At 34.4% G+C, this 1,050,404-nt stretch overlaps 10 protein-coding genes and 2 non-coding genes across 16 annotated transcripts; 4 read left to right on the top strand and 8 right to left on the bottom strand.

Annotated features, from left to right (window-relative positions):
• The first annotated feature begins 120,298 nt into the window (after window positions 1-120,298).
• Window positions 120,299-663,156, top strand: LOC149416797 (uncharacterized). 2 transcript variants are annotated; one of them, XM_089640969.1, is made up of 28 exons: window positions 120,299-120,759; window positions 216,113-216,166; window positions 298,495-298,530; window positions 434,388-434,599; window positions 437,303-437,973; window positions 499,722-499,829; window positions 532,808-532,890; window positions 536,491-536,592; window positions 580,888-580,964; window positions 585,416-585,474; window positions 586,570-586,723; window positions 615,780-615,916; window positions 639,213-639,420; window positions 641,424-641,591; window positions 643,071-643,327; window positions 644,966-645,062; window positions 646,657-646,905; window positions 648,124-648,272; window positions 648,983-649,132; window positions 649,432-649,580; window positions 651,024-651,172; window positions 652,092-652,292; window positions 653,057-653,210; window positions 655,496-655,700; window positions 657,493-657,622; window positions 659,440-659,563; window positions 660,165-660,306; window positions 660,461-663,156. In XM_089640969.1, the coding sequence occupies exons 5-28, from the start codon at window positions 437,420-437,422 to the stop codon at window positions 661,167-661,169; spliced, it is 4,515 nt and encodes a 1,504-aa protein (XP_089497095.1). In that variant the 5' UTR covers window positions 120,299-120,759; window positions 216,113-216,166; window positions 298,495-298,530; window positions 434,388-434,599; window positions 437,303-437,419; the 3' UTR covers window positions 661,170-663,156. The 2 variants fall into 2 exon arrangements, with proteins under 2 accessions (XP_089497095.1, XP_089497093.1); XM_089640967.1 differs by lacking the exons at window positions 120,299-120,759; window positions 216,113-216,166; window positions 298,495-298,530 and adding an exon at window positions 420,716-421,028.
• Window positions 205,128-207,039, bottom strand: LOC149416800 (uncharacterized). Its single transcript, XM_089640645.1, has 2 exons — window positions 206,974-207,039; window positions 205,128-205,697 (listed from the first exon to the last, which is right to left on the bottom strand). The coding sequence occupies exon 2, from the start codon at window positions 205,695-205,697 to the stop codon at window positions 205,353-205,355; it is 345 nt and encodes a 114-aa protein (XP_089496771.1). The 5' UTR covers window positions 206,974-207,039; the 3' UTR covers window positions 205,128-205,352.
• LOC149416799 (uncharacterized) lies at window positions 209,310-213,917 on the bottom strand. Its single transcript, XM_089640644.1, has 3 exons — window positions 213,825-213,917; window positions 210,537-210,901; window positions 209,310-209,658 (listed from the first exon to the last, which is right to left on the bottom strand). The coding sequence occupies exons 2-3, from the start codon at window positions 210,899-210,901 to the stop codon at window positions 209,589-209,591; spliced, it is 435 nt and encodes a 144-aa protein (XP_089496770.1). The 5' UTR covers window positions 213,825-213,917; the 3' UTR covers window positions 209,310-209,588.
• Window positions 548,195-548,267, bottom strand: TRNAS-GGA (transfer RNA serine (anticodon GGA)). Its single transcript has one exon. It is a non-coding gene; the product is annotated as a tRNA-Ser (tRNA).
• Window positions 663,157-679,151: 15,995 nt separating the features above from the next.
• Window positions 679,152-701,059, bottom strand: LOC149416796 (lysM and putative peptidoglycan-binding domain-containing protein 1-like). Its single transcript, XM_089640643.1, has 3 exons — window positions 700,887-701,059; window positions 700,453-700,742; window positions 679,152-685,109 (listed from the first exon to the last, which is right to left on the bottom strand). Exons 1-3 carry the CDS (start codon window positions 701,055-701,057, stop codon window positions 684,809-684,811), a joined length of 762 nt encoding a protein of 253 aa, XP_089496769.1. The 5' UTR covers window positions 701,058-701,059; the 3' UTR covers window positions 679,152-684,808.
• Window positions 701,060-708,131: 7,072 nt separating this feature from the next.
• Window positions 708,132-942,636, top strand: Myo81F (unconventional myosin 81F). The gene is made up of 36 exons (XM_089640966.1): window positions 708,132-708,327; window positions 784,722-784,843; window positions 828,473-828,535; window positions 892,124-892,213; window positions 894,964-895,165; window positions 895,373-895,563; window positions 896,020-896,244; window positions 896,858-897,025; window positions 898,441-898,692; window positions 899,116-899,241; window positions 900,093-900,332; window positions 900,926-901,155; window positions 903,043-903,270; window positions 904,443-904,584; window positions 909,537-909,775; window positions 910,645-910,885; window positions 913,724-913,838; window positions 913,957-914,773; window positions 914,877-914,943; window positions 915,032-915,209; window positions 919,489-919,649; window positions 919,996-920,124; window positions 920,414-920,683; window positions 921,175-921,404; window positions 922,454-922,634; window positions 923,179-923,352; window positions 923,782-923,929; window positions 924,840-925,011; window positions 926,818-927,066; window positions 927,944-928,313; window positions 929,001-929,183; window positions 930,013-930,220; window positions 931,060-931,307; window positions 932,965-933,249; window positions 934,217-934,420; window positions 935,603-942,636. The coding sequence occupies exons 1-36, from the start codon at window positions 708,300-708,302 to the stop codon at window positions 935,747-935,749; spliced, it is 7,323 nt and encodes a 2,440-aa protein (XP_089497092.1). The 5' UTR covers window positions 708,132-708,299; the 3' UTR covers window positions 935,750-942,636.
• Window positions 745,480-745,552, bottom strand: TRNAS-GGA (transfer RNA serine (anticodon GGA)). The gene has a single exon. It is a non-coding gene; the product is annotated as a tRNA-Ser (tRNA).
• Window positions 942,637-950,955: 8,319 nt separating the features above from the next.
• On the bottom strand, window positions 950,956-967,476 carry prel (preli-like). 2 transcript variants are annotated; one of them, XM_089640965.1, is made up of 6 exons: window positions 967,347-967,476; window positions 966,862-967,053; window positions 964,258-964,365; window positions 963,733-963,838; window positions 960,619-960,768; window positions 950,956-956,574 (listed from the first exon to the last, which is right to left on the bottom strand). In XM_089640965.1, the coding sequence occupies exons 2-6, from the start codon at window positions 966,951-966,953 to the stop codon at window positions 956,404-956,406; spliced, it is 627 nt and encodes a 208-aa protein (XP_089497091.1). In that variant the 5' UTR covers window positions 966,954-967,053; window positions 967,347-967,476; the 3' UTR covers window positions 950,956-956,403. The 2 variants fall into 2 exon arrangements, with proteins under 2 accessions (XP_089497091.1, XP_089497090.1); XM_089640964.1 differs by having other exon boundaries at window positions 967,215-967,353.
• A 972-nt stretch (window positions 967,477-968,448) lies between these two features.
• Rab8 (RAS oncogene family member Rab8) lies at window positions 968,449-978,353 on the top strand. Its single transcript, XM_089640962.1, has 5 exons — window positions 968,449-968,666; window positions 969,086-969,146; window positions 970,180-970,384; window positions 971,620-971,760; window positions 975,130-978,353. Exons 1-5 carry the CDS (start codon window positions 968,543-968,545, stop codon window positions 975,238-975,240), a joined length of 642 nt encoding a protein of 213 aa, XP_089497088.1. The 5' UTR covers window positions 968,449-968,542; the 3' UTR covers window positions 975,241-978,353.
• A 1,336-nt stretch (window positions 978,354-979,689) lies between these two features.
• LOC149416791 (N-acetylneuraminate lyase-like) lies at window positions 979,690-994,147 on the bottom strand. Its single transcript, XM_089640642.1, has 7 exons — window positions 992,261-994,147; window positions 991,885-992,017; window positions 989,956-990,101; window positions 988,443-988,611; window positions 986,913-987,058; window positions 982,978-983,152; window positions 979,690-980,215 (listed from the first exon to the last, which is right to left on the bottom strand). Exons 1-7 carry the CDS (start codon window positions 992,261-992,263, stop codon window positions 980,070-980,072), a joined length of 918 nt encoding a protein of 305 aa, XP_089496768.1. The 5' UTR covers window positions 992,264-994,147; the 3' UTR covers window positions 979,690-980,069.
• Window positions 994,148-998,231: 4,084 nt separating this feature from the next.
• On the bottom strand, window positions 998,232-1,008,739 carry LOC149416790 (mitochondrial inner membrane subdomain organizer). Of its 3 annotated transcripts, none has more exons than XR_016303409.1 (6): window positions 1,008,478-1,008,737; window positions 1,008,155-1,008,214; window positions 1,006,644-1,006,823; window positions 1,002,479-1,002,628; window positions 999,183-1,001,731; window positions 998,232-999,100 (listed from the first exon to the last, which is right to left on the bottom strand). XR_016303409.1 is itself a non-coding variant. In XM_089640961.1 (6 exons), exons 1-5 carry the CDS (start codon window positions 1,008,544-1,008,546, stop codon window positions 1,001,408-1,001,410), a joined length of 783 nt encoding a protein of 260 aa, XP_089497087.1. In that variant the 5' UTR covers window positions 1,008,547-1,008,739; the 3' UTR covers window positions 998,232-1,000,076; window positions 1,001,392-1,001,407. The 3 variants fall into 3 exon arrangements, 2 of the variants coding, with proteins under 2 accessions (XP_089497087.1, XP_089497086.1); XM_089640961.1 differs by having other exon boundaries at window positions 998,232-1,000,076; window positions 1,001,392-1,001,731; window positions 1,008,478-1,008,739; XM_089640960.1 differs by having other exon boundaries at window positions 998,232-1,001,731.
• Window positions 1,008,740-1,011,084: 2,345 nt separating this feature from the next.
• Window positions 1,011,085-1,042,205, top strand: LOC149416789 (nose resistant to fluoxetine protein 6-like). Its single transcript, XM_089641324.1, has 8 exons — window positions 1,011,085-1,011,271; window positions 1,026,664-1,026,881; window positions 1,028,276-1,028,553; window positions 1,031,163-1,031,245; window positions 1,035,210-1,035,407; window positions 1,037,131-1,037,288; window positions 1,037,958-1,038,164; window positions 1,041,993-1,042,205. Exons 1-8 carry the CDS (start codon window positions 1,011,085-1,011,087, stop codon window positions 1,042,203-1,042,205), a joined length of 1,542 nt encoding a protein of 513 aa, XP_089497450.1.
• The last annotated feature ends 8,199 nt before the right edge of the window (window positions 1,042,206-1,050,404 follow it).

Below are 1,050,404 nucleotides of genomic sequence, written 5' to 3'. Positions count from 1 at the left end.
TTTTTTTTTTTTTTTATTTATTTATTGTTTGTTTGTAAATATTACATAATACAATTAATGAACTTAAAATGTCCAACTAGGCGATTGCCCGTTTTAGGACATTCCAATATGATAAGTTTTTACATGTAATATATGGTACATTATAGTGTTGACTATTCTGTTGTTAAAAAAAAAAATACATATGTATATTCGTATTCTAGAATGCTTCCAGTTATATCACGACATATTTTACTATTATTTAGCTGACATAATAACTGAATTAACATAACATAAGCTGAATTAATAGATAAAAACAAGAAAATGAATTTGAAAATGAAACTGAATTGAAAAAATTCTGTTGGTAAGGTAATACAAATGTATATTCATTTTTTTTTTTTTTTTTTACTATTGTTTAGCTGATATATTAAACTAAAGAAATATTAATATATAAAACAAGGAAATGAAAAATAACAAAAAATAAAAAATGAAAGTAAAGAAGGAACTTTTCCTTTAAGGAAAAATATCACGAAGAATTGAACAATTTTCGAACTTTCTTTATGTAAAAATACAGTTCCTGTAATGCTAATATAATACCAATATAAGTTAAAATGTAAAGAAGAATGTAAAGAAAACAAAATTTACAATTTAATTACTGTTTTTTAGCATATTCTCGCATTCAACTCTCCCCAAGTCCAGAAGCCAATTGTTTACCTGCATACGCAGAATATTAGTACTCTTTGCCTTCCATGCATCAGGTATGAGATTGAGCAGTTTAGGGCCTAAGTAAGAGAATTGTCTCTGTGCTAAAGATGAGGAAGTGGTGGGCGGAACTGTTGGGTTTTTTTTTGCATGTCTTGTATTATGACAGTGGTTTACGGAAGCTAAGTAGTGCCTCTGTTTTTGAGTATGTAAAATGATTTTCCTTATGTATAATTGTCTTACATCAAGAACACGAAACTCTGCGAATAATGAATCGCTGGGGTACCTGAAAGGTTTTTTCAGTATGACTCTTATAAGCGATTTCTGGGATTTAGCTAAGGGATCGAGTATGGTTTTGGCACAACCTCCCCAACCTAATGAAGCATAGTCTAGTATGGAATTGCACATTGCAAAGTAAATTCGTTTCAAATCATTTAGACATAGAATATTTCTTATTGCTATAAACAGATGTGTAAGTTTCCTGACCTTTGTGGAAGTAAAGGCTATGTGTTTGTCCCATCTCAGAAATTTATCAATGATAATTCCTAGGTATCTTATATTGTCCACACATTCTAAGGTATTGCATTTACATGTAATAGTGTCGTAACAATGGTGTATTCTAATGTTAATAATTTCTTGTGGTTGACCCGCTTGAGTTGAACTGAAGCAGATGAATTTCGTTTTATCCGAGTTTAGAGTGAGGAGATTACTATCTAGCCACTGTTTAACTTTGTTTATGCCAAATTCAGCTTTAATGCAAGACTCATTCCAGGTTTTGCCTTCGAATAAAAGTACTGTATCGTCAGCAAATGTAATAATGTGGTCTGCAAATGAAGTATTACATAAGTCATTTATATAAACATTAAACAATAAGGGACCTAGTGTACTTCCTTGCGGTACGCCATAATTAATATTGGCTGGATCACTTAGAGTACCGTTAATATCCACTCTTTGGCTCCTGTTTTCTAGGTAACTAACAAACCACTTGAAAATTTGACCCTGTATCCCAATTCGCTGTAGTTTATTCAGCAGAATTTTGTGCGAGATAGTGTCGAACGCTTTAGCTAGATCTAAAAAAAGTGCAATGCATTTACTACCTTTATCTAGATTATTAGAGATGATTTTTGTCAAATTAGCGATGGCGTTTTCAGTGCTTAAACCTTTGCGAAAGCCGAATTGTCTACTAGAAAGGATGTTGTTATTTTCGAGATAAAGGATGAGACGGTTCTTTACAATTTTCTCCATAATTTTAGAGACAGAGTTGAGCAAGGAAACAGGCCGGTAATTATGTATCAGTGATTTGTCCCCACTTTTATGCAGTAAAATGACGATTGACTGTTTTAAATGGTTAGGGAATTTCCCTGAATTAAAGCTTAGATTCGCAATGAACGCAATCGGTATGGCTATGTATACTTTAATGATTTTTAGAAGATTTGATGAAATCTTATCGGGACCACATGCTTTTGATGATTTAAGGTCGTCAATTATCTTCATGACTTCGTTAGTTGAAGTTGTGATTGAGTCTATTTTGTGACCGATCCTAGGGATAGTTAAATTGGCGAGAGCGGTTTCTGATTTCTTACACTTATCGAGAATTTTTTTCGCAAGTGTGTCACCCACAGATGAAAAGTAACTGTTTGCAAAGTTTGCCATATCTTTGGGGACTTCAGAGTTTGATGTGTTAATGTATAGCGATTTTATTTCCGAAGATTTATTGATTTTGGATTTGGTTATGTTGCGAAAGGTATCCCAAAAACGTTTTGGATTGCAGTTGTTTTCGTAAATGAGTTTTTTATAATAATTTTCTTTCGCCGATGTAATTAATTTCTTACACAAATTCCTATATTTTTTATAATAACATTGTAAAACCAAATTCTCAGGATATATTTTTGCCTTTTCATGAAGATGATTTCTTCTGTGAATCGATTTAACTAGCCCCAGGGTGATCCATGGTGTGAATTTAATTTGTTTATTAGAAACGGTTATATTACTTGTGTGTTTTGATATATACTCGTGTAGTTTGATAATAAATTCTTTCATTGCTAAGTCAGTATCTGATTTATCTAGAACATTTAGCCAGTTTTCTGCGCTCAAGTCCTCAATTAACTTGTTGAAATTAGTTTTAGCAACGTATTTAATTTTCGAAGAAGTGGGAGGCTTGTTTTTAAGACAAAGAGATGTTGTATAGTGGTCTGAAATAGTTGAGTGTATAACAAAAGTGTCAATAAAGTTAATATTTTTTACATTGATGTGATCAAGACAGGATTTACTCGAGCCCTGTTCACGAGTAAAGCTGTTAATAGTCTGTGTGAAACCATTTTCCGCGAGTAGACATAGATAATCGATTGATTGACGGTGGTAGTCAGGGATAGTGTTAATGTTTAAATCTCCCATTATAATTTGCTGTTCAAATTTTTTCGCATTGTTTAAAATTTCTTGCAATGAAGAAAGGAAGGGGTCAATATTGATGAAGGAAGGAGATCTGTAAATGGCAAATATGCATATGTTATTATTCAATACTATTTTCATACAGTTTGATTGTGCTAAAGTAATTTCCTCTACATGAGCTTTAATTCCGTCCTTGATGTAGATAACAATTCCACTGGATTTGTTGAGGTTGTTTGTGGTGTGATATTCAGAGTAATTGTGGATTGATTTTACGGTGTAGTATTTATTTAACCAGCATTCGGTTAATATTATAACATCGAAAGATGAATTAAATTGATCAAGAAAAATTGTAAAGTCATCTATATTTGATATGCTTCTAATATTCTGGTGTATGATTTTTAGACTATATGAGTCCCAGTTATAGTTGTTTAAATTCTCCAGATCTCGAATTATATTCATATTAATGCTAATTACAGAATCATTGTAATTATCCGAAGGTAACTGAAACATAATTATGATTAAATTTACTATGATGTGTGGTGGTGACCCCGTAGTTCTTTTGCGAAAAGTCTGCAAACAAAAAGTTAAAAACGAAAGTGTAAATGACTGTGTTGTTAATCGGTGTTTTATTAATATATTGTATAGTAGAATGTGAGTTCTGATTATTCGAGTATGATGCGTATTTTACTTCGAGCTGAAAGTTGAATCCACTAATTATATTAGATGTAAAAGATGTTATAAAAGATGCTGGTGTTGGTATGTTTCGTATAGAGCAATCTAAGCAGTTGATGATTATGTAGATATCTGTCATGAAGGCTGCAAATACAAAAAATATGAAAACAATAAAATCAATAAAATGGCCAAATGCAAAGTATGTGCTGATTCTGTAGAGGAGTTGATGCGAAAAAAAATGCCAAAAAACAATAATTAAATACCATAACATGCGAAAAATGCAAAGAAGAACCAATACTAGGACATATTTATGCAAATTAAGATTTTTTCCAGATTTACACAGATTTGTTGGGAACATAATCTTACAAAGACTCTCGCTGCTTGTGATACGTACATATGGGTTTGCTTGAAGAACAGAGAGAGGGAATAGAGAAAGTGCATTATTATGAGATAATGAGATAATTTCTATAAAATATCTTTTTGTCAATCAGTTTAATCTTTATTTTTATTTCTAATATTGTTTCTATAATAATGTGTATTTTTTAAATTTTTGTTTTACCATAAAATGTCATTTTCCCTTATGTTGTATTATTTGTGCTACAATATATATTTTTTTGTATTTATTTATTAATTTTCGGGGAAATCGACAGTTTACATTTAATCAGTTTGTACATAAGTATTATATAGCTAAAATAAAACCAATTTTGATTTATTCATCATGTACGACTATGGGCGTGAGCCTAGTATGGCAGTTGAGAAAATCAACAAAAGTGTTATCTTTTAAATTTTATAAAATAAAAATAAAAAATCTATCACGCAATTCCAACAACCACCATTTCATTTCATTCATTCAGTCCATTTTCGTGTGCATCTGAAGCTGTAATTCGTAAGCAGTTTCGGATTCAACAAGGCGTAACAATCGTGAAATAGAGTACCTAATACATAATAATAATAGTAAATAATCTAATAATATACTTGTAATGTTCACCATCAAAATTCACAACGTATGTAAGTATCCAAATGAGCTCCAGAATCAACAAAAATTTCACAAAACAAGTTGTGTTAGTGGCTACAAATGAGCTCCAGAAAAATAAACAAGAATGTCATACACTATCTACTCAAGTATAGTTCAACATCAACATTGGCAAAACATGCAAAGTATTTCATGTTTGTGGCTCTAAATAAGATTTCATCATAGGTTTCATCACTGATTTCATCTCTGGTTTTATCAATGTTTTCATCACTGATTTTATCGCTGTTTAATCAATGTTTTCATCATTGAATTCATCACTGATTTCACCACTGTTTCATCAATGTTTTCATAACTGGATTCATCACTGATTTCATCACTGTTTCATCAATGTTTTCATCACTGGATTCATCACTGATTTCATCACTGTTTCATAAATTTTTTCATCACTGGATTTATCACTGATTTCACCACTGTTTCATCAATGTTTTAATAACTGGATTCATCACTTATTTCATCACTGTTTCATCAATGTTTTCATCACTGGATTCATCACTGTTTCACAAATGTTTTCATCGCTGGATTTATCACTGATTTCATCTCTGTTTCATCAATGTTTTCATCACTGGATTCATCAATGATTTCATCACGGTTTCATCAATGTTTTCATCACTGGATCACTGATTTCATTACTGGTTTCATTTCATCGGCGATTTCATCGTTACTTTCATAATATTCAGTATTAAGTTTCGTGAATGATTTGTTCATTCATTTCATCACAGATTACGTTGCTCATTTTATCACTAGTTCCATCATTGAATTTAACCCTAGTTTTTTCCCCTGGTATATCACTAATTTTATCGCTTCATCACTGATTTGATCGCTAGTTACAAAACTTGTTTCATCGCATGTTGCATCACGCGTTTCGTCACTATTTTGACTGATAAAATTGCGACAAATCCGTTCCATTTTCGAGAATTACAAAAATAATTCTCTGTTAAAAATGATTTTTTATACGATATTTTATTTTAACGGTTCCAATTTAAAAAAGGACACTTAAATTCAAAGCAAATTTGAGTTAACTGAACCAGAGTAATGCAAGATGCACAGTCAACCGAAATTATAATTTTTGATTATTTATTGCTTACTGAAACCCTTAAATATTCGGAGACAGCCATGTAAGTTAAATACATACATTTTTAATTTTAACGCATGAATTTTCTTTGGCCGTGAGTAGGCAACAAATTATTCACGTGCCAAACATAATAAGTACCTTCTCCTACCTTCCTAACTACCTTTCCTACAGCCTTTAAAATAATAAAAATCAAAAATAATTAATGGAGTTGCCATGATGTGTGAGAAAAAAAGTTCAATTTGCCTTCCACCCCGACTGAAAGTTCAAAATTGAAAAGTGCACTGTCAACATTTTCTTTTATCGAGTTTTGCTACCCGATAATTTATTTTACAAGGGGCGCCTATTATTTTTCAAGTATTAATAATTTTGCTGTTATATTTCTCGGATTACTCACTCTCCGTTGAATCTTTGATTTATGAAGATTTTCCCTGTTTTGTTCGGCGTTTCACAAACGAATCTTTACAAATTAATTGCATCCAAAGAGAGTGAAATAATGTATATCGGTATTAATCGGTATCTTCTTGCATTTTGACAGAGCCGGAAGAAAGAAAATGGCGGTAAAATATTGAAATTGTTTAAATTTTTTCTTACAATTTGACATAGTTGGGGTGTTTCCAATTCCATCACATTTGATTACCTACAATCAGATGGACGATCAGGTGTAATTTTTAAAATGGGAAGAATTTTTGGTCGAAAACATTTCAAAAAGATTGAAAAAATTGCCTTATATTATGGTGTATCTCTATAATTTTGCGAAAATTATCAGCTATGTACATGTTTTTTAAAAATTGATAATATTATGAAGTAATATTGTCAAGTTGACTGTCCTTAAACGGGAATTTCCTAGTTGGACAGTCGAAGAATATATATTCTGTAAATTTTCGTACTTAAAATGAATAAAATTCTGATTTAGCCCAGACAGAGAGATGGTACGCACGTCATCGACGAAAAATCGTCCTCAGATTTTGTATGAAAACGAAAAAGACAGAAGATACTAGAACGATGAAGTCACATACGACCTCTCTTTGGGACTATTATACGATGAACACTTAATGGACAGTAGCTCAGTGTGGCCAGAATTAAAAACAACAACATATCATCCAAAAAATTTACATGCGCTGTCAGATGAAATTGTTAAAATTAATTTTAAATTTGGGAGGTGGGTTTGGTTACCATCAACCCAAGTGGTTCTCTACGTTTGGTGACTTAGCAGGGGTGCCTGGGTTCATTGGGTGAGGTTTGTCTAATAGGTCTGAGCGGCTGATGTGTTCGCCCACCTACTGCGTGGCGGGCCTAATCTGGATAGGCTGGTTGAGGGAGACCCTTTGACCTCTCCATCCGGGCTCTCTCGACCTATCGCCTTTGGGAGGGATGGATTCATACGTCCGTCACTTCTGGAAACATTGACCCCAGATTTCTACTCGACCCTCATACCTTTTTCCTTCCCAGAACTTAATCTCCTTATTTTCCATAAAAATACTCCCCACACAGCATCCCCAAAGATGACATAGGCCCTAGGGATTGTTTTTCCTCCTGTGTGGAGCTGATTTTAAAAATGATTCATAAAATTATTTTATTATAAAATTATTTGTGCTACCTATTTAGAATAAATACGATATTTAACAAGTAGGTATAATACATTACTAATGATTGGTTAAACTCATTAGTAGTTCAACTAATGGACAATCGGAGCAATCGTTATCCTCCCATTAGGGAAAATCGGCGTCAACGCGATGACAGTTGGAGAAATGTCACTGATATTATTATTCTGATTCCGAGAACTTTGAACTAAATTAATATGGACAAGCATAATTGAAATTTGATACAATTTATGTTTAAGTGGAATAGCCAAAATACTGAGAAATCGGGCTTAAATAATTTATGGAGAGCTTTTGGATTACTTGATTTTGCACGCGTTAGCTTAAAATCAAGTAACTTTATATTTCTTCTTCAATAGTTGCAAAATCACAATGTGGCGTTATTTATATATAACTAGCTGAACTGTACTTATTGGACTTATCTCTACTTTCTATAAATATAATATGCACGTAAAATAAATAAATTAAAAATAAATTCAGTCCCAAAATTACAAAATGGATTAAAGTACAAAAAATTCAATATTACCAAAATTTCATAACATAAAATAATAAAACCTACACGTTACACGCAAAACCAATATAAAACACACATCACTCACAAACACACAAGATTATACATATATATTCTCTTATAGGTATTATTTTTTTATATTATAAAATGAAGGCCTCAGCACGGGTAAATCACCCAGTGAGGCCAACATTACTGAATGTTGTATATAATAACTATGAAATGTAAAAACTATTGTACCAAAATAAAATAAAAAATAAAATAAACCTTCCGGCGGAAGAACTTCTCTAAATGATAGTAAAAAATTCTATCAAAATCATTTGCGTAGTTCAGAACAACTAAGCGCACAAACCGAGAGACGCGGATAGCTAGTTTGTTTTACATATACTATTTAAAAAAATTATATTTGGAATAATTCAACCGGTTAAGCCAAGTTCCCCATCATTGCGCAAGCTACTTTTTCGTCTTTAATGACGGAATTTAAATATTTTCAGAATATTAGTAACTTGGGAATGTGTTTAAACCCACGTTAATTCTTTAAGTTTAGTTTCTTTAGTTTCTCGTTAATTCTTTATGTTTTTAAGTTTAAAAAAAATAAGTTATTTTTGTAGACAAATATATACGTTTGTTATGCCGAATCGTTAATTATATGAAATTACCTCGATAGAAAAAAATCGCAAAATAAGCTCCGAAAATTATTAAAAATGCGTTTTGTTTTGTTATTTAATATGCTACATGCATGAAAACATTCACAGTGTATCTTTTAATGCAACTAAAACATTTGTTGAGGGATTTTTGCTCTATTTAAAACGAGTCGTGTTTTATTAAATATTTTCACCGTTTTCTCTTAATTATTGTTTTCTTTAAATATTAGCGCGCTCCCTCTAGCATTCGTATGTACATATCTCCCTTTCAAACCACTTTTGGACGCTTACTACGGGGCCTTAAAAGAAATAGAAAAAATAGATTTTTTAAAGAAATTTAGTTCTGTACTGGAATCAGATTTATTAATTATCACTACAGAAGCATGACTTGCAGCGAGTTCCCCTGTTATTTTGGAATGATTTTCCCCCGACGCTCTTTGATAAATCTTAGACCTAACATTAATTCCTAACAGCTGAAGAAGCGATCATCTCTTGTGCGAGAAATTACGCTATTATCTCCAAGTGACAATCGGGAACTTTTAGAATTCACTTGATTTATTGGAATAACGATCAGATTTATTAACACTTTCACGCTCAACTAATTTAAGCAACATTTTTGAACGAAAAGTGAAAATTTAAGTAATTCTATAGCCTAAAAGATACAACAATGCACAGAAGAAAACGAATTGCTGATTTATTAAAAATCTCTTTTAATTATTGGTAATCCGGTTAAAAACGGTACTGCAGGTCGCTTCCTGATATTTTTTAAGTAAATTCGTAATAATATCGGAGCACGTGTTCCTTCACCTGCGTTTATCTTAGTAATATATAACTAGCAGTTAAAAACCCGCTCCGCGGGTTTTTGATGCTAGGCCCTGCGGGCGGCACTTAGTTGGGCTTCGCCCAGTTTAAGTGATACTAACAACAGTTACATTCAATAGATAGATATTAGGTCATTCACAGAGAGAGGGTGAGTATATATTGTTAAAACACGGAACAGGAAAGAGTTGATGAATAATAACATGCTCAATTTAGGCATAATAAGAATGAAAGTTGTTTGAATAAATTAAATTTTACGTCTTTGTGATGAATAATTTCAAATGAAACACTATTATTGACTACATGTCTACAACTGATATTAACTGTTATCGTACCTAATATAATTTGCTCATAGGAGACTTGCAATGCTTAAATATGTATTCCAACCGTCAATGTCTATAAGTTGAATCAATATCGTATAGTTTGTCACAACAATTAAAGATAGTTATAACAAAGTTGACTGAAATAATAGATTATTACGTATTGATTAATTGTACCCGTGTTTATGAATAAAAGGAGGGTAATTGTGCGATGAGATTAGCAGTCGGTTTAATTAAAAGGTGTTAATTTTACTTCAACTGGTGGTAATTTTTTACCTACAACTTTTACTGTATCTTATAAAGTTTAAAGTTAGATTATATATACACGTTCATCAGGAGAGTAAAAATCTATATATACATGTAGATTATTACAATATAGCGCCCCTGAGGTGATATATCACAAAAGCGGTGCTATGCAAATTGTCCAATTAATAAATAAATATAATTTTTACATTTTATTGTGTACGTATGCATTGATATACAACGGAAATAGATAAAATAATGTTATCCGATTAAACTTTATTTTATTAAAAAACAAATAACTTTGTTAACATCACTTTATTATATCCAACCAATACATGTTTCATGAACGAAGTATACACCGAAGTCAAAAATTAAATATAGATTACAATTGGAAAGAAGAAGAGAAAGGAGGGGGAGGGGTAAGAGTAGGTTGGGTTTATAAGAATTAAGAATTACAATATGAAAGACCAGTTAAGTGGGAAAATATTTAAAAGAGAGTTAATAAAAAAAAATCTTGTTTATTATATCTGCTTTTATATTAACATGTTTTCTAATTTCTAAAATTTATAAATTATTTATTTGCAATGCTTTATATCATGTGTGAAGTATTTTAAGAACTGAAAAAAAACAAATAGCTTATAACCATAAAACAATATATTCATAAGACAAATAGCATTTAATAACGGTTATTCAAATAAATTGATAGTTGAAAGACTAAATAAAAAAATTAAACATATTCTCTTCAAACGGTATTTTTACCCTATTTCTAAAGATAGAAATAAACAATGGCGTAGAATTCTGTTGTACTATTCAACCGGCGTTTTACACTAATAACAAAATGAAGAAATATATTCTTAATAATAAAGATAGCGAAAATCAAACAAAAAAATCAGGAGTTTATAAACTCAATTGGGATGATTGTAATTTCTTTTACAAAGGTAGAACCAATAGAAACTTTGAAGTCAGAACTAAAAAAACATCTCAGGGATCTAAATGGAAATAGTGAATCTGAGTTTGCGAATCATCTTTTGAATAATGATCACACTTTCGTTAAAAATTCAGGTCTTAAAATACTTCACTCAGGATTAAAGTATCGCAAATAAATAGAAATTTTAGAAATTAGAAAACATTTCAATATAAAATCAGATATAATTAAAAAGCAAAAAAAAAATTACAAATAATAATGAAAAAATTATTTTTATATAGATATTATACAGATTATAATACGAGTTACTTCCAATTTTCGTAATAAGGGGTTCCGACAGAAAGTTGTGCAAGCATTTAGGTAAAAAAAACAGGTTTCAGTAAATTTTTAATACCTACTGAACAATGATTTTCCGGAAATTCTTGGAGAACGTTGAATTACAGCCGTGGCAGCATACAGGGTTGACAAGTAAAACACACGAAGAAAAATGAATATTGCTAATTTATAAAGAATCTCTTCAAATTATTGGTAATGTTCTAATAAGTTTCCTGATAAACTTTTAGTAAAATACGAATATGTTATGACGATGTTCATAAACTTCCTAATATTTTGCATTGCGTTATTATATATTTATCAAGGCAAATGCATGAACACGTGTTGCGGTATATTAGGAATTTACTAAAAGTTTATCAGGAAATGGCCTGCATCCCCTTTTTAACCGGATTAATAATAACTTGAAGAGATTCGTAATAAATTAGCAATATCTATTTGTGTGAAGAAATCATACATACTGTATTGAAGAACTCAAGCAGCGGCAAGAACTCGCATTTCCTTTCTACGGAAATTAGATTTTGTCGGATTATAAACTGTCTCAACCAACAATTATTAATTTGATTCCGGTCGGTGGCAGAGTAATAGAATTTTTTTAATAACATTTAGTACCACCAATAATTTGATTAACGGTTTATTCACACCGGTTAAAAATGAGGACAGTAAATATTATTATTGAGTTTATATTATTTTATTTATACACGTTTCAAGTTAGCAGTTCTATTTATGTGACTGGATCTAAAAATAAAAGATTTTTAAGTACCTACCAATAATAACTAAAGTTTTTTTTTATTTGACTGAGGATTGAACCTTCCTCCCCAGGAACTGGAGTCGACAACCACAAAATGCCGATCAGGTAGGACCGACATTTATTTCGTATATTAACTGCGGTAATGTCATCCGATTTCAGATAAATGAGTATATATGTCCGCGTGTATGAGAGTGATCGCCACCAAAAGTAAATAGAGTGCATTGTCATCGAAAAAGTGTCTATCTCCCGATTTTCAGCTCGATTGGGTGTCGGGAAGTGGGTTAATTTACGTTTCCAAGATTTCATTACTGAAAGCAAAGTTAAATTCAAGTATTTAAAAAGGACCCCACACTATATTTCAATATTTTTGAATAGGGAATTCTCTTCACACCAAAAAATCACTTATTATTAATTATTCACATGTAGAAACACTTCAGACACAAGAATACATAGTTTTTATAATTTTCAAAAATCATTTATTAAAGTTATAATGACTTTAAAAACAGGCGCGAACGAAATATTTCAATGCAGCTAAAAACGACCGGTGATTGATCAAGCGTTCAAGGGCGAACGATGACGTCACTGTTGACCGGCCCGAGTAGATCCTGTAAACCGATGGCGGCGGCAGCGGCAAAGGTGTGACGTAGCACTTGTGACGTAGCGATCAAAATGGCGCATGACCGTTTTCAGAGCCGAAATGGCACGCAATTTTTAAAACAACTACAAAAAATTGAATGTGCATTTAAAAAAAAAAGAAAAAAAAGAGGCACAAAAATAAAATAATTATCTTTATTGAAATAAATTATTTAAAAAATGCACGAGAATTCCCTATTGTGTACATCGGCGGAACCGGCTAATAAAACTAGCCTATGAAAAATGTTTAAAAGGTTTAATATTTAATCACTTTATAACTAATCATTAGTAAATATTAATTATGTTTGTTTCAAATTGAAAAAATAAATGCATCTCTCAGACAGTAGACTCCGAAACAAAACCCCACCGGATGGCAGAGTAAGAAGGCGGCCGGTGCATTTCTTTGAGACTCTGAAAAATGCATCGTCATTAATTCCAGATGAAAAATCTTTAGAAATATTCCTCAATAGATGGTCTATTGTTGGTCGCTGCAATGTTCTCGAGAGGTTACCCCCTTTATCTATGCTACCCCCTCCTTTATGTAGCTACTATTTATGGCGGTGGTGTCCAACCCACTCTAGAAATTATTTTATTGCGGCCACCGAAGAGATAAACCTATAGAAATATGTTGTTGTTGCCCAAAGTAAGCTCATTTTTTCTTAAAATTCTGCAAAAAGAGGCATTGGCCACGAGGGTGTACAAATATACAATCTCCTTCCAGATAACCTTAAAACGGAGAGTATAAATATATTTTAAAAAAAACTTTTTAATCTTAAGTTATTAGAACAATATTAGAAAACTACTTATTTAATGATGTATGTACTGATTTAAGTTAAGAAAGTGAAATGTAAAATTTCTTTTAAATTAATAAAAAAAATAAAATTGATCTATATTGACATTTTTTTTCTGTTGTTACCATTTTAATTTACCTGTTTGGGGCCTAGGAGTCTAAAGAGATAAGGACATCAATACACCAATCTATATAGATCACTCTTCTTGGGATATTTGTTAGATATATTATCTGTTCACTGCGTACAACCTATTTTAAAAACTAATTTATCGCGACTCAATCATCTAAATAAAACATCAGAAAATTTGCAGAAGCTCTTAAAAATGGTTAAAAATTTCAAGAAAGATAAATATTCAGGGCTGAAAATTATTTAGTATAAGGAAAATATTTGCTACTGACGTTGTTTAGTACTTTTGGCAGTGCAGAAACCTCATCATTAGTACGAATTATCAACAATGGCACCATAAAAGTTTTTTTAATCAACAATAGTAACAAAGTTGTGATACTAGCTAGCACCACCGTAAATTCCCTTTGCAATTTGACAGTTGGCATCCACTAAAAAATGATTATTTTATCGAGCCCTTTTGCTCTCTAAAAATTATTGTCAGTTTTTGTACCAGTCAAGCAATGTTGATATTTAAAAAAATAGTGAGTACTTACGGTCACCAAATAATTGATATGTAGATAATATATATATCTACATCAATTAATATATCTATAGGGTTTTAAGGGGCGTATTTGACATATTTTGACTAGAGGTGGGTCCTATGAGTACTTTACAATGAGTTTAGGTACAAAGAAATACCCGGTAAAAATACCGGTGACAAAATACTCAAAAGCATTTAATACCGACCTGAGGATTGATTCAGAATAAGTCCTGAATTCTGCCCACATATTCCCCACAATTTTTTCTACGTAAGCTTGATTCCCCCATTAATTATTCTGTGTACTTCCCCACAAAATATTTCAAATCCATGGGGGGGAGGGTGGCTACGGAAATCCCTGTCGAAAAATTCCCCATATTTTTCCGATCATTATAATAATAAGTACCAGTCAAAAAATACTTATTAGGAATACCCATCAAAAATACCCGTCAAAAATACCCACTAAAAATACCCATCAAAATACCAATCAAAAATACCTTCCAAAAATACCTGGTAAAAATACCTATTAAAAATATTTAGTTCCGGTATAAAATTCTATTTTTTGAGTATTTTGGAGATTTGTCACAAGTACAAAGTATCGCATGAAAATACCCGGTACTTTTACTGGGTACGATAAATACTCCTCACCTCTAACTTTGACCAGTTATTCCTGACATTATTTGGAGTAAAACATGTAAGTGCAACATGTTGGTCTCCGATGACATTTCTTATGTTTTTTTTTTGTTTTCAACAGGCAGACAATAGGCTGAAATTGAACATCTAGGGTCATGGAAGAATTGAAATAAAAAGGTTTTTGAAAAAATAAATAATAAAAAATTATAAGTGTAAATTATAGTGCTATAATATTGCGAGTGGTACGAGACCATCTCCCGTTCCCATCTTACATATTCCATTTCTACTAATTATTGATTTATGTGCATATTTTCCTAAACTATTTCCTAACTCTTGTATTATGTGCAGCCGATTAAAAGTTGTTGTTCCTAAAAAAATAATGAATAACATTTAAACTACACACATTGTGGGCTGTGAACATTTGGAAAATTGATATATTGGCCACACTTCTAAAAAGGTTCTGCATCACTGATCTGGAGAATCGTTTGTTTTCAAAGTGATGTGCATTTTTCCTAATGGTTGCGAAAAATGCAGCGATGACTGCGTTAGAAATTTTCATAAATCAGCGAGAGACTTGAGAAAAACAACACTATTACTTATTGAGTAATCACTTATGTTCGAAATGTAGACAATATTTTAGCGGATCACTCAATACATTAAGCAAATTGCTGTGATGTAAAAAAGTGTTTTTTAAAAATCGTGTTTTGTAGGTATACTCTTTCTCTTTTGCCATATAGAGGGTGTCTGGTACTTGATGTAAAATATGTAAGGTTTTAGACAGCAAAAAAGCTCATGTGAACATAGTACCTACCAATTTAAATGCTTACAAAGGCGGTGAAAAGTTAAAATTTGTGAATTGAATTGCAATGATGTGCGCAAGTAAGTTTTCTATCATTGTTTTGTTTCATTTCACTATATATTCATTTAAAAAAAATTATAGTATTTATTTATGCGGACAGTTGCAGAGTGGAAGATATTCTCAGTATCGCCCTGTTGTAAGACCACCATTCAGAATTGAAACGTTGCTTGAAATGGCTTTGGCCTTGTATGGTGACTAGATTTAAATAGCCAGGTACTTCCCATCATCCTCTTCCCCATCTTCTTCCCTTCCCCACTACCTTCAGCCTCACGACATACCCCAATTGGGGATGCCATAGTCTCACTGGCTCCAGACGGTTGGGAGTAGTTGGGACTCTTGTGCGGTTTCACATAGAAAAGTATTTTATATTAATTAAAATAAAAAATGTAAAAAATAGCTACCGTAAAAGCATGCAAGGTACAGAGTTTTTAATATAGTGTCTTCTGCGTTCAAAATCAAATCTTTGCCAAGCACTATCTAATAAAACTACGATTATCTGAATTGACCTGCCAGGTAATAATGTTTTTTTTATTTGTTTGTACATATTTAGATAGTTCAATTTGCTCTGGACACATAACCTCACTCTTGTGAGACATATCATACGTGAGGGGTGATATACCAACCTTTCTTTGTGCCCCTTTTCCTGTGCTCTGATTATCCAATTACAATAAGTTATTTAGATATAAACCCCATGACCAACTAGACTACCAGAGCAATCGCCAAAATACGCGGATTCTACGTGTTACGTTTGCCTTTTGAGAATTTCATCACATCTCTGAAGACCGTAATTGATTATTTAAACTGGCCTATACCCTGATGGGATCATAAATATAACTTACCATAACGACTACTTAAACCCAACGTTGTCAACTCACCTGCTTATCTCTTGAAGCAATGGCTCTCTTTTCGTTGATGTGATGGAAATTTCTATCTTCCATTTTAAGGTGACACATTTACAAAATGATATAAAGTCATCAATAGTAACAAACCAAAAACTTGATTAAATAGGTTAGATGACTATGTTTTTTTTTCCTATTTTACTGACTTTATTCCACTTTTTAAAGGTGTGTTGAATTGTCTTTTTTAACCCATTTAAACCTATTTTTGGAACCCATTTAAAATTAATTACACGTTTTTTTCACAATGAAACCAATGCGATTTGAAATGCGCTGTTTTCTGAATAATTTGTATTCCTTCACAAACACTTTTATATTTTATTTTATTTTACATATTACAATATTTATCAGGAAGTCTTTAGGAAAATAATTTGCCTCTGGGCCTTAATCAACTTTGGGGATACTGTGTAAAGGGGAGGAGATGAAGGAATTAATATGATACTGAAGAGACCCGTGTTGTAGGATGCAAGAAACACAGATGCCGGCAAAACGTTCTCAAAAATCAGTCATGGGAACGACCTATTCATCTATTGTCGATTTAAATATTTCTCCAAAAGTCTTTTTATTATTCAACGATTTAATGTTCCACCTCAATTACATCATCGGAGTGGAAGATATTGTCGGTATAACTCTGGTGAGAAACCACCGTTCAGAATAAATGGTTGCTTCGTTGCTTGAAATTGATACCTGTCGTTTCGCGGAAATTGACGTGCGACGAAGTCATCAAATGCCCATTCTGTGCCATTTTATTGTTGAAACATGTGAAAGGTTAATGTGTCCAGAACTGACGGTCGTATGAATACATCTCTCCCACTGCGGTGCAAGGCGGGGGGTGAGAGAGTCCGGCTGGAGAAGTCTAAAGGTCTCCCTCAACCAGTGTCTCCCGATCCGGCCCGCCACGCAGTTGGGGGTAAACGCATCTACTGCCAAGATAAATCTCACCCCATAAACTCGGGTCTCCGTTAAACACCGATTCAACTTTCCATAAAATCGTAATAAGCTGTCAAGCTTAACAACATGACTCTCTTTTGCTGATCACAATTTGTTCATAAGCTGACACGAAATTAGAATCGATATTTAACAGAGTGCTTTCAACTGTCAAGAAAACAAAACGGCGCTGAATGGAAATTTGATGACAACATTCAAAGCTGGTATTTAAGAAGACACGGTATTGCAACGTTACATTTGGATTTCTGTGAAACAAGAACCAACCCGTCCATGTTTAGTGAATAGACTAGAATATCCCAGTTTTCTTCTTTCCAATTTCGTTCCTCTTGTAACTCCCTTCAGTTTCCCAACATTCCCCGAATTGGGGATGTAATAGTGCAACACATTGGAACACATTCAAATTTTTAAAATTCTGTCGCCCACCTTTCCTAACACAATTTCTTACACATAAACACATAAACATCATTTGCATCATGTAAAAACAAATACAACATTATCTAAAATATATATCTAACTTAAATAATGTCCGAATCTTTTAAAATCGATAAAAGCCGTAGGCTGTGTTATTTTTAGATATTAGATATCCAGACGTATTGAAAATTGTAAATCTTTTTGACATAGACACGGGTAAGAGGACGAAATCTTTCAACGTTTCTATTTTCTGATACGTAATCGAAATGTTAATATTATCTTTGAGTGAAATATTGTCTGTTTCCCCCTGTCATATATCACTCCAGATTTCAGGGTGGAACAGTCTTATCGCGATTAGGACATAAATAAATCTTGCAAATCCCAGGGCTTGTCGCTAACAGATACCAAATTTGAGAGTTGTTTATGTAGAAAGAAAAAAAAACGCCATGGACAAATATGATAAGCCATACGATTTAAAAAAATGTACGTACTTATTAACAAACATGTATGAATTGGTTGCACAATAATTAGAGTTGTCAGAAAACTGCAACAAACTTAGGATTGTGTGTATTGGTTAATATGGCAGTTCAGATAGTGATGAACTTGCGAAACATAACCGAGAAACAGTTTTGTTTACGCCTGCTTTTGTTTTTTTGCGAAAATACGACAACAATAATAATTATTGTAGATACTTGTGCGATCATCCAATTTGAATACATTAGAAAAGTTTTGTTTTCCGAAAATGTTATTTTAATAAAAATAATAAATGATATTTTTTTCATTAAAATAGAAATTTTATTTTCTGATGTCGAATAACATGTTTGGAACTTGCTGTATGCAAGCAATCCATCTGTGTGAGTACTGTGTTCGCATTAAAATTCGCTGCTATACCTATATCATACTAATTAGGTGCTTATTGTGGTTAATATTCTATGTAACCAAATTTTCAAAAATTCCGCTTGCGCATTAAGTTACCGTACACCGTATAATTATAATAATACCTGAACGTCGTCAACAATCATAAAAAAATAAATCAAACCCTTTTACGTCACACCAAACGTAATAAATTTCGTCATCATTCACTCACATCAAATAATGAGAACAAAAATAACCTCTCCAAGTACCTAACTTTACTCTGCAAGATAAATGGAGCAAGTCCTCGGTAGGTACCCCTTAATTAATCACCGTAGCTGAGTAATAATGTTCTGACATGGGTGGCAACACTGAATACTGCCAACCTTGCAACAGTGTTGCTAGCTCTGATTTCAAAAACACACTTTTCATTCGTTTTCTTTTAGGTAGGAACCGACCCGACGAAAAATAATAAAAATGAGTTTCGCTTTTTAGCACGTGAATTCTTCTTCTTCTTGCTTGATTTATTGGCTTACAAATTGCCAGACGAGAGTAATTTCTTAGTCCTTCGTAAACTGTTCTTCTTTACGAAATAATGTCTAAAAGATTTTGAATGTAGAGAGGCACGCCGGTCATGTATGGTATTTTATGTAATTTAATTTTTAACCTTTTACAATTTGTAACTCCATGTGAGCTTTTCACGGTGGGCTAAAAACTAGGTGTACCTTAAAATACAACGAAACGAAAAAAAATCGTTTCATGACGCCCTGTAAATACGAAATTTAACGTTGAAAGTATTTATTTTTAGTAGTAACACTTTAAATCCATGTATTTCAGTAAATATTGAAACTAATAATAACGCATTGTAATAAAAATGTCACGGTACATAAGTACGTATCTATAATTTAACAACAACAGGGGAATATTTTAACTGTGTTTTGTGTGTTTTATATCCCTACAATATTTGGCTTCGTAATTATGGAGGATTAAGCTAGGTAAAGGGTTGAACCCTCGACGCTTTTTTGTGAGGTTTTGATTCGTTTTTTATAATTTTTTAATTCGGAATATTAGAGTTTTAAGACGTGAGCTGCCTCCATTAACATTTTTCAGGCTTTTTTCAGAATTTTCAAAGTCAAGACAATTTTCGTGGATGAGAGGTAAGCCTCTCGATTAGCAAGCCGAAGGTCGCGGGTTCAAATGTCGGCGTGCGCAAGAAAATTTTATTTGATTGATTTGTGTTATTTCAAAATTGAAATGATTTGCTAAACTAAATAAGAAAGTTACAAAATGACTAGAGGAAACATTATGGAGTTAAGAAACTAGACAAAACAAGATAAATAATTCGTTTTAATTATCGGAGGTAACAATCAAAGCATCGATTGTGATGGATTATAACTAGGAACTTTAATCAGATAGATAGTTTCTTCATGTTTAAGAAATTTTGATGAATTTTGGAATCCTAAAATCCTGAATTCATCTTTTCATATGTCGAATAACATCGTAAGCATAAATTTGAAATTTTTCAACAAAAGTTTTAAAACATTTCGAATGAATTATTTTGTTCAACTCCCGAAAAGTAGTTTTGAGACTTGCAAACAGTTTGATGATGAATCGAATATTTTCCTCGAATTTGTAATAAAATCAATTTGAAAACTTCGAACATCTCTAAGGAACAGTACAGAAAATATCGAGGATTTTTTTTTCTGGAATGTTCAGCTTTCGTTTACTTACCACGTTAAAGGTCAAAATTTGGAGTCACATCTAAATCCAACTCAAGTCTAGAAAGGGATGTTAAATGAATGATAAAATAAATAATAATAATAAATAAATACACCATAAAATACTAAGCAAGTTCAATTATTACGGAACAATCAAAGAAGTGTAGGAAGGAAGAAAATTTATTTAAAATGATTATGACTTAACCCTTTCAGTCCCAGTGTTAATTAAAATTAACACGAACTTTGTGAATTTTTTGAAGGTAAATGTAGCGATTTAGAAAAGCCTCGTTTTCGTTTTCTTATAGTTTGTAGTCTTTTCTGTGGGGTCTATTTTTTCAGGTGGGTTAAAATCCTTATTCCCGCCACAACAACGATAAATATTTTGACATCTGCTGATTGTGAGTTTCATCGAATTTCTGCCGTCATTGATTACTTAATTTAAGGTGAGATATCAATATTTTATACTCGAATTACAAATATTTTAACGCATTAAAATGTGTTATATAATAATAATATCAGTTTAATTCACTGATCACAGTCATTTGCCAGAATATTGTAAATGAATTTCAATGTTCGTTCAAATTAACACTGGTAGTGACGGACATGTTTTCGACTAGTATGGTGAATTCTTAAATATTTACTATCTTAGATTATTTCTTTATTTATGAATGAATTTTAGTCAAAATGTTATTTGTTTGTACCATAGAGATTATCACTACATTGTCAATATGCGTTTTTGACATGAAACAGTTATTTGTATTACTTTTGTATTATGTTTATTTTACGTTACTATTTAAAAAATACCCTCTGACGCCCAATGTTAATCCAAATTAACATAGAAAAATTTCAAAAAAAAAAAAAAAAATTAAATGCCAAATTTTTTTAAATAATCTTCTGAGGTATTATCAAGCATTACATATTTTACATGTGTGGAAACAATAATGCGGGTGTGAAAGGGTTAAAGCGTAATTACAGTAAGTTATATATTGTATAAAACATATTATTAAATAATAATAACAATTATTATAACTTCGCTATTGCTAATGTCTTTCTCGGTATATATATATATTTTTTATTTATTAAAGGAAAAAGTACATGTAAGTAATAAGGTTTACAATTTACAATGAAAATATTTAATACTTCTCTTCCAGAGAAGCATTTGCTTGTGGTTGGAAGAGGAGTGTACATTATGTTATTGTAGATATACATATAGAATCAAGAGAAGTAGGAAAAAAAATATTGTAAGTAAAATGTACTACTAGTAGCTATAATACGAGTACATAAATAAAAATATGATGTTATTAGTTTCTGGGATAAAAACAATTATTATTATTATTTTTTTATTAATATTTATACTATATTTGGAGAAGAAGTTGCTTCTTAAGTAGAATATTTACTTTTCATTTTTTTGATAATTTATCTTTAAAATATTTTTTCAAAATACTCAAAGTTTGGCTTTTGTCGTTTATGATTCTGATTTCCTCAGGGAGTTGGTTAAAAAAGGTTCTTCCTTGGTATGTATAGTAATTTTGTGCAAAGAAAGTGTGAAAATTTGGACATGGAAAAATGTATTTAAGTCGAGTAGTAGTAGTAGTTAAAAATTGGTACTTTTCTTTTATGCTTTGAATTAATGAAATTCTTCGAATAAACGGTCTGTTGGGTAGTCCGAAGGTTTTTTAATATGATTTAATTAATTATTCTCTGCACGACTTCTATTGTTACTATTAAAAAAACTACATTACGTCGACTTTAATTCTACTCCATATCTAATTTCGGTGCAGAGATATCGTGTTAAGTAATCCTCGGACATCCTCGACTTCTCCTACCATTCAAACCACCCTCTTAACACTCCTGGCACTAATAAGAACAAACTTTGAAATTTTCATCGAAATTAGTCGACAACTTTTCGAGTGTTGCGAGCATAAACAAACGCAGGATGAATACGTATATATACAGGGTGGGAAAAATTAATCACCCAATGTTCTTTTGTGTAATTTTTTTTTAGTGATAAACTTTAGTACTGCTTGTGAAATTTGTTTTTTTTCCGGTAAACCAATTCATGTCTTGTCGATTTGTATTTTGCGTTTGTTTACTTCACAAATGTCAAAACCGAATTATCATTTGGCGCCATTTGCAAAAGTTATAGCGTTTTCCAATAGGGTGATTACTTTTGCTCCACTATCTAAGGAAGATAGTACATATAAGAATAATTTCACAGCTTTCACAGTCCTTCTCACTAAGGCGCCTTGGTTTGAAGCGGCCTGTACTAGTTATTTAGGCGTGTACCCGGCGTTGCCCCCGATTTTTCTCTACTTTCTATAAATATAATATGCATGTATTATTATTATTATTATGTAGTAGGAGATTTTAAAATATTGTCAGGTTATTCGTAACCCGGGAATGTTTGTCTTTCTTTAAAAAAAAAAAATTACAAATATAAAAAATCTCTAAATAATAGTGTAAGCCCTATCAAAATCCGTTAGCCTTGAAGAACTAAGCCCACCGACAGATATAAATATAATGAATAGCTACTATTATTTTAGTACTATGGAGAAGATATGCTAGTTTATATAATTTTTTTGTTTGATTTTGTAGGGCACATTATAGTTTCGCATCATGAAATTAATTATTTCTCCATCCAAAAGAAGTATTAAAATTATGAATAGCCAGTATATTTTGGCTTATTGCTCTGGTTGAGTGTTTACGTTGTACTGTAGAGTTTTCAGAATTGTTTTTTAAGTTTCAATAAAAAGTTTTTTGGATAAGGTTTTTGTACATTGAAAACTTGAAAGTTTTAAATATTTAATCTGTGGGATTTCTAACTGTTCAAATTGCTTTTATTGTATTCAAAATAAGCGCAGATTTTCATGAAACATTAATAATTTGTTTTTGTATTAGGCAATTCACCGTAAAAAGAGTGATTCGTGTTCATAATATTTATTACTGCCATTTGTAACAAAAAGCATAAAGTTCAGATGTTATTTTTAAGATATATTTTTTTTAATTTCTCCACACAGGAGGCCATAAGGAAAAAAACATCCTTTGTGGCCTATTATCTTTGGGAATGCTGTGTGGAGGGTAATTATCTCAATCGATGAATAGTGTGCATCTGTAATCCCAAAATTTATCGCATGCAATTTCACTATACATGTTTGTAAGGTCTTTATTGGAAAATCACAGGTTTAACTTATCAAAATGTGAAGCAGTTGGCCACTTTTTTAAGTTGAAATAAACTAAATACAAGATTCTTCTTCTTCTTTCGTATGGTGGGGGGGTCAGAGGGGAACATCTAGGTCTGCGAGCCATTCTAGGGCCTCAGGCGTCGCCATGGGAACCTCATCAATCCCGCCGGGGAATGAAAAAAGCGGGCATTCGTTGACCACATGTTCGGTGGTCTGTACCGCACCACATTCACACATCACCGACTCTTTAAGGCCCCATCTGTGCATCATGTGGGCACAGCCATATGTTAATATATATATATATATATATATACAAGGAAAGCAGCCCCAATATATATATATATATGTTATGGTTAAGGTTTTCACGGGTGTAAGATGTAGAATAATGTTCTCGGTTTACCCGCGTAAAGTAGTCCTTAAAAGGACTTTTTAATTTCTGACGTTTCGGACAGATCTCACTGTCCATCTTCAGAGGCCTTATGTCCTGAATTTCGTCTCAAACTGAACGCTTTCGCGTGTCTGTTCGGTCCGGAAGTCAAGATACAAGTGGGTGCTTATCAATTCTTATGTCTAGGACGAAGTATGCGTGTTGATAGTGATTTGACGGTAGAGGGGGTGGGGGCGGGGTTGGCAATATCAAGCAGTATGTGTGTAGCGACCTGATTGGGTTGTTTTGAACTTGTTGGAAGTGTTTCTGAGAATTTTGGAAATGTCGGTTTTGGGTTATTTTGGTCAATTATAACTTTCCAGGTGTTGGGAATTCTAATTGAGTCATTTCTGGTATTCACATTATTTTTATGTTTATGAATTTCAATTGCTTCGCGGTAAATTCTTTTTGGCTCATTGTATATGCTAGCTATTGTTGTGGTATTATTAAAGTCCATTTTATGACCTTCATTAAGGACATGTTGTACTATGGATGAAGTTAAGCGTTTATTAGTGACATCTACCTTGTGTTCTGCAATTCTACATGATATTTTTCTGTTACACCGTCCAATATACACCTTTTCACATGCCCCACAAGGTATTTTATAAATACCATGAGACTCAAGTGGAATGTGGTCTTTCGGACTTCTTAATAGAGATGAGATTTTATTTTCCGATTTATAAATTGTTTTGATTTTATTGCTTTTGAGGATACGACTAATTTTATCTGTTGAGCCTTTGATGTATGGGAGAATCGCTATAGAAAGGGGGGGTTCTTCTTCCGTTTCAGGATCAGTTTTTTTGCGTCTATTTATGGATTTGTCTATTAAATATTTGGAGAAGCCATTTGCTTGAAGAGCGCTGCTAAGAAGATCTAGTTCTTCGTGAATATGATCTTTGTCCGCTAGTCGTTGTGATCGGGTAACTAAGGTATTTATAACTGATGATAATTGAGATGGATTGTGATTTGAGTAAGCGTTTAAGTATCTATTTGTATGTGTCGGTTTACGATATACGGTATGGCCAAGGCTGCCGTTATTTTTCTTTTTAACTAAAATATCGAGAAATGGGAGACAACCGTTTTCTTCGATTTCCATGGTAAATTTAATATCTTCGTGGATACTGTTCAAATGAATAAGAAAGTTATTTAATTTTTTAATTCCGTGTTGCCAAATAATGAAGGTATCATCTACGTACCGGCGCGCGCCATAGTGAAGGTTTCAGAGGAGCGCTCTCTAGTGCCTTTACTTCAAAGTACATCATATAAATATTAGCGATTACTGGGCTAAGGGGGGAACCCATGGGAGCCCCAAGGATTTGTTTATGTATTTGTCCCTCAAACTGAAAGTAGGTATTTTTAAGGCAATGTTCCGTCAAAGTGATAAAATCAGCAGGAACGTCTAGTTTTGTTTTAATTAACTCTAATGCTTCAACGATTGGTATTTTTGTAAACAAAGAGACTACATCGAAGCTAACTAAAATGTCCCCTTTTTTTAGAGTTATATTAGAAATTATTGAAGTAAAGTGCTCAGCATTACGCACGTAAGAATCAGCTTTTTCAACAAAAGGCTGAAAGCGTTGGGCTAGAAATTTTGCTAATTTCTGGGTGGGTGAACCACACGAGCTAACAATAGGCCTGAGGGGTGCGTTAGGTTTATGAATCTTTGGAAGACCATACATTTTTGGACAGCGTGATGACTTTTCTCTAGGGATAAGTATATTCTTGATTTCATCATCGAGTTTGGAGGCCATGATTTTACTTTTTGTTGTTTTCTCAAGATATGTAGTGGGGTCATTTTTATTTACTTTGTAAACAGGATCAAGTAAAATTTCGCGCATTTTTGAGCTATAATCGCTTGTATTCATTATTACTGTCGCGTTGCCTTTATCTGCCGGTAAGACTATAATTTCTTTATTCAAACGAAGTGCCTTAAGGGCTTTAGATTCTTCTAGTGTAATATTTTTCTTAGGTTGAACGGCTTTTCTAAGAATATGACAAGTTTCTTGTCGGATAATTTCGGCTTTGTTTAGGGAAAGTTTTGAGATGGATGATTCTACTGCGGTGATAATATCTTCTTTTGGAATTTTTGAAGGTGTTACACTAAAATTGAAACCTTTTGCAAGTACTGATTTAGTGGCGTTATCAAGGGGAAAGTTTGACAAATTGTGAACGACTTTATCTATGTCTAAAGCGTGTGTTTTAGAGGATGGAGGTGCGCGGTAGAGAGAGTTGAATTTCTTTATTAGGCGTGCTGTCGTTAGTTCAGTATTGGTATCTACGCGTTTTTGAATCAACATATCTAATTGGTCCCACAAAATGTGATGTATTAAAGAAGATAATTTAAAAAAGGACTCACTGATTTGCTTGCTGACAACGTCAAGTTGGTATCGAATGGTACGGATCTCCTCTCGGACGAGGGCTAGACCGGCTTTATCCAAGATGTTGAGAGTAGCACGGCGTTGGTTGGAGCGTGGTTTAAGTTTAAAAGCACATGGAACGATATTTTTATCACGGCACCGGCGCAGAAAGGTTAAATCACAAATTAGTTTCGCACGCTTTGATCTTAACTTTTCGAATGATTTGCACGAACGTAAAGTTTCCTCCCCGTAGAGGTTTAATATGTTATGGTTAAGGTTTTCGGTATGGTTAAGCGTTCAGTTTGAGACGAAATTCAGGACATAAGGCCTCTGAAGATGGACAGTGAGATCTGTCCGAAACGTCAGAAATTAAAAAGTCCTTTTAAGGACTACTTTACGCGGGTAAACCGAGAACATTATTCTACATATATATATATATATATATATATATATATATATATATATATATATATATATATATATATATATATATATATATATATATATATATATATATATTAACATATGGCTGTGCCCACATGATGCACAGATGGGGCCTTAAAGAGTCGGTGATGTGTGAATGTGGTGCGGTACAGACCACCGAACATGTGGTCAACGAATATATATTTTTATATGTTCTTTATTCAGTAAGGTTTATACATTACAGTAAACGGGTAAATTTTTGGCCACCACACTAGGCACATGCCCGTGTTGTAGTGGTCAATTTTATGTTAAGTATAATAATACAAATTAAAAATAAGTTGAATGAAAACAAAATAATATAAAAATAAAATAAAATAATTTATACATCTAAAACAAGTATGAAGTATAAAGGAATTAAAAATAATGCAAAATATCTACATAAGTTTAAGATATATGAATATAAAAAATAGGTGTGGAAAACAGAAAAATTTAAAATAATATAAAAAGTATATCAAAGAAAATACGTATTATTGAATTAAAAATATATTTATATATTGTGGCTGCTTTCCTTCAACCGTTCACTTATTCTACTAGTTAGTGTATTTTAGTTAGGTATTGTAGTTCTGTAGGCAATTTCTTATTAATGGAGGCATTAAAAATGTGCACACTCTACTAGACAATCAGCATAGTTCCAAACAAAATCTGTTCGCACGCCGCCCTCTCTAAATCTGTGTACAAATCTAAACAATGCTCCCCATCAGCGGCAGTTTCCACTGATGAAAACATGATTGAAATCTGCGCCTATGCAATGGAAAATGGAAAAATAATGGATACATTTACATTTAGCTTTTTTTCTGGTTCCAATTTATTTGAATGTACACTACAGCGCCACATGTGGGATTTGAGCACTTTTGGTACTTCACAGGACCTGGTCCTTTGCCACTTGTTTCCACTCTTCATCACCAACTGCCGAGTACTTGAATTAATTGAAAACGTAATTGAAACCAATATTTTTTCTTTCTTTCTTTAGTGCATTGTTTATTACAGTCATTAAGAATGTTTAGACCACCAAGCTTGGCACATGCATTGTGCACGTATTGTGGTGGTTGGTTACATTACTTTGGATTTGTGGTTAAAGTTCTGGGAAGGCCCCCAAAGACATTGAGCGCGCCGGAAAAAAAAGGCAATCAAAAACCACAAAAAACCATGAATATTAATAATGACGACGACAGGACTATGCTTAATAGTGCTTGGTATACGATATTAGACGGTTACACCAAAACTAAACGCAGAAAACCACATTCTTCTACATACATGAACACACACATCTGCCCGGATCATCGACACTCCGTCCGAAGCTTTGGCTAAAGAAGGAGGAAGCACTACACGGCGTAATAACACAAAAATAAATCACAATACCTAATTCTGTTAAAGTGATAACTTCGGGAGTTGATTCTACATGACGCTAGAAGTTAAAAAGATAAATAAATTTTTCGAAATTCCAGTGAAATTTTCCATTTTCCCATTCAAAAATATTTTTCCATAGAAGAATATTATTTTTCTTTTACAAAAATTATTTTTTTTTTACCTAAAAACATTGCAAAATCAGAGTAAAATATTGTTACCGTGGCGGCTGTCGATGTCGTCCGAATCATTCCGACCGCGAACGAACTCAACGAACGGAGAAGTGCATTTGGGTTACCGGGGACTTCAAGTGCTCCTTGAGTTTTTTTTTCTTTAAAAAGCCAATTCACACGAGTACTGATTATCGTGAAATCTTAATTACCGACGAAAGTGTATACCGTTGCTCTCCCTATCCTTTCTAGTATGACTTATTCATTCCCTCTTTGGCGAGGGTCGGCCACTTTGCTCGTTATTTGTTGCGTCCTACCGGCTGCGCCAGTTTGTTGTAACTCCGGGGTTATCTCAAACTCTCAATAAAAACTCCGGGGTCAAGAAAACATTTTGGATTTTATTATGATAGATTGACAATGGGCTCTGACATCTTATTTAGCAGGCTGTTAGCAAAATGCCGATCCCGACTTTGAGGTTCCCTCCTTATTTATTATACACACTTGGTCTCTACAATTCTTGGCAGCTAAAGGCCTTCTATGGGTAACCTATAGACTAATCTAGTGCCAATTATACGTGAGCTCTTACACTAATAATATGGATATTTCACCCATGAATTTCCATATGTCAATAAAAATTTGCAGATATTATTGATTGTACCACAAAAAAACTACCAGTACTCGAAATAATATTTAAGTCTACCTGATATTAACAGCACAGTACATAAAAGTTGATTTGAATAGGTACCTTTACGATATGAAATAGAGATGTCACTTTGGAGATAATATTATATTTCACCTCCCCTGATGTGACATGATAAATTATAGTATTTGGTGGTTTTCATCTCATTCTGAACTCTGTGGGATTAACAGCTTTCAGCAGTGTACAAAATGTACGCGCTTTGCGTAATAATAATAGTGCTGCCATTTGTAAATAGCGTGCGGTTTATGCGACCGCCGAGTGGGTAGAAGTGGTAGGCCCAGTCATTACTTGGATTAAACAACCGTAGAGGATGAGGCTAAACAGTTTATAGAAGCGTAAAGTCAAATTTACAGTTTATTTTTTTATATTCCGTCTTTCTTTCCACCCCCGTTTTACCCCCCTTTGCATTCACTTGTTTTTCTCTCTCTTTCTGTGTCCATTCCTCCGCCCTTAACATTCTTCCTCTTTCTTCACCTTCCTCCATCTCTACCACCATCCCTTTCTATTTCCCTTCCTTCCTCCTTTATTTTCTTCCTCCTTTCCCTTACCTCCCTACCTCCTCCTGCTTGTTCCGCCACTCCTTTCTTTCATACCTGATCCTTTCCTCTTTATTTTCTTCTTCATTTCATCCCTACTTCCGACCATTCCTTTCCTTCACCTCTTCTTCCTTTAATCTTATATTCCTTCCTTCTCTCATTTCTTCTAAAATTTCTTCCTCCTCCCACAATCTTCCTTCACTTCACCTCTCCTTGCTTTTATCTTATCCCTTCCTCCTCCCCTTTTTAACCATCTTCCTTTGTTTCATCCTTTATTCCTCCCTCCTCCACTTTCTTCTTCCTTCCCACCTCCTTCCGACCATACTCCTTCTCTTTATCTCTCGTTTATTTCATCCTATATTCTTTCCTCCACTCATGTCTTCTTTATTTCCGATCACCATCCTTCTCTTTACCTTTCCTTCCTTTCATCTCTTATTACTTTTCCCATCCTTTCTTCTTTATTCCCCCCCTTCCGACCATCTTCCCTCCCCTCATCTCGTCTTTCCCACTTCTATTCTTCCCTCTAACTCTATTTTTGTGTCCACTTTCTTTCTTCTATTTTTTATCTATTCTATTTTTTATTCCTCTCTTTCTTTTTCCGTCCTTTGTCCTTCTCAGTGTTGTCTTAACCCTATCACATATCCGAATACTGCGCTCTATTAACTGGCCTCTCATCCAAACACAAAGTAATATACTAGATCGTTTCGTCCTCTGTATTACCCTTAACATTATCAATAGTGTTCTAATTCTCCGAAGGTAAATTTTCATTATAAATACCAACATAATGCCCTTTGAAATGGTAAGACAACCCTTGAAATCTTAACACATCTTATGAATGAGCTCTCCAATATACAGGTGACTTTACAAACACCAACTTCACACCTAAATTAAAGAAGCACTTTCAAATTCCAACATCATAATTCTTCGTTTATAATAATTATTTTAACAATAACCTAATATTTATGTAGCTTCCTACCCATCTCACATAAAATAACTCTCACTTATGTTTAAATAAATCAATCCAACTTATAGCAATGTTACTCGTAATCATAAATCAAACAATGCAAACATTTATTATATTGACTCATTATTTACTAACACACATGTAAATATTGTAGATTTAAAACTCCTCCAGATTTAAAATTAATTTGAAAATAATAAACACATCGATCTTACTAAAAAAGTAGTGAAAATTTTATTCAATTGATAAACGACCGTGTATGTGAAAACCTTACTAATTGAAAAGTAAAATAGAAACTGACATAAAACACTTCATGGAAATAATAATAATAATGATTGGATTATTTATATAGCGCCGTTTTCGTGAGAAAATCACCTCAAGGGCGCTTAACAACTTAATTTATGCATTGATCACTTAGACTTAATTACTTTTGGTTTATAACTAAGTTTCATAGATAGAGAGAGACTTATAACTAAGACTAATGTCGAGTGATTTACAACTAAGACTTTTAACTAATGACTTAAGCTATACATATTTTTATGACCAAGTGGGCATTTTTACACAATACCGCTACAAAACGACTTACAACTACGGCTTAAACTAGAGATTTACGACTAACATACATATTTAATTTATATTTACAAATACCGATTGTTATGATTTCTGCGCGTGGTGTCAGTTATAAAGTATTTAAAAAAAATTGTTTACGCGTAATAAACGGTTAATAACGGTGAAAAAAAAAGTCAAATAGAAAATCCCCTGGACTGAGCAATGAAATACTACTGATGAATAAAACAATAAAAAAGGTCATCATTCTGGATACGACAAGTTGAAAAGGTGAGTCTTTAGTTTTGCTCTGAACTCAGATGAGCTGTCGATCTTTCGCAAATATGAAGGGAGTTTGTTCCAAGCTCTTGGGCCTGCTACTGCAAAAGCTCGGTCTCCAAAATTGGTATTGTGATTGCGCATAGGTACTGAAAGTCTACCTATGGCTGTTGAAGATGCTGATCGAAGCGTTGCTTGCCTAACATTAACATCATTTGGAATGCAGAGTTCCGACAAGTATGGTGGCGCCATATCATGTACGGCTTTAAAAACCATCCAGCATGGAAAGATATATGAGATACATTGCTTTTCCAGTCACGGGGGTTGTTTATCCGTTGTATAAACTTAAAACATAACAATTTCTTATGGAATTTTTCCAAGATATTAACTATTAATTTTCCAAGAAATATACTTGAATACTTAAAAAGTGCAATATTAAAAGCTTTTCTCAAACATTTTAGGTGCAAAACGTCACAAAACTTCAGAGAAATTAAATTTCAAAAAACACCGTCGTTTTATTTAGCACATTTTATTACGTTTATTTCTTCGATAAATTGCTACCAACACGTGATTAGGCATTTATGTTAAAAAACATCAGTTTTAGACCATAAAAATCAATTTGAAAACTGGCATAAGCGTTTTAACCTAACTCTACGACATTACATGAAAGTAGGTTTTACAAATGCTACAATTAATTAATTGTCTAAAACTCACGAAAAATAACAGAAATAAGTTGTAAAAATGTTGAAAAAAAGGACGATCTGTGAAGATATTTCAAGTGGACATAAAACAACATCTGTCAAACGCCGCTCCCGCGCTTTAATATTATAATGCGCATGCGTCGCAAACACATTATTTCCAAATTTAAACAATAGAGTTAAAGATATATTTTATTGGTACCAAGTCGAATCTTAACTTTCACATTCTGTATTTCAAATGTGTAACAAACGTTAAACGAATGTGAAGTGGTTATTCTTTTGTAATGCTGTTAAAAATATTTGTTGCAAAATAAAGTCAAATTAACGTTCCTAAAAAAAGAGTTATTGTTCTTTAATCGTAATGGCAACCAGCCGGAAACAGGCGTCGGTAGTCATTGTTGTGATATAATATTATTATGATATATTCATTATTTATTAGCCTTTGTTGGTGATACCTACAAAGTACAGAGGATGGGGTGCCACAGCTTTCCGTGATGCGCCATTGTTAATGTTAAACCTGACTAGTGATTGGCATGATCGAATTATCCAAAACATTCTAATAATCGAATGGTTTATTTATTGTTATCAAGTTTAATTTGTAGAGCTTCATTTTAATTTTTTTTTCTTTTACATATTCAATATTACTATTATTAAATTTACAAAAAAAAACATTTCATTTATTAACAAGTTTTGCTCTGTATGGAATATATAAAATAAAAGGCAAAAAAATAATTTTGTTTCGAATTGATGCTCGGATACGGACGACATTGCATTTCAATAATTTTAAATTATCTATTTTATCTAATAAAACAACCAAGACAATTTATGATTTTTGAAATGATATTAATTAATTAATTCATTAATTAAAGCAACACTAGAAAATCTTTGTGTTAAAAACTTGATTAAAACATGTTGGTAAAACATTGACGGCATTTCTTGATGCTATTATTCTTGTTCTCTGAAAAGGGACGATGAAAATTATTATTTATGCCATTTAAAAACGGCAACCCCAGTTCTTGGCGTTTAAAACACAATGATGCCAAATCTTGATGTAACAACGATGACTTCGGTAATTCTCGCTTTTTAAAAACGTCGAACTCAGTTCTTGCTGTTTAAAAACACAATTAAAGCAATGTTTGCACCATGACAAAATTATTGTTGTCTAAAACAACGACAACCCCAGCTCTTGCTGTTTAAAAACATAATGATGGCAATTGACGGAAAGCATAAAATACGACAAAACTCTTGCTATCTAAAAACGTCAACCCCATCCCTTGTTGTTTAAAAACACAATTATGGCAATTCTTCGTATATAAAAAAACGACCTTGGTAATTATTGCTGTTTAAAACACAATTTTGGCAAGTTTTGTAGTTTAAAAACCGACAAAACTCTTGCTGTCTAAAAATGCTATTTAAAAACACGACGATGGCAATCTTGATATATAAAAAACGACGACGGTAATTCTTGCAACCCCAGTTCTTGCTGTTTAAAAACACAATGTAGGCAATTTTTACAGCATAAAAACGACAAAACTCGTACAGTCTAAAAACGGGCACCCCAGTTCTAGCTGTTTAATACCTTAATAAAGGCAATTCTGGCTGTAAAAAACAACAGAAATGTTTAGATAGGTTTTTCGTAAACGTCTTTTGGTTGCTTGTTATTTCTAGAATATTTGAAATATCGTTTACTAAATAATTCCCATGTAGATAATACATAATGTTTTCATTATTAAAATAATCCTAGGATTATTTCAACACGTTGTATTAATCACTAATCCAGAATGATAATTGGGATAAAGCGGGGTAATTACCATTACACTTGGTACAATGACAATGTGTCGGGGTTACTCATGTTGCGTAATCTAATAAACCACACCGTTATGTTACGTATGGAAGTTAATAATGAAACCTTATTTTTAATTTATAATGAAAGCTTTTGAGGCTTTGCCGGAATGCTTATAAAATGCGCGACAGTTATTATTGTCTAAATGTCGACATAATGCTAAATCTGAAATCATTCTATATTCATATATTGACTAGTAGTTCTGTAAACAATAGACTTATAGTGATTTATTTTTGGACAGCGTCCATCATTAGGGCAGATGTGTGATGATATGATATGTGATGATAGACACTGCAATGCTGTACGAAACGTTGGCTAAAGAACGAGGTAGCGCAACACGGCATAATACCCCAAAAATAAATCACTATAATACATTTGTACAGTAGATGAAAATATCAATTTATATCAGTAGACCTTGTGTCCAAAAAAATAATGTTTCTAATTTATTCTTATTTAATAAATCTAACCGAAATTTGATCTGAAAGTGAGATTTGTAAGTACTTAATTATAAATTGTGATAAATGGTAATAAGGTTGAGTACTTAAGCGATAGATGGCGCTAATCATAAAGCTTACTCCAGAGTCCGTCAGATGTCGCTAGAGTGTAACAATTACTTGTGAAATGAGATTGACAGGGAACAAGCTTCTCGAACCAGAGAATTACCAACCCTCGGGTAATGAACAGTTAAATTAAGACCTTTTTATTGTAACTTAAATAAATACAATTATGGGAAAAACGTTAAATTTGTTATAAAGAGTTCCCAACACCGAAATCTGCATAGTAACGCAGATATAACAATAAATCAAATGTTTTAAGCAACATATTTTAAAAATTTCAAATAAGGAATTATAAAATTTGTCCAAAGAAAAGTCACAATCTCGATGACAAATCCTTTTTCAAATCTTCTTCAGGCAGGTAGGTAGTGCCTAGCATAATATTGAAAAACTGAGAAATTAGTGTTCAAATAAATACGAATATATAATCTGACTAAAATAATCTTTACTAAGCCATTAAAACGGTCCTACCAACAAACAAATTTATAGTCATTCAATAAACATTAAGCTTTATTTCAAGCAATGCTTTAATTCTGAATGGTGGTCTCTTCTATAACAATGGTGACGCACAGTGGGCTGAAAATCGCCTTTCATAGACATAGAGACTTGAATTTTCAAGGGTATTTTTTTGGCTAGAAATGGATTCTGCTGATCATTACTATGCTATAAAATGTCGTACGAAGCAATTGCGTGTACAAATGAAGGAGTTATAATTTTTTAAAGAAAAATTTGTATGGCGCTGACATTAAATATGAGGCTATCTCTGGAATCATAAGGTTGGCCGTTTTATCTTTACACACAGATAATACTACTATTTATTTGTATTTTTTTGACATACTTCATATTGTGGCGCAAGGTGCGATTTTTTTTTTTTAAATCCTAAAGTTGAAAAAAAAACTTTTTTATGTTGAAGATTCATTTTAATGCTTAAATGCTTTACATATGAGTATGCTTTGTCTAGTTGACAATATTTTATTTACACTGCAAGCCTAAAAGCATTTAAGCATTAAAATGAATCATCAACATTAAAAAAGGTTTTTTTCAACTTTGAGGATTTAAAAAAAAAATAATCGCACCTTGCGCCACAATATGAAGTATGTCAAAAAAACACAAATAAATAGTAGTATTATCTGTGTGTAAAGATAGAACGGCCAACCTTATGATTCCAGAGATAGCCTCATTTTTAATGTCAGCGCCATACAAATTTTTCTTAAAAAAATTATAACTCCTTCATTTGCACACGCAATTACTTCGTACGACATTTTATAGCATAGTAATGATCAGCAGAATCCATTTCTAGCAAAAAAAAAATACCCTTGAAAATTCAAGTCTCTATGTCTATGAAAGGCGATTTTCAGCCCACTGTGTGACGTTGAGGTCATCGTCCACTCTGGAACTAGTGCAAAAACGCAAATTATTTCTTATTTGCCTTCGCCGCGTTTTAAGCCCCCGAGCGCTGGGGTGACGATAAAGAAATCTTCTGAACTTGTAAAGTAATACATAATGTATAACCTAATAACAGAACTGATTCGCCATAAAACCCATTTCGACAAATGAAACAACACACGTCAAATCTAAGTACCTACTCATTTTGCTATATAAAACAAATGTAAAACTGGAAAATACGAAAAAAGTATAATAAGAAACACATGGCGTGGTTGATTGGATGGTTTTTAGGCAATTGCCCCCCGCCACCCTTTTCCCGCCACGTTTTCCCCGCCATTAAAACAAAGCTCCCGCATAAAACAAACAATTTCACACTCCTCCTTTATCATAGTAGTTGATAGTATCCAATTTTTCAGCAAAAAATATGCCGTCGTAAAATTTACAAATGGGCGCGATGAATTTTGATGTTTTCCTCATGGCGAAATGAATATATTGGGGATTTATCATTTGATTCCTCTCCCGGAGGCTTTGTTTTGAAGACAAGGAGATATCTCTCCCGTCACCAGACAACAGTGTCCATAAAGTCCGCAATAAAAAACAATGATCATAAATTTTTTACACCCGAATGTTGACAAAAAATTTGGTCGTATTCGAACAGGAAATCTTTCACGTTTTTCTCATTTTTTTATTATCACTTTAAAAATAAACAATTAATTTCAAACACAACTCAAGAGAAACGAAATCATTATTTAATAAAATCACTCCATCCACGAGTGTTAGGTCGATCACACTTTAATATTTAGTACTTCAGTGATAACAAAGAGGTAAAATATATAATACCTAATTGTAAAGTTGAGCCCTTTTTGCCTTAAGCCATATTATATGTTTTTAAAAATCCTTTTTATGAAACTATTTAACAGGGTAATCCCAAAAAAAACACAGGTTTCTAACCACATCACCCCGAATTACGGTATATCCACTCCATATAATTCCAAAGTCTTATATATTTCGTGTCAACCATCGTCAGATATTGTTGGTCGATGGTGTAAATGCTTGGTTTAGTGTCTAAGTTTACACGTCATATATAAGAATAGAGATAATACAACAACAAACAACAATTCTCTTCCTTACATCTGGTTCATAGGTCAAAGTTACAGAAGAGTGTTCGTCTTAAATATCTAAGGTGCTCTTAGCCATCTCAATGCGAACTCTTACTTCCTGCCTGGGATCCTTTACACAGAGAAAAAATTATTAAAGTCCCGTTAAAACAAGATAGCAGGACGTACCTAATAAACTTTTGGTACATTAATGATATATCGGAACAAGTGTTTATACAGCTGTGTTTATCCTATGTTTGTATTTTTTACGTGTTCCGACCTCACCATGGCACATTTTTGTTTTACTGATAGTTTATTAGAAAATCCGTCAATTCATTCATTAAAGGCCTGCAGTCCCATTTTTAACAGGAAAACGAATAATTTGAAGTTTTTTTTTATAAGCTAGCAATATTTCATATCAGTAAGTTTTCTAAGTGGGTCCTTTAGGTTGAAAGTCATTCAACAAATGACACAATAAATATTATGACCAGTAAATCTCAACTAAAGCAATTGGACATGCTTATTCACGATTAACACCATTATGCTCTTTGTTAGAAGTTCTTGCCACCAGAATAAACAGTTACATTACGGAGTAAACATAATGACAGTTTTCCGTAATCCGAACCCCATTCGCAGGCATAACTGGACAATGGCTGACCATTATCGGCACGGAACATCATTTGTCGCCATTATTTGTCTACGTTATTTGTCCCCGCTATTGCCTGTCGCCGTTTTGTTTGTCGTTGTTTGTTGCCCCATCATTGCCGAACAATTTCCCGCCTTAATAACCAGCTTTCGAGTTGAAATGGCGCGAAAGAAAATTGTTGACAGGAAGCTTCGGTACTTATTCACCTGGAGGGTGGAATGTTGCGACTAATGGCAGTATTACTTATAAATACTTCAAACCACTTAATAACCAAGGGACTCAGATGGTCTATTTTCTCACTATGCACGTCTGTATATCCGTTCCTTATTAATTTGATTATTTCTTTTCCATTTCTTTTAAACTCCCAATAGCTATCAACCGTCTGGAGCGTTGTACTAAAAGAAAAGAGATATTGTGTGTTAGAGAAATTCGCTATTCTTAAAAGGTTTGTCAGGTAAAATCTGAAAATAATATAGGTAGGTAATACAAAATTATTTCTTGTATGGCCTCCATAGTCGAGGGGTAAGATTCGGTGAGCTAATAAATTTTATTAAATTAAATTGTCATTTTTCACAGTTAATTAAATAAATATAACATTAGTTTATTATAGCCATGTTTCAGAGTGTAAGAGACTCTCAGTATCTCCTTGCCAAAGACCATCCATTCAAAATTGAAACGATGCTTGAAATGGGTTTAGCCATGTTTGGTGACCAGATTTGAATAGCTGGGTAATCCCTTATGCATCCTCTTTCCCATCTAATTCCTCTCCTTACTTCACAATAAACCCCAATCGGGTATAAAATAGTCTCACTGGCTCCGGACGGATTTGAGCAGTTTGGATTCTTGTGTGATATTCAGATTAAAAAAGTAAAGAAAAGGTACTTTACAAGGTGGGGCTGAAATTCTTAAAACCTAACCCTTTTTGAACCCCTTCGCCCACATTTATTTGTAGCCCGGGGTACAAAGACCTCTCCCCTTTTAACATAAATTATTGAACCTAATTCAACCTTTCGGTACCTACCCGATGATATCTTTCTCACTTCCAAACCCGAGGAGGTGCGAATAAAAATGTATTATTAATTTTATATGGATTTTTCCAAGAACAGAATTAGAGTAAATTGAAAATAATATTGGTAGATACAACCGAGTTTTAGTTACAACCCGGTATCGGTCTACTATCAACGATATTTAAATAGTATATTACAAACAGTAAAATGGATTTTAGACGCGGATAGCGACTTTATTTTAGTATAATAAGAGAAGAGATAATACTAAAGCACAAATATAACGAGAAACTATAATACGGAAAATGGAGAGAAGAACATTACAAATTGAGTACAATACGAAGACATGTTGGACAATATTGGACATAGACAGATAGATATATCAAGGGCAACATACTCATAGGCTCACACACTCAAAGGCACAAAACACACTCATAAACATATTTAGGGATTTTAGAGCAAAATATGCCAAAATAGGTTTTGGAGGAAATAAAGTTTGAAATAGAAATGGTGCCACAAACCACTTCGAAAATTAATGAAGATGTAAAGCTTCAGTCGTGTTTTGTGCATTCAAATATTTATATAAAAAGTTTCAATCCATCTTAATGTTCGTTGTGAATATACCACTGCTTACGTCATCCTGAAATATTATTCGACAGGGACACTTTTGTGATACTTTTGACTGTCTTTTTCTTTTCAAATTGTGGGAATGGTTCTAAAAAAAATAACAGTGACACTACAAATAAGCTGCAGCAGTTCTTCCCAATTTGGTAAATTGGTGTTTGACCCCTTAAAGTTATAGAACAACAATAATAATAAATTATGTGCATCAAAACAACTGGACTTATTGATAATTTACTTGAAATGTACCGCGAAATAGCAGGGCTGCGAGCAGCTGCGGCGAGTGACGAGCAGTGAGATCTATTGTGTCTATTAGAAGCTTTCATTCACAAGTCCACGCGATTCGCTGGGTCAATTTAAAGAATGTCCCCGACTTTGGCATATTCTGTCCCTATGTGCGCCATAGAATAACCGAGATGGCACAATGTCTTTCGTCTAAGTAAAAATTAGGTCCCGAAGAAAGCTTAAGGACGCTTAAATCATAGCCGTGAAGGAGACAGCACGATGATTATTATATGTTTTAAAGAAATGGTGACATAGGCATATGTTTTTCATTTTAAACGCTTGTCGTGTGTGTAACAATGGTTGTTTTTCAATTGGACAATTCGCGAGGGGTTTGGAATAATTCTTTATGTTGTTATCGTCGTAGAATGAAGCTGAAGAATGATACAAAACAAAAACTTAAAACATCATTGTCAAATAGAATCGCAAGTCTAAATTTAAATTGAATTGATAAACGTCGCGTCGCTTTCATTACGGAACCACCTGGAACCACCATACTCTTAGCTTCGTACCCAGTATCGTTGGATAATGCGGACGGGCGCTTCAAACTCTTATTTTATATACTATTTTAATTACTCTAATATGCACTACTACATTAAAATGTCATCTCTTAAAAATAATTTGCCGTAAGTACATGAATTGTGAAGTTATTTCCAATTTACTATATTAAGATAATATGTATTTTGAGTCGCGGACTTGACGTACCTACCTACCTACAAATTGATATAGATAATAATATATGGGCATTTATCACAATATTAAATAAAATATACTTACACATTTTTTTCAAATGACCTACCACGCCTGGATCCCTAGAGCCGCCTCTGAAAATAAAGTATTCCACTCTTTTTAAAAATTCTAATATATCTTTATTCTACGAAAAGGAATGAATTTTTATCCTGACGAATGGATTTGCCATTTTCGATTGCCGCCAAAACGACATGTTCGTTTTTATTCGTGAATTCGGCGGTGTTAACGTCACACCGGAGAAAATTGGCGATAGCCATCTTACCATCCGTTTTATATGTTATAATGACGTTGTAGTCAGTAAGAACCGTTTCAGAATGCGCGGTTTTTTAAATCAATAATTATTTATGAAAATAACACATTTGAGTAAAATGATCAGAGTCAGAAATAATAATCTTTAAATCGTCGGCACATTTTGAACGGTAATAATCGATTGGTCCGTTTAATGACAGACGGTAACGTCGATTTTTCGATACAAAATAAGCTTCAATCGTTTTATTTACTTGTCGAAAAGTTAAAATGACTTTTTATCTAAATTTTCGTGAAGAATTTTTGTCAATTTTTTTTAATAATTATTATTGAAATGTCCAAAATAATTTTTGCTGTCTTTATCTTTAGAATTTAAATGTGTCCATTCAATTTGACTCAGTTATTTAAAGAATTGCTCATTTAACTCGGTTATTTATAGAATTGATCATTTGACTCGATTATTTATAAAATTGTTCATTTGACTCGGTTACTTATAGAATTGATAATTTGACTCGGTTATTTATAAAATTGATCATTTGACTCGGCTACTTATAGAATTGATCATTTGACTCGATTATTTATAAAATTGTTCATTTGACTCGGTTACTTATAGAATTGATAATTTGACTCGGTTATTTATAAAATTGATCATTTGACTCGGCTACTTATAGAATTGATCATTTGACTCGATTATTTAGAAAATTGATCATTTGACTCGGTTATTTATAGAATTGATCATTTGACTCGGTTGCTTAAAAAAATTATCATTTGGTAATGAATAGTGAAAATAATAGAAGAGTTAAGAGTTAAGAATACGCGTTATATTATAATACACTTTATTATCATGTTATTTAAGTTTTTAATTTGTAATTTAAAATAGCAATTTCTTTACCTGCCTAATTCATTGTAAGCAAGTTCAATTTAAAGAACTCCTATATATTGTCCTTTTGATGAAACAACTTAACTTAATAACGCTGTCAGATAGGCGGATCATCTCTGACCTTGTACTATTTAATAAAATTATTAATAATTGCATTGACAACCCTGAAATACTCGACAAAATAAAATTTTACGTACCGACCAGAAATACGAGGCAAAGTGCAACATTTATCTGTGACAATTTTAAAACTAACTATGAAGTTCATACACCTATAAATAGCTACATCATTTTGGCAATAAATTTGGCAATATTGTAGACATGTTTAAAGATTCCGTATTAGTTATAAAACGAAATCTTTTTAATCACTTTACTGAGATGTATGAATTCATGATTCCGTAGTGAATACACTTTTATTTTTATATTTCTATGTTTCTTAATACCTATTTTGCTTTCCGTAATCCACACTATTAATTTTAATTTACCTTAATATAATCATAAATCATTATTTATTGTAAACTATGTACCTAACACAACTGTATTACTTGTTACCTATTTTTGTAAAAGCACATTAGTGCGGTAATATATAAATAAATAAATAAATTAAGGAAAAAGAAGAAAAAAATGAACTCTGTGATAGTCGTGTTTTCAGGTTTTACTGAAATTAAAATTTAAAAAAAAAATCACTGTCCATACTGCGGTCATTAGCACAAAAGTGGTCTAACTATCGAGTTTTAATGGTATTTTGTTGCATTTATCTATGTGAATAATGAGGTCATTAGAACAAGAGTGGTCTAACTGTCGAGTTTTCATGTATTTTGCGGCATTTAACTGCGTTTAAAATGAGGTCATTAGCGCAAGAGTGGTCTAACCCTCCAAAAATACAAAACGAAAATCTGAGATTTTACTTATTTTTTTGAGGTATCGAAATTCAAGATTTCATATTTCTATGATCTTTTAAAGCTTCCAAGGTGCCACCTGCAAATGAAGAACTTGGTAGGAAAACTATTAATAGGAACAACTCACACTATATGGGTAGGTAGTATGTATGGAATAACAAACAAAAAAATCACAACCAAGGTTTTCAAATGAGAATTAGAAAACTATCTTTCGCGAACATTTTTTTTTTTAATTTAGCCAATGGGATCGCTCGCATTGGGCTCGCGAAACTACCCTTACCTACTGAAATGTATATGCTTTTTATGTAAATTATCACAGCTGAAAAAAAAAAATCTAATTTTCCATCGAATTAACCATTAACCAATCAAATCATTCTGCAAATTTGTAAGATAATTATTGCGCTAGTGCCAGAGTTATCAGTTTTTCAAGGCTTTTTTTAAGCTTATCTGAAACAGAGGAAACCTGACTTACGCACGTGAAGATTGATCGACTTTATGTAGGTCAAATAAATCTATCCAATAATTAAAATGCTCCGGCGTTGTACTGGATTAGTTAGGTGCCGTCGTAATCCATAAGATTCGGGTGAATCTAGTGTGACATTGCATGTGACCATTGGCACAGAATTTCTTGAGACCCTTGTTAGCAATAGATTAGAAAAACAACAAATTTTCCTTACATTTAAAAAAATGCAATATCATAACTCAGATTAAAAGCGAGATACGAGAAATAAGAAGATCTGAAATAGTGAATATGCTAGCACCAAATTAAATATTTCAAATTCAACAATAAAATACACAATTGCACTACAAACACTATTTATTATTAATGATATAACAACAGATACAATATTATTTTAATAAAAAAATTAGATGCAAATGAAATTTCAAAACAAAATAATAGTTTTATAACAAAGTAATACTCCCAGGATGGATTTCATTAAGTGGAAAAAGTTGTAACAATGTTTTTTAAATATTGATCTTATTTACTCTTTAATGTGATTCGATTGGTTATGTACAAATAAATATTATAAATGCTTTAATTACATATTGCGAATAGAACACATCTTGGCCTTTGATATATCCATAATGGAGCATTTTTTTGATAAACCTAGAAAAAATAATTATCCGGCATATAAAAAATGTCTTCATGTGCAAAATCTCGTACTTTAGAGCCTATTTTTGGATATTGTTTTATCGAACAATGTGGCAATTACATAGATTTTGATCCGAAAACTATTTAATATAGCCTGAAGATGACATTTTTTTTTTATAAATCAAAGCAGTCAGATGGCCAGTGTTAAGTGGGAATTTCAATCTTATCGCTCCCTACGTAAGGAGTGCGTGATTTCGCCAGATTTCGATTCATTATGTTTCATTAAAATAGCCTTACACAAAAATACGAATATTATTGATTACAGTGATCACCTATCCAGGTATATTGGTTTTTACTAGGGGCGCCAAAAAATTTTACGCGCCAAGCGCCGTTTGGCTCAGGGCTAGCTCTGGATCTCGTGTGTTTGCATTGACATATTTAGGATTAACTATTATTTTGAAAAGGAATTTTGGAAAGTTTGAATGTAGCTTAGATTAGTATAATAATATAATAAATTGAATATTTGGAGAAAGAGTAGCAATTCTAATGATGAAAATTAATGTTGAAGTTTGATGAATCGTTCAAATTCTTTGAAACAATCCGTTCCAAGTGCTAGGTACTACTTCTGAGGTGTGATGGAATCGCGCCTCAAGCTAAACAACGCGCGCCCATGTAAGCTCTCATTCATTCCCAATTCCCTAAGGCTGCGTTCTAGTAAAATACGAACATATAATTAACTAATATTTAAATTGAAGGAATTTTAAGGTTTATATAATTTATAATTTGGTAATATTTAAATTGAAGTAACTTTAAGGCCTAAATAAAATTTTTAAATAAAGTTTTTTATTTCATATTAAAAATTTCTAGGAAGGGGTGGAGATCACAGGAGATCTAGTAATTTCTTGAACAAAGAACATGATAAACGTCCCGAATTCCCATCATCACATCAGTTCAGAGACGGTTAGGTCACCACCGGATTCTATTCGGTCGTAGTGTCCTGTTCTGAGCCACAACCTATTCTATGGTAATAATTTACTGCCTATTATTATGCAATAAGTAGTTAAAACAATTCATCACTGTGTTAATATGAGGCCACTCATACCGAAGATTTATAATAATAATAATAATAAGTGTTTTATTATCTTTTTTTTGTGTAACAAATAGATATAATGATATCCTCACTGGGATCTCCCGTGCTGAGGATTTCATTTACATATTATGTATAATTTAATTATAAGAAAATTAATATTACATCAAAGTGACAAATAAATTTAATTATGAATCATGCAATATAATTTTTTTAATAATTTTAAAATAAGTAAGATGTTTTTTGATATATATTTTTGGTATAGTTATGTATATGAAATGTTTTTGGTATAGTTCAGTTGATTCTGTTTTAGTCTGTGTTTGATTTCAGTAAATTTTCTATTTCAGATCTCCCTATGTTAAGTATCCAGCTTTTTATTTCAGATTTAAATGTTAAAGTGTTGAGGTTTTGGAGTGTGAGTGGTATTTTGTTGTAGAGTTTAATACTATGATATAAGAAGCTTTTTTGCCCAAAAGTTGTATTAGTAATTATTTGTTGGATAAGTTTTTGACCATGAGATCTAGTGTTTCTATTGAACGTGTTTGTTGTTATTTCTTGTGTTTTGTACTTATGAATGTAAATGAGTATAGTTTTAGAATATAGTTGTTTAATTGACATGATGTTAAGATTGGTGAAGATTTCGTTAGTGGTAGTTCTTACAGGAACTTTCAGTATAATTTTCATTATGGCTTTTTGAGATTTAATTAATGGATTTAGTATGTTTTTATTTGCACTGTATTTATTGATTTATTTATTTAATATCAACGGTATAAATATACCATAAACAATGATAACATGTCACAGTTAAAATCGTAGAAATATTTAAAAAAAAGAATAACAAATATATGTGGCATTTGATTGTAAAATGACATTAGAGTGTAAGTAAGTAAGTAAGTAAGTAAGTAAGTAAACTAAGTAAGTAAGTAAAGATCTACCTATACTAACACTAAATTTAAGGTATATCTCTTCAGCCTCAGCCATATTTTGAAGAACATAAAATATTTCCGCTTTGCAATAATATCCAAATAAGTGGAATATTTCTGAACGTTTCTGTAAAATTAATAACTGCTTTTGAAAGATGATAAAATACGCTTTCGAATTATATCATTATAAATAAGAATATAATTTTTTGTATATTAAAATATTGAATGCGAAAAAAAAATTTAAATGGTTAATCTTACGTTTTTCGTAACTGTAATTACAGATAACGAAAAAATATATAAAAACACACGCATTTTGTTAGAAAAATGTTTAACAAACCTTATTGTATCCTTACTTATTAATCGTTTGGTACGAAAATAATTAATAAAAAATTCACCAAGTTTCTTAATTTTTTTTTCAAATTGCGTTTGGAACCATCGGTTTCATCAAAACTGTAAATTTAAATTCTTCTGTAGTTAACTTGAGTTGAAAATAAAGCGTGGTGCTTTTTCTTTCTAACGCCGATTAGATCATATTTCTCACCGTGAGAGTAAGGGAGACACAACTGTTTCTATGAGACCATGCGAGTTGTTCCCAAAAGCGAGCAAACTAACCTGAAGGGTTAAGTATCAAATAAAGTGAAATATTCTGTAGGTAATTTATATATTTATTTACTAACGGACCATATCCAATTACAACACATTTCATATCACACGAAGTGCAAGGAGAAATGTTACAATATAGGATAATTAAAAGATACAGCTATGATAAAAATAGGGCCCAAAAACAAAATATTATTATGTTTTTGAAACTTATAGTATTAAAGTATGTAGTTACTTTGCATTTTCGCCCGAGTTCAAATAATCTGTTTTCTTATTAAAAGATAATTGAAAAATATCATGCAACAACTTCTGTTTTGGCGTCTTGTCTCATTTTTGTTCAATAAAATGCATATTAATTTATAATGTATCTTAATGTGTTTGCGCGATATCTGAACCAGAAAAAAAACTTCGAAGAGCTCTTGCTTCGTGAAATGTGCACAACTTTTTCTAAACTTCTAAATTAACGCATTTTTTTGGAAAAGTGATTTCCATCGTGAAAGGTTCCATGGTTGACTGGTTACGATTCTTGGCTACGAATCCGGAAATCGTGGGTTCAAATCCCGGCGTGCGCAAGTAAATTTAATTTGAAAACTTTATATTTTCACAATATCATTAAAATAATTTTTTGACCAAAAAAACAAACTCCAACATACACAAAATATCACTAATAGACCAGTTAGACAAGCGTACAAAGTAAACATAAAAAATTCCGACAGTAAATACAAGCTTTGGACAAAGACACTATCGATACCATGCTATAAAAGCATTCAACAGTCTAATACTTGAAAATAAAATTGAGGAAAACAAAAATAAAGAGGACACAAAATTTCAAAATGGATAGAACAAAAAATTATAAAACAAAATAAAATAATAAAACCCACACTTAACACAGAAAGCCAACATAAAACACACATCACTCACAAACACACAAGATTATATACATTTCTCTTTAAATGTACAATGTATATTATTTTTTTATATTATAAAATGAAGGCCTTAGCACGGGTAAGCCACCCAGTGAGGCCAACATTACTGGATAACTATGAAATGTAAAAAAAATTACATTTCATAGTTACAAATTATTTTTCCAAAAAAAAAAAAAAATATATATATATATATACAATATATTAATTATATATATATATATATGGTACATTTGCAGCAGGTACCAGTGTGGTAGATACTTTCAATATCACACTGGCGAAAGACCACCATTCAGAATCGAATCGTTGCTTGAAATGGTTTTAGACGTGTTTGGTGACCAGATCTGAATAGCCAGGTACTCTTCCCATAACAGTCCATACTATCCATAAGTTTCACAACAAATCCCAATTATTGGGAATGCCATGGACTTGCTGCAGATGATTGGGAGCAGTTGGTACTCTTATGTGGTACTCACATTAAAAAGAGCTATGGAGCATTGAAATATATTCATAACAAGTTTTGCGGGTTGTTTCACAGAATTTGAACAATGCACAATTTTAAAATTTAATATTCAAGTTCTGTGAAAATCTTATTCGAATTAATGAATTCGTCAGACAAAATACGCTCTTAACACTTATTATATAAAATGTTCATAAATCAAACTGAATTATATAACAATAAATATTATGTATTATCAATCATATTATGATTAAATTCAATATATTCTATCTGTTTATATCATTATCACCATGAACAACAACAAGCCATAACACAATTCGATGAATTGTTAAAATTCTGTTTAACAACCTGTCCTTAGTAATTATATTCAAATGAAACATGTCGCAGGGGAGATAACGGCAAAAATATATAGTTTATTGCGTAATTTTTTAGATCTTTCTTATTCAAGTAGTGAAGTTTTTTTTTTCTATTCTGCCTATTAGCGCCATCGCGCCTGTTAGAAGTTCGCTTACGAAGTGAATAGTTGCAAAAGTTTAAGAATTTTTAATGGCTAAGTTAAGCGGGCTTATAGTACCGGACTCTTTCGGAAGATAAAGCTGCTTCCGATTTATGTTATTTTATTATTTAAACTCATTACAACACAACGGGTTTTTTTAGTCACAGTAAAGAGGCAGATAGTAACTTCGACTGATGTGTGCATTAATAATTTTTATTAACAAATTGAAAGAACAGTGAGTGTATTAGTTAGTTAGATTATTATTGAGCGATTTTGTGATCTAGGTACCTACTTATCTCGTTTCAGGGTGATGGATTCCCTCAATATCACCCTGGAGAATGACTATCATTCAGAATCAAAACGTTAGTTGAGATGGTTTAAGGCGTGTTCAGCGACCAGATATAATAAAAATAATGTTTGTTTATTTCGGCTCAACAGAGCGGCTACTGAAATATTCTGTCTGCCATATAGAAGAATACATCTAAATAAATTCCATGATATTAAGTTGGAAATAGAATACAACATATATGGCATTTGTATCTCGCTGGCTTGGGGGCAATTCTCTATCTATGATGTAGGGGTGCGCCCTGCCACTGGGCGACGGCCTGGACAAGAGTGTTTTCCGATATCCGGTCCCGGCTACTCTGTGGCGTATAAGGGAGCAAACCCATGAGACAGAACAGCGCCCTGTATGCGTGGGTATACTTTACTCGGAATGTGTTCATGACGCCATATGTGAACCTTGTCCATAGGTCGCTAGTGTATAGTTTCTCTCGTGCAGTATGTATGGAATAGTTGCTTCTTTACCGATATGAATAGTCAATGTCTTTCCACTTCTTTCTCCCTATTTTCATTTCACTCTCCTTCCTCTCTATTAAACCTAACGCTCTAGCAGCATGCTGAAATCGGGTTGCCATAGGCCCACTGATTCCAGACTGTTGGAACTCTTGTGCGGTATTCATGAGCCTATGTAATTGAGAAAAAATGTAGCAAAGTTTATGAAAATGAAAATGTGGGTAGCTAAAGTATGTCCACTGAACCTAGTTCAGTGAAACCAAGCGCGTTGTCTTAGTAACGTATCTTCACTGATTAATTCGTTTAATCATCATCTGTGAAGCATTTGAGCAAAAAAAATGCGCATTTCGAATAAAGAATTATTAATTTTTTAAATTAAAAGTTCAGTAGGAATATTTCAAAGTACTTACTTAACAATGCATTTTTTTTTTCATTTTCTAGATTCTTATTTTCCACAAAGTGGTGAATCATTTAAATTTACTGAATTTAAAGTTAACAATAATTTTATAATTAATAATTATTAGCCTGAAACACTCATCCAAATTGAAAATCTCCTGATAAAAGATACATGACGCCAAAGTCCCGTTGGCGTCATGTATCTTTTATCGGGTGATTTTTCAATGTGGATGAGTGTTTCAGGCTAATAATTATTGCTTATAAAATAACTGTTACCCTTTGTGCTATGCATAAAAAATCTTTTCTTAAAAACATTAGTTTATCAAAAAATAAGAATTTAAAGTTAATGTTTTCTTTACAAATAGAACGGCGTCATATGCGCCTCTCAATTTTAACCTCATATGGGTGTTTAAAATGTTACCCGGCCATTATAGACTTAGAGGCCTTGTTTTTTGTTGGTCGGGAAAACATTATTTCCTAAAAAACCTTACTCAAATTGCATGTTTTTGCATCATCATCAGCCCAAACATCAGCAACAGTAGCCACCCGCGGCCATCTTGTATTACATACATGTCTGTTTGTGTTGTATTGTGAGTAGGAAGGAGTCCGCTATGGCCTATTCTTAGGAATTCCTCCGCATTCGCCTGTTGTATTAAGAGAACCAAAGAAAACCTCAATCAGGAGGAAGCATCCGTTTGTCAACATGAAGCAGAGACGGCCTTCAGTAACATCAGTATAGGATGTCCTGCATTAACCATGCACCAACAACCGAAAATAATATGTTTCATTATTATTATTGGCATCCCTGTGATTCATAGGCCAGCCTACTTCGACCCATATCAATGTATCTAATATAATTGAATTGAAAGGATAAAGTAGAGTATAAGGAAGATGGCTAATTCGGTTGAGTGGTTTGTTAACAGGCCGAGGAGGTGTTATCCGCTACCCACATTGGCTGCCCGCTATCGGCCACTGCTATCAGCGACCGCTATTGGCCACCACTATCGACCAGATATAAATACGTGTACAACAGGTGGCGCCTGATCCCTCATACCCGGAAACACTAACCCAACGCAAATTGATTAGAATTTCCTGAAATTTATCTTTTATTATGTTATGTTAGAGGTTACTACCTGGCGTAGCCTGAGTTTCACCACTGATTTTAGATTTTTTGATTGAGCGTAGCGAAATCCTTCTTTAATTCCGTTTCCAGTTTAAGTTAATTGGTAAGAAATGTGAAATATTCGTATTTATATGTTGTTTTTATTCGCATTTTTAATTTTTTTTTGGGACCTACCTGAAAGTTTAAAAAAAGAATAAATGTCTTCTTTTTAATTTTTTTATTATTCTTAAATATATTTGTACTACAAAGGTATAGTATATTGTCCTCCACGCTAGGAGTTCACCTGTGTTGTGGAGGACTTTTTCAATTGGAATGTTATATAATACTAAAACAATACAGTGGAGATTAGTTACAGAGAGAAACTATAAAAATTAAAATATAAAATCGATTTTTTACATAGTTTTAACAAAAACAAATGTGAAATATAACAAAATTAAACATTAAAAGGATTGTAGCCAGTTCCATGTGTGTTTTTTGTATTCTGTAAGATTAGATGTTTTATTTTGTGTTGGAAGTGAATTGTATAGTTTTATAGTCTGGAATCTGTAGTGTTTTTGTCCAAAGGATGTGTTGGTTTTTGGTAATAGTAGTTGGTGTGCATGTCTTGCTCTATTGCGAGAAATTTGTGAAGTTTTAAATGTGTTTAGGTTCTTGTAAATTAATAGTTATGATTCTCTGGAAAACTTGATTCCTTATTGAAATAAAAAATTACTAGAATTATATGGTTTATAATTAAGAGGGTAGATATTTAAATACTTACTTATAAATCGGGTAAATTTTGGCTTTAATTTATAAAAAAAGAGAAAATTAGAAACATTCTTTTGTGGACGCGTGTCTTTACTTTTTTCAGAACTACTAGTTCATATTTTGGATCGCGCAGTCGAGCGAATTCGTTGACTAAGATATTCCTAAGAGAAAAAGGTGTGTAATTTTCATGACGCCAGTGCTCAATTTTCCAGAGTTTTTTTCGTCAATTTAAATTAGGGTAAATTATATTATGGAATCTTCACAGTAGGTATATACGAATAAAATGTGTCAGTTAAAATAACTTCAATCATTTAGGTTTTCACTTTATTTTATAAGAGTTGAAGGAAAATGTATTTTATTGCAAATGTAACCATTAGCAACACGTGTCACATAATATATTAAGTCCAGGCAAGGCGGAGTAACCCGGGAATAGCCCCAGGGGTGATATTCGAGGAGCGAAATAGGAGACAAAGGAGAAATTGGCAGGTAAAAGGGACAACGTTAAACCTTTACCGTGAAATCTATTAAAGCAATTCTGAAAATATTTCGCTCTTGTTTAAACGTTATATTGACAATTCATTTATGTTTGTAATTGATTGATGCTTTATTTTTTTAAAAGGAACTGGTGCGCGGTTTTTTTCATATAATATTTAATATGGATCTGAGTCGAAAATACCCAACCAAACTGATAATTTATTCATTTTTTATTCAAAAATCTAGTAAGGATAGGCACTATTTTATTTATTTATGTTTAAATTATGATATGTAAGCCATGAAAGAATTAAATTTTTCCAGAGCTTAGAGGCAGCTTTGACAATTTTTTTGTATTTCTTTGGCATTCACTATGGAACATAACGATAATAACAATTTAATTTTTTTAGACTTAAACATCAGCTTAGATAATAATAAGTGTGTTTTTAACATCTATAGAAAACCTACACACACTGACTGTGTTATACCTTCTACTTCAATTCATCCTTTGTCCCATAAACTCGCCTCCTTCAACTCAATGATATTTCGAGCCATTAATGTCCCTTTAAATATGGAGAATTTCAATAATGAAATTAACATTATAAAACAAATAGCTCTAAACAACGGATATAAACCTGACATAATTAATCGTTTAGTTAACAAGAAACAAAAAAAATATTTTCTAAAAAGTACATTTATAGTGGAGATCATAACACTCAATCTAGTAAAAATCTAATATATAAAAAACTTCTTTATACAGGCGACTTATCCTTAAAAATATCCCGCATGTTACCAGTTAATATTTCGACAGCTTTTTACACTAATTCTAAAATAAAAAACTTAATTAATAACAAGGATGTTTCAAATAAATTAGATAAAAATGGAATATACACTTAAGAGTGTAATGATTGTAACTCGCAGTATGTAGGTATGACTACAAGAAATTTCAAAACCAGAATTAGGGAACACGAACTATGTTTAAAAAATAATAATTTCTCCGAGTTCGCTAATCATTTGATAAAGACAGGCCATAGCTTCAACCGGGATAAAACTAAGTTTAAACATTCTAACATTAATAAATATTTTAATTTGTGCGCATTAGAAACATTAGAAATCAACAAAAAAATTAATTCAAGCATTAATATAGTAAATAAAATAATAGCACCTTGCAAATCACCTCTATTGACAATGTTCCCCGTTATGTTGACTCCTCCCTCCGTTTCCCTCTCAACCCCCTCCCCCTCCCTCAAATCCCTCCCACCAAAGAACCAAACTAAATAAAACCCCATATTTCTGCACCTAAAAATTTAGTTTTAAAATAGCTAGTTAATGACACTGACGTGTCGAAACCGGTCGCTAATTTTATTAAAAAATTTATACGTAACAAATGTACATTGTGAGTAATAAAAACTCATTAAAAAAAAATTAAATAAAAAAACATCCTACCCTACCAATTTCTATTATAAAATAAAATATTTAATAAAAGATATATTAGCCAAACATTTTTTTTATTTTATTTTTTTATTGAATATATAAACACATTACAATAATTTACAAATGTAGATATTTCGAGGCTGATTGCGAAAAAATTAGAAATTTTTAACAAAAAATTGCCCAACTCAATTGAGAAATTATTTCTCGTGTTTGAGTTGGGGAGTGTTGTGAGTCATTATGGTTTATAGGTTGTAAAATTTCACTAGTTGATGTAGCTAAAAATTAACAAATAGCTATAAAACTAGATGATAAATTTGATAACACTATATAATTAAGAAAATAAGAAATTTAATTACAAACTAAAAAATAAAAAAATAACTTAAATAATATAATAGTTATTAAACTTAGAAAAAATAAGATATAAAAATAAAAATGTACTTATTAGGTACGAAATAATAGTAGGTAGGTACAGTACTGGTAGTAAATTGTTCAAAGACCGAGCTGGCAATCTTGTATGAAATGGGTACTTAATAAAATGCAACAAAAATAAACGCATATTAGCACATATTAGGAAGCGGATAATATAACTTTAGAGGATATGTATTTTTTTTTAAAAAATTAAAATTTTGTTTATATATATTTTTTTTTATTAATCATTAATCAATTTTCCTAAATTCATAACGTGAATTTAGGAAAATTTAATTCATAAAAATTACAAATGAGTTCATATAAACAATTATTTGAAAAATGTATCCAATGAAATTAAAACTTGTGATTACCGTTGGGTTTATCTAAAAGTTGTTTGATTTGTGATTTGAAAGTTTTGTAATTTTTTTCAGTTTTAATTTTATCCGGAAGGGCATCAAACAATTTTATACCTTGATAAGTATAATGGTGTTGACCAGCACTAGTATTACATTTAGGAATTTCTAAGTTACCACGTGATCTAGATCGGTTACTTATTTTTGTAGAAATTGTTGAATTGAAATGGTCTTTATGAATTTGTAACAGTGCATTCTTTTTAAAATTTTTGTTTAAGCTAATAACCCTAAACGAGTCAAACAGCTCCGTGGTTGGAAATATCGATGGTTTTCTTAGGATGACTTTCAAAATGAACCTCTGAACCTTTTCTACAGGTGAAAGGTTAGTTTTGAAAGTCCCTCCCCAACCGATTATACCATATTGTAATATGGATTGGGCAAGAGAAAAATATATAATTTTAATCATATTTTATGAAAGGATGTTTCTCAATCTAATGAATAAGTAAATAAGTTTTCTTACTCTGGTTGCCGTATTTTGGACTTGTTCGTTCCATTTTAACTGTCTATCTACTATGATACCCAGATACTTTATACTATTTTTGCATATTATTGGTAAACAATTTACATTACCGCATTCTTTTTTATTTTCACATTGTGATGAATGGATTTTAATGGTAATATTGTTTTCAAAATTTTTTTCCTGCAAAGAGAATGGGATGAAATATGTTTTCTCGGTATTTAGTGAGAGACAATTTAGGTCGAACCATGTTTTGAGTATGTTTATATTGATATTGGCTCTCCTCATTGTTTCCTCCCATGATTTTCCTTTTGTGATAACTACAGTGTCGTCTGCGTAAGATATGATATCTCCAACAATGGGAATAGTGAACATTTGATTTACATATATAATAAAAAACATTAAATAACATTTTTATTTAATTTTTTTTCAGTTCGGCTGGGTGTTTTTGTTTCAAATAAAAGTTTAAGTTTTATATGAAAAACAATTATATAACGATCTAGACCCTAATCTGTACTGTAATAAAAAATTATACAAATTGAAGATCTCTTTCAGCCAGATTTTTATTATTGATTTGTAATCATTAAAATTTTCTTTTCGCTTTATATCTGGGGGAAAGATGTTCTGAAGTTTTATCGCAAAATAAATGCAGGTCCTTTGTCCGAATGTAGTTTTCATATAACTCAGTCATAGTTGGAATATTATTATTATTACATATATGTAGGGAAAAAATACTTCAACAGCCAACCCGAAAATATTAGAACAATCGAAAACGATAAACACCTACAAAAACCAATTAAAGAGAAGTTCAGTGTAAAAATACAAAAATGATGAAACTATCTTCTTAATTAATTATAAATTTTAATTAGTTAATTTAAATTTATTTTAAAATCATAACTACAAACACTAAATATTCTTCATCTTGATACTCACCACTCCTTTAAACAAAGCGCCAGTTCTATAGAAGAGAAACATTAAAAAATCAAAAGCAGTGAAAACTAATTTTATTAATTATTTCAGTTAACCTAAATGATTATACTTGATATCATTGCGATTTGACCTAGTGACGAATACGCGGTATTGTAGAAGATTCGGTATTTTTGAATAGTTTTAATGGTAATTTTTTGAGAATATATTTGTTGTACATTTGGTACATCAAAACTATTTAAATTTTCAATCGAAGGCGTTCTTATGGGTACTTTCAGTATGGTATTTATGATTCCTTTTTGAATTGTGTTAAGCTTATGTATATATTTAGATACAGCAGATCCCCATCCTATAATTCCATATTCAATACGAGAATGACATAACGCGTAATAGATTTTTTTCAGGTTCTTTTAATTTACCAAATTTCTTAGATTTTTAAAGAAATATAGAAGTTTTGTTTTACTAATGTTCTTCTTTTGAAAGGCAAAGATCCTGAGATAAATATTTGTTTTAAAATTACTTTCAGCTTCACAAATCCTACAACTATTCTATCTTTTAATTTTTCACGCGTCTACCCTAGTTAATAATGAAAGCGTACAAGATCCCTTCAACTATCAATAATCTGCCCTGGAAAATTGTAGTTTTATTGCTACTTGAACCCATATTCTCCATTATAAAACAGTCACCGTGACCAGCCATATTTCTCTGTCAGTAAATCTGTTGAACATATTGACATTCCTAGTCCATCAATCAAATAACATTTCCCCGGCGTTCTGCGGACCTGTCTAGACAGGCCATTCATAAAGCAACGTCGGAAAAATTTATCCTTGAAAGCGCTTTTCGCGAGAAAGCACAATTCTGAGCGCCGTGACTCGAAGGTACAAGACTTCGATTTGGCTTTCACGTGAGTGACGGATAGGGCTTCTAAACCGGGTCAATCCACAAAATGTTAACCCTTTAATTGAAAGACATTTTTCAAAACCGTAAACTGGTTATTTTCTTGGATAAATTGGTTTAGATTTTTTGTTTTCCGTAATGTATTTTTGTAATCAATAAACAACTTGCAAATTCGAGATGATTTGAGATTTTCACGGCCAAAAGTATTATGAGGGATTCATTTTTGGGGTATTTTGCCATGTTTCTGGCTACCTTTTTCTTTAATCAACGTTTCGGACAGCATTAGAGTGTTCATCACCAGGACAAATGTGTAAGATGGACATGCTGTCCGAAAAGCTTGCTAAAGGCATAATACCCCAAACATAAATCACTATAACTTTCAAATTGACATTGACACAATGAATTTATTCAGTATACGGTGTCCGGAAACCCGAAGTGCAAGCATTAAACTGATGAATCACATTTGCAGTCAATTTTATATTTTAACTTTTTGCGATTTGAGCATTCGTTTTCGAGTAAATCGAGTCCGAAATTGGAAGTTTTCTGGTAAAAATTTGAAAAAAAAAAAATCGGTGGTTAAGGGGTTAACATCAGCAGATTAATAAATTTTAAAATATTATGTCGAAGCGTAGACCTGGCTCCAATTTTTCTTTAACCTTTGGTTCCGAAAAAATGGTAAAAATGTAAAAATAAAATAAATCCATTTCTCATATGGAGATAGTATAATTTTTTTGGGTTCTCTATATGATGTAGATTCACAGTTTCCCGCTTGTACTACTTGTTTCCGAACACTATGCACAGTAATGGCAGATGAAGCCTAGTGTCAACGTAGGTATATTTTTTGTGTCCTGGTTCAATCTAAATACTGTAAAAATTATTTTCTCATTTTCCACAATTCTTGATTTAAAAATACCTACAATTCCTAAAGAAAAATAATACGCTATGATAAAATACATTGTGGCATCACCGAGAAAATGGCTTGGGTGGAATCAAGAAGCACAGTTTTAACGTTGATTTTAACATTTTTATTATAAAAAAAGTAAGGTTCTTTGATTCACAACGAGCGACTTCTCAACTACTGGAGTAAATTAACAAAGTGAAACCAAATAGGATTAGAGTTTTTAAATTTGAGTAAAATCGTGATTTATTTTTGGGATACTATGCCATGTTACGCTTCCTCCTTCTTGCCAACTTATCGGACAGCGTTACAGTGAATAGGGCAGATGTTGATGGATTCTATAATGATTCTGTAAGCTAAATAAGGATGAAGACAAAATGCATAATACACGGCATAATACCTCAAAAATGAACATGGGTACCCCTGATAAGTCACAAATCGTAGCAAACCACTTGGGGTGACTATGGAAGAGGTTTTGTCGTCGGTACCCGCCTCTCAAATTGATAAAAATATATTTTTAACCCGGGAATATTTATAATATGTTGTGTTCCTACAAACAGTTTTCCAACTCGTCGTGGAAGGAGATTTTATATAATAGGTTCTTGTGTTTAAATCAGGGATTTATTAATACTTCGCTTATTACAATGGTGACTCGATAGTCGACCTAACTAGAAGCTAGCTAAATGGGATCTGAGAACAGTAAGTTAGTCTGGGAGCATTCTCACTGGCCCTGGCGACTACTGGCCACTAGCTGCCATCTTACGGAGTTCCAAGCAAGCTCTTTGCACTGCCCTCTATGAGTGCATCTGTGAAGCTTTTAAATAACTAACTTCTCAACATAATATATAGAAGTTCTGTCAGGAAGATTATTTATGAGTTTTTTGTGTTTTAATGGAAATTCGTCTAAGCTTGAGCGTAATTGTAGGAATAAATTCTTCTCCAGAACTGATTTCCTAAAAAAACAATCTCGCCAACATATTATTAAATTTCTTCTTCACAGGAATAAGACTTTCTAATCCTATTTAGAGGTAGCCACCACTAATTGCCAGCAATCCGCATGTTATTACAATTTTTTTTTTTTTTAAACTTCCGATTTAGTTGTCCGGGTTAAATCTTCCCCAAAGGAAAAACTTAACCCTTCCACTCACTTTTCCACAAATGATCATCTAGTCAATCAACATTATGTAAGTGCATTATATAAGCAAAATAAATACAAGAACAACACGTCAACTCACCAGAGATCAAATGGGAAAATAATTCACCGACTCCAGATATTTTCATATCAGAGGGTTCGGCTCGGTAGAACTTCTAACGGGGCCTATAAATCCTACTGATCCCTCAACATAAATATTTAAAAAATCTTTTGTTATCCTACATGTATTCAAAATGACCGACTTTTGCATCTTTATATATAATTTTTTTGATAGATCTAATACGCCTAAATTTTTAATTAGAGAGCTAGGTATAATGCCAGTAGCCGAAATAACGAATGGTAATATTTTTATAGTCTGAGAATGCCAAATTCTTTTTATTTAATTTCCTACTGTTAGCATTTTTATTACTGGTAGATTTAATTAACTTGCATAGTCATCACAATGTTCATGTAATGCCATTACCAAGAAGGTTAAATCCACGTCCATTCCATATCACCGTAGCATAATAAAATATCTGAGAATTAACCTAGTTTACCTGGTAAAGCTAAAAAAAGATTTTTCCAAAAGCAATGCTTTCTGCATCCATATAGTAATAAGTGGTGGCCTCAGGATAAAAGCCAAGATAACTCCTGCCGTAGGTAATGTTCCATTAGGAGCTTTTTACGTTCATTAGGAAGTGGAACTAAAAGGCTGGAAGATTTAAGGGCGGAGGGACTTTGTTTAGGGTATATCCGGTGGTTAACTTTAATGAAAATCCCCCTTCTATTTTTAAAGATATCAGAGGCGTTCCGTGATTTAAAAAATCTCAATTACATAATTAAGTCTGGTGAGAATGATACTTGTTTATGTAGGTTTGGGTAGGGTTTTGTCGACATAATTGTGGCCCGTTGAAGAGATTAGAAAATGTAATTATCGGGGACTTCTGTGGGATCTTTTCATTTCAGGACAGCAGAATACTAATATAATTTTTTTCCCGAAATAAAAGAAAAAATAAATATTAATTTATTTGATACATTTGTAGCGTGTATTCTGGAACGTATGAATTATATAAATAAAAATAAAATAATTTCATTGGTAAGACTACATTTTATTTAGTGAGTATTTTTCTGACCGATTTCGTAGCCATCGTTACTTCATTAGGGTTAAATTCATAACATATTTTACAATACATAATCATGGTAAATAATTGGATTTTGAAGTTGTGGTGGAGGTGTGACTTGGGGAGGGGGGTAAGTAAAGAGTGGGGGTGGAAGAGAGAGAGACAGACAGGAAAGGAAAATATTCAAAATAGATCCGATTGAAAATTAAACTGACCAACTAACCCCGTTTCCCCGAAGGGATAGGAAGAGAGAACGGATTGCCAAACAACTTGGTTTTGGCACAAACTCCCCTTGCCTCATTCACATTCATACCTCGTCTCATACATATTTTTCTATTATTCTGACTGTTGACATGGCCTGGCACAAGTATCTGATTCACGTAATCGTCCCATGTCTTACTCGGGCGTCCCTGACTTTTTCTCATTCACATTTGCGTCATGAATTATCCTTACTCTCCTTTCTTCGCTCATTCGCTCTACATGCCCAAACCATCTAAGCGTCCCTTTCTTAATCTTACTCATTACGCTTACATCAACCTTGCACTCTTTGCGGATGTCCACACTTTTCACATTATCATACATGGTTTTACACACATACGCCTCAGGGATCTCATTAAGGGAATGGCCGATGCAGGTGTCGATGAGGTTTGCTATCGATCACATCGACCACCCTTCGGTGGCGCAAAGAGGAGGACGGAAGGTGAACAATATCGGATTGAATTTTTTTTTGGATAATTAATTATATTTTTATTGAAATTTACGAATTTCTTAATTACTAATAAGATCTCTATGGAATGGTTGTTTCAAAGAATTTGAACAATTCCTAAAATTTCAAAGTTAATTTTCAAGTTCTGTAAAAGTTCTGTTATTATTTCAGTTCTTTCAAGTAACTGGCCTATAGTGATATAATAACAGAACTTGAATAGGACATTCACAGAACTCGTAAATGAACGTTGAAATTTTATGATTTCTTCAAATTCTATGAAACAGCCCTTCCACTCTGTCTTAACACTGCCGTTTTATGGAAATTACGGATTAGCGAATTTAGAAAAGTTGTCACCGTTTAGCCATTGATTAATCTGCATGAATATATTACCACACCTCTCCTACATATATTCAATCAAAGTTTCAGACAAGGGATTGTTCAGGACAAACTAAAAATTACCACTTTAACGCCAATCCACAAATTTGGGGACAAAACTCTAATTGCTAACTACAGACCTATCTCACTTTTAAATTCACTATCGAAAGTTCTGGAAAAAGCAATGAAAAAAAGACTATTAATCTACCTTGATAAACATAACTTACTCTCAGATTGTCGATTCGGTTTTCGAGCTAAAATGAGTACGGAACAGGCTATCTCTAAATTAACTAATTACATTGTTAAAAACACAGATGAAGGATCCAAGGTGATCGGAGTCTTTCTAGATCTTGCTAAGGCTTTTGATACTATTTCTCATGACATTCTGTACGAGAAACTAAAAAAAATGGTATCAACGGACCGCCCCTCGACTGGTTCATTAGCTATACTAAAAACAGAAAACAAATAGTAGAACTGAATAAATGCAACAGTGATCCGGAAGAAATCAAGTACGGTGTCACTCAAGGTAGCGTCCTTGGTCCCCTTCTATTTCTCATTTACATAAACGAACTTACTGAGATTAAAATGGCATCTATCGACTATAAGATAATCAGTTATGCAGATGATACGGTAATTTTAGTCAAAGGTCCTAGTTGGGAAAAGGCCTTCAAAAATGCGGAAACCGGTATATCAGAAATAAAAAATTGGCTCGACAAAAACTTACTTACCTTAAACATCTCCAAAACAAAATACCTCACTTTTCGCAAAACCATCAGTGGGCAACCAAAAACCCTTCCGCCTTTATACCTACACCCATATTAGGGTGTCCCAAAAAAATTAAAGTTGTTATTTTTGAACGCATACCCTCTAATTTTTTTTAATAATGACAAAACACTTATAAAAATAAATTCGTTTTCTTTGGACAATGGCAACCCGTGCCGACTTGCATCGAAAGATGTCAGTACTTGTAAAATTAAGACACCAGCGAGCAAACGTGTTGATGAGCTTGTAGTAACTTGCTATTTTGTTAGTAAACGAAAATCACTGGTTCAGGCAAGATTTTGTTAGATTTACGCACTTCTAAAAATAGTATATTTTTAATAGGAGTCGTAAAACACCAAATATCGGGTTCTAAACTGCCATCTAATGAACAAGTTCTTGAAGTTTTGTTCTAAAATATCCGGAAAGTGAATTTAACTGTCAATATATACCAAATATAGCCATAGTTGGTATTAAAAGCTGTGTTTGAAGTAAAAATCAGTCAAGTGACTACAAGCCCTGACATACCACTCTTCAAAAAGTTTCGAGATAACTGTAAAAATGTTGATCCCGATAAAATTCAGTGCTACAGAGAAAATCTCACCTTGCACCTAACCGCTTCCGAAATCGATGATTTGCTTGACTTTTACCGTACTGCACTGACAACAAAAATACTTGGAGATGACTATTGAGGGTTTTTAGAGCTCTGTGTGATAGTTTTAGGAGGAGATACAGCGAAAAAATATAAGATTCGGCCTCCAGGTGCTCGATGGATGACAAAGGCGCTTTATTCTTTGAAAATATCATTAATTTGTGCGCAATTTAAAATTAACGGTAAGGATAAGGCGGCACTTTTAGACGTTTGCCTGTTCATAGTAACATCCTATGTCAAGCCATGGTTACAATGTATTATAGCAGTTAAAGCACCTTACCAGGACTTGTGCTTTTTGAAATCGATGAAGGCTTAAGAAAAAATTGATGAAAACATCTCAATGGCAGCTTTATTTCTGTTCAGTAAGCAGTTATGGCATTTGACCGATGAAGAATCTATTTGATCGCTGTTTGACGACGCTGTGGATCAAACAACTAAAATAAAAATGCTCGAAATATCAAAAAAAAATAATTTATCAACCCATGACAAACGTTACATCCCATCGAAGGACGATCTTGATGGTAAATTGTATGGTAAGTTTATGAAATAGTTTAAATTATGTTTTGTATTGAGGTTTTTGTTCATATCATAATTTAGTGACTTTTGTTTCAGAGAAAAATATTTACGACTTCATTTCAGTCAAGAGCAAGTATTTGTTTGATCGTCTGAAAACAGATGCCAGTTTTCTTAACGAATTCCTTACGATGTGGTCAAATAATGCTTCGTATCAAGAAGTCAGAAAGAAAGTGTCGCCGCTGAGAGTAGTGAATGATACAACTGAAATAACTGTTAAGTTAATGCAAGATTTTCATGGCTTAGGCTGGCCGCATACATACGTTTTCCGTATTCGATTTCCGAATTCGTTTTCCGTATTCGGAATTCCGTGAGACTAGCGCAAACGTTCGTTTTTCTTCATTCGGAATGTATAAACATCAGTACCAGTGTTGCCAACAAGGGCGATATATCGCCATTTAGGCTACTCAGAGCGAGAATCGGCGCCGAAAAAATCTAAAAGGCGACTGGTCGCCAATTAAGCTACTTCAAAAACATCAAATTTAAACATGTCCCGAAATTCTCTAGCCACCCCCCCCCCCCCATGAAATTTTTTTATTTTCTGGGGACAAATTTTATTTTTTTGAAATTCTCTAGCCACCCCCCCCACGAAATTTTTATTTTCACGTAAAAACATAAATTTTAAACATTTATTTATTTATTTGCAAAAACAGTACAAAAACCAATACATTGCAAAAGCGGTAAACAAATTATTGAAGAAAATTTTATACATAAGTATACAGTTAAAACATATGCAAAAGCGGTAAACAAAATATGGAAAAAAATTTATACATAAGTATACAGTTAAAAAAAATACAATATTTCGCGCTTAAAGTCGTTGTAGGACATATGGAAAATATCCAAGTTAGCTGGAAGGGAGTTAATTAACCTAGTGAGTCTTCCCAGGGGCATCACCATTGGTAAGTTAGTTCTGGACCTGGGAAGAATTAAAAGCCTGTGTTGGCGGCCTCTCGTGAAATTATCCGGGACATAAAGTCCTATTTTTGACAGAATGTCTGGAATTGATACTAAACCATTCAGAAGCTTGTAAGCCATCAACAATAATGCGACGTCCCGTCTGGAACTAAGGCTGCAGATATTCAGCATTCCCGAGATAAATGCTGTTGGAAACAGCCATGGGTAAAAACCAAACTCTCTCATATAGAGGTATCGTAAAAATTTCTTTTGTATTTTCCCGACCATTAGTACATAGACAGTGTCCTCTTGCCCCCATACCTGAGATCGACTCTCGAGAATGCTACGCACTAAGCTAAAGTAAAGCAGCCTAATGACTGCAAGATTTGTCAGTTCCTTTGAATTGTGTATGACAAAATCTAACATTCTTGTAGCTGATTTACAGATCTTTTCAATGTGAGCGTGAAATGTTAAGCGAGCGTCATACACAATTCCTAAGTCCTTATAAGTCACCGTATGCTTCAGTGATGTATCTTTCATTTTGTAATTGAAATATACGATCTTTTGTGACCTCGTAAAACACATAACTGAGCATTTTTGGAAGTTGAAACCGAGTTTGCTGTCAATACTCCAGTCAATAATTGCATTTATATCTTCCTTGAGCTTTTTACAGTCTTCTAATGATCTTATTCTTAAGAACAGTTTAATATCATCTGCAAAAAGTAAAAAACGTACGAATTTGATTTTTCCCCGAATATTATTTATAAAAATTAGAAACAATAAGGGTCCTAAATTGGAACCCTGCGGCACACCAGAGTTTGTAGGATACGCGTTAGAGTTAAAACCACCATAGGAAACGAATTGTTCCCTTTCTTTTAAATAGTTAGCAAAGAGTTTTATTAAGTTTTCGGAAAAACCAATTTCTTCAAGCCTACTTAAGAGCACTAAGTGATCAACCTTATCGAAAGCTTTCGCAAAGTCATGGTATGACGTGTCAACTTGCTCATTATTATCGAGCGCTCTCGCCACGTAATCAGTATATGCCATCAAGTTTGTAGTGGTTGATCGGCCACGTCGAAATCCGTGTTGTTGTTCGATCAAGAATGGTTCAACCTTGGCATATACATATTTGTGGATAATTATTTCGAATAACTTGGCAGGTGCGGAAAGAATTGCTATAGGACGGTAATTGGTTGCCTGACACCTGTCACCATCTTTATGTAGAGGGGTAACTTTTGACAGCTTCCACAGTTTAGGAAAAAATCCGTTTTTAATCGTAAGATTAAATATATGTAGAAGTGGATTAGACAGTGGTTCAGAACAACCCTTAATGACGAAGGGTGGAATGAAATCAGGGCCAAATGAATGTCCCACTTAACAGCAAATTCGGCTACTTTACGCTACCTTATGTATGAGAAACGGCGATATTAGGTCAAGATCCGTTGGCAACACTGAATTACGAACGGAAATTTCCGTACGTTTGCGTCGGCACAAACAAACTGTATGCAATAGCTGCGTTCCACATGACGTCATTAAGTTTTTTCCATTCGGTTTCTCCGAACGCGCCGGCTCGCATTCGGAACGTGCGTAAGGAATTTGTTCCGTTCGGAACTAAAACGAACGTGTGCGGCAGTTAATGTATTTTCTACTGATTCCGTGCATTCGGATGTCCGAATACGGAAAACGAATTCGGAAATCGAATACGAAAAACGTATGTATGCGGCCAGCCTTAATCTCACGGTCGAAGAGGAAACAAAAATAATTTTTGTTTCCTCGTTTTCAGGACCACTGGAAGATTTATCATGACTCTCATCATGAAAATTTAATCAATAAACCATTTTTAAATATAAAACACTACATAATTGAACATTTGTGCATTTTTTAATTTTATTTATCCGACAAAAATGAAAGTTGAAAATACTTCCATATTTACTCTGTACCATATGTTTGGCATCAAGTTGGCACGGGTTGCCGGTGTTTAATCAAAATAATATTTATTATATGAGTTATTGGGATCAAATGGAATAAAATAAGAGGGTATGCATATTTAAATTCATGAAAAAAAAATTCTTCCTTATGTTCTGGGACACCCTAACCCTAACCCATATACTCCCTCAAAATCCTCATACCACCTCTGCGAAAAAATAGAACATACTGACAACATCAAGTATCTAGGCTTAACAGTTGAACTGGGAACTTCACATTAACTCCCTCATAAAGAAAATCCGTAAACTATCATTTATTTTTAAAACTATAAGAAACATCATGTCACAAAAACAATTAAAAAATGTTTACTTCGCGCTATGTCAAAGCCTTTTAACGTACGGTTTATCAGCCTGGGGGGAGCCGCTGACAAGTTTTTTAAGCCCCTCAACACAACGCATAAAACATTAATTAGGATTATGTTCAAAAAACCATACATGCATCCAACGGAAAATCTCCTAATTACAAATAATATACTAGATATTAGGAAACTATTCATTAAAAAGATCATTCAAATAAACTGCATAAAATCCTCACCATGCCACGTAACTCACCCACATAACACAAGGGCAAAATCACAGAATCAACTTCAAGTGCCAAAAATTAATTCAACCTTTGCCAAAAAGCACGAATCCTTCCTAGCACCTTATATCTTCAACACCTTCCTAAAAGAAACCACTTACTGCAACACTCATAAACACCCAAACAGTTTACTTAAACATTTCAACACATGGTTACTACATAAAAAAGGGCATGCATCAGCAAATTTCTAGCAATCCTTTCTTAGTCTAATTCTCATTCCTTATTTAAAAACATCTGTTATTTACATTTATAGTGATTTACTCTTTCTTATTAAAACTGCTTATGTTTTACGCATGCCTAATTTATCAATACCTGATTTATCTTTTTGTTTAAACTATTTTTTGATATGTTATTATTATGAAATGTAGACGCTACCATTTTGTTAATTTAAAGTTCCCACGAAATTCCTGTTTTTATGTAACTATACATGTAAGTAACTATATATGGAATGCTCCATGAATATATTTATATATATATTTGTATAAATGTATGCGTATGTGTAAGCAAATATATGTACCCGCCTCAGAACATAAATCTTCTAGTGAGGCGGGTTACTTTCACATTTGTAATTTTTATTTATTTTATTTATTTAAGGAGAAAACACAGATACAGACAGTAATTAAAAGATAATTTTGTAAAACAATAACTTGAGAATTCGCCTGCATCCTAACTATTTCTCACTGATTGACTGGTAGATAGCAATTTTAAATATTTTTTTACATGAAAATAAGGTAAAAATTTTGTATATAGATAATGCTCAGTATCAAATAAAAGTGTACACATATTTTGTAAACAAGTTTAGAGATAGATCATAAAAAGTACTTAAAGAGTATAGTGAATGAAGTAAGTACACATTTTCTTTTTTTTATAGTAAAACAGACTTCAATTTCCTGCCAAAAGTACTATATGTATCAAAAAATATGTCGGAATCCTTCAGGTTTTGGTTTTTATTATACAATTCGCACATTCTTCTCATTGGATCTCTGACACCAGCATTTGTGCGCGTCCGGCTAATATGGAATAAGTCGTTAAGCCTCGTCGTTCTGAGTGGTATTTTAAAGTTTATTAGATTGAGTAAGCCAGGACAGTCGATAAAGTTGTTACAGATTTTGAACAAGGTCATTAGGTCAAGGTAAGTTCGCCGGTTAGTAAGAGTGGAGACGTTATATTTCGAGAGCATATTTGTGTATCCCCGTTTAGGTGCGCTCATTCTGTGGTTGAGGTAACGCAGAAATTTCTTCTGGATACTTTCAATATTTTCTTTATAGATATCGTAAAGTGGAGTCCATATGGAGGTGCAGTATTCAAGTTGAGAACGGACCAGCGTATAGTAAAGCAGAAGGTAGGTTTCAGGCTTTCGAAATACGCGGCTGTTTCTGATAACAAAGCCTAGCATGCTGTAAGCTTTATTCACAATGTTTTTAATGTGCGCATCGAAATGAAGTTTTGAATCAAAAAGTACGCCAAGATCCCTTATACAGTATACACGATCTAGTGAATAGTTGCCTATATAATAATTGTGTATAATAGCGTTATGATTTTTAGTGAAGCTTATTTGTTTACATTTATTGTAACTTAGGTAAATTTTGTTTTCATTGCAAAACGCTTCGAACCTTACTAAGTCTCGTTGGATGAGCAGACAATCATTTAAATTTTTAACAATAGCAAATATTTTTATTAAAATAAAATAAAATACTTTTTTGTTTTAAAACCACGATATTTATTAATTTAAGAACCGACCGGTTTCGCTTTACTTAAGCATCATCAGGGTACAAATTAATACTAAACAAGAAGTACATAATGTGTGTATATATATATAACAAAATATAGAGAGAGACAACATGATACAAATATAAGCAACACAAAGACGGTCATAAAATACATTAACATAAGTGCACAAGTAATGGAAAAACCGCTAGATAATTATGTAGACTAATGGGTTATATCAATAAATCGGGAGAAACAAAGCATCAACTGGCATGGTGGTAAGGAGGTAAGGAGAACTGGGATTTTTTTATGGGTTTATTGGAAACAGACCTAATATTGGACTACTTGATATATAGCGGTTTTTCCATTACTTGTGCACTTATGTTAATGTATTTTATGACCGTCTTTGTGTTGCTTATATTTGTATCATGTTGTCTCTCTCTATATTTTGTTATATATATATTAGGGTGTCCCAGGACATAAGGAAGAATTTTTTTTTCATGAATTTAAATATGCATACCCTCTTATTTTATTCCATTTGATCCCAATAACTCATATAATAAATATTATTTTGATTAAACACCGACAACCCGTGCCGACTTGATGCCAAACATATGGTTCAAAGTTAATATGGAAGGATTTTCAACTTTCATTTTTGTCGGATTAATAAAATTTAAAAATGCACAAATGTTCAATTATGTAATATTTTATATTAAAAAATGGTTTATTGATTAAATTTTTTATTCATAGTTTGTTTTTTACAGTCAGGATAAATCTTCCGGTGTTCCTGAACGCATCGTAACGAAAATTATTTGTGTTCCTCTTCGACCGTGAGATTAGGCCATGAAAATCTTGCATTAACTTAACAGTTCTTTCAGCTGTATCATTCACTACCCTCAGCGGCGACACCTTCTTTCTGACTTCTTGATACGAAGCATTATTTGACCACATCGTAGGGAATTCGTTAAGAAAACTGGCATCTGTTTTCAGACGATCAAACAAATACTTGCTCTTGACTGAAATGAAGTCGTAAATATTTTTCTCTGAAACAAAAGTCATTAAATTATAATATGAACAAAAACCTCAATACAAAACATAATTTAAACTACTTAATAAACTTACCATACAATTTACCATCAAAATCTTCCTTCGATGGGATGTAACGTTTGTCATGGGTAAATAATTTATTTTTTTTTGATATTTCGAGCATTTTTTATTTTAGTTGTTTGATCCACAGCGTCGACAAACAGCGATAAAATAGATTCTTCATCGGTCAAATACCATAACTGCTTACTGAACAGAAATAAAGCTGCCATTGAGATGTTTTCATCAATTTTTTCTTAAGCCTTCATCGATGTCGAAAAGCACAAGTCCTGGTAAGGTGCTATAATACATTGTAACCATGGCTTGACATAGGATGTTACTATGAACAGGCAAACGTCTAAAAGTGCCGCCTTATCCTTACCGGTAATTTTAAATTGCGCACAAATTAATGATATTTTCAAGGAATAAAGCGCCTTTGCCATCTATCGAGCACCTGGAGCCCGAATCTTAAATTTTCTCGCTGTATCTCCTCCTAAAACTATCACACAGAGCTCTAAAAACTCTCAATAGTAATCTCCAAGTATTTTTGTTGTCAGTGCAGTACGGTAAAAGTCAAGCAAATCATAGATTTCAGAAGCGGTTAGGTGCAATATGAGATTTTCTCTGTAGCACTGAATTTTATCGGGATCAACATTTTTACAGTTATCTCTAAACTTTTTGAAGAGTGGTATGTCAGGGCTTGTAGTCACTTGACTGATTTTTACTTCAAAAACAGCTTTAAATACCAACTATGGCTATATTTGGTATATATTGACAGTTAAATTCACTTTCCGGATATTGTAGAACAAAACTTTAAGAACTTGTCCATTAGATGGCAGTTTAGAACCCGATATTTGGTGTTTTACGACTCCTATTAAAAATATATTATTTTTAGAAGTGCGTAAATCTAACAACATCTTGCATGAACGAGTGATTTTCGTTTACTAACAAAATAGCAAGTTACTACAAGCTCATCAACACGTTTGCTCGCTGGCGTCTTAATGTACAAGTACTGACATCTTTCGATGCAAGTCGGCACGGGTTGCAGTTGTCCAAAGTAAACGAAATTTTTTTTATAAATGTTTTGTCATTATTAAAATAAAATTAGAGGGTATGCGTTCAAAAATAACAACTTTAATGTTTTTGGGACACCCTAATATATATACACACATTATGTACTTCTTGTTTAGTATTAATTTGTACGCTGATGATGCTTAAGTAAAGCGAAACCGGTCGGTTCTTAAATTAATAAATATCGTGGTTTTAAAACAAAAAAGTATTTTATTTTATTAAATATGTCAAACCACAAAGTGATTGCTTTCTACAATAATATAAATATTTTTATGTCATCGGCGTACAAGAGAAATAAACAATAAATATTGATCATGTAATTGCAATAAATGTCCGGGTTTCCGGCAATTAATAATTAAAATCTCACATGTTTTCTAATCTTCGCATTGAACAACTACAAAGTATTAAGAGTAAATAATATATTATTTTTTTACAGTTTTAAAATTGGTTATAAAACTTTTCATTCTTTACTTTAAAAAAAAACTAAACAATGATAAAAATATTCTCTCACAATTTCTGAATGTGATGCTTATCGGGAGCCCCAATATTAGCGCGGGTGTAAAGTATAAGTTAATACTTCAACACTTTGTTTGTATGAAAGCACTACGAAACAATACATTATTATTATTACATTGTTGAAAACTTTCCTATGGATATGCGTGGGCATCGTATCATAATTTCTTCAAATAATTGCTAATAACAAAGTGCACGCCCCTGAATCAGGGAGGAATTTTAATTATCTCTGACGTCACAACACGCCGTAAAAGGAAGAACTTTATTAAATTAATCATAATTGTTGTTCTGTTAAATTTTACGCTGAAAAAGCAATTTACGACAAAGGTCAGCTTTTGAACTCGAAGCCGTGGTTTTAAACATTTTTCTGCAATATGCCTTATTTTTGCATTTTCACAATCTCACTTTTCGTTTCCCTGTAAGATAATAAGGACGGGTTGTTTCGGAGAATTTAAACAATTCATCAAATTTCAACGTTTATTTTCAAGTTCTGTGAAAGATTTTTTCAAGTTCTGTTTTTATTTCAGTTTTGCCAAGCAACTAGCCTACAATGATATAATAACAGAACTTGAATAAGTCTTTCACAGAACCCGAAAATGAACGTTGAAATTTGATGAATTGTTCAAATTCTCCAAAACAACCCGTCCTAAGTGATGTTCGTTGACTTAACGTAGTGAAGTCCCGTTTTAACTCGACCGTTTTGCATTTCGTCTGTGTGTAAATTTGTTTCTGCGCTTTCGTTTCTGGTTCAAGATTGTGATGAAAGGCTTAAATCACAGTGAAAAAACAGATAAACCATAGCTGCAAAAAAACATGCAAATTATTTATGAAAACCGTCATTCTAGCGACATCTGTTGATTTAAAAAGTGATTCAGTTTGCTTGCAGTAGGCACCTGTAATAGTTGGAATTAAATCGAGGTTCTGGGACGAAAGCAGAGAGGTCGTAAAATCGTCTAGCACGAGAAAGGGTTCCCTTGTCTGGACCTGAAAATAAACATTGAATTTTGTCAACCAATAGATCTGAACAAAAAGCTATAAAATTTTGAGTAACCAATCAGTGAACGGAAAGGCGTGTGTCTACGAAAGACAAAGGAATGAACTTTGGACCCGACATTAAAATAGATAATTGATTACATTTCCATTTCCACAGAAATTAGAGGCGAACGCACTATAGAGTAAAAAATCGACGTTCAAGGGAACGGATACTGGGAATGTTTACAATAACTGAGACATTTATGAGGTATCGAACCATTGAAATCGAGGGCTTTGGGACCTTTACATGTTGTAAAGCACACACACGAAAATGCGATGGAAAAAATTATAAACGTGATAGTATAAGAGAGGGCGGAAAAACGAAAGAAGGTTGCTGGCAGAATTTTCAACTGTAGTGCAATTATTTATGATAGAGATAGGGTGTCAAGTTCGATAAAAAAATCGTACTAAAGAGAGGTGAGAGTGTTGGAAACAATGAAAACTAATCGTTATCAATTTAAGATGAAGCGGACATATTGGTAAATCAATTTTGAATGGAAATCTCGCAGAAAAAATAGACATTTTAGAAACAGTGCAGCAACTGGACGAAATGAAAATACAGAGACTTTGAACTGCTACAAAGGTCCTAGGGACATGAAAATTGAGTATCAGAAGAAGACAGTAAAACTAAACATATAGCGATATATTAAATTCAGGAAACGTAGGCATTTTACATGATTATCAGGGTAGATAGATATTAGAGTTACACAAGACTGCAGGAGAAGTGACATGAGATAAAAGGTTGACGGTCTCATGTGTATTTTAAAGGATAAACAATCGAAATTCGAACATGATTCTTATTTACGTTAAGGTAATAAACGATTAGAAAACCAATAAAATTTAACGTGGGGCTTATGAGATATTTAGCTAAGGCAAAAGAGATTAAAACTAATGGCTCTAAAATTAAATAAAATTTACGATCGAAATACAAAACTTTGAGACGTAAACAGTGTCCAGACGTATGACTTATGTGATATTTTGTATGACAAAGATAGAAAATTGGGCGGAAATTGAATAAAACAATAAAAATGACAGATATCCCAGAGTCTTATTAGGTATATCTCCCATAGAAGTGTGGAAAATTATATATTAATTAATAATAGATGAAGTATGAAATTTTCCTGGAGATCACACACATCGGGAAAAGTGGAGAAAAGATAAAAGAAAGGGTAAAGAACGGTGATAAGGAATGATCCAAGTGGAGAAAAGCGATACAATTCAAATTTATCCGTGAAATAAATAAATACGACTTGGAAAATAATTAGTTAAAGAGTTATGAGAAATAACATAAGAATAAAGAAGAAATTTGTGGAGGAAAACGTCGCGAATAATATAAAATTCAAAGTAAAAGGGGAAACTCAAATCTGCGACATAAAGAGAGAAAGTACGGGTGGAAATGGAAAAGTTAATATAAGTGACAATAAAATTAAGTAGAATTTAGACAAATCGAAATTCAAAAATGCGTAGTAAAGATTTCGACATGGATTTAATCAATTTTCGCACGAGATGCAGAAAATTGAGATCTATATATATGTTATTGAGGACGGACCTATCGCGAATTGAGAAAAAAAAGGAACGCAAAATCATGAGATTATAACTACATTTTGTATGAACGGAGGACAAAGGAAGCTTGGGCGATTAACGCAGACTTACCCAATTCGGACCCTATCGATTTAGAGTCGTGAGATAAAAACTGACCACCGCCCAGAGCCGGAAAACAGAAGATCGTATGTAGGGACAATTGAAATTAGGGGAAGGTGTGTTCGGATTTGCGAGTTGTTAAAAGATAGAATTGATTATCAAAGGAAATTCAGATACGTCTTTTGGAACCTGAGAGGGGTATAAAATAAAGGTACACACCAGTTTTGGGACAGTCAGTCGAGGTTTTGAAGAGGTGAATACGTCGCAGTACTACGTTTTTTGGTAAAAATTGACAGTGAAATATCTCTAAATGTTAAATTTTGAAAAAGTCTAAGTTTAAATTTTGAACAAGTCCCTGGACTTAGAAAGTTTTGTAAAAAGTCTTAAATTCAGTTTCTAAATTCCTTTGAAAACCCCATCAGTGAAGTTTTGTTAAGTCAGTTTAATTTAATTAAACCCTGAAAATAAATATGGTTGAACTCAGTGCTAAAAAGTGTTAAGTGAAAAGTGAAAAAAAAGCCATTAGTGAATATGAAAATTATTTAAATTCTAAAATAATTATTTCATTCAAAGTGAAAACATTCAAATTAAATTTAAGAGTTTGTTATCGTTAAACTAAAGTGAACGTGATCGCGGATTGATATTTAAAAATATATTATAATTTAGCATCAGTTTGGTTAAAAAAAAAAAAAAAAAAAGTAATTAATACTTACATCTTAGTTTAAAATAAACACAATTTAGACAGTTCGTGAAGAAATAACAACAAATGTTCAAACCTTTGTTCTAAAAGTAACAGTTAGAAAAAATCTAATTTATTGAGAATCGAGTTAATTAAAAGTTTGCGCAATTCGGAATAAATTTTCTTATAAATTTATATAAAAAAGAAATTTAGAATCAATAAATTGATCAATTAAAATCCATCGTGCGTATAGCGACAGTGTTAAAAGTGTTTGTCGTTTTAACCGGAATTTTAACATCAACCTACCATTTCGAAAAAGAGAATTTGAAACAGCTATCATTCAAAAGCCTAAACTAGAAAGGTGTTATTAAATCAACGGGTTTTCTGGATTAGGATTTCGTTCGGAAGAAAAATTAAATATCAGCTAATTTATATGGATCAAGCAATAATAAAATATTAAATAGGAATAAATAGTCGAAAAGATTTATTTTGAAATTAGTTGGAAAATACAGTTAATTAGGTAGGATTTTCTTCGGCAAGATTTGTTGTGTGGAACCCAACCGGAAAAATCTTGAAGGGGGTGAGTTTTCCTTTTATAAATAATTTTCAGGTCCCCGGAGGCACAGAAGGACTGTGAGGTGGAGGTATATCAATTGAATATTAAAATAAAACAACAAAAAAAGGACTTACACATTAATATATGTTTATTATGAATTTATCTATATAAAAATAAAGTAGTATATTGTATATAAAGAATATATATATATATGAGTAATGTATGTACCTACATGTATATGTATATATATATTTATCATTTAATCGAAACATTGGAATGGTAGCGATCTTAAATACCTGCCTATGGACATATCTATTTTATTGAAAAAGAAAATATGTATTTATTAATATTCAAGACTATGTAGAATCATATATTTTATATTTATTTATTAATATATGTACTCTTATTTAACATATTTTGACAATCGAGATATGTGTACTTAAATATATATTTATATTTATTCTTCATTTAACTTCTAGTAAATTTACTAAATTCGGAAAATGAAATAAATAGTTTAACTTCAAAAAAGGAATTAAAAATATTTTAATTAACTATGCACAGTAAAAGGTGACATAACTGGATTACAAGGAGAAGTAGAAATATTCCTTAAATAAACAATCTCGCATCTGGGTTAGTGTGTCAAAGAAGGTGTTTATATTATTCGATATGTTTATAAATAAAGTCATTGAAGGACTGTGTCAACCACATGGTTTGAAATCGACCTTGGCCGCCACTAGATAATTACCAGGATGTCATTGTACAATGTGCAGCGATCTTTTGCGTATTCACAAATACCTATCATTCACAAACGACAATTGGAAACCACGGGTTAGCAAATTTATATCGCATAATAACATGAAACATTTAAATACCATTGGTTAGATAGTCGCATAGATTTTTATTAGTTACCTGAAATAGCTGGAAGCTGCGTGCTTACAAATACCTATCATTCACAATCGACAATTGAAAAATCGCGGGTTAGAAAGATTTATATCGGATAATTATACGAAACATTTGAATATTATTGATTGGGTGCTCATACAGACCCCCATCAGTTGCCTGAGACAGTTGAGAGTCGTGTACCCTCTTATGTGGCAATCAATCACATGAAACAGTTGAAAAATCACGGGATAGGATGAACTAAATCTAAAGTTGAATCCTGGGGAAAGAAAAATACAGTTCATCAAATAGGAGGCAGTGGTCACTCCTATAACAAAACCATTAACCAAACAAAATAGAGATGACGATTCTCTTAAATAAAAACGTCAAAACCAAACAAAAAGCCCGGAGTTCGATAGCTCTCCAAAACAAACTATCAATAAGATCTTATTTTACTATTATTTATTAGTATCACCTTATTATTACGTATTTATTCGGTTACCAAACCTAGAGCTTCGCAGAGTTCTTGGCACGAGATCCGAGCTTGGGATGCGAGACAAATAGTCTTGTATTGCAAGTTATAAACCTTTCCCAAAACGTATGTATACATATATTTATTCGTATGTACTGTTTACTGGAGAATGCGGACCTGCATACAGCTTGCATTTTAGGTCTTCTGGACTATTCTCGCATTTTCTCTTAAACGTGGAATGAGGATTCATGACCCGTAAGTCCACACCAACCGTGAGTATATGATTGTATATAGGACGAAACCGGTTCGCCCTAAGTAAATTGTAGTCCAAGGAGGGGTCGGAATTTGGGGGTTTCGGGACTCGAGGGAAGACTTGAAGGCAGTGCATGATGACGATGGAAGGTTCATTGGGACGCGGTGACTTAGGCACCAATCAATGAACCTTGTCAAAAGATTGTGCGAATTTCTCGTTGACTCACGATCATCTCGTTTACTTGCAGGAGGTTAGGAGTCAAATTATGCCAGCAAATGGGCTATTCCGAGTTCGTCAAATATGCAATTAACAAATTACATTAACCTACTAAATCAATCTTTACATGTACCTTATAGCAGCAGAATCATAAAGGAGTGGCGCCAAACAGACACAAGAGTTTACCAAAACCAAATTTACTAACAATTAACCATTTGAGTTATATTTAATCACCTGTTCAAATAAACATGTATAATATCTTTTACCTGCGATTAACTACGACTTTGTTAGGGTGCAGGGAATCAGAATAGTTACAATAGGGAAGTTAGCTCATTCAGAGAAATCATTTAAGTCTAGGTTTGCAATGGAAAGACCAATACAATTTTGAAACGCAACGCCTTGATCAGAACCAAGAGGGTTACCACAAAATGAAAGTAATTAAAATCCTATATCATAAATCAAAAAAATTACACAACGTTTGATGGAATTTAATTACAATATAAATACGAAAATATTTGCGTTCAAGTTCGTAAATAACGTATTAATTAGTTAAGTACATATGTCTATAAAGATATATAGTACAAGAGAGCTTTAACCGCCCTATGCATACGAACGTACGTAATACGTCCGTCAAAGTATCACCCAAACGCAACAAGCCGTATCACGTACGCTCAGGTACAAAACATACTTTACCGAAACCCACAAAACGTTTGTGACACGTTCGTGCGCGTCAAGTTTGTTCCTGCGTCATCCCGTTTAGTATTTCGAAGTCAGCCGAAGCAAACGGGTGTATTTTCGTCACTCCCATACAAGTCAAGTCGCTAGTCAGTGGTTCTCCATGCAAGTGGCGCAGTTTTTATGACAATATTATTACGTTACATGTTTTTTAGTGAACTTTGTGTGAATGCATGTCTTTTTTATACCGTTTATTTACTTTGTGTTATATAAAAAACTGATTTTTTGTGTTCAATATGTCAAGTGAGAGTGAATATGAAAATATTAGCTCCTCCGGAAGTGAGACCACTATAAGTGAGGATTTTTCAACATCACAAGATGAACATGAAAGCGAAGTAGAAGACGTTCCAACAAGTGCTCAGGAGTGGGTGGATATAGATTCTGAAGGAGATGTTTTACAACCACCATTTGAATTTACATCGACATCTGGCTTTCCTGAAGCAGTCAATAATTGTAAAGATGAGTATGAATTCTTCAACTACTTTTTTGATGATGAACTGATGCAACTGATAGTGGATCAAACCAATATATTTGCTGAGCAATTTATTAATTCTACTCCACATTCTTCGACAAGCCTTGTAAGTTCGTGGCATCCAACAACAATCAACGAAATGAGAATATTTATTGCAATCATTTTAGTACAAAGTTTGGTAAAGAAACCAGAAGAAAAGATGTACTGGTCTAAAAGTCCGATATTTGAGACTCCATTTTTTGCACGCACCCTTTCATACAGGCGGTTTTTATTGCTAAAGAAATTTTTGCATTTTAGCAATAATGCTGAATACAACGAATCGACCCACCCCAATCCCAAACTGAACAAAATATGGCCTGTGTATCAATATTTGCAAAAAAAATTTCAACAAGGATATATTCCCGAGAAAAATGTGACCATAGACGAAAGTTTGATGTTATACAAAGGACGTCTAGGATGGATACAGTACATGCCACTCAAAAGATCGAGATTTGGCGTCAAGACATATATGTTGTGTGAGTCCACCTCAGGATATATATGGTCCACAATTATTTATACAGGAAAAAATACCCTTTTTGATCAGAGCTACAAACATCTTCCAGTCTCCTCCCAAGTGGTTATGTCACTAATGAGACCATTGCTCAATAAGGGGTACTGCCTGACAACAGACAATTTTTACTCGTCACCAGAATTAGCGGAGTTATTAGTTACAAAAAAACGGACACATATGGAACACTAAGATTCAGACGAAAAGGGGTACCCAAAAATATTGTTTTTCCTAAGAAAGTTGCTCGTGGATACACCAAAGCCTACAGAAAGGGGAAAATCATGGTGATGAGGTGGAGAGATAAAAAAGATGTGTTTTTTCTCTCCACTGTCCATAGCTGCACGATGGTGCAAACTGAATCGGGCAAACAACGCCCAACTGTAGCAAACGAATATAATTTTACGATGGGTGGAGTAGATCGGGTTGACCAGCATTTGGCGATTCGCCCTGTCACCAGAAAACAGGGGAGAAAATATTACAAAAAAATATTTTTCCATTTTCTGGAGCAAGCACTCTGGAATGCATATGTGTTGTACAAAAAAAAGGGTGGTGTTTCAAATAACTCTACATTTCGAGAAAAGGTAATTTTTCAATATTTGGAAAACTACCATACAGCAGATTTTTCATCCAAAGGGGGAAGACCATCAAGCAACCCAAACCCCTTACGTCTCACTGAAAGACATTTTATTGATGTAATTCCTCCTACCGCGGGCAAACTGAATGCTGCAAGACGTTGCGCTGTTTGCTGCTCAAAAGTAAATGAAAGTGGGAAAAAAGTGAGGAAGGAAACAAGGTACTACTGTCCTGACTGTGATGTGGGGCTTTGCATCCCCTGTTTCAAAATTTATCACACAAAAAAATTCTTTTAGTGTAATAAAATAAATAAAGAGTACTAAAATGTATGGTTTTATTATGAATAAATATCCTTGTAACAGTGAGGTCCATGGCTATCAGTAAACTTTCACTCTTTTTGTGATTGGCTCGTATGAAGAAGGAATTGGTAAAACGTCATAAATCATAAAACTCTCCATAATCAGCAGTTCACTTTGAAAATGTAGTGAAAAAATGGCCTAAGAAAAGGTGTTATTTTCATTTTGAACACCATCAATCGCTGGCCGCCTCATTTGCAGAATGTATCGAGATTATTTTGATTGATATATTACATTCAATACAAAATATATTTGATAAAATATTCAATAGAATATTATTACAAAAAATATTCGGTGACATCTTATGTTGAGAACCTCTGACTTACAAAATGATGTAAAAAGGGTCAAAAATGAGTCTGTTGTGTGAAAATATTGTGTGGTATATTGAAAACAAGTATTGTTATTGCGAAATCTAATGAAAAAAAACCCGATGTTTTTTTACCTACATTTTGAAAAATAACCCAAAGGTAGGGCGGTTAAGTAGCTTTCTGTAGATATCAAAGAAATCAAGGGTCCAATCTTCATGGAGGCTTATGTGTTGTAGGGAGGAATTTTCCATCCCTGCGAACACATATGCAAAGCCTTAGAGAAAAAAAATTAAATATCGGTCATAGCCAAGAGAGAAGAAAATTTTATATTGTTTTAAACAAATAAAAGGATGGCGAAAAGATAGAGAATATTACACTGCATAGCCGTGACAAGGAGGTCAGAGGTCATATAAGTTTGTGGAAAAAAAAACAAAGTTTTTTGGTCAATCTATTGCAAAAATGGAGAAAATAATAATAATAAATAGGACGTAATTAATTAAAGAGTTAACAAGAAAAAAATATCAGAAAAGTGCGACATTACATTAATATACAGTGAAATTTAAAAATAAATAGATTAACGTAAATAAACAATAAATCCAAAAAGAAAGTGTTAACGAATAAACCTTATAATACAAAAAGTGTCCTTATAAATAAAAATGTGTTAAATCAAACGACCATTAACTTCAGAGCTATTAAAAAATTCCTTTCATACGATAATGTAAACAAAAACAAAGGATATGTAGGTTAATGATGTCATTTAGTCAAAAGGAATGCGTTCTGTAAACAAAAACATTGTTTATGTTTTGGGTTCATCGAACAAATCGGAATGTTGATATGAAGCAAGTTTAATAAACAGTCAAACCCGAAAAACATCGAACTTATTGGGACAACAAAGAACATCTAAAAATTGATAAGATAAACATCGGGCGTAAAAACATCGAGATTTTAAAAGTCGGAAACATCGTTGAATAAAACGTATCACTCTGAGGAACGCAACTAAATAAACAAACGTCGAGATTAAATAAATAATGACACAAAAACGAGATAGCTGGAACAAATATAAGATAAACATTGCATTCGGATATCGTGAAGTATAGGGTATATCTTACACCGTTGATATTAGAATTAACGTAAACAATTATTGTTTATTTCCTTATCCGAAAGCAACAGGCCAGCGGCGGTCTGTGGTAATTTAACAAATTATTCAGAAAGTCAGGAAAAGATATTATTATTTCATCGCTAGACATTCGACAGATTTATTAGAAGAATAGAAAGGTTTAGAGAAATTAAATTGATTAATGTTTTACAACACCCAATGTACCTTACTAAATATCATTGGTTTTGCAAAAATAATAATTACGAAAAATATAAAATTGATTAATATCAATTGATTAACAAAAAAAATATTTTTTTTTTTGATTAACATTAATATCATTATAAAACAAAAGAAAAAACAATTATTTTGAGATGTTGGGGTGTTATCTATTATGATCATTTTGTAACATAATAAATAGCGGAAATATTACACCCACATCATGTGATAGATAGATCTATAATAACAATAATATCAAAATAGAAAAGTGTAATTGTATTACATCATAGTTAATCATTAGGACCACGTGTTAGATTCAAATGGTCGCGCTACGTGCCGCCAATGTAGATAGTTGTTGTCAGGATCACAAACTCAATAATTGACAGAGACATTAATGATGTTAAGACATTTGATGTTTTGTTTTGTGAGGTAAGGTTAATCTTACATAATATAATTTACCATATAAACGGGTAAGTTGAAATAACGTAAGATTTACTTATGATAAGTTTGTTGACATTCAGGTTAGGTTGTTGACTATTAAGTCATATTGTAAGGCACAGGGAACCCAGTCGATGGATTCGATAAGGAATTCAAGTATGGGCCAAACAAATAAACGTTGTTTTGAAAAGACAAAGTGTTAGTTGAGAATTCGACTTTCAATCTCAAAGAAAAAAATACAATTCAGAGTTGGCTCGAGACTTTTAATGTCGTCGACGAATGTTTATGATGGGATTGTTTATGTATATATATGTGTATATACACCTATTTAGAGGAAACATCATGATAGGTATTGGAAAAAAATCTGAAATAGGTATTATAAACATCGTGATAGGTATTGAAAAGAATCTGAAATAGGTATTATAAAAATCATGTTAGGTATTGCAAAAATCATAATAGAATTTGCTAATTTTGCAAATTGAATATAGATTTGAACACAACAATAAATCAATATGGCGGAGAAAAGAAAAATCGATGACACTAAGGTAAACATCGAAACAGTTCCTTCGGTTGATGAACTAAGAGAAATATTCAAACGATCGCGAATTCATTTTAGATATTGTGAAAATCATAATAGATTTTACAAATTTTGCAAATTGAATATGAATTTTTGCAAATTGGAAATAGATTTTGACGAATCAGGTGATGAAATACAAGAAAAAATCTAGAAAAACAAAAAAAAATAGAAAAACGAGAAGGGAAATATTGTTACCAGAGAACTGCGAAATAGTGTAGTGATATTAAAAATAAAATAGATCAATAAATAAAATATAAATAAAAGTGAAAACGTGCCCGCATGCAACAGACTGCGTTACGTAAACAAACGGAAGCGCGTAGAATTGGAATTTGCAGCAACTGATAACACGGAGCAGGGGTACTCAACAGTTTGGAATTTGAAAAAAAAAAAATTTTTATGAAAAAAAAAAGATAGAAGAATAAAACGTCAAGAAACGCTTACTGTGAAAAGGGAGGTCTTAGTCCAACCAGGTTGAGGACCACCTAAACACGAGAGTCGAGGGGCATGTTTTTCCAGAAAAAAAAAAAGAGATTAATTTTGAGTTTATCAAAATTAGAGAAAATTCCATAAAATAAAATCTACGCGAAAAGGAAATAGAAAATACAATGTGATTCAAAGTCAAGGTTGTTAACAATCCAAACAGAATGAGGGGAGGGGGAGAAAGGAAATAACAGAATGGAGAGAGAGATAGGGAATGATAAAGTGAGGTAGAGAAAGGGAATAACAGATTGAAGAAAGAAATAGGGAATAACAGAATGAGGGGGGGGAGAAAGGAAATAACAGGAAGTGATGTAGGAAAAGGAATAACAGAACGAGGGGGGAGAATAGCGAGACTACATTTGAACACAATTTCGATGTCTAAAGTAGTATACAACGTTAGCCACAGCAAATTGAGTTCAGAGGGGGGAACTGTGATGAAAGGCTTAAATCACAGTGAAAAAACACATAAACCATAGCTGAAAAAAAATATGCAAATTATTTATGAAAACCGTCATTCTAGCGACATCTGTTGATTTAAAAAGTGATTCAGTTTGCTTGCAGTAGGCACCTGTAATAGTTGGAATTAAATCGAGGTTCTGGGACGAAAGCAGAGAGGTCGTAAAATCGTCTAGCACGAGAAAGGGTTCCCTTGTCTGGACCTGAAAATAAACATTGAATTTTGTCAACCAATAGATCTGAACAAAAAGCTATAAAATTTTGAGTAACCAATCAGTGAACGGAAAGGCGTGTGTCTACGAAAGACAAAGGAATGAACTTTGGACCCGACATTAAAATAGATAATTGATTACATTTCCATTTCCACAGAAATTAGAGGCGAACGCACTATAGAGTAAAAAATCGACGTTCAAGGGAACGGATACTGGGAATGTTTACAATAACTGAGACATTTATGAGGTATCAAACCATTGAAATCGAGGGCTTTGGGACCTTTACATGTTGTAAAGCACACACACGAAAATGCGATGGAAAAAATTATAAACGTGATAGTATAAGAGAGGGCGGAAAAACGAAAGAAAGTTGCTGGCAGAATTTTCAACTGTAGTGCAATTATTTATGATAGAGATAGGGTGTCAAGTTCGATAAAAAAATCGTACTAAAGAGAGGTGAGAGTGTTGGAAACAATGGAAACTAATCGTTATCAATTTAAGATGAAGCGGACATATTGGTAAATCAATTTTGAATGGAAATCTCGCAGAAAAAATAGACATTTTAGAAACAGTGCAGCAACTGGACGAAATGAAAATACAGAGACTTTGAACTGCTACAAAGGTCCTAGGGACATGAAAATTGAGTATCAGAAGAAGACAGTAAAACTAAACATATAGCGATATATTAAATTCAGGAAACGTAGTCATTTTACATGATTATCAGGGTAGATAGATATTAGAGTTACACAAGACTGCAGGAGAAGTGACATGAGATAAAAGGTTGACGGTCTCATGTGTATTTTAAAGGATAAACAATCGAAATTCGAACATGATTCTTATTTACGTTAAGGTAATAAACGATTAGAAAACCAATAAAATTTAACGTGGGGCTTATGAGATATTTAGATAAGGCAAAAGAGATTAAAACTAATGGCTCTAAAATTAAATGAAATTTACGATCGAAGTACAAAACTTTGAGACGTAAACAGTGTCCAGACGTATGACTTATGTGATATTTTGTATGACAAAGATAGAAAATTGGGCGGACATTGAATAAAACAATAAAAATGACAGATATCCCAGAGTCTTATTAGGTATATCTCCCATAGAAGTGTGGAAAATTATATATTAATTAATAATAGATGAAGTATGAAATTTTCCTGGAGATCACACACATCGGGAAAAGTGGAGAAAAGATAAAAGAAAGGGTAAAGAACGGTGATAAGGAATGATCCAAGTGGAGAAAAGCGATACAATTCAAATTTATCCGTGAAATAAATAAATACGACTTGGAAAATAATTAGTTAAAGAGTTATGAGAAATAACATAAGAATAAAGAAGAAATTTGTGGAGGAAAACGTCGTGAATAATATAAAATTCAAAGTAAAAGGGGAAACTCAAATCTGCGACATAAAGAGAGAAAGTACGGGTGGAAATGGAAAAGTTCATATAAGTGACAATAAAATTAAGTAGAATTTAGACAAATCGAAATTCAAAAATGCGTAGTAAAGATTTCGACATGGATTTAATCAATTTTCGCACGAGATGCAGAAAATTGAGATCTATATATATGTTATTGAGGACGGACCTATCGCGAATTGAGAAAAAAAAGGAACGCAAAATCATGAGATTATAACTACATTTTGTATGAACGGAGGACAAAGGAAGCTTGGGCGATTAACGCAGACTTACCCGATTCGGACCCTATCGATTTAGAGTCGTGAGATAAAAACTGACCACCGCCCAGAGCCGGAAAACAGAAGATCGTATGTAGGGACAATTGAAATTAGGGGAAGGTGTGTTCGGATTTGCGAGTTGTTAAAAGATAGAATTGATTATCAAAGGAAATTCAAATACGTCTTTTGGAACCTGAGAGGGGTATAAAATAAAGGTACACACCAGTTTTGGGACAGTCAGTCGAGGTTTTGAAGAGGTGAATACGTCGCAGTACTACGTTTTTTGGTAAAAATTGACAGTGAAATATCTCTAAGTGTTAAATTTTGAAAAAGTCTAAGTTTAAATTTTGAACATAAAGACTTATAAAGTTTTGTAAAAAGTCTTAAATTCAGTTTCTAAATTCCTTTGAAAACCCCATCAGTGAAGTTTTGTTAAGTCAGTTTAATTTAATTAAACCGTGAAAATAAATATGGTTGAACTCAGTGCTAAAAAGTGTTAAGTGAAAAGTGAAAAAAAAGCCATTAGTGAATATGAAAATTATTTAAATTCTAAAATAATTATTTCATTCAAAGTGAAAACATTCAAATTAAATTTAAGAGTTTGTTATCGTTAAACTAAAGTGAACGTGATCGCGGATTGATATTTAAAAATATATTATAATTTAGCATCAGTTTGGTTAAAAAAAAAAAAAAATATGTAATTAATACTTACATCTTAGTTTAAAATAAACACAATTTAGACAGTTCGAGAAGAAATAACAACAAATTTTCAAACCTTTGTTCTAAAAGTAACAGTTAGAAAAAATCTAATTTATTGAGAATCGAGTTAATTAAAATTTTGCGCAATTCGGAATAAATTTTCTTATAAATTTATATAAAAAAGAAATTTAGAATCAATAAATTGATCAATTAAAATCCATCGTGCGTATAGCGACAGTGTTAAAAGTGTTTGTCGTTTTAACCGGAATTTTAACATCAACCTACCATTTCGAAAAAGAGAATTTGAAACAGCTATCATTCAAAAGCCTAAACTAGAAAGGTGTTATTAAATCAACGGGTTTTCTGGATTAGGATTTCGTTCGGAAGAAAAATTAAATATCAGCTAATTTATATGGATCAAGCAATAATAAAATATTAAATAGGAATAAATAGTCGAAAAGATTTATTTTGAAATTAGTTGGAAAATACAGTTAATTAGGTAGGATTTTCTTCGGCAAGATTTGTTGTGTGGCACCCAACCGGAAAAATCTTGAAGGGGGTGAGTTTTCCTTTTATAAATAATTTTCAGGTCCCCGGAGGCACAGAAGGACTGTGAGGTGGAGGTATATCAATTGAATATTAAAATAAAACAACAAAAAAAGGACTTACACATTAATATATGTTTATTATGAATTTATCTATATAAAAATAAAGTAGTATATTGTATATAAAGAATATATATATATATGAGTAATGTATGTACCTACATGTATATGTATATATATATTTATCATTTAATCGAAACATTGGAATGGTAGCGATCTTAAATACCTGCCTATGAACATATCTATTTTATTGAAAAAGAAAATATGTATTTGTTAATATTCAAGACTATGTAGAATCATATATTTTATATTTATTTATTAATATATGTACTCTTATTTAACATATTTTGACAATCGAGATATGTGTACTTAAATATATATTTATATTTATTCTTCATTTAACTTCTAGTAAATTTACTAAATTCGGAAAATGAAATAAATAGTTTAACTTCAAAAAAGGAATTAAAAATATTTTAATTAACTATGCACAATAAAAGGTGACATAACTGGATTACAAGGAGAAGTAGAAATATTCCTTAAATAAACAATCTCGCATCTGGGTTAGTGTGTCAAAGAAGGTGTTTGTATTATTCGATATGTTTATAAATAAAGTCATTGAAGGACTGTGTCAACCACATGGTTTGAAATCGACCTTGGCCGCCACTAGATAATTACCAGGATGTCATTGTACAATGTGCAGCGATCTTTTGCGTATTCACAAATACCTATCATTCACAAACGACAATTGGAAACCACGGGTTAGCAAATTTATATCGCATAATAACATGAAACATTTAAATACCATTGGTTAGATAGTCGCATAGATTTTTATTAGTTACCTGAAACAGCTGGAAGCTGCGTGCTTACAAATACCTATCATTCACAATCGACAATTGAAAAATCACGGGTTAGAAAGATTTATATCGGATAATTATACGAAACATTTGAATATTATTGATTGGGTGCTCATACAGACCCCCATCAGTTGCCTGAGACAGTTGAGAGTCGTGTACCCTCTTATGTGGCAATCAATCACATGAAACAGTTGAAAAATCACGGGATAGGATGAACTAAATCTAAAGTTGAATCCTGGGGAAAGAAAAATACAGTTCATCAAATAGGAGGCAGTGGTCACTCCTATAACAAGACCATTAACCAAACAAAATAGAGATGACGATTCTCTTAAATAAAAACGTCAAAACCAAACAAAAAGCCTGGAGTTCGATAGCTCTCCAAAACAAACTATCAATAAGATCTTATTTTACTATTATTTATTAGTATCACCTTATTATTACGTATTTATTCGGTTACCAAACCTAGAGCTTCGCAGAGTTCTTGGCACGAGATCCGAGCTTGGGATGCGAGACAAATAGTCTTGTATTGCAAGTTATAAACCTTTCCCAAAACGTATGTATACATATATTTATTCGTATGTACTGTTTACTGGAGAATGCGGACCTGCATACAGCTTGCATTTTAGGTCTTCTGGACTATTCTCGCATTTTCTCTTAAACGTGGAATGAGGATTCACGGCCCGTAAGTCCACACCGACCGTGAGTATATGTTTGTATATAGGACGAAACCGGTTCGCCCTAAGTAAATTGTAGTCCAAGGAGGGGTCGGAATTTGGGGGTTTCGGGACTCGAGGGAAGACTTGAAGGCAGTGCATGATGACGATGGAAGGTTCATTGGGACGCGGTGACTTAGGCACCAATCAATGAACCTTGTCAAAAGATTGTGCGAATTTCTCGTTGACTCACGATCATCTCGTTTACTTGCAGGAGGTTAGGAGCCAAATTATGCCAGCAAATGGGCTATTCCGAGTTCGTCAAATATGCAATTAACAAATTACATTAACCTACTAAATCAATCTTTACATGTACCCTATAGCAGCAGAATCATAAAGGAGTGGCGCCAAACAGACACAAAAGTTTACCAAAACCAAATTTACTAATAATTAACCATTTGAGTTATATTTAATCACCTGTTCAAATAAACATGTATAATATCTTTTACCTGCGATTAACTACGACTTTGTTAGGGTGCAGGGAATCAGAATAGTTACAATAGGGAAGTTAGCTCATTCAGAGAAATCATTTAAGTCTAGGTTTGCAATGGAAAGACCAATACAATTTTGAAACGCAACGCCTTGATCAGAACCAAGAGGGTTACCACAAAATGAAAGTAATTAAAATCCTATATCATAAATCAAAAAAATTACACAACGTTTGATGGAATTTAATTACAATATAAATACGAAAATATTTGCGTTCAAGTTCGTAAATAACGTATTAATTAGTTAAGTACATATGTCTATAAAGATATATAGTACAAGAGAGCTTTAAGTAGCTTTCTGTAGATATCAAAGAAATTAAGGGTCCAATCTTCATGGAGGCTTATGTGTTGTAGGGAGGAATTTTCCATCCCTGCGAACACATATGCAAAGCCTTAGAGAAAAAAAATTAAATATCGGTCATAGCCAAGAGAGAAGAAAATTTTATATTGTTTTAAACAAATAAAAGGATGGCGAAAAGATAGAGAATATTACAAGATGGTGGCCGTTTTAATGATTCAGTAAAGATTATTTTTACAAATGCGAAATACTCGTTTTTATTTATAATTATGGTACCTATCTGCACGAAGAAGTTTGAAAAACATTGGGTCACCATTGGGATAGTGACATTTCTTTGGGACAAATTGTATAATTCCTTAAATGTTAGATTTTAAAGTAGATATTTAAGTACCTACTTGCAAATCTTATGATTTCTGAGGAAATTTTGGTTTTGATTTATTAAATAAGAAAACATTAGAAACATCCCCTTTAGAAGAGAGGTCTATTTTTCACGTAACTACACAATACGTATTTATATTGTTTGTGCGTGTTTTTTTTAATTTTCAAAAGACCTAAATAACCTAAATAAAATCTATTCTGAATGCAATTACTAATGTTATCCAAATTGACCCTGGTAATAAATTACATCTTTGCGATTCTTTCAAGGATAAAGAAACCATCCTGTTACTTCGAATGCAATCAACAATGTTCTCAAAATTTGTTTTGACAGCATCGCCATTCCATTGTAAGAATATTATGCACTAAATACACAATTTGGCTGTCCTGAAACGGGAATCCTTCCCAGTTGGACAGACAAAGGTTCATTTTTTTTGTATTGTTTTAATTTATAACGTTTATTTATATATAAAATAAATAAATAAACGTTAAACCGTTTTTATAAAAAGCATTACTTTTATGAATTCTACGTTACGATTGTTTGAAACTGATTTTCAAAAGACCTAAATAACGTTAAACCGATTTTCTAAAAAGCGTGGCTTTTATGAATTCTACGTTGCGATTGTTTGAAACTGATAATTTCCCCTACACCAATTTATTTCCTGATTTATATGATTTTCTATAGAAAAAGGGGAAAAAGATTTATGTGAACGCGGGACGTGCATTTAAGGGTTTTTCAAACGAAACAATTTCAGGAAACGTTATCTTTAACTCCACCTTCCTTTGTGTCCCATGAAATCTTGCAGCGGATTCCATTTCAGATTGCACCTTTGACGTTGATTATTGAAATATGCACAGAATAATAGGTAGAATTAATTGGGTAATCGGTCTGCCTTAATAGGGATGTTTAATGTGCATAGTTTGGTTGCAGTATGAAATTGAGTCTGAGTCAAAATGGCGTCTGTACAAGCAGTATTTCAGACACCTTTTGAAATCTGATTTTGATTAGGTAATTCTACTTTCATAATAGGGAGCCTACATGGAGAAAAATAACTGATATGAAATATTGTTAATTCATTAAAAATCTGGTAAAATTATTCGTTTTCCTCGTTAAAGTGGGACTGGAGAGTGGAGGCCTATAACGAATGAATTGACAAATTTCATAATAAGCTATCAGTAAAGAACGAATATGTTATGTTTTCTTCCCGAACTAAATGCAATCTAGTTAATGTCTTGGATCAATTTTTACTTTAATGTGCGACATCTATTGACTTTCCTACAAGTCTGGGAAGAATTTTATTTTGTTTTATTTTTGGAATAACTTAATGAGTAAAACCCCAAATTATAATATTTAATCTACAATTTAAGATTTTACTAATTAAGTTATTCAGAAAAAAAAATCGAGTAGGCACCGAGACAAAATCTTTTTATTAGTGGCATCATTTCAGACTCTTGGATAAACACCTTAAGGCCCCGTAGTAAGCGTTCAAAGATCGTTTGAAAGGGAGATATAATAAGATTAAAAAAACGATAATAATTAAGCGAAAATTGTGAAATTATTTAATTAAACACGACTCCTTTGAAATAGAGCAAAAAAATCTATACAAATGTTTTAGTTGCATTTAAAGATACACTGTTATGATATTTTCATGCCATATTAAATAGCAGATCGAAACGTGTTTTTAATAATTTTCTCCATCGAGTGTTAATTTAAATTCTAAACGTTAATTTAATATAATTAACGTTACGGCTTAAGAAATGTATAGATATTATCTTCAATAATAATAATTTTCTTTTTAGAATTTTAAAACTTAAAGAGTTCAAGAGAAACTTGTTATAAATCGGTAGAAATTGGGTATGCGGGGGTTTATTTTACATCATAGAACAGTGGAATATCGGTCAAAAACCAAAATAAATAAATGTATATATATATATATGGTACACACATAATATGGTAGTGTCCAAAACTATATAGTTTTGTGTTTATATACAAATATATATTTTTTTAAAAGACAAACATTCTTAGGTTACGAATTACCTGACAATATTTGAAAATCTCCTACTACCATTTCAACGCGTTCTTTTTTTAAATTTCGCTAAACGAAAGAACGATTTAGTTTTGACAGGTGGATTATTGGCGGGAAAACAGAGCTTATAGGGAAAACGTGTAGAGTTACCTCTTTTCTCCCCTGGGTTAGAAAGTGGTTAAATATTGGTTTGTGACTAGAATATTATGCTGTGAAAATTATTTATTTAGTTTAATTTGGAATTTGCAAAACAAATAGGTCGTCTTTATTTTAATCGTTAGAGGGAGCGTGCTAATATTAAACAAACTATATGTTTGACTCGTTTGAAATAGAGCTAAAATCTCTCGACAATTGCTTTAGTTGCATTTAAAGATACATTGTGGCTAAAACACATTTAAATATCAGAACAAAACGAGTTTTTAATAATTGTCGGTGCTTACTTTGCGATATTCCTCTACCGAGGGAATTAAACATAATAAACGTTTCCGCATAACAAATGTATAGATATTATCTTCAATAATAACATTTATTTTTTTTTGAATTTTAGAACTTAAAGAGTTAAGGCGATGCACTACATCGTGTAACATTTTAAATTGAGCCGCTATCAATAACAACGCTTACGTAGATGGCGATAAGGTTTAAATTCCCGCTTAACACCATCCGTCTGTTTTGATTTATGCAAGAAAAAACATGGCCAAAAAGTGCCTTTTATTTTATTTTGTGGATGTTCAGGCATAAATATTTAATTTTTTTTTTCGATCATTTTATAAATAACTTAATTTGCTAAAATAAAATCATAACCGAACTTTTGAACTTCAAAGCAGTTTTCATAGTCTTTTACATTATTTTTTTCTGGGCTTATAAAAAGACTTATCTAAAAAATACTCGATTATTTCAAAGGCCTACTCGCAGTATTTAATTAAAGTATCTGAAACATTTCTAGGCGACCAAATTTTCAAACCAAAAAAAACACATGATTTTGAATTACTACGTATGGCATCGCCTTAAAGAGAAAGTTGTTATAAATCGGTAGGAATTGGGAATGCGGGTGCTTAGCCCCACATAGGAGGCCCAAGGAAAATAATTTCCCTAAGGGCTTTTGTGATGTTTTGGGATGCTGTGTGGAGCGTCTTTTTCCATGAAATGACCGAGAGGAAGTGCTGGGAAGGAAATAGGTATGAAGGTTGGGTTCCTAGATTCCTATCTAGGAATCAGTGTTCCCAGGAGTGACAGATATATAATACCAGTTGAAGAGATCAAAGGGTCTCCCCTAAGCAGACTTCGCCGATCTGGTACGCCACGCATCTAGTGGGTAGGCGCTTCCTGAACACGCCTCATCCGATGAACCCGGGCACTCCTGCTAAATCACCAAACGTTGCGAAACACTTGGTGTGACCTACATACAAAGTTATTTATTTTTTATTTTAAAATGATGCCACAAAGTGAATTTTGATTATTGGATAAGAAATGAAATCCAAGATTGCCAGTTAAATTTGTCTTCACTCATTTTCTATGTAAAAAAAATCTGAAAAAGGAGGGAAATGGCTAGAAATGATCCACGTGAAATAGTTTATGTTTAAATAGGTTATTGACGAAAAATATAATTACACGAAAGCGTCTCAACTCCCCATAAAATATATATATTTTTTGTTGTTTACAAAGTTTCCGAGTGTCATCGTTTCTCATTTATTCACACTCAACGTTGTTACTTACTTCACCATGCAGATGGTGAAGAGCTTTAACTTCCTCTATGGCGCCATTACACTGAGACAAAGCCATCTACGGTACAGAGAGTGCGACGGAATTTAAAATGGCACGTGATCAAGTCAGTGCCACCAAGCAACAACAGTAGGCAAATGGTGGTGATTGATATTTATATTCGTTGTCACTGCTGATTTGAGTGTTGTTTTACCGCAAGCATATTAAATAAACAGATTGATTAGACTATTTAAACTGTGAAGTTTTCTTAGCAACAGCACCGACTTTGTAATAAACTCTAGTCGACTTTGACTTTGAGATGGTTCCTGGCGATCGTCCTCCATTTTCACATTTTTAACGCGTAGAAATCACAAACTTTATTTGAATTATGAATTATGCATGTTTTATAATATGCTTGGAATGGCAACTGTGTTTTGAACACTTTAAAATATGCGAAATGTGAAAATATTATTCAAATACGATTTAGTCCATTTCCCGCGCAAAAGCTAAAATACTGGCAAACACAGCAATGCCGCTTGCCGCCAAATCCGAGAGCATAGAGAAGGAGGTTATTAGAGTACATCGGGGTGCATTACCCGACGAGTGTATTCATGAATTATTTACGGTGAACTCGCCACATGCGGATGATTGCCCCCATCTGCCCATCTCTCTTCCAGGGCCGTCGCATTCTTATATCTCACGCAATTTGTGCGAGGCACCCGGGCGGCCTAACAATGGGCGGTCTCCTCGATTACAAGATCTCCTCTGCAACGATGGACACTTCAATCGGCGAACTTTTATCAGATACTTAATTAAAGTTTTCAGATAGATTTATTTTATTTCGGATTCCGGATTTGTAGACAACCATTGAGGCGGTCAAAAAAGTATTTTTTACCACTGTATATAATATACACGGTGTCCGTAAACTCGTAGTATAGGCGGGAAACTGGTGAATCTACATTACTCTCTTATGAATCTACATTAAACTCTTTTCATAGCTTTCTGCAATTAAATGGTTTAAGGCGATGCACTACGTTGTGTAATATTTTAAATTGAGCCGCTATCAATAACAAACCTTACGTAGATGGCGATAAGGTTTAAATTCCCGCTTAACACCATCCGCCTGTTTTGATTTATGCAAGAAAAAAACTTGGCCAAAAAGTGCCTTTTAATTTATTTTGTGGATGTTCAGGCTTAAATATTTTTTTTTCGATCATTTTATAAATGAATTAATTTGCCACATTATACAATAAAATTATAACCGAAAATTGGTTCGTAAGTAGGAGATTTTGAACTTTAAAGCAGTTTTCATAGGCCTTATAAATTATTTTTTTCTGGGCTTATAAAAAGACTTATGTAAAAAGCACTCGATTATTTCAAAGGCCAAGATGTATTCTACTCGCAGTATTTAATTAAAGCATCTGAAACATTTCTAGGCAACCAAATTTTCAAACCAAAAATACATGATTTTGCATTACTACGTATGGCATCGCCTTAATCACAATTATGCTGAAGTCTAGAAAAAAACACTAAATATATATACTTACTTCATCTCACGGCATCAAATCCACAGCACGGGAGATCTCAGTGAGGATATCATTATATCTATTTGTTACAAAAAGGAAGATTTAAAAACGTTTATTATTATTATTATATTAACTGAAACTCCCCAAGGGATAATACTGTTAATAGTGCCCCTGATCTATGTTTAATTAATTTCTTTCTTACTTACGACGGCCCTGTAACCCCACCTCCCTGGAGTATTGCCGCAGTGAAACAGCCATTCTGGATACTGGTTCTGATAGATGCTACAGAGAATTTGTACTTAACGATTATGAATATTTCATCCATCCGTATTTTAGGTTAGAATGTGGTATTTTCACAAAACTATGGATTTCATTATAAAAGATTTCATTTTTTTTAAATCCGATCATTGTTCTAAAAATGTGTAATGTTATTATTTTCGTTAGCATGATAAAAATATTTCATTTGTAAATAAATTTATTGATTTTAAAAACTATCCCAACCATAGACATATGAATATTAGTAGACCTGCCCTAAGTGATTAAAAGCGTATTATCCCCACTCCCCATACCGGTTCCATTGGAGCCGGCTGGGCTCGCGTATGGCCTCAAGTGAAATTTGAAAACGTGACGTCATCATTCTTGTGCGAACTATGGTCGAGGCATCATCGGTTCATTTTTACGAAATAACACTGCAAAATGTTGACTTGTGATATGAAAACTTGTAAAAATAGATGTGAAAAAGAGAATAAACCCAATTGTCGTATTACATTCCATAAGTAAGCATTATTTTACTTTATTTTAAGCATATTCACACCGTATTATATGGATCAGTTTTAGAAACATATACTATCACATCACAATGTAGCGATTCTCAAGTGTGCTCATCGTTGTTTACTGGGGTAAGTAAATTATGAAACATTTGTAAAAGTGTCTTAACTAAATACTCTGAAACTAACTACGACTCTGAAAATAGAAGCTGCCTTACTTTGCCGAATTTGGACTTCGCAAATTAGTTCATAACGTGGCGAGTAATTTGCGCTCCCATGTAAAAATGTCTATTCATTCAAAAGCAGATTTTACTTTTAAGAAGTAAATGGTGATATTATAATGCGAGATGCCTATTTACTGTCAGATTGATTTATTGACGAATCACAGTCAGCTTCACCCCCTTCGTTCTTCAACAGTTGATTTTACCCCTCGCCATTATCTTCTCGTCTATTAATTCCTATGTCTGTGATCCCAACTGTTTAAGCCCCCGCATACCCAATTTCTACCGATTTACAAGTATAACAAGTTTCTCGTTAACTCTTTAAGTTACAAAAAAAATCATTTGTGAAGATAATATCTTTACATTTGTTAAGCCGAAACGTTAATTATATGAAATTCCCCCGATAGAAAACATCGCTAAGTAAGCTCCGAAAATTAATTAAAAGCGTTTTGTTCTGTTATTTAATGTGTTATAGGCATGAAAAAATTCACAGTGTATCTTTAAATGCAAACAAAGCATTTGTCGAGATATTTTAGCTCTATTTCAAACGATTCTGGCTTTATTAAATAATTTCACCATTTTTGCTCCCTCTAACATTTGTTTTTAAATATCTCCTTTTCAAACCACCTTTAGCTTTAAAACACTAGAAAGACCGTATGCCCGATGTAATGTGACGATATTTTGCTTAAAGTTTATTGGACTCATTTGATTTTATTTTACTTTACATGATTCTTGATTTAACGAAATAGAGTAAAGTACGTATATTATTTTTTTTGAATTCTATTTTAAACTTCGAATTTTTCATGTTAAAAATGTTAACATCATTTGTAAATTCGTTTGCTAAACTACGTAGGTGAGGAATTGATAAGTTTGCTTAATAATTTGTTTGTTTTTTATTTGTATTATTTAATATAGATACAAGTGGGTAAGTGGTGTTATATAAATTACATATAGATACAAAATATATTTACAATCGCAATCTCATCATAGAAGAAATTGGTTCTTGTGCTTGGTGAGCGAGTTACACTAATTGTAAGGGAAATATAATAACATTATGCAGTAGGTATGTATGATAGGTGCAATTGAAACTTCTGGATCATCAATATGTGTAGGTGTACATATATAGGATTCTGTTACATACTTATTATTGAGCAATTAAGAGAGTAATTAGAAACATCTAAATACGGTAGAAATGAATATAGACTAATAATAAATATAAAGAAAGTTTTAATTTCAGTTTGTTGATATCTTTTAATTTCTTTTTTTTTTCAATCGGAAGGTTGTTGAAATACTTTGTTCCTAAATAAATATAGCTGTTTTGCATTAGGTTGGTATTAAATTTTGGTATTTTGGTGTTATATTGATGTTTTGATAAGTGGGTTTCAAAGTTTATGATGTTATTATCTTTGTAAATTTGGATAATTTCATTTTTCTTGAAGAAATCCTCTACTCGAGTGAAAGATAACATTGAAAAAAGGTCCTTATGCTAATTTTGTCCAATTGGTACTATCGAAATTTCAATGTTTTATCAAATTCGGTAGTCTTAAGACTATTTAAATACTGATGTAAAATTGGTACTCTTATGTTGACTCGACTATAAGGCTAGCTTTAGACTTGTAAGTTTTTTCGTAAATTTACGACTTCTAGCCAATGGGCATATTGGATTTTCAAAATGCAATATGCCCATTGGCTAGAAGTCGTAAATTTACGAAAAAACTTACAAGTCTAAAGCTAGCCTAATAATACATAATTTAGATTAACGAATGTGTAAGTTTCCGCCGTAAGTACACTGTTTCTGTCACTTTATGTTGTACGTATTTTGTTTATCTGTAGTTTGAATTCGACATGTTGCACGGAAAAACAGGCCGAAACTATTGAAGTATCAATGTTTTATCAAATTCGGTAGACTTAAATACTGATGTATTAAATGCTTCCATAAACCAAATATATTATGTAAAAGCTATTCTCGTGATAAGTCGATACAGAGTTCTGCGAATGTTTGCCAAAATGGCCCCCTGAAGGACAGACAAACAAACAAACAAACTTTGGTGCGGAAATGCAAAATTATGCAGAAATTCTCGCTTGTCGATTGATGTTGAAAATTAGACAAATTTGGTAAGAAATATTTCCTGGGCCTTAATATTCCCTACCCAACCTTGTCCGGTAATTGGATTAAATATATTACGTTTTCTTTTTTGTTGTATTTATAAACATTTTAAGGCTAAGGTAAATATAAAAAAAAATAAGTTTATCGCCATATTAAAGAATTTTCTGGTAAAATAATGTGCACATTTCAGGACGTCCGATTAAAAAAAAATACAGTGTGTGGCAAGCCTACGCACGACGGAAGTGAAACTTTTAGTATTCTTCTCTCTCTCTTTTCATCTCATATTATTATTATTATTCAAAATGCTGTACATTATAGTTTTAAAAAGCATGAATTTATTTATAGGCGTGTTGTTAACAAATGAACGTTTAACTAGATTCATAATATTGACATATTTATGAGTAGCATGTGATAAAAAAAATTAAAAGTTATAAAAATATGCGATTCGAACCCGGGTCCTGCATAACGAGTGTCGAACGCTCTGCCTCTAGACCGCGATGAGAGGTATCTCGCGCGACGAGAACCGCGTATACAACGTGTACTCCTCAATTGACTTGTCCCGCGTGAATTTTTGTTTTCAAACACGGCAAATGAATAATATCACATAACGTCTCGTTAACGCTTTATATACGAATCGAAGGTATATCGGCAGTGTGAAGTCATAACTGTCGTTTTTCAAAATATTTCCGTATATTTGTCCGTTTTGGAAAAGATCTATCGTGTTTTAACAGTCTCATACCCGTATGGAGTCTGAATTTGAAAAACATTTCTAAATTTTGAAAATCTCACTTACGGCTGTGTTTTTTACTAAAAAAACTTGTCACGCACGTCTGCGAGGGTAATTAGTCGCGTTATCGGCCTTGATTAGTAATTTTAATGATTCAAAATAAAAATAATTAATCAAAATACCGAGTGACTCTACCGGCTCGATTTGTAAGCTATATTTCGACCAAAATATCATAATATAGGTACCGACCGTTACTTCTAGCCAATTACTCGAGTGAACACCTGCCGGTCTAGAGTCTCACTAATTTAGACATTTCGGGAGACTCTCGGATAAAATTAACAAATTTATGTAATTTTTTACTACATTATTACAAATCATGTAGATATCTTCTTATATGTATTCTTGATAAAGTCGCAGCACGAGAGCATTTTATCACTTTTCCTCGTATTAAAAAAATCACAAAAAGAAAAAAAAAATTAGCTAAAGCGGGGATCGAACCTCAGTTCTTCACGACGACACTCGGGCGCTCTGCCTCTAGACCGCGAAGCTGAGTTTGGAGAATGACCTAAACTAGGCATATAATATTAGCTAGTCGCCTATAGCGAAATGATCATGGTTTTTCGTGACGGTCATGAGTCGGTTTTACTCCGGTCCTCGAAAATGCATGACGCGCGTAAAGAAGTTTCACTTCAAAAATAATAACAAGAGTTTTATTATCTTTTTTGTTGTTGTTACAAAGGGCTATAATGATATCCTCACTGGGATCTCCTATGCTGAAAATTTCATTTACATATGATTAAAATTTAGCAGTATGGATAATATACATCAATTATGAATATATTTAATAGTGTTTTTTCTTAAATAATTATAAATATATTACAAGGCGTTGTGTTGTTCAGTTAAGTGGTTTAGGTTTCAGTCTGTATTTGGTGTCAGTATATTATCTATTTCTGATCTCCCGATGTTTGTGACTAGCTTTTTATTTGAGATTTAAATGTTCAACTATTGTTGTGAGTGGTATTTAGTACCATAGTATAGGAACAGTTTAGTATCATAACATAAGAAGCTTTTTTGCCCAAATTTTGTGTTTGTAGTTTATAGTTGCTTGTTGGATATGTTTTTCAAACTGAGATCTAGAATATGTAATATATGTGTTAGTTGTTATTTCTTGTGTTTTGTATATGTATATGAATGTAAAGGAGTATTGTTTTAGTGTTATTTAAGTGACATGATGTTAAGATTTCGTCCGTGCTAGTTCTTACAGGGACTTTCAGAATAATTTTCATTATGGCTTTTTGGGTGTTAATGAGTGATTTTAGGACATTGTCATTTGCACTGCCCCATTAGATAATACCGTATTTTAAGAGCGATTGGCAAAAAGCAAACGATTTTTATAAGCATTTTTCACTTAGGACATTCCTGATGGTTTTGAAGAAATAAATTAGTTTTTTGAATTTTATTATTTAAATGGTCCATTTTAAATTTTGACTATGGCATCCCCAATTGGCGTATGTTTTAGGGATGAAGGTTGTGGGGAGGGGAACGAGTTGGGGAAGACTAAGATGGGAGGAGTACCTGGCTATATGGATCTGGTCACCGAACACGCCTACAGCCATTAGTGCCGCAATTATACTTTATATTATTAGTAAATAATAAATTGTGGAATAACACAAATTAATCAAATAAAATTTACTAGCGCACACCGGGATTTGAACCCGCGACCTTCGGCTTGCTAGTCGAGAGCCTTACCCTTCGAACACGGATTATGTATCTGACTGAAATTTAGGTTCAATATCATCAGCCATCTTGTGCTTTTAAACACTATTAACCATAAAATTATCTTGCCTAAAATTTATTATATTAATATTTTGAATTTCGTATGTATTTTTGAGGATTTGTTGACGTTAACGGCTAGAGCAAGTGACAAATACAGAAGGTGTTCCCATGTTTGACGATTCAGTACCGTTTCCAAATATTATTTCTTCTCTAATGGAATTTTCTGTATGAAATCTTAAGTTGTTTGATTTTGTAAATGATAAGTTCTTAATAATTCTGGATACAGTCGCCATCTATGGATTGTTTGAATAATTGATTATTAGAAATGGTGTGAATCTGCACTAACATTCTAGAGCTCTAACCATGTCGATAAACAGTTGCTTCTTTTTCATTGTGTATGTACGAATCTGTCAATAAGTGTCAATGGATTAGTATTTTTAACCTATAAAGGGACTGTTCCCAGTGAAAAGGTGTTCTTTCCTTCAGAAAATTATTACAGTAAACAGTGTTTATCTGTACAAGGGTCGGGCCCGTTATCAATAAATTGTTATTGTCAACGTTGATATTATAAAAAGCATGTTTTGTAATTCAAAATAAAAAACTAAAAATACGCTCCAAGTGTTTCCAGTAAAGTCCATAAACCAGAAAAATATACAAAGTATTAAAATAAATTCTTTACATACTGTACCTAAGTAACAATCTTCGGACGCCACAATATGGGAAGTGCCTAATTTGGTGACCAATAAAACATTAAATTATTTTAAAGGTTAAATTATCGAAAGATTGTTCTTTTGGGTCACGATGGCATATTTTATTTTCCTTATTCAATATGAGGGGATATACCAGAGTTTAGAAAGAGAATTAGCGTAACAAACCCGTGCGTGTTTCAAGGCAGTACTGCCGTATTGCCGCCTATTGAACACGGACAAGGAAATACGCGTCCCGATATAGTTTCCATATGGGAATCGGTGTGAAAAAAAACATCGTGTAAAACATCCATTAGAGTATTCGTCGCTCTTATCAGATCTTTCCTTTCTTTCTAAGATTTAAAAAAAAATGCATAAAATTCTTATTTCAAACCTTTTCGATTCTGTATTTTTTGCATATGTGCTCATATCTAATAATTATTGATGTATCAAAATTTCCCAAAGGACAGTATCAGCAGCCATCGCAAGTCTCAGGTTTCATTTCTGATTTAATAATATCGTCGAGAGCACGATATTGACAACTGATTTTCTCCCCACTCCTTTTAGCAGGGGTGCGCAAACTTTTATTTATTTATTTATTAATTTTCGGGAATTCGACAGTTTACATACATTTAATCAGTTTGAACATACGTATTATGTGGCTAAAATAAAACCAATTATGGATTTCCTCCTTGTGACTTTACCTCTACTGAGACAGCATAATATGGAATAAGTAAATTAAATTTGTGAGAAAGGAATATGAATTAAAACTTTTATACAAAACAAAAGATTATATAAAAAAGAAAAATTTACAAAACAATACATTTATAGCCATGGAGAGAGGTCGTAGATATAAATCAAAACATAATAGAAAAATAAACAATAGAGACATATCTAAACATTATTCACAAACCATCAGAGAAATGTTCTTTTATGGACCTCTTTTATTTGGTAAGTTTGCAACTGAATATATCAACCTTGGATAATACGCTATTGTAATTATTATCTGTTTATGCTTTTGTCAGCTTTATCAAGACACTCCATAAAGGCCTCCGTGGTCGAAAATATACTTGATCAGAGTGAATGATTGAGAGTGGAAAATACTCTCAGTATCGTACTTGCGTAAAACCACCATTCGGAATCGAAACTTTGCTTGAAATGGCTTCAGCCGTGTTTGATGACCAGATCTGAATAGTTAGGTACTCTTCCATCTTCCTCTACCCCATCTCCAACCCATCCCCACAAACTAAAGCCTCACATCATACCCCTGTCTCACTGGCTCCAGCCGGTTTGGGGCAGTTGGGACTCTTGTGTGGCGTAATACTAAAAAAAACTAACTCACACATCGCTCAATAATCAATAATTGGAACTATCATAATATTTTCAAGCCTTTACATCAATGTTCAAGTATTTATTACCTCACTTGCTTACTGTTAACATTTTTCATCATTTGTCCCTCAATTAGCATGGAGTAAAATTGCTGTCACCAAAGAAATAATTATTAATCTCATTAGTCAACTTTTTATAGCGCAGTTTAATTATGAAATCTCATTTTTTTCATGAAAAAAAATTGAATACTAAAAATACGCTTATTTATTTATTTTACCCGCTATTTATTTATTTATTTATTGGTAAAGGTAAAAGACAAACAGCTTATACATAAAATTAAATATAAATATAAACATGTTAAATACAGTCAAGCCGTCTCCTATATTAAAATTGATTGGAGATGGAGTTTTATTGCATAAAAAAAAAAATATATATATATATATATATATCCTATCTTAAATATATATAGGGGAAGGGGGGGCAAAGTGGAAAACTTAACTTTAGCTTACAGATTAATTAAGAAAATGTAAGTTTTTTAAAGTTTTTAAAATTTTATTAAAATAAGGAACTTACATATTTTTGGTAATTGAAACAAAATAATAATAAAAACGAACAGTTTTAGTAATGGAGACCCAGTTTTGAAAACCTCACTTTTTTCCACTTTGCCCGCATAGCAGGGCAAAGTGGAAACGTGGAAAGGGCAAAGTGGAAACTTATAATATAGAACAATAAAATGTAGAATGCGATAGAATGATTCCTCTAATGGGATTGGCAATTAAAGCAGGTAAATTTTCCATCATGTCAATATCGACACACAGTTCATGTGCCCATTCTTGACAGACATTACATTGAATCCATTCTTCAGTTGGAGGATCAATGTAAATTTCTTGGCAAAACATGCAAAGTGTCAAATTTTGTTGTTTCGATGTGCCGGGCTGAGGTTGAAAATTAATTTTCACTTTGACTGGTTCTCTTTGAGAAATTTTTTCTTCGTCTTTCTTGTTAATTTTTTTGTTTTTAAAAATTTTCTTTTTCTTTTCCATTTTCTCAATTTTTATTTTCTTTGATATTTCTAATTTTTGCTCTCTTTCCTTGATAATTTTCGTCCTGTTGGCTATTTTTTCTTCCAATTGATTTTTGTAGGGCGAACTGGTTAGAATTTCTGACTTTTGACATGGCCGTTTGACACGTTTTTCATTAACTGGTCTAGAAAATTTTGGTATTGGAATTAAGTCTCTCGGAGAAACAGCAATTATTTCATCTGGGGGTATATCGCACGTTTTTCTGCTTGGACTCGTAGGGCTAGTGATGTTTAAGTCCAAAGATAAATTTTGAAAACTTATTCCATCGTTGGTTTCTAAATTCAGCAAAGTTGTTTCGGTGGGCTGTTGATTTTCCAGTTCTACAGACGTTGGAACTGTAGATGTTGTCACGGTTTCAACCAATGTGGCATTGTTCGTGGTCAGCTCAGTGTTTTCCGCTATGTAGTGAACCGTAGAAGGAGCGAAATCTAAATCAGTGAAAAGATTCCTGTCATATGGGAAAATGCCACACTTTTTAAAACCAGCTGCTGCATTTTCTATTGTTGCACTTTTTTCGAAGGCAAATCGAACAAGTTTTGCGACGTCGAATTGGTTTATACGTCTTCCAGGGTGGTTTTTTTGGAAAGTGTCCACAGCTCTTTCAAAGGCAACTTTGAATGGTTTGTAGACTGAAACATCTAGAGGTTGGAGTTTATGGCTAGTGTGTGGAGGGATGGTTACAATTATAACGCCCTTTTCGCGAGCCATATTTAATCCTTCCAGATTTTGGTGGGTGGAATGATTATCCATGATAAGTAAAACGGGTTTTTCTTTTGAAGGTTTTGACTTTTCAATAAAAACTTGCAGCCACTTATTGAATATATCATTGACGATCCAGCCGGAATCCGAACACCATGCCTGTGCACCATTAGGAGCATTATCCAATAACCGCTCGTTCATCCTTTTTCTTTTTCCAAAAATAAAACATGGTGGGATGAATCTTCCTGTAGCACTGCAACAACACACAAGTGTAGTCAACTGGCCTTTTTCAGCGGAAGATATGACTCCTACCTGTTTTTTACCCTTTATTGATATTATTCGAGGAGGTCTTTCAGAAGTTGTCTTGACGCCAGTTTCGTCCATATTGTAAATATCGTCAGGGCGGTTGATGAAATCATATTGTGCCAACATTGTCCACAGATTATCGTAAAAATGATTCACTTGGAACTGGTTAAAAGCTGCACAACGTGCAATAGATGTTGGTTCCGGGGTTCTGTATGCTAGTTCAGGATGCCTCTTCATGAACCCTGTAACCCATGCTCGACCAGCTTTCTCATTTTGAAATGGATGTTCCACGTCATTTTTAACAGCTAGTTGGTAGGCTAAAGTTTGCAAGGATTCCTTTGTTAGCCCATAGAAACAACTATCCAGTTCTTTGGCATGTTCACAAATTAGCTTTTCTAGAGCTTCGGAAAATACAGTACGAAATCTTCCTAATTTTTTAGTACATATTCCACTTTTCAAATGCCGATGCAGCGTCCCAAGAGGTATGCCATATTTTTTAGATGCAGCAGATAGGGAAGTAGTCTTCGATTCTTCCATGGCTCTTCTCATGTTTTCTTCGCTCCATGAACCCCGATTGCTTCGCTTGATATATTTATTAACCATCTGAAAATAAAAAAAATAAAATTGAATGGTTACGTTAGAGTAAAACTGGATGTCTCTAAGAAATCACGAGCGCGGGCAAAGTGGAAAGGTTTCCATTATTGTTTAATTCAATTAACGAAATAGGAATAATGAATGTGTTTACTTTTTGGCTTTAAAAATGAAGTTAATTAGTTGATGATGTCCTTTATTCACAACTGAGTTAATTGAGATATTTAGCCATAATACGAGATATACGAAACAAGTGTCTGAATTTTGTCTCGAACAAATTAAATGACGTCATTCAATCCTAGGAGCTTCGTTAATCTGCCTTCTTCATTAATAAACAAGTAATCTTGAATAAAAGAACGATTTTTTTAAAAATTAATTAAAATTAATTTAATAATATAATTATTAAGTTCTGAAAGTATTTTTTGGTTTTTGTTATTGTTACAGCTGTTTCGGCTTTCAAGGCCATTTTCAAACTGACAGTTTTACATAGCGTGGACAGCTATAAATATATTCTCTAGTGCAATGAAAAAAAAAACTGAAATGTAAAAAAATTATTTATTTAAATATTAAAGCATTGTAAAATTATATTTATTTCTTAATATGTATATTAACGGCACGCATGTCACTCTTTGCGTACCCCTGCTCCGAGGATAATATACCTGGCAGGGGTCGGCAGCAGGGGCGAGGGAAGGAAGTGATAAGGGTGCTCCCTGCTTAAATTGAACGAATATCGAATATTCCAGCGAAGGTTTGACAGGCCGTTATGGGCTATACTAACTAACTGCCTGATTATACTAATATTGATGCGGCTGATTGATGTTCTTTATGCGAAGATCAAACAATAGTCCCGACTGCCCTGAGCCAGTGGAACTACGACACCCCTAGGTTAATAATTGGGTGTGGTTATTTAATTGGATTTTGAAGGGAAGGACAATGAATAGATATTTCATGTTTTTATTTTTTTATTTTCCATCGAAAAATTTAAGAGAATACATTTTTTTTTAGACAATGTATAGAGTCCCACGAAGCTACCATATGGCTGCTTGTCTGCAGATTCTATCTCAATATACAATTATAATACAATATAAGTCTCCAGTTATATAAAATAAATAACAGACTCTTACATACAATCATAGAACTCACTAAAGCGTCCCAAGTACACTAACACTTTGAATGACAATACGATAATGTACATTCAAAAGTACAAGACAATATAACACACATTCAAAAGTAAGACAATACGATAACACACATTGAAAGTGAATAACATCGTACCGTAGCACAATGCAATAGAATTAAAATTCTAGTTAACTAAGTGAAAAATGTTATTTTTTTTTCTGGAATAAAAAGCTTGTAAGTGAAAAAATAAATACATTCATTTATATTAGAAATAAAACTTTCAAATGATGTCTTTCCTTTTCTTCTTTGTTTACTCTATTTTTTAAAGATATACAGATTTTGCATTTATAAGCCCCATCTTTACAATAATTTATAATGTATTTTATTGTTATTGTGTTAAACCTTGACATATATTTCTTATATAAACGGTGTCAGGAGCGTGAAACTGGTGAATCTACGTCACACTAGCGACGGGCATAATCGATGAATCATCGATGATTTACATATCGATTCTGTCAAAAATCACTCGACATCGCAGAACGAGACAATCGTTTTGGAACGTCATCGAATAAGGAATCGATTCTGTCAGAACTAATCGATTTCAAAGCCGTCACGTCATTGGTCAGAATTCCAAATCCGAGAAACATCAAAAACGTAGGGTTAGAATTCTTCACCGTAATAATAAAAGCAAAAAATTAGATAACTTAGAAGCACTTGAAATCAAAATAATCCCTAAATAATAACGCTAGTATATTGAATAACCAAATTAATTTATCGTTTAGTCCCATCCTAGATATATTTTCAGTAAACCGCTCTGTTATTGCCGGAATTCCAGCAATTACCCCTCCTCCTTTATTAACCTCCAACTCAAACACCTAAATTATATTTTTTGCTTAAATCGGTCAATATTTTGTATCATAGGTTTGTTTTAATATTCTCCTGACGAAGGAAGGGTGCTTTCGAAACTGCTTGGGTAGAGTGTAATTAAAATTAAAGTGGTCAAAAAAAATCTATATATTTTTATTGTAAAAATATCTCCTCGGTTTGCTTGACAAACGAGATATTATGCTCATGGGTAAATTGTGTTATGTAATAATAATAACATTTTTGAAAGATTTGTGTAAGGCCGTTTTTGTGCAAAATCACGCCAAGGTGACTTAAATGGCAAAAAGATTAATTTTTAAAGAAGAATATGGAATAAATTAGTTTATAATAGTATGGTAGCATCTCATTTAAATTACTGCTATAGTGTCTTTTTCTTGTGCATTCAAACACAGACACAATAAATTGCAAATAATTTAGACTGTTCTCAGACATTTCGCGTGATACAGCACAACAGTGCCAATTGCCAGGAGCCTGTGAAACTAACGCATCCCCGTTTAAGGAATGTTGTTGTATTGGACTGGCACAGACTTGATCACTAAACACTAACTGTTTGACATCTTATTTCAAGCCCTAACTTTACATTTGGTTCAAAATATTCTGAATACATTCATAGCGTAATCTTATTCAACGATGAAAAAATAAATGACTTAATAATATCTACACCGCAAACTTGCAGACGAATCTGTCGAAAGTTTGTGGTTTGTGATCACTCCAATTAGTTTAAGTGGATTTTTTTGCTGTAATCTGTTGTCTTCTAAATTCATATTTTGTTTATGTTAGTACGTTAAGCTATGGCATCCATAAAATAAACATATTTCGATTGTGGTATGTTTATTTTATTTTTGTGTGAGTACGTCACAAGAGTCCTAACTGTTTTCAACCGTCTGGACACAGTGGGACTATGCCATGCCCAATTGGGTTAAGTTTACTATCACAAAGTTGTTCCCAACCGTCAGCAAGTGAGACTATGGCATCTCCAGTTGGGGTATTTTATGGAGAGATTGAAAGTTCCATGTTAAATATGATTTTGTTATTGTTGTTTTCAGCTATGAAGTCGGCCAAGGCAGTTTGCTCCTGATAATGTAGCACTAATCAAGGAATAAAATATAGTCCCATTCTGAAATTTTTATTTTATTTATAACACTTAAAATAGATCACGTGGTGTAATATAGACCATATGTACACGATTAAATTTTAATTTACAATTATTTTTACTTATTTTATTACGTACATAATTTTTACATTTCTCTTTGAATTCTCTTACTCTAGGTACATATTAATTTCACTTGTACAAAGTAATACGTCTGGATTGCTTTATACAGTAAATAATTCATTGTTTTTGTTTTATAATTTTTTTAGTCTGTTATTTGTCTTGTGCCTAAATTTATTAAACTTCAAAATTTGTCTCAATGCTCTATTCTGGATTATTTGGAGTGTTATTAAGCTACTTACATATAGAGAATACTAGAACAATGTGCTTTATGTGGTGCAATAATTGTTTTATAAACTAGTAAACTTGTCTTTTTTTCGTTATTCTTCCAAAGAAACACACCTTTTAAGGCATTGTTTTGGAAATAAAATCGTCATTTTCTTCGAAAGAATTACATATATATTAGAAGAAATACTATGCTAGCTACAAATTAGGTTTATTTAAAAAAATATATTAAGTGATAAATACATATATATACCGCATAAACGTCTCAACTGCTCTTCCGCCTGGAGCTAGTGAGACTTTTACTGGGGAGGGGGAGAGATGGGGAAGATGAAGATGAAGATGGGAAAGTACCTGGCTATTCAGATCTGATCACCAAACACGGACAAATCAATTTCAAGTAACATTTCACTTCTGAATGGTGGTCTTACATCAGAGTAATACATTATTTTAAATAGTCAATTTGTGTAACACATATTAATCAAATAAAATTTTCTTGCTAAAGCTTTGTTTGAAGCCCGCGACCTCCAGATTCGTAGACCAGAATCGTAACCAATCGGCCGTAAATACGTATATAGGTATTTTCAAATGGTTAAAGCACAGTTCTAAAAGAAAGGAAATAAAAGTTTCCAATAAAAAATAATCATATTTAATGGGATCATTTTTATGAGTTACATATTTTATCTATGTAAATGTGAATATTAATTATTTTTAAACAAAATATATTAATACGTAGGTACATAAAAACATATATTTATTAACACTGTATTTTACTGCGAAATCGCACTCGAGTTGTTAATTATTAATTTTTATTTTCCTGCTTAAATCTTCCCCACAGGAAAAACTACACCCTTCCACACACTTTTCCACAAATGATCATTTGGTCAATCCACATTATGCAAGTCCATTAATATAAGCACAATAAATACAAAAACAACACGTCAAATCACCAAAGATCAAATGGGAAGATAATTCACCGACTCCAGATATTTTCATATATTAAATTATTATTAAAATTAAAATTATTATTTAATTATTATTACCAAATTAAATTACTATTAGTAGCAAAGTTAATTAATTAATCTTTACATTTTTTTATGTGTACAGTGAAAGTAACGGTGTCATAAATATAAACTTTCGTAATAGAAAAAAACCCTTTTATATATACACTTCTTACACGCAGAATCAATTTCACAGCCCGATATGACTCTAAGCGTCAACCCTCCCATACGCCGTTTATCGCCAAAAACTACCACCGAAAGACCAAGAACTTTAAATGGCAGATAAGCAAGACCTTTTGACAGTTAAAGTTAAGCAAACGAGTGACTTTGCAGCTAAAATTATGTCCGTTTGCCAAACATTTGGCTATAAAAGCCCTTTTTTCGGAAACCATTATCGAAAAAGCACATTCCTGAGGCCTCTTTGAAAAGAAGAAGATATCGGAAAGATCAATTACGATTAAAAAGATCGGTTTCAATATTACTTTTGAATACATAGAGTAAACTTGCTAATTTATTAAAAAGCCTTTAACGAATGTGTTGACAGATTTTCTAACATACTAACAGTAAAACACGAATGTGGATGTTGTTCATTCATCAAAATTCTAATATTATCTCATTTCTTCATTACATTTATCAGGAAAAGAATTTATCAGCTGCATGAAAACGTGTTCTGATATATTCTGAATTGATTAATATTTTATTAGGAAATGGCTTGCCATCACGTTTTTAACAGGATTTTAATAAATCAGCTATACTCATTTTTCTCCGTGTTTATATGAACGATTGTGAATATTGGGTACAGTTTTAAATGACTGGAACCAGTGGATACCTAGGTGGCATCCCCATAGAATAAAGTAGAACGCAAGAATAGAAATTATTGTGTGCATGTTATAAATATTTTTGTCCATTCGTACAATGTTGTATCCATTCGAGCAATGATTTGTTCAATCGTAAAATGATTTGTCCATTTTTAATTTTTTTTTTGTATATAGTCCTGGAAATTTTGTGAATATTTATCGATATTATTTATCTGGTTTTAAAATTTTACAAAATGGTTGGTTTATTTATGTTAAATTACTTAAGTGAGAAACCAAGTAAATTAACTAACAACCATCACACCGTTTCCCCGCAGAGGCAGGCAGAGAGGACGGACCGCCAAACAACTCAGTCTTGGCACACACTCATTGCCTCATTCACATTCATACATCATCTCATATATATATACTCTTCTATTATTCTTACCCTTGACATGGCCGACTTAAGTTTCTGATCCACTTGATCGTGCAATGACTTCTGCTAACATTCACATTTGCTTAATATATTCTCCTTACACTCCTTTCTTCGCCCATTCGCTCTACATGCCCATTTAGAATAACTAATAAGTTATGGATTTAAAAATGGAACATGATAAATATTATAAATAGGCAAAAAAGCATAATAATAATAAATTTAATTGAGATTTTTTATTATTATGATTTTTCGCCTATTTATAATATTTATCATAAATTTAATTGAGATTTTTTTTTGATTTTTGTGAATATTTTATAATATTGTGGATTTATAAGGATAAATTGTGGATATTTTATAATATTAAAACATTTATTTCAACAATACTCCTAAACACATCATGTAAACCTACAAATAGCTGTAATTTTCTGTTTTTGTTTCTTGTGTTTGTATGACTTGTTGCATAGCTTTTATCAAATGTAATTTTATTCTTATTTTTAATGTTTCAAAGTATCTTTCAAATTAAAATTATACTATCAACCATGTAAAAGCCCTCTGGGTGTTAAATAAATAAATAGAATAAAAAAAATAAAAAATATTGTGGATTTTGAAGGATAATTTGTGGATATTTTATAATATTGTGGATTTATAAGGATAAATTGTGGATATTTTATAATATTGTGGATTTTTAAGGATAATTTGTGGATATTTTTGGAAAGTGGTGAATATTTTTGGATATTATGTATTGTAGATTTTTTAGTTTGTTGATGTTTTTGGATATTTGTGAATATATTTGTGGATATTTATGGATATTTGTAACATTTGAGGGTATTTATGAATTTCTTTCTTTTGTAAATTTGAATAATATTATTATCCACGTGTCAAAAATCAATGGCCGGAGCGGGTTGCGGAAAATAATTGTTCTGATGCCTTCGGTTATTTTTATGCCTGTTTGCTTAAGCGGGTCGGACTAAATGTTCTCGCGGGCCGAAGGTTCCCCACCCCGGATTTAATACAAGAAGCGAATTACTTTAGAATTTATTACATATGCTAAAAATGTTGAAAGCCCCCATACGTAAAATAATTTAGGTACATGCGAGCTTTCAAGTAGGTTTTAAATAAATTTATTAAAATATATTCAAGTAGAACTTGTGTACCTTGTGTATACATGCGAACAAGGGCTAAAATACACAAACCTAAATATATTCATGAAGAAGTATCTCAGATACATACATACATGCAAAGCATGTAACAATACTTTGTATACACTTCAACCTTTATACAGGCTGTATCAAAACCAAACATAATGGAATAAAGGGAGAAATGGCATGGTAAGTGTTCCAACTGTCTCTGAACTACGATCAAACTGCACGGACTATCAAACCGGAGAAGCCAATGAAAAACGAAAGTCATGTTAGCCTCTCAGAAGCTGGGCCTGCTGTTTGTACAAGGTGCGTAGATACTACAATAGTACACAACAGCTGGTGGTAGGTGCGCCCAACTCTAAATACTTTACTTTACTCTGTCTCCGTTAGATTCCGTCTTAACGAACGGATTGTAATCTTTAGAGCACAGGCGTCTGGTGGGAATGCTGTCCTTGTTCTACTGGTATTTCAATGGAAGATGCTCCTATCGTCCCTGGTCCCTTCGGCACCGGCACATAGTCGGAAAATACTCCAAGCGCGCGCCCATCATTTGAACACGGTTGGGATTTGTCATAAGAGAACGGGGTGTTGCCACTTCTCGCTCTAGAACTCAACAGCTCAGCTGTTGAAAGATTTGGCGGCTTGTGTGGTTCAACCGTCCTACAACATGGGTCAATTCAAAACCCATGTTCACTCCTTCCTCTCCCCAAAAAGACCCTCCACATAGCATTCTCAAAGATGACATAGACCCTGAGGGATATTATTTTCTCAGGACCTGTATTGTGGAGGTAATGTAAAAAAGGCGGAGCGCCACGCCGCGCTACTGTGCGTAGATGGACGAACGTTGTTGGCGACACTAGTGCGCGTGGCTTCATACTTATAATGACCCATCTTCATTGTATCCATTATCTCATTTAGTTGTATCAGTCGTACACACTGCTTTCAAAATTAACTTTTGGGGCGTGGTGTTGGCGATTACTAGCGGCCACAGGTGAGAAAATTCCATACAAACGCATGGAATGAATTATTTTTTACTCAAAATAAGCTTATGAATCGCTGGTTAAGTTTGTCGGGTATGTCCTGATATACCCTGTATATATAGAACACGTTAAATGTACATGTACAAAGTACAACCCTAGATATATAAATCAAATTACTTACATTTTGTTTTAGCTTCGCGTTTCAGTTAATTTGCGCACACGCTCGCTGAAAGTTATTCGTTGCCAGACTTTTGTTCGCTTCAAATGGTATTGTATGTTCACAGTATAATGATAGCCGCGGGTCTGAATTTAAAAAATTAAAATTTCAAATATCCGCACACAAAAAAATCTTTCCATAACAGAAGAGTTTCAAGTTCGGGATAAAAAAAACCTTCCCGTGAGATATATAACCTGTGTATTGCTCAAAACCTGTGGGACGACAGTACTACGAATTGGGCCATTTGAAATGGAAAACGTTCGAAATAATATGATATAAAATAAAAACTAACAATAAGAAGTCACACCAGAAAGGATCTCCCGAGGGGCGGTTAAGGATAGGGATTGTCCTGAACTTTAAAATTAACGACTTTTTCGCTGTCATCTTAGAGAATCGCAGTTAACGAAAAAGTAGTTAATTTTAAGGTGGAGGAAACTTCCTAATCCTTAAGTGAAATCGGAATCGTCCCTAGTTAACGAAAAAGTCGTTAATTTTAAGGTTAAGGAAAATATCGTATCCTTAAGTAGAACCGGAATTGTCCTTAGTTAACGAAAAGTCGTTAATTTTAAGGTTAAGTAAAATTCCTTATCCTTAAGTGCAATCGGAATCACCCGTCTGATTTCGATGAGCAATACGGCAAAGTATCATCAAAAGAGATAATATACCTTCATATCTGGGTCACAAAATATAAAACCCTCCCCTGAAAAAAGCTTTAAAACATGCAAACATTAATCGGTCCAATAATAAACAAAGTTTTATTGGGTTGGCTACAGGTAAATCTGAAAATTGTTAAATAATATATCTTAAAATTATTCCATGTCTATTATTAGGAACGATTTTAAGGCTTTACTAATAAACCATTAATGTAGGGTAAATGGTTGTTCATCATGGTTTATAAGAAAGTGGGTGTTAGTTGATAGATTAAAGAAAAGCAATAATTTATAGAATACACCAGGTACAACTGTATTTGGTTCCTTAGAATTGGCAATCTGCCTTGCTAGAAATTAATATCGATCTGAGACGCCATGATTGTACTTTAAATATGTTTTTTTAAATATTCTCAATTGCTGTTACATAGTTGTTAAACGATATTTTGTACTTCCCAATACGTTATTTTCTTTATAAAAGTATTTACGTAATGCAATAATAATAAAACCTCCGATGCTTGATAAATTCTGATATAAAATTGATTTGGAACAGCCTACATTTTCATACCATAAATATTAACTAACGACGCGATGACGAGATTAGTTCTCTCATATTATATTCTTTTGCTTTTCTATAGAACTTGTCTTATCGATCAGGTGTCTACCATCTTCTAAATGGGTATGAACAAAGACTTACATATTTCAAATTAGAGAGTTTAGTTAAAAGACGAAATATAAATGACCTCTTAATGCTTTACAAAATTGTGAATAATCGTGTAAATAGTAACTTAGTCAATCAATTCAATTTTTACGCCAGGCTCAAATATACTAGAAATATGAACATATTTTGGACCGAAATTTTTGCCAATAACACTGGATATTTTAATCCTATGTCTAGAATGTCTCGATCATACAATGATCTTGCTAAAACACACACTGTCATAGATATTTTTGCAAATAATATAACTTGTTTCAAGAAATATCTCCACGATTTCTGTACTTAGATAAAAAAAAAGAAAGAAAAATAAATAAATAAAAAAATCGTTTAGTGGTTTAGAATTTTTTTAATGTTTACTTTTTAAATGTTTCTACTTATTATGTGCTTCAATCTTTGTAATTAAGTTTTAAGTTTTATATAAATATTGTCATTGTTTTACATGTTTGCTTATGTGAATGTGCAAATGTGATTGCTGCAGACACATTAGTCTAGGGATATTTACAATTGTATTTTTTTTATTTTGTAATCCATAATTAATGTTTTTATAAATATCCTGTTTGTGTCTCGAATAAATAAAATAAATAAAATAAAACTCCACAAATTTAGTTTTTATCCATGTATGTACATATGCTTTTTTTTCAATGTGATACCGTGGGAGACCCAATGGGTCCCAATCTGCTCTGGAGCCAGTGAGACTATTGCATCCACACTTGGGGGAATGTTGCGAGGCTGAATGTAGCGGGGAGGGAAAGAAGAAAGGTGGGAAATTCAGATCTGTTCACACATGGCCAAAGCCGGTGAATGGTGGACTTACACCAAGCCGATACTGGGAGTATCTTCCACTATATATTATTTTACTTACTTACTATATATTATTTTTAATCAGTAATTTGTGAAATAACACAAATATATTAAATAAAATTTAAAAGGGAAAGGTCTGTAATTCAAATCGCATTGAGATAAATTGAAACTCGCCTCTCATCGTCTGTTCATTATTTGTTCTGGTGTAATTATTGCTTACTTTATGTCTCAGGTCTCGTCGATCCAATCACTGAAGTTGAAGTCGAGGAACTCTGTAACTGTAAATGGACGGGATGAAATTTGCCAACCCCAAACTTTTAATCTTAAGATATCAGCTTCCACAGAAGTTTCCAGTTTCAAGGATTCTGAGATAAAATTGAAATGTATGAAAAGTACTCCCAACCGTATCTGACCACTGTAAAAATACTTATTTATAATTATTCCTACATTTTCTTCTGTGGTAAGTATGGTGAATATATATCTTATTCTCTATTTTGTCGTTTTCATTTTTTTGCAATCTTAGCGTGGAGTGAAAATGAGAACACATTTGGTGAAATATCAGTTTTTTTAATATTTTAGTTGTGTGCTAAATTTCATCAACCTCGTAATAAAACTGTAATTTGTATAAAAATCAAACAAACGTCGCCCGCCGCTACAAATTATCCCCTTTTTATAAATAAATATATAATATATCAAAAGAAGAACATCTCTAGCGTTACTATACATATGGTAACCGTGCAACTCAGGACAGTGGCAATTTAACATAAACATTCAAAGTCATAAAAAAACTAAATTAAATATATTTGTTAGTTTAAATTTATGGGGCTTTTTTCCATTCCTTTTAATGACTTTATAACACTTTTCAAGAGTTGCCATGGAACCATACAGGTTATTATTTTTTTTACATTAAATATTTAAAGTGTTCATCAATCATTCATCAAAAATAGTGATTTCTGTCTGTCTGTGATGATGTGCGTGACGTGAAATTCGATGTAATGTAATGCGTAAAAATAGAACTTTAATTTTCAAAATGGGAACAGATTGTGAGAACCAAGCGATAAAGTAGGTACCAAAAATATTTACTCAAATAATAATTTTGCGTTACTATTATAAATTAATTGAATATTTGAACTCGTTTATTATTGCTAGCGATTATTGTTCCTTGAACCCTGTTATTTGAGACTCCTTCCTGTCCATTAGAGTTCAGTAATCTTATCTCCTGACCCATTCTTAAAGCTGTGATCTTGATCAATGAGTTTGTTTTCAATGTTCATGTCTAGGATGCATACGGGGAAATTAGCACTTATTCACCCGTAAAATCTAAGATATCTTCTACTACTTAACTAGTATCCACAACTATCAATCTACAACAATACCTACGATCGAGTTACAGCTGTGCTTTGTACTTTTACACTGCTCATGAAATTGTTTGTGAATATTGTGTAAAATGAACAAATAACCAGTGGATATGTCAAAACTTACAACAATAATTATTTATAATAATACAATGTTTGTTTCCCACTAGTGAATGGACAGTTTTATAGACGTAAACAATTAGCAGAATATCAAAAGTGAACCAAGCGTCAAAAAAAAGGGTAAAAGAGTCAGTATTCGACCCTACAAGGAAAACAACAATTGGCAAGCTTCAGAAATCTGAGAAGCAAAGAGCAAACGACGGTATCTAGTGTTGTATCTGAGCCCCACGCTATAAATATCGATAGCTTGATGGAGAAAATGGAAAAAAAATCGAAGTGTTTAAGCCCCCCCATACCCAATTCCTACCGATTTATAAGAAAATTCTCGTTAACTCTTTATGTTTTTAGGTTACAAAAAATTAAATGTTATTTTAAAGATAATATCTCTACATTTGTTATGCCAAAACGTTAATTATATGAAATTACCTCGATAGAAAAAAATCACAAAGTAAGCTACGAAAATTATTTGAAAGACGTTTTGTTCTGTTATTTAATATGTTATAAGCATGAAAAATTCAGTCTATCTTTAAATGCAACTAAAGCATTTGTCTTGAGGTTTTTGCTCTATTTCAAACGAATCGTGTTTTATTAAATATTTTCGTTTTTTAATACTAGAGCCCTCCCTCTAACACTCTTATTTAAATGTCTCCCTTTCAAACCATCTTTGAACGTTAACTACATATCGGGATTATCATATATTTTTTTTACAAAAGTTGCATTGTTTTTGGATTTACTTTGTGTAATTTTCAGCACCGGTAAACGTCAAAGAGACGCCAACATTACTAAATGATGTTAATGAAAAAATTATAAATCATCATGTATCACATTATTTTTTTTATTATAAAATAAAAAGCTTTTAGGATTTTGAGCATTGGTATTTTATATGGCTTCAACACTATTTTTTATGAAGGCTAAATAACTGTCACGCGTAAAATAAATATACACTATCCGATATGTGATTTTTAAAGTAGATTTTTAGTTAGTTTTAATATTCGGAAGGGTTAGTTTTAATATTCTCCTGACGAAGGAAGGGTGCTTCCGAAACCGGTAGAGTACAATTAAAATTAGAGTGGTCTAAAACAAATTTATATCTTTTATTGTAAATTATGACGAGCCACAAACTAAATGCTTATTACCAATATGTAGTAGTTATTTTATTTATACTGTATTTAGAAAAAGTCTACGATTTTTTTCGTGCTTATGCTTTAAATCGATAATTTTATCTAAATTAAGTCAAACCCGGCTTCGTCCGTTTAAAAGTGTTGTCATCGTTTTTTTCTTAGTGTACTCTTGAATTTTTAAAACTCCCGAGCTAACGATAGAAATGACAGGAAATTTGTATGTACAATGATCTCACCGTTGCGTTCGGGAAGTTGCTTTATTTATCATGCAAACAAATTATATATTAATAAAGTTTATCGATTTATCAAGAAATATATTCAATGTTCTAATTGGAGCTTTCTCAAAACCTAGTTATCTATAAACTACAACTACAGAAAGATTTTTAGTAGTAAAAACCAACGAAAAATCTTCCAAACGCCAAATATTTTCACACAAATAAAGTGAATACTGTTGGTTTGTAGCTATTCGTAGCATCTTGACTGTACGCTGTACAATTTGTTCCCGTGTCACATGGCATATGTTATCTTCGCAGGTTGATATGCATAAAATTATAGGATTAGTTCTTAAATCCGTAGTTCAAATTTCTCGTTTCCACACAATAGATCTTCGTCCTATGTAACTATTTTCATGTACTGTATGTGTGTCAAGGGTTTTAACTCTATCTGCATTAAAATTTGTTGGTAAAGTTGAAACAATCCATAACCATGAACTTTAGTTAAATGAAAATCGCTCAGCTTTTCTTCTGGAATATCTACATGTATATAATACAATCTGTTTTATGAAGCAGCGAAGTGGTATACACTCTCAGTACCATCCCTGTGAAAAACTGCCACTCAAAATCTAAACGTTAGCGTTGTTTAAAATGGTTACGTCTTCACGACGCCGCGCCGTGCCTCTCCCAACATCCAAATATATAATTAAATAAAACAGTCGAAAGGGGAAAATTAAATGGATGAAATAAATTGTGACTACAGTAGTGTTTTCAAGCTGTTTATTATTGTAACAGTTTTATGATATATTCCAAATACCGATTCCTACTCAAATTGCCCTTTTCCTCGTTTTTTGTTTAGTTCCTAAAACCCTTACCCTGGAAGAAAGAAGATTTAAAATAATAAGACCAACGCAAAGGGTAATTTGTTTTAATGTTAGAATTTTCGTCATAGTTGAAATAGGTACTTATTATTTTCTGGTAATACCGTGAGTTAGTCTGTAAACTAGTGCAAATTTTCACGTCTAAGTTAAATACATTCAACAGTGTCGTGTGGTGATTATAAAAGACATAGTATTGTGGAAATTTCTAACATTAATGGTGCTTATAAGATGTACGTATATAACTACAAAAGAAACAAACATCAATCTCAAGGTAAAAGCTTCCTTTCCTCCCTCCTAGTATTCCTTGGATTGCTTGAACTTTCTCCTCATTAAAATGTAGCCGATTTCAAGTACCCATCGTCGGTACTATACACGAGCATTTCCAACAAAAGAAGCCATTTTATACGGCACCACCCGGCATTACGCGTTTCTTAGTATATTATTATTATTATATGCTTTTAGTTACTCGTGCTGCGTTAAACAAATATTCTCCGTCTCTGGCGCAATTGCGCATTTATAAAAAGCAACACGAATATACTAACGGCCACGAATCACCCCATTCATAGAAATTGACCCTTTGCCGCAAACGTATGCAGCTACTTTAAATAAATAAAATACTTCGTCCGTTCTCGACGATTGCTGCGTGCCACTCGAAATTAAAAAGAATGTATGAAGTTAATTATAGGAGAAATAATATACTCAACATATCCTCGATATAAGAAGACTTAATATAAATAAATATTTATACAAAGGTCAAGCGCGGTTGAATTTTTTTTTATACAAGAAATTTTATATGATAATCGTTGAGACAGAAAACTTATATATTTATATCTTAGGATTAAATGTTTGGGGTTGGCAATGTTTTGTGACCAGAACTGAACAGCCAGGAACTTTACATCATACCCCGATTTGAAATGCATCAGTCCCACCGGCTCCGGATAGTAGGGGACTTTTAAATAATAATAATGATTTTTTGATTATTTGTATACCGCCGTTTTTGTGCAAAATCACCTCAAGGGCGCTGTAAAAATATATAATACATTTCTACAATGATCTATCTGTGCAGAGTCCACCGTAAAAAATAGGAGTAGGTATTTATAAAAATTTGCGAAAAATGTCAAAAGTGTTTTTTGGCAAAATGGTGTAGTTCATTATAATATTATTATCCGTGGCAGTTGATCCCCCAACAGTTGGCCCGCCGACAGTTGACCCCCCGGACAGTTGATCCCCTAAAGGATTATTTCTTCTGTAGGTACGTCCTCATCGGTTAAGTAAGTATGCAGAAAGGATATACGGCTGTGTAACAAAAATAGATAAACTTACATCTGCAGGAATTTAGAGTGGAAATGCACTACACAAATATTTTAATGATAATAATGCCGTGTCGCCGAAGGACCATGCAGTGAAAATAACAAAATACGACAAAAATTTTTTTCACTTAAGACACCTTCAGATATAAGTATATGAATTTGTTAAACCTACGGCAGTATATCAGCAGTGGTATATATTACTCTGCGTACCCCTTCGGGGACACACCTACATATTATACACAACTGGACAAAAAATTACATACATATTGCTTAGTTTTTATAACTGCCTTAATTATTTTATTTTATTTTAGAACTTTATATTTCATTAAAATCCATTTTATTTTATTTGCATACATAATTTGTCACATAATTGTAAATTAAAGCACAGGTAAGGCATACAGTGAGGCCCACATTACTTTATAAAAAAATAGTTCTAATTTTTGAAAATAATCATTTTTAAAGTGTGATAGCTGCAAAAGACTCTCACATCTCACATCAGTGACTCCCAGAGTCTCAAACGATGTTTTGTTGTCATGCGAACATAGCCCGTAGAACATAGAACATGCCCGGAGCTAGTGAGACTACACGGAGAAAATTTCCTGACAAAAAATATAGCTAATTTATTAAGAAATTTATTAAGTAAAAGCCTTTTTAGGCGTATATAAAAATAAAAAATATTTATATTTTCAAATAATTCGTATTCCCGATAAAAACAGGATTGTAGGCCATTAACGAATGAATTGATAAGTATCCTGATAAACTTTAAGTAAAATACCTATGTTTTGTCGCGGTGAAAATCGTATTCGTCAAAATTTTGCAAAAAATTTGCATTTGCATTGCATTTCATCCTGATAGAATATTAACACAAACGCAGATGCGTGAACACGTGTTCCGATATTTTTATAAATTTACCAACACTTAATAAGTCCCATTTTTAACAGGGTTACCAGTAATTTGAAGAGATACTTAATACATCAGCATTACTCATTTTTCTCCGTCTGTGGTGTCATTAATTTAGTATGGGGATTAGTAATTTAGGGGAGAGGGAGGTACCCACTTACCAAGTTAGTTGGTTTCTTCCACATGACTTCCACTAGAACTGTGAAGAAATATGCTCTGTTTTACAATATTTTTATTTTTGTGAAAACCTCTCTCTCTCTCCTTCTCCGTGAAAACCGAAATAATTTGTAGTATTTGCTCTCGCCGCTTGTTGGAGTGTGTAACCCTTGGGTACGGAGCGATGAAATTTATTGCTCAGCCGTGGAGGTTGTCATTTGACTACGCTTTAAGGTGGCTAATTATGTTTGGACACGTCTAAATTTATCAAACACGCATAGTAAAGGATGTTTTTCTTCGAAAAAAAACCAAAAGTTTCATTTTATTTTTTAAACTGAAATCGAGAAAGACGTTTATTTTCATCCTACTAATGAAGCAATGAGATTCGTTTTTATCAAAACCTGGCTGCCAATATGGTGATTGTGAAAATATAAAGTTTTTCTTGCAAACCTTCATTAACGCTTCTAAGTTTGAAAATCGCCAAATTTTCACGAATTTTCCTCGGAAAAGCGGAAGTTGTATAAAAATTTCCATCTTTCAGATTTAAATTTTCAAATTAGGAATTCAGAGCACCCTGTGTTTCGGATATCCCCCGCCAATGGTACATCCTATGTATTTATATGCGGCATTCTGCCAGCTTCCCAGCCAGTCTCTGTCGGGCCGGGTTCCAGACAGGTCCCGGAGCGAGTTCACGCTAATTTTCCCTACGACAGCCGAGACGCAATCCCGATTTTCAGCGTTGCGAGACAAAGCAATCCCTTTCATGAAAAACGCTGAATTCATGTATGAAAATTAATAAAACTGTGGAGATCTAAAATAAAATTATTGAAATAACATTTATCAAATCTGTGTTATGCTTTCAAATGCTTGTTTGAAAACATTAAATCGTATTTAAAAAATATTTTTATGACTATTTTCTTGTGCGTATTTCTATATAGAAACGTCAGTTATTCACTAGAGTCAGTGCGAAAATCTTAGGTTATTTTTTAAGTTAGATTTTTTGAAACATTAGTTAGTATGGTAGTTTTCAGTTGTATTTTCAGGACGTCATGAAATTTAATGTGCCATGAAAATGTTAATGTGAGGTGCAAGTGGTAGTTACGTGGTTTTCATCGCTGCGGTAGTAAACACATAAAGTGAGTACCAGTTAAATCATTATGTGTGTTTAGATTTTGCAATCAAAAACCTATTAGCTTACTTTTGTAAACGTTAAATACTGTTTCCATATGCGCCTGTAATTGTATTTATATATGCCTCACTTTTAAACGACCCAAATAACACTGCACGATTATTTTGATGTTTAATAATTGTTTTATCTTATTTTTATTTTAAATAATTTATTTATTATTTATATACTAGGACTTATCCTTAGACATATACCATCGCAGAATTTTTTGTGGGCCTTTTTAAGATGTACAATTCCGTAGTACATTATTTTGATGCATCTCATAAGGTTTAGCCAGAGTTAACAATGTAGTGCCCGAAAATATATTTTTACGTCTTGATTACTTGAATTTTCTCCACTTTCTAAAAATATAATATGCATGTATTATATATGTAAAACTTCGGAAAGAAATTATTTAAATTATAGTGAAAACCTTGAATCAGTTCGTAATTTACAAGAACTAAGCACACAAACAGACAGACGCGGATAACGACTTCATTTTATACTATTTAGAGATTACTTTATTAACGCCCTTTTTAGAGGCTTTTAAATGAATAGTAAATTTTTTATATTAGTACAGAAAATATTTAAAATGTCCCAGTAACAATCTTTTGAATTTGTTAAGTGAAAAATTAAAGATTTCCGCTGTCTCATATGTATAATTATTTCCCTCCATAAGTGTTTTGGGTAATGAGGAATACGTGTGGTAGTTAGTACCAGAATTCCTGCACTGAAATAAATCCCGACTTCTCGTATTACGTTGTGGAATACGAAAGCTTATCAATGCAAGCAATTATGGACTATCGAATGCATCATTTAGAACTTTATACAGAAATACCATGTCAGTGAAAATGATTCCGTCAGATAATTTAAGAATTTTCATTTTATTTAAAAGAGTGTTGTAGTTCTACAAAATTGCTGGAATACCCATTAAAAACTTAGAAAACGTAAGAATTTACTTTAAATTCGTTTAATAGCTTATACATTAATATGTCGTATTATGTGACACGCAAAAGACTTCCAATTTCGCGAAGCCAGCAGAGCTATTGCAACTCTATTTGGAGAATATTATGAGACTGAAAGAAGTGAGAAAGAGCAACAGAAAATAAAAATGAAGGATGGGTACTATCACTAATTTCCATTTTGAGATTTAATTTTTTCTTCCTTGATAAGGGAAACTGAAAAAATTAACAGGTAAGATCGAAAATTTAATAGAAATGTTATTTAAAACGCTTTAAAAATGTCTTTTAAGGGTGTAACATGGTTACACGACTACGCAAAATATAATAAAATTATAAAATAATAATCATAAAGTATGAATACATTTTGGAACAGAGTAGGTACTAAGTTAATTGAGAGATATACGTTTGGCTTCAATGTCCTTCTGCCTTACATTCGTTTTTTTGAACTTGAAGTAACTACGGCTTTAATTCTCTCTGGTCTACTCAGCAACTTGCTACGGCTACTATGAAGTGAGATTTCGTAGACTCCAAGACTTCTAGATCATTGACCCTGTTTGAGATGATACGATTTTGTTTCACACCTTTTTAAAGCGCTCTCAATTGTTTTTATAATATAACTAGCTGACGAGTACACGGCGTTGCTCTCCTTTTCTCTACTTTATATATATATAGGGTTTTCCAATAAGAGGTGTAATTTTGATATTCAAAGAGCTATCGAGAGATGATCAATGATTTTTTATAGCCGGAATCGGATGGTATTGATCTGGACAACGTTTACTTTCAACAAGACGGCGATACGTGCCACACAAGCAACGAAACCATTGATCTTTTACGATTGAATATCAAAATAACACCTCTTATTTGAAAACCCCACAATATATATATTTTTTAGAACTTAAACCCTTAAAAAGAAACTTGTTATAAATAGTTGGAAGACCAATTTCCTATTTCCTAAATACTCGTGGGAAAATTTCACTTAATTTGGGTGATGGGTATGGGTACCGCCACACCGGACACCATTTATTGGATAGCCAAAACGTCTGCCCTAGGCCACCCCAAGCGGTTCGCTACATTTGATGACTTAGCAGGGGTGCCCGGGTTCGTGAGGCGAGGTTTATCCAAGACGGTACGTCTGTCCATTAACAGACTGGACACTGACACTGACCCTCAGATTCCTACCCACCATTTGTACCTTTTCCTTCCCAGAACTTGCCATCCTTCCTTCCCTAAAAAAGACCCTCCACACAGCATCCCCAAATATGACATAGACCTCGAGGGTAATAATTTTCCTCATGCTTCCTGTGTGGATATGTAGACCTATTGTAAAAAAAAATAACCAGGTGTAGTGAGTTCAATTCCTCGGCTGGCTATGTCCTCCATCACAACACAAGCAAAATTTTATGCTTACTGTGGTGGTAGTAGGAGATTTTAAATATTGTCAGGTTATTTGGAACAAATGACGGAAAAAAATATTCACTGAGTTTTGAATACGAACTCTGGGCCCAGAATCAAGGATCTCACCATTTTTCACAGATATCATACTTTTTTTTTCAAAAACAGCCTACAAATGGATAATCGTCAACAGATTGCAAGTTTTTAGAACTTTGTTATTTTTTCTTTCTGGCGCCATGTTACTACATCATAAATTATCTATCAACAGAACATGATGATTAATATTCTCTAAGAACACAATGTACAGACTTATGACGTTTTTGTAAAAACATTTTTCTCTCCATCATTCAGCTCTTAAGACTCTTGGATTTGTTTTGAGAGTTTCAAAACACTTCAATAATTTAGGCACATTTATCATGTTGTACAAAACCCTTGTTAGATGCCAACTAGAGTATAACTCTACGTTATGGTCTCCCTTTTACAATATTCCTTCCGATAACATTGGGAAGATTCAACATAAGTTCCTGAAGTATATAAACTATAAATTGCATATTCCTGTAGAAAACATTGATTATAACTACTTACTAGATAAATTGTCCCTATTAAAACTTTCAGAAAGAAGAACAAACACAGATTTAATAGTACCACATAAAATACTTCATTACAAAATTGACTGTCCTGAGTTACTCCAATTAATCAGCATCCACATACCCAAAAGATCTTGCCGAAATTTACTACCCTTTTAATTTTACAACACCAGGACACTGTCTTATCAAAATTCCCCGATTCCAAGACTTCACAGTCTCGGAAATAAATACTCTGATCTGGGAGATATATTTCATCTTAAAAATAATCAATATAAATATTGTTTATTTCAATTCTTTTATAGATCGAGACACAAATAGACATCTATAATTTCCGCAATATATATATATTTATTTTTTATTTTGAATATCTATTTATGTGAGACTTCTTATCATTTTTACTAATGTATCTTATTTTATTATATGCTTTTGTTGTAACATTTAATATTTTTTTCTTATTTCGTTGTATTATGTTTCCTTTATTGTTTTAATTTTGTAGAATTTATAATAACTGTGATACTCTACTATTAAACTTTGTAGTGTGTAAAAGCCCATTGGGGCGTGAAATAATAAATAAATAAATAAATTTACCAAACAAAACAGAAAGGGCATTGAACTTTTAATGACTTCATTTTCAAATCATAGAACATGAAAATGTGTCTTACAATAATTCAAAATTGACATTTAAGTCTTCTTAGAACCAAAACGTCTTTCTAATTCAGAAAAACATCAAAATATTCCGATAAATTCCATTACTTGCTGCCATAGCGTATCGTAATCCACTACTTGTATCATTTACTCCAATATTTTTGATCGATTACCAACTGGTAAATAAAGTTATTTGTCCTTATGAATTCTATACACAAAAACACATGTGCGACCCAGATATCAATCTTAAAAAATATATAAAACTAGTGCGTAATTTTAATAATGATTTTTTTATGTATCTATATACAGGGTTTTCCAATAAGAAGTGTTATTTTGAATATCCCACTATTTCGGTAGATATTACTTTTGATGCTGTCATTTTTTAACATTTGACAAGTAGAAACTACGCCATTAATAAAAATGGAACGATAAACGCTTCAACAACGCATTGAAATTATTAAAATTCACTCGAGTGAATCAAATGCAAAATCATCTTGAGTGATGAGGCCCATTTCCACCTCGGTGGCTTCGTCAACAAGCAAAATTGTCGCATCTGGGGCTCGGAAAACCCAAGAGTCGTTGTTGAAAAGCCTCTTTATTCTCAACGTGTGACTGTTTGGTGCGGTTTATGGTCCGGAAGAGTCATTGGACCTTACTTTTTCGAAAATGAGGCTGGAGCAACAGTTACGGTGAATGGATTGCGCTATCGAGAGATAATTAATAATTTTTCATGGCCGGAATTGAATGGTATTGATCTGGGCAACGTTTACTTTCAAAAAGACGGCGCTACGTGCCACACAAGCAACGAAACCATTGATCTTTTACGATTGAATATCAAAATAACACCTCTTATTGGAAAACTCTGTATTTTATGCGTTAAGGCTATGCACTACGTCGTTTAATATTTTAAATTGAGCCGCTATCAATATCAACCCTTACGTAGATGGCGATAAGGTTTAAATTCCCGCTTAACACCATCCGCCTGTTTTGATTTATGCAAGAAAAAATAATGGCCAAAAAGTGCCTTTTATTTTATTTTGTGGATGTTCAGGCATAAATATTTAATTTTTTTTTCGATCATTTTTTAAATAACTTAATTTGCCACATTAAACAATAAAATCATAACCGAAAATGGGTTCGTAAGTAGGCAATTTTGAACTTTAAAGCAGTTTTCATAGCCCTTTACATTATTTTTTTCTGGGCTTATAAAAAAATTATCTAAAAAATATTCGATAATTTCAAAGGCCATGATGTATTCTACTCGCAGTATTTAATTAAAACATCTGAAAAATTTCTAGGCGACCAAATTTTCAAACCCAAAACAAATGATTTTGCATTACTACGTATGGAATCGCCTTAAGAGGAAACCGGGTGGTGTTTTTTCCATACAAACGTATTCCTCATTTCCCTCTCTGGATTTTGACACTAGAGAAAATATTTTTTTTACATAATATGAATATTGACCGCAAGCGTGTCGGTACGTTTTGATTTTTTTGATAAGTTACTTTTTATAGGAGTTATAACCCTTCAAAAATTGTTAAAATTGCCTTTTTTTAACGCCATCAACAAACGTTCAGTATACAAATAAGACGATGTATTTAAAAAAAAAAAAACAAAACGTACAGACATAGAATGTTTTCTTCCAATACATTTGGTAAAAAAAATCTTGGAAATCGGTTCAGTTTTGGAGTAGAAAAATGAGGACTACAAAACCTCGATTTTGACAATTTTATTTAGGTATTATCAGGCTGAGGTGCATGTGTCCCTTTCTCTCAGTATTCGGTGGTGAGGGGGGGGCGGAGAGGGTTTTGTTGAATACGTATACAGTCAACGAAGTGATGTGACATTCTCAATAATTATATCGATACACTAGTCCACTAGTGTTGTCATGTCCCGAGTTATCGATGTTTTTTTAAAATTATTTTTCTGTTTGGTGACTTACCTTGAGTGTGCCAATACTTACCGAGCTTATTTACTAAAGTTATTGTGACAAATTTAATTTGTTTACGTCAAATAAATTAATGGAAAAAAATTGAAAAAAAAAACACCTGTTACAGAGAGACCCCGAGATGATTCCGTTCCGTATTGCCGAGTTGGATATGGAACACAAAAATTAATTAAAATATTTTTTGATAACTTTTGAAGGTTGTACTCAACATAATATTATCCCTTTATAGGACACTTTTTTTAAGATACAACCACCGAACCAAAAAAAAACTTTTATATTTGACTAAATATTTTGTTCTAGATTTTTTTTTTTTAAATTATATTTTACAAGAAAATGTGTGATGGTAAGTACATACACCACTGATCGTTTGATGGAATGCTGGTACAGCGTATGTTCAGTGGTACATGCATCTACCACATGTTGTTGAATCGATTATGTTTCATATTATACAAATGAATATTGAAATCTATGTATAAGAGGCACCATATTGTTTATTGTGCTACATATTCGGTACATACACATAACTAGTTTAGTTTTTATTTAACTTTTTTAATACGTTATATTATTACAGAAAAATGCACTTTTGGGAATACCTCCTACATCACTTGACATTTTCAATATTCTTCAATGATCTAATATTTGTTGTTTTTAAACGCTTTATTGTAAAAAAAATTACTGTTTAACATCTACACAATGAAATTAAAACAATTTATGGTCCAGACCTTTCCCTCGCCGGTAAATTTCTTGGTATGCGACCGTCAATTATTTCTGGTAAAAGGCATTGGTGGTAGAAATTTTCTAACAGTGGAACGATTTTTTGCCAGATTTCATCGTCCCTCTCAATTTTTTCATACAGCAAACCTTTTGGACTCCACACAACAAAATAACAATAATTACGACGAGTAATATGTAACTGGCCTTGTACTTGGTAGAAGTAATTATGATTCCGTTTTAATGTTAAAGAATGGTCTTCCAATTTACAGTAATCAATTACCTTTTGTGCAATTCCCTCTTCTGGTGACATATTTGCTATACTATAAGGGCATTTAATTTCAATTATAGAATCCTCACCGATAAGGCCATCCGGACTTGCCGCTAAAAAGTTTTTGGTTTTATCGATAAATAGCCCACAAGCGGATACCTGCAAACTTGTTTTTTTGAAAATTGCTCTATTGCTAGGCTTTCATTTTCTTTTCCATAATTTGTGGCCATAGTTCCTTTGAATTGTGAGTACAGTAAAGAGTTTAATACTCCCGTAACTGAAGTTTTTTGCCGAAGCTTATATATTTTTCCAAAGTTAGACGCCGTTATCCGCTTACGTTTTTCAATTGCCCACAGATTGTTATTGCTTTGGCCTACCGTATTCCGTTCGAGCTCTTCCTTATTCGTTGAAGATAATTCTTTGAGAAATTCCTCTTTTTTCGTTTCAAATATTTCAGGTGGCATATCTGGTTCTAATTCCAATTGACCATAATTTTCATCGGGCCCTGTAACTTTTTTTCTTTTTTCTGTCGTATTTTCATTATACTTTAGTTTTTTTTTCGACACATTTGTGTATTCTCCTTCGAACGTCGTTTTCTCTCTATAAAGTGCTTCGTGTATTTGCCGGGACTGTGGCCTTGAATTTTATTTTGTATTCTTGAATGTGTTGCCAATTCACTATTCCACGAAGCTACTGCTCCAAAACATCTTGCTTGGTAAGATCCCTTTGTAGTAAAATTTACCCCTTTTCCACCTATAAATTTGGCGATAACGTTGTTGAATTGCTCCACAGTGTTATTTGTCATGTCAATAATAAGACTTTCTGCATTTGCTATTAGAGACAATAAGAATTGTTGGATATCAGTCCATATTCCACAATCTCGAAGATCGCTTACTAAATTTGGATCATCAGTATACTTCTCCGGCTTGCAATAGTACGATGCACAATTTTTATGATCACCAAACACATGATTTGCGGTATTTTTTATGTCCATTTTCAATTTTTTTATTTTATCACTTTGTACTGTGTTTTCTTGCTCTTTCCTGTAATTTACTGCTCCAACTACAGCTCTTCTCATGCGTAAAACGTTTGCTTCAACCTTTTTCCTTATATGAACTGGTACAAAGCCTTTAGCGTTGTTGGTTTTTTTTCCAAGTGCTTTCATTTTGTTGCAAAAATTGCAGAGTAAGTGATTTTTGCACTCTATTTTTTGTACTATAAGGTTAGGACCATATGGCATTTGTTGCATTATTTTTTTCATGATGCTGGAGTCGCCATCACCAACTAGTTTGTTAAATTTCAATCCATGCATTTCCATGCTTCTCGAGAACCCTTCTGCTATAATGTGGGCTTCCATGGCATTAGCACTGTCACGCCAGTTTATGAAGCACCTGTGCTCAGAAGCAACTATGTGTAGTTTAGTAGCTCTAGCACATATGCAGCAGTATGAGTTTCGCACTCCCAGAAATAAAACCTTTTTAGTTCGTAGTCCAACTATGCACCCTGCGCCAGATGAGGAGCTAAATCCACTTTTGTACGACCTCTTTGCCCAGGAGCCATCTGCAACCACCGTTACCAAAGGATAGCCACCCTCGTCTTCGTCACCATTTAAAATGGCTAGCCTTTTTTCTTCTTCACCAGCTGCGATCATTTCTTCTAAGGCACATTCTTCAATTGTTGGCGCTAAACATTGTTCTATGTTCGTGTAAGTCTTACAATCCATATTTGGCATATTTAAAACCCCACAAATTTCATTCCATTGTGAATACCCATTTCCTGTACACATCACTCCTTCGACGACAGCAGTATTTATAGACATTTTCCGTTTCGGTTCTTCGGAGTGTACGTATTCTATTTTCTTGCACATTTTTCACTCGAAAACATACTGGCTTAGAAGACTATTTCGTCGTTCCTTCACAAATTTTAAATCGGAAAATGTGCAGTTGGTGTGTTCGTGCTTTATATTTGATATCTACTTTTTTATGTGTGCAGCAACCTGTATACACGCACCCATAAGTCTCATTTACTTGTGCGTGTGCAGAAGATGAGCTCAGACCAGGCAGTCACATGTATATAACTACGCACAAGTCGCGATGTGACTGAGGTGATGAGCGAACAGCAGGCGATCTAGTTGCGAGTTGCGACGTGACTTTTTATGTGAATACCGCACAAGAGTCCGAACTGCTCCCGTCTGGAGCCAGTGAGACTGTGGATTCCCCAATTGGCGACTTAATTGGACTAGTATTACAAAACCCTGTAAGCTGATAGCTGATTTGGCCGTAACTAAGTCGCCGCGTGTATCATTATTTCTCCAGACAATTATTTTATATTATATTTAATTAATATTCTTTTTAATGAATATTATTTTTAATATTGTGAAACAACATAAATTAATTAAAATCAATTTACTTGCGCACGCCGTGATTTGAATCCGAGACCTCCGGACTCGAAGTCGAGAGCCTTACCCCTCAACCACGGAGGCAAAATCAATGTATCTACGTACATATTTGTAGTAAGTAATAATAATAATAAAGTTAAGTACAATACAATATTAAATAATGTAGACCTCGCTATTTTATTACGAATATGTACCTAGGCACCTACTTAATTTTTGGAATAAATGAATAACAGTAAATGAAATAATAAGAACTGATCGCGATAATATGACGCGAAGTCGCTATCGGGCGCGGCGCGACGATTCGTGCTTCCAACACCTGCAGCCACGCACACACACGCATTGGGGTTCACCAATACACCGGTAGCGCTTTTGCTGTCCCCGCTGAGATGAACGAAATAGAAATAATTTTTACAAATACCTATCGTTAAAATTTCTCGGTGCTCCTGCGCGCCCTTAAGTATTGGATTAAGTATCTTTAAGAATATTGTTTTATGAAACCTGTTAAAAAATTGGAATTGGGACATAGGGCAGGGAGTCTAAAATAAAATTGAAATTATTTTTTTATTTTTTATAGTTTTTACTAATTGTAATATTTAATCATGGAATGTAATATTAACAACTCTCAAAAGAAAAATGTGAAACCCAAAGAAAATCAGATAAAGATTGAAATTGAAACTAGGAGCTCAGTTTTGCATCTTTGTCAGTCATCTGCTACTGAGCTGAAAGTTGGGAAGTACCTCGATAATCAGATCTTGTCACCAAATACGGCCAATTCAAACAAAGTTTCAATTCAGAATGGTTGTCTTACTGGGCGATACTGACAGTATCTTCCGCTCTGGAACGTGCCGCAAGTATACTATATATTATTTATAAATTATGAAATAACACAAATTGATCAACAAATTTTACTTGCTTGCTAGTCGAGAGCGTTAATAATAATAATAATAATAATAATAACATAGCATTTATATAGCGCAGTTTTGTATTGTTTCACTTCAAGTGCGCTTAGCTATAATAAACTTAAAAATAAAATTTCCTATTGTGTTTCTTAAAAAAAAAAAATAATAACATAATATGAAATAAAGAATAAACGGTTTACACAAAAGCAGAGAATAAAATTTAACAATAACAGTGCTATTTTAGTAGAGGACAACAATAAAAGACAATAACAGTGCACGAAAAATAAGAACTTTAAAATTAAAATATTATATAAAATAGGAAAACATTAAAATATTTTATAAAAGGTGGACATTAAACATAAAAGTACAATAAGGAGGAAACCGAAACCAAACAATTACCGGAAACTTCAAAACCTGGCTTATGACGGCGGCCCCCCCCGTTACCCCCCGACCACGGAGAGCGTCGAAATAAAAAAGTTGTAATTATCGAAGACAATATTAGCAATTTCTAAACGAAAATCTGAAACAGAAAAATCAGAAAAGGATACGGTCACATCTAGGACACGAACCCAGGACCCTTGTCTTTCCGGGACACCGCTCTACATCTGAGCTAAATGGGACCCTATCCCCCTCGGTCACTTTTAACTGTATCCTAACTGTGTCCTAGATGTGACCGTATCCTTTTCTGATTTTTCTGTTTTAGATTTTCGTTTAGAAATCGCTAATATTGTCTTCAATAATTAAATATTACAATTTGAGGTTATACTCAATAAAGTTATTGAGTAAATAAATAAAAATAAGTAAAAAAGTTGTTATAAAAAGATTGAGAACATTAAGAACATAGTGGTTTTCAAAAGTGCTCGAGTGTAAGATACTTACAGTATCGCCCTGGTGTAAGACCACCATTCAGTATTGAAAAATTGCTTGAAATGGCTTTGTTTGGTGACCAGATCTGAATAGCCAGGCATTTCCCAACCATCCTCTTTCCAATCTCCTTTCTCTCCCCACTAACTTTAGCCTCACGACTTAACCCGATTGGGGACGCCATGTTCTGACTGGCTACAGACGGTTGGGAACAGTTGGGACTCTTGTGCAGTGTTCACATAAAAAAGGGGTAGAAATTATGTCAAATGGTTAAAAACGTAATCATGTCCAATCATTTTTAAATAAAAGCGAAAAAAGTTTAATACCAACATATTTTATGGGTAGCGAATCACAGTTAACATATGTTTTGTGTTAGGCTTAAGAAGTTGGGGTAGAGGAAGGTCGGGAAGTACCTGGCTAGCCAGATCTGGTCATCAAACACGGCTAAAGCAATTTTCGATTTTGAGTGGTGGTCTTTTACTAGGACGAAACTGATAATACCCGTCTAACGCATTGGCTTGATCGCGTGTTATGTAAGGAACAATGGAAATATATGTTATTTTGGAAGATTATAACTGTTAAAAAATTTATTTGTTCGTAAATAGATTTATATCAGAAAGTAGAGACTTCTAGAATAGTCCCGAACCATCGAATCTAGCGAACGATTGTGCGAAATTTCGAAATTAAGGCATCATGTTAGGTTAGGTTATACTCGAATTAAGTAAGTAAGTAAGGTTGTAAAATTTAAAAAAAGCAAAGAAACGCTTCCATTTCATACAATCATTCAATATACGCTTGGGTTTACCGGCAAAACATAAAATTTGCAAATTTTCATGTTTACACAGTGTGAATAAATTCATATTTTAAAATGGCTGTCAACAATCGTTAACTTTTCGCATTAGATAAGAATGTCGTAAATAGGTACGACAACAAAAGCATGAGTTTTCACGGTTTTAGTGCGAATGTGACATAGTAGTATAATAACTTAAACCAGTAGCTGATATAATGGAAATACTGCCAAGGTAACGAATTTTATTTGCTTCTCAAAGAGGACAAGGTGAAAAGTAAAAACAATCAAATAAGTATTGTTATCTGTTGTTTATATTGTGTTGTTTTTTTTAAATTTGATGACAGTATTGTAAGGGTTATGGTGACCAAAATGACGGTTGTAATACAGGGTTTTCTAATAAGAGGTGTTATTTTGAATAGCCCACTATTACGGTAGATGTTACTTTTGAAGCTGTCATTTTTTAACATTTGACAAGTAGAAACTACGTTATTATTAAAATTCACTTGAGTGAATCAAATGCAAATCATCTTGAGTGATGAGGCCCATTTCCACCTCAATGTCGCATCTGGGGCTCGGAAAACCCAAGAGTTATTGTTGAAAAGCCTCTTTATCCTCAACGTGTGACGGTATGGTGCGGTTTATGGTCCGGCGGACACATTGGATCTTACTTTTTCGAAAATGAGGCTGGAGTAACAGTTACGGTGAATGGATTGCGCTATCGAGAGGTGATTAATGATTTTTTATGGCCGGAATTGAATAGTATTGATCTGGACAACGTTTACTTTCAACGAGACGGCACTACGTGCCACACAAGCAACAGAACCATTGATCTTTTACGATTGAATTTCAAAATAACACCTCTTATTGGAAAACCCTGTATATGATAAGTTTTAGTCTGTATATGTCGCGTCGTAAGGAAGAATTTGCCTGTCTAACCTAAACTTACGAAACCCACCACATCGTCAATGAATGCGTCAATCCTCTTTCCTCTCCACTTCCATCAGCCACACAATTCACCTCAATTTAGGATCCTATAGTTCAACTAGCTTTGTGTGTAGCTATGATTACCAACTTGGGCATTAGTGCAGCTAATTATGCAACATGAATAACAACCCTATGGAGAGTATCGAGATTATGGAAGACAGATTTATTATTATTAAATGAGAAGCTAACAGTTCAAAACCTAGTTTGCTCTAAAATAACAACAGTCTTCCTGGTCGATGGGTAAGACTCTCGACTAGCAAGTTGGAGGTAGCAGGTTTAAATCCCAGCTGGCGAACAAAATTTTATTTGATTAATTTAAATATAATTGCTTCACGTTCCAGAGTGGAAGATACTCTCAGTATCGCCCTGATGTTAGATCACCATTCAGAATTGAAACGTCTCTTAAAAAGGCTTTGGCCGTGTTTGGTGACCAGATCTGAACAGCCAGGTTTCTTCCACACTACATCTTCCACATCTCCTTTCCTTCCTCATCAACTTCAGCCTTGCAACATACCCATATTGGGATAGCGTAGTCTCACTAGCTTCAGACTGTTGAGAGCAGTTATGCGGTTTCATGTAGGATTGAAATTTTAGACATTTAATTGTTTATTCTTATCACTAGGGTTTGGAGAAAACTCGAAGAGATTTTGGTCAGTAATTTAATCTACGTAAATGATATTATTGTGCGTCATATCATTTTAACGTAATGATTAGGCAGATATTCAATTAAATTATAATGGTAAAACCAAGTTTGAAACTATTACTAATTACAAATATTCTCGTTACCTGTTCCATTGACGACCCCGTGTTGGTTTGTTTCCCGACGTTTCAACCTCTCCGTGGCTTTGCCTGCCGTGAACTGAAAACAGACATCTTGTTCAGCTGTCAGCCTATTGGCATCTTTTAGATCGCTACGTTTATGTTTATTAACGCCTTACTTACATAAAGCTTTTACTAAAAAAAATCACAAACATATTAAAAAAAACAGTTCAACAAAAATAAATGAAAAACTATAATAATAAGTTATTATCACACTTACCTTACAAAACAACGCGTTATAAAAAAAAGAAATTGTGAATAGCCTATTATTATGCATAAATTATGATTACCTACAATTTATTTAAATGAAAAAATGTGCTCAACTAATTTGAAGTTGAATATGTCTAGATTTAGAAGGAAACTATCTGCGACATCCATAAACTCATTGCCCAGCCTTTGTACCCTCTCCATAACAGAATCGAATACGAAGTTATCTTTGTCAAATAATATATTCCATCTAGTATGTTTGGGAGGCACATGTAGTGATAGCAAACTTATAGCGTCAAGGCAGTCGAACCTTGAATTAATTATTGATCGATATTCAGTTTGTAACGTTCCGATTCATTACATGGGTATTCGGGACTCATAAAAACATGCATGTTATATTGGGGATAAGAATTTAAGCAGCACAGTAAGAAAAAAATGCCTTATCTAACCAAACATAATCTTCAGTTGACACGAATGAGTCGCTTATATAAATATTTCTTTTGTGATATATGTAGAACGAGTAGCAGGCATTCTTATTTCATCCACAATTTATATACGCCAATTCAAGGCCCGAATTTAACAACTTAATCCCGTTTACAGCTCCTTACTTTACCTGCCTCACAACGTCGCCTAACCGGGTGACAATATAGTTCCACTTTAAATTGAGTATTGTTTTTATTTGAATCTGTCAATCACATTATTAAAAAAAATTAACATACTGACAATTTTTAAAAAGCTGATAAATTACAGCGGCTTATTAAAAAAAAATAAATTGATAAGTATATTCATTGTTCTTCAATTGGACGGCCATACATATCAAAAATTGTATTTATGAGCAAACCATATGGTTTTGAAATCAACTATTCACATTTATTTTTCAGTTCCTTTGAGGTTGATTATAAATAATTTATTGGTTAGAATTTAATACCTACTCTATCAGAAACTTTCCTAGTGACCTCTAAGTAAGTACTCAAGGTAATTGGTTGTACTTTAATCGAGGAAGAATAATCGGTTATAGGGAAAATGATCGTCATCAAGTGATCGTAATCAAATGATCGTCATCAAATGATCGTAACCAAATGATCGTCATCAAATGATCGTCATCAAATGATCGAAATCAAACGATCGTAAATAAAATGATCGTAAGCAAAATGATCATAAACAAAATGATCGTAGGCAAATAATATGCAAATGATTGTAAGCAAATAATACTTTCTGTGTGGCATGTTAAAGTAAAAAACTCGATATAATCATTTGTTTTGTGAGATAATGTACAGTGCACTGCATAGTAAACAATACATTTAACTGCTTGTCGTTATCATATTAAATGCTGGTTTTACAGTGAATAATACGCAAATCTAAAAACCAGATAACAATAAATATGTGTAAAAAAATAATGCCCATACAGTATATAGACATCCTTTTGATTTTTTCAAAAAATAAAGATTAGAGTTGTTCTCTTCAGTAAACAATGCGATAAAATTTAAATTTACGATTAAATGGTAATTTACGAACGTTTACGTTTAAATGCGCCTAGGATCAAATGATAATTAAGATATTTTGCAAAAGATCTTTTTGCTTACGATCTTTTTGCTTACGATCTCTTTGCTAAAGATCTTTTTGCTTACGATCACTCGTAATCTTAATACGTCTTTGATTAATGATTCTTTAATAGTGACCAGCTGTTAACCCTGTTCCAATCTCAAGTACGCCCAACAATTGAATTTGTGAGTCACTTCTCCAAAATTACTTGAGTGTGTGCGAAGGAAGACGGTCCAACTGATTGACAATCCATTGTTAACAAACCGTTTGCAATCTCTAATGCACAGACCCAATGTAGGCATGCTGCGTCTGCTTTAAAGGTATTTAAATGGAGCCTGCTCTAGGGAGCTAGCAGCATTGCGTCCCTCGCATGCCCAATTTCTACCGATTTATAACAAGTTTCTCGTTAACTCTTTATGTGTTCATTTGTTATGCAGAAACGTTAGTTATATGAAATTCTCTCAATTTAAAACACGTTTTGTTATGTTATAGGCGTGTAAAAAATCACAGTTTATCTTGAAATGCAACTAAAGCATTTTTCGAACGATGTAAGCCAAATATTTTAACCATTTTCACTTAATTATTATCGTTTTTTTTTAATATTAGCGGGCCCTCTCTAACATTCGTATTTACATATTTCCCTTTCAAACCATCTTTGAACGCTTACTACGTGGCCTTAAACTCGACGGACACGAGCAGAATACCTTTCCCTGTTGATGTTGGTTTTAGTAGAATGGGTCGTTTCTTTGACTCGTTTTTGTGTGCTCGTATGTGGAAAAGAGATACATGCATCTGTTTTTCCTCCTTCAAACAATCCGAGCCTCTTCAAGATCCACATTTATAAATTCCTACAGCCACGATCATAACCCGCCTCACAATGCCGCTCAACCGGGTTGCGACACAGATCTCCTATCTCCCTGTACAGACAGGAACGCTCTCGCGAGGTGTGACATAAAAAACTGAAACTAAAGAATATTCTCAATTTTTGAGAAAAGGTAAACGAATTTCGTTTTCCAACATTAATTTGTTGACAACTTTAATTATGTTAGTTTTCAACAAAAACCTCCCAGGGGAGGAAGATAATATTTCCTCTGAATATTTTTAGACTGAATTTCTGTCGCAAGACTTCATTATTATAACTTCTTTAAATATTAACCTCCTTTTAAACACTTTTGAAGCAGATTCTTACACTATAAACTGCTATTAAAATATTTAAAAGGAATTGTCTAGTGAATTCTAATTAAATTCTATTTATTTTATCGTGACGAAGAAAACATCCCTTTGATTGAATAGTGGTGTTAACAAAGTTATTTTTAAATTTTAATTCTAATAACTCTTCCTTATACATTTATTTTTATGTTCTTATCAGTTATTCAGTTTACTTTCTCATTTGATTGTGAATACCGCACAAGAGTCCCAACTAATCCAATCTATCCGCAGCCAGTGGAACTACGGCATCCCCAATCAGTGTACGCTGTTAGGCTGAATGGAACTGGCTATTCAAATATGGTCATCAAATACGGCTAAAGCAAGATTTAAAAAATTCTTATCAATTAATTGAATTTATTTTATTGTTTTTTTTTTTAAATATAATAACATAATACATTTTTTAAAAGTATAAATCAATCACATACTTTCTTAATTTAAGTTTGAATTTCTCTATATTTTATTTCCTTGGGTAATTCGCCAAATTCACTGCTCCGCACATCGTTGACTTTTGGCTCTGGGTTCTTTTCTGAAGGGGAGTCTTATTTCATTTATTTTACTTGTCTCATGTGTATTTGTGCTGTAGATTTTCAATTATTCTTAGAAATTCAATCGATGTTTTAATTATTAATAAATTATTTTGTAGATTAAAAATTTTAAGTAAATAATTTTTTAAAATGATAAGATATTTAACTCCTTCAATTTTTCTTTTATTTTCGTATATCTACTTTTCTTCAGTATCAATTCACATAGCTCTATTTTGTAGTATTATCACTTGTTTTATTAATCCATCGTTAGCTAAGAATAGAATGCTGCTACAGTAATTAACGTGTGGAACAATGATTGCGTTGCATACATTATTGTGGACAGGATAATTTTAAACAGATCAAAACATCTTCATTATTGTTATCTTCATAACATAAATATGTATTTAGATGTAATACATATTATGTTTATAATTATGAGAAAGGATATTACATGAACACAAACCTGTGGTTGATTTAACAAAGGTTTACGTAATGAGATGTTGTGTTGGGCATAGGGGTGCAGAAGTTTTAGCCGAGATCAAACAGAATCTTGGAACTACTGTTAAGATATTGAAACTAATTAATGTTATGGCATGGCCAGTGGTGTGAGGAAGGAGTGTGCTAACATAAGACATAACCTAACTTATTTAATAATCTAACGTTTTAAGGTAGTTTTCACTGTTTCGTATGGAAAAAAATTGTCGGGGAAAACAATTCTAATAATTAAAAACATAATAAAAGGATCGGTTCTATCTATCAAAAGATTATAAGAAAAATATAAATGAAACATGAAAACAACATGAATTATTATGTAAATGAAAATCAAGTTCTGTTAAAGAAATATATTTTTATTATTTAAAGTTTGAATTTATAAAAAGAACAATTATTTAATTTAAAACTCGAAGATAATTTCTGAGAGTTAAGTTACAAAACGTCACCACATTATTATATTTAAGTTAGTCGAATAATTAATGAATTTATAATGTGCCAGTTTGTTTAAACATAACAAACAAGTAGTTATTTAAATAAGCTACACTTTAAACCAAAAATCTTAAAGAGAAAACAACATAATACGATTTTATTTATTTACGAGTCGAAAAACGTTTTGTCGTCAAGAATCGCCCCGGTTTCCTCGTAACCGTAACGTGTTCCCTTTTGGACTCCTGGATCTGAACCATAGATAATCCAATCACTAGATTGATAACTCTAGGCTTTTTGTATGAAGCAAGTTGGTCCACTATTTAACCATAGATATGCCAACATTTAGTATGCGTCTGAAACGTCTACGTTACACACCATCGACGAGGATAGAGGAAACTCAAAAAGGCGAGACCATAGACAATATAATTCTATTGATAGTTTTTTTTTAGATGAAAAAAAATCAAAAAGCAATAATTTGCGAATGAAATAATAGTATTAATTGAATTATTTGACAGTTAAAAATAAGCCGACGTAGCACAGTGGTTCCATGTATCTGACCGGCAATCAGAAGTTGCGCGTTCAATTCCCGCATCACTTCAAATTTGAAAGATTTTAAATATGACTTTCCCACGACAGAATCGAATTTTGACATTTCTCCGTTTACAATAGAAAAATGAAAAACTTAGTTACATAATAGTTATATCTTTATTTCAGCAAGACGAATAATTATAATTGGTTAAATCAGTAATAACTAAGGTATAACTGATATAATCAAGATTCAATACGCAAAATCCAATACTGGCGGAAACACGCGAATACGGCGTGAAAAAGAAAATAGATTCGATTCTGCAGTCAAGTTAATGCTATTACAAATTAGAAACAAACACAAAATTCGAACCTGTTTTTGGTTACAATATCGAGTCCTATTTTGGGTAAAGGTAACGAATTCCGCTTCACGGTAAATATGGAATGTTTACTTTGAATTATTACTTAATAATTTAGTTATATTATTACTAAAAGTTACTATAAATGTTGGGGAACCTTTAATAACGCCTGCTCGCGTCCCCTTTAGAGTTATATCCCAGTTTTCAAATAGTTTGTGGGCTACGCTTGGTTTGTATAGACTGGTTTATGATTTAATTCTAATACGATATTATGAATATAATCCAACTCTTGATATGAACATAGTCGACGTTGGCTGCGATTATAACGGCGCCGCATACTAATTGACATATCGCGTAAGTGACTTAATAAACGAAATTAAAATTAAAAGTGCGTATTTTTCCGTCTCCCCCGACATAATAAATCATGTTTTGAATTAATAAAGCTAAATCCATTTATTTGAAAGTGAAATATTGCGTATTAAGAGTGAAGTGGAATAAGAGAAAAATAATCTATTTTGTGTCGAGATGTCAAGATTATGCGTTGGCAACGCACAATTGACGGACATCTCGCTAATATCGGATTAACAAAATATTCAAATACGTCAAATCTTTACAACACAACGATGTGCTTCAAGATGTCAAACAAAACCACCACAGATATCCACTCAGCCAGTACTCAGCTGTCAAAATTCAGGGACTTTCATTAGATAGCTGACTTGGTGACGTTTCAGATTATACTTACCGTGTCTTTTTTTCGGTTCCAATTTTCAATCGTAGTTATACCCCCCTCATCTGAACTGATCAGCGAGCCAAAGGCAGGTGTAATCGTAGTTGTGTAGGTATTCTTCGATATGCCTTGCTCTTCGAATCGATATTAGTAGCGAAAGTTGGGCATTGTTGTTTTAAACCGTTACACAATGGAATTGAGATCAAAGTTATTTATATATTTTTTTTATTTATTTTAGATATCAATTAGAATCACTTCCCGAAGTTTAATTAGAAAAAAATAGTCGTATGAAGAAAATGAAGAGTTATACAAAATATATTAGCTATTCCTGCGCGAAACTTTTCACTTTCAATGAATTCAAATTTCCTTTGAATTTTAAAAATTGGAACTGATTGTTCGGACAGACGATAAAATAGGTAGTCAGATATATGTAATCAGAAAGATATTTAATTTAATTAATTAATATTATTAATTAATGAAAACATTCTGTTTTTGCAGTGTGTATTTCTTGCATTTTCATTTTAGACAGATTTCATGATTTTCAAGATTAATAACGGTGTTCAATCGAAAGGTGAATTTGTGATGGTTTCCCGAGATTTTTCACGGGTCTGTTCTAGTACCTAATAAGAAATAATTTATTATACTAGTGGGTACCCAAAAGAAACCGAAATAATGTTGTAGGGCGCTCAGTTTTTATACTACCGGTTTCTGCCGGTAGGACCGTGTACAACTACCTATCACCTATATAGTATGCCAAACACTGAGCTGGAGAAATCGTTCTTTCGGCTTGTATGAATTTTTTGGTGACAGTTGTTTCGTGTGCTCCTCGTTTTTTTTTACTATGTCTGATTGTCGTGAACAGAGTTCCGAAATGATCTTTATTTTTTATCCAAGATCACAGGTGACAAATCATGGTACTATGGATAAGATTCAGAAACATAAATCCAATGGAAGACTTCAAATGTCATCAAAAAATTCATCACAGCCGAAAGGACGACTTCTCCAGCACAGTGCTTTGTATACTGACTGGGTAAAGGTAGCTGTTTACGGTCCTACCGGCAGAAAACGGTACTACTAAAAATAAGCCTCCCACAACATAAGTTCGGTTTCTTTTGGGTTCCCTTTACGTATACTTTAACACCTAAAAAACAACGATATGAATACGGTTTTTGTACTATTCATATTATCAAATAATTGCAAGCGCTCCAATGTAATAAAAAAACATTTTATTTTTGACCATATATTAAATTAAAATATAAATAATATTAGCAGAGTAAAACAAACTTAAGATGGTTATGACCATGGCTCATAACAATGTAGTGCTTTCTTTGTACGGATACATAGAAGTAACGTTTGCCTTTTCGTTTAACCTCACTCAAAGAAACAAAGTCTAGACCCTTGTCTCCATTTCATCTTGAATGTTATTCTGGCTAAAATATATTGTGTTTTATTTATTACGCGTAGGTTAATGTTATTGTTGATTCAAACTATTAGAGTTATTGGCGTAGTTTCTAAACTATTACGAACTACTGGGCGCCATTGTTCAGCCACAATTTCTTGAATTTGTGAGCATGTGTCCGTACATTAAATCAGTTATTTAGAATTGAGGTACGGACACATGATCATAAATAAGCACCCCTAAAAGTAGCATGCTCTTCAACTGTACAAATTTGCTTGTGTTAGGCATTCTTGTAAGTATACTCATGAATAAACGTGCTTAAAGCCAACAATTACACACACGTGCTATTTAAAAGCACTCTCAATAGAGTCTCAGCCAAAATGGAAGCTTTGCAAGACGTTATATATATATAGAGAACAGTGTCAGTTCCATTGAACACAGAGTATTTTATTTGCTAATTGGTTAGTTCCCTACAATAATCGATATTAGCATGCTCATAAGACAATCTATTCAGACATTCTAAAAGCACACCCTCTTCCACTCTATAGCATAATACTAGCTAATTAATACTAGCGATGTAATGGACACATATACCCCTAAGTAGCATTTGCTCAATAAAAGCATTCTTTCATGCTACTAATGAGCACGTCTGTCCATAGCTTAACCCAATTTAAATTAATAGGTACTTATAATCGCGTGGAAAAGCGACTCCGCCGATAGATCCGTTGTAACCTCCTCAGCTTTTTCATAAATACATTCGTAAATGATGGTGCAGAGTCCCCATACATAGAGTTCAACTCATCTTTAATTTGCGTAGACGTATTGCCTTTCAAAAACAAAAATTTTATAACAGCTCGATACTCAATTTTTTCCATTTTCACAAAAACACAATCTACTCACTCAAACGACTGTCAACTAAAAACTTTGGTGAGTAACTCTCAAAAGATGCAAAACTATATTCACTAGCTTTTATTGACGAGTACCGCCATCTTTGCGTTGAGGTCGGAAACTTTCAGACCATCTCGTAAGAATGCGGTTCTCAGCGGTAAGACCGTGTGAAGCGATTTCCAATATCACAAAATATAAATTTCCACCGATTATTGAATGGCCACACGTAGATATACTGAAGAGTTTTTCACCTCACTAAATATCTAGATTTGTAGGACTCCTCCACGCTGGTGGCAAAGGTGGTAACCAGGCCCAACAGCTTGGAACAAACTACCTTCACATTTACGAAAAATCGAAAGCTCATCTGAATTCAGAGCAAAACTAAAGACTTACCTTTTCAAATTGTCGTATCCAGAATAACGATCGAATTTGTCATTTTGAGTAGTATTTCATTACTCAGTCCAAGGGATTTATCTTTCTCCTTGACTACTATTTAGACACCAATAAATACTTCGCCAGTCAAATAACACAAACATCAATGCCATGGTTGCCTGGATGGAGTCCCCCCTGATGGCTCTCTGGAGATGGAAGATGTGAAAATATCCTCCATAAACGGCTGCTTACAATATATTTTTGTGCTTAATTTTTTCACTTAAATTCCGCTTTTTTGTGCCTTTGTATGTATTATTATTTTACTTATTATAATTATATATACCTATTATTTCAAAATATGGAATGTATTGCATTGCACCACCCCTGCGTACATTCTGGAATCAATTCTTTTTTTTCTCTAACTTTTCCGACTTTATGTCTGGGTTAAATCTTCTCCACAGGAAAAAATAAAACCTTCCACACACTTTTCCACAAATGATCATCTAGTCAAGCCACATTATGCAAGTGCATTATGTAAGCATAATAAATTCAAAAACAACACGTCAAATCACAAGAGATCAAATGGGAAAATAATTCACCGATTCCAGATATTTTCATATCTGAGGTTCGGCTCGGTAGAACTTATAATTGGACCTATAAATCCTACTGATCCCTCAATATAAATATTTAAAAAATCTTTCGTAATCCTACATGTATTTAAAATGACTGAATGAATGAAGTAATTAGAGCTTTTTTAATTTTACAGGGATTTGGAATAGCGACATCAATGATATTAGTTATTTTTTTAAAAATTGTGTCATGTAAAACTTATTATTATTATTAAAACTTATTGAAATTTATTATTATTATGTGTATACACTTTTTTATCTGATTCGTGGTGTCCCTTCTCTCTACCAATCACTCATTTGTGTGTCGGTATGTCGGGGTAACACATCGTATCGCGATATTCATATTTTGGGACGGTAGTAAGAGACGAATGAAAGATGTGTAGGGTATCACAGTGTTTATCACAGAGTAGTCGGTGATAATGTGAGTGCGGTTAGCTTGCAGCGTGGCGTGGGCATAATCCGGTTAAAACTGGATTGCCGTTGGTTTAAAAATATCTAATTTTAGGAAATTCCTAAAAAAAAGGAACACGTGTTCATGAATCTGCATAATGTATAGTGACGAAATTCAACGAATCTCTATAATTAACATGTGCTCCGACATCGTGTTAATACATTCGTATTTTATCAAAAGTTAAACAGGACACCCTTCAATTCATTCGTTAAGGGCTTGCAATCCCATTTTTAACCGGATTTACATATAATTTAGGTTCTTAATAAATTAGCAAAACATATTTTTCTTTGTGTGGAAGACAATTAATGAAAAAAACATCGTTTTAGAAATACAAATGGGTTGGCGAAACCACCAGGTGTCGCCCTGCAACCCACAAACAAATTGAAAATGAATAGAATGTCTCTCCGGCTTAATAGGTTGGTGCAATATAGTTGTAGCGATCGAAGCTCCTAGAATATGTACCAGCTACCTACTGTCTACGAGCACCTACTTTCCGCTGAACGAACTACCTACGTCATAACAATTACGAGTTTGAATAGGTACATTACGCGCATCCACCAGAAGGTTCTAGGAAACTGCTTAGGCATAATTAAAGCATTATCGAAACGTCGAGATTCAACGAGTAACCAGCAGTTTACCAGCGGTCTCGCAAAGCTACTGCCGCCGTCGCGCGTCGGCTTGGTAATATAAACCGACCAGACACGTCAAGTCAGCACGCAGCAAGTTAGCCAGTCGTTAATCAGTCAACAGCTTGAATACTCGCGAGTGGCCCCCCTGCGCGTCCCTCGCCGCACGTCGGACTTAGGTACATAGACCCGGCTCGACCCCGATGCACTGTTCAACCATTGACATCTATGGGATCATCACAGCGTCCTGGCTTCAGTATACCTGGCCAGCGCTACATCCACGCGTCTAGGCCCCGCGGCATCCTCGCCGGTTTGCGCCTCGGCCCGCGACTTCCTCGCCGGTCTGCATATCCCGCTCAACCGCCGACTAGATCCTTCGTATCTTCGGCTACCTTGTTCAGCACTGGAGCACCCGGACGACGGTGGTCTTCACCAGTTCCTGACACATTGAGGAGTCCAGTCTCAACGTGCCGTCGCCAACTACCGCCTAGACCATTTCACTAACTGCATCCGGTATCATCGCCATCGGTCCCGAAGTTATCTCCCATGCTGGATCCTGACTCAATAAAAACACTGTGACCTTCCACAACGTTTCTTTCATTGTGTCTTTGCTACCTGATCCCCAAATAGTTATGAATGATGAATACATGGAACAGTGTGCATTTTAGTTGTGAATAATGAAAACTTGGAACAATGTGCAGTATAGATATGAATGATGAATACTTGGAGCAGGTGGATGAGTTTGTGTATAAAGGAAGTATGTTTACGAGAAATGGGAAGGCTAATATAGATATTGAAAGAAGGGTAAATGCAGGAAACTCCATTAATGGAGGACTAAACGCGATTAGCGCTAGCAAAAAAAATATCCAAAGAAGCGAAGCTAGCAGTCCACAATAGAGTGCTGATACCTACCTTAATATATGGTAGTGATGCATAGAACAGGCAGAGGAAATATGAATGTAGACTGCATGCTGTGAAAATGATCCTTGAGGCACATGGGTGGTAAAACCATGTATGACCGTGTGAAAACAAAAAGGTAACTAGTAAGATTAAGAAAGGACGCTAAGAGGGTTTGGGGATGTTGAGCAAACACGAGAAAAAAAGACCTGACAAAAAAGTGATAGCATGCCAGTTTCCTGATAAAATATAAGTCATTCAGAAAAAAGCCAGAACATCTATTCTTCTCCTAATAAATTCATGATAGACGTAAAAAATATCAGTATTTGTATGAACAAGTGTTCCGCCGTCCTCATAAAACAAGTCACGTAAAAAAACAGTAAAACGAATAGTTTGACCATATTTTCAATGAATGAACAGTATTTTTATCAGCAAGTTTTTTCCGTGAGTAAACAAAGTAATGTAAGAAGAATATATGACGCAAATGTTGAAGGAAAAAAGATGTTGGGGACGCACGAGGAAGAAATTCCATGATAAAGTGAATGTACTTGGGTCAATCGAATGGCGTGATGTTTGGTTAGTTAGTTAGAAATCTAAATTTTTGACTAATTATGTAAAAATTCTCTCAAACCCACGTAAATTTGGCATAAAGTTGATTAATTTTGCAAAGTTTAAAACGACAGCGATGTGGCAAAATTCTCAGTAAAAAGAGAACCATTTTTGGTTTTAAGAATGAAATATTAAACCTAATTCTCAATTACTACTCAGATAATTCAGCCGTATGGCGCAATAGAGACTGAATAAATGGTTTTTAAAGTTCGAACCCAATTTTTGCAATAGTGCCCATAAGAATGAAGATTTTTTCAAAAATTAAACTTTTTGCTGATTTTGGTTAGGACCATGATGCTTATAATGAATTCAAAATTTCAGACCGTTTGGTACCACTGAGCCAGAAATATAGACTTTTAAAGTTTGAAACCAAGTTTTGCAAAAGTGCCCATAGGAATGACTATTTTTTCAGAAATGAAACTTTTTGATGATTTTAATTTTTTTGAAGAATTCAAAATTTCAGCCGAATTGGCATAGTAGGGAATCAATAAGTCGCATTTAAAATCCGAACCCAAGTTTAGAAATAGTGCCCATAAATTAATATAATAATTTAATTTTTCCATAAATGCAAAATTTTGCAGATTTTGGGAGTGATTTCGCTTAAGACCATGATTCTTATAACGAATCTGAAATTTCAGCCCGTTTAACGCCATAGAGCCTGAAAAAATGCTTTTTTTATGTCCGAACCCAAGTCTTGCAATAGTGCCCACAAGAATGATAATTTTTCCAGAAATGCAACTTTTTGCAGATTTTGTGAGTGATTTCTCTTAAGTCCATGATTCTAATAACGAATCCAAAATTTCAGCCCATTCGGTGCCATAGAGCCTTAAATAATTCGGTTTTACAATCCGAACCCAAGTTTTGAAACAGTGCCAATAAGAATGATAATTTTTCCAGAAATGCAACTTTTTGCAATTTTTTTAATGATTTCGCTTCAGACCATACGTTACCAATTCGTTAAGAATACACGAATTTAATATTTCAGACCGTTGATCGCCATAGTGCCTCAAACAATATCTTTTTATGTCCGAACCTAAGTCTAACAATAGTGCCCATAAGAATGATGATTTTTTCAGAAACAAAACTTTTTGCTGTTTTTGTGACTGATTTCGTTCAAGACCATCATTTTTATCAAGAATCCAAAATTTCAGCCCATATAACACCATGGAGCCTGAAAAAATGTCTTTTTACGTCCGAACCCAGGTTTTGCAAAAGTGCCCATAATGATAATTTTTCCAGAAATTAAAAAATTAAGATTTTGTGAGTGATTTCGCTTAAGACCATGATTCTCATAACGAATCCAAAATTTCAGCACATTCGGTGTAAAAGAGCCTTAAAAAATTCGGTTTTACAATCCGAAACCAAGTTTTGAAATAGTGCCAATAAGAATGATAATTTTTTCAGAAACACAATTTTTTGCTGTTTTTATGACTGATTTCGTTCAATACCATCATTTTTACCAAGAATCCAAAATTTCAGCCCATATAACACGATGGAGCCTGAAAAAATGCCTTTTTAGAGTTTCGTAAAATAGTGCCCATAAGAATGAAAATTTTTCCAGAAATGCAACTTTTTGCAGATTTTGTGATTGATTTCACTAAAAAACCATGATTCTTATCACGAATTCAAAATTTCAGCCCGTTTTTTGCCATAGAGCCTGAAACAATGCCTTTTTATGTCCGAACCCAAACTTACAATAGTCCCCCAAAGTGTGATGATTTTTTTAGAAACGCAACCACTTGCTGTTTTTGTGAATGATTTCGTTTTGTTCGGTGATTCTTAAAACGATTCCAAAAATTTTGACCGTTTGGCACTATGTTAGCCTGAAAAAATTGCTTTATATGTCCGAACCCAAGTCTTACAATAGCGCCCATTAGAATGATGATTTATTCAGAAACGCAACTTTTTGCTGTTTTTGTGACTAATTTCGTTTTATTCGATGATTCTTATAACGATTCTAGAAATTTCTACCGTTTGGCACCATAAAACCTGAAAATATGGCTATTAATGTCCGAACCCAGGTCTTGCAATAGTGCCCATAAGAATGATAATTTTTCCAGAAATGCAACTTTTTGCAGATTTTGTGAGTGATTTCGCTTAAGACCATGATTCTTATCATGAATCCAAACTTTCAGCCCATTTGGCGCAATGGAGTCTGGAAAAACGGCTTTTTATCTCCGAACCCAAGTATTGCGATTGTGCCCATAAGAATTAAATTTTTACCGAAATGCAACAATTGAAGTTTTTGAGAGTGATTCATGAAGACCATGATTCTTATAATGAATCCAAAATTTCAGCCCGTTTAAAGCCAAAGAGCCTGAAAAATGCATTTTTATGTCCGAACCCAAGTCTTGCAAAAATGATAATTTTTCCAGAAATGCGATTTTTTTCATTTTTTCAGAGTTTGAGAGTGATTTCGCTTTAGACCATGATTCTTATAACGAATGAAAAATTTCAGCCCGTTTAACGCCATAGAACCAGAAAAAATTCCTTGCAATAGTGAACATAAGAATTATAATTTTTTCAGAAATGCAACTTTTTGGATATTTTTTAATGATTTCGCTTACGACCATGATTTTGATAACGAATTCAAAATTTCAGACCGTTGAACGCCATAGAGCCTGAAACAATGCCTTTTTATGTCCGAACCCAAGTCTTACAATAGCGCCCATAAGAATGATGATTTATTCAGAAACGAAACTTCTTGCCGTTTTTGTGACTGATTTCGTTATGTTCGATGATTCTCATAACGATTCCAGAAATTTCTACCGTTTGGCACCATAAAACCTGAAAATATGGCTATTAATGTCCGAACCCAAGTCTTGCAATACTGCCCATAATAATGGTAATTTTTCCAAAAATGCAACTTTTTACAGATTTTGTGAGTGATTTCGCTTAAGACCGTGATCTTCAATAACGAAGCCGAAATTTCAATACATTTGGCGCAATTGAGCCTGAAAAAGTTCCTTTTTATGTCCGAACCTAAGTCTTGCAATAGTGCCCATAAGAATTATATACTTTTTTAAGAAATGCAACTTTTTGCATATTTTTAAATGATTTCGCTTAAGACCATGATTCTTATCACGAATCCAAAATTGCAGCCCGTTTAACTTCATAGAGCCTGAAAAAATGCCTTTTGATGTCTGAACCCAAGTCTTGCAATAGTGCCCATAAGAATGATAATTTTTTCAGAAATGCAACTTTTTGCAGATTTTGTGAGTGATTTCGCTTAAAACCATGATTCTTATCACGAATTCAAAATTTCTGTCCATTTGGCGCAATGGACCCTGAAAAAATTCCTTTTTATGTCCGAACCCAAGTCTTGCAATAGTGCCCATAAGAATTATATACTTTTTTCAGAAATGCAACTTTTTGCATATTTTTTAATGATTTCGCTTAAGACCATGATTCTTATCACGAATCCAAAATTGCAGCCCGTTTAACGCCATAGAGCCTGAAAAATGGATTTTTATGTCCGAACCCAAGTCTTACAATAGTGCCCATAAGAATGATATTTTTTCCAGAAATACAACTTTTTGCAGATTTTGTGAGTGATTTCGCTTAAGACCATGATTCTCATAACGAATCTAAAATTTCAGCCAATTTGGCGCCATAGAGTCTGGAAAAATGGCTTTTTATGTCCGAACCCAAGGTTTGCGATTGTGCCCATAAGAATGATAATTTTTACGGATATGCAACTTTTTGCATTTTTTTTTGTTTTCGCTTCAATCCATGATTCTAATCACGAATTCAAATTTTCACACCGTTGATCACCATAGTGCCTGAAACAATGCCTTTATATTTCCGAACCCAAGTCTTAACAATAGTCCCCAAAACAGTGATGATTTTTTTAGAAACCCAACTTCTTGCTGTTTTTGTGACTGATTTTGTTTTGTTCGATTATTCTCATAACGATTCCAAATATTTTTACGGTTTGGCACTATGTTAGCCTGAAAAAATAGCTTTTTATGTCCTAACCCAAGTCTTACAATAGCGCCTATTAGAATGATGATTTATTCAGAAACGCAACTTTTTGCTGTTTTTCTGACTGATTTCGTTTTGTTCGATGATTCTTATAACGATTCCAGTAATTTCTAATGTTTGGCAACATAAAACCTGAATATATGGCTATTAATGTCCGAACCCAAGTCTTGCAATAGTGCCCATAAGAATGATAATTTTTCCAGAAATTCAACTTTTAGCAGATTTCGCTTAAGACCGTGATCTTCATAACGAAGCCAAAATTTCAGTCCATTTGGCGCAATGGCCCCTGAAATAATTCCTTTTTATGTCCGAACCTAAGTCTTGCAATAGTGCCCATAAGAATTATATGCTTTTTTCAGAAATGCAACTTTTTGCATATTTTTTAATGATTTCGCTTAAGACCATGATTCTTATCACGAATCCAAAATTTCAGCCCTTTTAACGCCATAGAGCCTGAAAAATGGATTTTTATGTCCGAACCCAAGTCTTACAATAGTGCCCATAAGAATAATATTTTTTCCAGAAATACAACTTATTGCAGTTTTTAAGAGTGATTTCGCTCAAGACCATGATTCTCATAACGAATCCAAAATTTCAGCCAATTTGGCGCCATAGAGTCTGGAAAAATGGCTTTTTATGTCCGAACCCAAGGTTTGCGATTGTGCCCATAAGAATGATAATTTTTACGAATATGCAACTTTTTGCAATTTTTTTTTTGTTTTCGCTTCAATCCATGATTTTCATCACGAATTCAAAATTTCACACCGTTGATCGCCATAGTGCCTGAAACAATGCCTTTATATTTCCGAACCCAAGTCTTACAATAGTCCCCAAAAGAGTGATGATTATTTTAGAAACGCAACTTCTTGCTGTTTTTGTTACTGATTTTGTTTTATTTGATGATTTATATAATGATTCCAGAAATTTTGACTGTTTGGCACTATGTTAGCCTGAAAAAATGTCTGTCCGAACCCAAGTCTTGCAATAGTGCCCATAACAATGATAATTTTTCCAGAAAATAAACTTTTTGCAGATTTTGTGAGTGATTTCGCTTAAGACCATGATTTTCATAACGAATCCGAAATTTCAGCCCATTTAACGCCATAGGGCACGAAAAAATGCCTTTTTATGTCCGAACCCAAGTCTTGCAATAGTGCCCATAATAATTAAATACTTTTTTCAGAAATGCAACTTTTTGCATATTTTTTAATGATTTCGCTTAAGACCATGATTCTTATCACGAATCCAAAATTTCAGCCCGTTTAACGTCATAGAGCCTGAAAAAATGCCTTTTTATGTCCGAACCCAAGTCTTGCAATAGTCCCCATAAGAATGATAATTTTTCCAGAAATGCAACTTTTTGCAGATTTTGTCAGTGATTTCGCAAAACCATGATTCTTATCACGAATTCAAAATTTCAGTCCATTTGGCGCAATGGAGTCTGGAAAAATGGTTTTTTATCTCCGAACCCAAGTCTTGCAATAGTGCCCATAAGAATTATAATTTTTTCAGAAATGCAACTTTTTGCATATTTTTTAATGATTTCGTTTACGACCATGATTTTGATAACGAATTCAAAATTTCAGACTGTTGAACGCCATAGAGCCTGAAACAATGCCTTTTTATGTTCGAACCCAAGTCTTACAATACCGCCCATAAGAATGATGATTTATTCAGAAACGCAACTTCTTGCTGTTTTTGTGACTGATTTCGTTTTGTTCGATGATTCTTATAACGATTCCAGAAATTTCTACCGTTTGGCACCATAAAACCTGAAAATATGGCTATTAATGTCCGAACCCAAGTCTTGCAATAGTGCCCATAAGAATGATAATTTTTCCAGAAATGCAACTTTTTTCCGATTTTGAGTGTGATTTCGCTTTAGACCATGATTCTTATCACGAATTCAAAATTTAGGCTCATTTGTCGCAATGGAGTATGGAAAAAAGGCGTTTTATCTCCGAACCCAAGTCTTGTGATTGTGCCCATAAGAATAATAATTTTTACAGAAATGTTACTTTTTTCAGATTTTTAGAGTGATTTCGCTTTAGACCACGATTCTTATAACGAATCAAAAAAATTTTTTGTTTTCGCTTCAGACCATGATTCTTATCACGAATTCAAAATTTCAGACCGTTGATCGCCATAGTGCCTGAAACAATGCCTTTTTATGTCCGAACCCAAGTCTTACAATAGCGCCCATAAGAATGATGATTTATTCAGAAACGCAACTTCTTGCTGTTTTTGTGACTGATTTCGTTTTGTTCGATGATTCTTATAACGATTCCAGAAATTTCTACCGTTTGGCACCATAAAACCTGAAAATATGGCTATTAATGTCCGCACCCAAGTCTTGCAATACTGCCCATAATAATTGTAATTTTTCCAAAAATGCAACTTTTTACAGATTTTGTGAGTGATTTCGCTTAAGACCGTGATCTTCAATAACGAAGCCGAAATTTCAATACATTTGGTGCAATTGAGCCTGAAAAAGTTCCTTTTTTTGTCCGAACCTAAGTCTTGCAATAGTGCCCATAAGAATTATATACTTTTTTAAGAAATGCAACTTTTTGCATATTTTTAAATGATTTCGCTTAAGACCATGATTCTTATCACGAATCCAAAATTGCAGCCCGTTTAACGTCATAGAGCCTGAAAAAATGCCTTTTGATGTCTGAACCCAAGTCTTGCAATAGTGCCCATAAGAATGATAATTTTTCCAGAAATGCAACTTTTTGCAGATTTTGTCAGTGATTTCGCAAAACCAAGATTCTTATCACGAATTCAAAATTTCAGTCCATTTGGCGCAATGGAGTCTGGAAAAATGGTTTTTTATCTCCGAACCCAAGTCTTGCGATTGTGCCCATAAGAATGATAATTTTTACAGAAATGCATCTTTTTTCAGATTTTGAGAGTTATTTTGCTTAAGACCATGATTCTTATAACGAATCCAAAATTTCAGCCCTTTTAACCTGAAAAATGGATTTTTATGTCCGAACCCAAGTCTTACAATAGTGCCCATAAGAATGATATTTTTTCCAGAAATACAACTTTTTGCAGATTTTGTGAGTGATTTCGCTTAAAACCATGATTCTTATCACGAATTCAAAATTTCAGTCCATTTGGCGCAATGGAGTCTAAAAAAATGGTTTTTCTATCTCCGAACACAATCATCTATGGACAAGTAAAAACAACAGCTGATTCTGACAGATCCATATTTAATGACAAAAGTAGTGAAATTTAAGCAAATTTAGCAAATAATCAAAGTTGAAACATATAAACTAGTGAAAAATTTATCAAAATAATAGTGTATTTCGTGGTGACAGTGCGAAACAACTGTACATATTGCCCTGAAAAATTACGCATAACGAATTCACTGTCATTGTAAACCACAACCACAGACAATTTATGTTTTTGAATTTTTGAATTTGTGAAGAGGTTTTTTTTTTGTCATAGACAAATAAGTTAAATTATTTTTAACTCAATAAGGGGTATTTCTGAACAACTGTAAGAAACCTACCTACAAACTAAGAAATAAATCAACCAAAATGTCTAAAACTCGCAAGGTTTGCAGTGCAAAGAAAGATACATCTTCACCTTTAGCAACCACGTCTGGCCCTATTGATTCACCGTCGGCGCATCAGTCAATGATTAACATTGACACTGACTCATTAATCAATTTTTTTGAGTCGAAACTTGAAATCATGCGCAATGAAAACAAGAAAGCAATTGACGCTGTTCAGTTAAAATTAGATGCGCTGTCTAACGAGTGGAAGGATCAATATACAAAAATTCTGGGATGTGTGAGCGTTCTCCAAGAAGAAAACTCAAACCTCCGGCAAGAAGTCCAGTCACTCCGAGATGCACAAGATGAGATGGAGCAGCGCAGCAGAATATGCAATGTAGACATCCATGGGATTCCCGAAGCAAAGGGCGAAAATTTGATGACATTAATAGAAAAAATAGGATCCAACATTAACGTCCCGCTTGCAAGTAGCTGTGTGGTTTCTGCGCATCGCGTCGCTCGCGGCCCCTCCTCGCCCTCCAACAGTCCACGCAATATAGTCGTCCAGCTCTCCACAAAGCGACTTCGTGATGATGTCATCGCTGCAGCAAGGACTCGCCGCGGCCTTACCACGGAACAATTAGGATTTGGTGCTCCCACCACCAATTTTTATATAAATGAGCACCTTACATTGAAAAATAAAATCCTATTTGCCAAAACACGAGCCGCCGGAAAAGCTAACGGCTTTAAATACATATGGGTGCGGAACGGCAGTATTCTGGCGAAGAGGAACGATCTCTCTCGGGTTTTCACCATTCGCCGTGAAGGAGACCTTCAAAAGATAATCACACATGAAAACATGTGACTACAAACATGTTACTGCTGTCTTCGGTATCCGCTTTCTCACAGTATTCTGTATCCTGTAATTTGTTTCTTTCAAAGCTACTTTATATTTTTGTTTACCGCGCAATATCCCTATAACTTTAAACCAATACCATGTTTCTCACATATTCATTCACATTCTAAAATGTCAACATATTTCACATTCCTTGATCTAATAAGTAGTCTATGTTTTTTATGTAATTTCGAAGCCTCATATGCCCTGCATAATGTATCACTCGTGCGATTGTGGAATATGTCAAACGGCACTCCTACTCTGGTAAAATGATCTCATCATCATCTATATCCGTTTATTACCAGAACTGTGGTGGTATTAGGACCAAAACCCAGGAGCTACTAATTAATGTATTATCGAATAACTACGACGTTATAGTTCTAGTTGAAACATGGCTTGTAGCAAGTATAAATACGGCTGAATTCATAGATTCGCGTTACACGGTGTTCCGACGTGATAGGGACCGTACACTCACTGGTAAAATGGACGGAGGCGGTGTGTTGGTAGCAGTGCGCAAGGAGCTTGCATCTTCCCGGCTCGATGACTGGGAAAATGGTCAAATCGAACAAATCTTCATTTCTATTCCGGTAAGGTCTTTCAATCTCATCATATGTGCAGTATACATACCTCCTGCCTCACAACCTACGGTCTATGATACGTTCTCCGAAAACCTGGAATCTGTATATTCATCACAACCAAATAATACTTTTTGTGTACTAGGAGATATGAATCTACCAACTCTGACTTGGTCATTTTCCGAAGACAGCAGTCAAGGTCTCGCCTTCTCAAATACGGCTGCATCGAAAACTTTGCTTCAAGCAATGTCATTGATGGACTTACTCCAATATAACTGTATACCAAACCATAATGAAAAATACTTAGACCTCGTATTCTACAGTCGCGAAACAAATGTTAAACGTAGCAACAACCCTCTCCTCTCAGAGGATAGACACCACCCAGCCCTTGAATTTGATATATCTTTCGTAATTCAACTAAAAATCAAAAACAAAATACAGCGTAGGCGCAATTTCAGGAAAGCTAATTATGCTCAGATTAATGAGGACATTAATTGTATTGATTGGTTATCTGAAATCGCAAATTTACCAGCCGAAAAAGCAGTAGATCGATTCTATTTAAAAATAAACAGTGTAATTGATAAGCTTATTCCAGTATTGGCACGACGAAATGACAAATTCCCCATATGGTTTACTCCAGAACTTATTAGGTTATCAAGGAAAAAAGATAAAGTCTGGCTCAAATGGAAGACATATAAAGGTCTTTCTGACTATCGTGAATTTTCCTTCTTACGTGCTACATACAAATAATTGACTTATGAAACCCGAAGGTTATTTTTTGACAACATCGAAAGTTCATTGCAAAATAATATCAAAAGCTTTTGGTCATACATATCCTCATTAAAATCGTCTGATGGATACCCTGCTGCAATGTCCTTCGAAGGGCGCAAATCTAACGATGCCCAGGAAATTTGTGATATGTTCTCTGAATTCTTTAAGTCAACATTTGAACCTTCTTCTATCAATGACCCAATTATTAACATTGACCAACTCGAGGAAGTTCAGGACTCTGGACTTGCGCACATTCACACAATTAAACTAACGGAAAAAGAAGTGCAATCGAGTTTAAAATCGATAGACGTAAACAAGGGTGCGGGTCACGATGGAATACCGGCGTTTTTCCTTAGATCTGCTGCGTCGTCACTGTGTGTGCCGCTTACCATAATATTTAATAAATGCCTGAGTGATGGGGTTTTCCCTGATAGGTGGAAGTTGGCCTATATTATACCGGTCCACAAGGGTGACTCGCGTCAAAGAGTGGAAAACTATAGGCCAATATCCATTCTCTCGGCGATCCCTAAACTATTGGAAAGACTTGTCCATGACAATATATATCCCCAGCTTGCTGCCAAAATTACTGAACAACAACACGGGTTTGTAAAAGGCAAATCTACCACGAGTAATTTACTTATTTACTCAAATTTCTTATTTACTAGCATGGATCGAGGCCACCAGGTAGATGCAATATATTGCGATTTCAAAAAAGCTTTCGACAAGGTTGACCACCTTATTCTTATTAAAAAAATTATGTACAACGGAATTAGAGGAAATTTATTACGTTGGTTTATCTCATATTTAACAAAAAGACAACAAGCCGTATCATTACGAGGACAGACTTCTACATGGGAACCAGTTACTTCTGGCGTGCCACAGGGGTCAATCCTGGGTCCGCTGTTGTTTATTCTATTTATTAACACTGTTACTAAATGTTTCATGCATTGTTTATATCTTTTGTACGCTGACGACATAAAAATATTTGCCATTGTTCGAAATTTAAACGATTGTCTTCTCATACAAAGCGACTTAGTAAGGTTCGAAACGTTTTGCAATGAAAACAAAATTTACCTAAGTTACAATAAATGTAAACAAATAAGTTTTACTAAAAATCACAACGCTATCAAACACAATTATTGTATTGGTAATTATTTACTCGAGCGCGTTTACTGTATAAGAGATCTAGGCGAACTTTTTGATTCCAAACTCCACTTCGATGCGCACATAGATAATATTGTGAATAAAGCTTACAGCATGCTAGGATTTGTCATCAGAAACAGCCGTGAATTTCGAAAACCTGAAACATATCTTCTTCTTTACCACACTCTGGTCCGTTCTCAACTTGAATACTGCACCTCCATATGGAATCCACTTTACGATATCTATAAAGAAAATATTGAAAATATTCAAAAGAAATTTCTGCGATGCCTCAATTACAGAATGAGCGCACCCAAACGTGGGTACATAAATATGCTCTCGAGTTATAACGTCTCCACTATATCTAACCGGCGAACATACCTTGATCTCATGACTCTGTATAAAATCTGTAACAACGTTATTGACTGTCCCGACTTACTGAAATTGATAAACTTCAAAGTACCACCCAGAGTAACAAGGCTTAACGACTTATTCCACATTAGCAGGACGCGTACAAATGCTGGTGTCAGGGATCCAATCAGAAGAATGTGCGAATCACTTAATCAGAATCAAAACCTCAAGGACTCTGACTTATTTTTTGATACACGCACTACGTTTAGTAGAAAAATGAAGACTGTTTTCCTACAAAGTTCAAAGTAAACAACTTAGACATACTTCGTTTAAATATATTTATATATTTTTTACTTTCTGTTTAACATTGTTTATCTATTTAAATATATATATTTTTTTGTTTTACCATCTAAATTTTTTCAAAAATAATTTGTAATTTCTTAAAAGGATATTGCGCATTTCTTTCATATCTCTATTTCTAAAATAATATTCTTATGTATATATTTTTCCCCTATTTATAAGTGAAAATATTTGTAAATGTTTTCTGCTGTTTAAGTTAATTCGTGAGAAATAGTTTGGATGCAGGTGAATTCTCTAGTTGATGTTTCGTATATATTTTTGTCAATTGATATCTGTATCTGTTTTTTCTCCTTAATAAAAAAAAAAAAAAAAAAAAAAAGAACCCAAGTCTTGCGATTGTGCCCATAAGAATGATAATTTTTACAGAATTGCAACTTTTTTCAGATTTTGAGTGTGATTTCGCTTTAGACCATGATTCTTATCACGAATTCAAAATTTCAGCCCATTTGGCGCAATGGAGTCTGGAAAAATGGCTTTTTTTCTCCGAACCCAACTCTTGCGATTGTGCCCATGAGAATGATAATTTTTACAGAAATGCAACTTTTTTCAGATTTTGAGAGTGATTTCGCTTTAGACCATGACTTTCATAACGAATCCAAATTTTCAGCCCGTTTAATGCCATAGAGCATGAAAAAATTCCTTTTTATGTCCGAATCCAAGCCTTGCAATAGTGCCCATAAGAATTATAATTTTTTCAGAAATGCAACTTTTTGCATATTTTTTAATGATTTCGTTTACGACCATGATTTTGATAACGAATTCAAAATTTCAGACTGTTGAACGACAAAGAGCCTGAAACAATGCCTTTTTATGTCCGAACCCAAGTCTTACAATAGCGCCCATAAGAATGATGATTTATTCAGAAACGCAACTTCTTGCTGTTTTTGTGACTGATTTCGTTTTGTTCGAAGATTCTTATAACGATTCCAGAAATTTCTACCGTTTGGCACCATAAAACCTGAAAATATGGCTATAAATGTCCGAACCCAAGTCTTGCAATACTGCCCATAAGAATGATAATTTTTCCAGAAATGCAACTTTTTGTAGATTTTGTGAGTGATTTCGCTTTAGACCGTGATCTTCATAACGAAGGCAAAAGTTAATTCCATTTGGCGCAATGGACCCTGAAAAAATTCCTTTTTATGTCCGAACCCAAGTCTTGCAATAGTACCCATAAGAATTTTATACTTTTTTAAGAAATGCAACTTTTTGCATATTTTTTAATGATTTCGCTTAAGACCATGATTCTTATCACGAATCCAAAATTGCAGCCCGTTTAACGTCATAGAGCCTGAAAAAATGCCTTTTGATGTCTGAACCCAAGTCTTGCAATAGTGCCCATAAAAATGATAATTTTTCCAGAAATGCAACTTTTTGCAGATTTTGGGAGTGATTTCGCTTAAAACCATGATTCTTATCACGAAATCAAAATTTCAGCCCATTTGGCGCAATGGAGTCTGGAAAAATGGTTTTTTACCTCCGAACCCAAGTCTTGCGATTGTGCCCATAAGAATGATAATTTTTACAGAAATGCATCTTTTTTCAGATTTTGAGAGTTATTTTGCTTAAGACCATGATTCTTATAACGAATCCAAAATTTCAGCCCTTTTAACGCCATAGAGCCTGAAAATGGATTTTTATGTCCGAACCCAAGTCTTACAATAGTCCCGAAAACAGTGATGATTTTTTTAGAAACGCAACTTCTTGCTGTTTTTTGACTGATTTTGTTTTGTTCGATTATTCTTGTATCGATTCCAGAACTTTTTACCGTTTGGCACTATGTTAGCCTGAAAAAATAGCTTTTAATGTCCGAACCCAAGTCTTGCAATAGTGCCCATAAGAATTATAAACTTTTTTCAGAAATGCAAAATTTTGCATATTTTTTAATGATTTCGCTTAAGACCATGATTCTTATCACGAATCCAAAATTTCAGCCCGTTTAACTTCATAGAGCCTGAAAAAATGTCTTTTTATGTCTGAACCCTGAAGTCTTGTGATTGTGCCCATAAGAATGATAATTTTTACCGAAATGAAACTTTTTTCAGATTTTGAGAGTGATTTCGCTTAAGACCATGATTCTTTTAACGAATCCAAAATTTCAGCCCGTTAAACGCCATAGAGCCTGAAAAATGCATTTTTATGTCTTGCAATAGTGCCAATAAGAATTATAATTTTTCCAGAAATGCAACTTTTTGCAGATTTTGTGAGTGATTTCGTATAAGACCATGATTCTTATCACGAATACAAAATTTCAGCCCGTTTAACGCCATAGAGCCTGAAATATGCATTTTTATGTCCGAACCCAAGTCTTGCAATAGTGCCCATAAGAATGATAATTATTCCAGAAATGCAACTTTTTGAAGATTTTAAGAGTGATTTCGCTTAGGACCGTGATTCTCAAAACAAATCCGAAATTTCAGCCCGTTTAACGCCATAGGGCACGAAAAATAACTTTTTATGTCCTAACCCAAGTCGTACACTTGTCCCCAAAAAAGTGATGATTTTTTTAGAAACGCATTTTCTTGCTGTTTTTAGGACTGATTTTGTTTTGTTCGATTATTCTTATAACGATTCCAGAAATTTCTACCGTTTGGCACCATAAAACCTGAAAATATGGCTATTAATGTCCGAACCCAAGTCTTGCAATAGTGCCCATAAGAATGATAATTTTTCCAGAAATGCAACTATTTGCAGATTTTGTGAGTGATTTCGCTTAAGACCATGATTCTTATCACGAATTAAAAATTTCAACCCATTTGGCGCAATGGAGTCTGGAAAAATGGCTTTTTATCTCCGAATCCAAGTCTTGCGATTGTGCCCATAAGAATGATAATTTTTCCAGAAATGCGATTTTTTTCATTTTTTCAGAGTTTGAGAGTGATTTCGCTTTAGACCATGATTCTTATAACGAATGAAAAATTTCAGCCCGTTTAACGCCATAGAACCAGAAAAAATTCCTTGCAATAGTGAACATAAGAATTATAATTTTTTCAGAAATGCAACTTTTTGGATATTTTTTAATGATTTCGCTTACGACCATGATTTTGATAACGAATTCAAAATTTCAGACCGTTGAACGCCATAGAGCCTGAAACAATGCCTTTTTATGTCCGAACCCAAGTCTTACAATAGCGCCCATAAGAATGATGATTTATTCAGAAACGAAACTTCTTGCCGTTTTTGTGACTGATTTCGTTATGTTCGATGATTCTCATAACGATTCCAGAAATTTCTACCGTTTGGCACCATAAAACCTGAAAATATGGCTATTAATGTCCGAACCCAAGTCTTGCAATACTGCCCATAATAATGGTAATTTTTCCAAAAATGCAACTTTTTACAGATTTTGTGAGTGATTTCGCTTAAGACCGTGATCTTCAATAACGAAGCCGAAATTTCAATACATTTGGCGCAATTGAGCCTGAAAAAGTTCCTTTTTATGTCCGAACCTAAGTCTTGCAATAGTGCCCATAAGAATTATATACTTTTTTAAGAAATGCAACTTTTTGCATATTTTTAAGTGATTTCGCTTAAGACCATGATTCTTATCACGAATCCAAAATTGCAGCCCGTTTAACGTCATAGAGCCTGAAAAAATGCCTTTTGATGTCTGAACCCAAGTCTTGCAATAGTGCCCATAAGAATGATAATTTTTCCAGAAATGCAACTTTTTGCAGATTTTTTAATGATTTCGTTTACGACCATGATTTTGATAATGAATTCAAAATTTCAGACTGTTGAACGCCATAGAGCCTGAAACAATGCCTTTTTATGTCCGAACCCAAGTCTTACAATAGCGCCCATAAGAATGATGATTTATTCAGAAACGCAACTTCTTGCTGTTTTTGTGACTGATTTCGTTTTGTTCGATGATTTTTATAACGATTCTAGAAATTTCTACCGTTTGGCACCATAAAACCTGAAAATATGGCTATAAATGTCCGAACCCAAGTCTTGCAATACTGCCCATAAGAATGATAATTTTTCCAGAAATGCAACTTTTTGTAGATTTTGTGAGTGATTTCGCTTTAGACCGTGATCTTCATAACGAAGGCAAAAGTTTATTCCATTTGGCGCAATGGACCCTGAAAAAATTCCTTTTTATGTCTGAACGTCTTGCAATAGTGCCCATAAGAATTTTATACTTTTTTAAGAAATGCAACTTTTTGCATATTTTTTAATGATTTCGCTTAAGACCATGATTCTTATCACGAATCCAAAATTGCAGTCCGTTTAACGTCATAGAGCCTGAAAAAATGCCTTTTGATGTCTGAACCCAAGTCTTGCAATAGTGCCCATAAAAATGATAATTTTTCCAGAAATGCAACTTTTTGCAGATTTTGTGAGTGATTTCGCTTAAAACCATGATTCTTATCACGAAATCAAAATTTCAGTCCATTTGGCGCAATGGAGTCTGGAAAAATGGTTTTTTATCTCCGAACCCAAGTCTTGCGATTGTGCCCATAAGAATGATAATTTTTCCAGAAATGACACTTTTAGCAGATTTCGCTTAAGACCGTGATCTTCATAACGAAGCCAAAATTTCAGTACATTTGGCGCAATGGACCCTGAAATAATTCCTTTTTATGTCCGAACCTAAGTCTTGCAATAGTGCCCATAAGAATTATATAATTTTTTCAGAAATGCAACTTTTTGCATATTTTTTAATGATTTCGCTTAAGACCATGATTCTTATCACGAATCCAAAATTTCAGCCCGTTTAACGTCATAGAGCCTGAAAAAATGCCTTTTTATGTCTGAACCCAAGTCTTGCAATAGTGCCCATAAGAATGATAATTTTTCCAGAAATGCAATTTCTTGCAGATTTTGTGAGTGATTTCGCTTAAAACCATGATTCTTATCACGAATCCAAAATTTCAGCCCTTTTAACGCCATAGAGCCTGAAAAATGGATTTTTATGTCCGAACCCAAGTCTTACAATAGTTCCCATAAGAATGATACTTTTTCCAGAAATACAACTTTTTGCAGATTTTGTGAGTGATTTCGCTTAAGACCATGATTCTCATAACGAATCCAAAATTTCAGCAAATTTGGCGCCATAGAGTCTGGAAAAATGGCTTTTTATGTCCGAACCCAAAGTTTGCGATTGTGCTCATAAGAATGATAATTTTTACGGATATGCAAATTTTTGCAATTTTTTTTTTGTTTTCGCTTCAATCCATGATTCTCATCACGAATTCGAAATTTCACACCGTTGATCGCCATAGTGCCTGAAACAATGCCTTTATATTTCCGAACCCAAGTCTTACAATAGTCCTCAAAAGAGTGATGATTTTTTTAGAAACGCAACTTCTTGCCGTTTTTGTTACTGATTTTGTTTTATTTGATGATTTTTATAATGATTCCAGAAATTTTGACTGTTTTGCACTATGTTAGCCTGAAAAAATGTCTGTCCGAACCCAAGTCTTTCAATAGTGCCCATAACAATGATAATTTTTCCAGAAATGCAACTTTTTGCAGATTTTTTGAGTGATTTCGCTTAAGTTCGTGATCTGCATAAAGAAGCCTAAATTTCAGTCCATTTGGCGCAATGGATCCTGAAAAAATTCCTTTTTATGTCCGAACCCAAGTCTTGCAATAGTGCCCATAAGAATTATATTTTTTTCAGAAATGCAACTTTTTGGATATTTTTTAATGATTTCGCTTAAGACCATGATTCTCATACCGAATCTAAAATTTCAGCCCATTTGGCGCAATGGAGTCTGGAAAAATGGCTTTTTATCTCCGAATCCAAGTCTTGCGATTGTGCCCATAAGAATGATAATTTTTACAGAATTGCAACTTTTTTCCGATTTTGAGTGTGATTTCGCTTTAGACCATGATTCTTATCACGAATTCAGAATTTCAGCTCATTTGTCGCAATGAAGTATGGAAAAATGGTGTTTTATCTCCGAACCCAAGTCTTGCGATTGTGCCCATAAGAATAATAATTTTTACAGAATTGTTACTTTTTCAGATTTTTAGAGTGATTTCGCTTTAGACCACGATTCTTATAACGATTCAAATTTTTTTTTTGTTTTCGCTTCAGACCATGATTCTTATCACGAATTCAAAATTTCAGACCGTTGATCGCCATAGTGCCTGAAACAATGCCTTTTTATGTCCGAACCCAAGTCTTACAAAAGCGCCCATAAGAATGATGATTTATTCAGAAACGCAACTTCTTGCTGTTTTTGTGACTGATTTCGTTTTGTTCGATGATTCTTATAACAATTCCAGAAATTTCTACCGTTTGGCACCATAAAACCTGAAAATATGGCTATTAATGTCCGAACCCAAGTCTTGCAATACTGCCCATAATAACGGTAATTTTTCCAAAAATGCAACTTTTTACAGATTTTGTTAGTGATTTCGCTTAAGACCGTGATCTTCAATAACGAAGCCGAAATTTCAATACATTTGGCGCAATTGAGCCTGAAAAAATGCCTTTTTATGTCCGAACCTAAGTCTTGCAATAGTGCCCATAAGAATTATATACTTTTTTAAGAAATGCAACTTTTTGCATATTTTTAAGTGATTTCGCTTAAGACCATGATTTTTATCACGAATCCAAAATTGCAGCCCGTTTAACGTCATAGAGCCTGAAAAAATGCCTTTTGATGTCTGAACCCAAGTCTTGCAATAGTGCCCATAAGAATGATAATTTTTCCAGAAATGCAACTTTTTGCAGATTTTGTCAGTGATTTCGCAAAACCAAGATTCTTATCACGAATTCAAAATTACAGTCCATTTGGCGCAATGGAGTCTGGAAAAATGGTTTTTTATCTCCGAACCCAAGTCTTGCGATTGTGCCCATAAGAATGATAATTTTTACAGAATTGCAACTTTTTTCAGATTTTGAGTGTGATTTCGCTTTAGACCATGATTCTTATCACGAATTCAAAATTTCAGCCCATTTGGCGCAATGGAGTCTGGAAAAATGGCTTTTTTTCTCCGAACCCAACTCTTGCGATTGTGCCCATAAGAATGATAATTTTTCCAGAAATGCAACTTTTAGCAGATTTCGCTTAAGACCGTGATCTTCATAACGAAGCCAAAATTTCAGTACATTTGGCGCAATGGACCCTGAAATAATTCCTTTTTATGTCCGAACCTAAGTCTTGCAATAGTGCCCATAAGAATTATATACTTTTTTCAGAAATGCAACTTTTTGCATATTTTTTAATGATTTCGCTTAAGACCATGATTCTTATCACGAATCCAAAATTTCAGCCCGTTTAACGTCATAGAGCCTGAAAAAATGCCTTTTTATGTCTGAACCCAAGTCTTGCAATAGTGCCCATAAGAATGATAATTTTTCCAGAAATGCAATTTCTTGCAGATTTTGTGAGTGATTTCGCTTAAAACCATGATTCTTATCACGAATCCAAAATTTCAGCCCTTTTAACGCCATAGAGCCTGAAAAATGGATTTTTATGTCCGAACCCAAGTCTTACAATAGTTCCCATAAGAATGATACTTTTTCCAGAAATACAACTTTTTGCAGATTTTGTGAGTGATTTCGCTTAAGACCATGATTCTCATAACGAATCCAAAATTTCAGCAAATTTGGCGCCATAGAGTCTGGAAAAATGGCTTTTTATGTCCGAACCCAAGGTTTGCGATTGTGCTCATAAGAATGATAATTTTTACGGATATGCAACTTTTTGCATTTTTTTTTTTGTTTTCGCTTCAATCCATGATTCTCATCACGAATTCAAAATTTCACACCGTTGATCGCCATAGTGCCTGAAACAATGCCTTTATATTTCCGAACCCAAGTCTTACAATAGTCCTCAAAAGAGTGATGATTTTTTTAGAAACGCAACTTCTTGCTGTTTTTGTTACTGATTTTGTTTTATTTGATGATTTTTATAATGATTCCAGAAATTTTGACTGTTTTGCACTATGTTAGCCTGAAAAAATGTCTGTCCGAACCCAAGTCTTTCAATAGTGCCCATAACAATGATAATTTTTCCAGAACTGCAACTTTTTGCAGATTTTTTGAGTGATTTCGCTTAAGTTCGTGATCTGCATAAGGAAGCCTAAATTTCAGTCCATTTGGCGCAATGGATCCTGAAAAAATTCCTTTTTATGTCCGAACCCAAGTCTTGCAATAGTGCCCATAAGAATTATATTTTTTTCAGAAATGCAACTTTTTGGATATTTTTTAATGATTTCGCTTAAGACCATGATTCTTATCACGAATCCAAAATTTCAGCCCGTTTAACGTCATAGAGCCTGAAACAATGCCTTTTTATGTCCGAACCCAAGCCTTACAATAGCGCCCATAAGAATGATGATTTATTCAGAAACGCAACTTCTTGCTGTTTTTGTGACTGATTTCGTTTTGTTCGATGATTCTTATAACGATTTCAGAAATTTCTACCGTTTGGCACCATAAAACCTGAAAATTTGGCTATTTATGTCCGAACCCAAGTCTTGCAATACTGCCCATAAGAATGATATTTTTTCCAGAAATACAACTTTTTGCAGATTTTGTGAATGATTTCGCTTAAGACCATGATTCTCATAACGAATCCATAATTTCAGCCAATTTGGCGCCATAGAGTCTGGAAAAATGGCTTTTTATGTCCGAACCCAAGGTTTGCGATTGTGCCCATAAGAATGATAATTTTTACGGATATGCAACTTTTTGCAATTTTTTTTTTGTTTTCGCTTCAATCCATGATTCTCATCACGAATTCAAAATTTCACACCGTTGATCGCCATAGTGCCTGAAACAATGCCTTTATATTTCCGAACCCAAGTCTTACAATAGTCCTCAAAAGAGTGATAATTTTTTTAGAAACGCAACTTCTTGCGGTTTTTGTTACTGATTTTGTTTTATTTGATGATTTTTATAATGATTCCAGAAATTTTGACTGTTTTGCACTATGTTAGCCTGAAAAAATGTCTGTCCGAACCCAAGTCTTGCAATAGTGCCCATAACAATGATAATTTTTCCAGAAATGCAACTTTTTGCAGATTTTGTGAGTGATTTCGCTTAAGACCATGATTTTCATAACGAATCCGAAATTTCAGCCCATTTAACGCCATAGGGCACGAAAAAATGCCTTTTTATGTCCGAACCTAAGTCTTGCAATAGTGCCCATAAGAATTATATACTTTTTTCAGAAATGCAACTTTTTGCATATTTTTTAATGATTTCGCTTAAGACCATGATTCTTATCACGAATCCAAAATTTCAGCCCGTTTAACGTCATAGAGCCTGAAAAAATGCCTTTTTATGTCTGAACCCAAGTCTTGCAATAGTGCCCATAAGAATGATAATTTTTCCAGAAATGCAACATCTTGCAGATTTTGTGAGTGATTTCGCTTAAAACCATGATTCTTATCACGAATCCAAAATTTCAGCCCTTTTAACGCCATAGAGCCTGAAAAATGGATTTTTATGTCCGAACCCAAGTCTTACAATAGTTCCCATAAGAATGATATTTTTTCCAGAAATACAACTTTTTGCAGATTTTGTGAGTGATTTCGCTTAAGACCATGATTCTCATAACGAATCCAAAATTTCAGCAAATTTGGCGCCATAGAGTCTGGAAAAATGGCTTTTTATGTCCGAACCCAAGGTTTGCGATTGTGCTCATAAGAATGATAATTTTTACGGATATGCAACTTTTTGCAATTTTTTTTGTTGTTTTCACTTCAATCCATGATTCTCATCACGAATTCAAAATTTCACACCGTTGATCGCCATAGTGCCTGAAACAATGCCTTTATATTTCCGAACCCAAGTCTTACAATAGTCCTCAAAAGAGTGATGATTTTTTTAGAAACGCAACTTCTTGCTGTTTTTGTTACTGATTTTGTTTTATTTGATGATTTTTATAATGATTCCAGAAATTTTGACTGTTTTGCACTATGTTAGCCTGAAAAAATGTCTGTCCGAACCCAAGTCTTTCAATAGTGCCCATAACAATGATAATTTTTCCAGAAATGCAACTTTTTGCAGATTTTTTGAGTGATTTCGCTTAAGACCGTGATCTGCATAAGGAAGCCAAAATTTCAGTCCATTTGGCGCAATGGATCCTGAAAAAATTCCTTTTTATGTCCGAACCCAAGTCTTGCAATAGTGCCCATAAGAATTATATTTTTTTCAGAAATGCAACTTTTTGCATATTTTTTAATGATTTCGCTTAAGACCATGATTCTTATCACGAATCCAAAATTTCAGCCCGTTTAACGTCATAGAGCCTGAAACAATGCCTTTTTATGTCCGAACCCAAGTCTTACAATAGCGCCCATAAGAATGATGATTTAATCAGAAACGCAACTTCTTGCTGTTTTTGTGACTGATTTCGTTTTGTTCGATGATTCTTATAACGATTTCAGAAATTTCTACCGTTTGGCACCATAAAACCTGAAAATTTGGCTATTAATGTCCGAACCCAAGTCTTGCAATACTGCCCATAAGAATGATATTTTTTCCAGAAATACAACTTTTTGCAGATTTTGTGAATGATTTCGCTTAAGACCATGATTCTCATAACGAATCCATAATTTCAGCCAATTTGGCGCCATAGAGTCTGGAAAAATGGCTTTTTATGTCCGAACCCAAGGTTTGCGATTGTGCCCATAAGAATGATAATTTTTACGGATATGCAACTTTTTGCAATTTTTTTTTTGTTTTCGCTTCAATCCATGATTCTCATCACGAATTCAAAATTTCACACCGTTGATCGCCATAGTGCCTGAAACAATGCCTTTATATTTCCGAACCCAAGTCTTACAATAGTCCTCAAAAGAGTGATGATTTTTTTAGAAACGCAACTTCTTGCTGTTTTTGTTACTGATTTTGTTTTATTTGATGATTTTTATAATGATTCCAGAAATTTTGACTGTTTTGCACTATGTTAGCCCGAAAAAATGTCTGTCCGAACCCAAGTCTTTCAATAGTGCCCATAACAATGATAATTTTTCCAGAAATGCAACTTTTTGCAGATTTTTTGAGTGATTTCGCTTAAGTTCGTGATCTGCATAAGGAAGCCTAAATTTCAGTCCATTTGGCGCAATGGATCCTGAAAAAATTCCTTTTTATGTCCGAACCCAAGTCTTGCAATAGTGCCCATAAGAATTATATTTTTTTCAGAAATGCAACTTTTTGGATATTTTTTAATGATTTCGCTTAAGACCATGATTCTTATCACGAATCCAAAATTTCAGCCCATTTAACGCCATAGGGCACGAAAAAATGCCTTTTTATGTCCGAACCCAAGTCTTACAATAATCCCCAAAACGGTGATGATTTTTTTAGAAACGCATCCTTTTGCTGTTTTTTTGACTGATTTTGTTTTGTTCGATTATTCTTATATCGATTCCAGAAATTTTTACCGTTTGGCACTATATTAGCCTGAAAAAAAGTGGGTGTGTCAAGCCTACGCAAGACAGAAGTGAAACTTCTAGTATTCCTCTCTCTCTATTTTCAAATTTAATTTATTCCTCTCTCTCTATTTTCAAATTAACCGTATGAACCACAATCAATTACGTATTTCACTCGTATTACACTCACGACGCAGTATACTAACCAAGCAGCTGATGCTTGGCGTGGCGCAGTTCGCTGGTGTCTGAGAGAGAGGAAAGAAGAGAAGAGAGAGAACGTTCGTGAGCGGCTCCCCCACCTCAACAAGCGCATATGGTGAGAGAGGGACAGTGAACGGTGAGCGGTGGTGGGGGTACCCGCATTTTCGTGTCGATCCTGACTCGGTTTTACTCCGTCCCCGAAAATTCATTACGCGCCTAAAGAAGTTTCACTTCAAAAATAGCTTTTTATGTCTTAATGTCTTGCAATAGTGCCCATAAGAATGATAATTTTTCCAGAAATGCAACTTTTTGCAGATTTTGTGAGTGATTTCGCTTAAGACCGTGATCTTCATAAGGAAGCCAAAATTTCAGCCCATTTGGCTCAATGGAGCCTGAAAAAATTCCTTTTTATGTCCGAACCCATAAGAATTATATTTTTTTCAGAAATGCAACTTTTTGCATATTTTTTAATGATTTCGCTTAAGACCCTTATTCTTATCAACATTATTGGTAATTATGGTATTCATTATAAATAAATAATAAATAAAATTATGTTCCTTAATACATATTTAACTTTCCGTAATCCACACTATTAATTTGAATTTTCCTTAATTTAATCAAAAATCATAATTTATTGTTAACTATGTAACACAACTGTATTACTTGTTAACTACTTTTGTTAAAGCCCATTAGGGCGTAAATAAATAAATAAATCTTAAAATTATCAATACAATATCAAAATTTCAAAATGTAATACCAAACAAATGCAAAATAACTATACCTACTTAGGAATAAAGTATTTCAACAATCTTCCGATTGAAATAAAGAAATTAAAGGATATTAACATACTTAAACTAAAACTGATGTTACACTTTCAGAAATAATTAACTAAATAATTGCCTGTTTTTCCATTTATTGATATTAATTATCAGTCTATACTCATCTCCATTGTATTAAGATGTTACTTTATATATTGTTCCTATTATATATATACTTTCTTATAGCATAATGATATTCTTTTTTTCTTATAACTAGTGTATCTTTCTCACCAAGCACAAGAACCAGATTCTTCATTGGTGAGATTGCGAATATAAATATGTTTTGTAATGTAAATATATTTTTTATGTACTCATATAACATCCTGTACCCTTTAATATATAGTAAATAAAAAAAATTAAAAATAAAATTTTGTCCGTATAAAAACACAATTCTTTCAAGAAAGGCATAAAAATATAATATTGCATTCGTGATTCAATAAACAAAAAATCATAATCACAATGTATATCCGCAAACAAACATTTTAAATCACAACTTGCAAAAAGTTTTTTTTTCCAAAACTATTTAAATCAAAACCATCAATGAACAAAGAAGAAATAATCTTCGCATAATGGTTGATCATTTTCATCACCTTTTTTCAGTCAGAGGAGTTAAATCTAATTTAATATACCGGGCGGTTGAACACACTTAGGAAATAAGCCGTTGAACGTCTACTTATAATGCAAATTTTTCTTTCGAAATTAATCGACCGTACCTTGGTGAGCGCAAGTTACTTCGCTGCAAAACTTCGGTTACCAAATTAACTATTTGCTTCCAGATTTAATATTGCAAAACCTTGTAAAAAAGGGTCAAGCCGGTGACATTCTTTCGAAACATCCTGCAAAAAAAACCGAAGCAATCTTCAGTAATATAAAGAAAAGGTATTGTCAAGGAAAAAGTTTTTATTAATATAAATATTGTATTTTTCAGCCAGATGAGAAAATGTGCCTTTGTTTTTTTTTTTGAATAATTTTTTTTGAGCACAATACTCCTGAGCCAGTTTTTGTTGTGTTGGGGTGGGGAGAGAAAAGAGGCGGGTGATTGTGAGGTACCTGTCTATTTGGATCTGGTCATCAAACACGAGTTATGCCATCTCAAGAAACTTTTCAATTCTGAATGGTGGTCGTTCACCAGGGCGATACTGAGAGTATCTTCTACCCTGGAACGTGCCTTAATTAATCTGTGTTATTTCACAAATTACTCATTTAAAATATTGTATAATATTTACTCTCAGAGTATCGCCCTTGTGTAAAACCACCATTCAGAATTAAAACGTTGCTTGAAATGGCTTTGGACGTGTTTGGTGATTAGATATGAATAGCCAGGTACTTCCCCACCTTTCTCTTCCCCATCTTCTCTCCCTCCCCACTACCTTCAGCCTTACAACAGCCCCAATTGGGGATGCCATAGTCGCACTGGCTCTAGATGGTTGGGAGAAAATTCAACTCTTGTGCGGTTTCACATTAAAACAAATGGCGTCTCAGTGAGTTTTAAATATATATGTAAATATTCGAGTACCTTTCCTACCTTAGTTATGCTTTTACTGTAGCATAAATAATGGCTTTGCAAATTCCTAAATGGCCTAAAGCTCGTTTACTTTGACTGCTTTAATTAATTATAAATAATAACTCATAAAATAGCAATAGTCAGTCTGAAAGTTTAACAATAATAAGGGACGAATCTGAATTGGTATTTAGTCAGCATATTACGTCAGGTCATTGTTTCTTTTTTCAAAGATCTTTTCTCGATTTTCACAAAATAATACAGATGCTTTTATAGATAACTCCTCATTGTTGAATTTCTGAATAAAACGTCTATAAAGTTAGAGATAAATTGCTCGTCTACCTGAAAATATGATCGTTAGTACGTCTTTATGTTATTTTAAAATTACGCTTATCAGAAAATCAGGCGAGGAAAAAAAGAAAAACTTTTCTCGGGAGACCCGTCGCACCGAGAAAATATATTTTTTCTATTTAATTCTATGCCCGTTTATGTCTATTTATTTCATTGTATACGTAATATTTATGAAGGAATAGTAAAATTGATCAATATGTTTCGTCTATTATCAGCGGACACTTTTCACAATTGACGCCGGCTTCATGAAAACGGGTCGTTTTTTAAACTTGTTTTTGTATAAATCGGCACGTACGTGGAACGAGCTACATGAATCGGATTTGTCCCCTTGAAGACCCGCATTTATTAACGCCGTCCTACAGCCTCTACCCTAACCCGCCTCACAACGCTGCCCAAGTGGGCGGTGATATTGTTTCCCTGACTTTACACCGTACAGACAGGAGCGTTCTTGTGAAGCAGTATTCTTCTTCTTTTCGTATAGTGGGGGGTCAGAGGGGGACATCTAGGTCTGCGAGCCAGTCTAGGGCCGCAGGCGTCGCCATGTGGACCTGTGGGAATGAATGGAGCGGGCATTCGTTGATCACATGTTCGGTGGTCTGCACCGCACCACATTCACACATCGCTGACTCTTTAAAGCCCCATCTGTACATCAAGTGGGCACAGCGGCTATGGGAGCACCTCATCCTATTGATGTTGGACCAGGTTTTGCTGGGCAATGAGAACCCAGGCTGTCTCTCTGTATGGTCTGGGCCTCCAACCACAAACTTTGCCAATATTTAAGGGGCCAAAGATCGATAGGTCTCCCGGCCAAGGGGAATCAATAAATATCGGGGAACAATTAAAAATATTATCCCTAAATATTGAGGGAACTTCTCAATCAAAGGTGGATTTCCTATTCAAAATACTCACTGTGAAGCAGTCAATACTGTGACAATTTTTATTGATATCTTTTCATTTAGAACATCTGAAAAACATGGAACAAACAGAATGGCATCTTGTCTTAAAAATGTACACATTAACGGATAACTAACACACCTGACAGGCCACCCAAGCATTTAGCTTAGAAAGCTGACTATGTTAGTCGTAAATCTCTAGTTTAAACCGTATTTGTAAGTCATATTATAGCAGTATTGTGTAGGTACCCACTCGATCATAAAAAATATGTATAGTTTTTAGGCAGTAGTTAAAAGTATTAGTTATAAATCACTAGACATTAATCTGAGTTATAAGTCACTTAGCTCACTTAGCAGGGCTGTCCGAATTCATGGGGTGAGGTTTATACAGGTTTTGGCGGCAAGTGCAGTTTCAGGCCGGATTGCTAGAGGCCCGTTGAAGGAAACCTTCTGACTTCTCCAGCCGGACTCTTTCAACCAATCGCCTAGCACAAATCAACTCAGCGGGAGGGATGGATTCATACGGACGTTACTCCCCATACTCCTAAATACCCCTATTATATTTATCCTTCCCAGAACTACGTCTCCTTCATTTCCTCAGAAAGACCATCCACACAGCATCCCCAAATATGACATTAGCTATGATGGAAATATTTTTGTCGCGACCTCCTGTGTGAATTAAACGTAAAAAATATCTACAATACAAAACATTTCTTCTAAAATATTTATTGGCTTAATTTATAAATCTTTGTAGGGACTTACAAGCGGATAATATTTCGACTTATACAGCCAGAGATTTCTAAAGGAAAATCAATTCATCTAACAGCAGTACGGTAATTAAATTTAACCGGTAAATACGCCTCGTCTATCACAAAGAGTGAAACCCGGTAGTAGGATTTTCTGAGGTTAATTTACCGGTAAAGGACGTCGTTAGTTTACGAACACTAATTTGTACATTTATAGATATTATTATATCATAAAATTCCTAGATTTTATTCTACATCTTGGTTCTAAAAGCTGATTGAACAAATTTAATAACTATAAATAATTAAATTATTCAAGTAATTTATTTTTGAGGTACTATGCCATGTTGCGCTACTACCTTCTTTATGTGTAAAGATTGTTTTTTTTTATTTTAATTCGCCTGACAATTTTTACCTCAAATGGGTGTAATGTAATTTGGCCTTAGACTTAGAAGCCTTGCATTGTCGGTAGGGAAAAAAAATAATACCTAAAAACCCTACTAAAATTGCATGTTTTGGAGCATCATATTCTTCAGCTTCAGCATCGCTGTGTAAAGATTATGGTGAACTGTGTACTTGTGCATGTAGATGTGGTACCGTGTTGCCAACTCCAATCCTCTAAGAGCTGGAATTAGAGCATAATTTAAAATGCTTTTCTGCATTTAGTTTTGGTGTAGCCATCAATTACCGGATACCAAGAACTATTGAGCTTTGCCCTGTCGTATTTATTAATATTAATAAGTGATTTTTATGAATTTTCAACGCCTCTGTAATAATGCGTGCTCTACGTATTTTGGGTCTTCCCAGGACTTCAGGAAAAATCCAAAGTAATGGGCGGCTTAAATTAAATGCTTGGCAATTGCCGATTTGTCCAGGTGGCTGAGTTTACCTACTCAAAAGTGTCTTGATATCCTTTTGGAGAACGTCCGTTCTGTCTGGCCTAAATAAACATGACCACATTCGGAACAGCAACTTTTGTAAACCTCATCCGTCTCAAAAGGAAACTTGGTTTTTTCAGGTAAGGATGAAATTATTACTAGTATTATAATAAAGATTACCCTTTTTTATCCAGATAAAATCACTGACTAAAAGCATTAATATTTAAGTTTTAAAAATCATGCTTAAGTGGAAGCTACGGTAGTACAAACTCGTTACTGTTAAAACATTAATAGAAAGATAAAGAGGGTTTAAAATAACTTCAGGTCCATATTGTAGGTACCTATTCATTTTAAAGGGTTTTTTGGCCAGTTAATCCTTTGGTCTCGAAAATGGGATGAATGCTTAAAAACATTTGATTAGAAAACTTAGTTTGGAAAAAAATTTAACTTTTGTTTATAGCAATTTGTTTAAAAAATAATTTCAAGATATTTGCAACAAAGCTATACAACGCACTTCCCCTGACCATTAGACAGTACACACATTATTTGAAATGTAAATCAGACACGGATCATCAGCCAAGACAGATCAAACATCAATTAATAAAACTTTCGAAATTAATTTGTTTTCTATGGTAAGATACTGATTGTCTTTTATTTTAAATTTAATATTGTGTTGGTATTTTTATTTTTGTTGTAAACTGCTAATATTTTAAACTGCTACTGCTCCCAACACAGGATATTTGTAATAAATAAAGACGACCAAAAAAACATTATCAAAAGAAAGAAAATCTGTGTTTTTCTTAGTTTATAATAATATAACTGTGATAATTGGTTTCAAATAAAGTGATTTTGTGGAGGAATAATTGGGCCTCGAAATGTCTTTTGCAAATAGAAATCGGTTGTATTTCAAATCTTTATTTTTACTTTCTTGCTGTTCGAGAAGGAACGAAAAGTGAATAAGTGAAGTGAAAGTGAATACTAGAAAAAGTCGTGGGCGCCCGGGGAAGTCATGACCTGAACCAGTGAACACTTGGCTAGGGTCAAAATAACAATAGATTACGAATGAGAAGATGTATGAAAAGAAGTGAAAGAAGTGAGGAGTGGGTTCTAAGAAAGATTTGTTCCCACATCTGCTTCGGCGACATGGTCTAATGGTTTCGATAGTTAGTTTATCACATAATTAAAATTTTATTCTGGAACGCATATCACGAACGATATCGTCAATATAAAGAACAGGCTGCCAGATACAATGCTGTCATATTCTGTGAAAGAGTTTAATCTCATGGTCTCAAAAAGCGATCGAAGAAATTCTCCCTTTGACCAGGATTATGTGCACAGTGCCTTGTGCAGTTCAAATATCCTGTAGGGATTTACTGGCTCTAGGTACACTTACATCCGTACATGCATATACAGAAGGTTGCGGAAGGTATCTCATGATACGAATCGGCAACCATCCAACACGATGTATGTAACAGAAAAACCTGTGATCTAAGCTTAGCGAAAAGTGGCGAAAATAATTCAATTAATTTTTTTATCAGTTTTATAGAGATGTTTTTATAATGTACATCAATTAATTCCTATGATCAATAAGCCAAGCTATTCGTAAGCGATTGACATATACCACATAACGATATTTAATGTCAATGATGTAAACCATTTCACTTCTAAATGCCGCTACTTTTTACACCTACAAACACACCCTTACTCTCTCTCTCTCTCTCACACACACCCACACATTTTACAATAGATATTTAATGCAGGAATTATTCAATATACCTAACATAAATAAGAACTTGCAAGTAAAGATATAATTGGTATCCTTTACAAAATATTTAAAAGCGTATCACTTCTATTGTTACCTGTTTGTTTCTATAATATTGTAGAAGGAGCGTTTTAATTTGACAGTATTTTATACCACTGGTATCACTGTAAACCAGTAACGGATAACCGTGACTAGCATAATTCATTCTGTATCTAGCTTCCTAACCCCACGATTGACTACTCCTCACCGTCGTTACACCGCGAGTTCCTTATGAATTCTCTGTAATAATTACTCTCGCAATAAATTCATCATCAGCAAATTCGAGAGTTTTAATCAACATCTCCACAGTAACAACTGAACACCGATTTACGGATTAGAAGGTTCTGTAAATTTCTAGGACATATAACAACCTCTCTGACGACAATAAACCTTTCTACAATACAAATAATGATATAAAAATGAGAAAATGTCATTTTGGCACTAAACAGCTTGGCTTTGGAATGATTTTCAGTGTGTTTTCTTTCTGCCCCCGAAATATATATCTTCTATACCCTGGATCGTTATTTTTTCAACTTTAGACGAGAAAATAACCTGATGTATTGGACAGACCTGCGGATGAATTTGCCCTATAAAAAAAGTAGGAATCATAACGACGTAAGTGATGAAGTCGAATAAACACAATATTCCGCGCGCGGCCCGGCGTCGACTTTGCCTTAGCAGGCCTAGAAAGTCAATCTTTCCGTAGGGTTTATTTTAATTATTTCTGATGAACGTATTACTAGTAATACGTTCGTTTATTAATATATAGTATTCCTCGAGAATTTACTAATTCATGGTCCAAAAAAATAAAATCTGGTGCTTACCGCTAGTTTTATAGATGAAAATGGTTGTGAAATTTCCAAACCGTTTTACTAAAGGTTTGAAAATTAAGGTTTACTTACTTTAAGATCCTATTTTTATTAATCTTAAATATAAATACTTACATCTGTAGTGATTCCTCTAGAAACATTTGCGATTTTAGTAATACGTTCACTATAAATTATCAGAATGTGAGCATCGAGCAAACCCCCGTTATTGTCGCCTTAAAATCTTTTATTTATAAAAACCCAAAACATTCAACAGCAGGCTTTGCGCAGAAAGGAAAACTTGTCGTCCCGTACTACCATTCTGATAAATAAACACAACCATGAAACATAGCCCACAGTTGGCCATCACTTAACAAAGGCTTAGCTGCCCGCAAAGCTGCAGTGGGAATTCCATTAAAGCAAAAAGCTTAGAACGCTGCACTCTGCATTTTTCCTCTTATACCGACAAATATTATGCTTTCTAGTAAAAAATCCATGCTATTTTATGCTGCGGTAATTTCACCGCCTCCCACTTTTCTGCAGGAAATGGTTTTTAAAATATAAACTTAATTTGAGAAAGGGAAAGTAAACGAGATTGTATTTCGTTTCAATATTATTATTTTTTCTTACATAACATTACAATTGTTATTCTTATATCTAATCCGTTACAAAAGAACCATTGACAGCCTCCTTGGTTGAGTGGTAAAGTTTTAGACTAGCAATACGAAGATCACGGATTCTAATCTCGGTGTGCGCTTGTAAATTTTATTAGATGAATTTGTGTCATTTCATAATTCATTCATATAAAATATTATGTAGTCCGGCACGTTCCAGAGTGGAAGATACTATCAGTATCGCTCTGGTGTAAGACTATCATTCAGAATTGAAACGTTGGTCGAAATGGATTTATTCGTGTTTGGTGACCAGATCTAAATAGCCAGGTACTCGACCAACTTCCTCTTTTTCATCTCATTCCTTTCCCTACCATCTTCGGCCTCACAATATACTCCAATTGGGGATGTCTTAGTATCGCTCGCTTCAGACAGCTGGGAACAGTTGGAAATCACATAACAAAAGAAAATATGCTTGTATAGTGCTAAAAACCCTGGTAACTTTTACTTTAGGTTTAGGGTATGTAAGGAGGTAACTGAACTCGAATATAAAGTCAAATTGAAAATTTTCGGTAAAGAGTAAAATTAAAGTAAAGAGTTCTTTACCGATTCGTTTCAAAATCGGTATGGGGAGAGATAGAATGGAGACGATCTCGATTCACAATTCCAAAATAAATGTTTTGAATTATTTAAAAATTAATAAAAATACAAATATGAAAAAGACTGGAAAAAATAAGGTTCAGTCCAAAATTGGACTTACGTTCAAACGTTCAAATGGACAAAGTACATTTGTATAAATTTCAAAATGGATGTACCGACAATTGTAATTTTTTTTCCAAAAAAAGGATATAATGTGCATAATAATAAATGATCAATTAACATAATAATTCTATGTTATAGAATTATTGATTTGAACATCGTCCATTTTTTACAATAAAAAAACATTGAACAAAATTTTGCTAATTTTTAAAAATGTTGATATTTTTATAAAACATATTCCTAACGTATTAAACACATTTTCATCTTATTAAACATATTGATATTTTTGTCTTATTGACCACGTTCTTATCTTATTAAAAATATTTTTATCTTACTAAACATATTTTTATCTTTTTTTATTTTTTGGAATAACTTAGTGAGTAAAACCTCAAATTGTAATATTTAATTATTTTAGACAATATTACCGTATCTTTTTCTAATTTTTTTGTTTCTTTTTTCTGATTTTCGTTTAGGTATCGCTAAAATTGTCTTCAATAATTAAATATTTTTATATCCTATTTTTATCTTACTAAAAACATTTTTATTTAATTAATCCTATTTTTATCTTACTAAAAACATTTTTATCTTATTAAAAATATTCGTTAATAAACACATTTTTATTTTACAAAACATTTTTTTTCTTACTAAGCATATTTTTATCTTATTAAAAATATTTTTTATCTTATTACATACGTTGATATTTTTAAAGTCTTATTAAACAAATGGTTATCATATTGAAAGCTTATATCGTCAACACGTTGAACAAACTCGTAATTTATGAAACCGTTTTTCACCCTATAAAATATTACATTACAATAGGTTTTGTGAATAATAAATATGTGGAACATAATTGACTTCAAAATTCACAATAAATTGATATTGAAATAAATACAGAACTTTTCCGGACCACGGTATGAAAATACAAAACACGAAATGGTTTTAAACGAACACCATAAATTATTATAGTCTATGTTGGCATCTTTTCGAACATTAATTTATGAGATAACTACATAAAATTTTAAATACATTTTTTATTAGCGAGACATGAACCTAAATAAGTAATTTATCAAACAATTATGAAAACGGTTCGCTTGATTCGGCTCGTATTAAAATAAAATAAAATATGCATAATTTTGATAAATCTCTTTGCGGAAACCTAATGAACTCTTGGATATAAATCACAAAGAGATCCCAAAAATGTCTTTCAGCCTTTATTAAAAAAATCGCGCTTTTTAAATAACCTCCGGCAATCAGGGAGGGTTGGTTTTAATAGAATATTTTTAATTCCGTTAGACCGGGTAGAATTAGTGGTTTATGAAATGGCGCTACTAGATTTATACTATTTTACAGATTTATACAAAACACTTCAGAAGAGATAATTAAATAAAGGAAATATTTAATTCCATTTAACCGGGTAGAATCAGTGGTTTATGAAATGGCGCTACTAGATGTTACTATTTACAGATTTATTCAAAGCACTATAGAAGAGATAATAAAATAAAGAAATATATTTAATTCCATTTGACCGGATAGAATCAGTGGTTTATGAAATGGCGCTACTAGATGTATACTATTTACAGTTTATTCAAAGCACTATAGAAGAGATAATAAAATAAAGAAATATATTTAATTCCATTTGACCGGGTAGAATTAGTGGTTAATGAAATGGCGCTACTAGATTTATACTATTTTACAGATTTATTCAAAGCACTATAGAAGAGATAATAAAATAAATAAATATATTTAATTCCATTTGACCGGGTAGAATTAGTGGTTTATGAAATGGCGCTACTAGATTTATACTATTTTACAAATTTATACAAAGCACTTCAGAAGAGATAATAAAATAAAGGAAATATTTAATTCCATTTGACCGGGTAGAATTAGTGGTTTATGAAATGGCGCTACTAGATTTATACTATTTTACAGATTTATTCATAGCACTATAGAAGAGATAATAAAATAAAGGAAATATTTAATTCCATTTGACCGGGTAGAATTAGTGGTTTATGAAATGGCGCTACTAGATTTATACTATTTTACAGATTTATACAAAGCACTGCAGAGGAGATAATAAAATAAAGGAAATATTTAATTCCATTTGACCGGGTAGAATTAGTGGTTTATGAAATGGCGCTACTAGATTTATACTATTTTACAGATTTATACAAAGCACTGCAGAGGAGATAATAAAATAAAGGAAATATTTAATTCCATTTGACCGGGTAGAATTAGTGGTTTATGAAATGGCGCTACTAGATTTATACTATTTTACAGATTTATACAAAGCACTGCAGAAGAGATAATAAAATAAAGGATATATTTGGTTTATTATTTGAAACAAATTTCCCATTGAAACTGAAACATGCCCTTTATTTGTTGATATACTAAAGTGATTTATTCTTAAGCATACCTAATAATAAATCATAATTTCAGATTTTCAATGCCAAAAGTATTATAGTGATTTGTTTTCGGGGTATTTTGCCGTGGTGCTATATCTCCTTCTTTAAAAATTCTCATCTGCCCTGATGATGAACACAGCAATGCTGTCAGAAACGTTGGCTAAAGAAGGAAGTAGCTCAACACGGCATAATACCCTAAAAACAAATCACTTTAATGATTTATTCTTATGTTAGTTCTGCCCAACTGCTCCAGAAGGTCTGGAGCTAGGAGGTCTACGCCCTACGGCATCCTCAATCGGGGATGTTATGAGGCTGAAAATAAAATAGAAGGGAGAGTAAAAAGTTGAGGTAGAGGAAGGTTTGGAAGTTCTTGACCAATTCTAATTTCTAATCTAATTGCTAAAGCCATTTCAAAGAACGATTTTTACAGGGGCGATGATCAAAGTACCTATCTAACCACTCTGGAATGTGTCTCAAATATAGTTTGTGAAATACCTGAAATTAATAAAATAAAATTTACTTGCGCAAGCCGGGTCTTGAACCCGTGACTTCCGGATTCGTAGTAACAAGTATTGTAACAATTCTATCACGGAATAATAAATTTTTAATTTATTTATTTTTTAGAATAACTTAGTGAGTAAAACCTCAAATTGTGATATTTAATTATTGAAGACAATATTAGCGATTTCTCAAATTGTAATATTTAGTTATTGATTTTAATGTTAAAATACATTAATATAAAAAAATAAGATAAGTTTATCTAAAAGACGCAGTCTATGTTGCATTTAGTTCGGGTTGAATCTTGCGATCACACATAAAGATAGTTGCCAATACAAATATGCGGTGAGAAAAATGAAGACAATGTTGGTAGTTCTTATTCCAAGTATGGTACAGTTAAATATGACCGAATGGGATAGGGTCCTATTAGCTCAATGGTAGAGCGGTGCCCCGGCGAGGCAAGGGTCCAGGGTTCGATTCCTAGATGTAACCGTATCCTTTTCTGATTTGTCTGTTTCAGATTTTCGTTTAGAAATCGCTAATATTGTCTTCAATAATTAGATTTTTATTTTATTTGGTTTTACGCTAAGCCGGACTTTTACATGGATTTTAAGAACAGAATATTAGCTATCGAATAGTATACACAAAATTTTTAAATCATGAAATAACAGAATTTAACGTGCCTGTAAATTTAAGGTGGTTCTATCATGACATTTCTATATCATGTGTGAACTTGGAGGTACTAACCGGCTTTCTATAAACAAACCCCCTTCATATTTGCGAAAAATCGACAGCTCATCTGAGTTCAGAGCAAAACTAAAGACTCACCTTTTCAACTTGTCGTATCCAGAATAAACCCGCATTTTTTTCAGTAGTATATATTTCGCTCAGTCCATCTCAGGGCATTTTTCTACTTAACTCTCCACTTTAATGTAATAACAATAGTATGCGTAAACTATTTTTGTAATATTTTTTTACCTTACCACTGACACCACGGGCAGAAATCATAACAATATGTTTTTGTAAACGTAAATACGTATGTTAGTCGTAAATCTATAGTTTAAGCCGTGGTTATATTATAGCTGTATTGTGTAATTATCTACTTGGTCATTAAAATATGTGTAGCGAGAGATTTATCTAGATTGTCTCGCTAGTTGTAAGCAACACGACCTATCTATCTACTTGCGAATGAACTACCTACTCGCGACGTCTAGAGCTACCTACGACAATGCGTTGCGAGTTGGTCTGGCACATTACGCCAACTCAGTAAATGGTTCTAGCCTGTTGCCTAGGAATAATAGCAGCGCCAACGAAAGTTCCCGTAGGACCCAGACTGAGCGAGTTGTCTCCGTTTTACCTGTGATCTCGCTTACCTACTGATGCCATCGGCCGGTCTGTATAAGTATAAGCGAGCAGTCAGTCAGCTATCAATCAACCGTCAATTAACAAGGCTAAATGAGTGATAGGACAACATTCCCGGCTCCGCACGGATTCAACCATGGATTCCATCAGGATATCATCATAGCGTCTTGGCCCCGGCCACCGTCCCTGGCCAGCGCTACACCGGATCACAGCGCCCTGGTTCCAGTGCACATCCGCGCACCTAGACCACGCAGCATCCTCCCTGTTCTATGCAGCTCCCGTACAACCGCCTACAAGGTCCACCGCACCTTCGGCTGTCCTGTCAGCACTGGAGTACCTGAAGACCCACGTTCTTCGCCAGTTCCTGACCGTCAACGAGTCTGGTTACCAGCAGCGGCGTCGACTCACTGACCCGCGCTTGACCAGCACATCACCGCCTGCATCCGGAGTATACAACATCGGTCCTAAGTCATTCTCTCATCACGGCAACCTGACTCAATAAAACACTGTGACCTTCCCGCCGTCTTTCACTTCGTGCTTCCTCACAAGATCCCCAAATATGTATAGTTTTGAGTCACTAGGACGAGTTTTCACAGAATTTGAACTATTCATGAAATTTCGAAGTTAATTTTCAAGTTCTTTGAAGGTTCTATTCAAGCTCAGTTATTATTTTCGTTTTGTAAAACAACAGGCTAATAATGATAAAGTGACAGAACTTTAGTAGAACCATATCAGAACGTAAAGATCAATTTTAACATTTGATGAATTATCCAAATTCTCTGAAACAACCCGTCCTTAGTTGTAAATCACTAGACATTAATCTTACTTATAAGCCACTAATTATAAGTCACTAGCTATTAAACTTAGTTATAAGCCATAAGTATTAAGTTATTAGTCTTTTCTTTAAACACGGGTGTTGGACTCTTGTAAATTATAATTTGAAATATGTACTTATTATGTTAATTTGAATAATTATCTTGTATGTTGAAATAAATAAATATATTTTTAAAAAAGTAATGGAAATAGATTAAATGCATAAATTAAGTTGTTAAGAACACTTGAGATTATTATTATTATTTTTCCAGAGTTCTACCACATTTTTTTTATGAAATGTAATTGTAAATGAAAAATTGTAATTGTAATTGTAATGTCTATCAAATTTAACAATTAACACTGCAACATCCAGACCAGACAGATCCATTCATTACGCGCCATCTCCCGACTAAAGCTCGAAGCGTAAACCACTACTCCACCGAGATAACCTTGTGTTCTCAATCGTGTTTCTCTAAAAAAATAATCTTTGAAACGCGTTTTCATACAATATGATGTATGTATTTTTAAGTAACCCCCCACATGCTATAAAGGTTGTTCCCACATCAAAAGCTTGCTCTAGAAAATTCTGAAAATTGGCTTCAGCCTTCGTTAATACAATTTTTATATTCTTGCGATTATTTACGTTTCATGTACTTTATCTAAGCTCAATCATAAGCCGCACATTTTTCAACAAATACATTATCAAAAAATACAGTTAGTATCATCCCCCGCTACCATGATAATAATATTAAAAAATAAACTGCTTTTCTATGTCGAGTCACTGAATTTTATATGCCTGTCAAATTTATATGCCAGTCTTTGGATATTATACAAATATTACTCATAGTCAAAAACGTGTTTTAAAAAAATATGATTTTTTCATCGAATGGGGTAATGTGTTCGGTTTTAAAAAATATTCTCTTTGAGGGGAATGTTTTTTATTAATTCAGTTTTTTTATATTCTCAATGAGCACAAACGTGTTCATTTTTAATAATCTGAATAGGTAATACCGGCTCTTAGAGGATTGGAGCTGGTAATACGTTATCGCATCTACATACATAAGCACACAATATTGTAGTACCCCAAAATAATTCACTATTTGAATTAGTGAGGTAGTTATATTTGGTATCGGATTTCATTTGTTTCATTTATAGTATTGCTGGGATCGACGCTTACCTTATCTATCCAGCATACTATTGGTGTGTCATGTTGAAAAAAATAAAGATGGTTATATTTCACTCAATTTATGTTTATTGAATTAACGTAAATATATTCGCACGACACTAAATCAGAAGATACATAGGCGAATTACACACGCGAACAGCTAGCCCGAACCAGTACCCAACAGAGAACGGCGGTCATAGGAACCTCCACTCAGTAGGTAAGTAGCGCGCTGTTATTTCTTCGCTGGTATACCATAGGAGAAAATATATTATGTGGCTACTGAATGCGCGCGTGGTGATTGCCTATACATTGTTTTACCCATTTTTTAAAATTAAACATCAATGAATCCACATGAAGAGAGGTCATACGTGATTTCATTGTTCTGGTATCCTCTGTCTTTCCGTTTATGGAATCGCCAATTGGGGTATTTTGTAAAGCTTAGTGGGGAAAAGAAGGAGATGTGAAAGACGAAGGTTGGGTAATTACATATCAATACAGATCTATTTATCAAAGACGTTTCTATTCTGAATGATGATCTTTCAACAGGGCGATACTGAGAGTGGCTTCCACATTGGAACATATACTAAGCATAACTACTCTTACATAAGAAAAAAGCTACTTATTTAATTTTTAATGATTTAACTGTAAAAATAAATTTATTCCTTTAAGGCGATGCCATACGTAGTAATTCAAAATCATTTGTTTTTGGTTTGAAAATTTGGTCGCCTAGAAATGTTTCAGATGTTGTAATTAAAAACTGCGAGTAGAATACATCTTGGCCTTTGAAATAATCGAGTATTTACTAGATAAGTATTTTTGTAAGCCCAGAAAAAATAATGTAAAAGCCTATGAAAACTGCTTTAAAGTTCAAAATCTCCTACTTACGAACCCATTTTCGGTTGTGATTTTATTGTTTAATGTGGAAAATTAAGTTATTTATAAAATGATAGAAAAAAAAAAATTTATTGCCTGAACATCCACAAAATAAAATAAAAGGCACTTTTTGGCCATATTTTTTTCATGCATAAATCAAAACAGGCGGATGGTGTTAAGCGGGAATTTAAACCTTATCGCCATCTAAATAAGGGTTGTTATTGATAGTGCCTCAATTTAAAATATTACACGACTTAGTACATCACCTTAAATCATTAAATTATTATCCATAAGAAAACAATACAAAAACCGTACACATTTTTTAATATCATTTCACGTGTTAAAACCTGGTTGTTTTAAAAAGCAATTTATTCGGTTGAAATCATTTTTTAGTACATATTTTTCACATTAAAACGAATCGTTCCCTCAGCAGAGAAAAAAATCTTCCCCCGCATGGTCTTTATTATCCATTCCATATTTAAAACTCAATAGCACACAAAGCAAATTTTCATAATTCATATAACCCTAAATTATGAAAACTAAACAGGGGAAGTGGCGGAGTATCGTGAGTTATTTATAATTATCGTTATCTCTGGAGATTTAATCCTGTATCTAGGTTAAAGGTCAGTGCCCACTTTTTACGAAAGTAAGTTAGTTGACAAAATATAGTTGTACCCTTATTAAAGTTCAGCTGTCTTTAAAGGTCAGGGTTCTCACTGTGTTCAGAAGTCAAATTAATATTTTCGTAATTACGACAACGTAGATAAAGGAATTTTACAATTTCCACGAAAATGATGAATTACAATAATGTGACATTTAACCTTTGACTTGCGATGTACAGAATTGTTATGTTAATTATTTATTGTGTATTTTATTATGAGCAATATCTGTAACTTTATCAAAAATACTAATTTCGGTTGGGTGCATAGAATAAAAAAGTAAACTATAAGTAGCTTCCACATAAATTTGAATGGAAACTTAGGGCGGGTTGTTTCAGAGAATATGAACAATTTTTCAAATCTCAAAGTTAATTTTCAAGTTCTGTGAACGTTCTTTTCCAGATCCTGTTATTATTTAAGTTCTGTCAAGAAACTAGCGGATAGTGATATAATAACAGAACTTGAACAGGACTTTCACGGAACCCGAAAATGAACGTTGAAATTTGTTGAAAATTAATTGTTCAAATTCTATGAAACATCCCATCCTTATTTTGGTTTTAGAGAGTTCAAATTCTATGAAACATACACTTATTTTGGTTTTAGAGAATTTAGCACGCTGTCTGTCTCTCTTACACTTTTTTTTAATTTGAATTTTGCAATCATGGTGAAACACAGTTTTGTATGGAAATACAGGCCCAAATTGGGCTTATATTTGAATCACGAAACACGCCCACAAGGCATATTTTGTGTTATTCTTTATTCTATGTATGGATGTCCGTCTGTACCTCTGGTTCAATGAACTCCGGAATTCGGATTTGCTTTGAATTTGAGCAATAAATCGATAAAGTACCTACATTTGTATAAAATTATTTTACTCATCTTTTTAAAAAAATGTTTTTAATCATACGACGATGTTACTGCTCTACAATATCTGACTCCTAAACAGACGCAACGAGCATTCCGTGAGTCGATATTGCTCCTTCGTGCGCCTTGGTTCCCACAGCGTACCGAGCAACAGAGCAACAGAGCAACGTGGAATATCTCGTTTACTCTCCGAAAATCTACGACCTACAAGTCCAGAATTTAATCAACAAGATTCTCAAGTCTCATCTCTTACTAGTGAAACAGATAAAAAATGATCACGAACACCTCAATATCGTTGTCAAATATACAAATGCTCGCTAAACTATCAAGAGAGTAGTACCTACACTCAAAAAAGTTTCATTCCACGTACGAGTTTTCCAAGAGAAGTGCTTATCAAATGTGGTCAACTACAGTGGTAAACAACAGAATCACAAGGTACTTTTAAACAATCTACCAAGTTTAATTGAAAACTATGTGAAAAAAAGAATCATTAACAAGTCTAAAAAGGATAAAGCAACCTTACATGAATTTATGCAATTTTATTCCAAGTGTGTAAAGCATTCTTCAAGATCCAGTTAATTATCTTAAAATCTTTCCGTGGGGTTGACTACACCACATCAAACATCAAAAACCTTCATTCAGGCGTAAGTTTGTAAAAAGCAATATGTTTAATGTTGTATGGAAAAATTTTGTCACCTTATCAACAGAAAGTCATACAAGTCAACATTGATGGCCTCTTCACCTTCCAATCACACAATAACTTGACTTCTCTTTAATATTTCTTTTCATTAGTTTTTTTTTGCAACAGTTTTCGTTGATAAAAAATTAAAAATACGTGCTTTAAACATTTTTACCACCTTAATAACAACGCTGATATATTATGATAAAAGGATGTATTTACTAAGAAGGCGACTGAAAATAAAAGCAACCTATTCGCCCCCACATTAATAGCTTTGCGAAATTACTTGAAAATTACCGGTGAAAGCACAGTAATAATGGCTTGGCTTATTTGCTAAGCCAAATTAATCTAATTATTTAACTGTAATAATTTTACCAAAAGAGAAAATTTTTTGAGTCAGTATTATTAAAAAATGTTAATTGAATATTCATACTTTTGATTTATAATATACATAACTTAGACTAAATAAACATGTTTTTATTATATTCAATAACTTATTTTTGAACTATTGTTCATTTACAAAAAAAACTCCAATTTAGTCAGGTTCCAAATTGGTTGTGAAAACTTTAAGAGAAATTTGAAAACAAAATAGTAATTAATTTCAATTCACTTAAGCTACAAAGTACCTACTTATATAAAAAATAAATAAACCTGCCGATTATTTTTATTCTATTTTTAAATTGTGCGTTCCTATTGCTTGCCAGAATTACAGAACTGTAAATTTGAACTTTGCATGAAGTCAAATTAGGATTAAAGCAACGCAACAAAACCTCCGTGGTTATCATCCTTGGCCACGAATACAGAAGTCGCGGGTTTAAATCTCGGCGCGCGCAAGTAAATTTCATTTAAGTAATTTGTGTTATTTCACAATTTATTCATTCAAAATAAAATATAGTATATTTGTAATTCGTTCCCAATTGGTATACAGAAATGTTGCTTGATGTGGCTTTATCGTCGTTGGTGACCAGGTCTGAATAACCAGTTGCTTCTCGCTTTCCTGTTCCTCATCTCTTTCGACACCAAACTCTTTTCAGCCTCACAGTATACCCCGATAGGGGATGCTACATTATCACTGGTTCCAGAAGATTGGAGGCAGTTGGGACTCTTATGCGATACTCGCATAAAAAACTAGGATTTTCGATTCTGTAGGAACAAAAAAATCTCAAATTTCAACAGGCAAGTCAACTTCCATCTCATTATTTTTGACGGGTAACAACTTGTTATTTAATAATTTTTTGATTAAAATATGGCAGAAAACGACTATTGCAAAATTGTATGATTATTATTATATATGACATAATTACAGGTCATTAGGTGTGCACACACATTTATTTATTAAATCGCATCTTGCGGTGGAGTCACTAATGTCTCCCATTTAATTTTTCTTCAAATTTTATTCAAGCCATTACATTTTTTCAGCAGATGGTGTGCTACAACAATTTAGCATAATATGATTACAAAAACGTAAAAAATTCCACTGCGAGTTTAAACAGTATAATCTTTTTACCAAGTTATTGTAATTAAATTTTAAAGCGAATTACTGGAGTAAGAAACAACCTCAGATTGAAATGATATCACTGTTTTGTAGACTCTCTTCTTGCACTCTCTCTTATTGGGGGTTGGCTATTATAAGGGTAATTTCCACCCCACGGACTGTTGCCTGGAACATATTTGGAATTGTTTAGATTGACGGCTTCCGTGGTCGAGGGGTAAAGCTTTTGACTAGCAAGACGCAGGTCTCGGGTTCAAATCCCGGTAAGCGCAACAAAATTTTATTTGATCATCCATAATTTTTTTATGATCATTTTTTTTGTTATTTCGCAATTTATTAATTAAAAATAATAAATAGTATTTTAGCGGCACCTTCCAGAGTGGAGGATACTCTCAGTGGAGGTGCAAGAGCACCATTCAGAATTGAAACGTTGCTTCATTGGTTTTGGCCGTGTTTGGTGTTTCCCCAACTTCCTCTTCCCCATCTCCTTCCTCTCCCCACTACGTTCAGCCTCAAAACATAACCCGATTAGGGATGCCATAGTCTCACTAAGTTTTCTCCTTGTATATCATGACAAGTTTTTCATGAAGAAATGTTCCGACGTCGTGATAATATATTCGTAATCTACTAAAAGTTTAACAGGAAACCTGTTAATTCATGCAATCCCTCTCTATTAATCAATCATTTTAAGAGATTCTGAATAAATTAGCAATGCCCATTTTTCTCCGTGCACTTTTGGGAAAATTTATGTTTTTCTAGTACACATAAAGCAGGTAAAATATTGTTTTTTTTTTAAATTCTGTATTAGCCGTTTTGTAGACCTAAATATATATAAAATAAGAATAATAAAAAAGACCGTTTGGGATGGAAATTTTTCTTTGTGAAATCGATCCTCAATTCATGTCCTTTTGTGAGGAACATTACAGCCTAGTTGACATCGCCCTCTCTGACTAGTGTAGATTTTTAAAGAAATTGTATTTTCTTGAATTGAAAGGAGACTTGGAAGTTTCCTGTCTTTAGAAATTAAACAGGTTTTCCACAAGACTATAGGACGTCGTTAAAATGTCGGATACGTCTTCGTAATTAGTGAGAAACCACCTTATTTAGGGCAGCTTTCACGAGATACAATTCAAAGTAGAATTTAACATAGATTTTAAAAAGAACATTTCTATTATATCTTACTGAGAATACTTCAAGGCGTACTGAATATTTGTATATTTATTGTTTTTTTATTTATTGTTTTGGTGTTTAATTCGTAGAACTCCATTTAATTTTTTTTAATAAATTTAAAATAAATCAAATTTAATAATGTTATAATAATTATTAATGCCTTATTAAATTTGATTTATTTTGAATATTTGTACGTATTTATTACTTTAACAAAGATAAAAATATTAAAAATAATAAGATGGATTATTAGTTTTTTTTAAATAAAAAATAGTTTTCCTGTAATCTCAAGCAAAAACTCTATTCTATACGTTGATTGTTGTAATTTCTAACAACTGGTTTCGCCGGAGTTTTACTCGTAAACGATCAAACTAGTTGACTACTTGGTGTTTGTTTTTATTATTTGACAATGAACTTTACTAAAAATCACTTACAACTCTGTAAGCGATTTTTCATTTTTTTTCCTAGTTCCAACTTCTCCCAACCGTCTGAAGCAAGTGAGACTATGGCATCCCCAATTGGGATATGTTGTGAGGCTGAAGGTGGCAGGGGGAGAGGAGATCGGAAAGAGGAAGGTTGGGAAGTACCTGGTTATTCAAATCTGGTTACCAAACACAGCCAAAGCCATTTCATGGAGCGTTTCAATTCTGAATGCTGGTTTTTACACCACGGCGATACTGAGAGTATTTTCCACTTTGGAACGTGCCACAATTATGCTATATATTATTTAAAATATATAAAGCATAATTCTAGTAATTTATGAAATAACACAAATTAATCAAATATAATTGACTGACGCACGCCGGGATATAAACCCGCGACCTATATATTTATTTCTATATATTTTTCCCATATTTATAAGTGAAAATATTTGTAAATGTTTTTAACTGCTGTTTAAGTTAATTCGTGAAAAATAGTTTGGATGCAGGTGAATTCTCTAGTTGATGTTTCGTATATATTTTTGTCAATTGATATCTGTATCTGTTTTTTCTCCATAATAAAAAAAAAAAAAAAAAAAAAAAGACCTCCAGCTTGGTAGTCGAGGGTTTTGCCTCTCAACCACGAAGGACATAAAAAATATTGATGGAATTGTCAATGTCAGCTGAAAGATAATGCGTCCATCTGGAAATTCCAGGCAAAAAACGGAACTGTCAACTGTAAGTGTACGAATACACAGGACGCGTGTTTCGGCTTTCAGATTATCGATGCTCAGTGCCTAAGGTCGTCGGCGGCAGTTGGCGCCGACTTGTAGACACGTACAAAGCGGGTAAAATCTGCGCCATCTGTGCGGTAGCCTGACAGCAGTTGTCAGTTTTCACAAAATGTCGAGCTCGTCAGACGAAGATTTATTTACTTTTGGAGAATACTTTATTGAAATTAAGAAACAAAACTTTGGCACAGTGTGAAGAGTGTTTCTTTTATCCCAGACTAGCGATTTGTTGAAAACATCGGCAATTAACAGGTCGTTTATGTTGACACTATCATCCTGCTCAGTAAAATAAGCACCACTAACCGGCGTCACCGGCGAGTAGGAATTAAGAATTCATTGTACGAACACAAAGGACGCGGGTTTCTGCTTTCGGATTGGTCGGCGCGTAGGCGGCCAACTAGCGCAGAAGCTCCAACGAGAATGTTTGTATGTAAACGTATGAGACCGCACATAGTGAAGGCAGGTTCAGATTTGTGTACGCGCGTGGCGGCGCCGACTATCTTCCTGCTCAATAAAATAAGCGCCACTAACCGGCGTCATCGGCGAGTAGGAATTAAGAATTCATTCCGGTAAAGCTTATCGGCTCCGCTACGTGTAATTTAACCTAACCTAACCTAACCTAACCTAACTGTGATTTTCTATAACAAAAAAATGACCCTTTAATAACGCCCACTCGCGTCCCCTTTAGAGTTTTATCCCAGTTTTCAAGTAGTTTGTGGGCTACGCTAGGTTTGTATGGACTGGTTTGTGATTTAATTCTAGTACCTTTTTTCCATGTTATTTCCTGTAAAAAAAATTGCCCCTTTAATAACGCCTGCTTGCGTCCCCTTTAGAGTTATATCCCAGTTTTCAAGTAGTTTGTGGGCTACGCTAGGTTTGTATAGACTGGTTTGTGATTTAATTATAATACCTTTTTCCATGTTCATCTGCCTACTCTAACCCAAACTAAAAACCTTACCTATTTTGTAAAAAAATATTATTAGTATATGGCAACACTTTTCTTTTTTTAGTTGGCACTACTGAAATTTCAAAAGTAATTAAATAGTCATTAATTTGATTTTCTTAAGTCATAGTTGATAAATAAAACATGGTTTCTATGTATCGCGTACGAAATTTCAAAACTCTATAACTCAGTTAATAGTGCCGACCCCCACCTAATTCTTACAGATTCGGATTCCCCAGCCCTAAATTAGTCTAAATCAAGTTCAATTTCGGTTATTCGAGTGACTCCCATAAACCGAATTTTACCCGCCGAATTTTATCACAAAGAAAGTTCAGACGTTCCCTTGTTTTATATTTAGATGTTCATTGATTATATTTAGATGAGGCACGAAGCAAATTGGTTCCCCTTTTTACTCCAATTAGTCAAATTTGACCTCCAACGCTCCCGATACTCTGCCGAACGACAGAAAACTACCGAATCCGGTCCCAGAGCACTTCTACTATCGTAATAATAGCGGAACACGTTTCAAAGAGATATGTAAATATGCAATGGCCCCTCTACGAGTAACCTGTGATTTTTCACGTGTCTGAAAATATGAGTTCTTATAATATATATAATATTATGTGGGCACTTTATCTTGCGTGAATTAAAAAGATTTTTTATGAAATTTGTATCCTTTTTTTAATCAGTTCCAATTTTAAAAATGTCAAAAATTAAAATTAAAAAATATATACATACTCGAATATGTGATTCACTTGGCTGACTGATTATGCAATTTTTCTTGTGAATGATAATTTTAACACATTTATTCTTTTTTTACAATAAATATGTACCTACTCACCACACAACATAACCGACCAATGTAAAATTAAAAAATAATAATTGCTTCAAACTCCACTTAGCTCAAAGCTGAGATTGAAGCCATGCATAATAGCTATAGGTATTTCTTCTACAAAGAAACGCACAAAGGGAGAGATTTTCTTTATTTGGGACGACGATAAAAGTATTACGAGGAAAATAGTTTGTGTTATTTTGTTAAGCAAGTCATTTGTAATTTCTTAATTACATCTGCAATATTTCGCGACCTTTTTCCTAAGAGGCAAAATGAGCAAACCCGAAAGCCATCACGTCTGAATTTAAGGATTTAATTAGTTCCTTAGCGGCTGTAAACACAATTCTTAGCCCCGTTAATAAAACATTTCTGACTTCTTACGTTTACAAAGGAGCCCCCCATTACGGAATATTAGATGGCTTCTTTTCCTAATGAAATAACAGGTAAGTACAAAAGTTACAAAGATACAAGAGTAGAATGAATACACTGTAAGAGTAATAATAATTAATGAATTATTTGACTCGGGGTGTTTTGTTTTTGTACGTAATAAGATTAGTAAAGATATTTAAATAATTGGAGAAGTTAAATGTTCAAAAAAGTATTTCTGTTTAGTCTTTATTCGAAACTTTTTATCCGAACTAATAGAAAATAGAAATCCACACTGGCGCGGACCCGAAAACATCAAAGGATATTATTACACAGAGAAAAATGAGTATTGCGCGAGCCTTGATAATATACATATCATGACGAAATGCAAACATATATTGTGATAATATATTCGCAATTTTATTTTATATATATTTTATTCGCAAAAAGTTTATCAAGACACTATCTTCATTTTTTCACCGTACATTTTTATTTTCTGCCAACTTGATGAAAATAAAAATACTAAAAGTACCTACTATAGAGTCAACTTTTACTAAACGCAATCTAGACAGTGTCTAGATAATATAATAAGATAATTGTGGATAAATATATTCTATTTTAATTTTAATGTGCGACATCCATTGACTTTTCGCGCAAGTTTAGGATGAATATATTTTTTTTACCGTATTCGCTAAAAAAAATTGTTAATAAATCGCTAATATTGTCATCAATAATTAAATTTTATATAAATTCGTCAAAGCGTGCAATCCCATTTTTAACCGGATTTCCAATAATTTGAACATATTATCCTAAACATTTGTTTTAGGAGCAATGTCTTTCTTTAAAAAATAATGACTTGTGTTAAACATTCAAACAACCGATACAGACATTTCAAATAAAGATTAATTAAATCATAACATAATTTTGATGCACACTTAAACTCTTGTCTTATATGATTTATACTAATCGGTTCAAATTTTACAAATTAAAAGTTGATTGAACTTAAGTAATTTTACGCATTATACAGAAATACTGGAATCCACGCATGCACCTATGCACCGACAACCGAAATTAGGATGTTTGATTAAAGTTTTACATCCGTGGAAATGGATTTTAAATATTATAATGTCTAGACTTATTTACAAAACTCACTTGTAAAGATAATAAGTAGCTCGGTGAACAAACGAAGTTAAATGTGATGTAGCTTTTTAAAACAAATGCAACTTTTATCATAATATTACAAAAATACTATCAATTAGTAGGAGGCAGTTATTCTATTTTCAAAAGCACGAAAATTGCCTAATATTTGGCAATATTAAATTTGCACTGCTTTTCTTTGAATTATTTCTAGATTGGTACATTTTTCATCTAGTAAGGTCATTGTCATTTAACTTTCAAAATATCTGGTGCAGTGATGATCAACTCTTTTAACCGGATGGCCAATTTATCCATTTTCAATTTGTTCGCGTACCGCAGGGGTTGGGTATATACTTAAATTTGACGTGGTTAACTTTGCAGTCGGTGGTGTCGCAAACCTATTTTTTTTGTAAAACGATAATTTATTATTAAAATAATAAAAAAACCCAAAAACAAAGCCCCGCAGGAAAAATTTTGCTAGGTTCAAGGTCAAACCAATAAATGCTGGATTTTAGACAAAACTTTGACATGAAATTTTTAAATAGATCTCGACAAAGCCGCTCTGCGAAGGTAAATTATTTTGTACAATGAAGTTCAAACCACGAAATTTTAATTTTTAATTGTATTTCTGTAAAAAAAGCTCATTATTTTGAGAGGCTGATTCAAAACTTTGAATAAAAAAGCATTCCGATAAACCCTTTTACAAAAGAGAAAAAAAAACGATGAAAATTTTTCTAACCGAAATTTTTTAATGTTTTTTTTTTAGCTAATAGGCCGTATGAAATAGGCCCGCGGGCCGCGGGTTGCTCATCTCTGCCTCAGGCTTGCTCCATATTTTTCAAATAAAAAGAAAAAATCTGGTGAAAGAGGCTCGATTTTTTATGTCTTTTATCTGAGCGTTTTCCAGTGAAATACAAGGTTGAACGAAACATATCAGAAACCAAATACAAACTTGTAATTTTCAACGATTTTAAAAAAAATCTACAGAATTTCTACAATTTTTTAAGTAACGTTACTGATGAGATTTAAACGATTATTAATTTATAAAATCATCACGTTTCAAATGCAATAAAATGGCTTAACTATTAGATTAAGATTTTTTACGGGCACTAATCTGGAGTCAGTTTAGCCGGCAGTACAAAAAGTGACTTATTTAATATGGAGCCCTTAACGATTTAGAAACGTGTTATTTTAATTAACATTTTGATGAGATTTTTCCAGTCTGATTAATTCCAGAAGAGGTAACATGGGTGAACGATTGACTGCCTAGATTTTCAGATTTAACCGCTCTTGACATTTTTTTTTGTTTCCAGGAATTATCTTAACGAACTTGTCTCTACTAAACAGATAAAAATCGGAAAACAATGTGAATGTTAAATGAAAATAATTATTGCTCTTTGTAGATCACACATGGGTACGTTTTTTGTTTATGCCAATGGAACAACGGCTCACTTTTTTGGGGAATATTGTGAAGCTGAAAGAAGTATGGAAAGTAGGAAGAAATAGATAGATACTTTCAGTATCATCCTGGTGAAAGAACGCCATTACGAATAGAAACCTTGTTTTAGAGATCTGAATTGGCAGGTACTTCTCCACCTTCCTCTTCCTCATTTTCTTCCCCTCTCCAATATCTTCAGCCTCATAATATACCCCGATCGGGTATGCAATACTCTGACTAGCTCCAGGCGATTGGGAGCAGTTAGGACTATTCTGGGTTACTCACAATGGATAGTGAAAAGTGGATATGTCCAGAATGCATGGCAAAAGTCATTTAGACTTCAATTCTGAATAGTTGCTTTTAACCAAGGTGACACTGAAAGTATCTATCGCTTTGGAACAATCAAATACTCCATCCCTTCAAACCATGGTGGTTTTGTCTGCGTTTATGCATTAAAAAAGATAAGAATGTAAGAAAAATCTGTGTTATAATTTTACGGCGCATTAAACAGCTCGTAATTCAAATTCAGTGCTTAAAAATCCACACGTCCGTATTAGCGAGTATTTAAATGATACCAATGCGTGCGTTTATACCTAGTTCATACAAAATATACGCGTGGCGTTTCAACGGCAAACCGTGGGAGTGTATAAACTTCAACATGTGCGCAGCGACTATGAGATTTTTTAACACGAAATTTGTGGGTAATAGTTTTTTTTCGTGATAATCGTGTTTTAAGTTGATCATATTGAGTTACAAGTTAATAACTGAAGATGTTACTTTTTATATTTTAAAAAATCTAACAGTTTCCTGCCAAAATTGATATTTAAAATAAACTTTTATAATCTGCATCCCCAAATTTTATATTTATTTTTTATACTAACCCCACACAGAAAGCCATGAGGAAAATATTTTCACTCAGGGTCTGTGTAATCTTATGGGATACTGTGTGGAGGCCCTTTTTAAGTAAACGATGTTTTGGGAAGGTAAAAGGTTAGGTAGAAATTTGGGCAGTTACGGACATGTGAATAGTAATAATAATATTGATTTATTGTCTTCTTTCTTAGTAATATATAGATATAATGATATCCTCACTGGGATCTCTCGTGCTGGGGATGTCATATACATATTATAATTTAATTATAAGAAATTAATATTACAACAAAGTAACTTATGAATTTAATTATAAACATATATCATGTAGTATATATATATATATTTTTTAAGTAATTTTGAAATAAGTAAGATAGTGTTTTTTGTATGGTTCAGTTTAGTAGATTCGGTTATAGTCTGTGTTTGATATCAGTATATTTTCTATTTCAGATCTCCCTATATTAAGTATCCAGCTTTTTATTTGAGATTTAAATGTTAAAATGTTGAGGTTTTTGAGTGAGAGTGGTATTTTACTGCAGAGTTTAATACTATGATATAAGAAGCTTTTTTGCCCAAAGGTTGTATTAGTAGTTATTTGTTGGATAAGCTTTTGACCATAAGATCTAGTGTTTCTATTGTACGTGTTTGACGTTATTTCTTGGGTTTTGTACTTATGAATGTAATTGAGTATAGTTGTTTAATTGACAGAATATAGTTGTTTAATATATCCTTTCCACTGCGACTCAAGGCAACTGGTCGAGAGTCCAGTTGGAGAGGTCAAAGGGTCTTCCCAAATCAGCCTGTCCCGATCTGGCGCGCCGCGCAGCTCGTCCTGCATCCTGAACACACCTCATCCGATAAACCCGGGCACCCCTGCTTAATCAACAAACGTTGCGAGCCTCTTGGAGTGACCTATGGCAGAGGTGTTGGTTATCCAATAAATGATTCCCAGGACGACAGTACCCTAACCCGCCTCCCAAATTCTATCTAACTGCTAGATGGCTAATCACTGGAACAGTGATATGGTGAAAATATTTTAGATTTAAGAAAAAATATATAATTATGGAAAATACGAACATAGGATTCGTAGATTTTTTTCTTCCTTTTCAAACTCCGATTGAATTCCCAATCAATGTTCCCACGTTTGTTGCAAGTTGTCATTCAAACACAATTAAAAAAATTAGAAAGAACGTTGCTCCACTGAGATACGAATGGCCACTGCCTCCAAGCAAAGGCAATCTAGTCTGGTGTCACGTTAAACAGCTAATGTACAATAGATGAACTATTTATTCAAATTAAATTTTCATTTGAAATGTTAGTTGCTTATTTTAGGTTACCCTATTCATTGTACGTGGCCATGACCCGCCTGTAAAACTTGTACAGCATCATTTAAATTTAGTTTGGTCGTGAATAATTTCATAAATTCAAATAACCCTTTAAATCATCCTATATTGAGTTGGCCTTATACAACCCTGTAAGCACAGGGGCGGTGGCGACCACCGTTTAAGGCTGCCGAGTTTATCAACGTTTAGGGGTATTTGCTTAGGGGCGGTCCAAGGGCTGGCCGGACCATCCCTGGCCTCGGCTCGCCTTTACCGCCCGCAGGCATTAGATAGTGACCGACGTCTTAGTTGTTTGACTTGGAAACTATTGTACTAAATTAATAGTGTATAATGCCTTACGTCGAAACGTTGGAGTTGAATTATTTTTATTTCTGAAGTTTTCTTTTTGAAGGGGATTTTTAGGATGGGTTGTTTCACGGAATTTGAAAATTTCATCAAATTTCAAGTATTGTGAAAGGTCTATTCAAGTTCTGTTATTATTTAGCTATAAAATATGTAAAACCCAACTAAAAGGGTACTGAAAACTTATAACAAAAAAAATACAGATAAAAAAACTTAAAACACAAATTGATTCAAACATTTAATAAAAAATAAATCTACAAATACAGCAACAGAAATAAATTTATAACACCCCTCTCGTAGACACCAGCATTGCTTTTTTAGGATAAAAATATAGATATTAAATTTTGTTACATGAATTATTACTTATGTTTATGGTTTTTCTAAAGAAATGCATATAAAAAATTATATACGTAGTTATTTTAAATTAAATAGTTATCGAAAAATCAAGCCTTTACGTCGATCAATAAGGGCGATGTCACGCCTATTTAAATATATAAATTTAGTTGGTTCTTATTTATGAAAACGACATTTCAAACTGGAAATAATTGCATTGTCCATAGAATAGCCAGCGACATCTGTTACCGAATATACAGAAATGTTCCCAAATATATAGAGTCCATGAAATAGCCAGCGACATCTGTTAACAAGTACACAGAAATGCTCCAAAATATATAGAGTCCATGGAACAACGAGCGACATCTGTTAACAAGTTCACAAATATATAGAGTCAGTGGAACAGATAACGACATCAACAGGTACACAAAATTAATTTTCCGTTGAATTCATTACACTGGGTTTGATAATATAAAATATCTCTTACATAAACTAGTATTATTGTAGGTCCTTGAGGTAAAATTTCGCAAACAATTCTGTACAAAATGCCATATAATATTTATAATTAATTATTACCCACTAACAATTCCAAGATGTCTAAAGGGTATCTATCATTCTAAGACAATTCTAAAAAAATATTTTATTTTAGATCACCAGATTACTAGAAATATCCAGCTCTATATTTTGTTTGTATTGACACTTGGATTATTGGTATTTTTTATTAAATCTGAAAAATGTAGGTTTTAATCACTATTGTTAATGAAGTGAATCTCTTCAAGAACAATTACTTTCTCTGCTATTTGACAGCCGGATTTCCCATTTTTCTTCGTATTCGTCATAAAAAACCCTTTTTTTTGCATTCCATGTACTACGACCTATATTCAAACCACTACGTTTTCGAGGGTGACCGGATAAATCATCACAATGATAATTCATCACACCTTTAAAAAATATAGTCATGGAAAGTGATGAAACAAAAATTTATTAACTGGGTTAAGTAGGTTAGGTTAGGTTCGGTTAAAAAAAAAATTCATCGTTTCTCTTGACGTTATATCACTTTTTAAAAGTGTGTTAAATTGTCACTGTGTTGAGTTATCATGGAACCGTTTTCGAGACATAATTTAAATACAGAACTGTGATCAGGAAAATCAACGACAAGTAACAAAATAACTAATATTCGCAATATTCACAACATAACAGCACTAAAATAAGAATAACTTGTGTTCCATATTTAAAAACCAAATAATATTCTCAGTAAACAACCCAACATGGAGAGGTCCGATATATTTGTTATCGCGATAAAGACTCGCAGCGGCGGCTTTTGTGCTTGCGGCAAATATTTTGTTGCAACTGATTTTTTAAATTGTAAAATTTTATAAGATATTGATTTAAGTTATATGTCGTACAGGGCAATTTCAATATAAATTAAATGCTCAACATAATTACCATGTTTAATTGGATAAGAATTGATATTTTATTGGTCAAAATGGCGTCGCAAATAACACATAATATACGTAAAAGATAAAAATGATTACTGTGGGTTATCCTTAGGTGATAGACATATATCACTGTGAACTTTTCTGTAGGCTTTTTCAAAATATACAATTATGTACTGCATTATTTTGTTACATCTTCTAAGGTTTAGCCAGCGTTAACAATGTAAGCGCGAGAAATTTTTTTTTTGCTTCATTACAAATCGTCGACTTTTCTATGCTTTCTTTAAATATAATATGCATGTATTATATACATAAACCTTTCGCAATAAATTCTCTAAACGATAGTAAAAACCGTATTAAAATCTTTTGCGTAGTTTAGGAGAACTAAGCGCACAAACAGACAGACGAAAAGCGACTTTATTTTAAACAATTTATAGATGGATGCATATTTACATTGTAATTGAACATGTTCATCTTAAGGCGAAGCTTAATGCTAAATTACTATTTTGATTAATCTTTATAACTTATCGGTGTACATTATGAATACCAAAAAATATGCTTTAGATAAATTCAAGGTTTTCCTATCGTTTCGCTAGAGTAGAATACAAATAAAAAAATAAATTACTCAATAAAAAACATAAATGTAAGCTACAAATTTTTTTTTTCAATAGAAATGTATGAACGCATCTTTATGTACAACTTTAAAAAAAATGCAGTTTCTTAGGTGAGATTATCTGTGACAGTTTCATTTGATTCACTTTTTTGATTTCTTATAAAATTATTTACAAAATAAATAAAAACCAGTTTTGTGCTTGAAATCGAACGTTTCTGGACTCCGTTTGTCAAGCGATTTTGATGCCTACTACCTACAATATAAGGTTTACCAAGAATATAAACATTTCTGAACATTAAAAAACAATAAATAAAAGACGATAAAAAGATAACGGTCTCAACTGGATATCGAACCCAGAAGCTTTGTCTTACCGGGACAACGTAAAGTTTGAGTGGAAAAGGATGTTTTCCCGGTAATACAGATGATGGGTTCGATTTACATTGACACCTTTATCTTTTTTTTTGTTTTCTGTGCTTTTTTCTGTATCTTGTTCTGTTTCTTGTTTCGTTATGTTTGTTAGTATTATCTTTTCCTTCAATGATATATTACAATGATGGGTATGACCTAAAAAAATTAAAGAAAAGTTGTTCCAATAAAACTTTGACATAATAATAATTTTGACGCAAAGCTTTTAGTTCCTACAAAAAATAGATCATTTAAAGTTATCAAGGCCATAAAGATGTTTTTGGCAATCGCTACCAATGTACTCCTCATAAAAGCTCTCATACGAAAAAATCCCCCATTGCAGAGGTTCTCTATTTGGGAGGCGGGTATGAGAATAACCAACACCTCTGCCATAGGTAACCCCAAGTAGTTCGCTTTCATTGGTGAACTAACAGGAGTACCCAGGTTCATGAGGTAGAGTTTGTCCAGGTCTTGACAACTGATGCGTTTGCCCACCAACCGCGTGACGGTCGGATCTTGAGATACCGATACTTTCTTCAGAGCCTGTGTGGAATGAATATATAAAAAAATCTTAATTGAATACATAAAACACTGTTGACGTATAAAACGTCTGTCAGCAAAAAACACTTGTCAATTTGAGTCCCAACACGCGTTAGTAGATCTCACCCCTTTCCGTATATCCGTGTTTGTGGCGGGCTATTTGACCTTCCCCCGAAGACCCCTAACCCCGAGAGGTCATCAGACCCGCATGGGTTGATACCATGCCTCCTTTTCTACTTGTCTCACCGCGTGTAAAGGGATGATTGATCTGGGATAAGGGATGTCTTTTATTTTATAATTGCTTGTTTATATAAATTTTCTGTAATTCTTTGATTTCATTTTTTTTATTTTTTTTATTAGGTACAATATTTTTTACAATTCAAGTTTTCAAGTAATGTAGGCCTCACTGGGTGGCTTGCCCGTGCTGAGACCTTCATTTTATAATATGAAAATATAAACTACATAATACATTTAAAGAGAAAAATTATACATTTAAAATTAAAAATACATAATAATATATTTAAAATTAAAAAATAATACATTGAAAATGATCTTGTGTGTTTGTGAGTGATGTGTGTTTATATTGGTTTTGTGTGTTACGTGTAGGTTTTATTTTTATTTTATGCTTTGAAATTTTGGTAATATTGTCTTTTTTGTTCTTTAATCCATTTTGTAATTTTGTGTGTGAATTTATTTTTATTTTCCTCAATTTTAATTTAAAGTTTTACACTGTTGAAAGCTTTTATTGCATGATATTGGTAGTGTCTTTGTCCAAAGCTTGAATTTACTGTCGGAGTTTTTATGTTTTCTTTGTACGCTTGTCTAACTGGTCTGTTAGTGTTATTTTGTGTATGTTGAATTTTTTTTTTGTCAAAAATGTAGTTGAGTAGTGTTTTAACGTATAATTGGCGTATATCTAGTACGTCATAGTTTTAAATCTGCAGTGAAAACTTTTTTATGAATTTTTCGACATTGGCAACCTTTAAAAAAAATGTACACCTCCCAAGAGCGCCCACGTCTGCACAGAGATAGGGAAACTATATCGACAAGCGGCTGGGCGGCGTAGTGAGGCAAGTTATGGTAAGGTCTGTAGGAAGGACTTTACTAATGTTGTTCTTAATGAATCCCGGATTATATGAAGTAATAATTAAAAGTGATGTTTAATTATTACGTAGTACAAACTTAGCACGGAGTATATATGGCATCAGTTTTTGTTCGACCAATCATGGAGCATACAGTAAAGCTTTTAAATCATTTTTCAAGAATGGTTTTTTTAATTCTTATAGTAAAAATATAGAAATAAATAAGTATATTCAGAATCGGTACTTTTTGATCTACCTGAATATATTTTTAAAAGCCTAAATATTTTTTACTTAAATTCCTTAATAGGGGGATGTAATAGTCTCACTACAAGGGGAAAAATGATCTTTTTAAAAAAAGTGAAAGCATGCAAACTTCCGATAAAATATTAGTCATTCAGAATATAGGGTTTCCAATAAGAGGTGTTATTTTATTATTTATATAAATTAAATTTTTATTTATTTTATATACATAAACACACACTTGCCACAAACTACATATCATTTCTTATCACTTATCACTTTTTTATCACTTCTTTAATTTTATTATGTATATAAATTAAAAATGACAGCTTCAAAAGTAACATCTACCGAAATAGCGGGCTATTCAAAATAACAACTCTTATTGGAAAACCCTATATATCGAGAACACGTGTTCTTTTCTTAGATATCATGACGGAATACTGCCATATAAGTATGTCAGTAACAATATCAGTATTTGTATGAACACGTGTTCCGCCGTCCTCATAAAACATTCGCTTTTGACTGATACTTCGTTACGAACTCTTTCAATTAATTCGTTATAGGCGGCCAACAGTCCAATTTTTAACGGGAAAATTAGTAATATCATATCAGTAAGTTTTCTCCGTGTGTCTCCAAGAGGTTGGGAGCAGTTGAAATGTTTGAGTGGCACTAAAAAATAATTCTCTAAGTTTCTTGTTTACGTATATCTACCTCATTTGGTAAATATGCTTAAATGGTAATAAAAGTCTTTTCATTTGATAATTAACATTTTCGCCTAATTAGCAGTCTGAGATCAATTTAAATACATATGGTTAAACACGCGGATAGAATGCACGGAATATTACATTATTCACGTTCCAAAGTCCATGCCTCGTCATCTGTTTTATTTTAGCCTGCAGATGTTGATTACTGAGAAATGATTGTTTCATTTCTAAAGCACGCATAAATAAAACAATGCATCATTTTATGCAAGCATTGAGTTTCAATTATCAGTAATGTTTTCAATGCAGTCAGCATGTCATCATTAATATTTCTTCTAAATTAGTGAGCAAAGTGATATTTATATAAATTAACTTGCTAACCATCTCACTGTTTCCCAGGAGGGGTAAGCAGAGAGGATTGATTGCTTAATTCAAACTCATGTATCATCTCATACTCCTCTGATATTCTGATCCGACTCAAGTATTTGATTTACTTGGTCTTACCATATCTATCTATGGCGTCACGCACTCCAGCCATGCGCATTGTGTGTTCTCCTTACTCCACGTGTATAAAAATCATATAACCATATACCTTTCTTCATATGAATTTATGAGGAATTCTATTGTGATAATTTGGTGGTTTAAAAACTTAGTAACCTTGTATCCATTATTTATTTGTTACCGAATATCTTTTAACATACATCTGTCTAAAGGTATAAATAGTTGAGTGTAATAAAGCAACTATTTATACCTTTAGACAGATGTATGTTAAATGACATGGTATAACATAAATCGGTCTAAATAGTTGGGTGTAATCGGATCTACCGCAATGAAGTTGCGTAAAAAAAAATTAAAAGATTTTTAACCACGACTTCAATGGTTCTGTACATCCGAAGCCCACGAAACGTGCTGAGCCGCTCCAAACTAACAAAATGGCAAATACAAATGTAAGGCCGTTCCCACAAATGTAGTATTTATTAATTTATTTGCTAGCTTTCACTGTTCAGCGCGTTGCGCGGGGATCGTGTGGACGAAACCAATCAAATATCATAATAAAAAAATATGTTTTATTTTATTGTAATAAGCGTTTTATTGACAGTGAGTTGCTAAAAAAAACAAATATATTTTATGTACTTTAAAATATTCATTCAAAATACGAATCTATATAACAAAATGCATTATATATTCAATCTCAAATTCTACCTTTAACAAATTTGGAATATAAAAATTTTAATAGAAAATTTCAGATTGGTTACAATCACCGTGTTTTACGCTTACTCGGTTACTGTTTTAGTAACGTAAATAAATTCATTTTTTATGCAATATGGATAATGACGATTGCCCAGATGATCCAGAGAATCAAGGTGTGCACGGCAACCAGCACGGCGAACATGTCTTTGTTTAGGGGCGGATAGTTCAATGGAGTAGTACGAAGGCCCCTGACGAAGACATTCACCCTAGGACGTACAGCTCCTCGATGTTCCACAGCATCTGGTGCCATCTTGGATCCTGTAACTGCCTTGACCACGTGGATCTTGTGGGTCCTCTCCGCGGAAGCTTTGACGGCCTGTTTTAGACCCTCCCTTAATTTATCCATCTGATCGGGAGCCAAAACACCCTTTGGATCTTCTTCGATCTGGATCTTGATGAATTCAGGCATCTGAAAACAAATTTAAAAAAAAATAGTCCAAGAGAATGTATAATGCAATCGACGCAACATAGAATCACAAAATAAGTAGGGGACGTTCGAGGAAGATAGAAGACTGAGGACGGGTTGTTTCAGAGAATTTGAAAAATTCATCAAATTTGAAAGTTTATTTTCAAGTTCAATGAAGGTTCTAATTAAGTTAGGTTATTCATTTATTTAACGCCCAGAGGGCTTTTACATATAGGTGGTACAATTTTAATGACAGTTTTGAAACATAAGAAAGAAATAATAAAAATAAAATTACATTAAAAAATAATATATGAAAGAAACAAAATTAAAAATAACAAGAACATAAATTAAGAAATACAGCGATTAGACTGGTTTACATAAATATATCTTACATTTAGGAATAGTGTTGAAATAAATCTTACGTAATCCACAAAATTCTCAAAGTTAATATTAAATATATCGACATCACCTAAGTATTCGTTTCCCATAGTGTGAAACCGTTGTATTGGGGAGTTCGGAATGTAATTGCGCTTATGTGTGTTGCAGTGGAATAGTGTATTTTGTCGTGTTTTTATTGTAGGTATTCGTAAGTTTATGAGTTGCAGAAGTTCGCAACAGTCGAATTTAGAGTTTAGAATCTTGAATAAAAAGGTTTATTTTACGCCTGTCTTCCAATGTGGATATTTTTAGAGTGTTTAATAAGAAATGATATTGTAAGTCTCACTATTGGCAAGTTATTACACAAAACTGAAATGATTAAAGAACTTGAATAGAACTTTCACAGAATTTGAGAATCAACTTAGAAATTTGATGAATTGTTAAAATTCTGTGAAACAACCTGTCCTAAGTGAATTAAATGCGGTCATGACAGGAGTTAGAAGAGTAAGAACGTTAAAAAAATCACACATAAATAAATACATTAAATTAATATCACTTCCGTTGGTAGCGGTTTTAAAAAATAACTACAAGCATTGGTAGTCATTTTGAAAACGTGAAATAATTTTAGAAATGATTTAATTAAGGCACATTTCATGTATTTATGATTTTTAAGAAATAACTTGTAAACAGTTCTAATTTTTTAATAAAAATCATAATAAAAGATATAGAAGTTTCTAGATTATGATTCCATTGTTCAGTGAATTCAAAATGGCGTTTCGTGAAAATCCATATTTTAAAATATTGTAATATTAAAATTTTAGAGCACTAATCAATAAATATATAAGTTTTTGCGCAACGCTAGGATTGCATGTGAATAAAATAGATATTTTAAAGTTCTTACCTTGAATCGTTCAGTTTTCCAAGTTCTGGCAGAGGATAGAACGCGAGACTGCACTCAAGCCGGGGCGCTGCTTGGGAATGGGGTAACGTGGCGTTCTATTAAACATCAACCTACGCAGCGAGATACGGCAGCAAAAACATTGTTACTTTATTATACAACACAGTAGAAAGGCATTTTAATTTGACCGGTGTATCTATATTCTTGCTAGAGTTTTACTAACCCTTTTTGTTAAATTTCCACTTTTCATTGCCTTTAAGTAATCAGTGAAGTGGTAGGTATCTTCTGGTGACACGGCGTAAGTAGAAACCTTAATTGCCATCTTAAAAAAATCAATCCTTTGTAATGTGTCGTCATAACTTTAATGTGAATGTTGACGCTACATAGTTATTAGCAGTATGTAATTGCTTTAAAAAATAATTTATGCATATTTAAATCATTTACTTTAAATCCACAAAATAATTCAGAAAAATTGTACATTGCAGCACAAACACATACATGAGACGAGAAAAAGAAATTAAATTAGACAAAAGTGAAAATATGTGAATAATTCTTAAAAACTTTTTTTAAAATTGTATTAGGACATAGATATCTATGTACCCATTAAAAATACCAAAATAATATGGGAAAAAAATATTTCACATATTTATTTTAGGCGGAAAACGACTTAGCTGTTTAAAGACCTAGCTATAATTAGATTGAACTCGTGACTCCTAGGTGGGAATCCGACGCATTTATCAACTTAGCTACTAGCCGGTTAAGCTGATACGTTTTATATGGATCCCTTTTAAACAATGCTAAAAGATTTTAAATTCAGAAAATATTGAAAGTTTTCCGTATAAATATTGTCTATACTTTCCGAAAAACAAAAATCGAAAGAACATATTGGATTGCTCTTCGACCTGGAAAAAAAATTGCTCTCCGGCTTTTTCTGAATTTTTGTCAATGTAATAATTAATTTTCCACTTCCTTCTCCTGGGGACACAATGTAACAAAAAAATCTGCGGTTTTCCGCGTCTTTGTAAAAGTTATAACAAATTTTCCAATCTATTTGCTTCCTTCACTTACCTACTCCAGTTGGGTATAGTAAGCTATAGTTCCACATAATCCAAGATCATTAAGGAACTGTGACTAAAATGCAGTATTAGCAATTAAGTAAGTCTTTTTTTAAATATATCTGTATGTAATTAGCTATTATAATTCTTTTTGACCTTTACAAATGCAAAATATATTTTCATACCACAATTCGTAATAATAATTTTAACTTTTAAGGGCTCATACATCTTTGGAAAAATAAGGTGCATAAACCACATCAATAGAATTAAATAAACATTTTATGAGGTTTATGGTTTTCTCGTAGGTTTTTAAAATGTGCCCCCAAACTCAGTGTGAGTATGGGTATTTCTGTCTCAAATCTAAAATTAAATTTAGTATGAAATTTTGATGATTTTTTTTGCAAATAAATCTCATTAAAAGTAGGCACCCTCACCTTCCCTTCCTCCGCAGGGGCAACTTGGTTATTTTTTTCTGACTGCCATTTGAGTCTTAGATCCGCCCCTGATTCGAGAAACCGATCTTGGGCACACCTTCTTATAAGTTTGAAATTATTGGAAGGTGTGTCCATGGAATGCCCTGGAAGATTACAAACGCGCTTCAATAACGACTACAAGGTGTTCAAAATTGTCACAGCGCTTGCAAAAATGCATCGACTGAAATGGCGATTATGTAGGAAAATAGATACATTTTCATGCTCAAAAAGATTATAAAAATATATTAAAGATGTCAAAATATATAATATAAATAAAAAAATTAAAAATAATTTTGCGGTTATACTTCCATTATATTAATAAGTCTATTTTTATTCTGGTTCAAAGAGTTGAATCCACTTTAAATATGGCCATGGTAAGAGGAAAAACTCTCAGATTGATTGCGATGGCTTTGGAATTGCAATCAATCTGAGTGTTACTACATTACTAATAATAAGTTACTACATTATTACCTCACAACCTTCTTCTTCTGTTTTATCCTTACCCTCTCATTTTTTCCTCCTCGCAAAGTTCCCAAAGTCCTGTAGTAGCACTAACTCCAAGAAAAAACTCTTGCATGCTATTTATAAGAAAAAAAAATTATGATAATTTTATTTATCAATTTTTCTTCCATTGCCAGTAGTTTATAAAAAAATGTTCATTTTCTATTTTTCGAAAAGGGCACAATATTGATAATGTACGCTTATTATATTGGAAGGGTGTCGAAATAAAAAGATTTTTTTAAAAACTTTTTTTTGGTAAAAATATTTTATTGTGTATTTGTAATGTAGTTTAAAAGCAATATTACCTAAAATAAAACTTGCGTGAAATAAGCATTTTAATATTAAAAACATCGTTTCTGAAACAAACACATTTGAATTAATCACTTTGACTACTATTCGGAACGTTGTAAAAATAGTACAATAATAATATTAACTAATTTAAAAGTGTAATGCATTGTAGTTTTGTTCAATTACTGTGCGTTTTCTTTTTTCTGTTGGTATCAACTGGGTGAAAGTTGTCTTGTTTCGGAAAAACCTGAGAAATATATGTCCTTCTAATGGGGAGTCATAATATACTCGTATGTACATTTTACATGTACACCCCTGAATTTTCTCCTCCTGGTCCTGCGTTGCATGAAAAGCTGTGATCTGCGACGTTCCTATAACAGATAAGCGGCTTTTTTCATACAAAACTTAAATTTGTTTAATATTTATTTTCCCATGCAAACAATTACTTGTTAATGACTAATTATACCTAAAACTTAAATGTTGGAATTTCGAAAAAAGTTATATGTATTTTTTATTTGTACTATCATGTAGAAATACCACCGAGCGCACCTTACCCACGAACATCCCGTATAATGAAATAAAACTGACTTTTGATGGGTTTTAATGTTCTATAATAAATAAATAAAATTGAAAATGTTCGTCTTTTTTTTTCTTCAATGATATATTACATTGATGAATATAACCTTCAAAAGTAATTCCAATAAAATTTTTATTTTTTGAAAATTAATTTTGGTTGGTTATTTTGACCTCAAATCCATATTAAAGTTTTGTATGAAAAAGACCGCGCAGTCTTCCTCCTAATCAGTCCAACCCATTGGTGATCTTCTTCTGCTTATCCTGACTTCCACTTTGCCAGCTTCTTTCTCCAGTCAGTTTCTCCGGGCTTGAGTTTTCAGTTAGGCAAACTACCTTCGGACGCGTTGTAGACAGATAGCAGTTGATGGCATATCTTGGATGCCCAGTCCATAGTGAGCATATCCTGAGCATTCCTTCACTATCTTTAAGTGTCCATGTTTCTGTATCATTTAGGTATATACTTCAGTGGCTGGACGAAGAGCTGGACCTACTATGGACAGATTTCTGGTATGGACAGATAAGCCTGGTGGTACGTTGTTGAGGCGACGCTGGGTCCCGACCAGAATTGTTCAATGGGAATGAGAATCGATCTCTCTGCATCGTGAAACAAACGTAATCCGAGAAGAATTAAAAAAATATATATATTTACTTGTTTTGAAAGAAATTAACATACGCGTATATCACGAGTAGAACAATGATGATGCCGTGGAAACTGTACAGTACGACCATCGAGGGAGATTTCCAAGATATTGATATCTTCGGTTCGTCCGGAAGTTGGTTCAACACTGCGAACTCCTCAACTTTGGTAGCTGGCGGAGGATTTGTAGAAGCCTTGTGGACCTCAACTTTGGAAGCTGGCGGGAAATTTGCAGAAGCCTTATGGACCTCCACTCCGGATAGCTTTTCTATCAAATTTCTGGATTCTGAGATGGCTGATCCCAATGGAAAATGGTTTTCACACAGTTCAACCTTTGGTGTTGAAATTACGATATCATCCATTAGTATGTCTTCGGCGTGGATCGGCTTATACGCAGGCATCTGAAAATCAATAAAAGCTTTCTTACATTCCTATTTTTGTAACAATTGAATTGTAATTGTATTCAACTAATTTACTTTAGGATCGGTTTCATCCTCCTATAGACATCTTTTGATGTTATTATAACAAAGTCAGGGGTGAAAAACCAATGTGGATCCAAAGATATTATTATATTACTCTATTCAAGTTAATTATTTTTATTTCGTCATTAAATTTATTTTCATAAAGGGGTCATAACATATATTTATTTATTAATTAATTTAAACGCCTTGATGATTACATGATTTACTGCATAATACAGTGCCAACAGAAGGTTTTTATTTTTAAAACAACAACAAAAACAAAATAATTAACCAAAGACAAATGAACATAATACATGGGACATATAATTTTCCATTTAAATGTACATAATATAAGAAAACAGAAAAAATAAATAAACCCCTTTTTACAAAAATAAGTGAGCTAAAAAAAAGTTATCGCTACTCCGCGATTCTCCTAAATAATAATATAATGCTACATAAAAACACCTTTTAGGTATTTCTTGTATTGTGATTAACTTATATTAAATATAAATATTTGAAGTGTATGAAGGCGAGATATAGGTGCGTGTGTGTGGTAGTTAGGCCCGGAATTATTATCGCAGAATAATATATTTTGCCTGGATGTTAGTTTTGGTAATTGATGAGATTTTTAGAAAGAGTTTAGTTATTTATTTTTCTTCTATTTTTTAGGGTATGTATTTTAAGCATATTTAGTAAGAATTTATAGTTTATCTTTTGAATAATTCAAATAAAATAAAAATAGGGGAGGGGTAAATAAAATCATGTTAATAAGTCGTCTCAAAGTGGCATAACCACGGTTTGATAGTGGTGATGAACCCCGAAATAGCTGTTACGATAATTAAAAACTAAATTGCTTGCATAAATTTGTACAATCATTTTTAAATTTCTTTTAAAAACCTTTTTTTTACAAAATGTCAATTTTAAGGCGTTTCGTAATAATATAATATAACGAAAATGAGAATTATATAAATTAAATTTATTATTGTATTAGATAAAATAATACTTTTATACGTACACGTTAAAAAAAAAACAATTACAATAAAGTTTTTCCTAAAACGGGAAACTTCCTAGTTGGACAGTCAAAGCTTCCTTTTATATTTGTATATCTTGTATGTAATAAATGTAATAATAATAAATAAATAAATAAATAAATAAAGTTTGATGTTTTATTTCATTGTAAATATTATAATGAAATGTGTAACCATAATAAATTTGAATGTTTTATTTTACTATAAATATCATAATGAAATGTGATGTTTTATTTTATTATAAATATCATAATGAAATGTGATGTTTTATTTTATTATAAATATCATAATGAAATGTGATGTTTTATTTTATTATAAATATTAGAATGAAAAGTATTGTTTTATTTTATTATAAATATGTATTAGAATGAAATGTATTGTTTTATTTTATTTCAAATATTAGAATGAAATGCTTTTTTTATTTTATTATAAATATTAGAATGAAATGTATTGTTTTATTTTATTACAAATATTAGAATGAAATATATTGTTTTATTTTATTATAAATATCAGAATGAAATGTATTGTTTTATTTTATTATACATTTGTTAATAAAATGTGATTTTTTATAAATATTAAAATTAAATCGGATGTTTTATTTTATTATAAATATTAGAATGAAATGTCATGTTTTATTTAATTATAAATATTGGAATGAAATGTTATGTTTTATTTTATTATAAAAATTAATTAATGATGTGATGTTGTATTTATTTTTAATGTGACACCTCAAAAGAGCGCCCCTGTCTGTACAAAATAAACGTGAGGGAACTATGTCACTTCCCGGTTGGGCAGCGTTGTGACGCGGGTAAAGGTGGTAACTGTAGGAAGGGATTCATTAATGCAGGTCGGTAGAGGCCCGAAAAATTACACGAAATTATATAAAAAAAGTATAATTAAAATGGCACTTTAAAATTGGAGACACAATGATTGATTAAAACACATACGAGCCACACCCAAAGTGATTATCATTTAAAAAAGTGTATTTTTATAGGTATCTTTAAAACATTATTTATGATAAAAATTTCATAAAATTTATAAAATAGTTACAAAGAAGCTTTTATTTTCAATTTGGGAGGCAAGTGTGGGTACGGCCGCCCCGGCAACCATTTATTGGATAACTAACACCTCTGCCATAAGTCATCCAATCTGATTCGTTACGTTTGGTGATTTAGCAGGAGTGCCCGGGTTTATTGGGAGAGGTGCGTTCAGAATGCGCCTGCCCATCAACTGCGTGGTGTGACAGATCGGGAGATGCTTAGAGGGGAGACCCTTTGACCTCTCCGACTGGTCTCTCGACCCGTCGACAGACTAATCCTTAAATTCCTACCCAACCGTCATACCTTATACCTTCCCAGAACTTCCTCCTTCCTTTCCTTAAAAAAGGCCCAGAGGGAAATTACTTTTGACAGAGCCTCCGGTGTGGGGTTAATTTAAAAAAATGCAATATATTTTTTAAATTGAGATTTTTCCGTGATACTAAAAATATCAACTTACAAATAATGAATCAAATATACAACTAACTAATCAAAACGTTTTATTATTGCCATCTTTAATTAAATTAGACAGATTATTTCAAAAGTTTAAGTAAATAATTCTTTCAATAAAAATATCGCATTGTTACGCAAAAAGAAATTCAGGTGGCAATCAATAATCTGTGTTATTATTAACATCCTTTGTTCACTGATTACAAAATGGCGTCACTTGAAAACACAGCAGAACCTAAAGAACGCGCATTGATATTTAGATTACAATATCAGCTCTAAATAAAAACAAATAATTAAGAGATGTTCGATCAAATAATATTAATTATTTATGTATTTTAAAGATCTCACCTTGAAGATAAGTAAAACTTCACAGGTATTGACAGAGTACAGAAAGAACCACACCCAATGTGAAACGCAGCTTGTAAATGATAAGTTGGTAAAGTGGCGTTCTATTATGAACTGATCTCAATTTACACAGTGCGTTGAGTCGCCCTCCGCTGTAAAATTAGCAAACAATTTTATGCAACCTAGTAGAAATGCGATATCATTTTACTATAACATCTTCATTAATATGCGAGCTTTTATAAACCTTTTTGTAAATGCTTCACATCTCATCTGCACTTACATTAAGCAACCTAGTAAAAATGTAATTTTTGTTTTGTTGTGGCGTGTATATTTTGTTAAAGGCTTCTTTAACCCTTCTTGTTTTTGTTACACTTTTGCTTGGCTTTTGATAATTTGTGTAATAGTGGGAATGCTTCTTGGTGACAAGGCGATATGTTAGGTGACTGCCACCTTGTCGCATAACTGGTATGGGTCAAAATAGACCTGGACAATGTATGATGGACTGAAATCAGCAGTCTTTCAATGTTCTCACTTCCCGTGTCCAGTGTTTCTCAATCTTACTACAGAACACTCTAATTAATGTAAGTGCACGCGCGTCCAGTTAAGTGCTAGTTTCGGAGTGACGCCTCTCTTGGGTCAGATTTGACCCATATATTGAGTGTAATTTTTTCCCTCAATAAAGGACAATAAAACAAACATTATCATTAAGTAACGTTCACTGTAGTATTCTTGCAACATGCAAAAATTGTTTGTAAATTCCAATTTTTTAATACACGGGTTCTCATTAAAAAAAAAATTCTTTAAAATATTTATTTACATCTTTAACGCAGCTTTACGTAGGATAACTTATAATATAAGACAAAAACTACAACATGACATTAGAATTGCATAAGTAATAAGCAAATAATAGAATATAGAAGTTATGAACATATATAAATAACAAATCAAATAGTGAATGTAATTAATGCAATATTGCAATGATTTAATATATTTATATTATATAATATGTAACCTTACTTAACATAGAGATGAGGTACATAGTAAATGATTCATGTAAAATATATTTCAATTTGAGAAGATAAAAAATCTACATACCTTCATCAAGTATAAAAAAGTAAATACCAAGTTATACATACCTTACATCAAGTATAAAAATGTAAAATACCAAGTTATACATACCTTATATCAAGTATAAAAATGTAAGATACCATGTTATACATTCCTTATATCATGTATAAAAATTTAAAATACCAAGTTATACATACCTTATATCAAGTATAAAAAAGTAAAATACCAAGTTATACATACCTTATATCAAGTATAAAAATGTAAAATACCAAGTTATACATACCTTATATCAAGTATAAAAATGTAAAATACCAAGTTATACATACCTTATATCAAGTATACAAATGTAAAATACCAAGTTATACATACCTTCATCAAGTATAAAAATTTAAAATACCAAGTTATACATAGCTTATGTCAAATATTAAAATGTAAAATACCAAGTTAAACATACCTTATATCAAGTATAAAAATGTAAAATACCAAGTTATACATACCTTATATCAAGTATTTGGTGTTATGTATTATGTTATTAGTATGGTATTATGCTTTAAAATATTAAGACGAATTATTTGTACGCACCCGTGTACGTAAGCAATAGGATTATGGATAAATAGTTTTTTCAAGAAAAGCATACAAATACAATATTGGATTGAATCGTCGGTATAATATTGTATTTGCATGCCCCTCTTGAAAGAATTGAGTTTTCAAACGAACAAAACAATTTATTCATATTCATATTGCTTATGTACGGGCGCAAACAAATTATTTGTCTTAATATTGTAAAGCAATACCTCACAAAAGCGTATTAAAAAAAATTAACCCCACCATTACACGTAGATTAGAACGAGCGTCGGGTTTAACCTTAAAACTACATTATATCGAGTTTCTCAGCAAATTTTCAGCGAATTCGGTTCAGTTGTTTTTAAGTCTATAGGGCCCACACATAGGGAGATTGACATTTGTTTGTGTAGATAATCTTCCAGAAATGTAGGTACTCCAAAAAGTGGGTCGTGCGCATTTTCGTACAAACAAAAAACATAAAATTTATAATGCTGTCTTTGACTTGTCACGTTGCCGAGCAGACGTGCCCCGATTCCCTTTTTTTATTTTGTTTTTTACTACCAGAAGTAAACGCTTTAAATTTTAAACATTATGAACCAGGAGGTGCAGGAAAAACCAAAAAAAAATTATGTTTAATTTTTTTATTATATTTGTTTCAGATGTTCATAAATAAGAAAATCGGAGGAAGGTGACAATGAGTTATTATTAATAAGGTAGGATATTTATATTTATTTTACACTCACACTGGTGGTAGGTGACTTTTGTAGAAGGGATGCTGGACAATAAGTAAGTAAATATCTACTATCAAATATACAGACTAGCCTATGAGTAAGATGCAATTACTGGCGAATATCATATTTTACATTAGCTCTATAAATCCTTTACGCGACATCAATTACAGATCATAAATTATGTAAATAACTAATCGAATGGTATTCAATATTCACCTACTCGATTCGTAATAAAGTATGCTATTCTGTGCATTATACGAATGAAGCATAAACTCGTATTTTCCTTGTAGGATGCTCTAGCAAAATAAGAATTTGGCCTCGAAAGACCTAGGCAGGCGGGAGTGAATACGCATGGGCGAAAATTGAATTCTTTGAACCTTTTTGGATACTGAGCACTGATATCCCGGTATGTGTGTACGCGGCTCATAGAAATTCGAGCATTCATTGTGTATGTATGTTAAGGTTAAACGCGATTTTCGTTATATTCTACGTGTTCATAAATGGGGTTTATTAATTACTTTTATTAAAATACGTTTTTTGCAAGGTATCGCTTTACAATATTAAGACATTGCATTTTTTGCGCATGTACATCCGCAATATGAATATGAATAAATATTTTTTTTCGTTTAAAAACTCGATTCTGTCAAGTACAATATTGGATTGAATCATCGGTACAATATTGTATTTTTATGCATTTCTCATGCATTAAAAAATGCATATTTTTACCTGTCGTCATAGGTGACATTTATATAAAACAGACACATATTATAATGCAATTTTGTATCAAAATTTCAAAGCAATTGGTGAAGAACTTTCAGAGATTTAAGATTTTGATTATATTTTAATAGATATTGAGAGGATGGTGAAATATCGCATTATTTTTGTAGGATAGAATGAATAGATTCATTCAAATGAATTTTACAAAAAACGATTGAATAATGTTTTCGTTGATTATTAGTGTAGACAGCAGGGTTTGAAAATGTCTTCAAGAATGTTAAAAATTTTGAAGACACATATTTTCCTTCTTTAATAATACGCCTCTGTATTATGGTGAGTTATATCACATGTTGCCCTCAGTTAGACTACAATACTCATCTTTTCGTTTCATATTATGTTTTTTCAATGATATTTCCATATGTATGACCTCCTGTATAACGTCAATGTCCAGCATTTTTCTATACCGTCAAAAGCCTTTTTTTAATCATTAAGAGGAAGCTACAAGCCAAAAATGTGTATATTCTTGGTATACCTTATAGTGTAATGCTTATACCTTGTAATAAGCATTAAAATCGCTTGACAAACGGAGTCTAGAAACGTTCGATTTCAAGCACGAAACTGGTTTTTATTTATTTTGTAAATAATTTTATAAGAAAGCAAAAAAGTTAATCAAGTGAAACTGTCACAGATAATTTTAGCTACAATAATGTATTTTTTAAAAGATATTTCCTTTAAACGTTCATACATTTCTATCGAAAAAATATTTTTTTTAGTAGTTTACATTTGTATTTTTTATTGAGTAATTTATTATTTTATTTGTATTCTACTCAAGCGAAACGATAGAAAAACCTTCAATTTATCTAAAGCATATTTTTTGGTATTGATAATGTACAGCAATTCGTTATAAAGATCAACCAAAATAGTGATTTAGCATTAAGCTTCGCCTTAAAGGCCACCCAGTGGGAGTAAATAGTGTATTGCTTTCACCAACATTCGCACGATGGTCTATGTCTACGTCTGCGGTAGCCACTGAAATCCTTTATTTTCACCCTGAAATTATCCGAGTTACCTTGTTCAATAGGCTGAAAGTAATTGAACTCTTTCTCAGTCGATTTCACTGGTCAACACATTTTTTGTCCCTTTAACGAAAGTAGTCAAATCTGACAGGAAATTTCACGCTGATTTCAGATATGTGATCAGTTTTTTTCTATCACGTCAGGTTTTTACGGGTTTTAAGTTTTACTAAAATGTATATTAACTCATATTTATTCGTGAGTTGTAATTGATTTTTTGATTTTTTGACCATACATTCCACTTGGTCATGCTGCAAACATGAAAGAGAACTATGACAACATGAAGCTGCTGTTAACAAAAATAAATTTGTAAAATACGAATGGAAAAAAAGTGGTGATCTCAAAATAATAGGGCTCCTACTAGGACTGCAAGCGGGATTTACAAAGTATTGTGGTTTTCTGTGCGAGTGGGACAGCAGAGACAGGAAAAACCATTATGCCAAGAAGGACTGGCCTACTAGAAAACACCTTAAACCTGGCACGAAGAATGTTCAACATGCTCCCTTAGTAAAATCTAAAGAAATCTTACTTACACCCTTACACGTTAAATTGGGTTTGATGAAAAATTTTGTAAAAGGATGCAAATGGCATGATTTACTTAAAGCAAAACGTTCCTAAGATCAGCGACGGAAAAATTAAAGAAGAAATATTCGTGGGACCACAAATAAGGGAGGTCTTGACTGAACCAAATTTTATAACAGTGTTGAGACCAGTCGAGCTAGCCGCTTCGTCAGCCTTCAATCTTCAGCCTTCGAAAGTTGTCGAGAAATTTCTTGGAAGTCATTAAAGTGAAGACTATATCAGCATTGTGTTTGAAATGCTCATGGCCTATAAAAATATGGGATGTAACGTCACTAAAAATACACTTCCTTCACTCTCATTTGAATTTTTTCCCAGAAAATATGGAAGATGTCAGTGACGAGCACGGCGAACGATTTCACAAGGACATTGCGGCTGTGGAAAAGCGATACCAAGGATAGTGGAGTCCATCTATGCTAGCAGACTATTGCTGGACCCTGCAGAGAGACTCTCAAGATACTCACAGGCGCAAATCAGGAGCAAAAAAATTAAATTGAATTAGTTTTGAAATTTTGTTAAGTAAGTATCCGTCATACTATGGAAGAATTATGTGAAAAAACTTTGTCAAATAATAAAAAAACCTGACCTATTAAATTTTTTTTTTGTTTCATTTCATGTTTATGGATACTAAATACATATAAAAAAATTAGCTATGCTTAAGGGACTGCACTTAAAAAAAAAAATGTCGACCAGTGTTTTTAATCATTTTTTAAATTGCTTTCGAAGGCGGTATCTCCTCGTGTTTTTATAGTTTTATCGTATTTGCTTTGATGGAAAGTAATTCTTTTTATTTTTTAATCATTTATAATTTTTTTAGGGAAGATTAGATAAGTGAAACAATATATATATTACACCCTACTTCATTTATTTACTTATATATAATTAACGCCTTTCGGCTTTTACGTATGATACTTATAGTATAATAAACATTAGTAAATAACAAATCTAATTGGTATCCTGTTTGAGCTTATCTGTGAGTTTATGTATAATATTATCTCTCTTAAGTAGCACACTTAAGATAGATGAGGTACACAGTATAAGTATTTGTATGATAAGCATAGAATATATGAAGTTGAAAACTTCTAAATGAGAATTGTATTCATTGTTAATTTTGTCCAGGATTGAGCTTGAGCTGAGGATTGTCTTCGGGGTCAGCAACTTTTTGTATTTGGAAATAGGGGACCGTGTCTCCTTGAGGGGGTGGAGAAAGGATTAACGGTTGGTTGGACCCCGATGGGTATTTGTTTACGTAGTCATATATCTTCTTCAGGACCTCCATAGGAATTCTGATTTGCTCGAATGGCTCAAACGCTGGACATTGATCGTCTTCAGTTGGTTTTGCCGAAGACTGGAAAGAAAAAATAAACAAAGATTTTGAATATATATATATATATGGTAGTTTAATAGTGTAATTAATGTTTTTCAAAAAACCAAACTGTGGTTCCTCATTACGGGTAGATTATCTAGAAATTATGGCGTACCCATCGGGGAATGTTGTGAAGCTGAAGAAAGATCAGAAAGAGTGAAGGGAAAAAAGATAGATTTGATCTATTCACAGCTATAGCAAATTGAGCGGCCTCCATAGTCGGGGGGTAATGCTCTCGACTAGCAAGCTGGATATCGCGATGAGCGCGAGTAAATTTTATTTGGGAATTTATGTTATTTCACAAATTACTCTATAAAAAAAATTACAGTAATTTTGCGCCAGTGGAATATTCTATTTCTAATTCTAATTCTCTTAGTATCGCCCTGGTATAAAAACACCATTCAGAATTGAAACGTTGCTTGAAATGGCTTTGGCCGTATTTGGTGACTAGCTCTGAATAGCCAGGTACTTCCCCACCTTCACCCTAATTGGAGTCCATAGTCTCACTGGCTCCAGACGGTTCGGAGCACTTGGTACTCTTATGCGGTTTCAAATAATTTTACTTTTTAAAAATTTCCTACTTAGAATTGTGGTCTTTAAAAAACATGGCTCTTTACATTATGATAAAACCAACAGGATTTTTTTTTGTTTTCTTTTTAAAACTCCATTTATAAATTACCAAAAAAATGAAAAAAAGTACGCAATACCCACATAGTCCCCAGTTTAAATAGAACGACTTTCTTCATGGGGTAGAAAATAGGGAACTTCCCTGTTGAAGCTTACTTAAAAATACATGCCACTGTGTGAAACAAACTTATGGGTTTGATCCTCCATGTTTGTACAAAGTTAACATCCTTGATACAAAGCCAGTTGAAAAAAATCTCAAGTGCAGTTGTGGGCTTGTACCTCAGGCATTTTGTCCTTTTCACAATTCTCACGAGGGTCAGAATTTAAACTTTGCCACTGAATGAACCTAGCACGCCTTAAGGCGGGACAAAGTTTCTAAAAGGCAATTCATCCACTAAATCCACAATCTGTGGTACACTCAACCAAAGAAGCTGCATAATATTGTAAGGTACGTGGCAGAACAGAATAGTTCGAAATATCAAAAAGATTCCATTGATTATTATGCCATATTGCGATTTTTCCTTCTTTAGCCAACAGCTAAAACTTTTTGTTGGTAACAGCGTTACAGTGTCGATACGGAGAAACATGATCCTGTTAAACAAGTGATGCCAAATTCCGGATAAAATATTTATCATTCAGAATATATGAGAACACGTGTTATTTTCTGATAAATATTATGATGGATTACGAAAATATCAGTATCAATATTTGTATGAACACGTGTTCTGCCATCCTCATAAAACATTCGCTTTTAACTGATACTTTGTTAGGAACTCTGTCAATTCATTCTATAAAGGTCTGCAGTCTCGAACGAGATGCGAAAATATTATTATTTGTAAGAACACGTGTTCTGACTTCCTCATAACATATTCATTACATAACATATTGGAACCTCTAGCACGGTATCTCTCAAAAATTTACAATTAAGAGATAAACAAAATACTAATTTTAACTGTGTATGTATCCTGCGAAACTCCGGTTCAATTGAATTAAATTTTGATTTGAATACAAGCATTATTTTCAAAATTTGGGAAACGGATTGTGTAAAGAATTCAGACAAGCCATAAAGTACCTACCTATAGTATAATATTTTAACTGTCATTTTAAAAATTGGAACTGATTTGTCAAGAATTCAGACTGTGCGCTAGTTATTGTTATTTTTAGGGCCCAGAAAAAGGTTAACACACTGAAAGAACAAGTAACAAACTTACTAGGATTAAAACTACTGTCAAAAACACAACACAAAACAAAACTTTATTAAACATGTTTAAATTTGTTTGAACTGGTTAGATCTGACATACAGTTAAGATCAAATGACTTTAAATTCATAAAGCATTTCTTTATAAGGAGTTTTGCGTTATATCTTTCCTTGATTCCGGGTAAGTAGGTAACTGCCGTCCTTGACTATGCGAAGTTTACATTTTTACCAAAATGTCACGTTACCTATTACATTTAGCTTATGGTATCTTTTTAAAATGTGTCATTTTATTATTCAAGTACTCTCAAAGTCATCATAATTTAAGCTAAGTAAGTAATTAAACAAAAATAAATCAAAATTCTCTGACAAGTCAGAAATTATTTTGTGATTGTAAGCAAAGTTGTTGATGTTCAAAGCGTTGATGTTCTGACATTAATACGCACTTTTTAGTTCTGTTTTTTTCGACATTAATAGGCGTTTTCCACGTTCAATACAGGTAGCATTTTCAAATGATTTCGGGATGAAAAAGAGACACGTTTTTGGTACTGATTATCGTACATTTTATGATGGTTGACATCTATCACCTGTCATCTGTAATCTGTCATCTGTCATCTGTCATCTGTCATCTGTCATCTGTCATCTGTCATCTGTCATCTGTCACCTGTCACCTGTCACCTGTCACCTGTCACCTGTCATCTGTCATCTGTCATTTTTCATCTGTCAGCTGTCACCTGTCATCTGTCATCTGTCACCTGTCATATTATATCTGTCATCTGTAATTGTTTTATTTAACTCTATTACTGGAAAATTATGCATTTCATTAAAAAAGTGCATAATTTGACGTTTTTTCTGTGTCTTTTTTTTCTTTACGCCATATTTTGACATAATAATATAAAAATAGTTTTTTTTAAAAATATTTATTTTAGAATAACCAAAATACTTACCTATTTTAGGACGCAGGTGCATATTTTGGGTTAAATACGAAAGGAAAAAAACGAAGCTTAAAACTTTCACATCCGCAGTAATGACCATCAATAGATGTTATTTTTTTTAAATGCGCTATTTTCCATTTCCGGAAATTGAAAAACCTACTGTTGTTGTCATTTAAGTACTACAGTGTTTTTAAAATAAAAAAGCACGTACTCAGCGTGTCCCCATTTTCTACATATTTACCATAAATACTATAATTTTTATTTACTTACAATTAAAGGCACAAGTGCTATTTACATACATGTGAGTCATTAACAGTCAGAGTACAATATACGAGTAGAAAGAAAAGAAAAATTATAAGATAAAAATTAAAAGATTTCATTACTACAAAATTATTGAAAGAAATGAGTAAACAAACCTCTAATGCAGGGACCTCGTTAAAATAAGCACTGCTAAAACTGCTATTTAATACAGCTTTATACATCACTAGAAGCATATTAAAACATCAGTTAACATAGTGTAAGAGTTGAAAATGTTGCGTAATCTATTTATAATAGAATTGTATCCTGAAATGTGTTTATTATTTAATATGAAAGTGTACTACTGGTCGCCATTATGACTTTCGAATGTATTATATATTTATGACTTTATTTATTATACTGTTATACTTGGTGGAATTATATATTATTAAAATAGAAAATAAAACATTTTTTAACTTATTTCCACTTTTTTATTTTACCACTACCGGTTTCATCCTATTATGGACATCTTCAGGCTGGCAATTGAAATTCTTTTGTTACAGAATTTATACAAAATTAGGTACACAATGTCAAGGTAGGTACATATTATTGGGTTATTAAATTACAATGGTTCTTTAAGGTTAATATGTCATAAATAAGAAATAATAATATAACAATGGTCACTATAGCAGAATAATCGATAATTTAGTAAATAAAATAATGAATTTTCCTGCATACCACGCAGGACAATCCGGAAGAGAAGAATCAAACCGTACAAAAGAACACCTCCTTAGTTTAGCAAATCATAAAGTTGGGGGGGGATTATGATCTATTGAACATAATTTTGCATCTACCAGAAAACGAAAATTATTTCTATCAAGATAGAGATGTCAAAACTCTTAACGTTCGTAACAAAGGATCAGAAGATTACATAATTAAATTACATAACTGTTATTTAAGGTAAATAAGTCATGAATAACAAAATGTTCAATAATCATCAATACATACATCGCAAATTACTTAGAATAAAATTTTACCTCAGAGTCTAAGGTAACATTATTAAAATTAATTACAATGGATATATTAATGGTGACTGAGCACCATGTTCTAACTGTTTATTCATGACATATTTACGATCAATTTTCTTCGTTAGGCGATTAATTTCTAGTAATTCTAATTTGTCTAATTTCTGTCCCTTTTCACAAACGTGAAGAACCTTGACATGAAAAAAAAATAATAACCTTGAAGAAAATTGATCGTAAATATGTCATGAATAAACAGTTAGAACATGGTGCTCAGTCACCATTAATATATCCATTGTAATTAATTTTAATAATGTTACCTTAGACTCTGAGGTAAAATTTTATTCTAAGTAATTTGCGATGTATGTATTGATGATTATTGAACATTTTGTTATTCATGACTTATTTACCTTAAATAACAGTTATGTAATTTAATTATGTAATCTTCTGATCCTTTGTTACGAACGTTAAGAGTTTTGACATCTCTATCTTGATAGAAATAATTTTCGTTTTCTGGTAGATGCAAAATTATGTTCAATAGATCATAATCCCCCCCCAACTTTATGATTTGCTAAACTAAGGAGGTGTTCTTTTGTACGGTTTGATTCTTCTCTTCCGGATTGTCCTGCGTGGTATGCAGGAAAATTCATTATTTTATTTACTAAATTATCGATTATTCTGCTATAGTGACCATTGTTATATTATTATTTCTTATTTATGACATATTAACCTTAAAGAACCATTGTAATTTAATAACCCAATAATATGTACCTACCTTGACATTGTGTACCTAATTTTGTATAAATTCTGTAACAAAAGAATTTCAATTGCCAGCCTGAAGATGTCCATAATAGGATGAAACCGGTAGTGGTAAAATAAAAAAGTGGAAATAAGTAAAAAAATGTTTTATTTTCTATTTTAATATTATATATTTGATGATTTGTTGACGGTAACGGCAAATTTATTTTATTTATTTTTGTTTATTGCAGAAACAAACAGTACATAATTACATAGATGACAATAGTTACAAAGTTATAAAAGTTAGTATAATAATTGGTACCAATGAAATGTCGCTGACATATATACATAGGAGGTATATTATACATTTACGGTATAATTACAATGACAGATGTTTCCGTGTTTTACCATAATTTATTATTTAGTACCGTCCAAAATTTTATTTTTTCTCTAATGGCAACTATCTGTATGAAAATCTTTGTGTAATTTTTATTATTTTGTAAAATTATTAACCACAAGTTATCAACACAGGCTTGTTCTAGTGGGGTTAAAAATTTTAAGGTAAAAAAAGATACAATGTGAAGAAACAATAAATAAATAAATAAATAAAATAATTTTTAAATTTCCTTTATTGTCTCCGTATTGAGATCGGTGTCAAAAAACATTGCTGTACACAGCCATTAGTATGTAAAAAATAATAATGATTTCTATTTCTGAAAGTTATTATTTTGTTTGTAAGTCAAACAGTTATTTATTTATCACAAACCCAGCTGCAATATCATGAACATAAACACATTCCATTAAAACTTAGCATCACATTCATACGTGACGAGACCTTATAATAAAAAGTATGAGTTGACCATTTATTGCACGTTTATGAATAAGATTATTTTTTATGAAGGTCAATTTGAAAAAAAATATGCCAAACGTTATTTTTAATATTGACAACAAACTTTTTAATTTTTTTAAATGTGAAACCGCGCTAGAGTCGCAACTGCTCCCAACCATCTGGAGCCAGTGAGACTATGGCATTTCCAATTGACTTATGATGTGAGAGTGAAGGTAGGGGGGAGGGGAAGGAGATGTGGAAGAGAAAGGTGGGTAAGTACCTGGTTATTCAGATCTGCTCACCAAACACAGCCCAAGGAATTCTATCAACTTTTTAATACTTAATGGTTGTCTTATAGCAGGGCAATACTGAGAGTATCTTCCACTCTGGAACGTGCTGCAAATAGGCAGAGAGGACGGACCACCAAAAAACTCGGTCTTGGCACACACTCTTTGCCTCATTCCCATTCATACATCGTCTCATAGATACTCTTATTACTTTATTTATTTATTAATATTCTGACTCTTGACATGGCCCGACTCGAGTATCTGATTCACTTGATCGTGCCATGTCTTTCTCGGGCGTCCCCGACTTCTGCTACCATTCGCATTTGCATCATATATCCTCCTTACACTCCTTTCTTCGCTCATTTGCTCTACATTCCCAAACCATCTAAGCGTCCATTTCTTAATCTTACTCATTACGCTTACATCAGCCATGCACTCTTTGCGGATATCCACATTCCTCACACGATCATACATGGTTTTACCACACATACGCCTCAGGGATCTCATTTCAACAGCATTCAATCTACTTTCATCCTTTCTTTACCAGTTCCATGCCTCACTTCCATACATCAGGGTAGGCACCAGCACTCCATTGTGGACTGCTAACTTCGCTTCTTTGGACAATTTTTTGTTAGCGCCAACTGCGTTCAGTCCTCCATTAATGGAGTTACCTGCATTTACCCTTCTTTCAATATCTCTGTCAGCCTTCCCATCTCTCGTAAACATAATTCCTAAATACACTATGAATAGTAATTTATATAGTATATTTGCTAAATATATTAATAATTTGTGAAATAAGACAAATTTATGAAATAAATTTGATAAATTTGAATTTGAACCCTCGGACCTGCGTCTAGCAAGTCGAGACCCTTACTCGATCACGGAGGCCGTCATTCGATTAATTTGTGTTATTTTACAATTTATTAATTCAAAATGATATAATACATTATATTTGGGGCACATTCCAGAGCGGTAGATATTTTCAGCTCTGGTGAAAGACCACCGTTAAAATGAATTGAAATGGCTTTAGCCGTGTTTGGTGACCAGATCTGAATATTCAGAAACTTTCCCACATTCCTCTCCTCCATCTCCTTCCCATCCACACTATCGTCAGCTTCACGACATACCTCAATTGAGGATGCCGTGGTTTCACTGACTCCGGACTGTTAGGAGCAGTTGGGACTCCTGTGCATAGTGCGATACTCTTTTAAAAAGAACACATTTTACCCGACATTTTGTGGAAGCAGTATTTCTAAAATATCTTTACCTACGTCATTTCATAAGCCTACGATAACTTATGATTTGAGATTTCTACGGTCAAATCTATTATAGTGGTTTATTTTTGGGGTATTATGCCGTGTTGCATTACCTACTTCTTAAGCCAACGTTTCCATTACAATCAGGGCAGATGTGTAATGGAAATATTGATTACACATCTGCCCTGATAAAAACCAAGACACACTGAGAAAAACGAGTACGGCTTTTTTAATCAAGATACTATTAAAAATGAGACTGCATGACCATTTCCCAATAAAATATTGATCCGTCCGACTATTTCTGACCACGTGTTCATAAATGTGGCCTTTTCCAAATATAGTAATTAAAATATTATTGTTTGTAAGAACAAGTGTTCCGACTTCCTCATTACATATTCGTGCGTTATTGATAGGTTGTTATGAAATTTTTCATATCATTCATTATAGGCCTCCAGAAGCGTTTTTAACAGGAAAGTAATTTGACCAGATTTTTAATGAATTAACAATATTTCATATTAGCATGTTTTCTCAGTGCACTGTAATGATGTCCGAAACGTTGGCTAAAGAAGGAGGTAGCGCAACAAGGCATAGTACCCCAAAAATAAATCACTATTATACAATACCTTTCTTCATTTATGAAATGTTAGTTACATAACTTGAGCTTTTTTTGTAATTTATCTTAATTTAGCTGTAATACGGTTGATTTTGGTTTTCAAATTCTGTCAGCATAATGAATTAATTTTTCAAGCCAGTACACGATTTCTGCATAATTTCAAGTTAGTTTCAGCCAGTACATCGCCTTCAATAAATAAAAAATCGTATTTCACAATGAAATTTTTTTTATTTACAGTTTTGGTAATGATAACCGTTTCAGATTCAAATATTCACTCATGACACAAACTTCTTCTGACCTGCTTGTGTTCTACCAACCTTTCTTTAGAAAGGTAACATTTTTTATAGCTTCAGTTGCCATTGGTTACATTTATACTAAAAATCTATCGGTACACAATAAAACCAAATAAACTAGATGTTGTTTTAGCCGTTTCGTAAATCACGAACAACGATAAATATTTTTACCCTAGGTCCGCCGTAGGTCACCCCAAGTGTATCGGTCCGTTGCTGACTGAGCACAGGTGCTCGGCCATGGGGGTGAGGTTTTGACGGAGGATGCAACTACTCGCCTAGTTGCTTTAAGACTTGGGTTCGAACATTAAAAGCCACTTTTTCTATCTATGGTACCAAACCGGCTGAAACTTTGTAATCCTGAAAAGAATCATGGTCCAAAACCAAATCAGTCAATAAATCTCCGTAAAGTTGCATATCTGTAATAATCATCATTCCTGCGGTCACTGATTTCAGACTTGGGTTCGAATTTTAAAAGCCATTTTTTCAGGCTCTATGGTATCAATGGGGCTAAAATTTTGAAATTTTGATAAGAATCTTGGTCCAAAACCAGTCACAAATCTGCATAAAGTTGCATTTCTGGAAAAATCATCCTTCCTGTGGGCACTGATTTCAGACTTGGGTTCGAATTTTAAAAGCCATTTTTTCATGCTCTATGGTAGATATCAAACGGGCTAAAATTTTGGAATCCTGAAAAGAATCATGGCCCAAAACCAAATCAGTCAATAAATATCTGGAAAAATCATTATTCTCATGGGCACTAATTTCAGACTTGGGTTCGAACTTTAAAAGCCATTTTTTCATTCTCTATGGTATCAAACGAACTGAAATTATGGAATCCTGAAAAGAATCATGGTCTAAAACCAAATCAGTCAATAAATCTCCGTAAAGTTGCATATTTTTAATAATCATTATTCCTGTGGGCACTGATTTCAGACTTGGCAGGCTGGATGTGGAAATCCTAGACACACTGCCCCTAGATTCCTACCCACCCTTCACACCCCTTTCCAACCCCAAATACCCTCCACACAGCATCGATAATTATGCCGTAGGCCTGAGGGACAGTGTTTGTTCTCAGAGCCTCCTGTAACATAAAATAAAAAAGTTTTTGAATTATTTTATTAAACGTAATAAATAGATTTGTGGAAGGGTCAAAGAATTAAATACGGTATTAAGAATCTAGAGTTCCTATTTAAGTATATAGCACAAAATCTGTTTGTGTGCTATCTAAAACAACAAAACTTTCGAATATTGAACTTTAGGAAGTGAAATACGTATCAAAAATTGTTAGCTGAATGCAAATATTTTATGCTCGCAAAAACGTTTCTATCGTGAGCTAAAAAGAAAATATCGATATGGGATGCTTAGAATCTCAATCAAAGCCAGCTCTAAATTAATACAACCTCATTTTACGTTCTGTAAACACACAGAGAAGCCACAGTTAAAACACCACCACAGATCAAAATAGATCACAATCATGTGGATAATACTCATACGTAGGTAAGTTTCAATTGTTAGAATGTCACGTAATACTTACTCATGGGCTACGTCGCGATGTACTGATGACGCCAGCGCAACCCACCTAGCCACTCCCAATTTGCAAATAACAGTAAAAAAGGTGAAAATAGAGTGTTAAAGTAGGCTTTAACCAATATCTATAATGATAATATATTATTATTATTTTCGCAACTTAAGTGAGAATGGAAGCAATATACCGCACAGAGTTTTGGCGGACAGTTTGACAGCGGAAAGAGCCGACGAGTCGAGAGTCTGTTTCCTGCAAGAGCGTCTTCTCCTCTTGCCACGCTGACTAATCAAGAGTCGGTTTTACCCCCTAGGCGCGCCAAAAGATATTTCACATCAAACACGATGTAAACTCAACACAATGACAATTCGACACATTTTTAAAAATGATAAAAAAAGTCTTGAAAAGTGATGAAACAACTGCTATGTTAAATACATTAGGTTTAAAGGTTAGTGTTTTCATCACCCTATGACACTTTTTAAAGGTGTGTTGAATTGTCACTGTGTTGAGTTGAGTGAAACATATTTTGGCGCGCCTAGTGGGGGGAAAAATTGACTTGCGAAGCAAGGGTGGCAACGTGGGACGACGTCCTTGCAGGAATAGACGCTTCGAACTTAGAAGTTATCATGGAACCATCAAAACAAACCATGTCCTTCTACTCATTGAGCTGTGGGGTTCTCAGATCTCCACTTAAGCGATTTTTGACATATTATGCCAATAAATGATAAAAAAATACTTGGTTTTAGGTCACTTTATTGATATATTTTATTGTCAACCGGTTTCGATACCTCCGTACCATCATCAGGATTATTTCAAAAATTATGGTATTAAATACAGAAGTACACATATATGTCAAATATATACATATATTATCAAAAAAGAGACAGTTTACTAAAGTGGGACAGTGCGTCAGTTGTGGAGAGAGATGGGGAAGGGGAACATAGGATAAGTGAAGTAATGGGGAACATACTTAACTGTTAGCTCAATTCTAAGTATGTTTCTCATTACTTCACTAATCCCACGTTCCCCTCTCCCACCTCTCTGCCACAACGGACGCACTGCCCCACTCTAGTATACCGTATCTATCTTTGTTGATAATATGTGTATATATATATATATGTGTACTTCTGTATTTAATACCATAATTTTAATAATAGCCCTGATGATGGTACGCAGGTACCGAAACCGGTTGACTTAAAAATATATCAAATAAAGTGACTTAAAACCAAGTATTTTCGTTTCATTTATTTCAAATGTCAAGTCACAATGTGTTTGCTTCTTTTGAAAAATTCATATCAGTGAAATATTATGCCAAGTTTGCAAAAACGTTTTGTACAATTTCTTCTAATAATATACCAAATTTATACAAGCTAATAATATGGGATAAACGGTGAAATCTAGGTGGATTCAATGGCTTTAAACCGCAGTAAAAAAATTGGTATACATACTTGCATATTAATATTTTGAGGAATGGTATTAATTAAATAATATGGTAAATGTGAATATGAATGACACCAATCGCACGAGTTGCTCTTCGTAACAATATAATAATATCCAGTTACAACTTCGTGAGAAATACTCGAAAGTTTCCACTAAGATTGATTCTCCTAATTGTTATCATAAACTTGGTGAAATATTCGCAGAAATCTGTTATCGGATTTATTTCACCGCTGTATTAATATTACAATGTTTTGTATTGACCATTGATATTGCATTAAGCAGGTAAATCTTTAGTCAGAAATAAACCTGATTAGAATTGTATCTAAACCGATAGACGTGTGGTTGTGGTCATATTCGTGTGCCGTAATATATATATTTTTAAATTATTTATTTATGTGAATACTGTACAAGAGTCCCAACAGCTCCCGACTGCAAATACAAACAATACAGAAACCGAAATGTGAAGGGCTCTTCGAGATATACGTAAAATGATCTGAAAAAGGACTCGAATTCAAATAGTGCTTTTTGAGTGAGGATTGTAGCTTTATCACCAAACGCCTATCGGGTAGGACCGACATTTATTTTGTACATTAGTTTTTGTACCGCCATCAATTTCAGAGAAATGCATATACGTCCGCATGTGTGTGCGTGATTGCCACCAACAGTTATTAGAATGCATTGTCATTGACCACGTGTCGTGTCTACTATCTGCAGAGCAGAGTTTCAGCTCAATCGGATGTCACAAAGTGGGTGAATTTCCGCTTCTAAGATTTCCATTAATTCATCAGTGAAAACAAAAGGAATATTCAAATAGATTTATTATACGTAATTGTAAAAAGCATTCACTTTGTGGCACATCATAATTTATAATAAAAACACATAAATTTGTTTTTGACCACTATTGTTTTAATTTCACTCTACCAGTTTCGGAAGAACCCTTCTTTCGTCAGGAGAATATTAAAAACTGATCTACTAACAAAATATTGACATATATATACAAAAATGTTAAGTGTTTGAGGGAGGGGTGGACAAAGTGTAAGGGGTAATTACAGGAATTCCAGGAAGAACAGAGCGGTTAACTGGAAATATGTCTAGAATAGGACTATAAGACAGATTAATTTGGTTATTTATTATACTAGAGTTATTATTGAGGGATTTTCTGATTTCAAGTGCTTCTAAATTATCAAATTTTTTGCCTTTATTACTACGGTGAAGAATTTTAACCCCTGTATCTTTACTAAAAGTATGATCGGTGGAAATGAGATGATTGGCGAACTCTGAAAAATTATTGTTATTTAAACATCTTAAATGTTCCGTGATTCTAATATTTATATTTCTAGTTGTCTTACCCATGTAGAACGATCGACAATCATTGCAACATAGTTGGTAAATGCCTGAGTGGCTAAATTTGTGATCTTTATCTTTAGTATTTTTAAGTAATTTTCCCAAGTTGTTATCAGTATAGAACGCGGGTTTAATGTGGGTAGGCAAATTTTTTGTACTAAGTGAAGAAAAATTGGATGTGTATAAGATTTTACGCCATTGAAAGGGATTTATGATTTTATTATTAGTTTCAGGTGTACCAAATAAAAATGTATTCGTCGAAATGAGTTTAAGTTTCTTATTCAGGATTTTATAAATTAAGTGTGTCGAGTAACCATTATTTAGAGCAATTTGTTTTATTTTTGACAGTTCAATTTCGAAATTAACAGCTGATTTTGGGCTGAGCAGTGGGATTTTTACTAAGCGGTAGACCATTGAATGATAGGCAGAATGTTTGTGTGATATCGGGTGGTTTGACGTGTTATGTATAGTTATATCCGTGAATGTCGGTTTGCGATAGATGTTAAATTCAATTCTATTATTTATTGAAGTTAGTGTTAAATCCAGAAAATTAATCGATGCATTACTGCCTACCTCTACAGTGAATTGAATGTTTTTATGAAATGAATTTATAAGAAGAAGGAATTTAGTTGTCGCTCTGTTCCCGTCCAGATACAAAAAATATCGTCTACATATCGTTTCCAAGTAAGAACATTATTTAAAAGTGATGACTTACAATTAAAAATCTTATTTTCTAAGTTATTCATAAAAATATCTGCCAACAGTGGGCTAGTAGGAGCTCCCATGGGTAGCCCTTGGCTCTGTTGGAAGACGCAGTTGTTATACTGGAAATAACAGTCATTTTTGTAATATTTATATAGTTTGTAATACTTGCATCAACTGCAAAGCGCCCCTGAGGTGATATCTCACAAAAACGGCGCTATACAAATTGTCCAATTAATAAATAAATAATAAATAGGCCCTTAAGGAACGAATTGATAGGTTTCCAAATGCGATTATATTATCAAGAAGTCAGAACACGTCTTGTAAAAATATAAAAATCCTAATATGTTCGCATTTCGTCTTTATATTTCACTAAGGCCAATGCAGGTTTGTGAACACGTGTTACGATATATTAGGCTATCATCGCAATTTAACGAAATCATGTTTTACTGTAAAATCAGCTGTAGAGTCCTTACTTATCTTAGGATCACTGAAGACATAGACGGAAATAAGTGTTTTGTGGGTGCGTGCGTGTTCACCGGAAGCTCTCTTTTTGATATTTTTCTTATAGTGAAAATGATCTAGCATTATTACATAATACACATACAATTTATAATAACGCACATTTTTTGAAGTAATAAGCAATTGTTTCATTTACCTATCTACATACATTACGTCTCCTAGATATGTATGTAAATTGGCATCATCGATAATCTGAAGAATCGTACATGAGGCGGCAAGCGATATCGTTCTCCGATCATGGTCACTTTTTGCAGTGGGAAGGCTCACCTAATCCATTTTATTGTTGTTGTGATAAAATGGATAGGTTCTGTAGATATTATATCATTATTCTGGAAAGTCAAAAGTTACTTCCGATTTGTTTATTTAATATTTGACCCACAACTGGCAAAGCTGATGCTTTTCAATTTAGTAAGGTCATTAATTATAATCTGAGTTAGCGGCGTAATAGTTCTAAGAAGAGGAAATGGAAACACTGAATATCTTCTCAAATAACAATATTGCGTTACTAATGTGCCATTCTGCGTAATATTTTGATAGTTTTAATATTCTAAAATATGTAAGAAGGAAAAGTAAGTATAAAATTTAAGTATAGTTTTATAATTCAGCGCACTTGCTCGGAACATCATAATATGCATCGTTAGTAGTGTTGTTTTTAAATAACGATCAATTAATTTATTTTTTTTAAATTCCGATTTTCTGGCTCAATATTTAAAAATTTATAATATATTTCGAAATAATTTTATAAATTACGAAAATACGTCTTCAAAATTGCAAAATAACTTTGTTGTGTCTTTTTAAATCAAATTAATATAACCCAGTTCGTGTTTTTTTCGTGTGAATACCGCACCAAGCGGTATGGCATTATCAATTGGGATATGTTATGAGGCTAAAAGTGGTGGGGATAGGAAGTAGATGGGGAGGAGGAAAGTGGATATACTAGGCTATTCAGATCTGATCTCGAAATAGGCTTTTCTATCAATGTTTCAATTCTGAATTAAAGCCACTCAGAAACCTGCCTCAAGTATACTTTTATTATTTTTAACTATTTAACTATTAAATTTGCTCACATGGGAATTTTAAATCGCAACTTCCACCGGCGCTTACCACTCGACCAAGGAGTCCGCCGTTTACACCACTATTTTTAGTAACAATTATCGATAAGTACAAATATTGGTAAAAACTTTGGTATAGACAAATATTTGTATTTATTTGTCCATTCTAAAGAGGAACACAAACCTTAAATTTTTGATTTGAGGCCAAAATACGCGACAAAACTAAATGATATTTTTAAATCAAAGGGTATAGCAAATATCTAGTACGAATATGTTCTGTTTTATTAATTTGTATATTTAATTAAAAACTATAGGCCATTAAAGAATTCAGGATTTTAAAGGCAATTTTGACAATTTTTTTGTGAGTTAATGGTAATTATTAACTACATAATGTTTCCCATCCTATTGTGTAAATACAATGAAATCGTAAAAAATCTTTTTTTGTTGAAAATTAAAATTAATTTACGACAAATTTGTATTCTAATGGTCGTTTGAAAATCAAATTTAAACCCATCAAAAGGTTTTTATTTTTATTAATTCATATTTTTTAAATTATCGATGAAAGCAAACACTTTGTGGCTTGACATTATTCAAAATGAAACAAACACTTTAGTTTTAAACCACTTTATTTCGAGTTATATTCGTCGACCGGTTTCGATTGGACTCAATCTTCTTCAGGACAATAAAATATAATACGGTATATATAATATAATATCATATTTTTTATTTCATTAAATTTTCAAAGAGATTATTTTTTTAATAATAACCATTAAATCACAAATAATTACCATTAAGTCACAAATGATTACCATGGAGTCACAAATAAACCATTAAGAAACAAATAATTACCATTAAGTCACACATAATTTCCAATCTTGCCTCTAACATCATGAAAAATCAATTTCTTTAAATGAAAATATTTTATAATGTTAAACAAAAATAAATAAAGAAGCATATATCCGTACTAGATATTTGCTACACCTTTGATTAAACAGTTTGGTTAGGTATTATCTTATTATAAGCAATAATTAGACGCCTGCAATATCAATACAAATTGAAAATATCTTCCGAGTAAAAATAAATGCCGCCGACGGGAATTGAACCCGCGCCTTCTGATGTCCGGTCAGACGCTTTGGATCACTGAGCCACGTCGGCTTATTTCCAACTTGCCAAATAATTCATTATGTACCAGTACTTCATTCAACTAGTACTTCAATTGTGCTATACATAAAATTTATTTTATTTATTTTTATTTATTTATTATTATTACATTTATTACATACAAGATATACAAATATAAAAGGAAGCTTTGACTGTCCAACTAGGAAGTTTCCCGTTTTAGGACAGTCAAATTGGCAGGTTGCGTGTACATAATTCCAGGTAGGTACATGTAAAATATAAAATAAAATTAAAATATAACATATAAATGTAAGAAAGAAAAATAGAAAGAAAATATTTTTTTAGGAAAATACAATTTAGCAGTAATGAACAATAAAATCCAGATAGGTACATGTAAAATATAAAATAAAAATATAATATATCAATGTAAGAAAGAAAAATAAAAAAAATATTTTTTAGGTAAATACAAAATACAAAATCGAGGAAATCAACTCAGACTACGTTTTTTAATAATTTTTCGGAATCTGTCCTACCTAAGTCTAATAACCATTTAGTAATTTTAGTACCGAATTGTGCTATGCATAAAAACCTACTCTTATAAACATTATTTTATCAATAAAAAAATAGGTTATTATCTTACAATCATACGCAAGCACAATTTTGTTAATTTACCTTTACTTTCAATTTTCCAGGAAGTAAAAACTACTTTTTTGTTTTTCTGGTTTACAGTTAAAAAAACAACTTATCAAACAAAAATTTGTCCGTTATTCAAGGTGTTTTGGAATTATGAGCTATTCTCGTAAATTTGAAGAACGGTAAAAGTTTGGCAGGACGGACTCCAAAATTCTTTGAAAAATAAGCACCTGAAAAAATTATTAGATAAATATCTTGAAAACTTTTGATAAGCCACTAAACTTTTGACGGATCCGTGAGTAAAATGGGGGAGTTATAAATTATGCAGTGGAGATATTAGACCCAGTGGAGTTGTCAATTTTATTTTGAGGTGTTTTAAGAACTTTTGAAATGGAAGTAGAATTATTTCTAGACAATTTTTACAAACTTTTTAAATAAGTTGGTTTTGTTAAAATTATACACTTTATATGTTTAGAGTGAGATAAAAATAATGGGATCATTAAGTCATTTTGAAAGCTTATAAATCACTCAAGTATATGCTTGGTTTAATCCCAGAATTCACACAAGGATACCCATACTAAAACATACATCAGACAAAAATTCTACAAATGAACTGCCTAAAAATTATACCACGTGAAACGTTTTCATATCTGTCATAGTTTGGCAATTAATAGTGCGATTGTCGTAAAGAAAATACAGGGTTTTCCAATAAGAGGTTTTATTTTGAATAGCCCGCTATTTCGGTAGATGTTACTTTTGTAACTGTCATTTTTTGACATTTTACAAATAAAAACTACGCCATTAATAAAAATGGAACAATACACGCTTCAACAACGCATTGAAATTATTAAAATTCACTTGAGTGAATCAAATGCAAATCATCTTGAGTGATGAGCTGGAGCTCGGAAAACCCGGAGAGTTATTGTTGAAAAGCCTTTCTATCTTCAACGTGTGACTGTTTGGTGCAGTTTATGGTCCGGCGGAGTCATTGGACCTTACTTTTTCGAAAATGAGGCTGGAGCAACAGTTACGGTGAATGGATTGCGCTATCGAGAGATGATTAATGATTTTTTATGACCGGAATTCGATGGTATTGATCTGGACAACGTTTACTTCCAACAAGACGGTGCTACGTGAAACACAAGCAACGAAACTAATGATCTTTTACGGTTGAATATCAAAATAACATCTCTTATTGGAAAACCCAGTATTTTCAAAATTTATTATGATTTAAAAAATGCGTAACATTACTTACCTAAACTAAACCTAAGGGGACGAGGCGCAGGGGCTTTCCGGTTGCATTTTTGCGGTTTGCAATTTCTATTGGAACCTGGTTAAGTTGCAGTTGTTGGAATAGTAGATTCATCTATAGCCCTTGTAGTCTGAAGTCGCCAAGTTGAAAGTGGCCTATAGCTTTTTGGGTGAAAGGTGACAAGTAAAAGGGCGTTACTGGGGTCATCCAGGATCTATTTTGGCATGATTCAGTTTTATAAGAAAATTCTCAGCAAATCTATTGGTGTGTCAATGCACTCTGATTTTGGCACTTTAGGCTATTGAATTGATTAAGCATCCTGCAAATAAACTGACGCTTTTTAAAGAATTTGTGGGAAAAAAATGAGAAATGAAAAACACGATGTCTAATATTAAGGACAAAAAAAGAAAGGTCTGCGCATACAGCTGAAAAACGTTTTATAACGCCTGTCTCTCTAATAAATAACGGAAAGTAAGGTTACAATAGAGATTTCAATGACAGAACCATAACTTGACGAAGAGAATGCAAGTTGCTAGAAAGTCGCGGAAGTGAGAATTGTATTTTTACAATGAATTCAATGGCTCCCGCCAATCGGTATTGTTATCACATTAAAAATATCAATTATAGCAATAATGTTAAAAGGTTAAACGACCCAAATCAAATACTAATAGTACTTTAAATGTACATTGCACTCTAAAAGTTTGCATAAATTGAAAACAATTGTATCAAATGCAGTATGCAGTATGTATTCCAGTACCAATTTTAAAATTCTTGCTAACCTAACTGAACCGAATGTAATATGTTATTTTTTTCATATAATAATTTCCATTGTATTTTTGTTTGTAGGTAATCTCGTACACGGCATTCAATCTGTAAATCCAATTTGTACGTTTGCTTTTACTACTCTAATCCAATTATTTTATCAATCAAATTAGTCTGGAATTTTTACCAGCGACGGATGCTGGTAATTACCAGAAACCAACACAATAGAAATTTTCTTTTATTTTCAATCCGACAAAACAACTCCAGTGATTTGCATGATTATAAGCAAGGACGTACTGCACATTCAAACCTTATGCTAACTAATAACTCTCCCCGAAAACAATTTCACGAATGATAACGATCAATTTGTACTACAAGGATTCCATGATTTTTATACACAATTGGGTTCTAATTATGTGTAAAAAAGTTGATTGTACACTTGTGGAGTAAAAAAGAATAGTGTTTTAAAAAAGGTTCAAATTCCAATGAATCATTGATTGTGTTCTTTCTCAACCAGCGTTACATTTACTAGGTCGTGTCTCGCCTTTCTGGCGCGTCTCTGACGTCTTTTTTCAATCACTAGTTTACATACTTTAAGATTATTCGTTCCTGCCGACATATTTTATTTTTCGCATCCAGTTTTTCATCCACTCGACTGTGCTGTCGTATTCCTGGGGCGCCCCCAACTACATCTCTCACACACTTCTTTAACATATATATGTACATTCAGATTATTAATTCCCGCGCCTAGGCGTACACCATTCAAATTTTGCATACATTTATTTTCGTACTGATTGATTAATCACGCTAACTTTTCACAGTTTAGTGATATCATTAACAATTTACTTATAACAAAACTCTTCGTAAAATCACCGTACACTTTAACATGTGCAACAATTCTTTTGTACAGATATGCGATTGCTTGATAAGATTCAGCATCACGTTCATTGGTCAAATGCATTGTACATTCAGTTTTAGATTAGTGATAGACGAACCGGTGGATGCAATCTGTATACATTTTTAAGATTCGAGCTCACTCCATATTTCTTGAAGTGAGCATGAAATCAATACTTTATTTGTGTGCATTAATAAATTAAAATTTTGTACCTGTTTTGTTTTGTTTTAAATAAAAATATAAAACATATTTACATAAACGTGCTTTCACTTAGAATAAATAAATACTTGTAGCATTACGAAATGGCGTTCTAAACGAGCATTTCAGCACGCATTGTCAGCATAACTTGAATAAATAGTGTCTTAAAAGGCACGGTTCATTTTGAACACGTATTTTTTGGGGAACCGCTGTAACGTTCGATGTAAGAATACTTAAACATATTGGGACAAGGAATTCATTTAATAGATAAAATTCCACGCTTTTGGAGAATATTTGAAAATTGTTGAACGAGAGATAAGTTAAGATTTGGTTAGGTTAGTTTGTCAGATAAGTGATATTTCTGACTGAGGTTAGTTGGGTTTAGTTAGTTGGGTATTTGGCTAAAATAACATTGATGTTTGCATTTTTTAAGGAGGTGGTAGATGGAATGCATTTATTTATTTGCTTTCAACCATATAAATATACCCAATACGATCATTGCTAGCCACAGTTAAATACAAGCATAAGAAAATAATAAAAAAATACAATTTTCTGTGGCATCAGGTCGTATAATTTTTTTTAAATATTAATATATGATGTAAAAAAGATTAATATATGATGTAAAAAAAGATTGATATATGATGTAAAAAAGATTAATATATGATGTAAAAAAGATAGTAGATCCATAGCGTAAATAATATTTACCTTTTGGAATAACTTTGTGAGTAAAACCTCAAATTGTAATATTTAATTATTAAAGACCATATTAGCGATTCCTAAACAAAAATCTGAAACAGAAAAATCAGAATAGGATACGGTCACATCTAGGACTCGAACCAGGACCCTTGCCTTTACCCTTAACCCTAACCCTTACCCTTGCCCCGGCCTTGCCCTAGATGTGACCATATCCTTTTCTAATTTTTCTGTTTCAGATTTTTGTTTAGGAATCGCTTATATGGTCTTCAATAATTGAGTAAATAATAACCATTAAAATTAATATTGAAATATGCTTACTCTCTATGACGTGTAATGTTAGTGGATTGCTAATTTGCTTTTTAAAATATGCCAGAGTATTTGTTTAGATGTCTACAAAAAAAAATAATTTGAACAAAACTCATGACTTGGGTGAATCATTTTCATAAATAAACCCAAAGCTTCAAATTAAATCTCTGATTTTGGAGAAAGCCTTATATTGTGTAAAATGCTAGTATTCTATTTAAATTTTGTGGAAATTTACCTTTTTTTTCTTGATGGTCCTTTTATCCCACAAATCTGAATACTTGCAAAGCCCACGACATTCGTTAATACATAAATTCCAGTGAAATTTTTATGATGTTGGAAGTAAACGTTGTCCAGATCAATACCATCCAATTCCGGCCATAAAAAATCATGAATCATCTCTCGATAGCGCAATCCATTCACCGTAACTGTTGCTCCAGCCTCATTTTCATGTGAAAAGCGATTTTTTTTAGGTAGGTAATTTATCTAAAGTGTTCACGATATATATATATATGATTGGTAGGTATGCATTCGTAAAGACTCGATGGATAGGAAATCTCAAATCCTGCAACCTCCTACCTGCCAGATGTACCCATCCCAATTGTCACCATGACCGGTATAGTTGATGCAAGATGTCAATAAAGATGATAGTGTGCTCAGTGTTGCTCAGTGTTCGGCATCCTCGGATGGATGTTTGAATTACTAGAGACCGCGGATTATTAAATATGGTGTAAATTGACAACTCGAACGGAAAGGACGGATGTTTGAATTACTGGAGACCCTCGGATTATTAAATATGGTATAAAATCATTCAGTAAGTTTTTTGAGCATTTTGTTGGTTTAAGCTCAGCAGACAAAAACAGGAATGTTCCATCCGACGTTGATATTTTACTGGGTAATAGGGTTTTGTCTAGAAGTAATACGAATGCACCACCTGCTATAGAGACGGTATTCGGATATATTGTAATGGGTGAAATACCTACGTGTACGCCGGAGATTTCATGGACGTTCGGCCCAAGTTTCCAATATTTTATCCATGTTTTGAATAGTGGAAGATATGCCTACTAAGTCGTTTATGCGTGCTGAAGACGAATTAAAAAGAAGAATTATCGATGATTTCTAATTGAAATTTTCCTCGATATTTGAGGGTAAAAGATTACTGCACGATAAATATTATCGCCTTTGCAGACGCTAGCAAGAAAGCCTACTGGTTTTCATGTCACAGATTAGAGTGGCAACGCTACGATAAATTCGATGTGTTCTAAGTCCAATCTAGCCCCTCTCATAATAGTGTAAACAAAAATACATCATTGTCGGACATCTACCATTTACCTTTGTTCCAAGTTACGTCGTATCTTTTTGCTGACCTTACACAAAGTTTTAAGTAGGCAGTGGAATTATTCAGTAGCTTCGTCAGACGGGCCGCACAACGCACGTGAACGGTTCTCAACTAGCACATAAATAATTATGCAGTGAATATTTTAAAATAAAATTTACAAAATCAATACATTCATGCCTGTAGAATAGAGAATACAACACTAGAATTAGAAATGTCTACCACAAAAATTTGAATGGAAACAAATGTTCAATTTAGCCCAACCGCCCGTGGATGATAGGTATGACCATACAATAAAGAATGAAACTAGAAGTGAAGAAGGAATCAATTATGACACTGACTTGGTACCTTTTAGTTCTAGACTACAAGCGAATGTCTCTATATTAGAGTCGTCACCGTGACTGAAATGGTATAGGCTTTGTAAATGATTTTGCGTAAACTAACGCCACTCTATTAGAGTCGTCACCGTGACTTAAATGGTATGGGCTTTGCCAATGATTTTGCACGAACAAAACCTAATATATTATGCTGCTTATAGACATGAGAAAAAACGTGCCCTGCCATGAATTACGGGAAGGAAACGAAGCGACGGCAAGTGGCGTATAGCGCCATTTTCGGTATTCTTTCCTTTCCCATAAACCGTGGTTCAGCTCGGCAGCTCGGCTCACGTGTCTATACGCACCCTTACAGTTGTGCCCGTGACTGAATTGTGATAGGCTTTGTAAAACGCGGACCGGAAGCAGGTGGCGCGCCGTGCACCGGAAGTAGGAAAATGAAATAATGTGAACAATCTCTCAATTCGACAGCAGCCGCTGTAGTGTTGAAGAAATGGTGGCAGCTCGAGGATTTCAAATAAGAGGATGCAGTAATGCCATCCATAATCATAACAATAAAAGATAAATTTAAGCGAAACAGGAAAGTAAAACTAATTAAATTTTCATAGAAACAATTTTTAAGAAAATCCAACGTGAGTAAATGTAAAAACAACTGAATAAATAAATAATTAAAAAATGAATACATTGTCATGCAAGCCAAAACTTAAGTATAAATATAAATTTTGAGATAAAAATTCTGTTTGTAGAGTTTCGTGCGCCAATATTTCAGTTATTAGTTAATTTTTACATTAGTAATGTGAAACTTTGATACATGTTAATATATGTAATTATGGGGTCGCGGTTGTGAGGTTTTATTAATTCCTTTTTTATTTTAAGGGGGTCGCGACAGTAATTAGTAGGTAAGTAACCGGCGCCATAAAATATCCAAGTTAATTTATGTAACGTTTAAATGATTATATCTACCATGTACTCGTATTTACAAAGCCGTGTTGGAACTTAAAAAATCCTGAATTTCAGCATCACACCCTCTAATATTATGAAATCGGTATCCGAGGTGTTGAGGGCTGTATACGAGTTAGGGTTGTCATTATAATAAAGAGAAGGGTTGGCTGAAGAAATGAAGGGGTATTTTTTTATCTCACAATCTCTAATGGGATGTCTTCACAATGAGGAAGTAAGACAATTAGGGGAACAAAGAAAATATCATTCTAAAGAGAAGACGTACAAAAATGTATTTTTCAACTGTATTTTAAGTAGATTTTTTGTATAAGCTTTGATTAAGGATCCTTAGGGTACGTATAAATTTGCGAATCGAAACGCGAGCCGTACCACGAATTACGGGAAAGGAACGAAGCGGCGTTTCGCGCCATTTGCGGTTGCTTCGTTTCTTTCCCATAAATTGAGGTTCAGTTCGGCTCGCGGATGTATACGTAAGGTACGCGGTTCTATCACAGAGTTAGTAACATCTCTTTTTTTTAATTTTGGTTCTATTAATAACGTTTATACAATAACTCCTAGGACGGATTGTTTCATAGTATTTGAACAATTCATCAAATTTCAAATTTGATTTTCTGTTCTTTCAAGGTTCTATTCAAGTTTTTTCATCATTTCAGTTTTGTGAAAAAACTGGCCAATAATGATATAATAAAAGAACTTGAATAGAACCTTCACAGAACTTGAAAATCAACTATGAAATTTGATGAATTAGTGACCAGAAATCTGTTTATACAAAAACAATCAAACTTTCTTTTGTATGTTAAGGCAGTGCATTGCGAAGCTTTGCAAAATAATTTATTTTTGATCTAAAAATTTATGAAAGAAGTATATTGGAAATATTATGAACGATACTGCAAGTAGAACATATATTGACCTTTTTCCATAGTCGAGCATTTCTTATAAGCCCAGAAAAAGTATCAGGCATATAAAAGTAAAAAATCTTCTACTTAGGAACCTCTTTTCGGATAATGTTTTATTGAATAGTGTTGAAAATTTAATTCTTCGGATTGTGATTGAAAAAATGAAAAAATTTGATATTTCCAAATAGAATAATGGTGACGTTTTTTTTGGATAGGAGAGGATTTGAATTTGAATAGGCGGCCGGTGCTAAGGGGAAATTTAAACGTATGACCATTTGCGGGAGTACATGATTCCGAATTTAACACCTTGATGTTGATCGCCTCAAGCTACAAAAAACACAACAAATCAACAAACCTTTAAGAGCTCGCAACGTATTTATCATCATGGGCCATGGAGTTATGAAATATTCCTTCAACTGTCAAAACTGGGTAAAGCCGAGTAGTAAAACTAATAGACACTGGCATGTAGTTACTAATTACTGAAAGTTATATTTATTTTTATTTGATGTTGTTGATTATACCACTGTAATATGAATGAAAATGTTTTTGAATAAGAAAGAATTTTGATTTTAAATTTTTTTTAACTAATTTTAAAAGATATTTAATATTATATTATCTTTGCCAATTTTACACGAAGATATACATTCCCGTCCGTGTTCACAAAGAGAAGTAAAAATTTACTAAAGCTTTTCAAAGCTCGTCAGGGGATCCGAATCTTTAATTTATCTCTCTTTCCCTCTGTTTCTCTCTCTCTCTCCTGTCAAAGGTCGACTAATTTATCGACATTGTTATCTGTTCCGCTGATATCGAAAAAATGCGTAGGCTAATTCACCAATTATTAGTCCATATTTAGACCCAAAAAGACTGAAGTTATCTAAAAATTATTCAATTTAATTCAGTAAACATGGGTCGTTATTTTAATTTTATTTAATTCCTGTTATTATGATTAAAAAACACCGCTGAATGGGGCCGTGGGATTTTATATTTATTTTAAAAATACTTATTTCACGTTTGTAGCTGATAGAACGATTTTCTTAGATATATAATCTGTACCGAAATAACAGAAAACTGATGTCGCCAAATTAGATTAGACTTATTGACTCCCAGGCTTCAATGAAATCATTTTTATGTTCGAGAGAGAATTTCGATCATTGAAAAATATTTGATCAGTTTCGCAAAAGTATGCAAGGAAACTTTTAATCTTCTTCGAGAACAAACACGCCCACAAAAATCTTAGGTAGATTGTGCCATTCAATTTGCCATGGATTCAAAATATTATTATTTTAGCCCCAAATATTTTTGCTTTCTTTCACTTCTGTTTCCTTCAACTTTCTCCCCTCGGTAGGTGATCGTCTTTTCACTTGCTTTTCCAGCTACCTGCACAGCGCAGCTTATACAACCTTCCACTTCTCCTTCTTCCTGTTTCCTCCAGATATGGCTGGCTCCATCAGACAACTTGTCACTGTATAATGCGCTAAGTAATTCCGTGATACATTGCCTCCCCACCCCTCCGGGTAAAGTAAATGGGGAAGCCACGCGGATACAGAGTGGCGCAAAAATTTTACACTGGTAAGAAATCGACTTCAAGAAGAATTTGAAATTGTAGCATATTTTTCTGCACTTTTTACAGCAGATGGTACTCTCAGTATCACGCCACTAAACCACTGGCCGGAATTGAAACGTTTTTTGCAACGGCCTTAGTCGTATTTAATGTCCAGAACAGAATACCGCACAATTGTGTAGAATACCGCACAACTGTACTGTGTACGTGTGTAGAATACCGCACAAGTATATTGTGTACGTGTGTAGAATACCGCACAAGTGTACTATGTACGTGTGTAGAATACCGCACAAGTGTCCTGCTGTGTGTAGGAAGGTACCCTCCTACATAATATGAGATCTTTTAACCTGATGAATTTTACTATCTCACAGTGCGGCGGTTCCATAAAAGACTAGTAAACTATTGTAGATATCGATAGTACCCTATATCAATACGATATTGACTAAATCCGTCATCTGATGATCCGATTCCGACAGTCGGTAGACAAAGCCGCTGTTAGTGCGTCCTCAGTCGTCAGGTAAGCTGACAATGTACGTACATATTCGTTATACCTACAATTACTCGAACTAACGTAGCTCTTAGAATTGAAAAAAGTCATATACGCGGATAATTGAATCTTTTCGAGATTGGAGTAAAGAAAGTTCATCAAAAACACAAGTTATCACTGTGCTAGAACCCCAAGAGTACAGTTGTTTAATTTAATGGTTCATATTTGACCAATTTGTTGAGTTGACATCGCATTCGGGTCCCACCTAGGCGTTGTGTGTTCGATTCCTCGGCTGGTTAAGTCCTCCATCACAACACAAGTAACATTTTTCGCTAACTACGGTAGTATGAATTTTTCAAAAATTGTTAGGTTATTCGTAACACAGGAAAATTTGTCTTTCTTTTTAAAATTAATTAAATATCCCGAAAGCGCTTACCTCGGAAATAGAAAATAATGATTTAGTACTTTCATGAATGAAATAAATTTATTTTCCTTGCCGCAAATTAAATAACCTCAACCAAACACCCAATCTTTTAACCCTTTTAGCATTACTAGCCACAAACAACATATTCCATTAGAAGCCATGAAGGACATATCTGACCAGGGCGTCCATTCATTATAAAAGTATGTTTTATCTTTTTTTATAATGCGTAGATATGTGATTTGTTCGTCGCTGAAAAGATGAGTAATTATTCTTCTTATTTTGTCTTAAATATTTATAAAAAAATGTCAATGGTTAAAAATTGGCAAAAATTTTTCACTGTCAGTTGAAAATTAAAAAAAAATATATAAATTGTTTTTAAGGCATAAAGAATGAAGTAACAGTTTTCTTACTAATTCCCTTCACAAAAGGAATGTGCTTTCTAAATATCGAGTTACTTATGGACGTTTCGAGTCAAAGTGCTCAAATAAGTTTTTTTGTTGCCTTTTATCATGTTCGATAAATTTAAAGTTTTTAGAAATACGAGTATCTAACTTATTTCAAATACAAACATTTCAAAGATAATTTAATCTTGTTTCTAAAATGTTATTTCTTATTATTACGACAACATAAAAAATAAGTAAATAGCACTTTTTAGATACTTTGGGAGCTTTCCAAAATTCCATTAAATTCCACCATGTCGTTGGGGTTAAATAAAACCTCTTGAATTATCAGTAATTAAAGTACAACCATAGAATATAATGGAAAAATAAATCACCTTTTTATGAAGGAGTCCCGTAAAATTAATATTTTATGATTGTAAATGAGAAGAGATACACTGATTTTAAAAGCAGGGGATCTATGTAAGTAGGTGCAAAAGGAGAGGAAAACTGTTGAAAACTTCTCCTGAAGTCTGATCCTCATTGTTGAGGATCATGACCACCACTCCAATTTCCGTGTAAGATGAGGCTCTTCTACTCCTCGCGGTCATTCGTTGCAGTGAGCAGTGGAAACTGACTGAAAAGTTATTTTTTTTAATGTGTTTATTCAGTTTTTTTTTTATTTGTACATTATTTTCTCTTACTTAGATCCTACAAAACTGATCAATCAGTTTAATTGTAAGATAATAATTTTTTTTTTTTTTTGCGAATTTGAATTTGCGACTTCCGGCTTGCTAGTCGAGGGCCTTACGCCTCGACCACGAAGGCCGTCAAAACAAATGGATGAATGTACTTCCCAAGTCCTGTAGGACGTCGAATATAGGTATCTCTGCAGGAATAGAATTGCCGTTAAGCTATTCCCAGCGAGAGATCATATGGACGTCATCGAATCTCGTCCTCTTCCTTTGGAAGAACGAGTTGTAGAAGCGACCCGTTCTCCTGTGACAAATTTCAACCGTGTACATATTTTTGGAGCGCGTTTGGCGTGTTTCCCGACTATGCACCTGTGCCGACTAAAGGATCAATTACGCTAGTTCCTCGGAGCATATTTTACTGTGATACCGGTAGAACAGAGACAGCCTACCTACTTGTGCTTTCAAGATTGCAATCCGTCTGTTAAGAGAGGGGAATCAATTAAACGGACCGCCCGTTTCTGCACATTATCAAGCGTCATTTTTTTAGGTATTTTGGGGTTCCAGACCAGAGGTGGCTGCCATTTTCTACAGTAGGGCGCACTTGTGATTTGTACAGGATCAGCAATTGTGTACTATTAAAGTATCAGCGGGCTATGTACAGTACGCCCAGCTTCTGAGAGACTAACTTGACTCTGGCTTCAATTGATATATATCTAAAATTTATAAAAAAAAGCTTTGATACCATAGACATATGGGTCCTTACTTCTATGTTTGATGCACTATTTCATCCTTATTTAAAGACGTATGGACATCCTTATTTTGTACGGAAGAAATTAAAATCATTATGAAAACCTTGCAGTATCTTATTTCTGGCAAATACTTAGATATTTCAAAATTATAGTTAGTTGACTAGTATTTACTAGCCGCCTTAACAATAGATTCAAAACAGATTATTATTTTAAAAAAAAGAATAAATATGGAGTCTTATGTAAGAGGTTACACCTGGAAATTTTTCGCTTCTCCAAACAGATTTATTATTAAGATATAAACTGAAAATCATTTTTTTTACTTATTCTTTGATGACAATGCATATTTTAAAATTTATATTTTGTCAGTCCATCCTGTACGACATGACAAATGATTAGACGGTTGTGAAAACAGGGCCAACTTTGTGTAAATGCGTATATGCCAACACACCGAAATATAAGCGTCTAACGAAAGAGTGCCTCCCCCCTCGCTCACTCCTGTATACTTTGTTTTAAGAAATATTATGTTGGTTCGAGTGTATCTCTTGACGTCGGCGTCGCGTCAGATTTAGGGCATGCATAACTCGGTTTAAATTGCTTTACCGTAATTCCGGTCAATATTTTTATTAAAATTATTTGTATTTCGGTCCTATGACCAAATCAGAGCTGCTTGGCTTCGGACCTAGAGGTCGCAATTTCGACAAATTTATTTCTTCAAAATCAAAGAATAATAAAGAAAATTAGAAGTGTCTTCAATAAAAATTTGAATGAAAACTGATGTTTCATTTAGCCCGACAGCTCAGCGCTCTGTCTCACTTACTCTCGCCTGACATTACGTAAACACAGTTTTGTTTTGGGAATTTAAACCTCGGATAAGCAAATATTTGGATCAATAACCGCCCCCACAAGGCATTTCTTGTGTTCTTGTATATTCTATTCAAAATCCTTTAATTTTCTACTAACTGTACAGTAAAATTATTCAGAACACTTGACCCCCTTAAGAGGAACGGCTTCGCGGCCCTTTTCGTACAAAACTTAAAATTGGATTTTTAAATTCATTTTCTTAATCGAAAGCTATAGCCAATTTCTAGTACGGATGCTGTTTTATTTATTTTTGATTTAAATTATAAAACATATAATTCAATATTTAATGATTTTAGAGGTGACATAGATATTTTTTGAGTTAATGGAACGTGACGCAAATAATAAATAAAATTTATTATTTTGTTGGGTATTTTGGCTTCAAATCAAAATTTTATCTTTCCATGAAAAAGGCAGCAGTCTTCCTCTTAACGCATATAAATTCTTCGCATTTAATTACCTTATTTAAATTACCGGTATAACCATAACATCTTCTTATAGGTAATGCCGTTTCTCAGTGATTTTGCATGCCCTAGTCTTCATAATACGATAGTTACATAAACCGTCTTAGACAACTTACGTGGTATTTAAGGTGACAGCTTTTTAAGAGTACGACGGAAGCTTCGTGGAATAATTTAAATTCAGAATGTAAATTAGGTGGAAACAAAGCATACATCGGAGGAATAAGGTGTTTGAGTTTTTTGATAAACTGGGAGACGAAAATTTATGGAAATAGATGAAAATTTAGATGAGATGAAAACGTATTAATTTCAACGGGCCAAGGTCGTGCATAATGATTTTCATTAAAAGACATTTAAATTTTATAAATTGTTTTTTATGTATTTAAGTTTGAGTATATAAAATACCTACAAAAATATGTTTATAAATTAATAAAATATTTTGTCATTTATGTTATTCTATTTAATAATATAATTAACTGAACTTTAATTGTCTGGGATGTACGAATTCGTATTGTTTATACTTTAATGTAATGCAATGTGATATATGTTTCTCTTATGCTGCAAAAATAAAATATTCTCTGTTATTATAACATTCTAGGCCTTAATAGAATTTACTTTAAATTAATTACTATTCGTTATCATAAACACCTCATAGCTCGATTTATATCAGGTCTTATACAAACCTAGTACTCATTCAACTATTACTTCATTAGTAGATATTAATTATGTATTGTTTAACTGCACTTCTATTAACAACTCTATTACTTGCAATAATATTTTTGTGTACACATTACTTGTTCTGTAATCACTCTTTTGTAAAAGCCATTTTATGGTGTTTAAATAAATAAATAAAAAAACTCGCATTAAGCTATTCCTATTTACGAACTCGTCAAATTTTCCACGGCTTTTTCTGTCGGTAAATTATAGGCTGACGAATTTGTTTTCAGGTCGCTATGTCATTTTAACGTGAAATATATATCTCTAAAATATATACATAATTACTAAAAAACTGAAAAACACGCCACTTTCTTGTTTCGTATTTTTCATTAATTCTGTGAAAAATAGATTACTGAAAATGTCAGATGATAAAAAAATGTTATTTCTAAAACATGCCTACGCTTACAATAAACCTATCTTCTTAATGTCATTCAAAAGGTCACATATATTAAATGTATCTTATCTTTACATCGTACATGCCACTTAATGAGAATTACCTTTGAACCCGCTATATACTTGTAGGCGTTTCGGAAAAAACAAATACCCTGTTATTTGTGTTGCCTTCCCGCAAAGCCTTATTGGAAAATACATTACACCCGTCACTGGGGCGGAGGGTTAAAAAATAGCTTCAGACACATTCATCTACCTTCTCCTGAGCCGTGGAATGTGCTGATAAAGATACTAGGAGTACAGAAGGGTGCAAGGGTACCAGGGACCAGGAAAACATAAGGGTGAAAGGGGTGGTTGATGTCGCGGAGGACAGGTGATAGGCTACTTGTCACTGGGAAAGATTGGTTGGTTAGAATGTCGGGAAAAAGTAATAGCCTCGAGAAAAAAATAATTTTGGTTATATTTAGAAGATTTTACGTTAATTTGAATCGGTGATTGGTAACACGCGGCTCCATTAATCCTCAGTGTTCCAAAACATCCAACGTAGATTTACTATTAACTTACCGCATTTTCATCAATTTTATGGTATTTTAAACCTTTAAAATTTCCCTAAGCACAGATTTTTTTTTTATATTCTCTTGGTAAGGAATGTATCTTATTATTATTATAGCTTGTCTTTTCGTGATTTGCAAATATGTTTATTTTACCTGTGAAACAGTGCGTCGCAAAATCCTATATCAAACATCATAATTTACTTACAGGAAAGCTTTATATGACTTCTTATTTTTTTTTGAAGGACGCTTATTTAGCTGAAAAATATGATAAATCTTAACAATATTTTAACTATATGAAATTTTCTTGAGGAGACAACTTCATTGTTAGGTAGGTACTTCTTGCAGTGCAGGAGTGCTTTATTTCCTCGAGAAGACAACCTAATTGTTTGGTACTTCTTACAGTGCAGGGGTGCTCTATTTCATCGAGAAGACAACCTAATTGTTTGATACTTCTTGCAGTGCAGGGGTGCTTTATTTCTTCGAGAAGACAACCTAATTGTTTGGTACTTCTTGCAGTGCAGAGGTGCTCTATTTCCTCGAGAAGACAATCTCATTGTTTGGTAATTCTTGCGGTGCAGAGGTGCTCTATTTCCTCGAGAAGACCATCTCATTGTTTGGTAATTCTTGCGGTGCAGGGGTGCTCTATTTTCTTGAGGAGATAACCTCATTGTTTGGTACGAGTACTTCTTGTAGTGCAGGGGTGCTCTATTTTCTTGAGGAGATAACCTCATTGTTTGGTACGAGTACTTCTTGTAGTGCAGGGGTGCTCTATTTTCTTGAGGAGATAACCTCATTGTTTGGTACGAGTACTTCTTGCAGTGCAGGTGTGCTCTATTTTCTTGAGGAGATAACCTCATTGTTTGGTACGAGTACTTCTTGCAGTGCAGGTGTGCTATATTTTTAAGTAACTGTTTTGAAGACACGAGTGTTAGTTTTAGAGGTGTAGCACAATATCCTTAGTAAAATTAGATTACTTGTACCTTCCGTGGTCCACTGCTAAAAATGTTGCTTATCACTGATTTTAAGGGATGACCTCAGAGAAAAAAAATTTTTTAGAGCTTCACATTATCCAGAAACATCATAAATTCGTTTGTGTTTTGGTTTGGCTCCTTACGAAAATAGAATCCGACCTGTCACAAAAACTTTTCTACGGTTTTTATATTCAATACTAAGTTTTTGTTAGAGGATTGTTTTCCGCACGTTTCAGTGAAAGGTTTTCATTTCCTATTGTGCATGCTAAATAGGTCGTTTTAGGTAAAACAAACCAACCCTTATTTTATTAATTAACTCAACTCGTGGCATAATCATAAGTCAGTATTAACTTAGAAAGATAATATGAAAAAGATTTATAAATATAAAAATCATAAAATTCGCCATTTTTCACGAAATCTGTCAAAAATAACTGAAAATACGAGTATAACATAGTGTCATAAAATTCTATGCAATAAACGATTGAATTTTCACATATAAATACAAAAAAATCACACAGGTTTGCTCTCGGTTAAAGTTTAGCACTATTTTTAGTGATGGAAAAGCAATCGCACGTAGTTACAGTTTGCCTCCCCTGTGCTCAGAAATTCTCGCTTAATCCAATATCATATATCATCCAAAAATATCTTAAAAAAAGATTTTCATAAAACGTACAAATGTTCAATTAAGGTTCTGAAATTTTAATAACATAATATTTTCAGTCATTTTTGACACTTTTTCACAGATTTCATGAAAAAGGAGCGACAGGTTTCCGTGTAAAGACATATTTTTTAATATTAAATATTTTTACAAGAAAATGGATAATATAAGGCGTCTTTTTTCTGTTATTACAATACTGACATTTGAGTTTTGCAATGTAGCTCCATACTAATATACAGTGTTTAACCTTGGAACGTCCGTTTTTTTAGTGTTTCCAGGTTCGCGTTGAGCAATTTGCCCAGTGAAGGGTCAGCTTTTCAACGACATTTTTTGTCAGTGTTGTTTGTTGGTGGATCCATTTGTTTGTTTTGTGGTCCCAGGCGATAAATTCAGTATCCTTCTGTCATCCTTTGAGGGTACACCTAAATTTATTTATTTATTATTAAAAACAAAAAATTCAGCACAAACAAAACATAGTCGTGAAAAATGTTGCTGTACATTCGATGATCCATAAAAAAGAACCCAGTTTTTTTAATCTCGCCCAAACAACCCTTATAATTTCCTTCGCTCAAGCTGTGCCTCAGCACTTTTCTTTCTCAATTTAAGCGTGTGGCTAAGATTAACATACTTTTAAACTATTTCAATTAATTCTCCGTCGATCAGCATCGAACGGAGCTAGTTTTTATGACTAATTTTTGCACACAAATACATATTGAAATTTAAACACTGATAGAATTAATTGATTTGCACAAATATGGCTCAAGAAAACATGGACATTACGTAGATACTTCAATCTTCTTTGAATAAAACTTATGGATTTATAGCCATATTTTATAACATGTTACAAACATATTGAGGTTTATTTAGGATCACAATTTGATGACAAGAAAAAGACAATAGTAATAAATCTTTTTTTACTTTAACTCCACACAGGAGGCCCTGAAGAAGATAATTTCCTTCGAGGACTGTGTCATCTTTGGGGATACTGTGTGGAGGGAATTTTTAGCGAAATGAAAGAGAGGAAGTTTTGAGAAGAAAAAAAGTATGAAGGATGGGTAGGAATCTAGGGATCAGTGTGTCCAGGGGTGACGGACGAAAGATCTATCCCTCCAGATATCTAGACCAGCTTGAGAGATCAAAGGGTCTCCCCAAACCAACCTCTCCCGATCCTGAACACACCTCACCCGATGAACCCGGGCAATCCTGCTAAGTCACCAAATGTAGCCAACCACTCGGCGTGACCTATGGCAGAGGTGTCGGTTATCCAATAAATGGTTCCCGGGCGGCGGTACCCAAACCCGCCTAACAAATTGTAATCTGAACGAAACGTGATACAGAACAAGACACATACAAATAAAAATGTAACGGTTTATCCGAGACACTATCTAAGTTACAAAGAAATTCTTTGAAACTTTAATCATTCAAAAAAAACGTCGCCAAAATTACGAAAAAAAAATAGTTGCGGATAATTCTGTTAATTCTGAAATATGAGAGTAAGAAAAATTAAATAAAATAATTAGGTCCCAATAGCTGAGTGGTTAGATGTGTTGTTCCGGTAAAACGGAGATTCTGGGTTCGATTTCCAATTGATACTATTACCTTTTTTTATTTTTTTGTGTCTTATTCTGTTTCATGTTTCCTTTCACTTCTCCATCGTTTAAAATTTGTTTTTACTGTAAGAATCGAGCCTTTAAGAAATGTTTCTTTAAGGAAGAAGATTCCACACTTCTTTTTTATTTTAGTTTATTTAGGAAACAGACAGTTGTAAATGTTAATAAATTTTACATTTTAGTTGAATATAAGATAAACCAGTTATGTTCCATTTACAATCTTTTTTATCGTTACAGGTTAGAAAGAAAATAAATATTTAAAGAAATTGGTAAAAAAAAATAATTAAAAAAAAAATAGGCGAACAATAAAAAATAATCGTTGTGATTAAGGTACATTGTAAGGTTAATTTGTTTTTTTTAAGTGTTTGGGGTACAGTGGAAAATATTTTAAAAGAAGCCATATTGTAAAACGTAAAAAGATATCACCAAAATTTCATTTTAATAATAATAAAAATAAAGGTATTGTAAAAAAGTAATGCGATTTCGATTAACGTAGGCAAAAAGTGTGCGATGTAAATTTAACCTCTTACGAGACGTATGATATGCCATAACTTGATTAAAAATAATTTGTTTACTAGAAGTTATAATATTAAAAAATTGTTTTAAATTATTTATTCATTAAATGAGTTGCAGTAAAAATGATTAGGTACAAGAAATAACAAAATACTTCCCTTGACAACTCTCCCGGGGTTAGTTATTTTGAAACAAGGGAGTAAAAGTTTAATTTACGTCTCATTTTAATTTGAACGTCAGAATAAAGAATTCCCCTACAAATAAATAATGTAGCACACAGCCCAAGTTCAGTCATTAAATTCAGTGGGCTGTGTAAAACTTGTTAAATTTAAGGGAATTTAATGGTTTAACCTGTGCGGGCCTTAAACAGGAAAGGGGTAGTTTGTTTAATATTGTTATTTCAAGATATTTAGTATGTAACTAAATATAATAGGCATATTTCCCAAGTACGTCGGTAAGACTACTGTACTAAAATCTTTTGAGGCATGTACTTCCAGTTAACGTTATTTTGAATTACACTGCTTGGAGTAATGAAAATTCGTAGAAAACTTTTATTATCTTTTAAGTAGTTAGTTAAACTAGGACAGTGGAAATTAAACAAAATTTTAAAGTGATGAAGTGTTGAGAAAAACTAGATTAAATAGGTTCCTTAAGGTTAGGTTTATAGGCCAGTTTTTTCATCACTTTTAATGACTTTATATTACTTTTCAAAATTGTGTTGAACTGTCCTGAGTTATCACGTAACCGCGGTCATGTAGCACTCTCTTGGTATGCCCAAAGGCCTGCTAATTGTACCAATATTATTTATGCATATCCATCCACTCGAGCGATTTTTGGTATATTATGCCAAGTTTGCAAAAACATTTTTGGCGATGCTTGCCATAATGTGTCAAATTTATAAACCTAAAAATGTGGGAAATTTAGATGAATTCATTGGCGTTAAGCCGTAGTAAGGAGTTTCATATATTTCCATATTAATATTTTGAGGAATGGTATTAATAAAAATAATATGTGACACCAATCGCCAAAGTGGATGTAATTTTGATGATGTTTCTTTTCAAGACAATTGTAATCGAATCTTTTATTTGTTATTCAAACGCCTCAATTTTGAGTTCCTTTTACAAACCAGTGTTGAATACTCGGATAGCGTGATAGCATTGATACAAATTCTTTTGATATGCTCTCAGGCTACTGACAGTGAACCAATTGAACACAGAGAACATTAGTGTCCTGCAGGGGATAAAACAACGGTTTGTGCAAACTTCACATTACAAAAAAAATATATGGAAAAAAATAATAGCCCAGACCACCAGGCTTTTAGCAACTCGTGTCCCCACAAAAATATAATGCTCAAAGTAGCAAGAAACGGGATCGACTACGAATAAAAATGACAGACTTCTTATACAATGCACTAGAAAAAAAATATAATATAACAGTTTTGAAGAATAATGTCTCCACCAGAGCGACCTCAACTACAGCTCACTACTTCTACACGTGAACATTAGAAGCATACATCGAAACATGGATGAATTTATAGCAACAATTAATAATGATCTCAAAAAGCCGGCATACATTGTGTTAACAGAAACTCATTCATGTAGTGGAGTGATGTACTATAAACATAGATATAAATATGTGTCAACGACAAAGAGAATAGAATAAACAAGAACAGTGGCATCGCTATGTTCGTACAAAATAATTGTAACATTTTGTGCACGGAAGAAATGAAAATAAATGGAACAAACTATCAACATGTTCAAATTAAATATTACAAAACTTTGCTGTATTTTCAACCAATCAGAACAAATAAATTAAATAAAAAAATTCAATATTCTACACGAAAATATTACTATAACATAAACCTTATGTGAGAATCGTGGCTCCCCTATCAGACACAAGAACTCCTCTTTTCTGATAAGGTATGCATGACCAATGATGATCTAAAATGTAATATTGTTAAATTTTATGTATCTATATTCCTTATATTACAATAAAAAAAATGTTAAAAAAATACGATGTCTCATGGACATAATCGAATCCTCAACTAGAAGAAATTTCAATTAAATTCAACGAATAATCTAATAAATTTTGAAGTCCTTCCACCACCACAAATATACGCTGAAAATGTTGCCATTGCATTGAACCAGCGACACCCCAGTGAGAACCCGCCGCTCAGTTTATTATTTTATTTGATATACGTTTTAACAAAAATACGTAGTCTAGTTTTCCAACAAACCAGACCAATGGAAATAGGTTCATTTTTGCTACCTCAAATGGAAAACTTGCCCTCTCTTTACAAAGCCCGAACGTAATTGAATTCCTCCCCTAATTTATTATCACGTTTTTTAATAGAATTTCGCAATCATTCCGAACGGCGGTTTTCACTCGGATTCGTACAAAACGCGAAACACAACTCATACGAGCACAATTCAGTACGTTCCTCACTGAGAATCTGATTAAATCTTAATGTATGTTCTGCTACAGTTCATGAAGGTTAATAATATATTAATATATTTGCACGTAAGTGCGTATAAAATAATATTATTTTGAATCATATTCACCCTCACGTGAAATGTGAATTTAATATAGATCATGCCATCAGGGGTGTAGTAGGTAAACGTAAATATGGGAGACAAAAGGATAGAGAAGATCGACAGAAACTTATTGAATTCCTATATGAATATGCAAGAAAATATATTTTTGTCTTTTAAGATATAAAATTATACTACCTACTTCTGCTTGCGTCAATGTAGTAAAAGTTTTATATACTTTCAGAAACGCCCTGGTGAATATTCACAATGGAAATGTTGCTTTTTTATTTGATTACTTCACAAGAATCCCAACTACCCCAGCCAGTGATACTATGGCATCTCCAATTGGGGGATGTTGTGCGGCTGAAGATAGTCGGGAAGGGAAAGAGATTTTATTTTATTTGTTTATTTGGGAAAACCAACAGATTTTTTACATTCTTAAATAATAAACTTATAAAAAATACAAATAATATCTAATGATAGGTTTTCACTTAAATATTAAACTATAATAACAAACTAAGGGTCCAGTACCTGTGGGCAAAAAATATTTACAAAAAATAAAAAATTTTAACTAAAGTAAAAAATAACATCGGATATAAGAACACAAGTAAATTACAATATATCAATTTTATCCTCACACAACACCAATTATCACAAATATATGTAAATACCTACAACTAAACTGAACAAATGTTTATAAAATGAATCACATGCAACTGGACAGGGTTCATATCAACAACATGATAACTTGCAGTATGTTATTAATTATTATTTAACGGCACAAAGCACTCTATTTAGGGTGAATTGCCTAATACAAAAAAAAAATATATATATACATATATATATATTTAATATATATATATTATTATTTAATGATAGCTAAGGTATATTTTTTAAATGTTCCTAACCTACACGAAAATATGTCAATATAATCAAAATTATTATTGTGTAGGGTACACGCTCTGAATATAAAAGCGTTTTGTCTGAGATTAGTAAAACATTTTTGAAGATGAAAAAGTGAGGTGGGAAAGATGAAGGTGGCGAAGTACCTGGCTATTCAGATCTGGTCATCAAACATGGTAAAGCCATTAAAGCAATGTTTTAAGACTGAATTGTGGTCTTACGCCAGGGCGATACTGAGAATATCTTCCACTCTGCAATGTGCCACAAATAACTACATATATTTTTTAATGAATAAATTGTGAAGTAACACAAAGATAATATTTACATACGTACGCCGGGATTTGAACCCGCAACTTTCGGATTGCTAGTGGGAATTCTTACCCTCAACCACGGAGACTTGAAATAGCTTTAGCCATGTTTGCTTATCAAAGCTCAATAGTCAGGTCTACCAATACAACTACTCACGGATCCCTCAGCCACAGTACATACCCCAATGAGGAACAGGAGTCAATTTAAAAAAAAAAATAATTATAGTTAGTTTTAACAGCTAAAATAATTTTCAAAGTTGGAATTTTCGGAGTCCAAAGACACATCGAATCTATAATTTTGACCCGTGACGTCATCAATTACTAGTTTCGAAAAGCTTTTTTTTTACCAGCGCTATATTTTGTATGGGTGTCAAGACGTTTTATATTCTTAAGATTACCGGCTTTTAACATCGAAGAACACTTGGTAAAATTACTCATTAAAAACGATTTTGAAATTCCATAATAAAACTTTTATATTCAAAATCATCGTCTGTTGATCTATATGAATATATATTTTATGAGCCATAGTATTTTTCACTGGAGTTCCTTATTGGGGATGCCATAATCCCACTGGTTCCAGACGGTTGGGAGCATTTGGGACTTGTGTGCGGTATTCACACACACACACACACACCCTCACACACACACACACACACACACACACACAATTAAAATGAGTTATTTATACGGTTTTAGTAAATCAAAGGAGAAAAAAATGCTAGCGCAGAATCCTCAGATGTTTGGATCACGGCATTTGTTGTGTTCTTCTTAGTTCTATGCATACATATAATTGAATTATATACACAACAATCCAGAAAATTAATAATAACTTATTTGAAAAGCTGGGCTCAGGTAGGAATTATAAAGTTCCTGGTTAATCCGTACCTGCATACAAGAGGGAGTAATCCGCTACGTCTAAAAAGGCTCTGTACTAAATCTACCTTACGTAATATTCCTTATTAAGTGGGGGTGTACTTTATCCAGGATGGTATATCTAAGCCTACTGCATAGCCCGGCTACGTTTAATAAGCGACAACTTCAAGTAAGTATATGAAAATCTAATCTTAAAGCTATAAGTATAATATGAAGAGATCGTGAGTGTGAAAGGTAGGTAAGCAATCGCTATTCTGAGAAGACAGCCTCGAAAATAAAGCCTATCTCTGTTAAACTTTAGAAGATGACAGTAATTTGAAAACCTCTTATTAACTGATGTTTTTTACGAACCGACACTATGGTGTTAGAGTAAATAACAACAAAATGATATCGTTAAAATCTAAATAACTGACTGATTAAGTTAATATTCTTTTATCGAAAGAGGATTTGGAGTCGCAAATGTTGTGTGCAAATCAGTTAGTGTTTTTATTGTGGACTCTAATCAATATTTGGAACAGCAATTGAGGAGCTCTGGTTAACAGTTGAAATTGGAAAGGGATTCTGACTTACCCCTGGTCACTTCTGGTTATCAATGAACAAGCCTCCGTAATAGACTCGAATTAAAAGCGCAAAAGGGAATACTCAACGTGTACGCTGCACAGATTTTCTTAACAGGCTGGTCATGTGTAGTAAATTGATGGAATGTCGGTGATGTAGGTTCTCCATACTATCGTACAGGGACAGGTAATTGAGTAACAGGTAATTGGGTGGAGGAATATAGGAACATATGCTAAAGGGAGATGCATATAGTTGCGTCAAAAATGTTAAAGTTTGAAAGAAGGAAATAAAGTTTATTGGAACCTTATAAAGAAGTGCGAAAATACTTTCAAGGAAAGAAGAAGCAATGCTATTAGTGTACAGGTATCAATATTTTTTGTTCAATGTCATCGGAATCTTTTACGATGTATTTACGGTGCTTATGTGTGTAATTTGGCGGATTGTTTTCAAAATATCTTCTTGTTTCCCCCACCACTTTCTTAAATATTATCTGAAACAAAATCCCAAGGTCAGAAGTGATCAATAAACGTTTTAACGAATGAATAACATACTGGCATTCTCAACATATATTTTTCACCGGCTTTGGTCCCAAGCATACAATAAAGAAGTTCCTAGCCATTTGTATCAAGTCCTCATGCCTTTCCATCCTGTTCTATACTTCTTCCACAGTCTATCGACTCTGGTCTGCCTTTCAATCGCTTCCTTTAATATACCCTTATCGGCGTGTGGAGGCGATGTGTATAGCTTCATTGCCAAAACACTTTTCAAACAATCATGATTGTTAGGCACAATTCTCATAAGCAAACCTTTGGTTAGGTGGAATCCTCAGCCTTTCGGAATCAATTACTTAGACTACTATTTGTTTACACTGCGGAAATCATCCTTGATTGTCTCTCCTACATTTTCTTCTGTCTCTCAGATAGTCTCGGTTTTTTTGAAACGTAACCCCCTAGTTTAAGAAAAGTCTTCATACGCCATGACGCGCCACTGTTCTCTCAAACATTTGTCAGTTGGAACTCCGGTGAAATTTTCACCAGAAAAAGCTGTCAAAACAATTTAAATTATAATTCAGGTAACTTTTGGTCATTCCAGGAAAACAATGAAAAAGTCAAAGAAAATAAACAAAAATTACAAACTCAAGAAACTTGTTTTCTGAATTCTCTACGCTCGTGTAGCCACTGAGAATATTATGTTTCCAGATGAGAAAATAAGAAAAAAAATAGTTTCATTAACTTACAAAACTTAATACTTTGATAGTCTTATTTAGTTTCCACGGTTGGAGAAAAACAGTTGTCATTTGGAATTATTTTGGAACTATGAATGTCGAAATGATGGCACTCAAATTTTGAATACTACCCGGTAACTTCTTGATGGACACTAACGCTATGCGAAACGTTGGCTAAAGAAAGAAGCGCTACAGGGCAAGATAATTAATTTATTTATACGCCTAAAAAGGCATTTACATAAAGTGATACCTGATGCAGCGTATATAGGAGAATATGTGTATTATATAGAAAATAACAATAGAATGTAGATGGAATCCATTATAAAGTACGTACAAAATAGATCTATGTATAAACAAAAAAAACTATATACGAATCAATATTAATAAAACGTAACAGTAACATAAAATAAGATAGAAACTAGAACAATCTAATATATTATAAAAATAATCCCTTGTTTACCTACCTGACTAATGTTTTTCACAACCAGCCACTGCCACCCACCGGTGGTTATGGTGGCCCTTGGTGTCACATCGAAAGTAAGAGAGTTTGGTGGGGGTGGTTGAGCATGGGTGGGAGCGATTGACGAAAATGTGCTTTTTATTTATTTTAAGGAACATAAATAGACTTAATATTAATTCAATATGCAAAGGAGGATGGAAAAGAAACAGACCAATTATAAATGTTCACAGATGATTGAATTGGTAATATACAAATAAGTAATTTGCTATGGAAGTGCTGCAAATGCTTCTGATTATTTCAGAATGGGGCTGGGAATGAGTCTGGAAGGTTTCAGAAAGTTCATGAAGGTTCTCGAATGCTCTGGAAGGTTCTGGAAGGAGGACGTTCAAGAAGGTTCTATAAGGTTCCTAACTGAGTGGCAGAGTGTGTCGGTGAGTCTAGAAGGTATACTACCAACGCTACTACATTTGTAGGATTAGTGCTGGTGTTGATTAAGCTTAATTCTATAAATAGTCTCATTAATTATATCAATAGTACCCCCAAACTTGTTTCCTAGATCATGCATCCTATTGGCGAATGAGTATGTCTGATAGTTGGTTGTGTATGTATTACAGAAGAATGTTACATTTAGTCTTAATTCAAATAAAAATCACGATAATAAGGTAATTGTGAAAAAACTGACGGACATAGATGACATTATTTAAATTTATTATTTTCTCTATAATATAATATTTTTCTTCAGAAAATGTTAACTTTTGCATCTTTAGCATACAGTTTAACCTTTAATTATATTCTCTTTCACATCCCACCAGGTTGAAAACACTAGTTTTGCTTTGTTCAATATATGTGCTCATAGATGATTTCAGAAAAAATGCCCTTTAAAAACCTGCAAACCTGCAAACCTGTAAACATGGATACCTGGCAAGTATAATAACTCAATACGTAGGGTACATGTGCGGGATTCTATTAACGTTCCCTACGTATGTTGCTACTGTTATTGACCTGAATATCATAATTACTTATAATAATGGAAAAATTCCGAGAGTCGATTAATACTCTGAACATTACTATTAGCCGACGAGAAGAAGTATGAGTCGAGGAATTCGCCATCAGTTCTCTGGACTATGGCTATATACTCTTACTTCGGACCCACTAGCTATTATTATATTCTTATACACCCTGTACATCCCTTACTAAGCAAGGGAGTATTTGATACGTATTTTATCCCGGGCGGTACATCTAAATTCGTACAAAAGCTTGGAGCAAAATGTTCGCTCGTAAAAGATGAGGAGGTTTTTTTATTATTTTCATTCAGCGAACTTCTCGGTTATGTATTTAACTGGGAATTGGTTCACTGTGAAAATTCTCAAGGATAATGTATATAGCTGCGTTTGCCTTTTTACGGGGTAGAATTTTTTTCAGCTTTAATAAGGACCAGTAGGTTTTGTGGAAACATAATGCTAGATCTTTGATCCCATGGAGTGTAGAAATTAAGACATTTCGAATTCACAAGCCAAGCTGAATTTCTTTTATTCAAATTACATGGGAGTTACTTGCATGATGTTACATCATTGATTTTTGCATTGATACTCATTTGGGCTTAAGAATTTCCACTTTGAAACGCCGGAAGGAATCCCGAAGAGCAGAGAACGTAGTTAAATAAATAATAAAAATTACACGAGATGAATAAAAAAAAGAAAATTTCTTCGAAGGAAGCAAATACTGAAAAAAACACACTTTTTTTTACATCACTTTTACTTTTTACTGTTCATATAATTGCGCTGATGAAGCTTGAGATAAGCGAAACCTGGTTGGCTGTAATTTAGTAATTACATCAAAAAAGTTATGCATTACAAGGTGTGTTTTTTCATTTAATAAAAACCATTTCATTTTCGGTTTTATCGTTTTAATTTTTTTATGTGATAACATGGAAGAGTTCTGTCTGCTCGAAGCCATTGGAATTTTGCAATGCTACATCTTTGAATAAGTGTGAAACTATCTGGCTGTTTAAGCCTACTCAGTAAACACTGTCAAAACCATATGAAGTAAAACAATATTTTAATTGAACTGGATAGTAATCTTCAAAAGGAACAATCTTCCAACTTCTGCTCTGGTATGAATTTGATATATAGTTTAGCAGAAATTGTTTGTGAACAAAACCGATACACGTTAAATAATGCATAATTTGCTCACGCCGGGGTTTGAACCCGCAACCCGTGAGTCAAAGACCCGACCCATAATATTAGCGTATTTAACCATTAACGTATCGTAGATAGTTGTTTATAAGTTGTGTAAAATTTAAAGCACGTTTATTAGTAAGCGGGTAAGTGTGTTATCTGTTTTAAAAATGTGTGTTATTTTTTTAATAATATATATAAAAAATCGCAAGATATGTTCCGAAAATAACAAAAAAAACACATTTGATTCTGTTATTTAATACGTTATATGGATGAAAAAAAATTAAAGTGTTGCTTTAAATGCTAAACGGAGAAAAATGAGCATTGCTAATTTATTAAGAATCTTTTCAAATTATTGGTAATCCGGTTAAAACGGAACTATAGGAATTACGAAAGAATAAACAGGTTTCCTGATAATTTTTTAGTAAATTACGATATTATCACGATGTGAAAATATTTGCTGAGGAATTTTGCCCCATTTTATATAAATCATGCTTTATAAAACATTTTCGCTTCCGCGTATTAAATATTATTTTTTAGTATCAGCGGACTCTATCTAACATTCGTATTTACGTATCTTCCTTTCAAACCATCTTCTTTTTTTAACGCTTACTAAAAGGAAGACGACACGTGTTTGACAGCCAAAAACCACAGGATAAGCAAGGCTGATTGAAAACGGCTTTTAACCGCTTAGTTCTTCTGCCTGCCACGATTTTTGATTTCAGGCGTTAAACATTAACATAAAATATTTGTTCGTAATAATAATATCGACATTTGAGGCTTATTTTCTTTACAATATATAATGCTTTGCAAAAATCCTTCAAACTGATCCAGGCATTGTAACAAAAAATAATAATAAATGGCCTGTATAGCACCATTTTTGGGAAGTATAATCTAAATGCTCTGTAATTTATAAATTATTTGGAAGAGTGAAAAAAGGAAGTAACGTACAGAAGACTATTAGGTAAACCTCGCTATGCTGATCTGATCAGCGTCGAATCTGACTTCAACGTTAAAATGACTAATCCATTTCGATTAGATATGAATTCCAATTTGTTTTTTATAATCGATGCGTTCCTATGAGTAACTTCTGATTCGGAAAAAGTGATTCAAATATTATGCTTTATTTTTTATTCGAAATTAATTCCATGTTTAAAAAAACGTCAAAATTAAATAAAAGTTCCTTTGTACTGGTAGTGTTTGAACAAGTAACCACAGAAGTCAGAGCCAGGTAGTCATTATAGAATGTTCAGTACAGCTGTTTTTTTAAAGAATCTTCATACTATGACATTTGCAGTACGTTCTTAGATATATTTTTCTAACCATAACTCGAATTGGAAACGGACTAAGGGAGTAGGTAAATTGGTACCGGTTGTGTAAATTAATCTTCAATGAAACACCTCTTTTGTATTTAGTATACAACTTTTGAAGGTCGCGTTGAGGTTTGAATAAGTGATGAGCGACACGACTGATTATTATTATTGACACGTATGATTGTGTTACATTAACAAAGGTAAAAATACTTATCTGCAATAACACCACTTGTCGTATTAATAAAAGGAAAACTGAAAAAATGTGTATGTAGTAAAAACGATAAGACTGTCTTGGGGTTCATATGACCCTCGAACGACCCCAACCGTTAAAATACAGATCTAACTTTTAAAAACTTTATTTTATCTATATATTTACTGGCAATCCGGAGAACACGGACTCAATGCGTTTGCAAGTAAATTTGATTTGATTAATGCGTGTTATTTCACGTTTAAATCATTAAAAATAATGCAAGGTACAATTGCGCCACGTTCTAGAGTGGAAGCTTATCTCAGTATCGCCCTGGTGTAAGACCACCCACCATTCATTATTGAAATGGCTTTAGTCGTGTTCACCCGCTTTTCTTCCACAATCCACCCTCATTGGGGATACTGATGTTTTGGAGCATTTGCGATTCATGTGCGGTATTCACATTAAAAAAGGATTACTCCACAGTGACAATGATTGAATTATTTAAATAGTTGGCTTCAAGAAGTAGTGATTTCCTATTGTGTATATTTTTGAAGAACTTATCCATGAAAGTAATAACTTTTCAAGGCCGCGCTGGGGTTAGAATACTTTAGAATGACCCACGAGCGACATTAGTTCGCGTGGCAGCCCTCAACCGTTAAACTACAGATAAACAAAGTCTGCCTTGTCTGTGCTAATATTTCCTTGGAGCCGAGTGCGCGGTTAGAATTAATTATTTGGTCCGCGGCACAGAATGGAAGATACTCCTATCTGTGGGATGTTTGCCCAGCGGACTCTACACATCGTTATTTTGTTTACTGAGTCCATCGCGGGAAAAGAGTTGTAAGTTAAGTATTCTAGTTTTACAAGTGTATTGTAAACGTTAACAACTCGGTGTCGCTGGTATTAGGGCATTTTTGCCATAATATTGCGTTTTATGTCTTGTTCCACGATTCTGATCGATTTGAATATTGGAAGCTTACATATTTTAACACGCATTTTTTTTAATTTACTTTATTTAGCCCGTTAAATACACCTGTAGCACCTGCATATATTTTAATTTAATTATTTAGATCAAACGGAAATGTGTGTACAACATGTCCCATTTCTACTTTATTTTAATCTTAATTTTAAATTTTTTTTTATATATTCAATAATATTCTTTTTAAATAAAAGAAAAACAGTTTATTTATAAACTTTAATGATTTTATTTTATAACTTTAATAATAATATTACAGAATAAAAAAAAATAATTAAAAAACGCATAAAAATTAAAATCCTATTTCCAGATTCAATTTAACATAGTCTGATTATTTATTTAATTTTTGTTGTCTTAAATACTTTGCATTGTATATTTTTGGAAAATATTAATAATTCGTCAGTTCCGTTCCGTGGCCATTTTAATTATTGCTTATTGTAGAAAACAACAGTTTTACAATTTTATATAAATAATTACATTTTACATTTTTGCATTAACCAGTGAAGTTTCCACATAAAATTCAGGTTACATACAGAAAAAAAACGTAAGTAAAAAGAATAATATAAAACCACGTTACTGAAAATAACTGTGATATATAAGATATTTTAGACACAGCAGGGGGAGAGGGTGGGTAATTAACAATTTAATTTAATATTTATTTAATTTTTTACGGCGTCTCTAGGTGCTTTTAAGTAGAAATAGTTGATAAAATTACGTACGATTATACTACTTCTAAACTGTTTTTTTACAAACTGAACTTCATTTAGTGATAAATTGAAGTTGTTTACTGAAGAATTCATATTATTAGTAAGTTAGTTTATTTAGCTATTCTGTATTTGATCTGATCACACTGCATTGTTTCTGAAAAAAAAATCAACATAGCGATAATCAGAGTAATGATTTTGTTAAAAAAGGAACAATTAATTTCAATTCATATTTTCCTTTTCCTCTCCAGATTTACTCCCCTCACCCCGTAAAGGGTCAAACGAACCGAATTTTTCAAATAAAAAATGATACACAGAAAAAGTTGACTTACGTCCGTATTCCCTCGACCGCGCATTATATCCATAACACAAAACACATCAAGCCTTAACATTTACACTGGTTTATCTGGCTAAAACATGATCGTCCTAACTCAACACTTGTGACACAACCAACCCCAGTACACAAAGCCGCCCCAGGATACCCCTGCACCAAATGACCCCGTCCCCCATTGAAATTCTGCCACACTTCGTTTAGCCTTGCTGACATTCTGCAGTACTTCGTTTTAACCCGCTAAAATTCTGCTATACCTTGTTTTACCCTGCCAAAAACAAAATGTACCTTGTTTTGCCCAACTGGAATCCTGCTTTGCCATGTTTTGGGGGTTTTATTTGCCCCCGTTCACGGCTGTCATGAGCACATGCATATTTTATTAAATTTTAAATACACGCCTGTCACGTGAGGCTTTTTTTGATATACGAATCACAAGTCAGTGACTTAATTTGTTTTCCATTATATTTTTAAAAAATCACCCCATTTGTTGTGAAAAACTACGGTTTTGTATTATACAGCAAAAATTGGTATTAAAAAATGGTAATGGACGCGTGAGCTTTATACTAATTATTATAATTAGAAATCTATTTTCTTATGCAGCAAAAGCTCTCTAAGCTCTGGTGTGACGAAATTTTTACTGCTCTGTCTATTACGTCTTGTAGTTTGCATTATAATATCTCTGAAATGAAGTAAAACATCTCGGTTTGTGAGTTCTAGCGTTGTAGAATATACACAGACCTGTATCTTGTTGACATTTGTCACATTGGAACGGGTCGCTTCTTCGACTCGTTTTTGAGTTCAACAGCTCAGCTGTGGAACGATTTGCCAGCCTCTGTATTTCCTCCCCTCTACAACATGTTCACTCCTTTTTCTCCTCAAAAAGACCCTCAACACAGCATTCCCAGAGATGACACAGGCGCAGAGGGAAATTAAATTTTAATGTAAACAAAGGAGTAGAGGGCGTCACTATTATCTATATAAATAAAAATGTTAATAAAATAAAATACTTTTTGTTTTAAAACCACGAGTTTTAAATAATTTTTGAACCGACCGGTTTCGCTTTACTCAAGAATCTTTAGGGTACAAATTATTAATAGTTAGTTATTTTATTTTATTAAATATGTCAAATCACAAAGTGACTGCTTTCTACAATAATAAAAATGTTAATGTTCGTTTGTTTAAAATTTTATAACTCCGAAATTTCTCCACCGATTGCTTTAATATTTTGACACAATGTTGCATTCGAATACGCGTCTGTTATGTTTATACCTTTATTATATAGATGTCACCTGTGACGGCTTTAAACATGCTTTTTTAAACAACGCCATCTGTTAGACGTAAAAGCAACACGCGCTTTCGTTTCTCTATCTGAACAGACAGACTGAGCAACAGCAACGCATGGCAGGGTACAGCTAGTAGATAATATGGTTGTTTTTTTTTTTTTTTTTTTTTTCTTTATTCATAAAAATATATTTGGATACAGGTTTTTTACATGCTTTTCGACTACCACACTAGACACAAGTCCGTATTATGGTAGTCGATTATGGAAGTGTTTACAAGTCCATGTGATATAAATGACTTATTCTTTGGCTGATTCGTTTTTATAAGATTTTCTGCCGAGATAAATACGTCATTTGCAAATAAAAAATGTTAATGAGTCGGAATGCTATGTAGTAGCGTATAAAAGTACGAACGTAGATTTTATTGTTCTGGAAAATCGTAAAATATGTCCCGGCGCATCCCCAGTACGGTGATATGTTCCCACTTCAGCGCTGTGAAAGGATGCGTGTTTGACGAATGTTTATTCTGACCGGGTTATTTGAGAAAAGGGGTAGGAATTTACTTTATATTATGTAAATCCTATGAAATATATATTTGCTGTATGCTGATAGAATTCCCTAGATAAGCCCTTACTTGTGGTAAATTTTTTGATATTTTATATTTTGGATTTTCTTGGATACCGAACATAATATTCAACGATCTAATTTTATTTATTTTTTCTTATAAACAATGGAACTATAATATTAAATAAAAAAATATTTGGAGTGTTTTTTTCATGTTGAGACCTGTTTGAGATTGGTACCCACATACTTTTGTAGCGCTAAGCTTCCAGAACGTTCGAGACTATCAGCTTGGGCAGCGCGTATTACACCTGGAACCTTCTAGACTAGCACCAAAAGCGCACGGGTGTAATGCTATCTATTTATCTAATTAATACGCACGTGATTTCTGGAACAGTTGTAAAAAATCCTCATTGTGATCAATCTTTATCCATTTAACTGCCAGCCGGGTTATCCACCCTTTTTGTGAATAACCTTTAAAGGTGCCATAAATGTTAAGCTTTTGAAAAAATATTTTTCCAATGTATTATTTTTAAGCAATAATTCGTATAACCGGCTGCGGGTTCAATTCCCGTCTGTGGCATGTATTTTTTCAATTTATATAGGGGTTTCAGGCTAATAATTATTGCTTAAAAATAATATGTTATCCTTTGTGCTTTGCATTAAGAACCTTGTCTCGTAAACATTGGTTTATTACTAAAAATAATTTAAAAAATAACATAACATCGTCCAGTTAAAAATTCAAAGCTTGTTTTTGGAAAGACGTGAAAATCAGAAGGAAAGGTATGATACGACATTGAATCCTAAAAATACTACAGTAGAATTCTTAACTTTATTTTATTTTAACTAAATGTTCAGGAGGTTTTTACATAATACGATGTAATACTTTTTATCGAAGGTAGCAAACACTTTGTGATGTGACATTAAATATTAAATGAAAAAAATACACTTTTAAAAACACCACTTTTATTATGAATTAATATTAACAGCTAACCAGGTTTCGCTTAGCTCAAGCTTCGTCAGGGCTTATTATATCAACTAAAGTTATTTTCATACAGACACATATATATAGAAGAAAATAAAACAATGAGTGAAGGAAATAGAAATAAAAGAGCAGACACCTTATTGATGGTAGAACGAGAAAGGATGTAGACTGATTACAGGATGGGTAGGTAGGGAGGGGGAATGGAGGAAACAGTTTTATCAGAGGTTAACAGAATAAATTAAATATTGGACTATCAGTTAAATTGATTTGATTGTTGATTATATGTAATAAATCAAATATAATCAACAATCAATGGAAATGAAATGATTACGGTTTTTAGTTTTGAGAGTAGGGACATATCTTAATATTTCACTCTAGGAAATATTACATTTTATTTAACCAAATTGTTCCAATAATTCGTCTCAGTGATATAGTTGGACTTTTTCTAGAAAGGATGGATAAGGAATCTTCGTGAATCCAATGTCAAACTAAAGGGTTCTTTGTTGTAAATAGTTGTAATATAAACGCATTAGCAAATAAGTTAGAAACTTCAAAATATATGTGTGTTTATTCTCGTCATGTTGCCCGGGGCTTGTCCTGTCCTTTCAAACCTTTGTTCGCAGGAAACGGAAGGAAGGAATCCACATGACGCGCGGTGACAAAGGAAAGGGTTTTTCTGGAATCGGGCTGACGGGAAGATCCTTTGGCCGCACCGGAAGCTGACAGGAAGTCAAACCTAACAAGCTAAATACTGAACGTGAGGTATCGAATCACAAACAAACAATCCGTATACTGAGTTAAATGTATGACGGTATCCGAAAACGTCAATTGGGCGAATAATAAACATCCATGTACAAAAATAAATGTATTGAAAGAAAACGAAATTTAAATAATGTTTTCAAAATAAAAGAGTAAGAAAATTTTAACTTTGAGCTTCCCTCTTAAAACGTGATTTAATTATTACGACATCTTTGGTAGAGCGGCAGGTTCCTTAACTAAGACCTGTCATTAAATTAAGTACAATTGTAAATGAAATGTGTGTGTTAATCATATGTTCTGACATTGTTTAATTGGGTTATCTTAGCGTTTGAATTTAGACCTGTCATTAAATTACGGACAATTGTGTATGAAATGTGTGCGTTAGTCGTATGTTCTCACACTATTTAATTGGGTTATCTTAAAATTTGAATTTGGACCTGTCATTAAATTAAGCACAATTGTATATGAAATGTGTGTGTTAGTCGTATATCTAACATGATTTATTTTTTTTATCTTAGCGTTGGAATTTGGACCGATTTGAAAGAAAGTTTGAATTTAGACATTTTCTCTGGACTGTGATTCATTAACTGTATCATACGTAATAAACTAAAAATTGTTAATCACTAGACCAATGTAGCCATTGATATTTTTTAGTAAGACATCGGACATCAGACCGTGAAGGATAAGTTATTAGTTTAAAATACGTTTGAAAGCTGTGCTTTCGATATTTGTACGCTGTTGTTTTTTGATGGTAAATTGCAAAGTCAGGAAAGGTCAAACGGGTGATTAAAAAACGGTTTTGCATAAAGGGTTTTTAATGCAAATTCTAATGGTAAAATAATACATTTGGGGCAACCAACAGCGTGTTGAGCTCTTTTAATGACCGTACACAAACGCTGGTTGATTCGAAAAATAAAATATTATGTATTTTATTTTAATATCTATTAACCCTAAAATGATTTTTTAAAACATGCTGCAGGTGTAAAATGATATGATTTGTAATTTCACGGCCAAAATCATACTCGTGATTAATTTTTGGGTTATTATGGCTTGTTGCGCTTCCTTCGTCTTTAATCAATGTTTCTGACAGCGTTACAGTGTCCTTAATTGGGGCAGATGTGTAGATTGTGGTGGGTTTTGTGTTTATGTTTGTAGAAGTGAAACTGAAGTTGTCTCTTAAGGGGTAGGCAGACTTAATTATTTGTAGCGGTCGGAAAATGGAACGCATTGTCATTCATACATTAGGTGACCGGTTTATTTTTTGGCCTTAAAACGGGACATTGGCAGAGATGCGGGGAGATGAGGGTGCACTCTCTGAATTTGTTTTCGATCCCTCCATCAGGACCATTTCTAGATACTGTATCATTGGACCCATGATACCCACTGAAGAGATGAAATGGTGAAAGTGTAGTGTGTACCCAAAGAAAGGTTAATATTTTTAAATATTTTTTTATATTATCTCCAGGAGGTTCTGAGGAAAAAAATATCTTCAGGGCCTGTCATCTTTGGGGATGCTGTGTGGAGAGTCTTTTTAGGGAAAGGAAGGAGAGAATGTTATGGGAAGGAAAAAGGCATGAGGGGTGGGTAGGTGGGTGGTAGTAGTTGGGCAAACGCATTCGCCGCCAAGACCTAGACAAACCCCAATTAACTCGGGCACCCCTGCTATGTCACCAGACGTAGCGAACCACTTGGGTTGACTTGCGGCAGTGGAAATGGTTCCCGGGGCGGCGGTACTTGCCTCCCAAATTAAAACTCCGATTGAAAGATTCAAAATTTACAAATACAAGGTTTTCCAATAAGAGGTGTTATTTTGATATTCAATCGTAAAAGATCAATGGTTTCGTTGCTTGTGTGGCACGTAGCGCCATCTTGTTGAAAGTAAACGTTGTCCAGATCAATACCAAAATACTTTTTTGAACAAATTTTAAATTCAATTGTCTGCGTGGCAGTCGAACGGTCTTATGTATGATCTAATTACAGGACAAATTATGTGTCTGCTCCCGTACATATGCAATGTGAATAAAAAGTTTTGTCCGTGAAAAACTCAATTATTTCAAGAAAGGCTTACGAAAGGCTGTTCCTAACCCAACCTAAAACTTACGTCTTACCAAATAATTTGAATTGGGTATTCAAAAGATTTGTAAACTGGTTGATGGTAAAAGAAAGAACAGATATTAGAAATATTCTAAACATCTAATGCATTTTACAAACCATACTGCACACAAATTCTAACAAAATTACAAAATTTTATAATTAAGTATAATACGAAATACTCATTTTATATTTTTATACATAATTTTTCAACACATATAGTACAACACTTAGGACGGGTTGTTTCGGAGAATCTGAACAATTCATCAAATTTCAACGTTCATTTTCAAGTTCTGTAAAAGATTTTTTCAAGTTATTTTTTATTTCAGTTTTGTCAAGCAACTAGCCTACAATTATATAAAAACAGAACTTGAATAAGTCTTTCACAGAACCCGAAAATGATCGTTGAAATTTGATGAATTGTTCAAATTCTCCGAAACAACTGGTCCTTATTTTTCTATTTTTATATTACTCATTTTTTTACTACTATTTTTTCTTATTATTTTTATTTTACTATTTTTTACTAAACATTTGGTTTATATATAATATTTATTTTTTATATTTAATTTTTATTCCAGATCTCGGGGAGGGTGGTGCAACCCCACGAGCTCCATATTATACATAGAATATATATAAAATAAATATAAAAAAAATATTGTAAGATAATACATACACAATAAACGAAAACAAAAGATCATGATAATAATACAAAAAAACATAATGAGATTAAAGTTTTTTTTTTAAAAAAGGAAAAAAATATTTAAAAAAAAAATATATATATATATTTATCTATGACATCAGGATTTGGCTCCATCGCTTGTAAATAGGTCCCTGCCAGAAGTGCAGTGCTGCCATCACAAGACCGTTTTCGTTCGCAGCTAGTCGTGTTCGAAAGCTGGTGATCCGTTTTTTCATTAGTGCTCGGAATCGCACGCCCTTTTACAAACATCTCAGTGGCACTGCAGTACCAGGACAGCCCAAAAAGTATTCGGTAGGAATTGTTGTACTGTACTTCCATTCTTTTTAGAGATGCTTTGTTGAAGTTGGTCCACAGCTCCGAGGTATATATGCTCGTGCAGTATGTGTTAAAAAGTTGCCTTTTTGCTTTTGGGCCACACTTGTGAAATCGTCGAGAAATCATATTTGCTCTGATGCACAGTGATCTTCTCTGTCGCTCAATATCCATATCATCATTGAGCTCCGCTGTTACGATGTGTCCTAAGTATTTGACCTCCGGTTTTTCAGTTATTTTTGTGCCGTTTAGGCTGACGGGTAGTACTTTTGTAGGGCCTGCGCCTGTTTTAAATACTAGTAACACAGATTTAGTTGGGTTGTAGACCATGTTATGTTCAGCGGCATATTCTTCGCATATCTTTAATAGCTTTCTCAATGCTTTAATGCTTGAAGACAAAATAACCATGTCATCTGCGTACGCAATGTTATTTACGCAAATGTTTCCCAGGTAACAACCTACATTCGCCGAGGTGAGTTTATTGCTTAAATCATTCATATAGACGTTAAATAGAATTGGTGATAAGCTTCCCCCTTGTCTGATGCCGCATTTCGTATTCACTGGTATTGACATTTTATTTTTCCAGATAACTTAGTTCTCTTGTTGATGATGCCAGATTGCCAGAATGTTAATTATTGAACTGGGTACATTCCTTTCTTTTAGTTTTTTCCAAAGCAGTGCATGAGATACTCGGTCGAAAGCTTTACTTAGGTCTAGAAAGCAAGCATACACTGTTGTTTTTCTTGCCTTATAATATTCGATACTTTGTTTCAAACTGAATATTGCCATATCTGTTGACAATTTAGGTTTAAAACCAAATTGGTTGTCGGACGTAAATAGTTTGGCTTCTATGTAAGTTTGTAAAACCCTTTCAAATATTCTGGATATTATTGTGGCTAGAGATATCGGCCTATAGTTGGAAGCACTGGATATGTCTTCTTGTCTGGATTTAACTAACGGTACTATAATTGTACGTGAGAAGTTTCTTGGCATATGCATATGTTGAAGTATCTGTGTGAATAGCGTTGCTAGAAGCGTGTATATTTTTTCACCTGCATTTCTAACATTTTCAATGCTCAGGCTATCATAACCGGGCGATTTTCCAGCTTTCATTCGTTTTACAGATGTTTTGACCATATCTTTCGTAACGATTATGTTTTCGTCCTCATCTCCGCATGGTTTTTCTAAGATGGTGGATTCGTTTCTTTCCGATATTTTTGAAAAGATGGTTATGAAAATATTAGCAATCTTTTCTGCGTCCGATTCTCCTTCAATATGAGTGGATATCTGTGCTTTAGCTTTTAAAACGTTGCCTATGTAAATTATATTGCCTATATAAATTGTTAATTACCAGCCTCAGAACAGACTCTGTCTAGTGAGGAGGGTAATGAAAAAAAAAAAACTGTACAGAACAAACCTTAAATAAACGCCCGGGTTGCTGGCACTGAAACTGAATATTGGATTGAATCATCTGTATGACTTTCTCGAAAAAATTGAGTTTAAACGAACAACAGTATTTATTCATATTAATATTGAGTGTGTACGGGTACAAACAAACAATTTGTTTTAAAATTGTAAAGCAATACCTTGCAAAATGCGTGTTTTAATAAAATAAATTAATTAACGCCATCTACGAACTCGTTAACAACGTTATAACAAGCGTTGCGTTTAACCTTAATAAAATATTTGGGTCGGATCATATCAATGGCTTGTACTACAGACTAGTATTTACGAGACAATGTCATTATAATCTGGCATTATGTTTATTCAACAATATTATTTATAAAAATTCAATTAAAAATTCTTTAAATAGTGCTCAGGCACTTTAAATCTATTGGTCTTTAAAGTCTGCACTTACCGCTCTACCATGGGAAGGCGGTTAAACCCTCAGATCAATTCTAAAAGTTAACTACAAATTGTTTTTACATGAAACGAAAAAAATGATGCAACAGTAAATGTTTGTAACACATTTTCAAAAAAAATAAAAAAATTTCATTATCAGTAATTTTAGTGAATTATTTTTTAAAACTTTTTGATTTAAATATATATATATTTCAAAAAATATTTGTTCATTTCTAACAATAAAAAATTGAAAAATTACTTTATCACGTTTCAAAAACAGTTTTTACTTTTCGGATAAAGTCAGAAATATTTCATATTTTTGGATTTTATTGCAAAGAAGAAATTCTGCACATAAATTCTGCGACCTTCTGACAGCGTTCTTGAAATATAACAGTAAATATGCTAGAGGCTTGAGTCAAAGTCAAATAATTGGTTTGTGAAGATAAAACACGTCAAGAAAAAGAGATCTACTCGCAAGCGACAAAAGTTTGAAAATTAAATGTTCTCAGTAAGTGGCAATAAAATTTTAATATGAAGGATGATAGTTTTCCAAAACAAAAAAGTTATAATTTTGTATGAAAACACAGATTAACTCAGAAAATTTCTGATGAACTACGAGGCAGAAGATTTTGATAAAATAAGTAAGTTTTGCTAACAGCACTCTTTAAAATAAATATGTCGAGATAAGAAAGGAATGGATGACATAAACATATGAAGGGTTCTTCGAGAAATACACAAAATGATCTGAAAAAAACATTCGAATTCAGAATAACATTTTCTTATAAACTGAAAATTTCATTATAAAAATGGTTAATTTTTTTAAATTTTAACATAAACATGCTTTTAACCTTAATTTCTGTTAAGTTCCAACTGCCTCTATTTGGGTATATTGTGAGGTTGAAGGTAGCGGGAATGAGATGGAAAAGGTGAAGGTAAGAAAGAATCTCTCCATTCAGATTTGGTCAAAAAGCCATTTCAAGCATTATCGTTTCGATTCTGAATAGTGGTCTTACGCAAGGGTGATGTTGCAAATATTGATGAAAGTATGCATGTTTTTGCATAAAATAACTTTTTTTATTATTTACAATGTGCTTCGTGTGCGTCAACAGTTCGTTTTCTTTTTTGTCTGGTATTCACAAAAACATGAAATTCTGATCTGATCAAGTTCTGAATGAATAATACAAAAACATTACGTCCTAGGAAGACCCAATACGCATAAAACACGCCTAATTACGGGTACAATTGAAATTCACCAAAAATGCCACTAATATTATAGTTCTTGGTATCCGGTAATTGACGGCTACACCAAAACCAAACGCAGAAAACCATTTTAAATCATACTGAAATACCCGCCCTTAAAAGATTTGGACACGGTATCGCATCTATATACAAAAGCCCCACAATTCCCCACACACTTCACCACAATCTTTTACACCTCTGCACTGTTGTGCTGTCCGAAACGTTGGTTAAAGAAGGAGGTAGCGCAAAACGGCATAATACCCCAAAATAAATCACTGTAATCCTTTTGGCCGTGAAAATTGTTTAGCAACAAGTATTATCTAACAATGTCGAATCACAACAAAAAAATATTTATGACCAAAATCTCATTATTATCAGTGGTAATATTTCAAAACCAAAGTACGTTTTTGTATGGTCCCAATATATTTTTTAAATCTCTTGATGTGAAAACTTCCATTATGATATTATTTATGTACAGCTATAAAATATAAAGAGCCTCAACAAGTCTTCGGTCTTTATCGGAAATCGAATCTCGAAACTTATAGGGTAACTTGATCAACTTACCTTAGTTTTGAACTGGGGTCCCGGGCGCCACGAAATAGGTCAGAAAATTTCCACAACTGGGAAAGTTTTCATGAAAGCTTTTGCATAAAACCACCCACCTGCCTTTATTTTCGATCAATCAAATTTATTTTTTTAAATAATGAATAATAAATAGAATTATTCAAAATGATGATCTGAATTTCGTTGCTCTATGTTTCAAACGACGAACTAGTGACAAATAAGCAGTAAATTACATTTGATAATACAAACGGTAATGTTAACAAATAGAATTTATTCATGTTCAATATTACCCCCGTTGGCTACACGGCTACCATCTGATTTCATAGCAGAACTCATTCCACACATGAAGGTGTTACTGATGCTGATACCGCAGCTGTTAATTATACGGTTCCACTAGTCACTTGGCTAGAGTTGTTGTTAGAGGTGGTACTGCTTATTTACAAACCCCCACGAGAAAAGGTCGTATTGCGTGGGAACAGAAAATATCAAGGGCCAGAATTGAAGAAACTCGTCTTCATTCCCTGTCCACCTATTTATCATTGGGGTAGAGTTTCATACAGAAAACCTTTAAGATTCCGGTGCCAATAAGGTGGAATTCCATCCTGTTGAAGGGACTGAGCTGAACTCTCTCTGAACTGAGTCAAAACCCGATTGGGTAGCACCGACATTTATTTCGTATGTTAACTGCTGTAATGTCATACAACTTAAGAGAAATTCGTTTGTCCGCGTGTGTGTACATGATTGCCACCAAAATATATTATGCATTGTCATAGACAACGAGTCTATCTTCTGAGTTTCAGCTCTATCAGATGTCGGGAAGTGCGTTTATTTCCACATCCAAGATTTGCATTCAATCATAGCCGAAAACAAAAGTGAAATAAAAATATATTAATGTAAAATTCAGAGCTTCTTTGTTCAAGTAGAGTATTGTATTACACTAATATTATCCGTGAGGCCGTGTATTTAAAGTTATTATACATAATAACTGACTGGGTTCCACTCAGGCGAAGTATGTTCAATTCCATCACAATCACAACACAAGCAACATTTTCCGCTTACTGTGATGGTAGTAGGAGATTTTAAAATATTTTCAGGTTATTCATAACACTGGAATGTTGGTCATTCTTTTAAATAAAAAAAATAACACAGTTCATTAAAAAAAAATTATTTTTGATAAATGTACTTTGTAAATATTATACGAGAGATGTATAATATTTATACACTGTTAAATGTTATTGAAAGTTTAACCTATTGAGATTCATTATGTTTGTCTTGAGACTGTATTCAATCACTCTGAAACAAAATTATCAGTAACATTTCGCCGTGAAATCACAAAATGGATTGTGTTTACATTTGGGGGCTAAGGGTTTTTATTGGTTTTGTCAAATTAGTCTAATGACGCTCGTAATAATGGAAAGGTTTATTTTTTACAGAATACGCTCAAATAATATATTTCGGCATTCTGCTAGACATCAATTACGGCAATTTGTACCATAACGTTTTAGACGATGCTTTTTCATACCAATCGCCATGTGGAAACTATATCTAGGGTTCTAGAACAGCGAAACTTGATAACTTTACAATATTTTTATTTATTTTACGAGTATTACAAGATAATACATTACAAAATAATAACAAATTTATAATGCATTATTCCCAGTGAGTTTACAAAACTCATTTCGGGAAAGACAACATTAGATTAAAGACAAGACAACATAAATACACTAAAATAAATAAACGCAGAAGTTATTTTAGTTAGAGTTACAAATAAAGAATGTTTCAGTCATTAATAAAACTGCTGAGGAAATAGCTTTTAAGAGCTTTTGATAGTGTTTTTTTGTTGGTTGCCGGGAGTTTTAGATTACTAGGTAATGCGTTATATTGCTTATGTGCAATGTATTGTAAGGAGTTAATTCCAAATTTAGTCGTGTAAGTAGATGAGGATCAATTATTATCAGGCACAAGAACTCCTCTTTTCTGATAAGGTATACCATAACCAATGATGATCTTAATTGTAATATTGTTAAATATTTATATATATTTATGTATCCTTATTTAAAAAACATTTAAATGATTTCTTTCATTTCTCGGAGCTTAGTTAGTTAACCTCCATTCATTAAGAAAGCAGTTAATTTGTGTAACAAAACAGATTATTCAAAAATTTGTGCATATTGACAGCTTATCCGACACTTTGGAGGCCCCGCTAAAAGCAGCGGCTTTTGTCTACCAACTGTCGGAATCTTTTTCTGACCGTGCTCGCAAATATCGCTAACTAACCATTGATGACGGATTTCGTCGATATCTTTGTGACATACGGCTTTATCGATCGTCACTGCCAGAAGCGGCCAGTTAATACATGCTCACAAACCCCGAACAACCGACAATACTTCCGACGGCTAATCATAATACGAAAGTCGTTTCGGTTATAACATCTCACAAAGATTTCACACATTGTCTCGCAGTGATACTATATCTGGAGAGAAGACCCAAAATCTAGAATTTTGAATTTTAAAATGAGGATTTTGGAAAAGGTACGAAATCTAGCAAAATTTTGAGCAATGTCATAATAAGGTATTTTCTTCAGTGGACAGATTTCAACAAGAGGGTTATAGAGGGTTTCGCTAAACCAAAGGAGCGGAGAACTGAGCTTCTAAATTTGTACCTAATATGACTTAATGTTGAGCTCTAGTGAATACCCATATATTTTTACCACCCATATGAAAAAAATGTAGTACAATAGTACTTGCAAAATACAGGCGAAATTGAATACCAAATCAGGAATAAACAAATGATATAGACTTTTTTATCATTATTTTAAATTTAATATAAAATGAAAAAAGCCTGCGACATTTCCACATAATATAAAAGTTACATAAAGCAATCACTGACGACAGATGTCAACTAATGTCTGCCATGTTAAACTGTACGAAAGTCAGTACCAATATAGAATACGTCATTTTTTCATCCCGAAACCATAATATATGAAAAGAAGACTCAAATATTATTAATATTATCTTTAGTTCGAATATAATTTTCTAAAGCTTTTAACACAATAGACGATAAAATATTACTGTCTAAGCTAAAAAAAAATGGCCGAAATGACAATAAACCTATTGACGACTTATATAATATATAGATATAACAGAGCGAGAACAACAAGTACCGATTGACAAACAAAAGAGTAAACTATTGCCATTAAACTATGGCGTCCCCCAAGGAAGCGCACTGGGACTGATTCTATTTATTATCTATATACATGATATCACCAACCTTAACATCAAAGGAAACATAATCAGTTTTGCTGATGATACCGTCATGTTATTTCAAGAAGAAAACTGGACGGAAACATTTTATGTGGCTGAACAGGGGTTTGTACACTTCAAAATTAGCTGACGGACTGAGAATCAATTCACTTACCATTAATATGTATAAGCAAAACTAAATATATAAAATTTTAAATGAATTCAAGGGGCCAACCTGTAAAATTACTTGAGCTAAAATTACACGAATGCCATACAAATAATGTTCAATGTCAATGCTCAATTATAAAAAATCACAAAGCATAAAATATCTAGGGGATATTATTATTTTATATTATTATATATATTGATGAAAATTTTAGATGGGACCTACATATCATAGGTATCGAGGAAAAAACATACAAAACTTTTATATTTCTTTAAAAATCTAAGAAATGTGGTAAATAAAAAGAACATGAAAAAATCTGTTACGCTTTATGTCACTCTCGTATTGAATATGGAATTATAGGATGGGGATCTGCTGTATCTAAGTATATACATAACCTGAACACAATTCAAAAAGGAATCATAAAGACCACAATGAAAGTACCCATAAAAACGCCTTGGATTGAAATTTTCAATAGTTTTGATTTTTTTTTATTTTTATAGTTAATACCTCACAAGAGTCCCAACTGCTCCCGTCTGGAGCCAGTGAGACTATGGCATCCCCAATTGGGGGATGCTGTGAGGCTGAAGGTAAGTGGGGAAGGGAAAGAGGAAGGTGGGGAAGTACCTGGCTATTCTATGTACCAAATGTACAACAAATATATTTTATAATTAAAACACATAAATTTGTTTTTACAATTTTACAATTACGCAACAAATATATGCTTAAAAAGTGCTATTGAGCCTATTCAAAAATACTGAATCTTCTAAAATACGGCGTATTCATCAAACAAGGTCAAATCACAATGGCATAAAAAATATTCTAGGTCATAAAACCACATTCGGACAGAGAAAATATATTTATTTTGCTACGAAACTCCACAACATCCTTCCCCCTGATATAAAGCGGGTAGAAAATTTGAATGATTTCAAATGAAGAATAAAAATCTGGCTGATATGGAAAACCTGATAAAAACTTTAAAAACGACAGAAAACTTAATAAAGCAAAAATGAATAAGTTTAGTTCGTCACAGGTCACCCTAGTGAGTAGGACTAAGAAATACAATTTTCTTTACATATATTTAATAAAAAATCGATTGATTAAATCAAATTTACGACAAACTTGGTCTAACTTCAGAAACTATAAATTACAACCACTTAATGAACAAAATTAAAATTATTAAATGTCTCAGACAGAAGACTAATTTTTGACTTGACTCTTATATTTAAAATGTTAATGGAAATATAGACAGCCTTGATTTACTGAGCTTAATCACCTTCAACATACCAACTAGAAGTACTCGATCGAAAATTAGATTAATCATTTAGGTACTCGCTTGTATCTACAAATTACATGTGGTTGGCAATACTTTTGCGGAAATAGTAGCTGTGTTCAACTGAATGGAATATAATTACAAGAAGACTATAATAACATAACTCAAAAATAATAAAAATTGAGATAATAATAATAATATTCTGAAATGGTTGTATATAATTTTAATGGCAAATTTTACTTCATGATTACTAAATTATTATGTAAATCACAGGTTTGTAAATGCCCGTATGGGGGCACATTATAAATAAATACATTTGCCGGCCAGTAAAATTGATTATGTTTAAAAAAAATAATATCTTTTTTTAAACGATTGATCAACAATTTCACGTGAAGTAAGGAAATTTTGAGTTTGCCTTTAGCAAAATGAAACGCCCACTAAACACATCTATCGTTTTTTATCTTCAGTGATTTCTACCTACTTTGAACCGAAGGTTGAAAGGGTAAAATTCAAAAAGAATATTTAAAAAAAAAACATGTTGACCCTGTTACATAAACACGAAAATTACCTTTACTGTAAAGAAAAGAAAATTTAAATAAAGGTTAGAGAAGGGAAAGAAAATTGTCTTTTTTGTATCTTTCGAAATACATTAAAATCTTTTGGGGGTTTGACGTTTTTAGCAAGTCCCTTTTTAGACACGGGCCGCTAAGCCACTGTTCTATGCGCGAAGATAGAAAGCAAGAATCCCTTTTTTTAACTGATGTACCTATTTTAGTCGAAACGTTGCATGAAATGACTTTAGCCGTCTTTAGTGACCATATCTGAATAGCCCCGTACTTTACAACCTTCTCTTTCCCATCTCATACCGTTTTTATCAGACTCAAAACACACCCCATTTGGGGTTTCCATAGTTCAGAGCAGTTGGGACTCTTGTGCGGTATTTACATAAAAAAGGTTCAATCGTTTCGATAAGGCAATTGATTTTTTAGCGAGCACAAATGTTCAAATTAATACTATATTATATAGTGTTAAACCACTTAGTCTGGGATACGTTGTCAAGTGGAAAGAAAAAAATAAAATTGTTGAAATAAATCTAAATTATTTTATGACTTTATAAAAGAAATTTGTTTTTATGATACTGAAAAAGAGGAGCTCCGGCGTAATGAAATATGATTTTCTCGCTGGAATTTCCATGTTGACACAACTTAACTGGAAATTCTTTTTTCCACGATCTGTAAAACTTCGAATAATGTTCGTAAAAACATTGAAAAACTCTGCTGTTGACGCCGTATTTTCAAAGTTAAAATACGATTAAAAAAGTAGTTTTATTTTAGTTTCACACAGGAAGACCCGAGTAAAATAATTTCCAACATGACCTACGTCATCTTAGGGCATGCTGTGTGTAGGGTATATTTTAAGAAAAGAAGAGGAGAAAATTCTACGAAGGAAATGGGTATGAGGAGTCGGTAGGAATCTGGTGGTCAATTGGTCCAGGAATGACGGAAGTATAAATCCATCCCTCCAACTGCGTTGCAAGGCGGTGGGTTAAGAGAGTCCTGCGGGAGAGGTCGAAAGGCCTCCCTCAACCAGTCTTTCTCCATCTATACAAACCTCATCCCATGAACCCGGGAATTCCTGCAAAGCACCAAACTCAGCGAACCACTTGGAGTGATCTATAGCAGAGGTGTTGGTTATCTAATAAATGATTCCTGGACGACGGTACCCACACCCGCTTCCCAAATCGAGTGGAGTATCGGGCAAAGCCAGGTGTTATAGTAACCACTTTATTGGCACAAGTTCACACCTTCTTTTTTATAAGTTATTAAAACTGTAACCTTGTATTATTTTTCGGTTAAATTTTCGTTTGCAAAATCTGCCTTCCCTAACTTAGACCGCTAATTTTGTTCAAATGTGTGTCAAGTTCGAATATCTAAAGAATCGCTCTCTGAATATTAACTTATCATTAACTACATCGGTTGTAGAAATTAAGATTTATTATTTAAATACGTAAGAATCATTCTTCATTAAAAATAATCAAAGAAATCGTTTTAAATTCGGACAAAAAGCAGTTTAAAATTCGCACAAAGCGAACATTCTGAAGAACCGCAAGAAATAATGGAAAATGGATGCGCGCGCATCGAGTACCAATCGATAAAGTCCTGATGGTATATCTATCCCCCTCGCACCTACATTTTCCCCCGTTAAACGGAATCCTGGATATACATCGGTCCTTGTCTAATGTGAGAATTTCAACGTAGTGGTAAGTCACATAAGTGTGTTGTCTTTCTCCTTCTATTTTGCATTGTTTTGTTGAGACGGGTGGAGTTAAGTTTGTCGTCTTCGATCACGTTTGGTAGGGATGGAAAAACATTCAGCCCGATTTACATGGGTAGGGCTGGTATTTTGGTAAGAATCTTGTACATTGTTCAAACTAACAATATAAGACGGAAAGTAAGCGAATAGATAGAGGAAGGTAACCTGTACAATATATTTATTAAAATATAATTATTAAATAATAATAATATCTTTATTTGAGAAAATTAATTAGAATACATGTTAACAAATAGATAAAAGGTTTCTCATAACTTGCCTCACTAGGCTAGCCTTTGTTGAGGCAGTCATTTTAAAATTTAATTTAAATACATATAGGCATACCTACATTTATATTAAAATATAATCGAGCAAAATATTTTTGTTTCATCAATAATTTTGAATTTGGGTGAGGGCACCGGTAAAGGGCCTATTATTACTTTTTATCCAAATTAAAATGTTATTTTTGAAATTTGTTTGAGTATCACATTTTTTTTATGTTCTCTAGAAGAGTATCATACATCATTGTTGCAATGTACCTACAATTTCTTTGACCGAAAGAAATTTGCATTAAATGAATTTGAAGTAAATCTTTGTTATTTTTTCCAGTACAGCGAGTAATAAAACTTTTTGTGTGGTATTTGTGTATGTTTGAATAAAGGTGCGTGAGGATTGTTTTTTGCGTATATCTGCCGTGGTGACCGGATAAATCATCAAAATTATAATTCATCACATCTTTAAAAAGTTATATAAAGTCATAGAAAGTGATGAAATAATTTTTTTATTGACTTGGTTAAGTAGGTTAGGTTAGGTTAGGTTACGTTTAAATTTTAGTTTTCATCGTTTCAATGACTTTATATCACTTTTTAAAGGTGTGTTGAATTGTCGATGTGTTGATTTATTTATTTTTCATGTTCTCCGTAAAACGGTTATTCACCAATACATTATGGAGAAGATTACAAATTAGACAAAAAGTATAGCAAAACACATAAAAAGGTCAGTTTCACTACTTTGTGACATACGTCAAAAGATAATTGTTAAACTGCCTGTAGGTTACATTAAAAATGTCGATGGTCAATGCAGACTCGTTGAGCAGTTCAGTCGCTCTGTTGACTGGGGCGTTCTGATAGGCAGAAGTCCTCGCTTTTGGAGCATAAAAAAGGGTATGGGACCTTCCACGAGTATACTTGTCTGGGAAATATAAGTTAATCTCTTTCAAAATAGGTGGATTATGTATAGTTCCAAAGATTATCTTAAAAAAATGTTTTCCTAAAAATATTTTTCGGCGGGCTTCTAATGTATTAAGATCGAACATTCCTGCTAAGAATAAGGATGGATACAGGAAAGGGTAGTACATATATTTCCTCATATATAGGTAACGCATGAATCTCTTTTGTACTTTTTCTATTTCGAGAATATGGTTTTGCTCAGAAGGGGCCCAAATAATGGAGCTATATTCCAAGATACTGCGAACAAGTGCTTCATGGAACAAGTGCTTCATGGAACAAGTGCTTCATGGCTTTTATCATGGAACCATCAGCCGTACGTCAAAAACATAAATAATATTAAAGATTAAGGACGGGTTGTTTCAGAAAACTTGAACAATTCTTCAAATTTCAAAGTTAATTTTCAAGTTCTGAGTAAGTTCTTTTCAAGTTCTGTTATTATTTCAGTTCTGACAAGTAACTGGCCTGTAATAATATCCCAACAACACATCCTTAGTTTGAGTCTGTAATTAGACGTGGCCTAAGGATTATTTTGATTTGGTCTAATAGTATTTGAGAATACTCAATACATTATGGAATGTACTTAATATCATAGAATTGTCAAATAGTTGAAGTAAAACTGCATATACCAAAAATAACCAATAATTATAGTTCTTATACAATTTCTGTGATGAAATATGTTTAAAAAAATTATTTTGAAATATAATTTTCATGGGCAGTGGCAAAAGCTCTCTAAAAATGAGTTCTGGCGTTTTTTTTAAGTTTTTATGTCTGGAATTTTGGGCTAGACCCAAATAATCAGGTCAAAAGGTAATTTGAATAATTAGCTAAAGAACTTTTTTTTATTAATTTTTAGCCTGCATTTCCATTTCTAACTGGATTAAAATTAATTTTATAGGATTGTCAGTAAGTTTTCTACGTGTATTAGCGTAGTAGCCATTAGAGAATAAATAAAATCATTGACAGTACTTAATCGTCAAAAATTGTCAACATCTTAAACATAACTAAAGATCACATTAAAGCATCTGTTATTTAGCTTTGCTGTTGCCATCTACAAATCACCAAAATTACAGACGAAATTCACAATACCGATCAGTATCCGTAATAAACACATGCTACAGATTTTTATAATAATGTAAATTAAATATAAAATGTAATAATGATTACTGTATTTAACCCTTTCTTCCTGATTTTTTTTTACTCCCTATCTTTAATGAAAAATTTGTCATTTTCGTTTTTTAATTGCTAGGAATTCTGGCGTTGAGGGCATTTTTAAGTTGAATTTTATCTAGTCGTTTAGGCGGCAGTTAAGTTTATATTTTCAAACGTTAATTTTGTCTTTTCTCGGTTGTTGGTTTTATCTTATTATTTCCTTTTTTACGCATTTTTTTACAATTGATTTATTTCGGTATACAGTGTATCAATTGTCATTTTTTTATGTGAAACACGCCATTTGAAACCAAATGTAATTTAATACAGCAATAACATCGTAAATATTGAGAAAAGCTGCTCCCGAAATATTCAAATAATTCTACTGGCTATCAAATAAAATTATTTGTTCGCATTCCCAGTTTTAGCTCAGGTCGAACAGGGTTACGACTTCCCAGCTCATTTAAATTGGTCTTTAGATATTTACCTACACATTTTAAGTATATTTGCTCAGTGATTTCAATAATCGCCACTCACGTTCATTAATTCCCGTTTCCGTGCTTTTCGTAATGACGTTACGGTGACGTCACGGGGGTTGCGTTCATTCCGAGGGATCAACGGCTAAATTCTGAAAACACAGTAAGAAGTAAGCTTTTCAAAATGAATGACTAATCCCAATGATCTCTTCTTTTCGTCGCCAAGAATGAAAAAAAATTACAATGAATATATTTTAAAAATTATTGATTTTTGCCAATATTTATTTTGCGTGCATCCGCAATAATGAAGAGATACAAGGATGTGTGTTCATGTCCTGTCCTTATTTTACACAACTTTATAAGAGAACAAACATTAAGTCATCCAATTCCAGACACATATTAGTTGTTAAAATCATAATTTTCTAAAAAAAAAACTCAAATACTAGAAAAAGAGTAACACTATAGTCATATCACTTTAAACACCAAGAGATTTACCTAGAATATACAAATAAAACAGTCATTTACATTTTACAGATGTGGTAAGTATTAAAAGGTTTCAGATATATTTTTTAAAATTTTTCCGATTTTATGTGCGGGTTAAATCTTCCCCATAGGAAAACCTTAACCCTTCCACACACTTTTCCACAAATGATCATCTAGTCAATCAAAATTATGCAAGTGCATTATATAAGCAAAATAAATACAAAACAATACAAGAACAACACGCCAACTCACCAGAGATGAAATGGGAAAATAATAACAGATATTTTAATATCAGAGGGTTCGGCCCGGTAGAACTCCTAACAGGGCCTATAAATCCTACTGATCCCTCAACATAAATATTTTTAAAAATCTTTCGTTATCCTACATGTACTTAAAATGACTGATTTTTGCATTTTTACATATAAATTTTTTGATAGATCTAATACGCCTAAATTTTTAATGAGAGAGCTAGGTATAATGCCAGTAGCCGAAATAACGAATGGTAATATTTTTATAGTCTCAGAATGCCAAATTCTTAAAATTAAAATTAAATTATCATTATACTATTATTATGATTATTAATAATACTATTACATTCAGATAATAGTATTGATAAAAGATTAAATTACAGATTATCAAAATTTGTGTAGTAATGCAACATTAAATACATTGGAAAATAGAATTATAGATAGACCTGATTTACTTAGCCTAATCACCTTAAACATCCCAACTAGAACTACTTTATACAAAAAATTAGTTTTGATTGCAACAAAAATATCAATAACCGACTCATTTAGATACTTTCGCAGAAATAGTAGATGTTTTCAACAAGCAAGTAAATTAAGGTTAGCATAAATTTATTCTTGCATCGGTTCTATATAATTTTAAAAGCATATTTTACGTCATAATTACCGTTTCACAAAATTATTTAGTATTTCATATGTTTGTAAAAGCCCCAAAATTTAATTATCCATTTTCTTTTATTTTATTATTATTTTCAAAACGCAAGATCTTAATCAATAAATAGCTAATGAAAAAAAAGCATTACGTTTCAGGCTATTTAATTTGGGTTCAAACGGAGCGTTCGTTCGCGGCGGGAACGAGTGTGGCGAACACTAAAAATGAATTGTTTTTGCCTGTATTTTCGGCCTTTTATGAAATAAGTTCGGTTTATTTTTACGAGTGAGCACTCTGGCGTGGTTTGATATCGGGAATTGATTTTGGAAATATTGTGGAGCGCAAATGTCAAAAGGGACCTACAAAGATAAGCCCCTTTCGATATATCTATAGGAACATGTACATTCACAACGTATGTTACGCAATACAAAGGCAATATAGGCATATCAGATAGTCTGGTTATAACACGGGAGCAGAGGCGGCCCGTGACTGAAATTGACAGCGGGGCATTTCACTTTAAAATCTACTTGGTGTGTAATTTAGGTGGAGCAAATTAATTAATGGGGGTACCTACTGCAATTCATTCTATCTACTAAGTTATATTTGTAAAATAACTGATTAAATATTACTGCTACGTCAGCGTTCCCATAATCATCTCGAGAGTAAAGGACACGCAATTCATCGTTGAAAATATAGCGAAACCGTTTGAATTCACCGCGCATCAGTTCCAGTGGGTGAATGTTGTAGCGCTAACATTGAACATTAGTATTTCTAAGCAAATACATTCCAAACGCATTGGATTATGCATGATCAAAGTGATGCAAAATTCACTCGCTGTCAAAGCGCTTCGATAATGCACGGAATGAGTTATATATCTGCACTGCTCTAACACGTGATTTGGCGTATAGTGTGTAATCTTTCTCGCACACGTCACCATTTCGGCTAGATCGTTTGTTTCTACTTAAAAAATTAAAAAAATCTGTAGATTTTTGACAGTTAGGATCGGGGTGAGTGGTTGGTCGGTTACTAGGCTGAGTTACCAGTGACGACATGTGGAAGAATTTTGTTTTTGCTTGATTTGTTATAAAAAAAACATGAAATAAGTAATCGGATTCCAAAATATCAATCACATCTTTTACTCCAAATAATGTCAGAAATCACTGGCTGAATTAAGTCGTGTACGTCCCTTAACGCCCTGTATAACGATAAGTCACAATATAGAAAATAGATACAGAAGAATAACATTTCAAGTGACTACATACAATACACAGAGAGATTGATATAACAGTCAACATACTCAAAGTCACACAACATACGTTAACACTCATTTAATTTAATTTATTGATTATTAATTAAGTATCTTTAAATAGTATAAAATAACGACTGTCTATTTGTGCGCTTATTTCTTCTAAATTGATAGGGTTTTCACTATCATTTAGAAAATTTCTTCCGGAAGGTTTAGATATATGAGACATGCATATTATATTTATAGAAAGTAGACAAAAGTGGATGTTTTATGATCATATCGTAAAAATATATTTTCTGGCAATACATTGCTAAATCTGGCTAAACCTCGAGAGATTCATCAAAATAATATATTACGGAATTGTATATCTTAAAAAGGCCTACATGTTTGTTCGCCGTATTTATTATTCACTTTTGGAATGGAAATTCCTTCATTTTAACTAAATCTTGTGTTGTGTGTGTGATCTACTTTTTATTTTTAAATGGAATCCAATTGGCATACAATTTTAAACCATAATATCTATCGAACAGGTAATATATAAACTGACTCGTATAATAATTTCATGTCTCTTTGTGCATTTATGGAGAATTTGCGAAATTTTATTAAATTTTCATTCTTTTAAACAAAGAAGACTAAAGCTAATAACAAAATAAGCATATAAAGGAGAATCATATTGTGACATTTTCAAAATGCAATAACTTTCTTGTTACCACTGAAAACAGGAAGAATAAAATGGAACATTTTCATCTCGTTCATATGAATTCATTTTTAGAGTCACGATTTTAGTCATGTTTTTAGAAACACCTTTTTAGAGTCACCTTTTTATAGTCAGTTTTTTTTTCCAAAGACACAATATTTATATTTTTTTATACGTATTCATGATACCTTTAGGATTTACGTATGTCATTTTTTTATGTGACTACCGCACAAGTGTATCTTATGTGACTACTCTCAACCTTCTGGAACCAGTGAGATTATGGCATCCCCAATTGGGGTGTGTCGGGAGGCTTCTGTCTCTTCAATAGAAGAGAGGGAAAGGAGATGGGCAAGAGGAATATATAGAGGATAAAACATGGCTATTGGCATTTCAAGCAACGTTCCGATTCAGAATGGTGGTCTGTCACCAAGGTGATTCTCAGAGTATCTGGTGGTACTTACCTACTATACGAATTCATCCAAGTAAGTACTTTCCATCGAAATACCCAGAGACTTTAATGTAAGTTGAAAAAGTACCTCTGAAAACACGGTTTCAGCTAAGATTTTTAATACTTTTATATTGCAGTGCAAAGATTTCATGAAATTCGGAATGCAGCCAAGAAGAATTTATTGGATTTTTACGTTCCGTTCCGTTCCGTGTTCCAGTGAGCTTTGGGGGACGTGTGAATCGACGTACTTCACATTTAATATTCATAGAGCAAAGTTATGGGTATTTTATAATGTGGAAAACTATGCACGCCCTCGTAAGTCTGTGAGTTATTTACCGTTTTAAAAAATAATATTTTGAAGATTTTGTTTGTTAAAATTCGTGTAGATATTGCGCTAAGCATTCCTCGGGAGTTCCCGACTTTATTTACCATTAAAACCTCTCTCTAAATATTGCTGGCACTAATAAGAACCAACTTTGAAATTTTCAGCGATATCGGTCGACTACTTTCCGAGTTTTGTGAGCACAAAAGCAGGCAAAATTTTGATATGTAGAAACGATGTAACCAAGTAAATTTATCTTAAAACCCTATTCTAAACACATTTTCAGTACCCTCTCTGTTCCTCCTGTAAACCCCTTAATAACTGCTTCCCCTTTGTTGACCTCCCACATATTTATGTATATCTCTCAGAATTTTGTAACTTATATTAGTTTTCATATCATCTTGATGAAGGAAGCGCACTTCAAAAACCGGTAGAGAAGTTTTAAAGAACTGTTGACAGTAAAATAAATTTCGGAAAATCAGTTTCTAGAAAGGTGGACAAACCAACATGCGTGGAGTGCGGGAGTTGCTGTGACCGTCTCACTTTCGGTGATTTATCAATAAACGAATCTGACAGTATACAGGCAACTCGCCATGTACTTACCAATTACTAGTTCTTTTTACGACGGCGCGCAAATTGCCGGCTGTGTTAAAACTTAACTACATTTCCCAAATCGGATAAACAAAAGTTCTGGCTTGTTACCAAAATGTTATATTGTGTTATAATTTACCCACCTCACTCAATTTTTGCGTCACTACGCCAAGCGATTCGTTTAAGAACGAACATTCATATCCTGTGCAGAAAAGTCTCACAATGGACAGCTTTGCAAACCTTTGCCTTACTTTAGCTAACTTTACTTTTCTGCGCCTGGTTTGGTTATTTGAATGTGTGCTCTTCGGTGGTCAATGTACGACTGATGTAATAGTTTATGCAACACATTCTCGAACCCAACAATATACATAACACGTGGTTTGCCTCCAGCTCATCGAAATAATACCCAGATTTTATGATAGGGCAAGTCTATTAATTTGAATGTTATGGTTTTTACTTTTTTGCTACCAATGCTTCTACCGTTCAAATACAGAAAGTACCAAGACTTCAACGGTTATAAAAGTACCCACTCAAGCGGCGTGAAGCACTTGATTATTATCACACAGTTAAGCCCGACTTTGACGTCAAAGGGAGATGAGGTGACATTCCGTCAAGTGCGTGAAACGTGGACAGGACTCTTTAGCGGTGACTCATTTAAAATAGGAACGGTGACTGACTGATGAATGCATGAAAAGTTCTGAATTTAAAAATATACGGTTCTTTTTTAAGCCCATCTAAAGGCACTGTTTATTCATAGGTAGGCCTTTTAGTGAAATATAAACCAACATGAATATAATACATATTACATTACGTTGGAACAAGGAATACAACAGTACATAATACTTAGACAACAGTATTATTTTTTTTAGAAATGTCCTTTTGGTAGTTAAAATAATTTTCAAGTTTCATTTTTCATAGCCCGAAAAAAACGACCGAAATCTGGCGGGGTACGTGTGACGTCACACGTACCTCAGTTTTGTCGGGTTAACAGTAAGGTCAATCACTCCGGTCGGTATGAATTTAACAAATCCCAGTTTGCATATTTAGCAAGATTTTCAAAAAACATGAATTATTTTGAAATAATTTGTTAACCGCATTGGTAAACCGCGTGCGAGTCTGCACAGCGAAATTGGCTTCAGAATTGTCCGAATTCAAAGTCGGCCGACTGACCCGTGAGTAAAACTCGGGAGTTCAAGTTTCTTTTGTCGATTTATTAATTGTATTTTATGAAACCTATATATTCACAATTAGAGTCATTTTTATCTACATGAATATGGCTGAAATATAATTAGTTCCCTATTAGCTGGGAGATGCATACAAAACGAATCTTGCAAATGAATTTGTGCAATCTAATTTAAAAATTATTTTTTTTTAAATTTAATAATTTAGTCCGACAAACACAATAATCCCATCACATAGGGAAATGTGGTGAGGCTGAAGGTAGCGGGGAGGGGAAGGAGGTGAGAAACAGGGAGATGGGGAAGAACCTGGCTATTCAGATCTGGTCACCAAACACGGCTAAAGCCATTTCAAGCAACTTTAGATTCACTTAAAATTTTTCACCATGGCGATACTGAAAGTATTCTACCACTGTGGAACGTGCCTCAAATATACTGCCTAAAAGTATATTATTTTTGATGAACAAATTAATCAAATAAAATTTACTTGCGCGCACAGGGGTTTGAACCCACGACCTCCAGATTTGTAGGCAAGATCTGAAACCAACCAACAGCGGAGGTTATCATATGAATGAACTCACTATTATGTATGTAGGTGTATTAGCATGGAGCATATCTCCACGAATTGGCAGTTGCTGCTTCTGAAATATAAATCTGTTTCTTCTATTTTCTCAAACGGAAATATTGATATTCGATATCTGAAAAACAACATCAGTTACTAAAAATATATCCCCACGTTTTACGGAAAATATAAAAAAGGCACCTTTAAAATTGAGACAAAGTAAAACGTTCAGCTCTAAAAAAGTGAAGCGTATTGGTTTCGCCTTTTAATATTTTCTGAAAAAAAATCCAAAATCTAAAAGACTAACCAAAACGTTCAGCTTTAAAAAGCTAAGTAAATTGGTTTTTCCTTTTGGGACTGTTATTTCGGAAAAATTCCGAAAATATGAAAGTAGGTTTAGGGAAACTTACACCGATTAAGCTCCGGAGGTTGTGTTTACCCTCTTATTATCCTGTGGGAATATAACAGGAGGAGAGCCTACCTACGCGTAGTGCTTAACTCCTTCCGTAAAGCGCTTAGCTTCTTCCGCCGAGCGCTTTCCTACTTCCCTAAGCAGCCGCTGCCAGCAGGAAGTAAACGGATTACAATACTATCCTAAATTCTTAAGACAACGAGCGCTGAACGAATGCAAAACCCGATAAGGTACATTGTTCGTTAAATCTTGGCAGTTAACTCGATTGGCTTTTCTCTTGCGAGAAAAGAAAAAAAAAATCAAACGACGTGCTAACAAACGAAAAAAGGTAATAACCAACATAAATAACGTTTATATATCAACTGTTTAGAAGTGTAACCGCGTTGTTTATTGTTAATAGTTAGTAGGTTAGGTTGGGGTAACACTTCCACTTCTGGTAGTCTCACCCTGATTCCGTGTGCATCTGCATTAACATGCCGCCATTTTTTTGTGTCACTCCAGGGGCGCTAAATACATATCATTTACCGCCAAATAAGGGACTAAAAACTGAAAGATCTCTCGGCTGTGGAAAGTTTGTGCGCTGTAGATAAGTTTTATGTTTTCTCCACTCGCAGCACCTAAGAAAAGAGAGGAAAACCAAGATACATTTCATAACAAAACTATTCCATAAGAATTTTCAAATGTGCTATTTACATTGTGAACTATTTAAATCATCCCATTGTTGCTGGAACTGGGCAAAGAATTTATTGTGCAAAACTTACACTGCGCTAGACGAATTTGTTGAAACAAGGGGACCGTAATAAATGGTTAGTTTGTGGTTGGGCGGCGGGCGACTTGTCCCAAGTACAAAGGTCAGGAGTTCGGGCCCCGAGACGGCAAATGATGGCCCCGGTCTCCTTTCCAGAAGGTTCGACTTAATTTGAAAATAGGATCCATTTACATCTTCCACTCGCCTGTGGCCTAAAATGTGAAATATTACAAAGTAAGTATTACAAAGTGAGGAAAAGTAAATATACCACTGTCGGCTGATAATTATGTTGTGCTGAAACATTTAACCACTTTAGTTAGGAATTGAAATTAATTTGAAATGTCTTGAAACTCTATTATTATACTAACTTCGGTTGTTTTATCATGGGTAAATAATGTGAACTATTCTTGCGTAATGTGTACGATGAATTTTTAATTCAAACATGGATCTACTTTTCACATTGTACAACCGGTGAAGTAGATATCTACCAAAACCCACTAAGCGATTTTTGGCATATTATGACAAGTTTGTAAGAACGGTTTGAGGGATCGCTTGCCATAACGTGCCAAAATAAAATTATGGGATAAACGGTGAAATCTGGGTGGATTCATTGGCTTTACACCGCAGTAAGCTGTTTTCATATTAATATTTTGAGGGATGGTATTAATTAAATAATACGCTATATGTACATATATGACACCAATCGTTCGAGTAGTTGAATGATCTTTATTCGAAATGTGTATTTGTAGCAGTTTTTGCACTGTATATGAATTTATACAGTGCAGAAACGTTACAGAGACAAAGCGAGTGGTTTCACTGAACTAGGTCCAGTGGACATACGTTAGCGGCTCGTTCGTATACATATTCTTTGAACGGTTAGTTTGTTCGATTGGTATGAACATAACGTGTCTTGTATTTTTATAATGTCATTGGATATATATCGTTATTTTTCAAGTTAACTAACATTCTTACTTAATTTGAGATGTGATCTTCGCTGTGTAAACGTAAAATCGAAAATATTCTAGAATGAACTACGAATTATTCCAGTAGAACGCCGCTACACATTAATGTGAATTGATCTCAACAGATCATATTCTTCTAATATTATCTCATTCCCATCACTAGACGCAAACTCGTTAAGACATGTCCTCGCTTGGTACAGCCAGTTGAAACACTTGTGCGGTATCACATTTAAAAAAAGTGATTCTGAATAAAATAACAAATTTTGTTCTTCCGATGCAAACCTATCTTTGTCCAAAGCAAATATTTCAAATTTTGAAAATCTCCCATTCCTGAGAGGCTCTACCGGTTCTACTTAAGGATATGGAATTGTTCTTAAACTTTAAATAAACGACCTTTTCGTTAACTATGTGCGATTCCGGTTCTGCTTAAGGATGATAATTTTTCCATAGCCATAATGAAAGACTTTTTCATTAACTGCGATTCCAGTTTTCTCTGCAGACAGCGAAAGGGTGGTTAATTTTTAAGGTTGAATAAGGAATTGTTCTTAACCTCAAAATTACTGAAGACTTTTACGTTAACTGCTATTCCAGTTCCCTCGGATGACATCAGAATTGTCATTAACCTTTAAATTTCAACGGTTTTTCATTAACTGTGATTTCGAATTTCCTCGAATAAGAGCGAAAAATCTTTAATTTTAAGGTTAAGGATAGTTATTTATCTTTTATGAAAAAACGATATGGCCTCTCTGGTCAGGGTAGTGACTCGCAGTTTCGACAAGACATCTCTAGGCGCTCCTGTCTTTTGTTACTTCGGTGTCTTTGGTTCATTGCAGGCCCCATAGCTCCAAGCACAGCACATGTACTTGTTTTCCCAGTTTTGTCTGCGGTAACCGACTTGTATTATCTTTAAAGGTGTCTACAGCATTCTGTTGGGTTGCTACTAAATTCTCTTTTCGCTCATTATTCTACCTTTTACTTATTTATTTTTTCTTATAGGTAGAGATACCGACACAAATTACTATTCTGATACAACAACTTCTTGCAAACCCACGTTCTCTACGACTCTGAGATTACTCACTAATTTCATTGCTTTGTCTTGCTGCCTTTCAAAAGTTATACTACATCATATCTTCGAGCCAATTTGAACAAATCCTTCTCCCGTGTTTATTTGTTCTGTCATGTTTCCTCTGAGCATCCGTTCACCGCAACACTTAGCCAGTCTAACAATGGATTTTGTGAAATGAGTATTTATTTGTTTTACTATAAAATTTGACCTTCCCTCAGAGAACGTTGTAACAATATGCCCACGAGGTCAAAGTGAATCTCTTCACGTACAAACTAAGTATTATATAATCCTGTGCATTGATATAGAAGTATCGAGATTGGCCCTACACTCGTGCGTACTTTCATGCCTAATTGGGCCTACTAGTATTTCACTTGAAAATTACGAGTGATTTTCACCAATCAATTGTATTACTAATTAGTCACTTGTATTACCATCGTATTACCATAGTATTTTCGTTCTATTACCATTGTATTAACATTATATTATCATTGTATTACTGTTGTATAATGGTAATACAATTACCATTAATGCTATTGTATTACCAATAATGCCATTGTATTACTATTTTTTTACCTTAAAGAATACAATGGTAAAACCATAGTAGGTAATACAATAGTAATACAACGTCATTAATGGTAATTGTATTACCATTGTATTACTATTGTATTACCCTTAATGCCATTGTATTACTAATGTTTTACCATTGTATACTATAAAACAATAGTAATACAATGGCATTAAGGGTAATACAATAATGTAATATTACCCTTAATGCCTTTGTATTACTATTGTTTTACCATTGTATACTATAATATTCTTATTGTATTCATATTTTATTACTATTGTACTAATGTTGTATTACTATTGCATTAATGTTGAATGACTATTGTGTTACTATTGTATTACTGTTATATTTCTAACGCATTGCTATTGTGTTACTATTGTATTAATATTGTGTTACTTTTATATTACTGGTGTAATAGTATTGTATTACTAATAATTCCCCAAATTTCTGTTAAAATTTAAGGCGCAGGTATACTAATAATTATTTCGCGGACATCCCAAGGAAATGATTCGGGAATGTGAGCGAAATAAAGGGATTATTCCAACACAGTATTGTGTGAAGTTTCATCCTATCTGCCTACCCATCCTGCAAGGACGTCTAATTTTTATTTACTTTTTACTAATTAAATTAATATGTTTTTATCTTTGTTACAGAAACCTACATCGGCCGCAGTAGTCCCATTTTATGAGGTAAGTAATACCTACAACATTAAACAATTTGGTTGTGTGTCAAAGTTTCTACAATAAGTGTAGTAAATGGGTCAGAAACAAAATTCTAACCCCAAACATAACTGTATGAGTAGCTTGATTTCAAACTTGAACTGTTGGGGTTCAAATATATGTTTTTCATCTCCGTTTTCGTTGGTATAAACACCTACTAAAGTTGAACTGTTTATGTGGTTATAAAAACCTACTCATGTATCAATGATAAAAAGTTATTTTTATATCATGAAAATAAAACACTGTAAATCTTTTCGAATCCATAATATTAAAATTCCAGAACGCTGTTTCTCAGTGACGTTTCGCAGGGATATCACTATCGGGAGTGTGGACATGTATACCAATACTTACAATCCTGTATTGTGTTATAATGTTAAACTATAATTGCGTGCTCCAAAATCCAGCCTAGCATCGTCTGTCCATCTGGTCCACAGTCACGTGTAGCTTTCCAGGTAGACTGTCCGAGGTATGGACCCAAATTATTTCTCCGAGTTGCTTTCTAAATTCCCCACTTCTCGGGAAAGAGTAGTAAAAGCGAGGAAAATAGAGGGAAATGAACATAACGCCCCCTGCCCCCATTCCTGTGGAGAATTTCCACAAATAATTATTTCACCTTCCCTCTGGGAGCTTTCAGGGCATCAGCGGGGAATTCGGCAACAAAGGAAATTGCTGGGATTTCAGGGTAAGGTTCGATTAGAAATTAAGAGATGTTGTATTGTTGGTTTTTAGGTTTAAGTGATTAATGAAAACTGAATAAATATACATTGTTTGGCATTTGTATTTGTCAGTTATAAACGTACCAACGAAAACGACTTTTGTTTAATACATGGCTTTTTTATTATTATCAAGCTAAACTCCCCATATTTTCATTTTTTTTTCTTATTATTGAACGATTGAATAAAATTGTATTCTCAATACGATTCACAACGAACAAACGCTAGTATATAACACATTTGTCTTAAGTGTATTGGAGTCAAATTCAATTACCTGGGCCCCACACGACTAACATAATATATATTTTTCTTAATATTTTTATTCTTCCATCTTTATGGATATTATCCCTGGCTATACCCATCTATTTATATATTGGGCATGACCAATCACTATTCCTTAGAGACACATAGAGGTATTGCTGTGATTAAATATATGTTTTATTATTTTACTAAACGGTGAGATTCTGGCTTAAATGAATTTCTTTCTATCAGAGAGTCTCACACTCGAGGATGTCGCAATAATCTCCTTTACTGTAGAACATGCCGCACCAATTTGTTCATCACCTGTGGGGAGAGCCATGCAGTTGTTCAAAAGATCTATATGTTTTTCATGTCCTGTAAAACGCACTTACAAGGTTTTTGGTACTGCAAATACACTGTTTAAAATGTACAATGATTAAGTCTTAGACCTTTAATCTGTAATGTTATTAAGGGGGGGGCTAGGGTTAATTCGTACGAAAAAAGGCATTTTTTTGTGAATTTTTTGTGACAACACAGTTAAAATCTCTTTATTAAATCTAATAGTACAGTAAAGTATGACATTTTAAGAATGTTGTATAAAACTTTCACGGAGAAATATTAAAAAATACGGCAATGGCAGGAATTATTCGGACGTGTCTCAAAAAAAAAGGAGAATGACGGTGCCCCTCATAACTCGGTGCTGGATCATCTGAAATCAAAAAATTAAAGTTCATTCGTTAGATAATAGTTTTTCCCAGGTAACGCTGGGAGGGTTTTTCGAAATTTTAATTTTTCACTTTTTTGGAACACTTTGAAGGGAAAAACGCTATTTTTAGTGAAAAAAATCGGCTAATTTGTTATTGTAAAATAATAATTATTAACAAATTTGAAGAAAACTCTCCAGCGTTACCTCGTAAATTATGTACATAAATAGTTTTCAAAATTTCAAAAGGATCGGTGCAGTAGTTTTGAAGTTATGACGGGCACCGACTTTGAAAACGTGAGTTGTGGGAAAAACGCTTTAAAGTTTTGAACACTAAAAAATCTGGTATTAAACGTTAATAAGCAAATTTTATCGGCTTACCTCACACTTCACACTGAATCATCAATGCCAGGTCCATAAAGGATGTTGCTATCATCCATGATGTCTAAAGTACCTTTTTGCTCCTGTCTACGACGAATCCTGCCTTCTTTAGTTTGTCTCTCAGCTTCCTGCTCTGCTCGGCTTATACGTATGGTCGGGTAGGGGTTAAAATCCGACAGGTATAAAAATACTCGTAACTTCGTCAATTTTGCTCCAATCAACTTGAAATTTGAACACAATATTCTTAACATATTAAACATTTATTTTAAAAAATAAAAAATAAATACAAAAAAAATAATTTTAAAACCCTAGCCCCCCCTTAAAAAATTGTACAAATAGAATTGAATAAACAAATATTACAATATTTTTTTGTACACATCTTAACTTTTTTACAAATGAGCTCTCTTATAATACTTACTCTTCAGACATGAACTTCAATTTCACCTATGTTCGAATAGGCTTTACAAGATTCGAACGGTATCAGTGTTGCCAGTCTACTCAATCTAGACAATGGCGATTAGTATTCATAATTAGTTGAGAGTGATCGAAGAAGAGTTTTTCCTTATTTTAGAGTCCTACGGGAGGGGATTTTGAAAGGGATGGAAATTTAAGAGTTATTTATCTTTGTTACAATATATCCATGTTGAAATCTTTGTTTGTATCATGCCACCCCTCACCACCACAATTCTCACTTGAAAGTCTGGCGACCCATGCACTAGGCTGAACCTATTCCGAGGTGGTAGAAATTAAATTGAATTTGAGTATCATAAAACATAAGAAAAAATAATGAGACAAAAGTTAAAAATATGGCCGTGAAGTGTTGTTCTATTTTAGAAGTTCTGAGTGTCTGTCCCCAGTAGATAATGCCCTCGTTGGTTGTGTTTGAGAATAAAATTATTTATCAGGTTTAATGTCTTTAATAACTGATATTATAAATCACATTACCAACAGATGTTTTTGTTTTGTTAATCTGTAAATTGTATACTGAAAAATCTATGCTACTTTTGGTACCTCGTTGAAACATATACTATGTTATTTAGGCCCGGTATATCAGTCAGTACATATTCTCGCTATGTACGATATTCCTCGGTAAAATTTAGGCGGGATAAATCGGCCGCTCAAACCTTGATAAGCCGTAGAATAGTCGTCTTTTTTAGACACCGAGGCGTAAGCAATAACACTTGTCAAATATTAAATTTACGTAAATAATTGCATGCTTCCTATCTCACCGCAATTAAAGTAAAATGCATAATTTTATCATTATTATATTCATCGAGGGATAATGAATGTTGATCAGTCTTGTAAGGTATTGTAAAAGGGATTTTTAAAGTTTAAGCCTGAGAATATGTTTATGTATGTTTTAGTTTGTCATAATTTAGTGAATAGTTTTCTGACTCCTGCAAAATTAGCATCCTCGCATATAGCACAAAAATTTGAAAAAACAAAACAATGAATGTAGATTGGTTCTTGCAAAGAAATAAAAACACGTCCCTCTGTTGAAATCATAGACAATACGTGTAATATTGGTGATGACTGATAAATACGAATTATGTGATTAGCCGTGCTAAGCTCAACATTCTAACGGAGCCAAACTTAAAAGCAACTGATATACCGAGCCACACGATGGAAAGAGAACGGCTCCTCCGATTACCTATCACTCCAGAAAATATGTGGAAACTTGAATGGAATTCGGCCGACGCGAGAAATTCCCATCTCGTGCACCACATCTCTTAAACTATGGTCCGCCATCAATATGATAAGGTCCTCCAGAGCCACTGTGCCCACATGATACACAGATGGAGGTTTAAAGAGTCCGCGATGTGTGAATGCGGTGCAAACCAGCTCAAAGAACGCAGGTCAAAGAACGCAGGTCAAAGAACGCAGGTCAAAGAACGCCCGGTGCATTCATTCCACGGCGGGATTGATGAGTTCCACAGGGCGACCACCCTCCATACCAAAGAATTAGAAACCGAGCCAGAGAGAAGATATTTAAAAAAGTCTTGTGAAAAAGATCTACTATTAAGACATTACTTTTATTGCGTTGGTATTTCTTTCCAATAGCGAAACCGCTACATCGCATTAAAATGACATAACTGACACGACGTAATACTCTTATACCGAATGATAAAAATGATTATTAACTTTAAAACATAAAGTATAATAACATATTTAATGGCTATATCAACTTAAAAAGTATCCAAATAAAATATAGTTGGAATACATAAACTACGAAAATGTAGCTATTTATGCAAAACTGCGAACATATTTAAATTGGAAAGAGTTTATTTTAGTTTTTAGTCTCCAAGGTAATAAACAACTTTTGTTTAACAAAAAGTGTAGTTACCAAGGTGTTTAGATGCCTGCCTACCCAAGAATATGAATTTTTCTAAGAACATGGCATATTTTTATATGCGTAAGTTTTCTATAACTTTTAACATGGATTTTTTTTCTGATTCACTGCCCATATTTAAGGTCAATAATATAAAATGATAAATGCGCATACATACACACACACTCTTGCATAAACGCACACATCTATTCATTACACACGTCATCCGGTAATTACTAAATATACATACAACATTATACAAGAAACCTATTATAGGTACGAACTATGAAATATTTAATATCTTTAAATTGTTCCACCACTGTAACCAACTTACTGTTTTGTTTCTTATAAAACAAAAGTTTAATAATGGTTCACATCAGCGAGTTCAAATTATGACAATTGCAAGGGAAATATATAGGTACATACATCTTATTTTATGAACCTAACCTCGATAGCGTGTGTTCTGGAGTGATGAAATTTGCATAGCTTTGTCTAACTGAAATTGTTAAGAATTCATACAAAAAATTAAGTAGTCGTTAAACAGTTAAAAAATAAATAAATCTTATGCAATAGAGTTTTAAATATCGTTATAACTATTGACAGTTGAATATAATTAATTATTATTTTATGTTTATAGAATGACAAAAATTTAACGGTAAGGAATAACATGAAAATATTACAATTCCTAACAATCATCACTATAAGCGGAATGTGTAGCTTGTGCATTGATGGAGGACTTAAGACTTGTAACCTTTTGAACGCGTTAATTTGCTCCGTTTTCTCTATACCCGTACGCGGTACATATTTTCAAATACCTATGCATGCAATTAAATGTCAAATTATAGCATTCTGGCATGATTTATTGGACTATATAGACAGAACAGATTATTCTCCACAATATGAAAACAAATCCTCGTGTGTCAACACTCTTAGATGTTTATAAAAACAAAAACATAAAATTTCATACAAAGACGTACCGTATCTTTTGAATGCGGTCCCGCCATTCACTCGGCGTCATAAATAAACCACTCTCGGTGTGTGTGTACTTAGGCCACTGTGTTTATAGACACAAGTGGGACACCATGATCACTTATCATTCTTAGTTATGAAAAGTTGTGAATGACAAACTAGTACTAACGCCATCCGTCGACAAAAATGTAAACTAAAGGACTAAATGGCGCGAAGAGGCGCACTTGGTTATCGATCTTTTTTTATGAAATACAATTTTATTTTTGAGAAATTCTTGTAGATGTCAGCATCGTGATAGTTCTACAAATGTCCAAGTGAGCAAGAAATACATTTATGACGAAAGAGAGCGGGAATATCGGCCGTCAAAGTTGCCGTATCAACTGTTGATACAGCCGCGTGTGAGTATAGACTTTTTGCCGTAACAGCAGTTGATACGGCCGCGTGCAAAGAGTCGATTTGATTTGAGTTTAAAGAATCACACAAAGACTACGTTATAATAGTTATATTATTGTGTGTTATTTATTTATTTATTCATTTTCGGGAAATCGACAGTTTACTTTTAATCAGTTTGTACATAAGTATTATATAGTAAAATAAAACCAATTATGGATTTCCTCCTTGTGACTTTAACTGAGACAGCATAATATGGAATAAGTTATTTAAATTTGTGAGAAAGAAATATTAATTAAAAAAATTATGCAAAACAAAAGATTATATAAAACAAAATAATACATTTATAGCCATAGAGAGAGGTTGTAGATATAAATCAAATCATAATAGAGATGTAAACAACAGAGACATAAACATTATTCACAAACCATCAGAGAAATATTATTTTATGGACCTCTTGTATTTGGTAAGTTCACAACTAAAAATATCAACCATGGATAATAAGCTATTGTAACTATTGCATAGTCTGTTCAGGCGAAAATTGCCCTGTTGTTGTGGCAATCGCAGTGACCCAAACATATCCTGTGTTAACAATGGTAAATGCTTCAATGATGGAAGTGAACACATACCGAAACCATACCTGAAAGGATCCACACACCTTGATACAAATTCAATTACATTTGGGGACGAGCCTTCTTGAAGGAATGCATGAGTTCCTAACACTATTTGAAAAAAAAAGTTTTAACTCTATCATTTATTCAGTTTTATATTTATTTCTATTTCTAATATAGTTTCTATAGTGATATGCATTTTTTTATTTTACGTTTTACCATACAAATTTCCTTTTCCGTTATGTTTTATTATTGTTATTCTTATATAAATCATGTGCGACTGCCATAATACGGGTATGAACCTAGTATGGTAGTTGATAAAGTCACAAAAATTGTAATTTTTTAATATTTATAAAATAAAAATTTTAAAAAATGTACGTAAAATGCTTTTCAAACTATTTCTCTTTTAGAAATTGAAAACACTGTTTTAACTGCTGGTCGATCACGATGTAATAAATAATTATATAATACATATTCTAGAAAGTATTCGAATTTCAAAATTAGAGAATGCAAAATCATAAATTCATTTTTTCTATGGCGAGTGATTTTTTTTTCATCGTGAAGTAATTTATTCTTCTTGATAATATTTCAACGTCAGAGTTGTATAAATTCTTCTCGTTTGCAATAAAAGTTTCCAAGGCTCGACGCTTAACCAAATTAGGCAAATTATTACCTCGAATTTGACACTCCGTTTGATAATGGTTTATTTTTTGACAAAAAAATATTCGTTTAAAGCCTTTGCGAAATTTATCGTCACATTTAAAGTTTCGAAACGCTGTAGTTGATTGGTAGTTAAAAATGAAGCCCCTTCACTGTATTTAAAAAAAATTATTTGATATCACAAATAGTTTTTCTGTTTTTGATAAATACTTCTTCAATTGAAAAAATGTATACGGTTTACGTGGATAGGGTAAAAAAACAATGACCTAAAGCGCCCCGGAGACGGTCAATATCAATTGTCACTTACGTGAATTTACGTCGGTGATAGTTTACAGAGCGATCGAAGCGATTGATAATTACGACCTACCATTGACGGGGAATGATGGCTATTTGGCGGGTAAATCGTTTCGATGTGCGATTAAAAAAATCGTTCGAGCCCTTCGGACCTTCGAAACTCAGTTTCATCGCGGATGCACATTCTCTGTACGTTACAGCTTTTGATCAAATTGTGATCAGCTTCCAAGTATAGATTGTGCTGTTGTCTGTAATGTTTCACCTTTTTGGGTGTGAGAGTAATTTTATATAATTCCTTTTTGTTTGTTTAAAACAATATAGAATTTTCTTCTCTCTGGGCTATGACCGATGTTTAATTTTTTTTTCTAAGGCTTTGCATATGTGTTCGCAGGGATGGAAAATTCCTCCCCTACAACACATAAGCCTCCATGAAAATTGGACCCTCTTCTTTGATATCTACAGAAAGCTACTTAAAGCTCTCTTGTACTATATATCTTTATAGACATATGTACTTAACTAATTAATACGTTATTTACGATCTTGAACGCAAATATACCCGTATTTATATTGTAATTAAATTCCATCAAACGTTGTGTAATTTTTTTGATTTATGATATAGGATTTTAATTACTTTCATTTTTGTGGTAACCCTCTTGGTTCTGATCGAGGTGTTGAGTTCAAAGTTGAATTAGTCTTTCTATTGCAAACCTAGACTTAAATGAATTTTCTGAATGAGCTAACTTTCCTATTGTAATTATTCTGATTCCCTGCACCCTAACAAAATCGTAGTTAAACGCTGATAAAAGATATTATACATGTTTATTTGGACAGGTAATTTAATATAACTCAAATGGTTAATTGTTAGTAAATTTGATTTTGGTGAACTTTTGTGTCCGTGTGGCACCACTCCTTTATGATTCTGCTGCTATAAGGTACATGTAAAGATTGATTTAGTAGGTTAATGTAATTAGTTAATTGCATATTTGACGAACTCGGAATAGCCCATTTGCTGGCATAATTTGGCTCCAATCCTCCATCAAGTAAACGAGATGATCGGGAGTGGACTAGAAATTTGCACAATCCTTTGACACGGCTCCTTGATTGATACCTAAGTTATCGTGTCCCAAAAAGCCTTCCACGTCATCATGTACTGCATTCAAGTTTCCCCCCGGGTCCCGATACCCCCAAATTCCGACCCCTCCTTGGACTACAATTTACTTAGGGCGAACCGGTTTCGTCCTATATACAATCATATACTCACGGTTGGTGTGGACTTACGGGTCGTGAATCCTCATTCCACGTTTAAGAGAAAATGCGAGGGTGGTCTATAAGACCTAAAATGCAAGCTGTATGCAGGTCCGCATTCTCCAGTAAACAGTACATACGAATAAATATATGTATACATACAGTTTGGGAAAGGTTTATAACTCGCAATACGAGGCTATCTACCTCGCATCCCGAGCTCGGATCTCGCGCCAAGAACTCTGCGAAGCTCTAGGTCTGGTAACCGAATATATACGTACTAATAAGGTGATACTAATAAATACTAGTAGAATAAGGTCATATTTGATAGTTTGTTTTGGAGAGCTATCGAACTCCAAGCTTTTGTTTGTTTGGTTTTGACGTTTTTATTTAAGAGAATCGTCATCTCTATTTGGTTTGGTTAATGGTCTTGTTGTAGGAGCGACCACTGCCTCCTATTGATGAACTGTATTTGTTTTAAATTTTACCTCCAGGGTTCAACATTAATTTTTGTTCATCCTATCCCGTGATTTTCCAATTGTTTCAAGTGGTTGATTGCCACATTAGAGAGTACTCGACCCTCAAATATCTCAGGCAACTGATGGGGTTTTGTATGAGCACCCAATCAATAAAATTCAAATGTTTCGTATAATTATTCGATATAAATCTGGCTAACCCGTGATTTTTCAATTGTCGATTGTGAATGATAAGTATTTGTAAGCACGCAGCTTCCAGCTGTTTCAGGTAACCAATAAAACTGTGCGATTATCTAATCAATGGTATTCAAATGTTTCATGTAATTTTTTGATATAAATCTGGCTAATCCGTGATTTTTCAATTGTCGTTTGTGATTGATAAGTATTTGAGAACACGCATCTTCCAGCTGTTTCGGGTAATTAATAAAATCCTTTGTGACTAACTAATTATGGCCAAGGTCGTTTTCAAACTATGCGGTTGACCCAATTCTCCAGTGATCCTTTGTTTTGTAAACAAATAATATAAACATCTCCTGACACACTAACCTAAATGTGAGATTTGTTTATTTTAAAATTCCTTAGAAGTCATTTGTGCCTCTTTACTTTTATTGCGCACTATTTATTAAAATATTTTTAAATCTTTTATTGAAGTTAAACTATTTATTTCATTTTCCGAATTTAGTAAACTTACTAGGTTTAATTGAAGAATAAATATACATATATAAGTACACATATCTCGATTATCAAAATATGTTAACTAAGAGTACATATATTAATAAATAAATATAAAATATATGATTCTACATGGTCTTGAATATTAATAAATACATATTTTCTTTTTCAATAATATAGATATGTCCTCGGGTAGGTATTAAAAATCGCTACCATTTCGATGTTTCGATTAATAAATAAAATACATATATATAATTACATTACTCACATATATATACTTTATATACAATATTTTACTTTACTTCTATATAGATAAATATATATACAAATATACAATATACATATATTAATGTGTAATTCTTTGTTTTGTTGTTTTAATTTAATATTCAATTGATATACTTCCACTTCACAGCCCTTCTGTGTCTCCTGGGACCTGAAAATTATTTATAAAAGGAAAACTCACCCACGTCAAGGTATTTCCGGTCGGGTAGTACACAACAACCTTGATGAAGAAATCCTACCTAATTAATTGTATTTTTTAACTAATTTCAAAATAAATCTTTTCGACTATTTATTCCTATTTAATATTTTATTCTCGCTTGAATCGTATAAATTAGCTGATATTTAATTTTTCTTCCGAACGAAATCCTAATTCAGAAAACCCGTTGATTTAATAACACCTTTCTAGTTTAGGCTTTTGAATGATAGCTGTTTCAAATTCTTTTTCGAAATGATAGACTGATGATTAAAATTCCGGTTAAAACGACAAACACTTTTAACACTGTCGCTATACGCACGATGGATTTTAATTGAACAATTTATTAATTCTAAATTTCTTTTTATATATTTTTATAAGAAAATTTATTCCGAATTGTGCAAACTTTTAATTAACTTCTTAATAAATTAAAATTTTTTCCTCTTACTATTAATTTTAGAACAAAGGTTTAAACGTTTATTATTATCGAATCCTTTTTTTTGTTTTTGTGTTTCTTTTAACCTAAGATGAAGTATTTATTACTATTATTATTATTTTTTAACCAAATTGACGTTAAATTATAATCTATTTTTTTAAATATCAATACGCGATCACGTTCACTTTAGATTAACGATAACAAACTCTTAAATTTAATTTGAATGTTTTCACTTTGAATGAAATAATTATTTTTAAATTTTTAATTAATTCACAATTCACTTTTTAGCACTTCTCACTTTACTTTTAAAGCACTGAGTTTAAACTGTATTTATTTTCACTGTTTGATTTAATTTAACTGACTTATTAAATTTCACTGACTCTAGCACTTGTATTTTTCACAAAATTTTCCTAAGTCCAGGGGCTTATTTAAAATTTAACACTTAAAGATTTTTCACTGTTAATCCTACCAAAGACGTAGTACTGCGACGTAAACTCCGTTTTCAAAATCTCGACTGACTGTCCTCCTGACTGATGAGTTCCATCTTTTATACCCCTCTCAGGTTCCAAAAGACGTATCTGAATTTCTCTTGATGCTTAATTCTATCTCCTATCAACTCGTAAATCCAAACACCCCTTCCATCAATATCGATCGTTCCTACATAAGATGTTCTGCTTTCCGGCTCAAGGCGGTGTTCAGTTTCCATCTCACAATTCTAAATCGATAGGGTCCGAATCAGGTAAGTCTGCGTTAATCGCCCAAGCTCCCTTTGTCCTCTTTTCATACAAAAATGTAGTTAAAATCTCATGATTTTGCGTTCCTTTTTTTCTCAATCCGCGATAGGTCCGTCCTCAATAACATATATATAGATCTCAATTTTATGCATCTCGTGCGAAATTGTTTAAATCCATGCTGAAATCTTTACTACGCATTTTTGAATTTCGATTCGTATAAATTCTACTCAATTTTATTGTCCCTTATATGGGCTTTTCCATTTTCACCAGTACTTTCTCTCTTAATGCCGCAGATTTGAATTTTTCCTTATCTTTTGGATTTTCTTTTATCCGCGACGTTTTCTTGCACAATTTTCTTCTTTATTTTTTTTGTTATTTCTCATAACTCTATAACTAATTATTTTCCAAGTCGTATTTATTAATTTCACGGATAAATTCGAATTGTATCGCTTTTCTCCACTTGGATTATTCTTTATCTCCGTTCTTTACCCTTCCTTTTATCTTTTCTCCACTTTTCCCGATGTGTGTGGTCTCCAGGAAAATTTCATACTTCATCTATTATTAATTAATATATAGTTTTCCACACTTCTATGGGAGATATATCTAATTAGACTCTGGGATATCTGTCATTTTTATTGCCTGATCCAATCTCCGCCCCATCCTCCATCCCTCACTTACAAGATTTCACATAAATTATATGTCTGGACACCTGTTTACGTTTAAAATTTTGGTACTAGACTCGTAAATTTAGTTTAATTTCAAACCTATTAATTTTAATCTCTTTTGACTAATCTAAATACTTCATAAGACCAACGTTAAAGTTAATCGCTTTTCCAATCGTTTATTACCTTAACGTAAATAAAAATCATGTTCGGATTTCGATTGTTTACCCTTCAAAATATACATGAGACCGCCAACCTTTTATCTTGGTTCGATCCCTCCGTAATATTGGGTAACTCTAATATATATCTAACCTAATAATTATGTATAATGTCTACTTTTCCTGAATCTAATCTATCGCTATATGTTTAGTGTTACTGTCTTCTTCTGATACTCGATTTTCACGTCCCTAGAACCTTCGTAGCAGTCCAAAATCCCTGTACTATCCTTCCATTCGATCGCCGCACTTTTCTAAAAGTGTATTTTTTTTGCGAGATTTTTCATTCAAAATTGATTTACCAATATGTCCGTTTCATCTTAAATTGATAACGATTAATTTCCATTGTTTCCAACACTCACTCCTCTCTTTAGTACGAATTTTATCGAACATGACACCCTCCTTCTATCATAAATAATTGCACTACAGTTGAAATTCCGCCAGTAACTTTCCTTCGCTTTTCCCGTCCCTTTTTTATACTATCACGTTTATAAATTTTCCATTGCATTTTCGTGCGTGTGTTTTTCAATTTGTAAAATCTTCAAAGCACTCGATTTCAACGGTTCGCCATCACCTAAATGTCTCGGTTATTGTAAACATTTCCTAGAGTTTGTCGCCTTGAACGTCAGTGTTTATGCCATAGTGCGTTCACCTCTAATTTTTGTGGGAACGGAAATGCAATTAATTATCTTTTTTAATGTCGGGCCCAAGGTTCAATCCTTTGTCTTTCGTAGACACACCCCCCTTCGTTCACTGATTGGTTACTCAAAATTTTTATAGCTCTTTGTTTAGATCTATTGGTTGACAACCTTCATTGTTTATTTTTAGGCCTAGAAAAGGGGAAGCCCTGTCTAGTCCTAGACGATTTTACGACCTCTCTGCTTTCGTCTTAGAACCTCGATATAATTTCAACTATTACAGGAGTCTACTGCAAGCAAGCTGGATCAATTCTTTCTCCGCCAGATGTCGTTAGTATGTCCGTTTTTCATAAATAATTTGCATATTTTCTTGCAGCTATGGTTTATCTGTTTTTTCTTTCACTGTGATTTAAAGCCTTTCATCACATGTCTTTGTCATGTAATCATAATTATTTTTTTAAAAGCTGAAAAGCACCGAGAATCGGCGTTTAACAGAAAAGTTTATAGTTAAAAAATATATAAATTGACCGACGATTCGACGAACAACAAGTATGACAAAATTTGAAACAATCCAAACTAAGACAAATGCGCACTACACGGAAGCATCTGAAGGCGTCCATATTTTGAGCTATTTCAGTATAAAACATTAGACCCAAGAAAACGGGTCGTTTTAATACATTTATACATTATTATAATTCTTTAACAGCTTGTACGTGGAATGATTTTCCGGCTCCGTGTTTCCTCCGTTCAATGACATCTTCAAGGCCCAAGTTCACTCCTTTACTTCACCAAAAAGATCGTCAGCACAGTATCCCTTCAGATGACATAGACCTTTAAGGACATCTCAAGGGATTGAGGTGGCGAATTTCCCACGACAATATTAAGTTTTAATTGTACACAAATTTACAAAAATAACCTAATTTCCAATGAGAAAATTAAGTTTTAACTGTATACATATTTATCAAAATAACACAAGTTCAAATGAGAATGTTATGTTTTATCTGCACATAAATTTACGAAAATAACTTTTTTTTTTTAAAGAAAGACAAACATTCCCGGGTTACGAATAACCTGACAATATTTGAAAATCTCCTACTACCACCACAGTAAGCTGAAAAATGTTGCTGGTGTTGTGATGTAGGACTTAGCCAGCCGAGGAATTGAACACACTACGCCTGGGTGGGAACCGAACGCGATGTCAACTCGGCCACTGACCGGTCCCTTGAGAATATTGAGTTTTAATTGTACACAAATTTATCAAAATAACTTAAATTCCCATGAGAGTGTTATGTTTTGTCTGTTCACAAATTTATCAAAATTACCACATTTTCCCTTGAAAATATTGATTTTTAACAATAGGTACACAAATTTGCAAAAATTACCTGTATTTACTAAAATACTATTTATGGTGGTAGATAGGTTCCTACACATATATTTTTTTTTAAATGAAATTCCCGTTCTGGCGAAATATTATATTCCGTAGAAAATATGGGATAAAATATTCGTTGGATTAACATAATATTTATGCGAGGGGCTTTCTTCGCGCAGACAATAGTTTTGAAAATCTTTTTTTGTTTATAGAGGTCCTACTTCTCGCTACGCACAAACAAGATGGAAAAACGCAACTTTAAATATGAATGAACACAAATGTAAAGCCTTTTCTATGCCTAACCTTCAAAAAAAACTTTATGTTTTAAGCAAAATCCTATAAAATCCGATTTTTATTGCGAAAACAGGCGGAAAATTATCATATTTGTTTCTGGGTCAATTCTGAATAAAAACCGTAAAAGCGGTATTAATTTTGTTTTGTCTGGAATTATCTCTTCTGGGAAATGAACTAAATGTTCAAATTTTACCATTTAAAACACGTGCGTCGCATTGTATTTGTAAAGTATTTTTAAATGAATAAATTAATTCAACTATGTAAGTTTTTATTTTGAAATAAGTGTCGATGGGACCATGGCATCCTCAATTGGGGTATATTGTGAGGCTCTTGGGAGTGAGCAGGAGAAGAATATGGATAAGAGGAAGGTTGAGAAGTGCCTGACTATTCAGATCTGGTCGCGAAGGTCAGGTTGTAGCAGTTCACTTTTGCCCCGCTACGGTTCAAGAATACTTCACGAAACTCTATCCAAAGACCGCCTTCATCTATGGCACTCTTGTTCTATAGTTGGTCTAGAAGGAACCCAGTTGACGATTTCCAGAGCGCAAGTACCAATCGGACAGCCTTGGAGCGAGGTCACGCCAGTAGGAAGGACTCGGGCAACTGTTCCAGACGACAAAATTCACGGGAGATGCTGATGGCTGATTTAGCTAGTTTGAAGTAATCGCTGGTCATCACGTCAATTTTAATTTTTTTTACAGTTCTTTCCTAAGAGCTGTATGGCGCCCATCTTTGTGAATCAGGTCAGATATTTATCTTTGCACACAATGTCACATTTTTAACTGTTTATTGCTACCATTTAAATTCCTTCCGTGCGTGGAATCTTCGACTGCCGCTCACCCCTTGAGAATATGTTTATCATGTCAATTGGACAGTCTCTTGTTCTATTTTATTTGAATAAATGTAAATTAATCATCGTCTATCTTTTGAAGTGAAACTTCTTTACGCGCGTCATGCAATTTCGAGGACCGGAGTAAAACCGACTCATGACCGAAACGAAAATGCGGGTACCCCCACCACCGATTAAAGTTCATTTGATCTAGTCAAAGTTTTGAAGTAACATATAAATGCTTCTTAGCTCATCCCGACAACTGGCGTTGGTGGTGTAATGGTCAGCATAGTTGCCTTCCAAGCAGTTGATCCGAGTTCGATTCTCGGCCATCGCACATTATTTTTTTGTTTTTAACGCCTTTTTCATTCAATATCTTATTTTTTAGTAGGTCAGAACATTTTTTAAAAGAAAATAATATTGCAAAATAATAAAAACACTTATCTCACTGTGATAAAACATTACTCCGCTAGAGCGCGCTTTGCGTTATTGTGTTGGATTAAAATTATTATCTAATCCGTATATTATGATAATTGTATTACATTTATTTAATTAATTTATTTATTTTGATAATATGTAATAATTTACAGAAAAAAAAATTAAAACTATCTCCCTCTGATAAAATATCCGTTCGCTAGAGCGCACTACGCGATCTTGTGTGGGATTCTATTTCTGTACATTGTACATTATTTTTAAAAATATATTATATTTTGGGTGTGATGTAGGTAACATTATAAAACATAACAAGCTCTCATATTTTCAGAACCTACATAATATAATCAATTTATGCGGCTTTGCTTACAGTTGGTGCTCAGCGTGGTTGGCTTTCAATCAGTTAAGCGAGGTTCGATTCTCGGCTGTGGCATTTTTGAAGTGAAACCTTGTTGAGGTGGGGGAGCCGCTCACGAACGTTCTCTCTCTTCTCTTCTTTCCTCTCTCTCAGACACCAGCGAACTGCGCCACGCCAAGCATCAGCTGAAACTAGAAGTTTCACTTCTGTCTTGCGTAGGCTTGACACACCCACTTTTTTTATTCAAGATCAAAGCAATCATTTCTGTCACAAAACAATCATGTTACAAGGCCAACAAGGTACCTATTTTATTTAAGCAAATAAAAAAATACCTTGGCTAAAATACACCTAACTAATACATTTTTTTATTAATCAATAGTCATTAATATTTATTAGAGATGTGCCGATTATGACTTTAGCCGACTAGCCGACTAGCCGATTAGTCGGTTGTAATAAGACCGACTAGTCGGCCGACTAGTCGGCTAAGCCGATTACGGTTTGAAGCAGAAGCTTTAGTATTCTTACATCATAATTTACCCTTAATTAAAAAAATACATATAAGTAAGTTATAAAAAAAAATATAAGGAGATTATGATATTTTTGGTTGTCACAATTGTGACTTTGATTTGATTAGATTATGTAGGTATGGTTATAAGAAATATGTTTTTTTTCATTTTTTTGTATTTATCAAACAGTTCATGTTTAGAATTTTTTGATATATATAATATATACATATATTACTGTGCATCTTGTACATACAATCTTGCTTTAATACATATAACTGAGTTTGTTAATTTAAAAAATCTACTTTTTATTTTAATAATAAGAAATACTTATAAATGTTCATTGAAGATAAGAAGATATTATGTTGTTTTTTATGTTAATTAGGATAGGTACTAATTTTGTTCAATAAATGTCATAATTATGTTTTCTTTACAAGCAAGTAATTTTAAAAACTGATTACCAAAAGAAAGATTGCTTTACATTTTTTTAATGTATAAGACTGATTATAAAATAAAAAATAATATATAATCAAGGTTTTTATTTCATGTAGTTCCCCGAATTCATATTATTGAGAAATACATACAACGTAAGAAGCCGGATAGTCGGCGCTCTTTGCCGATTAGTCGCCGACTAATCGACGACTACAATAGTGGCCGAATAGTCGGCTTTACCGACTAGTCGGAACATCTCTAATATTTATGCTTGCATCGGTTGTGCAATGCCATACATTCATGCCCTTGTTTATTTTTTTATTGCAAAATATTTTTTTTTTTAGTTTTTGATATTACCATTTTTATATACTTTTATAAAACATCTTCTTTTTAAAGCATTAGTAGTTATTATCAGTTTTATGACTAGTTTAAAACTTCACTGAAAATATCACATTTTATGTTTACATGTCAAATATCATTTATTTTTGATAACTTCATTTTATATATTGTATCTTCAAAGAAAGTATACTGCATAATATAATGCTTTATAATTAAACAACATAAATGTTATAATGTATTAAAATAACCACATTCAGGTTTTGGCTTTGTGGGATTTTTTTCTACGTACTACAATGTATTTTTTAGTTATTTGACTATTTCAATGCTGTATAAAAACATTCAAGTATTTTTCACCCGCCATATTAGGAATATTCATGTGTTATTGCGGAGTTATGGTCTTGCACCGAGGTGATACTGAGAGTACCTACAGACAATAAATCACAATGTATTAATTGCGACATCATATCAAACATTCCCAGGTTATGAATAAACTTACAAAATTTCAAAAACTCCAACTACCATCTTTATAGTGGGAAAATGTTACTCAGCTAGCAGATGTATTGAACCTACGACGTACGTCTGGGTGGGAACCAGCCGCATTTGCCAACTCAGCTACTAGCCGCAACTCTATTACTACTGATACAGTATCTAAAAAAAATAGGAATTCATCACAGTAATAATAATTAGTTCCTCGTGCCTTTTCGATATAAACACTCACGATGTTGTCCAACATTCGTAAATAAAACAAATAACATAATAAGAAAAATTATTAAATTTGTCAAGGACACCAAATTGTTCAAGCGGATAGGTATTCAAAATATTTTTTTAAATCCAAGAAATACTCTTCATTTCATAAAAGAAGATTTAATTTGAAAGACGGGGATGTTAAATATCAAATTACTGATAAACTGGATGAATTTTCCGAAGAATTTTTATCTTAATAATCGTTCATTTTCCTTCCCCCACTCAGAATTCCTACCTTCGGGCGGCAAAGCTTTATAAAGGCCGCCAGGGAAGTGATTGAAGGCTCATTAAGGGTTCGTTAGAGATACTGAGGCGTTTATGGGGATGTCTTTGTCGCACCGCTTGATAAAACATTATGAATATAGTGATTTAAAATGATCTAATTATACCCAATATAAGACAAATTATCATATTATTCAACCTTCGAGGGGTTGTGGTCATTTATAAAGAAAAATATTTTTTTCCTGCAAAAAATAAATTTCGATGACATCGTCGATGTATTTTTATAATTGGTAGACAATTATTTTTACAATAACTCTATTCTTGATAAAATAATTTAAAAACCCTTATTCCTCTATCCAACCAAAGACATTGAAATCTTTATAGTACAAGCGTTAGGAAGGTATACTGTCCTTGTTCTACCGGTATTACAATAGAAGATGCTCCGAGAAACTGGCGTGATTAAACCCTTCGATACGTACCCAACATATGTACATGGTACAAATACTCGTACATATGTACAAATGCGTGCCCAACATATGTACATGGTTGACATACACTTAACCACGTCGTCGGTTATTTGATCTTTAAAATTTGCAAAATATGTTAAAAATAATAATAATCTTTAAAATAAAAATTTCTTTTGAAAGTTGATTCACTACAAAATATTGAATATTCATCCTAGACTTGTAACAAATTCAATATAGATATCGCTCATTAAAAATAAAATTGGATGTATTTAACCAAGACATTATCTATATTGCAATAGAAATTCGTGTAGAATCGTGAAAATACGTATAAAGATAGCAGCCAAAAAACATGCGTCACGGTTAAACGCGATGCATTTTATATTCTTCGTGTTCATAGATGGCGTTAATTGATTAATTTTATTATGATACGCTTTTTGCAAGGTATTGCTTTGCAATATTAATACGAATTATTTATTATTTATTACGCAATATGAATATGAATAAACAGTTTTGTTCGTTCAAAAACTCAATTCTTTCGAGAAAGGCATACAAATATTATAGGCCTCAGCACGGGTAAGCCATCCAGTGAGGCCAACATTACTAAATTGTACAAAGAAATGTAAAATATTGTACCAAAAAAAAAAAACTTTCTATCGATTATTCAATCCAAATTTGTAAAGAAATAAATAGTTGATAGTTCTTCGTTCAAGTATGATACTGTTAAATCTGGCCGAAAGGAAGAAGGACTTATTAGCTTAGTGGTAGAGCAAGTCTCCACCAAGGCTAAAGTCATGGGTTTGATTCGATCGCATCTGCGAATTAAATAGAAAAATCATTTTCTATTGCAAATGTTTCGAATCTTCAATGATTAAAAATTACAATTTGAGATTTTATTCAATTCCACAAAATTAACCCCACTGTATTATTTATGTTCCAATACTACATATACTACACGATATTACTTATTACACTATGTTACTATACTACAATACATAACATACATATTACACTATTTTCCTACACTATAATATATATATATATATTTTTTTTTATTATTTGTTTCTAGAGCAATCCCGAGTTATAAAACTAATTTTAGGACGGAAGGAATTTACAATACAATATTGATAGTTAATAGGTATAATTCAACATTGGTATTTTATATATTTCATATCAGTTTCACATACGAAACAGTATAAAAGTATATAACTTATTACACTATATTCCTATACTAAATATTACTTATTACACTGTATTCCTGTACTACACTATATTACTTATAACACTATATTCCTATATTATACTATATTACTTATTAAACTATATTGATACACTACACTATATTCCTATACTACACTATATCAATTATTACGCTATATTCCTTTACTACACTATATTACTTATTCTTTTTTTATTTTTTTATTATTTATTTCATATTTGTATGTTTTTTACAATAAATATACAATTTATACATATTATACAGTGTTATAAAGGTAAATAATAATAGCTTTTCCTCACCATAAAGAGACGAGGCTCTTGTGTTTGGTGAGTGAATCCTAGCTCAATTATATGGAATCATGTAAGTAAGTAAATAATATATTTGAAAAAACCAAAGGGATAAGTAAGAAATAGGCAAGATTTATCAATAATACAGTTTCAAGATTTGAAGGAAATAATAATAAGAGTAAGATATGGACTTTTATAGTAGTTTTAGGTAATTATTTAATTTTATTTTAAATTCCTGAATATCTTCAATATTTTTTAGATATAATGGAAGGATGTTAAAATATGTTATACCTAGATAGAGATAGGTATTTTGTGTGTGCTTTGTATTGAGTTTTGGGATTTTGATAGTTTTTTGATATCTTGCTGATGAATTGAATTGTAAGTTATTTAACTGTATTTCTTTATAAATTTGTAGAATTGAATATATTTTATAAATATTGTCTATTGTGGGTACATTGAATATTGAAAAGAGAATCTCAGTAGAAAATTTGGATGGTTTTTTCAATATTACTTTAATTATCAATCTTTGAACTATTTTAAGTGGATTTAATATATTGTTATAAGTTCCACCCCAGCCAATAATACCATATTGTAATATAGATTGTACAATTGCATAATACACTCTTTTTAGGTTTTCTAGTCTAAGAATATTTCTAAGTCTTATAAATATATAAATACATTTTCTAATTCTTTTGACAAGTTCGCAAATTTGTTTTTTCCATTTAAAATGTTGATCTATATATATACCAAGATATTTAATTTCAGAAGTTAGACTAAGTATAGAACATTCTTGATTGCAATTAGTTCTGTTACATTTAAGTTGATGTAAAAATTGTACTGTAAAACTATTTAAAATAAGTATTGAAATGCATTGATGATGTACCGGACAATAGAGGCTTATTGACTAAGGAAATGATTGTTTATTTGTGTTGATTGTGTATCATATTTATGCAATGACTCAACTTTGATAAGGTCCATATCGCCGTAGACGTGTCATGTTGCTTTTACAAGGTTGAATTAATCGCATGACAAGACCATAGGACTTCATAAATGAATTTTTTTTAAATGTCTCCTTCCCTCCTGGCTTTGTCCAACCCACGCATTTTTTACGAATAGATAGAATACTTATAAACCGTATTAATAGTATTTCTCAATTATTTAACTTTGTACCATAATATAATATTTCTCAATAATAATATTAGATTTCCCATTTTTTTCTTTTCCATTTCATTTCCATTATTATTTTTTTATGTTTTTGCTCTCTTGCTGTCTGAAAAATGTCTGATAAATTTATGTTAAAACGTTATTTACCTACGTTTCTCCGCCTTTTTACACGAGTGTTAAACGGTTTAACACGATTATTCTTATTTGAAAAAAAAACCTTATACAAATGTATATTGTAAAGGTTATTGGTATCATTAAGATTAAAAAATATTCTTGACAGTGAATTTTTTATTCTAGATTCTTATTTGCTATGAAGGTGGAAATATTTATATTTAATCAATTTATCTTCACTTGTTCTTTATATAAATTGAACGGAGTTCTTTGCGCTTCATAATTTTTTATTATATTACTAGCTGTACCCCGTCACGCGTTGCTGTAGCTCAGTATGTATGTGCAGATAGAGAAATAATAGCGCGTATAGATGGCGCTGTTGAAAAAACATGTTTTTACCTCTCACAGGTGACATCTATATAATACAGGTATATAAAAATACACGCGAATTCGAATGTAAAGTTGTATAAAAATTTCAAAGCAATCGGTCTTCACCGAAAGTTCTTCAACTTTCGGAGATTTAAGATTTTGAACAAACTAACATTTTTATTTATATATATAGATGTAGATAAAAAGATTGCAGGATTTTTGAAGTTGAAAGTATTTATTAAAAAAAACATTTGCCTTGGGGTTAATGAAATTCAAATGAAGAGATACATTTACCCTTCGAAACATGAAAAATTACGATATCTGTCAAGCTTTTCAACAAAAGTAATAAACATTTTAAAATAAAAAATTATTAAATAATTAAATGATTTTGGTATCTAATTTATAGCTTGTTTGATTTGATTTATAATTACTCTTTATATCTACTCCTCATTGCACACAATACTAATAAAGGAAATAATAATACTGTGCCAATTGAGTGGACATCTTCAATTTATATCTACTTTTTGATATATTTTTAATACAGGTGGCGTTGATTTAATTATCTTATTAAAATACACTTGTTGCAAGTTATTCATTAAAATTTTTAGACGAATTATTTAGTAGTACTTTTAAAATGATTATTTAAACTGTGTAACAGAATTTTCTTTAAATCATGTATAAACGAAAATAAGTGGGAAATTCAAGGTCAGAAACCATCTTGTTTAGATCATTTTTGGACAAATATTAACATAAAATATCTACATAAAATAAAAACCGTTGTCTGGAAAAATAACATTACCAATCATCACACGTGTATATTATTGTATGAGAATGAAAAAAATACAAACAAAAAACTTGTTAGTGAACAAATCGTACACCAAATTAATTCTGCAGAAATTAATTGATAACTTGAAAACTGAAAATTGGCAACCTGTAATCAATTGTGAAGAGGTTGAAATATGTTCAAAGAATTTTGAAAAAATTTTATCCACGCATATAGAAACATCTAAAACTGAAATTTCAAATCGTAATCTGGAGAAAAATAAACTCTATAAACCGTGGATCACTCGGGGTCTTTTAAATTTAATATGAAACAAAATAAGCTTTACAAACTAACAATTAAATTCCCAAACGACATATAATTAGATTGTCATTACTAAAAATATAAAAATAAATTAACGCAACCAATCAAAATCAGTAAAGATGACTACTACAGACATAAAATAATAAGTTCTGAAAACAATCCTAAAATAATCTGGCAAACAATCAACTGTGCAATAGAAAACAACAAACAAAAACATTCAATCAATGAAATTATAGACGAAAATAACGTAATAATAAATGCCAAAGAAAAACCAACAAAATTGTGCTACTGTTTTCAACTCCTTTTTCGCAAAAGTGGGACAAAACCTAGCCAAAAATAATAATGTTTCAAAACGATCGAATACACAACCAATTATTGAAAATATGCAAAATCTAAACTCACTATTCAGTTTTAAAATGAACAGTGAAGTAAATATTTTATAAATATATTTGAAAATATGAAAAGAGGGTCGTCTCCTGGTTATGAAAATATAACAGTACAAATTAAAAAATCTATTGAAAGCCGTTTGACAAAACCATTAACTCACTTAATAGAAGTCTCAAAAATGGAATATTTCCGTCTAATTGTAAGAAAACAATTATTTCACCTACTTTTAAAAGTGGTAATACCCAAAATATAACAAATTGTCGACCTATTTCCCTCATTTCAAATATAGGCAAAATATTTGAAAAATTTGGAAAATCTCAACTAATGAAATTTGTTGAAAACAACAAAATACTTCTCAACAATCAATACTGATTCCGAAAACCGCCAAGGACACAAGATGCAATTGCTAATCTCACATCGAGCATATACGAAAGCCTAGACATGAGCAAAAAATGTGTTAGTATTTTTATAGATCTGAGAAAAGCTTTCGACAGTATATCCCACACAAAACTTATGGAAATATAAGATAATCTGAACATTAAAAAGATTGTAGCAAATTGGATGAAAAGCTACCTAAAAAATCGCCCTTAATTTGTCAAAATAAACAATGAAGGTACGTCTAATTATGGAATCCCACAAGATACGGTACTGGGTCCAATATTATTCATCTTATATGAAAACGAGATATTTTCTCAATCACTTCATGCTAGTAAAACTCTTATGCTAACTCTTATACGATACAGTAATCATTGAAAGTGACAATACGTGAGAATTAGTAAAACTAAAAGCAAAAAAAATAATAAATACTCTTAAATACTGGTTTGACATAAACTTTTTAAACTTACTCTCTAAATAGCGAAAAAAAATCATGTTATACCATTTGCAATAAAATCAAATGACGTTACACAAAAATTTTACATAATTATACAATTGATTAATTATTTAATAAAGAAAGAAAAAAATGATTGCGCCCGTACACACTCAATTTGAATATGAATAAGTAGTATTGTCCGTATAAAAACTCTTATCATTCAAATAAGGCATGAAAATAAAATGTTGGATTGAATCACCGATACAATAATTTATTTGTACGCCTTTCTTGAAAAAACGAAAGTTTTTATACGTACATAACTATTTATTCATATTCATATGGTTACAACTTGCAAAACGTATAATAAATAGAAATTATTAAATTAGCGCCAACTATGACATATCAGATTATGAATTATTTTAAGTTTACTATTAACACCTTCCTAACGTGAGTTAATTTTATGCTTAAAATTATTTAGTATATCAACTGATCTGTCCTTAGTATTGCTAAATTTATGCTGTAATTTGTATAATTTTTTTATGAATTATTTCGGATTTCACTTATTTTTCTGTATTCCATTGTTGGTATATTTATCTTTTCTTTGGTTTCAGATAGCAGTATGGATAAATGTCCCTTCCAATTAAGTAAAGTATTTGTTCAAAAACTAAATAAGTGATTTTTTCTATGTTTATTGGCTTTATCGTGGAAACAATTGATCAATACAGCCCGTTTGGCAGAATGCATGTTTTCATGGCGGTTTATTTATTGCGGCCCTACATGAATTATTAAATCAACAACTTTTTCAGACTTCTATGTTTCAATATCCCAACTTTTTTAAATTTATTATTTTTTTGGTAAACTTATGTTTTAAGACAAGATTATTTTATGCATAGCACAAAGGGTAACAATTATTTTTATAAGCAATAATTATTAGCCTGAAACACTCATCCAAATTGAAAAATCTCCTGATAAAAGATACATGACGCCAACGGGACTCACGGGTTCAAGTCCCGTTGGCGTCATGTATCTTTTATCAGGAGATTTTGCAATGTGGATGAGTGTTTCAGGCTGATAAAAATAATTGTTTTTTAAATTTTGTAGAATTATCGCTATTGAGCATATTTGATTGCCCTCTTTGATTGAGACGTCCAATTAGCCGTGCTGAGCACAATTGCGAATTCAATTTTCAACTACTTTAAGGTTATAGCCTTTCGAGATGTCAAAGAGAGTATGTTAAACGTTTACCTTCATCGTTCAGGAATAGGTAAAAAAGCACGAATGATGAAGATTAGCTGCCAGACTGATAGAGTAGACGCCGCAAAGTTTCAGGATCCCTTAAAAATGGCAACTACCAAACACACCCCTTTGCTAGTGTCTCCGCGGGGGTCGCCTGGCCGCCCTGGGGGTGGGTTTTCACGATTCATCGCTGAAATGGAGCCCATTCAGCCCTTCCACGGGTCTTAAAGGGCTTTATTTGCCATGAGAACGAGTCTCAAGATTCCCAGGGCCGCGTACACATGTAGATTTAACCCTGCTGCAAAAGCCGTCGAATGGGGATCTGTTTGTCGACACTCTGCGGGGACGCCTTGAGATTTCTTTGGCTTATTCAGAAAGATGATGATTCGTTGAGATATTCAGAGGTTTTGATTAAAACTCTGATATCTTGATAATGTTTATAAAGCGATGGGGACTAGGAGGTGTGGGGGCGATCACATATTGAAGCGGAAGTAAAAAAGGCGATTTAGGCATGGGAAGTATCTAATGAAATACACTACTTTGAACACTTTTAACGTGCTTTGAATATTATATTGAATATTCGTCGCCTGATAGTTTCGTAACATTTTTTAAATTTTAAATTTTTGACAGAGCGTTGGGAAACCTGTTTTAACTCAATAGTTTTGTATTTCGTCACTCTGTAAATTTTTTTTACGTTCAAAATGGTGGCCATTTTAATGGTTCACCAATGTGTAATCGTTAGAAAAAATATCTTAGAGTTAGTGACGTTTCTTTGAACAAATTGTATGATTCGTTATTTGAAATTAAATAGAAAAAATTGTGTTATAATATTTGATTTACAATTACCTAAGTAGGTACTAACAAATTTCCTCAATAACGCAAAATTATTTTGTTATTTTATTTAATTTAATTTTTTCCAAATACAGGTCATGCTGTGGGTGCTTGGGCGATGTTATAGGCATAAAACATATAATTAACGTCATTACGGCTATCACAAAGAAAATTAATACTTAAGCAAGTTAACATCTAGACACATCAATCTTAGAAAACCATCAACAGGCCTGTAAAAATGTTTGCATTTGTCACATTTCTACTACTAACGAACAATTTGTTTTATTTTATACATAATGTTTGACAAATTTAACTAACTAAACATCACGCCGTTTCCCGGCACGGGTAGGAAAAGAAGAAAAAAACACAATAAAATTTGGTTTTGGCACCCACCTCTTGCCTCATCCACATTCATACGTCGTCTCCTATTCTGCTATTCTGACGCTTGACATAGTACGACTCAAGTATTTGGTTCACTCGATCGTGACATGTCTTCCTCGGACGTCCCCGACTACAATTCAAATTTTCGTCATATATTGTTCTTACAATATTTTTTTTTTTCATATCTGACGAATTTACTTCTCCAAATTCGAAAAGCAATGCGTTTTCTTAATTATACTAGATAAGCGGTCTCAATATTTAAGGCGCCATAATATTTTTCACCTGAATACATTTATAAATAATATCGCCTACTTTAGCCCTCTGACCCAGATGTGTCGACTATATAACAAGATAGAGTGTGCTGAAATAGATATTTTCGTCGATAATTTGTACGGATTCAGAAAAAAAGTTCTGGCGCTATTAAAAAATATTAGCTAATTCATTGTGTCAATTTTCCCTCTATGCATACCTCTCGTATTTCTTATGCCTCTTACCACTTGTAATAATGTATAATGTAATGTGTTACTTGAGCGAGCTTGTATATGATTGTGTATTTTATTTTTATTTTTTGATGTTTTTGTTTTCTAATTGCATGTATCTGTATTTAATTGTATGTATCTGTATTTAATTTATTGTATCTTTATTTAATTGTAGATTTTTGTAATTGTACAATAACTGAGTTTTTATAAGTGGATTGTTTTCACGTAAGTTTGATCATCTGTAAAACCCAGTATAAATAAATAAATAAATAAAAGACAAAGCACTTTCAACAATGTGATGATGCTCTATAGGTAGTGCCAAGTATATGGGCACATCCATAAGTCAAGGTAATTTAAGAATATGGATCCCTTTAATCTGATTATGCAAACCTATTCTGAAACGTTCGCAAACTTTACGACCACTTCAAGCACACGAGTAGTTTATTTTGATTTATGGTTAGTGTGAGCTTTAAGCTTTGTGTGTTTTACTGAATTTATCTCCAAAGGCCAAGCGTGTAACTATAATCTTCGCATTCGAGCGCATACTGCTTAAGACGAGACAATACCCTAAAATAAAGTCAGAATCTTAACGACGTAAGTGAAACAGCCGTGCACAAAATATTAGACGCGCGGCCCTGGTGTATTAGACAGACCTGCGGTTGAATTTTCCCTATCAAATCTCTAAAAAAAAATGGGAATCATAACGACATAAGTGATGAAGTCGTGTGAAAACAATATTCGGCACGCGCCTCGACATAACGGACGGACATACGGTCGACTTTGCCGAAACCGATAGAAAAGATTAGAAAACCGATATTTTATTTTTTATTATTTCGATGAACGCATTACTAAAATCTCAAATGCTTCTAGAAAGATCCCTCGGGAAGTTACTAATTCAATGGTTCCGCTAACTTTATGGTTGAAAAACGTTTTATTAAATTTTCAAACCGTGTTACATAAAATATTTTGATTGTAAGGTTACTTTTTTATTATTCTTAAATATAAATAACTTACATCCGTAGAGATCCCTCTAGAAACATTTAAATTTTTTAGAAATACGTTCATAAGAAATAATTAAAATGTGAGCGTCGAGAAAAACCCCGTTATTAGAGCCTTATGTCGACTTAATATTACTCAAATCTGTCAAAATATCGGGTTTATTGTTCAAAGTTTAATACGAAAAAAACTTTCACAAACATTTCTGCAGAATTATGAATTCAATGGATAGCCATGAACTGTCACAAAAGTTATTTATTTCCCAGTTTAGCGACAACAAATGAAATTCCTCTTTAAGAACAGAACTACCCGACAATAAAATAAACTTTGCGCGCTCTGACTTCAAAAGAAACCTTTCTTATTCTTGTTTCCAAGAGTTGGGCTTTAAAGATGTGTCCACTTGGATCAACCCACGCCCAACTTTTCCAGAACTTAACCCTGGAAGCGATTAGTGAAGAAAAAAGTAAAAATAGTGAACATAAACTCCAATACACGCTGGTCTGAGGTTCACTGCAAGTTCACATAACACATGGTGGCGGTAAATATTGATAGAGCTGTTGTTTTAGAAATTATGAATACCAAGAAGTAAATAAGAAAGCATATCTTATTTACAAATCAATAATAAAATAGCACTTGAAAAAACAGACCATTAATAAAAAGACCAGTGATAAAACAGACCAGTGACAAAACAAACCAGTGACAAAACAGACCAGTGAGAAAACAAACCTATGATAAAAGAGACCAGTGATATAACATACCAGTGATAATACAGACAATAATAATAATAATAATAATAATTGGATAATTTGTAGAGCGCCGTTTTTGTGAAAAATCACCTCAAGGGCGCCTGTGATAAAACACACCAATAACAAAACAAACCAGTGATGAAACAAACCAATGACAGAACAGACCAGTGATAAAACACAACAGTGGTAAAACAGACCCGTGACAAAACAAACCAGTGACAAAACAGACCAGTGATGAAACAAACCAATGACAGAACACATCAGTGATAAAACACAACAGTGGTAAAATAGACCAGTGATAAAACAGACCAGTGACAAAACAAACCAGTGGTAAAATAGACCAGTGATAAAAAGGACCAATGATAAAACCGACCAGTGACAAAACAAACCAGTGACAAAACAGAGCGGTGAGAAAACAAACCAGTGATAAAACAGACCAGTGATATAATAGCCCAGTGATAAAAGAGACCTTCAGAAAAATCAAATTAAGTTAGTTTATTTCATTACCCCTCAAACGCCTATCTTCAGAATCGCATTTTCGTCTTGCAAAGCATTTGGCGTCGATAACTACAAATATCGGTGGCGTTATAATATCACAATTTCACCGGAGTTTTGCTAGATCATCAAAAGTTTAACTTATACGGATCCGTCGGGACGAAACGGTTACGGAATTTTAATGGGGGGAAGCCCTACAAAGTTATTGTAACTTCATCTCCAGCGAGGCAAGTTTGGAGCTTTCAGGGTATGGGAAGTGTGATTGATATGCTGGTATTGCCGAAAGGGAAGACAGTATAAAGATTTTTTATTAGTCTATAATTTCTTCTTCATAGAATCATAAGCCTTCTGGTGTCAAATTTTGATAAGGACAGCTCCATAAATTAGCATACGAACGGGTATGCCATAGAAGAGATTCTACAGATTCACCTGCTGGACTGCTAGCTATCACTGGACAAGCGGGGAGGTAATGTAGTACTGCCATTTGACTACACGGGACATTATTGCATAAATTTTACCAATGTGTACTTGAAAGCTCACAACTTCGTTATTTTTGGAGATACGGAAAAAACTAATTTTAATGTCGTTAATAACTCTTTAAATACACTGTCATCAAAATAAAACCATTAAGAGATGACACATATTCCAAAGATAATACATAGTGTCTCTCTTTCCGGATGAAGATGATGATAAAAATGCAGAAGTTGTGCGATGAGATACTGGATTGGCATAGAAAATAGGCAAGATATTTTATTGTTCTGTGATAACAATTGACTGGACAATCTGTGACCATAAACGTTGTACCTTTTATATATATTTTTTATTAAATTTTAAATCAAGTGTTTTGTCGCCAATATTAGCAAAACAAATTTCTTTATCTTCGTAAGACATTTAATATTTGCCATTCCATAAAGAAGACCACATTTTTTAACACATAAACTCACAATATAATACTTGCCTAAACCGTGTCTCATGCACTCACTTCTTTTGGTTGCAAAATGCTCAAATGCAAACCTGTAATAATAATAATTATAAACATCTTAAATGCAATAAGGAGGCGTCTGAAAATGCTTTTATTAAATTGAACAAAAGTATTTGGTGCTTGCCGGTCCTTCTCTGTTCCAGTTCCAGATTCATTTCCCTGACTGACCTAAATTTCGTCGGTGGTTTTTGCCCATTTAAACCAGGGCGCACCTGCTCAGAAAACTACAGCCCAAAACGAAATTCGATAACAACGACACGCCACTGAACAGCTTCTGTTGCCGATATTTTATTACGAACTGGAGTGATAACGCTTTCGATTTTATTGTTTTTGCAAATATTGCAAAAGGAGTCAATTTGGCACTATATTATCAATGTTATGTATTTTTATTTTTATAAGATACCCAAATAAAACGTGTTGTATTTTGTAGAGAGTACAAATAATAGCAGATCATATATTTTAATTTCCGATATTCACAGGAGGTTTGTCTAAAGTTGAAAACGAATTGTATATGTTTTGGAATGTATTGTCCTTTTTGAAGATTGCTTGTTCTGGTTTTTTGATATAAGTTACATATTATTATATTCCACTGCTCTGCGCAAGTTTAACAATTTTTAAAAAATGATTTTATATAAAACAAAGTGACTTCGTGTCTTCCATATTCTGACAGTTATATTTATCTCGGTAGCATATCGATCAACCATGACATTGAGACAAACCTGTTATACAAGGACTGGATTTGAGAACTGGACTTGACAAGACTGAACATGAGGACTGGAAAAGCAGATTTCTTACAGTCTGCTATTATCCCTCATGATGTCTCCGTTTTTGCCTACCAAATGCCTCAGCTACCAATAAATGGACAGCTGCCCAAATAATGGAACAGAGATATCGAATAATAGCTATTTTAGTTAATATTATTTTTACTACATATGTTATACGTATCATCGTATTATTGTTATTATATCATTTTTATTATTTTACCACCATAATACGTGCATTTTCCTAGCTTAGGGTGTTAATAAATAAATGAATTTATAACGATTTTATTTAATGTTTAATTAGAGATAAAAAAGAGACATTACAATAAACGTTGGCTGTTCATTGGTTTTGAGCAGTCGAACGGTTAAGTCCTATATTTTAGATACCAATACATACGTTTTTTTGTAATAAAATGTTAAAAATAGTTTTCATTTTTTAATATAATGCGCATAGCAAAATAACCGTAGAAATTGTTTCACTTTTCCATCTTAATTGAGTGCTCTAATATATAGGTAAAAAAATATACATAAGTAAAAAAAATAATTGTAACCAGAACTGTGTGTGGTATATATTTTCCCGTTAAATTCGTGCTTTTGTATTTTATGACAAAAGAATTTTAAGCATTAATTATAAAAATCATTAAAAAATATTCCCAGGTATCAAGTGTTCATTTCAGTGTAAACGTCAAAACGTCTCTTTGTCGATAAAAACATGTCAATTACACAAAAATTCCTGGAAGAAAATCGAAAGCAAAAACCAATCTACGCTGTCAATTGACAGAAAAAGAACAAGAAAAATGTGTCAATTGCAAAGGCGAAGGTAAGAAACAAGGAAATGAAAAAGAAAAAAGGAAAATGAAAACAATATTTGTTCCGATATCGCTAGATTGATACTTGGAAAATATTTAGAATTCTACTTGTAATCGACAAATGCCTGCAATCAAATTCTCGGAATCTATCGCCATTAGCTAGGAATCTGGGTCCGCATTCTAGTTCGTAGATATTTCTGCGCCCCCAACAACGCGGCCGATTCCCTGAAACTTAATCAACCCCATTATTTGTCGACTGGTAGAAATCTCGACTACGGTTCTGACACAGATATTTCCAATCAAGGAATGCTCAGCGCTACTGGAGTCTTCGGGGAAAACAACTACCCTGTTACCTGTTGCCGGAAAACGGGGTCAGATGGGATTCTTAGATATTTCAAATATTCAATCGAATTTGAATCGAGGAATTGAAAAATTCAGATATTTGTCAAAAATTTGAAGACGTAGGGATTAAAGGCTTAAGATTCAAAGTCTTTAATAACATCCTTTGATTTATCCCATTTTTTAGATTTCGTTATTTTATAAACTTGCGTTATAAACTTCTACTCTATCTATCTATTTATACAAACAAGCCTGTGGAGAGCAGGCGGCCAGAGGGCCATTCCGAGTATATTCTGAGATTGATAAAAAAATTTGATTTTGAAAAACTGCGTGAAGCGTAAAGCCCGAGCAACTCCGGGGAGTTTAGCTAGTATTCAATGAATGAAAACCAAAATTTCCTCTGTTATAATTAATAAGTAGGTACTTACATCTACCTATTACTCCAATTTTGGAGGTAGATAGGGTCGGTAAAAAGACATAAACGTTGTTTTTATCTACATTAAGAATCATTTAATCCAACCATTAATCCAGTAATCCAACCATTAATCCAGTAATCCAACCATTAATCCAGTAATCCAACCATTAATCCAGTAATCCAACCATTAATCCATTAATCAAGTAATCCAACCATTAATCCAGTAATCCAACCATTAATCCAGTAATCCAACCATTAATCCAGTAATCCAACCATTAATCCAGTAATCCAACCATTAATCCAGTAATCCAACCATTAATCCAGTAATCCAACCATTAATCCAGTAATCCAACCATTAATCCAGTAATCCAACCATTAATCCAGTAATCCAACCATTAATCCATTAATCAAGTAATCCAACCATTAATCCAGTAATCCAAACATTAATCCAGTAATCCAACCATTAATCCAGTAATCCAACCATTAATCCAGTAATCCAACCATTAATCCATTAATCAAGTAATCCAACCATTAATCCAGTAATCCAACCATTAATCAAGTAATCCAATCATTAATCCAGTAATCCAACCATTTCTTCAAAGTGTTAATATCATCATTCGCAGATACTGTTCATGTTATTCCTTTGACGATGATAACGATAATGAGAGGGAGACAGTTCCAATAAGAGGGAGACTGAACCTATCATTAACGTATATAATGAAAAGTATGAGCTATTAAAAGGATGTTTTTGTAAATTGTACCGTTTTAATAACGTGGGCCACCATCTATAACTTGGACTGGAACTCAACAAACACTTTTACAGAAAGTAGAAATAAATGTGAAACGCAAGTAAACCGAGTTAAAACAGGACTTTGGTACGCCCTATTACTTTGTCATGTTGTGCATTTAGCGTGAAAACACGGATCTTTTGATTGAAAAATTCAGTTTATTTGAGAAATATGATTTTCAGAACAGTTTAAAAAGGTAAGTTTTTAGTTTAGACCTGAATTCTGTTGGACTTGTTATGCATCGTAGTTCCGGATATTCTAAGATGAAATATCATAACTTTACTTTTCTAAGAATTTAGAGGCAAAATACGTTCTCTTACTTCTGAAATTAATGGCAGTTATGTTGGATATTTTAGATTCCTTGAATTCCTCTTGATAAAAATTTTGTGTTGGAATTTGAGTGACATTTTTTAATATTGGATTGCGATACATTTCTGACAGCGCATAAAAATGGAGAATTGAAACCTCTAACTGAGAGTTTATGTTTTAAGATGTTTTTTTTAAATTATGGCATTCGTGTTGTGTATTTTATATTCTTTGAATTTAGTTTTTCTGCTTTATAAAAATAACCTTTTTTATAATATATTTTCTCACAAGAGTCCCAACTGCTCCGACAGCCTGGAGTCCAATTGGGGTATGTGGTGAGACTAAAGATAGTGGGGAGGGGAAGGAGTTGGGGAAGTAAAAGAGATTCAAGTCTGGTCACCAAACATAGCTAAAGCCATTTCAAGCAACGTTTCAATTCTGAATGGTGGTCTTACACCAGGACGATACTGAAAGTATCTACTACTCTGGAACCTACTTCGAATCAACCTATAAACATTTGACAAAGCTTAATTCATGCCAAGGAATTAAAATAAAATAAATAATCTTTCTAATGAACTTAACTATCAATTTTTATTTGTATTTACTTATTATTTGAAATTAACTGAATAGATTATTTGTCTTAAGCAGCAAATATTCTCGAATGGTGATCTATTTTGTAATAACGTTTCTGTCTGAAATCAACTGTTTTCAGCGCGCAACGCCATTTCCGCCATATAATAAGAAATATCTGTATAGCCTTCCAGAAATAAGTGAAATTATCATGTTGTTTGGTCCAACACGTTTATTGTTATGCTACGTATAAATACGCGAGCCGAACTGCCGAACTGAACCTCAACTTATAGGAAAGGAACTTAGCAACCGCTTGCAGTTGTATCGTTCCTTTCCCGTAATTCGTAAGTTCGCAAATGTATACGTACCATTATACAGGGTGTATCGGCACGTACCCAACAAACTTTAACCAGCTTTTCCTTAGCACATTTGGAGTAAAAAATGTTATGGGCACTTTGCTGTCCGGTAACTTTTTTTTTCAATTAAAAACAAAAAATGATAAAAAAATCCACGCTCCGTCACTGTCATTGGCATTGTTTCTCGTGTTCAACAGCTGTTATTAGCAAGTGTGTCAAAAAGCGTGTTCGCTCTTTCATACACACTAAATAATAATAGCTAAAAATCAGACGAATGGTGCCATGCCATTTCGTTGTGATCGTAAAAGCACGCTAATGTAGGTAAGTATGTATATTATTCAACGAAACACGAATAAAATATTGCCAGGTGGGTTTTCAAACTTTGAAAAAGGATAAAACAGTGGTGACATGTGGTGAAAATATGAATGGTATTTTTTTATTAAAAAAAAATGTTACCGGACAGCAAAGTGCCCATAACATTTTTTACTCCAAATGTGGTAAGGAATAGCTGGTTAAAGTTTGTCGGGTACGTGCCGATACACCCTGTATACACGTTTCAAGTTATCCGGAAAATTATTACTATGCATATTCTCAGCAACAGATTTGCTGATTGTGAATTTCACATAAAACGTGTCGAAATGATAATTAAAGCAATAAATGTTATGAGCGTTTTTCATTACACTATCCCAAAGCCAATGAACACATCAAGAACACATGAAAACTTTACCTCCTTATCGCCTCTTTCTAACTGAATAACACCAGTTCCAAGTTGTCGGTTACTAGTTCCAGTTACCAGTGCTAGTTCCTGGGGCGGTTCCAACTAGCCAGTCGTTTAAGCTTCATGGATTTTAAATTAATCTACACCGATAAGAAACTTAGCTGCTACTCTGTTACTGCGGGATATTCACTGAATAGAGTACTCCTAGAAGTTTTATCTATTCCGAATTATTTGGCCAATTAAAATAAGACATTTTGACCCCCAGACCTGTAAATGGAAGAGACGTTCTGTTCAAGAAAGAATAAGATAACATAATGTAAAAAAAATGGTTAAAAAGGGACACTTAGACAGTTTGGAAATTTCGAGCGGATCAACGGGGAAATGAAAAAATTAGATTAAATAATGTAAAAAAAACGGTTAAGAAAAGTACGCTGAGATAGTTTGGAAATTTCGAGCGAATCAACGGGGAAATTAAAGAATTAGATTACACAATATAAAAATATGTTGAAAAGGGGACGCATAGATAGTTTGGAAATTTCGAGCGGATCAACTGGGAAATGAATGAATTAGATTACACAATGTAACAAAACGGTTAAGAAAGATACGCTTAGACAGTTTGGAAATTTCGAGCGAATCAACGGGGAAATTAAAGAATTAGATTACACAATATAAAAATAGGTTGCGAAAGGGACGCATAGATAGTTTGAAAATTTCGAGCGGATCAACTGGGAAATGAAAAAATTAGATTACATAATGTAAAAAAAACGGTTAAGAAAAGTACGCTTAGATAGTTTGGAAATTTCGAGCGAATCAACGGGGAAATGAAAAAAATAGATTACATCATGTAAACAAATGGTTAAGAAAGGGACGCTTAGATATTTTGGACATTTCGAGCGGATCAACGGGTAAATGACGCTAAAGTGAATGGTAGAGTAAGTCAGGGACACCATAAAAAGACATGGAACGACCAAATGATAAAAATATCTTGAGTCGGGTCATGTCGTGTCAGAATAATGAAAGTTTGTATATGACACGATACATGAATGCAAATAAAGAAAGGCGTGTGCGGTCTATTCTCTCTGCCCACCCCTCCAAAGCAACGGGTTGATGGTTAGACAGTTAGTTATTAGGAACAACTTTTATAAACTTATTTTGAATGTCATACCCTCAATGTAATACGAGTATACCATTGAAGACAAAGATAATACTGATAAATCTAAACGAAACATGAAACAGAACAAGACACAGAAAAATATAAAAGATAAGGGTCACAACTAGGAATCAAACATTATAAAAAAGAGAAGAGCATTATAAAAACCATTCTAAAATTACCCATCAGAAGGGGGTTCTGATGGGTAATTTTAGTATTGTGTATTGATTTGAGGGGGTCAAACGATATTTTTAAGTGTTTTGACATTCTAAACTTAAAACAAATATATGCCAAGAATATTTTAATACATCATTTTAAAAACAGAAAATCTCCTAATGAAACTCGGATACGTGATACAAGAGCATCAAAAAGGGATATACAAGATGTCCCAAAATTCAATCAAGTTTTGGCCAAAGAAACCACATATATCTGGCAACCAAACTTTACAACATCCTTCCTCCAAGTTTGAAAAAGATAAATAAGCTTAAGGAAAAAATCAAAACATGGGGGAAAGAAATTAATGCAGACATACTAAATGTATTACAAACATCTTAGAAACTAAATAACAGAAAATCAAAGAAATCTACCAGTCCGCCTCAGCACAGGACTACCTAGTGAGGAGGACTAAGAACAAACAGATGAAATATTATAGATTATCATATATTGTAACTCTCATCAAACCTGTAATTAAATAGACACTAATAAAAAAATAAATAAAAAAAAACAGTACTGGGGATCTTACCGGGATAGGCGTCTTAAACCACTCAACCATTGGGACCAATTTATTAAGCGTAAGATAAAATTTCGCTTACTTCGGGCAGACATACATTTCAACCACAAATTCTTTCAGTTTATATCTTGAGTGCATAATATCTTTTGACCTTATTAGGACCTGCTGTTAAGTGAAATTTTGTTTCTGTAAGTACAAGAAAGAAAATTGAAATCTATCACAGTGTATGATTAATTTCACCTTAAGCAATGTATGGTTTATTTGGGCACATATACACGCCAACATTACACTTCTGTCTGTCTCCTCAGTGGGGCCACTAGTGATGTGGAAACTTTGTTGGCACGGTTCCTCCCACGTTCCGACAACGCTTAACGGTCTCACCGTGCCAATTTTAAATCACCTAATCAGAAATTACCGCCTTCAGTCTGGCCGTTTGATTAAGCGACCGGAATGAGGTATTTTCATTTACCTAAAACACGAAGTTTCGTTTCTGTTAAATTTATCGAGGGTATTTTTTTAAAGACAAAAATTCAATTTCCAATGTGCGATTCATTGAATTTTGAATTGTGGCTAGTATTAACGAACTTTACGATTCATTAAGTAACATTTTCTACTCTGTAACATGAGTAGATCTACTAATGGTCGCTTTTTTATATGAATACCACACGAGAGTCTAAACTGTTCATAGCCAGTGAGACTATGGCTTCCCCGATTGGGTTATGTTGGAGGCTGAAGACAGAGGGGAGGGGATAGATATAATAGATATGTTGGAAAGTACCTTACTAGTTTGTGAGTAAGGGTTACTTTTTGAGTCCAAACTATTCAAAACCAGTGGGACTAAGGCTTCCCCAATTTGGGTATGTTGGAGGCTGAAGGAAGAGGGGAGGGGATAGATATAATTGATGTGTTGGAAAGTACCTTGCTAGTTTTTGAGTAAGGGTTGCTTTTTGAGTCCAAACTGTTCATAGCCAGTGAGACTAAGGCTTCCCCAATTGGGGTATGTTGAAGACTGGAGGAAGTGGGAAGGGGATAGATATGATAGATTTGATATATATTTTGGAAAGTACATTGCTATTTAGATCAAGTCACCAACACGGCTAAAGCCATTTCAAACAACTTTTCGATTCTGAACGTAGATATTTTATCAGGGTGGTATTGAGAGCACCTACAATTTTGTATAATGTACATAATATATTTTCTAGGGCTGCTGTTATGTTTGTTATACTGTAAATTGAATAATTTGGTATATTTAAAAAACGACATCTCTCGTAATGACGAAGAGATTCTGTTACTATTCCTCATTTGTCTTCTTTATAGAAGATTAGATTTAAATCAGTTGCCTATATATATATTAAGAAAATATTCTTTTAAAAAGCACTAAACGGTAAGCTCTGGCCAGTTCTTTTTGCTTGGAATTCAACATACCTTTAAAAGGTGATATAAATCATATTTCTAATAAGCATTTACTTTGTGACTCGTCATAATTTACAATAAAAATATATAAATTTGTTTTAGACCACTTTAATTTTAATTACACTCTACCGGTTTCGGAAGCACCCTTCCTTCGTCAGGAGAATATTAAAACTAACCTAACTCAGGTTAATTAAAATTAAAGTGGTCTAAAACAAATTTTTATATTTTTTTGTGATATAAATCATTGAAAAAAACCAAGCTAACCTACGTAACCTTTTTAACCTAGTTTTAGTTTCATCACTTTTCGTGTTTATAAAAATAAAAATAAATCACCAAAAACAAAATAAATCAATTAAAATAAAATGAATCGCTTTTTATACGTGTGTTGAATTGTCATTTTGATGCATTATCCGATTATCTATTTTCGAATTGAATCATGTGGCTTTGATATATTCAATATACTGTAAAAATAACAAGATGACTTCGCAGTCGGTAGGGTCGCTGATTTTTTCATGAGAAAAAATTGATAATTTTTTACCAAAGGTAAAACAACAACATCATTGAAACATCACTAAGAAATGATCCAATCATATGATTGTATTTTGACGTTAGCGTCTGGATGATATAGGCCCTCTGATTGGTCGAATTCAAATCGTGTGTTTTTGGTAAATCCCGAATAGGGGGTCTGCAGGCAAAATTCGACCACTCTGCCCCTCTGGTGGTATAAGAACGAACCAAATGACTGGCACGAATATTTAAATATGCAGCTAACAATACACAAAATTACTTGACCATTAAAAAGCGTTTAATAATAAGATTTCTTCTGGGAGCTTATCACTTTGTGATGGCATTATTCATTTTATTAAAACATAAATAACTTTGTTTTCATCACTTAATTACATACATCCTCTACATGTTACATGAACGAAGTTCACCTCATCAGGAGTAAGTATACATTGAAGTAAAAAATTAAATATATATTACAATTAGAAAGAAGTAGGGGGGAGGGGTAAGAGTGGGCGGAGTTTATCAGAATTAGGAATTACAATATCGTTGGACGGGAAAGACAAGTTGAGTAGGAAAATATTTAAAAGAGGGTTTATAATTTTTTTTGTTTATTAATTATATCTGATTTTATGTTGACATGTTTTCTTATTTCTAAAATTTCTAAATTATTTTTTTGCGATGCTTTATATCCTGTGTGAAGTATTTTAAGACCTGATTTTTTATTAAGTGTGATCATTATTCAAAAGATGATCAAACTCAGATTCACTATTTCCATTTAGAGCTCCGAGATGTTCTTTAGTTCTGACTTCAAAGTTTCTATTGGTTCTACCTTTGTAAAAGAAATTACAATCATCCCAATTGCGTTTATAAACTCCAGATTTTTTTGTTTGATTATCGCTCTCTTTATTATTACAAATATATTTCTTTTAACTTCTAGTTATTATTATCCTTCAAGCAAGTATAATACCGTACTAAAATCTATAATGCCCGGAAGAAGCAAGGGGGTGTAGCGAACCTAGTCGGCAATAGGCATAAAAAATCGACCCGTTAAAATCAAAGTTTTTTAAATCATTTTTACTATAATAGATCCATTTTAAAATGTCTTTAAAAATGGTTTTAATGGCGATTGAAGCTTCATACCCAGGAACATGAGTCTACAACTTTACCAACCTCGCCAATAGCCGATTAGGTAGAACCGACATTTATTTCGTATAACTGCTGTGATGTCATCAATGTGTGTGAGCTGAAAAACGCCTTTTCATTGACATCGAGTCTATCTGCCGAATTTCAGATCGATAGGATGTCAAAAGAATATTAATTTACGCTTTCAAGATTTACGTTCATTCAATCATTAATTACCGAAAACAATTCAAGATGTATTAAAAAAGTTTAAAATTATCTTAAGACAGACATTGTTTTATTTTAAATTATAATTTAAATTATGTCATATCACAAAGCATCGTTCAATGCTTCATATGAAAATAAATTTTAAATCAGTGTGTGGATTTTGGATCGTCTCTTTAACCACCTGTAAAAAAAATGTCAAACTTTGATGTATTGTTTGTTCAATAAACTGTTTAATAAGAAAATTATATTTCTAAAAATTAGTTGAAATCTCGATAAAAACCTGAGAGTAACTAATTTGGTACAATATTATTGTAAGTACTTAAGATATCTACTAATTATTCGTTGTGATTATTCCCATCAACAGTAATCTTGGCAAGGCTGAAAACATATTATACTTGATGGGATTTTCTCCAACGATGAAGGGAATCATAGAATCCATATGATAGGGGTTATAAGAGAAGCTTTATGTTCTCATTTAGTTGAGTTCGTTGAGCTTCTAATCAAGACTTCCATTACGTTATTATAAGATCCGAATTTTATTTATTAACCTAAAAATGATTTTCTTAGGTTAACATATTATTTTAATGGAACTCTAAGGCCCTTCTTCCACGGGAATACGCAAGTATCCGATACTGATGTTGTGTATTCATATCGCAAACAACATGTCGCAACTGATATCACGAGACCCGCGTCGCAACTACCTCTTGTAACGTCTAAACTAATAATCTCACGCACAACTTTTTTTTCCTATGTGAAACCGTATAAGAGTCCCAACTGCTCTCAACCGTCTGAAGCCAGTGAGACTATGGCATCCCCAATTGGGGTATGTTATGAGGCTGAAGGTAGTGCGGAGTGGAAAGAGATGGGGAAGAGTAAGGTGGAGAATTACTTATTCAACTCTAGTTTTAATTCTGAAAGGTGGTCTTACACCAGGGCGATACTGATAGTATCCTCCACTATGGAACGTGCCGCAAATTGTGAAATAACACAAATTAATCAAAAATGCTTGGGCACGCAGGGATTTGAGCTCAAGCCCTACGACTTGCTAGTAGAGAGTCTTACCCCTCGACAACGGAGGCCGTCGGTATAACTGCTATATTTGTCATTTTTTTTGACAGTTTTGTTTGTACCATCCTAGCATTATGTTAATTCTTAGAATCTAAAGCACACGCATTGTTACAAAATGTCTGACACCAGTGATGATGAGACCATCATTTTTGTTATAATATTTTTATACATTGCTCCGTCATGTTTAAAGTCTCGACGTCGGCGTCGTGAGTGATAATGACTTCTACCGGCTGGTCGCGAGACACGCCAGTCACCGACGAGTTTACTCGATACGAGTTTACGAGTCATGTGTGCCGGTGTACGAACCTCGCGGTACCATGACGGTAATTGCCACGATGCGATGCTTGAATCGTCGAGTACTGATCGGATATTTGCGTATCCCATATTTGTTGGACAATTTCTTACCGAGTACAATTAATGTTATTTAAACTTATAATGTTTATTAATATCTATTGTATAATGTTGTATTTTGTCCACGTGCATCCAGAGTATTGTTTTGCTTCTCTTGCTTAGAAGAGTGCAAACCCATTTCCGTTATCATCGTCCTTATCCAACTTCTCAATCCAATACTACGTTTGATTTCTAACACATCTTTCCTTGCGTATTGTTAGATTAATTTTTGTCCGGTGGAAATTGTATATTCATAAGATATGGTTAAAGCAACGCATTCATTGAATGTGATCTTAAATTAAGTTAAGTCGTAAGAATTTTTCCTAGGAAAAGAAACCATATTTCCCACCTGTTAATCCGGCGTTAATAATTTCAACACCAATTTGTAGTACGCGTTTTCTACCAACCACAACAAGCAGTGATGGGTAAATTCTCGGAAATTTATTTTTGGAAAATATTCCCGACACAGGGAATTTACATCTAAGTGGTGAAACACCCACGAGGCTGTCTCCTACAGTAAAATTTCATGTTTTTAACAAATGTATCATATAAAGCTTTAAACAGTGTAACACTTGAAAATAAAATTGAGGAAAGTAAAAATAAATTCAGACACAAAATTAAAAAATGAGTTAAAGAACAACAAATACAATATTCCCAAAATTTCATAACATAAAATAATAAAACCTACACTTAACACATAAAACCAATATAAAACACACAACATATAATATAAATATAACGATTTTTTACTTTAATTAATTTTATTTCTTTTTATTTAAATTTCATTTTATTTAAAATTTATTTTACTTTAATTTAAAATTTAAACTTTTAGTTAAAATTTATTTTTCTTTAATTTTAAATCTAAGCTTTTAGTTAAAATTTATCTTAATTTTTATTTTTCTTCATTAACATTATATATATGTTATATAAATTGGTTGTGCGCAACTCTTTCGTACGCAATTGTACGGGGGGTTGCGGTATTGCGGATGCGATATAAAACAAAAACGAATTGAATTGCCTTAGTGTTTGCAAGAGGAAAATGAGTAGGAAAGGCCAAAGACTTACCCTGGTCTCGTTCTCCTTAAGCCGCTGGTTCTGTTCTCTTATCAGTTTGCATACAATTAACATTCGCTCACTTAACACAAACAAAAACACAGTGAAATTCACTGCGGCGGGTAAAAACGTTTCACTGGACGATTGTGCTCCAAAATAATCACAGCCGAGTTCAACATATGCGGGTTTCAATATGACACGAATGTTTGCGGGGAAAGCAACGATAACACTGATAACATTACTCCTTGTCTTTGGCCCGGATCACGGAAAGGGGGACAAGGGGCAAAGGGGGGTGAAGGGTACACATTTAAGGCTATTCAATTTTAAACCTCACGCGCAACTATAAATGTATTATGAATATTTTTTGTGCTATAAAATACAGGCCTCAGCCGAGTAAGCCACTTAGTAAGGCCAACATTACTAAATTGTAATCAGAAATTTAAAAAAATTGTACCAAAATAAATAAATAAAATTATAGCATACCGATAAAGTACTTTTAGAATTTTTGGAAAATATCGAATAGTACTTACCGAAGATATAAGACGTCAAACCATCCAACAACCCTGTTCGATTTACTAATTGTACTGAATTGTGTCTCGTGTGACTAACTTCTTAGTTAAAAAGTAAAAATTCCGCATTTGGGGAATTTATATGAGGTCGAGGAATATTCCCGGTTGCACATCACTAACCACAAGTTCAAGTTCTTACAACTTCGCTTCATGGTAAGGAGATACATTTACCTAATAGGGGCAACAAATTTCATTCTAAAATTTTCTCACTTTGTACAACTTTATTAATTATTCCGAGTGGGTTTGCTAGTATTGCTGGGTTAAGGACATTGCCAGTATATCGACTTCTGATATAGCCGCCAAGTTTGAGGATCGGTTCACCGCACAGTGCTTCGGACGATCTAAACACGATGGTTTATTCAAACAACAGCGATGAACTTATACTAACCAAATACTAATGCCGTCCCTTGGATAGGACTTCGCAAAACTTCATACAAAGGCCTGTTTTTCTTGAGTTTTTATTCTGACAGATCGTATGTAAAATGTAAACAGATTTTCTGTGTATTGTCATATTCCAGATAATTTGGAGAAATTTGTTATTCGATTTGAAAATTTTCTGTTAGTTTTTGATGAAATATTTGCTTCTTTCAAAAAAAGTGTAATGTTCATTTAATTAGATATAATTGATTTATTAATTGGCCTTTCTTTTCTTAAAAAAGCGAATCAAGTTATTCAAATCATTTCAAAATGTTCGTATTAATGTTAAAAACGGGACTGCAGGCCTTTACCGAAAGAATTGATCGGTTTCATGTTAAACTTTTTATAAAAACGGAATGTATTAACGCAACGTCTGAACATATGCTCATAAAAATCATTATGTTTTAGCATATCGTTATAATAGTCTTCGACAACGATCGCTACAATTTGAAAATCACGTGACTCTTCGAAATCCCGCGTTAAGGTCTGGACCGTAGTCTGCATAGGATTTCCGTATTCTTAGTAGTACAATCTATTCAGTTATATGTTTAAAGCCAATTGAAAATATGTATCTAGAAGTGGTTTTTAACAGTTTATTTATTTTATCACTAGCAGAAGATTTGTCCGTCTTATTCTATATCAGTGCTTTCATTATTATTGTTTGCTTAGGCAAGCCTAAGGCTTTCATTAGTGAAATGCGTGAAGACTATCAACATGGCCTCTACGTTACCACTACCCCCTGTAATAACAATTAATTTCCACAAGGGTAGCTGGTGGCTATAAGGTTGAAGAAGGAATGTCTGAATTCAGAGATTCGTAAGGGGGTACCGCTGAAAACTCCATTATACCCTCTCCCTCTTTCTCACAATCCACACACTTAACAGAAAGAGATCTAGAACGGACAATATTAGAATATCCGAGGAGGTTTTTGGACACAGGGTTTGAAACTATTCAAATATTCAAACTCCATACAATCATCTCTTAAGGCTTGGTCGTGGTTTTAATATGAACACAAAGTATACTAATAATAAATTATGCCCGCAGAAAATAAATACCAATGCGAAAAGCTAGGAAACTTGTTGATTATATTCATTACTGTCCATTCCTTTTCAAATTCCATGCTAATATTCTGATAAAATATGTCTAAAACTCTATTCTACTTGTTTATTTTGCTGAATGCTGTAGAAATGAGATCCATTAGGGGCATGTGTGGTCAAACCATGTAAGATCATGTGAGAAATGGGGAGATCCGCAAAAAATTCAAGGCTGATGTAGTTGTAATGAAACTAATAAGGATTAAGAATGAAATATGTTTTGGGCATGTAGAGCAAATGAACGAAGAAAGGAGTGTAAGAATAATTTATTACGCAAATGTGAATGGTAGAAGTCGGAGACGCCCGAGGAAGACATGGCCCGATCAAGTGAAACAAATATTTGAGTTGAGAATCAAGAAATCAATAGATGAGTATGGTTAAGATTACGTATGGACGTGAATGAGGTAAGGAGTGTGTGTCAAGACCGTGTAGTTTGGCGGTCCGTCCTCTCTGCCTACCCTGTAGTTAGTTATTTATGTCTTTATTTACTAAAAGACCATGTCAAATTACAACACATTACATATTAGACTAAATTAATTCATGGAGAAATGTCACAATACAGTATAATTTTAAAAAAATACAGCTATGACAAAAAAGGGCACAAAAACAATAAAGATAGTGTCAAGTCAAGACAGATTGAAGGTTCCCATACAAGTTAGGAGGCTGATTTGATTCAGTGTCCCGGCCTTGTCATCTAGGAGGTTTTGGTATTACACGATGATTTTTTTCGTCCGGTTTCTACATTGGTCTTCTTTTTATAAGAATTCGGGATGAAAAAAGGACGTGTTCTATTTTGGTACCTTTGGTACCGACTTTCGCACAGTTTAAGATGGCGGACATAATTTGACATCTGTCGTCTGTCATTTTTTTACGTATATTATATTATGTGTAAATATTGCATGTTTACTTCGTTTTATATTTAAAATATTGATAAAAAGAGTATTATTACACGTGTTTATTACTGATACTGTTTGGTATTGTGAAATTCACGTGAATTTTTGATCTGTTGACGCCAACGGCAAAGGCAAATCACAGATACTTTCATGTTATCTGTGGATGTGTTCAAGGTGTTGCAGATTTTTTCAATATTAGCCAGATGCTAACCCTATACAAATCTTAAGTACTTGATAAAACAACTTGATTCTGTCCAAACCGGGCGGTCCGATTGATTGACAATCCATTGTTACCAGACTGATTGCCATCTCTAATGCACAGACTCAATGTGGGCATGCAGAGTCTGTTCTGCATGTATTGTAAAGAAGTCTGCTCTAAGAAGCTAACACCATGTGCGTGACAAATGTTAGCTTCATGAGAACGGACCGCTTCTTCGACTCGAAGACGGCTTGTATGTGGAACGAGTTACCGGCATCTATTTCTCCTCATTCATATAATCCACTTCAAGATCTGCATTAATAAATTCCTTCCTACAGCCTCTACCTTAACCAGCCTCACAACGCTGCTCCCAACCATCTGGAGCCAGTGAGACTATGGCATCCCCAAATGGGCTATATTGTGTGGAGAGGGGGGAGGAATGTGGGAAAGTACATGGCTGTTCAGATCTGATCATTATATACGGCTTTAATACCAAAAAATATGCTTTAGATAAATTGAAGGTTTTCCTATCAAGTAGAATACAAATAAAAAAATAAATTACTCAATAAAAAATATAACTGTAAACAATTTTTTTTTTTTTTTCAATAGAAATAGTATGAACGCGAAAGGGAAAGAACTTTAAAAAAATACAGTATTATAGCTAAGATTATCTGTGACAGTTTCACTTGATTAACTTTTTTGTTTTCTTATAAAATTATTTACAAAATAAATTAGAACCAGTTTTGTGCTTGAAATCGAACGTTTCTAGACTCAGTGTGTCGATTTTAATGCCTATTACCTACAATACAAGGTATGCCAAGAATATACTCATTTTTGGCTTGTAGCTTCCTCTTAATCCATTTCAAGCAACGTTTCTATTATGAAAGGTGGTCTCACACCAGGGAGATACTGAAAGTATCTACCTCTCTAAATACATTTGTCACTTTTATTTAAACGATATTTGATTCGTGCAATTTCATTATTTCGTTTTACGTTTAAAAAGCCTATACCTAAATAATGTTTCCTTGCCGTAATATCTAGGTTGATTAAATTTCCCCAAAAAACAATGAAAGTAATTCGGATAAAACGTAGGGTCTTACGGAGGGTGTTTTAGGGCAACTGTAGGTCACGGGAGCTTTCATCCCTTCTCAAGGAGGCTTGAAGGGTCGCAGCTTCCAGGGGTAGCGGGTAGCGACCCCGAGGGTTTCCAGTTTCCTGCCTTATGCCAACTATCGATTACTCATTCTTGCGGGAGGTCATTTAATAGGGGCTGCCTCTGTAGACTTTTCTTGTGCTGATTATGGGGGCTTATACTATTGCAAATGCTGACAAGTATTGTTATAGAGATATTATACAGGCCGGATCAGGACGTACTCGACAAACTTTTGACATCGTTGCATGAATTTATTTGGAGTGAAAAGGTATATTTGGGAAACCCTTCATTGGATAAGCAACGCCCCTGCCATATATCACCTCAAGTTTTTCTCGACGTTTAGTGACTTAGCAGGGTTTCCCAGGTTCGTTGACCGGTTTTTTGACCCGTCGCCTTGTATCGCGGTGGGAGAAATGAATTCATACATCTGTCACTCCTGGACACACTTAGCCCCAGATTCCTACCCACCCCTATCCTTAAAATGGCCCTCCTCACAGTATCTCCAAACATGACAAGCCCTGGTTTTTCCACAAGGAAAAGTGATAAAGGCGTAAGGCGTTCTATACTTGCAGTTAGGTATGTACTTCAAACATCAAATAATAACATTACAAATTTACTAATAATTATTATTTGATTAACCATATTAACCTAACCCAATGATCTGGCAACCCCAATGGCTATATTGTGAGGTTTAATGTAACGTGGAGTAGAAGGAAATTGGGAAGAGGAAGGTAAGGAATTACCTGGATATTCAGATAAGGCCATAAAACATGGCTAAAGCCATTTCAAGCAAAGGTTCCGATCCTGAATGTCGGTTTTTACCAGGGCGATACTGGAAGTATCTACCCTTCTAGAACACGCCATTATATATTACATATTATTTTTAATTAATAAATTGTGATAAAACACAAATTAATCAAATAAAATTTACTTGAGCACGCCGGGGTTCAAACCAGCGACTTCAGGATTCGTATCCAATGATCGCAACCACCCAACCACGGAATGATACCGACTGAATTAATTTATATACCTGCGTAAATAAAGTTATTTATATGACTACCATGTTTAAGGATGATCTCATCAGCTTGTAACACAAACGAGTGCTGTCGATTTTGATCCATATTTATTTATTTTACGCATTTACATAGATATATAACAATATTTTAAGAAATTACACTCGTAAATAGTGTAGGAAATGACTGTTTAAAACACATTTATAAAAAAAAATATTGTTGAATTTGATCCACACAGGTATGTAGGTACAAAATATAAATATAAAAAATCAAAAATATTTTTTTTTCTTTCAGCCGACAAAATGCTGTTAACGTGCAAAATACTGTAATACTGTCAATTTAAATAGCTTTATCACAATATTGCCCTTCTTGATGAAAAAAACTTCAATAATTAAATTGATGTTCTAAATAAGAATAAGAAAAATGTCGCATCTTCTCTCAAAGCAAAAGTAAATAAGCTAATACCATTACGCGATATCTAAGATGTGACTTTGACGAACAATGGTGGTCGTAACATTACGATACAATGTTCATAAAAAAACCTCATTGCGCAGAGACTTTTCCCGCAAGGAATAATGTAGATCGTATACGGGGCGGAGAAAAGAGAAGGGAAAGTGTAGAACGTCCTTTATACCTTTATAGCTCACCTGGCGTACCTAGGCGGACTCGTAAAGCTTTACTTTACTTTTCCTTAACGTGAGATACGCCCGTGTCTTACATTTTACGCAGGGCCGCCGCAGGTTTGTGTGCAATGTGTGTGACGCACACGGGCGGCCGAAACAAGAAAAGGCATCTCAAATTTGGCTCTCTGCGGTATCCGGCCATTGCGTTGACCTATCTTAAATAAATCTTCTCTAGGGATACCTTAGAATGTACATGCTTGAGAATACTTGGAGTATTTATGTATTGATAAAACTATTGAGCATGTACGTGGTTGTGTTGATAAATTCCTAAATATGACATTAAAAACCCATCAATAGTAGGTACAAAATACCGTTGACATTGTCTTATTTCGAATAGTAGTTCCTTCCTACATCTTCGAGACCCATGTACACTCCTTACTCTGCACAAAAAGATACTACAAACAGCATCTCCAACATAGATGACATAGTCCCCAAGGGAAATTATTTTCTTCAGGGCCTTCAATGTGGAATTAATGTAAGAAAAATAAAGAAAGATAAAACGTATTTGAACCAAGAATTTTTTTTATTTTTAATTGGATTATTTGACCAGCCTTAACAAACGGTGGTCATCAACATTTGACCAAACATTTGCATGGGTTCGCTGCTTTGATGCGCCACAGAATAGCCGGAACGAGTCAGCGCTACCAGAGATCGGACAACACTCTTGTCCAGGCCGTTGCCCAGTGGCAGGGAACGCCTCTACACCAAAGATGTAGAATTTTACTCAAGCCACCATAAAGTCCTAATGTGTTCATCAATTTATTCATTTTTTATTTATTTATTTCTAGTATATGTATTAACTTAAATGTAAACTTTTATGGCAGGCAGAACATTGCACACACCGCTCTGTCCAGCTGAAACAAACATTATAAATTATTATATTATTATTATTGGCGGGCTAAAATAGGCAATTAATGAAGGCCGTTTTTGGAGATTATCGATTTGATGACGATATGAAATGTGGCGAGGAGCAACCAAATAATTCTATGATATTATCTAACTTGAGTTTATTTTTATTTTTATGCGGCCGCAAAAAGCTCTTCTAAACAATTTACAAAAATGTTATTTATTTATCGGTTTATTTATATATTAACTTCACACAGGAGGCCTACGTTCCACATACATATGTCATTTTCAAGAATGTAGTTTGGATGGTATGTTTGTTTATGGAAAGCAAGGAGTGAAATGGATCTTGTAAAAACACTCATGTTATATGAAAAAGAAATCAAAATATCTTTAAAACTACTTACATAATTTAACGGCATGACCTGAATAACTATTTTATTCAGATTTCGTCGATTTTTTTTTCCAATTCCGTCAATCCATTCATTACCTATTGCAATATTAACCAATATTAGGAATCCTAAAATTCCATCGAGTCATTTTTGTTTAAATTTTACAAACAGTTATATATGTTATTGAAATAAATATATGTTAAGAGGTTGCATGAACCAGTGAAGTATCCGTATATAATTCATATTATGTAATATGTTAACGGAAATGTATGTAATCCGTCATTGTATTCAATTCCTAGGAAATTTAAGTAGTTCCTAAAATCACCCGAAAATGTGTGAAATAAATTATATTAGACACATTTCCTAATAAATCTATACATTTCCTAAATAGCAATCGGAAATGCAAAACATTTAACCTAACCTACCCTAACCTAACCTAACCTGACCTAACCTAACCTAACCTAACATAAGTTTAACTTTATAAGAATATAACAAATAAAACAACGTATTTTATTACAGAAAGCATTATTTTTATGCATTTCCTAATACGATATTGGAATTATATACAATTCCTAGGAAATGTATACATTTCCTAAATAGCTTCGGAATTGAATACATTTCCTAGGAGTTGTATACAATTCTTAGATATCATAAATATCCGGTAACATATACATAATTTTTTAAATTTAATTAAAATCAAATTTAATTATATAATTATTAAATTCTGCAAGTATTAACTTAATAATTATATTATTAAATTTGATTTTAACTAAATTAAAAAAAAAATTAAATGGAGTTCTACGAATTAAACACATAAACAATATATTATACATTAATAATTAAAGAAAAGCATAAAGTGGAGTTGATGGAAAGAGAAAATCTTTAAAAGAAACATGGATTGAAAATATAAAAACACATCATGTAAAATTAGACTAAGTACATGTATAAAATAAAACATTATACTTACACAATAAAATAATGTGAAAAGACGAAGAAAGAAAAACAAAATAATGAAAATGAGAAAATAACACAAAGAGCGCAAACACAGCGGTGGTAGAGGGTTCGTAATTAACAAAATTCATTTAGTGAATTAACAAGACGAAAAATGGAAAACATCAGCGTTTGAAAAGATATTATTGTATTTTTTGCACGTCCTTCTGAAAACTGAATGTTGTGTGTAGTTAGTTTTTGAGTGTGGGATGGTTGTTGATCATGTGTTCTGTACTGTACAGTAGAAACGAATGCTTTCCAAAAGGCCGTACACAGCGTTGTAGAAAGATGTTTTGGTCTGATATATCTCCTCTATACTCTAGTTTATGGAACGCTAATGAGTCTTTTAAATTAGCTATTCCATTGATGTTACTTAGTCTATGAGCTATTCAGATGTTGTCCTTGGTCCCCACAAAAACAACAATCGTCCAATGTAAGCGTTATCGTATAACACAATGTTTGCTTTAAAACAAGGGTGGATTAGTGTTAACTCTGTTAAAAAACAATAATAATTATTAGTTATGAGCTTGGCTTGCGGAGCGAAACGTCAAGGTTTCGTGTTATTTTGGTAACGCCCGGTATTGTTATCCGAAATTGCTAAAGCGGTGTTTTCAAATAAAATTAACAACACGAGATGTTCGATCGAGAGAGTAGGTACCGTTTGCACGTAATGTTTTAAACAAGAGTCATAATTTTAAAACAACAACAAAAACCTAATTGTTAAAGTTAAAACAGGAGTTTTAAAGAGGAAGAATTTGGAGGCCGAATTTCTGACAGCTGTCGTAAAATCGTAATTGTATAGCTCCATAACTTGTTAGTAAATAATATAAAAACCCATAACAAATAATTATAAGCAATAATTAGTCGCCTGAAATATCAAATTGAAAATATCTCCCGAGTAAAAATAAATGCCGTCAACGGGAATTGAACCCGTGCCTTCTGATGTCCGGTCAGGTGCTCTGATACCACTGAGTTATGTCGGCTTATTTCCAACCCGCCAAATGATTCAATATGTACTACTACCTCAATCAACAATTACTGCTTATTATATTAACACCTGTAAACAACCAACTTTATTTTTGTATGAAAGGCTTTGTTAGTGCTAAATTTCTCACTAGATGGCGTCCAGACATATAATATCTTCATTTATTGGTGAAATATTTTTGACTTGAAAACCTTGTCTTATAAACATAAGTTTATCATTAAAAAATAAAAATAAAACCCATATTTTGCTAGAGCTTTTTGGCGAACTTTTCTAGAATTTTCTAATCTTTTCATTGCCGTATGTTTGGAACCTAAGAGTATTCAAATCAGTATCCTGTAAGGAGTTGAGACTAAATCGGAAATATATTTATTACATAGGTATATTATAATGGTCTTCCATAAATAATATTGGTAAATTTGTCGGATTCCAATTCACGCAAAGGATCTTTAAGAAAACAACACTTGATTTCAACTTAAATATTGAATGAAGAATATATGGTCGGGGAGTATAAGTAAACATGCACAAAATAGGTTTTTGGGGTATATTTTGGGTTATTTTAATAATCAATGCATATTTCCTACTCTTTAAACATAACTTTGATTGAGAAAAAAGCATCTTTTACCATCTCCCACCACATAAATAGTTATTTCTTGTGGTAATTACGTTGAAACCAAGTGCTGTTTATATTTTTTTTCGCGTGTAAAGCGTGCAGCGGAATTCGACAAGATTAATATAATATTAGTCATACGTAGTTTAGTATCATTCTAAAATCTTTTTGAAAGCAAGATAACGGGTAGGTACAATTTTTTTGATTATTGAAGACAATATTAGCGATATCTAAACGAAAATCTGAAACAGAAAAATCAGTAAAGGATACGGTCACATCTAGGACTCGAACCCAGGACCCTTGTCTTGCCGGGACACAGCTCTACCACCGAGCTAATGGGACCCTATCCCCCTCGGTCACTTTTAACTGTATCATACTTCGAATAAGAACTACCAACATTGTCTTAATTTTTCCACCGCACATTTTTATTGGCAACTATCTTTATGTATGATCGCAAGATTCAACCCGAACTAAATGCAATCTAAACAGCGTCTTTTTAGATAAACCTATCTTATTTTTAAATTTTTTTGTTAAAGTTGTCATCATTAATTATGTATGTCCATCTTGGCCGGCCTCCGGGGTCACGTGTTCAAATAATGTTGCAAGTTATTTTTTTATTGATACATTAGAACAATTTTTTTATAAAATGTTATTTGGTAATGTGAACCTCACAGGGTGCTTACCCGTGCTAAGGCCCCTATTTTACAATTATATGTGACAAATTATGGATGTAAAAAATGGACTGCATTGAAATTATGTTAAATTAAACGAATTTAAATAAAATATTAAGAAATAAAATAAAATAATTTACATTAATTAAGTGAAAGAAATTAAAATAATTTTGGTAGCTATAAAAACAAAGCTGATGCATGTAATTATTAGATCGATTGTGTACGATATGTGTACCATGTGGGTATTTTTTGTACAGTCTTTTTTGTTCTTTAATCCATATCTGAAATGTTTATTTTTTTCTGTTTTCTTCATTTTTTGTGTCGAGTGTAAGATCAATTTTTGTTATTTAACAATCTATTCATTTAAAATAATATATAGAATATTTGCGGCACGTTTCAGAGTGGAAGATACTCCTCACATTTCTCTTCTCCGTATCCAACTCCTTCCCTTCTCCACTACTTTCAGCTTCACAACATACCACATGCCATAGTCTCACTGGCTCCAGATGGTTGGGAGCGGTTGAGACTTTTAAAATATGCTAAGACATAACCTAAAACCGATTTCGACGAACGTCCCCTAACCTCTGTGACGGCTGCACATATTTCATTTTACAGTAATATCGCCTAACAGGTATTTAGCTGTTAGTATCTCTAACAACACGTGTCAATATAATATCAACGGAGCAAAAAATTTCCACATTATAATCGCTCCATTGTTTGGCCGATAATAATCTTAATTCAAAAAGGACACCCTTTAAAAGAGCGCCCGAAAACTGACAAAAAACTAATCTCCATTCACCTGTCGTTACTTCGGTAAAAAACCGTCATCATCCGCCCAATAAAACTACCTTATCTGCCCGCAGTGAAAGTTGGGCGCACGCCAATGGACAAAGTTTCCGAATGAATTTAGCGACTGTCAGCGGTGTGCCGGCGATAATGTATGGCGGTCACACTCCCGAGGCAGTGGCGTGTTGGCGCAGGGACGGGGCAGCTATTTTTCGGCCATTTATCTCGAGTTTGACACTTTGTGTCAAAGCTTTGACGTTTGGTTTTAGGAGGTATGAATGAGTTCTACTTTACCGTGAAAAATAGAAATATATCAATTTTATTAGCACGAGTACACCATGCATTTCAATGTTATGTATATATTAGACTTTTTTTATTTGAGACACTAACAGGACATTTAAAGTACATTCTTGTATAGTATAAAATAAATTAACATACTAATATAAATGTCCCTAGACGAATGTGTCTGCAGCAATCACATTTGCACATTCAGTATCAAAACAATATCATTATATTTTTATACATAGCTTAAAATTACAGAAATTACAAGAAATAATAATTTTTAATATGTTTAAATTAGGTATATAATAGAAAATATCAAACCATTTTACGAAAATATCTATGCAATCATGTGTTTTAGCAATATCGTTGTATGATCGAGACATTCTAGAAAAGAATTAAAATAACCAGTGTTTCGGTCCAAAATATGTTAAGGTTTATAGTGAATTTGGGCCTGGCGTTTAACTTGATTATATGGACTATGTTACTATCTACTTGATTATATAGTAGACTTTTCCATAGCAAGCGTGGAAAGACGGAACGACGCTCTCGCACGGAAACATGACAACGCTCTAGCACGGAACGACGCTAGACGCTAATTAAGTCTTCCTCCTGACTCTTTCCGCCTGGCCACCAAAACTCTGTGCAATATATTTGCTTCTATTCTCACTAAAATTGGCGATGGATCTATTCTAAATGATGATAAATTTTCAATTTGTAATATATTTTTTGTGTATATTTTAATAATAATTAAAGAATTGTTACACTATCAAAAGTATAAGGACTTGTTTACTTTAATTTTCAATACATCCCAGTTTCACTGTCTCCAGACGATTGGGAGCAGTTGGGACTTTTGTGCGGTATTCACATAAAAAAAAGTGTGTCGGATTTGAGTAGTGAGCCTATTTTATTTTACGTTAACTACACACAGGAGGCATTGAGGAAAATAATTTCCGTCAGGACCTATGTCGTCTTTGAGGAAAGAAAGGAGTAAACATAGATCTTGTGAATTAAGCTACTTCTCCGTCCCTCATATACGAACTTCACCATTTAGAATACATATTGATAAGGACAATTAATACGAATTAGAATTTCTGATTCTACATATGTACATTATATTCCTTTTCAAGGTCTACTTTATGATCTTAATTTTTTTATCATTTTTGAAACAAAGTTACCACAAATTTGAAGTCATTTTCCCCTCGCGTGCTCCTTTATAAAAAATAAAAACGGTGATGAAAAAAAATATTTTCCGCCCGCGCTTATTCGTCCGGAACTAAGGGATAAAAGAATCGACAGAGTGTTTGCTGTTATTACTGGCAAAACTTTTACCCTGCAGAGTAGAGGTAAGAAGATTATATATTTATTTTATGATTTCAATACTTTTCTACTTGTTAGGAAATTACCACTGCGAAGTTTAGGGAAGTTCCAAGAACGGAATTAATAAAGCGGGCGTGGTTTTTTTTTTCTTTTACAATTATTATTTTTAGTATGGAAAACTTAAGGAGATTGTTTTGTGAGGATAAATTCCTAAACTTTCGACGGAGTCTGTTCGCTTTCGTAATCGGAGAGCTTTGAAAAGAAAATGGTTCATTGTTGGTACCAAATTCATGCAAACTTGTAAATTATCAATATACTTTGGAGAGGGTTCTGATATTTTAATAAAGATGTTTTTTTTTAAATTAGCACCGGACACACCGGAGGCCCTGGGGAAAATAATTTCCCTCTGGGCTTATGTCATATTTGGGGATGATGTGAGGGGGTCTTTTTAATGAAAAGAAGGAAAGGAAGTTCTGGGAAGGAAAGGGGTGTGAGGGGTGGGTAGGAATCTAGGGATTAGTGTGTCCAGGAGTGACGGACATATGGGTATATCCTTCCCTAAGGATTTAACATTATGAAACCTTAATGCCACATGTGCAAGCATTTGTATACTTATGTTATTTGTATTTGTATGTTCCCGTTTTTATTGTATACACTGATAAAAATGAGTTTTTTTTTTTTTTTATATTTACTCCACACAGGAGGCCCTGAAGAAAATAATTTCTCTCAGGGCCTATGTCATCTTTGGGGATGCTGTGTGGAGGGTCTTTTTGTGGAGAGGAAGGAGTGAACATGGGTCTTGAAGAGTCCCATGTTGTAGGAGGGAGGAAACACAGAGGCCGGCAGTTCGTTCCACAGCCGAGCTGTTGAACTTAAGAACGAATCATAGAAGCGACCCGTTCTCATGTGACAAGTGTCAACTGTGTACAAATGTTGGGCGCGCGTTTGGCGTGTATCCCGACTACGCACCGGTGCCGAAGGGATCAATGACGCTAGTTCCTCAGAGCATCTTCCATTGTAATACCGATAGAACAAGGACAGCATACCTACCTGACGCCTGTGCTCTAAAGATTGCAGTCCGTTTGTTAAGATTGGGGAATCTATCAAACGGACCGCCCGTTTCTGCACAGAGTCAAGGGTTTTTTTCAGGTATTTTGGGGCTCCAGACCAGAGATGGCTGCCAAATTCGACAGTAGGGCGCACTTGCGATTTGTACAGGGTGAGCAGTTGTGTACTATTAAAGTATCTGCGGGCCCTGTACAGTACGCCCAGCTTCTGAGAGGCCAACTTTACTCTAGCTTCGATGGAGCCCCCGTACCTGAGCTGGTCACTTATAGTTACACCAAGCATATCAATGGAAGGCCTGTTCGGAAGATTGCTTCCGTTGAAGGAGACTAGATTATCATTTGGATTGCTATTGTATTAATAATCTCTTCGAATCATTGGTAATCCGGTTAATAAAGGGATTGCAGGCCTTAACGAATTAATTAACAGGTTTCCTGATAAACTTTTAGTAAATAATGAATATATTATCATGACGTCGGAACACATGTTCATTTCATGTAAATCCTCATATTTTCGTATTTTCTCACTGTGTATTAGTAAGGAAAATGCACGTGCATTAATACGTGTTCCGATATATTAGAAATTTACAGAAAGTTTATCAGGAAATGGCCTTAAATCCCGTTTTTAACCGGATAACCAATTATTTAAAAATTCTTGTTATATTTGTCTTACTTAGCAGAGTTAAGGGTTGGGAAATCTTTGTTAAAAAGTAAAAGGTTCTACTTATAATTGTGTTTATTTACGTTACAAATAATTGGTCTGCATTTAGCTACAATGTTCATTACTCGCGAGTTGGTAATTCTCTGATTCGAGAAGCTTGTTCCCTGTCACTATAAAGGTGGAAACACATTATTAAAACCCGACGCGACGCCATGTCGGATGTTCATAGTGTGATTCTGGTCATAAGAAAACAATACATTTGATTCGACTCAACACGCATCGCGTTTCATCGGGTCGCGTCGGGTTTTAATAATGTGTTTCCACCTTAACCCGTGCTGAGGCCTTCATTTTATAATATGAAAATATAAACTACTTAATACATTTAAAGAGAAAAATTATACATTTAAAATTAAAAATACGTAAAACATAATAATATATTTAAAATTAAAAAAATAGTACATTGAAAATAATCTTGTGTGTTTGTGAGTGATGTGTGTTTATATTGGTTTTGTGTGTTACGTGTAGGTTTTATTTTTATTTTATGCTTTGAAATTTTGGTAATATTGTCTTTTTTGTTCTTTAATCCATTTTGTAATTTTGTGTGTGAATTTATTTTTATTTTTCTCATTTTTTCTATACATTTTAGAAAGTATGTATATTTATATATACTATTGGGCCCGTGCAGACGTTGTCTTACCACAGACGGCCTTCTATGTAGGGAAGTTAAAATTAGTCGCTGTATGTATTTTTGAATAAGAAATCAGAAAAAACAAAATTGAAAAAAAAAAAAATTTTTTAGATTTCAACGATATCGCGTCCAAAAACTATCCTTTATTTCAAGCTCGAACCAACCATATACGTTCACAAAATTTCATTGATATCGATTGGGTGGTTTTGGAGATTAGCGTGTACGAATACAGTGACACATGATTTTTATACACGTGATAATTCGATTACATTAATATCACATTTCATCCACAACCACATATGCCCATTCTCGCCTGATTTTAAGGCATTTAGTACCTTATTTGTAACCAAATTCAACAACGGATATACAATGTAATTTCTGTACAGATAAGAGCAATCTTTCTTTTATTTGCAACATTTTGTACCGTTATTTTAGAAGTCAGTATATAGAGTTCGATTTGGTCCATAAATCCATCTGCTGTAGATGTGTAGATACCCGCACAATATACAGTCGCAAGCTTTCTATTTGTATTATTTATTTTAAAGTTCCGAGAGCCTTTCTTTGAATGCTGCTCTTTCGCATAAAGCGATTGAGCCGTAAACAAAGGCCACGATCTCAAAGCAAAAACAACACATGGAAATCTATTCCTACCTTACAAAGAACCTGGGCCTCGAGTCAAACACCTTCAGCTCGTCTCAAGAGGCGAGGGAGTAGATTGTAGATGTACACTAACATATGTGCTGTTTTGTATATTGTAATATAATGTTTGTCATATTGATCAAACGCAAGTTTTGTATCGACAGCCATTAAATTTGCTTTATTATTTTTTGCTGATAAACTAATAAGCAGTCATTTTTGATTGAAGTACTAGTACATATTTGGAAATAAGCCAACGTAGCTCAGTAGTCCAGAGCGTCTGACCGGACATCAGAAGGCACGGGTTCAATTTCCGTCGGCGGCATTTATTTTTACTCGGGAGATATTTTAACTATATTTAAACACACACATTTGTTTTAAACCGCTTTTTATTATTATATCGCTCTACCAATTTCAGAAATTTTGACTACAAAATATTGACAAATATTCAGGGTTTCCGGGGGTAAAGTGCACAAGCATTGGGAGGTGATTCCACACGATAGTGCCAGTAAAAAAGACAAATAACCATTTTAGAAATTTAATCGTTCTAATGCAGTTTTCAGGTACAAAAGTAGTATTGTATTATTGTCATTCTTCTATGCAAAAATATTCTTTCGAATTTAGAATTTCGAATAAAAATCATTATCATTTTTTCCTTTACCATCATGCACCTCCTGAAATTTTTTCACTTTACCCTCGGACACCCTGTATTTAAATATTAAGGTGTTGTTAAAAAAGGAATGGTGTAAATAGCGGTTTATTGGAAATATATGTCTAGAATTAATTTACTGGAAAATTGTCTAGAACAGAATTTTTTGCTTAATTTACTGTAAATATGTCAAGAATAGGAAATATAGTATTTTCAGTAAACCGCTCTGCTCTTTCTGTAATTCCCCTAATTACCCAATCTCCTTGCTGTCCGTCCACTCAAATACCTAAATATTTATGTGTTTTGTATCGTTAGTTGACTGAGAGTAGCACATTAATGAACATGTTTGTAACGTTCCGGTTCCAGTTTTAAGATGGTGGCCGTTGTAAAGGTTCAGTAAAGATACTCTTTTCAGATGTGACATCTACGTGTTTATTAATTAAGTAGGTATTTGAACCTACTTAGAAATCTAATTATTTCTGAGGAAATTTTTGTTTTTATTTAAAAGGAGAGAAAAATTACAATCTTACGTTTTTGGACGAGACACAGAAATACTAGTTTTAATATTCTGGTGAAGGAAGGGCACTATTGAAACCGGTAAAGCAATGTAAAAATAAACTGGTTTAAATCAAATGTATGTGTTTATAAAGTAATTATGGCAAGCCACAAAGTGAATACTTTTTTTTGAATACATTGACAATTTCTGTCCGAAGCTAGGCTACACAAGTACTTATCATGTTAAAAACATCCCTCACCGGGTAAAAACCAAACCAGTTTCAGATATAATGATAATAAATTAGAATCACTGCATTCTTATTTCTGTATCACTAGTTAAGACGTTTTTCTTGTTGAACGTTTGACCGAAAAGTAATAAACTATAGATGTATTTTTCAGTGAGTAATTTCTATGTCAAAATAATAACCCGATTTTCATCTGAAGTTAACATCAATTATGACGGAAAGGACGATAATGTTATGGTAGATAATTTAAAAAAATGATCCAAAAGAAAGAAAAAAAGTGTTAAAATTCGGGTAAAACTGATCTAAAATAACTGGTCCCAGAGTAGTATTATATTATGAAACGTTCCCCTATTCTTCACATTTTTACTGTAGATTCCAAAACATGTACTACGTTTCTACGATAACGTAATATTCCAATACGATAATATAGTATTACAAAATATGGACTCCATATATTATATTCCGTTTGTACTGCATTCGTATTCTCTTTGTATGAATATTTTATCGTGTTTGCCGGAATATGTACATAATGTGTACTTGGGTATGCTCAGATTTTTCTTATGTGCTCCAAAATGCTTCAAAATACTTCCTAAATTTACTGATTCAACGGAAATTATTACATACCTTAATAAAACGTTATCCATTATTCATAAATATGTATTCAGAATGTTCTTCTTTACACTCCTTGCAACGTTTTATTGTACCCGCTCTATCTCTACAGTCGAAAGCAAGAACAATAGATCAAAGATGCAAATAAAATAACAACTTGAAGTACCTACTACTTGGTTACAGCAGGGGTCTCTTCGAAACCCTGGTCCACTCCTTCAACATCGAAGATCCTCTGTGAAGTAATTAGCATTTTCGTAGCAGAACATAATAAATAATCAAATCTTTATATTACTGGATGTTGCACCCGACACTGCAAACGAATTACTTCTTCGGACGGACTTGAAAATGGACTGTAAATACTTTGGACGGAATGAAATGGCGTTTGGTGGAATTAGGTGAATTTATATGTAGGATGACAAGGTATGGGAAGAGCACATAACACAATCACTTTAGTATTACATAGTTGACTCGAGGTAATCCAAACGAACGATAACGAGAATACTATTTTATAAACACACTCAACACCAACAACTTTCTTCCAAGATAGCCCGAATCCTTCTTCGTATTTAAAAAAAAAACGCACAACACACCAACTAACAACTAACAACAACAACTGCTTGCTTCCAAAATAGCCCGAATCCTTTTTCCATTTTTAAAACAACAACCTTCGAATTTCTACCATTCTTGCAATGGTCCCAAATTTCAAATAGTTTTCTAGGAAGGAGATGATTACGAAGAGGTAGGAACTGGATAACTGACATTCCTGTTGGAACCAACCAAATTCTAATTTCCAAATACCGGGGGTTAATGCCATAATGCTAGAAGTACCCATTTATTAAGTTGAGACAATACCCTATAATAAAGCCAGAATCTTAACGACGTAAGTGAAGCAGCCGTGCACAAAAATATGCTACCCGCAGCCCTGGGACATTGGTCAGACCCAAGGTTGAATTTGCTTTATCAAATTTCAAAAATAAGGTGGGAATCTTAACGACATAAGTAATGAAGTCGTGTAAAAACAATTTTCGGCGCGCGGCCCGGCGTAATGGACGGATCTACGGTCTACTTTGCCCTTGCAGACCCTTGAAATTAATCTTTCCGTGGGGTTTATTTTAGTTATTTCTGATGGACATATTGCTAAAATATCAAATGTTTTAGAGGGATTCCCCGGGAAGTTACTAATTCATCGTCTAGAAAAATAAAATCTGTTGCTTACCGCTAATTTTAATTTAATTTTATATTTAACCGTTCAAACCGTTTTATATAGATTACTTTAATGGTAAGGTCCTGTTTTTATTAATCTTATATATATATAAATATTTTACATCCGTAGAGATCCCTCTAGAAGCATTTGAGATTTTAGTAATACGTTCATCAGAAATAATTTAAATGTGAGCGTCGAGCAAACCTCCGCTATTAGAGTCTTATGTTGCCTAATGTTTTAAGTAATTTGATTTAGGTACCAGAAAGTACATTGCGATTTACGTCCCTTTTTTGATTGTCGTGAATACCTGTGAAATTGTGTCCTAAATGTAGAAGTCGAAAAATTGTCAAAAATCGATACACATTCCACGCATCTTTATTCCTGAGCAATTCAACATTGACACTTCTAGCATTAAGCCCCAGTATCGGTTCGTTCATGTCATAAATGCGATACCAAGACATTTACTAATATCAAACCAACTTATGTAATTTTTTTTTTTTTTTTTTTTAAATTTTTTTATTTCAAAATATATTTCTTTTTTATGAACACACTTTTTTTTTTTTTTAAAGAAAGACAAACATTCCCGGGTTACGAATAACGTGACAATATTTAAAAATCTCCTACTACCACCACAGTAAGCGGAAAATGTTTCTTGTGTTGTGATGGAGGACTTAGCCAGCCGAGGAATTGAACACACTACGCCTGGGTGGGACCCAAATGCGATGTCAACTCGGCCACCGACCGGTCGATAAATATGTTATACTAAAAAAACTAATTACGATAAAAATGTTTTCTTTTTAACGTAACTACCCAATTCAATAGAGAAAAACGTTTCTAGTGTTTGAGTTGGGGAGTAGTGCCATTACAATATATATTGAGTAAAGACAAAAAAGAAAGTTTTTATTTATAAAGTAAGAATTAAACAAAATGTATATAGCATGATAACAAAAGTATAGATAATGAAAATAGACTAAAATACCAGTTACTAAATTAGACACACAGTAAATATAAATAAATTTATGAATATATTTATTTACATTTGACATTATTTAAGAATAGTAGTAAAATAAAAATAATTACTAAACTACTAATTAATAAACTACTTAAAATAACAAAATAACCGCGCTAATCTACTTCGGACCGTCCCCGTGACGTGTACAAGTATTCGCAAGGTGAGATTCCTCCTTTTTACTGAGAAAAGACTCATTTTAGTTTTTAAGTTCATTCCAAACCAACATTTACGGAAAGTGAAATTTTCATATTTTACGTGCTTTCAATTAGTGAAATAACACTCATAGGGGTGGTTTTTATCCCCCTTTTTTAATGCCTTACCATTGTTTAATCTCTTGTGTACTTAATAACGTTAAAAAACTCATAAAAATTGCTACCTGTCAAAATTCAGTGACCATAGACAACTTGGAGCTTTGCGCAGAAATTGTGCAAAATTGTGCAGACTGATCTTGTCTTTAATATATCTCCATAGATATTCATAATAGACGGGTAATTCTTTCACAAATTGCAAGAATTCATAGATGCCCATCATTTAAGACCAAAATCATCCATTGGCTAGTGTTATTTCAGTTAACCAATCACAAGACATTTATATCACAACAGAAGCGAATACGGATTATTGTAGCATTTGTTTCCCCAAAATAAATTTATAATTTCTATAATGTCCTCTGATGCGACAAAACCTTCTCGCGATGAATACGGTCATCGTAAGAAAAAAAGAGTACTGGACATTACGCTTTCCCCTAATGCCAAAAAAACAGATCCAGAGATCATCACAGTTGACCCTCATTATGAAGATTCTGACTCGGATGATGAGGGATCCCGATGCTCAGATGAGCCTGACGTGTCTCCCAGTGCCTCTGGAGTAGAAGTCCTAAATGACGCCCAATCTCATCTGATGGCACTACAAGACGTCCTGGCAGAAAAAAGCTCAAAGGTATCAAAGGACCAGCAACTTCGAGTTTCAAGAAGCGTATCCGAAGTTCTCCGAGCCGTATCCCAATTGCTTCTGGAGCGCGAGGCTATGCGCGCTGATATGGCAACAGTTACTGCACAGCTTCACATCGCGAGAGAAGAAACAAGGAGCCAACGAGTAGAAAATAAGCACCTACAAGAAAAAATCCTTCAGCTGGAGTCTGATCTTGGTCCTGTCATGCATAGAGTCGCTATGGCAACGGAAGCCAGCCTTTCATTTGCAGACATTGCCCGAAATAGTTTTGCGGACGCTGTTCGGAATCGTCCTGAAAAAGCATCCAATCCCCCAATCACACGCACGAGGATTCAAGTGGGAAGCCCAAAGCCTTCGGTGTGCATTTTTCCCAAATTAAAGGCCAAAGATAGTGAACAAACAAAGCAGCTTATGAAGGACACTTTCCGACCATCAGATTTAGGTGTACGCGTGACGGGGATCCGGAAAATAAAAAATAATGGTGTGTTACTCCAGACGGCGACAAAAGAAGACTGTAAAAAAATTTTAAATGCCCCAGCTCTTGTCAATTCTTCAACCCTGAGTGCCCGACTGCCGACCAAAAGACTACCGAGAGTCATATTTTTTAATGTTCCCCGTGAGCTGACTGATGATGATTTCCTGCAGAGCGCTCTTACCGGCATCTCTGGGATAACTGACGTTGGGAGCACCATAGCGAGCTGCAGGCTCAGTCACCTAGCTGGTGCTCGCACAGGATCAACTTGCCACCGGGTCTACGAGGTGCCTGCTAACCTGCGACACATCCTAGTGGAACAGGGAAAGGTCTTTGTGGACTGGACAGTGTGCCGCGTACGTGATTTTATTGGCCTCACAGTATGTTCCAAGTGCCAAATGATCGGTCACTCTTTCAAGTTCTGTAAAGATCAAAAAAGATGTGGTCACTGTGGCCAGGATGGTCACTCCCGCGAAAGTTGCCCAAATACTGCTGCGAAGGCAGTTTGCGCCACCTGCATCAGATTTGGAAAGCCCGCCACTCATCCTACCGGAGACAGGGAGAACTGCCCAGCATACCTAGCAGCGCTTTCGAGGGATTTCTCCACGATCAGCTATGGCGTCTAACTACATAGATGAAGACTATGATGTTGACTTTAAGAGAACTAATAGGTTAGACCAATGGACGGAAGAAATGGTAGAAAAAAACAGTGAAGTGGGAAGTTTTATATGTGTGCAAGTTAATATACGATCAATCTCTAAATATTGGGATGTTTTACATGCTAACCTCCAAAATTGTTGGAAAAATATAGATTTATTAATGTTATGTGAAACATCTATAAAAAGTGAACAAACTTGTCTTTTCGAAATTCCAGGTTATAATAGCATCAGTTACTGTCGCACATCCAAATCGGGAGGGGGTATAAGCTTATATATCCGGGATACTTTAATTTTTACACAAAATACATATGAAACAATGTTTTTCGAAAATATCTCATGCCTAATAACATTACCTAATAATACAACACTTAATGTTCTTGCTATTTATAGACCACCAAATCTTAGTAAACAATCTTTTATAAATGAGCTTTCTTCATTACTAACCAAACATTCGAACCGTAATGAAAATATGTTAATATTTGGTGATATAAATATTGATTTGCTAAATTATATTGACGCTATAACGATCAACTATGAAAACACTCTTTCAAATAATTATTTTACTAAATGTATCAGTGACGTTACGAGGGAAGCCATAGCTAAAGGTAAAGTGACACGTACGTGCCTGGATCATATATTTGTTAGGTATATTAATAAGCACAAAGACACGGACATGCTACGTGCTTGTGCATGTGACTTCATTATTGCTGATCACTTTACAACAGGTGTGAGCATTCCATATTATAAAATGAATAAACGTATTGTAAATGAAGTACGGCAGGTCTCAATTTTATCCCAAAAACGTATAGATTGCTCTATTAGAAATTATAACTGGAGTGCTTTACTACAGACAAACGATTGCACTAATTTATATAATCAAATAAAATCCAATTTTAACGAATTGTATGAAAATAGTAGATTAATTATAGATGTCAAACCTAAAGCTCGACCTTGGATAATAAAAGAATGGATGACCGAAGATATTTTATCACATATTAAAAAAAAAGATTTTTTATTTAAACGATGGAAAAATTCACCAACAAATACAATTTATGAAAAACAATATAAATCATTTCGTAATTATGTCACCAAATTAATAATCAAAAATAAAACGGCATTTTATAATGATAGATTTAAGCATCATTTTACAGACAGCAAAAAAACCTGGGATGAAATAAATAAAATTCTAGGACGTAACACAAAGAGTAACTGTGATGATGTTATATCTAGATATATGCTAAAAGATCAATCCGTGGAAATTGTGACAAACCAATTTGTAAACTATTTTTCAGACAGCATTTCTTCAATGGTACACAAATGTGATTTTAGGGCATCAAATATCGTCCCGCCAGAATTGCAATATATAGCCCAGTCAATGAAGGTTTTGTGTCGGAACTAATTCCCCGGAAGCTGAATTTTTCACAAATGTTAGAAGACCTTTAGACATGTATTTTTACAAAAGTCCCCGACTTTCCCCCTTGTGCTTCCTTCCCCACCCCCTCCTGAATATATTTTTCAAAGCCTTTCGGAATACGCTAATATCTCCTTTATGGTTTTATTAAATCAAATTATTTATTTTTTGTTTAGTTTATAATTAGTTATACTAAAAAATTGTATTCTTTCATTTTTGCGAGAAAAGCTTTAACATCTCTACAATTTATTAGTAAAGGAAAAATATCAGTTTTTAAAATAGTATTTCAGAATATATTTGCACATAACTTTTTTCTGAGCCTGTTAACGAAAAAAAATAAATCAACAAAACTTGTAGACAATATTTTAAACTATAAAATAATGTATATAATGATGGGTTTTAGTTTATAATAAGGCACGTAGGCTGTTAATAAGGAGCACAACGCGCGGCGTCTTGAACGCGCAGCGGTTCGCGGGGCAGCGAGAAATTACAAAAACCTAAGGAAAGTAATGATTAATTCATGTTTTTTTTTAATATAACAAATTTGTCTAACGTTGAAGAGTTTTATTGTTATTTACCAGTTTTAGTTCGGAGGGGAGGGGGGTAATATCAATATTTTCCCCTGCCCAATGAAGCGCTTTCATTATCCACCAACCGCCGTGCCTCGGTCTGGATAAACAGTCATATTATGTTGTATGATTGTTTGTTACTTATTATTTAAATAAAAGTATGTGGGAAATTTATGAGAATCAGTTTACGCGTCCTCAACAGTAACCCACATGCTCCATGGACATGAATATTCTCGGGCAAACAGAGCCTACACTTTAACAGCAGCGTCTCTTGTCCGCGTAATGAGAGAAGAATATCCGAGATATTGATGGGAAATTAAGACGAATAGAAAATATGTATCAAGATTTAGTTACGTGGAAAAAAGATATGGGGGAGGTTAATAATGATGACAATCTAAAATAGACGATTCCATATACTGAAGCAAGTGAAGACAGGATTAATGAATCATCGAGTAGGACTGCCAAGTTGTGGCTTTACCTTCTACATTGCATCGACCTCATTACTTAGATTTATATTTGCAGAGAAGTCAGTTCAAAGTATGCTGCAACTCGAATCAAGAATAACTAAAGAAGAATATAAACTATTCACTGAAAATGGGTACTTTACAATAAGAAGAAGCGACAGATATTGATCCGGTACGTGGACGGACATGATCATCGAGCAGTGTCTCATGCGACCAATGAAGTCAGTAGCAGGTTTGACACTTGGGCGCGGAATCACTGACAGCGCTTTGTCAAAGTGGAAACTTGGAACCATTTACTACGTGAAAGTGCAAGAGAGCATTGAAAAATTCATCGGTATAGAATTTAGTTTTACTGAACAGCATGTTGAGCTGCGCAAATCACGGAAGAAAAGGGATGAGCTAGATATGGGAAAATATACATCATGGCTAAGACAGCACAGCCCGTTCACCAAGCTCTCGGGGAGCTGGTGTCTTTACCTTCAGGGTTTATTTCAGATAATAGTGTCAATTGTAATAACGCTTATGACGTGGGCCTGGCAGCTATGCAAAAATGAAAGGATTTAATTTTGGAGATATACGACTAAAAAGGAAAGACATGGTGACTACCCAGCAAGATTCAAATCCGCAACTGTTAGGACGAGACAAGTTGCAGTAAACCCCCAGCAGCTATTTAACAGAATACTGTGCATTAGTGATAGTCCTAGCAAGCTTTAGACCTACTTAGGATATGAATTGGCTTCAAGACCCCTTCTATTTTTGATGAAGTCTCCCTTCGTAAAGGAACAAAATCATGTATGGCGAAAGTATTTAGCGAAAGTATTCATGACGAAGTTGATTTGGAAAATGCTGCAATAGTCATCGATGGGGGATACCTCCTACACTCTGTTGTTTGGCAAACTTAAACTACTTACGGAGACATCATTAAATCATACTCGTGTTTAGTCCGTACTAAATTTGGCAAACATTCTCTTGTCGTTTTTGATGGATACCCTGTAGAACCAACTGTAAAATATGAAGAGCAAAGACGAAGGTCGGCTAACAACTCATCGTGCGATATTGAAAGTTTACTACACGTTGTTTGACTAAGAAGTAAGCTTTCTTATCTAATAAGAAAAACAACAAAAATAATGATTGAAGCACTGTGTCATGAATTTAGTGAATCTGGTTTGAAAACAGTCACGGCCGCAAGTGATGCCGATATTGACATTGTACTAACCGGCATCGAACAACTCAACATCTTCTCAAAAGTGATTGTTGTTGGCACGGATAGTGATCTGTTGGTATTACTTGTAAGTCTTGCTCCTGAAGGAAAATATATTTTTTTCTGTAAAGATGTTGGTGGAAAGGCCCCTTCAAGAACTTTCTACATCATAGAGAAACCTATAATGTTACATAAAGATATTCTAAAACACATGCCATTTACCCATGCCATTACAGGCTGTGATACGACCCCATCTTTATATGGGTTAGGAAAGATAAATGCTGTTGACATGATGAAAAACAAACCCGAAGCAAAACGCGCAGCTGAGGCATTTCTGGAAAAAGATGCAACTGAAGATAACTTGTTGCAAAATGGAGAAAAATTAGCTCTCGCCATGTATGGTCTTAGTATCTACTTTAATTGAAATGAAACTCGATACTATAAGTTTACCAGAATAACGACAAAATCAGCTTTTAAATCTAAATTTGACTTGGCAAAACTACCACCGACTTCAGAATCGTGTCATCAACATTTTTTGAGAGTTTATTTACAAGTACAGTTTTGGTTAGGAAACAAACTAAACCCTATAAACTGGGGATGGAGGTATGAAAATGTAAATGAAAATGGTGGAAAGAAGAAATTTTTGAAACCATTTGCTCCTGATGACCTTCTTTCTCTGGTGTCCTGTTCCTGCAAGTCTGGATGTGAAAATTACTGTGGCTGCAGAAAATCTGGATTTACCTGCTCTGCCATGTTCTACAACCGTAACGGATTATCATGTCTGAACACACCCCAGTATAACGAAGAAATGGAAGACTCTCTTTACTAGAAAATTATTTGAATATTTGCCTAATTTTGTCATAGATAATATTGATAAGTATATAATATAATTTACAAACCGTTTTGTCATTATAATATTTTTGAGGTATATTTTAAGAAACTTGTTTGAAAGTAAACCATTTTAGATATATGCACTATTTTAAGTGATTTGTTGTTTCGGTATTTTATTGTTGATAGGTGCACATAATAAAACAAGTGAGAATTTCCACAAAACAATTTTTAGAACTTCGCCATAACATAGGCCTGCAATATTTTAATGTGGTGAAAGGGTAGTCCCACGCTGTCGCAGGTATTTTTTGCTTATTTCACATAACTTTATTTAAATAATAAGTTACAAACAATCATACAACATATGTTTAGCCAGACCGGGACACGGCGGTTGGTGGATAATGAAAGCGCTTCATTGGGCAGGGGAAAATATTTATACTACCCCCCTCCTCTTCGAACTAAAACTGGTAAATGACAATAAAACTCTTCAACGTTAGACGAAGTTGTTATAAAAAAAACAAATGAATTAATCATTACTTTCCTTAGGTTTTTATAATTTCTCGCTGCGCCGCGAACCGCTGCGCGTTCGAGCCGCCCGCGCCGTGCTCCTTATTAACAGCCTACGTGCCTTATTATAAACTGAAACCCATCATTATATACATTATTTTATAGTTTAAAATATTGTCTACAAGTTTTGTTGATTTATTTTTTTTCGTTAACAGGCTCAGAAAAAAGTTATGTGCAAATATATTCTGAAATACTATTTTAAAAACTGATATTTTTCCTTTACTAATAAATTGTAGAGATGTTAAAGCTTTTCTCGCAAAAATGAAAGAATACAATTTTTTAGTATAACTAATTATAAACTAAACAAAAAATAAATAATTTGATTTAATAAAACCATAAAGGAGATATTAGCGTATTCCGAAAGGCTTTGAAAAATATATTCAGGAGGGGGTGGGGAAGGAAGCACAAGGGGGAAAGTCGGGGACTTTTGTAAAAATACATGTCTAAAGGTCTTCTAACATCTGTGAAAAATTCAGCTTCCGGGGAATTAGTTCCGACATTGGGTCTTTTTTTCCCTTCATTGACTGGGCTAATAGCTTATATATACCACGAGCGTCACTCGCAGACATAGTGAGCATAGTGAAGCTCCTCAAAAATTCAAAGTCTCCTGGCATAGACAACATACGAATGTTTGACATAAAAAGACACATAGATATCCTAGGCCCTATATTAACACATCTAATTAACATAATTTTAACTCAGGCTGTAATACCGGATGAGCTGAAGTGTAGTATTGTCAGACCTATTTACAAAAGTGGAAAACATACCGATATAGGAAACTATAGACCGATTAGTATACTACCAGCTATAGAAAAGATTCTCGAAAAATACTTATCTTTAAAACTAACTAAATACTTGGACTTCTTTTCTATAATAGATCCCAATCAATATGGTTTCCAAAAAAAAAAAAGTACCGAAATGTTACTACAGGATTTTTCTAATTTTATAAATAATGAATTGAATAACAAAAGACATGTTTTGGTACTGTTCATAGACAATTCTAAGGCATTTGATACTATAGATACGACGAAATTGTTAAATATTTTGGAGGCAATAGGGGTAAGAGGAAATACACTCAAACTATTCAAAAACTTTTTAACCAACCGCCAAATCAAGGTAAAAATATCAGATAAATTTAGTGAAATAAAAAATGTCAAAACTGGAGTTCCACAGGGGTCAATTTTGGGACCAACATTTTATATTATCTTTGTATCTCTTATGACAAAAATTTTTTCGTTTGTTAAATATTATGTATACGCTGATGATACTGCACTTGTCATATCCCATGAAAATTTATCTATTGCAATGAAATTGTTGCAGCAAGACTTTATTTCTTTATTAAGGTGGTCACATGATTATGGTTTACTAATTAATTCTAAAAAAACAAAACTGATGCATATAAGATCACCACATGCCAAGTATAGCGAGGCACCTCTAATCATATCTCACTCTTTTGACTGCATTCACAACAATATCACACAGCCCTGTGCGTGTACAAATATCGAACTGGTTAACCAATATGTCTATCTAGGAGTTACAGTAGATTGTAACATGAAGTGGGATGTACACATTTCAAAACTGTGTAAGCGCCTTCGGTCTATTGTAGGAAGACTGTATAAAATAAAATATTTTGTGCCTTTAAAAACTATGAAATTGATTTATCTGTCTCTTGCAGAATCTACCGTAAGATATGGGATAACTTCATGGGGTCAATCGTGCAAAACCAACATAAAACATGTACAAATGATTCAAAATGCCATTGTAAAGTTGTTAGTAAGCAAAACCGTTTATAACCAGAGGAGAGACATTAGTATTATGTATAAATCAATAAATGTATTACCGATTCGTGCCCTTATGTGGCAAAAAATTGTATTACAGCATATATCTGACAGTCCGTATAAAACAATGGTGGATCATGTACACAATACACGTTTCATACAAAATAAAGGAATGAAAGTACCTATGTTTCAAAACAAATATGGTCAAAGAACTCTTGAATACACAATACCTTTAATTTTTAACAAATTGCCATATGAATTAAAAGAAAATTGCTCCATTAATAAATTCTCTTTAATATTAAAATCATGGCTACTAAGGAGTAACCTCATGTATTAAGACTGTTTTTTTTCCCCACAACACTGTTTCTGTATTTTCAAATTTAAGGTATAACACAATTTTTTATTTATATTTTTTTTGGTTTTTTTGTAGAAATGTATGTATTACTACGCTAAAGCGTTGATGATTATTTTAATTTTATGTACTATACTATTATTATAGGTGCAACTAATCTCCTGCTGACAAGCTACTTGCAGTAGCTTAGCGGGTATAAATAATATTGTATGTAATCTTTATACAAATAAAAAAAAAAAAAATAAAAAAAAATAAAAAAAATATTGTTACATTTCGATTAATAAGTAGGTATAGGTGGTATAAGTACATGGAGTTATTTTATTCATTTGGAGTAAACGGAGCTGATAATATTGCAAGCGAAGGTACATAATAAATCTTTGAAAATTGGTATAGTTTTAAATTTCTTGATGGATAAAAGTTTTCAAAAATATAAATACATATTAAATGTAGAGTCATTTTGATTATGGGATTAAAGAATAACACATGTTTGATACCGACGATTGGTACTTGAAATAAACTTAGTTTAACTAGAAGCAACTCCAAGTGATCGTGTTTGTTTATCATTGAATATTAGGAGTGAGGAAAGGAATCCTTTACCTTGTGAATGGTGTTTGTTTCTTTTGGAGTTCTGTGGGTTTCTGGAAGCTTCCGTGGTTCAGTAATAGTTCATAGGTGTACAGCGCATTCGCACGATTAATGTTAGAGATTTCAACAATAAGAACTCATTTACAATCACTACACGACACTATTTCATATATTTAACTTGGGGATGTTAATTTGCACCATTTTACAGACTTTTCACGGTATTATCGATATAACAAGCACTTTCAACAATGGCGAAAATTCGAACATAAAACAAATGATACTCGCGTCGGTCTTCGTTTTTCAAATCTTTTTTCTTGCTTTGTTCCAAGGTAAAACTTTTAGGAACGGTACAAAAACAAGGAAAATATTCAATTTGAGTAGGAACTGCCATTTGGAATAATCGTAAAACAATTATAAATAGTAAACAACACATTTTCAATATTTTTGTAGTGGAATAACTTATTGAGTATAAACTCAAATTTTAATATTTAATCATTGAAGATTAACATCTCTCAAACGAAAATTTTTAAACAAAAAAATCAGAAAAAGATTCGGACGCATCTAGGAATAGAAGCTAGGACCTCAGCCTTGCCATGGCTTTGCTCGGTAAAGGCAACACAAAGCAAGCAAAGCAATTTTATGCTCATATTGAGGCGACATGTAGCACTTCACTTAGAATTCTGGGCTTTGTTCTACGCACTGCAAAGAATTTTAGATATAACCGGGTGCTTATAGTTTTATTTAATTCCTTAGTAAGGAGTAGACTTGAAAGTGGGTCGGTGATTTGGAGTCCACACCAGGTAAAGTATTTTCTCATGTTGGAGAGAGTTCAGACGAAATTCTTGAGATTTCTCTACATGAGGGAGTATGACTACTACCCGTGGCTCTATCCCACTGACTTTCTTTTGGGTATGCTCGGAATGAACTATCTACGGTTCAGGAGAGATGTGCGCATTGCTACACATTTCTTTAGACTGATTCGTAGATGGTTTGAAAACTCGGTCATCTTGGAGAGCATTCATTTCTATGTTCCCGATGGTTATCTACGTCACCGACAACATAGACTATTTTATCTCCTGGCCTGCAGAACTAACTTGCCAATGGTCATGCCTGTGGGGAGAACAATCTTGCTGTTGAACAGAATCAATTTGGATATCGACATTTTTTGCATCAATGAAGCTTCCTTTAAAAGGCACGCTCTATTATCACGTGTATAGTTGATATACACACTTTTAATATTAATCTAAGAATTCTTATTATAAAAATATTTGAAAAACGCATTGAAATTAACAATTTTGTAATTTTTTTGAAATGAATAAACAAATTGAATTGAATTGAAGACTTGCGGACTGCAACCTTGGTTGGATGGTGGGATTGCACAAGTACCAGTTACATACGTAAATATCAAAGCCATGAGGAGAGGCATTTCATATTTGTAATGCTAAAGGAATATTTTATTTATTTATTTATTATTTTATTTACGCCCTAATGGGCTTTTACATGAAAATATACATTTACATTGATTACAATAATTGAACATAAGAAGATAAATGGAGTTAATTGTAAGAAAGCAACACATATAATAAAATTTTGTGCAAATTAGCAAAACACTAATAAGATGGATTCAATATAAAATATACCCAAGCATGAAATAGTAAGTAAAAGAAAGTTCAACATAAAAAGTAAGTAAGTGGGTGTGTTTAAACCCAGTATTAATTGTGAGTTTAACAAATCGATAAACCAATATAAATTAGAGTGTAACTTACTCGTGAGGTAAAGAACATTATAACAGAGATTTAAAAAAAAAAAAAAAAAATAACAAAATAAGAGTTGCACCTGTAAAAAGCAAAAACTAATAGAATTTAGCAATATCGACATGAATAAGAAATAATAAGATCTGAGATGGAACATAGTGTTATGTATAAAAAGTAGTTAGTAGGTATATGCATACAATTATAAGTGTATAGTAGAGCAAATAAAAAACAAACAAATATGGATATAATTTACTTGAAAGGTTTCGAATGGGAGAAGATGTAATAAAATATGTACGCTGAATGCGAATGATTTTACCTTTTACCGAGTATTATTTTTTTATAATGATAATCTAATGTTTAAAACACAAGGTTTTTTATGCGTAGCACAAAGGATATCAAATTATTATAAGCAATAATTAGTCGCCTGAAATATCAATACAAATTGAAAATATCTCCCGAGTAAAAACAAAATTAAAATTAAAATATTTTCAATTTGTATGGATATTTCAGACGACTCATTATTGCTTATAATAATTTGTTTTAAGTTGAGTAATTTTGTACTATTCTATGTGAAGATCAAAATATTGAATATTTATTATTTTTTTCTAACACAATTATATACGGTGTCCGGAAACCCGTATTACCAGCTGGAAACTGGTGAATCTACATCACACAAAGAACCCAAAAATATATAATTATTTTCGATAAGATTTTCGTTATATGTATAAAATATGGGGTTAAAAATAACTTTTCGAGCAAGGTCTATGCTTCAACGCATTTTAAAATATATTAAACAGATGATTTCAACTTCTTAGCGACGAAAAAAAAAGAATAAAAATTCAAATCTAAAAATTTATACCACAAAATCGATTTCAAATGTGATGTGTATTCACCAGATTCCCATTTGTACTTCGAGCTTCCGGACACCGTGTATATTTAAAATATGCAGATATCAGTATACATAATTGTGATATACCTTCAAAGAAATGCATGGATGTAGGTTATTCAATAAAAATTGTCATTTTTTCAACTGAATCCAAAATTCGCATCGAGCTTATAACCTTTGGCTCGAGCTCAAGCACCTTCATCACTACACCACAAAGGATTTCAAATCCCTTTTACAATGAATTCAACTTGAATTTGATTATAATAACTATGTAATTTCCATCAAATTACCAAAACAAACTATAAGTAACCGAAGTTTAATTCGACCTCGTTTAAAATAGCTCAAACGTACGAGAATTATAAGTTTAATGACCAAACGTTGTTACCAGTTTTGACTTAAAACCTTAACAATGTTAATGACATAACTGCCTGAGGTTAGAACTTGCCCAACTGGAAACAAGGCTTTAAATAATACCCCCAGGGCGGCTTATTGCCAAATCTTTTTGGATGTTTAAGTGGATATTTATCGTAGAACATAAATACTTGTTTATTTTTTGGAATAACTTTATTGAGTAAACCTTCAAATTGTAATATTTAATTGTGCCCCGGCAAGGCAAGGGTAATGGGTTTGAGTCCTAGATGTGACCGTATCCTTTTCTGATTTTCGTTTAGAAATCGCTAATATTGTCTTCAATTATTAAATAAATACTTGTTTTACATTTTTCACCTAATGCCTAATTAAAATTCTGTTGATGAGTCCCAACTGTATTTTTTATATTATCCACACAGGACGAACTGAGGAAAAAAAATCTCTTAGGATCTATGTCATCTTTGGAAATGCTGTGTATAGGGTCTTTTAATAGAAGGGTTAAAAGGGAGAAGGGAGAGAAAGTTCTGGGAAGGAATACGTTTGAGGGGTGGGTAGGAATCTAGGGCTCAATGTATCCAGGATTGACGGACGTATGCATCCATCCCCCCCACTGCGGTGAAATTCGATGAGTCGAGAGATTCCGGCTGGACAGGTCAAAAGGTCTTCGTCAAACATCCTCTCCCGATCCGATCCGCCACGCAGTAGGTGGGTAAACGCATCAGTCGCCAAGACCTAGACAAACCTCACCCCATGAAGCCGGGCATTGCTGCTAAGTCACCAAACGTAGGAAACCACTTGGGGTGGCAGGGGTTTTGGTTATTCAATAAATGGTTCCCGAGGCGGCGGTACCAATACCTGTCTCCCAAATTTATAAATCCAATTTTACAACTGTCTAATTTATCATATGTAACTTAGGTACATGCACACATTATTATATTTTTAGTATTCATTCAATTAACTTTTGAATAATATTGAACCTACAAATCAGCTTGAATCTATCAATCGGTACAACCTTGAGATGGGACGGCGCCATGGCTTTGTTTCCTATACAAAGCAGCTTGATTCAGCCGAGATTGATGAATTTTGCACCTTCAAAACAAGACGAAAATGACTATCAATAAGATATTTCGAAAAACGGTTCCATGATAACTCAACACAGTGAGTATTCAACACACTTTTAAAAAGTGATATAAAGTCATTAAAAACGAAAAAAAAATTAACCTAACCTACTTAACCCAAATAATAAAGTTTTTGTATCAGCACTTTATATAACTTTTTAAAGATGTGATGAATTATCCGGTCACCAAACTCAAAATGAGTCGTAGAAATATCAAACAACCCATTCTCACGTGACAAACTTCATCTGTGTACAAATGTTGAGCGCGCGTTTGTCGTGTTTCCCTATTGTGCACCGATGCCGAAGGGATTAATGGCGCTTGTTAAATTAAAATACCGGCAGAACAGACTTGTAGAGACCTTGATGTTATTCTCACTCGCGCCGTGATGGGGCTTGGTCATTGCACGTTGTCCTGTGACGTCTCAAACTTCTCCTATATATACGCAAAGTAGGGGCTTTTTTACACTGTTTTATGTATTGAAGTTTGAAAAGCGCCGATCTAAGCGTTTGTGGCCTTAACTTCATATGGTTTGCGACTTTGCTAAATTATTGATACAGAATTCAAATTTAATCTTTAAACTTTTCATAGGGGTTGTTTAACATTCAATTAAATTGATTTGGCACGAAGCAAGTGAGTACATAATCCGCCTAGTTACAATCAGAATACTGATTGGTGTGTGTTTTGTATTTGTTATATTGACGTTAACAAATTGTTGTTTCAGAGCAAAACCACATGTAAAGTTTTCATACGATCTAGATATAAGTTTACGCTCCGTGATTTGTTGATGGATGATAATAATATTTTATAATTTTTCTTCCTTTTTTGCTATCACAGCTATCAGTCATCGAATATTACAAACATGATGCTTTGAACTAACAAAAAAATTATAATTTAATATAATTAAAGTAACGCGTTCAATCACGGTTCACTGAAATAAACAGGAAGAATATTGCGATGAAAAAATCTTCAGAAGTCTGAGAATCTGTTTTCCCTTAAGCGTTTACACATATAAATAAATCAAAATAAACACCTATAAATAAATCAAAATTAGTAAAAAAAAATAATAAATATAAATCATTACAGAAGAAAACTTTGACAGTGTTGGGACATATTCTTCACAGACAACAACTAGCAAATAAAAAACGGATCACCAGCTTTCGAACACGACTAGCCGCGAGCGAAAACGGTCTTGTGATGGCAGCACTGCACTTCTGGCAGGGACCTATTTACAAGCGATGGAGCCAAATCCTGATGTCATAGATAAAAAAAAAATATATATATATATATATTAGGGTGTCCCAAAAAAATTAAAGTTGTTATTTTTGAACGCATACCCTCTAATTTTATTTTAATAATGACAAAACATTTATAAAAAAAATTTCGTTTACTTTGGACAACTGCAACCCGTGCCGACTTACATCGAAAGATGTCAGTACTTGTACATTAAGACGCCAGCGAGCAAACGTGTTGATGAGCTTGTAGTAACTTGCTATTTTGTTAGTAAACGAAAATCACTCGTTCATGCAAGATGTTGTTAGATTTACGCACTTCTAAAAATAATATATTTTTAATAGGAGTCGTAAAACACCAAATATCGGGTTCTAAACTGCCATCTAATGGACAAGTTCTTGAAGTTTTGTTCTACAATATCCGGAAAGGGAATTTCACTGTCAATATATACCAAATATAGCCATAGTTGGTATTAAAAGCTGTTTTTGAAGTAAAAATCAGTCAAGTGACTACAAGCCCTGACATACCACTCTTCAAAAAGTTTCGAGATAACTGTAAAAATGTTGATCCCGATAAAATTCAGTGCTACAGAGAAAATCTCATATTGCACCTAACCGCTTCTGAAATCGATGATTTGCTTGACTTTTACCGTACTGCACTGACAACAAAAATACTTGGAGATTACTATTGAGAGTTTTTAGAGCTCTGTGTGATAGTTTTAGGAGGAGATACAGCGAGAAAATTTAAGATTCGGCCTCCAGGTGCTCGATAGATGGCAAAGGCGCTTTATTCCTTGAAAATATCATTAATTTACGCGCAATTTAAAATTACCGGTAAGGATAAGGCGGCACTTTTAGACGTTTGCCTGTTCATAGTAACATCCTATGTCAAGCCATGGTTACAATGTATTATAGCACCTTACCAGGACTTGTGCTTTTCGACATCGATGAAGGCTTAAGAAAAAATTGATGAAAACATCTCAATGGCAGCTTTATTTCTGTTCAGTAAGCAGTTATGGTATTTGACCGATGAAGGATCTATTTTATCGCTGTTTGACGACGCTGTGGATCGAACAACTAAAATAAAAATGCTCGAAATATCAAAAAAAAAAAAAATTATCAACCCATGACAAACGTTACATCCCATCGAAGGAAGATATTGATGGTAAATTGTATGGTAAGTTTATTAAGTAGTTTAAATTATGTTTTGTATTGAGGTTTTTGTTCATATCATAATTTAATGACTTTTGTTTCAGAGAAAAATATTTACGACTTCATTTCAGTCAAGAGCAAGTATTTGTTTGATCGTCTGAAAACAGATGCCAGTTTTCTTAACGAATTCCCTACGATGTGGTCAAATAATGCTTCGTATCAAGAAATCAGAAAGAAGGTGTCGCCGCTGAGGGTAGTGAATGATACAGCTGAAAGAACTGTTAAGTTAATGCAAGATTTTCATGGCCTAATCTCACGGTCGAAGAGGAACACAAATAATTTTCGTTACGATGCGTTCAGGAACACCGGAAGATTTATTCTGACTGTAAAAAACAAACTATGAAGAAAAAATTTAATCAATAAACCATTTTTTAATATAAAATACTACATAATTGAACATTTGTGCATTTTTAAATTTTATTAATCCGACAAAAATGAAAGTTGAAAATCCTTCCATATTAACTCTGAACCATATGTTTGGCATCAAGTCGGCACGGGTTGTCGGTGTTTAATCAAAATAATATTTATTATATGAGTTATTGGGATCAAATGGAATAAAATAAGAGGGTATGCATATTTAAATTCATGAAAAAAAAATTCTTCCTTATGTCCTGGGACACCCTAATATATATATATATATTTTTAAAAGATTTTTTCTTAAAAAAAAAAAAAAAAACTTTAATCTCATTATTTTTTTTTTTGCATTATTATTATGGTCTTTTGTTTTCGTTTATTGTGTATGTATTATCTTACAATATTTCTTTATATTTACTTTATATATATTCTATGTATAATATGGAGCTCGTGGGATTGCACCACCCTCCCCGAGATCTGGAATAAAAATTAAAAAAAAAAAATTAAAAAAAAAAATAGGGAGATACACATCCCAGCCTGACACGGTATCATAAAAGTTATTCTATCTCATTTTGTAATACGGTAGTAAATGTGATTTGAACAGTGTTAGAAAGAGAAAACACGGCAAAATCAGTAATAGACACAGTCTACCTTTAATTTTTTCAATAAATACACAACATTTCCACATAACGCGTTTAATAAAAGTAACGTAAAAGAATAGCAGCTTACAAATAATGCGCGCCAAACTAGACGAAAATAGTCATAGTTTTCATACAGAAACCATATGGAAGTACGACCTGTCATCTGTACGAAAAAAGTTGTCGTGTACAGCGTTAATTTCTGACCAAATCTTAGATTATGTTTCCAGGGGAGTGATACGATAACAATGTTTTTTTTTTTTTAAATTTAAATTATATTATTTCGGTGGACAAGCCAGATTTTAATAGCCGCGTACTTCTCAACCTTCATCTTACCCATCTCCTTCCCATTCCCACTTCCAACAGCCTCCCAATATACCCAAATTGAGTTACAATGGTGCCACTGGCTCCGGACAGTTAGTAGCAGTTGGGACTGTTGTACAGCATTTACACTGTTAAAACGTCAGAAACCCAAGAACAGTCAAAATAATATTAATTCTTTATATACAATTTGATCTCATGTTTCAGCATTTGTGGACTGGTCGTTTATAATTCATAAGGTATAGCTAACACAGCGCTCAAATAAAGTTTACTCGAGCAACACTTGTTTATTGTTTAATGGTTTAAGATTTCGAAAAACTTGATTATATTTCTTATGGCAATTTAATGCTGCTATTATTTATTCTTTAGAGAAGAACCATTCATATAAATCGCTAAAGACGACCCACCGAAATTTAAATTGCAAATTTTATGTTGCGAATTCAAAATAGAGCAATTCTTCCTCTTGTAGGGGGTCAGAGGGGAACATCTAGGTCAGTGAGCCAGTCTAGGGCCTCAGGCACCGCCTTGTGGACCTCCGGGGGAATGAATAGAGCGGGGAAAATTGATCATATGTTCAGTGGTCCGTACCACACCGCATTCACACATAGAATAAATAATACTTAGGCGAAATAGATTTTTTAAAGTTACTAATAAGGAGTTAATTGGCCAACAGTGAGATCTTGAATGCAATGATATTTATACATAAAATAGTAAACAACCTGTAGTAATAAATACTTGTCAAATACAATAATATACAACAAAGACATTCGCAGATATAATAAAATGACGTGCAGATTACAAAAAAGCACAAAGCCAACACAGTTTATTCCACAAAAGGATAAAATATCATACAACGCTGCCGGAAGCCACAAAATCTAAACCAGTTAACAAATTCAAAATGGATTGTAAAAACTTTCAGCAAGATACAATGTAAAAGTATGTAAGTTACAATTTATAAACTTTAATATATTTACTTAAATAAAATAAATAGCCATCGAATTGTAAAAGGGTTGGTAACCCCATAACTCTGCCGTAGCACACTCTCTCTGTTTCGCTCACAGTCATACATCATCTAATGGTACGAATACATTTGCGAACCAAGTCACGAATTACTGGAATGGAACAAAGCAACTGCAAGCGGCGTTTCGCGCCATTTGCGGTTACTTCGTTCCTTTCCCGTAAATTGAAGTTCAGCTCGGTAGTTCGGCTCGCGTATGTATACGTAGCATAACACATACTCTTCTGTAATTCTGAACTTATGAATAGTGTAAATATAACAATTAAGAAGGAAACAATAAGTATTAGCATGTATTTAGGTACAAACCCTTTTATCAATTGCATTGGAGGTCATAGATCTAAAACAACTATCCTTTACTATCAGAAGAAGAATAATATTAAATACGTACATTAAAAAAATACAGAAAGTTCCTTTTTTCATCACAAATATTCTTCACAATGTTCGAAGTTGTACCTTTCAGGACATGCGTACAGTCAATTAAACTTATAACCTTCAGTCGATACCGATGTAATAACGTAATTCTACCCAGGAGTCTCAACAATTTAAGTCATTTCAGTGTCTCGTAGGCACGTCCTAATCTTTGTAAATCAATGGGTACTTCTAATCTCAGCTTTATGGAATTTATTGGAGCAGAGTATAATCGAGAAATAAAGGCTTCGCAGTATGTGACCGAAATAAGGAATACTTCACCCCACACGAACAGGCGATGGAGGTTGAAATGACCCCCATTCGCAGTAAATATTTTACTACCCCGGTTTATATTCGGTAGATGTTTCGTAACAGATGAACCTTTAATGTGTTTCATCGAAGGTTTGATTATTTCTGGAGATGCCTACGTGCATGATCTTCTGTTTTATAGCTTGGATTGCGTGAAATACGAAATCAAAATCGAAAATTTTGTCCTTCTGACAAAAAAAGTGATGGAAAATCCATGTACACATCAAAATTCTACTTTACCTACATAAAATAATCTGTCACATTCATACTACGATTATTAAGGCGCAGTTGTTTCGCAACAATTCAAATGTAACATTGTCATCAAATAGCCATTCAGCCCAATTTTTTTTGTTGTTACATTTGAAATGTCCACGTTAAATGCCGATTCTAGATGCAGTTCAGCTTTCTTTCAAATTGTTATAATCTGACAAGCTTAACATTATGATAGCTGTCCTTGGTTACAATTTTTTCAAATGCTGAAAAGGACTTAGTATCGACAGTTAAGCATAACCTGTTAACATGAACTGTTAACAAGGCCATTTGAATTTGACGTGAATTTCTGCCACACAACTGGGTTTAAGAATCACATAAATTGAATTTTTACATATTATATGTGTTTTGCTTCTAAAGGGACCGATGTAAGTTTTCCAATTTTTTTTCAAGAAAGAAATTTTACACTAGAAAATCGCTTTACTCAAAATTCTAATTAGGTAAAAAGATCAAATCCTACATAGGCTTCGTGAAATTTGAAAAACTAACGTTAACTCTTTTAGAAGCTAGCCACAAAAATTTGCAAATATATTCTAGAGTTAGAGAAACCAGAGGTAAAAGAGACCCACTGATGGGCGAGTATGTGCGCGGCAAGCAGTCTGTGTATGACGTCAATATAAAAATGCTCGTCGCTAGCCTGTGACGTCCTGCTTGCCGCGGACATGCTCGCTCGTCAGCGGGCCGCTTTAAGCTCTACTGGTTTCGCGAGGAATCAAGAGAAACGAGGGGCGTTCATAATAATATAGCCGTTTCACCCGTACAAATATTCTCTGAATAGCTCTCTTTCTAATGCGATCCGTTCATTTGGTTACGTGTGATGTTATTGGCATTTTGAAGTTATCGCCGGAGAACTGCGCCCGGCAAGAGCATGCCAATGTTAGCTATCTAATATACCACAATGGATAAAAGTGAGTAACTTCAGATTTCAATCCTTCCTTGTCTTACTGTTAATTCAGATTCTCGAAATACAAATCGAGCCAAAGTTCGCTACGGCAAATAAAACTTTCTATTCAAAGAACCTCGTTGTATCGCGATTGGATTCTAATTGCTTTTCTTGCCTGTAGAATGATTACACAAAATAAATATCTACTAAATTTAATATAATTATTCGCTTTCAACTTTTGCGTATTGCTTCCATGTATAAGAAGACCCTTGAAGGGTGAAAACCAAACAAGATATTTTTTACGTGCAAAGGTATTTCACGTTAGCAGCTTAAAACTTTGATAAAGAGATAAGGTATTGAATGTCAATGTGAGTTAATTTATTTATTGCTTCTCACAGAATACAAAATATAATTTTTCCTGTGAGGAGATTAACAATTTACACATTTGATAAAAGCACAATAAAGGTAATCACTACATGCATAAACACAAAATATTACAACGATAAAGATGTTACATGAGTGGCCAGTTGGGTACTTTTAAAATACGTCGCAACCATAAATAAATAATTATTCTGAAGAAGAAACAAACTAAGCATAAAAACAACTAGGTGAATCTGTTAACAAATGGAACTTAATCATAATTTTATTATTTACCCCCTCAAACTAATTTGTTAATTAAATACCTCAGATAGTTCTGTAACTCAGAAGTCAAAGGTCGGCTGTCCAGTTTTTTGTGAAAACGAGTTATGAGACCTTTTTAGTTTTTTCACTATCTACATAGAGGTATAAAGACGGTTGTCCTACGACAATGTGAAACTAAGTTAAGTCAACATAAAAGGTCTGGTATTCCCACAATGTTCAAAGGAAATTTTTTATTATTTCCTCTCTCCTGAACAATTTCAAAAATGTGACGACCGACCTTTGACTTTTGTGGTACAGAGTTGTTATTTCGTTAAAATTAAAAACGATTGTTCACTTGGCAGGTATTGTTATTGATTTCAAAGTTTTAATGTTAGTTTTTTCTCTTCTCTCATTTAACCTTTCATCCTAAAATAGGTTATTTGTTTATTAATTTGGTTCAATTAAAAATTAAAACATTATTCACAGTGTTTATTAAGTGAAATTTTATATTCAGGAACAACTTCTTCTTTAACTTGTTGAAGGTTATACTCATCAATATAATGTATCACTGAAGAAGATGAAAACAATAATAAATCTACACGGAACATGAAACAGAAAAAGAGACAGAAATTATAAATATAACGGTCACAACAAAGAATCGAATACAGGATATCTTGTCTTACTGGGACAGCGTGACCTCTCGTCTATTGGGGTCTATCTTTTTTTATTTTCTGTATCTTATCCTGTTTTATGTTTTCTTTAGATTTATTAGTATTATCTTCTTCAACGACATTTTTTACTTTCAAGGGAATGTTTATTCAACAGCTCTGTGAAAGAAAAACGAGTGTTTATAGATATTTTCATCGCCTGTCACATAAATCCAAATATCCGCTTATGGTGCCATCTGGCAATAGAATTATAGACACAAATGTCAAAAATCCTACCGCCATCTTTTAAACTTATTTTCTAACTTTTGTTCATTTAACTCTAGCAGTTTTGACGTTTCGAATTTTTGTGACAGGAGTTGGACATCATCGATCAAGCTGCTCGTTTCGGCAAGTTTGTTTTGTTTCAAACTTTCTTTACATTTGACATCGAAACAACTCATCGATCAGAGTCATTTTATATTTTTGCAACTTGAATGGTCTCTCGTTTCGGTTTTGATCAATTTTTGATTATCCGTCAAGTCAACCGATCACAATTTGTTAAAAATTGTGTAAATATGAATTGTAACGATGTCAAATATAACGAAAGTCTTTACTGTATTTTTGCCGATTTTTAAACGTTTGGTTTGAAAATGTTTAAATACCAAATAAGCTATAAAACTGGTCATGGTCAGGTGAAGTATTTTTTTTTTGGAATTACTTAATGAGTAAAACCTCAAATTGTAATATTTTATCATTGAAGACAATATTAGCTTATTATACTATCAAACGAAAATTTGAAACAGAAAAATCAGAAAAAGTTTCGGTAGCATCTAGTAATTCGATGTGTACCTTGGAAAGTGCTGCCATCCAGTGAACTTTTTCACAAATATAAAGAAAATTATTGTTATATCTGCCTTAATTTGCAGATTTAAATGTTGGGAACTCTTTTTTAAAAAGTAAAAGGTGCTAATTATAATTGTGTTTATTTACGTTACAAATAATAGGTCTGAATTTAGCTACACTGTTCCATTACCCGCGGGTTGGTAATTCTCTGGTTCGAGAAGCTTGTTCCCTGTCAATCTCATCTCACAAGTAATTGTTACGCTCTAGCGACATCTGTCGGACTCTATAGTAAGCTTTATGACTAAGGCCATCTATCGCTTAAATACTCAACATACATCAAAACTATTTCCTCGACTACGAATCTCCCGTTCAAATCCTGACGTGCGCAAATAAATTGTATTCACAATTTATTAATTACAAATTATATATAGTGTATTAGCAGCACGTTTCAGAGTAGTAGATACTTTCAGTATCGCCCAGGTGAAAAACCACCATTCAGAATCTAAATGTTGATTGAAATGGATTTAGCTGCGTTTGGTGACCAGATCTAAATAGCCGGGTACTTCTCACATTACAATTAACCTCACAATTTACCCAGTTGTGGAAGCCATGGTCTCACTGGCTCCAGTTCGATCAACTGGGTACAATGTATATAATTCTAACTCATCTCTTAATTATGTCAATCCTCTATGGGCCACACAAGAACAAACATAAGTTACAAAGTTACCCGGCACGAGTCATCAACCCTCAAGTCATCGATGACGTCACACACATTCTATCGCCCCCTTCAGCATCCGGAGATTAATCTAATTAATCCCTACCCGGTGTTGAACCCCGGCTATATGTCTTCAAACTTGGCAGACACGGCTGAGACTAGGAAATACTGCTGCTTGTGTAGGATAGGAATTAAGCAGGGCCGGATCTATCGTGGGTGAAGATAAAGCGTGTAACTAAGGCGGATAATCTTGAGGGGCGCCAATGCAAAAAATCACGGTCTCTCACAAACAAAACAACCAACAAAATATATTTTTTTAACTTTGACAAAAGCGTCTTTCAATGTGGATTCGTAATAAAACGCACCCAAACATTGTTTTTATGCAGATCTTGATTGGGCCCGGGTCAAATACGGAAGGAAAGACGGAAAGATAGACCGTTCCAAGTGTATATCGTTTTACATAAGAATGCAACGGAGAAACAATCGGTTATTTTCGCTACTGCCGCCCGAGTTTCTCACAAATGCAAATGCATAGCGGGGGATCATTGCTACTAGTTCCTCCGAACAGGATCTATTAAACTACCCGTAAAAGAGGCTCATCATACCTTCATCTCGTGCGCATTAGAGTTAGAAATCCAGTCGTTGAACAACAACAAATTTTTAAACAGTTGAACCTCCATTCTTCCCGAAGGGCCAAGTAGGTTAATTAAGCCTGTTGGGACTCCAGCGGACTCTGCTTCAATTCTGACTCTTCCAAAATTCAATAATTTGTTCAATGAACATAAAATATGTAGATAAGAATCAATAGCATAAACGATTATACTAGATGTCTGGGAGTAAAGTGCGCTAACTTAGGGAGATGATTCTATATGATGGTAGAAGTAAAAAAGGTAAATATGATTTTTCCGTACATAAATATTTTCATTGTTATTTTTTTGGTAAACTAATGTTTTTAAGACAAGATTTTTTATGCATAGCACAAAGGGTAACAATTATTTTACAAGCAATAATTATTCGCCTGAAACACTCATCCACATTGAAAAATCTCCTGATAAAAGATACATGACGCCAACGGGACACGAACCCGTGTCTCTTCGATTTCCAGTCGACAGCTCTGACCACTGAGCTATGGCGGCTTATCTCTTACCCGCGAAATTTTCAATTTCAATGTGGATGAGTGTTTCAGGCGAATAATTATTGCTTGTAAAATAATTGTTATAAATATTTTCAAATACAGTCAACTTTTTTGCCTAAAAACTACCATAAAACATTGGAATTTCGAAAAAAGTTATCAATTTTTATTTTATTTCTAAAATCCTGTACAATCACCTCCCGAATTTAGCGCACTTTACCCCCCGAACACTCTGTATGAGAAATTAAATGTCTACAAGTCTATAGTGACCCCCATTAGCTTTCATCATTTTTAGGTTCGTTTTTAAATAGACAAACAAACTTTTTCAGGTGATGAATAACCCGAAAATATTTGAACTCCTACTGCTTCCATTCTAATCTCACTAAACTCTACAATAAAATCCCATTCTAATTTTTTTTTTAATGTTACAAAACCGTTTAACCGTTATCAAACATAAATCTCAAATTATTTTTAGCTGGTTACAAAATATAAGGAGATCAGATATAGAAAATGTACGCATACCAAATACAGAATAAAATCGAAAAACCTCTCAACTGCACTAAAAAACTCCACTTAATATTTACAATTATTTAAAAAAAAACACTACATAATCGTCAGCACGGGAGATTGATTATCTCTATTTGTTACAAAAAAGGGAAGATAATAAAACATTTACTATTTTTATTATTGTTACCAACACCAATGCCTGATTTAACTATGTCAAATATATTTACATTCAACTTATCTGAAGAATTAGAACTTAAAATGTATCTACCCATTAAATAAACTAGCGTGATTCTATTTTAGCGCTTTTTGTCTTGATTTGATACAGGATATGCCTAGTGAGACGGGCACATTAAAAACATGTGCAAACCTTACTTATGCAGATGTAACCAATAAAAGATTATATGCAGAAAATGTTGTTTGTGCAATGAATAGGACTGCGTTTCAATTTGAGCTTAAAAATTTATATTAATGGGGTGAGGACCACTTATATTTATTTTTATTTATTTATTATTACACGCCCTTATGGGCTTTTACACATTACAAGGTTTAATAGTTGAGTATCACAGTTATTATAAATTCTACAAAATTAAAACAATAAAGGAAACATAATACAACGAAAAAAGAAAAAAATATTAAATGTTACAACAAAAGCATATAATAAAATAAGATACATTAGTAAAAATGATAAGAAGTTTCACATAAATAGATATTCAAAATAAATATAAAAATATATATATTGCGGAAATTATAGATGTCTATTTGTGTCTCGATATATAAAAGAATTGAAATAAACAATATTTATATTGTTTATTTTTAAGATGAAATATATCTCCCAGATCAGAATATTTATTTCCGAGACTGTGAAGTCTTGGAATCGGGGAATTTTGATAAGACAGTGTCCTGGTGTTGTAAAATTAAAAGGGTAGTAAATTTCGGCAAGATCTCTTGGGTATGTGGATGCTGATTAATTGGAGTAACTCAGGACAGTCAATTTTGTAATGAAGTATTTTATGTAATACTATTAAATCTGTGTTTATTCTTCTTTCAGAAAGTTTTAATAGGGACAATTTATCTAGTAAGTAGTTATAATCAATGTTTTCTACAGGAATATGCAATTTATAGTTTATGTACTTCAGGAACTTATGTTGAATCTTTTCAATGTTATCGGAATAAATATTGTAAAAGGGGGACCATAACGTAGAGTTATACTCTAGTTGGCATCTAACAAGGGTTTTGTACAACATGATAAATGTGCCTAAATTATTGAAGTCTTTTGAAACAATCAAAACAAATCCAAGAGTCTTAAGAGCCTTATTGATAATGTTATTAATATGATACACAAAATTTGAAATGGCATCATTAAGAATGGAATAAAATGTATTGACATTATTGTTAATATCTGTGTTTTCCAGAAAAGACCAGTCTGTTGAATTTAAGAAATCAGAAATTTTAGGAAAATTTACTTTATAAAAATTATAAGGCGACTTGACATTTTTAAGATAAGTGTTGTTAATAAATGGAATAGTTATATCAAGAGGAGGATGGTAGAGGTCTACAGGCAATAGTTCATAAAGGATTTACATACGGTAGCAGTGGGCTCACTGCAAAACACAAGATCAAGAAGACGACTATTTAAATTCATATTATTTCATTAGGACGAGATGTCGTAGGTCCGGCCCTGCTATTAGATTCTTGCTACTTTGTAGATACTTGTCTACTTGTAGATATTAGAGGGCAGACTTGTAGGGAATAGATTGAGATAATGGGCGTTTTCTGCGTATTGGAGTGCCTGAGAAAACCCGGCTAACTTGAGGCATTATTATATATTTCCTGCACATACCTCAAGAAGAGTAAGCGCTTAACGCGCTAGCGAACTCATTCACAGCGTTGTTCACGAGCTTTTTAACTTAAGCGTTCACTTTTTTAAGCGGGATTTTCTAGATTGGTGATTTCGGAACTGAAAATGTTTGGTGTCAAATTGCCGAGAACGCCTTACTCATTTTTAATAAAGGGAAGAAAATAAAAAAAAGGAATTCAATGAGACATTTTTAAATGGGGTAGAAAGCAATATCAAATCGAGTTAAAAATTTTGAGAGTCGTTTATAGGATAACCAACACCTCTGGCATAGGTCTTGGTTTAGCAGGGATGCCTGGGTTTATCGGGTGAGGTGTGTTCAGGGTGCGCCTGCCCTCCTGCTGCGTGGTAGGCCAGATCGAAGGAGACCGGTTTGGGGAGACCCTTTGACCTCTCCTTCCGGTCTCTCGGTCCATTGCCTTGCGGCGCAGTGGAACGGTTATATTCATTCAAGGTTAGACTGCCCTGACACTATAAAGTTGCTATCTTTACATATACCTCCAAAATATACTAGACGGAATATTTTATTCTACAACAATAACTTCGCTACGAATTCTGTGTTAGAAAGAATACATAGGTTGGGCAATAAACTAAGTGATGTCGCTGACATATTTAATTTAAACTTTAATACATTTAAAGCAAAATTAGTCCACCATTGTTTAAATGCAAATAATGTTTGAGAAATCATTATATTTTATTTCGATTTTCTATTGTTTGTTTTATATTGTTGTTCAAAATGAAATTTGTAATTGTTATGTACTTAAAAGCCCAATAGGGCGTCAATAAATAAATAAATAAATATATCCATCACTCCTGGACATACTGATCCCTAGATTCCTTTCACCTTCATACCTTTTACCTTACCAGAACTTTCTCTCCTTCTTTTTCTTTAAAAAGATCCTCCACATAGCATCCCAAAGGATGACGTTGGCCCCGAGGGATATTATTTTCCTCAGTGCCTCCTGTGTGGGGTTAATGTAAAAAAACATTTGGTTAGTAGTATTGATTTTAACAATTATAATAAATTTTAACGTGTCTTTTTTCCGTTGGGGAAATTGAATAATCGAGCCATTTTTGTGCATAAAATTTGTGCGTTGAGAGGGTTTGTTAATTGTTCGCATAAATTGGGCTGTCGCATAGTTTGTGCGACAATAATGTTGTCAGTTGGAAATCGCCGATAACACGTGTATAGCAAATACATTCAATCCCTTTCTTAGTATTTTAAATGACTTATTTCCACGCATATGATAAGACATTTTATGAGATATAAATTAAGGTTCTGTGTCACTCGTTTAAAATGCGTTTAGAAGAAGCCATTTCAAGCGAGCTTCGCTTGGAGCCGTCACAATAATTGATATCTATAAACATTAGCCTGCGGTGCATGGTGCATGATGCAAGTTCTAGAAGTGGAATGGTTTTATAGCGAGTTTAAATTAGCATTAAAACTTGGGGTTGTTGGAGCTAGGTTTCTCAAATTACAGTAATCTATAGTTGAATCGCGTTGGCTAGTAAAAGCTTACAGTTGGATTTATATCTCTTTGTCCTTCTGCAACAGGGTGTTGTTTATCGGGCCGGTGGTCCTGATCATCTATTTTGTGCATAGAATATTTGAAATTTAATTCTTCTTCTCGTACGTAACATCGGTGGCTTCAGAACTATACAGTTTTAAAAAATAATCCAATGTAGAGCGCGTTTCTGTGTTGTATCAGAAAAAATATATAGTTCTGATTTCATCACCCTTATATGGTGGTCGCGGTAAATTAAGATGAAAAATGTGAATAAAGGAACCATAAAACTATTACTTTGTTCTTGTGGAAACAGGAATAACTTTTTTGAATTATATATGCACAATCCAAAAATCCGTAAAAACAACATTTTTCGTTCAATATTTCGTTTCATCTTTTACACTGTTAATGAAATGTATTAGTTAAAGAATTAGACCCCAGAGTCCTAGACGAACCAAGCTCAATATGGACAGAAACTCACTGTGGGAACTGGTAGTACTACTAACGGGACACTGCCATCTCGGGAGATATATGTAGTTGTTGGTAGTGGAAAACACAAATAAATGCAGGAAATATGAAAAGGATGAAGAGACTCCAATCAGGATGAATCGGGGCCGGCCATATTCGGGCGCAATTGGAGCAGTCTGCTCCGGGCGTCGAAATGCCAAGGCGCTGCTAGTACCTAACACTCAACAGTCGAACACATCGCCCTTTGAATTATTGTTCATAAAAACTGCGTTGCACAAAAATACGAATCATCCGAATGTTATTGATTACAATTATCACCTACCTAAGTATCTACTGGCTTTGTCAAGGGGCGCTAAAATTTTATCGCGCCAAGCGCCGTCTGGCTCAGGGCTGCCCCTGACTCCAATTCATATATAATGCAAATATCTCGCCCCATCGGGAACAAAGCTGAGCTACTTGAGAAGAAACATTGTGGAACTAGGAGACATAGCCAAATATATAAATGACAACCCTTGTGAACTCATCAAAGGGACCGGATCACTGTTAATGGAATGAGATAAATTTGTACAGTTTGGACGGACAGAGTGAAACAGTTAAAATATATATTAGGTAATTAATGTAGGTACGTGGTTATATATGGCTTAGGAAAATCTTACTATTTGGACGGTCAAAACAAACTTACTTGAAATTGTAAAGACGTAGGCAGATACATCTGCACTAAATGTTTCACTAGTATTTTGAAATCCATCGGAAAATATTTACTTTAAGAAAATGCCACGTAATAAAATCCGATGATTTTATCATTGATAAATTGTCGACAGACACTTTCTCGCTATCAATAAAGCTGTTTGTTCAATAAAAAATCTGTCATATTATTATTTCCCAACAAGTTGGGATAACGACCCAATATTTACATTATCCTTTAGCCTATCCCTGATTCAGCGTATCTGTAAAACATGATGGGCACAGTAATATGGAGGTGCCTATTTCGAAAAATTCGTAAAACGTCAAAAATATCCATACTGTGTGAAAGGCCAGTATGCACAAACAAAGTTCTCCGAAACTGGGATCGAGAACTTGAGAGCCCTTCCGTTGATGGGAGATATAGTCGCCAGTTAAGATACGGTTTTCTTAATTAGAGTCTCAAAAGATTGTCACAGAAATTTGCCATAACCACTCCATATCAAAACTTTGCAACACGCGAGTGCAATTATGGGCCCTATGGACGACTCAATTTGGTTGAGCAAACTGGTTGAGGTGAACGTAAAGTTGAATCAAGTTAAAGGTTGTACCGCCAGAGCATCCAACCACCGACCGTTTAACCAAGTTGAAACGTTTGTAGCGTGTTTGTGTGGTTGACTCAACTTTACTCGTGCGCAATTGTTTGTGATGGTACATTTAACTAATAAAAATTAATAAAATGACAGGCGTTACTAATGATCGTGTAGTTTTGACGGTTTTTTTAAATTATATTAGGTTTTAACTTGCTAACTACAATGCAATACCCTGATAGATATACCATTAAGTAAGCTATTGTGATATTTTTGCAGCAGTTCAAATGTATTTAAAAGGGTGACCGGATAAATCATCACATCTTTAAAAAGTTATATAAAGTCATGGAAAGTGATGAAACAAAAACTTTTTAACTGGGTTAAGTAGTTTAAGTTAGGTTAGGTTAGGTTAATTTTTTTTTTCATCGTTTCTAATGACTTTATATCACTTTTTAACACATTCTTTGCGGGAAACGAGAAAACTCGTCATACGCCTTTTTACAGTAAGACGCGGGAGACGAGTTTACTCGTTTTGTTCCGCAAAGCGGTAAGGAGCGGGAAACTTGTAAACAAGGGGTTCTAAATGGGTGCGGGGTCATGTGTTTTCTATTGTCGCCGGACCCAATCTATCCACCTGTCAATACAATGAAACACAAAAAAATAAAAATAATAAAATCGTTGTCGCGTATGTTCCGCTCACAAACTACGCAGTAAAACGCTGTACATGTGCAAGTTTTGCAATGTGCCCCTGCATAAAGAAAAGTGTTTCGAACGCTATCACACATTGAAGCACTATTAGGTTATAGTTTTTTTTAATATGTATTGAAAATTTCTAAGTAATCTTGTAATTTTGTATGAATGAATTTCGATTTGTTATTTCGATTGTGAAATACTGTTTTTTCTATGATTCCCAAGAAAGTAGAAAGTTTTTGTTAAAAAAAAAAGGAATAACACATACATTGCTAGGTTAATAAATAGAGAAGTCTTTTTAAAGTAAAACACTGAAAGTTTCATAGAAAAATATCAAATAGATCATAAGATATGAATATTTTGCGGAAAGTCTAATTTTGGCGCTAAAATTTAAAAAAACACCCGCGCTTCGCCCCCAATTTGGCGGTAAAATGCCCGACCATATAGTGTTAAAGTGTGTTGAATTGTCACTGTGTTGAGTTATCATGGAACCATTTAAAAGTATGCAACGATTGAAATCGTATAAAGCTACATTTTTATCCTCACATGCATCAGACGACTAAATTTGTTTGGTTCCATTAGCTATTTTTATGCCCACGTTTATTATTTTCTTTTCATGTTAATAAGTTAACGATGCTAGTAGAGCGATTGAGAATTTACTTTTTTTAAAATAGAAAACATTCCCAGAGAATCAACTGACGAAATCGTATGTACCCAACACTCAAAGGTTGACGCACAATGGTTGAATCAAAACACCGAAAATAACATTTAATTTCAATGTCTTTTCACATGAAATTTAACATAATATTCTGTGTTCTTTTTATAGCTGTAACGTATTTTTGGAAAATTCAATAAAGTAAATAAATTAAGTGTTAAATGTTTCCAACGTAGTAGGTCATTTTTTTAATGTACATAACATGCCAATATTATAAGTGTCCGACATTAAATATATGTTTTTGTGAAAAAATATTGTCTGAAAGTATATTTTACCTCTCTGCTTAAAGCAACATCTAGTCTATCTACAATATAATATTGTATATTATAAGACTTTCGCTTACCTACTTTCGTCCGGAACATTTCATTCGTACGAGAAACCAAATCGCCGCGGCCGACCCCCGCGCGCGCGGTCTGTAAGAATTACGATTTAAAGCGTCCATTATTTATCCTTGGTCCGTGCGGTTTAGTCGGGCCGTAATGGCAGATTTGTTGGGGCATAAAACCCAATAGAGGCAACATTAAGGACATTTTTATTTCCTGGAATTATCTTGACTTTGATTCGGAAATTGTCCAGAGGACATTGGCTGGATTGTGGCAGTGTTTTCCTTAGTCAATCCAATAAATATATTAACCCACTGCTTGGTAGTTTATTTTACTAATTCACTTCATCCGTTTCTATTTTTTTCTTTTCGGAGTTTTTTTACTTTCAACATTATTTAAAAATTCGAGATGTTTATGTTTGGTCTTGTTTCTTCTTTCTCTCCTTTTTTTATCCTCTAGTTAGTAATCAAGTATAAACTATTTTTAAAAGTGTATTCGTGGATAAGTTAACCTTCTTGTAAATTCCTACGTTGGCTTTAGGTTTTTGTGTATATCCCTGTTTGTTTCTTTTTTCTTGTTTGTTCTATTTAACCTACCTTTTTCTATTTTTCTACGGTTTTGTTTGTGAAACATATAATTAGAAATCAAAATACTAATGTTAAATGTTAACTATTAACTCCCATCTATGTTTTTTAAGTTCCTCCCGTACGGAAATGGGATTGCTCTAGCAAGAAATAAAAATAATAAATTAAATAAAATTAATTTAATATTTCCTTCAAAAAACACTTTTTAACGATTTTTCATTTTATATATCATAATGTTTACATATTAGGTTGGGCAAATACGTATACAAACATGCTGACAATGCCAAAAGTATAGGTACTTTAAAAACGGTCAAAAATTTGCTATTTAAATTAATACACATGTTGGCATTTTTGCTTTCCACAGGACTGCCTCAGGTATCAGAAATGTCTAGAGCAAGGCTGCCCAACCCCAGGCCCGCGTGCCACATTGTGGCCCGTGAACGAATTATAAGCGGCCCGCGTGAACCATTTTCAAAATACCCGCCAATTTGAAAATTATTTGGATCGAAAAATATTTTCGAATCATTCCATCATCCACCAGGAGGCATTGTGTGCAAAGGACATAAAGTTGAATGATATAATGGAGCCGGTAGTACGCTGCATAAATTACATACGTTCAAAAGCTCTTCATTCAGAGTTTTATTTGAAGAAGAAATCAGCGAATTTGGAGAGTAAGAATTGTATTGCGCTGTGCGATGGCTTTCGAGGGGCAACATGTTAAAACATTTCTTCATCTTGAGAGAGCAGGTGTTGAAATTTTTAGAATAAAAAGGGGCGTTACCTTTGGAAAGCAATTTACTCAAGAATAAGTACTGGTTGAGTGATCTTGCATTTCTTGTTGACATCACCAATTATCTCAATATTTTAAATCTCAAATAACAAGGCAAAGATTGTTCACTTCCGACTATGTTTACCCAACGAAAATATTGACCTTTTTCCCATTCTAAAAGATTTGAAAAAAAAGCTCAATATTGCCACTTAAAACTGTACTAAGTACGAAGCTAAAATTAGATGCTTATTACAGTCGTTTGAAAGCAGATTCCAGAAAGTACAAAACAAAATTTACAATTTTTTCTAATCCTTTCACAATCAGTTTGACTGAAATAATTAGTTATCCTGCCAATATCCAGTTGGAACTCACTGAACTGCAAAATCATTCTGCACTGAAAAACCTTTTTGCAGGAAAAATATTTTCAAAGTTACAAACTTCTTCAGAAGAATTTGGAAATTTCTGGTAATTGGTGCCAAAGGAAGTTTTGGATCAACGTATGTTTGTGAAAAGTTTTTTTCTAATCTTAATTTTGTAAAAAATAAATACCGCACATCTCTAACTGAGCAACAAATGTCTGATTTGTTGCTACTGTCAACATTTTAACTGACTCCTAACATAGGAGAATTATTAAAACCAAAACTATGTCAAAAATCATATTGATTGTACAAATTACTTGGATTTAGATTTTTGTTACATAAAATGTTGTTTCGGTATGTGGCAGTCGATGCTATTTATTTTATTATTTCAATAAAAGACAATAAAATTTCAATATGTTTATTTATTTGTTGCATAAAACAAGACATTATAAAGCTTAGGTAACAAAAATAGGAACCGTCAGTAGTCGCAGTGGCCCGCCAGTGACTTTTAAATCTTCAATTTTGCCTTACTGAAAAAGGTTGGGCAGCCTTGGTCTAGAGCAATGATACTCAACCTTTTTCTTCTGCGGGCCACATTCATATGTTTGTAAAGCTACGCGGGCCGCAACACTATACTGGTATGACAAAAAATATCATGAAACCCAACACCCCCGTTTTTTTGGAAAACCATTTGAGATTTATAAAAATATAACCAAAACAGAATAATAATAGTACATATCACTTATCAGCATACCCATCGTTAAAAATTACAATAGTGAAAAAAATAAAACTCAAAAATAACATGTATCCAAGCGTTTAATTCGAAATTAGTGTGATTTTTGACATTGGGATAAATTTTCAACAATTTTAGACAAATCGGGTTTACTTGAAATAAAGGCTCAACACTGTGACTGTGACACATTTAACTTTGGAGCTGTCAAAAATTTATGTGTTACGAGTAAAATTATTTGCGCGTATATTTGTCTGTCAAATCTTTGTTTTTTGGAGATAGATCTAGCGTGTGCAGTAGCAAGTAGCAACACTCTTATGCCAGATCTGATGTTGACACGACAACGACTATCCTCTTCGGGTTTCAATGTCTGTACGTCAAAGTGGCAATTAATCTCAAATTAACGTGATATAGAATGCCAAATTTTGTAAATCATGTTCCTGATATTTAATGTATTGAGGGCCGCACAAAATAGCTTAGCACGCCGCATGCGGCCCGCGGGCCGCATGTTGAGTATGACTGGTCTAGAGCATTCAGTTGATTGGTTTCAGTACCCCATTGCTTTCTTCAAGATGTACTTTTTTTAAATATGTAATACACACATAGGTATAATATATCTTACATTTTCTCGTGTTTTATCAATATGGCAATGTGCAGATTTAATAAATATATGAAAGTATTATCATATAATTAGATAAGAGCGAAAATCGCACACACAACGTATTCACAGAATCCTCGAGATGAATCAATCCATTCTCCGAGTCAGTTTGGGCATGCTCCGGAAATTGTTCCTGGAGATAAAAGTAAATCTCTTGAAGAATAATTATGCAGCGGCACGAATAAAGATAAAAAGAACCTTCCCTACCCTTCTCTTCCGTCTCTGAATGTTATTATCATTCGCAAATTGGGGTGGAATCCACTAATGCCGTATTCCAAGAAAAATTGTCCAATAGGATGACCGTCAAAGTTCTTCTCAAAAATTGCGCATTAGAATATTGCTAAGGAAAAATCGGAGTAATGAGTAATCTTGCAAGATTACTAAGATGTATAACAAGCCAAACAGACTTTCGGTTCAAACGAAAAATTTATTAAAATTGAATATACCTACCTTAAATTACCATTCTTATATTGCCTTTAAAAAATAATAACAGTTTTTGGATCATTTTTATATCGCCTTTTTCGTGAGAAAATCACCTCAAGGACGCTTTACAGTTTAATTTTTACATTTAACCTTTACCCTGCTACTTTGATTTGTTACTAGTGTCTTATAACTTAGATTAATAGCTGGCGACTTACAACTAAGACGAATATAACTATTGAATTTCTAAAAAATTTTATGACTGATTGGGTATTTACACAATATTGCTATAGTATAACTCACAACTATGGCTTAAAACTAGAGATTTGCGACAAACACGCTTATTTGCATTTATAAATACGTATTTTAAATGTCAAAAATTTAAAAAAAACTTATCTAATTACATTGAGTTATGTATAAATATATTATTCCCGAGCAGGAAGAAGAAACAGGGGGTGTGGCGGCTGTCGATGTCGTCTGAATCCTTCCGATCGCGATCGAACTGAACGAACGGAATCACCGGAGACCGCCCGCCGCGCCACAGCCCGGAGTATTTGGGTTACCGGCGCGCCAACTTCAAGTACTCTTTGATTTTTTTATATATGTATTATTTAGAGAGAATAATATGTTTTTTTTTGGTTTTACTCCCAGCTAGGCCTTTAAATGCATTGTAGACAAAGTTATCGCCATATTTGCTAGACCCCGTTCCATAAGTTAGGTTTGCGGTGACCATCATTTTACTGGTTTTTCTAAAATCAATCAAACAAAAAAAATCATTAGCTTAATAGTTAATCTAGTGCTTGATCAAAGCTTTTTTAAATACACAAAATGGTGGCCCCTGATAATTTACTCGTGGATCTTCATAAATCATTATTGTTAAATAAAAAAATAAGAGTTTCAATAAATTTAAGAAACTTCTTCGATCAGGTATAAAACACTAGTGTTTTATGCTTTCAATGAACTGTATAAATTCCATTCAAATCCGTCGAATGTTTTTGAATTACAATGTTCAACGACTTTTAAAACATTTTTGTTGATCAAGTTGGTCAACAATATTTATATTTTTATAAAGTTAAAATGTATTATATTAATTATTTGTTTATAAAATAAATTACAATTTAAAATACTCATATTTTTCACACCGCTGATTACCCCTAACCTCTTAAATATATATTATTTCTGTGCTCTGAAGAAATAAACCAACGGAAATATGTTTTGAGGGTTGAGAGTTTACTGGAATCAAGTTCAATATCTCCATGAACAAACATTTTAAATTTAATATCGAACTTATTAGTAATCAATTGGTCTTGTGGAAACTTAACTTAACTTAATAAAACAAAACTTCCTATCCTTCCTTTCCGTAAAAATGACCCTCCACATTGCATCCCAAAAGAAAACATATGCCCCAAGGGAAAAACGAAAACAAGAAAACGGCCCACCCTAATCCTCAAACCACCTTCTACTTGGCAAAGGCGATTCTAATCGTAAAATTAAGCATTTTCCAGTCTCTCAATTTAGTAACATGCTTTTTTTTAAATATTTTTTATCCACAATAATCAGCGAAAGATGATAATAAAATGGCCATTTTCACATACTCAATGCTTAACAGGTTGCAGCAAATAGACATTGTAGTGGGGTTACGAACCTAGGAGGGGTCTCATTTTGTCGGGAGGGTCGTTCCGTTTTTAGTCGTTACCACGGTTTGATCCGGACAACACCAGGGCTTCTCCGTGGGCACGTTTCTTGAAATGGTCGTTCTTTTGTCGCCACCCAGCGGGCCTTCCGGCTGCACTTCAATCTAGCGCGTGTTGTGGTGATACCGTCCCTCACTGTAATTTAATCGCGATTTGGGTTCGTACATTCCAATAAACTGGTTCCACACCAAGTCCAAAGAGTGCCATTATTTGAGTATTTGAGACTTCTTCCCGTGGTGCTACCTGAAGCAAATGTTCATAAACGCCAGCCTCAAACCTTGGAAGAACTCAAGGATCGAATTCGGCAGGAAAATCGCCGTCGAGATGTGCCAAAATGTGGCGGAAAACTGAAATCGCTATCACCAATGTATCACTGCTGGGGACTTTAAACTTGCTGATGTCATCTTCATGACATGATGCTTAAAACGGCATAATGTACCGAATAAAATAAAATAAATCCTATATCTGTAAGTTGCGCCGTTTTTTTAATAGTCCTTTTACAACGTCTGTTTTGCTGCACACTGTATTTCATACTCAAATCTAAAAAAACCACACACAGCCTCTAGCTTTGGTCATAGAATACATAATGCACACCACTGGATGTTGACCTAGTAATTCTGTGAACTTAGCGTCTTAGCGACTTAGCGTCCAAAATTGGATTTTTAATTTTCTCTTATTTAATAAATTCAAACCAAAATTTCCTCCGTAATCACAATATTTTTAAGAAGGTACTTAAATTTATACCTCCTTAATTATAAACCATAAATATTTTACTTAACGTTTATTTTAATTCAAATAAGGAATTACACATTTTGTCCAAAGTAATGTCACCAATCTCAAGGACAATTATTATTGAAACATTCTTATTGAAATTCAAATAAGGAATTATACATTTTGTCTAAAGTAATGTCTCCAATCTAAAGGACAATTATATTTTCAAACATTCTTATTTAAATTCAAATTAGGAATTACACATTTTTTCTAAAGTAATGACTCCAATCTAAAGGACAATTATTTTTTCAAACATTCTTCAGGCCGGTAGGAACCATACCATTGATTATTCCGATTTAACAGCTCGAACCACGATCATGCTCTGGCTGGATAGAAATATAGTATTCAACAAGATTTTTTTTAATGATAAACTTATGTTTATAAGACTAGGTTTTTTTGTGAATAGCACAGAGGTTAACAAATTATTATAAGCAATATAATAATTTGTTACCTAGAACCGTAACAGGAATCTAACAAACACATTTTGCAGACAGATGAAATGCCAAATGATCGATTTGAAACAATGTTTTCAATGTATAAATATTAAATAAACATTTCCTAATAAAATTCACTCCCAAGGAATATAAAAAAGATCGAAGGATAGCCATAATATTATTAAAAAAAATTATCCAAATGTAAATAACCCTGAATGTTTACCTCAAATATTTATTTTAACATTTTATCCGAGAAAACCGCGTGTTTTGCAGCTTGAAAACCACGAGGAATTAATAAAGATAAATCTCTAATTAAAAATTTCAGTTCTTTTGAATCGTTTCATGTATTAGATAAATGCAAACAAAATTTTCCAGCGCCGTGCTAATAGTACTTTAACTTATGATAATTACCACGCTTATGAATTTCATTCCTCTTTCCGCAATCTTTAAATTTATCATAATCGTTCGTTTGAATTAATTATGTTTCAGTTTTACTGCAATTTAATTACAGCCTTTACTACTTGGCAGAGGTAAACACATAGAATAATAATAATAGATCCGGATAACTCATCAAAATGACAATTCAACACACTTTTAAAAAGTGATAAAAGTCATGACAATGATGAAACAAAAGCTAGGTTAAACAAGGTACGTCGGTAATGTTTATATTTTAGTTTATTCATCGCTTTTTTTGACTTTATATCACTTTTGAATGTGTGTTAAATTATCATTAAAATAGCTAGACCCTTATCGGAGGGTCGAGTTTTTTTTTTATTTACCCGCCAAACAATTCTTTACTACTACAAACTCCTGGCTTCAGTCAAACGATTTCTTTGTTTCAAACAACTCTTTATTACCACAAACTCGTCGCTTCAGTCATACGATTTCTTTGTTCTATAGGCTACTCCTCGACTTGACTGTGGACAGGTATTTGATTTCATTAATTGTTCCTGAAACACCCCCAGCTTCTTATTTTATGCTTATCAAAAATACATTCTCCTGGGACTTATTTCTTCGTCCTGATGCTCTACAACAGATTAAGTATTATTTAAGTCTTGCTAATTTAAAATTTGGTTTTAACCACTTTTTTGGGGTTAGGCCGTTAATAAAAAGTTCGCGTACCACTAATAATATTTTGCAGAGATGAGTAATAAATTAATTATGTACTATAAATTAATTATGACTTCAAACTATAAAATAACTAAAATAATTGGACATTCTCTTAATGTGCTGTGTGGAATCAATATATGGCCATAGAAACTCAATTTGAGCATAAAATTTTAAGCTTCCTTATTGCAATAATACTTTAGATACTTTGAGTATTGATTGGATGAGAGTTCATTATTGGCATTCTGACTTCTGACCCCTCCAATCTTTATGACTATGTAATATATTTAATCCATTAATTGAATGTTATTTATACATGCTGGGTTTTTACAGATGTTTTTACAAAAATTCTGTACATAATAACTGATTTATTGTTTTTGTGTCTAATTCGTAGAACTCCATTTATTTATTTTTTAAATTCCATTAAAATCAAATTTAATAATATAATTATTAAGTTCTAAAAGTATTTTAGGTTTTTGTTATTTTAACTGTTTCAGCTTTCAAGGCCATTTTCAAACTGTCAGAAACTATTTTCAAACTGGCAGTTTGAAAATGGCCTTGAAAGCCGAAACAGCTGTAACAATAATGTAATATTTACAAACAAACAATAAATAAATAAATAAATAACAAAAACCAAAAAATACTTGCAGAACTTAATAATTATATTATTTAATTTGATTTTAATTAAATTAAAAATAAAATAAAAACTCAGTTATACAGAAGTTACAAAGACCCACTCACTCAAAGGGTGTATAAAAATCATATAAAATTATATAAAAACTCAGTCAAATGACAAATAAGATACTTTGGAAGGTTGTTGTACTATTAATCTCCGACAAGTGAAATACGATTTCAAATACTTAACATCAAAAGCTTAACAGCATGTTACTTAAACAGTTTTTTTTCAAAAACAGTACTCCTTAACATTCATAAATACAAAACACAAGAAATAACAACGATATTAGAAACTCTAGATCTCAGGGTCAAAAATATCCAACAAACAACTAAAAATACAACATTTGGGCAAAAAAGCTTCCTATACTGTTGTACTAAACTCTATAAAAAATCCTACTCTCATTCAAAACTCACAACAATATTTTAACATTTAAATCTCAAATAAAAAGCTGGATAAAAAACATAGGGAGATCAGAAATTGATAATATACTGACACCAAATACAGACTGAAACTGAAACCACTCAACTGAACAAAAAAAACCACGTAATATATTTATAATTGTTTTAGAAAAGACACTATTCAAAATATTTATGATTACTTCATATTATCCATTCTACTAAATTTTAATCATATGGAAGATCAGCACGGGAGATCCCAGAGAGGATAGCAATTCGGAAAAATCCCCAGTTTTATTTTTTTTATTTTTTTATATTTACTCCACACAGGAGGCCCTGAAGAAAATAAGTTTTGAGCCAATAGAACTGTGGACTTTTCCTTCTTAGAACTACCTCTCCTTCCTTTCAATAAAAATACCCTTCACACAGCATCACTAAAGATGACGTAGGCTTTGAGGGAAATTATGAGGTAAATTTAAAAAATGTTATAAATTTAATTTAAAATTGATTTAAATTTGTCGGTGGCTGAGTTGACAACCCGTTTGGGTCCCACCCAGACGTAGTGTGTTCAATCCTCGGCTGGCTAAGTCCTTCATCACAACACAAGCAACATTTTCCGCTTAGTGTGGTGGGTAGTAGGAGATTTTCAAATATTGCCAGGTTATCCGTAACCCGGGAATTTTGTATTTATTTTTTTTTAAATATGAAAAAATACCAGTTTTAATTTAAACATTTGAGATCGAAAGAGAACCTCGATATTCCAAGATGTGTTCAGTGCATTGAACCCCTGGAAAGGTCGAAGATGAGGTGACTTGGACTACTCATTAAATTGATAGATCGATTTCAGCATAGAATTCTGGCAAAAATTGCAGAGGGAAGACATCTATTTGTCCGCCCCGGGCAATGTTGGAGAGAGCAGGCTTCAAAGGCTGTGCGAGGAGAGGTTAGGTTCGCAGTGGATAATAGACTTCGCTGAAGTAGCTCAAGACAACCTAACCTAACCTAACCCCAATAAGACAAAGAAAAGAAGATAAGATACTTGGAACATATTAAGGTGTCAAAAAACCCAGGTGCCTATCAATTTGACTTTAATTCATCGCATTGGCAACATTATTATGTACGTTCAAAATTCAAATTGCGTTTAACAATCAAATTCAGCCTTTCAGGGGAGAACTTCCGGGCATTCTTGTGTTGAAAGAGCTCTTGAGATATTGATGAAAGCCGGGATTATAAAAGTATTACCGAGACGAAAATAAAAGAATTTAGTCGACTTGTTCTCACAGTAGAAAATTCGAATACTTCGAATAATTAAAAATTTTAATGAACTGCGATTTAAGGTTTGAACTACTTCGAATGCAACAATATGTAAAACAGAATTTTAGATAAATATGTATATAGTATACATTAATACATCTTTAAAAGATATGCATTTAAGCTAATATCAAGGAGCGTGTGACCGAAAATGCTAACTTTTGCGTTTATTTTTTTACTGTACAATTTTGACATTTGTAGAAGATAATAAGATAAATATAGAAGTAGAAGAGGAATGTTTTTTTCGTCTTCTTTTACAAGGCGGCGATGTTCCGAGACTCCCGAGGACTAGGTTTTGGATAGAGGGTTTTCAGCAAATTCATATTACGGTTCATTTTCAATGTTTGGCTAGGGTATTTTCAATAACGCGTACGACGATGTTTGTTTAAATCAGTTAGTTTTCTGACAATTACTTAAGCTAAGATTTGCTGGACTTAACGTTTTTATTAATAATTAATTCTGTATGTTTGATACTAGTCATGTACTAAGTGAGGGTTTTTTTGTAACATGACAGCAAAAATTGAGAGGTTCTTTATCCAAAGGTAGAGTGTCTATTTGTTTTGCTTCGTGATTATGTGAGACGATGAACCAACCTTTTGGCATATTTTCTTTTGTATATGTACAAAGAATGTCGAATCGTAAAGATATCTGTTGTTTACGTCCTTATGGGTACTTTTAAAATGGTCTTTATGATGCATTTTTGAGTTATATTTGGTCGTTTTATGTAATTTGATGCTGCTTAGTCCCATATTACTATTCCATATTCCAAATGGGAGTGGCATAAATCGAATATTACTATGTAGCAGAGGATGAATTTTGAGACAGATACCAGTGCAATTTCCGGCTGCAGTCTGAACTGTGTAGATTGTCGTGATGTAAGCCAACCTCAGATGGCTTCAGAGAAGAAGATATTTGTTTTAGTATTATACGGGGGGTTTGGTGTTTTTTTTTAAATCAAATGGAAACAACATTTTTTTATGCATTACTTTTACTGTCGAATTAATCTCCTTTAGTTTCTAATGTTGTTAAGTTTGTCAACTTGTAACAATTTGATGGGAAACTTTTCAAATTTAAAAAAATAACACGATGGCGCTGACTGATCATTTGATAACAATGTTAAAATTGAATTTCTGCGAAACAACTGTGTCTAAATGTGACGTAAATTTACCAGTTTCCCGCTTGTACCTTACGCCACTAGTTTCCGGACACCATCTATAATATAAAGTAGATTGTAACAGATTTTGACTACCCTCTTTGACATCACAATCAAATAATTCTTAATTATTGAAGATAATATTAGCAATTCCCAAACGAATATTTGAACAGAAGAATCAGAAAAAATACGGTCACGTCTAGGACTCGAACCCAGGACCCTTGCGTTCGGGACCTTCAGGACCTTTGCGACCCGGGGCACCGCTCTACCAACTGAGCTAATGGGACCCTATCTCCTTCGGTCATATTTAACTGTATAATAACTTCGAATAAGAACTACCGACATTGTCTTAATTTTTCTCACCACAGATTTTTATGTTTTCTGTTTCAAATATTCGTTTAGGAATTGCTAATATTGTCTTTAATAATTAAATATTACAATTTGAGGTTCTAATCACTAAGCTATTCAAAAAAAATAAAATATTCATTGTAAACTTGCAGATATAGTCAACAGATGTCGCACATTAAAATAAAATTAGGATACATTTATCTAAGACACTGTTTAGATTGCCTTTAGTTCGAGAATCATAAAGATACTGGCCAATAAAATGATCCAAGTCCTAGATGTGACCGTATCTTTTTCTGTTTCAAATATTCGTTTAGGAATCGCTAATTTTATCTTCAATAATTAAATATTACAATTTGAGGTTTTACTCATAAGTTATAACAAAAAAAAAACTAATAATTAATCTTATTGAACACGACTATTGGGCGAACAAACCCTCCCATTCTAAAAATGTATTTTTCTTTCTGATACACGCATCATTTATGAGAAAGAGTGAGAGATGACAACGGAGCTATCAGCGGCGCCCTTTTACACGTGAAACAGTGTTTTTTTTGCGTATTTACACGCGGCGCTCGGCGTTAGTACGAGCATTTTGACGACGGCAATTTGCCAGCGCCGATGGACTCGTAAAAAAATGGAAATTTGCTAATAAAATTGCAAAAAGATGTAAGTAAATAATGAATCCTGTCAAAGCGTGTCGTATAAAAGATATAAAAACAAAGATAAAAATAATGATTTTAACTCTCAGCTAGCGGTACCGACCTGCGCTGTGCGGGGAACAGGCTTTGGAAACAGGCGTTGTCTAATATATAAAGAAGAGTGTATGTTTGTGGCGGACGTGTGGCTTGGATTTAGTTTGAATACAAATCTTAAGTTTTATTCCGATATTATAATAATAATAATATTGGACAATTTGTATAGCGCCGCTTTTGTGGGATATCACCTCAGATGCGCTTTACAGTTGATGCAGGTATTACAAAAAATATTAATATTACAAAAATACAGTGAAGTTAAGTTAAGTAAAATGAACAGGAACAGGTGACATGAAGATAGAAGATGGAGACTCTGCAGCAAGAATCTTAGGTTGTGAAGAAACTGGACCGGCTGCTGCAGCGAGAGAGTCCACCGCGTCCACCAACAATGCCAGCACGAGGTTCTTCATCCATCCAGGTATGTGTCTGCTGCTAATAAAGCGCTGATACCGTATCCTCACATAGATACCAGACCTTTGCAGCACCGCTGTGACGTTCAACAAATATAGAAGATGGAGACTCTGCAGCCAGAATCCTAGTAGCCCAGTCAATGAAGGTTTTGTGTCGTAACTAATTCCCCGGAAGCTGAATTTTTGATGAAATTTTGACACTTTTCACACACTTGACTTTCAAAACAAGAGGAAGATTACAGTGGAGGTCCGTGGCTTTTCAATGAGCTAGAGTGGTAATATTGAAAAATTCTTCATTATTTATATGGTTGTAGCTGAATATATTTGTTTTTCAAGGTTTCAATTTTTAGTGAATATTTTCAGGATTAAAGGAAGAATAATCTTAATCCTCCGCAAAAAATTAAAACAATTGAAAAAAAATCTGCTACAGCAACATAATTAATGTCGAATTTTTAAATCGTAAAAATTAATATCGTAAAAAGGGGCGGTTTTTATGTGGAAATATTAACTTACGTAGCTACAGCAAATTTGTGTTGCGTAACGGAAATCTGTCAATGGTAATTTAAAATTCAATTAAATACAATCAAAATGCTTTTCCAGTCATTACATTTTACATTGAGATTACTTATATATGTGATTTTATTATTGAAACTGCTGTTTTGGTATTCAAGGCCATCTCAAAGTCATGCGCCTCAGGGATTTGTCGATAAATAACTCGATTTCTCAAATGCCTCATTTAGGAAATATGTGAAATCAGCTATGTAAGTATCCATGTTCCATCCATCCTTTCAATTTGGGAGGCGGGTATGGGTACTGCCACCCCGGGAATCATTTATTGGTTAACCAACACCCCTGCTGTAGATCACCCCAAGTGGTTCGCTGCGTTTGGTGACTTGGCAGAGGTGCCTGGATTCATCGGGTGAAGTTTGTTTAGGATTTGGCAGCGGATGTATTTGCCCACCTAGTGCGGAGCGTGCCAGATCGGGAGAGACTGGTTGAGGGGAGGACTTTTTACCTCTCCATATGGACTTTGTCGACCTATCATTTTACACCGCAGTGGAAGGGATGGATGCATACGTTCATCGCTCCTGGACAAATTGACCTCCCAGATTCCTACTCACCCCACATACCTTTTTCTTTCCCAAATCTTCCTCTGCTTACTTTCCCTTAAAACACCCCCCCCCATACAGCAACCTCAAAGATGACATACGCCCTGGTGGAAGTTATTTTCTTCTGGGCCTCCTATGTGGAGCTAATAAAAAAAATTGGTCTTTTAAACATTCTAGAGATCGGTTTCTTTAAGAGGATTTGTACTAAGCAGCCCATCCAAATCTTGATTAAAGGCCATCAAAATATGGATTATTTATTGTTGTGTCGGTAAAGTTAGTTTTAGCAATTTTCTCCAGATGGTACTAGTGTTCGGCAAGCGATACGCGCTCACGGTAGGTTCCAAATGATTCCGAAAAGATTTCCGAACCTAGCCAATTGTAGGTAGACAAGCGCAGTATTCGAAGCGTTCTCCTCACAATAACTTAGATCCTAGACAATAAGGGACGTCAGTCCAGTAAGACTACTATGTAATTCTTATCGTAAATAAACAACCTTGTAATCTAAACAAACCACTTACAAATCATTGAAGTGGTGACTACAATGATTTGTAGACTTCGTGAAACAATCCCAATACTGCGCTTGTCTACCGACAATCGGCTAAGTTCGGGAATCTTCTCGGAACCGTTCGGCATCTAGCGTACGCCCGCATGTCTTCGCAAATAAAATATAATTTTATACTTTTCCGGATGATTTTAAGCATTCTAAAAATATCCTGGAGATTCCACAGAAAAATATGACATATGAAATAAATCTCACTACACCCCTGACATACCATGTCTAATTCTCAGTTGGTCTATAACATATCACTATTATATAGGTACTCGTATTCGTATCTCCCCTTTCTCTTTGAAGTGTTTTACGGTTTGAAGTGTGTATTTTTTTCAACTTTTCATCGAGTATTAACAGGAAGGGGTCCTTTTAAGGGCCAGAAATAAATCAATTGTCCAACACTTCAAACAGAAAAGGGGTTTTGCGGAGAGCCACGTGCTTGGGATTTTTAAGGCTGCAGCTACTATTTACACTGTGCACTAAGGCATAATGATAATATTACTCCTTTTTTCGTGGTTTTGTTTTATTCCACTTAAAGTGTGCGTTGAAATACTATTATATCATAGGATTATAAAAAAGAAAAATTTAAACAATTTACCTTTATGGGGAAGATAAATTGGGTCTTGAAGAGGCATGCTGTATTAAGATAAAACATGGTATATTACGATCATGATACTGGTTATGATTTTCGGCTACGAATCCGACGGTAGCGGGCTAATTTTAGCAGCCCGGCGCACAGTGGGCTGAAAATCGCCTTTCATAGACATAGAGACTTGAATTTTTAAGGGTATTTTTTTGGCTAGAAATGGATTCTGCTGATCATTACTATGATATAAAATTTCGTATGAAGCAATTGCGTGTACAAATGAAGCAGTCATCATTTTTTAAAGAAAAATTTGTATGGCACTGACATTAAAAATGAGGTTATCTCTGGAATCATAAGGTTGGCCACTATATCCTTACACACAGAAATACAACTATTTATTTGCATTTTTTTGACATACTTCATATTGTGGCGCAACTTGCGATTTTTTTTTTAAATCCTCAAAGTTGAAAAAAACACTTTTTAATGTTGATGATTCATTTTAATGCTTAAATGCTTTACATATGAAAAAAAATCGCAAGTTGCGCCACATATGTCAAAATCTATAATAAAAGAAAAGAAAAAAAATACTTTAACGGTATTTGGGGACTAGATCTCTACAACCAGTCGAGGGCACCCATCACTTTCCCTAACCGTTTTAAGGACCGGATATGTCCCTCTATCGGTTCTCACGTTAAGACTTATTTTGTTTAAATGAAACTACTATTAAATGATTCTAAGAGCCCCCAACTGTCAGATCTCTAAGGTCAATAATATAAAATCAAACGAAAAAAGCCCTTAAAAATAAAAGGCTGATAATAGCTATTTGTGCTCCAGCGTTATTGCAGCGCTTCGACGAATTTGCAGTTTCTCCTCCCTCTTAAGACTACGATTCGAGAGTTCTTAAAGCCTGGAGCCAGTGGAACTATGGGCATGGAAATTACCTGTCTAATCCGATCTGGTTACATACCAAACGCAGCTAAAACCATAAAGAAACGTGTCGATTCCGAAAGGTAGTCGAAAATATCACCCACTCAATAAACAGTTCTAATAAATTTAAAGCTACATATTTAGGTTTCCAATTTATTGCAGCGTTTCGACAATGTTTGCGGAAAGTTCTACCTTCCCCCTGGGCCGGTGGTCCCAGGAGAAGACTAAAAATGTTTAAATTGAGCATAATTTCAACGCTGAATGTCGGTTTTGTAACGGATTTTCAAAAATATCGTCACTTGGCTGAAATTAATTGTATTTAGAAAGGGCTTAAACGGTTTAAATACCACGTTAATTTACCATGGCAATGACAAATAGACTCAGTGGCGCAGCGAAATAACCCGCCCCCGGGGCGACCTAGTTAACAAGAGAGACGCCTGTTCACAACGAATGAGAATACAAGTAGATACCCAATGGTTAATGGACAATTTATATGCTAATGTGTATTTAATCTTCAAATGAGATTTTATTTTCCAATTCCCTGATGTGCATTTTCGCACAATTAAAAAGTCAAAAGCAGCCATTTTTCATTTACAGGTTACTTTTTTGGTGCTAGCTTTGGTATAGTCGTTTTGGTGTTGAAGAGGATTTTTTTTTAAATTCGAGTGACTAATAAATTGTTGTGCTTCATTCCTTATCAAGTTTTGGGTACAAGAACATAAATTTGTCCAATTACTTCATGATGAAACTGGTCACTGTACGTCCCTGCTCATTCATAAGCTTCGTTATTCGGGATAGAACTGTACTCTCTGTACCGAATAATTATCTAAATCTGAAGGATAAATAATAATATCTAATTATAATGTATATTTATTCATGTAGGTATACTATTGTTTGCAATTATTTGAAAGATTTTCGACCCCAATTTGCTGGGTTGTGGATGTTTATACTTTATTAGCCCAAACCAGTGAAAAATCATTTCAGGGATTTTACAATTGTGAGATTTGCAAAGCTGAAAGTATTTATAAAATACTAGCTGTACCTTTCCACTCGTCACTGCGACTCCTTCCAGAACTTTCAAGAGCATTCTCAAGCTTTCTAAAACCTTCTAGTCTCACCGACACACTCCGCCACTCAGTTTGAAACCTTATAGAACCTTCTTGATCTTTCTCTTTCCAGCACCTTTTAGAGCATTCGAGAACCTTCATGAGCTTTCTAGAACCTTCCAGACTCACCGACACAGTCGGCGGACCCATTCTGAAATAATGGGAACAAAGCACTTTTTTGTCACCCACCTACACTCAGCCACCCTTACCAAACTCTCTTATTTTCGATGTGACACCAAGGGCTATCTACCACAATAACCACCGGTGGGTGGCAGTGGATGGTTGTGACGAAAATTAGGTGGGTAAGAAAACACGGGTTTCTTTTTATAATATATATTATATTAGAATTGCCTCAGGATCACCTTTCAAAATAGATAATTCTTTAAATTGACATAAAATGTGAGGTCAGAAATTTACTTCTAATTTCTTATTTAAATAATTAATATTATTCAAATTATCTTCTATTAGATAAAGTTGATTGTCTATGACTATACAAATATACAGTTTTATTCCGAGGTTGATGAAAATTTGTATACTTGACCTTCAAAACAAGAGGAAGGCCATGATCTAAGTCTTCTTATGAAAAACTCTCTTGTGAATCCCGATCAACGCTGGGAACTTCAGCTAGTTATAACTAAAGAAATTTGCGAGACAATCCCCGTTTTGTCCACACGAAGTTCGCACAACGCCCTACATAAATACTTCAACATTGATGGGAAGGTCCGAACACTATTATAGTCACAATAATTGATACACTTTATTTTATCATTTTGACTGCTTAATTATTTATTTGCAAGTTTATGACTGGCTCAATAAATTGTACAGGTGACCTGTGTACAGAACTAATGATTATTCAAGTTTTTCAAAAAACCGTTAATTCCAAATTCTTTCATAAGTTAAAGACTATACAAAAATTGCAACGTACACGTATTTTAAAATAAGGAACTTGAGTGGAAAATATTATGGCTAAAAAAACATACTATAGTCATATAGATCAACAAACGCTGATTCTGAATATATTAGTTTTATTCCATATAATTATAAGTAGAATTGATAAATCTTGATTTAAAAACGATTAAAGCCGTAAAACACTCAAACGCCCTGTGATTGGTACACTTAAACCGCCACTTAACGGGTTGACCGGCCGCGTTTATTAAGAATGCGGACAATTTTGTGCTAAATTATGCTTCGTATACTCGCACACGGGTCACTACTGCGGTTTGCAAATTATTCTAAAAGAATCCACGTTTTTTGGAAATCTTGCAAAATATTTAGGTTGGGTTTTTTGTTTTCATGCCGACCCGAGTGGGATTGACCGACAAAAACGAGGTATGTATGACGTCACGCGTACCACGAAAGATTTCGATCGTTTTGGTGGGGTTTGAAACATGCAAACTTTGAAAATTATTTAACTATAAAATTGACATTTTTTGTAAAAACGATAAAAAAATCTGATCTTTATGTTAGTGAAGATTCATTAATATTTTATTAAATGATTTCAATCCTCATTTAAAACGTTGGTTATTTACAAAATACTAATTGATGACCTCCGTGGTCGAGGGGTAAGGCACTCATTATCGCCCTGGTAGACCACCATTTGGAATTGAAACGTTGCTTGAAGTGGCTTTAGCTGTGTTTGGTGACCAGATCTGAATAGCCTGCACTCACCCACCTTCCTTTGCCCCATCACTTTCCCCTCCCCACTACCTCCAGCCTCACAACATACCCCTGAAAAAAATTTCAGTTTGCCATACAACCTTTTCTTTGCATAAATATTTCGATTCGTCAATCCATCGAGTCGAAATAATGTCCTTTTACACATTTCGGAACCTACTTGACACTAATTAAATATCTTGGTATTTGACCTTGTTAAAGAATTTGCCATATTCAAGTTTTTTTATTAGTATATAAAACATGTGAACGTACAAAATATTATGGTGTAGATGAGTATAACAATGTTTTTTTCTTACTTGTCCTTACAAGGAAGTTTTGTGTTAAGGCGGACTAAAGTTATTTAATTAGGTGCGACTTCTCTGTAGTTTTCATTGCTCATTTTAAAGTTTTTTCATTGACTTCTTTCTGCTTGACTTTAATTCTTGCCATGTATGTAGTCTTCCGTTCGTTTTATATCTAGGGAAAGGATGTTTTGGAGTTTTGTTGCAAAATATATGTAGTCTCTTTGTCCGAATGTAGTTTTATAACTTGGAATTACTTTTATGTCGTTTTGATTACTCTTTGAAATTAATTATTTCATTGCTCTGTGCTGGCGCCAAGAGCAACTTACATAATTGAAGGTTTGAAGGTAAACGACCTGTAGCTAATCCATATTATTACATTTTAATTGTTTCTTTTGATACTGATGGTGATTTCTTTTTTATCTCCACTACAACGCAAAATAATATTTCAGAAGACAATTGCGCCAACTTTTTGCAGTTCATATTCGACCTCTGTGTCCAAAATTACACCTCATTAATCAAGTTTTTTGCTGATACATTGTGGCCAATAGTGAATCTGGCAAAATTTCTACGCGTAACATATTTTATTACAGTGGCTGGAATTGTATCTCGCAAGTGCCAAATCTATCCATATGAAATTCACAATGTCTGTCTGTTTATAAAATTCTCTGTAGAATTAAATATTACCTGATTCTGATCGATCATGAAGTTTGAGACGATGTTTTTTTTCATAGAGATCCCCTCATATTCATAGAGATATGTCATTTTTATTTTTATTTATTAATCATATTTTAGTAATTTGTACATTAAAGTTTACAAAATAACTTATTTACATATAATACCTTTTGTAAATAAGTTATTTTGTAAGCTTTAATGGATTCGTAAGTAATTTATTCTTGTTTTATGTAACAGCGTATTTGAATTAATTAATTAATTTTCTCATGCTTAAGAGGAAGCTACAAGCTTAAAATGTATTTATTCTTGTTATACCTTATACTATAGGTAATAGGCATTAAAATCGCTTGACAAACGGAGTCTAGAAACGTTACATTTCCAGCACAAAACTGGTTTTTATTTATTTTGTAAATAATTTTAAAAGAAAGCCAAAAAGTTAATCAAGTGAAACTGTCACAGATAATCTTAGCTATAATACTGTACTTTTTTTAGTTGTTTCCTTTACTCGTTCATACATAATAAAAAATATATTTTTAGTAGTTTACATTTATATTTTTTATTGAGTTTGTTTTGAATTTTTGAATGTTTGAATGTTTTGAATGTTTGAATGTTTTGAATGTTTGAATTTGTTTTTTTATTTGTATTCTCCTCAAGCGAAACGGAAGGAAAACCTTAAATTTATCTAAAGCATATTTTTGGTATTCACAAATTGGTGTACCAATTCATTATAAAGATTGATCAAAATAATGATTTAGCATTAATCTTCGCCTTAATGTAGCTCCTACAATACATCTACCAATTGGTTCAGAAATATGAATCTGGCAGAGCGTTATAATACAATATCCCTTTTTATAGTTAACTATTTTGCGTATTCGCTTTTTTTCGATAGCTTGATTTAATTGCACGTCATTGTGTTATGTCTGTGATTGTTCCGTTGTATATAATTTTGTTAGAAAAGTATGTTTGTAACAAGTTTTATATTATTTTATGTATAAATATCATCGCGTTCAAGGTCAGCATCTATTTCACGGAAAATATATCGCTACCCAAATGAAAAAAATTGCTTTATTTGATCATTATTTTCATACATAAAGATTTCATGCAGATAGTTGCCATTAGAGAAGAAATAATTTTTGGGAACGGTACTAATTCGCACAAAAATGGTAAGACCTTGAATCTAAGATCACATGAAAGCATCTGTCCATCTTTGCCGTTTCCGTCAACAAATCAACAAAAATACCCGTAAAATTTCCAATACCGATCGGTAATAAACAATTAGGTATTATAGTATTTTTATCAATCTTTGAATATGAAACAAAAAGTTGTGTTTAAAAGAATTACTTTCACAGACTTAATTAATTAATTATTTTATTATGCTTTAAAATATTAAGGCGAAGCTTAAAGCTAAATCACTATTTTGATTAATCTTTATAACGAATCGGTGTACATTATGAATACCAAAAAATATGTTTTAGATAAATTGAAGGTTAAACTATTGCTTCGCTTCAGTAGAATACAAATAATAAAATAAATTACTAAAAAAAAAAAAAAAATGTAAACTACTAAAAATAATATTTTCAATAGAAATGTATGAACGCGTAAAGGAAACAATTTTAAAAAAATACGGTATTATAACTAAGTTTTTTTGTTACAGTTTAACTTGATTAACTTTTTCGCTTTCTTATAAAATTAGTTACAAAATAAATAAAAACCATTTATTGGCTTGAAATCGAACGTTTCTAGACTCAGTTTTTCAAGCGATTTTAATTCCTATTACCTACAATAAGTAACTTCCTCTTAAGATGAATTATTTGTTACACACGACTCATCCTATGATATTTATCAGCAATATGCATAGTGTACGCGTCCGGGCCTGGTACCAATTTCATTCTGAATCCCGAGCAGTGTTGGGTACGAACCGCTGTTGTACTTGATAATATTGAATCTCGTTCCCTTTGTTATTCTTCTTCCTCTTGTGCACTCTCTTGTGGAGGTTAGCTTTAACTGCCTTACAATATCACGATCTTTGCCAGCACGAGTTCCCCACCTCTTTAAGGCAGTGACGGCTCGTGATATTGGGAGTTCAATTGGAGATAAGACGGAGAAAAAAAATCCCTCGTACGTGAAATTTTTTTGTTTTTTTCGATGTTATTTATTTTTCCCTGATTTAAAGGAGTCTAAGCAAATCAATGTACCAGAGTTTAGCAATCTAGCTTTAAGAATATGAGAATCACAATTTACACAAAACTTGTCATTTTTTAACTATTGAAGATAATATTAGCGATTCTTAAACGAATATTTGAAACAGAAAACGATAGGTCACATATGATTTTTTATGAATTTTTCATATCTTTTTCTGATTTTTCTGTTTTAAAAATATTCGTTTAAGAATCGCTTATATTGTCTTGAATAATAAGGTATTACAATTTAGGATTTTACTCATTGTTTACGCCAATAATGGATAATTGTTGATTCATAGAGAATTATTTTACTGGCAATAAATTTTGTTCCAGAACCCCGTTTTCCTCTCCTTCATATTTCTCCCCTGTGTCCGGGGTTCAGTCTAAATCCAACAGCCGTGACGCGAAGTGAACATTATTACCTATAACGCATCGCATAGCAATCCGAAAATGATCACAAACGCATCGCAATAAATAAAATTAGCTAAACGAAAACTATTGTGAAATTAGCATCCCAACAAGTGAATGTTCCTCCACCTCTGTAAGTACCTTCTACATTTATAAAACTCATTGCCAAAGTAATATATCAACATAGAATATTTGATTTGTTTATTAAAAGGTCTACAGCTTGAACACACATTAAATTATGCCAAAAATAAATGTTATTTTTTAATGTAAAAGTAACTTCTTAAATAATTAACTAATTTTAAAAACAATAACAGTACTACAAATTCGTTGTTAAAAATCTCAATTGCTGCGCACACGGTCACCCAGTAAAAACCCAAGGTTTGCTCGTCAACCGCTTTAGCACCAGTAGTATTTCGTTTGAACTATTTCTTGGAACAAAAAGTCCCATAGTCGCTGATATTCGTATCGCTCAAAATGCACTAATTTCGCCTTGCTCTTAGGCAGTTGGAATTTGAATGGCGTGGTAAACGTGGTAATGGTTTAAAAGCACCTGCTTGTATGTACCGTGTATTCCGGTTGAGTCATACTTTAATATATGGATGAACCCAGTACGTAAAATTCGTCCGTACTGAAAAGTATTGTATTCTTTCGATTACGCGTTTTACATTAATCCTTCTTATGAGATATGGTATTTTTAATTCCTGGGGACTTTATAAATATTTTTGATATTTTGTCAGTCTTCGCTGAGCTATCGACTATCAATTTCAAATTTTCATGTTTTTTTTTCTTGCTAGAGCAATCCCGATGAATTACAAAACTCACTGTAGGACGAGAAGAACTTACGTATATGGGAGTAAATATGTGCAACTTTACTTTCTTATTTCACATACAAAACAGTACACAAATAGAAAAAGGTAGATTAAGGAGAACAAACAAGAAAAATCATAAAAAGAAACAGACATGGATATACACATAAACAAGATAGGAATTTAGAAAAAGGTACTCACTAAAACATTGGTAAAAATAGATTATGGTCAATTACAAAAACAGGAGAGAGAAAGAAACAAAACAATTTACAACACGTCTAGAATTACGTATTTTCGTTTTTATATGTTTAAAAAATATATTATTTAAGGCGTTACTTTGAATTTTTGGATTATGCTGGCTGTTTTTATACATACTCGTATATGAAGAGAGTTATAGAGTGTGTAGGCAATATAGTTAAGACATTTTATTCCATATTTCGTAGTGTATGTTAGAGGAATGCGGATTTTATTGTTATTCCGATTACTGTGATTGTAGATGTCTTGATTGTAAAGTAGCTTGATGTTGGTTTTCGGGATACGATTGCTGTAATTATTTTTTTTTAAAGTCTTTCGATCTTATCACAAAGCAGTTACTGGAAGCGCTACCTTATGTTAACGAAATTTATTATTTTATTATTATTTATGTGCGGTCATGGGAATTAATTTCGTAGTTTCTCAACTCATGGTCAAATGCGTAGTCATTATGTTACCAAGGCTATCGTATAAAATAATTTAATATGTATGTGCTTCTCTTTTCTGAGAAGATAATCTCAGAATTGCTTTGGTGAAATACCACCATTCTGTATTCAGAAACGAAAAGTTGCTTTAAATGGCTTTGAAAAACAGGTTACTTGCCTTCCAATATTTCTCTACCACATTTTCTGCTCTCACCTTTCAATGAAAAATAATGCCTTTGGCGAGTAGCTGGCATGCTAACTGCTCGCGTACTTGCAGGTCAACAACCCACTAGATACAGGCATGCTAGCTAGTTATGTACATCTCTAGTTTCATGCGCGTAGCTGGCTGAGATGATCATTTGGATCGCGAAAATAACAAAACAGAGCACACACTTGTTAACTCTAGCAATGATGGCAACGCGTTCAGACATGATGCGCGTCCCCCACCACTCCCTCAACTTATCGCATGCCACTAGCATACGACAAATCCAACTCGACACATAAGGACGGTCAAAGGAAATTACGGCTCCAAAAAAGATAAAAGCATTGTCTTCAAACCAATCATGAATACCTTTAAAACCTATGTTATAAACCGGTTCAAAATAAGCCGCAAGAATTTAATTTGTGAACGCATCCCAATAGTCTGCACAAGCGCTCAAAGTTTGTTTTTCGCGCTGCCAACATTGCTAAAATTGCACCTGATTTATTGCCGGGGTGGCTACGCATGTTCGATTTTTCCCATTTTAAAATCAGAAAGTTTTCAACATGCTTATTAAAGCATCAGAAATTTATTTAAATCTGCAATTATTTTCAACGTAACATGCATAAAATATGTTTTTTAAAAAGTTCCACCGAGTTCCACTACATTTTCTCACTAAAATAAAATATCTTGTTGGTAATATAAAACCCGCTTTTCCTCCTTTTTTAATTCGAGTGCATTCTTTGCAGGTAGTCTTAGCGACCCGGCTCTAATGCAAATGAATATTAAGAGAAAATAATAACATACTAAAAAATATTATAATTATTTGATATACTTTCCTATCTCACTAAAACATAATAGAGAAATAATTTTATATTAATTATATGTTTCTATATTTTTATAAATATTAGAATATTATCCGCACCCGACCCCAACTAACCTCAATTATGTATTTAACTAAAAGATTTTCTCTGGTATTCGCCTCATAAGCATTTCTGATCACAATATCATATAAAAATATTTTTGGCGTCTTGAATTGATCATACGGCCTAGTGTGCGCCTACTAGCATGAGAGTGACTAGCAGCGACATGTATCACTGGCACGCTGTAGACCGCTACTGGCATGCTTTTGATCTAGTTACAAGCATGTGTATCTACTGCTTACCATAAATAGATAGATCCACTGGCTCCAGGCAACTAGTGGGCGGTGGTATTACATTAAAAGATGACTATATATTGGGCTTAAATCTCCGTCTTTGTTTTTTTTTTTTTTTTTATATTTACTCCACACAGGAGGCCCTGAAGAAAATAATTTCCCTCAGGGCCTATGTCATCTTTGGGGATGCTGTGTGGAGGGTCTTTTTGTGGAGAGGAAGGAGTGAACATGGGTCTTGAAGAGTCCCATGTTGTAGGAGGGAGGAAACACAGAGGCCGGCAGTTCGTTCCACAGCCGAGCTGTTGAACTTAAGAACGAATCGTAGAAGCGACCCGTTCTCATGTGACAAGTGTCAACTGTGTACAAATGTTGGGCGCGCGTTTGGCGTGTATCCCGACTACGCACCGGTGCCGAAGGGATCAATGACGCTAGTTCTTCAGAGCATCTTCCATTGTAATACCGATAGAACAAGGACAGCATACCTACCTGACGCCTGTGCTCTAAAGATTGCAGTCCGTTTGTTAAGATTGGGGAATCTATCAAACGGACCGCCCGTTTCTGCACAGAGTCAAGGGTTTTTTTCAGGTATTTTGGGGTTCCAGACCAGAGATGGCTGCCAAATTCGACAGTAGGGCGCACTTGCGATTTGTACAGGGTGAGCAGTTGTGTACTATTAAAGTATCTGCGGGCCCTGTACAGTACGCCCAGCTTCTGAGAGGCCAACTTTACTCTAGCTTCGATGGAGCCCCCGTACCTGAGCTGGTCAGAGAGAATCAAATAGAAAAACGTCTCTTGTCAGACACCCGTCTGATGTTTGTGGGTGTCTTCGAAGTCATTTGGCATTTTTGTGGTGTTTACGATTAAAAAAACAACAGAAAAAAACGCTACGTTTATCATTCTCTAGTAATAACACTTACAAGATAAAAAAAAACTGTGTTTATTTCGCTGCGTGTTGCGTTATATAGAGCAAAGAAAACAAATATACTTGGAAATTGTCCAAATAACACTGACTATGAGAGCATCAGACTACCCATTATGAAGACTAGGCTACGCAATCATTAAACACTCCCAACTGATCCCAACCGTCTGGAGTCGGTAAGACTATGACATCCCCGTTTTAGGGGCAAGCTGCGAGGCTTTAGTTAGTTTGGAAGGGAAGGAGATAGGGAAGAAAGATAAATAAGAGGAAAAGGAAAAAGAGATATAACGGAGAAAAATTAACAGGATGAAGAAAATAAATGGAATATGAGTAGGGAAAAAAAGGGGTAGAGATTTTCCGACTTTGATTTTTGTCTCACAGGCTCTAGGCATTTAACATTTACATCAAAATTGAAATCCAACCTGCATCCCATCCATCCTCAGAGCAGGTGCGGAATCAAAAAACTGTGCCCTATGGTGTTTCTATCGCCCCGGGACAGGAGTTCTCGTAGCTAGGCTGATAAAATCGTATCAGAAATATTTAATTTCTGTGGACATTCGATACGGAAAACAAAAATTTATAAATTATTATTCTTTCATTTTTCGAATGCAGATAATCAACAACCAATCTAAATCCTACACAAAACTTTTAATTAATTCTACACTCTACACTCTCTCTTTTAATTTATTCTACACTGATGAATTTTTGGTAATATATGTAGGTATAATAATGATTATCGGACACGTGTTCATGAAAATCTGAATATTTTTTAACTAAACCGAAAATTCTTTATATCGTCATGATATAGTATCAAGACAAAAACATTCTTAAATTGACGTTTTATTAATAAATTGATATTTTGTTAATTGGCCTGTTCATTTATGGCGAGGTCAAAATATGATTTCTCTGCATGCACGCTCAAAAAACGCTTTGAAGCGTATAGCGTAATGTGTCAGCACCATTAAGGTTTTAAAAAAATTGGTCACCCTACGCTGCAATTTTTTTTCCACCAATCCTCGGTGCATTCAAACTTCGAACTGCACTCGAATAACAGCCCGCGAAGGCGTCCCAAGTACCTACTCGCCCGAGTAGAATAAAATTCACTTGCCTTTATTCTGCGAATAGTAAATTTCGATTCAGTTTATCGGCGACCGCGTCGCGTAGCGGACGTCAATTTCAACTTAATTTTTCGCGAGTCTATTATTATTTGGGATTGTGTTATTTTGAACTTCTCGAGTGTAAACATTTAAGTTTCGATACGAACTGAAGCGAAGTGTATTGAGAGCTTTCTGAAAAACACTCGGAAAAGTATTTTTTTGTAGAATTACAAAAAAAACATTTATTTGTTTATTGTTTACGCTTTTGAGAGTGTATTACAATAATATTTTGGTAATAAAAACAAGTTTGATAGATTGTATCGTGTTGTTATAATAATTCGCAGTGATTTAGTTTGCTTGGGTTAAAATACTAAGTAAGTTTTCAGGACGATTTCTTGACTTTTATTAATTACTAGCTGTACCCTTACAACGCGTTGCTGTGGCACAGTCTGTCTGTGCAGATAGAGAAACAAACCCAACGTGTTGCTTTTACGTCCAACAAATAGCGCTATTTTCCAATAAAGCACATTTTTACCTGTCACAGGTGACATCTATATAATATAGGTAAAAAACGTACAGGCATATTCGAGTGTAACGTTGTGATTATTCGGATATTTAAGATTTGCATTTTTATTTTTATAAATCGATTTTGTGCATTAGTTAGAAATCAGTCTGTTAACAATGAATTGTCAGGTAACCGGATAAATCATCACAATGATAATTCATCACATCTTTAAAAAGTTATATAAAGTCATGGAAAGTGATGAAACAATTTTTTTTAACTGGGTTATGTAGGTTAGGTTAGGTTAGGTTAAAAAAAATCGTTTCTAACGACTTTATATCACTTTTTAAAAGTGTGTTGAATTATCACTGTGTTGAGTTATCATGGAACCGAATTGTCGATCAGACGGACTGCCCTCCTTCGCACAAAATCAAGTAGGTTTATCAAGTATTGTGGGGCTTCCAGCTCAGAGGTGGCCTCCAAATTCAATTTATTTATTTATTACTCTATTCAAGTATTCCATTCACTTGGTCATACCACGTCTTACTCGGGCGTACCTGACTTCCTCTACCATTTTATTTCGACTTTTTTTTTTTAAACTTCCGATTTAGTTGTCCGGGTTAAATCTTCCCCAAAGGAAAAACTTAACCCTTCCACTCACTTTTCCACAAATGATCATCTAGTCAATCAACATTATGTAAGTGCATTATATAAGCAAAATAAATACAAAACAATACAAGAACAACATGTCAAATCACCAGAGATCAAATGGGAAAATAATTCACCGACTCCAGATATTTTCATATCAGAGGGTTCGGCTCGGTAGAACTTCTAACAGGGCCTATAAATCCTACTGATCCCTCAACATAAATATTTAAAAAATCTTTTGTTATCCTACATGTATTCAAAATGACCGACTTTTGCATCTTTATATATAATTTTTTTGATAGATCTAATACGCCTAAATTTTTAATTAGAGAGCTAGGTATAATGCCAGTAGCCGAAATAATAAGCATTTTGATTTATAAGCATTAGCATTTATTAGCATTTTTTTATTTATTTTTTTTTTTATTTATTTTTTTTTATTTTTTTTAATTAGCATTTTAATTTTATAATATTCGTAGAAAAATGTAGTTGTATAATATGCCTAATATATAGTTTTATATGACGGTTTCCGTAGTTGAGTGGCAAGATTCGTTGAGTTCGCTGGCTTAAAAGGAAGCTACAATATTGCTTATATCGTAGGTAATAGGCGTTAAAATCGCTTGACAAACGGAGTCTAAAAACGTTCGACTTCAAGCAAAAAACTGTTTTTTATTTATTTTGTAAATAATTTTATAAGAAAGCAAAAAATGTAATCAAATGAAACTGTCACAGATAATCTTACCTATAAAACTGTATTTTTTAAAGTTGTTTTCTTTATGCGTTCATACATTTATTTTGAAAAAATAGTTTTTTTAGCAGTTTGCATTTATATTTTTTATTGAGTAATTTATATTTTTATTTGTATTTTTTGGTATTCATAATGTACACCAATTCGTTATAAAGATTTATCAAAATATTGATTTGGCATCAAGCTTCGCCTTAAATACCGGCGTGCGCAAGTAAATTTTATCGAATTAATTTGTGTTACCTATTTGTGGTACCATAGTACCTACCTATATTTGCGGCACATTTCAGAGTGGAAGATACTCTCAGTATCGCCCTTTGACCACACACAAGAATTAAAACTTTGCTTGAAATGGCTTTAGCCGTGTTTGGTGACCAGATCTGAATTGCCATGTACTTACCTTTCTGTTTCTCATTTCCTTTCCCTCCCCACTGCGTTCAGCCTCTCAACAATTGAGGATTCCATGATCTCACTGGCTCCAAACGGTTGGAAGCAGTTGGGACTCTTGTGCGATATTCACATTAAAAAAATATATATAAAACTTGTTAGAAAAAAATTATTTTAACATTTTCGTGAGTTTCATCCTCATTTTCTTGAAAATATATGTTTTTACCTACATTAAAAACTTTTCGAATTATTTTATAATATACCTACATATAGTGTAGTGCTAAATATACTATAAATTATAAAACATCTATAAAAATATTTACTTTTCATCAAAATCCTTTATTCCTGCTCATTCTAAACTCCAATATTTTCCTATTAGGTTGCCTGTATACCGGTCGATTCAACTCCAACCTCCTTCCCATTCTCCAAGCACGTGTTCCAAGTCCTAACAAAATAATGCTCCTGGTGTACAGGTCTCACCAGGATAGGAGTGCTCCTGGCTGGGGTGGTACAATCGTACCGTATAGTATCGTATAGTGTTTTAGATTGCATGAAATACTATACGAAGTGAGTTGTAAACAGGTTTTTTTAGCGGTGTTAATTTTAGCACCTGTTAAATATTCAATTTGATTTGAATCTATTTGCATAATTAATATGAAGCCATGATATGCAAACCTCTTTAAACATTATTTAAAATAGTTCAAGAACGTGGATATCATAAACCAAGGTTTTTGACAAATTTACTAGATTGTTACAACCCGGCTTTGCCCGAAATTTAAATTTACGATGGGAATAAAATAAACATAATAAAACGAAACCGCACAAGCGTCCCACTGCTCCCAACCGTCTGGATCCAGTGAGATACAAATAGGACATTTCTTATGTCGAATCGTACATTTCCTATGTAAATTATGTTATCAAGAAGGTGAATAATCTAATAATCTAAAGCAATGTCTTTTTTTTTATTGGCAATTTTTTTGATACATACAGGTACATATATAATTATACAAAATATAAGGCAGTAACAAAAAAAAACCACAAATGCGAAGCCTGTGCGTGTGCATTATAAGCTATGTATTCAAAACAGTGGTGGTTACATTATCTATGGTTTAAATTAAAAAAGAAATATGAATAAAGAAAAAAAATATATATAGTACATATAGTTAGTTTAATATCATTTTACTGGAGTTTTTGCGTATTTAATAAAAAAACAGTTTAAAAGAAGTTAAACTTTTTTTTTAAATTTTGATGGTAACATATAATCATATATAGGTATCATATTCGTAGTATAATTTATAGAAAAAATTCTCTCACTTCCAGATATTTTTTTACCCAGCTTTTGACAATCATTTTATACGAGTTTATGTTTTGGCACATCTTGATGGAACTCGGCAAGGAATTAAACAATTTTGGGCCTATATAGTTAATGTGTCTTTGGGCTAGCCTATTTTTGCAGTGAGGCACTGTATACACGCATATGTTGTGTCTCTGGCTAGAACGATTTGGATTATTACAGAAATTATAACGACGAGTGTATATAAATTTAAGACATTGGACACAGTAGATCCGCCTTAGTTCCATAATGTCAGTTTCCTTAAACAATTGATCGGTGGGATATGTCTTGGTCTTCTGGTGCATTATCTTAATGATAGACTTCTGAATAATTTCTAGAGGTTTCACATGGTTATTGTATGTTCCTCCCAAGGCGATTATTCCGTAGCAAATGGATGAAAGTACCTGATCGTACATTTTCTATCTAAAATGTAATATCATGAAGGTGAATAATCTAAAGCAATGTTCGATCGTACATTTCCCATGTAAAATATAATATCAAGAAGGTGAATAACCTAAAGCAATGTCCGATTTTATATTTCCTATGTAAAATATGTTATCAAGAAAGTGAATAATCTAAAGCAATGTCCAATCGAACATTTCATTGTTTTTTAACTATTTAACAACTTTTTGCCCTATCGTTTATATATATGAGACTATGACCTCAATTGTGGTCTGTTGGTAGGCTGACGGCAGGAAAGAAATGGTAAACAGGAAGGTTGGGAAGTACCTGGTTATTCAGATCTGGTTACCAAACATGGCTCATGATGGATATGACGTTGCGGGCAGATAATGGATGCGTTGTCTTATATAATGCAAATTAAAATTCGCACAAATTTCATGATGCAAGAACTCAACGTTCATTCTGCTTCAGAAAAGAGATTTCTATTTTATATCTATTTTATATCTATTTTATACTAGTATTTGCCACCCAGTTTCGCCCAAGTGTTACTCAATATATTCCATAAAGCTAGCTATACAATTAGAGGCGTAATAATATCTAGTCGAAACTTTTTCCATTATTAGAACCGGATAATTTTAGTTGGAGCGTTGGAGTACAATTATAGGTAAAAAATGAAACCTATCTTTTCGCTTCATGTCTCGTCTAAGTATAATACATCCATGGTGTTCTCATTTTTTATTGACTGTTAACAACAGGTTGTTGATAACAAAAATATTTCTAGAAGTAATCCATAATGTGCAAATAATATTTTTGTTATTGTCTCAATTGCCAATTGAGTCATTTTAGGTAAAGCTTTGGACCGCTTTATTATTATGTAAATAAAACCGGTCTGTTGACTGTTATCGTAGGTGAATTGTTATTTTGTATATATTATTTTGATTGTAGAGTATAAAGTCTATAGTAGGTATGCAAATCTGATGAATGTGTAATGAAATAGATTGAATAAGATGACTCTTTGTTGATTTGGACTATTGAACACGTAGTACAGTATCTAGAAGCCACCTGGAAATCGCAAACAAACAATTCAAAAGGTTCTCAACGCGTCAGCAAATATAAGGAAATCGGGAAACATATAAGAAAGTCAACGTCTGTGTATATACGCCGATTGCTGCGGCGAAACACATTCATTTGCTCGTGTTCCGATCAGAGAATCTAGCACAGTAGAACGAAAAAATCCTATGTCAATACGATATTGTCAAAACATGTCGTCTATGGTCAATTAGCGATATTTGCAAGCACGGTCATAATATGATTCTGTCAACATACACAACTTTTTGAAGAATTTCGTTCGATATGCAAAATAACTGACTTATTAATAAATGGAGGTGAATTAACGAAGCTCTTAGAATTGAAAAAATTCATATAAACGATTCATAGATTCGATCAATTCATCTAAGACGCGATCAATTGATTCATTTCATCATGTCGTCTATGGTCAATTAGCGATATTTGCAAGCACGGTCATAATATGATTCTGTCAACATACACAACTTTTTGAAGAATTTCGTTCGATATGCAAAATAACTGACTTATTAATAAATGGAGGTGAATTAACGAAGCTCTTAGAATTGAAAAAATTCATATAAACGATTCATAGATTCGATCAATTCATCTAAGACGCGATCAATTGATTCATTTCATCATGTCGTCTATGGTCAATTAGCGATATTTGCAAGCACGGTCATAATATGATTCTGTCAATATATACAACTTTTTGAAGAATTTCGTTCGATATGCAAAATAACTGACTTATTAATGAATGGAGGTGAATTAACGAAGCTCTTAGAATTGAAAGAATTCATATACACGATTCATAGATTCAATCAATTCATCTAAGACGCGATCATTTCATGATTCATTTCCAGCTTGAAGAAACAAAAGTTGTTAGTTATGACTAAAGACCTCATTCACTCATTAACTCGCTTTTGCATGCGGACTGTCAATGTGCATTAAATTTAATTTCAAAAATTTTACGTAACAGATGCGCCAATGTTGCCAGCTTATATTGATATCTTATTTATTGCATTATCAATATCGGTACGGCAATCAACCGTGCTCGGTAAATCAGTATAAAATCATCGGTAGTTACGCCTGTCGAACCGATATTGTAATGTTATCATATTATATTTAATTAATCTTTATCATAAATAACTTACATCCATGGATATCGGTAAAAAAGATTTTTTTTTATTTTTTTTTATTGAATAAATAGTTAATACATATCAACAAACAAGTCCTGCTAAGCCAATTGAATTGGCCTGTCAACAGGTGCTTAAAGTTTAGTTACATATACATTTTTATAAGTTATAATTTACATCTTATATCTTCAAAATCAACAATTTTTTCATACAATTTTTCATACATATTAAAATAAATATTTTTTTCCGATAGCCAATTTTTCACCGTATATTTTACCCTATTCATAGACTTACATTGCTTTATAGTGTCAGGTAATAAATTAAATATCTTCGGTATGTTGTATTTAAACGTTCTCTGTCCGTATTTATTATTAAATTTCAGAACTATTAACCCGTCATTGCGCGTGAATCTAGTACTGTATTTATGTTCTAACAATAGTAGTTACGAATTCGTTGGAATTAATTTAAATGTTTTCCTCTATTAATCCCCCATCATTAGTCACATTTAATGCATAAATTAATGCGATGATCAGTAAATCTGGTATTAAAAACACAGTTTCATTTATTATTTTATTTTCAATTACTCATTAAATATTACATTGTCTACCATATTATAATTTTCAAAATACTGAGTTTTACAACTAATTAATTATTATCCATGTAAATCTCTCACGGTACTTATTTAAGCGTAGAATTATTCATAGATTTGTATTATAGCACGACAGGAATATTGGACTTGTATTTGTTCGTTTGAGTTCTGCGTTTTGTTAATAACCATCATTTAACAATATTGTCAAACTCACTGAAGCAATAGACCGATACAGAAAATTACCCTAATTTTTTTGTCATAAAATAAGGCAGTATTTGGTACATTTGGAATTCAACAGGTTTAAATTTTATTAAATAAACAAAAATCAAGGGAGTTTTCAGGATTAATGTCTCTTTTTCTCGAATTAAAAAAATAAGTATTTCTAAGTATGCATGTTTATTACTAGCTGTACCCCGCCAAGCGTTGCTTTGGCCCAGTCTGTCTGTGCAGATAGATAAACAACAGCTCGTGTTGCTTTTACGTACAAAAGATGGCTGGCTGTTTTTCCTGTCACAGGTGACATCTTTATAATAAAAAACACACGCGTATTCGCATGTAACGTTGTGTTAAAATTTGAAAGCAATCGATGAAGAACTTTCTGATATTTAAGATTTTGAACAAATTTACATTTTTTATTTATATAAATAGATACTAATAAAATAAATTTAAAACAACTTATATACGTTTAATATACATATATAGATATTTTAAAGATATTATGAATTATTAAGCATATTACGACTAAATTATGATTACCTACTTTTTATTTACATGAACTAAAAAGTGCTGAACTAATTTGGTTTTGAAAATATCAGCGACATCTATAAACTCATTGCCCAGCCTATGTACTCTCTCCATAATAGAATTGAATGCGAACTTACTGTTGAGAAATAATAAGTTTCAACTGGTTTGTTTCAGAGGCACATGTAGTGACTACAAACTTAAAGCGTCAGGGCAGTCAATCCTTGAATTCACAATTTTATACAATAAAAAGTAGATAGTAAACTATAAATAAGTTATTGGATAAATATTTATAAACGCTCACGTTATCAAAAAATCGGATTCAAAATACAAACACAAACAGAATATTTATTTATGTTCACATCAACATTGTCCCAAAACAATTATTTATTTTTAATTAGTTATTTATGGATAGTCTAGATATGAATGCATTATTTATGCAGGTTTTACACACAAAATCATCGTGTGAGATGCGTTTAATTGCATGTTTAAAAAGTATTAATGGTCAGAGAGACAAGATGTTAAAATCCATGTATAGGTTACAGTCGCATTCCATACATTTAAACGCAGGCTGAAGGTTAAATAACCATACAAATATCAGGTAAAGAAAGGTCTTACAAAATAACTCGGAGATAACGCCAACAAGTAAATATTATTGTTACTGCCTATTCGTAAAGGAATGAAAATACTCCCCTTTTAGAAATAAAAAGTTAAAAATGTCATTTAAGATAACAAATATAATTTATAAATTCAATGTCATATTTTTTTATAATCTCTACGTTGACCAAGTCCGTGTCTTTAAATAATCTAGCTGTATATGCGTTTGATATCCGTATTAAATACACAAACAACATCTTTGCAAATATTTCCTAAATTCTTCATGCGACAAAAGGAGAGACGAATTGCCAAATTATACTTCTGTATTGGCTCATACTCGAGAGTTGATATACGTATTTTTTAAATAACAAAACAAAGAATACGTTAGACTACTCCACAGTATTTACGCATTTAATGTTGCAAAATAAAATGTCGTTTCGTAACAAATAATACTAGTACTATGACTCTTTTATGACCTTCCTTTTTAAAATGGCCTCTGTAAAACGTTATTGTGAATAAATTTAAAAAAAAACTTTTGACCGCATTAAAAGTAGTGATCCACTCCAATCTTAAATATGAAGTAGGTAAGTTAGGCTGTAAATAGTGCCCCGCGTACCGTCGGTCGACCGACGACATGGCGCTGACGAGCTGGACCGATGGTCCGATCATAGCGACTCGGGTGGCACTAGAGTTCTTCATTCATTCGCCTACATTATTACCGAAAGCAACCGACGCATGCGAACAACGTACTCGTGGCACTATTTCTAGCATAAGAGTAAGCAATAAGACTGACAATAGCCCAATTGGTAAAGACGCCAGTCCCGGTAAGATTAGAGGATCGGGGTTCGATTCTCAGTTGCGACCGTTAAGTTTTCAGTATCATTAGTCTCTTTCAAATTTTCATTGTGAATTGTTGTTATTACTACCTTGTTGCATTTGACATACATAGAATATATGCCCAAGTCACATTCATCGTAGATATTATTTTGACGTTTCATTTGATATCGATCATTTCAGCAGATTGAGATTATTTTTATAAAATAAGTAAAAATGCGACGGAGAGAAGTTGAAATGTGTAGGTGTATTTTTAGATGAGAAATCAGAAAAAAAATACTTTGAAAATATGTTTTTTAACAATTTAGATCTCGACAATAACGCCACTTATCGGGTTCAAAACTATCCTTTATTTCAAGCTGGAACCAACCATACGCATTCACAAAATTTAATTGAAATCGGTTGGGCGGTTTCGGAGATTAGCGTGTACGAACACGGTGACCCGTGATTTTTATATTTTAAGATTTCTACCATCATACTTATATATATATGTTAAATGTATGTAATCCGTCACTGTATTCAATTCCTAGGAAATGTATGTTGTTCCTAAAATCGCCCGGAAAATTGTGAAATAAATTATTTTTTACACATTTCCTAGGAAATCTATACATTTCCTAAAAAGCAATCGGATAAGTAAAACATTTAAGAAAACAATGGGTACGCGGGGATAGCGGGGCAAGGGGAGGGTATTGCATCGTCTGATCAGGCGATCACGCTAGTGCCGCGTAAACAGTCAGTGCGTACGCACGTCCAACCTAACCTAACCTAACCTAACCTAACCTAACCTTACCTAACCTAACCCAACCCAAAAGACTTTTATTTTAATATTGTGTCATTTATAATTACTTAAATAACAGACTGATTACTTACCAAATGAAAGTTAAACTTTATAAGAATATAACAAATAAAATAACGTGTTTTATTACAGAAGGCATTCTTTTTATACATTTCCTAATACGATATTGGAATTATATACAATTCCTAGGAAATGTATACATTTCCCAGGATATGTATATATTAAATATTTTTTTAAACAATATTTTGTATTTTCCTAAATAGCTTCGGAATTGAATACATTTCCTATACAATTCCTAGATATCATACATTTCCGGTAACATTTATAACAAAGTGATTATTATATATATATATACAACACAATAGTTTTACTTTTTTAAATGTTTCCACAAAGATAAAAATAGGGAGTTATAAAACCCATTGCGGTAATGGCAATAATGGTAATATTTGTAAGTAAAAAATGCAAAAATTGTCATTTTAAATACATGTAGGATAACGAAAGATGTTTTAAATATTTATGTGGAGGGATCAGTAGGATTTATAGGCCCTGTTAGGAGTTCTACCGAGCCGAACCCTCTGATATGAAAATATCGACGTGATGTTCTTGTATTGTTGTGTATTTATTTTGCTTATATAATGCACTTGCATAATGTTGATTGACTAGATGATTATTTGTGAAAAATTGTGTGGAAGGGTTTAGTTTTTTCTATTATTCCCTTCTAAAGAAATTTAAAAGAATCTAGAAATGACTTTTTTTTCTTGAACGAAACATTTCAAACCGGCTTCAAGATTGCTCTGATATCTTGTACAGTTGGTTTATAATAGCATTTTCAAATATTGATATTATTTTTACCATAGTTAATTCTTACTGTCCGGTACTAGGCAGCTAAACCAAAGCTAAACGCCGAAAACCACATCAATATAACTGTTTATTATACTGAAATTCCTGCTTTAAAAATGTAAACATGCGTCCCGCAACACGGCATCACTTCTACATACATTAGCACACAATTACTAACCACAATCTACACATCTGCCGTAATTATGACAGTGTAAAGTTGTCCAAATGTTGACTAAAGAAGGAGGAAGCGCATCACGGCATAGTAACCCAAAATTCATCACGATAAATAGAATTCTTCTTGTGGAAAGCAAGCACTTCGTGATTTGAAAAAGAAAATTTTTTTGTGTTATAAGGCAATTTTTTTTGCGGAGAAACATGTATATTGCTAATTTATTAAGAATCAATTTGAATCATTCATAATCCGGTTAAAAACGGGATTGCAGGCCCTTAACGAATGAATTTATAGGTTATCTGATAAACTTTTCGTCTTTTTTATGTCGTCATATATTTTCAAAACAAATGCAGGTGCTTGAACACGTGTTCCGAAATATTATAAATTTACTAAAAGTTTATCAGAAAACGGCCTGCAATCCCGTTTTTAACCCGATTTTCAATAGTTTTAAAAGTTTTTCATAAATTTTCTATAATCATTTCCTTCGTGCAAGTTTCGATTAATTCCAACTTAGTCAGTGTTTATTTTTGACTGATAACAACATGACTTTTAAAAATTGTCTTATTACGTATCAAATTAAAAAAGCAACTTATTTTATGTGAGATCAAAAAATAAGACAGAATACAATAATTAATCTCAATACCCGCATATTTATCTCTTCTACTATTAACTAATTAAGATAACAAGGCAAATTGAGATAGGGCAAAGATTAAATAAATTCAGGTATGAAATTTTTTATTATTTTTATTTTTCAGGTGTTGCCAGCACATTCCAAATTTTCCTCAACACAGTTCTTAAGTTCCTAAAATAATATATGTTATTTTATAAGATGATATCTATACATTTGTACAGCCGAAATGATAATTATATGAAATTCCCTCGGTAGAAAAAAATCGCAGTTAGCTCCGAAAATTATTATTATTTTTTTTTAATTATTCACTTGTTTTAGATGTAAAAAAATCACAGTGCATCTTTAAATGCAACAGCATTTGTCGATAGATTTTTACTCTATTTTAAACGCGACGTGTTTTATTAAATATTTTCACAGTTTTCGCTTAATTATTTTCGGTTTTTTAATATTAGCGCACTGAGAAAAAGAGTACCGATTTATTGACATCCTATTAAAAAACGTGATTGCTATCCATTTTCTAATAAAATATGAATCTATTCAGAATATATCGGAACACGTGTTCATGCAGGTATCCTTTTCCTAATAAATATAATGTAGAAATATTTTAATATAAATTTTTATATGAACACGTATTCCGATATCCTCATAATATATTCTTCTTTTACTGTCAGTTTATTAGGAAACCTGTCAATTTATTAGTTAAAGGCATGCAATCCCGTTTTAACAGGAAAACGTATAATTTGACTAGATTTTTAATCAATTAGCAAATCAATAATTTTTCTCTGTCCGCGCTCTCTTTAACATTCGTAATTACATACTTCCCGTTCAAAGCGTCTTCTTATTTTTGAACTCTTACTTCACAGCTTTGTTAGAGTTTGTTAGAATTGGATTGTAATTTATTTTCAACAGGCAAGCACAAAAAGAAATGTTTAATTAAAAACTCAAACCAAATCTAGTTCAGAAAAACTAATTAATTCAGTAGTGATTGCGAAAATTAGTTTAATTCAGCGAATCTGTAAATTTTCTATAAATTCGTTATTGAATCACATTTATTTAATAATTAGAACCGTGAAATTTCTCAGAAAAGCTTTAAATAACAAGTTTGGGAAGTAATTAAATGTTCTGCAGGTAGCTTAATTTATTATTATTCATAACAGTTTTTTAAACTACCCATTATGGATGTTATTAGAACGAAAAATAGCATTGAATTTATATTTCAAAAACAATAACAAATACAAAATTACTACTGCTTCGTTTACACGAAGCGAAAACATTTAAAAGTTTTTTTCACCTTTTCTCAGTCAAACAGTAATTTATTTCATTCATGTTGGAATTCGTTTAAATTTTTATGTTTTCATTTTTTCAATTGAAACTACAGAGAAAACACCAGTAACAAAGCTAGACTATTGGTTTTTAAATGAATACTTCAAACCTTGTTTTATCGTGTGGTAGAAAAAAATTATTGCAAATAAATATAAGAAAATGTACTATTAATCATACTAAAGTGGTATTTCAACATCCTCTTGATAGCTTATCCATAAGATTTATACGATTTATTTAAAAAGGGACTATATACTAAAGGGGTATTTCACCATCCTCTTGATAGCTTATCAATAAAATTTATTTAAAAAGGGACTATATACTAAAGGGGTATTTCACCATCCTCTGGATAGCTTATCCATAAGATTTATACGTTTTATTTTAAAAAGGACTATATACTTAAGGGGTATTACACCATCCTCTTGATAGCGTATCCATAAGATTTATACGTTATATTTATTTATAAAGTCCGAGTTTACCATTCGGTACCTATAAATAGTGGCTATATATTGGATAAATTAGCCGAGTTCTCTACCTCGATAAGCTATCGAGGCGGTGAAATACCCCGTAAGTCTGTTTCATCATTGCGTAGAAACAGTTCTACCATTTGTTTCAACAATTTACTGATGTCCCCAATTTACACAAAACCTTCAGACTACTGGGCCCAAGATACGCCAGTGAAATTGCTTACCTGTTGCTGAAATTTAATGTTTAATGTTTGTTTTAACATTGTTTGTTAAAACATTTGTTAATGTTTGATCAATGTTAAAGAAATAAGGAAAAAAGTTAATTTCACAACACACTATATCGATTGATCATTTCGGTGTGTCATTTCAGCGTAGTTCTTAATGTTTGATTCTTCGAAATCAAAACGAACAGACGCCATAAAATTTTATATGAAAATTTTTAAAAACCTGTCACAAAATCAATAGTGCCTTCCTTCTTGATTGAAATGTTATAATTTAATAAAAAATACTAATTATATTTTTCTTTGTTTTCAGGTGGATAATTTGTACAGTGATTGTGACAGTGAAAAGTTGCTACACGTAGCTATCTCGCAGTGCCGTGAATAGTTTATCTTCCTCCCCTAACTCCGGGAAACCACCCTGGAGGTTGCAAGACGGATGAAGGCTTCGCAAGCAATCTTCTTTCGCGTTGTGCCACCGAGCTAATTATAACAAAGTGGAAACCTGATGCAATCTCCTATTACATCGTAAAGTGTATTTTTTTAAATATATTTTATAGAAACAATGCGCTTATATTATGTATCGGTGAGAATATCATGAAATTTTCCTTTGAGACCAAACGCAAGCAAATGGGCAGTGACAACTGTTTTTTTGTTAGAGGGCTAAGATTTGAAGAAAAATCATTTATTTTTAATTTATTGGTGCTGCTGAAATCTGTTCCGTGGCTCAAAATACTTTAAAATCTTCACATCCCCACATAATGGCTAAAACTATAAAGTTTATTTAAATGTGTGCCCACCTGGCCCCGAGCACTAATACGTAGGTAATATTTGTTTATTCGTTAGCGATCTGCAGTCGTGCTCAAAAACTATAACAAAATTACCGGCATTGTCGATAAAACCTTTATAGGTGTTTTGCGCTGAGGCCGCTGGGGCCCTGGCGGCCATTTGCCGATCGATAGGTTTGACCATTAATTTATTTGTACTGTTTGTTTGGTAGTTTTATGATGTGAGACGGAACCTACTTTTAAATGACCTCGCAAATGTAGCAGTAAAAACAAACATTTATAACCCACACGAGCACCAGTTTTTATTTTATTTTGAGGATAAGATTAATTTATAGGCACGTCTGTGACATAGTTATTAAAATAGAATCGCTTTTTACTGTCAATATCTACCAGAAGATTTTTAAAATGCACTTAGGAATTACACAAACAGTAATGTCGATTTGATAAGATAATAAAAAATAAATAGATTTATCGCAATTTCGCACAACGAGTTTTATTGATAAAATATGAAATTTTTCTTCACACAAAATTTAATAATGTTTTATTACGAGAAAATACGAGGTGATATATTTGCTTACCTTACTCTCCTTACACGTGTTTTTTTAGTATCAGGCTTATGAGCAAAAATTAAAAAAAATTGTATAGCGCAGTTTCGTGCTACTTAAAGTGATAACTTAATGCAATTCACTTTACTGCAATAACATTGCCACGTTCCCAAATAAAAACAAATCGAAATGGTAATAAGTATTCATTTGAATAATTGTCTTTCGTTTTTTAAATTTAAAAAAAGTGAATACCTAATTTTCAAAACTAATGGATATTATATTAGGAGTAAAACAGGTTCATACTCTATATTAATGACATGATAAAAATATTTTCAAAATTGTCGAAAGATCAGTTATATAGAAAATTGGAGAGGACTTTGAAGAATGAATAAATATTTAAATAATGCACCAAGATGGCTAAAAATAAATACAATCAAATCAAATAGAAAAAACAAAATCTGTGTTTATTGGACAAAAGAAGACATGTAGTGAAACTAAATTAAAATTGATGGTGAAATTATTGATTTTTTTCTGATATTAAATACTTGGAGTTATATTGATTCCAAACTAAATTTTAACAAGCATGCTTAGTACACAAAAGAAGGGAAGAAGATCACTTTTTTGGGTAAAATTCGTCAAAAAAATTCCAGAAATACTCCATTATTGCTCCACGTTTTTAACAAAGCTCAACCTTTATTTTATACGGCCGGCATATTCCAGTGGTAACGCATTGGACTGCCATTCCGAAGGTCGCGGGTTCGAACCCGGCGTGCGCAAATAAATTTTATTTGATTAATTTGTGTTATTTCACAATTAATTAATTAAAATAATATATAGTATATTTGCGGCACGTTCCAGAGTGGAAGATACTACCAGTATCGCCCTGGTGTAAGACCACCATTCAGAATTGAAACGTTGCTCCAAATGGCTTTAGCCGTGTTTAGTGACTAGATCTGAATAGCCAGGTACTTCCCCACCTTCCTCTTTCCCTTCCCCACTTACCTTCAGCCTCACAACATCCCCCAATTGGGGTTGCCATAGTCTCACTGGCTCCAGACGGGAGCAGTTGGGACTCTTGTGAGGTATTCACTATAAAAAATAACAAAATAAGTTGCAAATTCTCCAAATAGGGCAATGAAAATAAAACTTAGGCGAAATGCTAAACTAGCTAACAGTGAAACAGATGCTGACCTGGAACACGATAATATTTATACATCAAATAATAAACAACCTGATAGCTGTTTAGCCTTCGTAAGGCATTGGAAGCATTACGCCTTCTGAAAGCACTTCAGACCTTGTTTAAAAATAAGCTTTTTTGTTTTATAAGTTGAATAATAATATTGTCGAATATATAAAATAAAAACGTATAATAGTAGGTTATCTTAGGATCGTTAAGCCATTTTATTATTATTTCGGTTTTTGAAGCCAACATTTCGGGAATCCTACAGAGTACATTTGTCTGGAATAATAATCTGAATCGAGGAAAAAAATGCGACATCAAAATGAATGAAGAGCGATTAAAAAATGAACTATATTATTGGGTATATAAGTAATCTGCCATACACATATCCTTATAGGTTTGCGTTGTGCGCTACTATTTTGTAACATTATTATGTTACAGAAATGTGAGAAATGTATTTACAATGATTAGTTAAGAAAGAGGTTCACATTGAGGGGACCGAAGTATGTCAGTGGGGTCATTAAAACAGCTGCAGTGAATATTACAAGGACAAAGTATTCTGGTTTATTTACAACAACTGTCGGTATCAAAATTTCGCACAAGACGTTAAAACACTACGCTTGCGAAAATATTTTAGCTCTGTCTTCGAACTTCAATTTTTATTAGTCACAATCCTATAAATACAATAATTTATAGGATTATTATTTTGTTTACCTAGACTCCGAGTGAAAAACATCCAGTATTTGAAAATTCAAGGAATATAAAATGTAATCATCACGTTGTAACCATTAACGAAAACAATAACATGAATTATTATTTATACAAATAAGTGGATATGAAAAAAACTATCGAGATGTGGTTTTTGTGCTTAGTGGTTTTGGTGTTCCTTCCCGCATCATTGACGGCAAATTCTCCAGAATGTGGTGGTGTATTGACTGATAGAACTGGAAGTATAAGCACTCCTGATTTTCCAGCTGCTTTTCAGACACCTATCCACTGTCAGTGGTTGATTTCAAAAGGTGATTCTGATGCTAAAGGGTCTATAGTGGTTTATTTGACCCAAGTGTTTGTGACGACCGGCTTAAAGTTTACAGAGTACCTGTATTATGACTCTGCGTATAAGGCCGGTGCAAGGGTTGTGCATACAGTGAGTGAGTCCAGTGCTACTCATGTGAAGTGGTTACAGGTAGCAGGGCCTTACCTGCTGGTGGAGTTGAGTCTAAGTAGACTAGAGGGGCACCACTTGAGGGCCCTGCCTGCCTTGCTTGATGTGTTCGGGTTCAACATCACCTACGAGATCAGCTCCGAGGAGCAGCCCGTGAAGGATTATCAGTGCAACACCATCGAGTGCAGGTTCCTGGGACATTGCTACGCCAATCACGACTATTCGTAAGTGCTTTTTAACTACTAAATGTACTAGTTGGTGCCAAATTGCTTATTTACAGATGAAAAGGTGTAAAAGGTAAAAATGTAAGTGTTAGAAGATTCGCATTTTTTCATAGAAACACTTTGTGGAGGAAATTGATAAAAATGTTGTTATCCTATAGGAAAATGGGTCCTTAGACGGAATTAAAAATATTATTAAAAATATGACGGAAAAATTCGCCCAAAATGTTACCATAAATGAAAAATTAGTTTGTGATCCGACAAAACATCGCCATTTGGAAAAGCTAATTTTACAGTTTTAGAAGATTTCCCGAAAATGTGATTTTTTAGAATTCGAATGATTAAATATTTGATGATGGTTGATTTATAGGTAGGTACCCCATCGTTTGTCTTAAATTTATAATTAAAAAAAAATTCTTTGAAATATTAAATATAAAATAAAATATTACGGGTAGGTACTTTATCGCTTGCCTGAATTCTTGACAAATCAGTTCTAATTTTGAAAATGACACTTAAATTCGAAGCAAATCCAAATTTATTGTACCAGAGTTACACAGACAGACACATAACCGAAATTAGTATTTTTTACGATGATGACATTAAAATTCGAATAAAACAATTATTCTTTGTTTTTGTTTTTGTATAAAAAATACAAGTTTTTGATCATATTATTTATTGTTACTCGTTGATATTTTTCGAGTAGGTATTTGTTTACTTTGTTCACCGGATCAATACCATTATATATGAAATTATTATCTTTCCTCAAAAGCCACAAAAACAGACAGCTGTGAATTCAAGTTGATAAGATACAAACTTTAGACTTAAGTGTCTGTGCGAGTAACGTATTGTACTGACTGAACTACAGAAGGCATAAAATAATATCCCAGTTTCAATGGTATATTATAAGTCTTTGCAAGTCAAGTGTTAGAGTGGGAAGATGACATTCTTGATCGTATGGTGTTGTGATGAGTCAAATTTTCGTCAAGTGCGAAGGTAAATAACCATAATGTTCGTAACTGGGGATAAGAACATTCTCATGAACTTGTAGAACGCCAAAAAGATTTCCCAAAATTAAACGCTTTCTACGCTTTGTCTCCGTGTCAAGTGGACAGACATTTTTTTTCGCTGAAGCTACCGTTACAAGGGTGGTTTATCTGGATATGTTTAAAGAGTGGCTCTTTCTCCAATTAGTAGAGGAGAACCTGTAAACCTTATTTGGCAACAAGATGAAGCCCCTCCCAATTTGAATCTCTCTGCACGAGATTGGTTGAACGTCGAAGTCGCTGACCGTTTGATTGGTCGTAATGGTTAAGACTACAGATCTCTTTTTCGTTGGTCCACTTGACATGATGTTCACCTGACATAACGCCACCCATTTTTTTTTTCTTTGGGGCTTTATAAAAGATCGTGCCTACTTTCCGCCGCTTTCTAATGTTTTCCCAGAGTTGAGATACAGAATAGAAGGAATAATAGGCATCACTTTCATTACTCCAGACTTGTTAACCAAAGAATGGGAGGAATTGGATTTTAGGTTGGATGTGTGCCGTATAACTAAAGGTGCACAAATTTAATATTTGTAAGAAAAGCTAGGTTAGTTTACCTTCAATTTATGTATGATTTGTTATAAATTGTCCATATTAAACTGTTAAAGTCTTACTTATAAAGATTCTCTAATACGCCGCTGCAGCGCTATACGGTGAGGAGGGCCATATACTGCTTGGGTAAAATATTTACTCATAATAAAATTCATGCAAGATTTTCTTATACTGGTGCCAATTTGTTCCTATTCTCAAAAACACGGTCATTTTAACGTTTAGTTGCAAACTTCACTTTCTTCAGATGACATTAACCCGGTCTGCTTTGAATTGCTTCGAAATTTGTCCAATTTATGTATTTGCTTTGGTAAATCGATATTTCGATTTAAAATATTCCTCTGAGAGTGCTCCCAATGTGTATTACTGCTTTTTTTTTACATTTTCATTGCGCGACCGATATTGATCGGTGAAATCAGATTTTTAACAAAATCCGCGATCTCCGTCTTAATACCATAGTAATACTCCCTAATCCTGGGGGTCGGGCGGTTTAAAAATCTGTCAGCCATTAATACTGCGGTATTACGGCTGGTATACGCAGTACGCAGGCGCATGATTATGTATAACCTATCTACTAACCTGTTCTTATCCCTCCGTATTATCTATCATGCCCAAGACGGTTATAATATACCATTGAAACTGGTACATTATTTTATGGGCACCCTGTATTATAATGAATGAATTAATGAATGCCTTATCTCTATACTCAGTGGATGGTATTTGATATTGAAATATGTTCATACAAATTAAAAGCGAGGAGAACAAATAAATTTTCGCAGAGCGCGGGAGGCGGCATAACAGTATACCTACTTCGGTCCTCGAAAATCTGCTTAAGGCGATGCCATACGTAGTAATGCAAAATCATGTGTTTTTGGTTTGAAAATTTGGTCGCCTAGAAATGTTTCAGATGCTTTGATTAAATACTGCGAGTAGAATATTTCTTGGCCTTTCAAAAAACAATCGAATATTTTTTATATGAGTCTTTTTATAAGCCCAGAAAAATAATGTATAGGCCTATGAAAACTGCTTTAAAGTTTAAAATCTCCTACTTACAAACCCATTTTCGGTTATGATTTTATTGTATAATGTGGAAAATTAAGTTATTTATAAAATGATCGGAAAAAATTAAATATTTATGCCTGAACATCCACAAAATAAAATAAAAGGCACTTTTTGGCCATGTTTTTTTCTTGCATAAATCAAAACAGGCGGATGGCGTTAAGCGGGAATTTAAACCTTATCGCCATCTACGTAAGGTTTGTTATTGATAGCGGCTTAGTTTAAAATATTACATCGCCTTAAGAAGTACTAGTCCATTTTAAATTGGCGCGCAAATTGCTGGCTAAGTAAAAATCTAACTAATCCTAATCGGATAACTAAAGTTCGAGCTTGTTTCCAAAATTTAATATTTTGTTACACTATTTGGTTAAATACTTACAAATTTGTTTACTTAATTGACCCACCTCACTCACTTTAAGCGTTGCTACTCTAGGCGATTCGTTTAAAAATGAACTTTCAGATCCTAAGTCCCACAATGGACGACGCTGAAAATCTTCTTTAGCGAATTTTTTTCTGCTTATTTCAATGTGCGATATTCGGTGGTCAATGTACCGACTGATCACAGAATTTATTCAAAGCATTCTTGAACCTTTCGGGTGCTAAAAATATGGAAACGTGATTTGCCTCCAGTTCGTCGAAATGACACCCAGATTTCATGCTAGGGCAAGTCCATTAATTTAAATGTCTATGCATGAATCCCATTTATTTCTCAACAATCTGTTTTTGGTTCTTTTATCATTGAACAATTAAAAACAGTATTATCTTGTTATATTTTTAGATTAAAACGCATTTTTCTAAACTTCGATGTTGAAAATACGTCGCGAGTTGAGAATTGTTACTTACATTAGGTATTTTTGATTTTACACAACTGATAAATAATCATTAATATGGGGTAAATGTTTGGTTATTAGTTGTGTCAAATTTATTACAATTTTTATTAAATAAGGGGGAAAGTGTTTCAAATTTCATGGAGCCAGAATTGATGTTTTTAGTTAAACAAACGTAAAATGGAAAATTTATTTTATTTCTGGTAAGTCACACACTCCTTGCTTCATTTGCATGCATACATAATGACTTTCTTATATATTAGAACTCCACTGATGATTTACTTGGAACATGTGATAATATTTAGTAGGTATGCCTTGAGAAGTGTTAAATAAACACGTTTCAACAGCAAAGCTTATTTTTTAGAGAAATCTTGCAAAATGACTACTTTGGGGAAAAAAATACAACTTTTTGTACGTCTATATGCAAATAAGAAGAGTTCGTTAAAGTCACCTTCCTTCGTTCAATACGTGGGGTCAAGTTTGAATGGCTTTGTGGACACAGTAAGTAATAAGGACGGGTTGTTTCAGAGAATTTGAACAATTCATCAAATTACAAAATTAATTTTTAAGTTTTGTGAAAGATTTTTTTCAAGTTCTGTTATTATTTCTGGTCTGTCGAGCAACTAGCCTGTAATGATATAATAACAGAACTTGAATAGGACTTTCACAGAATCCAAAAATTAAAATTGAAATTTGATGAATTGTTCAAATTCTCTGAAACAACCCATCCTAAGGACGGGTTGTTTCGGAGAATTTGAACAATTCATCAAATTTCAACGTTCATTTTCGGGTTCTGTGAAAGTCCTATTCAAGTTCTGTTATTATATCATTGTAGGCTTGTTGCTTGACAAAACTGAAATAAAAACAGAACTTGAAAAAATCTTTCACAGAACTTGAAAATGAACGTTGAAATTTGATGAATTGTTCAAATTCTCCGAAAAAACGCGTCTTTAGTGTCAAAATTTTGAAAAAAGTTTTTAGAACTGGTTAGTAGAACTAGTTTGTAGTTAACGTCCGCAGTCGCTATACTTATACTAGGTACGTGGCGACATTTATCCCAATTAATGATTTATCAAAAATACAATAGTTTTATAATTATTTTACTCAATTACAGGGAAATCATTTAAAAGGGGATTTATTTTATACTTATATAAGTAAACTAAATTAATTTAGATCCTCGGTTTAGGTAAATTAAAGTATATTATTGTAGAAAGCAATCACTTTGTGGTTTGACATATTTAATAAAATAAAATACTTTTTGTTTTAAAACCACGAGTTTTTAATATTTTTTAGAACCGACTGGTTTCGATTTACTCAAGCATCTTAATTATTACTAGTAATAATTTGTACCCTGAAGATGCTGAGATATGGATAGACCGGTTGGTTCTAAAAATTATTTAAAACTCGTGGTTTTAAAACAAAAAGTATTTTATTTTATTTTATTAAATTAAAGTATATTTACTTATTTTTTATTGGGTATAGTAGGTTTACCAAATGTCAAGCATAAAAAAGGTAAATAATCATTTTTTAACCACCTAGTACACTAATGCATACATAAGCAAGGATCTTTATAAAATTTTATAAAACATTTATTCATATGTCAACGTCTTTATCACCCTTCTTTTTTCTCAGGCTAACTAATGTACATATTTGCTTAAATATTCATTAATGAATGGGAAATGTTTTGGCGTTGTGTGTAATTATGGGTGATATTTAAGGACTCGATGACTTGGTGCGGCAAAAAACGAGTTTCAAAATATAAAAGTATTTTTAACTGTAGTATTAAATGTTAAAGGTCTCTTCATCCAAATCTTTTTGAAAACAAAAGTAACAAAAGTGAGTTTTGCTATATCTTATAGCAATCGTCTGTAGTATCAAAATATTTAACTACATCTGTTCTGTTTTACAAGATCTTTAACTTTATCTGTTCTGTTTTACAAAATATTTAACTACATCTGTTCTGTTTTACAAAATATTTAACTATATCTGTTCTGTTTTACAAAACATTTAGCTACATAGGTTCTGTTTTACACAATATTTAACTAAATCTGTTCTGTTTTACAAAATATAAATGGGTATTGCGACAAACACGTCTTCGGTGTGTTGAATCATTTTTATAAATTCAGTATGATTCGACAGTTTTCGTTGATAATCGAGAACATTTGTTGATTTATAATTATATATTTTTTTAATACGATTTCATGTGGAATCTAAAGATTAAGCATGAAATTATTTTTAATTGCTATATTTTGAGTAAGTGAGTACTAGGTAACTTGTACATTTTTTTGTTTATAGTAGGTATATTATATCTACTAGATCCTGACACTTGGGACCTTTGGTACGGTATTCACATTAAAAAAAATCTACAACTGGCAATGTTATCGACTGCGAAGTAAACCATGTCAAGCTATAAGAAATCTACCCACTGCGGCTCGCAAACATTCTGAACATTTATAAAGTGGCCCTCTGGCTAAAAAGGTTGTGCATCACTGAACTAAAGGGTTAACATAAAGCCTTCATGGGTCAAAGACCCTTACAAGTGGCGTAGCAGCCAACTGGGCAGATGCCCTGAGTCTCGGACTTTAAAGGGGCCACATCAAGACAGTATTTTCACATCATATAAAAGGTAAGGAAAATGTTACTTTATGGTGCAAAAAAATATTTGTTTTTTGGTTAAGGCAATGCACTACGTCGTGTAATATTTTAAATTGAGCCGCTATCAATAACAACCCTTACGTAGATGGCGATAAGGTTTAAATTCCCGCTTAACAAAATCCGACTGTTTTGATTTATGCAAGAAAAAAACATGGCCAAAAAGTGCCTTTTATTTTATTTTGTGGATGTTCAGGCATAAATATTTAAATTTTTTTCGATCATTTTATAAATAACTTAATTTGCCACATTATACAGTAAAATCATAACCGAAAATGGTTTCGTAAGTAGGAGATTTTGAACTTTAAAGCAGTTTTCATAGGCCTTTACATTATTTTTTTCTGGGCTTATAAAAAGACTTATCTAAAAAATACTCGATTATTTCAAAGGCCAAGATGTATTCTACTCGCAGTATTTAATTAAAGCATCTGAAACATTTCTAGGCGACCAAATTTCCAAACCAAAAGCACATGATTTTGCATTACTACGTAGTGCATTGCCTTAATTATATAAAAGCGAGCAAAGCTTAAAAAGGGTACTAGTATTTCATCGAAACTTATTCCTCTATCAGAACGCGATAAGTTAGATAGAGCGTTGGGAGAGTTGGAGGTAAAAAAGATGAACCTATTAAAATTAAATCATTTTCGTGTTCCCACTCTGAAATTTGAACCAACAGCGAGCTCTGGATGTACAGTGTACTCGTACGACCAGTAATTAACCTTTTCTCTGCCACGGAGGTCAAAATGATTTAAATCGGAAACACTGCAGATGCAATTTAAAAACAATGTTTATGTTCAAGAGGCGAAAGATTCTCCAAAATGGGTTATGATTATTTGAATTTTCATGAAATGGGCACTGTTTCAGGATCGCCCTGGGGCCCATGAGTATGTTGCTACGCCCCTGATGTATGTGCATCGCATTAATCGTGGTGTCCGCTGCACTCTTGTATTTTTCTTTTATTTTGCCAAAAGACATTCCACACGTTTTTGCCTTGCAACTTCCAATTACTACGCAGAAATAACAAGTTATATCTCTTACCGTATCTACCTACATACTCGTTCCTATAACATTTTACGAGATTGAAAACGAGCTACAATTTTGTACAATTTGTGTATTCAATTCCTCGGCTGGCTAAGTCCTCATGCATTTGCATGCGTATTGCTTGAAGTGCAAAAAAAAACAACAAAAATAAAATGCATTTTAAAATGCCTTATCGCAACTAGCAAACATTATAATGCAAAGTAATAAGGAAAATATCCTTTATCATTCCTATCACGTTAAAAACCTATCATAAATTATGAAAACGAATTAAAATAATTAAATTTTATTGATATGTAATGAAAAATGAAAAATGATTGAAAACGTATAAAAAAAACTATTTTAAACACGTGTTTGCTCAGTGCAATGGGCATATATGATGTAATAATGTTTTATGTTGAGATCATTTTTTTTTGTATTGCGGAACTCTGTTTTAAATGTGAAATTTATATCACGCGAAATCTCCGCGTTTCTTTTTCACGTTATATTTCACCGATTGTTCATTTTTGTTTCAGAAATGGGTTCCAGTTAAACTGGTTTCAGTTCTTCTTATCTTCTTAGCGTGGGTATAATGTAGCAACTAATACTGTAACCTATAGAGTTTCAATCACAACACTGTGGGATCTAACATGGAGTATCTTTCTCTCCGATTTTCGTGATTTTGCATAAAAAAGAAAGTTTTGAGTTGGCATTTACATACTGATTATTTAAAGCCATCCTTCACTTGTCTTTATTTTCACTTTAAGCCAAAATTGGTTATTAATTTGAATCCAATAAAAGCACCAACATTTCCAAGGGTAAAAATATGACATCTGAAACTCGCACCATTCCAGAGATATTATTATTTTTCAATGTGTTTTGATCAAATTTTTTAAATACAGGGTTTTCCAATAAGAGGTGTTATTTTGATATTCAATCGTAAAAGACCAATGGTTTCGTTGCTTGTGTGGCACGTAGCGCCGTCTTGTTGGAAGTAAACGTTGTCTAAATTAATACCATCTAATTCCGGCCATAAAAAAATCATTAATCATCTCTCGATAGCGCAATGCATTCACCGTAACTGTTGCTCCAGCCTCATTTTCGAAAAAAGTAAGGTTCAATAACTCCGCCGGACCATAAACCGCACCAAACAGTCACACGTTGAGGATAGAGAGGCTTTTTAACAATAATTCTTGGGTTTTCCGAGCCCCAGATGCGACAATTTTGCTTGTTGACGAAGCCACCGAGGTGGAAATGGGCCTCATCACTCAAGATGATTTGCAATTAATTCACTCAAGTGAATTTTAATAATTTCAAGGGGGAGAGGTTGCATGAAGAGGCCGCTTTTTATCTATAATCTCTATCTTCTCCCATCAAGACAGAGTTGGCATCTAATCTTTTCGAAATGATATATTTTTTTTTTTAAAGTTGAAACTGGGTTCTTTCATAGCGATTTTTAATTAAAGTCCACATTTGAAGATCCGATTGGATAATAAATATAAATAATGCTCCCCAAACTCATTGATTCCATGAATTATAGGTATTTATACAAGTTTATTTTATTTTTACGTAAACGACAATAAGCATAATCTTTTTGTTGGTTATTGCATAGGTATAGTAAAAAAATGGAGAGTAACAAAAATAAAGTATTAAAAATCTTTTTTTTTTAGTGGAAAAAGTTGTTAAAACCCATAACTACACAGAAGTCATGGGTACATATTTCGTACATATTTTAAGTTTACATTTTAACCAGTCCAGTGAATATTGTTGATAGTTTTCTTTGCAAAGAGCCAACTTCTTTAATGCCGAGTCAATTGGCTCTTTCATTGCATTCGTTAAAAATATTAAACTACCCACCATACACACCTCAAATTCTGTTATTTTAATTTATACGAACAACAGTATACTAATTGGATGAAGTAATACAGCAATAGATTCAACTCACCACAGATTACGTCATAGTTCAACAAAGTTATAGTAAAACAATATCTTGTTTAGCGGCAAAACTTACGCACAATTTTATGTTTTATTTGTAGACTGTCAAACGACCGCGGATGATCTGTGGACAGTATTGCTATTAAAGAATATAAATCCGTCGTCGATACTACCCAATGCGATTAGGAGCTACCGGCCCTTTCTAAACATGGCTCCTTCATGCCACTTCTCCCCTACCTATGTGAAATAATTACTTTGCAAATATGTGTGTATCTTATCCTCTGCGTTCTGTAAACAAACAATTGTGTTAATATCCAAACCACGATTACTCTCACAATTAGATATGGGTAAATAGAAAGACGGGAAGGAAGAACGATAAGGTGCTAAGATAATTATTAAACATAATATATTTTGTTACTGCATTATAAAACCACACAGTATCACTGATATCTGTTAACTGTTAATACTATGTCGTCTTATAGGTTTCATAAAAAAAACATAGTATTCAAATTTGGAAGGATAAATTATACGCAAACAATGAACAGGGTCAAAATCATAGAGTTAAAAAAATTATAGCAGTTTTTTTCTAGCATGCTGAAATCCAAGGCGTTATATATAGTACAGACAGTAACTTTCTACTTGTTTTGAAGGTCGAGTGTGCAAAATTTCATCATCAGAATAAAACTGTAGATTTGGATAAAAATCAAATCTACGCCGCCCGCCCGCCAGCCCGCTACAAACACACACACTTATTTATATATTAGACTGGCTGATGTCCCCGGTGTTGCCCGGGCTTTGTGGTAATAACTGTCTATCTATTTATGATGTAAAGAAGAATGTCTGTGGCGGACGGGAGGACACTGGGCCGCGTGGATTTGAATTTTATACAATATGTGTATAAATAAAATATTGTAAACTAGACAAAGCCTACTCATATGTAAAGCATTTAAGCATTAAAATGAATCATCAACATTAAAAAGTGTTTTTTTCAACTTTGAGGATTTAAAAAAAAAATCACAAGTTGCGCCACAATACGAAGTATGTCAAAAAAATACAAATAAATATTAGTATATCTGTGTGTAATGATAGAATGGCCAACCTTATGATTCCAGAGATAGCCTCATTTTTAATGTCAGTGCCATACAATTTTTTCTTTAAAAAATGATAACTCCTTCATTTGTACACGCAATTGCTTCGTACGAAATTTTATAGCATAGTAATGATCAGCAGAATCCATTTCTAGCCGAAAAAATACCCTTGAAAATTCAAGTCTCTATGTCTATGAATGGCAATTTTCAGCCCACTGCGCGCCGGGGACTTCAGCTAGTTCTTTATTCAAATAGATATCGAATATTTTTTCCAATATTGTCGAAAATTGAGATAGCATATTTGGAAACAACTAACTGGAGAAATATTGATTTACAAAAAATAGAACAAAACACCTTATTTTTCCACAATCTAAAAAAATCTTTCAATAACTGACCATTGAAACACGGGTGTAGCCGGGTAGTAGTTAGGAGTAAATAAATAAATACGCGTTTTCCTATCTTTCGTTACTCCATTAGTACGATCCTAAATTCTTAGACGTCGTTTTCATAAGAAGACATATGTATGTAAATTCTTGACTGAGTAAATATTGAGACAGTTTGTAGCGAGAACTCCTATTTACATAAATTAAGGTAAATGACACCTAGATGATATTCAAACTTAATTTATTTACTTCAATTGTATGCACCAGTACACAACGTTTGTGGTTCATTATATACAGATGAGGGGGTCAAATAATCACCTTCATTTAATATTTTGTATATTCTGTGAAATTTATTTACACCTTAAACCAGGCGTGGGCAACCTTTCCTAGGTCTGGGGCCAAATTAACATTCCAAATTAACATTCTGTCTGAGTCAAGGGTCAAACTAAATTATTAAACATAATATTAAGTTAAATTAAATACGTTGGTACTTCTCATTTTTTTTAAATTTATATAATGAACGACATAATATTACTATTATATATATTGATTACAAAAATTAGTGTGAAGTTTGGCCTTGTACTTGAATTACGAGACTATCAGTATTGGCGTTGGTATTGCCTAAGGATAATCGCATAGAATTTTCTAGATTTTCATATGTTATCCTCGTTCGAATTTTTGATTTATGAGTTTCTTCCTCGAAAAAAACTGTTCACACCTAGATATATGTGCTGCCAAAAATAAAAATGATGTTTCTTGCGAATGCGCTTAAGTTTGTATATTTTTCTTCCACCAAATATAATTTTTTTTAATCTGTCAAAGCAATGTTGTTAAATAGTGATTTTTGTACTAAATCCCCCTCCAGCTTAATAAATTACTTCTATAAATTTTCTGGCACATTATTTACATTAGCATCCATCGCACGAGCAATTTACTCTATATTTTATAGAATGTGGAGTCTTTTTTTGGAAATCGGCAAACATCGTATAAAATTTTGGTTGTTTATTTATTATTCATTAACGCTCTATCGGGCTTTTACAGAGGAAATTGACAATTTATGTATGTAAGTATCACATAATAAATGGATAATAGCATATAAAATATACTAACATTTATAGCAGCAAATAATAATTAAATGCTAATACTAAGATTAACATCAAATCCAAATAAAAACACCTAATATTGTAAATAAAGCAAAATATAAAATAAGTATGTACATTATACATTCGTATATGCATATAATTATTCATGTTTGTTGCAAACCATTAAAACTAAAAACAGGAACATAATTTACTCGTAAGGTAAATAAAAAATAAATATATACAATATACATTCCATTAAATTTAAAAAAATATCGAAAACATTCAGGAATTTCACCTTAAATTAAAAAATTACCTTACTATTGTATGTCCAAAATACGTTCACTACTTACATCTAGAAGTAATATTGTTCAAATCTTGTGTTGTTTATTTACCTTAATATTAACATGTACCTACATAATTTGAACTAGAATTCCCTCACCAAACACAAGAGCATTGTCTCTTTATGGTGAGGAAAGGCTACTTTAATTTCTATTGTTTTATATCTTGTAAATATCCTGTATTTATCTATGTAAAAAAAATATTTTTTTCAAATATTAAATAAAAAAAAATAATAAAAAAATACTGATATGTATTATAAAACAAATGTTTTAAAAAAGAAGAAACATAATGTCTATTGTATCTATGGAAAAAACTAACAAGTAATGGCAAAATAAAATTGCTTTATTACTTCCTTCAGTTCATCTCTATAACAATTATATGTGATGTTTGTATGAGTTGATGGACTAGGAAAATGGTAACAATTTTTACCTTTTATCTGATTTTCCAAAAATCTAAGTTTATTACAAAAAACTTTGATGCAGTTCATGAACCAATTGTCCCTGTTTTTGTAATTTAAGATCATTTAGGTATCCGGTGACATCTACAAGGAATGCTTAATCACACACCAATTGATTATCTTTTTTTTGGTTAAGTCACTTCACAGTAATAAGACACATCTTCATAATCTGAAAATAGGTCTTCCAAAAACACCTTAAACTGGCGGTGATTAATTGCACGTGACTTAATGAAGTGAAGCTGGCAATTACTACTTCCATGAATTTCTTGAATTTCATAGATTTTGTACAATTTTTTTGCTGGTGGACCACTGCAAGCGCACGTGTCATTTCCATTATTCAATCTCTCCCTGGAACTATTAATTTCTTTCTCTATTGCTTCGCCGAGATGAATCAGGGCCGGACAAAATAGCTCAGTGCCGGATCCGGCCCGCGAGCCGGCTGTTGCCCATATATGCCTTAAATATAAACACTCTAAGGCCTGGTTCCCACTATGCCGGACCGGCAGATCTGCCAGGCCGGTAAAACTGCCGGAAGGGCTAGTGGCTGTACAATTTATATGTAGCTGTTCACATTATCCCGGGTCCGGCATTTTTGCCGAGCCCGGCATTTTTACCGAGTGTTTTGTCAATGCGAAAGTGCCGGTAGAACCACCGGACCGGAGTAATGTGAACGAGTTTGTGCCGGTATCCGGCTGTCCCCGCTCGCCGCGCCCGTGCTCCGGGCTCCCCTCTCGTCATCGGCTTGCATTTTTTGAAGAAAGTAGACGTGTTCGCCCTGCTCGTTTAAATCTTTTTATCAGTATTCAAATGTGTACCTACATACGGACGTAGGAGATTAGGTGTTAAAGCAAAGCCTTCATCGCCAACTAGTATAAACGGTAATTCCTCGTGCAAGTTTTCATGAAGCGGTCTAGGCTTTGGTACATTTAAAGTACCATCATTGATCTTTTGCCAAAATTTACTATCCTTTAATATAGTAGAATCGCATTCCTTGCCATATGAGCTCACACTAATAAAAATAAATCGGTACTCTGAATCAACAACTTCCATTAATACAAAAGAATAATATTCCTTGTAATTAAAGAACATAGAACCATTCTCGGCTGGTTTAAAAATTCTAATATTTTTGCCATCTACTGCTCCAACACAGTGAGGAAAGTTAGCTTTTCTTTCGAATCCCGAAGCGATGTCCTCCCATTATCTCTCCGGCTCCGGTGTAATGTGAACACTCTTGTCCGGTGTCCGGTTTCCGGCAGATCTGCCGGTCCGGCATAGTGGGAACCCGGCCTAATCATTGAAGAAAATATTAACCCTCAAACTAAAAATGTGAAACGCAAAATTCCAAAAGGATTCGGTGGCATATATGTGGTGGTTGATCCCAGGACCTCAACCATACCTGGCCTTGCTTTAACCACTGAGATGAACTTATTGTATTTTGGAGGATTGTGATTATCGCCAATTTATGGGTTGCTGGCTGAATGATTTTGTGGTTCTCCTATCCGCAGAATCCAAGGTTGCATGATTACTCTTGGTGTGTAATAGTGAGAATTCGGATATTTCCAATTTAGTTTTTATTTTAAAAAAACTCACGTTTCAATAATTTTATGAACAAAAACAGATCGCGTACGCTAGAGGAGATTTAGGGCTAAACCGACGGCTAGACTGCTGGAGACAATAAATTATTTTAAGGCTTACATTTATTAATTTTATTAATTTTAATTTTAGGCTTACAGTTACAGTGATACCAGTCAAACATGAATTTAGGTAAAAGTAATGTTGTCATTATTTTCGGGAGATGTAAACTCCCTATAATTTACCCTACAATATCATACTTTCGATTAAGTACTACCAACATTATCTTAATTTTCTTAACCTATATTTTTGGGCTGCTTTCTTTATACGTGATTTCAAGATTCTACTCGATTTCAAATACAATCTAAATTGTTTATTTGATAAACTATTATTATTATAGACAGATAGAGAACTAGTTGACAGCAAGCAATGGAGCGATACACACCCGAAGAATGGGGAATTATTGTTACTGCTTATTTCGCTAATTTCCAGTCTTTTGTTTTAACGTAAGTGGGGCAAATGTGGGGTAAATGTCATAATGTGAATTTGCCATAATTTTTGCTTAATTTTATAATAATTTAATTATTAATGTGAATGTGCCATAATTTTTGCAAATGGCGTCAAATGTCACTGTGCTTTGACATTTATGTTGTCAATTTATAGTTAGTGAAATATAACGCATTGAAATTTAAGTTGGCAAGATGAAAATTGAGTACTATTATTACTATTTCAACAAACGTGTAAATTATTTCGTTAATTTGCAACCGGAATTTTAATTTAATACAGTGTAGTGGTATGAGAAGTAGGACATTTATGGCTTTTAAATTATTTTAATGTCTTTTGCAAATGTCAAATATATTCAAGTGTTGGTTTCCCGCGTTTTTTTTTGTCTAAAAATATTTTTTTTAGTTCAAGTTCAAAGAATTTCTGAAAGCATGCACATGGTTTTGGGTTCGGACCTAGCGTTTTTGGAGTAATTCTCTTTGAAATTTTGTTTTCTACGCTTTCGTCCCATTTTTGTAATTCTGTAAACCGAGACTAAGATGGCGATACTATGTGTATTTTTAGCCGACTCATTGAAGTTTGAAACTACCCTAACAGAAACGATCGCTCATTTGAGCGTGATTGCCTCCCCGCACCCAGCAATGACTTTAAAGATGTTTTCAAGTCAAAAAATTGTAGTCGAAACATCTGCCTACCTCCATGGTTGAGCGGTAAGCTTATTGAGTGTGGAACCAAAGGTCGCGAGTTAAAACCAGGTTCCACTGGCTCTGAGAAGTTGGTTCTTTTGTGCGTCTTCTTCTTCCTCTGGTGCCATTTCCTTTTGAAGGTTATCATAACACAGCGGGCTGCAGCCCTAAACAGCTCTGTGGAACTGCACCGGTCTTCCTCTACGTCTTAATTATCATTATTAATATTTCCCTGGAAGAAAAAAAGCTCTGTCACAGCGGTATCACACAACAAAGAGCAGGCAGAGGCACCGCTTCTCAAGGACGCACTGGGCCCATTTACGCAACGTTCACAACGCATTAAGATATCTGAACAACTTACAATTCGCGCCTTTTCTTTGAAAACAGATGTTTCAGAAACACACGCAATCCTACGCTTTTCACATCGGTGTGGGATGTGTGAAAGAAATATAGCGTTGTTGGAAGGCTTTCCAAAGAGTTGATTTGACCTTTAAGGTAAGGCTTGTTTTGACGTTTTGCGTTTACTGACAATTGGTGCTCGTTTTGTTGTTAAAATAAAGATAAACATATGATAGATTTATTAAGATGCTACGAAGGGATTTTTAAGCTTAAATCTATTGCATATCGCGATACTACGATTAAATTAGGGTTGCGTGCGTAGGATAATTGTACACGTTAGCCTTGTAGTAATAAATACTTTGCATTCGTAGGTCCAGTGTGTTATTGCCTTTACTCTTCCTCTTACGATATTCATTCATTCATATTCATATTATGTTATTCTGGCTCCTGACATGACTAACTTAATGTCCATTGGTCTCGTGTAGAAGTAACATTAAGGGGGCAGAAAGTATCATAACCAGCTGCTTGTGGCACGGAGTTCAGAATATTTTGGTGGTTTGTTGGTTTATGTTCTTATTTATTTATATGCATAAGCTTGTTTTTTACATATTTACGAAAGAAAAATGCAACACCCTCTTTTCTTCATATTTTTCACTTTGTTCTTCTAGTTCACCTTCTTTCTCGTGTTTGTCTTCTTTCTATTCTTCTTGTTTTTCTTATTCTTCTTGTTTTTCTAGTCCTTCAATTCAATTCAATTTATTCATTTTAAAAACATTACAAAATTGTTAATTTTAATGCGTTTTTAAAATACATTTGGTAATAAAATTTATTACATTAATATAAACAGTGGGGTATATCAAATATACCAGTAATAATAGAGCTTGCCTTTTAAAGGCAGCTTCATTGATGCTAAAAATTTCGATATCTGAATTGATTCTGTTCAACAGCAAGATTGCTCTCCCCACAGGCATGACCACTGGCAAGTTAGTCCTGCAGGCCGGGAGATAGAATAGTGTATGTTGTCGGTGACGGAGATATCTATCGGGAACATATAAATAAATGCTCTCCATGATGACCGAGTTTTTAAACCATCCACGAATCAGTCTGAAGAAATGTGTAGCAATGCGCACATCCCTCCTGGCCCGTAGATAAGTCAGTAGGATAGAGCATCGGGTAGTAGCCATACTCCCTCATGTAGAGAAATATCTAGAATTTCTTCTGAACTCTCTCCAACATGAGAGAATACTTTACCTGGTGTGGACTCCAAATTAATGACCCACTTTCAAGTCTACTCCATTCTAAGGAATTAAATTAAACTATAAACACCCGGATATCTCTAAAATTCCTTGCAGTACGAAGAACAAAGCCCAGAATTCTCAGTGAAGTATTACATGCCATCTCAATATGAGCATGAAATTTCAGCCTACTATCAAACATGATTCCAAGATCCTTCATTGTCGAGATACGTTTCCTTCTTTTTGTTCATCTGGTTATTCTCGTTCTTTTTGCTTTTTGGACATGATAAATCTCTTTTCAACTTTCAATTTCATCTCTCCTAGAAGTCCATTAATTACATTTTTATTAATTTATGCATCTTGTTTTTGCCACCTTTTTATACGTGCGTTCAGACAGGAGTAAAAGCAGCAAGACCTCTATTTCTAGTAAAAAGGTCTTCGTTGTGAGTCGTGACCAATCATCAATCTCTTCAAAGTGGTTCATTAATAATTACTGGTCCATCCCTTATAAAATTAAAACTGATTTATTCACTGAAAAAATCTAAAAAAATAGATTAATGTAGGTATTTATGCAGATTTAAACACAGGGTGCGGCGCGGGAACGTCTTTATAAAAAGAATCATAAAACCAAAAGTATAAAAGGAACCATTTTTATTATTTTTTCTTTACATAGAGGTACATTTAAAGTTTTTTATTACTTCTTGGGTGCGGCGCGGGAATATCCTTATTTGAAACGCGTGCCACACAGCGGCCATTATCGAGATAGTGGTGTTGTGCGCATTCGAAAGGGCGCAGCCTAACGTTTTTTGTACGGTTAGTTTAGTAGTTTTTATTAATACTAACGACCATGCAGTGGACGAGAGAGGAGTGCGCTGACGTTCAATGAAGCTTGAAGAAATGGATGTGATGTTCCAACAAGATGGCGCACAGTGGGCTGAAAATCGCCTTTCATAGATATAGAGACTTGAATTTTCAAGGGTCTTTTTTTGGCTAGAAATGGATTCTGCTGATAATTACTATGCTATAAAATTTCGTATGAAGCAATTGCGTATACAAATTAAGGAGTTTATAGCATATATTTTATAGCATAGTAATGATCAGCAGAATCCATTTCTAGCTAAAAAAAATACCCTTGAAAGTTTAAGTCTCGATTTCTATGAAATGCGATTTTCAGCCCACTGTGTGGCGCCACGTCTCACACGGCAAGAACGTCAATGACTCTCTTGCGCGAACACTTCCCCGAACGTCTCATCTCTTTGAGGGGCGATCTTCAGTGGCCAGCACGCTCGCCGGATTTAGCACCCTGCGATCATTTTTTATGAGGATATCTTAAATCCTCGGTGTATAACAATCGGCCAAAGAATCTATTGCCAATATAGACATAGACATGCTGGACAAAGAGTACTGAAACTCATTTCACTTCCCATTTCGACTCTCCAAATGTATTGACCAGAATGGAGGCCGCCTTCTATTATTATATTATTTTCAAGAAATAATTTTAAATGTATTTCATGTAAAGGAAATGATTCGATGATTTTGTTTTATAATTTTTTTAAATAAAGGGTTTCCGTGCCGCACCCTGTACTTGATTTATTCTCGATTCAAATTAATTTGAGACGCTAATTGAACTGTGTTTTTTTCGTAAACCGCTTAACAATAATAATTGGCAGCTTTACGATGGCGATAGGCTGTGTGCCAAAATCCTTCTGGGATATACGCATAAACGTATACCTGTAATAAATATAACATATATGGTATATAAAATGTTGTCGGAAATAATTAATTTAATATTAAAAATATCCGGGTGACAGGACAACAAAAAACCAAGTGATTCTCCATAGATCATGATAGAAACATCATTATAAACTGAAAATTAGTTCTTTTACAAAAAATTTCCGACTTTAAAATGAAGTGAAAATATCATGACGCCAGAGTTCACCATTGGATCTTTGTTATGTTTAATCCGTTCTACAAATAGGTTTCCGGTGGAAATAACTTTAAATGGAAAATGTCCGAATCTAAATTTTTACACGATTTGTTAAAACCCTGTCTCATGCCAAAAAGACGCGTGCCGTGACATTTTCATAACTTGAACAAGGTCGGGTTGGTACGAATATTCTTATGTTATATTTATTCAACTGTAAACATATTCTTTGTCAAAGTCACTGCTGCCAAGTTTAATCCATCTTATTTCCTCTTGTATCCAGCAGCGTGAGTTAGTCACGAACATAAAACTCATTCAGACATTTAAGAGGCACGTCTTCAACCAATGCATATTTTCTGTGTATACATACGGAACGCCAACATTGATATTCAGCGTTCACAACGAGTAGAATGAATAGTGTAAGTTACCAAGAGAGCCAAAGCAAACTAAATTGTTGTTAGAAGCGTAATAAAGACCAACACATTTGTGAAAGATACATTGATAGCCAATCAAAGTATACTGCTTAAACCCCCAAACATCTTCAAATAGATACGTAATAAAAATGGAAAGATGGATGACGTTTTGGTAACTTTTTTGTTTGATATTCACGAACGATTTCGACCCAGCCAGGGCAGACTAACACTTAAAGCTTAATACTTAGCATAAAAAATCTTACCATAGATAGGTCAGTTTCCACGATACAGCTGTAAAGAAAACTCGTGGTTTACAAATTTTCAAAAATATCTTTAGATTAATTGGTTTGGTTCCCAAGATTCCCGGATGCCATGAACATATTTTGTTTAAATAATATTAGGCTGGTCATGTCGCGAGAACATTCGATGACAACAAATATTGTGGCTAGTGACATACAAGATAGTCTGTCATACAAGATAGTCTGTCATACAAGATAGTCTGTCATACAAGATAGATTGACAACATTCATTGATTTACGTCAATTTACTTAGTTAAATATATTAAAACATTCCTGATCATAAATGCACGCAAATACGGGAGTGTTGAAAATACATAAATTAAATAGTACGGATGAACTTTAATCACAACTGAAAATCCGCTTTGATCTACTGAACACCAAACCAGCCATGCAAAGCTTTACTCGTACAAAAACGTGATTGCCTGTATAAGATTCGTCCTTTAGCTACGCACGGATAACACCTTCCTTAGCTTTATTCTGCACCCTTTTATTCGCTCCATCGTATACCTTTTGTAAATCGACCTAAATCGCAGTGGGTAAATCTGTTTCAGAGATGCCTTTCTCATGAATGCAAATTCAGTCCTTTTATAATAAACACTTTTTTCAGCAGTTTTCAGAAAACGATTTATCTGACATTTATTTACATTAATATACGACCTGTTTAACTTGCATTAATAATTTGTATACTTTTTCATGTCTGTCTTTAATGATAATGTGGCAGTCTCTAATAGTGCTAACACGTTGTGACCATCTGCATAATACTAATAAATTATCACCCCAACCGGCACCATATACTATATGGCAGACCGAAGTGAGAGATACAGATCAATATGTTTTTGGCACGTGGGTTTCTAATTCACGCCCAATATAACTTGGTATCTTCGGACTGCATGAGAGTAAATCTACGACACATTAATGAAGCTTTAAGTACATTTGAATCTCTACATTGTTTGACTTTTGCAGCTTCGGAACGTGTTACTCTTTGACCTCCTTCATCAGCCAACTTTTCGGAGAGTCTTGATGAGTGGTAATCATCAGGACGCCTTTGGCTTACTTAACATTACATTATATTAATAGTGATATTAAGAGTTGGACAGAGAAATATTAAATTCTATGCTACAAAATTATACAATGCTCTACCAAATCAAACAAAAAAATAACGAAAATGAATATATTTAAAACAGAAGTAAAAACATGGCTGAGAAAACAAAGTGATATTCAACTTACAAACATTATGAAGCCGATGTAAAGACAACTTGACTCTAATACAAAAGTTTTAAAACTACAGGCCTCCTCAGTTCAGGAAACCCTAGAGAAGAGGACTGTGCTAAAATTTTAATTTATACTTTATACCTATATCATTTACAATTTAATTTAAAAAAAATTAAATTAAAAAATAAGGAGATTAAAATGGCAAATATAAAATCAATGTCCAGTGTTTTTATTACAGTGTCCTTAGTGCAAAGTAGTAAACTTTTAATAAAAGTGTGTTTATCAGAAGTGACTTACCAGGTAAGTGTTTTTCTGTTTGTAAATAATACAAACAGATACTGAATATTATAATAAATTGTACAGGGCCTTGACGGTGGTTTATCACAAAAACTGCGCTGTGCAAATACTCCAATTATTATAATAATAATTACAAAAAATGATTCAAGATTCTTATGGACATAAAACGATATAAATTGTTTGTTGATTGACTTTTGTATTATAGAGTCTTCTTTTCCTTTAACCAACGCTTTAGATAGTCTTGCAGTGTCCATCATCAGGGCGGATGACGCACACTGCAAGATTGCCAGAAACGTTGGTTTGAAAAGGACGAGGAAGCGCAAAGCGACTATATATCACCGTATGAGAATTTTTAATTGTCCGGAGCCAACGGTTCTAAGAAGTCCCTATTTCGAGGTGTGATGTGATGGTTAAAGAGAATGTTTAGGAAAAGCCTAGCTATTCATATCTGGTCACTAAACTTGCTGAGCATGCTGGCTGACTCGACAAGTGCGTCGGGTGGGCACAGTAACGAAATTATGAAATATTGATAAATATATGTTTTTTTAATAATTCAGGGATGTTACTATATTATTCATGTTCAATAACCTTGCAGTTGGAAGGACTTTCAAACTGTGTTCATTTTCTGGATGATCTACTTTTATTCTGATACTTCTGAGCGACGTAAAACATAAAACATAAGACCCGGCAGAAAATGTTGTAATCAGCGATCACATTTCACTCCACTTTGCGAGGGTTCGGTCAAAGGCCTATAAAAGAGACGCTGATTGGACCCATGAAAATCCAAATACAGTTGTTTTGAAAATGCTAATATATAAATCGCAAGAAACGACATCATTAACATTGACATAAATACAAAGACGCGTTATGTTCATGCTAGTCAGTGGTGAAAGGAGTGTAAGGAGAATATATGTTGTAAATGTGAATGGTAGCAGAAGTCGGGGACGCCCGAAGAAGACATGGGCTGCCCATTGGGCACAATCAAGTGAATCAGATACTTGAGTCGGCCCATGTCAAGAGTCAGAATAATAGAATAGTATGTATGAGGCAAGGAGTGTGTGCTACGACCGAGTTATTTGGCGGTCCGTCCTCTCGTAACCTAACCTAATCTAACCCTGCGGGAAACGGCGTGATGGTTAGGTAGTTAATTAGTCAGTGGGCCGCTTTTACTCTAATTTTTGACGAACAAACGATCGAGCAGAGTTGCAGTAGAATACGACGTACTGTCACTAGGTTGTCCTTCATACTATGTGTTTTTGCGCTCGCTGTCTCACTTTATTTTATTCGAAAAGCATTGTGAATAATTAGATTTATTTAAATAATAAATGATTTTTGAGTACATTTGAATGGAAAGAAACTCGATCAGATTTGATTTTTGCTCGAGAATTATTTGTGCACATCTCAAAAGCACAGGAAGGTTTTTTTTCACAAAAAAGAGGCTAGAGCGACGTGTTCGTCGCAGTCGGTGACAGCTTGTCTGACCGACGGACTTACCCAATTACATAAGTGAAACCACGCACGTTGTCTCAGTAACCTACTTCCTTTTTAATTCATCTAAGATCATTTGCGTGTTTTGCTAATGAACACAAATACTTTTTTTAAATATGAAAGCCGGGATCACGTGCGATCAAAGATTTTCATGAGTGACAGAACTTAGCAGGCGTGGTGATTGTTTATCTTAGGATAATGGCTATCAACACCAAGTAAAATAGTGTTGACAGGTAGAGAATAATAATTATTTTTGGTAGAGTCTCGTATAATCAGTAATTTTAAGAGAAGTTACATGTTCGGATAGTGGGTTAATAAAGGTCTATGGAATACAATAGGCATACTCTTACATACCATTATCCTGTCTCATTCCTTCCCGGTTGTCTCTTCCACACATTTAGACAGACGTTATCTTTTATAAAGCTAGTTAATAATTCGTATCGCCTCGTGAAAATCCACCATGCAGAATAGAAACGTTTCTTGAAATAGCCGTGTTTGGTGATCTTCTGAATAGCCAGGTACTTTCCCTTCCCCCTTCAACTTCTCATTTTACTCCCCGCTTCCTTAAAGCTCACAACATTCTGGGGAATTAAATCTCTGGAGAATGAATCTGACGAGTTATTAAATGATTCTTGAGAATATATCTTGGAAAGATTGCGGGAAAAGCTTTTTTCACCCGCATTCCGAATTTCTACCGATTTAAGTAATTACCATATTTTTCTTTAATACTTTAAAGTTTTTAAATTCCTAAAAAATGTATATTTATATATTTGTAAAGCCGAATTACATGGAATTCCCTGGATAGAAAAAAATCGCAAGGTGAGAAAATTATTCGAAAGCCCTTGTAGCGGTAGCTACTAGAATGATTCATGGTAAATAGAACGCTCGAGATATTTCAGAGCCACGCTCAGTAAATATGGTACCTTCTCGCGACTGCTTGAAAAATCTCGAACGCATGTTCTCTATATAAAGTCAGCCTTACAAGTCGTCCCCGCGCTGCGTCCTGCTTCTACCTTACCGCGTCGCCCCCGCGCTGCATCCTGCTTCTACCTTACCGCGTCGCCCCCGCGCTGCATCCTGCTTCTACCTTACCGCGTCGCCCCCGCGCTGCATCCTGCTTCTACCTTACCGCGTCGCCCCCGCGCCGCGTTCCGCTCCTACTTACCTTACCGCGTCGCTATGGGTCACGGACCTACTACGCCCGGCGTTGCACGACCTTAAAGGAGAGGTAAAAATAATCATCGACTCCACGGGATTACAACACCGCCTCGGTCCTGCGACATCTTCGCTGGTCTGCGCCTTAACCATGCGATATCTTCTCCAGCGCATCTATGAAGTATCTATAAAGTATAATGATCAAATATTTTAAGAATAGGGCCTTTACCGATGCATTCACCCAAATTCGCAGTTATTGAAATAACCACATTATTGAGCGAATACATCTTAATACAAGTATAGGTATGTTTAAAGGTATTAGGAAGTAACTTAAAAATTCTACTTCAACACAGACTAGTCTAGTGAGGCGGTATTTGAGAAACCTCAAATAGGCCCACATCTACCAACTGCGTGATCATCCGTCCGGAGTAACAATCTCTTTCATCGACTCCTTACCACATCCGCAAACACGTTTTATTCTGTTATTCAATATGTTAGGTGTGAAAAAATCACATTGTATCTTTAATGCAACTTAAGCATTTGTAAAAAAAATTTTGCTCTATTTGAAACGAGTCGTGTTTTATTAAATATTTTCGCTTAGTTATTTTCTTTTTTTTTAACATTCGTATTTCCATATCTCCCTTTCAAACCATCTGGAATGATTCTGAAGAACTATAGGTAATGATACAAAGGAAATATTTTGAGGAATGGTACTCTATCAGGTAAGATGTTGATACAACAGTTCAAATTTTTTTTACAAATCTTCATGTAACCTTTTTTTTATTTCTTTCAACCGATTAACATTTTTTCTTCTTACCACTATACGACAATATAAAAAGAACACTTAGTAGCGTTGGAAGAAAGGTATGATTTAATGGTTGATAAAAATAAGGACCCATCCAACCACCCATTTCGCAATCCGCTTAAATCCAAAGGATCGTTGAACTGTGGTTTTTACGGCTATGTTTTTCATATTTAACAAACAACATGACTAAGGTCCTCTGGGCTTGTACTGTGTGGTTGAAAAGTATGAAATCTTTTATTTCATGATTTGCTAGACTCAATGGTTGGCAAAAAATAGTTTAATAGAAATTATAAAAAAACAACCCGTAAAAAAACAATGTTTTTTTATACATCTCTTTTTTTAAAGGGTGTATTTAAAAATAATCAAAAAGTTTGACTGAGGATTAAACCTTCCTCCCAGGAACTGGCTCTTAGCTGCTGTGAACTTTGAGAACTTTTTTTTTTACTGATTTCATATTAACTGATGTAATTTCATCCAATGTCAGAAAAAATGCGTGTTTGTCGTGATTGCCACCATTTGATAGAATGCATTGTAATCGACAACGAGCTCATCTGTTGAGTTTCAGCTCGATCGGAAGTCGAGAAGTGGACTAATTTCCACTTTCAAGATTTGTATTCATTCATTCATAAAAGCAAAATCGAAATTAACATTAATGCATTTAAAAATATAAATATTATTAAAACCAAATAAACAATATGGTGCTTTGAAAGAAACATTAGAATAACTTTGTTTTATATCCATAAAAATACATAACCAAAATAAAGACAAAAGTCACATCAGTATTTAAAATTATTATCTTTTATGAATAAGCTATAAAATATAGTATCAATTAAATATTTATTAAATATCTTGTCTATTAAGCAGAAAATTTCATTGTGTAAAACTCCCAAATCATGAGCACTGGCTTTCTTAAAATTATGTCTTAATTTTCATCATAAGCATTAAAATCTCCACTTAACCCTTGGAATCCCAGAGGTAAAATACCAATCCCGCTCCGTACACCAACTGACACTCTTTTCATAAAAAGTTTTTTTTTTTCAAACTGATGTTTTTGTCAATCTTACCAGATAATTGGTTTATATATTCACAAAAAAAATTTATACATTTCATATGTAGTTTACCAGTATATCTACTACGACTTATATTCAGATTGAATATTTATTTATTTTAATATAATTAACGCCTTTAGGATTTTACCTACGATACTTATAGTATACGTTTAAAATTTTTCAGTTGTTTAACTAAACTAGGTAGTAGATGTACTCTTCACATAAATTGTCAAATTGATCCGATAATATATTTTTTAAAACCTTATTATTTTTAAATAACTTGCTGACATGTACCCGAAATTGCTGGGGGTTATCTTAATGAGATAGATACAAAGCATTGAAAACTTTTTCGTAGTCCTTTTTAAGATATACAATTCCGTAGTGCATTATTTTGAAATATCTCATAAGATTTAGCCAGCGTTATAACTAATGAAATATATTTCAAAAATATTTTTTTACGACTTGAATACAAAACATTGATTTATCTCTACTGCCTATAATTATTATATGCATGTATTATATATATAAACCCTCCGGAAGAAATTCTCTAAATGATGGTAAAAACTCTATCAAAAATTGTTGCGCAGTTTATAAGATCTAAGCGCACAAACAGACAAACGCGGATAGCTACTTTATTATTTACTTTTTTAATTAAATAATACCACTCGCTATTGCACCACACTGTATTTAGTTAAAATGTTGTTGCCCTTTTAGGCCGGTCCATTGAATGCACCGAATCAGCTATAAGCCAGCGACATGATGCGGCGGCCGACAAACCCGAAACGTTTTGTTTTATTTTCGTACTGCAATTCTGTAATGTTTCGTGCCTGCTATGAAAAGGGCTCAATCAACTTCATTGACGCCCGAACACGAAGCACTCGGACTAAATTGAAAATATCAAAATAATTTCATCACCAACACCTCTTATGACCTTCTCAAAAATACAATACCTACATTTAAGTTTTTGCTTTTTTTTTGTTAGTTCCTCCTTTGGCGATCTACATAGTTAACCATGTCAAGCTCTTCAGTTTTCTCCGTGCGCCACCAAGACATGGACAAACCTCACCCCATAAACAGAATCACCCCTCCTAATTCACCAAACGTATCGAATCAGTTGGATGACCGATGGTGGAGGTGTTATCTAATGAATGGTCAACAAGACTCTGCGGTCGGAACCAATAAAATTGAAAATCGCGGTAAATTATGAAAACTGTGGCTTTTGGCAAAATTCCAAAAATAAGTTGTATTATTATTATGTGGTGTATTATTTTTGGGTAAACTGATTTCTGACACTCGCCTTGTTTATTCTTACTTCACTTTTGAACATGAATACAAGACAAGTTGTGTGCGTAATATCGCTTTCATTGAAAGTTTATTCAAAAAATGAGTTACGCTTTCAAGTGATAATACGTTTGTCGATTTTCTGAGAAATTTGAGCAAAATTGAACAAGTGAATATGATACATTTTTTTAAACATGAACTTATTAACTAACCATCACGCCGTTCGTCGCAGGGGTAGGCAGAGAAGATAGACCGCCAAACAACTCGGTCCAGCAACACACTCTTGCTTATTCACATTCATATATCATTTCATGCATACTTTTCTGTTATTCTGACTCGTGACATAGCTCGACTGTTGTATTTGGTTAACTTGATCATGCAATATCTTCCTCGGGCGTCCCCGACTTCTATTATCATTTAAAATCACGTCATATGTTATATTTATACCCCATTCCTCGTTCATTTGTTCTACATGCCCAAACCATCTTAATCTTACTCACTTAAATCAGCCTTGCATTCTGCATAAAATTTACTACAATATGATTGGATGAGATCCTTGGTTGATAAAGAGAAGCAGAGGTTGCCCTCATTTAAAATGGGTTGACGATCTAAAAAGAAGTGTCGGCTTCGTCAATAATAAATCGGCAAAAACAGAAGACATTGTTATCGAAGTCGAAAGCTTGTTTGAAGAAGATGAATAATTATCTGTTATCACCACAGACATAGGAATTAATAGACGAGAAGATAATGGCGAGGGGTAAAATCAACTGTTGAAGAACGAAGGGAGTGAAGCTGACTGTGATTCGTCAATAAATCAATCTGACAGTAAATAGGCATCTCGCATTATAATATCACCATTTACTTCTTAAAAGTAAAATCTGCTTTTGAATGAATAGACATTTTTACATGGGAGCGCAAATTACTCGCCACGTTATGAACAAATTTGCGAAGTCCAAATTCGGCAAAAAAAATAGGTTCCATTTTCAGAGTCGAATATTTCGTTTAAGTATTTAGTTAAGACACTTTTATAAATGTTCATAATTTACTTCCCAGCAACCAACCAGCTTTGTGTTTCGCGTCCAGACGTTTCTCGATGTGATAGTAACAACTGATTCATATTATACGATGTGAATATGCTTAAAATAAAGTAAAATAATGCTTATATACCAGCCTCCCAAATTAAAACAAAAAATTCGCTGTAAAATTTTCATGGCGCCAGAGCTTATTTTTCGATAGCCTTAACTGCCTCAGCACACAGATTATCTGCGTTAAAGTCAAGCTTAGATTTAGCCGAATTAAGTGTTATTTCACCCCAAACGGGCTTTACTTTGCCAGTTTAACCTGTGAATAATTAAATACATTTACCTTGATAATGTATTCATGACTGTTCTTCTTGTATAAAATTACTCCCACAGTGGTATTTATATTAAATTATATAACCGAAAATAAAGCTCGGTTGTTATAATTTATATTAATCAAACTACGCAACTCTTAAAAACGATTTAAAATAGATATTCTGAACTCTAACTATAACTCGAGCGATGGAGATTTCCAAGTGTTCGGTTTTAGATTCAGCCATTCGTTTTAATTAAAATCATACCTACATCCAAATTTTAAAACGGAGACATTTGAACTGCTTACTGTGGCTTAAAGCCACTGAATCCACCTAGATTTCACTGTTTAGATGTATAGATTTATTGTTTGTGTACTTTTTATATCGTTAAATTAATAATTAATTTTTATATACAAAAATTTCCTTCTTAAATTTGATTAGCCATCATTGAAATGGTTTTAACAGGCCGGATAAAATATGGGATGGATCAATAATTGCTTTCCACTTTGAGAAATATATATTCTTTTTCTCATTATCGTGTTGCTTTTTGCATTAAAAATTGTGCATTAGAGTATAAACTTATTTTCTTAAAAAAAATGTTAATACATATATCCCTTTCATTTTAAAGATAAAATATATTCAATGTATTTTTTTAATTCATTTCTTTGAACTTCACTTTTATTTTCTTGATTGTATGTATGAATGAATTTGAAATTAACTCTTTTTTCGACATTCGAACGAGCTAAAACTCAGCAGATAGACTCGTTGTCGATGACGATTCATTCTCTGAACTTTTAGTGCCAATCACACGTACATACTATGTACTTATACTCTCTATGGAATGTGTGGGATTGCACTTATCTCCCCACATTCTGGAATAATAAGGAAAGAATATGACAACGCAACAGTTACTGTACGAAATAAATGTGGGTTTTACCCAATTAGGATTTGGCTCAGTTGTTGGCGCGGATTACTCAAGTCCCTGAGGAGTAAGGTTCAATCGTCAGTAAAACTAAAATATATTTTTAAACAAATCTATTGATAAAATACGTGTAGGTATTATAATAACAAAAAACTTTGTTTTTTACGAGTTGACATTTTTTAGGTCTAAAAAGAGGCACATATCTGATTTGCATTCGTTGAACGCTTAACTTTAAAATTCTATATAATATGTGTCGTTAAAAGTTGAATATTTATCGTTTGAGGAGTTTTGTGTATTTGTATACATGAGTATGTTCGTAAGGGTGACCGAATGCGTATTTCCTTTTCCGTGTTCAATAGGAGGCAGCACCAGAGTTTAGAAAGAGAATTAGCGTAACAAACCCGTGCGTGTTTCAAAGCAATACTGCCTCCTATTTCCTATTTCCTACAAGGAAAAGGGAAATACGCTGACCGGATAACTCATGAAAATGACAATTCAACACACCTTTAAAAAGATACAAAAACTAGATTAAATAGGTAACATGGGTTAGGTTAATTTGTTAGTTTTTTGTGGGTTTTAATGATATTTTATCCATTTTTAAAGGTGTGTTAAATTTTCATTGTGTTGAGTTATCATGGAACCGTTCGCAAGCAACGGGAAGAATGATAATAAGGATATTGACACATTGACAGTAAGGATGAAATCCATTAGTTAATTAAAGGCAATCAAAGAAGCGGTTAGCATTCCACAATGTTGTTCTAATGTAAACACCTAATGTAAGGCAAAGAGGCATGAAACTATTATAGAAAAAGTGGTAGACTATGTAATGAATGAGGTGGAAAGTATGCACATACGATGTTACGGATAGGATTTAAGGACAGATAAAGGGCAACAAAAAAAAATTGACGCACTGGTCGATGAAAAAGTTGGAACGTCCTGAAAAAAATTGGACTTTTATCAATTGATTCAAATCAAATTAAACACCTATGTCATAGGGCACTTTAAGTGTTTCGCTACGTTTGCTGATTTAGCAGGGGTGCCCGGGTTCGTTGGGTGAGGTGTATTCAGGATGCGCCTGCCCACCAGCTGCGTGGCGGGCCAGATCGGTAGTGGTTAGTTTAAGGAAGACCCTTTGACCTTCAACTAGTCTCTCTCTCTACCCATTACCTTGTACTGCAACCGGAGGTATAGATTCATACGTCCTTCACTCCTAGACATACTGATACCCTATATTCCAACCCACCCCTCATACATTTATCCTTACCAGAACTCTCCTTTAAAAGACCCTCCATACAGCATTCGCAAAGATAACATAACCCCATTTTTTTTCCTTGGAGCCAAGAAAATAAGTTATATCAAGAGGCATGCATTAGAATTAGATTATTATATGTGAAATGTACGATGATTAGTTTAAGTTATGTAAGGTTTGGTTGGGTTAGGTTAGGTTGTTAACAGACCGATTGCCATCTCTAATGCACAGACTCAATGTAGGCATGCTGAGTCTGTTCTACAGGTATTTTAATGGAGCCTCCTCTAAGTAGCTACCAGCATTGATCCCCTGGTGCACGTTTGTGAAACTAGACGGACACTAGTGGAACACCCTTATACAGTTGATGTTGGCGTCATTAGAATAATTCATGTGTAGAACGAGCTATCTGCATCTTTTTTTTATCTTTCATAATCTGAGTCTCTTCAAGATACGCATTCATACAGCCCCAATCTTAACCCACCTCACAACGCTACCCAACCGGTAGAGACATAGTTCCCATACCTTTACACTGTACAAACAGGTGCGCTCTTGGGAGGTGTTTTAAAATAATGAAAGTTAGGTTAGGATATGATGGGTTATGACAGGTTAGGTTGAGTTGGGTTGTGTTAGGTTAGGTTAGGTAAGGTTGGGCTGGGTTGTGTTGTCTAGATGATAGCAGCATTAATTACTGAAAATCATAAAATTCTCATCTAAATGTGAGATCTGTTTTTTTTCCATCGATTAACTAAAGATAGAAGATACGCAAAAATTTTATTTTACTTTAGTCTAGTCTACCCAATAAACACTGACTGATTGATGCGGTCATACCAGTGTGACTTGGACAGTTTCCAAGTAGCTTTATGTTATTTGTACCAAGTAACTTCTATAGGTACCGCTGCGTACAGAGAAATAAATGCTGGAGAATGATTTATTACATTGCAACTATTAACTGTAGATGTTACGAAAATCAATAAAATTTTCAGAGAAGACATTAAGAAAATCAGACTTGCCTGAAGAGAAATATTTTTAAGCTATAAATTTTTTACTATTTATTTTTTAATATGTTTTGTAACATTTATTTATGGAATACAAAAATAATAAAACAAGCCTTCTCGTAGGTTCAAAAACAATAGAATAATAATTTTACGATTCGCTTGCCAAGAGACATGCTTTCTTCACTGCACCAAAAATGTATAATTCACCACACAAGTCCAAAGAAATTAGTTGTAAAAACATGTCGATATATGTCACATATAAAATGTTATAAAAACGTGGATTACAACCAACGATACTTATATTTATTTCTGTACGTACAAATTCTTAATCTTCGATTTCACTTGCTTTTTGTATTGTAATATATTAATGTTCATTTAAAAAATCAAACAATATTCATATGTGTTCAACACCCTTAAATATTTTTAAAGTTAAATTCCGTCCTGTTCAAGGTTGATCAAAGCAAAACGAACTCTTAGCAGAATTCTTGCCTGAACAGACTTTCCAATAATTACAATAGCTTATTATCCAAGGTTGATATTTTCAGTTGCGAACTTATCAAATACAAGAGGCCAGTAAAATAATATTTCTCTGATGGTTTGTGAATAATGTTTATGTCTCTATTTTTATATCTCTATTATGATTTGATTTATATCTACAACCTCTCTCTATGGCTATAAATGTATTTTTTTGTAAATTTTTCGTTTTATATAATCTTTCGTTTGGTATAATTTTTTTCATTCATATTCCTTTCTCACAAATTTAAATGACATATTCCATTTTATGCTGTCTCAGTTAAAGTCACAAGGAGGAAATCCATAATTGGTTTTATTTTACTATAAAATACTTATGTACAAACTGATTAAATGTGAACTGTCGATTTCCCGAAAATAAATAAATACGAAAAAGTTTCCTGGAACTTTTTAACTATTGCACATGAATCATCTCCATACAATTTTCGGAGTAAGTCTTTTACAAAGCTTAAGTTTTCCTTGGAATAATACACTGCATAACACTTTTAATGCCTTCAGGGTAGTAATTTTAATTATTTTGTCAGGTTGAATTATTGTTACAGGCATTTGTATGTTAAACAGAGGTGAATGTTCAATTTGCTTAAAATCATGGTTTTATTTTCCGGATTGAAGACGGAACAACTTATCGTAATTCCACTACTATACCAAAATACCATAATTCTAACAGCTGGGTTTTAACGTGAATTTTAAAAAGTTATATAAAGTTATAAAAAGTTATAAAAATATTTTTGAATCGACCCATAATACAAGATATTCCAACAAATCCAATTATACTATTCCCCCAATAAAAACCTCAATGGCACAAAGACAATTTAACTTTCTTGCTCCAAAAATATTCAATAATTTAACGTTAGAAATAAAATCAATAGCCAAATACGACAGTTTCAGGAAAGCGCTCGGGGATTTTTGATGTGTGATTGTTATAGTGTTAGTAGCCTATTCCAAGTACTCAGATAGAGGTGTATATATTGTTTATATGCGTGAGGATGCGTCATATTGGTGTATGTATACATGTGTTGTTATATATATAGGTATGTTTGCTGCTATATACACATGTGTGCTTGCATGCACACATATTAAAAATTATATATATAATTATGTACATTTTTACAATCTAATGCTAATTTACTTCTTTCTCCTTTCTAATTTCTATCTTCTACTTTTTGTTACAATTTTTCCAAAATTTTAGCTTCATCTATAGTTACTAATTTCATATGTTTACACTAGATTTCATATTTCATACAAAGTAATTACACTCAATTGGTCACCATGAAACAGGCAGCTGCCTAGTATGGTGATTCATTATATCTACTTTATGTAAATTTCAAAACAATGTAACATGTATTAAATAATAATAATTTATTGTTGTTAGTTTCAACACTAGTTTATGAAAAAAAAATCTATTGTATGATAAAAAAAATATCGCTTTTATTTTTATTATTAAGGTAAAGGGTATGAGGGTTGGGTAGAAATCTAGGGATCAGGGTATGTAGTTGTGACGAACATGTGAATATATCCCTCTCACTGTGGCGGAAGGCGATGGGTCGAGAGACCAGTTGGAGCTACCAAACCAGCCTCTCCCGATCTGGCACGTCACGCAGCTGGGGGGCAGGCGCATCCTGAACACACCTCACCCGATGAATCCGGGCACCCCTGCTAAATCGCCAAACGTAGCGAAATTGTTCCCGGGGAGGCGGTACCAAAACCCGCCTACCAAATTGTTGTAAATAATAAGTCGCGATGAGTAAAGCTTTCAAAAAACTCTCTAAATGCGTGATTAATATTCGGATCATTTGTATAGCGCCATTATCATGCTCTGTTGACATATCACTTCAAGGGTGCTTATAAATATTTTCCCCCTTTAGTCTTAGGCCAAACAAGCGTAATTTGGTGAGTTATGACTCGCGTAATTTACGTTACACCACGCTTGTAATTACGCGACTCAAAAAACGAAAATCATAAAATTACGCTCGTTTGGCCTTAGCCTTGCAGTTATCGTGTTTTAAATTTTACACCACTGATAAACAATCATTTACTTTTCAATAATGCTTGTTTTAATTGTGTAACACGCGTATTAGTAACACCCGTTCTATCTAGTCACACCCTTAAATACGCATAATTACCAAAAATAAAACCCCATTTCAAATTAATTACCATCAGAAAAAATATTAATGTTACAGGAAATTAGAAGAATACATTTAAAAAGCAAAAAAATCCATTACTATAAATTATTTGAGAGTTTTGTTCCAATTCCGTTACATTTGGCAGTATCTATCATCAAATATTACTGATAATAGATAATATTTCAATCATCATTAGGATAGCGGCAAACTATCCATAAAATTATCCGTACAAATTTGAATAAAATTACTATTTTAATGCATTTTTCACGTCCAGTAATTTATATTTTTTTCTTACAGTATTTAGTGTGGTTTTTGGTAATTAGAGAGATTATTACTAAGCCGGTCCAGTCTGATAAATAAACAAGCGGAATAAAGATTTAAATTGGTTCCATTATAATCATTACAATAGAATTCCACCAAGAACGAGCAATTTCAAAAATTGATTTGATATAAACCTCAGTATGAAACGTGTACTGATACTGGTGAAGATGAACGCAGTTGCTTGAAACCGGTCCGGTCTGATAAATAAAAAAGTGGGATAAAGATTTAAATTAGTTTCATTATAATAATGATATTTCATTATTATGATGGAATCCCACCAAGTACAAGCAGTTTCAAAGATGAATGTAATATTCACCTCAGATTGAAACTGGTACGATGAACGTGATTGATTGAAACCGGTCCGGTCTGAAAAATAAAAAGCGGAATAAAGATTTAAATTAGCTTCAGTATAATCCTTACGATGGAATCCCACCAAGTACAAGCAGTTTCAAAGATGAATGTAATATTCACCTCAGATTGAAACTGGTACGATGAACGTAATTGATTGAAACCGGTCCGGTCTGATAAATAAGAAGCGGAATAAAGATTTAAATTAGTTTCATTATAATAATGATATTTCATTATTATGATGGAATCCCACCAAGTACAAGCAGTTTCAAAGATGAATGTAATATTCACCTCAGATTGAAACTGGTACGATGAACGTGATTGATTGAAACCGGTCCGGTCTGAAAAATAAAAAGCGGAATAAAGATTTAAATTAGCTTCAGTATAATCCTTACGATGGAATCCCACCAAGTACAAGCAGTTTCAAAGATGAATGTAATATTCACCTCAGATTGAAACTGGTACGATGAACGTAATTGATTGAAACCGGTCCGGTCTGATAAATAAGAAGCGGAATAAAGATTTAAATTAGTTTCATTATAATCATTACGATGGAATCCCACCAAGTACAAGCAGTTTCAAAGATGAATGTAATATTCACCTCAGATTGAAACTGGTACGATGAACGTAATTGATTAATAAAAATAGCGGAACATAACTTTTAAATGGTTTCATTATAGTCATCAATATAATATGATTCTCTCTTACATTTGTTTTCTATAAAAGCCATAAGTATTTTTGTTATGATATTGACGAAGAATAAATTATTGTAAAAAATTTGCGTGTTTTTAAGACAAAAAAAAACAAAGTACTCTGAAACAATTTAAACCTTATCTAGATAAATATATATTTCTTGATCAACTTGATCATCACTTTTATTGTAATGATTATTATTATAAGGCATCTTCAAAAGCTTCAGGGAATTTTACCTCTTATATTGAATTGTACATTATCGTGGGCGTTATAAAGAAGAAATTCGTAGTATTTACTGACTCAAAAAATCAAAAGGTTTGTTAGATATTATTGGGTATTGAGTACATTTTTTTTATAAAATTTCTCTGAAATCGTCTCGCTGACACGTGTCAATAATATAACAAATAAAATTTAAAGTAGTTAAAGTCCCCGGCGTAGCTCGAGTTTTTAGAAATCTAATGTAGACCGTGACCTTCCTCTTGTTTTGGAGGTCAAGTTTGCAAAATTTCATCAGTCTCATAATAAAACTGTGGATCATTTTAAGCCAAATTCATGCCGCCCACTATAGATTAGTAAAATTATCAAAGGAGTGTCTTCAATGAATTTGACTTTGAATTATGGTTAGTTATTTAACCGACGACATTTACTTCGTCACAAATCGACGATCAGCTCCGTGTTTTGATATTTGTAGGGTTTTTCGCCGATTTTCTCTTGTCAGCGTTTGGTTAATGTTTTTATGACCGCTATGCTTGGTGTCTTAATCAACAACTGACCAAACAGCCTAACCTAAAATAAGCAACAAGCCGCTTTCGTGCCGAGAATCAACAGTTAATGGGGAACGTTCAAATATCAAACATTTCAAATGACCCTGATCGTCGATATGTGGCAATGTTAAATTTGACGGTAGGTCAAACAGCTGACTCGTCTGGAAATAGTGAGACGCTTACGTCGCGTCGGCCGCGTACATCGGCGACTGGCATTTACGGTAATATGTTGTAATAATAATGACGAGCTGGATCAATGATCCTCCCACGCAGCGCGTAGCAAACAGCTCTTCATCAATTCGCCTGCACATTTTTTTAAAAGTATATATTATTTAGTTATAAAATTTAACATTTTATATTTACTAATATTTGGACATCACAACATTGAGACATAACCCACGAAAATCTTCTTGGATTTTGGCTTCCTTAACAATTAAAGATAGTTTATTGAACATTTTGAAATCTGTAAATTAAATATTGTTTTGTGTTGCCAATAAATTTGTCTTGGGAGGCCTAAAATCGTTGAAGCTTCTCGTAGGATAGCCATGGACTGTACTATTAATATTAAAAAAAAATTAACATATAATCTGATAACATTTTGTTTTTTAACTTGTATATAAATACTAGGGTATTATAGTCCAAACGTTGCCACACACTTAGAATATTGCGTTGGCGTTGCATTGTTTGTATGCTAGTATATCTGCTACAGCCCAATATAAACCTCGTACCTCTGTTTTGAATTATTTCCATTCATTTAACTTGCGTTTTATGCTGAAAAAAGTTACGCTTGTGCAGTAGTTCAGGTGGAATGCTACAGTGGTGTTGTAGACCAATATCCTTATTTTATGTTCTAACTTTCCCCTTATCCTACTTTATGTGATTGACGTACGCGTGGCTCTATTACCATCTAATTGAAGTTCAATAATATTTAAAAAAAAAAAACGATATTTTCACTATCATTGTTTTAATATTATTGATTTTGAAAAGTCATTTTTATACGCTTATTCTTTATATTATGTTTTTTTGGTTATTTGAGACCAACGCACGTACTATTAGTAGGTATTTGATTATTTATAGTAAAGATAAAGTTACCAGTACGTTCTTCAGTGATTTCGACATTGAAATTTTTTTAACAATCTCTAGTTCTTTGGATGAGAGTCTAAACTAAATTGTCCAACAATGTGATGCGAATAAATCAATTTATTTTATGCGTCCGTCCGCATCTCACGAAAAAAATCCAAGGTCCTGAAATAAATGAAAATCCGGTAATATCCAGATATACGCGGTTACGGAGAGTCTTTTCGCGAGTGACCCAAATAGCTATGAGTCTTTGCATTCTTCAGACAATTGCTTCAAACAAATACAGTTTCATTTGTGTAATATTTATTGGAATAAAGTGAAATAAAAATAAATAGGCCAATAAAACTTATTTCCGAGAAATTCGCAGAAGAAAGAATTTCATGTACATATTTAGTTCACATGACTGCCAAAGAATGTGCACGACCGAGATATCTATCTTAATAAACATCTAAACATTTGAATTCTTTGAATAATATGACGTAAAGTTAGATATTGAAATAATGTTCGGAAACGTGAAGCAAAGCGTTGTAAATACTCTCAATATAGCCCTTGTGAAAGACCACCTTGCAGAATCGAAACGTTGCTTTTCATGACTTTAGCTGTGTTTAGTATCCAAATCTGAATATCCGTGTACTTCCAAACCTTCATCTCCAGATCTTATTACATTCCCACGTTTTACTTTTACCTGTACTTTTCTCTTTTTCTTTTTGCTTTTACTTTTTCCTTTTACTTTATACTTTTTAGTTTTTAGTTTTACTTTTTACTTTTTACTTTTTACTTTTTACTTTATACTTTTTACTTTTTACTTTTTACTTTTTACTTTTTACTTTTTACTTTTTACTTTTTACTTTTTACTTTTTACTTTTTACTTTTTACTTTTTACTTTTTACTTTTTACTTTTTACTTTTTACTTTTTACTTTTTACTTTTTACTTTTTACTTTTTACTTTTTACTTTTTACTTTTTACTTTTTACTTTTTACTTTTTACTTTTTACTTTTTACTTTTTACTTTTTACTTTTTACTTTTTACTTTTTACTTTTTACTTTTTACTTTTTACTTTTTACTTTTTACTTTTTCTTTATACTTTTTACTTTTTAGTTTTCCTTTTTACTTTTTACCTCAATCTTCCATCATACCCAAATTTGGAATGCTATAGATCCACTGGCTTCCAGACCGTTGAAAGCATTTGGAACTCCTGTGCGGTATTTACGCATAACAAAAAAATTAATCAAATTACACTTGAACACGACGTACTGACGGTTTCATGTCCGTGCCGGCCTCCGTGACGGCCTCCGTGGTCAAGTGGTAAGGCTCTCGGCTTGCAATCCGAAGGTCACGGGTTTAAATCCTGGCGTTTGCATGTAAATTATATTTGATGAATTTATGTTATTTCACAATTTATTCGTTTAAAATAAAATATCGTGTACTTGCAGCACGTTCCAGAGTGGAAGAAACTTTCAGTACCGCCCTGGTGGTAGACCACCATACAGAATCGAAAAGTTGCTTGAAATGGCTTTAGCCGTGTTTGATGACCAGATCTGAATAGACAGGTACTTCCCCACCTTTCTCCTCCCCATCTCCTTACCATCCCACAACCCTTAGCCTCACAACATACTCCAATCGGGGATGACATAGTCTCATTGGCTCCAGACCGTTGAAAACAATTGGGACTCTTGTGCGGTAATCACATTAAAACATCAGCAATTAGGTTCGTAGATTGTGATTATTTTATTTAAAATAATCGATTTTTTCTTTAGTTCGGACACAAACAAAATCAACACCGTCGTATTTTTAGACATCCAATCCGTTTTTCTTAAACTTCTATATCGTTGTTTTTTTATAGATATCAGAAAACATCAACAATCAACAGCATCGCCATTGTTTTCGAAGGATATTTAATACAAGTTGCATTGTTTCTTCGGACTATCAAAAATGTCGTTTCCTGTTTATGGACTTTTATTCGAAATCTAAAACCTTAGCTTGAATTAATAATTTTCTCTTCACTCCCTACTTTCCTGCATAGTCCCAATGGCTTCGGGAAAATAATTGTTATATCCTTGGTTTATCAGGGTGAATTAATAATAAGTCCAGCTCTCACTTAAGATTATATTAATCAGATCACGAGTCGTAGTGTAGGGCTTCTTATTAGACACATAACCGACCTTCCATATATTACCCCAAATTCGCAATGCCCGTATATTAAAAGTGGTCCTCTAATTCATGCATCTCTGTCATACTTAACCAAACTCACATATACTACAATAATAAACATGCAGCTTTAAAAAAAGCGTTATTGTGAGTCCCGCTTTCGTGGTAATTTCACATATTTTGATACGTATATACATAAATAAAGTATAACATATCAATCATGCTTTTTTAGTTCGATGGGCACTGAACCCAAATACCTAGAATGGTAGAATGGTACACGTCAAGCACACCAAAATGGGGTCGGTAATGTATCACAACTTGAAAGGGTTTTTTGCAGATTTATTCAATCCACAAGCTGAGGGTCGGGAATCGATAGTCTGATTGAGTGATTTTCTTTCACCGAGATTATAAAAATCAAATATCGTCGATCAAAAACATTATCTTTGATCTTTGAATACATTTTCAGGTAGACGTGAACTCATGCAAAATACGTCCAGGGATTTCGGTAAGTATTGTGATGCTACTCAAAAAAAACTTTACGTGTAGACAGAATGGTTTCCGTCCAAATAATCATTGACTAGGTAAGACTTGTATTATTTGGGATGGTCCGACGCTCTTGCACCCGCTTGAAACCGCTTGCACAGCGCTGGTGTAAAGTTAATTTTCAGATTACGGATTCGATAGTTTGTTTGTGTTAAATCAAAATGAAACAAAACATGATCTTTCGTACCGATGATTGGTACTTGGAATGGGCTGTAACGAAAAGAAGAAAAGGGGACCTTTTCATGTTAATGACGCTTGTTTCTTTTGAAGTTCTGGTTTTTTCTGGAAGGTTCCGTGGGAATTATTAACACAGGGTTTTCCAATAAGAGGTGTTATTTTGAATAGCCCGCTATTTCGGTAGATGTTACTTTTGAAGCTGTAATTTTTGACATTTGACAAGTAGAAACTACGCCATTAATAAAAATGGAACGACACACGCTTCAACAACGCATTGAAATTATTAAAATTCACTTGAGTGAATCAAATGCAAATCATCTTGAGTGATGAGGCCCATTTCCACCTCGGTGGCTTCGTCAACAGCAAAATTGTCGCATCTGGGGATCGGAAAACCCAAGAGTTATTGTTGAAAAGCCTCTCTATCCTCAACGTGTGACTGTTTGGTGCGGTTTATGGTCCGGCGGAGTCATTGGACCTTACTTTTTCGAAAATGAGGCTGGAGCAACAGTTACGGTGAATGTATTGCGCTATCGAGAGATGATCAATGTTGATGAGATGATGTATGGCCGGAATTAGATGGTATTAATCTGGACAACGTTTACTTTCAACAAGACGGCGCTACGTACCACAAAAGCAACGAAACCATTGATCTTTTACGATTGAATATCAAAATAACACCTTTATCGATGTTCATCTAATAAACACTGTTGTTTTCACAACACGAACTGTTTTGTAATAATCACACGACACTATTTGCATTATAGTTGTTCGTCAATATTATGTCGGTAGGTACCTACCTACCGACGTAAAGCGGTTTCAAAAAGAATTGTTATTGAGACATTTGTTATTGACATTTTATGTACAGATTATATAAATCTTCATTTGAATTTGTTTTTAAATGTTACGTAAAATATTTAGGGTATAAAATAAGGTTTTGGACGTAAGGTCTACTGTTCGCAAAACTACTAGTTTAAGGTGTGATTAAAAAAAAATCATGTGGTAATAAATATTTGAAGATCTCACTGCAACGGGTCAACTTTATGCAATTTCAGGTATTTAGGTATATACTTATATTATGAACAGCTTATTTGCATTCTCAGGTAAAAAATATCAAAATACAATGAACAAGACAGGTATCTGAACAGGTTCATGTTTCCAATTATTGATATATGTGATATATTCAACAATTATTATTATTAGAGACGATGCGATAGTTGGTTTGTTTACTCTGAACCTGAGAAGTATAAATAATGGTCATACATAAAAATACATTTTCCTTAATAAGTGGATCCTATGCGCAATGGAGGTACATTTTCACCGGTTCGATAAGCAGACTGGTCATGTATAATAAATTAATGCTATGCTACTGATGTAGGCACTCCATACTGTCAAAAACGGACGGTAAATTGGGTAGAAGAATGTAGGAACACAATATGTACGCAACTATATGCATCTTTCTTTATAATATTATGTAAACTATATAATCTTCCTTTAACATATCATGTTAACTATATGCATCTTCCTTTATAATTTTATGTTAACTATTTGCATCTTCATTTAACATATCATGTTACGTATATGCATCTTCCTTTAACATAGTATGTTAACTATATGCATCTTCCTTTATAATATTATATTAACTATATGCATCTTCCTTTATAATATTATGTTAACTATATTCATCTTCCTTTATAATATTATGTAAACTATATACATCTTCCTTTAACAAATCATGTTAACTATATGCATCTTCCTTTAAAATTTATGTAAACTATTTGCATCTTCATTTAACAAATCATGTTACGTATATGCATCTTCCTTTATAGTATTATGTTAACTATATGCATCTTCCTTTATAATATTATGTAAACTATATACATCTTCCTTTAACATATCATGTTAACTATATGCATCTTCCTTTATAATTTTATGTAAACTATTTGCATCTTCATTTAACATATCATGTTACGTATATGCATCTTTCTTTAACATATTATGTTAACTATATGCAACTTCCTTTATAATATTATATTAACTATATGCATCTTCCTTTATAATATTATGTTATCTATATGCATCTTCCTTTAACATATCATGTTATAGTTTTGTCAAAATGGTTGTATAAGTAATTTCCAAGAAAACCACAGTAAATTATGTGATTTATAAAAAAACCTCAAAGTGTTTGTAATTCAAATCGACTGTGTTTGAAAAGGGGTTAGAAGTGTCCCATCTCTCCACAGCTCGCATTCATTACTCTTCCACACTCCTGACCTCCCGATCCTAATCAAGCTCTAACAAAGCAACTCTTTTATTACAAAAGGGAGAAAACTTCAATGGGTGCCTACTCAACTACTCAATTACGCATTTGGAGGACATTTCGCCCAACGGGTCATCAATCCTAATCCCTCCTCTTCTCTTCGTCCATATTTTATACCAGAAAACACGAGGAAGAAGAACAAAGGAATAAAACAGAGAAATACTTAATGACCTCAGGGTCATACTTTCACTTAATAGTTCACAGTGATATTTTTTATCGCGCATTCCAAAATGGAAAAGGTCTGAAAAAATCTTCAGTTATGAAAATTTATGGAAATGATATGTTTTTACAATCATGATTTATTTTTGGGTATTAAACTTCTTTCTTTCTTAGACAAAGTTTCGGACAACGTCACAGAGTCCATCGTCAAACAAAACACAAAACCAATTTCATTTCCTAAAACCTCAATTATATGGAATGATTTGTAAAGAAAAAATCAGTGTTTGTAATTTATATCGACTGTGTTTGATCGACGCTGTCCGTGACGTTGGCTAAAGAAGGAGGAAGTACAACATGGCATAACATCCCACAAATAAATTACGATAGAAATTTCGCCATATAAAAAGCACAATTGTGTACCTATATATGTTTTTTTTTTTAATTATACTAACAAATAAAAACGATAATCTGTTTTGCTGCCTATAAACACGGGAAAATTTCCGCGAATTATGTGAAATGAATGAAGCAACCGTTTATATGCAACGTTTGAAAGGACATTGTGTAGTACTATTCATACAATCGTAGCCAACCGGTTTCGCTTACATCTAAGCTTCATCGGGTCGCTATATTAATAACTAAATATATTTATTTTTTAAATATATATTATAGCGATTATTTAAACATTGTGCATACAAAATTTGATATTAAATATATGTATTGTAAATTTTATTTCTTAATCCTCCTTACTAGGGTGATCTGTGCTGAGAGGAACTGAAGTTATTCATTTATATTTTGTTAGTTTTCTATGTCGTTTTAATGTTTTTTCAGTTTTTTCATTAATATCTTTGAGCCAGATTTTTATCTTTATTTTAAATCATTCAAATTTTCTATTCGCTTAATATCAGGGAAAAGGATGTTGTGGAGTTTCGTCGCAAAATTAATATAATTTCTTTGTCTGAATGTGGTTTTATGACCTGGAATATATTTTTATTTCATTGTTATTTGACCATTTTTGATGAATACGTGGTATTGTAGAGGATTCAGTATTTTTGAATAGTTTCGATAGTGTATTTTTTGCATATATTTGTTGTACATTTGCGTTAAATAAATAAATAAATTTGGTACATAAATTTTGTACATTTGCGTTAAATAAATAAATAAATTTGGTACATAAAAACTTTTGAAAATAAATAGAAAGAGCGTATATTATGTACATCATCCGTAAAGAAGGAGATAACAAATTATGTGACTGAACGATGAAATTAAGACAGATAACATATAATATTGTAGATTCTTACTTGTACATATATGAAAGACATATACAAAGAAGAAGACAAACGCCAAATCGTCGTTGCACATCAAATATGAACTATGTGACTATTTTGACGAAAGTCAGTTTAATATACAGTTTTTTTTTTCTGCTTCTTCTACAATTTGAGCCATTTCATAATAAAACAATATTTATGAAGATAGAAAAGAGCCATTTTTCAACAATCTAAATTATGCATTTTAATAAGAGCCGTGTGATCTAAACTATCTTGAATTCACTAGTGGAGAGTGGATCCCACAAACTGATATGGATGTTTATTTTTAAAAAACCTCAAATTGTAATATTTAATTTTTGAAAACAATATTAGCAATTATTAAACGAAAATCTGAAACAGAAAAATCAGAAAAAGATACGGGTACATCTAGGACTCGAACCCAGATTTTCCTGTTTCAGATTTTCGTTTAAAAATCGCTAATATTGTCTTCGATGATATGGATGTTTTTTACCATTGAATTCTGATATTGCAGTTGGTCAAGAGATTTTTTTTAAAATGCGGAAAGGGTACGTCGGTTATAAAAAGCCTTGCGGAAAATATGAACAAAGCAAATGGCTAGAAAAGTCTGTAGTGAGAGTAAGTGTAAAAAGTGAGATTAAGATTGATATTTACACCAATTACCCAAGGTGGCACAGAAACATTTTTTGGCAGAAAATAACGGAAGAGCATCAACTGCACATATTTAATAGTTTTTGAAAATTGAAAACTTTGTCGGAGAAAAACGCATATTTTTCTCGCTTTATGAGATATCCCTCATATGTTGAATAATTCTCTTTATTTTCTTTTTCACGCGCTTCTATATACGACGCTCGTACCGCGAAACTTTGGGGGTGGATTATTCATTAAAAAATTCTTGCAAAAATTACTTTCATTTTTTTCACTGGTGCCAAAATAAAAAATAAATTTGATAATTTTTTTTTTTTCACAAAGCGTTTGTATAAACACACCTTTACAATTGTTATTTCTTTGCACTCGGTCAGGCTGTTCTATTTAAGATTTGAATGTGAGGGTGACCATTGATTGAACATGATTCTGTGCATCACTTTTTTTGTTATATTTGGAATTGCTTAGTTAAAAACTTAATAGTTTCTGAGATTATTATGAACATATAATAAAAAAATGACCCAATAAGTACCTTTTGGGCGTGTTTCGTGATCCAAATATTTGCCTATTGGAGGCATAAATTTAAAAAAAAAACATTGTTTATGAAATTCAAATGGGATGGAAATCTACGACTTTAGACAAATATGAGTGCTGGGCTATTTGGCTATTCCATTCAAATTCGTATGGAAGGCGCTTCTAATGTTATTCTTTATTCTGTCATCACGAGTAACCATAACCACCACCCAAAGTTTCCTGGTATGAGCGTGTAACACAGTGTACAATAAAACAATCAATATTACACGGTTGACACTTGTCACATGAGAACGGGTCGCTTCTACGATTCGTTCTTAAGTTCAACAGCTCGGCTGTGGAACGAACTGCCGGCCTCTGTGTTTCCTCCCTCCTACAACATGGGACTCTTCAAGACCCATGTTCACTCCTTCCTCTCCACAAAAAGACCCTCCACACAGCATCCCCAAAGATGACATAGGCCCTGAGGGAAATTATTTTCTTCAGGGCCTCCTGTGTGGAGTTAATATAAAAAAAAAAAAAAAAAATACTATCTCTCATTTACGAAAATTAAAAGTTTATTTGCCTTTTAAATAAGTAAATAATATAAATTTATATCTTTATTCTCTTCTCGTCAATTAGAAGTAGACCTAGTCTATATTCAACTTGCTTCTCTGAATTCGATGATTTATTCATACGTTATTAAACAACTTGTATTAGGTTCCCAGTAAAGCTATGACGTCAAAGAAGCCGTATATCAAATCCAGACATCCAAATATCTAATGTACAATTAAAACTTGTCACAAACTCTCAAATTAATATTATGTTTCTTATGAAGCAATATTCCTACTGAATATAATACATAATTAAACATTCAAACTGTTTTAAAGGTAAATTTAATAGGTTTTAATATAACAAAATTAAGTTTTTTTTACTAGATTGATAGATTTATATGTAAAAAAAAAAAAATTGTTTTCATTGAAGATTGAACCTTCCTTCTTAAGGACTGGAGTAAAATCCCAATCGGGAGGACAGATATTTATTTTGTATATTTCAATTTCAGAGAAATGCGTATATGTCCCCGTGTGTACGAGTGATTGCCACCAATTCATGTTGCTAGAATGCACTGTCGATTATAACAGATAACGAATCTATCTAACGAGTTTCAGCTCGATCGGAATTCGGGAACTGGGTTAATTTCCACTTCCAAGACTTGCATTAATTCATTCACTTAAACAAAAGTAGAATTCAAATTGATATACATAAAAACGAGGCTTTCATTGTACAAAGTCAATAGGAATTAGAGAAGGGATAGATGATGGTTGAGAAGTAACTGTGTATTGAAAATTCTTTCTGGCGGCAACCGTGGTTGAGTATTTACGATTCTTGGTCATGAAACCGGAAGACGCAGGTTCAAATTCCAGCGTGCGAAAATAAATTTTATTTATTGTTTCTTTACATTGTATCTTTGTTTACGTTAGAATTTTAAACCTCACTAAGACAAGTGTGTTTTGAGGTACAAATAAATAAATAATAAATTGTAAAATAATACAAATTCATCAAATAAAATTTACTTGCGCACGCCAGGATTTGAACCCGCGACCTTCGTATGGCTAGTTGAGAACCTTAACTCTGGACCACGGAGGCCGTCATTTAATTTCGTGAACACAGTTTTGTATGGCCAAATATTTGGATCACGAAAACTCCATAAGGCATTTCTTGTGCTCTTCTTTATTCTATATTTGTAGATACAGAGTGCGGCAAAACAGACAGTGCAAAAATAGACAGTGCAATTTTGAAGGGTTATTTAAAAAAACTGAGAAATTTACAGAAACGGAGCTTACTTTATTATATTTGGTACATCATGCCGTTTTATGCATCAAGTCCTGAAGATGACATTAGGTGACATCATAATATTGCTTGGGGAGGAGCAACAAACTCGGCTATCAAGTACATAGAAACCGCACAGAAAACGATCTTAAAGGTAATACTAAAAAAACATAAACTGACTGATACATACCAAATATTCAAGAGCTGTGACGTACTAGATATACGCCAATTATACGTTAAAACACTACTAAACTACATTTTTGACAAAAAAAAATAAATTTCAACATACACAAAATAACACTAACAGACCAGTTAGACAAGCGTACAAAGAAAACATAAAAATTCTGATAGTAAATTCAAGCTTTGGACAAAGACACTACCAATACCATGCAATAAAAGCTTTCAACAGTTTAAAACTTGACATTAAAATTGAGGAAAATAAAAATAAATTCACACACAAAATTACAAAATGGATTAAAGAACAAAAAAGACAATATTACCAAAATTTCATAGCATAAAATAAAAATAAAACCCACACGTAACACACAAAACCAATATAAACACACATCACTCACAAACACACAAGATTATTTTCAATGTACTATTTTTTTTTAATTTTAAATATATTATTATGTATTTTTAATTTTAAATGCATAATTTTTCTCATTAAATGTATTATGTAGTTTTTTTTATATTATAAAATGAAGGCCTCAGCACGGGCAAGCCACCCAGTGAGGCCTACATTACTGAAAAACTTGAATTGTAAAAAATATTGTACCTAATAAAAAAAAATTTAAAAAAAGATAATGGCTCCCAGCAGTGATACACTGATGAAGGCGATTTCTGAATTTTTCGGTCGCATTTTTGCACATTTTGACGGGTGTAGCGGTGTTTTCCTTCTGAATTCGATTCCTGAGTTCTTCCAATGTGTTAGATGTTCGAAAACATTTTCATTCAGGTAGCTCCACAGGAAGAAGCAGCAAGTTGCAGCCGGAACGCCCGCTGGATGACGACAAAAGAACGGCCATTTTCAAGAAACGTGCGGATGGCGAAACCCAGATTTCGTTAGGAACAAACCATGGTAACGACTGAAAACGGCACGACCCAATACAATGAGACCCTTCCCAGGTTCCTACCCTCACCACACGGGATGTACCGGCCCTGCACTGCCTGTTTTGGTTCACCTTGTACTACCGTCATTTATATGGAAGATACTCCGAGAAAATAGCGTAGATAAAACAGCCGGCATTTTTACATGGAAAATAGTGGTTATACAACTCGAACAACAGCTCGGCAGTGGAGTGAATTTGAAGAAATGTGTTAATTATTATTCCAAATAAATTAATAGACATAGCTTGGCGACGTTAATCGGTGGCTTCAGATCTCGTCCTGTTTAGCTGGGCTATTACAAAGTACACCTCCATTCCGCTTCGAATGCGAATTGAGATTTTGGAAAACAATTTGCCTTTCGTTAATTCGAATTACCTGAGCCTGCGAGTTACGCGTAATGCGGTCTCGGGGAGCTGAAATACTTGGGAGGTTTCCACTTTCACTGAAGAACACCGCATAGAATTGTTTAGCATAATTACGAAATAAGATTAATCTGTTTTCGACTTTGGGAGCTGGCTTAAACGTGTGAACATTAACTTGCTAACTGTCTTTTGTACCTATGTACATAATATTATGATGTTGTATGCGGTCATATTGTTGCTTTACGCTTTTATATTGGGATGTGAAGGATCGTAAAAAGATAAATAAGGTCAAAAACAATATGGTTATCATACAGTAAATTTATCACTTAAGCTTTACGTCAAATCAAAACCTCCTAAACCACAAGGCCGGTACACCCATTTAAAGCAGCATCTTAACTAGTAGGGGATTTAAAAAAAAATTCAATTTATTGCTATTTATTGAAACCTCTTTTTTTTGGAGGTTCCCATACAAGTTAGGAGGCTGATTTGATTCAGTGTCCTGACCTTGTGATTTAGGAGGTTTTGGTCAAATGCTGTCCCAATTTAAAAAAAAAATGGGATGTTTTTCACATTTTGTCAGTTTTTGTCAATTTGGACCCCGAAAGTCTAATTTTTCAGGAATATAATTTAAAATCCAAAAAATATCTATAATCTTAATGGTGTTAGGTAGATATCAATTTTAGCGACATTAACTTGAAAAGCTGTGAAATAATATAAACCCGAAAATGCACGCATAAAATTTCTAATACCTATTGGATATTTGCTATTTTTTTAAAGAATCTCTTCAAATCATTTGTAATCCGGTTAAAAACGGAATATTTCCTTTTAATACTTAACTAACAATTACATAAAATTATTTCAGTTAAAAAAATACACTTCTAAATAATGGCAAATAATTTTCACTGCGGTGAACGTTCCGCGGTGAAACGTGGAAGGTGAATTAACGGGATCCTATTTTACAGCCTCTATGGATTGAACGCCCCTGAATGACACTACTTAAATATATTTAATGGAGGCATTTAAATGACCTTAAAAAATGTTATTTTTTTCTTATCCTTGGGAACTTATGCATTAGATAATAAAGAAATTAAAACGATTGGATGCAATATAACAGATGCACCCAGCATAAATAATGTGGTGAACAAGCACTCAGTAAAACACATCACAAACAGTAATAATAATGAAACACAAGAGAAGAGAGTGTTCAAACATCTGCTATTCATCTGTGCCGCGAAAACAGTTCTGAAGTCCGTCCTTGGTCGAAACTTAATAATTGATGTAATTTCCTCCAGAATAATTCAAGAAAACCTCATTGGCATCGGGCAGAAATACACAACCATTTCAAGGGAAACTCTATAATTCCTGTATATTCTACAAAAATCCTGCTATAAAATCGCAAAGGTTAAGATGCCGGATCATCGAGTTCAGGGTCTTGGGTGATTTCGTTAATACCTACCCACCCTTTTTCTACCCAAGCCCTTCAAAGGACCTAAATTGCTATAAATATATTTCTGTTTTTATGTGGGTTTTTCGTTTTTCCTATTTCTTGTCCTTTCTCAATATCAATATTGATTTTCAGGATATATAATTCTCCGATACTTGCTCGGGAAATTCACCCTTTTACTAGAATATCCTCAAATACGGACACGGAATGTAAACTCCTTGAGAATACTTTTTTCAAATTAAGCTTGATGTTAAATAATAAAATTTCAAACACATTTTATTCCGTTCTTTTTTTTGCTTACATTAAGGATGGGTTGTTTCGGAGAATTTGAACAATTCATCAAATTTCAACGTTCATTTTCAAGTTCTGTGAAAGATTTTTTCAAGTTCTGTTTTTATTTCAGTTTTGTCAAGCAACTAGCCTACAATGATATAATAACAGAACTTGAATAGGACTTTCACAGAACCCAAAAATGAACGCTGAAATTTGATGAATTGTTCAAACTCTCCGAAACAACCCGTCCTAAGACTTTTACAAATGAATTGTTGGAAATAACTTGCTTTCAAAAAAAATCAGAACTAAACTTAGTTTCGTAGAACTATAACACCTAGACAGACAACGTTGTCAAATTATATAACTCCAGAACTTACCTAAGTTTATTGCTGATTATTAACGGTATTCTTATTTTCCAACAGTTTTTGCCATTAAAATAATTTCAAAAGTGAAGGGCGCTGTAAACACTTATATTCCAAATTTCTTTTCTGACGGGGAAGTAGTTGTGATTGGATATGTTTTAAAAAGCTTTTAATAATTAATCCGCTTCATTTAACTAATTAATTCATTTCAAAACATAATTAGTACATTAAACTCTATAATTTATTTTTCTTCGGTAAAAAAAAAATCATTTCCCCACTCAACCTGTTCAATTGTCTGACCCTGTCTGAAAATATGGAGTACCTTCATCAGTGACATTTGTAACGATTTATTAAACATGATCAGTCTGTTCACTTAAGTGTTCCCTCAGTGCATTTAATTCTAGTCCATAACAGAGCTTATGCAGCGGTTATCACGCAGGGTCACTCAAATACATTATATCGATCGATAAGACCAGGGGTAAATCAGAATCCTTTCCAATTCTAATTGTTAACTACAGGTAACCCAATAGTTGTGTTTAACACTGATTACAGTCCACCATAGAACCATAAACTGATTCGCATACAATATTGCGAAAACACGAAACATTTTTCCGCCAAGAGAAAGCAAATAATTCAATTTACAAAATGTTTAGAAAAACCTTTTCATAACGATATTTTTATTTCAAAAGCTTTGACTTAGCTTTTGGGTAGTTTGATCTTTAATGAGCTCTCGTTTCGGTCCTTGTATTTTAAGGGCAGATTTTCACAGGGGTGAAAAGTGGAATAAATTCATATGAGAAAAGGACGAAGGGATGAAGGAAATTGAGGTTTAACTAGGAAGGCTGTGCTGGTTTAGTAGAAGGTTACCAAACACAGGGCAAGACAGGGAAATTAATAATTTAGCGAGGCGCTTGCTAGCTTTTTATTCTTGTTAGCACGTTCACCACTGCAGGTTCAAGTAATCTTGTTTATTTAGCTTTTAGGCATCAAATTTGAGTTTTTAAACAAAATGTGTGCAGTAGATCTAGAAAATTGCTGAACTATTAATTTAAATTAATTAACTATGAATTTTTGAACTATTAGATTTTTTTATTGTGCGTTGAATAATGAACGTTCATGGAAACTGTTGTGATTTAAACCATTTGGGCCCGATCTTGTTCCTTGTTTTTATAAATTACTTTTGCGATGTTATTTTGGATTCTGAAATTTTATTGTTTATTGTAAGATATTTTAAATTATCTACGCATTACTCGATTCAATACTTCTTCAAAATGATATCAACAGTGAGTTTCTAACGACCGTTGCTCCCAACTTTTCGTACAATCAATCTCAGGCTCCGATCAGCCAAGTGATTTATTCAGTTACGTTATATTCGCTTGTTCCCAAACATCTTTAGTGTTTATTAATTTAAGTGGTCCGTCCCACTTTTATAGACAGTAAAATGACATCAAAGTAAAAACTTTCAATGTAAAATTAATATTGGCGAATCAATTATTGTTTTTATTATTGTTATTAAATATATACAAACCGATATTTTTTTATGCCGACTTATGTAATATGTTAAAAATAAAGTGTTTGCTTGACTTTAATGCGACCGTGTCTTGGCGTCGCGAATATTTTTCACTCTATCGACACTTTTTATAATTAATCATTTACTGAGGCAGGCTTAATCCAGTAGTTTAGTTTCCTTAAATTGGTTTATCGCTCAGTCATCATCTTTCCGTTGTAAATAGCATATTTGTGCTTTTGAGCAGCGGTGAGATGAAATTTCGGCTCAACTGTTGATCAATAGGATTGGGAACAACGGCCATTAGTGGTGCATCGACAACACAATGTTTCTGAATTCTTTAAAATGTGTCCACATAAACGCAACTCTATCTCAACTCAATATTTCATCGACGGTATTAAACTCCAGGAAGTGGCAACCATTCGGAACCTAGGCGTAATATTTGATAGAAAACTAACTTTCACACCTCATTTTGACAACATTATTTCTAGATCTCTGAAAATGATACGATTTATCAAATGAAATAGTAAACATCTTCAAAATCCCAAATCAAAAATAACGCTGTACAATTCCTTCACCCGCATATATATGGAGTACGCAAGTTCTATATGGAGTCCAACCTACAAAGTTCATATTCAACGAATAGAGTGGGTTCAAAAACATTTTATATACCACCTAGCGTATTTTGATAAGCAAACTCGATCACTTCCTCACTACACCGATAGACTAAATTTCTACAATGTACGCACCCTTGAACAGAGAAGACTAAATATTGATCTAAATTTTCTTTTCCAAATTGTTAATGCTTTTAATAAACTGCCCTTTTCTACTCCATCAAATCAGGTTCAACGTTCTTACAATTGGTTCAGAATTATATTCCGTTAAATATTTTAAAAAATATATCAAACTAAGCTGGGGAATGACTCAGCTTTACCGAGAATGTGCCGTAATTTTAACGAGACGTATAAAAGTCATTCCATTGATTTGACAATGTCATCCATCATTGGCCACCTTCAAATCATCTGTTAAGAAGACTTAAAGCTCACTATCGTGTTGTTCTAAGAACTTATTACTGTTTTGTAATGAATGTAATGATATGTAAGTGTATGTATGTATAAGTGTGTATGTATGTATGTGTGCATGTATATGAGTAGGTATACATGTATGTATGTAGTGTAGGTGCATACATGTACTTTATTCTATACTTACGGTGTTATTGTTGGATGTAATATACTATGAAGCATATTATCCATTATGTTATCATTATATTATCCATTATGTCATCAATGTTGTGTTTGTCTGTAATTATTGATAGTATCAACCATATTAAATGTAATTGTATGTGCGAGAGCTTTTGTTTGAATCATTGTCGACAAACCTTATATAAAATATAAAGAAAAGTATAATTAAAATTAATTATTTTGATTATAGAAATTAAAAATTGTTTAGCGGTTGGATATTATGAAATAAAAAGAACAAAAAGGTTTTTTTTAAAGAAAGACAAACATTCCCGGCTTACGAATAACCTAGCAATATTTGAAAATCTCCTATTACCACGGAGTAAGCGAAAAATGTTGCTTGTGTTGCGATGGAGGAGCCAGCCGAGAAATTGAACACCGACCGGTGGGTATTTATTTATACATATTATGTGTAGTCTAGAGATTTTCATACATATACACGGCGTCCGGAAACTAGTGGTATAAGAGGGAAACGGGTGAATCAAATAAAAAAAAATCGGAAGTAAGCATTTAATTTTTTTTTCCAACTAAAAGGGTTCAAATAAATTTGTGGCGGTTCTACGCTAAAACGTATTTTAAAATTCAATATGCTGATGGTGCCTAATACCGGAGTGACTGATTTTTTTCAAACAAAAAAATGAAGGATTAATAATTAATAAAATAATTTTGGTACATACGCTTGTCTGATATGATAAGTAGTTCCAAGTTTGAAAATTAAGGATGGGTTGTTTCATAGAATTTGAACTTTACATAAAATTCAAGTTCTGTTAATTTATCATTATAGGCCAGTTACTTGACAGAACTGAAATAATAACAGAACTTGAAAAGAACTTTCACATAACCTGAAAATTAACTTTGAAATAATGAAGAATAGTTCAAATTCTCTGAAACAACCCGTCCTAGGAGTTAATAATAATAATAATAAATGGCTAATAACAAGGGCGCTGTACCATTTATTACGAGTTCTAGGGTTCTATATATTTTTATTATTTACAAACAGAAACAGTAAAAAACATACTTACCAGGCAGGTCACTTCAGATAAACACACTTTTATTAAAAAGTTTACGATTTTGCTATTTTCGTCACTATTAATTTTGCATTTATAACAAGATTAGTGGCAATAGTATAGTTGATATTTCTTTTAAAAGACTGGAGAAATTTGGAATTTTTTTATGAAATGAGTTTCAGAAGTTTAAAAATTCTTGGATGTTTACATTTTTTACACATTTAGTTATTTACAATGTCTAGGGACTGTTAAGGCGAAAAGTTTCTGACTTTATGGATACGACTGTCTGAAAAGGTGAGTTTTAAGTTTAGTTTTCTTTTTTCCGTTTCTTAGTTTTCGTTTAGTTCCGATTTCTGTTGACTCTGTGATCATCCTTCATCACAATTCATTAATAATAATGACGCCTATAGAATCATATTTGGATACCGAAGATACAGCAGCGCATCGACAATGTTCACGGAATTAGGACTAAATGAATTTGCCGACCTGATGAGACACCGGGTCACTGGAGCCAGTATACGGCTAATAGCCTCCGCCAACACGTTGGTGACCGCAGCCTACCAGCACCAAACGCCACTCCTGAGTGATTGCTGGGCCCAAGCTCACTCAAGACCACGCCCTGCATAGTTGTACTCTATTGTTAATTTATTCTTCTTCATATCTTTTTTCATTTGTCACATACCTATTGTACAAAAAATATGTATATATAATACATGAGTTCCTAACTTTTAAACCATTATAATAAAATTAACCATGTATCTGTATATTTATGTATATATGTGAATACACATTACGTTTGTGTGTGTTCATATATAGATGTGTATGAATGTATTTATATATGCATGCATGTATGTCTATGTATGTATGTATATGTATGTGTATATATATGTATATATATATATATATATGTATGTGTATATATATATTTTTTTATATATATATTTTTTTTTTGTATATGAAAGTATTTATGTATGCATGTATATATGTCTATGTATGTATGTATATGCGCATCTATATATGTGTATGTATGTATGTTTGCATATATAAAAAACATATATTTTGTTTTATATTTTCCTTAAATATGTTTATGTTTTATTTTTTCTTACTACAACATATGGTTTTATTGTAATTTATAGCATTATGACTACCACAACACGGGGATTAGCCTAGTGTGGGAGTTATTAAGTACACAAAAACTGTAATTCATAAAAATCACTGAATAAAAAAATAAAATAAAAAATAAAAATATATATGGGACGTGTGGGGTTGCACGAACCTCCCCACATACTGAAATTAAAATGATTATTATTATTATTAACTTACACACATGCACCAACAACTGAAATTAGCATCCGTTCAATATCTGCTTTATAAATATTTGTTTATTTCTCTTCAATTTTCTGCCGCCTTTTCATTTTTCCGTAATAAATATCCCTTGACATAACCAACAGAACTAAAGACCGTAAAATTCTCTCAAAAAACCGTTTTTGTGGCATTGATTTTAATAAGAGTTTACTATTGTAATTTAGCGGGAAACCATCGTCATTTCAGGGAAACTATCGTCGTTTTGTGAACGTGCTGGATTGTGAAAAATTGGCTGCCCGTAGCGGCGTGGAATAAATATCGGAACATTACGATTCGGGGTCGGGCTTCAGCGAGGGGGAGGGGGAGGGGGACCGTCCCCCTTATATTATATGCCACCCCAGACAAGATGTGATTCAATCGGGAGCCAAGAATAGGAATTGCTTTATTATGTGACGAGGAAATTCGAAAATTGTTTGTGATATTGTCGGGACTAAACGCTCCATTGTTTTATGATTGCTTGGCAGAAGTTTTGTGAAGTTAATTATCTCTGATAATGTTTTAGATAGACTTTTCTAATATGGTAGGTCATGTATTTTTAGACTTTTCTGGGGGTGAAATGAACATATTTTCATGTACACATCTACACGATGAAACATTCTAAGTCCCTATTTTATACTCATGCTAAATTATTGATTTTCACATGAATCTTGATTCTCAAATTGTCCAGTTTTCTATGATATTTTCACTGTTTTTCTATTATCGAAAAATAAAAAATTACGTTATTGAAGGTATTTTTATGTGAACGAATAAATTTTCTGTTATGATTTAAAATGTGCCATTTTCATTTTGCCGCCAAAACGACATTTCCGTTTTTATTCGTGAATTTGGCGGCGTTTACGTCACGCCGACAGTCGTCGGTGACAGCTGTCTTACGAGACAGTGGCGATTTCTGTGTCTTAATGAGGTTGTAGCCAGTTGAAATCGTTTATAAATGTGCGATATTAGATCGTTTTTTAAATGAACATTAAAGAATGAAAATTGCATATTTTTAGTGCGATAATCATGATCAGAAAAATAAATTTTAAATCGCACGAGTTTTTATCGGTATTCGTAGTTTGTGAAAATTCTACGGTTTTTTGGAATCCTCATCTAAAATTTTGTAGTTATCTGTAAACTTAAAGTAATTTTATACAGTTGTTTTGGAGTCTTGATTCACATTGTGAGAATATCTATTTATTTATTAATTTTCGAGAAATCGACAATTTACATTTTATGTGTTGGTATCTTTGGCTTTACCACTAGTAAGAAAACACCAGAAAACAAAGTTATTTAAAACAAAAAATCGCTAACAAAACAGTAAGAAAAAGATTTATTTAATGGTGAGATTTTATTCTAATTGAAGAGATCATATGTATTATTACAAGATATCATATTATAAAAATAAGACAGGATATGACATAATTATGTTCACTACAGAGTTATATAAAACATCAACAACAGAAACTCACTCATGACAATAATAAAGCCTGTGACCAGTGGCGGCTCGTCTACAGAAGTCTTTTAGTCAATGACCTCCCAAAATATTTCGCAATAGTATTAATATAAAAAGCATTCAAAATTCGTGCATATTTCTAATAGCGAGTTTCACTGCCATCTAGCGTCCAAACGTGAAGCTAATTTTCGTACCTAACTTGGGTCACATCAAGTTTTGTCCCCAAGCTATCTCCTTTCTTTCTCTTTGCCATACAGACAAAGGAGGTAAACACTATCATTTCTGACGTATGCTTAGTATCATACAAAATTTATTTTAAAGGGATTTTCGGACATGGCCGCGGAGTGATAGAGATATCTACGACCTTAGATTATTAAGGTTTTAGAGGGAGATGAGAAAAAATGTCAGTCGTAAGTTTTTATGTGTTATAAATGATAGCCATCTTGAACTTGAATATTACTTCGCGAAATTGTTTATCGATTGTTGACGTCATTTGCATGGAATAATTTAAAATATCAAATTCTGTGGATATCATATCGAAAGGAATCGCAAATAATTCTTTGAATCATGACAAAGAAATTCAAATAAAGTGACAATTAGTTTATGTTACAGGAAAGAAAAATAAAAAGGTTGAAAACAAAAGTTATCATGTTTATCAGTGCATTAGCGGGTGCAATAAAATGAGCGTACCGGCAAATTAATTACATACATTGGCGTTTTTATAATATTCATTACGCGTTAGCAATATGTATTAACATTTTATATTCTTCTTTTTTTCGATTAACCTTCCACTTCTGGATCCCTGGAGCCGCCTCTGCCTGAGACAGACTATAATTATTTCTTGTATATTTCGCTATATTTTCGTTGCTTGGCCTGTTTCAGCTTATCGCCAGCCATACATTCGCATTGGTTGTGTATGGCGAAAGATATGCTGAAATAGACCAAACCATGATGCGTACAGCGTGATGCATAATTTTTTTAAAAACAAATCTATTTTAATTTAATTTTTTTACGGGAATGAATGAGTGTAAATCTTGGAAGCGGAAACTAACCCACTTCTCGATCGACCTGAAACTCGGCAGATAAACTCGTTGTCTCTAATAGAAGCTTTCATTCACAAGTCCACACGATTCGGTGGGTCAATTTAAAAAATGTCCCCTTTGGCATCTTCTGTCCCTATGCGCGCCATAGTATAAACGAGATAGCACTATGTCTTTCGTCGAAGTAAAAATTAGGTACCGAAGAAAGCTAAGGGACGCTTAGGTCATAGCTATGGGTGAATGAATATTATATGTTTTAAAGAGATGGTGGCATAAACATATGTCGGTTTTTCATTTTACACGCTTGTCGTGTGGGGAACATTGGTTGTTTTTTAATTGATTGTTGTGCACAACCACATTAAAACGTAATCTCTTAAAAATAATTTGCCGTAAGTACATGGATTGTGTAGTTATTTCCAATTTACTATATTAACTTAATATGTATTTAGAGTCACATATTTACAAATTGATATAAATAATAATGTATGGGCATTTTTTACAATATCAAATAAAGATTTGTCACTTTTTTTTTCAAATGACCTAAGACGCCTGGATCCCACTAGCCGCCGGGCTGGTGCAGAAATATATGCATTTCTCTGAAATCGGATGACATTACAACAGTTAAAATACGAAATAAATGTCTGTCCAACCTGATCGGCAACTGGGCGAAGTTTTTAGCGCGTTTGAATCCAGTCCCTGGGAGGAAGGTACAATCCTCAGTCAACCATTTTTTTATGTTTTAAAGATATTTTAAAATACATGTATTAAAGTAACAAAACTTTGTTTTATGCAGGTTCATTTTTTGTCAGTTTTAGTAACCATAAGAAGACGGGATATACATAAAACAAATTCAATTCATAACAGAATTATAAAAACAAGTCCATATTTCGAGCATGTATCCCCCTATCACGAGAAGCTCAATATAGAATATCAGAGACTGCATGCAGAGGCGGTTCCTTGGTACGTGCATTTGTGCATTGCACTGCTTGTCTTCAATCTCCACATAACAAATTACAACGACATCTGTGCCCCAGTGATCGATGTAAAAAATTCGTAATTCCCGTCAGGTCATTATTTGAGCTATCTTCTAGTAAAAAATCCCACGCAAGAGCAAGCGGGCGTGCATACCCCGATATGCACAGAACCAACTTTTACCATACTACTAAAACAGCGTCGGGCGGTATCGAGACAGCCCGAAGTAGCCGAAACGGTGACATGAGCGAGACAGATTACACTCTTAACGTCAAATTACGTGTTAGAGCAGTGCAGATACATAACCCATCCGTGCATTATCGAAGTGCTTTGACGACGAGTGAATTTTGCATCACTTTGATCATGCGTAATCCAATGCGTTTGGAATGGATTCGCTTAGAAATACTAATGTTCAATGTTAACGCAACAACATTAACACATTGGAACTCGTTCGCGGTGAAATCAAACGGTTTCGCTATATTTTCAACGATGAATTGAGTGTCTTTTATTTTCAAGATAATTTTGTATTATTTAATCAGTTATTTTACAAATATAACTTAGAAGATAGAATGAATTGCAGTAGGTGTTCCCATTCATTAATTTGCTCCACCTAAATTACAGACTAGGTACATTTTAAAAGTGAAATGCACTGCTGGTAATTACAGTCACGGGCCGCGTCTGACTGCATGATACCTTTGTATTTGTATTTGTCTACAGCAAAGATACCCAAAGTAGTCGTTTTAGATATTAAGATTTTAAATGAAATGAGTAGTTAAGTCTCCCAAATTCAAATATTCGCTTGCATTTCGTGCATTTTCCTGAAATTGAAAAATAATTGCTGATGTTTTTCTTTTTACAATTATTTCTCATTTTACAAAAATCCTATTAAAATGAGGCACTGTGTCAATTTAATATTCGTGGTCTACGGGGGAAAAATTTGGCAACCTCTGGTCAGTTTACAAAACCCCTGGATGAAACTAATCGAGAACAATTTGAAGCTGCGGGGTGCAAGGAAGATGCATGAAAAATGTCAAAACCTACCTATTTTTTTTAATAACATATCTTATTCTCGGTGAACTATGTATCTTATTCTATTTTAGGATTTTCCCCCAAAAGTTTCGCTGTACGAGCTAAGACACGATAATAATAATAATATTCGTCTGATTTGTATAGCGCCCTTTTCGTGAAAAATCACCCCAAAGGCGCTGTACAAATATATGTGTTGCATGATAAATATAACAGGCTTACAACTAATATTCACAATAACTAACATCTAGTGACTTACGACTAAGGCTCATAACTTGTGACTTAAAACTAGTGACTTATACCTGAGACTTTATCTAGTGACTTACGACTAAGGCTCATAACTCGTGACTTATAACTAGTGACTTATACCTGAGACTTTATCTAGTGACTTACGACTAAGGCTCATAACTTGTGACTTAAAACTAGTGACTTATACCTGAGACTTTATCTAGTGACTTACGACTAAGGCTCATACTTTGTGACTTAAAACTAGTGACTTATACCTGAGACTTTATCTAGTGACTTACGACTAAGGCTCATAACTCGTGACTTATAACTAGTGACTTATACCTGAGACTTTATCTAGTGACTTACGACTAAGGCTCATAACTAGTGACTTAAAACTAGTGACTTATACCTGAGACTTTATCTAGTGACTTACGACTAAGGCTCTTCTAACTTAAGGCGACATAATACTCTAACGGGGGGGTTTGCTCGAGGTTCACATTTTAATTAATTCTGACGAATTCGTGACAAAATTATGTATATTTTTTTAGAGATTCCTGCCGATGTAAGTTATTTTTATTTAAGATTAAAAAATAAAGTACATTATCATTAAAATATTCCATATAAAATGATTTTAAAATTGCATAAAATATTTTCCAAGCATAAAATTAGCGGTAAGCACCAAATTTTATTTTTCTAGATGATGACTCCCGAACGATTCTTCTAGAAGCATCTGAGATTTACTAATACGTTCATCAGAAATAATGAAAATTAGCCCCACGGAAAAATCAATTTTCTAGGCCTGCCAGGGCAAATTCGTCCGTAGGTCTGTTCATTATCCGGGCCGCGCGCCGAATATTGTTTTTACACGACTTCATCACTTATACCGTTAGATTCCCTCTTTATTTTAGAGATCTGTCCAATACACAGGGCCGCGCGTCACATATTTTTGTGCATGACTTTTTAGCTTCCGTCGTTAAGCCCCATGCATTGCCATTTTCTACCGATTTATAACAAGTTTCTCTTTAATTCAGTTTAAGTTCCAAAAAAATATATGTTATTTTTAAAAATAATATGTAGGTATCTATACATTTATTATGCAGAAACGTTAATTATAATTTCCTCGATAGAAAAAAAATCACAAAGTAAGCTCCGAAAATTATCAAAATATGATTTGTTTTGTTATTTAATATCTTGTAGTCATGAAAAAATGCACAGTGTATCTTTAAATGCAACTAAAGCATTTATCGAGAGATTTTTGCATTATTTCAAACGAGTCATGTTTTATTAAATATTATCACTTAATTTTTATCGTTTTTTTTAATATTATCGCGCTCCCTCTAACAGTCGTATTTACATATTTCCATTTCAAACCATCTTTGAACGCTTACTACGGGGCCTTAAGATTCCGACATTATATTAGGGTACCTTTTATCTCGTCTTAATACGAATGACTTACATCTAAGACTTAAATCCAGTGACTTGCGACTAAGGCTTATAACTACTGACTTATGACATCTATATTTACAACTGTGGCTTAACGATGGCTAGACGTACAGCTAAATTATATTTGAAAAGACATGTTTTGGGTTTTGCCCGTGTTGTTAATGACAATGTATAATGTATATGTATTTCTTTCTACTAATACTTGATTGCCTACTGTAAAAATGATTATGACCTCGATGTGGCCAATAGTTATTTAACTAGTTTGTTCATCTTGTTGCAGAAAGTACGGGTGTGCCTGCTTCCCGGGATACAGCGGGCGCGACTGCGGGGAGGGGCCCCTGTGCGAGCGACACGGCCGCCCCACGTGTCACAACGGGGGCACTTGCAGGTAATATACATAACACATACATACGGGTACACTCCAAACTGGGTATATTCCTGACTGAGTGTATTCCAGATAGGGTACATTCCAGAATTGGTATATTCCTGACTGGGTATATAAAAGACTGAATATATTACAGACTCGGTATATGTCTGACTGGGTACATTCCAGATTGGGTACCTTCTAGACTGGATATATATTCTTGACTGGTAATATACATAATACATACATAGGGGTACACTCCAGACTGGGTATATTCCTGACTGAGTGTATTCCAGATTGGGTACATTACAGGATAGGAATATTCGTGACTGGGTATATAAAAGACTGAATATATTACAGACTCGGTATATTTCTGACTGGGTTTATTCCAGATTAGGTACATTCTAGATATATTTTTGACTATGTACATACCAGATTAGGTATATTTCAGGCAGGGTATAGGTATGACTGGATACAATCTAGACTTGAAATATTCAAAACTATCTGTTTAGTAATTTCCATTTAATTTTACATAGGTACTCGCAGATACGTTCTAGACTGGTTGTACTCCAATCATTCCACAAAGACTACGACACTAAACGAAAATATTCCAGAAACAGTAGGCACATTCTAGACTACGTGAATTTAAGACTTACATAATGACAACATTCCAGATTGCATATTTTCCGATATTGATAAATTTATAGAATCTAAACTGAGTAAATTCCAGAAATGGTTATTGAACACAATGATACAGTCATGAGTGAGTATACATTAAGTGAAATACGAGTACATTCCAAAATTCTTAAAGTTCCCTTAATAACAAGTACTGCAGATATATTCTACAAATTCCGTGTATTAGATATTCGACAAATTTACACAAAAACTATCTTAACTCATCTGTTTAAAAATAAAACACACACATTTTAAGAAAATACCCAAAATATTGTAAACACGAGGCACAAAACCAAAGAACTCATACAAACACCTAAAACAAACACAACATTTGGTGAAAGAAATTTCAAATACATTGCGTCTAAAATATACAATAACCTACTCGTACCTGATAAAACAAGACAATCGAATAATATTAACAAATACAAAATCCTGATCAAACAATGGATCATCGAAAAAGGTCGTGCAATAATTAGTCACCTCTCCTAAATATAATTATCTATATCATTATTGTTACCACTACCTAAAAATATGAAAATATTTGTCAAATATTTTTGCTTTGTTGAAAAATGTACTTTATTTTAATATTATAAAATATTTGTTAACTAGTCTGTCTCGACACAGGATTTCCTAGTGAGACAGGCAAAGCCAAAAAAATATATATATGTAAACATTTTTATATATGTAGATGCATATAATAAAAAATAAAACAAACACTGGATACATTCAAATCATGGTATGTACTATATACATAGAACTTGATACATTCCAGTCATGGTAAATTGCAAACTTAATATATTCTGTAACACTTGAGGTATTCCATTCTGGGTAAAATCTGACATTACACGTAAATTGGCGAAGTAATCATATATCATTCCAAACCTGTTACATTTTACGACTTGATATGGACATTGCAATTCCGACATTGATTAAATTCCAGTCATTATACGCATGAATGATGTAGACTCACTGCTCACCCGAGGATCAGTTAATTTAAAGTTTAAACGAATAGTGATACGTGTTTGCAAATACATCCCTCTGTGCTCAACCAATTCCCCGCACATTCCAAACAAGTTCTACCCAGAATTGCATTCCAGACTTCCTATAATAAACCAGACCTGGTACATTCTAGACTTGTCAGAGTAGACAAATGTTTTGTTGGTTAGTCTGGGTTACAAGTATCGACCAATTTACGAACAAAGGCACGTGCAGGCATAAATACTATAAATATAAACAAAGCAACAAATATTCATATTAAGGCGATGCACTACGTAGTAATGTAAAATCATGTGTTGTTGGTTTAAAAATTTAGTCGCCTGGAAACGTTTAGAATCAAGAATGGACTGTAAAATTAATTGTGAACTTGAAGTTGACACAACGATGGTTAGAGATGGTGAACAGGGAATAAGGAAGGAATCCGACTTACCCCTTTGATGTTCGTCAACGATGTTGCTGGTTGGTTTCACTCACAGGAGATGATTTATTGCACACGCAACTTCCACAACATCTGGGTTGGGTAAGAAACACACTGAGGGAACCGTATATGTTCACGGCACAGTATTCTACCCTGAGTTGATATCAATAAAAGCACTGATCATAAAGAGATTTTCATCACACTGGCTTCATCAATAAACTGATTTAACAGTTATGTTTATTGTTGTAAATGTCACACAAACGTGGGTATTGTCGGATAATGACAGGTACTTGTAGGTAATAGGATGGGAAAATATCAAGGACAATGTTAAAGGAAGCTTGTTGCGTCAACACTGCGAGTAGAATACATCTTGGCCTTTGAAATAATCGAGTATTTTTTACATAAGTCTTTTTTATAAGCCCAGAAAAAAATAATGTATAAGGCCTATGAAAACTGCTTTAAAGTTCAAAATCACCTACTTACAAACCCATTTTCGTTTGTGATTTTATTGTATAACGTGGAAAATTAAGTTATTTATAAAATTATCGGAAAAAAATTAAATATTTATGCCTGAACATCCACAAAATAAAATAGAAGGCACTTTTGGCCATGTTTTTTCTTGCATAAATCAAAACAAGCGGATGGTGTTGAGCGGGATTTTAAACCTTATCGCCATTTACGTAAGGGGTGTTATTGATAGCGGTTCGATTTAAAATATAACATGACGTAGTGTATCGCCTTAATACGATATTTGACTTGTTTTTTTTCCAGACTTAGATTATATTATGCTAATTCCGAACTTACTGTATTTGGAATGTTTTTTTCTTGTGGTAAATTCCATTTATTAAACCTTTAAGATGTTTTTGCTTGTGAGTAAACTTAATTTCTAACTACCTTATTTCTTACAATATTAATAATAAAACTGTAAGCAACTGAAAAACCAAGAAGAAACAATATTATTGTAGCAATCCTACTCGTGTGATAGCAATAATGTTTTTAAACATTAACGTTAAAGTAAAATCTGAAATATGTTAAGAAGTGCTTCACAAACACAGAAAGTGGAAACTTGCTATTTAAAGCAACTTAATGAATTTGAAAAATATTCTGAAAAGGCCCCGAGGAGAGAAATGGTAGAGAAATGTTATTACTTATACATAATAAGAAAACTTTACCTTCCCCGGGCCCGGGGGAATTGGTGAAATTGCATTTCATCTGTTGAACGCAATCATAATAATATTTATAGCAATATGCTAAATAAACAGTGTCCAGAAATTCGTAGTAAAAGTGGGAATCTAGTGAATATACAACAGATATAGATAACAAAAACAAAGAAAATTTCGATCTGAGCAATACGATTTTTTTTCGGCAACTAAGAGGTTAAAAAACTTTTGGAACCTGGTCTACACTTCTACGTTTTTAAAAAGACCCCTATTTTTACGATTTTTGTCGGCTACTAAAGGTTTAATAAAAACATTTGGAGTCTGGTCTACGCTTCAAAAAAACATTAAACAGCTGAAAATAACCCCCTAGTTATTTCAAATTTTACCAAAAAAAATTCAAAGCGATTTACTCAAATTAAAAAAAGTTATACCACAATATAGACTCCAAATATGATGTAGATTCACCAGTTTTCCGCTTGTAGTACGATTTTCGGGACACCGTTTATATTATGTAGGTGATAGATGATGAGTAATGATATCAATATGCTGTTATGCTAGGATTCGAGTTGTCAAACAAACAGAAAATTAGATTCAAAACACTTCTGAAAAATTGACCTATACGCTGACAGTATAATATCCTAACCAATAAGTTAACTGAACCAAATGAATGATCGACATTAATCGTATAAAATTTGTAAAAAAACGCATTCTGCCAGAATTCTACTCTGAAGGAAGACTGGAAGATGTAGTTTTGGGAACATAAAATCGAATGTGTTACCTAACGGCAAAAGTTCACAGATATAATAAGTTAATAAAATAAAATGCGTTTTGTCATTTTTTTTACGTAGAAGTAAGTAACTGACGGACGACCTTGAAGGTCACCTGTTATTTACATACAAGTATATTAATATACTTGTACTAAATCCTTCGCAAACGAAAAACTCTACTCTAGAAGTTAAGACCATTTAATAAAATTCAATAAATGCTAGACTTATCGTAAGTGTCGTGAATGTGTTTACCCCGTCAGAAATAATTTCATCCTTAATTAATCTGAATTTATTCATTAGTACTCTTTATGAATATTTTACACGAGAATTAATGTTTCTAGTTATGAATAATATACAAATAAATTACCAAAAACCAATAAAATTTACATGCTTTACGATATGTGCGGGAATATTGATTAATTTTCTGATAAAAACACAATAAAACAACGGCATTTGTCTGAAATTTCGATTGGGTTTTGTATAAATTACACGTGATACAATAAATTATTACACATAGATATCTCTAAATTTATGTTTTAATATGGGAAAAGTTATCAGAAGGTCTATGTGAATAACACAATTGCCCTCGAGCAGTGAGAAGAGGAAAATTGAGTCCTCTGGCTCTTGAGATCTGGTCGCTAAACAAATCTAAAGCACATTCAAGCACCATTTTGATTTTGAATCTTTCACCAAATTAATCGTGCCGTAAATTTATAATATACACGGTGACCAGGAAACTAGTTGAACAAGTGGGAAACCCATGAATCTACATCACTTAGTGAACCCAAAAAAACGTTTTTTTTAATATATCTATTTGAATTTAACTTTTGTTTTCGGCAATGAATTAACCCACTTCTCGATATTCTATCCAGCTAATACTTGGCAGATAGACTCGTTGTCGATGACAATGCATTCTATCAACATTTGGTGACAATCACTAACACACGGATTTCTCTAAAAATCGGATGGCATCCCAGCAGTCAATGTACGAAATAAAAGTCAGTCCTACCCAAAGATATTAGAAGAACGAGATATGCTATGTTGGCCGCCGGACCGTAGCCGGAGTACTACCTAATTAGGGTACTTTGAACGGTATCGGGACGTGTACGTACAGAAATCTGTTCTATGTATTAGTGCGGATACCTTAGCGTAAGCGAAGGTTTGCAGTAGTATTGGTGAACAAAACCGGCGACACTCGGCAAAACAATTCCACACAGTATGAACTGCTCATAGCACATCTCGTTCTTCTAATATCTTTGGTCCTACCCAATCGGGATTTGGTTCGGTTTTTAGCGCAGTTGACTCCAATCCCTGAGAAAGAAGGTTCAATCTTCAGTCAAAAAAAATATGTGTATTTAAAAATAGACATTAAATATGTAATAAAATTCGATGTTTTATAATAAGACAAGCATTGTTTTTACGTGTTGATTATTCGATCTAAGCATTCCACTATTAAATTATTACGCATAGCCAGTATAAATATTTTTTTAAGTATTAGTATAAGAATAAATTTAAAAGTATGTACCTATGTTCAAAATTGATGAACTCTCCGCGTGGGTAATAAAAAATTATCATTTTCGCAAAGTTTGCGCATGCCTGCTTTAAATTCAACTCATTAAAATTTTTGATTTAATTAACGAAGTTGTTTAATGTCCATGAACGTTTCAACCTTAAGAATAATGTTTCGTACTTCACTTTCATTGGTTTTCTCATCGTAAAGACAAAATTGACTGAAATTTATTTGACAGCGAAATAACAACGATGTGGCGTAATTAATTCCTCTTTTGGCCATATGCACAATTGTGTTTATAGAGCTGTACTATTTGATGTACCCAACTTGAACTAATATATATCGGAGAAGATTACAAATTTTAGGTACATGTAAGTATAAAAGGTCATGGGGGCATTTTTACTATTTTGTTAGATACCTACGTCAAAAGATACAGGGTTTTCCAATAAGAGGTGTTATTTTGAATAGCCCGCTATTTCGGTAGATGTTACTTTTGAAGCTGTCATTTTTTGACATTTGACAAGCAGAAACTACGCCATTAATAAAAATGGAACGATACACGCTTCAACAACGCATTGAAATTATTAAAATTCACTTGAGTGAATCAAATGCAAATCATCTTGTGTGACGAGGCCCATTTCCACCTCGGTGGCTTCGTCAACAAGCAAAATTGTCGCAGTGGGGGTCGGAAAACCCAAGAGTTATTGTTGAAAAGCCTCTTTATCCTCAACGTGTGACTGTTTGGTGCGGTTTATGGTCCGGCGGAGTCATTGAACCTTACTTTTTCGAAAATGAGGCTGGAGCAACAATTACGGTGAATGTATTGCGCTATCGAGAGATGATTAATGATTTTTTATGGCCTAAATTGGATGGTATTAATCTGGACAGCGTTTTCTTTCAACAAGACGGCGCACGTGCCACACAAGCAACGAAACCATTGATCTTTTACGATTGAATATCAAAATAACACCTCTTATTGGAAAACCCTGTAGTTGCTGAACGTTGAAAATGTCGGCGATCAATGCAGAATTGTTAAGCAGTTTAGCTATTCTGTTGATTAGCTAAAGGAGAAAGCGTAACACGACATAATAACCTAAAAATTAATCACGATGACATAAATTTAGGTGACTATGTACACAGTAAACCATTATAATTAATTCTACAACTTTTCGTTAACTAGGGGCGACTCCGGTTCTACTTAAGGATAAGAAATGTACTTCACTTTAAAATAACAACTTTTAAGTTAACTAGGAGCGATTACCGTTTTACTTAATGATAAGGAATTGTCCTTAACCTTAAAATTAACGACTTTTTCGTTAACTGCGATTCCAGTTCTCGATATTTTAATGCTTATGACAATTCTTTGTCCTTCAGTAAAACAGGAATTGCTCCTCTGGTTCATCAGATAATTTGGGTGGGAGTAACCATCTTCAGCAATGAGAAAAACCAAATGCAATAGAACTTTAATATTCAGTTTCAATGTCTGTTTAACGGTTAACCAATTATTTCTTACGTGGGTGAAGTAATTCGATTTTTAGTTTCAAGTCTGCGATCACTCACAAGAACAAGAAATATAGCCAAAGGTGATCAACCCGCGGAAACACACAACGCCACCCCTTGAATAATCACCCCCTGAAAGTACAGCAGTACATAATTGAATTAAAGCAAAGCCTTCCCTAATCCGTACCTAAATCCGCCCTCATTCGGGATTTATTATTCCCAATTAACATGTTGCTTTGCAGACTGAAATATTCCCCGCGTCCGTTCTACTTACGCCGCCCTCGTCCCTCCGCCCTCAGTCGACTTCAATTTTCAAAGGGTTGGATTGTATGTAAAGTATGTAAGGGATGAAAATCTAAAAACTGGATACGAAGGACGCTGAATTCCGTGAAATTGTGACAGAATGTGGGTGAGTTTTGGAGATTAATTTTCATCGAAAAGGACGCTTATGTTTGGATGTGGACGTAAAGAGTGGATAGACAGATATTTACGCTGAGTGATTGGACATGCAGAATGAATGGACAGAGAGAGGGATATTAAGAAAATAAATGTTGCGCAAGAGGATCGAGGAGGAAATTAAACTGTCAAGTATTGTTGATAAAATATTTAAGTCGATTTCAAAAGTAATAGCGTGATTAAATTTATTTATTAAAACAAACTAATTATATAATACGATTCATTTACCTATATTCCCCAGTGTAAAGCAAAACGTTGCGAAACAGACAAAAATCTTTTTCTTACAATTTGGAGATGAGAGTCTCGTTTCTGCTAAGACAAAATGCAAATTAAATATATTTTTTAAATTGATAAACTTCAGGTACGAGTAAGTAACGACCACGTAAAATAATTACTGTCCCTAGAGGTTTTGAACATGAAAAGCAGCAATTCGACAATATGATTGGGATTATATTGTAAAATAAAATTGCTGATTCATAAAGGACTGACAATATACATATTTTATATAAAAGTGTACGGTTTTATTTAGATTTAAAAAAAAATAATTGTAAATTCACTTCATGGTATCATTTTAAATAATTGAAAATAATTAATTTATTTAAATCACTATATTGATAAAAAAATTTCATTTTATTTATTGAAGACCATATTAGCGATTCCTAAACGAAAACTTGAAAAAAAAAATTATGAAAAGATACAGTCTCATCTAGGACTTGAACCCATGACATTGGCTGCTATCTGTGAAGTGTATATATGAAGATAGTGGGTAGTAAAAATGTGCGGTGAGAAAATGAAGACAATGTTAGTAGATCTTATTCGAAGTATGATACAGTTAAATATGACCGAAGGAGATAGGGTCTCATTAGTTCAGTTGATAGAGCGGTGCCCCGGCAAGGAGATGGTCCTGGGTTCAAGTCCCATATATGATGACCGTATCTTTTTCTGATTTTTTGTTTCAGATTTTCGTTTTGGAATCTCTGTCTTCAATAATTAAATATTACAATTTGAGATTTTTCTCATTAAGTTATTCCAAAAAAATATAGTATACACATGTTTCAGTACCAAATTTCATACATCAGGATAATAAGTATGCAAAAAAATATGTACTTTGGTTCTGAAACATGTAGATATTATATTAATTAAAATAGCTGTTTATGAAGGAACATATAAAATAGCTGTTTATCAAGCTCCATGTAATGAAGGAACATATAAAATAGCTGTTCATCAAGCTCCATGTAATGAAGGAACATATAAAATAGCTGTTCATCAAGCTCCATGTAATGAAGGAACATATAAAATAGCTGTTCATCAAGCTCCATGTAATGAAGGAACATATAAAATAGCTGTTCATCAAGCTCCATGTAATGAAGGAACATATAAAATAGCTGTTTATCAAGCTTCATGTAATGAAGGAACATATAAAATAGCTGTTTATCAAGCTCCGTGTAATAATAAAGGAACATATAAAATAGCTGTTTATCAAGCTCCATGCAATGAAGGAACTTATAAAATGGCTATGATTTAAGATTTTCACGGCGAAAAGTATTTTTTTTATTTGTTTTTGGGGTATTATGCCGTGTTGCGCTAACTCCTTCTTTAGCCAACGTTTCGGACAGCATTGCAGTGTCCATCATCAGGACAAATAAACACATCTGCCCTGATGATGGACACTGCAATGCTGTCCGAAACGTTGGCTAAAGAAGGAGTTAGCGCAACACGGCATAATACCCCAAAAACAAATAACAAAAATTATAAAATAGCTGTTTATCAAGATCAATGCAATGGAGGAACATATAAATATTATGTCGAACATAATATACAAATATATTGAACATATAAATCGTTTTAGAAAATTATGCTCAACTTAATATTATGTCCCTGCAACCTGCCACAGTCAGGTTTTTGACAAGATAACATTAAATTTAAGAACAAATAACTTGTTTTTTTTGTATCCAGTTGCCGCACTTCTTTTCTTATAAAGACAGGCAAAAGACAAGCAAAACGATGGTCATGTATAACGTGGTAGTATAACGTCCGAAAACCACAATGAATCATGACGTATATCACTGAATTAAATTAACGATTTTATTATTAAATTAACACCACGAATCGTAAAACTATTGATTCACTGACATCTGAAAGCAACTGGTTATAAACCCCTGCAAACATACAAGAAAGAATAACACTAGAAGTGCCTTCCATACAAATATGAATGGAAATAAATGTTTCATTTAGCCCAACGCTTTCTTTCACTTGAACTCGCCTAACATCGTAGATCTCCATCCAATTTATATTTCGGAAACACAGTTTTATATTGGAAATTTAAGCCTCAATTAGGCAAATATTTGGATCACGAAACACTCCCTCAAAGCACTTGCAAACAATATATAATTTAAGGTATTATAGTGACTTATTTTGGGGGTAATATGCCATGTTGCGCTACCTCCATCTTTAGCCAACGTTTCGGACAGCATTTCAGTGTTCGTCATCAGGGCAGATGTGTAAAAATTGTGGTGAAGCGTGCGCTTATGTATGAAGATTTTTTGTAAATCTCTCAGGCCACGGGTACAGAACCCTTAGTTTTTTTTTTAATATTTTTTATTATTATTATAATTTTAAGTGAAAATCTATAATTGGATTTTATCTTTATTATTTAGTTTATTCTTATATATGTAAATAATCTGCTGATTTTCCCAAATAAATAAAATAAAGATGTGATACCGTGTCGCCAACTCCAATCCTCTAAGAGTTCGTAATACATTATAATTTAAGATGGTTTTTTTGTTGAGTTTTGGTTTAGCCATCAATTATCGGATACCAAGAACTATTGAGCTTAGACCCGTCGTCTTTAATAATAATAATGGACGTTTTATGAATTTCCATTGTCTCCGTAATTAGGTGTGCTCTATGCGTTTTGGGTCTTTCCAGGATTTAAATGTTCGGCAATTGCCGATTCATCAGGGTGGCCGAGTTTACATGCTTGAAAGTGCTCCTGATATTCTTTTGGAGATCGTCCGTTATGTTTGGCCTACATAAACCTTGTCATATCCGGAACAGAAACAGGTCCGAAAAGTTGGCAAAAATAGGAGGAAGCGCAACACGGTGTAATACCCCATAAAAAATCACTTTAATTTGGCCGTGAAAAATCGATTCAATATGTAGTTAGTTTCAGCGTATCAACAATATTAAAATATATAGATTTTTCACGTAACGTCTACGTACGAATATGGATCAATTCTTATCAGTATTAATATATGTGTTTATCTGATCGAACATTTGGATGTTTGCATTGTCGTCTGGGTGTGAATTGGGTATGATTACATCCAGGAGTCAAAGGAGTCACGGCTTGACCGATAACGGAATGTTCTATCTTTAAGGTATCACGTACACCAAAAATAATTTCCACCTGCCCTGGAAATATGTTTATTTATTTTATTAAAAGTATACAATACAGAATATAGTATATTATATAAAGCATTGTACTCCCAGGAGTTAATAAACTCATTGCGGGAATATCCATCTCATTTCGTACTATATCCATGTTTAGCCTTTGTGTTTTCTTTAGTTCTTTTTTGTAATCGTTATTATAGTTTTATTTTAGGGAAAAAGTATGTTAATTCAAAAAGCACTTACAACGAAATATTAAGTAGGTTCCTTCTAACCGCTTTTGAGGTGCTGCAGGTAATTGGTAATTTTGACGCTTTCTTTCTGCACTGAAAACAAATCTTAACTATGAAGAAGAAGTCTTACTGGCTCTAGACGGTTGGGAGCAGTTGGGACTCTTTTGCGATTTCACCTTTAAAAAAAATTTGGTTCAATATTTTCAAATTTTTACTCATCTTTTTTTGTGCAACGTTTTATATTCAACATTTGATTAGGTAGATACATTTTTAAAAAGTGCGCCACATATCATATTTCGATATAATATAAACACTAGCCGCTACACAAAAAGTAATAAATAGACTTTTCGCCGAACAGACATGTTGTCATTTTATTTTCATCGAGATGCTGAGGCGGCAGCCGGCCTGGCCGCTGACTCAGCACATTATACACATCAATGTACTCCTAAACAAGAAAACTATCTTTTCATATTAATAATAATGAAAAGCTTTTTTTATAAATACGGTCTGGTTGACACTCCATTATATATATAAATAAATATGAATGGCAGGCAGTCTAGAATAATTGTACAACTTCTGCAATAAAATATTCATCTCAGCGCGGCCCAAGAACTTTTGGAAATGGATTCGCTTTAGACTTGTAAGTTCTTCGGGATTGTTGATTATGAACTTCACTAAGTAGGTACTGTTATCATTCTCGAGTTTTGTTTTGCTACTTTATGCTACTGAGAATTTGTAGTGCTTGTTACAAAATACACCTGCAGATAGTGTAATCGCTTTCTCTGTTAGCTTGCAGTTCAGGCAAACAATTCAAGTTATTGTGGCAACTTTTGTTTAGATAATATTGTAGATGAGGTAACAAATAGGTAGGCTTATTTTTTTGTGCATAATCAGGAAGTCTATAGTCATACATACACTGGAATTTTTTAACCTCCTGAACAAATTTAATATTTTCCTGCTCTGCATATCGTAATCTGATTCAGACTGGATGCACAAATCGCAAATTTCTTGAAAACTCATATCTATGGGCAACTAAAATACGCAGGCGATTGGCGAGTGACTAGTTACGTTGCCGTTGAAAACTGGTCGCCATTGAACTATTAGGCCAGTGCAATTAGCGATTCGCGATCGAAGTAATTCCGGTAGTCCCAATTTTTTTATATGTTATATAAACTGATCCCCTGATGTAAAATCTGATTTTCCGACCTTGGCGCACCTGTGCTCGCGCCGCCATTTTGAAAAAACTGGCCAAAATCGGGCCAAAATCTAGTTTTTCCCAAATATCTCATTTCCAATGCAAATTTCGGCTAAAATATCTTATCAAATATAATATAACATAAAATAACCTACAACTTTTGTTAAGAAAAATTTCTTCTATCTCTAATAGGTACCGAGGTAGAAAGTCGTAAAGGTGCGTATATTTTTGAAAAAACAAGTTTTTTGCGCGACTAGGTTTGGTTTTTTATAAATACCTCGTTTCCAGTACAATTTTGTGAAAAATTTATTGTTAATAATTTTGTAGAAAATAAAATTTCGTTAAAGAAATAGGTATAAAATTTATATTTTTTATCTCTATTACGTATCCAAACTCTAATCCACCAAAACCAGACCAAAAATTGAAACTGAGGTTAGGTGTTTTAAACTTGGCATTCCTTGATTTTATTTTTCTTTAACAATTATTGTTCTAAGAACATATACGTTGACAACAATCGTTATGCCTGTGTCAGACCTAGCTATAAATATAGTAGATAGACTATTTCAGCATATCGGTCGCCATACATTCCCAATGGGAAGACCACTAAAATAGGCCAAGCCACTACATTTGTGCTCGCAGCTTGGTCTGACATGCCTATCAACGTAATCACAACATACATTTAAGATTATTAATACAATTAAGATGATAAGGTACTTAAAAAAGATAAAAAATTGGTATTTTCGTAAAATTAACATTTATTGACATTCTTTTCTTTATTAGTTAAGTTGTCAGCATAACAAAAAATAAAATTAATGGTAGATCAGTTTAGACAGAAGTACGAGCCCTTGACTATAGTTTCTTACTTCTGGCCCTGAATAGCTTCTTCATCTGTCTTATCACCCAAATTTGTGGCGACTGGGTCATCATATTCCTGTCATCGTCATCAACGAAAGCTTCTACAGCATTCTCGCAGGAGTTGCCATTGCAATGAATACAGAGTAGGGAACATTTCAAACCCGACTTTCTGCAGGTGCACTTTCCAGCGCAACTTTTTTTACATTGACATGATATGAAGTTCAGCAAGGCCTGAGGTGCAGCTTCCTTCAACATTGTTACTGGAGTAAGTAACCCAACAGCATCCTTTTTCCACCCCCATTCAGTCGGATCTTTATCGTGATAAAGCCAAGTCTGCACTAGCAAGTATGTTCTTAAAGCGTGTTGCTGGACTGCATCTTTGGTGGGTGGTAGCCTGGATAAATTGCATTTGTTCTTTTTTACTCCTTTGACGAAAATGATGTACCTTAAATTTTCCAAATTTGATTTCTCGTTGCCGCCATACAAAAGTGCAAATAGTTGTTCGGCAGCCAAAGTGATTGTTTCTGTCTTTGCTTTTGGGTCTTGAAATACACGAACAAGTTCATTCACTGAGTGGTTCTTGAGAAGAATATTACAAAATTTGTGTTTGCCTTGACCGAACGGAGCTCCAGTTGTATCGCAACCACTTATGGCATGAAGTAATAAAATGTTTTCAACTATTTCAATGTGTTTAAAACATTTTTTCGAGTACAACGCGTTAGAACTTTTTGGTAATATACGTTGAGAGGTGAGAGAGCTGTGAGGAGTACCAGCAGATCAATATCCTGACCAATGATTATGACTACATCATGTTGAGATGACAACGAATTTGCTGTGTTCACTATGAGAACGTCAGCATCCTCTTCAGCTTGTACTGTCGTTATGTGGGATCGTGCAAATGAGGTTCTGAGTAGGGAAATAAAACGAGACTTGTTCTTCTCATTTCCCAGAAACTTTTCCTGTGGCACTTGTGGGTGCATGCTTTCAAAAAACAAAACTTCAGCAGAAGTTGTAACTCTGGCACGCCGTGCTCTTTCCACCCCTTTAGTGCTTTTTTTCCCATAGAATCTGGGTATCCATCGAATACCACTACTGCATTGGATCCATAGTGATTTTGTACATATCTGACATATTGCTGGAAAATTACTGAAAAAAGTTGAGCACGAGCCCCATACAACTTTGTGCAGTAAATATCCTCCATCAATTACCTGTATTTTACTGCTTCCCAGTTCTCTATTATTTGGTAGAGGGTTTAATGATGAATAAAATATAGACTTCGTTCTTTTGCGCATGCCTTCTTCTGAGAAAAGAGACAGTGGTACAGGAGAGAGTTCATATTGAAAATATTATTTAAGTTCACTTTCAGACTTTTTGGCAATACACATACGATGGAATAGCATTAATGGATCTATTGACTTGTTTTAAGTGTAGGTTTCCAATGTTTTTGTTGATAACTTTAGACATAGCTAATTTCCCCATCTTTTCAGCCATGTGACAAGTGACTTTGCTATCCCCGATTGTGCCACTGTTAATAGACATAATCACGTTTGTTTTAGGAAATGGTTCATGGCAAGCAAACCAATCAATGAGAGTTTGAACGTCTCGATCATCCCTCTTAATTCTTGCAGGCCTCATCTCTACATGTTGCTCTGACGTTCCTGATTCAATCCCAAAAAATGACTCGATACCCTCACAAATGTTATGCAGATAAACGAATCCAGCAGTCCAACGAAGGATGGAACTGTCTGTGATTCCCCGTCCTTGGGTCAAACCTCCACATGTTTTCATCGATCTCATCAGAGTTTGTTCGATGGTCATGTCAGACCAAATCCCTGACCAAAATTTATGAGACCGTCGGATCGTAAAGTAGCCCTCTTTTGTAAATCTTTCATACTCGATTGCACTGAATCATTTCGAACTGAACGCTGCTGTGACACTGACGCTGTCAAGCTCCGCTCCAGGCTCAAGACGTGACATGCGGCAACTGAAGGGAACCGGAGGGGAGGAGTAGAAGGGTGAGGGGTAGCCCCCCCATACCGAAGTGTCCTCTAGTAAATTTATAGATGTTTGTATTTAAAAATGCCAAAAAAAATCTAATAACGTGATAATAAACCGTGATAGATTTTCTGTGCGTACCTACCTGGATTTGTTTATTCTTTATATCGGTAAAAAACTATATAAACATAAAAACGGCACAGCTTTTTTTGAAATTTTATGTTCTACATAATTGGTATCAATAAAATTTTCATGAAATTCCACTGGAAACGAGGTATTTATAAAAAACCAAACTTAGTCGCGCAAAAAACTTGTTTTTTCAAAAATATACGCACCTTTACGACTTTCTACCTCGGTACCTATTAGAGATAGAAGAAATTTTTGTAAGCAAAAGTTGTAGGTTATTTTATTTTCTATTATATTTGTTAAGATACTTTAGACAAAATTTGCATTGGAAATGAGATATTTGGGAAAAACTAGATTTTGGCCCGATTTCGGCCAGTTTTTTCAAAATGGCGGCGCGAGCACAGGTGCGCCAAGGTCGGAAAATCAGATTTTACATCAGGGGATCAGTTTATATAACATATAAAAAAATTGGGACTACCGGAATTACTTCGATCGCGACCCCCTTTTTGGCGCTAATTGCACTGGCCTATATACAGGATAGCAACTTCAGTTGCCAACTGGTTTTTTTTTCAGTAGCCCCGTGAGCGGATGGACTTTTTATTGGAATACCATTTTTAACCCATTGATGTAATATATCGTTGAATCGAACCCAGGTCACTGTCTTACCGGGACAGCATAGAAAAATAATAAGGGATAAAATGTCTTAACTATATTGCCTACACACTCTATAACTCTCTCCCAGATATGCATAAAAGCAGCCAACAAAAAAAAAACATATAAAACGAAAATACGTCATTCTTGTCGTATTGTATTTTGTTTCTTTCTGTCTCCTTTCCTATCCCCTGTATTAGTAATCGAGCATAATCTATTTTTACCAATGTATTAGTGGGTAAGTACCTTCTTGTAAATTCCTACCTAGACTTTTGCGTATTTGTATATTCCTGTCGGTTTCCTTTTTTTGATTATTTTTGTTTGTTCTACCTAACCTCCATTTTTCATTTTTATTTCTGTTTTGTATGTGAAACTTATAATTTTCATATCAAAATACCAAAGTAAAATTGTACCTATTAACTCCCACCTATGTATTGTAAGTACCTCTCGTCCTACAATTGAAAAAAAGTTTGTTACAACTTTTTAATCATTAAAAATGTTGTAAAAATTAGTAGAAGGTAATAATTTTATTGATTGTGAATTTGAAATATGAGATCGACAAAAAATATGTAAAATAATTAGGTCCTAATGACTAAGTTGAGGCATTGTCTCATAATTCTGCATGAAGTAATGAATTATGAAACATTTTGATGGTATTGAAGTAATGAATTATGAAACATTTTTATGGTAATGAAGTAATGAATTAAGAAACATTTTGATGATAATGAAGTAATGAATTATGAAACATTTTGATGATAATGAAGCAATGAATTATAAAAAATTCTGATGATAATGAAGTAATGAATTATGAAACATTTTGATGATAGTGAAGTAATGAATTATATAACATTTTGATGATAATGAAGTAATGAATTATGAAACATTTTGATGTTATGAAGTAATGAATTATGAAACATTTTGATGTTATGAAGTAATGAATTATGAAACATTCTGATGATAATGAAGTAATGAATTATGAAACATTTTGATGATAATGAAGTAATGAATTATGAAACATTTTGATGGTAAAGAAGTAATGAATTATGAAACATTTTGATGGTAATGAAGTAATGAATTATGAAACATTTTGATGATAATGAAGTAATGAATTATGAAACATTCTGATGATAATGAAGTAATGAATTATGAAACATTTTGATGATAATGAAGTAATGAATTATGAAACATTTTGATGATAATGAAGCAATGAATTATAAAAAATTCTGATGATAATGAAGTAATGAATTATGAAACATTTTGATGATAGTGAAGTAATGAATTATATAACATTTTGATGATAATGAAGTAATGAATTATGAAACATTTTGATGTTATGAAGTAATGAATTATGAAACATTTTGATGTTATGAAGTAATGAATTATGAAACATTCTGATGATAATGAAGTAATGAATTATGAAACATTTTGATGATAATGAAGTAATGAATTATGAAACATTTTGATGATAATGAAGGAATGAATTATGAAACATTTTGATGTGATGAAATAATGAAGTAATGAATTATAAAACATTTTGATGGTACTTAAGTAATGAATTATGAAACATTTTGCAATGATTTTTATTCCAAAGCTCGGTCAGATGTACTTTTAAGCTCTCAATTCTCCGAACAATCAAACTTAATGATAAAATGTAAATTATCGTCCTGACTAAAATGTTAATTATTGGAACTAGTTAAAGCCTCCATTTAACTTCATATTTTAAGGAGATACAAGACTCTAATAATGGGGGTTCGCTCGAGGCTCATATTTTAATTAATTCCAACGAATTTGTAACGATAATATACATTATTTATATTTTTTTATATACATATTTTAGAGTGATCCCTGCTATGTAAGTTGTTTATATTTTAACTTAATAAAAACAGTACCATACCATTCAAATATTATATGTAAAACGGTTTTAAAATTTTATATAAAAATTTTGGTAAGCACCAGATTTTATTTTATTAAATGATGAAATATTAACTTCTAGCTCTAGAAATATCTGAGATTTTGGTAATATATATATATGCATATGAAATAATTAAAATAAAACCCAAGGAAAGATCTATTTTCCAGGCCTGCTAGGGAAAATTCGACCATAGGTCCGTCCATAACGGCGGGCCGCGCGCCGAATATTGTTTTTACACGACTTCATTACTTATGTCGTTAAGATTCCCACTTTATTTTAGAGATTTGCTCGTGAAAATTTAACCGTAGGTCAGTCCAATGCACCAGAGCCGCGCGTCGCATATTTGTGTGCATGGTGAATAAAGTCGGAATCTTGCGAACAATCACATTGTTCGCAAGATTCCGACTTTATTTTATGGTATTGTCTCGTCTCAAGTCTTTCGTGACAAAGTTGACGATATATTAGAGATGGAAACTTTGATTCATATTATTTATATTCAATTCTACTCCGGGCATTATAGCTTATAAAGGATTGTAATTGCAATTCATTACTAGCTCAACTCCTTGTGCCAAAAATATGGTCACGATGTTTGCCTCCAGCTCCTCGGAATGATACCCAGATTTCATTTTAGGGCAAGTCTATAAATCTGTATGTCTATGCTTCCTACTCATATTTATTGTGAATAATCCTTTATCAAATATTTACACAGACAACAATGTTATATTGCCTACCGTGTTAAATATTAGATAACATTGTCTCCCACGCTCTACATTATCTTATTTTGTACGTAATATTATTACAGTAATTAAAATTCATTCGAAATGTTAGATTCGTTGAACACCTGGTACCCATTTGATGAGTTCATTTACTTCTAATAAATTCCCGATCACAAAAATATAAATATGTGGGTAGGTACTCAAGTTCTTTACGGCAACCATAAAGCCATTTCAGTAAGAGAGCTGGCAAGACATTGATGTATTATATTTAGAAAATAGTTTCCGCTTTTTGACCTCCAACTGACATCCAACTCTTCCAACGCTCTAACTAAAACTACCGATTCCGGTCTAATAGTGAAACAAGTTTCGACGAGATATAAGTATGCAGTAGCACCTCTAATTGTAGATCTATGTAGAAAGACAAGTTTCGATTAAAATCGATCAAAATCGATTCGTGGTTTCTCGCCAGGGAGATTCTGAAATTACCCGTGATTTTATGAGTTTCTAACTTAGTAATAAGGAAAGCACTATAAAGCAGTTTTCGGCTTATAATACAATTTTTTTTTATACGAATTCTTTATGACGGTCTCTGTGGTCGAGAGGTAAGGATCTCGACTAGCAAACCGAAGGCCGTGGGCTCAATTCAGGCGTGCGCAAGTAAATTTTATTTGTTTGATTTGAGTTATTTCACAATTTAAACATTTACATAATAAAATGTATATTTGCGGCACGTTGCAGAATGGAAGATACTCTCAGTATCGCCCTGGTGTAAGACCACCATCCAAAATTGAAACGTTGCTTGAAATTACCTTGTTTGGTGACCAGATCTGAATAGCCAGGTACTTCCCAACCATCCTCTTTCCCATCTTCTTCTCCTCCCAGTACTTTTAGCCTCTCAACATACCTCAATCGAGGATGCCATAGTCTCACTGGCTCCAGATGGTTGGGAGCAGTTGCGACCACTGTACGGTATTTTTATTTATTTAATATTCATTGACGCCCTATCGGGCTTTTACATAGGAAATTGACAATTTACGTATGTAAGTGTAACATAATACATGGATAATAGATAGCATAAACATATACAAAAAATAATAAAAATCAAATGCTAATACTAAGATTAACATGAAATCCAAATAATAACACCTGATGTTGTAAATAAAGCAAAGTTTCAAATATAAAGTAAGTATGTACATTGTATATTCGTATATGCATACAATTATTCATGTTTTTTGAAAACCAGTAAGACTGAAAACAAAAAAAATATATTAATCTTTTTAACTAAAAACCCACTAACGGTGAGCTCGGGCATCGTTAAATTTATATGGCTCATTCAGTCATGATGTCTAAATTGACGAAAAAAGTTATTCGTCTTTTTTACTTCTACCATCGTGTAGAATCACCTCTCGAAGTTAGAGCACTTTACCCCCGGAGATCATGTATTATTTAGGTAGGATACTATTATTGGATATGATTCATTGTGGAGTGTGGAGTGCTCGCTCATTTAGAAGTAGCCAAGTTTATTAGCTTACACGTGGTTCGATTGTCTGGCCTGTTTGTGACCAGAAATTATTTATCTATATATAGATAAATACTCGTGCTATTGTTTCTCTTTGAGCACAGACAGACTAAGCCACAGCAATGCGTGGCGGGGTACAGCTATTTTGATATAATTATTTTTAATACGATTACTAGATATAGGATCATATGCATAATGCCGTATTCTGGTAGCGTATATGCTTTACACGATAAAAATAATTTGGGTGGCGGATTTGAGTACCTCCGCCCCGGTAACCATTTATTGGATTACCAACTGGTATTTGGTGATTTAGCATGTTCACCAGATGCGTGGCAGATCGGGAGAGTCTGGTTTGGGAAGACTCTTTGACCTCTTCAACTGGTATCTCGACCTATCACCTTGCGCCGCAGTGGGAGGGATATATTCAAATGTCCGTAACTCCTGGACACAGTGATCCCTAGATTCCTACCCAACCCTCATACCTTTTACCTACTCAGGTCTTCCTCTCCTTTCTTTCTTTAAAAAATACCCACCACACAACATCCCCACAGATGACTTTTCCCCCGAGGGAAATTATTTTCCGCGAGAACTCCTGTGTGGGGTTAATGTAAACAAAATAGAAGAAATAGTAAAACATTCCTAACCTAACCTAACTTAACCTTTTTTGTCGGTAGTGTGTAAACTCCCCACTAAGTTTGTAAATTCCCCGGTTAGTTTGTAAACTCCCCACTGTTTGGGATGAAACTCCCCAGATATTAGTTTTATCCAAACTTTCCCATTTTACTAAATATTACAACTAAGTTATAGTTAAATTAGTTTAAAATAATTATTTTTCAATTGGTTTTCTAGATTGGTTCATTGTAAAAGTCCACGACTGGAATTTGAAAGCTGGGAATCCGGGTGATATCTTTAACCAACTATATCGCTGCTGCACCCATACTCTACACCGCCCTGAACTTTTAATAAAATAATATTATATTAAATTATGTGTAATGTCTTTTTATAAGTTGAAAAATAAGTTATGCCATAAAATATTTACATCAATTACGTACGCTCAGATTTTAATTATTTCTGATGAACGTATTACTAAAATTTCAAATGTTTCTAGAGGTATCCCTGCGGATGTAAGTTTTGTTTATATTTAAGATTAATAAAAACAGGACTTTATAATTAAAATATATTATGTAAGACGATTAGAAAATTTTATAAAACGTTTTTCAACTACAAAATTAACGGTAAGCACTAGATTTTATTTTTCTAGATGATGAATTAGTAACTTCCCTGAGCATCCCTCTTGAAACATTTGAGATATTAGTAGTAAATTCATCAAAAATAATTGAAATAAACCGTACATTAAACAATAATTAAAGTAGGTCTGCGTATTACGCCGGTCCGTGCGCCGAATATTATTTTCACGCTACTTCATCACTTATGTATGTCGTTAAGATTCCCACTTTATTTTAGAGATTTGATAGGGCAAATTCCGCAGGTCTAATTCACGGCTAATTCACTTACGTTGTTAAGATTCTTTATTTGGCTGTATTTTAGGGTATGGTCTCATTTTGAAAGAATTGAGTTTTTATACGGACAAAACTCTTTTTCAGATTCATATTGCGTTTTTAGGGACACAAACAAACAATTCTTTCTTATACAGGGTTTTCCAATAAGAGGTGTTATTTTGATATTCAATCGTAAAAGATCAATGGTTTTGTTACTTGTGTGGCACGTAACGCCGTCTTGTTCAAAGTAAACGTTGTCCAAATCAATAACATCTAATTCTAGCTATAAAAAAACATTAATCATCTCTCAATAGCGCAATCCATTCACCGTAACTGTTGCTCCAGCCTCATTTTCGAAAAAGTAAGGTCCAATGACTCCGCCGGACCATAAACTGCACCAAACAGTTACACGTTGAGGATAAAGAGGTTTTTCAACAATAACTCTTGGGTTTTTCGAGCCCCAGATGCGACAATTTTGCTTGTTGACGAAGCCACCAAGGTGAAAATGGGCCTCATCACTCAAGATGATTTGCATTTGATTCACTCAAGTGAATTTTAATAATTTCAATGCGTTTTTGAAGCGTGTATCGTTCCATTTTTATTAATGCCGTAGTTTTTACTTGTCAAATGTCAAAAAATGACAGCTTCAAAAGTAACAACTACCGAAATAGCGGTCTATTCAAAATAACACCTCTTATTGGAAAACCCAGTATTTCAAAGCACAACTTAGTAATAATTAAATTCGCGCCATCTATGAACGATCAGTTTATGAATCAATTTGAGTTTATCGTTAAAACAGTTTCCAAACGCCTCACTGCCATACATCTGGTTTAAACAAATTAATGAAACTACATACTGCATTTGTATTTCTATTGATATACTTGAGTTTCTTATCTGTAGTTTATTCAAAGGATTTGATACGCGATAATAAATGTTTGAGCTCGCTAGATAAACAGTCAAATGTTTATCTTATATAATTTGCGGAGCAAATCCCCTAGCTTTTAATCAGTATTTTAATTCGCAGGTCAACGCCCGAGTAATGGCATTATTATTGCTTGGCAGAAGCCCAAACCTGAGTTTATATAAAGTTTCAACCAGGCGAGTTTGTTTATTTCTCGCTCGTGTAGTATCTTCAGCGTCGTCTGCGAATTTTTTTTTACGTCGTAATAGACTACTGCTCGGAGTCAGTGGGACTATTGCATTCTCAATGTTCAAGTTATGTTATAAGCAGTGGCGGCTCGTGACTTTTCAGTGTGATTGAGTGCTACTTTTGAAAAATTCATCATTATTGATGTTGTTTAGTTCAAAACAATTTTTTTTTTTAATTCGTTTTTTTGCCATTGGAAATTCGTGCGACCATTCTGAAATTTCCTGAAAATTTTCATGCAAAAAATAGAATTTGAAAAAAAATCTAAAACATTGTTTTCAGCTACAACAACGTCAATAAATATTTTCCTTCTCGTAGACTCAGAAATAAAGATCTGCTCTTCCTCAATCAACACTCGACTAATTATGCTTATAATTCACCATTGTCCAGAATATGTAGAATGGTCAACTCACGTCAAGACCTTGATTGACTTGACACTTCTATTTAATTTCTATTTTCTTACGTTTTCCCTGTTTGTCTTTGATTTTATATACCATCCTTTACTCTTGCATTGTACATTGTCCCAAATCTCGTGTCGCTTGGTAATATATTGGACGTAAGTCCGTTAATTAATTAATAAATAAATATTGCCATTTTATGATATTAGCACTCTAGTACACCCAAGTCACGAGCTGCCACTGCTAAGTCATATATTGGCAACCGCCGGCCCGCCGACCTATTTTTTCCGGTCCTGATTCATCTCGGCGAAGTAATAAAGAAAGAAATGAATAGTTCCAGTTAGAGATTAAATAATAGAGATGACACGGGCGCTTACAGTAGCTCCACTCTACAAGTTCATGATCACCAACGCTTGGACGACATCTACACTACGAGCGGCTGTCAACGCATGATTTCCCTCACAGTGATTCGGAAAAGCTCGAATACACGTGAAAATTTTGCTTCGAGGATAAAACACACTTAATCAAAAATTAGAACGAGGATAACAGATGAAAATCTCGTAAATTCTATGCGATTATCCGCAATACCAACGCCAATACTGAAAGTCTTGTAATTCAAGTACAAGACTTTACACTTAATTTTGTAATCAGTATATAATATTAATATTATGTCGTTCATTATATAACAAGACCTTGGGATATGGAATAATCTAAAAACTGTTTCAATATTAAACATTAACCGTCCGACCTCTAGGATTAGGGACAATTAGGGACGTGTTACTATGTTATTAAGACGGAGATCGCTGACTTTGTTTGACTTGACAAATAAAAATCGTGCAATAAAAATGTAAAAAAGCAGTAATACACATTGGCAGCACTATCAGAGGAATATTTACCAAAGCAAATACGGAACGCATAATCAAATTGGCCAAATTTCGAAGCAATTCAAAGCGGACCGGGTCAATGACATCGCAAATGTCATCTGAAGAAACATGAAGTTTAATCTAAACGCGAAATGCAAAAATGACCGTGTTTTTGAGGATTGTAACAAAATGGTGCCAGTCTAAAAAATTCTTGCATTAATATTATTATGAGTAAATATTTTAACCTGAGCAGTATACGGACCTCCTCACCGTATATACCAGCACTGTAACAGCGTATTAGGCAGTCTTTTTAAGTAAGACGGATGGGATATAAAGTGTTATTTATACGGGAAAGAGGAAAAAATACTTATTTCTATTCTGTGCATTCTCTTTGGACTGGATGATCCATAGAATTTGAGCAATTCATCAACTTTCAAAGCTATTTTTCAAGTTCCGTGAAATTTCCATTCGAGTTCATGATGACATAATAACAGAATTTAAGTATGACTTTCAAATTAACGGTAGAATTAAATTTAATAACCCCTTGATTCTGCAATACAAATATAACAGTAGATGATTTTTATTTGTTCAAACACTGTCAGGGTTTATCATCAAACATACTAATATCGGTTGACTTGAACTTGAATAAACTTATATTTGCTTTGAATTTAAGTGTCATTTTCAAAATTGGAACTGATTGCTCGAAGGATTCAGACAACTGATATAGTAGATAAGTACCTATAATATAACATGTTTAGCAAAAATTTCCTAGAAAAATTGGAACTGATTTGTCGAGAATAGGTTATTTTAATTTTTTTTATTGCCAAAAAAATGAAGTAAATTAATTTTCTATAAAATATGCCTTTTAAAACGACATGTTCGTTTTTATTCCTGATTTCGGCGGCGTTGACGTCACACCAGACAATGTTTTACCAGCCGGCTGCATCCAGTGGCGTTTTCTATGTCATAATGACGTTGTAGCCAGCTGGTTGGAACCGTTTCAGAATGTGCGGTTTTAGATCGTTTTTGAAAACAATAATTACGAATGACAATATAAAAATTACATGTTTTCAGTGCGATAATCATAATGATAAAAATAAGCTTAAAATCTTCCACACATTTTTAACGGTATTCAAACAATAAAAAAACTTCCTTCCGGCTACCTCGTAATTTGTCACAGGTCTGCTCTAGTGTGCCAGTGATTCTTGCTACAAAAAGTCAAAAATTTTCCGCGTTTAAAAAACAACCTGCGGAATTAGCACTCATATTAAATTGCATGGATTTAATTACCCAGATTTAATAGAAGCCACTCAGACGTTAAGGAAAGGACTAAAATATCCGCTCAAAATTTTACTTTGCCTGTAATTAGGGTCCGACCCCTTTACCGAGTCCGTTTCACAATGGCGCGTCGACCGCCAAGCGGCCAGGGCAACCGGCAGGGGGGCGAGCTAAAAAGGGATCCGCAGCTAGACAAATGCGAAAATGTTTTGTTTTTATGTGACACCTCACAAGAACGCTCCTGTCTGTACAGTTTAAATTCAGAGGAGTTACCCGATTGGGCAGCGTTGTGAGGCGGGTTAAGATAGGGGCTCTAGGGAGAGATTTATTAATGCGGCTCTTGGAGAGACCTGGTAGATTCATTTCACACACGAACCGTCTTACACAAAAAACGAATCGAAGAAGCGGCCCGTTCTCATGAAGCCAACAACAACCGTGAACGGGTGTTGCACGCGTGTACGTCGAGCTTCACGCACGTGCACCAGTGCACAGGGGATCAATGCTGCTGGCTCCTCAGAGCAGGCTCCATTAAAATATATTTAGAACATACTCAGCATGCCCACATTGCGTCTGTGCCTTAGAGATGGCGATCGGTCTGTTAACATTGGATTGTCAATCAGACGGACTGCACTCCTTTGCACCCAATCAAGTAGGTTTTACCAAGCATTTTAAACGTGTTTACTTACATTCGAAAGTTAAATCTCTTCCTTTGGACATTACCTTCCTGAGGCATGTATTTTTTAAATACTTTCAGCTTCACAAATCCTGTAATGGTCTGCGTTAGTTTAATATAATATTGTTTTCAATTTTTGTTCGTATAACTTATCTTTCAACTTTAGAAGGTTAGACGTTTAAACGACGTTTAGACGTTTTTTCATCGTTTAGATTTGTAAGTAATGCGTTCTTCTTAACTAACTAACTCATGGCCCGACTTGAGTATCTGATTCGCACCACATGCCCAAACCATCTTGCGTACCTTTCTTAAACTAACTCATTACGCTTACATCAGTCTTGCATTCTTTGCGGATCTCCACATTCAATGATATAATTGCATTTTACTTACCAAAAAATTAAATTAATACTAACACATTAACCCAAATACAAAGATATTTTTCCCCGGGTGCCGGCGGTCTGTTGCCACGCCATTGATATTACCGAAGCGAAAGTAGACCCTTTTGCAGCCGGATGAATCTCTCATTAGCGAAATCGGCTGCGAAATGACTGACGGAATGTTATTAGACGAAGAGATCCTCCTGATTAAATTACATTCCATGAGTTTATAAATATGAGTATCGGGAAGTTCTTGATTCGTGTGGAGGAAGAACTGTTGGAAAGGGGAGTATGAAATATTACTGGATTTAATGTTTATAAGTCACTACTACTCACGATAAATCAAAATATTCCACTCAAACTTTCAAAAGAATTTGATTTGATTATGGAGTTACGTATGTGTTTTTTTTACTTGGGTTAACAATTTCGAAATTGATTTCGACTAATTTCGCATAGGCGTCGATCAAATGCATCAAAAGATCTTCTCTTCGCTGATAATTTCAAACTTTTCAAAGCTTTTAAAAATCACATCGATTCTATTCTTTCACAGAATTCTCTCGATTCTGTTGTCAAATGTTTGGAACTGAAAAACTTACTCTTCAGCATCCGGAAAGCAGCTTGTCACATTCACAAGATCCAAAGAAACCCTGTTCCCCTACCACATTAATAAAGATATATTAACACGCAAAAATGAGATTCGAGACCTTGGCGTGATTTTCAAAGAAAATCTCTCTTTCAAATACCACGTATCTGACACTGTCTCCCGCGCCAAAAAATGCTTGGATTTGTTCTTCGTAATGCGAGATCATTTACATGTAGAATATATATATGAAGCCCTTGTTCGCAGAATTCTGGATAATAGCTCCAATATTTGGGCCCCTTTTGAACAAAACCATATCCCCGAAATAAAAAAGAGGTTTATGCATTACCTATATATGAGGGAATATACGTACTATTCATTCTATTATTTATTTGATATTATAGAAACAAACAGTACATGAGTTGCAGTGATAAATAAATTTACAGGAATTAGATATGTCATGTCAATCCTCAAAATCATTAATTTGCTCTAAATAAGTTAGTGGAACAAATGTTTTTAATAGTAATACTGCAGTTAAATTCCACCACGAATAAACAATCAGCTCAAAATAAACACATTTAATATTCCGTTACTTCATATTACACATTGCGTATGTTCCAACCCGGCTATATCCATCATCGTCTTGTTTATCCGAAGCCCCATTTCCTCAGCTTCCCGCTATTCCCACTGCGAGATGTATTATTAGTGTTTCTACGATTATGTCTTGTGTTATATTATCATTGCGGTGCATTCGGAGCATTGTGCATCATTCCGTGTCGGTGCATCCCCTTAATGCGCTCACATAAACATGTCAGGACTTGCAGCGGAAATTCAGGTGAACGTTCTGAGCGGGTTAGACAATGCATTGTTACACTGGACTATTATCAGAGTAAAATATCAGAAAACAACTATTCAGTGGGTAGAGAACCGGGTCTGACAAGTAGTAGGGTGGAATTTTGTAGATGGCGTTGGAAATAGATCAACGTTTTTTTTTTTTTTTAATTTATTTATTTATTGAACGCTCCTAGAGCTTTAAATAAAAGGGTAAAATGAGGATAGGTAGGTATCTACATTAGTCAGTTTAAAATAACTTACCATTTCAGAAATACACATTTCAGTACAATCCGAACTAATTATTTTTGCTCTGATGCAGAACGGAGAGGTTTTGTATATATCGAAAAGGTTTACATGTAAATTTCGGTGAAATTGCGCTAGTGGGGAGTGATTTGAATGGTTAGTGCTATGGTTGTCACAGTGGAAAAGATAGTGGAGTCGAGTAGATTTAACAGGGACACGGATATTTGACTGTAAGTAGCGAAGTCCTGTTTTAACTCTACATTTTACGATTTCATCTGTCAGTAAATTTGTTTGTTACTTTCCGGTCGCGGTTTCAAGATGGAGGCATTAATTCATTTCAGATTTTTTCAAATCTGAAATCGAACTTGAAAAAATGCGAGAAGATCACCGCACGAGCGGTTCTGCTGGAATCCGTATTGACGGTCGTTAATTATTTTGTTGGTCTCAAAGCATGTGAGCATTTTATCGTTGATCACATGTTCCATCATCTTGGATAGAATAGATGTTATGTTTGATCGTTATGGGGCGGTAGTTGGTCGGGTTGGAGCGGTCACCCGTCTTTGGAATAGGGTGAATGACAGCTTTTTTCCAACCAGAAGGTACAGAGCCAGAATTCAGGGACATTTTAATCTGCATCTGGGAGTTTAGTGTGCCAAGGAGTGATGGCAGCGGTACCAATTCCCTTCTCTACAATATTCCTAAGCGATCAATTTTTCAAACCAAAAACAAATTTGTATTGCTGCACAACAATAGACAATAATAAAACAATAAATATCACTGACAGCTGTCGAGTTTTTTCTGTGTCTTACTAGAAACTTATAAATAGAACAAAAAAAAACAGTGTTTTTAAACAAGTTTCAGTATACTGCAACATAATTTAGTGCACTACGTTTATTTATTAATAATCATTTCGAAATCATCGTAAATATTCACCATTATTATAAAATTTATAAATCAATTTGTTTAATAATCAATTGTGCACAGTGTTTCCTACGTCTCGCTCTAACAAGTAACAGGATAAGGTATTCTCTCCCTCGCACTTACTGGATAACACTTGTGGACGCTCCCGCTACCTACTTGAGTTAATTACCTGTACATTGCGAGCAGGGTTGTCACTCATATTATTTTCTTATAAAAAAAAAAAAATTTAAATTTAACTTTCGAAATGAATAATAATGAAGCAATTGCTTTCCTAAACAAAGCTAAGGAGGAGATTAATAGCATCCACAATGCCATTACCGATCCTGTCTTAAAAATAACAAAAGACCAAATGGCAAAAATACTCAGTAAACTTTCTAATCTATCTGGAACTATGCAAGACCTAGGAGTAACTGTTGGAGTTCTTGAAGGAAAAGTTATGACATTCGAAAAAATCATTGAAAAGAAAGTATTACCACAGGAAACAACGCCAATTTGTGAGGTGCTCGCTGAGATAGAGGAACGCAAGACCCGCTCGAAGAACATAATTTTACTCAACGTCCCCGAGTGTAATTCGAACTCAACTACAGTGAGCGTCTTGGAGGATGGAAAAAAGGTATTAGCAGCTATTAGTGAAATTAATAGCGAGTTCAATCTAGAAGATGTGAAAATTTACAGGCTCGGAAGTAAAATTCCAAACAAAACCAGGCCAATTAAATTAGAATTTGATGAAGTCAAACAGGCGAAACTAATACTCTTTAACAAAACTACTCTGTCCAATGGAATTATAATCAAACCTGACAGGACACTACAACAAAGAAATCACTTAACTGACCTCTGGAAGGAATTAGAAGAGAGGAAAGAAAAGGGCGAAGTCGATTTACGAATCAAACATTTCAACGGAATTCCCAAAATCATCAAAACCCAAGCAAAAAACTAAAAAACAAACAGAACAGATTTTCTAGACTTACAGGATATTATCAAAATGTACGGGGAATGCGTACAAAATTGCACCAACTTAAAACTAACTCCCCAATCTTCTCACACGATATTCTGTTTTTAACTGAAACATGGTTAAATGCTGATATCAGCTCGTCAGAATTAGGCCTACATCAATATACCACATATCGTTCTGATCGAAATTCTATTACGAGCAAAAAGTCTAACGGAGGAGGTGTGATGCTGTGCGTATCCAAGAATATATCATCTACTAAATTACCGGTAAAACACAAAAGTGTTGAACAAATTTTTGTATTGCTCAATATACCTAATGGAAAAATTATTATTGGCTGTGTCTATATCCCACCTGCATCGGATTTGCAAACGTATAAAAATCACAATGAGGACATAGAAGTACTCAAATTCAAATATCCTAAAGCAAAATTCATTATTGCTGGTGATTATAACCTTCCTAACTGGACCAGCCAAGATGACAACGGACCTGCTACAAACCAAGCCGATTTACAGTGTGCTAAATGTAGTGAAATTCGTGATATGTCTTTATTTTTGGGACTAACTCAATCAAACAAGATTTTCAACTTTAACAATCGAATGTTGGATTTAGTGTTTTCAAGTGATTCGAAAATAGTGGTTGAGCTATCCGACGAATTATTATTACCATTAGATCAACACCACCCACCGTTGGACATTATCATAACAAATAGGCCTTTAACATCTTCAAAAAAAACAAGTGTCCCATCGTATAACTTTTCCAAAGCTGAATACCATCATATTACGGAGTACCTTGCCCAAACAGATTGGTCCTTTTTAGATGAGGAAAATAATATAAATGATCAATTAGAATACTTTTACTCGATTTTAAATACCTCTATAGAACAATTTGTTCCCAAGGTTAGCTTTACATCATCTAATTATCCGAAATGGTTTACAAGGGAACTAACTAATTTAATTAATAAAAAAAAATGTATCCACAGAAAATATAAACATACCAGAAATTCTAACGATTATATAGCATTTACTAAACTACGAAAACAATGTAAAGAATTATCAATAAAGTGCTATAGTGACTATGTTAACGTAATTGAAAATGAGGTACATCATCACAATGTGAAAAAATTCTGGAATTTTACTAAATCTCAACGAAAAGACAACTGTGGATATCCTAATAGCATGTTCTTTAAAGAAAAATGTGCCGACAGTATTGAGGGTATAGTTAATCTTTTTGCTGACTCATTTAAAAGTGTCTACGACAAAGATATTCCCATCAAAGCAGTCTCCAGTACGTCAGTGGAAGAGTCATTAAACCTAAGTCAATGTTTCATAAAATTAGATTCCATAGAAAGAAGCATAAAAGCACTAGATAGTAATAAATCTGCTGGACCGGATGGTATTCCTCCCATATTTTTAATAACTTGCATTGATAGTTTGATATATCCCTTACATAAACTTTTTAACAAATCCTTAGCGTCTGGCTGTTTTCCGGCTCTGTGGAAAAAGAGTTATTTAACGCCCATTCATAAAAAAGGCGACAAAAGCGATATATCTAACTACAGACCTATTTGTATTATGTCTGCTTTACCCAAACTTTTCGAGTCATTAGTATTAGATACCATTGTAAAACCTATCAACAATATTATTGTTCCTAACCAACATGGCTTTATCAGAGGTCGATCTACCTTAAGTAATTTAACTATCTACAATAATTACATATCTGAATCGCTCAGTCTGAAACAACAAGTGGATTCTATATACACCGATTTCAGTAAAGCATTTGATAAGGTTCGACATCATATTCTTATATCCAAACTCCGACTGTTAGGCATCAAAGGTAGTTTATTGACATGGATTATTAGTTACCTCAGTAATAGAGTTCTTTGTGTCAGGATTAATTTTATAGAATCCTATGTATTCGAGGCCACAAGTGGTGTCCCGCAAGGGTCCCACCTTGGCCCAATATTATTCTTAATATTCATTAATGACATTGTAAACATATTTAAAGATGTACAAGTCCTACTTTTTGCAGATGATCTAAAATTGTTTAAAAGAATACGAAATATATATGATTGCCTAATTTTACAAGCTAATTTAGATAAATTTTTTAAATGGTGCGAACAAAATATGTTATTTTTGAACATTGAGAAATGTCAAGTAATTCGATTTTCCAGAACTCATTCTCATATCTTACATGAATATAATTTAAATAATGTTAAATTAACACCAGTATCACAAATTCGTGACTTGGGAGTTATATTCGAATCAAACTTAACATTCACAGCGCATATAGATGATATAACTAATAAGGCTTTAAAGATTCTTGGCTTCCTTTGTAGAACCCTAACTGATTTTAAGTCCTTGGATTGCATGAAAACACTCTACATTTCACTAGTTAGAAGCCAAGTGGAATATAATTCACCTATTTGGTCTCCTTTCTATAAAGTACACTCTAACAAATTAGAACGGGTTCAACACAAATTTCTTAGGTACTTAAATTTCAAGCTTAAAATTCCAATAGAAAACATTAATTATGTAAATTTGATGAATGGACTTAATTTAATTACGCTGTCTGACAGAAGAACCATTTCAGACCTAATTTTATTATACAGAGTCATGAACAACCTTATTGACAGCCCTGCCATCGTTGCTGCTATTAAACTCTATGTACCGACAAGAAATACTAGACAAAATACAACATTCTTTTGCGACACATATAAAACCAACTATCAGTCAAACTCACTTACCAATAGGATGCATGATTTGGGCAACAAGTTTGGTGGTATTATAGATATATTCCATGATTCCCTTTATAATCTTAAATTCAAATTAAACCAACACTTTGTGGAATCATACAAATTATTGTAATAGATTTAACGATTAGATATGTTATTGTAATGTTTTATATTATATTTTGTTCTTTGTTATTGTTAAATATTATGTTGTTTAAAATGTTTCTTTACGCCATATTCTTCAAAAACTACTTGTATATTTTTTTAAAATTCTTCACTTTTATAACTCTTAGTATAAATTCTAACTCGATAACTTATGTAAAACTTATTTATAATCTATGTAAAAGCCCCTATGGGCGTATAACAACAACAATAAACAACAATAAACATTGTCCAATAATGCACCTTGATGAATAATTTGTGTTTTTTGCTTTGCAGACAAATGGGAGCGGCCGCTGTCAGCTGTGACTGTCCGGGGGGGTTTACTGGAGACCTCTGCGAGCTTCCCGTCATGGCCCCAGGTTAGTTTCATAAAACCACTCACAAAGACAATTAATTATATTTATTTAAAATAATAACATCCATTGTAGAAGCTACCCAGTTAAAACAAAACAGTGGCAAAACAGAAGTTGATAACAAAAAATGGGTAACGTTAGGTTAAGTTCCTTTAGGTTGAGTTTGATTGCAATATTGTTTAGGTATGCTTTTATTTTAGACGGCCTGAAGTCGGATTCCCGATCTTTATCCTTAGATAAGGAATATACCTAAGCTAAGGATAAAGAACGGGTGTTAACGCTCGATTGATTAAAAGAGCAATTAGAGGATAGAAGGAATTAAGCCTTACCTTTACATGCTGCTTGTCTCATGTGAAGTCATGTCGCATGTATCACTTCAAGGTGTACAGCTCACAACCACATTTTTTTTTATAATTAAAACGACACTTAACTTGGGCAAGTACGATTCAATGATTCTATTTCAGTGGCCATTTTGAGAGCTTAAAAAAAACGATCCAAGTTTGTTCCAACATTTCGAGAGCTACAAAGACGACCTAAGATCGATCACGACAATATTAAGAATTTACAATGTGCTGAAACTGTGCTCTATCTGACTGGCTTAGTAGGTAGTATGTCTTGAAGTATTTTTCTTTCTTGCTAGTTGAGACTTTGCCAAGAAAAGATAGGAACAAGAAGACCTCAAAGCTAATACAATATTAAACAACGGAAATTCGCTTCCTCGACTCTCCAAATTTGTATTTCTGATGATGTTAAAAGGTTACAGACTTATGTCACTGTGAATTGGTAAAAATATGATAAAAACCTCAATTATTATAAGTTGTTAAACAAGTGAACAGAATTTTTGGAAAGTTAAGGACGTTCAAAGTTCTGTGAAAGATTGTCTCAAGTAATGTTATTATTTCAGTTCTATCAAGCAACTAACCTATAATGATATAATAACAGAACTCGAATAGAACATTAACAGAACCCGAAAAAGAACGTTGAAATTTTAAGAATTGTTAAAATTCTCCGAAACAACCCGTCTTAAGTATTAATTATCATTGTGTTGCTAGAAATTTAAGTTTGTGAATACTTTTCAAATGAATTGTTTCGTAGGTTCATCACTTAACAATGTGTTTCAATAACTCTACAAAACAAATAAAGTACAGTTATAAATAGATCACGAACTGTCAGTACCATTTACTAGACCTCGTTCACTTTGCGATTTCCTCTCAGAAAACTATCAAAAGTTTAAAGTTCAGCCTCAAAGCCGAGTGTCGCCGTTAATCTTTGTTAATCTAACTAATATTTCTCTTCTAACTTCTGTCAAGTGTTAGCAGTGGAATCTCTCTCTGAGGAACATTAATTTATGTGCCTTTATCCCTCGCTTGAGGAAAGACAACCACGATAAATTAATTACATCAAACCAACACGTTCACTGTGTATTCCCTAATTTATCTGAGTGTGTTTGTTTCTGCAATATGTTGGATGGATTATTTTGATTGCGGGAAATTGGACACTTTGTGTGTCTTTTCAAATTTTTTTACAACGGGAACAGAAAAATCTGTAGAACTGTTGTATATACAGGGTTTTCCAATAAGAGGTGTTATTTTGAATAGCCCACTATTTCGGTAGATGTTACTTTTGAAGCTGTCATTTTTTGACATTTGACCAGTAGAAACTACGCTATTAATAAAAACGATACACGCTTCAACAACGCATTGAAATTATTAAAGTTCACTTGAGTGAATCAAATGCAAATCATCTTGAGTGACGAGGCCCATTTCCACCTCGGTGGCTTCGTCAACAAGCAAAATTGTCGCATCTGGGGCTCGGAAAACCCAAGAATTATTGTTGAAAAGCCTTTTTATCTTCAACTTCTGACTGTTTGGTGCGGTTTATGGTACGGCGGAGTCATTGGACCTTACTTTTTCGAAAATTAGGCTGGAGCAACAATTACGGTGAATGGATTGCGGTTTTGAAAGATGATTAATGATTTTTTATGGCCGAAATTGGATGGTATTAATCTGGACATCGTTTACTTTCAACAAGACGGCGCTACGTGCCACACAAGCAACGAAACCATTGATCGTTTACGATTGAATATCAAAATAACACCTCTAATTGGAAAACCCCGTATATATATCGGTTTGAAGGAAATCTATTAACCACTTAACCTTGTTTTATGTTTCCTATTTTTATGCTATTTTGTACTTGAGCTATGTTTGTAATTACAATAAGTTATATGTTGTATGAAACATAGTATTAAAGAGTATTAAAATACGTGAGACCTATCAAATTATTAATAATTTATAAATAACTTTATTGATGTACTGTACACTCCTCTTCTAAACACAAGATAACGCTTCTATGGAATAGTAGAATTAAAAGTTTATAATTAGTTTTCTGTTCTGAGGCGGCCTGTAGTAGTTTTTAAAATATATTATTGATTATCCAGGTTGTCTTCATAATGTTAGCAGGTATCAGTCAGTTCTCTCAGCCATGGTGCACATTAGTTTTAAATATACTAGTTTCTTTTTTAATTGGATGGAGCATTTTATAGTGTCCCACAATGAAATTTAATATTTCGCTGAACAATAGATGTATTAAAATTAGGAATAACTAATATATTAAGGCTTATTGCACTTGTAAGCTTTTGTGTTTCCCAATTCTCTGTAATCCTGTATTAATTTTAGTATATACTGGGTTGTCCGGGGGTAAAGTGCACAAATTTGGAAAGTGATTCTAAATAATAGTAGAAATAAAAATGTGAATAATTTCGAAATTCCGTTGTTTTTTTTTCAATCCAAAAATATGAACATTTCATTTTTTTAAGTGTTACTTTGAACTTTGAAATATCAAAAAATTAAATATCTGCTTATTCTACCATGTAAAATCATCTCACGAAGTTAGTGCACTGTACTCCCAGACAACTTGTATTTATGCAGTCTTGGGGAAGGTTCAGACTGAACTGAAAACGGTTTATGTTTCATATTTGTTTTCATAAAAACCTGTGAAAGTTTTACTTAACATTATTTTTTTGACAGCGAACATGAGAGCTATTTGGGTTTTTTTGTGTGAAGATTTACAATAATTTACGTATACGGAGAGAAATCTATGACAGGAAAATGAAGCTGTTACCTCTTTTTGCTTCTCCCATTTCTTTCAGCCTAAAAAAATGTCAACATTTAGATGCCACTGGCTCTATACCGTCGGGAAGTATACAATGGTTTGTTTACGGCTGCCACTTTAATCGAAAAAAATAAATAATGGAGGGAATGGAGAAGAATTACTAACAATTAAACTAATCCTGATCTGGTTACTAAAAATTCAAGCATGTCATGTCAAGTAACGAATTTATTATTTCTCTCGGTGGGACAGATTTATCGCCAAAATCTGGAACACCGATAAATCATGATTTTTCTAATGGATGTGAGAATAATCACATCTGTTTGGTAGTAATTTTTAGCCAGTATTCGAACCCGCCATATATGGGCCCAGAGCCAAAGCTTTTACCGCTCTGTCACAGGAATCGAATTGGGTTACAAACCACTGCTTGGAAACTTTCCAAAAGAAGAGAAATGTCTAAAGATCTAAAGCCAATTATTATTTTTTTACATTTTCCAGCTGGTTGTGAGGACGGAACCTGCGTCCTGGAGTGTCCTTTCGACGGTGACCCAAACAATGCCTGCAACTGTCGTCCTGATAACTCCATCATAGTCAGCCCAGGTGAGCTGCAATCAATTTTCATTATTAAATTTATTCAATCTTATGCATTTAATCAATCTAATCATTTAGTCAATCTGACACATCAGGTCAATCTGACACAATTAGTCAATCTGATATAATTAGTCAATCTGACGCACTTAGTCAATCAGATACATTTAATCAAACTGACACATTTTTTTCAATCTGGTTTCACATTAAGTCAAACTGATCCATTTACTCAATCTGTCACATTTTTAGTCAATCTGTCATATTTTTAGTCAATCTGACACTGTAACAAGCTTTGACACAAAAAATATATACTTTAAGTGTGGAATGCAACAAATAATTAAAAAAGTGTAATGCGCAGCGCATCCCCAAAATAACCTGGACGGATAGCGACATCCAATTTGGTTTTAGAAATTGATCAATGTGAATCCATTTTAATGAAAACTGATTTTTTTTAGATTAGAAAAAAGATAAAATAAAGGGAGAGACTTTGCTTAGCTCGCCTGCAACCAAAAGCTTATTATTAATTAGTTAAATTAATGAAACTCATCTGTGACCACTGAGGTCAAAATGTTACCGTGACACATAACTTAAATAAAGAATGTAAATCGTCCCCGCTATAATAAATATTTTCATTTCTTCCGGTGATAAATATTCGTAATAAAGTAGACAAGTGATATTATTTTAGGAAGACCTTCATCAAAGTTGTAAATAAAAAATAAGATAGATACACCGATTTCATAATCTGCTCATGTCAAAACATTTCTGGACCGCAAGCAAATGTAATATTTTATGTTTGTATTTCTTTTTAGAGAAAGCAATATTATAGTTTTTCTAAGGTACTTCAATCTCATACAAACTTTTTATATATTTAGTTGGTTAAATAGCACTAAACTTAAGGCGAAGCTTAATACCAAAGCACTATTTTGATTAATCTATATTACGAATTTGTGTACATTATGTATACTAAAAAAATGGTTTAGATAAATTGAAGGTTTTCCTATCGCTTCGCCTGAGTAGAATACAAATAAAAAAGAAATTACTCATTAAAAAATATAAATGTAAACTACTAAAAAATATGTTTTTTCAATAGAAATGTATGAACCCATAAAGGAAACAACTTTTAAAAAATACAGTATTATAGCTAAGATTATCTGTGACAGTTTCACTTGATGTATTTTTTGCTTTCTTATAAAATTATTTACAAAATAAATAAAAACCAGTTTTTAGCTTGAAATCGAACGTTTCTAGACTCCGTTTGTCAAGCGATTTTATTGCCTATTACCTACAATATAAGGTATACCAACGATATACACGTTTTTGGCTTGTAGCTTCCTCTTAGCACAAAGAAAGCAGCTAACGTTTTATTTCTTCAAAACGTTAAAAATTAAAAGTATTTTGTTTTATTATTTATATTACAGATTTATATAATCCTAATACAATCCACGACATGACATAATAATTTATTTTAGAGTCCTTGCCTAAAATGACGCTAGAAACCATCAAGGCCAATGTTGAAAATTTTAAGAGACCTGAAGTGTAACCTCTTGTCATGCTATGCTGGGCTAGATGGTCTGTTCTGCCAATGTGGTCGAGGTGTCGCCCTGGCGGTAGTTGTTCGGTACGAACAATTTATGCGTGTTTATGTAAATCACCTAACTACACCTCATTTTAATTTGATACCGCCTCTCCGAGAACCATTCATTAGATCAGTGTTCCGCAAAGTGTGCTCCGCGGCACACTGGTGTGCCGTGGCCATTTGTAAGTGTGCCGCGAGTCCCGCGTCACTTCTCACAAAGTGCTCTGTAAATCGGTCTTTACTTTCCTGTGCGGCGCGGCGGCCGGAGGTGGCGTGGCTGGGACTCGATCGCTGCGAAGTGGCCGTGTGCTATGCCGCTACGCTACATTATCACGTGTGCTACACTACATAAGTGGGGTGCTATTGCTAAATTATCACGTGATTGCGCATGAGCTATCGGGGTGCATGCGCGTGACAACATAACATTACGAATTACGACGGCGACGTTGCGCCCGCTTGTTTATTAGTCATTCGTTAATGCTAGTGTTTGGTTGTGTCGTCGCGAACTTAATTGACTTTTTTAATTGCAAAAAAATATCCCATATTACGTGTATATAATGGATAAATTCGTTAAACGTACCGCAAGTTTGTCAAGTGAAACTAATGATTCCCAAGAAGAAGCAGAGTCAACAAAGAAAAAACCTAAGCTTTTTGATAGGAAATACGATGAGAGCTATGTGCGTTATGGCTTTATATATTGCGGTGACGAATCGTGCCCAATCCCAAAATGTCTTGTTTGTGGAGAAACTTTGGCTAATAATTCGATGGTGCCCAGTAAACTTTCACGACATTTAACAACTAAACACCCATCGGTGGCTCACAAAGATAAAGCCTTCTTTCAACATATGAAAGACCAGTCTAAGAAACAGGTAACTCTCACGAGTTCGTCTTTCAATACATCAAGCAAAGCGCAAAAAACAAGCTACGTGATCGCTAATATGCTGGTTAAATCGGAGAAACCTCATTCTCTCGCTGAAACTTTAATTTTACCTGTCTGCAAAGAAATTATCAAAATTATGATTAGCCAAGAAGCCGCTAAGGAAATCGAAAAAATACCTGCGTCAGCAGATACGATCTCACGTCGCATTAATGAAATATCCACCGACATTCAATCAACGTTAATTGAAAAATTAAGGCTAAGTGGAGTTTTCGCCCTACAAGTCGACGAGTCTACTGATATCAGTGGTCACGCGCATCTCATCACAAATGTGAGGTACACGGATGGATATGAAATAAAAGAGGAGTTTTTATTTTGTCTGCCACTACCTGGTTATACCACCGGAGAAGAAATATTCAGAGTAACAAACCAGTACTTCAGTGAACATAATTTGGAATGGTGCAACTGCTTAAGCATTTGCACAGACGGAGCAGCAGCTATGACAGGAAAAATTAGGGGATTTATAACCAGGGCTTCTGAAAAAAAATCCTAATATTAAAAATTTACATTGTTTTTTACACAGAGAGACACTGATGACGAAGTCTCTGCCTGATGAATTGTTGTCTGTCTTACAAGAAGTCGTCAAAATTGTCAATTACATCAAGTCGCGACCGCTGAACTCTCGTCTGTTTAATGTATTGTGTCAGGAAATGGGAGCAGATCATCAGTCACTTCTGTTTCATACAGAAGTACGATGGCTTTCTCGCGGAAAAGTGCTTTCTCGGATTTACGAGCTGAAAAATGAGACCCAGACATTTCTAGAAACCCAGGGTTCAGACTTTGCTTCTATATTTAAAAAAGAAGAATGGGTAGCAAAACTTGCATATCTGGCGGACACATTCGCTCAATTCGAGCTGAACAAAAAATGCAAGGAAGAAATTGTTACATTTTAACGTCTTCGGACAAGATTGAAAGCTTTCGCGCTAAGTTGGTGCTATGGATCAGCCACGCTACCAATGGTAGTAACGAAATGTTTCCAAATGTCATGGCTGCCGATTCAGAAAAAAAAGTGCAGGCTTTGACAGTGAAACACTTGGAGCTTTTAGCAGAAAAAATGAACTCATATTTTCCTAAGTGTGACCTGCAACCTATGGACTGGGTAAGAAATCCATTTTCGGAAAGCATTTCTCTTGGACATTTACCAATAAACGAGCAGGAAGAATTCATGGAGCTTAAAACTGATCGGACACTAAAATTAAAATTTTCTGAAGTGAGTTAGCACATTTTTGGCTCCACGTAAAAAATGAGTATCCACTGCTGTCAAAGCGAGCTATTAAAATTCTATTACCATTTGCCACGACCTATTTATGTGAATTGGAGTTTTCAACTCTCACAACGATAAAGTCAAAAAAAAGAGAACGCCTGAGGACGATCGACGAAGAGATGCGAGCAGCGTTATCAACGATTGTTCCAAATTTTGATCGTCTGTGTTCAGTTAAACAGGCTCACATTTCGCATTAAACATCTTTTCATTTTATATTGATTTTAATAATAAATATTAATAAAATATTGTTTTTGGTAAATTTTGGTTCGGAGTGGCCACGCTTATTACGAATAATTTTTAGAAAAAAACTTTAGATATGCCGTAATTACTATAAAAGGAAACTTTTTGGCTTGGTGGCGGCGGAAAAAGATGCATTTTAATTATCAATTGCGTAAAATTAAAATTCACTTCTCGAACCGATTCAGTGACAGTTCGCGGCCATTCTGTCACTGTTATGTGATAAATATCAATCATAATTACACAAACCCGGCTAGACAAACCCTGCTTTGCCAAAAAAACCATTCAAAACCTGAGATGTTTTTTTAAATTATGATGACATGCAGCTTTCGTAGTTTAACCTCAAAGTTTGCCGTTATTCGTAATAAGCCTAGCCAATCCTATCCAAAATTTACCTTGTTTTTTTTTCTTTGGTGTCCCGTTAAAATTTTTTGATTAGTTAGGTGTACCGTGAACATAAAAAGTTTGCGGAACACTGCATTAGATAACCAACACCTATGCCATAGGTCACACCAAGTGGATCGCTACGTTTGTTGACTAAGCAGGGGTGCCCGGGTTCGTGGGGTTAGGTTTATCCCGGTCTTGGCGACAGATGCAACTCTTCACTAACTGCGGGTAGGCTGGATCGGGAAAGTCTGATTGAGGGAGACCTTTTGATCTCTCCAACCGGACTTTCTCGGAACATCGCCTTGCACCGCAGTGGGAGATATGGATTCATACGTCAGTCACTACTGGACACATTTACCCCCAGATTCATACCCACCCCTCATACCCTTTTCTATCCCAGAACTTCCTTTCTTTCCATAAAAAGATCCTCCACACAGCACCCCCAAAGATGACATAGGACTTGAGGAATTATTTTTTTTACTCCGGGTCTCGTGCGTAAAAATGTACTGCGAATCGAAAAGATTTCACTCTTTGCCAAAAGATGCATTTTTTATCCAGAACTCTCCAAGAATTTGATAAAGACGTTGCCCTTGACTTTCGGGTGATGAAATTTGTATATTTATTTTTGCTCTCGTGAATGAATGCAAATCTTGGAAGTAGAAATTAACTCACTTCCCGACATCATATCTAGATAAAACGAGGCAGATAGACTCAATAACACAATGCATCATTCTAAAACATATACGTAATAAATGTCGGTCTTATCCAATCGGGATTTGGCTAGGTTGGTAAAGTTGTCCCGGGGAGGAAGGTTCAATCCTCAGTTAAACCAATTTTTTATGTTTTGAGAAGTGAAAAGAAAATAGATATGTTATGCTAAAAAACTTTGAATTTTACGGGTTGATTTTTTGAACTTAAGTTGGTTTGAAAGAGAGATATGTAAGTAGTATTTATCAGTTGCGTAAAATTTAAAACACATTTTTACAATTTTAGTGTTAATAGGTTCTATTTGTAATATTAGAAGCCAAATTTGGGTTGCATCATATGTGTAAATGATTATTTTTATGATAAACTAATGTATAGACAACGTTTTTATGCATAGCACAAAAAATAAAAATGATTAAAGGCAATATTTATTAGCCTGAAACACCCATACAAATTTGAAAAAATCTTCCAAGAAAACATAAATGCCGCCGATGGGAATTGAACTCGCAGCCCTCAGTATTTATGTTTATTTATTTATTAACGCCTTATTTATAGACTTTTTCATATAAATAGTGATTAAACGTGGTATATTTAAACTGCTTAAATAACGATATTTCGTATTTGTTTAGTTATAAATTAAAACTGTCCACAGACTCGAATTATTATTTCCCCCTATTAGTATTCTCATCAGAGAGGAATGCGTATGGTAGTTAGTCCCAGAATTTCCGCACTGAAATAAATCACGACTTCTAGTCAGTGGCGGCTCTTGACTTTTGAGTGTGATATAGTGCAAAGTTTGAAAAATTCGACAATATTGATTTTCTTAGTACAAAACAATTATTTTTGATAAATTTTGTATGAAGGTTTTCACGAAATTTCAATCTTCATACAAAAACCGAATAACCTAAGAACCTGAAAAAAAGAACACGTTTCCAGCTACATCAATATCAATGATGCCATTTTCTGTAATACTTGCACTCTAGTACACCCAAAAGGCACGAGCCGCTATTGCTTCTAGTAATACGTAGTGCAATCTGAAAGCAGTCAATTTTGGGCTATCAAAGGCATAATTTAGAATTTTATTTAGAATCACCAAGTCAGCGAAATCCTTCTGTTTCACAATTTAATGATTTTATATAGGAACACTAAGTCAGTGAAATCCTTCTGTTTTAAATTTAATGATTTTATATAGAAACACCAAGTCAGTGAAATCCTTCTGCTTCACATTTTAATGATTTTATATAGAAACAAACACCAAGTCAGTGAAATCCTTCTGTTTTACAATTTAAGCATTTTCATAACATTTAAAATTGTATTTCAACAAATTTGCAGGAATCCCTTAACTTATTTTGTATTCTTTCAATTCATTGTACATTAATATTGTAATGTGGGTTCCAGACGGGAGAATTGTACTCAAGTTGACTTCCAACGAAAGCAAAATTTAAGATTCTAATGCACCTATTATTATTTAAATTTTATTAATGTTATATGATAAAAAAAAAAAAAAAAAAAATAAAAAAAAAAAAAAAAAAAATAAAAATTAATAAACTTTAAATTCATGAACATACAACACAACAATTTTAACATCGTTACAGCGGCGAGTAGCAGGCGTCCCCGGTGCGGGCCAAAACTGTTGGTAAATTTTGCCAACATTCGCGGCCTGCACACAAATTTAAATTCCGTCCATCACCATCTTTTGTCCCAACGTCCCAACCTTCTTTTCCTATCCGAAACTCAGATAGCCGAGCCGCCAGACTCCTCCTATCTGGACTGCCCGGGCTTTACCCTCGCAAGCAAATTCCGACTCAAAGGAGGAGTCTGCCTCTATAGTCGAGCTGACGTCAACTGTGTACGACTATTGAGTCTGGAAAACTCCAGATTCGACGTAATGTGGGTGCGCGTCAATCTTGCCAATACGGCAAGATTCTACGCATGTCTATACCGCTCACCGAACCATAGCGAATCAGACACTTCCGAGCTCTTCAAACATTTGAGCGATACTATTGATGATCTCTTGCCCCGCTACCCTTCGGCCGAGTTTGTTGTTCTGGGGGACTTCAATGTTCATAACGAACCATGGTTGAAGTTCTCAGGCCCAACGGACTCGGCTGGCCGACAGGCTGAATCCTTTGCCATTTGCTACGGATTAGAGCAATTGGTTCAGGAGCCTACAAGGGTTCCTGATGTCCAGACTCACCGCTCCAATCTGTTAGACCTATTCTTAACTACTGTGCCACACGGTTATAAGATTGACGTCACAGCGCCTATGGGATCATCTGACCACTGCCTAGTGACGACATCAATCCCCGTTAGCCTCAGACCAACCAATGAGAGGCTGAGAAGAAAAGTGTGGCACTATAGGTCAGCAGATTGGTTCGGTATGCGGGCCCATTTCAACGCTTTTCCATGGTCACCTGTCTGTTTTCGGACTTCGGACCCTTCAAGATGTGCCCAGGAGATTGGTGAAGTCATCAAATCGGCGATGGATGGCTTCATACAATCGACTACTAAAGAAACTGTTGTGGGCTCAAAGCCGTGGTTCAGTCGACAATGCTCCGAAGCAGTTCGACGAAAAAACGCGGCTTACCGAGCCTACAACACATCTCGAACGCCCGAAAGCAGATCAGCATACAACAAATCGGCAAAGGAATGCAAGAGAATCATTAATAGGTCAAAATTCGAACACGACCTGCAGATCAGCAAAAAACTGGCTGCCTGCCCGCATGGCAGCAGAGCATTCTGGTCGCTTGCGGGCTCAATAGGTCGAAATTTTTGCAAACCCAGTTTGCCACCTCTTACCAGACCTGACGGCTAACTAGCAAACACCGCCACCGAAAAGGCTAACCTATTAGGGAAAATGTTTGCGGAAAACTCGACCCTCGACGACGGGGGTGCTGTTCCGCCGTCGGTTCCTCACTGCGGCTTCTATATGAAAAAGCTGAGGATCCGGCATCGGGATGTACTCCACGTCATACGGGGGCTCGATGTTAACAAAGCTAGTGGACCTGATGGAATACCTGCCCTGGTATTGCAGAGGTGTGCTGCGGAAATAGTTCCAGTTTTGAAAAAAGCTCTTCAAAATGTCCCTGAAGTGTGGCACTGTGCCCTCTGGTTGGAAAAAAGCGGTAATTCACCCTATTCCCAAGAAAGGTGACCGCTCCAACCCGGCCAACTACCGCCCCATAGCGATCACATCAGTTCTGTCCAAAGTGATGGAACGTGTGATCAACGACAAACTGCTTACATACCTCGAGAAGAACAAAATTATCAACGACCGTCAATACGGATTCCGGCGGAACCGCTCGTGCGGTGATCTTCTCGCGTATGTGACGCATGTTTGGGGGCGGTGCTTGGAACGTCACGGTGAGACCCAAACGGTCGCACTTGACATATCCAAGGCCTTTGACCGGGTCTGGCACCGAGGACTTGTCAACAAATTGCATTCTTACGGACTTCCCGCATCCCTGTGTACGTGGATTGCTGACTTTTTAAGGGATAGGTCGATTCAGGCGGTTGCTGACGGTTTCACCTCTTCCTTGCACTCCATAAATGCTGGCGTCCCACAGGGATCGGTTCTGTCTCCGACTTTGTTTTTGTTGCACATCAATGACCTTTTGACATGTGCACCGATTCATTGCTACGCGGATGACAGTACAGTTCATGATAGCTTTTTGTTTGACAAGCCCCCAAAGGGCACACAAACTCCAACGGCTCGGAGGGCTTTGAAGCAGAGAATGGACGGTTATCTCGAGAGTATTTCCTCCTGGGGTAAAAATAATCTCGTCGAATTTAATGTTTCAAAGACCCAATCCTGTCTGATTACGTCTAAAAGGGATCCAAATGATAATCTAGTCTCCTTCAACGGAAGCAATCTTCCGAACAGGCCTTCCATTGATATGCTTGGTGTAACTATAAGTGACCAGCTCAGGTACGAGTAAAGTTGGCCTCTCAGAAGCTGGGCGTACTGTACAGGGCCCGCAGATACTTTAATAGTACACAACTGCTCACCCTGTACAAATCGCAAGTGCGCCCTACTGTCGAATTTGGCAGCCATCTCTGGTCTGGAGCCCCAAAATACCTGAAAAAAACCCTTGACTCTGTGCAGAAACGGGCGGTCCGTTTGATAGATTCCCCAATCTTAACAAACGGACTGCAATCTTTAGAGCACAGGCGTCAGGTAGGTATACTATCCTTGTTCTATCGGTATTACAATGGAAGATGCTCTGAGGAACTAGCGTCATTGATCCCTTTGGCACCGGTGCGTAGTCGGGATACACGCCAAACGCGCGCCCAACATTTGTACACAGTTGACACTTGTCACATGAGAACGGGTCGCTTCTACGATTCGTTCTTAAGTTCAACAGCTCGGCTGTGGAACGAACTGCCGGCCTCTGTGTTTCCTCCCTCCTACAACATGGGACTCTTCAAGACCCATGTTCACTCCTTCCTCTCCACAAAAAGACCCTCCACACAGCATCCCCAAAGATGACATAGGCCCTGAGGGAAATTATTTTCTTCAGGGCCTCCTGTGTGGAGTAAATATAAAAAAAAAAAATTTAAAAAAAATATGATAGACATCCTATTAATATAATATGATCATCTTCGTAAAAAATCGCAATGTTTTCAAAACAATTACGTAATGAATAAGTAATAACAGTCTCATGTGGTCAACATCAAAATTAAATGAATGTCCTTATTGTATGACTCGTGTTTTATCCCCCATTCTCTCATCCCCTGAGGGCCCTAAGTATAGTTGAAGCGACATGCCACCTCCGAGAAACATACGTCACGTGATATATATCGTAAACGCCGGTCTAGTGGCGGTGGTTAGTGTTTAATGTCGAGTACACTGTAATGACGCTAATAACAGCCTTGTTGCTCTACATAACCTATTCTAGTAGAACAGTAAGGAGCATTATAATATATATCTAATCATATTATTTAATTCGCATTGAACACAGAATAAAGAATAATAAACCAAATTGTGTGGGGGAATTTCATCTGCAAAGTCATCCAATTTCACAGAAATGCATATATATGTGGGTTTGTACATTGTCATTGTCAACGAGTCTATCTGGGGAGTTTCAGCTCGATTGGATGTCGGGAAGTGTGTTAACTTCATCTTTCACGTTATTGCTTCATTTATACATTCACTCAAGAAAACAAGAGTGAAATTCAAGTGATGAGAACATTCTACCCTTAACTTCCAGTTTTATCTTCACTGTGAAATGTTAATTTCGATCAAATGTAATTGGGATATATATTATCATGTCACACAGCGTAAGAGAGACAGAGCGCAGCTACATGAGCAGAAACCAGAATCGGCTCCGTGGTTGAGTAGTTACGATCCTTGGCCACGAATCTAGAAGTCATGGATTCAAATCCCGGTGTACGGAAGTACATTTTATTTGATTAATTTGCGTCATTCTACAATTTATTATTTTATAATAATATTTGTGGCGCGTTCCAGATTGATAGATACTTTCAGTATCGCACTGGTGAAAGACCATCATTCAGAATCGACACGTTGCTTTAAATGACTTTAGCCGTGTTTGCTGACCAGATCAGAATAGCGAGCCCCAACTTCCTCTTTCCATCTCCTTCAACTTTTTACTACCTTCAGCCTTACAACATATTCCGATTGGGGACGCCATGGTCTCACAGGCTCTACACGGTGGGAGCTGTTGGGACTTTTTTAACTTTGATGGCATTTCTAGTGTTTTATCTACTCAGTGTTTTGAAATTGTGAAAAAACGCATAAACCGGCTAAACCTAATGAAATAATCAATTATTTCAATAGGTTCTTGTTATGCATAATTTATTATTAAGGTTAAATTCAACGTTCGTTTCAATCTAAGTATTCATAGATGGTGTTAATTTAATTATTTTATTAAAATACGCATTTGCAAGTTATGCTTCACAATATTAAGATGAATTATTTGTTTGCGCCCGTACATACACAATATGAATCCGAATAAATAGTTTTGTCCGTATGAAAACCCAATTATTTCAAGAGAGGTATACAAAATACAAAATTGGATTGAAACACCCAAATATTAATGTTCTTTCTTGAAATAATTGAGCGTTTATACTGACAAAGCTATTTATGCATTGTCTTAATATTGCTAAGCATTACCTTGCAAAAAGCGTATTTTAATAAAAATTAATTATATGCACATGTAGAATATAAAAAGCATCGTTTTTAACCTACCAGATTTTTTTCCTCGACTTGAATTCTTGTAAGTATCTAATATTACATTACCTAAGCGAGTCTTAACTTTTTTGAATAATTATTCTCAATATAGTCTTGGCATTTAATTTAATCAATCGAGCGTATTTTTATTTTTATTTTTTCATATTGAATATAATATATCGCAACGAATTTTACGTCAAACACAATACTCGCACGGATGCATATTTAAAACTCGTTACACTAAATTATTGTAGGCAATAATTAGTCGCCTGTAATATCAATACAAATAGAAAATATCTCTTGAGTAAAAATAAATGCCGCCGACGGGAATTGAACCCGCGCCTTCTGATGTCCAGTCAGACGCTCTGGACCATTGAGCCACGTCGGCTTATTTCCAGCCCGCTAAATAATTAAATATATACCGGGTTTTCCGATAAAAAGTGTTATTCTGAATAGCCCGTTATTTCGGTAGATTTTGCTTTTGAAGCTGTCATTTTTAGCAGTTGACAATTAGAAACTACGCCATTAATAAAAATGGAACGATACACGCTTCAACAACGCATTGAAATTATTCACAACGCATTAAAATTCACTTCATAGGCCCATTTCCACCTCGGTGGCTTCGTCAACAAGCAAAATTGTCGCGGAAAACCCAAGAGTTATTGTTGAAAAGACTCTTTATCCTCAACGTGTGACTGTTTGATGCGGTTTATGGTCCGGCGGAGTCATTGGACCTTACTTTTTCGAAAATGAGGCTGGAGCAACAGTTACGGTGAATGGATTGCGCAATCGAGAGATGATTCATGATTTTCTATGGTCGAAAATGAATTACATTGATCTGGACAACGTTTACTTTCAACAAAACGGCGCTACGTGCAACACAAGCAACGAAACCATTGATCTTTTACGGGAAAAGTTTCTTTGAATATCAAAATAACACCTCTTATTGGAAAACCCTGTATTAACTAAAAGTGAACTTTTTTTCACTTGAATTACCCGTGTTTTTTTTTCAATTACCTACATCTATTTGAATTTAATTTTTGTTTTCGTCAATGAATGCAAATCTTGGAAGTGGAAATTAACCCACTTCCCAACATTTTTATGGCCGGAATTGGATGGTATTGATTTGGACAATGTTTACTTTCAACAAGACGTCGCTACGTGCCACACAAGCAACGAAACCAATTATCTTTTACGATTGAATATCAAAATAACACCTCTAATTGGAAAACCCTGTATGTACTAGTACTTCAATCAAGAATTACTGCTTATTATATATTTTCCACCTCTAAACAACCAACATTATTTTTGTAGGAAAGGCTATGTTAGTGCTAAATTTCCCACTAGATGGCGTTGAGACATATTATATTTACATTTTTTGGTGAAATATTTTGACTTATATTATTATTATTTTTTTGGTAACTAGAACTAGGGACTAATTTTTTTAAATTTTACCTAAAAAATCTAATTTCGGACTCGACTCAATGTTGATTCATCAGTTTCCTGTTTGTACTGCGAGTTTCCGGACACCATATAATACAGGTATACTTACTGTCCCGCAAGACAAAATACTGTTTCTTAATGACGCTTTGCAAGGACATTACTGTCGGAATTGTATAATAAACAAGTAATACACCTGTGAGTTATTTAGGTCCACCACACACGACCTATACCAACTTTAATGAGTACTTTGCTTTCTTCTATTATTATTTATGTTTCTTTCAGTTTTATGATTCATTTAATTACCAGTTTTAATACCCGGCTTTGCCTTTGGCCTAAATTCTTGTGTTTATTGAACATACTTATTATTCAAGAATTGCATGGTTAAAACATTAAATATTTCGCTCAAAATCGTTATCGTGGATATGAGTTTAAAGTAATGTCTTTGTATAATGTGTACTTTCAATACGATGAAATAAATACGTATTGTTCTTCTTGTACATAAATATTGACTGCGGTTTGGTGTAACCCTTCAAGCCACGAAATGAAAACTTTACAGTTGACGATAATAACGAATATCTACGGATTTGTAAAAATAATAACAAATTTAAAAAATTAAAAAGAAAAAAGAAAGATTTCATATGTTTTTTGGGAATTTTCTATACCTCTTTTCCATTTTTTTAAAACTATATATACCTACTTACTAACAATTGAGCAATACGGGGCGGCACAGTCGCATATCCAATTTCTACCGATTTATAACAAGTGAACTCTTTAAGTTTAAAGTTCCATAAAAAAAATATTATATATATTTGTTATGCCGAAACTTTAACCATATGAATTTACCTCGATAGAAAAAAATAGCTATGTAAGCTCCGAAAATTATTCAAAAACACGTTTTGTTCTGTTATTTAATATGATATAGGCGTGAAAAAATTCACAGTGTATCTTAAAATGCAACTAAAGCATTTGTTGATAGTGTTTTGCTCTATTTCAAACGCGTCGTTCTTTATTAAATATTTTCGCTTAATTATTGTAGTTTTTCAAATATTAGCGCGCTCCCTCTAACATTCGTATTTACATACCTCCATTTCAAAGCATCTTTGAACGATTACTACGGGGACTTAACGCACCCCTTCTAACATTCGTATTTACGTATCTCCCTTTCAAACAATCTTTGAACGCTTACTACGGGGACTTAACGCACTCCCTCTAACATTCGTATTTACATATCTCCCTTTCAAACAATCTTTGAACGCTTACTACGGGGACTTAACGCCTTCCCTCTAACATTCGTTTTCACGTATCTCCCTTTCAAACAATCTTTGAACGCTTACTACGGGGACTTAACGCCCTCCCTCTAACATTCGTATTTACATATCTCCCTTGCAAACCATATTCGAACGCAAGTTTATTAGAAATTTTAAAGCTTCCTAGCTATATATAGATGGTTAGAGCTACATAGTTCTATTGACTACTAGGCAGAAAAAATACTGTGCAAATTTCATGACGTCAAAACATATTCTTCGTGATGTTTTAGCGGTACACTTTAAAAGATTTTTTAATACGTAAATATATTTAATGATTTTAAATGTTTTTGTTAGGTACGCCCCGTAAAAAATGAAAAATTTCCTTGCCAGAGGCGTAGAATTTAATTAGAAACTTACAAACTCCAATAAATTCATGAAAAACGGATTGAAAAATGATTAATTATTTATAATTGGATATTTCGAGGTCATTTAGCATTTGGAATGTTGCCAATAAATTATTGTATACATCTTATTTTTAATAATAAAATTTTTCGATTGCTACAGGTCCACCATATGCGAGAGGCCAGAAGGGCGATTTCGGTTCAACTTAAGGATAAGGAATTGTCCTTAAAACGAATTACTTTTTGCTGTCTTCCGAACAGGAATCCGTCTCTTGGTGGGTTTTAACCTTAGCTAGCTGTCGGACAATTCGACTTTGATTCTTAGCGGGTACCGATCTCCCAAACTCTCTTACAAAACCAACAGTAATAGTATTTTAAAATGTGTATAATTAATCAAAGTAGAGGTTTTCACTGATATATCTTAATTTGTTTTTACAATACAAAAAAGTTACACTAGCCTAGATGGTGGGAAGGAGAAAAAAGGGGAAAAAAAGGAAAAGGGGAAAAATGAAAAGGAGAAAAAGGATAAGGGAGAAAAAGGAAAAGGGGAAAATTGAAACGGGGAAAAAATGAAAAGGGGGAAAAAGGAAATGGGGAAAAAGGAAAGGGGGATGGGTCTAGTCTATGTTGAGCAATAAATAAGTCGAATTCACTGTATAAAGTGTTAAATATGTATGAAGCGCGGTGAATGAATGTGTTTTATTTTGAGTTGGTGTTGAATTGAGGGCCATTTAATGTCTGGTTTGTCTGATTGGCACTCTTAATTGTAATCTTGTATTATATGTTCTAACGTTGTGATATATTGTTCGTGTTTACTTAGCAACAAAGCCCACTGTACACCACAACTTGATCGTTGACAAGAAGAGACTGGGTTAATTAACAGATTCCTCTCGCGGGACGGTCGAGAGCCTGAGTAAACGGGTGTCCCAAACCCCATTAGCGTTTGGTCCAGGTATAGGGGTGGGACCACCCCCTTTGAGGTGGTGGCGCGTTTTGCTGGCAGGTGAGGGGACTAATTGATGACCTGCGCCCTTGTTAGTGTGTTGGGTGATCACATAGCGTAATCACCTGATAATTCAAAATAACATTCTCTCATTTTCGCCAGATTAACTGACTTTGTGAAACTACTATATGTTGAGGTTTTATCAACTAAGCCAGGAACAATCCTATCCCAGTGGCGTATTTACAAATCCTTTACTATTTTAGTCGCTATGACGACAGTAATGATTAGTTTTCGTTTGTGCAAAATTATTTTCAAAACCTATAACATTTCAGTCACGGTGTCGACTATAACAGGTTATCTTGTGTTTGTGACTTAACCCAACATACCCGATGGACTGCATTAGACTAGCCCCTATTGTGCGGCTGACTACATTTGCAGTCCAGTAAAATTAGCACTGCCTTGAGGTGCACTGCAGTGTGCAGCGTGTTGAGCTAGGTTTTGAAAACATTTCACTACTGTCCAGGTAAACAAAATTTAATTTGTGTAATCGTTCAAATCTAATTATCGATATTAACTTAGGCTCTGAGATATTTACTAAATTCAACCCGTCTCATAGAGGCTAGACTTTGCATATGTATATGGACTGAAATGGTATAGGTATCCTGAATTCCGAGCCGTAATCAGAGAACGGATCACCAGCTGGTAGCTACAGAACGAGACTAACCACGAGCAAAAACGCGTGATGGCAGAGCTGGACTTCTGGCAAGGTCCCATTTACATGCGATGGAGCCAATTCCTGATGTCGTAGAGACCTAAAAGCTTAACTTTATTTTCGTTTTCTTCATTATTATTATTTTTATTTATTTTATCAATTTTCTTTTCTATCTTACCTTATTTTGTTTATCTGTTTGTGCGCTTAGGTTTTCTAAACTACGCAACGGATTTTGATAAGATTTTCTTCCGGAAAGTTTATATATATAATACACACATATTTTATTTGTGGAAGTAGAGAAAAGTCGATATTTTGTAATCAAATCGTTAAAAAAATATTTTCGGGAGCTTAAATTGTTAACGCTGGCTAAACCTTATTAGATTCATCAAAATAATGTACTACGGAATTGTATATCTTAAAAAGGCATCCAGAAAATTCCGCGATGGTATATGTTAACTTCCAGCAACGGGTACACGTCAGCTAGTATATTATATCACCCTTCCCGAGATCTGAAATAAACAAGGTAAAAAGCTACTATATTAAAGTTGTCACCATGATTGAAACGGAATTGGCCTTGTAAATGATTTTCTACAAACAAAAGCAACTCTATTGCATTTTTCACCGTGACTGAAATATTATAGGCTTTGTAAATGATTTTCCAACATAGGCTCTGTGAAAACACGTTCTGATGCCTCCGGTTATTCAGAGGGATGTCCTTCTCTGACTTGGAACACCTTCTCTGATTACTGGGAGGATTTTGATGAGTTTCAGCCAGTATACACAACAATCTAGAGACAGTATGTAAATTTAGGACCCACATTTTTCCTTCTTCTTTATGGCACCTGTATAAAATGGCCTCTCACACCCCATTAGCGTTCGGACCAGACAATAGGGGTGGGTTCACCTCCTTTGCGGTGGTGGCACATTTCGACGGCAGGTGAGGGGCTAATTGATAGCCTGCGCCCTTGTTAGTGTGTCGGACGATCACGCTGCGTAATGACCTGTGATTAGGATGGATGGGCAATAAAAAGATACTCTCGATTCAGACAGACTGGATGCCTACAATGAAATTCTAAAACTCTGAAAATTACTACAAGTGTTCAACATTGTTTCGGGAAAGTTATGGCTATAATAAATTTTACGAGTTTTCAGGAAATTGCTGGAAAATTAATTGAAGAGTGAAAACATATCGCAACATTTTCAGTGGTTAGTAATGTTTTTGACATCATCTTGACAGTGTAAATACCTTTTCACTAAGTATTATTTATTCTGCAAAACAAGTATGTCAGCAATTTGGAATAAAGTTTTTAGGGCGAATAATTTAAAAATCGTTCCTACAAATTCACCCATTGATCCAACATATCTAACATTAAAATGTTCATTCATTTGATATTCTGACAAATGACTTTACAAAGAACAGAAAACAACTTATTAACATTCATACTGACCAGAAAGACAGAATAATGTATGATTTTGTATCATTGTATGATATTATTTCATTTACTTATTCTCTGTGTATCATTTCTCTATTATTTCCTTTATTAGATCGTGACCGAACCTTTAATTTACCTGGTAACAATTTTGTGTCTATATTTTGTCAAATTTTACTTAACAGAACTCAAAAATTCTTATATTTATTTAATATTGTACTATGTACTGTATTACTACTGGACTATTCTCACATATTATACGATTGTACTAATCATTTACATCTAATAATAACAGGATAATTATATCAAACCTGGTTATATTACACAGAGTCATTAACAACTTAATTGACAGCCCTGCCATCGTCGCCATTATAAAAATTCTGTGTACCGACTAGGAACACTAGACAAAATGTAACATTCTTCTGCAATGTATACCCAATCAACTATCAGACACACTAAATAATCAATAGGATGCATGATCTGGGCAACAAGTTTAGGGGAACTATTGATGCTGATTTTCTGACTACATTTATAGAACTAAGCGTAATCTATATCAGCACTTTTTAATCCTACTTTAATCCTACAAATTATAGTAGCGTTGATAATGTAGTTTTAGTGATTTGTCTTATATGAAGTATTCTTCTAGATTCTTTTTTTTATATGTTACTGTTACATGTTTTACTAATATTGTTTCAATAATCATGTTATTAGTTTAACGTTATTTCATACTTTGAAAACATTGTGTATACTTTTTGATAGCTCACTAGGTATATTCTATTCTTATAATTCATGTAAAAGCCCAGCTGGGCGTAAAATCAATAAAATAAAGTAAATTAAATATTAGGTGTTATAAATAAACGCAAAATGGTTTTCAGATGTAATTCATATTCATTTATCGATGTCGTGAACTGTGTTTGAAAAGGTATGTTGTATAAGGCTGATAAAATACTGGGGATGGGACGACTTGAATAAATAATCCAGTGTCGCCACTGATTTTTAAACACATCTATTTGAATTTCACTTTTGTTTTCGTAAATGAATGCAATTTTCGAAAGTGCAAATTAACCCACTTCCCGACATCCGATTGAGCTGAAACTCAGCATACAGACTCGTCGTCAATAACAAGGTATTCTATCAACTTGGTTCCAATCACGTATACATACGCGAACGCATACGCATTTCACTGAAATTCGATGACATTCCAGCAGTTAGTATACGCAATAAATGTCGGTCTTATCCTGGCATTCGGCTCGGTTGTCGACTCCAGTTCCTGGGTAGGAAGGTTCAATCGTTAGTCAAACCAAAAAAATTATAATTTAAAATACATTTAAAAATAGATTCACCATAGAAAAAAAACTTTATATTTTACGTGTTTATTTTTTTAATTATATTTTAATGGTTCTAGCCCATTTCTCACACGCGCTGTCTCTCTTACACTTGCCTGACCTCGTATATCGCCTTCCCATTGGAATTGCATAATGATGAAGAAACCCAGTTTTGTATTGGTTACCCGATTTTCCAGATTTTGTGACACGAAACAGGTTAACATCTTTTGATTTATTCTTTATTCAATGACCTTAGTACACGCTCCTTGCTTAAAATCTGAAATAGCATTATGTTAGGCTAGTTCTGTATCTCGGCACAACGGAAGTCCTGTTGTACCTTCGCGTTCTTGTGAAATTACATAAAACAACATAATATTTAATGAAATTACATGAAAAACAATTTTTCGCATTATATCCATTGATGATTGTAGCTCTATGATTATATCAGAAATATAGATATGGTCGTTCTGAGGGTTATGTGCCGCTATCAGCAAAACATTTTTCTTTCTTACTGTGAGGCTATTTCATTTGTATTCTTCAGATTATTTCTACTGCACTACATGCCCAAACGGCCGGCGTGGTCTAGTGGTATACGCTTTTGACTACAGATCCGAAGGTCGCGGGTTCGAACCCGGCGTGCGCAAATAAATTTTATTTGATTAATTTGTGTTATTTCACAATTAATTAATTTAAAATAATATATAGTATATTTGCGGCACGTTCCAGAGTGGAAGATACTCTCAGTATCGCCCTGGTGTAAGACCACCATTCAGAATTGAAACGTTGCTTGAAATGGCTTTAGCCGTGTTTGGTGACCAGATCTGAATAGCCAGGTACTTCCCCACCTTCCTCTTCCCCATCTCCCTCCCCTCCCCAATACCCTCAGCCTCACAACATACCCCAATTGGGGATGCCATAGTCTCACTGGCTCCAGACGGGAGCAGTTGGGACTCTTGTGCGGTATTACTGTAAAAAAAAAAAAAAAAAACGATTTAAACCATATTTTTTTAATTGTTGAAGACAATATTAGCGATTTCTAAACGAAAAACTGAAACAGAAAAATCAGAAAAGGATACGGTCACATCTAGGACTCGAACCCAGGACCCTTGTCTTTCCGGGACACCGCTCTACCAACTGAGCTAATTGGACCCTATCCCCCTCGGTCACTTTTAACTGTATCATACTTCGAATAACAACTACCAACATGGTCTTCATTTTTTCAACGCACATTTTTACTGGCAACTATCTTTATGTATGATCGCAAGATTCAACCCGAACTATTGAGGTTTTACTCAATAAAGTTATTCTGAAAAATAAATATTCATTCTAGACTTGCAGAAAAAGTCAATAGATGTCGCACATTAAAATAAAAAAATAAGATAGGTTTATCTAAAAAAAAAGACGCTGTCTAGATTGCATTTAGTTAGGGTTGAATCTTGCGATCATACATAAAGATAGTTGCCAATAAAAATGTGCGGTGAAAAAATGAAGACAATGTTGGTAGTTCTTATTCGAAGTATGATACAGTTAAAAGTGACCGAGGGTGATAGGGTCCAATTAGCTCAGTTGGTAGAGCGGTGTCCCGGAAAGACAAGGGTCCCGGGTTCGAGTTCTAGATGTAACCGTATCCTTTTCTGATTTTTCTCTTCCATTTTTTTTGTTTTAAAAAAAAATACAAACATTCCCGGGTTACAAATAACTTGACAATATTTGAAAATCTCCTACTACCACCACATCTGCCTAAATAGCGCACTATTACGTTGTGTAATGTGTAGTAGCTCGTCGCGGCGAGCGTAAAACCACGTGTGGTCGTCTGCGCCACCCATTAAATTATATAACCCATCACACCATTAAATATTTTTACGACTTGATTATAAAACATCGACTTTTCTCTACTTTCCATAAATACAATATGCATGTGTTATATATGTAAACCTTCCGGAAAAAAAATTCTAAATGATAGTGAATACCTTATCAATATCTGTTGCGTAGTTTAGAAGAACTAAGCGCTCAAACAGACAGACGCGGATAGCGACTTTATTATATTATATTTAGAGATTTAAACAGGAAAGGAGTTGTGCAGATTCCGGTGAAAGAACTTGGCGAGACATAGCATTGACTCTGGCTTTATTGTGGGAAATTGACTTAAAAGTGTTTTAAACCGGTTTGCGTGACATCTGGCGTTCACATTTGAAACTCGGCGTAGAAAAATTTAAAAAATAGTTTTTATTATTTTTAAATCGTGTTAAATAAATTGTAACAGATATATTTTTTAAAATGATTCATATTTGCTGTACGTTCAAGAGTTGAAGATACTCTCAGTATTCCCAGAATAGGATCGTTGAGTTAATCATTGTTATAATCTGTGTTTAATTACTTAATCTGAACAGACAGTAGCCAGGTATCTGTTTTTCTTGTGATTATTCTATATTTCCTATAGTCGGACCTCCTAGTTTATCAAACATTCATGTATCATTATATTATATCAAAGTCGTGCCTCATTATTTATCACGACAAAGTGTTGTTATCTTCTTCTCTCGTTTGGAATGAAAAGGCTTGCTGGCTTTACCAACCTGATACTGATCAGGAACTTGATTCCAGACACGAAAGTGACCTTTTCTTCAACCAATCTTCTAATAAATGCCCTCTTATCTATTAATTCATTCAAATGAACGTTTGACCTATTCCCTATCTGTAGTAGCAGTATAATTCCAGTAATATCTGCCATTCAACGTGTTTTTACCTTCATTGTGTTTCTTGTATGAATTTATTTATTTATTTTGTGATAATACGTAAGTAATAACAATAATATGTATTATATTATATGTATTATTATATCAGTCCTTGGACCTCTATTGTTCATACTCTATATTAATGACATGGTGAAAATATTTTCAAAATGCAAAGTACGACTATTTGCCGATGATACACTAATATATATAATTGGAGAAAACTATGAAGAACTAATACATATTTTAAATAATGAACTAGATAATGTATCAAGATTGCTAAAAATAAATAAGCTTAGTTTAAATACAAAATGTATGGTAATTGGTTATAAGAAGACATCCAGTGAAAGCAAAATCAAAATTGATTTTTTTTTTTTAAATAAATTTAAAAGAAATCAAATTTAATAATGTTATAATAATTATTAAGTTCTGCAAGTATTTCTGTTATTTTTACAGGTTTTAATGTGACAGCTGTTTCTGCTTTTGAGGCCATTATCAAACTGTCACACATTATCTCAGTTTGATAATGGCCTCAAAAGCCGAAACAGCTGTCACATTTAAAACTGTAAAAATAACAGAAATACTTGCAGAACTTAATAATTATTATAACATTATTAAATTTGATTTCTTTTAAATTTATTTAAAAAAAATTAAATGGAGTTCTAAGAATTAAACACCAAAACAATAAATATCAAAATTGATGGTGAAAATATTGAAAATGTTACCGATATAAAATACTAAGGATTTATTATAGATTCCAAACTCAACTTTAACAAACATGCTGAATATACCCAAAAGAAAATTGGAAAAAAGATATCTTTTTTGGGAAGAATTCGCCAAAAAACTGTCCGAAAAAACTGCAATCACCATTTATAACTCCATTATTGCTCGACATTTTAATTATTGCTCAACTATTATTTTCCTGTGTAACGACCGAGAGCAAAATAAATTTCAAATTCTTCAAAATAGGGCAATGAGAACAATACTCAGAAGAAATAGATATTCAAAAGTAAATAAAATGTTAAACGAACTAAATTGGCTAACGGTGAAACAGATTTTGACCTTGAACACGAACATTTGTACACAAAATAGTAAACAACCTGCTACCCAAATATTTTTCAAATAAAATTGTATACAACAAGGACATACACAAACTAGGACGTGCAATGAAATCAGGCTACCAAAAAAGGACAAGGTGAATTCTCAGAATAGTATATTATATAAAGGGATGAAATACTATAACGCGCTGCCGGAAAACCTAAAGTCTGCCCAAATTGGATGTTGTGTAGGAGCCACATCAAGCAAAAAAAACATAGTATATTTATATGTAACAAATTAATTAGTCATTTGTAAACATAAATGTAAAAATAACTAAAATAAAATAAAAATATATGATTCCCAGTGAGTTTAAAAAAAATCATTCCAAGAAAGACAACATTAATAAAATGAAAGAAACTTATTATTACATAAGAAACGAGTTTAAAGGGGAATTCAATTAACAGTGTACATAGATTTTGAAACAAACCAGAGAGACTTAATACAGTTAATTGTAAAATGTTCTCAAATACATTAAAATAAATAATCACAGAAATTCTTTAAAATTTTAATTGTAATATAAATTTACCATTAAATAAATTCATAATCAAGTGAACCACAAAAGAATAAGTGTGCGCTCTCTTCAACAACTGCTTACAAGACGAGTATAATCCTAAATTAACTTTATAATGATATTCCAGTAGAAATCGTCGAATAAAAAGATAGCTATAAATATTACTTACAAATTATTATTTAAATTTCCGCTGGGCAGGTTTTTTTTAGCAAAAATGAAAAGAAACCTACCAGAAAAGAAGATTCTTGAAATGAAAAATTACACTTGAATATTAACTTAACTAGCAATAATGAGGTATTTTCCCAAACTATGCATTCCATTATAAAAGTGTGGAAGATTTAAAGTTTTTTTTCTGATTCTGATCATTACTAAAAATGAGTCATTTTTACATTTTCAATCATACTTATTGATTTTAAAAACGATCTAAAACCATCCATTTCGTTACGGTTCTAACCGGCTACGACGTCATTATGACATAGAAAACGCCAATGTCTGATAAGACCACTTTCGCCAACGAATTCACGAATAAAAACAAACACTTCGTTATGGCGGCAAATACAAAATGGCACATTTTAAACCGTTATACAATTTTTTTTCGTACACAGAAATAAAATAAAAATACTAAATATTATAATACAAAAATAAAAATAAAATAAAAAACAGAGAAAATAACCCATTATGAACCTCAAAGTTTTGCTCTTGTATATTCAATAAATAAAAAATATATATTTAAACAAGTTCTGCTGTGTACTCCTTATTATTCGTGACAGCTATTTCGCCTTCTGAAGGCATTATCAAAATATAGTAAAGCCACTTACAGACGATACATTTATATTACTTCCATTACTTATTATGAAAATAAAATACTACCCCAAAGATTCCCGACTTGGAACATTTGTAAATATCTCAAAGCCAAATATAATATTTAAAATTACATTTGAAATAATTGACAGGCATCTACAATGTCTACGTTTTACTTGGGAATTTTCTAGGATAGTATTGAAATGCATTAAAAACTTCTAAAACCCAGCTCTATACACTGCACATAGCAGTGCACCTGAAGTTAGTAATGATTTCACTGAACTGCTATTGTAGTTGGTCGTATTCTAAGGGTTAAGGTCGTAGTAAGTAAGGTGTTAACTAATTGAACTCGGCTTAAATATATCTTTATTGATTTACCGGAACCGCGTTCCTGTTTGCTCCATCCCAATTCGATCACTGAGAAGAACTTACAACATTATTCATTTAAGTGTATAACTTTGCGATATGATCTTTATATGCTTGTAAAATTTTAACATTCTAACTTCTTCTTGTTCTGGTTTATATTATAGTATATCATGCTGTCAAAAATGAAACTAATATATATATGACTAACCTAGCGCCAGTCCTAAATCGATATAAAAATGAAATAAGATAATGCTAGCATTGTACTGTGGAATATTTTGGCTTGTAGATAGGGCTCAACGTATTGCATTGCCAAATCTTTAATGCGTTGCTATTATTTATTTCTTCTCTTACGTTGTGCTCCATTTTTAACAAAGGGACTACCGCGTACAATAAGCCAAATTAATTGGTTAAATCTATATTACTGCTTTGAGTTTTAAAATAATTTCTTTGGAAAAACTAAAAATATCCGTTTTACAATCTCCCACAAAACTAAAAAAGATACGGAATTAAACAATACTTATTTTTCAGTGTGTATGTGTAGATATTTGCACGTAGTATATGTACCTAGTATAGTTAGTGGCCGAGTGAACAAATGCGTCAAGTTCCCTCCCAGGCGTTGTGGGTTAAATACTTTACTAACTAAGTCCTCCAACATTTCAAAAGCAGCAGTTTTCTCTTTATAATGATGGAATTAGGAGAAAATCAAATATTGTCGGTTTATTCGTAACTTGAGAATGTTTGAATATATTTTTTTAATATTTTAATAAGTTGCGTTGTATCTTAGTTTGTCATATTTTGGGGTTCAGCGAGGACAGACAAACTAAAGGAGACAATTTCTAAGATATTATAAAGTAGAAGAAGACTGCTCTAGGCTAACATTTTATTTTTAAGATTAATAAAAACAGTAAACCCTTCTATTAAAATATTTTACGTAAATGTTTTTCAAAAATTTTATAAAACGTTTTTCAATCTCAAATTAGCGGTAAACACCAGATTTTATTTTTCTCGGTGATGAATTATTTACTTCCCAATGGATTAATTATTTAGAAACATCTTAAATTTTAGTATTACGTTTGTCAGAATTAATTCAAATAAACCCCGCGGAAAGATCGATTTTCTAGGACTGCTAGGGCGAACTTGACTGTAAGTCCGTCCAAAACTCCGGACCGCGTGTCGAATATTTTTGTACACGCCTTCTTCACTTACGTCGTTATTCCGACTTTATTTTTTTATATTGTGTCGTCTCAAACGAACTTAATATCGGTTAATAGTCTAGTGTTCCAATGTAATAATGCTTTTCCATGATTCAATGCTAGTAATAACCACCCGTGTCACGTAGTGCTATAAATATCCGTCACCAAATGACACGTCCTCATGAAACTATCCTTCAATATCCTTTTCTATTATGGCCAGATATTTTCAAACATTGACAAACTTTTTATTTGCATTTAAAAGTTTACCATAAAAGTTTTCCCGTAGAATTCTATAATTCACTGGATCGAGGCTTACAAATTTTTTAAATAATTATTTATTATACGAAACCAAAAAAAGTGGCATACGATAACCTTTATAATACGTTAGTTTCGTATAGTGGTAAATAAAGCTTACATACAAACTTACCATCGGTAAGCGATTTTAAAAAAATTAGCTAAAAATACATATTTTGCGCATTGTTTGTAATAATAGTGTAAATAATCTGCTTTCGAATAGAATGGGATAATTTAAAAAAGAGCGAATATATTTGAAATTGATGTCGATCGGGAATATATATGCCCGAGGGGTCAAATCCTATTTCATTGCACAAGCAACATTTTCCACTTTTGATGATGAAAGTGGGTAGAATTCAAATAAAGTCGGATTGTTACTTTCCACCAGCTCTATTCTCGTAATACCCTTTCGGGGAAGATGCATTAGGGTTTGTATGAATGCAGGAGATCCTCATAAAGATTCCATACATCAGCGTTAACTGCAGTTTTCTGAAGTTTTATTATGCTGTTCATCGCGGTCCCATACAAAACACACAGAGAGTTATAAAAGCGCATCCGAATGTTATGTTATACCTACTCGGCGGGTTCTTTGCAGAAGAATCTCAAGGAATTGAGTGAAATAAAAGATTTTATGGGGCGGAAATATTGCTACGTTGCCCCCTAGGTAGATTATTATGAAATAAATATTATTCACTGGAAGCTCGTTTTGTAAGTTTTTTTTACTTCAAAAAAGGCCTGACTGCCCAGAGCCAATGGACATCCCCAATGTTTAGCATATTTTGAAACTTAAAGAAGTTGGCAAGAGAAGACGACGAGGATGAAAATTGGGTTCGATTAGGTAATAAATGGAACAGGAATTGAACCCAACAATTACTTGTTTGAAGTACTAGTACATATTGAATTATTTGGCGTGTTGGAAATGAGCCGACGTGGCTTAGTGGTCCAGTGTTTCTGACCAGACATCGGAAGTCGCGGGTTCAATTCTCGTCGGCGGCATTTATTTTTAGTCGGGAGATATTTTCAATTTGTATTGATATTATTATATTTAGAAATTATTTTTACTCAACTTCCTTATTGAACCCGCGACCTTCGAATTCGTAGTCAAGAATCGTAAATCGTAACCAGTGAACTCTGAATCGACTCTGAATGTCTTTCATCAAGACGTTACTGTACCTTTCCGACCTTCATCCTTTTCATCTCCTTCTAATTGTCACTTCATTCAGACAAACAAATAATATATCCCGAAATGGAGATGCCTCTTTCTTATTCGCGGTAATTACATCAAATTAATTTGATTGGTTAATTGTGTTAAAATTGTTTAATTATGTATAGCGCTTCAATTTAACTTTGTCCAATTCACATTTCACAAGTACCAACTTTGATAAAAGTTAGCAGAACAGAATAAGAAGAACATTATGGGCCGGTTTCACAGAACACGAACAATTCATCAAATTTCAAAGTTAATATTCAAGTTATGTGAAAGATCTATTCGATTCTGTTATCATTCTATAAGTATGTATACTTTTAAGTGAATACCACATAAGAACCCCAACTACAACCGTCTGGAGCCAATGAAACTATGGGATCCCCAATGGAGAATATATGACACGAATGTGAATAGTAGAAGAGGTTGGAGACGCCCGAGGAAGACGCGGTGTGTGGTTTTGTAATGACAGTGCACTTTCAATACTTCCTTCTTTTTAAAGACCATATACAAGAACCAAAGAAAAAAATGCATAGTTCCCACTGGAATGTTATTAATCCAGTTCCCACCTAGCTCCAACCATCACCTTGCTGGAAAGGGATTTTAAATTCAGAACACTTTGCAAATTTCTCGTGCATTTGTTTTGAAAAAACAAAAGAAGAATAAACAAGTTTTGAAGTACTGGAATCAAACTCTTTGTGGTTGTCGTGTATATAATCTTTGAAAGGGAGGAAATATTGAAAATGCTTAATAAGTATTCATTCGTTGTATTGTGGCGACATTACCTCGAGGTATCGCGATGGAACTCTTTATATTGTGTTGTGTGCTGCTTCGTGGCAAGTGATTGATCTCCTTTTTTTCTTCTATCGTACCGTGTTTCATCCCTACACATATGATTACCCATTTCAAACAAACATTATTTATTTCGTTTCGTTTTTAAATTCATTTACAGTCATATTTTTATTCGTGTTTATCTGAGGCTATAATTTGGAAGCAGTTTCAGGTTCAACACATGGAATGATCAAGTGAACCAGATACGTGAGTCGGGTCATTTCAAGAGTCAGATTAACAGAGGAGTATGTATGAGACGATGTATGAATTCTGCAGTCCGTCCCCTCTGCCTACCCCTGCCTGAAATAGGGTGATAGTTAGTTAGTTAGTCAGTTAGATCGATTTCAACCGAAGTGAGATCAAATTGGCCTTACTTCTGCCACGCAGACACGCCCACAACACACTTCTTCGATTTGTCTCTTTAGTTATAACTGCATATTTATACAGCGTGATCGTCTTACATTTTGCCCGCTAAATTTAAGATTTTGGTAATTAATTAAGTTATTATAAAACGGGTATTTCGCAAACCAGTTTACATCAATTAACAAAGTTAGGTTAGGTTATGTAATACATAAAGAAATATGGATCATACAATCAACTACCATAAAATTGAGCAAATTCAATCTTATTGTTTTCTCATTGATATGAAAGTACGCCATCAAGGTGTAATAAATTCATTGCCAAGCTCATAAAGTCTGTAATAATGAACACGACTAAAAGCTTGTTGAGAGATAATATTTCTCAATGAAACAGTAGCTTACTTCTTGTTTATAACGTCGTGACTTTTTATATGATCAGGATTTCAGGCTGTCAATTAAAAGAGAATGGATTATTTTGTAGAGTTTTATAAATCGGAGAAATAATATTATTGGTCCATTGGAAAGATATAAAAAGTTTAATGCTGTTTTTCTACTTCTTCTGGTGCCCACTCCTATCGGATATCGGCTGTCATCCGGCCAATTTTCAACAAGAAAACAAACATGTATTCTGCTTTGTTGTAACATGGCATCGCCCAAGTTCAATGCCTCCAGAATTCTTTAGCTAATTCATTAATTAAGTTCCGTAGCGCATGCTAGAAATTTATTTGTGAACTGAAAATGTAAGTACACTATTGTGTCGGCGCTCAGATGTTTATCATCTCATTTTATGGACCAAACATAATCGTAAACGGCTGTTCATTCCAGAAAATAAATATTTGCTAATGCTAAATCCGAAGAAAAACTATCAATTCCACACGGAAAAAAATTAGTGTTGCTAATTTATTAAGAATCTTCTTCAAATTATTCGTAATCCAGTTAAAAACGGGATGGCACGCCCTTAACAAATGAATTGATAGGTTTTCTGATAAACTTTTAGTAAAATAGCCCACCTTCCGCTTCCCCATCTCCTTCCCCTCACCACTACCTTCAGCCTCACACCATACCCCGATTGGGGATACCATAGTCTCATTGGCTCCAGACGGTTGGGAGCAGTTACGGCTCTCTGATATCTCACAAAAGCGGCGCTATACAAATTATCCAACAAATAATAATAATAATAATTGTGTTCATCAAAAGACCCTTCATTTTGTGTATTTGACAATGCGTTTTGCATTTCGTCTTTCTGTAAATATATTTGTTACGTTCCGGTTCCGTTTACAGGTGGTGGCCGTTTTGATGGTTCAATATATAAATATTTTTATTTTCAAATGTGATAGATCGCAAATCGTTGTGTTTATTAATGAAGTGGGTAAGTATTTAAATACCTACTATCAAATCTTTACGATTTCGGGGAAATTTTTATTTTGATCAAAGTAATGTTCAAGATACATGTTTTCATTACCAATTATTATTGGCAATAACTCTACTCTACTATGATGTCCAAGAATTACGACATCTTTACGCGGGTCAAAGATTCAATTTAAATTTCATTTAAATGCGATATAAATAATTTATAAACTTCCAATAAAGGATCAACAATTTTCGCGGGAACGTGGCCTTAATTTTTTATGTTTATTTAAATTTATTGCGTCGTGTTGCATAGAATAAGAAGCCGCAATAATAGTGCGCAGTACGTTGGATGCCGTTTTGTGAATTTTCTTTCAGTTTCAAGTAGTCACAGCAACTGTGAATTATTGATTTTGTAACCGTTGAGGAATAAAATAAATGTGAAAATGCATTCAGTAGGTAATACATACAGTACATACATCTGAGATTAATTTTCAGATTGTTTTCTGTTCAAAGTTAAGGACGCAGTTTTTTTTTCACTTGTGTTACTTTCTACGGCCTCCGTAGACGAGGGTTCTCGACTAGCAATCCGGAGATCGTGGTGTAAAATCCCGGCGTGCGCAAGTAAATTTTATTTGTTTAATGTGTGTCATTTAAAATAAAGAATAGTATATTTGCGGCACGTTCCAGAATGGAAGAAACCCTCAGTATCGCCCTGGGGTAAGACCACCATTTAGAATTGAAACGTTGCTTTAACTTGCTTTTTCGTGTTTTTTAACCCGATCTGAATGGCCAGGTATTTCCCCTCCTTCCTCTTCCCCATCTCCTTTCCCACCCCACTACCTCCAACCTCTCAACATACCTCAATTCGAGGATTCCATTGTCTATTTTATGAAGACGGCGGAACATATGTTCATGCAAATATTGATATCGATATTGACTTAATGATATTGTCGCAATACGTCATGATATATATTAGGATATATTCTGAATGACTAATCTTTAATTGAATTTATCAGGAAGTTGGCATGCTGTCACTTTTTAACAGGATCATTTTTCTCCGTGCATTATTTCAGTAACGTATCCTCACTCTATATATTTATATTGCGTCTATTTAACGTGTAAACGAAACAAATGCGCAATTTGAATAATGAATTATTAAATTATCGAAGAGAGCAAATACTTTGTGGCTTGACATTATATAATTGAAAAAAAATTACTTTGTTTTAAACCACTTTATTCAGTTATATAGGTCGAACGGTTTCAGTTGCACTCAACATTCTTCAGGACAATGCAAATATAAACTTGTTGAAAGAATTAGTAATTCAAGAAATAATGTTGACCTACTTTATCGCTTGTCTAATATGATAAGTAGTTCGAATTTTAAAACAATTTAAATTCACGTTCAACAATACTTACCCACTTACCCATGCACCAACAACTGGAATTAGTACGTTTAATTCTTAGCAACTAGCATTTAGCGTCTTCCTTTACCATAAAATACTCCTTCATTTGGGGTGCAATAATCCCAATACCTCCAAGCCGTAGAACCTTTATCTACCATAACAAAGATAACCATTAGCATAATACACGAGTAGTCACTTTACGTTCACTTTATTGATTTGTCATCATTATTGATTCCCGATAAAACCTTGAACATTTCGTAAAGCGGTCCCTCACAGTTTTACGACTTTTCCAATACGTAAAAAAAATCTCATCGTCAAACCGGCCAACTTCTCTCTCTGATAAATGGCACTCGATTTATGAGAAATCTCCTCCATCCATTCGTGTCATAAAATATTTCGATTACCTACAGAAGTATACAGAGATTTATGCTGACGAATACGTAGGAAGGTACATATTTATAAGGGGGGTGGTTAAGACTAGTGGCTACATCTAGCGAAATCTTCTCGAAGCTCTGAGCGCCGCCTAGCGGAGGAAACAAACACCCATTTGACGGGCGGAGAGAAGTATATGCATTTTTAGTCGGTCGTCCACATTTCTAATCCTTTCAAAGCTAGTGATAAAAATTATTGTATTAGTCAATTATTTTTTCACCGTGAAGAATCTATTTAAGATTTTGTGTTTAATTATAAGAACTATGTACATACTAACCTTACAACGCTGTCGTGGAGTTTGTCGTTATAACACATTTAAATTTAAAATATTTATCGATCTATATATTTATATAAAGAAGCGTGTCTGTGGCGGGCGGCGGGAAGTTAATTTGTATACAACTCTACAGTTTTATTCCGAGATGAAATTTTAAATACTTGACCTTCAAGGCAAGAGGAAGGTCACAATTTAAGTCTGATTTCGAAAACTCCTGTGTAAACCAAGTGAAGCCCGGACAAAGCCGGGACCTGGTGCAATTGGAGCAGTCTGCTTCAGGTGGTGACTTGCCAAGACGCCAAGGAGCCAAGGCGCTGTTACATCACACACAGCGCCCATGTGATTTTTACTAGCGCAAGGCGCCATTAGGGCCGATACTGTATATTAATAGTGTTTCGTGACGCTGAATTGCCGTGACGTTTCATGATGCTCCAACTAACAAGGAGGCTAGGATTCAAATTTTACTGGTTTGAATCTGCGCAGTGTTGCTTTGAGTTGAATAGAGCCGCCCTCGCCGTAGCGAAAACATCAGCTAATGACAGTTGACAAAAACACCATACCGAGAAAACAACCAATGTGAATGTTCGATTTTTAAAATTCGATTTTTAGCCGGAGTTATAATTAGTTCAATTCTCTCCACCATAGAGCGCTACCAAAAGAACCATATCATCCAACATCATAACCAACTCTTCCGTAAGTCAGATTCGCGAATACCTTTCTTTTTGGTTCAGCAAACGGAGCGTTAATTTACATAGGCACATACCTGCCTAGATTATAACCATTATAATCTAACCCATGTGTCGATAGTCTACGCGATTATCGCACAAATAACATATTTTACCATCGATTTTTAAGATAAACATCCTTTTCAGCCATTTTTAATAAGATGCTTTAAAAGGTAATTAATATACGTTTAATCGGTTCTCCAATGTTACGTTAAGATTTTACTGAAATCGTTTATTAAGGTTAAACGCGACGCCAGTTATATTCTACGTGTTCATAGGTGGCGTAATTAATTAATTTGATCAAAATTCGCTTTTTGCAAGGTATTGCTTTACAGTATTAAGACAAATTATATGTTTGCGCCCGCATATACGCAATATGAATATGAATAAATAGTTTTGTCTATATAAAAACTCAATTCTATCGAGAAAGGCATGCAAATACAATATTGGATTGAATAATCTGTACAATATTGTATTTGTATGCCTTTCTCGAAAAAATTGAGTTTTTAAACGAACAAAACCATTGATTCATATTCATATTGCGTATATACGGGCGCAAACAAATGATTTTTCTTAATATTGTAAAGAAATACTTTGCAAAGGCGTATTTTAATAAAATTATTTAATTAACGCCATCTATGAACACGTAGAATATAACAAGCGTTGCGTTTAACCTTAAGGTTAAACGCGACGTTCTCAATAATCTATGTGTAAAATAGATGGCGTTAATTGAATGAATTTATTAAAATACGCTTTTTCAAATTATGCTTTACAATATTAATACCACTTGTTTGTTTGCGCCCGTACATACGCAGTATGAATATGAATAAATAGCTTTGTATTTTGTTTTCCGTGTAAATACTCAATTCTTACAAGAAAGGCATACAAATACAATATTGTACCGATGATTTAATTTAAAAGTATTTATTAATATTCAAATTGCGTATGTACGGGGGGAACAAATAATTCTCCTTCACATTTTAGAATATAACTTGCGAAAGTGTTTTTTCCTAAAATAATTAAATAAGCGCCATCTGGGAAAGAACAAATTATGTTTCTTTTAAGTATACGCTTAATAAGTAGGTACTCCAATTTTGTGCTAACATTTTACTGAAATCGTTTCTAGTCATCAAAAAACTAATTGTTAATTGTAAACTTTTTTTTAACTGTTTTACCGCCTTTTATTTGATCTTGTTTATTCTAAAAAAATCTTGTTTATAATATCAAGTTAATAATCACCTCAAAATATTCAAATAATCAGTTTTACACAAATCTTTCAAATTGAGTGAATCTCTCAAATACTCCAAGTGAAGATATTAAGCGATAGAAATGTTCGTGAGCGTGTTTGTGCGCCCGAAATAGGCTTACCTAACTTTTATGAAAATCGTTAAAAATGTTCACATATCAAAATTCTAAACTTCTATATAAGAGCCGAAAGCTCTTCATAGATATCATTTTTATTAGATTTCATTTCTATAAATTTTCACCTACAGGCAAATCATTTTACAAAAGAGACGTTTGAATGTAAAGTTTTTCGGACTAGTTTGGAACACCGCCCCCTGTCCCCTTTTACCGAACAAAGATACTGTGCACGTAGCGACGTTTATCAATTGCGTTAAAATTTAGATTCGCGATTCAATTCAACGTGTTATTTTTTATTTATTAAATGTTTATTTTTTGTGTCATTCTTCAGCTTTCTAACAAAAACAAAATTATTATTGAACTAAATTATTTTTTGATCCGACCAGTACTCCGATACACAAGCAAGAATATCTTTAAAATTAATGATTTAGGTATGTACCTAAGGTAATATTTTTTTCACATGATATTCATATATTATCTTATTTTCAATCATTGCAATATTGGATTAATTACAGGACCTCATTGTTTGCTATGTTATTTACACATATTAATAACTTAATTTGCTGTTTTACATGCTTATAAGGGCTGTTTATTACGTATGCAATTCTAATGTCATAGTTTATGTCCTTTACTATGGGTTATTTATTTATTTATATATACGCCTAAAAAGGCTTTTACATAAAAGTGATACATGATGCAGTGTACATAGGAGAATATCTGAATTATACAGGAGATACTGACAGTAAATAGATGTAATCCATTGTAAAGTAGGTACAAAATACACAATTGTAAAATTGTAACTACAAGTATCATGAGAAAATGTTAAGAAATAATTTTAAATGAAAAAAAAACCTATTTAAAAAAAAAAACTAAATATGAAGCAATATTAGGAAAACGTAAGAGTAACATAAAGTAAAAAAGAAATTACAACAACACTACATATAAGACAAAACATTAAAACTAATTTACCAACGCTACTCTAATTTGTAGGATTCGCAAAGTGTTGGTATAGATTATGATTAATTCTATAAATGGAGTCATTTTGTGACTCTGATATTAATTTAATATTATTTAATGTATATTCATGTAAGATATTATAACGAGTTTTGGAAAATCGTATTACTTGACATTTCTGAATGTTCAAAATTAAAGTATTTTGTTTTATTGATGAAGCTGTTCTAAGTTAGTCTGTAAAATTTGACAATCGTATACATTTCGTATTCTTTTGTATATTTTTAAGTCGTCAGCAAATAGCAGAACTTCTACATCATTAAATTGATCAACAATGGCATTGATGAATAATAAGAAAAATATTGGGCCCAGGTGGGACCCTTGAGGAACCCCACTTGTGGCCTCGAATATATAAGATTGTACAGAATTAATATTTTCACTAAGTTATATTATGTAAAAGCCAAAATTTAATAGATACAAATAAATAAATTTCTGATCTTATAATGTTTGTAGATCTCTCCCTAATTTTTAGAAGTACCCAATAAAATTGGAGGTAAATCTTCATATGCCGAAATTCATCTAAAAATTTCCCAAAGGTCGGGAACATTTCCCTAAGTCCCCAGCAGACTTCCCTTCATTATCTTATCTTTATCTTTCCCATAAAGCTTTGTCGATAATTTTGGACATTACGAGGCCTTCGATTCTCGTTTCACGTTAACTGATAACCAAGGATCGGGCGGTTAAATACTACTTGAAACTTTTCACGACTCTGTAATAACAATAGATTGGAATGCCTTCCAGAAGACATGTATAATGTTTATTTGCTCTTAACGATGCGAAACTATTTTGTAATGTGAATCATAATGGACTGAATTGACGATAGAGCATATGTTTGTTTGTCGAACTCTGGAACGGTTAGCTCTGGCGATTTGAAATTTACATAGATTTATTTATTTATAAGTACATGTTACATGATTAATACATTCATTTAGAGAAAATACATTATAGCACCATACTTGGTAGCTGCCTGTTTCATGGTGACCAAAGGAGGATAGTTAGTTTGAATTTAAATATACTGTAAACATATTTTGGTAGAACTGTATAAAAAAATGAATATTTGTAAAAATTGTTTTAATAACTCAAAATTTTCCAAAGTTTTCTATAAAATAAACACAAATATATTATACATTATTACACCTATGTACATACACACATACACATACATACATATACATGCATATATGCTTATACATATACAGACATACACACATACATATACTTACATACATGTATCTTCTTCCTCACACATGTAAACAATATATACACCTCTATCTGAGAACAAGAAGCAGGTTACCGACTCTATCACACTCACTTATCAAAAAGTCCCCAAGCGCCTTCCTGAAACAGTCGTATTTGGCAATTGACTTTATTTCTATATAATTGTTGATGATCGGTAAATTGTTAATGTATCTTGAAATATCTGGATCAGTACTGCCTTTCAAAGCAAGATCTTTTCCATCATGAGCTAGGGAAATATGAAATATTTTTAAACTATTTTATTGTTTTTTTTTTCTTATTCAAATGTAGAACGAATCAATACTAATAATTCGACGTTCCCTGTTTTCTTTCGTATTGTTTTTTTCCACGTCCTCTTGGACCAATGTCATTGAGTTGTTCGCCTGGAACATTGTGGACAAACAACAAATCAATACTCAGTGCTTGTCTCAACAAAAATAACAGTGACGATATATTAATTTGTTCTACATTAAAAAATATATTATGAAATAGTGTGGCATTTTGTGGAATACAAAACAACGCAATAAAATCAAAACGGTGTACAAATGTGTTATATACCTAATTATCATTTATGTATAAGATATTAGCTGACGTGCAACCGGCGCTGCTTGGGGTTATGAATGGTTTGGAGTGAAGTTTTGTGGTTGTGAATTCTAGTGTACCTAAAAATAATATTATTCTAAAGAATTGAAAAAGTTTACTTTTAGTAAGTTTTTGTTTGACCTGATCATACCATGTCTTTTTAGGGCTTACTCATTACAGTGCAGAGATAGTGGATTAAGTCTTTCTCGAGCGTCCCCGACTTTTATCATTCAAACACTCCTGACACAAATAAGAACATACTTTAAAATTTTCACTGAAATCGGTCTAGTATTTTTTGAGTCTATAGGGATAAACCACAGACATAGGAATTAATAGACGAGAAGATAATGGCGAGGGGTAAAATCAACTGTTGAAGAACGAAGGGAGTGAAGCTGACTGTGATTCGTCAATAAATCAATCTGACAGTAAATAGGCATCTCGCATTATAATATCACCATTTACTTCTTAAAAGTAAAATCTGCTTTTGAATGAATAGACATTTTTACATGGGAGCGCAAATTACTCGCCACGTTATGAACTAATTTGCAAAGTCCGAATTCGGCAAAAAAATTCGGTTCTATTTTCAGAGTCGAATATTTCGTTTAAGTATTTAGTTAAGACACTTTTATAAATGTTCATAATTTACTTCCCAGCAACCAACCAGCTTTGTGTTTCGCGTCCAGACGTTTCTCGATGTGATAGTAACAACTGATTCATATTGTACGATGTGAATATGCTTAAAATAATGCTTATATATGGAATGTAATACGACAATTGGGTTTATTCTCTTTTTCACATCTATTTTTACAAGTTTTCATAGTACAAGTCAACATTTTGCCGTGTTATTTCGTAAAATGAACCGATGATGCCTCGACCATAGTTCGCACAAGAATGATGACGTCACGTTTTCAAATTTCACTTGAGGCCATACGCGAGCACAGCCGGCTCCAATGGAACCGGTATGGGGAGTGGGGATAATACGCTTTTAATCACTTAGGGCAGGTCTACTAATATTCATATGTCTATGGGATAAACAAAGAAACATTGTGTTTATGTGTATATAGATATTGATGAAATAATGATTTCCTAGCAATCGCGAGCACAGCCGGCTCCAATGGAACCGGTATGGGGAGTGGGGATAATACGCTTTTAATCACTTAGGGCAGGTCTACTAATATTCATATGTCTATGGGATAAACAAAGAAACATTGTGTTTATGTGTATATAGATATTGATGAAATAATGATTTCCTAGCAATCGCGTAAACGTATCAACAATTGATTTTCGTTTCCCGCAATTTATTAAAACGGTATTTTTCGCTTCTCTGAATTATTCACAGAATCAGTTACAAATTAAAATCAAAGCAAATTTGAGTTCATTGAACCAGAGTTACGCAGGACGAAATAAATTAATATTTTGTATTAGGTTGGGGTATTTACATGTTTAGTGAATGTTCACAAAACTTCTCTATTTAAAAAACTTTTATTAAATATGGTCAATACTTGTTACCTATGTACTAGCATTCAAAATTATATTCAGCAAATTCTATAAACGTTCAGGTGAAAATTTCGATATCAGGACTTGGGTCATTAATAATAAAATCATGTTTCGTTGTTTTCGCCTGTGCTCCCGCAAACTCAATTTCCACCAATTTATAACAAGTTTCTCGTGAACTCTTCAAGCTTTTAAGTACCAAAAAATATATAATGTTATTTTTGAAGATAATGTTATTTAATGTGTTTAATTCATGAAAAAATTCACTGTTTATTTTTTATTGTTTATTTATTGCATCTCACTATATCATGTTTTTTCTCATAAAAATCAACCTCACGACTAAGCCTGTATCGAGGTTAAAAATTTACATTTGAGTGAAGCAAACATAGAGTAATCACAAACGTAAGTAATACTATATACAAACACAAAATATTTCAATAATAATAATAATAAAATATGTATTAGACGAGTTACCACATATTTGACAGTATATTGTAACAATATTTGAACCATAACTAATCATAAGTCATTATTCCCAGGAAGAAACAAAATAGATAATAAAGACAGCTGTCACCCTAGCTTTTAGGAAATTGGACTTATATAAAATCTTATTATTTAAGAAAGGACAAGGATAAAAAAATATTAAGACAATCGTCTGTCAATACAAACATCTTAACTAACTATTAAAATTAAACTTAGGAATTGGCAGAATATTTAAACATAAGTGGTGCCTGATATAAATAGTTTCTTTGACCAAAAGAAGTTTTATGTACCGCCACAAAGTTCAATGTAGTTGCACAGGTTTATTTTCTTCAGGGCCTCCTGTGTGGAGTTCATATAAAAAAAAATTGTTCTCTCTTAATGGTCCAGCAGACCTCTAATAACTATATTTTTACTAACCCTTTCAGCTCCAGTGCTAATTCAAATTAACACAAACTTTGTGATTTTTTTACCGTAACGGTAACGATTTCAGAAAAGCCTTGTTTTTGTTTTCTTATAGCTTGTAATCTTTTCTGTGGCGTCTATTTTTTCCGCTCTGTTGAAATCCTTATTCAGGCCACAACAATAAATATTTTGACATCTGCTGATTGTTAGTTTCATCGAATTTCTGCCGTCATTGATTACTTCATTTACGGTGAGATATCAATATTTTCTGCTCGAATTACAAAATATTTTAACGCATAAAGATGTGTTCTATAATAATAACATCAGTTCAATTCACTGTTCACAGTCATTTGCCAGAATATTGTAAATGAATTTCAATGTTCATTCAAATTAACACTGGTAGTGACGGACATATTTTCGACTAGTATGGCGAATTTTTAAAGATTTATTATCCTAGATTATTTCGTTATTTGTGAATGGATTGTAGTTAACATGTTATTTGTTTGTACCTTAGAGATTATCACTACATTGTAAATGTGCATTTTTGACATGAAACAATTATTTGTATTACTTTTGTGTTATGTTAATTTTTTATGTTAAGCCAAATTAACATAAATAAAAAATTAAATACCAAAAAATTTTAAATAATTTTCTGAGGTATTATCAAGCATTACATATTTTATTTACCTGGAAACAATAATGCGGTGTGAAATGGTTAACTGTAATCTGTATGTAACTGGCGACAAACTACGAGAGACTTTTGCTCTATTTCAAACGCGTCGTGTTTTATTAAATATTTTCACCATTTTCGCTTAATTATTATCATTTTTTTAATATTAGCGCGCTCCCTCTAACATTCGTATTTACTTATCTCCATTTCAAACCATCTTTGAATGCTTACCTCGGGTCTTTAAAGGTAATTTGTATGTAATATTTCTGGTTTACCTGTGTGACCGAAACGTAATTATGGAGCTTCATGGTGCTGCCACACGCAAAGCTCACATCAACAGATAATATAAAGCACAATAGCGCTCGCCATACAATCCCATACAGACCCGACACACGTAAAAAGATAACGCGCTATAAGTGTGGTTCTGAACTTCGCTAACCGAATTTATTTTACGTAACCGCTCCCGACGCGATATTTGAAAAGTTATGCGTCCCCCTCTCCGCCGTAAAAAGGAGAGGGGGTCATTTTAATTACGGAGCTACCAACTAAGTTCCGTGTTCCCTTTGACAGCCATGACATAAGCAGCCTAATAATGCATTTCTTATTTATTATGTTAGCTCATATCGTCATGTGTGCTAGTAAATTTAGAAACATAAAAAAAAACTTTATTTGGCAAACATACTTCACATATATTTAAAATATAAATATAATCAATATTTGAATTTGAAGTAAACAAATTTTCGCCCTTTCAAAATTAATCATATTTTTAACTCAGTATGTTTATATGGTAATATCATTCGGTTTTTTGATAAAGTTGGACGGCCTGATACCTACATAGAGAAGCTTCTAGTTTGTTCGTTTGTTGATTGTTTTCCTGGGTAATCTGGTTTGCTCTCGTCAGCTCTCGTGCTCTCTTCTCATTCCCTGCCCTGGTGTTGGTCCTTGCCGCCTTTGCCTTCGACATTTTTGGAAATCGACTTGAGCTTATTTTACAATAATTTATTATATGTCGCTTTCGTCGATCGGCGTGCGAACTGCGAATTTCCTGATTCGACGGAGAGGTTATGTGAAAATGCGCTATTTACGCGCAGATTGTTTAAAATCTAAAAAGTTTATAAATAGCATTTATAATTATATAGTTGGCGGCATCATAATCTGAGGATGAGCTGTCCAACAGATCCAGCAATAGGCGACAAGTATCATCCATTTCGAAAACGTGCTCAAGCTGTCAGTAAGTAAAGTTGTCACTTTGACAGATGAAATTATGTTCCTCGGCCGCTCTCGAATTCAACTGACCCCCTCTCCTACCATAGGAAGAAATATTTGATAGCGTCGTGTGTCGGTAGAAAAGATGATGCGCTGTACATTAACTTTTGATGTGAGCTTTGCGTCTGGCAGCACCATTAGGGGGATATTGCGCTTACGAAATTCGAAACGTTCTCACCGAAAAGTATTAGTCAATTAAGATACATAGGTACCTTTTTTAGGCTTATTATCACCAAATAAAGACAAATTGTATTTTTTTTTTCTAAATATAATTTGGTAGAAATTTTTGGTAGTTTTGGTAGAAAGTAGTAACTTTGTGGTTTGACATATTAATAAAATAAAAATTAAGTAATAACGAAATTGTCATTTATTATTACCGCCCGGTTTTGTTTAGCACAAGCATCATGAGGGTACAAAATTAAACTGAAATTTAAATTAAAACAGTTTAATAATAGACCGGTCAGTGGTTGAGTGGGCATAGCGCTTGGGTCTCACCCGAGCGTCGCGTGTTCGATTCCTCGGCTGGCTAAGTCCTCCATCACAACACAAGCAACATTTTCGGCTTTCTGTGGTGGTAGTAGGAGATTTTCAAACATTGTTGGGTTATTCGTAACCTGGAAATGTTTGTCTTTCTTTTAAAAAAAAAATAAAAAAAATAAAAAAAATTAATGTTGTAACCTGATGATGCATAATAAATTAAACAAATTCGTGGACATTTCTAAAAGATCGCGGGATCAATTGCCGATATGAGAAAATTTTAACAAGTTTAATTATCCCCCTTTTAAGAAACCACCAATTAGAATTGATATAGGTACTGCTTGTAATATTTGTTGCTTTAGCTATTTTTAGTGACCAAATATGGATACCAGGTACTTCCCAAACATTTTACTTCCCTTTGTTCTTCTCCTTCATCTACCCTGCTTCTCTCAATCTTTCAACTTTCCCCAAATGATACCTTAGTCCCACGAATATCTAGATGTTTTATGAGACATTTCATACTTTGGACTACTTTGCATCTTACGTGGAAGTATTAATATCCCTTATATTAGTGTTCACTCATAGATAGTACTAAATTAGTCTTTTAGATGGACCATAGATGGCGGTTAGCTGTTATTGTATAGATCGAGTGTATGATAAATATGGTGGGCACATCAAGATCGGTGTCCTGATTATTCCTACCGTCTGCTAATTATGATATCAGAGCCCATTGTCAATCTACCACATTAAAATTCAAACTATTTTGTTGAAGCTGGATTTTTATTTAATAAAAGAGTTTTTTTGAGAAATCCCGGAGACACAAGAGAAACTTTACGTATATGGGGATTAATTAATAGAGGTGCCTAAAATATGATTTATCAAATTATTCTAGTATGCGGTATCCAATGAGACAATAAATAAAAAGTGATTCAAAGTCACCGTCTCATAAAAGTTACTTCACACAATAAAACAAACTTAATAATAGGATTCCATGCTATCACAGTGACTATTCAACACACCTTTAAAAAGTCATATAAAGACATTCAAAAGGATGGAAAAAAAATTAACCTAACCTAACTTACTTAATCCAGTTAATAAAGTTTTTGTTTCAGAACTTTTCATGACTTTATATAACTTTTTAAAGATGATGAATTATCATTTTGATGATTTCTCCGATCACCAAATAATAGACACACTTAAACCAACAGAAAAGATGTTCGTACCTCGTAATATTATCTTTCAAATTTTAATAACTATCCACTCGTAGCTTTAAAAAATACATTTTAGTTAAAAAATTTCAGATTATAAAGTCGGTAAATTGGTTTAAGTAGTGTTAGATTGAGACGGGAATAGAATATTTTTAATGTACAGTAGTGCGTTCCCACTCACCCTCTTTCCTACCCAGATCTCAGACGTTAGTTCGCAATACTAGTTGTTACCTTAAATCGTGCTATCATTAAACTAAGATTCACAGAGGTATTTATTCATTAACCTATATCTAACCCCGGTTTACGGCGTGTCAGATTATGCCGATACAATGACAACCAGTTACAGACAACCGAGCTATACCAAATAAGATTATTCATGTTTCAATCCTCACAAAATTATTAAAATGTTAAAAACCAATGACCCAAAGATCAAATCCATCGCTCACCACCGGAACAACCGCCAGTAAAACTTTATCCATGACAAAATTGCTAACCGCTTCAATAACTGTGGAGCTGTTACGAGTAAAACTGGCTGATTATTGTTCTTGATTTTCCGCTCCAATAGTAGTGGGAACCATTTGATCAAGTGCAATAATATATTTCGGTCGACTGCAAATAATGAAACCATTTCTCTCGACGTCGCATTGTTTATTTCCAGTTGTGCTTTTGAAGCTGGTTTCAGCGTGGAACTGTTACTGAAACTGGGACTATTCTTTTCGGAGCGTAAAATTTTCAACTGTTGTTCTTGTAGCGCTGCAGTTGCAGTGGTTATTTGTTGCATTTCAGTTGGCGCTATTGTTCAACATTCTGACATACAGGGGGATGCAGTTTTTTTGTTTGATATCACGATTTTATACTGAAAATGGTATAATTCTCTGAAAAATTGTGTTTTCCGGACTGCTTGTTTGTTTTTGAAAACTCGAAAATTCAACGAAAATTTTGAGTATTTTAACGATATCTTCTGATTGATGAACTCATTGTTTCTGTTATCACACGCTATTCCTAGGCTATGAAAATAAAAGCACATTAATATTTATAACGAACTTTATTACAGCGAGATTTATTTCGAGTTTTTTCGATTTGATTGATTTGAAAATGTGTTTAGTTAGCACTAGCTTAAATCCTCGGCGTTGCCCGACTTTCCGCAAATCAAAATATTACAGTTATTTTAAATGTTGAGTGTGCAAAATTTCATCACGTAGTATCACAATTCTACTTTAAGGGGTGGACGATGAAGTGTGGGTGGTTTTTCGAAATCTCATATAAACAGCGACCTTCCTCTTGTGTTGAACCTCAAGTTTTCATAAAATAAAAATCTCTCAAAATTTCATAAATCTCGGAATAAAACTGTAGATTTGTATAAAAAATCAAATCCACATCGCCCGCCCGCCACATACATTATTTTCTACAAAAATAGATTTTATGAGGAGAAGGAATCGATTTAAGATTTTTAAGTTTACTTCTGTAGTAGAGTGCCTCCCTCTTTTTAAACTTGCAAGGATATTGAATGATGTCAAAAATTTTGATTTTATGAAGTAAAATAATATTTTTGTGTTTCTTAACTTAAGTTCAAAATAAAATTTACTTTTCACCTTCTGTAGTCATAAATATCTTTGAAACTCTGCCATTCCTTATTTAAAATATGAAATATAAGCGGGACACTTTTCCTGTGTTTGTTCTATTTAGCAAACACACAGTTGGAAGCGTTGGATGCAATGAATAATATTTTATTTTTGTTATTTGCAGAGAGAACGAGGTTTGAAGCGATACTAAAACTAGCTGAGAAGCCAAAACAGCCAGTTTCAGCAGAGTCACAAAGACAAGTAAGTTATAATAAGAAACAGTGTATTAAAAAAATAATTACTTCATAGTTGAATAGGTTTAGTAAATTAGTTCTCAGCCTGTTCATAAAATATAAAAAATATGAAGAAAATTAGCATTTTTCACGACTGACTACCAACAATTTGGCTTATTCGCTTTTACGCCTGAGCAAATCTTGTGGTTTATACATTTATAGATAAATTTTTAAGTGCAGATCCGTTATTATTTTTTTATTTTTTTATTTATTTTGTATATATATAAAAATTACAAACAAAATGAACCTTTGTCTGTCCAACTGGGAAGGATTCCCGTTTCAGGACAGCCAAATTGTGTATTTAGCACATAATATTCTTACAGTGGAATGGCGATGCTGTCAAAACAAATTTTGAGAACATTGTTGATTGCATTCGAAATGACAGGATGGTTTCTTTATCCTTGAAAGAATCGCAAAGATGTAATTTATTACCAGGGTCAATTTGGATAACATTAGTAATTGCATTCAGAACAGATTAATGGTTTCTTTCGGGACATCACAAGTCTGAGATTCTTTCCAGAGCATTTACAATTGTATAGTTAGAATTTCCACATTTTATAAATCAGTATAAGACATATGAATCATGATAATCAATCAGTATAAGACATATGAATAATGGAAGAGGAATTGAAATGTGAGTGAAAATATTTAAAATTAAAATTTTTGAAACTGACAATTCATGATGGAATTCCATTATAATATATACTAATAAAACAAAAATAAAACTTTTTCACATTAATTTTATTGACTGTAACCGGTTTCAGCTCTTTAAAGCCATCTTCAGACTGGTACTAATCAGAGATGTGCAAAATGGGTACCCAAAACCATTTGAAATGCAAAATGGAAATGGGTCAAAACTTTTCCATTTGAAAATGCAAAATGCAAAATGGTTTTTAGAAAAGCATTTCAAATGCAAAATGCAAAATACCTATTTTCAAAATGCATTGAAAATGCAAAATGGTTTCTCAGGTCAAACAATTAAAATAATTATAGAATTTTTAAACAGTTTTGTCATTTAATAATGGACATCAATGTAGAACAAACATATTACATGATGGTATCAAAAAATGCCACGACTACGGATTATGAACCACAAAATATTTGCGCGGGAAAAATGTTGCCAACGTAAAAACATAGAAACTGCTATCTAACATTTAATATTACAGCGTCATGGCCCCATGTTCAGTATTTGAATCAGTATTTTTTGTAATGGTATCACTCAATTGCCAGGGCTTCTACCAGGGAGCAACTTGACAAATGTAAATTATCTCTCATAGCGAGGTTGAGGACCGACTGATATTTGGGGCTTATGAAAAAAAGATGAGTGGGAATAGTAGGAAGAATGTTGCATTTAAAGCATTTAAAATGGAAAATTCATTGAGAAAAGCATTTTAAATGCAAAATGCAAAATGGTTTTTAGAAAAGCATTTAAAATGCAAAATGGAAAATACCCATTTTGCATTTCCATTTGAAATGGATTTATTTGAAATAAAGTACATCTCTGGTACTAATTATTCTTAGTCTACAGTTTATATACATAACATATGGGGGAGGGGGAGGGGTGGTCTACAAGGGTTTTAATCAATTATATTAATTACATTTGTTACTAAGTCGTTTTAGAATGTGGAATGTCTAGTTTGTAGCTCACTTCAATATGTTCAGAGAAAACCTTACAAGAAATATGAATTATTAATGACCTAATTTTATTGTCAAATTGCTATTATATTTGTGATGTATGGGATTTTTTATTGTTTTTTTAAGGGATACATGGTCATTATATAAACTAAATACATATTTTAATTTCTGAAAATGAAGGGATACATAGTCATTATATAAACTAAATACATATTTTAATTTCGAAATTATTATGAAAATTACAATGGATACAAAAGCGGAGACTTAGGAATTGATTCTAATTGCTTATTCATTACAAAGTTAGGGTCTATTTTTTTAGTTAAGATGAAGCTACAAGCCAAAAATGTGTATATTCTTGGTATACCTTATATCGTACGTAATAGGCATTAAAATCGCTTGACAAACGGAGTCTAGAAACGTTCGATTTCAAGCAAAAACCTGGTTTTTATTTATTTTGTGAATAATTTTATAAGAAAGCAAAAAAGTTAATTAAGTGAAACTGTCACTGATAATCTTAAATTTAATACTGTTTTTTTTAAGTTTAATTTAAGTTGTTTCCTTTATGCGTTCATACATTTCTATTGAAAAAATATATTTTTTAGTAGTTTTCATTTATATTTTTTATTGAGTAATTTATATATTTATTTGTATTCTACTCAAGCGAAACGATAGGAAAACATTAAATTTATCTAAAAGATATTTTTTTGTATTCGTAACGTACACCAATTCGTTATAAATATTAATCAAAATAGTGCTTTGGCATTAAGCTTCGCCTTAAGCGGGTTATTTCTAAAGATTCTAGTCTATCTAGTTTATGACCTTTATGACAAGTATGGAGAATTTTAACGTCTCTGTCTTTATCAAACGAGTGTTTGTTTTCTAATAAGTGTGAAGCATGATGCATCACACTTATTATTTAAAATTTGATGAGCGAGATAGGAGAATAAGGCGGATGTGAAATAAACTCCCAATATGCACTTTGTTTTGCAATTTTTGTACCTAACTTTAACAGTCCAATGGTTTAATGTCAACATAACAAGCGGTTTTGCATGTACTAAGTTTTCGATTCAACTCGAAAAAGTATATGTCAAAACTGTTCCTTATTGTACACGAAAATTTCTACAGCCTCAACCTCAATTAACTCCATAGCACTGATGTCTTAAAAACCAAAACGCTTCGTTCCTAAATATCTACCCACTAACTTTGTGAAGCTTTTTCCGGTCTTAAAAACATACTACAACCTACTATGTTCATAATGCAGTAAATGCAAGATTTCATGAATTTACGGCCGTAAAACTTGGGTATAATATTTATCTTACAAGACCATTTTATTTGCAAATCATTTACAGAAACTACGCTTATTATTTCATTTAACCCGAGATACTTGTATTTCTGTACCTGCACAGTTTTGTTATCTGATAATGTAGATTGAGGCTAGGCGTGATTGAAAGTTGTTCATTATGTTGCTTAAAAAATCTTGTAGTTTTGTTATATTATGTACCAATCGAGCTTTGTCATCCTCAATTGCAGGTTTTTGTGAGATGAAAGGAAATTGAAAGTTACGATGTTTTGTTGTTAATGCGGTTAAACGTATGTTGTTTGTTACGATGTTTTGTTGTCAATGTGGTTAAACGTACGTTGTTTGTTACGATGTTTTGTTGTCAATGCTGTTAAACGTACGTTGTTTGTTACGATTTTTTGTTGTCAATGCGGTTAAACGCACGTTGTTTGTTAAAAAAATTTTTGTCAATGCGGTTAAACGTACATTGTTTGTTACGATGTTTTGTAGTCAATGCGGTTAAAATATCAATAAAATAAAGAGCAATGCTTTGATGTTTAAACGTACTTGTTTTTTAAAATAGTTAATAATAGTATTGTGGTTTGTAATAATTCTGAAGGGAAACGAAATACATTTTGCAAGACTCTTTTTAAATGACTACAGGGGCGCACCCAAAAAAAAATTGGGGAGGGGTTGTTTGTACACAACATAAAATTTATGCTGTATCCATACCTAATTTATATGTTTATATACTCGTGTACAGAACACAAAACCCAACTTCAAAATAATTTTTATTTAAATAACAAAAATACATAAATGAAATTCAAAACTTTTAAGAAAGGCGATAATCCCTTTTACAAAACAGAATAGAGAATATTTTTTTGATATTTTATTTAACCCGGTGGATTGTACAAAAATGTTCACAAAGGGCGCATCTCTAATTATTTAGATCATTTTTGTAGAACAAAATCAAATGTTTAAAGTTTTTCAATCAAGTGTTTCATCCGTAAGTATGCCGGAATATGTAGGTTATAGACTTTTGAATCCAACCATAATGGATGTGTGCTTCGAAACTAATTATTTATAGAATTATCTAAATGTAAATACTCAGAACTTGCAACATTAACATTGCATATATGTGTTGGATTGCTTATAGTTCGTGACTTATTCATAGGGAAATTAATTTATTCAGATTTTTCGTTGGCTTTATTTTGATTTATGAGGTTTTTATTGAAAAATATGTTTATTGAATCTCCGGGGAGGGGGCTTGACACCGATATTGTGGAGGGGGCTTTAACCCCGAAAACTCTCCCGTGGGTGCGCCACTGAGTGACACACATTCAAATTTGTTTTTTTTTTTAATATTAATTAAAATATAACTTAAGCATTCAAATATTTTTTTAGGAAATAACTCATACGATTCCGACTCGGGGTAGGTACAACTGTGAAGGTGTCTTGACATTTTATGGTAATATAAATTTGCTGAACACTTCTTATTGTTTCAGATGACGAACTTTTTGAAGGGTTTAAACATCACAAATGACATTGAAGTAACCAACGTAAGGTAAGAAAATAGAAAATTAGTTTGAAAAACAAAATTTAACTTTTATTTTTGTGTTTTCACTCTTTTAAAGTCTACAGAGGGAGAGAGTTATTTTCTTATTTAAAAACCAAACATATTCTTTAACAGAGGCTTATGAGGCCAACCATCCTGTTTCTTCCTCTCCTCCCCAAAACGTCGATCCATACCGACCGACTATAGACCCGTAGACTACCTCTATAGACCAAATCGTTTTTTTATCTTTTTTGACTAGCATTTCTCGTTTGAGAATGCTTAATATTGTCTTCAATGCTTAAATATTAGTTTATTTTATATATTTTTTTATTTAATTTAAATCACATTTAATACTACAATTATTAAATTCTGCGAGTATTTTTTGGTTTTAGTTATTGTTAAAGCTGTTTCGGCTTTCAACGCCATTTTCAAACTGTGGTTTTAACCACGTTTAGACGACTTATTTATATGATTCGATTTTACCCTCTCCCAATTTAAAATTATTTATTACCGGTTAAACCGATTTACTAATAAAATAATTGTGACAATAGAATTCATATTCTGTGAAAATATTAAATATTAGAATTTGTGGTTTTACTCAATTAGTTGTTCCACTATAAAAATATTGAATTTAAGTTTTCTTTATTAGTATTGCTCGTGTACTGTACCTTTATATTGGATAACAAAGGAGCAAGTATCAGCATAGTGTCTAATATGATTGCAAGATTTTGAAACGAAAAAACATTGTTCAATGCATTTTTTACTAGCCTATACACGTGTGAGACAGTCACTACTGAACTTGTTCGATGGAACGACTCCGAATCCAATACAATAACGCCTGTAAAATAATATTTGGATACAAAAGATATAGCAGAGCATCGCCAATGTTTACGGAACTAGGACAATGTTTACTAATTCGCCGGTTTGATGAGACACGGGGTCACTGGAGCCAGGATGCGGCTAATGGCCTCCGAAAACACGGTGATGACCACAGCCTACCAGAGCTAGGTGCCACTCCTGTAACCTGTATCCTTCTCCATATTGTATTGGTGTATAACTGTTTTATGAAGACCATGATAAATAATACTTTTTGTTTCCCTTTAGTTCTGATGGGTCAGTCTGGGTGCAGGCCTTCGGGCCGGATATCACAGGGACTCTGCTACAGACCGCTTTGTCTCGTCTCACGCGCTTGGCAACTCTTCGTCTCCACACTCCGACTACCATGAAGATTCACAGTGAACCTGCACTGTTCCTTCAGGTAAATCCTTAAAAATTTGCTCAGCTATCTAAGAATTAAGCCTGAATGTCGATGCTTTGTGTTCTTTCTCGACTGCGTCGCTAAACCTACGTGGCATATCCTTACCTAATCTAAACCAAGTTCGACCTTGTCTAATTTCTCTTATCCATTTATTTTTTAAGGAGCATAAACAGAATCAAAAAATTTTATTTTTTTTTTGGCTCTCTGTGTGGTGTAAATTTACCAGTTACCTGCTTGTAATACAGTTGTAGTGTACGACGGGCGATATGCTGAAATATGTCTAGCCATGATGCATATTGCATAATGTGTCTCCACCCTTAACATCACCATTGTTACGTAGGTACTGGGGCAATCCGACATGTAAAAATGGTGAGAATTATCAGGAGATGAAATCTCTAGGCAAAAACTAAAAGTTTATAGGGAAATTGCCTGCAATCCCGTTTTTACCCGGTTTACCAATAATTTAAAGAGGTTCTTAATACATTAGCAATACTCATTTATCTCCGTGCAAAGTGTACTCGCCACTCAAATCAAAGGCTCGAGGTCAGTGGACTATAGCAACCCCGATTGGGGTATGTTATGAGACTGAAGGGAGTGGGGAGGAGAAGAAGAAGAGAACGATGGAGGTTGGGAGGTACCAGGCCATTCAAATCTGATCACTACACATGGCTCATGCTATTTAAAACGACAGCTCTGCTCAAAACCTTAAGATCAACATCAATCGCGTATTTGCAGAAACATGGTCCAATATACAAAGAAAAAAACACTAGGAAGTTTTTAAAAAATGCTAAAATTTTGCAAAGCTCGGCTCAAAACCGAAAGATCAACTAGCCCAGTCAATGAAGGGAAAAAAAGACCCAATGTCGGAACTAATTCCCCGGAAGCTGAATTTTTCACAGATGTTAGAAAACCTTTAGACATGTATTTTTACAAAAGTCCCTGACTTTCCCCCTTGTGCTTCCTTCCCCACCCCCTCTTGAATATATTTTTCAAAGCCTTTTGGAATACGCTAATATCTCCTTAATGGTTTTATTAAATCAGATTATTTATTTTTCGTTTAGTTTTTAATTAGTTATTCTAAAAAATTGTATTCTTTTATTTTTGCGAGAAAAGCTATACAATCTCTACAATTTATTAGTAAAGGAAAAATATCAGTTTTTAAAATAGTATTTCAGAATATATTTGCACATAACTTTTTTCTGAGCCTGTTAACGAAAAAAAATAAATCAACAAAACTTGTAGACAATATTTTTAACTATAAAATAATGTATATAATGATGGGTTTTAATTTATAATGAGGCACGTAGGCTGTCAATAAGGAGCACGGCGCGCGGCGGCTCGAACGCGCAGCGGTTCGCGGCGCAGCGAGAAATTACAAAAACCTAACGAAAGTAATGATTAATTCGTATGTTTGCTTTATTTTTATAACAAATTCATCTAACGTTGAAGAGTTTTATTGTTATTTTCCAGTTTTATTTCAGAGGGGGGGAGGGAATATAAATATTTTCCCCTGCCCAATGAAGCGCTTTCATTATCCACCAACCGCCGTGCCCGGGTCTGGCTAAACACTGAACAGTCATATTATGTTGTATGATTGTTTTTAACTTATTATTTAAATAAAGGTATGTGGGAAATTTATGGGAATCAGTTTACGCGTCTTCAACAGTAAGCCACATGCTCCAGGGACATGAATATTCTCGGACAAACAGAGCCTACACTTTAACAGTAGCGTCTCTTGTCCACGTAATGAGAGAAGAATACCAAGATATTGATGGGAAATTAAGACAAATAAAAAAAAATGTATCAAGATTTAGTTACGTAGAAAAAAGATATTGAGGAGGTTAATAATGATGACAGTCTAAAAGAGACGATTCCATATACTGAAGCAAATGAAGACAGGATTAAGGAATCATCGAGTAGGACTGCCAAGTTGTGGCTTTACCTTCTACATTGCATCGACCTCATGCTTAGATTTATATTTACAGAGAAGTCCGGGAATCGGAAAATGCACCTAAATACCATTGTTGATATGCTTCCATTTTTCCACTCGGCAGGACATTAACCATACGCAAAATCAGCACAAATGTACGTTCAAAGTATGTTGCAACTCGAATCAAGAATAACTGAAGAAGAATATAAACTGTTCACTGAAAATGGGTACTTTACAATAAAAAGAAGCGACAGATATCGGTCCGGTACCTGGACGGACATGATCATTGAGCAGTGTCTCATGCGACCAATGAAGTCAGTAGGAGGTTTGACACATGGGCGCGGAATCATCATTATATACATTATTTTATAGCTAAAAATATTGCCTACAAGTTTTGTTGATTTATTTTTTTTCGTTAACAGGCTCAGAAAAAAGTTATTTGCAAATATATTCTGAAATACTATTTTAAAAACTGATTAATAAATTGTAGAGATTGTATAACTTTTCTCGCAAAAAAAAATACAATTTTTTAGAATAACTAATTAAAAACTAAACAAAAAATAAATAATCTGATTTAATAAAACCATTAAGGAGATATTAGCGTATTCCGAAAGGCTTTGAAAAATATATTCAAGAGGGGGTGGGGAAGGAAGCACAAAGGGGAAAGTCGGGGACTTTTGTAAAAATACATGTCTAAAGGTCTTCTAACATCTGTGAAAAATTCAGCTTCCGGGGAATTAGTTCCGACACAAAACCTTCATTGACTTGGCTAAACACCAATACTCTATTTTATAAATACAGTATTGGTGTAATATTTCTTCAAGTAATATGGTGGTACATAACTGACGAGACATAAATTAAAGTAAGAACCTTAACGACGTAAGTGAAGAAGCAATGCATAAATATATGCGACGCGTGGCTCTTTGTATTGGACAGACCTACGGTTGAATTTGCCCTGGCAAATATCTAAAATAAAGTGGGAATCTTAAAAACATGAGTGATGAAGTCGTGTAAAAACAATATCTGGCAAGCCCTAGCAAACTTAGAAAAATCATCTTTTCGTGGGGTTTATTCCAATTATTTATTTTTATCTATAATGTTTCTAGAGAAATCTCTCGGGAAGTTACCAATTATTCATATAGAAAATAAAATCTGTTACTTACCTCTAAATTAATAATTTTAAAAACGTTTTATAAAATCATCAAACCGTTTTACATTAAATATTTTAATAGTAAGGTGCTGTTTTTATTAATGTTAAATAAAAATAATATAAGTAGGGATCGGTCTAGTAGTAGTATATATACTCGTATATACGAGGCGTATCCAGAAAGTAAGTGTACTGAATTTTTGTAGGTTACAAATCTTTTTATTGAAACTAAAAAATTACATGATTACCGTAGTACATATGTAAGCTATTTTTCGACATAGTCGCCATTCCTCTCAATGCAGGTGGTGAAGCAGGGGATCAACTTTTTGATGCCTTCCTCGAAGTAGTTTCCCGCCAACCCCTTCGTCCACTTTTCACCTCCTCCTTTACCTCCTCGTCGGTTGAAAACCTTTTTCCACCCATGTACAGCTTCAGGGAGGTAAAGAGATAATAATCTGAAGGTGCTAGGTTAAGGGAAAGCGCGGGGTGGTTCAGGATATCCCATTTAAACGAAGCAAGCAGTTCCTTCGTGGCGTTGGCCGTGTGTGGTCTGGCATTGTCGTGCAGCAGGCTGACTCCCTTTGTCAGCATGCCTCTCCTCTTGTTATGAATCGCCTTCCGCAATTTTTTTAGGGTCTCACAGTATCTTGCAGAGTTGATGGTCTCCACTTGAGGCAGATATTCAATCAAAATTATGCCTTGACAGTCCCAAAATACGGATGCCAGATTTTCTTGCCTGAAATTGTGGTTTTGAACTTTTTGGTGGAGGGTGAAGAGGTGAGAACCGTTTTTAAACTCGCGATACCACTTGTACACACTCGTACAATTCATAGCTTTATCACCATATGCAGTTTTAACCTCATTATAAACCTCAAACGGAGGTTTTTCCTTCCAAACGAGATAACGGATGACGCCGCGTATTTAGCATTTGGCGGGAGATTGGATTGACATTTTTCACGAAACGTGTTGTCGCGTTGACACTTCTCAACGTACTGACCTTAAACAGGTCTCGTTGCAGAGGAGAAGAGTCAGGCTACACGTAAGTGTAGCCAACATATCGAAAATATAATTCATTCGGTCGTGAGAGCCTCAGTACACTTACTTTCTGGATAACTTTACGAATTGATCAAAGTGTGAATCTCGAGCTTGTGTCAAAAATTAACATTTTTTATTATTTTTATTAAAGAAATAAATTTATTACATAAAAAATCGTATTTACTTTGGGTTTTTACATATAAAGAGATTTGATTTCTACTCTTTCATAGAAGCGTTATCTTGTGTTTGGAAGAGGAGTTCACAGTACATTATTTTAGTTATTTATAAGTAATTAATAATATGATAGGTATTACGTGCAGTACGTACACGTACATTAGAGAGAGAAAGTAAAATAAAATAGTTACATCATATGTTTGGTAGATGTGAAATAAATGTTAGTAATAAATTATAACTAACTAACTAACTAACCATCACGCCGTTTCCCCGCAGGGGTAGGCAGAGAGGACGGACCGCTAAACAACTCGGTCTTGGCACACACTCCTTGCCTCATTCACATTCATACATCGTCTCATGCATACTCTTCTATTATTCTGATTCTTGACATGGCCCGACTCGAGTATCTGATTCACTTGATCGTGCCATGTCTTCCTCGGGCGTCCCCGACTTCTGCTAATACCAATACAATACATATTAAAAAACCTGTAATATCAATACATATTAAAAATATCTCCCGAGTAAAAATAAATGCCGCCGAGGGGAATCGAACCCGCGCCTTCTGATGTCTGGTCAGACGCTCTGGACCACTGAGCCACGTCGGCTTATTTCCAACACGCCAAATAATTCAATATGTACTAGTCCTTCAAACAACAATTACTGCTTATTATTATTTTTCTCCTGTCCGATATTATTAGGGCGACTAATTATTGCTTACAATAATTTACTATCCTTTGTGCTATGCATAAAAAACTTCATCATTAAAAATAATAAATTTTAGTAGTTAAAGTAGATACGTAATATACTTTATTCAGAAAATGGGTGATACGGGTTATTTTTAAGAGTAATTATTCATGTGGAAAGTTTGTCTTTAAAATATTTTTTCACGGTGTTCAATGTTTGGATTTTGTCATTAATGCATATAGTTTCTTCCGGTAATCGATTTAAGAAAGCTCTTCCTTGGTAAGTATAATAATTTTGTGCAGGGGAAAATATATTTATGTCGAGTTGTACTTGTGTTTTTCTTTTATGATTTGAATTATTGAATTTTTAATGCACAGATCTTTAAATGAAGGTACTAGAAATTGTTCAAATAAGCGCTTTAAGTCGCTGGGTTTTTTTAATTTATATTTCCGATTTTATGTCCGGGTTAAATCTTCCCCCTAGGAAAAACTAAACCCTTCCACACACTTTTTCACAAATGATTATCTAGTCAATCAACATTATGCAAGTGCATTATATAAGCAAAATAAATACAAAACAATACAAGAACAACACGTCAATTCACCAGAGATCAAATGGGAAAATAATTCACGGACTCCAGATATTTTCATATCAGAGGGTTCGGCTCGGTAGAACTCTTAACAGGGCCTATAAATCCTACTGATCCCTCAACATAAATATTTAAAAAAATCTTTCGTTATCCTACATGTATTCAAAATGACCTACTTTTGCATCTTTATATATAAATTTTTTGAAAGATCTAATACGCCTGAATTTTTAATGAGCTAGGTATAATGCCAGTAGCCAAAATAACAAATGGTAATATTTTTATAGTCTGAGAATGCCAAATTCTTTTTATCTCATTTTCTAAATCTGTGAATTTTCTTATTTTTTCATAAACAGATTTTTGAATATTACAAGAATTTGGAATAGCGACATCAAAGATATTTAATATTTTTTTAAATTTTGTCATGTAAAACTATATCGGGTCTATTATGACTAATCTTTCGGTCTGTTAGTGTAGTTTTATAATAATATATTTTATAAAATTCCTTTTCTAAAAATGAATTTGGTTCATATTCATAATATGTTATTATATTACGGCAGTCAATCAAGTTATGTTTATTTTAATTTTAATTATTAATTATTAATTGATTTTAATTATTATTCTCTGTACGACTCCTATTGGGAGAAGGCTAGTTTTATATGCGGAACCCCAACTATTATTGTAAAGTTGATTGGATTGAGACGTAGTATATTAAATATAGTTCCATGATAACTCAACACAATGACAATTCAAGACACCTTTAAAAAGTGATATAAAGTCATTAGAAACGACGAAAAAAAAATTTAAACCTAACCTAACCTACTTAACCCAGTTAATAAAGTTTTTGTTTCATCACTTTCCATGACTTTTTAAAGATGTGATGAATTATCATTTTGATGATTTATACGGTCACCATTTAATATAGTTTATTTTCGATAAAAACATTCTAATTCTTAAAAATATGTGTATTAATTTTCTATTTTTTGCTAACAACTTAGCATATACGGATTTTCCATTTCAGATTTTTATCAATAATTACTCTTAGATATTTGATTGTGTTTGTTGTTTTTAATATTATGCAGTTTGATATGAAATCATTTTGATTTTGAGTTTTGAAAATGTTATATAATCTTGTTTATGAACAGTTCAAAATTCGACTGAAAGATTCTGCAGAAGCTTATACACATTTAAACTCGAACACATTTATCAAATGAAATGCTTGAAACGTGTTCTAATTAAGTCACAAGGACAAAATAATATAACTAGTCCATACCCTTTAATATCACCTGTTTGACTCGGTTACACGTTTTAATTCGATGGCACTCCTGAGACCTGGGTAAACGAATGAGGAATGAGGATTCTGGCTTCCAGGAATCGGGTAACTGCAAGGCGGGCATGTTGATATCAAATTAACGATGTCCTCTCGTGTAGGTACTCGTCGGTTAGCAATGTGAATATTGAAATGGCTTGAAATCAAAAGCATTGATCCAACCTTCTTGTTACTCTAGTGGTGTCAGAAGAAGGAGCCAACTAACTAAATTATTTACTTTTCTTGTTCATAAATTCGATCATGTGCATCTGTAAGCTTCAATACGAAAATAAGCCAGACACATAATATTAGCGTATCCATATTAAAAATTTTGTTGAAATTCATGTAAAAACTCTGTTTTGTAAAATTGATGAGATATGTATGTATTTCAGATGATAATAATAATAATTGGAAAGTTTGGATGGAACTGGGGCGCTGTACAATTTGTTGTGCAGGAACTCATATCAAATTGTATTATTTGCAAGCAGATACAGAAAAACCTAATTATCAGGCAGATCAATTCAGGTATACGTACCTTCATTGAAAAAGTTTACGACGTTGATTTGATTAATTATACTCTCTACTATGTTTAATAAAATAATGTTTACAAGACAAGGTTGTTATGCATAGCACAAAGGAAAATAAATTCTTATAATCAACAATTATTAGTCTGGCAGTAAATTCTTGTAATCAACAAGTATTAGTATGCAGGGGTGTTGGTTATCCAATAAATGGTTCCCGGGGCGGTGGTATCCATACCAACCTCCCATATTAAGGTATGAGGGGTGGGTAGTAATCTGGGCGTCAAGGTGTCCAGGAATGATCCATCCCTCCCACTGTGGTGCAAGGCATTGGGTCAAGAGAGAGTCCGGCTGGAGAGTTCAAAAGGTCTCCCCCAACCAGTCTATCCCGATCCAGCCAAGACCTAGACAAACCCCACTCCAGTTTATCACGCAAATCTAAACCTATTGGCAGCCTAAATGCAGGTTTCGTTTATTTTATAGGCAATACATTGTTATTGATTTAGTAAGTAGTTTTTTTGTGCATAGATATTTTTTAAATTACGTTATTATTCACGTAATTTTCAAAATGTTCTAAGGTTTCACCAATGACTAAATAAAATACCGAAAACCGTCGGTCCTATTTCAAAGCTCATCAAAAAATTGCCCCATAATTTTTTTAAATATTTCGAACATATTAATTTCACAGTATTTTGTAGAAACAAAATAAAATATCCAACTTTAAAATTGCAAGCAGCTCATATGATTGTGAAAAGCTTCTTCCTCTGCAGATTCAAAAGCTTATATTCGGATATTACTTTTCCTTTTTTCATCTTCGCCTTCCCGCGACACTCTCATCATAAATCTCTCTTTTCCCGTTGGTTACCATATTCATAAATACGAGTATGTAAGTGATTCAGTTATCCACGCTGCTATTTTAAGGCATGCATTATTTATAAAGCAATTTATATGGTGTATCCTTACAGGAAATGCTAATATGCCTTCGCCTTCTTAATCTTGTTTGTTTTGTATGAACCGTCTTCATCACTTCACGTTTGCTTTTAGAGAGATTTACTTCGATGATTGAGTTATGTTGATTGTATTTCGGGGTTATTGGGCCGTGCATTATGATATATTAGACGTAGCAGTGGATTCCATGATCACAATTGCAATATTGGAAATATGACAAGTTTTGTATTGCATCACCCACCCACCTACTATATTCTTATGGAAGTAGTAGTGAATTCCATGCAATATTGCAAATGTGGCACATTTGGTATTGCATCACCCACCCACCTCTGCTGGATGTATTAGTGGATTCCATGATCATATTTGCAATATTGGAAATATGGCAGATATGCTATTGCATCACCCACCCACTCCTGCTGGATGTATTAGTGGATTCCATGATCCTATTTTCAACATTGGAAATATGGCAGATATGTTATTGCATCACCCACCCAGTCCTGCCGGATGTAGTAGTGGATTCCATGATCATATTTGGAATATTGGAAATATTAAATACAGTATTGCATCACTCACCTAGTACTACTGGATATAGTAGTGGATTCCATGATCATATGTGCAGTATTGGAAATACGGCAGATTGGGTATTAACATCGCTCATCCGGTCCTGCTGAAACAAAATCTTAAATCAATAAATTTAAATTGTTTTTTTTGGTTATTTTCTATGTTCTCTTTATCATAATATGAACAAATTTAATTGTAAAATCCTACCTGTACAGTCGTTAATTTGTGGACTTCCGTTAGACTAATATGATTTTAGATTTTCACGGCCAAAAGAATTATCGTGATTTATTTGGGTTTTTTCCGTGTTGCGCTACATCCTTTTTTAGCCAACGTTTCGGACAGCGTTACAGTGTTCATCATCTACTCTGATGTTGGCCACTCTAACGCTGTCCGATACATTAAGAAGATAACCCAAAAACAAATCAGGAGAATTTTCCTGGACCTGGTATTTGAAATCTAAGCATTTGGTCACTTTTCCAATATTGTAAGCTTTTTTTTCGGCTAACTCCTTTACAAAACATAAATAAACAATTCACCATACAATAATGGTTATATATCAGTTGTGTAAAATTTAATACGCGTTTTTTAGTAAGCCCTAAAAGTCTGCAATTTATTTATTCTCTCCAAATAAATAGATTCTTTAAATGAAAAGTTTTAGATCAATCATTTATCAATTTGCTCTATATATAAAGCTTTGCATTTACTTTTTGTGTGGTAACTTTTCTTTGATCCTAAAATCGTTGCAATAACCATGACTCACTCTTATCCAAAGTTTTTGCGGTGATGAGAAATTGCAGTGGTAATGCATCTTAGCCCGCACTCTGCACTTACCCAACATTACACAACATTAGCAGTCAAACTGGTCACAGTGCACTTCCTGGTTGTCAGTGATTAATGTTCCCAACTGCAACGCACTGAATGCTACTAAATCTTGAAGGTCTGATAAATGGGGTATTATAAAAGCAATATGTTATTGAAGACAATATTAGCGATTTCTAAACGAAAATTGGTAGAGTGGTGCCCCGGCAAGGCAAGGGTCCCGGGTTCATGTCATAGATGTGACCGTATTTTTTCTGTTTCAAATTTTCGTTTAGGAATCGCTAATATTGTCTTCAATAATTAAATATTACATTTTGAGGTTTTACTCATTAAGTTATTTCAAATATAATAAAAAAAGCATTATTTTGTATTTCAAACCAGACATTTCATTGCTATTCTACTTGTTTGAAAATCTGTTTCGTCTGACGTTTGTTCAGCATTTTCTCCGTTTGAAATACTTATATTAAATATCCATTTAGCGTTTAACTGTCAAAGGAAAGGCAAATGACCGTATTGTAAGTTATCAATTATTTCAAAAAGAAAACAAAATAAATTCGTTACAGTGAAAATCTGATAATTTACAAGTTTCCACAGATTTAATGGAAAATTGAAGCCGAGTAGTTGTTGACGCAATTACATGCATCCCTCTCTTGTCTGACAGTATGGCGTACCTACATCAGTGACACTTGCAAAAATTTATTGTGCATCGTAAGTCTGTTAAAAATCCTGTTCAGTGTGAACGTTAAGTGTTACCTAGGTGCGTTTAATTAGAATGTATTACTGAAGCTTATGGACCATGTATTGTCCCTTATATCCATAGTATCTTTGACAAGACCAAGGGTAAGTCAGAATTCTTTCCAATTCCAACTGTTAACCTCGGCTACCCCAAAAGTTGTGTCAAGCATTGATTACAGTCTACGACAAAACCACAAACTGATTCGTATACAATCTTGCGACTACAGTATTAATTACTAAGAACGCGTTGTTTCGCAGAATTTTAACAATTCATCAAAGTTTATGTTCTTTTTTTCAAGTTCTGTGAAACTTCCATTCAAGACTTGTTTTTATTTTGGTGCTTTGAAGCAATTTGGCTATAGTAAAATAATAACAGAACTTGAATAGAACATTCACAGAACTTAAAAATTAACTATGAAATTTATGAATTGTTAAATTTTTTTGAAACGACCCGTCCTAAGTATTTTTTTATTCAAATTGTAAAGTCGTTGTTATTTCATTCAAATATTCGTTATTTTACTCAATTTTATTTACACATCTTCTTCAGCTTTTGAAGGTGGCAATTAAACTCAAATTATTCTGACGTTTGGCTGTTTTATTGGTGCTTACTCCTTCATAAATATTCCTTTATGATTCATGAATAAATAGTATGATGTCTACGAGAAATTCCTATTGTCATTAGATTTACGATATAATTTCGAATAATGTCTATGTATATTTAACATCGGAATCAAATACCAAATATATAAATTATTACTAAAGCAATGTCTTCCTTGGTAGAATTTATAAGGTGGTGCGGTACGTTTGGTGACTAAGCAGGGTTCATCGTGTGAGGTGGTTTATGGATGTGCCTACCCATCAGCTGCGTGGCGTATTAAATCGGGAGAGGCGATTTTAAACTGTTCATTATTTAACATTTATTCCTGAAGTCCTGGGAAGATCCAAAACTCATTGAACATTCCTAATTACGGAGGTAATTGAAATTCCCAGAAACCTATTGATAAGTATTAAGAGAGACGACGCGACGGCGCTAAGCTTAATGGTTCTCGGTATCTGATACTTGACGGCTACACCAAAACTAAACGCCGAAAACGACATAAATTCAACTTATTATTGCATTAAAATACCGGTCCTAAGAGGATTAACGCGCACAACACGGTGTCTCTAATCTCTAAATATTATAAAACAAAGTCACTATCCACGTCTGTCTGTTTGTGCACTTAGTTCTTCTAAACTACTCAACGGATTTTGATAGGGTTTTCACTGTGAATTAGAGAATTTCTTCCGAAAGGTTTATATATATATAATACATGCATATTATGTCAAAAGAAAGCAGAAAAAAGTATCCTAGCAACGCCTGGAACACGTCAGCTAGTTACTTCTATATACATAAACACAAACTTAACCACAATTACATGATGATGGATTCTTTAATGCTGTATGAAACGTTGGCTAAAGAAGGAGGAAGCGCAATACGGCATAATATCCCAAAAAATAATCACGTTGATCTAAATGAGGTCATGTTGTGCTCTCATAAATATCTATTTATGAGACTAGATTCTTACCCTCTAGAGCAGTGTTCCGCAAAGCGTGTGCCGCGGCAAACTGGTGTACCATAGTTATCAATTGGTGTGCCGTGGAGAGAGATTGATTGACCATGAGATTGGTTGATTGATTGGGTTGAGAACTTATGACTAGTTTGTATTTTCTGGTGGTTTGGCAAGTTTGGTTCTACGGCGGATTGGGACACTGTCAGCACAGAAAATAGACCAAGTTGAAAGGAAGATTTGTAAGGTGGCAAAAACCGACGCTATTTGGTGCCGCAAGGCGCCCGAGGCAATCGGTCTAGCCGACTTTCAAGTCGGCTTTAAGGATCTAACTGAGACTTGCGATTGTTGCGAACATTAACAAATATTTGCGATTAGCCTGATTCTCTGGCGGATTAACAAGATCGGTTCCACGGCGGATTGGGACACTGTTAACACAGAAAATAGGCAAAATCTAAAGGAAGACCTGAATGGTGACAAACCGACGCTAACTGGAGCCGTAAGGCGCTAGGTGCAATCGGTCACTGCCGACATTCAGATCGGCCCAAATTATAATCTTACTGCATTTATTTCAGAAATCCCCCCTACCCCTCCCACGTACGGCAAAATACTCATAATATCGATAAAATGACCGGTCACGCTAAGAGAGCCTTTTTGGACGCCACAATCAAGGAGCGCAGGAACAAATGCTCTAAGAACCTACCGATGGAATTCCCGGAGGGAGCTACCGGATATAGGATCAATATACTGACAAACAGGCCAGAATTTACATTTGCAACGTCGAGGGCCACTAGCGCCGGATCACGTTCACCGTCAAGGCCCGGCACCAGCGCCGCCTCAGGATCACCGTCGAAGTCCGGCACCAGCGCCGGATCTCAAGCATCAAGACCAACGTCACCAATGGAGGTTCAATGGACCAGGGCTACGGCCTCCAAGCGCCCTCATTCGCCTCCAAAGCCCGTATTTCGGCTGGTGCACCCGAACAAGTACGAAACGCTACACGAGGTAAGCGAGCCGAGCCATGAGACAGCGCCGCCAGCCCAAAAGAGACGCCCGACGCCACCAGGACCAGTGGCGTCCACCAGCCGTGAGCAAACAACAACGAGCACACTCAGAAAGAGTACTCGAGTACCCCCAATTATCATGACAATTGGATCCATGACACATGGACAAATTACCAACGAAGTTCAGAAGCATATAGGAAATGCAAACTTCAACTTCCGCTACAACAAAGGTGGCAAAATTAGCGTTGTGGTGAGCTCCGTAGAAGCCCACAAACAGCTGTCAACAGCTCTACGAGGCGAGGAAAGGCCTTTTCACACCTTTACCACCGAAGCTGACAAAGTCAAGAAGACCGTCATCAGGGGACTTCCGGATATGACTTCAGACGAAATTATGGAAGACCTGGAGGCCCAAGGCTTCCCTGCAAGGACAGTCGTCAGAATGACCACCCCGGGATTGGAATACCCGCTATACCTGGCCCACTTTGGCCAGGAAACAAATATGGGCCACCTGAGAGCCGCAGTGGTCTACCTGTGCCATTGCAGGATCTCAATGCGTAAATACCGGAGCAACCACCTCCAATACGGCACACAGTGCCACAGGTGCCAAAATTTCGGACATGGGTCCAGAAATTGCGCCCACGTAGCCCGCTGCGTAAAATGTGAAGGAGCTCACGCCACACCGGAGTGCCCCAAAACGAATAGAGAAGAGCCGGCCGTCTGCTGCAATTGCGGTGGAGCACATCCCGCTAACTACAGTGAATGCCCCAACAGGGTGGCATATGTAGCTGCTCTCCAACGCAGACAGGAGTACACCAACGCCCAGAGGCGCAAAGAGGCAGAGCCTCGTGTACAGATCCCCTCGGCCCGAGTAGACGGCCGGTCCTGGGCCGACGTAGCGGGCCGAAACAACCACCAGCAACAGGCTCCTGAACCTCAAGAACCACGAAGGGCCCCACCGCCCACACCGGAACAACGCCAAGCGCCTCACACACAACGCCAAGCGCCAAACACCGGAAACTCCTCTGATGACGAGGACATAATGTCATTACTCCGCAACCTCATCAGAGTACGTGGAAGACTGGCTTCTTGCTCATCCAAAGAAGAAAAGCTGATCATTCTCATGGAACTTCTCACCGACACCATCAATGGATAAAGAGGGCCCAGAGGTAAAAATCCTAATGTGGAATGCTTGGAGCATCCGAGCCAAGATAGAGGAATTAACTGAGCTCACAAGCAGCTTACAGACTGACATTATTCTACTTTGCGAAACGTACCTCAAAGAAGATGACCGACTCAGAGTGCCAGGATTCGACGTACACAGAAATGACAGATCCTCTACAACATCGACTCGTAAAGGAGGCGGAACTGCTATACTCACTCGCCAGGGTCTCCGGATAACAAGGATACCCACGCCAGTACTAGAGAATATGGAAGCCACCGTAATCAGGATGGAGATAAATAACCAGATGCACACTATTGTCTCGGCGTACTGCCCTTCAAACAAAAAAAACATCACGAGAGGCGATCTTAACAAACTACTGGCACTAGGTACGAGAGTACTCATAGCAGGTGATCTAAACTCCAAACATAGGTACTGGAATAATTTCAGAGCAAATAAGAACGGCAAAATCCTATATAATCACATGGAAAATCACGAATATAGATTACTCGCACCGGACAGGCCAACACGTTACGATAAAAGAAGCAAATATCCTGCAACTCTCGACATTGCACTGGCAAAAAATATTATAAATATTTCTCCCCTGATTACACAGGATAAACTAACTTCCGACCACCTACCTGTGAGCTTTTCGATAGGCGGAAGTCACGTGAGAATAACAAGGACTCAACTCGATTACAAAAACGCCGATTGGAATGGGTTCAAGAAATTTATTAATGAAAAAATTTATCTAACATCCGAGACACTATCAACTACGGAGGGCATAGAAAAAGCCGTGTCAATCCTCACAAAATGTATTCAAGAAGCTCGAGATAAATTCATCAAGAATAAGAAAATTAAACCCTTCCAAGTAGAGCTCACACCTCACATAAAATTCCTGATCACAGAAAAAAATAGACTACGCAGGATTTACCACAATACCCGAGAGGCATGCTTCAAAGTAGCAGTAAATTCTCTCGGAAGGGAAATAAAGGAAGAAATTGCAACGTTGAAAAATACTCTGTGGTCAAAGAAAGTCGAATCTCTCAGTACTCAGGACAACTCAATATGGCGAATGTCCAAGGCCCTGCGACATCAAGATAACAGCATCCCGCCCCTGAAGTGGCCAAACTCTCCGGTCCTGGCACTCTCAGATGAGGAAAAAGCAAATTTATTGGCAGACGGATTCGAAAAAGCATTTTCGACAACAGACGGGATGGAAGACCCGGAAACAAACATCCTGGTGGCAGAAACGGTAGAAGAACTGAACCAAAAAACGCAGACCGATACGGAGGATATAAAACTTTGCACCCCGAGAGAAGTGGCCCTTATCATAAAGTGCCTCAAACCAAACAAGGCCCCAGGCGAAGATCAAATAAATAATATCCTGCTAAAACACCTACCGCAGAGAGCAATAATTTATATTGTAAAAATATTCAACGCCTGCCTTCTACTCGGCCACTTCCCGACATCATGGAAAAATGCGTCAGTCCTACCGTTTCACAAGCCAAACAAAGATCGATCGAATCCGTCAAATTATCGACCTATCAGCTTATTACCAACACTGAGCAAAGTCCTTGAGCAAATCGTCCTAAACAGGTACCTACCTCACCACGAGCAAAATAAGACCCTTCCTGACGAACAATTCGGTTTTCGAAAAAAGCATTCTACAACCCACCAACTTACGCGAGTCGCAGAACAAATTATTAGAGGATTCAATAATAAACGATACACCGTAATGGCGCTATTGGACCTCGAAAAAGCCTTTGACACGGTGTGGATAGAAGGCCTCATATACAAAATGTACATTACCAACACGCCAACTTACATCATAAGAATTGCGCAATCGTACCTAGAAAACCGAACCTTCACGGTCAAAGTGGGCGATGCTACATCAACAAGACGAAATATACCTAAAGGAGTCCCGCAGGGAAGTTTACTCGGACCGCACTTTTTCAATCTGTATACCTACGATATACCTCCGCTAAATGAGAAATGTAACAAGGCAATTTATGCGGACGATGTGGGAGTCTACGCTACCTCAAGAAAGCCTGAAATGGCCGTGAAATACGTACAGAGAGGCCTCGACACGCTCACTGAATACTACAAAAAATGGCGGCTGAAACTAAACGAGACTAAAACTGAAGCGATAACATTCACGCGAAAACTCAAAAATAACATCCCGCAAGCCAAAATTCTCATGGGTGGAAAGCAACTAGATTGGAAATCCGAAGTCAAGTACCTGGGACTCACAATGGACTCAAAACTAAATTGGAAAGCTCACATCGCCATAGCGACGGCGAAAACACAAAAAGCAATAGGATCGATAAGCCCAATATTCAACAGAAAGAGCTCGCTAGCTAAAAGGAAGAAAATTCATCTGTACCTCAGCCTAATACGCCCTGCGCTAACATACGCTTTACCGGTTTGGAGTAACATTGCACACACTACATTCAACAAACTTCAAGTTACTCAAAACAAATGCATAAAAATTGCCTACAACACACCACGATACACAAACCTAAAAAGAATACACGAACGAGAAGATATACCTACATTACAGGAGCACGCATACCAACTCACATCACGATTCTACAACACTCTAAACCCGGATAATCCGTTAATTAAAGCGCTGGGTAATTATAACTCGCCAGCGGATCTCGCATTTAACTACAAACATAGGATGCCCAAACACCTAATCATGAAGTTCCATGAGAATGATGACAGCGCCAGTGAAGAATTAGAAGAAGAAGATGATAATTATTAGCGCAACGTATCCTTTTTAACATAACAAAATGTTTTTATCCCACACGTTTTTTCCCTCAAATGCTTTTTCTCACCGCAGGTAGATGTACAGACCACCGAAGTGAAAAGGACGCAGCCAAATTATGAAAAAATGAAATATTTACATTCAGTAATTCACAAAGGTAAAACAGCGTAAAAAGTTCAGAACTTATTGTTTTTCTTTTTCTTGTCATTTGTATGAGGTTTTTTATCCAGTTAAGAATTTTTCCTCATAAAACTCATTAATGTAATATAAAATCAGTCAAGTAAATACAACCATCAGATGGTAATAGTAATAAGGCCAAATGAGCCGCAGTACTAGTCAGCTAGAAACATGAAGGGTATTGTTATAAGCCCTAGCTAGTTAGAGGATTACGAAAGAATCCATAAAATCAAAAATCAAAAAAAGTGTGCCGTGGAAAAAATTCAAGGTATTGTGAAGATTTTTCACAACTCAATCGTTATTGATGCTATGACTTGTAGTTATTTTCTATATGAACATTTTCTATTTTACATTGTCTTTGCCCTTCACATTCATGTACTCTCCATTCACTGTCATCTATGTTTTTTTTATTCGTGTCAATATTATGGTTTTAATGGACATATTGTCCGTAAATTAATAAATAAATAAATAAATAATAAGAAAACAAATGGTAGCAGATGAGGGATAATATCAGTCACTTCTGTTTCATACAGAAGTATGATGGCTTTCTAGCGGAAAAGTGCTTTTTCGGATTTACGAGCTAAAAAAAGAGTCCCAGACGTTTTTAGAGGCCCAGGGTTCAGATTTTGCTTCTGTGTTTAAAAAAGAAGAATGGATAGTAAAACTTGCATATTCGCTTTAAATGAGCTTAATAGAAAAATGCAAGGCAGGAATTCTTATATTTTAACGTCTTCGCGCTAAGTTGGTATTATTGATCAGCCACGCTGGCAATGGTAGTAATGAATTATTTTCAAATGACATTTGGCTGTCAATTCAGAAACAAAGTGCAGGCTTTGCTAGTGAAACACTTGGAGCTATTAGCAGAAAAAATTAACTGTTATTTTCCTGAGTGTGACCTACAACCTACGGACTGGGTATGAAATCCACTCTCGGATAACATTTGCCTTGGACACTTACCGATAAACGAGCAGGAAGAATTCATAGAGTTAAAAACTGATTGGACATTAAAACTAAAATTTTCCAAAGTAGAGCTAGCATATTTTTGGCTGCATATAAAAAATGAGTATCCACTGCTTTCAAAGCATGCTGTTAAAATATATATCCATTTGCCACAACCTACTCTTGCGAATTGGGATTTTCAACTCTCACTACTATTAATAATATTATTTAAACGCAGACAACGCACAGTGAAGAATTTAACTATCGGTAACTCCGATAAGTCTTCGAGTATAAAATCATATCCAAGAATAAAGAATATTATCGTGTCTAGATTACATAAGGACACAACAGTAGAAGAGATCCGGGCACATCTGGAGAAAAACGAAATAACAAAAAGTGAAATAGAAAAATTCATCGCACATTCTCAAGAATACGCAGCTTTCCGTATAGGTGTAACGGAGGATCTATACGAAAAACTTTTACGGGAAGATTTATGGCCTCGAGGAGTACCGGTAAGACATTATCGGTACTTAAAACCAAAACAAAATCCTATTGATGATAATCAAAACCGGACCAAAGTGAATGAAAATGCCGCCGCGAAATGACTAGAGAACCCCCTAAAAGTGAATTCTCTCCCTTGCACAATTTTTTACCAAAATGTACGGGGATTAAGATCCAAAACCGATGATTTCCTACAAAGTGTAATAATACAGAACAACGATCTTATATTACTATCAGAGACATGGCTTAACGACAGCATTTACAATAGTCAACTCTTCGATCAACGGTATGACGTGTTCAGAAAGGACAGAACCTCGGGACATTCAAGGGGAGGAGGAGTACTGCTAGCCGCGAGACGTGACCGTGCAACTCAAACCCAGAGACTTACCTATCTGGAAAGTAAAGACGAGAATATGTGGATAAAGACATGCCTAAATGATTTTGGTGTTATTTACATATGTGTTGTGTACATTCCACCGGCATCGCCAAATAAAACATATACCGATTTTTTTGATAAGATTACTGAGAATTTTAACTTTTTAATCAATAAAAAGATTATTATAATAGGCGACTTCAATCTAAAATCTAGTAACAAAGGCACCGAAATGGATCTCATATATTTTATGAATCTTTTCCAAATGGAACAAAGCAACTCTATTACAAATGTTAAGGGAAGCACGCTGGACATTGTTATCAGCAACATTGATTTAAAAGTATATAAATCCTTATACTCACTAGTTAAAGAAGACGCTTATCATCCATCGTTGTGTATAGAGATTTCGCCGAACAAAAACACAACCAATTGTCAAACACGAAACTTGTGGAATAATATTGATAATAGTGTTAGGCGAGGATGGAACTTCGAACATGGCGATTTTAAAGCTCTTTATTGCCATTTACAATCTCATGACTGGCAACCTTTGAAGGACATAAATGATGTTAATTTAGCGACACACTTTTTCTATTCCATAATTTATAAATATTTTGATATGTGTTTCAAAATTAAGCGCACTCCGAGGAATGGTAGAAAATATCCTAAATGGTTTTCTAGTGAGATTGTTAGCGACATAAAACTCAAATTCAAACATTACAAAAAATGGAAGAAAACTGGAATGGTGAGTGACCGGGAAATGTTTTGTCTACTTAGAACAAAAATAAAACGCAGTATTCGATTAGCACATGTGCAATATATTAATTCTATTGAAAAAAATATCAAATGCGATCCCAAATCTTTCTGGAAGTATATCTCGTCCAGAAGAAGTGATGGCGGGTTTGTTGACCATGTTACTTGGAATAATCAGTCTTTCTCAGGAGCAGATATTCCAGAAGCATTTGCAGACTATTTTAAATCAACTTATAGTAAGGAAGCTGCGGACTTGAAATCTTTTATACCTGGAAAAAATACGCCAACAAAAGCACAGAATGTTGATATTCAAAATATTACAAACACTGACATCACCGCTGCTGTTAAAAAATTAAAATCCAAAACTTCTTTTGGACCGGATCTTATTCCGTCATTCGTGTTAAAGGGATGCTTTGAGCCCTTATTAACACCTCTCGCGTATATTTATAATCTCTCACTTAACTCCGGAATATTCCCAGACCTGTGGAAAATCTCTAAAGTTACACCGTTACATAAAACTGGTGATAAGGCTTCAGTCTCTAATTATAGACCAGTGGCGATCCTATCCTCTCCAGCCAAGTTGTTTGAACTAATAATTCATAAATGCATTTATACCCTAGTTGAACCCTTTATAATTGACCAGCAACACGGTTTTAGGTCTGGCAGATCTACTGTGTCTAATCTAATGGTTTTTACGGAGTACATATCTCAAGCTCTTGATAGTAACAATCAAGTAGATGTATCATACAATGACTTCGCAAAAGCCTTTGACTCAGTAGATCCGCTTATTCTCCTAAATAAACTCGACCAATTTGGATTTTCAGCGAAACTTCTATGTCTATTTGTAAGTTATTTCTCAAATAGACAACAATACGTAACTTATGGTATTTTCCACTCTTCCAACTTCATCACAAACTCTGGAGTTCCACAGGGGTCGAATCTTGGACCCTTACTTTTCTCGCTATTTATCAATGACATTTACCATTGCATAAAATTTTCCAAGTTTCTCTTATTCGCGGATGACATGAAACTATTCCTTTTAATAAAATCTTTGGAAAATTGCTTGCAGCTACAAAGTGATATAAATTCTATCGTCGAATGGAGTCATACCAATAAATTAGGGTTTAATATTAAGAAATGCTCCATTATGTGCTACACCAAGGCAAACAAAACGATTTACTATAACTACAAAATGTCTTATTCATCTCTTCAGCACATTGTTATTTCAAGAGATTTGGGAATCGCATTTGATACGCACTTAACATTTCACGTCCACATAGAAACGATATGCAACAAAGCTTTAAGAATGCTAGGATTTGTGCTAAGCAACTCCAGACATTTTTGCAGCTCGGCCGCGATTCGTGTGCTATACTATAGTTTAGTACGTAGCATTTTGGAAAGTGGTTCTGTAATATGGGGACCAATGGATTTAACTTACTCTCAAATGATAGAGAAAGTACAAAAGAAGTTTCTGAGATATTTATATCTTAGAGACTTCGGATATTATCCCTGGTTATATCCATCAGCCTTTTTGTCCGGCATGCTGGGTATTAATAGCCTCACCGATAGAAGGAAAACTGCTTTGCTGATAACAGCATATAAACTTCTAAATGGTAACGTCTGTATTCCCGATATTATAGAAAAATTTGAGTTTTATGTCCCCGACAATTATACAAGAGCGCGCAGGCACAGAACCTTTGTCGTTCCAAAATGCAGAACCAACTTACCATTAGTAATGCCGCTCGGAAAAATGATTATGTTACTAAATTACCTGTCCCCTGATATAGATATTTTCCAACTTAATATTCACCAGTTCAAAAACGCTATTATTACTTAATAAATTAAAATAAAATGTATGTTTATTATTGGTTATGTATAACTGTAAATGTGCATTTAAAATAAAATAAATAAATAAATTAAATAGAAAAAAAGAGAACGTCTGAGGACGATCAATGAAGAGATAAGAGCAGCCTTATCAACGATTGCTCCAAATTTTGATCTCCTGTGCTCAGTTAAACAGGCTCACATTTCTCACTAAATATCTTTTCATATTAGGTATATTGATTTTAGTAATAAATAAATATAAATAAACATTGCTTTTTTCTTTGGTGTACCTCTAAAATTTCTTGATTTGATAGGTGTACCTTGAACACAAAAAGTTTGCGGAACACTGCTCTAGAGACCCTATCTCTAATTTCGTCCGACGATCACAGTAGTATCGCTAATAAGGGTGCTAAAGGCTTCACCAACAAGATAAGGGGTCTGACCATCGCCATTGGCAAGTTAGTCTTGCAGACACGGAGAAAAGTATTATTTTGCCGGTGCTTATGTGTTAAAACACTAAAAATTATCAATAATTTTGAATAGACGTAATAAACTCGCCCCAAAAAAATATTATAAGAAATCAGAAATTTATTAATCCTTAATATCCATTAAATTTTACATTTAGTGCCACCCTTTGACAATGAGGAATACTAGTAATATTTAACTGCTAGGCCCTGCGGGCGGCACTCAGTCAAGCTTCGCCCAGTTTTAGTGATACTAACAACAGTTAACCTATAATAACCCAACCTAACTTAACCTATAATTTTATTATACATATAAGTGTCAGATTTAAAGTTTTTTTGGCTAATTTTACAATTTTCTAGCTTCCGATTGTGTTTCATGTTTTTTTATTAGTTTGGCAGTGCCTACACTTCCTACAAAAAAACGTATTATGCGCGAACTATCGTATACATATCGGTGTTTTGTCAAAATGGTGTGAAATTATTATTTACGTAAATAATATTAAATATCAATCTTGTAAAAAATCGTAAATGCAAAGAGTTGTTGTTTATAGTCATTAACTTGAATCAAATGTTTGTTTTCTTTTTAAATGCGTATTAAAACGCTAGTTTGGTAGTTTGAATAGATGAAATTGTAGGTATTTGTTATGGATAAATTATTCGCTATTATGCCGCCAGAGGTGTGCTCTATCGGCCAATATGGAAACTACTCCAGCGGCCGGTAAAGGAGGGATTGACATTTTCAAGGAACCTTAGATGAACATATGCGGAATTTACCAGGAACATACGATTTGAATTCGACCAATCAGAGGGCCCAAACCGTCCAGACGCTGGCGTAATAATACTATAAGATAATTTAAGACAATATTAGTGACTCCCAAACGAAAATTTGAAACGGAAAAATCATGAAAAGTTTTGGTCGCATGGAGTTGAACCCAGGACTAGCTCCAGAGACAGTTGTGAACTTATTCACTTTAAAATTTCAAAAATCAATGTAATTAATATATCTGTAGTTTTTTCTTTGCCTTTTAACCTGACGACAGAATGGTTGCTCTAATCGTTCAACATTCAAATTTTGTAATCAAAACAAGTTTAGTTTCATTGAAGTTATTCTAAATTAATGCAATGCATCACACGTGCATTCACATTATCCACCATTGTGTGTGGTCAGAGTCAGTTTCAGAGAATTATTGCTAAAAGTTCCTTGGGGGTTCCGCAAAGTGAGATTGCTAATTGCTGGCTCACCCCATTGTTCCCAGTTCTCCCCAGACTGGGTAACTAATATTAATGTTGAAATTACCACATCCATCTGACAGTTACATTAGTATGATATATATATTTTGAATGCATATTTTAATAGATATTAACTCGTTCTGAAAAAGGCTGCGTTTTACACGATGCGTTTTTTTGTCCAGTTATCTTTTCGTATAGATTCGAGATTTAAAAAAAGGACGTGTTCTATTTTGGAAACAATTTTCGTATAGTTGATGGGGGGACATTATTTGACATATCTCGTCTGTCATCATTTTACGTTATTATATTATGTGGAGATGTACTTTACGTTCGTTTTATTTTTAAAATATATAAAAAAAAATTATGTGAAACCGCACAAAAGTCCCAATTGCTCCCAACCGTCCGGAGCCAGCGAGACTATGGCATTTCCAATAGGTGTATGCTGTGAGGCAAAAATTAGGGGTGAAAGGAGATAGGGAAAAGGACGGTGGAGATGTATCTGACTACTTAGATACCAAACACAGCCAAAGCCATTTCAAGCAAAGTTTCAATCGGGGTGATACGGAAAGATCTTTCACTATGGAACGCAAATATACTATGTATTATTTTAAGTGAGTAATTTTTTTTATAATCCCCACAAAAGTCCCAACTGCTCCCAACCGTCTGGAGCCAGTGAGACTATGGCATTCCCAATCGGGGTATGTTATGAGGCTGAAGGTAATGAGGAGAGGAATAAGATGGGAAAGAGGTCGGTGGGGAAGTACCTGGCTATTCAGGTCTGGTCACAAAACACGGCCAAAGCCATTTCAAACAACTTTTCGATTCCTAATGGTAGTCTTATAGCAGGTGGATACTGAGAGTATCGTCCACTCTGGAAAGTGCCGCAAATACTGTATATTATTTTAAATGAGTAAATTGTGAAATAACACAAATTAATCCAATAAATTTTACCTGTACACACCGGGATTTGAACCTGCGACCCCTGGCTTGCTAGTCGAGCCAGAGGTCTCTACCACGATGGCGGTTTATGTTTATTTCGATTTAAAAAATACTGTAATGTGCGTTTATTACTGATTGTGAACGATTGCGTCTGTTGGGTTTTGTGAATTTCGCGTGTATTTTTAATGATTTGTTGACGGCAACAGCAAAGACAAATGACGGATTCTTCCAAGTAATCTATGATTATTTTCAAGGTGTTACCGTTTTTGACGATTTAGTACCATCCCAAAATATAATTTCTTCTCTAATGGCAACCGGCATGAAAATTATAATCGTGAAAATCCAAGATTTTTCATATGGGTCCCGATATAGATTCCATATGGGATAGTTATGAAAAAATGCACCGCACAAAACACTCATAAATCGTTAGTAGCTTTAAGAATCGATCTCGGTTCGTCCAACTGCAAGTCGAACGTCCAACCTACCGAGTTATCGAGCACTTCAGTTATTTGTGCATTGTAGGCTACTTGGAGAACTAATGCCTCATTCACAAAAGTAAATTTTGAGGCGATGATTTTTTTGGCATCTTGTTTTTGTGTGGAATCTGACTCGAGTGAAATGTACACAGGGGAATCGTACCAGCGACTTTATAAGAGTGGTTTTTCCGTCATTAAAAACTCGAGAGCTTTCAATTTCCACTTTGATTTGATCAACGGTTGATACATTCAAAATATGTACGTTTGAAATGAATCTTTAATTTTTTTATTTTATATTATATTTTTATTATATCAAATATTTGATATACATAACAATTTAGTGGAACAGTAATCATGAAGTTATATTTGCTACTTCCACTCAGAACATTAGAACGTCAAAAGACGTAAATATGATAATAGCGGTCAAGACATTAGAACGTCTTTTCACGTAAACGCGCGAGATTTTACAAAAATCGATTTATTTCCATCACTAGTATACGGATTGCCATGATTTAAAAAACAGAGTATCGATAATGAATAACGCTACGCGTCTGTATTCAAGAATATCTATGGAATGTAGAGGTGCATTATCTAAGTCGATTGGATCTGTCATCTTGTTCGTGGCGATCCACTACGTCGTGTAATATTTTGAATCGAGCCGTTATCAATAACACACCTTACGTAGATGGTGATAAGGCTTAAATTCCCGCTTTACACCATCCACCTGTTTTGATTATGCAAGAAAAAATAATGGCCAAAAATTGCCTTTTATTTTATTTTGTTGATGTTCAGGCACAAATATTTAAATGTTTTTCCATCATTTTATAAATAACTTCATTTTCCACATTGTACAATAAAACCATAACCGAAAATGGGTTCGTAAGTAGGAGGTTTTGAACTTTAAAGCAGTGTTCATAGGCCTTATACATTATTTTTTCTGGGGTTATAAAAAGACTTATCTAAAAAATACTCGATTATTCAGAGGCCAGGATGTATTCTACTCACAGTATTTAATTAATACATCTGAAACATTTCTAGGCGACCAAATTTTCAAACCAAAAATACATGATTTTGCATTACTACGTAGTGCATCGCCTTAAATTATATACAACCTCTACATAATAATAATTATTATTGTTGTTTGTTATTATAACCTTCTTGTAACTAGATTCCATGCAGTTTAACACATATACTATTTCTGCAAAGTATTACCAACTGCATCCAATCTAGATACAAGCGAGTATCTAAATAACTCAGACATGATATTGTTGTTGCAATTATAAATAATTTTCGATCAAGTAGTGCTGGAATGTAATTAGGCTGAGTAAATCAGGGCTGTCTATAACGCTATTAGCAATTTTAAAAATAAAAGTCAATCTGAGAGTTTTAATCATTTTAATTCTTTCATCGAGTGGTTGTAATTTGTAGTTTCTATACGTAGAACGAGTTTTATGTCAATTTTTTTTTATGGAATCGGAATGGATTTTAAAGTAAGGAGATTAGACAGAAGAATTATATTCAACTTGACTTCGAACTAAAGAAGAATGTAATATTTTTAATGTTGAAATATGTTTAAAATCTCTGCCAAATTTGTGAAATGAGAAAGAAAGAAATTGAGTGGAAGAAATTGAGGTAAGGTATTGAGATAAGAATAGTGTTAAGTGTATGTCTATTCAAATCTAGTTTCAAAAACATAGCTACAGCCACTTCAAGGATTACAAGTGCAGGTTTAATTTATTTTATTGGATTTTACGCCCAGCTGGGCTTTTACACAGATCGTATGAACATAATGTAATATTTTGCCTAAAGAACTATCGAAAATTAATTTAAAAAGGTTTTATGGCATACATTAATGTAAAACTGATAAAGTTAATGTATTAAAAAATATTTTTAAACCATATGTTTTTTTTATTAATTTCTATTTCAAATATAATTCTTTCATTTTCATACAAAAAAAGAGATAAACATCATTAGAAGTTACCATAAGTAATTATCAACGATGAGGTTATATCAAAAGAAATAAAATAATATAAACCGAAAATGGATGACAAATAAGCATTTATTTTAATTAACGCCTCCCTAATTGAGAATAACGTGTTAAGAGAGTGAAACATTAAATTAAACATGAACGTGTAACATTAAATTAAAATAGAAAACAAACATTATTGTACCAGAAATCAGTATGACTATTTACCTGCTACTATAATGTATAGGATTCAGAAAAGTGCTGGTCACAATGAGTCAAATAAATCAATAGAATTTACCCCCAAACTTGTCCGGATTCCAGATCATGCATCTAATTGGTTATTGATTGTGTCCGATAGTTGGTTGTGTACGTGTTGCAGAAAAATTTACACTTTTTCTTGTGTCCATAGTCGGTACATTGAATTTAGTAGTAGCGACGATGGCAGGGTGAATACGTAACAACCAGGTTAAAATAATTCTCCCGGGTAGACAGACAGCGTAATTAAATGCAATATTGTTCGTTAAACTTGCGTAATTAATGTCTTCAATTGGAATTTTGAGCTTACAATTTATGTAGGTAACCAAGAAGTTTGTGATAAACCCGTTCTATATTGTTAAAGTGTACTTTATACAAAGGAGACCAAATAGCTGAATAATTCTACTCCTCTTAACTTCTAATTAATGAAATGTAGAGCCGTTATTTTACAAGCAAGGGACTTAAAATCATTTAAAGTTCTACAAAGGAAGCCAAGCATGTATAAAGTATTGTTAATTGCAATGAATTTCAAGTTTTCGTCGAATATTACATCAAAGTCATATGTTGATGCTAATCTGTATTCAAATCATAATACAACAGCAAAATAAAATATACCAGATTTTGACGCATACCTATTAATTTAAGATTTTATATAATATGAAAGTTCAATTATTTTGAGGTTGTGTTCGTTTCATCGGTGAATCAAAAATCTGCTATAGAAATGATAAGTTTTAATCCAGTAGTGCTAAGTGGACGCTAAATCTATCATCATGATACATTATGTCTTGATATCTGATTTAAACCATCTACACCTACAAGTAAAAACCAAAAAAAAACAATGTGACAATTCAATTAAAAATACCTTGGAGCATTTTTTTAAATTCGTCAAACATTTTAAATTTCATCTCAAAATCTTATTGAAAATTTAAACGGAATACTATTACATAATTCAAGAAGGGGCAAAAGTAATATTATAATATGAATGTGGGACAATTTTTGCCATTGTGGCCTGACATTTATGTTGTAGACAGACAGAGATTTAGTTGACAACAAGCAATGGAGCGATACACACGTGAAGAATGCGGATTTGTTGTTACTGCTTATTTGACAAATTTCCGGTCTATTGTTTTAACGCAGAGTGAATTTCGTCGTTGTTTTCCTCGTCATCCTGCACCATATGCTCGAACAATTAAGCGTTTGGCTGAGCGTCTCGTGCAAACCTTCAAATAAACTTTCCGTGAAAGCAGAGCCCATTTTGTTTCTAACAATATGGCAGCCAATTCATACTATGAAATTACTTTAACCCCACCCGCGGCATACGCGGTTGTCGTTTGTCACATAAGAACGGGTCTTTTTTGGGACTCGTTCTTGAGTTTAAGTGCTCGACTATGGAACAATCTAAGATTTGTGTTCATTCCTCTAAGACCTATGTTCCTTCATGTCCTCAATAAGACCCTCCACACAGCATCCCCAAAGATGAGATAGGCCCTAAGGGAAATTACTTTCCTTTGTGGAGTCGATGTAAAAAAAACTATAGTATATTAATGAATCTCCCACACACACAACTTCAGTTTACTTATGTGGTAAATCTTCTATATTATCTATGTAAATAAAAATGTAAAAGTTCCTTTGTTCAAAATCTTAAATCTCCGAAAGTTCTTTACCAATGGCTTTCAAATTTTGCCACAAAGTCGAAATTTGATTAGACCTATAGAAAACACCTGTGACAGGTAAAACGCGTGCTTTTATGTAAAAAAAACAGCGCCATCTGTTGGAAGTAAAAGCAACAAGTGCTATTGTTTCTCTATCTGCACAGACAGACTGGGCCACAGCAACATGTGGCGGGGTACAGTTAGTATTATATAAAATTATTATTACATTTTAACTTTATTTATTACATAACCGACGAGACATAAACTTTCAATTATAATTGCATAGTCATCATGAGAGAGTTATTGCTCCATGTCTCATAAACAACTCGCAGTTATTTTTTTTTAATACCTTCTTCGCAAATGGAATGCACATTTATTTATTTAAAATGTGACAACATAAGTTATTCAAAAACCTAAATGATTTTTTTTTTAAATTAAAATTTTTAAATAATGTAGAGTATTACAAAAAACATGATATCCATCAATTAAAGAAAAGATATACCTGCATAATATTTTAAAATAAACTTTAGTACAGAAATACAAATTTGATTCTATTTTTAAACTTGTTATTTTTTTTCTAGGCAGTGGCCGTCAACCAGCGGCCGGTGGTTTGGGAGGGCGCAGAATTCATCATAAGTTGCGAAGCTCGCGGGGCTCCGCACATGACCTTCAGCTGGCTCAAGGATGGAGTCACCGTCAACGTCTCCAGGGCCACCAGGTAGGAACCACATCCCACACTTAGAACTTGACACGGTTATTTTTGCAGTTGGCCAAATGAGGAAAGAACTAACCAAAATTCACAAAATCTATAGAAGCTACACCACCTACTGCAAAGTTAACGGTGTCTATTCAGACTGTCTAGATCTAAAACTCTTGTTATAATAAGCGAAGACGATTTACGTGTAGTTCCCGTGAGCACTTAGGCCATGGGCCCATTTTGCTATCTTCCATTTTACCTCATTCCTTTAACAGCAAACCGGTCTCTTTTATAAAGTTCACCAGGGTTGTCATCGGATATGTGGCTATGTCTTCTGGTTCTACAGTGTGTCTTCCTAGGTATCTGAGCCTTGTTCCCAACAGAGCAGGACATTGGCACCAAAGGTGAATTGGAGTGTCTTCATCCTCTTCACAATTCCTCCATCTGTTGGTGTTTTCCACCCTCAACAACTGCATTTGCCTCCTGAGATGGCTGTGCCCCGTTAGTAGTCCTACAAGTTCCCTCAATGAATTCTGGTCCATAGTGAGTAGTTGCCTGGTTCCTCTAGGGTCTGGTCCGTTTGTGGGTACTTTGCATTGCCTCATTCCGAGTGCCAGCTGACTTGTACCCGGTATTTCATAAAGTTTTATATAGAACCAGCTGACGTGTACCCGGTATTGCTTAAAGTTTTATATTGAGAACGGGCTGACGTGTACCCGGTATTGCTTAAAGTTTTATATTGAACGGGCTGACGTGTACTCAGTATTGTTTAGTTTTATATAGAACCAGCTGACGTGTACCCGGTATTGCTTAAAGTTTTATATTGAACCAGCTGACGTGCACTCGGTATTGCTTAAAGTTTTATATTGAACCAGCTGACGTGTACCCGGTATTACTTAAAGTGTTATATAGAACCAGCTGACGTGCACTCGGTATTGCTTAAAGTTTTATATTGAACCAGCTGACGTGTACCCGGTATTACTCAAAGTGTTATATAGAACCAGCTGACGTGTACCCGGTATTGCTTAAAGTTTTATATTGAACGGGCTGACGTGTACTCAGTATTGTTTAGTTTTATATAGAACCAGCTGACCTGTACCCGGTATTGCTTAAAGTTTTATATAGAACCAGCTGACCTGTACCCGGTATTGCTTAAAGTTTTATATAGAACCAGCTGACCTGTACCCGGTATTGCTTAAAGTTTTATATAGAACCAGCTGACCTGTACCCGGTATTGCTTAAAGTTTTATATAGAACCAGCTGACCTGTACCCGGTATTGCTTAAAGTTTTATATAGAACCAGCTGACGTGTACCCGGTATTGCTTATAGTTTTATATAGAACCAGCTGACGTGTACCCGGTATTGCTTATAGTTTTATATAGAACCAGCTGACGTGTACCCGGTATTGCTTATAGTTTTATATAGAACCAGCTGACGTGTACCAGGTATTGCTTAAAGTTTTGAGGTTGTGAATTCTAGCGAACCTAAAAACTGTCACTGTTTTTCAGGTGTAAATAATATTATTCTGAAATTTTTTTTCATAAGTTTTGGTTTCACTTGATCGTGCAACGGCTCCCTCGGGCTTGCCAGGCTTCCACCATTAACTACTGTATACCAAATTGTTACTAACGACGCCTGACGCCTCAAGCGTCCTTGACTTTTTCTACCGTTCACTACTGTATACCGTATTGTTACTGATAAATAAAAAAACATTATATAGACTTTTATTCTACTCCGTATATCATTCAAGTACAAAGATAATTCATTTTCCTCGAGCATCTCCGACTTCTTTTATAATTCAAACCACTCTCTTAACACTCCTGACACTAATAAGAAAAAACTTTGAAAATTTCAAAGAAATCGGTCTAGTATTTTTGGGTGTATGGGATAAGCAAAGAAACATTCATTTTTAAATATAAGGATAGGACTAATTGAAGTTGATAGACTGTTGAAGTTGATTCAATATTGGATTCAATATTTGGACTATTTGTATCGGGCGTTCGATGGTATAGAAAGTCTGTTCTCACTGATCTATTTCATAGATTCTATGATCATAAAATATATGACTGGGAACGCGCCGTTAGTTGCGATCGTAGGGTATAACTTTTCCCGACACTCAAGATCTCTATACTTGTTGTTGTGTGACTTAAATTTGTGCAAGATTTGGCACAACAACAGGAAATATGAAAGCTTCTGGTTATTATTTGCCTCATTTATCAAAGTAAATGAATTTCGTAATATGATATAAATAGCAGTGCTGGCATCAAGCGGGGTTGATATAAGACGTTACCCGACCGATCTATCATGGCATAGAACATGAAACCCCTACTACGGTGTATATACGAGATGGTACGTTATGGGGTAGAATAACGTAACTGCGAACCACTGGAACTTCTACTAGAGCAGGGCTTCCCAACTTCTATCGGGTTGCGACCCCATTTTACGATAGTCCAGTGACCGCGACCCCAGCGGAGGGGGGAGTGCTGGAAATTTCTGAAAATTTTCTGAATCTGAAAATATAACGTACGCAAAATTTTAGGTAAAGAAAAACATCTAAAGTGGTTTTTTCAATATAATTAGATTTTAATTTTTATTAGATAGATATTTTTTGGATGTTTGTCATTTTAAATTTTTTTTAATATTTCAAATTAAGAGGAAGCTACAAGCCAAAATGTGTATATTCTCGGTATACCTTATATTGTAGGTAATAGGCATTTAAATCGCTTGACAAACGGAGTCTAGAAACATTCGATTTAAAGCACAAAACGGTTTTTTATTTATTTTTAAACCAATAAATTTAATCAAGTGAAACTGTCACAGATAATCTTAGCTATTATACTGCATTTTTTGAAGTTGTTTCTTTTACGCGTTCATACATTTCTATCGAAAAAATGTTTTTTTAGTAGTTTAAATTAATATTTTTCATTGAGTAATTTATTTTTTATTTGTATTCTACTCAAGCGAAACGATAGGAAAACCTTCAATTTATCTAAAACATATTTTTTGGTATTCGTAATGTACACCAATTCATTATAAAGATTAATCAAAATAGTGATTTAGCATTAAGCTTCGCTTGTTAAAGCGTTGAAAATCCACTCTCGCATACATATGTAGAAGTGAATGGTTGTAAAACTCCAAAAGCAGCATGCTAAATTTGTGATATTGCTGATATTGATATTGATTGATATTAAGTCAGACTTATCCAATAATAAAAAAGCATATAAAACGAATTGAAAAACAGTAAAGACGAACGAAGATAATGGTAGGTACCTAGCTACAAATTAGCTACACCTAAATAAAGCAATGACAGATTGCACAAAAACATACTCGTACAGCAATAAGGATATTAAATAAGGATTAATAATGATATTAAATTATTATTATTATTATTATCAACGACATTAAATCTTGGCTTAAGGAACTGCCGGATAAAGAACTTAATAGGATACTTAAAACATCGTCGTAGAAGTTTATGGAAATCCTTACCCAAAACATGAAGTCGAATCATCGAAGTCGCTGAAAACTTCCAAAACCTAGTCCCCTCAACACAGGATCTCCAGTGAAGAGGACTACGAATATAATCAAAATCTATTATACATATATATAAATATACGTATTCTTGTAAAAATGTAAAAAAATAAATATACAGCAATTAAATTTAAAAAAAAAAACAGTAATAATATGATTTCTGAACATGGTTTTGATGAAATATATGATTACAGTGTTGTCCAACCCTGATGAACGCGAGGCTATGTACAAAAGTAGTTGTATATTAATCTTTTTATATTTTCAATCCAAAGTAATGTTTTTTTTAATATCGTGCATAATAATTTTCATTTTATTTTAATTAAATGTGTGCAAGTGATATTATGTCTTGTCAGGTCGATATTAGTTCCTTGCTAGGCAGATTGCCCTGTTGTAAGGAACCAAATGATCGTGAAAATTCGAAATACTGTTTTTATTATAACTAACTCCTAAGTTTTTACTAGGTGTGTCATAATATGTATAGTTTTAAGTGATGATATTTAACAGTGTTTCAGACTCCTCTCTACTCAAGCTAATCAACCATTTGGTCATTATGGGACCGATGTAGGACATAATATGTACAACATCATGTTTAAGGCAACATACGACTCTAATAACGAGGGTTTGCTCGACGCTCACATTTTAATTATTTCTGATGAACGTATTACTAGAATTTCAAATGTTTTTAGAGGGATCCCTACTGATGTAAGTTATTTATATTTAATATTAATAAAAACAGGACCTTACCATCAAAATATTTTATGTAAAACGGTTTAATTTTTATAAAACGTTTTTCAACTATAAAATTAGCGGTAGGAATCAGATTTTATTTTTCTAGGCGATGAATTAGTGCCTTCCCGAGATATCCCTTTAGAAACATTTTTGATTTTAGTAATACGTTCACCAGAAATAATTCAAGTAAACACCACGGAAAGATCGTTTTTCTAGGCCTGCTAAGCCTAAGTCGACCGTAGGTCCGTCCATTACACCGGGCGCGCAGCGAATATTGTTTTTACACTTCTTCATCACTTATGTCGTTAAGATTCCATTTTATTTTAGCCATTTGATAAAGCAAATTTAACCACGGGTCTGTCCATTGCACCAGGGCCGAACTTTTTTGCACGTGCATGTGCTTGCGTTGTTAAGATTCTGGCTTTATTTTAGTGTGTTGACTCATCTTAATTTAATTGTTTTAATGTTTCTGGCGGTCACCCCACAGAAAACCTTCGCGACCCTATTTGTGGTCGCGACCCATTAGTTGGGAATATGTTATAGATGATCTTAGTTAATAGATATCTCGTTAATGTAGAAGGTATATTTGGTGTGTTGTGGTGGCGTAGCAGAGTCTGATAAGACATCATCACATTACTGCATATAATTTTTTAATTATTCCCGTAGCAACTTCTTTTCAAAAGCATCTTGCGGTTCCCCGATAATGATGAAGTTATTATATGCCATTAGGAAATTATTTTGGTGGAGAAACAGTGGTTACCAGTGGCGACACGTGTCGGTTGTTTATCTTCAACTTGTCGAGTTAAATTTGGGGTCTCCGGTCATAACCGGTACATTCTTATCGACTCCAATAGGGAATTCTCGTGCATTTTGTAAATAATTTATTTCAATAAAGATAATTATTTTATTATGTGCCTCTTTTTTTTCTTTTTTTTTAATGCATTTTCAATTTTTTGTAGTTGTTTTAAAAATTGCGTGCTATTTCGGCTCTGAAAACGGTCATGCGCCATCTTGACCGCTACGTCACAAGTGCTACGTCACACCTTTGCCGCCGCCGCCGCCATCGGTTTGCAGGATCTACTCAGGCCGGTCAACCGCGACGTCATCGTTCGCCCTTGAACGCTTGATCAATCACCGGGCGTTCTTAGCTGCATTGAAATATTTCGTTCGCGCCTGTTTTTTAAAGTCATTACAACTTTAATAAATGATTTTTGAAAATTATAAAAACTATGTATTCTTGTGTCTGAAGTGTTTCTACATATGAATAATTAATAATAAGTGATTTTTTGGTGTGAAGAGAATTCCCTATTTAGGTTTTTTTAGCGATCAACCTTTTTATTCTGAGTATCTCACAAGACTCCCAACTGCTTCCAACCGTCTGGAACCAGTGAGACTATGGCCTCTCCAATCAGGGTAAGTTGTGAAGCGGGATGTAGTACAAACAAATGTATGGACAGACGAAATTCAAAACGGTTCGGTTAAAACAGGACTTCGCTACGCTCAGTAGATATGGCGCCATGGCTCACACAGCACGAACGATGACTCTCTTGCGCGAAAACTTCCGCCTTACGTCTCATCTCTTTGAGGGGCGATCTAGCTCCCTGCGATTATTTTTCATGAGGATATCTTAAATCATATTAATTTTTAAAGGACCAAATAGTCCTAAAAGGACTAAAAGTGGTTCTTTATACGAGTTTACAGTAAACTCATGAAAAAGAAATCTATTTAGTAGTTTACGCTTATATTTTTCATGACGTAATTAATAATTTTATTTTAATTCTGATCAAGCCAAGCGATAGAACAAGCTTCAATGTATCCATAGTATATTTTTGGTATTGATAACCTATACAGATTCGCAGTAAAGATTTATCTAAATAATGATTTCACTTATAGCTTTACTGAGAGCAGCAGGCTTCGGATGGGTACCAAAGATTAGTCTTTGAACAGTTACATAAAATTTAAAGTTTTCTCATTACATTGTAAAACCAGTTTTCGAACAGTTACATAATATTTAATCTCATTACACTGTAAAACCAGTCTTCAACCACTTACATAGTGTCTAATCTCATTAAACTGTAAAAACAGTCTAAACAATTACATAATGTTTAAAGTTTTCTCATTACATTGTAAAACCAGTATTTTAACAATGTATATTTGGTGTATAACAATCGTCCAAAGATTCTGAGTGAGCTGAAAAACAATATTCGTGCTGCTATTGCCAACATAGACACAGACATGCTGTACAAAGATTCTACTGATTTCAACTCTCCAAATGTATGACACGACAGAACGGAGGCCACCATCAGGATATTATTTTCAAGAAGTAATTTAAAAAAACTTTAAATGTACCTCTATGTAAAGGAAAAAGAAAAAGTGATATCTACAATAATTTTGTTTTATGATTTTTTTTTTAATAAGGAAGTTTAAGTTTAAGCTTTGACCAGATATAAAGTACTGTGTGTTTTTTTGTTAGTAGGTATCTAGTCCAGAGATTAGGATCTCTTCAGGAAAAGCCTTTCTTGGTAAAAGCATCCGAGCACTTGAGACTTCAGTACTTTCCAAAGAACACCTAAGTAGAATTATTCAGCGCAGTTACTACTGTTCTTACTTATATATATCAGAGACAGGCTGTGTCGGGCTTTGAGTGTTTTAAGCTCGAAGCTTCTCCACTTTTACTGAGATACCGTAACTTTATCCATCAAAATGATACTGATGTCTTCATCGTGTGCTTTTAAATGCTTTTCAGACAAATGAAAGTATTTTTATAGAATAAATTAGAGGTTTCGAGATTTTTTAATTTTACATTCAATAAAATTGTCGGCAGCAATGTCTTGTTATTCTTTTTTTTTAAATCTAATATCGTATGTGTATAGACGTTATCGAATGTTTATTGAACCTCTAATTCTGGCTTCAGGCAATTTGATATCTAAGCCATGATTAGAGTTCAATGGGGTGAGAGGGTAGTTATTCAAGCCACTGGGCGTCACGTAGCAACTAGCAAACCCACCAAGCACCACCCAACCGCCCATCATACATTTCTTCATCCCTCCGGAGAGGACGATTCATTCGGTGGCATTTGTGGAACCATGTGGCTTTTTGTAAGAGTTCTCGTAATCGATCGGTTGTAATTTTTATAGTTGAATTCCTGTTCGGTGATGTTCTCGTCAACTGCAAATAATTAGCTGCTTCAGATACTAACATGTAGCAGCTCATTAAAACACAACAAATAATAATAAAAATAATCCTCAAATTACCCTTCAATATTTTTTATTTATTTATTTTTCATGGTCTCCAAATATGTTTATCCAATTTAAATTATTAAAATCATATTACAAAAACCTTTGGAGTACCCAATACTTATTCGAAGAATTTTAAGTACCTCCTTTAAGATCTGTACATTAAAAATTCGTTAATTCAAAGCATAAAAGAAAAGTACCAATTTCTAACTGAAAACCGCACTCGACTTAAATACATTTTTCCATATCCAAAATTAAACACATCCTTTGCACAAAATTACTATATATACCAAGGAAGAACCCTTTTCAATCAACTCCCAGAGGAAATAAGAATCATAAACGACAAAAGCCAAGCTTTGAGCATTTTGAAAAAATATTTGTAAGATAAATTATCAAAAAAATGAATAGTAAATATTCTACTTAAGAAGCAACTTCTTCTCCAAATATAGTATACATATTAATAAAAAAAATAATAATAATAATGGTCTTTATCCCAGAAACTAATAACATCATGTTTTTATTTATGTATTATAGCTTCTAGTAGTACATTTTACTTACAATATTTTTTTCCTACTTCTCTTGATTCTATATGTATATCTACAATAATATAATGTACACTCCTCTTCCAACCACAAGCTAATGCTTCTCTGGAAGAGTAGTATTAAATATTGTCATTATAAATTGTAAACCTTATTTCTTATATGTACTTTTTCCTGTAATAAATAAATAAAAAAAAAAATTTAAAAAATATTAGGGAGAGGATTACAAGTTTTAGGTACACATATGAATGAAAAGGAGATTGGGGCAGTTTTACTAGTTTGGAACATGCATCAAAAGATAGTTGCTAAACAAAATCATTAAGCAGTTGAGTCACTCTGTTGATCAGCGCATTCTGATAGGCAGAAATCCTCGTTTTCGTGGCACAACAAAGTGCATAGGATTTCCCACGAGTATACTTGTTAGGCATATATAAGTTGACCTCTTTCAACATAGGTTAACTAAGTGTGGTTCCATAATTATAAAAATCTTTTCAAAAAATACTCTACTCAACTTTAAGGGGAACAAAATAGTGTCTTACTCACCAACACACCTACACTTTAAGAACAAAAACCTCAAATATACTTTTTTATACAATACCGTTTTTAAACGAAAATTAAAAATGCCATGAAAAAAACAAAATCATTATTAAAATAAAATTTTGACAATTAGCACATAAGTACACTGTAGATGGAAAAATAAACTCGAGGCTGACATCAATGCTTTGCGTACATTTTCGCGTAACCCGCTCACGAAAACATAGCATTGTTTTCTCATTATTTAAGGATGTCGCTTTAAATGACCATGCCACCAAGCGGAAAATCTTTAATAATCACCTCAAGACTTTAGAAAATTTAAGAAAAAAATTGGTTTCTTAAATCTGTTCTACAAAAATGTTGCATAGATTGAAAGCTCAAAAAATAAAGCAAATAAAGGGGATCCTTGAATATTATCGAAATATATTATTTTTCTCTTAAAATGCGACTGTTATGTTGATCAGACAGCGCGCTTCTATTCTATTATGTGTATGAACAAACGTGATTTTGGGGTGAGAATCTAATTTTTAACACCTCAGGCATCTGGCATATTCTGTCAGAATTTGTGAGAATTTCCATTTTGCAATAAAACCCAATATTTTTTAAAGTACTCGAAAACTGAAAACTGCTCTTGAAAGGTGATGAAATGGGCATTCATTTTTTTTATTAGAAATAAACATATAACTTTTGAAAAATTACAATTAGGTACAATACAAAAACATAAAAACGTTTTTAAATGGCTCACCTCACGTTTTTCGTGTAAACAGTGAACTAAAATTAATGATAACGAAAAAAAACATACACATTTTATTAGATTAATGTATTTTTTGACATGTCACATAAAAATAATTAATTGATTATAAAAAAGTTTCATAAACCTCTAGTTTCAGACATTTTAATTTGTCTGGTGGTTTTCTCTTCCTAGCACCGTTTGGATCATATTTCTCACCATTACAGTAAGGAAAATACATTGGTTGCTGTGAGACTATATGAGCCCAAAAGCGAACAAATTAGCATGAGGATTTAAATAAGGCTTAAATGTTTCCAAGTTGAACCTCCTTTAAATGATTACAATATTTAATGATTAAAATAGCATTTCTCGGCGTATTTGTTGCAAGCATTTTGAAGTGAAACTTCTTTACGCGCGTCATGCAATTTCTAGGACCGGAGTAAAACCGACTCATGACCGAAACGAAAATGCGGGTACCCCCACCACCGATTAAAGTTCATTTGATCTAGTCAAAGTTTTGAAGTAACATATAAATGCTTCTTAGCTCATCTCGACAACTGGCGTTGGTGGTGTAATGGTCAGCATAGTTGACTTCCAAGCAGTTGATCCGAGTTCGATTCTCGGCCATCGCACATTATTTTTTTGTTTTTAACGCCTTTTTCATTCAATATCTTATTTTTTAGTAGGTCAGAACATTTTTTAAAAGAAAATAATATTGCAAAATAATAAAAACACTTATCTCACTGTGATAAAACATTACTCCGCTAGAGCGCGCTTTGCGTTATTGTGTTGGATTAAAATTATTATCTAATCCGTATATTATGATAATTGTATTACATTTATTTAATTAATTTATTTATTTTGATAATATGTAATAATTTACAGAAAAAAAAATTAAAACTATCTCCCTCTGATAAAATATCCGTTCGCTAGAGCGCACTACGCGATCTTGTGTGGGATTCTATTTCTGTACATTGTACATTATTTTTAAAAATATATTATATTTTGGGTGTGATGTAGGTAACATTATAAAACATAACAAGCTCTCATATTTTCAGAACCTACATAATATAATCAATTTATGCGGCTTTGCTTACAGTTGGTGCTCAGCGTGGTTGGCTTTCAATCAGTTAAGCGAGGTTCGATTCTCGGCTGTGGCATTTTTGAAGTGAAACCTTGTTGAGGTGGGGGAGCCGCTCACGAACGTTCTCTCTCTTCTCTTCTTTCCTCTCTCTCAGACACCAGCGAACTGCGCCACGCCAAGCATCAGCTGAAACTAGAAGTTTCACTTCTGTCTTGCGTAGGCTTGACACACCCACTTTTTTTACCCAGTTCTCATACATTACCGCGTTTCAAAGTGGCTACGAGAAGTAAACGTATTTATGATATCAAACATCACACAGTTTGAAAATGGCCTTGAAAGCCGAAACAGCTGTAACAATAATAAAAACCAAAAAATACTTGCAGAACTTAATAATTATATTATTAAATTTAAAAAAATAAAAATATATTTTGACAGTTTGAAAATGGCATTGAACGCTGAAACTAACACATACCAAAAAATACTTGCACATTATTAAATTAAATTTAAAAAAAATAATGGTGTTCTACGAATTAAACACAAAAACAATAAATACCTATATCAAATATCGTTCAGATTATTTAGGTCTCGCAAAAATTATGACTCATCGCTAAATTCCTAGTACTCGTAAGTAGTCGCCTCTTTAGACAAGTCATCATAGTGTTACAGAGGTTACTGTATCGAATCATCCCCAAAACCAGCTCTAGGATCTTAATATTCCACTCGTTAACCCCTCGGGTTCTCAAAATAATTTATAATAGATATTTGATAAAAACCCGAGCTTATGTCTATCTCCTGCAAATCGGAGAGTAATGTTTCGTGTTGAAGTTTTTGCCACTCTTTTTACATAGAAAGCCGAGTGCGTTAAAATCTTTTCCTTGTAACGAGTTTCGATGGCTCTTGATAATGTGGAATAAAAGTTTGCGGCGGGAATAAAATAATATTTTTAGACCTCTTAGAATCGACGCATATTGTGTAAAGCATTTATTTTTCATACGAAAGGATATTCAATACGTTTTCAGTTATTATCAATGCATAAAACATTTTATAGTTTTCTTGAAATAAAAATAATATTTTTTACATTAACTCTAAAATAGAACTCTGAAAAAATTTTCTTAGAGCCAATGTCATCTTTGGGGATGCTTTGTGGAGGGTATTTTTAGGAAAAGGCAGGAGAGGAAATTCTGGGAAGGAAAAGTATATATGGGGTGGGTAGGAATCTGGGGTGTGTCCAGGAGTGACTGACGTATGAAACCATCCCTCCCACTGCAGTGCAAGGCGATGAGTCGAGTGAATCCGGCTGGAGAATTCGACAGGTCTCCCTCAACCAGTCTCTTCCGATCCGACCCGCCACGCAGTAGGTGGGCAAGTGCATCCGCAGCCCAAACCTGGACAAACCTCACCCCATGAACCCGGGCACCCCTGCTAAGTCACCAACCTAGTAAACCACTTGGGGTAACCTATGGCAGGGGTGTTGGTTATCAAATTAATAGTTCCCGGGGCGGCGGTACCCATACCGCCTGACAAATTGTAAGAATGCCTAAATTCGTAAAAAGTGAGATAACAAATAGAATATTACGAAAATTGTATATAAATGGTCACCTTTTAATGTGGCCCCAATGGTCGAGTGGATAAAGACGTTGTCCCTGTAAAACAGAGATCCTGGGTTGGATTCCCAGTTGATGTTTCGAGATTTCAATTTTTTTTTAGATTTGTTAGTATTATCTAGTAGACATACTAAATAAATAAAAACACAAAACATTACAGAATGCATCACGAGTAAATTAACGATAATGCTTGCCAATGTATTTTACAGGCGCGCCGGTCATTGTGATAATTATAGTCCATTGTCCATTGTCCAGTGCGTTATGAAGTTATTATAATTTTTAATTGAATTTGTTATACGGCTAAATTTGTCGCGTAAGTTAGTCTAGACTGTTATAAGTACTTCGGCCAATTTTCACAGCTAAATTGAAGCAATTGGCTTCATGAAACTGTTTTACTACTTTATTAGATTCAATTAATCTATAATTTACGATAATATTTTTTTATTGGCCTTAATTTTGGATTGTGGTATTACTAAGTTACAACCATTCATTTATATAGTAGTTACTCCCAGTTATAACTCTATTTTCTATCGATGGAATCAGTTTTTTCTATCAGAGGAATACTGTGTTTGTTATATGGGTACTTTAATAGAAGGTGCTCCGAAGAACTAGCCTCTTCGACCCAGTGCGCCCCGAGAGATAGTCAAACGCTTGCACAGCATTTATACGCTAGGGTGTATCAAAAAAACTTTTTTATGAAAATTCTAAATTTCAGGTTGATAAAAAATTGTCTCTATGGACCCACAACCAAATGTAACACAATAAATGGAAACAATCGAAAAACATTTAGGTCTCCCGAACTAAAATTTATAATGTTCTTTAAAAAAAAATTAACTCATTACAAAAATAGGTATGTGAAAAACAGTATAGTTAGTCACTTTAAAAAAAATCTGTTAGACGTCTCGTTCCCTGGCACCACTGATACTATTTTATGAAATTAATTTAAGTTTTAACATACATTAGAGCAAATTGTTTTGTATACATACTTTTATTTCACACCATTTTGTTTAAATTTTTCAACTTGGAACAAATATATTTTTTAAGCAAATTATGTACTTAGATCTCTGGTGGGATACCTAAATGTTTTTCAATTGGTTCATTCTTCTTCTTCTTTATGTGCCGTATCAGGTCCCCCCGACGTTGGCGATCACTCTTGAAAATGTCTCTTTGTCTTGCGCTGCCCGGAATAGCTCCTCCACACTTCTAATACCGGTCCACTCTCGTATGTTTCGCAGCCAAGACATTTGTCTCCTACCAGGCCCTCTGCGACCCTCTATCTTGCCTTTCAATATTAACTGGAGCAAGTGATACTTCTCCCCTCGAAGTACATGACCCAGATATGAAATTTTCGTGATTTTTATTAATCTAAGCAGTTCTCTCTCTGCTCTAGCCCGCCTGAGAATTTCTGTGTTGGTGATCATGTCGGTCCATGGGACTTTGAGTATTCTCCGGTGAAGCCACATTTCAAAAGCCTCTAACCTGTTCATGGTATTTACTTTCAAGGTCCATGTTTCACATCCATACAACAAGACCGACCACACATAACATTTTAGCATTCTCTGCCTTAGTTTTAAGCTGATATTATCATTGCAGAAGAGGGATTTCATTTTAATGAACGCAGTTTTTGCTGCTTCAATTCTGCACCTAACCTCTACATCTGGGTCAAGAGTCTCCGTGCGAATACTGCCAAGGTATCTAAATCTTTCGACCTTTTCGACATTGCAACCATTTAACTGTATCACTGATTCAGAGTGATCTAGTCGTCCAAAAGTCATCCATTTTGTTTTATTGACGTTGATTGTTAGGCCCAGTTGCTCACCAGCATTATTAACAAGATTTAATAGGTCTTGGAGGTCATCGATACAGTCAGCTAGTAATACAGTATCATCTGCGTATCTTATGTTATTAATGACAACTCCGTTGATCTTAAGACCCTTCTCAGTATTACTTAGGGCTCTTTTAAAGACATAGTTGGAATAGAGATTAAACAATAGTGGCGACAGGATACAGCCTTGTCGTACTCCACGCTGAATGGCAATTGCATTAGATCTCTCATTCCCATGTCTTATTTCTGCTGTTTGGAACCAATACAGGTTTTTTATGAAATTCTGGTCTTTGGTGTCAACGTTACAATCCGCAAGCATTTTCATTAGGTCAGCATGTTTTACCCTGTCAAATGCCTTTTCGTAGTCAATAAAACAGGCAAAAACTTCCTTTCTTTGGTCACGACACTTTTGCAATAGTACATCGATAGACAATAATGCCTCACGCGTCCCAAACGCATTTCTGAAGCCAAACTGGGTGTCATCCAAGTCCTGCTCGCACTTATTGCGTATCCTGCCATGTATTATTTTGAGGAATAATTTAAGGACATGGCTCATCAGGCTTATTAATCGATAGTCACTGCACTTCTTAGGGTATTGTTTTTTAGGCAATGTCACGAAGGTGGATTTTAGCCAATCTTGGGCTATATTCCCTGTGTCGTATATAGAATTAAATAACCTCAACAGGTAGTCAACATTTTCATCATTAAAGAGCTTCAACACCTCAATTGGAATATCGTCTGGTCCGCACGCTTTTCTATTGTCTGAAGTCTTTATCGCATGAAGAATTTCTGATTTTAAAATCGATGGTCCATGCAATTGATCATTGGGAATATTAATGTCAGGTCTAATATCTTTGAATGTATGATGAATATACTTTTCCCATGTTTGTAAAATATCTTTTTCATCCAATATTAATTTATTGGAATCGTCAACTAAACATGATGGAGTAATTCTTCTAGAAGTGCCTGTAATTTCCTTAAATTTTTTGTGAAGTTTGAATGCATTGTGACTACGACTGTACGATTCTAGTTCTTCACACTGTGACTTCATCCATTCTTCTTTGGCTTTTTTAATTTCACGTCTAATCGTTCTTTGTAAGTTTTTATATTGTGTCTCATTATGTTTGTGTTTACGTCTCTCATCCATTAAGTTCAAAATGTGGTCAGTCATCCAATTCTTTTTTTCTAATTTGCTTATCAACTTTCAAATTTGCATCACAGGTTTCACGTATAACTGACTTAAGGTTATCCCATTGTGTTTGTATTTCTATCGATGGATCACAAGGGAGTAGCCTAATATTATCGTTCAAAGTCTGAGATACCCTATTTCTGACCACTTCTTCATGGAGTTTCGAGATTTCCATTTAATTTTGGTTTCGGGCTTTTTTATTTGTTTTAAGCGTAAAACAATATCGGCAGTTAACAAAACATGGTCAGAACCAATGTCCGCACCAGGGTACGTGGTGACTCTCTTTACGGAGTTCCTGAATCTATGGTCTACTAACACATAGTCAATTTGGTTCCTGACAATATCATAGATTGTTCCATCCTGGGGTGATCTCCACGTATAAAGCCTTCTTTTCGGGAGTTTAAACCAGGTATTTAATACAACCATATTTTTACCCTGGCAGAATTCATATAGTCTATCACCTCTTTGATTGCTTATGCCTAAGCCATATTCACCAACTATATGAGAGCGGCGACCTTCACCAATTTTGGCATTTAAGTCTCCAATGACAAAATTGACTTCTCCTCCTTTCAAACTTTGCAATGTACTGGATAGTGAGTCATAAAAAGATTCCACATCACCATCATATCTCACTTCCGCTGTTGGTGCATACACTTGAATAATATTCATGTTGAGGGTTGACAGTGTAATTGTAATAATATTATTCTGTCCGAGATGGGTACAAAATTCTTAACAAATTTTACATACTTCTCCATGACAAATACAGCAACTCCGTTTCGACGGTTTCTGTCCTGTGGGTCACTTCCTGAGTAGTATAGATTTCCCTTCTCATGTTGGTGTATGCCGCTGCCAGTCCATCTCAGTTCACTAATTCCAAGAATATCTACTTTTAATCTTTCCATTTCCTGTATTGCATTATCCAATTTACCGCTGTATAAACTTCTTACATTCCATGTTCCTAGTCTTATTTTTGAATTCACTATTTTGAGCCGGGAGATTCTTCGCACCCCTGGCCCATTTAAGGGCCGCCCGGGACTCATTGGTTGGTTTCTCTCCATAGTGATATGCTGGGAAAAGATACTGGAGTGGTTTCCCATTGCCTTCTCCAGGGATTTTTCTGTAGGGGTTGCCTTCCCTTAGCTGAGCTGATCCGGTTTTATGGCGCCGGAAACTCGCCATTCGCCCTCTCCTTATCAGCTACGACCATGATGTTAGGGTCAGTGGTCATATTGCCCGGGACTCGCGGGATCATAAAGACCACTCTAGGACGCTAAGGAGTAGGACTTACTGGAAATGTTGCTGATGTTATTGCAAGATGGCGTATCACGGTATTTTATAGGCCCACATCCCCCAGCAGGAAAATGTTCCACCGTGGCCTTTCCAGTCATTGAGCCCCTATTGGTTCATTAATTGTGGTTTATCTGGGTTTATGGAGACAACTTTTTATCAACTTGAAATTTTGAATTTCCAAAAATATTTTTTTTCGATGCACCCTATTCTATTGGGAATGTACAGTTTTTGTGCTCAACACCTTGGTCGTGGAATCATTTTCGGGTTATCGTGTTTACTCCTCCTACTGTACTTAGGAGCCTCTTGAAGAAATAAGTCTACTTCCTTTCAAAAAGACTCTCCACTAGTGTTAAAAAAATAGATCAACAAAAATTGTACCTAACATTTTTTAAAGTAAGCGTATTTGAAATGCCCCATAACTCATGGTGAAAATATTTTCGTTGTAAGTACTAAAAATTTCGTACAAACTGTTCAAATTTTAAGAAGCCAGAGCTCACCGTTTGGAAGTTATTGCTTAGACAAAAATCGATTTTATATTTTATTTAAACTCTGACATTTTTTTCGGTTTCACTGTCCATATTTAAAAAGAGCATCATATCAATAATATAAACTTCAATTCACACTCACACATACAAAAGCGTATACACCACACACGTCGTCTGGTTATTACTAAATATAAATACCACATATAAGACATTACAAGGAAACATATCATGGGTACCTGTGATATCCTGTGATGTGAAATATTAAATATATTTCAAAACTGTAACCAATGTACTGTTTATTTCTATAGTATAAAAAATAAAGACCTATCACTTTTCCAAAATTACAGACGCTTTACCGTTTTCAGTTTAAAATTCTGAGAGGAAGAGACAAATAACAGATTTCTGCTTTATAGTTGGGATTATTCATCGGGGGCTATAAATAACAGTAGTTTGAATCGGTACCTACCTAGTGAACAAAGTTTGATAAATTACAGCACGTGGCATATCACGTATTGAAACGTGGTGGGAATTACGATGGAAAATTATCGATTTGAAATGCTTTTTCTCTTCTGTCTTCTGACTTGAGTCTTTATCAAAATAAAACAAATTACAAAGTTATGAAAAAGGCACGAAAACAAATATTACGTTGATTTTTTCAATATACCTTTAAATGGATATTACAAAGCTCCATAGATCATTGGTGTGTAATTATATATCGAATCACCGTTTGATAAAGAATGTAGTGTATGAATAAAACCGCTGCACCAAGGAGAAAATATGGCACATAGGAAAAGGGAGAGGAATCACCGCGCTTTTGTAGAACATATCTCTTCTCGGTGCTGGTTGATTTTTACTACTTAAGTACTAAGATAATAATGTATTTTCATTGTAGTGCTAAATGTACCTACTTAATATTGTAACAGTTTGGTTTAATTAGATATTGACTATTTAAAATTCATTTGAACAATGCTCTCGTATAAAATTTCCACATAAATTTTCGTGAATTAATTACATTATCTATGCTTTATTTATGTCGGTCCAATTGACTGGCAAAATCTTTTATCTGTCTTTGGGTAGTTTTGCCTTTGGTCCCGAGAGGAACGGAAACCTTTTCTGAAAATAGCTTTGAATAGAAATGTGGATCTTTACCTAGCCGATACCATTATCCAGTGTTTTTTGTAGAAAAAAATATACCATTATCCAGTGCTTTTGTTGTACAAAAAATGAGCCGGAACTCCCACTGTACCAGAGTAGAATCTTAACGTTAGTGGGTTTTGTAATGGGTGAGAATAATTGCGAATGACAACGCTTATCAGGATACATAAGATTATACTCTCCTTCATAATTCACATTCCTAGTCGAAAATAAGTGCTAGATCTTTTATATGAGTTAGGCGATAAAAAAACACCGTTGAATATTATATAACTGGCTTTGATGGTACAAAATATATCTGCCCTGTTGAAAGTCGTGCCTTCAACAGGATAGCTATGAGTAAATATTATAATTTATAATGTTCCTTAGAATATTAAGTAGTCTTTAAATTACACTGTTTTCTAATTTAAGAAAAAACACTTTATTAATATAACTGTAAATAAAATCTATTTAATTTACTTGTAAATAAGAGTGTCCCGGTTTGTTTTTTAAACAAATCTACAGTTTGATTCCGAGTTTGGTGAAATTTTGTACACTTGACCTTCAAAACAAGATGAAGTTCATTATCGATATGCGATTTCGACAAAACCACCCCAAAACCATTTTTCCATTGAAAGGAGAATTTTGATACTTCTTGATAAAGTTTTGCGTTTGAAGAATTTATATTAAGAAAAATACATTCTACGTCTGAGTTAAAAAAAAAACTAGAGAAAAGCCCGGACAACTACGGGGATTTCAGCTAGTAATTAATTTATTTTTAATAAAAGCTTTAAGAGGAAGCTACAAGCCAACAATGTGTATATTCTTGGTATACCTTATATCGTAGGTAATAGGCATTAAAATCACTTGATAAAAGGAGTCTAGAAACGTTCGATTTTTAGCCAAAAACTGGTTTTTACTTATTTTGTAAATAATTTTATGAGAAAGCAAAAAGTTAATGAAGTGAAACTGTCACATCTCAGCTATAAAACTGTATTTTTTAAATGTTGTTACCTTTATGCGTTCATACATTTCTATTGAAAAAATATTTTTTGTAGTAGTTTGCATTTATATTTTTTATTGAGTAATTTATTTTTTATTTGTATTCTACTCAACCGAAACGATAGGAAAACCTTCAATTTAACTAAAGCATATTTTTTGGTTTTCATAATGTACACCAATTCGTTATAAAGATTAATCAAAATAGTGATTTGGCATTAAGCTTCTCCTCAAGCAAAGTTGAACAAACCCCTTGAAATATATGGCGGAACGTCGTTCCTGTGCGTTACCACCACATAATAAGCACTGTCAATACCTACATAACTTCTTATTAATCTCAAATAAATACCCTTGTCAAAATCAGTCTCCAACCGATATAATATTGGCTTTTTATTATGTAGGTACCGTAACAAAAACGCCCGGTTTGCGGCTCCAATAAGGGTATCAAAAAAAAGATACATTAAATTCTTTTTCTTTACTAGAAACAAAAAATATCAAATTGAATTGCCTCTTTTGGAAAACAATTTACTAAATTACTAGATGGTTGAAGGTCGGGTGGGTGTATCAAACAATGCCTAGTCATTACTTGCTCATATTATCAGAAAAATAAAATTCGTTACATATTTCTTACTTTACCCACGCATCAATCAAATAACATTATTATCAATGGCGTGCGGATATTTTTTAGATGTTCTAAATATATATATATTTCTTTATTAGAGAAACTAGGTATGTATTATCACGGAGAAAACTTACTGATTAAAATATTGCTAATTTATTAAGAATCTCTTCAAATTATTCGTCATCCGGTTAAAAACGGGATTGCAGACACTTAACGAATGAATTGATAGGTTTCCTGATAAACTTTTAGTAAAATACCAATGAATTGTCATGATGCGGAACACGTTTTCACAAAATTTTTCGCATTTCGTCATTATATATTATTAAGATAAACGCAGGTGTATGAACACGTGTTATTACTGATATTATTACGAATTTACTAAAAGTTTATCAAGAAATGGCTTGCAGTCGCATTTTTAAGCGGATTACCAATAATTTTTCAGTTTTTTAATAAATCGACCAATCTCATTTTTCTTATAGGTATCGGGATAAAGTCTGATATCCTTAATGTCGCGCTAGTGAAAGACCGCCAATCAAATCGAAACGTTGTTGTGATGGCTTTAGCCGTTTTTGGTGACCAGTATTTCACAACCTTCCTCTACTCCATCTCCTTCCCTTCCCCACTCCCTTCAGCCTGATACAAAGCTGATGGTTCATTTTAATTTTATGGGATCCATTTTATAGCGTAGGTCCAAAGATTTTCTAAGTATCTTGCATGAAAATACTGCTAATTTGGTTTCTTATTTTAGGGGTAATCACCACGTTGCTTAATCGTAGATAACTATTCTTAAGTTGTCCTATTTAGTGAAGTTAATATTTTTTATTAAATTATCGAAATTTTTCGGTATGTGAAATTCTAAAAAATGCATCGCACGCCCCTGTTGCCAACCAGCCTGTGGTTATTTAAGCGAACACATTTTTTTATAAATCATTACACTATAGCCACGATTGAGTAAACAGTGATGATGGATTGAGAATCCATCATGATAAACCTACAATATTTAATACAATTGTTCGACTGACTTGCGGTCGCTTTCACCAATTTAACTGAATGGTTATTAAGTTGAAATGTAACTCAAACACACAACTTCAGGTCATGGTGGAAAATAAAAAAGATTGACTTTTGTTTGTGCAAACCTAACCTAACCTGACCTTTAATTGACTAGACTATGCTATCATAATGCATTTTTCAATTTCATTAATAAAACAAAATCTACGAAATGAAATGGAATAGGCTTTGTAAATGTCTTTACACAAACAAAAGCTAATCTATTACAGTCATCACCGTGACTGAAATGATACATATAGGCTTTGTAAATGTCTTTACACAAACAAAAGCTAATCTATTACAGTCATCACCGTGACTGAAATGGTACCTATAGGCTTTGTAAATGTCTTTACACAAACAAAAGCTAATCTATTACAGTCATCACCGTGACTGAAATGGTACCTATAGGCTTTGTAAATGTCTTTACACAAACAAAAGCTAATCTATTAAAGTCATCACCGTGATTGAAATGGTACCTATAGGCTTTGTAAATATCTTAAACAAACAAAAGCTAATCTATTATAGTCATCACCGTGGCTAAAATGGTACCTATGGGCTTTGTAAATGATTTTGCACAAACCAAAGCTACAATATTACAGTCGTCACAGTGACTGAAAAGGTATACACTTTGTAAATGAATGGTTTTACACAAACAAAAGCCACCCTATTACAGTTGTCACTGTGACTTAACTGGTACAGGCTTAGAGGAATGTATATTTATATATTTACTCCAAGGGCATAATTAATAGTTTTACACTAACAAAAGCTACTCTATTACAGTCATCGCTGTGACTGAAATGGTACAGGCTTTGTTATAATGCTTCCCGGTGTCTAGGGGTTCCAGACCTGAGTTAGCAACGAAACTGTAGAACGCAATTGCAATTTTGGTGGTGTACTATTGTAGAATCAAAGACTCTGTACTTTACGACTAGCTTTAGAGAGGCTAACTCAACTTATGTATGAGTCACCTTGAACATAATAAATTAAATAGTTAAAAAGTACCCAACATATTTTTTTATTTATTTATTTAATACGTCATGTTACATTATTTTGAAATTTACATAAAGTAGATATAATGAATCACCATACTAGGCGGCTGCCTGTTTCATGGTGACCAATTATATTATAAATACATTCTCAGTGGAATATTTAACAAATCCTAACGTCGTATTAAAATAATTCCTAAATTTAAAAAAAAATCGCATTTGCTCAGCGAACCGATTTTACTTTCCGAGAAAAACCCTTGTGAAGTTTTAAAAAAATCTTAGAAACTGTTTGTCTTCCACGTAGACTCTCATCGTTATAATGGCGACAAAAAATTTCCTTATTTTTTCAGCTTCATTGTGCGAGGAATTTTCCTGGTAAAATATTATCACCAATTTAATCGATGATTTTGGGCGTCACCTAATTAATTTGATAATGTAGTTTTAGTAATTAAATACATTTTTAGAATTCCGTCCAATTATGTCGTCAATCAAGTTTTATGTTCGGAAAGTTTGATGTTCGTTCGAAGTCGTGTACGCCGAATTAATAATGAATTGATTGAATTAAATTCAATCGATTGAACAAACTTTGACGGAGTAAGTATATATAATTTTATGTATTTTATTTTCCTAACGCAGACCCTTGCAAAATCACGGAATATTATAATTGCAGCTGTGATTTGTGAAGTAAAAAGAATGTTATAAAATATTTTCCTTTAAAAAAAAATGATATGGTCAATTTTTCTTTAGATAATCATATTTTAGTTGATAAATTATTAAAGTGACGATCATAAATTAATCTTTTGACTAAACACTGTTAGTAAAAATCACTAAATCCGTCAAAAATTTAAACATTAATATGTAGATACGAAATTCAAATATAGAATTATTGTTAAAATTAAAATATTTTATTTTTGTATTCGGAAATTCTATTCATACTATTAGTTCATATTTTTAAAATAACACTTAAATTCAAAGCGAATTTTAATCCATTGATTGAACGATTTGATGAAACGGCGATGTTTTAGTTTTAGGTCGTGCGTGCGTGATATATTTATATTACTTACATCTTTTTTGAAATACAACAGAAAAATGGTATCCAACATTTTTTGGAGAAGAAAATTTGGAAAAAAATCGAAAAAGCGAAGTTTGGTGAAAAACTTTTCTAAATTGTTATACGTTGATTAGCTTTTGGATTCCACTACAGAATATTAGAACTTGGCTTTTATTTCAGTATAGACATTATGGGACTAACTACCATATATATTCCTCTCTGCCCAGAATACTAATGATGGGAAATAATTATACCCAGTCAGTGGACATTTTCAATTTATCACCAAAAAATACAAAACTTTGTTACTGAGGCAGTGTTTAATAACCATGTATGTTGTAAAAACCCCTAAAAAGTGCGATAATAAATAAATACTCTATTTTCATTTCATTGTATTGTTGAATTGATTTCAAATTTTCCCATAATTTTAGCCCTTTTTAATTTTATTAATTTTCATAAACAGAAAGACAAACATTCCCGAGTTACGAATAACCAGGCAATATTTGAAAAACTCCTACTCAAATCATTGTAAGCGGAAGATGTAGCTTGCGCAGTGATAGATGATTAGCTAGGAGATGAATTGAACCCACGACGCCTGGGTGGGTTGTCAACTGAGCCACTAACCGATAGAATTGATTGATCAGTTTTGTAGTATTTAAGTAAGATAAAATATTGTACAAATAATAAAAATAAAAAAAAAATTGTTCCAGAAACACGTGGATGCGTCTGGTAGGAAACGAGGGTGGCGTGGGCGCGCGCTGGACGGCACTGTTAGGCGTGGCGCGTGCTGCGCGTGCTGACACTGGCGTGTTCAGTTGCCAGGCTGCCGTTAGGGGCCGCCAACAGTGCCGAGAACTGCGGCTTCACGTGTTGGCCCCCGAGGTTCGGCTTGCACCCATGAGCGTCACAGCGCATAAGGTAACTAACACCCTACCGAACGAACCTAACCTCACTTAATCTAATCTTAATAATCTAACCTAACCCAACCAAGCCTCTACTAGCAGATTAATTGCTGAATGGTTACTAAATGATCATTGAAGAAGAAGATAATATTAATAAATCTAAACGAAACAGAACAAGACACAGAAAATAAAAAATGTATCCGTTGCAACTGGGATATTATTATTAATTCTCAATTAAGATATGAGGTCAACAAAAATTACGCGAAATAATCAGGCATCATGACCGAGTGGTTAGAGGCGTTGTCCCGGTAAGACAGAGATCCTGGGTTCGATTTATTTTCTGTGTCTTGTTCTGTTTCATGTTTCGTTTAAGTTTATTAATAATATCTTTTCTACAATGATTTAATATTACATTGTTTTTTTTATATTAACTCCACACAGGAGGCCGTGAAGAAAATAATTTCCCTCAGGGCCTATGTCATCTTTGGGAATGCTGTGTGGAGGGTCTATTTGTGGAGAGGAAGGAGTGAACATGGGTCTTGAAGAGTCCCATGTTGTAGGAGGGAGGAAACACAGAGGCCGGCAGTTCGTTCCACAGCCGAGCTGTTGAACTTAAGAACGAATCGTAGAAGCGATCCGTTCTCACGTGACAAATGTCAACCATGTACAAATTTTGGGCGCGCGTTTGGCGTGTATCCCGACTACGCACCGGTGCCGAAGGGATCAATGACGCTAGTTCCTCAGAGCATCTTCCATTGTAATATCGATAGAACAAGGACAGCATACCTACCTGACGCCTGTGCTCTAAAGATTGCAGTCCGTTTGTTAAGATTGGGGAATCTATCAAACGGACCGCCCGTTTTTGCACAGAGTCAAGGGTTTTTTTCAGGTATTTAGGGGCTCCGGACAAGAGATAGCTGCCAAATTCGACAGTAGGGCGCACTTGCGATTTGTACAGGGTCAGCAGTTGTGAACTATTAAAGTATCTGCGGGCCCTGTACAGTACGCCCAGCTTCTGAGAGGCCAACTTTACTCTGGCTTCGATGGAGCCCCCGTACCTGAGCTGGTCACTTATAATTACACCAAGCATATCAATGGAAGGCACGTTCGGAAGATTGCTTCCGCTGAAGGAGACTAGATTATCATTTGGATCCCTTTTAGACGTAATCAGACAGGATTGGGTCTTTGAAACATTAAATTCGATGAGATTATTTTTACCCCAGGAGGAAATACTCTCCAGATTGGTTGGTATAACCTTCGAAATTTATTCCAATAAATTAAAGATTACTTATAGGTTGATGAATGATTGTTTTGTGGTTGCTGAGTGGTTGCTAAGTGGTTGCTGAGTGGTTGCTGAGTGGTTGCTGAGTGGTTGCTGAGTGGTTGCTGAGTGGTTGCTGAGAGGTTGCCGAGTGGTTGCTGAGTGGTTGCTTTTTGGTAGTTGAATGATTTCTGTTTGGTTGCTGAATCTTTGCTGATTTATAACTCATTGATTTCTAATTGATCGCTGATGGATTGCTGCTGTATGAGCTTTGACTTGGTTGACCCTAACCGAAGGAGATGATGAAGAGGAAGGTGGGGGAGTAGCTGGCTATTCAGGTCAGGTCACCAAACACGGCCAAAGCCATTTCAATCAACATTTCGATTCTAAATGGTAGTCTTACACCAGGGCGATACTGAGAGTATCTTCCACTCTGGAATGTGCCGCAAATATACTATTTATTATTTTAAATGAGTAATTTGTGGAATAACAAAATAACCTTTTGGTTGCCGGTCAGGTGCATGAAACTACTGTGCTACTTGGGCTTATTTTTAACCGCCAAATAATTCAATCAAAACTAGTATTTCATTCAACAATTACTGCTTTTCGATTTTTTTTCACCTGAAACAACCAACTTTATGTTTGTACGAAAGGTATTGTTAAATACTTTACTTCTCACTAGGTGGCGTCCAGATTTATTATATCTTCATTTTGAAAAAAAAAATCATCCATTATGTTCCGTTTTATTTATCCTTTAGGGTGAGAACGTGTCCCTAACCTGCCTGTCAGCCAACAGCGGCGGGCTGCACGGAAAGCTCGGGTACAGCTGGACAAGGAACAGGGCATTGTTCCCCCTCACCCCCGGGGCTGAGGTCTGGGAGGACCTTGCTCCGGCAGGGAGCATCCTACATCTGTACAATATTCAAGTAAGAAATCATATTATAAGCTTGAATCAGCCATCACCTTTAAATTCCTACGACAAACCTTACTAACCTACTTGCATATGTGTATATTATTTGTTTGACTGATGGGTTGTTTTAGATTTTTACATTCATTTTCGGGTTCTGTGAAGGTCTTATTCAAGTTCTGTAACTATATCACTATACGAGTAGGCTAGTTGCTTGACAGAACTGAAATAATAACGGAACTGAAATAATAACAGAACTTGAAATCTTTCACAGAACTTAAAAATTAACTTTTAAGTTTGAAGAGTTGTTCATATTCTCTGAAACAACCCGTCCTTAGTTTCCTCATTGGTCGTAATAGCCACTTTTGCAAGATGTATTTCAGGATTACCTCAGGGTTCAAATTTGGGTCAACTCTAAGTTAGGTATATTTATTATTTTGAAAACGATGTCATTAAGTTGCAAACTTAAAGTATTCTTCTTCTTTTGGCAATTAATACACCTTTAATTATTCATTATGGATTACCTCAAGGTTTAAATGTTGGTCCGCTTTAAATCGTGTGTACTTCTGTGCACATTTTTTTGAAAAACTAGACAGTTTTTAACTGGAATACTTGAAACATTTTAGCTATAGTTTCCTTCTGTGATCAGCTTCTTTGATCAATGTAGTCATTTTCACATGGAGTTTTTTTTATTAATTTTTTTTCTTAACATTATTAATTATATTACGTTGGTGATACTGTGTCCGTATGGAAGTTCCTGTGTTGGGAGCAAGCGCAGTTTATAATATAAACAATTTACACAGGGCCGGCTCTGAGCCAAACGGCGCCTGACCCAAGCAAAATTTTGGCACCTCTTGTCAAAACCAGTAGGCGCATAGGTAGGCGATCACTAATCAATAATATTCGGATGATTTGTATTTTTGTGTAGCGCCGTTTATATGAAAAATAATCTCAATGGCGATTTGTTGGGACTGTTAGGTATTATCAGTGGCTTAGCAATTCGGCGCCCGGAGCCGACTGCTCCAATTGAGCCCACATAAGGCCGGCCCTGAGTTCGCAACAAAAATAACAACACATTATTGCATTTAAAATAAACGACAATCAGCATTGTACCATTTGAAATACATACTTTTGTACAGGTTTTAATATCGTTGATGTTTGATCTGTCTTGGCTGATGATCCAAGTTGTATTTAATTTATATTTAGAATAATTTGAGTTCCGTCTAATTTATTATTAAGTTATTTAAAAATTCAGGGAAAAGAAAATTAAGTTATTCAAGATTCGAATTTGGGTCCACCTTAAATCACATTTATTTCCAGAGTGTATTGACAACCAAAAATTAGTACTATCAATCATTCATTACACAGTTCTGGGTGAAAATCTTGTCCAGCTTCTTCCATGTTTTACTTGGAACATCTTTGTAATACCAAAATCAGAAATTGTAGTGGTATAACGTATTGGTAGTGGTGGTCGGTATAATATAAAGTGTATTTTCAGAAATCGGCCGAGTACAGTTGCCACGTCAGCAGCGCCGTGTCCGCCAGGGTGCGCTCCGTATACGTCAGGGCGGTGGAAGGCATAACCCCTAAGGTGCAAGACCTCCTGGAGAGCTCCGCCCCGGTGTCCGAGGGATTCGCAAGTCGCGGCGGCGGGCTGTGCCCAGCGAGTGGCGCCTGGGGGCTCCGCTGGCCCCAAGCAGCACCCGCAGATCACCTGATTGAATGTCCCCAGGGTTTTACGGGACATGTAACAAGGTTATTAGTACATACCTTCGTGAAAAGAGTTGGTTAAGCATCATAATACCCATTTCATTTATTGTCGTTTTAGTTAGTTTAAAATTACAAAATATTTTTAAATACCTCAAAGATTTTATTTTATGTCTCTGTGAATTCGAAGAGCATTAAAATGTTTAGTATTTGTTGAAATGCACAATAGATGGCATTGAAGTATCCCTTTGGAGGAAGAAAATCATATAAATATTAATGCCCCTTGTACGTAGGTACATTTTGGCCCAACACATTGCGCTTTGGGAATCTGGTAGTGAGACAATGAAAGATGTGGTTGTGATGTCACAGAGTTTATTTGTGTGAGTCAGTAGCGCAGTTATAGGATGACTCCGGACCGATGACGAGGATATCAGGTGTAAGCGTAAGGTGGAGTGGTCGAGGCGGTAGTCAGTGGGTCGACACCGCATTGGTGGAGCCCGGACTCGTGGATGTATTCAGCACTGGGAATGACGTGGAGTCTTCCGGGTACTCCAGTGTAAAACAGGGTAGCCGAAGGTGTGATGGACCTGGTCGGCACATGTGCGGGAGATGCAGGCCGGCGACAATGCCGCGGGGCCAAGACGCAGACCGGCGAAGGTGTCGCAGGGTCTAGGCGCATGAGGAGCGCAGCGAATGAGGAATGATATCCGGGGCCAGGGCGCTGATGTGATCTCCAGGAGTCCATGGTAATTCGTAGTCCGTGCAGAGCCGGGCGTAGGTAAGTAAGTCCATGTGGCGGCGCGGTGGAGTAATGGCGGGGCGCGACGCGGGGGTCGGTCTCCTTAGTAGGCAGCGGGCAGTCGCAGGGTCCGCAGGTTGATCTCTGTAAAACTGCTGATTAATAACTGACTGAGTACACCTCGATGCGCCCGTTTTATAGCGCCCAGTGCGTCGAGAATATTCAGACTTGTAGGTAGGTGTGCGCCGAATCCTAGCATCGTATCTAGAGAGTTCTATCGTTGGCGAACATTGGCGAACGTTCCAGAATATTCCAGTAGCATCGCTACAGCGCCAATGATTATTGTCGGTTTTCGTATGGTTTTCGGGCACACAACAAAGGATCTTGTCATTGATCCAACGTGCAACTGCCCAATGCGTTGACCCAACATGTACTAGGGGCATAAAACAATGTATTTATGAATTCAAAAACCTGCTACTCATTGTAAAATTTATTTCCACCGGGTCTAGTTAGAGATCCAAATAAATTGCTTTCAAATGCGTAATAATTGTGAAAGGGGCCTAATTTTTCTGATGATTTGATCTGCGAACTACGGGGAATTAGCAGAGCCTTATTATTCCAGGAAGGCATCGCTTTTTATCTTTCAATAAAATTTTTATCACAATCTTTGAGGTACAAAACATAATTATTTTTATTATTTACACACTCCAACAAGATTTAAAACAAGGTTGATTGCTGTATGGAGATGTTTCGAAGAAAATGTTAATGATATTATTTATTTTTCAGCCAGCGTAATACTTTCCACCCACATCTCCTAACCTGTTTTTCAAATTATAAAAAAAAATACCTTTACGTTATAAAAATATAAATTTATTTACGTACACGCCTACAATGTTATTTTTCTACTAAGAAAGTGTAAACAAAGTATACAAATATTTATTTTTCAGGGTTTGTGAGATGAGAAATGCTCCCTTTGAATCGGAATGGAACATGCCGGACTTCAGCAACTGTTTGGCAGATGGCCTCAACGATATCTTCACTGAGGTATGTATTTAACTACTTCCAAATAGATTGCTGTTAATAAAACACAATAGATAAGACATTACAATTACATTACTTAACCCCTCCAGCGTTTTAAGGTCATATATGACCTGGCGTCCATATTTTATAAAAGGATTTTTATATTTTTTTCTGTCACTCGAAAATACGTATTTGTTTGACGTTAAAAACAATCCATTTTGCCTCAAATATTTATACTGGATTCCATTAAAAAAATCCTAAAAATAACCAAAATGAATAATTCATATTTCGCGTCGCTATTGTAAATATCAGTTTAACTTTAAAAAATATTTATTTTTATTGTATGAATGAGATAAAAGTGAAGTTCCAATTTTCTTACTCAAACTATTTTGAAATATCGAGTTCTCTCAATTTTTCTAGTGAAGTAAAACATTGAGTACAAAATGTGGTTAACGTTTTTGACAACATTTTTCACGTTTGATATTAAAATTTCATTATTTTGAAATTGTAATGTTTATTTTAAATGCGTACACCGGAAAGATAATTTTATCTAGATTCTAAAACAGTGTTCGTTTTTGCGGAATATTAAAAAATAGGTCGTAATTAATTACTATCGCATTTGAAATACACAGAAAACATTGCAAATTGAACAAAAGTGTTAAAAGTGCTGAAGGGTTAATAAATTGTACACTAATATAGTAAAGACTGAAAGTGGTAAAAGTACTGAGAGTTAATAAATTGTACACTAATATAGTAATGAGAGTATACATATTTACAATCTCCTTCCCGGTAGCCTGAAAACGGAGAATGGATTATGGAAATAGTAAAATAAAAGTGTGATTTGTGTCAGGATCGTTACCTTTCAAAAGGAGAAATTTACATTTCGAATGTTACATATTTATGAAAAATTACGATATCTTTCAAACATTAAAACAAAGAAATACATAATTCAAATAAAGAATTATTTATTAACTAGCTGTACTGCGCCACGCGTTGCTATGGATCAGTCTGTCTGTGCACATAGAAGACAATAGCGTTTGTTGCTTTTTCGTCCAACTGCGCTGTTTCGGCGCTGTTTAAAAAAAAAGCATTTTTGTTCGACAGATGGCGCTGTTTAAAAAAAAAATACATTTTTTTCCTGTCACAGGTGACACCTAAATGACACCTAAACACTCACGCGTATCTGAATGCAACGTTATGTCAAAATTTCGAAAAAAGAAGAACTTTCAGAGATTTAAGATTTTGAACAAACAAACATTTTTATTTGTATAGATAGAGTAAATAATTTTTGTACCTGGTTTATTGTTTGTCTGATGTGATTTATACTTATCAGTTCCAATTTTTTAAATTAAAAGTTCATTTAACTTGAATAATTTTATGTATAAAGCAGGAATACGGGTCACTTCACGCATGCACCTACAACCAAAATTAGTATGTTTATTCATTGATACTTACTTCAGTTTCTTCTCCTTGTTCACAGCTGAAAATTTTTAGTGAGATGCAAAAAATGTCTTTATTTATTTTTTATTTATTTTTAGTCCGAGATTCCCAATATGAACAGGACATGACAGTTTCTTTCGTTCCTCTCTATTAATTATTTAATTTTATTTCACAACAGTTTCAGAGGATAACCTTCGGTTACGGAAACACAACAGGTGTGGAGGTCCTACGCCGCTACCTCGCATACATCCGCGGGCGGGCCTGGCTGTATCCTGGAGAGGGCGGGGCCATCCTGAAGAAGGCCAAGGCGGCCATGGACTATCTGGCCTTCCTCAACTCCTCTACAGAGAAAGAAGAAGCTGTGGAGCCGTTCTTCAGCATCCTGAACCAACTGCTGAAGTCGGAGTATGCCGCATTAGATCAGCAGGTTTGTTAATTTGAAATATTTATTAGTTATTGACTAAGCCTGAAGCTCTGTTTTAACTCGACTGTTTTGTATTTCATCTGTCTGTAAAAAAAATTGTACATCCATTTCTGTTTCAATATGGTGGTTCCGTAAAGACTCCTTTTTAAATGAAATCGTCGTATTTATTTGGATTTCGTTATTTGCATTTTTTTATAAAAACCAAATGTCATTGAGTGACGTTTCTTTGGACAAACAACAGGGTTTTCCAATAAGAGGTGTTATTTTGAATAGCCCGCTATTTCGGTAGATGTTACTTTTGAAGCTGTCATATTTTAACTTTTGACAAGTAAAAACTACGCCATTAATAAAAATGGAACGATACACGCTTCGACAACGCATTGAAATTATTAAAATTCACTTGAGTGAATCAAATGCAAATCATCTTGAGTGATGAGGACCATTTCCACCTCGGTGGCTTCGTCAACAAGCAAAATTGTCGCATCTGGGGCTCGGAAAACCCAAGATTTATTGTTGAAAAGCCTCTCTATCCTCAAAGTGTAACTGTTTGGTGCGGTTTATAATCCGGCGGAGTCATTGGACCTTACTTTTTCCAAAATGAGGCTGGAGCAACAGTTACAGTGAATGGATCGCTATCGAGAGATGATTAATGATTTTTTATGGCCGGAATTGAATGATATTGATCTGGACAACGTTTACTTTCAACAAGACGGCGCTACGTGCCACACAAGCAACAAAACCATTGATCTTTTACGATTGAATATCAAAATAACACCTCTTATTGGAAAATCCTGTATATAATTCCTTTTTTGAAATTTGAAAAATGTTACATGGTTTGTATATGGTTCATATATGGATTGTAATTAAGTAGGTAAGTATTTAGTATCTACTTACAAATCTTATGATTTCAGAGGAAGTTTTGGTTTTGGTTTATTAAAGAACAGAAAATTAGAAACATACTTTTTCGGATGCGAGGTCTGCTGTTCTCAGAACTACTAGTTATTTATGGCATGAAGCTGTACAACAATGACTACTCAATTATCTCATGTTTTTGTAGTCTATTCAACCTGACTATTGCACTGGAGTGACATTTATGATTTCCTAATGTATTGGTATACGCTGCCATTGGATTGATTTGGACTCTTCCCAAATGTTTTCCACCGTCTCCAGTCCCGGTCCAGCGTTTAACAATATATTGAGTGAATTTTTTACACTGTCCAGGGTGTCCAAGAGCTGCAGCAGGCGGTGGTGATGGGGGCAGCATTCGGTGGGGGGCCATCGCTCCGCCTCAGTGAACTGTCGGTACATTGCGATGCCATTCGGCCTGGTACTGCCACGTACCACACGGAGTTTCCTTTCAGCAACACCAGGTAACATCACAATTTATGTAATATAACAACCAAACCTAGTCTCCCCAAACCAAACTGACCTAACCTAACCCTAAACTTCACTCAATACAATTAATAAGTACCTACCATTAGAAGATGAAGAGGTGGATTTTAATAAAATTAGGAACTTTACAGTGGAAATTAACACCCACTTTTTTTTAATTTATACGGTGTAACAGTGAAAAACTAGTGAATCTATATCACATAGATAACCCAAAAAAAAAATCTCATTTTTACTCTACTTTTTACCGAATTTAAAGGGTAAAAAAAAGCTTTTGGAGTTGGGTCTACGTAATTAACAGTCGATAGTAATTTTTGTAAGTAAAATTTCACATAAAAAACATCTATATTCGCACTCGATTTACTCGAAAACTTAATAAAAACTTAAATTTACTCGAAAAAAGTTCATGTTTAAAAAAAAGTTATACAACAAAATCATCTCCAAATGTAATGTAGATTCACCAGTTTGATGCATGTGCCATTAGTTTCTAGTCACCATGTAGATAATTATGTAAGTATGAATGTAGATAGGTATCACTTTATAATTGGCCAACTAGTTTTGAACGCAACCATGAATGCACACTTGTTGCCGAGTTTTTGTGCTTTAAATCCAATCAATTATTACTCATATTATGTTGATTCTTTAGGCTTATTCTGGTTGTTGATTTAAATTTTCGTTCCTTGTTTTGTAGCCACGAGCGGTGGGACAAGGAGAGTATAGATCTGTACCTGGCCCCAGTTGAGGGACCCAAACCGGCCCCAGATAAATATATCCTGATGTTCATCAATTACAAGAACCTCACCAAATTCTTCACTACTCTGTACTACTCCACCGAAGTCAAGTGAGTTTCATTTCATTACTCGAAGCTGTGTAGGGGGTCTTTTTAAGAAAATGAAAGCGGGAAGTTTTGGGAAGGGAAGGGTATGAGAGGTGCATCCCAAGGTGATGGGTTGAGAGAGAGTCCGGTTGGAGAGGTCGTAGGGTCTCCCTCAACCAGCCTCTCAGTGATGCAGTCAGCGGGCAAACGCATCCTTCACCAAGACCTGGACGAACCTGACCCCATGAACTCGTCAAACGTGAATAACCTTACCTTTTACCTCAAAACGTGAATAATAAAATGAATTTCGGTTTTGTCTATAGGGACCTCAATGGACTGGAGTACTGGGTGGCTTCGCATATTGTGACAGTTCGAGTGGCAAATGGAGAAGGACAGATCCTCTCTCTCCACCCAGGAGCTATCTCCTTTCAAATCAAACTCTTCCACTCACCACCGATGCCTAGACCCAAAAGTAAGTAAATCCACCCAACAAAATTGAGTCTAGTAGTATAATATACTACCTACTTTATACTATATATCATCACATTTCTGAAATAAGATCATAGAAAGTCAGAAATCTAAATCGTTTGATTAAAATTTTAATTAATATTAATATCCTGCTCGAAGGACCAAGGAAATGGTGTCACGAATCTGCGGCTCCACCGCATAAATGGCGTTTGAGTGTGCTGCTTGGATTGCAACTCCAAACTCTAAAGACCAATCCCAAAATTGTGTCATTAATATCTAAAATTATTTGGAACAAATAAATATGCATCCGCTAAACTCCATGGACAGTATTCCTCAATGTGAATCTGGGCCTCTGGAACATAAGATAAGCGTAAATTGGAATAAAGATAAAGATGATAGAACTCACTCGTTGCAGCTGTGTCCCCGAAAAGATTCCAGCGTTGAGATGATTCACTGGTGGGTAACGAGTAATGCTAAGTAACTTCACAAAATAAGATCAGTGGTCTTCTGTATTTCACAGATCCGTCTGTTTAGACAGGCTTGGAAGGTAGTTCCATGATACCTTCTTCTTCAGGTAACATTTCTTCCCATAGTGGTGACATTCCTCGGATGAGTACATTGGGTTAGTAGTACTTAGTAGTTAGTAGGTTCTATCCATCAAAGACTTTATTTTATTTATTTACTTATCGCCCAGAGGGCTTTTACATTTAGGTGGTACAATTTTGATGACAGACAATTTTGAAACATAAGAAAGAAATAATAAAAATAAAATTACATTGAAAAATACAGGCGAGAAACAAAAATAAAAAAACAACAAGAAAAATTGAAAAATACAGCAATTTGACTGGTTTACAAAAATACAACTTCTATTTAGGAATAGTGTTGGAATGAATCTTTTACATGATCCACAAAATTAGCAAAGTTAATATTACATAAATATACATATCACCTAAGTATTGGTTTCCCATAGTGTGAAACTGTTGTATTGGGGAGTTCGCAATGTAATTGCGCTTATGTGTGCTGCAAATGAAATCGTGTATTTTGTCGTGTTTTTATTTAAGTTTATGAGTTGCAGAAGTTCGCAACAGTCGTATTTAAAATTTTGAATTTTGAATAAATAAGTTAAGTCGTTTATTTTACTCCTGTCTTCCAATGTGTGTATTTTTAGAGTATTTTGTTTTAGAAATGATATTTAAGTCTTCTAGTGGGATATTTAATTTAAAATATTCTAAATATATAGTATTATGTAATGTCAATGAATTTTGTAAGAGGGAGACCAAACTACTGAGTTGTATTCAATTATGCTTCTAACTACCTACCTACTTCCATAGATACTGCGCAAACAGAGGTCCGCAATTTATATGATGTTTTTAACAGTGTTGTTTATAACAAAAGTAAATAAGTAATTGAAATTAATAACTAATTAAAACTTACTACATGTTTCCAGGTTCTGGAACAATCGTATGTGGAAGATACGAAAATGGGATGTGGTCGGATGGCGCCTGTAAGACCCTTAGAGTGTCCTCTGAGATGACTCAGTGCACCTGCGACGACCAGGGGATGTATGCCCTGCTTCTTGCAAGGGAGACCACTCAGGTAGGTTTACTTAGTTCCCTAACAATACAGAACAGTGACAAGACGGAACATTGAAGAAAAGTTAAGGGAAAAAACGAACCTGACCTAACTAATTCTTTTATCATGTTCTGTTTATTCCCTGATTTGTTTTATCCAAATATCGGTTTACTATAACAGACATAATCTGGTTCACAGTCGGACCCAGGATGGATAAAGCAATCTCTTTACAGGCTGGTTTACATGCTACGACCTATCATAGGTTTTATCGGATTCGACAAATCCTGTCAGGTAAAACGAACCGTGTAAACAGCAAAACGTATGTCTTATCGAATCGCAACGAAATCCAAGGCAGATCGGAGAAATGTCAGGAGGAATTATTTTAAGGGAACTGATATGACAAAAGAAGAGTGTGCCAAGACCGAGTTGTTTGGCAGTTCCTCTCTGTTTACCCTCGCGGAAAAACAGTGTATTGCTTAGTTAGTAAATTAGTAAACACATTTCACAACATTACATCTATTTTTGGCTCAGTTCACATCAAACTCAACCAGACGTGCTATTCTTGGTTCGGGTTCATTTATTATTTTTTGTTTGTCAAATCATCGGACTTGCGGCAATGCTCCCGTGAATTCCTCGCGGAATTCCTTGTACATTTAATGAATGTACCCTGTTTGTGGCAAGTGAAAAATAAAGAGTACAGTGAATAAAAAGAATCTCAATGATAAGAATAACTATAGTGTTTCCCCCTTTTGGACACTAAACACAAATTTCGTAAAATATAATAGTCAAATGGGTACAGGTGCCCACACCACAATGCAGAAGTTGGAACTGAGAACGAAGGAAAAGACCTTACGGTGTGAATACTTCACAAAACGTATGTTTTAGCATGTAAAATCGTACTGTTTAAACCACTGATCCTTGAAATGATCATCCTTTCTTCCAGAACGGTGCCATGGATCTGGGCAGCAGCCAGCAGGCCGTGTGGGCGCTCCTGGGGGCCTCAGCCCTGGCTCTCCTGGGCTCGGGGCTGCTCCTGCTCCCTGCCTGGTTGCGAAGACGGTGCTGCCTGCTCTACCTGAAGCTGCATTACTGCTTCACCACCTCGCTGGCCCTTGGGCTGATGCTGTACTGCTTGATGTCTGATGTAAGGATTTCAATATAAGATAATTATCTAGTCTTCTTCTTCGTATGGTTGCAGAGTTGATGGTGGCTCTGTAGGGTTATTTTGATATTCAATCGTAAAAGATCAATTGTTTCGTTGCTTGTGTGGCACGTAGCACCGTCTTGTTGAAAGTAAACGTTGTCCAGATCAATACCATCTAATTCTGGCCATAAAAAATCATTAATCATCTCTCGTTAGCGCAATCCATTCACCGTAACCGTAAGTTTACAAAACTCATTTCGGAAAAGACAACATTGTATTAAAAACAAGACAACATAGATGCATTAAAATAAATAAACGCAGAATTTATTTTGGAGTTCCAAAGAAAGAATGTGTCAGTCATTAATAAAACTGCCGAGGAAATAGCTTTTGAGAGCTTTTGCCAATGTTTTTTTGTTCGTTGCCGGAAGTTTTAGAATACTAGGTAATGTGTTATATTGCTTATGTGCAATGTATTGTTTTTTTTTTTTCTATATTCATAACAATATATTTGAATACAGTTTTTACATGCTTTTCGACTACCACACTAGACACATGTCCGTATTATGGTAGTCGAATTTAGGGAATTTAGAATATTATGGTAGTCGAGTTAATTCCAAATTTAGTTGTGTAAGTAAGTGTTTTGTGCTGGTGTATGTCGGAATTAAAGACTGGTTTAGTGTTGGTGTGTGAGGAGTGTTGAATTATTTGTAGAATGGCAGTTGATCGTGTTATTTTAAAATCTAATCCCAAACTTTATATTTCAGTGGTGTGGTAACATGTCAGGGGGCTGGTTGGAGCTGTTACTATTGGGCGGTGGGGCTGCGCTTGTAGCTCAACTCCTCTTACTCCATGCTGAGCTGGCCTGGCCTGCCCCACCCCCTCCCAACCTGCCTAGAACCATCCTCATGCTGATGACAGGTTAGACAAGCAGTCATTTTTATCATTAGGTCAGCAGACCTGAGTGATTTCTTTAAAGTGTTCTTTATCATTTTTCACTAGTGCAAAAAATTGAGATAGGTAGGTAGGTGCCCACTATGTTGTATGATTTTCTTTCATAATATTTGAATCTGTTCCATATTTAAAGGGTAGAATGTATCGCTTTAGATGAATTAAAAGGGAAGATAGGTTACTACTCTGCTCACTCGTTGTGTGTCGAGGAGAAGCGGGCTACTCACAGGCAGAGCAGTCTGGGCATAACGTCACGTGATTTATCCGGCAGACATTCATACACAAATGCTAATCGCTCGCCTGTGACATCATGCTTGTCGTGGACACGCTCGCCTGTCAGCGGGCCGCAACTGGTGTCATGAGGAACGACTACAGAAACGAGGGGCATTCATAATAATATAGCTGTTTAACCCAGAGAAATTCTAAGCAAATTAGATTGCCAACAAGAAAAAAAACAAGCACCCAAAAATCTCTGATGTACCAGGCCGTTCAACTCTATAACAAAATCCCGAAGGAAATTGCTGTGATAGAAAATATTAATAAGTTCAAAAATGAATTAAGAAAATATGTCTATCTCAATTATTAATGTTTCTTTTTTTGTGACTTTATTGAAATATTTAAAGAAAGATTATGTTTGCCAAACAATGTACATGTTTATATGTTTATAAAACTATTAGCACCCACGAAGATGTGAGCTAACTTAAGATTAATAAATAAATAAATAAAATAAAAATAAACACATATTCTTTGATATCTCTTTCCATTTAGCTATGAATGATGTTATTTGTAGCCATCTCATTCATTCACGCGTCTTTATATTTATGTCAATGCATATAACTGGGTTTCTACCCCATCTATCCTGTGATCTTTTTCTTAAGTAAAATATTTATTTTATTTAAGTACATAAAACAGGCAGAAGCACAAAATTTACATAGATGGTAACAACAAAAATGATAATGAAAACAAAAATAATATGCTAAATATGCAATAGTAAATGACGCACAAGAATGGGTAAAAGGTAGAATACAAATATGTCTATAACTACCGGACCTTTTTTGGACACATTTTGGCCAATTTTCAAGCCCCCGCGAGCTCTCACTGGTCAAAATGTGGGCAATTTGAAGAGAAGTTTTAAAATATTTATTGGAATTATTTCGTTAGCTCCAGCGCGTTGGAATCTTCGATTAATCATAAAGCTAACTTAGTTTTTTTATGTTAACGTAGTTTCACACTTTAACAAAAGTTGTTTCGCATCTCTTCTGACTTATTATTCTGTTATTGATATTCCAAATATGGCGGGAAATTTACAAACCAAATACTTAATAATTTCCGAGTGCTCAAAGCTGAAATTGATTACATATATATCAGAACGCTCCAGTGGATATACAATTTATTATTGCTACCAGTACTGATGAGACACTGATTTGCTAGGTATAATATTGCTTGTCTTTAAATAAAGGGCTTTATCGCAATATCAGCTGGATATGATTAATGATAAAACATTTTTTTTAAGTGTTTAAATTGGTCATTAAAAATGTTAATTTCATCCTCCTTGTCTTAACGGTGTGTTGATGTTAATTTTGGAATAAATTGTTTGGTGTATCAATTGATGCATGTATAATTTTATGTAGAAGCAATAAATCAGAATGTTTATGTCTAACTGACGGAGAGAGTGTAGTTCGTAGTGGAAAATTCAGTCATTATACCTTTCAAATTGATCAGATAATCCTACACGATAAGCGATTACATGGGATAATTTTCTTTGTATCGATTCGATCCTATAATTATGTATCTCATAATTGGGAGACCAAATGGTGGATGCGTATATTCAATATTGATAGTATTTACTTGTATTGACTGGCAATTGTGTCCGCTAGAGGCACTAGTATGGCATGGCATATCATACAAATAAGAATGAAAGTAAACCAAGCCTCACAACTGATGTCACTAAGAGAAGCTAATATAGCATACTGCCATCAGAATGTATGAGAAATGTCAAAAGTTTTATAACTTTTCTGCAGTATTTCATTTCAGAGTCTATGAAATAGATTAAAACGCTCAACTCCAGTAAAATATTGGCAGTATTTACCCAATTCTGGCCGCTAGAGGCACTAGAGAAGCATGTTGACATTCCTTCCAGACAATGGTGGTAAATAATTGAATTTTTAATCTAGTTGGTTCCCGATTAAGAATTACATTAATATATGCGAAATCCTAATAAAATGGTTATTTATTTATTTAACTGATTTTCCCAGGTGTCTGTGTCCTGGCAGCCCTGTGCTCCCGCGCAGCCGGGGGCTACGACTGGGGGCTGCGGGCCCCCTCCACCCCCTTGGCCGTGTTTGGGGCCGCATCAGCTCTACTGGCCGCACTACACTTCCTGCTATGCGTGTGCGTAGCGTCCAGACTGAGGCTGTTGAGATCCAAGCTACCGGACAGGCATCACTATATAGAGAAGAGGCAAGTTTTAACAGCAAAACAGCTAAATATTTACTTCACTAGTTCACAGTCAACTGCCAACTCCTGCTAAATCCTTTCTCAGTGTGATACTGGTTTGCTTGATGATGGCCTCCATGGAGGGGTAAGGCTCTCGACTAGCAATCCAGAGGTCACAGGTTCAAATCAAATAAATTTTATTTTTTTGATTTGTGTTATTTCTTCACAATTTGATGATTAAAAATAATACTAGGCATATTTACTAAATATCTGAATTATATTTACTACATATCCATATTTACTACATTCCGCATCCCCGAAGATACTCTCAGTATCACCCTGGTGTAAGAACACCATTCACTATTGAAATGGCTTTAGCCTTGTTTAGTCCACAGTCTCACTGGCTTCAAACAGTTTGGAGCAGTTGTGACTCTTGTACAATATTCGCATAAACAGAAATTTATTAAAATGATAATAATGTAGTAACCGAATTAAGACTACTCACTGCAGTAAAAGCTACCTATCAGGCGTTTTATATCGAGAAGAGGTGGAAATTAATACAATATTAGCTTTCTATCAGTAGAACCTCGTTAATTCGAAATCCACGGGACATCAAAAATTGAATTTCGAATTCACGAATTCCCACGTAATTCGAAATTTTATAAAAAAAAAAAAATACGCCGAAAATCAATTTTCTCGGCCGCCTCTTCAAATCCGTATGGTATTTTAGTTGTAAATTCGTATTAATACCAATTATTTCTTTATTTTCGCGGCCGATTACCGTAGCGGCGTGCCCTTTAAATTCAGAAATTCGCAATAAATTCGTAAAAATGCTATATATTTACGCGTAAATCGAGATTTCGATGCCGATTTCGGTTGCGGCCTACCCTTTAAATTGAGATATTCGTAAAAATACGATATATTTCCGCGTAAATCGAGATTTCGCGTTAATTTTCCGTCGCGGCCGGCCTTTTATTTCAAATATCTGAATTTAAATTCGTAAAAGTACGATATATTTCCGCGTAAAACGAAAATTCGCGGCCGGCTCTTTAAATTCAGATATTCGAAATAAATTCGTAAAAAATACGATATATTTACGCGTAAATCGAGATTTCGCGGCCGATTTCCGTCGCAGCGGGCCATTTAAATTCAAATATTCGAAATAAATTCGTAAAAATACGATACATTTACGCGTAAATCGAAATTTCGCGGCTGAGTTTCTTCGCGGCCGACCCTTTAAATTCAGATATTTGGTGTAAACTCGTAAAACTACGACATAGGTATATTCGTGTAAAACGTATTTTCTCGGCCCTTCAAACTCGGATATTCGAAATAAATTTGAAAAAGTACGACATTCCAGTGTAAATCGATTCAGATTTACAAAATAATAATACTACATTAGGACAATGTATAACCACGTAAAAAAACATTTTTCGGCGTTTTACCGCCACGGCTGACTTTTAGATTCAGATTTACGAAATATTATGATTTATTTTCGCAAAAATCATTTTTTTTCGAATTACATGAACAAATTTTCGTGCGCGGACAAAAATAAATTTCGAATTACGAATTAACGAATTTCGAATTAAAAAAAAAAATTTATGAAAAAAATTTTCTGCGGAAATTTTTTTGGCGAAAATTTTGAATTACGCGTTTTTTCGAATTGTCGGGGTTCGAATTAACGGGATTCTACTGTATATACTTAACTTTACAAAAGGAGATTACAGCCCGGTTCGTCATCTCAGTGTTAAATAAAGTGTTGGACTTGTGTAATAAAATAAGCGTACTTTTAATGATAACCTGATAATATTCCCAGGGTTGGCCTGATGAGACGGAGTGCTGCCATCTTCTTGTGCAGTAAAGCATTTGAGATTGCCAGCATCTTTCACTACAACATGCCTGGACCCATCTCCAGTAACATCCTGGCTGCCACGGCTGCCCTGCTGGTAATTACAAACCAAACCTTACATTTATTATACCCTGTCTTCTTCATAAACTTTCCGTCATTCAGCTTTGAACATCGACTCTTACTCGTCTGAAACTGATGGTTCTCTTTTTTTCTTGTAATTATTTATAACTTCCAATACTTTTTTTTTTTTTATGTGACACCTCACAAGAGTGTCCCTGCCTGTGCAGTGTACAGACAGGGGAACTATGTCACCACCCGGTTGGGCGGCGTTGTGAGGCGGAATAAGGTAGGGGCTGTAGGAAGGGATTTGTTAATGCGGGCCTTGAAGAGGCTCGGATTATAGGAGGGAGGAAAAACAGATGCCGGTAGCTCGTTCCACATACGAGCCGACTTACACAAAAACGAGTCGTAAAAACGGCCCGTTCTCATGAAGCCAACGTCAACCGTGAACGGGTGTTCAGTTCGTGTCTGTCGAGTTTCACGCACGTGCACCGGTGCATCAGGAATCAATGCTGCTAGCTCCTTGGAGCAGGCTCCATTGAAATACCTGTAGAACAGACACAGCATGCCTACATTGCGTCTATGCATTAGAGAAGGCAATCGGTCTGTTAACAACGGATTGTCAATCAGACGGATCGCTCTCCTTTGCACAGATTCAAGCAGGTTTATTAAGTATTTTGGGGCACCAGCCCAAAGGTGGCTCCCAAATTCAATAGTTGGGCGGACTTGAGACTTGTACAGGGTCAGCAGCTGGTCACTGTTGAAGAATCTCCTAGCCCTGTACAAGACGCGCAACTTTTTGGAGGCCTGATTTACTTGGGCTTCTATGGATCCCCGATACTTGAGCCGGTCTGATATAGTAACTCCAAGCATTTCAATGGAGTCTTTATTGGGGTGAGTGCTCCCATCAAATTGCACCAGACAGTCATTGATCTCCCTCTTTGCCGAAATCAGACACGCTTGGGTTTTTGAGACGTTGACACTGACCATGTTGGCCTTACCCCAGGCACGAACCATCTCGAGGTGGTGGTCAATTTTTTGCTTCAAAACTTCCCGAGCTGTTCGGACATCATAGGTGGAAGGGGGCAGGTCAAAAAGATAACCCTCGTGAACGGTGCTGTCATCAGCGTAGCAGTGAATTGGTGCACATTCAACGAGATCGTTGATGTGCAATAAAAACAGCAGCGTAAAAACTTAAAAGTAAAAGGTTCAAAACAAACTCCATAACTATTATGTAGGTACGCAAAAACAACCTACACATTCTAGATTTAAATACCTGGGCCTACGCTGACCGCATATGGAAAACTGAAAGTAATCCACTAATTGGTGTATTTGATAGAATCGCTCATCTTCTACTGACAGAAGTTAAGAGGAGCATATATACTGTAGCTTAATCCATTCCCACCTAAATTATCCAATAGAAATATTGGGAAACACACAAATTACAAGAACTGAACTTATTGAAAATTAGAACATTGTATGAATAAAACATATGCCTTTTAATCTACAAAATACAAAACGGACTTATACACACGAATACAAAATTTATAAAACGTCACAAGTACACAAAAACTATACTAGACGACATAACAAATTATGCACTAATACATTCAAGACTGACATGAGGGTTTAAACATTTACAATCTCCCTTCCCTATAGCATCAAAACGGAGAATCGAATGAGATAATTTTAGAAAAAACTATTTGACCTAAAGATAAGGGGACAGAATGTAGAGTAATTGTTAAGATGAGATGTTGTGTACTATTGTTGTACATATTTTGTAAAATTATTAATGTTGTATGTTAAAATTATGCACCTAATAACTTACTTATTAAATTTCTATTTTCTTTTCAGGGTATTGTAGTGTTGGGGTGTTACGTCATTAGAGACGAGACCTCGGGGGGCCTGCGAAGGTTACTGAGGCCAAAGGAAACAGACTGGGACTGCAGTTCTGACTATGCCAACACATCACTCAGCTGTAAGTTTTAAAATATAATCGTGTTACATACCTCAGCTTCAACATAAACTAATTCAGCTGTAAGGAGTAAAAAAACAACAATAGCCAGGGAAAGAGCAACGAGTATGAAGAGAAACACGTATTCATTTTGGCGCCAAAGTTCTGTTTTGATGAGAAGATGGCTTACATAGGTAACTAAAGAGTCACATCATCAAAAATTCAATAACAACCCCGGGTGCGAGATACCGTTTCTAAGTAACTTTATAATGACTCAACAAATGGATAACGAATTGTTCTCCTTAAAATTATTAACCACTTATACGTTAACTGCGATTCCAGCTCTCTCGGATGACAGGATAATTGTCCTTAATCTTCAATTTAACAACTTTTTTGTTAACTGTTATTTAATTTCTTTTGGATTAAAGCGAAAAAGTAGTTAATTTTAAGATTAAGGACAATTCCTTATCCCGTAATCACCTCCTTGGTAAACTTCAAAAGATACTAGTCAAGGAAATAAGGTGAAACATGAGAGCTGTGCAGACCATTTTTAGTATATTATTTAAGCACTTTGCAGGATTCTCTCTTTGTGAAATAAATAATGAACCTTATCATTCCTTTGCAGTTTTCATAAAGCAGGGGTGTGACGCAGAGTCCCGCAGTGCTCCGGGGGGTGGTGAATGTTCCATGCCCCTGGCGCAGCAGCCTCCTTCCCTCTGGAGAACCCCTCCCTCCATGGGGCATCACAGTATGGAGCACAGAGACAGGTAAGCCTATGTTTAATTACTTATGTTGCTATTGCTGTTTTAATTTTGTTAGAGACTTGATGTAATAAGTATTGTTTTGTTCGTGGTTTCTGAACCAAACATTTATTTATTTTTCTAATATGTAATTGGCTTAAGAACTTTTTTTCATTTCCAGGTCAATGGGAAAACAAGCTGATATCGTCAAAAGTGTGGAGTTCAAGAACATCCCTCCGATGATGGATAGTCCCCAGCGCTCCGCCTCCAGCTCCTTGGGAGGCCCCGTGTCCAGCGTGTGCGACCTCGTCCCTTCCTGCGCCTCCTCCCAGCCCCAGCAGGAACCCCAACACCAGCCCCAGGAGTACGTCACCAGAGTGTGCGTGGAACTAGGGATCCTCAACCGAAACCCTCCACCACCTTCTGACCCCCCCATACTCCTGTGCGCTGTGGACTTCGAACAATACCCCGAATGCAAATACAACATCAATTCAATGGACACGGCAGATAACTGCGTACTATGTGTCAACTCCAAACAAGAAGTCGTTGAACCTCCACCACCAAATCAGCTACCTATCAAAAGCTGTTTGAAAAACAAAGAAGCACACCCAATTTATCGATCAGACGTTATTCTTAAAGAATCCCCTTCGACGGAATCCGAAGATGAAAGTCAAGCTGTTTCCGATCAGGAAACTAACGCCGCCGAAGATCTAGCGCAAGACGAAGATCCAAACATGGACGGAATGTTGGATCTTATCTCTCATGATTTGGATTATCTCCTGAACAGGAATAATGTAGCGGGCGGACCGAGCGGGGGAAAGGTGCAAGTTCAGGCTAATGGGGAGACAAAACCATTCATCTTAGACAAAATACAAGAAGAAAGCTTATAAACCAAAATTAATTTTACGGATAACTTAATTTATTGTTCATATTTTTACATATTCCTCTCGTTTGACAAACTGGCCATTGCATTTATAGTATAAACTTGAACGTAACTTTATTGAACTTGGCAAATTCTCTCATTATGAACAATATTTTTTAAATTTCTCTTTTATAGACGATCCTTCTGTAAAAACTTCCTTCACAAATCTATTGAATGTGAAACTTATCTTACATTTAAATAACATTGTATAAAAACAGCCATAGCGTTAAGAATCTTACAGTCGGTTATTTAGTTATTGTATTTAATTAAGTAATATTAATAAGGTTTGGTTTGTTGATTAAAGATCTCATATCCTTTAATTGGTAAAAACATTAAAATTACCCAAAGAAAGTTATTTAAAATTATTCTAAAAAATTTAAGGCTTTTAAATAATGCGTGTTTTGTTTTTTTTTTATATCACTGTAAGTTTATAACCTTCGAAGTAAGTAAAAAAATGATTGAATAAGTTAATTAATGTAAAATAACTCTGTGTGTATTAAGTACTTATAATATTTGAAGAGGTTTTTTGACAGAAATCCTGGACCATTTAAAGCGTATCATCGCCTCATATTACAGGACTTACACTTTACAACATTTTTGTATTATTATATATAGTCCAGTATTATCAGTCCAGTGCTTGGATTCGGCAGTTTGACCAACCGGAAATGCATCACTTGAACAGATATATGTCAAGATTTATACCCAAATTCTAAACACATTTACACTGAACATAGGAGAACCACCAAGGATGTGTGCTCTCTAGGGCCAGCCCTGTGCACATGCAATTGGAGCAGTCCGCTCCAGGCGTTGACTTGCCAATACGCCAAGGAGCAAGGCGCTGATAATACATAACACCTAACACAGCTCCCTTGAGGTTTTTACTAGCGCCAGGCGCCGTTTGTCTCGGGGCCGGCCCTGGTGCTCTCACCAATCTCACCAACAGAGGCGGTAATAAATATACTAGTGGTTCTCTGAAAACCCGTGGACTTTGCTAATTTTGTGAGACAATAACAACTCTAGATGTATTGTAACATTGCATTAAAATATGAATTTTGGAAAAATTGTCAACATTTGCAGTATCGCATGCTGAACTACGACATAAAAAATTGCAGACATTTCACGATTTTGTTTTTTAGATTTGTGATTTTGGAAACAACAGGGCACAAGGAACAAGGGTTTTCAACTTCTTTACCAAAGAGATATCTTTCAATATTTCGCATACGAGAAACCAATATTTCGCATACGGGAAAACAAATATTTTGCATACGAGAAACCAATATTTCGCATACGAGAAACCAAAATGGCATTCCGGTTTGAACCCAAGCGCTGAGTCATTTATCATAAAGTTATAGTTAAGCCGTCCAAACGAACCATTTTTAAACTCATTTATATGCACAAGAAACAAATTTTTATTATAATTATTACGATAGTATAAAATTTATTACTCTGTTAATTTCCTGTAGATGGAGAATAAATAAAATAACCCTTAATTCTTCTTTGTGGTCTGTCTTCTAGTATGCAGTGTAAAAAAATTATTACTACAGTTGATTTCTTGATATATTTAGAGTTCCTACTTTTGCGCAAACAAACCTCAGTTTAGGAATGAAAAACAGTTTTTTTTATTTATTTAAGTTTGTCTGTAACATATATGTATTGATAAATTGTAAGATGTATTAACTTGATGTTAGTTTTTTTTACCATAATATTTACCATAACTTACTAAAAGTCATGGCTAGTCAGCATTAATATTAAACCATAGATAATGTCTAGTATCTTAGAGTTGGAGTAAATGACATACGAATTAATTTTAATTTAAATGTTATCTGTGATATGAAGATATTTTTTGTAAAAAACCATGTTCAAAGGGTATTTATCACTAGCTCATTTTGTTTTATTACGTATTAAGGTTATTTTTTAGTTTTGTGACAAGGAGGAATCACTTACAATGAACATTAAAAAGATTTTAAAATTTGAACTGTTTCATTGTTATGTTATGTTTTTAAACTAAACTATTTGTACTGTGCCACCACCTCTGATATGGAGACCTGAAGGTGTCTAAACCATGGACACAGCTCTTGACTGTGCAAAAATTAGTAGATTGTTTAATATACTCCTTCATCTTAATGGACAGATTGCAGTCCTTAAAGTGTGTGAGAATGTTTATTCAACTGGTAGTTCCATGAAAGATACTCTGAAGTAATAGCATCATTGATCTCTTCGGCGCAGATGCACGGCACAGCGCTAATAATACAGGGGGCATGCCAAATGCATTCCCAGATTTGTACACATTTAACATTATATCTATTTTCTTCCTTCACTGAGATGTTCACTCTTTATCTACTTTAAAAACTCTCCACACAGCATTCCCGGAGATGACAGGCGCTGAGGAAAAATAAAAAATTGATGATCTGTCGGGGGAAATGTGGCATATAAATGGCATTCCCATTTGGGGTATATTGTAAGGCTGGAATTAGAAGGGAGGGTAAGGAGATGGGGAAGAGGAAGGTGGGGAAGTATTGGGCTATTCAGATCTAGTCACCAAACTATTTCAAGTTACATTTCAATTAGAATGGTGGACTTATACCAAGGCAATATTGAGAGCATCTGACACTCTGAGTTGGATTCAATTACCAATAAGTAGTGAATTCTGTGTACTTTCGGCAAATACATGGTTTTATAACAAAAGTTTATAAATATCTTTATTAACAGCCTTAGCACGGGAACTTTATAGTTCCCGATGAACATGAATGAATGAATGAATGAAATGTAATATAATCATTTTAGTAAAAGCTGTCACATTCACGCACAGAGCCTGAGAAAACAGCTTTGAAAATTCGAACCCAATCCTTGCATTTATGCCCTTAAGCATAATGATTTTTGTACAAATTCTACTTTTAGTAGGTATTTTCCTAGATTTCACACATTCAAAAAATTTTCACAATTGCTTAATTTATCTTAAAACCTTTTAGGCGCACAAACCCCGTAGACGCACTTACCCCACTGATCTTAATGGGATGAATATATGCCAACATGCATTAGGAATACACAAACAAATAAACTGAAGGAGATCCACCAGCATGCTTTTGGTATACAAATTACTAAATCATTAAACACTAAACCAGTGTTGAAGTAAATGAATGGAGTTGTAACGCAAAGTGATTATTATGTATTATCAGTTTGGAAGATTCAAACTGAAAATGTGATAACACTGACAGTTAATCGACATAATAATATGATTGAGGTATGATTGCTATCTGTCAAATCGCAATGTAATTATGGCGAGTACAAAATAGAGTTTGAGTCACATCTATCATTTCAGATAAGAATATGGCTTACCCATAAATAAACCACTTACGGCTTACCTTACCTGCTTATTAATTATTTAGGGTGACCATTAATTATTATTTTAAATCAGGATTATCCCAATTTCATAGATGGGCTCATGTATACTTACTAAAATAGATTTCAAACAACATTAGACCCACCTGCCTTAATGCTTATTATATTAAGTAGTCGTAAAAAACAAAACCCAACCTGAGAGATTAGATGAGTGCTGTTATATTAGCACTCAACTATTCTTACTAGATCGGTGAACTCTGGCATTGTGAAATATCAACTAGCAACTTTTTATTTCTGTAATAATAATAATTCATTTTTGTCATGAGCTGTGGAGCTTAGAAAAATCCAATTGTTTACACAAATATTATTGTTACAGAAGTGTCACAAGTTCCCATTGGATACGAAAAGTTGTAAAAGTTGATCGCCGGCATATCCAATTGGTAATCTGGATTGAATTTTTACCATTGCCACACTACAGAGGTTCTTGATTCTATATACTTGGTTGCAGGAGCGTGTCATTTATAAGATTTTTAAAAAATCTTTGAAATAATAAGACAACCCCTGTAATAAAATAATATGAACATTTAATCTCATACAATTTATAAAAATCATTTTTTCCGAATATATCTTCTATCAAGCCAAACCAAAAATTGCTTTGAAAATTTTAATTAAATTATTATATAAATTCACTTTCCCTCTCTCTATAATTTGAAATGACGGCGATAATGGTGAAAGCCAGAAACATTCGAAAAAACTGGCAATTCTCGGCGAATTACTTGTGGTAGATTATATATTTATATCCCAAGTGGTTTTCTAGGTTTGGTGACTCAGCAGGGGTGCCTGGGTTCATGGGGTGAACTTTGTCTAGGTCTTAGCAGCGTTTGCCCACCTACTGCGTGGTGAATCGGGAGACCTTTTGACCTCAAGACCCATTGCCTTGCACTGCAGTTAGAGAGATGGATTCATATGTCATGACACATTGACCCATCATACCTTTTTCCTTCCCAGAACTTCCTCTTCTTCCTTTCCCTAAAGAAACTCTCCACACAGCATCCCCAAAGATACCTTTTTTATTTTTATATAGGAGACGGTTGACGTAAGGTTCCCGTGAGCACTTAGGCCCATTGTGCTATCTTCCATTTTACCTCATTCCTTTAACAGTAATCCGGTCCCTTTAATAAAGTTCACCAGGGTTGTCATTGGATATGTGGCTATGTCTTCTGGTTCTACAATGTGTCTTCCCAGGTATCTGAGCCTTGTTCCCAACAGAGCGGGACATTGGCACCAAAGGTGAATTAGAGTCTCTTCATCCTCTTCACATTTTCTGCATCTATTGGTGTTATCCACTCCCAAAACTGCATGTGTCTTCTGAGATGGCAGTGCCCCTTTAGTAGTCCTACCAGTTCCCTCAGTTAGTTTTTGTCCATATTGAGTAGTTGTCTGGTTCGCCTTTTATGAGTACTGGATTGCCTCATTCCGGGTGCCCTTTTCCATTCCTCCTAGTGCCGGGATTTGACTCACCTTTTAATATGTAGTTGGCTATGGCAAGCTGCTACTCTTACAGCCGGCTCGGATCGCGCAAGTGGTACTTTCATCCCTTTCCTTGCTAGTCCATCAGCCCGCTCATTGCCCTCAATTCCTTTATATCCTGCTACATAAAGGAATTATATATTCATTAATGTACATTTATCATCAGGGTTATTACATTGGTGGTAGCAGGTTCTTCAAGAATGGTCTAGTATTGCATCACCAGTCTGGAGTCGCATCGGTTACTTTCCAGTGCCATTAGGGCTGCCTGGCGATGAGAGGTAATGCCTTTGCTCTAATTCCTGTACCAGATACATAATGTTCTCCTGTGCACAAACTAAGATGTCCTCCATCTCAGCTCTTAATACAGTGCGATGTGTTCCTAGAGGTATACTAAGTTCCCTCTTGGAACCCTATAAACAGACTCCGGCCCCTGTTCCCAAATCTCTGAAGGATTTATGTTTCCTCAGGGTCTGTGGAGCTAATGTAAAATATATATATATATATATATTATTTTTACAAACATATAAATACGTTACCTGGTAAGACAGTCCAATTTACAAAAATATAATTTTGCAAAACAGGTAAATTATTACGAAAACAGCAGACGCATGGCGATAATTTAGCCTCAGCAATCAAGAAGTTAAAGATTTTTTAAATACCTGCCAATTTTTTTTTCAGTTATTTTTTTTTATGGAAATAATGTACTTTATTATAGAAATACTTATGGATACCCTATTTTTAAACTCGTATTTTATCTACCAATGAAATTGTGTTAATAAATACGAATTGATAATTGAATAGACAATAAAAGCACATGAATTCTAATTAATAATAATAATAATAAATTATCAAAGTGAATGAAAACATGTAACATGTGTTCAGCGTGTCTGATAAGAACATTGAACTGTGCAGCCCAATTTTTTCCATCCCGTCTTTGGCAATCAATACAATCTTGTAGTTGTAATCAAACATGTAGAGATTTTGCTTTGATTGCGTACAACTTAAGGACAATCACCTTTTATCTGTTCGACCTGATTGAGTTGTTATGCCAAGAATTTTCATATAAACAATCGCAATAAATTTTAGTTCTAATCGTAAATTTTTACCACATTTATTATTTTTTTTAAAAGAAAGACAAACATTCCCGGGTTACGAATAACCTGACAACATTTGAAAATCATTCACAAAAATTTTATTTTATTTTGAAAACTGCACAAAAGTTCCAACTGCTCCCGACTGTTCATCCAGTGGGACTATGGCATCCCCGATTGGGGTATGTTGTGAGGTTGAAGGCAGTGGAGAGGGGAAGGAGACGGGAAATAAGGTGGGGCAGTACCTGATTATTCAAATCTGCACGGCTAAAGACATTTCAAGCAACGTTTCTCTTCTGAAAGTTCTCAGGGCCATACTGAAAATATATACCACACTGGAACGTGCTGCAAATATACTATATATTGTAACAAACCATCTTAGTAATATACATATTTCAAATACTTTCTCATTCGGAAGTGGCTTCGTCTCTTACTAATTAGAGCGAAGGATACTATTGGCAAGTTTTCAGTTCGCCGCTCAGGCTTACAGATGTATGTAATCCCTGGAAGGGGTGTCACAGCAAGACGTGAAGACCTAAAAGAGGTCATTTTACCGGTGTCTACCGCAATACTTCAGCGGCGGGTCTGAACCCAAGAGACGCTTCCTTAACCATCTGATTCGGAGTTCAGCTAACCCAGAGAGAGAATATACCCGTTGAAAACCTTTTGGTAAACCAAAGGGTGAAAGGAACCTATGACTGGGTAATAAAGGTGTAACCGGGTTCTCAGTGAACCCACAAAGTGATTGTTAAAGTTTATTACACTGTTTTACTGATTGTTGAACCTGTAAACCTTTTTATAAAGTTTGGTATCACAATCTTTATTGATTAATAAAAACAATAGTGTTCACCGTTAATTAATATTCCCGTTACTTTATTAAATTGTGAAATAACTCAAATTAATTAAATAACATTTACTTGCACTCGCCGGGATTTGAACCCGCGATCTCCGGATTTGTAGTAGCCAATGATCGTAACTACTCAGTCACAGAGACTGTGAAGACACGACACGATCAAGTGAGTTTAATATTTGTATCAGATTGTATTGCAGAACAACAGGTGAATAAGGAGTGTGTGCTAAGACACTGTGACATTCTGTTATTTCTCTCCGCCCTCAAAACAAAGAATAGATTTATTTATTTGCTGTGCAAGTTCCTTTAAATATAGAATACAATGATTTTTACAAAAAAAGGATAACAAACAATTATAAAAATAAAATAAAAACGATTGTAAACTTACTCACAGTGTGATAAACTAAATCTTACAAGTAGATGGTTAGTCAAATATACCACAACTAGATAGTTAGTTATTTAGTCATATTTACCACAACTAACCTATTTATAAAAGATTGTGATATTAAAAAGGTTTTTTACAACGTCCCTTCCAAAGAAAAAAATGAGAATACCGCACAAGAGTCCCAACTGCTTCCAACCGTCTGGAGCCAATGAGCCTATGGCATCCTGATTGGGGTATGTTGTGAGGATGAAGGTAGTGAGGAGGGGAAGGAGATGGGCAACAGGAAGGTGGGGGAGTACCTGGCTATTCAGATCTGTTCACCAAACACAGCTAAAGCAATATTTCCATTCTAAGTATAGTATATATTATTTTAAATTAACAAATTGTGAAATAAGACTAATTCATTAAATAAAATTTACTTACTAACGCCGGGAATTGAACCCGCGACCTTCGTATCGCTAGTCGAGAGCCTTACCCGTCGACCACGTAGGCCTTCAGAATCCTGCTTCTAAAAAATAATCCACAAAATTGGGTCAGTTAAATACGAAACCACTTAACTCTAAGCTCACTTTTAATCCCGAAATAATAAACTTTTAGATTACAGATTCAAAGTTGGAACAACAACACAAAAAAAAAAACAGATATCTTCACGTAATGAAATTTATTATTGCTTCCCAGTAATAATTTGAAGTTAGCAGTAATATTAAATAGATAACTAATCTATTATTAATTCTTATCTTCGACTTAGCCTAATATAAGTTGCTAATAACCCGTTTAACCAGTTGGATTATCTTTTTGATTTGATTATTTTCATTATAACCTAGAAGATAAGCGACATTTAAGTTTTAAATACATCCGGTAATGCGTTTATGAGCGTAGCTGTAATCCTTATCAGTAAAATTTGACGTTTTATTAGGGAATACTGTCAAATAGTCGATAAAATCCAAATTCATCAGTAACAGTCACCTCTATGTTTTCGTTGGGCAACCAGAATTCTGAAATCCTCGTTGTCATATAGGTTACATTTCTGCCGCCCTGTTGAGATGTTTTTTGGACGATCCTAACCATCTGAAGCTAGTAAAATAATCATTATGCATGTCCTGCATGTACCATCTACCTTTTCATTTTCAAAATAATTTCTGTCAGGGCCTATGTCATCTTTGGGGAGGCTGTGGAGAGGAAAGAGTGAACATTGGTCAACATTACTTGACATGACTTTAGTTGTGTTTAGTGACGAGATCTGAATAACCTTGTAATTCCTATTTCCCATCTCCTTTCCCTCCCATTCAGTCTGACAACATACCTGAATTGGGGGTGCCGTAGTCTGGCTTTTGACACATGGTCATGGCGGTACTCAAAAAAAAATTGTACTTGTATAATTTATAAGTGCAATTCTTTTTAAATATTACATTGTCTGCTGTCATGTGTCTGCAATTACAAATCAAAGACAGAGTTCAAAACAACAACCGGTAAATTTTTGATAACTCTTTTACTTTGTCGCTAGCTTACAAAAAAAAATTACACGTGCGTGTGCATTGTGTGCAATGGCATACAATTTCCGTAGAAACAGGTTTCCAAAAAACAATCTTCGAATACAAACTATTCCGTAAAAAAACCATGTTGAGAGTACCAACAAAACAATGCCAGGTGTGAAAATTGGTAACTTGGCATTAGATCTCTTTAACCAAAATATCAACTGCAAATATAACAAACTAGGTTAGGTTAGGATAGTTTCGGAGAGCATCAAAATTGTCTAGGCAGACATAAAACCAACAAGTACTGCCAAATGAATTCTGACAGAGACCCATTTTCATAAAGTCTGGTTTGTAACAACTTTTAACTAAGCCATTGATTTCCGGGAAATGTTTATATTCTTCAAAGAACGCCACATTCCAAGAATTTATGATCCTAGCAATTAGCTAACCAATGAGTGAAAAGTTTAATACGTTTAACATGATAGTAATAATGTGTCATAGAACTGAATAGAACATATAAAATCATTATGTTTAGGTTTTGAAATGTTCCACGTTTTATGTATTTGATGTCAAAATATACTAACTATAATATGGAAAGAGGTAATTAACACACTTTCGGCGGGAAGAGTAGTTCTAAGGGTAGGTGCTGTAAAGGCATTGTCGTCCAATAATTCTTTATTTTATACCAATCTTTTTGTAAGGGTCCCCAACTATAAATATGTATAATATATGTAACAATGTCCATTTTCTTATCTTCTTGTATCTTGTGTGGAAGAATATTTAATCAAAAGGAAACTATATTAAACCTGTAGAATGGGTAGTAAATCCTTGCATTTATGGCACTGGAGATGCGGAAATCCTTTTTTTTGTAATGATTGGTCAGAAAGTGAAAACCAAATTTTTTGTAATGTAATAAAATTAGTTCAGTTTTTTCACATCAATAAATGGCCCAAAACTGACATTCTTCAGTTCATGGAGTTGTATTTCAAAGTAGGGTTTAATTTCAGACAGTACTTTTATAGTTGGGGTGTGGTGTACTATACCACTGATGTGGTGATCTACTATGTAAAAAAGAACATTAAAATACAGGGTGTCGGCGTTTTAAGAGGAAGCTATAAGCCAAAAATGTGTATATTCTTGGTATACCTTATATTGTAGGTAATAGGCATTAAAATCGCTCAACAAACGGAGTCTAGAAACGTTCGATTTCGAGCATAAAACTGGATTTTATTTATTTTGTAAATAAATTTATAAGAAAGCAACAAAGTTAATCGACTGAAACTGTCACAGATAATCTTAGCTATAATACTGTTTTTTTTTTAAGTTGTTTCCTTTATGCGTTCATACATTTCTATTGAAAAAATATATTTTTTAGTAGTTTACATTTATATTTTGCATTGAATAATTTATTATTTTATTTGTATTCTACTCAAGTGAAGCGATTGGAAAACGATTCGTTATAAAGATTAATCAAAATAGTGATTTAGCATTAAACTTCGCCGGTAGTTTTTAGGTAAAATATGTAGTACTAAATATTCTTCTATGGAAAAACATTTTCGTATGGGAAAAAAAAAGTTTATTTATTACACTGTTATACGTGGTGGAATTATATAGTATTAAAATAGAAAATAAAACATTTTTTAACTTATTTCCACTTGTTTATTTTACCAGTACCGGTTTCGTCCTATTATGGACATCTTCAGGCTGGCAATTGAAATTCTTTTGTTACAGAATTTATACAAAATTAGGTACACAATGTCAAGGTAGGTAATAACATATAAGATAACATATAATAACATAAGTAATAACCAAAAAATATGTACCTACCTTGACATTGTGTACCTAATTTTGTATAAATTCTGTAACAAAAGAATTTCAATTGCCAGCCTGAAGATGTCCATAATAGGACGAAACCGGTACTGGTAAAATGAACAAGTGGAAATAAGTTAAAAAATGTTTTATTTTCTATTTTAAACAAAAAGTTATTTTTCTTTATTACTTCTACCATTGTGTAGAATCACCTACTGAAGTTAATGCACTTTACCCCCGGACACCCTGTATATGTATTATTTTCAAAGATATAGCGATTTAAAGCGAAATACATTTTTTTGAACGAGACCCTATTTTCGCCAGCTAGAAGTGTGATAAGTTAAATTTACGATTATAACTTTATAATTTAAATAATCCACTATACATAAATAAGATTTTATCTAATTCTAGGAATTCCTGATAGATAAGCACTTTTAAATGCGAAAATTGATAATCTGCGTGATATTACGTATTAAAATTTTTATTTTATTTTTTTATTTATTTATTACTTGTAAATTATTTAACATTACAAATGATAACAATATGCAGACTTATATAATTTTTTTAATTGTACTACTCCATAAGTTGAGCTCCAGTAGCTCGTGTTTATGGGAGGAGTACAGTAAGAGTAGAGTAAAAATAATGTTCTAATGATTTTTTTAAACAATAATCAGAAACTTATGATATAAATACAAACATAATCTTAACATAGGTACACAAATTAGAAAGATGTTTTTTTAAAGACAATTAAAATGATATATCTTTTTACAGATTAAGTAAGCGTAAGGAAATTAAAGGTACAATATATCAGGTACACAAATAAGGAAAATAGTTTTTTAAATACAATTAAAATAATATATTATTACTATTGCCATTTGTTTTGAATCTATTGCTTATGCTATCTGAGGGGTGAATTTTATATATAAAATATTCTTTATAAATTTGATATAAGGCGATTCTCTTATACAATTCTGTGATAGGTGGTACATTAAATTCCCGAAATATCTATAATGTAGGGAAGTCATATGCTTTCCTAAGGATGATTTTTATAATTACTCTTTGAATTGTAATTATGGGCTGTAAGGAAGCCTTAAAAGCCTCTCCCCACCCAATAATCCCATACTGCAATATGGACTGAATTAATGCATAACAGACAATTTTGATAGTTTTCTTATTTAAAATGTTTCGTATATTATAGAAAATATAGATAAGTTTTCTTATTCTTTCAACAGTGAGATTAATATGGTCTTTCCATTTAACATTTTTATCTATTAAGATTCCAAGATATTTTATATTAGATTTATGATTTAGTTTCGCGCAGTCCGGAATTACATGTACCGTCATTTAGACAATTTTTAGAATGAATTGTTATGTTAATTAGGTTATTTGGCACATCTTCTTGTAGAGTGAAAGGAATACAATTTTTTTTTCTGTGTTGAGTGATAATAAATTGCCATCGAACCAATTTTTTATAACCTTCATGTCTTGATTGGCTGCATTGGTAATTTCGTTCCATGTCTTTTTTTCGATAATTATTGCAGTGTCGTCAGCAAAGGATATAAGTTTACCATTAAGTGATAATTTAAACATATGGTTAACGTAAATTATAAATAAAATTGGTCCAATAACAGTCCCTTGGGGAATTCCAAATTCTAAAGTCTCATCCACACTTAGGACGGGTTGTTTCGGAGAATTTGAACAATTCATCAAATTTCAACGTTCATTTTCAAGTTCTGTGAAAGATTTTTTCAAATTCTGTTTTTATTTCAGTTTTATCAAGCAACTAGCCTACAATGATATAATAACAGAACTTGAATGGGACTTTCACAGAACCCGAAAATGAATGTTGAAATTTGATAAATTGTTCAAATTCTCCGAAACAACCCGTCCTTAGTGAGTTATTTAATTTTACTTTTTGGTTTCTTTGAGTTAGATAGCTTTGTAGCCAATACCTAACCTTACCAATAATACCGATATCATTTAATTTATTAATTAGTTTTGTATGGGAGATACTATCAAAAGCCTTACGTAAATCAATGAAAATGCCAAGGCATTTGTTTTTTTTTATCTAATGCACGGTATATAGTTGAAGTTAGTTCTGCAATGACATCATGAGTGCCTAGTTTCTCTCTAAATCCAAATTGGCTAGGACTAATTATTTTATTATTTTCAATATAGTACAGGAGTTGCTTTTTTACGATCTTTTCGAAAATTTTTGCAATGTTTGAGACAAGAGATATAGGTCGATAATTTGATATTTCTTCATGGCTGCCAGATTTAAAAACGGGTGTTACAATAGATTTTTTAGAAACGGAGGGGAATATTCCACTATACAAACTAATATTTATAATGTGTGTAATTGGAATGCTTAATAATTCATTGTAACTTTTCAATATTTCAACTGTGACTTCATCAAACCCTGGTGCAGATCCACCTTTTAATTCACTAATAATATTTTTTATGTCATCTGTTGTTACCGGTTGGAAAACTGACAGATTATTTTGTTTAAGACAGTCCTTTTCGAAATTATCTATTTTATAATTTTCATCGATCCGTGTAGCTAAATTTTAACCAACGTTAGCGAAATATTTATTGAAGGCATTAGCACATTTTGTCGGTTCCATTATGGCATCAATAGAATTTTTTCCGATATTAATTTTTTTAATTTGAGTTTTTTTGTTTTTTCTACTATTTATTTCATTTATTGTTTTCCATATATGTTTTACATTTTGTTTAGCCACATCAATTTCATTTTTGTAAAAGTTTTTAGTAAACAGGTTAATTTGTTCCTAAATTTTTTATAATATGCGTATATTTTTTTATCTAAGGGAAATTTCTTTGTCAAGTGATATAACTCTTCTTTTTTTCTAATAGACACCACTACGCCATGTGAAATCCATGGTTTTATTTTTTTATTTTGCTTTAATTTTTATAGTTTTAACATCTGTTAATGCTGTAATATAATTGCATAGAATATTATCAAAAATATTTGCGCATGTTTCAGCACATGTTGATTCTAATACGGGACGCTATGTTTCTGTACTTATTTTTAGGCTTAATTTATGATGGTTTAGTGACTTTTTTGTAAAAGTATTGCATTTTGAATTAATATGATTATTAATATTAAGTTGTTGTATATAGATGCAAGTGTGATGATCAGTAATATTATTTTTTAATATTATCGTGTGTAATTTGTCGGTATCTTTAGTGTTACTCCATATGTGATCAATACAAGATGGACGTTGACCAGTAATTTCTGTAGTATATTTTTTTATACACAATATAAAATTCATTTCCGACATAAAATTGATAAATTCAGTTTGTATTTTGTTACTATTTTCGTTTCAAACATCTATGTTGAAATCGCCAAAGTATGTAATCATATATGTATTACAAGCAAACAATTTTCAAGGGAATGTACTATGAAAATATTCTATATCATTAGTTATCTATACACGGTTTCTGGAAACTAGTGGTACAAGCTGGAATCTGGGAAATCTACATCACAAAAAGAACCCAAAACAAAAATTTAAAAATTTTTTTTTTTCTGAAACTATAAGGGTGACAATACTATTGGAGCCGGTTCTACTCTTCTACGCAATTTAAAAGACAATTTCAATTGTGATCTTAATAATTATACCACCACTAGTTTCCGAACACCGTGTATATCAGGCTTGATTTTTTTAAATGTGATACCGCACTAAAGTCCCAACTGCTCCCAACCGTCTGGAGACAATGAGACTATGGCATCCCCAATTGGGGTATGTTATGAGGCTGAAGGTAGTGGGGAAGGAAAGGAAATGGGGAAGAGGAAGGTGGGGAATTACCTGGCTGTTTAGATCTGATCACCAAACACAGCCAAAGCCATTTCAAGCAATTTTTCAATTCTGAATGGTGGTCTTACACCAGGGTGTTACTGAGAGTATCTTCCACTCTGGAACGTGACACAAATATACTTTATATTATTTTATATGAGTACATTGTGAAATAACACAAATTAATCAAATAAAATTGACTGGCGCTCGCCGGGATTTTAACTCGTCACCTCTGGCTTACGAGTCGAAAGCCTTACCCCTCGACCTCGGAGGCCTTCAAATAACTTCCTAACTAACTTTCGTCGATAACTAACTTACTGTAGGAGAGGGCTTAAGAAGGTTTTTTAATTAAAACACCTCACAAGAATCCCAACTGCCGGGAGCCAGTGGCACTATGGTATCCCCAATTTTTGGGTACGTTGCGAGGTTGAATGAAGTAGGGATGAAAAGAGTAAGCCTGAAGAGTACCTGGCTATTCAGATCTGGTCATAAACAGTTAACGTAAGATCCTGAATGATGGTCTTATACCAGGGTAATACTGAGAGTACCTACCACTCTGATGACAAATACATCTGCAAATGGTAAAATTAAAAACATTGATTATTTATAAAAACAATTTTAATTTATGGTTTAAAATATACACTATTTCAATACAACACTGTTTTTTTAATATACATAACATTAACATTATGATGTTAAATGTATAACTTACAGTTATAAATATATACAGTTATACATCTCTGTGTTATATTACACTTTCCTAGTATTGAATAACATTATTAATAATATAAGTTGGGTATATTAACATAAGGTATTGAAATATCTAAAAATAATTAAATGTTGAGTTAAAGAAATATAAGAGCTGTTTTCGAAATACCACTAAATTAAAATGTAATATTTGAATTCTGAATACATTTTAAAATCTCTAGTGATGTGAGGCTTCGATTTTAGTTAAATGCAAATAAAATATTGAAACAAAATTAAAGTACCTATGTAGGTATGTACTTTCTTCTTAGATTTAGTTTCATATTTGAATATGTTCCATTTTTGAATACTATATAAGTGGTTGTTTTGACCAGTGGCGGTTTTCTCTAAAGTGCGTTTGTGCGGCGAACCCCCATTAAAAAGATGAGAAAATAAAACAAACTTGTTTTATAATAATATAAGCACATTATAGATAGCACGCTATTAAAATTTCGCCTTCAAAACCCGCGCCACCGAAAAATACGATACATATTCCAAATTTTGTGCGAGTTGAAATCCGCGCCAAACTCTTCATACAAAAGAATTTTAGCCGGTACAGATCCCTATGACGGTGACATATACAAAATTTGGTCTTTCTTTGCAAAAGTAAGACAAATTGTGTGCGCCGAACACGCATTATGTTATCACGTGACCTCCGAACATTGACGAATGTAACCGAAGAAACCCGAGAACTTCGCGGCCGACGTTTGACCTTTAGGGAAGCAAGTGTTATTTTTTTATGTTATATTATGGTATTTATCTTTGTAGTCATTTTTGTACATATTTTTGTTTTCTTGTTTCTGCATTTCTCCAACCGTTTGCTTATGGCATTTGCAAATCTACTACCTATTGAAGTAGACTTAGTAAATTTATTTCGTGCCACCTTTATTTGTTTTTTTTTTTTATGTTTTAAATATCTATTATATGTATATTCTACGAAATTATTCTTCTCGAAAAAACAATAATAATTAGCAACATACATTGAGTGCTATAAAAACATTAAACAATTTAATTCCTATAAAACTTTTCTCATTATCTAATATTTGTGTCTAGTGAAGTGATTTAAAAACAAAAATATGTAGGTACCCCTCCCACTAACTTTATTTAAGTTGTGTGACTGCTGCCGTATTCGACTATTTGACGAAGGACAACAGTAAGTAAATTTTAATTAGATATGTTTATCTTCTCTTGAATTTCTGAACCCCCTGTTAAAAAGACCACGAACCGCCACTGGTTTTGACAGATAGATTAGTGGAGGGAAAACAGAAATTGGAGGGTAAACAATTATTATTGTGACCTTTTCAAATAAGAATAAAAAATTAAAAATAGCAGCAATGATAGCCATTTGCCATAACACAATTATTTTGACAATATCTCAAAAAATTACGATGTTTTGTCAGTCCATCAATATGTAGTCCCATGTTGAAGGAGGGAAGAAACAGATAAAGATTGTTTGTTGGTAAAGTAATATATGTTGTGAAGGTGAGGGAATATTTGAATTATTATTTTTATTATTCTAAAGGCCTCCCAAATTTTTTATGATATTTACATCACACAAGTCAAAATTATAGAACATTTATTTAGCAATTCAACACAAATTAGGCCAATTACCCTCCTAGAGAGGAACTAGAGTCGGAACTACGCCACGAGGACTTTATTATAGATTTGGTTATTTTCGAGATTTTGTGACAGTTATTTGTTAGGTTAAAATTTACTTATGAGATAAAGCTAAATAAATAAATCTCAACTACTCCATGTAGCTATCACAATAAAATATAAAATAATTATTAATAATATAAAGAAACTATACAATTTAAATAATACATCTTCGAGGGGACTGCTGGGTTGTGTATATCCAAAAATAATGCAAGTATGTGGGTGATAATGTCAACACAGAAGACTTCAATGGCTGATACAGATAACATGGGGAGATAAGAACTAACGGAAATAAAAATAATGACTTGTTATCACACAGCCACAATGTTTATGTTTCAAGTTGTATAGCTTCAGACTGCCAAAGAATTATCATAAAAACACTTATACTGTAGGTATCGCAGCCATAATTGACGCGAACACACTACTCGCACAGATGCATTGCCTGTATACACCATGTTTCAAACTCTTTATTCGACTTCAGAAGAGATAATTTCAGTGGAATTGAATAATACTTAATTTAATAAAACAATCACACTGCCAAACTATTTCAATATTCAAATTCAATTGTATTCACTTGTTCACAATGTCGGAAGTGTATATGTATGCGCCAATACAAACAATCCTACGTGTGTTTTTTATTTGTCAATATTAATTGCGCAACCTATTTACTAAATCCAAAAAAATATAATTTTATCTGTCCTGTGAAAATTAACTGTTAAATACACTTATACTTGCATGCATGTTCGAATATGAAAAAATATTGCAATTTTGGACGATTGATAAATTTTTTATTTTATCAGGCTCCATTCATAGAGCCTAGGTAAAAAAACAAAGCATTGAGCAATCATTTTCAGACATGAAAATTTTCAAACAGGGACATTAAATTTAATTTAGAAGCTGAAATAATATAATATGTATTTTAAGCCACATTCAGACCGCAGTAAAAAAGCAGACATATTCTTTTTCGAGCTTCACTTAAATGGCAACCTTTTTTACCGGTAGTTGTCATTGGGTAGAAAAATACTTCAAGCCAACAATATAAATGCGTAGCTATATAGTAATAGAGATTAAATTGAAATGTTTTAATAATGATAAAATAGTAAGGCTGATATAGTATAACATTAGAAGGATGTTTACAAATTGCGGTAATATCAAGTATCTAGTGGCAGTTTAATATACCTAAACTTTTTATTAAAACGAATATTATTTGATGCTTAAACAACTGGGTAGCATAATTTTTTTTACATTTATTTTCCATAATAATTATACTGTGATTACTAATGGACAGCAATCTACGTTTTAGTTTAAAAAAATAAAATTTTAATGAAAAATAATCAATGACTAAATTGGTGTGCAAGTTTGCTATATTAGATAATATTAATTTAAATTATAAATGTGAGGTGTAATTTAACAATCTTTATTTAGCAGTGCATAATTGGCTTGGTTAATTTAATATTTAAAAGCAAATTGTTTACCTGGGGTAATAGCACACAAAACTACAAGAATTTATATCAATTCAGGTACTGTGACAGTGACCAATTGTTTGTATTGCTATTTTTAAATAAATAATGTTGATTGGACTTCAGGAATGAAATTACCCACGACTAATTGCTTCTCCGTGATTAACATACACATAATTCAATTTTACAGTCAATATTTTATGCATACAAAGGTGCATAATTAAGGAAAACTAATTTACATAGAAATTCTCACTGTTAATCTTACCTTTATATTCGCTCCATAAAGATGCATTTCAAAATTATGTTTACTACGATATGTCATCCACGGATAAAACAATTTGACACATCCAAACAAAAAGATATATTATGCCTTTTAAGTATAAATTTAGATTGATTTTACGAGTTAAACAAAAAATAATCGTCTCATCCATTATTCAATACCAACATTGCATAAGGTGCAATCATGTATTGCTGTATTATGAGCGAATTCATTTGATTTACACATTAAACGTTAATGTTTTTTACAGACGGTAAACTATCGGCGATTTATGCGACAAAGGGAAAAATAAAACGAGGCGAACTTATAAGTGTCAAGTGTTGACAGGTTCGCTGCCACAAAATTTTGAAGACGTAAACGAACATAAACCAGACGTCCCAGGATCACATACGGTGTCAGCGAAACAGTTTTTCATAAAGATTTTGCAACCCCCATAGACATCCAAATTGGTAGACTTGCCTTGACATGAAATCTGGATATCATTTCATCGGGCTTGAGGCAAACCACGTGACCGTATTTTTGGCAACAGGAGTGTTCGAGATTGCTCTGCGCAATTCGGTTTGTTCCTTTTCCCTGATTGGCTGGTCTATCAATTTGAAAGTCTATGGGAACCCCTTGAAAATAAAATTTTATAAGCCGATATTTATGACCAAAAGCTCTAGGTATATATTTTTTTATTGTATACTATTTACACATTGCACACTGTACAAAAATTATCAATGGCTGGCTTTTTTCCTGTCCAAAAGACATCCCTAGCAAACAAATTGTGCTATGGCTTTAGAATAGTTTCCCGGAGAAGATTTATACAAGAAATTTGAACAATGTCATTATCAAACAATGTTATCAAATAATGTAAATATTATTTCATCATGTAACAAATTCGTCGGAACCTTTAAGTCTGGCAATGAAACATGCGGATTAGAGGTGTGACTAATATAACAGTAACACATACTAACAACATAACATCTTGAAATATTAGTTATACCTGTTACCATGCCACGATGCTACATAACATAATATCAAATCATTGTTTACAATGCGCAACAAATGACGGAACGATGTTGTTAAACAAAAAAAATAGGAAGGTATTGAATACTGTTACCTATTACCTTACAAAGAACAGTTGTAACTTGGAATTTAGACTAGGAATATTATGTTACTAAATACATTAACATAACAGGTATGATACTATGTTACTGGGTTGAGGTGTTATTCGTTATAACAGTTATCGGTAAAGAAAGGTCAATCACATCTCTAGTGCAGATGCAAAAATAATAAGTAAAGTATTTAATAAAAGAATATACAATAAAAAAGATACTGATATCTTCTTATAAAATTGACTAAAAACAGTTAGCAAATCAAAGATAAAACATTTCCATTCCGCTGTAAAATTAGACAATCTGTATTATATTTATCAAATTGGTAGTGTAGTAATGAAATATATGGCAAATTTTATCTCGAGCAAATTACATTGTTGTTTAAAGTATAACAAAAACCTTAATATTTATGTCATATTATTATTGACTATGCTGTGGTTAAGTTAGGCAATATATATTGTTCAATTGATTTATACTTGTTTGAATATAATAACTGTATTGATAATAATTTGAAATTTACTATTTTTGTATAGATTTGAGAGGAGTTTTTTTTAGCAAAATTGACTTTCGAGATTTATGATGGTGCATCAGGTGTTTCGTTTTTCGCAATGCATTTATAATTAAATGCATTTGTTTAAAAAGAAAAAAGAATATCATAACATATTTTATGACACTTTTAATGAGCTTAAAAATACATAATCCAAACAAATGAAAAATATGTGAAAAATTATTTATTAAATACATCATTTTGGATCCGTGATATTTCATCAAAATGACAATTAAACACTCCTTTAAAAAGTAATATAGAGTCATTAAAAGTGATGAAACAAGTGATGTTACCTTTGTAACCTAGTTTTTGTTTCATCACTTTATATCACTTTTTGTAGGTGTGTTGAACTGTCATTTTGATGCTGTACTCGGTCACCATTTTTTTTGCAGTGTAAAATAACATCATAATTTGTAATAAGTAATAAAAATTAAATTTCTCAAGAGAACAGTTTTCAATATTATCCCCGTAAATTGAAACATGATTTTATATCAAACGAAAGAGACACAAACCTCAACGCAGGCTTGTCCTGGTGAGGTTAAAAATTCTAACATAAAAAAAGATACAATACAAAGAAACAATAAACAACAATATTGAAATGACATACATACTTATTACAAATTAAAATTTTACACTTATCATTGATCTAAGATCAGAGATTAAATAATTGTTCAATTGGCCCATTCTCAAAGCACATAAATTCTTACTATAGGCTTACCGCTGATAATTCGGTTGTAACCTCCACGTCTTTCCCATAAGCAATGCATGTAAACAGAAAGAGAGGTTATAACAAAGCTCTCAGCAGCAAGACTTGCATTGCATTTTCTATTTGTTAACAATAAATTATATTTATAATACTGTGAATTTAAAGACATAAATAAAATTCACGACTTACGTATTTTGAAAACGGCATAAGATAAAGTTTAAAACAGTGAAATACGCACGGAAATAATTGCAACAAAATTTCCAACGGACACGGTCAAGCAATGTTAATAATCACAAAATAATTACCGAGACCTGCTCAATGAATGACATAAACAAATCTTTCAAGCGAAACAAACAAAGCATTCTTCCGCACAATCCACTAATCATCTATCTACCAATAATATTAGGTATACTATGTTATATTTTATACATCAAGAATAAAACGCTTTATTAATTTTTAGACCATTCTTTGGTGTGAACAATGCTTGATTCATACCAAAATTATATTTATTTTTAAGGGCAACATCTCACATTACTTACATACTTTCTTTTCTACATTATACAGGGCTTTTTTAAACTTTTTGCACATTCATACATCATCTAATATACAGCTGTCAGTTATTAAGGCTTCTGATGACGGATTTATTAAAAAATCATACAACTTTATCTTATGCCACTGAGGTTCATTAAAAAACACTTTCCTTAGAGACCAGTCTCGATACATAAACCCTGTTTTTCCCAAGTTACCCCTAGTAGTATTTTTATAACAGGGAATATAATTTATAAAATCCCATTTGCGCAGAGTCAGCGAGACTTTGGAATCTTAAATTTGGAGAATGTTGTGCAGAGAAAGCATGGCTATTCAACGGTCAATAATTAACTGGTTACTAAATATAGCTAAAGCCATTTCAAGCATCAGGGTGACACTTGGAGTATCTTCTACAATTAATACCTTGAGCAAAATGCAAACATAAACATAAATACAGGGTTTTCCAATAAGAGGTGTTATTTTGATATTCAAAGAAAAATGCAATTTTTTAATATAAATGATCGAATATTTATTCCATTATAAAGAGGAAGGTATGCCGTTAATAGTGAAAAATAACATCAGTCAAATGACCACCACGACCACGCCTACAGGACCATATCCTTTTCATGAAATTTTCCATAACCAAATCGCAAAGTGGCTGCCTTATGTCCTCGATAGCCTCACAAATTCCATCTTTGAGGTCTTGAATCGAAGCTGGGCTGCGGCGTAGACCTTCTCTTTCACGTGGCCCCAAGGGAAGAAGTCGCAAGGTGTTAAATCACAAGATCTCGGTGGCCAATTGTGATCACCTCTTCGAGAGTTAACACGGACCGGAAACTTTTCCCGTAAAAGATCAATGGTTTCGTTGCTTGTGTGGCACGTAGCACCGTCTTGTTGAAAATAAACATTGTCCAGATCAATACCATCCAATTCTGGCCATAAAAAATCATTAATCATCTCTCGATAGCTCTTTGAATATCAAAATAACACCTCTTATTGGAAAACCCTGTATATTATGTACTTAAATTTTGAGCCTTAAAATTGAAAACACCTTGTGAGTTTAACAAGATTTAATTTGTTTAATATTAGTCTATAATTTCTGGCAAAAAACAGTGTTTCTATAAAAAGACTGTCCATTTAATTTCTTACCATTCCCTTCCAACATTGTTTCTCTCACAATACATCACTTTCTTCAAATATCATGGCATTCAGATTGTGTTCCCTGCGTTTGGTCACACACTTTTCTTTGGTGCAATCCAAACGAAAACAGTAGATAAATATTTTTCAAAAATACATAACACTTAAATTTAGATAATGATATTAGTAATAGAATTAGATAAATTATCAAGTCATAAGTCTCATTCACGTTTGATCGCAGAGCTCCATAGAATCAATCTCTCTTTAAAGAATAACGCCAACATTCAAATTATACCGTTTACAGTGTTCAGTAATTTCCCATAATTAGTATACTGTAGTACCTAACTACATATATGTATATCCAAATGTTAGAAATTAGATAATTACACTTGAATAAATGTTAAATTAAAACCGTACCTGATACGTTTTAAAGTATTGTTTCAAACTGTTTCACACACATGATATTATACGTAGAGACTAACACCATCACATTTTTAATTCCAGGATTAAAAATAAAAAAAAATAACATCATTTTTATAATCGGGAAAAAACTGTTATAATTTTGGAATTCACAATCACTAAACGATTCTCATTATAACTAGATTACACAAATTCAGGAGAAACAGCAAATGTTTTACTGCATTTATCACTTATTGCTACAGTAATGCAGAAAACATCAAAGTATTAGGTGTGTTTTAGAATGTTGCTACATTTTCTCCAAAGTGCCGATTAGATTTTTAGTTGCAATAATAATTTGTCCCCGCTATGCTCTAGGGGGCTATAGTGCAGCTATTAGTGTTAGTTTATAGAACTTTCTTTTAACTGAACTCCAATGATCGATTTCTGCTGAATTTTAAATGAAATTCAACTATGTCATCCAACGTCTTCAAGCAACTTGTCCACTTTCAAATATTTGAATAATGCTAGATGCTACGTTATGTTCTGTTGAGTAATTTTTTCTACATATCTTTCATAAAGATTACTGTTTCAAATGTTTTCTTCTTATCTGTGTATTTTTTGGTGTATTCCAGAAATGGCAATCAAATCTCATGGACTGTTCGTGCATCATTTGACTATGTTCATAAAATTAGGAACAATCGTATTATTGCAATCACTATCTAGTTTTCAGGTCAGGCGAGCGTAAGACCTCCTTCTCTTGCGCTACAACTGGAACCAGTCATCCTGGGTTCTCTGCAGCCGCTGAAGGGAGGAGCGTACATGGCGGCCCTGCGCTAGGACCACCGTCTCTCCCACGGGACCCTGGAAGCCCGGGGGCGACTGGTAGCCCTGCGCCACCTGGTAGCCCTGCGGGGGCGCTTGCTGCTGATAGCTCGTGGGGGCCTGCTGGTAGCCGTGCTGGTAGCTCTGGTCGGAGGAGCCCACCCCGCCTACGGAGGCAGATTGACGCAGGCGGGAGGTGGGCCTTCGTCGCGTGTAGATTTCATCGAGGTCCCGGCCGAATCTGAAAAAAATTATCGATTGGATTATACTATTTTATTGGAATAACTTTTTAATTCTAGACTTGTAGAAAAAGTCAATAGGTGTCCGATATAAATAAAAATCGGATATGTTTATCTGAGGCAATACCTTGGTTACAAATAACATCGTTAAAACTTTGAAATCATTCAAGAAGAATAATGTTGTTAATTCTAAATTTGAAATATAAGAGGACAAAAATTACTTTTAAAAAATAGGTCACAATGGCTGAGTGGATTGAGGCATCGTGCCAATAAGACAGAGAGTACAAAGGGTTTAACTTATAGGTACATCCTATTTCTTCCAGCTAACCCTGGGTTTGAATACTAGTTGCTGCCGATACCTTTTTATTTTTTGAGTTTGTTCTGTTTCATGTTTTATTTAGATTTATTAGTATTATCTCCTTCTTCAATGATTTTATTACATTATAGTTTATCAAAGATGGCCGAGTAAAAGCTCAAGCTCATGGCCACTCGCAAAGTGGAAAGTACGGCAAGCATAGGAAAATGGCTGACATTGGACTGTTCAAGTGCCACAAGCGTCCGGAATGTCAGTGTCTGAGCTTCTCCATTAAGGGTACAGGGCTAGACAGCAAAGGGCGGAGAACCTGATTCATCAGGCAATTGGAGAAGGGGTCAAATTCTCCAGCAATGAAGGAGTGGATAAAGAAGAAAGAGAAAAGAGTAGAAATAAATCTCGGATGGAATTTTACTGAAAATTGATTTATGCAATTTAATGTTATAATTATTATTACTAAATGCTATTTCTTTGATAGGATGGCAAAACAAATATTTAGTTTTGGTTTTAAACGCGATTGGTTGGTGACATGTATTTACAAATACTTACAGTGGATAAGAGTGGCAAATGACATCAGCAAAATTTAGTACTTCCTTACAGCACATATGAACACAGCAAAGACATGTAAATTTTTCTTTGAAGTGAACACATAGCATCATAATAAAGCGAATTAAAAAATGACATCACAAAATGTGACATGAAATTTTTATAATTTAAAATCATAAATAAAGCCCAATCGAACTTATAAAGGAAATCTTCTCTAAATAGTATAAAATAAAGTCGCTATCCGCGTCTGTTTGTGCGCTTAGCTCTTCTAAACTACGCAAGGGATTTTGATAGGATTTTCACTATAATTTAGAGATTTTTTTCCGGAAGGTTTACATATATAATACATGCAATTCATACTTATAGAAAGTAGACAAAATTCGATGTTTTGTAATCAAGTCGTAGAAAAAATACTTTTGGGCGCTTTCATTGCTAACGCTGGCTAAAACTTATGAGATACATCAAAATAATGATCTATGGAATTGCATATTTGGAAAGGCCTACAGAAAAGTAGGGCATGGTATATGTCTATCTCCTAACGATAACACCCAGTATCGCCGGGTATACGTCAGCAAGTTATATATAAAAATTCAACCTGCGTATATTTGTGCTCGCAAAACTCAAAAAGTAGTCAACCGATATTGCTGAAAATTTCAAAGTTTGTTCTTATTAGTGGCAGGAGTGTTTAGAGATTGGTTTGAATGTTAGAAGTCACGGACGCCCGAGGAATACTTAGCGCAATATCTCTTTACCGGAACGAGATATGGAGTCGAATTAGACTCGATGTAATGTAGATTTTTAACAGTAACATTGTGGTATACAGTGGTGAATGGTGGAAAAATTCGCTGTTACCTGAGAAAGATGTTAGCAATAACGAAGCATTGCAGGGGTCCACGAGTAAATTAATAGAAGTCTATTTATTATTTTTGTATTTAATTCGGAGAATTCCATTTATTTTTTTATTTTTTATTTAATTTAAATCAAATTTAATAATATCATTATTAAGTTCTGCAGGTATGTTTTGGTTTTTGTTATTGTTACAGCTGTTTCGGCTTTCAAAGCAGTTTGAAATTAATAATAATATTATTAAATTTAATAAATAAAATTATAGAAGTCTGCCTAACAATCTCACTAAGGGACTAAGAATAAAAAATTAAAATTTAACTGTACTGTACTTTTTGTTGACAAGCATAAATAACTGCAGTTAAATTATAGTAAGAGATTAAGTACTATAGTCACTAAATTACTTGAGTCATTGAGTACTGAATTATTTATTACTAACTTGGCCTTGAACGCCCATTTGCTTTGTGAAAAGCAATAATTGCAATAATTCTGTCGCCTACAAAAAGTAAGGTAAATATGTATACAGAAAATGGGGACATGCTTAATACATACTTTAAATAAAACACTTTGTAGTAGTCAGATAATAATGAGAAGTACGTATTTCAGTTTTCGGAAATGAGAAATAATGCATTTCAATAGTTATTTCGTTAAAATTAAAATCGATTATTTATTTGATGGCCATTGTTATTGATGTGAAATTTTTGAGGTTAGTTTTTTTTTCTTCGCTATTATAATATAAATATTAAACTATGATCATAAAATAGGTTTTTAGGTTCTTAGTTTGGGTTTAATTTTTAAAAAAACTATTTTAATATTATTATGTCGAAACATGGCATGAAGTAAAGACGTCAAATTATTCGTTTGTGTTCCTATTTTCTGTATATATTTACCCTGTAATCATCTACAAAAAATAATATGTATAAGTACAGTAATCTGCAGAAATCTACTTTTACAAATTCAAAGAACAAAGAATAAATTACCGTATGTTATGAAATTAATAAATTTTCCCATTAGATATTGTTAATTACACATTTGTATATATTTTATGCAGTTTGTGTGAATAACCTTGTTATTGTAACCTATTTGAAGAAAGACTTACTGGATTCAAAAATAATACATTTAAAACTAGATTAATTATCAAGATAAGGTTTCAAACAAAGCAAACTGACATTTAATAACATTGACAACAGCATCAGTCACTGCGAATATAATAAGGTTACAATATCACGTTTCTTTCAAATGTAAAATGACATTGTGGTTTCCTTACAGCATATTTCTTCCATACATTTAAATGACATAATACATATTAATTATAATATCTCTTATCATATTCCTTAAGTAATTTTTATACACGTAAAATATGTTTTCTTCTCAACTTTACTGGCAAGGCAAATCACCAAATATTTAAATCGGACTTAAAAAAATATATATATATGAATTCAGATGTAGCAAACAGCGTCATTAGTTAACCATTTCAGCCCCAGTGTTAATTCAAATTAACACAAACTTTGTGATTGTTTTTACCGTAACAGAAGCGATTTAGAAAAGCCATGTTTTTTTCTTATAGCTTGTAATGTTGCGTCTATTTTTTCCGCTCGGTTTAAATCCTTATTCCCGCCACAACAACAATAAATATTTTGACTTCTGCTGATTGTGAGTTACATCAAATTTCTGCTGTTATTGTTAATATCAATATTTTCTACTCGAATTATAAATATTTTAACGCATAAAGATGTGTTCTGTAATAATAACATCAGTTTAATTCACTATCCACAGCCATTTGCCAGAATTTTTTAATTGAATTTTAATGTTAATTCAAATTAACACTGGTAGTGACGGACATGTTTCGACTAGTATGGTGAATTTTTAAAGATTTATTATCCAAATTTTTTTCTAAATGAATTTTAGTTAAAATGTTATTTGTTTGTATCTTAGAGATGATCACTATATTGTAAATGTGCATTTTTGACATGAAACAGTTATTTGTATTACTTTTGTGTTATGTTTATTTTACCTTACTATTTAAAAATACCCTATGAAGCCCAATGTCAACCCAAATTAACAAAGAACAATTTCTAAAAAAAAAAATTTCAAATAATTTTCTGATGTATTATCAATCATTGCATATTTTATATAATATATGTGGAAACAATAATACTGGTGTGATAGGGTTAAAACAGATTATAAGTTATCCTTCCGAAATGCAGCTATTTTTGCACAAAGCTATACAATTAGAGGTGCTATTGAGTACTAATATCTCGTTTGAAACGTTTTCAACTAGAGATAATCGGTGCGCACTGTGCGTAGACCAGCTTTAGAGAGTTGGAGGCCAAATTGTACAGACGTACGTACAAAAGTCAAACCTATTTTCACTTTATGTCTCATCTAAATATTGCATAAATGTTATTTTGAAATTTATTAGTAATCATATTTATTTTAACTCTTCTGTAAAATGTTTTACTACAATTTTTTCGATAATGAAAAATATAAAGTTCCATAATCAGAAATACATTTGGCTTTCCATTCCACCCATGTCAAATATACTCGTATACATGTATTATTAAGTAAATGTTACAATTAGTGCTTTCATAATGTTTAGCAAATAAGAGATCACAAGTTCCATATTACAAATCATTTGACACTCAACCCATACTAACATTAAACTCCAATACAATCATAGCATACACAGGCACTCGATATGCAAAAAAATTTCTCTTGACAAACATGACTTACAATCTTATGAATACATTGCGTACACACAAAATGACTTACTACCAGAGAACTCAAACATTAAAGAACTTTTTTTAGCTACAAATTATTTATCTTATTATATATTTATCTTTTAATTAATTTGGAATCAATATGGTGATGACTTTATGCTTCTGGAAGTGTACATCATTGTAAAAAAAAGGGACATGATACAAACATATTTTTATATGTAATGCTGCATAAGGTTTCCAACTGCCTGAAGTCAGTGGGACTGGATACTATCTGGATATTCTACCATGGTTACTGGCAAACTATTATTATTGTGTTTCACTAAAATGTGACAGTATTTGATGTATGGCGACCTCAGGTTCTCGATTAACAAGCTGGAGGTCGCAGGTTCAAATTCCGGTGTGCGCAAATAAATTTTATTTGATTAATTTTAAATAATATGTCTAACGGGACACTGCCATCTCAGGAGACACATGCAGATATTGGGAGTGGAAAACACCAATAGATGCAGGAAATGTGAAGAGGATGAAGAGACTCCAATTCACCTATGGTGCCAATGTCCTGCCCTGGTGGGAACTAGGCTCAGATACCTGGGGAGACATACATTAGAACCAGAAGACATAGCCACATACTCAGATACCTGGGGAGACATACAGTAGAACCAGAAGACATAGCCACATACCCAATGACAACCCTGGTGAACTTTACTAAAGGGACTGGGTTGTTGTTAAAGGATTGAGGTAAAACGGGAGATAACACAATGGGCCTATGGCCTAAGTGCTCACGGGAACTACGTGTAAACCGTCTCCGCTTAAAAAAAATAAAATAATAATATATAGTATGTTTGCGGCACATTCCAGAGTGGCAGATACTCTCAGTATCGCCCTGGTGCAAGACCACCATTCAGATTTGAAATGTTGCTTAAAATGGCTTTGGCAGTGTCTGGTAACCAGATCTGATTAGCCAGCCAGGTACCTCCCACATTCGTCTTCTCCATCTCCTTCCCCTTCCCCCTACCTTCAGCCTCACAACATACCCCAATTGGGGATGCCATAATCTCACTGGCACCAGATGGTTGGGAGCAGTTGGGACAGCGACCAGCGACCGTAGGAGAGCGACCATGGAGGCCGTCATAAATAATATAAAATGTTCACAGTGTCATAAAAACATATTATATTAAATTAGCTGCAATAAATGATGGCAAGAGTTAGTTAATTGTTAATTAGATTTTATCCATCAACAATTGACAATAAACAATGTCTTATGACTGCTCTTGTAATTGTTATAAATCTTCATACTTTTATACGTAATTCGATAGACGGTTTGAACCCCAAATGAACCAGCTACCTCAATAATAATAAATATTTTACTATCTTTCTTTTTTGTAACAAATAGAGATAATGATATCTTACTGGGATCTCCCGTGCTGAGGATTCCATTTACATATTATTAATAAGTGATTATAAAGATGTAGTGTTTTTTCTGAAATAATTATAAATATATTAACATGGTGTTCTTTAGTGCAGTTGAGTGGTTTTGATTTCGTAAGGGGTGGGTAAGAATCTAGGGATCAGTGTGTGTCCAGGAGTGACTGACTTATGAATCTATGCCTCTGCAAGGCGATGAGTCAAGAGACAACCAGTTGGAGAGGTCAAAGGGTTTCCCAAAACCAGCCTCTCCAGATCTGGCATTCCATGCAGCTGGTGGGCAGGCTCGTCATGAACACAAATCACCCGATGAACACGGGCACTCCTGCTAAATCGCCAAACGTAGCGAACCACTTGGGGTGACGTAGAGGTGTTGGTTATCCAATAAACGGTTTCCGGGACGGCGGTACCTGAAACCGCCTCCCATATTTTCTATTTCTGATCTCCCTATATTTTTAAATCCAGCTTTTTAATTTAGTTAAGGAAGCATTTTTGTCTAAATGTTTTATTTATACTTGCTTTTGTTTATGAATCTGAAATCTAGTGTTTCCACAGACATATTAATATATAGACTAGAAATTAAACGTGAGGGGTAAAATCAACTGTTGAAGAACGAAGGGGGTAAAGCTGACTGTGATTCGTCAATAAATCAATCTGACAGTATATAGGCATCTCGCATTATAATATCACCATTTAGTTCTTAAAAGTAAAATCTGCTTTTGAATGAATAGACATTTTTACATGGGAGCGCAAATTACTCGCCACGTTAGGAACAAATTTGCGAAGTCCAAATTCGGCAAAAAAAAATTTCTTCTATTTTCAGAGTCAAATATTTTGTTTACGTATTTAGTTAAGACACTTTTATAAGTGTTCATAATTTAGTTCCCAGTAACCAACGATGCGTACAGATATATCTCGATGTGATAGTATATGTTTCTACAAACTGATCCATATTATACGATGTAATTACGCTTAAAATAATGCTTATATATGGAATGTAATACGACAATTGGGTTTATTCTCTTTTTCACATCTATTTTTACAAGTTTTCATAGCTAAGCCACCATTTTGCCGTGTTATTTCGTAAAATGCCTCGACCATAGCTCAACGCTAGTTCGAACAAGAAAGATGACGTCACATTCTCAAGATTCACGGGAAGCCATACGCGAGCCCAGCCGGCTCCAATGGAACCGGTATGGGGAGTGGGGAATAATACGCTTTTAATCACTTAGGGCAGGTCTACTAATATTCATATGTCTATGAGTGTTTCTAATGAAGGAGCTTATAGGACTATTTGCGGGAGATCTCCTCAAGAGAAACACAGAGCTGTTGGTAGAGAAAAGCACCAGCAGGTAGTGTAAGAAAAATGAAGAAAGACTGATTCATCCACGATGCTAATATCCCACCTTGATAATAAAAGGCTCAGAAACCTACAATAACAACCACGTTGAACTTCAATAAAGGGACTGGACTATGTCAATAGAATAACTCGGAGACAGCATAATGCAGACTGTCTTCGCATCAACAACTAGAACCACATATTATCTAGTGGTTGTTTTCAATGTAAACTACAAAGGATCAAAGGTCGGAATAAAAAAGATATTATTAATTAAAAAGTGTTATTTTGAATCAGAAAATTAAAAAATGTCGAACATTCTAAAAAAATTTGCAATGTTAGAACTTTTCTATTGGCAAATTTTTAGTGGGACAGAAAAAATACAACTAGGAATAATTCAGAAGCATATCGCCATCAAACAGTGGGCCGCAAATTAGTGTTAAACATCTTAAAAACATGTGCGATAAGGAAATGACCTTTTAACATACATAATATGTTTATATGTAAGGTTGACATATTTGAAGAACATGATATTTAACTCATTGGCAGCTTGCTTTAGATAAACAGTGATACAGAAGTAAACAAACATGGCATCACAAAATTATTTCAGAGATTAAATCCAAGCACAAAATCAAATAACAAACCAAAAACAATTTCACAAGAATGACAATTTTTTAAGATAAAATTTTCAAGCATTTGATTTTCATTTGGCTTGTCGCTCGGTCAAATCCCAGTGGAGCATAAAATCGTTAAAGACAGAATCCGTACACTAATTGAGCATGAATTTGGATTAGAGTTTGAAGGTTGAAGGGTCAATTCCTTGTGTAAAACTATATTTAGAAGTTTTCTTGATTTATTTTAGGGGTATTATGCCGTGTTGCACTTCCTCCTTCTTTAGCCAACGTTTCGGACAGGGTTTCATCATATCATCACATCTGCCCTGATGATGGGATTTCGCACTGCGTTACAGTCCATCATCAGGGCAAATGTGATGATATGATGAACACTTTAATGATGTCCGAATTGGTTAAAGTAGGAGGAAGCGCAACAAGGCATAATACCCACAAAATAAATCACTATAACACTTTTGGCCACAAAAATCTGTTATCATATATACTAACCCCTCCAGCGTTTGAGGGTCATATATGACCGGGCGTCCATATTTTACAAAAGTATTTTTATCTTTTTTTCTATCATGCGGAAATACGTAATTTATTGACGTTAGTAAGAGAAATAATAATTCTTTCCAATTCTTTTTGTGTCAAATATTTATACTGGATGCCATTAATAAAATCCTAAAAATAGCTAAAATGAATAATTCATATTTCGCTTTGCCATCGTAACTATCGGTTTATTATTTTATAAAAATATGAAAGAGATAAAAGTGAAGTTACAGTTTTCTTATAAATTCCCCAAACAAAAACAAATGTGTTTTTGAAATATTGAGTTCTCTCCATTTTTTCTAAGATTAGAGTAAAAAATTAACTAAAAATGTGGTTAGCGTTTTTGACAACATTTTTCACGTTTAATATTAAAATTTTATTCTTTAGAAATAGTAATTTTTATTTTAAATGCGTACACCGGAAAGATAATTTTATCTAGTTTCTAAAACACTATTTTTTTTTACAGAAAATTAAAAAATAAGACATATATAGCGCATTTAAATATAACGGTTAAATAAATCACACCTTGCTTCATTCGCATTCATACCTTGTCTCACACACACTCTTGTGTTATTCTGACTATAGACATGGCCTGACTGAAGTATTTCATTCACTTGATAGCGCCATGTCTTCCTCAGGTGCCCCCAATTTCTTCTACCATTCACTTACACGGCATATTAAATGAGACCGATAAAATAATTTTTTTGCCCAAGTTTAGTTCCAAGACAAGAATTGTACCGCTCTAATAAAGAGATTGGCAATAAATCAAAGGTTAACACATCAGGAGCTGAAAATTGAAAATCTCCCGGCCAAGAAAGGCTTAACAATATATCAAGGCTTAACAATGTGTGTTCAGACTATGGATAAACGAAATAAACACAGAAGTAAAGGGATATGGCATGGAAGCGTGCCGACTGTTGCAGGGCTATGACCAAACAGCACAACTATCCTCAAACGCGGCGGAGCCAATGAAAAAGGCGTTTTGTATGTACGTAGAAACAAAGGAGGGACACTGCTGTGAGTAGTTGCAATTTGCAATAAAATGTGTGAATGTTGTTGAACACTTGTGTGCTCAGTTCGTAATAACGGTTCATGGACCATCTCCCTTTTTACTATCTATGATTCAGACAGTGCCACGCTGCAAAAATTTCCACCAGACAAAAGATAATCAAAACGAAAACAAAAATTTACTAATAACATTGTCGTTAAATTTTTTTAATAATTTATTGGTTCATGGCGTTATATTTAAAAATTGGTTTGCTTAATGAGAAGTATTAGCAAACAGAATAATCAGGGTGCCTAAAGATATTGTAGATTATTAACGCGGAATGATTGCACATACAATTCGTATTCAGACGACTCCCCGTAAACCGTACAACGGCTCAATTGAACGGTTACTCTTCTTTATCAGGATATTTTGAAAAATAGTACCATTAAAATTATACAAGTATTAATTGTTGTACATACTCAGAGACGTGAACGGCATCTGACTGTCCAACATCTGGACTTTGACGTATATACCTACATCTACAAACTACCTAGCATTTTATTTTTCTCGTGGTACGAGGCGGCGTATCGGTACCAAGACTCGTACAATCATTCATACTCTGCAAGCTGAGAGCTGGGAGCTGGAGTCGTACCGGGGGAGCTGAACCGGGGGAACCGTATTGAGCAAGTTGTGCCGGGCGAGCACAGTATTTTCATTGCTCATACGCTCTCGTTCAATTGAGCCGGCGTTTAATTGAGTCGAATATTTGAGTCGTACGATAATACTGAGCTGGTACCGTGACTCCTGTTCTTAATAAAATGAGTCATGACCCATAGCTAATGTGTACAATAAGACAAAAATAGTCTTGTTTGTTGAAATACAAATAAAATCCTGCAATAAAAATTTACATAGACCAGCAGACTGGAAAAATACCCTATATTTTCCTGAATTTGAAACAGAGTATCAAAAAATGATTTCAAGTGAGTGGCTGTTCTTAAGCTGACAGAAACAGATATTTAAAAACTCCATAACCTACATTTGAAATGCTACTGCAAGCTGAAAATTCCGATGTAAGCTGAAAATTCATTGACCTCAAAATCCAGACAAAAAAATGCAAATTCCATAATTTTATTATTGATAGTTTTGATAGATAATTTGAAATTTCAAAGCTGTTACTCATAACGGAAACAACGTGAAAATAGTTGCCCTGACCTTGAAAATAGACAGCTGTGCAAATTTCAAGATTCCAGTGCTTACTTTTCAAGCTTTTTTACAGCTTCATCTGCAGGTTTGCTTTGCAGTTAGGTTACTAAACATTGTGACACCTCTTCTGAGAAGAACTGACATAGTCACAAAAAGAACACCAGTTTTAAAAACAGATTTAAAATGCTAAATCCCATATTTAAAAACATTAAACCCTCTGTAATAACAATTTAAGACGTGAGAATTGAACAAACAACGTCAGTTAATTATATTTACCCGCACCAGTTTGCACGGAATCGTGATTGGTGCACACTTATCAAAAAGGTAATAAAATAGAATATTGCTTTGGCTAACTCCATAGATACCGCACTCGGCAATCTATTAATACCTTTGCAATGCACTGATTGCAAACTTAAACTCACATTATGAAAAACATTCAAATGGTAAAATGAATGGTTAAAACATCAAAGCAACGAGGAAATAAATTCAATATATTCATTAAAAAAATTACCTGGACATGGTTTCTATGTATCGCGTACGAAATTTCAAGACCCTATAACTCAGTTAATAGTGCCGACCCCCACCTAATTCTTTCAGATTCGGATTCCCCAGCCCTAAATTAGTCTAAATCAAGTTCAATTTCGGTTATTCGAGTGACTCCCCTAAACCGAATTTTACCCCTAATTTCTTCCGTTTTGCAAACAAACAGCTATTACCTATAGAATTTTTTCACTTTTATTTGATCTCACAGAGATCGTTGTCTCCCTACTATGTAGTGTCAAGGTGAGAAATATGATTTAAATGTTATTAGAAAGAGAAAACAGAACACTTTATTTTAAAATCTAGAAGTTAACCACAGAAGAATTAAAATGTACACCTCTACGAAACCAAAGTTTCTGACCGTAGTTTGAGAAAAATTTATATAACTATGTGAATTTTTTATTGATTATTTTTATATGAAATGACAAAAGAAGTGAGGTGACAATAATGTTTATAGTACATTTGAGTCGTGTAATTTCTATACCCGCTATATCAACTTTCATTGATTTGGAGAAAACCGCAAAAAACTGTCACATCTCTAGCGTACATAAGTAAATGCATTAAAATTTTTTATATAATGAATTGGAGTAATAAAATTTCGAAAAGCATTTATTTTTCTATATATGTCTAGCAATAATTAAGTAATTTCGATAAATAAAATGGATATAGCGGATTTTGATACTTACTTCGTGATTTTGAAAGTCAACTGAGGCGACATGGCGGGTTTAGAAACTCACGCGTAGATCATTTTGACATACGAGCGTGGCGTCAGAGCGGCGGCCATATTGTATTTTGGCAAAATAACTGCTTGTGATTCGTTGAATCCGATATAGCGGGTTTTGATAGTGACTTTCTGTATGATATAGCGGATTTGGTTTCTCACTCGCAGTTTTAACATGGTTTTTGGTCATGATAAGGAGGGTTTTGAAACTCAATTTTAGGCTCCTCTTGTTGCTCGCAAAAATGTGAACAAGATGTCATACTCAGATCATTTTGTCAAAAAATCGGATATAGCGGGTATAGAAATTATAGGATTCATTTGTCTAATAAAACTTTCGTTTTTTTTATTTCATTATCAGCAATTTTAGTTAAGTGTTTAGATTAAATCTAAGGTGAATCACTGTTTATAACTTTTTTTATGTTTGCATTAAAAATTTAATCATTTCACAAATTTGTATGTTTATTTCTAATAATAAAATTTGATAGTGTATTTCTTCACTTTTCAAAAACAGTTTTTATTTTTCTGATACTTTCAGAAACATTCCATTTATTTGGATTTTATTGAAAAGCGGAAATACACACAAATTCTCCGACATCGTACTTTATAGTTTTTTTAAAATAGCAACTATAAAAAAATTAAAGAATATTAATTATTTAATCTCATCAATAATACAAATAAAATAATGGTAGGTAGGTACAGATCCAAGTGATATAAAGTCATTAAAAGTGATTAAAAAAACTAACCAAAAAATTATACCTAACCTATCTTAGGTGATGACTTTAAATAACTTTTCAAAAAATTTCTGTTCTGTCACTGTTCTATATTGTCCGGTTACCGTAGGTACCTACCCACCTGCACATTTTAAAATAATAATTTCAGAAAAACATATAATAATCAGAAAAAAATGGTAAATTTTTACTTAAGTTTTTAGTACGCATTAAAAACCCTTGATTCAACTTAGTGACAATAAACAACATCTTTTTGCATTTACGATTTTGGAAAATAGTGCAATTTAATAGCTATTTTCTTCAATTCAAAATAAATATTTTGAGACTTTAGTATGGCAGCCAACTGTCAAGTTGATAGAACTATAACCTATAATTAGTAATGAAATACTTTTTTCTTTGTTTTATCTTTTATCCAAACTAAGAATCTATTTTGCAAAAAAAAGGTTTTTATGTTCTTAGTTTGGTTCTCTTAAAAAGAAATATTGTTTTTAGTAACTATGCATATAATGTGTGGTAGTCTTAACCCTTCAGGCCTCTGCCATATTGTCTGTTATGTCTCTTAACGACATTGTCAAATGGCAGGGGAATTTGTGTATTTCCGCATTGCAATAAAATCTAAATAAATTAAAAACATTCCTGAATGTATCCAAAATCTGAAAACTGTTTTTGAAAGGTGATGAAATACGCTTTCAAATTGTATTCTTTGAAGTAAATATACTATTTTTAAAATATTAAAATTTTTAATGCCAACGTAAAAAAGTTTTAAAAATGGCTCTCCTTACGTTTTTTCCTACAAAACTAAACGAAAAAAAAAACTTTATTTAATAGTCAAATGTATTATAAACATTATTATCACCTCACTTTTTTTATCATTTTATTGAAAAATAATTCTTAAAAAATTTACAAAGTTTCATAAATTTATCTCAAATTGTCAGTTTCATATAGGTGTTCATTCTAATTATTCTGGGGTTAACTTCTATATTAAAATATGCAGTGTGGTGTTTTTTCTTCTAAAATCTCAATTTAGATCATATTTTTAACCATGATAGAAAGAGAGATAAGACGATTTCCATGAGACCATATGAGCTGTTCAAAAAACTGAATAAATAGACTCTACAGGTTAAGTAAAAATTTACAAGAAAAATTCCTAACTTTTAGCAATAAAGTTTCCTACTATTTTGAAACATTTTTAAAATATTATTATTTATCACTATCCGGTTTGCATTTCTTCCTTGTCTCTGGTTATAAGAGTGTGACTGACTGTTTATCAATTCTGAGAGTGAAATAAATTAGTATTTAAAATCAGTGACAAAATTAATTCAAAGTAAAGTAATGTTGTTAAAAACAATAGATTGTGATTAGTGAATTAAAAATATTAGTAAATTAGACGAAATTTGTAGTAATTAATATGACAAAAAACAAATCGCTTCTCGCAAACATTATTGTTGTATTTTCGGTTATACTTCGATAAGTTTAAATTTTACAGTAAAAAGAAATTGCTAAATTTAATAATATCACAACCACATAATTTTACAAATGATCGGACAGAGGAATAATATTTAACTTCATTTCGATTTATGTTAATGTTGTTCGAAGAAAACGTTGTTGGGTCCATGCAAATATCACATTCAATGATAACTTTTTGAGTCAACAACAAAATACTGTATGCGTTTATTTTGTACTTCTTTCCGTGTTAGATTATCTCATGATTCATAAGTAAAACGGTTTTTTGTTTATAAGGCGTAAATTTGAAGCAACATGCAAATAAGATCACAAAAAGTAATATTTTTGAAAGTAATTTTGGGTGACAATTTATTTTATGTGTGGCTTTGGCTCTATTGTTTATAACTGGAAAAACGCATGATAAATTGTCAAATTCGGCCAAACATGAAATATGAAAATTAATAGAACTTGGTTTCAACTTAATTACTTATAAGAAACAATTATTTATGCCGGAGGAGATGGTAAAAGATGCATTGAAGTTTCATTTTTTCTCAAAGTTAAGTTTGAAGGTTAGGAAATACGGAAAAATTGTTAAAAAAACTTAAACTAACAACCCAAAAACCACCTTTTTGCATGTTTACATCTCCCCCGACTTAATTAGTTGTTTCCATTCTAACTCTTTAATTTTATTGCGTGCGTCAGGTGGAATTTGGCAACTTTACCAAACGCATAACATAAACTTTGAACTGCAGATTAGTTGCATGTAAGCACAAAATTTCTAAAATGCGCCGTAAAGACCAGTTATAGCCATGTACATATTGACCCTTTACATACAAAGAGTCACACTTGGTTTTCCTATGAACCCAATCATTAGGTAGGTACTTGGCTACAAGTGATATCATTTCACGGAGCGTTTTTGGCGTTATGTGAACACAGATATGTTTGATTCACTTTCTTCTCCTTCATGAGACTGCGTTATGGATAGTTTTTCAGGGATCAGGGACGGATCGGAAGAGGGACACTGCAAAGCTGTGAGAAATGTAGTCTCAAGAAGGAGGGCGAAGCGCAACGCGGTAAAAATTAAAAAAAACCCTTCTAATCTAACGCGGGTTCAATTCACAGAATGGGCGTGGGAAAGTTTTAGTTCAACCGGCACAAAAATAGTTTCACAGCTGATGTAAAGGTCATTGCTACATAATGTAGATTAACAACCGATAAGTAGATACAGCTGGTCGGTAATATTTTATTACAAACAATAAAAATACTTCACACCTGTTGTTACTGAATAGATTTATGAATGAATTTTATACTAAAGCTAATTGGACTGGCATGTTATTAAATATAGAATTATTAAATTTAAGTTATATGGCACTCACTCGCTTTGTTCACTAGTTCTCTTGACATCCTTTTTAATGATAGCCAAGGAGGAGTCAACTCTACTGAGGAAGTCATCGAAGGTGGCCTTCTCATCAGGACTTCCTACGGTCATACTGGACCCGCTAGGAAGTCCCCCGATAGATGCTCTGTGGTTTATAGTCCCCGAACTCTCCGGACTACAGTCTGGAGTGTAGAACGAGGAGTCTTTCGGAATCGGTATCATCAAAAACTCACGTAAAAACAGACTGTCTGATGCAAACAATCTATTCGCTCTTCTAATCTTTTCTGTCTGTAAACAAAACAAAAAAGAACGCTTTAGAATTGCATTGACATTCACCTAGAAATTAGAATGTTTCCGGAAACGTCATGTGATATTTATACAGAAAAGCAGTACAAAAGTTATGAAATTAACAATATGTCAAAAGTCACTTACTGTCACTCCGTACTTTAAGGCTATTCCTTGCAGCGTCTCACCTTTAAGCACTATGTGTTTTATCAACTCTTCTTGCCGTTTTACGTGGTTTGACGTGCTGCCGTACCGTTTTAATTGTCTACCCGAATCTCGGATAGATTTTCTCTCGTCAAACAGCCGCTCATCCTCCATGTTTAGTCACAAAATCACAAATGAAAACATCAGTGAATAAGTGAATCGCAAATCGCAATTCGTACGAACTTCACGCTAAAACTTGTTTCATGCGGCTCAAATATGTACAAATTGGTTGGAAATTTTAACCCATCAGCAGCGCCAAATATTGTGTTATTTTTAAAATATTAATATTTTTTATCCTTAACATTTTCTTGCTTATCATTTTAATTCTTTTCCTCAAAATTGGTACGGTGACGATAATTTTTTTTTTTAATTTCGTGTTTACGGAAATTAATATATTTCAGAAGTGTAGAAGATTACAGTACCAAACATTTGAAAGTGATAAATAAATAATAAATTAAGTCTGTGAAAAACTTGGTTTAGTGCTCGTTGCTCGTTTTAATATTTAAAAAAAATGGTGCTAGCGTGTGTAGTGACAGGTTGCAGGAACAAGACGGGAAATGCCGAACACGGAGTATCATACCACATGTTTGTACAACATTTTTGACAAATATTATATTTTGTTATTAATTTGAAAAAAATTATTGAAAAAACTTTATTTATTTATTTACTTAGTTTTCCAAAAGATGAAACACGTCGGAAACAATGGATTGAGGCTTTGGCATTATATAACTGGACACCAGTTAAAAAATCCGTCGTATGTTCGAAGCATTTCCTGGACACGCAATTCATCAATGATGCTTCAAGAAACCGCAAACTCATACCCTCAGCAGTACCCTGTGTTTTTCGAAAATTGGATTTTGATTTGCGAGTAAATATAATTTAGAATATTAATCGATTTATTTAATACTCTTTATTAAAATATGTATTAAAATAATTCATAAATATACAATATATATATATTTATTATATATACATTTGTTGTGCCGAGTAAACCCCTTTTTCTCACAGGATGAAACGCAAATTCGCGAATTGGAAAATGCTTTACAAGCATTGAGCCGGAAAGCAGATTTTGTAAGTTAATATTTTTTTATGATTTATTTGGTATTTGATTTTCTTTTTTATTTTAATTTTTACCGTGAAAAGATACAGCTGAAGATCGTTTTTTTTAGGTAAACGGATTGATGGCAGAGCGGAAAATTTTGAAGTGCATACCTAGGGCACCTGCAGCTCAGTATGCGAATCACGTTAGTATTGCTGATTCATAACCATAAAACACGATTAAAATAACAACCCTTCTGTGGATGAGTTAAAAAAATATAGTTTTTGTTATCAAAATTATAACTCCGCCACCGAAACTGAAGGATTGAAATATCACTTTTTAATATTTTGAGGGGTTATTTTGTAGGGCTCAAATTGATCCTTCATTTGTAGTAAAAATACAGTTAATTTCCGAAAAATAATTCAAATAAGTAAATAACTATTTTTAATAGTATGTGCTTTTTAAAGTCAATATTATGCGTGATAACTATTTGACCTTCCGACTGCATTATCAAACTGCGGTAATGTCAAGGCAATTTATTTAATTTAGATAACAATACAAAAGAGATAAATTTTTTTAAACGTAAATTTTTTTACAGTACAATATTTCTCAATATGTACTAGAAGTCTGGGGCAATCAATTTTGAGAATTTCTCGTTTCGTAATTGATTTAAATGTGGTTATAAAAACACACATGCCGTCATAAAGTGATGTTATTGTATAAACCAAATGGAGCCTAATTGTTCAATTTTTTTTAGGTGAACTCATTAATGGCAGAGCGGAAGATACTGCACTCACAAACGAAGCCACCCGGTGACCAATGCACGAATACCGTAAGTATATTTCATTCATAATCATTAATTTACAAATTAATTTACAAAATTTTAATTAAATTAATTTACAAATTAATGATTACAAAAAAACTTTAAATTATAATAGCACTTCTCTACTTTTTAGAGTCCCAGCGACTTAGATTGTTTTATCAAAATTAGAACTGCACAACCAAAATTTAATGTTCTTGCATTTTCTTTTTTAATTATTTTCAAATTAATTTTGTAGCCCCCCTTAATAATGCTTAGTTTACTACTGGTTAGTTCATTTATTTTTACATACAATATACATTTCGTAACCATTATCATGTGGACAAAGATGACCTCAAGTATTATTTTTTAGGTTAACGTAGTAAAGACAAAGCGAAAGAAATTGAAGTCAAAAGTTACTGAGGTACCTGCTTCACAATGCGTGAATCACGTGAGTAGCGCTCATAATCGTAAGACATGAATATAATAACAATGACCTTTTTTCATATGAAGCCAATACTTTGTGATATAACATTATAGTTATAAATAAAACAATAATTTAGTTAACACCATTTTTATTTTTCATACTGAAATGCGATCAGATTTCGCTACAACCGTAGCTTTTCCATGGCAGTATAATACTCTACTAAAAACTATGAGTAACATTTGTCGTAAATCCTCCACTTATTCCTACTCCTACCACCCACACTGGAGCTCAGTCCATTTTTTACAACCCGCTGTCAAAGTGTAATGTATTTATAAAACATATTAGTTGTAGATTTCAGATTTTAGCAGAGTATTATACTGCCCTGAAGAAGCTACGGTTAGAGTGAAATCTGGTCGTCACTAAGTTAAAAAAATATGAGTGGTATTTACTGAGTTATTGCATTATTTTCAATAAATTTTAGTTCAAATAACCTTTCTGTGCATGATTGAGTCCCAGCAAAATAGATTGCAAATAATGCATTATGTATCGAAATATGAACACTGCAGTCAAAATGCTGGTATTTCGTGTGAATTTTCTGTGATATCAATTTATTGTTCAACAGAATAAAAATATATTTTCTAATTAGGTCAGCGTAAAACCTGCTCCTCAGAAACCTTCATCAGTGAATCAAGAGCCCATAAATCCATCACCGAATCATGTAAGTTTGAAAGATTCATTTCCATTAGCACACTCACATGATTGTAACATAACATGATTTTTTTTAAATGATTTATTTCATATATATCCCGTCAAACAGGATTTTTACTACAACTTTTTACATATTACAACTTAGACCTTAATTCATACATCATAACACAAATTGAAGATGTATGCGAGGTTCGCTAGATCTGGCCTGTTAGACGGGTAGGCGTTATGCCGAGCAAATGGAAATTCTTAATCAGTTTCAAATTATAATTATTTTACATTCGAGGAAAAATTTATATTCCAGCCAAATTATTAATTTGTTTATGTCAAGAAATTGAAAAAAGTACTTTTTTCTAAAGCTAATCACTAACTATTATTTCTTTTCAATCATACTAACAATGTGATACTCAGTTTGAACAGATGCCAGCATCTCTCACGGACCCTCCTTCTTATCGACTCTTGTATTCTGTAAGTTCGCTTTTCTTTAATAAATACATAATTTTAAATGGAGTAATGCTATGCATCGCAAAACATCAACTATATATATTATATTATTTTATTCACCAGGTAACTGGAAATCACATTAGCTACCAGACATTCAGAGTGCGAATGCCAGCTCCTTGGTGTCGGGCTGCGGCATATGTAAGAAAACACTTGTTAAATACCTATTCTTTTAAAACCTACATTTTATTTTCAAGACAAAACACTTGAAATATTTGTTATAATTAATTATACACAATAATGACATGTACGTTATCGAAGTAATACTTGTATTTTATATGTTTTTTCCAGGTAGACAGTGGTTATAATTTTAACATTCCAGGAAAGCCAGGAAGCTTTATTTGGCCTTTGGCGCAGCCCACATGTATTGTAAGTTTGTTTTTTTCATTCACCAAATACGATATAAAATGCACATTTGTATTATTCAATACAACTATTAAATTTTAATAATGCGTTTCCTTACCTTATTATACAGTTCATAGTTAGTGAGAACGCAAATTTAACATGTTAAAAATACTGCATCTCTGAATAACATAATTTTACAAGGGATTGTAAGATTAAATTTTAGTTTTCTGGATACAATACTTTATAAAGATAAATATTCGCTTAAATGCAAGTATTTTTAATTTTTCGAAGAAAATTTCACTTTATGATGACATTATTTACTATAATAAAACACAAATTACTTTTTTTACAACACTTTAATGTATTTAACCTCTACATGTTTCATGAACAAAGTTCACATCATCAGGAGTAAGTATATACCAAAGTCAAAAATTTTATATAGATTACAATTGAACAGTGGAAGGAGTGGCAGGGGTAAGGGTGGGCAGAGTTTTTCAGAATAAGGAATTACAATATTGTTAGACGGGATAGACCAGTTTAGTGGGAAAATATTTAAAAGAGGGTTTATAATTTTTTTGCTTATTAATTAAGTCTGCGTTTATATTAGTAAGTTTTCTAATTTCTAAAATTTATAAATTATTTATTTGCGTAGCTTTATATCCTATGTGCAGTATTTTAAGACCTGAGTTTTTATCAAAAGTGTAATCGTTATTCAAAAGATTATATATTCAGATTCGCTATTTCCATTTAGAGCTCTAAGATGTTCTTTTGTTCTGACTTCTTTAGTTTTGAAGTCAGAACTAAAGAAGTCAAAATATAACAAGTATTTTTAAGCTAACGTACAAGATAACAAACCCACAAATGATTGTAGCATTCGAATAATGTGTGTTTTTTTAAAATTATTTAGCTTCGTGAATTGAACCCTTTGCAAAACCTAGCAGCGCAAACCGACCTTCCCGATCCTCGAGTGGTTTCATCTGATAAACCATCACCTAATAAAGATGTTACCACTACACCGTTGAGAGATGCCAATGCAGCGCAAGCCGATCATTGTGTTCTTCGGGAGGTGCCGTTTGAAAAAACACTATCATCGCCAAATATTTACAATACAGTAACAACTAGGAGTGATGACGATGCAACGCAAGTCGATTTTCCAGACATCAAATTGTTTCCAATTGAAAAAACATTATCAGTAACAACTAGGAGCGATGACGATGCCACGCAAGCCGATTTTCCAGACATCAAGTTGTTTCCAATTGAAAAAACATTATCAGTAACAACTAGGAACGATGACGATGCAACGCAAGCCGATTTTCCAGACATCAAGTTGTTTCCAATTGAAAAAACATTATCAATAACAACTAGGAGCGATGACGATGCAACGCAAGCTGACTCTCCAGACATCAAGTTTTTTCCAATTGAAAAAACATTATCAGTAACAACTAGGAGCGATGACGATGCAACGCAAGCCGATTCTCTAGACATCAAGTTGTTTCCAATTGAAAAAACATTATCAGTAACAACTAGAAGCGATGAAGATGCAACGCTAGTCGATTCTCCAGACATCCAGTTGTTTCCAATTGAAAACACATTATTATCAAATAAGAGCGACGATCCAAAAACAATTCACGAGGATGCAGCGCAAGTTGATATTCCAGATTTTCAGGCGGTTTCGTATGAAAAAACATTTAAAACATCATCTAAGAACGAGAATCTGAAAACATTGTTTAGCCGCTCAGCGAAAACCAATACTTCTGTTCCTCGGGCGGTTTTACGTGAAAAAAGACTTTCATCGCCTAAGAGCGAAGATCTAAAAATATTTTTCAATGATGCAGCGCAAGTTAATACTACTTATGTTCCTCAGGTGGTTCCATACAAAAAAAGACTACCGTGGAATAAGAGCGAAAGTCTGAAAATATGTTTCAACGACGCAGCGCAGATCAAAACTACTTGTGTTCCTCAGACGGTTCCTAATGAAAAAACACTACCATCGACTAAGAACGTAGGTCTGAAGATATTTTTTAACGACGCAGCGCATGTCAGTGCTACTTATGTTCCTCATATGGTTCCGTATGAAAAAGGGCTATCATCGACTGAGGGCGAAGATCTGAAAATATGTTTTAACGACGCAACGCAAATTAATACTAATTATGTTCCTCAGGCGGTTCCACGTAAAAAAAGACTATCATCAACTAAGAGCGAAGATCTGAATATATTTTTTAATGACGCAGCGCAAATCAAAACTACTTACATTCCCCAGACGGTTCAATATGAAAAAAGACTATCATCAACCAAGAGCGAAGATTTGAATATATATTTTAATGACGCAGCCCAAATCAATGCTACTTATATTCCTCAGGTGGTTCCAAATGAAAAAAAACTATCGTCAACTAAGAGCGAAGATCTGAATAAAAAATTTAATGACGCAGCTCAAATCAATACAACGTGTGGTCCCCAGACCGTTAGGATTGATGCTGAAGACGATTCACCGCGAAAGGTTTTATTAAAGCAAGAAATTTCATCTTTAAAGGAAAAAAATAAACTTTTAGAGAAAATTGTTGAGTTATTAGAAGTTTGTAAACGTCTAGATAAAAAACATATAGCTTATTTAAAAGAAACTATTAGATTTAGTAAGGCTGAAAAACAAACATTTATTCCTAAAGAAGATACAGATTATTATCCATCACCAGAGTTACCTGAAAACGATTACTTTTATTTAGGTTTGTGAGTTTTATTAAATCTCTTTTTGAGTATGGATTTTAATAATTTAATTTAATTATGTGACACGGTGGAATAGAAAAATCACGTCGATTTTTTAAATAAAAGACGTAGTACTTTACTACGGTTTGAAAGTTTTCAAGAGTTTGAAAATTCATTACAAAGTTTATTGACGAATTTCATGAATTATAAAATTAATATTACGGCTTTCTGCTGCTATACATTTTAAAACATTACTTTTCCCAAATATCAAACTAAATTTTATTTACGAAAGTATTGTTAAATATTATGTACGTTTGCTTAACCGTTTTGACAATAAAGATTTTTTTAAATTACTACAATTCGATTTTTTTCATTGTTTTTAAGATTCTGTTACTATTTTTTATTAAAAAATGTCATTAATTGAAATGTTTTTCAAATTTAGCCGACAATTTTAATAATAAATATTATTTTATTTATGACAGTTGAAAGAGTTAACACGGAACAAAGTTGATCCGTCTGAACGGATACTATTTATTGCTGGCAACATATTCATTTACGCGCATGCCCATTGGGTGAATTTTGCGGAACCCGTAGCCGAAAAGAATATTTCTCATTTATTTTGTTGCTGGCAGCACAGGCCAGTGGCACCGAGATCAGTCGATTTATTAGTACCGCAGCGGCGGTTCGTGGGTGCTTTTGGTGAGCGTCCACCAAACATCTGTCAGTTCTGTAATGTTTTTGTGTGTGTACAATTGTGTGAAGTTAAGTTTCAAGTTATTTGGTGCACAGAATGGGATTATAGTGTGAAATTAACTGTTGTTTTATTTATACGGCCTAAGAATGGTCACCCTCAGCACCGGGAAGAGGGGTAAGTTTTTTGCTTTGCGAATTTTGAATGAGGATTTTTAAACAATAATTTTATTTGTTTCTATCATTCCCTTTGGATTTAAACTGAGCTGAATCAAAGAAATAAGCATGTTTAAGTTAGTCTATTCCATTTTGTTCTCGAAAAAGCATGCGCTATATATTTCGCACACACCCACCCGTCTGTCCCATTTTGGTGAAATTTGGGGATGCGAAAACAAACTTTGCCATTTGCAATAGGACAAGCTAAAGCCATTAAACCCTCCCGTTGTATGAGCTCCAGGCTCGAATATTTTATTACCAAATAATGTACACTTATTGATTGTTAAAGCAATATCTGGATTTGGTAGGGTTTTCCAGGATTATAATGCCCGCCCATCCCTCCCGACCCTCGATGCTTTCTGGGAATAAAGCTGTTATTTGCGATTTATTTTTTCAATGTACCCCTTTTATGTTTAATGATCATAATGATCACTGTGCGGAATAAATAACAAAAAATATTTTCTGACAGATTCAAGTGTTCGACTTGCGTGTTTTTATCATTATTATCTATCAATGATCGTACAATAGCAATAATTTGCATTTTTTCTAAATCTCCTACTACCATCACAGTAAGCGGAATATGTTGCTTGTGTCGTGATGGAGGACTTAGCCAGCCGAGGAATTGAACACACTACGCCTGGGTGAAACCCAGACGCGATGCCAACTCAGCTACTGACCGGTCTAAACATTGTACCTGTATCGTGATTTGTGGCGTCTCTGGTTCGTTTCCCAGTGAACCTCAAAAATATTTGGTATAAAAACCATAATGTTCTAATAATAGCGATTCCAGATCTGGGTGTTGTGGTGCAGGTCCATAAATTTGACGTGCCTTCTGCCTAAATGGCTTTCACAGCTGTCGTAAGTTAATTTCTTGGTATAAATGTAAACTCACAATAATTTTAATAATTTCCTATTAGTTTTGAGAGTCGACCAATTTGATTTAATTTAATTAATATTTTTTGCAGCGTTCGCATTAATTAGCCTTTTTCCATTTTTTGTAATACAAATACATAAATGGTATAAACATAACCCAAAAGAAAAAAATTGTCTCTTCATTACTTTTTTCCACAATGATTTTAACGGGAATTACAGGTGGGCAAAGTTCTTTCACAAACATTCGTAGGTACTACAAATAATAAACCATACGCAAAAAAACACAACAAAAGAATTTTCCTACAAGCTTCTTCGAGTCAAGTTGCTCTTTTCAACGTCCCACAACCCGAACAAAAAAATGGATTGCGGTAGGTAGGTACCTAATTTTAAAAAAAAATCTGCTGCTGCTGTTATTATTATAATTTTGTTGTTAAGGTAGGTACACTTTTTTGATAAATGGAAGATTAAAATTTATTTTTTCCTACATGACAAGAAACAGGGTATTATTTTATTTAGTCATTGGGAAATAGTGTTATTATAACTTATGCATTGTTCTCTATATTTTTCAAATATTTTTTTGGTTAGGTAGGTACCTACTTTCTTAAGATTTTTTAAAGATAATCTGAAGGCTATTGTTTGACTTTTGAAGTTGTTTATTACTCCCTCTTTTTAATTGAGTCATCTTTTCGTACACGTTTGCAGTGTACATCATAAGTCATAAGGGCAGATGTGACCTTTATTATTTTTAATTGGATACAAAACCGTTTTTTTACGTCGGCCAAATTAAAAATGGAAACATTTGACCGTCATTATTATAGTAAATATTATTTTCGTATTTCGGTAGGTACTTGCCGACTTCTTTGGCCGGCCGGTAGGTAGGTACTTTAAAGTTAACAGCTGCTGCGTCTCCGTTGCTGCACTTTTGCTTGCACCTGTCGCCGCCAGCTGTGCAGGTGTTAAGATTCGAAATTTGAATAGTAATTTTGGTTCGACGGGGCCGATTGTTTCTTACGTCCACCCTAAAGCGGTAAATTCGCTTTGACCAAAAATTACCTACCTAAGATCTTGCACATAGCAACACAATATATTTTTTTATATACTTGAGATGTAGGTGGTTTATTTATGCTTGAGACCTACTACAGTTTGCGGGGTTAGCTGTTCTTTAGCACCGAAAACATAAGAAAGTAGGGAACACGAAAGAGGTAAGTATGAAAATAAAAATCAACTTTTAAATTTTGTTTATATGAACCACAGAAGAATTTCAGTTTAAATGGGCCAGTGGAACTATGTCATCCTTAGCACTATGAAAATTATAAGGCTGAAGGTATTGGAGAGGGTGAAGGTTGGGTTGTAAGATTCTTACAATCTGGCGAATGTTATCATGATCATGACAGTATTCAAAAGATGTTTGGTTATCTACATCAGTTTTTCGTAGATCATTACCATAACATTATCCACTCGAACGATTTTTGGCAAATTGTGCCAAGTTTCGCCAAGATCGCTTGATTCGCTTGCCATAATCTGCCATATTTATATAACCTAAAAATATGAGATAGACGGTGAAATGTAGATGGTTTCATTGGGCTTAAATCGCACAAACAGTTTTCTATGTTTCCTTATTATTATATTGAGGAATGGTGTTAATTAAATAATAAGGTACATATACTATATATATATATATACACCAATTGATCGAGTGGTCAGGACCATCACCGTTGACGTGGTTGAACTATCGTACTAGAAAATAAAGGGCTATTTATATCTAAAGACCGTCCATTAAAAATTCTAACATTGTTTTGTCAACTTTTTAATGAAAAAGGGAAGTGGGCCCCACCTGCATATTTTTAAATGTGTAATTTGTATGTAGTGTTGTAAAAGTTCGCGCAATTTGACAATTTACAATACAAGATTAAAGGATGGTATATAAAAGCAGAGACAAACAGGGAAAACAGAAGAAAATAGAAGTGTCAAGTCAAGTCAAGAACTTGCTAAAACTAAAGTGATACAAAATATCCTCAATTGCATAGTGAGCGACAAAACATTCTGACTTATACCAAAAAAATCAAGGTCTTGACGTGAGTTGACTATTCTACATATTCTGGACAGTGGTGAATTATAAGCATAATTAGTCGAGTGTTTATTGAGGAAGAGCGGTTCATTTCTAGTCTACGAGAAGGTATATTAATTATGAGATGACTTCTAGTAATGTAGGTGCGTCAGTAAAATTGTTGATAATTTTAAAGAAACTGTAATAATTTGTACCCCGAAGATGCTTGAGTAAAGCGAAACCGGTCGGTTCTAAAAATTATTAAAAACTCGTGGTTTTAAAACAAAAAGTATTTTATTTTGCTAAATAAGTCAAACCACAAAGTGATTGCTTTCTACAATAATATTAAATGAACAAATGAGATCAGATTTTTTCCGACGCTCTTCTAAAGGAGAAAGGTTTAGAATTTGCTCAATTTCATAATACGAGTAATTGCCTCGTATTGATATCTAATGGATTTTTTTTTCCGAGGTGCAAAGTCTCTCTTGTTAGGAGCTTTTTTTCTCGGCTGCCTTTAGGCGACTGAGTGATGTGAGATTGTTTTTTTATTATTTTAAGTTTTAAGGCGGGGGTACTATTTTTTTTTGTACAATACTAGTTGTTTTGTATTTTGGTATGTATGATTTATTTATTTATTTTTAATAATATATTGTTTTAAGCCCGCACATTAGGGGGGGAGTAGAATGGAGATGGGGTATGGGTATTTGGAGAGGGTGTCGCTTGGGTTGGGTTTACCCAGGCTAGAGATGCTGGGGTTGGGGTTTGATACTAGGTTGCTGAAGAAAGTTTTGGCCAGATCGACTATGTGTTTCCTAAGTGGGGGGATTTTCGTGCCTGAATTTATTATCGAGTTTCTGACAAACCATGGACTTTTGGTGTATCGTCTGAGCGTTGCATTTTGGAATTGTTCCAGACGTTTGGTGTTCCCCGTGGCCCAGATGGGGGAGGCGTAGGTAATGATAGGTCAGATTTTAGCGCGGTAGATGGTGAGTTTATTGTAAAGAGAGGTTTTTGAGTTTGCATGAAGGAGGGGGTAGAGGGCACTAGAGGTTTTCCTGGCCTTGTTAAGCGTTTCTGAAATGTCAAGGGTCACTCCAAGATATTTGGCGGTGTTGTGCCATGGTATGACTTCGCCGTGAAGAGTTACAGCCCTCCAAGGGGTGCAACGGTTCTTTCTATGGGAGAAGAAAACCGCTACACTTTTGGAGGGGTTCACATCGATGCGCCACTTGTCATACCAGTCTTGGAGTTTGTTGATGTCTTGTTGGAGTCGGTAAGTTATCATCCTGGGAGAACTGTATTGCGCCAGAAGGGCCGTGTCGTCGGCATAAATGGCTTTTTTGGAGTGGGGGGTTGAATTTTCTGGAAGGGGAATATCGTGTGTGTAGATATTGAAGAGGGTGGGGGACAGCAGGGATCCTTGGGGGACGCCTGCTGTCATGAAGCGAGTGGTGGAGAGGGCACTGCCGTACTTCACTTGGAAGGTGCGGCGATGTAGGAAAGATTTTAGGGTCCCGAGTAGCTGGGGATCGATCCCTGTGTCGTGGAGTTTGAAAAGTAGGCCGTTGAGCCATACTTTATCGAAAGCTTTGGCTATGTCCAGGAATATGGTACCAGTTGACCGCTGGGAGTTGAAGCCGCCGAGAATGAGTTCGGTGACTCTTAGGAGTTGATGAAGGGTAGAATGTTCAGCTCTGAAGTCGTGTTGCTCGTCGGGAAGTGTAGAGACTTCGTGTATATGCATGAGGAGCCTGGTGAGGAGGATTTGTTCGAAGATTTTTCCAATGTTGGAGAGGAGGCTGATTGGACGGTGGTTTTCGCACTGGAGCCGGTCTTTGCCGGGTTTGGCTAAAACGATGACGTGGGCGTGCTTCCAGCTTTTGGGGAAGTGGCGCAGTCGAAGGGCGGTGTTGAAGAGGTTTACTATGGCCAGAATTGTTTTGCGGGGGAGGGCTTTTAGTGCGAAATTTGTGATGCCGTCGGGACCTGGAGCTTTTTTGTTCTTCCGACTTTTTATAGTTCGGCGAACTTCTGCGGGTGTGGTGAAATGAATGTTGGTGGAGGGGAGGTTGTTGAAGATTGAGTTTACTTTGCGGTTGACGTTAGTAATGTGTATGGGGTCGGCGTGTTTGAGGCTGGGGCTAAATTGTTTTTCTAGGTTGTCTGCGAACGCCTCAGCTTTGTCCGGGTCATCGAAGACGAGCCCGGATGAGGTTTGGATGGGGTGGTTTGGTGTGGAGGTGGTTTGAAGGGCTTTTGCAAGTTTCCATAAGGAGCCATCTTGTAGGTTGATGCTTTGTAGCTTGTCGTTCCAGGTTGAATTGGAGTGCTCCGTTAGTGCTTTTTTAATTTGGGCTTGAAGGCGGTTGATGACCGTTTTGATTCTGGGGTTTTGATATTTGTGCCATTGGCGACGAAGGGAGTTTTTTGTTTGTATGAGTGATTTTATTGGAGAGGGGAGAGAATCTTGGAGTGGGGGGGGGGGGGGGGGGGCTTTTCATGAGGTGAGATTTTGAGGCTTCGGATATTGCTGAGGAGATGGTTTCGGTGAGTTCGTCAACCGCGAGGTCCAGGTCCGCGGTGTTTTGGATGGATGAATTTATTTGGGTTTTTTCGCCGACTCTGTGCGTAAAGTATATCCAATCAGTTTTGGTTTTCATTGTAGGTGGTGGCGTGGGGGCGAAGCGTTGGAGGGTTAACAACACGGGGTTGTGGTCAGAGCTGAGGTCGGTGATGGATTCAATACAGTAATTCCAGGATGATTTGTAGAATAGAGCTATGTCGAGTACGTCGGGGGTGTAGCCTAGGTCGGAGAAATGGGTGGGGTCCACGGGGGCGACGGCTATGGTGTCTGGATGGGTATGCCTCGTATTGGATTTATCGTTACGTTTATATACACTTACAACAGTCGTTGCCAATGGCCACCGAGACGGTTTGGAGTTTATTTTTATATACATCTATTTGAAATCAATTCTGATTGAGTTTCTTTCCATTCGCATGTACTCGAAAATCACTTATTATTTCAATAAATACACAATGTGCTTTTCGAATAAAATAAAGTGAGACAGCGAACGCAGAAACACATTTATTTATTTATTTTATTTATTTGCAAAAACAGTACAAAAACCAATACATTGCAAAAGCGGTAAACAAATTATTGAAGAAAATTTTATACATAAGTATACAGTTAAAACATATGCAAAAGCGGTAAACAAAATATGGAAAAAAAATTATACATAAGTATACAGTTAAAACAAATACAATATTTCGCGCTTAAAGTCGTTGTAGGACATATGGAAAATATCCAAGTTAGCTGGAAGGGAGTTAATTAACCTAGTGAGTCTTCCCAGGGGCATCACCATTGGTAAGTTAGTTCTGGACCTGGGAAGAATTAAAAGCCTGTGTTGGCGGCCTCTCGTGAAATTATCCGGGACATAAAGTCCTATTTTTGACAGAATGTCTGGAATTGATACTAAACCATTCAGAAGCTTGTAAGCCATCATCAATAATGCGACGTCCCGTCTGGAACTAAGGCTGCAGATATTCAGCATTCCCGAGATAAATGCTGTTGGAAACAGCCATGGGTAAAAACCAAACTCTCTCATATAGAGGTATCGTAAAAATTTCTTTTGAATTTTCTCGACCATTAGTACATAGACAGTGTCCTCTGGCCCCCATACCTGAGATCCACTCTCGAGAATGCTACGCACTAAGCTAAAGTAAAGCAGCCTAATGACTGCAAGGTTTGTCAGTTCCTTTGAATTGTGTATGACAAAACCTAACATTCTTGTAGCTGATTTACAGATCTTTTCAATGTGAGCGTGAAATGTTAAGCGAGCGTCATACACAATTCCTAAGTCCTTATAAGTCACCGTATGCTTTAGTGATGTATCTTTCATTTTGTAATTAAAATATACGATCTTTTGTGACCTCGTAAAACACATAACTGAGCATTTTTGGAAGTTGAAACCGAGTTTGCTGTCAATACTCCAGTCAATAATTGCATTTATATCTTCCTGGAGCTTTTTACAGTCTTCTAATGAGAGTATAAGAGTATGGAGGACAACCTAGCGACAGTACGTCGTATTACCTAATTATCGTATCGTACAACTAACAGATTCGTACTTACCTAATTTACAAAATACTTTTCGATTTCCTATGCTTTTTGTCGTCAAACCATTTTGTCATTCGACTATAATTTATTCTTCATATATTTTAAGGATGCTTTCTATAATTTAAGTTAAGTAATTCCGTTATGATTTTTATGAAAAAAACTTTACCTAGTTTCTATCATAAATCTTCAAAAACGACAATAATATCGAAATCGTCGAGCGATTCAAACGATTATTTCTTAAGAAATCTAAAACTGATTAATATGATTGAATATTAATTGATTACCTTAGCATTCAAAATACTATAGTTATAATTAATAGTCGATTAATTATTTCGAATTTATATCTCGAGAACGCTCAACACTAATTTCTTTTTTGATTACTTAATCGTCTGACGGATAAATATAGAATCATTTGCCGTAAACATTTATGTTTCATCATTTCGTGAAGCCTTTCCGCATTCTGTTTAAATGTCATTTTATAATTGTGCATTTATTCCTACATCTGTTTTGTGCGGTTTCGTAATCTGTAAATGTATTTTTATAACATCATTTTACTGGATACAATCATTATTGTTATGTAGAATGTAAATAGTTTTAAAACGAAATTCTGTAATGATAATATTTCCTTGTGACATTTTAAAAATTGGAACTAACAGATGTGTTATTAATTATTCAAATTATAAAAATAATCTTTTCAATTTCGGAAATGCCATAGAAAGTACCCATGCGATTATTTTTATTCTAAATTTGAAATGTGTGTAGAAGTAAATTTCTCAGTTTTTGTCTAAACAAGTCAAGTTACATTGCCGTCATTTTTCACGGGTAACAACAACCAGTTTTTATGAAAATTATAAATATCTCAAGTATTTAAAAAAAATGGTTTGAATGTCTGGAAGTGGGTTATTTTACACTTCCAAGATTCCACTTGGTCGTGGGATGAGGCTCTCGACTAGCAAGCTGGAGGTCGCTGGCTAAAATCTAGGGGTGCGCAAGTAAATTTTATTTGATTAATTTGTGTTATTTCACAAATTACTCTTTAAGAGGAAGCTTCAAGCCAAAAATGTGTATATTCTGGGTATACCTTATATTGTAGGTAATAGGCATTAAAATCGCTTGACAGACGGAGTCTAGAAACGTTTGATTTCAAGCATAAAACTGGTTTTTATTTATTTTGTAAATAATTTTATAAGAAAGCAAAAAAGTTAATCAAGTGAAACTGTCGTAGATAATCTTAAGGCGATGCACTACGTCGTGTAGTATTTTAAATTGAGCCGCTATCAATAATAACCCTTACGTAGATGGCGATAAGGTTTAAATTTCCGCTTAACACCATCCGGCTGTTTTGATTTATGCAAGAAAAAAACATGGCCAAAAAGTGCCTTTTATTTTATTTTGTAGATGTTCAGGCATAAATATTTTTTTTTCGATCATTTTATAAATAACTTAATTTGCCACATTATACAATAAAATCATAACCGAAAATGGGTTCGTAAGTGGGAGATTTTGAACTTTAAAGCACTTTTCATAGGCCTTATACATAATTTTTTTCTAGGCTTATAAAAAGACTTATCTAAAAAATACTCGATAATTTCAAAGGCTAAGATGTATTCCACTCGCAGTATTTAATTAAAGCATCTGAAACATTTCTAGGCGACCAAATTTTCAAACCAAAAACACATGATTTTGCATTACTACGTATGGCATCGCCTTAACTATAATACTACAAAGCACTCTTTTCAGGGTGAAATGCCTAAAACCAAAAAAAAACTATAGTACTGTATTTTTAACAGTTGTTTCCTTTACGAGTTCATACATTTCTATTGAAAAAATATTTTTAGTAGCTTACATTTATATTTTTTAATGAGTAATTTATTTTTTTATTTGTATTCTAATCAAGTGAAACGATAGAAAAACCTTCAATTTATCTAAAGCATATTTTTTGGTATTCATAATGTAAACCAAATCGTTATAAAGATGAATCAAAATAGTGATTTAGCATTTAGCTTCGCCTTAAAAATAATGAATTAATTTTTGCGGCACGTTCCAGAGTGGGAGATACTCGCAGTATTGCCCTAGTGTAAGACCTCCATTCAGAATTGAAACGTTGTTAGAAATGGTTTTTGCCGTGTTTGCTGACCAGATCTGAATAGCCAGGAACTTCCCCACCTTCCTCCTCCCCATCTACCTCCCCTCCCTACATTCAGCTTCACAACGTACCCCATTTGGGAATGCCATAGGCTCACTGGCTCCAGACGGTCGAGAGCAGTTGGGAGTCTTATGCGGTTTCACATAAAAAATTAGACTTTTGATAAAAAAAAACCAGTAGTGACTACCCGGTTTCGCTACAGTTTTCTGTCTATTTTATTGAAAAAATCCCCCGACTGGATAGATGTAATGTATGTCAAACTTTACATAAAGATGGACATGTATTCGAAATTATGTTAATTTATATATAATTTTACGTGACTACTGCTATATCTTTGATCGACTGGTTGGTACATAGATTCTGACCAGGGCTGGATTAAGCATTCAGCAAAATAAGCACTTGCACTTGGGTTGCGTCATCAGGGGAATAAATTATTGTTCCACTATCGTTCCACAACATTGATAATTTAAATAATATTCAAACAGTTTTTTTTCATAGAGGTTTCCAATATGCAAAACATATTGCTGTGCTCCATAGATATTTCGAAATTGTTTTTAAATTTTAAATACATCTAATTGATTTCAAATTTTGTTTTCATGCAAATATGAATGCGAATCTTATAAAAAAATATGACTACTTATTTTTTACTTATGTGCTAATGTTACGGGCATCAATCTCGTAGGTAATACGGTTAATCCTGCCCTGTATATATATTGTTATTGATAATTTGGCGGTAAATAATTTAGCGGTGCACCGGGCACAAAATGGCGACCGCAGACCGCAAGAATATTATAATAAATCTTTCTCCAATTATGCATTTTTTTATTCCCGCTGTAGGTAGGCGCTCATTATCGCGAGCCGGATGTGGAAGCGGCAGAATTCTTATCGCCACCTATATTCTGAAAAAAAAATGTCACATAATAATTATTGTTATATTAAATCATTGATGTATTATATTATTATTTAGATGAGACACGAATCAAAAAAAATATTTTTTTACACTTTTTTCCTACTGAAAAAAACTACTGAATCCGGTCTACGCGCACCACTTACCACGTTCAGATATGGGAAACGTTTTGATGATATTTTAGTACGCAATAGCGCCTCAAATTGTATAGCTCTATGTATTATTACTATATATTAATAGGTTTTTTCCTAATTTCGCAATACTCTCAATTTTGACCTGATGTTTGACCAATATTTTTGTATCGGTATTGCTTGAAAAGACTTTAGCCAAGTTTGGTGACCACATCTGAATAGGCAGGTACTTCACAATCCTCCGCTTCCCCGTATACTTATAATACTCACCCCTTTCAGCCTCGCAATCGGGGACAAAAATCCCACTGACTCCAGGGAGTTGGAATTGTTGTGTGTTTATTTTATTTTTAAATGCGTCTCATTTTGATTCAAATCTTAAGTCCAGCCGCTAATGACTTCGTTTTAACTCTATCTTTCTGTTACGTACATGCGTCGTTTTTTATTCGAGTACCCCTCAAGAGTCCTAACTACCCTATTGAAATAGGACTATGGCATGACGAATGGGGGTATGTTATCCTGGGTAGGAGATGGGAAAGAGGGAGGCTGGTGAGTACTTGCTGTTCAGATCGGAGGCGCCACAAAAGCCACGGTATTCTTGTATAGCGTGAACTAAAAAAAATATCTGACGAAGAATGCTGTAATGAATTTTCTTTGTCGTCGCTGCTACAATATTTATCGGGATATAGAATTTTAAGAGCAGTAATTAGTTCTGAAGGATTGGTCCTGTGAGGCAATTCTGACTCATGGCTTATGGTCAACATCTCTCTGTTGTTATTAATAATGTCACCAATATGCTGTGGCGAGAATTTAATACTGAAATTATCTTGCGTCTAATAATTATGTTTCTGGTTTAGCATTTCCCTCTTTCTCATACCAACATAATACAATATTAATATATATATATATACACAATAAATACAATAGAACAGTTGTAGATACTTTCAGTACCCTTGTGATAGATCACAATTCAGAAGCGAAAAGTTTGCTGGAATTGACTTTTTCCGTTTTTATTTTTTATTACTAGCGGTCAATAAGACCATTTACAAAACACAATAGTTATATTTTATAACATAACGGTTCCATGGAAACTCACGACAGTCGCAATTCAACACTTTGTAAAAGGAAGTGAAAATACAAAAAAAAGTCCTATGAACGTAACCTATTTAACCTAATTTTTATCACTTTTCATTACTTTAAATCACTTTCAAGAGTGCGTTAAATTGCCACTGTTCTGAGTTGCCCGGTTACCGAACATAACGGTTCCATGATAGCTCAACACAGTGACAATTCAACACACTTTTAAAGTCATATAAAGTCATTAGAAACGATTAAAAAAAAAATCAAACCTAACCTTACCTAACCTACTTAACCCAGTAAATAAAGTTTTTGTTTCATCACTTTCCATGACTTTATTTAACTTTTTAAAGATGTGATAAATTATCATTGTGATGATTTATCCGGTCACCGAACATAACATATCTAAGTGTACACATAACCGTTAGTTATGATCATAAATAATAAGAAATTATAAAAGTGCAATAATTGGGTACTTCCCACCCTTCCTCCTCCATATCTTCATATGGTGCTTTGAAATATCCATCACTTTTAAACATAAAACAGATACATATCTAATAAAAATCAGGGGTGTTATATCTCGGGGCAGTTACTAGGCATTAGTTAATACATTATGTTATGAAAGGTGTAATATAGTGTAATGGTCTACGCATTGATTTTCAATCGGGGGGTGCGTGTTCGGTTCCCGCCCCAGCGTCGACTTAAATTTTCATATTTTACGTCCCCTGCCAGTCTGGGTATTGTGATGCTAATTGGATTTACAGCTGTCTTGTAAATATCGATATAAATAAGTCTTTATGATTCTGTTATTCATGACTTCATTTGTCACATTGAGCCCTACCACAGTGGTATGCGTACATTACAGTAAATTGAATTATGGTAAAGATCCATTTATGATGGTAAATATGTAATATACAGGGTGTCCCAAAAGGACCAGAATATAATAATCTGACTAGTAAAATGTCGTTAGTTTTCAAGGTATTGGAACTTTTATGATTTTTTTTCAAATCGACACCTATATATTAGTTTTTCGAGTACCACATCCACAAATTCCATATTCTAATGTTCTATTTTTTACTACGCAACCTGAATAGCTCTGCTATCAAATACAGTATAAAATAAACCTAACTTTGGAAAATAAAAACATTATTAGTATTTTTTTAATTCAGTGATTTGACTCCTCGTACTATATGATGGTAAATAGTAATATACAGGGTGTCCCAAAAGGACCAGAATATAATAATCTGACTAGTAAAATGTCGTTAGTTTTCAAGGTATTGGAATTTTTATGATTTTTTTTTAAATCGACACCTTATATTAGTTTTTCGAGTACCACATCCACAAATTCCATATTCTAATGTTCTATTTTTTACTACGCAACCTGAATAGCTCTGCTATCAAATACAGTATAAAATAAACCTAACTTTGGAAAATAAAAACATTATTAGTATTTTTTTAATTCATTGATTTGACTCCTCGTACTGTTAAAAAAATATCCCACAATAACATGGCAAGTCATTTAAAAAAAGCTTATTTAGTGTGGTTTTTTTCATGGCAAAATATTTGCTATGTTTACTTCAGAAAAAAAGAAATTGCCATTCAAGTAAGAACATGTTTATAAATATGTATAAAAATAATACAAAAAAGAGTGTATCACAAGAGAATAAATACACAATGCTCTTCAAGCCTCTGACATATTGACCGCTATATTTTTTAAGGACGCTGTCAGAAAATCAAGAATTTTTGTATAGAATATTTCTGTGCTTATCCAAAAACTACAAACTATATTTGAAAGGTGATGAAATATGTTTTCAAATCTTATAATTAAAAAATAAACATTTAACTTTGAATTCAGACGTAAATAAGTTTTACAAATGGCTAACCTTACGTTTTTTCGTTTTAACACTAAACTAAAATTACTGATAACGAAAAAAAAACACGTTTTATTAGAATATTTCTGTGCTTATCCAAAAACTACAATCTATATTTGAAAGGTGATGAATTATGTTTTCAAATCTTATAATTAAAAATAAACATTTAACTTTGAATTCAGACTTAAATAAGTTTTACAAATGGCTAACCTTACGTTTTTTCGTTTTAACACTAAACTAAAATTACTGATAACGAAAAAAAAACACGTTTTATTAGACAAATGTATTATGTATTATAAACATAATTGTCACCTCATTTTTTTGATGTTTCAAAAAAAATTATTTAAAAAAAATTTCCACAAATTGCGGTTGGAACCTTTGGTTTCATAGAGGTGTACATTTTAATTCTTCTGTGGTTAACTTCTGCATTTGAATACAAAGCGTGGTATTTTCTCTTTCTAACACCGTTTAGTTCATATTTCTAACTAAGGGAGACACAACGGTTTCTATTAGACCACGTGTGCTGTTCTCAAAAGCGAACAAATTGACTCTACGCGTAATAACTTTCGGGTTGTTCACAAAACTGAACAATTAAGCCTGAGGGGTTGATATAAATATATATTTTTTAACGTTTATAGCTGACTTGTATGCGTTATTATCGGATACAATATTGTAGGTGATAAATCCACAATATAAACTTTACATAGATGATATAGAACGTATCCAAAACAAATTTATAAAATATTTTACCTCCAAATTCAACAATAACTTTGAATGTACATTTCAAACATTGTAGCAAAGGCGAGCAGAAGCTGACAATTAACATTTATTCATAGAATTTTATACAACATCATCTACTGTGCCAAACTTCTGTCCCTTATTAATTTTAACATACCTTTGAGACGTACACGACATACAGTGCTATTCCGCACGCCAATTAACCGAGCTCTTCATACTCTAAATAATAGTTGTCTAAACTCAAACATTGACATTTTTTCTAATTCACTGCCCAAATTCAAAAGTGGCATCAAGTCAATAATATAAACTGTTCAATGCGCATACGTATACACACACACTCACACACCCACACACACGCACACAATTATATACTACACACGTCACCTGGTAATTTAGTAATATATACATACCAATACCCAGACTTTACAACGAAACATAGCATAGGTACCCCAACATAAATTTAATTCTAATTCCTGTAAATTTTTTCATCATTGCAACTCATGTACTGTTTGTTTCTATAATATCAAATAAATAAATATCTTTCTCCAATCTTCTTCGATACTCCATTCTGAAGTTCAGGGGAGGTTTTAGACTTTTCGTGAGTTTTGAAGTGAGTATTGAAAAGTACGACATTATTGATGTTGCATCTCAAATTTTCTTTTTTAATATGAATTTTTCAGCTACAACATCAATAATGTCGTATTTTTCAATCGTAGCTCTCTAGCTCACTGAAAAGTCACGGACCGCCACTGCTGAAGTCAGACGGATTTGTTGGAAAGGACATTTCGGGAGTTGTAGATCCTTTACCTCATTCCTGCCACCCTGGATCTTATTAGAGTTCGCAATCCAGAAGTTTGCCTTTCCGTGAACAACGAGGAGGCACTGCAGTATTTAAGCAAATATTGTCATGGATTGTTTTGCTAAAAACAAGTAGATTTAAGACGAGACAATACCCTAAAATAAAGCCAGAATCTTAACGACGTAAGTGAAGCAGCCGTGCACAAAACTATGAGGCGCGCGGCCCTGGTGTATTGGACAGACCTGCGGTTTAAATTGCCCTATCAAATCTCTAAAATAGAGTGGGAATCTTGACGAAATAAGTGATGACGTCGTGTAAAAACAATAATCGACGCAATGGACGTACCTACGTTCGAATTTGTCATAGCAAGCCTTGAAAATTGATCCCGTAAGGTTTATTTTAATTATTTCTGATGTCCGTATTAATAAAATCTCAGATGTTTCTAGAGGAATCCCCTTTAAACCGTTTTACATAAAACATTTTAATCGTAAGGTACTGTTTATATTAATCTCAAAATTTAAATAACTCACTTCCGTAGGGATTGCTCTAGAAACATTTGAGATTTTAGTAATACGTTCATCAGAAATAATTAAATGTGAGCTTCGAGCAAACCCGCATTATTATGTCGCCTTAAGTAGAATAATTAATTCACATTTCAGAAAATACTAAGTATACAGTGTGTATCGGCACGTACACGACAAACTTTAACCAGCTATTTATTCCTTAGCACATTTGGAGTAAAAAATGTTATGGGCACTTTGCTGTCCGGTAACATTTTTTTTAATAAAAAATTTACTATTCATATTTTCACCAAATGTCACCAATGTTTTATCCTTTGTCAAAGTTTTAAAACCCATCTGGCAATATTTTGTTCGAGTTTCGTTGAATAATGTACGTAATAACATTTTTTACTCCAAATGTGCTGAGGAATAGCTGGTTAAAGTTTGTCGGGTACTTGCCGATACACCCTGTATACCTATTTTATAATACACGATAATACGAAATAAATTAACTAGTTATTGGGAAAATAGATTATCTGTTATTTTATGCTACTGGTACCTGTATCAATAAAAAAAGGACGTTATACGTATATTGCGTAGAATAATAAATAGTGTGACAACTTTCATGTGAAATTACCCTTTTTAGAAACACCGCTCTATTTTTTGTGTGCAGTATTTAACGACCTATAATGAATTTGTAGTCGATAGATTTAGTGTCGATTGCATTGAAGTCAATTCCCCCTCATTGGTTGTATTTATTCGAATAATACGATTCATTATTAACACTACCGTTTCGAAGGTGGGTAATATACTCGTAATATAATGGAACATGTTTCGATTTTTCCCATCACTAATGCCTCATTATGGACATGAATGCAACGCGTAGTTATGATTTATACCGTTTCTAGACATGCTAATCAGTGCCTACCGCCACCGGCAAAAGACTTGCTATCCGCTAATTAACACTTGACGTGCGGTTGTCGCGTGCTCAACCAGCCCTAAACCTCAGCCCGGTAGGTACCCGAGGTTTAAGTTCTGCCATTAGAGAGTCAAGGTACATAAAGTGTATTCCGCCATTAAAGAGTCAAGGTACCTAATACGCCGCCATTATAGAGTCAAGTGCGGCAAAGGGTTTCAACCAGCGTCAACAACCTAGGAGGATAAGAACCTATCTAATGATGGGTAAGTCCCTTGCTATCAGTGATTAGGTATGGTATACCGGGGTAATTTGTGACACTTTGATCTTAAAACTTAAAACGTATCCCTCGACTTTGTAAAGGACTGGTATCCAACTAAGTACCTACTTGTGTACCGATGGTTGCTCCGTCGTATCCTCTCCCCTTTTCTAATAAACGGTATATGTAACAGAAAGAGAGGTTGCCATCGAGCTCTCGGGGGCTGGACTATATTATATTATTATGTATAAGGTGTGAGAAAAACAAATCACGATGAGAAGGATTTGACGTGGGTCATGTCAATAGTCAGAATATAAAATGACCCAAATCCTCGGCAAACCGTGGAAGCTTGGATAAATATCTATTATTATCCAATTTATATTATGGTACACAACTCTGTAGGTACCCAATTTGTTCAATCTATCAAATAAGGAATTTGTCCTTTTTTATACAATTTTAAGGATGTGTTTTTTTTCATGTAAAGTAGCGACGTAAGACGTAATGTTATAAGTAGAATACGATACACGGACAAAAATGAGTATTGCTAATGTATTAATAATCTCAAATTATTTGTAATTCGGTTAAAAACGGGATTGCAGACCCTTAAACTAATGAATTAATAGGTTTCATATTAAATTTTTAATAAAATACGAATACGTTACCAAGATGTCGGAACACGTGTTCATAAAAATCGTAATACTTTCGAATTTCGTCATTATATATTATCAAGGCAAATGCAGGTGCATAAACACGTATTCCGATATCGGAATATATATATCAGGAATTTACTAAAAGTTTATCAAGAAACGACCCGCAATCCCCTTTTTTAACCTAATTACCAATAATTTGAAGAGATTCTTGATAAATTATCTCCGTCTAGGTGGGTACCTTCTTTAATAAACCATAATACAAACCCTTTTCGGCATTCTAAATTCTAACCATCAACATCCACAACAACTCTTTCTTGCAATAAAACCCCCAACATCCACACCCTTCCCCATAAACAGCCATACACCTTGCTATTATCAAATCGCAAACATACACACAGTTTCCCACAAAAAAAAATCATACCATTTCTTAACCCTTTCTTTCTGCTAATGTCGACACAACAGACGAGAAACATCGGTTAGTTAAGAAATATATCAAGACATTTTTTTTTTTAGGAAACAAACAGTCATTTATATATTTAACATAAACAGCAATTATTTACATGTTATAGACCAATAATGTTTCATTAATTCTAGTCGTTGATTCAATATTTAGACCTATACAATACATTTATAAATGACAAAGGAATATAAAAAAATGAAAATTATAAGGAATTACAAAATGTTACAAAACAATTAAAGACAGTTAGTAGTAATACAGTTTTCGCATGATTATACTAAAAACAATCAAATGTACTAAGATGATAGAATTATTACACAAAAAATAGGTTATCAGTTTAGTAAGTTGCATTTTATATGTTTTCAAGATACATTTGAAAATGTAAACATCTCATAAAGCATTGTGAGTTTTACAGATACGTCCTATTAAAGAGTTTTGCGAATATTTGACTTTACAGTGTGGTGTACTAAATATGTAAGTCATTCGATCTGGTGTTGTGTTCAGGGCAATGAAATGCAATCTTTTCTAGCAGATATGATGAATCAACAAGATTGTTCACGATTTTGTATAAGAATAGGGTATCAGAAATTTTTCTGCGTCTATACAAAGCGGTAGAGTCAAACCGATGATCTATTATTACTATACTATATATATTTGAATCCATTAATAACAGCTACGAATACTTCATTAATGAAATAAATAATGGTATGAAGCTTTGTTTCCCCTTTAAACAGTATAAATATCCCCAAAAACGCAAAATAAATTGGGTAACGACTGGTATTAAGATATCTATTAAACAAAAAAGACATCTGTACATGAAACAAAAAAACACAAATGACCTCACAATCATAAACAATTACAAACAATACAAAAAAATTCTCAGTAAAGTAAAACAGGTAGCTAAACGAAATTACAATAGTAAACGAATTCAAAACGCGCAAAATAAAACCAAAACATCGTGGAACATAATAAAAGAGAACTCAAATAATTCTAATTCTAAAAGTAAACCAAAAATCTGTCTTAAAATATATGATAACCTGGTATCAGAACCAAAAAACATTGCAAATGAATTTAACATTTTCTTTGCACCACCGCCACCACCACAAAATACATCTCTACATCCACAATCTGCCAAAACAGTCAAAAACAAACAGTCGCGATCATTCTTTATAACGCCTGTAAACAGGGAGGAAATTATTAAAATCATCGTAAAACTGAAAAATAAAAGCAGTGTCGGCACTGACAAAATCCCTATAAAAATTATAAAAGCATGTGCAGAAGCGTTAAGTTACCCGTTGGAAATATTAATTAACAAATCTTTTGAATCAGGAACCTTCCCAGAACAATTAAAACAATCTATTATTGTACCTTTGTATAAGAAGGGTCCTAAACAGGAAATCTCAAACTACAGACCGATATCCTTATTACCAAACTTTTCAAAAATATTTGAAAGAGCCATGTACAATCGCATTTATAACTTTCTCGAAAACTTTGAGATAATATGTCCACAACAATTTGGATTCCGTAAAAGCCGTTCAACAACACAGGCAGTTTTCAATTTTTTAGTTTTTCTTATGTTCTGGTACCTTGAGAAAAATATTAAACACCGAATCAGTAATAGCCGCATACTATGGTTATGTATACTCAATAATAAAATACGGTATTATTTTTTGGGGAAACTCGGTAAACGCTAAAGATGTTTTCATCATACAAAAGAGATGCATAAGAAAAATTACAAACTCTGATCGTTTAGATTCATGTAGACCTATGTTTAAAAATCTGAAAATTCTGACAGTCACAGACATATATATATATATATTGGAGTTATGCATGTTAGTGCGATCATCTACAGACAAGTTCCCACTAAAAAACTCAACACATAAATACGCTACAAGACTCACAGAAAACTTACTAATACCAAAAGCAAACAAAACAATATTCCAAAAAGGACCATACTACATGGCCATTAAAGTATATAACAACCTTCCACATAACATTAAACAAATACAAGATACACACAAATTCAAATCGTTACTAAACACTTTCCTTGTTAATAAATGTCACTACACGTTGAGTGAATACCTCACGTAAATGAAATGCCTATTTTTATTGGTATATATATTTGTATTTTTTTATTTTTTCATTGGTATAGGTATTGTTATTTTATCTGTATAAACATTGTAATTAAATAAATGTGGTTAGCTGGAAGAAATGGGGTCTACCCATAATAAATAAAATAAATAAATAAATAAATAATTGTTTATTCCAGAATGTGGGGAGGTTAGTGCAATCCCACACAATCCATAAAATATAACTACAATGTTATATACAGAGATACAATTAAGTACAAATAATTTAAAATGTAAGTTTGATAGAGCAAATAAAATATAAGAAAAAGTTAAAGGAACTATATAGAATGGAGAGTGTTAACATAAAACATTTAAATATCTTGTAAGCTTACCATAAGCTATACCTTTTGTAATTTTAATTTTACAATAAATAATTTTGATTTGATTTGATTTGATCACTAAAGCGATACGATAGGTGTTTAAAAAAATTAGATTGGATATTTTCAATACGATCAATGTATGTTTGATATTGAGGATTCCAAATGACTGAGGCAAACTCGAGTTGTGACCTTACATATGACATAATAACATGTTTGCACACACTAATTCTGAAAGGCTTTGTAATGCGTATAATAAATCCCAATTGTAAGCTTTTTCTAAAATACGTTCAATATGGTCCTTAAATAACATTTTAGAATCTAGCAGTATTCCAAGATTTATGATTGACTCTACTCGTTGTAGGAGTACATGGTTTAATTTGTAAGTATAATTAATCGGCTATTTTTTACGTGTAAATGTAATAACATTACACTTGTCTGTATTTAGGTAAAGTTGATTGTTATTGCAATATTGTTTAATTTTGCTAACGTCTTCTTGTAACAGGTTGCAGTCATCTGTGGAGTCAATAAGTTTATATAATTCCATGTCATCTGCGTAAATAATCTACAGTTAAATTATGATTGTAAAAATTAATAAGTTTTGAAAGTGAATTTAAATACAGATTCACTTCAATAGTGCAACCTTAGTGACCCATGGTTCTAATTCAGTTAATTTCCAAACGCCATCTGTTTTGCGGCCAGTAATGAATATGAATGCCTACATAATTATCGGAAGTACCTACGTAAATTCCATTTCTCATTTTAGTGGTTTCATTAATTTAACGATGTGTGAATTGGCTAGAAATAATATGAATTATCATTTGTTTCAGTTATTTATTTGTTTAGTACTCATCGTTTTAAATTTTAGGCAGATGGCGTTTGATGCGATATGTACCAACCTACTTTAATGTTTATTTATTTTTAGGTTGTCGGTGTTAAACATAACTGAAAAATAAAATTGGTTATTAATACAAACATAATTTCATTCAAAGTACACAACTACTGACCCTGTACAAATCCTAAATACGCCCCACTGTTGAATTTGGCGGCCATCTCTAGCCCGAAGACCCAAAAAACCTCTGACACAGAAACGGGCGGTCCGTTTGATAGATTCCCTTATATTAACAGGCAGATTGCAATTTTTAGAACACAGGCGTCAGATAGATATACTGTCCTTGTTCTACCGGTATTACAATGGAAGATGCCCGAGGAACTAGCGTCATTAGTCCCTTCGGCACCGGTGAATAATCCGAAGACACGCCAAACGCGCGCCCAACATTTGTACGCGGTTGACTTTTGTCACAACCGGTCGCTTCTACGACTCATTCTTGAGAACAGCCCGGCTGTGGAACGATTTGTCGGCCTCTGTGTTTCCTCCATCCCACAACTAAGGTCTCTTCAAGACCCCTGTTCAAGTCCCAGGGGAGGAAGATTCGATCCTCAATCAAACCATTTTTTTAAGCTTTAAGGCGATGCCATACGTAGTAATGCAAAATCACGTGTTTTTGGTTTGAAAATTTGGTCGCCTGGAAATGTTTCAGATGCTTTAATTAAATACTGCGAGTAGAATACATCTTGGCCTTTGAAACAATCGAGTATTTTTTAGATAAGTCTTTTTATAAGCTCAGAAAAAAATAATGTATAAGGCCTATGAAAACTGCTTTAAAGTTCAAAATCTCCTACTTACGAACCCATTTTCGGTTATGATTTTATTGTATAATGTGGAAAATTAAGTTATTTATAAAATGATCGAAAAAAATTAAATATTTATGCCTGAACATCCACAAAATAAAATAAAAGGCACTTTTTGGCCATGTTTTTTTCATGCATAAATCAAAACAGGCGGATGGTGTTAAGCGGGAATTTAAACCTTATCGCCATCTACGTATGGGTTGTTATTGATAGGGGCTCATTTTAAAATATTACACGACGTAGTGCATCGCCTTAAGAGTCATTCCCTGTGGAGGAAGGTTCGATCCTCAGTCAAACCAAAAAAAGTGTATGTATATATTTTTAAATAAAAAATATATGTATTATTACATTGTTTTTCAGGGGTTGATTTTTATAAACACTTTAATAATGCATCCCGAGTAGAGCGCCCTGCTGAATGACATTACCTATTTTCCGCCGTGGAAACTCATGCATAACACGTAAGAAATTTCCTCGATGTCCCTCCTAAGACATAATCTACCCCACATCAAGTGCAGCGATGCACTTGCTGCATTTTTTATGCACAATTAATATTCTTACTGCAGTTATGAACCACATTCTAGATTATCTCTTCTCTTCTGTATTATCTCTAAATACAGGGTTTTCCAATAAGAGGTGTTATTTTGATATTCAATCCTAAAAGATCAACGGTTTCGTCGCTTGTGTAGCACGTAGCGCCGTCTTGTTAAAAGTAAACGTTGTCCAGATCAATACCCTCCAATTCCGGCCATAAAAAATCATTAATCATCTCTCGATAGCAATCCATTCACCGTAACTGTTGCTCCAGCCTCATTTTCGAAAAAGTAAGGTAACAAATCTCCGCCGGACCTTAAGCCGCACCAAACAGTCACACGTTGAGGATAGAGAGGCTTTTCAACAATAACTCTTGGGTTTTCCGAGCCCCAGATACGACAATTTTGCTTGTTGACGAAGCCACCGAGGTGGAAATGGGCCTCATCACTCAAGATGATTTGCATTTGATTCACTCAAGTGAATTTTAATAATTTCAATGCGTTGTTGAAGCGTGTATCGTTACATTTTTATTAATGGCGTAGTTTCTACTTGTCAAATGTCAAAAAATTACAGCTTCAAAAGTAACATCTACATCTTATTGGGAAAACCCTGTAGTATAAAACAAAGTCACTATCCGCGTCTGTCTGATTGTGCGCTTAGTTCTTCTAAACTATGTAACGGAATTCGATAGGGTTTTTACTATCATTTAGATAATTTCTCCTGAAGGTTTATATATATTATATAATACATGAATATTATGTTTATTGAAAGTGTAAAAAAGTCGAGCAGGCGACGCCGGGTACACGTCAGCTAGTACTAAAATAAAGTCACTATCCACGTCTGTCTGTTTGTGCGCTTAGTTTTTCTAAACTACGCAACGGATTTTGATAGGGTTTTCACTATCATTTATATATACAGGGTGTATCGGCACTAACCCGACAAACTTTAACCAGCTATTCCTTAGCACATTTGGAGTAAAAAATGTTATGTACACTTTGCTGTCCGGTAACATTTTTTTTCTTTTAAAAACAAAAAATAAATAAAATTTCCACACTCCGCTACTGCCCACAGTATAGGGGTAAAATAATTGGCAACGCCGCGCTACTGTCATCTCTTTCACACATATTCTGTCTCAAGTCCCGTGTGGTTCCCGCCACCCCGTCTCGTATCAGTGGTCAGTGCTGTTTTGGGAGTTCGCATGTCATCAAGTTTCTAGTTTCGTTTTTGTTTTGTTATCTAAGTTTTTACTGTTGAAATATGCCCCTCAATTATCCACCTGCCGAGCAAGCAGATATTGTTTTTGTTTATGGATTTTGCAATGGAAATTCACGAGCAGCCGTAAGGGAGTATCGCATGAGGTTTCCTGGAAGACGCGTCCCACACCATGCTACCTTTGTCCAGGTTTGTACCCTATCAATTGTTTATTGAAACTATTTACATTCATTGATAATGCCAAAAAGCGCTTTTGAAATTTAAACTGGGAACATTAAAAACATAACAAGGGGCCACCAACTTTAAAAATGTAAATTGTACTTTAGGTGATTTGTGTTCAGTGGTCACTAAACGGCGTTTTAAAAAGTTAATTAATTTTAATCTCTAATAAATGCATCATTCACTGCAATTGAATTCACTCCCTTTCTCACCATGGGATTATTTAAATTACTTGAATTCAATTTCACCCCTGTGAATCCAAGATATCAACCGTACCTAGTTAAGAAAATTATAATTTAAAACACTTTGTTATACATTTTACTATAAAAAAATGAAATAAATGAAGAGAAAACGTAAGTTTTCTGATATGTGCCTAAAATAAGTGTTCTTTAAAAATAAAATGAGTGAAAAAGCCCGCGATTGTTTATTTGACATTATTACTGAGCTGAATAATAAAAGCAGTTGTTATTTGTTGTTTTGTTTCAGATGTATCAACAATTGCGTGACTGTGGCATCGGACGGATTGAAGGCGCCGGCGGAGGACACAACATCGTTCCTGTGGCAGTTGAGGAGAGAATCCTGAACTTAATTACCGAAGACCCCACGCTGTCCGTGCGTCGGGTCGCTCTGATGATAGGACACAGGGAACACATGGCGGTATGGAGAGTTCTGAAGAAGCACGGGCTCAAACCTTTTCACTATAGGCGCTGCCAAGGCCTCATGGAGAATGACCACTTTTCCAGAGTCGTGTACTGCAGAAGAATGCTGCATAATGTCATAAGAGATGCAGACTTCATGAAAAACATATTGTTTACCGACGAAGCACAGTTCACTAAAACAGGAGTGCTAAATGTGCACAACTTGCACCATTGGGCTGAACAAAACCCCAAGCTTGTTCGGGAGTCGTCGAGCCAGGACAGATTTTCCATCAACATGTGGGCAGGAATCCTGGGAAATCAAATACTCGGTCCAATCGAGTTGCCTCCCAGACTAAATGGACCGATGTATTTGGAGTTCTTACAAGTGCAACTGGGCGAGATTCTGGAAGATGTGAACCTCGAATTACTACGGAGAATGTGGTTCCAGCACGATGGAGCCCCACCACACTATTCGATTGCCGTGCGGAACTACTTGGATGTCGAGTTTCCTGGTCGTTGGATAGGCCGTGGAAGTCCGGCCATTGCTTGGCCACCAAGATCACCCGACCTGACCCCCCTGGATTACTACCTGTGGGGGGCTCTCAAGGAAAAAGTGTATGCTAAGCCAATAGCCTCAAGAGAGCAACTGCTCGAACGAGTGATGGAAGCCGCTGCAGAAATTAAAGCAAATCCTGCAAACTTAAATAATCAAAATATAACAAGACTACACGCTTGCATCGAAAATAATGGTAGTCACTTCGAACAAATGCTCCAATAAAAAAATTAACATAAACTACATGTCCGCATTTTCATTTATTATTTATTGGTAAAATTCTCACAATGTCATTCATTTACACATCAATATTACCTACATATCAATATTTAATAAAATCTGTAGAAGAGTATGCCCGTCGGCATTCAACAAGTTTTTCGACAAGTGTGTCGAAAAGCGTCTTCTCTCTTTCCTACACACTAAATATTAATGGTTAAAAATGAGACGACTGATGCTTGTAAGCGCGCCAATACGTAAAAACAACGAAACTCGAATAAGAATTGCCAGGTGGGTTTTTTAATCGCTTTAATCTGACTTTAAACAATAATTAAACACGTAAAAATTATTTAATATAATATTACAGTACAGTACTTTGAACCTTCGCAATAAATTTATTTGATTTTAAGTTTAGTTTGTAGAACTCCATTTCAATTTAGAGATTTTTTTTATTTTAACAGTCTTATTAAAAAATTTATAAAAACAGTGTGTTTATAAACAAGTTCTGCTAGTTGTAATTATTATTACGCGTGACAGCTGTTTCACCTTCTGACGGCATTATCAAACTTTGGTAAAGCCACTTACAGACGACGTAAGTGATAACTTTCTTTTTTTATTATTCTGGCTTTATTGATTTCCGAGTAAATTGTCGTAAATTATTATTTGCTAATCCCAATATTATTTGCTAATGCTAATAATTAAGTGAAATTTTAAACAATGCAATAATAGGATTATTGCATTGTTAATTTCACTTAATGTCGTTGGTATTTCCAACTGATGACTCAGGGGTTTATTTCCCTGAATAATTAAGTATTTTGGGGTCTAATTATTATGCATTTCATTACATCCGATAATTTAAACAATTTTTATGTTGAATTGGGGTAAGTTTTATGGCTAAGGGAAGGAGTGGAAGGTGAGGAAGTACCTGGATATTCAGATCTGGTCACCAAATACGGCTAGTCATTTCAAGCAACGTTTAAATTCTAAACCTGGATATTCAGATCTGGTCACCAAATACGGCTAGTCATTTCAAGCAACGTTTAAATTCTGAACCTGGATATTCAGATCTGGTCACCAAATACGGCTAGTCATTTCAAGTAACGTTTAAATTCTAAACCTGGATATTCAGATCTGGTCACCAAATACGGCTAGTCATTTCAAGCAACGTTTAAATTCTGAACCTGGATATTCAGATCTGGTCACCAAATACGGCTAGTCATTTCAAGCAACGTTTAAATTCTAAACCTGGATATTCAGATCTGGTCACCAAATACGGCTAGTCATTTCAAGCAACGTTTAAATTCTGAACCTGGATATTCAGATCTGGTCACCAAATACGGCTAGTCATTTCAAGCAACGTTTAAATTCTAAACCTGGATATTCAGATCTGGTCACCAAATACGGCTAGTCATTTCAAGCAACGTTTAAATTCTGAACCTGGATATTCAGATCTGGTCACCAAATACGGCTAGTCATTTCAAGCAACGTTTAAATTCTGAATTAATTAATCAATTACGAAAAAGCGTGGGGTTAAGAATATTTTTTTTAAATTATAGTTGTAATTTATTGTCGATTTTTTAAAAAAATTGCGATATTTTAAATAAAATTTAATAATTATTGTTTAAATAAATTAGCAATCTGGCAGCATTCATTTGCAGGTGGTCAATCCAATGCAGTCATGACGTTTGTGTGAGTGCTTTCCTTTGTCTCAGTGTGTTGCGCAGCAGTTTTATATGAACCGTTTTTTGATTCATCGGGATTGTTTTTAAAACTATACATTCTTTGTACCTTCAAATTAGTGGAAATAAACTTAAGTGTGTCAAGCTGCTCGTTATATTCCGGTAATTCTGGAAGGCTTTTAACATAAGCAATAATATTCATAAATCACATTCCGCGAAGTTGTAAATAACTAAATTTATTAAAAAATATACGTTGTAGGATAGCCTAGCAAGTAACATTTTGACAGAGCACTTACGGTGATTTAAAAAACAACGGCGCTGTTCAAATAATCCAATTATTATTATTGATAAGTACCTAAGTGAGGAAAATTGTTTTTAAAAGTGCTCAGAATTATTGGACTTCGATTATAAATTCAGGAAATCTACTAATTAGTTTCTTAGTTTCAAAATTAGACTATTTAATACGTGAAACGCGTAAGAGGTGAAACCAAAGCATTCCAGAGGTGAAACAATTTAGATACAAAAATAAAACTGATGTGTACAATACAAGAAGACAATCAGTGATTCGCATACGAAAAATGTGAATAATCATTATTGTTAAATAAAATATTTCTTTTCTGGTACTGGATTATGTAATACGGGCTTCGTTCGCAGCAACACGCGAGAGTTGCGATGTTGCTTTCAAATTTTGACAAAGGATAAAACAGTGGTGACATGTGGTGAAAATATGTTTAATTAATTTTTTATTAAAAAAAAACGTTACCGGACAGCAAAGTGCACATAACATTTTTTACTCCAAATGTGCTAAGGAATAGCTGGTTAAAGTTTGTCGGGTTAGTGCCGATACACCCTGTATAATACATGCGTATTATATATACCTATGTGTGTATAGAAAAAGTCGAGCAATTCCGGGTTTGGGTCAGCTAGTGACTACTAATCTATTGACACACTACCAATACTATTTGCAGACACATTTTTATCAGTTTATATAGCTTTTACGTCCAACAGATGGCGCTGTTTAAAAAAACTTGTGACATCAACATAATATAGGTATAAAAACACACGCGTATGCGAATGCTACCTTGTGTCAACATTATCACGAAGAGTAAGTCATTAATGTAACATATTACAAATGTGTCATACAACTTACAAATGTAGAAGTTTGAAACGTGATTCATATTTTACGTAATTATCTTTAATGCCAAGGTTTTTGATGCATGGAAATAATTATGGCCCATTTCTGAAAATGGACATTTTATTTAATAAATTGTGCAGAAACCATATTATCTAAAGTTTTTTGGTGTTTTCTTTTAATCTTTACTATTACTCTGTTAAAACCTCGGAGAGCAAGTTGAAGGTAGGCGCTGTTATATATTCAACCTTGTGTCTCATATCGTTGCTGAGATAATGCGTAATAATGAAACATACATTTTTTTATTAATAATTTTTCTGGTACATACATTGGTATAATTTTACAATAAAGGAAACACTTTTTTGTATAAACACTTAAAAAGTAAAGAATAATACATTTGTAAATGTTTGTATCAATGGTATATATCCAAGACTCAATATGATTCATCAAACAGTTAAAAAGTAAAGTAAAACTCATTTAACAAAATAACCAAAAAAAAACCAACCATTTGTTAAAGTTAAAATACATTTTTTTATTTTTTTATATATTTTTTTTATTAGTAAAAAAAGAAACACGAATTACATTACACAATATAGTACAGTTATTAATTACATAATATAATATAAGTATTTGATGCCTACCCCCATAAATAAGCAGGGCTTGTGTGTATGGGGGGTGTTGTTATATTGGTTTATATTTGATATGATTCAGTTCAACTGTTCGGAATACTTTTTAAGGTGGCTTTTGAATTCGTTTATATTTGCATTCATGTTTCTAATTTTTTCTGGTAATGAGTTACATATACACAAACATCAATTTTTATTTTTCTATGTACATGTACAATTAGACTTTTTAAATAAATCTTAAAAAAATATTATTTTATCAACATAATCTAAATCCTCATCTTCTCACGTAATTTTTACCGTCCTGGAGGTGTAGCACCTACGATCGATAAAGCCCAATGTCAATACGATATTGACTAAATTCGTCAGCCATGGTCAGTTAGCGATATTTGCGAGCATAAGAAATGTTCCAACGACCGATGGACAAATTTTATCCGATAATCTTTTCGGTATAATCTCGGTTAACTGTCAATATACGCATCTTTTTTTAGTAATGTTGTTCGTCGTGCAAAATTACTGGCAACGAAGCTCTTAGAGTTGAGAGAAGTCGCATACCCGGCGAGTTGAATAGATTTGAGTTCATTCAACGTGAATAATTTCACTCTGAATAACATATCATTTTTGATAATAAAAAGTTCAAATTAACTCATTGTTTACTAATAAATAATTAATGTCGCAGTAGTGTGACTTTATTCCATACAATTTTCAATACAAGATGTATGCAAATACGCACATCTGGCTACGTATGCACACGCGAGCCGAACCACGAATTATGTAATCACGTATATAACGAAGCAAACGCAAGCGACGCGACGCGCGGGGTTTCCCATAATTCGTGATTCGGCTCGGGCTTCGTTCGGTTCGCAAATATACACGCAGCATAATATTGTCCGTAGTTTTAACTTAACTCGTATAAACCTACCGTTTTACCAAAATCGCATGTCAATAAACAGCATTCCAACCAGAGAAATATGTAAACAAAAATCATTTGTACAAAGTACCATTCCGTGTTGGTATGTATTCGTCTCATATATTCCGTGCCGTACGTATTTTACGGCAGTTTAACCGCCGACGATGTGTGTAGTAATTAAGCCATGGCGGTCTCACATCGCGTGTAATTAACTGAAAGATAATGGCTAATGAAATGTCTATATTGATATTGTCGCCCGTCATAAAAGGTTGGCTCTCGAAATCAAAAGGATCGATCAATCAAAGAACTGGGCCGACTCTCTCTTATTTACTGCAGCATCATCGCCCACTTTTATAAAAAAATCTATGAACTTTGAGCAAAAGCTTTGTAATTTTCTTTGGAACTGTTTTTCCGATCTTCATATATGATGGAGGATAATTGGGGGAGGTCACAATGGGTCTTTCAGCCAATGGGAGTCACTTGAATTAGCACATAACCCAATAAATAAAGCACGAGACTCCATACTGCATTTCATGTAGTTGCTTCTCGCACTAATTTTTAGAGAGATTGCTAGTTAGTGGAGGTCATAATGCTCAGCCAGTCGAAGGCGTTGGGAGTCACTGCACATAACCCAAAATATAAAACACGAGACTCAATGCCGCATTTCATGTAGTTGCTTCTCGCACTAATTTTTAGAGAGATTGCGAGTTGGTGGAGGTCAGAATGCTCAGCCAGTCGAAAGCGTTGAGAGTCACTGCACATAACCCAAAATATAAAACACGAGACTCAATGCCGCATTTCATGTAGTTGCTTCTCGCACTTATTTTGAGAGAGATTGCGAGTTGGTGGAGGTCAGAATGCTCAGCCAATCGAATTCATTGGGAGTCACTGCACATAACCCAATATATAAAACACGAGACTCCATGCTGCATTTCATGTAGTTGCTTCTCGCACTAATTTTAAGAGAGATTGCGTCGTATGGGAGTGTAAGGAATGAAACTTGCTGTCGACATATTTCATTTTAATAGCATTGCTTCCTTTAAATCAACTGTACATGCAGGTACGCAATAATCCTTCACTGCAGGAGTTTATTATTATGATTATAAGATTATTATTACTAATTATTTAATATGTATGTAAAAGCCCAATGGGTGTCTAAAGATAAATAATATGTGCCGTCGGGAAAAGGGTGGAGTGGATATTCTTCTATGATACGTTCTGCAGTTTGTGCTTGTTCACATTCACATAACTTCGATCTGATATTTTGTAGTATTTATGTATTTATGACGGTGAGATGCCTGGAAGTAAGAAAAGTGGAAGAGAAAAATAATTGTTACTATAACAGTAAAAATCTTATAATATTGAAAATAAGCTTTAAGCATTCATTAGTTTGAATACAATCCAGTAAATATGAATTTTTTACGGTTTCCAAACCCCATTTGGGGGAAAGTTGGGAGGATGAAGGAAGTGAAAGAGGGAAAGAAGAACGTTGGGATGTACGAGGATAATTACATTTAGTTAACTTAAGATAGCTAAAGCCATTTCACGCAATGCTTTGATTCTGAAGGTGAAAAATTACCCTTTTTGGTCATGTGGTTTGCTCGTTTATACAGGATGGGGCAAAAGTAATCACCCGATGTTCTTTTGCTGTAATTTTTTAATAATTTATTTAATTATAATGGAAACAATTTTTCCGCGTTCTTGGGGAGTAAACTGATTTATGTCTTGTCGATTTGTATTCTGCGTTTGTTCACTTCAAAAATGTCAACCGAATTGACATTAGGCGCCATTTATAGCGTTTAAAAGTTATAGCGTTTTCCAATAGGGTGATTACTTTTGCCCCACTCTGTACTAATATTGTCTTAATTATTTATTTATTTAATGCTCCTTAGAAATGTTATCAGTTAACCCGACTTATTACACACTAGTCGGTCGCGCACAAAAGCTGGTGTCAGGGATCCAATCAGAAGAATGTGTGAATTGTTTAATCAAAATCAAAACCTGAAGGATTATTGGAAAATTGAAAGCTGTTTTCCTATAAAAACAACAACCTTTACATACTTCCTTCATGCATTATGTACATTCTCGCTTTTCTTAACACTTTAGAATTAATTGACTTTACCCTCTATTCTCTATTCTTCCAAACAATTGTTAATAGATATTGTGCACTTTCTTATGTTTTTTTTTATTTAAAAATTGTTAATGTATATTACTTTGTATATTTATAAAGGCTTATTATTTTTTTTAAAGGCTGTCATGTTAATCTATGAGAAATAGTAAGGATGCAGTCTAAAGATACTGTCTGTATATGTGTTTTCTCCAATAAACAAAACAGCAAAAAAAACGCCAAAATGTATCTTATTTTTGATCTTCGTTTTACACACTTTAGGTAGGTACTTTGAAAAACATTTTTGTTTCAACGACTTTCCCGTTAGTGCATTATGAAACACGAAGACGAGCTTTTGTTTTCCCCCGCTGTGTCGCCACTGTCGCTGTGCTCTCTAAGGGTTGTTGCGTCCCCTCGCTCTCGGCGCCCTCCGGCCACTCTCGGATTCAGAGAATGGGGACTACGAGTATAGAGATACGATGTTAGTATACATCTGAGAAGAACTATAGAATAGTGGTGTGTAGTTATCAGCCCCAAGCTAACTACAGTCAGCTTTATTCAACGTAACCGACACATTATGTATGGTTCAAAGAAAATTCATTCAAATAAAGGTCTATTCAAACTTATGGACGTTTCACACGATGCTTTTTTCACACGATCCCCATATGAAAACTATATCGGGACCCTTATGTAAAATATTTGGTTTTCTTATTTGTTTTTGGGGGCGGGTTCGGATACCGCCGGCCCGGGAACCATTTATTGGATAACCAACACATCTGCAGTAGGTCATCCCAAGTGGTTCCCTGCGTTTGGTGATTTAGCAGGGGTGTCCGGGTCCATCGAGTGAGGTGTGTTCAGGATGCGCCTGCCCTCCCAGCTGCGTGACGTGCCAGATCGGGAGAGGCTGGTTTGGTAGACTTCCATAGACTTCGGTAGACTTCCACTGGTCTTTCGACCGATCGCTTTGCGCCGTAGCGGGAGAGATAGATCATTCGTCCGTCACTCCACTGTTCACTCACTGGACACACTGTTTCTTAGATTCCTACCCACCCCTAATACCTTTTTCCTTCCCAGAACTTCTTTTCGTTCCTTTCCTTAAAAGGATCCTCCACGCCATCCCCAAAGATGACTAAGGGAAATTATTTTCCTCGGGGCCTCCTACGTTAATGTAAAAAAATATATACTTGCGACTTCACGCAGACTGTTGCCATTAGAGAAGAAATAATATTTTGGGACGGTGCAGAATCGTCGAAAATTGGCAACACTTTGAACATAACCATAATTCAAATGGAAGGATCATCTGTCATTCCCAAATTACCAAAGATACGAAATTCACAATGCCGAACGTTCACAATCAGCAATACACACACATTGTACCTAGTATTTAAAAAAAAACAATATTTTAAATATAAAAACCAAACAAACATCCATCATTTTAAAATATAATAGTTACTGTAATATACTTGATATAAGTAAGAGCTCACCCGTAGCTGGCACTCATGGTAGTCTATTAGATTACCCATAGATGGCGTTAGCTGTCGATTATTGTAGTGATCGAGGGGATAACAAATAAGGGGGAAGCATTAATGTCGGGTTCCATATTATTCCAACCGCCTGCTAATTAAGATATTTTTATCGATTATTTTTATAATTAATGTAGAGACGTTTAACTAACAAAAAGGAGTCCTTTTGAGAGCCCTGAAGGATCTGTTACTTATACCAGGGCTGGTAAGCAGTGGATAACCTCCAGTGCTAATTAAGGCGATGTACTACGTCGTGTAGTATTTTAAATTGAGCCGCTACCAATAACAACCCTTACGTAGATGGCGATAAGGTTTAAATTCCCGCTTAACACCATCCGCCTGTTTTAATTTATGTAAGAAAAAAACATGGCCAAACAGTGCCTTTTATTTTATTTTGTGGATGTTCAGGCATAAATATTTAATTTTTTTTCGATCATTTTATAAATAACTTAATTTGCCACAATATACAATAAAATCATAACCGAAAATGGGTTCGTAAGTAGGAGATTTTGAACTTTAAAGCAGTTTTCATTATTTTTTCTGGGCTTATATAAAGACTTATCTAAAAAATACTCGATTATTTCAAAGGCCAAGATGTATTCTACTCGCAGTATTTAATTAATTAAGCATCTGAAACATTTCTAGGCGACCAAATTTTCAAACCAAAAACGCATGATTTTGTATTACTACGTATGGCATTGCCTTAAGAAATTAGAGCCCATTGTGAATCTATCACATTAAAAGTTCAATTGCTTTGTTTAAGCCAGAGGTTTATTTAATCAGAGAGTTTGTTAGAAACCCCGGAACCTTCGGAAAACAATGGCGGAACCATGACTTAATATTTTTCGTTATTAAGTGTTCAGCCAACAATAAAGCTGTCTGTCCTCCCTCCAGTGTCGCTAATGGCGAGGATTATGGCATCTCCAGAATTCCTTTTGTCATTTCGTATCTGCTCCCAGCTCTAGCCGGGAAAACTAAATACATGTTTCTTCCTTTCTCTGCGCTGCTCGTGTGTCACATACATCCTCTAACTTGTTGAACGCCCATAAATAATGATCCTTTCATATGAGCTGGTAGGGATGGGGTATTATCGAAACATTTCTTCAACCGGATATTTAAATCATCGAGTTTCTCTCGGATACTGCCGAGAACAACACGAGATAAACATAAAACGTGATTTACACACATCTCTAAACAGTGAGAGCTTCTTTGTGCGATAATACGGGATTATCTTTTTGGTCAAAGCTTTATCATGAAATGTACATCTCTTTATTTTTATTTGATGATGGTGTATCATAATATTACACGAATTTATCCTTTATTATTATTGACTTAAATTTTCGTCACAAACTGCCCCAATCTTGTCACATATGGCCCCTCGGGAGGGGCAGATTGTAACAAATCCTAAATTTCAAACTTTTCAATTCATTAGATATTTTTCTACAATATTCAGTGTTTCGTACCAACGATTGGTATTTGTAATGGACTGTATTTTAACGAGAAGAAAATATCAAGCAATCGGGTTTATTTATCACAAGGAATATTAGGAGTTAGGAAAAGGAGGATTCTTTTGGACTCCTGTTGGTTTCTGGAAGATTTAGTAGGTTACTTATGGTTCATAGATGTACATCTTATAAGCATCGTTATTGTTATGCTACGCATACATACGCGAGCCGAACTGCCGAGCTGAACCTCGTCAAAAGCGGCGTTTCTCGCCATTTGCGGTTTCTTCGTCCATTTCACGTAATTCGTTGCTCGCAAATAAATACGTAACAGTAGAGTTTTCACAATACTAACTCTTACAATAATAACATGACACTATTTAATGTAAATTTGGGTAGGAATTGGGATTTGGAATAATCATAAAACTGTTTCAATATCAAACACTCATTTGTGTCAAAACCTCCCCTACCTAACCTTAAATGCTTTGTTTTTGAGAGATGTGAAGAGATTACAACGTAAAACGGAGCTATCAGCGGTAAGTATGCCACTTACAAAACTATATTCCAAAGTGGACATCATTACAACAGACACAAAACATTGTACATGCAAATAATCTCATCGAATCGCTAAAGTTTTTACTAAATTAATGTGTCGTAATGAACACCAACCTATCTCACCGAGAACTGAGATTAGGTACATCAAATTAGCAGACTTACAGTTTTGTGTCGCTTTTGAGGTTATTGTGCATTTTTATTTACGGTGAGTTCTATTTATTTTTACTAGATTAACACAAATCTAATTCATTGCTATAGTAATTATCTATGTTAGTTGTTATACGTGGGATAATATTCCATAGGAATATGACGAAATATTTCTTTAAAAAAAACTATTCTTATATCAAAGATAATTTCGATTATGCTCATCGCCAGTAACCGGAAGTCATACAAACAATTTGATAAAATGGTCCACAGAAAAAAATTACCATCCGGTTGGTGATATCCGTATTATAGGGTCTATGAAATAATAGCTGGCGCCAAATAATCGCTTCATCTCGCTCACAAATGTTATTTATTTATTAATTTATTTAATATTTGAAAAAAAAATTATTTACATAGATAAGTATACAGGATATAAACAAGATATAAAACAATAGAAATTAAAGTAGCGTTTCCTCACTATAAAGAGACAATGCTCTTGTGTTTGGTGAGGGAATTCTAGTTCAATTATGTATAATATATGTTAGTATTAAGGTAAATAAATTATTAAGAAATAACAAAAGATTTAAACAATATTACTTCTAGATGTAAGTAGTGAACGTATTTTGGACTTATAATAGTTTAAGGTAATTTTTTAATTTAAGGTGAAATTCCTGAATATTTTCCATATTTTTTAAATTTAATGGAAGGTTATTAAAATAAATTATGCCTAGATAAAGATAGGTATTTTGAATGAGCTTAGTGTTAAATTTTGGGATTTTAATAGTTTTCTGGTATCTTGCTGATGCATTGAATTGCAAGTTATGAGTATTTGACTGTATTTCTTTGTAAATTTGAAGTATTGAATATTTATATAATATTATATGTACGAGTAAAGTCGAGACAATACCCTAAAATAAAGTCGGAAAGACGTAAGTGAAGAAGCCGTGCATGAAAATATACGACGGGCGGCCCTGGTGTATTGGACAGACCTGCGGTTGAATTTGCCCTGGCAAATCTCTAAAATAAAGTGGGAATCTTAACGACATAAGTGATGAAGTCGTATGCAAACAATATTCGGCGCGCGGCCCGGCGTAACTGACGAAACCTACGGTCGAACTTACCCTAGTAGGCCTAGAAAGTTGATCTTTCCGTGGGTTCATTTTAATTATTTCTGATGAACGTATTACTAAAATCTCAGATGTTTGTAGAGGAATCCCTCGGGAGGTTACTAATAACTAATTACTGATACGTAAGGAAAAATAAAATCCGGTGCTTACCGCTAATATTGTTGAAAAACGTTTTATAAAAATTTCTAACCGTTTTACATTAAATATTTTATTCGTAAGGTACTGTTTTTATTAATCTTAAAAATAAATAACTTACATCCGTGGGGATCGCTTTAAAAATGTACTAATTATCGTTACGAATTCGCCAGAATTAATTAAAGTGTGAGTCTTGTGTCGCGCGGCTTCGCTCACGTGGTATTAGAGAGAAATTACTAAAAAGATTTTTCTTATACGAATTAAAATGTTTTTCCTGGATGAAAAGTATCCTTTGTCATTTCCCAGTCCTCCAACTATCCCTATAACCTCGAATCGTTGTCCTTCATTCACGCCTCTCCGGTGCGACGTGATAGAAGGACGAAACACACTTCATTTATAATATTAGTTAGGTAGAAGATTTATAGGTTTAAAATGGCTTTAGCCGTGTTTGGTCACCAGAACTGAATATCCAGGTCTTCTCTTTACCCACTTCCTTCCACTCTCCATTACCGGCAGCATCACAACATGTTCCAATAACATTATTGATGCCTTTGTCCCACTGCCTGCGGAGTGTTAAGAGCAGTTGAGAAGATTTCGTGATATAAATTAATAATCTTATTTTTTGGTAAAGTAATGTTTAAGACAAGATTTTTTATGCATAGCACAAAGGGTAACAATTATTTTACAAGCAATAATTATTCGCCTGAAACACTCATCCAAATTGAAAAATCTCCTGATAAAAGATACATGCCGCCAACGGGACTCGAACCCGTGTCCCTTCGATTTCCGGTCGACAGCTCTGACCATTGAGCTATGGCGGCTTATCTCTTATCCGCGAAATAATTCAATATATACTAGTGTTTCATTCAACAATTACTGCTTGTTACATTTTTTCACCTGAAAACAACCAACTTTATTTTATTTGAGAAAGGCATTGTAAGTGCTAACTCTCTCCCTAGATGGCGTCGAGACAAATTGTCTACATTTTTAGGTGAAATACTAGAACTTGTCAAATATTAATTATTATTTTTTGGTAAACTAATGTTTAAGACGAGATTTTTTATGCATAGCACAAAGGGTAACAATTATTTTACAAGCAATAATTATTCGCCTGAAACACTCATCCACATTGAAAAATCTCCTAATAAAAAATACATGACGCCAACGGGACTCGAACCCGTGTGACACGGGGACACGGGTTCGAGTCCCGTTGGCGTCATGTATCTTTTATCAGGAGATTTTTCAATGTGGATGAGTGTTTCAGGCGAATAATTATTGCTTGTAAAATAATTAATAATCTTTTTAGGTTTTTTAGAACGTAAATAGGGTAGTTAGGATTTACTAGTATGGGTAATATAGGAGCTAATAGTTGACTTGCTCTGGCCAGCTTCCACCGCGCCCGGACGAATAATGATTAATATCCATAGACTAAACATCAATGCTAATAACACAGATTAAATTAGTATTTCTCACTATTCACACAGTGATAAACAGACATGCGCCTCTTTATCACGCCATTATTGCATTTTTACTAGTTTCCTCTGCTGCATTTCCGCCTAACAACATTCATCCTGATAAGGGAAGAATCATGGCCACGTCATGAAATGGATGTCAACAACCAACGACTTGTGAGTTAGAATAATTAGGTTTTTTTTTTGCTTTGCATCAAGAGTTTTAAGGACCAGGGTAGCTAGCACGTTCTATCGATAAAGGTTTTCATTCAATAATAATATTATCATTAACACCTCATACCTCAATTTATGTCAGGTCTTATACAATCCGTATTCATTCAACTATTAATACACTAGTGGATATTTATTTTAATTATGTATTGTCTCACTGCACTTCTATTAACAACTGTATCACTTGCAGTAATATTTTTGTATACACATTACTTGTTCTGTAATTTATTACTAATATTCTCCTGTGTACCACTGTATGCTTATAATCCGATGTATCATTCTATTGTAAAAGCCATTTTATGGCGTTTAAATAAATGAATAGATATACAAAATAAAAATTACCTAAGATAAAATACATATTATGTACCTTTAATATGACATTTTAAGAAAATAATATTTTAATTATCATTTTTAATAACGGTCATAAAGTTCCTACCTACAATATAATATTTTTAACCAGAAAATTATTTTTATTCTTTACTTGAAATTAGCTGAAGTTACCCGAGCGTTACACAGAGTTTTTAGAAATCATACCCCCTTTTTTTGAAGGTGAAGTTTGAACAAATTGAATTTTTATTAACACTTTTGTGTCGATTTGATTAAAAAATCAAACAAACGCCTCTTTCCCGGTGCCTTCCACAGTATACAGGGTGATCGGCACGTACCCGACAAACTTTAACCAGCTATTCCTTAGCACATTTGGAGTAAAAAATGTTATGGGCACTTTGCTGTCCGGTAACATTTTTTTTAATAAAAAATTTACTATTCATATTTTCACCACATGTCACCAATGTTTTATCCTTTGTCAAAGTTAAAAAAAAAAAAAATTGTTCGAGTTTCGTTGAATAATGTACGTACGTACCTACGTTGGCGCGCTTTTACAATCACAACGAAATGGCACGGCACCATTGGTCTCATTTTTAACTATTATTATTTAGTGTGTACGAAAGAGCGAGGACACTTTTTGACACACTTGCCAATAACAGCTGTTGAACACGAGAAACAATGGAAATGACAGTGACGGATTGTGGATTTTTTATTTATTTTTTGTTTTTAATGGAAAAAAATGTTACCGGACAGCAAAGCGCCCATAACATTTTTTACTCCAAATGTGCTGAGGAATTGCTGGTTAAAGTTTGTCGGGTACTTGCCTATACACCCTGTATGTGTATTTCTTCTGTTTAAATTTCTTAAGGTTAATTTTTCAAGGGTCTGTGCATATGATAATTTGAATTATCAATCCTACAATTATTATAATGTCACGTGATTTTCAGGCGTCTGCGCTAGTTATGAATAAATAGCCTAGCGGAGCGGATCCTATTTAACCCCACGGACTGTTCGCTTTTGGGAACAGCTCATGCGTCTCATCTCAAATCGTTTTCCCTTACTGTCATGGTGAGAAATTTGATCTAAACTATTCTAAAAGGTGTTAGAAAGAGAAAACACCACGCTTTGTATGTAGAAGTGTAACAATACCCCCATGAAACCAAATTTAAACCGAGCGCAATTAGAAAAAAATATATGAGATGTATTTTCCATTATTTATTTTCATACTAGCAGACGTTTACCTGGCATTGCTGGGGGTTATCCTTAGGAGATAGACATATATCATCATATACTTTTCTGTAGGCCTTTTTAAGATATACAATTCTCTAGAACATCATTTTGATTTATCTCATTTGGTTTAGCCAGCTTTAGCAATGCAAGCGCCCAAAAATATTTTTTTACTACTTGATTGCAAAGCATCGACTTTTCTCTACTTTAATTCTCTAAACTATACTGAAAATCAAAATCCGTTACGTAGTTTAGAAGAACTAAGCGCACAGACAGAGGCGGTAGCGACTTTGTTTTATACTATTTATTAGAGATTCAAATGTATAATAAATAATATAAGGTGACAAAACTGTTTGTACTTATCAATTACATTTGTCAAATAAAATATGTGTGTTTTTTGTTCTTCAGTAATTTTAGTTACAAAAAATGTAATGTGAGTCATTTTTAAAACCTTCTTAGGTTTGCATTCCAAATTTTATGTTTATTTCTAGTAATACAATTTGAATGCGTACTTCATCACATTTCAAAAACCGTTTTTAGTTTTCGGATACGTTTAGAAATATTACATTTATTTGGATTTTATTGCAAAGCGGTAATAATCCGACCGTCTGACAGAATATGCCAGAGGCCGGAGGGATTAAATTATTTTTTGTAGTATGTATAGAGATTTATGTAAAATACCTCTGTAACGTACCGCAGTACCTTTCGTCTGTTCGTACTGGCATGTCGTCTGAACGTTCTCTCCGTTTGGTTTTCGCTTATATTTTCTCCACAAATCGACAACGCAAACCAAAAATTTTATATTTTTCGCTTTCTATGGAGCGTTCAGACAGACCTGTGAATAAGTCTGGAGTTTAATCCTGCACAGAGAAAAGTGAATATCGATAATTTATTAAGAATCTCTTCAAATTATTCGTAATCCGGTTAAAAACCGAATTGCTGGCTCTTAACGAAAAATAAACTCCCTTTTGAAAAATAAAAAATATATATTTTTGTAATAAGAGCTGAAATTGTTATACATATTTAATTATTGAAGACAATATTAGCGATTCTTAAAAGAAAATTTTTCTGCTTTTTCATTTTCAAATTTTCGTTTAAGAATCGCTAATATGGTCTTCAATAATTAAATTTAAAACATATAGTTCATTTTGTCCTTTGCTTGAAGCTCTTCCGTTAGTTTTTAAAAAAGGTTTTTAAATTATGCATATTGACAATTATTATTATTTTAATTCTTTTATTATCAAGAGTCGAATCAACAATACAACAAAGCAGAAAACATATTTGTGTGTGTAATCCTTTTGGATGAGTGAACGTGAGTTCTGGCATATTGAAATTTTCACAGATTTAAGGAATATCCAGCTAAATTAATAAACTATGTTCATCTCACACAATGATTTCCGTAATGATTTTAGATGTTTACTTAACTGTAAAAATGAAGACAAGACGACTTATTAATTATCGTTTATTCTTTGTTTTTGAATTGTTCGGTTAGAAAACATAGTGTCGGAAATACTCTTGCGAAGCCGGGTAGTAAAACTAGTGATCCTTAAGTTCTTGAAGGATCATCTTGACGCTTCCAATCCTAATATTCCTGTAAAGCTAATCGCCCGTTGGAAAGGTGTCCTGCTAATAGCTCCATTGTAATTAATTAGGTTAGTTGGAAGAAATTGCCAACTGAAAAAAAAACGCGCCATTTATTGATAATATACATAATGTATCGTTGTACAAAATGTATTATGAAGTATTTTAAACTTCCCCTTCTTATCATAAAGCATTTAACAAAACTGGAGGTTATAACAGAGTTGCAGAAACATTTCTGAATTCCAGAAAAATTCACACATCTGTGTGGTTACCTCCAGCGCACAGTGGTTGTAATGCACCGTCTAGCCAGCATAAAGCGTAGTCTGATGGGTTCATCGTCGCGAAAACCAGACAGAACGGGGCTTTCATTATTGTCTATGGTCGTTCTGCACAGGAAGAAAGAGAAAATTTTGAAGAAGGGTTTGTTTTTGGTCTTGCAATGTGCAGGACTCTAGATTGGAAACGGAAATGCTTGAAAACGGGGGAAAGAGAATATTGAAACTAAAAATCTGCGCTTTATGATGTCAATGTTAAAAAAACTAAATAATTTAAATTAGATTGAAAAAAATGTGTGAATGAAGAGACTGGGCAGAGGAAGGAAGAAGGGAAGCCTTTTCAGATTTGGTTATTTAACACGGCTTAATCCATTTCAAACAATGTTTCGATTTTGAATTGGTCAAAAATACTATTAGGTAGGCTAATTATCTAAACATGGCAACCTCAAAAATCTACTTTTAAATTATATTTTGGTTTAGTTGTTAGTTACAGATTTTTACTAATAATTATTTCCACATCGTTCTAATGCACGACATATTTTTACTGGATTTTTAATATAAGTGGGATAAAGGTTCTGGCAAAGGATATGTGTTATCATATTTCTGAAAATCTTTAAAACGTGTTTTTTTTTTCAGCTCAGCTGTGTGTACAGAAGGTCATATTTTATCTAGGTTCGGAAAAACCCCAATTACCAGGAATTTTGTCTTTATCTACTGTAATGTTTTAGTTCGTATAAACGCTTTAGGTACCTACTGACATTTCACGCGAATGTATTTTATAAAACAGAAAATCTATCTCATGAAGCAGCAAAAAATTTGGAACAGTGAGCTCTGTCGTAATGAAATCTGCACATATTTTATATCTTGACTTCCTAGCTTATTTTCAACATGAACTATGGAGCCTTAAAATTCCATTTACTGCCATATGCAAGATAAGAACTCATAATATTACAATACACTAACGCAGATACGTAGAAAATCACGTGATAGTCATAGAGGGATTGGGTATTAATATCTCGTCGAAACTTGTTCTACGATTATCACGCAAGTAGCAGTGCGCAGGGACCTGATTCGGTAATTTCCGGTCGTTCGGCGTTAGAGCGTTGGAGGTAAAAAAGTGGAACCACTTTTTTCGTTCCGTGTGTCATCTAAATATAATACATCAATGGGTATGGTCTGAATTTAGTTCAAATTTCGAAAATGGCAATTAAAATAATTTTCTTTTAAAAATATTATATTATAGGTAGGTACTTTATCGCTTATTTGGATTCTCCTAACATACATTTCCAATTTTGAAAATGTAGCTTAAATTTAAAGCAAGAATTCTAGAGTTCATTGAGCCGGAGTTACAGACAAGAGACACAACCGAAATGAGTTTTTTTATGTATTAACCCCGTGGACAATTTTGTGAGATACTCTTCACAAACAACATACACCCGTAAAGTATTTTTGGGAAATATATCCCTATATATTACGCCCAATCTGCTTTCTGATAGCTCTAAGAGAAGTACATTGCAAAATGTCAATGGCTTATGGAGTTCATACTCGTACATATAAAAATGTCAATTGCGTAAGGAGTTCATACTCGTACTTATAAAAATGTCTATGGCTTATGGATTCATACTCGTACATATAAAAATGTCAACGACGTATGGAGTTGATACTCGTACATATAAAAATTTCAATGACGTATGGAGTTCATACTCGTACATATTAAAATGTCAATGGCGTATGGAGTTCATACTCGTACATATTAAAATGTCAATGACGTATGTAGTTCATACTGGTACATATAAAAATGTCAATAACGTATGAAGTTCATACTCGTACATATAAAAATTTCAATGACGTATGGAGTTCATACTCGTACATATACAAATGTCAATGACGTATGGAGTTCATGCTCGTACATATAAAAAAATGTGTTGTAATCTCTGGCGACGCAAAGTAATAACTGTTAATGTATAATGAGAATGAGCAATAATAATCATGTAATCCTGTTTTCTATTAAAACACGAACCGTATTACGAGCAAATATAAATTATACTAAAAATATAAGTAAATTATAACCCAGCAAAGGTGTTTTCCGATGTTTATATTCCCTTAGACCGCCTACCGACATTGCCCGTATTAGCGGCCCACGCAGGCACTGCCACTATTGCAAAGGTTGAAAAGGTACTCACATCGATCCGCCCACGTCACAAAAAAGGCTGTAAACAAAAGGATAAAAGTTTATATTTCCAGCGATTTTCAAATATTCGTTATTTTTTAACGAATACTGCAAAAATCCAGGTGAATCGAATTTACCGATTCAAACGGCTTGTTATTTTTAATGTATCAAATACTTTCTTGGGCATATATAGGAAATGGAGGGAGACAGCAGGATATCGGCGTTTGTTTTTTGTTAAATTTCATGATACCACGATTCACCGTTGTCCAAGTTTTTGTTACTTCAGGCAATTATCAATCAGTCTGCTTTATAATTAATATTAGAAGAAAAAATAAACTGTCAATTTTGTTTGAATTTTTATTGGTACTTTTCTTTATCTTTTGAAGGTTATACCCATCACACTAACTAAATAACACTAAAAAATCTAAACGAACAAAACACAGAAAATAAAATTAGTTGGAAGGTAATATTGTTGTTTCTGAATTAGACATATGTGATCGGCAAACATGAAGTATAATAATCAATATTTTTTTAATGAGAAACTTAAGTTTATAAGACAAGTTTTTTATGCATAGCTCAAAGGATAATAAATTATTATAAGCAATAATTAGTAAAATAAATCCCGACGGCGGGAATTGAACCCGCGCCTTCTGATGTCCGGTCAGACGCTCTGAGCCACTGAGCCACGTCGGCTTATTTCCAACCCGCCAAATAATTCAATATGTACTAGTACTTCAATCAACAATCAACAATTGTGGCCCAGAGCGTCTGACCGGACATCAGAAGGCGCGGGTTCAATTCCCGTCGGCGGGATTTATTTTTACTCGGGAGATATTTTCAATTTTTATTGATATTACAGGCGACTAATTATTGCTTATAATAATTAGGTTCCAATGGTCGAGTGGATAAAGACGTTATCCAGCTAAAACAGAGATCATGGGATCGATTCCCAATTGAGACCATCATCTTTTTTATTTTTGGTGTCCTGTTCTGTTTCATATTGCGGTTGGGTTTGATGTATTTTGGAGTTGTATTTTTTTTCCCGACAAAATTAAGCAAATCTAGTCGACGTGTACTGTTTTTTTGTTCGTAGACATTATCGATAAAACCTTTATCGGTATGCTCATGATAGGAGGACAGATCAATCGTATAATAAGATGGATGTGTTAATATGGCTAGATGGACACAAGCCAACTATTCTCATTCCCGTGTAAAGAATCTGTCAATATTCAGTACCTACAATAAATACGGCTATTTATAGCTGAAGTAGTAACGGTAGTAAATTTCAACCAACAAAACGACTACTCTACACTGTGGAGTATCCACAGTATAAAATATCTGGTCTTCTGTAAAGGGGTTGCACGCTAAATAGGTTCCTAGGTGGGAGACAAACAGATTTAGATGAAAATTTATTCGCCAGCCCCCTAATTTATTGCCCCTATTTTCCCTCCAGCGGAGTTTTCCAGGAATAGGAAAGCATCGATTTGTCAAAGTCTCGTGACTAATGAGGTAGGTTTTCATGGGATTTTCCGAGAGTTCACTATTTAACTACTAATGTGAATGTAAAAAATGCTAAAGATTAGCCTGACAAAGACGTTAGAAACAAAATGTTACTTATATTTTGTTTTTCAAAGGAAATTGACCTACACGAGTTTTCTCTTTCCGTCGCTGCGTAAATATAATAATATTACAGTGGTTGATCAAATTATTAGAGCCACTGTGCAAAATTTGCATATTTAGTGTTTATAGTAACATTAAAACAAAGATTCTCTCCCAGGCGCCCAGAAGTGGTTTCCGGATAGGGACTACACATTTATGCACGACTCGGAACTTTGCGACAGAACGAAAATTGTATTGACGAAATTCCTCCAGGACCAACAAGTGAATGTTTTTGACTTCCCTGGCAATTCGCCAGACATCAAACCAGTAAGGACCTATGGAAGCTGATGAAAAGGGAAATTATGATCACAAACACGCGCCATGATAGAATAATAATATAAATAAATTAAAAATATGATGTTTTATACACGTCTGGCGTAGAAGCGAACAAAATAAAAGACGAAATGCGTAGAATGCATGCCGAGAAGAATTCAAGGCTTTCATAATAATACTATTAGCATTTATATAGCGCAGTTTAGTGTCAATTCACTTCATGTGCGCTTTACTATAACGAACTTAAAAACGGTAATTTAGTATTAGTGGTCATATTGCACATACTTTACAAAGATAATACAAAAGTAAATATAAATTCGTTCATTAAAATATTGTATGCAAAATCAAACGTACAAGTAATAATAATGTCTGAATTTCACTACACACTCAATTTTGCACAGCGGCCCCCTAATGCTGTGTATTGAAATTTTAATATAGGGCGGGATTTGTATACATACACCAATTTGGTATTTGAACTACACTAGGCGTCATAAAAAAAAATAATTCCAATACATTTAGGACAGACAATATCTATTGAAAATAAATTTAAAGACCTCTTATATTTTCATTTCATAAGCGATACAAATTTTCCAAGTAAGGAAAGTTAAAAAAATGTTGCGCGCACGTTATTTACAGGTGCTACAACTTGTGTCATCTTCCTGGGCTATAAAAGGAGCAGTTTAAGTCAAATTAAGGTCATTCACTATCTGAACGTTGAAGAGGACACATGTGAATAATAAGCGCTAGAAAACAACCACTTAAAATGGACACCACTGCTGACAAAGCCGCTCAGGCGGTGGCACTACTGCAATCAGGGATGCGGCAGTATGATGTTTGCCTTCATCCGGAGGCGTGAAACAGTGCGACGACGCTGCGCACCCGAAAGAGACAATGTGCAATTTATTTCGGACGTAATCGGGCCTTCGTCAGGGCAGCACACCACCAATGTTGGAGTTTTAAAAAACGGAGGTTACAAGGGAACTATCAGTGGCAGGTTAATATTCACTTAAAAGATTTAAAACGGCAACACTGTCGGACCGTTACTATTAATTTTGGCCAATGATCCCAATGTCCAAAGACAATGACCGATAGCTGAACGCAGGGAAGTTGACAATCATAGTGATTGGTATCGCAGCTTCCTGGTGAAAATTGTCTCGGCGTCTCTAAGATCGTTTGCAAGTCATTGATCATCCACGCATGCAAATAAAATTGAATAGCATTTTGAGTAGTTGTTACTTACAGTATCCACAGAAGCCACAAACGGCGAACCAGTTTTCCGCTCCAATAACGATTTAAATATTAACGAAATTCAAGTAATAGTAGTGATTAGTGATGTACATGCGGGAATATTCCCTGATCTAATATAAATTCCCTAACTTTGGAAATCTATTTTTTTGTGGAAAATGTATTATATTTAAAAAGTTTTTTTAAAATTTGGTTTTCGATATATCCAAAAATGACGTAGTTATGATTTTTCATGAACCCAGTGAACTTGGGTAAAACGTATGCAATCGCGTTTCGTGACGTCACTTGAGACACAATTACATTATTGCTTATATATTATCTTCGATATTTTCCAAAAATGCTGTTCTCATCACGCTACATTGTAAATAACATGACCTTTCGTTGAAGGAGACAACTTCATGGGGATTTCACCATTTAGAAGAAAATTCCAGCAATATTCCCTGTCACGGGAATATTCACCAAAAATAATTTACCGGGAATTTATCCATCACTAGTAGTGATGGTGATCAAGACTTTTTGGGTCTTGTTCATGAAGTCAATTTGTTTAATTAACATGCTTCCGGGATGCACATCCTAGTTTAAACAGGTGATTTTGGATAATTAGCGCCGCAGCCGGATATTTTGGGTTTGCTTCTCCTAGTTAAAAAATAAATAAATGAACGAATCGAAGTGGAAATTAACCCACTTCCCCACATCTGATCGAGCTAAAACTCAGCAGATTTTAGTCAGAAACAAAGCATCAACTTTTGGGTTTTCTAATATTGAATAACATTACATTAAAGTTAATATACGAAATAAATGTCGGTATTATCCAATTAGGATTTGGCTTAGATGTTAGCGTTGCTGACTCCAGTCCATGGGAAGGAAAGTTCAATCCTCAAATATACAAATTTTATTTATTTTTAGTTTTAAAAGACATTTTAAAAGTTCACATCAGTTTAAGAGGCAGTCCTTGGAGAGGAAGGTTCAATCCCAGATCGAAAATTGGAAATAGATATACGTCTGGAGCAGAGCCCCGACGAGGTTCAATTCCTGGTTTCAATTCTTAGATGCGACCGTATCTTTTTCTGATTTTTCTTTTTTAAATTTTCGTTTGAGAGTCTCTAATATTGTCTTAAATGATTAAATAGTATATTTTTGTTAGCCAGGGTATTAAGCCCCCGCATTCCCAATTTCTACTTAGTTTCTTTAAGTTTATCTTTAACTCGTTTTTAAGTTCCAAAAAAATATTTATGTTACTTTTGAAGATAATATCTATAGATTTGTTATGCCGAAACGTTAATTATTTGAAATTCCCTCGATAGAAAAAAATCGCAAAGTAAGTAAGCTCCGAAAATTATTAAAAACTTGTTTTGTTCTGTTATTTAATATGGAATGAAAAATTCACAGTGTATCTTTGAATACAACTAAAGCATTTGTCGAGAGATTTTTGCTCTATCTCAAACAAGTCGTGTTTTATTAAATATTTTCACTATTTTCGCTTAATCGTTATCGTTTTTTTTTAAATATTAGCTTTATCCCTCTAAAATTAGTATTTGCATATCTCCCTTTCAAAACATCTTTGATCGCATACTACGGGGTCTTAACTAGGGTTCCGCGATATTTCGTCAAAATGATAATTAAACAAACCTTTAAAAAGTGATAGAGAAGTGATACACTTTTCATGACTTTATAGTAATTTTGTAGGTGTGTTGAACTGTCATTTTAATGAGATATCCGGTCACCCTTAACTAGTAATCCCTATTACAGAACAGTACCTTTTTTTGACAGTGAGTTTTTATTTTTGTTTGGGAGACCCAACAATTTTCATTAAACACATACGTATCATTATAGACCTTCAACTAGTAACCATTAGTTTTGACAAATCTTCACATATTGATCTTTAATTTTACTAGCTTGTTACCTTTTTGTTTTGTCTGTTATGTTTTAATCTTCGTGTGACTTGATTTCAAAATGGCTTCTACTGGTAACCGTTTAGTTAAAAGAAAGTTTGACTTTAGCCCCTTTGTTTGCGATGAGAAGTTACCTATCATCATTTTACTTGACTATTTTTATGATTTTTTTCTCGTTACCAAGGCGAACCTTTTCTGACTCACTGAGTGCCCATCGGTTGGTCTTGTCCCGTTTGATGCTTTGTGAACCAAATATCGCTTGAAAAAATACACTCATCGATTTTTAATATCAAATCAAGCTTATGGACGTTGTACCGTTCTTTGACAATGGATAGGATTTTTTCTCAAAGGTTAAGTATTTTAAAAAAGTCCTAACAATCATTTTTCCAATAAGAGGTGTTATTTTGATATTCAATCCTAAAAGATCAATGGTTTCGTTGCTTGTGTGGCACGGAGCGCCGTATTGTTGAAAGTAAACGTTGTCCAGATCAATACCATCCAATTCCGGCCATAAAAAATCATTAATCATCTCTCGAAAGCGCAATCCATTCACCGTAACTGTTGCTTCAGCCTCATTTTCGAAAAAGTAAGGTCCAATGACTCCGCTGGACCATAAACCTCACCAAACAGTCACACTTTGAGGATAGAGAGGCTTTTCAACAATAACTCTTGGGTTTTCCGAGCCCCAGATGGGACAATTTTGCTTGTTGACGAAGCCACCGAGGTGGAAATGGGCCTCATCATTCAAGATGATTTTCATTCGATTCACTCAAGTGAATTTTAATAATTTCAATGCGTTGTTGAAGCGTGTATCGTTCCATTTTTATTAATGGCGTAGTTTCTACTTGTCAAATGTCAAAAAATGACAGCTTCAAAAGTAACATCTACCGAAATAGCGGGCTATTCAAAATAACACCTCTTATTGGAAAACCCTATATTATATACCTAGCTCAAGTGCATCGGTAACGATATTATCGACGATGTCGGTTATTTGTCAACGTTCTCGAACATCGACTGCAGATCGCCAACGAACTCAACAAAGTTCACGTTGATGTCGTTGGCGTTTTTTTTAAATTTTAATATTTTTATTATTCTCGACCACCATAATAGGCTCATTTAGAATATATCGGGAACACGTGTTGTTTTCATAATAAATATCATGAATTTATGCGACAGTATCAGTATGTCAATATCGATATTTGTATAAACACGTGTACAGCCGTCCTCATAAAACATTCGCTTTTAACTGATATTTTGTTAAGAACTCTTTAAATTAATTCGTTAAAAGCCTGCAGTCCCGTTTTTAACAGGAAAACGACTAATTTTACCTATTTTTAAAAAAATAACAAAATTTCATATCGGCAAGTTTTCTCCGATAGCAGTATAAATGAAACAATATTCAACAAACCAAAAACAAATATAAATAAAAATCGAAGCAAAATTAAACTGAATTACGGAAATGGACATTTCAAAGAAGATAGAAATTAAAAATACTAAAATAATGTTAATACACGCAACAGTATACATATTATATGCCTCCACTTTGAAAGAAGTCAAAATTACAGCACTCATTACAACTGTATAGACGTGAATCTTGAATTTGTTGTTTGTTCGTACTCGGGAATGTTGACAATTAATCGACATTGTCAATAATATCTTATTGATGTGCTTGTGTTTGTGGATCTGATGTATTTACTTTCCGATTCCGACTTGATCAGTTTGATCATTACATATCGCAGTTGACATATTATCGATGATGATGATGATAAATGATAAAGCGGTGAAATGGGATATCTCACCCTTGGCTATAACATCACAAAGGTCCTACTACTGAGAGATTCGTTGCAGGCTTCTCTTTCTGTAACACGATTTATTCGTGAGAAAGAGAGATAGGTTAGTACGGATCTATCAGCGGTGGGTATGTCATTAGCCATCGTTATTAAATTAATTGACTGTTCTAGGCAGTGAAGATTGTCTGCGGCGGTTTGTATGTAACATTGTTTGGCCGTCTTGCGGTCGGGGGAAAGTCACGGCCTTACATCAGGTGAGACACGAATGTGACGCATGACTAAGCATTAAAAAACTTTTTTTTAAATCTTCACATTTCACTTAGCCCACTGGCAGATTGATGGTTCTGTAAAGGTTAACGATGCTGATCTACCATGTGTGTAAGGGAGACAGAGCGCTGGGCTGTTGGGCTAAATGGAGCATATGTTTCCATTCAAATTTAAATGGAAGGCAATTTTAGTTTTCATCTTTATTATCTGTATTGTTTTCTTCTTTATACTTCAATTTAGGAGGCGGGTATGGGTACCGCCGCCCCGGGAACCATTTATTGGATAACCGATACCCCTGCCATAGGTCACCCCGAGTGGTTTGCTCCGTTTGGTGACTTAGCAGGGTTGCCTGGGTTTATGGGTTAAGGTTTGTCTAGGTCTTGGCGGCGTATGCGTTACTACTACCACCACCTACTGCGTGGCGGGTCGGATCGGAGAGACTGGTTGAGGGAGATCTTTTGACCTCTCCAGCCGGACTCTCTCGACCCATCGCCTTGCACCGCAGTGGGATGGATGGATTCATACGTTCATCACTCCTGGACACATAGATCTCCAGATTACAACCCACCCCTTATACCTTTTTCTTCTCCTCCCTTTCCCTTAGAAGACTCTCCACATAGCATCCACCAAAGATATTAGAAGAACGAAATATGCTATGTTGGCCGCCGGACCGTAGGCGGAGTGCTACCTAATTAGGGTACTTTGAACGGTATCGGGACGTGTACGCACAGAAATCTGTTCTATGTATTAGTGAGGATACCTTAGCGTAAGCGAAGGTGTGCAGTAGTATTGGTGAACAAAACCGGCGACACTGGGCAAAACAATTCCACGCAGTATGAACTGCTCATGGCACATATCGTTCTTCTAATATCTTTGGCATCCACAAAGATGACTTAGGCCGTGAGGGAATTTTTCCTCTGGGCCGTGTGAAAATAATGTGAAAAAAAATTATCTGTATTATCTGGATGTTCAAATTCTTGAATTCTGACGTAAAGTAAATAAATTTCCATGGCTATTGATGGAAATGAGGTAGAGAGAGCTAAAAGATTTATACTAGCCTCTTGAATTCCTGACAGTATCAATTTTTACAATTACCATGACAGTTTGACATCTCTCACTGATTCATACAATCAGATTTCTGCTTTACGACAATGATTTTTTCTAATATAAACATTCTTATTCATAATAATTATTTAACTTGAGTCACAAACCAGAAGAACATGAATTCTATGAATGAACAGGCATGACGCGCTGTGTTTGTAAATAACACAAGTACCTAGTCACTTGGTCGTCGATGCGATATTAAGGCGAAGCTTAGTGCTAAATCACTATTTTGATTAATCTTTATAACGAATTGGTGTACATTATGAATACCAAAAAATTAGCTTTAGATAAATTGAAGGTTTTCCTATTGTGTCGCTAGAGAAGATTACAAATAAAAAAATAAATTACTCAATAAAAAATATAAATGTAAACTACTAAAACATATATTTTTTCAATAGAAATGGATGAACGCGCAAAGGAAACAACTTAAAAAATACAGTATTATAGCTAAGATTATCTGTGACAGTTTCACTTGATTAACTTTTTTGCTTTCTTATAAAATTATTTAAAAAATAAATAAAAACTAATTTTGGGCTTGAAATGGAACATTTCTAGACTCCGTTTGTCAAGCAATTTTAATGCCTATTACCTACAATATAAGGTATACCGAGAATATACACATTTTTGGCTTGTAGCTTCCTCTTAATTTATTTATTTATTTATTTATTTATTTACACATATACGGCACAACACGTGCCATTAACATAATTGACATACTTATAATAGTACAACAACATGAAGAATAACAGTATAAATGTTAGTAAAATTTAAGAAAATAGGTAAAAAGTAAGGTAATAAGTAGTGTATAAAAACTATAATGTATAAAAGTAAATTGTAAAGTGAATAGTTTAAAATATAAAGTATTAAAGTACAAACCATAATTTATTAGGAAAAAGTAAAAATAAAAATAAAAATTTAAAGATTGAAATAAAACAATAAAATGTACCAATAATACCTATCTCAAGGTACCGACAATGATTTAAATATAAAAAGTAATAGATCCTGGATTATGTTAACCGATATGATGAATTTTACAAGTACTTATGATTTCAAGTGCATTAATAGTTTTAGAAGTACTGGTAGGCATATTATGTTTACATGATGTATTTACGTGGTACTAGCAAACAAATTTAGTTTAACGCATCTTTTGTATGAAGACAGATTACCGGCAGCGTGATCAATATTAGCATATTCATTGCCTAAAATATGCAAGCGATTGATGGTTGAGTTTTGTTCTGCGTTCGTCATAGTATTGTCACAGTGGAAAGGTGTTTTGAGTCGAGTCGGTCTACTAGGTACATGGTAATTTATTAATGAGACCAATTCAGGGGAGTCAAACCAGTTATTGTTTATTTTAAATAAAAAAATAAGATCATTGAGTATTCTTCTATCTTTTAACGATAAGAGTCTCATTTTTTGTAATAAAGATTCATAGTTTATGTCAACCGCGGGAATACCTAATTTGAAATTAATTGATCTGAGAAATTTGCGTTGGATTCTTTCAATGGAGTTTGCATGGCTTTTGTAGAAAGGGTTCCATATGGGGGAATTGTATTCTAAATGACTCCTAACCAGAGTTGTATATAGTATTTTAAATGTTTGGATATTTTTAAAATCTTTACAAATTCTTACAATGAAGCCCAGAATTTTCATTGCTTTACCCGTTATTATATCAATGTGATTGGTAAATAGTAGTTTAGAGTCGAAGGTTATTCCAAGGTCCCTTATTACAGGTACTGACAATAAACTGTGATTGTTAAAAGAGTAACTATATTTGATAGGATTTTTAATTCTAAAGAAACTCATGATTTGACATTTTTTTATGTTAAGTGTAAGTTTGTTAATGGTACACCATTCTACGAATTTTATAAAATTGGATTGGAGGGACAAGCAGTCGTATATATTTTTTATGATTTTATATATTTTCATGTCATCAGCAAATAATAATATGTTAACATCAGTGAATATGGAAGTGACATCGTTTATGAATAGTATAAACAATATTGGACCAAGGTGCGAACCCTGAGGCACACCACTAGTGGCTTCAAATTCGTAAGATAAGTGTTCTTTAATACAGACAGTTAGTACACGTTTTGATAAATAATTCTTAATCCAAATATGATTTAAGATTTTCACGGCCAAAAGTATTTTTGTGATTTGTTTTTGGGGTATTATGCCGTGTTGCGCTAACTCCTTCTTTAGCCAACGTTTCGGACAGCATTGCAATGTCCATCATCAGGGCAGATGTGTTAATAACACATCTGCCCTGATGATGGACACTGCAATGCTGTCCGAAACGTTGGCTAAAGAAGGAGTTAGCGCAACACGGCATAATACCCCAAAAACAAATAACAAAAAATTCTTAATCCAACATAATAAATTACCACTTATTCCTAATTTAGACAATTTATTTATAAGAATTTTAATGCAAACCTTATCAAAGGCTTTACTAAAATCCGTGTAAATTGAATCAACTTGTTCTCTATTAGCAAGAGCACCAGAGATAAAATGTTCATACAGTGTAAGGTTAGTTAAGGTAGATCGTCCAGAGATAAAACCATGTTGAAATGATGAGATATAAAATTTTATGCAAGAACATATTTTTTGGAGAATTAACTTTTCAAAAATTTTTGGTATTGACGATTGTATGCATATTGGTCTGTAATTTTCAACTAAAGACTTGTCTCCGCTTTTAAATATAGGAGTGTGTACCGGACGTACCTCCACCGACTTAAATTAATTTTAATAAATCTGAATTTACGCAGAGGCAGTTCCTTTACAAACTCACCTCTGCGCATATTCGAATTTAGGCAACAAAATTCTCTCTATAAAAATCTGTAATCTTATCTGCACTTGTGTAAAACTATAAATCTTATCTGCTGATTAATAAATAAAACCACGGGGTCAAGCAGTCATCATTATAGACAAAAAATAAAGGCTTGACCCCCCAACACCCTCTTATAAATTAAATACCTATCATCTGTACAAAACATGGAAGATTTGCATGAAATTTGAAATTGTGCAAACGCAGTTTCCTTTACAAAACTTGCCGTTTGCACAAAATTGAATATTGTGCAAAGCTTCCCCTTTAAATATATGTTTTCTCTCTTTAATATGTAAATTTGCACAAATTAAATATTGTGCAAAGCTGCCTTGTAAAAAATATTTTCTCTCTGTAATATGTGCAAACTCACAAAATATAATTGAATAAAAATGACACGGGCAAAGTGGTTTGAAGAACAGTCAGGACCTAGTCAAAATCGTCCCCTTCCAAGTTACGCAACAACGGCGCTCTCTCCTGTGACAAATTCCGGGAACCCAAAAATAATTCTCGGAATTTGTCGCTAACAAAGGGAGAGCTAGGCCCGTTGGTCCTTTAAAAGGCGGACAACTTGTGCAATTCGGCAGAGAGCCAGCAACGATCGGACCATCAACATCTCTCCTGGACTGCCCTGACTGCCTTCTTCAAGCCTCTCCTGCCCTGGACCTTCACTGCAACCTGGCCTTCTTCTTTCTCCCGGCTCCCTGGTGTTCATCAAGAAGAAACTGTCACAATAGTCGAAGCGTCCCTAGTCAGGGCGCAGGTTCCCCCCTACCTTCCTCCCCCCTGCCTTATACCTTTCTCCCACATTTTCCCCATTTTCTCCCTTTTCCCTATATTTTTCCCCATTTTCCCCACATTTTCCCCATTTTTCCCTTTCGTAATTTTTCCCCATTTTTACCCCATTTTTCCCCATTTTTGCATTTTCCCCATATTTTTCCCCATTTTTTCCATTTTTTCAACACTCTCCCTACCTTTTCCCGACCTTCCCTTCCAAGGCGTCGAAGCGGCCAGCCGGCCACTCCCGCTATATCGTCTGTGCGGCCGGCGACTACAGTGCCGTCCCGTACATGGTCCTTCGAGCCGCGATCGCCTCTTCACGCCTTCACTCCTTCACGCCTTCCAGTGACGTCCCAAGATGCCGTCCCTGCGGAGTGGCCGCGAGGCTTCAGCCTCCACCCCAGATTCACAACCCGACGTGGAGCTGGTGACAGGCCCTCACCCCGCCGGCCCTGCCGGCCCTCACCCTGCCGGTCCTCACCCTGCCGGCCCTGCCGGCCCTGACCCTGCCGGACCTGCCGCCCCACGCGCTGCCAGCCCTGCTGACACTCACTTTGCCGGCCCTGACAGCGCACCGTCCTCCGATGCAGAGGAGGATTCAACCACAACAGAGGACACGGTCAGGCAGCTCCGGAAGGCGAACCGGACAATGAGCAGGCAGCTCGCTGTGCTGCTCGCAGCCCTCCCCACCGCGACGCAGTACCTGCCAGGGGCGGACCCCCCTGGCACCCACCTGGGCGCCTACCCTGGTGCGGCCCCTGGTGCGCATCCTGCCGCCTACCCTGGTGCGGCCCCTGGTGCGCATCCTGCCGCCTATCCTGGTGCGGCCCCTGGTGCGCACCCTGCCGCCTACCCTGGTGCGGCCCCTGGTGCGCATCCTGCCGCCTACCCTGGTGCGGCCCCTGGTGCGCACCCTGCCGCCTACCCTGGTGCGGCCCCTGGTGCGCATCCTGCCGCCTACCCTGGTGCGGCCCCTGGTGCGCACCCTGCCGCCTACCCTGGTGCGGCCCCTGGTGCGCATCCTGCCGCCTACCCTGGTGCGGCCCCTGGTGCGCACCCTGCCGCCTACCCTGGTGCGGCCCCTGGTGCGCATCCTGCCGCCTACCCTGGTGCGGCCCCTGGTGCGCACCCTGCCGCCTACCCTGGTGCGGCCCCTGGTGCGCATCCTGCCGCCTACCCTGGTGCGGCCCCTGGTGCGCACCCTGCCGCCTACCCTGGTGCGGCCCCTGGTGCGCACCCTGCCGCCTACCCTGGTGCGCCCCCTGGTGCGCACCCTGCCGCCTACCCTGGCGGGCCCCCTGCTGCGCCCGCTGCTGCGTATCCTGGCGCCTGCCCTGGCGAGCACCCTGGCGCAGCCCCTGGTGCGCACCCTGCCACCTACCCTGGTGCGGCCCCTGGTGCGCACCCTGCCGCCTACCCTGGCGGGCCCCCTGCTGCGCCCGCTGCTGCGCATCCTGGCGCCTGCCCTGGCGAGCACCCCGGCGCGCCCCCTGGTGCGCATCCCGCTGCCTACCCTGCTGAGCGCCCTGGCGGACCCCCTGCTGCGCCCGCTGCTGCACATCCTGGTGCCTGCCCTGGCGAGCACCCTGGCGCGCCCCCTGGTGCTCATCCCGCCGCCTACCCTGCCGTGCACCCTGGCGGGCCCCCTGCTGCGCCCGCTGCTGCGCATCCTGGCGCCTACCCTGGGGGCGGGCCCCCTGCTGCGCCCGCTGCAGCGCATCCTGGTGCCTACCCTGGCGCACCACCTGCCGGTTACCCTGGCGCCTCATCTCAGAGCTTCTCGCCGCTGTTTCCCCCGCAGCCGACCGCCGATGAGACTGCCCATCACACCAGCGAGTGGGTCCGACAAGGCGCCGACCCGTTCCTGGCACAGCTGAGCACCCTGCTGGCTGACGCCATCCGCTCCACGCGTGCCCAGGACAGCCCTCGTCCCTCAGTAGAGGAGGACCTTCGGATGACCGCCCTCATTGCCCGGCAGTCCACCGCCAAGGACCTCCCCATATTCTCAGGCGACCCCCTCGAATGGCCGGCCTGGATTGCGCAGTACGAGCAATCCACCTCGACCTGCAAGCTCACGCTGAGCGAGAATCTTATACGATTGCAGCGTGCGCTTAAGGGGAAGGCGAGGGAAAACGTATACTCGCTCCTACTGAACCCGGACCGCGTGCCCGAAATCATTTCGACCCTGGAGGAGCGGTACGGCGGATCGGGTTCGATAGCGAACCTGATGCTGGACAAGGTGAGGAAGCTGCCCTTCCTGTCTGCCGAAGCCACCTTGGAGGAGATTGCTGACTTCTCCGGGACAATCCAGAACCTGGTGGCTTCCCTGCGGGACTTGAGGACGGGAGGCTACCTCACCAACCCCGCCCTGCTGGCCGACATCACTGCCAAGATGCCATGCACATTAAGGATGGCCTGGCTGCTGGAGCTGCGGATGCTGGGGCAAACAACCCAGTCCACCATCCTCCAGTTGGCAGCATTTCTGAGGGGCGTCGCCGGCGTGATCCCGGTCAGCGGGATGGTGGATCCCTTGAGATCCGGCAAAGGGCGCCGGGAACATGTGCTGGCCAACGCTGTGGCCACACCGCCAGAGGGGAAGGCCAACCGCCCACCACCACCCGTAGTGAGAACAATAAACAAAAACAAAGTGAAAAGTGCGTGCGCTCAGTGCGGTGAGCCACACAGAACCCGGGAGTGTCGCGAATTCATTGCGAAATCGCTCTCCCTCCGGTGGGAGACAGTGCGTACTAACAATCTGTGCCGCAAGTGCCTGGAGGCGCACCACTCCAGGGACTGCAAGGAGACAGTGTGGTGTGGTGTGGGTGAGTGTCGCTACCCGCATCATCGGCTGCTCCACCGGGAGACGGTCGCGGAGGTAAACCTTTGACGCCAGACAGTGGACAGCCGCGTGCTGCTAAAAATAGTGCCGGTTGTGTTGCGGGGCCCCACGGACGGGGAAGTGTCAACGTTCGCTCTTCTGGATGAGGGATCCACCATCACCCTCATCGACGCTGACACCGCAACGCAGATCGGCGCACGCGGCCCAGTCCACAGTCTGCGGCTGCACGGGGCGAAGGGGATGTGTACCTCCGACGCCCGCTCCCAACGCGTGAAGCTGACGATCCGGGGCGCTGGATTGGAGCCCGCCTTCAACATCACCGCCCACACAGTATCTGACCTGAGCCTGCCGGAGCAGCGCGTTCCTGGAAGACGCGTCACCCCAAAACTCTTGATCGGGCAGGATAATGCCCACCTTATCGTGTCAAGAGAGGTCCGTGAGAATAGCACTACTAGAATAGTGTCACGGACCGCTTTGGGGTGGATCGCCCACGGAGGCTCGAGCCTCAGCAATGACGGGCCAGCTACCACACTGGCCCTCCAGTCGGAGACCGCTGCAGATGCCCGCCTGAGGGAGTTGGTAACATCCAACTTTGCCGTCGACTCCCTCGGCGTCACGTCTGCGGCGAGAGTCAATGCCATGGACACAAAGGCCATGGCATTAATGGCAGAAACCACCCGCCCCCTACCTTCTGGGCGGTGGGAAACTGGCCTCCTGTGGAGACACCCTGACGCCACACTACCCGACAACCGGCAGTGTGCGCTGAAGCGGCTCCAGTCCCTCGAGAAAAAGCTCGCAGCGGACGCAACCCTGGCAGCGGCGTACAGTGATAAAATGACGCAGCTTGTCGCCAAAGGCTACGCCAGACGCCTCTCCCCCAATGAGGCGTCGCTCCCTGCCCCACGGAAGTGGTATCTTCCCCACTTCGCCGTCACCAACCCGAACAAGCCAGGGAAGATAAGGGTTGTATTCGACGCCGCCAGCCGATGCCGAGGGACGTCACTTAACGACCAACTGCTCACTGGCCCTGACCTGCTGTCCTCTCTCCTGGGGAACATCCTCCGATTCCGGGAAGGCGGTATAGCCATCGCCGCCGACATCCAGGAGATGTTCCTGAGGATCCAAATCAGGAAAGAGGACCAGTCTTCGCAACTTTACCTGTGGAGGTCGCCGGACCGGCAACAGCCGGACACCTACCAGCTGGCGTCCATGATGTTTGGGGCTACCTGCTCGCCTAGCAGTGCCCAGTACGTGCGGGACAGGGTGGCCGGTCAGTACGAGCACCAGTACCCGGCCGCCGCAGCAGCCATTCGTTCACGGTTTTACATGGACGATTACCTGGACGCAGTGGACAACCCTGACGAAGCTGCTGCCCTAGTCCGAGACGTAAGGGCCCTCCTTGCAAAGGGAGGGTTCCACCTTACGAACTGGGCCTCAAACAGCCTGGACGCCATCGCCGATGTGCCCCCCGAAGACCGCGCCACCTCCACGGTAGCTATCAGCAGCGGGAGCAGCGAGACCGAGAGGGTCCTGGGACTGGTGTGGGACCCATCTACCGACCGCTTCATCTACACTTTCCTGGAAGCGGCCAGTCTAGAGGAAGCCACCCGGCCTACAAAGCGGCAGCTCCTCTCCATCGTCATGAAGATCTTCGACCCGGTGGGCTTCGTCTCCTGCCTCACCATACGGTCGAAGATCCTACTGCAAGCCGTGTGGCGTTCGAGCGTTGGATGGGACGACCACATCACCTCGGAGCACGCTGAACGCTGGAGGGACTGGATGAGCCTGCTCCAGGAAAGCAGCGTCTCCATCCCACGACGGTCGCTCCGACAGAGGTCAAGCAGCGTGACCCTGCACCTCTTCTGCGACGCCTCGGAGCAAGCTTGCTGTGCCGTCGCCTACTTCGTGGAGGAAGTGCAGGGCACCCTAAAAGCCACCTTCATCGCCAGCAAATGTAAGGTGGCACCTCTCAAGCCGCTACCCATACCCCGCCTTGAGCTGCAGTCCGCACTCATGGCGGCTAGATTGGCCAGAACCATCCGGTTGGAGAGCCAAGCGAAGATAGCGTCAACCATCTTCTGGACGGACTCGACCACAGTGCTGTGCTGGTTACGCACCGATCCACGCACATACTCTGCGTTCGTGTCCAACAGGTTGGGCGAGATAGATGAACTCACCTCCATAGCCAATTGGAGGTGGGTCCCCACCAAGCAGAACCCGGCCGACATCGGCACCCGGGACTTGGAGCTGCCCGACCTGTCTCTCCAAGGAAGATGGTTCAACGGCCCCGCCTTCCTCACCACACCGGAGAGCGACTGGCCAAAGGAGCGCACCCTCACAAAGCCAGACGACCAGACCCTCGAGACCCGGCCCCGACACTACGTCGGGCACATCACCACAGCCGGAGAGGCCCTACCTCTGGTCGAGAGGTTCTCGTCATGGCACCGGCTGATCCGGGCTACAGCGTGGGTGCTACGCTTCATCAGGCGCTGTCGGACGGGCCCAAGCCGACCCCCTGAAGGCTCCTTACGAGCAGACGAGCTGACGGAGGCTGAGCGCAGATGGGTGAGAAGGTCCCAAGAAGACGCCTTCTCCACTGACCTGCACACCATTCGTCGCAGCCAGGCGCTACCTGCCGCCAGTCGTCTCGTCAGTTTGGCCCCCTTCCTCGGACCTGATGACGTTTTGCGGATGGGCTCACGGCTGAGGGAGCTCACTGGAAGCACAAGCGTGGCGAAGACCCCCGTGATCTTGGATGGCTCCGATCCGTACGCCCGACTGCTGATCCGCCACTACCATGAAAAGGCGGACCATCCAAGCACGGAGAAAACTGTGGCCGAGATCCGGTGCAGCTTCTTCATCCTGCGCCTCCGTACCATCAGCAGGAAAATCAGCCATGACTGCCCCACCTGCCGCTTACGACGGAGCAAGCCCTCTCCTCCACTGATGGGGGTTCTCCCGCCGACCCGCCTGGCGCACCACGTCCGCCCCTTTACACACTGCGGACTGGACTACTTCGGGCCGATGGAGGTCACCGTCGGCAGACATCGGGAGAAGCGCTATGGAGCGTTGTTTACCTGCCTCTCCACCCGCGCCATCCATCTCGAGCTAGCGGTCTCGCTGTCTGCCGACTCAGCGATAATGGCCGTACAACGGATGACCGCCCGAAGAGGACAGCCCAAGGTGTTGTACTCGGACAACGGGACGAACTTCCGTGGTGCGGACGCGGAGATTCGGGATGCCACGGCAGCCCTGCAGCAGGATGACAGGATGACGGACGCCATGGCTACCAAGGGCATCGAGTGGCGCTTCATCACCCCCCTCAGTCCCCACATGGGGGGAGCCTGGGAAAGGTTGGTGCGCTCGGTGAAAAGAGCCCTGAGCGCCACCTTAAAGGAGAGGGCGCCAAGGGAGGAAACCCTGCGCACAGCATTGGCAGAGGCTGAGTTTGTGGTCAACAATCGGCCACTGACTCATGTCTCTGTCGACCCGCGGGACGAAGAGCCCCTCACCCCGAATCACTTTCTCATGGGGTCTGCCGGGAACCGCCCGCATCTGTCACTCTACGACAGCAAGGAGGAGGAGGTATGTCTCCGTCGCCAGTGGCGTATCAGCCAACAACTCGCCGATATGTTCTGGAGACGGTGGCTCCGTGAGTACCTCCCCACCCTGGGTGCCCGACAGAAGTGGCACCACCCGACTGACCCCCTCAAAACTGGAGACTTGGTGGTCATCTTAGACCCCGCGCTGCCACGCAACAGCTGGCCGCGCGGACGTATCGTTGAGGCCATCCCAGCTGCCGACGGCCAAGTGAGGACAGCCCGGGTCCAAACAGCCACAGGAACGTACACCCGCCCTGCTGTCAAACTCGCCCTCATCCTCCCCGCACCAGCACCAGCGCCCGCACCGGCACCAGCACCAGCGCCGCCCTCTACAGCACCCGGACCACGGATGCCGCATGGGGGCCACAACCCCCAGCGGCCCAGGGGAACCGGACGTCGAGGACGCCGCCGACCTACACGTCCGGACCGCTAGGCGCAGCCGTGACTGCACCGGGGGGAGAATTGTACCGGACGTACCTCCACCGACTTAAATTAATTTTAATAAATCTGAATTTACGCAGAGGCAGTTCCTTTACAAACTCACCTCTGCGCATATTCGAATTTAGGCAACAAAATTCTCTCTATAAAAATCTGTAATCTTATCTGCACTTGTGTAAAACTATAAATCTTATCTGCTGATTAATAAATAAAACCACGGGGTCAAGCAGTCATCATTATAGACAAAAAATAAAGGCTTGACCCCCCAACACCCTCTTATAAATTAAATACCTATCATCTGTACAAAACATGGAAGATTTGCATGAAATTTGAAATTGTGCAAACGCAGTTTCCTTTACAAAACTTGCCGTTTGCACAAAATTGAATATTGTGCAAAGCTTCCCCTTTAAATATATGTTTTCTCTCTTTAATATGTAAATTTGCACAAATTAAATATTGTGCAAAGCTGCCTTGTAAAAAATATTTTCTCTCTGTAATATGTGCAAACTCACAAAATATAATTGAATAAAAATGACACGGGCAAAGTGGTTTGAAGAACAGTCAGGACCTAGTCAAAATCGTCCCCTTCCAAGTTACGCAACAACGGCGCTCTCTCCTGTGACAAATTCCGGGAACCCAAAAATAATTCTCGGAATTTGTCGCTAACAAAGGGAGAGCTAGGCCCGTTGGTCCTTTAAAAGGCGGACAACTTGTGCAATTCGGCAGAGAGCCAGCAACGATCGGACCATCAACATCTCTCCTGGACTGCCCTGACTGCCTTCTTCAAGCCTCTCCTGCCCTGGACCTTCACTGCAACCTGGCCTTCTTCTTTCTCCCGGCTCCCTGGTGTTCATCAAGAAGAAACTGTCACAATAGTCGAAGCGTCCCTAGTCAGGGCGCAGGTTCCCCCCTACCTTCCTCCCCCCTGCCTTATACCTTTCTCCCACATTTTCCCCATTTTCTCCCTTTTCCCTATATTTTTCCCCATTTTTCCCCACATTTTCCCCATTTTTCCCTTTCGTAATTTTTCCCCATTTTTACCCCATTTTTCCCCATTTTTGCATTTTCCCCATATTTTTCCCCATTTTTTCCATTTTTTCAACACTCTCCCTACCTTTTCCCGACCTTCCCTTCCAAGGCGTCGAAGCGGCCAGCCGGCCACTCCCGCTATATCGTCTGTGCGGCCGGCGACTACAGTGCCGTCCCGTACAGAGTGAGAAAGCTATTTTTCCATATTTGTGGGAACTTGCCTGTTAAAAGTGATTGATTAAATAGTAGGTACAGAGGGTAAGAGACACTACTCCCACAGTTTTTTAGAAATACGGGGGGAATTTTATCTGGCCCTGAGCACGATTTAGGTTCCAGTAGTTTGATACATGCTGCAATTTCTTTAATCTCAATATGTATCTGAGATAGTTGTAAATTTATATCGGACTCAAAGTTTGGAATGTCTTCATCAGGGATATCTGTTTCATATACATCCTTAAAAAAATCTGCAAACAAATTGACAATATCTTTGATTTTACAGGAAGTTTTCAGTTTATAGTGCATAGTTTCAGGTATGCCAAGGTTGTTGTTATTTTGAGCTTTACAATAGTTGAAAAAATGTTTTACATTGTTACCAATCGAAAATTCCACATTCTTAATGTAATTATTATAACAAATGTTTGATAATTTATTACAATCTTTTCGCAGCTTGCTGAAAATATTAATATTAATCAGATATTCATTAAATTTGTGCGAATGAATCAAGTGAATGAATGAATAAGTGAACATTGACTCAGGTGAAGTATGTAGATACCGGATTTAAAAAAATAACTCAGGTGAAAGGTGTTTAGAAGGTCACGGTTTGTAGTATTTATGTCAAGTATTGCATAAACATAATGTATCGCAGTGTGTGTCGTTGCCAATACATAAAATGACAAAGTGTAATGGTAGGTATACATTTGCGAGCCGAAACACGATCCGAGCAAGGAATTACAGGAAAGTAACGAAGCAACTGCGAGCGGAGTTTCGCGCTATTTACGGTTGCTTCGTTCCTTTCCCATAAGTTGAGATTAAGCTCGGCAGTTCGGCTCGCGTATTTACACGTAGCATAATATTTCATCCAGTATCAGCTACTAGCATTTAATGGATTTTCCCCTTATGTGTTGAGATTTGGGAACAATATAATGGGGTTATTGATTTATAGCACTTCTTCGAACATAATTTAATAATGTTAAGGTGCTAGCGAAAGACTTTGGTAGAAATGTGATTTTTTTCATACGTTTTTATGTAACGGCGCTTACCAAAACATTTAGGGCGTGAAACATCGCCTTGTTTCCATAAAAGAGTTATATTTTGAAAAAATAACGCAAAAAAATTAACTTATCTAATGAAAAAATCATGAAGAGAGCAAAAATGTCACACACTAGTTGCTAAGGCCTAGTTGTTTAATCCGTGGTTTAGCTAAATAACGGTTTAAAATCTACTGTAAAACCGTTAAACTTCATGTTTTAACTCGGTTATATTGCTAGAATTTATGTTAATGTTACGCGCCCCTAACGTTGGAATATTTAAACTTTAAATTAGGCTCAATCCATCGATAATTTCATACATCGATGTTTAGAATACCAAAAATTTGATCTGCGCTTCAAATTTTGAGTTACAAGCCATGGATAGTCACTTTTGAAAAACAACCGGGCCTAAGTTCTTACCTACAAATGCTTCATTAAAAACTTAAGCCGGTCATACACCTTCAAGTGCCATTTGTGCAGAAACTTGCGCAAGTATACTTGAGGGGTTGTAAGACTAATATTGCGTAAGTCTTTTACAAAGTTTGAATTTTCAAACGTTCGAATGGCGAAGCTTTAATTTCAAAGGCTTCGAAGATTTTAAATGTAAGTAGTACTAATGATTGTAACTCAAAATAAGATTGTTCGTTCATACGCAAACAATTGTGCCAGTCTTTGGGAGCTAATTTAAATTCACTGAAATTATATTATGTGAATATCATTTCATTCAACCAGCGAAACAGTACATGTTTTCTGCCCTTCTGCCTTTTTCTTAAAAATAGGATTTTCCACTAAGAGGTGTTATTTTCAATAGCCCGCTATTTCGGTAGATGTTACTTTGAAGCTGTCATTTTTTGACAAACTACGCCATTAATAAAAATGGAACGATAGACACTTCAACAACGCATTGAAATTATTAAAATTCACTTGAGTGAATCAAATTCAAATCATCTTGAGTGATGAGGCCCATTTCCACCTCGGTGGCTTCGTCAACAAGCAAAATTGTCGTATCTGGGGCTCGGAAAACCCAAGAGTTATTGTTGAAAAGCCTCTCTATCCTCAACGTATGACTGTTTGGTGCGGTTTATGGTCCGGCGGAGTCATTGGACCTTACTTTTTAGAAAATGAGGCTGGAGCAACAGTTACGGTGAATGGATTGCGCTATCGAGAAATGATTAATGATTTTTATGGCCGGAATTGGATGGTATTGATCTGGACAACGTTTACTTTCAACGAGACGGCGCTACGTGCCACACAAGCAACGAAACCGTTGATCTTTTACGATTGAATATCAAAATAACACCTCCCATTGGAAAACCCTGTACTTTAGGCGGCAATCACATACACATACACGCGCAAACTTACAGGCATATATCTCTGTAATCGGATGACATTGCAGCAATTAATATAAATGTCCTATTCGATTCGCATTTGTTGAGGTTGGTAGAGATGTCGACTCCAGTTCATGGGTAGGATGGTTCAATCCTCGGTCAAAAAATTAAAAAAAATTAAAAGAAGAAAAATTGTCTACTGACAGCCAAAGCGTCGTCAGTGGAAACTAAAAACGTCGTTCAACAAAATTGGTGGTATCGCAAAGCACAGCACAGCACGACCTAGGTCTGTTCGCCAGAATTGATACCGCACAAGTATTGAAGGTGTGTGGTCGTAAGGCCGATCAAGTCTACTTGCGCAAGTCTTCAGCTTAAGACGGTACAATACCCTAAAATAAAATCAAAATGTTAACAACGTAAGTGAAGAAGCTATGCACAAAATATGCGACACGCGGCCTTGGTGTATTAGACAGACCTACGGTTGAATTTTCCCTAGCAAACATCCAAAATATAGTGGGAAACTTAACGTGAGTGAAGAAGTCGTGTAAAAAAATATTCGGCGCACGGCCCGGCGTAATGGACGGACCTACGGTCCAATTTGCCCTAGCACACCTTAAAAAATTATCTTTCCGTTGGGTTTATTTTAATTATTTGTTTCTAGAAGAATTCCTTGGGAAGTTACTAATTCATCGCCAAGAAAAATAAAATCTGGTGCCTACCGCTAATTTTATAGTTAAAAAAACGTTTTATAAAATTTTAAAACCCTTTTTAAGGTACTGTTTTTATTAATCTTAAATATAAATAACATCCGTAAGTATCGGTAAAAAAAATTATCGTTACGAATTAATTAAAATGTCAGCCTCGAGCAAACCCCCGTTATTAGAGTCTTTTGTCGCCTTAAGTATACTTGACAAGTACAACTTACTATAAGGTGTTTGGCCTTAGGTCGGATTTGTCATCTATATTTAACGATTAGTACCTATGTCAATACGTACTTATCTTGTAGTTGAACCACCCCATCTCATCTGTCAAAGAATGCCTCGTATTGAAATAACTCGATCGAGGAATTCCATGTATAAATTATTATTTATAGAGAAGGAAATTTCATTATTCATCTCGGAATTCTTTTGTTGCTCCGTGACTCGAGTAAGTAAGAATGCGAGGATGTAGATAAACTATCTTACGATATTTTTTATTCATAACTATGTTGGTACGAGAGGCGGTCCTTGACAGTGACTTTTCAGTGAGCTACAGTGGTAAGATTGTAAAATACGACAAGGCGATGCACTACGTCGTGTAATATTTTAAATTGAGCCGCTATCAATAACAAACCTTACGTAGATGGCAATAAGGTTTAAATTCCCGCTTTAACACCATCCGCCTGTTTTGATTTAAGCAAGAAAAAAACATGGCCAAAAAGTGCCTTTTATTTTATTTTGTGAATGTTTAGGCATAAATTTTTTTTTCGATAATTTTATAAATAACTTAATTTGCCACATTATACAATAAAATCATAACCGAAAATGGGTTCGTAAGTAGGAGATTTTGAACTTTAAAGCAGTTTTCATAGGCCTTTACATAATTTTTTTCTGGGCTTATAAAAAGACTTATCTAAAAAATACTCGATTATTTCAAAGCCCAAGATGTATTCTACTCGCAGTATTTAATTTAAGCATCTGAAACATTTCTAGGCGACCAAATTTTCAAACCAAAAACAAATGATTTTGCATTACTACGTATAGCATCGCCTTAATGATGTTCTTCTAGCTGATTTTTTTTAAAATTCAATTCAAAAGAACTCTGAAAATCTTAATAAAAATTTTGAAATATAAAACTTTTTTTTTTCAGCAACAACATTAATGTCGTATTTTCAATCTTACCACTCTAGCTCACTGAAAAGTCACGAACCACCACTAATGTTCTGGTACCCACTTTTAAATTAAGCTTGGTAGTTTTTTATTGTGTACCAGTAGGGTGCATCACTGGATATCGCGTAAAAATGCCTGTATTACAATTAATTTGTCTCTTTTTGTATTTTTTGTATTGCGTATTACGTTAATTAATCTTTATTTAATATCAACGGTATAAATATACCATAAACAATGATAACATGTCACAGTTAAAATCGTAGAAATATTTTAAAAAAAGAATTACAAATATATGTGGCATTTGAATGTGAAATGACATTAGAGAGTAAGTAAACAAGAGATACAAGTACATAAGTTTCTATAGTGCAAATAAGGTAGAATTAGATTTAATTAATATTGATTGAAAATATTTGATAGCATAGCCCTCTTGTACCTACCTTGCGCGCAGTTAAATAGATCTGCCACATCTGCGTATCTATTACTAACTTCATGCAACCTAGGTACAAGCGAGTGTTTGGAATACTCAGTCCTGATATTGTTGCATTTAAACAAAATTTTAGAACGAGTAGCTCTCGTGGGTATATGAAATTCAATGAGGTTAATTAAATCAGGACTGTCTATACTACCATTTACAATTTTGTAAATGGTAGTATAGACAGTCTTATTCCTATCTTATTTTTTACAATTTTTTTTGACAATTCTTATTCCTATCTTATTTTTTTACATTCTTTTGACGCTATTATAATATTATTATTATGTTAATTTGAAAACACTGCGTTATGTAATTAAGTTATACTTAATGTAAAACCCGACGGGTGTAAATTAATAAATAAAAATTTGAGTACTGAACTTTCCGGTTACTTAGAGCAATGCTGAGATTTGGTTGTTGACCATATCTGTATATTTAGACGATAGATGTTTGCGGTGATTGCTGTATGTTGTGATGCTGAGAAGTTTGGGGGGGGGGGGGTAGAGTAAGATGTGGGAGTTCGATCTGGTCACTAAATATAGCTAAAGCTATTTTGAGAAACGTTTTGATTCTGAGTGGTGGTATTTAACCAGGGCGATATGAAACGGATCTATGAGTGTATTCCTATTGGAGATATCTAATAGAAAATAATTCATAACGTGGCCTAAGGAAATTATATGTTGAGGTGTTACACTACGCTATAATCTTCCTCAGGAGAGGGGGTCAGACCAATTGGGAAACTGCCGCGGAATATCATTTCTTTGTACGGGAACTGTCACTTTGACAGATGACAGCCGTGTGATCACGGCGCCATAATGCATAAAAAGATCTTATTTTTATAGATAAATTTTATTTATTGATCATCTTTCTGAATGTACTTTTTCGTTCGTAAATCATTCAAGCTCGATTCGATGTTAAGAGTACCGGCTGCTATAATTTAAAATTTTATATGTCATTATATTGACGTAAAGTAGTCGAATTCCGCATAGAATTCATTATTAAGAAATTGAATTCATTAAAAAAGACGCTTGATGTCAACTTAAATATCTTACGGAGACAACTATTTAGGGGGGTTTAAGTAAACAAGCACATAATACGTTTTTCTGTTGTTAGTTTGGGTTATTTTAATAATTTATGCGTATTTCCTAACCTTAGAACTTGACATTGATTGAGAAAATATGGAACTGTAATGCATCTTTACATAATAATTTGTTAGTAGTATAGTAATTATAATTCATTAATTAATAACCCTTCGATTAATCTTGTTATGATTGATGCCTTCAAATCGTATCGTAATTAACGTTTTCCGATCGTTAGTAAGCATTAAAAATGTATCACATATTTATAAAACACTTGCTTGGGTTTTCAATAATTACATTATTGACAGTGACATTTTCTTGGTAAAATTAATGTTTTCATTTGATTCTAGATTTATTTTCAAAATAACTCGATTGCTTATTATTTTTCGGTGGTGTGTTTTTTTAAACTTTCAATATTCAAGCTTGTTTGTTTGATTGTTTGCTTGAATAATTAAATGTAATATTAATAAAGCAAAGAGTGTGGTAATCTATTTACTCCAGTGGCGGCTCGTGACTTTTGGGTGTACTGGAGTGCTGATATATATTTTTAAATAGGATTATTGGCATTTAATGTTTTTCTGGCCGAAAACTTTTTTTTTTCGTTAATCGGTTTTTTGTATGAAGATTCAAACGAAATCGATCAAATTGAAACTTTCCAAAAATCTTCATACAAAAAACCGAATTTTCAAAAAAAAAAAGAAATATCGTTTCGAACTAAACAACATCAATAATGTTGAATTTTTCAAACTTTGCAATATATCATACTCTCTGCCTATCCGTGTGGGGAAACGGCAAGTTGGTTAGCTAGTTTTAGTTACGACTAACTGAAAATGTCAACTTAATATTGTGGTAGTAGGAGATTTTCAAACATTGTTGGGTTATTCGTGACCCGGGATATTTGTCTTTCTTTAAAAAAAAAAAATTATTCAAAATATATATATTGAAGTATGAAATACTCTCAGTAATACTCTCGTAGATACTCTCAGTATAAAGGCAATAATACAGAATCCATGTGTTGCTTGAAATGGCTTTAACCAAGCGTTGTGACCAGATCTGAACAGTTTGGTAGTTTCCAAATTTCCTTTCCCCATCTCCATCCATGGTCTGGGCATCCAAAATCCCACTGGTCGGGAGCAGTGAGCAGCTTGCGTAGGTAGGTAATTGTCTTAAATGGGGGTATCAAATTTGGGGTCATTTTGTACGTCACAGAATCCCATCACCACCATCATCAAAAATACTAATTTTGGTTGTCTGTGCATCCTGCGTAACTCTGTTTCAATGAACTCAATTTTGTTTCGAATGTATAATTTTCAAAATAAACACTGTTTTTGTGGAAGAATTCATACAAGCTATTAAAAAAATCTGCCATAAATATCACATTTATAACTTTTTTTTGATTTGCTTACCGCGTGATTTATCTTGGATCTGTGCTATTCTCATATAATTTGTATCGTAACTACCTTTGCTTTTACCTGAATGTCAAATTAATAACCTTATATAAGAAAATACCCGCCGATTTGATTAAATCAGCCAATTTATTTTTTTATTTTGTAAAAAAGTTACGAGGGGAGAGATTGTTCGATCGACCTTTTTTGACATTTCATCCCTCCACTTCTCAAATTTTATTCGTTTTTGTGTTGGGGGAATGAATTGAAGTCTGTGGCAACCGGTTGCTTTTTCAGCGTAGGATTTTCAATGGTTGTTTTGTAGAAACATACATTTTACCTTTTATTGTTCTGCGAATAGCAATTCAAAGGGGACGTAATAATTTTATATCGTCGGGTTTTCAGGAGGATTTCAACTAGGGTGTATAATTTGGAATTAATTCCGTTTTTCAAATTAGTTAGTTAAAATATCAGTCCCTTCTCTGAAAGAAAACATGAGTTTTTTTTGTATTCTGTAGAATTTAAAAATATGTTTCGATGAATTTACAAAAACTTTCCAACGGTTACGTCTAGCGTCAACAGATATTTTGTCACAGGTAAAAACAAAAGCATGTTTTTACCTGTCGCAGGTGACCTCTATATAACATAGGTATACTAAAACATACGCTTATTCGAATGCAATGTTCTGTCAACATTTTAAAGCAATCGGTGAAGAATTTTCAAAGATTTAAGATTTTTAACAAACGAACATTTTTATTTATATAGGTAGAAGTTAGATAATATTCTGCTTTAAAACAGAATTAATTGGGTGTCTTAACTTTTATGAGACAACGGCGAAAACTAACTGATTTAAAGCATTGATAATTTATTGAAAATCTACAATAAAAGATATAAATTTGTTTTAGACCACTTTAATTTTAATTACACTCTACCGGTTTCGGAAGCACCCTTCCTTCGTCAGGAGAATATTAAAACTGGTAGAGGTGGAAAGAGGTGGTACTGGTGGAAACCGGTAGAGTGCAATTAAAATTAAAGAGGTCTAAAACAAATTTATATCTTTTATTGTAAATTATGACGAGCTACAAAGTAAATGCTTATTACAAATATGTATTAAAAATCTCTTCAAATTATTCGTAATCTTGTTAAAGACGGAACTGTAGTCCCTTTACGAATGAATCGATAGGTTTCATGTTAAACTTTAAGTAAAAAGGAATGTATTACCGCGACATCGGAATACGTGTTCATAAAAATCTTTAAATTTTCGCATTTCGTCATTATGTATTAACAAGGTAAAAGCAGGTGCAGGTGCAACACTTTTTCCGATATATTAGGATAGTACTAACATCTTATTAGGAAACGGCCTGCTGTTCCATTTTAACGGGATTTTAATAAATCGGCAATACTCATATTTCTGAAATTTTCAATCCATATCCGCTGAAAACTCTCGAACGTTTTGAACTTTTCGCATCTCTTATGTGAAGATTTTTCAGCTCGCAACGACATATCCATCATGAGCTATTCAATATTATATAAGAAAGAACTCTGTAAACTCACTTCTCTTTTCTATCATCCTTGTGTTTTCAAACATGCCACAGTCCGTACAACTTTTTGTAAATCTGTAAATTATAATCGAATGCAAATCCGATCGAGCTGACACTCGTTGTCGATGACAATGATTCATTCAAATTTAGGTGTCAATGACGTGCTCATTCGTGCACACCAGACGAAATGTCAGCAGTTTTTTTTAAATTTAATTTAATGTTTGGTTCTTTATCTTAGTATTATCCCGTTAAACTATGTACAGTTAAGCAATTTGTCAACAAGATGTACATATTCAATTACCATTTTAATATATGATGTATACATAATATTATTACTAATTATAAATATACATAATATTGTTACTTTTTATAAAATATTCAGATTACTATTATTGGCACACACAATCTAAAAATAACACTAAATCTACATGCTAATGAAAAACAACAATTGATTGCATGGCCCATAAGTATTTCTACTTATGGGCCATGTTTTCAGCATATATCTGAATCTATTTGGGAATCAACAATTTTTGATGTTACTTGGCAACATGTTAAACATTTTGGGCACGTTATGGTACGTATACATTTGCGAACCGAAACGCGAGCCGAGCAACGAATTTTTTGAAAGCGGCGTTTTGCTCTTTTTTGCGTTTGCTTTGTTCCTTTCATATGTTTTGAAGTTCAGTTAGCATTATATTCTACGGTTTGCTGTTCGTATTTATTGCTATATTTTGGAACAAGCATGCTTTCGTTCTTTGTGAACCTAGTGTTCATGTTCCAATTTATTTTTAAATTCAGAGTTAGATATAATGTTGAATCAATATTTTGTCCCATAGTAAAACCTGCACAGGCAACATATATAAGTCTTTGTGAAAATATTTTTTTTGAAACTTGTAATTTAACCATAGAATTTTGTACCGATTGTAGGTAGTTAATATACGAAATTTCAATGTCAGTCCTATACGATCGGCATCTGGCAAGTTCGATATCGCGGTTGACTCCCACTTCTCTGGGAAAGAATGTTCAATACTCAGCCAAACGTTTTTTTTAATTTTAAAATTTATTGTAAAATAAACTTTATTTTTTACGGGTTAATTGGTTCGATATTTAAAAAAGAATGTGAAAGTGCTCTATTACCAATTTAATAGGATTTTGATTTTAAAATGTTAATTAAAAACCCTTCCCCAGTCGTCAAAAAAACAAGTGCGCTTTTGACAATTTGAATTGCGCTTTTCTCGTTGTGTTGTGTGATTCCATTTTCGCTGCCGCTGAAACTGGAACTGGGGTGTGCCGAGTGGCTTACGTCATAGGGCAACAATGGCTTCATTGGCTGCTGGGACAAAGATTTTTTTTTTCATCGTGTTTACATAATTAATAAAGACAAACAACTTATATGATTCAAGTAATAGATTATTATTATTACATTTTGATTCGATTTCATAACATAGATATTTTTTTTTGCGTATTTAATAAAAATAGTTTGCAATACTGTCATTCAATAACTCCAGACCTCATGATGAAAATAAAGTTAAGAGCTGATAATATTTGCACAGTAGTAGAAAGTAGTTCAGTCAGAAACAAAAGTGCATATTTCATAACGCCGGAGCAAGGTGTTGGAAAATTTTGATACTCCAGCGTACCGGTCCCCCGATTATCTCCCTACCGTCCCGTACTGAGCAAACACAGTCACTGCGAAAGTAATAATAAATAATAATCCAAGTAACAACTGCGCGATACGAGAGTGAAAAAGACACTTCTCGCGAGAGTGGAACAAACATATTTTACTGATCGTAGCCCATGTCCTATTTTATCTCGACCGTTTTACATTTTGTCTGTCTGTAAATGTATTTTATGCCGTTTCCGTTTCAAGATGGTAGCCATTTTGATAGTTCAGTAAAGATTATATTTTAGAATGTGAAATCGTCGTATTTATTTGGACTTTCTTATTTGCGTTTTTCAATATTACCTACTTGATTAAAGAAATTTTAAATAATTGTTGAGATAGTGACGTTGCTTTGGACAAATCGTATAATTACTTATTTAAACAAAATCATTAAATATATGGTTTATTATAATTTAAGTGCCTTAATTGAGAAAATTAGAAACATTCTTTTGTGGACGCAAGATCTGCTATCTGTTCACAGAACTTGTAGTATATTGTAAACGTAATTTATGTTATTTTTTACGCGTCATCAGTCATCAATGTCATCACCAAAGATTTTATAAAAAATGTCAATTATTACGAGAACAAACCAAACAAACATGAATAATTCCGTGTTCCGACAGCAACAACATTTCTCTGAATCCAGGTTGGAACTCGATAGAGCGTGAATGAAGGCGGTTACACACCTGAGCAGATAGCTCGAGCATTTCGAAGACGTTAGTCATCGACATTTTCTCTTTTTTTGGAGAAGTCATCGCCGCCAAGTCTGAACGAGCTCTGTTCATTTTGATTAGTTTCATTGTCATGGAAGAAAAATGAAGTATCTTGTTCTGTTTCATGTTTTGTTTAGATTTATTAGTAGTATCTTCTTCTTCAATGATATATTACATTGATGGGTATAATCTTCAAAATAAGTTAACAAGCAAAAGTTGTTCCTGAATATTCATTTAGACTTTTAAAAAGTCAAAGTATCTCTTATAAATAAAAATCGGATATGTTTATCCGAGACACTATTTAGGTTACAAACAAATTTTATTAGAAACTTTGTTTCTATTTTAATAGGTAGATGTCAAAAATATAGGAAAAATTAGTTGCAAGATGATATAGTTGATCCTGAATTTGAAATATGAGAACGACAAATATGACGCTTAATAAATAGTTACCTATTGTAGTTTATTTCCAAACAAAAAAATGTTAAATGTTGCCATGGCAGTTTTTATACCAAATAATGAAGCGATCAGAAAGGGTTAAAGTGTGTATGATAACCCTAGAGAAATATTTAATTAAATATTTCTTTTGTTGACATTTTTGTTTTACTTTTCGTACCTTTGTTACTAAAGTTTCGTTTATTTTTGTATACCGGTCTCGAAACAACCGTGTCATTAACTTTTCTTTGTTGGGTTTAAATTGAATGTTATTATTGTATTAAGTTTACGTATATGTATTTTTTTAAATGATGTAATTGTAAAGCTGCACATCTTGATACAGGAATGCCCTAGTGAGATGTGCAGGGTATGTTTTTTTATGTTAAAAACTGTTTTTCGAATAAATAAATATATCTTAGTATTTATCAAACGCAACACAGAAAATTAAATCGAACAAAAAATCAGGAAAAAACATTAATATTGGGTTTGTCTACATGCGTTGATAACTTGCCGAATAGTGCGGTAACAAGCCAGAGGGGTACGGGGTTTCGTTCACCGTGCCACGGTGTGCGGTTGTCAGTAGTAGCCGGTGGTCTGCCGCATAAATGAACCACTCACTAGATCAATATCTTCGGGTTTTTAGTACTGAGCCCATGGGTCCTAATGTTTGTCATAGATAAAAGTCAGTAACTGAAAAATATACGTCACTACTACACATACTCACCATCGACTAGGATAGAAACTATAAAAAGGCGTAACCATAGACAATATAATTCTCATTCGGAGCCAACCCATTGGCTAGCCTAAAATCGGCCAATGACAGCGGCCTATAAACATGCATGAAGTTCGTAACAGCGGCCTATAAACATGCATGAAGTTCGTATTGGTTTGTGGAAAATATACGTCACAAGTCACCCATAGAGATTACCGTGTCTTTTTTTTCTGACCCACTTTTTTCTCGGAGTTATACCCCACTGGTCTGCCGGCTGGAATGGACCTAATCATGCGTCTTATGCGTCGCCGGTGTGTTTTCCTCGTTTCAGCAAAATATTTTACATATGTCCATAAGTACTATTATTAAAATGAACTATTAATTTTATCCAGATTGAAAATGACATCATTCTTAATGTCTGTTTACTGAGTCTATAGCACAGGATATCAAGGCATTTTCTAGCACTGAAAGGGAGGGATTACTATGTTTGACTGATATCCAATAACTCATGTACAATAATCATCAAAAGTAACCCTATTGTTTTGCTTTCAGGCTCGCAGGGGAAAGATGGCGCGGAGCCCCCGGGAGTCCCGGACATGACGCTCATGTCGGACATCACGGAGCACTCCATCAATGACAACCTGCGCAGAAGATATGATCATGACCGCATATACGTATCCTTTTCAATACCAACCACCGTACGAAGTCTCTTCAAAATGTAAGTTCCGACCTGTAATTTTCTTCGTAAAAAGTGAAGCACGGGAGGTATCTATCTACCCATTAGAAAAGGGGATTTTATTTGTATTGCGGATATTGGTATTACCTACGCGAAGGTAGAACTATTCTCACGTAAGGATTCAATTGCCTTAGTATAACTATTCTCACGTAAGGATTCAATTGCCTTAGTATGAGTGATATGAAGATTCTAATTATTGTAATACATTTTAGAAATACATGTGTATCATTAGTGTTCGGAATGTGCTGATTCAGCGGCAACTGGCCGGCTGTCGCCTCAGCAATCTTCCCAAAAAAATGACAACACCTCTATTTGGTGGAAAGTTCGTTTTTTTAAACTTTTGGTTAGTTTCTAGTGTGTGCATACATGGCGTTAAGATACGTACCTAACTTACTAATCAGCGCTTCCTGCGGTTATATGGAGAAATGTGTAGATAGTATTGTGGTATCCAGTGACTTTTCAACTAAAAAGAGTCGGAGTTACCAGTGACAAAAAAATAACATTTTTGCCTCCAGATAATGATAAGAATCAATGGTTGAAATAATTCAGACCCTTTTCATACAAAACTTAAATTTGGATTTGAGTAAAAAATACTCAACCAATATTAAAATATTTTTTTAATCAAAAGGTGTACGTAGCAAATATCTAGTAAGGATATTGATATTGTTTATTTTACTGTGGCAACTGATATTGTTTCTCTATCACAGCAACGCGTGGCGGGGTACAGCTAGTTTAAAATAGAAATAAATAAAAGAGCACATATTATAAAATAGAAATACATTTATTATTTTTTCATTGTTTTCTTTTTAAATTTTGTATTGTGTAGGTACAAAAACTAATTCAATAATTTTACTTAATGGAATTTTATTGGTCTGGTCGTGTTTTTCAACTAACTAACTAACCATCACGCCATTTCCCCGCAAGGGTAGGCAGAGAGGACGGACCGCCAAACAACTCGGTCTTGGCACACACTTCTTGCCTCATTCACATTCATACATCGTCTCATACATATATTATGTATTTCTTTTTAAAAATTTTATTGTGTTAGTTATTTTCTGTATTTTGGTGCCTATATTCATTATTACGGCCTACACTCTGCAAGGAAGCCGCGAGAGCTTTGAAAGTAAGTACGAGGTAAGTTGGTAAGGCTGCGTTTATTTTTGAAAAATAAACAAGCCCATCCTTCTCACTGAAACAGTGTTTTTATTGTGGTTAGAACCTCGCCTTTTTCCTTTTGCCGGTGACCCACAGATTGAAAAACACTGATCTAGAACATACTAATGTTTGTTTCTTAAATAAATAAATTCAAAACATATTCGTGCTACCTATTTGCTATGCCTTTTGATTAAAAAAAAATCATTTTTCACTTTGGTTGACTATTTTGGCCACAAATCTAAATTTAAATTTTGTATGAAAAGGCTGCGCAGTCGTTCCTGTATAGTTTAGAGAATATTACAATGTTGTCACATAACCGCGAAATTTTTTTAGTCATATTAGAGCAAGGCTGCCCAAACCCAGGCCCGCGGGCCATAATGTGGCCCGCGAACGAATTATAAGTGGCCCGCGTAAACCATTTTCAACGAAGGCGATTTATCGCTATTTAGGCTACTCAGAACGAGAATCAGCTACGAAAAAATCTAACCTGTTGAACTTACTTTTTAAACAAAAATAAACCGGTTTTGATATAGTATCTTTTGCGTCCGAAATGAAATCTTGTAGCCACCCCCCCCCCATGGAATTCGAAAAATTGTTGTGGGGAATCACATAATATGATGCTTTTGGGTGCGCGGAATTTTTTTCTCAGCGTTCCGTAACAACCCCCCCCCCCCCCCATGGATTTCAAATATTTGGTGGGGAGCACTCATTTTGATTTTTTTTGTGAGGAATTATGTTTTATAGAAATTCTCTAACAACCCCCCCCCCATGGAAATAGGAACCGTCAGGTATTCAGTGGCCCGCCGCCAGTAATTCAAAATCGTCAATTCGGCCCAACTGTTAAAAAGGTTGGGCAGCCTTGTATTAGAGGATAGGCGGTGATTGTGTTTAGTATACATACTCGTAGGTACTGTTAAGCTCCCGCATTCTCAATTTCTACCGATTTATAACAAGTTTCTCGTTAACTATTTAATTTTTTAATTTCCAAAAAAATGTTATTGTTGAAGATAATGTCTATACATTTGTTTTGCCGAAAATCAAATTTAATTATATGAAATTACCTCGATAGAAAAAAATCGTTTTTCTCTGTTTTTTTTTCAGTGATGCCGGTAGACTTCTTTTCATGTTTTGCGCAAACATACTCAGGCTGAATTTTTGTATATAAAGATAGTTCTAAATGCCTACAGGGCTTTTACATTGTACGCATCTTTTAAAATTAAAGTAATTACAAAGTAAAGAAAAATATTTATGTTTGAAACTTTTAATTCGTGGCGGAATTCGTTGTTATATTATAATCTGATTTGTTTAACTTGCTCCACTTAATTGTTTTAAAACAGGGCAAAATAAAATAATGAAGTATGTTAATTTACGTTTGGCGAGTTAGCAGGGGTACCCGGGTTGCGTGCATCTGCCCATCTGTTGTGTGGCATGCCGGATTTGTAGAGACTGGTTGAGGGAGATCTTTTTACCTCTCTGGCAGGACTCACGACTCTCGCCTCCCACCGTAGTGGGAGAATGAATTCTGTCACCCTTCCTACTCACCCCTCGTACCCTTTTCTATCCCAGATCTTTCCTTAAAAAAACTTCCATACAGCTTCTTCAAAGATGACATAGGCCCTGAATGCAATTATTTTCCTCAGAGCCTCCTGTGTGTATTCATAACTTTATTTATTTATTTATTCCTTTAGATTTACACACAGTACAATATGATTCAAGATATAGTTAAAATATTTTTAGTGATTGTAGATTATTGTACCTTATCAGATCGAAATTATTGGTTCCCAACTAGGCAAATTGCCCGTTCCAAGGAACCAAAAATATGTGAAAGTAAGTGTGTGATTTGTCTATGTCTATAATATATCTCATTAATGTTTTTATTTGTGATGTTTAATCGTTACAATATTATGATAGAGTCGAACTTGAGCTGTTGTGAATGTTTCAATTGTGTATGAGCAATAATTAGAATAATGGAAGATATATATAGTGTGTGATTAGTCTATGTCTATTTATTATGTGACGTTTTTTAACATTTTTTCAGATTCTCCTCTGCCCAGTCCAAACAACCATTTAGTTATCATTGGGCCTATGTAGGAAATATTACAAGTTTTTATGTTTAATTCAGGGGGGATTTTGTTGTACAGTTTAGGTCCCAAGTATGTGTGTGTCTTTTGATACTTTGCCTATTGCTCGTTGGGATCATAAGGTCATTTCTGGTGTGGCTTCTTGTGATGTGTTTATGGTCAATTTTATTAATATTGTCTAGATTTTTATGTACATGGATAGTAACCTTTTTTATATAGTTTTGACGAACATCAAGTACATTAAATTGTTTAAAGAGCTCATCGCTACATAACTACATAACGCTCTTACCAGATTCTATTCATAAACAGCATAGCAAAAATGGATTCGTGCTAAAACCTAATTTTGCGAATAGTGCCATCCAATGCAGTATCTAGTTGGTAATAAAACGTCCCCTGTAACGGTGTCTGAGCATGTCCCGTTTATTTGGTTTTAAACTCGCTCTTCTGTCACCTATAAATTGTCAATAAAACGTCTCCTGTGGGTGGCGGTAAATTTTATGACACGACACGATTTCGAAAGTGTCTTACAAATAAACGATTCGTAAAGATGGATTAAAATGAACTTCCCGTCGTTTTGGACACATCTGATTGTACGCCTTCTACCCACGATTCGAGGGTATCAGAATAATATGTATTTTGATGGTGCACTTCCTTACAATATTTTATAGAATTTCATTACGACATCGTTGTTGGACATTTATCGAAGCCACCAACGTTCACTGTTAGGAATGCGTGAAAAATGCATGCCACAGTTCTGGTGTCTTTCTTTTCTTACACAGCCTTCGTGATTTCATTGAAATTTGTGTCAACACTTGCACACAATAAGCCATTATCTCTCTGAAGCCACAGTTGGACAGATTCGAGATCGGGATCTGGTTTGTACGGCGGCTCATTGTGTCCGACAGAAAGTTGGAGATAAGCCGTTTCGATAATTCCGGAATGGTGTGACAGTCACGCAATTCAGTCAAGCTGTCCATTGTGCATGGGAAATTAGCCCTTGTGGAAAATTGATTCTTTACTAATCAGTAGTGACTTGCTTTAAATTACCTATCAAACGGTGGGAAACGTAAAACGTTCGTCTATTTTTTTCATTTAAAAATATGTCAAGGTACCCCAAATTTACATCTAAAAGGTAGAGTATTTTTTACTACTAATAGAATCCCGAAAGCGTCTCTGGTAAGCCCTTTCACACCCTACACAATTATAGCGCTACGATTATGTCAACGTTGATGATTCCCGAAGTAGTCTGATATTAGGATTAATCGCATGAAAATACTTAGCAGTAAATAAACACAAGAACTCAACTTTTTTCTTATTTTTCTTTTCCTCCCCTAAAAAGTTTCCTCATTAATTCAAATGTCACACGAGTGAGAAGGTATGTAGATGGGTAGGTACCTACCACAATGTTTGTTCAATCGTTTTTTGATTTCATCCCCTTTGTAATTAATTTAATCGTTTATTTAATAGCGGCATTAGTCTTTGTCTCGCCTTAAATAATGTAAAATTAGAATATTTAATTATCCATCCTGTTCCCAGTCTCCGTTGTTGGTTCCGCATATCGTCACGGACTTGACTGTGCCCACTTTTGATTCTGCCTAAGTAAACAAAGACATTGTCACGATGAATCAAGACATGATGAATCAATTCATGACTTCCTTTTAAGATTCCCGTTACATAAATGAAAATTTCCAGCCCTGCTCAGTTAATTAGTAATACTATTATAGTTTTTCAATATTTCTACTATATTATTCTCGGCGCAATCGAGGTCTTTACGAAATTATCGAATATTTCAAAAAATATCGAAAATGTTAAGTCCATGGCTACTTCAGATGTAAAAAACAATATTTCAATTTATTGTAGATTCTTGAATTCTTATTTTTATGTTCCTTTAACACTTTCACACCCGCATGTAATGCTTGATTATATTGCTCAGAAAAATATTTGAAAAATTTTTATATATAATTTTTTTTATTTTTATAAATTTTTTAAGTTATATTGGCTTAACATTGGTTGGTATTTTTTTTAAATAGAAAGGTAAAATAAACATAACACAAAAGTAATACAAATAACTGTTTCATGTCAAAAATGCACATTTACAATGTAGTGATAATCTCTGAGGTTTGAAATAAATAACATTTAAATTAAAATTCATTCAGAAATAATCTAGGATAATAATCTTTAAAAATTCTAGTCGAAAATATCTCTGACACCACCAGTGTTACTTTGAATGAACATTGAAATTCATTTACGATATTCTGGCAAATGACTGTGAACAGTGAATTGAACTGATTTTATTATTATAGAACACATCTTCATGCGTTAAAATATTTGTAATTCGAGTAGAAAATATTGATATCTCACCTTAAATGAAGTAATCAATGACGGCAGAAATTCGATGAAACTCACAATCAGCAGATGTCAAAATATTTATCATTTTTGTGGCGGGAATAAGGATTTCAACCGAGCAGAAAAAATAGACGCCACAGAAAAGATTATAAGAAAACAAAACGGTAAAAAAATCACAAAGTTCGTGTTAATTTGAATTAACTCTGGGGATGAAAGGGTTAAGCCTTTAGGCATGACCGATGTAAGTATTACAGGTATTGATTACATTATAATATAAAGGGAAATATCTATATAATATTGTGAAGGGTATCTTGGGGAAATATGCCAAATCTGGCCTCGTTACCTTTGTTCGGAGCTAAGGGGGAAAATTAGATAATTGTGTTAATATTTATATCAACACAATAATAGCACAAAGGGTGAGTTGCATACCAGAATATTTAGAGTTCCTGACACAAAGTACAGCGTATTGCTTAGTAACCATACTAAGTCTTCCTTTTTTATCTTCCCACATTTCCTTTCCCCTGGTTATTATAGTCTCACTGCCTCTACAAACTACAACAAGTACTTTGAAGCTCTCTTGTCTGGCTATTCTTAGGATGATCGATAAATTCCAGAATGTTCTGTTTCATTCCCGACAAGCCTTCGACCCATTTTATCTTTCGTCGTTGTTTTCCTCTCTTTAACCCTTCAGTACTGTGTAATTCAAATGCGCTATGTACATCTTATTTTTTAATTTTCCGTAAAAACAAATACGGCTTTAGAAACTAGATAAAATTATCTTTCCGGTGTGTGCATTTAAAATTAACATTTACTATTTCTTAATAATAAAATTTTAATATCAAAGTGAAAAATGTTGTCAAAAACGCTAATCACATTTTATTTTATTTTTTTACTCCAATCATAGAAAAATTGAGAGAACTCGATATTTCGTTTTTTTGGTAATTCGTAGGAAAACTGTACCATCACTTTTTCGGAGGCTTGTGAATTATCCCTAATTTAAATGGATTGTTGGCTGGATGATTCTGTGGTTCTCCAATCTGCAGAACCCAAGGTTGCGTGGTTACTCTCGATGTGTAAAATCAGAATTCGAATATTGTAAATTTAGTTTTATTTTAAAAAACTCACGTTACAATAATTCTATGAACAAAAGTAGATCGCGTACGTTAGAGTGGATTTAGGGCTTAACCGGCGGCTGAGACCACTGGAGAGAGAATGAAATATTTGCCGCGTGAGGTATCGCGCGCGAGTTTACAATGATACCAGTCTGACATAAATGTAGGGAAAAGTGAGCGTTGTTATTATTTTCTGGAGATGTAAACTCCCTGTAATTTACCCTACACTTTAATCTCGTTCATGTAATAAAAAGTAAGAAATAATTTTTAAAGTTAAACCGATTTTTGCAATAGCGGAGCGAAATATGAATAATTCATTTTGGATATTTTTAGGATTCTATTCATAGAATTCAGTAAAAAATATTTGAGGCCAACTGGAAAGAATTATTATTTCTCTTTCTAACGTCAGAAAAATTGTTTATTTCCGCCTGATAGAAAAAAAGATAAAAATACTTTTATTAAATATGGGCGCCAGGTCATATGTGACCCTCAAACGCTGGAAGGGTTAAAAGTCCCTCATATTTGATAAATGTTCAGAGCACCAGACGAACGAATTTTCGATACGTGGGTAAGGTTAATTCTTCTACCCGCCCCATTTATAATTATTGCATTAATATACGAATGTGTATGAATACATTATTATAGGCCCTACCCTTTACCCTTGCTGGTCATCATTCACGTTTACGAAACATTCTGTTATCCTCTTGGGATTTTACCCTAAAAGGTACAAATGATAAGGAACAGAATAAAAACACAGTAAAGTCATCTTACCTTGAATAGGCCTCAATATAATATAATTTATGTCGGTAAGTTTTCGTCCGCAGATGTTTTGTATCCATTTGCCGCTTATTCCTTCAAATAATATCCACATACAAGCATTCATTAGTATGCCAGTCAGGTGCGGGATTGTTTTGTTAGTAAGGTGCGAGAACTTAAGACTATTGTGGTCTAAGTTTTAAGCCTTTCGGTACTCCACAGAAATTTCTAGTTACAAAGCAAACTTATTTATGGGTCTTAAAGCGGTAGACTTAAGAAGTCAAATCTCGTCCGTTTTTCGTGACTGCTTTACAAGTTTGAATTGATTATTTTATCTGTTTATTTGTCTTTTTAAATTTTAATCTTATGGCATGTGACAATTTTAAGGGATTCATAAATGTTTCGAGTCCTGCATACAAAATTATTATGTTTTTAAAACTTCTGTGATCATTATGTAACCATGTATTAAGGAACTTGACACGGAAACCTTGACACTAAATTTAAACCAAACATTGACACGATGGATAGAAGTTTTTGAAATTAGTATATGTAGGCACATCTTCAAAATAACCCTTACAGATAGCGTGTCTAAATTAGGTGTTCATCATTGATTATATCCAAAAAGTGCGATTTTGTATTAGATTAAACAATATATTTATCAAAACTTTGTCAGCGACAAATATAAGATTACCCGACTGATCCACGGAAGAATTGATATAATTTCAAATGATACCTTCTACAAAGGTAGAAGATATCATTTGAAATTCACGTGACTATTACGAGTGCAATTCCATTTGTCCTTGATTATCCCGGGTTACAGTCTTAAGAATGTTTTAATGATAACCAACATCTGATAGGAGAGGAAACTTGCAAAGAAACAAAATAAATAAACGGTATAAAATATGTCTGGTATGATATATGATGTAAGATGTTCTTGTATCGTTTATTGTGTCGTGTTTTGCTGCCTTCTCTGTATTGATTCAGCGGTAACATTTAAAACAGATTAGCGTTTTGTGCATCACAAAGGACAGATCCAAATACGATATGATTACAAAGGCAGTCGCCATGCTGATATCATAAAACTTTAGTGAACGCATGGCCTGTTCGATATCTATGAGCTTTTTGACTGCAGTTCACATGTTAACAGAAAGTTCTTTCTTTCGGAGAATTCCAAAGTGCATTTAATGCAAATGCTAGTAATAATTTTACTCACTGTCCTTGCAATATAATATGTACTACGTTGGCATTCTTTGTATGCATTCATTAATAATACGCACTTCTACTGCTTTACGAAGTTCTGCCAATGGTAGCTTGATGATGGCTCCTCTTTATTTATAAAATACAATAAGAACTCTTCACACATCATCTTCATTCCCTTGTCCCTTTCGGGTTGCACATTAAGTCCAATAACACTTTATTTGAAACATTAATTCTATGGATTGTTTTATTATTTTTAAAAAATTTCTTTTAGTTTTATTTTTTCTGAGTGGTGGTTCCTAGCGAGGGCGTTACTCAAAGTATTTGCCGCTCTCAAATTACGTAATTGCAACATATAAGCTAGCAAAATTTTTATTTAATATACAGGGTTTTTGTCCCGGGGTTAAGTGCACAAACTTCGGGAGGATGTAAAAAAGATGGTAGAAGTAAAAAAGAATTACTTTTTTCGTAGTTGCGTTGTTTTTTCCCATACAAAAATATTTTTCCAAAGAAGATAAGCAATTCAACTTTTGTACCTGAAAACTATCTTAAAACGTTGAAATTTTGTGCGCTTTACCACGGGACACCCCATATTACATTTAAAAACGGGTTTCCGGAAATGTTTACTTTTGAAAAAGGGATTTCTGGAAACCTGTTTATTATTATAGTAATGATTAGAGACACCCATTCATAGCATTAACGATATTTTCGCGAATTAAAGAGATAAATCGTGTTTTCAGCGATAATAAAAAAGATTTTTTAGTCGCTATAATCTTGTATTGACAGATCGTAGAACGAACATGACACACTCTACTGTAGAAACATGTGCCATGTTGAGTTTCAATCAATAATACAATAAACATGTTTCAAGTGATTTTGCTAATTTAATTGTTTTTCCCTCTTGCCGACTCCCATTCATTGACGTTTTCCTATTTAGCTATAAAACGCAAAATTAAAGCTATAAAAGCTATTTTTTCAATAATTGACGTTATATTTCTTAAAAATTAAAGCTATGAATGGGTGTTTCTAGTAATGCTATTTATTAGTCTTACTAATGATACAAATACATAGGATTTACGTGTATTATGTACATAACAAAATAACTAAGTTGCAATGGGTCGGTTATTTTGTATCTTATTTGTAAACAAATCTCTCGTTGGCAGAAGTACTTATCGTACCTACCGCTTGCGTCCGTGTTCAGTTGTAGCCGCATACCAATATACATTTACATTGTATTATTATTATCCTTTGTCGCTCATTAAAAGTTCACCGTTTGGTCGTCTTCCTTCGGAGCTTCCGGTGGCGTCACGCGACTTCCATCCGCATGCTAATGCCACAATTACAAAACCACCCTCATCATTGGTATTTAATATTGTACTCCGCCTTTAACGCTCATACCGCGAAACTTCAATGGCTTGTTTAGATTTTTTACTATAGTCTATGAAATAATTCCTAACTTACTAATCATCTCGCTTCTGGACGATGGTTGGCCCGCGTACAATTCTGTCTTGGCGGAGTTGGGAAAGAGGAACCTGACTTTTCAGATCTGGTAACCAAACACTGCTAAAGCCATGTTTAAAATATAATTATTACCTCCAGGACTCTTAGGATCATTTGGGGTCACCCCTTTGCCGACTTCGGTCAGCTCTAGATTTATTGGTATTTTTGTAGGCTTTTTCTAGAATCGAATTTGGAAGGACCTCTATTTATTTAACCACCTTTTGATGTTCATTGTTAAATCTTTCATTAAATGTTCTATTGGCCTCATTAATTAAGTTTACGTTGGATTTTCCACTTTAATACATTCTATGTACTAAATATGATGTAAAGGTGATCTTTAGTACATTCTCTCAACCTAATCTATGTTAAATTATCCGCTCATATACGGAAAACAAAACCGTTTAAGTAATGTATATGTTGGTCATAATTTGTATAATAAAAGCATACATTTACTTTATTCATTCTTGAATAATCACATAAAATATTTGCATGAAAAATTATTGATGAAACCGCTGTCGTGCTCAGCAATTTTTTATTATTTTTTTTTTATGTGACACCTCACAAGAGCGCCACTGTCCGTACAGTGTAAATATAGGAGAACTATGTCGCCACCAGGTTCGGCAGCAATGTGAGGCAGTTTAAGGCAGGGGCTGTATTTATGTCATTTATTAATGCTGTTCTTGAAGAGGCCCGAATTATATGAAGGAAGAAAAACGGATGCCGGTAGCTCGTTCCACATACGACTTATACAAAAACGAGTCGAAGAACGACCCGTTCTCATGAAGTCAACGTTAACCGTGAACGGGTGTTCCCCACCTTTCTCTTCCCATCTCCTTCACCTCTCCTCTACTTTCAGCCTCACAATATATCCCAACTGAGATGTAATAGTCTAACTGGCTCTAGACAGTTGGGAGCAGTTAGAAGTTGTATATATATATGAAGACAAAAACAACTGCCTTTTGGATTGTATAGCCAACCGACATATTTTTAATAGCATTTTAAAATTATTTTATAAAAGAGTTCGGGATGATTTTTGACAGCATTTATCCACCTCTTTAGTTCTGACTTCGGATTTATCAAGATAGATATGTGGCACTATGTTAAATGTTTGACTGCGGGAATTAGATTCCTCGAAAACTCACAATTTTCACCTACTTTCCTATCCGTTCATTTCCTTTGGAACATCCTCTTCTGATCTTTTCATAGATACTTTTGAGTGAAGAGGGTTTTCTTCAAGTTCAACAATGAAATAATATGTTTGTCTTCTGTTCTCGAACCCAAAATGTAATCCAAGGCTACAAATCACAATTTTTATTGTTATTTTCCGTGAACGTGAATCTCTGTAAGCTTTTTTAGGAAATTTTATTTATATGTGTGTTGTAAAAGCGTGTGTTGTAAGTCAGGCTTGTGTTTTAGGACTCTTCCTACTTTGTTTGCCTCGTGCCTTCACGATTGTTGTCGATATCCTTTGCCATGCAAAATTATAGACTCAAAACATAATGTGACGGCACAAACTTAAGGAAAAAAATTATTTCACTCTTTCCAAACATTATCTGAGGTTTGCTGTTTGAATTCACTTGCAGACTCTTTGACCAGTAATACTTTACAAAATCTATCACTCACACACGCAATTTTGGTATCACCAAGGCGGCTGAGAGGATTTTTCACTAAGCGGTACACTAATTTGACTCCACCATCCAGAATTGAAACATTGCTTAAAATGGCTTTTTCCATGTTTTGTGACCAAATCTGAAGAGTCAGGTACTTCTCCACCTTCGCCTCTCCATCTCCTTCCTCTCCACGTTACCTCCAGTCTCACAATATACCCCAATTGGGGATGCCATAGTTTTACAGGCTCCAGACTGTTGATAGCAGTTGGGATCCTTTGTACGGTATTTAAGTAAAAAAAAAATATATATATCGCACCTCCGGTGCTAAACTGTCACTTATGCAAATAATGTAATTTTTCAGGAGAAGCATTTGAAAATTCGACATCCTATTATGATGTATAGTTCTTCTTGTCTAAAAAATGAACTGGTAATTATTTAAACTACAACTTTAAACTTCATATCAAAGTAAAAGCAAACGTCTCACAACTTTGTAATAAAAAAATATAAACATTTTAAATTTACAACCCTCCCAGAAGTGACGTTATGGCACTAGAAAACAATTTATCAGGCAATTGTGTCATAACAATCAAAACACGATATCATACTTTTATAAGTTTTATTAATTAAAAAATCAAAGCAGTTTAACAAACTTTCTTAATTCTACATATAGAACTTTACTATTAATCAGATTTTTTAATCTCAGTCTTCTTACCATTTTACGAACGGTTTTCAGCGACGTTTCATATTAAATCAGTCATTGGTCACGTATTGTACCTATTTAAATACTATAATTATGGAATAATTTCTTTTACTTATTATTATTATTTTAATTAGCACTAATTTTGTACTAATTGGGTACTCTTAAAAAATCAAAAACCTTTAATTTATTGTTACATTCCCAAGAAAATCAGGGAGTCTTTAACACTGCGGTTTCAATAAACTTGTTTTCCTTGCAAGTGGAAATGTGACTTTATAGAATGTTAGAAGTACAAAAAATGAAATGAGATCATTGTAGAAACTTTCATAGTATCTTGGTATGATATTTGCCTCCATTAATTGCAATAAATCACGCTTTTTGCGTTCTCTAATTGGTATTTTTGAAGTATATGCTTGCTTGAAGGGAATTTCATCTATTTTTTGGGCGTTGCCTCTACTTCCGCGTAAATTTTTTCCTCTTGGTTGAATTATAGCTTTTGCTTCCTCCCAATTTTCAGTTTTGTAAGTTGTTCGATATTGGTAATTTTCACAATTCTTTGTGAATTTAATGCATTTAATATCACCAGTTTTGATTACATCTCCGTTTAAATTTTTTGCTATATTGAACTTCATGTTTTCCTCAAGTGACTTCAAATCAAAGAAATCATCGTAATTCATTTCTTTTACCACAAATGGTTTACCAGTCTTCTTCGCCCCACGAATCAGTGACATGTATTGGTCGGGTACATTAATAGATCCAGCATTTTTTGCTCTTGTTACAGCTTTTTCAATAACCGAATGCGCTACGTCGCCTTCGTTTTGCGTATGACCTCGAATCAAAAAGTTATGTTGTATGGAATTAATGTCAAACTTACTGACTGCATAATAGTACATCGCAAACACAACCCTGTTCTTTTGTTGGCCACAGCAATTGTCCGAGTAAATAATTATATCGCAGCCATGACTTCCAAGTGCAATCTGCTCCGGGTATACACACACGATCCTATTTCTATGGCTCCTCTATTGCCCAAGCCTTCGTGCCAAAAATAACAGGTTGTTTCTTTCTTTTTTGCATTAGACATTGTTAAATATAACAATTTAGTCTCGATTTGTAGTAAAAAGAGCTTGATTTGCCAACAGGACAGGGTAACACTGCTTGTAAGTCATAGATGAAAACAATTGTGTTGGTGTCAGGTTCATGACACTTTTTCATATCCCTGTCTTTTTCAAGTCTACTTATTTTTTTTTCTTCCTGATGTAACTTGAACCTGTCATGTAACATTGTCACAATTGTTAATCGAACGAAAACTTTATACCATAAAACATAAGGATTGGGGAAACAATGTCACTACGTACACAAGTATCTTTATTATTTCAAGAAAAAAATGTCACAACAAACTTTAGTGTTGTTATTGCTCCAAAATCATAAAAATGAATTGTCACAATTACCTTTGTGATGTTGTAGCTCCAGGAGACTGCTACTCGTGCGGGGTGCCGCGCGCAACTAACCAATCAAACGTTGTTTCTCCCAGTGGAGGTTAGATTTGCACCAAAACCATAACGACATAACTGCCCTCACGCGGAAATTATTCGCACTATACAAGCGACGATGACACACCAAGTAAAGAGGTACATTAGTTATTTTTTCTCATACTCAGATCAATTTTGACAAAACTTGCATAAGTGACAGTTTAGCACCGGAGGTGCGATATATAATAGAAAAAATTACACATTTATGATTTTGTTTTGTAATTCGTGTCGATGTTTGCATAAGCAATCATTATTGCTTTGGGTAGGTACTATGTATCTGCTTCGCCCATCTACTTGGCCATACTTCGTATTCAAATTGGACACCTCCATCGCGAAATTAAAATGACGAATCGCCCGACGTGTCGCATGGTGGTCGAAATCATCATTCCAACATACACAAACATAGATAGGTGTGGTCCTGCTGTTAAGAGCTCCGTTGTGAGTTGTGACCGTTCTCTCTTTTCCATAAACGATGCATGTAGCAGAGGGAGGTGTAACATCATTTTGCGTGGTTACGTTTAAAAAAATACACAATTGTTTCACACGTGAATGCTAATTAAGATGTTTGCTAATGTGGTATTGTTGGAATCGAAATGATTTTTTAATCACACGTAAAAATGGGCTTTTAGAGCTGGAACACAGACAATATTGACTATTTAAGGTAATAGATAAAATTGTCGTAAATAAAATGATCTTATACGAAATGATCGTAGGCAAATAATAAGCAAATGATTGTAAGCAAATAATAGTGTCTGTGTGTCGTGTCAAAATAAAAAGATTGGATATAATTTACGTGTAATCATTTATTTTATGAGATAATGTACAGTTTACGATCAAATGATAATTACGATCTTTTTACGCACGTTCTTTTGCTTACGATCATTTAATTACAATCAAAACGTCGGTCACGACTGTTTAGGTCCTAGGTAGGTACTAAATATTTTTATTGTCAACTACCATATTTATTATGGGCTGGTATTTCAGTAATTTTTAGTAATCGTATCAGTCGGCTTATCTTGTGAGGGTTTTTACCAGAGAGCAACTTGATGAACGTAAATATTGAATAGCATGCAAATAGTAACTGAAATTCCAGGCCTATGTTTTATTACGATATTGATATTGTCGCTAAACACCTTGGACTAGCTCTTTATTAAAATATTATTAAATATCAACATTCGTTGTCGTGTCACCAGTCGTCTGTTGTCTGTCGCATTGTCCACATCTAGTAGCATATACGAGTGTGTCACATCCAAAGTAATAAATCCGGATATTATATATACTATCCAGCCATTATTTATAATGTTTACCCAATTTAGACAAAGTGATAATTGACACAGAATTAATCACATCAACTAGCCATTTTATATAATATCTTCAAGACTTGATAAAGTAATAAAACAAGTAGGTATAGGTAAAGATTATAAAATTATATTTCAATTTGCCTTTAATTTATAATGTTGGGTTATTATAGGTTGGGTTAGTTTGGGTTGGGTTAGGATGGGTTGGGTTATTATAGGTTAGGTTGGGTTATTATAGTTTAGGTTAGGATGGGTTGGGTTATTTTAGATTAGGTTAATTTAGGTTGGGTTATTATAGGTTAGGCTTGGGTTTTTATAGGTTAGGTTGGGTTGGGTTAGGATGGGTTGAGTTATTTTAGATTAGATTAGGTTATTATAGGTTAGGTTAGGTTGGGTTATTATAGGTTAGGTTAGGATAGGGGGGTAACAAGTCAATTGGACCGTATTTATTACTTTGACTAACTTTGACCCGATATTATGTAGAATATCCGGATAAAGTGATTAATTTATCACATTGACTAAAAAAAATTGTTATTATATATAATGACCAGTCATCATGTATAGTATCTATTTAATCACTATGACTGTAACATATATATATCTAAGAAGACAAATATTCTAGCCTGTTAGATTTTTTCAACACCTTATTGCCCTCGCCGCCTCCTTACTGCCCTTTAATGCCCTCTGTATCACTCCATCACCTAGATTCTACCAACTCTGGAATCACTGGACTAGATTATCAGATTTACGTCGGATCAGTGATTAAAATGTTACGCCAATCGTTACGCCTACCGAGGTCGTAATATTTTTACTACCCCTATAAACTCATCGTAAAAAATATACGTAGAAGGTAAAGCCACAAATTATTCAAATAAATGTGGTAAAACCATTCTTTCATCCATGGGTAAAACACACCTTGAAAGTAGGTACGTTCTCAATCATGGCTATGTAAAACAACAAGACGCCAAGTTACTTGGCATTTTCATTGTTATTGTTTCGCCGGCGTCTGGATTTTGACAGTTTGAAGTTAGTTTATGGCCTGTTTTTGTTAGTCGGGAAATCCTAGCCCAATAACATTTGTTTAGGTTATGTTTAATTTTATGATAAAATTCGACGGGTATTCCTGAATGTTTTCACTGAATAATCATAATATTACTCACTCATAATGTTATTAAAATTTTGACATTTCAATATGTTTGTTTGTTTATTTAAATGCCCTTTGGGCTTTGGCCCTTTGGGCTTTAAATAAACAAACAAGCTTTTATGTAAAAAAAGAAGAATATAAAGTTATAATAAGCCAGATTATTGTTATTAAAATTAAATATGCTGACGATGCAATATCTGTGAAGAGGTTAGGTTAGTGCGAGAAGCAACTACATTAAATGGATCATGTAGTCCAGTGTTGTATTTGTTGGGTACGCGATACATAATCATATTCACCAGGTCAGGGCTGGATCGTAATGGTCGTAACCGTGTACTTATTTATTTTATTCTAATTTAATTTTATCCATTTTACGCCCGTGGGTCCTTTACATAAGTATATGTGGTATAATTTTGGTATGACGCATAATTTAGAACATGAGAAAGAAATAATAAAAATAAGATTTAAATAAACAAAAAATACATGTATACACGAAACAGAATTTTTAATAGATACAGTTATCAGTTAGGCTAATAGAAAGACAACCAAAGGTTCAAGAATAGGGTTGGAATAGGTTTTGAATATGATTCACAAAATTTACCAAGTTAACATCAAACATATCAATATCACCTAAGTATTGCTTTCCCATATTGTGAAACCTCTGTATCGGGGAAATAGCAATGTAGTTGCGCTTCTGCACACTGTGGTGGAGTATTGTGTCGTGTTCTTGTGGGTATGTTTAAGTTTATAAGTTGCTGTTCGAGCTTTGAGACTTGTCCATGTCTTACTTTCATAATGTTGTTCATTAAGTACGTTGCTTATTCTTCCGGCGTTACAATGGAAGAAGCTACGAGGAACTAGAGTCATTGATCCATTCGATACCGGTGCATGGTCGGGAAACATGCCAAACGCGCGCTAAACATTTGTATACGGTTGACGTTTGTCAAATGAGAACGGGTCATTTCTACGACTCGTTCTTGAGCTCAAAAGCTCAGCTTTGGAAATATTTTTCGGCCTCTGTATTTCCCCCCTTCTACAACATAGATCTCTTCAAGACCCATGTTCACTCCTTCCTCTCCTCAAAAAGGCCACCCACACAGCGACCCCATAGATTATATAAGCCCTGAGGGAAAGTGTTTTCCCCAAGGCCTCCTGCGTGAAGTTAATGTAAAAAAAATCTTGTTTTCTTTTCGGATCTCCTCATTAGTAATTTATTTGGTTTTGTCCACGAGTTTTATGCATCATTGTTCATCTAAATCTGTATTAGTATAAGAATCCTATTGTGGTCTGCTCAGCTAGCCTCGGTTCTTTTGACGACCTTTATTAGCAACTATTGAGTTCAGTATCTGCCAATGTCCTTATCAGCCTTCATGAACACATTTATGAAGTATCACTCCAAAGATTCACCAGTCAAACTATACTTCACTTATGTTTTGGTATCCTCTCTTTCAAACACTATGGCTATGGATCCCCCTTTCCGTTCGTATTATGTCCTCCCTTTAACTAGAGGTAGAGTGATGGTACCTTTATTGTTCCTGACATCTTGCGGACATCCACAAAGCGGGCAACAAATCATCCTGTCCTTCACCGTCACGGTCTGGCGGTCTTCGTGATATTCTCCCACGAACATTTACGTATCTACATTGTACTGCACACGCCTACCTACTGCCAACTGCCTTCTGAATTAAGCTTCGTTCAAATTTGAGTTCTTTTAGTGCAATGCAAAATTTGTCTTTCTATGATGATTCACAGTGGAAGCTGCCGACCCGCGAATCTGCTTAGCAACCGTTGAATAAAAGCAGTCGTTGCTGATGTTAGGTGCAGGCCGAGTACGCTGCTAACTTTAAGGTCAACTACTGTCATTGTTCAGACTTTATATATTCTGAACTTCTTATTTGCAGGTTGTCTCAGCAGGGAAATCGTATCTCTGCATGTTGCAGCCCGGGACAACTGCACTCTTATCAGTCACAAAGATTTCGAAGCCTGACGTATTTCATTACTACGTCTTCCTTCAATCTTCCCCATATACTCAACGGTTAATGTTTTAAAGCGGTTATAGACGAGGTATATAATATAAAAATATATTTGGGCGTAGCCTATCTCACGATATCTCTCGCTATACAGTCGTCACAGAGAGTAATATAACATATGGCCTAGATTATATTCCTTGGTCTGCTAGCCGAGCAATGTTGTGATTTCTCACCGCCTCGCACGTTAAACCGTAAAGCTTCCGTGGGTAGCGTGAACATAGTGTAATATATGCATTATATTCACAAACTCTATCATAATTCGCGACTCGGTTATGACCGATTTGACTGTTGACTGGGGCACGGTCATGGTATGCTCCGCTTATATTGGCAGACTCCTTAAATATTATGATACAACAAACTTTCAAATATTGATTCTTAAATTGTGTTTTCACAAAAAAAAATCAATAAATTCATGACTCGCGTGTCAAGTTTACCAACTGCAAATGTTAATCCGATAAATGGCAGTTGCTCGCATGTATATACCTACTTGTCCAGTAGCAAAGAAGCTCCCAGTCGAGCGTTAACTCCGTTTGCTGAAGCTGGCACTCTTTTGACCCCCAATGAGAACAAAGCTTTGGTCTGATGTTTGCCCGGCGCACTTCGGTCAAGGTTGGTCGCATCACCTAACTGCGCATACAACCTTTGTGGGTTCTACAATCTTTATAGCTGGTTCAACTTCACAATTACGAGTATGATTGCTTTAACTCGCGCCCGTTCAACCTGCGTCGTTGTGAACTTTGTAATTAGCATGGTTTTCAACAGGTTATTATATATTGAATTATTGAGTACCACAAAATGTTATCTCCGTTGGAGTAGGTTATAATTTTGATTTTGTACCATCTATTTTCCTTCTTTATGTACCTGTTACAGTTTTATTCATACCTTATTACGATAAACAATAAAATAATATGTAACAATTTACATAACTTAAACATAAATCAAAATATGAAAAAACAATATATTTTACAGTGCCTAATGTGACTCTTGAAACCTTGAAGCCCAATGTTGAAAATGCCAAGAGACCAATAAATGGTTCCCGTGGTGGCGGTACCCATACCCGACTCTCAAGGAGAAAAATGAGTATTTGCTGATTTATTAAAAATCTCTCAAAATTATTGGTAATCCGGTTTAATTCAATTCCGAAAACGGCGTTTGCGGTTGCTTTGTTCCTTTCCATAATTCGCGGCTCGGCTCGCGGAAATTTTGTCCAATGGATACGGACCCTTGGGTTCTAAAAAACATTAAAAATATTAATTTAGAGCGCTAAATTTCTATTTGGCATTTAAAAAGTCCTGAACTGCCCTCAACTCTCCGCAGGCTGTGGGACTAAGACATCAATTATATTAATGGAACAGGTTGTAATGCTACAGGGAGTGAGGAGTGTAAGGTGACAGGCAATAGGAAGACCCGGCTATTCAAACCTGGTGAAGCCATGTTAAGCAACTCTTCGATTCTGAATGGTGGTCTTCACCAGGATTCTCGCTAATTATTATTTTTACCGTCCAAGACTGAACGTAATAAGATTCGCAAACAGAACAATTCGACACATGTCATGCCGCCCAGTGGGGCATATAAGCAGATTGCAACAAATTACAGACATGACGGCATGGCACGTGGCACGATGGTGTGGGGCATGTTATGGTGAGGACATACCATAGCCACATAGCAGCTGCGCGGGAGTGCGGAACAGTAGCCAATAGCCAGTAGACTGGACTATATGGATAAAAGCATACCGCGGATAGCTTCTTTGTAATCTCTCCCTCTTTCTCATAAACGACTCGTGTAACAGATGGAGAGGTTACCACAGAGTTTTCAGTGGTAGGACCGTATTGGAGTTAGTCCAAGGCATCTAAAACCGAACCAAGTAAAATTAATTAGTTCTGGGTCGTAAATCGTAACTCACTTTATTGTTTTAGTGAGGTCTTATTGGTTTTCTATGAGCTTTATTTGTTTTTGGTAGTTATCCCCGGCTTGGTCCAAGTTTCAATATACTTTTTTTCGTACTAAACTAAAATATGCCTTGTCTTATTTTGTTGACTATTTAACGGATAGTTGTAAACTTTATAACAAATAATTATAAGCAATAATTAGTCGCCTGAAATATAAATACAAATTGAAAATATCTCCCGAGTAAAAATAAATGCCGCCAACGGGAATTGAACCGTCCGGATGTCCGGTTTCAGAGCACCTGTTGGCGGCATTTATTTTTACTCGGGAGATATTTTCAATTTGTATTGATATTTCAGGCGACTAATTATTTATTAGAATATTACACACATAAATTTGTTTACATCACTTTAATATATATAACCTCTACATGTTTCATGATCAATTTTCACCTCATCAGGAGCAAGTATGTACTGAGCAAGTAGAAACATGTAGAGGTTATATATATTAAAGTGATGTAAACAAAGTTATTTGTGTATTAGTCTAATAAATAATGACATCACAAAGTGATAACTGATAAGCTTTCAGAAGAAGTTTTCTTCGAAAAATTTATAATTATTTATTATCCTTTATGCTATGCCTTCTCTTATAAACATTAGTTTATCATTAAAAATAGTAAACTTTATAGTTCATGATGTAAAAGTACGTCAACACAAGCAGAAAGTAGTTTTGATTTGTAAATACCAAACAAAAAAGTATGTACAATTTTCATGACGCCAGAGTTCACCGTCCGACTTTTATTCCTCCTGCACATACTAATGTGTGTTAAGATCTCAAAATCATTACCCCACTCTCTCCTGTATCATCAAACGTCACAGCGGTGCTGCCAAGGTCTGGTATCTGAATATATTGTGTCAGCGCTTTATTAGCAGCAGACACATACCTGAACGGATGACGAACCTCGTGCTGGCATGTTGGTGGAAGCGGTGGACTCTCTCGCTGCAGCAGCTAGTCCAGTTTCTTCACCACCTAGGATTCTTCCTGCAAAGTCTCCATCTTCTATCTTCATGTCACCTGTTCCTGTTCTTCATTTTACTTAACTTAACTTCACTTTATTTTTGTAATATTTATATTTTTTGTAATACCTGCATCAACTGTAAAGCGCCCCTGAGGTGATATCTCACAAAAGCGGCGCTATACAAATGTCCAGTAAATTAATTAATTAACTTATTTTAACTGGTTAAAAATTGACATTTTTATACATCCCTGCACTGTTCAAATGTACAAAATTAACAACTAACTAAACATCTTGCCGATTCTTCGCAGGGGCAGGCAAAGAGGATGGACCGCCAAACAACTCTGTTTTGACGCACACTCATTGCTTTATTCACATTCATACAACTTCTCACATATACCCTTCTGTTAATTTGACTCTTGACATAGCCCGAATATATTTGGTCCACTTCACCGTCCCATGTCTTCCTCGGGCGTTCCTTCATCTTCTATATCATCATCATCATCACTTTTGGCTCTACAACCCCTGGTGGGTCTTGGCCTCCTCAAGAGTCTTCCTCCACTCATCTCGGTCCCGCGCCAGATCTCTCCAGTTTCGAAACTCCAAGGCAGACAAATCTTTGAGGACGTTGTCGCTCCATCTTAACCTTGGCCTTCCCAGGCTCCTTCTCCCTATCGGTCTTGAGCTCAGCAGGGACTTTGGTTTTTGATGCTCGGTCATTCTCTCCACATGACCTAGCCTTATGAACTTTTTCAACTTTCATCTTCTATTTACCATTCACATTCACGTCATACATTCTCCTTTCTTCGTTCATTAGTTCTACATGCCCAAACCTAAACTTCCCTCTCTTAACATTCTCATTACGCTTACATAAGCCTTGCGTTCTTTGCGAAGCTCCATATTTCTCATACGATCATATATAGTTTTACCATGCACAATACGCCTCAGGAATCTCATTTCTACAGCAGTCTACTTTCATCGTTCCTCTGCTAGTTCCATACTTTACTGCCATACATCAGGGTAGGCACCAGCACTCCATTGTGGACTGCTAGTTTCTTTAGCTTTATCTTAGTAATTTTGTATACGTTCGCAATTTATGTTTGTAGGCAATTAAATCTCGAACCCCAGCTACACACCCATTTAAAAATCCATATCAATCTAATATTTCTGGTTTGCCGTGGGAATCAAACTCCCCAACCTCAGTAAGTAAAATGCGTACACCACTACGCCATGGATGACTTCACACCTGCTACGCAATGGATTACCATAGTTTTTTTACGTATTTATTTATAAAAGGTAACTCCGATGGTAAACACAAGCTTTGGACAAATACAACGCAATAAAAGCATTCAATCTTTAACTCAAAAAATGAGGGAAACAAAAAACATGTCTTGCTATTTTTTGTCATAGCATCTTTTATTGTAACATTTCTCCTAGTATTAATTTAATGTAATATATAATGTGTTAATTCGACTCAAGGTCCGTTAGTAAATAAATAAATAAACATTTCAGATACAATTTTGAAAGATGAATTAAAAAACAAAAAAGGCAGCATAACAAAAAATTTTGCATCGTAGAATAATAAAACATTTATACATATTAAATTGTTAATTTTAAAATGGGGGCCTCACCCAGCGAGGCCCACATTATCAAATATGTAAAGTTATTATTAAATATATTTATATTTATAGGTCAGGCAGACCTCTTGCTTTTATGTGATTAATATTCCCTAGACCCTAGACTGATCGGTCTATCTATAATCTAGACAAAAAATCGGCATTTTGATGAGCTGAAAGTAGAAAGAAACTCAAAGTACGAGTAGATAGATAAGGTCGGAAACGAAACAATAACATTGATGAATGGTGGTGAATAAACCCCGGGCAATAAAAGGCCAAAAGCTCCGGGGAGGAGAGGGGAGAAGGGGCGCCATGTGGCCCATCGCTCAGTCCAGAGGAGTGGATTCGTGTTGTTTTTATACGTTTTATGTAACCACTGAGCGGACTGTCCTCTTTATTCGATGGTTATAGCCTTAGAGTACTCTAAGGTTATAGCACGTTGCGCTTATGGCTGTCGGTACTGTCGTTATAAACGCAAATGAGGTATCTGTCTACATGGTATCTTTTATCATCTAAATAAGAGTGTCTGTGGCGAGGCTTTGTTTTTTATACAAATATAAAGTTTTATTCCAAAAATGAAATTTTGCGCACTTGACTTTTAAAAGAACAGAATCTCAACAATACATTTACATTTAAACCAAATTTAGATAACAAATGGTCATTGGAAAATAAAACTCAATAAAACAAAAATGTCTAGAAATTGTTACATATTTAATGCAGAAGAAATACAAAAAAATGAGAAAAACTAATTTTATATCCCTAGATAATTAGATTAATTTGGTTTTGTTCAATTTTTTGTCTTGAGATTTCCAGAAATTTTAACATTCTGGGAAACAACCACCATTAATGCAGCCATAGAATGAAGAAGGATACAAGAAATGCCTTGTGGGCGTGTTTCGTGATCTAGAAGTTTCTACGACTCATTCTTGAGTTCTACAGTTCGACCGTGGAACGATTTGCCGGCCTCAGGGTTTTCTCTCTCCTACAAGACGGGCCTCTTCAAGGTCCATGTTCACTCCTTCCTCTCTTAAAAAAGACCATCCACTCAACGTCCCCATAGATGACAAAGGCCCTGTGTGAAAGTATTTTCCTCGAGACCCACTGTGTGGAGTTGGATGTAAAAAAATAAATTTGTATGGAAGGCGCTTCTAGAGTACTTATTTATTATGTGACTGCATTCATAAAAATAGCATCTACACATCTACATATTTCTCAAAAATTCCTTCCGAGGTACATACCCCATCTGTGCTTAGCAAGGCAGTTAAAAATTATAGTACCTAGTCTACTGACGACCGTTATAAAAAATGATTTTTTGTTGTTGTTAGTTTTGTGCTACTGTTCGTTTCTCGTCTGGATGAAGTATTTATTTACAAATCACGAATTGAAACGATTTAAGATTTAATTGGATTTTTTGCTGTTTTTGTTTCGACCTTAACTCACGTATCCAGTTGTTCGAATTGATTTATCGGCTTACTTAAGTGCGCTGTCAATTTACTGTAATTATTTACATTTTGATTTTATGAATATCGTGAGCAGATGAGACAGTACATAGTAATTGATATATGAAGTTTTTCTCAAGAGTAGATCTTTCAATTTTAAGAATGCAAAAATGCTTTCCAGAAATACCAAAGGTATGTATTTTGTTTTGTTGAAAAAACCTAATATCACTGGTAAATTGGTTTGCAGAGAGGATGGGAGCCACAAGCCTCGATCCTGGATCAAGCTCATTGCTTCATCTATTTGTATACATATACAATAGTTTTCTAGTTTTTCGACTTTTGTCATGATTCGGCTGAAGTTATTAGTGCTGTACTAATGTTAAGTTATGTTCTGTATAATACTCAATCTTTCATTATAAAGGTTTGCTAAATTCTAACATGCTTAACAAGAAACATTTCATTATATTAAAACACAAACAACTTTGTTTAAATCACTTGAATACTCATCAGGAGCAAGTATGAGCAAGGATGAGGTGAACTTTGTCCATGAAACATGTAGAGGTTATATATATTAAAGTGATGTAAACAAAGTTATTTGTGTTTTAATATAATAAATAATGACATCACAAAGTGATAAGCTTTCAGAAATTTTCTCCGAAAAAAAAATTAATAAATAATACTTTCATATTACCTAAAGTACCTTTATTGTACTCTTTATTATTATATTTATTTATTTTCTTTTTTCCGACTTTATGTCCGGGTTAAATCTTCCCACAGGAAAAACTAAACCCTTCAACACACTTTTCCACAAATGATCATCTAGTCAATCCACATTATGCAATTGCATTATATAAGCATAATAAATACAACACAATACAAGAACAACACGTCAACTCACCAGAGATCAATGGGAAAATAATTCACCGACTCCAGATAATTATTTTATTACTAAATACAGAATTAGTATTTTACCTTCCTCTTATTGTCCGCACTCGGCCTATTATGTTTTGTAATATTCACACATTATTGTACTCCTGATCAGCTAACCTTAAACATTGTATACATGTAAAAGCCTTAATGGCGTGAATAGTATTAGTAGTAAGTATTCGATTTACTTGATCATGCTGTCTTATTTTGTTGCTATTGCTGCTGTAAAGCTAATTACTAGAGAGATCGACTAAAATATACATTCGCTTTAATCCGTTTTTAATTTTTTTACAAATCCTTAATTATGTATGTGCGACCCTCATTATACTGAATATTATAGCATATCTTAAAAATAATAAAAACATACAGCCATTTTGAGATATTTTAATAAGTCGACCAAACTTCACAGTAAAAATCACCCAGACTGGCAGTGCCCATAAAATATGAAATGATAGAATCCATATCCATGTCTGCATAAAAATAATAACTTATTTATTGTAGTGTCGGCATTGCATTATGTTTTTATCGGGTTTCCCTGCCTCATCTTTCATTGTGTTATTTATAGCCAGACTCCAGTATCTAAATTTATCCTTCCACAAGATTCCACACAATATGATTCCAGTCGATGCGTTCTCACTGTATTCAGTCTCCTGTAACAGTACTTAACGATGAATTACCTCTGCAATAACGATGAAATGGTTAAAATCAAGGCACTCTTTCTGTGCAATATTTCCCATGACAATTGTTATGTTTTATCAGGATGATGATGAAGTTATCCACTGAATGATATTTTGTATATTATGGCAATTTTTTCAAAACGCCTTGAGCGATCCCTTGCCATAGTGTGATTAAACCTAAAAATATGGGATATACGGTGAAATCTATGTGGATTATTTGGCTTTAAACCAGTTAGCAGTTCATATATGTTTCCATATTAATATTTTGAAGAATGTTTATTAATTAAATCGAATGGCCAATTCGAAAATTAAACAGTGTGATTGTGTGAATCAACAAAATACACAAAGTAATCAATAATATTATTTTCTTACACATGTTTTTAGTATCTACACTTGAAGAAATATATACCTACCGTAAATTGAAGGTGAAGAAATTATTAAACCACATTTGAAGATTTGATGGAGCAGGATCAGTAGAAAATAACCTCAAAACCCTACGCTTTGAGACCCCGCCTTCCTAATTTCTACCGAAATATAACATACTTCCCTTAAAAAACTTTCTTTTAGTCTCTAAAAAATATATGTTATATCTCATGAATAGTTCATTAGCCGAATTGAAAAGTAATCATATGAAAATCCCTCGATAGAAAAAAAGTAAAGTATGCTACGAACATCATTATAAACACCTGATATTTAACATGTTACAGGCATGAAAAAAATATCAGTGTTTCTTTAAATGAAAAGTCATTTGTCGCGAGAATTTTGCTCTATTTTAAATAAGTCGTGCTTATTACATTTTTTAACTTACACCTATTAATCATAATCTTTTTTTATATTAGCTTGCTCCCTCTAGCATTCGTATTAACATATCAGACCATCAACACATTCAAACCATATTCTTATTTTTTAACGCTTACTATGGTGCCGTTTTGTAATGTTAGCAGTCCGGTAATGCCCTCCCTGTAAACAACACAAATTATAATTGTTTTGGCGACCTTTTGATGCCACAAGAGGTGATTTTTCACAAAAACGGCGCTCTACAAATTATCCAATTATTATTATTATTATTATTATCAAATTTTAAATTCAAATCATAGAATTTGGAAGCACTTACCTTAAAAATAACAAAACGTTTCGAATCAATCAATCCATTAGTATGCTCTGCAGCAGGAATTGTTAAACCCGTAACCTCTGACTCAAATTAAAGTGTTTTTTTTGGTACAATATTTTACATTTCTGATTACAATTTAGTAATGTTGATCACTGGGTGGCTTACCCGTGCTGAGGCCTGCATTTTATAGCACAAAAATATTCATAATACATTTATAGAAAAATAATATATATACGTTGATGATGAAAAAAAAACATAAATTTTAACTAAAAATGTAGATTAAAATTAAAGTAAAATTAAATAAAGTAAAAAATCGGTATATTTATAATATATGTTGTGTTTGTGAGTGATGTGTGTTTTATATTGGTTTTTTGTGTTACGTGTAAGTTTTATTATTTTATGTTATGAAATTTTGGTAATATTGTCTTTTTTGTTCTTTAATCCATTTTGTATTTTTGTGTCTGAATTTATGTTTGTTTTCCTCAATTTTATTTTCAAGTGGTATTGATAGTGTTTTTGTCCAAAGCTTGTATTTACCGTCGGAGTTTTTGTGTTTTCTTTTCACGCTTGTCTAACTGGTCTGTAAGTGATATTACACCATTACCATTACTCTACGAAGGCCGTCAAACAAACAACGATCATTCTAAAAATTGTTGAATTTCATACTGGTTCATTGAGATTCTCATTGCTTTGTTAAGATGAAACTCACAATAGTAATGTTATAATAATTATTGTAGATGTCTCCATTGTTACGTAAATGGGATCAGCATTAAGATGAAAGTGATAAGTTACAAATGATAGCTTAATGAAAGCAATTTATTCAGCGTTATTTTATGGAATTAATTCACAGTGCTATCTCCAGCTTGTTATCGCGAAATGGCTCCCATTCCGGAATCAAAAGGTTTCCCATTGTTATGGTATTATTTTTCTCACACCATTTCACTTTTTGCAGTGAGATCAATTTATGAATGTGTATTATGGAGATTATGACGTAGAATACTTGTGATGCAACAAATTTTACCATGCAACGTAACCACAGGCGGCTCTTGATAATCTTAATTTCCGATTAGGTACGTATTATGTATATTATCTTTTCGAACGATTATAGATTATACTAGCTGAAGTCCCCGGTGTTACCCCGGCTTTACACAATGTTTTTAGAGATATTAATGTAGACTGTTACCTTCATCTTGTTTTGAAGGTTATGTGTGCCAAATTTAATCTGTCTCAGAATAAAATGCAGTCACAGACACTCTTCTTTAGCATAGACTAGCTGAAGTCCCCGGCTTTGCTCGGGCTTTAAAAGTTTTCCTGATATCAGATGTATTCGGTAATTTTCTTCTTAAATTGAACGTCAAGTGTGCAAAATTTCATCAACAAGTATCAAAATTCGTTTTTAAATGGTGGGAAAAGGGGTTAGGGGTGATTTTCATCAATCTTGCAATAAAACGAAAACCAAACACTTTTTTCGAACAGCAACCTACCAAATATGCATGGTTCTATAACCACCCCGTGCTGCAACACCACCACAGCCCAACAATTTTATAAATATAGTGATTACAGATGTAAGATTACAAAAAAAACGTTAAATTCAAAAACACCGTTAAATATATAATTCAGTAGAATTTCTTTAATTAATTACACTTTTAAAATAATATCACAATTCTCTAAAACAATATTAGATATCCTTTTTTTCTGCTTTCTTCTTTTCTATTAATTTTTCACAACAATTGTTTGTAAATTTAATTTAATTTTTCTTTGTTTAATATAATAATATTGTTAAACTAGTAATTAATTACGTTTCTCCACCTTTTCAACACGAGCGTTTGCTAATAAAAAAGGTGTGTTACGATACTGTTATCGATATTTAAAAAAAAACTTTTAATATGTATAAAATCTTTAAACCAATAAATAAATAAAAAAATAAAAATTGACACTCTTCTTTATATGAAATAGAAGATTGAAATTAAAATTGTTTTTTTTTTTCTTAAGTTTTCTTTTCTTTACTGGTTTTCACCTTTGGGCATCAAATATCTTCAGTTTTGCCGACTCTAGACAGACCCTTACCTTAATTCTTCATTACCCATTCAAAACCAGCTGGTTTCATTTTCCCAACCGATGATATTGAAATTCCAATGGTCATCTGAAATTCGTGCTTCGTGCTCCTCATAGTCCCACTTGAGTAAAGAGATTGTGACAGTAATATCTGCTACCCTTTTACTGGCGCTAATCCATTAATATAAAACTGTTCCTTCAGAAATTACTTTTTACGTGTTAACCTTTCTTGGTGATAGTCCACGTATAGCGCAAGAAATTTTAGTATTGTTCTTGATAAATCCATTAAAAATCAATGATTACCATACAGAATTGTACATGTACATGCCTTCATAATGCGAAAGCTTTGATATAAATCACCGTTGACAAACCTAAAAAAAAAATAATAATCCATGGAAAAGCCCAAAAATTATGCCATGTAAAAAAATAATAAAATGTATACAGGGTGTATCGGCACGTACCCGACAAACTTTAACCAGCTATTCCTTAGCACATTTGGAGTAAAAAATGTTATGGGCACTTTGCTGTCCGGTAACATTTTTTTTCAATAAAAAAATTATTATTCATATTTTCACCACATGTCACCAATGTTTTATCCTTTGTCAAAGTTTGAAAACCCGTCTGGCAATTTTTTGTTTGAGTTTCGTTGAATAATGTACGTACGTACCTACGTTGGCGCGCTTTTACAATCACAACGAAATGGCACGGCACCATTCGTCTCATTTTTAACTATTATTATTTAGTGTGTACGAAAGAGCGAGGACACTTTTTGACACACTTGCTAATAACAGCCGTTGAACACGAGAAACAATGCAAATGACAGTGACGGAGTGTGGGTTTTTTTTATTTATTTTTTGTTTTTAATGGAAAAAAAATGTTACCGGACAGCAAAGCGCCCATAACATTTTTTACTCCAAATGTGCTGAGGAATAGCTGGTTAAAATTTGTCGGGTACTTGCCGATACACCCTGTATATTAAATATAAGAAAATCTATTTCTTTGATTATTACATATCCAGAGAAATATATTCGGAGAAAATGCTAAAAAAATAATAAAATGTATATATTAAATATAAGACAATCTATTTCATTGAATATTACATATCCAGAGAAATATATTCGGAGAAAATGAGTATCCTGTTAAAAACGTGATTGCAATCCAATTCCTAATACAATATTAGTGCATTCAATATATAACGGAACACGTGTTCATGCAGCAGCGCTTTTCCTGTTAAATATAATGACGAAATGTGAAAATATTATATTTTTTATGAACACCGGTCTCGTCATAACACATTCGTGTTTACTAATGGTTTGTTAAAAAATATGTCAATTTATTCGTTAAAGGCCTGCAGTCCCGTTTTTAAATACGAATATTTTTTCCAGATTTTTAAAAAAAAGTTTATTTTTAAATCGGTAAGTTTTCTCCGTGTAGTGTTGTATTTTCTAATAATTTGCGTGCTAGACACAACGACTAGTGAGATGTAAACTTCCTTCAAAGCCATTAACAATAAATATATTATAAATCATTATTGTCATGTTCGTGACAAGGGGTCATCGTCTGTCCATGTCCATTGTCAACAGGTCAGGAAGATACTGGTACTTTCTACCCACGGTTAATGTTGCAGAATAATCACTGACGACATGAACGAGAAAACACATTTAAATGCTTTCATTCCATTGCATGAGTTCCAGTTAAAATCAAAACAAACGCCTCCGTTATAAGTAAAATTTTACATAATATTGGAATAAGTTTTCTTTCCTGTTTCATAATTAGAGTTTTTTATGTTTGTCATTGTATTATATTTGTTACTAGCTGTACACCGCCACATGTTGTGGCTTAATCTGTCTGTGCAGATAGGGAAAAATATCGTGTGTTGCTTTTACGTCCAACAGATGGCGCTGTTTGAAAAAAATAATTTTAAAAAAATCTGTCACAGGTGAAATCTATATTAACATATTAATAAACACGTGCGTATTCGAATGCAACGTGTGTCAAAATTTCAAAGCAATCGGTGAAGAAATTTCGGAGACTTAAGATTTTGAACAAACGAACATTTAAATTTTTATTTAAATAACATTTGCCTTGGGGTTAATGACTTAAGCTATACATTTACCTTTCGAAAGTTAGAAAATTTGCGATATCTTTCAAACATTTCAACAATAGTAATAATGATTTTAAATAAATAATTATTAATTAATAAAATGATTTTGGTACTTACTTTATGACTTGTCTGATTTGATTTATACTTGGCAGTTACTAACTACCGTAATAATATGTACTCATCATTGCACACGATACTAATGGAGGAAAATAATAAAACTACACCAGTTCACTGGACATCGTCAATTTAGCATTAAAATTTTTAAAAAGATTTTTGCTGGGGTAATCCAGTTATGTATAAATGAAAGAAAAACCTTCATACTTATACTATTCCTATTTAAATACCACTAAAAATGGCGTTATTAATTAAATAAAAGAAATTCTTTCATCCCATATATATTTATTTATTCTTCACACTCACTAATCCCTCATTATCATCACTATCTTCGTATGTTTGTTCTATTGTTGTCTTACGAATTTTGTTCCCTTTCTTCATAATATCATCTTTTCATCTTTCAACTTTCATCTTATCTTTATCATTTCTCCCTCATCAAACAAATCAGTTACTTATCTTTCTTCCCACATTAAAATTAAAATAGTATTCCATCGTCTTTTGTAGCCTTTTGACGTCACAAATTCTCTCTGGCGTTTGTTTATGGATTTAAAAATACATTTCCAATTCGATTTAACTTTTTCTCATCTCTGAAACATTTCACTCTGTTATTTGTTCCCCCATTATTATCGCATTTATAATTCAATTATTTCTCTTGTTCCTCTTCTCGCTGCAGAAGCTTTGAATTCTCGTTAATCCTTTACCAGCTAGTTCCCTCAATGCAGGGCTAAGTTTTACAAACAGATTTAACTTATCATTGAAAAAGATAATACTAATAATTCTAAACAAAACCTAAAACAGAATCAACTGAGAATCGAACCCAGGATCTCTGTCCGGGACAACGCCTCAACCAACTCGGCAAATGGGATCTAATTATTTTAGGTCATTTTTCTCGATCTTCAAATTCAGAATTAACGATATTATCTTCAACTAATTTTGAAATTTATACGCAAGAATCGGCGTTCAAGGGTAAATGTAACGTACGTTATTATCTAAGCGTTTATGGTTTTAGTTTAATTATTTTATTAAAATATATTTTTTGCAAGCTGTGCTGTAAAATTTTAGTACGGATTATTTGTTTGCGCCCGTACATACGCAATATGAATATGAATAATTAGTTTTTTCCATGTAAAAACACAATTCTTTCAAGAAAGGCATACAAATACAATATTGGATTGAATAAATTATTGGATTTATGAAAACCGATATAAAGAAGCACGCGGCCAAAGTAGGAACTAAAGAACTATCGAACTTTTTTTAAATCCGAAGATTATTTAGTTTCAACAGAATCTACACTATCAACGCCACCGACTCCAGTTAGATGTTTTGTAACTGTCGTGGCGACTAATAGTGACACTTTTTTAAGCCAATGACTGTCTGAAAAAAGACTCGGATACATTTTTGACACCCGGTTAACTGCGTTCAATTTTTTTTGTATATATCTAGGTACAACCTACTAGGTATTTTGTTGTCTAAGAGCCTGTAAATGTACGTATATGTAAGTCTTCCTAAGACCATCATTCAGAATTGAAACGTTGCTTGAAATGGCTTTGGCCGTGTTTGGTGACCAGATCTGAATAGCCAGCCTGGTACTTCCCACTTTCCTCTTCTCCATCTCCTTCCCCTCCCATCTACCTTGAGCCTCACAACACCCATCATCCCAATTGGGATGCCATAGTCTCACTGGCTCATGACGGTTGGGAGTCTTGTGCGGTTTCACATAAAAAAGACTTCTTAGCTACTTATAAAAACTTATTTAATAAATAAAATTCGGTATTACCAAAGATGAATGTGTCCAAAGTAGAATCCTAATATTTCTGTATTGTTATCGTAATAATCTAGGCCAACTCAATAAAAACTCTATTACACGAGGGGTCAGACAGACTAAAAGGGAGTACCTCTAGTCATCCCTTAATTATAACGTTTCGCCTCTACCCCCCTGGGCTGACTAATATATTATAATTAAAAATGATATGATCACACCATGCTATCATAACACAATCATTATAACGGATTGATTAGTTGCATATTATGCAGCATTAAATTCGTACCTCATTAATACTAATTTATTGATATCGCACCTTTGTAATGCATTATTAAAATTGCTGCCCTCTTAATTAACAACGTATATAATTTTGGCGATTTGTCATATCTGAATTTCACAGCTGCATAGCTCATGCTGTTAATTTCATTGATAGCTTATAATGGATGGAATTTATGGATATTGCCTTAGAATTTTAAAATAGAAAAATCTGTGAAAAAAAAACTTTCGTAAACTTTAGTCTTGAGTAATTTTTTTGTTTTTTTTTTTATTATTTTGTATTGAACTTAATTAATGTTATATTCTGTCTTATTTTTATAAAACGATATCTTGTCTTAAGGCCCCGTAGTAAGCGTTCAAAGATGGTTTGAAAGGGAGATATGTAAATACGAATGTTAGAGGGAGCCCGCTTATATTAAAAAACAATAACAACTAAGCGAAAATTGTGAAACATTTAATAAAACAAGACTCGTTTGAAATAGAGCAAAAAACTCTCGACAAATGCTTTAGTTGCAATTAACTGTGAATTTTTTCATGCCTATAACATATAAATAACAGAAAAAACGCGTTTTTATAATTTTCGGAGCTTACTTTTCGATTTTTTTCTATCGAGGGAATTTCATATAATTAACGTTTCGTCATAACAAATGTGCAGATATTATCTTCAAAGATAACATACATTTTTTTAGAACTTACAAACTTAAAGAGAAACTTTTTATAAATCGATAGAAATTAGGAATGCGGGGGCTTAAATGACATCTTCAATTAGAACAATTATAAGCCGATAAAATTAATATGTTTCTTACTTTTCATGAGCGATTATTTCATTTATGTGATTTTCTTATAAATTTAATTATTTTTTTTATACATAAGGTAAAGTTACTAGGAGGAAATCCATAAATATTTTTATTTTTTATTTGTTATACTACACATGCACAAACGATGTTTTGTAAACTGTCGGTTTCCAGAAACTGAATAAATAAATGACTAATGCCAGATCTCACCATTCGAGAGTTTTTGCCGTTAACTATTTCAGTTAACAAAGATACTTCAACAAAATTTGTAAACCAGAAGTTTAATATAAAAATGTGTTAGATACGAGTATATAAGTAACTAAACTAAGTTTAAATATGCTTTGGACCAATTGTGGTACCATAGAATTTCACAGATCAGATGACGTCACATGTTTCAGATGACGTCAGAACCGAGTAGAAGCCTATATTTATTTTATATTTTCGTTTATTGCAGAAACAAACAGTACATAACTACATAGATGACAATAGTTACAAAATTATAAAAGTTAGTACAATAATTGGTACCAATGACATATCGCTGACATATATGCATATAATAATAATATTTGGCTAATTTATATAGCGCCGTTTTCGTGAGAAATCACCTCAAGGGCGCTGAACAAATATATTTCTTAAATAGTTAATACTAGAACTACTGACTTATCTCTAAGACTTATATCTAGTGACTTACGACTAAGGCCTATAACTACTATCTTAACGACATATATACGAGTATTTACATATTTAGCAACTTACAACTAAAATTAATATTAACAATCTAATCTTACTAACGCCAGAAGAAGAAGAAGGAAGTTCCATTATAATATATGAGGTATATTATACATTTTACGGTTAAGTTACATTTTTAAGTTAAGTTAAATTAGTGTGCTGGGGAAGGATAGAGGTGTGTGTGAGTGTTTGTGTGTGTGTGTACGTGTGCATGTGTGTCTGTGTGTGGTTGTATGTGTTATGTGGGCGAATTCAGTGTGCTAAAAAAGTTTTTCTTAAATAGAGGGAGAGAATCAAAAAATATATCGGTATTTGTGCTTGTTTGAATTGAGTTGAATGTTTGAAGGATGCGAGAAATAGGGGAATTGGCTGCAGCGTTTGTATTATTGCTAGTTGTGTAAAAAAGGTTGGTGTGTCGAGTTCTTTTAGATGGGGTGTTAAAATTTATTTGGGATAGAAGTTCTGGGCAGTCTATTTCGTTGTGTATTATTTTATGGAGAAATGTCATGTCAGCTACCGTTCGCCTGGATTTCAGGGATTGGAGAGTGCAGATATAATTATTGTTGTATTTATAACCTAGGTACTTAATGAATTTATTTTGTATGCGCTCTATATTATTGACATAGTAAGTGTATTTGGGATTCCAGACAGGCGATGCATATTCCAGTGTACTTCTGACTAGTGAGGAATAAAGCATTACTATATTTTTTTTTTGAGATAAAAGCTATAAATAATGTATCTATTTATATAAAGGAAAGTGTCTGTGGCAGGTGGCCGGTGTGGATTTGATTTATATATAAAAAAGATTCCGAGATTGATTAAATTTTGCACACTTGGCCTTCAAAACAAGAGGAATGTCACAGTCTACATGAGATTTTGAAAAACTCTGCCTAAAGCCCTGGTAACGTCGAGGACTTCAGACTAGTTAATGACATAAATTCTATTATTATTAAAAATCATATTAAGTCTACCAATTCCTTAGTTAAATTTAAAAAGTTAATTAAGGTTTATGTATTGACAGACGATTGTCTTAATATTTTTTCATCCTTGTCATTTCTCAAATAATAAGTTTAATTTTATATAAGTCTAATTTGCTAAAAACTGAATGCCACCCTATATGTCTTTATTATCTACTTTGCTTCTTCTTTTGAATAATGATTAGTTATGGTTCAAATATTGTTACAATATACTGTCAAATTACCCATCTGGTAACACATCTAATACTCATGTTTTCTTTAATTTTGAAATATTTTGTGTTTGTATGTAGAATTACTTTATGTTTGTGATACTCTTATGTTTGCTACACTCAAATGTAAATTGTTGACCTCGATACAGGCTTAGTCCTAGTGAGATTGATTTTCATGTGAAAAAAAAAGTGTTTTATGTATAGTGAGATGCAATAAATAAATAAATTACTATCATAAATATCGTAACTTGGTTTGAAAAACCAACCAGTTCATCCCAACTGAATGGGCTTCCTTGACTCTTGATTGGTAATGTAATTTGGTGTAACTCACTAACAGCCACTGAAGAGAAACTGCAGCGATAAAGCAATTAAAAGTAATTTAATATTCCCTTCCATCCATTACAATCTTCATAGAGATCTCCTTCCTGCTCCCACTTGTGCCTCCAGAGCAGTGCTGTTAGTGTTTAATTAGAGTCGATTCGACGGATTAGTAGATTAAAAGGTTCCATGATAACTCAACACAGTGACAATTCAACACACTTTTAAAAAGTAATATAAAGTCATTAGAAACAGTGATTTTTTTTTAAACCTAACCTAACCTAACCTACTTAACCCAGTTAATAAAATTTGTTTCATCACTTTCCATGACTTTATATAACTTTTTAAAAATGTGATGAATTATCATTGTGATGATTTATCCGGTCACCGATTAAAATGAGGAATTAGTTTATTCCAATATTTACCTAATATTCATGTTTTCATAGTAAAACTAATTTACAAATATTGTTTTTTATTGGTAATAACGGGCTCAGAGTTAAATGACGTCACATCGTTGGCGAAAACGTCTCGATTTAATGACGTCAGAGAAGATTATGAACGATTAATTTTAATAATAAATTTACTATTTGTACGAATAGTCATATTCAAGCTAGGTAACTAATATGATATATGTATACACAGATTTTTGCTATATTTGGCGGTCTTCGTGGTCGAGGGATAAGGCCCTCGACTAGCAATCCGAAGGTCGTGGGTTCAAATCCCGGCGTGCGCAAGTAAATTTTATTTGATGAATTTGTGTTATTTCACAATTTATTCAATTAAAATAATATATAGTATACTTGTCTCCCTGGTGTAAGACCACCATTCAAAATTTGAAGTTGCTTGAAATGGCTTAAGCCTTGTGGCCAGATCTTAATAGATAGGTAACCCCCACCTTCCTCCACTCCATCTCTTTCCCCTCCCTACTACCTTCAGCCTCACAATACACCCCAATTGGCAATACCATAGTCCCCACTGGCTCCAGACGGTTGGGAGCAGTTAGCACTCTTGTGCGAAATTCATATAATATTGTTGAGTAATTATAATTTTAAGTTAGATATTTTGTGGTCATTATAATTATAAGTTAGATATTTTGTGGTCATTATAATTATAAGTTAGATATTTTGTGGTCATTATAATTTTAAGTTAGATATTTTTTGACTTGAATATACGGGTCGAACTTGATGTGTTCGGTGGCGCCATAGGATTTTGCGTCCGATGACGTCACACCGTTGCCAATCTCTCCGTTATGTCACCCTGGGAGGTAGGTATAAATTATAAAATCTCTTGACTAAAAAAATGTATGTAACATACATAAAAAAGGTACATTTCGACGTTTGTTTTTCTATGTCCATGAAATATGTTTTTCACTTAGATTCCCTATTAAAAATAATTTAATACTTCCGTCCATCCATCACAATCTCTTGTATCCTCCTCCTCCATCTTCTGTACTCCTGACTCCTGCCCTCAGCAGTAGTTAATGTCTACTTAGAAGGGATTAGACGGCTTGAAATATTCAAAATGTATTATTTAACTTTGAATAGTTTCGAAAGTTTTCTTAGTCCTGAGCTCGCTTAGATATAATTTCAATTTACATAATATTTCATCCTACGATTAAAGTTTGTAGAAGGAGTTAAGCAGATTACTAAAGTGCTAATAATATGACCCTGCCGCTGAAAGATCCGTTGTAAGCACTCTTTCCGCTAGGTACCTATTATCGTTTATTTGTATTCGAGAAAGTGGAAAGAATCGCAACATTCTATGTTGGGGATTGCTCTAAATTCTGCATTACTAATTAGTAGAGTCAATTTGTTTATGGTCACCATGTGAGCTGTTATCAAAAGTGAAGAAATCGTTGCATCTCCCTTACTGTCTCAGTCTAAACGATATTCGAAAGAGAAAACACCACACTTTATATTCAGATCTAGAAGTTAGCCACAACATAATTAAAATTTACACCTCTTTGAAACCAAAGGTTCCAACCGAAATATGAGAAAAATTTATGAAACTTTGTGAATTTTTATATGAAAAGACAAAAAAGTGAGATGGCAATAATGTTCTAATGTCTAATAAAGGGTGTTTTTTTTCCTTTTTAAGTAATTTTTTGTTTTATGTTTAGACGAGAAGCGTAAGGTTAGCCATTTTTAAATGTGATTTATGTTTGCATTAAAATTTTTAATATTTCATTAGTTATTTCTAATAATATAATTTATTACTTTATTTATAATAATTAAATTGAATATTTATTTCATCACGTTTCAAAAAAGTGTTTATTTTTCAAATACGTTCAGAAATATTCCATTTATTTGGATTTTATTACGATGTGAAAAACAAACAAATTATCGGACCTTCTAATACAATAGTCAAAATGTCAGAGGCCTGGGTTAATGGTATACTTGCAATAATATATTATTTTGATCATTTATACATATAGCATCGCTGTTGCGCAAATTCATCACAATGACGCTTCACAATAATTAGTCTAGTGGCTCAAGTAAATGTTAATTCTTAACCCGCTAGAAGGAGCCCTACGAGCAGTTAGCTAATGTAAAAATTGATTGCGATATTTTATTTATTTTTAGCAAAACCATAGCTCCTCAAAGCTCTAGGAACCTTCCCTTCACTATTTACCCCCTCTCCCCTGGCGCATCTCATGCCCCGCTCTGCGCCGTGGTGAAGTTCTTGTGAGGGCCGTGTACTATCGCGCGGCATTTTGCTCATCGCGCCATCCTTTAATGCTCTACGCTCTAAAAATCTTGTACGTTCTTCAAGATATCGATCCTTTTTCATACTAAATAAATGTTATTTCATTTATGTCAATCGGTTTTTGTCAATATAATATACGAGTACATAGTATAATTAGTTAACTCATTTATTTTAAGTAGCGTGAGCATTTTGCTCGCGCTCGCCTTCCCTGTATTTTTAAGGCGCGCCTCTTCACGGGTTAAGATATTAAACCTGAAATTAATCTTTCTTACAACATATGTAGTAGCTAACCAATAACTAAAACCCTCGCTTAAACATTTGTTCAGCAAATTGTAACCTTTAACCAATTATTTATCAAGTCAATTTGTTTGATTAATAGGTGTGAATTTTTATACCTGATAAATAACTTATAAGTGTACCTTATTATTTCTGATTTATCAATGCCCTCGTAAGACAGTCCCATGATTCTTTTGTAGTTTGAAGCTTACGTAGCTTGCTACCTCATTTAAGAATGATGCTTAATCAAATTACACCATCAAGGTTCCCAATTTCTGACTGCCCTAGTGCTGTAATCCCTCGACTCTTTGTTATTTAAACACAGAGCTTAGAGGTGAGCAGGGCTTTGTGTTTTCTTTACACGAGAAAACCTCAGGAGCTATGTTTAAATCAAATTACACCACGAAGCTTAACCATTTCTCATTGCCCAATTATTTCATGCCCATACCATGAACATGGAGCTAACGGGTTATCAGTATGCTCTACTTCGCCCCCTTCTGAGTGGGAGTAATAGGGAGTTGCTCTACATTCCTCTATGTGGTGGTATGTATTTGGTATTTTCCCCTGTTTCGAGAAATAGGTCATCCATAATTCATCCACTCTGAATTCTCGAGATGTGAGATTCCTTCCTAATACAGTAAACTTTTGTTTAGTTTCAGTTTGGTGAGAGTTTTTGATGTTTTTGTGGATGTCATCAATATGCTTAATGATTTACAAACATACTTATGAAGTCTAATTCTCGTAAAAAGAATACGATACTGTGTTCGAGCCAAGCCAAAATAATATTTATTTCAAAAGGACTTTTTGATCTCAATAAATATAAAAGACGATAAGAGCTTTGCAATTTGTACAGCTTCACGTCTTAATGTAATTTCGCATACGTTTTTTCGGTGTGCTTGAAAGATTAAGCTCGTTTTTTTTATGGTGGAACTCATGAGAGTTCCAAATTGTGCCAATTCATAAATATAATAACTCTTTTAGTTGATTTAAAATTAGGTTTTGAAGATAACGTGTTTGAATGTACCTATTTGTGCCCACCGATAGAAACGAAAATTTCCATATTAGAACACATTCTTATTATATAAGATTATTTCTTTCCATATTAGAGCTATCGTAAAAGATTACCATTTTTAAATACTTGTACATCTAATTCAATTTAGATTTAGTTTTCTCGATTGAATGAATGAATGAAATTGAATCTTGGAAGTGGAAATTAACCCACTATCTATTATTTTTATAAGCAATAATTGTTCGCCTGAAACACTCATCCACATTGAAAAAATCTCCTGATAAAAAATACATGACGCCAACGGGACTCGAACCCGTGTCCATTCGATTTCCGGTCGAAAGCTCTGACCACTGAGCTATGGGGGCTTATTTCTTACCCGAGAAAATATTCAATATATGCTAGTGTTTCATTCAACAATTACTGCTTTTTACAATTATCAATTTATTACTGTTGAATGAAACACTAGCATATATTGAATATTTTCTCGGGTAAGAAATAAGCCCCCATAGCTCAGTGGTCAGAGCTTTCGACCGGAAATCGAATGGACACGGGTTCGAGTCCCGTTGGCGTCATGTATTTTTTATCAGGAGATTTTTTCAATGTGGATGAGTGTTTCAGGCGAACAATTATTGCTTATAAAAATAATTGTTATCCTTTGTGCTATGCATAAATAAAATCTTGTCTTTAAAAACATTAATTTATCAAAAAAAATAATAACCCACTATCTGTTATCCGATCCGATAGAATACACTGGTCAACACATTTTTTGTCCCTTTAACGAAAGTAGCCAAATCTGACAGGAAATTTCACGCTGATTTCAGATATGTGATTAGTTTTTTTCTATCACGTCAGGTTTTTATGGGTTTTAAGTTTTACTAAAATGTGTATCAATTCATATTTATTCGTGAGTTATCATTGATTTTTTGATTTTTTGACTATCCATTCCACTTGGTCATGCTGCAAACATGAAAGAGAACTATGACAACAAGCTGCTGTTAACAAAAAGTAAATATGTAAAATACGAATGGAAAATATGTGGTGATCTAAAAATAATAGGGCTCCTACTAGTACTGCAAGCGGGATACACAAAGTATTGTTGTTTTCTGTGTAAGTGGGACAGCACAGACAGGAAAAACCATTATGCCAAGAAGGACTGGCCTACTAGAAAGCACCTTAACCTGGCACGAAGAATGTTCAACATGCTCCCTTAGTAAAATCTAAAGATATCTTACTTACACCCTTACACGTTAAATTGGGTTTGATGAAAATTTTTGTAAAAGGCTTGTCTAAGGATGGAAATGGCATGATTTACTTAAAGCAAAAGTTTCCTAAGTTCAGCGAGGCAAAAATTAAAGAAGGAATATTCGTGGGACCACAAATAAGGGAGGTCTTAACTGATCCGAATTTTATAACAGTGTTGAGACCAGTCGAGCTAGCCGCTTGGTCAGCCTTCAAGGATGTTGTCGAGAACTTTCTTGGAACTCATAAAAGTGAAGACCATATCAGCATTGTGTCTGAAATGCTCATGGCCTATAAAAATATGGGATGTAACACGTCACTAAAAATACACTTCCTTCACTCTCATTTGAATTTTTTCCCAGAAAATATGGGAGATGTCAGTGGGGAGCACGGCGAACGATTTCACCAGGACATTGCGGCTATGGAAAAGTGATACTAAGGAAAGTGGAGTCCATCTATGCTAGCAGACTATTGCTGGACCCTGCAGAGAGACTCTCAAGATACTCACAAGCGCAAATCAGGAGCAAAAAAATTAAATTGAATTAGTTTTGAAATTTTGTTAAGTAATTACCCGTCATACTATGGAAGAATAATGTAAAAAAACTTTGTTAAATAATAAAAAAACCTGACCTATCAATTTTTTTTTGTGATTAATTTCGTGTTTATGGATACTAAATAAATATTAAAAAATAGCTATGCTTAAGGGACTGCACTTAAAAAAATAAATGTCGACCAGTGATATAGGCTCGTTGTCGATGACAAGGCATTCTACCAACTTTTGGTGGCACTCGCGCACACATACGTATTTCTCTGAAATTGGATGACATTATAAAAAATTGCAGAAGTTACGAAATAAATCTCCAAACTAACTAACTAACCATCACGCCGTTTCCCCGCAGGGGTAGGCAGAGAGGACGGACCGCCAAACAACTCGGTCTTGGCACACACTCCTTGCCTCATTCACATTCATACATCGTCTCATACATACTCTTCTATTGTTCTGACTCTTGACATGGCCCGACTCAAGTATCTGATTCACTTGGTCGTGCCATGTCTTCCTCGGGCGTCCCCGACTTCTGCTACCATTCACATTTGCATCGTATATTCTCCTTACACTCCTTTCTTCGCTCATTCGCTCTACATGCCCAAACCATCTAAGCGTCCCTTTCTTGATCTTACTCATTACGCTTACATCAGCCTTGCACTCTTTGCGGATATCCATATTCCTCACACGATCATACATGGTTTTACCACACATACGCCTCAGGGATCTCATTTCAACAGCATTCAATCTACTTTCATCCTTTCTTTGCCATTTCCATGCCTCACTTCCATACATCAGGGTAGGTACCAGCACTCCATTGTGGACTGCTAACTTCGCTTCTTTTGACAATATAAAAATCTAATAAATAAATCAATATAATAAATCTCCGAACCATCCAATTAGGATTTGGCTCAAGTGATGCGCGGTTCACTCATTTTAGTCAGTCCCTGGGTAGAAAGTTTCATATATTTTTTGATACATCTGTTAATAAAGATAGATTTATTGTAGTAAAAAACTTTGTTTTTGCGGGTTGATTCTGATCCATGAAGTACACCAGTGCGTAAGCAGGGGTATCTTTTAAGTGATTTACCCAGTGTTCCGGTATTTTCTGTCGTTTTTGTTTTCGTCTGAGAATTTATTATTTTAGAATTTAGCGTTTGTGGATATTGTAAAAAACTGGATTGATCGAAGGTAACAGAAAACGTTTCTCAGTTCTGTCATAATAATCAAATTAAATGTGTTTCTTTTCACCGAGTAATAAGTATTTGAATAATATTGAGCCATGTCCATTGTTGTCCATGTATGTATTCCTTAACTATACATCTTCACAGACATACACGGGGTCTATTCTGGTGGCTGTGAACCCTTACAAGGAGCTGGAGTGTTACAATGCGGTAAGTGCCCACCTAAATCTGTTATTAGTGTAGTTGCAACACCTTTCATAACTGATTTTTATTGTATATTATTATCGTGTGTTGTTTGCTTAGATTATATTTATGCCAATGGTTGTTTGCGTGTTTCTATTGACGATGAATGGTTTCCTTAATAATTACTATATACTTTTGGTTCATCACAAATAATAACTATATAAGCTTTTGGTGAAGAATTATTAGTTATTAATTTTTTGGAATAACTTTATTAAGTATGTGACCGTGTCCTTTTCTGATTTTTCTGTTTCAGATTTTCGTTTAGAAATCGCTAATATTGTCTTTAATAATTAATTAATTATTAGTTACTTTCTCATTCTTTATGTTGTCAATGCCTTTTGGTGTGATGCAATAACTTGGTAGAATCTCCCAGTGTCGCCATCTATGTATGAGTCTTCACTAAACTTTATTTATCTTTTAGCTTTGTACTCGTTGCTCCCTTGAGGTGATGTGTCACAAAAGTGGCACTGTAAAAATTTATTTTTCTAGTAGTTTTGTGAACAGTGTAAACCTCGCGCCCAAAAAAGTATGTTTCTAACATCAAAAATTGCCTAATACAAAAAAAAAAAAACATCAAAAACAAAATTTCCTCTGAAATCATGAGGTTTGTAAGTGGGTACAATATCTACCTACCTACTTAATTATAAAAAATATATTTTAGGTAACATTTTTATTATCTTCAGGCAGGTCAGTATAATAATTTTAAAAAAATGCACAAATATGTAATACGACTTCAATTTTGGAAATGTTATCTTTACTGGACCATTAAAACGGCCACCATCTTGAGCCGGAAACGGAACGTATAAATAAATTTACAGACTGGTGAAATGCAAAACAGTCGAGTTAAAGCAGGACTTCGCGAAGCTCAGTCAATTGTATTCAGTAATCATATTCAATTATCAATACAATATATCAAAATGTATTTTTCTTTTAAGATCTTGCTTGTTATAAATATGCAGTTGCGGCTCTTGACTTTTGGGTGTTTTAGAGTGCTAATATTACAAAAAATGGCATAATTGGCCATGAGCCGCACGGATTTCAGAAGATTTTGATTTCAAAATCGAATTTTCGAAAAAAAAAAAAAAAAGGTTTTCATTAACATCAACATCAGCGCCCTTGAGTTGATTTCTCACGAAAACGGCGCTATATAAATTAGCCAAATATTATTTTTATCAATAATGCCATTTTTGTAGTATTAGCACTCTAGAAGACCTAAAATTCACGAGCCGCCACTGTATATATGTATTATATTTTTGTTCTTATAAAACATGGTTTCCAAGCATGCTTAGTATAAACTTCTAAAATACACTTTATATGTGATTTTTTGCTTGAAAAGGTATTCCACAATCGTGATTACTACAGAAATCTGCCACAATCCGCAATAACTCGGTTGAATTCCCAGGCCACTGTGATTTGTTCTGGGATTTAGATTGACCATGAATTCACCTCCAAATAAATGAAGCCAGTCAACTGTTTTTTTCCCTCGTATACACACTGAAGAAATTTGATAAATATCTTTCATTAACTGGACTGCTAGACCGAGTGGTGATCTTTATATTTTCTTTTTCAATGCTTTTTCGACAATTGCAAACTTGATATAAATCGTACCAATTCATCATTCCATCTCTCACTGAAATCGAAACCGCCTAGATCACAAGGCCGGGACACTGAATCATTTCAGCCTCCTAACTTGTATGGAACCTTCGACCTTAAATCAGTTTCAACCAATGTGTAGTGTGGATGTATACTGAGTTAGCGATGGGTCATGACCACAGACATAGGAATTAATAGACGAGAAGATAATGGCGAGGGGTAAAATCAACTGTTGAAGAACGAAGGGAGTGAAGCTGACTGTGATTCGTCAATAAATCAATCTGACAGTAAATAGGCATCTCGCATTATAATATCACCATTTACTTCTTAAAATTAAAATCTGCTTTTGAATGAATAGACATTTTTACATGGGAGCGCAAATTACTCGCCACGTTATGAACTAATTTGCGAAGTCCAAATTCGGCAAAAAAATTCGGTTCCATTTTCAGAGTCGAATATTTCGTTTAAGTATTTAGTTAAGACACTTTTATAAATGTTCATAATTTACTTCCCAGCAACCAACCAGCTTTGTGTTTCGCGTCCAGACGTTTCTCGATGTGATAGTATATGTTTATAAAACTGATCTATATTATACGATGTGAATATGCTTAAAATAAAGTAAAATAATGCTTATATATGGAATGTAATACGACATTTGGGTTTATTCTCTTTTTCACATCTATTTTTACAAGTTTTCATAGTACAAGTCAACATTTTGCCGTGTTATTTCGTAAAATGAACCGATGATGACTCGACCATAGTTCGCACAAGAATGATGACGTCACGTTTTCAAATTTCACTTGAGGCCATACGCGAGCACAGCCGGCTCCAATGGAACCGGTATTGGGAGTGGGGATAATACGCTTTTAATCACTTAGGGCAGGTCTACTAATATTCATATGTCTATGGTCATGACTCATTTTGTTTAGAGCGGGAGTCACGGTACCAACTCAATATTTTCATACGCCTCTAAGAATTCGACTCAATTGAACGGGAGCCGTGAGCTCAGAGCGTATAAGCAATGAAAATACTGTGCTCGCACGATACGACTCCGTCGCTACGGCTCCCCCGATACTGCTCCTAGCGTATGAATGATCGTACGACTCTTGGTACCGGTGAACCGCCTCATAACACGAGTTAAATAAGACGCTTGGTATTTAGTCGGTGTATGTACAATGTACATATCATGTCCAAGTCCAGATATCGGACTGTCTGACGCCGTTCACGTATCTGAGTATGCAATAACAATTAATTATTGGATAATTTCAATGGCGCTATTTTAAAATTTCTCCTCCTGATAAAAAGAGTTAACCGCTCTATTGAGCCGTGGTACGATTTTAAAAAGAGCTAGCTCTTGAACGACTCATCGCTATACTGAGTATGAGTTAAAAGCATGGACCTAAAAAGTCCTGGACTGAGTAATTCGAGAACAATTTGAAGCCGCGGGGTGAGGTTAAAGATGTATGAAAAATGCCAAAAACTACAAAAAAATATTAATGACGTTCCCCATTCCTTGTCTCATCAAATACCCCAAAATATCATAAGCCGTTATAACTGCGTTAACCACACAACAAATAAAATATTAATAGTTCATTATATACCACTTTGCATACAAATCAGTTCAAAAATTAGTCAAGCAAGATGGCTGCCACTCACCCTAGATTTTGGCTTCAATGCCACTCATACAAAATCGCACTAATGCTCTGTCCAGGGCTTTTTAGGTCCATGGTTAAAAGTTAGAAGACATATGCCAAACGGTGACCGGATAACTCATCAAAATGATAATTCATCACATCTTTAAAAAGTTATATAAAGTCATGGAAAGTGATGAAACAAAAACTTTATTAACTGGCTTAAGTAGGTTAGGTTAGGTTTAATTTTTTTTTCATCGTTTCTAATGACTTTATGGCACTTTTTAAAAGTTTGTTGAATTGCCACTGTGTTGAGTTATCATGGAACCATGCCAAACATACGAAAGAGTGACTTATCACAAATATAAGCTCTCCTAAAGATCAATTTAGCCAAAGCACCGTCTTGTTTGGAAAGCTCGTACCTCCATAAGTGCCTTGATATAAAGTGATCCTTTGTTGATTAATCAAATCATACCCGAGCTATTGATGACTGTTGGAACTAACTGTCTTTGAATGTTGTACAAGCATTTGGTGGGTTTTCTGACTGTATAACATTCGATTTTATACCTTTTAATTATATTGAATGCAAATTACTAAAAAAATAATGTCAAGCCTGCATTAAATTTTCTCGTAGACAACCATAAATAAATATACTCGTAGGTTTACTTTTACATTCCGACGCTTTTAGTGAAATGAAAGAGTTTTCAGTCGTAAAATTATTTATACATATTTCTTTTGAAGTCACGCGTTTTCTTTAAAGTGATAAATGAACGTCTCAGGGACCTACCCTCGTGACATCCATCAGAAGAACTATTAATTCCTTCACGAATTCCATAACTTCCTGCCGTAACCCTTCGCTTTACGTCTGAAGGTAGGTTCACGTAATTGTATAATCTTACAGTGGTATATGCTGACTACGAGTGCCCAGTAAAATTTAACACTTTCCCGACATAATTACTAATTCCTGATGATCTCAAACTGTGCCCGTGGTATTGTTCTCAGGTGCAAAGCTTTCACTTAGAACAAATTTCACTTCGTTTCATTTTTACACTCAAAATAAATATGACATATTTATCAAAATATCCCACTTCGCGGCCATTTTACATCGTACTTTTTGCCGGGAACTTGATGGGAGTCGCTATATGCACAGCGACTAATCGACAGGGGGCGTGGCCAACATATCCGAGCATACCCGAAGTGAAGATAGGTATAAAAGGGACACTTTCTTTTGAATCACAAACCATGTTACACAAACCTAGCGTAGCCGCTAAACTAATTGAAAACTGGGATGTTTTTCTTGCCTGGACGCGAGCAGGCGGTATTAAGGGGACACTTTCTTTTGAATCACAAACCATGTTACACAAACCTAGCGTAGCCGCTAAACTAATTGAAAACTGGGATGTTTTTCTTGCCTGGACGCGAGCAGGCGGTATTAAGGGGACACTTTCTTTTGAATCACAAACCATGTTACACAAACCTAGCGTAGCCGCTAAACTAATTGAAAACTGGGATGTTTTTCTTGCCTTGACGCGAGCAGTCGGTATTAAGGGGACACTTTCTTTTGAATCACAAACCATGTTACACAAAGCTAACGTAGCCGCTGAACTACTTGAAAACTGGGATGTTTTTCTTGCCTTGACGCGAGCAGGCGCTATAAAGGGGGCACTTTCTTTTGTATCACAAACCATGTTACACAAACCTAGCGTAGTTCTAAAAAGGTTTGCTTACATTATATTATTACAACGCCATTTCTGACGTTTCGTTTCACCGCCCACCGCGTTTCACTGATTTTGCAACTCGGAACACCTCGGGTATGCTCGGATATGTTGGCCACGCCCCCTGTCGACTAGTCGCTGTGCATATAGCGAAATCAACATGGCCGCTTATAATTTGTTAATAAATGTCGATCTCAAACTATTTTCTGTTTTTTTTCATGTTTTTCCTTTATTATTTCAACTAAAATGAAGCATAATACGTTTGCCCCAAGGTAAGTTCATAATTACTTCTCATACCGTCGAGATTTGGCTTAATTTGACAATTTTAGCGCAAAAACAGTGAGGGCACTGATAGACAGCAAGTTCCCTTACAGTATTATTCGAAAATCGTATCGTATCACCGTATCGTGTCAAGCCTCTTGTCACGTTGTGAACACCACTACCGTCATACCTGCATTTTTATTACCGCGTATCCAATGATAAATATAAAGAAGCGAAGTTAGCAGACCACAATGGAGTGCTGGTATCTACCCTGATGTATGGAAGTGAGGCATGGAACTGGCAAAGAAAGGATGAAAGTAGATTGAATGCTGTTGAAATGAGATCCGTGAGGCGTATGTGTGATAAAACCATGTATGATCGTGTGAGGAATGTGGAGATCCGCGAAGAGTGCAAAGCGGATGTAAGCGTAATGAGTAAGATTAAGAAAGGGACGCTTAGATGGTTTGGGCATATAGAGCGAATGAGCGAAGAAAGGAGTGTAAGGAGGATAGAAGTTGGGGACGCCCGAGGAAGACATGGTACGATCAAGTGAATTAGATACTCAAGTCGGCCCATGTCAAGAGTCAGACTAATAGAAAAGTATGTATGAGACGATGTATAAATGTGAATGAGGCAAGGAGCGTGTGCCAAGACCGAGTTGTTTGGCGGTTCGTCCTCTCTGCATACCCCTGCGGAGAAACGGCGTGATGGTTAGTTAGTTATTTAGTTAGTTTAGTATCAAATGCTTCAATAAATCTGTAGCTTCTTGGATGATCGGGCAAAAATCGTCATATCAGAGCGTCGTATCATGACGTATCGTGACTGCGTATGCGTATCATACCCGTCCACGCTAGCGATCATAAATATATTATAAAATTATTAGTTTTATTATTATGTCTATTGTATAAGTTTGTATATTATTCTTTGGACTATAAATATATTTGTATTGTATAAGCTGTTTGTTTCTTATACATAAATAAATAAAATAATACTCTTGGTGATATGGTGGTCTGATACGTTAAAGTGATATTTAATATGTGGAACCGGCTTTAGAAACGTTAAATTTTACGGTTTACCTAAAAAGCCTTATTTCTGCTTTCCACCTTCAAGGGAGCCATCAATCACGGCGGAAGTTACCTTTCCCCTTATAAGCTTTAAGGGCGCACCTTCCCTTAATACGGATCCTCTGAAAGCTCCGTTGTAAGCTCTCACTCTTTCTCGTAAAAGACACGTGTCACGGAATGAAAGATTGAAACTAGTCTCTCAGCGGTAGGACCATACACTAATATCTTATCATGGGCCTGCTCCGTTGTAACCTCTTTCTCATAAACGGTGCATATAACAGAAAGAGACGTTACGAGTGAATGCGTAGTTTTCGTTGTGTTTCGTGCGTCGTTTATGGGAAAGAGGGAGAGGTTACAACGGACCTAATGGCGGTATGTCTGGTCAAATCAATAAACGATTTCGCGTGTGATAAAACAACAAAGCTGTCAGATCGGGAGGATTAATTGCATTCCCGAGTGTCCATTTTTTAAAGCCGCACTCTAGTCTACTTGGCCAAAATCATTAATCTATTACAGTCTTCGTTTAATATATTTTTTAATTTAATTAAACAAATAACGTTTAATTTGATTTAAATTAGAGTTTAATTTTATTTTTTTGAATGAATAAATAATTTAACTATTTAAATGGAATCTTGGAAGTAGAACTTAACCCACTTAAACAAAATTCGATCGAGATGAAACTCGGCAGATATGCTCGTTGTCTAGGCCAATGCATCCTATCAACTCACTGGTGCCACTCACGTAATTGGATGACATTATAAAAATGTGCATTTAAGCAGTTAACATACGAAATAAATCTCGGACCATCAAATTAGAATATGGCCTAAGTGATGTGATGAGCGGTTCACTCCAGTTAAGAGGCAGTTACTGGGGAGGAACGTTAAATCCTCAGTCAAATACTATAATACATCTATTAAAAAACCCTTTTTTTCGTGTTGAATTTTTGGTTAGTTTTAAAAATATCATACATTAACACGTATTAACACGGGTCTTCCAATTGGGAAGTATTTATCCCCTTGCCCAGTAAAGATCACACAAAATGCATTAGTCTCATAATAAAAGTCAAAATTAAAGCCATCAACTGTTCATAATTTGGCAATGCACAAAAATAATTAATTGAAATTGTTCTGAAAGCAGAGCTCAACATATTAAGAAATTTTTAGTTACCAGACTTTTTGGAGGGATTCTAAGCAATTCAATATAATCGAAGTAAAAAAAATTATACAACAATTAACTACTTTACCCACCTGACAGCTGTAACTTTAAAAAGTGCACAATAAACACTGCTGACTGTGGTTTGGCATATACAATATATTTACTGTCCCAATTTAAAAATTTTATGGGATGCCCAGAAGCAGTTTTAAATGCTGGCGTCCCACAGGGATCGGTTCTGTCTCCAACTTTGTTTTTGTTTCACATCAGCGAGCTTTTGTCGTGTGCACCAATTCGTTGTTTCGCGGATGACATACATTCCATGATAGCTTTTTGTTTGACAAGCCCTCAAAGGATACACAAACTTCAACAGCTCGGAAGGCTTTCAAGAAGATAATGGACAGTTACCTCGAGAGGATTTTCTATTTGGGTAAGAAGAACCTAGTCGAATGTAACGTTTCAAATGCCCAATCATATCTTATTATATGGTGGCATTTATTTTATCTCGGTATGGGTGTTTTAGGCTAATAATGATTGCTTATAATAATTTGATATCCGATTATCTAAAAGAGATCGAAATGACAATATCCTTCAAGGGAAGGCTGCATCGAAGCCAGAGTGATGTTAGCCTCTCAGAAGCTGGGCGTACGGTACATTGCCCCCAGATATTTAATAGTATACGTGCGCCCCACTGTTGAATTTGGCCTCCACCTCTGGTCTGGAGCCCCAAAATACCTGAATAAAACCCTTGACTGTGCGGAAATGGGCGGTTCGTTTGATATATTCCCCAACCTGAAACGGTTTGCAATCTTTAAAGCAGTTGCGTCAGGTAAGTATGCTGTTATTCTTCTACTGGTATTACACAAAAAACAGTACAAAACTATATTATTGATAAAAACAAACATAAAATATCATAAATAGACCAATTAGACAAGCGTACAAAAAAATAACAAGTTTCAACGGTAAACACAAGCTTTGGACTAAGACACCACAAATACCAGGCAATAAAAGCATTCAACAATCTTCCACTCTATATAAAAAGCGAGAGAAACAAAAAACATTTCAGAGACAAATCTAAAAGATGGATTAAAGAGCAAAAAAGGAAAAACAATAAAACATATATTACTCGCTCCACATCGAAGGAGTACAGTCGCGTAATTTTGTGACAAGTAAATCAAGTAATATAGTTTACATTAATAATTCGCCCACCTGGGCGATACATTCCATCCAAAATGGAAACTCAAGAAATTATTAAAAACATTAAAGATTTAATAAACAAGATCACTTCAGTGAAAGACTCAAAAATAAAATTAACACTGGAACAGAACATTATATCACTGGAAGAAAAATTTCAATATGAACTAATAAACCTACAAAAAAAGATTATAGAATTACAAGAAACTAATATTAAAAACAATCATCACTACGCACAGAAACTAGAAGAAATTCATAATAATAACAAAAGGACATATGCAAATGTATTAGGTGACAATAAAAACTTCGTGAATACAGGTGCACACATTCCAGAACAGAAGCACGCCATCATAATTACATCTAAAAACACCTTGAAGGCCGAAGATATAAAAATAAAAATTCAAAAAAACATTAATTTAACTAAAATAAAAGTTGGAGTGAATGGAGTAAAAAAAATCGGAGAGCAAAAATTACTGATCTCATGTCAAAAAAAAGAAGATGCAGAAAAGTTAACCGAAGAAATTAATAAGGTAATTGGAAAAGAAATATTGGCCGAAGAAATTAAAAAAAAGAAACCGTGTTTAATGTTGAAAAGGCTGCAATGCCAATTGACTGAAGAGGAAATTATAGATGGGATCGTACAACAAAATGAAGGATTAACCCTGGAAGACAAAAACAACATCAAGCTTATCAAGGAACTAAAAAACAAATACAATGAAGGAAAAGAAAACGACACCACTAACTACATTATTGAAACAACCGGTAAATTAAGAAAAACGCTACTAGAAAAAAACAAAATAAACATCAAATTCCAAAGAGTATACATAGAAGACTGTAACCCGCTTACTCAATGCTACCACTGCCTTAAGTTCGGCCACACAGCGCAAAGATGTCTCGCCAGGACGCAGCCCCCCATTTGCCCTCATTGCACAAAGGAGCACATTCTGTCTAAATGTGAAAATAAAGAACAACCTCCAACATGCAACAATTGCTGTGTTCAAAACAAAAGATTTACTATGAATTATTCTACAGAACACAGAGTTGATAGCATGAAATGTCTCTATCGGCAAAAAATGCTTCAACTAGCTAGGGAGCGCATCGACTATGAATAATACGGTAAATTTCATTTCTTTAAACTCTAATCTAAAACTTAAAAATGAATGATTTTTTATGTAACGCATTAGATAAAAAAATGTATATTGAAGAAAATTTATGTCAATCTATGAAAGATTTTAACTTAATTTGCTCTGAAAAAGGATTTACCCTATTTCATGTAAATATTAGAAGTTTAGAACGAAACATGGATGAATTAGTTATAACATTAAAAGAATTAAATTTTTTCCCGGGCCTGATTGTGTTAACAGAGACACACTCTGCAGGCGAAATCAATTACACTATTCCAGGCTACACATACCATGCGACAATAAACAAAATAAACAAAAACTCAGGTATCGGATTATTTATTTCTAACCAGTATAATGTTCTCAATATTAAAGAAATAATTAATGTTAGTAATGTTAACATATTAAATATAGAATTTAAAGACGTAAATAAATATTATAACATTATTGCTATTTATCGTACGCATACATCGATAATACCTCAATTTATAGATGAATTAAAAAATATTCTGTTAAATTTTAGAAATAAAAATACTATTATTGTTGGAGATATGAATTTAAATATTGCAAACGACTATTCTAGTAAAGATAAAGACACATATCTAAATATGTTAGCAGAACTCAATTATTTATCGTGCATAAATTCTTATACTAGAAATGTTAAAGGTCAACGCCCTCATGCTTAGATCACATTTTTACAAATATTCCTGATATCCAAAATATAAAATCAGCTGTCATTCATACAACTATCACTGATCATTATTCATGTATTTTTAACTATAAATTAACCAATCCAACTTTGCCATTATTTAAACAAAATAATTACTCAAAAAAAGTACTTAATATGGATACATTAAAACACCAATTAGAATCAGAAAATTGGAATAAATTATTACAATGTAATGATGTCAATATATGTTGTAAAATGTTTGAAGAAAAAATATCTAAATGCATAAATGACTCGACAAATAATAATATAATAACCAAATCCAAAGTGTCGAACTTGAAACCTATAAAACCATGGATTACTCATGGTTTAGTAGTATCTGTACGACATAAGCAAACTCTTTACAAATTAACTACTCAACAACCAAATAATAAAAATTTACTAAATCATTTTAAAGCATATAAAAACAAACTTTCATATATTATAAAAAATACAAAACAAAAGTATTATAAACAAAAGTTGAATCAGGCTGAAAATGATAGTAAAAGAGTGTGGACAGTTATAAATGAAATAATTGACAAGAAAAAAAACAAGAATAACGACATCGCCACTATATTTCATGACAACATGAAAACATGTTGTAAAGAAAATCCCTCAAAAGCTGCAAACATATTTAACACCTTCTTTGCGAACGTAGGGGAAAATCTTGCCAATCTCATTCATACTGACCCAAATATAACATTTCCAGACTGTAGTATTGATACTGACAATAATATAGCAACATTCCAAGTCACCACAGAGAACGAAATAATATCAATTATAAACGATATGCAAGGTGGTTCTGCCCCGGGTTTTGATGGAATAACAGTTAATATTTTAAAAAATATTAAAAATCAAATTTCTAAACCGTTAAAACACATAATAAATGTAAGTTTCCAAAGCGGAGTGTTTCCATCAATCTACAAACAAACTACCATTACTCCAATATTTAAATCTGGTAACCCAGAAGAAGTTAGCAATTACCGACCCATATCAGTAATATCGAACATAGCAAAAATTTTTGAAAAGATAGTTAAAAAAAGGATAAACCAATTTGTAAAATGTAATAAATTAATTAATGAAAATCAGTTCGGTTTTATGGAAGGTAGAAGCACTCAGGATGCAATTGCAAAATTAACTAGTCTTGTTCATAACTCATTAGATAAATCATTAAAATGCATTGGAATTTTCATAGATCTAAAAAAAGCTTTTGATAGCATATCACACGACAAACTTATAAGTAAATTAAGAAATATTGGATTAAGTGGTACAGCTATAGAATGGATAAAAAGCTACCTTTTCAAACGCCCTCAAGTCGTAAAAATCAACGATGTACTTAGTCAACAAAAAACAAGTCACTTCGGCATACCTCAAGGTACAGTCCTGGGACCGTTACTGTTTATCATTTATGTAAATGACATATTCAATCAAAGATTAAATGGAAAAATAATATCTTATGCTGATGACACTGTCATAATAATTGAAGGTACTGATTGGAATAATGTTAATAACTTAGCAAATACTGATATTAATATACTAAAAAATTGGTTCGATAAAAACCTCCTCTCATTAAATACTGAAAAAACAAAATGTATCCCATTCTCTATCAACAAATTTAAATTAATACCAGAATTAAAAATTATAATACATCAACTTAAATGTAACAGAACTAATTGCAATCAAGAATGTTCTATACTTAGTCTAACTTCTGAAATTAAATATCTTGGTATATATATAGATCAACATTTTAAATGGAAAAAACAAATTTGTGAACTTGTCAAAAGAATTAGAAAATGTATTTATATATTTATAAGACTTAGAAATATTCTTAGACTAGAAAACCTAAAAAGAGTGTACTATGCAATTGTACAATCTATATTACAATATGGTATTATTGGCTGGGGAGGAACTTATAACAATATATTAAATCCACTTAAAATAGTTCAAAGATTGATAATTAAAGTAATATTGAAAAAACCATCCAAATTTTCTACCGAGATTCTCTTTTCAATATTCAACGTACCCACAATAGACAATATATATATAAAAAATATTCAATTCTACAAATTTATAAAGAAATACAGTTAAATAACTTACAATTCAATTCATCAGCAAGATATCAAAAAACTATCAAAATCCCAAAACTCAATACAAAGCACACACAAAATACCTATCTCTATCTAGGTATAACATATTTTAACATCCTTCCATTATATCTAAAAAATATTGAAGATATTCAGGAATTTAAAATAAAATTAAAAAATTACCTAAAACTACTATAAAAGTCCATATCTTACTCTTATTATTATTTCCTTCAAATCTTGAAACTGTATTATTGATAAATCTTGCCTATTTCTTACTTATCCCTTTGGTTTTGAAAAAATATTATTTACTTACTTACATGATTCCATATAATTGAGCTAGGATTCACTCACCAAACACAAGAGCCTCGTCTCTTTATGGTGAGGAAAAGCTATTATTATTCACCTTTATAACACTGTATAATATGTATAAATTGTATATTTATTGTAAAAAACATACAAATATTAAATAAATAATAAAAAAAAATATATGTACGTAATACACAACACCATTACAAAACACAAATCATTATTTACAACCGTACCTCATAGAAGGTACGAAAATCACAGATTTTTTTCTTTTAATTTTTTTTCATTATCATCTTGATTATTTTATTGTATTGTATTTCAGCTCAGTTTCGCCTTATTTTATTTTCAATTTATTTTTTATTATTATCCCTTTATGAAATATTATCAAATTATAAAATGGAGTCCGCAGCACCCAGTGCGGCCCACATTATCAAATAATGTTTTGAATAACATAAAAAAAAATAATTACATAAAAAACAATGGAAGATGCTCCGAGGAACTCGTGTCATTGAACCCTTCGGCACCGGTGCACAGTCGGGTAACACGCCTAACATAATATGTACACGGTTGACATTTGTCACGTGATAACAGGTCGCTTCTACGACTTGTTCAACAGCTCGGCTGTGGAACGATTTGCCGGCCTCTGTTTCGTGTGTTTCCTCTCCCTGCAATATGGGTATCGTCAAGACCCATGTTCATTCTTTCTTCTCCTCTTTCTTCGGCCTCTGTTACTTGTGTTTCCTCCCCCTGCAATATGGTTATCAGTTATCATCAAGACCCATGTTCACTCTTTCTCCTCCTCAAAAAACCCTACACACATCATCTACAAAGATGACGTAGTCCCCGAGGGAAATTGTTTTCCTCAGAGCCTCCTGTGTGGAATTAATCTTATGAAATGTTGCCCGTTTAGAATTTGTACAATTTCAGATGGGAAGCATATACCACGGTGCCTGACTAAGAGAATGAGAAATAAGTTAAAATTCGGGCGAAGCCTGGTGGTAGTACGTATAGTAGCTTTTTAATACTACAGATTAATCATGAATTGTTTAGTCTTCGTTACCCAAACTTGTTCTTCAGAACGGCATAATATTATAAACTAAGTAGGTAGGTATAATCATATTTAGATTACTTGGTTTACTTGACTGTTGAGGCTTGGTTACAAGGCACAATAATAATAATTGGATAGTTTGTATAGCGCCGTAAGATTTAGGCAGGTCACTTTAGATAAACACACTTCTATTGAAGAGTTTACAACTTTGCCCCCAGAGTACATTATAGTAAAAACACTGGACTTTGATTTTACATTTGTTATTTTACCTCCATTGCTATTGATATTACATTTATTAGTGGAATAAGAAGAGTTGATATTTATTTTAAAAGACTGGAGAATTTAGGACTCTTTAGGACTGCAGAATGTTTCTAAGGATGGGTTGTTTCATAGAATTTAAATAATTCATCAAATTTCAAAGCTAATTATTTTCATGTTCTGTGGAAGTTCTGTTTTTAATTCAGTTCTGTGAAGCAATTGTACCAGAGAGAAATCATAACAGAACTTGAAAATATCTTTGAAATTTAATGAATTGTTCAAATTCTGTGACATAACCCTCCTTAGTTTATATTTTTTACACATTTAGTTAGTGGCCAACTGTGTAGATGAAAAGTTTCTGACAAAAGATGAGTATAATTTAACTCTGTATTCTGTTGAGTCTGTGATCATTCTTAAATCATATCGAAGTAGTGGCAGTCCATTCCAAGCTTTTACCTTGTCGGCATCTAAAATGTCAATAGCGGATGTCAAAACAATGTTGCTGGATTCCATTTACGGTTTTGTGTTAGATTGGGTATCGACTGTATTTTTAGAAAGCTCATTTGAAAGCCCAATTGCTTATTATCGCATCGTGTTGTTTTATTGGTCCATAAGAGTATGTGAAATGATACATCTGGTGGGTCTTGTGTCTTGTTTCTTCATAACGGGTGGCTTTAAGTGCTTCCGTGACTATTTTAAAACCTTTAAAGCTCGTGGATGTTGAAATCCTGTGGTCAATACATTGCTCTAAATGAGAAAATGAAAAAAGGCTGTTTATCTTTTAAATTGGTATTGGTTTTGGAACACAATCATTGCACTCATTTTATGAGATGTTTACTCGGTTAAAGCTTTCTAGCCGCTTTCAAAAAACTAAGCTTGGTTTTACAAAAGTAATAACGGTTATGTGGTAACCATTATTTTTGCGTGGATCCTCTATAATGTCAAAGTGGCATAATATTGTGTACATGCAATAAAAAGTTTTATAATATTGGTTTACGTATTTTATTTTCTGATAATGTTTACTGGTGACTACCTACGTTTTCATTTTTTTTTATTTTTTATATTTACTCCACACAGGAGGCCCTGAAGAAAATAATTTCCCTCAGGGCCTATGTCATCTTTGGGGATGCTGTGTGGAGGGTCTTTTTGTGGAGAGGAAGGAGTGAACATGGGTCTTGAAGAGTCCCATGTTGTAGGAGGGAGGAAACACAGAGGCCGGCAGTTCGTTCCACAGCCGAGCTGTTGAACTTAAGAACGAATCGTAGAAGCGACCCGTTCTCATGTGACAAGTGTCAACTGTGTACAAATGTTGGGCGCGCGTTTGGCGTGTATCCCGACTACGCACCGGTGCCGAAGGGATCAATGACGCTAGTTCTTCAGAGCATCTTCCATTGTAATACCGATAGAACAAGGACAGCATACCTACCTGACGCCTGTGCTCTAAAGATTGCAGTCCGTTTGTTAAGATTGGGGAATCTATCAAACGGACCGCCCGTTTCTGCACAGAGTCAAGGGTTTTTTTCAGGTATTTTGGGGCTCCAGACCAGAGATGGCTGCCAAATTCGACAGTAGGGCGCACTTGCGATTTGTACAGGGTGAGCAGTTGTGTACTATTAAAGTATCTGCGGGCCCTGTACAGTACGCCCAGCTTCTGAGAGGCCAACTTTACTCTAGCTTCGATGGAGCCCCCGTACCTGAGCTGGTCACTTATAATTACACCAAATCAAAGTAAAAATCAAAGTAAAAATCATCAAAGTATCATGTAGGGCACGCTCCGTCAAAAATGTTGAATCATTATAACTTTGCTATAAAAAGTGTTTTCACCGCAGTTTGACAATACACTCGGTGGGAGAAACAGCTGTCACAAGCGAAAACGCATATATGAAACTATCATATATTTAAAATAATAACACAGGTATCAATATTTTTAGTCTCAAGTTTTTCGAATATAAATACATCAAATAATAATTAAATTGAATTTTATCCACTTCGTTTCCACTGAGACCAAATTTTTTTCCAAACTCGTCCTTCACGCGTTTTTGTTGGTTGATGGTTTTTTTAAGGAAAGGAAAGAGAGGAAGCTCAGGGACGGAAAAATGGTACCAGAGATGGGTAAGAATATAGGGGTTAGTGTATCCAGGAGTGACGAACGTGTGAATACATCCCTCCCGATGCGGTGCAAGACGATGGATCGAGAGAGACCAATTTAAGAGGTCAAAAGGTCTTCCTAAACCGGCCTCTCCAGATCTGGGGTCTAGCACAGTGAAATTGATTTTCAACTTTATAATATCGGATGGATAGGCGTGACTACCGATGATTTTATAGCAACTTTTGTTTCTCCAGGCTGAAACGGAATCAACTCATCGCGTCTTAGATGAATTAATTACCTATGTTATTAAGGATCGTGCATACGATTTCATTCAATTCCAAGAGCTTAGTTAGTTCACCTCCATTCTTTAATAAGCCAGTTATCTTGCATAACGAACAACATTATCCCAAAAGTTGTGCATATTGACTGCTTATCCGACAACTTGGAGGCCGCGCTAAAAGCAGCGACTTTTGTCAACCGACTGTCGTAATCATATTCTGACCGTGCTCGCAAATATCGCTAATGGACCATAAGATTACGGATTTCGTCAATATCGTATTGACATTGGGATTTATCGATCCCACGTAGCTGATGAGCAAGCGTATCCGCAGGCACTATCTGATGAACCCCGGGCACCCCTGGTAAGTCACCATAAGTAGCGACCACTTGGGTTGACCTATGGTTGAAGAGTTGGTTGTCCAATAAATAGTTCCGGGACGGCGGTACCAATAATTATTTTTTATAACATTACGGATTGCTGTCTAGATCGTTATAAATGTGCCGCTTATACAATGTATTTGCAGTGACAAAAACCTTATGTTGTAGGAAAAGAAAAACATATCGATATTTTGATCAACTACATTTAGGAAGCACATGGCTCTCCCCACGGGTGAGTTCATGAACAAATTGGTGCGGCTCGCTCTACAATAAAGGAGGTTCTTAGTGACGTCCTTGAGAGTGAGACTCTGGTATAAATAAGTTTATCTGAGCCAGAATCTCATTGTTAGATATGTAGCCGTTTATTAAGAGATAAATATATTTAATCAGAGCAATAACTCCACGTTTCTCTAAAGAGTGGTAATTGGTCATGCCCAGGATATAAGCAGGTGCGTATAGCCAAGGGTAATTCGTAGAGAACCAAAAATATATTTTGAACTCTCAATGCACAAAATGTACGTTACTTCGTGTGGGGCCCAAATGATTGAATTTGACTCCAATACACTTAAGACTGTATTGCATAATAAATATCCCAAGCGTTTATGCGTTGCGAAACGAATACGAATTTTTAATTACGAAGCCAAGAAGCTTGAATGCTCTGCTAACTAAATGGTTGATGTGTTGGTAAAAATGTAGTTTACTGTCATAAATAACCCCAAATTTTTGATTTGGTAAGCGTTGGAAAATAATTTCATAATCAAAAACATACGGACTCTTTGATCTTGTATATACGAGAAGATATTTCACTTAGTTGTACTGTAGCTTTGGCCGTTTATTTTGGCCCAATTTGAGACGCTATCGATATCACATTGAAGAATAACGCAGTCATGAAGGTTTTTAATTGAACGGTACAGTTTCAGGTGAAATTGTTGAAATAGATCATAGAAACAGTGAAAAAAATGAAGATGCTTACCTAACTTATATATAATATTGTAAACATGAAAGTAATTTCCACGATGTTATGAATTTAATGTAATGTAAAAAGTAATTTCTCCAATGATATGAATTTATTGTTATGTATTTGTGTTACTTAACCTACTTCATATGAACTAAACCTTCCCAGTTGGACAGCTCTCATCTGTTTAAATCAGAGATTCCCAAACTTTTTTGCCCCGTAGACCACTTGCCATTTTTTTTCCGTAGACCCCCTACCTGCCGAATATTGAATTTTCCTAAAACTATTAACGTCCTATGTGATAATCATTTATTTTTTTTAGTAAAAATATTACCTTCCCTTGCCTGCCCAACAACCGGGTGGCGGTATAGTTGCTCTGTCTTTACATTGTGCAGACAGGGGCACCCTTGTGAGGTATTACACGAAATGAAAATGAAGCAGGATAAGAAACGGGAATTTCTTTCTGTTCCTGGGCCTTCAGAACTGCCCCTTAAGTTATTTATCAGTGCTTATTTCGGTCAGTTGTTCTTGTCACATGATATCCGATTCTTCAACGTTGCATTTCCATAGTCAAAATGTCCTCAAATTTAGTTTTGAAGTCTGTGTGAAGTGCATTTAAATGTTGGACGTCATTATTACCCTGGACGTTTCTCAAAAACAAGTTGGGGAACTAGGTAAATTCGCGGCATCCAATGTGCAATGTTTTTGCTTAAATATATTAATTCTGACGAGAAAAGGGACGTAGACTCTATTTGTACACCTCAATTAACAACGTCTATTGTGTCATTTACGGAACTCCTAAATGTTGACTTGAGGTAAATAGGGGTCCGCTCGTATGTACCCCCATTTGAATCTCGTGGACCTCCAATTTTTTTTCTCACTGACATAGACCCCCCAGCATGCCGATATCGACCCCTGGGGGTCCATATAGACCATTTTGGGAACCTCTGGTTTAAATTATAATTGAAAAAGCGGATGGCACATTTCGGAGTTTGGCATGTGTACTATTATACTATGTGTACAGTGGGTACACTGTACATCATAATTTAGGTATTTACAATGTTGTGTTATCTATCTCGTCAAATAATATAAGGGGTAGCGGCGGGGTATTTGTGTTGCTTAAAGCCTGGTATTTGTGTTTAGATAAGGAATTTACGTTTAAATATTCATACCGTACTTACAACATGACCTCATATCCGTATATCTCACTACATGTAAGCGCGGCTGAATTTTGCGTCAAAGTATGATGTAGGTATAGGCTGTAAAGCCTTTTGATGTAGTCACGTCAATTGATGTTTTTATTGACCGTTTTACATTTCGTCTCTCTGTAAATTTGTTTGTACGTTCCGTTTCTGGTTCAAGGTGGTGGTCGTGTCAATGGTTCAGTAAAGATTATTTTTTCAGACGTGAAATCGTCATGTTTATTTTGACTTTCTAATTGGCATTTTTTTTCAGTATTATGTTACCTACATGCCTGAAGAAAGTTTGAAAAAGAATTTTCATTGAGATCGTGGCTTTGGACAAATTATATAATTCCTCATTTGAAAAAAATAAAAATGTTGCATAAAATTATATGGTTTATAAAAGTAGGTAAGTGTTGAAGTTCCTAATTTTTGTTTTAATTTATTAAATAGGGGAAAATTAGAAAATACTCTTTTGGACACAAGGGCCAAAAACTGTTCATGGAACTACTCGTTAAATAGATTATATTGGTCAATAATGTGCACTGATAATATTGTCTCTGTATCGAGGAAATAGACACTAGAAAAAATATATGTTCAGCTAAAAAAAATTAACACAAAATAAATGCGTTGTTGACAATTTTTCGGTTGATTAAGAATAGCCCTGTGATCGGCGCTATTTCCGTACTGGGTCCTCGAACTCGAGGGACATTCCTCTGAGGAACAAGACTCCTCGCCCCTCCACTTCTTCCCGGGCTAATTATACATGTTAAAGGGACGGCAATGACTTTAACTTTCCAGACGTCCCGAAGGAATCATCAGGAAGAATTAGAGAGATATAATGCGTAATCATTGGAAGTACACGCAAGGGAATGTAAGATAATACCTGCGAGCGTTATAACAAGATGACAGCCTCCGTGGAAGGGTTGAAGAGCTTTAACTTTCCGACTCAAAGCTCTTCTCTGTGCCTTTTTCCTTGATACAGATATATTTGTGATATAGTTGTGAATGATGAAAACTAGGAGCTGGTGGATGATTTTGTATATTTGGGAAGAATATATTTGTAATATAGTTGGGAATTATGAATATTTGAAACATGTGGATGAGTTTGCCTATTTGCGAAGTATGTTTACGAGAAATGGGAATGCTGAAATTGAAAGAAGGGTAAATGCAGATAACTCCATCAATGGAGGACTAAACGCGGTTGGCGCTGGTAAAAAAATGTCCAAAGAAGCGAAGCTAGCAGTCTACAATGGAGTACTAATACCTACCCTGATGTATGGCTATGAAGCATGGAACTGGCAGACGAAGGATGAAAGTAGACTGAATGCTGTAGAAATGAGATCCGTGATGCGTATGTGTGGTAAAACCTTGTATGATCGTGTGAGAAATGTGGAGATCTGCAAAGACTGCAAGGCTGATGTAAGCGTAATGAGTAAGATTAAGAAAGGGACGCTCAGATGGTTTGGGCATGTACAGCGAATGAACGAAGAAAGTAGTGTAAGGAGAATATGTGACGCAAATGTGAGTGGTAGAAAAAATCGGGGACGAGGAAGTCATACCACGATCAAATGAATCAGATACTGGAGTCGGTCCATGTTAGGAGTCAAAATAACAGAAGAGTATTATGAGACAATGTATGAATGTTAATGAGGCAAGGAGTGTGTGCGCCAAAACAAAGTTGTTTGGCGGCCGGTCCTCTCTGCCTACACTTGCGGGGAAACGGCGTGATGGTTAGTTACTTAACTTCGCGCCACGATTATATTTTAAAACATCGATCTGATAATAAAATAATATTCAAAATTGTCTTAACAAGGTCGAAAATAAAATTGGACTATGGGTTGGGTAGACATTTTTTATATTTTCTTGAGTGCGGTCCAATGTTTTATTTTTGACAATTTTTATGCTGCATACGAAATCACACTTCCTAGGATACTTTTAATATCTCATTTTCCTCAGTCTTGATATTGTGTAGTAAATATAGTCCTTCGACACATGATACCAATACGCTTGTCACACAGGAAACTCCATGTTAATAAACACCGTTCTGACTTGTTCTATTCTTGTTCTTCGTCAGGATATCTTCCATTATCCTTTAACCCGAGTAAGTACCTAAATGTATCCACCTGCTTACTCGTTTTATCTTTATTTTATCCAAGATCATCTTTGTACTGTCTTATACCATATGATGAACGAGTTAACTCGGTTATTTCATCTTTCGCGTCGCTAGGAAACTCCTGCTGGCGGATTCCCGTTCTTTATTTCCCATCCTTAGCTTAGGAATATACCTACCCCCCTCATGTTAGCTTTGGCATAAACTTGAGCGAGCGATGGCCACGCGGATATCACACTCGCTTTAGCTTATGCCAAAGCTGTGGGTATATTCCTAAGCTAAGGTTAAAGAACGGGAATTTGCCTCCAATCGTAGCATCGATCCTCCAATCCAGGCCGCTCGCAATCGCCGTCTAAAGTACATACATTGGTCGAAGTTCTTATTTTTGAGTCTTGTCGAAGGAACATACTTACCTACGCCAAACGTTTCAAGTCAACCCACGCGAATAGTGAGTGGGTCGAACCACTCGTTGTTCGAGTGGAATGACTTCGTCGAGAATAGAGGCCCTGGTCTCTCGCTGTTTCCTTCGAAATCAATATCTAAAATCTGGTTGTGGCCTCTACAGTATTCTTATAGGTTTATTAAATAAAAGCCTCATCCTGTCCAATGGAGTCCAACGTGGCTTCAGAAATCTTGAGTTTGGCGGTTCTTCAGTTGGTGCTATTCTTCTGCTTCTTCGTATGGAGAGGTATACAGTTGGTGTAGAGCATTAAGATTTTTTGGTAGATTGATACCCTCCCATAATTAATTTGGGAGGCGGGTATGGCTATCGCCGCCCAGGGAACCATTCATTGGGTGGCAAACACATCTGCCATGGGTCACCCCAAGTGGTTTGCTTCGTTTGGTGATTTAGCAGTGGTGCCCGGGTTCACGGGGTGAGGTTTTTCCGGGTCGGTTACAGATGCGTCTGCCCACAAACTACGTGGCAGGCCGGATAGGAAGATGCCCGTTGAGGGAGTCCATCTTACCTCTCCTTTCCTTGCACCGCAGTCGGAGGGTTGATTTATACGTCCGTCACCTCTGGACACCTTAGATTCCTATCCACCCCTCTCACCCTTTCCTTCCGAGAACTTTCTCTCCTTCATTGACTTGAAAAGACCCCCCACACAGCATCCCCAAAGTCATCTTTATATGCCTGAGGGAAAATATTTTCCTTATGGCCTCCTGTTTAGAGTTAATGTAGAAAAACGAAAAGCTGAGGTTATTCATCCAGTTAATGGCACCGTTAATCAATTTATTCAGCACAGATGTGCCTCTGGGAAACTAATGGACTGGACATTCAAGAAATGTGTAGTTCTCATTCACACATCATACCGTGCAAGGCCCCATTTGTGCATCATAAATGCACAGCGTTGTGATGGACTCGCCCTGGGATAAATTTTTTTTATTGTTGATTTATTATGGTGGGAAAGAAATTTTCAGTTGGTCTCACGACATAGGAGATTACCAGATGTTGGACAACTGATTTTAAAACAAGTGTTTAGATTTATTAGGGTAGAGGAAAAAAAATAGGAACATGCACTGTATCGTCAGAGACCTCCGTGATGGTGGTTGATAATAGTAAGCCGAGCTAAAATGCTGGTGGGCCAACACGCCACTGGACTGGGGGTAGTCAAGTTTCATCCTTTGAACAAAGAATTAGACATTTTACTGGAGAAGTAACAATTTATTGGTTTTGAAACGATTTAAAATTAATGTGACAGGTTCTAGGGCCATAATTGATGTGTTCCTTTAGTGCATTTCTGTCTTTTGAAAACAAAAAGCATTCAGAATTCAAAAGAACATAAATTAGAAATCGCATATGGTGATTTGGGGGGGGGGGTTGGTTTGAGAAGGGGGAGTCTGGATTTGAAAGCGCGGGGAGACGGTCGGGACAGTTAGCGTTGAAGATCGGAAGGAGGAAGTCGATAGTCGTGGTTAGAAAAAGCGGTTCAAGACAGTCAGCGTTGAAGAACGGAAGAAGGAAGTCGATAGTCGGTGGTTAGAAAAAGCGGTTCAAGATAGTCAGTTTGAAAACGTTGGGAGGCGGGAAATACAGTCAAGGGGGTCAGAGTTTCAAGGTCTGGGAGACGGTCAGGAATAATCAGGATCGGTCAGCGTTTTAAGATAGTCGAGTTAGTAAAAACTAGGAAGCGCGTCAACAAGAATTAATCGTCGGGACGCGAACACGGCTAAAATCATTTAGTGTAGAAGGTGCGGTTTTCTAACAGCATGAGTATGTTACTGCATGTGACTGTGTTTGTTCATTATAATTATTTGGATTGTTGACACTAAGATGTATCGGTAAGTCTATTATAATCTAATTATTAACACTTATTTCCCTAATGTAAACCAAATAATTCAATTGTATTTTGAAATAGGGGTATTTAACTTGAGCACTATAGGTACCCGTTAGAAAGACGAAGAACGGTTACCCTGAAACCGCTTTAGATCATTCGACAATAGACATTGTTTATGAGTTAGACAATTTTTTTTCTGCAATTTAAAATGATTTAAAAATTCTCCAGTAATAATATTTAACGATTAGGTTATACGGAATTTATAAAATATATTTAATTAAATATAATTTATTCAAACATCACTCTTTTAATTCATTTTTGAATCGGAATAACGCAGCGGATCGAGGCTAGTCGCCGAGAGAATGCATCTGTCTGGCATTCCTATTCTATCAAGCGAGATTTTAATTTTTCATAGGTTTGACGGGGACGAAGTATACGAATTTTCCGTAGGCTGTCCTATCTTACCAAAGCGACAAAAGCGAAGGGAACGAAATTTGTAATTTGGCTTGCCTAATAGGGACTTTTGTGTTAGCAAAGTCGATAACCCTGGATACCGAGATAACGTCTATTTTAGTATAGCAGCGCCGGCTTTTTCCCCTGCTGTTGGTGTGGTTGAGTTATTCCCGTAAAAGCACCGGTTTCCGTCGAAGGTGTTGGCGGACCAGCCTTAGATAGTCACCCTGAATAGACCCCTGTTTCGAGTATTTTCAGCTGGTGAGAGGACGCTTTCACTGAGTTCAAATCGAAGGGAACGAAAATTGCTAATGGGCTTTCCTACTTGAGTTAGCTGGTAGACGAAGGAACAAAGCGGATAAGGGCTATGCTATTCTTGTCTGGCGTATGGTGAGGATTTTCTCGCTGACAGAACGAAGGGATCGTGACGAATATGAAGTTGTCTCGGCGATTTCTGACGTCCTTCCTGTCAAATTCAATAAGTACTTACCCCACTATAGGAGGAGAAGTCATCCAGAATTAGGTTGGAAATTGACTCCGACTGAAACCGTTTGAGCTGACGGAGATCGGATGATTTCAGATTCACGACCTGATGATTCCAGTATCCCTGATCCTTAGCGCCGGAAGTCGAGGATATCAATTTCTACTATTCTTTGATATTTGAAGCGAACGGAGGGTAACAAACGATAGAGCGAATGACCATGACTTTGAAGTGGGGTAAAATCTCCCGTCTAGGAAACATTCGTTATGTCGGATGGACGCCCTCATCCAAATTAAATATTGACATGACTATTTTGAGTGTGGACGAAAGACTTGAAGTATGTTCTGTATTGTACATATGATAAATATGTGTCATTACCTCTACTGGAACGAGAAGCTGTATAGACTGGAGCCAGGAGCTATTTGGAGTAGCGTGACTGCAGAGGCGAAGTCGAACAAACTGAAGCTGAATTCATCATTATTTTTACGAGCGTAAACCAGAGGGGTGTTCACGGGACTCCCGAACTCCTGACGTTGCTGATGCAAACCACTTCAGTATATGTTTATGTTTGAGGTTAGTAGAGTGGACTCCTAATTTTCGGCATGCTGGCGAAGCTCAACTCATCATCGATTTGGGGGAGGTTGACGCGACCTAAACCTCGCGCTACCCACGTGGCCCAAATGGTTCCTGACACCAGGCTATCATGCCACCGGACCGGAGCAGCTCCTTGTACCTAACGGTATAAGATGAATCTTCATCATTCATCATCAACATCAACAGCTACCACCAAGGACCCACATTCCACCTTCATCACCCTCCGGCAGGAGGCAAAACATGTCATTATCTCATCTGTCGCTGAGCGATATTCAATTCATTTCTGGAGGTGTTGGGATTGGACCATCAACTTGGCTGCTCTCGAGCTGGTCACGTTGATGGATGGGATTTGGACGGAGACCAATCGAAAGCAACACATGTTTTGTCTCTAGCTATTCCCGAAAATACCTACTCATTTTAGAAATAACTCACAAAACTAACAATCCATAGTCAAATCATTAACTTAGAATCTTGTGCATCTTGAATTGAATTGTCTATAGTGAATTTCATGTACTTAATTTGTAATTAATTGTCTCATTATATTAGCACATTATCAACTGCAGCAACCGGAAACGTTTGGGCGAGCAAACAAGGTAGGAAAAGGTAGTTAAAATCAGGGTAGTCGGTCATTGTCTTATTTTCAAACCATACAGAATGTAACACGCCTCATCTAAAAAGAACCAAAGTTACCACAACCAATTAAAAGGATCCTTCAATGAATTAATCCCTGTCGAAACAAAAAATTGACACAACGTGACATATTAATTCGTTAAGATTGAAGGGTTGATAAACCGCGAGAAGAGCCAAATCAAACGAGCAAAATATTAATCCGTTAGTAAGAAAATAGGGGAGACGGGGAAGACATTACAGCGTCTGTGACTACCCGGATACGGTTTAGTCAGACTCTAGACTTCCGAGCCAAAGAGAACCCTGGCAGTTTTGATAGTTGTAGTTAGAACAGTTGGTATAGATATAGAACATCATAAAGTTTTGGCTAAACTACGGCTTTAGTTGTACCACGGATGATACAATCGGGCTTACGAAAGTCTATAGAAGTCATTAAGCGTAGCTTACGATAGTTTTATTCTCTAAGATTAGGCACGTGGAACTTTGTGGTCGAAACACTAATAATAATAATCACCAGAGGCGTGCCATCTATATAACATACATATTTGTATATAACATATTATTATGTGTAACTTTATTGTGAGTATAAAATCTCCACCCAAAAACTTACCGCCTTACTGTAATTTGTCAAAAGCAGGATGCAAAATGATGTAGACATCATAATATTTAAAAGAAATGTTAGCTGTATTCTACACAAAAATTTACATGTGTACGCAGAGGACAACTCTGGCAAAACAATCTAGAAACGGACGATTTTAGCGGAAAAGTTTTTTTTTATTATTATTATTTTTCCAAGAAACAAATAATGTTGTTTATTAAATGCGTTCATGCGTTTCCAATGAAAATATAATTTTTAGTAGTTTTCGTATATTTTTTTTTATAAAGTAATAACAATTTTATTTTAATTCTATTCAAGGGAAATGATAGGAAAATCTTCAATTTATCCAAAGCATATTTTTTGGTATTTATAATATAAACCGATTATTAGTAAAGATTAATCGAAAATGGTGATTTTCTATTAAGCTCCGCCTTCCTAGAAATCCATGATAGAAAAAAAGACGTGCAAATTAAATAATTAATTTAATAATGCCATAAGCCTATCACACGATTAGATAGATTGGCGGCTTATTGTTATGTAGACAGTGGAATCACACATTTATTTATTTTACTTATCTTGTTATTTTAGGATGAGATTATTGAGATTATGCCCGTTTCTGGTGGACCCACCCGTGGCATAGATTGATGATTTTAGGATGAAAACATTCCTCTTTCTGGTACACCCACCCGTGGCACGAGTATATGGTTTGATGTGACACGTGGCCGCTACGTAAACACTAATAAAACAAGTGAACAAAATTAGGACCGAAGCCACAATTAAACAATGGAGCTGATTGGACCGAAAAAGACAAGCGTTATACAAATTTGAAATTAGGGTTTAAAATGAGGGAAAGCTTCTTATAATATAATGTACATTGCATAAAACCAAGGGTTTAATTTAATTTTAAAAATAATATAATCCAAACACAAAATTGTCTTTATCTCATTATTAATAAATACCCGAATTATAATGTCATTTCCAATTATATGTGTTCCAATTATGTCCTCTTTGTGCAAACTGTATCTAAATTTCTCGACTAAAAACAATAAACACTGTTATTCTCAAGTGACCTCTCAGGTATGTCCTGTATATTATCTGCTTGTACAGTACGGAATATAGATACATAATAATATATGTACATTCTAACGTAGCATCACTTTTATTGGTCAAATGTATTGTACATCGGCCGTTGTTCCCAACTTTTCGAACGATCAATCTCAGGCTTCGATCAGCCAAGTGATTTGTCATCATTACCGTTGATTATCTTAAGTGGCCCCGCCCACTTTCGTAGACAATAAAATGATATCAAAGTAAAAACTTTCAATGCTCAATTAATGTTGACGATTTAATTATTATTTTTGCATATTGTTTTTTTAAATACATAAAACGATATATTTTTATTTTTATAAACATACTTATTTAATATTTTAAAAATAAAGTGTTAGCTTGGCTTTAATGCCACCGTGTCTTGGCTTCGCGAATATTTTTCACTCTGTCTACCCTTTTTATAACTAGTCATTTACTGAGGCAAGTTTAATCCAGTAGTTTGGCTTCCTTATATGAGTAGTGCCAAAATTTCGGCTGAACTGTTGATCAGTAGATTGGGAACAACGGCCGATAATTTTGTACTAGTGATCGACGAACCGGTGGATGCAATCTGTTAGCCATAAGTTGATAATAGTCTGTATAGTCCAAAGTTAGTAATAAGATTGAGAGCATTGTAAACATATATTATACACGGTGTCAAGCGGGAAACTGGAGAATCTACACCACATGGGGAACCCAAAAAAACATAAAGTTTTTTGATTTGAGCATTTTCAAAAAAAAATATTTTTCGGCTATTTTAGAGTTAAAGTTTTTTCTGGTGTTTAGGGTTGAATAACAGATGTTTTAACCCTGCAGAGCAGAAATATTTTATGATTACACCGGGTTAAATGAAGGGTGATTTTAAAATAATGCTTCAAATCCGAGTTTCTTCATTTGTTTTACTTTCAAATAGTTTTAATTAGTTGGGTACTTTGATCTTCAGTAATAATTTATAAGAATTTGATTAAAAAAAAAAAAAAAAAAAATCAACTTCAAACTCGATAACGAAAGCTCAAATAAAAAAAAAATATACTACAAAATCGACTCCAAATGTGATGTAGATTCACCAGTTTCCCGCTTGTACTACGAGTTTCCGGACACCCTGTATATTTGTACAGCGCCCTTAGGGTTTTTTTACAGAAACGGCGCTATACAAATAATCCAAATATTATTATATTTTATGGCTCACCCTCAGGGTAAGCTGAGATAATTCACACATTAGATTGTGATACGTCACTTATACCGATTGGGTTTGTAGAATTTTACAGTTTGTTTATTTCGTAATTTACACCGCATAATTAAAATTATAACTTTGATAAACGCCACGGTCATTGCTACGGTTCACCAATTTACGTTTGACCTGGATTCGTGGGTCACTGCTAAATAATAGCGATTCTGGCCTTATAAGATGCAATCTTTTACTTTATAGTTTATATAATAGCCTAAGTCAGATTATTACAAAATAATTCGTTGGCTTTCATGACCGTTGTAATGATTTGTTTACCACTGGCCATGGTTCCTGAACATGCGATAGTTGATCGACCGCTTGGCTATCGTTGAAGGTAAGATTCTTTTACTGCACATTTTCAGAAGGAAAGTTAAAAATGAAAACTTATATTGTTTTGACTTTGTAGGGATTTTTAGAAGACAGGCTGAGAAAAACAAATAACTATATATATTAGCCAAATTTACTATTTGCTTTATCACTACTCGGTTTACAACTGACATCTCGTTAGTTTTCAGTATATAATTATAAGATATTCAAAGACTTCAAAGCGAGGAAATGTAAAATTGCATTTTTACATAAATAAAAAAAATCCCCCCATTTATTTTTGATGCGCTTTCAACAAATAGAAGAAGAAAAATCTCAATACAATACCAACATACAAAGCTTACTTCCCCTGCCGAACAGAAACATCAAACCCCGGTGTTAACTAATAAAATTGTCATTAACTCAGCCATTTAATTAGAGCTATCATTAATCATCTCCATTTCCTTTTTATAGTACGAATGGCGACCGGGGTTGCCGGAAATTTAGACCTTAGCGCGCGCGGGAACGGCACCAAATCGACGCCCCCCAATAAGAAGGTTCCAACTGACACAGCAATGTTATGCGATAATGAACTCTAATATATCTTACTTTAGAACCCATTATTGCATTAAATTATTTGTCAAATGGAACCAAGGGGTGGAAAAGTCGTCAAGACGACGGCAGCGCTCTTCGAAATTTGAAAAGCGCGGCAAATGAAAAAGAAAATGGCCGAATTCCTGTCCGCCCGGCTCGTAACATTGGATTCTGGATTGTGTTGCCAGGGAGGAAGAAAAGTTAATTAATAATAAAATTTATATGGTGTAAAGAACGAAGAGCTTGCAGTTGATTGTACGTAGCTACTGAAGTAACTTTGGGGACAAGCATGACTGTATTATATGGGTATCGTTACCAACGTTGTCTCATAGCAGTACTCACACAGATACATTGAGTGCATACAGATTGAGTGTTACAAACTTGTTATTCATAAAATAAATTCCCATCGAAAAAGAAAGCGAAATCGAAAAGTACATTTTTTTTAATAAAAATAACTAATTGGAATAACTGGAAAAATAATATTATAAAATTACAAACTATGATTTTTTTCGATTTCAGCGGAATTTTCTTTAATGAATAAAAAGTTTAATTCAAACAACTTATTCAGTTCATTTTTTTTTTGTAAAACGAGTGTCAGAAGTTTATTATTATTACTAGCGCAGACACGTGAAAAATCACTGGGCATTATGTTGGTAAAATAATGATCTAGTTCAGGGGTGCTCAAACTTGAACTGCTGGCGATCTACCTCAATATTATTAGATTCCGATCGATCGACTCTGAGAGGCTGCAGGTATGTGTGATGCAGGATTGTCGTCTATGTAGGTAGGGTGTATCGTGGCGCAGGCATAAGTATATATATAGGGACGTTGCATAATTGCATGGCCACGAATCCACATAGAATTTGGAGGAACGACAGAAATTAGTTCGCAATACGCATTTTTTTTAGTCAAGGAAGGTGGAGGTCTGCACTAAAAAGTCGATGAAAAAACTTATATTTATTCAAAATTGCAAGTTTATTGGTTCTTGCAAAAAACAAACGAGTTCTAGTTTCTAAACTTAACTAAATAATGACTTTGCATGTTGAAGCGTGGCACTGCATGTCTTCAGCATACTTTTCATACGATGATACGTAATTACCGAGTGCTAATCGCAAGCACGATGACATATGTTCGTCAGTTAGTCGATTGCGATATTTTGGCTTAATTATCTTCATTTCAGAAAATGCAGACTCGCACAAGTAAGTTGATCCAAAAATTGCGAATACCTAATTTGCCAGCTGTTCCAGAACACTAAGTTCAGTAACTCAGTCTGCGCTACAAGCTACAAATAAATAATAAAAAAGAAGGCATGAAAAATGGGAAATTTTTCTCGAGATCGACTCAAAAAGCACTCGCGATCGACCGGTCAATCGCGATCGACCGTTTGAGCACCCCTGATCTAGTTAGTCTAGTTTGTTGGAAAAAATGGAAAAACCACGACATCTGACTTTACTCTTTAAGATTAACCCTAAGATATTTAAACAAAAGAAATACACATTTCAAATTTGGTTTTACAGTAATTTTCTTAAAAAAATATTATAATTGTATTTAGGTACTATATCGCTTGTCTGAATTCTTTACACAATCATTTTCGTTTTGAATTTAACTGTCATTTTCCAATTTCGAAAATGGCAGTTAAATTCAAAACGAAAGAAATGGTTTTATAGGAACTCATTGTTATACGTATTCGTAAACCAATTTTGCTTCAACATTCTCCCTCAATACAGTGCCATTCTACATGTTTATATTACTGTGCCATTATATATGTTTGTGTTACTGGTCTTATAAATCTAATTTTACCTTGATAGTATGTATTTTTATAGGAATAAATTCGGTTTAGGGGAGTCACTCGAATAACCGAAATTGAACTTGATTTATTTATTTATTTATTTAGACGCCGTAAAAGGCTTTTACAATATATGTACATGATTTATGTTTACAGTGGTTCACAGGAGCGAAACAGTATTATGTTAAACAGAATAATTACTGAGAAATTATGTTGAAAATTAAACAAGAATAACATCTGGTATACATAGGTACAATAGCATTTTTATTTTCAATCCGTACAGTAGTTTAGTATTGAGGTTATTGTTACCTTCAATATTGGATTTGGTTGAATTTGCTGAGAACTAAGAGTTAGCTCTATTGAAACAGGGCTGTCAGTAAGACATCTCATAACAATTTTGGGAAAAATTATAGTTTTGATTAAGTATATAAAATTATTAGATAACACTCTTCTGTCTGATATCTGATGTAAGTGCATAGTTTAGGTTCTGTGATAACTTATGAATAGAATGGTATTATGCCTAATAACTTTGATAATTACGACAGAGGTATGTTATTATAGCCTTCTTATAACTATATTCCGTGCAGTTGAACACATCTACTACTTCTGAGAAAGCATTGCCAATTGCATGCAATCTAGGTATAAGCGAGTTTCTAAATGACTCAGTCCTGATATTGTTATTGAAATTAAAAAGAATTTTGGATCGAGTGGTTCTAGTGGGTATATGGAAGGTAATTAGGCTTAATATATCAGGGCTGTCTATAATACCATTGACAATTTTAAAAATAAAAGTCAAATCGGAAATAAGTCTTCTATCTGAGAGTTTAAGTAAGTTTAATTCTTTCATCAAGTGATTGTAATTTATTGATTCTATAGGTAGACCGAGTTTATAGTTAATGTATCTTAGGAATTTATGCTGAATTTTTTCAATAGAGTCGGAGTGGATTTTAAAGTAAGGACACCAAATAGGAGAATTATATTCGATTTGACTTCGAACAAGTGAGGAATATAAGATTTTTAGTGTTGAAATATTTTTAAAGTCTCTGCCATTTCGGAGAATGAAGCCGAGCATTTTTAGTCCTTTGTTGGTGACTGTTTCTACATGTGAAAGAAAGTTAAATTTTGAATCGAAAATAATGCCGAGATCGTTAATTTCACTTACAGAGGCGAGAGAAACATTATTAATTTTGTATTGATAGTTAAGGGGTTGTGTTGTTCTAAAAAATCTTATAATGTGGCATTTACTAATATTGAGATAAAGTTTGTTAGTTTTGCACCAATCTTGAAGTTTATTTAAATTTAATTGAATTTGAATACAGTCATTTATTGTTTTTATAATTTTAAATAGTTTAAGGTCATCGGCAAAAAGTAGCACTTCAACATTTTTATCAAATACAGTAACAATATCGTTTATGAAAAGGAGAAACAGTATTGGGCCTAAATGTGACCCTTGGGGTACACCGCTAGTAGCTATGAATTTGTGTGAAAGGTTAGAATTATTTTTTACTTGTAGATTTCTATTTGTTAAGTAGCTTTTTATCCATTCCAATAGTTTACCCTCAATTCCGATTTGACTAAGTTTATTAAGAAGAATTTTATGGTTAACTTTGTCAAACGCTTTTACAAAGTCTGTATATATTGAGTCGACTTGGGTTTTGTTTTCGAGTGAACATGCTATAAAATTTTCATATAAGGAGAGATTTGTTAGTGTGGATCTGCCTGGCATAAATCCATGTTGATTAGTTACAATGATGTTGTTAATATGTATGGAGATTTTATCGAGGATAAGTTTTTCAAACAGTTTGGGGATAGTTGAGAGCATGCAGATGGGTCGGTAATTAGTGACATCATGAATATCGCCTTTTTTTAAATACAGGTGTTAGATAGCAATTTTTCCATAGGTCGGGGAAGCATCCAGAATTTAATGATTGGTTAAATATATGACATAGTGGATTGACTATTATTGATGCACAGTTAATTAGAAAGGCAGGACTAATTTTGTCAGGACCCGCTTTTTTCTTTAAGTCGAGTGTTTTTATTTTGCGTATAACATCAGGAACATTTATATGTAAAGCGGGAATGTGGACCGATTCCTTTGGATGAAAGGGTGGAAGTTGAACATTTGGGATATCATTATCGTAAACATTTTTGAAGAAGTCGGCAAACAAATTAACGATGTCATTAGTATCACTACTACTTTTCCCTTCGAAATACATGTATGTTGGTAGGCTAGGTTTGTTTTTTTCTTAGTGAGTTTACATGTGTAAAAAAGTTTTTGGTATTTGAAGGAATAGACTTTTCTGTGTTGAGTATGTATGTTTGATATAGTTTTTTGGAGAGCTTTTTACAGTCAGTTCTATATTTATGAAATATTTTGTAGTCTGAGATAGAGTTGCTCTCTTTTAAATTTTTGTGCCAGATTTTTTTGTTAATTATTAAGTGTTTTAAGTCATTATTAAACCATTTGGGGAACTTTGATGGTTTGAATTGAATTAAGGGAACATATTTTTCAATAGCCGTGTTGATGATGGAGTAAAAAGATTCAAGATTTTGGTTAACATTTGTGTTTTTGTCTAAAAAGGACCAGTCTGTACTTTCTAAGTATTTTGTTATGAGTGGATAATCTGCCCTTGCAAAATTGTATGAATATTTAGGAACACTATTAGAGTAAATGTTTAGGAAGTTGTTAGTAATGGTGATGTTTAAGGGAGGATGGTGGGAATCTTCGGGAAGAAGGGGGTCTATGGATTTACATAATTTTACTGAAGGATCGCTACTAAATGCAAGATCTAGTAAATGGTGATTAGAGTTGTATACGTTATTAATTTGTTTAAGACCTAGGAAATTTGACATATTTATAATTTCACGAGCATTAGCAGATGTATTAAAATGAGTTGTTGAGTTATCGCTATGGGTAATCCAGTCTGTATTGGGAGTATTGTAGTCGCCGATTAGCAGCATTCTAGCTTCCGGATATTTGAGCTTGAGGGCCTCTACATCTTCAATGTGGTTTACGTAAATTTGTGTAATTGATCCGGGAGGAATATAAACACATCCAAGAATGATTTTTCCTAGGTTCGTCTTGAGTAGTAGGAAAATTTGTTCAATATTTTTGTGTTTGCATTTTAGCCTGGATGAAGTTATAGATTTGGTGACTGATATTAATACACCTCCTCCTCTTGATTTGGTGCTGGTGGCGGTACTTCTATCTAAGCGGTAGGTGTTGTGTGAAATGAAGCCTAGTTCTTCTGTGTTAAAGGACGGATCCAACCAAGTTTCAGTCAGGAAATATATATGAAAGGGATGGATTGGAATCGATGATCTTAGCTCATTAAGTTTTGTGCGGCAGCCTCTGATATTCTGATAGTAAGCCATGATAGGTTTTAGTTTTTTGAGTTACTATTTACAATAACAGGTTTATTATTTTTGTATTTTATTGTGAGTCCAATCTCACCATCTTTGGTTCTTTGTTCTAGTGTTAAACGTAGCTTGGTGAGATAGTTTCTTTGAGCTGGGGTTTGGTCTGAATAAATTTTAATACCGGGGTATTCGGTTATGTTGTTCTTTTTCTTTAGTATGTTTATGGCTTGGATGGAACTGTCAAGGATGACTTTAAGAGGTCGAGGTTTGTCAGGTTTTGTGATTCCCAGACGAAAAGTTGTTATGTTGGCTCGGGTGATGGATGAGTTAAGAGTTGTTAGTGTGGTTAAGATTCTCGTTGTATCATCAGTATTTTTTTCTATATGGGAACTGGCTGAGCTTTCAGGGAAGTTAAAAATAATTATGTTTTTTGACCGTTTTTTCCTCTCTTCGAGCTCATCGGCAGCTTCACACATTGATACAGTTGATGAGTTTGTGGATTCTTGTGATGAGTTTGAATCTATCAATTTTGAAGAGACCATGTGCTCGTACGACTTGACCTGTCCCTCGAGAATTCCAACTTTTACACCTACATCCAACATAGTGCCAGAGAGGTTGGACAGTTTATTGAGTAGTTTGGTCATCTGATCTTTGGTTAGTTTTAAAGCGGGATCCGTTATGTTACTGTATAGAGCACTAATTTCTTCTTTCGCTTTATTGATATAAGAAAGAGCATCTGTGGCACTCATCTTGCAAGTTGGAATTTATAAAATTATTTTAATTTTATTTTATATAATATAGCGGTGACAACCCTGCACTTGAGTTGTCTGTGACAAGTTAGATGGGCAATTCACTTGCACACTTCGATACTCTGAATGTGTATGTCAGTAGTACTTCCTTCTGTATGGCGTTTGTTTGTGTGTGTCTAAAGCGCTTTGGTGACAGTTGAGATTTGAGATATTAAGTTATAAATAAAGAGTTACCAGTTAGGCAGCTGCAACTATTATTTCACTGTTTAAGTTTAGATTTTAGTTGAGTTTTTGTAATAAAAATCACTACATAGAGTCCTTAGATTAATGTTTACTGTTAAATTTTGTGGAGCAAAAAAAGTATGTGTTCACTGTGACACTTGGTATTGTTGTGAGTTAGACTAATTTAGGGCTGGGGAATCCGAATTTACAAGATTTTAAATAATAAACTACAAATCTGGCAAATGATATTTAATTTTCAGAATTTTCCATGCATTGATATTATTATTATATGGCAACACTTTTTATTTTTTGGTTGGCACTTCTGAAATGTCAAAGTATTAAATAGTTATTAATTTGATTTTCTTAAGTCATAGTTGATAAATAAAACATGGTTTCTATGTATCGCGTACGAAATTTCAAGACCCTATAACTCAGTTAATAGACCCCCACCTAATTCTTGCAGATTCGGATTCCCCATCCCTAAATTAGTCCAAATCAAGTTCAATTTCGGTTATTCGAGTGACTCCCCTAAACCGAATTTTACCCTTTTTATATGCCTGTTTTATTTGATGATAAATATAAGAACAAATCCGAATTAATTGAACGAGAGTAACCACTTAATAATTATTTACTTAATTTATCTGCTATTATGTACTTAATTTACCTGTTGTTATCTACTTGATACCTGTTATTACCTAATTAATTTACGTAATATTATTATTTACTCAATTTATTTGATTATATTTGTTGATTATGAGTGTTGTGTGTTGTGTGAAGTTCGTGGTGGTTTATCAGTTGCTGCTGGTTTTGCTTTTTCTGTGCCATTAGTATTTCAGTGAACCCATTATTTTCATTCTCGAGGTAAAAGATGGCGACCTTTGGAATCAAAAAATGTCCCGACCTGTGGGCCGCATAATGCCTTTTCACCTCATTATTTTCGACCCATTTACTCCGGGACAGCGGGTCGCCAAAGCCGAAATGGGACATCTCCCTAAAAATTGGGACGGCAAGTAACCCACCCTAGTGTACATAAAGTGTCGTGGGGTGAGAAAACGAAAAACTCCTTTGCATATTAAATATTATTTTAATTACATTTGCACATGGGGACTGTTATTAATTATTTTTTTACTTGAACTAGTTAGTTCTATCATTGGGTTTGTAATTCAATTTCGTATCGTTTAGTATGCAGAACTTTGGTAGAGGCTTGATCATTTAATTTATTTCATTACTACACGATGAAAAATGACTATTGCTAATTTATTTAGAATCTCTTCAAATTATTGGTGATTCCGGTTAGAAACAGGATTGCAGGCCTTACCAATGAATTAACAGATTTCCTGATAAACATTTAGTAAATTACGAATATATTTTCATGATGTCGGATGTGTTCATGAAATTCAGAATATTTTTGGACTACAGCAAAAATTCTTAAATGTATGGTTTTAAGGTTCTGTTTAAAGATAAGGAATTGTACTAAACCTTAAAATTATAAACTTTTTCGTTAACTGCAATTCGGGTTCTCTCGGATGACACCGAAAAGATTGTTAATTTTGAGGTTAAGGACAATTCCTTATCCTTATGCAGAACCGGAATCGCCTCTCCGGTTAGCTCTGTCATTAGGTTTATTATTCAAATTCGTTTTGTTTAGTATGCAGATCTTTGGTAAAGGCTTGATTATTCAATTTATCTAGAATTTGGCTTAGTTAAAAATTTACTATACCTAAATTTAATATACCTACCCATAATAATATAATATTTTTTTCAGATAATTATTTTAATTGTCCTTGTTCACGGGTGTTTTTTTCAATATTGTTCCTTTAATGCCTACCTCACCAAGATTTCTCGTGATGGAGGATCGATTATTATTTACGTATTTATTTGTTTTATTGTACAATTCGTACTTATAAATACTCTCAGTATCTTCCTGGTGATGGACCACCTTTTAGAATCGATACGTTCCTCCGATTGGCAATAGCCGTATTTAGTGACCAGATGTGAATAGCCAGGTACCTCCTAGCCTTCCTCTACACAACCATCCCCTCCCACTCACTTCGATCTTAAAACGTACCCCATTTATTGGGGATTCCATAGTCTCACTGACTCATGCCCGATTGGGGTATGTTGTGAGGCTAAAGGTTGTGGGGAGAGGAAAGAGATTGAAAAGAAGAAGGTGGGTGAGTACCTGGCTATTCAGATCTGGTCACCAAACAAGGCTAAAGCCATTTCAAGCAACGTTTCAATTCTGAACCGTGGTCTTACACCACAGCGATATATTATTTTAAATAATAATACACTGTGAAATAACACAAATTAATCAAATAAAATTTACTTGCGCACGTCGGGATTTGAACCCGCGACCTTCGGCTTGCTAGTCGAGAGCTTTACCCCTCGACCACGGAGGCCGTATTCTTGTGCGGTATTCACATCAAAAATGAAAGTTTGATATTTGACTGCAAGCTAACTCTGTTTGTATCTCAGTTTTATTTTAATTATATATTTTTGTTAGGCTACGTCCATGTATTAAAAAAAATGTTTTCCCAAGTTTAATTGTGTCTGAAAATTATTGTTTTGTTTTCGTTTGTTGAATTAACGTCGTTAAAACTTGTTTCTTTAAAATTTTCAGAGCTTTGTACTTGTAAAAACGATTATTAACTCGACTCGAAGTAAGTTATAAAATCGGATTAAAAATTCGCTCAGTGAGAGATGCCTTTGACAAGCTTAAGGAAGAAGAGTCCAAATGGGTTCACGCGCAGGGTAGATGGATGGATTTAGAATCCCATAACTGGTACTGAATTAGACAGGACTTAAGAATGGAATTGGAAGTGCAATTACCAACCTTGCATAACTTTTTACACTTGTATGTGACCACAATATATGTACGAAAAACTCAATTCTTACAAATGCATAAATAAAGAAGTTCACAAGAAATGCGCTGTGGGAGTGTTTCGTGATCCAAAAGTCTGACTAAACTACTCCACATAGTTCTATATTTATCTGTCATCAAAAGACACGTCCCCGTAAATCTCATTCTATCTCCCTTTGTCTTACGTTCAGACGTTATATCGTTATATCTGTGCCAGACGTAATGTGTGACACACAAGACTGTAAACAGGGCGGTGATCCCAATCCGTGGAGGCGGGAGATGTCTTCCTTCAGTGGCGTGGAGGGGTAGAACGGGGCCGTCTCTGAAGCCGTTGTAGCTGGTCCGATGCTGATACTCGTCCTTGCTGTAGAATCCGGGTCTGGTCGTAGGGGGCAGAGAGGTCCGGGGTGAGGCGAGGGTCAGAAGAAGAAGAGAAGGCGAGTAGAGTCAGAAGTCGGAGCGAGGTAGAAGGCAGAGCAGAGAGAAGTGTAGAGCTGGTGGTGGTTGCTGGATATCTAAAGTTTCAAGGGACTGTTCCCGTTTTATAAGACCCCGGCGGCCTTCGCTGGCCGAGCGACGCTCACACGGGCCTGCTTTCTCTTTGATTCCTGGAATCGAGGCCCGTGTTTTGTGGCGCGCCCGCGGCCCGCCGCCGGGTTAGCTACCGCCTCTCGGCCGGTAATTTCGGGCCCTGTGGTCGAACGTGACCACGGCCTCTCTTTGTTCGGGCACGGTTCTCAGAATCGCGCTGGTGGAACGTTCGGGCGGCAAACCACCTCGTACGCTATGACGGCGCACGGCCCTTTGCTTCGGGTCGCGGCCGAACGTTCCCTCTCGTATAAGCACGATTCTCATAACCGTGCCCGAATTAAATGCTATACTAATTAAATGCTACTAATCCACCAGCTCTCTCGGTATACTTCTCTGCCCGTGTCTCCTAGCCAAGCTCCGACGTTTCATTTATTGTTTATATATTCATTTACATTACATTTTTACAAACAGAGGGTTATACAAGTTATCTTTTCATACATTGACATTTTCATTTTTACATAATTTACTCCAGTTTATTAATTTTAAAGACAGGCAAAGTTAAGGAAAATAAAGGATTTTAATATGGGGCGACCGCGTCCGATCACGGAGCAGTACGTCCGTTACACTCCCCCCGTGGAGCTCGGCTACACCCTTTTTAGCAAGAGGCGTGCTGCGACTGCGACGCGGCGTGGTCCCTGGCGTCCGGTCCCTCTGGCGAGTGTGTCTCGGTGGCGAGTTCAGTGGGGCGGCGTCGGGACAGGCCCCCGGCGGCACGGCCCCCGGCGGCACGGTCCCCGGTGGCATGGTCGGTCTCCAGCAGCGTGGTCCCGGGCGTCGGCAGCGAGGCCGGTGGGGCGGCGTTCGGACAAGCCATCCTCAGCGTTGTCCCGGCGTCGGCGTCGGCGTCGCGCCGGGTGCTTCCATGCGTGATCCAACCGAGGGCTGTCCGGGACGTCATCTGGCCGCTCACTTCCTTCCGCACCTCCCGCGACACGATAAGCAGCCCGTTATCTTGTCCGATCAGCAGCCGTGGTTTCACTTGCCGGCGGCCGGCCACTGTTTGCCGCGGGAGGTCTAGGTCCGTTACGGTGTGGGCCGTCACCGTGAACGCGTCTCCGTCGCCGCGCACCGACAGTCTCACCCGCCGGGACGTAGCATCGGATGAGCACATCCCATTAGCGCCCCGAATTCGCAGGCCACGTACCGGACCCGCGGCTCCAACGATGTCTGCAACATCTGCCTCGACTAGGGTTATTGCAGAGCCCTCGTCAAGCAGCGCGTGCACGGTCGCTCGGCCCCCGGGGCCGCACAATGTCACGGGAATCACTTTCATTAGCACTTGTCCCTCACTTTCCCACGTGTTCGTGACTGTGTGCGTCTCGGGGTCACGAGTGTATGCGTCATCGTGCAGCAAGCGGTGATGCGGGGCCCTGCACGTCCCCACCCCGCAGTTGGTCCGGTACTCGCACCGTTTTGTCTGGTGCACACCGTCCAGACACTTAAAGCACAACCGTGCGCTTTTCACAAGTTCCCAACGCGCACTGATTGTTTCTTCGGCGAATCGGGGACACTTGTAGAGTTTGTGCGAGTCGTCTTTGCACAGTGTGCACCAAACTTCACTGCGGGGTTCCGGCCGCTCGTCGATCACGTGCACATTTTCACGATACGGGCGGGCGGCCCGCTGATGTTCGACCGAGCTGCTCGGCCGCGCTGCTCGGCCATTGTCGGTGAGGCCCGACCGCGGCACCGCGTTGGTCAGCCGCTTCAGGAACGCGGCAAGCTGCACCACGGTGGCCGCGTGCGTCTGGTCGGCCACCTTACCCAACCACAAGAGGCGTAGGGCTAACGGCATCTTCGAGGCGATTTCGCTGAGGAGGGCCGGGTTGGAGAGGTAATCGCCCCGCAGATTCCCCAGTGAAGCCACGATGTTCTGCACCGTGCCCGAGAACTCCACCAGAGCCTCGGTCGATGCGTCCTCTTGCAGTCGGGTTAGCCGCTTTATCCGGTCGAACATGACCGCGGCGACCGAGTGCGCGCCCCCAAAGCGGTGCTCCAGGACATCCATGATTTCCGGCACCTGCGCCGGGTCCAGGAGGAGAGGGCTGACGGCTTCGCGCGCCTTTCCCTTCAGGGCACGCTGTAGCCGCATCAAATTCTCGGCCGCCGTCATCCCGCAGGTGGCCGTCGACTGCAGGAATTGTGCCTTCCAGGCCTGCCACTCTATGGCGTCACCAGCGTAAGGCGGCAGGTCCTTGGCGCTGGACTGCCGGGCGATGAGCGACGCCATCCGCTCATCCTCGGGGTGGGAGCGGGGTGTACCGCCGGCCTGGGACTGCCGGAGGGCGTCGGCAAACATGGCCGTCACCTGGGCGAGAGGGACACTCCCCTGGTTCACCCAGTCCCGCGTCTGCCTCGCTGCCTCGTCTGCGCGGTTGAAAGCCCCGTATCCATCCATAGGGGGCTGCGATGGCGAGTCTGCACTCGGGGGAAATGCTGGGAACTGGGCGGGCCCGCGGGTCACACCGGGATAGCCGTACTGCGGCTCTGGTCCACCTCGCAGCGTCGCGGCGCCTGGGGGAGCGCCGTCTGTGAGTGGATCCGCAGCGTGGTCTTTCTCCGTCCCGGTTTGAGCCCTCACGGCGCGGCGCGAGCTCTCAATGACATCGTCAGTCTGGGCTGTGGCTTGTGGCACAGTGGGTTCTCCCCCCACTGTGTAGGTGAGGCTGTGACCGGGGCCGCTAGGGGGCGCCGCAGTCTGTGGAAGGCCAGTGGTTTGCGCCTCCGCTGCGTAGCTCTGAGTAGGTACGCCCGGGGGCGCCGGCGTCGGCGTCGGTCCGTAACCCAGCCGCGGCGCAGTGGTGTGCGTCTCCGCTGAGTAGCCAGGACGCGGCGCAGTGGCGTGCGTCTCCGCTGAGTACCCCAGGCGCGGCGCAGTGGCGTGCGTCTCCGCTGAGTAGCCCAGGTTCCGCCCGAAGCCGCTAGATGGCGCCGCTGTCGGTTGGTACTCCACCGCGTAGCCCAGGCGCGGCGCAGTGGCGTGCGTCTCCGCTGAGTAGCCCAGGCGCGGCGCAGTGGCGTGCGTCTCCGCTGAGTAGCCCAGGTTCCGCCCGAAGCCGCTAGATGGCGCCGCTGTCGGTTGGTACTCCGCCGCGTAGCCCAGGCGCCGCGCAGTGGCGTGCGTCTCCGCTGAGTAGCCCAGGCGCGGCGCAGTGGCGTGCGTCTCCGCTGAGTAGCCAGGGCGCGGCGCAGTGGTGTGTGTCTCCGCTGAGTAGCCAGGGCGCGGCGCAGTGGTGTGTGTCTCCGGTTGCCAGGCTGCAGGTGAAGCTGTCCGCGGGAGGCCCTTCAGCGTGGCGATCAGTTCTGCCATCTGTCGGGTGTGGTCCTCCTGTAGCTTCCGGTTGTGCCGCCTCTCAGCTCTCAGCTCGAGCTGCACCTGCCGGAGCGTGTCCTCGCTGGAAGCCTCGCTTCTTGACGAGACGTCGGCCGCGGCAGGGGGCGTCTGTGGTGGTGATGCGCCGGAGGGACCAGGCAGTAGGTCCGCTCGGGGATCAGAGGGGGCCAGGGGGGCGGTTGGCCGGAGTCCGGGGGGCGCGGCTGTGGCCGCCCCGGTTGGTGTGGGATCATCGCTTCCTTGCGATGAGTCCCCGTCAGCGTTATTCTTCCCAGAGCGCAGTGAAGGTGACATCTTTCCACGGAGAGATCCGGCGTCGAAGGACCACTTATGTGCCAGACGTAATGTGTGACACACAAGACTGTAAACAGGGCGGTGATCCCAATCCGTGGAGGCGGGAGATGTCTTCCTTCAGTGGCGTGGAGGGGTAGAACGGGGCCGTCTCTGAAGCCGTTGTAGCTGGTCCGATGCTGATACTCGTCCTTGCTGTAGAATCCGGGTCTGGTCGTAGGGGGCAGAGAGGTCCGGGGTGAGGCGAGGGTCAGAAGAAGAAGAGAAGGCGAGTAGAGTCAGAAGTCGGAGCGAGGTAGAAGGCAGAGCAGAGAGAAGTGTAGAGCTGGTGGTGGTTGCTGGATATCTAAAGTTTCAAGGGACTGTTCCCGTTTTATAAGACCCCGGCGGCCTTCGCTGGCCGAGCGACGCTCACACGGGCCTGCTTTCTCTTTGATTCCTGGAATCGAGGCCCGTGTTTTGTGGCGCGCCCGCGGCCCGCCGCCGGGTTAGCTACCGCCTCTCGGCCGGTAATTTCGGGCCCTGTGGTCGAACGTGACCACGGCCTCTCTTTGTTCGGGCACGGTTCTCAGAATCGCGCTGGTGGAACGTTCGGGCGGCAAACCACCTCGTACGCTATGACGGCGCACGGCCCTTTGCTTCGGGTCGCGGCCGAACGTTCCCTCTCGTATAAGCACGATTCTCATAACCGTGCCCGAATTAAATGCTATACTAATTAAATGCTACTAATCCACCAGCTCTCTCGGTATACTTCTCTGCCCGTGTCTCCTAGCCAAGCTCCGACGTTTCATTTATTGTTTATATATTCATTTACATTACATTTTTACAAACAGAGGGTTATACAAGTTATCTTTTCATACATTGACATTTTCATTTTTACATAATTTACTCCAGTTTATTAATTTTAAAGACAGGCAAAGTTAAGGAAAATAAAGGATTTTAATATGGGGCGACCGCGTCCGATCACGGAGCAGTACGTCCGTTACAATATCGTTATAAGTAGATTTAGAAAGAGAACCAAACTTTCTTTTTGAATTTAAAAGATTTTTTTTTTCTTTATTCATAAATAGTATATTAAAGTATAAGTGGATAAACAGGTTTTTAAAACACGTGCGATTTTTCGAGCACGACGGCGTAGCCGAGTGCTCGAAATAAAGCAAGTGTTTTAAAGACCAGTTATCCACGAATACTTTACGCTATTTTTTTTTATTGGTACACTTTGAAAACATAAATATTGATATTATTATTAAAAATTTGGAAATAAGAACTATTAATGAATTCGTGATGTGACATCACAATATCTTGTTGTCATGGAAATGAAAAACACAAACATTAATTTGCAATCTGTCATGTCAGATTTATAGTTAAAAGTTGACATAGACTTCACATTTTGTTGATTTGTTGATGTTGCCATGGTAACTTTAAAAAACGCGCGTTCCATAAAGTGCGATTTAAACACGCTAAGGCGTACTTTAAATGAGTAAAAAAGGGCACCAATAAAAAAAATATAATAATAAAAACACATAAATTTGTTTTTGACCACGATAGTTTTATTTTCACTCTACCGGTTTCGGAAGATCCCTTCCTTCGTCAGGAGAATATTTAAAACTTTAAAAAAATATATATATTTGGATACAGGTTTTTCCATGCTTTTCGACTACCACACTAAACACATGTCCGTATTATGGTAGTCGAAATTACAATAGACATTCCAATTCCAACGATTCCAATAGATGAAAAACCGGCAAATACTATATACCCGGTCAAGATTTGCCATTTTTTTAAATGTAATAATAGTTTTCAATATACAATTTCGTATATTTAAAAAATATATAAAACGAGAATGTGGTAATAATCTACCTTTTCTAAATAAATGTGTTTTTAGTTTCTTATAAGGGGGTAAATACAGTTTACAAAACGCCTATATTAAGGCGATACGTCATGTAATATTTTAAATTGAACCGCCATCAATAACAACCCTTACATAGATGACGATGAGGTTTAAATTCCCGCTTAACACCATCCGCCTGTTTTGATTTATGCAAGAAAAAAACATGGCCAAAAGGTGCCTTTTATTTTATTTTGTGGATGTTCAGGCATAAATTTTTTTTTTTCCGATCATTTTATAACTAACTTAATTTGCCACATAATACAATAAAATCATAACTGAAAATGGGTTCGTAAGTAGGAGATTTTGATCTAAAGCAGTTTTCATAGGCCTTTAAACTTTTTTTTCTTGGCTTATAAAAAGACTTACCTAAAAAATACTCGATAATTTCAAAGGCCAAGATGTATTCTAATTGCAGTATTTAATTAAAGCATCTGAAACATTTTTTTCAACAAATTCAACAAATTTTCAAACCTTTTTGGTTTGAAAATTTTCAAACCAAAAACACACGATTTTGCATTACTACGTATGGCATCGCCTTAAAAACATAAGCTATGTTTGTTTGCCTTAATTTTTTCAAATATTTTAATTGCGTAATATGCACGGACATCCGTTTGTAAAACCTTTCTGAATGGGCTATAACCACAAGATACTAAGTCAGCGGCGACATCGGTTTCTATTGAAATCTACACAGAAGGCATCTCTAGTGTGTATTAGCTATGTGTTGGTGGAATAGTATAAAAGAGACAACAGTGTATTGGATATACATGGAGGATTACGAAAGAATCCGTAAGTTTAAAAAAAGGAAATCTCAGCAAAAAATCGCTTCTGGCTATTAGCGCTACCAAAGAAGTGGCTTGGAACTAAATCTCTTAATATCATTAGTGTCATCGATATAAATTGGTCGGTTTACAGTATAGTGTATGGCTTTTTATCTTTTTTCATAACTTAACATTTATCTAGTAAGCACACGGAGATAACTTCCTATAAAAATATTGCTATTTTATATAGAATCTCTTGAAATGATTCGCATTCTTGTTAAAAACGGGATTGTAGGCCACTAACGAAAGAATTGATAGGTATCCTGATAAACTTTAAGTAAAATACCAATGTTTTAACACGTTGGCCGAACACGTGTTCATAAAAATTAAGGCAAACGCATGTGTATGAACACGTGTTTCGATGTTATTACGAAATTACTAACACTTTATCAGGAAGTGGCTTGCAGTCAGTTTTTAACAGAATTACCAAAAATTTGAAGAGATTTTTAATAAATAGCATCACTCATTTTTCTCCGTGCGGTATGTCCAAAAATTAATATGAAGTTTTTGTAATGTTTTTAAACATTTTTTTAGTTACATAGGAACTGTTATAAAATTTAAATTAAAGGAAATATTAAAAAAATGTGTAAACAAATATGTGTTCTTGAGTATGACAATAATTTTTAACACATTTCAATACTATTATTATTCTATACATATTTTATTCATGGTTTGATATTTTTTTATAAGAGTTAATGTTTTGACGTAACATTATCTCGTCAAAGGTTTTATGTAGTGAATTGTACACTTTAGGGGAAGTAAAATTAATCTATGGGCTAATCTGATTTTGCAATAGGGTGTTGCACATACAAAAGTGCCATGTGTTTGGCTAGAACGGTTTGATTTTTTTATGAAATTGTTTGCACGCTTGTAAATAAATTTTAGACATTGAATGCTAAAGGTTTGTGCTAGTTACAAATAACACTTTAAGGCGGCGATACACATGCCTGTAAAATGGAACAGTAGCTTGCATGCACAAGTTACTGTGTTAATGGCATGTACAAGTTAATGGCATGTACAAGTTACTGGCGCAATGAGAATACACATGCAAGTTAAACTTGCATGCAAGTTGCGTCCTTGCATGCCTGTATTTGCAAGACGTATACACATGCCAGTCACTAGACAGTACGTGTCTCAAATCACTCTGAGACTGAGTAGTCTCAAGCTTTTTGGCAATGGAAAACATTCGAAGTGAATTAAATATCATCGTATTGCAATTGGCAGTACAATGTGTGTCTAATTTAATGAGAGAAAAGCTACTGGCATGCCCGTACCTGTCGCGACGTTCACACATGCCGGTTTCATAGCCCCCCTCGTCCCCTCCCTCAACTTGCATGCCAGTAAATCAAATGTTGTGCAATCTACTTGCAAGGTAGGTACAGGCATGCAAGTTAGCGTATACACATGATAGTAGCTGGCATGTGCAAGGAGCTTGCATGCAAGTGTGCCAGCTACAGGCATGTGTATTCCCGGCTTTATTTTAATAATTGTTTGGAGGGGTACGTACTCTTGATAATTGAATTTTGTGCAATTTGATAATCGTCGGTTTAACCCCAACAATATATTATCATTTTTATTCCTACAACTCAAACACACAAACAAATAACCAAACATTTAAGACAGGTAATTGGGCTAGGTACATTTTTACGCAGTATCACGCTCATTGGTTAAATGCATTGTACTCGCATACATATTATCATTTTTAATTATTGCTTCAGGAACTGGTGGATGCAACCTGTAAGCCATAAGTTGTTATTATAGATAGATATATTCTCTATACTCTATACAGTATAGTAAATTGTACCTACCTATGTTTGCTAAATATGGATATTCTTTCGATGTGACTGTTTCAATTGTAATTGTCTGATATATAACCCTTATACTGCAACTATATTTTTTTTTCTATTCTGTTATATTAACTTAACCGCGTTATATTAACTTAACCGTGTTATATTAACTTAACCGTGTCATTGTATGAATTGTTGTCCGTATTTACCTGCTGACAACCTGCAAAAGCAGTTTATCAGGTTTAAATTGTAAAATATATAAAAAAATACTAATAATAATAATATTTGGATGAAAAAATAATAATAATTAATTTTTCATTAAAAATAACCCAAAGGGCGCTAACTTCGTTAACACGTGTTCAAATATATTCTGAATGATATGAATATTTTACTAGGAAATGGTCATACAGTCACATTTTATCTATAACAGTATCTTGATAAAAAAGCCGTACTCATTATACTCCGTGTAGCAACGAACTATGTACAGTGACAAGTAGAGCATTTTAAACAATATACGAACAGCGCCCTTGAGACAATTTTATTATTTTTATTATCATCGACAAAATAACAAATATTTAATCGCAATTACGAATGTTTGCACTATTTCACTGGATAATAAATTTTGATCGCTTTATTCATGAAGCACAGGCGTTGTAATCATGAACGATTCTAAACAAATATCTTCGCGTTAATTAAATAATGAAAAACAAAATACAGGGTTTTCCAATAAGATGTGTTATTTTGAATAGCCCGCTATTTCGGTAGATGTTACTTTTGAAGCTGTCATGCTGACATTTGACAAGTAGAAACTACGCCATTAATAAAAATGGAACGATACACGCTTCAACAACGCATTTAAATTATTAAAATTCACTTGAGTGAATCAAATGCAAATCATCTTGAGTGATGAGGCCCATTTCCACATCGGTGGCTTCGTCAACAAGCAAAATTGTCGCATCTGGGGCTCGGAAAACCCAAGAGTTATTGTTGAAAGGCCTCTCTATCCTCAACGTGTGACTGTTTGGTGCGGTTTATGGTCAGGCGGAGTCATTGGACCTTACTTTTCGAAAATGAGGCTGTAGCAACAGTTACGGTGAATGGATTGCGCTATCGAGAGATGATTAATGATTTTTTATGGCCGGAATTGGATGATATTGATCTGGACAACGTTTACTTTCAACAAGACGGCGCTACGTGCCACACAAGCAACGAAACCATTAATCTTTTACGATTGAATATCAAAATAACACCTCTTAATGGAAAACCCTGTAGTTACAGCCGTGGTCTCTTTATAAGCGGGCTCACTATAACAAGGTTCCACTGTACGAGTATATATTATTAAACGACATGACATTCAACTAGTTGTCATTATCTTGTACAATGCACACACCTTAATAATTGTGAACACATCGCTGTGATGTATAAATGTTACTGTCATCGCACAATTTCGTAATTTTATTATTTCTAAAAGTCGGAGTATTTCCAAGTTTCAGTTTTTATTTGGCGGAGTGCTTTGGATAGAATAATATTTTCACATACGGGGTCTTTTGACGAAATAATTGTCGTGAAAGGCCGGGGCTGGTCCACTTCCGGCTCGGTTCTCATTTCCGGTGGGTTTCCCGCCAATTTAAACAACAATGGCCCGCCCTTACGTCGATAGGCGTTCAAAATATTAAAATACATATTTGTATTATTTGTGAAAATCATATAATTTCACTACGGAATTATACCACCGAACAGAAAACAGTTAGAAGTGAGTTTATTCTTATAGATTGTGAAAGAAAACTGATGTCGCCAATTTACTTAGGCCCTTTTTTACTCCTCTAGAAGGGAGTTGATCGAGGGGTAAAGCCTCGACTGCGAATCCGGAGATGGAGGGTTCGAGTCCCGGCGTGAATAAAATTTAATTTGATTTGTATGGTATACTTGCGGCCCGTTCCAGAGTGGAAGATACTATCAGTATCGCCCTGGTGGAAGAGCACCGTTCAGAATTGAAACATTGTTCGAAATGTCTTCAGCCGTGTTTGTCGACCAAATCTGAATAGCCAGGTACATCCCCACCTTCCTCTACCCTCCCCTCTTCCTCAGTCTCTCAATATACCCCAATTAAGGGATGCAGTGATTTGGGGTTGGGTTCTGTCAATATCTGTATCTGCCCTTAGGATGAACACCGCAAGGTTGTCCGAAACGTTGGCAGAAAACGCGGTCAAGAAGTGGGTGCACAAAATTAATAGATCGTTTTTTTCCAGTCTAATTTTGTAGAAGACCACCCAATACGCACTTTATAATAAGTAAAATAAATAAATAAAAAGTCAGTTACAAGACAGTACCTACCATATTATTGTAGCAATTCTATATCAACGTCCCAATATCACACTCATATGCGACGGATTCAACAGCTAGGAAACAAATACTACGATGTTGTTGATATATTTAGTACATCAATTTCATTATATAAGCACACCTTATTGAAGTTTTTTTCATCGACTAGGGGAATATTGTGATAAAGCTATTTAAATTGACAGTATTACAGTATTTTGTCGGCTGAAAGGAAAAAAATATTTTGGAATTTTTATTTTTATATTTTGTACCTACATAGTGTGTGGATCAAATTCAACAGTATTTTTATTTATATATGTGTTTTAAACAGTCATTTCCTGCACTATTTACGAGTATAATTTCTTAAATATTTTTATATATGTATGTAAAAGCCTTAATAGGCGTTGAATTAATAAGGACGGGTTGTTTCGGAAAATTTGAACAATTCATCAAATTTCAACGTTCATTTTCGGGTTCTGTGAAAGATTTATTCAAGTTCTGTTTTTATATCATTGTAGGCTAGTTGCTTGACAAAACTGAAATAAAAACAGAACTTGAAAAAGTCTTTCACAGAACTTGAAAATGAACGTTGAAATTTGATGAATTGTTCAGATTCTCCGAAACAACCCGTCCTAAGTAAATAAAATGAATTTGAAATTATTCAAGCGTGAAAGATACTCTCAGTATATCACCCCTGTGTAAGACCACCATTCAGAATTGAAACATTGCTTGAAATGGCTTTTGGCGTGGTTTGGTGACTAGATATGAGTAGCCAGGTACTTCCCCACCTTCCTCTTCCTCGTCGCCTTCCTCTCCCCAGTAACTTCCAACCGCCTCAAAATCCCCAACGGGGGATTTCATAGTCTCACTGCCTCCTGACGGTTGGGAGCAGTTGAGACCCAACTAACTAACTAACTAACCATCACGCCGTGTCCCCGCAGGGGTAGGCAGAGAGGACGGACCGCCAAACAACTCGGTCTTGGCACACACTTCTTGCCTCATTCACATTCATACATCGTCTCATACATACTCTTCTATTATTCTGACTCTTGACATGGCCCGACTCGAGTATCTGATTCACTTGATTGTGCCATGTCTTCCTCGGGCGTCCCCGACTTCTGCTACCATTCGCATTTGTATCATATATCCTCCTTACACTCCTATCTTCGCTCATTCACTCTACATGCCCAAACCATCTAAGCGTCCCTTTCTTAATCGTTGAGACCCTATATATTAAAAAAATGGATAATCCTGTATTTGTCTCTCCATAATGCGGCAAAGATATTTGAGTTTTCTTATTTTGTTTATATCTATACACTTTTGTAATAGCTGGTTTTAAATTACACCAATTTCTGACCAAACCCAAGAAACAATACTTGCGGTGGGTTAGCTGTGATTTCCACATTAAGTTATCCAGCATCTGCATCTCTTCCCCTATGTACAGAAAATTCCACCCAACCAATGAAATCCAATCTTCGATCATAGCGGTGGCCGTCCGACGTTCCAAGTATTTAGGCCTTATCGAATTTCCCGGACAATGCACCACCTGTTATTAATCTTGTGCTTTGTTTTTTAAAAACATATTGTGCCATTATAAAAGGCACTTCGTAACAAAGAAACGTAATATAAAACCTGCATTAAAGGGTCGATCTTTCAATAATAATCTATGTTAGATATTCGGCTTATAGCAATATCATAAACCCCAAGAAAACATTTATTATTTAGTTCTGTATACATTACCAAGTTCGGTAACACGTAATTATTGTTGGAAACTGGTAAATCTACTTCATATAAAGAAACCAAAAATATATATTTTCGAGTTTGAGCATTAGAATTTTTTTTCGGTAACTAGGGGTTAAAAAAAAACTTTTTTTGCCAGGTCTACACTTGGAAGCATTTGATTATAACCCTCTAGCGTCTGATTGTTTTCAAATTTAACCTAAAATTATTTTTTAATGATAAACTAATGCTTACAAACCAAGCTTCTTTTTTTATGCATAGCACAAAGGATAACAAATTATTATAAGCAATAATAATTACACGCCTAAAATATACATACAAATTGTAAATATCTTCCGAGTAAACATAAATATTGCTTTGTGCCATGCATAAAAATTTTAAAACCTTGTCTTATGTATGCATTAGTTTATCATTAAAAAATAGTAATATTTGACACGAAAAAATATTTCTTCAACAAATATAAGATATAATATATCTCGACGCCATCTAGTGGAATATACAGCACTAGCAAACCCTCTCCTACAAAAATAAAGTTGGTTGTTTACAGGTGAAAAAATATAATAAGCAATAATTTTTAATTGAAATACTAGTACATATTGAATTATTTGGTGGGTTGGGAATGAGCCGATATAGCTTAGTGGTTCAGAGCACCTGACCGGCAATCAAAAATACTAAAATAATTTAACCTTTGATAGTTCAGAATTGCTTGCATTGATAATCCACTACGTAATACTAGAAGTCGGGATTTATTTCAGTGCGAAAATGCTGGTACTAACTACCATATGTATTCCTCATTGCCCAGAAAACTTATGGTGGGAAATAATTATACCGAGTCAGTGGACATCTTAATTTATCACTTAACAAATACAAAAGATTGTTACTGAGACAGATTAGTCATGTATACTAAATATGCTCTGTAATAATATATAATTTTAGTGTTCATATGTAAAAGCCCCTAAAAATGGCGTTAATAAAGTAATCTATATAAATAAAAAATTGTAAATGTTCGTTTGTTCAAAATCTTAAATCTCAGAAAGTTCTTGACCGATTGCATTGAAATTTTAGTACCTCAAAGTTACTGATTTACAGCGTTATAAAACGATTATTTTGGGTTAAAACTACTCATTCGTAGTATTTTTACAACAAGCAGCCAACATGATGGTATTTTTTTTGCATGTTGGCCGAAATTAATACTAAATGAACTTAATTATAAACTAAACGAAATTATTTTTTTATAGAGATTTATTTTTCAATGCACATTTTGTTACTTAATTTGTATTTATTTTGCTACTGGTTTCCACATAACATTTAGATACAAAATAATTACTATTCTGAGTTTGCTAATCATTTAATAGAGACAGGCTTATAAAGCATACCTTCAGCAAAGAAAAAACAAAATTTAAACATTCAAACGTTAATAAATATTTCAATTTGTGAAACCTTAGAAATTAACAAAAAAAAATATTTTTTTTTTTGGTAAACTAATGTTTAAGACATGATTTTTTATGCATAGCACAAAGGGTAACAATTATTTTATAAGCAATAATTATTAGCCTGAAACACTCATCCACATTAAAAAATCTCCTGATAAAAGATACATGACGCCAACGGGACTTGAACCCGTGTCCTTTCGATTTCCGGTCGACAGCTCTGACCACTGAGCTATGGCGGCTTATCTCTTATCCGTGAAATAATTCAATATAGTATACTAGTATTTCATTCAACAATTACTGCTTGTTACATTTTTTCACCTGAAACAACCAACTTTATTTTATATGAGAAAGGCATTGTAAGTGCTAACTCTCTCACTAGATGGCGTCGAGACAAATTGTCTACAGTTTTTAGTGAAGATACTAGAACTTGTCAAATATTTTTTTTTTTTTTTTGGTAAACTAATGTTTAAGACAAGATTTTTCATGCATAGCATCCCGTTGGCGTCATGTATCTTTTATCAGGAGATTTTTCAATGTGGAAGAGTGTTTCAGGCTAGTAATTATTGCTTATAAAATAAAAATAAATAATAATAGCACCCTGTATCCACCTTTTTCGCCCCCCTCCCACCACAAAACACCCGTTCCACTACCTTCACCTAATAAAAACTAATCTTTCTGTACTTGTATAATTTCTAAGTTAGTTTGAAGATTGCTAGTGAATGACACGGTTATCTCGAAACCGGGTAGCAAAATAAGTAAAAATCAAGTAACAAATGTACATTGAAAAATAAATCTATTTAAAACAAAAATACAAAGAAATTGTTAAATAGTTAATGCCCAAGAAATACAAAAAAATCAAACGAAATTAATTAATACAAACCAATACATTGTTTCAACACCAAAATTCAGCGTTGACTTAAAAAGCCAGTTTTGGCTCCGATCTTAGAAAAATAAACTGATTTTCCAATTTAAAGTTACCATACTTTTTAAAAATATGTACCCATCCTTATTCCTTACACAATTAACCTAACCTAAAGAGCATTCCATCCCTTAAGGCTCTAAGCCATTTCCATCCGAAGGCATTCGAGCAAAACGATTCGGGATGCAGTTTCCCCATCTGAATGATTGCTCTGAGAATTGAGTTATATCCCAACCACCCACCCTGGAGAGTGGTGTGAAGTGGGTGGGAGGTGTGAAGAATCATCTTCATAATAATTATATATTTATTTACATATAATAATACAATATGGTGATATATTGATCATGCTAATGCCTGCATAAACCACCCTTTGTTTCTCCAAGGGGTTAAATTGGAATCCAACCCAGTTACCGCGATATTTATTACGATGAGGCTACAGGGATTTGCTACAGGGATTCAGCTTGGATTTGCACAGGGGTGGTTTTTAGTGGTGATGAAGTTAAATCATAAATTTCTTGTGATTTGGAAACATGTTGTTTGTTCTTAGGTTTGGTTTGTGACGTCGTTGGAATAATCAAGATAGGTATTTTAATGTCGTTATAACATTAATAATTATACATTGAATTTGGATGGCGAAATAATAGTCAAGAGACTAATTAACACAATGTATTAAGACGATGCACCTCGACGCGTAATATTCGGAATCTGCATATAGAAATTCCCGCTTAAAAACGACCGCCTGTTGAAAATTATGCATAAAAAATTTTCCAAAATAAATGTTTATATTTTGTAAAGTTCAGGCACAAATATAAAAAACAATTCAACCGTAATCTAATGAACTTAATTTGCCACATCATATTCGAAAAGGTGTTCGTAAGTAGGAAATTTTGCACTTCAAAGCATTCTTTTTGGGCCTAATACTTCATTTTATTTTCTAGGTCTATAAAAAGTCGTCAAAAATGCTAGATTACAACAAAGGCCAAGATGTTTTCTACTCGCAGTATTTAATTAAAGAATCTGTAATATTTCTAAGCAATTAAATTTTCAACTCAAAAACACATGATTTTGCATTAGTTCGCATTTGCATCGCCTGGAACCGTTCATACTCTTTTTATAGCCCGTTCTTATCTTATTATTCCCAAAATTGGGATACCGTAGTCCCACCAACTCTAGTGCGATATTAAAATTCATATAAAAAAAGTCAGATACTTCTCTTCTCTTTCTCTTCTCTTTCTCTTATCTTTTTTTCTCTTATCTTTCTCTTCTCTTATCTTTCTCTTATCTTTCTCTTATCTTCTCTTCTCTTCTCTTCTCTTCTCTTCTCTTCTCTTCTCTTCTCTTCTCTTCTCTTCTCTTCTCTTCTCTTCTCTTCTCTTCTCTTCTCTTCTCTTCTCTTCTCTTCCCCTTTCCCAATTAATTAAGCTTCGCATTATTCCCCAAATGGAGATATCATAATTCCACAGCATCCCAGCAGTTAGGTATCACGTAAAAAAGATATATAAATATGAATACAATAATCGTGTACCAAAAAACGCCTGAATTTGTTCGTCTATTTAAAATCATAATTGCCACATCACACCACAGCAGCAGTAATAACATGAAATAATTGAGTTTACGCACTTAGAAGCAATTAGTACCTTAATGTGCGCAGGTGTGGGGTGTGGGATTTGGGGTGGTTGGGGGAGTTAGGGGGTGTTGTATAAACAGTCCCCGGGCGCGCTACCCGCACAGTGTCGCGACCAACCCGACCTCACCCACATTGCCCCTCTCTCCCCTGTCCTCTCACGGCACATCACTCACATCACTTACATCACCCACATCACTGCACACAGCCTGAAATCAAAAACTACCTCAATGGGTGTGTAACTCAAACAATAAATCCCAATAATAATATAATATGAATTATTGTTATTATTGTACAGTATAATAAGAGTCCAAAAATATGTGTTTAAAATAAATCTATATGAATTTCTCATTTTTTTCGGTAATGAATAAATGCAAATCTTGAAAGTAGAAATTAACCCACTTTCCGACATCCGATCGAGTTGAAACTCGACAGATATACCCGTTGTCGATGAAAATGCATTCTATCAACTTTTGGTGGCAATCATGTACATAGCTGCGGACACATGCATTTCTCTGAGTTGGATAACGATGTCAAACCTATATTTTCGAATTACGTCATTATATATTATCAAGGCAAATGAACGAGCATGAACACGTGTTTCGATATATTAGGAATTTACTAAAAGTTTATTAGGAAACAGCCTGCAATCCCGTTTTAAACCGGACTACCAATAATTTTAAAGATTTTTAATCGATTAGCAATACTCATTTTTCTCCGTGAACCACGTATAAAAACACTGTACGAAACCAACAAAACCAATCAAAGTACATATCACACCAATACACCGACACATGGACGATTTAGCTTCACCTATATTCTGCATCCCCTATTTCATCCCTTCCCTGTCTGGCCGCATACAGCCTGAAATCAAAAACTACCCTCTCCCTGGTCTCCCGACTCCCCCCTTTAGTCCGGGAAGTCAGGCACATTGATGTAATATGGAGCGGCCGCGACCGAACTGGGTCACAAATAATAATCATGGTAATTAATCAAAGTTCTGCCGAATCACGCCGCATTGTCAGATTCTTATTTTTCTGCTGTCAACATGACTTTTCAAATGTTGAAAACATCTGAGATGTGCTCTTAACATTTTGCTTTCTATTTTTATTAGTATTATTACGAATTAAATACGTATATTATATAATATGAGATAAATAATGCTACAATAATATTTAAATAGGTATTTTTATTTGTCGGCATAAAGGCTATTTCCCTTTAAATAAATTGTCCGATTGTTAGACAAAATAAACTAGAATAAACGATTTGATTTGTATACAAATCTACAGTTTTATTCCGAGATTTGTTAAATTTTGCACGCTTGACCAATAAAATCATGAGATTTTGAAAAGTTCTGCAACTCCGTGCAACACCGAGGGCTTTAGCTAGTAACTATATATAGCAGAACATATGGTTGTATGATGTCATAAGTAGCAAAACTATTCAACGATGAGCTCTGGCGTTAAGAAATGTGCAAATATTTTCTGTCACAAAATTATAGCGCTACGCATCTAGTTTAAGCTGGCGACGGCATTTCCATCATGACCTGTAGAGCTTTGAAATATTCATTTTACTGTAAACAAAATAACACAAGACGCGTTTTTTTTTCTTCTATATTTTTCAATCCAATTCTCCGACGAAACCGGATAGTAAACCTAACGATAAAATTGAAAATAAATTGTTAGAGTTGAAAATGTACCAACTTACTTAAAAGAATTACTATAAAAAACATTTAAATTTGTTACTTATGTTTTTTTAGGAATATTTGAAGCTGGCAAGATGTTTTACACAGGGTGTTAAGGGACGTATTTCACATACTTCCAGTGATTCCTGACATTATTTTGAGTAAAAAAATTAAATGAAATTTACGATTCCTATGAAATTTTTTTTTCAACCTTATACATTTATATCAGTAGGTATTGGACAGTTAGGAACGGGGTGGGGGGTTGGTTGGTTACTAGGCTGAGTGACTAGTGACGTCACGTGGAAGAAAAAATGGTTTTGAAAAATAATTAAAAAAAAATTTAAAGTGAATTCCAAAATTTCATTAACATTTTTTACTCCAAATAATTTCAGGAATCACTGGCTAAAGTAAGTCAAGTACGTCCCTTTACACCTGTATATTATGAATAATTAATAATGGGAAGGAATGAGAAAGTTTACTTTTACTTTGAACTCTGAACTTTTGACAAGATATTTTTCAAAAATAATAATTAGTCTTGAAACGATTCTTGAAACTTGTGCTAGTTCTACGTCAATTTATTGATGAAACTTGAAACCAATATGGGAAAATGGAAAAGTTCAGAAGAACTACAAAATCATACTTTCTTTAGGTATTATTTCTCATTTTAACTTCAGTCAATCAATATAGAAGACTTAATTTATTTTTTAAAGAAAGACCGGAAAATTATTCCGGGGTTACGAATAACCTGAGAATATTTGAAAATCTCCTACTACCACCACAGTAAGCGGAAAATGTTGCTTGTGTTTTGATGAAGCATTTAGCCAGCCGATGAATTGAATACAGTACCACCAGTAACCTGGGTGGGACCCAAACGCGATTTCAATTCAACCACCGACCGGTCGAATTAATTGAATTATAGACAGCCTTGATTTATTAAGTCTAATCACCTTCATACCAACTAAAACTACTCGATCGAAAATTATTTTTAATTGCAACAATAATATCAGGACTGAGTCATATAGATACTTGCTTGTAGATGTGTTCAATTGCACGGAATATAGTTACAAGAAGGCTATAATAGCATATCTCAACAATGATCACAATGAAGGTTAGCATAATACTTTTCTTGTGAATGGGTTCTATACAGGGTGTATCGGCACGTACCCGACAAACTTTAACCAGCTATTCCTTAGCACATTTGGAGTAAAAAATGTTATGGGCACTTTGCTGTCCGGTAACATTTTTTTTCAATTAAACAAAAAAAATAATAAATCCACACTCCGTCACTGTCATTGGAATTGTTTCTCGGGTTCAACAGCTGTTATTAGCAAGTGTGTCAAAAAGTGTCCTCGCTCTTTCGTACACACTAAATAATAATAGTTAAAAATGAGACGAATGGTGCCGTGCCATTTCGTTGTGATTGTAAAAGCGCGCCAACGTAGGTAAGTACGTACAATATTCAACGAAACTCGAACAAAATATTGCCAGACGGGTTTTCAAACTTTGACAAAGGATAAAACATTGGTGACATGTGGTGAAAATATGAATAGTAAATTTTTTATTTTAAAAAAAATGTTACCGGACAGCAAAGTGCCCATAACATTTTTTTCTCCAAATGTGCTAAGAAATAGCTGGTTAAAGTTTGTCGGGTACGTGCCGATACACCCTGTATAATTAAAAAAAAAAATACTTCTGATTACTGTTCCACTGAATTATGATGTACGTGTGGCGTATAATATATATAAAGAGAATATCTTGTACCGTTTTGACGTGGTTTTGACCGAATGGGTATTATAAGTGATGAGTTCCATTCAGTATTCAGTCTACATGACAAGAAATTTTCGTTCAGTTCGTCTAATGTCAAAGATCACCTGCGAAATCGTGACATTTGGCGCGAAAGCGGGTTAGGAAATTAGGTAGTTGTGCTAGGTCGCATATTTCACTGCGTAGCTTAAGGCGCGTCTCCTGCGGTAAAATGTTTTCAAAACATCCGTCAAAAAAAATATTGGGGCAGGGCCACACGTTTTGGTTTTTCCGTGGCCGATGGAAAACAAAAAACGTTGTGGCCCCGACGCAATATTTTTTTTTGTCGGAATCTGTGAAAATATTTTTTGTCACACATCAGACCCGACTTTAGGTTAGGTCATCTTTATATATAATAACACAATTAGAAAGTGGGAAGATACTTGAATCGCTATTTTGAGGGATGCAGAGTGCAAATAAAACATTTTTTGTCACACATTACATCCGACATTAGGTTAGATCATCTTTATATAAAATAACAAAATTAGAAAGTGGCAAGATATTGGAATCGCTATTTTGAGGGATGCAGAGTGCAAAGAAAACATGTTTTGTCGCACATCAGACTCGACATTAGGTTAGGTAATCTTTATATAAAATAACAAAATTAGAAAGTGGCAAGATACTTGAATCGCTATTTTGACGGATGCAGAGTGCAAATAAAACATGTTTTGTCGCACATCAGACTCGACATTAGGTTAGGTAATCTTTATATAAAATAACAAAATTAGAAAGTGGCAAGATACTTGAATCGCTATTTTGAGGGATGCAGAGTGCAAAGAAAACATGTTTTGTCGCACATCAGACTCGACATTAGGTTAGGTAATCTTTATATAAAATAACAAAATTAGAAAGTGGCAAGATACTTGAATCGCTATTTTGACGGATGCAGAGTGCAAATAAAACATGTTTTGTCGCACATCAGACTCGACATTAGGTTAGGTAATCTTTATATAAAATAACAAAATTAGAAAGTGGCAAGATACTTGAATCGCTATTTTGAGGGATGCAGAGTGCAAATAAAACATGTTTTGTCGCACATCAGACTCGACATTAGGTTAGGTAATCTTTATATAAAATAACAAAATTAGAAAGTGGCAAGATACTTGAATCGCTATTTTGACGGATGCAGAGTGCAAATAAAACATGTTTTGTCGCACATCAGACTCGACATTAGGTTAGGTAATCTTTATATAAAATAACAAAATTAGAAAGTGGCAAGATACTTGAATCGCTATTTTGAGGGATGCAGAGTGCAAATAAAACGTGTTTTGTCACACATCAGACCCGACATTAGGTTAGGTCATCTTTATATAAAATAACACAATTAGAAAGTGGCAAGATACTTGTATCGCTATTTTGAGGGATGCTGAGTGCAAATAAAAATGTATCAAGTTGACTACGCTCAAAATAAGAGGATAATTGATGTCTATTCAAATTCGATTTCGCAAATCTCTGTTCAAGCCCGGGTAATGTCGAGGACTATAATGATATTGAGATATTTCGATTCTGAGAGTGACAGATACTCTCAGTATAGAAATGAAAGACCACCATTAAAAATGAAACGTTGCTTGAAATGGCTTTAGCCATGTTGGGTGACCAAATCTGAATAGCCAGGGAGCGGTTAGTACTCTTTCTTGTGCGGTATTGACATGAAAAAAAATCATGCTGTAAATGCCGTTGCGATCTGAAAACAGTTGCGTTGACATTTCAGTCTGAAGAAACTGCAAATTTCATAACTCCAGAGATCACCAAGAAAAAATAATTTAAGGATTTTATAGTCGTAATACGCCTTTGTGATGTTGAGTGAGTTAAAAAAATGACTTTATAAATATAAAATAAACGGTACCGTGATATTGCCCATTCAAAATGGGTTCAAGATGACACTTTAGGTTAGTACTTGAATGAGGTGGGTGAGGGGGTGGTAATGTAAGCAGGTTGGGGGGGGGGGGGGGGGGGTTGTTGAATTTCCTCAAGGGAAATTGCAGAGTTATCGAATGAGGGATAAGTCTAACAGGGTAGGTATCAAAAATACATTATGCAGAGTTTCCGGTTCGTTTCTTAATACTTTCCGGACGCGAAATGTCGCGGGAAATATTTATTTCGATGTTTTTATTACGTGTTTAGTATAACTCGATTTTTATCTTATTTTAAACATCAACGCATTTCATGGTTTTTCTGACAGGTTTTCTGCATTTCGTTGTTTTTTTTAAAAAAAATATTAATTTATTTTAATGTTTAGATAACAAAATAATGAACATACAAAAATAAAGATATAAAGTTACATATAAATGTATGAATATAATATATAAGAGAAGAGAGAAAAAAGAAAAAAAAGAAAGAACCAAAAAATTTAAATTGCAGCTGCCATAAATATAATAATATGGGTTCCAAATTCATAGTTTACAAGTGAACAATAAGAAGAAAAACAAACATGCAATGGTTCCTATGTGATGCTCCAAAATAATAACATTATTATGCTACATAAAAACATAATTCAGGTATTTCTTAAGGTTCCATGATAACTCAACACAGTGACAATTCAACACACTTTTAAAAAGTGATATAAAGTCATTAGAAACGATATATATATTTTTTAAACCTAACCTAACCTAACCTACTTAACCCAGTCATTAAAGTTTTTGTTTCATCACTTTCCATGACTTTATATAACTTTTTAAAGATGTGATGAATTATCATTTTGATGAGTTATCCAGTCACCATTTCTTAAATACTAAACTAACTAACTAACCGTAACGCCGTTTCTCAGCAGGGGTAGGCAGAGAGGACGGACCGCTAAACAACTCTGTCTTCGCACTCACTCCTTGCCTCATCCACATTCATACATCGTCTAATACAGTGTTCCGCAAAGTGTGCTCCGCGGCACACTGGTGTGCCGTGGCCATTTGTAAGTGTGCCGCGAGTCCCGCGTCACTTCTCACAAAGTGCTCTGTAAATCGGTCTTTACTTTTCTGTGCGGCGCGGCGGCCGGAGGTGGCGTGGGTGGGACTCGATCGCTGCGAAGTGGCCGTGTGCTACGCCGCTACGCTACATTATCACGTGTGCTACACTACATAAGTGGGGTGCTATTGCTACATTATCACGTGATTGCGCACGAGCTATCGGGGTGCATGCGCGTGACAACATAACATTAAAAAGATTTTAAAAGATTTCAACAAAAAAATTAAAAAAGAAGATATGGGTAGCAAAACTTGCATATCTGGCGGACATATTCGCTAATTAAATGAGCTGAATAAAAAAATGCAAGGAAGAAATTGTAACATTTTAACGTCTTCGGACAAGATTGAAAGCTTTCGCGCTAAGTTGGTGCTATGGATCAGCCACGCTACCAATGGTATTAACGAAATGTTTCCAAATGTTATGGCTGCCGATTCAGAAAAAAAAGTGCAGGCTTTGATAGTGAAACACTTGGAGCTGTTAGCAGAAAAAATGAACTCATATTTTCCTAAGTGTGACCTGCAACCTATGGATTGGGTAAGAAATCCATTTTCGGAAAGCATTTCCCTTGGACATTTACCAATAAACGAGCAGGAAGAATTCATGGAGCTTAAAACTGATCGGACACTAAAATTAAAATTTTCTGAAACAGAGTTAGCACATTTTTGGCTCCACGTAAAAAATGAGTATCCACTGCTGTCAAAGCGAGCTATTGCAATTCTATTACCATTTGCCACGACCTATTATGCGAATTGGGGTTTTCAACTCTCACAACGATAAAGTTAAAAAAAAGAGAACGCCTGAGGACGATCGACGAAGAGATGCGAGCAGCGTTATCAACGATTGTTTCAAATTTTGATCGTCTGTGTTCAGTTAAACAGGCTCACATTTCGCATTAAACATCTTTTCATGTTATATTGATTTTAATAATAAATATTAATAAAACATTGTTTTTGGTAAATTTTGGTTCGGAGTGGCCACGCTTATTACGAAAAAAACTTTAGATATGCCGTAATTACTATAAAATGAAACTTTTTGACTTGGTGGTGGCGGAAAAGATGCATTTTAATTATCAATTGCGTAAAATTAAAATTCACTTCTCGAACCGATTCGGTGACAGTTCGCGGTCATTCTGTCACTGTTATGTGATAAATATCAATCATAATTACACAAACCCGGCTAGACAAACCCTGCTTTGCCAAACAAACCATTCAAAACCTGGGATGTTTTTTTAAATTATGATGACATGCAGCTTTCGTAGTTTAACCTCAAAGTTCGCCGTTATTCGTAATAAGCCTAGCCAATCCTATCCAAAATTTACCTTGTTTTTTTTTCTTTGGTGTACCGTTAAAATTTCTTGATTAGTTAGGTGTACCGTGAACATAAAAAGTTTGCGGAACACTGGTCTAATACATACTCTTCTATTATTCTGACTCTTGACATGGCCCGACTCACGTATCTGATTCCCTTGATCGTGCCATGTCTTCCTCGGGCGTCCTCGACTTCTGCTACCATTCGCATGGTTTGTAGCCGAGTGGACAAATGCGTATTGGATTTAATTCCTCTATCATTGCAAAAGCAACGATATACACGGGTGTCCAGAAACTCGTAGTACAAACGGGATGTTGGTGAATCTACATCACATTTGTGTTTGATTTTGTGGTATATTTTTAATTATTTGTATTTTAATTTTCGAATTAATCGATTCCGAAGATGAGTTTTTTTAAACGTTCGCTAGGGGTTAATATCAGCTGATTAACGTCATTTAAAATCTTCTCTCGTCCTCTCTGCCTATCCCTGAGAAAAACGGCGTGATGGTTAGTTAGTTAGCTACAAACCAATCTAATTTGTTGATTATTATGTCTGATGGAACTTCAAAATAGGTTCACAGCTGTCGAGAGGAAGATTGATAAATACCTGATAAAATTAGTGACTTACATATTATGTAATATTTGATGGTTGATAGATGATTTATGATTGATGGCACTTAATAAAAATGTGTTTTTTATTTGTTTCAGGACTCGGAGAAGCACTACAGGGGGCACAAACTTGGGGCCCTGGAGCCCCACATCTTCGCTCTGGCTGAAGCTGCGTATTCTTCACTTCAGGTGATAAAGACACATGATTCTACCATTTTCTTACTGTTGTGTTCCCACAAACAGTTCTCCAACTCGTCATGGAAGGAGGTTATGAAGAATATGTTATTTGTGTTAAATTAGGGATTTAACACAATGGTGACTCGATAGTCGACCTAACTAGGAACTGGCTAAATGAGATCTGAAAACACCAAGTTTGTCTGGGAGCATTTTAACTGGTCCTGGCGACTACTGGCTACTAGCTGCCATCTTGCGGACTTCCAAGCAAGCTCTATGCACTGCCCTCTATGAGTGCATCTGTGAAGCTCTTAGCTAACTTACTTCCCAACACTTCCCAACACAACCTCCTAAGTTCCTTGGTTCTGGGCCCAGAGCCAATGAACTTTTCAAAAATGAACAATGAACAATTCCTGGAATTTAGACAGCATGAATAGCTTTTGTAGAACTCTGAACAGTATGATAGTATCCAATGATGAATATTGTTTAGGCTCAATATTCTCAGACAAAATAATGCATTATTTAATCCAAGTTCTACATTTGAAAAAGTCAATCTTTGAACAGTCTCAAAACGTGTCAAGTGTCTCGTGTGCGTGTCGGTGTGTCCGAATTAATGATGTGGGTAAATAAACAGAGATACGCATCATTCAATATGCACAAATTATTTTTTTTTAAAACAAATAGATTCTTAGGCTAATTTTTTCATATATTTATACCCAAACTAAGAACCTGCTTTACAAAATAAGTTCTTAGGTTCTTAGTAAAAATAGAACTAACATAAAAACCCACTTGTCATTGGCCAAATCGTTATAAAATTACCTCAAAATGAAGATTCTCAGTGGACTGAAATAGTTGTTCCCCATTGTAAATAATTAAATATATCTATTTGAATCTCGATTTTGTTTAATTGAAAGAATGAATAAATGAATAGTTCAATGAAACGGAAACTTGGAATTCTATCAACGTTTGGTGGCATCACGTACACACATGCACACACACCCATTTTTCTGAAATCCGATGACATTATAAAAATTTTACAGCAAATATTGTACGAAATAAATCTCGATTCCATCCAATCAGGATTTGGCTTAAGTGATAGCGCGGTTCTCTCATTTTATTCAGTCCCTGGGGAGGAAGGTTCAATACGCAGTCAATTTAATTATTTTAAATTTTTAAAGATATTTTAAAAGTTCACATCACTTAAGAGCCAGTCCCTGGTGAGGAAGGTTCAATCCTTAGTCAAATAATTTTTTATTATTATTTTAATTAAGGATGAGGTAATCCGAGGTTACTTTGATCCATCTTTCTCAACTTTGAGAAAGATCTGAGAAAGTAAAAGGTATGAGGTTGAGTAGGAATCTAAGGATCAGTGTGTCCAAGAGCGACGTATAAATTCAATTCAATTCAGTTTATTCATTCTAAAAGCATTACAAAAATTGTTCATTTTAATGCCTTTTTAAAATACATTTGGTCATAAAAATTCTTACATTAATATAATCAGTGGGTATATCAACTATACTAGTAATAATAGAGCTTGCCTTTTAAAGGCAGCTTCATTGATGCTAAAAATGTCGATATCCGAATTGATTCTAACAGCAAGATTGCTCTCCCCACAGGCATGACCATTGGCAAGTTAGTCCTGCAGGCCGGGAGATAGAATAGTGTATGTTGTCGGTGACGGAGATAAACATCGAGAACATAGAAATGAATGCTCTCCATGATGACCGAGTTTTAAAACCATCCACGAATCAGTCTGAAGAAATGTGTAGCAATGCGCATATCCCTCCTGACCCGTAGATAGTTCATTCCAAGCATACCCAAAAGAAAGTCAGTAGGATAGAGCCATGGGTAGTAGCCATACTCCATCATGAAGAGAAATCTCAAGAATTACTTCTGGACTCTCTCCAACATGAGAGAATACTTTACCCGGTGTGGACTCCAAATTACCGACCCACTTTCAAGTCTACTCCTTACTAAGGAATTAAATAAAACTATAAGAACCCGGGTATCTGTAAAATACTTTGCAGTGCGAATAAAAAAGCTCAGGATTCTCAGTGAAGTGCTGCTGAACAAGCCGTTTCAATATGAGCATGAAATGTCAGTCTACTATCAAACATGATTCCAAGATCCGCCGCTTCTTCGACTTCGTCAGCCTACTATCAAACATGATTCCAAGTTCCGCCGCTTCTTCGACTTCGTCAGTCTACTATCAAACATGATTACAAGATCCGCCGCTTCTTCGACTTCGTCAGCCTACTATCAAACATGATTCCAAGATCCGCCGCTTCTTCGACTTGTTTTTGTGTAAGATGGCTCGTATGTGGAACGAGTTACTGGCATCTGTTTTTCCTCCTTCATATAATCTGGGCCTCTTCAAGACCCGCATTAATAAATCCCTTCCTACAGCCCCTACTAAAACCCGCCCCACAAAGCTGCCCAACTGGGTGGAGACATAGCTCACCTGCCATTACACTGTACAGACAAGGGCGTTCTTGCGAGGTGTCACATAAAAACAAAATTTAAAAATTATATAGCGCCGTTTTTGTGGAAAATCACCTCAAGGGCGCTGTTATATTAAAATTCAGAATGTTTCCAGTGATGAAATAAAAATTAGTGCAAAAATGTTGCAATGCTTTGATATACATGTTTTTAAAATTCATAAATTTTAATTTTTTGGAACAAAATAATACATTCGGGAGCAGAGTAACCCGGATTACCGTAAGCTCATTCTAGTGATTTTACATCTTTTATTTGTTTCTTTGCAGAATGACATGAAAAACCAGTCGGTGGTGATATCGGGCGAGAGTGGCGCCGGCAAGACTGAGACTACCAAGTTCATCTTACAGTACCTGTGCTCCGTCACGGCGCATGGTACGGCGCACCCCGCCAGCCACCTCGACACATCGCTGGCCTCCGCCTGGGTGGAGCAGCAGATCCTTGAGGCCAACACAGTCCTTGAAGCTTTCGGTAAGCCCTAGTTTATTCATTCAGTGCACATTTCATGGAAGATCAATTTCATAAATTATTTCCATATTTGGTCCATATTCAACAGTAAAAAGATTGAAAATTATCACTTACCTTTGAATTATAAGTTGATTTTGACGTGTTGCACGAGGCAACGAAAATGTTACACAGTAAAGAATATCCTCAACAGAGCAGTGTTTCCTCTTCCAGGTAATGCTAAGACGGTCCGCAATGATAACTCGTCGCGCTTCGGCAAGTTCATGCAGGTCTGTCTGGACGGGCGGGGCGCCATCGCTGGCTGCGTGGTTCAGGACTACTTGCTGGAGCAGTCCCGCATCACCTTCCAGGCCCCGCAGGAGAGGAACTACCATGTCTTTTATTATCTCGCCGAGGGCGTTAAGGTGAGACGATTTAAATTTGTTATTATTAATCTGCATTGCATCTGAATGACCAGTCCAAAGTGGTCAGTACAAATACCCAACGAACCAGGCAACTACTCAATATGGATTGTAACTCACTGAATACCGTACAAGAGTCCCAATACATCCCAACCATCTGATGCCAGTGGGACTGGTATCCCCAAATGGGTATGTAGTGAGACTGAGGGAGTTGGTAGGGGAAAGAGACTGGGAAGAGAAAGGGAAGGTTGGGATTGGGTAGAACTGTTAGCAGGATACTGCTACCTCAGAAGACACGCAGCTGCTGGGATTAGTAGAGAGCATCAATAGAGAGTAGTTGCCAGGCTCAGCTCAACAGTTTGATATAAATAATCTTGCTTGGGTTCCTACCGTAGTGACAAAAACGCAGTTTTCGTAATTATGTACTTTTTAAAGAATACATTACCGTTTCCATTGCAGAGTGATGCAGAACTGCAGGCGACCCTCCGTCTGAAAGAGGCCGCCCACTACAACTACCTGCGTCAGGGCTGCACGGGGGGCTCGGAGGCCCCCGGCCGCAGCGAGTCGGAGCGCCTGGAAGCCCTGCGCCTCGCCTTCACTGTGCTGCAGGTACCCCCTCACATGAGCGAGGGGCTCTTCAAAGTGCTGGCCGCCATTCTGTGGCTGGGAAATGTGGATTTTGAGGTAAATCTGTCAATCTATAAATGGATGGGTGACTAATTATATGTAGAGGTACTTCTTCAAATGGCCGTATTGCGATATTGTACTATGTTACATATGTAGTTATGTTCGGTATTATTTTTATTAATAAATAACTACGAAATTTGGCTGAAGCTGTTTTTAATAATACATCCGAAAACAATAAATAAACGTAGAAAATACAACAAAATGATTTACGAAAGGAAGGTTCGAGAATGTTCCGAAGCGCGTCACGTAGGCAAAATAATTCGATGTCGCGGTTGCTGGTACTGTACTGACGATTTCGTTCACGTTGTCCCTTATCTAGGTGGAAAATAAAACATTCTCGAACATTCCAGTTGCTACGGAAACAAATATTAAAAAAATAATAGAAAAACCAAGAAGCTTGTTTGGAAACTTCTAGAATCCAATTATTATTATTATTTTTTCCCAATGTGAACATTTCAATAAAAGTATAGGTACATCATTGTAAATAGACTCTTGCTTGTGTAGTGAGGTACTGGATGGATAAAAAATAATGATTATTTACCTTTTTAACGCTTGATAATAGGATGCACATTCAACAATTTTCAACTTATTTACGTGTAATTTATTTAAGGACGTTGACGGAGAGAGGTGCGCCCTGGTGGGGGGGGAGGACGGAGAAGCGGTGGTGGCGGCCGCAGCGCTACTGGGGCTCAGCGTCCAGCGCACCGCACAGGTCCTGCTGCAGAGGCAGATCAATGTCCGCGGAAACATCACCGAGATTCCACTGAGGCAACAAGAGGTATTTATAATGTTAATGTGATGATTTTAAGCGTCTCGCTCTAAAACACATGAATGTAATATTGAACTATGAAACACAGATTAATAATAAATAAATTTAAATATGTTTTGATATGTTAAACGTTGTGCCATGTAGGTAACTACTTTAAATTATGTAATTTCATACGTATACAGAATTTTACAGATTTAAACGCCGACGAAACAATTATACCGCTTAACACGTTGAACGCCATTGTAGAAATGAAGAATAATTACCATTTTAAATTTAAAAAAAAAATACTCAGATGGTATCGGCGACCATCAAAACGTATTCCCTTATTTTTTTACCAAAATTTTCCACGAAAATCAAGAAAATTAACTGCGGTCACCGGTGACCGTCATGGCGCTATGGGAGAAAAATGACGATTATCGTTATGAGGTCACCGGTGACCTACATGGCGTTCAACGTGTTAAGTGAAATACAGTCTAAAATTCACTTTTTTATGAAATTCAATAGAGATTCGGATTCCACCTATGTCTGTGTACTTAGTTCATTATATGTACTACCTTTAGATATCGCTCACAGCGGCAAATAAGCAATACCAGTCAACTGACATCTGTTATATTTTTAATGAATTACCTCCTATCCCAATACCCCCGCCACAAAATATTTTTGATATGCCAAGGAAAGTTGATACTCCTCAAAAGTTTTTTTTGTCACTCTTGCAAAATTAGATTTTTTGCGTTGGGGCGATATTGTTTATTCGTCGACGATAAATAGGAATAAAATGCAATATCTGTGACTCTAAATGTATATACAGTAATTATCCTTTACCCTTTCAGTGCTGAATTAAAATTAGCGGTGGTATGTAGAACTTGTTTGAATTATTTGAAAGTTTTTCGTGGTTTTTTTTTCTATAGCCAATTATTGCTACTTTCATTTGAAAGAACATTTGGTCTCAGAAGAGCGTGTTTCACATAAAAATTCAACACAGAAAAAATACCTCCAAAACATACATTGAACAAAAATTCGATGAAGATTAAACACAACAATTACATTTCACAATATAAAAATGGCTACCGCTTGAACTAGAGGTTAAAATTCAATAAAAAAAATGGCACGCAAAGCCTGTTGTGCCAGCAATTGGAAAACTAAAACTGCCAATTTTTATTCACTCTAGATAGTGAGAAAAAATTCTGAAATCTTATGTATTTTCAAATATGTACCCATGGTCCGAAAAGGTTAAAAACACACCCTTAGAATTTATTGCTGTGCTTCAATAATCCAGTTGTTGTGGTTCTGTCACTGAGAGCTCCTTTGTCACCCCCCTTTCGGATACATGTGTCCATTGAAAGGGTTGTGAGAAAGTAGGAGAGGTTAGAATGAATTTACCAAGTGTATATCCTTACTAATGAATTATTTTTTATCATTTTCAGGCCCGCGAGAACCGTCACGCCATGGCCAAGGCGCTGTATTCGCGCGTGTTTGCATGGCTGGTGGCGCACATCAACCGCTGCACACGTCCGCCGCCCCCGGTGGCGGTGCGCGCACGCTTCCTTGGCGTGCTCGACATCTTTGGCTTCGAGAACTTTGCCGCTAATTCCTTCGAGCAGTTGTGCATCAATTACACCAACGAGAAGCTACACAAGTTTTTCAATCATTATGTTTTTGCGCTGGAGCAAGATATTGTAAGTTGTATTGTATTGTCTATTAAAAAATTAGAATGTTAAAAAAAAAATTTCCTGTTTGCAGATTGTTGCCTTTTATAGTAATTAAGATGTATCAAAAGGTTTTATTTAAAATTATTGTGCTCATCGAAACCATCCTAACCTAACCTAGTTTATTATTAGTGACAGTTGTCCGTGCAGTTGAAAAATTCTGTGTCATCATTTATCATTATGGTAGACCGAAGCTTATGAGAATGTTTTGATTAATGACAGATTCGATGAAGTTTGTCCAACTTTTTAAAATGTCAAAATTTGCATTTATTACTGTGACTTCTTTTCAATCAATTATTAGTTCTTACTTGTGTATATAATTAAGAATTTTAGATTCTATAATATAATAAAATAAAATAAACTAATTTTATTTCCGTCTTTTGTTGTTTGCAGTACCGACAAGAGAGTATAGTTTTCTCCCACATCCAGTTTACTGACAACACATCCTGCTTGGAGCTGATAGAGAGGCCACCAAGAAGTCTATTGAAACTGCTGTCGGAGCAGTGCCATATGCCAAAGGTCAGTTCTGTCAAATCAAATTCTCTCATCTTTCCTCTTAGTTGTTCAATTGGAGAAGATTTGGATAAAATAGTATCTTCCTACATCAACCTACGTAAATCCCCCTTCTCCGGCCCAACTACTTCCACTGTATATCTGTCTATCTCTGCTTGTGAAAAACCCTCTTCTAAGTGGTTGATATTGGTCCCATTGTGCTATATCCCATGTTTCACCATATTTCTTTAACAGTAGCCCGGTCTTTTAATAAAATACATCAGGGTTATCATTTAGTGTTTGGCCATGCCTCTTTGGTCCACAACACTTCCCAGGTATCTGACCTTTCTTGGAACAGTGTTTTCCACTCCCAACAGATAATTAAATCTCCCGAGGTGGCAGTGTCCTGTTAGTAGTCTTTCCACTCCCAGCATCTGTCTCCTGAGGTGGCAGTATCATGTTAATAGTCTTTTCTCTCGCAACATGTGTCTCCTGAGGTGGCAGTGTCCTGTTAATACATAGTCTTTTCATTTTCAACATGTGGCTCCAGAAGTGGCAATGTTCTGTTAATAGTCTTTCCACTCGCAACATGTTTCTCCTGAGATGGCAGTGTCCTGTTAATAGTTTTTCACTCCCAACAAGTGTGTCTCGTGAGATGGTAGTATCCTGTTAATATTCTTTCCACTCCCAACATGTGTCTCCTGAGATGGCAGTGACCTATTAATGGTCTTTCCACTTCCAACATGTGTGTATCCTGTTTGCAGTGTCCTATCAATAGTCCTACCAGCTCCCTCAGTGACTTTGTAATTGAAAAGCTATCAACCCCCTTTTATAGTTGCTACAGTATGTCTAATTAAATTAATTTTTCCTTATTCCAGGGTTCCGATGCCGCCTATCTAACCAACGTGCATGGCGAATTCTCGGATCATGGCTGTTTCGTGAAGGGCGAAGACCGGCGCCGCTGGGAGTCAGAGTTTGGCGTGAAGCACTACGCCGGCACCGTCACGTACTGCGTGGCCGGCTTCGTGGACAAGAACCGCGACACGCAGCAGGATGTGTTCCTTGATCATCTGAGTCGCTCGGATAACACATTCGTTCAGGAACTTACCACTTATCAGGTAAAGATCGTCATGAAAAAACTTGGAATTTAGTGACTATCAGGGGCTGTAAAGCAGAGCATGCCCCAAAAAAAAAAAGAAAAATTAATTTTGATAATTCTATGAACAAAATATGTGATTTTATAGAAAATGTACACTACGCTATAAAAATTCTTCATATTTGTTTTTAATTATAATTTATGGCTTTCTGTCGAATAAAGTACTATGTACATGCTACTCAAAGAAAAATATATATTTAATCTTCAAAAATAATAATTTCAGTTGTGCGTCTGTCCTCCGTAACTCTGGTTCAATGAACTCTTGAACTCAGATTTACTTTGAATTTAGGTGTCGTTTTCAAAATTGGAACTGACTGTGTGAAAAATTCAGACGAGCGATAAAATACCAATCTATTCTGAAGTGATAATTCTGCAACAATAACTGTCCGTGTTCTGATGCATTCTGTACATAAACATTCAACTTCACAAATCCGATAATCAATTATAATATCTAGTAAATAATAGTTGTAACCTCTCTTTCTACTTCCTGTGTCATTTTGCATAATCATGTTTTAAAATAAATATCATGTATGTAATTATTATTTTCTTTTCCAGGAGAATGGCTATTCAATGGCCGGTTCCCCCCGCCCCACCAGCGGCGGTGCCTCCCCCCTGCCCCCCCTGCCGCCGCCGCCGCCCAATACCCCCCCTGCGCTGGGCAACAGCACCCTGTCCTTGGCGCCCCAGAGCCAGAGAGGCACCTCCAAGGGCCGCCCCACCGTGTGCGACACCTTCAGGATGCAGCTGCAACAGTTGGTTGATGTGCTGCAGGCCACTAATCCATGGTAAGATAAGAATGATTCAATCACTTTGAGAAAGGAAGAAATGGACAACTCAAAATTAATAAGTATCCTCAAACATTGCCGTGTTTTTTAAAAACTTCTTTTGTATTTTATATTTTGACTTGTCTCATTATTCCTTGCAACAAATAACATATCATTCATAGTAGAAATCCCATTAAAAAAAAATGTTTCTAATTTTCTCGTATTTATTAAATCAAAACCAAAATTTCCTCTGAAATCATAAGATCTGTAAGTTAGTACTTAAATACCTACCTACTTAATTATACACCATATATTTTGTGTTTTAACATTTTGTTTTAGAGCGGGAGCACACAGAGAGCGGTCAGAGTTCTGCGTTCTAGTGACCGTTGACCGCTCAAGAGTTCCAAAGCACACAAGCGGCGTTCAAATTCTCGCGTTCTAGTTTCGTTTGGGTCTTTGCATATGCAACATGTCACTAGAAAGTTCATCATTCGATGAAGAATTATTGCTCTTGTGGAGCTTAGCAGCTTCTAAAAAGAAAAGGAAGTATTGGGTGCACCCAATCAACACAACGCGAGAAGAACAAGGCGAATTTACTAGTATTTTTCAGGATTTACTTAAAGATAAACAGCGATTCTATATTTATTTTCGAATGTTGATTAATAGTTTTAATGAATTGTATAACATCATACAACCCGATATCGAAAAACAAAATACTAACTGGAGGAACTGTGTTTCATCAAAAGAAAGGCTGGCTGTATTTTTGGGGAATGTATTTATTTATTAAGGATAAGAAAAGACATTAGAATATTTATAAATAATAACAAAATATACGAAAAAATAATTAACATCACTTAAATCGTATGATAAACTCCTTTCCCTAACCAATTCAATGAACTTTTCCGTGTTTGTAACCTCAGACATCACGGCGTTCTGGCGTTCTCTGCCTCGGCGGGAAAAGAACTCTTAGAACGCGACGTTCCGTTTTGACCGCCGCGGTCTGACTGCCCGCTATGTGCGTTGTTGTTATAGTATCAGTACATTCTAATGAACGCCGAACGCGGAACTCGGAACTCGGAACTCCTGACCGCTCTCTGTGTGCTCCCGCTCTTAAATAAGGAATTGTACAATTTGTCCAAAGAAATGTCACTATCTTAATGACAATACTTTCTTCAGGCAGGTAGGTACCATAATATTGAAAAAATGCTAGTAAAAAGTCGAAATAAACATGCTGATTTTACATTAGAATAAAAAAAATTTACTGAACCATTAAAATGGTTAACATTCAGGAATGGTAACGGAACGTACAAACAAATTTACAAACTGATGAATTGCAAAATGGTTGTGTTAAAACAGCGCTACACTCAATTATGTAACTATGGGGTGACTTTTTTATACATCTTGTACCTTTAACTTTTTCAAAGCTTTAGTTAAATTAGTCTGTAAGTGAGTAAATGAGTTGCGTGATTGGTGTTCGAGTTGAAGATTTCTCGCCCTTGTATAAAAAAAAATCGTACCTCTGAATTTTAATACGGAGACAAATTATAGTGCTACATAGCCAATCAATTAATCTATATTTTACTGTCCATCCTATATTTTTAGGATTGTTAAAAAAAAACAAAAAAAACGTAAATGCGCTAATTCTGCGAGAAAAATGGCATATTATGGCGTGCAATCACTCAAGACGTTTTGTAAACTCGGCCATAATATACACTCGAGTGGTTAAGTATCTCACTTCAATACAATACAGAACGAAGTTTTCATATTCTTCTAAGAGCTTTTCTGCAACCCTGCCATTTGACAACGTTCACTTTGTCATTTTTATGCTATTTTAATTTATTGCTATGTTACTGCGCTATAATAGTTGTACTAATAAAAAATTATAACTCTTAATTTTCATTTTTCCAGGTACGTGAGGTGCATAAAGCCCAATTCGGACAAGGCTCCCGGGCAGTACGACTGCGAGCTGGTTCTGGCGCAGCTGCGCTACCTCGGCATGCTGGACATTGTGAGGATCCGACGTGAGGGTTTCCCCGCCCACCTGCCTGCCGCTCTAGCTCTTCAGAAGTACCGCTGCCTGCTGGCCCCTGTGCCGCGTGCCCGCCTTAAGGACGTGGATGTTAATGAGGCTGTTAGGTTAGTTACCTTTTCAACATTGACCGGTTAATGACTAAGTATCTGGTTCTTTTGAAATATTGTTACGTTAGTTGTATTCTGGGAATTTTTGTCCTTAAAATAAATAAAGAATGATAAATATTTTTGCAAATGCAAAAGCTTAACAATATTTTGAACACATCTCTTAAATGCAGTCTAAATGTGATGAATCTTGCAAAACATGAAATAATAATGGTCCCAACATTGATCCTTGAGAAACTCCAATAGTTGACGTAATTCACCTTGTTTGCTTACCAAAATCGACTCTCTGTCGAATCCATTGAATAACACAAGTGCCTTGTGGGCATGTTTCTTGATCCAAATATTTGTCCAATCGAGGCTTAAATTTCCAGTACAAAACTGTGTTTACAAAATTCAAATGGGTTAGAGATCTACAATGTCACGCAAGTGTAAGTGAGATGGAGCGCTGTGCTATTGGGCTAAATGGAACATTTGTTTCCCTTCAAATTTGTATGGAAGGCACTTCTGGTGTTATTATTTGTTCTATGGTAATGTCTGGCTAGGATCATAGTAATTTTAAAATATGTCTAGACTGTTGGTTCTGTGAAGTCTTCAAAATATAGTTAAATAGATTACTAGCATTTCTTTTAGTAATGCAACTCAAGCAATTCAAGCTCCAGATTATTCCTGAAAAATTCAGTACCCAATGGAAAAGTTAATGTGGTTCAAAATGAAATCCCTGAGGTAAACCTCATTTTACTAATATATCGTTTTCCTTCTCAATGTTTTACTTTGTCTCTTTTGTGCTTACTTTGTAAACCTTTCAAAGTAGTATTATCCTGTTAACTACGAAGCTTGTTACTAATTTTCCCCATAGTCAAGTCTTAAAATGTCTATGTATATAAAAATGTAAATGTTCGTTTGTTCAAAATCTTAAATCTCCCAAAGTTCTTCACCGATGCTTTGAAATTTTGACACAACTTTGCATTCAAATACGCATGTATTTTTATGTAACTATATTATATAGATGTCACCTGTGACAGGTAAAAACATGCTTTTTTGAAAAGCGGTTCACATCTGTTGGACCTAAAAGCAACATGCGCTATTGTTTCTCTATCTGCACAGACAGACTGAGCTACAGCAACGTCTGACCAGGTAAAGTTAGTAAATTAATATTTAAACTCTCTTTCCAGATTGATAATGAAAGAAATGGGCGTGGAAGAGACACAATGGCAGCCCGGCAAGACCAAAATCTTCCTCCGTAGTGGAGCGCATGCAACACTGGAGGAGAGCAGAGCGACTCTGTTGTCTCAACAGGCGCTCAAGATTCAGACGGTAAATTCCCACTTATATAATTAACCTTCGAGCCGTTTAATTATTTTATTATCAATTAATGTAAAATGGTAAGAATATATATTAAAATTCACAAAAGTGGTCCTGTTTGAGATCCTTGAGGTACTCCTGAAGTGTAATTTATTGTTGAGGTCAAAGGTTCACTATAAAATCAAATTTTTCAAAGTAGCATGATTGCTCTGAAGTCAGAAATTAACTCTGGGAAAACCAAAATTGTTTGCTTTGTACAATTGGTAGAATAATTATGACTTACCACAGTTTACTAGTGACTTCAACCATGCTTCGTTTGAGTATTTACACATTTATTTTCTTATTGAACAAACTGTTCACAGTTATTATTATAATATATTATTGTTATTATATATTATTTTAATATGTAACAACCCATATTGTGTATTGAACCACATTGTCGTGATATTAAAAGTGACAAGTAACGTTTGAATTTGTCTTGCGAATTTCAGTTAAAATAGTTATTTATAAGCATCATTTAAACAATTGGTTGTGTGAATCACATTATAAAAATCCCTCTAAACACTGTGAAATATAATTATACCATAATCGTAGTGATCCAAACGTATCAATCGGTTATTCACTAAATTCTATAAAATATTATCAGACATTACTGATTCCAGTGCGTGTGAGCGGTGCGACATCATAGTAGGTCACTATCACCCGTAAGTGCAAGCAGCGCAGAAACACTCCGGACGCAGTTGAGTGTGCAGGGTGCAGGGTCATCACTCACTTCCTAACTTAATATTACGAACCTCTAAAATAAAAATGGATGCTAATCAATGTATGGCGAAGGCTCAGGAAATTATTAACCAAATACATTTAATAATTACCGACTCATCTAATAAGTTCAATAAAGAACAATTTGCAAAAATAATGCCAAAAACTACCGAGTTACTGGGCGTCGCGGGACAGATGGCAGTGAAGATGGGGACTATGGAGGGTGAACTATCCGCATACAAAAATATTATTAATAACCAACCTGCAATAACTGGAACTACTCAATCTACTTCAATGGAAATATGTGACGCAATTACCGAGATAACAGAAAGGAATTTACGTTCGAAAAATCTAATTCTGCTGAACGTACCTGAAAGTAGAGACGAGAATCAAACTAACAGGATATCTGATGACAACAACAAAGTATGTTCAACGTTAAAAATTATCGATGATACACTACAGATAAATATTTCTAAAATATATAGGCTTGGCGTAAGAAAAACTGACAAGATCAGGCCAATAAAAGTAGAACTCCAAGATTCATATCAAGCTAAGCAAATAATCATAAATAAATATAAACTGAAAAATGGCATCAAAGTTAAACAAGATCTCACGGAGCTGCAAAGGAAACAAATGACGGATGTTTGGAAAGAGTTTGAAACGAGAAAAGCGGAAGGGGAAACAAACATAACAATTAAGTACATAAACTCTGTTCCAAAAATAATAAAAAACGTGCCAAAAAACTTAAACAGCACCTAAAATTGTTTGGGTACTACCAAAATGTCCGCGGAATGAGAACTAAATTACAACATCTTAAAATAACTTCTCCCACATTCCCACATGATATTTTGTTATTAACAGAAACATGGTTAAATGAGGACATCAATTCATCGGAATTAGGTCTCAATAAATACAACATCTATCGTCTTGACCGTGACCCCATTACAAGCAACAAATCAAAAGGAGGAGGTGTAATGGTGTGCATATCTAAAAACATTTCATCTAAAAAATTGCCAGTTAAACACAAAAGCGTTGAACAGATGTTTGTAATGCTAAATATTTCATCCACAAAAATCATTATCGCTTGTACTTATATTCCACCAATGTCAGATCTGCAAATATACAAGAACCACATCGAGGATGTAGAAACACTAAAATATAAATATCCTAAAGCCAAATTTATAATTGTAGGCGACTACAATCTTCCGAAAATCGACTGGTCTTTCGATAAGAACAATGAAGTGATTATTAACGAAACAGAAGTGCAGTGTGTCAAATCTAAGGAAATGCTTGATATGTCTTTTTTCCTAGGACTAAAACAGTTAAATAAAGTGCATAATTCTTATAACCGAATGCTTGACCTAGTATTTTCTAGTGACTTAAGTACAGTGGTAGAACAATCGGATGAATTGTTGTTACCTTTAGACCAACACCATCCCGCGTTAGATATTATTATCACAAATGAGTCTAGAAAATTGCAGAAATTAAAAACTTCATCGTACAATTTTAAAAAAGCTGACTACCCAAATATAATTGATTATCTTGACCATATAGACTGGTCATTTCTAGAAGATGAAAACAATATTGTGAATCAAGTCCAACAATTTTATTCAATCCTAAACACTTCAAAAGAACGTCATGTTCCAAAAGTTAATTTTAATGCATCCCTTTACCCTACATGGTTTTCAAAAGAATTAAAAGAATTGATTTATACTAAAAAACAAACTCACCGAATATATAAGCAATCTAGAAACGTTGATGATTATATAATGTTTACTAACATAAGAAAGCAGTGCAAAGAATTGTCTAAAAAATGTTATAATGATTATATTAGTTTAATAGAAATGGAGGTTCATGATAATGTTAAAAAATTGTGGAACTTTTCTAATGCTCAGCGTAAAAATGATGGTAGTTTACCAAATATTATGTATCTGAATAACAATTGTGCGGATAATACCGAAGGCATTGTCAATCTTTTTGCAGATTTATTCAAAAGTGTTTATGATGATAATATTACCGATAATGAAATCCCAAATGATATATCACTTAAAGAATCACTTAACCTAAACCATTGTTTTATTGAAATAAACGCTATAGAAAAGGCTATAAAAGCATTAGATACTAATAAATCCGCTGGACCGGATGGTTTCCCTCCAATATATTTAAAATCTTGTGTTCGCAGTTTGACTTATCCATTATTTTTACTATTTAATAAGTCTTTGTCGTCAGGGTGTTTTCCAAAACAGTGGAAAAAAAGCTATCTTACGCCTATTCATAAAAAGGGAGATAAAAGCGATGTATCGAACTACAGACCAATATGTATATTGTCCGCTATTCCCAAACTATTTGAATCGTTAGTCCTAGATGTAATATGTAAACAAATTAATAATATTATTGTACCCAACCAGCATGGCTTTATCACAGGTAAATCCACCCTAAGTAACTTGATCATATACGAAAATTACATAACTGATTCTCTTGCCTTGAAGCATCAAGTGGATTCAATATATACTGATTTTTCCAAAGCATTTGACAAAGTTAGGCGACATATCCTTGTACAAAAATTAAGTATGTTGGGTATCAAGGGTAATCTGTTAAGTTGGATTGAAAGTTATCTTAGTAAAAGAGAGCTATGTGTCAAAATAAAATCTGTGGAATCTTACATTTTCGAAGCCACAAGTGGGGTCCCTCAGGGGTCTCACCTGGGACCAATTCTTTTTTTGTTATTTATTAATGATATTGTTAGCATATTTAAAGATGTAGAAGTTCTTCTTTTCGCAGATGATTTGAAAATATATAAAACAATACGCAGTTTAGACGATTGTTATACTTTGCAACTTAATTTAAATAAACTATATCGTTGGTGCATCATCAACTCTCTGTTTCTTAATATTAAAAAATGTCAGGTCATTCGTTTTTGTAAAATACGAAATCATACAATTTATGAATATTCGCTTAATAATGTAAATTGACAGCTGTCACTCAAATCAGGGACTTGGGTGTTATATTTGATGAACAGTTAACATTCAATCCGCATATAAATGAAATCACAAATAAAGCCCTAAAAATGCTTGGGTTTATATGTAGAACCGCATGTGACTTCAAGTCACTAGAATGTTTGAACACACTGTACACATCTTTAGTAAGAAGTCAAGTAGAGTATAATTCGCCTATTTGGTCCCCGTTTTATAAAGTACATTCCAACAATATTGAAAGGGTACAACACAAATTTTTAAGATTTATTAACTTTAAACTAAATATTCCAATCCAAAATATAAATTATATCCAACTCATGCATCAACTAAATTTGATTACGCTATCAGATAGGCGAATTATCTCCGACCTTGTTCTACTAAATAAAATTATTAATTATAGAATCGACAGCCCTGAAATTCTTGCCACAATAAAATTATTTGTACCTTCCAAAAATACGAGACAAAATTCCACCTTTTTCTGTAACAATTTCAAATCTAATTATCATGCGCACATATCGTTAAATCGAATACAAAATTTTGGTAATAAATTTGGTAATGTTGTTGATATATTTAGAGATTCCGTAGCAGTGCTCAAACGAAATCTACATAAACACTTTGCTGATATGTATGACTTCTCCACTCCATAGTAAAAAACCCATTTTTTAGCTTCTGTTTTTTCACTCTTTTCTTTTATGACTTTTTAACTTTAATATATATGTTTTAACTTTACAAATTAATATTGTAATTTAAATAACAATTCGAATATGATTTTAAGTCCCTATAAATGCTGATTAATTTCAATCCATTTATTTTTCTAAGTAAGTAAAAAAAGAAAAAAAAAACTGTTCTCCATAATGGTATTCTGTATTATTTGTAAAACATTTATGTACTACAGATATAATAACTATTTTATTTATATATGTACGTAAACTTTTCAATGTCACATAGTTAATGTAATAACACTAATAACAATGTATGTAAAAGCCCAATGGGCGTTGAAATAAATAAATAAATAAATAAATATGAAGTCTTGTCTTATTTTTGACAGTTGTTTGATATATCGAAGCTCCTTAACTTATGATAGAAATAAAGTTAATTAAAGAGATGACCTACTAATTCCAAATTGGAAAAAACAGTGTTTTAGTTGCCAGTTTGTGCTTATACTAAAGGAAATATTCAAGGTCCATCGATCTTCATGTTATACTTTAACTAAATCGTTTATTGTTCCAGTGGTGGCGCACCTGTCTCCAGCGCCGCTGGTACCTTCGGCGCCGCAGTGCCGCCCTACGCTTGCAGGCCGCCCTGCGTGGCTGGCGCGCACGCGCCGCCTTCTTGCGCCTGCGCCGCGCTGCCCTCGTACTGCAGTCGCACCTGCGTGGGGCTTTTGGCCGCGAAGTGGCCGCCGCTCTCCGGGAAATGCGAAGAGTAGATGAGGAAATGCGGCGGAGGGAGGCAGAGGCACAAGCGGCGTGAGTAAAGATGCATTCATCCACATAAAATGAAGTGTATAATGTCAATATGTATGTTAGTAATAATAAATAGGATATTTAAAAAAGGCGCCAATAGTACATAGTAAAAAAGAGAAGACTAGACGTGATAAAACCACATATTTGGTCAAACCATTTGCAACGCTTATTATGAAGCAAAAGGAATAAGATTTAGAAATGGCACATTTCAAATCGTTTTGAAATGTACAGTAGATGGGAATAGAGAGGTTCAGTAGGTGAAGAACTCGAAAATTTCTCGAAAAAACATGACAAGATCAAGTGAATCAAATACATTAGTCGGGTTATGTCAAGGGTTTGAATAACAGAAGAGTACAATTTGTCAGACGTTATACGAATTCAGACGATGCTAGAAGTATGTGCCAATATATTTATTATTAAAGTCGAGACGGTATACGGGTAATTCCCGTGAGCACATTGTGACCGTGAGGCAATGACCCCATTGTGCCATCTCCAATTTACCTGATTCCTTTGACTGTGACCCAGTCCTTTAATAAAACTCACCAGGGTTGTCATTGGATATTCGACTATGTCTCATGATTCCATGGTATCTGAGAATCGTTCTCTACAGGTCGGGACATTGGCACCATAGGTTAATTGAAACCTTTTCATCCTCTTTACATTTCTTGCATCTATTGGTGCAGAGGTGGCAGTTTTGCGTTAGTAGCCCTACCAGTTCCCTCAATGACTTTCTGTCCAAATTGAGTAACAGGGTTCTATTTACTATCCTTTGCTAATTTACACGCTCATAAGGGCTCTTTATTACGTAAGCGATTCTAATTTCATGTTATAGTTTTTTTTACTCAACTGACCCATTCTATCATTGTCTCCAGTGCCGAAGCAGCCGCAGAAGCTGAGCTCCGCGCTAAGGAAGGCAAAGCCCTTGAGGAGTCAGAGATGCCCCCGCCCTCAGACGAGGCGGTTCCTCGCATCGGGAATTCGGTGGACCTGGACAACCTGTTTGCCTTTCTGGCCGACGTGTCCGGCAAGGGAACTGGCCCGTCCTCCGCGCACCAGACCATCCAGGAGATCGGGGACCACATGGATCAGCTGGTGGGAGATTTGGATGAAGAGGTATGTTATTATACTATACAAATATGGTCATTTAAACAGCCGTACGAAAAAAGTTTTATGTAAGAATGGACTACAATTCGGTTAAATATGTAGTGTCCATAATGAAAATCTTTTAATGTTGCCAATATAAGGGATTTGTAAAACTCACAGTCTTCATAAATCAAGGGATTGAAGGTTTTCACACTTTTAGGTTTTTGCACTTCTTTAATTTTTTTGTAAATTATCTTCTTACTTCCTCGTAATCGTCGATTTTTTTAGAAAAGAAATCTATTGCTTTTGTTATTTCTGTTAGTTTGGTCTTAAGTAGTTTTTTTTACTTCGGTGCTCAGTTTTTCTATAAGTTTTCCATCCTGTTTTGAGTGTGAAACAAAAAAGACTATGTATGTGACGATTTCGCCATGAGTGATTGCAATTCGGTACGAGTTAAGCCGCTACATGTTGTATGATAAGATAGATTACACTTCGCACAGCGTAAATCTTTTTCTTGTGTTGCCTTTTTGCACTGAGCACAGTGAGATTTATCAAAAAGAGGCATATAAGAACTTTGTTTCAAACATTTTCGCTATGTTATTGTTTTCACGAAATTTGTTCCCGGTAACTGTCAAATCAGAACACTATTTGCTGACATTTTTCAACAGTTTTCTAACTTGGAATTGCGTAAAACAATACATAGTGGTTAACACAGTTTTTTAGACAGGATTTTTCACGTTTTTAATTGATTGCATATAATCAATAATTTGATTGTTTTACTAAGGCAATAACAAAATGTACTCTGGGTTTATACCCTAGATTATATATTATTATATACCCTGGTTTATACCATAGATGATGTGGTTGAACCATAGGGTTCTTATACATTTTTTTAGGTGTTACCAGTTTTGATTTATTTATTTATTATTTATTTGCAAAAACAGTAGGTATATACCAGTGATATAACAGCTATCATGCGGAACATGTAATGTGTACATTTAAAGTTTACAGTTTATATTGTCATATTATTCACAAAAGCTGATTCAACTTCTTGATTGCCTTTACAAAATTTTCGCACCAGCTGATTCTATTTTCGTAATTACTTACTTGTTTTTTGCAAAATCATGTTTTTGTAAATTCTACTGTCTTACCAGATAACGTTTTTATATATTTATAAAAATAATATACAATCTACCGTGTGTAGTTTCTCCAGAATAGCTATAATTACATTCAGAGAAGAATACGCTGGCATTCAAGAGGTTAAGGTAAATTCATTATAGAAAAACAATGTTTTGGCAGATGAAGAATAAATACATAATATATGTATCATTCTTGTTAATCTTTTTATCGTCCGTTAAACTAACACATTCTTACCTGTCGTGCAAGGACTGCAAGTTAAGATTTGTGAGAATGGATTCAGTTGAACTTCAACAGGATATTTTTTACGTACTGTGTAACTAACTATGTACAGTAGAACCTCGTTAATTCGAAATCTACGGGACATCAAAAATCAAATTTCGAATTAACGAATTCCCACGTAATTCGAAATTTTATGAAAAAAAAAAAAAAAAAACTCCGAAAATCGATTTTCTCGGCCGCCTCTTCAAATCCGGTGGTATTTTAGCTGTAAATTCGAATGAATACCAATTATTTCTTTATTTTCGCGGCCGATTACCGTAGCGGCGAACCCTTTAAATTCAGATATTTGCAATAAATTCGTAAAAATGCTATATATTTACGCGTAAATCGAGATTTCGCTGTCGATTTCGGTCGCGGCCTAGCCTTTAAATTGAGATATTCGTAAAAATACGACATATTTCCGCGTAAATCGAGATTTCGCCGTAATTTTCCGTCGCAACGGTCCCTTTATTTCAAATATCTGAATTTAAATTTGTAAAAATACGATATATTTCCGCGTAAAACGAGAATTGCCGGCTCTATAAATTCAGATATTAGAAATAAATTCGCAAAAATACGATATATTTCCGTGTAAATCGAGAATGCGCGGCCGATTTCCGTTGCGGCCGACCTTTTAAATTTAGATATTTGATGTAAATTCGTAAAAATATGAAATATTTCCGCGTAAATCGAATTTTATCGGCAGTTTTCCGTCGCGGCCGGGCCTTTTAAGTTCAGATATTTGAAGTAAATTCGTAAAAATATGTCATATTTCGGCGTGAGTCGAAATTTTCGTTGCGCCGTATTTTTTAACCCGGATATTCGAAGTAAAGTTAGTAAAAATACGATATATTTCCGCGTTTGAATTGAAATTTCTCATCCGATTTCCGTCGCGGCGGGCCCTTTAAAATTCAAATATTCGAAATAAATTCGTAAATATACGCTACATTTACGCGTAAATCGAAATTTCGCGGCCGAGTTTCGTCACGGCCGACCCTTTAAATTCAGATATTTGGTGTAAACTCGTAAAACTACGACATATATCCGCGTAAAACGTATTTTCTCGGCCCTTCAAACTCGGATTTTCGAAATAAATTTGGAAAAGTACTACATTCCAGTGTAAATCGATTCAGATTTACAAAATAATACTAATTAGGACGATGTATAACCACGTAAAAATACATTTTTCGACGTTTTACCGCCACGGCTGAATTTTAGATTCAGATTTACGAAATATTATGATTTATTTTCGCAAAAATCAAATTTTTTCGAATTACACAAACAAATTTTCATGCGCGGACAAAAATTAATTTCGAATTACGAATTAACGAATTTCGAATTTTAAAAAAATTTTGTAGAAAAAATTTTTCTGCGGAAATTTTTTTGGCGAAAATTTCGAATTATGCTTTTTTTGGAATTATCGGGGTTCGAATTAACAGGGTTCTACTGCATTTGTCTGTTTTCTTCTAGTTGGAGAATGTGCTTCAAGCAGAAATCCGCTCCCTTGCGCTACAACGTGCCGGGCTTCCTCCTGCCCCTCAGGAGGCCCCACCACCACCGCCCCCCAACACACTTCCAATACCAGGTTTGCATCTTTACTCTCAACCAACTATTAAAACTATGAGTTCTGATAATTATTGTTTTAGTAAAAAATGCTTACATGAAACTTGTGATTTGATGATTTATTATTATTCTTTTTTTAGAAGTAATTGTAATGAATGGCTGCTCTCCTCTGCCTCCCAAGCCTGTGGAGCCTATATATGAGGCTGTCCTGCCTCGCGTAGACCCCGACCTTCCCCCTCCTCCATCCCCTCCCCCACCCCCCCTTCCTCTCCTCTCTCCATCCCCGCCGCCACCCCCCCCACCCGTCACACCTCCCAACCCTGTGTCCAGTCACGCGCCTCCCCCAATGGCCAACCACGTGCAAACAACCACACATCACATTCAAACTACAGCCAATCACATTCAAATCACGACTCACCATGCTCCAGCTGTAGCCAATCATGCGCCACCGATGATCAACCATGTTCAAGCTCTGACGAATCACAACGAAGAAATGCCCAAGCGTGTCCAGCCGCCTAGTCATCAAATGCAAGCGATGAACAATCATGTTCAAGAACCCAGTCGTCAAATGCAAGCGATGAACAATCACGTCCAAGAACCGAGTCGTCAAATGCAAGCGATGAGCAATCATATTCTTGAACCTAGTCATCAAATGCAAGCTATTAACAATCGTGTCGAAGAAACAAATCGTCAGATGCAAGCAATGAACAATCATGTTCAAGAACCGGGTCGTCAAATGCAGGCTATGAACAATCATATCCAAGCACCGAGTCATCCGATCCAGATTCCGAATCAGATGCAAGCGATGAACAATCGTGTGCAGGCACCAATGCAGGCGATGAACAATTGTGTGCCGTCCCCTCCCAGTTCTTCTCCTCCATTACCGCCTCCTCCTTCTCAATACCAGAATGCAGTGGAGAAACCGGCTCCTCAACAGATCTCACAACAACTACCTCCGTAAGTACTATTTTTTGTTATTTCTTTCCTCATTATTCTTACTATTCTTCAAAGCATTACATTGCAGTTGTAATACACAAACTTACAATTTTGTTAATTTCAGGCCTCCAGAACAAACAATGACGAATGGCCATGCAGAACCCACAAGTATAGGTTCGCCAGAACCACTGGTAACTATTTCTATCTCTTTATTCTGTGAGTGATTATATCTGTCCCCGATAACATTCAATTGTAATCTGATATTAATTTTATTTTCAGCGCACCACGGCGAATGGTATCGTGTGCGGCGAGCGAACTGCTCGCAGGAGGGGTCGAGTGGAGCGACGGTTGCAAGAAAGGAACGAGCCCGCTCCCGTCACTGCGCCGGATGATCTCCACCATGATATCCTGGAGTTCGCTGAACAACACTTCAACCAGCATCCACGGTCACCTGAAGGTGAGATTTGGTTTTTTTTTGGCTGGAAGCTAATAGGAGACCTCCTTTGTAATGTTACATAATAAAAATGCATTAAATATGCAAATGAGTTTCAACACTTATCATAACATTATTATGTATTTAATAAAAAAAATATGGCGTGTTTTCACATTTTGACAGTTATGTACATGAATACTATTTCTAAGCTCCTTAGCTATTGATTGAAATGACATTGCTAACTAAACATAGTTGCATTATCACTTGAAAAGTGATAATAAAAACTAGGTTAAATAGGTTGCGTTAGGTTAGGTTTATAAGCCAATTTTTTTCTCATCACTTTTAATGACTTCATACCGCAATCCCGTGTTGCATTGGGACCAAAATTGCAGACGGAATAAGCTAGAATTTTTCATGATCATTTGAGAAGACGAAAAAACAATATTATTACTGTTATGAATTAATATTTCTTTGAAATTTCGTGGTGTTCCCTAGAGATGGCCAAAGGAAGACATTGACAATTGAAACTAACCCTTTAGAAATATTAAAGCCACTACATATATTTTATTTTTATTAATGATTTTTTAACATTATTATTTAATGTTTTAAATTATTATTTCGATCGCTAATTAAATGGACTCCTGCACAATACTTGCAAAATGAATAGCCACGCTTTCATAAACTCCCTTTCCTGTCCATATGAACACTTCGACGGACTCAGGTGTTCAAGAGGAGGAAGGGAAAAAAGGTTTGTTCTGTAGCACATATGACATGATAACTTTGTATGTTGTGTATGTATTAGAGTTGGTTGACTTCCCATTTACCACCTACTGCCTGTATTTTTCGTCCACGGCAAACCATCGCCATGTTTGTCATTCTGAATTGAAGACCCTTGGGATAAAAACCTCAATGTTCCACGTTTTTCCAAGAAGTTTTTATTTCATTTTTTCAGTTGTTTGTCTAATTTTTTAGTTGTTTGTCCTTGCAACGGTTCACATATTTAAAAAAAAAAATCATATGTCAATAGGATAAAATTAGTGACGAGATTCTATCATTTTACCTAGCGTTCTTCAAGTTAAAAGCGAGTAATCTTAAGAATAAAAATAACGTCTCGACTCCCATACAAAATACAGCACCTGTTGAAAAAAAAACATAGACTTTTGAGACTGGTCATCGGTGATGTTACGGGCCACGTCCATAGATTTGATGCATTTTTTGGAGAGCTGAAAATTTAAAATTATTGCAACTATTACTACTAACTATTATAATAAAAAATATACAGGTAATTAAGTTAGAATGTCATTATTGATTTTTAAAAATGCACTGCAGTTCCTCATTGTCCACAGAATTTGTTTGAAAAGTGCAAATTATTGGTGCACATTTTTGACATTACAGGCGACTAATTATTGCTTATAATAATTTATTATCATTTGTGCTATGCATAAAAAATCTTGCCTTATAAACATTAGTTTATCATTAAAAATATAATAATATTTGACAAGTCAAAATATTTCACCAACAAATGTAGATATAATATGTCTCGACGCCATCTGGTGGGAAATTTAGCACTAACAAAGCCTTTCCTACAAAAATAAAGTCGGTTGTTTACAGGTGGAAAAAATATAATACACAGTAATTGTTGATTGAAGTGCTAGTACATAATGAATTATTAGGCGGATTGGAAATGCCGACATGGCTCAGTGGTCCAGAGCATCTGACCGGACATCAGAAGGTACGGGTTCAATTCCCGTCGGCGGCATTTATTTTTACTCGGGAGATATTTTCAATTTGTATTGAAAATATAATTTGTATATAAAATATAATACAGGCAACTAATTATTGCTTATAATAATATTTACTCAACCTGTTCATTGCTTAAAAGGTGAATCTATGATTTATTATTTTTTAAATACTAAAAAACATTAATAGAACTATGGTATTCACTTAAAATAATAATCCATTGACGTCATTGAAGGTTTATATCCCAAGTTCTTCAATTGCTATTCGATAGCAGTAATAAACAAAAACATACGTTTCACTGTACATCTCAAATGTCTTTCGTTTTCGTAAAATGGCTGCAGGTTTTTTGTCTCCCGTAAAGCGCCCAAATATGGTTTACGCTGTGATGGATTACTGTCGTCGATATGTATGGGTACTTTTAAGGTAATGTCTCAGTGTAGTTACTAAATTTACCACCAGAGTGTAGAATATATATCCATGGTGAGAGGAAAGGAACAATTTGTGAGGGACTAGGGGGTTTACAGACATTCATTGGTGGAAACATTTCATAATAGAGGCACATTCAAATAGTTGAACAGTATTTTTTACTATCCGATTATGAAATCTCTAGTAAACAAGACTTACTTTTTTACAATGGTGTAAGAATTCTTCAGTATGATCCTGCTGCCGAGAGCTCCGTTATAACTTTTCTTTCTATTACGTGCATAATTTATGAAAATGATGGAGATATTATATTGAAACTTGTCCTTCAACTTTGTTATAAAGTTAGACTTGTTTACTAAAGCACAATAATATTTTTTATTAAAGTAATTAAATTTGACATTTTTCTAATTCTTTCATAATTTTATTTTTTATAGTAGATTATAATAGTTCTGCATTTCCATTTGTAATGTAAAAGGATAAAAATTAATTCAATAATCACTTACCTTTGGTATTAATGCCATATGCCATTTCTATTTTTGCACACTTGTGTAGGATACCATAATTATATAAGTCAAAATAATTTTGAACAGCCATTCTATTCAAATACGTGATAGATCCACGTGCTACCAAAGAGATGAATACTGTGTATGAATATGGATGAAGCAAGGAGAGTGTGCTATGACGGAGTTGTTCAGCGTCCCACCTTCTTTGCTTAACTCTGGAGAGGAATAGCTTAATGGCATAGATATCAAAATTGATAGAGTTGCGCTTTTTTTATTTCGTTATTTTAATATTACATTTAATTACAATAAAGACGTATTGCCCATCTCACTAGGTGTTAAATGCCTGTGTTAAGATGAAAATTTACAGAGTGGTGAAAATGACAGACAAAATATAATCACAATTTTTTTTTTAAATTATACAATTCAAGTATGAATGTAGAAGATTAAGACGAAGCCAGAATAATTTTAATTAGTTAAGTAATTAAATTTCAGTTTATTTGACAAATCTGAAAATTGAAATTTTGAAATCTGACCACGTGACTATATTTTTGGCATGATAAACTGCAACATCAGTCATACGCTGACCGCCGAAGAACGAACATTGAAATAACAAGGCCCTGCGCAGAAAAGTAAAGTTCACTGTACGCGGGACTTTTATGCGCAGGATTTTATTTTAAACCGAACTGCCTGGCGTAGCGACGCTAAAAATGAGTGAGGAGGGTAAGTTATAACGCATTTGTAAAAGTGTCTAACTAAATAGTGTAACAAAATATAAAATTGTGGAAACAAGCCCAAACTTTTGTTTAACCGATTTGGGATTTGAAGTTGAGTCTTTTATCCAGCCAGAAATTTTTGCACTATTGTAAAAAGGACTGGTAAATCGTTAGCAAAGTCGTTTTCGCGGACTTAACAGTGATATTACAAAGCAAGTTGCCTGTAAAAAAATTGCAGATAGTGAAATGGTCACGCCGCCTCCCTGCTCCGCGTACTCGGTTTGTTCCCCTTTTCCTATATCAATTTGGATGTCTATGCTTGGTGGCTAGTTAGTTAGAGAATGTACAAAATGTGAACATTTCAGAAATTAATCAAGTATCAGTTATTATTAATTGTGATTAATTATTTATTTTTATTGATTATTTATTAACTAAGCCTACCGGCTGCGCCAATATTATTAAAAGGATAGAGAGTAGGAGGTATCTAAAGTCTGCTGTACTCGACAGATTTAATATAAAATGCGATATAATCAACTCGAGAGATCACAAGCGCTAATGTCTATTCTAATGTAGGGCTGGGATGCAAGAGAGATAAGAGTGAGCACACACTATCGAATATAAACCTTAAACTGTTGCTGTCGCACTCTAATACTGCTGAAGTCAAACTTACAATTTAATTATCCCACACAATGTTAGTTTTACAATGACACAATTTGTTGATTCTCATTTTTCCCAATATTTCTTCTTCAGCTTGTACATTTCATTTATAAAACAGAGATATAGATGCTACAGTCATGTCTAGATATGTCTTTGTTCGTCAATGTGTTAAATAGTTGACTGTCTCCACCAAATAATGATTATTATAATGGTGTACTCAAATCAATCACCGCTTTGTGTGCTTATAATTGGTTGGTATAATTCCAGGCACCATAATGGCAACACTGACCCGCAAGAACCGCTCCAAGTCGCTAGAGATGATCCCCAAATACGAGATGGTGATGTACTACAAGGGCAACACCATCCCCACCTCGCACATCCATATGGAGGACCCCGACAATGTCACCATCGCGTGCAATATCTTCAGGGTGAGTTTGAAAAAAATCGTAAATAATATCGAGTTGGTAGACGAATGGTCAAAAGCGTCGGGTTCCCACACAAGCATGTTCAATCCTCTGCTAGTAAGTCTTCCATCATAGTACAAGCCACATTTTCCACTTATAATGATGGAAGTAATGAAGAATTCAAACATTTTTAGGTTATTCGTAACCCGGGAATGATTGTCTCCCTCTTCTCAAGATCTCCAACTTCTCTTGTGGGTATTAGACACAATGGTGACAACAACTTTTCACATAATTTCCTAATTTTGTTATTTTTCCCTCCTTTTATTGTCATTGATTTATAAATTATTGTATTTTTTTGTTTTGTTTGCAGGAATTGTGCAAATACATGCGAGGAGAGATGAACGCAGACCGGGAGACGCAGGTCATACAGAACATTGTACGGCACGGTATAGATCGGGAGGAACTTAGAGATGAGATCATCGTCCAGTGTATGAGACAGGTGGGCTATAATATTACCATACACTCCTTCCACAATGTGATATAGGCTTTGACAAATCCATTCGAGGAGAGATGAACGCAGACTGGGAGACACGCAGGTCATACAGAACATTGTACAGCACGGTATAGACGGATGGGAACTGAGGAATGAAATCATCGTCCAGTGTATCAGACAGATCAGCTATAGTATTACCATACACTCCTTCCACACGTTTATGTTACAATTTTTCAAATCGCTGTTTTTGTTTTGAACAAAAGTTTTGTTTTTAAAAAAAAAAGATTTCTCATAGGTTTCCAACTGTCCATCCACCGACTGGTGCGAGCGCGTTTGGCTCGTGCTGTGCCTGGCCGCCGTGGCGTGGCAGCCGTCCCGCCAGCTGCATCGCTACTACGTGAGCTTCCTGCGCGGGCAGTGCCTTGCGGCAGCACTAGCGGCTGCCGGCGGACCCCCGCCCGAAGCGCCACCCCGCCGCGCGCAACTTGCGCAGTGGTGCCTTGACAACTGCCGCCCCGCTGCTGCGCAGCCCAGGAAGCATCCGCCCAGCACTGTGGAGATTGCGGTGAGTTTATCCACTTGCAATGATCATGATTTTATTTCTTTCTGACTCATAAAGAAGGTGGTTATTTCACTTCTGACTTGCAATTTAAGTAGTTGAAGACCTCCGTGGTCGAGTGGTTACGATCCTGGACTACGAATCCCCGTGCAAATAAATTGTGATTAATTAGTGTTATTTCACAGTTAATTCCTACCACCATGTACCTAGTTCATTTGCGGCGTATTCCAGAGTGGTATATATTTTTAGTACTGCCACCATTCAGAATTGCTTGAAATGGCGTTAGCCCTGTTTGGTCACCAGATCTAAATAGTCAGGTACTTCCCCACCTTCCTCTTATCCATCTACTTCCCTCCCCACTACCTTCAGACTCACAGCATACCCCAATTGGGGTTGCCACAATCTTACTGGCTCGGGACGATTGGAAGCAGATGGGACTAAAAAAGTACTTCTAGCGTGTCTAATTTATTTATTTATATTACCATTTTATTTTTCAGGCAATGCGTCGTCTGGGCACCATCGTCTGCCGCTTCTTCTTCCTGGACGGCCGCACCAAGGCCATAGATGTTCACCCGACGGACACGGCCGCAGCGGCTGGTGCCCGCCTTGCCGACAAGCTCGGTCTGCGCCAGCGCGATGGCTGGGCCGTATACCAGAGCCGTGGCGGGGCCGAGGAGCACGTCAAGGGACACCATTTCCTGTACGACGTAATCGCCAGCTGGGAGATGTAAGATTCATTAGCGTTTTATAAACTTTGTTAATTGCATGCCAATTAAAATTTAAAAAAAGGGAAACAGAATTATTTGTGGTTATTCCTTTAGATTTTAACAGCCCTCTTCTGGCGAAATTCAATATACTATAATGTTATCAAATATTTAAAAGGTAAATCGTCGTAAAATCTAGAATGAAAATCTGTCAACCTAACATAAATACATTTTGCAAGTGATTTCTGTGTTCTAATTTATTTTCACTAAGTACCTTTTTTTTCCAATTGTTTCTGACTTTCACCCTTCAAGGGTGTTCGAGGCCATCATTTCAAATTATGGAGAGAGAGATGGTGAATTTATATATCTATTTTGTTTAAATGGTCAAATTTTAATTATATGGAAGATTTGAGTTGAATTCAGAATTAGAAGAGATGAGATGTTGAATGGAGCGGAGGCAATTTGTGATAAGGCTTTATAAAAGAGAGGATATTTATTTAGAGAGGGACAACCAAAAAATATTTATTCTATAGTTCCCACTTCTAGACCATATAATGAACATTTTAATACTTGTAACAATAAAACAATATTACTTCTTTTAAACTCCATTTTTTTTATATTAACCCCGATCGGTTTTGAAACAACCGTTCCTTCCTCAGGGCAAAATATAGATGTACTAACTTAACATGAATAATATTACAAAATTATAGTTGAACATACATGAGGTGTTTAAGTGGGGGTGGAGGCGTAACTAGGGATTAGTGAAGAGTTGAGAGGAGGACGAATGGGCGGTTAATGGGAACATATCTAAGATTGCATTTTTCATTTGTTAAGTTATAAGAGTTTTCATTTATTATTAATATGGAGAATATTTATCCCTGTTTACAAAACTGATTATTTGCAATAATATGATTAGCGAAATTGGAAAAATTATTTTTATTAAACCACCTTAGATGCTCTTTGATTCTAATGTTGAAATTACAACTTGTTACCGATATTATCTTACCCAGGAAGATAACACTAATTTATTTTTCCTTTAATGAATCAATTCTAAATGACATTTTTATTGCAGGAGCCAATCCCTGGCCACCCAGGGGGGTTTCCCCACGGTAGCTCGTGGGGGCTCCAGTGGGGGCTCCGCGGAGAACAGGTTTGTGTTCAAGCGCCGCCTGTTCCGGGGACCCCGTCAGCTATCACAGGACCCCGTAGAGGTGGCTCTACTATATGCACAGGCAGTTCACAGCGTTGTTAAGGTTGGTAGTTTTTATTTTAGGTTATGATGGTGTGGTAATCGTTTCATTGCGGGTAAATCACTTGTGATTGTCAAGTTAAATTTAAGCAGTCTTGTCGAAACCGCATAACCTATTTGGAAGTTTTGTGCTGTTAAGGTTATGGAAGTCATTTCAATAAGCCTAATTGTTTGTGACATTTTTGTGAAATATCACCTCAGGGATACTGTACATAGGGATTGCAATCCCGTGGGATTGATATGCAGGATTACTCAATCCCGCGCGGGATCACGCTTTTTTTTTTTAAATCAAGGAATCGGGCCCAATCTCGGCTATTTGCATAAATTTAACTGTTATTGCACAAAACTCTTTCAGACGCATCTAAATTCGAAACTGGGAAGTTCTTCGCTTCCCCTGTAAAATTTTGTAAAACTCTCGAAGCTAGTCTTGCAAGCGCAGCGACGATATGTGTCTAAAATGGACGATTGACTATTCCGGTATTCATGGGGCTGTCCAATATTTATATTAACAACCACATCCATTAACATTTCGCTTACATTTTTTCCAGTGTGATGAATTCCCCGTAAGTGAGAAGGTGGCGCTCCAGCTGGCGGGGCTTCAGGCGCAGGTGTCCCTGGGGGAGCCCTCCGCTGCCCCCTCGGGACCCCAGAACGCATCCTACTACGAGCCCCACCTCTACCTGCCTCCTCGGGTGGCCAAACTACGACCGCACCCTCATTGGGTTGGTTGACTTTATTTTAGACTTATGAAACAGAATTTTGAAGAAAAATAACTACCATCAAACCTAGCATTTAACCTTAACTTTTCCTAACCTATTATTTTATCATGTTCTGTTTGGGCATTATTCTGTTTTATCTGGTTACTGTTTTATTGACTGAGCGTAGCAAAATCCTATTTTAACTCAACCATTTGGTATTTCATATGTTTATAAATTTGTTTGTTACATTCCGGTTCAAGATGGTGGCTTTGTTGGATACTACCTTTTTATCCCGCCAGAGTTTGCATGATCTTGGTTTTTAGTAAGAAATTTTGCAGTTATGCTTGCTGCAAAATTTTTATCTCCGTAATTAGTAGGTATACTCCATCGGGAGTATGTAATATATAAAATTGTTTCTGTAATAAAATAAAACTAATATGTTAATTCTTTCAGGTGAGCGTGATAGCTGCGGCACACCGCCAATACGGGGCCGGCCGCAGTGAGCTGACCGCCAAGGTGCTCTACCTTACCTGCGTCATGCAGTACCCGCTGTACGGCACCACGCTGTTCCCTGTCATCTACAGAACCCACTGGCAGCACGGTAACTTGTTTTATTGAACCAACATATTATGAAATATTCAAACAGTCAAGAAAAAATATCATACGATAAGTGAATCCTATAATTTCTATACCCGCTATATCCGATTTTTTGACAAAATGATCTGAGTATGACATCTTGTTCACATTTTTGCGAGCAACAAGAGGAGCCTAAAATTGAGTTTCAAAACCCTCCTTATCATGACCAAAAACCATGTTAAAACTGCGAGTGAGAAACCAAATCCGCTATATCATACAGAAAGTCACTATCAAAACCCGCTATATCGGATTCAACGAATCACAAGCAGTTATTTTGCCAAAATACAATATGGCCGCCGCTCTGACGCCACGCTCGTGTGTCAAAATGATCTACGCGTGAGTTTCTAAACCCGCCATGTCGCCTCAGTTGACTTTCAAAATCACGAAGTGAGTATCAAAATCCGCTATATCCATTTTATTTATCGAAATTACTTAATTATTGCTAGACATATATAGGAAAATAAATGCTTTTCGAAATTTTATTACTCCAATTCATTATATAAAAATTTTTAATGCATTTAATTATGTACGCTAGAGATGTGACAGTTTTTTGCGGTTTTCTCCAAATCAATGAAAGTTGATATAGCGGGTATAGAAATTACACGACTCAAGTGTACAATTTCAAAGCTCTTTTCAGATGAGCAAATGAACTTAACCTATTGAAATAAAATCGTCAGAATGCCTTTGGGTGTCAACTTAGAAAACGCGGAACTGCAGGAAAATGACCTTTAATGAGTTTAGCTGAAATTTTCAAATATTTATATTTTGGAACTCCTTTGAATGAAAGTGAATCGGAAGAACAATAAAACCCATAAATTAGTGATTTTGTCACTTTTCGCAGCTAGCCCACTCATTAATTATGGCTTTTTTCTCAGGTCCCCATGTGCTTCTTGGAGTTAACGGCGACGGCCTGGTACTGGTGAGGCCCGAGGATAAGCAGGTGATGGCGGAGCACCGCTACCAGGACATAGAGTCGCTCATGGTGGACCCCTCTGATTGTTTCCTCACCATCACCCTGAACCAAGCTGCCATGCACAATAACCAAAGGTAACAGACATCGTTATCAAAGTTAGAGGACAAACAAAACAAACAGATTCTTATTTTGAGAAAAGAAAAGATCAACTTATGTTTATTTTTAACCTTTTCTATGCGTCATTAATTTGTATCACTTCGTTCACACGCGGGGCTATTTATCATCAATCTAATTTATGACTTTAAACAATAATCACGCATGGATTTTAAAATTTGTTTTAAAAAATACGTCGCTTATGTCTTGAATTATCTTTTCAAGTATAAATAAACAATCCGAACATCAATGGGGCTTGATAAAAATTCGAAGTATATATTCATAATGTAACTGATATGGTATGCCCGGGCGGCCATGTTTATTTCAAGGATAACGATACACATGATTATAAACATGCCGGAGTAGAGCTCTTCAACTGTGGTGCGATGTAAGTGGTTGATTTATGGGTGCGATGTCGCGTTTGACTGGATACATGAAATATTGACACACTTAAAAAGGTTCATATAATAAAAAATAACTACACTTAAATTTACAAAAATAATGAAATAATTTTTCTGTTATTATGTCACCGTAAATATGTATCACTTAATATATTTTTTTATCGTGATTTTGAAACAGTTCTCAACGCATAACGGCAGAATCATGGCTTTCATGTATTTCAGCAGCTTTGCAATTATTATCGACGTCACTGTCACTAATTTCAAAATCTGAATCTATTTCTAAAGTAGCACCAAATATTTCTTCGTCATTAAGACCACGACCCGACATTTTGTATTTTGGCAATAAAAATACTTTCAAAAATTGATAAAAAGTCAAACTTGTACAACTTTACACTTGATTTTTCACTATAAAAAAGTTTTAACCACGTATCTTTATTTGAAAATAATCTAACACTGACGAAATTTTATATTTCTTCAATAGTTTGAATGAATGTATGTAACTGAACTTATTTTAAAATATGATAAATCAGATTAATGTACACTGTAATTAAAATAGTTCATATCCACGAAGAAGCAAACAATAATTCGATAAAACAATGTAATCTACACGGCGAGCGTCTCTGTTTGAGAATCTTATAAAATGCGCCTGCGCAATAACGTGTGTAAAGACCCGGGAAGAATTCAAACTGATTCATTTTTCGCTCTGAGTTGGAAGATCCCTTCAAATCTTTGTATCCATGATTAGGATACGTATTATGGATAAATATCGTAAGATGTCAGTAGTGTAAAGATGTGAGATTTTTTAGGAGTATAAGTTTTACCGTGCTCAAGCATGTTTCATACCCATAACGCCGAAGAAACTTTGCGTCGCACAGATGTGCCACCCGCGTACAGGGCATGCACAGTGCGTCGCAGGCGTGCGTCTCCCGCGGGGATAGGGTTAATCAACTTCCGAAGGAAATTGCTGTGATAGAAAATATTAATAAGTTCAAAAATTAATTAAGAAAATATGTCTATCTCAATTATTAATGTTTCTTTTTTTTGTGGCTTTAGTGAAATATTTAAAGAAAGATTATGTTTGCCAAACAATATACATGTTTATAAAACTATTAGCACACACGAAGATGTGAGCTAACTTAAGATTAATAAATAAATAAAATAAATAAATAAACTCAATTGCTGTTATTAATTCCTTTTTACTACTACCAATAATGACTGTTACTACTCTCAATAACTTATTGTGAAATTAGATTGAGGGCATCAGCAGATTGCTGCTTGCTCATTAAATGATAATAATCATTTGTAAAGCAATAGGAACCTTATCGCTGACTAATCACTCTTACATCATAGTATATTAAAGTACCTACTCAACCATCTCATTTCCAGATGTCTCGTCGTCGAGACCGAACAGAAGGTCGAAATTGCCGAGCTCATGGTATCCTACCGCGCCGGCCTCGGCGCCTGGCTCCGCGAGGATGAGGCCCCGCCGCCTGGGGGCAAGGGGGGCACCCCGGCGGCCGAGCGAGCGCGCCTGCACGCCGCCCTGTCCGCCGCACGAAGGCTGGCTGTCGACTCGGGCCTGCTGAGGCGACCTCATGATCCGGCCGCATCATTTTTGCGGAATACACTGAGAAGGTAACGCCTGGTTAAATTTGGATTTGATTATTACTAAAGCTCTACATTATTATGTACATTTGTGAATGGTTAGTCCTTGGAGCAAGTCTCAAGTTTGTGTAGCTGGATAGAATGTTATATCCAAGGAACGAGAATGCTGATCGGACATTGGCAAAAAGACAAATGAACTGAATGTAGTTGTCAAAAGAAACTAAGCTTTCCATCGACAAAGGTGTTCTTATACAAAACTTTGATGTATGGGAGTGAGGCATGGAACTGGCAGAGGAAGGACCATAGCCATTAAAATATCATGACCAGCCTATCTGGAAATAACCCAATGTGCCAGGAGCGGGGAGGCGGACCAACCGTCTCCCTTTCGTTCTTTCTCCCGCTCTTCGGCAGATAATTTACTACTGAAGTCATAGTTTATTTAAAGCACTCTCGAACCCTCCTGGCGCCAAAAATATAATCACGTGATTTGCCTAACTCGTCGAAATGATACCCAGATTTTATGTTAGGGCAAGTCTATCAATTTGGATCTCTGGGGAAAGAACGGAACTAGACTGAATGCCGTAGATATGAGATCTCTGATCTTTTTTATAAGATCATCTACAACCGTGTATTACAAAAAGGAGATCCGAAACAAATGCAAGGCGAAAAGATTAAAGAGATGCTCAGATGGATTCGACATGTAGAGTGGATGTACGGAGGAGTGTGTGAATTGGTAGACAGGGCATGATCAAGAAAATCAAATATGCACTCGAGTCAGGTAATGTCGGAACAACAGAACAGATTGGACAATGTGAGAATGGGCTTAGAATTATAATTATTAATTTGTTAAACTTCTTTTTAATTTTTTAAAATATGTGTTATTTTTTATAAACATTTTATCTTTCAGACTCAGTAAGCACCGCCTCGACAAGGGCAAATCCGACTCAAGCTCCATAAAATCGGAGGATTCGTGCGACTCAATCGGGGGCTCTGGCGAACTGTACAAGGGCTTCCCGCCGGGCTGGTGGTCCTTCAGCCGGCAGCCAATCACGCACCCCCTGACGCGGCTTCCCGAGGCTGAGGAACCCCAGGCGCTGGCCATGTTTGTCAGCGTGCTGGCGTGGGCCGGGCTATGCACATCGCCCGTGGCCGATGCCAAGGGGGAGGCACAGCCCGGGGGTGCTGAGGAGCATGTGGCCATCGCGCAAGGGCTCATGGAGAAGTGTCTGAGGAGCGAATCTCTGCTGGCCGAGCTGTATATGCAGCTCATTAAACAGGTACGCTTTTTTTTTTGCTTTGTTTTAAATAAGCATTTCTTACTACAACCATTATGCAATCGTCAAGTACTATTCTGCCGTCATAAGTAAAAAGGCTGCTGGAGATTTTCAATGGTCACATTCTGATCCTACTTTTTATTCTATTACGTTGATAAAAATGAAAGGTCTTGTATATCAGAATGTGACCATTGAAAATTCCCAGCTGCCTTTTTGCTTATGATGACAGTATTTTACTATGAAGTAAAATTCTGTTTTTGAAGACACAAACTCTTAAACTGTCATTGTGAAATTTTGTATACATTTTCAGCTCGCAATGCAATTTTTATCATGTGCTAATGGAACTTTAAAAATTTCAATTTATCTTTTAAATATATAGTTAAAACACTAATGTTTGTTACATACATATATTTTGAATGGTTTAATAATAACTACCAAAAATCTGGAAAAGAATCCAGAAACTCGAAGAAACATAATACATTATGAGTAGAAAATACACAAATAAATCAACTTGAATCAAAAGCTATGAAAACATGTAATAAACAAAATGTTTCAAGCATACAAGTAGAAGAAATTTCCCGATACTAGAAAAAGCCAACGTTTCATCAAAGATCTACACCCTAAAACTCCAACATTTGTTCAGTCACAATGAAATATAACATCCCAACTTAACCTAACCAAACATTCCAGACATCGGACCAGCCGGAAGTGGGAGGGCGCGCCGCCCTGAGGATGTGGGCGCTGGTCTGCGTGTGTTCTGCCGTGGCGCTGCCGTCGGCACGGCCCCTGCGACGTCTGCTTCTCGCACACTTACGCGCAAGGGCTGCCGACCCTCACACACACCAGGCCAAATATGCTAGATTTGCCGAAAAGGTAATAATTGTATTATTGCATACATGTAAACTCTCTTAGTTGGCTAATTAGACCCACAGACTCTATTAGACATTAGAGATAGCAGAGAAAGACCATGGGACATGGTCAGTATGAATGCAGTTCTAGGCTGCAGTCTGCATAGTAAACGTATCCCTGATTATAGTCAACTTCTGATAGGAGAGGACACTTAACGAAGAACAAGAAAGACAGCAGTCTGTTATTCCAACTATAGACAATGAAATCACTAATTTCTTAATATAGTAGGCAGTGTACAGTAAAGTTGATCCCTAAAAGTGTGATCTGTACGTATTGTGATTAATTTTTGGGTTGTGCGTTAAACTTCTTCCCCATTTAGCCGCATCTGCCCTGATGATGGATACTGTAATGCTATCCGAAACTTTGGCTAAACGAGGAAGCTCAACACAGCATAATAAACTAATAATTAATCATGATAATACTTTTGGCCCTGAAAATCTCACATCATTTGTGGTCTATACTGATTTAAAAGATAATGTCACCAACTTACATAGACCTTTTGACTCCTAGGCTTCAGACAGACTAATGAAGTTGATTATTAATTATATTATATTTGCTCATAGAGCCTATATTCATGAAATAAACAGTAGAATCTACAGTGACATAGTGGTTCTAATTTAGTCCTCTATATGTTTTCAAAGTATAAAGGTTAAAATCGCATCGAAAAAAATTCCAGCATGGATGTTATCAGAGCTTGCACATTTGTATGTGCGCTGAGCACGGTCGTAAAAAAGATTGCGCATGGTTTCTCGAAAAACAGTCGACGGGTTAACAATTATTTTTGTTATTTCAGGCGGTCCTGCGAACTGCCGCCGGCAGACGCCGTCAGTGGCCACCGTCCCGAGCGGAGGTCTTGTGCTCGGCGGCCCGCAGGCCTCTCCATGCCCGAGTCCACCTTCCTGACGGCCACTTCCACTCGCTACAGTTCCACCCTGCCGCCACAGCCAGGGACCTGGTGGCCATGCTAGCTGACAAGATAGGCCTGAGTCCCACTGCTACAGGTTTGTTGGAAATATTATGATAAGGAAAGAAAAATGGCATCCCACAAGGCTCAGTGCCACTTCTAATTTTTCTTTCATCAAATGCATGCAATCTAATATCTGACTGATAAGATAAACCTTTATACAGATTTGTTAAAAATGCAGTGATTCATATTGTGTACAAAAACAGCACTCCACAAAGATCTGTGTTAGTAACACTTCTAATTTTTCTTTTGCCAAATGCAAGCAATCTAAAATCTTAGTGGTGAGATGGACCTGAGATCCTGTACTGCTTAAGTTTTATTAATAATTCATGATGATTCATGAATTATTAATAAAATATCATGTTATGCATATACAAAGATCTAGGAAAAAGGCAAATGTAATTCCACAAGGCTCAGTGTTAAGACCACTCTCACTTTTCATTTATCAAATACAAAGGATCTTGATTTGAATTTAATATGAAGAATGGAAGATATATTGCCCTTTCGAAAGCCCACAATACAGTATTTATTTATTTATTATTATTATTATTATACGCCCTAATGGGCTTTTACACACTACAAAGTTTAATAGTAGAGTATCACAGTTATTATAGATTCTACAAAATTAAAACAATAAAGGAAACATAATACAACGAAAAAAGAAAAAATATTAAATGTTACAACAAAAGAAAAAGTATTATTACAAGTATTACAAAACATCCCTAATATTGGTGGTTCCATGGTCACATAATAGATTTTTTTTAAGACCTTTTGCCCACAACCAGTGCATTCATTCCCATTTCATAATGACATCATCAACACTAATTATTATTATTGACTTGTCAACAACAGTAATTCAAACATCCACTCTTCCAGGTTTCTCCCTGTATGAAGTGTGCGGAGGTGGCGAGCGATCGGTGCGGGGCGGAGAGCGCGCAGCCGATGTGCTGGCGCGCTGGGAGCGTGCCCCGCGCCGCGCGCCCCAGCTGCTGCTGCTGCGCAAGCACCTGTTCCTGCCCGCCCCGCTCGCCGCGCCGCCCTGCGCCGCTGAGCTGCATCTGCTGCTCCATCAGCTGCTCCACCAATTGCGGGCAGACCGGCTGCCCGTGTCGCATAATGAAGCCGTGAGTTATTCATATAATTAGTTGTCAAAAAATCCATAAAGAGTATAATAGTGTAACACCAACATCTGTTGTACACACTCGATTCACATGCCAGCTAGGATTGGAAGTGCTGCCATCTACAATATTCAAAGAGAACTGTTTAAGTTTTTAAATTACGTATAGCAAAAAAAATCAAAAGCACCTCAAATCTAGCACTAGGTGCAGGTCATATGGTTAGTGAAAATAGACAAACTTTGGTTAGTGATATTGATAATGCTATCAATGCAATTATTTTTATTACTAGTCGAGATCCCAGGATACGAAAATATTGTTACGCCTCATTTCGTTTGAGGTGGGACACCTCAACACATCATGTCAGTATGTGAGTACTTCATACAAACTCAGTCTGATATCGTGTCCTACTCAACACTACCCGCAATACGGTGCGTACTTGGTTACAGACACGGTAACCGGGCTCTAACATGTACACTTATTACATACTCAGAAATAATACAATTTATAGATTTAATTCATCGTGGCGTAACCAATTAAGGCAACAAATAAATGGTAAAGTTTTAGAGTAACTGGACACGCTTAGTTAAAATATTTTTTTGGAAGAACACTTCAATTCAACTTAATTATTATAAAACACAAACATTTACATTGGGGGATATGGAAAATTCTGCATTTTAACAGCTTCAAAATATTGGTAATATGTATTTTGTTCACGGTATGTTTTGATTATATCTTAAAATAATATGAAAAAAGGTTTTCTTGGCTACTTAAAATTTTTTTTTAAATAAAACCCAAATTAAGAATCTAAGGATCTAGATAGATAGATATTAGATTTTTAAGTTCTAAGTTTGGGTTAAATAAAATAAGAAAAATACCAAACTTAAAACCGTCACTTCAAAAAATAATTGCTGCTAAGTGTACAAACAATGATGAAATTAATGAAATAACTATTAAAATGCAGTATTTTCCATAAAAGCTGTAAATATTTTTATATTTATTTGACAGGTCGGCGGCTGAGTTGACATTGCGTTTGGGTCTGACCCAGGTGTAGTGTGTTCAATTCCTCTGCTGGCTAAGTCTTCCATCACAACACAAGCAACATATTTCGCTTTTTGTGATGGTAGTAGGAGATTTTCAAATATTGTCAGGTTATTCGTAACCGGGGAATTTTTGTCTTTCATTTAAAAAAAAAAGTATTATAAAGTGTTCTTTTTTTCCTTAAACCACTGTATGCGGAAAATGTTGCTTGTGTTGTGTGGAGCACTTAGCCAGCCGAGTAATTGAACACACTACGCCTCGGTGGGACCCAAACGCGATGCCAACTCAGCCACTGACCGGACAAAAAAATATTCATAAAGCAATTCAAGTTACTGTAAAACTTGACCAAACAATTTTGTTTATTTTTTTTTACTAACCCCACACAGGAGGCCGTAAGGAAAATGATTTCCCCCACGGCGTATGTCATCTTTTAGGATGCTGTGTGGAGGGTATTTTTTAAGGAAAGGAAGGAGAGGAACTTCTGGGAAGGTAAAAGGCATGGGTTTGGGTAGGAATCTAGGGATCAGGGTGTCCAGTAGAGTGACGAATAGGTCATTAAATGGTTCCCGTGGTGGCATTACCCAAACCCGCATCCGTAATTGAAAATTAAACAAACCAATTCCAGGTCATGATGGTGGCATTACAAGCGCAAGCCTCTGGCGGCGACGCTACCGAGCCCGAGGAGGATGCCCCCGCCCCGCCCGGATCCGCCCCCGCCCCCTGGGAGGCCGTGTACGAGGAGGTGGCAGCACGCACGCTGCCGGCCCGCCTGGCTGCCGGACTGCCTGCGCCCGCCGTGCGCCAACACCACCTGGCGCTGAGGGGCACGCCCCCCCACCACGCAGGGCAGAGCCTGCTCAACCTACTACAGTCTTGGCCGCTGCATGCCGCCACCATATTTGATGTTATGGTTAGTATTCGTTATTTCACTAACCCGTCGGATCTTTTTGTGTCTTTTAGTACACAGTAGAGTATTCTTGTGTACAGAACAAACTGATATGAACTCATAAGTCATTCTATTTCCTTTTTCATTACAGTGAGAAATATGATTTAAGCAGTGTTAGAGAGTGGCAACACCATGCTTTGTATTTGCATTTAAAAGTTTTGTTAAATACTTCCAAATAATAGTAATGTATTCCAAAAAGTCATCGACTGTCATTGTTTCCATGTTTTGTGAATTTTTTGTTAAACTCCATTAATGGAGGACTGAACGCAGTTGGCGCTAACAAAAAATTGTCCAAAGAAGCGAAGTTAGCAGTCCACAATGGAGTGCTGGTACCTACCCTGATGTATGGAAGTGCGGCATGGAACTGGCAAAGAAAGGATGAAAGTAGATTGAATGCTGTTGAAATGAGATCCCTGAGGAATGCGGAGATCCGCAAAAAGTGCAAGGCTGATGTAAGCGTAATGAGTAAGATCAAGAAAGGGACGCTCAGATGGTTTGGGCATGTAGAGCGAATGAGCGAAGAAAGTAGTGGAAGGAGAATATACGATGCAAATGTGAATGGTAGCAGAAGTCGGGGACGCCCGAGGAAGACATGGCACGACCAAGTGAATCAGATACTTGAGTCGGGCCATGTCAAGAGTCAGAATAATAGAAGAGTATGTATGAGACGATGTATGAATGTGAATGAGGCAAGGAGTGTGTGCCAAGACCGAGTTGTTTGGTGGTCCGTCCTCTCTGCCTACCCCCGCGGGAAACGGCGTGATGGTTAGTTAGTTAGTTAGTTGTTAAAAATTATGTGCCTATAACATTTGTGATACTTTTTTTAGTTTCGTATAAAGTGGTATTTTTAGTATAGTAGGAGTAAATATATTTCTAAGAGTTCTAAATGCCTAATTTAATAACGATTAAAACCTAATTTTTTTGTTTGCAGCAATCCTTCACGTCCAACTGGCCACGCTCCCTGTGGCTCGCGGTTGGAGCGCGTGGTCTGCAGCTGCTGCGGCCGCGGGCGCGACTGCCGCTTTGCTGCTACGAGTACGACAGTCTGCTGTCTCACTCACCCGCGCCCGACTGCCTGCTGCTGGTCACCGCCGCTGGCTCCAAGCACAGCAAGGTCATACTGACAACACAGCAGGTGAGATTATAGCCTACACAATGAAACACTACAGATTATAGCCTACACAATGAAACACTACAGATTATAGCCTACACAATGAAACACAACTACACATTGGTTCGATGACAGAACAGAACATTTATAATAATGATGAAAAAAGTTAAGAAAAAAATAAAATATTTTTTATCATGTTCTGTTTGGTCGTTGTTCTGTTTTATCAAGTTAACGATATTACCATGGTAAATACTGTGAAACTCTTTTAACCCTTAGAATGTCATCCTCCTGCGACCTAGCACTACTTAGCATGCCAGGGGTTAAATGCCAATCGCCCACCTTACGCCGGCTGACACTATTTTCGTAATAAATTACTTATTTTTCATAAAATTATGATTTTGAAAATTGTACTGTCTTACCAGATAATGTGTTTACATATTTATAAAAATTGAATATATCTATCCAATGTAGATTCCCCAGGAAGGATAGCTACTTATATTCAGAGAAATGTTTTTTTTTTTTTTATGTGTTTTTATAAAAAATATAGTATAATGAAGATTGTCTATAAACCAACCGTCTTCATATTTAACAGTGTTATGAATTTTTATATCATTGACCAATAAAATAACGAAATTTAAAATTTAAGAACAATATAAAAAGAAAAATACATACCAATATAATATAAACAGTTCTGATAAAGTGTATCTATAAAGCTACGAAAATGACATTTTACAGCACTTGAAGTGCTTTTTCACAGACAAAATAAATAAATTTGCGAGTGATGAAATGACAAGGTAGAATAATATTAGGATACATTATTTCTTTTTCAAGCTGATGAAGTATATTTTAGTACGCTAGGAGCATTTTTTAAAGTTAAAAATACCATAAAATTGAGGCAAATGCAGTGAGCTATTTGTAAATTCACGGTGGGAACAAAAGTGAGAAATACATTATGGATTTCTTGGCACACTAGAGGTTAAGAATTGAAAACTTCTTTGGAGAATTTACATTCTAACACAGGAACAAAATCAGTAAATTGGTTGGGATTTTATCTGGGTTTGAAAACTAACTTCTTATTATTTTATAACCTGCGAGAGAGTCGGGGGTCATCACTTTGATAATTGAATACATTTCATAGTACTTATGCTTCCGATGGCATCTAAATATGTAAACTTAATCTGTATTAATGTTTTTGTTACTCTGCAGGCTTTCCAGATTTCCACCCTGATCCAGGAGTACGTGGAGGCGCTGAGCCCCCCTCCAGCCCCTGCGGCCGCGCGCCCCCTGAGCTCCCTGCAGCCCCCGCACCCTCCGGGCCACCCTCACCCCCATGGCCACCCCCTCCCAGCGTAGGCACCCCATCCTACATAACCTGAACAGCTCGCTGCCAAATTGGCTGTAGATGCACTTCTTTAGTCGCTGCCTCATCGCTCAGGATCACGACCCTCGTATGGCTCCTCCACTCCTCGCTATCCTGCTCTGCGTGGAGAGCTGCAGCACCTATGTTCCGGACATAGGTGATATTTATATCACTCTAACACAACATAGAGAGAGGTGGTAGATTTACGACTACCACCAACAATCACACAACTGTCAGAGGATATGGTTTCATTTAACTCACTGCCAGTCTGACGGTTGTGATTTTGATTGTTATAGTTTGATTGTTTGTTTATCTTACAAGTTTTACAGCTATCGAAAAATATATTCAAGCATATATATATTTAGATGGAAAACAATGTTAGCAAACTTGGGAGAAAATGAAAGAATTTAAGTTATAAATTGCTATAACAGAATATTGTCGAAGAAAAGCCATGCTGCTGTAACCGCCACTATCTACGAGTATACTTTTTGTACTTCATTTCGTAGGAATCTTAACTTCTATCAATCTGAATTCGGTGATTCTATAAAGATTTTATCACCACTTATTTAAAATTCATTGAATTCAGATAAATTTTTCAACTCGAACTTAAATAGAAGTTTTGGCAGTTGCAGAAGTATGTATTTATTTCCTGTGACTGTGTAAAGAAACAAAACATAACTACAATTGAATTGAATCGTAATTTGTAATCAGTTCGATACCAAATCATAAAAAAAATTGTAACAACAATCAATTCAATGTATTAAGCAACATATCTTCGGATATTGTTGGTTTCCTATAGATCTGACTCTGATAAATAAATGATATTAGTGAATATTTTATATATTGTTCAGGAATTTTATAAATTAAAAAGCAACTGAATATATGATACACGCCGAGGCGAAATCGCCAATAATATCAAAAAATCATCAATCTAAAGAGTTTAGATTACCATTTTTTTCCATTAAGGTTCATCCAATGTCATTGCGTCCTTAAATATTCAAAATTCCAACTAGAAACTAATCGCATTCATTGCCAATCTACTCTGTAGTACCAAATCTAATTTATCTAAGGTAATATGTACATCCAAAATCATTACAGTCTCATAAAATTGTCTGTCAAATTCTGTAAAATTACATCTTTGATGTGACCAGGGCCAGATTTGGCATCTTCCTAAAACGTTTTCCACTGGATCCAACACAACAGGCCACTTGCATCACATTTTAAAATTTTGAGACACTTGTGCGGTATTTACATTAAAAAAAAACATCTATCCACTTCATTTTTCCAAATCATTGTAAAATGTATGCAAGTGGCCTATTTTTTCAATGTTGTGTGGGGTTATTAATTATTGCTACGATGCACAGTGGACTGTCTAGAACAAGCCAGCTTGACAAAATTATTTTATTATAATTTATTGCATATTAAATGGTCATTTATGAAGTGTCATAATTAAAAAGCATTTACACTAGTTTTTCAATGATATTATAGCTTTATTTTTTTTGGATGGCACTGAAATTTCAAGTATTGCAGAGTACATTTTCTGAGTGCTTTTTGAATGGGAAATTATTATAATTATGTAATTGAAATGATTCCAAGCTGTACATTAATCATCTAGATGATTGTATCTATATGAGTAGGCAGAGAATGATATTTTGAAAAGAAAATTAAATAAATGCATAGTATTATTTAATTTAAAAAATATTAAAATATCAAATTAAATAAATATATATGAAGTAACATGCGTACGCACTATTAACTTCATTTGTAAGGATATCCAACTGAAATATCCAATAATAATTTATTATTATTGCTTATATTCATTTATTGTTAGACATCTTGGGGTTAAATTCCTAGTTGTGACCGTTATCTTTTTATTTTTCTGTGTCTTTTTCTGTTTCATGTTTCATTTAGATTTATAAATATTATTTATTTATTTAAATATTTGAGGCAAACTGAAAGAAATATTACTTATTTTTCTAACATAAAAAAAATTAATATTTCTGCATGATCATTCTGCAGGTCATATATGACCCTAAAACGCTGGAGGGGTTAAAAACAATTTCATACTTAGTATATTGGCATTTCTTTATTCTTCATTTTATGAATAAAAAATAACACATTACATAGCATTATTTTTTATCAGAATCCAATTTAGGTCTTCTCTCATTTGAATATGTTTATAAAATATGGACGTCCGGTCATATATGACCCTCAAACGCTGGAGGGGTTAAGATTTTGAATAAATATATTTTTTAAAGTTTCAATCCACAGCACTGCATAAAGCGATATATGTTGTCAATTGAAACACTAAATTCGAATTAAAAGTCGGAAATCGGAATATCTCATTACCTCAACTTTGCTGACTCGCGAAAATAGATTTTTTTCTATCCAACCATCCCTTAACATGTTCCACTTATCGATTTTTTAATATTGTGTATGACTTTTCTCAAGCTGGCTTGTTCTACACGGTCTTCTGTGCAATGACCGGACTGGTGGCACCTTCGGTAGATTCGTACTATGTCACTACCGGCAGTCTCGTTAATCTGTCATTGTACCTTCAAAAATTATTAAGCAACCCAAATTGTATTCTGTAATACTTATATGTAATAGATTAGAGTTTCGCTTTACGAAGTATTCCTTAATTATTGTAGGTTTGTTTTCAAGTATTTATGTTGTAAACACTTCACAAACAAAAATGACATTATTTGATTCAATATTCTCCCAGCCAAACAGTACATATTGTGTTGTTTGACCTTATGGATATTGAAGCGCATTGTGTTTTCCTCTTTCTTGAGCCAACTTTTCAGACAGCCTTGCGTCTGCTCTGGTGACGGACACTGCGAGGTTATCCCATAAGTTAAATCAGGAAGGGGAAAGGCAAAACGATTCAATCAGCTGAAAAAAACAGAAAATTATAATATACTTACTTAATTGGTAATATTTTGATGAAATTGTTGAGCTAGACAGAATTAAGTAAGAAAATAATTTGGGGGAGAGGACTATAATAAAGAATGATATCTGAATATGGAATCTCAAAGAAAATTTTTAAAATGGTGAAAATAAATTTGAATCATATGTTTTTCCCACCTACTAAATAGGATTAATATAAGATGCTATGGATGTATATTGCTAATTGCATAGCTATTATCTTAACCGTGTCATATCCACCGCATAGTAAACTAATTATGTAGTCCAGCAATTATTATTTTATAGCAATACTTCTTATAGTAGAAATTTATTTTATGAATTTAGTTTTAATTTGTAACATTGTTTTTTTAGTTTATTGACTCATTAATATAATGTTACTTTCTATTGCATTTATTAGTGATCTGAAGCAGTATTTTCTTAAATAATGTGTGAAATGTGCTGGAAAATGTGTACAATTACTGTCATTATTAAAATTACCCCAAAATTTGCAATTTGTTTGAGATAGCCTCCATCTTGTAAAATCTGTCAAATGAGAAATAATTATCATTTTATTATTAGAATAACAATGAGTAAATCCTCAAATTGTAATATTTAATTATTGAAGACAATATTAGCGATTCCTAAACGAAAATATGAAACAAAAAAAGATACAGTTACATCTAGGACTTGAACCTAGCACCCTTGCCTTACCGGGGCACCGCTCTAACACCTGAGCTAATGGGACCCTATCTCCTTCAATAATTAATAATTATCATATTAATCTTTACAAAGCCGGCCATTTTAACCCAATCTATCCCATCGTTGCACATTTTGACACAATATATGTGTTTTAGTGAGACTTTGCGGATCACATAAGCGACATTCGCGTAGATCAGTTTATTCTGTACGAATCCTGCATTGCGAGATTTAAATTTTTGCTCAAAGGCAGGATAATTTCCATTCCAAAAAAAAATAGCAAATTTTATTGGTTGTGACGAGACATTGGGTATTTGTGTGACTGCTGAAGTAACAAGTAAGTATGAAAATGCATTTCATGTATATTATTATAGCTAGGAACAAAATTCATGACGTTATAGAAATATTAACAAATAGGATGCCTGTGACAAATTTCCATTATCTATATTATAAATTTTATTTTCATTCTGTAAGAAAATTAATTCTACATACATACAATCTAAATATCAATTTCTTGCTGTGTTTTTGGTAATAATTCACGGTAAGTTATGTTACAATGATGATTTTTTTAAATCAAATTAGGACAGGAAATATTTCAGTTAAATGGTTTTGCAATCAATACAACATTTAAGGTTAGGTAATTAATTAAACTTAAGACATGTATTGCTGTTGATTATACAAATATTTACTAACTATAATATCAGTGTAAAATACATTTATAAAAGTAGGAATATTATGAAGACATGGAATCGCGGATGATTTAGACTGACACAGATATTGAAAAGAGTAAACTAAGCATTAGCAGTGTTGGACAAATATTTACAAATCCACACATAAATATTTTGTTGAGAAAATATTGAAAAAACAATTACAAATCGGTTATAGGTTCAAACATTATTGTCCCGCCTAAACAACCAATGAATATGAATTTAATGTTGAAGATTCAAGAGCTATGTACAGATTGGTTTAGAAAAGTTTGACGTCTGTAACGGATGTTTTCATTTTGTTTACTAGTGGATGCTAGTGCTAAATAAATAAAATATGAGAGTTAAAAAATGTATACTTAAGTAAGTCATGCATTAGGATGTTAAGAGTTATTTTAACAAAAATTAAATACTCCGTTTATTAATAAAAATTTCAAATTTTTACACCAACAATAACCATTTGTCAAAACATCGTTTTTTTGACTGACTTTAATAATAGTCCAATTATTGCCGCCAAAGAAATATTCTGATCAAGAGTAACACTGCGACCAGAAGCCAAGAACAACTAATTTGTAATCCCATGTTTTTTTAGGAAACTTTTTTATGACACTTACAATAACATCACAAGTACCTATTTACATCACAATCTATCCCGTCACGTGGCGTGTAGATCAGGATTAAGAAAATATCATCACACAATACTTCCTGCATTCAAATTCACTATCGAAGGATATTCGATAAACCAACAAAATACTCCAACAATAAATAATCATTCTAATTTTAATACAAACCTCATTATAGACAGAGCGGAAAATAGTTCACCGAAACCTTATTTCTTTGATATGTTAACATTTTAATAGTATCCATTCGCCGCTAACCGCATCATTCGGTGGCCAAAGTATCCGTGCCTCCAGCGCCTTGCGCATCAATTTACATATTAATTTTTTTAAATAATTACGATTGTCAAAAAGAGTTCTTCCACCCATTCACCCATTGACGAAAGAATAGATTAATAAATACAGTGAAACCCTCATATAAGGTTTTCCAAATCCAGTTCCTTGGACAAACCTTATAGGAGAGCGTCACTGTATTTGATAAAATAAGATTAGATTATTCTTATTCAATTTTACTTCAAATATTATTTATGAGAAACAGTAAGTGTGATTATAATGTATCTAGAGACATGTATAAAATATAAAATGAAACTACTAAAAAATTAAAAAATTTTGGATTGCTGATATTATGCAAGTTATTTTGGGAATTTTTCTTAACATCAGTACATAATTTTGTACGAATCGCATCACATTTGCAATAATTTATTTTTGGACATGCAAATTGGCCGATGGTTCAGTCAAATAGTTAATAAATATGTGATATTTACCAAATTAAAGAAATAAGTTGCACTGCGTGGTTTTATTTTTAGTGCCTCCTAGTCAGAAAGGCCATTATATTGAATTATTCCAGAATAAATATAATGATTTTGGCTAATTAATGACAATGTTAGTTTATAATGCTGTTGATTTAGTAATAATATTTATTCAAAGTATATAATGCCAGTGCAAATCTATTGCAGATATATTATTATATTAGCTAGGCAAGATAAATGGACACCACTAAACATCGGATTAATTTCAACCATTTTATTATTATTGAGGTCATTATGTAAGCATTTCCCCCTCCCTAACCTAACCTAACACAACCTTGTAAACCAAAACTTTAAAAAAAAAGTGTATCAATTTTTAGCTTTTTTTTACTAAACATACATATTTTGCTTATTTCCGCATTTTTAGTGCATATAATCCGATGTCTAGATTACAATAGAATAAGCTAAGTCTAGAATTGTGTATATTAATTAAATTTCTGAGTTTATTGGCTCCTGTACAACTAAACTTAGTAAAAAATTATTGCTTATAAAAAAATAATTATTCTTAATTTATAAAAAAAATGTTGGATTGCATTGTTTTCGTTTGAATTATTATATACAACCCGTATAAAAACTGATTTTTTCTAACTAAACAAGTGAAAACTTATAATTTGATGTTTTGAAATGTTAATATTTAATGATTTGACTGATTTCTGCATCGAAATGCTTTCAATTTAATCTGCCTTACGACTTCAAACTATATTAAGCTGCTTAATAAAATATATAGCCCAGAAAAAAAAACCCTCATAGGAAGTTTTTATTTTTTCGGTCCCTTGAAAAGCTTATAATAGAGTTTCACTGTATCTGAAAAGGAATATTATTTCCAGTGCAAATGTAGCAGCGTAGAATATTAGCCAACCAAAGTTAGAACAACTTTTCCAATAATCATGACAAAATTAGTTTTATGAATTTTGTACTTAATTTTTTTATGGATTTTACATTATTTTATGTAAATTGTAATATACATGTTGCTTTTTTTACTACTTCATGACTGGCTTCTTTGTATGAAAGATATTTTTCAAACATACTTGTATTAGGGTATATATATATGTAGACGATAAAATTTTAGGTAGACCTTTAATTTAACGTTTTTTTTAATTGTATTTAGTGGTGATATTATGTCCAAATTTTTTTATTAGAATGATCGCAAGACATGTATTTGTTGATTTTTAAAATCATATTGCTAAATTCATTACCTAATATTTAATTTATCCCTCAGATATTAGAGTCATTTGTAAAATTTTCCTTTTTTATATAAATAATGAAAATATTATGTAATTTGTATAATAAACTATGAATAACAATGTAAAATAAAATTATGCCAAATTAATTGACAGTGTTATTTTTTTTAGTGTTGTGTACTAACCTGTTTCTTTTGTGATAATTTAACAAGTATTTCATACAGGCCTGTGTGGAGATCGTATAAGAAAACAACGATTAAGTAGATACATATTATTTTAGCAGACAATTATTTTTATTCTACATTTCAAACGTGCGTACATTATGTGATTGGTTTATTTATGCATTATGGCTTAACCTTTGGAACGTCGAGCTCCCTCGACCTATTACCTCCGTAGTGTGCCGGGGGTAAAGATATTTATTGTTTTGGTGTTTAATTCGTAGAACTCCATTTAATTTTTCTAAATAAATTTAAAATAGGTAAGTTTTTAGATTCTCACGGCCAAAAGCATTTTTGTTGTTTGTTTTTGGGGTGTTATGCCGTGTTGCGCTAACTCCTTCTTTAGCCGACGTTTCGGACAGCGTTGCAGTGTCCATCATCAGGGCAGATCCGGTAGATCCGAAGATGTGTCACATCTTCGAGAGACCCATGTTGTAGGAGGGATGAAACATAGAGGCCGGCAAATCGTTCCACAGCTGAGCTGATAAACTCAAGAACACTGACTTCTTTCATGATGAACAATTTGGACAACAGCAGTTTTGCTCTTCAATTGAAAGAGTCACTTCGGGGGTTAGGATCACAGGGGCCTACAAAAACATAGTTTGGAGATAAACGCAAATAAATATTGGAATGCTGATATGCCCAACTGTATTTCTTATACGGCTGTATCATAAATAAACCACTCTCGGCTGTATGTATGAGACAAAGCTTTGTGTCATTAATAAATATGATTATGGCAATACCGAAACCATACTCAAAACACCAGTTTTTCTAAACAGCCCCTGTGATCCAAAACCTGACTTGCTCTCTAATAAATGATCTCATTTATTTATTTATTTATTAATGGACATCGTCCAAATTACAAAATAATAACACGAAAACAATAAAATGAAAAATACAGGATTAGACAAAGGTACATGAAAGCAAAGACATAAGGTAGATATAATATAAGAAAATAAAGTGACAAGTCGAATCAAGTCAAGACTACGCCGTGGATCAGGACCACGAGACACTTATAATATTCCGTCACTTGTTTAGCGACCGGTAAAAATCATTCAGACATATTCCAAAGAAGTTAAGGTTTTGACTTGAGTTGACCAGTCTACACATTCTGGACAACGGTGAATAATATTCATAATTTGTCGAATGATGGTTGAGGAAGAGCAGTTCATTATTTCTGAGTCTGTGCGAGGGGATATTGAAGGGAATGAGTTGCAGTAGAGTAGGTGAATCAATAATACCATTTATAATTTTGAAGAAGCAAATGAGGTCATTTCTTTCCCGACGGACTTCCCAAGGAGAGAGGTTTAGAGTTAGTTCAATTTCATCATATGAGTATTTGCCTTTTTCTAATCCTAGCCTCCTAGCAATCCCTCTTAAGAACCGATGTTGAACAGATTCAATGCGTCGAATGTGGACAGCATAAAAAAGAGACCAGATAACACAAGCATATTCAAGATGGGGGCGAACCAAGGAGCAGTAAAGAGTTCTAAGGGTATAAAGAAGCGGCGCTAGATGTGCTCCTTGAGGTACGCCGGACGTTACTTCAATAATAGTAGACACAAAGTTATTTAGTTTAACTCGTTGTTTTCTATTGCTTAAGTAAGAATTAAAGAAGGATAGCAAGGGGTTTCTAATACCGATAGCATATAGTTTGGCCATAAGGATTGAGTGGTTTACTTTGTCAAAAGCTTTAGAGAAATCGGTATATAGAACATCTATTTGTGGGTTATCTTCTAGGCCATTGACGATGGAATTGGTAAAGGATAGTAAGTTAGTAGTACATAGTAGATTTAGCAGATCTAAATCCATGCTGTTCCTCGATCAGTACGTTTTTAAAGATAGGTGTGATTTTCTTCGTGATTATTGACTCAAATATTCTAGGAATATGGGATAATATCGATATGGGTCTATAGTTTTCTACGTTCGACTTATTGCCGGATTTGAAAATAGGTCTGATATAAGAAACTTTCCAGGAGTCCGGAAAAGTGGCAGATGATATTGACAAGTTATATAACAAACAAATTGGCTTAGATATAGTAAATTTACATTCCTTCAGTAATATTTCTGGAATATCATCAGGACAAGTGCTTGTTTTGCTGGGGAGATTTTTTAAGGAGTTAAAGACATCTATGAGTGTGAATTGGCAATTATTTAAATCAATAGTATTAGTATAGTTGAGTGGAGGGATAATGCACGAGGTATCAGAGTACATAGACGGAGGAGAAGTGTTCAGCGAAAAGGTTAGCAATGTCGAGACCGTTGGTAGCATGATTTTCATTAAAGAACATACTTGGAGGGAGATCATTATCATCAGTACGTTTTTGTTTAACAAATTTCCAGAATTGTTTAGGGTTAAGCTTTAATTGTGTCTCAGTGAGTTCGATGTAGGATTTTTAGCACCTAACAGATTCGATTTTGGATAGTTCTCTTAGCTGAGAAAATTTTTGATAATACGCTAAGTTGTTCGTACACTTGAATAATTTGTGTATTTTCTTTTTCTCGATTATCAACTTCTTTAGTTTCATGCTGAACCAAATGGGAAACTTAGCCTGGGAATAAGTTCCCTTAGGTACAAATAAGTCTATGGCATGAGTTATACATTCGTTGAATTTAAATGTAGCATCGTTAATATTGATGTTCGATTCAAGAAATGTCCAGTCAGTTTGGGCGAGATATCTGTTCATGCTAGTATAGACACCTTCGTTAAATTTGTAGTGGTATGTAACCGTTGATTTTAAGGTAACATTTTTGAAAGGATTAGTGAAGTTGATATCGAGTGGTGGGTGATATTTATCTATTGGTAGTAATGATTCCGAAGCTTCACTTACACAAACGCTAGGCGTGTTAGTAAAGATCAGGTCAAGACAGAAAACTTGACAGTTATAATAATAATAATACTTGGATGACTTGTAAAGCGCCGTTTTTGTGCAAAAACACCTCAAGGGCGCTGTACAAACTTATAATACATTTCTACAGTGATCTATGTTATTACTTAACTATTTATGGAGAAAATATACAGTACAATACTTACCTGGTAGGTCACTTGAGATTAACACTTAATTAACATTATCTAATTGTTTATTGGCGAAATTTAGATACAGGATTTAGGACTTAATTAAAAAATTGAATATAACTGGACTTTTTCTTAGGATTGGTATATTTAATTTAAGGGTACGACAGCTTAAAAAGGTAAGTTTTTAGTTTAGACCTGAATTCTGTTGGACTTGTTATGGATCTTAGTTCCGGAGGGAGTTTATTCCAAGCCTTCGGCCCAGATACTCCGAAAGCGCGATCACCAAACTTAGTATTTGGCTTGCGCATAGGTTCTATCAGTTTGCCTACAGCTGCTGATGTTGCTGATCTAAGAGTTGACTGCCTCAGACCAGTGTTTTCCGGGAAGCATAGTTCAGAGATGTAGGGTGGGGCCATTTCATTGATGGATTTAAACACCATCCAGCACAGTTTGTACTGGATTCTTTCAGGGCACTTGAGCCAGTGAAGGTTCCGAAGGTGTTCTGAAATGTGCGAATATTTTGAAACCCCGGTTTATGAGCCGTGCTGCTGCATTAAACGCTGATCGAAGTTTGTCAATTTGATATTTTGGAAGGCTGGCATAAATGCCGTTGCAGTAATCGAGACGTGAGACTACGTAAGAGTTGATAAGTAGTTTTGTTGCTTCTGAAGGAAGGTTTCTTCGGACAGACTTGAGTTGTCTAAGGTGAAAAAAACCGGTGCTTACAGTCCTATTTATTTGACTTTTAAACGAAAAGTCTGAATCTAAATTGACACCGAGAAGTTTGACTGTTGTTTTTGGGATGATATCGCTGCCGGAAATAGTAATAGGTGAATTGTCTATGAAATGTTGACGTTTGTTTGTGGCTGCCCAGAGAAACTCAGTCTTAGATGGATTGAGCTTCAGCTTGTTTGAAGACATCCAACGAGTTATTGCTTCTAGACATTCAGTTATACGGATCTTGAGACTATTGATTTCATTTGGAGCGCAGTAAAAATAAACTTGCTGATCGTCAGCGTAGCAGTGAGACAAGAGATCAAATGACTCGATTATTTTGGCGACATCATTTGTAAAAAGGATGAAGAGAAGTGGACCCAAAACGGATCCCTGGGGTACCCCTGAAGAAAGTGTTGCGAAGTTGGACAATTTATTTCCAACCCTCACGGCTTGTAAGCGATTGGATAAATAGGATACCAGCCAATTTTTTATGTCGGAATTCAAACCAAATGTTTCCTCTAATCTCCTAATGAGATTATGGATCGAGTTTAGTTGGAACATGTTCAAGTAGGCAAATAGATTCATTATTATGGAAGCTTGAAGAGAAATATTACTAGGAGTTTTCACACCATGATTGTCATTAAGCCATATTACCTTCGGTAGATTGTAATCACCGCAAATGATTAATGAATCGGCATTTATGGAAATACGTTCAACAGCTTCAGTATGTGACTTGTAGATATCTGTTGAAGAGGATGGGGGAATGTAGACACAACCAATGACAAGTTTCTTGGAGCCAAGAAGAACACAAACAAATAGTTCTTCAGATACATCATTACGAGAATCGAGAATGTGTCAAGAGTATTTGTTTTTAACACATATCATGACCCCGCCACCTCTAGACTTGTTTGAAGATGAAGAGCGGTCACAGCGAAAAATATTATAATTATGCAGTCCAAGTTCGGTTGAAGCAATATTGTCTGATAACCATGTTTCAGTGAAAAATAAGAAATCATAAGGACTTATGTTTACGGAACATCTGAAGGCATTTAGTTTAGTATTGAGACCGCGAATATTTTGATAATAGGAATAAAAAATTGTATTACTGGGATGACTATTCCGGTTCAGCCTAAAAAATCTCATGTATCTTTTTTGTTCCAGTTTTTGCAAAAAGGCAATCAAGATTGTGCAGAATTTATTTCAGACCCACTGTTAAATTTTAGACGATAATCTCAACCGTTGCTGTCAAAATCAGTCGAAAAAAATATGTCTTTCTCTGTGTGGGAATCAGACATTGAAATTGTAGAAGAAGTAGGTTTACATCTGTCCATCTATCTGAGAAATGCTCGAAGGAGCTATTGATGATGGACTTAATTCCGAAATCTCTCCAGTCAGAGATATATCAAACATTATTAAGAAGGAAGACAAATTTCGAATTCGAAATGCAGCGTGTAGTAAATCTACGAAATTGCTAGGATTTAAAATCAATACCACCTAGCAGTGAGGAAGTCAGATGACTTTTTTCGGGAGGGGGGGAAATAGCGACTAAATCATCACTAAATGATGAAACCTTTGACACTTTGATCTAATTGAGGTCGCATTTTAAGTTTCCTCATATAAAATAAGTTTTTTTGATTTTTGTTCTTTTGTGTAGCTGCTTTTATATTATTGAATTTAGTTAATAATTAACCTTTTGAACGCATTAATTTGCTCCGTTTTATCTATACCCGTACGCGGTACATATTTTCAAATACCTATGCACACAATTAAATGTCAAATTATAGCATTCTGGCATGATTTATTGGACTATATAGACAGAACAGATTATTCTCCACAATATGAAAACAAATCCTCGTGTGTCAACACTCTTAGATGTTTATAAAAACAAAAACATAAAATTTCATACAAAGACGTACCGTATCTTTTGAATGTGGTCCCGCCATTCACTGGGCGTGTGTGTACTTAGGCCACTGCGTTGATAGACACAAGTGGGACACCATGATCACTTATCATTTTTAGTTATGAAAAGTTGTGAATAACATACTAGTACTAACGCCATCCGTTGACAAAAATGTAAACTAAAGGACTAAAAGGCGCGAAGAGGCACACTTGATTATTGATCTTTTTTTATGAAATACAATTTTATTTTTGAGAAATTCTTGTAGATGTCAGCATCGTGATAGTTCTACGAAAGTCCAAGTGAGGAAGAAATACATTTATGACGAAAGAGCGCTGGAATATCGGCCGTCAAAGTTTCCGTATCAACTGTTGATACAGCCGCGTGTGAGTATAGACTTTTTGCCGTAACAACAGTTGATACGGCCGCGTGCAAAGAGTTAATGTTACCTAATCTGTGTATAATACCTGAAAAATAAAATATTTGTTACAACTCCTATTTTTTATAATAATTTAAACATTAAAATCCCGGGATTGTAAAATGCTAGCACTGTAATCTCGGTTCTGAAAAAAATTAACAGGATTGAAAGCCCCAGTAGAGACTCATAGAGTAGATCAGATGAGAACAAGCCATTAAGTCGGGATCACATCTCATCTATTGTATGATTAATTTCATGGAATCTATGGAATAGATCACTGAAAAAAGACTTCCTTAATTTCTTCCACATTCATTATATAAATTGACCATAGATTTTTATAAAATAGATGAGGACTGAATGCAGAATTAAGCTGGGATCTCATCTGATCTATTTCATAGAACAAACCTTAATATAATTGAAAGGTATTGCTGTCCATTCTAATTGTTCTATTCTAATTTGTTCACATTATATTGTCGATTCTGTATAGAATCGAACGAATGTAGAAGTTGATTTATCTTTAAGAACATTGGGTTTCCATTTCTATTGGGTGTTCTATGGCATAGAAAGTCTGTTCTCACTGATCTATTTTATATATTCTATGACACAGATCTTATGAAATAGATCACAGAGTAGATGAGGTGGGAATGCGCAAACTATGCAAGTCATAGAATAAAGAAGAAAATAATTTTGAAAGCAATAATTGAATGCACAGCGCCCCAGAGGTGATTTTGCATAAAAACGGCGCTATACAAATCATCCAAATATTATTATTATTATTAATTGAAAGGAATAAACTAATAAGGACATTAGTAAAGTATTGGAATATCAAACCCCGGTGATCGATACAATAACATCGATACACACTAAATATCAATACTACAGCTGTCAGCATTGATGAGAGCGAAATGTTTGTATCGGTGAAATGTAGAAGTGAGAAAATAATAATTAGTTCTGTATACATACCAATGTTGATATGTCTGTGTAGAAAATGTATTTAACAACGTTAGCTCATCGTGGGGGTAGAGCGGTGATTGACTAGAAAGTTGTGACATAGCTAGTCTATTTTCCACAGGGAATTCGAATTCACTGTAATACAAGTGGCGTCAAGCGACTCTGAATGCATTTGAAAATAAAAAAAATAACTGTTATCATTGCATTTTGATCTCTGTTTTCATCACAGATTTCATCGCTGCTTTCATCAATAGTTACATTGCATGTTTCTTCGCATACTACATCTCTGTTTTTATCACATGTTTAATCACCGGATTCATCACAGATTTCTTCGCTGCTTTCATCGCATGTTTCATTACGTGTTTCATCGCTGCTTTCATCACTGTTTTCATCGCATGTTTCGTTACAAGTTTCATAGCATGTTTCATCACATGTTTTATCACTACTTTCATCGCATGTTTCATTGTATGTTTATTCACTTATTTCATCATTTGTTTCATCGCTGATATATCCCAATTCCAATAAAATACTGGCAGTATTTACTTGTATTGGCTGGCAACTCTGGCCGCTAGTATAGCATAGCAATTCATGTGTAAAATCCAATGTATGAAAGCAAACCAAGCCTCAAAACTCGTGCCACTAGGAGGCGCTAGTGTAATACTGCCATCAGAATATATTAGAAATGTCAGAAGTGGGAGGTATTATAACTATTCTACAGTATTTGACATCATGTACATATATATTTATCTTTGTATACAAAAAGTTGTTTGTTTCTTACAAATAAAAAAATAAATAATATTTCTGGCATAAATATAAATATATATTTTATATGAAGTGTATTTATCTATCTATCTATTTATATAAAGAGTGTCTGTGGCGGCCACTGTCTAAATGCAATTTCGAAAATTCGCCCCCATCCCTTAAAGCAGAATTGATATTTCACGATGAAATTTTGCACACATTCAAAATAAGAGAAAAATTACTGTCTACATCTAAAACTAGCTAACTAACTAACTAACCATTATGCCATTCTGCAGGGGTAGGCAGAGAGGACGGACCTCAACACACACTCCTTGCCTCATTCACATGGCCCGATTCAAGTATCTGATTCACTTGATCGTGCCATGTCTTCTCTTGCTCGGGCAACACCGGGGATCTCAGCTAGTATTGAATAAAACGCAAATTATCCAGTTTCAACATTTAATGAAAATATTTAGCGATGTAAAACAGATTTAACATTTAATTTTGTATAATATTTACATGAAGATCACACATTAGCCAAATGACTGGGTTCCAGTTCACATTGATAACAAAAACTTAGGTTTTATCAGAAAGATTTGTAAATTCATTTGGCATTTTAAATTTCATGAACAAGAAGCATAAATAAAATAAACATAAATTTATTTTTCCACAAACTAATTTATTATGGCAACAAATTATTGAAGTAATGATTTGGAACCATTAAATATTTTTCTCCCTGGCTATGATTTCATCTAACAGGGGAGTATTACAGTAGTGTAAACTATTATATACATATTGTAATATACTAAATTACAATTTAATTTTACCCTTACTTGTTTAAGATTGACCAAATAGAATTACAATTTAAATAAACAATTTTAAAGCAAATAAAAAATTAAATTAATACAAAGTATTCTAAAAATTATTATAATAGTAGCCATTAATATCATAATACTCTGCAAAAGCAAAATGAATTGCAGTCAAAATTAAATTAATTTTAAAAATTCTCAAACAGAAAGCGAAACAAACTTAAGAATTAATGGAATACTTATCTAACCAAGAACACAAATGGGCTTGTAAGTAGATATTTATGTTTGCAAAACATTTAACAAAATTTATAGTTATATAAAAAAAGTCTAATTTCCAATAAGCAAGCTTAATAACATAGTCCTCCATTTTCATGGTACGCTCAGAATGGCATGGTTTTCCAATTAGTACACTCGGAATAACTTTGACGCTGGAAAGGCAAAAGGACGTAAGCAACAATTTGGTCAAAAATTTGTTAAATATACAGTTTTGTTTAGACAAAAATTATAATCAAAACTGTAGGATTAACTAATTTTTTTAATAATTTGTCACTTAAGCTCTTTACCTTTGCAGTGTAGTACGCACAGAATTACATAGTTTCTCCAAATTAGTACACTGAGAGTAACACTTCTTTTTTTCAATTAGTACGCTCAGAATGACAGTTTCTCCAATTGGTATACTATAATAACATAGTTTTCCAGTATCACTCAGAATTACATAGTTCTCTAATTAGTATACCCAGATAACATAGTTCTCCAATTATTAGTAAATCCAGAACAATTCCAATTATAATATTATGTACTAGCCTCTTACAGGATGGATATACAGTGGCATCTGATTAATTTATTTCATTAGTACATCATAATAAACAGGAGGGTTACTGTAAATGTTATATTATTACTATTAGTACACTGAGATGTTGTTTCCCTTCAAGTAAAATATATACATACAGTGAAACTCTTTCAAGAAGTTTTCATGCTTAAGAAATTTGTTTTTTTCGGTCCCTTGAAGATTGAATTAGAAAAATGGCCCAATTTTTCCCCTATATAAGGTTTTCCCACTTAATAGTTTTTCCAGTCCCTTGAAAAACTTCTTAAGAGAGTTTCACTGTACAAGAATATGACTTGAGCGTGAAGAAATGTTACTCTAGAAAAATATCAGATATTTATAGAAACGGTGCATTACAGATCAACTATCGCATTATTATAATTTTAAAATAATTTCTTGCATAAGTTTAAATAATTCAATATTTAACTAAAATGTATACTTTAATAACTTGGGGATAGTAATATATAATTATTATGTATAGAAGTAGTTGTGGCTAGCAGCCTTTACAATTTGATTGCAGAATTCATATTTTAAAACAAATGACTAGCTAGTACGGCAATTTTTTAATGTTTTTATTCATATAGAATACTGTTTTTCAAACATCAGGAAGGAGTTAGATTTGGTATCATTATATTTCACTTTCAAAGTTATTGCTAAATGTAGGTATTGATTACATTTTAATAAATTTGTATGAATAATAACAAAAAATAACATTCATAAAGGAAAAGCCACGAAAATAAAGTTAATCTAGTAATACATAAATCATGATTTAGTGTAACTTAATTAACAAATGATTGAAATTTAATAAGCGGTAGACTTTGTGGTTAAAGTTTTGCCAAATAGAACTAAAATTAAGCAGTTAGTTACGAAAGGGGAATATACTAACAAGGATGTATTAATTATCCTTGTAATCTACGTATATATGTATTTCTAAGATAGTACACATCTATCCCATGCATTATGAGTATACAATCTATTATTTATTTATTTATTATTGGATAATTTGTATAGCGCCGCTTTTGTGAGATATCACCTCAGGGGCGCTTTACAGTTGATGCAGGTATTACAGAAAATATAAATATTACAAAAATAGAGTGAAGTTAAGTTTAGTAAAATGAAGTATAGGAACAGGTGACACGAAGATAGAAGATGGAGACTCTGCAGCAAGAATCCTAGGTGGTGAAGAAACTGGGCCAGCTGCTGCAGCGAAAGAGACCACCGCGTCCACCAACAGTGCCAGCACGAGGTTCGTCATCCGTCCAGGTATGTGTCTGCTGCTAATAAAGCGCTGACACACTATCCTCTCACAGATACCAGACCTTGGCAGCACCGCTGTGACGTTCTACGAAGATAGAAGATGGAGGCTCTGCAGCAAGAATCCTAAGTGGTGAAGGAACTGGACCAGCTGCTGCAGTAAGAGAGTCCACCGCGTCCAACAACAGCGTCCAGGTATGTGTCTGCTGCTAATAAAGCGCTGACACCTCACATAGATAAGAGACCCTGGCAGCACTGCTGTGACGTTCGGCAAGTCCATAATTTATCTCCATGTAATCCTGTTCCTGGTAATTGTTGAAGTGGTGCATTCTGTCCGCAATAAAAGGCGACGGTTGGGTAATAAATTATACTGGGCTTAGTAAAAAAACTTGCAGGGCCAAGCTTGCCCAGTTTCCGAGAATTTTGTTGAAAACATCTGGAGTGCATTTACCGATAGCCGTTCGTTTCGAATGTCCAATATTTTTGAGCAAATTTCCGATTATTTATTCACTTTTAAAACACTGCACTCAAATCACATATTATAAAGTTCTAATAATTATTAAGTTTATTTTTATTTAAGTTCAAATGTTGATTGATTGATTTTATTAGAGAAGAAGAATCCGTGTTTTTGGATTCAAATGGTATATTTTAAATATTGAATAAGACGGAATATAAATGAATATTGAAAAGTGTAGTATAACCCCCTTACTAATAAACTTGTTTTAATTTTTACACAACTGACAAACCAACATTACGTCGTGTAATATTTTAAAATGAGCTGCTCTCAATAACAACCCTTACGTAGATGGCGATCAGGTTTAAATTCCCGCTTAGCACAATCTGCCAGTTTTGATTTATGCAAGAAAAAAACATGGCCAAAAAGTGCCTTTTATTTTATTTTGTGGATGTTCAGGCATAAATATTTAATTTTTTTTCGATCATTTTATAAATAACTTAATTTGCCACATTATACAGTAAAATCATAACCGAAAATGGTTTCGTAAGTAGGAGATTTTGAACTTTAAAGCAGTTTTCATAGGCCTTTACATTATTTTTTTCTGAGCTTATAAAAAGACTTATTTAAAAAATACTCGATTATTTCAAAGGCCAAAATGTATTCTACTCACAGTATTTAATTAAAGCATCTGAAACATTTCTAGGCGATCAAATTCTCAAACCAAAAACACATGATTTTGAATTACTACGTATGGCATCGCCTTAATGGATGTTTATCAGTTGTGAAAATTTTAAAACACGTTTATTGGTAAGACCCTAATTCATTTTTATGGACTTGTGTATTTAATGCTTTTGGAAGAGAAACTACAAAAGTTAGATAATTTGGTAGGTTAATGATTTATATTTAATATTTAACTCGTTTAAAAACTAAAATTTACATTGGATGTTAAGAAAACAAATAAAATAATAGTATGTACATCCGTTCATCAATAACTAAATATATATATATATTTATAACTATAAAAAATATTGCAAAAGTGTCCATCGCACAGAGTAATTTAAACTGTATAGCAACAAATATACAGTGGCTCACATCTGGGAATGAATAATTTCACCTCTACAAGGAAAATCTAGTGTTTGCCACCGAGTCTATTGCGCACCCTTTACGGTCGGAAGTGAAAACATCCACTAGACTACAGCAACAAACCCCGATTGTAGAGGAATAACCATTTGAACTACGTATATCTAATCAAAGCAACAATCACTGGCAATGAATTTATATTGATCCCACTACCAAAAACATACTTTTAATTCTGTGCGCAAATGGAAAAAAGGTGTGGCAAAATGAGTTTAGTCAAACATTGATCTTTGCCGATCAACTCAAGACACAAAGTTTAGAAAGCATCCCTTCTTCCCTTCGTACACAGAACATTTATTTTCAACAGGATTCGACATAACATTTGGAAAGGATAACTTAGCAAGTATTACACACATTATGCATAAGGAACTATGCAAATGATTAGAAAAAATTTCCACCATCACATGATGAAAAAATTATTGCAACATGATATTATATTTGCAAGAGAAATAAATCACAATATGTTTCCCTTTCAACAGTCACACATTTGTATTTGTCTGTTTTTTTCTAATGCACACTTTTTAAATGATTAAACAAAGCTTTTCTATATTTTTGAATGGTTTTCTATGTATATTGACAACAGCGAAGCGTGAAACACGCTCAGTAAAGCGAATAAGGGTTATTTTAAAGATGATTAAATGTGAGAAGACAGTATTAGAAATATACCTTGGCGCTACACCCTTGCAAAAAAAATCACTAACTGTTTTTCTCAGCATTCACACACACTCAATTTAAATGTAAGTGAATAACGATATGGAAATACCAAGGTCAAAGAAAGTGTTGATAAGGAAATTAATGTAGATTGATTAATAGTGAACAAATGCCAAAGACAGGTAAAGTAAAACTGTGGAAAATTTGCCTAGCAGTGTGGAGTACTCGCAGTCAATTGACTATCTATCTATGCTTAGGAGTGGGCAGTTTGGCGAATCGATTAATTATGCCCTGTAGTGTGTGGAGTGCTGTCAATCGACCATCCATGCCCGGTACATTGGGGAGTACGGAGTAGTCAATCGACTATCTATGCCTGGTAGTGTGGGGAGCGCAGCACAATCAATCAAATATCTATGCCCGGTAGTTTGGGAAGTACGGCACACTCAATCTATGCCCGGTAGTATGGGGAGTGCAGCACAATCAATCGACTATCTATGCCCTGTAGTGTGGGGAGTGCAGCACAATCAATCGAATATCTATGCCCGATAGTGTGGGAAGTACGGCACACACTATCGACTATCTATGCCCGGTAGTGTGGGGAGTGTTGTGCAGTAACAATGAATCTACGTCCGGCGCAGATGTTCTCAGCTGTTGTTGGGGTGCAGGGAAGCGTAGGCGTTGGCCGTGGCACGGTCGGCCGCCTCCTTCACTCCCTTGAGACCCGCGGCCAGGGGCAGGGCAGAGGGGTGGGAGGCGTGAGTGGGGGTGCCTGGGCGGGGGAACATGCCCGATAGCACGTGGTTGAAGCCTGTCACCTAGAAATCAAATTCATATTTTTAGACATAATTTTTTTTTAAACTAATTACTAAAACAGGTTATTTTGAGTCGATACGAGGTGTTTAACTTGTACTTTTAGCAAGTAAATACACACAATTCTGTTTTTAAACGGGAGATATGTTCCACGTGTAAAAATATTGTGTTTAAAATGTTTCGTAGGTACATTTTTTTTTTTAAAGATAGACAAACATTCCCGGATTACGAATATACTGACAATATTTAAAAATCTCTTACTACCTCCACAGTAAGCGGAAAATGTTGCTCGTGTTGTGATGGAGGACTTAGCCAGCCAAGGAATTGAACACGCTACGCCTGAGTGGGACCCAAACGCGATGCCAACTCGGCCACTGACCAGTCGATTACTTATTATTATTATTTAATGAGTAGGTGTAGGTAGCATTCTGCTTGATGCGCTCGAATCTGATTTCACAATAAGTTTAACAGTAATAATTGAGTTTTTATAATTTTAAAAATAAGCTAGTCCTTTCTTCTCTCTAAACAATAATTCCATCGAGCTCAAATTGGTTTATATTAGTAGCATCGGTGACATATTTGGAAGTCCGTACTGGAAAGTAGCATCGGTGACATATTTGGAAGTCCGTACTGGAAAGTAGCATCGGTGACATATTTGGAAGTCTATTACGTACTGGAAAATGGGAGAATTCTAATAAGAACGGATATTTCATTATATTTTGTTGACCGTGCTATATCAAAACTGTAAATGTAAAAACAGAATTGACCACATAATAATAAATTTGAAAATTTATTTCTTGAAAAAAATCACCTTAAGGTGGTTGATATGAATACAAGTATGCAATATAGTATCCATAGTGAATACACTTTTATTTTTACATTTCTATGTTTCTTTATACTTTTATTTTGCTTTCCATAAACCACACTATGTACCTAACACAACTGTATTACTTGTTACCTATCTTTGTAAAAGCCCATTAGGGCGTAAATAAATAAATATGCCAATTTGTAGAAGTAGGCAGAGAGGATGGAATGCACCACAACACTGTTGTGTGGTTCGCACAGACACACAACATTGTCCACTAGTAATTATTATTTTGTTCAGACCTTTAAAATTAAACAATGGATTTTCTTTGTTGAGCAAAAAATATTTAAAAATATTATGACAGCATTATACTCTTTTCTGCTAGAATGCAGTCTACTACATCGAAAGTTAATCAGATACATTAATTTCTAGTTTTTTCTACAATTTAGATAAACATAAAAAATTGAATGTTCTCTATTTTCAAGCTTTCAAATTGTGATATTATGTAATCTCGATCAATCTGTTTGAAAGGCTGGTAGCCGCCTGAACAACATTATTGATGAAAACAGATTAGTGCTATTTATTAAGAGTGAACCTTTGAGCATTTTAATATATTTATCACTTTGGCCTTGATAAGATAACTTGACTGAATTAATGAAGATTGGTGAGAAAATTATTACAAATATAATGTTTAATAATTACGTACTCTGTTATTATTTGTAGACTACTATAACTAACTAACCATCACGCCGTTTCACCGCAGGGGTAGGCAGAGAGGACGGACCGCCAAACAACTCGGTCTTGGCACACACTCCTTGCCTCATTCACATTCATACATCGTCTCATACATACTCTTCTAATAATCTGACTCTTGACATGGCCCGACTCGAGTATCTGATTCACTTGATCGTGCCATGTCTTCCTCGGGCGTCCCCGACTTCTGCTACCATTCGCATTTGCATCATATATCCTTCTTACACTCCTTTCTTTGCTCATTCGATTTATGTGCCCAAACCATCTAAGCGTCCCTTTCTTAATCTTACTCATTACGCTTACATCAGCCTTGCACTTTTTGCGAGTCTCCACATTCCTCACACAATCATACATGGTTTTACCACACATAGGCCTCAGGGATCTCATTTCAACAGCATTCAATCTACTTTTATCCTTTCTTTGCCAGTTCCATGCCTAACTTCCATACATCAGGATAGGTACCAGCACTCCATTGGGGACAGCTAACTTCGCTTCTTTGGACAATTTTTTGTTAGCGCCAACTGCGTTCAGTCCTCCATTAATGGAGTTACCTGCATATACCCTTCTTTCAATATCTGTCAGCCTTCCCATCTCTCGTAAACATACTTCCTAAATACACAAACTCATCCACCTGCTCCAAGTATTCCTCATTCACAACTATATTGCACACTGTTTTCGTACTCTCTCTTTCAAACACCATTACTTTAGACTTACTTACATTCATCATTAACTCATTCTCCATGCATACTTCGTTCATCCTAGATACGAGAGACTGTAGATCATCCATACTATTAGCAATCAGCACCGCATCATCAGCATACAACATACTATCAGATTACTCAAATTCGCACCCAATCCCACCTCTTTCAATTCTTGCATACAATTATCCATGTATAGATTAAATAACCACGGTGACATTACGCAGCCTTGTTTAACACCTTTTGTGATATCAAACCACCCCGTAAAACCACCGTTCACCCTAACACATGCAACGCTTCCCTCATACAGAGACGCAATTGCCTGAGTCAGATTCGTATTCACTCCATACTTGGACAACACCTTCCATAGCTTTTTCCTGTCGACTCGGTTGTATGCTTTTTGTAGATCTACAAAGGCACAGAAAAGTTTCTGGTTTTTTGCAAGAAACTTCTCAGTGAGCATACGCAATGAGAAGATCTGGTCCATGCACCCCCTTCCACTCATAAAAGCACCTTGCACATCCCATATTTTATCCTTTGTTTCCTTTCTTACCCTTTCAATCAAAATTCTACCATACAGCTTGCCAACTGAACTAAGCAGGCTAATAGCCCTATGATTCCCACATTCCATACGTGACCCTTTACCTTTGTATAATGGCATGATCACTGCCCTTCTCCAATCTAAAGGCGTTGGTGTAACCCTCCTTTAAACATTGGTTAAAAAGAAGGCACAACCATGTGAGTATGATACAGCTACCTCCTTTAAAATATTCAGCAGCAATATTGTCGAAACCGACAACCTCACCAATCTTCATACATTTAATCGATCTTTCTATCTCATCCATGCTAATTTCGGTAATATTCACTCAATCACCATTCATATCAGATTAGCCGCTGGAATCACTGTGACTCACTTCACTTTCGAAGACTTTCTCGAAATACTTCATCGATCTCTCTTTTATTTTTTCCTCATTCGTCAACATTTTTCCATCTTTCGATTTTATCACTTTCATGGTTCCGTTTTGTTTTCTTGGAAATGGTTTGTCATTTTGATTCCTTCATCCTCTTGCAGGAGTTTTTTTTCATTCTTTCACTCCAACTCTTACTTTTTTCTTACATTCCTTATATACTTCTTTTGCTCGATCCTTCTTTTCGCTGGAAGCACTGCCAGCCGCAATCAGACATAACCATGCTTTCTTCTTCTCTGAGACCAGTGCTTTCTCATCATCTCATCATCCCACCATGCATCACCTTTCTTCCTACCTTGCGTACTTATTCCAGAAACCTCTCTAGCAGATTCACAAAGTCTCACTTTTATGTGGTTCCATGTTTCGTCTATGCTTAGACCGTCCATTTCTTTCTCAATCAATCTCATCTCTGCACAATTCATATACTTACTTCTCAGATTATCGTTTAGCAGTTTTTATATTTCGACTACTATAAAAATGATTGAAGATGAAAATTACACTTTTTACCTGTTTGGAATTTTGATAATAGTTTTATTCATATTCAAAATGATTAACCTCTTGTGAGCCGTTGTATACAACAGGCACAATCAAAAAAATCGTTTTCCGAGCTATTCTGGTAAGACAGTACAATTTATAAAACCAAAATTTTGCAAAAAAAAAAAATATATATATATATATTTTACAAAAATTGAATCAGCCAGCAAATGGTGAAAATTTAGCGTCAGCACACCAAGAGTTAACCAATATTCTCCTGGAAATCACAAGACATTCAGGTGAATAATTAAAAAGTTTGACTCAGGTTAATTATATAATTTTGTTCCTCACCATCTGATTGCAGTTTTTGCGGAATCTGTCGATGCCGAAAGCCCTGATGGCCCGAGAGAAGCCGAGCACCTGGGAGTCCACCCAGGCGGAGCGCAGCGCCTCGCACTTGCCCCCCGCCGCCTCACGGTACACCACCCGCTCCACAACACTCTGCAAACATTACAGTTAAACTCATTTATTTTATTTAAAACATCGCAATAAAATCGCTGTACGCCATAAATTTAAGCTTATCTATCTAACTGTCACATATGTGATCCATCGGCTGCTATACCCGTACAAGAATGTTGCATATGCGATCCATGAAGTTTGACTAAAACACATTCACACATTGCGTCCAAACTAGGATAGATTTTGTTGCAACGGCAAGCATTGTAAAGGTAAAAGAGAGAAACAGTATAGCTGTCACATATGTGATCCATTGGCTGCTATCCCCGTACGAGAATGTTGCATATATGCGATCCATGAAGTTTGACTAAAACACATTCACACATTGCGTCAAAACTAGGATAGATTTTGTTGCAACGGTAAGCATTGTAAAGGTAAAAGAGAGAAACAGTATTTCAGATAACAGGACACAAAGATCTATAACATACAGCGTACAAATAAAATAAGCATTATATTTATATTAACACAATTTGTGTGTACTTCAGAATGACAAAAAGAAAGCAAACTGAATAAATACATAAAAGAGAAAATAGACAGTTTTGGTGTGCTTACTCTTGAACTTATGCCAAGAGATAGTCATTGAACTGTGTAAAATCTAAATATATATATTATAAGAGAAGCAACTTCCTTGGGTAGTTGCATTGCCTTTATTGGATTATTTTTACTTCTGGATTAAAACTCGTAAAAGTGTTAACCAAAAAAATATTTTCAACATGACTAATGCGGCTATCACATATGAAGGTTGCACGGCAAAAACAGACTCACAGCATTTTTGTGATTTAAATGCCAATTTGTTCTACAGAAAATGTGCTGGGGGATGGTATCATTAAAACTAGCCAAATTTATTTAATTGATTCATAAATAAAGGGAAGAAAGTGCAGGCAAGGCAAAAATCACGTCATTGTGTATAAAATTGTACATTTCATCAAAAACTTAACAAAAATGAGCTCAACACAAATTCATCGCTATACCGTTCATACATTTTCCATGTCAGCAGTAAGCACTGACAATACAACATTCAAACTATCAGCGACACATTTCCTTTGTGCTTTTACGTAGCACATTTTACTTGCTCAGAACCCCAACGGTTCTCAATCTTCGAGTACACCAGATTCGTATTTCTTTGTTTTTCAACTAACTAGATATGGAGGTAACAACTAAGAACAAAAAAGGTCAATAAAGTTTTTTTTCTGAAAATGGCCAAACTTCTTAACACCTGTTCATTACTACCCTTTGAGGTACTAAATGTAAACAAAAAATAATTTTATCATTCTTTTCCTGGAAAATTTATGTTACCTGAGATGTCATACAAAGAGTTACTTTCCGTTATCTAAAGAAAAGTTTAAAGATATTAAAGCATTTGCACAATTTTGTAGACTCACAAGCGGCACACTATTTGAGAAGTATTCTACTATATCTCTAGACGGCCTCCATGGTCGAGAGGCAAGGCTCTTGACTGGCAAACTGGAGGTCGCGGGTTAAAATCCCGGCGTGTGCAAGTAAATTTTATTTAATTATTGAAGACAATATTAGCGATGTCTAAACGAAAATCTGAAACAGAAAAATCAGAAAAGGATACGGTCACATCTAGGACTCGAACCCAGGACCCTTGTCTTTCCGGGACACCGCTCTACCGCATTCCGACACCGCTCTACGGCATTTAGTTCAGGTTGAATCTTGCGATCATACATAAAGATAGTTGCCAATAAAAATGTGCAGTGAAAAAATGAAGACAATGTTGGTAGTTCTTATTAGAAGTATGATACAGTTAAAAGTGACCGAGGGGGATAGGGTCCCATTAGCTCAGTTGGTAGAGCGGTGTCCCGGAAAGACAAGGGTCCTGGGTTCGAGTCCTAGATGTGACCGTATCCTTTTCTGATTTTTCTGTTTCAGATTTTCGTTTAGAAATCGCTAATATTGTCTTCAATAATTAAATATTACAATTTGAGGTTTTACTCAATAAAGTTATTCTGAAAAATAAATAAATTTTATTTGATTAATTTGTGTTATTTCAAAAAGTTATTCATTTAAAATAATATATAGTATATATTATTTAGGCACGTTCCAGAGTGGAAGATAATCTCAATATCACCCTGGTGTAAGACCACCATTCAGTATACATACAAACGTTGCTTGAAATGGCTTTAGCCCTGTTTGGTGGCTAGATCTGATTAGCTTGGTACTCCCCCACCTTCCTCTTCAACATCTCCTCCCCACTACCTTCTGCCTCACAACATACCCCAATTGGGGATGCCAGTCTCACTGGCTCCAATAAATCAGCTGGTTTTTGCATATTTAAGAAAGGATTTCAAATAGTAGGATATGTTTTTGTTATTTTTTTACCCTTTTATTAAATTAAAAATAAACGAGAAATCAATGCATAAATTCCTTCGCTTAATATAACCAATTTTCCAATCAAGGACAATTTCATTCATTTTTTACTCTCCTGCAAAACTATCATTTTGTCAATGAGCCTATTTCTGCCGTGTACCATGTACCCATCATATATGATTCATGCCACACTAAATCCCAACAGCAATATTCGCAGAGCAATACAAGAATCCGTTTAAAGGGTTTGTGACTAACAAATTTTCAATATGATTTCTGCTACATAAAAGATAAACACAATTGAAAGATTAAAAAAAAACACAACCCTTACCATAAACACAATTGAAAGATTTAAAAAAAACACAACCCTTACCATAAACACAATTGAAAGATAAAAAAAACACAACCCTTACCATAAACACAATTGAAAGATAAAAAAAAACACAACCCTTACCATAAACACAATTGAAAGATTAAAAAAAAACACAACCCTTACCATAAACACAATTGAAAGATTAAAAAAAAACACAACCCTTACCATAAACACAATTGAAAGATTAAAAAAAACACAACCCTTACCATAAACACAATTGAAAGATTAAAAAAAAACACAACTCTTACCATAACTTTGGCGTAACCCAAGTTTCTTGTGTAGGTGATGAGAACTTTATTCTGTGGATCAACAATGCTTTCTTCCACAATCTTTACTGATTTAGCGTGGAAAAATCTGAAAAAAAATATGCCTTATTAATAAGTAAATTGAAAAGTAGCTAAATCGGGATTGAAGTATAATTTGTATAGTATTGGAAGCGACAAGCCAGAAGAGTATATTAACACACTTGAATATGCCATCAGATAAGATGAGCCGTCTATATATCTATATAAACAAAGAAGAGTGTGGCGGAATCATGGGTGTATATAAAGGGGGTTTTAGGGTTCAAACCCCCCCCCCATCGGCCTCAGTATTGCGAAGGAAAAAAAGAATAGTACTCGTAGATCACATGTCTCTTTTAACAATATAACATAAATAATAAGTAGAGGTCTCGAAAATGTTTCTAATAAATTTCCAATAATATAGAAATTACAATTTCTAAGAACCAACTTATAACGTGGCTATCGCTCTTTCCAAAATTACTTGGTGCCTACCTTTCTCCCCATTTGGGAACCCTGTTGGTTTTCGTAAGCAGCCTCTTTGTATGGAGTTTTCCTTCTTTCAGCTCTCGGCAGACGACATCTTCAGAGAGGACGTGCTGACTGGTAACACCAAGGAAAATGATTACCAAAATGTATATATTCACTATGTCACCAATCGGCAACACTAGTAAAAATGATTAATTCATTCAAAATGTTACTTGTATGACAGGTGTCGGCACCACCATCTTTTATTAATACAGGCCGTGCTTAGAAAATGAACTGAGAGTTAAAAACTTGTTTTCAGACTTTGGCACTGGGTTTAGCAGGGTTATTAACAGGTACTAATCCCTGCTACTAACCTTTACTAAGTACACTAATATATATACTAACCTAGTGCAAAAGTCCGAAAACAGGTGTCTTCAACTGTCAGTTCATTTTCTACTATATTTTTAATGAACATCATATTACCAAAGCTTGTCAGAGACAGAGAAAATAGACAATCAGGTGTGTTGACAAAATAATTATATTAGTTAAATATTGAAGACAATATTGGTGATTTCTAAACGAAAATCTGAAACAGAAAAATCAGAAAAGGAAACGGTCACATCTGGGACTCGAACCCAGGACCCTTGTCTTTCCGGGACAGTGCTCTACCAACTGAGCTAATGGGACCCTATTCCCCTCGGTCACTTTTAACTGTATCATACTTCGAATAAGAATTACTAACATTGTCTTTTCTCAGTTGGTAGAGCACTGTCCCGGAAAGACAAGGGTCCTGGGTTCGGGTCCTAGATGTGACCGTTTCCTTTTCTGATTTTTCTGTTTCAGATTTTCGTTTAGAAATCACTAATATTGTCTTCAATATTTAAATATTACAATTTGAGGTTTTACTCAATAAAGTTATTCCGAAAAATAAAAATTATATTAGTTATTATCAAACATACTAATTCGGCTGTCTGTGCTTGTGTTAATTCTGGTTCAAAATGTGTCATTTTCAAATGAGTTGTGTGAAGAATTCAGGCAAGCAATAAAGTACCTACCTACAATATTAAAATATTTCAAAAATTGGAACTGATTTGTCAAGACTTCAAGTTCAGTCTATCCCGTGATTTTTCATGGGTCTGCGCTAGTTATTATAATAATAAGTAATAATGGAAAATATGCACTTTACTATTAGTCAACTGACCCAAATTAGAATCATTATTACATAATATTAGTGCCATTAGAATTTGACCCATTTTTTTATGAACACGATTGCCTAGAACCTGTGAGGTTAAGACATTCCCAAGAGGTTGAAAGAGCATGGCTTTTAGATTTAGTCGGGTCTCTGTTAATTATATTTATAGCAATTAATATTTTTTGCATGTTTATATCAGTAGATGGAGACACTTACAGCTTTGCCCGTAAAATAACAACTTTTATATTTTAAACCTTGGATGTTACAGTGGTCATTAACTGCATTTTTGACAGTTCTTATTGGAACTTTAAAAAAAGTGAGGTTAATGGTCACAGTAAGACCAATAACTAAATAAAATACCCTAAGAAAGTAAGATACATAATAACTCAATTAGACCCCTGAACAAAACATAGGTAAAGTCATTACAAAACCGAGAAGTGGGTTTTTACCAAGCAATACCGAAGGTATCTTAATAACATATTATATTTGGTTAAAGCGGTCACCTATCTAAACGCCGACTTCTCCATTATGTTTCCCAATCACATCATCATTTGGCAAGACCTACACCGGCCGTCAACGTGAAAAAATGAAAATTTGAGAGTGAGGGGAAATATTTAAAGAGTGACCCATTTAATAATAGAGTGTGCCATAAATAACGGGATTTTAGTTGAAGAAATACATTAGGATATTTGACACAAATGCATATTTCACTGTTTAGGTTTAGTCTCATAATTTCCAAGTACCTATTTATTTACAATATCATATTACTCACCTTGAACTCTTGCTTTGGTATTAGCATTGACGAAATGCGATATTGATGTCAGGAAAATAAAGTTATATTAATACTAGCTGACTTGTACCCGACGTTGCCCGACTACTTTCAATAAATATAATATCCATGTATAATATATATAAACCTTCTAGAAGGAATTCTCTAAATGATAGTGAAAACCCTATCAAACTCCGTTGCGTAGTTTAGAAAAACTAAGCACACAAACAGACTTTGATGTGACTTTGTTTTATACTATTTAGAGATACCAATGCATTGTCACGCTTACAAATTTATTAAAAGTTTATCAGGAAACGGCCTGTAATCCCGTTTTAAGTTCATTATAATTTGGGATGTTCCCGAACGTTCCAGAGTATTCCCGAACATTCTACAACATTCCAGGATGTTGTGGAATGCTCTCGAATGTTCTTGAAATTTGTAGAGGCTAAGCTTCCAGCTCTTATATCTTCAAGAGCACGCCCTTCAGGTTAAAACGGGAACCTTCTTCATGGATGGGGGACAACAGGGCTACCATACCATATAACTCCGAAACCATAAACGGGATCGTACCGGACTCATTTCTGAGTTTTAGAAGCACGCACATAAATAAAAGTACTTTTATAATATATATTGATTATGATGTAAATGAAGGTAATGAGGGAAAACATACCTTTGAGGGTTAGGATATCTCTTCCAATATCCGCAAGCAACCTGATCCCAGCTGAAGTTAAATATCGTCGTATGTTCAAAATATCTGGCCATTGTTACTTTCAATACAGGTTTATTGATTAACAAAGCACCACAAACAATTTTGTTCGGAATTATTGACGTTAAGGTACACCATAACAATTTTGCAATTGGCCTGAAACAACAAATATATTTAAAATCACATGTCAACAAAATATCACCTTTTTTGATGTGGACGTGCTTTTGGTGAGGTACAAAGTGTACGATGATAACAATGAAAACAAAGGCGCACTTTCACGTAAATGTTGAAGAAAATCTACAAATAGCGGCACTCACAGTAATTCTAATACATTACAGCCGAATTTTCACAAAGTTTATGGTTTTTTGCGAGATATAAAGCAAACACGGTCGCTCATTGACAGCATAATTTCATGGGCGAAAAGCAGCTAGAGCTGTTCTTACACTCACCATAAAGCCGTAAGAGCCTACAGGTTGCCAGGTAATATAAACCTTCAGTCACATATCCATAACACATAAACTTGCCGAGGCTGTAGAAGTTCCCATAACATGGCCTGTCACTACGTCCACCAAACCCGGTTACCGCACAATTCGCATTAAGGATGTAACCACTTTAACGTCATCGTGATGTGTAATCGATACTTTGGACAAAATCAATGTAATATAATAAAATTAGATTTAGTAAGAACAATGAAATGGCTTTTGTGTTGGTATTTGAATTATATTTATAACTACCATAGAATTGGGGAACACGCCGAACACGTGCCCAACATGTGTACACGGTTGGCATTTGTCACATGAGAATGGGCTACTTCTACGACTCGTTCTAGAGTCCAACAGCTCAGCAGGCTGTGTAACGATTTGCCGGCCTCTATGTTTTCTACCTTCTACAACATGGGTTTCTTCAAGACCCGTGTTCACTCCTTCCTCTCATCAAAAAGATCCTCCACACAGCATTCCCAGAGATGAAACAGGCTCTGAGGGAATTTTTTTCCCTCGGGCCTCCTGTATGGAGTTAATGTAAAAACAGTGAACTAATTACTTATATTTGTAACACCTATTACTGAATTCAATAAACATATTGTAATTTTCGCCGTATACTTTAAAACATTATAGAAAGTTTCGGAAACTTTCATCCTAATGTGCAAAAATGAATAAACACAAACATGTAAATTATAATATGGAATTAGTAGTAAAACTTTGAAAAAAAAAAAACAAATTTTTTAAGTTAAAACGTCTCAAATCAATAATATGTGAATTAAGAAGATTTTAAGCTAAAAAGTTGATCAAATAATTGTTGAAAGAGGGTTCATATTAGACTTGTCAATATGCTTTGAAGTGTAATTCAACAAAGAATCGATCAACTAAAACGTAAATATTTAAACAGGTATTTTCGAATATTGTCAACTGCAAATGGAATATTGTAAACTGAAACCCAAACTTATTTATCATATTTATTATTAAAATCAAGAAATTTGAACGTACTTACTTAATGTCATTATAAATTTATATATTTGTTACATAAATAGTAGCTACTTGAAGAACATACGGCGATGCCGCTGGTAACACTGTTTTGATTACGGCGATTTCTCAAAATATGCCAAAAGAATCGAGTCTAACATCCGGTCAATCAATTTTTAAGAAAAATGGCAAAAACTTATGATTACTTGTTTAAACTATTGTTAATTGGAGATTCAGGAGTCGGCAAAACGTGCATATTATTTAGATTTTCAGAAGATGCTTTCAATACCACGTTTATATCGACTATCGGTGAGTCATTTTGAAAGTACATTCAAATGCATCTTGGTAAAGGTTAATTTACGTTTGACGAAATCATTGCATTAATCCTTACTTATCTTATAAACCCTTCGAGATTTTCTATTGATGGTATTCGTTCAGTTGTTTTTTCTAAGAAAATGACTAAACATGAAAATAATGTTTTGGGATGACAGATCATTTGTATGTATACATTCCTCAACATGAAACGTCTACATGTTTTTAATAATTGATTTTAATTGGAATTAATGAGTACTGATTCACCCAAACCATGGCCAATTTTAAGCAATGGAATTTATTATGTTTTAACAAAATAAAAATGTATTTAGTGTTGTGTGTTTCTTTGTTATTAATCTTACATACTTCATAAGATTATCATAATTTATTGTAATTACGTCTTTGGTTTATTTCAGGCATAGATTTTAAAATTCGAACTATAGACCTTGACGGAAAAAAAATTAAATTACAAATATGGTGAGTACTTGTTGGATTATTATTAATTTGCACATTTTTGACTTTGGTATGACAAAGCATAATTTTGCTTATTACTAACATACCTACATCAACATGTAATAATTTTGGCCAATACCAAAATTTTTTAAAATTAAGATGATAAGATTTATCTTTATGGCTTTATAATAACATTTAAACTTCCTGATACAGATAAGTGTCATATTGATGGAAGTAGTAATATTTTTGGATTACCGACACAGAAAAAATCCTTTTCCGGGATCATTTCTTCAATGAAAATCAACCTCTGTGTTAGTCATATTTCCGCTTTCTGAGATGGACAGATAGTCTTGACAGCTATTTCACGCAAACAGATTGCTTTATAATATGGTTGTAGAGCCATTTCCATATTTTGGAACGGTCATGTTTTATTTCTACAAATGTTGGGACTATTTGCATCAATGGGTATTTTCGGATGTCTTACCCAGCGATGTGAGCAACGGAATCCTCTAGATTTTATAAGGCTAGATTTTTTAAAAGCCATATTATGTATTTTATCAATGACTATGTTTTTAGAAATCAGATATAGACATTGCTCTTCCTCTTTTCCTACTTTATAATTTATATTTATAATTATTACTTTTAAAGAAAAAGGGGATGGTTTTTGAAAATCTCATGTGACAGTGACCTTCCTCTTGTTTTGAAAGTCAAGTGTGAAAAATTTCATCAATGTCTGAATAAAACTGTGGATTTGTATGAAAAACAAAGTCACGCCTCCCGCAACAGACATTCTTCTTTATTGACTGACCCTACGCTCAGTAGTGCTTCATAAAGTAGCAGAGTGCTAAGTAGACTTCGCTACCGAAGTCCTGTTTTAACTCAACCGTTTGGCATTTCAACTGTCTGTAAATTTGTTTGTTCAAGCAAGCCTTACTTTGAAAAGATGGCTAACTTTGACTAGGTGACTTTTTACTGATGTGCATTTTCGAAAATCTTAAGATTATAATGAATGTAATTGTTTCTTGTAATGTTTACATCTCTCTGTCTACTTATCCAGGGACACGGCGGGTCAGGAGAGGTTCCGTACGATAACGACGGCATACTACCGGGGTGCTATGGGCATCATGCTCGTGTACGACGTGACAAATGAGAAAAGTTTCGAAAACATCAAAAACTGGATCAGGAATATCGAGGAGAACGCCAGCGCCGATGTAGAAAAAATGCTCCTCGGGAACAAATGTGATCTCAATGACAAGAGACAGGTAAGATTACACATTTTAATAGGTAATTTCAAATGATTTTTATTTCTGCCTACCCTTGGAGAGAAATCGTGAGAAGACACAACTTAGGTAGTTAAATTTGGATTGTTTTTTTTTTAATATCTCACCCCCAAAGTAGCCAAATAACCACTTTATGTGGATAGATACGCACTGAGGGAGCTTGATGGTCACTGCCACCTCAGGCAAACCTGAAGCTATGTAGAATTTGAAGGGCTGGATGCAAAGGTTCGGCCGAGAAATTTCGGTTTACATGGAAATATGTCATATTTACTTATAATAGATATGAGACAGTCCAAAGTACTCATAAAAGGACCAGACCCTAGACGAACCAAGAAACTACTCGATATGGACCGAAACTCGCTGAGGGAACTGGTAGGACTACTAACGGGACACTGCCATACCAGGAGACACATCCAGATATTGGGAGTAGAAAACAACAATAGAAGCAGGAAATGTGAAGAGGATGAAGAGACTCCAATTCACCTATGGTGCCAATGTCCTGCCCTGGTGGGAACTAGGCTCAGATATCTGGGGAGACATACAGTAGAACCAGAAGACATAGCCACATAACCAATGACAACCCTGGTGAACTTTACTAAAGGGACTGGGTTGTTGTTAAAGGATTGAAGTAAAATGGGAGATAGCACAATGGGCCTATGGCCTAAGTGCTTACGAAAACTACGTGTAACGTCTCTGCTTAAAAAAAAAAAATTACTTATAATATCTGTATATTTTAGGCCGGCGCGAAACTTTTCGGCAAGTTTTTAATTTTTTTTTCATATAATTTCGAATTATGTTCACGTGGATTTTGAAATAACAGGTTCTTTTTTATTTATTTTTTACACTAACCCCCACACAGTAGGCCCCGAGGAGAATAATTTCCCTCGGGGCATATGTCATCTTGGGGATGCTGTGTGGGGGTCTTTTTGAGGAAAGGAAGGAGAAGAAGTTCTGGGAAGGCAAAACGTATGTGGTGTGGGTAGGAATCTAGGGATCAGTGTATTCAGGAGTGATGGACATATGAATATATCCCTCCCACTGTGGTGCATGGGTCGACCGTGACCATAAATCACCAAACGTAGCTAGCCACTTGGGGTGACCTATGGCAGAAGTTTTGGTTATCCAATAAATGGTTCTGGGGGCGGCTATACCCAAACCCGCCTCCCAAATAAACTCCCAAGTAAACATACAAATATATAGTTTCTTTTCTTTTCCAGGTATCAAGAGAACGTGGGGAACAGTTAGCAGTGGAATATGGAATTAAATTTGTTGAAACCTCAGCCAAGTCCTCAGTCAACGTTGAAGATGCCTTCTTCACTCTGGCGAGGGATATTAAAGCTAAAGTTGAGAAGAAATTGGTGAGTAACTACTTTGATAAAACAAAACTGTTATTCCAGTGTTGCCATTATTCAACTCTTTTTATTTCTACAGTAAAAGTTTTTAAATTTGTATATGGAATTTCATGATGATTAGTCCTTTTATCTTTTAATTTATATCCTGTTGAATAACATAAAATAAATGGTGAATTGTGCTGGTGATAAATAAAATACCTATTATTTAAATAGGGACTATTATTATGATGTGTCATAATAATGAGAATGTGTCATGGAAAACGTATGGAAGGTCCAACAGTATTTTGCTTACTGCAGAAGAAATACTGAAGCAGCTACGAGTTGAACGCCGTTCGCTCCCCGGCAATTTTTTTTACTAAGACTGAAATTTCAGATTTGATTAGTATATGCTTTGAAAAATTTATAGAAGACAAAATCAGAATCGCTTGCGCCAATAATATTGTAGATTCTACTTTTATTTCATGAAGTCGCTTCTAAATTATTTGTTTTAAATATTTTTCCTACGCATGTCAAAATACATTTTCATTCAACATTTCAAAAATGAAATTATTTGACATTTTCAAAGGAGCATCATTATTTCTCTGAAAACACCTCTTGATTATATTTTTTTGCTGAGGGTATTTATTCAGATTTATGTAGAAATAATAAAACCAGCTTATATATTTGTATAAATATACATATTTATATTTTTTTTACAGTAAAGTTGTCTCCCAAATGGCAGATAATATATATTTTTTCACAGTAAAGTTGTCTCCCAAATGGCAGATAATATATATTTTTCACAATAAAGTTGTCTCCCAAATGGCAGATAATATATATTTTTTCACAGTAAAGTTGTCTCCCAAATGGCAGATAATATATATTTTTCACAGTAAAGTTGTCTCCCAAATGGCAGATAATATATATTTTTTCACAGTAAAGTTGTCTCCCAAATGGCAGATAATATATATTTTTCACAGTAAAGTTGTCTCCCAAATGGCAGATAATATATATTTTTTCACAGTAAAGTTGTCTCCCAAATGGCAGATAATATATATTTTTCACAGTAAAGTTGTCTCCCAAATGGCAGATAATATATATTTTTTCACAGTAAAGTTGTCTCCCAAATGGCAGATAATATATATTTTTTCACAGTAAAGTTGTCTCCCAAATGGCAGATAATATATATTTTTTCACAGTAAAGTTGTCTCCCAAATGCCAGATGATATATATTTTTTTACAGTAAAGTTGTCTCCCAAATTAGATATGATATATATATTTTTAGATAAACTATTCTGGGGAAACATCTTACAATATAAATAAGAAATGTACATGAATATTAATAATTATTATCTGATAAACGGAAAACAATCCAAAATAAAATTGTAGTTATTATTCATATATTTGAGCAAGGCAATTTTGGTACAAATCTGCGTATTTTCAGCCGCCTCAAGGGTATTCTGAGGATTTTCTGCTCTGGTTTTTAACAAGCTTTTTTTTTATCAAAGTCTGTATTAAATAATGTAATTTTATACTGCTGCCTTGTAGATGTGGTCAGGAGATAAAATGTTAGTTCTAATCACTGCTTGGTTAATACTTAAAATTATTAATAGAACTTTCTACTATCAGTAAATTGTGATATGTATTCGCCTGTATTTATGTAAATACATAAAATGGGCTTAGAAATAATTCCACTGTAAGTAAATATGACTGACGATAAGAGATTTTAATCTATGATTGTGTGTGATTAAATAACATATTAGGACACACCTACTGCAAGACTTAATAATTTTCATTTATTTGGTTTACTTTGAATCGTTGCAAGTGCAACGAAAATGCTGGAATTATTACAAAATATAGACAAATTGCAATGTTTGTAACTAATCTATTGTATTTTATATTGAAATTAATACAAACTTTTCTTTTTCTCTTCTCCCGCACACAATTTCCGCTCTACAGAAGGTAAAATTCGTTTGTATATTTATGCTTTGGAAATGCATCCATTTTTTATTTTTTATTTGGCTGCCCAGTGATTGCATTCAAAGCATTAGGCCTCATAGCAAATACTATAAACCGACAATTGAAACCATTAAATGTTTGTGATCGTTATGAAGCAAACGAGAACTACAATAATAATCCTTGTAAAGTTTTCTTTATGTAATAATTTGTTGTTTTTAAGAGGGTGAGTTTGGTAGTTCTCATCAGCTTTACCAGATGGCATTGCTAAAATATGTTTATTGATAGTTTCATAACTTGTCATACAGTATTTGCGCAAAAAAAATTTCATCCATCTCCATAACTTTTAATAAATTTATTTATGTCCTAAAATTGTATTTAATTTTGTGTTTCGATGTCAGTGAGATAAACATGTTTCTTTCTTTGTTATTGTTGTGATTTTTAATGCATGTCAAATATTTTAATTCAGTTTTTTTTTTCAGTTTGGCTTCATTAATTTATTTTATTGAGAACTTATTTTGTCAAAATACCTTTTCAGTTTAAAAAATGTTAAAGTTTACATCCTTCATCCCTTTTGGATGTGATTACTTTTAAGTCGTTTTGCATGATTTCAAGCATGCATTATATCGGAGATTGGAGAGTAATTATTCTTCAAATGAGAATCATAAACTCTCCATTAAAATTTTACACCGTTTCACTACCGTTACTTTGGGAAATCATTTTTAAAAATTTATATTGTCAATTGCATGCATGTCTCAATGTAATTTATAATTACTCACGTTATGAAGAACAATTTTTGTAATTTTATATCTTCTTGATATTTTTAGTGAAATAAATCGTTATCTTAAATCTTATCTGATTGGCCACCCAGATAAATTTTATTTATTTTTATTTTTTTTGTATCTAGAGTTCCAACTGCTTGGAGCCGTTGGAAATATGAAGTACTTGGCTAGTTAAATCTGGTCATCGAGCATAGTTAAGCAACTCTTGGACTCTGAATGCTGGTGATACTTAAAGCTGACGTCCACTAGAGTTGAACCAACATCTTGCTTGCACATGTATTTACATAATTACATATTAGAAATGTTTCCTATGACAGCTGTAATGCCATTACATTAAGGTTTATCTTATCCTAATGCAAAGTTAAATGTTCGAGTATAAGACCAACATTCAGAATTTAAATGTTGCTTGAAATGACTTTATCCATGTTCGGTGACCAGATCTGAATAGCCATGAGTAACTGAGTATCCCCACCTTCCCCTTCCCCATCTCCATTCCCTAACAACATACCCCAATTGAGGATGCCATAGTCTCACTGACTCAAGTCAGTTGGGAACAGTTGGGACTCTCGTTCGGTATTTACATTAAAAAAAAAAGTGGGGTTGTCAAACTGACTAGAATTATGCCATCATATTATCTATGTTACCGTTATGTTTTTAGGAGGCCAGTAATCCATCCGGCGGCAAAGGGGGTCCCGGGGGCGGGCAGCAGCTGCGCCTGGAGCCTCAGCGCAGGTCCCCCACCTGGCTCTCCCGCTGCTCCCTGCTCTGACACCGCACCCCGCATCACCACCCACTCCACCCATCATACCCATCACACCCGCCAGCCGCTTGATCACCACCAATGTCGGTAAGATGCAAACAACGGGTGACTCTCGCAACTTGATTACACTTCTTAACGTTATTATACATAATGGTAATTGTTACAATTTATCTCGGAACTACCTTTTACACGCTCCTGCGTAAATTCACATTTTAATAATGTAACTATTATTTTTTTTAACTTTAGAATCTCATAAATCCGGCACTACATAACATATAAGTTCTGATGGTGCTTGATTATTGGAATTGCCAGATTATTAGATTTGCCGGATTACTGAAATTGACAGATTACTGGAATTGCCAGATTGCTGAAATTGTCAGATTACTGGGATTGTCGGGTTGCTAGAATTTCCCGATTACTGAAATTTTTGGGTTACTAGCCAGTCAAGTTTTATGGGTAGTAGCAAAATGTGATGTTTTCTATTGCTTACAAAACAATCTCTTTTGAACTTATTGTTTTCTAAGATTCTTTTAAATCGTCTGAAGTGCCGGAATAGTAAAATTATACTAACATCATTAAATTTTTACACTGTAAACAATGTTTTCAATTTCAGTGTAGCCATACAAATAATTCTGTGTAAATCAGTCACCCGTTGTCACAACAACAAGTTAATTAACATTTTGATATAATATTGTATTCAGGGTAATGCTACTGTACTCTTCATTGTGGGATGGCACTATCTGTCCTTATAATAATATTGTAACTACTTGTATTGTACGTTAGTTTATCTATCTGGAAAAATAAAGACTTGTAAGTACATTATGCATGCATTAAAATTTAACAATCACCTCGATATTGATAATCATCTCTCACAAGAGAGAAACTTAATGATTTAAATGTAAACCAAAAGTCTGCTTTCGATTCCAGTTTCATTCATATAATTGTAAATCTTTCATTACATCTTAGATCAATTCAGATTATGCCTGTTCCTTTGTAAATTACTTTAACCCTCCTAAAAATACATTGACAGTTACTAATTTTAAAAATACAAACTGGAAACATTAGGTTGAAATTTCAATGTGATTGTCATTCCATATTGTGTGCCGAGAAGTTACCAGAAGTTCTGCTATGTAGATTAATACAACTTATTACTGATAGTTGTGAAGAAACTACTATGTTTTATCATTCGGTTCAAAGTTATAAAGTGAAATACTGTATTAATATCTGCAGCGTATATTTTTCAATGAACACAGATTATTTCAGACTTACTTTTTTCCAGTTTTATTCCAATCACTTTGTAATGCCGCAATTGTGTGAAATTCATGTATATTTATGCAAATTTAAGTGAACCAATCGGTGCAATGGATGTTTTGGGGAGGATTTTTTAACATTTTACCCTGGAAACCCTGTGATTATGTCTAATTCATCATATAAAAAAAATTATGTAGAATAATTTATATTTCATAAGGACGCTTACAAAACTGAAGTTCATCGGTGTTTCAAAATAATGTTCATTTTACATTACTCTTGACGTTTGAGTGGCAGAACATTTTGCCATAATATGACAGTAAACAATACATAGTTTTTATTCATCTATGACCCGTGCTTCTGTCTAAAACAATAAATTTCACTTCAGTTTTGTTTGTTGACCTACGAACTTGATATTGTCGGTATTAGTTAAATGTTTATTATTATTATAATTTACTATAAATGGGATGAGAACTTGTAATAATTAAATAGTTATTCATAATGCAAAGGGCGGTATAAAATAAGTATACTTCTAACTATTTTATTTGAAGTTCCTTGTAATAATACTGCTGCAAGTTTCTTACGGGGTTTTATTGAATATTTAAAATATTTGGCTTGTATCGTTAATTTTTGATGGTACTGTAATTAATCTGTGCGGCAATTTAGGAATGTAAACCTTGATATAATATAACATACCTATTGTCAATTATTATTATACATATTCAAGAAATTTGTAATTCACTGACGTATTATAATATTATTTTATTTAACTATGTATTCTTGTGCAATATGTATTTAATATTTTTAGAGACTCTTAAATTTTTTTAATAATATTCAAAATTTACACAATGTTTGCATTCAATGAGAAATTTATAATTCTTGTGTTTTATTGCTTTGGGTCTCTAATATTGACAAATGAATGAATGGATGTATCTCTAACACAAGATACTTTCTTGTCTACTTTCAGGTAACCCCAATTCATGTCATGATATTATCATTGTAAGTTATGAGACAAGAAATAACATACTGGCAGGCAAATAAGAGTCTTGTGTGCATGCTTCATAAGAATCAAACTATTATAACTACAGTGTAAGACACTGAGAGTGCACTATTTTCTGGTTACGTTATTTTTGTTCTATGTTTTGTTATTATTTTCAAAAACTTTATATCAGAATAATTGTAATAATTAGAATTTAAACATTGTTTTGTACTTATAAGTCCATTGCGGAATACTTTTGACAATATGCTTCAACCTTTCATCACTATCATTGGATTATGGGAACTGAACTCTTGAGGATGTAACATAAATTAAGATGTGGCCGCCGTCAAATTTTATAATATTTTTAAATCAATGTCCAGTTTGGTTACTTTTCTGCAGACCCCAAGATGACTACTGTCATGTAATTTTTTGGAAGCCATTGTCGAATTTGGTCAATGTATGACCCCAAGATGGCTGCTAATGTCCAGCTTATTTGCTTTCTCGCCTTACAATGGCGGCCGCCTTGAGACTTGGTTTTATTAAGTGAACGATGCAGTACGTCCTCTGGTGTTGGTTATCATTGCACACTCATTCTAAGGAATAATGTGTTTGGATGAATCAGAATTTGAGTTGGTCGCTTCTAACAATCAGTTTGTATATTATTACAAACTGTGTCAAACATACCAATAATATAAATACATGTAAAAGCTTTTCAGATGTATCATAATTTTTTAACAACTCCTAAATAAAGGATAGCTTTGAATGGCACAATTTAGAAAATGACTTTTTATAACATAAAATCTGGTAACTGACTGCATGTGTGTTTCAAAGGTATTATGATGACACTTACATGTATATTATATATATATATTAAAGGTATATTTTTAATTTTACATGATGTAAAGTAATTAATTTAAATAAAATTTTAATGTTTTTTTATGAAAAATTTGCTTTTATTATGTGATTATTATTTTAATCGTTGATTGTTTTTATTGTGTACATGGAGACTCCCGCCAGCGCTAAAGACATAGGCCCTTTGTGTTGATATGGAGACTCCCGCAAGCGCTAAAGACATAGGCCCTTTGTGTTGATATGGAGACTCCCGCAAGCGCTAAAGACATAGGCCCTTTGTGTTGATATGGAGACTCCCGCAAGCGCTAAAGACATAGGCCCTTTGTGTTGATATGGAGACTCCCGCAAGCGCTAAAGACATAGGCCCTTTGTGTTGATATGGAGACTCCCGCAAGCGCTAAAGACATAGGCCCTTTGTGTTGATATGGAGACTCCCGCAAGCGCTAAAGACATAGGCCCTTTGTGTTGATATGGAGACTCCCGCAAGCGCTAAAGACATAGGCCCTTTGTGTTGATATGGAGACTCCCGCAAGCGCTAAAGACATAGGCCCTTTGTGTTGATATGGAGACTCCCGCAAGCGCTAAAGACATAGGCCCTTTGTGTTGATATGGAGACTCCCGCAAGCGCTAAAGACATAGGCCCTTTGTGTTGATATGGAGACTCCCGCAAGCGCTAAAGACATAGGCCCTTTGTGTTGATATGGAGACTCCCGCAAGCGCTAAAGACATAGGCCCTTTGTGTTGATATGGAGACTCCCGCAAGCGCTAAAGACATAGGCCCTTTGTGTTGATATGGAGACTCCCGCAAGCGCTAAAGACATAGGCCCTTTGTGTTGATATGGAGACTCCCGCAAGCGCTAAAGACATAGGCCCTTTGTGTTGATATGGAGACTCCCGCAAGCGCTAAAGACATAGGCCCTTTGTGTTGATATGGAGACTCCCGCAAGCGCTAAAGACATAGGCCCTTTGTGTTGATATGGAGACTCCCGCAAGCGCTAAAGACATAGGCCCTTTGTGTTGATATGGAGACTCCCGCAAGCGCTAAAGACATAGGCCCTTTGTGTTGATATGGAGACTCCCGCAAGCGCTAAAGACATAGGCCCTTTGTGTTGATATGGAGACTCCCGCAAGCGCTAAAGACATAGGCCCTTTGTGTTGATATGGAGACTCCCGCAAGCGCTAAAGACATAGGCCCTTTGTGTTGATATGGAGACTCCCGCAAGCGCTGAAGCCATATTCCCTTTGTGCTATCTCCCATAGTTCACCTAGTTCCTTTGCCTAGCCATTTGATTTCGTTTGGCCATGTCTCCTGGTTCTGTAGAATGGCTCCACACTCCACAGGTATCTAATGGTATGTGTATAAATTTGCAGACTGAAACGCGAGCCGAGCCACTAATTGCGGGAAAGAAACGAAGCAATTGCAAGTGGTGTTTCACGCCATATGCAGTTGCTTTGTTCCTTTCCCATAAGTTGAGGTTCAGCTCGGCAGTTGGGCTCGCGTATGTATACATAGCATAAGCTGTCTTCCTGTCAAAGCTAGACATTGACGCCATAGATGGATCATTGCTTCTTCATCCTATTCACATTTCTTACTGCTATTGGTGCTATTGATATACATACAATTAAACTTGATTTATTTTCATAAAAAATAATAATATTGTGCAGTGAAGGTAACAGTAAAATAATTTTATTTAACAATGTCTGTATATTTACATGGTTCAAGTATCGAACAAATGGGAAAATGTTTGGTTTCAGCAAATTATTTGATCAACTTTTTGCTGTTGAGTTCGACGGCCATCTCCTTCTTTTGATCTTCTGTTAGTGGTCTCAGGGGCGGCCTTGGTGGTCCCACGGCTATCCCGGTTATCAGTTCCATGGCCACTTTCATTGTGGACACCCAATGCCCTGTAAAAGTAAAAGAATATGTATCTGTATTATTGACATTATGATGTATTTGACAGAAAAAAGCTATACGGGGTGTCAGGGGGTAAAGTGCGCTAAGTTTGGGAGGTGATTCTACATGATGGTAGAAGATGGTTTTGAAATTCCAATGTTTATTTTCCCATGCTAAAATATTTTTCCATATAAGAATATTTAACTTTTACTTCTACCTTAAAACATTGGAGTTTCCAAAAAGTTAATTATCCTTTTTACTTCTAAAATCATGTAGGGTTACTCCCCCGACGTTAGCGCACTTTATCCCCAAGTGTGGGTATCTTACCTATATATAGAGAAGAACAATTCTTCGACCCATTTATTAAATACTCCACATTTATTATTACGTCAATAAGTTTAAAAGATTATTATAATTATATGAAGAGATTATTATAATTATATAAGAATATAATTATAATAATCTCTGATAAGATCTGATAATAACACAATAATAAACAAACGTTTCACTTCGCAGCGTGGGTGTTTACTGATCTAACGTGAAGTTTGCAATAAGTGACAAAAAACGCATATTTATTTATTTATTGCATCTCACTATACTTAAAACACTTTTTTTTTCTCATAAAAATCATTTTCACTGAGCCTGTATCGAAGTTAACAATTTACATTATAGTGAAGCAAACATAAGAGTAATCACAAACATAAAGTAATTCTACATACAAACACAAAATATTTCAAAATTAAAGAAAAAATAAGTATTAGATGTGTTACCAGATGGGTAATTTGACAGTATATTGTAACAATATTTGAACCATAACTAATCATTAATCATTATTCAAAAGAAGAAGCAAAGTAGATAATAAAGACAGATAGGGTGACATTCAGTTTTTAGTAAATGGGACTTATATAAAATCTTATTATTTAAGAAAGGACAAGGATGAAAAAATATTAAGACAATTGTCTGTCAATACAAAAATCTTAATAAATTTTTTAAATTTAACTAAGGAATTGGTAGACTAAACATAAACAAGAGGTTACTTTTTAACTGTAAAACAAAAAAAAAACTAATAATGTCAATGTCATATAGGTTCCCTAAGCTAAGGGCTGTATTACAAGATAATATTGCATGAAAAGCTAGCTGACCCGTTGACTCAAGAGAAATATAATTACTATCATTTTCAAACCATACGTCAAGAATAATTACTTTGCTGCAGCCCTTTCTTCGGAAATCTTTGGATACTTTCGATTCTCTTCGTGTCATCTTCATGCCGTACGCTGCCCGTTCAGTGACAATTTTTTCGATACATTTTGTGTGATATGACAGTTTAGCGATGTATGCTAGGAGCTTCATTTCATACAAAATGAGCATTCCCAAGCGGGGCGTTTAACTATATCCCCCGGAATGGTACGTACCTCGGATTGTAGCCATCATAACTGGCATGCGGCAAGCAAAGCTTGTGTCCGCAATAAATTATTCTCAACCAAATTAATATATTTAGATAGATTTCATTTTTATTTTTAATATTTTGTTTAAAGATTGTGTGCAATTTTATAATTAAAATTATTATGTAGGAATACGATGAGCTGTAAAATGTTGTTCAGTTTTGTTGGTGGTTCAAGAGGAGTGAACGTTAGCACAAGTCGCGCCTTAGGAAACGGCCTCTTGCTGTCTCCCTCTAGTTCAACTAGATCTTCATGGGCCCTACAAACCTTGTCCCCTCTAGGAAACACCCTCTTGCTGTCTCCCTCTAGTTCTACTAGTTACAACCCTCTAGCCCTACAACCCTTGTCTTCTCTAGGAAACAGCCTCTTGCTGTCTCCCTCTAGTTCTACTAGTTCATCATGGGCCCTACAACCCTTGTCCCCTCTAGGAAACACCCTCTTGCTATCTCCCTCTAGTTCTACCAGTTACAACCCTCTAGCCCTACAACCCTTGTCTTCTCTAGGAAACAGCCTCTTGCTGTCTCCCTCTAGTTCTACTAGTTCATCATGGGCCCTACAACCCTTGTCTCCTCTAGGAAACGGCCTCTTGCTATATCCCTCTAGTTCTACTAGATCATCATGGGACCTACAAACCTTGTCTCCTCTAGGAAACGGCCCCTTGCTGTCTCCCTCTAATTCTACTACCTTTCTTATGATTGAAATATGTATAATAGAACAGGTAAAGTAGCGGCTTGTCTGATAGTACGGGTAAAATAAGCTTTAATAAATGGCCAAATTCATGCATTCATAAAAAATCCCAGTCTTCCCATAAAAGTGATGGAACACTCCCTAGGGGGTTGACCCTTATTATTTTTGAGTTGCTTTACTAAAAACCTGCCTTATCTCACGGTATGTATCTTCATTTATACTGCAAGAATGACCAAACTTTCACAACTGCATGAATTACACATTTATTTTCATACTATTTTTACTGTATGTACTATTCTTTTTTTATTAAATGAATAGGTATGCCAAAATTTCTGATGGAAACCACATTGCACCATTTCAGAGTTGTAGCGTAATTTCCATAAAAAGCCAAGGAGTTTTGAAATATCAATTTTACTTATAGTGATATATTTTTGGGGTATTATGCCGTGTTGCGCTATCTCCTTCTTTAGCCAACATTTCGGACAGCATTGCAGTGTCCATCATCAGGGCAGATGTGGCATAATACCCCAAAAACAAATCACTATAATACTTTTGGCCGTGAAAATCTCAAATCTTACCATCAATTTTACTGTCAAAACATACTGACAGCGAAAACATTTGTGTTAAATTTGAAGGAGGATTACCGTTTCTGGTGATAATTTCGATGATCTCGTTGAGCTCGGCCTGCAGCACGTTAGCCTGCTTCATGTCATTGTCGCGGTGGACGTTGAGCAGGATGTCATGCCCGATGGACGGTAGCATGTTGAAGGTAGTGCCGATGCTGGAGTCGAAACCCTGGGCGCCTGCCGCCACCAGCAACTGGAAATAAAACCAAAGTTAAAAATTTATTCTAGGAGTTCTTGTGTTTCAAAGTCCCATCAAATTTTTTGTTGACCTTCAAAACAATGATTGTTGACATTTGAACAGTTCCCATTATTAGCTGATTGTCAGCCCGTTTCAACTTTTAATAAAGTCCTGATCAATTTTCAAGTATTATTTATATTGGTCATGTTGTTATGTAGGTATTTAGATTTAAAAAGTTGTTTATGTTATGTATGGAATATAGGATAATTCCAAACGTTTGGTATTAGGCTTGTGTAATGTATTGTTAACGATCAAGAATGCGTGTGCGTCTGCGCATGCGCCGCAAGTGCATGCGAGATCCATATGTCTTCACTGTTCTAACAAATGAATTGCCGTTATGAGAGTAGTCTGTCTTCCTCATTTCATAGTTTCAGCCACTCGAGAGAGTACCCCGAGAACACGTCATATGACTTTTACACATGCGTGGGAGTCTAGTACGTTGTTGCTAAGGTAAATAGTGTTTTTTATTTTAATGTGAAACTGCACAAGAGTCCCAAATGCTCCCAACCTTCTGTAGCCAGTGAGACTACGGCATCCCCAATTGGGTATGTTGTGAGGCTCAAGGTAATGGGGAGGGTAAGTACCTGGCTTTGAGATCTGGTCACCGAGCGTGGCCAAAGCCATTTCAAGCAACGTTTCAATTCTAAATGGTGGTCTTACACCAGGGAGATATCGAGAATATATATATCTAGTCGATAGCCTTAACCCTCAACCACGAAGGCCGTCGATGTAGAGGGAATCCTTCATGGGTGGAACGTATCTTCGAATATCAACATTTTGGCTCTCTCGTTATTACTGTTCTATTATACATTTTTTTTTATACTGTTCTTATATATCTAATTTTACCATAAAGCTGCTGCCACACGCAAAGCTCACATCAAAAGTTAATGTACAGCGCATCATCTTTTCTACCGACACACGACGCTATCAAATATTTCTTCCTATGGTAGGAGAGGGGGTCAGTTGAATTCGAGAGCGGCCGAGGAACATAATTTCATCTGTCAAAGTGACAACTTTACTTACTGACAGCTTGAGCACGTTTTCGAAATCGATGATACTTGTCGCCTATTGCTGGATCTGTTGGACAGCTCATCCTCAGATGATGATGCCGCCAACTATATAATTATAAATGCTATTTGTAAACTTTTTAGATTTTAAACAATCTGCGCGTAAATAGCGCATTTTCACATAACCTGACATAACCTCTCCGTCGAATCAGGAAATTCGCAGTTCGCACGCCGATCGACGAAAGCGACATATAATAAATTATTGTAAAATAAGCTCACGTCGATTTCCAAAAATGTCGAAGGCAAAGGCGGCAAGGACCAACACCAGGGCAGGGAACGAGAAGAGAGCACGAGAGCTGACGAGAGCAAACCAGATTACCCAGGAAAACAATTGAAAACAATCAACAAACGAACAAACTAGAAGCTTCTCTATGTAGGTATCAGGCCGTCCAACTTTATCAAAAAACCGAATGATATTACCATATAAACATACGGAGTTAAAAATATGATTAATTTTGAAAGGGCGAAAATTTGTTTACTTCAAATTCAAATATTGATTATATTTATATTTTAAATATATGTTAAGTATGTTTGCCAAATAAAGTTTTTTTTATGTTTCTAAATTTACTAGCACACATGACGATATGAGCTAACATAATAAATAAGAAATGCATTATTAGGCTGCTTATGTCATGGCTGTCAAAGGGAACTTAGTTGGTAGCTCCGTAATTAAAATGACCCCCTCTCCTTTTTACGGCGGAGAGGGGGACGCATAACTTTTCAAATATCGCGTCGGGAGCGGTTACGTAAAATAAATTCGGTTAGCGAAGTTCAGAACCACACTTATAGCGCGTTATCTTTTTACGTGTGTCGGGTCTGTATGGGATTGTATGGCGAGCGCTATTGTGCTTTATATTATCTGTTGATGTGAGCTTTGCGTGTGGCAGCACCATAAATGTGCGGCAGTGCATCGCACAAATGCACTAAGGCAGGGACCGCCTCTGGTAACAATAATTATATAGACGCGCTGTAGAAATCTCAAAGTGGCAAGCCAAAAGTAAGTCAATTGTGCTGCTTTCAATTACGTAGTTTTAGTACTAAACTGCCACGCATCGCGTAAAGTTGTGTGCTACCTCTATGTAAATTGCATTAAAAAAGTGCCAAATTCCCCACGAGTGTGATGAGAAAATGTTTTCATTCTTCGGCAAAAACTAGTAAATAAGATTCACTCGTAAAAATACACAATTTATTTTATTATTATAAAAAATACAAATATTTCGATTGTTTCCTGAAGATTTTCAGTGTCGTTAGAGAAAGTGAGATAGCGAACATAGCAACACATAAGTAAAAGAAGGACAACCAGTAATAACACTAGGTCGTCTCGAACAGTATTCCGCGTTCGTCTTATAGAAGAGAGTAAGCGTATCTTGTCATCTCAGTCACACCAGTGATGTATGTAGTATTCAACCCAAATACAAAGATGCTGCCCGCTATCGTTTATCTCGTTTATACGCACATATTCTTTAAATGTATATCTTTGTCATACACAAACGTATGAATTAAGAATTTACTGGAAGCATGAGTGTTTGTTACTTGCCACATTTAATTTTAATTTTGTGAGACTGAGATTGATTCTCTACATGTCCATATTCTATAACCAAATTTTCAAGAATACACTTAGAGCTAGAAATTTTTGGCTTTGTCATCTAATGTAAAGTTTATCTATCATCTTTTGTTTATCTATAGTATGATAATAATCACTGAAAACCCATTTTGTAATTACCAAATTAACGTTCAAAATTTGATATGATATATTTGACAGATATGAATGGAGAAAACAAATGAAGAAGCAATCGAAGAAAGACTGCAGTTGTAATACACCAAGGCCACTGAAGTAGCTATAGATGGGGACTCTTAGAGGTACCTTGTTGAAGCAATGTGCCCCCGATCCAACTCTAAACATGGCATCAAAATTATGACATAGGCCTACCGTTATTATCGTTACCGTTATCACATAGCTCCATGTGATCCTTGTGATCTCTCGCACTTTCACATAAAAAATGCTCATAACAGAAAGAGGGATTACAACACTCTCTCAGTGGCATAACTATAGATGGTATACTGTGAAAAAAAAAATAACCTGTTCTCACATCCTCAAGTCCAAAAAAGTATGTTTCTAATTTTCTCTTATAATAAATCAAAACCTAAATTTCCTCTGAAATCATAATATTTGACAGTAGGTACTTAAATACCTACCTACTAATTATTTTAAACCTTGTTTTAAGTAACTTTTTTTTTAAATATTTCAAGTAAGAAAGAAATGTTACCATCCCAATGAAAATTCTTTTTTAAAACTTTCTCCAAATAAACCAGACGATTTCACATTTGAAAAAAGAATCTTTACTGAAATATAGTCGAAGTTAGCCACCTAGTCAAATTAAGGCTTGCTTGAATAATACAGTGGATTCATCAGATTTTCTAAAAAGGAAACGGAATGTAGAAACAAATTTACTGACAGTTGAAATGCAAACTTTCGAGTTGAAACAGGATTTCGCTACTCTCAGTTAATTAGATAACAAAAACGAACTAAATTTAATATAGTTGTTTTCGGTAACCTGATAAAACAGAGCATGATATAAGAATAGGTTAAGTTAGTTTTATTTTTATGTTCAATGTTCTGTTTTATCAGGGAACCATTGTTTCCATACCTGATCAGCTCCCAAGAAAACGGTGTTATTCTCTCCACAGGCCTTCAGTACTTCAGCAGCCTCCTTCAGATCGCACGATGTGTACTTAATTCCTCGGAAGGTTTTAATAGTCTTGGATGCTTCTCTCACCAGCGCTGGCATGTTAACTGAAAATGTTAAGGAAATTGTAACAGTACATATATGCATACATAATGTGTTTAATATGTGGGTATGTATTTATTTAATGAATTATGCCATTTATTTATGCACTAGCTGTACTCCGCCATGCGTTGCTGTGGTTAAGTCTGTCTGTTCAGATAGAGAAACAATAGCGCATGTTGATTTTACATCCAACAGATGACGCTGTTTTTAAAAAAAAAAAATTTTTCCTGTCACAGGTGACATTTATACAATCAGAGATGTGCAAAATGGGTACCCAAAACCATTTGAAATGCAAAATGGAAATGGGTCAAAACTTTTCCATTTGAAAATGCAAAATGCAAAATGGTTTTTAGAAAAGCATTTCAAATGCAAAATGCAAAATACCTATTTTCAAAATGCATTGAAAATGCAAAATTGTTTCTCAGGTCAAACAATTAAAATAATTATAGAATTTTTAAACAATTTTGTCATTTAATAATGGACATCAATGTAGAACAAACATATTACATGATGGTAAATCCAAAAACACCACGACTACAGATTATGAAACCACAAAAAATTTGCGCGGGACTAATGTTGCCAACGTAAAAACATAGAAACTGCTATCTAACATTAAATATTACAGCGTCGGCCATGTTCAGTATTTGAATCAGTATTTTTTGTAATGGTATCACTCAATTGCCAGGGCTCCTACCAGAGAGCAATTTGACAAATGTAAATTATCTCTCATAGCGAGGTTGAGGACTGACTGATATTTGGGGCTTATGAAAAAAAGATGAGTAGAGAAAGTAGGAAGAATGTTGCAAAAAAGCATTTAAAATGGAAAATGCACTGAGAAAAGCATTTAAAATGCAAAATGGTTTTTAAAAAAGCATTTAAAATGCAAAATGGAAAATACCCATTTTGCATTTCCATTTGAAATGGATTTATTTGAAATAAAGCACATCTCTGTATACAATATATATATATATATACATAAACACGTCATGCGTATTCAAATGCAACGTTGTGTCGAAATTTCAAAGCAATCAGTAAAGAACTTTCAGAGATTTAAGATTTTGAACAAACAAACATTTATATTTTTATTTATTGTGTCCCATACAACAAACCATTTTTCTTTCTGGTCTCGAAAATAAACCGATATATTGTTACAATGATTTTTTTTTTTGGGAGATTATGCCGTCTTGCGCTACCTCCTTCTTTGGCCAATGTTTTGGACAGCATTTTTATTTTTTTCTTTCCTTTATTCGTAAAATATATTTGTATACAGTTTTTTACATGCTTTTCGACTACCACACTAGACACAAGTCCGTATTATGGTAGTATTAGAGCATTAGGGCAGATGTGGCAGCACTCGAGTGATTAATATGTAATAGTATTGTTACTCACTGTTGACACTGGAGAAGCCAGGGTTGTGGTAGTACAGAAGGGGTGTGTTGGGAGCTTTCTTCCCAATGATCTCCAAATAAAATACGAGGTCGGCTACATTGGCTGGCTTGAAAAACAGCTCAGGTAAAACTAGGATTGAATCGGCTCCGAAAGCTTCAGCGTGCTTGGCCTGAAATTAAGAATCATCTTTGTTTATGTTCCTTACAACAGCTGAAACTATTTCTGCAAGGTTCATCAGATTTAGAACAGTAACATAGGCAAAAATACAGACACGGTGATTAGAAAGTGAAGGACTAGAAGAATTCAGAAGATGCCAGTTAACTCGTTCACTGCAACCGATCCCGATCGGACCGTTTGGGTTCTGCTTGTTTATGCACCTATTGAGAGGTTGACTGCCGCTCGGGCAAGGGTAAAGAATGGAAAAAGCTGATTTTTTTTCCTGTCAAATCGCTTCTATGGTGTATGATTTAAAATATTTTGATAATATTTTGGAAAATAAAAATTTCACATATGTGCATGATAGGCATTGGAATTGAATTGCCAACCCATAACGGCTTGCCACAACGGTTCCCGGCGAGATGCAGACGACTAGAATTAACATGCTTATAATTGCGTGATCGACACCCTGCGCACTCCCCTCACCACGCACAAATGCGTGATCGAATGTCAACCTGTTAAAGTGAACATAATTAGTATGGAATCTTTTCCTATTAAGTTCTTATTATCAAATAAACTATCAAAATTAAAAGAAAATTTTCAATAAGGAATCAAACATGCAATGTTAAAATGTTTTTTTCTCAACGTAAATACCCTTGGCTATAAATAATAAGATTGTATGCATAGATTATAAAATAATTTGCTATTATTACATTTTTGTTTTCACATTCTATTACTTTATCTTTTCATTACACAAATATTTATTTAACTGCTGACAAAGTCACCAAGATCTCTGTTGTCACCATTGAGAATGAAGCTAGCAAACTCACAAAACAAATATAATGTCAAATATAAGCATTGTTGCAAAAATTTTGTAATCAAATCTTAATAACCTTCTGGAATGACATTTGCTTTTCAATGGTTGATAAAACATAATATTTACACATTAAAAAAGTAAGTACTTAATTAAGATTAAATCATTGATATATCATTATAGATATTAATTAGGCCTATCTCTACTTGGCATATTTCGTGACTTATATTTACAGATTATCAATTTGATTTTGGATGGAATCCAACTGTATTTTAAGTAGAACAATGTTTTCACCACTTGATATTCGTGACTTTTTTAATACTTGCTTCTAAAACTTACAATAAGATATTGACATTGCCAAACGAATGGAAAAATTAATTGGAAATGGCCAAAAGCAATAAATCACGTTAGAGATGAAAACATCCAAGAGATTGAAGTAGAAGGCACTGGCCCAAATTAGAAAACTTTGATGTTAGAGGAAAGAGGCCTTTACCCAGCATTGGTTTGATTTCGTAGTCTAAAGTAGTATTCAGTGAAGCTTACCAGATCTTTGACATCAGCCATGGGTGCTCCTCCAACCTGCACCATGACGTGGATCCCCAGAGTGTGAGCCTCCTTGATCCATGCCTCTGTGACCTGCTTGCGTTCAATTACGCTCATGCACATTCCCTCACCGCTTGTCCCGTTGACTATTAAATATTAAATCGATTCATTAATGCCGAATACATAATATTGTGTTGGAATAAAGATGATAAACTGTTCAAATGTGCAGAATCATTGCATGTGAAGAATAGGGACTTGACACATGTTATTGCTGGGATTGAGGTCAGGATGGGACTTGAAATCTTTAATTCTGTAATGTTTCCTCTTTCGTACAATCGAACAAATACATTGCACCGTTATTTTTATTTTTTTTTTTTGTAATTATTTTTTTATTTTTAATAATATGTTTACATGGTACATAATTCATTTTACATCTTGGGTCTTTTTACTACTCTTCCATTGAAAGCATTTGCTTGTGTATGGAAGGGGAGTGTACATAATTGTTGTTGTTAGTACTTAAATAATTCATTGTACATAAATGTATGTTTGCTGTAGTATTTTTTTGATAGTAGTGAAGGATAATATATTAAATTTAAAAAAAGAAAGGAAGTTATGGAAAACTAAGGATATTTGTGAGATTAATTAAGTGACAGTAGTTTTTTTTTTCAGAATATTTTTAAAGTGTCTCTTGACAGAGAGCAGTATTTGGGTTTTATCATTAATGCTTCTGATTTCTTCTGGTAGACCAAGGCTGCCCAACCCCAGGCCCGCGGGCCACAATGTGGCCCGCGAACGAATTATAAGTGGCCCGCGTGAACCATTTTCAAAAAACCCTCCAATTTGAAAAAGTGTCGCGGGCCCGCGGTAAAACAAACATTGCAGCTTGCGCGCAGTCACCGTGGGTCAGAACGAGAATCAGCGACGAAAAAATCCAACCTGTTGAACTTACTTTTTAAACAAAAGTACACCAGTTTTTGATATAATATTTTTTGCGTCCGAAATGAAATCTTGTAGCCACCCCCCCCCTCATGGAATTCGAAAAATTGTTGTGGGGAATCACATATGATGTTTTTGGGTGCGCGGAATTTTTTCCTTAGCGAAGTTCCGTAACAACCCCCCCCCCACCCTATGGATTTCAAATATTTTGTGGGGAGCACTCATTTTGAATTTTTTTTGTGGGGAATTATGTGTTATAGAAATTCGCTAACAACCTTCCCCCCCATGGAAATAGGAACCGTCAGGTATTCAGTGGCCCGCCAGTGATTCAAAATCGTCAATTTGGCCCAACTGTTAAAAAGGTTGGGCAGCCTTGTGGTAGACGATTGAAAAAAGTTCTTCCTTGGTAAGTATAATGATGTTGTGCAAAAGACGTATTTAGTTTTGAGCATAGAAAAACATGTCTAAGTCGCGTTCTGTTTTCATTTAAAAATTGATATTTATCTTTTTCTTTTATAATTTGGATTAGTGAGTTTTTAATATATAGGGCTTTAAATGATGTCCAAAAAGTTATATTTGTTGTTTTTACATGGCAAGGAGTTATTTATTTACTATCTTCCGGTCCTTGTAATGTAGTCTTTTCACAATATAATGTATAATAGAAGTTTACCACATACTATGCTAAATTGTTATTACTTGTAAGGTTACAAATAATCTTATTAGGATACGAGATTTCGGTTTTTATCATTTAGGTTTTTGGCGAATAAATCATCATTACTGTATTGCTGGTGAATAAAAATAGGCTTAAATTTCTATACTCCGCTTATTTCTTAATATGCAAAAAAATATTAACGCTCCCTTGAGATGATTTTCTCATGAAAACGACGCTATAGAAATGATTCAAACTTTATAATTATTACAATAATTTGGATGTATGTAGAAGTAAGTGGAGTATGGAATTTTTTTTACCAAAATTAGTATGTAATAACTTACCAAGGATGCCTTTAATTCCTTGTTTATAGAGGAAATCCACATATTTAGGGATCACACTGAGATTGAGGGAAAAGTCAGCATTGAATGGAGTCAACACTGGTGGCATAAGCCCACGGAAAGCAAAATTAGCAAACTGAAATAAAAATTTTAAAAGTTCGATTACTCGGCGTCATTACAACAAATTTAATATTTTAAAAAACTATTTCAATTGTGGAAAATATCTTGGCAATAAAAGTTTAATTTCATTTAAGTATAAAAACTTGTTTGATCAATAAAATAATCTACAATCAAAACTAGTTATGTTGTGATATCATTAAATAGTTGTTTTAATGTCATTTATATGATATAGATTTATAAATTTTTAAGTAAAGCTTACCATTTTGGATATATTTAACACTTTGTGTATGATCAACGGGCTATGCTTCCAATATGAATGACAAGAGACAAGGCCTTACTAAATAATGGAAACAAATAATGGTCACATGACATTTATTGCTGTGACCATAATTTATAATTTATTTTCTGTCAGTACCTAACTGAGTAAATAATCAAGTAATTTACTGTGCATTCATTTCCACAACGAACTGTCAATTTGTACCAGTATTATTGATACCAATGATATCTAATAAATTAAATCAATATTTTGATTGATAGGTGAGTGTGGTTTATTCATGATTGATAGATACCATGGTAGGATAAGTTTAGGTGTTAAACATTTCAAATGAGAATTGATATTACTCCATCCATGAAGCAATTAAATTATAAAGAAATTCGGAGAAGGTCAGATAAACTACTTATCCCCCTGTCGGTCGCCTCGGGTCTTTGAACGCCCGAACTGTTGATAACCCTTATCATTTCTCAAAATTAATCCTTTAGTGACGCCATGGGTACAGCTCCAGTACCTACCCACATTCTGACTGAGATCGTGCAGGCTGATAAACAGCTCCCTCACAAAAGTACTGAGTCTATTTATGAGGATTTACCAAGTCACTTATGTAATTTTTGTTTATTTCATTTTTCCAGTTTAATTTTCAAAATGATGAGTCAAAACCCCGGAAGAAGTAGGTACTTTAAATACCATATTACCTCAAAGATAGACACTATCTAGGGTTGGCTATTATTAGAGGAAGTGTAAAACGAAGAATACATAAAGATTTGATCTCAGATCATGTAAGATTACATGTGTCTTACTTTACCTATTGTCATTATTTTTATTTTCAAAGTTGTTCTTTTGTGTACAAAAGTTATTTATTTATTTATACGAAGTCATTTATTTATACGGAAACAGTAACGAAGGTGTCATATTTTTATAGATTTTAATTACTGTTTTGATTTTATTTTTGTTGAAGGAATTTTGCCATCTTAAGTTCAATAGTGAAAATGCTTCTGTTTTTATTTATCTCTGATTATTTGTAAATATAATCTGTAACTATTATTTCTATTTTTAAAAAATGTGTCACTTAAGTTTTGTTTTCCAGGTTACTTAAGGGTTAAACTTAATTATTTTCTTACTTATAAATCGTCCAACATCAAAAAATGACTACCTTCCGTAGTAATGTAGTGAAATTTTTAGTAAAATATGTACATAAAAAAATAATATGGATATTTTTAACTTGAAGGCGTTTGCTTGGCCTGCATGACCACCGCATTACAAGAAATAACCCGAGCGAACGAGTGTTAAAAAAATGATCAATTGAACAAAATGTTATGTTTTTGTAAACATGTCAAACATTACTATAAGGTTAAAGTTTTAATTTAGTCCCAGATATTTTTTGACAAATGATAAAAAAAAAATATATATTTTGTGCTAATATTGTACTCACACTTATTTAGGAATTCTCTTTATTCTGTTGTAGTTTCATATTACACATTCTCAATAATGTGATATTTTTTTAATTATTGAAGACAATATTAGCGATTCCTAAACGAAAATCTGAAACAGAAAAATCACATTTAGGACTCGAACCCAGGGCCCTTGCCTTGCCGGGGCACCGCTCTACCAACTGAGCTAATGGGACCCTATCTCCTTCGGTCATATTTAACTGTATCCTATGTCCTGGGTTTGGGTCCTAGATGTGACCGTATCTTTTTATGATTTTTCTGTTTCAGATTTTCGTTTAGGAATCGCTAATATTGTCTTAAATAATTAAATATTACAATTTGAGAATTAACTCACTAAGTTATTCCAAAAAAATGATATTTTTTAACCTAATATGTGGTCTTCCTACTGTAATAAATGCAATAAAACATAAGCTATGAAAACAGGCGATAAGATAAGTATTTATCTAACATCTCTCAAAACATCATAATTTACAGGCAGTGCTAATGTTCTGCAAACACATCATCAGATTATTATTTTATGCCTAAATGTAGGTGCAATGATAGGTACTGATAGTGCAATATAACCAAAGTACTTTACAGAAAATCAGTTAGATTGAATGTGAAGATAGAATGTAATAATATATGTATATAGATAGTATATATAGATAATAAAAAAAAATGATTCCAAATTTTTCTGTGGCAGAAATCACTAGCTTTCACATCAGGATGTTTAATAAAACACCTTATTATTAAAAGCACCTTTTCAATGCTTCGGTTCGGTTCAAGGACCAAGAGTATTTTTTGAACTGTCCCATTGGTGCTGATTTTGACAAGTATGTATGGAATTCATTTCTGTCTCGCTGTCGGGCAGTATTAACCCTTACGAGCCGGAGCCCTGCAATTGAAGTGTTGCCCACGCACGTCACGAACCACTGCAACAGTAGTGTCGATCTTATACATTAATTTTGCCTTTGGATATTACTTCTACTGGGTTTGTTAAACACAAAATGTCACTTTCCAAGTATGGTATTGTCTTCATGTTGGCCTTAACAAAAACGTATTTTTTATTGATTGAATATTCTTGCTGACTTCTAAGGGCTAATATGGAAGGGTGAATTCAAAGATATTAGAAGAACGAGATATGCTATGTTGGCCGCCGGACCGTAGCCGGAGTACTACCTAATTAGGGTATTTTGAACGGTATCGGGACGTGTACGCACAGAAATCTGTTCTATGTATTAGTGCGGATACCTTAGCGATGCCTTAGCGTAAGCGAAGGTGTGCAGTAGTATTGGTGAACAAAACCGGCGACACTCGGCAAAACAATTCCACTCAGTACGAACTGCGCATAGCACATCTCGTTCTTCTAATATCTTTGGGTGAATTCTTTAGCACAGGATTTGAATAGCATGTTGTTGAAAGTATGAGAAAATAATTATAATACAAGTTTGTTTTGTTTTCTTGTATTTTTTTTATTGAAGTGCACTGTACAAACGCACTTTAGAGAAAACCGCCACTGGTATTTATATTTACGCCACCAGTATATTTGAGGATTTCTTTTCATAATGCCATTTAGTAGACATCAGTGGCGGCTCGGGCACTTCTTCAATGGTGGGGGACCTGCATTTTTTATGTTTACTGAAATATCACTACACAAAGAATATATAAAATTTCTCAAACAAAAATGTTCATGAACAAGTCAAGCAAGTGCATGACTTGTCAGCGGTCAATCAGAAGTCTAAATACAAAATAAATTAAAATCTCTATCGATATAGAACAATTTATAAATGTAGAATAGTAAAAATAATACAATATCTTGCAAGATTATCATTAAACTTCATTTGAATGTGCGTCCCGCGCAAAGATAGCAAACTTTCCAATAATTCTTACAAGGGGATTTTAACGCCTGTCGTACACGGTAGAGCAGAATTCCTAGGAAACGAATCCAAATACGAATTTCAAGCGAAAAAGCTTGGCGACTTCCCCTGTCTGCGCTGTGCGCATGGTCAATACTCAGCAGATTCAGCACCTTGAGCTCAAGTAGTGTTTTTAGTTTTTAGTACACCACAAGGAATTTCACCGAGCGGACGTTGGTTGTTACGTAGGAACTATTCCAATTTCAAACTCAAAAGTAAGTTTTTCATATTAGGTATGTATATTTCTGCAAAATGTTAATTGCTTTTATGTTTAAAGAATTCATTCATTTTAATGAAGACAAAGCTTGAACTATTTTTCTCTTATAGTAGATTTCGAGAATATATGGTGGGATCGACCCCATGTCATGGCCCCTAGGAAGAACTGCCACTGCAATACAGTGAAACTCTCTTAAGAAGTTTTCCAAGGGACCGGACAAAATTCACCGTCGAACTTTAAAATAATCCTGGGAAGCAGTTTTAGCTGCAAAACTTCTAAATCTGGGATAAAATCGAGTTTTTTGTATGAAATTTTCAAGGGACCGAAAAAAAAAACTTCTGAAGCGAGAGTTTAACTGTACGTAGTAAATAGAAGGAAAATGATTTTGAAGCAATTTCCATGAAGTAAGCATTGCTTCACCCTTGTGATAAAACTGGCATACTACATCACACTCCATCTTGCTCCACAATCTTTTAATTGATGATCTATTATTGAATTGTTATTATTACATCATAATCAATTATAAGATAATATTAAATGTAATTATTGTAACGTCTTACAATCTTGACTATCAAAATTATCATTTCAAGTATTATAATTATACACACTCATCGTGGTCAGTTTCAGTACAGATTAAGTTCAGCAAGAACTATGAAATGGTAATAAACCTTGTTATGGTTTTTCCCCGAATAAAGACACAGATTTTGGGTTAAGAAAATATATTTAATTTGATGGCTTAGTCCAGTCATACTCAACCTGCGGCCTGCGGGCCGCATGCGGCCCTCAATAATTTAATATCAGGAACATGGTTTACAAAATCTGGCATTCTATATCACGTTAATTTGAGATTTTGACGTACAGACATTGAAACCGAAGAGGATAGTCGTTGTCGTGTCAACATCAGATCTGGTATAAGAGTGTTGCTATTGCACACGCTAGATCTATCTCCAAAAAACAAAGATATGACAGACAAATATGCGCGCAAATAATTTTGCTCGTAGCAACACATACATTTTTGACAGCTTCAAAGTTAAATGTGTCACATTCACAGGGTTGCCAAAAAAACGGGGGTGGTGGGTTTCATGATATTTTTTGTCACCAGTATTAGTGTTACCAACGAAAAAATCTAAAATCGAAATGGAATTCCGTAACTACCCCCCCCCATGGATTCAGAAAAATTGGGGAATCACATATGATGTTTTTGGCTGTGCGGAATTTTTTTCAGAGAAGTTCTGTAACAACCCCATGGATTTCGAATAATAAAAGGGGAAATCAAGCTCACATAGAATATTTGTGGGGAATATGTGGGCAGAATTTATTAGAATTACTGCAACTGAAATTGAAGAACGGCGACATTAGGCCAAGATCCGTTGGCAACACTGACCAGTATAGTGTTGCGGCCCGCGTAGCTTTACAAACATATGAATCAAATCCACTAGATGGTACCCATGAGTAAGGTTTGAACATGAAACGCTTAATAATGAGCGTCTTTCAAATAAAGTTTATTAAGTCAATATGAATGTGGCCCGCAGAAGAAAAAGGTTGAGTATCATTGGCTTAGGACGGGTTGTTTCGGAGAATTTGAACAATTCTTCAAATTTCAAAGTTAATTTTCAGCTTCTGTGAAAGATTTTTTCAAGTTCTGTTTTTATTTCAGTTCTGTCAAGCAACTACTCTATGCTGATATAATAACAGAACTTGAATAGGACTTTCACAGAACCCGGAAATCAACATTGAAATTTTATGAATTGTTCAAATCCTCCGAAACAACCCGTCCTTAGTCTATATAAATAAAAATGTCAATATTTGTTTGTTCAAAATCTTAAATCTCCGCAATTTCTTCACAGATTGCTTTGAAATTTTGACAGTTGCATTTGAATATGCATGTTTTTTTTATATACCTATATTATATAGATGTCATCTGTGACAGTTAAAAACATGCTTTTTTGAAAACAGAGGAATCTGTTGGACAAACATGCTTTTTTTAAAAAAAAACAGGGCTAACTGTTGGACGTAAAAGCAACACGCGCTATTGTTCCTCTATCTGCACAAACCGATTGAACCACAACAACGCGTGGCGGGGTACAGCTAGTTACTTAGTATTTATTTAACAGTTTCCTTTTTTAACATTTCCTGTATTCCACGAAGGGTAGGCAGAGATGATGGACCACCACACAACTCTGACTTGGCACACACTTCTTGCTTTACTTACATTCATAAGTACTCTTCTGTTATTCTGACTCATTTGATTATTATTTAATTGAGTATTTGATCATGCTATATCTTCCTTGGGGATATTTTTAACCAAACAAAAATAAAACAATTCACCACTGATCAGTCAGAAACCGTTACTTAACAAGATAACGTTTACTGCCTAAACGAGATAAAATATGCACAGCTAAAAGTTTTTATTCATTATAATCATTTTCAGATTGTAACAACAATTAAGATTCAATACAATTTTGTAAATAGATAGAATCTGTGAAAACAGTGAAAAAGGCTTTCCTATATTCTACTGAAGATAGGTTAATCTATAAATTAATTCACAAATGCATTGCCACATTTTATCACAATTTTAAGGCCATACAACAAAAACATCTCCCACCGCCACCATTTTCTTTCATTCTAAAGTGAGGTTATGTGTTTAGGGTACAACAATATTTTTTGACAAACTTACATTGCAGTAATAATTATTATTTACACATTCTACAGAATCTGTAATGTCAACAGACCCTGTTAATAATAATTAAGAATTTTGATATGATTATTTATAGTTAATAATTAGATTATTGTCATAAATACCGAAGAAAATATTTCATTTGAAATTTTGTAGATTTAATAACAATGAATATTATATAAAGTATCAATATTTTATGTTTCTCTGTATTGGCTTTATATAAAATCCCTAATGCAATAAAAAATATATTTGAGACACGAACAAAAGGGAAATCAATAAAAGTCAAAAGTTTAAATATTGGTATACATACTAATATTATTATATACCGACCACCTCAGGAGACAAGTGTAGCTTGTTGGGAGTGGAAAAGACACGCTGAGAAAGCTGGTAGATAGAATGTTAAGATGACGCGACCACCTCAGGAGACACATGTAGCTTGTTGGGAGTGGAAAAGACACGCTGAGAAAGCTGGTAGATAGAATGTTAAGATGACGCGACCATCTCAGGAGATACATGTAGCTTGTTGGGAGTGGAAAAGACACGCTGAGAAAGCTGGTAGACAGAATGTTAAGATGACGCGACCACCTCAGGACACACGTGTAGCTTGTTGGGAGTGGAAAAGACACTAAGAAAGCTGGTAGACAGAATGTTAAGATGACGCGACCACCTCAGGACACATGTGTAGCTTGTTGGGAGTGGAAAAGACACACTGAGAAAGCTGGTAGACAGAATGTTAAGATGACGCAACCACCTCAGGAGACATGTGTAGCTTGTTGGGAGTGGAAAACACAAATAAATTGCTGTAGGGAATGTGAAGAGGATGAAAAAACACCCATTCACCTAAGGTGCTAATGTTAAATCAGTATAATAGAAAATAGTAAAAGCAATATTAATCTTTAGAGAACAATAATTAAATTTAAAAAATTTTTGCTGTTCATTTAATTAATTTGAAATCTGTTATGATTATAATAATTGATATAAAATGAAATCATGATAAGAAGAATCGCAAGAATTTGTAATCGATCAGAATTCATCAAAGATGACATCAATAATATCGTTGATATAAAAATTAAGTAATCAACAGCAGAAAGGATAGTTGACACGACCAATAAAGGCTTACCTTAGAAAAAAAAACATTTTGGTACTTTTTCCCTAATTGGGTCTTTGTTGGTTGCGTTAAATATCCTTTTTGCTGTTGAAATGTGCAAAATAGTCAATCATTAAAAGTTTGTTGTTGAAATAAAAATAATATTAATAATGACACAGTTTATACACGGCTGTTTAGTGAAAAATCATCTGAAAGCTTGCATATTGGCATAGATGTTGCTACTGCAAATTCATCTTCATTATAAATGTTACGTAACCATATGAGTAATTCTGAAACATTGAGGTATACAGATTGAGCAAGTACGAACGTTCAAAGTATGGGCAACAACTAACGGCTAATTGGCATCTTTGAGATATCACGGGCTTCAGTCGGTTTCAAGCGCTCGCCGTGTACAGGCCTCCGGCGATAACTGCTAAATGCCGACATGTACGCTATGATACTGTACAAGTCGTTCTGGAAAAGATATAAAAAGCAATGGTGTAATCCTTCATCGTAAATAGGGTTTTATCATAATCAATATTTGTGTAAATTGGCTCTTTTGATGCTAAAAACTAATCTGAACTGTGTGTGCACCCAAAGCGTCTGAAGCCGGTAACTACATGTTACTGAAGAGCGGCGGCCAGCACCGGCCACATTATTCGTTGAGCAGTCGGAAGGATTTGGACCACATCAACATAACATGAGGTAACCCTCAGCCCCTTTCAACTCCCCGCGCGGAAACTATATTTAACGCAGACTCTATTTATATAACTCAATGTCCTGAAATGACATTTGACAATGGCAATAATCCTACATCAGCTTTAAAATAAATTTTGTACAATGGCAACAAAAATGTTATGGTTTTCACAACAACATCTTTCTTGTGCTAATAAATCGAGCATGTCCCTGTGGATTATAAAATAAAATGAAAGTTTTCTTTACATTCATGACAGTTTTTCTAGTAAAACAAATCCAATGGTTCAATGATCACGGAATGGGACACACAAAATGTATTGTGATCATATTATTAAAACAATTTATTGTTTGATGCATTCATCCTTACAGCTTACATTTCACAAACATTAATGACATTTCAGAAGTTTGTATGGATGTGATTAAAAATTATAATTTTTTACCAAAATGGTCAAAATAATATCCCTGATTGAGTTTTGGGTTAGCTAGTTCATTTGAATGAAAATTTTTTCAACTATAATATGTGCTAATTTTGGGAGGCGGGTACCGCTGCCCCAGAAATCATTCATTGGATAACCAACACCTCTGCCGTAGATCAACACGTGTCCAGGAGGTGGCGGCAGATGCGCCTGCCCGCCAATCGGCCAAATCGGGAGAGGTCAGTTGAGAGACCCTTTGACCTCTTCAGCCGCACTCCCCCGACCCATCGCCTAGCAACTCAGTGGGAGGGATGGATCCAAACATCTGTTACTCTTGGACACATTGACTTCCACTTTTTCCTTTCCAGAACTATCACAAGACTTCATCAAAGATGACGTAGACACTAAAGGAAATTATTTTCCTCAGGGTCTCCTGTGTGGACTTAATATGTATAAAAAAATGTACATTTATATAAAAAAATCTTATTTAACCCTTTGGACACCTAAATCGACTAAAGCTGCTTGATTCTATTTCTCTATTACAGCCCACGTTCTGTTAATAACATATCCGTTGAATGCGTTGATTGGCTGGAGTCGCCAATACTACTGGGTAAGGGATAAGAGGAACACATTTGGTTGTTTAACATGTCCAAAAGGTAATTACATCAATATCTTACATCTTTTTTAATGAAGTTATAAGACTGACAGCTTCTTCCCGCTGCCGGCAGGTATTAGCGACTTGATATAATTGAGAAGTGCGGTCACTCGAGAGCGGGGCAGAGAGTCCTGCCAGAGTCCGGCTCGGTGTGCCATGGCCCGGCTCTGTGCCCGCTGTAGCAGCTCGGCGTCGCTCCTCCGCTGCAGGATCCAGGGCACTAGGAACCACCTAGAGTCCCCCTTGACTGGGACGCATGCCACCTCGGTCGAGACGACCCCAAGGCCGAGCTCCACGAGACGCTCCCCAACTCGTAACTCTTCAATTTGCAGTGTCTTTTTTTGTTTCTTCTTTGTGTCAATCTGGAAATAATACATTCAAATTGATATTGGTGATATGTCCAAAAATATTTCATGCAACAACATATTGGTTTTACTATATTTCTTCGCACGAGTTTTCAAGACTTGTATTGATGGTTTTTCCTAAGGTAAGAAATATTGCCACGAGTACCGTCGATCAATCAACGATGTAGGGTCGATGAGCTGGACTGATGGTCCTCGTAGGCGGTGCGTGGCATATTGCGTGACACTACAGCTCTTCATTCATTCACCTACATATTAAAGCAAGCGACCGACGTACGCTTGGCACTATTTCCAGCCTTACTGAACAATTGAAAATGATGGTGTGTATCTTGTTTTTTTTTTTCAATTTAATAAATATTTCAAAGTTCCACAGCTCAAAGATTTTGTAAGTTGAAAAGGCGTTGCGTTAATCTAGAAATTTCAGAAGCACTAAGCTGTTAAAATTTTATGCCACTGGAGTTCACCTTTTGAGAATTTCGATGAGACAAATAAACAGATTTTATGCTTTATAGTTTATAAAATAATGTCTATTTAAATCAGTGATGAGCTATTTATGGAGAAATTTTTTTAGTTATTTTATTTGATGAATTGTTCAAATTCTGTGAAATAACTGGAAGAGCACCGATTCTTCCTGTGTTAGTCCAGATTTCATGTTTTCACTACACAAATAACAAAGATTTTTTTACCTAAAGTTTTCAGCCAGACAAAAAGTCCATGTAAAAAAGAATCTGCTCAGTAAAAGGGTACCTTTATTGGTATGACAGGCAACTGCAGGGTGACATCAGCGATGAGGGCGTCAGATGCCCGAGACAGGGGGGTTATTTCCACCTTCTGACCCACGGCCACACATTGCAGCCAGCTTACTCCGTTACCTCCCACCAGCTTCACTCCCCAAACCTAGAACATAAACAAACCAACAAATAAACTGATATTCTAGAGAGCGGTGTAAGGGGATACCCATAGAGGACACTAGATAGTAGTTAAAGAGGTTACCCATAGATTGTACACAGCTGTCGATAATGCAGGGATTGAGTCTATAATAAATACTATTGCAACCTCAAGGTCGAGGCCCAGAATAATTCTTACTGCCTGCTAAATAAGCCATTAGAGCTCATTGTATGTACAGTGAAACTCTCTTAAGAAGTTTTCCAAGGGACCGGGGAAAAAAAACTTCTTAAGTGGGAAAACTTCCTAAGTGGGATTTAATTTTAGCCATTTAATAACTCGAGTCCGGGGCATACGTCATTCCTATGTCTACCTACGTTAAATTGTCGTGAAAACAAGCTCATATGATCCAAGCGGTCAAAAAACAAATATATATATACATCTTCTAGTTATCATGCGTTTCAATCTACATTTTAAATTTATGCATATGTATTTCCTAACCTTCAAACTTAATTTACGACAAATGTCAGATGAAACATGATGCACGGCAATTTTTGATGTTTGAATGAAAAAAACGTAATTATAATGCATATTTTACCATCTCCCCCGCCATATAATCATGTTGTTATGTATTTAAAGGTGAAATATTCCGTATTAACCGTGATCCGATAGATTATCAAAAGTTTTTCGTGTTTTACAAATTCGATGGAATAAAAATTTTATACAATAATATTACGAAACATCTCTATGTTCATTATCAAAGGGAAGATTATTGAAGGAGGCATCAAATGTATGCAAATGTAGATCTAGCCCACGTTGTCATTAAGGTTGAGTTTAATATAATCTTTCATGTTATTTCGGCCAAAGACGCTTGCATATTTGTTACATAATTCCGCATTGTTTATTCGTTCCATTGCTATTTTACCTAGTTAGGGGATTAGGAGACGGGGTATTTGGTTTATTTATTGGTTACGGCAGATTACGGATTACGGCCCAGCGGCCGACAAAGGGTTTTATGGTCTCAGGTACTAGGTATGGGTTTCAGTCAACGTCTTTCAATTTATGACTTGGAAAAAGGTTCATTTTAGATATTTTGCGACACAATATTTCGTTTGTGTTGATTTTACCGCCGGATTTCTAAAACCTCTTAAGCGGGAAGCAGTTTTAACTCTAAAACTTCTTATGTGGGAAAAAATCGTGTTTTTTGTATGGAATTTTCAAGGGACCAAAAATCAAAACTTCTTAAGCGTGAAAACTTCTTAAGTGGGAACTTCTTAAGCGAGTTTTACTGTATCACAATAAAGTCCAAACGTTGACCCTGGAGTTTAATTCAAAGAGTTTGTGAGAGAATCCCTGAGATACAACATAAATCTTCCTATTGTTCCATAACCACCAAACAAAGCACCATAGATAGACTCAAGGTAGGCATCTTCTTGAAAGATACAAAGATTAATGGGTGGATTAGGAGCAAATGAAAGGTTGCTGACATTATTATGACAATGTCTGAACCTAAACCTTAAGCTGGGCATGTGGTATGACCTACGGTTGGATTGACTTCAGAGTGTGCAGATGATCAGTTTTTAAAAGTATTTCAAAATAAAATACTGTTTTTGAAAGCAGATGAGACTATTTCAGATTTTAGTATTACAAACCGACACGCAAACATAGATAAAGTTTACAATCAAAAACACATAAATTTGTTGTTGACCACTTTAATTTAAAATTAGTAACTAAAAAGGAATTAAATTAATGTGGTCTAAAACAAATTTATGAGTTTTTTTATTGTCAAGATTAATTATTAATAGATTAATAGCCACAAAATTAATGCTTTTTACAAAAAATATAGATAAAGTTGCTTACAGTGGTTTTTATCATTTAAACTCTAATATTACCACTTTACATGAAACCAAAAAAACATATACATATAATTAGACAAAGGTATTATTAGAGTTATTATCATATACAGTGAAACCTCTATCTATCGTTCCTCGAATAATCGTTTTCCCGGATGTATCATTTATTTCTTCTAGTCCGAATTCATTTCATACAAAAATAGATCGCATTGATCGTTTCTATGTCCACCATTTTCCCGCATTCATCGTAGGAATTACGTCGCGTATTTGATATTTTTTGTCTGTGTTTAAACGGCGCCAGACGGCACTCGTTACGATGCGCGAAACTTTTGAGAGAGAAAGAGAAAGAATAACAGTTTGTCGCCGCCATCAGTCGCTAGTTGTCGTCAGTTGTCGCTAGATACCCGAACTTAGTGGAGTGTTTGCAGTTATCCTTTTTGAGATTTTAAACTATTTTCGAAATGAGCCGTTTGATGAAAAAAGTACGTACTCTTCAAGAAATATTGAAAATTATCGAAGAGGTGGAAAAAAACCCCGCTGAAAAACGCATCGATATAGCCAAGCGTTTAGGAATCGCGGCATCCACGATAAATTCTATTTTCTTGAAAAAAAACGAAATTCAGGAGCAAATTCAAAAGTGCGGAAAATCTTCGAAAACTAGAAAAACCAGTAAAGAATCAAAGTTTAGCGAACTGGAGAAAATTCTTATCTCTTGGTACCAAATTTGACAAATTTTAACAATTTTGTTACTTTCGACGACAATATCCCAACTTGTGGGATAAAAACTATCGAAAGCTTGTGTGACGCAAGATTGACGGAGACAACAAAAGAGGTTGATATTGATGAAGAGGAGCCGCTGCCTGTACCTTCATTTTTAGAAGCATGCACCCTCTTTGAAAGATTGAAAACTTTCTACTACGCACACTCAATAACTGATGCCGAAAAGAATATCATTTGCAAAGCTGAAAATATACTGTTGACTTGCGGAAATAAAACAGTAAAAAAACAAATGTCCATGAAAGATTATGTATTTACAATGCAATAAACTTGGTTCTGTTTAGCTTTGTATTTTTTTAAAATAAATAAATTTATTTACATCTAAAACTTATTTTCTTCTTATAATTTTAATCTACCAACGGTTATGCAGATTGGGAGGACGGTATCTTTACTGGATCGTATCTCCTTGTGTTTTGTCCTCTTAATCCCGCATTCATTGTTTTCCCGCATTCATCGTTTATTTCGATAGGTCCCTTTAAAACCAATAGATAGAGGTTTCACTGTATTATAAAATTTGTAAACCATGACAAATATTTTCAGAGCGTTCATGGTAAACTTATGTATGAACTGAAAGCGTGGTGTTCTCTCTTTCTAAGACTATTATATAGTATGTATGCAGTGTTAGACGCTTACCTTATCGACCAAGCATATTATTGGGTTTCATGTTGAATAAAATAAAGATGGTTATATTTAACGCAATTTATGTTTATTGAGTTAACGTAACATATTCACAAGACACTAAAATCAGAAGATATATAGGCGAATCACGCACACGAGCGGCTAGCCCAGACCAGTACTCGACAGGGAATGGCGGCCAACTTTAACTCATACCACTCAGACCACTTTAATTCATATATCTCACCGTGATACAAAAAGAGATAGCATGCCAAAAATATACTATTATTTAAAAAAAAAAAAAACAGAATCCTCTACTAGACCGCGTATCCATCACATTAGATTGAATCAAAATGACATAATAAACATTCGAAGTTATAAAACTACATTCGGACAAAGAAATTTAATTTATTTTGCAACAAAACTCCACAACACCTTCCCCCAGATATAACGAGTATATTTATGAGTTTGGGTCATGCTGGGAGAACTATCTCCCAAAAAGACCGGGGGTTAAGCTGGGCATGTGGCACGAGCTGCAGATGACTGTTGGAATACCTACAGAGCTGCAGATGACTGTTGGAAAGCCTACAGAGCTGCAGATGAGCGTTCCGGCTTCGGGTAGGCGAAAGTGGATAAATGTGAGAAAACTAGAAATGTGATAGGTCGGTAAAACATTAAGTTCACAATCAAAGAAGTTCCTAATTTAAAACAGTTTTGAAACAATTGTTCTTAACGAGTGTAGGGACAAAATCTAATCAATATGGGGGTTATGTATCGTTTACCTGGACGGGTAGCGGTGGCTTGCCGGCATGCCAGAAGGGCACCTTGATCAAGGGGCTGTGGTCCACTAGCAGTCGGGGACCCTCGGCCGAGGGTTGGCAGCCGACCACGCGCCCCCGCAGGACCTCCTTCGTCTTGATGAAGTGCTCGGGGATGTCGGCTATGCGGGAGAATTTACTTATCTGAAAAAAAAGGCAGAAAAATAAATTGAAAAGGTGGATTAATTTGCTCCGAATTCCTAATATTTTTTAATTGCTGATCTTAGTAACAGGTTTACTGACAGCTTATAAACTCCAAGCTAATTAAAAAATCAAACGTTAAAAACTGTTTATTAAAAAAATATCTATTCACAAAAGCCAGATATATTTTCCGTCAGTAACCCGTCCATTTAAGATACAATCAAAAGTTAGGCTAACTGAATAACTTGATTGAACCAGATGGGTAGCTGACACACTTCCAAAAATATTTTTGAAGCAGTTCCAATTGGAAATGTCAAGGAGATAAATTGCCTGTTTTTTATGTCTCACATACGGTTCTTACATATTAGATAACAGTAGATAATTAAGATAATATGGATTAAGTGAAAAATGGAGGCTACAAAAATTTGTTTATTATATATTACCTTGTTTTATCCGGAACTTGGAGCTTAGAAAAAAAGGTTTTACATCTGGATTCAGTAAAATTTTAGTATTCACCCCATTCCTAATGTGCGTAGATTATTGAAATAAAACCTAGTTTTAACTTAATTACAATAAGAAATATGTATTAAAGTTGGAGGAGAGGCTATATAACATAACGCATTCAAGTTGTAATTTTGTCAAAATTAATATAAGCATAATTTGACCTGTCAATTGACATCATGTTGTATTTTGATAAATTGTATCAAAATGACAGTAGACGATGCTGCTAAATGTACACATCATTGTACTAACTTTATTCAACATGGTGTCAATTCTAAATATAAATTACACTTTAAGTTTTGCCAAATATATATAATAGTATTACCAAATATGAATTTAAATGCATGCTTTTCTCCTGTGAAGTAAATATATAGTTGTTTTTTTTAGTAATAAAAAACGAAGTATTATTTCAATAACTTATTCGTATCAATAAAGAAGCAGAATAGTAAAACATTAGCGCAGTTGGGAGTGGAAAGCTTCAATAGTTGGAGGAATGTAAAAAAGATGGAGAAATACTGATTCATCTATGGTGCCGATGTCCAGTGATGATGGGAAGGAAAACAGGAAGAAAGCTATGATGTGGAACTGGAGACATGACCAAACACCGGGTAACAACCCCGGGAACCTCTATTACAGGGATTGGCAGGCTAGCACAAGAGCCTATGGCCTGTATGCTTACCATCTTCATATGGATACAATTTAATAATGTGATCTTTTGGACTTGTCAATGTGTGCTTCATGTGAAAACATTAATTCATTAACAGGGCAGAGTTAGAGGTGCAATATTCAGATTTCATTGGGTAAACTAAATAATTATTTATTTGGGTACTTACAGGACGAACTTTGTGTATCGCAATTGCCAGGCCAATACCAGCTATTGTGTAAATTCCGATCTAAAAACAAATTAAAATGACAAGGTTATAAGGACAAGTTTCAATATGTACACAAATAACTATAGTATTATGCGTTTTGTACCCTATTTGTTTTCATCAACACTAATTTAATTTCAAGATGTTACTACGCGATTTCATTATTTCATGTTTACAAATAATTATGAAGTTATTTTAGGAGATTTACAGATGAAGTAATCATAACAAACATGCAAGAATTTCGAAAACAATCTTGATAAGAATTTAGTTTTTAATGGAATTGTCACCTGCGCTCCGCGTGTATTATGCTCCAGAGCCGCGATGGCATCGTTAAAAATGTTTCGCTTTTCTGCCATTTTCGAATTATTTCTATAAAACTCTCTGCAGTATTTTGTTCATCTTTATTTTTAAGTTTTAATTACACAACCACCTCCGTTCGGTGGATTTTCGTGGATCATACGGCAACAACGGATAAACGAAACTGTCAAAATATCGCTACAAAAGCAACAAAAAATATTATTGAATAATAGCCTTTATTTGTACTTTGCGCAAGATTGTTTTATGTATACCTAAAATATTAAAACGAACTCAGTTCGAAAGATTGGTAAAATAAAAAAAGCAATGGAAGACGTCAAGGCTAGTGTTGGGGTGGACATAATAGATATATTTTGGAAATAGATTTTTTTATCTACTTTCTACTAATAGTAGTTGCTATTTACTACCCGACTTGTTTCACAATACTATTACAGAATTTATTTAATCAATGAAAAAATGGATCAAACGATATGACGTCCAATATCTTAATCTTACTATAAAATAATATCTGCGTTACAAAATTTATCGTTCACTTTTGAGTGTTTTATTTATGGTTCACTTTACAAGAAGTATGTCAATGATGTCAATGCAGAGCCGGTCGTAATGAGAAACCTTACAAAATCGTGCTCTTTAGGTAAATTGAATAAATAGCAATTTTAGTACTAATTTATAGCAGACAGTTTACAAAACGTTACCACTTGATAGTCATACGAAATCTCATAGGTTCACATCTGGGTGGTTTATTTATGGTTCACATGGAAAAATGCGACGGTATCATTGCATCGTTTCAAGATTTCAAAAAGCGAAAGCGGCTATTGCACGTCTACTTCGGAGCGATGGCACCGCGCGCTACTCCAGGCCGCCATGCAGAAAAGTAAATTCTGAAAGTAAGGTAACTCTTTACAGCGCAGTCCTTTGTGAGTTTTTTCTGCGCAGTGGCTTGAAGCGGCGCGCGGTACCGTCGCTACGAAGTATACGTGTGAATGGGCTTATAATATTTTAATGGGCCTATATAATCTCTGTGCACTTTATTCCACTGCGCGCCATTTAGCTCGTGCTGGGGCTGGAGTGATGTATCAATTTTATTTTATTTTTGTTTGTTTTTAGGATCATATACGACCGGGCGCCCATATTTTATAAAAAAAATTCTATCGTGCGGAAATACATATTTTTTTACATTTTAAAGAGAAATAATAATTCTTTCCAGGTTTTCTCAAATATTTATATTGGACTCCTAACAAACTCCTAAAAATAGCCAAAATGAATAATTCACATACCATGGATGGATTCCAATGGATTCCAATATGAGTTTATTAATTGTTTCCAATACGAGTTTATGAATTTATATTGGAATCCATTAATAAACTCCTAAAAATAGCCAAAATGAATAATTCACATTTCGCGCCGCTATCGTAACAATCGGCTTAACTTTAAAAAATACATATATTAATACTTATTTCTTATTTTTATTATATTAACGAGATAAAAGTGAAGGTACAAATTTTTAAAAATTCCCCAAACAAAACGAATGTGTTTTCGAAATATCGAGTTCTCTCAATTTTTGTATAATTGGTGTAAAAAATGAAGTAAAAAATGTGGTTAGTTTTTTAGACAAAATTTTTCACGTTTGATATTAAAATTTTATTATTTGGAAATAGTAATTTTAATTTTAAATGCCTACGCCGGAAAGATATTTTCATTTAGTTTCTAAAACAGTATTTGTTTTTTACGGGAAATTAAAAAAAATAAGCATTTGAAATACACAGAAAACTTTGCAATGTGATGAAAATACTGAAGGGTTAAGAACAGAATAAAGCTAGTGAGCTATCAAAAATTATTAAAAAATTAAAGCATGATATAACAGTAAACTGATAAACTGAATATGAAAGAAAATTAGTAAAACATGAAACAGTAGCATAAAATAATATAGAAACTAGAACAATACTATATATAAGACAAATAACTAAAACTGCATTACCAACGCTACTTTAATTTGTAGGATTTAACAAAGTGCTGGTATAGATTACGCTTAATTTCATAAATGGAGTCGATAAATATATCGATAGTTCCCCAAACTATGATATGCCCAGATCATGCATCCTAATGGTTAGTGAGTGTGTCTGATAGTTGGTTTTGTATGTATTGCAGAAGAATGTTACATTTTGTCTTGTGTTCCTAGACGGCACATGGAATTTTATAGTGGCAAAGATGGCAATTTAATACTTTTTTAATGGAAACTTTACCTTTTAGTTCTGAATACGAAATCCCATTAAATCCTAGCTAATCCCTATTTGCATATAAAAAATGACATAAACCCACCTTTTCGTACAATATTTTACTGTATATTCAAAATCTATTGTGGTTCGCCGCAACATAAAAACGACATAAAACCTGCTTTTTTTCACGACAAAAATACAATAAAACAAGAGAAGTGTCACAGAATTCCATTCATTTGTTCTGTGGCACCACATCGTCATTATATTATTCAGTAAAGTTATTATCAGATTTAAATTTTAACTATAGCCATTTCAAATCAAAAATATTTTACAAAATAAATAGAAGTTTTTTTTCTTATTACAATGGCGAATAAAACTATTTTATTGTTGCTGATATTGGTAACAGTCTGTGTCGGAGACAAGTATGGGAATATTTTGGACACATCGTGGGAACTCCCCGAACCACAGGGTGTTCCCAAATCATCCTGTGAGAGGGACATTCAGAAAGTGTACATCAACCTCAGGAACATGACCCTTTGGGCCTATGAAAGTAAGCATATATTTTGTACGAAATTTAAAGTCTAAACGCGATCGTGAAAATGCATAGTTTTTCAGATTTCTGTGCCGTGTATTTCACTGTATTATGCTCAAAAATACTGAAATAAAGTCCCATCATCTTGTTTCATGAAAGCACTGGAATTATTTTTGGTTAATATTTTTGCCATTAGGCTCTACACTTCGGAGAGGCGGTACCGCGCGCCGCGGTAAATTCCGAAAATAAGTAAACGGTTTACAGTGAGACTTTTCTGGGCGGCGCGGGCGCCTGGAGCGCCGCGTGGTAACGCCGCACAGTGTTAAAATGAAAGGCTACCGTATAAAATTCAAGAGATAAATCCACGGGACGGCTCTCTGTGGAAATTATCCAAAACTCTGAAAGCTACCCCCACCCCTAACCACCCCATTCACGCCGAAAACGGTCTCGTCTTCGACGATCAAGACAAAGCGGAGGCGTTCGCTGACAGTCTTGAAAATCAATTCAGCCCCAGCTTCAAACACGCCGATCTAGATCACGTTGCAAATGTCAACCGCAAAATCAATAATGTTTTAAATAATCTCCCCAATACAAACATATACATTTCACTACCCCGGCCGAGGTCATCCGCGCTATTAAAAGCCGGAAAAATAAAAAAGCTCCCGGTCCCGACGGCGCACAGTGGGCTGAAAATCGCCTTTCATAGACATAGAGACTTGAATTTTCAAGGGTATTTTTTTTTGGCCAGAAATGGATTCTGCTGATCATTAATTACTATGCTATAAAATGTCGTACGAAGCAATTGCGTGTACAAATGAAGGAGTTATAATTTTTTTAAGAAAAATTTGTATGGCGCTGACATTAAAAATGAGGCTATCTCTGGAATCATAAGGTTGGCCGTTCTATCTTTACACACAGATAATACTACTATTTATTTGTATTTTTTGACATACTTCATATTGTGGCGCAAGGTGCGATTTTTTTTTTTAAAATCCTAAAGTTGAAAAAAAATCTTTTTTTTGTTGATGAATCATTTTAATGCTTAAATGCTTTACATATGAGTATGCTTTGTCTAGTTTACAATATTTTATTTACACTGCAAGCCAAAACACTGCACAGTGGGCTGAAAATCGCCTTTCATAGACATAGAGACTTGAATTTTCAAGGGTATTTTTTTTGCTAGAAATGGATTCTGCTGATCATTACTATGCTATAAAATGTCGTACGAAGAAATTGCGTGTACAAATGAAGGAGTTATAATTTGTTTAAGAAAAATTTGTATGGCGCTGACATTAAAAATGAGGCTATCTCTGGAATCATAAGGTTGGCCGTTCTATCTTTAGACACCGATAATACTACTATTTATTTGTATTTTTTTGACATACTTCATATTGTGGCGCAAGGTGCGATTTTTTTTTTTTAAATCCTAAAGTTGAAAAAAAATCTTTTTTTTGTTGATGAATCATTTTAATGCTTAAATGCTTTACATATGAGTATGCTTTGTCTAGTTTACAATATTTTATTTACACTGCAAGCCAAAACACTGCACAGTGGGCTGAAAATCGCCTTTCATAGACATAGAGACTTGAATTTTCAAGTGTATTTTTTTTGGCTAGAAATGGATTCTGCTGATCATTAATATGCTATAAAATTTTGTATGAAGGAATTGCGTGTACAAATGAAGGAGTCATCATTTTTTAAAGAAAAATTTGTATGGAACTGACATTAAAAATGAGGCCATCTCTGGAATCATAAGGTTGACCATTATATCCTTACATACAAATATACTACTATTTATTTGTATTTTTTTGACATACTTTGTATTGTGGCGAAACTTGTGATTTTTTTTTTTAAATCCTCAAAGTTGAAAAAAAAACTTTTTTATGTTGAGGATTCATTTTAATGCTTAAATGCTTTACATGTGAGTATGCTTTGTCTAGTTTACAATATTTTATTTACACTGCAAGCCTAAAAGCATTTAAGCATTAAAATGAATCATCAACATTAAAAAGGGTTTTTTTCAACTTTGGGGATTTTTAAAAAAATAATCGCACCTTGCGCCACAATATGAAGTATGTCAAAAAAATACAAATAAATAGTAGTATTATCGGTGTCTAAAGATAGAACGGCCAACCTTATGATTCCAGAGATAGCCTCATTTTTAATGTCAGCGCCATACAAATTTTTCTTAAACAAATTATAACTCCTTCATTTGTACACACAATTTCTTCGTACGACATTTTATAGCATAGTAATGATCAGCAGAATCCATTTCTAGCAAAAAAAATACCCTTGAAAATTCAAGTCTCTATGTCTATGAAAGGCGATTTTCAGCCCACTGTGCGGCGTCACAAATTTCGCTCTTAAAGCCCTCCCCCAAAAAGGAATACTAGCGATAGTAAATCTCATCAACCCGCTCTCAGACTACGCTATTTCCCGAAAAACTGGAAACACGCGCACGTCATAGTTATCCCAAAACCGGGAAAAGACCCTCTCTTCTGCGAAAATCAGCCTTCTATCAAACATTGGTAAAATCTACGAACAGATCCTTTTGACACGGCTCCTCAAGCATATTGACGAGGTTTCAACATTACCTGAAGAGCAACACGGCTTTAGATCAAATCACTCCACCCTCCACCAACTCCTCAGAGTCTCCGAAATTATCATCGGAGGCTTCAATACCAAGCGATCAACTGGCGCCATATTCCTGGACATAGCCAAAGCTTTCGATAAAATATGGATAAACGGCCTACTTCTCGAACTCCACAAAACAGGCATCGATCCCCAACTACTCGGTGTCTTCAAATCATTTCTACGCCAATGTACTTTTCAAGTAAAATACGGTGGCGCCCTTTCATTAAAACGCTTCATGACAGCAGGGGTCCCGCAAGGGTCTCTGCTTTCTCCAATCCTCTTCAATGTCTACACTCACGACATTCCCCTCTCTGAAAATTCAAATTCTCATAAAGCTCTGTACGCAGATGATACCACAGTTATGGTGAGATACTGTTCACCCAGGATGATTACGTAACGACTGCAAAAAAACATAGACTTACTCCAAGATTGGTACGATAAGGCTGGCCGCATACATACGTTTTCCGTATTCGATTTACGAATTCGTTTTCCGTATTCGGAATTCCGTGAGACTAGCGCAAACGTTCGTTTTTCTTCATTCGGAATGTATAAACGTCAGAACCAGTGTTGCCAACAAGGGCGATATGTCGCCATTTAGGCTACTCAGAGCGAGAATCGGTGCCGAAAAAATCCAAAAGGCGACTGGTCGCCAATTAAGCTACTTCAAAAACATCAATTTTAAACATGTCCCGAAATTCTCTAGCCACCCCCCCCCCCATGAAATTTATTTTTCTGGGGACAAATTTTATATTTTCTTGAAATTCTCTAGCCACCCTCCCCATGAATTTTTTTTATTTTCTGGGGACAAATTTTATTTTTTTGAAATTCTCTAGCCACCCCCCCCCCCCCACGATTTTTTTTTTATTTTCACGTAAAAACATCAATTTTAAACATGTCCCACCTAACAGCAAATTCGGCTACTTTACGCTACCTTATGTATGAGAAACGGCGATATTAGGTCAAGATCCGTTGGCAACACTGAATTACGAATGGAAATTTCCGTACGTTTGCGTCGGCACAAACAAACTGTATGCAATAGCTGCGTTCCACATGACGTCATTAGGTTTTTTCCATTCGTTTTCTCCATAGACATATGAATATTAGTAGACCTGCCCTAAGTGATTAAAAGCGTATTATCCCCACTCCCCATACCGGTTCCATTGAGCCGGCTGGGCTCGCGTACGGCCTCAAGTGATATTTGAAAACGTGACGTCATCATTCTTGTGCGAACTATGGTCGAGGCATCATCGGTTCATTTTACGAAATAACACGGCAAAATGTTTACTTGTACTATGAAAACTGGTAAAAATAGATGCGAAAAAAGAGAATAAACCCAATTGTCGTATTACATTCCATATATAAGCATTATTTTATTTTATTTTAAGCATATTCACATCGTATAATATGAATCAGTTGTTACTATCACATCGAGAAACGTCTGGACGCGAAACACAAAGCTGGTTGGTTGCTGGGAAGTAAATTATGAACATTTATAAAAGTGTCTTAACTAAATACTCTGAAACTAACTACGACTCTGAATATAGAAGCTGCCTTACTTTGCCGAATTTGGACTTCGCAAATTTGTTCATAACGTGGCGAGTAATTTGCGCTCCCATGTAAAAATGTCTATTCATTCAAAGCAGATTTTACTTTTAAGAAGTAAATGGTGATATTATAATGCGAGATGCCTATTTACTGTCAGATTGATTTATTGACGAATCACAGTCATCTTCACTCCCTTCGTTCTTCAACAGTTGATTTTACCCCTCGCCTTTATCTTCTCGTCTATTAATTCCTATGTCTGTGGTTTTCTCCGAACGCGCCGGCTGGCATTCGGAACGTGCGTAAGGAATTTGTTCCGTTCGGAACTAAAACGAACGTGTGCGGCAGTTAATGTATTTTCTACTGATTCCGTGCATTCGGATGTCCGAATACGGAAAACGAATTCGGAAATCGAATACGAAAAACGTATGTATGCGGCCAGCCTAAATGGCGTATAGACGTGAATCCCTCAAAGAACGTGGCCGTCTTTTTCTCTCGTAGAAAGGGCGGCCAGGCCCCGCGAGAGGAAATAACGATGTACGGCCAAACTATACCATGGCAAAAATCGGCCAAATATCTTGGAGTTACACTTGACAGACGACTCACATGGACAAAACACATAAATATCACTCTCACAAACGCTAAAAAAACATCCAACGTCCTTCACCCGTTGCTTCACTCAAACGCAAAAACTTCCATACAAAACAAACTACTCATCTACAAAACACAAATACGCCCCATCATGTCTTACGCCTCACCCATTTGGGGCACAGGAAACACAAATCGTCTTGCTTCATTCCAGAATGCCACACTTAGAAGATACACCAAAAGCCTTTGGTTTGTCCGTAATAATATAATTAATTCAGGCACGAAAATCCCCCCATAAAACCCACGTGGTAGAATTAGCCAAATCATTCTATGCGAAACTTCCTATGCACACAAATCCGAGCATAGCATGTCTCGGGCGTTCAAGCCCCGATGACAAACCCACCTATCCATTCCCAGTCTCCATTACCTTCCTCCCTTGATGAGTGGACTCAAATAAAAAAAATAAATTGCCACCAAATATACAAAAAATATAGGATAAACTTACAAACACCTTAATTTAAAATATATATACATATAACAATCATAAAAAAATAAATTTACAAAAAAATACAAATAAATAAAATATCTACAGTAAAAAAAATACAAAAAAAGATAGTATTTCAGCCCTATAAATTGCTATAGGCAGCCCACTCATCGGGTAGAAAAAAACCATCCCACAGGTACTTTACACCCTCAGTTCACGAGACATGGAGATTAATTTCCCCGAACCTCGTCAATTTACAATAGGATACCGTTTTGTTAATTGAAATGTTATCAATGCATTGAAATAGTAATCAAAATATTATAACTTGTGAGCTAGGTATTGTATATTATTGATCACAGTATTTCAAATACAGATAATAAAAATATTTAAATGAATTTGTAATTAAAAAAATTAATTAAACACAATGTTATTTTTAAAGAAATTATTTGGAAAAATCATTAAGCAATTAAAATTAACTTACAATAATTGGTAGAGTTTTTAGTGATACAGGCAATTCAACATTGGCGGAGAATCCCAAATAATAATCATAAAGCGTATGTTGACAAATTTTCGAAGCCCAGAAATAGAAGGATTTATGGTTGCCATTCAGGATAGAGTCATTAATACTAAAAATTATAGCAAGCATATAATCAAAGATACGAATTAAATTGATGATTTATTAAATCTTAATATAATATAGAAAATGTTTGGCTTTTCCGGAAACTATAGAGCATATTATATCGGGATGTTCTATATTAGCACCGTCCGAGTATACATTTAGGCAAAATCAAGTTTTAAAATAATTCACCAAAGTTTGGTAATTAAACATAACTTGATTGACTGCCGTAATATAATACCATATTATGAATACGAACCAAATTCATTTTTATAAAACGAATTTTATAAAATATATTATGATAAAACTATACTAACAGACCGAACGATTAGTCATAATAGACCCGATATAGTTTTACATGACAAATAAAAAAAAACTTATATCATTGATATCGCTATTCCAAATTCCTGTAATATTCAAAAATCTGTTAATGAAGAAAAAAGAAAATACACAGATTTAGAAAATGAGATGAAATAAATTTGGCATTCTCAGACTAAAAAAATATTACCATTTGTTATTTCGGCTACTGGCATAATACCTAGCTCTCTCATTAAAAATTTAGGCGTATTAGATCTATCAAAGAATTTATATGTAAAAATGCAAAAATCAGTCATTTTAAAGACATGTAGGATAACGAAAGATTTTTAAATATTTAGATTGAGGGATCAGTAGGATTTATAGGCCCTGTTAGGAGTTCTACCGAGCCGAACCCTCCGATATTAAAATATCTGTTATTATTTTCCCATTTGATCTCTGGTGAGTTAGCGTGTTGTTCTTGTATTTTTTTGTATTTATTTTGCTTATACTATAATGCACTTGCATAATGTTGATTGACTAGATGATAATTTGTGGAAAAGTGTGTGGAAGTGTTTAGTTTTTCATATGGGGAAGATTTAACCCGGACATAAAGTCGGAAATTTAAAAATAACTTGTGCGCTAGGTATTGTATATTATTGATCATAGTACTTCAAATACAGATAATAAAAATATTTAAATGAATTTGTAATTAAAAAATATTAACTAAACATTGTTATTTTTAAAGAAATTATTTGTACAAATCATTAAGCAATTAAAATTAACTTACCAAAATTGAAAGAATTTTTAGTGATACAGGCAATTCACAATTGGCGGAGAATCCCAAATAATAATCATAAAATTATTAATTGATGTACATATCAATGAGGGATTTCATATTTTCCGGATAGTGGGGAAAACAGTTTAATAACGGGGGTAATTACACACAATAGGGTACCTAATTATTAATTATATTTTGAAGTAGAAATATACAAGTCGTATTTTCAAACTAATAAAGTGTATAAGCAAATTGAATGCATTTACCAATATGTTTCAAAGACCCAATCATGTCTGATTACGTCTAAAAGGGGTCGAAATGAAAATCTAGTCTCCTTCAACGGAAGCAATCTTCCCAATATGCCTTGCATTGATATGCTTGGTGTAACTTAGTGATCAGTACAGGCATGGAGTGACTGTGCAAAAATGGGTGGTCCATTTAATAGATTCCCCTATCTAAACAGGCGGATTACAATCTTTAGAGAACAGGCGTCAGGTAGGTATGCTGTCCTTGTTTTAACGGTATTACGATGGAAGATGCTCCGAGGTACTACCGTCATTGATCCCTTCGGCACCGGTGCATAATTGGGAAACACGGGAAATGCGCGCTCAACATTTGTACACGGTTGATATTTGTCACATGAGAACGGGTCACTTGCTGGCCTCTGTGTTTCCTCCCTCCTACATCGTGGGTCTCTTCGAGACCCATGTTCACTCCTTCCTCTCATCAAAAACACCCTCCAGACAGCATCCCTTTTCGATGACATAGGCCCTAAGGGATATCTTTTTCCTCAGGGCCTCCTGTGTGGAGTTAAAGTAAAAAATTGATAGTCGTTACGTACTAAAACGATAATTAAAATTTAATGAAATACGCATAAGAAATAATCGAACCGGGAAAACACCAAAAGACATTACTAATTTTAGGCATTTCATAAAAATAATATATTATAAAGTAACAAAATAGAACGATTCAGTAATATAGGTAACTAATATTAAAAAACATTAATATGTACATAATAGGTTAACGTTAGTCACAATCCGAAAATATTGTAAATAATATCACCCAATTACCTATTAGAGTACGAAAAAGAACCCTTTTTGAAAGGCGATGTTTTAATATTAGGTTGCGACGTTTTTAATAAGTCCCTAAGTTCTTTTGACAGCAATAATAATAATATTTGGATGATTTGTATAGCGCCGTTTCTGTGCAAAATTACCCCAAGGGCGCGGTTAGTGGTGATGGTGACTCTTTTCTTCCCATCTTCCTTATAATTAATATAAAAAGCTACAGGTGTTATCATCAGTCTGTGAAGCAGGTCTTCATTCGTTTTAAGACGGGAGATTTTTCGCGTATGGTGTTGTCTGAATGCTTGGTAATCTTTGTGTCTAGCTTCTTGTACATGCATCCTTTGATGATTGCCCAGTAGGCAAAATCATTCTATAAATAGATTCAGTACCGTTTAATCAAAATTTGTGAATACTGGCAGGCACGTGGTATCATTTGACCCATTACAGAGTTACTTTTAAACTTTTAATATAATGATCGATACATAATATCGATATATAACAAAGTTCACCACCGCATCAGTAATATGTTAATTTATCATTCGTGTTACATATCGCTAATTGAAATGATCTAACAGTTTATTGGAATCGTCACAATTTTTTTTAAAAAATAGAAAAATAAAACTAGTGAATTAGCAATATAAGCTATGTGTTACTTTATTGTATTTTTCGCTAAACGTCTGCCATTTACCGAAAAAAATGTTATTCGCTTTCCATAATATATGTAGCATATTTTTTTGATTAGAATTTTAAAAAATCTATTAGTAGCATTACAAAATATAACAATAAAATTGTACTTTCTTAGACAAAAAAGATTTAAAAAAATCAAAAATGCCTTTATAATGACATTGCGTAAGAATGAATGAATGTAAGTTTTTAATCCTATTTTAACAAAGCACGTACCTATAAAAACCTTTAAGTACATATGCAACTTGATTCCCCACAGCTTCAAAAACACCTAAATACAACACTGTACATACACGCCCCGTACAATGTTCTCTGTTCTGCGACCCATTACAGAGTAATTAGGTTCCGGGTGTGATTTTAGTGACATTTTTAGTGTCAGTGGTTAATTGAGAAATCATCAGTAAAAAAAATCATTTTGGAACATATCGATCAGGGGGCAACGTCGCGCAGCCACTGTGCGCCGCTCCGAAGTGTGCGCGTGGCAGAGCATAAAGCTGCTGCCACACGCAAAGCTCACATCAACAGATAATATAAAGCACAATAGCGCTCGCCATACAATCCCATACAGACCCGACACACGTAAAAAGATAACGCGCTATAAGTGTGGTTCTGAACTTCGCTAACCGAATTTATTTTACGTAACCGCTCCCGACGCGATATTTGAAAAGTTATGCGTCCCCCTCTCCGCCGTAAAAAGGAGAGGGGGTCATTTTAATTACGGAGCTACCAACTAAGTTCCGTGTTCCCTTTGACAGCCATGACATAAGCAGCCTAATAATGCATTTCTTATTTATTATGTTAGCTCATATCGTCATGTGTGCTAGTAAATTTAGAAACATAAAAAAAACTTTATTTGGCAAACATACTTAACATATATTTAAAATATAAATATAATCAATATTTGAATTTGAAGTAAACAAATTTTCGCCCTTTCAAAATTAATCATATTTTAATCTCAGTATATGGTAATATCATTCGGTTTTTTGATAAAGTTGGACGGCTTGGACGAAAGTTGAGCTTATTTTACAATAATTTATTATATGTGGCTTTCGTCGATCGGCGTGCGAACTGCGAATTTCCTGATTCGACGGAGAGGTTATGTCAGGTTATGTGAAAATGCGCTATTTACGCGCAGATTGTTTAAAATCTAAAAAGTTTATAAATAGCATTTATAATTATATAGTTGGCGGCATCATCAACTGAGGATGAGCTGTCCAACAGATCCAGCAATAGGCGACAAGTATCATCCATTTCTAAAACGTGCTCAAGCTGTCAGAAAGTAAAGTTGTCACTTTGACAGATTAAATTATGTTCCTCGGCCGCTCTCGAATTCAACTGACCCCCTCTCCTACCATAGGAAGAAATATTTGACAGCTTAAAGCTGCTGCCACACGCAAAGCTCACATCAAAAGTTAATGTACAGCGCATCATCTTTTCTACCGACACACGACGCTATCAAATATTTCTTCCTATGGTAGGAGAGGGGGTCAGTTGAATTCGAGAGCGGCCGAGGAACATAATTTCATCTGTCAAAGTGACAACTTTACTTACTGACAGCTTGAGCACGTTTTCGAAATGGATGATACTTGTCGCCTATTGCTGGATCTGTTGGACAGCTCATCCTCAGATGATGATGCCGCCAACTATATAATTATAAATGCTATTTATAAACTTTTTAGATTTTAAACAATCTGCGCATAAATAGCGCATTTTCACATAACATGACATAACCTCTCCGTCGAATCAGGAAATTCGCAGTTCGCACGCCGATCGACGAAAGCGACATATAATAAATTATTGTAAAATAAGCTCACGTCGATTTCCAAAAATGTCGAAGGCAAAGGCGGCAAGGACCAACACCAGGGCAGGGAACGAGAAGAGAGCACGAGAGCTGACGAGAGCAAACCAGATTATCCAGGAAAACAATTGAAAACAATCAACATACGAACAAACTAGAAGCTTCTCAATGTAGGTATCAGGCCGTCCAACTTTATCAAAAAACCGAATGATATTACCATATAAACATACTGAGTTAAAAATATGATTAATTTTGAAAGGGCGAAAATTTGTTTACTTCAAATTCAAATATTGATTATATTTATATTTTAAATATATGTTAAGTATGTTTGCCAAATAAAGTTTTTTTTATGTTTCTAAATTTACTAGCACACATGACGATATGAGCTAACATAATAAATAAGAAATGCATTATTAGGCTGCTTATGTCATGGCTGTCAAAGGGAACACGGAACTTAGTTGGTAGCTCCGTAATTAAAATGACCCCCTCTCCTTTTTACGGCGGAGAGGGGGACGCATAACTTTTCAAATATCGCGTCGGGAGCGGTTACGTAAAATAAATTCGGTTAGCGAAGTTCAGAACCACACTTATAGCGCGTTATCTTTTTACGTGTGTCGGGTCTGTATGGGATTGTATGGCGAGCGCTATTGTGCTTTATATTATCTGTTGATGTGAGCTTTGCGTGTGGCAGCACCATAATGAACCAGTAAGTAGGTACCTACTCGTATGTAAAAAGTACCATCGTAATGTCACATCTTAATTTTATATTATTGTGGGAACCAACAAATTAGAAGATGATTAAATCATGACCAACACAAATACAACAAACTACAGTCCGCCTCGGAACAGGAATACCTAGTGAGGAGGACTGAGAACAAACAACATCACTTTATATATTTTTTTACTTAATATTGTATCATTTTTACATTAAATTATATTGCCGTTAAATGAAAAAAATAGTATAATTATTAGAGGAATAATAAGGAACTCCAGTCCATTTTTCAAAACATTTTTTTATCAATATATTATATTATCTATCTCAAATAGCGGGTTTTTTTACTATTATATTTAGTTTTAATTGTTAAAATAATATTCAATGTTTTGATTTTTCTGGTCTTGAGAATAGTTTTTGTTTGACGTCACAATTCACAAGTAGCTTACTTTTATTTTCGATAGGGTAAATTTAGTAATTAGATAAATGTTATCACTCAGTATCGAGCCTTTTATATTTATTAATTAAACCGCTCTTAATTGAAGGACACATTGTTAAATGTCAGCATCTCGACACTATTGTTATTGAATTGGACAAATTATATATACAAAATATAGCCATTTCCGCAGTAGGTGAAACTTTTTTTCGTTTAGTTACTCTTTTTTACATTAGCTCCACACAGGAGGCCCTGAGGAAAAAAATCCATAGGGCCTATGCCATCTTTGGCGATGCTGTGTAAACGGTCTTTTTAGGGAAAGGAATTTTATTTTATTTATTTAAAAAAAAAAAAGGTTCCCGGGTATACGAATAACCTGACAATATTTGAAAATCTCCTACTACCACCACAGAAAGCTGAAAATGTTGCTTGTGTTGTGATGGAGGACTTAGCCAGCCGAGGAATTGAACACACTACGCCTGGGTGGGACCCAAACGCGATGTCAACTCGGCCACCGACCGGTCGAACAGGAAGTAGAGAAAGCTCTGAGGAAATAGGTATCATCAAAGGTATATTCATAGGGGTGGGTAGGAATCTGGAGTCACTGGGTCCAGGATTGACGGACGTATAAAACCATCCCTCCCAAGGCGATGGGTAGAATGATAGTCCGGCTGGAGAGGTCAAAAGTTCTCCCTTAAATAGTCTCAACCGATCCGACCCTCCACGCAGTAGGTGAGCAAACGCATCTGCCTCCAAAACCTAGACAAACCTCACCCCATAAACCCAGGCACCCCTGCTAAGTCACCATACGTAGCGAACCACTCGGGGTAGCTTATGGCAGTGGTATTGGTTATCCAATGTGACAATATTTTTGTTTAATTTATTTGTGCATTAAAATAAATTTTAAGTTTAGTATAAAGTGGTATTTCTACAGTGTGCCAGAGTGGAAGATACTCTCAGTATCGCCCTGGTGTAAGACCACCATTCAGAATTAAAACGTTGCTCAGATCTGAATAGCCAGGTATTTCCCCACCTTCCACTTTCCCATCTCCTTTCCCTTCCACCACTTTCGGCCTCACAACAATTGGGGATGCCATAGTCTCACTGGCTCCAGACGGTTGGGAGCATTTGAAACTCTTGCTTGGTATTCACATAACATTTTTTTTTCCGGAAATATTTTTTTAAGTAATTCTTAAATATATACCAGAACAGCGTGTTTTTGAGGTTAGATACACAAATATCTAATAAAAAATTAACTTACTTAATTTTATATTGTAAACAGTAAGCCAAAAGTAATAAAATGATGTACGAGTTTTTAATCTTATCTCCAAGAATAATAACAATATTTATAATACATTATCATAATTTCGGTGGTTGGTTATTGATTTTCTCGTGATAATATCTTATATCCTGTGGTGGTAGTGGGAGATATTAAATTATTGTCAGGTTATTTGTAACCCGGGAATGTTTGTCTTTCTTTGAAACAAAAATATATGTATACGAGTATATATAAGTCACCTAATGAAGTTACAATTGGTCAGAAGTAAAGTATATATTATGAAAACAAAACTCATAAATAAAAAAAATTGATACAAAACCAGAATGAAATGTGATGTGATGACGTCAGAATGAACAGATTCAGTCGTGCCAACCAAACAGGGCGTTTTATTCATTTTTAAATAAGGATTTATAAATGCTGCATAATAAAATAAAACTTATATGTTCAGAATCGACGTTTGTTAATCAATATGAAATTATTTTTTTTGTCATAATATTTTTCACTGAAGTGAAAAAATAATTTTACCTTACACAAACCACAAGCTAGCAATAAAAGTAATATTTTATGTCTACTCTTAAATATTTTATGTCTACTCTTAAATATTTCATGTCTACTATTAGAGGTTGTTTCTCTGTCTGCACAAATAGACTGAGCCACAGCAACACGTGGCGGGGTACTGCTAGTTTTGAATAAAAGTAAAACAATACAAATTAAGAGTTTGGGCCTTACTATTAAACGTGTTTCAAACCCTACACAACTGATAACCAACGCTTAATGTAGCTAAATGGAAGTTTCTTAGTTGCACAAAATCTAAAACACGCCCATTAGTAAGCGGAATAGATGTAGTTTTTAATGTCTTCATTAAAATGCCTGTGTCCAAAATTGAAGGGGTAGAATATTGTTCCCCTTTTTTGGATTACAATGCTAAAAAAATTATTAGCATTTCTACAGAGAATAGGTGAATGTACTAATTAGATTAAAAAACGCAAGTAGTCGTGCTGGAAAGAGATGTATGTAATAAAGTTTTATGAATACATATATATATTCATTATATTTTTACATAGTATTTAGAGAAATATATCAAAGTGCTGCAAGTGAACCTTGAATGAAAATATAATTACAAATTTTGTTGCTAGTGAAGAATATTATATACATACATACACATATTCTTATTATATATTATATTATATTTATTTTTTATTGAATTTACAAACACATTACAGTAATTTACAAACGTAGATATTTCGAGGCTAATTTCTAAAAATATATGACGCTAGTTCCTCGGAGCATATTCCATTTTAATACCGGTAGACAAGGCTAGCATACCTACCTGACGCCTGTGCTCTTAAGTGCAGCTTGTTAAGATAGGGGGATCTATCGAACGGACCGCCCGTTTCTGCACAGAGTCAAGGGTTTTTTTCAGGAATTTTGGGGCTCCAGACCAGACCAGTGCCTATGGCACTGTATAGGTTCTGCAGAGATGTTCTTTATTTCAAATAAATCCATTTCAAATGGAAATGCAAAATGCAAAATGGGTATTTTCCATTTTGCATTTTAAATGCTTTTGTAAAAACCATTTTGCATTTTGCATTTTAAATGCTTTTCTCAATGCATTTTCCATTTTAAATGCTTTTTTGCAACATTCTTCCTACTATCTCCACTCATATTTTTTTCATAAGCCCCAAATATCAGTCGGTCCTCAACCTCGCTATGAGAGATAATTTAAATTTGTCAAGTTGCTCCCTGGTAGGAGCCCTGGCAATTGAGTGATACCATTACAAAAAATACTGATTCAAATACTGAACATGGGGCCATGATGTAATATTAAATGTTAGATAACAGTTTCTATATTTATACGTTGGCAACATTATTACCGCGCAAATTTTTTGTGGTTTCATAATCCGAAGTCGTGGTGTTTTTGGATTTACCATCATGTAATATGTTTGTTCTACATTGATGTCCATTATTAAATGACAAAATTGTTTAAAAATTCTATAATTATTTTAATTGTTTGACCTGAGAAACCATTTTGCATTTTCAATGCATTTTGAAAATAGGTATTTTGCATTTTGCATTTGAAATGCTTTTCTAAAAACCATTTTGCATTTTGCATTTTCAAATGGAAAAGTTTTGACCCATTTCCATTTTGCATTTCAAATGGTTTTGGGTACCCATTTTGCACATCTCTGAGGTTCTGTGAGGCTAACTTGAGTATGGCTTCGATGAATCCCGTGCCTGAGCTGGTCACTTGAGCTGACATGCTGTCACGAATATAATGCTCTAATCATTATGATACATTTGTAAAATATATGAAATTTCGTTGTAGAAGACGGTATCAATCAGTTCCAATAAAAAAAATCTGTTAAAATATTATATTATAGGTAAGTACTATCTGAATTTTAAAAGCAACCCTTAAAAAATTTTTGAGTTCAAACAGGAATCATAACCGAAATTAGTATTTTAATGGTTTATCCCTTGAAAAATATACTATTTTACAGTGTGGGACTCCAGCTCCAGGACCCCAGGTGGTGTGTTTGAGGGCAGCCAGTACCACTTCGGCAACTGGGATGAGTGCTTGGGGGAGGTCCGGCCCCCCGATGGGAGCCGGGGGGTTCCCAGGCAGTACTGCTTGGTCATGACGTACGTTAAACCGGTGCCCCTGACGCAGTACCCGACCGAAGTTACGCCACTGGATAGCGCCTACAATAAGCTTTATGTAAGACTTTTGTTAATGATTTTGGGCTACTGTGGAAAGGTGTTGTAAAGATTGTCTGTAAGCAGGCGCCGATGGAAATTCGCTGCTTTTGAAAAGTCGTTAAATCTGGAAATATACTATGAACTAATACAGCTGTACCGGACAGCAGGTGGATGTACCTAATAATTATAAAATAATTAAGAAAATGAATATTATGATATCACACATTTTACGATGCCGAATCCTTTGAGGCTTATTTCGCACAATGAGCCGTATTGATAAGATTTTAAATCACCTTACACGTGTCATATCGCCATTTCAAGGATGAATTACTGACAAAACTGTGGGACCTTAGTAATTAATTCTCGGCGCTATGACGCCTTATAATATTTCTGTTTATATATAAGAATAATTGATCCCCATTAACACGTGTAGAAACTGTATTTTAACCCAATAAATACACAAACAACTGGCCCAACCAGTTGTCCGACGACATTCGCGAAGTTGTGTTTCATTGCAAATCCTTACCCAAGGTACCCCCGAGAGGAAACCGGCATTTTACAGTCGATGTCACTGGCGTAGGTGTACAGTACATCAGCTATCCCAAGAATGGTGTCAGAGGTAGAGCACCTCTATGGGTAATTTTTTTAAGTTTTCGAATATTGATTTTTTTTTGAAACCTTGACTACCAAGAAATTTATTTTAATTTTTACTTTAACCCCACACAGGAGGCCCTGAGGAAAATAATTTCCCTCAAGGCCTATGTCATTATAGTGTTTGGAGGGTCTTTTTTAAGGAAAGGGGGAAGAGGAAGTTCTGGGAAGGTAAAGGGTATGAGGGTTGGGTAGGAATCTAGGGATCATCGTGTCAAGGAGTGACGGACATATTAATATATCCCTCCCACTGCAGCGCAAGACGATGGGTTGAGAGACCATTTGGAAAGGTCAAAGTGTCTCCACAAACCAGCCTCTCTCGATCTGGCACGTCACGGGGCGACGGTACCCAAACCCACCTCAAAATTGAAAAAAATGATTATCCTGGTAACAGGACGTGAATTATTTTGATACATGCTTGAATTAAATATTGCTAAATGGCACAATTGTATCAGATCTTCCTACAATTGTGTTTTGTCTGCAAGGCACACTATTCACTTAATTACAAAAAAAATCAAGAATGTATCACAATAATTCATGTCTCTGTGACCAATAACTATGCTACCATTTCCTCTCGTGGATATTAATACGTTTTGACCATCGCATCGTATGTACGTGAAAATTAATGTTAATATCAATAATTTCCTTCTTCCCCTATTACCCAAAGCAATTTTAAACCTTTATTGAAAAAAAATCCGTTGGGAAAATAAATTGTGCGTAAAAATTAGATTTTTAAAAGATAGAATTTTTTAATTCTTTCAGAGGCCCCATAACTTCGCGCTAGTAAGCCGTAACATCGCCTTGTGGGGCATCTGTACTCCAGCCAGCTGCCAGCCTCCTGAGCTGTCGGGCATGCTGCAGGATCACTTCCACAACGAGTCGGTGAGGATAGCTGACACCAGCAAACGGACCCTGGCAGCTCCTGGAGCGGCCAATGGATCATCTGATGTCAGGCATGAAGTCCAAGCGCTCGTAATGCCATGGGGATGCCAGAAGCCTGATGACCCTGTCGAAGTTACTTATGTAGCCACTGGCTTTTTGTAAGTAATCATAAATTATTTTTAAATTATAAATAACCACGTAGAATATTCCCTCTTGGCCACAATCAAAATCAATAGCAATCACCGTCTACTAAGAACCCCCGACACTTTATGCATTCCTTTCCAAAAAAACAACTTAACCTTCTCCCAACCACTTGCGCGAATGTGTCTACTGAAATAATAACATTCACTGAAGTGATGAGATTCCGGAAATATTTAGCGATAGCCCCCAGATCACTAATCTTCTTGAATCTTTTGTTATAACTTTACTTTACTTATTGTTTGTTGTATTACTCACTTATTGTTTTATGTTTACATATTTTTCTACACTGTTGGTAATTATTCGTTGTTATTTAGATTTTTTTAAGGGTAATTGTTAACCATTAAAAATTTCAAACAATTTACTCGTAAATCAATAAGGGCACGAATAATAAAAATGAAATCAATTCATTATAAATCTGTGATGTATGGTAATTAGATTGAGTGTTAATTGATAGATGGCGGTAAACATAAAGCTTACACCAGATTCCGTCAGATGTCGCTAGGGTGTAACAGGTACTTGCGAGATTATATTATCAGAGAGCAAGCTTCTGGGGCGCAGAGAATTACCTACCCTAATGTAGTTTAACCAGACCGTAAATAAACGCAAACGAAACGTAAATAAACGAAATTATATTAAGAACTTTTTACTAATTTAAAGAGTTCCCAACACCCGAAGTCTGCATAAGTAAAGGCAGATATAACAAAATTATTATTATTGAATGATTTTCATTATAAATGTGTGATGATGCCATCATAAGGCGAAAAGGCCGTCACGCGTAATAATAATTACAACAGAACTTGTTTATAAATAAAATGTTTTTTATAATTAGAATATATAAAAGAAAAACTTAAAATTAAAATGAAGTTGTACAAATTAAAAAATATATTTTGTTATAACTGTTTGTAATTTTTTAATCTTAACCCTACGTCTGTTATGTACATTTAAAATGAAGAAAAAAATAAAACAAAATATCTGTGGTAGTTTCTAGGTTACATGTATATTATTGGTTAAACAAGAAACACTGTGCTCTTTGAGCAATAATACATGAATATTATTTGCCAGTATTTCAGTTGATTCTTCTTGTTCTTTTTATCTTCATCTTGTGGTGCTCTCTCGGATGCAGCAGCCCGGAACAACGCTGCGGAACTTCACTCGTACCAGTCACTTAGATTTCGAAGGCAGGAAGTGCGGCGTCGTGCTGCGTCTAGTCTTTTATCATTTATGTCTTCTTATCTGGTGATATCATTATCATCAGTTTAAAAAACATACTGACCTAATTCTTCAGTCAGATCCCAAGCTATGTTTTTCCCAGAGATGTGCAAAATGGGTACCCAAAACCATTTGAAATGCAAAATGGAAATGGGTCAAAACTTTTCCATTTGAAAATGCAAAATGCAAAATGGTTTTTAGAAAAGCATTTCAAATGCAAAATGCAAAATAACTATTTTCAAAATGCATTGAAAATGCAAAATGGTTTCTCAGGTCAAACAATCAAAATAATTATAGAATTTTTAAACAATTTTGTCATTTAATAATGGACATCAATGTAGAACAAACATATTACATGATGGTAAATCCAAAAACACCACGACTACTAATTATGAAACCACAAAAAATTTGCGCGGGACTAATGTTGCCAACGTAAAAACAGAGAAACTGCCATCTAACATTTAATATTACAGCGTCATGGCCCCATGTTCAGTATTTGAATCAGTATTTTTAATAACAATTATTTTATAAGCAATAATTATTAGCCTGAAACACTCATCCACATTGAAAAATCTCCTGATAAAAGATACATGACGCCAACGGGACTTGAACCCGTGTCCTTTCGATTTCCGGTCGACAGCTCTGACCACTGAGCTATGGCGGCTTATCTCTTGTCCGCGAAATAATTCAATATATACTAGTGTTTCATTCAACAATTACTGCTTGTTACATTTTTTCACCTGAAACAACCAACTTTATTTTGGTTTGGCTTTATTGTAGTTGGTGTCATGTATCTTTTATCAGGAGATTTTTCAATGTGGATGAGTGTTTCAGGCTAATAATTATTGCTTATAAAATAATTGTTACCCTTTGTGCTATGCATAAAAGATCTTGTCTTAAATATTAGTACCAAAAAATAATAATTAGTATTTTTTGTAATGGTATCACTCAATTGCCAGGGCTTCTACCAGGTAGCAACTTGACAAATGTAAATTATCTCTCATAGCGAGGTTGAGGACCGACTGATATTTGGGACTTATGAAAAAAAGATGAGTGGAGATAGTAGGAAGAATGTTGCAAAAAAGCATTTAAAATGGAAAATGCATTGAGAAAAGCATTTAAAATGCAAAATGCAAAATGGTTTTTAGAAAAGCATTTAAAATGCAAAATGGAAAATACCTATTTTGCATTTTGCATTTCCATTTGAATTGGATTTGTTTGAAATAAAGAACATCTCTGGTTTTTCCCCACTATAACTTCAAAAGTTCGCATTTCAAATATTATATCAAAATGTACAAAATGTTTATGTGGAACGAGTGGTTATTATAATAATAATTATAAATAATTGAAATTTCAGCATCACGATGGGATTAAACGTAGCAGCCGTGATCGTAGCGACTTGGTACCATTGGTATATCCGACGACTGAATAATAATAAAGGTAAGAACCAAAAAATATATTTATTCAAAATCTTAAGCCCTCCAGCATTTTAGGGTCATATATGACCGGGCTTCCATATTTTATAAAAGTGTTTTTATATTTTTTTCTATCATGCGGAATTACGTAACTTTTTGACGTTAGGAGAACTAATAATTCTTTTCAGTTTGCCTCAAATATTTATACTGAATGCCATTAATAAAATCCTAAAAATAAACGAACTTCATATGAACGAGATAAAGTTAAAATATTCTTACAAATTCCCCAAGCTAATCGAATCTGTTTTCGAAACATCGAGTTCTCTCAATTTAACTATGATTGGAGTGAAAAATTAAGTAAACATGTGGTTAGTTTTAAATTAAAAAATAAAATGTATTTAGCGCATTTGAAATACACATAAAACATTACAAACTGAAAAAAAGTGTTGAAAAACTGAACGGTTAAAATATTGGCACTTTACTTTTAGCATGAGTTCAAAAGTGATTTTTTTTTAAATTAAAATAAATTATATTAAATTATCAATTTACACATCTGCCCTGATGATGGACACTGCAATGCTGTCCGAAACGTTGGCTAAAAAAGGAGGTAGCGCAACACGGCATAATACCCCAAAAACAAATCATATTTCAAGAAAGTAGAGCATACATTTAAAAATATTATGCATACTACGCAATTATTTTGCTACTACGCAATAAATTCGGCTGGCTGTTTTAAAAAGTATTTAAAGTTTTTTATTGATAATTTTGTAATTTATTTCTGTTCGTTGGAAGATCTTTGAATAATTTTATACCTTTAAATACAAAAAAGATTTTGGGCTGCTTTGTAACAATACCTTTGGTCGTCCTATGGTATTATTTCTTCCATACCGTCTGATCCAAGTTGATGACAACGAGAATTTTATCTTTGATAATTAATATTCATTTACAGTACATTGAAGATTCAGACTCAGGCTGAAATCTGTCAGAGGGGACAGATGAATGAACCACTTGCCACTCAAGTTTACAGACGTTTTCTGAAGTGAGAGCTAACATGAAGAACAGTCAGAATGTACATGTACATGTTATCAGGGCCGGTCCTGAGCCAAACGACGCACAGTGTTTCGTTTCATACAAGCTAGACGGAAAAAACTCTTTTATAATTATAAAGTGTTTGGAATCCTCTTATGGGGAGTATTTAATCTGAATGTATTGAAAATTTGGGTTGAAAGTGATTAATTTAATTATTTTTTCCTAAAAAAAAAAATCGGAAAAAAAATCTTTTAAATAATTTATTCAATATTAATACCGTATTTGAGGTTTTTAAAGAAAACAAATTTAAGCAGTAAAAAATATGTGTATTTTGAGAATAATAAATAGGTAAAAGCACAGTCAGAAAATATAATACTTACAAATCACGAAACAATTGCGAAAGCATAAGTAAATGATAAAAAAATAGCTAAAAAATAATTTAAAAAAACATTATTACTAATCTTAGAAAACAAGTTTAATCATATTAAGCAACAGAACTTAATAAAAACAAGCATTAGTTGCAGAAAGTACAGTCAGAAAATAAAATAATAATATGAAAAGTTATACAAGAACAGTAACGAAACAAAAAATATTACTTATCTAATAAAGTGCTATCTGAGTCATTTGCGGAGAGGAAAATTAACTGCACATAAACTACTTTAATTTTTTTAAGACAGAGTACAGGATCAATAGATTTGTGAGAAAGTGCTTAAGGCGTCTTAACCAGCGAACGAGAATTCAAATTTCGTTAAAAGACGGTCTCGCGATCGGACGTTTTTTTAGAACGAGACAGAAATACCGAATTCATTCACCTGCAAGCAGTACAGCCGCGCGGCTGACGAAAACTACACCATGGTTCCGATGAAATAACAATTATTGTTGTTAAATTCTCGGTTGTAGCTTTCTTCCTAATAAGTAGTTACATACATATTTGTAAATTGTACGTTGGAGAGCGTAAGCATAAATAAATACAAATGCAGTGCGTTGACATGGTAGATATGAAAAAATTTCAAATATTTGTTTAATTTGAATTTTTTAAATTTATTTTGCATAGGTTTTCCAAAAGTGAGTAAAAATCTTTTGTTTTACATATTTATTCGTTTGTCCGAAAGGTATTAATGGTAAGTTTTATTTCTAGTACTTATCTTTAAAGTGTTACTTGATTTGATATGCATGACATTGAAAAGAGGGTTTATTCCTTACAACTGAAGTAGTATATATATATTAAAACTAGGTTTTATTTCCAAATATTTTCTACGGTACCTACCTACATATGTAGTTATGCGATTGCATAATATTGTATCGCTTTCATGGTTAACGGAGCGACCTGACTCGTATAATTTTCGAAATGTTATTAAATTCACGAGGTAAATTTCGATTGAAAAATCATAGGTTAGTATGTCAAAAATAACCTCGTCTTTTTTCCTAAAACAAGAAGCTCAATTCACAATATGACATTATGAAACTGACAAAAAGTAACACAAAAACTATTAAATATGTTGAATTATACCAATATAATAGTGAATTGGACAGTAAAATAGAAATTATGAACAATAAAATGATTTGAATCGCACATCACGAATCAAAATTTATTTGGTTTATGGCACTTTTTGATCACCAATCACAAACAGTTTCACGTACTTTGGCATAAGTTTTAACATTGATACATGAAACATAGATGACAGACATAAACTCCTGATAGTCCGTAGTTGATTCTTTGCCCTGGAAATTAAACAACACAAAATTATCGAAAAATGTTATAAAAAATATGTGCTTATTCTGACTGATTCTTTCGAACGACCCTGTAGCATATAAGTACGTACAATGTACACGGATAATTAAATATCACTAACCTTTGTTTTTTTTGAAAATATATTTCCCACGTACGTTTTTGATGTCGTAATTTGTGTTTTCTAATAAAACTTTGTTCCAAGGGTATTTTCCTCCCCATTTTTAAGCGAGGAATTTCTTTAAAATGTTATTAACTAGACCGGCGTGAACTACACGTCCGCTTGCCGCCCGGTCGCGGCGGAGAATGACAATATTATGTCTTGTGCCGAGTTAATAAAAATGCACAAACGCGAATCGAAATTAATTACTATTATATACTTTAAGAATATATTTTTTGGTCATAAATTATTTCTAATGTTTCAATAATGTCTTGGTAAATTATTTTTGTAAAAAAATCTGAACTATACCAATTTGTAAGACCATAAATAAATAGTCAAATTGAGGGATTTTCGTCATAAAACGCGTGTTCGGATTTATTTATTAGTAATTTTATTTGAAATAAAAACGAAATTCTTATACATATTTATGATAGATAATTTATTGATTGTGTATACTGTATTATTATATGATTTGAAATATTTGTTGTATAATACAAATTCACCTTTGACAATGCAACAAATCTGCGCAACGTCCAACGGTAACACTTTATTATGATATGAAAATAATATTATTTTTCAAAATTTAACATCTTGCTTTACTAGATAAAATAACGATCTTTCAAAATCGATTTGTGTTTTTTTTCTAGAAAAGTGTCCATACGTCTAAAACTGGCCTCAAAAATGCCAAATTTCAGGTCAAGTCTACCTATTTCGCCTTACATAATGCTTATTGAAACTAGATGCTATCTGAGTTATGTTCAGAGGAGTCACCAGATCGCAAACATTATGTTCTTGACTCAGAATTGGGTGGAATAAGTAAATTTAACACTTCAGAGGGAAGTGAGCTCGATTTGTTTTCTTGGAACCTCTCTAAAACTATTTATTATTGGATCTGATGTAATTAATAGCATCGTTAACATATCTCTGTTTGTTGATGTTCGGTCACGACGCGCCTTAAAACTTCAAGGTGGCTGTGATAGGTGTTAGGTAGTATCGTAGCCTTCACTCACAAGTCGAAGCGAACAGCTCCAATTGCACCAGCACAGTCTAAACTTTTAATATTTCATACAGACTGTGAAGTTCCTCGCATGGTGACCACCTTCTCTCTCTTCACCAGTGTAAAGAAGTTGGGTCAGGCGGAGAAGACGGTAGAGTTGAGGATTCTGAACGGGTTGAGAGTTGTCTCTATTCTAATCGTCGTCTTCGGGCATCGCTTTGGTGGGACCTTCTCTGGACCTGTTATCAACAGGAATTATCTGGAAGAGGTTGGTATTACGAGACGCCTCTATTCAAATCTTCGAGCATTACTTTGGAGAGACCTTCTCTGGACCTGTTGTCAACAGGAATTATCTGGAATAGGTTAGTATTACGAGACGCCTATATTAAAATCTGCAGGTATCTCATTGGTGGGTATTACGACACGCCTATATTAAAATCTTCGATCATCGCTTTGGTGGGACCTTCTCTGGACCTGTTATCAACAGAAATTATCTGGACGAGGTTGGTATAACGAGACGCCTCTATTCAAATCTTCGGGCATTACTTTGGAGAGACCTTCTCTGGACCTGTTGTCAACAGAAATCATCTGGAAGAGGTTGGTATTACGAGACGCCTCTATTGAAATTCCCTACATATTATGGCTTCTCGCTTGAGGTGATCCAAAATGTTTATGCCTTTCTTATACATTTATGGTTTCATCTTTTATCAATCACTCTGGAGTTTCAGTAGTTTGTTCAGAATTTGTCGCTGCTCATGAAGTGACCAAAATATGGGATTTTTTGTGTTGTTTTTACATCTAATAAGTAAAACAATTTTTGAAAATTTGACGAAAACTTTACAAAAAAGCTTGACAAAAAAGTTGTGTCCCCGACCCAATGTTTTGAAACCATTTAGTTGCTGGATAGCCGACTTTATATCAATATTTGAAAGGCATATCTCACATATTATTTATCATATTTCGTATCAATGCTTGCTTGCTCCGTACCAATATATGAAACGACACAAAATGGGTTATTCTTTCTTTTTCAGATGCATTTGAAATTTTCGGGTATTTTCATTTCATTCGGAGACCTGGTGGTGGACACTTTCCTGATGTTGAGTGGATTAATCCTAGGCTATAGGCTTATGCAAGTCGATACCAAAACTCCTCTAAACATGCCTCTATTGATACTACATAGATATCTCAGGTAAAGATTATATATATTTATTAGTCTCTACAACGAGGATGAACTCAAAATTAAGCTTTGTCTATTATTCATTACATAATACCTACTGTACGTTACATATTGTCTTCTATACATTACATATTGTCAACTGTACATTACATAACATCTACTGTACATTATATATTGTCTACTGTACATTACATAATATCTACTGTACATTACATATTGTCTACCGTTAATTATATATTGTCTACTGTACATTACATATTGTCTACTGTACATACATACATACATTATGAATTGTGGATCATATAAAACCTATTCCAACCCTACTCTTGAAACTTTGGTTGTCTCTCTATTAACCAGAACACTGTATCTGTATGTGAAAATTGTTTCTTCTATTTTTTATTTTTTGTTTATTGTATTCTTATTATTTATTTCTTATGTTCTAAATCACAAACACTTATGTTAAAACCCTATGGGCGTAAAATGAAAACAATAAATAGATAGCACACCTCCCTAAAATAACTGATGAAGCTGTATTACCCACGGTGTCAAAGGTTGGTTGTGCAATTTGAAAAATCCATTTTCTAATAAAATATTAGTCCATTCACAATACATCGGAACACGTATTCACGCAGCTATGATTATCCTGATATAATAAGAAATGCCACAATATTAGAAAAAACATCCGTGTTTAACGGATATTTTGTTTGGAAATCTGTCAATTCATTCGTTAAAGGCCTGCGGTCCAGTTTTCGACAGGAATACGAATAATTTGTTCAGATTTGAATACATGAATAAGGCTTCGTGTAGACTGATTCCAGCTTTGGCGGTAATGGTAGTCTTCGTGGGACATGTGCTCCCGCTGCTGGGGTCTGGGCCCATATGGCCTGCAGTGGTGGGCCCGGAGATAGCGGCTTGCAGGCAGAACTGGTGGCTCAACCTCCTCATGCTCAACAACTACATCAACTTGGATCAAATGGTATGGATCAATTTATTGTCTTCTAAGTAGGCGCCCTTTCTTATTCGTACTGTTCTTCACCGAGTCTTTTGGTTTCCAGTTTTGGAGATAGACCGCGCTCAAATGCCTCAAACAGAGGAATAACTACTGTGTTTTGCTAAAACCCTTCAAGATACACAATGAAATGTTTACAGGAGACGATAAAAACGAGTATTTACAAATTCGTAAAACTATTTGTTTTTAAAAAGGTTGTAATTCTATTTATAATTCTGATCTTAAATCAATTACGAATACAGAAAGGTCCCGAGGAAAATAGGTTTTTTTCTAATTGGATGTGTGCATCTACACTTCCAATTAAACAAGGACATCGTAAAAAAACACTTCCTTTTGTGAAAAATGTATTATACATATGTACAACTTCGATAGTTGTATTTAACTGACTTGTGGTGAGAGAATAATCCAGATTGTCTCGCTGATAGTAAACAACTCGACCTACCTATATACTTACGAGTGTCTACCTACGACAATACGTTGCGAGTTGGTCTGGCACATTACGCCAACTCACTAGAAGGTTCTAGCCTATCGCCTATGCGTAATAGCAGCGCCAACGAAAGTTCCAGTAGGACCCAGACTGAGCGAGTGTCTCCGTTTTTCAACGAGTGATAATCCGCGCACCTTCATCGCGCGAAGGACAATATTCCCGGCTCCGCACGGATCAACCATGCACTCTATCGGGATATTATCATAGCATCTTGGCCCCGGCCACCGTCCCTGGCCAGCGCTTCACCGGATCATAGCGCCCTGGATCCAGCGCCTCTGACCAGCGCTTCATCCGTGCACCTAGACCAACGCAGCATCCTCCCTGGTCTACGCACCTCCCGCTCAACCGCCTACAAGGTCCACCGCACCTTCGGCTTTCTCGTCAGCACTGGAGTACCTGAAGACCCACGTTCTTCGCTAGCGCCTGACCGTTAATGCGTCCGGTCACCAGCAGCGGCGTCGACTCACTGACCCGCGCTTGACCAGCACATCATCGCCTGCATCCGGAGAATTCAACATCAGTTATAAGTCAACTCTTATCACGGCTACCTGACTCAATAAAACACTGTGACCTTCACGACCGACTTTCATTTTGTGCCTCTCACCAGATCCCCAAAGACCAAATGAAGTCAATGACTAAATTTGAATTTTAAATATGTGGCGTCGAGAGAAAAATCCAGAATAACTCATTAATAGTAAACAGCTCGATCTACTTAGGTACTTGCAAATTACTATTGAGAACTAATCGTAAACAACGCGACCTACCTACGACAATACGTTGCAAGTCGGTCTGGCACATTAGGCCAACTCGCTAGAAGGTTCTAGCCTATCACCTATGCGTAATAGCAGCGCCGCCGAAAGTTCCAGTAAGGCCCAGACTGAGCGAGTGTCTCCGTTTTATTTCCGATTTCGCCTACCTACTGTTGCCGTCGGCTGTACCGTATAAATAAGCCCAACTCAGCGAGCAGTCAGTCAGTTATCAATCTGCCGTCAACAATTTGCAAGTCTCACGAGTGACAACCGGCGCGCCTCGCGCCCCGCGCAGGACGATATTCCCGGCTCCACCCGGCTCAATCATGGACTCCATCGGGACATCATTCCCGGCCGCAATCCCTGGCCAGCGCTACAACGGATCATAGCGCCCTGGTTCCAGCGCATTTGACCAGCGACAGGTCCATCGTATCGTCGGCGTTCCCGCCGGCAGGTCCATCGTATCGTCGGCCTTCTCGTCAGCACCGGAGTACCTGAGTCGACTCACTGACCTGCGCTTGACCAGCACATCACCACCTCCATCCGGAGAATACAACATCTGTCCTAAGTCATCTCATCACGGCTGCCTGACTCACCAATAAACACTGTGACCTTCACGACCGTTTTTCATTTTGTGCCTCTCACCAGATCCCCAAAAATATATAAAACTTTTCCAATATTCTGTAACAAATAACTACGAAAAAACCAAATCAAAATCATGGGACACGACAACAAAGTTATGCACAACGCGTCGGTAGGTACTTTTATTCCTTGTAACAAGACAGTAGGAATGGGTAGGAAAAATGGAAGGTGAAGAATATAGTCACTAAATACATCTAATGTTAAAAATAATGTTAATTTGACTTGTAATAACAACGTATTGTAGTATCTCACCTTTCTCTTCTCATCTCCTTCCCCTTGGATATGCCATAGTCCTATTTGCTCCAGACGGTTGAGAGCAGTTGGGACTCTCGTGTGATACTCACATAAAAAAAATGATTCTACCTCCTGTCCTTCACGTTGGAGTTAAGTGTGGAGGACATTTTTCAAGAGTAAATTGATTCAGCATGACGTATAGCGGAGGGCTTAAAAAAAATAATATGAAAACAATATTAAAATTTTAAATAGCGACGTTTATCGATTCTGTTTAAATTTAGGCTTGCGATTCTATTAGAAAATGTTTTTTTATTTTTTTTTTATTTATTATAAATTTTTAAAGATACAAGTTTTATGCAGTCCCACAAAGCTGTCACACATGACGGCTTGTCTGTAGGTTCTACAAATAATATATATAAACATTTTTAATTTTTAATACATGTATGACACAAAATTATACAATAAACAATATCACAAAATAATATATCTCAAAGTACCTACCTATATACAAATTATTTAGGCAGGTACTTTTGTGTTACTGCTAACAGTGCTGCAGCTAGCAGCGCTGCTAACTGATAACTTTGACAAGTAAATTCGTCATTTTTGGGGGTATCGAAAAACTGATTTTACTGTCATTATTAACTCTAAAAACAAAATTCGAATTCACACCTTTTTGGCCCTATAACTATTTCGCGCTGTAATACCACCACAGCCAAACAATATTCCAAATATACTGGAGTGAAATGGTTGAAACCAATTACCGCTTATTATAAGATTAGAAACAAATTATGAAAAAAAAACAAAAGCACAATAAAAAACTCTTTCAGTAGTAGTTCACAAATATTATTCGTTGTAAAATTAATTTAGTATTTCTCAATACTAATATTAGATATTACCTTCTTTTTAGTTTTCTCTTTCGTATCTCTTATTTTCATATATAATATCTGTTATATTTCAGTTCTTTTTTCAAGACACCAACTACAACAAAACTAGTACTCTTTCTGAAAAGTTTATTTAAAAATTTATGTAAAATATGTGTTTAACCTTTGTTAGTTCCTCCACCTTTTTAACACGAGTTTTTGCTCATAAAAAGGTGTAATAACCTTCATCATTATATGATAAAAAAATTAAAAAAAAAAAACCAAAAACTTGTTTACCCTTATGTACGGGACGTGTTCCCCCGCAAAGAAAAACTGTAAAATATAAGCACCGGCACACATTTTACCTTTGTCCTTTGTAATGATTCAAATAAAGCACTTGAGGTATTTCATTTGAATCGATACAGAGTTATTTAAAATACCATAAAAATGCAGGGAATATCGACTCTTGTAGTATGTTTGCATAAACGAATGCGTCTTGAGAAAAGCGATATATTCAACATTTGTAATTTGCATTTTTAAAAGAATGCCTTTATAAAAGCGGTTGGTTTTTATTGCGGGTAAAACTCCTTGTATTTGTCCAAGCTCAGTCAGTAACAGCTCTGCGACATCGGGGCCGGTGAGCAGCGAGCACAGGGGGCCCTATGTCTCTCGGCCACTGCAAATCCCCTCTCCGAGGCTGGCTGGTTCAGTAGGCAATGGCAGATCCCCTCTCCGAGGCTGGCTATCAGGCAGGTTCAGTAGACAGTGCAAGTGGAGCGGGGGGGGAACCGGGTTGAAATCAAAACACAGCGATTTAGTTCCCAGGTAGCGAAACGAGTGTGGTAGCGGACAGAGCGGGCAGCGGTAGGTGTTGCTCGGTCGGTAGGGTTGAAGCGAATGGTGGTGGGACCGGTTTTTGCGGCGTATTTATAAGATTCATTACGACCGCGTCTCCAACCCGCTAGTTTGTAGTATCAGATTCCCGTAACGAGCTTGGCCTTTTTTTTGATATGAAGCTCGCCACGTTGTAGGATTAAATCTGTTTATCTCAGAAATATGGGGATATTTTATAATATTAGACCTTGTCTACCGCTGTCGTTTTGCCAAAACCACGTCGTCGCAATATTTTTTATTTGGTTATAATAAGACATATTCTACAAGATAAGTGGTCAAATCTCTGTAACATTTTCAGAGTTTCGCTGAGTACATAATTATCTTACGTGTAACATATTTTTTTTCTATTCGAGCTTATTTAATTAACATGTAAGTATCTTTGTATAAAAATATTTAGCTAACATTGTCTCCTATTATTACAGGAAGGGCTTGCAAATTCTAGTATTTTTTCTAAATCTCTCATTGCCTGTTGACGGGAGAGCCGGCTTTTTCGTTCACCAATGAGCGTTTGCTTCGCGAGAGCGAGATAGTTGCTTGCGTTAAGGCGAGACAACTGCTCTTCCAATTATTGTGATAAAATTTACCGTTAAAACGGCAGGGCAGGTTTTTAAACATTAGTTTTATGGAAGGTTTTTACATAGTTTTCGACAGTGGTAAATATGATGGCATTTTGTTGTGTTTGTTATTGTTGATGTACAGTACATTTTATATTGATGATGCTGATGACGTTCTATACACCTTATTTGTATTTTTAAGATTAACTAAAGGAATAAAAAAACATTTATTTGTGTATTTTTCCTTTCAGTGCATCGTCCAGTCCTGGTACTTGCCTTGCGACTTCCATTTCTTCATCGTGTCCCTGGGGGTGATCTGGTTAGTGAGGAGCCGGCCAACCCCCCTGCTGGGATACACCTGCCTGGCCCTGCTGCTTCTGGCATCCATCCTGGTCCCCTTCTTCGTCACCTACTACCAGGAACTGCCAGCCACCCTTCTTTTTAATGAGGAGTCAGTTGACTAACAAACATTAATAATGATAGTGTTATTGGCTAGTACACGGAGACAAATGAGTGTTGCTAAGTTATTAAGAATCTCTTAAAATTATTCGTAATCTGGCTAAACATGAGACTTCAGACCCTTGACGAATGAATTTAGAGGTTAAACTTTTAGTAAAATACTAATGTATTGTCACGATGTCGGAACACGTAAAAATCCTGACATGAATAGTATATATGAACACCAATTTCGACACATTAGGAATTTACTAAGTTTATCAGGAAACGGCCTGCAATCCAGTTATTAACCGGGTTACCAGTAATTTGAAGAGATTTTTAATAAACCATTTTAAAGTCTTTTTTATATCTGTGTAGGTAATCTACACTTTTAAAAAAAGGAAATATATACGATGAATTTTGACCTTTCCAAATACAAAAGAATAGTTTTATACGTCAATTGTAAAATGGTTAAAGCGGTATTTACAATTTAATGCAATTACTTTAAACTTTTAAATGAATATATATTATATCTCCAAAACACAATCAGGTGGCACTGTCTGGTTTTCAATTTTTTGGATTTTTAAGTAAATGTTTCCGACTTATGGCCAGCTTTATTCATAGATATACTTGTCTGTGCGACACCTGGATTCGAACCCGACGATACAATGTGTTTGTTGGTCTATAAAGTGATGTTAATTATTTGATTGTTTCTTTATACCAGCTTCCTCAGGAATCCTCGCGCAAGCCGGATATTCCAGATGTCCTATATAAAGAGTCACATGAGGGCCAGCTCCTACCTAATTGGGTTGATCACCGGATATATTCTCGTCAAGAATTTACGACCCGGAACAAAGATTCTCTCATTGGTATGTCCTTCATCAGAGATATTAATAATTAGTAAATTAGTACCTTTCACAATAAAATGCAAATCTTGAATTTTAAAAACCGTTTTCTAAGGCTCTATGGCGCCAAAGGGAATGAAATTTTGGAATCGAACTAAGAATTATGGTCTGAAGTGGAAACAGATGACATGACAAAATCTTCCTAAAGTAACATTTGTGGAAAAATCTCTATTCTTACGGGTATCACTAAAGTATTGAGATGTCATTCTTCCACTGATCCCCAAAGTTGCAAATAACTATTTAGATAATAAAATATTAATGACACAAATATCCCCATATACTTTTGAACCTGTACTATAGGTACAGCGGCTTAAAAATGAGATGATTAAAGCGATAATGCGAAAAACTTATGTTTTCAAAAACAAATGTTGAGTACCTGGCATTATTAACGTTTCAATCGTTTGGTGTGACAATCAACATGTTTGGAAGCAAACTACCATAATATTTTTATTATCAAAATAAACACATCTAAAATGCTACCTGATTTACTAAAAATGGCAAAGAACAATAATCATAACTATCTTCCGCGGATTTTTGGCTGGTAGGCCTTGCAATAATACAGTGTGTGGCAAGCCTACGCACGACGGAAGTGAAACTTTTAGTATTCTTCTCTCTCTCTTTTCATTTCATATTATTATTATTCAGAATGCTGTACATTATAGTTTTAAAAAGCATAAATTAATTTATGGGCGTGTTGTTAACAAATGAACGTTTAACTAGATTCCTAATATTGACATATTTATAAGTAGCATGTTATAAAAAAAAATTAAAAGTTATAAAAATATGGGATTCGAACCCGGGTCCTGCATAACGAGTGTCGAACGCTCTGCCTCTAGACCACGAGGAGAGGTATCTCGCGCGACGAGAACCGCGTATAACGTGTATTCCTCAATTGACTTTTAACGTGTAAATTTTCGTTTTCAAACACGGCAAATGAATAATATCACATAACGTCTCGTTAACGCTTTATATAGGGTCGAATAGAAGATATATCGGCAGTGTGAAGTCATATCTGTCGTTTTTAAAAATATTTCCGTATATTAATTAATAATGGGTGTGTTTTTTACTAAAAAAACTTGTCACGCACGTTTGCGAGAATAATTAGTCGCGTTATCGGCCTTGATTAGTAATTTTAATGATTAAAAATAAAAATAATTAATCAAAATACCGAGCGACTCTACCGTAAGCTATATTTCGACAAAAATATCATATAGGTACCGACCGTTAATTCTAGCCAATTACTCGAGTGAAAACCTGCCGGTCTAGAGTCTCACTAAATGGATTTACACATTTCGGGAGACTATCGGTTAAAATTAACAAATTTATGTAATTTTTTAAAATTATTTAAAAAAAATGTAGATATTTTTTTATTTTTTTATTTTTTATTTTTTTTATTTATTGTTTTTGTGTTTAATTCGTAGAACTCCATTTAATTTTTTATAAATTTAATTTAGATTAAATTTGATAATATTATTATTAAGTTCTGCAAGTGTTTTAGTTTTTTATTATTGTGACAGCTGTTTCGGCTTACAAGGCCACAGTTTGAAAATGGCCTTGTAAGCCGAAACAGCTGTCACAATAATAAAAAAACTAAAACACTTGCAGAACTTAATAATAATATTATCAAATTTAATCTAAATTAAATTTATAAAAAAAAAAAAAAAAAAAAAAAAAAAAAAAAATGTAGATATTTTCTTATATGTATGCCTGACTAAGTCGCAGCACGAGAGCATTTTATCACTTTTCTTCGTATTAAAAAAATCACAAAAAGCAAAAAATAATTAGTTAAAGTGGGGATCTAACCTCGATTCTTCACGACGACAATCGGGCGCTCTGCCTCTAGACCGCGAAGCTGAGTTTGGAGAGTGACCTAAACTAGGTATATAATATTAGCTAGGCTCCTATAGCGAAATGATCCCCGTTTTTCGTGACGGTCATGAGTCGGTTTTACTCCGGTCCTCGAAAATGCATAACCCTCGTAAAGAAGTTTCACTTCAATAATCTGAAAACTTGTCGGAAAACGGTCCAGGGAATTTATTAAAAACATTTATCATTGATTTTGAAAATTATCATAGTTAAAAAAAAAAAAAATCGTAAATTTTGGTCAGAAAAATGTTTCGGGGTTTATTTAATTTATTAAAAGTTCCTGAAATGTTTACAAAAACATCATTTTTATATGTGAAGTATGGAAATTATCAATGTTAATTTTTCCGGAAAAAATCTTCAGTGAAAATCGGAAAATTGTACCGAACATTGTGTGAAACTGAGAAATTCCATTATTTTTTGTTTACATTTTCTTATCGGGTATGCTGTTTGAAAACTTTCTTTTTGAAAATAAGAGAGGGCACCACTTCAGTCTACAACAATCAAAAATGTTCAAGCTTTAAGATACTAATAATATCAGATTACGAATCCTTGTGAGTTATGTTAGATGTAATTTGGCAGAAAATATTGATTACTGAAACAATATGTATCTCAGATGGTTTTGACTTCAATGGCTTTTGCCTATCCTCGTTGAACTTTCAGAAAAGCTCGATAATGGGGTGTGCGATGGCCCTGGGAATGGTGATGGGAATAATGTCCACTCGCATGATCTTCTACAATCCCCACAAGAGTTACGACGCGCTGGAGGCTGCATTCTACGCCTCGCTCCACAGGCCGGTGTGGGTGGTGGCTATATCCCTTCTCATATTATGCACAGCGCTCGGCGAACTTCGTAAGTCACAAATTTCAATAAACAATTTAAATAAAAGTTTCTCTCTTGAAGCTTGCAGGAATTCCTTACTTCATTCTGTTAGCACAGGAAATTTGATTGTATAACTGAACGCCAATGCAGAATGAAATTTGTGTATCACAGAACAAAAAAACATTTTTTTCATTCTAGATAAAAGAAAATTACATTTTCACTTATTTAACTAGAAATAACTAATATATTAGATAGCAATATTATTCACTTTCAGTGTTTTGTTGATTGAGCATAAAATTAGACAATTTTTTTAAATGTACCTGTATTGTTTTCATTTTGAAATTTGTCTGGAAGGCAATTATATATGTTGCCCTCCTCGTAACCAATGTATTACTTGCCATAGTGAGTATGTATGTAATGTGTTTAAGTGTGTGTGTGTACTTTGGACGTTTTAATGAATTCTCTATTTGTATGTATGAGTTTGCTATTTATTTTGAATAGTAATTCATATAATTTTCTTAGGACGGGTTGTTTCGGAGAATTTGAACAATTCATCAAATTTCAACGTTCATTTTCAAGCTCTGTGAAAGATTTTTTAAGTTCTGTTTTTATTTCAGTTTTGTCAAGCAACTAGCCTACAATGATATAGTAACAGAACTTGAATAGGACTTTCACAGAACCCGAAAATGAACGTTGAAATTTGATGAATTGTTCAAATTCTCCGAAACAACCCGTCCTTAATGTTAACAATTTGGTTGCAATATATATATTTTTGTGGATGTTCTAGGTTTGAAGTGAAAAAGCTTTTTGATTACTTTGTTTTGTATTACCTGTAGTTCATTTATAAATGTTTCATACGCGTTTCCCCAGATTTCAATCAAGTAGTTTAAAACTGAATGTATGAGGCTATAATATAAACATTTTTAAAATATTATTTGGTAACAGATATGATACGATATGATATAGTTTCAAAGGTTAAATCAGTAAATTCTAGTGTCTATGAAAATCCAAAAAAAAATTAAGTAAAATCTAGCCAAATCAGGAAAATCAAGTAATTGCTAGTAATATGTTTTCGATAAAATATATGTTTGGTATGATGCACATTGTACAATGTACAGCCCCCCTGAACACCATCCTGGGCTGGTCGGTTTGGACCCCGCTGGGCCGCCTGGTGTACGGGACATACCTGACCCACATGGCTGTGCAGTGCCGGGATATAGGCATCATCAGGACCGCCAAGTACCTGGACGTAGTGAGCATCGTTAGTACACTTTTATCATATTTTATATACTCGTAACATCTCCTAAACCATCAGGGCTATAGAAGCCCTAGTAAATCTTGCTTCCAACAAACTAACTAACTTGTAAGGCTAGCATATTCTTCAATGTTGACCACGACCAGCTGCTAACACTGTACAAACATCAAGTACATCCAACAATTGTATTTAGAAGCCACTTCTGGGCAGGAGCCCCCAGTGAATATACTGTGCAGACAGGGGCGCTCTGGTGAGGTGAAAAATACAACACACCATTGATATTCTTGTCTATATTACAGGCGGCTTCGTTATTGTTACCGCTAGGGAATGAACGTCAAACCTCTTTCTTCCATGATTTACAAGCAAGCTTTAAGCCCCCGAATTCTTAATTTCCTTTATAACACATTTCTCCTTAAAAAAAAGTTATTTTTGGAGATAACATCTATACATTTGTAATTTCAAAACGATATGTATCTGAAATTCGCTATACAACCATTGAAAACACGTTTTGTTCTGTTAATGTTTTGTTTCTGTTTTTCAGTTTGGTTTGATGGCAGGAGACCTGCTTTACTCGTTTTCTGCATCTTTCGTTATTTATCTCATCGTTGAACATCCGACCAGGCAGTTGACAAACATTCTGCTTTCATTAACAGTCAGGTAAACTAAACATCCTTATTGGAAATAAACTCAAAAGTACTTGTGGCACGCACGTTTTACAATATTCATTGTTGATTTTAGCACGTTTTTATGTTGTTACCAATATACAAGTACACATGATATAACAAAACGTGCCCGAAGGATATTTACCAGCGATTTTTGAGCATATTTGGCGTAAAAAAAGTAGATGTAAAATTTCCGTCACATGTCGCAACCGAACGAATCATTGTACAGGCATTTTAATGTATTTGTATCGAAAGATTCGAAATAGTTTTTCGAAATATTTTGGAACTCCCACCCGCAGTCCCCTCTTGCCCCGAAAATTCCCAAAGATCTGGGTGCGTAGCGACGTTTATCGATTCCGTTTATATTTAGACTTTCGATTCAAGTCGACGTGTTTTTTTTTCACTCTTCAGCGTCCAAACAAAAACAAAAATATTGATTAAATTATTTTTATTCATCCAGTACACAGCAAGAATCTCTAGTGATTTACATTCAAGTGTAATTTATGATTATCATATTATTAATTGTTTCAGGAAAAACAAGGACGCCGTTTACTCTACTGAATCTTTCAAAGAAACAAGCAAAGACATGCCGGATTCTCTTCACAGCAACGTACTCTTCCTTAATGAGAAAATAAATAAAGCAGATGATGCACAAGATAAGATTTGAAAAGTAATGTTATTAAGATTAAACAATTTATTTGTATTTTTAATGTAAATTTATCAAATTATAAATTTTTGGTGCTGTGATTAATTCGTTATATATCATTTAATAAAAAAATAAATTAAATTGACTTAAAATTCACAGTCCACCTCTTACAGACAAATCACGTTCAGGTAGACAACGATGAGCGTAAATCTTTACGCACAGAAATACACACAAATTAATTTTGGTTAAATTTACCGGAACAATTAGCGATAAACGAAATAACAAAAAACGATCGAAATATATACATCATTCGCTCAAAATTTATCTTACGTTTTTTGGTACACTTTCTATATGTCCCAGAAGAAAGACGTTGGGAGTTCTTATAGACATACGATTCGACCGAATGGACCACCTTATCGATCCTAGAAAATTCTAGAAAATCTTGCAAGCTGTTTGTTAGAACAATATGCGAAAAATATTACAAACAAATATTAATAAATTACTTCATAGTACAAAAAGGGTCGAGGTATATCAAATCATTCAAATGAGTCGTCTCGCCTCGAACGTTGAAAAAGCTGTCACAATAATAGAAACTAAAATACATCATCAAAAACGCGTTATTTTGAGCGTGAGCACTGTGATTGCTTCTGAGGCGTGGTGATGGATGTACGATGTGCAGTTAGTCTATGTGATTGCTTCTGAGGCGTAGTGATGGATGTACGATGTGCAGTTAGTCTATGTGATTGCTTCTGAGGCGTGGTAATGGATGTACGATATGCAGTTAGTCTATGTGATTGCTTCTGAGGCGTGGTGATGGATGTACATACAATATGCAGTTAGTCTATGCGATTGCTTCTGAGGCGTGGTGATGGATGTACGATGTGCAGTTAGTCTGTGTGATTGCTTCTGAGGCGTGGTGATGGATGTACATACGATATGCAGTTAGTTTATGTGATTGCTTCTGAGGCGTGGTGATGGATGTACATACGATATGCAGTTAGTCTATGTGATAGCTTCTGAGGCGTGGTGATGGATGTACGAAGTGCAGTTAGTCTATGGGATTGCTTCTGAGGCGTGGTGATGGATGTACGATGTGCAGTTAGTCTATGTGATTGCTTCTGAGGCGTGGTGATGGATGTACGATATGCAGTTAGTCTATGTGATTGCTTCTGAGGCGTGGTGATGGATGTACGATATGCAGTTAGTCTATTTGATTGCTTCTGAGGCGTGGTGATGGATGTACGATATGCAGTTAGTCTATGTGATTGCTTCTGAGGCGTGGTGATGGATGTACGATGTGCAGTTAGTCGATTGCACATCATATGATGTACGTGACAGATGTACCATATGTTTTTTTTAAATGTAATTAAAAGTATTGTATTCATGTTGAATGCGTACAGTTGCCATTTATAAATAATACATGTTCCAAAAATGTTATTTTCTCAAAAAGATCCATTGAAACAAACAATGGTTTGTGAGGCGGTATGGGTACCGCCGCCCCGGGAACCATTTATTGGATAACCAACACCTCTGCCATGAAACGTTAAGTGACTTACCAGTGGTGCCCAGGTTCATGTGTTGAGGTTTGTCCGGGTCTTAGTGGCGGGTGCGTCTGCCCACCATCTGCGTGGCAGGCTAGATTGCTAGAGACTGATTAAAGGAGACCTTTTGATCTCTTCAGAAGGACTCTCTCGGAACATTTCATCGCACCGCAGTGGGAAGGAATTCCTACCCATCCTTCCAACTTCCTTCTCTAAAATGACCCTTCACATAGCATCCCCAAAGATGAAATAGGTCCTGAGGAAATTAATTTTCCTCCTGTGTGGAGCTGGTGTAAAAAAAAAACAGATAAAGAATACTCATCGCAAAATGTACAAATATTTTTTGCTCGTTTTATCCTCAATGAATAAGTGTTGAATTGATTTGTCATTCTTTACAATATGCATGGCATATTTGTTTTAGCATTTTAGCAATGTCATTCATTATTAAATAGTGTGTTCCAAACCAAATGTTGATTTATTATTAATTTATTCATTCAGATTTCCCCATTTAAAATTTATAAAAAATTTTCAAA

The sequence above is a fragment of the Hesperophylax consimilis genome, chromosome 16 (assembly GCF_061612785.1).
Source record: "Hesperophylax consimilis isolate HC1 chromosome 16, BYU_Hcon_1.0, whole genome shotgun sequence".
Lineage (NCBI taxonomy): Eukaryota > Metazoa > Arthropoda > Insecta > Trichoptera > Limnephilidae > Hesperophylax > Hesperophylax consimilis.
The sequence above is the reverse complement of the archived record's forward strand: the minus strand, read 5'-3'. Positions and strand labels throughout refer to the sequence as shown.

Bases quoted from the DNA above. Each gene is read 5' to 3' on its own strand.
- LOC149416790 (XM_089640961.1), bottom strand. From the start codon at position 1,008,546: ATGGCAGAAAAGCGAAACATTTTTAACGATGCCATCGCGGCTCTGGAG. The intron at 1,008,215-1,008,477 runs GTGACAATTCCA...ATTTGTTTTTAG, and splicing joins ATAATACACGCGGAGCGCAG to ATCGGAATTTACACAATAGC. The intron at 1,001,732-1,002,478 runs GTACCCTTTTAC...TATTATTTCCAG, and splicing joins TGCCTGTCATACCAATAAAG to ATTGACACAAAGAAGAAACA.
- LOC149416799 (XM_089640644.1), bottom strand. From the start codon at position 210,901: ATGCCTGCGTATAAGCCGATCCACGCCGAAGACATACTAATGGATGAT. The intron at 209,659-210,536 runs GTATGTTAATTT...TATCTGTTATAG, and splicing joins GTTCTACTCGTGATATACGC to GAACGTCGCAGATCACAGCT.
- Rab8 (XM_089640962.1), top strand. From the start codon at position 968,543: ATGGCAAAAACTTATGATTACTTGTTTAAACTATTGTTAATTGGAGAT. The intron at 968,667-969,085 runs GTGAGTCATTTT...GGTTTATTTCAG, and splicing joins CACGTTTATATCGACTATCG to GCATAGATTTTAAAATTCGA. The intron at 969,147-970,179 runs GTGAGTACTTGT...CTACTTATCCAG, and splicing joins AAAATTAAATTACAAATATG to GGACACGGCGGGTCAGGAGA.
- LOC149416789 (XM_089641324.1), top strand. From the start codon at position 1,011,085: ATGGCGAATAAAACTATTTTATTGTTGCTGATATTGGTAACAGTCTGT. The intron at 1,011,272-1,026,663 runs GTAAGCATATAT...ACTATTTTACAG, and splicing joins GACCCTTTGGGCCTATGAAA to TGTGGGACTCCAGCTCCAGG. The intron at 1,037,289-1,037,957 runs GTATGGATCAAT...CATCGCGCGAAG, and splicing joins ACATCAACTTGGATCAAATG to GACAATATTCCCGGCTCCGC.
- LOC149416800 (XM_089640645.1), bottom strand. From the start codon at position 205,697: ATGCCTGAATTCATCAAGATCCAGATCGAAGAAGATCCAAAGGGTGTT.
- LOC149416797 (XM_089640969.1), top strand. From the start codon at position 437,420: ATGAAAAAAACTATCGAGATGTGGTTTTTGTGCTTAGTGGTTTTGGTG. The intron at 659,564-660,164 runs GTAAGTTTTAAA...ATTCCTTTGCAG, and splicing joins TGCCAACACATCACTCAGCT to TTTTCATAAAGCAGGGGTGT. The intron at 660,307-660,460 runs GTAAGCCTATGT...TTTCATTTCCAG, and splicing joins AGTATGGAGCACAGAGACAG to GTCAATGGGAAAACAAGCTG.
- LOC149416791 (XM_089640642.1), bottom strand. The intron at 988,612-989,955 runs GTAAGCTTCACT...TCTTAATTTCAG, and splicing joins TGGCTGATGTCAAAGATCTG to GCCAAGCACGCTGAAGCTTT. The intron at 987,059-988,442 runs GTGAGTAACAAT...TAACATTTTCAG, and splicing joins TGGCTTCTCCAGTGTCAACA to TTAACATGCCAGCGCTGGTG.
- prel (XM_089640965.1), bottom strand. From the start codon at position 966,953: ATGGCCAGATATTTTGAACATACGACGATATTTAACTTCAGCTGGGAT. The intron at 963,839-964,257 runs GTAGGCACCAAG...ATTTTTTTTCAG, and splicing joins GTTCCCAAATGGGGAGAAAG to ATTTTTCCACGCTAAATCAG. The intron at 960,769-963,732 runs GTAAGAGTTGTG...TAATGTTTGCAG, and splicing joins TGGGTTACGCCAAAGTTATG to AGTGTTGTGGAGCGGGTGGT.
- LOC149416796 (XM_089640643.1), bottom strand. From the start codon at position 701,057: ATGGAGGATGAGCGGCTGTTTGACGAGAGAAAATCTATCCGAGATTCG. The intron at 700,743-700,886 runs GTAAGTGACTTT...TTTTGTTTACAG, and splicing joins CCTTAAAGTACGGAGTGACA to ACAGAAAAGATTAGAAGAGC. The intron at 685,110-700,452 runs GTGAGTGCCATA...AATTTTTTTCAG, and splicing joins AGAACTAGTGAACAAAGCGA to ATTCGGCCGGGACCTCGATG.
- Myo81F (XM_089640966.1), top strand. From the start codon at position 708,300: ATGGTCACCCTCAGCACCGGGAAGAGGG. The intron at 895,564-896,019 runs GTGAGACGATTT...TTTCCATTGCAG, and splicing joins ATCTCGCCGAGGGCGTTAAG to AGTGATGCAGAACTGCAGGC. The intron at 925,012-926,817 runs GTAACAGACATC...TCTCATTTCCAG, and splicing joins GCCATGCACAATAACCAAAG to ATGTCTCGTCGTCGAGACCG.